Consider the following 814,539-nt stretch of genomic DNA (forward strand, 5'->3'; position numbering starts at 1 on the left):
GCCTTTTTTCGAAAAAACCTCACCTGCATCCAGACTCAAGCCGCGTTCTTTCGAAATTAAATCAAAAGAACGCGGCTTTTCTTTCGATGGCGGTAAACCTCATTTCACGAGGAAGAATGCCTTCTTTCGAAAGTTCCTCTTTCGAAAGAAGGCGTTCTTCAATGTAAATAGGGCTTCTTCGAAAGAGAGCATCCAGACTCACTGGATGCTTTCTTTCGAAAAAGCAAGCCGCTTTTTCGAAAGTTCAATGTGCAGTCTAGACGCTCTCTTTCGAAAGAGGCTCTTTCGAAAGTATCTTTCGAAAGAGCCTCTTTCGAAAGAGGCTTGCAGTCTAGACATAGCCTACCTACCCCGTTATTTTGAAATAACGAGTCATGGAATTCAAAATCAATACTCCTGCTTTTCATCAGGAGTAACGCTAATTCGAAAATAGTTCTTTCAAAATAGCCGTCATGTGGATGCTTGAGTGCCGCTATTTCGAACTAACGACTCCCCAGAGTAATTTGAAATAATTACTCCCCAGTGCTTCTTGGGGCTCTATGTCCAAGGTAGCACATCGACATTAACGGCACCTGCCTCGGACTAATTTTGAGGCTTCCCTGCAGTGTGGATACGCTGTTTGAATTTGTTAAATTGGGGGTTATTAAGTCAAGTTTAGTAATTCAAAATACTTCCTTAGCGTCGACATGGCCTAAGGTGCCACAGGTCTACTTGTTGTGTTTTTAAAAGTTGTTTTTAAAGTTACAGACTCAAACGACTACCCCGCTGAGCCTTTTGTACACAGATTGTTACTTCTGAACTGCCAACTTTCCCTGTGCTGACTGAGGGGACCTTTCAGGGGCCTTGCTGACACAGATGCAGGAGCGGCCTGAGGCCGGCTGCGGCAGCTGGCGCCCTAGGCGGGAGGTGCAATCGGCACCCCCACCTACACAGCCGTCAATGGCCGTGACGTCATCATCGGGCGCCCGGGCCTGCGGTGCCCTAAGCAACTGCCTAGTTTGCCTAGGCTCACGGGCCGCCCCTGCACAGATGTAACTCATCTGCACAGCTGTAGCAAAGCTAGCAAGGGTAGTTTTGAAGGCTGACGACTCTCTCCGGTTCAAATGGCCCATGTGCATCGGCGTATGAGATTTGCCAGCAGTTTGCCCAGAGCTTCGTCGCTCTGCCCTGGCCTGGCGAGTCGGTAGAACCTGCCCGCGTTGGATTCCCCTTCTTCATCAAAGGCCTCTCGGCGCTGGGCTCCAGAGAGCGCGTCTGGCTGAGAGCAACACCAGGACCCAACAGCCAAACAGCAACGTACCTGCGACGTCATGGTGGGCTCAGGCGGCGGCGCTGTCCTTGGGTGGGACTGAGTCTGAAAGCATGCGGCAGGGAGGACAGACAGTCAGTGACGCAGCCTTTCGCCTCGCCCCTCGCTCACATCACAGGCAGGCAGTTGTCCGACCTCCTGCTCATTCCTGTTACCCTGCCTATGTCCCACAAGCCCTATTGTCTCTGCCTTCCAGTTTCCCTCCCCCTCCCATAATTACTCCTTGTCCCCTGCTGCAACCCTGACTAGGGATGAGAAATATCAGTTAATTGAACAGTCGATTAACCTCATGGATTCGTATCGGTTACTGGACGATTCTGTAGTCCCCAGGGGCGGGGCTGGCAGCCCATGTGCTCCAGCCTCATTTCCGAGGAGCCCCTGCCACTCTGCACTGCTGCCTCTGTATCAGAGGGAGCAGCGTGGGCTGCCAGGCGGGAGCTGGCCCGTGAGGGGAGTCCAGCTCCTCTTGTGTACCGGCTGCCTGTTCCCGTGCGCTGCTGCCTCTGCTACAGCAGTGTGGGGTGGGAGTAGCCCCTGTTCGGGGGGGCGTGGGGAGGCTGAGCTCCCGGACCCAGCGCGAGCCGGAACTGAGCCGGGCTGCTTGTCCACCCGGCTCCTAAAACACTTTCAATGCAGAGCTGCAGCTGGGGTAAGTCCCAGACTCGGTGCAAGCCAGGACAGAGCCGGGCTGCTGGCCAGCCTGCTAAAAACTTTACTGGCAAGGGCAGGGGAAATGTGTGTTGTCTACAGCATTAGCCACTCAGTTTTTTATCGGTTAATCGACTCCACTATTACAGCCCTAACCCTCAGTGCCCCACACTCCCCCGACACTTCCCTGTGTGTAACAGATACAAAACAAATACAGCGAGGACAAAGGTCCTGGCATTCATATGCCAGTCCCGCCCCGACCCCATCCCCCTGCCTGTGTGTCGCATCCCTTCCCCCAGTGGCAAAATCTTGCCAGTCTAGATGCACCCCTTGTGTCTTTGCTATCCTGGGACCCACATGTCTGCCACAGCCCTGCCTCCAATCGGTCATAGCTCAGACTCGTTGGGAGAAACGCAAAACCCCCATTTCAGTCTTTAAAATTTGTCTTGAGATAGAGATTTGCGGATACCTGATACTTCCCAGAGTAGCGGAGACGCTGTAACAGACTCCGGAAGAGATAAAAATGCAGGAACTCTTCCTTGGGAAACAAACAAGAGACTTTGGTTACGTTGCTCTAATACATGTGCCAGCCTGTGTGATACAGGGCAAACAAACCAAAATCTGGCTGACTTTGCATTGCTCTGGCTGCTCCCCCACCCCAAATATTTTTCCATAGGGACCGTTGCCACATCCGTTGCCCTTCCTCGTACACTAGTCACTAGAGATCCCTTTCCCACAGTAGAACAAATACTCTGTGCTTTCTCTTGGGAGTGAATATTGAATCCCATTTGGAGTATGGTGCATTGGAGCAGAGAAGAAAGTGATCCACTCGGGGTGAAGTTAGAGAGCTTGTAAAAGGACTTGGACACTGCTGTTGGCCTGGAAGCTTAAGTAAACCTCAAGTTTTGCCCCAGGGTGAATTTCATCATTGTGGATTAGACAACGTACCAGGATGCCTCGCGGTCTTAAACTAAGGTTGTTATAGGGTGTGTCTACACTGCAAAACCCCAGGTTGGACACACAACGGTCAGGGACGGTGTAGGTTTTCTTGGTCCTGCCACAGCACAGGGGCTGGACTCGATGTTCTCTCAAGGTCCCGTACCCCCTGCAGTTCTCGGATGCTGTTTTTCAGGCAAACGAAGAACTGTTGTGACACTCAATAGAATGAATGAAATTGTCCCACATTCCTATGGTAACGTGTTCCAAGCCCTCCACGTGCCTTCTACTTACCCCAAAGCTGGTATCGTCCAGAACATCGTTGTCTTCTTCAGAGGCGCACCGCCCCCCAGCACAGCCTCTGTCCGCATCCCGGCGCTTGCGGCTTTTGCCCAAGAACTCCAGAGCATCTGATTTCTTCAGGAAGGCTGGCAAGGGACAAGGCAGTGTCACATGTTAATGGCGAGCCAGGGAAGACAGGAACAGGGACCTCTCCTGCGCACGACAGAGCCGTCAGCCTACAGCGACCGCGGATCGAGATCCTCCTGGAAACCCACTTGGAACGTGTGCTGGGCTCTGCTGTGCACTAGCTGGGATTGGTCCTGCCTGGGGCAGGGGGCTGGACTAGATGCCTCCTGAGGTCTCTTCCAGCCCTAGGTTCTATGACTAGCAGTGCTGGTAACAGAGTGTTCATCGTCGTCAGGCGTTTTGCTGTGTTGCCTGCGCAGCACCACTGCTGACTGGGAGAGCGAGTTTATTCTGAGGGCTAACGCCACACTGCCCTGGTGCTTGCCTCGCCTTTGCTTCCGCCCGGCCTCGGAGATCCTGAAGATTGTCTAGCCAGAGCTTCCTTCCAGCCCTCTGCATCCCCCCTCTTGGGCTCCCTGGCCGGTTTCCTGCTTTTCTGCAGCCTGGCCGACCCTAGGACACAGCTGCACCTTCCCATGAAGCGCCGGCAGCTGTTGTGACGCGTGCAGTGCAAACACCCATTCGTCCACGTCTGCCCCATGGACACCACCCAGCACAAACACCGCAACAGGGCTGCCGATGCCTAGCCAGCAGCAGGCCCGCGAGAAAGAGGCCCAGACCCCCTTTCTGCACAGTGCCTGGTGCCGTGAAACTTTTCATTCAAAGCAGCCGAGTCCAGTGACAAGCGGAAAGCGGGGGGGGGGGGGGGGGGGTTGGTTTGCAGAGGGACGGTAAATGCCCATTGGCTACGTCTCTCCGTCGGCACCAGCAGGACACGTGTAAGGCTGAAGGATCACGTCGCCCTTTTCATAGGACAGTACGTAACCCCGTGAATTGCGGACCAGTTGTTGTGAATGGGATTTTATGAATGAAAGAGCGTGACCCGCTTAGGGATGGATTTGTAGTCGCCTGCTAAGATCTGCCTTTGCAGCACTTCTTTTTATACTAACAACAGCGAGCAGTCCTGTGGCTCCTCGGGGACCAGGGAGCCGGGCCTTTGGGCACTGACATGCCCCGCTCCCCTCCCCGTGTCGGGGCCAGCTGGCCAGAGGACTAGCGTGAGCCGCTGAGCCTGGCACTTCTGTCTCTGCCATAGGACTGTGTCGTTGCAGTGGCTAGGGACAGCGAATGACTCCTGCCTTCACAGCACACGCGGTGACTTGCCTTATCCCCACGGAAGATTCTGCGAGCCCCGTTTCTCTCCGTGCAGTGTAAGCAACCGTGATGTTCTGGGGATCACCCAGCCCTGGGGGGGAGGGGGTCTGACTACACGTGCTCTGTCATGTGCGGGGCTCAGCCCTGGCTGGGATGGCTCCCAGCCCTGACACCAGTAGCCAGCCCACCCGCATGACGGACGCACGCTGGCTTCCTGCTCGCTCCGCTGATCCCAACAGCCCTTCCTGCCCCACGTCCTTCCTCAGCCACACCCTGGAATCGTTCCCCGCTGGCTCAGCACCCCCACAGAATGGAACCGGCTCCCCCGTTTCGGGGCCCTTTGGCGCACCCCCTCCTCATGGCCTGCACCACAAAGACCGGCCCGGGGGCAAAGGAAAGAAAACGTTTATTTTAGCAGGAACAAGTCAGCGAGGCAGCGCTGGACTCGCAAGGGAAAGCCCCACAGCCACAGGCCAGCACATACACAGAAAAGCGCTCCACGTCCATACGGGAGAAACACCCCCTTCGAAGACGAGTTCCCCCCCCGCCTCGCGTTTCACAGACAGCAGCCACTAACCAGGGGTCACCAACCAGTCGATCGGGATCTACCGGGAGATCTTGGAGCCTCTGGCAGGGGATCCTGGCTGGTTTGGCCGGGAAGCTCTCAAGCGCTGGCAATTCAGTTGTCCCTCCACCCGCTGTCCTGCTGCGCCTGCCCCTGCCTTGGAACTGCCCCCCTGGAGCCTCCTGCTTGCAGTGCACGGTGTGGGAGGGAGGAGAGGGGGGCTACTGATGTCAGGGTGTTCCTCCTCCCCCCCACTTCTGCACCCCAACTCCACACAGAGAGAAGGGCTGGAGGGAACTTGGCAATGCAAATCTCTGTCTCTGTCTGTCACAAACACAAATTGTCTTTCAGTCTCCTCTCCCGACCCAACACACACGTGGGGGTTGTTGTTCCTTCTTTTACTGCCTGTGAAGTGTGTGATTTCAGGTTTTTGACTGTCCCTGCCCTGAACCTCCTCCTACACCCAACCTCCTACCCGAGACGTGACTCCCTCTGCACCCAAACTCCTTCCCAGAGCTCGCACCCTGAAACCCCTCCTGGACCCCATACCCTGTCCTGGGCTGTGCCTGGAGACCCTCCCACACTCCAAACTCCTTGGCTCAAGACCAGAGCCTGCACCCCAACCCCAACCCCCTCCCCCAGTGCAAGCGAGCGAGGCTGGGGGAGGAAGGGGGATGGAGTGAGCAGCGTGAAGCAGAGGCAGGGGCTCAGAGAAGGGGCGGGAAGACACGGGACAAGGGTATCTGGGTTGGAGGTGGATCTGACATTGCGCTGCAGTTGAAAAAGTGACCTTGTGGTTAAAAAGGTTGGAGACCCCTGCTCTAAAAGATTGTCCCTCCGCTCGACCTCAGTCTGCTACAGTCGTTCTTTGCGTTCCCTTCCTTTCCCGCTCCGGCCGGGGGCCCCATGGCTGTCAGGGTAGGAAAATGCCAGCTGATCTGTCTGACCGGCTCCTCAGGGCCCACCGTTTGTCTTTTGCTGGCTGCGCCGCACCCTGCTTGGAGCTAGCCTTCTCTGTCCGAGGGGGGAGCTGCTCTCGGCTGGAGCTCAACACTGCCACACAGAGCCTGAGCACCCCGGTGTGTAAGCATAGCCAGGCCTCGACACATCCACTTATCTACTCGCCCGTGGCAAGTAGATTTCAGCTGGTCGCCCCGTTCGCCGGCGGTTTCTGCATGCGCAGTGCAGGGCTGGCGAGTGGTTTTGGCCGCGGTTTATTGAGCCCTGAGCATAGGTGCTAGTGCCCGACGGACCGAATAGCACACGCTTTTCTAAAAGCCCTGACCCTGTATTTTTATAGCACAGCCACTTGGTTTGCCATTAGTGAATTCAGTGGGTTACTCCCCGGGGCTCTGATCTGTGGTCTCCCCGCGGGAAGGTAGGGCCCTGTCCCAGTCACATTCCCGGAGAGCAGTCTCTGAGTTCCTGGCCAGCTCTCTGGAAAGGCTGGTGGCCGTGGCTGAAGGGCGTGGTTCGGCAGAACACTTGAAAGCTGTTGGCTGCTAGGTAGGGAAGGAAACAGAATTGCATCATGTGAGGAGACAGGCCGTGTCTGAATTTCTCCGTTACTCCAGGATTTCAGTGGAGTTCCACCAGCTGGAGTAACACTGCCATCAATCAAGGCCATTTAGAACAAAATCCACCCTACCATGACGGATCATGGTGATGCGTGGTGGCATTTAAATACAGTGTGCCACCGTGGGAATTCGTGTGTCTGCCCATATTTACCATGATCTACTACTACAAGTGTGGTTCTGCTCGGAAAAATGCCGATGATTAACATGTCTCAGCGATTTCCTTGTCCAACGTGCTCAGTGTGCAAACAAAAAAGGTGTTTTTTTATAACGACCAACTCAGCCTGAGTTACAAGTCAAGGTGGCTTCTCTCCTTCTTACACGGCATCATCACTGATAATGATTCTGCAGGTCACATCAGGCCTTCAGTGACACAAATGCATCGTTAGTGTCTTACAATGAGGTTCTCATTGACACGTGTGTAGCACCATTCCTGCCAGTGGATTTGCACGGGTGTAACTGAATGACCACATAGTTCAAACGTAGAGAACACTTCTGTGGATGATGCACACAAAAAAGCAAAGCATGCAGCTCTCTTTCTCTTATCAGCCTGGCTAAGAAGCATTGACTCCTATACGGGTGTGTCTACACTACCCCATAGCTCGAAATAAGCTATGCAATTTGAGCTATGCAAATTGCCTGTCTCTTTTCAATCTTATTTTGAAATATCTTATTTCATAATGTGATTACAAAATAACCCGCTATTCTGAAACGTCCCTTACTCCTCATGGAATGAGGTTTACAGGGACGTGGGAATAGCGAGCCCAAAATAATGGGCTTGCTGTGAAGACACAGGATAGCTATTTCGGGATACACTGGTATCCTGAAATAGCATTGCAGTGTAGATATAGCCTAAGAACTGCTGAGGAAAACACACAAGGAATAGAACTGCTAAGCAAGAAACTCTCCTTTGTACATAGCTATTTTTCAAGAGCGGAGCTGCACTTCAGTTGTCCTAGTTTAGACACGTCAAGCAAAAGTTCAAAAGAAAAGTCCCTGCTTTCTTACCTGAATCTGTTGCACCAAAGAGCGTAAGCAATGTGGCAAATAGGGAGACAGCAAATACTAGCTTCATTTCTCCTTATTTTCAAAGGTGTGTTCTTTCTTCCCCTCACACTTTCAGACCCTTTTAATGCTCTCCTGTGCATAAGCCACTCCCTCCAGCATCTTCAGAGTAAGGCAGGTTGTGGCTGACAGTAAGCCCGTGATGTCAGGTTTCACTCCACTTATTAAAAATGCCTTTCGGGAGGTGAGTATCTTTTGGTGACAGATGCGATTGAATTAAATCGGGTTTAATGAAGCTAGGGTCTCTCATTCTCCCTCGGAGACGTCTTTTCACTTCACTGAAAGCACTATGTCTGCCCAACAAAGAGGGGCTGTTCACTGTCTTTGTTTCACTGCTTTCTCTTGGCTTGGAGAAGAAGAGCTTGGTGGTGAGTGGAATTCTCCACGGCTAACAGCAAGGTTCCTACAGCTCAGAGGTCTGTTCTCTTCAAGCCAGGGTGCTGGAATTCTAACCCCACAATCACTTTCATAACAGTAAATCCCATCAAGCCGTGGTATGCAGCATAATTACACACACAGATTTCATGGACTTTTTAAAATGCTTTACTCTGCAGAACCCTCAAGACTATATTGTGTCATAGTAGAACCAGAGCTGGGTGGAACGACTTTGGTTTATGGTGGTTCGGACAAACATTTTTGTCGACTTCTAGCAATTTGAATGGCTCAGCATCTCTTCTAGCTTCATGTTAAAACCATGAGCTTCACGTGATCTGTCTGATGATCCAAGATCAGCCTTAGGGTCCCTGGGAAGGAGGTGAACCCCAAGCTATGGCTAACCCACAGAGCTTAGCTCCCATCGGCTTAATTACGCAAGCGGCAGTAGCTAAGGCAGCCGGAGAAGTTCTCCTGCCGACATAGCTCTGTTCATGTGGGCACTTAACCTGGCATAAATTACATCACTTAGGGTATGTCTACACTACAGAGTAGATTGAAGCTGCCGCTGTCGATCTTCCAGGGTTCAAATTAGCAGGTCTAGTGAAGACAGGCTAATTCGAACTGAGGGGCTCGCCAGTGGATGCCGGGAGTCCTGCTTTCATGAGGAGTAAGGAACGTCAAAGGGCAAGTGTGCCCCCGTTGACTTCCTGCGGTGTGGACACGCCAAAGGCCAAGGAGAGGTACTTCGACTTCAGCTATGCCAGTGTTTCCCAGTTGGTGTTCTGCGGAAGTAAGGGGTTTATGAGGAGCCGGCACTTCTCTGCCCCCTCTTAAAGAGACAGAGTTTTTTTGCATCGGGTCTTTTTTTTTTCTCTTTGCTCAACGAAAAGCGGTGGGAGGTCTTTTCTTTTCCTCGACAAATCACGAGGCAACCCTAGGGGTTCCATGGACAAATTAAATTGGGAATCAGCGAGCAACGCAATTAACATCACTGAAGTTGCGTATCTTAATGTGACTTTGCCCCATAGTGTAGACGTATCCGCAGGGTGGTGGCTAATTCCCCCACTGCGCAGTGCTCAGTTTGGAATGGAGATGCTGAGGCTCGGGGAATTGTTTTGCATTCGTAACTGCTGCAGCATGCCCAGAGGGGTCGGGGTTATGGATGCCCAGGAAAGCCCTGGCACACATTAACTGCTTTCCTGACTGACTGTCAGTTTAAGCTGTCGTGTGGCCAGAGCTTTAGTAAACACAATGAGGGGTCCTGTGGCACCGTGAAGACTAGCACATTCATTTGGGTATCAGCTTTTGGGGGCTGGCGCCTGCTCGGCCAGATGCAGCTTGACAGTATTTGGGATGAAGCTCAGTTGCAAAGCCCAAGGCCGGGAGAGGTTTGGGTTTCGTTGCGTTTCACCCGGCTCAGTGCAGAACAGCACACAAAAGCAGTCACTGCTGGTTTAGCTGTGTTGTCGGATTTTCTCTGCGATCTGTTGGCATTAAGATTTATTGGGGAGTGGAAGGCACGCCACAGGCTGCAGAACCGAGCTCTCGGCTAAAGCCTCCTCTGGTAAGGTAACCCCTGTGCGAGGCCGTTTCATGGTCAGTGTGTTCATGCTGAGGAACACTTACGCTGCTGTGGAACAGGATCATGTGGCGACGCCCCAAAGCCATTTTGCAGCACAATGAAAAAAAAAATCTGTTTTTCACAGCGCCCAAAGAACTTGGCAGCGAGTGAAAAGAAGAACATCCCTCGTGTGGGCGTACGCCTGGGGAGAGGGCCACTAGTTTCAGCAGAAGCCTGCTGGCATAATGGCGGGGTTGGAAAAAAAGGCAAAATTCCAGCGCCTGCGTCCCGGCAGGAGAGGGGTTATTAACGGTGAAATATCAGACACTGTTCCATCTGGCCCAGGCTCCTTAGGAGCGAGCTCACAAGACTTGGCTGTGTAGCGCAAGCTCCCTTTTGACTTTCCAAACCGGGCGCTGTGCTTGTGGGCGTTCTCTCGCGATGGCTAGCGCAGCGGAGTGACACAAGAGCAAGAACAAAAAGGCCCGGGCCTGCTCGCACTGTGGACCGTGGGTACAAACGCCAGCCAGGCTTCGATTTGCTGATATAAGGGTCCGGGCCTGCTTTGTAGAACCCTTTAGAACAAGGAGCCACGTTAGTTCTCAGAACGGGATTCCCCCCCGACACGGATTTCCTAAAACCGTTAGGTCAGCGGGCGTCCATCCTCCGGGGGGTTCCTGTTTGGTACAAAGGCCGGGGGAAGGCAGACGCGGCCTTTCACCTGTTCTGGAGGCTCCCAGACGGGCAAACGTGAGTGCTGCCCTCATGGCCCGCCCCAAGGATCCCTCAGGGCCTGCCGAGCTAGAAGCAGCATCCTCAACTCAACTGTGCTGCAGGAGCTGTTACCTCACCCTGCTCGTCTCCAGTCTGCTGGGCCCGCCGCCTCGACGGCAGCACTCGGCTAGAGACCCCGCGGCGAGAGGGGGACGCACCCCAGCCCCTATCCACCCCCCTGCTCCCTCTCATCAGCCCCCAGCTCCATCCACCCCCCTGCTCCCTCTCATCAGCCCCCAGCTCCATCCACCCCCCTGCTCCCTCTTATCAGCCCCCAGCTCCATCCACCCCCCTGCTCCCTCTCATCAGCCCCCAGCTCCATCCACCCCCCTGCGCCCTCTTACCATCCCCCAGTACCCCCACCTCCATCTACCTCCCTGCTCCCTCTTACCAGCCCCCAGCACCCCACCCCCATTTAACACCCTCTGGTCCTCACCCCCTGACCGCACTGCCTGGAGTATCAGGGCTGGCAGCCTAGTGACTGTGCTGCCTAGGCACTGGGGGGAACTGGCTGCAGGGGGTGGGCAGAAAGGCAGGGCCAGGGTAGCTTTCCTGGGTGGCTGCATCACTGGTGCCCTGGGTGCTTCCTGGGAGTAGCTCCTGCCCTGTGCCAGCCAATGGCAGATGCGCCTGCGGGCGGGGGCAGCACTGTGCATGGACCCCCCCCCCCAGCAGCCCCTGAAGCTAAGAGCCTGACACGCCAGCGCGACTGCTCCTCACGCCACACAGGGGCCTGCAGGGCGCCTGCCAGCCTGCTGCAGCACCGCCAACCTGCCATCTGCCCTGGTTCGGGGCTGCCCGGAGCCTCCAGCGCCCTTTGGGACCAAACTGGACAGGGGGCACCCTCCTTCTGCCTGGATCCCAGCAGGGCCTGGAACCTGGGTCTGCCCAGCCTGGGGAGGTCCCTGCTCCCCCAGAGCGCCTGGCTAGCTGGGCGGGCCCCTCTGCTCTCGCACCTCAGGGGACGTTTGGGCAGGTCTCTGGCGTTGTCCGGTGCAGCGCGGGAATCAACGTCAACGTCTTGACCATTTTCTTGGGACAGGAACCCTGTTTCCTACCCCCCTCCGCTGGGCATGTGGATGTGATCTACCGTGACGTTAGCAGAGCTTCTCCCACAGTATTCCTGCCAGCACGTTACGGACGTATGGATTGGCTACAGGGACTGTCAGGTGGGTGGAAAGCTGGCTAGACGGTCGGGCCCAACGGGGCGTGATCAACGGCTCAATGTCAGCGTAATGGTCGGTTTCTAGCGGAGCGCCCCAAGGATCGGTTCTAGGGCCGGTTTTGTTCCACATCTTCACTAATTGACGAGGGGATGGATTGCACCCTCAGCAAGTCTGCAGATGATACTAAGCTAGGGGGAGCGGTAGATCCGCTGGAGGAGGCAGGGATAGGGTCCAGAGGGACCTAGATCGATAAATATGGGGCCAAAAGAAAGCTGATGAGATTCAACAAGGGCTACGTCAACACGGCATCCCTCTTCTGCAAAGCCTATGCAAAGGAAGCAGGGATTAGCATATTGCCACACTTCATTTGCATAATTACTTAGGCGCCATTTTTGCACAAGAGGTTTTTGCACAAAAAGGCGCCATCTACACAGCGCCTTTTTGCACACAACCCCATTCTTGTGCAAGAGCCGTCCTGCCTCATTTTTTCAGGAAGAACGGCTCTTGCACAAGAGGGGGGTTTTGTGCAAAAAGGCGCCATGTAGAAGGCGCCTTTTTCTGCCAAAAAAACCTCTTGCACAAAAATGGCCCCTCAGTAATTAAGCAAATGAAGTGCAGCAATATGCTAATCCGTGTTTCATTTGCATAGGCGTTTGCAAAAGAGGGAAGCTGTGTAGACATAGCCAAGGACAAGGGCAGAATGGAAAAATCCCATGCAGCATTACAGGCTGGGGACCAACTGCTAAGCAGCAGTCTGGCGGAAAAGGACCTGGGGGTGACAGCGGATGAGAAGCTGGATAGGAGTCAACAGTGTGCGCTTGTAGCCAAGCAGGCTAATGGCATATTAGGTTGCATTAAGAGGAGCGTTGCCAGCAGATCCAGAGATGTCATCATTCCCCTTTATTCGGCTCTGGTGAGGCCACATCTGGAGTATTGTGTCCAGTTCTGGGCCCTCTCCCCCCCCACTACAGAAAGGATGTGGGCGCATTGGAGAGGGTCCAGCGGAGGGCGACCAAAATGATTCGGGGGCTGGAGCACATGACCTATGAGGAGAGGCTGAGGGACTTGGGTCTGTTTAGTCTGCAGAAGCGAAGAGTGAGGGGGGATTTGATAGCAGCCTTCAACTTCCTGAAGGGGGGTTCTAAAGAGGATGGACAGAGGCTGTTCTCAGTGGTGGCAGATGGCAGAGTGAGGAGCAATGGGCTCAAGTTGCAGTGGGGGAGGTCCAGGTTGGAGATTAGGAAAAACGATTTCCCTAGGCGGGTGGGGAAGCGCTGGGCTGGGTTCCCTGGGGAGGGGCTGGAATCTCCATCCCTAGGGGTGTTTAAGTCCCAGCTTGACAGAGCCCTGGCTGGGCTGATTGAGTTGGGCTGGTCCTGCCTTGGGCAGGGGGCTGGACTCGATGACTCCGGAGGTCTCTGCCAGCCCCGGGCGTCTCTGATTCTGTGAATGGCGGGTTCAGCGGGGTCCTTGACACAAGAGATGCGCTAGAAACCCTGCACAGAGCCGCTTGGTGAACCTGGCCCAGCCCTGCTAAAACAGCCTGTCTGCCCGAAGCAGGGCACGAAGGGGCAGCTGTCCCCCTTCCCGGTCCCCTGTGCTGGAGGCGTGTGGCAGTGGGCCCAGCAAGCAGCGTCCCCCAGTGCGCTGGGGTCCTGGTCTGTAGCTAAGAGGTGTGGGGGAGGGGTCGTCTGCCGGGCTGCAGAAGGCTGCCAGGGCCCGTGTATGGGCAGACAGATGCTGGCACGATGCCCTTCAGACATGCTGGGCAGCTGGCTCACGCCGTCCTAGGTGGAGGCCTGTGTCTCCTGTGAGAGGCCCTGGAAATACATCTCCAGGCCATGCCCCAGACTAGTGCATGGGGGAGCCAGCCACCCGGCAAGCCTGGGGGCAGGAGGCGCAGGGCCGGCTCTCTGGGGCGCACAGCAGCAGAGGTGGCTCAGACAACGGCAAGAACCCTGAGGGCTCTGGAGAGGGAGAAGCCATGTGGGCATCTGTGCCTATTGGAGTCCAGGGTATGGAGCGAGACCTACCTCACGGAGGGGCCCTTAAGAGGTCAGAGTCCAGTCCCCTGGCCTCCAGCAGGACCCAGCACCATCCCTGACAGATTTGCCCCGATCCCTAAATGACCCCCTCAAGGATTGAACTCACAACCCTGGGGCTAGCATGCTCAACCCACTGAGTTATCCCCCCAGGTCGGTGTCCATGGCCAGAGGACTCAAGGGCAGCACTGGGTGGCCCGGCCCGGCGACGGAGCGGCCAGCTGTGCCAGGCAGAGTCGGCTGTGACTGGTGACGCTGGTTTGTGTTGCTGGATTTCTGAGAGGGGTTTGTGTTGTCAGCCATTCCTCAAGCAGTCCCTGGGCCCGTGTTTGTGAATCTGCAGGGCGAGGCGACAGCTCTGTGGAGACTCAGAGACAGAGGTGCTGGGGGTCCCTCTGCCAGGCGCACGCAGGCTGGGGGAGGCCAGAGGGAGGGAGCTGCGCTGGGAGCAAGCCGCCGGCGTCAGGCTCGGCCCCAAAGCTGCACAGCACAGCAGCACTGGGGGTTACAAAGTGGAAGGCCTGGGGCCCCCAAGCACCACAGCCGCATACGGCCCTGGCTGGGGGGACACGGGCGGGAGAATCGCTCGCATGGCCCTACGCTTGCGGGTTGGCCCTTTCCAACAGCGCGGGCTCTGCTCTCGGGGGTAGGGTGGGGCAGGCCGGCCCTCCAGCCATGGTGCCGGCTCCGGCAGCGTGCCGACCAGCAGGGCAGTGGAGTTTTGGGCGAGTGAGCAATGCACGACTGGGCCCAGGGAGAGGAACCTGCTTTCGTGCTGAGCCTGCCCCAGCAGCGCTAACGGACACATCGATCGGCAGACGGCAGTGATGGGCTTGGCAAGCGCTTTGTTTGGCTGCCGGCTGCCTTCACCTGCGGAGCCTTTTCAGTGCCGCGTGGAAAGGACGAAAGCGAGTTATTGGCTGAGCATCGCTCTCCAGCGCCATGGGCATTCAAGAACGTGCACCACAATGGTTACGTCGCCCAGCACTGCGCAATGCATGCGCACACACACGGCTGCTATGCGGAGCAGTAGGTAGCGCAACCGACGCACACGACAGGCGTTTCAGCGCTCCTGGGACTGGGCAGCGTTTGGGGAATGACACTCACCCATGGACACGTGCAGACGGGCTACTGCCAGGCAGGTTAGCCCCTGTTTAGGTTTTTATTCAAAAGAAGGCAAAAAACCCAACACAAAAGGTTTGACAAGCCCCCGCGCTGTCCCACCGGCAGAACTGTTGGCACCGCGCCGCGGTTTAATTCAGTGACAATTGGTTTTATTTTCTTTGGACTGAAACATTCCTCGCGGTATTTACCCCCAACCATTGGAGCCAGGGCTCACAACGGACTAGAAACGTGTGTCCCGCAAGGTCCAGGCGGAGCAGAGCGGCAGGTGACACACAACTGGTGTCTGCGGTGAAAGGGCTTTCCAAACACGTTCAGCTTTAACCCCTGCCCGGCCAGAGGCGCTGTGTGCTGCAAAGGATGCGATTGACACCTGCTAGTAACCCTTTACGTGCTCAGTGCCATTTCTAGCTCCCAGAGCCAGCCTGCAGCCCTGACCTGGAGAGCCCGTCTGCCGGCCTGTGCCGGGGACAAATGCAGGGACTAGAGCGGAGGGAATCCCTTTGCACAGCGGGGAACCAGGCGACTGATTTGTGAGCAGTGTTCCCTGTAAGCTGAGCACTCAGGCGGCCGCCCAGGAGAGATTCAGGTGCCGCCCACCTGATTAGCAGAGCTCTGACAGCTGGCAGCCTGTGTGTCTATCGGTGGTGCACACCCGCACAGGCGTTGGTGCACATACCAAAATGCATTCCGCACATGGATGGCAAAGGAGGGACTGTTATTTGCGAGCGTTCCTCTAGCTGTGGGACTGTCCAGCATCATGGTGTGGTGAGTGGCTCCGGGCAGCGCGTGCGTTTTGCGGAAGAGGTTTTTGCGCCCAAAGAAGCAGTGTCGCCAGGCCCCCTTTTGCACAAGAGCTGCAAACCGCCTTTCTTGCGGCACCAGGACCTTGCGCAAAAGGGTTTTGCGCAAAAAAAGCCCTTGACACGGCTTGTTTTGGGGCAAAAACCTCTTCTGCAAAACGCATCGGCAGAGATATGCAAATGACAGCGCGCCAAATGCTAATGAGCACTTCATTTGCATCGTCTCTGCTGCCAAAAGGCCCTCGTGTGGGTCACTGGCCCATGCGGGGCACCCAGACCACAGCAGCAGATAAGAACAAGAGACGCTGCGGCAGCGGCTGGGAGCCGGCTGGTTTTCTAGCCCACACTGGGGAGGCACCGCTGCTAAGGTCCCAGGTTCAAATCTGCATGGTGGCAGTTACAGATACAAGCGGTGTGAGGTGGAGCAAGTCCGAGCCTGTTAACTGGGTGCAGCTAAGGGCTTCCAGTCCAGGACCCTGGCACGCGGGGTCACAGCTCAGCCCCCTGCTGGGGTTCGGCTGTGACCTCCTGCAGCCAGAACAAACAACAGTCTCTGGAGACAGCAACTTCTCAGGGACAGTGTGCGGCGGGGGGGCTGATCGAATGTTTTCCGAGAGATGGGCTGGAGCCCCAGGGTTCACCGCCTTGCATAGGACCCCACTGGGGCTCCGACCATGGAGCTTGCTCCCTCCCCACGGGCCACTTCCGCCATCCGGCCGTCGGCGTCCGGAGCCGCCAACAGGCCCGGCTGTTCTCCCGTCACGTCGGAGACACGGGCGTGAGCCCCCGCCAAGATGGGCCTGAGTCAGGGAATTGCCCTCCAGATCTGAGCGTCCCCCCAGGTATTGGGGGGGGTCTGGAGCTGGGGGGTGGGGGAGCGCTGACTGCAAATGGCGCCCAGGTGGGCTGGCCAGTGGGCACGGCCCCTTTCCCCTTCCCAGGCCTCCACGGGGGCAGCAGCATGAGCAGGTATTATGCAGTGAGCCACAGCTGCTGCTCGGGCCCCAGCGCCCCTCCCGGTCTCAACGCTGCCGCACCCTAAGCGGAGCAGGTTTGGGGGGCTTTATACTGCTCCCCCCACCGACAGCAGCTCTCACGCGCCGTGCCGGGAACACCCTTCTCAGGGCTGGTAAATAACACCCCCAGCAACCTGGAGAGACGAGTCCATGCCTGCCCCACCGACCTCTGCATAGGAGCGTCTCCGGGCCAAGGGGCCCGCTGCCTGCCCGGGGTGCAGGCTGGGTCCACCAATGCCAGACGCCAGCGTGCGGCCTGTCGAACGTGGGCCCAACGTGCCTCCAGCTCTGGAGCTGCGGCCTGGGTTGCTAAGAGGTTTCCCGTGGAGACTCAGTGCCGCCCCGTCTTGCTCTGCACGGCTGGTTTGTAGGAACATGCAGAAGCGGGACCGCGTGTCCCCCAGAGGCTGAGCAGGGGAGCCCTGCGTGGACACAGCCCCGCTACAGGGGCCATCCTATCGCTAGCCCAGCTGGCCCCGGCTCCTCACTGCCGCCCTTCCCCGCACCACACAGGATCATCCTTTTACGGATGTTTCCAGGACCCCCCCACGCCGCAGCTGCTGTGCTGTGGGTATCAGGACCGGCAGCCCCCCGCTCTGAGATTTTGCCTCAGCAAACGCCTCTGTCTCGAGCGCAGGCAGTCTCGCAGGGGAGGGGATAGGGATGGATGTTAGCACGAACCCACCGCTGGGAGCATGCCCCCCCGCCTCCACCTCTACTGGTACAGACTGCCCCTTCGCCCCGGAAACACCCTGCCCTGCCCGGGAACGCCCCCTCCTGCGTTTCTACTGGCGCAAGCGTTAGTAACAGTGAGCGGCCCCGCGGACACGGCTGGCGAGGGCCGCCACATGCAGAGATGCCAGCGTGTAGGGATTAGCGCCTAGTGCCATGCTCCTGCACTGCGCGCGGGCCGACGCTACGCTGCTTTCTCGTCCCCGGCGGGCACCGATGTTCTTCGCAAGTTCTCTTTCACTTTAATAAATTCTGGTGCATGTTCCTCCTCCTTCTCGTGTTCTCGCTCCAGCTAGATTAAAGAACAGCGACGGTTACTGTGTGCTAGAGAAAACAGGAGCCTCCGTTCCCTACATCGTTGTAGGTTTTCTACGTTACTCGTTGGCCGGGTTCTGTAGCGCTCTCGTGCAGAGTAGCATCTTATTTTGCTATTAGACTCATTGGCTTCAGCGGGGCGATTTCTGGAGGGAGGGGCTGCTCCCTGCGTGGACGGAGTGCTGGGGGGCTGGCATGCAAGGGGACTGTTTGGGACACATTTTGAGGGGCTGCGATTGGGTTTCGTTCTGCAGCAGAACAAGCAGAGTCCTTCCCAAAACTCTCACCCAGGACTTGAGAGCCAGAGAGAGCCTAGCCAACAGCGCGGGGTTAGGCGCGCCCTGGGGACGTGGGAGGCTGCACCAGGCAGAGCAAGGACTGGAAGCTGGCTCCGCATGGCGCAGGTAACCGCGCTCACTGAGGGTTAATGGCTACTCTGGGGTAGATGGGTGGGGCTGTCCCTCTCTCGCTCCTGGATCCGAGAAACCTTCCCAGCAACGTGTGGCCCAACCCTCAGCTTTCTCAGGGAAGATTTTGGTTTCGATCCATTTTCTGTCGAAGAAAACGTTAGGTCGACTGTTCCCGGGCTGCTGTCACGCAGCGCAACCTCGCCTGCCTCCAGGAGGCGTTTGGCTAGAGGCTGCCCACCAGGGGCAGAATGCCCGGCCGGCCACCACTCGGCCACTGGGTGCCGGGGAGGGACGAGGCCCTGGCCTCGCGCTCCCAGACAGCAAACCCAACCTCTGGGCGTGGCGCTGTTGTAAGCACCGTCCAGCTCCCCAGCATTTAACCCAACACCGGGAGTGACAAAACCCAGCTGCTACCTGATCCAGCCGCTGCTGCCGCTTCAGGAGCTCCTGTTCGAACGGCGACCGCAGCTTCTTGGCCTCCTCTTCTTCCTTCCTCTGCCGGAGCAGCTGGTTTCGCCGCCGGTGCTCGAGCACGCGCTGGAGCTCCGGCTTGCTCTCCACGCCCAGGCCTCTGGGAACAGAGCACAGAGCACGCTGAGCAGGAGCCGCCTGCCGCCGGCCCAGCGTCTCCTGGCTCCGGGGCCGGCCGAGCCTGCTGGGGCAGGAGCTGGGAGCCAGCGCTCAGACCCAAAGGGGAGCAGGAACGACCCGCGCCGAAGCCCACTGCAGTCAGCGGCAGGAGCCCAGAGTTTCAGTGGGTCCGGTTCCAAATGGTCCAGCCCCCCAGCCGAGTAATGGGGCACGGCCTGGTGCCAAACTGAGGTGGGGCTTGTGCCGTGCCTGCTCCCCGCGACGGTGGCAGGACAGAGCGGATTTGGCAGGGTCACTGGCGTTCGTTGGCTGGGAGCAGGAGGTTCGTTTCTGCCGTTAATGCCTTCATGGGGATGGTACCAGGCAGCTGTGCACCCTGGGGTGGGCAAGGTGGGGGGCTGGGCAGCACGGGCACAGAACGCCCGCCTGGCCTGGCGCCCCCGGTCCTTTGCCACCAGCACGTTCGGTGAGGGGGAGGCGTCTGGAGTGGCCTGGAAAATCATTTCTGGCCCATTCGGCAAATGGGTGAGGTGCAGCCCTGTGGGGCTGCGTTTTTTCTGCCAGCAGAGGGAGCGTGCGGCACAATCGGCCCAGCCCTTCCCCTCTCAGCCTGGGGCAGCGTGTCTGCTCCCTGCACGCCAGCCGCCCTGCACTCGCTTTCTGGCCCTGCTGTCAGCTACCAAGAGGGTTGCCAGATGGTTTCAGAAAAAATACTGAACAACAACAACAACAACAGAACCACAACAGGAAAAAGTTTGTTGAGACAGCAAGAAAAAAAAAAAAAGGCCCCCGAGAGGAGTTAAGCAAAAAACAAAAAAAACCAACCAAACCAGCAAATCACCGTGACCCCTTTAAGAACCGCGTGTGAGGCTTTTTTGGCGCTAACAGGCTGCCGGCAGCACCAGACCATCTTGCCTCCCTACGCCGGGCCGGACAGCTCCCCAGTAAGCACTCGGGTTGCTGGGCTGTCTCCGTATTGAGCTGGATAGCCGGGATTTTCGCCTCCTGGCCGGGAAAAAAAATCAGGAAGTCCGGGACATTTTAGGGGTCCTGTATTTTCTGAATATTTTTTACCAGACAAAAGGCGAAAATACCGAACTGTCCAGTTCAATACCGGACTCCTGGCAACCCGAGGGAGGCTACCCAAGTGATCTGACCCTCCTGCCTGGCACGGAGCGTTTGGGCCTTTTCGCCATAATAAAAGGCCCCTGCTCCAGAAGGATGCCCCAGACCCAAACTGAGCTAGATTCAGATATTGCAAAACATCTCCCACCTTCTTCCCCCGGCCCAGGGACCTCGGAGACCCCAGCTCCCGAGTTCCTCCTCTTAGCGGATCCCTAGCTAGCGAACACGCCCAAACCCATCACAGTAGCAGTAGGGTGGCAAAGCCAAGCACCCGGAAGCCAGGAAATGCCCCACTAAAGCGGCATGTGCACCCGGAGCACGTTGCGCGACACGCTCACACGACGGAGTCTCCTCCGGCCCAGCGCCTCGCTCCATGCACCGGGGGACGGGTCACAGGCAGCCTTCTGGCACTTCCCGGCCCGGGGCCTTGTCTGAGCACCGCCAGGGCCTGTTCACAGCGCTTTGGGGGCAAACAGCAAAGGCGACAGAGCTACCATCGCGGGGCATCGTACTGACGCTCCGGGAGCATCAGTGGGGTGAGGACGAGGGGTGGAAAATCCCACTGGATCCCTTCGCTGGTTCAGCATTCTGTCAGCCGATGCAACGACCGTAACCAGTTAACCCACTACACAGGGTGGGGGTGAGGAGTGGCCTCCCCGCCTGCCATGGCCGGGCTGGAGTGGCCTCCTCCCTCTCAGAACGGGGGTGCCTTGGCCAGGCTGGAGCGCCCCTTCCTGCCGTGCGCCCCATGGGGCTGCTCCAGCCCCCACTGGTTAACCTGAACTGGTAAGCCTCACCCGCAAAGGGCGACGCTAATTGCAAGGCTTAACGGTTAACCCTTCACATCCCTAGCTAGGGCCTTGAGATCCACCCTCCCCCCCCCGCCATTTGAGCCCCAGCTGCTAGCAGGAGTGTGCTCGCTCGCTCGCGCTCTCTCATGCGCGCTCTCTCTCTCTGCTCTCGCTTGCGCTTTCTTTCTTTTTCTCGCGCTTGCTCTCTTTTCTCTCTCTCGCTTGTTCCCTCTTTCTCGCTCTCTTTTGCTTGCGCGCTCTCCCGCTCTCGCTTGCACTCTCTCTCTCACAGAATCTCTTTCTCGCTCGCACTTTTTCCTCTCTCGCATTCACTTGCTCACATTTGCGTTCTCTCTTTCGCTCTCTCTCTCTCTTTCTCACTCTCTCTCTCATTCTCTCTCTCTTGCTTGCGCTCTCCCTCACTCGTTCTCTTGCCCTCTCTCTCTTTAGCTCTCTCTCACACTCTCTTGCTCTTACTTGCATTCTCTCACTCTCTGTCTCTCTCTCACACACACTCTCTAGCTCTCGCTTGCACTCTCTCTCTTGCTCTTTCTCTCTCTCTTGCTCTTTCTCTCTTTCTCTCACTTGTGCTTTCTCTCACGCTCTCTCTCTCGCTGTCTCTTTCTCGCTCTCTTGCTCTCACTTGCACTCTCTCTCATGCACCCTCTTGCTCTTGCTTGTGCTCTCTCTCTCGCTTGTGTGCGCTCTCTCTCACATGCTCTCTCTCGTTCTCTCTCTCTGACTCTCGCTTGCACTCTCACTCTCTTGCTCTCTTGCCCTCACTCTCTCTTGTGCTCTCTCTCTCTCTCTTTTGCTCTCCCTCTCTCTCTCCCTCTCGTGCGCGCTGTCTCACATTCTCTGTCTCTCTCGCTCTCTCTCTGTCTCTCACACACACTGTCTTTCACTCACGTCTGCTCTCTCTCTCTTGCTCATGCTGTCTTGCTCTCACTTGCTCTCTCTCTCTCACTTTCACTCTCTCTCTTGCGCACTCTCGCTCTCTCGCTCTCTTTCTGTCTCTTTCTCTTGCTTTCTCTCTCTCACTTTCTCTTTCTTTCACTAATTCTCTCTCAGACACACATACTTTGCTGGTGGGTTTCACTCCTGCCCCATCCCCTCCCAGCTGTCCCAGACCCCATGGGGTCTCTTCCCGCCCAACTCCCCATGGCGGTGGCTGTGCCCTCCACAGGCCTCTTCCCCCAGCTCGTGTCTCTGCCCAGACACTCCCAGTTCCTCCCTCCTGGCCCCTTATCTCCTCCCCTCCCCTCCCCGGCTCCCAGGCCAGGCCCCTGCGCTGCTCTTCCTCCAGTCTCAGTCTTTTCCTCGCCCCTCCTGGCTTCTCCGACTTCCCTTCCCCCTTGGACCAGTTCTCCCACCCTGGCTCCTTGCCAGAGCTTTCGCCTCCCCCCCACTTCCCATCTCCTGGTCCAGCCAGGTCTTCCCGCCAGCTCCCCACTGAGCTTTGCGCGCTCCCCGGTGGCCCATGGTCCCCAGCCCCCTGCCCCCAGGCCAGCCCGCCCTGTGGCAGGCCCCAGCCTCCCCCCGCTCCAGCCCATCCCCCCCCTCAGCGTGACCCGCCCCCTGCTGGACCGCATGGGAGGTGCCATTGCAGGGCCTACTGGCTCCGCCCCCGGCCTGCGCAGTCGCTCGGTGGGACGCCATGTGCGCCTCGGGAACTAGGGTTTCTTGGCCACTCTCCAGCACTGAGACGCCCCGCGGGGGGCGTGGAAGGGGACCAGTGACGTTTGATCCCATCGACACTAGGCAAAATATAAACTTAGATAGGGCCACGATAAGGTGGGTGCATAATTGGCTGGATAACCGTAGTCAGAGAGTTGTTTTTAACAGTGCTAAATCCTGCTAGAAAGGGATAACAAGTGGAGTTCCTCAAGGGTCTGTTTTGGGACCCGTACTGTTCAATATCTTCATCAATGATGTAGATATTGGGATAGAGAGTACGCTTATTAAGTTTGCAGATGACACCAAACTGGGTGGGGTTGCGACTTCTTTGGAGGATAGGGACATAATTCAAAATGACCTTAGCAAGTTAGAGAAATGGTCAGAGGTAAACAGGATGAGGTTTAATAAAGAGAAATGCAAAGTGCTCCACTTAGGAAGGAACAATCAGTTCCATACATACAAGATGGGAAGCGACTGTCTAGGAAGGAGCATGGCAGAAAGGGATCTAGGGGTCATAGTGGACCACAAGTTGAATATGAGTCAACAGTGTGATGCTGTTGCAAAAAAAGAAAATATGATTCTAGGTTGTATCAACAGGTGTGTTGTAAGCAAAACTCGTGAAGTCATTCTGCCGTTCTACTCTGCACTAGTTAGGCCTCAGCTGGAGTACTGTGTCCAGTTCTGGGCGCCACATTTCAAGAAAGATGTGGAGAAATTGGAAAGGGTACAGAGAAGAGCGACAAGAATGATTAAAGGTTTAGAGAACATGACCTATGAAGCCAGGCTTCATGAACTGGGCTTGTTTAGTTTGGAAAAAAGAAAATTAAGGGGGGACATGATAGCGGTTTTCAAATATCTAAAAGGGTGTCACAAGGAGGAAGGAGAAAATTTGTTCCTCTTGGTTTCTGAGGACAGGACAAGGAGTAATGGGCTTAAAGTGCAGCAGGGGAGGTTTAGATTGGACATTAGGAAAAAATTCCTACCTGTCAGGGTGGTCAAATATTGGAATAAATTGCCAAGGGAAGTGGTGGAATCTCCCTCTCTGGAGATATTTAAGAACAGGTTAGATAGACATCTGTCAGGGATGGTGTAGATGGAGCTTGGTCCTGCCTTGAGGGCGGGGGGCTGGACTCGATGACCTCTCGAGGTCCCTTCCAGTCCTATTATTCTATGATTCTATGATTCTATGACACGTTTTGTTAGTCTCTGAAGTGCTACCAGACCATTGGTTGTTGGTTCAGTTTATCCTGTACAGACTAACTCAGCTCCCCCTCAAGCTAGTGACGTGAGCCACGGAGGAAGGGGCGCTGGGGTCTCCGAGAGGCGGCTTGGTGGGGCCATCTAGCGGGCTAAGGGGAAGTAACAGCCGGCAGCCTGCACGGGGCTCCGGTGGCAATGCGCAGCTGTGGGGTGGTGCTCCCTGCACAAAGGGCGTTCTCAGCGCGGCTCCCGGCATGAGGCACAATCCCCGTCCAGGCCACGTCACGCCCTGCACTGGCCGGGTCTAGCCCACATCCAGGATGTGCCGACAGTGCAGACAACGTGGAAACGTCCCACCGAGAGCGGGGGAATTGGCCCCTTGTGCACAGGGCTGTGTTGGGAACCCGCACGGTGCTCGGTGCTGCTGGGCCTGCGTCCCTCTCTCCATGCTCCAGCTTTACATGGCTGGCACCGGATCGACAGCGGAGAGCCAGGCCGCGGGCGCAGGTAACGCTCTGACCTGGCTGCCGTCTGCACGAGGGCTCAGCGCTTTCCCGCCACGCAGGAGCCGGGAAAAGAGGAGACTGAGGGGGGATATGATAGAGGTCTATAAAATCATGAGTGGTGTGGAGAGGGCCGATAAAGAAAAGTTATTTATTAGTTCCCATAATAGAAGAACTAGAGGACACCAAATGAAATTAATGGGTAGCAGGTTTAAAACTAATAAAAGAAAGTTCTTCTTCACACAGCGTGTAGTCAACCTGCGGAACTCCTTGCCAGAGGAGGCTGTGAAGGCTAGGACTATAATAGAGTTTAAAGAGAAGCTGGATAATTTCATGGAGGTTAGGTCCATAAAAGGCTATTAGCCAGGGGTTAAAATGGTGTCCTTGGCCTCTGTCTGTCAGAGGCTGGAGAAGAGGCAGGAGACAAATCGCTTGATCATTGTCTTCGGTCCACCCTCTCTGGGGCACCTGGTGGCTAGATGGACCTTTGGTCTGACCCAGCACGGCCGTTCTTAGGTTATGTACGTTGTGCTCCGTCAATCCACAGAGCAGTCCACTAGCCTGAGCTCTGGAGGCAGCACAGAACCTCCCCCCTCCGGCTTCCAGACACGGAAGGGCAGGGCCTGGCCTGGGCGGGGGCGTAAGGCGGGAGGGAGGGACATCTGGGGACAGGAGACAAGACTCCTGGAGCGGCTGGTGAGCGCTCGGCAGCTCTGAAAAGCAGGCCCGGCCTTTAGGCGCCCCTGGCTTCTCCCAGCGGCAGAGCGGAGCTTTTGCAAGCTGGTCCACAGCGCGGCAGAGACACGCTGGAGCCGGTTTCCCGCCTTTTGCTCTTTGGCCAAAAGGGTAAAGAGATTTACCACGCTCATCAACCCCCCAACCCTGCGTCTCTCCGCCGAGTCGGCCCTGAGCTGCCCGGACCCCGACTCCGCCGTCTCTCCGCCGGCCCAGTGCACAGGCAGCTGAGGCGGCGCGGGCGGCGGGGCCTCACCTTTTGTGGTTCATCAGCAGCTCGCGGTGCAGCTCCTGGTGGCTCCTCGAGGCTTTGACGGGGTTGAGGAGCTTCTTAGGCTTGATGAGATCCGGGTTTCCATCGATGTAGTCCGGGTGAGCCATGAAATTCCTGACCTCAGGCCGCTCCCTCTGGATTTCCGAATACATGGACGCTGGAAGAGACGAGAGGCCCCCGTGTGAGACGGCGCAGGAGAGACACGAACAGGCTGAGGCTCACGCCCAACAGCTACACGTTCCCTCTGCCCCCCCCCCGCACCAGGGTGCCCACGTGCACCTGGGTTTAGACGGGTTAGCGAGCTGGGGGGGCTGTTTCTCAGGAGCGGCAGATAGCTCCAGGGGAGAGCCAGGACCCTGGGGCTGTAAAACCCAACACAAAGAGGGTCCATCCCCAAAGAGCTTACAATCTAAGTCTGTGTGTATGTGTATGTGCGCGCACGTGCACGCAGGGGTGTGTGTACATGCAGGGGTGTGTCTGTGTGTGCGTGCACGCAAGGGTATGTGTGCGTGTGTATGTGTATGTGCGCGCACGTGCACGCAGGGGTGTGTGTGCATGCAGGGGTGTGTCTGTGTGTGCGTGCACGCAAGGGTATGTGTGCGTGTGTGTGTGCGTGCACGCAGGAGTGTGTGTGTGTGCGCACGCAGGAATGTGTGTGTGTGCACATGCAAGGGTGTGTGTGTGTATGTGTGCGTGTGCGCACACAGGGGTGTGTATGTGTGGGTGTGTGCATGCACGCAGGAATGTGTGTGTGTGTGTGTGCACACGCAGGGGTGTGTGTGTGTGTGTGTGCACGTGTATGAACCCATGCCAAAAAGCTTCCTGGCCGACAAAGCCCAATGGCAGTGTGACTCGCACACGCCTGAATTACACCACTCGTCAAGCAGGGCCAGCCGCTCAGTTCACTGGCGACGGCGTTTAACGACAAGGATCGATTCATGCAAGTTGGCCTCCCCGTTAATCAGTCAGATTCAAACCAGAGACAAACGTGGGCCCAGCCCCTGCTGCGGTGCCGCGGTTTGGCACCAGGTCACTGAGGCAGTCAGACCCCAGTGCGCTCAGAGCCAAGGGGACACAGGACGACGCGCCGCGAGGTGCCGCCATGGACTGCGCTGGAGAAATGGTCCCAAATGATCGGACACGTGGGAACGCTCCAGCTCTCAGCGATACCCTAGTGGTCAGCTGCTTCGCGCCCGCCGGGGCGCAGAGCGAGACTCTCACGGTTCACACGGCCCAGGCTTCTGCACGTGTTCACGTGTCAGAACCGGCGCACGTGAGGCTGCCATGGCCAGTACTTCGGATGATTGTGTCTAAGGTGCAGTAACACGGGTCACGCTGGTGACGAGCACTGGCCGAGGCGTCCCAGCACCAGGGTGAAATGCAGAGCCGTGCGGAGGGGCTGTGCACCAGGGCGCGTGCGAGCAGGGAGGAGAGAGGCCTGTGAGGAGGAACCCACTCGCACCCACACGCTTGTGCAGAGACCAGGGCATGGGTGCCTAGGGCGCGGGAGCAGGCCGCCGGCAATGGCTCCTTTTACCCTGCGCGGGTCCTCAGGCCCCTGGAAGAGCCGGGCTACCGGTGGTAGGGCAAGGCAGGCAGGGGACAACCCAACCGACAGCGGGCTGCGCGCTAGAGCTGGGCAAGGACGAAGGCTGCGGAGGAAAGCGACTCCGTCCCGAACAGCGTCCCCTGCGAAGGGGCCAGGGCCCCGCGTGGAGAGTGAAGGAAAACAAAGCGCAGCCCGTTACGTCCCTGCACCCGGGCTGAGGCGTTCAGGGCTGCCGGGAGCCTGCCAGCGATTTCTTCATACCAACTGATTCTCCATCAGACTCAGACTGTCCGGCGACAAATGCCCGGCTGGCTCAGAGACCCAGGTCCAGGGCCCCCTCCCCCCTGGTGAAAAGCAGGAGAACTGCGCTGGCTAAGGATGTTAAAGGGCGGTTCATTGACTGGTCGATTAGCCGATGGACTTCCTGGCGACTAGTCGATGGGCACGTCCGCGTTCCTCCCGCTGGGGCTCTTGTACATTGCGAAGGAGGAATGCGGAACGCCGCGTACAGCCCGGGGCCAGCAGGCAGTCCCGCCGACTCTGGGCTGCAGGGGTTCTTGTGCATTTCAAAGCCATGGATCCCGGGGCCCAGTGGGGGACTCACAGGCTCCATGCTACGCTGCATGCTCCTACGCGGATCGGCTGTGCGGCGGCTGCCCCTTTAAAACGCAGCTGGCTGCGGGTTCCAGGGAAGTGCCACATGGAACACGGGGTCAGCTGGGGACTCCCCAGTTGTTCCCGGGTTCTGGGGAAATGCCTGGGACTCCCCAGCCTATCCTGGGTCCCACGGCTGCCCCTTTGAAAGGCGCGGAGGTGGCATTTTAAAGGGGCAGCTGCCACACAGCCGATCCAGGATCAGCTGTGCCCCTTTGAAAAGCCGCTTTGAAGTACCCCTTCCCCACCCCCTTTGCTGCCTCTGTCTCATAGACTTTATCTCATGGAGGCAGCCAAGGGGGGTGGATAGCGACTAGGCCACTGTTTCTCAGTCTTTTTTTATAAATTACCTCTTTAAAAAAATTATAAGTACCCCCAGGACCTACAGTTTTCAGACACACAATTTTTTTCTACCATTGCAACACATTTGTTGAAACAACTTAATCGTAGCCGGGCAGGCGATGAAATTTTTGGGTGTAAAAAGTACAAAAATAATCAAGCGCTGTCAAACTTAACACAAAAATTCGGTTTTCTCCAAATGTCAGTTGTATTGACGTCCCCCCCAGATTTCTCAAGTCCCCCTAAGGGGACTCGTCCCACTGGTTGAGGAGCTCTGAACTAGCTGCTTAGTCACAATACTATCTGCTAAGCCAATGCGTAGCGGGTCGTCGACTAGTCTTTTCCATCCTTCACGCTGACCTGCCCGGAGCCCACTGACCTGCAGCAGCAGAGGGGAGAAGCCGGCAGGATGGGCAAGAAAGTCAGGGGAGGGAAATCCCGCAGCCCCCGGGCTGTTTGTGCTGATTCGACTCGCCTTGGAATGGAAGTTTCACCCCAAATTGCACAGGCAGGAAAATGTGGGACCCCCCCAAACTCGTTTCTTTTCTTGCAGAGTTTTGCTTGGAAAACACTTTGAGCAGCCAGCCCCAGGGGAGCCTGGCCTGGACTGTCGCGGTGACCAGCTTGTCGGATCTGCCCAATCAAATCCAGCCCCATGCGTCATGGGCACCTGAAGGTGCGGCTCGAGTCTCAAAAGTGGCCGGTGCGGCTGTCTGCAGGGCTGCCTGAATAGCAGGGGCAGTCCCCGGGCCAGCTACACCGGCTGCCGCCCACTCCCCCAACCCCACCAACACTCCCTCCCCCACGGCGCTGGCTGTCCCGGAGAACTGCCCCAGCCCAGAGCTCCCAAGCCGTATGTAGCTGCATACAGGACAAGCCATGGACAGATCGTGGGCCTTGGATTTTTGTTCGCTGCCTGCGACCTGTCCATGGCTTTTACTGAACAAGCCCGTGACCAGAACGCAGCCGGAGCCATCGCCCGTCCGCCCCAAAGCCGGGGCTCACCCAGATTTCCACTCCGGGTGGTGCCGCTGGGGGAGACGCCTGATTCCTCAGCGGCTTCCACACGAGCAAGATTCACGGCTGGGTTTTCCGGCTGCCGGCCTCTCCTGCCCCCAGCGTGGAAGGACCAGCCAGCCAGCATGCGAGGGGCCGTGGAGAGAGAGCAGCCGTGGGAAGAGCGCGGCAGGAACTGGCCCAGGGCGTGCGTGGGCGCCTTCGCCACACGAGCTTGCTCTGGGAAGGCCGGGCTCTCAGCACAGCAGGGCTGAGGCATGAACGTGCCCCGCCAGCGAGGCGAGGGATGGGGACGATGAGGCGCGGCACTTGATGGGCATTTCCAGGCGGCTGCAGTTTCACGGTTGGCCCAAGAGCTTGGCCTGTACCCCAGGAGGGGGGTGCGGCTTAGCAGCATGTCTCACGGTCTCTGAAACCAGCACTGAAGCAAAAACCAGACGAGAGGGGAGAGTGTGGGAGGAGGGGCTGAAATACATTGGAACGGGCCAGAAAGGGGTCTGGTCTGGCCAGCTGGCTGCCCAATACAGCGTGGTCCACAGCCAGGAGCTTTCACGAGGACCAAGATTTTCCTGGGCATCAGGACACGCGCGAGGCAGCAGTGACCAGGAGCACGACGTCCCTGGGGCCAGACCTGCCTCGGTGGCCCAGGTGCCATTATGATAAAGGGTGAAGTTGCCCCAGGAGAACCCAGGCTCCAGCTGAGAGTTTCAGGTAGGTCCCGCCCAGGCCAACAAGCCCTGCCCTTCAGAAAACCAAATGTGAATGTCAAGCCAGCTCCAGCTGATACCCAAGCACTATACATTAGGGCAATGGAACAGCTTCCCGACGGGACGTTTTAGCTTGGAAAAGAGACGAGTAACGAGGGAGGATATGATAGAGGTCTTTCAAATCGTGACTAGTGTGAAGAAAGGAAATAAGGAAAAGTTATTTACATCTTCCTATAACACAAAACTAGGAATCACACAATACAGTTCATAGGCAGCAGGTTTAAAATAAAACAAACAAACAAACAAACAAACAAAAAAGGCGTTTTTCTTCATGCAGCACACAATCAACCTGTGGAACTCCTTGCCAGGGGACGTTGTGAAGGCCAAAGCTATAACACAGTTTACAATGGGCAGAGCCTAAAAAGAAAAGCGAGACGATCAGAAGGGCCCATCTTTCCCGACTCTGGGCTTCCCTGGGGTTAAGGACCAGACATCCCTCCCACTACACTCTACCAGACAGGCACGCTAGGCCCACACGACCTGAAATGCCAGCAACATCTGCAGGCCTGGTTGTAACTAATCTCAATGGCATACGGCTCCCAGGCTACTCAGTATCGTCATTCAGAGACTGGTGTAACCCAAGCCCCGCCGCAGCACCGTGCCCGTTTGTGCAGGGTCAGCCATATGCCGGTGGGAGATCACTGCAGGCCGTCACGTGGTTTCACACAGGTCTGGGCAATGGAGCTAGAAGAGTTGTACGTGTATCTGAAAGCCGCTCTCCGACCGCCGCCACGGAGATCGTAGCATGCAGGACCCCCAGGGCGTCTCGTCTGGGGCTGCCACGTTACCGGAGCATGCAGCGTGCGCAGAGCTGAGAGGCGCCGGGGACGTCGGAGGGTGCTTGCTTGGGGCTCCGCTGGCGGCGGTTTCCACGCAGAGCTGTGAAAGGAGCGCATGGCCTAGCAGGCCGGACAGGCTCACAGAAGCCACGTGGCACCCAGGACGGCAGCTTCAGGAGGGAGGTGAAGACGGGGCGGCCACGGAGGCCAAACGGCCTTTCTGTGGACAGGGGATCCCACAGAGCAGCTGGGGGAGGGGGAGTCTGGCTGCCTTGCCCACACTCGGACTAAGGCAGCCTGTCTCCATGCCGGACAGCAGAGAACGGCCCCGTCTCAAGACCACTGTAGAAAAGCTCCTCCTTTCCAGCTCAGAAAGGGCCCGCACCACGCCCCAAGCCCACGGCGCGGAACACAAATGCACCCGCATTTCCCGGACTCGTCTTCTCGCCCGCAGGCTGTTCCCGTCCGTGTTCCGGGCGAGCCGGGAGGCCCAGAGACACGTCCGGGTGGAGGGAACAGCCTTGTCTGGAGCAGCCTCCGGCAGCGTTTCAGCCTGGAGGGGAGCTGCCTTCGCTTGGTTTCCCAGAGAGCGGCGCAGAGCGCGGCGGCTGAACAGCCTCTGGGGGACCCGGAGAGCTCCCAAGGCCGGCCAAGGGGCCGGGGCGTCGATGGAGCTGGCCGAGGAGTGGGGCTTGGGGCTGCCACTTTCACCAGTACGGGGAGAGACGCCCCACAGCAGAGACCAACCCGGCTTCCGCTCTGCTCCAGGGCTGAAAGGGGCCACTCCCACGCCCACCGCCGGCCCTACCTGCGGGGGGAGGGAGGCTGGGACGGGGGGGACCAGGAGGCAACCCCCACGGGTGTTGGTTGTGCAGCAGGCAAACCAGGCCTGTTTGAGGCCCAGCTCGCCAGCTGGGTGATGTGCAGAGCCCTGTGGGGGGGTGGGCCCCGGCGTCTGCCCTCACGCCAACGCCCAGTCCAGCCGGGCTCTCGCCACAGGGACCGATGTGCTGCAATGGAAACGCGGCGTTTCTAAAGCCAGGAGCTGTGAGAGCCGCGTTCTCGGCAGCAGATCTTCACGTGCTCGCCCCGGCGGCGCAGCTGGATCCTGGGCAGCGGGCAAGGCAGAGGGGGAGGCACTGGGGTGAGAGAGGACCCAAGCCCCCACCGGAAGCCGAAGCGAGGAATTAGAGGGGAAACGACCAGGCTGCACACCCGAGGGGGAGGGCGGCTCCCTTTGTTAACTGGCAACACCTACCCCCAAAGGGGGTGGTGAAATTCTCCCAGACACGGGGCCTTCCCTGGGCAGGTTGCACTGCGGAGCCGACCTGAGGGGAGAAACTTGCCCTGCATTTCAGACCAGAGTCCCTGCAGCACTTGGAACAAGCCTGCCAACACCTCAGGTAAGTTTTAAGCAAATATTTACCCTGGGATCCATATAAAGGAAGTTTCTATGGCAACTTCTTGCTGCACTTAGGTCTTGTGCTGTGTCCAGCATGCAGGACGCCTTGTTCAAGAGAACTAGCGCGAGCCGCGACCCTCTCACGCGGTCCAAAGTTCTGTGCGCGGGGACGCCCAGCGTGTGCACCTGGCGTGACCCCGAGTACGCGCCCGGGCCGGACATTGCAGGACACAGAGCACGGCCTCCTTTCGGGGAGGAGCCTCGGTGACATTGCGCCCGCTGAGCGTGGGGCGTTTGTGCAGATCTAGGCTTCGGCGGCCAGCCGGAGCGGGTTTGGCGCAGGGCCGGTTTCACCACTACAGAGTTTTACACAATTTTCATTCCCGCAGGAACTGGCCCAGAACCTTTCTCTGAGCCCAAGTGCCTCCCCCCACATGGGTTGGTATAACGGGGCCCAGAGCTAAACTCCGTACTTGGGAACCTGAAGTCAACTTCCTTCCTGGTCCACCTGATCGTTCTGTGCAGCCCGGGCAGAACTGAATGCCGTGCCTACGCTGGTTTGGAGAACAAGCCTGGTGATTTAAAACCCTGGTCCTTCTGGAGGGGTAGATAAGAACAAACACGGCGTGAAACGCGGCCCCACTAGGAAACCTGCGTCTGCCTTGTGTGCGGATCTGTTCGTTTGCCAGAGGCTGCTTTCTACAGCCTCTATCATATCCCCCCGGCCGCCACGCTCCCAAATTCAGGCCTGATCTTTTTAGTGTCTCCTCTCTGCTCTTTCTCCTGGCTCCTCCTGAAGCGCCTTGAGGCCAAGTGGAGCTGCGACGCCAGGTCACCATCTGGTCGGACCCGGTCTGGCCGGTTTTCCAGTCTTACTCGGAGCACCATCTGGATCGCAACCCAAAGTCAGAGAGGGAACCGACCGCTCACCCCATCTCTGGACCTCACTTGCTTCTGCTCTTGGGGTCCCCCTGACACCACTGCCCTGCGAGAGAGGAGATATGCTCCACAGAACATTTCGTTAGGCTCCTTCTACTTCTCTCTAACTAGGAAGGGCTCTCTCTAGCAAGCTCCCTTGGAGAAACGGGTCACTTTGCACCTCAGCAACCGGACCACGTATTCCCCTCCCTGGCAGCGGCCCGTATGCGGGTGTCGCAGGTGCTGTTATTAAAGGGCTCTAGCTGCCTTGTCTACCAGCCTGGGTGCACAAGAATAATCTCAAGGAATGTTAAGTGGATTAGCTCCCCGGGCCAACCTGGCAATAGTCTTGAGATAGACCTCTGGGGCGGTGTAACCCACAAGCTGCACTGGCGTTGCTAATGGGGTGGATATGGGAGCCGGCTATTCTGCTCTTTTTAGTGCAACTTAAACAATGCTAAAAAGGGCTGAAGCTAGAGATGTCAAAGGTTAGCTAGTCTGACCTCACTGACACTTAAAACCTCAATCACTCTCCGAGCAAAACAATTTCACAGCTGTTTCGGTGATTATTAATGTTGCCATCTGGGACATCTTTGATTCATGCAACCTTAACACACGCCCCTCCCTAACCTGGACATATACAACTGTATGTGTACGCTTTCATAAAAATGCTTGGAAAATTCGAACGCACACATGCAATAGTGCTGACTTCATGCCATTGAGCTTTTCCGCTTCAGAGCAGTTTGCTGTTTGTTTTTTACGTTTCAGTGAGATCTACCAAACAAGCCGAGTTGGCAGTTCCTCATTTCTGATAGCGGGGCTATTTGAGTTCTGCTTTTCTGGTGAGAGTGCCTGGGGAAATGGTTTTGCTCATGACTGACTAACTGTAATATTGCCAGCATGATACGACTCAACCTTTCCCCAAAAGTTCGTATTTGGGCCGAGACCAAGCCTGCGCAATTCAGCCCCGAACGGAAGTTTTAAAATAAATTAGGAGCTGGAAAGGGGGGTTTAGCTGGCAGTTAAAAAATAATGACAACAGGTGCTAGCTGTTAAATACAAGAGCTCCAGCCTAGCCACTGTGAGAGCTGCAGTACGCACGTGTGCTGGGCTAGGAAACAGACATGAGGTGCCGCTGCTGGATGTTCAGAGGCGACTATAGGGTTGCCAGATGGTTTAACCAAAAATACCGACACCTTCCCCCCCCCCCCAAAAAAAAAAACAGCGGGGAAAAAATTCTGTCGAGGAAAAAAAAAGGAGACCAAAGTTGTTGAGAAAAAAAAAAATCCAGAGAGTTATTAAGCAAAAAATTAAAACAGCATGGTCCCTTTAAGAAAAGTCTTTAGGCTTTTTGCTGGCAACCATCTTGTTTTCTTGATCGGAACCAGGTAAGCGGAGGTCAGGGGACCTGGGGGCAGGGCCCGGTTGCTGAGTGTGTCATTGAGTTGCCAGGTGTCCAGTATTTTCGCCTCCTGGCAGGGAAAAAAATCAGAAAATACCCGACATTTTAGGTGTCCGCTATTTTCTGATTTTTTTTTTTACCAGACAGGAGGTGAAAATACTGGACTGTCTGGGTCAATGCCAGACACCTGGCAACCCTAGAAAGTACCGGACGTTTTAGGTGTTCGGTATTTTCTGAATTTTTTTTACCAGACAGGAGTCAAAAATAACAGACTGTCCGGGTCAGTCCCAGACACCTGGCAACCCTATGCACATCCTGCCTGTATTAAAAGGAACTGGTTTCAGGAGAGTCATGGCAAAACAGCAGTAGTGGTGGCTACTGATCTGGGTCGGGGGAGCACTAAGTGTGCAGTGGAAGGATATGCATGCAGGGGCGGCCCGTGAGCCTAGGCAAACTAGGCAGTTGCTTAGGGCGCCGCCGGCCCGGGCGCCCCGTGATTACGTCACGGCCATTGACAGCTGTGCAGGCGGGGGTGCCGATTGCGCCTTCCACCTGGGGCGCCAGCTGCCGCAGCCGGCCTCGGGCTGCTCCTGTGCGCATGACATAAGTCGTCTAAAAGCCACCGCTCACGAAACTGGCTTATCGCAGCTCGTCGGAACGGTGGTCCCGGTGCGCCGACACTAGGAGACAGCCCGCGTGACTCGCTCGCCATGCTCGGCAGCGACACTGACGAATCTGGCAGCCACCGCCAAGAGCCTGACAGTCCCGCGCTGTTCTGAACGCAGGCAGCAGGTTGTCTGCCAGCCCACAACTATTAACCACCACGGGTCTCCATGGCAACTCAAACTTGCACCGAGGTTCCAGGGCCCAAGCCAGCTCCTTTGAAAACTGCTCGGCTACCCTGAAAACGAAATTCCCCCTCCTGGCGCCCTGCAGCAATTCCATTCCAACGCCTTCGGGACGCAGCGATCCGGGCTGGGGGCGGGGAGGGAGGCTTGAACACACAGCCACAGCTCTCGTGTCTTGGGAAGAATCGCCAGGTTAAGGCAAGGAGGGAGCTACGGGTCAGGCAGATACTGAAGGCTCTTTTCAAAGACACACAAAGATCTCGCTGTTAGGTTTAACTCCCCCCCGTTACAATTGGGAGCGGCCGACGTGGCCTTGTCTAGCGAAGGCAGGTTGGTACCGCGACACCATTGCACATTGGCCTAAGTCATTTAGCGGCTCAGTTTCCATTGTTGCAGGGAGGCCAAAAGGGTTTGGCAAAGGCCCTGGGAGGATGGGAAACCGCAGCAGTCTGAATGCCGTCTGCCCCCGAAGTGCGACAAACAGCTGCAGACGTAGGATCCCGCTGCTGGGGAAAGCTGGGTGCATGGCCAGAGGGAGGCGTGAGCCGGGCAGATCTCCGCTGACTCCGTCGGCATATGAGAGGCGTGTGGGCTTTCGGCTGCCCCCCCCCGGCCCATGGTGGCAACGCTCACACCTGACTTTCCTGCTGAAGTCCAGGTGCACCCCTGGGCGTGGGAATGGAGAAGGCAGGTCAAGCTTCAGGCAGCCTCCAGCTCAGTGCGTCCCCAGGGGCTCCGGAGCGCAGGGCGGCCGCCAGAGAACCCAGGCCTCTGCCCGCCACGCTGCCCCGGCGAGTGAAACCCAGGGGAGTGGAGCACGTGCAGGGCCCCGTCCGCACGCCTGGCTTTGGCTAGCGAGCCCGCCTCTGCCGCAGGCCCGCGTGCACCATGGGGTTCGTGTGCCGCGGGCGACACATGCCCAAGGGCAGGCCAGCCTGTCTGCATGCACAGATGGGCCCGCTCGAGACGGCAGGCAACAGCCGGCAGTGGGCTGTTCAGAAGCGAGCTGGCTGCTTTGCTCGCTTACAGCTGGGCAGGCCGAATTCCTCAAGGAGAACACCCCATGAACCCAGAGTCCCCTCAGCCGCACGGAACAGGCTGGCACCCACCCTGGGGCCCTGCTGCAGGCCAGTGTGTGGGCAGCCACGGACTGACAGTCCCCGCATCTGGATGGAAGGAGCCGTGGGGACCACGGAGCCACGTGGGAGCTCCGAGACCCTGCGCTACGTACTAGACGTTCCACCTCGCTGCTGGACAGCAGGGGTGGGCAATCATTTTTGCCTGGGGGCCACTTCAAAATTTTTTAACATAACTCCGGGCCACCCCCAGAAGGGGCGGGGCCTAAACAGGAAGGGGCGGGGCTACCCCGACCAATCCACTCCCCTCCCAGCCCTGCAAGCACCATGCGGCACTTCAAAGTGCCACGTGCTCCTGACAGGATGGGAGGAAGCTTCACGCGCTCCCCCACCCCCACGCCCTGATTGGCCTGGGGGCAGGGGAGCAGCAGGGCCTCTACGGGCAGATGCACTCGCTTAGCGGGCCGGATCCGGTCTGTGGAGGCCCTTTTGCCCACCCCTGCTGGAGAGCACACAGGTTCCCAGGCAGACCCCAGGGCCAAGCGTAACACTGACGCTGTAGGGAGACCGCGTGACCCTTCGGAAACCCTGCCCGGGCGCTGAGCAAAGCCACGTTTCCCGGAAGCTGGAACCTGCGCCTGCCCCACAGCGAGGCCCAGAACGTCTGCGCACCCGGCTCCCCGCGGGCCCTCGGCTCCGCCACTGGCACCTGCCCACAGAGCCAGGGGCACGGGGCTCAGACGGTGCCCCAGGCAATCTCTGGGCCTGAGCCAAAGGCGATTCTCGTCAACGGGCCGTCGGCGCTGGCTCGGCGCCATGCAGCGCGAGGGCACTAGCTACCCTGCCGGACGCACACCCTAAAGAACGAGCCGAGCCGAGCCATGGTCCCGGGGCTTGCAGCAGAACCCCGTGGCTAGGCAGATGATTACATTTTACTTTACTAAGAGGAGATAAGATTGGAATATTTCGGAGGAGGCTGTTCTGTAACCCAGCGTCCTGTACCCAAGATACAGGAACATTCCTCAGGTGGCCCTTTGGCACAGCTTCGACCTGCCGTTACCCGGGGGAAGTCATGCCAGCTTTGAGCCCCCCCGCAGCCTCCTGGACCCACCCGGCACAAGTCACATTACCACGTCTCAGAGCTCTTGGCCTGTGTCCTGACGTTGGTGACCTGCACAGTGACTTTGGTACAATCGGATAGTGTGGGAAAGCGACAGGTATTCGTTTGGACTTTCGTTCCGCAAAGACAAAGGAAGCGCGGATCTGTCATGTGTTTCTGTTTGGTGGAGTTCTCGTTGCTTTGTCATTCGCGTAGGAAGGTCTTTGGGGAAGGTCTGCAGCTAGAGAAAACTGTCACCGCTTCTCTGAAAGCCAGGACGCTGTGCCAGGAGCTGCCCAGACCCGAGTCAGATTGGCTAAAGGCTCCTAACCAGAGAGACACAATCGACTTGCCCCATCTGCGGTTCTTCCTGTTATGAGCAGCACAGCTTGTATTCTTTAGCCAGGGGAATATGTGTCTTGCAGCAAATTAATAAGATCCTGGCTTCAAGTAAGAAGCGTTTTGAATGCTGAAGAGGCCCAATCCGCTTGAATTTCCCAACCCCCAGGAAAAGGGACTTTGTTCTTTCCCACCAGTAGATTAAGACAAGAGCCAAATGCAGAACTGTGAATGCATCCTAGAATCTACCTGAGGGTATGTCTACACTACATGGCTCCGTTGACGGAGCCGCGTAGATTTGTTTACCGGGCATAGGAAAATGAAGAGGCGATTTAAATAATCGCTGCTTCATTTAAATTAAAATGGCTGCCGCACTGTGCGGATCAGCTGCTTGTCGGCTCAGCGCGCTAGTCTGGACGCTCCGCCGTCGACATCAAAGGCATTTGTCGACCGCCCCGGTAAACCTCATCCCACGAGGCATGCCGGGGAGGTCGACGAATGCCTTTGATGTCGACGGCGGAGCGTCCAGACTAGCGCTGAGCCGACAAACAGCTGATCGGCTCAGCGTGGCAGCCATTTGAATGTAAATGAAGCGGTGATTATTTAAATCGCCGCTTCGTTTTCCTATGCCGGGTAGCCTAATTTACGTGTCTCTGGCGCCAGAGGCATGTAGTCTAGACGTACTCTGAGAGTCAGTGGTCTTTGGAAATCCCTCAGGCAGATGCTTTCGAAGGGCCAAATCCACAGTCCGTGATTCAGAGCAGTGTCCGTTAAGATCAGGGGTTCCCAACCTTTTTCAGTCCCCAGATCCTCTTGGCTTTTAGTAAACCTTCCCGTACCCCCTAGGCAATAGGAAAGGAAATAAATTCTAGACTCTAGAATCCACTTTTTTCACTAACACGACTACTTTTGGAATATTTCAATTAGGATAATCTAGTCATTTATCAGATATTCCCCGTGCCCTCTTGACAAGCTTCTCGTACCCCCGGGGGGCCGTGTACCCCAGCTTGGGAACCCCTGGCTTAGAGTCTCATTATTACGAAAATCACTGCTGGGACAAAATGACAACTTGACTGTATGGTTAGTGTCTGCGGTGGGGTTGGATGTTACCGTTGGCAGCCAGGAAGCCCTACGATTGGCCGGTGCTAACGATCCCCCCTCTCAGAGCAGTGCTGGCATGCCAATTAGGAGTTTTCTTTAACCTCACGGGTTCTCTGGCTCTGCCGCGGAGGCAGCACGTGCGACTTTTCCGGGCGTGGAGCCGGCTCTGCTCTGAGACCCGGCAGACGTCCCCCTCCCCTGCCCTCGCCCTGGGGCTGGGCAGTCACAGCTCTGAGGAGCGAGAGGACCTGCTCCAAAAGAAAGGCACAAACCCCTGGAAGCCAGAGCTTCAAATAATTAACCGAGCCTAATCCTAGTCATTAGAATGCAAGGGGGCGCCTGGCAGCGGACGTGGCCAAGGATTCCTGGCTCTGGGGACGAGAGCAGGGCCCGCGCACGCCGCAGCCTCTCTCGGCTGTGACCAGGCCTGAAATCCAGGGACAGAGCCGCGAACACGGGCGCCACACCAGGAGCAGAAAGGAGACACGACGGGCATGACAGACTGGGGGCTGCAGAGACTTTGGGGCCCTCCCCTGTATGGAACAGTTACCAGGACACAACCCCATGTCGTGCAGAGCCGGTGCCGGGGGTGCACCTGCAGGCCGTAAGGAACTGGTCTGTACCTGGACGTATTGCGCTCATCTAGCACAGGCAATGGCTCTGGGGACCGCTGGCGGAGGACGGGAAGAAGGGCGAAGAACACGGCCGGTTGTGGGGGACACTGCTGCCGGGGGAGAGCAAAGCAATCTTGCCAGCAGCACCTGCTCACAAGTGTATTCCACCGCCCCGTTACCTCCCGCCAGCTGGATTTTCACTGTGTTCACGAAGCTGGATTCAGGGCCAAGAACATCCAAGAAATGTTTCAGAGGGTCCCACTCCGCCCGGGCCTGGGGCCTCCCCTGTGTGACTTAGCCCATTGCTTGCCAAATCTCTACAGCCCTATCTCTTCTTCTCTGAACGTGGGGCTGGTGACGGCTACCAGGCTGCCCACGCTGGGGGACGGAGAGCTCTGTCCACAGAGCACGTGCAGCACAGCCAGCCGTAGTGTGAGCTGTCCTGAGCGCCCCCGAAAGTGTCAGCTTTGGGGCGGGGGCTGCCCACCTACTGGGAGGAGACCCCACCCTTCATGTCCATGTAGATCAACAGCTCTCAGGCGGCAACATCTCTGGGTTACCAGCAATGTTCCCTCTAATCTTTTCAATCCAGGTGCGGATTTTTTCCCATTAGTGTGTGGAATAATTTTTATGTGCACTTGAGGCATGTGCACCACTCACAGAAACCCAGAACTTAGCTGTGGGCTCTCTGTTAGTCAGGTGGGTGGGATTTGACTTTGAGCACAAACACCCAGCTTCCAGGGAACTCTGGTTACCACTGATCTACGCATGGTCCATCCAGTAACCAGCTGTGAAAGGCAAAGGCTCCCACGCAAAAACCAAGCCCCAGAGCCACGCAGCCCCCCTGGAGTGACACACCCCTTCATGGCATCCGAGTGCTGGCGCTCCCTAAATTCCCCCGTACCCGCCCAATCACAACGCTTAGCTCTGTTCCTGGAAATGCAGGGACACATGCTGCTGTCCTCTGCACTGTTGCAAATTAAGTTGGGAGAAAGTCACAATGGGGTCCCTGTGGATTTACAGCCGTGAAACACAGAAGTGTCCGGTGCCCACTGAGAACCTGCCGCTACCACTGGCTGGCGAGAACCTAAGCTCCCAGTACGGACACCTTCCAATCCCAAAGGGTTAGCGGTGCACTAGGGAGTGCTCCAAACCTGCACACGAGCTAAGTCCTCCAGGACAGAAGACCATCAGCGCGGCCAGGCTGGGTCGGTCCAAAGGCCCATCCAGCCCCGCGTCCTGGCTGCAGACAGTGGCCAATGCCCAGTGCCGCGGAGGGGGTCAGTAGAACGGGCAATAATGAAATGCTCCCAGTGAGACAAACAGCCCTCTTCTCCGGCAAGCTGCGTTAGAAGGCGTTTCCAATTCATACACCTCTGGCAGCGTTTCAGCTACGCTCGAACCTGCTCCTAACGTTACCCCTGCAGCCCAATCTCTTCTGCGGCAGAAGCAGGTGAAATCTGGCAAATCAGTTAACAACTGAGCTGAAAACGTCTTTGATTGTGACAGTTAAATACACATGACAGTTCTTGGATCCCTGCCTCGATTAACAATTAACAAGCTGTCTCAGTGAAATGCCTTTCAGAAATGCCAGGCGCGTTGCACTTACAAAAACATGCCGCTCTAGGTATTCAATAGGAGCGGGCAAAGCCACAACGGCAGAGTTTTGGGTCCTTGCTATGGAAATGGTTCCTGGGCATAGAAGAATTCTCTCGCGACGTACATATTGCTAATTACTGCCAGCGCATCCGCGTAGTTATTGTTGGGAAGAAGTGAAAGATGCCTACAAATCTCACATTTTGTTGCTAACCACCCATTCCCTACTGATAAAGCATCACGTATTTGCTCCCTGCTTTTGGCAGACGCCTGAGAAAAAACCCAAACCCATTGCCCCAATCACCAGCAAATATTTGTAGGGGGCTCGAAGATACTGATGGAGAACAATCTGCAAAGCAGCAGGGATTTCATGAGCACCTAGCCTCTTCCACCGGGCACCGAACATTCGAGTTCCAGCATGGGGTTGCTCTCAGAGGCCTACAGAGCCCTTTGGAGAGCCACAAAAAGGCTTAAAAGAAAGATGTCCAGGGACTGGCCTGGCTTAGAATTAGCTGTAAAATAACCCCTTAAATCAACCGGTGTGTGGTGCAGAGTGTTGCCATCAGGGAAACTGAGGCAGCCCCACCCAGGAGAGGTCCCGCAAGACTTCGCCTATGTGCTGTCAAAGCCGTCCCCAGGGAAGCGCACCAGCAAGGCGAACGGACGTTGCCAGAGGATCAAATTTGTGATGCTGCCCCAGGGAGCCCTTTGCCAGCGGCACGGGTGCTTACCTGATTTGACCAGCATTGCTCGGTACAGTCCGGTAGCCCCAGGCGGTACCCTCACCTGGTCCTCCACCCGCTGAGACATGGGAGCCAGGCCCGAGGCGGCTGCTCCTCTCCGGGCTGCGCGGGGCTAAGTGGGCATGACTTTTGGCTGCGCGCTGCTAAGCTCGCTCCCCTGGGTAAGATCTTTTCAGAGGGAGTGAGAATAAACAGTCACGTGGGCCGAGCTGGCTGCCGAGCTGCTGCCCTCCCCTGCTGACAAGCGCTTTCTGCAGGAACAAGCCCACGCGCCCAGCCCCGGCGCTGCCGCCGGACTGCTGTGTGGGGAGTGCCGCCCACACCCCGGGGAGCGCCGTTACCGCGGCCCCCCCGCCCGGCGCGCAGAGCGACTGGGCTCCTTGCATGGGCAGGACAGCTTCCCTAGGCGAGAACATTCCCAAGCCGCCTACCCCGGGCCAGCCAGCGCCGGGGGCAACAGGCGAACGGCTGCCCAGGTTCTCGCGGGGGCCTCCTCCCAGCAAGCGGCCCCGCACAGGCATCCAGAGACAACCGGCCTGTCCAAAGACAGGCCACTGCTCTGCCCTGCAACGGGGGCCCGGGGACCAGTGCTGCTGTTAGAATGAGTGCCCCACACATTGCGGCCGTGCCCCAGACACTAGATGCCGTGCAAGGCCGTAGGACGAGGCGGTCCCTGCCCCAGGGCGTGTACAGTCGGCAAGACCACAGCGCAACAAGAGCCACGAACCGCAGCAACACCGTGGTGTGCACACCATGCGCCCGAACGGGGAACCGACAGGGACCGGGGGCACACAAAGCATCCCCCCCCCCCCGAGGTGCAGGAAATAAAACCTCGCTCAAGCGGGAGGAAAGAGGCTGCCTGGGTGCGTAGCCCAGACGACCGTGTCCCTGTGCCCCACGACGGTGCAGTGCCCAGGCAGGCAGCCGGCGAACACGGGCGGGGGCGGGGCAGGAGGGGATGAGCCGACAGTGCACGGGGGCAGACGGCGAGAAAGGAGCAGGCAGGGAAGGTGTCTTGCGGCCCGAGGCTGGGACTGAGCGTGAGGGGAGGGGGGAGATTTGGCTAAGCTGCTTCCCGGCAGGGACTCTGCGGTGGCGCTGGGGTCTCAGGGCCCCCCCCTTTGGGGAGGGGCTACACCCCACGCTCTGCTGAGCTCATGGGACTTTGGAAGGGAGTCTCAGCAGGGCCACACACACTGGGCAGAGGGGCGTGTGGGGGGCTCCCCACCCCGAGAACAGTTTGGGGTTTGGATGGAGGTTCGGGGCAGGGGTGAGAGGACCGGGGCGGCGGGTGATGCAGGCAAGGGAAGGCGTTGCCTTGCCTACACTCCCTGAACACTAGGGCGGCCTGGGGCATGGCAGCCCTGGCTCTCTGGGTGGCCAGGAGGGAGGGGGCTTGAGGGCTGGGATTGGGCAGGGCTTGGTTGGGGGTGAAGGGGTGTGGCTTCGGGGGAATGGGTGGGGCTTAGGCTGGGCCTTCACCTGTGGCCCATGGAGAGGACCCCGGTGCTAGCCCCCTGGAAGACACCGCCCAGCTCCCCTCTGTGCCCTGGGGCTGCCGCGTTCCCATCACAACCGGGGGCTGGGCTGAGGTTTTTACTCTCAGGGGAGAAACCGGGGCGAGCCAGGCCGGGTTTCCCCTGCTGGGGGCGGCCGTTCTGCTGCTGCCGGAGCCTGCACGTGCCTTTCTCGCCAGCTACAGTCTTGGCCGGCTCATGGCAGGGCTGCCAGGCCTTGGGCGGGGGTAGCTGCCTTGGGGCCACGCCGGGGATGGGCTCTCAGGGCAGTTCCGGCCGGCTCGGCCATCATTCCTCCAGGGACTCTGCTCCCCTTTTACTGGTGCCAGCCGCGTGTCTCGACCGCTCCGGCTAGTGCGGACGGGGAACAAGACCGTGGCCCAGGGTTAGCAGCGCCCATGGCATTATTCTTGCCTGTTCCTTGGACTCCCTCCTGGGGTCGTAGCTGGTCCCTCTACAGCCTCTTCCCCCTCTTCTGCTGCTGCACCGGCCCCAGCACTCTCTGCCCCCCCCTCCGAACCCGCCAGACGGGCCTGCGCTAGCTGCCGTGTTTCAGTAATACGCCCCCTCTCTAGCGAGGCCCCGGGAGCGGCTGGTTCCCGCCCTGGCCGTGTTTGCTGGGGGGGCTCGCCCCAGGCAGGGCGCAGGACAAAGGGACGTGGCCCGGTGCTGTCGGCAGCGTCCCGTCGCTCGGCTGCGCAGGCCGTGGCGGGGCCCGCGGGGCTCGCTCCACACTCACCTGCGCCGTTGACGGCGTGCTTCCCGCTGGCGCCGGGGAAGGCGGGCTGCAGGGAATATTCCTTCTGCGGAAGAGAAGGGAGAAATGCGCCAGGTGACCTTTCCGTGGTGCCAGGGGACTTTCTCCTCCTCCGCCCCAACCCCCCCACGAGCCCCCCGGGCCTCCCGCACGCAGCCTGCATCTCTCCTCGCGCCCCCAGCAGAGACCCGGCGGCGCCTCCGCAGCCCCCCAGCGCGCTCTGTGCGGGGGGGGGGATAGTGCACCGAGGAGCTATCGTCCCCGTTAGCCCCAGGGCCCACGGCACCCCCCCGCCGCAGGCCTCGCTTCCCGGGCCGGGCTCCGAATTCACCTCAGCGGAAAGAGCCCCTCACCGCACGGCTCAGTGGGCTTCGACGACGGCAGCGGGGGGGGGAGGGGAGATCAGGGGCCGCTGACCCATAGAAAAACCAGTCGGGAGAAACGAAACAAACCAGACCCCCCAAACCCTCCCTGCCGGCGGAGAAGCAGAAAGCCCCTCCCCACGCCCCCTGCACACACCAGCGCCTAAGGGGGCCAGGCCAGTAGACTCTGCGCTCGGCCCCACAGGGGGGTGGCGGGGAGGCTGGAGCGCCAGCGCAGGCTCCCCAATGCTGGAGGGGGGGAGGGAGAGCCTCGGGGGCCGGATCCAGGCACATCGGGGGCCACATCCGGCCCCTGGGCCTGAGGTTCCCCACCCCTGCAGTGGAGAGAACAGGGACATGAGTTTTCCCCTCAGCTCCCCGGGGGAGAGCCACGAGGCTACACCCCGAAAGCCACCGACATGGGGGAAACACTGGGTTTTATATTACTGGGTGTTGCGAGGAAATGACACGGTATGGATTTCAGTACCGCTATAGGATACCTATAGACAGGTGTGCTGGTGCACACACACACACACACACACACACACACACACACACACACACACACACACACACACACACACACCCCGAAAGCAACCGCTGCCCGGCGGCAGAGGCCCACAGGTCCGAGCCACAGGACAGTCCCAGGCGTGACTCCCTGGACCGGCTCCATGCTACCGCGCCAAGGTGCGCCAGTCCTCCCGCGAGTGTCTGGGTAGGCCCTGGCACTTCAGCCGGAGGGGTCTCACCGGTGCCGGTTCCCTGCCATTCACAAGCTGCATGGCCCTGGCCGGCAGCGCGCAAATCCGGGGAGCCGTGCCGTTTGCCCCAGGCACGGGGGTCCGGGACTGTAACTTCTGCAAGGGAGCGGCGGCGAGGGCCAGGCAGATCTGAATGAGACCCATGAGCTGAGACGCGCCTGTCCATGGCAGCGGTAGGGCCGGCCTATTGCCTCTGCAGCTGCCACAGTGCTTGGTAGCAGACCGCAAAGGGCTGATCCACGTCCAGTCCCGGTTCCACAGAGCCACAAGCCAGCACCATGCCCAGAGTCCCGGCCCGTGGTATATTGTGCTAACCAATAGGCAACACTCCCTTCCTGCTCAAATAGTTGCAGTTCCTGGCACTAACATCACGGGTCCCATGATTAATATGGGACCCCCAGCCTCCAGCCAGTCACCCCCATCAACCGGCAGCACTGGCCCTGTTTTATCTGAGGTGGCCTCTGGCTGGCTGGTTAACGGCTATACAGAGCGACGGCCCAAAGGCAGTTCTTCGCCCTCGGAACGGGCCGTCACACTTCTCTTGCCGGCCCCAGTCGTCCCACCCCCCCGGCCACGCTCCTGTGCTGAACCCGTACGGCTGGATTCCTGCCCAGGACAGGGTGGGGGCAGCTCTCTCCATATTGCACTGGAGCTAGTCCGGGGCTTTTGCTCAGGGCTGGTTCAGCAAATCCACGGGGCTTCCCACGGGGAACACAAGACTGAAACTTCGCCTCCCGAGCGCCTTGTAGCTGGGATGGAAGCGGGGCTATCAGGAAGTCTGTATCAACTTGGCAGCGGCCGTCAAAAAGCAATCAGAGTGTTGTGAACATTAAAAAAGGGACAGAGAATCTCTTATTGTCTGTCTATACATCCATGGGGCACCCACAGCGTGAACACTGCGTACAGATGTGGTCACCTCATCTCAGAAAAGATCTCTTGGCATGGGGAAAGGTTCAGAAAAGGGCAACAGAAAGGATGAGGGGTTTGGGACGGGCACCACATGAAGAGAGAGTCAAAGCTTTTCAGCTTAGAAAAGAGGAGACCAGGCCCTGGTCTACACTAGGGAGTTATTTTGAAATTACTTCCCTTGTTTCGAAATAACAAGCGGAGCGTCCACACTACCAAGCCTGCTATTTCGCAATGAAGGGCTGGTTATTTCAAAAGAATAGCTCCTGCTTTCCAAGAGGAATAATGCTTATTTCAAAGGAGTTATTTCAGGAGTTGTTATTTCAAAATCAGTTATTTCAAAATGATTTCTTAGTGTAGACATGCCTTGAGGGGGGATATGGTAGGGGTCTATAAAATCATGCCAGGCGTGGAGAAAGTGAATAAGGAAAAGCTATTTACTTGTTCCCAGAACATAAGACCTAGGGGCAACCCAATGAAATGAATAGGCAGCAGGTTTAAAACTAAGAAAAGGAAGCTTTTCTTCACACAGCACACAGTCAACCTGTGGAACTCCTTGCCAGAGGATGTTGTGAAGGCCAGGACTTTAACAGGGTTCAAAAAAGAGCTAGCTAAAGTCATGGAGGATGGGGCCATTGATAGCTACTAGCCAGGATGGGCAGGAATGGTGTCCCTAGCCTGTGTGTCAGAGGCTAGGAATGGGCGACAGGGGAGGGATCACGTGAGAATTCCCTGTACGTTCACTCCCTCTGGGGCATCTGGCATTGGCCACTAGCAGAAGACAGGACACTGGGCTAGAAGGACCTTTGGTCTGACCCAGTCTGGCCATTAGGTTCTTATGCTCTTAATGTTAGATAACTGGTAAAAAGAAAGGAAATTACAAGCCTCTCCCGCTCTCCTCGGGGGACTCGCAGGGTGCAGGGGTGTACGGGCGCCGTGCCGAGAGGAGTAAAGTGCTTCAGCGAAGCCAAAGGGAGCCGTGGGCTCTCCCCCCAAACTCCCTTTCCTAGGAGTTACTTGAGCTCTGATTCACGCTGGCATCTGCGCTAGTAAACAATTCCAACCTGTGCGCTTAAGTTTTCGGGCCTAACAAAAAGCTTTTGTATTTCTCCACGGCTCCCTGAAGGTTACTGTGCCAGTGCAGCTGGTTGCTAGGCGATGCTTATCGGGAGCAGCTCCTTTGGACAATGCATTTCATGGTTTGCAAACTCGCCCAATATTGCTGAAATTCCTGTACACGATACCCCGAGACAATGAAATCTGACGACAACTCAGCCCGCCTGTTATCAGCACGCTTGGTTATTTTTCTTGCTTCTTCTCTCCACAGGCCTGCGCAGTCCCCCCCAGAGGGCATGGTCCCGGTGTGGGTTTTTTTCCTACTGTAGCAGTTCTGTCCATTTATGTCATGACCCTGAGCTGTTTGGGGCTTGTAACTGAAGAGTGACTCCCACGACGCTTGGGAAAATGAGAACAGGCCTCTCACCGAGACGGCAGGCCAGAAATGAGAACACCGAGGGGGTCTTTGGGGTGCGGCACACAGCCCTGGTGTGGGGGGCTGTGCAGACAGCTCCTGCCCCCGATAACTTACAGGCTAAGGGACAGGGCAAGGACAGCCAGTGGGGAGGAAGGAAGGGTTTTTCTCGCCATTTGCACAGCCAGAGAGCCGCATCACACACGGCGACACGGATGCAGCTCTCCTGCTCCTAAACCAGCTCCTTAAAGACAGACCGCTCTTCTGTGAAAGCACGCGGCTCATGGCTCCTGCAGAGCCGGCTGTAGGTTTTACCTAGTCACGCTGTAAGAGCCTCAGTCAGCGCTCCGAATCCCGCGCCCACGAGCAAACAGCACAAAAGAAATCATGGATGGGGACTCTCAAGCACTATCAATTTGCCAGGGTCGTGGGGGACCGGTCAAGGCCTGTTCCTGGGCGTGGACATTCCAGAGGCTGTTTGCCGCATTGATTTCTTAGCCGGCTGAGCTAGCTCATTACAGGGTTATTTTTTGTGGCTTGGTGTTTGTCATTTGTCTCCTGAATCGCGAGGACACGCAGAGCTTTTTCGTGACTGTTTTTTTGTTGGGATTTAAAACTACCAAACTAATCGGTACAAAAATCGGACAGGCCACCAGCAAGGCCAGATCCCCGTCTTTTCAAAACTCTGGATGGCCTCAAATTTTTGCTACAAGGAGTGAACCCACTGCCCAGCTATATTGACCGTAAACCCCCCTCCCTATCTGCAAGCTACAAAATAAACTGGGACTGTCTCGGGGCACTTGGAAAAGAATTCTCCCTCTGCCCTAGCGAGTCTATAATATCCCACCTTCCAATCTCAGCCCCTGGAGAAGAGACTGGAGGAAGGGGGAGGTAAAGCTGGGCACAGTTGTATCTATCAGGAGCAGATGCCAGGCCTGGAGAACACGTTGCAGCAATGGGGTGAGAAACTTGCTCTGCCCATTTCCGGACACGGAGGAGCCTCCCGGACAAGCCCCGGCCACGGCAGCTCGGCGGCCTCTTGGCAAGGTTACATCGCGAGTTCAAACGGCATCGGTTTTGGAAAACGTAATCGACCTGTCACTGCGCTCAGAGCGCCTGGGCTGCGGGCCAGTGTGACTAGGGCTGCCGGATGGTTTCAACAGAAAAACTGGACACACTGGACGTTACATCACAAGCGACATCCCATCTGATTTAGAAAATACCCGACAGTTCTATTGTCTCAGTTCTATTGTCTCCATTTATTTCCCGGACAGGAAGCTCAATCGGGAGCTAGGCCACCTCTCTGCCCCCCCTCCAGGGGTGCTGGGGGCAGAGTCCCACCCCGCCTGCCCTCCCAGAAGAGGGAGGGTGGGTGGGCACACATGGCCCCAGCATCCCCGGGGCCAGAGCACAGGGAGGGCGGGCAGCTGGAGACAGCAACACCCCGCCCCCCCCCAGGACGCCTACAGTAGGAATTCTGGTGGGGCGGAGTGTGGGTGGGGCCAGGCTGGCAGCTTGGGAAGGGAATGCCTCCCCCTGCCTCGCGTACCAGCCCCCCATGAATATCTCAGTGCCAGGCTGCTCCAGGGGAAACAAGCCAGGACCGATGCTCTGGAAAACGGGCCCTGACTTGGCCTTTCCGGTCCCCCGGGGGGGCGGGGGGCCTGTGCTGAACACACGTCTGCAGGCCAAGGCATCCCAGGCGTGAGCCGATGGGGGCGGATTATTCGGGCGTCTGTCGCACGTGGCCCAGGAGTTGCTCTAGCGAAGGCGTCACGTAGGTGGTGGGTGGAGGCCCTCGAATGGCTTCACCAGGGGTTTCCGTCCCTTTCTGTTTGGGACCCTGTGTACACAGACTCTGGTGAGACATACGCGTTGACCGGGGTCTGGAGAGCTCACCCCCCAGATACAGCAAGGGCAGCGCTACAGACTTGCTGCTGTTTTATCTCCTGGGCTGGAAGGACGGGTTATTGTTCCTCACTTGTTGTTTAGCACTAAGCCCACAGGTGGCATAAAAAATCAGCTTCAGGGCACCCCACCAGAGGGGGGTTCTAATCAACGCGTTCTCTCCTCTTTTCCACCCATGTGCGGAATAATTTTATGTGCACCAATGAACGCGTGAATGTGCACCACCTGGAGACTCCCAAAACCCAGCCATGGGCGCTCTGTTAATCAGCTGGGTGGCATTGGAATCTCTCCTGAGCAGCTGCACAAGCACCCGGCTCCTAGGGGACGCTGGACCGCATGCCCCTGGCCCGGCCCAGCCCCGCGCTGTGGCTGCCCAGGCAGCAGACTCTCCTGGCACGGCCATGTGGCGTGACAGAATCGCTGTCCCTTGCGGCGGTATCTCCGCCGGCAAACCCACATGCCGCACGCAGCCGTGTGGAGACACGAGGGCCTCCGCTGGCTTGGCGACTGCCCTGGGAGTGCTGGAGCGTTCGCTGCAGCTCGTCGGGGGCTCTGATGCCAAGGCCCTGGTGCCGAGAAGCCCGTAGCCCAGTGCGTGACTCTGGGGAGCAGCTGCCTGCAGCCCAGGTTGCAGATTCGGAGACCTGCTCGGTTTGTGCGTCTGCTTTTTAAGAAAGAACCAAGGGAACGAGTTTGAGACAGTCGTATTCTGAAGAACACCCACGGCCCCCCTCTCCGCGGTCAGCCATGAATCCTAAGGGGCGTAGGGAACTCGCATTCCCACGGACTCCTCCGGCATTTCTGGAGCCAGGTGCGGGCTCCCTCGTCTCTAACGGGAACAGGGCGGGGCCAGGAGGCAGAGTTTTCACTGGAAGGGCTCTCAGACTCTGCTGCCCGGGCGGAGGGAGGTCGAGGTGACCGGGCCCTGTGGGGCGGCAGGAATTCCTCCCCCGCGCGGTCCCTTAGGACTCATGGCGCAGAAAGACGAAGGCCCTGACGTGCTGAGGAGCAGAACTCGCTACGCTGCCCTCAGAACGTGGGACGCCGACCGGCCAGGAGTGACATGCAGACGGGGCTCCGAGCAAAGAACCGCTTTGTTCCGGCGGCAAACTGGTACGCAGGCTGAGCTGGCCCCGTAGCAAGCCACGGGCTGGGCTGCGTAATCGTGGGCTTGCGGAGGGCTTCTCTGATCAGGGCAGTGCAGAAAGACACGGGTGCTACTGACTCACCCGCAAGGAAAACACGAGGAGGCCCATCTCCAGGGCCAACACGCACGGCACAGCGAGGTAACAAGGCTGCTGAGCACGGAGGGACCCGCGGAGCCGTGCGTCACGTAGCCGTGGCTGAGTTCTGCTCAGATTTACAGTAGCGCCAGCACCACGGGGACGCCAATCACGACCCAGGCTCCAGAAAAGCAGGAGGTTGGCTTAAAGATCAGTAGCACTTTCAAAAAAGGTTTCTTTGTATTTACTTCCTGGTTGCTGAGGGTTCAGCTTGTGCGTGAGTCACAGTTTGGCTCTTTGCTCTGCTACCCCGAGGGCCAGGCGCGTGCCCCCTTGTTTAAAGGACAGCTGGCTTCGTGTGGAGCCACGCTCCTCTGGGGCGCCCACCATCACTGCGAGGGTCCCTCCAGAGCCGGAGCAGGGGGGCGCCCACCGACCAATCAGGAAGCGAGGGAGCAGGTGGACCGCGGCGCATCCCATAATGCTCTGGGTTACCTAGTTAACCTTATTGTGGCTGCTCTCCAGCCGGACGCTGGCGGAAAGCCGCCACGTGGCAGGAGGAGACGGGGAAACGGCTCGAGGCGGAAAATCCGACGGGAAGAGGCTTTGGGGCTAGGTTCAGTTCTTGCTCCTCCCGAGGCTGGGCGGCCCCGGCAGGCGTAGCTGGTGAAATGACAGGGATAGGGGGCGGATCCTGTGAGGCGCCGAGCACATGCTGGAAAGCGCGGGGTGCTCGCCACATTGCGGGACGTAAGTGGGACGTGAGGGCTCGTCACATCTCCCAGGCAGAGCCCCAGCGTCTCTTCCGTTGGCAAAGCCTGGCCAGTGCCACACCGGCCTTCAGGTGCCAGCGCGAAGCAGGCAGCCCCAAGCGGCGCCAGCCTTCCTAATCCGTTCTCAGAAGCTGCTCCGAGGAGGCTGAATCCTCCCCGCGCCCCCCAGCCGTGCTCACTACATCACACAGAATCAGGATCACAGAGCACGAGAACTGGCAGGGACCTCGAGCGGTCAAGTCCAGTCCCCTGCCCTCACAGCGGGACCAAGCACGGTCTAGATCCGTCTTTCTCAACCTTGTTTTATAAATACCCCTTTAAAAACATTATAAGCACCCCCAGGACCTACAGTTTTCAGACACAATTTTTTTCTACCCTTGCAACACATTTGTTTAAACAACTTAATCGTAGCCGGGCGGGCAATGACATTTTTGGGTGTAATAAGTACAAAAATAATAAAACGCTGTCAAACTTAACACAAAAATTCAGTTTTCTCCACATTTCAGTTGTGTTGACGTACCCCCAGACTTCTCTCGAGTCCCCCTAAGGGGACTCGTACCACTGATTGAGTAGCCCTCATCTAGAGCATCCCTGACGGGCGTCTGTCCAGCCTGCTCTTAAATATCTCCAGGGATGGAGATTCCTCAACCACCCTGGGCAATTTATTCCAGTGTTTAACCACCCTGGCAGTTAGGAAGTTTTTCCTAATGTCCAACCTAAACCTCCCTTGCTGCAGTTTAAGCTCATTGCTTCTTGTCCTGTCCTCAGAGGCCAAGGGGAACAATTTTTCTCCCTCCTCCTTGTGACACCCTTTTATATACCTGAAAACCGCTATCATGTCCCCCCTCAGTCTTCTGCTTTCCAAACTAAACAAGCCCAGTTCCTTCAGTCTTTCCTCATCACTCATGGTCTCTAGACCTTTAATCATACTTGTTGCTCTTCTCTGGACCCTCTCCAATTTCTCCACATCTTTCCTGAAATGCGGTGCCCAGATCTGGACACAATACTCCAACTGAGGCCGAACCAGTGCAGAGTAGAGCAGAAGAATGACTCCTCGTGTCTCGCTCACAAGACACAACACGTACGGTTTGCATGGCCTCAGCTGGCCTAGACTGGCACAGCTCCCGTGACCGCACGCTGAGCCCTGCGTTTTATACCTCCCTTCCCAGCTTATGTCCTGGAGTTGGCCTGTCCTGCCAAACTTAGTGAAAAGAGGATGATCTTGGCGTTATCGTGGATAGTTCTCTGAAAACTTCCACACAGTGTGCAGCGGCGGTCAAAAAGGCAAATAGGATGCTAGGAATTATTAAGAAAGGGAAAGAAAATATGACCCAGAATATCTTACTGCCCCTGTATAAAACTATGGTATGCCCACATCTTGAATACTGTGTACAGATGTGGTCTCCTCACCTCAAAAAAGATATTTTGGCCTTGGAAAGGGTTCAGAAAAGGGCAACTAAAATGATGAGGGGTTTGGAACGGGTCCCATATGAGGAGAGGTTAAAACGACTGGGACTTTTCAGTTTAGAAAAGAGGAGGCTGAGGGGGGATATGATAGAGGTCTATAAAATCATGAGTGGTGTGGAGAGGGCCGATAAAGAAAAGTTATTTATTAGTTCCCTAAATAGAAGAACTAGAGGACACCGAATGAAATTAATGGGGAGCAGGTTTAAAACCAATAAAAGAAAGTTCTTCTTCACACAGCATGTAGTCAGCCTGTGGAACTCCTTGCCAGAGGAGGCTGTGAAGGCTAGGACTATAATAGAGTTTAAAGAGAAGCTAGATAATTTCATGGAGGTCAGGTCCATAAAAGGCTATTAGCCAGGGGATAAAATGGTGTCCTTGGCCTCTGTTTGTCAGAGGCTGGAGAGGGATGGCAGGAGACAAATCGCTTGATCATTGTCTTCGGTCCACCCCCTCTGGGGCACCTGGTGCTGGCCACTGTCGGCAGACAGGATACTGGGCTAGATGGACCTTTGGTCTGACCCAGTCCGGCCGTTCTTATGTTCTTATGATGGGTATGGGCAGGAAACACGAATACAGAAAGGCCTCACCTAGGACACGGGTTTTAGTGTGTTACTCCCAGAGCTCTTGCCCCTGCCATCCCCCACTGGGCCAGCGGTATCCACAGGGTCGTGCCAGTCTTTCTGGCACGCTGGAGCCGCGTTCACTGCAGAGCCCGCTGGGCTCCCTACCCACCCTTCCTATCCCACGTTTGGAATAAGCGAGACGTGTTCTACACCTGGCTCATGAACCCTCTCTCGGTAATCGTGGCTCATGTTTGTGTTTTGATTAAAGTTGCTAGATAAGGCAGCTGTCAACATGGGCACAATCTAAGAAGCAATAATGCAAATTTAATTGCTCTTTTGTGAAGTGTGGAGCCAGGTGGATTTAAGTCCCTACCAAAGCCCTTATCTTAGAGTACGATAGCCATAGGATTATGTTGCCAGTCAAAATCTGAGTACATGAGCTAGGAAAGGAATTGCTGCCATTAGACCACGAAAGAACTAGCAGGGATATTTACAGCCTGGGTCTGACCTCACCTACTCAGGGTTTATCCCAGTAGAACTCCAGTAACTTGAGGGGGTTCTTGGGGTTCGCCCAAGATATTCTGTGCAAGTGAGACTGAAAAAAAGAGAATTAATTCCTATAAATTGCCAGAGAGATGATTTACACAGCTGGTCCACGGATGGACACAATTGTTCATTAAAACAATCTTAGTGCTTCAGAATACAGGCCCCGTGCATTGAAACAATAAATTACCCACAGGCATGTCCTGGAGCCGCAGCCGTTTCGTGTGGGGAAAGTCTAGAGATGCAACTTGGAAGCACGTCAGCCAAACCTGCGGTGAAGGTTGGTGAACGTGGGTTATTTGATACCAGAGAAGCCGGCTGCATGCGACCACGTGGCTGGATGCGCTTAGACGTCAGGACATTATCTGAAGCTGCTTCCCTGCTCTCCCCTCTTCATTCTCAAGGGCTGGTGTATTAAGCTCCCTCTCTGTAATTGGGGCTTGGTTCAAAGCCCTCTGAAATCAGGCATTGGCGCAGGCCTTTGGCGATGAGCGAAGAGTGTGTGTGTGTGTGTGTGCTCAGTACACCCAACTCCTTGGGTGTCAGGCGTTGTACTGCTAGGCCTTGTCATTAGTTAGAACTCACGAATTACAGATATTATTACCAGCCACATACATCTCCAGCTTCTTTTGGGATCTTGCTCAGTTCTCAGCGTCAATGATTTCCAGTGGCAGTGAGTTCCCCAGTCTAATTATGTTTTGTGTGAACACGTATTTCCTTCCATCGGTTTTGATTTAGCCACTTTTTAATTTTTTTTAATTCTTGTAAATGTCTCTTTGTTCTTAGTCCGAGACCAGGAGAAAAGTAACGCCCACTCGACATTCTCGGTATCAGTCAGCGTTTTATGCACTTTTCAAGGTAAACACTTCCAGTCTTGTCACTGTGTCTTCAGAGACGACATTCCCATGCTCTTGCTCATCCCTGTGGCCCTTCTCTGACCCCTCTCCCCCTTCAGCAATCTCCTGTGGCAGATGGGCCGATCCGTCCTGCACACTGCACACTGGGGAGGCTGATGCACGACCAGACTCTGTTTTCTGTCTTAGGCTCCATTGCGTTCATTAGGCACCACACTATTGTGTTAGCTCCTCGGCCTGAGGCGCCCATGTAGCAGAAGTCTCCGCTGGCCACTGCGCTCACCATGTCCCTTTCCCGGGGCCAGAGGGTTGCTGTCGCGCCCTGCGCGACGTCCGAGCGGGTGAATGTTTTCCCTTCCAATGCGCATTCCTTGGCATTTGTGGACAGCCAGCTTCACCCACCGTGACGTCACCCATTCTCCGCGCTTGCCCTGGTCTCCGTGGTGACCCCGACAGCCCTCTCTGGTCCTGGTGACACGACATTTCTTTGTGCCATCTGCAAAGTGGGCGCCCATTGAACCCAACCTCTCCTCGTTGTCTCACTAGGCCCAGGGCCTCCACCTGCCTCTGTTTCCCCTTCACAACGGCCCCTTTGGGAACTTACAATGGTTCCAGTCTCCTTCTCGGCCCCAGACCCTTGAATTCACTCGTCAGCACGCCGGTAGCAGAATGTGTCCAAAGCAGAACGCAGAGAAGGCCCCCAACACACCAACTTTCAGCTGCACCAGGATCTCCCTACCTTCCTGCCATGGCCTCTTCCTGCAGCTGCCTGTTCTATGGGAATCCGGATTCCCCTCCAATGGGCTTGTCCTGTACTCAAGGCTGGCTTTGCCCCCTGCGCCAGCTTAGAGGACGCCCCCCTGCTAGCACCCCTAGTAGCCGAATCGATCCATGACAACACATTGCCCCTCACTCCATGATGGCTTAGCTTAGCTTCCTTCTTCCATGGCCTCTTGCGAGGGATTTTGAAAAGGCCTGTTGGGCGTCTAACTCGCGCCGGCCTGTTCTCCGTTAAGCAGTACTACATTGCCTCACTGGACGTCTCAGAGGGATTAGTGAGGCGGGATTTTCCCTTTCAGAAACCCGGCTGGCCGGACCCTCAGATCATGACCGTCAGGTACCTCATAATGTGATTTCTAACCATTGTTTCAACCAGCTTGGCAGGTACCGACAGCTGGTTTACTGCCATGTCATTCCCAGCCCACCCGAGAGCCTTTTCAAAATATGGGTTCAATATTTGCCTCGACCCAGCCGTCTGGCACAGTAGCTGTTTTTAATGAGGGGCTGCGTACTTTGGTCAGCAACTCACCTGCAACTCTTCGAAGCACCATGCTGGCTTGGGTCTTGTCTACACGTAACAGAAGATTGCCGCTGCCACAATCCATCTTCCAGAGTTCAATTTAGCGAGTCTAATTAAGACTCGCTAAATCAAACTCAGAGAATGCCCCGTCTGTGGCTGGTACTCCTGTTTGTACAAGGAGTAAGGAAAGTTGATGGGAGCATTTGCTCTCCTTGGCTCCCTCATGAGGATTGTGGGGAAACGCGAAACAAGGTATAAGCGGCGAGGAGTCCTGTGGCACCTTATAGACTAACTGAAGTGTAGGAGCATAAGCTTTCGTGGGCAAAGACCCACTTCGTCAGATGCATGTAGTGGAAATGTTCAGAGGCAGGTATAATACCTCTGGAAATTTCCACTACATGCATCTGACAAAGTGGGTCTTTGCCCATGAAAGCTTATGCTCCTACACTTCAGTTAGTCTATAAGGTGCCACAGGACTCCTCGTCGCTTTTGCAGATTCAGACTAACACGGCTACCCCTCTGCCACTAGAAACAAGGTACGTCGACTCTAGCTACGTAATTCTTGTAGCTGGAATTGCGTATCTTGCTCTGATGTTCCCTATGAGCGTAGACGAGGCCTTAGTAGTGTAATGCCTTTGTAATGATCAGTTTGCCACCAGCTCTCCTTCCAACGCCTCGCTCTTGGATAGGACCTCAGCTTAGTTCCCAGAAGAGAGCATTAGCCATGGAGGACAGTAACTGGTATTTCTACAGTAACAGGAATGCTCTGACATACACAAAGAACAAGCTGATGGGAGACACATATATGTCCTCCCAGCCCAGAGCCGGCTGGTTTGATTTTGTATTTCTGATTTCACATTGGTTTCAGTGAAGCATTGCTCTTTTAGACAGCTCTCATGGCCTGGCATTCATCCGCAGAGCTAGGTACAGCAGCTGATTGGTTTTTTTAAGCAAAGCACAAAGGTAATATTATCTCTGTTCCCTGAGCATAACAAAGTCGATTCCACTATCACATTGCAAAGCGCTTTCCAGTTTCTCACAGGATTGGTGAAACCTCATTTCTGGGCTTCTGTCCACTTCAAATCTGCCCTGTTCCACCGGGCAAAAGCTCATCTCCGGGACGGGAGTCTTCCGTGAGACTTCACGTCTGGCTGATCTTAGGAAAGCAACCAGCGAGCGACCCTAATGACTTTTCAACAACAGCAGCAAAAATAGCCCTGAGATCTCGTTACGGTGCTATTATCACATTACTGCAGCTCACAGGCTCAAACAGGTGGCCACTTTACTAGCTATTCAGGTAGAACCTTGCCAGGCCTGGAAATAGCACTTTGTGTTATTTGATTCATAAATCAAGCGCCGTGCGACACAGACGAACGAGCTGCCGACCTTTGCCTTCCTTGTGGCCTTTCGCACAAGCGCCACGCCGACCTGACACACCACGAGGTCACGTTCAATGTCCACAAGGTGGGCGTGGCCATCCCAACGCGCACCCGCCCCCTTCCGTCGTGGCCAATGTCCGGGCTGAGTACAAGTTCCTCCCTACAGCTGGACTGGCCCATGGGCACAGGACAGAGCTGCCACCAAAACCGAGCTCTTCTGAGCCCCCCATAGTTCCCCGCCCACTGGGCCTGACTGCCGCAGGCCTACAGGAGAAGGGCCCAAGCAGTCGGTGGTTGGGCCGGTCTCAACGGTTGGGATCTGGTTCAGTCCAATCAAGGGAGGGGGAACCTCAGCCTTCATGTCCAGGTGGAGATGTCTGGCTCCCCGCCCCCCGCAAACCTGGGTTTTGGGGGGGTCCAGCCTAGGACTTGGCTGCGTTGCCGTCGGCCGGTGAATGAAAACCCGGGGCAGAGCGTGTGCTGGGCGAACACCCCTGCATCCTGGGGCGTGCTGGCGAAGGCTCCTGCAGCGAGGAGAGGTGGGCAGCAGGGCATTGCGGCTTGGGCACGTCCCCGGAAGAGCCAGGAGGGCAGAGGGGGCTCCCTGGCCGAGGCGCTCAGTCTGGGATGGGTGGAGGCGGAAGGGCAGATGCAAGGGCCAGAGCACTGGGCCCGGCCCCCTGCCAGTGTAACTCAGCGTGGCCTGGTGCAGTCCGAGGAGCGAGGCGGAGTGGCGCCAAACGGAGGATGCCCCCCGGCGGCTCCTGGCTGCTCTTTAGTGCCGGGCAGGTGCAGGCAGCTGCCTCCGAAGCAGCAGTACCTGGAAGGCTCTGCTTTCCCTGCCCTCTTGCTTCCCTGGGCTCCCTGGGCCCCTCTCCGAACCTCCCTGGCTGCTGCTGACGTGGCGCTCCTGCGTTTTCCCGTCCCAGGTCACAAGCGCCCCGAGGGGCAGGAGCTGCTCGAGCGAGCTGAGCCAACGTGCCCCTGTCTCAGCGCCCGGGGGGCCCAGGCCGCAGGATTCCGGAACAGTAGCGTGGAGCATCGTGTGGGATTGCTGCGCGGTGTTTTCCCCCCGGCACTCACACATCTGCCCCAGACCTGGGCTGGGCCCTGACGTGGGCACAACCTGCCCCCCACCGTGTCTGAGCCACCGAGGGACTGGGCTGGCGCCATGTGGGTGTGTCTGCAGCCTGTTCCTGCCACGCCCCCGGCCTGGTAAGCCCTCCTCCAGCCGACCCCTGGGGGGGGGGATCTGCCTATGGACGGGTTTCTGGACAGCACCTAACTGCACCGAGTAGCTGAGCTTCCCGACCCAGGGACCCCGAATTCCCCTCCGCCGCGGCGCCCGTGCTACGCGGTGCAATGAGGGCAGCTCCGTTTGCAGACTCACTTCTGGGCACCACTCATCAGACACTGGGGACCAGAGCAGTTAGCATGAGTGTGTAAGTGTGTGTGTATGTGTGTGAGTGCGCGTATGTGTCTGTGTCTGTGTGAGTGTGTGTGTGTGTGTGTGCATTTATTTGCGTGTGCGTGTGCGTGTGTATGTGTGCGTGCATATCTGTGTGAGTGAGGTGTGTGTGTGTGTCTATGTGGGTGAGTGTATTGTGGGTGTGTGGGTGTGCGTGTCTGTGTGTGCGGTCTCTGTGTGTGAGTGTATGTGCGTGTCTGTGAGTGTATGTGCGTGTCTGTGTGTGAGTGTGTGTGCGGTCTCTGTGTGTGAGTGTATGTGCGTGTCTGTGAGTGTATGTGCGTGTCTGTGTGTGAGTGCGTGTGCGGTCTCTGTGTGTGAGTGTATGTGCGTGTCTGTGAGTGTATGTGCGTGTCTGTGTGTGAGTGCGTGTGCGGTCTCTGTGTGTGAGTGCGTGTGCATGGTCTCTGTGTGTGAGTGCGTGTGCGGTCTCTGTGTGTGAGTGCGTGTGCATGTCTGTGTGTGCGTGTGCGCCATGCAGGTGTGCACAGAAGTCCTACTAGGAACACTCTTGTGGGGCCGGTGATCTCGTGGTGCTTTCTGGCCCGTCCCCCTGGCCAAAGCGGGGGCTGTTGGGCCCCTCAGTCGATGGCAATGGCCTCCGGGGCTGGGCCCCTTTGCCCCCCGCCCGCCCGCCCAGCTGCACTCAGGGCACTTTCAGCAGGGCGCCAGCGTGACGCGCTCTTCTCCTGCCTCGCCCGGCGGCCGGTCCCCACGCTGGGGCACCCGGGCGCTGCCTCTCGCCTCTGAGCTGCTCGTCCGATCCCAGGCTCACCGCGCTCGGCTCCCACGAGAAACCCGGGACGGAGCCAGGGCCCACGACGCACTGGCCCCCAGGCCCTGCCCCGCCCCCACGTTCCGGGCTGTCCGGGGCCGCTGGGTTCCGATTCCGAATGTCAACGTTGGCCAGGCCGGGGCCGGGCGCCTCGGTAACGCCGGCAGGGGGCAGCTTGCTGTGTCAGACTGCAGCTGCCCCCAACCCGGCATGGGGGGCAACCCCCTCGCGCCAGGGCCAGGAACACTGCTCTCGGCCAGCCCATTGGCACGCGGTGCCAGCTGACATGGGGGCAGGCCAAGGGCGGGGAGCCCCTCCGGGCCTGCTGCGGGATCCCCTTGGCTGAGTACTGCTGCGGGGGGGAGATAACCGGGGGGGGGGCAGGAAAGACAGGGCGGGGCAACCCCTCCCCCCAAGGAAAGCAAAGGGCGGCTGGTTGGCCGCTGCTGTTAGTCAGTCAACGGTTGCCAAGGAGCCCGGGCCTGTGGCTCGTCCGTGGCTGGAATTAGCCCGTGGGGACACGCCGGTTTCCCACAAGATGCGGTGGGGAGGCCTGTGGGAATGACACCGCCCCTCGGCCTGGCTCGCGGCTGTGAGACGAGCCCGTTCCTCCGGAGAGCGCTGGCTGCAGCCCCGCTCGGAGAGGAGGCGGGCGAGGGAGAGGGCCAGGCGGGAGGGCAGACGGGAGGGGACGCGTCTCTGCGTTTCCTCCTTGCCATCAGTGAGGGTGACTCACTCACGTGGAGCCAAGTGTCTGCACACGCGTGGCGCCCATTGTGGGGCTTCAGCTCCACGCACCCGGCTGGAGCGCCCCGATCTAGAGCAGCCGAGGTCTGACATGTTTGTGTTCGAGCCCCGGCGCTGGCTTTGTGCTGCAGGCCGCCAACGCGCTGGAGAAGGAAGGAGACGCCGACTGAGAGCAGCACGCAGAGATCGGCCGTTGAGCAATCCCCCCTCCACTATCTCCCCCTTTCAGTGGGCGGTCCGGGGTCGCTAACTCCGGCGGAGCCTCGGTCAGGCTCTCGGAGCGGCTGGTGTGACGTGTTACTGCCTGGCAGCGGCCAGAGTCCTTTCTTCCCTGCACCGTGCTTGCCGGCCCGTCTGCTCACGGGACGGAGGTCCAGACACTGCGGCCTTGTTTGCCTTTGCGCCGCACTTCGCTTTCCAAACGACGGGCCCAGCATGCGACGGCCTGGACAAGCGTCCCAAGCGCCCAGGGACAGCAGCGGCTCCCGCTCCATTGTCCATCCAGTAACAAGATGTTCCCTGCAAACTCCCCCTTCGCATCTCGCATCTCTGCCAGCGTCTCGCCTGGTCACAGCCGGCCCTGCTCAAGAGCCAGGCGCAAATGCTTCTCTGGTGTAAATGCCACTGGAACGAATGGAGCCGTGCCAGCCGGGGCTCCGAGCCAGGGGCCAGCCGGCAGCAAACGGAGGCGCATTAACTGATGCTCATTAACACTATCCCCTTCGGAAAGTGAAGCCTCCATTTCCGGGGAAAGGGGCTAGAACGTGTGAGGTGGGGCTGTGTTCAGAGGCCGATCCCCACGAGAAATCACCTGGTCTGTGGCCTGGTGACACAAAACCCTTCCCTCCGGAGACTGGACGAGGAAGAACCAAAATGGTTCCGTCGTTCTTTCTCCCCTTGCCGTGACGAGCGTCAGCGTTAACAGGGAGAGGCTACGGGGACATCCTCACGGTGCCCAGAATGACTCGCTTTAAAAAAGACCCCGCTTCCATGCACATTCGAGGTGCAATGAACGCGATCGTAACCCGTTCCCACCTCGGGATCTTACTCCAGGACTTCGCTTGGAGCCGAGAACGGAGAGTTGGACTTTGGTAGACTCGTCAGCCGGGCAGCAGGAATCCTCTGGTTTGGTGGCATGATCACTGAATGGATGACTGACCCTATCAGCTCAGGAAGCCGGGGGGGTTGAAACAGCAGCTCCGGTTTGGACTCTCCGGCGTTTGTCTTGATTTCCCAGGACACGGCGTTGCAGCTCCTAGCCACATGCGGTTTCATGTCTTGGCGAGTCTCCTCTATACTTGGGAGGGGCAGTTGGACAAGAACTGGAGAAAGGAGTAGGAAGTTCTCGCTTCATCCCAAGCTTCGTACATGGAGAAGAGCTGAAGAATGAAACCGCCAATCATGTCACTGAAATACGCGTCTCGCCAACAGCTGGGTATCCGATGTCAGCTGAAATGGATGGCAGGGTGCTGCTTATCACCGGTTCCCTGGGGAGCAGCCCCTCTGCCCCCCGTGGCCTGCTGCAGGCAGAGGGCTCTCCCTGTGTGGGGCTGGAAGCCGGGAGCTGACAGAGGCAGCCTCAGACCCCATGAGGGGCTAGGAGCGGGCGGCAGCCCGAGTCCGAGTGGGGCTGGGAGTGGGAGTCCCACAGGCTGGGGGGCTGGAGCCGTGAGATCCTGCTCGCCACTCAACCGGTTAATCGTTAGGTTAACCCAACTGTAACCAGTGAGCGGAGTCACCGGGATTTGACGCCCTCGTCTGGAGGCGCGCGAGCAGGGCGGGCGATGCTTTGTGGTCCCGTTCTGCGGGCTCGTGGCCCGGCCCTGGGCTGGGGCGTCGTCCGGGGCTAAGCGGAGCTGGCGGAGCGAGTTGAGCGCACGAGAGGAAAGCTCTTGGGTGTGCGTCAATATCCCGATGGCCAGGAAAACGGTTCAGAGCCGAGGGCGCCCCGGGCCCGGGCAAAACTGCAGCTGGGATGGGGGCAGGACTGGGGAGGCCCGTTGGCCGTGTGTGTGGCAGCCTTCAATGCGTTGGCCATTGTCACCCGGTGGCAAGGGACGGGCCAATGCCCCCGTGATGGGGCTCACAGGAGGGCCAGGGAGGGGCAGGGCAGCCCCGAGATGGGAAGACTGTGGGGGGGAGGGGGGGACCGTGGAAGGCAGACGACAGAGCGGGGGTGGAGGTTTGCTGGTGGAGCTGTGCACACGCGAGAGCCAGGGCAGAGAGCAGCAGAGGAGCTGAGGGCCAGGAGCAGCGGCCCACCCTTGCTGGGTTGCTTTGGCCCTGGCCAGCGTGCAGGCGAAGCCGGGTGGTTTTGTCCAGCGGGGGATGGGGGCGCCGCTGTGAAGAGCGTTCCGCCCCCCCCCCCCCCGTTGGCCTAACCGCACACGCTGCACACAGGCCAGGCCACTGGGGCCGGAGGAAATGGCACGTCCGCGGCAGGGCCTCGCCCCGCTGTGCAGGGAGCGCCCGCGGGGGGGACACGCCGATCCCTGGGAGCACGTGTGCCGCCAGGAAGGTGGGGCTGGCCCAGGCGCTGGGCTGGCCGGCTGAGCTCCCGGCAGGGAGGGTGAGGGGTTCCTGCCGGGAAGAGGGGGTGACAGCCCATCTCTAGCTGAGTCCAAAGGACGAGAGACCCAGGGCACCAGGGGGACGAGGGCTGCGAGATGCAGCATTTGAACCAGGATCTGGTACCAAGCTGTCCCCGCGGAGGGAATGACTGAGGCAAGAACGCCCAGGTGACGGTACTGGGGACTCGGAAGGAGGGAAACTGAGGCCAGCACTACGGGAATACGGGCAGACCGGAGGGCACCGAGTTCCGCAGGCCTGGCTTCAGAGCATCTCCAGTCGGACACCCGGGACGGCTCCAGGGCCCCGTTCCCTCCCCCGGGAGGCCTGGTTCCTAAAGGGGGGCTGCTGCCTGAATGCTTCCTAGGCGGGGGACGGGCGGGGGTGGGGAGGGCCGTGGGAGTCGGACAGCCGGGGGGAGGGGTAGCCAGCTCCATCCGTCAGACTTGCCCAGGGAAGGGACCCCGGGGCCGACCAGTGCTGGTGACAAGGGGGGTGGGGACCAGCATCGGCCCCCGCAGAGAGCAGCGCCCCTTCCCGCCCGCCGTCTCGCCCCAGAGCTGCGGCAGCCTCAGGGCCCCCCAGACAGGCAGCGAGCAGGGCGGGGGCTGTGCTCTGAATCAGAGCCCCCCCCGGCAAGTCACGTCTCTCTGGCTCCGCTTCCCCAGCTATCACACGGGGCTGCTGCAGCCCCTGCCTCGCAGGGCGGCTGGATCCAGCGAGGCAGGGCTCAGAGTCTGACGGGTGGAGGGCAGCCCAGCCTGGGCCACACGCCGCCCCAAACGGCCCGGCGCTCAGGCAGGGCTGGCCGTGGGGAGCCGTAGCCCGGCCCAGGTGCTGCTCTGCCTGCCCGGGGCCAGTCCTCCAAAATTGGGCTCGGCCCAGGGCAGGCTCTAGGCCTCTCCCTCGACCTTCCTCTGCTTCCCGGGGCCGAGCGGCTCATGAGCCATCGCGGCCGCCGGCGGATCAGCATCTCGCCTCGTCCCGGTCGTGTCCCGGTGAAACTCGGTGAGCGCACAACAGGGACTTGAGAAACCCGGCCCCGGTGGCCTCCCAGAGGAGCCCAGCTTTCGGGAAGCCTGCAGGCGGGAACTCAGCGCTGGACGACGGACGGGATCAGGCGGCCCCTCCCTGGCGCACCCAGCGCTCCGGGGAAAGGGCCTTTCACTCCCACCGTGACCAGACTCATCCTAGGGCCCTGGGCTCCAACCTTCCTAAGCACAAGATCCCTTTCTGAATGGAAGTGCAATCCAAGATCGACCTCAAATTTAAATCCCCTGGCCCCGCCTCCTTCCCGCCCCTTCTCCGAGGCCCCGCCCCTGCTCACTCCGTCCTCCCTCCCTCCCTCCCTTTCACCAGGCTGGGGCAGAGGGTTGGATGAAGGGATCTGGAGTGCGAGGGGCTCTGAGCTGAGCGAGGGGCAGGCTGTTGGGGTGCAGGAGGGGTTCTAGGTGCAGGCTCTGGGACTGTGTTTGGATTCAGGGGGGCTCGGGGCTTGGGGTGCAGGAGGGGGTTCATGACTGGGGTAGGGTGCAGGATGGGGCTCTGACTGGACACTGCTTACCTGAGGGGCTCCTGGGTGGGGGCGCAGGGGGGCTAAGGCAGGCTGCCCCCTGTCCTGGCCCTGCACCAGTCCCTAAAGCAGCCAGCAAACTCCCTCCCAAGCCCTGTGCCCCCGCCCTGCTCTGTGGAGACAGGATACAGTGGGAGGGGGGCACCTTGACATCAGCACCCTCCTCCCCTCCCCTAGGGTTGCCAGAAGGTTGAAACAAAAATACCGAGCTCCCCCCTCCCCCCCAAAAAAACACTGGGAAAAAATTCTGTTGAAGGGGGAAAAAAAGGGGGGGGGGGGAACCAGTTGTTGAGCAAAAAAAAGGACTTCAAGACTTAAGCAAAAAAAAAACAAACAAACAAACAAACAAACCAGCATGTCCCCTTTGTCGGGGGGAGGCCGGGTGCTGAGTGTTTGTAGGGTTGCCAGGTGCCCGGCATTTTCACCTCCTGGCCGGGGAAAAAATCGGAAAATCCCGGACATTTTAGGACACTTTAGGTGTCCAATATTCTCTGAATTTTTTTTACCGGACAGGAGGCGAAAATACCGGACTGTCCGGGTGGATACCGGACACCTGGCAACCCGCCCCTCCCCTGCCCTGTACCGCAAGCAGGAGGCTGCCCAGGGGAAGGGGCAGCTCCCAGGCCAAGGGCAGGAGATGCACAGCAGTGGGGGAGGGGCAGCTGAAGTACGGGCACTTGAGAGCCTCTTGGCCAGACCCGTCGGGATCCCCTGCCAGAGGCTCCAAGATCGACCAGTAGATCCCGATCGACTGGTTGGTGACCCCTGCTCTAGAGGACACAACACAGGCCGCTACCCAGGGGCACGTTCTTTTGTCTATCCAGGCCGCCGTCTGGCTGCTGAAATGCAAGTGAAATCGGTGACCTTGTTCGCACCCCCCAAAGTCAAGTCTTGCACCAGCATCTTGTGCAAGCATTTCAGAGCCCCGCCGGCTGTACTGGAAACGCTTGTCTGGGCGGAGTTGCCCTGCCCCAGCGAGAGTTATTCCTGGGAACCAGTAAGGGCAGGCGCCGGCCTCGCAATGCCGAGCTGCCGGCAGGTGCCCGGGGCCAAGAGCCCAATTAACGGACTGGCTAGTGAAGCGCCCTGGCGCAGTGGTTGCCTGCCGTTTTCTCCAGGCAGCGGGGCAGTTTGGATCAGAAGGCTGTCGGCAGGCCGGCCCGAGAGGGGCCCATTTGCCACTAACACAAGGAGAAAGAACGCAGGAAGCCGCTAATAGCACCGCAAGGCCCCAGACGGCCCCGTCTAGCGAGCCGACCAATCCCAGGAGCCTTCCCTCATTTCTGGCACTGGCCTGCTGATGGACCCCGGGAATCGGGCGGTAGATGGGCTACAGGGCAGACTAGGGATGTGAATGGTTAATCAGTTAACTGGCAAGCCTCACAAACCAAAGGAAGTTTTTCTTCACTGGATGCACAGTCAACCTGTGGAACTCCTTGCCAGAGGATGTGGTGAAGGCTAGAACTTTAACAGGGTTCAAAAAAGAGCCCATTTCACCAGTTAACCGGCATTTCACATCCTGCCTGCTCCCTGCTCAGTTTTTGGCTTTTCCCACATTTTTCTGCCCCGTTACAAGTTGAGGGGAGCGAACACACTGCGAGAACCAGCAGCTCTGCGTGTGAGCGTTGCCATCAGCCAGCCCTGCGCCGGGTCTCCGGGGGCGCTGCCCGTCAGCTCCCAGACAGATCCCTCGGCAGCCCCACCCCGGCACCTCATTGGCTCCAGAGAGCTGCCTAGGGGACGGCCGATCGATCTGATCGGATCGAAGGAGTGCATCCACGTTGGCATGTGCGCCCACACCCGCCGCCCCTGGCCTCTAAGCCACCGAAGGGAGCAGGCAGTGCACCGGGGCTGATCGGAGCTACGTGTGAGCAGGCAGGTGGCATCTCTCCAAAGCCGCAGACGCTCACGCATCCGAGAATAACGGCCTCCCGTTACCTTTTTCCCGTGAGCGGCTCCCATCGTTCAGCGTCCAGGAAGCCTCCCCCAAATCTCCGGCAGTCCCTCCAAGTTGTCCTCCCGGCTTGCGAGGAGCCGCAGGCGCCGTATCCTTCCGAGCTGTTGTCCACACAATGTGGGGAGAGGCCCGGGCTGCATTAAACACTAGGGAATGTGCAAGCACCCCGCTCCTGGCACCCTGACAGCTCCGAGTTACTCCGCTCCGCAACGCTGGCAAGAATCCGCAGGATGGTGCAGGGGACGAGCCTCCAGCTTTTCCTCGGAGGTCCCCTCCCGCCCGTGAAGAGCTCCCCGCTGTGGCCCCGGTGCCCGAGGTGCGCGCAGGCTCTGGCAGTGCACAAAGGCAGCTTTCACCCTGGCGATGCCTGGCTCCTAAGCTGGATTCCTTGCGCTGAAAGGCTGGGGAAGATTAGCGTAATTGTACTTGACAGACCAAGATGTCACAGAAAGCAGAGCGGCTCGGAGAAAGAATTCGACCTGCTGGGCTCCGCCGGGCCCGGCCCTCGGAGGGCCTGGCTCGCAAATCGGGCTGTGCCATCCTCCCCAGCCATTTGTCTCGCCCTTCCCCAGGGCTTGGCAGAGACGCCCTGGAAAAGCAGCACGGCCCCCTCTGCGCAGAGGAACCAGGATTAGTTGTTATTCAGGGGCTAGGCTGCGGCGCCTGCAATCCCCATCAGGCAGCACTTGGACTTCTGCAAGTTCCAGCAGCGGCTCACAAACAAGCATCTTACATAACGTGCCCGGCCTGCGCGGCTGAGCCCCGTGGAGAGACACGCCGGGCCAGGCCTGCTCTGCACCCTTACGCCAGCCCCTGGGATCCTGCCCGGCCCAACACCCCCTGTTTCTGGGGAAGGCAGCGTGCGGGGGGTCTCAGCTCGTTGAGCCCCTCGCCGGGGCGACCTCAGTTCTAACGCGCCCTTGTCGCCCGTCGCCACCGCAGCCCGACACTGGGTTTCCAAAGCCGCTCGAGTCAGGCTCCTCAGGCCTCGTTTAGGCCCCTAAGGCAAGGGCCACAGTTTACCGAGAGCTGGGGGAGCGCTCAAGTCCACCGCCAGCAGGGGGAGCCGCTCTGCTCCCGGGCACTCACCACGGCGCCGAAATACGGATTTGGGAGCCTGACGTCAAAGCCCGTTTTTTGAGCTACCTTCCTCGTTTCTCAGGCCTGGCATCAAAAGTGGAGACTGGCCAGGTCCTGAAAGGAGTGCCCCCCAGCAAGCCGTCCTGAATCGACCCCACATCGAGCAGGGAGGCCGCCCCCACCGGGGTCTGGCCCGCCTCATTCTGCGAGGAGCGAGGGAAGCCGGCGGGACCGTGCGCTCCCGTCGGACTCCCGCTGTGTGAACGCCACCACGGCTCGGCTTACGGTTAGCCAGGGGTGGGAACATGGGACCTAGAGGCCGGATGAGGCCCCCCAGCTTGCCTGGATCCGGCCCCCCAAAGCCCAGAGCCTCCCCACAGCATTGGGGAGGCTGCCCTGGTGCTCCGGCCCTCCCTTTCACTGCCCCTCACGGGGCTGGACTCACAATCCACTAGGCCGGGCCTCTCCGGGCTCTGGTGGGCGAGGGGAATGTGAAAGTGTCTTTCTCCTTCTCGGTCAGAGTCAGTGACACCAGCGAGGAGTTTGGGTTCGGTTCGGTTCGCTTCTCACGTGCGTGCGGTCCCTAAGGCAAGCCGACTCCCCCTACGCATTTTGTGTGGCTGGAGGTAGGGTTGCCAGATGGTTTCAACAAAAATACCGGACACACTTGACACGACATCACAATCGACATTCCATCTGATTTAGGAAATACCCGGCAGTTCTATTGTCCCGTTTCTATTTTCTCAACTTGTTTCCCGAACAGGAAGTTCAACTACTGGCCTGTCCAGTTCAAAACCGGACACCTGGTGACCTAGCTGGAGCTGCGTACCTTAAACCGACCTGCCTCGTCTAGTGCAGACCAGGCCTACGTGTCTGCTGTGTGAAAAGCTCCCCTATTGGTTCCTCTGCACTGACGTGGGGCGTGTGCGTGAGCCCTGGGCTATAACATCAGTGTCGTGATAGAACGACCGAGGATCGTGCGAGATCACGGCTCCCGGCGCTGTACTGTAAGAGCACACCGGGCTCTTGGCGGGAGGGCACGCGCCAGGCTCCGGACCTTTGAAATGGTTCAGCTAGTCTCTCTGCTTTTGGCACGAATCGTTGACACCGACGAAAGGGAACGATGCTTTTATTAATAGCTAGGATGAGAAACTGCAGCTTCCTTTTCCCAGTCGTTTCTCGGGATACGGGAGTTAGGGCTGGACGTCGAGAGGCCAAGGCCCAGCTCAGAGGAGAGTAGGAACTGTCCATCTATCTGTGGACCGTCCTTCTTTCACTTGGCCTAGGCCTCTTGCTTAGTCGACAGAAAGAACTTGTCTGTAACGTACCAAAATCACCTCAATTCTGTGCATGACTGAGTTCCTCGTGCTGCGTTAACCCCAGGAACGCCAGCAGGCACCACACTGCAAATGCCACACGTCCTTCTCTTAATTCAGGGGTCTCCAACCTTTTTAACCACAAGCTCACTTGTTCAATGTACATGCAATGTCAGATCCACCTCCAACCCAGACACCCTTGTCCTGCTTCCTTCCCGCCCCTTGTCTGAGACCTCCCCCTGCTCACTCTACCCCCCTTGCTCCCCCATCCTCACTCACTTGCACCAGGCTGGGGGAGGGGTTGGGCCAAGGAGTCTGGCATGCGGGAGGAGCTCTGGGCTTAGCCCAGGGAGGGGGATCGGGGTCCAGGAGGGGTTTCAGGGTGTAAGCTCTGGGAAGGAGTTTGGGTGCAGGGGGACTCGTCTCTGGGGCAGGAGGTTCAGGGCTGGGACAGGGGTTCAGGGAGCAGGTTCCGCCTGGGCATGGCTTCACTGAGACGGCTTCCAGGTAGAGCAGTGGGGTCGAGTCAGGCTCACTCCTGCCCCGGCCCTGCGCCACTCCTGAAAGCAGCTGGCATGTGCAGCAACGGCTCCATGGCGCCATGCGCTGCCCCTCATCTACAGGCACCAGCCCGCAGCTTCTCCTGGCCACGGTTCCCTGTTACCGACCAATGGGAGCTGCAGGAACGGTGTCTGCAGGCAAGGACAGCGTGTGGAGACCCCTGCTCCGTCTCTCTCAGGGGCCGCAGGGACACGCCAGCCACGCCCAGGAGCAGCAATACTGGGATAGTGACTCCAGCCACGTCAGCTTCTGCATTTTAGAACTCACTGCTCAAAGAATGACATTTCCGTGTCCGAGAGCAATGACAACTCTGCCACGTACCGACCCGTCCGAAACCAAGAGTGACCCACTTGGCAAGCAGTAGCAGAAGTAACAACCCACGTGTGTGTAGGGTCAGGAGAGGAGAGGAAAGGACAGAGCGTGTTTGGGAGAATGACAGACACACACAGGGTGTGTCTAAACTACACGGCTCCATCGATGGAGCCCTGTAGATTAGGCTGATCGGCAAAGGGAAATGAAGCCGCGATTTAAATAATCGCGGCTTCATTTAAATTTAAATGGCTGCTGCGCTGAGCAGACGAACAGCTGATCAGCTGTTTGTCAGCTCAGTGCGCTAGTCTGGATGCTCCCGCGCCGACCTGAAAGCCCTTTATCGACCTCCCCGTTATGCCTCGTGGGATGAGGTTTACCGGGGAGGTCGATAAAGGGCTTTCGTGTCGGCAGGGGAGCGTCCAGACTGCCCCGATCTGCCGACAAACAGCTGATGGGCAGAGCGGGGCAGCCATTTACATTTCAATGAAGCCGCGATTATTTAAATCGCGGCTTCATTTCCCTCTGCCGAACAAACAAATCTACAGGGCTCCGTCGCCGGAGCCACGTCGTCTAGACCCACCCACAGTGTGTGAGAGTGACGGAGATTTGCATTGCCAAGCTCCCTCCAGCCCCTTCTCTGTGTGGAGACAGGGTACGGGAGTGGGGAGGGGGGACACCCTGACATCAGCGCCCCCCCTTCTCCCTCCCACACGCTGCCCAGCAAGCAGGAAGCTCCCAGGGAGCAGCTCCGTGGCAGCAGGACAGCGGGTGGAGGGACAACTGAATTGCCAGCACTTGAGAGCTTCCCGGCCAGACCAGTCAGGATCCCCTGCCAGAGGCTTCAAGATCTCCCGGTAGATCCCGATCGACTGGTTGGTGACCCCTGGCTTAAAGGCTCTGGAAAGCCCAGCGTGCCTGATTTCCCCCCAAGTTACAGAACAGCCTCTCGCTGACAGATGCCACCAAACTGCTCAGGATAGTTCAGACCAAAGCAGACTGGGAAGAGCTTCAAAAAGATCTCACCAAACTAAGTGATTGGGCAACAACATGGCAAATGAAACGTAATGTAGGTAAATGTAAAGTAATGCACATTGGGAAACATAATCCCAATGCTACATACAATATGATGGGCACTGATTTAGCTACAACTACTCAAGAGTCATTGTGGATCGTTCTCTGAAAACACCCACTCCGTGTGCAGTGTAGGGATGTTAAATTTAGATGAATTGGCTAATCGAATAGTCGATGCAATTTGCACCAGCTATTCGATTAGTTGATAAGGGCACCTCTGCCTATGAAGTGTAGCAGTAGCCTCAGGGCTGTTGCTACACTTCAAAGGCGAAAGTGCTGCAGGGAGCATGGAGCCAGCGGGAGACACAAGCAGCCCCCTGCTGGCCCCGGGCTCCCCGCGGCGTTTCAAAGTGGCAGCGCTGCATGGAGCCAGGGACCAGCAGGGGAATCCCCAGTTGACCCCAGGCTGCACGTGGCATTTCAAAGCGGCAGCGCCGTGTGGAGCCTAGGGTCTGGCCTCAGGCTTTATGAGGCGCTGCCACTTTGAAGCACCCCCTTCTTCTCCCCAACCCTTGCTGCCTCTTTCTGACAGAGGCAGCAAGGGGAGAGGGGGAGCAACTAGTTGACTAGCTTGACGACTATCCGATAAGCATTTACTTATCGGGTAGTCGACTAGTCGTTCACATCCCTAGTGCAGTGACTGTCAAAAAAGCAAACTGAATGTTAGGAGTCATTAAAAAGGGGATAGAAATAAGACAGAAAATATCTCATTGTCTCTATATAAATCCATGGTATGCCCCAGGCATTGGACGTTGTGGCCAGAGTGATCACTGCAGGGCATTGTGGGACGCCTCCTACAGGCCAAGAACATCGACTTTCACAGCACTCTGTCTGCACAACCAGGCAAGGTCGAATGTAGCCGTTGGGCCTAGTGAAAGCAGGAATATCGACATTGACTTTACTGGTCCTTAAAGTCGATGTAACAGGCTCAGTAGCGTGGACTCATTGTTTAGCCTAGTGTGGCTAAACCTACACTCCCAATGTGGACCAGGCCTCGGTCTGGGACAGGTCCTAAGATTTGTCATCTAAAAGAGTGGCTGAGGCGTGGGACTCTCCCTCACATCCTCTGCAGCGAAGATCAATACAAAGAATTCATTTAGCGTCTCCATAAAGCCCTTCCTTGTCTTCCTAGCGTGTGCCGTTAGCACCCCAATCGCCTCGTGGCTTCACCGACTGTTTGCAGCCTTCTTGCTTGTGATGTACTTTACAAAATCGCCTTTCGTTTTTGTGTCTTTTGCTATTCGCTCTTCACATTCTTTTTATGGATGACTTGCCAGAGTTAAAAAAAACAACCAATGGCCTGGTAGCACTTTACAGACTCACAAAACACGTCGATGGGATCATGAGCTTTCGTGGGCACGGCCCACTTCTTCAGATGAGTGGAGTCATGAGTTTAGGATGTGTACACGCAAAATAAATAGGGGGGGCTAGAGGAGGGGGGAGGGAAGACAGAGAGCATCAGTAAGTATGTGAAGATTGGGAAGTTAAACTGAAGGGCTACATCTACACTGGCATGATTTTCCGGAAATGCTTTTAACGGAAAAGTTTTCCGTTAAAAGCATTTTCGGAAAAGCGCATCTAGATTGGCAGGACGCTTTTCCGGAAAAGCACTTTTTGGGGAAAAGCGTCTGTGGCCAATCTAGACGCGCTTTTCCGCAAAAAAGCCCCGATGGCCATTTTCGCGATCGGGGCTTTTTTGCGGAAAACTGTAATGTGCTGTCTACATTGGCCCTTTTGCGCAAAAGTCTTTCGGAAAAAGACTTTTGCCCGAATGGGAGCAGCATAGTATTTCCGGAAAATCACTGACGATCTTACATGAGATCCTCAGTGCTTTTCCGGAAATTCAAGCGGCCAGTGTAGACAGCTGGCAAGTTTTTCCGGAAAAGCAGCTGATTTTCCGGAAAAACTTGCCAGTCTAGAGACAGCCCAGCAGATAAGACTCAAAGTCAATAGAGAGACTCCCATGTCAGGAAGGATACTACAGAGAGAGCAGTTTGCACCTTCAATGGCTGTTAAACTGGCAAGAGTTTGTGCTTCTTGTTTTCCTCAGCAGGATTTCCCTTCCACTTTGTGCAGCAGGCCTTTTCACCGCTACGCACCTCCTTCACTGCGTGGGTTAGCCGTCGCGGCTTCTTTCTGACCTCTTACTGGCTTTTTCATGCAAGCTACACGTTTCCGTGTTGCTGCTCTTACGGCGTTTTAAAATCGTTTCCATGCCTCTTGCCGGCATTTCCCCCTTGCGACTGGTCCTTTCCAGTTCGGTTAACGAGCTCCCTCAGGTTTGTGTAGCCCCCTGGACCTGTTCACTCCACAACTCGCCTCTTCTGCAAAGGGTCCTATGCACAACCGTGCCTTTCACCATGCACCCCGGCCTGAGCACCGTCCATCCTACGCCCTGCACGGGGCAGAGAGCGGTGGGAAAAGCGCGCGTGCTCATGACATTCCAGACAATGTTCTCAAGTGCAGGGGAGCCACGTTCTTCCCACTGACAATACGTGCACACGCCCTTCCATTTCCTAGCCCGGCCATGCCCAGGAGGCAGACTAGAGCAGTAGGAGCCTTTAGACCCAGGCGTTCCTGAGCTGACGGTGGCTCACGCCCGGTGCCTTCCGGGCCGGCCTGCGTTGCCGTATGCCAGCCGGTGGAATTCGCGGCGCTACATGGACTGGCTCTTCGCCGGGACGCTGGCCAGGTGTAGGCAGCGCCAGTAGCCTCCCCAGGAATTGAAATGGGGGGGGTTCGAATTTACCAGGGGGGTGTCAGGGCCTACGGGGGGTGAGACCGTGAGGGGGAAGGGGGGCTGTATGGCACCATAGTTCACAGAACTGGGGGGGTGTTGTGGAAATTCAGGGGGGTATACACCCCCATAGGGAAATCCCTGGGCTGTCCCAGCAGACAGGTCACAGCAGGGTTAGAGTTCCTAGCGCAGCCGGCGTGGCCGGCTCTCCCGGGGGAAGGTTTCCACCTAGTGGTAGGAACATCAAACTCCAACTTACTCGAGTCGCCTTTCCTTTCCGCGTGGCCCGTGGCGTCTGCCAGCGAAGGCGGCAGGGCCTGGCTCTCTCCCCACTCCGGTGTGAGAGGGTCGTAGACCCACAGAGCATGAGATCTGGCAGGGCCCTGGAGCGGTCGAGTCCAGACCCCTGCCCTGACGGCAGGGCCAAGCACCGTCTAGACAGGCGTCAGTCCAACCGGATGAGGAGAATCAGGCCCCCGGGGCCCGGCCTCTGTAACCAGCGTCCCCCCGGTCCCTCCTGCCCCCGGCCAAAGGCCGGCCCCTGCTTACACCCAGGAGTGGGCAAGGCAACCTGCAGCCGAGACGCGAACGAGCCAGACACCCGTTGTGCCTCCTGCAACCCACTGAACTCAGCCGCCCAGCGGCTCCGCGCACTGGCTGCCGGCTCCGGCCACAGAGCCGCTCGTAGCTGAAGGTTCAGAGGTTTGTAAGGTCAGACGGGGTCACCATGATCTCGTCCGACCTCCCATGTGCCGTGGCTCCCCCCGTAACTCCTGCATCCAGCCCCCAGGGGCTCCTTGAGCATCACGCCTGGAACGAGCCGCTCCTGGGTTCTCCCCCAGTCCCTGCTGGGGACCCGATCTGCTCAGTTTGGTGCCTGGCCCCAGCCCCTCCCTGCTCAGATTTCAGAAGGAGCTCAACACAAGCTCAGGCTAGCACGGTCCCAGCCCCTGCCAGCCCCAGGCCTCCCCCTTCCATGGCGACGTGGGGAGATCTGGGGACCACCGGGGCAGCAGCTTCAGTAAGGCAGCACCCACTCTCCCCCAAGGGCGGGGCTCTCACCCTGAGATCTGGCACCGCAGTGCTAGGGCTAGTTCCCCACGGCTCCCTGCTCCTCCTTCCAGCCCCGTCGGTCTCGGCGAGCTCCGGCCGCAGTGAGTTCCAAAGGTTCGCTGTATGAGGAAAGGTTTTCTTGTGGGGTCGAATGCTCAAGTCTGTCCCAGGGCCTGTCTGTTCGCTGGATGGGGGAGAAGGTCAGAAGTAGCTTCCAACGGCGTCTTACCCGCTCTCAGATGTCGGATCCCCCAGTGGGCAGAGCTGGGCCCCGAGCCCCAACTGTAACTGCTAGGCCCCTCTGCCTCCCTCGCTCTTCAGCTCTCAGTGCACGTGCCGAACAGCCTAACTCTGACCATTCGCTCGCGCACGCAGAGCCTTAGCTTCCCTGGCGGGAGGAAGCCGTCGCACCGAATGGGGGGTGAGGAGCCGCGGCAGCCGCACAATGTTCTCTGCACTGGAAGATCCCCCTGGCCCTGCCCTTGGAGCCAGCCAGCTGCCCTGTTCACTGCACACCCGAGGCTGCTGGGCCAGTATTCCCAGGGGGCCCAAGTCCAAGTGCGGACACGAGAGGACTTTTACTTTACTCGTCTCCCACTTACAATCCGTCCACCCTCGCACCTTCCCGATCTGCCCCCCACCCCCGCGCCCCAGCGTGTCCCTCTCCAGAAAGGAGCCGGTTAGCCTCATGGGTTAGACATTTTATTAGAGGAGACGCAAAAGAAACCCAGACTCCCCCCCCAGACAGCTATGCGCTACGCCCAGCCCCCGGACAATAGACTGTGTCTCAGAGGTGTCTGAAAGCAGGACACTGCGGGTCGTGCAGAAGAAACGGTCAGTTTGTGGCCTTCCGTCTGCCCCCCGTCGATCATCCCTCACTCCATGACCTGCCCACACCCCAGTGCTGGATGCTGCCGGGACACCGGGGTGGATCCAGCCCTAGCAACGCGATGGAAAGACTCTCCTGCAAGAGCGAATATAACCCAGGCCCCCTGGAAAAGCCAGCCACACGATCTCCCCAGCCTTCCCCCGGGGCGAGGAGAGGGTACAGGGAGCGGTGGGGTCCCGGCTGTGCCCCGTGCTTTCTCCCAAGGCTGATGGTCCGTGTGAGCAGGGCCGGACGGAGGCATGGGCAAGCCGGGCAGCTGCCCACGGTGCCAACCCACGGGGGCGCCTGATGGCAGCTGTAAGGGGTGCGTGGTGTCCCTTACAGCTGCCATCAGGAACCACGCGCCCGGCTCCCACAGCACTGGCCCCGCGGCACCAGACAGCACCGCCCTTGCCCCCACGGCTGCGGGGCCCTGCATGGCCCGGCGTGTGCACCAGCAGCTCTGGCCAGGCCGGACTGGGCAGCACATGCGCCGTGCGCCCCTGGGGGCGGGCCTGGGCTTCGCGCCAGCAGCCGGGGATGCGCCCTGCGCCCGGGGGTGGTGCCGCACGCCCGGACCCAGGGCGCCAAAAGGGCTCAGGCCGGCCCTGCATGCGAGACAACAGACAGAAGCCCCTTTGTGCTGGATGCGTCCACAGAGAAAAGATGGCCCCTGCCCCGAGAAAACGATGAGATGGTCGAGCACGAAAGGCTTTCGAATTTCTCCTGGGAGCGGGGTGAAAGCGTGAGCTTAAAGAGAGATTTAAACTTGTCTCAAAGACCCAAAGTGACGGCGAGCACCCCACCTGCCAGGAAGCTGTTCCCACGCTTCTTCCCCTCCCTGGATGGACATGACATCTCATTTCAAAGTTGCATTGACCTGACTTTGACCTCCAGCCCTCGGCTCTTGTTCGGCCTGTGTCAGCACGGTGAAAAGCTCTCCGATCTCTCTGTTCTTGGACACAGCGCGGGAGGACTGACCGGTTAAAATCACCTTGAAAAACTCACGTAGCAGAAGCTGAAGACGTTGCTTCCCCAGGCGTGTTGTGCACTTAACGTTTTCAGACCCAGAGACCCATTCAATGCCCGAAATCAACATTACTGCCTTCAGCTCAACACGTGCGTTATGAATATACTAGGGCCACCTGCTGAAATCTGCTTTGACGCTCACTCTGACGTCACAGCGGGTCTGGCATGACGCAGTCTAGACGGGGTTAAAGCAGCGTTCAGACACCATTGAGAGCTGGCCGGTGATTTGAAAACAGACCGTTGACTTGAGCTGTCGTGGGACCAGTCCATACAGCCGGATTCAGTCGGAAACGCGCCTTCTCCTAGCCCACGAGGGACAGATGGTTAAATAAGGGTCGAGACGGGCAGAGATCTGACACTGCTAATCCATCTTCTTCGGTATGCAGCCTTCCATTTCCAGAACCTCGGGCCAGCCGTCGTATTTGTTTTTCGCCGCATCGTTTTTTAAGTGCTATGGAGGAGAAAAAAGAAATGGAGCAGCGGGCCTGGCAATGGCAGGGGGGACTGTCTGATTTACAGCCCGACTGCTAATTAGGATAACGGGGTATAATGCCTCCTCCCTGGCATCCGGCGCTAGCAGGACTTGGAACACGGATGTTCCACCCGGCAGCACAGAGCGCTACCCCTTGAGCTAAAGGAGAAGCTCCTTGGCTGGTAGCAGTAGTAGGCTGTTGTCAGCCAGCAGGCCTGCCATTTAGTTAGTGAATTACCCAGCGAGATGAAGGGAACGTTCCCAGCCGCCAGTGCAGAGAACCGCTGCCAGCGTAGGCGCGTCGGAGACGGCTTTGGTGTGGCCGGAATGAGGACATTTTGCCTCACGCTTTCCCTCTGGCCCTGGCTCTGCCAGCGTGCGGGTGCAAACAGCACCCCAACAGGAGCCCAGCCCTGCGCATTGTCTGCCTATGGGACCCAGGGGCTCGGCGGCAGCGCGGGGCGTTTGACCTGCCCGTTTCCCCGCAAGGCCCGGCAGGGGCGTCCCGCTCCCTGGGGCTGTAGGGCAGCGCGAGAGGCCGCGGGGAACGGAAAGCAAGGCGGGGGTTTGCCCGCGGGGCCCCACGTGTGCGCTGAGCTACGTCCAGAGCCAGGCCTGGGCCAGCTAGGCCTTAGATAAAGCCTTTGCCAGAGTCAAACGAACCCCAGCCGGAAAGCCTGGCTCCCCGATGCTCTGGCGGAGGCAGCCTCACTGCTAGCCAGGCCCCAGGCGTACTCCTGGGCCGAGGGGCAAATACCTGCTCGTAGGGGCTCTTCTCCTGGAGCCCTTTGGCGCCAATGAAAGTCCAGTTGTCTCGGAAGCCCAGCTTGCTCGCGTAGCTACTGCCCAGCTCGGAGAGCAAGGTCCGCGCTTCGTCGTTCAGCCTGAGAGGAAGGGAGATGGTGGAGTTGGGGTGGGTGCTGCTTTGGGCAGGGGGTGGGACTCAAGGACTCCTGAGGGCCCCGCCACCCATGCGCCCGCGAGAGCTCCCTCAGCCGCTCCGGGGAAGGCCGCTCTGCCGGCCCAGCCAGGTTCCCTGTTGGTACCACACGCTCGCCACCCGGGGCAGAGCCTTCCCGTCCCACCTCAGCGACCGGCTCTTCCCGCGTGGCCTCCAGGGAGCCGCGTGCGAGGGCAGTGCCGGCGTCATCGTTTGCGCCACCGCCGGGCAGTGTCCCCATTGCTCTATGTGGGGGGACAGCGCCTTGCCCTGGGTGCAGAGGGCAGGGAGGTCCTTGGTGGGCCACGGCGCCGGGGGGACTTCACTGCACAGACTGGGGCAGCGCGGAGAAGGCTCTGGAGGTTAACAGCTCAGAGGTCTAAGGTGCCCCGGCCCATCCGCAATCTCCATGGCAAGCAGGAGGGCTGTTGGACCGAGTCCCTCTGTGGGTCGGCGTAGGACTGTCTCCGACAGCCGGCCTCCAGCGCCTTCGGCACCGGTGGGTCAAGGGGGGTCTGGCCAGCCAGTGCTGCTGAGCGCTTTGCTGGTGCATGGCGCGTGAATCTGCCTCCTGTGATGTTTCTGAACAGTCTGGTGGGGGAAGCTCCCTAATCTGGTTCTGAATGCAATGCCTGCTTGAGGGAATGGGGCGGCTCCCCCCGGCACCGGAGGAGAGAGTCGCCATGGACTGTGGGGGCGAAGGACTGGCCCTTGGAAACGCAACGTCACCTCTCCGCACGGCACTTACTTGGTTGCTGGATCATCGTAGGAGGCGACCATGACGATGGTGCCGTGCGGGATCACTTTCAGGAAGTCCAGTAACAATTTGACATCTGGGAAAGAAGAGGAAACCAACCGAGAGTCTCGTTAAACGACAATTTCCCAACCATGCTGTACAGACATAGGGTGACATTCACCCGGGCAGAGGTCCAGCGTAAGCGCCGGCTCCCCTCCCGGCCTGGAAGACAAGTGTGAATTGTGCCCAGAGTCCAACAGCAGTTTTCAGGTCGGACTGCGTGTGCAACGGACTGAAAAGAACAGTTCTGCTTCCGACACTAGCAATGCCACTTGTACACAATTACACCTGTCCGGCATGATATGCACCCCCCTTCACGTACCCAGGGCCGGACGGAGGCATGGGCGAGCCGGGCAGCTGCCCAGGGCGCCAACCCACGGGGGGCGCCTGATGGCAGCTGTAAGGGGTGCGTGGCGTCCCTTACAGCTGCCATCAGGAGCCTCGCGCCCGGCTCCCACAGCGCCGGCCCCTCCCATGGCTGCAGGGCCCTGCACAGCCTGGGGCGCACGCCAGCAGCGCTGGCCAGGCCAGGCTGGGCAGCGCATGTGCCGTGCGCCCGGGGGGCAGACTCCGGGCTGCGCGCCAGCGGCCGTGACCAGCCCGTGCATGCACCGTGCGCCCTGGAGGGCGGGCCCGCGCCTCATGGGGGGGCCATGCATGCGCCCTGTGGCCGGGGGCGGTGCCGTACACCCAGGCCCAGGGCACCAAAAAGGCTCGGGCTGGCCCTGCACGTGACCCCTGTGTGTCAGAACAAACATGGCCCAGAGTTCTTACTGCAACAAACAGTAATTTGCCTGACGAGCTACTTGGCTATCGGCGCCTCGCCCTTCTAGAGAGGCTACGGCTTTTGACAGATGGGATCTGTCCTCCACTAATGATTTCCTTTTCAATTCTTCGTCTGCGGGTTTCCTGGTGAGCCAAATGAGTCCATTTCCGCCAAGCATAATTTATCGTTTTTCTATCTGACATGGCTTAAATCAAAGTTCATCACCCAGCGCCATTAAGGCTAATTAATAAAATACCCCCTTGCCGATTAATCAGCGAAGAGCGATTGAGCTAAACTCATTAGACTCAAAGACAACTGCCCCCTCATGTTTCCACCGAGCTGAGCCGGTTAATGGCCGGGCCTCAGAGACATGATAACTGCACAGAATATTCAGCCAGGAGGGAAACAAGCCGAAAACACATTTTTCATGTTTTGGGGACAGCCTCTCGGCACCTTTATGCTCAGTGGGTTCGACAGCAAGCATCATTAGTAACAACGAGTGGTCCTAGTGTGATGCTGGACTGAACCTCGCAAGCCACAACCTCAGGGGCTCCTACAGCTGCACAACCTCTACTGTGATCTATGCCAGCAACGCCCTCTGCCATGTTGATTGGCCAGACCTACTGTCTGTACCCCAAAGGGTTAACGGACACACATCTGACCTCAGGAATGGTAACACGCACACACCTGCAGGGGAATGCGTAGCAGGTTTAAAACTAATTAAAGGAAGTTCTTCTTCACACAGCGTGTTGTCAACCTGTGGAACTCCTTGCCAGAGGAGGCTGTGAAGGCTAGGACTATAACAGAGTTTAAAGAGAAGCTAGATAATTTCATGGAGGTTAGGTCCATAAAAGGCTATTAGCCGGGGGATAAAATGGTGTCCTTGGCCTTTGTTTGTCAGAGGCTGGAGAGGGATGGCAGGAGACAAATCGCTTGATCATTGTCTTCGGTCCACCCTCTCTGGGGCACCTGGTGCTGGCCACTGTCGGCAGACAGGATACTGGGCTAGATGGACCTTTGGTCTGACCCAGTACGGCCGTTCTTATGGGAACATTTTAACCTCCCTGGATTTAAAAGGAGCCTTTCTGCTGCAAAGGAATTTCACGGCCCAATAACAGAGAGTCTGCAGAACTGGAATTCATCTACAGATTTGACACCGTTACCCTGGGTCTACACAAAGACATTAACTGGTTGGTACATTACAAAGCCAGTTTCTCCTGCCATTAACATCGGCATGTCCCCATCAAAAGCTACCTAGGGGACACATCCAACCCACTGCCTCGTTAACCAGGGTCTTGCAATCGACAGGAACGTCTTCTACTGCCATCTAGATCTCTTGGGTTCTATTATTTCCGCGCCAATTCACCTGAGGAAGTGGGTTTTGCCCACGAAAGCTCAAGATTCTGTATATTTTTGTTAGTCTCTGAGAGTGTGTCTAGACTACAGGGTTTTGTCGACAAAAGTGGACTTTTGTAGACAAAACTAAACCTGCATCTACACTACCGCCACGTTCTGTCGACATAACGTCAACAGAACGCGGCAGTTTTGTCGACGGCGGTAAACCTCATTCTACGAGGAATAACGTCTTTTGTCGACAGAGGTCTGTCGACAGAAGGCGTTATTGCGTCTACACTATCCTTTGCGTCTACACTGTCATGTCAACAAAGCGGCTTGCTTTGTTGACAGACCGGCTGTAGTCTAGACACTCTTTGTCGACCGATGCTTTGTCGACAGTATCTGTTGACAAAAGCCTGTTGCCTACATGTGCCCTGAGGTGCCACAGGACCACACAGTAACCGACAGACTAACATGGCCGCCCCCGAGGCCTATTAGTGATGTTTGCCCAGGCATTCCATTCACGAGTATGTGTTCTTTGGGAGCAATGGAAATCACGGTCAATTTCGCACGGAACTAGATGTTTGAAGCCCGTGGGCCAGGCCTCCTTGGTTTAACAGCCCCAGGGTTTGAAAATCAAACTTTTGGCTCTTTTATGTGCCTTGTTTATCGGGACACTCGGGGGCGGGTTTTCAAGCTTCCCCACAGCCATGAGGGCCAGAAATGTCCTTTAAACACCGTCTCCCTTAGGCCCGTGGCCGCAGGGCAGGGCGTTACGGAAAATACCTCCGAGAAAGAGCAAGCATTGGCCGTGCGATGCAGGCCCGCTGCACGGGACCGGCGAGCAGACCGACGAGCAGGCGGGCCCGGCGCATGGCAGGGCGTGTGGGGAGAGAGCCCTACCTCCAGAGTACATGTTGAAGGTGGCTGTCTTCAGGAGCTGCCCGTTTGTCCCTAGAGGGGGAGACGAAGTGGAGCAGTTAGGTGCTGGGAGGGAAAGGCGCCTGTGCTCCTTGCCACAGCCCTGCCGTTGGCGAAGGACATGGCCTACGGCAGGCTGAGCACAGGGGCTCAGTTGGGAAGGGAGCTAGCGCGCATGCGCGGCACCAGGCTGAACGGCCAGCAGCTCACGTTGGGCCCCGGCCCAGTAAAAGGCACCAGCTGGCACAGAGCAGCAGAGGCGGCTTGAGGGGCTCCCGAGGGCGGGGAGGGACCGTCCCGAGAAGCGGCGGAGCCCTGGGCCGCGAGGGGCCGGAGCTGCCGCAGCAACATGGCCTGAGGGGGAGGGAGCACTGGCCTCACACCCCTTCCAGGGCCAAGCTTGGCAGCGAGCCGGGGGCTTTGCCCACCCTGACAAACTCAGGGGGGGCGCTGGGACTAACGGGACAGGCCAAGAAAACGTTAAATGGTGGGGGAGGTTACTCCAGGAATTGAGACGGTTTTGGCCGGCAGCCAGTCATGGGCCAAACCCTGAGGTCAGGGCAAGCCTCAGCTAATTAACAGACAACTAATTAATTAACTAATTAACTAGCTGTAGACCGAGAGACCCAGGAGTCGTGACTGGTCCCTCTGATACGCCCGTTTCCTTCCCGTTGAGGCGGCTGCTGTGGGGATGAGACGTGGCCCCAGTGCACAGGAATGGCCGGAGCACGCAGCCGTGCGGGAGGCGCCGTTCCCAGGGCCGGGGCGGGGCAGGGCCCTGGTCTGGGAAGGGAAGGAAATCCCAGCCTGAGGACTCACCGTTCACCAGCGCGATGTTCAAGCCACTCTCGACGTTATTCTTTATTCCGCTCATGAGGCTGGAAAGAAACCCAGAGAGTGAAATGGCCGGTGGCACCGGGCGCTGGCCGGGGGCGCGCTAGGCCAGCTACCAGAGCCTTGGGCGTAGCGAGGAGGCCTTGTGGCACAAGACTCTCCAGCCCCTGTTCTCTCTGCCTGTCTCACTGCGCCCACGCGGCGTTCCCTTCTGCTCGGCGCACCGGCGCTTCGTGTAGCCCGGGGCCGAGCCAGGCTCCGCGCTCTGCGCTTAGCGAGCCAAGCCGTGCGCACCCGACCCAAGTGGGGCTGAGCTGTCTCGCCAGGCCCGGCTGCCGCTAAGGCTCCTCAGCCCACCCCCAGCGCCCTCCCAGCCCGGCGCACAGGGCCTGGCGGGGGCGACGCTGATACTCACATCTTGTCCTCCAGGCAAATGGACGGCCCAACGACGTTGGCGGCGCCGCTGACCACTTTGAAGGCCAAGGAGTTTTCGGGGCAGCTCCTTTTGTTGTTGCACTTGTTCGGGGGGGGGTTGAGCTCTGAGGGGAAGGAGGAGCAGGCTGGGAATAGCGCAGGGGCCGCCTTGGGCGTTTCTTGGCACAGGAAACCCGGCGAGGTTCCGAGGCCGGAGCCCAGACCCGAGGGGCGGGCTCTGCGGCCCCAGACACGCGTGGGCATTTGCATCTGACCTTCAGTGGTTGGGGCGCAGGGTGAAATTCCTTGCAGGAGGCGGCACCGCTTAGGCCACGTCTCCACTGCGAGGAGCGCGTGGGCACGCAGAGCGCGCAGACAGCCCGGCGCAAGCGGGGTCTAGCTCGCTCACCAGACCTGCCACGTGGACCCACGGCCCAGGGCCAGGGCTCAGCCTGCCAATACAGGGCGGGACGGGCCTTCTGCCAGGGGGCGTCACTGTGGAACACCCCCCAGGAGTTTCTTGTTCCTTTTCTGCTCAGGGCTGCGTGCCGATAGCGTGTTCGCATGGGCGGCGGGGGATGCGGGCGCAGAACTGCCAGCGCTGCCCAGGGGAGCCGGGGCCATGCTGCGCGCCAGGCTGGTGGCTGGGAAAGGCTGGGGCCGTGTTGCATGGCAGCCTCGGCCCTCAGCTGGGGCTGGGGGGAGCTTGGTCAAGGGGGAGGTTGTGAAGGGGCGTGGTCTCAGGGAAGAGGTGTGGCTTTGGACCGAAGGGGCGGTGTTTCGGTTGCCTTCCCCGGCCAGTGTCTGTGCCACTCTGAGCAACGAGACGGGCTGGGGGACGCTCCAGTGGCCAGTGAAGTGGAGGTCGCTGAGAAAAGGCTCCGTGGCCATGTCCCTTTGCAGGTGAAACACGGGCTTGGCCGGGGGACGCTGGCGCAGGTGGGTGTGGGGCTGGTGCCAAGGGGATTGCTAGCAGGGCGCATGGCGGTCGGGGTCTGCGTGTCCCTCCCATGGGCGGCCATCCCGGCAGCAGGCAAGGAGCAGAAAGAACGCCCGCCAGGTGGAGTCTATTCTCTCCCTGGGATGGCCGCGGGCTGGCGTCCAGTCACGCCTGGGAGCACCGGGGATTTCTGGTCGGACGTCCCGCCCGGTGGGCAGCTCGCCAAGCCCATCCCCGCAGCGCGAGCGCCCTTTGGGCAGGCGCCAAGCCCCGAGAGCCGTGTGCTGCCGGAAGGCTGCTGCAGAGGGGCTCTTGGAATCAGTGAGGGGGCAGAACCAGGGCCTCAGGGTGAACAGCTGGCAACAAGCCAGGCCCCCAGGACGAGGCCCTGGCCCGCCTGGTGTTGCCAGTAAAACTTCCAGGTGCCTAGGGGGCAAGCGGTCACCCGGGGCCTTGTAAACTGGGCTGGGTGCTGCGTAGGAGCACCCCGGGAACGGCGTACTCACTGGGCAGATCCGCGCCGGAGCCTGCGGAGACAAAGAACAGAAGGACACGTCTGAGCCCCCCGTCCGCTGGCCGTGTCCCGACCAGAGAGACCGGGCAGCACAGGGGAGACTGGCCCGTCCAGCTAGCCCACGACCTGCCCCTGCTCTGAGGGAACGGGGCCGGCGCGGAGACTCGGCGCCTCACCAAAACGCCCGCACTCGTCCGCACGAGGCGAGAGGAATTGTGGCCTTTGTCCGGCAGTGGCTGAGCCCACCGGGCACCAGGCAGTCCCTGAGCCAGCGAGTGCGGGGCCAGACGCCTGCACCCCGCCCCGGAACAGCCCCGCTGCTCGTTCTAGCCTGGCAAGCACTGAGCTTGGCTGCCACAGGCGGTTTTCTGCTGTGCCCACGTGCCACACCCCCCCCCCCCCCCGCTGTGGGCACTAGGGATGTAACGGTGGAGTCAGTTAACCGATTAAGCGCTAGGCAAAAGCTGATTGGCTAACGCTCTAGACTACACGCAGTCCTCCCTCCCTGCCAGTTAATTTTTCAGCAGGTTGGCCAGTAGTCCAGCTCAGTCCTGGCTTGCCCGGGTCTGGGACCGACCCCACTGCGGCTCTGCATCGAAAGTGTGTTAGGAGCCAGGCGGGCAGGCAGGAGCTCAGATCCCCTCTACACAGGGGCTGCTGCCGCCCCACGGTGCTGCCTCTGTATTGGAGGCAGCAGCGCAGGGCACCAGGCAGCCGGTCCGCAAGGGGAGCTGGGTTTTAAACTGGCTCCCCCCATGGATCAGCTCCTGCCTGGCACCCCGTGGGAATGGGGCCGGAGCACACTGGCTGCCGGCCCCGCCCCCGGGGACTATCGAATAGTCGAGTAACCGGTAAGAATTCGTGCGGTCACTCGACCATCCAATGAACCGATATTTACCATCCCTTGGGGGCACTCAACGGCGCTCAGCACCCGGGAGCAGGGCCAGCTGACTGGGCGCCCGGCTACCCGTGCACTCCCCCTGCAGAGAGGGAAGCGAGCGCCTGCAATGCCATTCACGTGCCCGCCCTGCCCAGACCACAAGGCCCCGCGTGGCTAAAATGACCCATCCCGGGAGCTGCCCATCCAAGGGGAGGCTGGTGGCATTCCCGCCTGGCCCCCGCCGGCCTGCCAAGCCCCGTACCCTGCCAGCTCCGCAGACTGACGACCTTCCAGCTGGCGCCGAAGTACGTGTGCACGAAGAACCACGCGGTGGCCAGGGAGAACAGCACGGCGGTGACCCGGATCAGCCCTGTGCCGGGATGGAGAGAGCCACGTGGTCAGTCGCAGCGCCCAGCGCGGGGCCTGGCTCACCCCCCCGGCCAGTCCCAGCGTGGTCAGTCGAGGGGCCCGGCTCCCCCCCCCGGCCAGTCCCAGCGCGGTCAGTCGAGGGGCCCGGCTCCCCCCCCGGCCAGTCCCAGCGCGGTCAGTCGAGGGGCCCGGCTCACCCCCCGGCCAGTCCCAGCGTGGTCAGTCGAGGGGCCCGGCTCCCCCCCCCGGCCAGTCCCAGCGTGGTCAGTCGAGGGGCCCGGCTCCCCCCCCCGGCCAGTCCCAGCGCGGTCAGTCGAGGGGCCCGGCTCCCCCCCCGGCCAGTCCCAGCGCGGTCAGTCGAGGGGCCCGCCTCACCCCCCTGGCCAGTCCCAGCGCGGTCAGTCGAGGGGCCCGCCTCACCCCCCTGGCCAGTCCCAGCGCGGTCAGTCGAGGGGCCCGGCTCACCCCCCCGGCCAGTCCCAGCGCGGTCAGTCGAGGGGCCCGGCTCCCCCCCCGGCCAGTCCCAGCGCGGTCAGTCGAGGGGCCTGGCTCACCCCCCTGGCCAGTCCCAGCGCGGTCAGTCGAGGGGCCCGCCTCACCCCCCTGGCCAGTCCCAGCGCGGTCAGTCGAGGGGCCCGGCTCACCCCCCCGGCCAGTCCCAGCGCGGTCAGTCGAGGGGCCCGGCTCCCCCCCCGGCCAGTCTCCGTGCGGTCAGTCGAGGGGCCCGGCTCACCCCCCGGCCAGTCCCAGCGCGGTCAGTCGAGGGGCCCGCCTCCCCCCCTGGCCAGTCCCAGCGCGGTCAGTCGAGGGGCCCGGCTCACCCCCCGGCCAGTCCCAGAGCGGTCAGTCGAGGGGCCCGGCTCCCCCCCCGGCCAGTCCCAGCGCGGTCAGTCGAGGGGCCCGGCTCACCCCCCGGCCAGTCCCAGAGCGGTCAGTCGAGGGGCCCGGCTCACCCCCCCGGCCAGTCCCAGAGCGGTCAGTCGAGGGGCCCGGCTCACCCGCCCGGCCAGTCCCAGCGCGGTCAGTCGAGGGGCCCGCCTCCCCCCCCGGCCAGTCCCAGCGCGGTCAGTCGAGGGGCCCGCCTCACCCCCCTGGCCAGTCCCAGCGCGGTCAGTCGAGGGGCCCGGCTCCCCCCCCCCGGCCAGTCCCAGCGCGGTCAGTCGAGGGGCCCGGCTCACCCCCCCCGGCCAGTCCCAGCGCGGTCAGTCGAGGGGCCCGGCTCACCCCCCCCGGCCAGTCCCAGCGCGGTCAGTCGAGGGGCCCGGCTCACCCGCCCGGCCAGTCCCAGCGCGGTCAGTCGAGGGGCCCGGCTCCCCCCCCGGCCAGTCCCAGCGCGGTCAGTCGAGGGGCCCGGCTCACCCCCCGGCCAGTCCCAGAGCGGTCAGTCGAGGGGCCCGGCTCACCCCCCGGCCAGTCCCAGCGCGGTCAGTCGAGGGGCCCGGCTCCCCCCCCGGCCAGTCTCCGTGCGGTCAGTCGAGGGGCCCGGCTCCCCCCCCGGCCAGTCCCAGCGCGGTCAGTCGAGGGGCCCGGCTCCCCCCCCGGCCAGTCCCAGCGCGGTCAGTCGAGGGGCCCGCCTCCCCCCCCGGCCAGTCCCAGAGCGGTCAGTCGAGGGGCCCGGCTCACCCCCCGGCCAGTCCCAGCGCGGTCAGTCGAGGGGCCCGGCTCACCCCCCGGCCAGTCCCAGCGCGGTCAGTCGAGGGGCCCGGCTCCCCCCCCGGCCAGTCCCAGAGCGGTCAGTCGAGGGGCCCGGCTCACCCCCCGGCCAGTCCCAGAGCGGTCAGTCGAGGGGCCCGGCTCCCCCCCCGGCCAGTCCCAGAGCGGTCAGTCGAGGGGCCCGGCTCACCCCCCGGCCAGTCCCAGCGCGGTCAGTCGAGGGGCCCGGCTCACCCCCCGGCCAGTCCCAGCGCGGTCAGTCGAGGGGCCCGGCTCCCCCCCCGGCCAGTCCCAGCGCGGTCAGTCGAGGGGCCCGGCTCACCCCCCGGCCAGTCCCAGCGCGGTCAGTCGAGGGGCCCGGCTCACCCCCCGGCCAGTCACAGCGCGGTCAGTCGAGGGGCCCGGCTCCCCCCCCGGCCAGTCTCCGTGCGGTCAGTCGAGGGGCCGGGCTCACCCCCCGGCCAGTCTCCGTGCGGTCAGTCGAGGGGCCCGGCTCCCCCCCCGGCCAGTCCCAGCGCGGTCAGTCGAGGGGCCCGGCTCACCCGCCGGCCAGTCCCAGCGCGGTCAGTCGAGGGGCCCGGCTCACCCCCCGGCCAGTCCCAGCGCGGTCAGTCGAGGGGCCCGGCTCCCCCCCCGGCCAGTCTCCGTGCGGTCAGTCGAGGGGCCCGGCTCACCCCCCGGCCAGTCCCAGCGCGGTCAGTCGAGGGGCCCGGCTCCCCCCCCCGGCCAGTCTCAGTGCGGTCAGTCGAGGGGCCCGGCTCACCCCCCGGCCAGTCCCAGCGCGGTCAGTCGAGGGGCCCGCCTCCCCCCCCGGCCAGTCCCAGCGCGGTCAGTCGAGGGGCCCGGCTCACCCCCCCGGCCAGTCCCAGAGCGGTCAGTCGAGGGGCCCGGCTCACCCCCCGGCCAGTCCCAGCGCGGTCAGTCGAGGGGCCCGGCTCACCCCCCGGCCAGTCCCAGCGCGGTCAGTCGAGGGGCCCGGCTCACCCCCCGGCCAGTCTCCGTGCGGTCAGTCGAGGGGCCCGGCTCCCCCCCCGGCCAGTCTCCGTGCGGTCAGTCGAGGGGCCCGGCTCCCCCCCCGGCCAGTCTCCGTGCGGTCAGTCGAGGGGCCCGGCTCACCCCCCGGCCAGTCCCAGCGCGGTCAGTCGAGGGGCCCGGCTCACCCCCCGGCCAGTCTCCGTGCGGTCAGTCGAGGGGCCCGGCTCCCCCCCCGGCCAGTCTCCGTGCGGTCAGTCGAGGGGCCCGGCTCCCCCCCCGGCCAGTCTCCGTGCGGTCAGTCGAGGGGCCCGGCTCACCCCCCGGCCAGTCCCAGCGCGGTCAGTCGAGGGGCCCGGCTCCCCCCCCGGCCAGTCTCCGTGCGGTCAGTCGAGGGGCCCGGCTCCCCCCCCGGCCAGTCTCCGTGCGGTCAGTCGAGGGGCCCGGCTCCCCCCCCGGCCAGTCTCCGTGCGGTCAGTCGAGGGGCCCGGCTCCCCCCCCGGCCAGTCTCCGTGCGGTCAGTCGAGGGGCCCGGCTCCCCCCCCGGCCAGTCTCCGTGGGGTCAGTCGAGGGGCCCGGCTCCCCCCCCAGCCAGTCTCCGTGGGGTCTGGCTGAACTCTCCTCCCCCTTCGGGTACTGGATCACAGGACTCTATTTCATCAGCTGCCGGCAGAGCCGGGGGGCAGGCCCGGCTCCCCCCCCATGCCCCCTTCGCTGTGGCCCCGCACTGGGGCAGGACGGGGCCCAGCGACCCCCAGCAGTGGCGCCAGGCAGTCCGCCCGCACCAGCAGGGGGGGCAGGAGAAGATCCAACCCCCAGCAGCCGCGCGAGGAGAAGAGCAGGCGCTGGTGCGGGGGCAGGATGTGGGGGAAGAGTTCTGTGTCCCCCCCGGATAGGAAGGGAGGGGGAGCGGTAAATGTGGGGTGCTCTGGCAACAGTAACTCCCCCCATGTGGGTTCCCCCTCAGCGTCTGGAGCCAATCGTTCTCCAAGCTCGGGGGGGCCCAGGCATGGTGCTAAGCCCTCGCCAGCCCCCCCGGGGCCGGCACATGGCAAGAGATCGAGCGGCCTGAGCATCAGACTGGGAGCCAGGCTCTGCCACTGGCCCACCGGGCGACTCTGGGCAAGCCATGGTCTTTCCGTGCCTCAGTTTCCCCTGTTACAGCTAAATACCGTGCGCCTCCTGGGGCTTAGCCTGGGACGCACCGGGCGGAGTGGCTGGCCTGTGCGATGCAGGAGATCAGTCTAGGCGATGCTCCCGTCTCTTCTGGCTCTGTTACCGAATGCACCTGGGGGGCGCTGAGGTCCGTGGGCCCCAGGTGCTGGTAACTGCAAAGCATCCCCCACCCGCTGCTCTGAGAGGGACCCTGACACACTCAAAAGCCACAGCGCTCCGAGTCCTTCTTGGGGACCCCCAGCTGGGAGCCTCCGGACCCCCCCAGCCCCGCCTCCTCCCACTCAACAGCCTGGTGGCTGCCTGTAAAGCCCCGGTCAGCGGAGCACACGGCTCTCCTGCCTTGGAGGGGGGCTGGAGAAACCATCTCTATTGCCTGGGAACGGGGCGTGGGGAGGCAGCCCCCCTTCTCCCGCCCGGAGGGGTCCCGCCTACAAAGGCCACAGCCCGGAGTGTGGAGTGACTGACACGGCTGCGCACCTAGTCACGTGGGTCCTGGCCCCCACGCTGCACACGGGGACGGAGAGGCCTTCCGCAAACGAGAAACAGGTCCAACAAAGGGAGCTGTTTTATAATCCCTGTGAACGACAAACACCCTTCCTCCGCTTACCCGCCAGCCTCATGGTAGCGCCCGGCCCCAGTCAAAGATCCCAGGTCAATCTGCTGAAAGAAACAAACAAAAAATAGTGTAAAATGTAACAACCATCCAACCACACACACCCACCGGATCCAGCTGCGAAGGCTCTTGCAGCGCTCTGGCAAATCAGCTCTCCACGGCTCTAAAAGGAGACGTGTTCGTCACACCCTCTGACTCAGAGAAGACTTGAGAAGTTTCTCAGGGGAGGCAGGCCCCCAGCCCCACCTCCAGCCCCGCCCCCTCTGCTGAGGCCCCGCCCCCAGCCCCACCTCCAGCCCCGCCCCCTCTGCTGCGGCCCCGCCCCCAGCGAGGGGAGGAGGAGAGCAGCGTGCCGAGTGTGCGCGCCCCCCACGATGGGACGGGTAATGCTCGTTTGGATAATTGTCAGAGGTTTTCTAATGTTGGGCTCCGCTCTGTTTGACCCGCCGGCGCTGTTGGACGCTTACGTCATTCTTAAGACCGGCCTTAGCCGCTCACCGCTCAGCCTTTGACCCCCAGGGATCGATTCTATGTTCTATTCCAAAAAGGACCCGGTTTTCCCCATCGGCTGCTGCCTATAAGACGAGGGTTTAAACCTACTCAAGCGTGATAGCACCTCCCGCGCTACAGACGCTTGGCGCCACCGGAAGGGAGGTGCCTAGGGCAGGGGCGGGCAATACTTTCTGCCCAGGGGCCACTTCAAAGAATTTTGAAGTAGCCCTGGGCTACCCCAGAAGAGGCGGTGCCTAAACAGAAAGGGGTGGGGCCTAAGCAGGATGGGGCGGGGCTACCCCACCCCCAAACCATGACTGGAAGCAGGGTGGGGGCAGAGTGGAGGAGGCTGCGGGTGCTCCCCTGCCCCCAGGCCCTAGCTGGCAGGCCGGATCCAGCCTGCAGAGGCCCTTTTGCCCACCTCAGCCTAGGGCCTGGGCTGGCTCGCTTGTTCCCCCCTTTAGGGCGTCTTGCCTCGTCCAGCCCCACCCTGCTCTGATGCCGCACTCCCAGCTCCGGGCCCCCCCGGCGCTTCCTTTTCTTGCCCGGCACGCGCCCGGCCAGGCCGGCTGGGACTCATCGCGCCAGCGGCAAGCGTTGGGCTTGACGGTGCCACCGGACTCCCGCGCGTTGTCACGGATTTCGAACAGGCCCGCGAGCTCGCCAGAGCCCCGGGACCGGCTCCGCGACAGTCAGGGCTTGCAGACAGCAGCGCGGCGCGCCCGGTGCGGGGGCGTTACCAGACCAGCTCAGTGCACAGGAGCCCTCTTGCTCGGAGGGCCGCTGGCGAGAAGCTGGTGGCCCCGGGCTCAGAGCCAGGCCCGCCCTGCGGCCAGGCCAGGGAGAAGAAAAGGGGGGTGAGTCCAGCTCTTCTCCGGCTCCGAGACCCCTCCCCTCGCTCAGGCGCCTGGCCCAGCTTCCTGCGGTTCTGGGAGCCTGGCCAGTGAATTCTCCTCCCGGCCCCCGCCTGGCAGCCTTGGGCCCTGCCCACCCGCGGCGACTTAGCAGCCGGCCCGCCGAGGCCCGAGAGCGTCTCCTGCAGCGGCTGGGGCAAAGGCCAGAGAAGCCGGGAGACACACGCACTGCACCTCCTGGTGGCCCACAGGCCCCAGGAGCAGGGGAGCGTCACAGACCCAGCGCACGGACCTGGAGACGGCTCCGGGCACCCCGAACGGTCCGACCTGCTCGGCCGGGTCCACGCCTCTCGCAGGCTCACATTCCACACCCCATGCCGCCTCCGCCCTGAGCCTGCCTGAGCGCCGGGCTCCCTCCCTGCCCAGCCCTGTCCCGGGGTAGGCCCACGCCCCCGTCCTCAGAACTCTCTGCCCAGGGAGGAGCACGGTGCCGGGGGACAAGGCTCCACCCTGCCAGATTTCAGGCCACGCAGCCTTCTCTATGAGGAGGCTCTCCGAAGGACTTCCTCTCCCTGCTGTGCTGTGCATATCCCCCCCGGAGAGGGAGGGGCGCCATGTCAGAGCTTGGTACAGGGGGGCAGCGTTAACCAGGACCCCAGTCCGGCTACTTAGGCACCTGAAAACTCCTGGGTTTTGGCCGGTGACTAACAGGCAGGAAGAGTTCTCCTGATTCGTACATAACGACAAAACTAACACACACATTTGTACATTTCCAACAAACAGCAAGATATTGCTAATCCCTATCTTAGGGTGTCAGTTTTGGAGCCTCAACACAAGTTTCATAGAACTGGAAGGGACCCAGAGAGGTCATCGAATCCAGTCCCCGGCCCTCACGGCAGGACCAAGCACTGATCATCCCTGACAGGCGTCTGTCCACCCTGCTCTTACATATCTCCAGTGATGGAGAGTCCACAACCCCCTTGGCAACTTCTTCCAGTGTTAAACCACCCTGACAGGCAGGAAGTTTTTCCTAATGTCCGACCCAAACCTCCCTTGCTGTCAGCAGAGGTCCCCAAACAGACCCCTGTGGAAGCCCACTTGGTCTGCCCTTCCAGCATGACTGTGAACCGTTAATAACGACTCTCTGAGAAGGGTTATCCAGCCAGTTATGCACCCACCTTACAGTAGCCATCCAAAGGTTGATCCTTTGTAAACTATCTTTAGTAGAGATAAATACAATCTGCTTAGCCTTGTGATTAGTGGTATTTTTTAAATGTCTTATGGCCCATGTTGTGAAGAGGAGAATGTGACAGTTCATGTCTCCCAGGAATGTTTATAAGTCAATACATTCCTGAAAATCAAGATATGAGCTAAAGCAAAGGATAACGCCGTGGGCTCATCTGGGGTGGGATCAGTCAGCAAAAATAGAATTGCCAGATTCCTACTGAATCAACAGTCCTCGTTCACCTCCACAAAACACGGTTGCCCCAAAGTAGCCCAATCCATTTACTTACCCGTTTTCTGTATTACCCCATGGGGCTACACCTTTAAAAAGGATCCCTCCCAAGAGTATAAGTGTCCGATGGGTGCTAGCAGCACAGATCTATAGCAAACCCATTTTGTCAGGCAGATCTCGGCTTGAGTTTATTGACATGGTTGATGCAAATAGTAATGAGAAAGTAGAAAGGGAGGTTTTGTGTGTGGCGCTGAGGATTTGAGTATAAACATCACCGCTGCGGCATTCGCCGGAGGCACTCAGCCGGGCGAGACGCTGCCTCCCTCAGCAGGATGAAAGAGGAAGCAAACAGGAGCGGAGAGGCCTTGCCGGCGGGAGAGGGGCCGCGCAGCGCGGCGGACACACCGCTACAAAATGGCTGCCTGCGCTGGGCAGCATTTGAACGTGTCTGCACGTGGGAAAGACCAGCAGCTCCTGTCCGGGAAAAGTCCTAGACGTAGCAAGCGCAATGGCCACGCTGCTGAGGCATCAACGTTTGTGTGGAGCAGGCTGCGTGGCCCCCCCGGGAACCTGACCCAGGCAGTCAAAGGGAAGTCTGTGAAGTCAAAGGAAAGTCTCGTGCGCACAAGTGAGACTGATGGGAAGAGGAGACTGCCCCCGGGGTGCTCCCGTTCCTGCCACCGCGGGAGGGCTGCAGATAGGGTTGCCAGATGGTTGAAACAACAATACTGAACATCGCCCCCTCCCCAAAAAAAAAACAGGAAAAAAAAGGGGGGAGGAGACCAAAGTTGTCGAGGAAAAAAAAAAGGACTCCAAGTAAGCCCAAAAAAAAAAATAAACCAGCATGTCCCCCTTAAGAGTGAGTGCAGGGATAGGAACAGGGAGAGGTGAGCACTAAGACCCAGGGGAAAGCTTTGCTTCCCCTAGGTCTTTTAGCCAGCAGCCATTTTATGCTGGCAGCCTTGGGGAACCAGGTAAGCATGGGGGCTGGGGTCGGGGAGCTGGGGGTGTTGGGAGCCAGGGAGGGGCTGGGGGCAGAGGGGAGGCCAGGCGCTGAGTATTTGTAGGATTGCGAGGTGCCCGGCATTTTCGCCTTCTGGCCAGGAAAAAATCAGAAAGTACTGGACATTTTAGGACATTTTAAGTGTCTGGTATTTTCTGATTTTTTTTACGGAACAGGAGGCGAAAGTACCGGGCTGTCCGGGTGGACACTGGACACCTGGCAACCCTAGCTGGAGACAGTGGGGAGGCTGTCGGTGTAACCAGGCCACGGCGGTGGGGGGACAGCTGGCCTTCGACAGACAGCTCCCAGCGTGGGGCTCCAGCTCTGCTGCTCTTGCAGCCACGCCCTGGCACGTCCCACGCGGGGCAGACCGGAGTGTGCCAGGGGCAGACTCTTGTGACAGGCCAGCCCGGGAGGGTGCGGCCGGCCAGGACGAAACCTGCCGCCATCACCTGCGTGTCCTGCCCCGCCCGCGCCTCCCTCAGCCTGCCTGTCTCAAAGGAAGGGGAAAGCGCCGCCCACGCTCCCAGCCCTGCCAGACTCAGCTCTGCCTTCCTGGCGCCAAGGGGGGTGAGGAGCAGACTGAGCCGGGAGGTCGCTGCCTCCGTCGGGCTCTGCGCTGGCTGCTGCAGGGCTGTTCGTGCCGAGAGGGAACTTGCCTGGGCCAGGCCTTCCGGGGGCGTGATGGGCCTGCCTCCTGTCCCCTCGGGAGAGGAGCAAGCAAAGAGCTGGCTGGAGGGGGGAAGAGACAGTCCTGCCGTGCCAGGGGGCCCGTTCCCTCTCCCCCCCGAAGTGGCGCCCGTGAGGACGGGGTGCTGCTGGCACCACTAACATAAACCCGGGCGCGGAGCTGTGGAAACCCACCGACCTCCTCCACACCAGCGCCCTTAGCAAGGGCCGGTGCCAGGAAAGGGGGCGCCGGAAAGCAGAGGGAGGCAGGATGGCTGGGACGACCGGGCCGGCAAATTCAACCCCCATTCCAGTGTCACAGGCAACCCCCCTTCGCAGCAGCATCCAGCGCGGGCTGCACACGAAGGAGGAGGGCGGGGGCAGGCGACCTTTTCACGCCGTGTTTCCCCAGGCAGGGTTGGCCCTTTGCACGGGCAGCGGCCTCACCGCCAACAAAGCCCATTGTGACCGGCCCCAAGCCCCCTGCATGGAAACCCGCCCCCCCGAGGGGCTCTTCTATGGCTTCCTCCCCTCGCCCGGCTTCTCGGCAGGCTGACCGCGCTGCAGGGCTGCAGGGAGATCAATGGCCCGGATGCACACGAGCAATCCACCTTTCGGCGAGGCATTTACTCGTCTGTGCCATTTGTCTCGGCTGTAACCCCCGATTGAATCTGCCCCGGCGAATTTCGCAGCACGTCACTGAAGCTGCCCGGGGGTAATTTCATCCCGCTCGGTCCAGGATGCTCCCTTGTCAATGCGCGCTTGGAACGCCGTGAATCCGCGGGGACGGCACTGTCAGGCGTGGGGGCGGATGCCCATGGCTCAGCTTTGCGGATGGGGAGGCGGAGATGCATTTTGTACCCACGCAGGGCTCCCCGGGCGGGGTTTGGAAGAGCCACCGGAAAGCAAAGGACTGGGAAGCGAGCAGCCGGAGAGCAGGGAGGGCGAGGTGGTGGAAGAGGGTGGGAGGCGACATGCACGTTGTTTGGCTAAGAATTCAAAACCTTTCCCAGAGCAAACCGATTCTGCAACAAACTTTCCCCAGGCCTCCCTTTCCTCCTTGCCAGGGCCCGTCACACTCTGGCCTTGAGGGACGTTCTACCTGGTTCATCTTCGATCTCTCCAAGGGCTCAGGAGAGACGTTCCCGAAAGGTGCAGGCAGCGGGGCCAGGGCCGGTACGTGCTGTTTAGGAACGTTCACATGCTGCACTCCACAGCGGAGGGACCCGGGTCGCTCCCTAGGGACGCCGTACAAAGCAGAACGCAGCAGGGCGGCCAGGCGGGGTCAGACCAACGGCCCATCCAGCCCCGTGTCCTGTCGGCCGCCAGAGGCCAGCGCCCGGTGCCCCGGAGGGGGGGACAGAAACAGGGAATCCCCCCGTGACCCCTTCCTGCTGCCCACTCCCAGCCTCCGACAGGCCAGGGCACCATCCCTGCCAGCCTGCTCTCTCGCTTTGCCTTCTCATTTCACTGCCGCACCTCTCGCTCGCCTGGCAGGCTGATGACCTCACCTCAACAACCCGGTTTAAACACACGCTGGCACGCACACACAGAGATAGAGACAGTGACAGTCACAGACAGACAGACACACACACACACACACACACAGAGATAGAGACAGTGACAGTCACAGACAGACACACAAACACAGGCACAGAGACACACACACACACTGACACACACACAGAGATAGAGACAGTGACAGTCACAGACACACACACACACACACAGACAGTCACAGACAGACACACACACACACAGAGACAGTGACAGTCACAGACAGACAGACACACACACACACACACACACACAGACACAGAGACAGTGACAGTCACAGACACACACACACACACACACACACACAGACACACACACACAGACACAGAGACAGAGACAGGGAGACACACACACACACACACACACACACACACAGGCAGGCGCACACACACACTCTCTCTCTCAGCACTACCCAGTTCTGAACTGACTGGAGCGTGGAAGAGACGCCGCAGGAAAAGCCGCACAGACCCAAGACAGGCCCGCACCCTGCCTCGTTCTCGCTTTCACCGGGCGGCGCTGGAAACGAGGCCCGCTCCCCCGCTGGCGCCCCCAGCCACGCGCCCTGGATTCTGTTGCCGCAGGGGCGGCGTGGAGCTGGACACTTGGCTGCGCTCGGCTCTGGAACGCCCGCAGTGACGCTCAGGGCGCTGACCAGGGTACTCGGCAAGGCCTGCCGGTGCAGACGCAGCCGGACAGGTGCAAGCCCTTAACTGCGTAGGTCAGAGGGGCCGCATCCCCCCCACGGCGGGGCCCTCTGCCAGGCGGGTCCGTCTAACTCCGGTTCCTTCGCGCCGGTGGGCGCCATCGTGCTTGGCAGACGTGTGGAGAGCCCTGGCTGACAAAGGGGGCCCAGCCAGTCCCCGGCTCCTTGGGCGGCTCAGTGCTGACTGTTGCGCGGTGAAACGTGCCCACGTGCATCAGGCCCGGTTCCAGGGGCCGGGGCGGGATTGCGTCTCGTGAGGGGGCGGGCCCGTGAGCGGGGTAAGGTTGGACGCGATGAGCTGGCTGAGTCCGGAGGATGCTGGTACCCGCCGGACGGTTTTTTGTGTTTCCTGCTCAGCTCAGAAAGACGTCCGGCCGGAGGTTGCGCTTGTGAGTCAATCGACGAGTTTCCAGCTACGGCAGGGAGAGGAGCCAGGGTGAAAGGCAGGGCCCTGGGCCTTCACGGGGGGCCAAGCAGCTGGTGTAACGCAGCCCGGCTCCAGCGGCGGTCCCGGAGCAGCCTGGAGAAGTCACCGAGGCCACCAGGGTCACCACCGAGGGGCTGGCTCCGTCCCAGCAGCCCCGCACAGTGGAGACGTAGGTCGGCCCGGGCCCTCTCTGCAGGGCTGGTCCCCAGGGGCGAGGCTCATCGGGGAGGGAATTTTGGCTCTTGAGAGGGGGCCTGGGTCCTAACGTGCCCCAGGAGGTGCAGGTGCCTCCGGGGAGTCAGAATCACAGAACGCGAGCACTGGAAGGGGCTTCCAGAAATCAAGTCCCGGCCCCGGCCCTCCCGGTAGGACCCAGCACCGTCTGGACCGTCCCTGGCCGGCGTCTGTCCAACCTGCTCCGAAATATCCCAGGGACGGGGATTCCACAGCCCCTGGGCAACTGATCCCAGCGCTTAACCACCCTGACACTCAGGAAGCTTTTCCTAATGTCCAACCACAGCCTCCCTGGCTGCAGTTTCAGCCCCTTGCTGCTTGTCCTGTCCTCAGAGGAGAACGATTTCCCCCTTCCCCCGTGACACCCTTTTAGATACTTGCACACGGCTCTCATGTCCCCCCTTGGTCTTCTCAAAGCAGGATACTCGGCTACGGCCTTGTGCCTGGACTTCCTGGGCAGCATTCGTAAAGAAGCAATTCGCGTCTCGGCCTGCTTCTCTCTCTCTCTCTCTCACGCGCGCGCACACACACACAGGCACGCACACACACAGAGACACGTGCACATGCACACAGACACGCACACACAGAGACACACATGCATATGCACACAGACACGCACGCACAGACACACAGAGACACGCACACACACATGCAGACACACAGGCACGCACACAGAGACACGTGCACATGCACACAGACACGCACACACAGAGACACACATGCATATGCACACAGACACGCACGCACAGACACACAGAGACACGCACACACACAGAGACATGCACACACACGCGCACACACAGACATGCACACACAGATGCGCACATGCACACACAGACATGCACACACAGACACGCACGCACACGCACACACTGCAGGTGTCTCTGTCTGTCTCTCAGCCCCTCTCCCTCTGGGCTGCGGTGACCGCGCCCTCCGGAGGGCAGAGCCGGGCTCTCCGGTGGGACGAGCGGGTTCCTCGTTTTGACCAGTTGGGGGAAGCGTGGGCGGCCGCTGCCGCGCGTCTGCTGTGTTTCCTCAGGCCAGAGGGCTCCGTCCACAGCAGTGTCCGGCCGTGGAGCAGCCAGGCCATCGCTGGGACGTATCCCGCCCTCAGGCTCCAGCCCTCAGTCCAGCCCCACAGCTCCCTGGCCGGGGGCAGCACGGAGCGCTGGGAGGAGCTCCTGGTAGTTGCTGTGCCCATCCCAGAGCCACCGTCACCTCCGCCTCTGCGGGGACTCTCCCCAGCCCGGCACCGGGGCAGAGCCGGCTCATTCCCCCCGCCCTGGAGCTGCAGGGGGACTCACGACAGGGCTCCAAGGGCTGTTCTGTGGGGAGCGAGAACACCCAGCCGCAGGACCGTACGAGCGAGAAAACACCCCCCGGTCAGGGGACTGACGTGGAGCCTGAGGCTCCCGGACAAGAGCCAGCCCCTCGCTCCTGAGGCTTGGGAGGGAACTTTCCCTGGCAGGAGATTTCTCGGGAGCTGCCTCCTGCAGGGGTCCTGCACTTTCCCAGGACCTGCTACCTGCCCAGGCGGGCCTTGGCTCGGAGCCAGTCTGGCAGCAGCAGGGTTCCTAGTGCACCCGGGCCCACCCTCCAGGATGTGCCCTGTGTGTGTCAGGCTGGGTGATAACGCAAGAGGCGGGCGGGCAGGAAGAACCTGTTCGACTGCAATTTCCCAGCCGAGCCACCCCCTTCTGCAGGCGCAGAAAGCAAACAGGAAGGAGCATTGACCCCCGCGAGCACAGGAGGAGGGAAGCAGAGAGATGAAGGGGTCTGAGCCACGGTGCCAGCAGAGTGCAGGTGGCTCTCACACCTGGGGCGCCACGTTTACTGTCCAGCCCCTCCACTGCCATTGCCCTGAGCGCTGTCTGGCCCATGCCGCCCGGGTCCAGCGGCCTTTTAAATCACCAGGCCCCGGCCAGCAGCTCCTTTTGTGCTCCCCTCCCGGCTCCTCTTCGCTGACCCTCTCCAATTTGTCAGCATCCCTCGGGAGCCGCGGACACGGGAACTGGAGCCCAGATTCCAGCAGGGGCCGCCCTAGTGCCAAATACCGCGGGGCAAAAACGGCTCTGCGCAGACTCCAGATTCCTGGGGCAAAACATGCGGGGACCACGTGAACTCTTCTGGCCCCTGCATTGCACTGGGAGCTCTCGGCCAGCTGACACCCCCACGTCTTTTCCACAGTCCCTGCTGCCCTGGGCCGCGTAGGTGGGGCCTGTCTCCTTTGCTCCGCCCAGGGCCCAGAGCCAATGGCACAAACAGCCCTAACTCTCCGCAGGGCCAAACCTGGCTCTCAGAAGCAAGCAGCTGGAACCGTCCCCCAGATGTTCCTGCAAACCTTGCTGAGCGAGCACCGGTGCAAAGGAGAACCAAGCCACGCCAGATGGTTGCAGGCTTGGTTTTTAATAACATCCCCATTGCGAGCTGCGTGTGCTGGGCAGGATTTCAGATCAGCTAGAGAAGAACTAAAGCCTGTGTCCGCCTAAGGCCCAAGCCCCCTCCCCCAGCACTGGAGTCGGAGAGCACTAGCGTCTGGGCTCACAGATCTGCCGCTTTTCTGTTTTCTGTAGTTACAGCTCCCATCGGCCTCCGCGCTGCGGTGTTTGAACAAGAATATTAAGCAACTGCTCTTGTAAAACAGTGCAGCGCTCATTACTGTGGTTCCTGATTAACATTACACAGGTACCTTGTCTTCTTGGACTCCGCCAGCTGGTTGTTTCTCTTTGCCGGTCTCCTTGTCATGTGCTGAAATCGTCAGGTCTCTCCTACACACGTGTGCAGCACGTGTGTACCATGGGCCTGATCCAGAACGAACTCTTCAGGTGCTACCGAAAAACCACCAGTCAATAGCTAGCAATAAGGACGTGCTCTTCGACTAGCCACGGACACAGCATTTTAATTAGCCACAGCATCTGGCGCGGGGACAAACCCTGTGTCTTTCGGAAGTACTTCTCACTATACTCTGATCAGCAAACGATCAGAGCACACAGCAGACAGCCGGTTCTGTCTCCAGTCAGTCAATGGACATGCAGTAACAGAAACGGCTCAGGGCTTTCAAGCCAACTTTTGCCACAAACAACGCAGGACAAGGAACCCTTGCTGGGAAAACAGCGAGGAGTCCTGCGGCGCCTTAGAGACTAACAAAAAACTATCCGTAGGATCCCGAGCTTCCGTGGGTACAGCCCGCTTCCTCAGATGGGCTGGAAGCTGCTTGACACTAAATCCTAGGGGAGCTGTGAACACTCTAGATTTGCGTTAGCCTCTAAGGTGGCATGGGACCCCTTGTTGTTTGTAAAGTGACAGACTCACATGGCTGCCCCCTGCGTCTTGCTGGAAAAGTTTTCTTCGGAAGAGCAGATACACAGACACAAGGAAGGGTAACATCAGAGAGAGGAGTAGAAAGCCCCCCAAATTACTGCCTGTGAAATGTACCCTCCGATTTCTCTCTCGACTCCCCCTTGTTAGAGGAAGACGGGGTGAGAAGTGAACGCTGGGACTCGCTGCGTTTTATTTCCCTGAAACCTCCCTTGCGAGCCAGCTTGAGTCAGATTTAATTGTAAAAGAGATCTCCAGGGGTAACCAAAGCAAAGAACAAAAATCAGGTATTTTAATTCTATTTAAACCCTCTTTCCCAGCATTTTCCAGCACCACGAGGGCGCCGGAGCTCCTCTGCAGGCTGAATTCAAATGTACATACCAAGGAAAAGGCCCCACAGGTGTCTTCTGTCTCTGAAAGCCACGTCCCAAGTGAGGCGCTGTCAGAGGGAGGATGGGACGGGTTTCTAACAAGGACTTGCAAGCCCAGCGATCCACAGGGCAGGGTGCATGGTACAGCCCAGCCCCACGGTGAGTCACTACACCCATCTCCTGTGAGCACCCTGCTGCCAGTCTAGTGCCTGTTAAATCAGCCGCAGTGAGTCCGAACAACCCACAAGAATGAGGAAGCTCGTGCGGTTCCGCACACGGAAGCCCCGCTCGACACGGACACAGATATCCGTGTGCACACAGAAGGCTCCGTCCCGGTTATCTCGTAAAGGAGCTGAGTCCTTTGTTTAGTTCATTTCCTCCTTCGGCTTTGTGTTCACACTTGGCTGGCCTCCCCCGCTGCTCTGTCAACATATAAACCCAGGCAGATTAATGACCTATCCCAGGCTCGTATGCTCCTCTTTACTCTTCGCGTTTAAAGTAGCGCCCCTAGGAGCTGGAACAGCTGACGGATAAGCTCATGTACAGCCTGGCCCTCCCTGGTCCGGCGCCCTGGGCACCTGGCTGGTCCCAAACAAAGGAGTTGGCCAGATCATGGGAGGTCAATTCTGGCCTCCTACTACATGCCCCCTAGCCCAGCTCCACTTCTAGCTTGGCCACTGATCCCTCCAGCCACCGGCCCAGCCACGCTGCCGGCCCCGGGCTGCGCTCCCTGCCACCGATCCTCCGCCGGGACTCTGGGCCAGGAATGTCTCTGGTCTGGCAGGATGTTGCCAAACCAGATAGTCCTGGTTCCACCTGTACCCGCCGGCACATGCACAGTCCCACTGACGCCCGTCGGCTCCTTGCCTAAGCACGGGAAAGGTTCCCTGTGTTGTGCAGAAAGATTTCTGCCCCCTTCCCTTTGCTTTGCATTCGCTGGTGATCCAGGGCCTTTGTGTACAGCTGTCTTGCATCCCTTCCCCTGAACACACACAGCCATGGGTACTTTAGCAATACTGGCCTTCCAGCAGTCTCCCTTTGCTCTGCTGGGGCCAGGGCTCACTCTATTTCCCAGCGATTCCTTGGGAATGCTGACGGGGCTGGAACGTCCTTAGTCCGCATTAACTGCTGGCAGAGAAAGTAAATAAAGAAGAATCATTTACTTGTTCCCATAACACAGGAACTAGGGGACACTGAACGAAATGAATAGGGAGCAGGTTTAAAACAAACCACAGGAAGTTTTTCTTCAGGCAGCGCACAGTTAACCTTGGGAACTCCTTGCCAGAGGATGTTGTGAAGACCAGATTTTAACAGAGTTCAAAAAAAGAACTAGATAAATTCACGGAGGTTAGGTCCATCAATACTTATTAGCCAGGATGGGTAGGAATGGTGTCCCTCGCTTCTGTTTGTCAGGGGCTGGAAATGGAGGACAGGCGAGGGACCACTTGATGATTCCCTGTTCGGGTCACTCTCCCAGGGCACCTGGCAATGGCCACGGTCAGCAGACAGGATACTGGGCTACATGGACTTTTCATCTGGTCAGTCTGGGCGTTCCTGTGGTCGTGTACTAAATACAGGGGCTGCTAGGTTCGGGCAGCAGGCGAGAGCCTGAGGGAGGCCACCGGACATCCCTTATTGGGCGAGCCAGCTGCACAGGGCTGGACAAGAGCGCAGGGGGGCTCTGATTGCTGGATCGGGCCCAGGGTGCGGTGCTGCGGCTGGGCGGGACTGACAGATGTAATAATCTGATGGACTTGGCCACAGCCAAACTGCCCGTGTCCCAGCCACTCGGGGTGGGCGAGGAAGCCCCGTGGCACGGCTGGACAATCCCGGCACAAAGGCAGACCTAGGCCTGCTGCTCCTCGGCCTCAGGCGGGAAATGGAGCTGCCGCGAGAATCCGGGCTCAGGTAGCAGACTCAGCTGCCTCGTCTCGTCCCGGGGAAACAGCCTCCCCATTGGTCTGCGTGGCTGCTGGTAACGACCGGCTCTGCTCAGCAACCGGCAGGCTCCGGGACCCGGCCTGCGCTGCCCGGCGGGCCGGCCTGGCGCTCTGCAGAGTCGAGACGCGGCCTGAGGCGGGAAGCCGCGATGGTCAGAGCGGAAGGGTTTCCAGCCCTGAGTCTCCGGGCTCCCCGCGCGGCTCTTACTGCCTGAGAGCAAGGGCAGGAGGGCTCTGAGCACGCTCACGTCCGGGTCCGTATCTCTCCTTTGCCTGCCGGGGGAAGGGAGAGGTGACCAGAGGGGGCTGAGCGCGATGGGCAAAGTGAGGCCAGGAGGCCCGGCCGAAGGTTTCAGCTACCCAGGGAGACTCTGCTCGACGGGCGAACTCGTGAGACACCCCAGCACCAAGGCAGTTTGGTCAATGGGCTGGTTTCAGGGGCATTTGGATCGAGCCCTGAGAGTATTTAAACTGCACGGGGGGCCGTAGTGGGGGGCTGTCTGCTCTGCCCCCCCGCGCTGGGCTGTGCGACTCCACTGACCCACCCACGCGTGCATCGGCCCAGACACCTCGGCCCAGCCGGGGCAGTTAGCAAAGCTCTTCCCAGGGGGAGACACAAAGGGAGGGAGGCGGAGACCAACACCAGGTGGAAGGGCGAGTTGCTGGCTGGAAAACATGAAGGCTGCATCTAGACCGGCATGATTTTCCGCAAATGCATTTAACGGAAAAGGTTTCCGTTAAAAGCATTTGCGGAAAAGAGCATCTAGAGTGGCACGGACGCTTTTCTGCAACAGCACTTTTTGTGGAAAAGCGGCCGTGGCCAATCTAGACGCGCTTTTGCGCAAAAAAGCTCCGATCGCCATTTTCGCCATCGGGGCTTTTTTGCGCAAAACAAATCTGAGCTGTCTACACTGGCCCTTTTGCCCGAACGGGAGCAGCGCAGTATTTCCACAAGAAGCACTGATTTTCTTACAAGCGGCTGGTATAGACAGCTGGCAAGTTTTTCCACAAAAGCAGCTGCTTTTGCGGAAAAACTTGCCAGTCTAGACACAGTCGAAGGGAACAACCTAAGCTGAGGACTGAGGGTTGGGGGAGGGGGTGGGGCGATGGATCCCCTAACCCAAAGGGTCTGAGGCATCCTGGCCCTGACTCCTGTCACCACAGCACGTCTGTGCGGTGCTGTACCCTGGAGAAGCGATAAACCCTTCTCTGTTCTGCTGGCTGGTGGACCCCGTTCTTGCTGCTACGGGGGAACCCGACGCGCCGTCGCACACGGCTCTGGTTCTGGCGATTTCACGGACACGCTTGGGAGAGGAGTCTGTTTTCTGAGGGACCCCTCATCCCTCTCTCCCCCCATTATCGTGTTACAAGGACTCAGCTCCCAAAACACATTTCTGGGGGAGAGCGGAAGGAAGGAAGGAAGGAAAGAAGAAAGAAAGAAAGGGAGGGAGAGAGGGAGGAAGGAGGCAGGGAGGGAGGGACGGAGGATGGACTCTGAATGCACCGGACACTGCCAGGGAAAGAACCAGAGGAAACTCTTCAGCCACAAAGATGCTGGGAGCAGGCCGGCTGCAGAAGAGGGCACAGGCCTCCCCAGTCTTACGTTTCATGACTCTGCCCCCTGGGAGGGCTGCACCTAACCCCCGGCGTCTGACACCTCGCCACTTGCGTCCAGGGTCGGGCCGGGGAGCTCGGGCGCCATCTTGTGCTGCAGGGCCCCCCCCGGCGCCAGGAACAGGAAGCACGGCGCCATTCCACTGGGCAACCCCTCAAGCGGCGGGAGCGGCCCGGTGGCCGGATGGCAACGTGGCAGGGTATGTCTACGCTACCCTCCTAGTTCGAACTAGCGGGCTAGTGTAGACATACCTGCAGAGAATAGCGTGGCGCGTGGCGGGAGCGGCTTGGTGGCCGGATGGCAGCGTGGCAGAGAATAGCGTGGTGCGTGGCGGGGGCGGCGGCAGGGGGAGATCCCTTCGCGCCTCTCAGGGGCGAGGAGGAGTTCAGAACAACCCGTGGGATACTGGGCCGTGGCCAGCGGGGAGCGAGCAAACAGCAGCCCAGGGAAGAGAATGGCCAAGCTTCCCCGTGTAACTTAGGAGCCGGAGGGCCCACTTGAGCCCGGCTGGCCCCACACTCCCTCCCGGCGTCCTGCTGGGATTGCTGCTCGGGGAAACACAGCGACGCCGAGCGTCAGGCAGCTCTTCTCTGGCGAGCTCTCCCCCGGCGCGGCAGCCGAGGGCTTTCCTGCAAACGAGACGACAGAACGAGCCGTCCACCTCCTTGGCCTCTGGCTGGTGCCCCCCAGGGACAATCTAGGGCAACTGGCTCTTTCTGTCACAGCTGCCCGGCCTGGTCCCACCCTGGAGAATGGCCGGGCCTACTTCAGCCGCTCCACATCACTGCTCCGAGCGGCCGGTGCAGCGGACTGACGTCTCCCTACCCCGGAAAGGCCGGTTGTTACCCTCTGCAGCGCCACGCGAGGGGCTGTCAGACCCGGGGCCGGGGAGGTACTTTCGGAAAACTGCCCCCCCCCGGGAAAGGAGGAAGGGCTGTTGTCCAAGGAAGGTGCCACATAACGCTTCCGTTCCCAAAGCCATCGCGCCTTTTCCTTCCTTTTCTGCGGCTGCCCCGGGGGTGAAAGGCTTTGAAGGCGTTTGCCGCGGTACGAAGCCGGCCGAGGTCACCGCACTCCAACCCCCAAACCTTGTGGGAAGTGGCTGAGCGTGACACAGCCCTGTTAGCACCGGGCGCCGCGTGCTCGTCCACAGCCGTATGACAGCCCCGGCCGGGGGCAGGCGCCAACCGCCAAAGAGTGGCCTGTGGGGGGATTTGTGTGGGGGGTTCACGGAGCAGCTCCGCCGGCAGCGCGGCCTTGCGAGCGGCTTGCTCGCCCCGCTGCGCTGAGGCCCCGCCAATACCCCTGGCAGCCGCCGACCGGCCCGACTCGCTACACAGCACGTGAAAACCAGGCCACGGGCGGAGGCTGCCACGCGCAGGGGGAGCGAGAGCTCAGGGGTTTGAGATGGGCCTGCCAGACCCAGGGGTGGGAGTTCGATCCGGGAAGGGGCCATGTAGGGGTCAGGGGCAGATCCGACAGGGACGGTGCTGGGTCCTGCCGTGAGGGCAGGGGACTGGCCTCAATGACCTCTCGAGCCGGACAACCACGTCGTCTGTTCCACGTGGCCCCGGGAGGCGGGTTCCTCCTCTCCCGCCCAGGCTGGCTCTGACAATGAACCTGGCTCCCGGGGCGGAGGACCGGCAGCCTCCCCTCAAAGCAGAGCGCAGCCCACACCAGTGCTTAGCCCTATCCCCGCGCCCGTCCTGCTGCCATGGGGCACGGGGACCGCAATGAGCGGGCCAGCTGAGGCTCACCAGTGCGCACACACCCCGGGTTTCCCCCGGGCACTGGACCGGCGCTTTGCTCTAGGAGCCTCAGCCGGCAAACGTTTGCAGCGATGGGCTGACAGAGAAAGGCAAATGCTCCCCAGAGAGACGCGGGCTGACAAATAACAGGCAAGCGGCCCCTCGGCTGGTGCGGCCGATGGCCTCTGAGCAATGCCGGGTCCTGGCGAGGGGTGGTGCTGCTCCCCAACTCATCCGCCGCTGCACAGGGCTCTGCACGCAAGTAGGGAGCAGCCCTGTGAGCAAAGCCCAATGAACGGCTCTCCGGCTCTGCCCTCACACGAGGAGCAGAGAACAGAAGTGAAGCCAAATGCGAACAGTTTTACTGTTCAGAGCGACACTGGCCTTCCCGCTCCGCGCACCGCGGGCCGCGCCAGCCAGACCCCGAGCAACCTGCTTTTATTGTTTCTTCGGAGTCCTCCTCGGCCCCCAGATGATAAATACCTCGGCTGAGGGGAATGCAGTTACTCCCGATTAGCTGGATTCAGAGTATAGACACAGCTCAGAAACAGCCCCTGATTAGTACTCATTTTGCATTTGTAACATCTTGAATTGCTGCAATTGTGCCCGTCCCAGGGAATTAGCTTCCATTTCACTTCCCCAAAGCCTCATCCATCACCCTGTATTTACACTGCTCACCCCTAAAGGTTATTTTCAGCCCTGCCCCCACCCACAGCCGCGTTCAGCTCAGCTAGCTGAGGACGAGGTTCCGGCCGAGGAGATCCAGGTGTGATCCAAGCCGCAGGCCACGGCTTTATCCTCCCCCTGTAGCGACGAGAGCGTCTGCCACTCAGGCCGGGACTCGCCCACGGAGGCACTTCCGAGGAACGGCTCCCCGCAGCCGCTAGGGCCTCACCCACGTGGAGCCAGGTCACCAGGACTCAGGTGCCCGACGGCATGAAGTAAAGATTGACCGTTGGAGCCGAATGGTCCTTCTGGGCACCACCCCCACTGTTTCCAACACGCTAGGGCTGCTGAGCCCGCTTCCCTTTGGTGCCACTGGTGCCTGCGCCACAGGGCGGGAAACGCCCCCCACGACTGTGCACGAGGGTGGGGGGCTACGGCCGGCAGAGGATCGGGGGCACTCGCCTGTCTTTGCAGCAGGCCACGCGCCCCGTTGCACAGAACACCGGCTAGCACCGGACACCGACTGGCTTCCCACGGCACCCCATAGCACCCAGTCCGCAGGCCCCCGCTGCATCAGCGCGCCCAGTGCCCCCCCCCCGTGGGCACAGGAGTGGGACTGCCTCGTTTTCTAGCCCCCCGGTATGTTTGCTCGTGTTTTTCCCCCTCCTCCAGGGCAAACAGCTGAAAAGCCTAGAAAATATACAGCCAGTTCCCCGCCCTCGCCGAGGGAGCCTCCGCAGAACAAAACGAGACGAGCGAGACATGCGGCGCGAGCGCCGGGTGCAAACGGCGGCCCCAGGCAAGAGGCTGCAGTGCTTTTGCGGAGACGGCGACTCGCCGGGGCCGGCACAGGCCGCGTACGGCACCCGTTCCGCACCGTGTCCTTGTTCAGCGCGAAACCGCGCCCAGCGTGAGGCTGCCATGGCAGCGTTCCCACCAGGCCGGGGCTGATTCCGGAGCAACGCGGCGGAACAGGCGCCAGGAATCAGACTATGCTCAGCTGTCGACCAAGAGCCACCGCCTAGCTGATCAGACCGCTCCCCAAGGCTTTTATCACTCGGGCTGGCCTGGCCGCCGAGGGGCAATTTCACCCTCAGGACGAAAGATCCACAGCCCTGTCCAAGGCCAGCTGTTTTAACTGGCCTGAATGCAAGAGCTGGCCAAGCCAGCCCTCCTCTGGGCTCTGAACATTACTTCTGTTACTTCTGCAGCTGCTGCTTTCTGAGCTGCGCTGCAAACCCGAGTCAGCGAAGGCTCTGGGCCCTGCATCGCCCGAATTCCTGCAGGTTTTCTTCGCAGCCTCCCACGTTGACATTAGGACAATTGTGAGCAAGACACGAGAAGTCGTTCTTCCGCTCTGCTCTGCGCTGATTGGGCCTCAGCTAGAGTATTACATCCGGTTCTGGGCACCACATTTCAAGAAAGATGTGGAGAAATTGGAGAAGGTCCAGAGAAGAGCAGCAAGAATGATTAACGGTCTAGGGAACATGAGCGATGAGGGAAGGCTGAAAGAATTGGGCTTGTTTAGTTTGGAAAGGAGAAGACTGAGAGGGGACATGAGAGCGGTTTTCAGGTACCTAAAAGGGTGTCACAAGGAGGAGGGGAAAATTGTTCTCCTTGACCTCTGAGGATAGAACAAGAAGCAATGGGCTTAAATTGCAGCAAGGGAGGTTTAGGTTGGAGATTAGGAAAAACTTCCTACCAGCCAGGGTGGCTTAAGCACTGGAATAAGTTGCCCAGGGAGGTTGCGGAATCTCCATCACTGGTGATATTTAAGAGCAGGTTGGACACTCACCTGTCAGGCTATGTCTAGACTACAGGATTTTTTTAAAAAAGTGGCCTTTTTAAAAAAAAAAACAAAACTTCACCTGCATCTACACTGCCGCAGTGTTCTTTTGAAATTAAATCGAAAGAACGCGGTGGTTTTTTTGGCAGCGGTAAACCTCATTTGACGAGGAAGAACGCCTTTCTTGGAAAGAGCTCTTTCGAAAAAAGGCGTTCTCGACCGCAAACAGGGCGTTTTCGAAAGAGGGCATCCCGACTGCCTGGTGCTCTCTTTAGAAAAAGCAGATTCCCTTTCGAAAAAGTTGTGGCTGTCTAGACGATCTCTTTAGAACGCTTCTTTCGAAAGAAGCGTGTAGTCTAGACGTAGTCTAGTCCCCTCAGGGACTGTCTAGACAGTGCTCGGTCTGCCGTGGGGGCAGGGGACTGGATTCTCGAGGTCCCTTCCAGTTCTAGTGTTCTGTGATTCTAGGACTTTATGAACGTTTTGCACGGCTCCCCGCATCAGACCCAGGAACCCTTCCTCTTGTCCGATGAATCCAGTGACCGCACGAGCCGGTCCCCGATGTGAATGAAAGCCTAATCCCAAGCATGGCTCCTCAGGACCCTACGCCCTGTGCATCCCCCGAGACGATAGCAGCAGGAGGCTCTCTTAAGAGAAAACGGAACTAACAGCCCCGGGCACATTGCCCTGGTGCGCCTGGTTAGCGGATCTAAACCAACAAGGGTAGCTCTAGTGTGTTGACTCAGGTAAAGCAATGCAGCACGCTCCACTTAGGCATAATTAGAGGAAAAAGAAAAAGAGGATGAGATTTCATTATCTATTACACGATTTTCAATGAGCTGTGAGGCGGGAGGTTAAATGCAAAGCTTTTAGCCACCCTTGGGTGGTCGGCAGCTGGTGAAACAACCCGTGTTTGCAGCAAGACCCCATAGTGTTCAGAATGAATAACGCTGCGTTCATTTCACTATCTCGTAACGATTTCAAAGCCAGCAGACCGGGCATGTCGTATTCCTACCTATTCAGAAAGGCTTTGATCTCCGCACGCTGGGTATTTCTTTTCACGTCCTAGAATTCATCGGGCGTGGGAGGGGTTTGCCTTCATTTCACCTCCAGGACCCCGAGCGCTCAGGATCAGGCAGGGAACGTTGTGGCAAACGATTCTATGACGGGGACACCGCAGGCCCCGTTGTGCTAAAATAAAACCAACCACGCGGCATCGGTGGAGTTTGGTTTAACCTTTTGCAGGGAGCGCCCGAGGGCTGGGGACACGTTCCCATTAACCCCACCCCCTCGCAGGGGGAGCGCTCACCTGCCCTTTCACGAAATTCACTGGGTTCCCCCCCTTCTTCCAGTATTTGTGTGAGGGGGCTCGCTCACACTTCATGCAGTTCTGTGGTTGGCTGTCTCCCACTACAAAGAGAAAGGGGAAGAGCCAATGTGAAATCAGCAGCCTGAGATGGACAATCCCCAGGGCCAATGGGGAGAGGCCAATGCTCCAGGGCAGCCTGATTGGCCGGGTAGGCAGGCCAATGAGGGAGCCAGGGGGTCAGGATCCCGTGCTCCACATGAGCCTGAGCCAGAGTGGGGCTGAGCTAAGGGGAGAGCCTGGGGCTGAGCTAAGGGGAGAGCCTGAGCCGAGCAAGGGAGCAGAGAGGAGCAGTCAGAGGCACGGTGGAGCCACAGCTGGGGCTGGAACAGCCTGGAGCCGGGTGCAGCGAGCAGCTGGGGAGGGTGAGAGGGTGCAGCAGATGGGGGTGGGGATCATAACCCCAGCGTGGAGACCCCCCCTGGGAAGAAGGATCCGACCCTCCGGAGCGTGAAGGCGCGCGGCCACCGCCAGAGCCGTTGTCCAACCCAGCCTCCACGCAGCGCAGCCCTGCACTTCCTACTTCTCCCTGTCCCTCCCAGCACTTTCAGAGCACCGTGATTCGGGTCCATCTCTGCTCCCCACCCCCAGCGTCCGAGCAGCCGCGAACCGGGGGCTGCACGTTGCCCACCACTGTGATGTGTAAAAGGGAAGTCAAATCCCCCGGAGCTATTGATTCCCCTATGAGGGGCACGTACAATATACATACATTGCTAATGCTTAGATATATTTGCTATTTGTATAGGAGTAAGACATGACAAAGGTCAAGGCCTGTCACAGGTAATAACTTATAATAAGGAGACGAGGGGAAGTGAAACCAGTCTTCTGTTAAGTAGAGATATGGATAGATTCCACATCCTTTAAACTTGTGACCGGCTCAAGCAGGAAAGGAAAAAGGGAAGTATGGCTTGCCCATTGTTCAGCAAGTAGGCACTGTATTTAACCTCATTTAGAAAATTAACCTGACCTATAGGAATGCTAAATGTCAAAGATGAAGTAACCTATCATGTTAAGGCACCTAAACCAGGAAAGATGTGAACCCTATAAAAACCCCTGCCTATGAGATGTTGGTCGTCGGCTCTGATCTGAACATTGAGTTCCTTAGCCGTACCTTGGTTGCAACCAATAAACTTGAGTTGGACCCAGCCTGAAAGTGTGACTCTCTTCTTGGGGTAAATCAGACTAGCCTCCAAGGGGACGAAACCAGCAATTTATGCAACAAATTGGCGACCACGAAGGGACATCCCTTGGACTACTCCGGAGTCGGACGACAAGATTCGCTGTAGGTGACCGTGAAGTGCGCACCGGACTGTTTGAGTCCGTCACGGCACCGAAAGCGTGAGTCGGGACATCCGGAAAGTTAAAGGAGTCTCTATTGAATGAGTCACACGAGGCTGTCAGGTCCGAAGAGAAGGCGCCGGGGCGGAGACAGAGTGAGTATACCGATAATTCCCTGTGTTTTGGGTAGTGTTGGTAATTCGAGAACTGTCCTTCGAGGACAGTAGGAACTTCGAATAAACACGGTGTATCCGGTAGGAAAACACGTATAGGGTAGGCGGGTCGCACCCGAATGGTAAAAGCCTCTGTAAGCCCCAGAAGGGACACCATGAACCCGTGGGTTGCGTGGGAAAGTTATGAGGAGTTAGGAAAACTCCAGTGGATTGCTTTTGTTTTTAGTAGGAGTACTCTTGTTCTTTGTTTTAATGATTTGTTGGAAACCTAAATTGTGAAACCACAGGTTTGTGTGTAAGCATGACTGTCGCTGACCAGGTCTGAGACTTAAGCTGACTCCAGCCGCCCCAAGAATCCTGCAAGGGGAAACCCGATGACCAGGATTTCTTGATTGCAAGGGGGGTCAGCCGAACCTCGTGACCCAGCGAGTCTCTAAGCCCTCTGTTTGTCTATATTTGTTGCTGTCTAATAGACCTGTCTTAAGTGTCACGGTTCCACAAGGGCACACCGGTGTCTCTAGTGAGACAGCCAAGCGCTGGACCCTCTGAGTTCGGACGCTAAAAGCTGGTGTGGTGTCATTCCATCGACACACGGAGCCGTGGTGAAAGCTTGTTGCCTGCATGTGTGTGTATAATAAATGTATAGACATGGGTTCGGGAAGTTCCCGGATAGAAAACTCCGCAACCCCATTGGGATGCATGTTACAGAATTTTAGTAATTTTAAAAGTGACTATAGAGTAAAAATGGCAAAAGATGAGTTAATTAAATTTTGTCAACTTGAGTGGCCTACTTTTGGTGTCGGATGGCCAGATACGGGCTCCTTTGATGTAAACCTGGTATCCCTAACACATAGCGTTGTGACGCGGGACGGACAGTGGGATCACTTCCCATATATTGATTGTTGGTTATTCCACGTCCAGATCGACCAAAATGGATATTAAAATGTAGTATGGGTGTGTGTAAGGTCATGGCTGCAAAAGCAAAGACCTTGAGAGGTAAAAGCCCTGGAATACTGGCTCCCTCTAGTGATGAGGAATTTGAGCCCTATGGAAAGAAGAGGAAACCCCCTTCTTCTTCAGGAGGGTCTAGCCCTATTAGAGAGAATGAGAATTGTTCCTCTCCTGCCACTTCAGGAGGAAACAGTAACTCTGAAATCATAAGTGAACTTACATCTGAAAAGTTACCCCCCCCTTATCAGACTCCTGCTGGTCCTGGATTCACTTCAGCCCCCCTTGCAGAGGCTGAAGTGAGGGGGGCTGAGCCAACAGGGTGGACTACTCAATTCGGGCAAAAAAATACTTCTTGCGAAAAGGCCCATCAGATCCGGGATCATCATACCATCAGTACCCCCTTAGAGAAGTAATAGAGGAGGGAAGATAAGAGAGCGCAGAAGCAGATGGCAGTGCTGGCTGCAGCACTCTCCAGCAATCAGAGGCCGGACCATAAGGGGCCCCCTCAGAAAGGAAGGGGATGGGTAGCAGTTGATGAATGTGTGCACTGATGGGAAAAAGGACATTGGAAGAGAGACTGCCCAAAAATTGAAGGCAAAGGGGAAGAAAAGACAACCGGAGAACCGCCAGATGCGGGCAGAATCCTCCGGAGAAGAATCTAGTTGAAGGGGACGGGAATCTAAGGCCACTACCCTACGAGCTAAAGCTCGAAAGGATCCCATGGTAAAAATAAGGGTGGGTGGCAGGGACTATGAGGCTTTGGTGGATACTGGAGCCACATTTTCTATGATTCCCGTAAAACCCCCCTCAGCTAAGGAAAGTGGAAAGCATGTGATAGTGGAAGGAATTGAGGGAAAGAGAAGCAGGCTACCCGTATGTAGACCCCTCCTCACGAAGATTAGAAAAAAAAAAAATTATGCTAGAGCATGCCTTTGTTGTTTCATCTGCATGCCCAGTTGCCCTGCTAGGGCGAGATATGCTAATTAAGCTGCAAGCTGAAATTTTCTTCCGTAGTGATCAGAATGTAGTGCAGCTGCCGGTGAAACAGGGCTCAAATTACCAGATGGCTCTCTGTGCAGCTGAAATGCTGTTAGAGACAAAAGGGACTGAGGTCTTAGAAGGAGTCAATCCATGTGTATGGGCAGATGAGACCCCTGCCCGAGCAAAGTTTGTGACTCCAGTAAGAATTCCTCTCATTGAAGGAGAAGGCTCTGTGGGTGTAAAGCCATATCCCCTGAGAGAAAAAAGAGCCACCTGGATAGGCTTAAAGCCATTAATCGAACAATTCAAAAGATATGGCTAGGTAGTAGAAAGTTCCTCTCCCTTCAACACCCCTATTTTAGGGATGCCAAAACCGGATAGCGTCTCTTATAGACTCGTGCAAGACTTACGGGCAATAAATAAGAAAGTTCTTGTAGACCATCCTATGGTCCCCAACCCACACACTATCTTAACACAAATTCCAGCAGACACAACAGTGTTTACGGTATTAGACTTGAAAGATGCTTTCTTTTCTATACCTTTACACAAAGATAGTTGGAAATTATTTGCTTTTGAATGGGAAGACCCGGACACCCATTACAAAACCCAGCTGTTGTGGACTGTGTTGCCCCAGGGTTTTGTGTCATCCCCCCATATTTTTGGGACGACATTGCAAAAAGACTTAGAAGACTGGAGGGGGCAGCACCCTGAGGTAGCTCTCCTCCAGTATATTGATGATTTGTTGATTACCAGTCCTGATATGCAAAAGGGAAAAAGGGCAACGGAGCCCCTGTTGAATGCCCTAGGGAAGAAGGGATATAAAGTTTCACAAGAGAAGGCCCAAATATGCACCTTCCTAAGCTATGAGATTGAAAAGGGAATGCGGGCTTTGAGCAAGGATCGAATCCAAGCAACTTCAGGAAATTCTCAAGCCCTTCTTAGCAAATAGATAATGACAGCCTCTACGGCTAGAAACGCAGGCAACCCAAAGATGTTTCACAACATATGAGTGGGGGCCATCCAGAGGAAAAAACATAACAAACAGTTAAAACCTTTCCCTCACACGCCGTTATAATTGGCTTGAGGGCGTGGGGGAAGGTAACTTAAAAGCCACCCTGATGTCAACCAGTAGAAATTGAATGTGAAGATGTAATCACTAAAAACTAAATCTGCCTTAACAAGGAGACACATTCTGCAACATAAATCTCCTTACAGAACATGAGCAAGTGATTCACCCCAGAGCCAGCAGCATAACTCAACTGCTGCAGCCTGGATGTTATGAAAATCATATACTGAAAAGAATTAGGAAGTGTGGGGGCTAATTAGAAAGCCCACTCTCCTTACCAAATTAATGCTAGACAAATCTGTGTAATTAAGAAAAGTCATTTAGCAGGATCAAGACAGATCATAAGGAAAAAAAAAAAAAAAAGAGCCCGGTCTGCAATACGAGAGGGAAACAGAACCATGCCACTGTTGGGGAGGGCTAGTAACTCTAAGGTAATTCAAGGGAGTGGAAGGTCACGAGTACCGATGAAGCGCTCTTGTTCTCAGAAAGTTGCAGCTCACTCGCACATGAAAATGGTAAGGAACTAGCTGTAACCTGTTCCCCTAGCAGATCTTAGGCAGTATTTTAAGTTATAATAGGCCACCCCGATGGGGGGGAAGAAATGTTTTCTTGTCTTTCAGATCATCAGAAAGAGCTGGCGCCAGTTGAAGAAAAACAACAACAAAATGCCATGGTTCTGTGTCATGACATGTGTTTGTGTTCTGTCCAAGTTTGTCTTGTGTGTCTTAATTGTAATACGTATTGCAAATGTTGTGAATAGAAAATTGTTTAGGCTAGGAGAATGTTAACAATGTCTCCACAGGTGAACAAAAAGAACTGGAAGGAAGCAAGGAGTACATCACGTGAACAGAAGGATGGGAGACAGTACTAGCTCCTTCCCACCAGACTAGTTTTGTTTTAATGGCCATTGCTAACTTGCCCTCATTTGGATATCATCAACCAGGACTTTAAGGACAAAATGGAGCCTCCCAGTTGTGCACCATGCCCTGAACAGGCCCCTGTTCCAGAACAAGGACAACTGTCACTGGTCCTTACCTTGATGATGTTCCACACTGGTACAGACCAGCTGTGTGCTAGACTGGTTAATCAAATTGGCAAATGCCTGATTAGGCAATGACAAGGCTTAGCAGATACCATCGCAGATTGGTTTGAGCCTGGTAACCCTATCAGCAACACTTATGTCATAGCCCAGAAATTGTATGAGAATCCAGGCTTGTAAATGCAGTAATATCCAGTGCCCATAAAGGCCTACACACCAGCCAAGCTAATCAATTGATCCTAAATAGTTTGAAGGATCTGTCCAGCTCTGTAGACCTAACCTGATGTTTGGACCAGAAGCTAATTGGATTGGAAGTAAAATAAAGAAATTAGAAGGCCAGTATTGAAGAATAAGGTAAGCTTTAGCCACTACCACTTAGTTCTTATGGTGGTGAGTCCCCAATCTCCCCTGTGCCTACCCATGGGAGTAGGGAAAGAGAGAATCCATGAGGACCCAAAGGCCCACCTGGACAGGGCATAGTACAACCATTTGTTTTTGGTCCCTCTGAGGATTCCTCACTCAGATCAGATCAGAATAGTAACCTCCCTGCTTGTACCAAAGCAAGGGCATATAGATAGAATAGAAGGCATTGCTTATTCTGAAGGTGTGGGAGCCTCCCTATACCCAGGGATTGTTGCACCCACTTTGATAAGGAAATTTTATGTACCTGCCCATTTAACATCATGACGAATCTGCCTAGGCTTGATGTGGTTGTCATAGAAAAACCAATGAACATCGAGCTGGTCCAAATGAACGGTACCTACTGGTGTTTGACTACCCAGACAGATTACTCCATCCTGCCCCTCTGTATATCCGTCTGTGTGCATAACGGTCCCTCATCAAGCGGCCTAACCGTCAATAGAATGTGGACATATCGCACTTTGGTAGTGGCGATAACTACACATGAGATGCTGAGTGGCATGGCGGAAGTAAGTACCAAGAGGAGGGTTTACTGGCCCTGCAGGCAAAGATCAAGAAGTTGGTGGCCAATGCCCAAAGATATATTGGGGCTAGCCGTCTGAGGTACACACAGATAGGGAAACACCGTGGACCATGCCAAACACCTATCTCTGCAGCACTCAACCAGGCAGTAGAGGTCAAACCTATAATCATGGGCAGTGCCAGTAAGGCGACGAAATATCTTGGGGATGGATTTGAATAGTGTTTGCCAAATTATGTAGAGAGTTTTGATTTTAACATTTATAATAATGATAGTGCTGTACCAGCACTTCCAGAGTAAATTAAAATCCCTTAAATTGTTGTATTTAACCTAGTAGATTAAGAAGAACCCCAAAGTCAAGAGAAAAGAACTATAGGAGTAAACTGAGGCAGTCCATGGTATCTTGCTAAGGACTGACAAACTCAAATCATTAAGTCAGCCTGAGAAGCGTATGCTACAGCAGTAACTGCGACCCTGGTTCCCCTGGCAACCACATGCCAAAAAGGCCTCACTTTGATAAGGCCGGTATCAAGCAACCGCGTGGGATTGTTTTTATGGTTTGCTTTATTCCTAGGAAATAACCTTGGTTCCAAAAGAGCTAGCTGGCTTTTGGCTCAGAGAATAAAGACTCTTATGTCCATCAGCGCTGTGAAGTGCCAAGAACTGACTGTTGGCCAATGATTCCCATTGCAAAATGATCCTACCCCGACTGCTGATAAGCCTCTCTCTTCTGGTCCTGCTTTCCCACCTGTTGGACACCAGAAGAATCGAAATATTAAAGGGTGATGTGCTAGTAACCTCTCCCCTGCATGATGCTGAACCACGACTGTTTCAAAGAAAAAGAGGAAAACTCTTGTTGTGCTATGTTGGTACACATTCCTGTTTAGTTTTGTTTTGTTGTGATTATATTATGCTTAATGCCCTGTTTTATACCTTGTATAATTGCCTCTATACGTCGCACTGTATTGACTACTGTCAACCGTGAAATGCTTGTACATTACCAAAGATTAGCCAAAGAAGAAACTGATGAGGTATAAGAAAGAGAAAGCCTCTTGAGGGGGGAATTGATGTGTAAAAGGGAAGTCAAATCCCCCGGAGCTATTGATTCCCCTATGAGGGGCACGTACAATATACATACATTGCTAATGCTTAGATATATTTGCTATTTGTATAGGAGTAAGACATGACAAAGGTCAAGGCCTGTCACAGGTAATAACTTATAATAAGGAGACGAGGGGAAGTGAAACCAGTCTTCTGTTAAGTAGAGATATGGATAGATTCCACATCCTTTAAACTTGTGACCGGCTCAAGCAGGAAAGGAAAAAGGGAAGTATGGCTTGCCCATTGTTCAGCAAGTAGGCACTGTATTTAACCTCATTTAGAAAATTAACCTGACCTATAGGAATGCTAAATGTCAAAGATGAAGTAACCTATCATGTTAAGGCACCTAAACCAGGAAAGATGTGAACCCTATAAAAACCCCTGCCTATGAGATGTTGGTCGTCGGCTCTGATCTGAACATTGAGTTCCTTAGCCGTACCTTGGTTGCAACCAATAAACTTGAGTTGGACCCAGCCTGAAAGTGTGACTCTCTTCTTGGGGTAAATCAGACTAGCCTCCAAGGGGACGAAACCAGCAATTTATGCAACAACTGCCATAGAACGAACCTGCCAGGGACCCCCTGTAAACCTGAACTTGTTTTGACTCCGCAGATGGAAGCATCCAAGCTGTGGCTCTGCTTGTTGTCCGTGACCACCCCCCACCCCCAACCCCTTGCACGGCATGGCCTCCTGGAAAACGGATTTGTCCTTTGCCTGCTAATGAAATGCAACATTCCAGGGCACGTTCTGGTCCAACGCCACATCTGCTTCAAAGGGCAGTGGAACCTGAAACCCTCCACTGGGAGCAGAATGTTGCAGATACTCATGCAACAGAACAATTCTGGGGGGAGAGAACGCCTTGCCTCCCGCACTGCGCCTGCTACACACCCTACCAAAGAGTCCAGCTTGCGAAGGAAACACACACGCTGCTCCCTGACCCTTGCACAAGTTGTGTCTGGGTCAAAGAAGCAAACTAAGGCCTGCGTCTAGACTGGCAGGTGCTTTTGTGCAAAACTTGCCAGCTGTCTACACTGGCCGCTTGATTTTGTGCAAAAGCACTGACGTTCTACTGTCTGAAATCAGTGCTTCTTGCGCAAATGCTTTCACATTCCCATTCGGGCAAAAGCCCTTTTCCGGAAATGTTTTTGCACAAGGGGCCAGTGTAGACAGCTAAAAACTGTTTTGCACAAAAAAGCCCCCATGGCGAAAATGGCGATCGGGGCTTTCTTGCGCAAAACCGCGTCTAGATTGGCACGGACGCTTTTCCACAAAAAGTGCTTTTGCAGAAAAGCATCCAAGCCAATCTAGACGCTCTTTTCCTCAAATGCTTTTAACGGAAAAACTTTTCCGTTAAAAGCATTTGTGGAAAATCCTGCCAGTCTAGACGTAGCCAGGCAGTATTAGCTAAACAAGGGCCGGCATTAAATCGGCACCATTGGCTGGCAGTTGCTAGACAGGACGACTCTGCCCTTGATGCCCCTAGACACAAAACGGGAAATAGTTCTGTGGACTTTTGAATGTACTTGTGGCCTGAGAAGTCCGTGGCCGGTATCCAGTAACTGACCCTAAAGGAACCCACCTTTTACTTCAAGTTGCTGCGGAATATAAAGCTGCGCACACCTGCCTGTAAGAGACACCACCTTCAGTGTGTTAAAGTTGTGTCGTCCTGTGGAAAAGTAGAAAGTGCAGGTGAGCTCATCAGTATCTGGAACAAAAAGATTGAGCTTGCAGGAAATACTTCCAATGACGGAGACATGAGAATGATTTTACCTTTTTGTGCTTTGGAGGATGAATTAAAGTAGCACAAACCTGTAGGGACGCAATTAGAAAGGCCAAGGTACAAAATGACTAGCTAGAGACATAAAGCAAGAGAAAGACAAAGGCCAATACTCAGTGGGGGAGAGGGGTGAAGACAACAACAGACAACATAGAAACAGCTTCAATATTCCGTGCTTTCTTTTTTGTTTCAGTTTTCTCCAAAAAGGTTGAATGACTAACACAGACTCCTGGGGTGGGCGGAGATCATGGAGTCCAGCCCCCTGCCCAAAGCAGGACCAATCCCAACTAAATCAACCCAGCCAGGGCTGTGTCATAGTGAATATCAGTGCAAATGGGGTAGGATCTGAGGCTGGAATAGGAAAAAGAACATAAGAGCGGCCAGACTGGGTCAGACCAACGGTCCATCTAGCCCAGTAGCCTGTCTGCCGACAGTGGTCTCTGACCCTTGCAGATACCCCAGACACCCCAGAGGGAGGGAACAGGGCAGGTAACCTCCTGTGACCCCTCTCCTGACAACCCAAGAACAAGTTCAGAATTACTTAGATTAGTTGGATGTCTTCATGGCAGCAGGGTCTGACAAAATACATCATAGAATACTTAAGGGACTGGCCAGAGAGATCTCCGAACCACTAGTGATTATCTTTGAGAAGACATGGAGGACAGGAGAGGTACCAGATGACTGGGAAAGGGAAAATACACCCCCATCAAGGTCCCTTCAATCTCACATTTCTGTGATTCACGCTCAAAAACCAAATCTCTCTCTGGCATCCCTTCCCCACCACGTCAGACTTAACTCTTTCCCTTGCACACTCTTACCCCTTGCTTCACTGCATTTGCCTCATTTGCTCCCCCAACTCCCATCAGCCAACACAGTCATCCTGTTAGACCTTGTGTTTTGCACCAAATTCCAGTTGATGTGGAATGGTGTCTTTCCGCGGAACGGTGTCCTTCTACGGAACGGTGTCTTTCCGCGGAACGGTGTCTTTCCGTGGAACGGTGTCCTTCTACGAAATGGTGTCTTTCCATGGAACGGTGTCCTTCTGCGGAACGGTGTCCTTCTGTGGAACGGTGTCCTTCTACGGAACGGTGTCTTTCCGCGGAACGGTGTCTTTCCGTGGAACGGTGTCCTTCTACGGAACGGTGTCTTTCCGCGGAACGGTGTCCTTCTGCGGAACGGTGTCTTTCTGCAGAACGGTGTCCTGACCACATCGTCCCGTTCATGGTGCCCAACCCCTCCAGTGCAGACGGCAGTGATTTCGTTTGACTCTCTGTGTGCACAGTGGGTCAGAAGAAGGCAACGCCCCAAATCTCCAGCTCAGCACGGTCCCTGGGAGCCAGGCAGAGTGCACGTTTGCACGGCAGGGACAACAGCGGAACTGGGATGCGCCACGCCAGGAAGTTTCACGCCAGCACAGCAGAATATTTCCAGACGACCGTCTGTCCTGCACTTTATGAAGCTATAACAGTCGCTGGAAAGCATTCGCAGTCCAGCACTTAATTCTGTGGGCGGCTGTGCTCGACTAGGAAGGGATTGCAAGACTGAGACCCAAATAAGCAAAGGAGAAAGGAAAATCTAACCCAGACACAACAGCTTGAAATGAACCAAAACAAAATATTGTCCGTCCCAATTCACACCAGCCAGCCTCCTGCTGGGGCGGACCCTACCGACCCCATTCTGGTCAGCAGCACCCCATGGCCCAGGTACATTCTAACACCATTTTGGGCTGACCCATAAACACAGCACATTGCAGACAATCATTTGCACCTTCATTTTTCTGGTCTAATGGACTGGTTTTTTCCGCAAGATCTCTCTTCAGTTCAGCTCCTCTGCCGAGTCTCTTGCTCTCCCAGTCTCCTTTTTTTACAGCCTTGCCTTTTTGGTTTCTCCTCCCTTGTTGTGCCTGCCATAGCAGATGGTACGTTGTGTTTTGTGCCTGAGTCACACCGTGTGTTTTAAGGTAAAAACTCTCTTCACATTAACTTCAGAAGTCTGTTGCTGCAGACCGTCTGGATTTCGGCAGTAAAGGAGAGTAAATGTATTCCTAGCTGACTTGCTTTCAGGGCTCAGTTTCTAACAATTAATCACAATGGTCTAATTAAGGTTTGGAAGTTTATTTCAGGGACAGCTAATAGATTAATTAGTTAAATTAATTGGTCCTTACTGGGCTTACATATAAATTTAGTTTGGCTGAAAGGGGGCCTGCTTTAAAAAGCAACACGTCCATTCTGACGCACCAGAGATTCTGTGCAGTCAGAATTCATCCGCAGGCCAGGGGGAACAGAGGGAAAGCAGTAAACCTGGGCGCGACGCTGGATCCTCTAGTCCAACGTGGCTGAGATGGGGTGGGGTGGAGAGGCAACGGTGGCTGTGTGTCACCAAGGAGCTCGTTCAGCCCCCGGAGTGTGTGGGTCCACGGGGTCACACCAATGGCTGGAGCCGGGATGCAGCAGACAGGCAGGTACGGAATGGCTCTACACTCGGGCGCCTGAGGGGATCCTTGGGAGGCTGGTGACGCTGGTTTTATACTGTGACGGCGAGTTGAGGTTTCCCCAACCCTGCACTCCCGTAGCAGCCAGAACGGACCCCACCAGCCAGTAGAACAGGGGGGTTTATTGATTTTCCAGAATACAGCCCAGCACAGACGTGACGTGGCTCCCGGGGCAGGACCAGGATGGCTCAGGCCCTAGAGTTAGGGTCCATCACCCCTAGCCCCCAGCTTAGCCACTATCACAATGAAAATCATTCTAGATATTTCATATGCCGCTTCTTCTGATATTTCACTGCGTTCATCGGCTGCCCCAAGCAACAGAACTCGTCCTTGCTCTGCATTGCAACTGACTCAGTGTCAGTTCCCCACATCTTAGGAGCGCCTCACAGATGTTCTTAGCTGAGGGACGAGTGGGCGATAGCAGTTTGTGGGCGGGGAAAGAGCACACAACGCCGCTGGCACTTAGCCCCTACAGTGATAGACCCAGAGCGAGTTTGCCTTCACACTGAACACTTGGGGTAAATTGTACGTGCTTGTGGTGCCTTCGTAAGGCGTGCTCTTCGCTTGCGGGGTCAATTCATATTTCACAGCCAAACAGTCGTCCAAAGAAGAACCGAGAGAACACGCTTCGTGTCCGTATCGCCCCTCGGGCTGCAGGAACAAGCCTCAGAGCCGCGGGGAGGAAGAATTGCAGTGGCCATGGCAGTGGCCCAACAGGCCACGGATCTCAGCCGGACCCGGCCACCGTTCCGGTTCCCAGAGTGAGTTGAGAACGTAGCCCCAACCGGGCTGGTGTGTAACGCACACTCGGGGTGGACGCTGACGCATTTGCCCAAGCGTTTGCTGGTGAGCTCCTGGCTTCAGGCTGGCCGTGGGCCAGGCAGTTGCTGTGCGCCTGGGGGACCGAGGCTTCTCCGTGGGGGTGGCGCACACACGTGAAACGGGCCATGGTACAATCTGGAGGCAATTTTGCAGCCAGGCATTTGGGTGAAGCCCTTGTCAGTGGGGAGCTGCCCTGTGCTAGAAGAGCTGCTCCAAGGTGGGCCGACGAAGAGGGCAGGGAAGCAGCGGAGGCTACGGGGAGCCAGGCTGTCAGAAAAGGCGAATGGGAGCTCCCTGGGAGCCATTGGGAATCTGCCGGGACAGAGGCCCTCCAAGGAGGCAGCCCGTGGAGATGGGTCTCAGCAAACGGGGTGGGGAAGGATCCTGCAGGAGGCCCCGAAGCAGGACAGACTGAGCCAGGCAAAGGGAAACCCACCCAGGAGCTGTTGCCCAGAAGGGCCGGTTTTGAGGTGTGGCCTGTTTGGAAAAGCGCCCGGTGCCTGGAAAGAGACGGTCTCTGGTGCTCTGTGGCCCGGGGCCAAGCTGGCACCTCCCAGGGCTCTGCGAGCCAGTTCGCGCAGCCTGGAGCTGTCCATGTGGCTTCAAGTGGGGCAGAGCGTAACCCTGGGGCGGGCCAGGAGGGATTTCCTCGCGAGGCTGCTCTGCGCCAGGCACGAGGGGGGAGCAGAACCTGCCCTTCTCATTCTTCTCTCCATTTCCAGAACTACTCGACCCGTTGGAGATTAAGCTAGCCCGCGGTGGGCCCGAGTCGCGGCGCTACTGAGCGAGGTCTCACCGCCCCCTCTCGTGATGTCCGAACGTCGCTGTCGATCCTGACTCTGCTCCAGTCCCCGTCGGGGAAACGTCACCTCTCGTTATCTCCAGGGTGAACGGCCCCCTGGCCTGACTGACCTCGGAGTCGAGGGCTGTCCCTGCAATGGCTGACTCCTGCCTCCCCCGTCCTATTTCAGGCTGTTAGTCCGTGGCCTTCTCTCCCTGAGCCGTGCGGAACGACTCCTGCTATTTGTTTCTGTAGCAGACCCAGCACCATTTACCCTGCGGACAGTTATTGAGACTGGCAATTTGACGGCAGCCGCAGAGGAACGGGTGAGAGACGGGGCCGAAAGGTCAGACCCGCAATCGCCACAGTGAACAAATGAGCCAATTAAGTCCTTGTGACTTTCATATCCTGCCCCAGTCCAGGGACCATTGCTCTGCCCTGCGCCCCAGCGTCCAAGCCCTGGGAAGCTAGTGTCTCTCTCTCTCTGATATCCACCTTCCCCTACCTGAGCCACGTCCTGGGAGCCCAGGGCATGCGCAGAGCGTGCGCCGTTGCTCTTGTCTCTGAGAAAGGGGTCGGGCATAGAGAATGGAGACCCTAAAATATTTAAGTATAAGCAGGGCTTGCCAAACTGCGGCGAGAGCTACTCGCCAGCCCCGCACTGCGCACGTGCACAGCGCTGGTGAATGGGGCGCACGGAGCGACCGGCTGAAATCGACTCACCACGGGCGAGTAGAGCCAGCGGTTTGTCAAGCCCTGTGTTCAGAATGGACTTAGCCCAAGGAGCACATTCGGGGGCAGAGACCTTGTGCTAGGCTAGATCCTGCCGACACAGCTTTGTGAGTACCAGAGCTAACCCCAGGAGTCCCCACTCGCATCAGCATTGGCAGGATCAGGCCTACATGGAAGGATCACACCCCTGCACCGGGCTCAGTGTGCTCTGTAACCGTGTGGCTCTCTCTACACGGTTCCCTGCCAGGACCCTGGATCCGCTCCAACCCACCTCCTGGGAACCTCCCGGCCTTGGCTAGAACCCGGATTCCAGGAAGTCCAGCTCAGAGAGGAGGCACCGCATCTGAGTTCCAATTGGTGAAGCACCAGAGCGCTGCGCCTAGCCCCGGCCCCGCTTAACACATGGCAACCCGCTGCATCTGGCTGCTCACCCAGCGTGACCCGCACCTGTCTCCTGATCCTTCCCTCCCCTGATTCCTGACATCTGACCCTTGGCTCCTGACCACCTTGTTCTGAACCCCCGCTGGCCTGGGACCCAGCCCCCCTGCGCTATCCTACGTCCTGGCTCTGACGCAACCTCGTCTAAGAACACCACCACAAAAGCATTTGCAGCCGATAGCTTACTAAGTGGCTAATGATCAATCAGCTTGTGATAGAATTTACAGCTGCCAATTGTCTTCCCCGGGATTCATTTGGGATAAACACGGAGCTGAGCCGTTGACATTCTTGGTGTTACAATTTGGTTTAGGCAGAACTGGCAATCGCGAGAAGACGCCCGAGGTTGGATGACGCACCATTCCGCCTCTCCAGGCACGATCGCTCTTTTCACAACAAGCACAGCCATGGAACAAACTCACGCCCCATTCCCCAAGGCAGGGCACCTCCTCACAACATATAACGACAACCCGAGCAACCAGCGTCTAAGGAAACAGGCCGGCAATCCCGAGTGGATAGTGAGCAAAGAACCTCTCCACCCATCACACCGGGGGATGCCACTAAAAGCCACTCGATAAACGGCTCCTGCAGCTATTCTCCAGCGCTCTGCAGGGCCCGTGAGAGGTTCCCTTTGGACATGGCTGGTATGTTCTTATGGCTCCACCTGAGACGTCTCCTCTCCCAGGAGCTGAGACCGTGGCTCCGGCCAGTGATGGGCCCTGGGGTTCAGGGAAGCTCTGAGCGCTGCTGGCAGGGAATGTTGAGGCAGGAGTTTGGGCCAGCGCTCAGCGTGTGGAGTAGACATGAGTTTCGAAAAACTAAACGTTTATTGGGAAATTAAGAATAAATCATCGATAATAATAAAAACCATGCGCCGTGGGATCAAGCGGCAGAGGACAGTTGTTCTCTGTGCCACCCCAGGGTGCCAACTGCCCCAAAGCAAGAAAAGCAGCCTGGAGCACATTGGAAACTCTTCAGCTTTTATGCCACTCTTTGATTCACATCAAACCTCGCTGCCCATAGGAAGAGTGTCCAACAGGAAATACAAAGTTTCAATTCAGTGCAGGCTTTCTGGTGGCACCGTGCCCGATTCTCAGGGGAAAAGAGCTGCAAGCTGAACGAGCGCCTGAAGATTTTGTGCAAGATCTGGCCTTGTTAAGGGGCCTTGTGAGGTCAGCTTGCTGGGGTTCACATGGCGCCAACAGGGCCGGATTAAGGAGGGGCTAGCCAGGCAGCTGCCCGGAGCGCCAACCTATGGGGGGCGCCTGATGGCAGCTCTAAGGTGCGCAGCGCGCCGGGGGGCGGGGCCGCACATGTGCTGTGCACCCGGGGGCGGAGCTGCGCATGCGTTGCCCAGGGCGCAGGAATGGCTGGAGCCGGCCCTGGGCGCCAAACGGGTAGATTCACACTGCGCAGAGCAGAGTTTAGCGCCTCGGGAGCACAGAGGGAAGAGGACCATGGGATGGGCGGTGGGGGGTGGACCCAGGTTTCCAGGCACACTTTTCCACTGGTCACGCTCAGTGAATTCAACTTTTCTGGAAAGAAAACAGCTTTTGTGCACAGTGTCAAGCCCCCATCGCGAGATCCGTGCACCAGGGGCCAGGCCTCGGGTCGGCAGTTCACTCTTGGCTTGCGGAGCTCCTTTTCGACAGGCTGCCGGGAAAGGCCTGCATAAGCAAACACTTTCCGAAGTGGGGGCGGGAGGGGGAGGTGTGTGTGGGGGCGGTAGCCGGTTTGCCTTTGTTAACACTGCAGCAGCGGACACAGGTTTTAAAAGTGGTAAATGCACCTGGAGATTACCAGCGGCCGTGTTACGAACCTGGAACATTAGAAGCCGCACAAAGGGGGAGCTAATAACTGTGTAAGTCGTAGGAGCTGTAATAGCCGAATGGGGAATTCAGGGCAATCGAGATGAAAAAGGGCGTTGCCTGTTTGAATTGGCTCTCACACCCACTGCACTCAGTGTCCTCAAGGTGTAGTGGGGGAGGGCTAGGTTGGAGATTAGGAAAAACTCTTTCCCTGGGCGGGTGGGGAAGCGCTGGGCTGGGTTCGCTAGGGAGGGGGTGGAGTCTACATCCCTCGAGGTGTTTAAGGCCTGGCCTACAATGCTCACAAAGTCTGAGCCTGGATGGCTGAGCTGGGGTTGGCCCTGCTTTGGGAGGGGGTTGGATGAGGTGACGTCCTTCTAAGAGGTCACGTTGGCGGCTCCTTGGGCGAATGATGCTCTGCCGAGCCTCGGCTCTGCCCCCGTGCAACGGGAGAAAAGTGCAGGCTTTGCGCGGGAATCGGAAGCCAAGCAGCTGCTGTGTATTCTTAGCCAGCACAGCTCCCATCCCGCACCGGGAACATGCTTCTGAATCTGTCACTTCAGATCTAGTTCCCCGGAGCCTTGCACTCCAGGGCACACGTTGTCCCAGGGGTGTATTTCTGCTCCAGGCCATTTGTAACCTGGATGGAGAAAGCGAAAGCTGGAATTTGACAGCAGCGAAAGAGAAAGGCAACACAGCTGCCTCCCCGTCTGACGGCCTGATCGTGTAGAAACGCATGACGGTTTCCTAACGCCTATCGTTGCCCCTTTAGAACGTGGTGAAGGCATTCGCAGAATGGCAAGTTTGTTTGCCCCCGCCCCCGTCATCTGACTGGCAGTCCCTGGGGCCTGTTACCAACGCTCCCGTACGGTGGCATCTGACACGCCAGCTGGGTCTAGTTTCGTTGCCCAGAAGGACAGAAGCACGTGAAAAACGTGGGATACCCCCCACACAGCAGCTGGCAGGCAGTCGCTTGCTCACAGCGCGCTCGCCCGAGATACGGTCTGGGGGCCGCTGCCTGGGAGTCTGCGAGTTACTAACAGCACCGGCCAGCAGGGCCTCTGTGCCAGGTTTCCCGAGGCACTTGGAAACGCTCTGGCTTTATGTCAAGCTTCGCAGGGCCCAGCCTGTCTCTGCCCCCTTCTGATGACACTTCAGCTGGCGCTGGCACGACGCCGCAGGGACCGAGGTGTCCAACTCCCTTCGCTTTTTGTTTCTGGCACGTAGGCTAAACGGCCACCTGCTGGCCTGAGCGTGGCATGTCCAGTCTCCGCAGCCCATGCTGCCCGCGTGGGGAGTGAACACAAGGCTTGGCTCTGCACTTTGCCAACCAGCTGTTGAGACCCACCGCGGCTTCCTTGGCCGGCTGGCGAGCTCTTGGCTGCCTGCAGCCGGGGCGCCTGCGAGTTAGCCCCTTCAGGGCCACGTCGGCGGCCACAGGAGGAAGAATTACCCTGCCAACTGCCCCTTGCTTAGCGGGCTCCCTGCCGTCCTCGCAGCCTCGTCCTCTCAACGCTGGTGCTTTCAGGCTGCTCCCCGTTACCCGTCTGACTGCAAACGTGTTTCTCCTCTTGAAGCAATGGGTCCTTAACGTTACGGCGTCGACACGCTCCCACTAATTCGTGCACAGAGGCACGTGAAATGCCACACTGCCCACGAGGAGCCATTGACACCTCCCCTTTGGGCGCCGGGGGAGGCTAGAAACACCCTCTCCCCTCACCGGGGCCCAGTTCACGAGAAGCCAGGGGGCACTGGGAGGTGGGGGACTCGACCGCACGCGGGGACCAGACACACTGGGAGACGGAGGGGCAGGGATGAGGCAGACCACGCCTGCAGGCCATCCCCTGCTGCCTGGCTGCTTGGTCCGGCAGGCCAAGGAAAGAACTCAGAGACAGGCTGTCCTAGGGGCGTCACGGGATACGCACCGGGCATCGTTTCGCTGGGCACATGGAGCACAGGGCATCTGCAGAGGCAGGTCCGTGGCTCCAGCTGACGAGGCCTTGCCACAGGCACGGGTGGAGCTGATGGCTCTAGACGGCCTCCAGCCGTTCAGGCTGTTGGGTGAAGCAAGAATCCCTCCGGAGTCTTTTCCTCAGAGCGCGGCTAGAGGGAGCCCGGCCTAGCAGACAGGCTGAGCCTGGGCGCGCAAACAGGAAGCGTCTGTCCTTGGCACGGAGCCCCCTGCCCAGGACCTGCCTGGGAATTTCAACTGGTGCCTCTCAGGCCGGGGTCTCGTCTCCCAGCGATTTCAGGGCAGCACAGCGACCACGGGGCAGGTCGAAGCGACGCCCGTCATGCCCCGGGAACGCTGCTGTGGCTCTGGCTGCAGGATTATTTGTAGCCCAGCACGGGGCCCATTGAGGAACCTGCCTGGCCTTTGGACCCTTGCCTGGAGCAGCCTTTCTGTGTTTCTCCACCTCCTTTCCCAGGCTTGTCACTCTCCAGGGACTTGCTCCCTTGGCCGTTAGCCATGGCATTGCTGCAATCGGGAGGGGAATCGTTATTCCGTCGCTCTGCTTGGGTTCCGCGCCAGGAACAAGAGGCAAACAAGCCACTGGCGGCACCACCGCTAATTCGGATAAAGCTGCTTGGGCCGTTCATTTGTAAACATGCCCCCGATGGGCTCCCTGTGCAGGTCAGCCCCAGAAACGGGGACGTGGCAGACACAGGCTCTAATGACTCCCCTGGTTATCGGAAAAGAGGAGAACAAATCGGTTTGGTTATTTTTAGTTATTGTTTGGACTGAGAGCTACCCAGGAGGTAATTGGTGCTTCGGGGGCAGTTGTTTCTGAAAGGTCGTGTGCTGCGTCTCTCCCCAGCCCTTTTAATTTGAGCTTCGTTCGCTCGGATTGTTAGCAACGAACAGCCCGGATTCCTGTCGTTAGTCCCCAGACGGGCTAGCCAAAAGCTGGGTCGGGGCCTCAAAGGCACGAGACATCCTGGCTTATTTGCATCATTCTTACAGTGAAGGAGCTCTCGGCCCAGCAGAGCTCTCGTCAGCTGTATGGATTCATTTGGAAATTGCTCAGCACAATAATAAATGCAAGTCGAGCTTTGTTATTTGCACATCAGGTGGCACAGTCGTAGTGGTGAATAAATTGCCTGTATTAGATTTTTGCCATTAATGCTGGGGGAGCAGATGGGCTAATAAATATGCGTGTTTTAAAACTACATTTGCAATTTCAGAGATTGTTTTAATCTCCCACTTTTAACCAGAAAAGTTAAGCTGTGCAACGTAAACATCCTTTGACGGGCAGCTGTGGTACTCGCGTAGTAACAGTTGTAAGAGCCTTTCTTAAGAAAACCCAGCCACTCCCCTTTCAACCCAGGCTGCTTTGGGGTGAATTCTGGATTCTTAGCAACCAGGAGACGAGAAAGCAGAAACCGTGGGCCATGGGCGGCAAGTGAAGGCCCAGCTGGGGAAGGCAGCTGAAGCCCCGCCCCTTCCACTGAAAGCCACACCTCTTTTCCCAAGACCACACCCCTTCACAACCTTTGCCCCTCCCACCCCAGCCAACCCCTCCTCAGATGGCTGGGCAGTGTAGGCAAATGTAGGAAGGCAATACCCTCCCTTGCCTACATTACCCGCCATCCATGCTGGGGGCCCAATCCTGCTAGGAGTGAGGCCGCCCTGAAAACTACATCTCACCACAGGGCCTCTGTGCCGGCGTAGGGGCAGCACATGGACGCGCCCTTCCACTGCCTGAGAGACACAAGGCTTCTTCCACGCTCCCTGCAGCAGGGGAGCAACGTGCTCCCGGTCCAGCGGCCGATGAATTGGCTCAGTGGATGTGCTGGGGGTGGAGCGAAGGATCCTCATTCCCCACCCACATGCTTGACTGGGGTACAGCCCCAACCCCTGGCTTGGGATTGGTCATTTCTGGAAGAGCCCGGAACTGCTTTGCGCCGTGGAGCCAAGCGGGAAGTGTTGCTTGCTCCAGCGGTTACCAAGAAACCTGCCCCACGGTGAGTCGAGAGAAACGCCGGAGCCCCAGCAAAGCTCCGTGTCTATTTCCCATCCTGGGCAGACCTCAGCCTGGCCGTTATTTTACCGTCCTGCCCAGGCCTGCCCAAGAGCTCTCCGGTGTAGGTGCCACTTGCTTGCTCATCTCTGCAATGGGCAAAGCTGCACGAGGCGAGAGCTGGCGGAGTCTGGGGATCCGCCCTGGCCCCGCGGCTATTGCAAGTGTGGGGTGCAGAGCGGGGCCCGGCACACCGAACTGGGGAGCATCGCTCCGAGGGCTGTGCACAACACCAGGGAAATAGCCCATCCTGCCCTGCACGTCCAGTCTTGTCTGCGGCCCCTCCCAACGAGCGACACCTTTACACGGCGGCGAGGCGCCCCCGGCCAGCCGCAGCGGAGACATCCCCTGAGCCTGCTGCTGCTGCTCTGAGCCCGGCCCCTTCTCGTGGGAGCACCGTGCACGGGCCAGGCTCCCCGAGACATGCCTACCACGGCCCCTTGGGCCCAGGCCTCAGCTCTGTCACCACGTTGGGCTCCCACCAAAGCTGCTGCCAGCCTCCCTCCTCAGGCCAATCCCGCTGCTGAGCCCTGAGGGGCTGCCCAGGTTCCTCTGTGTGCGGCAGGGCTCCTGAGAAAAGCCCAGGCTGGCCAAAGGCATCAGCCAGCGGCAGGGGAAGCCGGCAGAACAGGCATTTTCCAGCAAGGCCGACTCCTCCGGGTTTCCCGCCCAGCTGCTGTACAAAGAGCAGAAGCAGTCTGCCTGCAGCGCCCTACCCTGGCTGAGGTGGGCAAGCCCCAGGCAGGCTGCTCCTGAAGGGGTCCGGTGACAGGAAATGGCTCAGCACCGTGACTGGCCAACGGGGCTCGGAGAGTTTCCGGCCGCTTCCAGCGCTTCAGTCACGGTGCCAGTGTGCGCGCTGGGCAGGGCCTGAAACATGCCGGCTCCAGCTGTTTGCACAGCTGCTAACTCCCAGCTACGCAAACAGCAGGGCCGGGTTCACACTGCGCCTCGCGCGCTGCACGTGGACCCAGCGGCTTGGCGGGGGGCGGATTTTAAATCGTTTTTAATGTCCAAAAAGGGGGTAGCCGAGAGGCCACGTTACTATAGAATATAACATAAGAACATAAGAACGGCCGTACTGGGTCAGACCAAAGGTCCATCTAGCCCAGTAGCCTGTCTGCCGACAGTGGCCAGCACCAGGTGCCCCAGAGAGGGTGGACCGAAGACAATGATCAAGCGATTTGTCTCCTGCCATCCCTCTCCAGCCTCTGACAAACAGAGGCCAAGGACACCATTTTATCCCCTGGCTAATAGCCTTTTATGGACCTAACCTCCATGAATTTATCCAGCTTCTCTTTAAACTCTATTATAGTCCTAGCCTTCACAGCCTCCTCTGGCAAGGAGTTCCACAGGTTGACTACACACTGTGTGAAGAAGAACTTTCTTTTATTAGTTTTAAACCTGCTACCCATTCATTTCATTTGGTGTCCTCTAGTTCTTCTATTATGGGAACTAATAAATAACTTTTCTTTATTCACCCTCTCCACACCACTCATGATTTTATGTCCCTCTATCATATCCCCCCTCAGTCTCCTCTTTTCTAAACTGAAAAGTCCCAGTCGCTTTAACCTCTCCTCATATGGGACCCGTTCCAAACCCCTAATCATTTTAGTTGCCCTTTTCTGAACCCTTTCCAAGGCCAAAATATCTTTTTTGAGGTGAGGAGACCACATCTGTACACAGTATAGCAACCACGGGAGCAAGGGAAAATGAGCAGCAGTGTCCCCTCGGCCAGAGTGGGTTTGTTTTGTTCCAGGCAGAGCGTAGCTTCAAGAAACCAGCCCCAAGAGCCCCGCAGCGGAGAAGGCCCGGCTAGTGCACAACAGGACGGAGCAAAATGATCGGCGCAAATTTTGGCAAGTGGCAAGAAGTCCATGATCTTGGCTTTTGATGGACCGACCCCTCAGGCCAGGGCTTCTCAACGCCAGGGTGTGTAAATTGTTCGGAGACGCAACATTTTAGGTTTCCTCCCCGGTAACCGAGGCAGCAGAAGCACCACACCAAGCGGAATCAAATCCCGGCTCTGTTCTACGCCAACCTCCGAGCAGGTGAGTTTGTCAGGGCAGGGACAGCGTGTTCGGTGCTTAGCGCTCAGACACGCCCACAGCGGTAACGCGACAGGCCCAAGGACCATCGGACACTACCTGCTACTCAGTTTCACGTCAGAGTCAGGCGCGGTACTCAGGTGGGCTGTGTTCTACAGAGCCAGGGGAAAGTTCATCCCGAGGAGACGGTCACTCATCGTTAGCCTGGTGTATCAAGCCTGGAGGCAGGTCTGAGGGTCCTGGAGGATGAATTGCCACTGGGCAATGAGAAAGCAGTGTGACATGTGCATGCTACAAACCACGCAGGCTGCATGATCGGAGACTGAGGAGTTTCGTTCAAGACTTGCAAACTGCAGACAGCTTCTACCAAGCGAGCTGATTCTTGCAACTTCCCAGCACCTCCGGAAAGCACCGATGAGGCGTTATTGAACTGGGTTGCATTTCAAAACGCCTCTCTTCTCGGGGCCCAGTTGCCGGGCTGCTGGAAACGAATGCCCGCACCTAGCGTATGCTCATCGCAGGATCTGACGTGTTTGGAAGCACACCCTAGGGTGAATTACACACTTCTCATGCATCACAAATCAAAACACTGGACATAACTGCTAGGAGCAAATCTATGTGCTTCCTTAAGTCTTGACACTTTCAGCATGAATGCCAACTTTGACAAATTGGCCAAAGAAAAGAATCAATAACATGCTCCACCTTAGCAATGCTTTGGTTCGAGGCTCTGAGAATGACGCCGAAGAAGGTCCAGAACAGAAGCTAGGCCTTACCTAAGTCTGTCTGGTGCTGGAGTTCAGATTCTGACAGGAATGCAGCCCCCACGCTGTCAAACACACAACGCTGACAAACAGCCCAACTTCATGCTACTGGTGTGGATTCCTCACACGCCCAGTCCATGCCACAGCGACGGGAAAGAACAAACACCGCGTTGACAGCCCCCACCGAGCAGCAACACACTCGTCTGCAGCTCCACACTCCTCTGCGCCGGTCCCACTGTATTCGGGTTGGTAGATTGTTGCCACAGCAGAGTATACGAGCATCTGGCTGCTAAGCCAGGCCAGGGATTCTTCAGTCACCTCCTGCGACTCAGGGAACGTAACTGCAATTTCAGGTGGCTGGAGATGAGATTCAGCTGCAAAGACATTCCTGTGCCTGGATTCTGGGCTTCCCTGTGCTTTTCTGTAGGGGCTGTGCTGAAGCCCTTGGAGAGGGACAGGGAAGTAAACTCTAACCCACCGCAGGTTACAATTCCCAATAAGCATTTTAAACAAGTGGCTTTCCTGCCCTAACTTATAGCTATGTCTTCCTTAGCCAAGATCCAGACCTAGAGGCCGCAGCCCTCGAGATGGGGTAACATCTGTGGGAGAAAAATCCAATAACTCCAATTGTGTCTAAGGGGGGACTGTGCAGGAAATAAAAACTCTCTAAGAAAACTGCTGTAAGGGTTAAAAGTTTTCCAGACCTCTCTCCCTGTATCAGAGTGAAATCAAATTAACTCTAATCAAGACCCTTAAAATGCCTCTCTCAAGTGCATGGATACTCCTAGTCTGTCACAATTTGTCATGTAAACCCTTATCTTTGTCACAGTTTGCCTTGTAGACTCCTCCACTCAAGTTCTCACGTGGCTTTGTTCTGTAAAACTTACTTCTAGCACTCCTGGTGTAAACAAAAATGTCTCAAAGTGCCTCTACTAAGACTTTAATATGTTAAAAAAAACAAACAACAACTACTGTCTAAACATACTGTATAAAGAATCCCTGAAACTCTCTCTCGGGGCTGGCTGCTAACTCTGGTAGCGGTCAGCCTGCATGCTTGCATAATAAAGTTTTCCTTCTAGGTTTCTCTCCTGCCTCACTGATTTAACTTCCAGCCTCAAACCCTTCTGGGGGCTCTGAACCCCAGGGGAGCGAGATTTCCCCCACACATCCTACACCCAGACTCTGGTCTTACTGGATGGCATTAGAGAGCCGGAGACCTGAGATGGAGCTATCAATGCTTCCTCTAAGTGGAAGGCCTTAGAACACTAGGACTGGAAGGGACCTTGAGAGGTCATCAAGTCCAGTCCCCTGCCCTCACGGCAGGACCAAGCACCGTCTAGACCATCCCTGACAGGTGTCTTCTAACCCGCTCTTAAATAGCTCCAGTGATGGAGATTCCACAACCTCCCCAGGCAATTTATTTATTCCAGCGTTTAATCACTCTGACAGTTTGGAAGTTTTTCCTAATCTCCAACCTAAACCTCCCTTCTGCAGTTTAAGCCCCTTGCTTCCTGGCCTGGCCTCAGAGGCCTCCTCCCTGTCACACCCTTTTAGATACTTGAAAACCGCTCTCATGTCCCCTGTCTCCATCCAGCAAGACGTTCCGACTGCATCGCCACAGAGCACCTGCTGAGTGCGGCTGTTTCAGACGGTCGTTGCCAAGAGACAGCAAAAGCCCAGCAGGCTCCAACTCCCGCCTGAGGGACACGTCTCACAGCTGGCCACTTTGTCGAGTTCAGGCCTCACTCATATGGCTGCACTGGCAGCAGCAGATCACTGCTCTGCCACCTACGGCAATATAAGGCATGTAAGTGATCTGCTTGCAAAAGCCACCCCGGAAAGAGCCGATCCACAGCAAATCCCACCAGTTATCCTGCACTGAACAGGGTGCTTCTATGGACATCTGCCCGCCAGCCAGCCAGCCCCATGGGCAGAGAGACTCAGCACGCCCTGAGTGACATGGAACCGGGGTGCCTGGCTCTGCACACCTTTTTGCAGGCCAGGATCTGCAGGGAAGTGACCGTCCAATAAGTGAGGGTTGGCCCAGGCAATTCTCAAAGGAGAAAAAAAGAATTTCAATGCACTCTCTCTCTCTCTCTCTCTCTCACACACACACACACACACAGTTGAAAACTTGTTTGGCAGAAAGGCGCTGAAGCGGGGTAAGTGAATCACATAAGTGCAGTATCTTCTTCCTGCAGCTTCTCTTGGCACATACACTTGAATCAGTTTGCGATGGGGCGCCTATGCCTGCCAAGGAAGCCAGCTACATGATCTGATCCGATGCCAGGCTCCTGTTAACAACTGCATTTTCCACTGATGCCAGGATGTTCATTAACTGGGATCCACAATTAGAAATAATTTAGGGACAGATCATTTTCAGTCACTTGCTGGTTGTAACCTAAATCTGACATTAGACTGCTTTGTCCTTAGCAAACATTCCGAGTAATCGTCTTGCAAATGAGGGCTGCGCGTAGCAGTGGATACAATCAAGCACAGGGGCAGAACACCAGATCCCTGTTGCCTAGGAGTAAGCATTTCTTTAGCCTCCTCTGGAGGAGCAAGCGTTTCTATTGGAATAATGGTCGCACCCCGAAGCCCCACTCAGGATTGCGGGGTGCCCTGTGCTTGGGGCTGTTGAATTCAGAGGAGCAGCCAGAGCATCCTGCTCTGAAGAGTTTGCAACCTAATTTAAGGCAAGATGAAACAAGTGAGCGAGAAACAACAGGAGGGAAGATGCAGGAAGAGAAAGCAAAATACTTGGCTACATAAGCTCGAAAGTGTAAAATGTGGGTGATTCTAAATCAATAACCTTTTAACAGACTCCCAACCAAGCAGGGAGCATTGTGATTACGTAGCCGGATCTGTATAGCCCAGGCCAAATTCCCCACAAGAATTCTCAAAACAGAACTTTTCCTCTGGCATTGGCCAGACCCAGTCTGGCCGTTCTTATGGAGACAAGATCCAGTCCTGATTTAAAAACTCCCACTGACAAAGAGTCCTCTGACAACTGTCCGTCAGACCAGCCTCAGGGATGTGCTTGCTGCTGGGGCGGTGCGCCAAGCATGCGTCCTTTGGTAATGCTGGACTATAGCGTCACAGAGCTGCTTAGGGCCCTTTGTTTTCAGTTGTATTTGATTTAATTATCCTGGGATTTGATCAGTGTTCATGACAACAACACAAACAGCTGAGAGTAGGAGGAAGAGCAATCCGTTTGTCTGGGTTTGTTTGGGTGGGCAGAAGGACAGGAGGAAAAAGTGTTCAGTAGATTGATGCTTTGATGAATGGAATTCAGTACGGCTTGCTGCAGAACTAAAACAGAACTCGACACACAACGGCACCTCTGAGCTTACGCAAACATAACATCTCAGTCTCCAAATGAAACTTTTCATTTGAATAGAGCTCACCAGGATAGATTTAGAACCACTAGCCTATAAAGGTTTACACCTAATAACTGGGCCCAATATTTTAACATATTTAGAAACACTCACTGGCTTATGTGAAGTTTTCCAGTATAATTTCCAAAAGTCCCCTGGAGCGCAAGCTCGTAGCTATCTTTATAAGGAGTCTTTTCCAAGGCCTGTTCTCACAACAGGTGAGCCCAGTGGGGCACTGAGGATGTGAGAGGCAGCACAGCTGAGAGCTAGGAAGTTGGTGTGCTGGATTTTCCAGATTTGAAGAGGCGAGATGGCATTGAAACATAGCCATAAAATTCACTTCCTAGTTTTGAACTTTCTTCCTTAGAAGCCACAAAGGGGGAGATTATATGAGCTTACTCTTTACATCTATCAGCCGAGACCACACTTTTATGACGAGGATAAAAACCACAATGACTGTCCAGAGAGATGATTAGCTGTGAAAAGCTGCAAGGGACATATTCCGAGTGACAGTAGCTTCCCAAGGTTTTGACAGCTCTTTGCAACAACTTCTGAAATATTTTGCAAACTGTCCTGCTCAGTGACTGGCAACGTACACATGAAAATAATTTTTTTCTGGAATCTCTCCAGATGTGCCATACACCTCTGCATAAGAAGGTTTTACTGTCTGTTAAAGAATTGGATTCCAATTTCTTCTGTGCTTTCTATAGCGGGTGAAGTGTTTCAATCAGGAATTCAAGTTTGATACGAAAGCTGTGCTGAATGTCTTGCATAGGTAGCTGCTTGAGATTCCAGCTTTTCAATTGTTGAATTCTTCCTGATTTAAAGGTCGCATTAAGACACCCCTCAGAACACTGTGAAGCCGAATACCAAACTGGAACTGGAATGCAGTGTTCAAATGTGATTTCTTTGCAAACACCAGAGAGGAAGGTTTTTTGTTTTGTTACTTAAAGGCTTGAAAACTGTACAGCTACGTCTAGACTGGCATGATTTTCCGCAAATGCTTTTAACGGAAAAGTTTTTCTGTTAAAAGCATTTGCGGAAAAGAGCGTCTAGATTGGCACAGATGCTTTTCTGCAAAAGCACTTTTTGCAGAAAAGTGTCTGTGCCAATCTAGATGCGGTTTAGCGCAAGAAAGCCCCGATCGCCATTTTCATGATTGGGGTTTTTTTGTGCAAAACAATACCGCGTTGTCTACACTGGCCCTCTTGCACAAAAGCATTTGCGCAAGAGGGCTTTTGCCCGAATGGGAGCAGCATAGTATTTCCACAAGAACACTGACAATCTTACATAAGATCATCGGTGTTCCTGTGAAAATTCAAGTGGCCAATGTAGACAGTAAAAACTTACCAGTCTAGACGCAGCCTACCAGTATCTATTATGAACTTTTAAAAATCAATCATTTTGTGAAATGAAGTTAATGGGTAGCAGGTTTCAAACTAATAAAAGAAAGTTCTTCTTCACACAGCGTGTAGTCAACCTGTGGAACTCCTTGCCAGAGGAGGCTGTGAAGGCTAGGACTATAACAGATTTTAAAGAGAAGCTAGATAATTTCCTGGAGGTTAGGTCCATAAAAGGCTATTAGCCAGGGGATAGAATTGGTGTCCCTGGCCTCTGTTTGTCAGAGGCTGGAGAGGAATGGCAGGAGACAAATCGCTTGATCATTGTCTTTGGTTCACCCTCTCTGGGACACCTGGTGCTGGCCACTGGCAGACAGGCTACTGGACTAGATGGACCTTTGGTCTGACCCAGTACGGCCGTTCTTATGTTCTTATGTGAACTCCTGTTGTATGAAAGACAGCAACATGCAGCAGGTGCACTGTGCAAGATAAACAAAGCTATGTAGGTTTTTCATTCAGCTCGATTTACGTGCACTTAGTGCACGAGGAAGCAGAATTGGAATTCACTGTTGCCACATCCTTCCAGGTAAGTTCATGTTCATTAGAAGTGTTACTGATAGAAACTGCAACAGTTCGGCTGTTGGTGACTTTACAAACTCCAAATCTGCCAAAATGAGTGCAGGCTTCTCCCCAGCAAAAACAAAAAATGAAAAGAAAATCATCAGCATGGGGCAGTTGAGAACATCTGGCAATTTATCAAAACACAACTCTTTCCAGCCAACCTCTCTTTAATGTTGTTGTTCCGAGCAACGTCATTCTCCCCAAAAAACACTTGAACCTCTTTAATCTGGCAATTTTGAGAAATAGGCTATGCCAGATTATGGAATTTTCTGGACCATGGGTGTTTGCTGTAATGAAAGGTGAAAGAGTCTATTACTAAAGCTTTTGTATGTACAAACCATTATAGAGTAGAGGACATGTCTAACATGTCGTCAGATAAATCCTTAATGCATTTAAACTTTTATTGTGTTTTTATGATCATATGTAGGTGATTAAGCTGAAAACCGCTGATTGTACAGTAGAGTGCTCTGCCACGTCTCATGTTTACGAGCTAAATGTGTGCTAGACAGTGCAGCATGTCTACTTTTTGTTTTGTTGCACTGCATTTAAACTTCCTTTGTTTTTATCATCATTATGTAGGTACGATGATAAAAGAAACATCAACACTGCAAAACTGTACCTTGCAGTGCTCTGCCATCTTCTCTTGTTGTGGCAGACGGCGTGCCTGCTTTTTGTTTTGAAGGTGAAAATAAACACACTTTGCAAAGCACAGAATTTGTATTTAACACGTTACATAGACACCAATACAGATGGGGTCAGGGAGATGCGGAGGGTGCATGACTGCAGGGTGGGGCCTGGGTGTGAGAGGGATGGGGTGCTTACCTGGCGCTCCGCTCCCAAGGGCACATATGGCTGCACACTGACCCTTGCACCCAGGAACCATCCCCTCCCGCTTTGAGACCAGCAGGCGAAAAGCCTCTGGACAAGCATTTTGCTACAGTGCCATTCCCCTAGCTGGGAGGGGGAGCAGGAGCACACAACCGCTTCCTTCTGCCTTTGCTAGGGTCCGACCCACCCAAGGTGTTCCCAGATCAGGGACGCCCGGATCAAGGAGGTCCAAGTATATTTCTTGGCCGGATTGATTTGATCCATTTTTTGGAAACTTTTGAATCCTTCCTTGTGGTGTGAAATGTATCCAGATACAGATTGCGGTTTCATTCCCGTGTCAGCCTGTCACATCTCGACACTGCTACCTGCCAACAGCTTGAAATGTGTGTGTGGGCCTGTTCCTTGTGCGGGTCTTCCGAACTCATCCATAGCCTCGCCACAATGGGCAGCTTTGCACAAACCCCCAGACAAAGGAATTCTCAGAATACCGCTAGCTCGTGCAACGCACTGGGTTCTAATAAACGATGTTATTGTTTATATATTTGAATGGATACAAAAGTAGAGTGAAAATCACGCCCCCCCCCCCCGCCTATGCTGCTTTTTGTAACACCTGGGATTGCTTCAGCAAAAGCTGGTTTAAACTGAAAACAAAGGGGCTGAGCCGTGGGCAAGTGATTGCCATAGACGGTTTTGTCGACGCACCACAAGAAGGTGTGCACAGTACGAACACAGTTTACCACCTCTCAGCCGGAGCGGGGGTAACACGAGTATTTACATCTCGCCGTTGGAGCTCGAGTCTTCGTAACAAACCACAAAAAGTTCCGTTTGCTTTCCCAGACACCTGCCTTCACTGGAAAAAGAACATAGCACTTAACACACACATTTGGAAGGTATACCCAGAATGTGTCTCCACATAGCTTCCTCCCGCACCAGTCACCCACAACTACCCGTGGTTTTACCTGTAGAACAGAGGGATACCGTCCCACTTCCACCCTTGAAAGAGGACATCAGCTTTCCAGTCATGTATGAAATCGCTGGTGTGGTTTGGATTCACAGCTTGACCATGTAATACGAGGTCAGCTGTGAACAGCATTGGACTGTATGAACTCCAATGCTCGAGAGTTTTGATGTTGGACCTTATGTGCCAAGCAGTCGACAGAGGGGATTGTGACGAAACCCAAGAAACATTTACACAACGCAAATATACAAAATGAAGAGGCTTTAAATCTGCTAGCAGTAATCCAATGTATTATAGTAACCTTATGAGGTTTATAAGTGGATAAGATTTCTCAAAAGCAGTTATTATCATTTAATTAGTACAGAGACTTTCCTGAAGAGGAAGGAAGGTGACTAGCCCATGGAACATGTGTCTTCAAACATCACACTACATTTGTTGGAGTACAAAAAAACCCCCACCTCTTAAGACAGTAACGAACCCCCCGACGTTTTCTTTGTATGAAGCCATAATTTACATATATAAAAACTGCAAAACCTTTTGATTCAACCTAATTAGTTCACACACAGAATCTTTCAATATTTAATATGAAACAAACCAGTCTCACAAACAGCTGTCAAGCACGTGTGCTGTGATGTTCTACTGTGTTACAATACAAAACTACCAAAATCCGATGTTACATTATTTGTAAAATATATTCCTTTGCTTGCAAAATTACTTACTGATTCCAATTTTTAATTACACAATAAAGTGTTACATTCGGGTTAATACTTAACAGAGAACTAGATGTTAATTCTGTTCTGATGGAGAGCAATACTCTCTCAACCAAGAACTTGCTAAGCCAACTCATAGTATTTTCCAGTTTCTGGATCAAAGTAGCAGTTTAGACATGGATCATACAAAAGAGTCAGGACTTCCTCATCCTCCTCTGTACTGAAGTCATCTTCACCTGTGTGAAGCGAGAGAAATAAGAGCAAAATTACCTTATTAGTCACTCCTGAAACACAGGAGACACACCCTTTTATCACAGCAGACAATCTGGCTGAGTGCTTCTTTAGAAGGGTGTAATCTCTTGGGTTTTGCATAAAATACTAAAATTGTTACATTTGAGGTTAACATTTATTCATGGTTTCATTTGTGTTTCTGAAGATTTATATTTAGTTGAGGTAACATTATATAATGCAAAATTTGCCTAATAACCTAAAGCACAGAGAGTTTGCTGGAATGTATATCAAAAGTTGGTCTAAAATAAATGTATTGATAAGGAGTTGAAGCACACTCTCTCACAGAATTGCTTAAACAGTTATGTATTGCCCTTAATCATGCTTCAGGGTGGTAAACTTGTTATTGGTTTGGTAACCAGACATGGTGGTATTCTGACAAATCTTTTCTAGCTGAAAAGCAGAGCAGCAGAAATAATAATTTAGATCCTACCCCAGATGCAGTTTGCGATCCCTAAACCAAAAGTGGGACTCTGGCTACAAAATGGCAGACCACATTCAGTGCTGGTAAGCGCAAGGTAGTGTATATTGGAAAACAGAATCCCAGCTACACAGTTCAAATAATGGCGTCTAAGGTAGCTGTTCCCACTCAAGAGAGATCTTGGAGTCACTGTAGAGACTTCTCTGACAGCATCCACTCAACGTGCAGCGGCAGTGGAAAACGTGAAGAAGAATGTTGGGAATCATTAGGAAAGGGATAGAGAACGAGAGAAAATATCGTATTGCCGCTATATCCATCCATAGGATGCCCACATCTTGAATACTGGGTGCAGATGTGGTCACCCCATCTCTTAAAAGATAGATTAGAATTGGAAAAGGTTAGAAAAGCAGAACAAAACGATCACAGGGTATGGAGCAGCTTCTGTCTGAGGCAAGATTAATAAGACAACTAAGAGGGGGCTATGATAGAAGTCTATACAGTAATGATGGGTGTGAGGAAAGTAAATAAAGTAATGTCATTTACTCCTCAGAGCTCAAGCATTAGTGGTCCCCAAATGAAATGAATAGGCAGCAGGTATAAAACAAACAAAAGGAAGCATTTCTTCACACAACGCACCAGGCAGCCTTGGAAGTCCTTGCCAGAGGAAGCTGCGAAGGTCATGCCTATACCACATGCTAAGGGGAAGCACGTACAAGGGCAAACATCTCACAGAACTCTAGTTACCACACAGGCAAGTAACCTGTGTTTCTGTGCATCTACCACGCCAGCCTCTTTCTTGGCAAGCAGAGAAGATAACCTATTTCTCAGTGTGCATTCCCAGGTGTAAATAGATTCCGAGTGTTGTGAAACTGCTGCTGTTAGCATAACAGGCTATTACTTTGGCATATAAACCACATGCTTTGCATTACGATTCTGAGAGAGATGTAAACTTTGATGATGAAATGCAAGATACAGATTGCATTCAACTGTGAATTACTTCCTATCAAAAAGTTATGTCTTCACTCACACTTAGCTATTAGAAAAGCAGGGCTGAGAAAAGAACTTTGTTTTACAAACTGTGGATAGCGCATATTCATCTTGTACTTGTACTTGGGGCTAAGAATGGATTTCCACATCCTAAATACAGCCTTGCAGTTTATTTAATAGTCCAGATACTAGACTGAAACAGATCTCTTAGCTCCCTGCATGCTCATAACTCTTTGGTGCGGAGAGCTCTCACACGCCTTTTGCCTGTAATGTCTCGAGGGACATAACAGAGGAGCAGATGTATTGGAGGATGTGTCAGTTCCCTATTCCTGGCAGGTGACAGATGTGGCAGGACACAGGCCTCCGGCTGTCTCGGACTCCCCTGCCATGGGGTTCAGGGTTCCTTCCTGTCAAGTTCTGTGAGGCTGTTGTCTGCACACGGGCTCCCTATGAGAAGGCTTCTGCCAAGAGTGTTAACGTCTCTCGCCAGCCACGTCCTGCAGTGACGGATGAGTGGCACTGGGGATCAAAGCAGAGATCTCTGGGAGTCTGTGGTCACACACCTGCATGCAGGTGGCAGCCATATGTTGGTCGTTTTGCACGTGGATTCACAAGTGTCATTTTGGCAGCTGCCCCTATGGCTGGCCCTTTTCAGGATCCCCTCTGCTCCCCCTGAATGAGCAAAGGGCTAGAAAAGGAGCGATCTCTGCTCAGAGCACACAAAACCAAGCAATGAATTCGCCACCTGGTATGTTTGCACTGCCATGGATTCCTGGGACACTGACTGCTCTGGAAGCAGAACTGCTATGAGAGCTAGAGAGCTTGCAAGACAGAGTGTCCATAGTGCTGCCCTGAATGAGGCCCATGGGGCAGGAGGCGGCCAACTGGAAGAAGATGGAGGTGGCTATATCTTCTTTGGGAAAGAAAAGACAGTTGAAGGGAGGCATATTCATGGGGCTGGTTTGGCCATCAAGAACAAGATTGCTAACCAGCTTTTAGAACTCCAAATGGGTATTAACCTTTGTGTCATGACTTGTCTTAAGCTTAGTAGCAACCAATATGCATGGTCGTTAGTGGGTGCATGGTCGTTAGTGGGTGCATGGTCGTTAGTGGGTGCATGCCCACACTTGATGATGATGAAGACAACAAAGAGCAGTTCTTGTGTGCTCTTGATGCAGTTCTCACTTCCAGAGCCCAGGAAGAGAAAGGTAGCCTCGTAGGTGACTTCAATGCAAGAGATGGGCAACATCTCAAACTCCAGAGAGACCCCACGGGGAGAGAAGGGCTGGGGAAAGCTAACGCTGATAGCATTCTTCCCCTACGCAGCATGATTTGCTTATCACAAACACAGAGGGAAACACCCACGTTCTGAACACTTGTATCTTCTTGCTACTGTCATTGTCAGAGCCTGTAATTGTACTGGGGTCCATGTTACACGAGCTGAGCCAGGTACCGATGACAGCTGGACAGACCATCATTTAGTCAGACCAGTTCTGAACACGTGGCTTGTATCACCACGCCGTAAGCAACTGAACAGAACACAAAAGAGATTTAATGTCGTGGCATTTCAAAATCATGCTAGTTGTGAGACCTATCAGCAACACCTCACCAAGAGGCTCTCTGACCTACCTGACAACCTCAACCATGCGCAGATACATTGCAAGGCGTTCAAGGCTAATATTCACAGGGCGTGTGCAGAATCAACTAGCTCGTCCACTCACCACGCTCAGGAATGGTTTGATGAGCTTTAGGAAATCCTGGCACCTACTCATCAGAGGAGAGGCACATTTCGCACTTGGCAAATTAACTCTTTAATCAGCAAAAAAGAAGAGAAAGAGGTTTACAATTGGCTTAATGCTCAAAGGAGGATGGATGACGTCAAGAATCTGTGATGGCAGGTGAAGACCATGGAGATCCAGAGTTTCCCTAATCAGCCTGACACGAGAAGCTTCTTTTCAAGCAACAAAAGCCATTGACAGGCCAAGTTCCCTGTGTAATTGTAATTATGGGCTCCCCTAAGGGATGTCTCTGTTGGATCCATGTGCTGCTCCGCACCCGTCGGCTTTCTCCCAGCCCTTAGTTTAGAAACTTCTCTTTGACCTTTTGAATGTTAAGTGCCAGCAGTCTGGTTCCATTTTGGTTTAGGTGATGCTCATCCTTCCTGAACAGGCTCCCTCTTTCTCAAAAGTTTCCCTAGCTTCCAATAAATATATTGGAACACTACTATCAACACATCCAATATTTTGTTAAGGGAAGCTAATTTATAAGCATTTCACAAGTTACCTTGATTAGAGATTCTTGTGAGAATCAGAGGGAAAAAACAACCAATTGGCAAATATGCATCTGTGCCACTTTCTGAGCTAAATCCTTCAATTTTCATTTTATGGAAATTCTAGGGTTACTGCTGCAAGTTTTGGATTTCATAATACTGACATCAAGAATCATCTCAGGTCCCTTTCTGAAATATATGTCTAACATGCTTTTAACTCAAGGATTGCTGTCCCATTCTCTTTGGTTTATTTGGGCCACTTAACATAACATATTTATTCGATTCGTCAAAGCAAGGTCCCTCTTGACAGCAGCATTCTATTTTGCTGTCATAAGCAATTACAAATGTACACCTATAAAAGATTCCAAATTTGAGGGGCATAATCTATTTTAGACAGTAAATCACTGACACATGTTCATCCCTTGGGCCGACAAAATACACAGCTGAGATTTATGAGATCTCACACTGAATTCTCTGTACCTAGTGAAAAATGTAGGAACCTAATCTATTCCCTCGGGTAGCAGAAAAGAAAAAAAGGACCTTTGTAGGAAAAGATGCATTTATTTTAATTCTATTGTTGTTCACTGCTGTTTCAAGACACATTCTTTGTCATCTTCTAGCCAGAGCCAGATTTAGGGGTGTCAGGGTCAGGTGCCATTTTTGGTGTTAGAAACAAAAAGGAAAATAGAATGTTTGAAGTAAAATGTTTCAGATATTCCCTATGCAGATTCATTTTTTCTCTAACTTCCTAGAACATTCTGGAGCTTTGTAGAATATCATGGAACCTTCCAGACTTTCTGAGAATAACGTTTCCCTCACCCTCCTAGACTGTTGTCAGCCATGCCCTTGTGGGTATTTATGGGGTGGGGCATGGCTAGTCAGTCAGTGGGACAAAAGAATGAAGTGAGAGCCCAGCTGTGATAATGTGAATCTTGTTCTATTGTACTTGTACTTGTGTTTTAAGATTTGAAAAGTGTAAGTAGCTACTAATCAAGGACCTACTTAACAAGATGCCAGCAATACCTGTCAAACCCCTATATATGCAACAATATGAAAGGAACACTGCTGCTACTTTGGCTGTGCCTAACACATAATGGTTGATGACTTTCTAAGGCTGCAGAACAAAGGCTTTTGCACTTCCTAATACTGTCCATTAAAAGATGCCCCTGAAGGAGTCTTCAGGGACTCAGAAGTGGATGCAAAAAGCTCAGTTGCAATCTAGTTTGTAGTAAGGGGCAAATTTTACAGATCCTAGCATGCACATTTCTTGTCTTACAATGACAGGGAAAAATCATGTATACAAATTGGGCAGCAAAGTTGTGAAACGGGCTACAATGCAAAAACAAAAACAAAAAACGGTATTCAAAAGATTAACAAACGGAGGGGGGAAACGGTGCACCGTTTGCTCTAGGGCCAGACCTGTCTCCAGCAAAGAACCTTAGCACCTGGGTGCTGCTGTCATTTTCGGTGTTGACTCAGGAGTACGTAACCATGCTCAAGAGCAAAACCAAACTTTCCTTTAGGACAGGATCTGAACTCTTCACTTACATGAGCAGTGCTTGCACATCAGTGTGGGTCCACTTCAGTCAGTGGAGCTGTTCTGGCGGGTAGCGATTATCTGTAGGAGTAAAGGCTACACTCCTCCCTACATGGACTCTCCATTCCTACCTCCTTCTGCTCCAGCAGCAACATCCTCTTTCCAAATGAACAGGCTGCACTGACGTCCAGGGCTAATCCAAACTGCTCGGCATTAGCAGGCCACAGTCACTAAGCAAAGGCGTTCTCCACTTACCGGAGACACAGCTCTGTTTCCTGCCTGACTCTACTAGTTTGAACTGAAGGTAAGAATCAGGAGACTTGAGTCTGACCAGAATCTACCTCCGTGGGAGCGCAACCAAATGGCCACGAGGACTTCCTTGCGGAAGTCAGCATTTAACAGCAGCGTAAGGGCAATACTGAGCAATATTTCTTTCTGACCATTAGTAAGCCAGTCACATATTCTCATGTGTATAAATTCTTACCTGGAACACGTAGATTTGCTGAAGAGTCAGTATGCTGAGCTAGCTCTTGGCTTGGAAGAATTATGGGAGGGCTGAACACACTTAACCAGTCCCTGAAAAAAGACAAATTCAAATGTCAGTCATTCTGAACAAAGTTGTTTTGTTCCTCCCCAAATCTCACAAGTAGGATAAAAATGTTTGATGAATATCTTAGGTGTGGTGCAACAGAAGAAAGCCAGATTTCACAATGTTACCAAATTATACGCTTTTCACATTTAATAAAGTCAGCAGCAGACTCCCAAAGTCTGGCAGCAAAACACATAGCTCCTAAGGTAGACGTCTCCAAGGAGTTCAACAGTAGCCCTAAAGCTCACAAAGCAATTTTCCTTCAAGTAAATATATGCCGGAATGCGGCCATTTGACTATAACAGAACAACAAAACCCACTTCTATTTTAAACTTGCCCATTTTATGTGTATTTCGTTTTGAGACACCTTATCAACAATTACCAAAGCAAACCTAATGCAATAAGCACAGTTAATGTGCTATACAATGGAATTTGATAATCACAAACAAATACACATTGTTAACACCACATCTGTAAAGACTTCTTCTCATGGACTTTCATGCTAATGGAGCATTTTTGGATAACATTTTATTTTATTTCTCTAATTATAGCAGACAAACTTCCTACATGGCAGCAAATTACTGGTTTATATTAAACTGCAACACAGTTAGCTCATTCTATGAATATACTTGCATAATTATATACTTACGCATATTTACACACGTATACACTTTTGGTCTAATTTTCAAAGGAATGTTTGTTTTTATTTATTGCATTATTATTTCCAGAATATAGCCAACAAAAGGGATATGGAAGAAGAATGCTCAGTGTAGTTAAAAAAAAAAGGGGGGGGGAGGCGGGAAGAAAAAAGAAAAAAAAAAGATTTCATACCAGACGTATACATGCAAAAATGACACAGCAGTAGCAGAAGTCTTGATGGCTGTGGGAGAAAGAGCCGCAATCACAGTTAGACTGTGCGCTTTTCTGGGCAGGGCCCATCTTTCGGTTGTGTGTTTGTCAGCACAACGGACCTGAAGCCCCTAGAGGCAACTGTCATACAAACAATAAAAACAACCACACAGACACTGGTCACCTTTTCGTATAGCTGTCACAAAACAAAGAACCACAGAGTTCCATTAAGAACACATTTTCTTGGCTGACTATATAGAGTTAGAGGACAACTCTTGCTAGTTTCTGAAGCAAAACCCCACTGCAGCAGCTGGGTCCAGGAGGGGTTTTGCTTCAGAAACTAGCAAGATTTGGTGGCCTTCTGTAATTAAGAAGGGAGTCTGGCCAGATGATCCAGGGATGGCTTAGTTACCCCGTATCTAGCGTGTCCTTTGCAGGCGGTTGTAGCACAGTGGATTTTCTAAAGCTTTGTGAAATAACTCGTGTTTCATGTTGTTGCATAAATTGCAAGGTTTCGTCCCCTTGGAGGCTAGTCTGATTTACCCCAAGAAGAGAGTCACACTTTCAGGCTGGGTCCAACTCAAGTTTATTGGTTGCAACCACGGTACGGCTAAGGAACTCAATGTTCAAATCAGAGCCGACCCCCAACATCTCACAGGCAGGGGTTTTTATAGGGTTCACATCTTTCCTGGTTTAGGTGCCTTAACATGATAGGTTACTTCATCTTTGACATTTAGCATTCCTATAGGTCAGGTTGATTTTCCAAATGAGGTTAAATACAGTGCCTACTTGCTGAACAATGGGCAAGCCATACTTCCCTTTTTCCTTTCCTGCTTGAGCCGGTCACAAGTTTAAAGGATGTGGAATCTATCCATATCTCTACTTAACAGAAGACTGGTTTCACTTCCCTTCGTCTCCTTATTATAAGTTATTACCTGTGACAGGCCTTGACCTTTGTCATGTCTTACTCCTATACAAATAGCAAATATATCTAAGCATTAGCAATGTATGTATATTGTACGTGCCCCTCATAGGGGAATCAATGGCTCCGGGGGATTTGACTTCCCTTTTACACATCAATGTGTTCATACGAAATCCAGGTGTTCAGACACTGGGCCCCATTTTCTGACCCTGTATTTGATGGTTGCAGTTGAATGTGGTAGGGCAGAGAGCATCAGACTCCAGATGTGCAGGACAAAACCGCCCTTTAGGGAGAGTGGGGGGTTGGCTGTAGACTGAGCTGCAGACTTTTCCCACCAAGTGCCTTGAACAGAAGTAGAGGCATCTGCATACTCAGGTTACTAGGGTGGTTCTTTCACGTTATCCTGTGACTCAAAGCAGTTCTTGCGCACCACTCAGGAGCCAGGCTTCAATATGGGAAACCAGCTACAACTAAATACGCCCATCAGTGTTCCTGGAAAATCTCTGATCTTTGCCAAAACTTCCACATAAACCATGAACTCGCCTTAAATGCATCAAAAGCCCTGACAATTGAACACGGAGACCTGGGTAAGCAATCCTGCCTTATTAGACTAAAGCTACATCTAGACTGCAGGCTTCTTTCGGAAGAAGCTATTCCAGAAGAGATCTTCTGAAAAAACGTCTTCCGAAAGACAGCGTCCACACTGCCAAAGCGCATCGAAAAAGCAATCTGCTTTTTGAAAAGACAGCATCCACACTGAATGAACGCTCTCTCCCACTTAAGCTGTGATTACTGGGCTTTTTCCTCTTTCCTCTTCTTCCGAAAGAACTCCCTCTTCCCTGTTCACACGCGCCTTTTTGAGAAAGAGCTCTTTTGGAAAAAGGCTTCTTCCTCGTAGCAATAGGCTTACCAATGTTGGAAAAACCCCTGAGTTCTTTTGATTTTTTTCGAAAGAACGTGACTGCAGTGTGGACGTAACTGGAGTTTTTTCCGGAAAAATGGCAGTTTTTCCAAAAAAACTCTGTAGTTTAGACATAGCCTAAGACATGTTTCCAGAGTCCCAATACAAACCTAGATTCCCCCACTGGACCAAGCTGTGGTCAGGGCAAAAGTGAACGGGGCAGAGGAGAGAGGGAAAGGACAAAGGTGCCTTTAAAGATGTCAGCCTTGTTTTGCCTGATGTGGGGGCCGGCTTAGGATGCGGTGGGTTTCTGGTATACATGAGAGCAGTTTCAGGGCTGCTGTAACTAATACCCAAAGGGCTCTCCACCAGCCAGGCATGGGGATGTCCTAGCATGCCCGTATGCTGAAGGCCAAGAGGATGAGGTGTAAGAGCGGCTAAGGGGGATTCCCCTGGCTACAGAAATGCTCATGAAGCCAGCCAGATGTGCTGGCTTTTCACTACTTTCTTCTGCCAGCTTGGGGCCCATGGTCTGGCACATCTCTATGTATTTTAGAGTGCGTCTGTCTGTCTGTTCCAGAACTCTTCCTAAATCATCAGAGCTAAGACCACCAAATGTGGTGTGTGGCTTCCTCTTACTTTAACTTAAAACCAGGGTCAGGGTTTGGTTGCACCTGGAAAACAGGAAGTGCCAGGAATGGGGCTGGTTTCCATGCCAGGGAAAGGGAGGGGCAGAGAGCAGAGGGACATGAGAGGGTGGGGCACAGAGAGGAGGAACGCGATACTGGGGGCAGCTGTAGCACAAAGACAGTGGCCAGCAGGGCTGGGGCTTTGCCATCTTGCCTGCCACCAGACTGGGTAAGTAGCATCCCTGCCTCAAACATGGAGCCTGTAAGCTGGGGAGGGAGGGGCAAAGAAGGGGGCACAGACTCCAGAGCCCGCCCGCCCCCCCACAGAGAACCTGCAGGCCACCGGGGAGGAGGGGGGGCTGCAGGCCAGGGGGCAGCCCCCGGAACCTCAGCCCCCCCGACAGCTTGCACACCAGAGGGGGGACACTGGAGGCAGGGACCAGGCCCCAGAGCTGGGCCAGTCCCTGGCGCATCCACCCAAAGATATTGCAGGATGGGGAGCCACTGGTGGCGGGGGTAGCACCCAAAGCACCATCTCCACAGACCAGCTGCAGGGTGGGGGGGCAGCTGGAGACCAGGGCCAGCCCACGGAGCTTCACCCCCCCCAATAGGCTACAGGATGAGGGGGCCGCTGTCTCAGGCAAGGCCACCCTGGAGCAGCAGCAGGCTGGGGGGCAGCAGCAGGGTGAGGGTTGCCCCCAGAGTGCTGCCTCCCCAGAAAAGCTGCAGGTGTGGGGAGGCAACTGGAGGGTGGGGCCAGCCGGCAGAGGCCTGGATCCCCCCCACCGGGGAGCATAGTCCCAGCCCCTCGGGAGGAGCCGCTGACTGGGGAGCGCTGCCCCGGCTCCCTGGGAGGAGCCACTGCGAGAGCAGCGCCACCCTCGCTGCCATGGGCAGCCGCTATAAACCCCGCCCCCCACTCCCAGCCCCCTGCCCTGAGTCCTGCACCTCCCACCTGCCTTGACTTCTATGCCCCCACCACCTGAATCCCCTGCCCTGGGCCCCCCACCTGGAGCCCCCCCAATACCTCCCAACCCTCTGCCCTAAGCCACCCATCCCCTGCCCCTCTCCACCCTGAAACCTCACCCTAGGCTTCATTTTTGAAAAACACAGTCCTGAACTGAAGCATGGCCACTTTTCATTTCTTTTAAAAACTGTTTCATTAAAGACCTGAGCAACGGCAGGTCCATCTGCTCATCGTACGCGACTGGTGCTCACAGTGTTGTCTGCAAATCCATGCCGCTCTGGGAGGGCACGAAGGAGGATCTATTTCAGACAGAGAAACCTAGCTGCTCTGTTGGATGCTCGGGCTGCTACAACGTGCCTTTTGCTTCCCTTCTCTCAGCTGGTTCTTAGGCTGCCGGTGCACGTTCCTGCTTCCAGAGTGTCTTGCTGCAGGTAGGTACACGCCAGCTGGGGTGAATCTGGGGACACACCTGCTCTTTTGTAGCCAACGTGAGAAAAACCTAATTTTCCACCTCAGAAAGCACAACTGCCGGGACGGGACTTCACCGAGTACGAGGAAGGATTTAAAGTGAGAGAGGGAATTTTCCATAGGTTTAATAGTTACAAAATGTTCTTTTAGACTGTCATTGCACTTGCAGCCAGACGACAGCTTCCCCACCAGTCCTTGCCAGTGGCCGAGGGGCAGGCCAGGCAGTCACCAGTATACCTCCTCCAGACTGCCCATTGCTGTGTGTCTCAATCCCTCCACTCACAAATCCTCCAAACACACCCCAATGAGGAGCCACTTCCACCCAAGGGTGCAGAGCTTCAGAGAATGCCAGCTCAGGCAGAAACTGCACTGGAACGCATGGGGTCCTAGGCAAAACCCTTCATCTGCTGTAATTTGCATTTCTGGTGTTATGTACCTTGAGTGCAAGCTCTTGAGTTTTGTGCTACTGCTGGCACCAGTGTTTAATCAGAATTAGCTGACATGATATTTAATCGAAATTTGACCTGGTTCATGCTCTGTGGTCAGGCCCAGTCCAGCATCATGACAGCTAACTGGACTCTTTGCAATCACACTCCAATCCCATCGGGTGCTGCGTGACGGCAAGCGCCAAGAGAAACGACAGGGGGAATTAATATACAGTATAATGCAGGGCTCCTCAACACGCGGCCCACGGATGGGATCCTTTGAACACAGGAACACTGGGAACACACTCCACAACGGCGAGTCAATATAACGGTTTTCTATGCATATGTGTTTTAGTAGTTACATTCCTGGACTGTCATTGCTCATTACAAGTGCTGTCATAGGGGTGGAATTCAGGTAAATGTTGCATTGTATTAATATCAGCAGAAATGACTTAAATAGGGCCTGTGTGTTGTGCAGTCTTGCCTTAATCTTTGTATTCATGCCCGTCAGTGTGCTATTTGCATATATTTGCATGCATATGCAACCACACTTAAGTTGAGGCCCTTGGCATGTGCTGTGAGTATCACTGTGGCCCCCATGGCTTCCAAAGTTGAGTAGCCCTGGTGTCATGTTTTGCTGCAGCATGTGTGTTAATACCTTGCACCAGGAAAACCACCACAAGCTCTTTAAAGAAGAGAGTGGGTCAGATCCAGAGAGAGAGAGAGACAGAGACAGAGACAGAGACAGAGAGAGAGAGAACTAGACCAGGTCTCATCTAAAGGACAGTACCTAAAGTAGATGCCTAATAATACCAGGCTGGTACAATGGCCCGTTTTAAACAGCAAGATCTTGGCTCTTGTAAAAATGCTTTCTTTTCAGCTTCATATGATAGATTTCTTGTTGGCCAAAAGTTACTTTAAAAGTTGAAGCCTCAAAATTCATGTTAAAAACAGATCTCAGATTTCGACACGTCATTTCAAAATGGCCAACCCGACATTTTCCAAAACTGTTAAACAAAATTCATCTCTGTGCTGTGATCTTGTCTCTCAGTTTTCAGAAGAAAGAAAAGATTTGCACCTGATGGATAACCCTGTAAAAAGTGGGTTTCTAATGGAAATATTGTCAGATGTTTTACTCTAGCAGCCAAGACAGGTGTTTGGTACACATGAAACGTGTAACCTCTTGAAGCTCAGCTTTCAATGAAACGCCTAAGACGGCATGTGCGCGTTAGCGGAAAAGAGTATAAATGAACTCAAATTTTTATAACATTCCTTGTTGAAATCTATTTTATACCTTTGTATAAAATAAGAAGCCGAGCAAATGGCTGACTATTAGAACATAAGAAAGTAACACAAGAATGGCCATACTGAGTCAGACTAAAGGTTCATTTAGCTCAGTATCCTGTTTTCCGACAGTGGCCAGGGCCAGATGCCCCAAGGGAATGAACAGAACAGGGAATCAAGTGATCCCTCTCCTGTCATCCATTTCCAGCCTCCAACAAACAGAGGCAAAGGACACCATTCCTACCCATCCTGGCTAATAACCATTGATGGACCTAACCTCCATGAATGTATCTAGTTCTCTTCTGAATCCTCTTTAAGTCTTGGTCTTCACAACATCCTCTGGCAAAGAGTTCCACAGGCTGACTGTGCGGTGCATGAAGAAAAACTTCCTTTTCTTTGTTTTATACATGCTACCTATTACTTTCATTTGGTGACCTCTTGTTCTTGTGTTATGGGAACAAGTAAATTAGAATGCCCAGCAATGTAGACTGGTCAGCCGTGTATCTCATTTATCCTTCATCTTACACTGACTGAAGAAAGATTTTTTTTTTTAGGATAAATTTCTTAAACCAGTTTATCTCCTCAAAACAGAAAAACGAATCAAGCATTTTATTAATTAGAGACACTCTCTGTTTATGCTACTATCAAGGCCGCAAGCTGTAATCAATACAATCAATATGCTAGGACCAGCTATGGCTTTCTTGATAACAAAGCTGAATGCTAAATAGTACACCCTGACATTGAGAGTCCCATTATGTGAAGACACAGAAGAGGCAGTTTTCATAAATATTCAAAGTTAGTTTTAGCACTGACTTGGGCACTAAAATTCTCAGTTATTCTGTACCTTATTTTTCACGTCCAGGTACATAACAGCCTTCATGACACAATTTTACTATCTCATTTCTTTTTTCCTCCAATATTTCTATCAGAAAATCTGTGCTACATTCAGGAAGTAATTATAATATATCGAAAGATCATAAGACAGTCGGGCAGCATTTAAAAGCGAAGACAGTCATTTGTATTTCTGTAAACAGCCTCTGTCACAGCGATGTGACAAACGTGATTCATCTCTGCGACACCCTGCCTAGCAGGGAAGTGCGCCTGTGAGCCCTTGCCAATGCTGTGCAGCTCGCCAGACCCGCGGCACGGCTGTCACCATTAACAAGCGGATGCTAGCAACAGGAGAATTCAGGAGCACTGCAGGCCCCATCTTGCAATGGGAGCGCTTGTCCAGGCGGTGTGGCCAAGTGCACCACCGGGCGGGGATCTGTTACGTGACAGTCCCACGCAGAGCCTGTGGGCAGGCTCCACCAGGTGCCTATTTCACGCACTGCAGGCAGATTTAGGGGCTTTCTCCCCGCTGGACGCTCACCAGGCTGTTTGCTATTCGGGGATCCAGCTGCTGGATCCTATTTCTTTTACGCCTCCAGAATATGAACTGAGCACTGACTGGGCTGTTGTCCTCTCAGCACCCCCTTGGGGGCACACCCTCTGTTTAGCAGCCCCCCCGGCCCATCACTGACCGCTCTGTAGCTGACGCACAGCCGCTCCCAGCACTCCACCTAGGCGAGCTTTCTGGGCCCAAAGGTTAACTCCCCAGTGCACATGCAGGGTGTAACATGCAGCGCAGATACTTTGCCCAGGCTTCTCACCCCATTGCTCTCAATTCCATCACCTGAGAAATTGCGATATCGGCTCTTCTTGGGAACTTGCCACCCTCCTCTCTCTGCTCCCGACAGACAAGCAGGAGGAAGTAACTTCTCCAAGGCTCCAGCTCACCAGGCCTGGTCTACACTAGACCAGGCAGATTAGCTTAGGGTATGCCACTCCAGCTATGCAAAATGCGTAGCTGGAGTCAGCTTACTTTGAGCCAAGCAGCGGCTGCGTCCACAGAGCAGGAGGTCGACAGGAGCACACACTCCTGTTGGCTTCCCGTACTCCTCTCAGGAGGAGGAGGATCGGGTGCTGGCAGGGCTGCCTTCAGCGCTTGATGTAGGGGGTCTACACTAGACCTGCTAAATCGAATGCTAGAAGAGTGATCTCTGGAACATCGATCTTCTCGTAAGTGTAGACATGCCCTCACTGTCCCAACATGATGCGGTTGCTGAGTTCTAATGACCCACCATTGTACTTGGAAGGAATATGCTTATCCCTTGTCAGGAATGGTGGGTACAAGGCAGGCAGAGATGCAGTCCCCATTACAGCAACATCATCCCAAGAAGCTCATCAAATTCATAAATCGTACAGACGGATCCCCCAGATCGCCATGTCTGTACACCCTGATTTTCACAGATTTATATCTGTTTTTATAATGGACCAGGCTGGGGCTCAGCTAGTCAAATAGTAACAAAAAAATTAAGAGTAATACATATATTGCAAATGAATATGGAATATTTGTTCTGCTGTTAATTTTAATGATATTTCGAAAGCTGGACTAATTATTGTAAAGCCTAAATTTTATACACATTTTAGGATATTTGTCTCAAAGTCAAAACAGAAAGCATGTTATCTATTATGTGCTATTAATTATTCTTCTGCACACGGAGTTTGAGTTGCCCAATCAGGGAGCAGAAAAAATATTTGACTTATGTGACCAATCAGACACTGACCATAATGAACAGGAAAAAGTTGAAAAGGACTAGGTAGGAATAACTGATATTTAACTCCTTACACTAGTCAGTGAATAGGTAGGAATAATAGATGAGGACAGGTTTGTGAATGAGTCACAAGCAGACGAAAAGGGCTGAATTTGTTGAGTAACTTATTGGCAATGAATAATTTCACTGCATGTGAGGTCAAAGCACTCTGATTTGTGGGCCAAAGCTACACAAATATTTTAAGGAAACACAGAAACAAAATGTCCATGCCTCTGGGGTGGTATCACCAAAAGACTTGGTATATGCTGTAACGTTTCAATTGGATTAAGTGTATCTAGAACCAAATTGACCAAATTATGCCGGCATTTCTCACAACAAGCAAAAACTTATTCCAGGACTACGCCCACTGCTTTCCAGAGTCTGGGTCAGAATGTTTAGCTTTTTGGTCTGGACATGGTGAATAATATTTATCTGCTTGTATATTTCATAACAACTAATTGTGATTCATTCATTGGCGATTCGAGGATGATCTCTGCTCCTGAGACGACTCAGGAGGCTGCTCTGGGAACTGCAAATCTGCCCTCCGGAGGGAACCAACATATCATGGCAGGCCAGCTGCCTCCTAGAGGAAAAATGTTATTGCCTTTTCCTTCCTTCTCTCGCTCTTTTCAGCTTTCAGGACAAAGTGCTTCCCCCCAGTGGCCTACTGCCTGATGGAGGATGTGGTGTCATTGGGATTGGTTGGCGGCTTGCTCCTCCCAGCTTGTGATGGCCGCATCAGTTTGTAAGATACGCTTTCAGTGTGCTGATGCAGAGTTTCCTCAAGCCCCCACAGGATCTCTGACCATGGGTGAGCTGAGAGCAGAGGGCTTGCCTGGGGAGTCATGGGTCTGCTATGGGCACACAATGCTCAGCCCTGCAAGCACGGTGCATGAGGACCACTGCTTCGATGCTGGTGACATTGGCTTCAGCTAGGACCGGGGAAGCCAACGGACTCGCTGGCCCTTTGGCCAAGGTATGTGTGGGGTCAGCTCCGCACTCTCAGAAGGGGCAGGACCCCAGGCAGAAGGGGTGGGGCCAGAGGCAGCCCATCCTCCGCACCACTCAGACTTCACCACCTCCCACTCCTCAGAGCTGCCCAGTGTGTGCCGCCCAGCAGTAGTGTTGGCTGGGGGCCCTAGGCCCCTTTGAATCACCAGGCCCCAGGGCAGTTGCCCTCTTTGCCCCCATCAGTGGGCCTGGCTAGGATGTGGGCGTTAGTATAGTGATCTTGCCACTTGATGGGACGGATTTTCCAGGACATCATTAGTAGTACCGCTCTAGACTCCTGAGGAGCTGTCGACAGATCACCCAGGTTTGGCATCCCTAAAGAAGGGTAGGGTCAACGGTTGTCTTACAGACCCGGATCTGGGGGTACGTCTAGACTACATGCCTCCGTTGACGGAGGCATGTAGATTAGCCAGATTGGCAGAGGGAAATGAAGCCGCGATTAAAATAATCGCGGCTTCATTTAAATTTAAATGGCTGCCCCGCTCTGCCGATCAGCTGTTTGTCGGCAGATCGGGGCAGTCTGGACGCGCCGCGCCGACAAAGAAGCCTTTCTTGATCGGCACAGGTAAACCTGGTTTCACGAGGCATACCTGTGCCGATCAAGAAAGGCTTCTTTGTCGGCGCGTCGCGTCTAGACTGCCCCGATCTGCCGACAAACAGCTGCCGACAAACAGCTGACAAACAAGCCTTTCTTGATCGGCACAGGTCTGCCGACAAGCAGCTGATCGGCAGAGCGGGGCAGCCATTTAAATTTAAATGAAGCCGCGATTATTTTAATCGCGGCTTCATTTCCCTCTGCCGATCTGGCTAATCTACATGCCTCCGTCGATGGAGGCATGTAGTCTAGACACACCCTGGGTGTCCTGCTGTATGTCACAGCCCATGAAAAGAGGAAGGGGAAGTTTCCCAAAGGGAGTGCTTGTGCTGGATCTCACTGTAGATTGTGTGGTTTGGGGAAAGTTAGTTACTGAAGTAGCAAAAATACTCGAACACTGTCTCCAAAGTCTGACCCTCGATGGTGACTCCTGTGTAAGGCCCGAGGCAGGTCGATAGAGAACTCTGGTCAATACGGAGTGAGAGTCCTAGGCATTGGTAAGTCCAGCACGGGCTGAGGGCGACAAAGTCATCAGCACAGTGAAGATCGCTAACCGATGCCCTGAAGACTTCAGGCTTGGAGCAGAGACGTTGCAGAGTGGAGAGCTGCCCATCCATTCTGTATGGAATGTCAGTTCCACGGGGGAGGTGATCTGTAACGAGGACCCAAGTGACTACTACACGGATGCAGAACGGGATTGGGACAAGAAGGCAACCCTGCTTAACCCTAGTTTTGATGATGACAGGCTCTGTCTCATGGCCATTACAGAGAACTGAAAGCTATCAAAGATTCGCTCAGTACTGCATGTAAAGGAACAAAAGGTGATCTAGCCATTTTAAAATGGTCATACAGACTTTGGAGCTTGCGTAAGAGATTACACAGGGCCTGGCTGTGCGAACTCTTGCACGCATGCCGAGCTTTAGAGATGTGAGCAGTCCCATTTACTTCAATGGGACTACTCATGTGCATAATGGTGAGTAGGTGTGTAAGCATTCGGGTGACTTTACATTGTAATGAATAATGTATGTGCAGTTGGAGAAGTCATACTGGTTCCTGGTAAAAGTTCTAATAAAAAACAAACATGCTCTTCCAACCTAGTTTTACAGTTTCTTTAGGAACTCCGAAGTCTATTAACAATGAACAAGAAAGATGCTTGTGCTGTGCATGCAACTTCTGGTTCATCTTATATCTGTTCTGGGGATACGAAATGTTGAAATCAAATTTCAGTTACTGCCATTAGCTATAATAATGTTGCAGTCATCTTAGTCTTAAACTGTCTGTCCATTACTCCTCCTAAAACCACTTCAGTTTTGTGATTTGAACAGTCTCAAAATTACCTACATCAAAAATGCTATAAATCCATGAGAAATTCAATAGAGTTTATAAACAAATTCCTAATTCAGATAACTGTTCATTTCTTCTTCAACTCCAGGTCAGAAAACAACATTTCGATGATGGAAAATAGAGAGAACGTGCCAAAGAATAATAGGGTGCATTGCATACAAAGATATATAGTATTTTTACACACACACTCACGATTTTCAAGTGCACATTTTAATAGAATGCTTAAACAAGACTCAAATACGTATGCTGGCATGTCTAAATTGTATTTTGCAATGCAAGTTTGCATGACTTCGAAGATATATTTTAAAAAGAAATATTACAATTATTTTAAGGTCAAACTGGCAATATGTTTATGATTAAAAAATGCAAGCCATGAGCTATATTTTATTACTCTCCTAGAGTGTTATTGTAGTTTTAAAATATCATTAAATCAGCACAAACCAACACTTATCATTTCCTGCACATTTTTCACAGTGAGCTGCATTCTGACTATGAGTAATCTGTTAATCTGTTCTGTGCCTCACAATCCGTCAAAGTGACAGATTCATTCCATCCCTAATACATAATATCTTCATTTACTGTATGCCTTCCTGGAACTTTCTCTTTCGCTAGCACCGAGGGTTAGAAAATCACAAGCAGATTTACAGAATGTCACAAGCTTTTGGTCTCGTCTCTTTCCGGCTCCCCTGCACTCCAGTGAATCCAGCAAGTTATAGTCCCGCCTGTATCTCCCCTCAGTGATCCAGACAGGCTACCCAAACTCATGCTCCAGGGCCCCAGCTGTTGCCTCCCTTGGGTGGACACTTGTGTCCCTCTCCCTTCTGACCCGGGGTATCTCTAGGCAGCACTGCTCCCTGCATTTACGGTCTATTCCCCATCACAGAGGGCTTGCCCAAGGACACCTGCTGGCTTTATCTTTAGCAAGGGCTAACAGGTGTAATCGCTACAGACAGAAGTTACCACCCAGCACTTCCTACTGAAGCCTGCTTGATTCTTAAAGTGAAAGGTGCGACCAGAAAACATCAAAAACAACAAAAGAAGCTTCACACAAGTTAACAAGCTTACCAGAACTGGCCTCAGCCCTAACATGGATTCTTGTAGGATCAATCCGTCAACCTCCCTACCTACAGGGGGTTCCTGTTGGGGGTCACAAATTCAGAAGAAACTCCCAGTCCTTATACTCTGAAGATTGGGGCCCTCTGTGGACCAGAGGTCCTGTCTGTTTGCTAGATGAGGAAAAAAAGGCCCTGAGACAGTTTTAAATTCATCTATTTATCCAAAAACCTTTTCTTTGTCTGCTGGTCCCCGGAGAATCCAGTTTGAATTAGTATATGCACATCTCTCCAGGAGGTGGCTTCGAAGCCTTGTTAACGGAAGAAGTACATTAGCATTCCCCCTGCTCCTGGGGGGAGAAGGTACATACAATGCCACGAACACAATTGCATTTTTAATGCGATGGACCCCAAAGGCATTAACACTAATTCAATAAGGTTTAATTTAATTCAATAAAGTTTATCTAAATTCCATAAGGTTTGTTTGGGTTATTGCAGGATATTGTCAGTGTGTTACACAGCCTGACTACATACTCACCACTCCTGAAGAGAGCAGAGAGATTTTATTTTTAAATTTGACTAGTTTAAATATAATGAATGAATAATTAAAGACGAGGGCACTAAAAGTACAAGTGAGATTGACATGGAAATCCCAATTCAGTTCCCATTAAAGTATCTTTCCCTTGGCTTCTATGGAAGCTGACTCAGGTCAAGAGAGCAGTCATGAATTCTACACATTGCACCATATCCTCAGAGGGAGTAAACACTGTGAGTAGCCTCGGCACGCTGAAATCAGTCAGCATACAGCAGCTGAGAATCTAGCCTATTCAGCTAAGGATTTTCTTTCATGTCAGCAGTTGAAGAATATATTCTAGTAGTTTACTAGAAATATAAAGAACACAGGTATATTCAATTACAGCCGTCTAAAAACCATAACACAAGACTTGACTTGCAAGTTAATCATTTCATAGATAGCAGATCATGCCATTTGTCGGTCAGTTCTTCCTTAAGGAAGTACCCACAGTTTTCATCATGGTTTATATTCAGTAGTAGCTAAATTGCAATTCTACTTAAAGATTACACTTCCATTGTATTATGCTGTTGACTTGTTGGCTAGCTTTCAAACTTGGTGTTCACTGCTCTTTTGTCATTATAAATCATGTTAACCGAGAAAAACAACGTTTTATTGCCTAATTTAACTAAAATAGTATGTCTTTTCTTCTTTCTTAACTTTGATTCATTTGTTTATCAGTGTATTGGCTGTATAAGTTGCAGTAAGGAATCTGTACAGGGAAATAAGTGACTTGGCAAAATTCCTATATATTCACATTTAATCTCAGTCAAATAGATGATAATAAAACATATCAATTATCCACTGTCATCACTTGCATTCACTTAAATGCCCAAACATTTAACAAAATGTTAATTAGTGTGTGTGTGTGTGTGGGGGGGGGGGGGTTATAAAGCTAAAAAGCTGAACCCTTCATTTTCAGAATTCTGTTTTAATGCTTCATCCATTCATAATACACCTGAAGCTGCTTCTAACTAGCTTTGTCACGGCTCACATCGTTTGCAGTCTCACACAGGCAAGCCCCCAGCAGTCTCTGCCACAGAACATATCCCATTTGTCCTTAATGGATGACGAGGGAGCGAGGGCCTTTTAAAAAATCAATGGTCAAGTACAGCTGAGGGAAAGAATAACTTGAACATTAATATAATCAAATTAGTGTTGTGCTGCTGAAAACAAAACCGGAAAATGACTTTTCCTTCTCTGTGAAAGGAATCGTTCAAACACATGCAGTCAAGACAACAATGGACTTTTGACATATAATTCCACTGACCTGGCTTTATGTGGATATAACAATAATATGAAATGATAAACTTCATCATGAATGTAGCAAACACTATGCTTTTGCAGTGTAATCTGCTTTTAAAAGTCGCTTGTTTTTTCCATAACAATAGGCTGGCCACAAAAGAATGCTGAGTTATAAACTTGCTTGTTCTTGCGTGGCAAAGCAAAGGCAGAATTTACCATATTGTAAAAAAGACAGAAAATGCTAAAAACGAATGTTTTTTCAAAAAGGAAGGTGAATTTTGGAAGCTACGTGGGACTGCCTGACCTCACCCTGGAAAGAGGAAGGTAGGCCCCAAAGGTCTCTGGCGCCTATACCTGTGCAGAGGCAACTTCAGGATCAGAATATAAGTAAACTCCTTCTCTGCTTTGTCTGCCTGGCCGTCTGCTTCAATGGAGTTTCAGAGATCCATGAATCCCACCCAGACACCTCCAAGACCCTTGATGTTGCCAGGGTAACAAGGGTTTCTGTTTTCTGGAAAGATGTCTGTATACAATGCTCAGCCAACGTGACAACATCACTGGCTTTACAATGCCCTGGGAAATACTCCTCAACCTACTCTGGATCTCTAGCTCTCCAGCTTGCTGTGTTGACACCAAGCTAGCTTAAACCGCCACTATCATCATGGCACAATAAAAGAGGCTAATGTATAAGCCCTGGTCTGCACTAGGGCGTTATTTCCAAGTAACAAGCAGAGCGTCCACACAACCAGGCCTGTTATTTTGAAATAGGGGCTGGTTATTTTGAAATCTGTACTCCTGCTTTCCTTGGGTAATATGCTCATTTTGAAATCGCTAGTTCGGGAGTTAGCATTTTGAAATGAGTGATTTCAAAACAATTTCCTGGTGCAGACATGCCCGACGAGCAAGCTGCTTGGAGTAGAACTAGTTACCGAAAGAGCAGCTTCACTGTGACAGCATCCGGCAGACAGATCGACTGTGTCCGGATCTGTCGCAGCGGGAATACGAAGGAGCGGAGGGGCAAGGAGCTGACGAAGCCCCAGCAAGGGAGATGCTGCATTCCAAGGTGCATCTCTGAGAAATGGCTTAGCAGCAGGGGAAGAGAAAAGCATGTCTAGCCAGGCACTGCTCAAGAGAAAGGCATTTCCCCAGCCCTGGGCAGTGAGAGTGAAGGGACAGAAATGAGGCTGATGCCAGAATGGCAGAAGCAGGGAAAGGGGTAGAGACTTAAGAGCTTGGACTCTGGGTGCCTCTGAGCTCAGGATCATGCCCCCTTGGAGTCTACTGCCTGCTTGGGCTGCCAGGAGCCAGGTGAGCCCCTTGCTCAGGTATATGCATCCCACTGGCTATTTTCCCTCAGGCTGGGGGGGTGGGGTGGGCTTCCTCAGTGGGGCAAATAGCCACTGAGGCAGCACAATGGATCCAACACGTAATCAGGGCCAAGGTCTGTGCAGCAGGGTAGGACAAGTCCAAGGGCCGCTGTTAGGAAGCAGGCAGTTGCGTACAGGCGTGTGAAATGACCAGGGAGTCAGGTACGAAAAGGCTGGAAGCAACACCCAGGGGCTTGCTCGGCGTGTGGGAAAGAAAACTCAAAGATTCCAGCTGAGGGAGCCTCACAAATTGTGGTCAAACCTCCCAGAGCAGCAGGGGAAGCAGAAGCCTCAGTGTATGGACTCAGACAGTGGGGGAGCCATGTGCTTTTCACCAGGATGTCCTCACATAGTCTCTACCTGTAGGTCACCAAGCCCTTGAGGGCCCCTTTGGAGCCAGCTGTTCCGCCAGCACTGTGGAGTTTCTAAGCGAGTTTTAATAAGGTGTATTGTGTGTAGCTCACATTTATTGTCATGGTACCTTGGGCGCATATTGTGACCTGACAAGTGCAGCAGAACGTCACTAATTCAGATTAACGACTGGGAGACCCACCATAAATTACTGAATTTTGTGAATGAGTGAGTAAGTGAACAAGCCTAATGAAAAAGCAAAGTACATTTTGTGATACATTATCCCTGTTCACTTATTCTGACAGCTGCAATGTAGTTTTATAATACTTCATAATGTAATGTTGTCTGTTTGGTAAAAGCAATGAAGTTGCATGACTTTGCTCTTGTAATGAATCATAAAAATGAATATGCTTCTTTGATTGTATTGCTGAATTCATTTTTTTAACGTACACTTTCAACCTTGAGCTACTTTGCTATTTAATCTATGCTTGGAAGAGAGTGCGACAGCCATAGTTTATGTGCGAATTCGACAGTGTGCAGATTAGTGAAGGTCTGTTGTCGTGCAAAGATATAGGTACACTCCTTTTGTGACTGAACTGTATTTTCAGGAGGTTTGAATAACATAGCAAGGTTAAAGGTACAATCCAAAAGCATGAATCCGACATGAGGAACTGGTCTGTTTGGTTTTCATTAGCGGGGGCAAATGAAATGAGCACTGAATGAGCTCCTAGGTTTTACTTTCATAGAATACTAGGACTGGAAGGGACCTCGAGAGGTCATCGAGTCCAGTCCCCTGCCCTCATGGCAGGACCCAGTACTGTCTAGACCATCCCTGATAGACATTTATCTAACCTACTCTTAAATATCTCCAGAGATGGAGATTCCACAACCTCCCTGGGCAATTTATTCCAGTGTTTGACTACCCTGACAGTGAGGAACTTTTTCCTAATGTCCAACCTAAACCTCCCTTGCTGCAGTTTAAGCCCATTGCTGCTTGTCCTATCCTCAGAGGCCAAGATGAACAAGTTTTCTCCCTCCTCTTTATGACACCCTTTCAGATACCTGAAAACCACTATCATGTCCCCCTCAGTCTTCTCTTTTCTAAACTAAACAAACCCAATTCCTTCAGCCTTCCCTCATAGCTCATGTTCTCTAGACCTTAAATCATTCTCGTTGCTCTTCTCTGGACCCTCTCCAATTTCTCCACATCTTTCTTGAAATGCGGTGCCCAGAACTGGACACAAGACTCCAGCTGAGGCCTAACCAGCGCAGAGTAGAGCGGAAGAATGACGTCGCGTGTCTCGCTCACAACACTCCTGTTAATGCATTCCTGACAATGCAGTACAGAGTTGCACCTCTGCAGCAGAATCTTGCACCTCTATTATAAATGTCAGATTGCCTGATAAGGGCAAATGTTGAGTGCTTGTGGAAATGAGGAGTTCTGGGGAGAACTCTGTACCAAGGAGATTTAGTTAAAGGAAAACGAGAAGAAGCCAGATGCTTACTTATGCTAAACAGAGGTGGGCAGGAGTAATGCATGCAGAGAGTCTGGTTTCCAGCTTTACTTTACATCCACTTCTCTGCTCACCTCGGAGCTATCTTACTGGGATGTGACTGAGTGGGGACAGTTCATGCCAGACTTCATTTTTGCATTTAATTGTAAGCTCAAAAATTGGGCTGTATAATCAAAACTGCAACTTACATATGGCAAATGTCACAACACGAGGATGTATCCGGCAAACCCTAATAACACTGTGGCTATGTCTAGACTACTTCCTTCTTTCGAAAGAGGGATGTAAATTAGATAGATCGAAATTGCAAATGAAGCCAGGATTTGAATTTCCCGTGCTTCATTTGCATAATGGCCACCGTGCGCCATAAATCACTTTAACTGGAAGCCTGGTTTCCTCAGATGGAAGATGTGGATAGTAAGAGTTATAGTGGTTATAAGTCACTTGGAGATCATCAAAAGGAAGGCACTAGACTACACAGGGCATGTCTAAACTACATCCCTCTTTCAAAAGAGGGATGTTGTGACGTAGTGGGGGTACCTGGCTGGTTTCTATGCTGCTGGCTCTGGGGTAACCCCCACTGGCTGCTGTGGGTACCACGACCCAGCAAAACAGGATGAGTCACTATGCAAACCAGTGGCCAGAGACCCCCCATGGAGAGGAACAAAGGAAGGTGGAATGCTGCCCTGGCTGGGGGGCAGGGCTGGAAGAGGGTTAGTTAGTTGCTGGCTGGCTGGAAGCATGGAGGAGACAGACTAGGGAAAGGGGCTGGAGTTTAGGGGCCCAGTCTCCCCCATCTCAAGGAGGCCTGAGGCATCCTAGCCCAGCTCTGTGACCAGATTCCATCTGTGCTGTATCCTGGAGAGGCAATAAACTTCCTCTATTCCACCGGCTGGTGCAGTCTGTTTGTGCCATTTGGGGGTGCAGGAGATGGGGGACCCCCAACGCGCCGTCACAGATGTAAATTAGACAGATCAAAATTGGAAATGAAGCTGGTATTTGAATTTCCTGCACTTAATTTGCATAATGGCTGCCACGCATTCTTTCAAAAACGTGTAATTTTGAAAGTAAAACCACTGTCTAGACGCGGTTCTTTCGAAAAAAGTCCTCCCGGAGTACAGGATCTTTTGAAAAAGGGTTCCCCCCCCCCCCCGAAAGAACCGTGTTTTCTTTCACTTTCATTGTTCTTCCTCGACAGTTGGTGGAGTGCCCCCTTAATTTAACTAAGGGTATGTCTACACTATAACACTATTCCAAAATAACTTAGTCTGCGTCTACACAGCAGGCAGTTATTTCAAAATAGTGTCAAAATCCTGTCAAGCTGAAGGATTTCTTACTCCGATTCCTGTAACCGTCATTGTACAAGGAATAAGGGAAGTCGGAGGAAGAGTGCTCTGTTTCAAAATAAGTGCTGTGTAGATGCTCCCTCTTTAGCAATAGGTTATTTCGAAATAAGAAACGCAACTGATGTTGCTCAATTTGCAAAGCTTATATCAAGTTAAGCCCTGCAGTGAAAATGCACCCTAAGTGTATGGTGGAGTGAGCAAGCAAGTAGGTTTCCTTTAAAAAGTTTCTCTAGTTAAGATTTCATCATACATTTATTTGAGCCTCCGGGCCTCAAGGGGGAAACTAAGCTAAAAAATGAATTCATTTATACAAAAAAGCAGCTTATCCATTTTTATGATTCATTACCCAACCACTGCAGACAGATATAACAAAAATTAGAAAATCACATGCTGTGATTAAGTAATTATAAAAGATTTTGATTTTCCTATGTTCAGGAAGAAGCACAAACTTTTTTCTAATCTTTTGAAGTCGTTAATCTCTTAAAATGTTCTGATTTGTAAGTCACCGAAACAAAAAGTAATCATGGATGGTACAAATTTCAAATCAATTGAGATTTTATTATAACATTAAACAATGTAATCTGATATACTGCGTAACCTCTGTTTGGTAATTTATTGATTTGCACAGTTATTGGTTTCTGTTTGAAAAGATTCAGTCACCAAAATAGAGAGAAAACATCACACTTAACTGGCTAAAGAAAATACCAGAGATTATAAAGGAAAGAAAAACGACAACATCCCAATCAGCCCAATGTAATACACGTAGGTTCCGATGACAAGACAGCTTGCTTCAGTCAGCCTCTACTGAACCAATGGGATTGGAGGTCAGTGGCTATTAATCATTTGTCAAAGGCGGCAGGCCCTTATCAGCCAGGTATAGATACAAAGGGGCTTATATCACAACCTCAAGTGGCAACGCCATAAAGGATTTAAACCACAGCACAGAAATCCCACTCTTTAGAGATAAAACCATGAAATGCTGGCCTGGATAGCATCATCCATTTCCATTTAGGTATTTTAATCAATATTTTATATGCTCTTCAGGACTTTGGTGAGTTCTTTTTTTTTTTTTGTAAACAGTAAAGTCCAAAGAAAAACGAGACAGGCTAGGGGAGAGGAAACAGACAGTAGGTGCAATGCAACTGCTGCTGATTTTACCCAGCCAGTTGCTGTGCTTTTATCCGCTCACAGCTGAGGGGTGGAATGAATACTGTAAAGAAAACAGAATAATTACAACTGAGTTATTTTCCATAGCAGCTCTCCACATGGAGATCGACCAGCAGCTGGTGAGAAGATGGAGCTTGAGTGGGAAGAGATGGGGTGTGGAGAAGGCAGGAGTGCAGTGAAGGCGGAGGGGGGGTGGGTGGAGGGGGAGGGGAGGGAAGAGAGAGAGCTGAGTGTTCCAGTTCCTCCTGCAGACTCTACTGGACTTGTTGGGGATCTTTAGGGGTCAGAGCCCTCACCCTTGCCCCTAAGCCTTAAGGGGGCATGGAAGTGCCCTTCAAAGTCACTCCAACTCCGTGGGAGCCTTACTAACCTCAGCAGATCCCAACACATCTGGGGACAGTTGTTAGCTCCCCCACCGTCCCCAAATAGCTTAAGTAGGGTCTTTGGGAGACTGACTATTCTGTTTAGGCTTTTGGGGATGAACCCACTTCCTAACCCTTGCAGATTTATTGGGATGAAGATGCACTTGTTTGGCCAACACCGGGACAGTGTGAATGCTGGGGTAGCTAGTTATCTGAGGGAGCCCGAGGGCCTGGCCCGAGACACGCAGCCTTCACTCCTACGCTCCTGGCTTTCTAACATTCCAGCCTTTGCTCTGCTTTTTACCATAAATGCTTTTTCAAGGTGCGATGCCCATAACTCACTGGTGCGGACTAGCCACCAGTCACCACACCCCGGTGTCCGGGAACAGCACACAACATGGCCAGAGAACTCCCGCACAGCCTGGGTCAGATTTTAGGTGTTGGCCTTTCATGCTGGCTTTCATGTTCCCAAGCCACAGCAGGTAGACGGCGAACTACAAATAGCTGTGCCCACAGTTTATTGCGGCTACATTTATTTATTTATTTAGGACAGGTGCAAAGTCCCAATCCCAGCTGACGCCGGAGTGAAAATCTGGCTGAGCATCATTTGCATGAAATGACTGAGGTATAAAATATGTTCCTTCTTACAGGAAGCCCAGCTTAAGTGCTGAAATATTTATGTCCCGTCTTAGCTTGTTTATGCAGTTACTTGGGAAACCAGCTGCTTGAACTTCAGTGCATAAATTTCAGGAGGTGGCTTGGGAAGAGCCTCCTATGCCACCATGCCAATATTGTGACATCTGGTGCGTCCCAGGCAGAGCCAGTCTTTGCAGCAATCATTTTCAACTCTAATAAACAAAAGGCAGAACGTCAGCTCTTTTTGGAAAGGAGGGATGTTCTGAAAAGAACGTGTAGAAACTTCAAAAAGTCAGTCCGTGCAATGCCTAGAGCATGGCCCACAGGCCTTCTTGAGAGCGGGTCCAGGGTTCACAGCCCTGCAGCGCCTGGAAGGCTGCACAACAGATCACTGTACAGAGCGTTTCCTTTAATAACACTTTCACGCCTTCCGTGCCAGGCCAGTCGATGGAGGATGAAGTGGGACCTGCTGCAGTTGGGGTAGGTGTCCATTTGCAGCCCTCGACTCTAGAGGAAGAAGTCTCTCCTCGGTGAGGGTAGTGGCAGCAACGCCACTGCCTTCTCCTTTGGGCTGAGCGCGACTTTAAAATCCAGCCAGGATGCCACAGTTGTCCCCTTATGGCACCTGTCTGAGCGAGGCTTGGAATCCAGCACATCTCCAGGTGATCCTGGCCCTGGCCCCAGCCACCCCGGCTCACTGTGCTAGCAGGCTCTGGAACCCCAGAGGAGCACAGTCTGGGGCTGGCTGGTGTGTCTATACCGAGGTTGGGGGTGGCTCTGTGGAGAAAGACGGTTCCCTACCTCTTGTAGCTGTTGTCTTTCGAGATGTGTTGCTGATGTTCATTCCAATAGGTGTGCGCATGCCGCGGGCATGGTCACTAGAAGGTTTCTCCTCGCACTACCTCTCAGGTTGGCTGTGGAGCCCCTTGGGTGGTGCTTCATGGTGCTGTATACATCTACCTGCCGACATGCCGTCTACTCAGTTCCTACTTGCCAGAGTATCCTGATGGGGGACAGACAGGCTTGGAATGGGCACAAGCAACACTTCTCAAAGAACAAGTTACAAGAGGCAGGCAACGGTCTTTTCTTCAAGCGACTGCTCCTGTGCGTTCCAGTGTGTGACTTCCAAGCAGTTTGTACGGAGGAGGGGCCGGCTCTCAGCCAGTCGCTGACTGCAGAACTGCCCGGCCCAAGGCTGTGTCAGCCCATGCCTGCGGAGTGGGATGTAGAGCTGTGGCTATAGGAGCACATGGCTGGTCTACAGATGTCCTGCATCGGAACCTACGCAAGGAACCCTACAGATGATGCCTGCGCTCTGGCGGAGAGGGCCGTTAACACTGGACATCTGCAGAGCAGCGACGTGATCCTCTAGCCACACGAGGTCACAGCAGGTTCTGATACGTGACACGATCCAGGACGGATACGCTGGGATGGAATTGGGAGTCCTCCCTCCTATTGGCCCTAGCGACAAAGAGCTGTGGTGCTCTGTGAAACAGCTTGGTGCATCCCGTGTCAAAGGTCAGGGCTAGTTTCATACCCAGTGAGTGCAATGCGCCCTCTTTACTGCTGGCCTGGGGTTTTGGGATGAGCACGGGCAGAAAAATATCCTGGTTCAGGGGAAAATGCAGGAATGGTTGTATCTTGTCCTTGTAAAAGACAGTGTAGGGGACTGCGAGGTGAGGGCTTGCAACTCTGACGCCCATCTGGCCAAGGTTATGCTACCCAGAAGGCCACCTTGTAGAAAGGTAGGACAAATGGACAGATCAAGAGGGGCTCAAGTGGGGGTCCCACGAGCTTGGAAAGGACTGGGCTAAGGTGTCTCACCCAAGGGCTTAGTCTGTCCAAACCTTTAAGAAAGCATGCTGCCATGGGGCTGCTAAAGAGAGATCTGCTCCCGGCACTGGGATGTAATGCCTACCTCGCACAGCTGTTGTTCTTTGATGGCTACTCGATGGAACTCAATCGAGGATCTGGCCAGCCCTGGTGTTCAAGTGCAAAAGATAAATCAAGTACAGAGGGGCTAGAAGCTTGCTGTAGGGAAGCGCCTCTTCATAGAGACCAAATTGCAAAAGAAAGACAGTTCCACCTTGCCAGGTAAGTTGTGCGAGAGAGGGTTTACGGCTGCCCAATAGGACTTTCTTAACTGAGCTGGAACACTGCGTCCTACGCCAATTCAAGCATGGAGTTTTCATGCGGTGAGGTGGAGGGACCCCAGGCTGGTGCGCTGCAGCTGGCCATGAGGTCTGGGAGCAGAGGGAGGGTCATGGGCCTGTCCGCTGAGAGGTCCAGCAGTGTGGTGAACCAGAACTGGCTGGGCCATGCTGGTGCTATGAGGATGACTGACACTTTGTCCTGTCGGACTCTGAAGAGGATCAGTGGGAAGGGTGGGAACACATGCAGAAGGTGGCATGAGCAAAGGCATCCGCGATGGAGCTGTGGCTCTGGTTCTGAAAGGAGCAGAACTGGCTGCACCACCTGTTGTGTTGGGCTGCAAAGAGGCTGACATGGGGATGACTCTGCCTTTGGAAAATGGACAGGCAGAGTCCACTCCGATGGACAACTCATGAGCCCTGAGTGAGTTGCTGAGGCGATCCAAGGTCGTTTTGCCCCCAGAAGGTCTGTGGCTCACAGCTGTATGTGAAGGGTTACGTAGAAGTTCCAAAGTCAGAGAGCTTCCTGGTATTGGGGAAGCCCTTCCCCCCCCCACACACAAACACCCACCAAGACCCCAGCCAGCTCCTGCTCCCTGGCCAGGTCCCCCACCTCCACCCCCAGCAGGGCTACCTGCCGCCCTGTCTGTTGAGATGGAACATCGCTGTGGTACCAACGTGTACTTGTCTTGTAGCTGGTGCTAAAATGCCTGGCAGGCAGCTCTGTGCTCTCGGACAGTTGATGGGTAGCTACAGCTGAGACCATAACCCCCAGGCCTGATGTGTCTGTGACTAGAGAAATGGTGGACTGGAGCTTGGCAAAGGTACCCTGCACACCGGGCCTGCCTGACGCCACCTGATGAGGTGGGGTGACCGTCCTATCTAGAGTCCTGAGAAAGACTAAACACTGTCACTAACCAGGCCTGCAGGGGGCGACGGTGCAATCTGGAATGCTGCAGCACGTGAGAGCAGGCTGCCATGTGGCCCAGAAGTCTCATGCACTTTCACGCCACAGTGGTAGGACACCTCTGGCCATGGCCTCGCAACGTGCCTCGGGCAGGGAGGCTCTTGCCAGCGTGGGCTCCAGGAGACTCTATCCTTTGTGTCGGGCCCAGTGTGCACCTGGCTGCGTGTAGAATGAGTCCCAGGTTGGAGAGGGTGGTTTGCACCAGTGCCACGTGCTCCAGAACCTGCTCTTGGGAACTGCCCATGATGACCCAGTCCACGTGAGAGAAGACCCGTTCTTGGCTCCTGAGCAGGCGGGCTGCCACTCTGGGAACACACGTGGGCCTGTGGCGAGATGGAACGTGGCAGGGTGATCTGACAGTGCAGGTCTCTGACTACAAACTGAGCTTCTTTGAGAATGCATTCGAGTTTCATAGATCCAGGGTGGGTCTTTGCTCCCCTTTGGTCTTGGGAATAAGGAAATACCGAAGCCTCTGCCCTGAACTCCTCAGGAAATGTACTAAGTACAACTGCTACTCCTAATCTAATGGGGTAAAATAAAACGATCTAAAAGGTGAGGGATGACTTGCAGAGCAAGAGGTCAGGAGCTCCGACAACTGTCGCTGGCGGTAAGAAGGAACTGATGAGGTGGTGAGTTGGAAGGGAGCTATAGACAGTGCCATGGAGGCACCTCACCAGGAGGCTTTACAACCGACCCAAAAGGTGCCCCTAAGGAAAACCTTCCAGCAACCATGCATGTAGCGCGCGCGCATACTGGATTGCACACGAGCCATCACTCGAAGAAGAACTGAGTCTAGCTTTAGCCCTGTTTACTGCTCTCAGTGTCGTTATCTTTTAACGGTTTTCTTTTCACCTCTCGTTCCTTAACTTTATGAAGGATAAAATATAAATGTCCAAGACAGTAACTGCTGTGATTGTGCTCTCCGTACTTTACGAATATCATTACCTCTCACACTCTTCCCCAGTCATTTGGTACCTCCTCCTCAGTTGTCCATGACTATTCAAAAAGAAACAGCTTGTGCTACGATACCGTTATGTTGGCTATCACTCACACCTGCAAATCCACACAGCACAGCAATCTACCATTCTTCAAATGTTCCCTTCCCAGTTTCTTTCTAAGAATGCACGAGCTATTGCAGAGATTTAGACAATTCTAAGTGGGTGTTCAGCCAACAACTTATTGCTGGAGTCGCAACTAAGCTGATACGGAAACACCCCCCAACAAGGGGCTAGCACAGCATCTGGGGTGAGACAGAGAAGTAGTTGCTATTTCTGTACACTAGGAGGAGTGCAAGTTGTAAACCATGCTCAGTAGCTGCTTTAAGGCTTCATTCATGGCAAACACACCTGCACGGACACATGGCCAATTCCTTCCCATCTCCTTTCCTGGGCCTTTAATTAGCAGTTGGAAGCACCTGGCTGTCACATTATTGGATTTTAAGGGGAGCAGACAGATCACTGCTGCACCCATGGGGGTGTTTGCCCCAAAGTCTGTACAAAGGGGGCCATGTGAAGTGTCAAATGAAAGCTTATGTTCTACTGATTCGATGTATGCTACTCATGTACTTGTGTGATGTCTGTATGTGGAGTTATGATTATGGACTCTGTGCTGATACTGGCCTGGACTGCCTGTTGTAAAGAACAATTGTTCATTGATGACTATGCTAATTAGCAGGGCCCCGAGGGCAATGGCTCTCAGAAAGGCCAATACGCACCTGGGGAATGGAAACATGCAAACCAGGCAGGGCTGGATCTCCATAAAGTTTTCCTGTAACTTGAGAGATTAGTTGGACCTGACTGGCTTGCAGCAATTCCATGCTAAAGTAGCTGTAAAGTCCTTAGTCCCAGGAATGAAAAGACGGGTTTTTTCAATAGAGCAATGGGTCATAAGGAAAGGGATAGCGAAATTTGCTACTAGCCTAACTGGCTGCTGCCTTCATCTTGCTATTCTGAGAAGCAAGCACAGAATTACACAAACCGGGGGTGTGTGTTTGTGTGAATATATATGTTGTTGAGACACAAAGCATGGCCCTGTGTCCTGACTGGCAAAGCATCTATCCACAGCTCTGTAGGGGGCAGAGAGAGCTACCAGGAATAACCCAGTCTGAATCGGGGGTGGCTCTCAATATGGTTTGCTGCAATTTTACACAAGTCAGTGAGACTGAAACTGGGAAGCCATCGCTAAGGAATAATCGCAGACAGGAGGCCAAATGTCTTTGCGAGATGTATTATGTCACTGAACCAAGGACAGCGTGTGAGCTACCAGCTACAGTAACTGTCAAACTTCTTCTCTTATTTGAAGCTGTGTACGTGCCCAGTGCATGGATGCTGAATCAACTATGCAATCTAACAAAATGTGTTATTCAGTTGTCACTGTATTGCCCAGGGTGAGCCTACATACAAGTAGAAGATCCCTGTCAGAAGATCCAATCTCTGCATTTATTTATACACATTTTTGGGTTTGCGTTCCCTCTAATCTCTTCCATCCATGTGCGGAATAAATGTTTTTATGTGCACCGAAGCATATGCGACAGCAGGAGAAACAAAGAACCTAGCTGGGGGCGCACTGCTAATCAGCTGAGTGGCACCGGGATCTCTTCTGAGCTGCCAAACAAGTGCACAGCTGACAGGGACCAGATACGATGTTAGCTTAGTTAGGTGCATTGTAACTGTTACGCTGGCCAAGTTTCTCACTGGAGTGTTTAGTCATAACAAGGAATTTGAAATTATTAATGTGTGCGCACATCTGTCTTACGGGGTGAAAACTAACCCTGGATTCCTAAGAAGAGAAAGGAAATCTAGCCTAATTTCCACTTTCAGTACTTAGCAGGATCCTATAGTAAATCCAGCTATAGTTTCTTGCAAGGATTGGAATTCATGGTCTGTGGGAACACATTACGTCACAGCGAGGATTGGTAAGTAAGCTGACTTACCTCCCATCTCCATAGGTTACACACACATTCTTTCTTATGCTGATTATCAAAACTGGTTTTAAAGAATAATTCAGGAGCTCACTCGCTTTAGAAGCATGTCAGATTTATCTCCCTTCTCATTTACTTGTCCCCATTTCCTCCACGGTGAACAACATTTCTCAGTTTTACATCTTCAATAAAATGTAACAATGTGAATCATGATTTTTCAATCACATACCACAAATTACTTCTGCACTGTACATCTTCTCCAGTTTTTATATCACGATGCAAGCTGACCTCAGAATGTTGTCTTTTATATTTACAGCCCAATAATGCCTTTCTGGCAGCTCACAAGGGATACTGAATGTATGAGGCAGTTGCAAGTCAGGTATTTTACAGAGATTTTGATTACCTGCATTTGTCAAAAATGATTTTGTAAAAAATTAAAGATTACTGGGTGATAGATTAAACAGCAGTACGAAGGCCGGTAGTAGTTTTTGCCCAGAAAACTTGATTTTGAATCTTTGTACAGTATATAAAAGCACAAACTGACTTTCTTGAACACATTAACTTGGACTTGATATGTTAAAAATGTTGGGGTTAAGTATTTCAGTAGCTAGACTGCACCTGGCATGGAGGCCTTTTTCCGAAAAAACTTCCCCTGCATCCAGACTCAAGCCGCGTTCTTTCGAAATTAAATCGAAAGAACGTGGCTTTTTTTTCGATGGCTGTAAACCTCATTTCACGAGGAAGAACGCCTTCTTTCGAAAGTTCCTCTTTCGAAAGAAGGCGTTCTTCAATGTAAATAGGGCTTCTTCGAAAGAGAGCATCCAGACTCACTGGATGCTTTCTTTCGAAAAAGCAAGCCGCTTTTTCGAAAGTTCAACGTGCAGTCTAGACGCTCTCTTTCGAAAGAGGCTTGCAGTCTAGACATAGCCGAAGTGTTTGGGCATATACTGGAACAATGACTTTTAACAAATGAACTACTCATCCTTCCCTTCGGCAAAAGCCTGTCATGCCCTAAAGACAGAAGACTTGAGCACTGTCAGACGAGAGGAAGAAATCAATTTCAGAGTGAAGGGCTCTGCACCCAGAGTGCCCAAATACAAACCACCTGGCGTTTCTAGCTGGGTGCTGGGATGGGTAAGCAGGACCCCAGCTATCTACAGCCTTTGTAGACCAAAGCCAACACCTTGAGGGGCATGCGAAAGGGAAGAGGAACCAAGGCCTGGTAACAAATCACTGCTGAAGCAGAGATTACCAAGGATACTCGTAGCTGCAAAGTGCGCGGGCCAACGCTTCCAGGTGATCTTCAAAGGGAGTCTGCACTTCACATTAGGCTAATCTCAAGTGAGGGTAACAAAAGCCTGGAGGGCAGTGCTGTGATCCAGACTTGAGAAACAAGTGGTTGCACGTACCTCGCTGAACAGAAACGGGCAAGGTGTGTTGCAACTGGCACCCAGACCCCAACAGATTGCTAACAAGCTGAAACAAGGCCGACAGACCTCGGCAGTAACAAAGGAATATCTTACACCCCCTGGGTCCTTTCCCTGGCCCACCAGCATCAACTACTTGTTGCCCAAATCAAACTTCATGCACTTGCTTTCATCTGAATACAGTCTTGGCCACGCTTTGGAAAAGCAGAGAGTGTTATTGGGGTCTGATGAAAACAGAGAGCTGGCTGTCTGTCTTTACAACTACAGTCCAACACGGAGGCTTAACAGGTGCAGTAACAAAGGGTCTTAAGATTTCACAGCTTGTGGCCAGACAGCCTGCCTCCATATCATCCATCTTATTTGCCTCTCTGAAGCACAGGGCAGAGAAGGAGCAATAATATCAGCATAGTCTATGCTGGCTCATCTGATCCTGAGAAGCTGAAACACAGATATGTGGATAGAGAGGCGGCTGGCATCTATGTTGATTCGAACACACACAGTCCCAGGAAGAGGAATTTCCCACTGAGAAAACAATGTCCTGTACTTCAAAATTTAATCATCTCAAATCTCTCTTACAAGTGTAAATTAAGTTCACAACTCCCTTGTAAGAACTGGTCTCACAGCAGACAGACCAGCATCAATTGGCAATTAAGATAAGAAAGAGAAATACGTGACCCCATGATTATAAAAGTTGGGCCCAGCACACACTCACTTTGAGTGTCATTCTACCCTCTACCTGCTGGTCGGGTTAGGTGTTTGACCTCCCGAGGTTCTATGGGGACGCCCACCTCGTATTTTCGTCTTTCCTAGGAATTGAGGGACCGGCCCTGGCCTGACATGCTGGAGTCGAGAGGCACAGAAGGGGGTAAAAATGGTACCTGGATGTGGTCCTCTGTCTTAAGTGTACACATAGAAAGAGTAAGCTGTTACTTGGTACCATTATTTCTATTTTTTCTATCTTTATCTTCTTTGTAACCATTTTTAAGATCTATATTTTGCTAATAGTTAAGAAATAGAGCAATAGCCATTGTAACCATATGATTTATAAGCTTCCTCAATAAACCTGTAACTGTTTAAGCTTTAACCTGACTCCTTCAGTTGCTGTAACAGAACCAAGCACAATTTAAAAGAACTTCAGCCGGTCTAAAGGGACAGTTATAGGAAGAGCTTGGGCGTTTGGATCTGTGTCACTCCCAGGTGACAGGACCCACTGGGGCATCTTTCAGTCTTTCCTCAAGGCTGCCCGCTGCGAAGGAATTATGAAATTCTAGCAGCTGAAATCTAAGATGTAATAAGCTCTTCCTATATAACGGGGCGTCTGTTGGCCTGCTGGCCACCCTCTGCGATGGGACCCCGGTCCTAGCAGTAAAGGCACGGACGTTAAACCTTTTCTCGGAAACATACACACACACACTGCCCTGACCGTCGGCTGACAGAATTGGCGTAGTCGGCAGGATTGTGCTATTGGTTCACATACAGCAACATGAAGCCTGTCATGATAGACATGGATTTTAGTGGTATAGAGAAAGGGTTTGCCCAGGAAGGTTGGGGCAACCCAAAATTGGATAGAGAAATGTTAGAAAAGGATTGGGGAAATCCTGAGGAGTTGTGGGTGCAGTTCTTTAAGTATTGAACTGCCTGCAAGCTAAAGAATGGGACAAAGCCTGAGTCTGTGGAAAGGAGCCACTTTCCATTTAGCAAGGAAAACAGGATCAGGCCCAGGCAAGCAGGCAGAAAAAAAAAAAAAAAGGAAAACAGGATCAGGCCCAGACAAGCAGGCAGGTAACAGATAAGATTGAAAGCCTTGTGGTAGAACTGAGAAAAAGGCAGTAAGTACTGGAAATCTAAGTCCTTAAGCATACTTACAAGAGTAATATCTGAAACAAGGCCAGTTTTTATTTTAGAGATAAGAAAGTGTTTTAAGAAAAGAGAAAACACAGAGAATTTAAACTCTGCAGAGAATGGAGAGCAAATGCAGTTGTGCAAATGCTAAAATGGTGTAGATAGAAAACTGTGGTTTCTTTACAGTCATTCTGAAGGAAAAATGGGCCCTTTTTCCAAAGGAATGTCTGTAAATAATCCAGGCAAATTTGATTCAAATCTGTACATTTGATTAGAGAGACTGCTAAAAGAACTCTAAAGAGAGGGGGTTCTATTGGAACTGAACTACCCCAATGAATAAAAAGGGAATGTAATTGTTGTACAGCTATGTAGAAATAGTGTAAGAAAGGTTCAGAGAGAATGTATGTGTATCTGTGTGTAGATATATATATAGTGTGTAAATAATATGAAGTTTTCAAGGTCCAGTAATCTTGTTTGTTTGTAGGTTTAAAACAGATTGGTTTGGTAAATTGGTTTGGTAAGACCATTTTAGTCCAAGTTGTTTAATGAAGGTACAGGAAAACTGTAAGCATAAAGAAAGAGTTACACTATATGCAAAGTTTAATGTGGCTAAGTAGTGTTGTAGACAAAGATTGCACATTTTCCTGTAAACTATAAAATGAGCAAAAAACTGCAAACAGACTAAAATGCTGTGAAAGCTCCAAGAGCCACAACAGGTTGTGATTTCCTTTGTGATGTAAATGCCCTAGCTGGCAACACAAAGAAGCTTTGCAGGTAATAGCTAAGTTTGATTAGCAAACTAGCTGAGATCAGAAAGTTCAAATTGTAGCCCTCCAGAAAGAAAGAAAAGGAGGTACTGGTATTGCTATTTTAGTCCCAATAGGAGGTTGGGTATACTAGGAAAAGTTTAAATGTAAGCAGTCTTTTAAGAAGGCAGAGAGAAGACTGAGAAATTGGCATTTGTAAAAGATGTTACCCCTTGTGAACAAAATCTTGCAAAGATTCGGGCATAGCCCTTGGTCTGATCAAGTGTTAATTGCTGTCCATACAATTTCAGACCTAGAAGACAAATTGACTAACTTACTTGTGTATATGTAAACCCTCAACTTCAAAGGAGAGGGAAACAGCTGCAGCTTTTGTCTTCTGTGGAAAACCTGTAAAGAGGTGTTCTTCAAAATTGGCTGATACCTCTGCTGCAGACATAGAGAGGTAGAAATGCATGTCCCTCAGTACCCAGACAAAGCTAGATTCCCTTAAGGATTGGTGCTGAGAGTTAAAGCAACTCTCAGATTTATTTATTTATTTTTCTTCCCTCAGGAATATGCTTAAGAAAAGAACCAGGAGGTATGAGGTTTAGTAAACAAGCTCACCCTCCTTACCAAATTAATAGTAGACAAACCTGTCTCATTGGGAAAAGTCATTTAGCAGGAATAAGGAAAGTAGAGCAAACATTGGAAAGTTACTAGGAATAAGAAACATTTTCCTTTGAAAGGACAAAGCAAGTGATTTGAGGGAATGTGAAGATAAAAGGTGGACTCCATGGGAGAATGGAAGGAATTAAGTGATGGTTGTAATATGTGAAGGGAAATCTTGTTTTAAAAATGACACCTTGTTTCTTTGCAGCCTCTTCCTTAAGCACTATGCAAACCATCTATGCAAAGAAACAATCAAATGTAAACATTTTGTCTTTGCACACCTTTGGTAAATCTGCAAAGGAAAATTAGGGATTCTACTGAAACTTAATTGGTTAACTGCATAAAGAATGAGCTCTATATTGTAACTCTATTTTGTGGATTTCAAAATGAACTAGTTTTATTTTGTTTTGGATAATGTCTGCTTGCTTAAAATTGCAAACAGACAAGGCACAAATTGGTTAGTGCTTGTGTTGGGCACTCAAAGGACATTTAACTTTCTAGAAACCAAATTATTAGTTTAGAAACTCAAGCTTTGAAACTTAACTGTCTCTTTCAAGGCTGAGTTGATAACACTTTTGGCTTGCTTTTAAATTCAACATTATATGTGAATACAGGCTGCCTGGCTATTTCAAAGGAAAGTGGACAGGGAAGGCTGTTGCTGTCTCAGCAGACATATCCACCGCACCCCTGACCACAAACATAGAAGGAACAGCTCAGTTTGCAGAGCTGGCAGCAATCAATTAGCTTGTGAGGCAGGGGCCAGTACCATCTACACTAACTCCTACGCTGTATGGGCTGGAGCCACCCAGTGGATAACTAATTGGAAGAATAATAACTGGGAAATAGGAAAGCCTGTTTGGAGATTGGAATATTGGAAATGGATATACCAGCATGCAACCCCACATGCCTTAAGCATAAGTCATGTGTCTAAAGAACAACACCCTGGCTGCACAGCTAAATAACCTAGCAGATGCAGCAGTACAAATTTTTGCTGCCCAGGTGGATTGGGAACACCTGTACATTTGGCTACATGAAACCTTGGGACACACAGAAAGCGATGAGCTGATGCGGCAGGCACATGCCAGGGGGTGGCTTATCACCCACAAACAAGCCAAAGATCTGGTACAAGCTTGCACCCTATGTGCTGAACTCAGGAAACATGTAACAGAAGGGCAATGGTTTGCCAGACTAAGAGATGGAAAAGCACTATGGGCAACCTGGCAAGTAGACTATATTGGTACACTACCCACCAGTAAGCAAAGGTGGAAGTATGTTTTAACTGGAGTGAAAATTGTTTCAGGAATTGGTTTTACTTACTCAACCCCAGTGGCAACAGGGTTGTTTACAGTCATGGGACTAAATGGCTTAATAGCCCTGTCCCAACACCCCAGTTTGGGAACACAAACCCATTTACTGCACTCCTACAAGGGAAAAGGAGTCTGGACCACTGCAGATGCTGGGCTAACACCAATAACCATTACTGAGGCTTGGATTGTATCCAAGACCAGCAAACCTTATGTTTTATCACAGGAAACTGAGGCAATGACCCTGAACAGTGCTCCAGTGGGATGGATCCCTCCCAGTGCTGGTGTGGATCCGGGAAACCACCATGAACTTTTGTATATATATATACCGCTTGCTGTTGTAGCGCTTGCAACCACTGTTGTTAGGTACAGACTATTGAAATGAGACATGGCACTCCAACTCGCCATGGTCTTCTTCCTCATCCCAACTGCTACTGCTGTACCAGAACACCTTACTTGACTCTTCCACTGGACTGGGAATCGAGTTTGTCCCTCTCAGCCCAAATGACTGGTGAAACAAGAGTGACATCTTCAGATGGGGACCGGTATGGTTCGATGACAGCAACTACCGCAGTCCTCAAAATAACTTTGGGGGGAGGCAAGGGAAGTGGCAACGAACGGTATGGGATAAGACATGCTGTAACTAAGAATGTAAATAACTCATGGCTAAATTGGTTAGCCCAACAGCTAGAACTTTCCTTAACTCCTTTCCTACACTCTATTATGACCACTGTTTTAATTGTTTTGATTGTTGTACTCCTTTTCTGCATAACCCTATGTATTGTGCAATGCCCAGTTAATGTAGCTATCTCTTGTGTGCACATTTGATACACAGCACCAGGAAAGGTCCCCAGTCAATTCCTAGATCCTAAACCCTCTAATCAGGCCATTGGGTACTTTTAAATTCCTCCAAGGTGGGCAAGAGGCACTGGCAAGCCACCATCTTGCATTCCTGGGATGTGGTGTGTCGTATCAGGGGGTGGAATGTGGCCAGACAGCCTGCCTCCATATCATCCATCTTATTTGCCTCTCTGAAGCACAGGGCAGAGAAGGAGCAATAATATCAGCATAGTCTATGCTGGCTCATCTGATCCTGAGAAGCTGAAACACAGATATGTGGATAGAGAGGCGGCTGGCATCTATGTTGATTCGAACACACACAGTCCCAGGAAGAGGAATTTCCCACTGAGAAAACAATGTCCTGTACTTCAAAATTTAATCATCTCAAATCTCTCTTACAAGTGTAAATTAAGTTCACAACTCCCTTGTAAGAACTGGTCTCACAGCAGACAGACCAGCATCAATTGGCAATTAAGATAAGAAAGAGAAATACGTGACCCCATGATTATAAAAGTTGGGCCCAGCACACACTCACTTTGAGTGTCATTCTACCCTCTACCTGCTGGTCGGGTTAGGTGTTTGACCTCCCGAGGTTCTATGGGGACGCCCACCTCGTATTTTCGTCTTTCCTAGGAATTGAGGGACCGGCCCTGGCCTGACATGCTGGAGTCGAGAGGCACAGAAGGGGGTAAAAATGGTACCTGGATGTGGTCCTCTGTCTTAAGTGTACACATAGAAAGAGTAAGCTGTTACTTGGTACCATTATTTCTATTTTTTCTATCTTTATCTTCTTTGTAACCATTTTTAAGATCTATATTTTGCTAATAGTTAAGAAATAGAGCAATAGCCATTGTAACCATATGATTTATAAGCTTCCTCAATAAACCTGTAACTGTTTAAGCTTTAACCTGACTCCTTCAGTTGCTGTAACAGAACCAAGCACAATTTAAAAGAACTTCAGCCGGTCTAAAGGGACAGTTATAGGAAGAGCTTGGGCGTTTGGATCTGTGTCACTCCCAGGTGACAGGACCCACTGGGGCATCTTTCAGTCTTTCCTCAAGGCTGCCCGCTGCGAAGGAATTATGAAATTCTAGCAGCTGAAATCTAAGATGTAATAAGCTCTTCCTATATAACGGGGCGTCTGTTGGCCTGCTGGCCACCCTCTGCGATGGGACCCCGGTCCTAGCAGTAAAGGCACGGACGTTAAACCTTTTCTCGGAAACATACACACACACACTGCCCTGACCGTCGGCTGACACAGCTTCTCTAGCTTAAGACGTTTCTGATGGCGGACAATGAATCCTCTAGCTCCAGTGGGGTAGCCGAGTTAGTCTGTAACTGGAAAAACGTAAAAAACAACGAATAGTCTAGCAGCGCCTTAAAGACTAACAAAACATGGAGATGGGATCGTGGGCTTTCGTGGGGACAACAAAAGATCATGACACCATCTCCATGTTTTGTTAGTCTTTAAGGTGCTGCAAGACTATTGGTTGTTTACGTTTTTCCAATTAATTTTCTGTCTCTCAACTTTCACCACTGAAGTCAAGGGGAGTTTTCTTCCTGAGTGCGATGGAATAGGCACAACTTCAGAGTTGATTAGTCTATATACTTTATAGACAGGCCACAGCTGCAAATGCCCTAGAACTATCGCATAATGTTCTACCCTTGCAAGTGCTAAAGGTCCTAATTCCATAATGTTAAAATCATGTATCATTTGTCAAGAATGGGACTCCATGACCACAAGGAATGCAACCCGCAATCCTCCGCAAAATGAACCACCCACCCTCCCCACCAAATGACTAGAGCCCAGACCTCTGTGATGTGTTTACAGAGTTCTTCCCAGGATCGGGGCCTACACTGGTTACATGAAATACACGACATGTGCAGATGGCTATTATACAGAGCAGAGTTCTGCCCTGCACCCTGGTCCCACTGCAGTGCTCTAGAACTCTGATGATCAAAAGTGGTGGAAAAACTCTATGAAGAAGTAACAAACGAAAAAAGAAAAGATTTAAGATTAAACCAAAGAAAGACACATTTCCTAGCCAGAACAGTCTCACTGAATTCCCATGCCTGGCCCCAAAACAGAATGTTACCTTGGGTTGGAATGAGACAGCGGGTTCATTTCTTTCTGATAGTGATGCCCTTGATTGACTGGCTGTGGAAAACACAAAGAGCAGCGGTGAGAAGATATTTGCGAATATTCTTTCCACATCGCTACAGGCATAGGAACGAATCCTTTTGGGAACTTATATTTGTGAGATGATCTATTAGAATAAGGGCTGAGGACAGACTTTGCCAAGGCCAGAAGGGGCGGAGAGAGCTCGGATCCAGCTCTCCAGAAGGGGTGGAGAGAGCTCGGATCCAGCTCTCCAGAAGGGGTGGAGAGAGCTCGGATCCAGCTCTCCAGAAGGGGCGGAGAGAGCTCGGATCCAGCTCTCCAGAAGGGGGGGGGAGAGCTCGGATCCAGCTCTCCAGAAGGGGCCCCAGGTGGGAGGGGTAGGGCCAGGGCTAACCTCCCCCAGCCAGCCCTTTAGTGCTGTTGGGTGCATGCTGCCTGGGGCTCCAGAGCAGGTTAGTGGTGGTTAGTAGGGAGTCCTGGGTCCTTTCAAATCACCGGGCCCCAGCGCAGCTGCCCCCTCGGTCAGCAGCCTGGATTAGAATTTGTTAAATGGCTTCTTTTCTGGGTTGCTATGCCTATGCAGTGTACACATTTGCATGAGACTTGACCATCTTGCACAAACAAGATTCGGATCCCATGATCCCTTGGTGGCTCTACTTATCAATGTTTATCTTCATAATGGTTACCTGCTCAGTCTTCACGTCATATAACCTGGATCATAGTTTTAATTAAAGAAACTGCACCTGTCATAAGCACTAATGTTCTCAAACAGGGCTGTCAAGCAATCAAAAGTTAATCATGATTAATTGCGTGATGAAAAAAATTAATAGCGATTAATCGCTTCTCTAGGCTCTTTTCGTGGACTGCGTCTTCGCTCTTCCCCATCCCTCTGTCTATCAATCTGAAATGAATCATTCACATGTGTAGGTTCTACTCAGGCCTTCTTAACGATTCTAGTTTCCATCCAGACAGGTCGGTGGACACTTGGCCCAATCCTGCATCACCCTGTTTTTGCACCCCTGGCAGCTCCGCGACCATCTCCTCAGCTGACCAGGAGTGTGCAGAGTAGATGCACCCCAAGAATGCAAGGACATATAAAGGACAGAGACCTGTCATCAGAAGGGTGCAGGCACAGAGACCAGCTAGCCCTGTAACTACGAGAAAGCTCGTTTAATGACACTCACTTCCATGACATCTTGGAGATCAGGGTCCGTGTCTTGCCACACCTCTCCTGAGTTGGAAACACCAGCTTTCCTGGCAAATCAGCTCCCTCGCAGGGAATGAGGACGCTTTGCTTTGGGTGTTTGGGAGCTTGTGTGTCTAGAGATCCTGAGAGACCCTTGGGGTGATGCTGTAGTAAGTGTGTCATACAAGGATAGTAACCACCACTATCCATAGCCTTGTGAATGTGCTAGGATGTACTGACAGTGTCACTTTTCATTGGTGAGCCAAAAACCTGAGGATAATTGGGCTGTCTGAATACACAGCTGATGATCAACAGCAGCTTTAACACGGCCCGTCTTACCCAGGCAAGCTTCTGCTAATGTTTCACATTTTATAAAGCCTAACAAATCACCTTTATGGTAAAATTCACTGTTTTTAAAAATATCTTCAGCTGTTAGCTATTCTGGGTAATGTACTGTACCTAAAACTATTGCATTCCTTTTGGGCTGTCACAATATAGAACAGCTGCTAAACAATTTGAATTTCAACAATGCCTTTTGATGGCATAGATATTACATTTTAGTTCTTGGAAAACTATCATTAGCTGTAAAATCCAGTTTTTAAGATATCAATTTTATAATGATATAAGAACATCTGTTCATTTGTTTTAACTGCAGTTTAGCAATATAATCTATATATCTTTGCAGTTCGGAAGGGTTTTTGAAATCTCATTAAAAACAAAAATAGCTGGGCATCTTTTAAATGAAGCTAAAAATCAGACTAAAACATGCAAAATGATGGAAAATTTAAAGTCACAAAAAACATGTTACAAGTAAAATATTACTAGGTAACACGCCTATATGCTATACTACACTTTATAGAAAAGAAAGTATTTTTCAGGACGAAAGATATAAAATATGCCTTCTGGTGGTGCTGTTGCTATAGATTACATCCAGGCACAAAGAGGTTATATAAAATTACCCACCATTTAGAACAAAAAGGCTTACCTTTTGGAAAAGAGCTGTTGATAATTTTTGTGGAAAAATAAGAATAGACTTAATGGGGGAATATGATTCGCAAAAACATTATCCATTTAATAGAGAGGAAAAGATGTTAATGCTTTAAAAACACAGAAAGAGACTACCTAGAAATTAAGTAATCTCTCAAGGTTAACCATGGCCAGAGACAATTTTTTAAATTGTGCTTAATTTTATAAAGTATAATGTACAGATTAGTTCTAATTTGTATCCCATACATTGTGCAGAGAAAGCTGCTGATGTGTACCAATGGAAGGTGAAGGCAAGTATAAGTTTGCCCCTAAATATAAGTTTTATGATGGTCCTGATTTTTAGCATGTGCAGCTCCACCTGGCCCTTGGGAACTGATTTTCAGTAATGAAAGTCAAGCTCAGTGTACATACAAACTAGCGTTGAGTAATACAAATTCTGAACTTCAGCACAGACTGGAACTGGTGGAAATGAGGGCCTTTATTCATGTCGGGTGGCATTCACCTGTACCCAGACAGCAGGACAGTGCCGGGAAAGAACAGACTGCAAAGGCTTTGTGCTCACTTCAGAAGGGGGCTCCATGTGGTTTCCACACAGGCTGTATGTTGATCTGTCAGTTACCTGAGTGACCACAGAGTTGCATAAGTATCTTGCGTACTTGAGTTCTGCTTAATTTCTGGCTTCAATGAAAACTCTGTTCCATAGCTAAGTGATATTAGAACAATTGATTTTAAGGATGTTAGATCATCTAGCCTGAGCTTTTGCACATACTACTATTACATTTCACCCCATTACTCCTGGACTGAGCCCAATAACTTGTGAATGACCAAAGCATGTTCCAGGCAGGCATCCAGCCTTGATCTGAAGATACAGAGATTAACCTTGTTCCAAAGGTTAATCACCCTCGCTGTTGAAAAGACGTGCCTTATCTGTAATTCACATTTCTCTACCTTCATTTCTCCCCCACCTTGACTGAAGAGCTTTTAATACCTTGTATTTGCTCCCTGTGAAGACTTATACACTTATACTAATCAAGTCACTTCTCCATCTTCCTTTTTGATCAAATAAACAGACTGACACCACATTTCTTACCATAAGGCATTTTCTCTAACCCTGGTGTGACTTGATTTGATTAAAAATGACCATAAAAACGATTGTTGTTACCACTGTTACATAACTGCAACAAATCTTATACCAAGAAGGACACATGGGCATTCTACAGGCTAAATGACCCAGAGCCAACCTAGAGAGACACACTGAAAAGTACAGAAATGGTAACTAGTGCCATCCAGGGCTAGTTAGGCTAGAACTCGGACATGCAAACCTATGCGTACAGGTTATACTAATCGTGTGTATTTACTTAGAGATGCTAATTATATAAACAGATAGTTCCTGTCTGTCGCTATCGCTGTTGATTCAGAGATCAAAGGTGAATATTAACATTTAGATGAATCTTGGGTGAAATAATTTCATTGTCTATATGTCTCTTACAGTCTGTGATAAACTGCTTAATGGAAAATTACCTTATGTTAATTCATGTAGGTGATTACCATGGTGTTTGGGCAAGAGAAGTTTACTTCAAAGTCTGTTGTTCATCCCGGATTCCAGGTTCAAAAGGCTGCTAGAAGACTACATAAAAATCCTTGGGACCGGATACGTTTTAGCTCAGATCTGCGTAAGGTTTCCAGTAGGGGAAGCCTATGCCATAAGGATTATGTTGCTATGCTGGATCACCCTGAATATGATGTTGGACACTGGACTATAACCTATGGACTACATTCTTTGCAATTACAAAGCTCACCATCTCTACTATGAATGTGATCTCTGAACTGTACTCGTGACTGTATGTATATTGATCTTGTAACCAATACTCACTCTCTTTTTAAAATCAATTTTAGTTTAGTTAACAAGATTTGGCTATATACCTTTCTTTGGGGTGAGAGCTGAAATACTCATTGACCTGGGAGGTATGTGTCCAATCCTTTGGGACTGGTAGAACTTTATAAGACTTGGGTGTCTGGGTGAAGGCCTAACGCTAGGTTACTTTAAGGGAACTGTGTGGTTGGCTTCTTGGTCACTGGTAAGGTCTTACCGAAGCTGTTTTGTGCTAGCTTGGTAAATCTAAGTATTGGAATAATCCCTGGTTTTGGGGAGTGGCTCCCCCATTCAATTGCAATTTGGCCCTAATTTAGTAACCTCAGTTGGCTCCCCTGGACATGGGTCATAGTGGTGTCGTCAAGCTAGGATATACATTACCACAGGTTAATTGGGTTTTTGGATCAGGCCCCATGCTTATGAAAAATAATTGGAATGTTTAAGAGTTCAAATCAGTTACAATGAGTGACCAGGATCATATGAAGACCTTAATAGAAGAAACCTTCAAGAATTGTGTTCATGCAGGGGATTGTCTTAATAAAAAAAGGTCCCAGAGCAAGAACTGGAAAATCTGCTAATGGCCAGTGATCAGGAAGGAGACCCAAGGGACATGCTTGCAGTAAGAAACCGGCAACAACATGAACATGAACAAAAGCGGACAGAGCGTCAATTGCAGGAAAAGCAAATGAGAGCCGATATGGAAAGAGAAACTAAGAAAGGATGGTTGAAATGGAACAAGATGCTGCTGAAAGGGAAAGACCAGCCCACCTAAGGCATGTGGCATGACTCGCCACTGAGGAAAGGGCTCACAACTTCAGCTCCATGTACTAGAAGAAACTGGGAAAGCATCTGCCCCACTTACAAAGATACCAAAGACTCAGAGGACTTGCTGTCTACCTTTGAATGGCTATGGGCGCTGCATAGGATCCCAGGTGAGCAGGGAATGCCTGTGCTATTAACCAGACTGGCTGGAAAAGCCAGGGAAGTGCTGGATAAACGAAAGGAACAAGAAGCCTTAGATTATGTGCTGTTTAAAGATTCTGTGTTAAGGTGATTCAAGGTCACTTCTGAATCAAACAGGGTTAAATTTAGAAAGTTTAAAATGTTTAATGACTGTACTTTAGTGGAATGTGCACTTGGTTAAAAAGTGGGTTGTGGGAGCAATGGCACATGGGAGTTTTGAAAAATGGATGGATTTAATCACTTTGGAACCATTTTAGACACGGTTCCTGAAAATATTGGAGCAGCTGTCTGTGATAGGGACGTGATTCAGTTCTATGAGTTGCAGAAATTGCTGATGCGTATGCCCAAAATAGGATTCGAGAAGAATATAAACCCCATGGGAGAAGTCGTCACTATTCACCCCAGGTTAAAGAAAAGAAGGGGTTAAGATGAAACCCAACCCCAGCTTTGGTAAAACCATTCATGAAAGCCCGGACCAGAAAAACGCAGAGTCTAAGGGAGGACAAGTGGTCTGTTACTTGGGTGGTACAAGTGCACACAGCAAACTAAAGTGTCCAAATGTAAGAAGTAAAGCAGCAGATGCAGTAAATGGGAATCCAGGCTTTCTAAATGCAAAGACAAAGCAACAGACCTACTGCCGCCTTAAGCTACGTGCTGCCTTGAAGAACTTGACCTTAAAATGCATGTTGAAGTTAAATATGAGCCCACGAGTGCGGAGTTTATTAGCAGTGTAGGAATTACTGGAATGAGGTGTATGGCATGGAGGGACACTGCAGCAGATATTATTTGGGTTAAGACAAGTCTTGTCAGGGAGGATGAGATTATGTGTAACCGTTGTGGCCCTATCTGAATATTTTGTAAGAGTGCCTTTGGCTGAAATCCACCTTCACTAGAAAGGATTTGATGGCCACATGGTTGTGGGAGCAAAAAATACAATTTCTTCAGATCTTTTAATAGGGAATGATTTCAAAGCTTTGTGAGTCAAGTTAATACCATAAATCAGTCACAGAAAGAGAATCATTCTGAGTCTGTGTCTAGGAAGGGCAATGACTTGCCTGTGGAGGATTTCTCTGGATGTCTGCCTCAAGGAAATAACGGTTTGTCCATGCAGAAAGGTGGTATTTATGTGAATGTGGTTTCTGAATGTCTGCCTAATAGCTCAGAAGTGAATCTGGAATTGGATAAAGCACAGGGAGAACTCATTGGCCATGGAAATTATTTCTCACATTGATTATCTGTTGAAGAGTGTCTGCTAAAGGAGAGGTTTCTCCTGCTCTGTAAAGCAGACAGTAGAGGTCTGCAGACTGAAAACTTATCAATTGTCTCAGAGTTGGCTCTGGATATAACTAAAGCCCATGGTGGAAATGCTCCTAAGTTTACACCTGCTAGGGGGAATGGCACTGTAGCTACTTGCATCCAGTTCACGTCATAAAAAAGTCCCGGGGACCCGGCGAATCCGGTGCTTCTATTTTGCCTGTTACTAACGTGTTGTGGGAAAAGGTATGACAATCTTGTCTGACCAGGTTGATATCCAATCAGGGCGGAAGAAAAGCAGGAAGGTGATTTAACCATGTTGCCCACCGACACATGGAAACTTGTAAGAAGGAAGAAATTGTTTGGTCACCTGCATGTTGCCAATCAGGAAAGTTGCAAAGAAAAAAGAGAGCACCTCGGACCCTAGCGGCTTACCTGAAAGGCAGCTGCGTAAAAATCTTCCTGGGGTACCAGAGGCAGAGTCAGAGGGAGTTTGTTGCTTTAGCTGCTGTACCAAAGTCTGTTCTAAGCAGATCTAAAGTGCTGAAAGATTATGTTGCTCTTCAGGATATTGCACAAGGAAAAGAATTTCTTGGTGGAGTTCGTGAGAAGTCACTAGCGGTGCCAAGTGAAGGTAAACGGGAATCGCTCCCATTGACTCTCATTGGGTCATTGACTCTGAATGGCCCCACCTCCACAGGACACAGTTTACTGGCTGAGAAAAATGTTGGTACCCAATGGCCAAAGCCTTTCCAATGAAAACAAATCTACCAACTTTTGCTGTGAAAAAATCCAGGCTGGCTGGCTGGAAGGAGGATCTATTAAACGAATACTGGGAGTGAGCAGTTTGTCTCAGGTTCAAAGAGAAGGCTGGAATTCCAGCTGTACACAGCTGAGCAAACTCATGACTAAAGCCATGGACACTCTGGAAAGGTCGTGTGCTTTCTTAGTAAGCCCTGATGCATCTAATGTCTTGTGGATGCAGAAATTGGTAGTTCAAAAGCAGGAGGACTGTAGCTCAAGCGTGATTGAGGTGATTGTGTCTCTGAGCCCCAAGTCCAACTGCTTGTATGAGTAGGTCTGCAGGATTGGACGAGTTGGTTTCAGGTAAATGAAGAGCATATAAAAGTCATTAACTCTTGAGTAATTATCAGGAAATTGCTGAGATTATTTTGACACATCACATTTGGTTTTACATGTATCACGTGATTAAAAGAAAAAACTTTTACGATAAAATGTACTTTTCTGATACTTAGTAAAGCATAATGTAAATAGAGTTCTTTGATCCCCCTACTTTGATAATATTTTGTGCATTTCAGTCTAATGTCTTAAGTTTAAAAAGTGTTTCAATATAATTAGTCATTTAAAATTTTAATTAGCTATAACTGTAATTACTCAATGTTTTCTTCCCATCTGTATTTACATAAATTAAACCTATAAGTAAATGTATTGCACTTTGACAGAAACAGATTTTTTCAAAGATTCTAACTTAGGATCAAATTCAATTCAAAATAATATTTTAACACCTGCAGTGTACAAGATGCAAGTTATGAATCTGGGAGTCTTTTCTGTGTAGCTTTGGGTAGTCATTTGCTCTGCTTTCTGCAAACTGGGCAGGTGGGTGTTCACGTTGTTAGCGTGTGATGGGAGGGTTTTTGTTTTGCTTTAATTTAGAAAGTGAATGTAATGTTTCTGAAAAATGCCAGATGGACATCACTAGAAACTTTCCTTCTTGCTTAGCAGTCCAAGTTTGCAAAGGATCTTCTGCTGTGGAAAGTTTTACAACAGTGTAAAGCAGGGGCGGGCAATAATTTTTGTAATGGGGCCACTTCTCCAATTTTGGTAGTGGTACCAGGCTGGCTCTGCCCCTAGCATCATCATAAGAGTTTCTGTGATATACTGTGATTTCACGTACCACTCATAACATGTTCAAGGGTTTGTGCAAAAGACCATGCACAGAGCCCTGCAAATCTGTGGCTATCTGCTTTATATCCATGGATGGATGCAAATATCCATGGCTCATTTTTGTGGACACAGATGTGGATATGAATTTTGTATCTAGAACCCTGCAAATTTGCAGTATCCGCTTCAGAGGTTTTGGTATCAGCAAGCAGTTACTTAACAAGTTAACAGTAGCCTTAATAAGAACATCAAATCTATCACATGGACAATCACATCATTTTTGTCATGCCAAGCCTTTTGTTTGAGGAGGCTTTGAGTTACCACGGAAAATTCTTTCCCACACGTCTAGCTGTTGGGTCTTGCAGAAATGTTCTGGGTCCAACTGCAAGGTTTGAGGTCAGGAAGGAATTTTCCTCCAGGTCAGACTGGCAGAGATTGTGAGGTTTTTGGCTTTCCCCTCCAGCACAGGGCAAGGGTCATTAGCAGGTTTAAATTAGTGTACATGGTGGAGTCCCTGTAACCTGAAATCTTTACATCATGATTTGAGGACTTCAGTAACTCAGCCAGAGGTTAGGGGTCTACTGCAAGTGATGATGTGGGAGGAGGGAGAGGTTCTGTTGCCTGCAACGTGCAGGAGGTCAGACTAAATTCTTATGACAATCCCTTCTGGCCATACAGTCTATGAGTCTAAGAAATAAAAACTAGAAGAGTTTAGCTAAATGGACTAAGAAGTTGTCTAACTTTATGGTAGATTCCATAAATACCTTTATATAACTGCTGAGATGTTGGTCTGTGACTTCACATAAATGATGTCCTGTCCTTTAAATGGCTCGCTGCTGTGTCGATTATGCCATCAGAAAAATATAATTGTTTTCCATTGTTCAGGATGCAAACCAGCTCTTGGCTGGTATATTTGGATCTGAATTCTGACACCAGTTGTGAAGGTAAGAACCTACACTGCACACCTGCAAGTTGTTCTTGCTGCCGTGGTTTGCTGTGAGTGCTATTCCTTTTCTTAGGCTCCAGAGAAAGAGGGATTGATTGGGGGGAAGAGGGTGCTGGCTGCTGGTTCATGTTGATGATTTTTTAAATGGGTGCCAGAAGTGCCTAAGCAGGGGTGGACAATAATTTTTAAGAGGGAGCCACTTCACAAATTTCTGAAGGGGTGGGGCCAGGAGACGTCTCATGCTCCCTGCCCACAGACCCTGATTGGCCTGGGGATGGGGGAGCGTGTGAAATCTTTGCCCCCCTCCCAGCGTCTAGGGAATCGCCAGCTGTTTTAAAAGTGCTGGTGGTTTCCTCTAGGCGCTGCAGCGGGAGGAGACCTCGCACAATGCCCCCCCCCAGACCATTCAGGGCCTGGGTGGTGGGGGATCGCCCAGACTCTTGTCCTCTGTCCCCACCCTGCCAGGGGCGCATGGCGACTAGAGAGAACGACCAGTTCTTTTAAAGCAGACAGAGTTTCTCTCTAGCCACCGCCGCCACACACCCTTGGCAGGGGGGAGGAGACTGTGCACACCCCTGGCCCCAGGTCTCAATTGGCCTGGGGGCGGAGAGAGTGGCAGGGCAGCCGTGGGCAGGATCCACTGGCTTGGCGGGCTGGATCCAGCCCCCAGAGGCCCCATTACCCACCCCTGGCCCAGAGCACGAGAGACACCATTGTATTGATATCTATGGGACTCTGAATTTAAAATGTCTACTTTAGCGCAAATTTACTGAAAAGTTTTTTAAACATTTTAGAGCACCTAGCAGAAGTGTAAACTTACTGGAGGGAGACAAGAGTTCCAGGTTGTTGTGTCATCACTGCTTGTACTGACGCTGACGTTGCAGGTGTCAATCTGAGATGCACTCAGCCCATGTGAGACCCCGTTCTCCTCCAGCTCCTCATTTTGTTGTCTCTTCATGCTAGCCAACATCTGCAGTTCTGATGCACTCAGTCTGCTTGGCTGGTAGTTTCTCCAGTCGTACTCCTAAGAAATGAAATTGCACATGCAGCACTTAATCATCTGGAAAGGATAATGGAAGAGAAAGCATGAACAGAACAGATGAGGATACACATAAAATAGCAAGAAGCAGCTAACTTTGAAGGAAAAAAGCAAAATATTTATTAGACAGGTTTACTGTTCAGACCCCTGCTTCCGTGCTGAAGCGAAAGCATAAATAAATTCCACATATTCATAGACAGGAAGCAACACAAATACTACCAGGGTAAGCAGATTGAATTAAGAGTTTGTGGTGACTCTGCTATTCCTCCAAAAAGGTTGAGACCAAAAACAAAAAAACCAAACCAAACCAACCCCCCCAAACAACAAGGTATCTAAATATCCACATTCCAATCCTAACTTAGACTCAACCTTGTTGTCATAAAGGCCGCACAAAATGAAGAATTATGCAATTTGTCACAAACTATAGCAAGCACAGAGGTTTTATGACATATTTGAATTCTAGAAAGATATAGACTGGACTCGATGACCTCTTGAGGTCCCTTCCAGTTCTAGTGTTCTAGGATTGGCCCATTGGTAGCATGTTTTTGACCATTTAACAGAGGTTGGTTCATAGACTTGCTAAGAGCTGCAAACATTCACTAGCTATTGTGTGGCTGCCTTAAATGTATGAGGCTGACCTGTGGCCCATGGACAAATCTCTGTGATAGAAAGGGAAAGTTTACCATTACCTTCTGAAGCTTTAATTTCATTCACAGGTGGGTTTTTATTTGATTTTTTAAAGAGCTGTTTGAGTTTCAAAAGTGTCTGCAAAATTTTTATCTAAGAACTGAATCCAAAATAATGGGGCTGCCAATTAATTGCAGTTAGTTCACATGATTCACACAAAAAATGAATCCCAATTAATCGCAGTTCTAATCACACTGCTAAACAATAGATTACCAACTGGAATGTATTACACATTTTGGATGTTTTTCTACATTTTTAATTACAACACAGAATCCAAAGAGTACAGAATTCACTTTATATTGTTTTATATTTTAAATATTTGAACTGTAAAATGATACACAAAAGAAATAGTATTTTTTCAATCTCATACAAGTACTGTAGTGCAATCTCTATCATGAACATACAAATGTTGATTGGTAAATAGTTACACTCAAAACCAAAACAATGTAAAACTTTACACTCTACAAGGCCTCTCAATCCTACTTGCTCAGCCAGTCGCTAAGAGAAACACTTTTGCTTACATTCGTGGAGATAATGCTGTCCACTTTTTATTTACAATGTCACCTAAAAGTGAGAACAGGTGTTTGCATGGCACGTTGGGAGCAGTAATTACAAGGTTTTTACATGCCAGATATGCTAAGTATTTGTATGCCCTTTTATACTTCGGCTATCATTCCACAGGACATGCTTCTATGCCAATGATGGCTCGCTAAAAACATAATGCAATAATTACATCTCTCTCTCTCAACTCCTTTGGGGAGAGCTGCCAATCTCCTGTTCAGTGCTTTACTAGCATTCTGCCATGTGATAGCAGTCTGAGATGATGAGCCAGCACATGCTCATTTTAAGAACACTTTCACTGCAGATTTGAGGAAAAACAAAGAAGGTACCTTGTGAGCTATTTGAAGATAGCTACAGCACTTGACCCAAGGTTTAATAATATGAGGCGCTTTCCAAAATCTGAGGGACAAGTTGTGGAACATGATTTCTGAAGCCTTAAAAAGTAACAACTGTGATGCAGAAATTACAGAACCTGAATCACGCCCCCCAAACAAACAAACAAAAAACCCTCAAAAATTCAACCTTCTGCTGGTGGCAGAAAAAGAACACGTGTTGGTCCACACTGCTTTGAATTGTTATAGAGCAGAACCCGTAGCAACATGGATGCGTGTCCTCTCGAATGGCGCTTGAAACATGAAGGGAAGTATGAATTTTTAGCGCATCTGGTATGTAAATGTTTGTTGATGTTGGCTACAGCAACAGAACACTTGTTTTCACTTTCAGGTGACATTGGAGACAAGAAGCAGGAAACATTACTTCCTGGAAATGTAAACTTTGTATTAGTGGACAAGAAGTAGGACTGAGTGCACTTGTAGGCGGTAACACTTTACATTGTTTTATTTTTAATGCAGTTTTTTTGTACATAACCCTACATTTGTATGCTCACCTTTCATGATAAAGAGGTTACTCTGTAGTACTTGTACCAGGTGATTTGAAAAATACAATTTCTTTTATTTTTCTAGTGCAAATATGTGTGATGAAAGTACAAGGGAGCACTGTGCACTTTGTATTCTGAGTTGTAACTGAAATCAATATATTTGAAAATGTAGAAAACAGCCCAAACATTTAAATAATTGGCATTCTATTGTTATTTAACAGCATGATTAATCATGATTAATTTTTAAAATTGCTTGACAGTCCTAAATTTAACAACGGCAGGCATCTTACTAGTAATTTCCTCAGTGATGGTTACGTAACTTCTCACAGGACGGGCAATTCCATCAAGCTGGATTTGCGGCACACTGGTGTGTCAGTGCATGGGAACTTGTCTGGACCCTTGTATTGTTTGCTGCACTGACACACATTTAGGCCATCAATTGCCATCAAACTGGCACCATCAGTAAGCTTTACATTTGCTTTTAAAAGTTCCTGTAAACATCATTAAAAGATTACATGGATTTAATTATTTGGCTCTGCAGATGCCTGAGACATACAAGTTTTGAAAGGTTTGCACATTGGCAACTACTTCCCCGCTCTTTAAAAGGAGCAAGGAAGAAAGGAAAAACGAATCTCCTACTCCTTAACTTTTCATATGCAGCCAGATGTAAACTGGATCACTTTCACTACTGATGATTGCATAGTATCATCACTCGCCAAGGAAGTGATGTAGATCTCCACGTGGTGCATTCCTCTGTCAGGATGCTCACCTGTACCTCTGAGAGAGTATCTTTTATGGAATACAAGGTTGTTGATGGCAACAGTATCATTGCCCCCTGGCACTGCAGGTGTTTTGTCCTCAGTATTAGTTAGTCCAGTGCAGAGCCAGATACTGCAGGACTATGGGGAAAGCACAACACTTCCTCTTAAAATGAGTGCTGGTTGATGGCCTTGGGTACATTTAATAATAATGTAGCACAACGAAACAGCATGCAACACACTACACAACAATAGGGGTAAAGGAAATAAGAACATAAGAACGGCAGTACTGGGTCAGACCAAAGGTCCATCTAGCCCAGTAGCCTGTCTGCCGACAGTGGCCAGCACCAGGTGGCCCAGAGAGGGTGGGCCGAAGACAATGATCAAGCGATTTGTCTCCTGCCATCCCTCTCCAGCCTCTGACAGACAGAGGCCAAGGACACCATTTTATCCCCTGGCTAATAGCCTTTTATGGACCTAACCTCCAGGAAATTATCTAGCTTCTCTTTAAAATCTATTATAGTCCTAGCCTTCAAAGCCTCCTCTGGCAAGGAGTTCCGCAGGTTGACTACACGCTGTGTGAAGAAGAACTTTCTTTTATTAGTTTTAAACCTGCTACCCATTACTTTCATTTGGTGTCCTCTAGTTCTTCTATTTAGGGAACTAATAAATAACTTTTCTTTATCAGCCCTCTCCACACCACTCATGATTTTACATACCTCTATCATATCCCCCCTCAGTCTCCTCTTTTCTAAACTGAAAAGTCCCAGTCGCTTTAACCTCTCTTCATATGGGACCCTTTCCAAACCCCCTAATCATTTTAGTTGCCCTTTTCTGAACCCTTTCCATCTGGGAAATCTGGGGAAAGGACAGGAGGGACAACTTTTTTTAACAAAATGATCACACAGCAGACAAACCTTACTTTTAACTCAGTTTCTAGAAAGCTATTGCTTGAATGTTCAATTTTAAAGATTGCACGTGCATAGCATATTTTATACTTTGTGGTCATCATTCAAGAGTCAACTCAATGGTGTCCAAGATCATGTTATTTCTTATTTTAATTACAATGAGGAAATTATGGTCTCTGTTGGCAAATAAAAACTTAAGGGTGTTCACTGCTTTACTATTATAATATGGAAAGTCTGAACAAAATAATTTGTAATTTATGTTTGCTAAGCAAATAAAGAGAATCCATTTAGTAGTTTTTAAAACCTCATCTAATTAAGCCAAACCTACAATTTATTTTGAACCTGACTGTTGCATATTAACTTGAACTTTTCATATTATAACCGTTTTTTTTAAACATCTTACTGTGCTCTCAACCCATTGATGGAGTTACAGTGTTCCAAATTATGCCCAACAGAATGGCAAAATGCACTCAACTCTTAAAAAAAAAATCACAATGCCAAAAAGCTGAAATATACAAGGACAAATATATTTCTGATATCAAGATATCTCTGAGGTGACAACTAATTATTTTCTGGCAGTTCATTCTTGTAAAAAGTTTTGCAAGCTGGAACATTTAAACCTACTGCCCACTCAACTATTTGAAAAACAGCTAGTAAGTCAGTGACAAAACTTTGGTATGTGTGTGTCTGCCTGTTGTTGATGTTATTTATGTACAAGTAACACCTACAAAGTGTTAGGTGGTGCTCACCTACAGACAGCCAAAATCCCTGCCACAAAAGTATTTTTAATACTTAGATTTTGAGTTTTTCAGATTTTTTATTTTTCAGGTGCACATTCATGCACATTTTGCAGTTTTTGTGACATAAATAGCAACCAAATAAGCCTTTTCCATTTTCCCAAGTTTACAGGAAATTACATACTTTTGGCTTTCTCTGAGTCTTTTGCCTTTGCTCCTGTTACTGTATAGTCTTGTCAACCTTCTTTATTAACGTCCCCACCACTCCTTCCAGCCTTCTGTCTTGTCCTGGACCACCTCAACTTGTCTCATGCATACACAATGTATCAATGTTTTTACCGAGTGTTTGTTTCTAGGCTGCCTTTACATTGTCAAGCCCCTGGGGGTGGCTTTGGCAATTGTAGTGCTATATTTGTGTTAACTTATTTTTAAAAAGTGTAAATTTTGTATAAGTGTTTTTTTTCAGTCCAAGCCTCTTTCATCACTGTCCAAAAGTGCTTTGGACTCTCTCCAACAGAGACTCACATCAAACTAGCAGAAGCAATTTAGACAGTTTTTGAAAGGGGGGAAATGTGCCTGCAATCTGACAGCCAGCAAGCCAAGGTTCAATCTGCAGTGATTTGAGGTGGTCAAGATATTACCGTAATGCAGGGTCTCTAATAGAAGGGCACTGGAGGGATGACATCTCATTCCAAAGCCTTACTGCTAAAAATTCTCCGGTTGTATCACACATCTCGAGCTCTATGCCCTTTTCCTCTGGAGAGAACACGTCTTTGGCTTAAGATTTTCCTATAAAATCGTCTTAAACACGGGGACACGATTTTCTGACACAGTCAGCCAGGTATTCTTCTTCCAAGGTCCACGGGTTTCTGATCATTGCAGAATCTGTGGAACCCTGGAGTCAGGGATGTGAACCTGAAAGATTACTCTCATCACTTGAGACTAAATGTGATCTACAAGAGTTCCCTTGTTAAGGCCAATATGGAGAAGCAATGGGACTTAAACAACGTTCTCTATGTTCAGAATATTGAGAGGCCTTAAAAACATTTACAGCTAAGCTGTGACTTTTAGGAAATAAGTAGCTATCTTTGTCCTGATTGGGGAGATTACTTTGGTTTCATACTATTGCATAGAAGTTGGACCAATTCTCCCTGTCCTTGTCTCATGAACTGGATAAGGTCCCGTACCTGAGGAAAGGATACTCACCCAGGGCCAGATTTAGGGGCAGGCCACCACTACCTGTGGTGCCAGTCTGGGGGGTGCCAGGCTGAACCACTATCTTTGTTGTTAGTGACAAAAGGAAAACAGACTGTTTGAAGTAACGTGTTTCAGATATTCTGTATGTAGACTCATTTTTCTCTAACCTAATGTCTACAACATCGCGGACCTTTGTAGAATCTCCTGGAACCTTCCAGGCTTTCTAAGAACTTTCTAAGCACATTTTCCTTGAACCTCTTAGTGTGTTGTTAGCCATTCCCTCAATGTTTTATAAGTGTCGGGGCATCACCAGTCAGTCAGAGAGATATAAATACAGATTTACAAATGATACAATTTATAATCTTGTATGACAGGGATAAATCATGCATGTACACTGTGCAAAGTCATGAAATACAAATGCAATAAAATAAGGTATCCAAAAGTTTAACGAATGGATGGGAAAAGGGGGGCACCTAGAGTGCTATCTGGTCTGGGGCCGGCTCTCTACTCACCTTCATGAACTAGCTTTTATCTGGACATATTTTAATTCAGAATTGTTTGCACACAATAATCTTTCTAATCTATTAAAGGCATCCACTGCTGTGATTTTTGGGTGACACTTGTGCTGAACATTTTAACATTGCCTTGTGAGCTCCAGGGTCTGTGATAACTATCAGCACAGTTTAATCCTCTAGTAGCACAAGCCAGATTCTCTAGCCTCTTACTGAATATAACACATATGCAATGACCTGAAGTTCCTTTAATAACCAACATCAAAACACTAGTGTGCAAAATGTGCTTTTTCATTTTTTGTGTCAGTCTTCCATGTGAACTTTAGCTACTGTAAATATCTATGTTATTAATCTTGCTGAAGGTGTTGATTTTCTCACCGATGAACTTTCTGTTTTATATAACTGACTTGGTCATTTTTATAGGGTCATTTCCACCATGTTTGTCAATCCTCTTCTGTTCAAACTGGCTGCCATGGATTTATTCAGAGAGCATGAACTCATGAAACATCTACAGGCTCTTTCAAAGTACAAACAGTAAAATGTTCACTATCATTCAAACTGCCTCATGTCCTGTAATCTTCCCCTCCTCTCAAATCTATGCAGAAAGAGCTTACACTAAAATCTTTTCAGAATTCAAAACACAGCACAATTTTGTTTTTTGAATCTTTTTGCACTTATCTGAAAATATCAGGGTGTTGGCAATTTGTTTCCCTCCCCAGTAAAATACATACATTTCAGGCAAATAGCATGATCAGAGAGGAGAGGATTGGCCGATTCTCTTCCTCACTCCTTTATATCCTTTCCTAAAATAACCTCTTTGTTATTATTAAAAACAAATTTTTGGGGAAAGTGTTTTGCTACTTCTCATGCTTACCACATACTGCTTAATAGGATTCATCAAGTCTTAGTTGATTTTCAGAGAGATTAAGTTCACTTTATATTTTATAGCAATGAAAAGTTTATCTATAGTTCTGTATATCCTCTCCTTATGAGAAAAAAACCATTTATTAAGCTTCTAAACTTTTGCTGGATTGACAAAACCTGTTATTTAAAGGCAGCATTCAGTTTAAAGATGTATGTAATGACATTTGCATTGTACTAAGTTCATGTGATTTATTCAGTATTGTTTGAAAGCAGTTATACGTGCGGAAAAGTTTAATTACCAGCTATCTACATGGTTTCAATATTACCCAGAGGGTTGTACTTCTTTCTTAATTAAAAATATTTGAACTTAATAATAAAGAACTCTATTAAAACATGAATAAAACATTGCAAGAAACCAAGTCCTTAAAATTTACTAAGGAGTTAGCAGCAAATCAATTTTATTAAGAGCTGCGTAAGCATTTTTACCAGTGCTCTGTATGTCATGAACATAAGAGACTGCTTCTATAACTCTCATTTTGACATGAATATTCCTGTGTCAAAGCTACTTTGGATTCTCAAAACACTGAAACATGATTCAACATGGAATGTAAAAAGACCAGTTACCAATGACAATAATAATATAATGGGACTGTCTGGTTATATTTAATTATGTTTTACTTCCAGTATGTTTTCTTGAAACTCAATGGGAGACCAGGTTTTTGGTGCAAACAATGTAAAAACATTCCTAACCCTAGGATTGTATGTGTTCTGACTTTAAAATAATGTACAGAAAAGTCAATTTCAAATAATCTCTCATCTCAAATCATGCCAAACCAACCTTATTTCCTTCACTAACTGAGTTACTGGCTTAGAAGATAAGGAGAAACAGTAGACATGATAAATGCTGATTTAGTTAAGACTGTTAATGTAGTCCCATGTGACATGCTCATAAGCAATGAAATTACTAATGAAATTACCATAAGGTGGATAAACAAATAGCTAAAAGTCTGTACTTAAAGGATAGCTATCAGTGGTTTGTGGTCACACTGGGAGGACGTAGTGAAGTCCTTCAGGGTCAGAACTGACTCAGGAACTATTCCATATTTCCATTAATGACTTGGGGCACATATAAACTACAAAGATTTTTTGAAAGAGGAATTTGCATATCTTCTTCTGATTGCATTTTCAAGAGAGGATCTTTTGAAAATGAAAGTAGTCTGGACACATTTTTTTTGTGAAAAAAAACAAAACAAAACAAAACCCTCTTTAAAAAAAACAACCTGCCCACTCTTTCTAAAAAAAGGAGGTTTATGCGTTTTTTTAAAAAATGGATTTTTTTCCCAAAAAATCCGTGTCCAGACTACTTTCATTTTTGAAAGATCCTCTTTCAAAAATGCGATCAGAAGAAGATATGCAAATTTCTGTGGAATTTGCATATCCTCTTTCAAAAAATGTTTGTAGTTTAGATGTGGCCTTGGAGTAGCAAATATGCTTATAAAAATTGCAGATGACACCAAACGTTTCAATCACTTTGGATGGCAGGATTACAATTCAAAACAACCTTGACATATTAGATGATTGATCTGAGATCATAATGAAGAAACTCAATGAAATCAAGTGCAAACTACTACACTTATAAAGGAAAAGAAATCAAATACACAACGACAAAAGGGGAGATAACTGGCTAGGTGATAGTGCTGCTAAAAAGATTTTGGGGGCATAGTAGCTGAGAAACTGAACCAGAGTCAACAATGAGAGGCAGGTGCAAAAAAGGCTTGTAGAATTCTGAGGTGTCCGTACAGGCGTGTTGTATGTAAGATGGGGAGGTTTGCTCTGCTTGGCACTAGGGGGGACTCAACCGAGTACAGTGTCCAATTCTGGGTGCCACTCCTTAGGAAAGATGTGGGTAAACTGTAGAAAGTCCAGAGTAGAGCAACAAAGGAGATAAAAGGTTTAGAAAGCCTGGCCTACAAGGAAAGGTGAAAAAACAGGCACTGTTCAGTCTTGAGAAAAGAAGAATGCAAGAAACCTAACAACAGTCTTCAGATGTGCTAAGGGCCATTACAAGGAGCATGGTTTCATCACACAATGCTGCAAAGAACCACAGGAAACACACTGAAGAGCCACTTGTGGCTCATGAGCCTCGATGTGAGTCTCACTGCCATAGAATCCTGCCCCCTCCCAGACTCATCCAATTTCATTCCAAAAGGTTAATTACTCTGACTGTTAAAAATGTACCTCTTCTGTGGGGATCAGTTGTTCTCCCTGTCCACTGAAGGTATGACAATGTAACGGACTTAATCTGAAACAAGGGAGATATAAATTAGGCCATATCTACGCTCTGCTTGGCACTAGGGAGGACTCAGCAGGAGAAATGTGAAGCTGATGGGAGCCTTTGCTCCTGTCGACCTCCCACCGTGTGCACAGAGATTTAAGACACGTTGACTCCAGCCACGTGATTAACGCAGCTGGAGTTGCATATCTTATATCAACCTTCCACTCTAGTGTAGACCTGCCTGAGATATTAGACACACTTTTTAACTGTAGGGGTAGTTATGCTCTGGAATAGGCTTCCAAGGGAAGCTGTGGAATTCTTATCATTGAAGGTATTAAGGAACAAGTTGGACCTTACCAGGGATGGTCTAGGTTTACAGGGTCCTGTCTCAGGTCTATGGGCTGACCATGATAAAGTCCTTTCTATGGTTCTCTATTAACTTTAGAATGCCTACAGTGATCTATATTTTTATAATACTCTAATAGCTGAAAAATAAGATTTTATTTTTTATTTGTCAGTGGAGCTTGTTTTCTAATAGTAAAACAAAACAATACTGCAAAAAACATTTTTTTCAATTTTGGGACAAAATATGGAACAGCAATACCACAAGGTGCAGCATCAGAGGACTACCAAATAAAATATGCTTTAGAAAAAAAGTATGCAATTTTTGATCAACTCCTATACACATAAGTGTGCCAGAAAGTACTGCCTATCACGCTAATGAATATTGTTACATTGTACTCTCCCTTCTGTCTGTATCCATCTGTTGTCTCGTCTTATATCTAGAATGTACGACTCTTGGGGAAGGATCACCTTTTTGTTCTCTGTTTTATAACACCTCGCGTAATGGGGTCTTGATCCATGACGAGGGGCTCCTAGGTGCTACAGAAATGCAAATAATAAATTATACTACATATGCGAGATGTGCTGTGCTTACATTTTGTGACAATAAAAAAAGGAAACAACATGGATTGAAACTAATGGAATCTTGCAACCTTGTGTGTGGGCAACAGTAAACAATATGCGTATGTCTACACTACAGCGCTAATTCGAACTAAGCTCATTCGAACTAACGCATCCAGACTAAAAAACTAGTTCGAATTAGCGTTTTGCTAATTCGAACTAGCATGTCCACATTAAGTGGACCCTGAACCGGGGTTAAGGCTGGCCGGAAGCAGTGCCGGCAGGGCATCAGATGAGGACTTAGAGCGTGGAGCTGCTGTCTCAGGCTAGCCGAGGGCTGCGCTTAAAGGGACCCGACCCCCACCCCGGACAGACAGTTCTCAGGGGTGCCCCGCTTGCAAAGCAGTTCTGGCTTGGAGTGCCCTGAGTGCCCACACTCGGCACATCACAGCACTCGGCCATCAGACCGGCTGCACTTGCCGCAGGCTGCCATCTGGGGAGAGGGGGCAATTGGGGGGCTGCAGGAGAGCTTCCACCCCCAGAAGCCCGCAGAGCCAGCCCAGTCCTCCCCATCGGGGGCTCGTACCCCATTCCTCCCTCACCTCCTTCCACTTACCCTTCCCTAGCCCCCCTTCCTGATGTACAAAATAAAGAAAACGTGTGTTCAAAAATAGAATCTGTCTTTATTGAACAAAAATGGGGGAGACTGGGAAAAGGAGGTGGGAGAGGGGAAGAGAGAGGGTGGGAGAGGGGAGGGCAACTAAAATGATCAGGGGTTTGGAACAGGTCCCATATGAAGAGAGGCTAAAGAGACTGGGACGTTTCAGTTTAGAAAAGAGGAGACTGAGGGGGGATAGGATAGAGGTCTTCAGCCCTAGGCAGTGGGGCTTGGGCTTTGGGAGGTCCCCACAAGTCTATGTCAGACCTGGCAACTCAGTTTGAGAACTGCTGACCAGCCCGGAAATGTTTGTCTAACATGCTCTTAAACATGATAAAGAATGGAGATTCTATAAACTCCCTGGGCAATTTATTCCAGTAATTAATCAGCCTGACAATTAGGAAGTATTTCCAAATGTCCAACATAAACTGCCCATACTGTAATTTAAGCCCATTGCTTCCTGTTTTATCCTCAAAGGTTGAGAACAATTTTTCTCTGTCTCCCTTGAAAGAACCTTTTATGCATTGAAAACTGCACTCATGTCCCCTCTCAGACTTCTATTTGCTACAGTAAACAAACCCAATTCTTTCAACTGCCCTCATAGGTCATGTTCTTTAGACCTTTCATCATTTTGTTGCTCTTCTCTGGACTTTTTCCAATTTCTCCACATCTTTCCTGACATATGCTGCTCAGAACCGGACACAATACTTCAACTGAGGCCTAATCAGGATGTTCAGTTTGGAATGATTAGAAGTTGGGAGCCCTAACCCTTAGTGAATGGATAGTCCTGACTTTGTACATAGTCTAGGATCTTTGGAAGAGTACCAGTGTTAGATAAACGTGTTGGGAACTATATTCGGGCTGAAACCTGGACCACTTCTGCAGGTAAGTAGGGTATGTTGTGGCTGTTCTACTATGTAGTAATACTTCTTGAACCTCCTCTGAGCAGAAGCTTTCAAGGCGTCGGAACCATGAAGGAGCCAAGCCTAAAGGAGGAGAATCCCCGGGTTAGGGTATAGGGAACATCCTTCAGTCTGGGAGAGGAGGCATGGCCTGGTTTGGAGCGAGATCGACAGGTACCAAGTCTATTTTGGCAAAGCAGGAACAATCAGTATGACCTGTCCTTCTCTTCTGAATGTTAATAGGACTCTTGCCAGCACAGGCCATGGAGGAAAGGCAAAGAGAAGGTCCCTATCCTGAGGAAGGAGAGCGTTGCCCAGGATGTATTACCCCATCCCCGAGCCAAAAAAGTGATGAGAGATTAAGGTCTTTTCAAGATTTAGATTCTAGGTTTTAAGGACCAATGTACTTGGACAGAAGCTCTAGTCATAGAAAGAAATTCACATTTTTTTTTTAGCATTAAAGCTCTGAGTCCGAAACAGAGCAGGTAGCTGTCAAGTAACAGAAGGTAGGGAATCAGGCTGGAAATAAAACATAAATGTTTAACCATGAGCATAATTAACCACTGGAATAATTTACCCAGGAGCATGGATGAGTCTTCATCACTGGCAATTTTAAAATCAAGACTGGATATTTTTCCAAAAGAGCTGCTCTAGAAATTATTGTGGGGAAGTTTTATTTCCTGTGTTCAGACTAAGGATCACAATGGCCCCTTCTGGCCCTGGGATCTGTGTCACATGGTAGCTCGAGAAAAGACTGTAGAAAAAAATTACAATGATGTTCTGGGAAGATATCCTGGAAAAAAGGCCCCATCTCCAGGAGTCTAACCCGGTGGAGGTGGTGGTGGTTGGGGCTGGCAGGGAGGTTGGGAGGGGGGAGTTGGTCAGGGGAGCTGGTAGCAAGGGACCTCCTCTGATCCAGGAAATTCCCCTCTTCGGGACTGGTCAGGTCCCAGACCAGAGAAGTCTAACCTGTAATAGTATGTCATATCAGAGAATCAGAAAACAATATAGGAGATAAGTATCAGAGGGGTAGCCGTGTTAGTCTGAATCTGCAAAAGCGACGAGGAGTCCTGTGGCACCTTATAGACTAACTGAAGTGTAGGAGCATAAGCTTTCGTGGGCAAAGACCCACTTCGTCAGATGCATGTAGTGGAAATTTCCAGAGGCAGGAATAAATATGCAGGCCAGGATCAGGCTGGAGATGACGAGGTGGATCCAATCAAGGAGGATGAGGCCCACTTCTAGCAGCTGATCTGGAGGTGTGAATTCCAAGAGAGCAGAAGTTGCTTTTGTAGTTAGCGAGCCATTCACAGTCTTGAATAGGAGATAGAAACCCAAAACTGCTCGAGAAATTATGGAGCACTAGGTTCCTTGCCCACACGTAACGTGAACACATCTAAAACAGCCTTTTGAAGTATCTGTCTATTCCTATATTACCTCTACACAGCTACTGTGGGATCCACTAGTTTTCCTGCTGGGAATACCTGGAAACAATGACATGCTGTGAGAACAATGGGCAACATGCCTGTTGGTGACAGGTACCATGCATATTGTTATACATGGGAAGAAACCGCACACTCCTGAAAGGCCCAGGTGGCATATGTGAGTGTGCACAATGTCATTCATGTATAAATTAACAGCGAGAAACAGAGAGACAGATGTAATGGACAAGGCTATTAGCCATGGAACAAGGGTTAACGCTAATGCTACTAGTAAGGGACCACGAGTTATCTAATTTATTTGCAAACAGAGTATAGTTCTGAAGAGGAACATACATACTTGGTGCATTAAAAAGAAAATTTCCTGAAACTGAAATTGATAAAACTGAATGGGTGGAAAATTTTAAACATAATAATGTTTAAATTGGGAGATGTTTATAAATGCTTTATCGGATGCGCCAAAAATCATTCCCACAATCACCTGAAAAGATTCCGGATTTTGTTCTTGATATAGTTAAGGAATTTCTCATTATTATTCTTAAGACATCTGGAGAGATGTTTCACTGATACCTTTATCTCCCCTTATCAGTTGGCTGAATTTCCTAATTCCTGATTTGCGCTCTATCAAACTGCAGCAGTTGCACATGATAGATCACTGCACAAGCTTTGTGTTTGAATAGCCATTCCTCCTTGTACTGTGGGTCACAAGGTCAATGTTACCAAGAGGCTCTATCCCCGCTTTATGCCTACAGTGGGCTCAGACGTCCTCCTATCTCAATGTATTTCTCTGTGTTCTTCCCCAGTCTCCATTTCCATCCAGGGGAAACCTGTCTCTAGAACAGAGGTGGGCAAATTCTGGTCCACGGGCTGGATCTGATGCACAGGGTGAGTCCCTGGCAGGCCCCTACCTCCAAGTTTACCTGTGTCTCTGCAGGTGCTGGAGAACTCAGCTCTCATTGACCGCAAATCACCATTTGCAGCCAATGAGAGTGGCATGAAGTGGCATCCCGGTCTGTGATGTTTCCAGCTGCTCGCATTGGCCACGAACGGCGATTTGCAGCCAATCAGAACTGTGATCCTTCCATACCTGTAGAGCTGCAGGTAAACATAGCAGTGGCAGCCCGTCAGGGACTAACCCTTTGGGCTGCCATTTTTTTAATGCCTCCCCTGCTCTAGAACCTAGGTGTAAAGTGGGCACTATACCTGGAAAAGACTGATCTCTTTAGAAAATCCAAATTATCTGTAGCATATGGGGACAGATGCCAGGAAGAACTCATTACCAATCAGAAGATCTCTCACTGGGTTTCAAGATGCACAGAACACAGTTACATTTTAACTAGAAATGTAGTATATCCTGGTTTAAAGATCCATTCCACAAGAGCTTTCAGGGCCAGGGACTGTATTTTGTTCTGTGTATAGCAGAGGTGGCCAACCCATTCCGAGCAAAGAGCCAAGATATTAGTGGATCCAGCACAAGAGCTGGGGCAAAGTTGTCGAGAAAAAAAAGGACTGCCCCTTTAAAAGGAGCCCCCAGTCACATTTGGTCGAGGGGGGGAAAAAAAAAGAAAAGGACTGCCCCTTTAAGAAAACGCGTTTAGAGCCACATCAGGCTCTTGCCATCTTGCCAGCCGACACCATCTTTAATGGCTATGCCCGACGGCTCTCCTGCCCCGTGAGCACAGGCACCCGGGAGGAGAGGACTGTTTTCAGGGGTGCGGGGGCAGCTTTACGAGCCACGGGGAGTGGGGGGGGGGGGGGGAGAGGAGAGAAGGCTTAGCGAGTTGCACTTGGGGGGTGGGGGAAGAGCTGCATGTGCCTCACGAGCCATGGCTTGGCCACGGCTGGTATAGCACCTTGGATAATAATTAGGGATCTCAGGCAATAAAAATAATAATTAATAAGACATCCACATTTAGCTAGAATGCCTGATCTACCATCTTCCGGGTAGAACACTTACTTGCTAATCTCACACAAAGAGGTTCTCAAAAAGGCTATTACTAAGTAGAAAGTAGTGTTCTTCCAGAGTAATCTCCATGCGTGCCTACTGCCTGTCTTCCTTCCCCTGTATCTTTGCACCCTAGAAAGCTTCCAGAGTTTACAATGAGGGAGGAGGACCAAGATGCTTGATGGGGGGCACTGCTTTAAACACTGTGGGACAATGTCATCCCCCTCAGGCAAGCTCTCTTGTGAACCTTGACAACAGACATGGCTTTTCAAGTCAGTCCTGCATTTTGACACTAGGGTGCCAGATCCCACAAGTGGGAATACAGAGATGCCCTCATGAAAGATGCTGTGACTCTGGGAGGAAGGGGAGGAGCTGGAAATTAGATATAAAGCAGATTTGGGGACAAACTGAGTTTTAGAGATGACTGATTGGAAGGCTGCACTGTTTGTCACATCTTCACCTACAGTGGCAGAAGTTCTGATGGGTTTCTGCTCAGAAATTTGAGTAATACATCTGGACCACCCCCAGAAATTCAGGAGGAAGTACAACCCATTTATGATGGATTGAGGATGGGCCAGGAGCTGGGAAAAAGGCTGTATTATATTCCAAACCTCAACAAATGACACTGCCCAAAGACTGTCTTAAGAATATGCTCTTTGATCTACTGCCTATAGAATGCGCTTGAAAGTAAAGCTCTAATTCTTTATTCAAAGCCGACTTTTTAATATATAACGGGGGAAGAAAACCCCTAACTCTTAAGTAATGTACTGTCATTTGTTTGAAATGGGCTAATTTATTCTCAAATCACTGCATGTGCCACAAGGAGAATATAAGAAGGAAAGAATAAAATCACATGGGGAAAAAATCAATTTGATGGACTTGAACACAGTCCCCAAAGTAGCCTGGGGATTTAGTCTGTGACATTGCCTTACTGTTAGCCTTCAATCATATCATTTATTATTTTTCAGGACTGCTGCAGAGAGACTATGAAGTGCCCAGACTAATGATCTTTGTATATTTTTCCTGCAGACTATTATTGAAACTCTATCAATTTTCTTTCCTAGCCTTTCCTCCCAAAACTATGCTTGCATTCCTAATTCATACAGTCCGAGAACTTGAGTCGTAAGGCTATTCAAACCAATTACCTTTTTGTTGGCAAACCCCAGTGATTTCTGCTCGTAGGTGCAGTACTGTTTTATACACAATGCAATTGTAAGAATCTAAACTTGAGAATGGAAGCGTGCTTTATAAACACTGAGGTGATGAAATATGTTTGGAATGCATCTGGATGAAACGTATACTATTTGATTATTTCTCAACTGATGCTTAATGTGCACATTAATGTTTAGAGAGAGACATGTAGGACAGCAAAGGACCTCAAGATGGCACCAAGTCCAGATTCCTGTGTTCAGGCAGAACCACAAACACATCTTCCGCTATCATCCAATATGTTCTTAAAAGAATCCAATGATGGGGATTCTACAACAATCCTTAGAAGACAGTTCCACAGCTTCACTACCTACTAGCTAGAAAGCTTTCCCTAACATCTAACCTAAATCTCCCTTGCTGTAGATTAAGCCCATTGCTCCTTGTCCTGTCTTCAGAGGCCAAGGTGAGAATCGGTCATCATCCTTTTTGGAACTGCCCATAACACATTGGAAGACTGTTATCCAGTCCTCCCTCACTTTGCTTTCTCAAGACTAAACATCACTGCTTCTTCACCTTTCCTCATAGGTCTGGTTTTCTAAACCTTTTATCATCTTTGTTGCTCTTTTCGGGATGCTTCAGTTTATTCACAGCTTTCCTAAAGTGTTGTGTTCAGAACTGGGCACAGTTTTCCAGCTGAGGCCTCACCAGTGCCAAGAAGAGTGGGACAATTACCTCCAGAGTCTTATGTACAACACTCCTGTGAATAAACTCCAGGCTGACAATAGCCTTGCTCACAACTGCATCACTTGTGGCCAATTTCCAGTGTGGTTAAGGGACTAAAATGAAGAGTTCTCAGAGGTAAAAGACAGAGGTGCTGGGCCTTAGGCTCATGCGACAGTAAGGTCCCCACCTTGCTTCATTGTTTGTCTCCCTCAGAGAGACAAGGGTGCTAGGACTCAGGGGGCAGAGCGCGGGGGGTGGGGGCTGAGCTAGCCTGAGGAGAGCCTATCCCGCAGTATAGGTTATAGGTTAAGAGCACTGTAGCCTCTGCCCTAGAATAAATTAAATGCCTTGTGCAGAAGAATATGGGAGCTGGGCAGCCCTTGTTAAAGTTTAATAAAAGCTGCATCCTGCTGCTTAACTCTGCATGGGTCTGACCTCATTGTTCCACTATGGCCACGCCAATTTGTCATGATCATTTTGAATTCTAATCCTGTCCTCCAAAGTGTTTGCAGTGTTTTACACACAATCTGTCCCTACCTTCATTGTTCAAAAGCTGCTGGGGGTAGCCAAGTTAGTCTGTAACAGGATACACTTAAAAAACAACAAATGGTCCGGTAGCACTTTACAGACTAACAAAACACGTGGATGGGATCATGAGCATTCGTGGGCACGGCCCACTTCGTCAGATGACCAGAGTTTTATTGTTCAAGCCACTAATGAAAACACTGAATAATACTGGATTCTTGGCTGATCCCTGCTAGACCTCACAAGATGCTCCCTTCCCCGTTTGACAGCGAACCATGGACAACTGTGAGTATGAGCTTGAAAGCAGTTGTGCACAAACCTTATAGTATTGCACCTAAACTGCATTTTCCTCATTAGCTGAAGAGACTTATGTGGCACTGTGTCAAAATCGTCACTAAAACTTAAGACATTGTACCTCTGTAGGAGAAGTATGAACCCTGTTAACATCTTTCTGTCCAAACAATGTAAATCATTTAATCCCAAAGCAAAATCACTTACAGGAGTCTTGGCTGTCGGATTTGAATTCTCTCTTAAGATTTCTTTGAGGGACTTTCTACTTATTGATGCTCTTAACTGACTGACTGGCGTATCCTTTGGTTTGTCAGAAGTGCTTGGAATTTCCTCAGATAATTTAGGCTTACTTCCAGTAGGAGAAAGACAGAGGGTAGGCATCAAACTTCTTGAGACGCTGTCAGGCTCTGCTTTTTCCTCAAGCGAGTCTTGTGGGTTTGATAATACGGATTCCACGTGGGTATGCTTGAGACATCTTTTATATTTCCTGCACTCAGGACTCACTGACATCACCTTTGATGGGAGTTCTTTAAAAACGGCTGAATCAGATGACTCTGATATACTGTGGCTGGTCTTGAGGTCTGAAGCACGTTCGGTGAATTCACTGGGGTCATCCTAAATTTGGGTGGAAAACCCAACAGTGATTTTGAGCAGAAACTACACTTGCTATGTTGAAGACCTGTTTGCAAATATTTAATCAACATTTTTCAAAATTACCCTTTAATTATCCTGGCTGAAGGAAAATGGAGCATCAGGTGCTCTGGACCTTTACAAAAATCAGGCCTATGTACCTCAAGTTGAGCACCCCAAAATGATAGCATGCTTTGAAAATCTAAGTCCAAATTCCTGTTCTAATTCAGAATGCTGGAAACCCTGAATATACAGCATAAATATACCTTTTAGTAGAAAGTGGTTTATAAAATTGTGCTGACCAATACTGCTGATGTAAGGGAGCAAAATCAACAATGCTAGTATCCGCTGGGTTGTTGTAGTGGTAGGTGACTGTGTAACATACTGTATATAAACCCTAAACAGACCTGTCTGCAGGGATCACCTGGCCCTTCTTTGAATGTTACTAACAAAATCATTTAGAAAATAACAACATTTGCGAATACTTTATGAGCCGGTTATTCATGTTCCAAACAATGTGTATACAAAACATCTAAGCATTACACTTCTGATGTTCCCTTGAATTTCATCTCAGAAGTAAACAGCAAGCAGAAAACCAAGTGACATGGCAGGAGGAAAGACTGGGCAAACTGGGAATGGTTGCCCCATGCTCCTTACTGACATGAGGAAGCGGAAAATGGAGGCCTCCCCTCCTTATCCAACCCCATTCCTCAAAGGCCCAGCCCAGCACTATATTTGTTGGAAGAATGGCTATGTCATGAATGCTGCATTTTAAAATATGCCCCTACGGGTCAATCCTACTGATTCTGAAATGAATGAGAATTTCAGCATCAACTGCTCTGGGACCAGGACAAGACCCTAGAAGGTGAAATTCACACTGAAAAGAAAACACTTCATTACATAATAAACCTTCCAACAAATAGAGTAGCGCTGTATTACATATTTTCAATAAGATTACATTTCTCTCCTACAGCTTTAGTTTAAGTTTCTTTGAGTAGATTTACATACAACATGAAGTGAACATTTTGTGGGCAGAGGATAATGATCACATACTGGTCCCAAGCATATGGTTTTAGTTGTTAACGTATGATTTTGCTCTTAATATAAAAGAAAAAAGTAATAAGGCAGAATTCTACGACCTCCCACACCTCACAATCATGTATACAGCTTTCCCTATAAAATGAGCAAAGCAGCTTTTTAACAGCCACACCTTGGGGAAGACCAACAGAATTAATTAATTGTTCTTTCATATTTTTACTTGGATGCTCTATATCCAGGATGCTCAAGTCACATGGTTTTCATTTTCCCTGAAAAACAGAATTTTAGAGGATACGTGTACAGAAAAAGTAGGTCCGATAGTATTTATTGAACCCTTTTATGTAGTACTGTAATGACACTTTATAAGCAGATTAGTAGGTTAGCTGCAAATAAAAACACTGAAGTGTTCAAGTAAATAACAGAATCAGGAAATGAATATGGAAACATTTTGGCTGAAAGATTTTCTTTTATCTCTTCAGGCTATAAATTTAAAAATGCAATTAGAACGCGTTCAGTTTCCCCAGTCTCTGTGCAGACGGCTCCTATTTTCCTGTTTTATCATCCAGGATCATTTTGGAAGCAATATCAGAAAGTGAAGGTTACGATGAGGATGTATTAAATCAACTAAGTTCTATGAGAGAGTATGTAAACGCTGAAACAGTCGGATAAAAGCAAACATAAATGTTCTATATGGTTTCCATAATCACCCAATTCATCCTGAAAGCTATGTGAATTGATAATATACACGTTATTTAATTAAGGGTAGAATTTAACCTAAAAATCACATTACAATTCTGCAAAATTCATAAGCACATGCATAGCATAACTGACCCTTCCTAGCTTACAAGTAACTGGAAAAGAGATACGTATGCAATATTTCTATAGAAGAAATCTGAAACTTTCACATATATGAAGTCATTTCTACAGTATTTATGCGCGCAGCATGAGATTTAGTTACATGAAATGCCTTTAAAAATTATAAACACTTAACATGCTGCTTTTGTTCATTTTGTTATTGCTGAAGTTATATACAATTTGAAAGATTGCAACGATTGCTTTATTTCCCTAGTTCATGATTTCACTGAGGCATGGAGACACATTTCTCTGTCTCTCTTTTTTTTTAAACACATCAGTTATTTTAAAACCTATGCTATAATTCTGCATTATGACGTTACATTAGTGATTATTAAAGAAAATGTTACATTCTTTTCACATATTAGAGACAAATGGATAATCCTGATTTAACTTAAACCCCTCTCACATCTCTGTATCTATTGAACATGAATTTCATAATTATCTGTTAAATATTCAGTCATCAAATTCTGCCAATAAAGTCTGTCTGATTAACTCTAGCCCAGTATATGTATACTGGAAAAGCAAATGCTTTCCCTGAGGACCTAGCATATCTATTGCTGTACTACAGTCCCTAAAAGGACATGAAGACGCGCAGTTGGACAATAATTTCTGGATACTTAAGAGATTGCTCTTGCTGGACTGTAATTTTCAGAAGATCACTCTAATGACTCTTGAGTGCTAACTACTTAGAGCAGATGGGACACAGGCCTTCTGTGTTCAGAGAGTTAATGTCAGACAGTCAGAGAAATTGATTTATACTCTTTGCAAGGTTACACTGTCTTATTTAATTGTATGATGCTTGCTCTTTTTTAATTATATAAGCGCAGAAAACTTCCTGATTTAATGGAAAGTTTCAGAAATGAGCTTATCCACTCTATCCACAACGTTTTGGGTAGCACTATACGATACTGCAGATGCTATGTTGCAAGCCTTCAAGAGTTCTCACTTTTGCTCTAGGTTTGATTGAATGAGTGGATGCTGACAGCCGAGTCTAATTAGAGAGAATCTGTGACAGAAGAGAGATATACTTTAGTGTTCAGGTGTCCGTTTGAACGCATGGCCACTTACACCAATATAGAATAAGTCACTGGTGCAAGCTGCAGCAAGGTAAGGGGCAGGTTTGCTCTTTTCTGATCAAGTGGGATGGGCGGTTTAATATCAGCACTTGACCGTTGCGATAACTAATTAGCTACCCACTAACAGTATTTCTAAATGGCTGCCTTTTCCAGCTTGCAAACTAATGTACAAAATAAACTATTTCCCTGGGGATAGCAGAAAAGGAAAACTTGCATACCTGGAAGGTTCTCTCCAACTATTATTTCTGCATGGCTAGGTACTGCTAAGTGCCACGTGGCCTCCAGCTCACAGCATAAGGTGACCCAAAGAGCATTTCCTTTCAACGTAGCTCAAAGCAGAGCCACTAGGCCTGGGTCTCACATGCTGAAAAGGTAACACCGTTTGTTTCTGGTACCAGTTTATTAATTTCCTAGGAATTTATCAGTGTTTATTTCAAAAATTTAAAAAAATAGGTGAAAAATCAGTGAAAAAAAAAAGAATGTCATGGATTTACTTTATGGGGTAAACATCAGGGATACTGGAGAGAGGACAGGGAAAAGGAAGGGTGCCTCGTTAATGAAATCGTTACCTTTGATCCCCATTACACAAACAAAACCAGCCTACGTTTCATAAAAGGGGCACCAGGGAGAACCCCACAGGCTCACAGCTGCTTTTTCAAAGTGCTCATTCTCCTGTGCTCTTGGACGGAGCTGACTTTTCCTCTCCACATCAGCCGAGTCAGGTGGGACATGCCCATTCCACGTGCTCCTGGGGGCTGCTCCTCGTGGCCGCAGGGAGACTGGAGTTTGCGGGTTGGAGGGCATGAGTGGTCCCTGTCTGGCGGCAGAAGGAGAAGGAGCTCTGAGCACGTGCCCTCTCTCTGGGTGGTGACAAGACCCTGGGCCCAGCTACTTTCAGGGGCTTTCATGGGGCGGAGGGAGCAGGTGGGAGGCAAAGGATCATAGAATCCCAGGGCTGGAAGAGACCTCAGGAGGCATCTAGTCCAGCCCCCTACCCAAAGCAGGGCCAATCCCAACTCAATCATCCCAGCCAGGGCTTTGTCAAACCGGGACTTCAAAACCTCTAGGGATGGAGATTCCAGCCCCTCCCTAGGGAACCCATCCCAGCGCTTCCCCACCTGCCTAGGGAAATAGCTTTTCCTAATATCGAACCTAGACCTCCCCCAGTGCAACTTGAGACCATTGCTCCTTGTTCTGCCATCCATCACTACTGAGAACAGCCTCTCTCTGTCCTCTTTGGAACCTCCCTTCAGGAAGCTGAAGGCTGCTCTCAAATCCCCCCTCGCTCTTCTCTTCTGCAGATAAATAAGCACAAATCCCTCAGCCTCCCCTCGTAGCTCATGTGCTCTAGCCCCCTCAGGATTTTGGTTACCCTCCACTGGACCCTCTCCTATGCGCCCACATCCTTTCTATAGTGGGGGGCCCAGAACTGGACACAATACTCCAGATGTGGCCTCACCAGAGCCGAATAGAGGGGAATAATCACTTCTCTAGATCTCCTGGCAATGCTCCTTCTAGTGCACCCTAATATGCCATTAGCCTTCTTGGCTACAAGGGCACACTGTTGACTCATATCCAGCTTCTCATCCACTGGAATCCCCAGGTCCTTTTCTGCAGAACTGCTACTTAGCCAGTCGGTCCCCAGCCTTTAACAACGATTGGGATTCTTCCGCTGAAGTGCAGGATTCTACACTTGTCCTTCTTGAACCTCATCTGATTTTTTTGGTTCAATCCTCTAATCTGTCTAGGTCACTCTGGACTCTATCCCTGCCCTCCAACATATCTACCTCTCCCACTTGCTTAGTGCCATCCACAAACTTGCTGAGGGTGAAATCCATCCCCTCTTCCAAGTCATTAATAAAGATGCTGAACAAAACCGGCCCTAGAACTGATCCTTGGGGCACTCCACTAGAAACCGACCTCCAACCTGACATTGAACCGTTGATCACTACCCATTGGGCCCAATAGTCTAGCCAGCTTTCTATCCACCTTCCAGTCCATTTATCCAATCCATACTCCCTTAACTTGCTGGCAAGAATATTTTGGGAGACAGTATCAAAAGCCTTGCTAAAGTCAAGGTAGATCACATCCACTGACTTCCCCATATCCTCAAAGCCAGTTACCTCATTGTAGAAGCTAATCAGATTGGTCAGGCATGACTTGCCATTGGTGAATCCATGTTGACTATTCCTGATCTCTTCCCCCTCTTCCAAGTGCTTCAAAATGGATCCCTTGAGGATCCCCTCCATGATTTTTGGGGGACTAAGGTAAGGCTGACTGGTCTGTAGTTCCTTGGATTGTCCTTCCCTTTTTTAAAGATGGGCACTACATTTGCCTTTTTCCATTTGTCCAGGACCTCTCCTGATCTCAATGAATTTTCAAAGATAATGGCCACAGGCTCCACAATGACATTTGCCAACTCCCTCAGTACCCTCGGATGCATTAAATCCGGGCCCATGGATTTGTGTATGTTTAGCTTTTCTAAGCAGCTCTTAACCTGTTCCCTACCAAGGGCTGCCCATCTCCTTCCCATACTGTGTTGCCTCATACAGTAGTCTGGGAGCTGGCCTTGTCTGTGAAGACAGAGGATGCCAGGTGGGGGAAGGGAGTGAGGGTGCCCAGTACTTATGGGGGGCATGGACAGGAAGAGGGCATGCCTGATGGGAAGAGGGGGTGCCAGTGTGGGAGGGAAGCAGACAGGGTCTGTAGCCTGGGGCGCTGTCGAGGGGGTAGTGCTCACAGGCAGCAGCCTTCTGTTCTCCATGGCCTGTCACTGCAGTGGTCCAGCAGTCTCAGGCATCCTGCCCATCTCGCATCTCCACAGCTGCAAACCCCACCAAGCGGTGTGCACAGGCATGTGCCATTCAACAGGCTGTCTCTGAGGTAGGGGCCAGGCCCATTGAGTCGAAGCAGGTACAAAATGTGGGCAGAAATCAGAAAAATCCAAACACTGGATTTTGAAAACCTGGGGATTTTGGGAGGTTTTTGATTACAAACCAACCAGCAAAAGAGCCTACACATAGGCTAGTGAGTCTCTATGCACTGATACTCACTACACGAGTTACAAGTGCATAACTCTCCCTGCTGAAAGCGCACAGATTCCGATTTCACGTCCACTGATATAAAGCCAGAAAAACTCCACTGATTCCAAATTTGCCCTGGCGTGAAATCCAAATTTGGTCCCTAGAGCTTAAAGTGGAAATTCTGTGCCCTGATGATTTTCTTTGGGCATGGACTTCTCCCCCAGCCTAAGATATGTGGCCTGCACAGAACTTCATTCTTTACACGTTTTCTACTTGACTCATTCCTCAACAGAAATACTGTTTGGGAGGAAGATGCTTCAACAGGACGGTCCTAAAATCTATTCATTCCAGTAACTTTAGGAACAGGAGACCAGTCTTCTTTCTACCCTACTATATCATCCTCTAGGGATGTTAAATATTGGTTAATTGAATAGTCGATGAACCTCATAGATTCTTATTGGTTACTCCACTATTCCATAGTCCCCGGGGGTGGGGCCGGCAGCCAGTGTGCTCCGGACCCACTCCCAGAGAGCCCCCTGTATCAGAGGCAGCAGTGTGGGGTGCCAGGCAGGAGCTGGTCCATGAGGGGAGCCAGTTTAAAAACCAGCTGCCCTTGTGGACTAGCTGCCTGTTGCCCTGTGCTGCTGCCTCTGATACAGAAGCAGCAGCATGGGATGGCAGTAGCAGCTGTCCAGGGTGGGGTCTGAACTCTTGAACCCGGCGCAAGCCAGGACTGAGCTGGGCTGCCTGCCTGCCCAACTCCTAATACACTTTAACTGCAGAGCCGCAGTGGTGGTAGGTAAGGGACCTGGCACAAGCTGGGACTGAGCTGGGCTACTGGCCAGCCTGCTAAAAAATTTACTGGGGCGGGGTGTGTGAGAAATGCATGTAGTCTATAGTATTAACCGATACGCTTCTGCTTATCCGTTAATCGACTGCACTATTACATCCCTATCATCGTCCAGACTAATTTTCCCTGCTGCTCAGTATATCCCAAATATTTCAATCAAGGTGAGAGGTCAGGAGCCAGAATCTATAACTATCAAACAGAACATTATTTTTGCAATGTGTCCTTAATACCCAGCTATCTGTCAATATTGGCTTCACCTGTCTGTGAGTTTACAATTCATTATCACAGCTGGCTTATTTATCCCATTGTGATGGTATTATCTGACAACATACATGCACTCAATAAATCTAGTACGTATAAAATCATACAAACCTAGGCATCAAAATACCAGGCACTGTACAAAGCAATCAGAAGTGACATGCACAAAACAACTACCGGTAACCTAAAAAGAGAAGCCTAGAAGTGATAGACCCACAGAGAAGAAAAAATATTTTTTCTTATTTAAAATTTTCTCTGACTTTTAAAATTAGATATAAATTTACTGGATGGGATTTTCAAAGACTGAGCAAAACAGTGAACATCTAGTGTCTACTGCATATCATGTTCAAGATATTTTTAGAGTTGGTTTGCAAAATGCAACTTAAGTGGGTGAATAAATATAATTTTTTAATTTTAGTAATGGCAAAGTTGGGTGAATAGATATTGTCCTGAGATTAAGACATTTTCTCAGTGATTTTTCCTAGACTGTGCTAATATAAAAGGTAATCAAAGTCAGAATTCTCATGCCCAGTTCTTGGCTTTTATGTAAAAAGGGCCATACCGGGTCAGACCAAAGGTCCATCTAGCTCAGTATCATGTCTGCTGACGGCGGCCAATGCCAGATGCCACAGAGGGAATGAACAGAACAGGGAATCATAAAGTGATCCATCCTGTGACCTATTCCCAGCGTCTGCCAAACACCATTCCTACCCATCGTGGCTAATTGCCATTTTCTAGAACCATGTTTTCTCTGTGGTAGTCTTGACTTTATAATCTACCATGAAACATTTTTCTATAGTTTGTTTTTGTAGTTCAAAGTAGAGAATGATTTGAAAATTAAATGAGCATCCAGACTATCAATATACAGCCGACTACAGAAGTAACACAAAACACATATGTGCAAAAATAAAAGCAAAATAAAGAAAGCTAAATATTTTTTGGTTCATTGACTTTTCTTTCACAGAAAAAAGCCTTAACTCTGAATTATAAACTGGTAGTGAAATTAAACAAAAACTATAATTGTTATTGCAGTGTAGGTTTGTTTATTTTAAATGATCTTTTTGGATTATACATGTAGATTTTATCTAGCTGTCATACTGACATAATTTAACATAATCAATATTAAAAGATAATAAATTAACTGAAAGGCCTTCTTTGTAATTACTGGCATATGACAGTTTTAGTTTATACAATATTTAAAATCTTCTGTTCCTGACAGGAAGGAATAACCTCCAGTCTATTTTTTTCTGAAGGAACCACGAATAATTGTACATGTACCTGTCAGATAATTGATCATTTGCCACACTCCTTGGAAAACACAATGATTATGATGATATAATGGGAAACATTATGCAGCATATGGAATTCTCTAACTGTACTTAAGATAGACATTCACTCACGGCAGTGAAAATAACTATTGGTATGTCTCTGTGGGAAATGAGAACAGTTGCTACAAAGAGTATTACAAGGAACTAAATGGTACCATGTTTCTTAGGAAAGAGGACACGTCAGAGCACACTTATGAAAAACTGCTTACTTTCTCATTTGATCATGTAATTATAAATTAATTGGAATATAAATATCATACATACATTTCACTATATAATACATAGAGCAGTACAAACAAGTCATTGCCTGTATGAAATTTTAGTTTGTACTGACTTTGCTTGTGCTTTTTATGCAGCCTATATTAAAAAAAGGCACCAGTCTAGCTGAGTTGATGTACTCCCTGGAAGATCTCTGCATTCCCCCACAGATGCATGTACTCGTGGTTGAGAACCACTGATCTGTTGCTTTAAGCAACTCTCCAATTATCTGTGGCTGTGATAATCAGATGATAGCTGCTCCACAGTCCCCATTTTCCCTCTTTTTCGCTTTCTGATTCTCCTCAAATCAATGAATTCTGCAATTCCTGCCTAGAACATGCCCTGAATTACAGCATTAGCATTCCAAGTGAATGTATTATAGACAGACAGGTCATCTTCTTTTAGTCCAATTTCTATACGCACTGTGCCACCCACCAGGTCTATCAAGTTGAGTGTAAAGCCTTTGCAAGTTTGGCCAACGCTGCCATGTATGCCCTATGACGTGAAAGCTCAAGGGTACTTGGGAAATACATGAAACTTGCCGTTATTACATTCTGGTTAGCCATATGCCGTTAAGTCTATTCCGTAGTACAGAAAGAGCTACCAGTCTCATCCTGAGCAGCACCATACATCCTCCACTAATGCTAACGCCAAAGGGCCAAGAGAGCACAAAACCTTGCAGAAACAGGGGATTAGAGGTTTATTTAAGCATTATGTTGGTACAAAGTAATAAATAAGAGTAAGAGGAAACACTGGTTCTCTACATTGGAAAGATATTTGAACTGGAATATGTGTCCTGCAATTTGGTTTAAATTTAAGAAAAAAAGAATTTAGCTGCATTGTGTGTTTTGTATATATATATATATATATATATATATATATATATATATATATATATATATATATACACACACACACACACACAGATGTAATTATGAGCATGTAGGAATCAAATACCAAGATTTACAACACAGAAAAAAGTTTTTAACATAATGATATGTTTTAGAATGTCTTCTTAATCTACCTTTAGTTAGTAACCCGTCTGATTTTCTTGAGCGTAATTGACATAGAAAATCTCTGTGGATTTTAAAAAATTCCAAAACAGACACCATATGGTAGAGACAAGACCCCCTCATTGTTCATGATTCATTATCTCAACTTTAATTGGTTTAACCCTGAAATTCTAGGACCATCTTTGAAATAATGAGGTCTGACAGGTCTAAGGTGAAAAGAAAAGAAAACATACAATAAAAAGCTCTGAGATTTTCTTTTGGTTACAGTTAGCATCTGCAAAATAATTTCCCAGGAGGAATGGAACAGTATTTTTGCAAAGTTTCATCTATCTTGCTATCACATAACTCTGTTGTACTTCCTTCCCAGTCTGTGAGAAAATGATTAGAATGATAAGAAACACTTCTATAATTAAAAATGAAATAGACTGGAATGTTAATAAAGGCAGAACTAAAAGCAGTTGCCATAACAACTTGATGCAACTGTGCACTGACATGACAACCTGCTTCATTTTTATAAATATATTACCAGTTGGTGATTTTTCTATCTTCTCTAACCAATCCAAGTTCTCAACATTTTTCACGTTGCAAAAGAATAACCTCCCAGAACTATACCTGGCATTGCCACATTTCAGACAAGATGTAAAAATGAAGTGGTGGCCAATGAGTGAAATCAAGTATCAGACTCAGCTTTTGCGTCAAATCCAAGCAGTTAAATCACACGCTGACAACCTACATTCCCCTACAATTTGTGTTACACAAAGAGGGTTTCAATTCCTAACCCGAAACACTATGAAGTGCTGCGGAGGACCATTATACGGGCAGGATGTCTGGGCTGCATTCTGACGTGATGGTGAGCACAGCGATCCCTTCGCATAGTCCATATAAATGTATGAAGAGTGAGATTAAGCTCTTACATTCAGCTCTGGACGTTTGGGGTGATTGGGGGTGTGTTGCTCCCTTACCTAACTTGCAAAGTGGACAGAACTCTATTTCCCCATCCTCCCCTGCATCCAGACACACAAAGGGTACATCTACACTGCAATACTATTTCAAAATAACTAGCGCTATTCCAAAATAACTTAGTCCGTATCTACATAGCAGGCAGTTATTTCAAAATAGTGTCAAAATACTGTCAAGCTAGAGGACTTCTTACTCCAACTCCTGTAACCCTCATTGTACGAGGAGGAAGGGAAGTCGGAAGAAGAGGGCTCTATTTTGAAATAAGTGCTGTGTAGATGCTCCCTATTTCAAAATAAGGTACGCAATTGATGTAGCTCAATTTGCGTAACTTACTTTGAGTTAAGCCCTGCAGCGTAGATGCACCCAAACTGAGCATGATTAACTTACTTCTCCATTCAGCAGCATGTGTCATGGGGAGGGCTTCACTTCCTTGTCTAGCCATGACCCAGAGGGCAGAATCTCACCCTCAGCATTTTAAAACTTTATCAAGTATTGTACGTATCAAGCAGCTCACCTCTTCATTGCTGTCACTTCCATAAAAATCATCTTCCATTTGGGCTCCTCTACAGACCCCATCAATGTCCTCATTGAAATCCAAAGGAGGCATGCTGCCTTCTGGTGACATATTTGGGGACTTCCCATGAGGAGCTGATCGAGGCCTCGATGAAAATGTAAAAATCTCTTTATGGTTTATTTGGTGTTCACCTGTTTTCTTGTTTCCACTTTCAGCATCAGTATCCAGAGACAGGGATAAATTACTGCAGGCTGTATTTTGGGCAGCTATTGACTGTCCACTGGAATCCACCTGATAACTGTTACTGCAATTTTCAGGAAATACCCATTCATCTGAAATTTACAAAATGTTGGAGTATAAAAATAATGTCAGTGTTCAATAAAATATTTATTTCAGCATATAACATTTAAATAAACTCTACACAGGAGTGCAATATTAAAGTTATACCTCATAGAGGTTGTTATGTCAAAACCTTTATTCTCTTATGTTTTTAAAGATGGCCATGAAAAAAGTCGTGTTGCTTTCTAGAAATCTTGTAGCGTGCCAAAAGTTTAACAAAAAAATGTATTGGTCATGCAGTTCATTTGCTGGCAATAGTCTGCTTCAGTTGTAACAATGTACAAGGAATTTACAAATCTGAAATTACAATTAACACCTCTGGCAGTTGAGTCCTTTGTACTTCCAGTACAGCATATTTATTATATTTGGTCATTGATGGCGTTTTTTATATTAATGTTTTTTGTGAACAGGATTTTCTAAAACGTGTCACATGCTGTGCAGAAAGTGCAAAAAGTTATTTACCCTGCCACCCCCACTAACATCACGTATTTTGTTTCAGGCCCCGAAAAATGGTTTAAATTTATATATGAAACTAAAGCTCAGCTGAAAAATGGTGTGCTGTGAAAAATGCACAAAGATGCTCATTTCACTGAGTTCTCTGGCACGCAGCGTTAATCTGCCAGGTTTAAAACAAACAGAAAACTACTGAAATGAAAAGTCCATTCTTACACTCACCTTGTTAAGATATATTTTACCATTTGGAGTGGTGATAGAGAAAAAAGTACCAACCTGATTTATTCAGGTGGATCTCAAACAGCATCTGAGAGAAGAATTGCTCAAGTACGCATCAGTCCTTTCTCTTCATTAAATGTAGTGTAGCATGGATAAGTTACTAACTCTTGAAACTGACTGGCTTCATAAAGCAGTTACCATCCCCAACATAAAAATATAAACCTCAAAATAAAGTGCTAAATGGTAAGGCTGAAGTAGCTCTTTAATAGCTGCAACAAGCCTTATCACTGCTGAACAGAGGAACAAGAACTGGACTATCAATATGGCATTCAAGCCACTCTCCATAGTTTAACAACATACACAAATGACCCATTCAAGCAGCCTCAGGGAACCGGTAGAGGAGCTACAGGAGCTCTATTGGTAAACCTTAGATTCTGGTCTAACGCAGCCGAGGCAAAGAGGATGAGGAAACTGGAATGAGTAGCAGCTTTGGAGAAATAGCTGTTTGTGACTGGCTTGCTCTAGAACGGTTGTGATTTTTGCAATGCTATTCAAACTGGCTATTGACAAAAGAAGGGCTCAGTCCTACCAGACTCTTGTTGAGGTAGGGGTAGGAACTTAACTTTAAAAGGCAACTTCTACCACAAACCGGCCTCAGGAGATGGAGAAACGATATCAGTTACTCTACTTATCTTGTATCAGAGGGGTAGCTGTATTAGTCTGGATCTGCACAGTGGGTCTTTGCCCACAAAAGCTTATGCTCCAATACATCTGTTAGTCTATAAGGTGCTACAGGACTCCTTATTGCTTCTACTTATCTTGTACATGAGTTGCCCCTAGTACATCAGTAAACTGCTTTGCTTAAGGACAGATTGTCTTAATGTCCCTTTAAACTAAAGCCTATGAGATTCAGAAGACCAAGACATTTTCCAGTAATCTCTTTAGACCAAGTTGATAAAGGCTGACCTAAAAAATCAAGGTACACTAAAGTACCACAAACCATGGCAGATGCGGATACTTGCTGCACAAATGTAAAGACTCTTCAGTGTTCGACTGTGGTTGCCCAGAAAAGATCATATATAACATTTCAATTTCCGATTCAGAAATACGAAGGAGGCATCACAGCATTATGCAGATGTAATTATCTGGCTGAACCATCTAAACATAAAATTGTAGTTGTTACTCTACATTTACCTTAACCATATGAAGGTAAAAGTCTGATAATTTTTTCTTATGTATCCAGCACATTAAATTTAGTTTATTTTAACTATAAAAATGTAAAATGCTTTATGTGCATTGTAATTTCTACCCAAGCAGGTCTTGACATGGATTACAAGTAAAAAAAATAATGTAGTAAATAAAAATGCCCTATTCACCATTTCTAACATAAACATTCTAAATATCAAGATTCAGAATAAATGAAAGTTAAGCTATACAGGAGCTTAAATATATCTAGCTATAGGCTCAAATGTAAACAAGTATGCAATATTCAGTGTTGCAACACCTCTCTCATTGAGGAGCCTAAATCTCATTTTCAAAGGTAATTTAAGAGACTAAATCCCACTGGTTGCCAATCCCACTGATTGCACTCCAAGTGCCTAATCATATCTAGGCTCCTAAATCAGTTAGATGTTGCAATGGTGAGCACAGCAATGCTTCATGAGTTTTAAAAATCTGGACAATAGTCTAGTCTCCTGGGGTATGTCTACACTACCCTCCTAGTTCGAACTAGGACGGTAATGTAGGCATACCGCACTTGCAAATGAAGCCCAGGATTTGAATTTCCCGGGCTTAATTTGCATAAGCCGGGCGCTGCCATTTTTAAATCCCGGCTGGTTCGAACCCCGTGCCGCGCGGCTACACGCGGCACGAACTAGGTAGTTCGAACTAGGCTTCCTAGTTCGAACTACCGTTACTCCTCGTGGAATGAGGAGTAACTGTAGTTCGAACTAGAAAGCCTAGTTCGAACTACCTAGTTCGTGCCGCGTGTAGCCGCGCGGCACGGGGTTCGAACCAGCCGGGATTTAAAAATGGCGGCGCCCGGCTTATGCAAATGAAGCCCGGGAAATTCAAATCCTGGGCTTCATTTGCAAGTGCGGTATGCCTACATTACCCCGCTAGTTTGAACTAGTGGGGTAGTGTAGACATACCCCTGGTTAGCAAAAAGCACCACCACATTTAGTGTAAAGGCAATTTAGCTACAAAGCAACATTTTAATGGCTATCAACTGAGAAGATTCAGCCTTTCTTTAGGAAAATAATTGAAAACTAAAAAGGCAAAGCAATAATAAAACTGATGATTTAAATCAGTGGTTCCCAAACTTTTTGGCATCACACCCTCCTTTTTGATTTTTGAAAAACCCTCACACACACCCAAATAGCAGCAAAACTTGAGGGGGAAAAAAAAAGGAAAAAAGGAACGGAACAGGGCAGCAAAACTTGATGGGAGAGGGAAGGCTGCGTCGCCTCGCGCCCCCCCCCCCCCCCGGGGGCACACACACCAGTTTGGGAACCCATGCTTTAAATAAAGGTTATCTACTTCAATCATGGGTTTATGATTACAATCAATCCACCATGTCTCATTTTTCGGCGACTTCTCTCTATTTTATTAACTCAGCGCAGTAGCTGTAGGAATTCATACTTGAATATAGATAAAAATGTTTGAAATCCCAGTATCAAAAAGTAATGAAGAAGTATAACAGATTATTTGAAAGATCTTGTGTATTGCAAGGGCCATTTCACCTTACTTTGTGATGCTTTGCTTTCACTAGACTTTGTTTCCTAAGAATCAAGAAGTCTTAGGACCTGGAAAAGCCAAATGGTGCTCTCCAGAGATGTTAATTAAATGACCTCAAATTAGCAATAAGCTGAGCATACACATAAACAGCAAACATATTAGTTTATTGACTGTTATTGATTTCTAGGGTAATATTCACTGTGAAAATATGAAAATACAGAGGACTATAGAATGACATTTGACACCTGCTATGTGGTTCAACAACTTGTGAGACCTGTGGCTAATACACCATCATGAATTGTCTACCAGTGAATGAGATGGGGTGTTCTAGACCAAACCAAATCCTTTTATCTCTCAACCACTTATTATACTGGCACCTCTTTTTACCTCAAGTATTTCCATATCAATTGTAATGAATAATTTGGTGTATTTTCTTCGGAAAATATGTAAATTACTGTGTAATCACAATATTGCAGCAAACAAGATAAATGCAAGAATGATCACCTAAACATCTAATTAGTTTCTCTACACAGTTAGATTTATGCTAGAGTTTCTAATTGCAGCCTTACATTTTAATGAAGGTTTCAACATTGCATAAATAAGACTGACAAACTATAAACTATATTCATTCATTTTATTTCTTCTCTTGCTCAGAAACAATTTACCTTTGTGAAAGTATTGCACACCTGCAAGGGAAGATATGTTTATGTGGTCTCTGCCACAAATCTGAAGAATTTCCATTATAAACAGCAAAGACAGTACCACAAGGTAACACGAGCGATCCTTTAACAGGAGACAATCACAAATGAAAATACTAGTGGTATTTAACATTTTAACATTCATTCTGAATAGGGCAACATAAAACACATTTTCATTATATGGAGAACTGGAAATGTAAAATGTGTTTTTCTTCAGGCAGCCTTTGTAGTACAGGGACCTGATCCCAATTTTCCTACTGAAATCAGTAGCAAAACTCCATGAATTGAGCGCCAGAGAGATCATATACCCTTTTCCCTTTTTTTTATGCTCTATTTGAAGATTAATAACTGAAGCTGGAAATTTCTTTCCTACCAAAAGAGGTTTCAATTTAAAATAAACTAACAGATTTTAAAAACTATTTCATGGACAAGAAGTCGTCAAAAGAATCAGATACATATTTTGTAAGGCTAGTTAATGAAATCAAACACTCTAGAAACTCTAACCTGTTTGGTTAAACTTAAAAAACAACAACTAGTCTAGCAGTGCCTTACTGACTAGCAAAACATGTAGATGGGATCATGAGCTTTCGTGGGTGCAACCCACTTCCTCAGATGAACGGAGTATTAAAAGTCCAGTTCCAAAATAAACAGGGGATGGCAGGGGGGGAAGGAAGGGAAAAAATAGTGAATTAGAGTGTCCATGTTACAAGAAGCTGATAGAACCAGTAACCACGCAGCATATCTCCATCATAATCATCCAGGAACCCACCCCTGCAATCATCCGAGGAGCCAACTCTGTCCACACATCTACACCAGTGATTTCACCACTGGACCCAAACACATGAGCCACTACATCAGAGGCTCATTTAAGTGCGCATCCACTAATGGGATCTATGCCATCAAATGCCAGCAATGCCCCTCTGCAATGTTGCCAAGACTTATTCCCCACTCTGGAACGATAAATGCAGAAGTGGGGGTGCGCAAAAGTACCCTAAAACCTTATCTACCGGGCTTTGATATAAAACTTCCCCACAAAATCTTAAAAACCTAGATTTTGGGATAACAATCCGCTGCCACCACCAAGTAATGATAAGAAACCAGGGGTGAGATCATTTCGGAAATCTCAGCCCTTAAGTAAAAACCAGGATACAAAAAACTTAACCAATATCAGGTTAATAAAAAAAGAAAGAGAAAGAACTTTTATTATCACCACAATACTCTTGTTACAAGCATAATGACTAGATGGAAAAGTCATCAATTAATATGCTCATGGGGAGACCCCCCATGGGCCAAGAACGTAGTTACAAAGGAGAGGAAACCCCATTTTTAAATGCACAGACATCAGATTCCCATTCCCAAGCCATAAAACCTAAGGGATTTATCTAAATTTTACCCTACCTACAGATAGTGAAGAGTCTTTTCTTGGAGCAAGACATTTTGTCTGTCCCCCTCAGTAGCTGGAGAGACACTCCCCAGAGACAAAGGAGGGAAAAACCAAAAATTCCTTTGTCTCAGTTTGAAATCCCTATCTGCATTTCTATTGGCTGAGCAGATATCTGGCTAGGTAAGGGACATAGTTAACCCCTTAATCCCCAGGCTGCTGGCTAACCCTCATGGTCATGACACATGTATATTGGCCAAACTGGACAGTCTCTACTGGAAAGAATGAATGGACACAAATCAGATATCCAAAAAGGCAACACACAGACACCTGTTGGAGAACACTTTAACCTTCCTGGGCACTCATTAATGGATCTCAGAGTTACCATGTTCTTTCAGGACAATTCTATAAACCAAATACACAGGGAAGCACAATTTTGGGAGCCACCACAAAGGTATGAATAAAGACACTACCTGGCTAGCACACTACCTTCCACATCCTAATGACTCAACCAACCAAACAATGGATACTTTGCACCCTCTCTATCAGCTTCATGTACCATGAACACTCTAATTCACTATTTTTTCCCCTTCCTTCCCCCCATCCCCTATTTATTATGGAACTGGACTTTTAATACTCCATTCATCTGAAGAAGTGGGTTGTAACCACGAAAACTCACGATACCATGGACATGTTTTGTTAGTCTTTAAGACTCTGCTAGACTATTTGTTGGGTTTTAAAAGTTTTTCCAGTTACAGACTAACTCAGCTACCCCTCTAAAACTATTTGGTTAAGTGACTGCTACAGCAACATGGAATTCAGAGCTCCTACACTGTTCTCTTTTTTATAGGAAACTTAATGGTTGGTTTGCCTTCCTTCCTGTAACACTTGGGCCTTGAGGAGAACATAAAAACAATTTTGCTTTACCTATTTTTTAAAAAAAGTTTGTTTTGAAAACATAAATGTTAAAGAGATTACTTCAGCAAGAGATGGATGGGGGGGGGGGGGGGGGGGCTGTGTTCTTTGGTATGATACCAGTGATGTAGGTACATTTGCTTTTCTTTGAAAGCAGCTTCTGTACAGTGATTTTAGGTATCTAGTCATAGCTCAGATTCTACGTGGAAAGCGGTGATGTTTTATTTAAAATGGCGAGGCTCATTTCACTATTGGATATTTTTTCTTTCAAAATGAGATGTGGGCCCCCCCTCCTTGTGACTTTTTCTTGCCAGATTGCATGCCAGACACTGGGCCGTTCCTCCTGCAGTCCTTGAAGGTGGGTAGAGCAGAGTCCAGCAGCAGATGCATGCCAGACAATGGGCCGTTCCTCCTGCAGTCTTTGAAGGCGGGCAGAGCAGAGTCCAGCAGCAGATGCATGCCAGACAATGGGCCGTTCCTCCTGCAGTCTTTGAAGGCGGGCAGAGCAGAGTCCAGCAGCAGACCCCTCCCTTTCTCAAAAGGGCTCATCTGCTGGCATCCCTGGAGACAGAGTAACACAAGACTGCACAATAAAGACAACCATGCACATTCAAACAAAATGGAGTGGAGCACACGACGTCTAGTAGGCCGGGCCCCTCTAGGCTCTGGTGCGTGAGGGGAATGTGGGAAGTGTCTTTCTACTGCTCAGCCAGGGGCCACATCAGTGAGGGTTTGGTTTTGGTTTTTTGCTTCTCACTTGCGTGCAGCCCCCGACTGATTGTTCAGTGAAACAGACAGTTTATGAGCTGGATATGAGTCAACAGGGCGCCCTTGTAGCCAAGAAGGCTAATGGCATATTAGGTTGCATTAAGAGGAGCATTGCCAGTAGATCCAGGGAAGTGATTATTCCCCTTTACTCAGCTCTGGGGAGGCCACATCTGGAGTATTGTGTCCAGTTCTGGACCCCCAATTACAGGAAGAATGTGGATGCATTGAAGAGGGTCCAGCAGAGGCAACCAAAATGATGAGGGGGTCGGAGCATATGACCTATGAGGAGAGGCTGAGGGAGTTGGGTCTATTTAGTCTGCAGACGAGAAGAGTGAGGGGGGATTTGAGAGCAGCCTTCAACTTCCTGAAGGGAGGTTCCAAAGAGGATGGAGAGAGGCTGTTCTCAGTAGTGACAGATGGCAGAACAAGGAGCAATGGTCTCAAGTTGTGGTGGGAGAGGTCCAGGTTGGATATTAGGAAAAACTATTTCACTAGGAGGGTGGTGAAGCACTGGAATGGGTTACCTAGGGAAGTAGTGGAGTCTCCATCCCTGGAGGTGTTTGAGTCTCGGCTTGACAAAGCCCTGGCTGGGTTGATTTAGTTGGGATTGGTCCTGCCTTGGGCAGGGGACTGGACTTGATGGCCTTCCAAGGTCTCTTCCAGCTCTATGGTTCTATGGGAATGTGTGGTCCCTTCCACAAGTGAGGCTTTGCAAGGAGCAGACTCCAGGGACTTCCCACAGCTTGATCCATGCCAGGGAGTGGGGCAAAGGCAGACAGACAGACAGACAGAGCGCAAGCCCTGGATCAATGTGGGGGGACAAGGCTGTCCAGGTCAGTCCATTGCTCTGAAATCACCCCCTGCTCTAACAACTAGAAATCCTCCCCCCCCCACACCCTGCAGCTGGGCACGGAACATTATCCCCTTTAGCATCAACCACCAGTTGTTCCTGAAACCCACTGAACAACTGTGCAGTGCTGCCTTTACACGGTTCCACCCCAGAGGTGGCTATGTCTCAGCACAGAGCCCAAGGCCAGCTACCTCTGTGCACCAGGTGAGAGATCCCCGTATACCTAGCCCAGTGTCAGGGCTGGCTGGCTCGTAGCCTGTGGCGCGTCCCTGAGAGCCCTGCTGTGGGGGGACCCTGGGAGCCAATGTCTCTGGCAGGGCAAATGAACTGGACAGTCATGGGACTGGGAAGCCCAGGAGGGAGCTGAGCTCCTCCCCTCCTTTCCCTGCTGAGGGTAACAGGGCACCAAACCAGGTAAGTGTCCCTCCTCATGCCCAGACCCCCATGCCCCAATCCCCCTCACTCACTCCCCTTCCCCCACCAAGACCCCACACCCCCAGCTTGCTCCTACCCTTTCTCTTGCTCCTGCACCCTCCCCCCAGCCACACACTGCACACTCTCTTGCTCTTGCTGCCTCTCCCCTGCCAGGCACCCTACATCCAGCCTGCTTCTGCACCCTACCTCCCACCCGGCCTCGCTCCCTCCTACACCCCATCCCACATGCTGGCAGGTCTGTCCCACACCCTGACCACATCACTTTTGTCCCCACCCCAGAGAGAGGCGGCTCTTGGGGGCACTGGGGGTAGACTCCCCCACCCCACTGCTTCCTTCTTGCCCAGCCCCCCTCTCTGCCTTATCTCCCCCCAACTCTAGACATCCCAGATCCCGCCTTCTTATATTGTCTGGGGAGGGTCCTGGCCAGCCCCCAGGGGCAGGGCAGTTCTTCCCGCCCTCCCCTACCTGCGGGCCCCTGCATGCCAGCAGGGCCGGGGTGGGCGGAGCAGAAGTGGTGCACATGTAGGGGCGGGGCCTCAATTCGGGGGGAGGGGGCTGTCCTGCCTCTGCGCGTGGTCCCTGTGCTGTCCTGTGGAGGCAAGAGGGGAACGGCAGCGGCTCCTGGGGACACTGGGGGTGGACACGAGTGGAAAGCCGGGTCTGGTCAGGGCTTTCTTCACCTCCCCCTGTCCCGTGCACCCAGAAGCCGGAGCTGGTGCTCCAAGCCTTATAGCTGCGTGGGCTCCCCACTCTGTGCGGGAGGAAGGACGGCCGGAGCTCCCACTGCGGACTGCGTAGGTCACTCAAAATCGGCTCATGTGCCACTTCTGGCACGTGTGCTGTACATTGCCGACCATTAGTCCAGCAGCATTACCAACACTGCCACTGCTTGTGGGCGGAGAGAGGCCATTTAGGGGAAATTAGAGCTAAATAACAGCACAGAATGCTGAGAGGAGGGACTGGTGTAAACAGACTTTATGGGACAGCAGGAAACTTGGCCACACCCCCAAAGAGTGGACATTCAGCTAACTCATATCTGCCGAACGCTGGATGTTTCTGGACCAGAGAATTCTGGACTAGTGAGGTTCAATCTGTATTACGTGTCTAAACCCCTCAGCTTTAAAACTGAAAGTGGGTCCATGCTGGCACTATAAAAATTAAAACCAAAAATTATCATCTGGGATGAGTAAAAGTTTCAAATTTCGTAATGACTGGGGTTTTTTTGGTGTTAAGTTGAATAAGGTTTAAAGAATAATGTAATTCCCTTCCTTTAATCATGAAAGCTTGGAGGTTTTTTATTTATGCACTGCTCTGGTGCTCTTTGTTTAATCCTGAAAATCTTTATCAATGCTCCAAAGCAATTCTATTGCACAGTGGTTGATTTCCATAATCCCCTGCAGCACAGACATTCATATTTTATGTGAACTGGTTCAGAATCCTCTAAAATTTACAACAGAGAGAGTTTCTTACCCTGGACAGAACAGAGATGTAAAGTAACACAAAATGAGTTGCCATACCATTGATTATCTCAGATCGATTTTGCCAGCCATTTTAAACCCTAACCTTCGACATCCATTCTTGTCTCGGATGGTGCTTCTAGTGGACAGGGCTGCATGATGTGCAGATCTGCTGTTTCATTAACATTTGAGTAGGGAAAAAACCCCAAACTTTCACTTTGAAATAATGATTGTAAGTAAGTTATAGAAATTACATAATGGCTACGTCTACACTGGCACCCTTTTCCAGAAATGCTTAAAACGGAACAGTTTTCTGTTATAAGTATTTCTGGAAAAAGCGCGTCTACCCTGGCAGGATGCTTTTCCAAAAAAGCACTTTTTCCGGAAAAGCGTCCGTGGCCAATGTAGACGCGCTTTTCCGGAAAAAAGCCCCGATCGTCATTTTCGCGATCGGGGCTTTTTTTGTGGAAAAGACTACTGTGCTGTCTACACTGGCCCTTTTCCGGAACAGTTTTTCCGGAAAAGGACTTTTGCCCGAACGGGAGCAGCATAGTTTTTCTGGAAAAACACTGACAATTTTACAGTAGATCGTCATTGCTTTTCCGGAAAAGCAAGCAGCCAGTGTAGACAGCTGGCAAGTTATTCCGGAAAAGCAGCCGGAAAATAAGTGGCCCAGTGTAGACACAGCCAGTGTGTTTGACACATTCTCAGGGAATAATACTGGAAAGAACAATGTATTGGTGTGTAGAGAAGATTTTTCATTTTTGTGAAATTTTACTTGTAGGGAGATTTCCTAATTCTAGATATTGTAGAGCTCATTTATTTGTGCCTCTACTAATCATTATATTGCAATATTTTAAAGTAAGGTAAAAATTATAATATGAGAAAGTGGACTTTCCACCAGAAAATCATCCATCAGGTCTTGTCCCACATGCACAGCTTGGGAATCTGCTTCTGAAATTTTTGCTCAGTGTTTCCTGCAGCACCCTAGAGGAATTAAAGGCCAATGCTGCTGCAATGGGCCATTCCATATTCTTGATGGGAATACGCTTATGAATATGATATACTGGCCACTGAGCTAGATGGACCGTTGGTTTGACCTAGTATGGTTGTTCTTATGTTCATAGCTGGAATATGCTTTATGAGAGATCCTTCATGTGAGATATCACTGGAAAGGTTCTAATTTCTGAATTTTTGTATACACGTATCAGAAATAGGAGGTGTAAACCTTTGTTATTAATGTAGTCATGCTATGTGAGGGACATCAGTAACACTTTAAGTACTTGATGGCCTAGTACTCAGGACAATGATCTGCAATAGTGGTCAGTAGCCTGGGAGGACCAGGCTATGGTGGATCTTACCAAGACACATGGCTGTGTCACCCACCACATTCTACCGGTCACTATCCATGGATCCCATTGAGCAGTACCAAAAGAAACTGCACTCCATACCCAAGAAATTCCCTGAATAACACAGGAACAGATCTACAAGGACACACCTCTAGAGCCTTGACCATGGGTATTCTATCTCCTACCCAGATCCATAAGCCTGGAAATCCTGGATGCCCTATCATCTCAGGCATTGGCACTTTTACAGCAGGATTTGTCCTTTTTATGTGTGTTCACTTTTTTTGATTGTATCCCTTTGGTATATATGGTCATTACAATTTTCTTCCACAGTTTGATCTGAGGAAGCGAGTCTGGCCTACGAAAGCTCATCACCTAATAAACCATCTTGTTAGTCTTTAAAGTGCTGCATAGTCATGTATTTTGTTACCCCTTTGAATTGTGGATGTTGTATTTTTCCCACAAGAGCAAAGGGAAAATTGAGACTCCACACAAAGGATTCCTGGCTTTTGCAAAACCTATTTAAGAGTGGGGAGTGAGGTAAACTTGGTTGTCCGCTCTCCTTGGCTACCCCACCCAAGATGACTGCAGTTCAGCTAAGACTGAACCGGGGAAAGATTTGGACCAAGCTGGAAGGCTTTCTAATCTGAAAGACGCTTATTAGAAAAACTTTGAGGGTAAGATATCATACACACCCAGTTTTGTACTGTATTAAGCTTAGCTTGTGTGTTGTTTTATTCTGTTTAGTAACCAACACTGTTCTGTGTGCTATCTTTTATGACCACTTAAATCCTACCTTTTATACTTCATAAAATGACTTTTGCTTATTAACCCACCCAGTGTAAGGAATTGCTACTGGGAGGGGGGCGAGGAGTCTGTACACCTCTCTCTTTACAATGAAAAAGAGGGTGAATTTCAGGAGATTGTGCCGTGTAGATCTCTATACAGCATGAGATGGATTTATCTGGGGCGTTGGCCTCTAGAGGGGCTGGGTATCTGACTGCTGGAGACAGGTGTCTTGCTGGGCTGTTTTCAGTTAAGTTCTGAAGCTTTGGGGGCATGGCCCAGACCCTGTGTCTGTGCTGCAGCAGACTAGCGTGTCAGACTCAACATGACAGGATACTGGGGACCCAGCACCACGGGGGCTGGAATCCATCACAGCTGCAAAGCTCTCATTGACATCAATGGTGTGGGATCATGTCTTGGATGAGTCTTTCAAACTGCTTTAACAATGGAGTCTATTTACATAGTGACCAGTTTCCTTGGCGCTTGACTACTGGCAAGTTCCCGTGCAGCAAGCTCTGATATGAATCTGCAACGTGCTAGCATGATGTGCAATAATGTGCAATAATCTTTGCTATGGCATAGCACAAGTCCCAGAGCGATGTAACAGGGTCCACGCAGCACAAGTGGCACAACAGAGTAACGCCCTGGCTTGCTGAGCAGTAATTTACTGTGAAGATAAGCTCTTAGCTATTTCTAACCTTTTGATATTTGTGATTTCACAACATTATACTCTCCACAACACAGACTCGGAGGCTGGATTTGTTGCTGAAGAAATGAATACAGTTACATGCACAAGAGCTTCGCTAAAAGCACAATAAGGCTGCAAAGTCAAACACCTGAGTTAGGAATTGCCAGAATTAAAGGTGGTTGTGAATTATTTATTCATCCACCTTGCACACACATCATATATTCACAGAGTGTAACATCAGAAGGTACCACTGAATCAACTAGTCTGACATCCTATTCATCAGGGGCCATAAGATTTCACCTGCACAGAATCCAAAAACTTGCATTACTCTTGCCGAGCATAACGTAGGCGGTTTGAGGAAGAGTCAGGAACAGAACTGAGCTTTTCCGAGTCTCCGTCTGTTACAAACACAGGAGAGTGTTCTCTCTCTTTCTGCAAACCTCTGCCTCATTCACTGTCCCCCTGGAACACACTAAATTAAGTAGGGTACTTTTGCACCAATAGTATACAGTTAAGTAGCAGCAGGATACTGTGTTCTCTGGGAAAGAGAAGATACACTGTACGTCTTTTTCCAGTGGTTTACTTAACTAGTAGCTAGTCAACAGAAGAGTGCAGGAAGTCAGGATTACTAGGTTCTTATTCTTGAAGGCAGCATTTGTCAGCTAGTGGTTATAAGCAGTACAGCCAAACATGCAGATTCCTTCTGAAATGTAGCATTCCTAAGTGGGTGAGACTTGGGTTTTCTATATTAGAGATTTGCTCCTAGTTCCAGCTGTTTTAGAGAACTTGTGTAAATGCTCAGTCACGCCATGTGTGCATGTACATTATTATACCTGCTTTTTTCTAAGACAGGCGGTATGAAGTATTGCTCAGTAATGAAGGCTATGAAGTGAACACAATCATTAGTAAGTCAGCGGAAGAGCTTAGGCTAGAATTCAAGGCCTCCTGGATCCCAGCACAACATACTTTTTTCTTGATCAAACAATGTGGTGCAGCTGTTGCTTTGCTTGTGGGCTATCTGGAGTCAGATAGGGATTTTCTTAGAATTAGGAGGAAGCTCAGCCAGCCTCTTGTACTCTGGCCACATAGGGATAACTTTTCCTGAAGACAACAAACGTATCTCACTGCCCCCACAGGTATCCCCCTCAAAGCATGGAGGCATTGGAACTCTTCACATAGATGGCTAGAAACACTGTTAACACTGGTGAAGCATCCTAGTTGGCCCTAACTTTTTAAGAAATGGCAGAACTATCTTCGCTGAAACTTTTAAAAATAATTCCGCCTACAGCAAACCTGGAAATCTTTAGCTGAGATTATTAAAGTCTGGCAAAGTTGCATGCAACGGAAAATAACGGGGTTTATAATGGGAAAGTGTCAAGCATTCTTAAAATGACCAGCTCTGCCTATAATATCATCCTCACCATTATGATTTCAGTCATGGGATTATCAAATAGGAAGACAGGAGAGTTTGGGAAGGAACAAACATTGTCTCCCACAAGTGTCTTCAATAATTAGCAAACTTCACAAAAACATTACTAAACTCAAGCGATGAAGAGGCTCACATTTAAGTGAGAGGCATGTGAAAGCTTCTGTAGCTGAAACATGGCTTTACACAAGCTGTTTGATATTACTGCAATAAATCAGTCATCACATACAGTTCACTTTAGTGTCTTACCATTGTGACTTGTAATTGGATTTGTTTGGTGAATATTTTCTTTGTCTCCTTGATCAAAAGGCTCACAGAATGGTGAGGGAGATGGTTCAGACTTCTTGGTATCTCGTATCGACTCGCTTCCTTTTTCTAATGTCAGCTGTTGGCATGATCTGCTATTTCGGCTACCCAAAGACTTTATTATCTTAAGAAAACAAATACTGAATGAAAGGGGATGTAACAGTTTTACAATCAGTCTCCAAACTACACTAAAACAGATTCTGGATTACATTTATTTTTTATAATCGATTTTCCTCATTCCTTTTTTTTTTTTTTTTTTTTTTTTAACATTAACTTTGTAGGAAAAAAATCATGGCACCTCTTCCTTGTTTGGGGCGACTTTCTCACTGTTAGCCCAATGCCTGACACCTTCAAAATCCTGAGCTCCACCCAGTACTCTCTAGGGTAGGGGGTTTCAAACCTGGGTGGCAGACCAGCCAGGGAAAGCCCTGGTGGGCACGTGACTCTGTTTCCTCTAAAGCTCCGCCCGCTCCCATAGGGCCTGGTTTGCCATGTCCAGCCACGGGAAGCTGCACAACGCAGTGTCCTAACAAAGCGCCATGGGCCCACCCGGTGCTTTCCCTGGCAGATCCACGACCCAAGTTTGAAACCTCTTGTAAACACATTTTAGGATTCTGCTGAGCAAAGTGAGTTTCTGAAAAAACCTGGGATCTCGATGGTGTTGGCATCTGGGTTAATGACAGACCGTGACCAAAGCAACTGCTAGATACTTTTTCAGCAAAGGTTCAGACACTGCAGATGAGCGAGAACTGTGTGTTGGGAAAGGCAAAGAAAAATTAATAGGAGAGGGAAGAAATGGAGGCGATGGAAGATGAAAGGCATGTGCCGGATTACATCCTGAGTTGCTGGGCAGGTACTGTAGGGACAGGGAGATGCTGACTCCCTCTTATGGTGGTGAGAAGCCCAGGGGCACGCCGTGATAGGAGAGAAACTGTAAAAGGAATGAGGTGACATGACTTGTGGGACTGCCACCAGGGCATTCTCTGTTGTGAAAAGCTACAAATAGGAGGCTATTATTGAGCAGAGGCCAGTGTCATTTTTTGAGGTTATAGGAGCACGGGTGATCCCTTAGAATGCGTTTAATGTGTGATGGGGTCCTGCAACTTATTGATCATTCACATTGCGAACACACTGTTTTTATATGGAACCAATTGAGGCATCTTATAATTTATTAAACAGACTTAGAACCATACTTTTTAATCCCTTTCCCATCACAAGAACCACTGCTCTTCTCCGGAGGAGCTAGTTTCTCTCAGCCTCCCTTGCTGAAGGCATTCTGCTATGACTAGGGCAGGTGCTAGGGAGCTTTGGCTCGCAGCCCGTCGGGGTAAGCTTCTGGTGAGCTGCGAGACATTTTGCTTGTGTTGACCATCCACAGGCCTGGCCCCCTGCAGCTCCCAGTGGTGGCCAGCACATCCCTGAGGCTGTGGCACTTCCCGACACTCCCATTGGCCAGGAAAGGCAAACCATGGCCCCTGTGGGGCTGCGGGGCTCCATGTCTGCTTCATTCTGACTTTTAGTTACAAAAACAAAATCAGCACTTTGAAAATAAAGAAATTTTCTCAAGACATAAGAACTGAATTCTGAAGAAAACCTTCTTGCAAAACTACAGTTCTACTGTTGCAGTCAAACAAGCTGGAGTTTGGCTCCCAAGAGATAACTGAAGTTGCTCCTATCAGGGAAGTGGAACTGGTTTTGATACTTTAACGCTTCCTCCTACCTCTCCAGATGTCCTTGCATTGAATCTTCTCCCAGAAGGTGGAGGTGGTCCAAGGACCTTGGATCCAAATGCAATGTGAGACACATCTTGATTTTTATTGTTATGTGTACTGCCTTGTCCTCTGTTAATTAACTGGTCTACTTAAAAAACAAAAAAGACACCTTTTCAAACACGATTCTTAGACCGAGCATATTTATAAGCATGATATATTACAGTATATGACACAGTAGCAAATTCTCATTTCTTCATTCTTGTTATTCTATTCATTTAAATAATTATTTCATAAATCATACAGGAAAAATCACGCTTCCAAAAATAATTAAGTTTCTTGCTAATACTACAACAGGCATATTGCTGACAACACACACATGTATCTTCTTTCTTTTCCATTTGATAGTGTGCCCAATGCAAAAGATACTATAAACACATGGAATAGTCAGAAACTATTATATCATCATTATACATGTTTTATGTACCTTAATGGGTGAGGCATTATATTCTGGCTCAATGGGGGAGTTACAGTTTCCTGCAAGTACTAAAATCACTGGGGAGTGCTGGGATATCATTAAAAGGAATTCAATAGCAAATCCTGGACTTTGAAAGAAAAGGCCATGTTTAAAGATGATAAGCAATGTTGACAATAAAAGATCATCACTTTTCCCCATAACTCCTCCTCTTTCTAATAATTAAGGGAAGATAATACACATGTATTGACTTATGCCACTGACATAGAAGAATTGTTAATAGCAAGATTAAGAGCTTTGATAGCTATATTTTTAATGATTTATAATTAATTATGCATAGTGAATGAGTTCTGATGAGGTAACACTGAGGCCAAGTCCTAGTTGGCATAAGTGTGGCTTTGTCAATTCACCCTTTACACAGACTGGTTAATATGCTTAAAATGCTATTGCTATTAGATGAAGATCACATGTTGTGATGGAAGACAGAAGCAGGAATACATATTATATAATAATAAATTACCTTCCCCTTTTTTTTCCTGGGAAAACAGAGGGTAAGGTGACACAAAAACAGCATGACCAAGAAATGGCAAAACCAAGAGGAAAAATAAAGAATTTGGGTAAGCGAGGTTTGTACACATGAAATGTCTGGATTACCTAAAATCAAAAGGGTTGATGTGCTAAAAGTCTATTGGATAAAGACTATATAATCTGTAATATAAAAAGTGTACAGGGAACATGGACCCAAAGGCTACGTCTAGACTACTTGGCTCCGTCGACAGAGCCATGTAAAATAGTGTATTCGGCATAGTCAAAGAAGGCTATACCTTCTTCATGAGGCATACCGGAGTGGTCGACAAAGGCCTCCTTTGTTGATGGCGCCGCGTCTACACTGCCATGCTGTGCTGTATCAGCTGATCTTCAGCACAGCGCGGTGGCCATTTTTATTTTAATGAAGCAGGGATTATTTAAATCCCCGCTTCTTTGACTATGCCGAATAAACTATTTTACATGGCTCCGTCGACAGACCCATGTAGTCTAGACGTAACCAAACTGGAAAATATCAGACCAGAAAGGACCAGACCAAGGGATCAGAAAAGGTAGAAGAACTTCCAGGTGCCCCAAAATGTGGTAACTTTGACCCTATAACAATTTTTCTTATCTTATTATTTGTCTGGCATAACTGGACACGCAGACACTATTAGTGGCTAGCACCCGCCTTTTGGCCCTGTGTAGGAAGGAAGGGCTTCCAGCTGCAAGGGGTAGGGATGACTTGGCCCATATCTTGGCAGAGGACATCTCTTCCCCCTTCCCATCCTCCCGCTCCCCTCTGGTTTGTCCCTTCCTGCCCCTAGAAAGGCAGCTCACAGCTCCAACCTGCTGTTGGCCACCAACATAACCCAACCACCTCTTGCCCCCCAGTTACTGCGTGGGTAGGAAGTACCCAGGATTCATTCTGCACCAGGGATGTGCCTCGCCTAGGGGGATATGGAGCAGCAGCGCAGTTGGGAGGCACAGCTGGGAGAGGACACTGAACACTGAAAGAGGGAGCATATAAAAGGACGATGGGTGGGCAACAGAGGCAACATGAAACAGGCCACCACCTGCCAGCACCCACCAGCCACCACAGCGAGCAGCCAGTGCTGGCTGGAAAAGGAGGAGATGAGGGGGCCTGCTGGCCAAGAGCTGGCGTGCAGCAGGAACTGCACTGAAAAAGCACAAGGGGGAGTGGCCAGACCTGCACTCTGCAGTTTGCCCAACCTCCAGCCTTGTGCCCATATCCCCATCATTAGCCAACGGACCCACAACACTCACCACGCTGATGGCAGGGTGGCTGGTGAGCAAGGATCTGACCACCAGCTCTGATGGGAGGGGAGAGAGAGAAAATAAGGATAATTTCCTCATTTTTAACACAAAGTAGGGACACCTGCAGGAAGGCTTAAATATGGGACTGTCCCTTTAAAAACAGCACATCTGGTTACCCTAATACTGAGCCGCCACATTTTCAAATACTTTCATACACAGGTAATTTTCCAGCACTATTTTTTACTCTATTTTTCTCGCAAACATTTGAAGAAGCTTCTCTCAATTTTTTTTTTCAAAAACTTCAAAATGTCAACTGGTTTCATAGCTGGGCAAAAAACAAACCAATCCCAACCACAAAAATCAATGGAGATTTTTGCTGAAACTGTCTTGTGGAGAAGGATGGGTAAGTAGACAATAGCTCATCTTTAGAGAACAATAATTGGAGGTAAGGCCTTTTACAAAAAGATTTCCCAACGATTCTTATTTCATTATTCTCATTTCACTGTTAAAAGTCTCGGATGTCTTAGCAATAAGATATTGCAGCTCAGAAAGAAAACGTTACCATAACATGTGGTCTTAAGGAAAAGAGACAGAGCATTCGCCCCTCTTCCTTTTTAGCACAGGCTAAGTTGACACTGCATTTCTTTTTTGAGACGTGATCTTTCTATAACACGATAAAATAATGCCAATACATCTGTCTGAGAGTCTCTTTTATACTTTTTACAATAAACAAACAGGTTACATTTAAATTCAAATTACTTTAATTTTTAATTTTCAGCTAGAAAATTTCAACTAGTCCACATATTTACTAGTCACTTGAATCATTTCCTAGTATTGCTCAGAACAAAAGAAGCTCCTGTATGGCAAGAGCTCCTTGTTCTCTTCTTCCTGAAGTGACATTCAGTTGCTGCTAACAGCTGCCATCTCAAAATATTAGATGACCCGTTCAGTTTACTGTCAATTTCTATAATTTGCTGACTACTTTGGGATGCCTTTTGCCCACGCACCAATTATAAAAGCTGATTAACATGAAAATTCTCTGTTTATGTTCATATTAATTGACTGCAATTAACTGCCTAAATCAACACATACCAGTCATCTGCGACAACGAACAAATATGTGCAGATAAAAGAAGACATGACCAAAAAATAATCTGAGCTTTTGATTAGTAAAACAAACCAAACCAAAGTTTACTGGATAAAAGCAAAAGTTGCTAATGAAACTGAAGCTTAGACTTATCAAAGCCTCCATTTGCAGGAGAGTCTGGTTTTCGAACTTTGAAAGGAATGTCTGGAAGAACTCATATTATATTCATAGTACAAGGTTAAAAACAAAGATTAGATTAAATCTGCAGCTCAAGGCATTTCATTTTCTCTAGTTAGCGAAACCCAAAACTTTGCATAGGTCAGAGATGTTACCATTAATTATTTTACTACGTTACCAAGGGCTATCTGCCTTTGTAGTTAGATAGGAAAACCTGAGGGCTCATCATCTAATTGTCCTTTTTAAAATAAACATTCATTTTTCTCTCGATACATCATTCTCATTATTTTAGTCATTTAATTTTTACATCCCCCTCATCCAAAGCCTGACCAAAAAGGTGCTGATTTTTCATCTATTGTCATGGAGAGCTCAGACTCTAGGCTTTTCGCTGCTATCTAATAATTAGTAAGAAACTTTTCACCAGAACTTTGGCTTCACTGTTTCTCAGGGAAAAATATGACAGATACTATGTCTGTGATTACTACTCTGGTTTTCAAATAAAGACACATGCATAGGAAAAGATGTTAGAAAAATCCCAAAACAATTTACAGGAGTAAAACTATTAAGGGCCCAATCCTACTCCGGACACAATAAATAAGAAAACTCCCATTAAGTTCGGGAGAGTAGGAAGGAATCCTCATTGACTGAGAGCTGATTCACCACAGAGCAAAAGGTCAAGAAATTGTGAAACCATCTGGCAGACACAAAATAAGTGCAGGTGATAGAGGAGTATCGTGAACAAACAAAACAGCATAAGCCTTGGTTAAAATAAAAGCGAGTCCTTTTATAAAGCAATTGTAACAGCATCCTTTCTCTTACATTCTCAAGAGCATGCCTGAACAGCACAGGCTTGTGTTTTGTTCCAATACCAGGAAAGTATACTAAACTGACCTGGATACTAAGAGTAGCTTGAACACTGGGGGTATGTCTAGATTACATGGCTCCGTAAGTAGTTTACCCGACATAGTCAATGAAGCGAGGATTTAAATAATCTCCACTTCATTAAAATAAAAATGGCCACCGCGCTGTGCCAACAATCAACTGATCCGGCACAGCGTGGCAGTCTAGACGCAGATTGGTCGACAAGGGAAGCCTTTGTCAACCGCTCCTGTAAACCTTGTTTCACAAGGCATAAGGGAGCAGTTGACAAAGGCTTCCCTTGTTGACCAATCTGCGTGTAGACTGTGGCGCGGTGCTGGATGAGGTGATTGTCCGGACAGTGTGGCGGCCATTTTTATTTTAATGAAGCGGGGATTATTTAAATCCCTGCTTCATTGACTATGTTGGGTAAACTACTTTACATGGCTCCGTTGTGGAAGATCCCAAATGAGCATATCCTACTTGATCTTTTCCCCTTTAATTTCAGATACAAGCCAATTTCAGATATGGTGGGGTCAGGAAATTCCCAAGAAGGTCTTACCTGAACTGCTGTCCTGCAGAGGACAGCCAGAAGATGTTTCAGTGTCTCAGCATGCATGCCACACCTGATCTTCCTATGAAAGCAGTGTTGTTGGGACCTTATGATCACCTCACACAGCCAAAAAACCCCTGGAGCTGGCAGGACCGCACTGGCCAATTCCACAGTTCCTCAAGGCACTGTGATGTTTTTTTAGCATAAGCGGGATATCCCCAAAGAAGTGAAATTAAACAAAATATAATGGTCTAAAAACAATCCAGTAACAAATACCGGGACTATCAAAGTCTCTCTCTGTTACAAAAAATAGTCAGGGAGCACTTTACAGATTAACAAAACATGTAGATGACATCATGAGCTTTCATGGGCACAGCCCCCCACGATCATAGAATCATAGAATAATAGGACTGGAAGGGACCTCGAGAGGTCATCGAGTCCAGCCCCCTGCCCTCAAGGCAGGACCAAGCTCCGTCTACACCATCCCTGACAGATGTCTATCTAACCTGTTCTTAAATATCTCCAGAAAGGGAGATTCCACCACTTCCCTTGGCAATTTATTCCAATGTTTGACCACCCTGACAGTTAGGAATTTTTTCCTAATGTCCAATCTAAACCTCCCCTGCTGCACTTTAAGCCCATTACTCCTTGTCCTGTCCTCAGAAACCAAGAGGAACAAATTTTCTCCTTCCTCCTTGTGACACCCTTTTAGATATTTGAAAACCGCTATCATGTCCCCCCTTAATCTTCTTTTTTCCAAACTAAACAAGCACAGTTCATGAAGCCTGGCTTCATAGGTCACGATACCATTATTCTACATTTTTGTTAGTCTCTAAAGTGCTACCAGACCATTTGGTGTTTTTTCAGTTTACCTGCACAGACTAACTTGGCTATCCCCTGAAGCTTCTTTGTTACAAAGTTAGCCAAAGTACTGCAATGGCCTAACATGATGATTTCATCTGATCTCTGTCACTGTCATAGCTATGGAGCCATTACATCAAGAGACTATTTAAAATTCCCATTGCTGAATATGATACCATTTCCCTTTCCCCTAAATATTAAGCTCTAATGTTACCCAGGGTTTTTAGAATCCAAAGCGGTGGTTGTTTCTCTCTGGGTAGTGTCAGGAATAAGCCAATGGGGACACTGTTCTTCCACCTGATAAATGATTGTCATAAAGAAGAGTGCTTTTATCTAAACTACTTTTTTTATTAGCTCTCAAGCACACACACACACACACACACACACACACACACACACACACACACACACACACACACACACACACACACACACACAGAGTTGTGGTAGGCTTTGCTAAACTTGTATAAGTTTAAAATGGTTCTAAGGAAGGAACAGACAGCCTTCTGGGGCTCCTCTTTCCATCTAGTTGCTGGGGAAGTTAAGTGCCAGCTCATTGCCCAAAGAAAAACGTCCTTAGAATGCCCCACAGCATATTTTTCCCCAAAAATCATTTATAGCAACTTTAAATAAAGCATTTAATTCTCGATGAGTCCTAGCGGATCACCCTAACGGATCACTGATTCTCCTATTTGCTGCAAACTATTTTTAGTCATAACAATAAAACGTGTAGGTCAGAAGCATCTAAAAAGAAGATCAACTGCCCAAGCATTTCCTGTATTTTCACAAGCTCCCTGTTCCAGTTGTCCATTTGGATTAGCAGAATGGCAAATATGCAGCACTCTGGCCTTTCCTCTCAGGACTAAAATTATTCCTAGCTATGCTAAGTGGGGTTTTGTTTATCAGCAAGCAATGAGTGAACATAAAAGCTGGCTGACTGCAGTATTTTCCCACTCCGGGGTGACATACAATACCATCAAATTCTGGATTACATCACCGAGGCAATGTTCACTCCATATATTGCTCTCTTGGTCAACATCTGGACAAGTTATCTCTAGAGTATTTTAAGCAAAACAGTGGAAAAGCATGGTTACAGTAACTGTAACTCTTGTGCATCCCAATCTAAGCATGCATGTGCTTCATGCATTCAAGAGGGGATAATTTTCACAGTGCCATTCATCATGGCCAGACACACACCCTGCGTGCCCATACAAGGGTAGTCCCACAACACTTAAAACTCCAAAGAGCAGGGATGGAGGGCGGGTTGACACAGCCACACTGACCACATCTTGGAGAACACCACATCAAGCATAGGTTAAGAACCAAAAGTTCTTCCTGAGTATGCGCGAGTGCAGTTCTCACCCTGCATGACTGGCAAGAGGCATCCTCCCTGGATGGTGGGAACCTTAGCTATAAGACACCTTCTTTTATGATGTTTTTCAGTGCCTCTCTGCCTCCAGTTGGGAAGAGTATCCCTAATGTTCCATGTTAAAAATTTCTGTTTGGCCAGCAATACTTGAATGTAAGAATATAAGAACGGCCGTACTGGGTCAGAACAAAAGTCCATCTAGCCCAATAGCCTGTCTGCCGACAGTGGCCAGCACCAGCTGCCCCAGAGAGGGTGGACCGAAGACAATGATCAAGCGATTTGTCTCCTGCCATCCCTCTCCAGCCTCTGACAAACAAAGGCCAAGGACACCATTTCTATCCCCTGGATATTAGCCTTTTATGGACCAAACCTCCATGAAATTATCTAGCTTCTCTTTAAACTCTGTTATAGTCTTAGCCTTCTCAGCCTCCTCTGGCAAGGAGTTCCTCAGGTTGACGACATGCTGTGTGAAGAACTTTCTTTTATTAGTTTTAAACTTGCTACCCATTAACTTCATTTGGTGTCCTTTAGTTCTTCTATTATGGGAACAAATAAATAACTTTTCTTTATTCGCCCTCTCCACACCACTCATGATTTTATATACCTCTAATCCCCCCCCCCAGTCTCCTCTTTTCTAAACTTGATAACTGGCTTCCCTCTACAGGAGTAAGGCTGATTTATTTGCCTTTTTCTCCCCAAACAGAAAGATTCCAGAACCTCCCTAGGCAATTTATTCCAGAGCTTAGCGACCCTAATAAGAAGGTTTTTTGGTAATATCTAACCTAACCTGCACTTTTAATACATTGCTTCTTGACCTACCCTCACAAGTTAAGGAAAATAATTTTTCTCCCGTCTCCTTGTAACAATCTTTTAAATACTTGAAGGCTGTTATGTCCTTTCTTTGTCTTCTCCAGACTAAACAAACTCAATTCTTACAAGCTTCACTCATACGTCATATTTTCTAGACTTTTAATCATTTTTGTCGCTCTTCTCTAGACTTCTTCCAGTTTGTTCAGTTTTTCCTGAAATGTGTCCCCTAGAACCGGACACAATACTCCAAATCAGCACGGCACAGAGAGGAAGAATACCTCTCATGTGCTTACAACACTCCTACTAATACATCACAGACTATCTGATTTTTTTTGGCAACAGTGTTACATGACTCATATTTAGCCTGTGATCCGCTATGACACCCAGATCCCTTTCCACAATATGCCTTAGGCAGTCAATTACCATTTTGTATGTATTCAACTGATTGTTCCTTACTAAGTGCAGCACTTTGCACTTGTCCTTGTTGAATTTCATCCTATTTACTTTGGACCACTTGGCCCGATCATTTTGATAATGTATTCCTATCCTTAAAAGCACTTGGAACCCCTCCCAGGTTGGTTGTTTTATGCCTCAGAGGAGCGCCCTGTAATGCCACGGGAGGCATCAAGGATATTTTAATTTACTGAAACCCGCCGTCCTATACATCTAAACAGGTGTATCATTAATTCACCATTAATGTACGATTAAGAATTGTGTTTGGTTGTCACTAAAACGTGCAGTGGGCTTTGGGAAGCAGCACCCAGATAGTAGCTCTCCAGAGACAATGACAAAGGAGGTAACTAATGCCAGGTAGGTGCTGAACAGACATCACCAGCCACTTTCCAGCCAAATAATTGCAATTCAATGACTCATGCACAGGAGATGCCTGAGGTATTGCTTCAGCTGGTGACGCAATGCCCACCAGACATGCTTGGACTTAAGTTCTTCAAACATATGGGCTGTGTCTAAACTGGCAAGTTTTTCTGGAAAATCAGCAGCTTTTCCGGAAAAACTTGCCAACTGTCTACACTGGCCACTTGAATTTCCGGAAAAGCACTGACGATCTCATGTAAGATCGTCAGTGATTTTCTGGAAAAACTATGCTGTTCCCGTTCGGGCAAAAGTCTTTTTCTGAACAGCATAGTTCTGTTTTCCGAAAAAAAGCCCCAATTGCGAAAATGGTGATCGGGGCTTTTTTGCAGAAAACCGCGTATAGATTGGCCACGGATGCTTTTCCGCAAAAAGTGCTTTTGCGGAAAAGCATCCTGCCAATCTAGACGCGCTTTTCCGAAAATGCTTTTAACGGAAAACTTTTAAAAGCATTTTCGGAAATTCATGCCAGTCTAGATGTAGCCATGTACTAAAGATATAAAACAGAACACAATGGCTCTCTGCTTTGCCTTTTCTCGTCCCCCACCTACACTGCAAGCAACAAGGACACTCAGAAGACAGGAGATTTCAACAGAGGAGATTGGTTCAGGTTTAAGAAACAAACCAAGGACTGTAAGATCCAGTGGGGGTGAGAACACTGCTTGATATAAATACTGTCTAGTGCGATAAGGGTGAAAGTTTAGCCTGCCTGCATGCTTATGATTTATTTTCCTTTGGTAACCACTCTGACTTTTTGCCTACCATTTGTAATCACTTAAAATCTATCTTTTGTAACCAATAAACTTGTTTTATTGTTTATCTTTACCATGGAGTTTGCCTGAAGTGCTTAGTAAATGTATTCAGGTTTGCAAAGGCTGGTGTGTATCCACTTTCCTTTGTTGAAGTGGTGAACCAAGTAACGATCTTGCATTGCTAAAAAAAGGGTCTTAAAAAGTGAAAGACATTATATTCCTGAGGCAAAAGGCTAAGAGCTGGGGGGAGTTTGGCTGGTGCCTTTCTGTGTGATTTCATGAGGGGCTCTGGGAGAAATCATGCAATCTAGCCGGATGTGGATCTTCACTTCCATTGGTGCCGAGTGATAACAGTGCCTGCAGAGCATGAGAGAGAGAGTTCAGGCTGGAGACTCAAGGGGCATAGCAGTTACCTAGTCTCAGGCTGCATCTAGGGATCCCATCACAGTGATCTCATTCAAAAACTGTCTATGCCATTATTTAAATCACCGATGAAGATATTGAACAGAACTGAACCCAGAACTGATTTCTCTGGGGTACCACTTGATATAACCTTCCACCGTGGCTGAACCACTGATGACCACTTTCTGGGAACCATTTTCAAACCAGGTATATGCACCCATCTTATGCTCCATCTAGGCTGTATTTCCCTCGTTTGTTTTTGAGACAGTCGCGTGAGACAGTAACAAAAGCTTTACTAAGGTCACTGTATACCACATCTGCTGCTTCCCCCTTGTCCACAAGGCTTATTACTCTGTCAAGAAAGCTATTAGGTTGTTTTGACCTGATTTGTCGGTGACTGTTACTTAGCACCTTATTATATTCCAGGTGTTTGAAAACTGATGGCTTAATTATTTGTTCCGTTATGTTTCTTGGTACTGAAATTAAACTTACTGGTCTGCACTTCCCCAGTTTGTCCTTGTAATGGGCTGAATCCCATAAATCCCATTGGAGTTGTTCCCTGGTGTGCTGATCATGGCACTTATGCCCACCTTCCTGCTCTCTAGTGCTCCCCATCTCTCTGTCCTGCTGTTCAGAAGTTCTGGTCTCCCTCCGCCAAGGCATAGAGTTGGGGTAACCGATCCCCTTGCTCAGCAACACAGCTGCTGAACCAGTCCACCTCTGGAAGGGCTCAGCTTTAAGGGCTCAGCATCTAGGAAACCAACCCCCAAAAGGGACCAAACCCCCAAACAAATCCATCTTATCTTGTGTCAAAATTTTGCACAGAGAAAGTTCATGAGGTGGCCCATCCCCTTTATCAATAAAAGAGAGATATGCACAGTGGTTACTTCCCCTCCAGGTAATAATTATTTACACTGGGCTTGGTAATAAACAAAAGTGTTTTTATTAAATACAAAAAATAGGATTTAAGTGGTTGCAAAAGAAAACAATCAGACCAAAATAAGTTTTAAATTAAAATGAACAAAAAATGCTAGCTAGTTCTAATTCACTAAGAAACATATTACATGCAATGTTTTACCTATCACAGAGTCCCTTGGTAGCTCACTGGGGGTTCTGTGCTTCTTGGTGGTTACTTGAGAGCCTCAAAGACTCACAGAGCCCCCTTTGTTGCCCTAGGATTTCCCTAGAGGCAAGGATCCCCGCTTACTGAGTCATTCTCATCACAGGCCAGTTCTTGGGGTTCAGCATTTCCTTGCTCTGCTTTGCTCAACTCTCCTCTATGTGCCTTCCAAAAACTCCCCCCTTGCTATCTGGGAGGAATCCTTTTATAGGAACCCTGGAGGCTTTAATTGGCATCAGGTGCTTAATTAACCCCAGCTGGAAGCTGCTTCCTAATTAGGCCTCTATTTTCTACCCTGGCTGCTGGGCTGTGTTCAGGTGAGATTAATTTGGAAACAAGAAAGCATTAACCCACCTTCCAATATGGCTGCCTTTTAGAAGAGTTTTGCAGTTTGCAGGCTGTGGTCTGTCACATATCCTAACAGCTTGTTCTTATCTCAGGGGAAAAGCTTCAAATCAGAGTTGATCTTTACTCTGGCCTGCATCTGCAGCTTCTTAAGTTCTCTGAATCCTCTTAGGATGGGTCAAGCAATTTGAAAGGCCAGCTGAAGGCAAAGGACTGATGGCTTCCCATTGCTTTAATGGACTTTCCTCCTGGGCAGGAACCCTTTGTTCCACACTCCCAGACCTCATGGAAAAAGACTAGGTTCAAAATGGATTCCAGTACTAGGTGGCATGGTCACATGTCTTCCTAGGACCAACAATAGTTTGAGCTTATAGTACAAACACAACCATTCACAGGTCATTGGTTTGAGTACTGAAGTATCACTAACGGGCCTTATTAGCACTTGTAGAACTTTAAAAAGATTTACATTTCAAATATCTAACTTCACGTATAAGAATTACACATGCACAAAAATAGGATACACACATTCAGCAGATTGTAACACTAAAATTGATGTTACATTGGGTATATTGTTTAAACGTCTTTAAGTTTTGCATATTCATAAACCAATTTTTATAAAGCCTGGGATGGAGGCTGAGACAGTCCTTATTTCCCTATTTATAGATTAGCATTATATTTGTCCTTTTCGACCCCTCTGAAATATCTCCCATCTTCCTGAAATAATCATTAATGGCTAAGATATCTCCTCCATTAGCTCCTTGTGTATATTAGGATGTATTTTGTCAGGCCCTGGTGACTTGAAGACATCTAACTTGTCCATTTTTAACTTGTTCTTTCTCTGTTTTAGACTCTGGCCCTACATTATTTTCAGTAGAATTCACTGTGTTAGACATCCAAGGAATGTATCCTACTTTTTAGATATAAGCTTTTAGTACCTTATCTGATTACTTAAAAGTTTATACATTCATAAAAAGGAGAAGAAAACTGAAAAAAAAATTGGGTCTCCTACTGGAAGATATATGAATCTGGCCAGACTACATGCATCTTTGTTTCAAACCACATTATTGCAAACAAAACTTACTTGTTTCTCTTAGAAGAAGTGCCTAGATAATATATTCCAGAACACTTCTTGTTTCATACAGACATACAGAAACTTTTTAGAAATACGAGGATAGACACGTTTGCACAACTTTGCTCACACCAGTAATCACCAATTCAGAGCTTCAGCAAATTATGCTTATTTTTGTTTTTACAATTTTTTGACATTCAAATTTATAAAATGTAAAATAAATTAGGAATGTTTTTCTTCGGTCTGTGCATTTCCATATATACAGTGGAAATGTAGCTGCGGTCTACCTTTAACTGCTAAGCAACCTGTAAATCATTTACTGTAAAAGGAAGAAAAAGTAGAACTGGAACGGTTTGTCTACAATATTTGTGCTCTGCATGCAAAATGAAAAACTCTTATTTTAAATTAGCTGGGCCATATGCAGTAATATGACAAGGTAGAGCCAGAAAACATTAAGAGTAACATTATTTTTTATACAAATTCTTATTCTGGGTACATATATTTTCCGTACTCTTACAGTCAGAAAGCTGTCAAAAAGAAACATGTCTGCCCTTCCTTAAAACAAAGAAAGAAAGAACCTCCCCCCCACACACAGTGTAGGTGTTAAGGAAATGAAATCACGCAGGCAAACAGAGTACTAATTTTTAAGTAAATTGCTGGTTTTGATCTGTGCTTAGTGGACCACTACATCTTGTCATTAGTTAGTTGAGCTACCCAATTTAAATAACCAGACTTGATTCTAGATTCAATTAAACTGAGGTCCCATTAATGAAAAAAAAATTACTTCCTACAGTCCTACATTGACAAACAGTCATTACTTAATGTGGGTTGGGAATTGAAGGAATTAACAGTGTAAATTTTTAGTTAAATTAGACACAATGATTTACTGATACATGCTGGTTTTATTAATTTAATTGAAAACATTCAAAATACAATTGCTCTCAAACAGGTTACCTCTCTATTTGTAATTCAAGAAAATTACTCCTACATGTCAACTTGAAAACCACAACATGCTTTTAATTTTGGAAAACTGTAATCTGTTAATGAAATAAAAATCCTGAAAAAAGACCCATGCAATATTCAAACCAGTATTTTCGGATTTTTCTCATGCTGCCCACGCTTTTGGAAACAAACTATACGATTTATTTAAGTATATGGGTTGTTGTTCAAGTGAAGATACTCATTTATATTTATTGAGTACATTAAAAATAATCTGTTTTTGAAACCTGTATACTAATCAGTCTTTATTCTTGGGCAATAAAAGTGTACACCTCCATGGACCTACTTTTGCTCCCTCAGGAGGCAATGTTTTACTATAGCCTTCAGTGGGAACAGAACTGGGCCTAAAAGGTGACTACCAGAACATGCGTGCACCTATATTTTGCATGCCGCTAAAAAAGTGTCTATGTGTTTATTAAATGAATGGAAGATATTATTCAAAGAGAATTCCATGTTCACGTCTTTGCTAAGACACCTAGTGATGCATACCTGTTTATCAATAGACAGGTTAAAGTAGAATTTCTATCAATAATTTTTAGTTCAGGTATAAAAAAATTAAATAGCGCAGTTAAGAATTCTCCAAGTGCCCTTTATGGAAAGGCATCATGGTATCCCTGAACTTTAAAACAAAAATTCACTTAAAATTCTAGGGTGTATAGTGGAATTTTTATTCAAACATATAATTAAGTGTCTTGTGACACTAAACTAGAAAAAACTGTTATATGAAGAATGAAATAAAAATAAGGAAGAATTAAAATCCTAAGTATTTATCTGAAATAATATTTTAAAACAGTCCTACTATTTTTTGTTTATTAACCATTTTTCATATTAGGCATGAGATTACCAACACACAACTTTAAATTAATGTTCTCACATTTTGTTGCTATTCTTTAATGGAGATCTTTTAACATTACAGAATTGTTCAAAAGGAGGAGCCATTCTTTTGTAGCAAGATATTAAAGGACCTGGGGTGAAATTCCTGACAGCAAGACTTCAATTGACTTGAACAGGCCAGGATTTCACCCAGGATTTCTAAGGGAAGGCAGACGTCGTAGTCAAGCATTGGTTTTTTAAATGGTCTGACATAAAACCTAGTTACCTATGTAGTAAGGATGATGTGATCGAAGCTATACTTCCAGACAATATCAGCACAATTTGCAACATTTTTCACCCATAGTGCCTTTCTTTTAAACTTCACCATATTTCATACAAATATCTGTCAGTTTTCCAAATGCCTGAGCTCTACTTGTAACTGAGGTTGTATATACAACATTTTGCATATACAACCCTGCATGTTGCAGAGACGAACATATCAACACATGGACGGCCATCTGGGAACTATTCAAGGATCCATTTAGTCCACTACCCTGACTCTGGCAGAATTCAGATCCCTGCTGGTTAAACCCATATGTTTCAGAGGATGGCCAGAGAATTCTGTAGGAGGAACTCTGTGGAACTCTCTCCCCCATGCCCCACTCCTCGCTGGAGGTCTCAATCCTGACCTCTCTCATAGTTAGGCTGGCTAACGCAGCTCTTTGATCATTTTGTTGCCCTTCTCTGAACCCCTTCAGTTCCACAATATTCTCTATGGATTCATCACTGACTTAAATCAAGACATAAAAGTTTCGCTACTGTTTCCATCCTCCTGCTTACGGAGCTTAATATTTTGTCACCTTGTTTTGACTGCAGCTGTGCATTATATAGATGTTTTCACCGAGCTGCTTTAATAATGATGCTTAGATCCCTTTCTTGGGTTGAAACAATTAATTTAGAAACCAGTAAGGTAAAAGAGTAGTGTACATTTTGTCTGCCAATGTGCATTATTTTGCTTTATTGACACTGAGCTTCATTGTGTTGTCCATTCACCAAGCTCTTTCGGGTCTCTTTCAAGTTCCTCACAGTTCTCTCCGGTTTTGACCAACCTAAATAACGTTATCATCTGCAAATTTTATTACCATGTTATTTACTCACCTTTCCAGCTCATTAATGCATATATTTAACACCACCATGGGCTTTGGCTCTTGAGGCTCCTCTGGCTCTTACTCGAGGCCCCTCTGTTAACATTTTGCCATGATGAAAATTTGACCATTTAATCCTCTTGGTTTTCTGTCTCAGACAGTTTTTGATCCCAGAATGTACTTTGCCTCTCACCTTGTGATTATTTAGTGTCTTTATTAGCATTTAGCCTTTTTTGCAGAGCCTCATAGAAGTCTAAATACATGAGGTCAATACTTTTTTTATGCACTACTTTAAGGATACATTCAAAAATTCTAATAAATCAATGAAGCATGATTTTTCCTTTAAGAATCCAAGCTGGTTAAACCCTGGAGTTCAGGATCTTCTAGATGGTTTTGATATTCTATTGTCAAAACACCCAAGCATACATAATCACACAAATATTAGAATTTCCACCCACAAAACTCATTCTGATGGATTTTTGGTTCTAAATTGCAGAACTCTGCATGCATGTGTGTTAGAATTGTTCAAGTCTGCATACATCTTTGCACCTATAAAATCAAATGCATTTATGTATACATACAATTTTAGGCATGCACAACTCGTATTTGGGTGAGTAAACTAGACCCTTAAAATGTATTATAGGACACATCAAGCTGTATCTACCGGCATGCACATCATATTATTATGCATTACACACATAATTTTAGTATTACAGCATACCTGACTCAGATGAAGTTAAGGGTTGACGAAGTTTACTCATGTTCAGCAGTTGCGTTACTTGTGGCACATCTGTATTTAGCTGACAGGTTCGAGGAATAGTATCCATGGGGTCATCAGCTATAAATACAAGACCAAATATATGTGACATTAAAGACAAAGGCTTCACTTTTTTATAACTGGCACATGATCAGAAATAATTAATTTTTTTGTTGTAGTAAGATGAGGGCCTGAAACAAAAGCCCATGTAGCACAGGCCAGGTATGAGGCCTGAGGCCTAGCTAACAATGGACAAAATATGGCTAACATAAAGCAACGCTAAGCTGTGAGCAAGAGGCAGGCCCCAGCTCACAGAACTTGGCATGAACAGGGCTGAGTGTGTAAAACACTAATTGGTAATAGGCCCAGGTGTAGAACAGTAATTGGTACTAGGTACTGACTGAAGAACAGGAATTGGTCAAAGTTGAAGGCACATTCCAGAAGGATGGTACCACCAGCGTGTTAAAAAAGACCTTGGTACTCACACTCCCCACAGATACCAGCCCAGGTTCAGGAAAAAGTCTAAAATGACAACATGATAGGTAGAGATGATCTAATCAAAGCACAAGGTACAGGGCGATGGGTGGTATCTAAGTAGTATCAGAGGGTGGTAGCCTGACACGTCAGAAGTGATGTGTAACTCATTTGTTCCGGTATATAAAGTGGTGTCTTGGGGGGGACAGTCTTTGTCCAAACGAGGATGCAGAGGGACCTCCCACTGACTGAGCTGAGTCCATTGTTACAGGTACATATGCATAGAGGTTTGGTAGATTACTGTACTTTGCTCAACAGTAAACCTGGCCAGGCACCTTCGATTCTGATCTGATTTGTGGTCTTTATGGAATCTATCGAAGTCTCCTGTGTAGAGTAATTGCACAAGTCAACACAGAACACATGATTGAGCACACATGCATGCAACCTTCTGGTTACCACTGATGGAGCAGAAGATCTGTCAGGACACCACGACATTAAATCCTAACTTACTACATTGGTGACACTACTACATTTGTTACTTGGGCCATAAAGGTTAGCTTATATGAGCACTCATTTATAACATGTTGCTTGTGCAGCTATTGATTTTTGAAAGGATGATCTTAATTTGAAAACAACACTGTCAAATGGTAAAGGTCCCAAATGTTAACTACAATTAAACTTACTACTCTGTGCAAATAACTGGGATAACCATTCTGAATCAACAACTCCTGTGAAGCTATTGTCACAAAATGGTCTTTGTTCATTATTTTGATAAAAGTTTAGTTTCAGTTGTAATACTTTATTTTTCTGATTCTCAGACATATTGAGCATCTGAATACTGTATTGCAATCACTGATTGCTGGTACAATTACAGTGAAATCTTTGTTATCCAGCATTCTGTTAACCGGCATTGCCCCCAACCACAATACCACCATGTCTTCAGGTGTGTATGCCTGACTTCGCCTATCCAGCTGGCCATTGAGGGGCTTCTGACACCCAGCAATGCCTGCTGACGTCATCGGCAGGCTCCTCTTTCCCCCTCAGCCTTCCTTGAGGTGCCGGGAGCCACATTTGACAATAGGGGGGAGGGGCAAAGCAAAAAGATTTACCACAAAAGTGTTGTGAGCAAAACACGAGAAGTCATTCTTCCGCTCTACTATGCGCTGATTAGGCCTCAGTTGGAGTATTGTGTCCAGTTCTGGGTACCACATTTCAAGAAAGATGTGGAGAAATTGGAGAAGGTCCAGAGAAGAGCAACAAGAATGATTAAAGGTCTAGAGAACATAACTTATGAAAAAAGACTGAAAGAATTGGGCTTGACTAGTTTGGAAAAGAGAAGATTGAGAGGGGACATGATAGCGGTTTTCAGGTATCTAAAAGGGTGTCACAAGGAGGAGGAAAAAAAATTGTTCTTCCTGGACTCTGAGGATAGAACAAGAAGCAATGGGCTTAAACTGCATCAAAGGAGGTTTAGGTTGGACATTAGGAAAAAGTTTCTGTCAGAATAGTTAAACATTGGAATAAATTGCCTAGGGAGGTTGTGGAATCTCCATTTCTGGAGATATTTAAGAGTAGGTTAGATAAATGTCTATCAGGGATGGTCTAGACAGTACTGGGTCCTGCCATGAGGGCAGGGGACTGGACTCGACGACCTCTTGAGGTCCCTTCCAGTCCAAGTATTCTATGATTCTATCCAGCACATTTAATTAACCCACATCCTTCATTCCCCATGAATGTTGGATAACAAAGCTTTCATTGTACTAATGTAGCAAATATTGAATTCCTGGTCAAATACTAGTATTAAACTTTGCTGAGAGTTAGGGACAAACAGAAGTTTTTATTAATTTATTTTAACCATAACAAAGGTGTATGAGCAGATTAGCAACATACAACTTTATTATGAAACAATTTAGATTTAGTAGGAAATATTTGTTCTACAGATCCTAATAGCCAAATTTTCCACCTTCATCAACTGGGTCTGTTTTTGTGTTCAATTAGTAGTTTCCACAATTATTGCCATAAAAATGCCAAAATACTAAACTAAACCACTGTCTACACCAGTGGTTCTCAACCATGATTACTCACATAGCTCTGGGGATACACAGAGTTCTTCAAGGTATACGTGAACTCTTGATATTTATTTACTTTACAACAGACTACATAAACAGCACTAGCAAAATCAGTACAAATTAACTGGTATTCATCATTATACCTTCGTTGCCTTCAATGGAGCTGATTTATACCACTTAAATATCTAGTCCCAGTTGTCTAAGAAGAGCAAGCCAACTTTGCTCAAACATGAATGCTAATTGAAAGTTAATAAATCAGTAATACATGTGTAATCTGGAATGTGGTATGGTATTTTAATGCAACTAAATTTGGGGCAATTTCCTAATTGTAAAATTTGACTAGATATGGAAAATTCATAACTGTACAGAAAATATTAATGCCTACCAACTGTACAAAAATCACGGAATGTGATAATCCCACTAAAATGCAACAGACTGCAGTTTATTAGAAGTCTCCTCATTAAATCAATCAGATTACACTATGAATTTTGCAACTAATTTAGGTCATTTTTATATACTTTTAAAAATGGTAAAAAATGGAACACATGCGTGCTGTTAATTTGAAACTAAATGAAGACAAGTACTTGGATTCTTTCCTTGGTTCATGATTAATTCTGGAATGGGCAATTTGTTCTTTGCTTTCCAAAACATAAACGCAAAGTAGCTTCATGACCTCACAGCTCTCCCCCGAAATAGTTGTTTTGTTGAAACAGGAGGTGATTTCACCACCTCCCCACTGCTCATACACCACCAATGGCCAGTGAGTTATCTGCTAGGCACTTGCTATCTAACCTAACAATAGATGAAGAAAGAGAAATTTGTCATAAGGCATCTTGGATTCTGTACATGCCCAATCCACCTTTATTTCAATACAAATTGAAATCCATTGCCATTTGTTTTTTGTCTTTTCAGTTGACAGAACCCCTGTTCAGCTGCCACTCTCATGAAAACCAATTAAAAAAATTATCAATAAAATAAGCATTATCCTGTAAGAACAAAACACCTACAAATTCAAATAATCTGGATAGTCTGGCACAAACTAAAATACCGTCCTTGTGTCTTTTTGTCAATAATTCAGATGGATTAGAATTCTGTGGTGTACACTGAGTCTGGCACAGCACAAAGGTACAGTTATTTAAACCACTGATGTATCTGCACTGACCATTTTGTTCCAGAATTAATGTAATTGCAATAAATTATCTAGTCACATGATCTCCACCTCTTGGGCAGTATGAACACTTACACAGTTTTATCTTCACTATCAAGTCTTAGTTGCTACTACTCTCACTGAAGACACTGCATTACTCTGCTATTATTTAAACTGGGGTTTTTAGAAGCACCTAACGAGATTATGTGCCAAACTTCTACTGAAAGTCACGAGGCATCAGATGCTTAACTCACAGAATGCTTGTGGAAACCCTACCATAAATCTCCATGACCATTTCTTCCTGCTCCCTTTGCACTGCCAAATAGTTTACTTAACTTCTCCCTTGGAATCAAGCTCCTAATGTTCTCTGTATATCTTCTCTCCTTCTGCATGCAACATTTTTCTAGTACAGTAATGAAGTACATTCCCTCCAGATCTCTGATGAAAATACACTTCTTACATGAAGTCCTTCAATATTAATTCCTAAATAAATTTATGAAAAATAACTCTTTATAATAAATCCCTGATACCTACTAGAATCTACATTGGTTTAGAACTGGTAATCGATTTAGATGATGGCATAGAAAGGACCATTATTAAGTTTGCAGACAATACCAAGCTGAGAGGGGTTGCAAGAGCTTTGGAGGACAGGATTAAAATTCCAAATGTTCGGGACAAACTAGAGAAATGGTCTGAGGTAAACAGGATGAAGGACAAATACAAAGTGCTCCACTTAGGAATGAACAATCCGTTTCACACATGCAGAATGGGAAGTGGCTGTCTAGCAAGGAGCACTGCAGAAAGGGATCTAGGGATCATAATAGACCACAAGCTAAATATGAGTCAACAGTGTGATGCTGTTGCAAAAAAAGGCAAACACGATTCTGGGATGCATTAACAGGAGTGTTGTGAGCAAGACACAAGAAGTTACTCTTCTGGTCTACTCTGCACTGATTAGGCCTCAGTTGGAGTATTGTGTCCAGTTCTGGGCACCACATTTCAAGAAAGATGTGGAGAAATTGGAGAAGTTCCAGAGAAGAGCAACAGAAATGACTAAAGGTCTAGAAAACCTGACCTATGAGGGAAAACTGAAAGAACTGGGCTTGTTTAGTTTAGAAAACAAGACTGAGGGGGACATAAAATCATAGAATACTAGAACTGGAAGGAACCTCCAGAGATCATCAAGTCCAGTCCTCTGCCCTCATGACAGGACCGAGCATGGTCTATTTCATCAGTGACAGGTGTCTGTCTAACCTGCTCTTAGATATCTCTAGTGATGGAGATTCCACAACCCTCCTAGGCAATTTATTCCAGTGATTAACCACCCTGATAGTTAGGAAGTTTTTCCTAGTGTTCAACCTAAACCTCCCTTGCTGCAGTTTAAGCCCATTGCTTCTTGTCCTATCATCAGAGGACAAGGAGAACAATTTCCCCCCCTCCTCCCTGTGACACCCTTTTAGAGACCTGAAAACTGCTATCAGGTTCCCTCTCAGTCTTCACTTTTTCAAACAAGCATGATAGCGGTTTTCACCAAGATTGAAAATCTTTGCTACCTGGCTAAATACACGGCTCTGGTCAAGGGTCTTCTACTACCCAACAGGATTTGATGGACTTCTTTTGAATGTGACAGTTCTGCAGGATTTAATCATGAAGCTTCCACACCATGAGATGGAGGGACTCGAGGTTCGGACACTGAAGTTGACCACGGTCCTATGTCAGATCTGGAATGAGTGATAGAGTGATCGGTGTCTCTACCGACATGTCTGGAAGTAACGTGTACCACACCTGATGGGGCCAAGAAAGGGCGATCAGAATGACTCGTGCATGCTCCCTCCTCACTGTGAGGAGAACACTGCATAATAGAGGGATGGGAGGGAGAGCGTACAGAAGCAGGCCTTTACAATGAAGAAGGAATGTGTCCACTGTGGAGCCTCTCCTGTAGCTCTGGAAAGAGCAGAAATAGTGACATTGTCTGTTGAGGCGCGTGGCGAACATATCCACGAGGGGAAAGCCCCACCTCTGGAAAACTGATTCTGTTACACTTGGGCAGACCGACCATTTACAGCTGTGAAACAACTTGATGAGGTGTTTTGCCAGATCATTATACACCCTGGGCAGGTATGACACTTGCAGGTGAACAGAGTGTTTTACACGAAGTCCTGCAGTCTCAGGGCGTCCTGGCATAGGGGAGAGGAGTGTGCTTCCCCCTGACAAGACAGAGATGTTGCCAGTCATGACCAATACAGACTGACCTGCTAAGTGATCTTAAAAGGTCTGACATTCTAGCCACACTGCCCTGAGCTTCCTGACATTGATATGGAGGGGTAAGTCCGTTTGTGAACACTTGCAAGGTGGGCTCCCCATCATTAGTCTGAAGCATCCATGACTAATGTTATGGGTTGAGCCACCAGCGGAGAGAGTCCAATAGAGAGTCTGATAAAGTCACAATCATGTCCATCTTGTCTCGGGCTGTTCAATACACCTATGCTAACCATGACTGCATAGGTCGAAGCCTCAGTCTGGCATGCTGTACTATATAAATACACACCACCACATGACCTATCAGTATGAGGCAGTTCCTTGCTGTGGTAGTGGAGAACTGTCTGAGATCTTTTATATCCGAAAAGGCCTGAAACAGGACTCCATGAGGAAAGCTCTGGCCTGTGTGGAATCAAGAACTGCCCCTACAAACTCTAACTTGTGAGCAAGGGATAGAGTGGACGTCTCATTTATGAGAAGACCGCGGTTGTTGAAGGTTTATCTGATGAACTTGATATTGGCCTGCACCTGATCCTGGAATGGCCTTTGATCAGCCAATTGAGATAAGGAAACACCTGAATTTGGTGTCTGTGCAGAAAAGCATCAACCACTTCCACGTATTTTGTGAACTCTGGGTGCTGAAGAAACGCCAAAGGGAAGGACTGTGAATTGGTAGTGTACTTCCTTTGCTACAAAGCAGAGGAACTTCCTGTGGCAATGGTTGACTGAAATATGGAAATACGCATCCTTTAAGTTAAGGGTGGGCTACCGGCCTGCTGAATCCAGAGAAGGGATAACACAGTCCAGGGAAACCACGCGGCACCTCAGTTTCCTTATGAACTTGTGGAGCTCGCTGAGGTCCAATATAGGCTTTAAACTGTCCTTGGCCTTTGGTACTAGAAAGTATTGGGAATAAAACCCTCTGCAACTGAACTGATGGATCTTCTCCACTGCTCCTAATGAAAGGAGCGAATGCACCTTCTGGACCTGGAGATGCTGATGAGAAGGGTTCCTGAAGAGGGATGGGAAAGGGGGTTGGGAGAGAGGGACAAAAACTGGATAGAGTATCCCATCTCCACCGTATCGAGAACCCACCAGTTGGACATGATACGGGAAAAAGGATAGTCTTGAATCAAAGGTAAAGTGGCTTGGATCCAGGTCCAAAACTGATACACTGTCTTTTACCATAGCTTCACAAAGCCTGCTTCGGGTAGTCAACCCGTTACAGACGAAGAGCCAAAACAGTGGTGGATACGGCACAAAGAGCAGAAGGAAAAAAGTTCTTGAGCAAAAAAAAAAAAAAAAAAAAAGCCTCAGCGGCCCTTTGAAGACAGCCATTTTGAACTCTGCACAGGATGCCGTGACTCTGGCTCTGTCTCTGTCAAAGAGAAACACGCTGCCCCTTTCAGGGCCGCGAGCCATGGGTGAGGGTATGGTAACCGTAATATTTTCTTTGAAGAGCCACATGCGGCTCGTGAGCCATGGGTTGACCACCCCTGGGCTAGAGCCTTTGTCAGAGCATTGATGAGGACTCCTCCTGCCACCCCTGTTTTTATGATGGTTGTCCTGATGGTTCTCAACCGGGGTTTTAAAGAAATGGAGGGGGGAACCCACCACGAACGCTAACTACACTGTAACTCGATACAACATTAGGAAGACTAGAAACTATATAAACTAAAGCTAAGAGAAATGGTGCTTGCAAAAGCAAGTGCCATGGGATGTTCCAGCCTACTGTCACTGGGGGTAAGAAGGAACAGAGGAGGGGGTGGGTTAGCAGAGCCATATATTTGGTGCCATGAGGGCATGACTCCAGAGGGTGCCTAGGCTGACTTGCGGACACTGCTATGGGAAAAATCTTTCGAGCACCATTCATGTACACGTGTACACACCTAACTAGAATACACATGAACAAATACTCGAAGAATAACTGCTGGAGTACAGCTAATTTACATGTTTTTCATCCTCAACAGAAACCACCTTGGGGAATGACATATCCCTTTGCAACACGGACAGCAGACACTGATAATTAAGCAAGAAGCTGTCTTCCAAATGACTTGATAAAATATTTCCATAGTTTTGCTAGAAAAGTAACAAAAGCCATTCTAAGCCTTTCGCACAGAACAGTGTTAATGGAGCTGGCACTCTATGAAATGTATACAGGGAGCCCTCGGTCTCACATCACAATGTGTTCCTCAGAATTGCATTACAAGTCTAAACATAAGTCAAAACCGTTTTGCCCATAGGAATCAATGATATAATAGGGGATTGGTTTCTGAACCGTGTCTTGATACACTATTTTCTCCACAACTCAGATTATGGTATTAAATGAATTATAGATGATTAGCACAACAACATCAAGGCATTTCCTTGGCAAACAGCATTCAAACAACATAAAACCACATATGCTTTGACTTTCCAGAACAGAGCTGGAAGAGGTGCTTTGCAGTCACTTGTCTGATTGGCTTCCACAGCCAGGATGACTTGTTGCCCGGTAGAGTTGCTCCTTGTTTTTGACTGGCTGAGCTTGGGGCCAGGAGCCCATCAGTGAATAGAGAAATCACTGGTTGGCAAAGGCCAGCAGGGCCGATAGCCACTGGTGGCCTGAGGCAAGGTGGGGGGCCCAACTCTGTGCCCCCAGACAGAGCGGAGCCTCGGGTGGAAGAGATGGGGCTGAAGTCAGTCAGCGCTTAAGGCCACCTCGAGTACGGTGCTGGGACTGCCTCCTCCAGCTCTCAGAGCCAGGTGGAGTGGTACAATGGTGCTCCCATAATGTTTCAAAGCGGCCGGGAGCTCAGGGCCTCTTTGAAAGGCTGGGCCTCTTTGTTCCCCCCATTGGTGGGCCTAGCAGAGACTCAGCAAGTGATGTGTGTTGTTCTCCTTGTCGGCTTTCATCAAAAGGGCAAAACAAGCATTGCAAGGGTGAAAAGTGTTGTTAAGTGGCATGTCATAAGTCTAAGGACTCCCTGAATAACTACATATATGTGATGCATCTATTGTCCAAGAAGTCTAGAAGAGTATGACCTAAGCACACCAGTTTTCATGAAATCACAGTTTTTCAAATTAATTCAAGGATTGTGATCAAGAAGCTTTTGTTTTTACAATATGAACAGTAATGGATTCAGGTGGCATAATATCATCTGTAACGCACCATCTTCCTCAGCTGTATCTTGAGGCTTTAATTTCAAAGTGAAGATTTTTCTCAGTTTACAGTTAGCTGAGATGATAATTCCATCCAAAGACTGGAAAACAGCTCCTTTGAATATTTCACTGGTGAATGCTACCAAGTCAATGCACAAATTGCACCACTAAAATAGAGAAACAAAACATTTTTAGTGCAATCCTTATATAAACTATTTCTGTGCAGTAACATTATAGAACCATAGTAGATGAGGGCTAGCAAGGACCTTGAGAGGTCATCTAGCCCCAAATCTGAGCTAAGGCAGGATCAAGTATACGTTAGGGCTAATAACTTTCTAATTGCACAAAACTAAACAGCTCAGCCCCACCCCTTCCATGAGGACGTTTGGGAGATTCCCAAATCTGTTCCATCCATTGTGGGTGATAAATCTGAGGAACTGTCCCGGATTGAAGTGTCATTAGAGGAGGTTTTGGAACAAATAGAAAAACTTAATGTTAACAAATCTCCAGGACCGGATGGCATTCATCCAAGGGTTCTAAAAGAATTCAAATGGGAAATTGCTGAACTATTATCTGTGGTTTGTAACCTATCCTTTAAATTGGCTTCCATACCTAATGACTGGAAGGTAGCCAACGTGACACCAATATTTAAAAAGGGCTCTCGAGGCGATCCTGGCAATTACAAACCGGTAAGTCTAACTTCAGTACCGGGAAAATTAGTCGAAACAACAGTAAAGAATAAAATTGTGAGGCATGTAGAAGAACATAATTTGTTGGACAAAAGTCAGCATGGTTTCTGTAAAGGGAAATCATGTCTTATTAATTTATTAGAGTTCTTTGAACAAACATGCGGACAAGGGGGATCTAGTAGACTTAGATTTTCAGAAAGCCTTTGACAAGGACCCTCACCAAAGGCTCTTGTGTAAATTACATGGCCATGGGATAAGTGGGAAGGTCCTTTCTTGGATTGAGAACTGGTTAAAAGACAGGAAACAAAGAGAAGGAATAAATGGTAAATTTTCAGAATGGATAGGGGTAACTAGTGGTGTACCCCAAGGGTCAGTCCTGGGACCAATCCTTTTCAACTTATTCATAAATGATCTGGAGAAAGGGGTAAGCAGTGAGGTGGTAAAGTTTGCGGATGATACCAAACTGTTTAGGATAGTCAAGACAGAAGCAGACTGTGATGGACTCCAAAAAGATCTCGCCAAACTGAGTGATTGGGCAACAAAATGGCAAATGAAATTTTATGTGGATAAGTGTAAAGTAATGCACATCGGGAAAAATAACCCCAACTATACGTACAGTATGATGGGGGCTAATTTGGCTACGACAAATCAGGAAAGAGATCTTGGCGTTATCGTGGATAGTTCTCTGAAAACTTCCACACAGTGTGCAGTGGTGGTCAAAAAGGCTAATAGGATGCTAGGAATTATTAAGAAAGAGATAGAAAATAAGACCCAGAATATCTTACTGCCCTTGTATAAAACTATGGTACGCCCACATCTTGAATACTGTGTACAGATGTGGTCTCCTCACCTCAAAAAAAAATATTTTGGCCTTGGAAAGGGTTCAGAAAAGGGCAACTAAAATGATTAGGGGTTTGGAATGGGTCCCATATGAAGAGAGGTTAAAGCGACTGGGACTTTTCAGTTTAGAAAAGAGGAGACTGAGGGGGGATATGATAGAGGTATATAAAATCATGGGTGGTGTGGAGAGGGCCGATAAAGAAAAGTTATTTATTAGTTCCCATAATAGAAGAACTAAAGGACACCAAATGAAATTAATGGGTAGCAGGTTTAAAACTAATAAAAGAAAGTTCTTCTTCACACAGTGTGTAGTCAACCTGTGGAACTCCTTGCCAGAGGAGGCTGTGAAGGCCAGGACTATAATAGAGTTTAAAGAGAAGCTAGATAATTTCATGGAGGTTAGGTCCATAAAAGGCTATTAGCCAGGGGATAGAAATGGTGTCCCTGGCCTCTGTTTGTCAGAGGCTGGAGAAGGATGGCAGGAGACAATCGCTTGATCCACCCTCTTTGGTCCACCCTCTCTGGGGCACCTGGTGCTGGCCACTGTTGGCAGACAGGCTACTGGGCTAGATGGACCTTTGGTCTGACCCAGTACGGCCGTTCTTACGTGGCCCCACCCTTGTCTTATCCCTTCTCAGAGACCCTTCCCCCCACACCTGCCATTGCTTGCTCACTTCCACCCTCACTCAGTTTCACTGGGTTGGGGTGCAAGTGGAGATGAGGGCTCCAGGTGGGGCCAGAAATGAGGGGCTCATGTTACAGGAGGAGACTCCAGTCTAGGGCAGGAAGTTGGATTGCAGGATGCAGTGAGGGCTCTGCCTGGGAGTGTGGGCTCTGGCGTAGAGCTCAAGATGAGAGGTTTGGGAGCAGGAGTGGGCTCTGGGCTGGAGTGGGACAGGGGGTTGGGATGTGAGGGGGGATGTGAGGTGGCTTATGGCTGGCAGCACAGCAGGGAAGACCCCCTGCCTGTCCTGGTTCTCTGCAGCTCCTGGAACCAGCCAACATGTCCAGGGGGCTCTATGTGCTACTCATGCCTGCAGTCTCTGCCTCAGCAGCTCCCATTGCTCATGGTTGTTGGGGATGGGGACAGCATGAGGAGCTTCTCTGATAAGCTCTCTGCCCAGGGGCCACAGGGACATGCTCACAGCTTCTGGGAGCTACACGAAGCCAGGGTGGGCAGGGAGTAGTCTTTTAATGGCCCAGTGTGCAGTGCTGATTGTTGTTGCCAGGATCCTATTTCGACTAGGTATGCCAGCTGAAAACCAGACGCCTGACACCCCTGGTATTCCTAGACCATAAAGTGCATGGGTGTGTCTAATCTAGCCTTAAAACCTCCAATGGCAGGGATTCCACAACATCCCTGGAAACCTATTCCTGTACTTAGCCTTACAGTTAGAAAGTGTTCGTTAATATCAACTCTCCCTTGCTGCAGATAGAGCCCATTACTAATTGTCTTATCTTCAGGGGATATGGACAACAACTGATCACAATCCTCATAACAACCACCTTTAACATATTTGAAGACCGTCTAATTGTCTGCTAACTAAATTTGCAGGATGGGATTGGACTCATTGACAAGCTTTTCTTTATGCATAATATCTCACTATTTTAAAAAACAATCAGTTACCACTGCAGTAGTGATACCTGCAACATCCTTTTTTATATACAAATTAGTAATTGCACATATAATATTGATGAGTGGATGCCCAAATGAGCACCATTATCCAGGGCATCAACATGAAGATGTTTTTGCAGAGACAACTGGAGAAGCAAATTATGAAGAGTTTGTTAATTGCAAGTGTTTTAATAAAAAGTTTGCCTACGTTCAATCGTTTAGAGGTTGTTTAATTTCACTGTAGTTTTTCAACTATATTTGAAGACTGTGCTTAAAAACTTTGTTAACTTCTTGTATCAATATTTCCTCATGTACTGTAATAGGTGCTATCCCCTTATTTCCTCCCAAAGCAATGGTACAGTAAGACCTTGTCTGCATTAGGAAACTGAACGACATTTAATCAAATTTTTAACTATTTAGTGTAACCCATGATTGTAACAAGAACAAGTTATGTTAGGCATCATGTCAGGTACTCATGGCATAATACTGAACTAGTCCTGTTTTTGTCTACATTCTGCAAAGTCAAGTTTCCTTTTTTTTTTGATAGCTTACTTGATGGTTAATACCAGTGGCAAATAATGTTTAAATACAATACAATTCCTCAATATCAACAAGACTTTGGTGACCATTTTTCAACTAGGTAAAAAGACAGTAAATGTATAGTATAGTATAGTATAGTATAGTATAGTATAGTATAGTATAGTATAGTACTAGTCCTTCTTGCATTATTTCCATAGTTCCTTCACTTTTCTGAGTTTTAATTTTATTCTAAGAACTTAACATCTGCACATAGCTTGATTTTTATATAATATAGACCAGTGGTTTACAAACTTTTGTACTGGTGACTCCTTTCACAAATCAAGACTCTGAGTGTGAACCCCTCTAATAAACGAAACACACTTTTTACATTTAACACTATTATAAATGCTGGAGACAAAGGATGGATAAGGGGTGGAAGCTGAAAGCCTGCAACCCACCATGCAACAATCTTGCACCCCCAAGAGTTGTCAAGCCCCAGTTTGAGAAGCCATTAATATGGACATGTAAGTAGTTGAGCATGTCTCATGCAGAACATAATGAAAATCAGTATTTCACCCCAAAAATAGAATTTAAAAGGTCCAATATTATACATAATTCTGGGGCACAAATTAAATTTAAACCCAGCAGCTTTAAAAGAAAACTAAATCCATTATTTTTCTGCTCTTATATCTGTACGTTCAAAAAGTAAGACGTGTATTATGAATAAAATGTGCAAGTTAATAAAAAACACAAATTTTATTTATAATTTATATTTCTAAGTTTACTTCTAGAGTAGACACTTTGCTAAAGAACTGAAATAATCCGTAAAAATGTCAGTAAAGGAAGCCTATGTATGAGAATGTAAGCCACATTCCATTAGGTATCAACACTATAGTAGTGGTGTTTTGGAAATAGAGAAAAATGATACTTAACGCCTTTTGCAATATGTTTTGACATCTACAGATGAAAAGTACTATACAAGAGCTGGGATTTATTAAGAGACTAAACATTCTATAAAATATAGAGGTTTACATTTGAACACAGTAGACACGAATATTAATTATAAGTATCAATATAAAGTTTGGTCATGCAACCTTGCCCATAGAGAATAGTAACTTTTTTTTTTTAACTAAAAAGAAACAAGCCTCTCTTTAAATATCTGCCACAATTAAAAGGCCATCACATTTAAGAAAAAAAAAGGTTAAATATTCACAATGCTCACAGAACTTGAACCTATCTTTTAACAAGGAATGGCTATTCAGGGGTTAAGGTTATTACAACATTTTGTCATTGTAATTGATCAGAATATTTAGTCAGATCTCTGATGAAAGATTTATTATCCGAATGAAACCCTGTAATTGAAGTTCATATTCTGATTGAATTTAATTTACTGTACATTAATGCATACTTTAGTCTTGACACATTAGTGTTAGCTTGACACCAAGATCAACTAATTGAAATTGTATTGAAGAAAAATAATTTATTTCAATGGATCTTGAATTAATGACTACTTTGAATTAATGACTACTTCAGCAGTATGGCCTGGTGCATATTAATTTTTTAAAAGCAGCTCTTGCCAGAAAGTAGAAAACTAAGGGAAGTTAGAAGTACAAGTTAACATAACCGTGTTCAATTAAACGATAATAAAGTAACTCCTTAATAATTTTAGAGTTCTCTATTAAATATTTTTTTGTGTCTAGTCTAATATTCTGTAGCTACCTGTGTAGACTTCGATGTAAAAACATGACACATTTCAAAGCAGGTTCCTATGTTTACTAAAGTTGATAAAGTTAATTTCAGGTGAGGGTGAATGAGAAAAGCTGCTAATGAAGCAGAATCACAAAGGGCATGTCTTCACTTGCCATGCGAGAGGTTAACCTTCTGGCATTCAATTTAGAGAGTCCAGTTAAGACCCATAAATCAAACACTGAAGGCAGCTCTGGCTGGTGCCTATACTCCTCGCAATTGCGAGGAGTAAAGGAAGGCTACAGGAGCGTTTGCTCCCATCGGCCTCCTGCTGTGGAAACACTGCCAAGCTTGGATTAAGGTAAGCCGCCTCTAGCTACATATTCTACATAGCTGGAGTTGTGTACCTTAAGCTGACATTCCAGGTCTACTGTAGACCTGGCCTTAGGAAAAACAGTATGTTTCAGCAATGTTGAGGAGATGGAGCTTGTGAGAAATCAACAGGTAATGAATGAATGGTAGTGAGCTTGAAAACTGAGCAGGAGTCCCAAATATGCTAGAATGGAAGGATAATAGGTGTCTGTAGGGTAATGAGAGAGCAACAAGCTTAGCAAAAACACAGCGTAAAGGACAAGAAGAGAGTCAAGGGTGATAAGGAGATGTGGAGGTATGAGTTTATATGCAGAGGAGATCAGGAATAGGCTCAATAGCCAGCAGCTAGGAAATGACGGAGAGAGAGGTGATGAAGAGATCTGTGAGAGCAGAGAAAGCACCAAAAAAGAAATAGATTGTGGGAAATAGAAAGAAGCTGTTTTTACAATCGGGCACCAATTATATTAGATCCACAGCCACCTCAGATTTTGATTATCACTCAGATCTTCCTAGCAGTTAGGGAGACGGAACTCAAATTCTTCTCTTCCGCATTATAAGTAGTTCTGATACCATCAGGTAGAAAATCAATTGTATATTTTTAAAAAAACTATCTACACACACGCACATGCATGCACCAGATATTGCATATCTTCTGTTCAGTTAGACAAAGCTCTCTTTCGAGTGTCTTGAGTCAACAGGATTTTATCAGGTCTGTAACGATATATGTATATATGAAATGTTCTAATACAAACAAAAAGATTCTATTCAACAGTACTTTAAGTAACATATCCAAGATACCTACTATTTTGCGTTTGATCATATACAGAGGAAGTTTTGCATGCAGAGGGGTTACAGACAGCTCCTTATGGACCGTTGATAAATACAATCTTCTTTTAATGTTTCCTAAATCAGTTACCCTGTAAAGAAAAAGTGTGGGGGGAGGGGGGAAGAGAGAAGAAATGGATCTTGGTCAATTCAATAACCTATCTTGGGCAACCACAGAAAACTATGATTCATATGCAGAACTTTTATATCAGGGATAGCAAATGGGGAATTTAAGAATTAGCTCTTTTATAAGGTAAGTAATGGGATTTCTTTCTCAAATTCAAACTTAGTGGCTACAAGCCTGCGTGTATAAAATCACTTTACATGCTAATTTTATTTCAGAGCTCTACACTCTCCACTGGATTTCCACAGCCCTTCAGCCTATGAAAGAATTCAATTTGTATGAACTGAGAAGCCACTAGCCTCTAATAATCATGCTTATTTTGGTCCCTTAAGCTTGTGTTATCTTGGCACACAATGTCACCTACTAAATAGGAAAACATTATGGGCTTTCTTTTCCTAAAAATGCACCTGTCATTTTATATAGGCTCTTTCTTGGCTTAAAGATAGACACAAAACATTGTCTGTCGGTTTCACTTCCTGAGCACATCTCTCTAACCCTGAATTATAATACATAAATTTATTGCTTACTATTTAGGTCATCTCCCAGTGACACCAAGGAGACTAAATTTGAACATCGGTAATAGATTTAGACCACTATCATGATCACAAAGATTAGGCTTGCTTGAAATTGGTAAAGAGGCACATTTTTTTGTTCTGCTTCCTTCAGGTCATACGGGTAACACAACAGGCTTAACATCTCTCTATCCAGCCCACACTCTTATGCTGAAAACTGATGTTAACTTAAAGGCTATCTTTTATATCTGGAAATTGTGATTAATTCATTTGCTATTTGAAAGTAACTTTGTGCATTTCTATTAGGCTGATAGTTTTCTACAAGTTAGAGTACCGCTAAGAAGTGATGATTCATTCTCACAGTCAACTTTCCATCAATGTTTAGAGTTTTGATTTTTTTTCTTTTTAAGCCTACTTAGAAAACGTGAAATCTAAATGCAGTGTTTCTGTTTCAAATGGCAAGAAACTGTCCCTCATATATATCAACTCTTTCCCTTTTGTTCTGCAAAATGTAGGCTTCAATGTTACAAAAAAAGAAGACAGTTTCTAGCTCTGTCAGTTGTTGAAGACAACTTTCCAAAGGTTAACTAAAACTTATCAACTCCCTCAAAACTGCAAGAGCCTTTTAGCCATCTGTACCTCAGTCAGTACTTCAGACATTGGAAGGAGAATTAGATAAATCATCTGTATAGTAGTCTCAGAGGGGTAGCCGTGTTAATCTGTAACTGTATATTGGTCAAACTGGACAGTCTCTATGACAAAGGATCAATGGACACAAATCAGATAGTTGAAATGGAAACACACAGAAACCTGTTGGGGAAAATTTTAATTTGCCCAGAAACTTATTAATGGATCTAAAAGTGACTATACTCTTACAAAGCAATTTCAGAAACCAGCTAGAAAGAGCAACTGCAGAACTTGCCTTCATATGAAAACTTGACATGTTTAACCAAGGTATGAACAAAGACATAAACTGTATGGGCCGTTACATTCAACACCCAAATAACATCAAAAGTGAAGTATCGGGCACTTACAGCCCACTCTATTAGACCCATTCAGCATGGACACTTTAAATGACAAGGATTTTCCCCCTCTTTCCCACCCAATCCCCCTTTTTCTGCTATTTATTTGTATCCTGGACACCTGAATCCACTTATCTGAAGAAGTGGGTTGTGCCCACGAAAGCTCATGATACTATCTACATGTTTTGTTAGTGTGTAAGGTGCTGCAGGACCATCTGTATAGTGACCCTGAACCTACATTGGGAATGCTGGGTAACTTTTGACAAAAATTCCATAATGTAGATAGAACTATCTTGTATTGACAGGTCTGATTATCTCTTGGGTTCAGTAAAGAGAACCCTTTCCCATTTGAACCCTGTTATACTTTTGGTCTTCAAAGTAGCCCCTGGAAACACGTTCCATAGGTTGACTGTGTGTCGTGTGAAGTACTTCCTTCGGTTTATTTTAAATTTGCTGTCTATTAATTTATTGGGTGACCTCCAGTTCTTGTGTTATGTAAAAGAGTAAATAACATTTCCCTGTTCACTTTCCCCACACCAGTCAAAATGTTATAGACTTCTATCATATCTTAGAGATCTCTTTCCCAAGCTGATAAGTCCCAGTGTTTTTAATCTCTCCTCCTATGGATGCTTTTCAATACACTCAATTGTATTTGTTGACCTTCTCTGTTTCTAGAACAGTTTTGTTCTGTTCCTAGAACAGTTTTTGTAACCTCATCAGAAGCTTTGAAAACCTCTAATTGTAAGCCTTTAGTTTACAACCCCCCCCCAGTTTACGTCCTCTCATTTTGTTCTGTGCTTTCACCAGTAAGTTTTTCATAATATGGTTACACATCAAAATGACTTTATTTTCTCCCACTTTAAATTAGGCAAGTTAAAATTTCAAACAAACGTGATTTAATATACCAGATCCCCTAAATATGTGTTTCTCAGAGCGTTTTGCTGGTGGCTGTAGACAGAAGTGGATACATGAAGAAGTGATTTCAGAGCACCCATTAGCTACTTTCCTTGCTCCCTGGTATTAGTGGAAGCTTACTACAAGGTGCAGGCCAGGTAGCCAGGTAGATCTGCAGGGTCTCAATGCATGGATAAGACGATGATGTAGGGACGAGGATTTAGATTTATTAGGAACTGGGGAAACTTTAAAGAAAGACCGAGCCTATACTAGAAGGATGGGGTCCACCTAAACCAAAATGGAACCAGATTGCTGGCACTTAAAATTAAAAGGGTTGTAGAGCAGTTTTAAAAGTAAGGTCTGGGAGAAAGCCAACAGGTGCAGAGGAGCACATGGATTGGACAGAGACAGCCCTTAGCGAATCTCTATTAATAGAGCCTTCCTATGTCCTAGTAAAGAGGAGAGAATGGAAGATGATAAAATATGGATAAGAGCTGATGAGAAACAGTTACATGACAGAATCCAATTCAATCACATTAGGTAATGGCAGACAGTAAATAGTGACAATTTTTTTAGGGTGCTTATATACAAACACTAGAAGTCTAAAAAATAAGGTGAGTGAACTAGAATACATTGTTTTGAATGAAGATATTGATACAACAGGCATCACAGAAACTCGGTGGAATGAGGATAATACATCATAATACTAGGGTACACAATATATTGGAAGGACAGAACTGATCATGCTGATGGAGGAGTGGCAAAAGAAAGCGTAGAATCAAATGAAGTAAAAATCATAAATGAACCAAACTGTTCCATAGAATCTTCATGGATAGTAATTCCATGCTCTTATAATATGAACATAGAAGTAGGGACATATTACCAATCACCTGACCAGGATAGTGATAGTGACCATGAAAAGATAAAAGAGATTAGAGAGGCAATAAAAATACCATAATCTCTCTCTCTATATATAAAAAAGTTTTCTTGCTGGGCGACAGAATGACATCACGCTCTCAGGCCACAAAACCCACTGGGGGATGGAAGGGCTGGCGAGTGTAGAGAGCAGTGGGTGTAGTCCCCTAATATAATTAAATTTAATATCCCCGTGGCAGAAAAAACATCACAGCAGACCAACACGGTGGCATTTAATTTTAGAAAGGGTACACAAAAATGAGGTGGTTAGCTAAACAGAAATTAAAAGGTACAGTGCCAAAAGTAAAATTCCTGAAAGATACATGAAAACTTATTAAGATACCATAACAGGGGCTCAATTTAAATATATACTCCAAATTAATAAAACACAGTAAGAGAATAAAAAAGAGCCACTGTGACTTGACTTAACCAAGTAAAAGAATCAGAGAGATAAAAGAAGTATAGTTTAAAAAGTGGAAGTTAAATTCTAGTGAGGAAAACAGAAAGGAATATAAAGTAGTCAAACGACATGTAAAAATACGTAGGAAGGCCAAACAGAAATCTGAAGAACAGCTAGCTAAATACTCAAAAAGTAATAGAGTTTTTGTAAGTACATCAGAAGCAGGAAGCTAAACAACCAGTGGGGCTACTAGATGATAGAAGGAGCACTCAAGGAAGATAAGGTCACTGAAGAGAATTTAAATGAAATCTTTGCTTCGATCTTCCCGCTAAGGATGTGAGGGAGATTCCCAAACCTGAATCATTCTTTCAAGGTGATAAATCTGAGGAATTGTCCCAGACTGAAGTCTCATTAGAGGAGGTTTTGGAACAAATCGATAAACTGAACAGTAATAAGTCACCAGGACCAGATGGCATCCATCTAAGAGCTCCGAAAGAACTACAATGTGAAACTGCAGACCTACTAACTGTAGTTTGTAACCTATTCTTTAAATCATCTTCTATACTAATTGACTGGAGGATAACTCATGAGACACCAATTTTTAAAAAGGGCTCTAGAGATGATCCTGGCAATTAGAGACCAGTGAGTGAGTCTAACTTCAGTACTGGGCAGATTTGTTGAGACTATAGCAAACAACAGAATTTTCAAACACGCAGAGGAACATAATTCGTTGGGGACAAATCAACATGGTTTCTGTAAAGTGAAATCATGCCTCCTCAATCTACTAGAATTCTTTGAGGGGGTCAACAAGCATGTGGACAAAGGGGATCCTGTGGATATGGTGTACTCAGATTCCAGAAAGCCTTTGACAAGGTCCCTCACCAAAGTCTCTTGAGCAAAATAAGATGTCATGGGAAAGAGGGAAAGTTCTTTCATGGACTGAGAACCGATTAAAAGGTAGGAAACAAAAGGTAGGAATAAATGTTCTATTTTCAAACTGGAGAGAGGTAACTAGTGGTGTTCCCCAAGGATCTGCACTGGGACCAATCTTATTCAATGTATTCATATATGATCTAGAGAGAGGGATAAACAGTGAGGTGGTAACATTTGCAGATGATACCAAACTGCTCACATTAGTTAAGTTCCAGGCAGACTGTGAAGAGCTTCAAAAGGATCTCACAGAACTAGATGACTGGGCAACAAAACGGGCTAGACCTTTAATCATTCTTGTTGCTCTTCTCTGGACCCTCTCCAATTTCTCCACCTCTTTCTTGAAATGCGGTGCCCAGAACTGGACACAATACTCCAACTGAGGCCTAACCAGCGCGGAGTAGAGTGGAAGAATGACTTCTCGTGTCTTGCTCTCAGAACACCTGTTAATGAATCCTAGAATCATGTTTGCTTTCTTTGCAACAGCATCACACTGCTGACTCATATTCAACTTGTGGTCCACTATACCCCCTAGATTCCTTTCTGCTGTACTCCTTCCCAGACAGTCGCTTCCCATTCTGTATGTATGAAACTGATTGTTCCTTCCTAAGTGGAGCACTTTGCATTTGTCTTTATTAAACTTCATCCTATTTACCTTAGACCATTTCTCTAATTTGTCCAGGTAATTTTGAATTATGATCCGTCATGATTATGAGGGTTAGCCAGCAGCCTGGGGATTAAGGGGTTAACTACACCTAGCCAGGTGGAGTGACCAGTAGGAATGTAGGTGGGACTTTCAAACTGGGACAAAGGATTTGGGGTTTTTTTCCTTTCCCCCTTTGTCTCTGGGGGAGTTCTCTGCAGCTACAGAGAGGGACAAGCATGTCTCTCTCTCTCTCCAAGACACCATTCTTCATTTTCTGTAAGTAGGGTAAAGTTTAGGTAGTTTCGTTAGGTTTTATTGTTTTAAGAATTGGGTATGGGATCTGAGATCTGGCACTGTGTAAAAGATGTTTTGGCTTTTCTTTGTAACTAAGTTCTAGGCCCATGGAGTTTCTCCATGAGTATATTTTGTTACCTTCCTATCTAGTCATTATGCCTGCAACAGGAATATTGTTGTAATAATAAAAGTTTTCTCTTTTCTTTTTATTAACCTGGCAGTGGTTAATTGTGTGCCCTGATTTTTATTTTAGGGGTGAGATTTCCCCAATGATCTTTCCCCTGGTTTCTTTACCAACATTTGGGTGGTGGCAGCAGAAGTTTTATTCCCAAGATCTAGGTTTTTAAGATTTTGGGGGAAGTTTTATACCAAAGCCTGGTAGATAAGGCTTTGGGGTACACTTGCTGGCCCCCACTTCTGCATTTATCATGCCAGAGTGGGGAAGGAGCCATGACAACCCTATCCTCCAGATTAGTCGCAACCCTTCCCAGCTTGGTATCATCTGCAAACTTAATAAGCGTACTTTCTATACCAATATCTAAATCGTTGATGAAGATATTGAACAGAGCCGGTCCCAAAACAGACCCCTGTGGAACCCCACTTGTTATGCCTTTCCAGCAGGATTGTGAACCATTAATAACTACTCTCTGAGTACGGTTATCCAGCCAGTTATGCACCCACCTTATAGTAGCCCCATCCAAGTTGTATTTGCCTAGTTTATTGATAAGAATATCATGAGAGACCATATCAAACGCCTTACTAAAGTCTAAGTATACCACATCCACCGCTTCTCCCTTATCCACAAGACTTGTTATCCTATTAAAGAAAGCTATCACATTGGTTTGACATAATTTGTTCTTTACAAATCCATGCTGGCTGTTCCCTATCACCTTGCCACTTTCCAAGTGTTTACAGATGATTTCCTTAATTACTTGCTCCATTATCTTCCCTGGCACAGAAGTTAAACTAACAGGTCTGTAGTTTCCTGGATTGTTCTTATTTCCCTTTTTATAGATGGGCACTATATTTGCCCTTTTCCAGTCCTCTGGAATCTCTCCAGTCTCCCATGATTTTCCAAAGATGGTAGCTAGAGACTCAGATACCTCCTTTATCAGCTCGAGTATTCTAGGATGCATTTTGTCAGGCCTTGGTGACTTGCAGGCATCTAACTTTTCTAGGTGATTTTTAACTTGTTCTTTTTTTATTTTACCTTCTAAAACTACCCCCTTCCCACTAGCATTCACTATGTTAGGAATTCCTACAGACTTCTCGGTGAAGACCGAAACAAAGAAGTCATTGAGCATCTCTGCCATTTCCAAGTTTCCTGTTACTGTATCTCCCTCCTCACTGACCAGTGGGCCTACCCTCTCCTTGGTCTTCCACTTGTTTCTAATGTATTGATAAAAAGTCTTCTTGTTTCCCTTTATTCCCGAAGCTAGTTTGAGCTCATTCTGTGCCTTTGCCTTTCTAATCTTGCCCCTGCATTCCTGTGCTGTTTGCCTATATTCATCCTTTGTAATTTGTCCTACTTTCCATTTTTTATATGACTCCTTTTATATTTTTAGATCATGCAAGATCTCGTGGTTAAGCTAACGTGGTCTTTTGCCATATTTTCTATCTTTCTGACACATCGGAATAGCTTGCTTTTGGGCTCTTAATGTCCCTTTGAAAAACTGCCAACTCTCCGCAGTTGTTTTTCCCCTCCGTCTCGATTCCCATAGACCTTACCTATCAGCTCTCTTACCAAAATCCGCCTTCCTGAAATCCATTGTCTCTATTTTGCTGTTCTTCCCCCTTCTACACTTCCTTAGAATTGTGAGCTCTATGATTTCATGATCACTTTCACCCAAGCTGCCTTCCACTTTCAAATTCTCAACCAGTTCCTCCCTATTTGTTAGGATCAAATCTAGAACAGCTTCCCCCCAATAGCTTTTTCAACCTTCTGAAATAAGAAATTGTCTCCAATACAGTCCAAGAACTTATTGGATAGCCTCTGCCCCGCAGTGTTATCTTCCCAACATATATCTGGATAGTTGAAGTCCCCCATCATCACCAAATCTTGGGCTTTGGATGATTTTGTTAGTTGTTTAAAAAAAGCCTCATCCACTTCTTCCACCTGGGTAGGTGGCCTGTAGCAGACTCCTAGCATGACATCACTGTTGTTTTTAATCCCTTTTAGCCTAACCCACAGACTCTCAACACTTCTCTCTCCTATGTCCATCTCCACCTCACTCCAAGTGTGTTCATTTTTAACGTATAAGGCAATACCTCCTCCCTTTTTTCCCTGTCTATCCTTCCTGAGCAAGCTGTACCCTTCTATACAAACATTCCAATCATGTGTATTATCCCACCAAGTTTCTGTGATGCCAACAATGTCATAATTGTACTTATTTATTAGCACTTCCAGTTCTTCCTGCTTATTTCCCATACTTCTTGCATTTGTATACAGGCATCTAAGATCCTGATTTGACCTTGCCTCCCAGTTTTGCCCTGACCCTCCTTTCTCTCTGCCATTGTAGCCCACGTTCCCTCCCATTTCCAACCCATACCCGATTAGGGGTATGGAAGGCATATAAGGAAAGATTAGTAAGACTGGGACTTTTCAGCTTAGAAAAGAAGAGATGGGTGTGGAGGAATATGACAGAGGTCTATGAAATCATGACTGGTGTGGAGAAAGTAAACAAGGAAAAGTTATTTACTTGTTCCCATAACATAAGAACTAGGGGTCATCAAATGAAATTGATAGCTAGCAGGTTTAAAACAAACAAAAGGAAGTATTTATTCACTCAGCACACAGTCAACCTGTGCAACTCCTTGCCAGAGGATGTGGTGAAGGGCAGGACTTTAACGGGGTTCAAACAAGAGCTAGATAGATTCATGGAAGTTAGGTCCATGAATGGCTATTAGCCAGGATGGGCAGGAAAGGTGTCCCTAGCCTCTGTTTGTCAGAAGCTGGGAATATGTGACGAAGGAGAGATCACTTGATGGTTACCTGTTCTGTTCATTCCATCTGGGACATCTGGCATTGGCCACTGTCAGGAGACAGGATACTTCGGTCTGACCCAGCATGGTCATTCTTATGATAACTAGGCAATTAGCCCATCATAAGGGATTTTCAGGTCTCTCCTCCACGTCAGTCTTCTCTCCTGAGCCTCTGGTCTCTTGCTCCGTCTCTCTCTCTCTCTCTCTCTCCTCCTTCTACTGCCTTCCCCCTCTCTCTCTCAGCTCTCCTCCACCTCCTTCCTCTCTCTCTGTCTCTCTCTTTCTCTTCTCCTCCCCCTCCTGCCTCTTACTTGGGGGACTGCGGAGCCCAAACAACCGTTTGGGCTCTGCACTCCCCGTGCTGCATAGGGAGCGCAGAGCCCAAACGGTTGCTTGTGCCACTTGCTCCCATGTGACGGCCTGGCTGAGTGGCGCAAAAGTCACCCGAGCGCCACGGCAGGAGGCGAAGGGGGGGCGAGGTGGTGACGTTCACGGCCAGGGGGCGGGGCCTGGAGCTGCTGTCACGCCGCACGTCACCACCCCGTACCCCTTCGCCTCCCGCCGTGGCGCTCGGCTGACTTCTGCGCCGCTCAGCCGGGCCGCCGCAGGGGAGCAAGCGGCCGTTTGGGTCCTGCACTCCCCATGCAGCATGGGCCACCCAGAGGGAACAGCCACCATTTCAGGAACAGCGTCGCCCGAAGGGAACAGCCACCATTTCAGGAATATCGTCGCCCAGAGGGAACAGACAGCATTTCAGGAACAGCGTCGCCCGGAGGGAACAGCCAGCATTTCAGTGTTACAGACTCACAGACATTGGGCTACTATATATGATAATATAATTTTTGGCAACTTTCCACAGCTTGCTGTCCCTTTGCTTTTCCCTTGAGCACCCTGCTTTTTCGCCAGCCTTCTATCCCTGGGCACACCCCAGGAAACCAAATAGAGGGGAAGCAATAGTTCAAATGCAGCCCACTCAAGACCCCACCCACTGTAGAAAAAGGAGCTACATGTGTGGGCCGGGGAAGAATTCACAGATTTGTTGTTCCTGCTGTTTGCCTGGAGGCACTTTTCATGCAGCAGGAATTGAGCCAGCCCCACAGTGGACGGGAGGAAGTACCACCCAAACTTGGATTCAACTCTACTGTGCCCCCAGTCTACCTCTGACCCAACTGCAGCACTTCCCCGCCCCATTCATCCATCCCTAGCCCAGCTTCACCCTCTTTACCTCTGCACCCCCAGGCCAACGGTGCCTCAAGTCCCAGCTACTCCCTTGTCCCTCTTTCAGGCAAAGATTCTCTGCTAAGCCAGGCAGGCAGTGATCCCTGTAAACTGTGCTCTTGTGCGGCTGCTCAGGAGCGATTCTAATGCCTCCTAGCTGTCTAGTAGAGTGCCCATTGCTAGGGTTTGTTTCTACTGGTGGTGCAGTCACACATCCCTAGGTGCACATACAAAAATGTATTCTGCACATTGATGAAAACATTTGAAAAGATTAGAGGAAACACTGGAAGTGGGGCATGGACAGATTCCATTACTGGTAAGGGGAGGCAGGACAGGAAAAGTTAGGGTACCAGTGACTTAAACAGAGCCCTATCCTACTCCTCCTGAAGTTAACTGAACAATTTCCAATGGAGAGTACTGCTCCCTATGAAGCCAATGGCAAAACATTGCGAGTAAGACTGGATCAAAGTGAGTGTCCATGAATAAGTTACTAATCCCTTTCCAAATGAGTGGCAATAAAAACATACAAATACCTTACATCTTTAAAGGTTTGTTTGCGAGTTATATTTAAAAGTAATCATTTATCCTGATTTATTCATATTTTCTTTTTAGTCTTTTCCTCTCTGACATATATTATTTGCTGTAGCAATAAAGAAGCCATTGGCACGGGTGCAACTCAGTGATATTAACGTGTGCAATGCGAAGCACAGTCATTTACATAATGATTTTACACCATCAACTGTAAAACGTAGGAGGTAAATGTGATGGTTTCCATGACCATATTTGTGGTATAACTAGTAACATATTGCAATGTGATTATAATTACACCTGAAGAGATGTTTCTTCTTTCTTGAAATAAATTGTAAATCTACACATACATATTTATATTTTGTTCAAAGGTAGGTTTGGAGAAACAGGCATTGGGGCAATATGCTGCAAAAGTAATTTATTTTGGGGAAACAAACGGAATTGTTATTTAAGATTTAGTATAGCTTTTTATACTTTCATTCCAGTATTTCTTAAGGCATATAACTAAACTGAGAGGTCTGAACAGTTAACACATCCATCAAGAAGCTCTTATTTGGGCCAATGCAGACACTGAGAGATTAGAATTCAAGAAACTTATTTGTAAAATGACTTGTATCGTACGTGCTGTGAAACTCAGCCTTTATTTTTGTCATCAAAAAACATAACCTGTCTTAAACCTATGAAGACAAGAAACATCTGCATTACTCTCCTTTACTCAGAGATATATGAAAAACCCTATATTAAGAGTTAATGTGTTTTATAGTGTCTGTGCTTGAGCATTCATATTTAAGGGTCAGACACGCGATAGAAAAGTAATGAGACCACGTTGAGAAAAAAATGAGGCAGTCAACAGGAAAATCAACCTCATTTATAATAATATTCCTATGATCAGCAGGTGCACAACTCTCCCAGCTATGGTCATTAACGACATTCATTTCACACTTAACATCTACATTTGCAAACCATTTGAAAGTAAAATTACTTTTCAATTCAATTTTCAACTCCATTTTATATCTTCAATTTTGATTGACTATTTTCCTCACAATGACAACTACAGTGAGAATGTGGGTAAATGGCTGCAACTACCCATGAGTATAGACAAACTCATCTACTCAGATTACCTATTCACTTTGCTACTGTATATACAATAATTTACAACCATTTCTTAATGTTCACTTCAAGGTTTAAAATGAACTTGGAAAAAAATTAATGTTAGGCTGCTGAAGGGATGCTTCATTTATTAGACTTACTTGTTCTAAGTATGAAGCTGTTTCCTCTCTTTTTAAATGACTCCTTAGAAACTTAACAGGTATGAAAGCAGATCTTCTTTCACTAATTTACTGAACAAAGAACTCCTATATGATTCACCATTCATTTACAAGTATGAAACTTTTTTTCTGTATTCCGATAATCAGCTAATAAAACCTGATAATTAGGATACAAACTTTTAGTTGTAATATTTTCACAGTACTTAACCTGTAGATCAACTTTTCATCATCAATATATCACAAAGTGTTTTGTAAAAAGGTAGGTTAGGAACATCATTCCCATTTTACAGAAATCAAGCAATAGAAGGGTGAAGTGACCTGTTAAAATCACAGACACAACTCTCTCATTCAGCAACATTTCATATTTATTTAGTGCCTTATTTACGCAGTGTAGAACCTGATGACCCAACTAGCTGTTTTAATTATTTAAATGGCTCTGTGAGGACTTAAAATCCAAAGCAATTTAGTTCTGTTCCTACCACAGATTTAATTGTACTGACAATCCATCAGAATTCTAAAAACTAAAATACTCAAGTTATGAATAGGCACCTTATTTTTTAAAACTTGAGATCTTCCCTCCATGGCTTTCATAACTATTCTTGAGAGAATAAAAAAAATTGTATTCCTAAAAAGGCAATAACATCAAACACAAAGTCTCAGAAAGAGAATCGAGTCTCACAAAGGGAATGTCTAGAATGAGCTGACACTTGGAAGCCCTTTAAGGATAAAAAAGAATGGCATTCATAAACCCTTTTTAATCCATGGCATCAATTTAAGGTAGGACCTGAAAGCATGACCCTGATACAACAGTTACGGGAGTATTTTTCTGAAAGGGTGTAGACCTCACTACTCGCACAACTTTGCATACCGTAAAATCACATAAGCATTTTGATAAATCACTCTATTTATCAATTTAATGTAAATGTAATTCTTTTTACTATCTGGTTTCCTTTTCAGTGCCCTGCCATTGCTCCCTCAAGAAGAGAGCCATCTGGTTAGCTGAAGACAAACCCCATGCTAAGCCATACTATGCAGAAAGAAAAACAAATGTGGTAGGCAACCAGCTTGGCTTAACAATGAAATCCTTGGCAAGCATAAGCATAAAAAAGAAATTTACAAGAAGCAGAAATGTGGACAGATGACTAGGGAGGAGTATAAATATATTGCTCAAGCATGCCGGGGAGTAATCAGGAAAGCGAAAGCACAACTGGAATTGCAGCTAGCAAGGGATGTGAAGGGTAACAAGAAAGGTTTCTACAGGCATGTTAGCAATAAGAAGGTGATACGGGTGGGTGTGGGGCCCTTACTGGATGAGAAAGGTAACCTAATGACAGATGACGTGGGAAAAGCTGAAGTACTCAATGCTTTTTGGCTGGACATACACAAAGCTGGACATACACAAATCCCTGAGGTTGGATCTAATGAATCTGAGCATGCTGAGGGAGTTGGCTGATGTGATTGCAGAGCCATTGGCCATTATCTTTGAAAACTTGTGGATATCGGAGGTGGTCCCAGATGATTAGAAAAAGGCAAATGTAGTGCCCATCTTTAAAAAAGGGAAGAAAGAGAATCCAGGGAACAGCCTCACCTCAGCCCCAGAAAAATTATGGAAGGGATCCTCAAGGAATCCATTTTGAAGCACTTGGAAAAGGGGAAAGTGATCAGGAACAGTCAACATGGATTCGCCAAGAGCAAGTCATGCCATACTAACTTGATTGCTTTCTATGACGAGGTAACTGGCTCTGTGGACATGGATAAGTCAGTGATTGTGATATAGTATGGATTGGATAAATGTACTGCAAGGTGGATATAAAACTGGCTAGATCAATGGGCTCAACAGGTAGTGATCAACAGCTCTATGTCTGGTTGGCAGTTGGTATCAAGCAGAGTGCCCCAAGAGTCAGTACTAGGGCTAGTTTTGTTCAACATCTTTACTAATGATCTGGATAGGGGAGGGATTGCACCCTCAGCAAGTTCGCAGATGACACTAAGCTAGGGGCTGGAGGGTAGGGATAAAGTCCAGAGTGACATAGACAAATCAGAGGATTGGGCCAAAAGAAATCCAATGACATTCAACAAGGACAGGTGCAGGGTCCTGCACTTGGGACAGAAGAATCCCAAGCATTGGTACAGGCTGCGGGCTGATTGCTAAGCAGCAGTTCTGCAGAAAAGGACCTGGGGGTTACAGTGGATGAGAAGCTGGATAGGAGTCAACAGTGTTCCCTTGTAGCCAAGAAAGCTAATAGCATATTGAAATGCATTAGTAGGAGCATTAACAGACGAGCTAGGGAACTGATTATTCCCCTTTATTTGGCTGTGTTCAATTCTGCCCCTCACCCCAACCCCCTCCCTCCCAATTACAGAAAGGATGTGGATGCACTGGAGAGAGTCCAGTGGAGGGCAAAAAAAATGATTGGGGGCTGGAGCATATGACTGATGAGGACAGGCTGAAGGGTTTGGGCTCATTTAGTCCCCAGAAGAGAAGAGCGAGGGGAGATTTGATAGCAGCCTTCTACTACCTGAAGGGGGCTTCAAAGCGGATGGAGAGAGGCTGTTCTCAGTGGTGACAGATGGCAGAATGAGGAGCAATGGTCTCAAGTTGCAGTGGGGGAGGTATAGGTTGGATATTAGGAAAAACTATTTCACTAGGAGGATGGTGAAGCACTGGAATTACCCTGGAAAGTGGTAAAAAGTTGTATAGGGATAGCCATGTTAATCTGTAACTGAAAAATTTAAAAAACAAGGAATAGTCCTGCAACACCTTAGACACACAGACCTGAACTGGATGGACCACTACATTCCACATCCTAATGACACAAATAGCTAAGCACCGGGTACCTAGAGCCCACTCTTTTAGCCTCACTTAGCATGAACACTCTAATTGACAATTTCCCCCCTCCATTTTTTTTCCTTCTCTTTCCCTCTCCATCCCCTTTCTTTGCTATTTATTTGTACCCTGGACCCCTTAACTCCTTTCATCTGCACAAGTGGGCTGTGCCCATGAAAGCTTATAATACCAGCTACATTTTTGTTAGTCTCTAAGGTGCTGCAAGTCTATTTGTTGTTTTTAAATTTTTTTCCTAGGGAATTAGTGGAATCTCCATTCCTAGAGATTTCCAAAACTCGGCTTGACAGAGACCTACCTGGGATTCTTTAATTGGGATTGGTCCTGCTTTTAGCAGGGGGTTGAACTTAGGGGTTTAAGCGACTTGTCAACTAGTGATACCACTCGTGGCTTCTCCTCCCCTTGCTTCCTCTATCAGAGAGAGAAGCAAGGGGGGGGGGAGCTGATGCTGGGGGGAGTTGCCTTAAAAATCGGTTCCCCCCAACACCGTCTCCGCAGGGGGTAGGGAAGGTAGGAGCACAGCGGGAAACAGCACGAGTAGGGACTGAAGCCGTCTCTGCTGACGCTGCTGCTGTAATTCAGCGGGCTCCCTTTTGAAATGTACAAGAGGGACTCTTGTATATTTCAAAGGTTCAGGTGCTGCAGCAAGCGCAGGGCCGCAGGGGAGTCTCTGCTGGTCCTACACTCCCTGTGGGGCTCCCTTTTGAAATGTACAAGAGGGACTCTTGTATATTTCAAAGGCTCAGGTGCTGCAGCAAGCGCAGGGCCGCAGGGGAGTCCCTGCTGGTCCTACACTCCCTGTGGGGCTTCCTTTTGAAATGTACAAGAGCCGCACTGGGGTTCTTGTATATTTCAAAGGCTGAGGTACAGCAGGGAGTGCAGGACCAGCGAGGACCCATTGGCCCTGTGCTCCCTGTGGGGCTTCCACTTTTGAACTGGGCTCTTGCTACAGTTCAAAGATAGAGGTGCCCTTATAGAATAATCAAATAGTTAATGGAAATCCCATCGACTATTCGATTAGTTAATTAATCTAAATTTCACATCCCTAGTTGGACTTGATCTCCTGAGGTCTCTTCCAAACCAATGATTCTATATAAATTTAAAGTAAGAGTTATCTACCCAGGCTGAGAATGGGAGAAGTGAACATACAGGCAGTCCCCGGGTTACGTACAAGATAGGGACTGTAGGTTTGTTCTTAAGTTGAATTTGTATGTAAATCGGAACTGGGTCCAGATTCAGCCGCTGCTGAAACTGACCAGCGGCTGACTACAGGAAGCCCGAGGCAGAGGAAGCAAGGGGAAGAGCAGCTGGGGCGCTGCCGGCACATGATAGCATAAATTATATTTCTGGATGAGCAGGAATATGTGTTCTTGATCTTATAACTCACTTGGTTAGGTCCAATAATGGTATCAGCAGAGTGAATATGTGGACAAAGCTGGCAACGGGGTTTGTTGCAAGAAAAGGTACCAGGGTTGATATTAGTGTGGTATGTCCTGAAATATAATTTATGCTATCATGCGTCGAAAGTGTCCGTCTGCTATGTACATTGGACAAACGTCTCAGACACTTTGCCAAAGGATCAATGCCCACAAAACAGATATTAGACAGGATCACAAAGAAAAAATAGTTTCTTGCCATTTCAACCAGAAAGGACGTTGTCTCAACGACTTGATTACCTGCATTCTGCTTCAAAGGCCTTTTAAGACTATACTTGAAAGAGAATCCTCTGAACTGTCATTCATGCTTAAATTCAACACTTTACACCTAAGTTTAGAGTCTTTATTCAATTATCTTGCCCATTACAAAGATAGCTTCCCCAATTATCACCTCTAATATCATTAGCTCACAGACATTTATCTCCCCACCCCCAATTCCCCTTCTGTTCTGAAATTTGATTTGTCCTTTTCATTTGTTCCTTTTTTTATTGTATCCTTTGGTATATACGGTTGTGACTATTTTCTTCCACTATTTGATCTGAGGAAGTGGGTCTGGCTCACGAAAGCTCATCACCTAATAAACCATCTTGTTAGTCTTTAAAATGCTGCATAGTCCTGTCTTTTGTTTCAGCTACACCAGACTAACACGGCTACATTTCTATATCTGTTCAACACAGGGTCTGTGCTCCTTGGACTGAGCGTGCCTGGCTCTGTTGCTGCAAAACTGCCCCTCAGCACAGCTTGCACTCCTTGGACTGTGTGTGCCTGGCTCTGTTGCTGCAGGACTGCCTGTCCACACAGCTTGCTCCTCTTAGCTGTCTCTCAGCTCTCTCCTTGCTCAGAGAGACCCAGAAAAAATCCCAGCTCACAGGGAGGACAGGGTCTGGCCTCTTACTTTACTCACTGGCCTGTCCAACCTGTCAATTAGGCTGAGCTGGAGTGCTGGCTGCTTTGCATTGGCTCTGGGGTCTGTCAGTCTCATGGACCCTTCTCCTTTTGATACTGGGAGCTGGCAAACCAAAAACTCCTACAGAGTTTTAGTAAGGGACTAACAGTCCCCTTACACATGGATGTTTCCAGACCAGAGAATGTCGGACTATGGAGGTTCAACTTGTATTTGTGATCAGACTCATGTCTTTTGTGTGTGGTAAAGAATTCACAATAAGGTTAAAAGGTAGCTGATATGAATGAATGCCTTGTCTCCTGAAAACCTCAAGTAATAAAGAATCTTGCAACATGTTTGCTTTTGAAACTGAAGTATAATACATATACACACACACACAGAGAGAGAGAGACAGAGGGAGAGAGAGAGAATGTCAGCTCAATACCTCCTTTCTTGGGTTTCAAATATTTCCAAATTCAATGTTATGGCATGGTGATTTGCTTTTCTGAAGCCTGGCTATCTGTGTGAGATAATCTAGGAAAATGTAATTCCATAAAATAGCTTTTAATTTGTTCAGTACAGACAAGATGCAGTAATGAGTATAAATGTATGCAGTGTTCAGCACATGCATCTCTTCCAGAACCTAGATTAGTTATGCCTAAAAATGTGGCTATTTATGATTCTAATTAATCTTGTTGTTGTTCTTCTCTTCAGTTTATTGGCTGCTATCTGTTTCATTTTGTTCTCCTCTCTATAAAATTATCTTTTCACAAGACAATCTGTCCCTTCAAGTTTAAAAACAAACTAAAAATTAAATTCACACCTGCAGTATAATACTTCTATCATAGTGATATTTCTCCCATGTAAATTGTGTTTCAGTTCTAATTGCTGAGCTATTTTCTATTACAAATTGCTAACAAACTTGTTTAAACTACTATACGGTGGGTTTTTTTTAACTAACACTGCATCTTCAAGTTTCAGATTCAGCACATTAATTTTTAAAAACAGCATTCAATCGTCCTTCCGTGTTACATTAAACTGAACCACCACCAAGGATTACATAATAAATATTTTTCCCTTGGCAAGCCCATGTTAAAGGATAATTTCTTTTGTGGTATTATCAGAACATAATCTGACAAAAGGATATTATGAGTTATACCAAGCAAACTAAAGAAGTCCATTATAAAAAATTACCTCTATATCCCATTGAAATGAACAGCATAAATCTTATCAAAGGGGAAGGAAAACATTTCATATTTCAACTCAAAGAGCTTTGGGAAATACTTCATCAAAGAGGAAATTCTACTAGCTGCAATGTAAAGATCTCTAGCATTGTTGTGTGACTATTAGATAGGACTAGGACAACACAGAGAGATCATGGCCTTAATTCTTGGGTTCAGCTGACAGAAGACCTGCGGTGGTAGGAGAGAAAGGGAGGCTGGGGAAAAAAATGGCTGCCTACTATTTTTATCACTTACTAAAGTTTACTCTAACACTTAATGACCCCAAAAGGCTGTTGTGCTAGCTGCGAACTGCAAGAGTGCACTGTAGTCTAGCCAACACACCTCAATTATAACCCAAGTAGGTCATCCAAGGGGGTTCAGTAACTTGGAGGTGGAAACACTCTACCTCCAAAGCCCATTATTCTAACTGATATAGAATTTCTTTTACGGCTAAACTGAACTTCTTGACTTTCACTGAACTGTAGCAGTGATATTAGTGTCCTGTAGATTTACACATTGACTTGCCATCATACACTAACTCGGTGCTTGGTCTAGAAGCAGTCGTGATTTGGCATAAACTGAAACAAGTATGTGAAACAAGTTTGGGACACTGCTTTTTTTGGTGCACCATTTTACTCAACTGGACTTTACATGAATGGTAATGTCCATAGCATATACTTTTTCAGACACACTATCCCCTGAAGGACCCAAAGAGAATGTCCCAAAAGAAGCATATTTGACTCACTGAGAAGACTTTGTAGTAGAAAGACTGGGAACATATATTTTCTTGCATCTCATTGAGAATTATGGACCATCATAAGTGAGAGTATGATATTTAGATTTTTTTTAAAGTAAACTTTATAGAGACAGCAAGATCTAGCAATAAGCACTAAGATATTAACTTCATAATCAATGTATATTTGTACTTTAAGGATTAGGGATACTTTTAGAAAATGTTGATTGTTAGTCTAGAATCTATAGCCTACCGGGGCTTAGCTAGCACCATAAATATATTTAGTATGCTGTGTTTGGATCTACATATGTTTCAAGGCAGGAAGGGGAAGTGAAAACAAAAACTTATAACAGACTCAAGTCTAATGTAAATGGCTTGAACCCTAACAGAATTACACAGGGTCTGAATACGGTCCAAACTATTCATTTTGCAATGTGAAACTACAGAAATTACTGATTCCCTCTTGCTCACAAGAGGAAATCTCCACTTAGGACACTGAAGTTGCTGACAGATCATCTCTCAGAGTGAACAAATCTGTGAATATTTCAATTGCTATTACAGAAATGAATTTAGTATGATGGGTAATAATGTGCATAATATTTTCATTCTTGTTTATTCCTTGATTGAAAAGAGTTCATACTATATACTGATTGCATTTTTTGTTTCCTTTACTGTGAAGCAAAATTATTCAAATCATATTCAAATCAAGGTTTATGTCCTCAGTTGCCCATTGTGTTAACCTTCCCTCATTCTCAGTTTAAAAAAATAATCTGATGTAAGGCAACATTAAATGGAACTATTGTGCATTCATTTTTGTTCTGCTCCCTTTAGTCAGACAGGGGAAATTACTATCACAAGGTCCAAGCAGTAAATGAAATGGTTTTGTCAAGTGATTTCAATAAATAAATATTTGAAATTGTTACTGACACAATCCTCAGCTGTGCTGAGCTAATGCTGATAAGATGTTCATATAGATCAGATTGCAGAACTAGGGCTATAAACTGTAGCATAACTTGAAACAAAAAAGTCCAGAGATTTCCCTCCTCCCCTTCTCTTCCCATCCAAATTGTATGGGAACATCATACTCCACTATTTGCTATACTTTTCAGTTTAGCAGCTGTTATGGTTGCCAGCCTTCCAGGACTGTACCGGAGTCTCCAGGATTTAAAGATTAATCTTCAATTAAAGATTATGTTGTGTGATGAAACCTCCAGGAATACGTTCATCAAAAATTGGCAATTCTACCTGTGGGATTTTTTTAAATGTCACAGACACAAGTCAGGGAGTTTTTTTTTTTATTCCTAAAGTCACAGTTTAAATTATTTATATTTCAGTTTTGTTCTTCTGTCGTGTATTTCACAAATATTCAACCCCTCACATATTAAACTTTTTTTTACCATAATGGAATTTACTATTGTTTGTGACAAATATATTTATTTTATAAGAGTTGTAAGTTTTACATATGATTTTAACCTTAGATTTTGCCTAACCTGTATGTCTTTGCATAAGGCTAACTTATGTATAAGGTGTAAGAGAAAACACTTTCCTATAAAGTGTAAAAATCTACATCAATACACATAGCATGTACAGCTTATTTAAAAGGATGGAGAACTGTTATACCTTTGGTGTTGAAAAGTTAAATGGATCTTTTCAAGTTCTATATCAATAAAAAAAAATCAACCGTTTAAAAATAAAGCTGTTGATAATGGAATATTGCTTAGGTATGTGTTTTTATTGAACAAAAGGAACAAGGGAATAGGATGAGTATTGGGCATGTAAATAGTCAGGGCTTTTAAAACATGATATAAACATGTGAACAAGGCAATGATCAAACATAGTTAGGGAGTGTAGGCTGAAACTCTCTAGTCTGACACTCTTTGGTCTGGCAACATCTATGGTCTGGCATGATTTCAGTTAGCTGGATATGTGCTTCTCAGGGGTGTGGTCAAGTTTCCCGAGGTCCCATAAAGTTTGTTTACATCTGCTGGTCCTGGCTCTCAGTGCTCTGTGCTGTTGTTTAGCTCCACTTTACCCCTAAATGTCTTCTAAGAGCCCAATAAACAGTGGAAATGCTGGTAATGCCACTAACTGTAAGCATGTCTTTTATGCTTTATCTACTTATTTCCTTATGCCAATACAATAACACTAACATATTGTTATGAAGAGAGCTGATAAGCCTTGGCTTTCGTAGGGTGTATCAGTACAATCATACATTATTAAGCAGCTCTCCAAGCACTGTTCCATTTATTCTCCTCAGCAAAATAAAAATGAACAGGGAACCACTCGCTACAATTTTGACCTCCTGTGATTTGACAAATTCTCTGATTTGGCACCTGTCTGGTCCCGAGGGTGCCACACTAGAGAGGTTCAACTTCTACTCAGGATATACACAAGGCTTCACAATTACGTATGAAACAACAAGGACATCACTTATTACTCCGAGCCTTGTCTGTATGGGTATACAAGTCACATCTTCAGTTTAATAGTTTTTAGAATGGTGGCACTAAGTAATAAAGACTACTGTGAGATCAAATGAGAAACAACTGAGTGGGCTGGGGACATGAGCCTCTATTTAAGCATGCAATTACAATTCACACACACTGCAAACTATAATTACTAATCTAATTACATATCAAAATTAAGTTTCTGCATTTCCAAGTTATAGTTTGCTATGTTTTCTTTAAAAGCACTTTTTTGGAATATTTCCCCCCTCTGCTACATGCCGAACTAATGAGAAACAGGTGGGATTGTAATTTTTCAAATTTTGGGGGGGTCTAACATGATATGTACATTTGAAAACACTAGAGAAATAAAGAGCTCTTCAATCTTGCCAATAGCGATGACAGTAACTGCAAACATGCTTTGCCAGGATCTCTATAGGACTGTGGCAGCCACAAGCCTTACCTTACCATTCACACTCGGTCTTTTTCACTGTCCAGCACTCCAAGTCCTGATTCTTCATACTCTCCCATGGAAAAAATGATGCTGGCAAATCTGCCTCTATCTTTGTTGATATGACAGAGCTGAAACAATCTGAGCTCCAGCACTCACGAATATATATTTTGCTTTCTAAGAGACCTCCTGTATTATGGACACATCCAATCAGGCAGCATTATCAGACAGAATCACATGGAAGCAGAACAGACAGAATGGCCATACTGGATCAGACTATCCATCTGGTCCATATATCCCAGTATCCTGTCTTCTAACAATGGCCAATGCTAGACACTTCCAAGGTAACAAACAGAACAGGGCAATCACCAAATGATCAATCCCGTTGTCCAATCCCAGCGTCTGCAAATCAGAGATGTAGCGACACCCAGAGCATGAGGCTGCATCCCTGGCCATCTAAGCTAATACCAATTGATGGATCTATCATTTATTAACTTACTTAGCCCCCTTTTTTTAACCCAGTTAGCCCTGGGTGTTAGTTCAAAATAACCCTGCTAATTTCAAAATAACAACCAGAGCGTCCACACTACCAAGCCTGTTATTCTGAAATAAGGGGATGGTAATTTTGAAATAACAACTCTGGCTTTCCATGAGGGATAACACTTATTCTGAAATAGCGATAGTGTGGACACTCCACTGCTACTACTTTGAAATAACTACTTTCCAGAGTCATTCAAAGTAATTTCTCCCCTGTGCTGCCTGGGACTCTAAGTTAAGGTAGCGTGTCTACATTAGGGGCACCTGACTCAGACTAATTATGAGGCTTCCCTGTAGGGTGGGCATGCTATTTCAAAATAGTTATTTCAGGAGTTATTTAAGTCGTTGAGACAATTGGACAAACGTCTCAGATGCTTCGCCAAAAGATCAATGCCCACAAAACCGATATTAGACAGGATCACAAAGAAAAACCAGTTTCTTGTCATTTCAACCAGAAAGGACATTGTCTCAACGACTTAATTACCTGCATCCTGCTTCAAAAGCCTTTTAAGACTGCACTTCAAAGAGAATCCTCTGAACTGTTATTCATGCTAAAATTAAACAATTTACGCCGGTGTCTTAACAAAGACTCTAGTTATCTTATCCATTACAAAGATAGTGACCCAATTATCACCTCTCATACCATTAGATCACAGACATTTACCTCCCCCCCACGCATCCCCCTTCTGTTCTGAAATTTGGTTTGTCCTTTTCATAGGTGTTCATTTTTTTAAATTGTATCCTTTGGTATATATGGTTGTGACTATTTTCTTCCACTATTTGATCTGAGGAAGTGGGTCTGGCCCACGAAAGCTCATCATCTAATAAACCATCTTGTTAGTCTTTAAAGTGCTACATAGTCCTGTATTTTGTTTCAGCTACACCAGACTAACACGGCTAATTTCTATCACTATGAAGAAGTGCTTCCTTTTGTTTGTAAACACTTTCTTATTCACTTTCTTCACATCTTTCATAATTTTATAAACCTCTATCCTATCCCCTGACATCTCTTTTCTGAGCTGAACAGTCTCATCCTTTTTAATCTTTCTTCATACAGAAGTTGTTCCATACCCTAATCATTGTTATCTTCTCTGTATCTTTTCCATTTCTAACATATCTTTTTGGAGATGGGATGACTAGAACTGTATGCTGTATTCAAGGTGTGGGCATAACAGATTAATATAGTGGTACTATGATTAGTGATGTTAAATTCTCGGGAATAAACTTTTGGAGAATATTCTCAAGAATGTTCTTGAGAATATTCTCCAATGTGAGAATTTTTGAGAATTTTCTCTTAAATACTTGTTAAATAGTTTGTAAAGAATTTTACTATTTATAATAATGTCTTTCTTTAATAAAACTTCAAGAATCATGAAAGTTTCCAATTGAAAATTCGGGAAAGTAAAGAAAAAAAGACAGAGGTTTAAATTACTAGAACTTTTATTACAAATCTTCTGTTGCGGGATACAAATATTTTTAACTTTCTGGATTGAATACAAGTCTAATCAGAATCTGTACTTTCCGAATGTGACCCATATATTTCTCTCTCTTCTTCTTCCTCATACATATCCTCTTCTTCGACTTCTTCTTCTTTCTCTTCAGCATCACCAATTTCTTCTTCCTCATTTCTCTGGTTCTGTTTCTTTTTTTCTCTTGGGGATTTCAACGGAGCATCATTTGGGTTTTTAAGAAGCTTTATATTATGGGCTAAAAATGTCAGCTTGCCTGTCCTTTCTTGTGTTAATTTGTTTCTTTTTGCATTATGAATGATACTGTAAGTACTGAAACTTCTTTCAGTTGCTGCCGTTGTTGGTGACATATTCAATATGTTGATTGCTGCTTTCCCTAATTTTGATCCAGAGCAAATACCTTTCCACCATGTTACTACATCTACTGAGCCAGCTGATTTTGTTTCATACGATTTTTCAAAAAAACCTTCTTTAGCACAATACTCTGCAAGCTCTACAATGACGTTTGCTGAGTGATCAGTGCCATACATTCTTGTGACTAATTTATCGATGAATTCAGTTCCTTGTATTTGTTCATTTCTAGTAAGGCACTCGCCACTGAATTTTGGATCTAGAATATTTGCAACATAGTGAATGTCTTTTAGAGCCGTATCTTTTCTTTTTTTCAAAACTTTTCATCACATCCTGTTTTTCTTGTTTGGTAAGTGGACTTTCGGAAGTAGCCTATCAAAATGATCGCTTAATTCCCTGAAACATTCAGGAACTTTGCTCATTTTTGGCTGGTCAGATTCAAGCAGTGTAATCCATTTAACAACAGGATTTATCAGTGCATGAAGTTTTTGGACCCGTACCCAAAATAGATCTTCATCCAGGATTGAATTCCTGGTATGTTTGCTCAATTTAGTCTGTAAATCTTCATGGACAGCAGCAAGGCATTTTAAGCCTTTTTTTATTTCAATAAGCTTTTCAAACAATATAAAACTAGGTGGGGTTCCATTTTAACTGGCAATTTAAGTGCACAAGTTTGATTTTTCTCTTTTTGAAATGCAGTAAAATGAGCTCATAAAACTTGCAATTTGTTAATTACTTCACAATAGTTTTACAAGTAGCTTCAGTTTCTTGAACAGACTAAGTTACTGATGTCACGAATTAACAAATTTAGTGTATGAGCAGCACAAGTTTCCATACCAATGTGATTGTATTTTTCATTAAGCATTGATAAGGATTTCACCATTGCTGCAGCATTATCAGTGACAAAGGCACTAAATTTTTCAGTGCCTATTTCTGTCATTATTTCTTCCATATGGAATGCCATATACAGGCAGTCCCCAACTTACTCGGATCCGACTTATGTCGGATCCGCACTTACGAACGGGGCTTTTCTCGCGCAAGAGCTCACGGGCGGCGGGTCGCCACCCGTGTCCTCTGGGGTGAGAAAAGCTACTCCCGGTCTCCCTGGTCTGCTGGGGGGGTCCAGCAAAGCCGATAGACCCCCCCCCCAGCAGACTAGGGACACCCGAGCAAAGCCGCCGCCTGGGCGGCTTTGCTCCCAGGCAAACGAGCAAGGGGGGTGTCCCGCTGCGCTTGGGCTGTCCCACTGCAGGCGTGCTCCGCGGCTTTGCTCCTGTCCCCCTGGTCTGCTGGGGGGGGGGGTGCAGCTAGTGCCCCCCCCAGCAAACCAGGCTTTTCTTGCCTACCCCTGGGGTAGAGCAGCTGGGGGCTGCCGGGTTGGTCCCGCAGCGCCGCTCTGGACCAACCCGGCAGCACCCCAGCTGCTCTGCCCCAGGCGTCCTGATTCAGCCGCTGCTGGTCAGTTTCAGCAGCGGCTGAATCAGGACGCCTGGGGCAGAGCAGCTGGGGTGCTGCTGGGTTGCTCCAGTATCGCCGAGGAGCCGCGCTACTGGAGCAACCCAGCAGCACCCCAGCTGCTCTGCCCCAGGCGTCCCCAAGTCAGCCGCTGCTGAAACTGACCAGCGGCTGACTACAGGAAGCCCGAGGCAGAGTTGCTCTACCCCAGGCTTCCTGGAATCAGCCGCTGATCAGTTTCAGCAGCAGCTGACTTGGGGACGCCTGGGTTTCTTAAGTTGAATCTGTATGTAAGTCAGAACTGGCATCCAGATTCAGCCGCGGTTGAAACTGATCAGTTTTAGCAGCGGCTGACGCCAGTTCCGACTTACATACAGATTCAACTTAAGAACAAACCTACAGTCCCTATCTTGTACGTAACCCGGGGACTGCCTGTACTCAGCAGCATGGCATTCAACATCGGATGCCACTGTCTTCTAAAACACTGGTGGGGTGTTGATATAATAAAATGTATAACAGATTCATTTCTTCGGTTGCTCCAAGCATCACACTGCAGTGCAAGAAAAGAGGCTTCAGCAATTTTTGTTTTTGTAAGAGCATCAACACGTTGATATTCAGCTTCCAACAGTTTGTTAGAAGGTGTGTCCCTGGATGGCATCTTGTAAAATGGTCTTAATTTTTGCATGAAAGTAATCCAATCTTCGTTTTCAACCAATGAAAGAGGTGATCCCGATGAGAATATAGCTCGTGCAAAAAATTCATCCAAAACTTCGTTTTCAGTTTCATTCATAGAATCAAAGTAGCGACTTATAGAATGGGACACCTTGGCTAAACTAGATGTGGAAGGTGGTGATGTAAATTCACTAGCACTATCACAGTGTTCTACAGATGCTGATGCAGTTGATGGTTGAGGTGATCTGCTTCCGGACTCTGAGAATTTTGTTGTCTTTTCTTTGATTTAAGGAGGAATCTTCAAACAATTGGAAATATGCTCTCTCATCCTTGTCGCATTTCTGATGTATTCAGCCTTGCAGTACTTACATTCATATAACACTTTGTCTTTAACTGTTTTATGAAGGAAATAATCCCACACATCACTGTTAAGGCTTAGTTCTTCTTTTCATACTGACGAAAACACAATTACACCTTTCACAAAAGAGGATAAATGTGTTATTGCCTCTTTATATACTTTTTGTGATGCTTCCAGAAAGTTCCATAACAGTCAGAATTCCTGACTCATAAATGTTCTAGAAAGTTCCATAACATTCTGGAACGTTCTATAATGTTCTCAAACTATCCTGAATGATCAAAAAAGTTCTTTAACATTCAGGGTGCTCTAAAAGTTGAATACAATATATTATTTCAAGAGGAAATGAAAAATTAGAAAATTCTCAAAAATTCTCAGGAAATAATATTTTGGAGAATATTCTCAGAATATTCTCGTTCTCGGAGAATATTCTCCAGAGAATATTCTCACCTCATATCACAAATTATGATAATTACTAAAGATGTTAAATTACAATTAATTAGGTAATCGAGTAGTCGATGGAATGTCCATCACGTAAAGGGAGGGGGCACTCACTACACCTGCTGAAGCTCTACAGTTTAAATGTAGTAGGAGTCAGTGTGCCCCAAGTATCTTATTACATTTAAAATGCAAAGTTGCAGTGGGGTAAACTCCCAGGGGCAGTGCAAGGTGGGACTGAAGAGTCCTATGTCACGCTGGCTCTGGGACCACAGCAGCTCTGTCTCTCCTACTTGCCCCGCTCCCGCCACCGCAGAGCCTGGCTCCTGCTTTCTCCTCCCCCTTGCTGCCTCTGACACAGAGGCAGCAAGCGTGTGTGTGGGGGGGGGTAGTCGACTCAGCGTGTAGTCAACTCAGGTACCCGATATGCACAGACTTATCAGGTAGTCGACTACTCCCTTACATACCTAATAATTACTGTCTTAATATCTATTTCTTTCCTGTTGGTTCCTAACATTGTTAGCTTTTTAACTGCCGCTGCACACTGAGTGGATATTTACATAAAACATGCACAATGATGCTAAGACCTCTTTTTTGAGTGGCAACAGCTAATTTAGACCCCATCATTTTATATGTATGCTTGAGATTTCATTGCCCAGCAACCGAGTTTTGTGAGATCTGCTTTAGATTTAACTGTCATGAATAATTTTGCATCATCTACAAACTTTGCCACCTCACTATTTACCCCTTTTTCCAGTTCATTTATGAGTATGTTGAACAGCACTGGCCCCAGTAGAAATACCCGAGGGGCCTTTGTGGAAGTAGCACGGTCACACAAGCTGCATTCTCTACTTATCAAAAATTCTATGTTGAGGGAATCTAAATCTGAAGATTACAAACACTCTAATAGCATCTTTGTAAAAACAGAATGCTAAAGATTCAAGCAGGTGTATTAGGGACAGATTAGCCTACCACAGAATGTACAACTTCAAGTTTCTTACTCAAATCTGCATTATTTATTAGTTAGCTACATTGTTACTATGCTTTTGATATACATATCAATGACAGTTATTGCAGTAAGCAGCTTACAGTGTAAACAAAGCTGTAGAAAAGGGGAAGGAATGAACAGGGTGTATTAAGATCAAATTCAAAAGAAATACTGATTAATAGTATGAAAGTTTCAGTGAGAGTGATGAGGTATTTAGCCCTGCCTAGGGACAAGGACTATTTGAGTGTAAGGATTGTAGGATGGGCCATACAACACTTATCTACTGTGGAGCTTGCTGATAAGGACTAGATGCCTATAAGAAATTGAAGAAAAATATGTATAAGATAAAAACATAATGAGGTGTTTGGTTTTGAGATCTATGAAAAAACTGCATATTTACTACCTTAATACTGATATGAAGAGACTATGAACTTCGTTATTTTTGTTCATTAACTCTCAAATTTCGGTTTGTGTTTTTGTTAGATCTTTAATGTTATTTCAATGTAGTCTTTACAATTTTAGAAAAGGCCTGACTGCGAGGTTTCAGTATTCTAAATTCAGGCAGTTTATGCAAATGTTCCGATTAAACAAAAGTAACAAAACAAAAAAGACAACCATGAACACATCCTGATCAAGTCTATCCAATGCTACAGGGAGGCCTTGTTTGGAATCTAAACAAAATAACTGACATGCATCACTGATCAGCTTAATTCAGTGTTGTTTGGAATAAAAAATATACAGCGCTGAAACTGTTTTTAGGATAAATGGAGAAAAATGAGGAAGTACTGTCACGCTATTTAAATTATATTTGCTATCAAAAAGATACTGCATATTTTAGAAGAATCCTGAATGAACGTTTGTAATCCGAGTCCTTCCCATGCCACCTGATATTGTTTAGGTCATAAATATTTGTGAATTTTATATTGTCTGTAAAGCTGATATAATAATTTGTACAATGAAGGAGCTATTAATCTTGGTGAACCATGGTGACAAGAAAAGGGTCATTAATATATAACTAGGGCCGTATCAAATTCATGGTCCTTTTGGTCAATTTCAAGTATATAGGATTTTTAAAATAGCAAATCTCATGATTTCTGCTATTTAAATCTGAACTTTCATGGTGGTGCAATTCTAGGGATACTGACTCCCAAAAAGGAGTTGTGGCGGGTCTGCGAGGTTTTGTAGGAGGGGTTATGGTACTGCAACCCTTACTCCTGCACGGCCATTGCTGGTGGCACTGCCTTCCAAGCTGGTCAGGGCTGCCACCATCACCATGGCATTGCCACGCTTACTTCTGTGCTGCTGCTGGTGTGGTGCTGCCTTCAGAGCTGGGTGCCTGGCCAAAAGCTGCCACTCTCTGACCACACAGCTCTAAAGGCAGCACAGAATTAAGAGTGGCAATACCATGACTCTCCCTAAAATACCCTTGTTACTTCTCTCCTCTTCCCCTCCCCACAATTCCTTTTTAGGTCAGGACCAGGGTTCCCTCTAGGGTGCGCGTCTGCATGGGCGCACACAACAAATTTTACTCCCGCCCACCTCATCAGCATTCTGCTTCCATGAAGTGGAAAGTATTTGGCAGTGGGGAGGCGAGTGGGGGGGGGAGGGACAGGGTTGTGTGGCGGCTGCCGGAGCCGCAGCCAGAGCTGAGGGCCCTGTGGCGGTGGACAAGGGCTGTGTGGTGGTGAACAGGGCCGGCCCCACAGCTTGGGCCACATGGCGGTGGATGGGGCCGGTCCTGCAGCTCAGGCCACTTAGTGGCGGCCAGAGCTGGGGGCCACGTGGTGGACGACAAGAGTCGGTCCCGCAGCTCTGGCCGCGTGCCGGTGGCCAGAGCTGGGGGCTGCGTGGTGACAGCTGGAGCCAGTCCCAGGGCTAGGGGTAAGCACGAGTGGGCGCAGCAGCAGTATTTGGTCAGTAAAAAAGAGGATTAACTCCAGTTGAGCACGCACGCACATACTTCCCCCACCCCATGCATGATTGTTTCAGGTAAGAGCTGTACGAATAGCTGCAACAGCTGCCTGGGAGACAGGTGAGGAAAATGCTGTTGGGCAGGTTGGTGTCCATGCATCAAACCCTTCTTCTAATGACTTTATTTTGTTAATTTATTTTCTTGTTTAAAACACTCATCCTTGAGAAATGCCTCCCTACTGACTGGGGACACAAACAGCCCTGCAGTAGAGTGCAATGGAGAGTGCAAACAACATGTGGCACCCCCCCCAGCTCACAACAGCCAACAGAAGGGTGCTCATGTCCTTTGGGCATCCATGGCAAAAGAACTGTTTCTCTTTCTGGGCTAATGAAGCTAATTTCATAAATGGAGACATCTCCTTGTCATCACTATGCGTGGAACGCTGCCAGTGATGTTAAGGAAAGTGGCAGGAGAGGACAGAAGGTCATATGCGGCCCTCCATTGGGAAGAAACTAAATCTACAAATAGGACACTCCAGGTAATATTGATAGCTACTCATTCTGCTCATGGATGGAAAATCTTAGAGGGAATACTGGTTAGAACCCCAATTTGAGAAATGCTGGTTTCCCTTATGAAATATGTATAGTATAGGGAAAAAGCACAACCCCCCCCAGATTTCATGGTACATAACATGTTTCTCACGGCTATAAATTTGGTAGGTCTCTCTACATAACCGTGGCTAGTGTTCTGTGAGTGCATGAGAACCAGTCTGCAAACAAACAAAAGGAATTTTTTAATATATAAAGCACTCAAAGGTGTTCATGTCACTTGGCAAAATACAATTAAAATATAGTTACAATTAATTCAGAAAACATCCTCATTATATTCAAGAGATGAAATCAACAGCGGGATCCTGTGAAGGAGAACACTACCCCTTATGGATCAGCCAGAACCTCGCAGCCTGAGATAATCAAGGTGACTCCCTGTTCTACCTTGGACAGTCTTGTTAAACGGAGAGAGCAAATTGTGTTGGGACGAGAGACTAAGTGAGATGTAGGTGACATCTAGCTCTTCAGCAGGTTAGCCAGACCAGGCACAGACTTTATTTTTAATGAGACTGAGAGACACAAACGAACCCTCCTATCCTGAGGGGAACAACTGAATTACAACTCCAGCAAGGAGGTGCTGAGGTGGAGATGGAGCAGAAAGAAGATTCCAGAGGAATAAAAAGGAAACTCTAGCTAGGTAGGGCTGGGAAAGATTGAAATTTAGACTTTGAAGCCTTTATTTTGATTATTACTGTTCCAAACACAGGTATTACTGAAGATCAAAGTTTTCTGAACTTCTGAAGAACACCACACAGGGTGCGGGCAAAGTAGAGCAATGCTAAGCCACCTTAGCCAGAAAGGGGCACTACTGGGGCAGCATGCCCATTTATAGATCCCTAAAAGCTAGATAACTATTGAGCACAGATAGCTTTCAGGAGGAGTCTCACAGAGAGTGGGGTTTGATATAACCTTCACCACTAAGGGTTTTTAGAACCACTTATGTTACACTCAGTAAATAATGTGCAGAGATAATTTACAAGCTGGTGGTTTGGATGGCTCCAAATGCGAGGGGATGTTCTGCATTGTAAAATATTTCAGAATACTTTTAATATGAATCTCTTCATTCATAGCTTCAAGCTGATTTAGATACAACATGCAGAAGCGTCATTTAACAAGCAACACAGAACCCCATCAAAACTAGACACCCTCCCCCAAAAGCCATCCCTACACACCTTCACAAAAGAAGCGATCATTCCCTCGGACACAGGGCAGGGTAAGTCTGAAAAAGAACTGTCCCTGCAACACTGTGAGGACTGCAAGGAAGGCACTGCCAATTTAAAGTTGATCTACCACTTCATTAGCTGCCAAGTTAAAGATGGAAGGGCTTGATCATGATCATGGCTATTCATTGCAGTAAACAAACACTCTGTGGCATTATGAATGTGATGCAAATGGCAGAAAGCTTTGCTGTAAGCCTTGATGGAAGGAAATATGATCCTGAAGCCTTGTGGACATGAAGGCATATGCTCTTGTTAAGAGATCTCACAATATGCAAAATGCACAGTTGAATGAAATGGTGTACTTTGTCCAAAACATGGCTTTACTTACAAAGAAAATGGTCAGAAAAGACTCGAGATTTTTAACTTACTCCACTAGAACTGTGAATAAATCCCTGAACAGGAAGACTGGCAAGCCACCTCATGCAGAAACTCTTAAATCAGCATTTTTCCAGCATGAGCAACAAGGTCATTCAGATACATTCAGATTGCAGTATTATTTGTGCTGTCTTCCCAGTCCCACTAGGCAAGATTTAGCTATATATTTTGGAAAGACGCATTTGTATGTCTGTCGGCCAGTATGTTTCTTCAAGAACTCCTCCTAAATGGACCTTAACAATCTTAAAGAGCTAAGACCACCAAATTTGGTATGCAGCTTCCTCTTATCCTAACTTAAAGCAAAGTCAGGGTTTGGTTATGCCAGGAAAGTGGGCTATACCTGGAATGGGATTCTTTTCCTTAACATGGAAAGGGAGGGAACTGTAGAAGGGACAGTAATATTGCAGAGTGACCACAGGAGGGCAGCCGCAAAAGTAAGACAGTGGCTGGTTGGCGGAGGGCCTCTGACTATTGCCATCCACTATCCACATATATGTTTTGCTGTGTTAAACACATCTTCTTAAATGCCATGGCCAGAAAGGAGCACTGTGATCATTTAATATTACCTCCTGTTATAAACACATACCATAAAACTTCACCCAAATAAACTGCTTGCTTGTGCCCAATTTAGCAAGTGATCCAGCTTGCTCTGAGTTAGTGGCTGTTGTATTCATTTTTATCACCTCTGAATTTGTGTGCCATCTGCAAACTTTATTATTTATGGTTTTATGTTTTCACCCAGGCCAATGAAAAAAATGTTAACGAATACAGAACCAAGAACTGATCCTTGTGGGACGCCTCTGGAAACAACCTGCTCGACAATGATTTCCTGTTTCCAATTACATTTTGAGACCTATCAGTTAGTCTGTTAAATTTATATATTTCTAGTGTGTAATCAAAATATTGTGCAGTACCTAGTCAAATTCCTTACAGGAGTCTAAGAATGTGTGTGTCTGACCACAACCTTGCCAGTTACAAACCTTATGGTAAGAACTTTTTTCCCTTATTTGTCCTTTGGATCAAGAAACAGAGGGAGATAAGTTCCTTGTACCCATCTTTCATACCTTTTCTTAAAAGCCTCATTTTTAATAATGGATTGATAATGGATACCTTGTATTGGATCAACTTCAATTGGTGAAAGAGAGAGAAGCTTTTGTGCTACACAGAGCTCTTATTTAGGTTTGGCAAAGGTACTAAGAGTGTCATGGTTAAATATAAGACGGAACACATAGTTTAGCACAAGTAGCTAACATATAATCAAAGCATTCATAGAATCATAGAAGATTAGGGTGGGAAGAGACCTCAGGAGGTCATCTAGTTCAATCCTGTTCTCAATGCAAGACCAACCCCAACTAAATCAAATGTCACTGAACAAACAGGGGGCTAGTGGGTTACACATTGTTGCAATAAGACCTACATACAGGGTCTTTATTAAGTCCATGATTTTTAATGTCTAGCAAGTAATGAATTTAGACTAAGATTAAAGTGGGTACATTAAAAATATGAGTTATTTCAAGGAAGGTGGTCAGATTAAGATAAAGCCTGTTAATCTTGTATCGCCTCAAATATGCCTTTGTAGGTAGATTCAAATGGATTTTCAAGTCCTCTCAAAAACTACTGTGGGAAGAAGCTCTTTAGGGATTCTAATTAATCTCCTTCCTAGTGTTCACTATCTCTGGCATCAACCTCACAGAAAACTCATGGTCTGTTTTGCTGAGAGTTTAAAGAAGCAGATCTTATAATACATAATTGGACTTCTCAATATTAATTATTTTCTCAATATGCACTGTTGGCAGATTAAAATCTTTCTTGGCCCCTCCTATTTTTTATTTTTATCAAAGATTTTTTTTTCATTTTTAAAAATCCTTTTTGAGCGCAGAATAGGTTTTTCTTTCATTGCAGAATATCCAGATTCTCAAAACTGATGCACTGGTCCAAGCTAAAACAAAAGACAGGACTATGCAGCACTGTAAAGACTAACAAGATGGTTTATTAGGTGATAAGCTTTCGTGGGCCAGACCCACTTCCTCAGAAAGCTCATTTAAAGTCCTGCATCGTCCTGTCTTTTGTTTCAGCAAGACCAGACTAACATGGCTGCATCTCTATCACTATTGTCCAAGCTAGATACAGTATTGCTAGTTCATCCTTTTCCATTCTATGTTCTTAGATAGGTTGGTTCTTGATAGTGCACCTTCCCATTTGGTCCTCATAGAAATCATCATGATGACAGCTGGCAATGACAACTTCCCACTTCTTGGTTGTTGACAATTATGGTGACAAACAAGAATTCCTTTATACACCTTAGACTGCACTGAAAATGAAAAAATGAAGAAAAAAGCCTATCTATACCTCCTAGCTAATGGTTAATTAGGAAGAAAAGGCAAGTTAGATGTACAAATATATTATATATTTGAGAGAGTTTGTGTCTGTCTGTCCATAAATCTTTGAGCTTATTTGTTCAAAAATTCCTCCTACATAGTAAGAGCTAGGACCATCCAATTTGGTATGCAGCTTACTCTTGTCATAACTTAAAGCAAGGTACAGGGCTGGTTGTGCCAGGACAATAGGATGTGCATAGAATGTGATTGTTTCTCATCAAATAGAAAGGGGTGTGTGTAAGAGCAGGGGCAGTTATACTCCTGAATGACCACAGGGGGACAGCAAGTGCCTCAGCCCCAAAAAGCAGCTGCCAGTCAAGCGGTGCAGTCTCTGCCGCCCCAGCCTGTCACTGGGGATCAGCTAGTGACAGGACGCGTGGCTCCTGCCACCTCAGGGAGCAGCCAGTGGCTGCGCCCATCCACCTTGAGCCCCCACAGAACTCCAAATCCTCTGCCTTGAACCACTTACCCCCTGGCTCTGACTCCTGCATCCCCACTCCCACCCTTTAACCTCTCCTCACTTCCCAACCCTGATTTCTGCACTCCTCCCCACACGAGCCCCTTGCCCTGAGCCCCTCCTCATCCCCCAAACCTGACTCCTGAACCCCCCATATCTCCATCCCTGAGTTCGCCACATCCACAAGCCCCTGACCTGACTCCTGCACCCCCAATCCCCTGCCCTGAAGGACCCAAGCAACACTGGGTAAATCTTCTAACATATAAAACAAAACTATCATGTCTCCATTTTTGTTAAGTACTAAATAGAGAAAAATAAAATGTTCGACAATAATCAGTGCATCAATTAAGATAGCATGGATTAGAAGAGGCTGTATTACTTAAGATATAGCACATACATTTTGGTGGTACTCAATTTGCCTCACACTTTTCATTCAAAATGATATAAGCTATATGTTGACAGACAACTTTTAAAACCGTGTTCTCATTAACACTCTCAAACTGAAGACATTCAAAGGAAGGAAACAAAACTGATGTTTCTCTCCTAGGAACAGTGAAGGAAATACTTGTGGGAAGGGCAAATGTAAGCCAGCAGATAAGCAATCTCCAGTCTGTGGAGCAGATAGAACACCTGGAACAATGTCTGGAATCTTGCATTTTGTATCCAGAAAAGGTCCTGCATCTATCACTACAGGGGAAGTGCAGATCCAATATAGGAAAAACCATCTTGAGACTCTGGAAATACCAAGAAATAAAACTCCAGGCTTGAAATAACGGCTAGGCCATTCCCTCTGGAACTCAAGTTAGGAGAAATCCTAGGATATAACCTCAAGAGAGACCATCCACAGTTCTTCCCCATTCATAGATTAAAAAAACAAAAATCCTTGTAGTAAGCCTACCACAGGAGGAAAGGACCAAGCATCACAAAAGAGTATGATCGGTAGAACTACAAAGGGGAAAAGGTGAATTTCTGGTTAGGAGGGTCCCAACCATATCTAGTTTCTTCTATTGCAGAAGTGAGAAATTCTAATTCAGAAAAAGCCTCCTGAAAGAAGAAACACAAGAAAAGCAGGAAACAAGACAATAAAGACATCCCTCTATATAAAACACAGGTGAGTTTCATAGTTATGTCTTCAAACAGTTTATTTGCTTGGAGTGGCAGGAAAGGGCCTTTCCACTTATACTCTCAGTTTGTGTTCCAATACCCAACTCACAAATGAATACTTCGGTGGCAATGCTCAGAGCCCTAGCTGCCAGCCATATGCTTTCAAAAACTGCATTATATTAAGGAATGTGTTCTTAAGGTTCCAAAAATACATTTACTAATTTGCTTTTAGACCACAGCAGGAAGGCATAGTTTCTCCAAACTCTTCTGCATGGATTATGAAACAAATGTAAATAGGACAGCCACTTAGCACTAAAAGAGCCCAATAGAATTTTAAAACAGGACTATGTAGCACTTTAAAGACTAACATGATGGTTTATTAGGTGATGAGCTTTCGTGGGACAGACCCACTTCCTCAGATCAAATAATGGAAGAAAATTGGCACAACCATATATACCAACCATCTTGTTAGTCTTTAAAGTGCTACATAGTCCTGTTTTTTGTTTCAGCTACACCAGACTAACACGGCTACATTTCTATCACAATAGAATTCTGTGAGCTAGTTCAGTCTGTATACCTCAGTTATATCTGGCATGGAAGTCATTGTTTTTGTTGATAGTGTAATCTTGGAACTGTGTGCTTGAAAGAAGATTGTGTAGCAAACTATGACAAATGTTTTCTGCATCCTTTGAAAAGTTGAGGCCATTCCTCACAATTGTGAGGAAAATGAAGACTTGTCCATTGAGACCTTTCTTGTTCAATAATGGCCAAAAGGCGAGATACCAAGTGCCTTTTCAGAGCAGCTTGATTAAATGCTTATCCATTGGCTGTTGGACGACTTTCTATGTTCAATGAAAGTAGTGCTCAACAAATCATGAAATCTTCAAATACAGCAGAAGACCTCACTTCCATATTTTTTATTATTTAGTACCTTTTTACCCCCCACTCATCTTCCCTCTTAAACACCTTCTAGAACAGAGGTGGGCAGGATCCAGTCTGCTGACTGCCTATGGCCACCAAGTCTTTTAAACAGGCCTGTTGCCTGTCCCACCAGAACCCTTGGGAATGGAGCAGCTCCAAGCCATTCCAAGTGGCTGGCTGCTCCATGTGGCTCTCTGCGCCACATGAGGGGAGAGGAGGAGCGGAGAAGCTTCACATGGAGCTGAGAGATTGTACTGGTGATGAGGACAGAACATGAAGCCTCCCCCTGCCCCCAGCACACAACACTGACAGCTACAGGGAACAGCCAGTCATTTTGAGTGGCCTGGGGCTGCTGGCCAAGAGCCACCTAGGTAAGTGTCTTCCAGCTAGAGCCTGCATCTGGGCACCCCATCCCCTCCCACATACCTACTCCAGACCCCAGTTCACCATCCGCTCCTGTGCTGGGTCACCATCCAAACCTTCAGCACCCCTCCTGCCCCATATCACAACTCCCTCCCAGACTCTGCCCCCCCGCCTCTAGGCCAGAATCCTCTTCTGCACCCATATCCCCTCCAGGAACCTGCACCCCAATCTCATGCCCCCTACTTCATCCCTACTCCCTCTCAGATCTGCACTCTGTCTCCCACCCTGAGCTTCTGCACCCAACCTCTATCCTAGACCTCACACCTCCTCCATGGAAAAGTGCAGCTCTTGACCACTTACAAAATCTTGGAGTGGCCTCCCCATTAAAAATTATTCCCCACCCCTATTCTAGAAACAGGAGAAAGATGTAAACTAAAGACAGAGGAAGCATTCAGAGTACACTGAGCACCACAGATTAAATGCAACTGCATGTGAAAGCAAGACATGAAAGCAAGAGAAACCTGGTAGGAAAACCCTCTGGCTTAAAGAGATCTTAGACCAGGGGAGCGAAGAAATAAATTATTACTAAGAAGCAGGCTCACTTACTTTTCTTGTGGCAAATGTATCTCAAAGAGCTAAAGTCCACCTTAGGTAGGTAGAGAAGTAGGAATTGTTGACTTCTGAAGAGAACGTATAGTGCTGAAGAGCAAAGGTTTCATTTATAGCCAAAGGCTAAGTTTGGATGTATACAAGGAGACAGACTTTAAGAAAGGCACTTCTAAGAAGGCATTCTCCTCTGATAGGTTTAAAAATTGCTACAAAGGTTAGTTAGAAAAATCTCTACAGTAAAATATTTGATTTGAATTATCCCCAATTTACTTTGGATAATTAAAAGGAAGACACAGTAAACATGGAGAGGAAAAAGATAACCTTGGTATGGGCTTGGAGCTGCCAGGATATAGGAATCTACAAATCGGAGGGAATTCCATAGGAAGGTTCCTTTATAGTGACCTTGAATGACATTTTTTTGGTTTGTTTTGCCTTTCTGCTTTCTGGTAGGCAGAACGATAATGCTATCCATTAGGATCTAGTTTCGTCTGATAGGGAAAGAGGAGACTAACATCTAGCTTCTCTCATAGTTTCAATCTGCTCCTTCTATTTTTAAAATACAGTAATACATTTCATTGTTTCAAATACTTAAATCTGAAATTTCATGCTGTTGTGACCATAGGGTCCCACGCAAAAAGTGGTCATAAGGGAGTCACAAGGCTAATATGGAGGGAGGGGGAAGGTCACAGTTTTGCCCTTTCAGTGAAGATGGCAATACTGTGACCCCCCCCTTGCAATTTGCTGTGATCCCCTTTGGACTGGGATCTCCCCCCCCCCCCCCCCCAGTTTGAGAAATGCTGGTTTTCCCCCATGAAATCTGGAGAATATAGAATAAAAGTACACAAGACCAGATTTCACAGATGTGATACATTTTTCATGGCCATGAATTTGGTAAGACCCTAATCCTTATCTTTTACCACATCTTTTACTCGGAAGATACTGTTTCTACACAGGATAGCTAAGCGGCTGAGATGCACAGAGAAGTCTCTCTTCCTCTTCCCTATCACTCTGAAAAGGTCTCTGTAACTGATGGTTTGGGTCACAGTCTCTTCCATATAGATATAGTTTGTATCAAGGAAATAAAATGTTTCTGTCACCCAGACTCTTCAGTAATAATACAGGTATTCATGCTTAAGGTTTTATGCAACAGTATTGAAAGAACCAGATGATTCTTAATTTAAGACCACCTTTTAAAAATGCAACATTTGAGTATATTCACAGACAAGGAAAGAATGAATGTGATCAAATGCCAAGAATTAAAGGCATCTATCTCCAGAGGGAAGCTAAGAAATTAATTCTGAGTAGGGGAAAAACGTTTTCATCTTCTTTAAGACTACATACTAATCACAACAAAGACTCATTTTTCAGCTGTGACTGTGCATATTACTATTAATTCCATAATAAATTGCATTAATCCTCACTTACCTGGTAAGCAAGGCAACCTGCAAGTGTTCATTTGGAATATGAGTTTTCTACATTAGTATCCAATTTGTACTGCGTCCCTAATGAAAGGACAACTGCAAGAGGGTTTTTTCTACATACAATACTTTTGAGTGAATATGCTCTATTTAATAAATTATAGAAATAAATGTACTTAATTTACTTCAAAAATAGCTGTTGCCTCATTTAATTTTTATTTCACAAAATTGAAAGAGTAAACCATGTTTTTAAAAGTTAACCACCAGCCTCTGAATTTCAAATAGATCTCACCAGCTAAATCTGTTCAATGAATTTATTTACCTTCAGCTTGAATCTAAAATCTTCAATGCTGTCAATTTTTACAAGTTCTAAAAACATTCTAAGTTCAACAAGGCTAAACATGCAATTCATATTTTTGTTGCATAATATGTGAAAACAGACTGTGTCTTTACAGCAAGCATAATTTATCATATCATAGAATACTAGAACTGGTAGGGACCTTGAAAGGTCATCAAGTTTAGTCCCCTGCCCTCACGGCAGGACTAAGCAATATCTAGATCATCCCAGATAGATGTCTATCTAACCTGCTCTTAAATATCTCCAATGATGGAGATTCCACAACCTCCCTAGGCGATTTATCCCAGTGTTTAACCACCCTGACAGTTAGGAAGTTTTTCCTAATGTCCAACCTAAAGCTCCTTTGCTGCAGTTTAAGCCCATTGCTTCTTGACCTATCATCAGAGGCCAAGGAGAACAATTTTTCTGCCTCTTCCTTGTAAAACCGTTTTAAGTACTTGAAAGCTGCTATCATGTCCCCTTCTCATTCTTTTCTAAACTAACCAAGCCCAGTTTTTTCAGTCTTCCCTCATAGCTCATGTTTTCTAGACCTTTGATCATTTTTATTGCTCTTCTCTGGACTGACTCCAATTTTTCAACATCTATACTGAAATGTGCTGCTCAAAACTGGACACAATACTCCTAGCAAGGCCTATTCAGTGCAGAGTAGAGGAGGAGAATTATTTCAGATGTCTTGCTTACAACACTCCTACTACAGCATCCCAGAATCAGGTCTGCTTTTTTTTTTTGCAGTGTCATACTGTTGACTCATATTTAGCTTGTGTTCCACTCTGACACCTAGATCCCTTTCTGCAGTACTCTTCCTAGACTGCTGCTTCCCGTTCTGTATGTGTGAAATTGATTGCTCATCCCTCAACGGAGCACTTTGCATTTGTCCTTATTAAACTTCATTCTATTTACCTCAAACTCATTTTCCAGTTTGTCCATATCATTCTTAATTTTCATCTTATCCTCCAAAGCACTTGCAACCCCTTCCAGCTTGATATCATCTGCAAAGCATATTACCTATGTCAATATCTAAATTGTTGAAGAAGATATTGAACAGAACGAGTCCCCAAACTGACCCCTCATAGAATCATAGAATAGTAGGACTGGTAGGGACCTCGAAAGGCCATTGAGTCCAGTCCCCTGCCCTCATGGCAGGACCCAGTATTGTCTAGACCATCCCTGATAGACATTTATCTAACCTACTCTTAAATATCTCCACAGATGGAGATTCCACAAACACCCTCAGCAATTTATTCCAGTGTTTGTTTATTTAGTTTGCATAGTTCCTCTGATTTTATTAAATGTATCCAAAATTAACACATTATGAGTCACAAGATGACTTCTTACATCCGAATCTTTGGATAGCACTAAGTGAAAAGTCAAGACACATTATCAACTACCTTACCTTACCTTCAAATATGCTTTATGTAAAAGGTTCTTAGTGAATTTTTAATAGCTGTACTTTATGGTACATTTCTTCCTGTTCCATTTTTGCATACAGATGGAAATGTTATGAATCTAGTTTAAGGCTGATCCTCTTTTTCGCATTCTGTTCTGTGACTGATCTGATCACAAACAAGAAATTCTTCAAGGCCATCCATCACTTGTGGCAGCAGCTGAGCTAAAACTTCTAACTCGCTGCTACCAGCCAGTCATGCGAGATTCCTGTCATAAATACTGAATGTGCAAACAACTGTTTAAATTAGGTGCCCTATCTGTTTTAAAGAAATTTCACTGGAAATATAGGCTGATATTTGTATGGTGGCATGTGGTGGAGGATACCGAGTTAACATTTGTCACATTAGGAGTCAATATATTGGTCTGGCTGGCAAATATTTAAATGGATTAATTTTTTAAATCTCTAAGTATAGTAAAAAAAAATTAGAACTAAAGCAGCAGGGCATGTAATTTATGCATCTTTTTTGAAGCAAATAATAGCAAGGCTGTTAGTAATACTGGGAATAGCCATCTGCTATAAATATAGTAGCCAATTGCTTAATGCTCAGCTTTAGGAATTGTGTTACCTTTTTGAAATAACAAAAGTAACTCAATGTTTGGAAAATATTTGGGCAGGAAAGAAAACAGCATCTGGTTTGTGTTGGCATTCTTGATAAATGCTCCAAAATATGGGGCATGTGCAGGTGCAAGTACTTCTGCTGCTTGGAATCTTACCAATGTACACACACTCATTCTTTTGGAAGTACTAACTGTGATGCCCGTCATTTGTCACAATTTATAACAGACGTGGTTTTGTTTTACATGTCAGTTTTCATGTAAACTGTGAAAATGGCAAATCATATTATAATTGATAAGTTCTGCAACCTGTTCATGTGAGAAAATGCATAATACAATCTTAGTAGAAGGGCAACATGGCCGGGGCAATTCATTTCACTTTCTATCTCAGTAGAATTTTCTTAATTTTATTTTAAAATCTCAATTTTTGACTCTGTATTATGGAAATATTAATATTTACTTTTCATGTCCTGACATTTTGGTTACATTTGTACGGGAAGGCTCACCTAGAAGACTGACAGACTGGCTCATTCCCTGTAGTTTATTCAGTCTCGAGTGTCTCTGCCAAAACTGCCTACCAAAGTAGAGGTTGAACCTCTCTAGTCCAGCACCCTCAGCTGCTGAACCAGAAAATTTGCTGAAGTACAGGAGATCAATATTATCTAGCAGCATTGCCAGTACTTCCACTGCTTACTTGGGTCTTAGAAGACATTTAGGGGCAAACTGGAGCTAAATAACAGTTCAGAACACTGAGAACCAGGACTCGTGGCTAGAAACAAATTGTATGGGACTGCAGGAACCTTGGCCATACCATGGTAAGTGGATATCCAGCCAACTAAACTCATGCCAGACCACAGATGCTGTCAGACCAGTGCGTGCCAGACTAGAGAAATTCAACCTGCACCAATCTCACAGTCTTCTGTGTGGTAGATAGCTGTCAATCGGGAATAGAAAGTTAGACCACTACCTCACTTCACACAGGCCAGTTAACAGTCATTAGCAGTTCACTACATTTAGGTACTGCTGATCTGTATTTAATTCTTGACTTTTAGTTTTTTATGGCAAGCAGCACCGCTGTAGCTATATTGATCCCAGGACATTATATGTTTAGTCATTTAGTGAAGTAAATTTGATAAAAATTTCAAAATGTGTATAATGCTAGCAATAGCCTGCTAATTGCGTTGTGAAAAGAGTTGCCATTTCTAGGCTCCATCCATATTTTTTGTTTGGACTGTGTATTTTCTCATAAGCTAGTTTATTAAAACATTAAAGCTTCATCGGATATTTTTGCCATTACTATCGTGTGGAAATTACTCTCTGAAATGTATGCATTTTAATAATAAAAGTAATATTAACCACAACATAGCTGTATATATTTTCAAGCAGTATAACCCTACAGAGTAGTTCTCTGATACTTAAGCTATTTAATTGACTTAATAAATATGAATAAATACAGGTAATTGAAACAAGCTAATTTAAAATTGACATAAAATAAAATTGTAGGTTTTTAATTGTTTGCTTCCTGTAATGTAAATAAAATATATTTGACTGGCATAAAACTTGCTTGGACAGTGAGAAATCCTTGTGGTCTACAGGAAGATGGCTGGTTTATCTGAGCCCTAGGTTTTACCAGCTTCTGATGGAACAGTTCCAGGTGCAGAGGCACCAGCAATGGAAAGTTTGCTGGGAAAAATTGGCAGTCTGGCCAGGATGCCCAGGAAAACACTCTAAATGGAATCCTACTCACAGTACTTCTCCCGGAAGAACAAATTTCCCAATATAACAAGGCATTCCCTTGTCCTGGGAGGTGTACATTGCACCCCTCCTTTGCCAGAGGAACAGATTCAACCCAAATGCTTTTTGATGCCCACTCACCCCAGCATTACTGGAATATATACACTTGTTCTCTCTTTTGAAGAGCTGTAATTTAAAAACATAAAAAATAACCTCTGGTCCAACTTACAGCAGAAATGATTGTTTTCCTATTGTAAGCAGTTTTCTGAAAGTATGATGATTTTTTTCCTCCTACCTTCACACCTTTCTTAACTCCTGGCTCTTGGAAGGGGTTAAATTACATAAGATTTCTTATGAAAATATTGTAACTAGTCCCCAGATTAGTGTTCCATTATAAGCCTGATTTTAGTCCTCTTCTAAGTTCATCAAAACTAAACCATCTAATCAGCAAGGTTTATGTTTCACATGTTTAACCAATATGGCTGCCTTCTGTGATTGTGGGACTATAGCTTTTTGAACATCTAGTAAAGTGTTCTTAAACAAGTCCCACGTATTCATATTCTTCTGATTAAATTCTTCCTTCAGCTGACTTGACTCATTGTTTTCAACTTTGTGAAACTAGCCATTTTAAAACCCCAAGTATATATATTGCTGGTCTGGACTTCATCCTGTTTGCACATTGTAAGTGATCATGACTCGATCACATTTACACTTTCCCTACCACTGATTTTTTGTTCTGTATTCAGTTCCTCTTTATATATCAAGATTAGGTCCAATATAGAATTTCCTATGTTAGCAGTAATACTTCTTGAGTTAGCAAATTTTCATCTATAATATTTAGAAATTCCAAAAACGTTTTAACATTGGCAGCACGAGACTTCCAGCATGCCACTCAAACTATAGCCCCTCATGCTCACACAGCTTTCATTTACAGATTAACTAAACACTGAATATATTGCAGAAACTTTAATGCTAAGAAGAATAAAATGAAGATGCCATTTCTATCATGTAAAAGTGACTAACTTTATTTTTATGTCACGTCGAATTTCACTGGATGGCTGCTAGGGCATTTTAACTTACCATGCATGTATCTGAACAGCCATTCCTTCCACAGCCCTTTTAATGCCATAAATTACCGGCATTTAACCTTGGTGAAAGCATATGATTCCTCTATCTTTGAAGAGACAGAAGCTGTTCTTGAATGTTGGGAAACTGCTCTTGATCACCGATAATTGCAATGTGACTAACATCCAACTAAAATCTGAACTGTAGTTACTTGTGGCTGTGTCAAACATAGCTATATATAACAGCATTTTTAAAAAGACTTTTACAATACATCTAAATGAAAGATTGCTAATGCAGTCCAAGAGAAAAAGGCAAACACTTAGGACAATTTCCAGGAAGTAAAAATTATGTCTATTTCAGGCATGTAACCAAAGGGTTCATTTAGAAGTTAAAACTTGCATGCAATGGGAAAGTCTCTTTTTCTTTAAAAGAAAGTGCAACAAATGGAGTAGATTTTGGTATTTTCCTCTCCCTCCACTACCTGTCCAAGCGGGTGGATTGCATCTGCTCCTTGACCTTGTCATCCCTACTTTGTTTTTTGCCTGCAGATTTGCGCGGAACCAGGGGAGTGTGTACCATGCTCGCTGCTGTTCCTGCTGTGATGAAAAGTGACTTCAAAGGAGATATAATATACAGGGTAAACCCTAATCTATTAGACTAGAAGGAAGGTCTGTCTAGAGACAAGAGAGATGTGTTATGTATAAGGCCACAGTTATGCTTTGAAGTGGCCACTATGCTGCAGGTACAGCACAGAGTTCTCAGAGGAGCAGCTGGACTCAGTTTTGTGGGCAGACATAGTAAAGGACAGGCCAAGGCTCAAGCCTGGAAGCCAAGGGTGGGAGCCTGGGTATGGCAGCAGGGCAAGAGCTCATGGAGCACCTGTGTGTTCAGCATGACCCCCTCCCTCATTTTCTGGGAGAGTGCAGCTGTCCCTTCCTGCAGGACAATGAGGGTGGGAGGGGGGCGCGGGTCTGGGCGTGACGGCAGGGCAGGGGCTCAAGCTATCCTTCATTCAGGATGAGCAAACGGAAGTTTACTGCAGAGGCTGCAGATAATAGCTTCCCCTGCTTCATCCAGGTTGCCATGTGAAAAATCAGTCATCTCCAAATCACACAGAGACAGGGAGCAGATGCTGACTGGTTGTGGCCAGAAACTGAGTTTTGAAACTTTCTTTACCAGCTCTAATTTAAGATATGATATAAAAGCAAGGCCCTGGCCACTTGAGGCTGTTAAAAGATCTATCTCATGGAACTTTTTACAACAGTGGCACTACAGAACCCATGTCCAGGCCAGATTCTAATAAAAGTACATTTAAGGGCATGGATCCTGGCCCCATTCAACTCAAGGAAAGCATTGCCACTGATTTGAAAAGAACTAGGATTTTAAACTGTGCCATCCCCAGTGCCAAGCTGCAAGATGTCCTGGGAGGAGGGGATTGTCTCCAAAGATATAAAAAGATCCTGGCTATCGGTGACACCAGTTACCCCATCTGCCTGCTGAACACTCTCCTCTTCCTCCTCCATAGTGTCCTCCATACTGCTGTTGGGGCTGCCAGAGGAATATCTTGGGAGGAATCCCAAGACTGGCAAGGGAAGCTAATCAGGTCGCCACTCAGCATTGCATGCAGCTGCTCACAGAAGTAGCATGTTGGAAGCAATGATCCAGATTGTCTGTTTACCTTCTTTGTCTTTGGGTACAACTGCTTCAGCTCCTTTATTTTCACGCAGCACTGCTGGGTGTCCCTGGCATATCCCCTCCTCCAAGACCTTTGCAATCTTAGCGTAGATACCAGTATTCCTTTTGTTGGTTCGTAGTTCTGCAAGAACAGATTCCTCGCCCCACACAGCAATGATGTCCAGGATCTCTTGCATGCTCCATGCTGGCGCTTGTCCATGATCCTGGGAACTAATGATCAGGTGTACTGCTTGCTCTGAGGTCTGTGCAGGAAATGAAATTCAAATTTTCGTGGATCTTTTCCTGTTCACCTCCAGAGCAGTAGAGTTGAAAGTCTTGACCAGAGTGGTCACCATGGGGCACTTTGGGATACCTCCCGGAGGCCATGAACTTCGACTTTCACAGTGCTGCATCTACACTACTGCAAAGTCAACCATGCAAGATCAATTTTAGCATTACTCCTTGTGAAAAGCAGGAATACTGAAATGGACTTTAATGGCTCTTAAAGTCAATTCAATGGACTTGGTGGTGTGAACTCATTTACAAATTTGACATAATGCGGCTAAGATCGACCTAAATTCCCAGTGTAAACCAGGTATAATAGTTGGAGGGTTAGCCAGGATGTAAGTAGGTCCAAATTAAGAGAAGTATTTGGGTTTTTCCAGTCAATATCTCAATCTAAAATATAAACTTCCTGAGCTATGGCAGAAGAGTCAGTCTCTCTCTCCTTTGTCCTTCCTTCCATGACTGCTCAATTTTCAAACACGCACAACTTAGAAAATAGGATTTATATCACTTTCAACTTCAGTGATAAAGCCTTTGTAATGACTGGTCACATGCCAAGTTTGAAAGCTAAGCCAAAAAGCATGGTTAGAATTATTCTTTAAAGAGAAAAGTGGATTTTTCAGTTTTACCTTTTTCAGGCCCCATTTAAGTCAGTTCTGCTGATATTAATAAAATGCAACATTTACCCAATTTCCACCCCTATGACAGCACTTTTAATGAGCAATGACAGTCCAGGAATTTAACTACTAAAACGCATAAAACAGAAGACCATATTGATAACTTTTTTATTTTGGCTCCCACCCGTGAACCGCGTGTTGAGCCCCATGTAAATCCAAACTGCACTATGGGCCGCAAACTGCCCATGAGCCACTTGTGGAGTAGCCCTGCTATGGACAATTTGTTTTCTATGCCATGGCTCATCTAAACAACTTGGAATGTATTATTACCAATCACCACCACTCAGGGGAAGATCACAATCCACCTAGACTGGAGAAAGATTCCTGTTCTATGACGCCTTCAAAAATTAGAGAGTTGGGATTCGAAATGCTTAAAAAGTAGGGGTATAATAATGTAACTGTTTAAACAGATAATGGATAAGCATGAGCTTATCAGTTACCGTAACCGTTACACGCTGGCTCCCAGCTCCACTCCTGGGGAGCCAGGTGCCACCTGGTACTGCTGGCTCTGTATCAGAGTCCGCAGCTGGGGCGGCAGCCGACTCCCTGGGAGCAGAGCTAGGAGTGGATTTAAAGCAGAGCCTGCAGCACAGCCAGCTTCCGGCGCACACTGGCTGCTAGCCTTGCTCCTAGGGAGCTGGCTGCACTGCAGGCTCGGTAGTAAAAGCTTTATACTGAAGAGTAAGCAGGGTAACCGTTAAAAATCTTAGCAGTTACACCTAATTAACTGCTTTTTAACATCCCTACTAAGAAGGCATGCAGCTGAATTTCACCCACTCCAATAAAATACTAGAGATTAGACTCATAGACTCATAGACTTTAAGGTCGGAAGGGACCATTATGATCATCTTCTGCACAGTGCAGGCCACAGAATCTCACCCACCCCTCCAACAATAATCCTCTCACTTATATCTCAGATATTGAAGCCTTCAAATAAAAGCACTTAGTCTCTATTGCAGTGGTCTCCAACCTTTTTACACCCAAGATCACTTTTTAAATGACAGAACAAGCCAAGATCTACTGCCCCGCCCCTTCCTTGAAGCCCTGCCCTCTCTATTCTCCTCCTCTCCATCACTTGCTATCCCCAACCCTTATACTGCTGTTTTTTCCCCCCAATTCTTCTGTAGGAAGAGGTTTTTCCAACATTTGGCCTGTCTAGACTGGACCAAATGTCAGAAAAACCCCTTCTTTTGGAAGCCCCCTTATTCCATGTGGAAAGAGGAATATAGGGGTGACCGAAAGATCATGTTTGCTCTTCCACAAAAAGAAACGGAAGAACAAACGCATCCCTGGATGCAGAAGAGCTTTTCTGGGATATCTCCGGAATCCTGAAAAACTCCTGCAATCTAGCCGTACCCTCGCTGGGTTGAGACAGGATGTGTAGGCTCCGGGGTGGGAATGAGGGATTTGGGGGTGGGAAGGGGTGAGAGGTGCAAGCTCTGGGAGGAAAACTGGATGCAGGAGGAGGTGGATAAGGGAACGCTGGCTCGGGGAGCGGGCTCCAGGCCGGGCAGCGTTGGGGTCAGATGTAGGGTTAGGGTACTAAACAAGCCACAGCCTCACGTGGCATGGCCAAACCCCCGCAGGCGCATGCCCCAGGGCCAAACCCTGGGGCCGACCTCCACTCCTGCGGCGCAGGGAAACCCCTGTGCTCGACTCACCCTCCTGCGGTGCAGGGAAGCCGCCACACTCCTCCTCCGGGGCCAACGTCCCCTCCTGCAGCACACCACAGAGCTCTGGGAGGGCAGCAGCCAGCGCACTTCTGGAACCCCTGGAAGTGGCGCAAAGATGCAGGCAGGATTTCCGTCCACCCCCGGGAAGCCGGCACTATAATGGAGATAGGTAGTGGGGCTTCTCAAGAGTGGGGGGAAAATGGAGGGTGGGAGGGGGCCGAACGCCTCGCGATTGACTGGTCAAGGCCTTCCTTCTACTTTGAGGGAAAACTATTTTAGAGCTGAAACAAAATGCAGGAGTATGTAGCACTTTAAAGACTAACAAGATGGTTTATTAGGTGATGAACTTTTGTGGGCCAGACCCACTTCCTCAGAAGTGGGTCTGGCCCACGAAAGCTCATCATCTAATAAACCATCTTGTTAGTCTTTAAAGTGCTACATAGTCTGTATTTTGTTTCGGCTACACCAGACTAACACAGCTACATTTCTATCACTATTTTAGAGCTGTATGTGATATGCCCATGCTGAGGAAGTAGGGGATTATAATTTGCTCTAAACTTCTTGTCCTGCAGTCATTACAGGGAAATACTTAACTCCTGCACACAAACAGATTATTAATAGTGGTCTAAATGCAATTTCAATTGTTAAAAGTTTCAAGCAACAAAATTAAAATTAACCATAGTTTTACTAAAACTGCTCAACACTGATAACCTTTTGTTCCGCAGGATTTAATAATGCAGTGCAAACAAAAACTTGTCTTACAATTTTTTATTTTTCAACTCAAAAAAGAGAAAATCAAAGCATAAAGGGCTGAATAAAAATGATAAAGAACAGGCAGTAAGACAGTGAGGAAACAACTGAAATAAGACAAAAAGGTACACACAGCAGGGAAAAAGTGGAAGTGAGAAAAGGAACCTACTAAGCTTCAAATCCTATTTTTACAGTATGACACAATCTGGTACTTCCCTTCAGAAATATCACTGTCCCTGAGATATGGAATTTTATGTCAATCTTCCTGACTTCCACAAACATTGTATTTACATACAATTAAATGGTCAACTCCCCCATTAGGAAAAAATATCTAATTTTAATATATTTGCCTCACGTAATATTCTAGACCAGAGGTTCTAAATGTCCTCATTCTGGACTTCATCTAAACAGAAAGACTGCCTTGTGGAGACTTCTCTTCCAATCAAATTTGTGTGAACTACCTCTTCTCATCTGCAAGTGCTTAACATTCTTATCAATCACAGCAATTACTTGCATTCCTGGGTAATAGGAGGAAATTATGTATGTGTTTTAAACTTCTTTTAATTCAGTTCAGAAGGAGGAGCCAGTATTGTAAATTCTTATGTCCCAATGTATTTTGGCCCAGGACTTTCAGGACTTTCAACTTTTGGTGCCTCAGTTAAGGTACCCGACTTAAAACTTCTAAAATGGGCTTGATTCTTCAGCTACTGATGACCAGTCACTGAAGAGCCTGATATTCAGAGACTGAATGCTCATCAGTTTTTGAACAAGAAATACATGAACACAATTGTACAAGTTTTCTCATTAAGGAGCATCCTTTAAGAATTCTGTCTCCAGCTTATGGTAATTTTTGTAGTAAGTGATGGATTCCTTACATCTGCTTTATAATTTAAACCCCTCCAACGCATTATCAACAATCTACAATCTGTTCTGGAAAATGACCCCTCACTCTCAGAGGCCTTGGGGGAAAAGGTCAATTCTCACTTACAGACAACCCCCTAACCTGAAACAAATTATTTCTGGTAACCCACGCAACACATTTCCATCATAAGCATCCAGGAACCCACCCCTGCAATCAGCCCTAGTGCCAGCTCTGCCCACACCTCTACACAAGCGATTTCATCACTGGACCTAACTACAGTAGACTTCTGATAATCCGGCACCTTTTGGACCTAAGTGGTGCCGGATTATCAGATTTGCCAGAGAATTGGGAGGTCCGGTACAGCTGCACGGCTTAACAGCTGGCCAGGACACAATCTCCCTCCCTCTCCCCTCCCCTTTCCTCTTCAGGTCTCCTCTGTGCTGTAACCTGATCCTCCTCCCTCTCCCCTCCCCTTTCTCCTTCGCTGAAGCAAAACGCTCTTCTCCATACTGTAACATGTAACATGTAACATACTGTAACATGTAACATGGAGGTCAGGGATTGGGCTGCAAGGTCTGGGAGGGGGTTGTGACCTGGGGCAGGAGGGCGAGCAGGGATTTGGGCTGTGACTGGGGATAGGGGATTGGACTTGCAAGGTCTGGGAGGGGGTTGTGACCTGGGTCAGGAGTGCAGGAGGGCGAGCAGGGATTTGGGTTGTGACTAGGGGTAGGGGATTGGGCTGCAAGGTCTGGGTGGGGCTAGGAGTGCAGGAGCAGGGCTGCAATGGGTTTGGGCTATGTGGGTTAGGGCTGCCAGATTTGGCTGGAAGGTGTTTATTTGGGTGGCTCTCAGGCAGCAGCCCAGCAGGTTCCTTAGCCAGGCTCCCTGCCTTCCATGCCTTGCATGCCACTCGGAGCAGCTGGCTGTGGAGGCCATGTGCTGCTCTGAGCGCTCCAAGCTGGAGGAATTGGTGAGGGGTGGGTGGGATTGTGCTGGAGATGGGGGCAGCATGTGAAGCCTCCCACTCTTCCCCGTCAGGCTCACAGGATTCAGAGAAACTCATGGGGCAGTGTGCTGGGGATCCCACTGGGCTGCAGGCCAGATCCAGCGGCTTGGTATTTTGCCCACCCCGGCATAAGGAATGGAGTAGCACAGTGGTCTCCAACCTTTTTACACCCAAGATCACTTTTTAAGTCTCAGAACAGGTGAAGATCTATTGCCACGCCCCTTCCTTGAAGCTCCGCCTAAATTTCATGAGGAAATCTAATGTAAATGTACTGCGCAGGCGCGCAGTTTAGAGAGGGCTCAAGAGCTACTCTTAGCGCCCCTGAGATCTACCGGTAGATCGCGATCCACTGGTTGGTGACCACGGGAGTAGCAGGAACAGGATTATGATCAGCATGGGGAAGGCCAAAGGACTGGAGAGATGCAAGGCCTCATTACAAGCTTCTTACTGGTTGCAACACTCTTTAAGAAGGGTAAAGGGAATTTCATAGCAGTGTTATGTTTTGCCATTTGGTAAATATGTTTTTCCTATGTTGCAGACAAAGGTTTGCTAGTGCATGTGCATCTTTGATAACATCAGCAAAGCTCTTGCAAAAGCATTAGTCTGTTACTGCATACAGCTCAGGTCCTCCTACAAATCAAGCCTATTACAAAGATTAATTTTGGTTTTGATCCTAGCGCTGCACAGCATGTGGTTTATTTTAGTTCTTGGTAACAGGCTGCTGAACAAAAATAAAGGCATTTAGAATTTTTAGGATATGATCCACTAAATACAACGTCATATTTAGCTTTAGATGTACGCAGATGTAACGTCCATTTAAACCTGGCATGTGATAACTCAGTGGATTAGTAGGAGAGCTGCACTGTAAGTTGCATGAAGCACCATTAAGAGAAACTCATATTTTTCCTTCACCATTTGCTAGGCAGAGAGAGAGTTACTCACCCTGTGCAGTAACGTCTGTTCTTCGAGATGTGTGTCCCCGGGGGTGCTCCACTCGAGGTGCTGGGTCCGTCCCGGTGCCGCAAAACAGAGAAACTTCCATAGCAGTAGCCCTGCCAGCCTGCGCATGAGCTCCAGTTGCCTCACGCCGTTCGCGCCGTTACAGCTGAGTGCGGGCCGGCTCGTCAGTTTCCTCCCAACTGGAAGCATCTGAAAGAGATAAACAGACACTCCGAAGCAGGGAGGAGGGTGGGTCGTGGAGCACCCACGGGGACACACATCTCGAAGAACAGACATTACTGCACAGGGTGAGTAACTCTCTCTTCTTCGTCGAGTAGTGTCCCCGAGGGTGCTCCACTCGAGGTGAGTATATAGCAGTGGTCCAGCACTATTGGCGTGCTTCGGATTTATGGTCTCTGTGCTGTGGCCAAGACTGCTTGCGCCACAGCTGAATCATTCCTCAATATTTTTGCAAGAGCATAATGCTTGGCAAAGTTAAGAGAGGATGACCAGGTTGCTGCATGGCATATGTCCTGTAAGGGTACCCCTCTAAGGTACGCAGTATATGCGGCCATGCCTCTGGTGGAATGAGCGCGAGGTCGTCCTGGCAAGGATTTGTGCCGTAGGGCATAACAACGTGAGATACAGGAGGTGATCAAATTGGAAATACGTTGTGTGGAGAGCTGTTGACCCTTGGAGCGCTCCGCTGTAGCAATAAAAAGGCGCCGAGACTTCCTGAAGGCGCGTGTTCTATGCAGGTAGAAGGCCAGTGCTCATCTAACATCGAGGGTATGTAAACGTGAGTCTTCTGGCAAGGAATGAGGCTTCGGATAGAATGTTGGCAGACTTATGGGCTCGTTTATATGGAAGGGAGAATTTATCTTCGGAAGGAAGGGGGAATGAACGCGAAGCAGAACCCCTTGTTCAGAAAATAAAGTGTATGGTGGATCGTCTGAAAGAGCTGCCAACTCACTAACCCAACATGCTGACGTGATTGCTAGAAGGAATGACACTTTCATTGTGAGCATGCGCAGGTCGCAAGTTGCTAACAGTTCAAAGGGGGGACGAGTTAGTGCGTCCAGTACCAAAGATAAGTCCCACAGCTCCGGAGGGATTGTGAAGGTCGGATATAGGTTATCAAGTCCCTTTAGGAATCTTTTAACTAACGGGTGATCAAACAGCAACTGTCCGTCGATGTGCGGGCGGAAGGCCAAGATTGCTGCCAAGTGCACTTTCAACGAAGCATTTGCTAAGCCCTCCGTCTTCAGATGGAATATGTAGTCCAAAGTATGCTGCACCGGTAAAGAAAGAGGGTCAAAGTCCCTTTCCAGACACCATGCTTGGAACCAGTGCCATTTGTAGGTGTAGGCCTTGCGAGTGGTATGGAGTCTGCTATTCATCAGTACATGTTTCACTTCCTGAGAGCAAGTCATTTCTGGTGGCTGAAACCAGTTAGGAGCCATGCCGTAAGATGCATGCGATCGATACTTGGATGCAGCATCGAACCGTGCCATTGAGACAGTAAGTTGGGCCTCAGTGGAAGTCGCTGTGGCTGAGCGACCGACATGCTGGACAATTGTGTCAGCCAAGTCTGTCGAGGCCAATAGGGTGCTATGAAGATCACTGTTGCGCCCTCCGTCGCTATCTTCTCCAGTGCCCTCGGAATGAGAGGAAGAGGCGGAAACGCGTAGAGAAGTTGGTGAGAGCCCCAATTGAGCAGAAGAATTCTTGCCGGTACCCACCCGTGAACAATACTGATGACACTTTTTGTTGTGATGAGTGGCAAAGAGGTCTATACTCGGGAACCCCCAGAGATGGAAGAGACCATGAACCACTTCATTGTGTAACTCCCACTCGTGCTGAATAAGGAAGTGTCTGCTCAGGGCGTCGGAGATGGTATTGTCCTTGCCCGGGAGGTACGATGCGGTGAGGGTTATACCGTGGTGGATTGCCCAGTTCCACAGCCATATGGCCTCTGCGCAAAGGGATCGTGAACGCGCCCTGTCTTGTCTGTTGATATAGTACACCATGCATATATTGTCGGTGAGAATGTGGACTGCAAGACCTCGGATCCTTTGAAGGAAGTGTCTGCATGCGTTGAATACAGCCCGCAGTTCAAGGAGGTTTATGTGTTGCAGGGACTCCTGTGTCATCCAGAGCCCTTGAACTTGATGTTCCTGCAGATGTGCCCCCCAGCCGATCAAAGAAGCATCCGTTGTGATCTGTACTGTGGGTCTCCGTGCGTGGAATGGTACGCCTGATAACAAGTTTTTGGTGTTGTCCCACCATGCTAGTGAAGTGTTGATGCGTCCGGGAATGGACACTGTCTTGCTCACAGCGTGTACCCCCGGCGTGTACACCTTGAACAGCCAATGCTGGAGACTGCGTAGGTGAAGTCTCGCATGTGGCACCATGTATGTAGTGGCAGCCATGTGCCCCAGCAATTTTAGACAAGTGAGTATGCTGGATCTGGGAGCAATTGAGACAGTCTGCACCAAATCCTGGATCAACTGGAGTCTTGCTATAGGTAAGTACACTCTTGCATTCAGTGCATCGAGTCTCGCGCCGATAAATTCCAAGTCCTGACTTGGTGTTAGGGACGATTTGCCGAAATTGATTATAAGGCCCAACGTCTCGAATACTGTTGTGATGGTGGTCACTGCCATGCCACCTCTTGGCGAGTAGGGGCCTTTAGTAGACAATCGTTGAGATACGGGAAGATTGTAATATTGAGGCGTCGGAGGTAGGCAGCTACCACCGCCAGGGTTTTGGAAAACACCCGTGGTGCTGCTGACAGACCGAAGGGTAAGACGCGGTATTGGTAATGTTCTGTGCCCACTACGAAACGAAGGAATCGCCTGTGGGCCGGGTGAATTGCTATGTGGAAGTAGGCGTCCTGTAAGTCGAGGGACGCAAACCAATCCACTTTGTGGAGAGCCGGGATGATAGAAGCTAACGTGACCATTTTGAATTTTTGTTTCCGCAGGTAGCGGTTGAGTTGACGCAGGTCCAGAATAGGCCTCTAACCCCCTGATTTCTTCTGGGTGAGGAAGTACCGGGAGTAGAAACCTCTCCTCCGGAACTGAACGGGTACCCTCTCCACAGCTCCTATAATAAGTAGTCGGGACACCTCTTGCTGTAGAAGAATCTCGTGAGAGGGGTCCCTGAAAAGGGACGGGGAGGGTGGAGAGTGGGGGGGGGATGGAGTTGAAAGGGATGGCATATCCTGAAACAACTATGTCGTTGACCCATCGGTCGGTGGAAATCAGAGACCAGTGATGTTGATAAGGTCTCAGTCGATGATGGAATAAAGCTACTTGTGATGCTCCCGACAAAGGGGTTGTCCACAGTCCCTCGACTGACCCATCAAACTTGTTGCCGGCCCTGCTGTTGACCGAATGTCCTGCCAGGTTGCTGTCTTCGTTTCTGCTGGCGTTGCCTTGGTCTCTGTTGTTCATATGGCTTGGGGCGGAATGTTGCGTAAGAGAAGGGTCTCTGTTTATTATAGGGCGTATATCTTTTGCGTTTATATGGAGGCGTATACATCCCAAGCGTTCTAAGAGTCGTTCGGGAGTCCTTGCCCGAGTGGAACACCTGATCCGGGGACTGGGCGTAAAGAGACTGACGATCGAATGGTAAGTCTTCTACTTTGTTCAACAACTCTTTCGGGGCAGCTGCCTGGTGCAGCCAGGACACACGACGCATGACTACAGCAGTAGCCGTGGCTCTAGCTGCTGCATCTGCCGTGTCCAGGGCGATTTGTAGTGCTGTTCTGGCCGTTGTGTAGCCCTCCTGTATTACCGCCCTCAAGATCTGACGCTTGGAGTCTGGTAGGTGTTCTAGGAGGGGGACTAATTTAGAATAATTGTCAAAATCATGATTCGCGAGGGGAGCCGCATAATTACACATGCGGAGGACTGAAGTGGCCGAAAAATATACTTTCCTACCTAAAATGTCTAGGCGTTTAGCCTCGTCACTTACAGTGTTTTTATTCTGAGCCGTCTTCGATCTTTGTTGGGCGGCGTCCATAACAAGGGAATTGGGTTGGGGATGCGTAAACAAAAAGTTCATACCCTTTTGGTTTATAAAGTATTTCTTGTCCGCCCTATTGTTCGTCAGTAAGGAAGCGGCGGGAGTCTGCCATATATCATTTGCAATCTCCAAAACAGCCTCATCGAAGGGCAAAGCCAGTTTTGATTTTTGTGAGGACTGCAAGTTTTTCAGCAAAGGGTGTTGTTTTTTCTGTATATTTGTAGTTTGAATGTTCTGAGATTGCACAACCCTTTCAAAGAGCTCTTGAAACTGCTTGTGATCTTCCGTGGGGGATAATTCTCCAGGGAAGACAGCATCGTCCGGGGATGACGATGAATGATTGGCTGGAGACTCCGGTTCCCTATTCGGAGTATAGTTGTTTTCATGCCCGTCCTGATTAGTAACTGAGATAGTGTCTTCTGCAGATGCTGGTGGAATCGTTGGCGAAGGCGCGCGAAGCGTAGACGCTGGACAAGTGGGTTGTGGGGATTGTGATCTACGAGAATATCGATGGTGGTCATAGTAACGATCATAGTTGGGGAGTGTCTGGGAGAGTAGGCTCCGGACGCATCATACCGGTGTGAATATCTCGAATGTCTCGATAACCCCGGTGAGACCGAGCTGTCAGAAAAACGAGATGAAGAGCGAGAATAGTAGGAATAGCGTCGTTCATCATGGCAACGGTAGTGATGGTATGAGGATGATCGCTGAGGTGATGCATGGTAGTGGTCCTTGGTGGAGACATAACGAGGAGAACGATGGTTGTCTGAGCAAAATGAAGTTGGTGACCAGGGTCCTGGAGAGAACCGAGCTCGGTCAGGCGTGAGTGAAGGCGTCCGAACGCGCCTTGACCTGTATGGGACCTCAGTCAGCACCGAGTGATCAGCAGGAGAAGACGGTGCCATTTGAATTGATGTGGTCCCTGCCACCTGGCTGCTCTGCAAAGGAATCAGCGGTGCCGCGGGAGTTAAAGGCTGTGTCGGTGCCAGAGGCGGCAGCGGTGCAGAGGGCTGTACGGTGCCGATGATAGCCTGCGGTGCCTGAGTCTGCACTGTTGCTTGTGGCGCCGCTGGAGTCAAGGTCTCAGCAGTTGGCACCGTAGGCATGGGTGCCGGTAGAATCGTGAGTGGCTGCGCATGCGTGACATCAGCCGGCGCTGGGGCCGCCATTATCGGCTGTAACTCGGCCGTTGGGGCCGCTGCTGGTGCCGATTCCGCCTGCGGTCCTTTAGCAGGAGCCCACATCAGGTCTTTAGCGCTTGCAAAAGCCGGGGCTGAGGCACTACGGCCCTTGCCCATCTTCTCTGCCGGGTGCCTCGGCAAAGAGCCAGAGGTACCCGGTCTGTCCGGCACGCTCCTGCGCTGCGGTAGTCTAGTAGGTTTGTGGAGCTCCTTCGCGGGCGAGCGAGGCAGGTGCGCTCCCGAGACAGCGGGAGACGGCGTGGTCGTATCAGACTGAAGGGCTTTGTTAAATAAAATCACCCCCAGCCGCATTTCCCTATCGTGCCGAGCGCGAGCTGTCAAGTTCATGCAGTGAGGGCACTTCAATGGGATGTGCCCATCCCCTAAGCATTTAACACATTGCGAGTGCCCGTCTGAATCGGGCATTGCCTCCTGGCATTGGGAACATTTCTTGAAGCCAGGCATTTTATCAGATAGTAATAAAAGTCTTTTTTTTTTTTTAAAGGCTAACAACAGACTATAACTAGAACGGACCAAAAACCTGAGAATTAACTAGTAATAACTATTAACAACTAGTAACAACTACCCTAACTATAAACTGTCTGGTAACAGGTTTCTAAGGAAAAGTCTCCCTTTTCTCCTCAGGCGGAGAGGGAGCTCGTCCTAGATCCGTCTGCGGCCGCAGACGGTTGAAGGAAACTGACGAGCCAGCCCGCGCTCAGCTGTAACGGTGTGAACGGCGCGAGGCAACAGGAGCGCATGCGCGGGCCGGCAGGGCTACTGCTATGGAAGTTTCTCCGTTTTGCGGCGCCGGGACGGACCCAGCACCTCGAGTGGAGCACCCACGGGGACACTACTCGATGAAGAATAATCAGTTTACTGACAAGAAAATGAACAATCACTGTTTTTGGCTTGAGGCAGAATCTTTTTACATCAGTGAAGCTGTGAATTTTCCCATCATGCTTCACTACCAAGAATCCAACAGGCAAAAACATTATCTTCCAAAAGAACCAATGTGCTAGATTAGTAATGTACTGATTCCACTAAATGGACAGCTGAACAAAGTCAATGACCTTAATTCTCTTCTCCTTTAGGTATAAAAATAATTATTCTGAATGGGTCCTCCTAAACATTTTTAAACTTAACAGGTTTTTATCCTGCTAGAGGAAACCTAAATGTTTAATACACAACACTTTTGATTCTCTTCAACAGCTCAAGATGAATCTCATGCACTCATCATTTCCACCTCTATACTTTCATGTAGTCATATCTTGCTAAGTCTGTGTACTGCTACAATTATATTATTTTTTAAAATAGAATTTGCTTTCATTTTCAGGGAAACATCAGAAAATAGGGGTGTCTGACAAATAAGGATCAAATCAGCTTAATTGCTTCATGCTGATGTCATAAGTCACCACTCTTCAGTATGAAATCTGCCACATGTAATCAAAGGCTGTTGGTACTGGTTCACCTGATCACGTGTCTACCATAAATAAAATATGTTATGAAATTCTGTGTAGCTTACAGCAATTCAGTAGAGAAGTCTTGTCCCAACGGCACATAAATTTGAAGTACCAGAAACCGCTGGATCAGTCCAACTAGAAACAGACACAAAGAAATAAATGGCTATGGATGCACATACAAAGAAAACTCCACCATTTAGCAGTTCAATGATGTATAACTATACTGCTGCAATACCATTTCCCAAGGTTCACACAACATATGAAAACAGAAAAGAACTGAAGAAAACCAAATCAAACAGTAATAAAAGTATTGCTTTTCGAAAGTCCCATTTGTGGTTTTGGTGCAATTCTTATGAAAATAAAAGGAATTTTTTTTTAATTTACAGCTCTTCATTGTGTTCAGAAAGCATGTAAACAGCATATCCCACAAAGACACATAAAACCACAGAATCACAGCAAGATTATTATAAAAGCATGTGGCAATTATTCACACTGTTATGACAGTTTTAACAGTATTAAACGACTTAATCAAAAACAATAAATCATGAATACAATCCTAATTATGATAACCGTGAGCAACTGAAGCCATACGTACACGATGGGGCATTCTATCCTAGGAAGCAATGACACTGAAAAGGATTTGGAGACTGGAGCAGATAGCGGAAAATGAGCTCACGGAGTGATGCTGCAGCCAAAAGAATAAAGAGGTCCTGGGACTCAAATAGGGGAATCTAGAGCAGGAGTAGAATCCTTATTTTCCCTCTGTATTTGGCACTGGTTTGACTGCTGCTGGAATACTAGATCCAGTTCTGGTGTCCATAATTCAAGAAGGATATTGATGAATTGGAGAGGGTTCAGAGGAGCCATGAGAATAACTGAAGGATTAAACAACATGCTTTTTTTGTGAGGCTCAAGGAGCTTAATTTATAGCCTTTAAGAGAAGATTATGAGGAGACTTGATTATAGTGTATCTACATGGGAAACAAATATTTAATAATGACTCTTTGATCTCACAGAGAAATGTATAACAATATCCAAAGGCTAGAAGTTGAAACTAGACAAATTCAGAGAGCAAGTAAGGTAAAAAAAATAGCAGTGAAAGTAATTAACCATTAGAACAATCTCCAAAGGGTTGCCAAGGATTCTCCATCACTAATGATTGGATATTTTTTCTAAAAGCTTTACTCTAATAATTCTGAGGCAGTTTTGAGGCCCTGTGCTATTCAGGAGGTCAAATTAGATCGGGGTGGGGAACTTCAGGCCCGAGGGTTGGATGTGGCCCCTGGCTTGCCTGGTCCTGGCCCCCGAGGCTCAGGGCTCCCCTCAACCCTGCTGTGGGGCTGGAGTATACAATATCTATTAGTCTGGCCCCCCAGGTTCTGATGTGGGAGAAGAATGTGGGGAACATCTTTCTCCTTCTCAGTCCCTGACCCAAAAAAAGATTCCCTACTCCTGAACTAGAGAACAATAATCCCTTCTGGCCTTATAGTCTATGTGGCTTTCATGAGGCAAATCTAAATCTGAAGTTTAAAATAGAAGAAATTAGGGCTGTCAAGTGATTAAAAACATACCATTTATTGAAATATTTTGGATGCTTTCTACATTTTCAAATATATTGAGTTCAATTACTATACAGAATACAAAGTGTACAGTGCTCACTTTATTTTTAGTTCAGATATTTGCCCTGTAAAAAACAAAAGTAATATTTTTCAATTCACCTAATACAAGTACTGTAATGCAACCTCTTTTTCATGAAAGATCAACTTACAAATGTAGAATTGTATACAAAAAATTGTATTCAAATTTTTTTTAAAATATGTAAAACTTCAGAGCCTATAAGTCCACTCAGTCCTACTTCTTGTTCAGCCACACAAACAAGTTTGGTTTCAATTGTGCAGGAGGTAATGCTGCCTGCTTTTTGTTTAGAATGTCACCTGAGTGTGAAAAAAGTGTCACCTGAGTGTGAAAAAAGGCATTTGCATGGCATTGCTGTAGCCAGTGTTGCAAGATATTTATGTGCCAGATGCATTAAAGATTCATGTGTTCCTTAAGGCAGAGGACATGTCCATACTAATCATGATTTCTGTGCGATTACAATCCAAAGAGGCGCAGACCAACACATATTCATTTTTACCATCTGACTCAGATGCCACCAGAAAGCTGATTTTCTTTTTTGTTGGTTTGAGTTCTGTAGTTTCTGCATCTCAGAGTTGCTTTTTAAGACTTCTGAAAGCATGGCACAGACCTTGCCTGCTCAGATTTTGGACAAAACTTCAAATTCTTAAACTTTCGGTCGAATGCCATAGCCATTTTTAGAAATCTCACATTAGTATCTTCTTTGTGTTGTCCGAGACTATTATAACATGAAATATATAGCAAAATGAAGGTAACATACTCCCCACAGGGAGTTCAATCATAATTTTAATGAATGCATCATTTTCTTTATAAGCATTGTTAGCATGGAAACATTTCATCTGTAATGGTGTCCGAACTATAAATAGCATACAAACTGGTATGTAAATACCTTGCAATGCCGGCTACAAAAGAGACATCCAACACCCTTTCTCACTTTCAGGTAACACTGTAAATCAGGCTTTGTCTACTTGGCACATTGCTAGAAGGCAAGCAGTGTAAACGCTGTATGTCTACAGTTTTGTCTACACTAGTTTTACATGGTTTTGTTTTTGAGTGCGGTATGTAACCAAAAAAAAAAAAATCTACATTTGTACATTGTGCTTTCGCAAAAAAGAGGCTGCACTAAAGCACTTGTATAAGGTGAACTGAAAAATACTGTGCCTTATTTTTACAGTGCAAATATTTATAATAAAAATATAAGGTGAGTACTATGTACTTTATACACTTTGCATTCTTTGTTGTTTTTGATATCAATATATTTAAAAATGTAGATCAACATATAAAATATTTAATAAATTTCAATTGGTATTCTATTTAATTTTTTAATTGCAAGTAATTTTTAAGTTAATCATGTGAGTTAACTGCTATTAACTGACAGCTGTACCGGAAATATAGCTTAATTGGGGAGCAAACAAGTACATTTTTACCAGATCCATTCCTATTCAGGAAAAGCCACACTTATAGGGTGTATAAGTATCCATGAGTTGATATTTATATAGCTACTTGTTGATTCCATTAGCAAAGAAGCGAGTTGACCTTTTATTGAATGGCAGATTTTTAGTCAAACTAATACTACTCAAAGAGCAACAAGAATCTTGGGATGTTTACAGAAGCCAAGATCATCCATGCAAAAGCTCAGTGCCTCTGAACAGTTGTCTGGGATACACCCTCTTTCACAACAACTCCAACACTCTGGTCATCTGAAGAAGTGGGCTGTGCCCACGAAAGCTCATGATCCCAGCTACACATTTTGTTAGTCTTTAAAGTGCTACCAGACTATTTACTGGGTTTTTAAAAAGATTTTCGTGTTTAGAGACTAACTCGCCTACCCCCTGGCTATGTCTAAACTACACCCCTGTAGCCAGACAGGAACCCCCCTTGTAACATCCATTTTTGCTTGCCTGGAGCATGCAGGGCACACAGAGCAGAAGGCCCAGGCTGTGTGACCGTGAATGGCTGTAAACAGAGATATGCCAATTGCTGACCAAGAGGCTGCCAAGGAGTGTCCTTGACTTTACCCATATTGATACGAACACACAGCCGTCCGCGGGGGGAGGAATCTCTCGCCCAGTAAAAAAAAAATGTCTAGTACTCACAATTTAGTTATCTCTCTTGCAAGTGTAAATTAATTTGAAACTTGCTTGTAAGAACTGGCGCCACAAAACGGACCAGTACAATTTGGCCTCTTAGATAAGAAAGAGGATACGGGCCCCCAGGGGTATAAAGATGGGTCCAGCAACGCATTTTCTCTGAGTGTCAATTTACCATCTATCTGCTGGTCGGGTTAGATGTTTGATCTCCCGAGGTTCCAGAGGGGACACCCACCTCGTATTCGTCTTTCCTAGGAATTGAGAGACTGGCCCTGGCCTGACACGCTGGAGTCGAGAGGCACAGAAAGGGGTAAAAATCGTACCTGGATGTGGTCCTTTGCTTAAGTATATATATACATAGTGTTAGAGCTCTTTAAAGATTAAGCTGTCACTTGGTACTATTATTTCTATTTTCTATCTTTACCTTTTTCCTGTAATCATTTTTAAGACCTATATATATATATTTGCTAGCATTTAAGAAATAGAGCAATAGCCATTGTAACCATATGCTTTTATAAGTCTTTTTAATATACCTGTAACTGTTTAAGCTTTAACCTGACTCCTTCAGTTGCTGGAACAGAACCAAGCACAATTTAAAAGAACTTCAGCCGGTCATAAAGGGACAGGCATAGGAAGAGCTTGGGCGTTTGGATCTGTGTCACTCCCAGGTGACAGATCCGTTGGGGCACTTTTCAGCCTTCCCCAGGCTGCCTGCTGCGAAGGAACTTTGTGTTCTAGCAGCTAAAAATCTAAGGTGTAATAAGCTCTTCCTATATAACGGGGCGTCTGTTGGCCTGCTGGCCACCCTCTGCGACGGGACCCCGGTCCTAGCAGTAAAGACACGGACGTTAAACCTTTTCTCGGAAACATACACACACACACACTGCCCTGACCGTTGGCTGACAACCCCTCTGTCAGCAGAGGAATGTAAATTAGACGTATCGAAAGTGCAAACATAGCGGGGATTTAAATATCCTGCACTTCATTTGCATAATGGCGGCTGCCGCCTTTTTTCAAAACGGGGCTTTTCGAAAAAAACGGCAGTTTAGACAGGGCATTTTCGACAGAAATACGCCGTTTCAAAAGATCTTGTACTCCTGTACATTTGTTGAGGAGTACAGGATCTTTCAAAATGGGGCATTTCTGTCGAAAATGATCTGTCTAAACTGCCGGGTTTTTTTGGAGAGCCCTGTTTCGAAAAAAGCGGCAGCCGCCATTATGCAAATGAAGCACAGGATATTTAAATCCCCGCTTCGTTTCCACTTTCAATAAGACTAATTTACATCCCTCTGCCGACAGAGGGGTGTAGTTTAGACGTAGCCCCTGAGTCTCCAAAAACAAAAGGAAAATAAAACCCCATCCCCCACACCTTTGGAAGGGGGATCCAATGTGGAGGTTAAGTTAACAGTTCTAGCATTCGCTGTTTAGTTTAGCAGATTTCCAAACAGGTAAAGTATATGTGATTTAGGGCCAGATTCTCAGGTAGTATAAATAAGTTTAATGAGGCATTACTGATTTAAAGAAGCTGAGAAGCTAGCTATTGAAATGTTAAGATAAACAACATTTGACTGTAATACTGCTTGCTGAGATCCTTGAACCCATCGGGGAAGAGGGAAATCATGTGAAAAATATTAAAGTTGGAAATTTTACAGAACTCAAGTTTTATTCTATTGTACATTGGCCAAACGGGAGTGTCTCTGCAATTGAATAAATGGACACAAATCAGACATCAAGAATGGTAACATTCAAAAATCAGTAGGAGAGCACTTCAACCTCCTGCGACACTCTGAGGGTATGTCTACACTGCCACCCTAGCTCGAACTAGGGTGGCTAATGTAGGCATTCGAACTTGCAAACATTTGCATGTTCCTGGCCGGGCGCCATTTTTAAATGCCTGTAGTTCAAACTACCTGCCTGCGGCTACACACAGCATGGACTAGGTAGTTCAAATTAAAGCTCCTAATTCGAACTACCATTAAACCTCTTTGCAGGAGTGAGAAGTGAGACATCAGTACTAATTAAATCAGAGGGGATGTGGCTCTTCTCCAATAGTGATGAGAAGGTGAGAGTACCTGAAGAGGAAATTACCTATTGTAATGTAAAAACCACTCCATGTTTCTGTTTAAACTTTTTTTCAAGGTGTCTATTTGCATATGAAATCCAGCTCAGTAGATTCTCCTTGCAGTCTGTTTTTGAAGTTTTTCTGCCTCCTGAAAATGGCGGTACTCTCATCTTCTCTTCACTGTTGGAGATGAGCCACATCTACTATGATTGAATTAGAACTGATGTCACAATCCCATCTCAGTATCTCTTTGGGTTAATTACCCCTTTTCTCTTCAGCATCTGAGCAAGTGAGTTGTATCTCACAAAAGCTTATGTCCTAATGCCTGAATAAATGTGTTAGTTTTTAAAGTGCCACTAGAATCCTTTTTTGGAGTAAACGATCTAAACAAGTGATAAAAATGTAGCCATGTTAGTCTGGTGTAGCTGAAACAAAATACAGGACTATGTAGCACTTGTTAGTCTTTAAAGTGCTACATAGTCCTGTATTTTGTTCGATCTAAACAACTGTTTGTAAAAAGTAATCAGAAATTATCTTAGACTATGTAGCACATTTTATAAAGCACAAAAAAAGTCTTTCAAATAATTAAACCTCACATCTCTATAAAGCAGATTAATATTTTATAGAATAAAAAGAAAGAGGGATTAATGGCCCCATTCATTGACTGCCGACAGACAGACTTCTATTGACAATCACGTCTACCAGTTCAGAACTTAAGTTTTTTGCTCAAGGTTAAACTGTGAGAGTCAGGACTGAAACAACTAAACTGAAGTCAATTGAGCAATGAGAATGTATATCAGCAGAGGACCTGCCCCAAAGTATTAAACAGCATATCCCATTTCTGAACTTCTACTTATTAGTAACAGCTGTGTTGCTGAAAAGTGACCCTTCAATTCCAACAGAGAAGCTGCCCAAAGTAAGAGACAATGCAAATAGCTACTTCTTGGAGTAGTACTGGATTAATAAATCAGAACATCTTAGATTTGTAATGCCCCAAAACTTACGAGTTTGTCTAGTTTCCTTTGGTAGTTGAATCTTGTTTGTTTGACTGCTTCCTTCAAGGACAAAAACAAAGCCTTTTACTTCTTTATCAAACTCCTACAAAAAAAAAAAGTAAACAAAAATAAATCTTATTATTCTCTAAACTAAGACCTGATCAAATTTTCCAGATGATACAAAGCTGGAAGTGAGTTGACAAAACTTTGGAGGATAGAGGTAAAATTCAAAGAACCTTGAGAAACTGCAGAACTGTCCTAGACAACAAAATGAAATTCAACAGAGACAACTGTAAGGTGCTACACTTAGGGAAGAAAAAACAAATACAAAAATACATAATGGAGGATAACTGGCCCACTGATGAGAGGGATCTGGAAGTTGTGGTAGATCGCATCAAATGAGGGATGTGAACTAGGTGCATTAAATTTTGATTAATCAGTTAATTGAGCAGTCGATGGAATTTCTATCGACTACTTGATTAGTCGATAAGGGAGGCACTCACTATCCTGCTGCACCTCTCACTTTGAAATGTACAAGACCCACCCGCAGGCATGGCCTCCCCTCCATGCCTCTTCCTTTGAAAGAGCAGGCAACTCTTGTACACTTCAAAGGGAGAGGAGCAGCAGTTGGGACGACGGTGAGCGAGAATGTTTCAATGCTTGCTCGGGCCGTTCCCCTGCTGCCCTCTGCCTCCCCTAACCCCCCACCTGTTCTGCCCCACCCCCATGGAGACAGTGCTGGGAGGGACTGGCTTTTAAGCCAACATCCCCCAGAACTGGCTCCTGCTCCCCCCTTGATTCCTCTCTCTGATAGAGGCAGCAAGGTGGGGAGAGTGACTAGTTGAGTTCCTACTCGACTATCCGATAACCAAACTGGGTGGAGTTGCAACTTCTTTGGAGGATAGGGACATAATTCAAAATGACCTTAGCAAGTTAGAGAAATGGTCAGAGGTAAACAGGATGAAGTTTAATAAAGAGAAATGCAAAGTGCTCCACTTAGGAAGGAACAATCAGTTCCATACATACAAGATGGGAAGCGACTGTCTAGGAAGGAGCATGGCGGAAAGGGATCTAGGGGTCATAGTGGACCACAAGTTGAATATGAGTCAACAGTGTGATGCTGTTGCAAAAAAAGCAAATATGATTCTAGGTTGTATCAACAGGTGTGTTGTAAGCAAAACTCGTGAAGTCATTCTGCCGCTCTACTCTGAGCTAGTTAGGCCTCAGCTGGAGTACTGTGTCCAGTTCTGGGCGCCACATTTCAAGAAAGATGTGGAGAAATTGGAAAGGGTACAGAGAAGAGCGACAAGAATGATTAAAGGTCTAGAGAACATGACCCATGAAGCCAGGCTTCATGAACTGGGCTTGTTTAGTTTGGAAAAAAGAAGATTAAGGGGGGACATGATAGCGGTTTTCAAATATCTAAAAGGGTGTCACAAGGAGGAAGGAGAAAATTTGTTCCTCTTGGTTTCTGAGGACAGGACAAGGAGTAATGGGCTTAAAGTGCAGCAAGGGAGGTTTAGATTGGACATTAGGAAAAAATTCCTAACTGTCAGGGTGGTCAAATATTGGAATAAATTGCCAAGGGAGGTGGTGGAATCTCCCTCTCTGGAGATATTTAAGAACAGGTTAGATAGACATCTGTCAGGGATGGTGTAGACGGAGCTTGGTCCTGCTTTGAGGGCGGGGGGCTGGACTCGATGACCTCTCGAGGTCCCTTCCAGTCCTATGATTCTATGATTCGCTCACCAGTCTAGTCACTTACATCCCTGATGTGAACGTGTACCTCTTTACATGATTAACTGATGAGCATGGGCTCAATAGGTAAATCCTAATGGTTACACACAGTCCTCTCCCCCTTGCCGCTTCTGATACAGAGGGTGAGAGAAGGCAGGCAGGAACCAATATGCGTGGGGAGTCAGCTTAAAAGCCCTCCCCTCTGCGCAGCTGCCTCGCATAGAGGCAGAAGCATGGGGGAGGGTGGAGGTGAACACTGGCTCCCGCCTGGCCCCACCACATATCACCACTGTAAATTTCAGTGGTTACATGTTTAGAAAAGTAAACACATTTTAACATCCCTAGTCAACACGAGTCAAAAATGCCTTGGCATTGAGAAGAAGAAAAAAAAGCAACTGCAATTTTAGGTTGCATTACCAGACGCATAGCATAGAGGTTCATAGAACTGGTCTATTCAGCATTGTATAGGCCTCAGTGGGAGCACTGTGCCCAGTCTTGGTCTCCAATATATAGAAAGGATGTACAAAACTGGGAAGAATCTAGAGATGAGTGATAAAGGTGATCAAAGGAATGGAATGCAAGAGAAATGAGCAAAGGCAGAAGGAACTGGGTATTTTTAGTTGGTAAAAAGAGATTAATGGGGAACATAACAGTCTTCAAATACATGAAAGGCTGCCATAAAAAAAGGAGAAAAGTTGTTCTCTCTGGCCAGAGAGGGCAGGACAAAAGGCAATGGGTTCAAACTACTGCATAACAGATTTAGATTAAATCTGAGGAAAAAAGTCCTGATTGTAAGAACAGTAGGACAATGGAACAGATTGCTTAGGGAGATCATCGACTTCCTTTCACTGGAGGCTTTCAAAAAGAGGCCAGATAGCATCAGTCTTGGATGATTCAGAAATCTTGCATCATGCAGGAGATTAGATTAGATCACCTTTGCTGAACCACCTAACTCTGGTTCTAAATCACCAAACCCCCAAACTTATAGCTAAAGTGTAAGTCTACTTTGTTCTTAAGACTGTCAATAAGTACGTAGCAACAATTCTATAAATAATGCAGAGATGGCAGTAATATTGTTCTCAGTAAAAGTCTGCCTTTTTGTTATATATATTTATTTATAAATAAAAAATGTTGAAAGATGCATGATTCATGATCCACTGGCCCAGACTTGACCCAGTGGTTATCAGAATAGGAAAACTATTTTAAGCTTTGTTCCACTAGAAGTATTTAAGCTATAAAACTACAGCTGTGACCAATCCAGTTTGCAAGCAGGCATAAAGAGCTAATTTAAGTGGCCATTTATTCTGTCATGGTGACAGAACTGCAAGTGACAACTTTTCCATAGTCAGGTCAAAGCCCTCATTACCTTCTAATTTTAAGCTTCATGTACTTTTTTACACGGTTTATACTTCAGGTCTTATAAGTCCCCCATAAAACTTACTTTCCAAATTGCTGATGGACTGCCAAAGATCTTCCATTTTGCTCCTGGATTCTTGCCTTGAGCACTGAATATTTCAACAAATGGGCCACCCTGTGATAAAATTGTTTAAGGATACATCACTCTAGTCAGGCGTTGAACACAGCACCATCATTGGGCAGAGCTAGCTAGAGCTGAGTATGTCAGAGCAAACCCTCATGAAACAATGGTGGTTAACCTTGGTTAAAATAAATATTAAAGGTTAATGTAAATATTATTGAGCAGTCAGCCACCATCATTTCTTTTACACAATCAACAAGTGGCACGCTTGACTTTACAGTCTGATTTTACTGAAGAATCAGAGTCCATGCTTACTTACAACATTACTTCCTTTGCTAAAAGAAATAGGGTATATTTTTACCACTGTCCTTTCTTTACAAGCTAGCAAAAAAACCCAAACAGCCCACCAAACTCAAACATGGCATGTAAAATCTCTCTCTATATATTTTAGAGAGCGTGTGTGTCTGTTTGTTCAAGAACTCCTCAAACAGCAGGAGCTAGGAAGAACCACCACACTCAGTATGCAGCTTCCTCTTATCCTAACTGAAAGCAAGGTCAGCGTTTGGTTGAGACAGGAAAATGGGAAGTGCCTGGAATGGGATTGTTTTCCATAACATGAAATGAGAGGGGGCGATCAGAGGGAGAGCTATATTCAGAGTGACCACTAGCGGTATCAAGTATCAGAGGGGTAGCCGTGTTAGTCTATAAGGTGCCACAGGACTCCTCGCCGCACTAGCGGTAGTTGCACCAGCAGGAGAGCAGTGAGCCAGGGATGGGGCTTTCCATATGGCCGGGCACTGGACCAAGTAAGTGTCACCCTGCCTCAAATACTGCTGAATGGGGAAAAGGGGAGGTCCCCCTGCCCACTGGCCCGGCACCCAGGAACACACTGTGGAGCAGGCAGCACAGTCCGACCCTCCATGAAATCTCATAGAATCATAGGACTGGAAGGGACCTCGAGAGGTCATCGAGTCCAGCCCCCCGCCCTCAAGGCAGGACCAAGCTCTGTCTACACCATCCCTGACAGATGTCTATCCAACCTGTTCTTAAATATCTCCAGAGAGGGAGATTCCACCACCTCCCTTGGCAATTTATTCTAATATTTGACCATCCTGACAGTTAGGATTTTTTTCCTAATGTCCAATCTAAACCTCCCCTGCTGCACTTTAAGCCTTGTCCTGTCCTCAGAAACCAAGAGGAACAAATTTTCTCCTTCCTCCTTGTGACACCCTTTTAGATATTTGAAAACCGCTATCATGTCCCCCCTTCATCTTCTTTTTTCCAAACTAAACAAGCCCAGTTCATGAAGCCTGGCTTCATAGGTCATGTTCTCTAGACCTTTAATCATTCTTGTCGCTCTTCTCTGTACCCTTTCCCATTTCTCCACAAAATCTCCCGCAAAAAGAGGCTGAGAACTGCAACTCACCCACAAAGAAAGGCTGGCCCCTGGACAGGTGGCAGGGAAGGGGTGGGCTTCTGGAGGCTAGGGTTGGCTCCCAGAGCACTGCCCCCCCAGACAGGATGGAGGTCTGAGCCAGCCCCCATAACCCAGGCCTCCCAGAAGGTAGCATTGCCACAGCATCACTAACTTCACTGCCATATGCGACCCCAAAAAGTCTCCCCCTCAGCCCTGAATCCCGCACCTCTCACTCCCTGCCCTAACACTGGCATCCCCCACCCCCTGCCTTCAGCCCTCTCTCAAGCCCAAACATCTGCCCTGACTTCCGCAGCCCTTTTCCTGAATCCCATAAGTGGACCCTGTGCCCTGAACCCTCCAACCCTTCCAGCTTCTCTGCCTCATTCCTTCACCCAACCCCAGCCTTTATCCCCCTACCTGCTGCCCTAACCCGAAACTCAGCCTAAAAGAATGTTCTGAATAAGGTGCAACTAAATGATTAAATAAATTACTATCTATTAATTTCTAGCAAAGGGATGCAGTCAATGCAGTGGATTTTTTATTTTTCAATATTTCATCCATTATGAATAACAAAACTTGACTGATGGCTTCTGAGACACCACCTTTGCACTTTAATGAGTTTAATAATTAAGGGCCCAGTTCAGAGATTTATAGATTCTAAGGCCACAAAAGAACACTATAATCATCTACTTTGACCTCCTGCATAATAAATGATAGACCTACCCCCTCAAAATTCCTAACACATATATTTTAGCAGAACATCCAATCTTTATTTAAAAACTGTCAGTGATGGAGAAATGACCGTGACCCGTGGGAAATTGTTTCAATGGTTAATGTCCCTCATTCTTAAAAATTTACACCAGTCTGAATGTGTTTAACTTGAGCTTCCAGCCACTGGATAGTTTTAGACCTTTCTCTGTTCAATTGAAGAGCCCATTATCAATCATTGTTTCTCATATAAATACCTATAGACTGTGATCAAGTCACCCCTTAACTATCTCTTTGTTAAACTAAATAAATTGAGCTTCTTAAATCTATCACTATAAGACAGTTTTCTATTCTTTCCATCGTTTCGCGGCTCTTCTCTGAACCCATGCCCATTTGTTAACATCCTTGAATTGTGGATACCAGAACAGGACACAGTATTCAAGCAGCGATAGCACTAGTGCAAAATAGAGAGATAAAACAGCCCCCTACTCAAGCTTTCCATGTTTATGCATTCCTGGATTGTATTAACTCCTTTGGCAACAGTGTCACATTGGTAATTCATGTCATGTAATTATGTAACCCACACATCTTTGCGGTGTGGTGTGCTGTTCCATCTAGTGGCACGGAGACCACTTACAGAGAGAATAATTAGTCGGCTCTACAGCCTTAACTAGCAGCCAGATGGCTTTTAGCTCATGAAGTAGAGGCTCTTGTAGTTCCAGAGATCCCAGGTTCAGTTCCACCTGCAGGTAACCTCACTGTCAGGATCGAGCCTTCAGTTCCTATCACATGGAGGGAAACAATGCAGATCGGAGCCCATTCAGGGGATCAGGAACAAGGGTGGGACATGGTGTTACAATTATGCACCATGACCACTATCCCCAATCTTTTTCAGTCACTGGTTCCCATGACAGAGCTCCCCATTCTGTATGTATGGTAGGGATGCTAGCGTACAGTCATATACATGATTAACCAATAAGCCTGGGCTTATCAGTTAATTCAAACGACTACTCACAACCCCCTTCCCCTTGCTATCTCCGTATCAGAGGCAGCAAGGGGTGGTGGGAAGCAGGAGCCGGCTTTTAAGCTGGCTCCCTGCATGTGCTGGCTCCCTTGAAGCCACCTGTTCCCCCCTCATGCTACTGCTTCTAATAAAGAGGCAGCAGAGCGGGAGGGGAGGGGAACAGGAAGCTGGCTGTACATGCCAGCTCGTGTGGAGTGACCTGCCTGCACCCTTGCGTTGCCATCTCTATATCAGCGGTAGCAGAGCTGGGGAGTGGCAGTTGGAACTGGGGAGTGGCAGGAGGGAGCCAATACATGTGGAGCTGCCTGCTGCCTCCCAGACAGGCAGCACCACAGTGGGGCAAGGGAAGGGGAAGCAGGAGCTCTGACTCCCACAGAGCAAACTGCCCACCATGCTGCTGAATCAGGAATCTAGCTTTCAAGCCAGCTGCCTGCGTGTATCGGCTCTGCAGAGCTGCCTCCCCCTTCCCTGCCCCGCTGGCGCAGCTGCCTCTCTATCAAAAATAGCAGTGGGGATAGGGGTAGGGGCAGACAGGAGCCAGTGTTTGTGGGGGGTCAGCTGAAAGGTGTTTGCTAGTCTCTTCATTATTTACCTTTCCCCCAATTTGTGTGTCCCCTGCAAAAATCATCAGCTTTTAATCGACTTGCCCCACTGACTAGTTACTACAATGAGTGAAGATACAAATGGCTTTAAGTGAAAACACCAGTAAAATTCTTTGAGTTCATAATGCAGGAAACAAACAGAACCCACTCTATTGGTTACCTGAAGTTAACAGATCTACTCACATATGCAAGGACCGAAGGATCAAGGTCTCAGACATTGTCCAAAATTTCTGGAAAAAAACCCTTAGATGTGTTTGTATCCAGCGGCAGATTTAGAGCAGGGCGAGCGGGGCGGCTGCCCAGGGCCCTGCGCTTCAATAAGCCCCACGCCAGCAGTGGACTGGCCCAGCGGGCCATCCGCCAAAGGGCCGGCTGGCGGCTGCTGGAGGAGGAGGAGGATTGTGACAGGGCGCCGCAGCCCCGCACTTTAAATTCCCTGGCGCCGGCCAGTACGGGCCATGTAGGGCCGAGGAAGCGCATGTGCGGCGTGCTGAAATGCTGCACAACAGTCAAGAGGGGAGACGCCCAGGCGTGGCGTCACGGCCCAGGACTTTAAAACCACGTGGCCCAGTGTTGCGCCGCTCAGTTTGGTATGTGGTCTGGAGCCTGGGCCAGGGTCACGGCTGCCCTGCAAACTGGAAGGCAGGTGGATGGCAGAGGAAGGGGCTTGTGCTAAGGGGAGGAGGGCAGGTCAGGAGAAGAAAGGGGAAGGCACCAAAGGACAGCGTGGAGGAGAGAGAAATGCCAGGGGGACCAAGTGCAGACAATGAGGAAAAGGGCAGGAGGGGAGGTGTCAGTGGGAGGGGGGACAGGGCGATGCTGAGAGGGGAGAGGGTAAGGGCACTGGGCGCTAAAGGTGGGAGGGGGAGGTGCTGGGAGAAGGCTTGAAAGAAGGGGTGGGCATGAGGAAGGTGGGGATGGAGCAAGGCATGTGCGAGGGCACAGGGACATGAGAAGAACGGGGGCAGAGAGTGGTGAGGGGGTGGGCATCAGGGAAAAAGAGGGGAGATGAAGGGCAGGTGTGTAGAGGAAGGCGTTAGGAGAGGGGATGAGGAGGGATAGCTCACATGATCAGAGTGGGGCTACGGGAGGAGTGGGCACAGGGGGGGACCTTTTTTCTATTTTTTCTTCTAAGGGGGGGGGGCACAAAATTGTGCTCAGATATTGTTTGTACATTTATTATTATTACTTCTAGAAGACTTACCTGGTCTTGCCCAGGTCCTTCAGGGCAGGAGCTGGTGGGGTGGGACGAGGGGGAATCAGGGCGGGTCCATGGAGATATGGGAGGAAGGGCAGGAGGATGAGGGGTGCAAGAGAATGGGTTGGGGGTTGAGGAGGAGCGGTAGGGCCTTCTCTCCCCTCCCCTGACCGGCCAGCAGTGGCCTTCTCTCCCCTGCACCCTAACCCCCATCCCCAGCAAAACTTCTCTTCCCCCTGCCTCTCCATGGGCCTTCTCCCCGTTCCCCTAGCTGCCAGGGGTCTTCTCTTCTTCCCCTCCCCCTGAAAGAGGCATAGCGAGAGGGATGGGGGGGCAATTGCCCCTGGGTACCACGCTAGGGGGGCACCGGGCTGGAGCGCACTGCCACACTCATTGCAGTGAGCCCAGTGCTGGTGGGCCACATGCTCCCTGTACAATTACACCTCCGAGGCAGGACGGGAGTGGCCACTTCAAGACAGCGTTACCTGTACCTCCAGTGCCTGGCTCTGTGAGGAGGTGGGTGCCTTGGTTAGGGCGGTGGGCTGGGGGTGCCTGGCTCTGGGGGAGCGGTGGGGCATTGGGGGTACACACACACACACATATATATGTATTTAAAGGGATACATTATAAAAAAAAGGTTGAGAAACACTGCTCTAAACCCCTCCTTTTGGCCTCCCTGTTTCCTTTCTCCTTTGGCGAGTTGTGCAGGTAGCAGTTTTGGTAAAAATATATCAGACATGCGCACACAGTGCCGCTCTAACTCAGTTGGTGCTGGATAAGCAGGGCCTCAATTCTAAAGGAGTTGGCATCACTGAGGTGTTCGATACCCCCATGTTTCGTGGTGGATTTTCCAAAGAAAATGCTGGTGTTTTCTGCAGGTCACCCACATTTCCCAGTCATAGCAGAGACTTGGGATTAACATGGCTCTCTCAACTAAAAGTCTTATTTATGTTCAGATGTTGTGATTGTGATCACCTGGCGAGACAGTCTGCCAAAGGCAAGGCTGGCCTTGATTCATTACATCTATGGCTTCAGTTGAATGGATTGTGTGAAATTTCGAAAAGCAGCTCAGAGAGACCTCTCTCCTTTACTTAAGGAAAGAATCTCATGACAGCCTGAAGGAAAAAGTCTTCGTGGCAGACAGAAATCCAGGCTTGCAGTATAACCTCAGCCTTAGGCTACTTATTGCTTCAAATGCCTTCAAGAATCATAGAGCTGGAAGAGAACTCAGGAAGTCATCAAGTCCAAACCCCTGCCCAAAGCAGGACCAATCCCAACTAAATCAGCCCAGCCAGGGCTTTATCAAGATGAGACTTAAAAACCGCTAGGGATGGAAATTCTACCACCTCCCTAGGGAATCTAACCCAGCGCTTCCCCACCCTCCTAGTGGGACAGTTTTTCCTAATATTCAACCTAGACCTTCCTGAATGTAATTTGACACCATTGCTCCTTGTTCTGCCATCCGTCACTACTGAGAACAGCCTCCCTCCATCCTCTTTGGAACCTCCCTTCAGGAAGTTGAAGGCTGCTAACAAATCCCCCCTCACTCTTCTCTTCTGCAGACTAAACGGACCCAAGTCCCTCAGCCTCTCCTCATAGGTCATGTGCTCCAACCCCCCTAATCATTTTGGTCGCCCTCTGCTGGACCCTCTCCAATGAGTCCACATCCTTTCTATAGGGGGCCCAGAATGGAACACAATATTCTAGACATGGCCTCACCAGAGCTGAATAAAGGGGAATAATCACTTCTCTGGATCTGCTGGCAACGCTCCTCCTAATGCAGCCCAATATGCCATTAGCCTTCTTGGATACAAGGGAACACTGTTGACACATATCCAGCTTCTTATTCACTGTAATTCCTAGGTCCTTTTCTGCAGAACTGCTACTTTGCCATTCGGACCTCAGCCTGTAACAATGATTGGGATTCTTCCATCCCAAGTGCAGGACTCTGCACTTGTCCTTGTTGAACCTCATCAGATTTCTTGTGGCCTAATCCTCCAATTTGTCTATGTCACTCTGGACCCTATCCCTGCCCTCCAGCGTATCTACCTCTCCCCCTAGCTTAGTGTCATCCACAAACTTCCTGAGGGTGCAATCCATCCCCTCATCCAGGTCATTAATAAAGATGTTGAACAAAACCGGCCCTAGAACTGATCCTTGGGGCACTCCACTACAAACCAACCACCAACCTAACATTGAGCCGTTGATCACTACCCGTTGGGCCTGACAGCTTTCTATCCACCTTACAGTCCATTTATCCAATCCATATTCCCTTAACATGCTGGCAAGAATATTGTGGGAGACCGTATCAAAAGCTTTGCTAAAGTCAAGATAGATCACATCCACTGACTTTCCCATCTCCACAGAGCCAGTTACCTCATCATACCAGCTAATCAGATTGGTCAGGCACGACTTGCCCTTCGTGAATCTATGTTGACTTTTCCTGATCACTTTCCCCTCTTCCAAGTGCTTCAAAATGGATTCCTTGAGGATCCCCCTCCATGATTTTTCCGGGGACTGAGATAAGGCTGACCGGTCTCTAGTTTCCTGGATTGGCCTTTTTCCCTTTTTTTAAGATGGGCACTACATTTGCACAGAGGCAAAGAAAGCATTGAATACTTCAGCTTTTTCCACATCATCTGTCACTGGTTACCTCCCTCATCCAGTAAGGGCTCCACACCCTCTCTGATCATCCTCTTATTCCTAACATGCCAGTAGTAACCTTTCTTGTTATCCTTCACATCTCTTGCTAGATGTAATTCCATTTGAGCTATCACCTTCATGATAACTCGCCTGCATTCTCGAGCAATATATTTATACTCCTCCCTAGTCATCGGTTCAAGTTTCCACTTCTTGTAAGCTTCCTTTTTGTGTTTAAGCTCGCCAAGGATGTCCCCGGTAAGCCAATCTGGTCACCTTACATATTTGCTTTTCTTGTTGTGCGTCGGGATGGTTTCTACCTGTGCCTTTAATAAGCCTGCTTTAAAATACTGCCAGCTCTCCTGGACTCCTTTCCCCTTCATGTTAGCATCCCAGGGGATCCGGCCCATCAGTTCTCTGAGGGAGTCAAAGTGAGAGCGATTCTCGTGTTGTGTGTTAATTTTATTTAGAAGTTTTTCTGAGTGTAGTTATAACAGGTAAATTAATCTCACATTCAAAACTATGATGCAGTTTATCACTGTGCAATAGTATGAAAAACAACTAGATTAAGTAGGTAAGTAACTAGGCAGTTAGGAAGCATTACAGATTGCTCACAATAAATTTGATACACTCAAAATCTTTTTAGCTTTTATTCATTAAAGCAACGAGTTACTCATTTGCTATTACAGTGATTTTAAATGCTTGATTGAAATAGAGTCATGAAATTCATATTTAGGTTGTATAACATTTATTTCTCTTGTGTTTTATAAAACTTAGATATTTTAAGCATTTGACTTTTATGTAAAAAGACACGAACCCAATGAGAATGGGATATGAACAAATTAAAAAGAAAAAATTATTTAACAGAATATAAACGACAAAAACTATAATTTATATTACGATCTACTAACTGATCCCAGTATCAGTGGATATTAGTAGTATTTGCTCTTTTTTAAATTTACATTCTTATTTTTTGCTGACTTAGAAATAAATAAGAGATACATAGTAACAAATGATGGGGGAGATGCAAATTTTGCCTTTATCCCCGGGCACACAACTCTCTTGCTACGCCTCTGCAAACCAATGATGCAGCCAAGGGACAGGAGTTTGGGGAAGGGGAGATACTTACCCTGTCTGGTGGCAGGCAGGATTGCGGAGCCCTAGCCCTGCTAGCTATTGTACTGGTGGTGTGACTGGCCTCAGTTGCCCTTCTATAGTATAGCTATCCTCTGTGGACTTGCTGACCCCAGTGGCCATTCTAAGTGTCACATCCCTCATCTCTGTGCCCCTTCCTTTCCCTGTTATAGAAAACAGTCCAATTCCCGGCATTTCCCATTTTCTTGGCACAACCAAACCCTGACCTTGCTTTAAGTTGGGATAAGAGGAAGCTGCATACCAAATTTGGTGGGTTTAGCTCTTTAAGATAGTTAAGGTCCATTTAGGAGGAGTTCTTGAACAAATAGACTTAAAAAAAATTAATGGAGAACTGGAAGGGACCTTGAAAGGTCATCGAGTCCAGTCCCCTGCCTTCACAGCAGGACCAAGTACCATACTCCCCGACAAATTTTTGCCCCAAATCCCTAAATGGCCCCCGCAAGGATTGAACTCACAACCCTGGGTTTAGCAGGCCAATGCTCAAACCCTCCACCCTGACTTGCAGACAAACTAATCCCTAAGATAGATAGATATTTGCAAACAAGGTTTTAACATCAAGGGTGTTTACATTCCAGCTTTGGAAGACATAAATGAATAGAAATAAAAAAACAATTTCTGCTTTACCTGATACTCGTTTTTAAACATTCTTCCACAGTTTGAAAATAATGGCAACACTCAAATGAGTGATTCAAGACATACAGATGTTCCTGTAAATGCAGAGATTTTATTGTTAAACATGATTCCATCAAAAAAAGTTTTCCTGTAATCACATAGAAATCCATGCTTTAAAAGTCAGTTAGCACATTTCTAAAATACTGTTCATTACAACAAATGTGTAACTCTTCAACATCAAAAAGCTACCATAAAGGAATTATGATTAGAAAACTGATTAATACTGTTGGTTTCTCTTGATTATAGTTTCTTTATAACACCACCATTCAGCCTGACCTTCCAGATATATACATCAAGTGGCCATTCTATTCCTAGCCTTTATTTTTAAGAAAGGAGGATCCATTTATCCAGCTGCTTCCCCATGCTGGGTCTCTGCTGCCACTGGGTTTGTATTATACTGCAAATCACACTATGTTACAACCAAGTTATTTGTCAGTAAAAGAAACTGAAACAGATAATGTAACTGGTATAATTAGATAAGAAAGGCATATTATCTAATAACTATATTAAGTTACTTAATTGACAACTATGAATTAGTCATTTTACAAATTTAAAAGTAGTATACTGTTTCTTTGTTCTACAAATAAAGCAGTCTGGCAGGCAGTACATTGATTTCTGGAAAATGTTATTGCTCTTAAGTTTTATTTTCCTCTATTTAGATCTCATCTCTGCTATTATTCAGGGCTTTTCAATCAAAGTGTTCAACATTCCACAAATCATTCCTTAGCCATGAACACGCTACTTTGAAGCAAATCTTACAATGACAGACGTGCTGATGCAAAATTCACAGGGAAAGCAGGTGGTAAGAGGGAGACAGCACAGGTCATGTCCTCTGACAGTTTTTATATGTACTTTTATTGTGACCCAGATGAGCAGGTATCCTTTCAGTCTGGGGCTAAGGATTTCATCACCCAAGGGTTATAAGTTGTTGCTGCTGCTGCTGTGTTTTGTTTGTTTGTTCCAGAGTGAAGCCCTTTACACAGGCTTGCAACTTCAAAAGATCAGGCCCAGACCTGCCAAATGTCATTTGGCACTTCTGTCATGCCTTCCAGCATTTCAGGGAAAATGTCAGATAGATATGTAAGGCAGGGAGTCCCCAATAAAACATCTTGTTGTAGTTGCACTAAACAGAAAATCCAAATACCAGGAGTTATAGGCCCATTTCTTGCAAAGACTGCTCTTAATATTTTTGCTGTTCACAACCCTTATTGATGAGCTTGGCCTTATGCATCTTGGAACAGAACTCTAGTCTATGATATAAGGGTTCCAAATTTCCTCCCTTTTGCCATTCTACCTTTCAGAAGGAACATGCCAAAGCTAGTTAGCAATGCAGTTGGCTATACTATCTACAAAATCATAGAGCTACAAGAGACCTCAGAACGTCATCAAGTCCAGCCCCCTGCTCTAGGCAGGACCAATCCCAACTAAATCAACCCGGCCAGGGCTTTGTCAAGCCGAGACTTAAACACCTCTAGGGATGGAGACTCCACTACTTCCCTAGGGAACCCATTCCAGTGCTTCACTACCCTCCTAGTGAAACAGTTTTTCTAATATCCAACCTTGACCTCTCCTACCACAAGTTGAGACCACTGCTCCTTGTTCTGCCATCTGTCACTACTGAGAACAGCCTCTCTCCATCCTCTTTGGAACCTCCCTTCAGGAAGTTGAAGGCTGCTCTCAAATCCCCCCTCACTCTTCGCTTCTGCAGACTAAACAGACCCAAGTCCCTCAGCCTCTCCTCATAAGTCATATGCTCCAGCCCCCTAATCATTTTGGATGCCCTCCGCTGGACCCTCTCCAATGCGTTCACATCCTTTTTGTAGTGAGGGGCCCAGAACTGGACACAATACTCCAGATGTGGCCTCACCAAAGCCAAATAAAGGGGAATAATGACATCTCTGGATCTGCTGGCAATGCTCCTCTTAATGCATCCTAATATGCCATTAGCCTTCTGGGCTACAAGGGCACACTGTTGACTCCTATCCAGCTTCTCATCCACTGTAACCCCCAGGTCCTTTTCTGCAGAACTACTACTTAACTGGTTGGTCCCCAGCTTGTAACAATGCTTGGGATTGTTCCTTCCCAAGTGCAAGACCTGCACTTGTCCTTGTTGAACCTCATCAGATTTCTTGTGGCCTAATCTTCCATTTTGTCCAGGTCACTCTAGACCCTCTCTCTGCCCTCCAGCGTATCTACTTCTCCCCCTAGCTTAGTGTCATCCGCAAACTTGCTGAGGGTGCAATCCATCCCCTCATCCAGGTCATTAATAAAGATATTGAACAAAACCGGTCCTAGAACCGAACCCTGGGGCACTCCACTAAAAACCAACTGCCATCCTGACATTGAGCCGTTGATTACTACAGTAAACTTCTGATAATCCGGCACCTTTAGGACCCAGGGGGTGCCGGATTATCAGATATGCCGGACTATCAGAAGGGGGGGCTATGAGGGGTCTGGAGTGGGGTGGGAGGGGATGCCACCCCAGACCCCTCATAGCCCCCCCTTATGATAGTCCGGCTCTTCCCCAGGCGTCCCTGATTCAGCCGCTGCTTGGGGACACCTGGGACAGAGCAGCTGGGGTACTACCCGGTTGGTCCCATAGCGCTGCCCCTCGGGGCTACGGGACTAACCCGGCAGCACCCCAGCTGCCTTTGGGGACGCCTGGGGCAGAGCAGCTGGAGTCTGCCGGGTTGGTCCTGCAGCACCAAAGGACGGCGCTGCGGGACCAACCCGGCAGGACCCCATCTGCTCTGCCCCAGGGGTCCCCAAGAGCAGCTGGAGTGCTGCTGGGTTGGTGCCGTAGCGCCGCCCCTCGGCGCTGCGGGACCAACCCGGCAGCACTCCAGCTGCTCTGCCCCAGGCGTCCCCAAGAGCAGCTGTGGTGCTGCCGGGTTGGTCCCGCAGCCCTGAGGGGCAGCGCTACGAGACCAACCCGGCAGCACCCCAACTGCTCTGCTCCCGGCTTCCCTGATTCAGCTGCTGGTCAGTTTCAGCAGCAGCTGAATGGGGGAAGCCTGTCCGCCTGCTCCAGCACTTCCGGGTTCCTGATGGTGCCGGACCATCAGGAGTCCCGGAGCATTGGATGCCGGACTAATGGAGTTTTACTGTACCCGCTGGGCCTGGCCTTCTAGCCATCTTACCGTCCATTTATCCAATCCACATTCCCTTAACTTGCTGGCAAGAATATTGTGGGAGACCGTATCAAAAGCCTTGCTAAAGTCAAGGTATATCACATCCACTGACTTTCCCACGTCCATAGAGCCAGTTACCTCATCATAGAAGCTAATCAGATTGGTCAGGCATGGTGGGCAATAATTTTTGATGGGGAGCCATGCCAAGATTTTGGTAAGTGGTCAAGGGCCACACTTTTCTATGAAGGGAGTATGGGGTCTGGGACAGAGATTAAGTGCAGAAGGGAGCTCAGAGAAGGATACTGGGTGCAGGAGAGGGTGTGGGGTCTGAGAGGGAGTTTGGATGAAGAAGAGGGTTGTGACCTGGGGCAGTGGATTGTGGTGCAGGGTCTGGGAGGGGCTATGGGTGCAGGAGAAGATTCTGGCATGGGGGAGGGCTGTAGGAGGAGTTGCAGGATCTGGGAGAGAGCTGTGACTTGGGGTGGGGAGTGCAGAGGATTTGGCTGGTGACCTGGGCAGGGAGTAAGGGTATGGAAGGGGGGGTGGGGTGTCAGAGGCAGACTCTGGCAAGGAAGCACATACCTAGGCAGCTCCCGGCCAGCAGCACAGCAAGACCCTCAGGCTGGATTTTAGCCAATTGGAGCCGAGAGATTGTGGTGGAGGCAGGGGCAGTGCATGAAGCCTTACCCCCTCCCCCAGTACAGAGTTGCACAGAGAGCCACATGGAGCAACCAGCAGCTTTGAGCAGCATAGAGCTGCTCCGTGTCCAAGGGTCTTTTTGGGGGAAACCAAATTAAAATGCTTGGTGGGCCGCATCTAGCCTACAGGTTGTATCTTGCACCCTGATCTATACACACAGCTGTAGCCAGTAGACAACACTTTGATCCCAGAGCCAAGATCAGAACCTGGGAATCATTATAGTTAGTACTTAACTACTGTCTCTCAAACAGAAGTGTAACCCACAAAGGGTCTCCTCCTCCTCTAGGGACTGGTCCACATAACAGTCAACAACAGCCTACTTCTGCTACCAATTAGTTTTTTAGAAGTAGCTCAAGTTGAAGATGTCTAGGTCGTACTAGTTCAAACTCTGCTGATGATCCATGCAGAGAAAAAAAAATAATATGTGATTCTGTAATTAACAATTGTATGAAGAAGAAGCTACACACGAGGCAGAATTAAGACTACCCAGAAAATCCTAATTCTGATTCTTGTCATTGCAAATTTGATGTTACTTAACTTCCTTTAAATCAGCACTTATTGGGGCACTGGAATGCCCACTGTTAATGAACTAGAGACTTTTCATCTGCAAACCACCAGTTTAAATCCAACCTATGGCTTGAAAGTGGTTTTTATGTAATGGCTATTTGGTGACTACTCTATAAGGTGAGTTTGGTGAGTCTCATTTTACATCTCCTAAATCATAAACTCTCCACCACATAGTCCAAATTGGCAGGCTCAGTTGAGGCTAAAAACTGCAAAGGCCACTGAGTTGAAGCTACCCTGGTTGGACCTGATGAAGATTCCACCATATCAGGGTTAAGGCAAATTGGAAGGACAGTGTGGATTGGAAGCCTGCTGTACAGAGAAAACGATTTAATTTAATGAAACCCACACAATTTTTTAATACTGAAATTTAGTGATATGCAAATTATCTTCAGAGCTATACACTGACTTTTTTGGGTATCATTAGCTTCACAATGCTTCCAAGAGTGGAAAACAAAGCATAGCATACTCCCATTTAGCCACATGCTATGAAAGAGGTAGATTTTATTTGGATAATCAGAAGTTTAAATAATCGATTAGTGCAGGAGCCATTGAGCAGAAAGGGGCCTACCTCACTGCCAGGGCCTTGTTTTTGTCTTCCTCCTCACAGTCCTGGCAACTACAGAGATCAGGTCTCACTAGCACCATGGGAGCGCACAGAGTTCTTTGCAGCTCTGCTGTCATGATCCCGCTCTCTCACTCGAACATAATAGTAAATACAGAGGTCGCTTCGTCCACCTCCCTCGATTTTAGACCTAAATATATCTCCATTCACCATCAATGGCATTTCCCCCCCCACACACACACTATTTATTTTTTACATCAGAACTTTTAGCAAAGTTTTATGATCTATCACCATTTATGTGCAAGAAATGAATTCTGTATCTCTGACTCTCCAACTATTATCTTTATGTAATTCCAAAGTTTTCCCCCCACAACTGGGTCTTGACAAGTTAACTGGAGCAAGGATCAGTTTACATAGAGTAAAAGGTAAGCTTTATTTTGTTTTTCAAAGATAAACATGATTTTAAAACAATACTTGTTTAATAACGAGTACCAGATTATGCCACAATCATATAAACACATATGCACAGGCTTGACTCATATGAACAATCAGATTGACTTTCATAGGGCTACTCACAAAAATCAAGTTATATGCTTATGTTTGGAAGACTGAGGTTCTAGAATTTAGTAAACAGCATTTGTTGCAGATATTGTACAAAGTGAATTTGTACCTAACACTAATTTGTTGAAAAATGTTACACATATACTACTTTTGGCAGGAAAGGGAGACTTAGTCTAAGATTGTTAATACATATAACTCAGCATCATTGTCCTAAAGGTAATGCTGATTTATGATAGGCTGGAACACAACAGAGAAAGCAGTTAATCATAGATGAAGGGTTATAGAATCTTTTAGACAAATGAAATCTATGTACTGAATATTTAAAACTAGGTTTATCACATTGATATATATTTTCTCAAAATACAAGTTAACGTAACAGATGGTAAACAAGGATATTAATAACATACCAAAACTATCAATGTTTCAATACAAAAACAAAGTAAAAAATAGCCTTTACAAAAAACTGCAAGATAAAATAAATAGGTGTTTCATTGTTATACAAGTTAAAGCTACCAACAATTGTTTGCAATTATGTATGAGCACAAACACCTACACCAGTAAATAAATGAAGTATTTTTGTACTAGGGATGCGTAATGTTAGCTCGTAAGCATCACCTAGTTAAGCAGTGAGGGCTGGAGCAGCTCCCTGCCTGCTGCTGCAAACAGGGGCTGCTCCATGGCAGGGTTGGGAGCGGATGCTTGAGCCAGGTCCCCGTGGGTGGGAGGGCCCCCCTGCCCACCCTTTAATGGGTTAACTGGTTTAACGTGACATTTACATGGTTAACCAATTAAATGGGATTTTAAATCCCTATTTTCTACCATTTACTCCTTTTACCTTAGTATCACTGTACTTTTCAGCAAATGAAATATGTTAATGAACATAGTTTGATGTCATCCATACTGTACAAATCTATAGGAAGTTTCACTGATTACATTTATAGCATTGAAGATTCGTACTAAACCTGGACCCATCGTTAACACTAAGATAAAGCACCAAAGACTAGACTGCAGAGAACAATACTGACACAGGCAATAGAATACGGTGGATTGGCTTGTTGTCACTCCCATCATTGATAGGATTTCTGGTAATCATATAAATCCTGCTTTCCATAAGCATGGAGCTAGAAACTGACAAGATCCACATGCTTTGTGTCTGTTTTCAGAACTGTACAATGCAATACTGAATTAGAAAGGAGCCCAAACCAAAACCCAGAGCTGATCACTCATTTAGAAAAAGTTTCGGATCCTCATCCAAATATTATGGTTCAAGTTTCTCTCATATACATACTGTATTTGTTTATTTCAATAACAACTGGGGGGGGGGGGGGGGTTAGCCCATATTTTTGTTTGTGTTATTTAGTGACACTTACTAGATAGCTATATTGTATACTGTATTAACACCTTCCCCATAAAGGAATGGGCATTTAGGACCGCTTCACCACACATTTCAACAGTAAAGTTTTGAAACTCAAGCAAGGCATTTTAAGTCACAGCCATCACAACTACAACAGGCTGCCATCCTATAAAATACTCCCTTACAATGGCAAAGCCCACGTTTCCATGGAAATACTGAAGAACAGCTGAACTACTTGCCCCAGCACAGCCTGGCTTGACCCCATCAGAGGGGGTTAATATTTTCAGCACACCCAACAGCAGCCTGACAGAACAGCTCCTGTGGAGAAATGGAGGAGGGGAGACTGGAAGGGACTCATCTGTGGGGACCATTGGGGAGACATCACCAAGCAAGGTCTCTCTGAGGGAGTAAGGTCTTTTCACTTTGGGGAGTGCACGTGCATCTCACCTGCGGTACCGTATGGGGGGGAGCATCTCACCTGAGTGTCTCTCGCTGGGGGGGTAAAGGTATGAAGGGGGCGAGGTGGTCTCGCATGAGGACTGCATAAGAGGAGCTAGGGAGAATGTCTCCACGGGGAGAGTGTGGTGAGGCCAGGGCTCTTACCCAGGGAGTGTGCAGAGGTGGGGGCGTACACCTCACCTGGGGGCGCTCACCTGGGGCTGTGTGCGGGGAGGGGGGCGCCTCACCTGGGGCTGTGTGTATGGGGCACACACCTCACCTGGGTATGCTCACCTGGGGCCGCCTCACCTGGGGCTGTGTGCGGGGGCGGGGGGCCTCACCTGGGGCTGTGTGTATGGGGCATACACCTCACCTGGGGATGTTCACCTGGGGCTGTGGGGGGGCTCACCTGGGGCTGTGGGGGGGAGGGGGCGCCTCACCTGGGGCTGTGTGTATGGGGCACACACCTCACCTGGGGGCGCTCACCTGGGGCTGTGGGGGGGCGCTCAGCTGGGGCTGTGTGTGGGGGAGGGGGCACCTCACCTGGGGCTGTGTGTATGGGGCATACACCTCACCTGGGGATGTTCACCTGGGGCTGTGGGGGGGCTCACCTGGGGCTGTGGGGGGGAGGGGGCGCCTCACCTGGGGCTGTGTGTATGGGGCATACACCTCACCTGGGGGCACTCACCTGGGGCTGTGGGGGGGGCTCACCTGGGGCTGTGTGCAGGGGGGGCGCCTCACCTGGGGCTGTGGGGGGGGCTCACCTGGGGCTGTGTGCAGGGGGGGCGCCTCACCTGGGGCTGTGGGGGGGCGCTCAGCTGGGGCTGTGTGCGGGGGGGGGGGCTCACCTGGGGGCGCTCAGCTGGGGCTGTGGGGGGGGGGGGCTCACCTGGGGCTGTGTGTATGGGGCATACACCTCACCTGGGGCTGTGGGGGGGCGCTCAGCTGGGGCTGTGTGCGGGGGGGCCTCACCTGGGGGCGCTCAGCTGGGGCTGTGTGCGGGGGGGGGGCTCACCTGGGGGCGCTCAGCTGGGGCTGTGGGGGGGGGGCTCACCTGGGGCTGTGTGTATGGGGCATACACCTCACCTGGGGCTGTGGGGGGGCGCTCAGCTGGGGCTGTGTGCGGGGGGGGCCTCACCTGGGGGCGCTCAGCTGGGGCTGTGTGCGGGGGGGGCCTCACCTGGGGGCGCTCAGCTGGGGCTGTGTGCGGGGGGGGGGCGCCTCACCTGCGGGAGTCACGTCACAGCGGAACCTGCGGCCGCAGCAAGGTGCACACACTGCGCCTGCGCCTCCGCGACACCCGCTCTCGGCGCGGCGGCGGGGGTGGGCGGAGCTAGATCCCGCTCGCGCTGCCGTTCTACCGTTTGAAATGGCGGCGCGCGAGCTCGAGGAGGCGAGATCGCCGAGTGATCGATAGTCCCTGCCTGGCCCCTCCCCCAATCCTCGCGCGGGGCTGAGGTGACGCGGAGCGGGCTGGCCCCTGCCCCTCCGGCCGCGGGCCCAACGTCTCTCGCGAGCCGGGAGCCCGCTCGGCTGGACCCGAGCCGTTGATATTCCCGGCGGGTCTCTCGTGTGGTGAGTGGCGGCCCCTCCCGCTCCCGCTCGATCCGTGTCGCCCGAGGTGGCTCTGTGCGCCTCTCCGAGTAGTTCTCGCCTTGCGTGGGAAGGCGCAAGATCCCACACGGGATCCCGCCTGGGCGGCCTGGCCGCGTCTGCACCCCCCAGTCTGGGTAGAGGAAAAACAGAATCACTCCCACATCGCTGACTTGGGCACCCGGCCATTAAGTTCCTCAGCCCGGCTGCTGTGCGCCGCTCCACTCCCTGCACTGACCCCCCCACCTGACATGTCTCACCTCACCTTACGAGAACGATACGTGCACACATGGGGTATGCCGATGCAGCTTTCGAAATTACGTGTCACATGATGCATTTCACACAGAGCATCTTTGTTATGTCGCTTCATAGTCATTAGTAGGGGGACCAGAGGTCCCACTTTTAAAGGGACAGTCCTATTTTTAAGCCCTCCTGCAGGTGTCCCTACTAGTCAAATTGTTCTGTATTTTTTCTCTATCCTTCATCGGTTCCAATAGGTCCTAGTGCTGGTGGATCCTTGCTCACCAGCTGCCCACCCACCAGTGATGAGTGGAGGGAGAATCCAGTGGCCGATGACTGAGGGTGAGTGCAAGGCTGGTGGTCAAGCAAAGCTGCACTATGTGAGGTGGGGGGGCAGCTCTTTCCCCTGGGGGGTCTCAGTGCAATCCCTGCTGCATTCCTCCTCTTGGCCTACAGGCTCCTCTCCCCCCATCAGCCAGCCAGCCTTGGCTGCTTGCTGCAGCAGCTGATGTGTGCGTGTAGGAAGTGGTTGGTTACATGTCCCCTCTGATGCCCACCTCTGGTGACATGTCCCCTCTGACGCAAGGCTGGGGGAGGGGCTTTTAGAAAGTGGGTGGGCTTTGCCCACCCACTATCCCATGTCCTCAAATAGGCCCAGGAAAAACTCTGGCCCAGGGCGCCTCCCAGAAGGAGCCAAGTCCTGCATATGCCAATGCCCTACACAATGCTGGCATAGGGAAGCTGCTGTGCCTCTCAGCTAAACTTTGGAGTAGCAGGTAGGAAGCTATTTCCAGCCAGTTTCTGATCCGACTGTATAGGTCCCCAAGCAGGGGTGTTTAGCACCCTTTTCACATGCTGACCCCAGGGAACATAGGGCTGCTCGGTCCCCTCCCTTACTGAGCCATCTGTCTGGCTAGATTTTCTGAAGCTTCTGCAGCCAGGTTCCCAGGACCCTGGCACTCAATGCATCCTTAGGGCATAACCTTAGGGGACAGGAGGTGGTTGGGTTATGCCAGCGGCCAGGTTGGAGTTGTTAGCGGCCTTTCTACACTGTGTGGGCAGGAAGGGACAAGAAGCTTCTAGCCATGGATGGAGGTGGGGGGGCAGGGGTGGGAGGGAAGAGATGCCTTTGGAATAAATATGGACCAGGTCATCCGTACCCTCCCCCCATCCTCCTTGAGCAGGAAGTAGCTCCCTTCCCTTCCTTTCTGCACAATGCTGAAGGGCTGCTGCTGGGCACGCTCTGGTGTGAACCCTAACAGAAATCCAGGGTGGGAGCACTGTGATCCTGCATTCCCTCTGCATTCCCTCCACATGTTGCTTTGAGAAGACTTGGCACCCTCTACCAGGAGAGGCAGGTCTACCCTGGGAATCCAGCCAGGTATGGCTGGTGGAGAGTGCTGGGTAGGGAAGCTTGGGTCAGGTTGGTTAGTCACCCCCATTCCCTTGAAAAAGTCTACAGGAATGTGTGTATTGCCTGTCTCCATGCACACTTTAAAGATAAGAAGGTAAATAAAAAGACTCCAGCTATACAGTATTTCTTATTAACTGGGGCTCAGTCAAGCTGATGTTAATTAAATGTTTGTACAGTACAGTTTTGATTGATTGCCATTGAACTCGCTTGAGTAGGAGTAATTTTACCAGGTGTCCCATATTCAGCATAGGGAAATATGGTCACCCTATTCATAAACCAATTTTCATAAAGCATGAGGGCGTGACAAGGTCTCCTGTTGACTTTGCCAGTATTGGCCTTTCTAGGCGCATTGTAGAGCACTGTTGCTAGGCCAGCCAGAGAGGAGATATCAAATCACTGGTTCCTAAGTTCTAGAATGGATGTCCAGGGCTTGTTTCCAAAGCAAGAAGATGTCGAAAGAAGCCCTGTTAGCATAATACCACTAGTAAAAGTGTTTGAGTTAGTGGGGACGAGATCATGGGTAACAAATTGTACCCAAAACTGGTCTGGTAGCACTTTATAGACTCACAAAACACATAGATGGTATCATGAGCTTTCGTGGGCACGGCCCACTTCTACAGATGACTCCGGTCATTTGAAGAAGTGGGCTGTGCCCACGAAAGCCCATGATACCATCTGTATGTTTTGTTAGTCTATAAAGTGCCACCAGACCAGTTTTTGTTTTTTAAGTTTATCCTGTACAGACTTAACTCGGCTACCCTCTGAAGAAATTGTACCCAGTTCTTCAAAATCAGATTTCAGTCAGATATTCTTGGCTGTTCATTTGATAGGTCTGTTTATACCTAAAGGTTTATTGGATTTTAATAGAATGCTTTTTCTTAGGTATATAGGCTCATTCTTACTAAGAAAAGTATTATTCACATTTCAGTTGCCTATACCTGATTAATGATTAAATTTAACCTTTAAACTTCCACAGCCTGCTAGAAGGATACAACTATACTATAGTCAGAGTAGGGAGAAGGAAATATTTACATCAGTTATGAAACCTATATGTCAGTCTCATGTTGCCTTGGGCTTTTAGAAGACAACTCTTTCTCTGCTGTATTACATAATCGCTTGTATTAATCAGAGTTTGTTACCGGTGGTCCACTTAGCCCAATTTCTTCAGATGCCAGGTGCTTCAGAGGGAATGAACAGAACAAGCAATCATCCAGTGAGTCAGCTTATGTTGTTCATTCCCAGCTTCTGGCAATTAGTAGATAGGGGGACACCTATCTGACCATCCCTGACCATCTTAGCTAATAGCCATTGATGGACCATTCCTTCAAGAACTGACCTAATTCTCTTTTGAACATAGTTGTAGTTTTGGTCTTTTCGCCATCCCCTGGCAACAAGTTTAACAGGTTGACTGTGTGTTATGTGAAGAAATACTTTATTTTGTTTGTTTCAAACTTGCTTTTAATTTAATTGAGTTATCCTTTCTGTTATGTGAAGGGGTAAATAACACTTCCATACTCACTTGCTCCATACCAATCATGATTTTATAGATATCTATCATATTGTCTCAGTCATTTCTTTTCCAACCTGAAAAATCCCAATATTTAAAAACTCTCCTCATAAGAATGCTATTTCATTCCTTTAATCATCTTTGTTGTCCTTCTCTGTACCTTTTCCAATTCTATTATTATTTTTAGACATTAAGGACAATGTAGATGCTAAAATTGATGCCATTTATTAAATGGCAAGAAGTAGTTGATAGAGCCAGGATTAGAGAGAAGATGTTAGTTCCAAAATAAGGGTCTAAGAACTGCCAGACTTATTTGGGAAGACAATAGATGGCAGTGGAATACTGTAGGTTTAAGCTAAAATAATAAAATTCATTTCACATAACTCTGGAAAGAATCTGAAACTTATGTGACAGGAAGGGAGGGCTGGAACTCCTGAGAAATTCTACAAACTGAGACTTAGACAGAAAAACCTGAGGATAATCAGATAAGTGGAGCAAGCAGCTCAGAGATCAACAGGTGTGGAGAAGCAGCTATGTCCCTGCTTAGGACGAAACTGACCACCAGCCTTTTTTCCAACTGCAGTGAGTGTGATAATTGAATACAGACACTGGGAGAAGAAAAATCAAATTGTAATGTTTTCTATTTATTTAGATGTTGACTAGTTTCTACCAAAAAGGCACCTAACCTTCTCTCTAGGCACCCTGTGACTCAAAAATTATTGTTAATCAAAGTAACCAGCCAGTTTAGACTAACTAGTCTCAAGTGTTTCTGAAGTGTGGTTGATATCAAGATATTTATAAGCTTCTGTAGAATTGTCTTATTAGTTCAATTGTCATTTTCACCTGATGCTACTTCTGTAACTGCTCTCTTTATTGCTGTATTTGAATAATTCTTCCAGTACAGCAGGGTTACTAATTGATCGTGACAATGAAGTATGAACATCAGGATTGGAAATTAGGCCACTGTACAATGTATATTCACTAGAATTTATAAGATGAGCGTGTTTAGCTTTTGGTAAGTGCTTAAATACAAAATTTCTAGGAAAAATGCAAATGAATGTCTGTCTTTATCTTCCAGGACACTCTTCTCATTGTCTAAACATAAACCAGTTCACTTCACAACATGTTTCAATGAACACAAATGTTTACTGTATTTAACCATAGGAAATGCCAACATATGGACTTCCCTTCCTGATGGAAAGATCATAAACACAGTATAGGGTTAGTTCCCCTGCCTTTTGAATTAAAACACAAATGTTAGCTGCATTATGCTGGGAACTGAATTTCCTTAATTTAGATGATTCAGAGTGCTCCTGAATATTTGATGTGTGATATTAAAAACAGGCTTCTTTAAAGCCCCCCCTCCCCCCCGATACATCACGGCTCAGTATCCATGGGAATATTACTGTAATTTTCGTCACCCACTCCTGGCTCATATTTATTTGAGAGCATCAGTTAGACTTGGAGCAGCCTGCCAGTTAATGTATGCCAAGTGGCCTCCCCTGCTGTGTGAAGCTCCATTTCAGCTGTAATGACAATTTGTCAGCCTGTTCTGTACTGCATTGTTCTGAGTTGGCCCTGCCTGTGCCTTTTCATACTGTCATCTCTTCCAGTTTGGGATTCCCTCATCCGACTGTTGAAATTTATCTCCTGTACGCTTATATTACACCATAACTAATAAATAGTAATCCTAATGACAAAGTAAGAAAACATCTTGTCACCCTACAGGAGGTCCCAAGGCTCTGTGCTGTCATTTCCGATTTACTGAGTCATTGACTAGAGCACAGTTAGAAGGGGAGAGGGATTATGAGCGATTGTGGAAGCTTCAGTTTTTGAAGTAGTAAGTAAAGTGAATAACAACATTTGTGAATGTATTGTGAGTTGTATTTTTCTACAAAACCAAGAGTCTTATCACATCATAGAATCATAATCATGCAGGACTTGGTATGACCTTCAGATTTATAAGCATATTCTCCACCCCATTATCAAAGCCATTACTATTGAACAGTACTGGGTACAAGAGTGTCTTCTGTGGAACTCCACTATATGAATTCACCTCCACAATGTGTGTATCCTTGCTGGGCCCTCCAACCAGGAGGATGGACGAGAAAGCTTGCATCCCTAACCCCTTTATCTTTGCTCTGAGAACCCTGTAATCACAGGTGATCTGTTTAGGATTAGATCTGGTAATATCATTAGTGTCTATGGATGGGCAGCATGGGATAGTGGTCAAGGGACCAATGAATCTCAACAACCTATCTGTAATGTCTCAGGGGCAGGCTATAGACACGCACTATGCCACCATAAATTCTGTTATCTCTGGGTATGTCTACACAGCAAAGTTATTTTGAAATAACAGCCCTTATTTCGAAATAATTTTCCTAGTGTCTACACAGCCAAACTGCTATTTCGAAATAGTGGAGCGCTTATTTCAAATTTGGTAAACCTCATTCTATGAGGAATAACACCAAATTTGAAATAGCTATTTCAAAATAAGTGCTGTGTAGACACTTATTTCGAAATTGGGGGGCTCCAGCCTTCCCAGGGTGCCCTGGTGGCCACTCCAGCCTCAACCAAGAACACTCCTCTCCTTTCCCTCCTCTCCTCCCCATAGCCCATAAAGGGGTAGACTCTGGCCACAGTGCCTGTGCCAGCTCCAAGCCTGCCAGCCCAGAGCCAGCAGTCACTCTCCCTGTCCCAGTGGCCCCAAAACATGAGCCAGCAAGCCACTAGCAGCCAGCCCTCCACCGCTCCCCAAGAGCAGTCTGCCAGCTCCTAGGAGCCTGCCAGGGCCCGGAGAAGGTGGGCACCTTCCGGGTCCAGGGCAGAGATAATGGACCTTATTCAGGTTTAGTGGGGATACCCCCAATATCCATGATCTCTGCACTAGATGGAGGAACACGGCCGTCTATGTCAGGATGGCTGCCAGCCTGGCCACCAAAGGTCACATGCGAATCCGGGAGCAGGTTTGCATGAAAATCAAGTTGGTCCAGTGAGACCCCCCATCCCTGAGCCTCCTCTCCCCCTTCTTCCCCTTGCTTCCCCCTTCCAGCTTTCTCCTCCCAGTTTCCCCCTCCCCTCTCCCACCCTCTTTCCTCCCCTCTCCTGCCTCCTTTCCCCAGTCTTACCAGAGTTTCATTCCCCCCCCCCTGTTTTGTTAAATAAAGACAGTTTGTGTTTATGAAAAAACGTGTATTTTATTTTACATCAGGAAGGTGGGCCGGGGGGGGGGGGTAAGTGGAAGGATGTGAGAGAGGAATGAGGCACAAGCCCCCAGTGGGGCAGACCAGGGAGACTGTTATTGCTCCTTAGAGTGGAAGCTCTCCCGCAGGGCCTCCTGGATACTGACAGACCCCCAATGGACCTCCCAGATGGCAGGCTGCAGAAAGTGCAGCCAGGCTCGCAGCAACGTGTCCAAGAGAAGCACCAGAGTACCCAGGGGCAGCTTTAGCTCCATGTTGCAGAGTGCTGTGGTGTCCTGAGTGAGGGCAACCAGGGCATGCAAAGACAAAAATGCTTTGCTGTCCCTCATTGATGTAGGCAAGCAAGCAGGAAAACCTGAGAACCGGCTGTCCGGGGGAGTCCCTTTAAGCACAGGCCTCAGCCTCAGACAGCAGCTGGTTCCAGCCGGCCTTAAATGCGATTCAGCGTCCACTCAGTGTGGATGCACTATTTCAAAATAGCAAAACACTATTTCGAAATGCATTTTGTGTGTAGACGCTTTATTTCGAAATAATCTATTTTGAAATAACACTGTAGTATAGACATACCCTCTGAGAGTAATATCTCAATTGAACTTTTTGAGTGGTGTATATCCTAATAACCAAACGTAATTCTATGTGTTATATACAGGTAAGCAATATTGCACACAAAAAGTTATCTTAAAAGAACATTATTAAATCAAACATTCAAAAGCTAGAGATATGTCATAATTAAGATTGTCTGGTTAATTACAGGCATCCCTACAAAGTGACTCTTGAAATGTTTCTTCTGGTAGAATTCTGGACTTGGTTAAAAGAATTCTCGGAAAAAGAGAGAGTTTTGAATTGTGGAGAGAAGTGACATTTCTAGGGGACAAATTACACTAAAAAGTAACATCTGGGGAGTCAAACACATAGGCTGCGTCTAGACTGCATCCCTTTTCTGTAAAAGGGATGCAAATTAGACATATCGCAATTGCAAATGAAGCGGGGATTTAAATCCCCCCCGCTTCATTTGCATAAACGTGGCTGCTGCTTTTTTCCGGCTCGGAGCTTTGCCGGAAAAAAGCGCCAGTCTAGATGCGGATCTTTCGGAAAATAAAGCCTTTTCCGAAAGATCCCTTATTCCTTATTTTAAGAGGACTAAGGGATCTTTCGGAAAAGGCTTTATTTTCCGAAAGATCCGCATCTAGACTGGCGCTTTTTTCCCGGCAAAACTCTGAGCCAGAAAAAAACGGCAGCCATGTTTATTCAAATGAAACGGGGGGGGTTTAAATCCCTGCTTCATTTGCAATTGAGATGTCTAATTTGCATCCCTTTTACAGAAAAGGGATGCAGTCTAGACACAGCCATGGAATACATACATGTTATTTCAGATAAAAGTCCTGATTTTTAGTTTAGAATAAAATTGCACATATTTTAGTAATGCAGCCGTCTCAGATAAATGGCAACAAATTTAATTTTGTCTTATTTTTAATTGTAACATCCTCTCCGATTAAAAATACTGTAAGTAAGTATAAGAGTGGAATTCGTTGCTGCATTTTCCTGATCTGCTCTCCCTGAGCTTTCAGACCAGAAACATTTCCAGTTGCTGGTAGTGAATATATTATCCTTCCCTCTTAGTTTAATATAATGACACTTTTCTTTCTAAGGGCTCCATTCTCCCCTTTAAGCAGAGAGGATCTGAAATTAAGACTTGGCTGGGCAGGGTTGGGAAAGTGAGGGAATCTGGCCAGGTCTACACTCCAGACCTATAAGTGTATATCTAGGTCATTTAGGTGTGAAAAAGCCACACTGTTAAGCAACACAGATTGACTGAACCCTGCTTCTAGGCAGTGCTATGTTGATGGGAGAGCTTCTCTCATCAATGCAACTATTATTTTTTAGGGAGGTAGATTAACTAGGCTGACAGGAGAAGCTCTCCTGTTGGCGTAGGCACAGCTTCAGTTAGCAATAGAGCTTACGCTGGTGCAGCTGTGCTGATGCAGCATTTTAAGTATAGATCTGCTCTATGTTCACAGAATTTCCCTCTTTCTCACTAAATGTCACAGAAACCTCTCTACAGGGATTCTGTGGGATCCAGATCTGCAGATCAGTGGAGGAAGCATGGCTAGGCCACTTTCCACAGTATGCTCCCAGTTCCCCAAACCACAAGGGAAAAGAGAAAATTCGTTCAGATCTGGTTTTGGTCAGGTTCCTGGATTCCATGCCATGGAACCCCACTTTAGTTTAGAGAGGGTTCAAAGAACAACCTGTTCAAGGTTGGTGCTCAAGAAGGGACAAAGCAGGAGTGGGAATCCTATGACTTCCTTTGATCTAGTCTGCGGCAAGGTTTGGGGCTTCTCTTCCTCCCCCCAGAGCAGGACAAGCTGGCACTACTGCGCTAGCTGCACTGCAAGTCTCCCTGCCTCAGCCTAGCACCAGCTCTCCCTGCTATGGGGGTGGGGGGGGGCATTAGAATCATAGCGCTGGAAGAGATCTCAGGAGGTCATCAAGTCCAGCCCCCTGCCCAAGGCAGGACCAACCCCAACTCAATCAGCCCAGCCAGGGCTTTGTCAAGCCGAGACCTAAACACCTCTAGGGATGGAGATTCTACCACCTCCCTAGGGAACCCAGCCCAGTGCTTCCCCACCCTCCTGGTGAAATAGCTTTTCCTAATCTCCAACCTAGACCTCCCCCACAGTAACTCTCCATCCTCTTTGGAACCTCCCTTCAAGAATTGCCTAAGCCTCCCCACAGGTCAGATCAAGGGAAGCAGGGAGCTGGATCTGGCCCTTCGGGGCTCCAGAGCAAGGAAGCCCCAGCACCCTGAGTGTGTATTCATGTCTCTTTTTCTCCCTTGGGGAGCAGGCCAGTGACGTTTGTTTCTTTTCTTTTCCTGCTGTGTTTTCTTTTGCTTTTTTCCACTGGGGGCAAGCCAGCGTGGTGTGCTTTGTTTGCTTTGGTTAGTTGATCTTTTTTCCCCACTGGTGTGTGGCCCCAGATAAGGATGTTAACTAGCGATTAATTTACTAGTCAGGTAGTCGATGGAATTTCCATAGATTACCTGACTAGTCGATAGGTACTTCCTCATTCCTCCTTGGAAATGTACAAGTGCCCCTGCTGGGGAAGTCCCTCTGGGCTGAACGCGGGCCAGCTCATGGAGCCCGGGGTCAGCGGAGGACTCCCCAGCTGACTGCAGGTTCCGGGTTCCGTGCAGCATTTCCCCAGTACCTGGGGTCAGCTCCCCAGAACTCCCCAGCTGACCCCAGGCTCTGCGCAGCTCTGCTGCAAGCAGTGCAGCACAGCTGAGCCAGGGATCAGCTGAGCAGCGCTGCCGCTTTGAAGTACCCCTCTTCTCCCCCCCCTCCTTGCGCCCTCTCTTTGCATTTGCTTATTGGATTGTCAACTAGTCGTTATCATCCATAGCCCCTGAATGATTTTTCTTTGGGTCTGCAGTCCCTGACTTAAAAAAGGTTTCCCACCCCTGGGACAAAGGCAAAAGGCACCTCCCCCAGCACTCCAAAGGCCATGCAGTCTTATTCCTCTGAGCATAAGAACTTGGTACCCAAAGTGCAACTACTCCCTTGGGAAGCGATCAAGAATAGATAGTGAGGGAGCAGGTTTGTGTCTCCGTTGCATCTCAGCAGTGATCAACAAACCTGCCCAGGTGCAGAGAAGAATATACCTGGCAACTTGCAGTTGAGTGAAACAAAGATAATGTGCTCTGTAGGGATGTGAAGGACTAGTCGACTATCCGATAAGCAAATGCTTATCAGTTAGTTGACAAGCTTGGCAACTAGTCACGCCCCCTCCTTTGCTGCCTCTATCAGCTGGGCTCCTGCGGCGGTATTTCAAAGTGGCAGTGCTGCATGGAGCCCAGGGTCAGCAGGGAGTCCCCAGCGGACCTTGGGCTCTACATGGTGCTTTCACTCTAAGGTGAAGATGCCCTATCGACTAGTCAAATAGTCAATACAAAATGCATTGATTATTCGATTAGTCAATTACCTGCAATTTAACATCCCTAGTGCTCTGCTCCTGGAGGTATTGGGCATTGAGTATCTGCGTAATAATCCTATGTAGGGAGCACAGTCTTAAAAAGCATAATTGAGATTTGCATGTTGTCAGACTTTACAGTGATCCACTCCCATTTATCAGATTCCAGAATTAGGGCTGATTTGCCACATTTCAGTCCAGTTAATTATTCAGTAAACTTTTAAACCTTGGAAACCAGGAGCAGGAAATATCTACCTTTAGCCACGGTTGTGGGGGAAGTTTTCTTGGGTGTACAAAACTGCAATGAGCTATAAATGCCAAGTCCCTCAATTATACTTGTGATTCATTTAGTCTAGAGCAACAGGTTTTTGTTTACAAGTATGCTGCTTAACAAAGTATGGAAATAGCTGATAAACTGGCGATCGTTAGCTGAAAGAAGATCTAACATCTCTGTGCAACATTTGTGCTAATGAACTCTGTCCCTTTGGAGTATTTCATTAATATATATACCAGCAAATGAGAGCATCTAGGAAAAGTGGCAGCTTATCTTGTTTTACTATTATACTGCGGCAATCTGTGCTGTATTCTTGTTACTTTAAATCTAGGGGTTTTCTTTGCAGCTGTTAAGGTGCTATTAGAGTAATTATAGTCCTGTTCTGACACCACATAACTATATTGGTGTATCAGTAGTTTTATTTCCGTTTTTATAGTGTATCAGGAGACACTGTATCATCCTTTTTATTGTCTGTTAGCCCTCATTTAACTCAAGAGTTTTGAAACTACTTCACTGATGTCAACTTGAGTACTAAATAATTATGATTGTTTAGATTACTAAAAAAAAATAATCAGTAGGAATGCTAAACAGTATTAGCTGCTTTTGTCTATCCAGTGGAGCCATTTTAATGATATATGATTGATCTTTATATAATTCAGTTACATTGTCCATGATTTCTTTTGAACTCAGTTTAGATTAATGTATATGATATACTAAGTATGTTGTCTGTTGTAATTTGTAAAGTTGTCAGTCTAGAAAAAAACCTTTCCTTCTGACCCTTAATATTTCAGAGGATTTTATCCTTGAAAAGAACTGATGGCTTTGTCATAAAGTGTTTTATATATCTGATCACTACATGAATTTATATATAATGTAGTTACTTAATCTGTGAAATTCGCTAATAGTTTAGCATGCTTAAAAGAGGTTAGACACTTGTATGAAGAGAAATAATACTTGCAGTCACACTAGATAGGTTAAAAATGTTCATGCTCGAGGGCAAAAACTGATTACTATTTGGAGCCAAAAAAGGCCTAACCTGATTACTATTTGGAGTCCTTCACCTTTTATGGCACAGCGTTGAACAATGGAGAAGAGAGTTATGGAGGTTTTCCTCTGAAGCAATATCAAATGTATGAGAGGCAGGATATTAGATTTGACCATCCAAAATGATCTGTTCTTATGTGGCATTTCTTACGTTCTTTTGTGCTGAGATGGGATAAAACCTAGTCCTTATTCATTCTGATTTTTGTCTTCTTTCCATTATACCACTTTTTCACTGAAAAGATTTTTAAAAAATGGCGAACATATAATTTGGTTTAGTTCATCCGTGTAACTTAACTCTAATTTTTAGAATTGTGTATTTTACTTATTTCTTGTTCAGGTTGTTATGGTTTAAAGTTTCTCTACATATAATATCTTTACATCTTTTGAATCAATTTTTGGTAAAGACACCATACAGGACACAAGTTGAGTCAGATAACACCAAACACATAGAAATTCAAACAGATAACACCAAACACATAGATAAATGTACAAACTTAAGGATAGATTTTGAGAAATTTTGATCTGCACTTTTATTGACTTCCTTGGAGTTATGGGTGCTCAAGACCTTATAAAATCAAGCCCAAGAAGAGGTAACATGGAATTGATATAAAATAAAATACAGTATGAAATAATTTAAGAGTTTAAACCTAATGCAACTTTTCATGAAATAATGTAGAATATATGACACTGATACGCTATTCTCAACCTTTTGATATAAATAGTTATATATAGGCAATATCAGTATTTGAGTCACTTTTAATATGGTTGAATAAGTTCCCCTAACTGCTTTGTGCTCTGGTAATTCACTTTGTATTTATAGATTACGCTTTCAAAAGATGATGGATGCAGTGGATTTTGGACATTCATGTGTCTGTCTTCTCTTGTGCCTCTCAATACATTTCTACTGCCTCTCAATATTTACTAATTGTAGAGGTGGGTAACAGAAATATGTGGCTTTGTAGGTTTAAAAGAGAAAGATTTTGTGTAGCTGCAGGAGAGACTTGGATTATTAAGTACCTATATGGTTATGGAGGTTATATTTTCTTCTTTTGATAATTTAGGGCTTGAATTCAAGTCCTACATTGATATGCAATACATCATTATGCAATATTTTTCTAAACATGGCCTTTTGCTTGTTTCTGTGGCATGGAATAAAAAATCATGTTTACAGTGTTATAACTGAGTAATAATCAGTCCTCTAAATCTGCTGATATGCTCATGAGCTGGATCTATGTGCCTCTTCCAGACACAGTCAGTTCTATACTAAAAAGCAGACACTGGTAAAACCAGGCTCAGGAACGTGTATTATATGCTTCTTTACTAAGTGTGGTAGAGTGTACAGGCATTGGCTGTTTCCTGCTGCAGGCACTACTGCCTCAGCCTACCCTGGCCTTGAAAGAAATCCTGCTGATGAGTTCAGGCCTCCAGGTTTGCCAAGAGAGGCCTCCCATGATCCACTATGCAGGCAGAACTAGCGAGAGTTGGCCCTCTGGCGCCTAGAAGAGCCTGAAGCAGGTGGAGTCCAATCAGAGCTCAGCAGGCCAGGTAAAAAAAGGTGGGCTGTTTTTACGAAGTGCCAGATGAAGCTACGATAGGCAAGAGTGTTTTTACATTACCCCAGCGAGGGGCCTAACTTGAAAATACCAGCCATGGAGCTCTAGGAACTGCCAGTATGTATACAATGGAGTTTAATGCCCTACTGGCTACTTTAAGTTGAGAGTTAATTTGTTTTCTGTTTGCTGCAGAATAGGGCTGGACTGAGATGCATTGGGTGGAGAGCTAGGCTGCAGTAATAGCAAACCATTGTGGAACCATGTGGAGTACTGGAGCCGAAGAATCTCTGCAACCTGCATAAGGGTGGGCCCAAGGGAGCAAGTGCATGTTCTAAGTAAGTCACGACAAAGGATGGAAAGGAGTAGGCGACTACCCAATAATCAGGAGCTTACCATGTAGCACAGTCGACTACTCGCTCATTCCCCGCCCCCTGCATTTGAAAGGGAAGCCATCAGGAGAGACCACTCACTGAATCCCTGGTCTCAGCACACTCTCCCTCCTCCCTGCCACTTTGCATTTTTAAAAGGGAAGCCGGTGCAAGTGCAGGAACAGAGATTCAGCCAGCGTCCTCTCCTGCCAGCTTCCCTTTAAAAATGCAAAGCGGCAGCTGGAGGTTGCGCTGAGACCCAGCGGGAGCCGGGACTGAGTACGGACATTGCCTTTCCTTATCGACTACTTGATGAGCCAGTTAACCGCTACTTAACATCACTAGTCATGACTGCCTTTGTTTTAATGTATATGCTGTAAACATTTTCTAACGGGATGCTGTCAAGTTTTCTTTAAATGTACATGTATGGAGCACAAAGATCATTCCCCCTGAAGCAAATTTTTCACCACGTACCCTTTATAAAACCACACATGCCTACACTGGCTGCTTATTAACCGGCAAGATGATGAGAATACACTGTTCACTTGGAAAACACGAATCAAATGTGACTTCAGATTAGTTGCTTATGCTGTACAAAAAACACTGTGAATAACATGGATTACTATAAGGCCCACTTTAAATTAATGAGTTCAGTGATCTAAGTACTCTGCAGCTGCTCTGCATGAATAGTTACCTTCATAAGAGATAATGCAGGTGAAGAGATACATTGCTTGCTTACCAGTTTATATTATTAGAGATAACAGCTGCAACACTTGTCGGTGTGGACTGATTATTTGAGTTTTCACAAAGATTTCATGGATCTAGAAAAACAAAGGCTATATGCGCCTCTCCACTGGGTAGCTTGAATGAATGCAAAGAATTCGGGCCAGTTAAAAGAGAGATGGCAGTTTCTTCCATCTTGTAGTGATTTGTCACCAGCTCTGTTTCATTAACTTCCTGCCCACAGAGGCTCGCAGTTGGAGAGGGAGCATCTGTTCTCTATAGCATGCTTTCCTTCCAATGCAGAAAAGGGGGAAGCTGCTGTGGTCAATATATGAATTGGTGAAATGAGAGGGTCCCCATCTAATGTAATCTTTGAGGCAATCATTCCAGAATGGGGCCTTTTTCAGTAGAATCCAAACCTAAAGTAAAGGTAAGTAGTAAAATTGTATGGACTTCAGTAGAGTCAGCTGAACATCAGTTGCCAGTATGAGGCTGTGGCCATTAATGGGACTCTTGAGTAGGAGCTGAGAGGTTATTTTACCTCTGTGTTTGGTGCTAGTGCAACTGCTGCTGGAATATTGTGTCTAATTCTGGTGTCCACAATTCAAGATCAGTGTTTATAAATTGGAGAGAGTATAGAGAAGAGCTATGAGAAAGATTAAAGGATTAAAAAAAAATGCGCCACATTGATAGTCAAAGAGCTCAATCTATTTATTTTAACAAAGAGAAGGTTACAGGTAACTCGATCACAGTCTGTAAGTATATACACAGGAAACTAATAATGGGCTATTCAGCAGAGACAGGTATAATTACAATCCAGTGCCTGGTTGCTAGACAAATTCAGACTGGAAATAAGGCACAGATTATTGAAAGTGAAGCTAATTCAGTATAGGAACTGTTTACCAAGGATTATGGGGGATTCTCCAGTACTGAAAATTTTGAAATCAACATTGGATGATTTTCTAAAAGGTCTGTTTTAGGAATTGTATGTTACGAGGCCTGTATTGGACAGGGGTCATGCTAAGTATCATGATGATCCCTTCTGGCCTTGAAATCCATGATCTGATGATAGCTTTTGGGCTAGGATTTGTGATATTCTAAGGCCTAGAGAAGGGTCAATCTGGAGTAGTCAATTGGTTTTTAATTGCCTTGTCTTGATCGCCTTGTAATGATGGTTTATCCAAACTGGCAACTTGACATAATCATGCATATGTTTTATATGGCCCTTGTATGTTGTAGGTTGAGTTGGCAGATCCAGGTAACATCATGCATCTTTCATAGAAATACCTTAAAACATCTTGCTGCTGTCATGTAGGTTTACACAATCCATTCTATTACAAACTAGCAGGTCAAATTCTGCAGTCAGGCATATTGTTATAAATCTGGAGTGAATCCATTGAAATAAAACCCTATATAAACACAAGATGTTGAATATGAGACTCTCCCTTTTTTGGTCTTAAAAGGGTAATTTTACTTACCAAATCCTCTTACCAAGCAAGGATTTTTAAATATTCTGGTATTAAATATTTCTACCTGAAGGCACTAATGTCCTCTCCCCATCTTCCATGCAGCCTGTATTAATTATTTGAAAAGTTTCAAGGTAGGGTAGCGAAACTGAATTTTCTTTAAAAACGAATTCTACAGCAGCAATGCTGTGTGCAAATAATGGTTTTGCTCTGAAATGGAATTTGGAATAATTGATTGGTACATTTGCAAGGTTTGGTGCAATGCAGGAATGGGCAATAAAAACCCAGAACGCTCCAAGGTTAGTCCCTGCACCTCTGCAGGTATCAGATGATCACAGCTCTCATTGGCTGTGAATTGCTGTTCACGGCCAACGCGAGTGGTGAGAAGTGGCATCACACCGCTCACATTGCCCATGAACGGTGATTTGCGCCAGAGCTATGATTGTCTGATACCTGCAGAGGCGCGTGTAAACATGGGGGGATGGGAGGGGTGCCAGGGACTAACCCCAAGGACTGGATCTGGCCTGCGAGTTGGAATTTGTCCACCCTGGGTGTAATGTGTATCCCTGCCACAGAGCAAGAATTCAGCAATGAAAAATGTTTGTGTCAGGGCCAGGATACCAGTGTGCAGAGATCATAGCAAGAGGTGCAAGACAAGGCAATACAAAACGCTTCTTGCCTTTGTAGCTGTTTATAGATGTTCTTTTTGTGCTTCAATCCCCTGCAGGCGGGTCAGATCTCCAAGCTGTATTTGCAGCTTTATAATGCCATCATCTTGAGACAGGGGTCTGTAAACTAGAGCAGCCTGAAAGCTGATCTAATATGTGTTGCCCTCTGAAAGCTGTTGTAACGGCCAGGAATCTCTATGACTTTGGGATGTACTGGAAATGCCCCCATTACTGAGGCGGTGTAAAATCTGCTGCAGCCATCTGCCAAAGACTGATTATACTGATGTTAAGGCTGCTTTGGGCCCCTCAAACAGTGCAAAGCCGCTGGCATGCAGCATACCCCATAGGGACTCAGAATTATTCTGAAGTCTCACCATGCCTCTGCTGTTAGTAAGATATGTGACCTCAACTGATAAATTATATCTTCCGTCTCTAGTGCTGGTCCATAAAGAGGATGATAACCTACCACTGCCATCAGTTACTTCACTAGCTCAAGTGGCAGTCTGTACTATTTTTCCCACAGGATCTCTTGCCTTACTGAGTGCGCAGGGTTGACCTGTTCTGGGGATGAGCTAAGCGCAGTGAAGTAGGCTGTTTTTCTGAAGGACCCTTGTCTCAGTTGCCAATGGTGTTGGAAGGTGTGCAGTGGATGAGACAAGAGTTTACAGAAAGAATAAGGACTGTCTCATGGTTAGAGGAGTTGAAAGCTCCCCTGGCGAATTGTATTCACTCCCTGCTTTTGTCACAGTCTGTGTGATACTGGATTCATGTGTACACCACTTTCCACAGATGATCACTAACTGTGTGTGCCTCATTTTCTGGGTGTCCAATTTTATACCCAGGGGTCTGATTTACAGAAGTGCTGAGCATTCACAACTGCAAATGAAGTGAGTGGGAGCTGTGCTTTGAGCCCATATGCTCCTATGTAAGACTAAGTACTCGGAGGTAATTAATCATTGGAACAAAGCTTGTGGATTCTCCATGGCTGGACATTTTAAATCAAGAGTGGATTTTTTTCTAACATACGATTTAGTTAAAACAGGTATTGTTTGGGGGACGCTTCGCAGCCTGTGATATACTGGAGATCAGACTAGGTCAGAAGTGGGGAATCTCCAGCTTGCAATCCGGATCCAGTCCTCTGCTAAATTTCATCCAGCCCATGACAAGTCTGTGCTGCGCATTCTGGAAGCCCTTACTCACAGCACCCTCCGTGGGGCTGGAGACAGAAGCGCCAGCTAGCTCCGCCTTGGGGGGGAAGCTATGGTGCCAGGGTGCTCAGTTGTCCCTGTGGCCCCTAAAGGCCAAGGGCGATCCTGTGGCCAATGGGAGCTGTGGGGGAAAGTGCCTGCCGGTGCAGACAGCATACATAACCCAGAGCTCCTGGCTATATCGTGGCTGTTTCCAGGAGCAATGCAGGACCAGTGTAGGGGGGAACCTGCCCCTGCTCTGGCCCCACTGGTCTGCTGAACTGAGGTAAGTGGTGCTTGGCCTGAGCCCATATCTTTGATACTTTCCCACACCCCAGCCCTGAGCCCCTCCCAGACTCAACATCCCAGCCCCGAGCTCCCTGCCCAAGGTTGGAACCCCCTCCTGCACTCTAATCCCTGACTTAGCCCTGAACCCTCTCCCATACTACAACCCCCGCAGGCCCAGCCTAGAGCCCTCCCGACACCCTGAACCCCTCATTTCTGGCTCCACTCTGAGCCTCCCCCTCCTGTGGGTCTGTGTGTGGCCCATGACTGATTTTTTTCTGTGAGCGAGTGACCCCCCCCAAGAGAAAAAAGGTTCCCCACCCCTGAACTAGATGATCACAGTGTTTCCTTCTGGCCTTGGAATCCGTGAAAGAGGTTGGATACTAGAGGTCTCAGATTGGGCACACATAACTAGAAGATATTTTTACCTTACTGTCTCTGTGCCTCAATTCCCCACCTGTACAATGGAAAATAGTATCACCCCCTCACTTCACAAGGGCATTGTGAAGATAGATTAATGTTTGGGAAGCACTCAGATACTGTAACAATGAGCAGCATAGAAAAGCCCATGAGGAAATCAATAATTCTATCTTCAGAGCAGGGTTTGAGTAGTGTGCAGTAAATAATGCGGTGTCCACAAACTGGAGAATGAGGGGAAAACAAAAAATGGAATAGTGGCTCATTAAGGGAGCATTATCCCTCCTGCGCATGGAAAGAGGGTCAATGGGAAAAATAACACGATCATGTAATTAAAAATTATATCATGATGCACGTGCACAAGGCAGCTGAATTCTTTAATTGCCTGACTTTAGAGTGCTTGACTTTGCAACCCTAATGTTCTTTTTACATGGCGGAGAAGTGGACTTGTGTGTTATATGAACGTTATAGCCATTTCCGGTCAGGGGAGCTGTATTTTGATGGTTTTGGATGTATCTGGGCTTTTAAAATTCCTTCAATAAAAATTAAAAGATCTTAATGTTGTTGGCTGGACTGCTTCGTTTGGAATGAAGAGCTGTCTACCCACCAGGGTGGGTGCAACTCCCACATAATACCGCAGGTATGCCAGGCCCAGAATCATCTCTCTTCTGCTGGGAGGGGGCTCAGGGCTGGACTCAGGAGTCGGGAGGCTGCTTTGGAGGATAGGGTCATAATGATCTGGACAAATTGGAGAAATGGTCTGAGGTAAACAGGATGAAGTTTAATAAGGACAAATGCAAAGTGCTCCACTTAAGAAGGAACAGTCAGTTTCACACATACAGAATGGGAAGTGACTGTCTAGGAAGGAGCACTGCAGGAAGGGATCTAGGGGTCATAGTGGACCACAAGTTAAACATGAGTCAACAGTGTGACACTGTTGCAAAAAAAGCAAACATGAGTCTGGGATGCATTAACAGGAGTGTTGTGAGCAAGACACAAGAAGTTATTTTTCTGTTCTACTCTGTGCTGATTAGGCCTCGACTGGAGTATTGTGTCCTGGGCACCACATTTCAAGAAAGATGTGGAGACATTGGAGAAGGTTCAAAGAAGAGCAACAAAAATGATGAAAGGTCTCGAGAACATGGCCTATAGGGGAAGACTGAAAGATTAGGTCTCTTCCAACCCTAGGGATGTGTCTAGACTACATGGCTCCGTCGAGGGAGCAATGTAAAGTAGTTTACTCAGCGTAGTCAAAGAAGTGGGGATTTAAATAATCCCTGCTTCATTAAAATAAAAATGTGCCGACCATCAGCTGATCCGGCACAGCATCGCAGTCTAGACGCGGCGCGGATGACAAAGGAAGCCCCATTTCACGAGACATACCGGAGCGGTTGACAAAGCGGTTGACAAAGGCTTCCGTTGTCGACTGCGCAGTGTCTAGACTGCCACAGTGTGCCACATCAGCTGATCGTCGGCATAGCGCAGTGGCCATTTTTATTTTAATGAAGCAGGGATTGTTTAAACCCCCGCTTCTTTGACTGTGCAGAGTAAACTATTTTACATTGCTCCCTCGACGGAGCCATGTAGTCTAGACGTACCCTAGGATTCCATGATTCTAATTGGGCTTGCTTAGTTTAGAAAAGAGAAGACTGAGAGGGGACATGATAGTGGTTTTCCAGTAGCTAAAAGGGTGTGTAGTGTCATATGCACACCCCCTCACAGGAATGAGACTATTCTGGAGTAAGGACGCCACCCAGTCGGCCACAGGGTCATCGGCCGTCTCTCTAGTCTGTAAGTGTCCCCTTGTCTCTGAGTAACACAGAGTCCATATGCAGCCCTGCTCACAGGGCAGAATGGCTCTGTGGCCAGAGTCAGTAAATAGCCCCTGCCTTGGGGCAGCACAGAGAGTCTGTTAGTAGCCCTTATCGCAGGGCAGTATGACCTACTGGCCAGAGTTTGCAGGCAGCCCTTATCGCAGGGCAGTATTGCCTACCGGCCAGAGTCTGTAGGCAGCCTGTGCCTCAGGGCAATGTGGCCTAATAGCCAGAGTCTGTAGGAATGGTGGGTAGCGCCCTAGTAGGAAGACCTGGTTCCACTCTGCTCCACCAGATCCCGCCCCAGGGCCCTGTGAGTAGCAGATTGGTCTACCACTCCCTCGTCTGGGAGTCCGGCCAAAACACAACGAGTGCACCTGGGCAGGAGAGGCTGCTCCTGTGGCCTCCCTGGGTTGCTTCCTATCAGTGCTACTAGGGCGCCATCCCATGTAGCTGCTGGGTCTCCTGGCTTCTCCTGGGGGTTCCGCTGGGGCTAAGTAGTGGCAGGCTCCTGGAATTTCGGTTCCTGCTGTCTGGATCACTGACCATTGCCACTTCAGAGTCTGGCTGGAGGCCAGCCCAGACTGACCTGCTCTCTTGCCTTTGATGCTGCCCTACGACTTGAAGCTTGCCCAGCCTGCTGAAGGAGTGGGACTTCCTCCACTCAGAGCGATTTTACCCCTCCTGTTCTAGTGCGGGGAACGCCCACACCATCACAGGGTGGTACAAGGAGGAGGGAGAAAAATTGTTCTCCTTGACCTCTGAGGATAGAATAAGAAGCAATGGGCTTAAATTGCATCAAGGGAGGTTTAGGTTGGACATTAGGAAAACCTTCCTGCCAGGGTGAGGAAACACTGGAGTAAATTGCCCAGAGAGGTTGTGGAATCCCCATCACTGGAGATATTTAAGAGCTGATTGGATAGACATCTATCAGGGATGATCTAGACCAGGGCTACTCAACACGCGGCCCACGTCCCATTTGTGTGCGGTCCGCAGTGCAGTTTGGTTACACGTGGCCCGTGGGTGGGAGCCAAAATAAAAAAGTTGTCAATAGAATGGTCTTCTGTTGATATGCGTTTTAGTAGTTAAATTCCTGGACTGTCATTGCTCATTACAAGGGCTGTCATAGGGGTGGAATTCAGGTAAATATTGCATTTTATTAATATCAGCAGAATTGACTTAAATGGGGCCTTTGTGTTGTGTAGTCTTGCCTTAATCTTTGTATTCATGCCTGTCAGTGTGAAAGAAGCTATTTGCATAAATTTGCATGCATATGCAACCCCACTTAAGTTGCAGCCCTTGGCATGTGCTATGAGTATCATTATGGCCCCCGGAGCTTCCAAAGTTGAGTAGCTCTGATCTAGATGGTGCTTGGTCCTGCCGTGAGGGCAGGGGACTGGACTTGATGACCTCTCAAGGTCCCTTCCAGTTCTAGTGTTCTATGATTCTATGAACTCATACAGTATCTGCCAGCGTGGTTGATTGCTTTGATAGTGTCAGATGTTTGTTTCTTGACCTATCAGTTCCTGTCTCTTGTCCAAACACAGATTTTGCTTTCCTGTCCTTTTCCTCCATGTTTTTTAGTTCTTACATTATTAGCACCCTATCTTTTTTTCTGGTTTCTCTATTTCTCCTCCAGTATTTTAGCCACAGTGTTGCCAATAGTAGGTTGCATCATGTCTGTGATCTAAATAAGGGTCTGTACTTACAATTTTCTCCATCTTTCTACACTACAATTCTTCTCTAAGACTGTTCTCAGCATACTATAGCAGTTTATTTTCATTTGATTTTTTCTCGCTTTAAAATCTTCCATTACAGAGGTAACTAGAAGATGCAGTTATTAGGTTTTATGTCTTTTTAATCAAAGTTTCACATTTATAAGATTGTTGGCGACCTTTCCTTTGCAGATATGTGCTGTTTCTTTGCAGATGCCTTACTTTTCATGGCTGCTGCGTCTGTCAGTAGTTAGCAATTCATGAATTATATTCTGTGTAGTGATGATAGATTAATTTCATACTGGAGGCACTGATGATAGTATAGTTACTGATGAACTGTAATTTTGCACAGCCACCATAATGAACAGTCAATTTTTCTCATTTCAAGAAGAGTCAGGAAGTTCTTCTTGTGTTCCTTGGGAAGCCATCAAAATCTGACAGGTATTTGGAAGGAGGAGACTTCTAACATTCTGCAACCCTTTTTTGTTTTAAATGAGAATAAGACCTCAAACATCATGGGACAGTTCTCCACCTTCCGTATATATGGTGTATATTTCAAAAACTACTTCAGAGTTCTTCCTGAGCTTTGCGTCAGTGTCCCATCATTCCTGAAACAGCATAGAATCATAGAATACTAGGATTGGAAGGGACCTTGAGAGGTCATCAAGTCCAGTCCCCTGCCCTCATGGCAGGACCAAATACTGTCTAGACCATCCCTGATAAATGTCTATCTAACCCAGGGGTGTCCAAACTTTTTTCAAAGAGGGCCAGATTTGATGAAGTGAACATGCGTGAGGGCCGACCATTTTGCCTGACATTCTTTGAACCATTCAAATTAAATGCAAATTAACTATTTTATGCAAAGTTTATTGCAAACGGCATACTTTTCATTTTGTCACATGGATGACAAATCTAAACAGGTGTTAAATCACTCTGCCTTTCATATCTGAAGGCCAGATGAAAAAAAAAAATCCAGGAAGCTGAAATATATGTCAGGAACATTGTAAAGTACATTACATATTATTGGTAATAAAGGTTGTCTGTCAACTTTTAAGTTCAAAAAATATGAACAGGAACATAACACCAAGTATACATGTTGAGTCCAAGTATATTTATAACTGATTTAGACCAACTGACATTAACTGAGATTTTACAATGTATTCATCTCAATACATATGGATTCGTTGGGGGCCATAAAAGATAGATATTGCCAAATTACCCGGGGGGCCGTATTAAACCGGAACACGGGCCGCAATTGGCCCGTGGGCCGGACTTTGGACATGCCTGATCTAACCTACTCTTAAATATCTCCAGAGATGGGGATTCCACAACCTCCCTAGGCAATTTATTCCGGTGTTTGACCACCCTGACAGTTAGGAAGTTTTTTCTAATGTCCAACTTAAACCTCCCTTGCTGCACTTTAAGCCCATTGCTTCTTCTTCTATCCTCAGAGGTCAAGATGAACAAGTTTTCTCCCTCCTCCTTATGTATGCATGTAGTCTAGTGTTCTGACGTTCTAACAGAAGAAAATCACGGTCTAAATATAAAATGCCAAAAGTTTTTTCACTGTTTCTCAGATGAAGTGACAATTAGTAATTGGGGAGTTGATTAACTGATAAAGTAACACCAACATTTTACCTATATCGAACTAAGATGTCCTATTCTAAAATGATGTCTAGCAACGGAACACACCTTATGTGTACGGTACTTAGCAATACCATGCTAACTGGCAACACACTGCTGTAATTAATATTTTTTCTGATGGAGTTACTAGTCCAAATTTTCTGCAGGTGTAAATGGGCATACCTCCAGTTATTTAATTTGTGTTCAGCTTATTTATACCACCAGAGCATTTGCCCCCTCGCAGAGGCAGAGTAGTTTCCCAAAATAGTATATAGAATTTAGCTATAATATAGTTAATAGGGCTAGTAAAATATTAAGAAATTGGTTTGCAAATATTTTCCCTAGTAAAAGCTTGGTTTATATTATTATTGGGGACACAGAACTGTGTGACTCTTAAAAGATTCATAATGTATGACTACGCAAACAACTAGTAGGAGGTAGTAAATCCCAAAATTGTTTGTGATTTTTAAAACTATTTTTAGCACAAATGAATGTGCACCCAAAATTTTTTGCTGGAAGTCCATTATTTGATATTACTCATTCTCTACATTGAAAAGTTTCAGTCATCCAATCAGAAAGTAGTTACAATGCCATGTGACTTAATGACCAATCACCCACTGTGAGTAATGAATAGCAAACAGGGTGCAATAAACCATGCTGAAAATTGTCCAAATGGTGAATGGCTTTGCAGAAAGAAGGATTGGTTTGTCAAGAAGGGGAAAGGCTAAATTCACAGCAAAGATCTGAGACAAATAATTTGACTAGCTGTGGAAATCATGTGCCATCTCTGGTCTGTGAGTTAACCTGTGGAACTCCTTGCCTGAATAGGTTGTGAAGGCTAGGACTATAACAGTGTTTAAAAAAGAGCTAGATAAATTAATGGAGGTTAAGTCCATTAATGGCTTTTAGCCAGGATGGGTAAGGAATGGTGTCCCTGGCCTCTGTTTGTCAGAGAGTAGAGATGGATGGCAGGAGAGAGATGGCTTAATCATTACCTGTTCGGTTCACTCCCTCTGGGGCACCCGGCATTGGCCGCTGTAGGCAGACAGGATACTCGGCTGGATGGACCTTTGGTCTGACCCAGTCTGGCCGTTCTTATGTTCTTGCTTATTCCAGCATTATACTTTCTCCACAGTGTAAAGTATCCATTAGATTTCTGCAAGTGATGTTAATGTTAAATGATTACTGCATGCTTTGCTGAATGGCTGTTGTTTGAGTATATTAGAGCCTTCCACTCCTTTCTGGTTAATTTCATCAGCAAATTCATTGAAAAGTAAACAGTGTTGCCAAATGTACATTGTTGTAATACATTTCTTAAGTCATTACCAACATGTCTCTTCTCCACTTTTATAAGCACGTAAGGAACCTTCAGTAGGAGACAGTCTTTGCTAAACATTCAGTTTTATATGACCTTTATAAAAGCATAAGAGATGGAGCTTTATATATTAATCAGTTCTTTGCTGCTACTGCTTGACAAATTAATCTGTCAGATAAATGAATTCCAATCAGCCAGAGATATCAAGTGCTCCTTTTTGCCTAGGTATACTTGTCCCTAATATAAACACAGATAATATTTTGGACAGTGTTCAAAAAAGAAATCAGCACTTATCACATAATTGCTCTAAAACAATTAGAGATCTGCACTTTTTCTTTTGATTTAAAGAAACTGCACTCATACTTGCTTGCTTTCCACAGGAACTCGAATGTCCTCTGTAGACAGACTGATCCTAGTTCCACTTGTTAAGACCTGCTTAAAGTAGGAAGCCATATAGAATAGATGGTTTAAATAACTGATTTTCTTTGCTTGGTGGCCAAACTAGGGAGAAAAACAATGTTTTGGATCAACCTAAAACTTTTTTCAACATTTTCAGTGAATAAAAAAATTCATATAATTTTCTGGTCAAATTAAATGTTGTGTGTTACCTGAAGCAAAAGGCTCAGTTTTGTTTTAAGGTGTGTCAGTTTTAAAACTAAAATCTAAAACAACACATTTCTATTTCAAAATGAAATCTTTTTTCAATTTTTTTGACCAAAACAATTTGTCAGATTTATCACGAGTTTAAGAAATGGTTTTGGTTAACCTAAATCTGCATTTTTTAGGAAAAAATGTTACCCTGAGCTAATTCTGAATCGGGATGTTAAATTTAGATTAATTAAATAGTCAATAGGATTTCCATCGACTATTCAATTAGTATATAATGGTGCCCCTGCCTTTGAACTGTAGCAAGAGCTGTGCCAGGCTCTTGCTACAGTTCAGAAGCAGAAGCCCTTCAGGGAGCACAAGGCCAGCGGGGGACTGGGCCTGCGCTCCCTGTGGCATCTCAGCATTTGAAATGTACAAGAGTCCTGCTGGGGCTCTTGTACATTTCAAACGCAGAATCGCAGCAGAAGTGGTGTGAACGGAGACTGCTTCAGTCCCCGCTTGCGCTGTTTCCCACTCTGCCTCTACCTCCTCTGCCCCTCGCCGAGATTGTGCTGGGGGAAGCCAGCTTCCCCCAGCACCGGCTCTTGCTCCCCCCCCCCCCCCTTGCTGCCTCTGAGTTTGGGGCAGAGGGGCTTCTTATCGGTGTGCTGATAGAGGCAGCAAAGGGGAAAATCGACTGTCGCTTCACTAGTCAACTATCCAGTAAGCTTATGCTTATCGGATAGTTGATTAGTTGCCTGGACATTTACATCCCCAATTTGGAATGCATTATAGTCTTTACTAAACATAGTTTATGGACTATGCTACATATTATGTCTCAGTAAATGTATTATGGAGGTACTAGTTGCAGTTCAATAGTTAAGGTGAAGTTTGGTACCTCTTTCTTATATATGAAAAGTACTAGCAGACTTACCCAGCATTGCCCAGGGCCTAGAAGGCAGGGCCTTGGGAAAAGGGGTGGGTGCAGAAGATTGGGGGCCACGGCTCCATTCCCTCTACCTCAAGCCACCAGGGGCCTGTTCTCTCTCCTTCAAATGCCTCCCAGCAGCCTATACTCTCCCTCCCTCCCCCAGGATCTTCCGAGCTCCCAGGGGCCTTTCTCTCCCCCTCCCCTCTTCTGTGCTACAGCTAAGGGCTGGGAAGGGGAGAAGAGTTTGGGGCAGGGGGGCTTCTTATTGGTGTGCTGGCAGGCAAGATGGTGGAGCTTTTACTAGGGAGGTTAATGTAGGCATTCGAAGTTGCAAATCAAGCCCGGGATTTAAATATCCCATGCTTGATTTGCATCTTCCCAGCCGGTCACCATTTTTTGAAATTTACAATTCCGGACTAACTGCCCACGTCTACACGCAGCAGGGACCCAGTAGTTCGAAATAAAGCCCTAGTTTGAACTACCTGTTATTCCTCCTGGAATGAGGTTTAACGCGTAGTTCGAACTAGGGCTTTATTTCGAACTACCGGGTTCCTGCCGCGTGTATACACGGGCAGTTAGTCCGGACTTGTAAATTTCAAAAATGGCGACCAGCTGGAAAGATGCAAATCAAGTGCAGGATTTTTAAATCCCGGGCTTGATTTGCAACTTCGAATGCCTACATTAACCTCCCTAGTTTGAACTAGGGGGCTAGTGTAGACATACCCATAGGTTGCTAACAGTACTTTTTATTCTCATTAGCATTGGCGTACATTGAGTATCCTACAGTTAGCACATGCGTTAGAAAAATGTGACTGCCAGGTATCCTGTAATCCAAAATTAATCGTATGGTTTATTTTTCACAATATCACTCATTGGCACATCTTTTCCCATACTCTTGTGACATTAGCTCATTTGTTGGTCACTTATGTCAAACATTTCTTAAGCCTAATGCCTAGTATGGCTAAGTTAAAATCTGACAGGTGTCAGCCTGTAGGCCTTGTGGTTCAGCCCTATTTATTTGGATACCTTATCATACTTACCCGTTCGGACTACCAATGGGTCTTATACTTCTATAATCCTATAATTTAATTCTCTTCAACCTACATTGTTTATATATGACATGCCATGTTATATATGACATACAGACACAGAAAACCCCCTGGGATTCTCAAGTGGGGTAGTAATAAAAGTATATTCTCTGCTTGGCTAATTGTGTGGTCTCTCTTAGAACAGGAACTGGTCAGGGTGGAGGCAGAAGACAGTCATATTCATGAAGTAAAGTTGTTTTGCATTTGAGGGGTTGATTTGTAATTTTGAGGGCTGTTCTTCAGTTTGAATTGATGTATTTTATAATCCACTCAGTACACCTAATATATTTAAGCATGTGAAAAACTGACTGTATTATACACAAAAACCAAAAGGACATAAAGAAACCTTTCCACAAATGGGTCTCTGGCTACCTCCTTTTAAAGCAACAGCCATTTAGAGCATATTTAGTATTAAGGGGATTTTGTGGCATTGTAATACCCTCTGAAAGACTGAAATATCAGTGATAAATGGTAATACATTTCCATGTAACCAATGTACACATTATACTGATCTATATGTGTAGTTTTATTTAATCTGCTTTAGTTCAGAGGATATGAATTCATTTACTAGGTGTTTCTAATATAAATGTAAGCCATTTTATGTAATGCTTTCAGGGCGAAACCTATTGTAGTCAATAGCAAAACTCCTAAGCTATGTCTAGACTACGGGGAAGATTCGAAAGAGGAATTGGCATATCTTCTTCCGATCTCACTAGCTTTTGAAAGTGAAAGTAGTTTAGATACGTTTTTTTCAGCAGCCCCCCCCTTTTTGAAAAGCCGCGTAAACCTCATTTTTTGAGGAAAAGCAGCTTTTCGAAAAAGGGGGGGTTGCCAAAAAAACCATGTCTAGACTCCTTTCAATTTCGAAAGCTCCGCTTTTTGAAAGTGAGATCGGAAGAAGGTATGCAAATTCCCGCAGAATTTACACATCCTCTTTCGAAACTTCCCCATAGTCTAGACGAGCCCTTATTGACTTCAACAGAGCAAGGATTTTACTCCCAGACTGGATGAATGTACATGCACATGTGCACACACACACATCTCCCCCCACTAAATACTATTCTACTTAACCAGTATAGTGTAAATCTTCACTTTTTTATCAGGGAATGGGAAATAGGAGCGAGCATATGTAAGGTTTCTTGGTCATACCAGGCATAGCTAAATGGCTTGAAGCTTTGTTTCCTCACAAATACTATTGACAGAGACTATCCCATACTTGGTCCTAGATCTTTAATGGGAATTTTGCCTGGCAAGGAAATGAAGGGCCATACTGATGCTCTGTGTCAAACCAGGTGAAGTATTGACTGTAAAGCCTGTTCCTTGTTGGTCATCCTAATGACTTAACCAACCAACCAACCAAACAATGGGTACTTGTAGAGGTGCAAATTGTCATCAGCCTCTTGTAACTTGAACAATCCAATTCACTATTTTTTTTCTATTTTTTTTTCTTTTCTCCCTCCTCCCTTCCCTTCCCTTATTTATTCTTGGATCTGGACTTTCAATACTCCAGTCAGCTGAAGAAGTGGTTTGTACCCACGTAAGCTTATAATGCCATCTACATGTTTTGTTAGTCTTTAAGGTGCTGCTAGACTATTCGTTGTTTTTTCAGTTTTTCCTGTTACAGACTAACTCAGCTACCCTTCTGAAACCTTCTTGGATCAGTCAGAACAAGACACTGGTTATCAGAAGACTGCCTGAGACGATCCAGCTCTGGGCTTATATACGTGATGAAATTTTAACTGTACAAAGTACAATGACACACACCTAGGGACTAGTAATAAGAATTTCTGCTGTAAGCTGGTAACTCATCAGTAGCAAATGTCAGAGGAAAACAACTAAGGTGAATAGGTTAGTCACAGGGTAACCATGAACCACCAGCATGTAGCTGCCATAAAAAGACAAAGGTGTTCCTAGGATGTGTCAGATGAAGTATTTCCAGTAGAGAGATAGAAGTATACATGACATTGAGGAAGGCACTGGTGACACCTTATTTTCTGTAAGGTCCTCATATTCAGTAAAGATGTACTGAGATGGGACAGATGCAGAGGAGGGTTACTAAGATGATTAAGGGGACAGAGAGCAAATCTGCAAACAGTGCCGGCATTTGTCCCATGGTGGTTCCCTGCAAAACTCAGTTTTCCCAATGTTGCCTCCCATCATGCTGGGTGGGGTTTGCATCCCTGTGTCATCACACTAAGCAGATGCATTTCACTTGCCCCGTCATTGCCTTGTGGCTCCCTACAATTGCATGGGTTGTAGGTACCTGATACTGCTGCTTATGAGAGGAGCCTGGATGAGTTTGGCTTGGTTAGACTAGACAAACACAGGGGCTACGTCTACACTGGCCCCTTTTCCGGAAGGGGCATGTAAATTTCATGAGTCGTAGGGAAATCCGCGGGGGATTTAAATATCCCCCGCGGCATTTAAATAAAAATGTCCGCCGCTTTTTTCCGGCTTTTAAAAAAGCCGGAAAAGAGCGTCTACACTGGCCCCGATCCTCCGGAAAAAGTGCCCTTTTCTGGAGGGTCTTATTCCTTTGAAGTAGGAATAAGACCCTCCGGAAAAGGGCACTTTTTCCGGAGGATCGGGGCCAGTGTAGACGCTCTTTTCCGGCTTTTTTAAAAGCCGGAAAAAAGCGGCGGACATTTTTATTTAAATGCCGCGGGGGATATTTAAATCCCCCGCGGATTTCCCTACGACTCATGAAATTTACATGCCCCTTCCGGAAAAGGGGCCAGTGTAGACGTAGCCAGGGAGAGGAGGGATCTGCTTGCTCTCTATCCATACACAGGAGAAAGGGGACTATGTGAACACCAAGGAGGGAGAAGCGCTGTTTGAGCCAAAGGACAGAGTTGGCATAAGAATGACTGCACATAGTTGTCAAATAATTTTGCCACCTCTTCTGCTGTTACAGGATAATGATGAAGTCCCCATCTGTTTACATAGTTTAGCTTTTTTCATGGCTGGCCAATGAATTTTCCTCCCCTTTTTACTCCTAGACACCTCATGGCCCAACATTTCCAGGTCTGTGGAAGAGAGCTCTGCAGTGAGCATCATGATTCCATCCCCCTACGTCTCATCATTTGTGCACTAATCCAGCGGCCTGGGCTCACTATCGCTCTTCCATGGAGTGCACGTGCTGTTGTTGGAGCCCATTCATACTTCAGAGACTTACAAACCACATTCACTTGTGCAGATTTTGCTTTACTATTTGGGGATTTTGTCACATACACAGTTTTGTTTGTGGATCATAATCTCGTCCCAGCAATTTATTATCCACATGACCAAGCCGGCCAGACCCTTTATTCTCCTCTCCTGGGATTTTTTGAGAGTTTTTCTTCAGTTCTCCTTGCAGATTGAGAGGCCTGCCAGATTTGCTGGTTGAATATCAGAGTAATGTTAATCCTATGTGGCTGTGCCAGTCTTCCTCTTTTGAGAAGTCACCAGAGGACGCAGGGCTGTCAGCTGGTTATCACCGAACAGATGAACAGCGTACAACTCTTAAATATGCAAATGTACTATAGAATTTAGAGCCAGTGTCAATGGATAATTGCCATCAGTGGGAGTAGGAGTGGAAGTGTAGATAAGACATATTCCTGAATTGCAGAATTACTTTAAAGATAACTAATTTTGGAAATCCAGATGTGCTCTGCCTCTTCCCTTTTGCTCCAGCTGTATATTCTTGTTAAAACTTCAGGCCAAAGAAACATCAGACAGTAAGTCACTTCCCAAGCACAATTTTGCTTTGGGGGTTATAAGTACTATGTAATAGGTTGCATTTTGCAACTTTTGCTCATCACATCTCCATCTTGAACTGAGAAGATAAAGAGTAGTTTGAAAAAAATCGGTGGTCTTCTCACATGCAGCTCCCACATTAGACTCATTTTAAACCACTAGTATCGAGGTCCCAGATATTCCATGGCAAAATGGGACCAAATTCCATAGCAAACACTTTTGTTTCTGTGCATATTCCAAGGCAATATTAGTTTAATGCCACATTTTAATTCAGACCAGAAAGCCCCAGACAGTCTTGATCTGCTTGGTGTGGATATTTGGTAAGAACAGACCTTATCTATTTTGTTATTGTTTTTTAATCTGCCCTCTGATTTCAGTGCTGCACCAGCCATCAAATGCTGAGTCTAAACTCACTCTTTGCCCGGACAGGTGCTGGGTGATTAGCACTGGCTGTAAATGTGGGAGGGTTAGGGTTTATGTCTTGTTGGTTTTTTGTCTTTTATTATCCTGATTCCTTCCCTTTTATTATCCTGTCCTTTATCCCGAGTTCCCCTGTAACTCAGTTACTGTTTTATTACCCTGGGAGTTGTGAGAGCTGTTTTATTCTTGTGTGCTCTGCCAGGCACTCCTCTGCATGAGATTGGGTGTTGACTATTTTCCCAAGGGCCAGGCCTCTGTGATTTCTGCACTGGGAGGGGTGTCCTTAGGCGGAGGTGCCAGCTGCTCCTATAGGTGAACCCAACACCCTGAGGCAGGAAGGGAGACAGCTGCAGCTACACCTCAGAGTGGGTTACAACGTGACAAGGCCAAAAGCATGATCCTGATTGCATGATGAAGGATTCAGCTTCTGGTCCCAACCCCCAAGGATTAAAACAACTCATTAGTGTTGCATTTTTTTTACCAGATCTCCAGCTTTCCGATGCTGCTAAATGTTGAAGTTGGGTTTTACTCATTCCACACCAACTGCACCATTCTGCAGTTAACTGAATAGTGAAATGCAATCATATTCATTCCTCCTGACACCTGTTTTGCAAAGGCTGCAATGAAAGTGACTATCAGGAGCAGTGGATTTAACTCAAAGCTCGAGCTCCACAAAGGGGGATGGAAGTGGGCAAAATGAGAGTGTGCACAATAAAAACAAAATGAGGAACACCATGTGACTGGCTGTCCTGGGGGCACACTACTCAGCTTGTGAAGGCAGCCTAAGGGGCACTCTTGTATTCCCTCAATGCAAGGGCTGCTGTGTGCAGAGCTGATCCCCTGCTGAAAATCAGAGCAACCCCAAGGCCACTCTGACTTACACCTGTGCTAGCAGCCCTACACACTCAAAACCACAGCTGGGGAGGAGAGCAGCACAGGGCTTTCCAGCTGTGCCCGTTTTCCTCTAACTGGGTTTCCTATAGTAGCTGTAGGGAGGTGGGCCCCCACTGGTGCCCTTGGAAGCTGGGGTGGCCATCTTGGCATCTCATAGGCCATCTAAGCAGCAAGAATCTGCCAGAACTTGGTTTCATTTACAAATTTGACACCTGGAAATGAGGTCTGAACAAAGCTGTGAACTGGATGGACTGCTGCCTCCCGCACCCTAACAACATAAAAAGCTAAGCCCCGGGTCCTTAGAGCCCACTCTATTAGCCTCATTTAGCGTGGACACTCTAATTGGCCATATTTATTTGTACCCTGGGTCCCTTAACTCCTTTCATCTGGAGAAGTGGGTTGTGCCCACAGAAGCTCATGCTACTATCTACATTTTTTGTTAGTCTCTAAGATTCTGCAGGACTATTCATTGTTTATGTTTTTTCAGTTTTTAGTATAATTATACTGTTAATTAAAAAATATTACTTAGCACCTTTCATCCCAAAGCTCAAAGTGCTCTACAAAGGTGGCTAAACATTATTCCCCCTGTTTTCCAGGCAGAGGCAGAGAGAGGTTAAGTGTATAACAAGGCCAAATTTTCAAGAGTTCAGCTACTTAGGTGCTAAACAAGTCTGAAACATTCACCTCTATTTAGATTCCCAAAAGAGAGATGAACTCCTTTGAGTTGTGGGTGCCGAGCAGTTGAAAATCCATCCTGAGGAGAAGGGCAACATCCCCTACCTGCTACTACTCTGTGAATTGCAACACTTCTCAAGCCCATGGGAGATACACCTGTGCAGCAGCCACTGACTGGCTATCAAGGTAACAGCTCATTTCATGGTATCATGTTGTCTCATTTCATTGTCTACACTCCATGGTTCAGAGCATACGCATGGCCCTGGGTATTTGCTTCGTTAACAATGGGAAATGTGGCCTTCAGCAATGTTAGCCGAAGGAACATCCTGGATCTCCTTGTATGAGCCGCTGCTTTTATTGCCTCCTCCCGCAGGTACATAATAAAGGAACAGATAGTGAATGAGGGTAACTTCTACTGTGTGGTAAATGGGTGGGCTGCTAATCCACGACTATTTCTGCACAAAGGCACATGGGCTATTAAGTAGCTATGAGCCCCAAAACTACCTTTTATTTATGAGTCAGGGCTAATTCTAAGTGGGGGCTTACACTAGGGCCCTGATTCTCTGCCTGTGCGGGAATGCAGGGAGGGAAGGCAAAGGTGGCTCTGAACCCTTGTTATGGAGACTGCTGTGGGTCTGAGGGGCCTCTGAAGTCACACTGTGCTGGTCTGACATGCCAGTGGCAAAGTAAACATACCCTAGGGCAGGGGTGGGCCAAAGGGTGTCCGTGGTCAGATCAACTTGCTTGGTGGGCCGGATCCGGCCGGCGGAGGCCCTTTTGCCCACCCCTGCCCTAGGGCACGTTTACTTTGCCGCTGGAAGCATGTTTCCCTGCAGACTTGGGTTTGCAGGGCTCATACTAGAGGCACAATGCAAAGAGCAGCGTGGATGTTTGGGAGCCCTGGGGATCAGGAGGGCTCGGGAGCCCAAGTTCCTGCCTGAGATAGGAACTCCACAGCGGTATTTTTAGAACATTTGCCTCAGCCCCACTAACACCAGTGCTGGGAGAGACACTCCCCACAGCAGACCACATCCTCTCCCTTCCCCAGCATGCCCTGGGCTGCTCCTTGTGCTGGAGAGGGAGCAGGTAGAGAGCTATCACACTGCTGGCCAGAGAACAGCTTTGCAAGGAAGGCATTCTTAGTGCTTGCTACTGTTAAGGGCCCTTTATGGATCAGGTGAGCAGTGTAACAGGGCTGTAGGGAAATGGCAAAGTGGGCTTTGTGAAATAATCTGAGGATGTTTTCAAAGGTGGGGGATCTGCAGTGCCTGCTCTCGGACATGCCCGGTGTGTTTTGTGGCTTGCCTGTTTGGGAGATGGTGATATTTTTATTTCCCTCCTCTTCTTCCTGCTCTTTATGACCTGTAAGTAGTCTGTGGAGCTGAAAACGCTTCCCTGCAGTTTGTATCACTTAGGTAGCTGGCACCGATTCACCTTTGTATGGAGGTCAAGAGTTTGTGCATACAACACATGCACTCTTAATGAGTACCTATTAGTACAGTTACATTCCTCAGATCCCAAGAATAGAATGTGTAGGAAAGGCACCTCAAAGCCACCTAAACAGGATTAAACATTTTTATTTCCAACCTAATGGACCATTAATAAACCTCAGGTTTTTGGCAGAGTGACACAAAGTGTGGTTATTTTCATTATTAGTTAATTGCTTTGCACTAACAGGTACACCACCTTTTCTTGTTGAAGGTCAATGCATGTTTCCTTGACAGGCAGGGGAGCCAGAATGCATTGGCTGCTCCAGCACTTTTTAAAGCAACATGAGATGTAAAGCCTGTGCAGATCAAGAGATGTGAAGAGTAAAGCTTTACAGGGCCAGAATTGTGGCTCAAAGCTCTTTGAAGCAGTGACTGCCCTGTATTAGAGAACATACAAGCGTGTAACACAATCAGGGCCAACCTGGTAGTGGCCTATAGGTGCTACCACAATGTTAGTGTTTAAAATAATAATAACAACATCTATGGAAATGAGGCTTTTAATCATGAAAATTCCCTCCCCGTGGAATTTGGTAGGACATGAGGGGCCCAGTTAGAACTACGGCGGAGCCATCGCCAACGTTAAGAACAACGTTGCCTGAGATGTCTCCATCCCAGATGTGCGTGTGGGCTAAAATGCGGCAGTTGCGACTGCCTGGGGTTCAGATCTTGCAAAGACTAAGACTAATACCCACGCCCAACCTTATTCTCTGAGTCATCTCATGGAAGTCAATGCATACGCAAGCTTTGCAGGGATGGGGCCCAAGATGTACGGAGCTATGTGGCAATTATATATCAATTTATATTTTCAAAACACCAGAATAGTGACTAACCCTCCCAGCAACCAGCCAAGGTAGATCGTAGGGCCGATAAGAAAACAGCGAGCACGCAACTTGAATTTGATAACAGAACTGAGAATGGGAACAAATTGACAGAATTCTCCAGGCCTACTCCTCCACTTATGCAGCTCTCCCACTTATTGGCGTGTTATAGTTTGCAAAACTTCTGGGTTTCACACAGCAACTAATTTTCTTTCCTGAACCAAGCTTACAACTCGTTCAAATGACATATGCAGGCAACAGCACATGATGTATGTGAGGATTTTTGGTCTGTGGGTTGGGATGTGAAAGATAAAGGCTCACTTTTGAGAATGGACAGCAGAATGTTGGTGGGAGTTTGTCAACCACAGACATACAGGCAGGGAACATCAGGTTTCCCCCCCCATTCTTTGCATTAAATTTGCAGACAATTTAATACATTGCAGGCTGGTGTCCTTCTAGGAAGCTTCCTTACTGAAGATAAACAGAGGCGGTTTCAAGGCACTTAACTGCTGCTAGTCCCATGGGTTTGCTGCTGTTAAAGTGGCAGCTACGTTTCTGCATCAGAATAGGAATTCACATCTGAACCAAAGCTTTGAAGTCAAAGCCGGATGTCTACCACAAGGCTGCAGACCTGGGGACATTTGTGAGGAATCAAGTTTCCAAGAGAGCACCAATACGTGTTTTCTTTGGACCCTACTGTAATAAACAAAAACGGGGTGGGAAAGGCAAACCATGTGGAGCTGGAGCTTCTGGGAGTTTCAGAAGGCTTTTTGAGTTGGAAGGAGAATATAGTGGTTATATTAGCTTAGACCAATAGGCTGTTCAGCCTGGTATCCTGACTCTGACAGTGGCCAGTACCAGAGTTTCAGGGGGAGTGTACTGAACACAGCCTCCTCTGCCTTTCCCTGATCTAGGGATTTCTCCATTTCCCAACAGCAAAGGTGTCACCCCCGTTTCTAGCAGAAAATTAAACTGGATTTTGCTTTGTAGTCTGTATTTTAAGAAAAAGTTGGATTGGGGTTTCCCATTCTGCTGCTGATGTTTCTTATGGGACTTTTCACCACTCGGGGTTAACTCACTCATGCATGGTAATGTCACACTCCCAACTGGTCTCCCTGGCATTTCTCTGCTGGCCTCTTCAGCAGCACTGCTGCCTGCCACATGGTTACTTGGGCCCTGGCCGCCAGAGCAGCTGCCTCTTTTCTACCACCTGGCTCCTCTGGCCCGGCCACCAGAGCAGCCGCTTACTGCCCACTACTCTGCTTAGGAGGTGGGCAGGGTAGACATTTCCTCTGTGCACCTGAGCAAGTGTGCAGCTTAGAGGGAACAATGGGATCATGCTAGCAGGAACCAGGGGAGCGAGAGAGAGAGAGAGCTCATGGCTGGGTGCTTCAAGACCCTGAGAAGAGGGCAAAAAGGTGCTGGGGCCTTGGGCAAGTGGCCCAGGGAGCTTAAGCAGCAGAGAAGGAAGAGCGAGTTGAAGAAAGAGGCTGCTGTCAGCCAACCCCCTGGGTCTGGACCCAGAGTAGTGGGTGGGCTAATGTCTTTCCCCCCCCACTCGCCACTGGGGTAGTGGCTTGACAGTTGGACTAAGATATCTAACCCAGGACAGTGGGGAACCACAAATGGTGGCAGAGCTGGAGAGATGAATCATGAAAAGGATGCTGCAATTCCTAGGCTGAGATGGATCTGTGGGTGGAGAAGGTGGTGGAAGAGGTACCGCCTGAGAGGGTGTGCCAGTTGAGAGAGCTAGTCCCAGAGGCAAGCAGCACAGACCCTGTCACAGACCTGTTACTCCTTTTTGAACTCAGTTATACTTTTGGCCATCATAATATCCTATGACAATGAGTTCCACAGGTTAATGGTATGTCGTATTAAAGGATACTTCTTGTTTGTATTTAATCTGTTGCCTATTAATTTAATTGGGTGATCCCTGGCTTTTGTACTGTGGGAAAGAATAAACACCACTTCCTTATTTACTTTTGCCACACCATTCATGAATCAATAGCTCTCTGTCATATAGACCTTAATCATCTCTTTTCTAACTTGAGCAGCCCTAATCTTAACTTCTCCTCATGTAGAATGGCTTCCATACCCAGGATCATCCTTTTCACTCTCCTCTGAAACTTAGCTCCTTCTACACTATCCTTTTTGAGATGGGGTGACCAAAACTGGACACAATATTTGAGGTTTGGGCACACCATGGAATTCTATCATGGCGTTATATTTTCTGTTTCCTAATAGTTGTTAATATTATGCCAGGTAGCTCCAGATTCAGCCACCATGATGAATGCAGGGTGGGCCCGACCCCTGCTGCTGCCTCATGCTAGGCACCCTGGTAATCCCCTGGCTTGCATAGGAAGTGCCCCAGGGGAGGGGGCTTCAGGGAAGGGGTGCAGTGGGGGTAAAAGGAGGTGGAGCATGGGCAGAAGGGGTAGAGTGGGGAGGGCCAGGGGTGAGCAGGGATTGATTCAGGCTCCATGACCCCGTAGGGATGGGCTTGGGTGACACTGGGTTTGGCAGAGCTGTGTTACGAACGACTTCTCCTTGAAGTCCTATCCATCTCCATTGGTGTTGCTTGGGAGTCCTCTAACAGGGAATGGGCATGAGCAAACACTTGAAGAAAAGACGGTTATCTTTTCCATAGCTGCCATTCTTCGAGATGTGTTGCTCATGTTCATTCAACAGCCTGCCCTCCTTCCCCACTGGCGGAGCCTCCAGCAAGGAGGAACTGAGGATGGGCGAAGCCTGCAATGCCCCTTTTACCTTGCCCTGTGGACGCCACTCCATGGACTTCAGAGGCTGTCCTCTACCGGGACTGCTAAGGGCAAAACTTCTGGCACCAATGCATGTGGCGAGCGCACACACCTAACATGGAATGGACAAAAGCAACACATCTCGAAGAACACGTTACAAAAAAGGTAGCTCTCTTTTTCCTCCTGCCTTCCATTTTTATCCTGTTTCTTCTTCTGGATTTTTTTCTCTGCTCTTTTAGCACTGTTTCTCCCACAAGCCCAGCAGCATTCAAGTTCAAGATGTGAGTTCAAAAGTTCAACATTTAAAACAGACAAAAGGGGTTTGCCCATCCCTAGTCACAAATATTAACAGCGCTACTCCACTGCAGGCCAGAAACAAAAAGCAGACACTGAAAAACTGAAGTTAACTTGAGGAGAAGGCAAGTTTGAGAAGTGAAGATTGCTTAAAAAAGAAAACTGAAAAAAATCACAGCAACAATAGAAAATGGTCTGGCCCACTCATCAGTGAAAACCTACGCCTGCTCTCAAAGAACTCTGGAAACGAAGAGCAGGAACAAAGGGAAAACTTAAATGGGAGAAATCTCTGAAAGTGTTTCTCTCAAGTAAACATGATTATTGAGAAATTCACTCCTCCTGATGGCTGTAGAGGAATCAAGAACAAATGCAATTCTGCATGAAGGATCTTTTCACTCTGAAAGCACTGCATGAAGACAGACTTTTTTTTCCTCCATCATTTCTGTCAGCTGAGAAATGGGAGGCTGAACATTATACCAGGCCCATTTTTCACTACCACCTTCTTTTGCATCTCTTAATCAAAGAGGTGATGTTTGTACCAAGGAAGTCTTAAAGAAAGCGTCACTGTCAGGCCTTAGCCCCACCCTAACTTCTGTCCCTCATGTGCTGTCAAAATGTCAGCTCCTGTCTTTGATTGGCTCATGATGCCAGCTTCTGTTACCCACTTATTACATTTTCAAACAGCACCTTTGTGTCTTCTCCTGCTCTGCCCCTCGTTCTTGTTCTCCACACAAATATCTGCAAAGACTCCATTATGCTCCTTCAAAATTCTCCTCATAACTCTCCTTTCCCCTGACCACCTACAAACAACTTGACAGTGCTCAGGCTGCTGGTGTGCTGAGACCATTGTTTATCAGGCTGAGCAATATTGCCTCATTGTTTCCTTGTACTCTTGTCTGACTGTCCGTATCCATTGGTTATCTCTTCTCCCCTACGTAGATGGTAAGGTCTGTGGGGCCAGGACTGTCTTTTTCTTTTGTGTTTGTTTAGAGCCTAGAGCTGCGGGGCCTAGGTACATGACTAGGGCGCCTGTGTAGTGTGGTAGTAGTAATAAATAGTGCAATTATTGTAGCAGCCACTAGCCAATCAGCAGATTACCTGCGGTATCTCAGATACTCTGGTATGGTGGCCGCTGTGGGGCTGACAGCCACCGCGGGTCCCTACCCGGGTAAGGTGTGTGGAGGGACACCGGAAGGGGCGGGGCTGACGACAGAAGGGTGTGGCGGAGGGCAGTCAGCACTTAGTGCCGCCCAGACCACAGTGCACGCGGCCCCAGTTTTCAGAGCCATGCAAAGCAGCACTCCAGTGCTCCCCTGGCAATTTAAAGAGGCCTGGAGCTCCAGCCGCTGCTGCCACCTCAGTGGAGAAATGTGAGTCAAGCAGAAGCGTGGAGGTTGCAAACTGTAGCAGTGATTACTTTTAAGAAGTGGGTTGGACCCACGAAAGCTCACGATCCCATCTCCACGTTTTGTTAGCCTTTAAAGCACTGCTAGACTATCGGTTGTTTTTTAAGTTTTCCCAGTTACAGACTAACTCGGCTCCCCCTCTGGTACTTTTAATGAGTTGTTTAAATGTGTGTGAGTGACTTGGGCTTTGTTCTAAGTTTCAATGAAAGATCTGTCTCCTTGGATTACAGTGCTCGGGTAAAGGCCTAATCCTGAAGTCCTTATTAAGGCAAATGTCCCCGGCCCCAAACAACCTTCCCACTGAAAGTAACGGAGTTTTGTCTCCATCATGGGTGCAGGTTTGGGCCCCAATATTGGAACAATCTGCAGTCTGTTTATTGTATTAAGCCTTTGCTATGACCTTTTGGACCTTACTTGTCATTCATGCTTGATATAAACTAAAACAGGAGGATTTTAAAAATCTCATACATTGTGCCTGTAATTACCCTGGTGGCATAGCATGGCCTGCCGATTCAATCCTTATTGAGATGAATATGAGCAGTTAGCAGAGCAAGGTTCCGTGAATACATTAAATCTTGCAGCCCTAATCAATCACCCAGTTCCTTCTGGCAGCATCTGGGATGTCTGCAAAGAGGGAAGTATCATGGGTGATTACAAGAGAGTTGGATGCAACAAGTCAGAGGACTTTCATTTAAATGTTGTTGGCAACCCTGGCACTTACCTGGACTGGATTCTATAGTCACGGTCGTGAGGCAACAAAAGGAAATGGCAGTGTTTTGTTTTGTTTTGTTTGGCTCCTTACCAGAGACTCGGTACGTTATCCAGACCTGTGATGTCCAATCAGTTCTGTAGTGAACCAGCCACGCTCGACTGGCCAAATAGCCACATGTGGCTAGTGTGTTGGACACGACAGATCTAGACATTGGGTTAGGTGTGGTATTTTGATACAACAGGCTTTGTCTGCTAGACTCCATTGCTAATAAACAAGGCATCCAATCCTGTAAAGTGCTGAGTGCCATCTCCGACTAAACACCCTCATTGGTGGGAGGTGAGGATGCTCACGCTATGTTGGATGAGAACTAAGACTTATCTGAAGGAGACTGTGGAGATGCTCTTGGCCTGCTTACTGTAGCTACGTCTTGTTGGGAAGGGACCAAGAACAAAAGATGACATTTTCATAAGCAAAGTAGGGAAATGCAATCTACATGAAATTATTATAAGGCAGGTGCAAAACTGGTCGAAGAACTGTACCTAGAGTCGTTTTTGGTAGTTCACTGTCAAACTGGAATATCCAGTGGAGGCCATCAGTGATTAGCCCCATGTCTGGTATTAGTCAATATTTTCATTAATGACTCGGCAAATGGAGTTGATATTTGTGCTTGCAAAATTTGTGATTAAAACTGAACAGGAAGGTGTTGCAAGGACTTGGAGGATAGGATTAAAATTGGAGAATTGGTCTGGATTAAAACAAGGTGAAATTCAATAAAGACAAGTGCGAAGTACTACGCTTAGCAAGGAAAAAATCAAATGCACAACTACGAAATGGGGACTAATGGGCTAGAATTGCTGCAAAGGATCTGGGGCTTATAGAGGATCACACACAGAGTATGAGTCAACAATGTAATACAGTTGTGAAAGGCAACTATTCAGGGATGTAGTAACAGAGTGTGATGTGTAAGCCAGAGAACATAACTGAACACTCTACTTGGCAGTGATGAGCAATGTTCCCTCTAATCTTTTCCATCCATGTACAGATTTTTTCCTTCCACGTGTGGGATAATTTTTATGTGCACAGAGTGCATGTCTCTGTGCAGGCGGCTGGACTTAATGACTTCCCAACAGCCCTTCTAGCCCCACATATCTATGATTTTTCTGCTCTTTTTGTTCCACCAGTGGCAGTAACTTGTCTTAACATCCCATTTAGCTACTCCTCTTGACAGCTCTGTTCCTTTTTCCAGTCTGTTGTTTATATTTGGAACATAATCTCCGAACCTGTTTATGAAAGCACCTCCCTCAGAGCATTCCAGTCCCTCACATTCTGCTGCCAAGCCCACAAAAAGTGATAAAAAGGAGGAAATAAAAAAAGAATAGAATCATCACAACTTGCAGGTACCTTGCTGAGTAGCCATCTGACCTTCCTGTCAGCATCCTTTTCCTTCCTCCCCATTCTTGTCTGTGTATGGCCTTCACCGTGTACGGCTTCGCTGTGTCCGGCCTTCACTTCCGCCGCCCCGTTGCAGGGCGGAACCAGAGGAGCAGGGAAGGTATTTGTGGCTGATGACAAGGGCTCAAGCAAGACTTCGGCCCTGAGGTAAGGGCGAAGTTGCAAGTGCTGGGGTTAAGAAGGGAAACGGTCCAGGGAAATGCTGCAGTATGTAGTTAAAGGGAAGCCGTCCGTGGCTGTTAAGTTCCCTGGGTTGGGACCTGGAGTAGCGGGAGAGCCCGGATTCTTCCCTATTCCTGCCGCAGTCTAAGCCCAGAGGAGGAGTTAACCACGCCGGGGAAGGGGCAGAAGACCTCAGAGGGGGTCAGCATTTAATTGAACTGTGTGAACCCTTAAAGGGGATTGGATTTGAACTAATGACTCTGCTGGGGTCGGGATGGCTCTCAACAGAGCAGAGTCTCCCAGGAGGGGCCCTGCAGCACGTAGCATTGAAGGTGCTTCAGAGGGGTTATGGCTCTTCAGGGTTCTGTAGGAGGCCCTGTTAGGCTCACTGAGAACTGAGCCTGGAGACAGGGCTCCGAAGACGTTGCTGAGGGCAGTGGGGGAGGCCCTGTTGGACTTGGTCCCTGGCAGGGGTCTATTTGTTGCTATACCTATAGGCTGTGTGTGACTCTGCCAGAGGGCCGAGAACATTTACTCTGCTCGCGGTAATCCCTGCTGATCGTTCCAAAGCAAAGCTGGCAGAGTGTAGAAGCAGACACACCTGGCCAATTGGGGGGCTTGCATGAGGTGAGTGGCTCCGTCACAGTGAGATTTGAACTAATGCTTCTCGGAAGCTAAAAGGAATTTTGGGGAGCAATACAATATTTTTTCCCATTTTTATGGGGAAAATAATCCAAATCATTGTGATAGGGGGTAGGATTTCCTCCTGAAACATGCTCCATCCTTTAGAAATATTTATTTACCTTTTCAACAGAGATTGCTCCCTGGTTTCCCAGTATAATTTACAGAGTTGCTCTGAATCTGCTTTTTCTGAATAACATTTTCTCTGCCTGCTCTATGCTAATATAATCAGTCATGCTGTACATCTCTTCACCTCTTCTTCCTCATAAATTTATTCAAAACGATTATAGCTAAAACGGAGTGGATTATTGCATTTGCCTTCTGAAATACTAGGAGTTGTTTGGCTTTGAAGAAAGGTGGAGCCCCCTGTGGTGTGATGCTAGGACATCTCCTTGAGGAATCGGAGACCTGTTGTGAGGCAGTGGGCTATCTCCAGGAGGAATCTGGGAGTGTGGATATAAAAGCTGCTTTTCCTTTGAAAAGATTAAAAAGGGAAATTAAACCAAATGCCAGAGCCTGCCACCAGCTAGTTGAAGTAACTCTCCATCAAATACGCTAGCATATGCATGAAAGCTCATGGTTTGGAGTCAGGCCTCTCCTGTTGCTATGTCCCCGTCCATCCTGTTCGAGGTTCACCAAGCACAGCCCTCCCAGCTGGGACCCCAGAGCTCCCTGGTTCACTCCATCCACTTACTAATAATCCATAATCGTCTCCTTTTCCTTTCGGGAAGGTCCCACTTACTTTCCCCTGATGTAAAACGGATCAGATAACTCATGATCTTTGCCACAGGACTCAGGGCCTCTGGTCTCCCTCCGAATGAACCCTGCACATAAACATCCGGGAATTGCGGCCGGTGAGGAGAGCCTGCGAAGCCTTCCTGCCAAGGCTCTCTCACCGCTCGATCCTGGTTCGTATGGACAACACAGCAGCGGTATTTTATCTCAACAAGCAGGGTGGGGCGCACTCGCCTCCCCTCTGCAAAGAGGCCCTGTGACTCTGGCACCTGTGTGTCACGCACGATATGACAGACACGCTGAGCAGATCCTTTGGAGCCCACAAGTGGTCGCTCAAGGACTCTGTTCTCCGTCAGGTTTTCCGCAGGTGAAGTTATCCCCGCCTAGACCTGTTCGCCTCGGCACACAATGCCAAGAGCAGGAACTACTGTTCCCTGCTGGGGCTGGGGAAATATTCCCTGGGGGATGCCCTGACGACCGTGTGGCCAGAGGGCGTTCTCTATGCTTTTCCCCTGTTTCCCCTAATTTCCAGGGTGTTGACCAGAGCGAGGACATTTCAGTCCTCGATCATTCTCATAGCCCCCAGGTGGCCCAGGCAGTTCTGGGTCCCCATCCTAGTGGACATGCTTACCCAAGATCCAATAGCACTCCCTCCAGTCCGGGACCTGCTAACTCAACCTTGGGACGAGGGGATCATGGTTCACCCGGATCTCCGGTCTCTCCACCTAACGGCCTGGTTTATCCGTGGTTGAGCCAACCTGAAAGGGAATGTTCCCGAGAGGTTCAGATGGTCCTCCTCAGTAGCAGGAAACCCTCTACTAGACAGTCGTACGCTGCCAAGTGGCGGCGCTTCTCGTCTTGGGCATCCGGGAGAGAAGTACACCCGTTCTTGGCTCCTATTCCAACTATTCTTGACTATCTTTTCCAGCTTCGTTCTAGTGGCATGTCCTTTTCCTCTATCAAAGTCCATGTGGCATCTCTCTCCGTCTTCCATGTTGGTAAGGCAGGAGTCTCCCTTTTTTCTAACCCGGTGGTTAAAAGGTTTCTTATTGGCTTGGAAAAGTTGAATCCCTCGGTGAGGGCCCTGCTTCCCGCCTGGGACCCCAATGTGGTCCTCCACAGGCTTATGTTACCCCCCTTTGAACCACTGGCCACGTGTTCCCTGCAGCACCTTTCGTTGAAGGTTGCTTTCATTGTGGCCATTACATCGGCTCGAAGGGTGTCGGAACTAAGGGCGCTAACTGTAGACCTGCCCTCCCTTGTTTTTTCACATAGCAACGTAAGGCTACGGCCTCATCCAGCCTTCCTCCCAAAGGTGGTGTCACCGTTCCACCTGTCCCAGGAGATTTATCTCCCGTTTTTTTTCCCAAAACCTCACGCCTCCCCTAAGGAGCAGGTGCTTCACTCCCTGGACGCCAAGCGGGCGCTGGTGTTATACATTGACAGAACCAAGCCATTCCGTAAATCCCAACAATTGTTTGTTGCATTTGGGGACAGGGTGAAAGGGTCGCCTATTTCGACACAAAGGCTATCAAGATGGGTGGTGCAATGCATCACAGAATGTTATCAACTGGCTGGTAAAACCCCATCCAGGGTGAAGGCACACTCTACTAGGGCGCAGGCGTCCTTGGTGGCCTTTGGGGCCCAGGTACCAATCACGGAAATTTGCAGGGCGGCCCCATGGACTTCCCTTCACATGTTTACAGCGCACTATGCGCTACCACAGCAGGCCAAGGAGGATGCAGAGGTGGGCTCTGCAGTCCTCGAATCTGTAATGTAAATATGTCCTGTTGTCATTGTTCTTAATATGTGCCTTATCAGTGTTGGATTGTTCGAATAAATCCGTTTATTGTTCACCTCTCTTCATGACTCTGGTGCTATGACTATTCCGACCCCTCCTCCATGGGGTTAGCTTGGTAGTCACCTTCTTCGAATGGACATGAGCAACCACTGGAAGAAGAAAAGAACGGTTACTTACCTGTAACTGTTGTTCTTCGAGATGTGTTGCTCATGTCCATTCGACTCCCACCCTACCTCCCCTTTGTCGGAGTGTCCAGCAAGAAGGAACTGAGGTGGGACAGCGCTGGCAGGGGTACTTATGCCCCGCCATGGCAGCGCCACTCCAGGGGGTGCCCTGCCGGCGCTACGGGTACTGCTAGGGAAAACACTCCGGAAGACGGTGCGCACACCTACTTTGAATGGACATGAGCAACACATCTCGAAGAACAACAGTTACAGGTAAGTAACCGATCTTTTCATGAACCAGGACCCCTTGTGCTAGGTGCTGCACACACAAAGAACAAAAAGATGGTTCCAGCCATACAGAGCTGACACTCTGATTATAAAACCAGAGACTCCAGGGGAATGCAGGGGAGCACAAAGGAATGAGCATGCGGCAGCATAAGCCTCTGGTTACCATGGAGGCACACCCGCTTGCCAGGCATCATGGCAAAGCAGAGTTTGGGTCGGGGCTGTAAAGGGGACACAGACACAGCTTTGTAGGAGGGCAGCATGGGAGAAAACACCACAGTCTTTGGAAATGCAATAGGTGGGCAAACTGGTGACAACGGTAGGGCAGGCCTAGGCCATGTCAGGCCTTGGGAGTGAAGACAGGTAACTTGGGTTTGATATGATGGAGGAGGGGTGCAAAGAGACGGGACATGGTCAAAGGGATGAGCCAGGAGAATGCTCTTTGTAGCAGAGCTTTGAATGGCTGTTTACATTTGTCAGGGCTACACAGGAGGAGTTGTTTAAATGTTAAGCAGTATCATAGAATCCCAGGGCTGGCAGAGACCTCTGGAGTCATCCAGTCCAGGTCCCAGTCCAAAGCAGGACCAATCCCAACTCAATCATCCCAGCCAGGGCTTTGTCAAACCGGGACTTCAAAACCTCTAGGGATGGAAATTCTACTCGCTCCCTAGGGAACCCAGCCCAGTGCTTCCCCACCCTCCTAGGGAAATAGATTTTCCTAATGTCCAACCTAGACCTCCCCCACTGCAACTTGAGACCCTTGCTCTACTAGCCCGTGGCAAGTAGATTTCAGCCATGCGCCCCGTTTACCGGTGACGCGCGCATGAGCAATGCGGGGCTGGCGAGCAGCTTTCGCCGCCGTTTATCAAGCCCTGGTAATGAAGCCCTGGATGCAGTACTGCAGATGTGGCCTCTCCAGTGCTGAATAAAAGGGAATAATCACTTCTCTAGATCTGCTGGCAATGCTCCTCCTAATGCAGCCCAATATACGTTCTTGGCTACAAGGGCACACTGTTGACTCATATCCAACTTATCCCCTGTAATCCCCAGGCCCCTTTCTGCTGAACTGCTGCTTAGCCAGTCGGTCCCCAGCCTGTAACAATGCTTGGGATTCTTCTGTCCCAAATGCAGGACTCTGCCCTTGTCCTTGTTGAATCTCATCAGATTTCTTTTGGCCCAATCCTCTAATGTCTCTAGGAGACCCTGGACCCGATCCCTGCCCTCCAGCGTATCTACCTCTCCCCCTAACTTAGTGTCATCCGCAAACTTCCTGAGGGTACAACCCATCCCTTCATCCAGGTCATTAATAAAGATGTTGAACAAAACCAGCCCTAGAACCGATCCTTGGGACACTCCGCTTGAAACCAACCACCAACCAGACATCGGGCTGTTGATCACTATCCGTTGGGCCCAACAATCTAGCCAGCTTTCTATCCACCTTACAGTTCATTATCCAATCCATACTTCCTTAACTTGCTGGCAAGAATACTGTGGGAGACCGTATCAAAAGCTTTGCTAAAGCCAAGGTAGATCACATCCACTGACTTCCCCATATCCACAGAACCAGTTACCTCATCATAGAAGCTAATCAGATTGGTCAGGCATGACTTGCTGTTGGTGAATCTATGTTGACTGTTCCTGATCACTTTCCCCTCTTCCAAGTGCTTCAGAATGGATTCCTCGAGGATCCCCTCCATGATTTTTCCAGGGACTGATGTAAGGCTGACTGGTCTGTAGTTCCCTGGATTGTCCTTCTTACCTTTTTTAAAGCTAGGCACTACATTTGCCTTTTTCCAGTCATCTGGGATCTCTCCTGTTCTCCACGAGTTTTCAAAGGTAATGGCCAAAGTCTCTGCAATGACATTTGCCAACTCCCTCGGTACCCTGGGATGTATTAAATCCGGAACCATGGATTTGTGTATGGTTAGCTTTTCTACATAGTTCCTAACCTGTTCTTTCTGCACTGAGGGCTGTCCATCTCCATCCCATATTGCGTTGTCTAGTGTATTATTCTGGGAGCTGACCTTGTCTGTGAAGACAGAGGCAAAGAAAGCATTGAGTACTTCAGTTTTCCCCACATCATCTGTCACAGGTTACCTCTCTCATCTAGTAAAGGCTCCATATCCTCTGATCACCTTTTATTGCTAATGTGCCTGTAGAAACCTTTCTTGTTACCCTTCACATACCTTGCTAGCTGCAATTCCAGTTGTGCTTTGGCCTTCCTGATTACTCCCCGGCATTCTTGAGCAATATATTTATACTCCTCCCTAGTCCTCTGTCCAAGTTTCCACTTCTTATAAGCTTCCTTTTTGTGTTTAAGGTTTCCAAGGATGTCCCCGGTAAGCCAGTCTGGTCTCCTACCATATTTGCTTTTCTTACTGCGCATTGAGATGGTTTGTTTCTGTGCCTTCAATAAGGCTTCTTTAAAATATTGCCAGCTTTCCTGGACTCCTTCCCCTTCATGTTAGTATCCCGGGGATCCTGCCCATCGGTTCTCTGAGGGAGTCACTGGCTGCTTTTCTGAAGTCCAGGGTGTGTATTTTGCTACTCTCCTTTCTTCCTTTAGTCAGGAGCCTGAACTCAACTATCCCATGATCACTGCTGCCCAGGTTGCCACCCACCTCTACTTCTCCTACTAGCTCCTCCCTGTTTGAGAGCAGCAGGTCAAGCTGCACAGGCCCCTGGTCGGATCCTGCAGCACTTGTACCAGGAAGTTATCCCCAACATTCTCCAAACACTTCCTGGATTGTCTGTGTACTGCCGTATTGGTCTCCCAGCAGATGTCAGGGTGATTAAAGTCCCCTACGAGAACCAGGGCCTGTGATCTGGAAACTTCTCTTGGTTGTTTGAAGAAATCCTCGTCTGGCTCATTCACCTGATTTGGTGGCCTATAGCAGACACCAACCACAACATCACCTCTCTTGCTCCCGCATCTAGGCTTAACCGAAAGACCCTCAACAGGCTTTTCTCCCTCTCTATACACTAAACTGTAATAGAACAGAGCTAGCTCACGTTTATGGTGTCTGAAACATGCTCTGGGTAAAGTAGGTGGCTGTCCTAGCTAATGATGGCCTAAGCCCCAGAATGATTTACAGATTTTGTACAACCCCAAATTCTTGGGTACTCTGTCCTGCCTACTAGTTGAGACCAATGTGAAGCTGGGAGCTCTAGCCGAACTTGCATCTGGGCTTGGGGTTAGCTTCTGACTCTCTTCTCTCAGCTGAGTAGTTTTTGAATCCAGATTTTCCTTCCTGGAAACCTTTGCTCCATCTATATGAAACTTTAAACAGAACCAAAATCACGAGCACAGGAACATTGCTGCCAGTGGAAAACATGAGCAGTTTTCCCAAAGTTATATTGGTGGGAAGTGTCCCCCTCACTTTTTTGGGGGTGGGCTTTTTTGGTGAAATGTAAAAGAAACTAATCCCATGGTGACACATAATTTGTCCTTGTTAGTAGGAAACAGAATTGATTTGCGCTGAAAGGTGATTTGTTAGACTTAAACAGGGCAGCTCAAAATTTCAGCAGCCTCTGATTGAGCATTGTTGACTTGACAGCAAAAGTAACTGTAACATACACTTAATGAATGCTTTCATGCAGTATGCACAGTCCTCCAAAAGTCCTTCTTTCAAACTATTTAATGCTGCACTGAACATGTGGGTTGGAGAGAGGCTGAAACAGTCAGGGTTATGCTTTCTTTTGGATTTGAATTTGTACAAGGGGGGAGCTGAGGCTTGTTTCACAGGGAGTCCAGCACAGGACGGCCCTGCTACTGTACGCTATTGCAAGCCAACGTGACATTGAATGTGCCAACGCGTGCCTGCCTCTTCCCCTTGCTCACACGCTCCTCTGGCTGCGTACGTGGATTCCTTTCGGTAAGGGTAAAAAGCAACCAGCTGTGTCCCACCCCCATCACTGCGCGCAAGAGGGGGGCCCTTGCTCTAGAATGACTGGCCAGCTGCAGTGTGACTTGGTGCTTGCGGGGGAGCGATGTTCTGCATGCCAGAGTGTGACTGGCCAGCCGCCTGAAGGAGAGTGCTGATTGGGGGGGGGGGGGTTCAAATGGTTTTCTCGTGACCCCATTGAAAAAGATTGTTGATGCCTGTGACCCAACGTAATGTGACTGGAGTGTGGGCTAGGAGGAGCGCTCTGGGGCGTAGGAGGGGGGTTACCTTGAGCGGCTCCTGGTCAGTGGTGCAGCAGGGGGGCTAAGGCAGCTTCCTGCCTCTCCTGGCCCCGCAGACCAGGCTGCCCCCAGAAGCAGCAGCAGCAGGTTCCCAGCCGATGGGAGTGCGAAGCTAGTGCTCGGGGCAGGGGCAGTGTGGGGAACCCTGTGCGCTCGCTTTCCTCCTCCCCACCTAGGAGCCGGGCCTGCTGCCGGCCGCTTCTGGGGCGCAGCTCAGTCTGCGGTGCTAGGACAGGCAGGGAGCTGCCTGAGCCCCCCCACTGCTCAGCCCATCCCCCTGCAGCAGAGACCCAGTGCCCGACATTCCCCCACCCGGTCCTGGGTTGCAACCCGTTGTTGGAAAACCCCATGGCTAATTCACAGCATTGGACACATCTTTGCATGGAGAACTCCTCTGTCTGGTATCCAGGAACTTGAACTGCTCCCTAATTGCTTCTCGCTGAGGAAGGGTTAATACCCGCCCCTGGGCTGGCCAGCCCCGTCTTCAGGGCACACGCCATTGGCTGCACCGCCATGCGTCCATAACCACCCCACTTAAAACAGTGATGACAATTCAACAGCTAGCTTCCCTGCCCCCGCGCGTCCGCGCCACAGCATCCCTGTGCAGGCAGCTCTCCTGCCCACCTCCCTTCAGGCCATCGCCGGGAATCCCTCTGCTCCCAGGCTGGCCGTGTGAGCCAGCCTGTCTCTCCTATCTTTCAGCCCTATAGGAATGACCCCTTCCAAGTGGGTCTGACTGGCCCCTCTATGAGGCCCCAGTGCCTGTCCTGAAAGGGTAGGCTGGCCCTGAAAGGGGCAGTTAGCCCAGCTGCTCATATCCTCTCTGGGCATGTCCCCACTGCAATGAAAACCCCCTGGGGCTGAGTCTAACAGCCTAGGACGAGGGGCTCAGGCCGGGGGCTGACCACAGCGGTGTAGATGTTTCCCCCGGCAAGAGTCCAGGCTCAGAGACCTTCCCCCGTTGCTCGGGATCTGAGCCAGGCACCGGCTCTGGGGGGTGTGTGGCTGTACTGATGTGTTTAGCCCTGCAGCGTGAGCCCGAGGCTCTGAGACTCGGTGGTGGGATTTCATTGTGCAGCGTAGATGGACCCTCCATGCTGTCTCCGAATCCGTGTCCAGCACAGGCTAGACCCTAGCCTGTTTGGTAGGAACGTGGCCGTGTCTGCGGGAGAGGGTAGCATGCGCCCAGTGTGTGTTTCGTCAGTCTCTAAGGTGCTGCAGGACTATTCCTTGTTGTTGACGTGTTTTCAGGTACAGACTAGCCCGGCTCCCCCTCTGTGAGGCTCTGTTTGCAAATGTCTCCCACTGGCTCTTCATAACCAGGCAGGTCATGTGACTCCTCCATTGCTCTGGAGCCCAGAGTCCATCTTCATTCAGTAAGGAGTCTGGTGAGACTTGGAGCTGGGGCACTTGTGAAAGAGCGTGCGGAAACCCCCATTCCCAAGGGAGGTTCCAAACCAGCTGGAACTCCAGCTGGGAGCCGGTGGCGTGGTGACTAGTCCTTGGCCATGGAAATAAGCAGATAAGCAACAGGCCAGGAGATGTAATCTGATGCAAGTGCAACATGGAAAGGGTGTGATGGACCTGGCCTGCAGGCTGGAGGCTCGCAGCGGTGCATGGGGTGAGGGAATGCGCTGGGCGTCTTTCAGTCAATCAATTAACGTTTCATGGACCCCCCTTGCTGGGGGAAGAGAAAAGAAAAGGAAAAGGTGGGCCTGATCCTCAGATTTAAGCTTCTCATGGCCCCCTTGTAGTACCACCGTGCCCTGCCGGTTGGGAACCACTGCCCATATTCTGGGCCTGCCACTGGTCCATGGTTTCCCCTGCCCCCGACGCCCACTCAGGCAGCTCTAATGCATCAGGAGTATCTCTCCCTGGGGCTCCCCAGCTCTGTGTTCCCTTTTCCTCGATAGCCCCAGGTGCTGCCCCTCCCTCTGGCCAGGCCAGGCTAGGCTGTACTGGAGCCAGTCACCTGATGGCAGGGACATTGCTCGCTTAGGGACCTGTTGCCTGGGCTTTCTGGTAGAGCTGGCTGGGGATTTTCCATAGAAGTGATTTTTGATTGACATTTGCCTGTGAGAAACATGTTTTGCAGAAATGTTTAGATGCCGTTAGAGGGTGTGACGGCACGTTGGGGGTCCCCGTCTCCTGCACCCCCAAATGGCACGAACAGACTCCCCCAGCCAGTAGAATGGAGGTAGTTTATTGCTTCTCCAGGATATAGCACAGCACAGATGTAATCTGGTTACAGGAACTGGGGCTAAGAGGCCTCAGTGCCCCCCTTGAGAAGGGGGAGTCCCAGCCCCCTCCCCAGCTCCTTCTCCCCTGCTTTCCAGACAGGAACTACCCACCTCTCCTCCAGCCCTGCCCCCAGCCAGGGCGGCATCCACCTTCCTTTGTTTCTCCCCATGGGGGGTGGCTGGTCAGACCAGTTTGGAGCCACCTTTGCATAATGACTCCCCTTTCCCTGCTGGGTCTTGCTACAGACAGCAGAGGTCGCCACAGCCCTAGCAAGGTACCCCCACTACGTCACAGAGGGAAATCGTTTGCGTTGGGTTGATGGGACCCAAATCAAACCATTTCACATTGTAACTGAATCAAAATGTTTAGTTTTGGGTCAATTCAATATCAAATTGCAGCTCTTCAGGGTGCCCCATTGCCCCACGGCAACTGTAGTTCAGTCCCTTTTTTTCCTATCGATGGGTTCTTGGTGCAGACTGCTACTCCCATGAGGTGTCTGGGTCTCTTTGGTGTATATGTTCTGTCTTGCACTGGCTGTGCAGTAAGGGCAGGGCTCTGATTCTAGCCAAGACCGACCTATTGCCTTCTGGAGAATTACTTCAGGAATAAAGTGCCACTCACCATATGGGGGCAGAATTGAGCCCTATCCATTGAATTGCCATTGAATTACCCGTTGAATGAGTGCAGACGTGCCCCTCTGCTGAGCCCTAGCCTGTTTCAGGGTTTTGTTGGTTGGCTTTCTGTGGGAGGAGAAGTGGTGCAGAGTTTTCCTATATTTTTAGTGCACGGTGTTCTATTTACATGTGTGCCCCAGTCCTGGAACAGAGGTGTTCACAAACAGCACACACCAATTCCATCTTTCAGAGCTTTCAGCCCAGCACTAGCAACCTGATGTTGTTCTGCCTCAAGAATTGGCTCTAGTTACAAAGATTAAAGCAGAAAGCAAGCTCGGCTGCTGTTTTCAACAGCTCCTTCAAAAAGAAGCATCATTGCCAAAGTAACACAGTACTTCAAAACTGACCAGTGGTTGCATGCCAAGAAAAAGAAATCTGTGAAACTGTGCACACCAGCACCGCCTGGTGAGTGAGGTCTGCCGCAACACAGCTATACTTGAAGGGCATGTTTTTCTCTTTCCAAACCAACACTCAGCTACACCATATCTCAGCACACATGCTATATATGCATATTCCTGACCAAACTGTCCTTCCCTCACTTGTTGTTTCTGGAGTAGATTATAGGGTACAACATGGGTAATGTAACATTACATTAAATAGCAGCTTGATGGCACAGCAAATGAATTGAAGTTCAGCTTCTTGCAAGTGCACAACATAGTCCCCTGAATTATACCAAGATGGGATGTTGTCCATGTCTCCTCTGAAGACACATTTCTCACTATTTGTAGTGCAGACGTGCACCAAAATTAATTAGAGCTACAATTCTAATAGCAAGTTGACTTGCCTGTTAGGCGCCAGTGTTCTTGGGTTGCTTTCAGCATTCGATTTCCCTGCTGAATTTTGGCACTTAGACAAGTTTGATGCTGATCCAAGAACATCATTAAACGAGCCGAGAAGTGGCTCCGCTATAGGCTGTCATGAGATGGGCGCCCTGGGGAAGTGACTGAATGCCTGCAGTAAGGTGTAGCTCTGTGGAAGGGCAGGAGAATGGGACATGGAGTGCTCTGCTGCTCCAGAGAACTCACCTGTGATCACGAGGAGTGTGTTAGAGGCAGAGTAACCACCCCAGAATAGCTGCCTATTTGGGACAGCTCGAGGTTTCCAAGAGCTCAGCGCTAGGCTTGGACGCCGTGAACACCTAGTCATGCCCGGTGCAGAGGGGGTCTCTGCGCTCCACAGCTGTGCACCGACACTGCAGGTGTGGCGTTCTCAGTCCACTTCCTGTGCATGTGTAGCTGCATTGTCGGTGGGCACCTGCCTGGCCCCTCAGCCGTCTCGTGATTGTGCCATCCGAGTAAGGAGAGCGAGGGCTTTGAACCGGGGGGCTGAACACTGGGATTGCACGGGCTGGTCACCTCACACCCCGTCCTATTGCTCTAGCTCAGATGGTGGATCTGAGCTTATGGACCTGAGGCAGCTGTCAGGGCAAAGGGCAGGGCTGCTCCTGCCCACCTTCCTCCCTCCGGCACTCTTGCAAAGCTGATTGTGGCCCGGCACAAAGGAGCGTGTCAGCTCACGTCTGTGGCAGTCCCAGCGGTCGGACACCTGTACTAGCTTAGGTGGGCTCGCTGCAGAGAGGGGTCTGCAATGGAATGTGGAGGAAGTCGTGTGTGTGTGTGTGTGTGGGGGGGGGACATGCTACCCAGTAGGTAAAATGACCCTGCACATATCAAAGGCTAGACTAGCTTGTGGGCCTCAGTCCTTCCACCAGCAGCATGCATATGGTTTTGCACTCTCTCTTGCACTGTCAAGTATCAGAGGGGTAGCCGGGTTAGTCTGAACCTGCAAAATCTTGCACTGTGTGTATCCTTGGTGCACTACTACCGTGCCACATGCCGGTGACATGTTGTATACGCAGTCCTCCCTGGAGGGCTGGCACTGAAGTCCTGATCCAAGGCACACTCCAACCGATGGAGGATATTCACGAACGTCCGTGGCTGTCGAATGGGGCCCCATCCAGCTCCTCTCCGAACCCTCAGCCTGTGGAGGTTTGGCTCAGACAATGAGTTAAGGGAAAAGGCTTTGCTGGGAATGTGGGTAGAATCGACAGAACATCCTGATTGATATCCTGGAATCAAAGTGGCTGATTTTTAACGTCCAGAAGTACAGTGCCCATGTGACTTCGGTAGGCATCTGTCAGAGCTCTGGGCACTTGAAAATAATTTCCAGTAGTTGCAAGCCCAAACCTAGATTTCGGTTTTCACTCCCAAGCTTGAAAGTGGCGGGCTTACGCGTTGAGAATAGCTTGCTTTGAGGCACAAAAGAAGTCTGAAAGTATCGGCAGAGATTCGTTAGCCCTCCTGTCACCCCGTGGCAGGAGCCCATGCTCACTGCAAGAAGCATAAACAGCAAAAGATGCCTCAGTGTGTTTCCATTTCCCGCCCGAGCTCTGGGATCTGCCTCTGTGTTTCTAAGCCAGGGGAGAGGGATGTTGGCAGGAAAGTAAATGAAGCTGGACATGCACGTCACAAAAGGTGACAGCAAAGGAAAGCCAATGACTTTGTTCTATCAAAAGACCCAGATTTCCCATCCTTGAGCATAACATTCAAACTTGCAGGGCCATTTTCTCCAAAGATCTTCTCTATTGGTCAGTTTGCTCTTAAAAAAATATAAAAAAGAAGCTTTGCAAATGCTGGGCGTTAGTTGCTACAACACGGCAGCAATCGGCTCGAGGTGAGCTCCATGCTCCTGGAGTCCGTTTTCTGAGACAGCTATTCAGACTGGCTCTGGATGGCAGCAGTGGCACAGAACAGAGCAGGTTTGCTTTCAGCCAGAGAGCAAGATGCAGGCTGAGTCGGAATGTGACTGCAGAAATAGCTGATAAAACTGCAGAGGGATCTGAAGGCCTCCCTTCTATTGCAAAGCTGCTGTAGGCTCTGGTCTGACAGAGCCCCGGTAATCCTGGGTGCACACAGAAGATTTTATAACCTAATTTTGGAAAATGAACCCTAGCATCTGCACCTGCTCCGTTTCTATTGCAGAGATAGGCTGCTGCACGTTTGATAGCAGCGCTAATCTGGTAAAATATTTGTTACGTCTCTGTATCTCAAAAGAGCCCAGGTTGATTCCCTAAACTGTCCTTTACCCCTCCGAGAGTGGAGGATTTGGCAGTGAATATTAAGGATGTTCACCACATTGCAGATAGCACTGCAAGAATCGGTGCATGAGCAGAACTCTAAGGCAGCCACCCAATATAAATACTGTCGTGCGGTGAGTCTTCCCAAATGGGAATCAGATCCAGGTTTATGGAGATGGTGAGTAACGTGCTCTTTTGATTGACAGGTAGGAAAAATGTGATCGCCCCAGCATGGCAGCATTCAGCAACATGGGAGACAAACCTTAGTCTCTTGTCCATGCGGATGAGGGAGAGACACAGCATTCTGCCACCAGGAGGGGAGAGGCTGTGTCCTCTGCTCCTTCTCAGAGGGCTTGCACTGGCGGCCAGCGGCTAACTCGGGATCAGGCTTAACAGGGAGAGAAGAGTGGGAAGCAGGGGTAGCGTGGGGGGGTGGTGGTGGTACTGGGGACGCTATCCATGCTCTGTTACCAGTCTGAGCTGGAGGGTGACTCTGTGTTGGAGCCTCGCGTGGAACTACTCCTCTTCTGCTGACTTCCAGAGAGACAGCTGCAGCTTGCTAACTCCACCTGCAGTGCAAGGGGCTGTCTAGGAATCTGGGACCAGTGATGGATGGAATCCCTAAAACTGAACCCTGGGAAGAGGGGTGTGTTTGGACCCTGGCTCGAGGATCTGCAATCTCTGTGCAGGATGGGGACAGAGGGAGAACTTGTTCACAGCACAGAAGACTCCCTTGACATTACAAGGGAAAAAGCTGTATCCCTTTTTATCCCTCCGCAAGGCCTGTCTGTAATAGCTAGAGCAAGCTGCTCCGGTTTGAAGAAAGAGCTATTGAAATTTGATGTAACAAGCTCCCTCAGTAATACTGACATGAATCCAAGTGCACAGGGCTCCTGGGGAGCAGTCAAACCTTTCAAAATGACCTCAAATAGCTTTTCTGCGCTATGTCTGAGATGCTGGAACTTCCCAGGTTAGAGGCAGGTGCTGGGTATTTCAATCGGAAGGTGAAAATCTCCCCTTTGCAGCATGCCAGAGCTCCCACTCCTAGAACTGCAGTTGTGAGAGGGACTTCACACTTTCCACGGGCTGGTCTGGAGTCAGGTCAGTGTCTCTGTGCGGAGAAATCTCCAGGGCTGCTGGAAAGAAGGAAGTTTTGCTTGGTAGCTTGACTGGCACAAGGTCTCATCTTGTCACTTAAAAAAAAATCTGCTTGTGAGTTCTGATGCCCGTGGAGATGGATTGATGGGCAGAGAGACAGTGTTCCAGGTGGGACTGTTATTGACGGGACACCGGGGAACGTGGGGACCTGCGCTAGAAGTAGCTCAGATACACGGACAGAGCTGCGCAAGATTCAATGACGTTTCCTTTGTTCAACTGAAAGTGCCCTCAGCTTCAGGCTGGTGAATGAAACATGGAGCCAGTGTCAGAGCTAAGTTTTCCACCAAAGGCCTAGGAGCTGTATCAAATAACATGCCCTGTAAGTTATCATTGGAAAACAGACATCACACTGATCATTTGTATTCCTGCATGGTGTATAGTGAGTGTCCAAGGGAAAGAAATGGGGGAGTCAAATATATTCTCCAGATTTGTATGGGGAGGGGGGAAAGCTGGTTTCTCCCAGATAAATGACAAGCCAACACCTCTATCCAAGATTAATCTGAGTCGATTGGCAATCACAATTGGCCATTCATTTGCAGTGGAGTAGGCAGGAGTAGCTCAATTAGGGCTATGGGATAGATTCCTTATGAGGAGAGATTAAAATGATGGACACTTTTCAGTTTGCAAGGAGATGGCTCAGGGAGGATATGAAAAGTCTATAAAATCATGTCAGGTCTGGAGAAAATAAATCTGAGAAGGAGCAAATAGCACTTCCTAAACACAAGAACTAGAGGTCACCCAATGAAATTAATAGGCAGCAGCTTTAAAACAGAACAAAAGAAAGTATTTATTCACACAGTGAACCTATGGAATTCTGCCAAAGGATGTGAAGGGCGAGACTATATAACAAGGTTCAGAAAAGAACTAGATAAGTACATGGAGGAGAGGTCCGTCAATAGCTATTAGCCAGGATGGACAGGGATGCAAACCCATGCTCTGAAATGTCCCTAGTCTTTGCCACAAGCTGGGAATGGGTGATTATCTGTTCTGTTCAGTCCCTTTGAATCACCTGGCATTGGCCACTGTCAGCTTGATGGATCCTTGGTCTGACCTAGTACAGCTCTTCTTGTGTTCTTATCCGTTTGCATATAGTAAACCCCAGCGGGAAAAGAAACCAACTTGGAACCTCCTTCTCCAGCAGAGTCCATGTCTCCTTCCTCACAGCTTGAATGACCTTGACTTTGGGGGTAACCTCTGGAAGAATCCATGTCTGAAGTTCATTGAGTGAGAGAATCCCTTGTCATCTTTACTCCTAAAAAGACAACATGAGCGCTTTTGGGAGGAGATCCTGACCAGATGGGCAGTCAGCCATCTTGCTGGAAGAAGTGTGGGCTGGAAGAAGAATCTTACCCTGCGACCTAGACAATAGCTTGTCAAAATCTTTAGCATTACAAAGCCGGTTTCACTCCTATTTGTAATCATTTCAGTCTTCATCCATTATACATGATCTCACTTAAAACCTTTTTTGTAATGAATGAACACGCTAGTGTTACTTTTAGTCTAAACGCATCTCGTGCTGGGTTTGAAGGGAAGTGATTGCTAGATTCCTGTTCAAGCAATGAGCTGGGCATTTTGTCTCTTCAGAAGAGCAAATGGGCTTTATTATTCCTCTGAATGGTCCAGGAAAAGGCTGGGCATTGCAGAGCGTGTGGTTTTGGGATGGTGGAATCATCTTGCCAGGTGGGATCACAGCTGGTAGAAACCAGGGGAGACTCTTACTGTGGGAGGCAAACTGCTGACATCAGCGCCCTGGAGTGGGGTAGCGCAGAGAACCCGCTTGTTTCTCACTCTGACCATTCCAGGCAAGGAGCTGTGGCAAAAGAGCGTTTCACGCACGCGGGGTTGCAGGGTAAGGAGTGAGACAACCCCCGCTGGTTTGGATTGCACCCCAGAACTTGACAGCCCGTCTGATGGGAAGGGACCGCTCTGTTTCTGAGAGTCTCAGGTGCACCGGCTGTGACAGTCAGGATAGTCTGCAGCACCTTGGATCGCCTGCCGATGGAGCAGCTTCTCTAGTAAGGTGATGTCTCTTTAGACGTGGGCTGAGACGCATGGAGCGTGGAGTCTCCATGACGCCCCCAAGAGAAGGGATGAAAGCCCTTCGGATGCTCTTCTCTGAACCCTTTCCAGTGGATCCACATCGGTCTTGAAGTGCAGGCACCAGAACTGAACACAGTATTCTACCCTCGGCTGCACCAGGGCCAAACTCAGATGTAAAAGAACGTCTCTTCTCATTTTTAAGCTTATGGCCCCCTGCTTATGCACCCCAGGATTGCATTAGCCCTTTGGGCCACAGAGTCACTTTGGGAGCTCACGTTCAGCTGATTATCGAGCATGACCAGCAAATGCTTCCAGACTCGCTGATTCCCACGGTAGAGTCTCCCCACCCTATAAGTAGGGCCTACGTTCTTTGTTCCTAGATGTATACATGTAGTCACACTAAAACACACGTTGTTCACTTGCGCCCCATTAACCAATCCGGATTGCTTGAAATCAGTGACCTCTGACCTTTTTTGTATTTGCCACTCCCCTATTTTTGTGTCATGCCAACATCAGAAATTTTTTTTCCCACGACACTGATAAAAATGTTTAATAGCGTCAGATCCCACTAACAGCAGACCTGTTTGAGCATGACTCTGTTTACGACTACATTTTGAGACCTATAATTTTGTTAGCTTTTAATTCCTTTAACTGTGCCAAATTAAGTTGCTTTCTAGTGTTGAGTCAAACGTCTTACAGAAGATTAAGTATATTACATCAGGGATATTAATGTTACCAACCAAACTTGTGACCTTATCCCAGGAAAATAGTTAGTTGAACAGAACCCATTTTCCATAAGGCCATGTTAACTGGCATTAATTATATTATTCTCCCTTAATTCACGTTGTTTGCCTTTTCTTTTAGCAGTAATGAAAGCAACTCCTGCTAGCCCCTGGAGTTATTGGCAAGTCACCCTTTCAGTTTCTAATTTTTGTCATGCAAGATAGTTAGGTTGGCTATGCAGGAAAGGGACTCTTCTAGCATACAGAGTTAAAGGGACCAGTGGTGGCACAGTCAGGACTGACATTAAAAGCACAGCTTGCTTGCTGGTTGGCATCTTGACACACAACCTCCAGCTCCAAGCTATAGAGACTCAACAAAATAATCCCATTGCATTTAGAAACAGCAAATGAGAAGATGTTCGGCAGGCAAAATGTTATTGAAATTAACATAAAGCCCCTTTAATCAGCAAGTATAATTCTCAGTAGGAGAAGAATCTAAAATTGATTTAATCTCTGAACAACCAATATCTCTAATGTGATACAAGGATCCAAGTAAACGAATGATTTGCTTAAAAAATTCTGACTAATCTTGGGAACATTAAAATTAATATAAACCTGTGATCTGAAGTTCTATCCACTTTAGATCTGGTTTCAGTAAGCACGTATAATTTGGACTGGGACCTGCAGCTGTCTTATATGCAAATACTCAGGGAAAACAGCCCCCTCTTCCAATCAGGGAGTATTTAGGGAGGTCTGCTGCACCATTTTGTGTATAATCCATAGCTATCTTTTAAGTGAATTAAAACAGAAACAAATTATATTTCAGAAGGGCTGTGGAAACATTTTAAACAGCCACCTTCCCTAAGCAAACAGTGTAGAACTATCACAACAGAGCTACCATTACGAAAGCTGCCAACCTTTATTCTGACACAAGCCTGTGACTTTCCAAAACATCCACCTTCTGAAATGCTTTTGTTTACTTTTCAGAATCACCTCAGCTCTGTGAGTTATGGGAAAGGGGAAAACAAATGAACTTTTCCCACGTTAAACAACTGAGCCACCTTTTAAAAAACACCCCTCCCACACACACACACACACACACACACACACACACACACACACACACACACACACACACACACACACACACACACACTGAAAGGATTGCAGCAAAAGTGCTGGTGGAAACGTGGCCAAGAGACAATCCCCCAGCCTTGCAAGAAGCCGAGGCCTCCCTTGAGCCATTTGCCTCTCTCCGGGAGTGGAAAGCTGGGGAAATGACTGCAGCTATTTGAATGCTCTTTCTAGTGCCTGGTCCTCCATGCTCAGTGGCCTCATGCACACACAGGAAGCGATGGGGGGAAGTGGGTGCTAAATCAGCAGCACAGAGAGAAGCTGCACTGAGGGACTTTATGGGGGACGACACGCCCCGGCCTGTACGCTGGACACAACGGCTCCCCCCGGCTTGCGGGGGAGGTGTCAAGGCCACCTCAGTGGGTCCGAGGGCCACGCGTATTGAAAGCATTTGTGTGCACGCACATTGTATTTGAGAATGAATGTGGTTGCATAACAACAACTTGCATCAAAATGCACGTACCAAGGAGGCACAGCGAGGCGCCACCTTGGCGTCGGTATTCCCTGGAATTTCAGAGCCTTTTCCTTGGCACCCCAATACTGTCTTGTTGTTTGGATGGCATTGCCTGCTAACGAGGCTGGGCAGGCCTGAAGGCCATTCCAACCGCTTTGTGTGAGGCGGGAGACAAGATGTCCTCTTTGTACCTGCATGCGATTCACTCTACCGGCTCTGCAATGCTGGAGTCCAGGGCTCTTCCCTGCACACCTACGTGACAAACATTCAGATGGCGTAGAAGCCCTGAGTGGCATGCCCCTGTGTTCTGCAGTGTGCAAAATGCCACATGAATGAGGTCAGGTGAGCATCAACCAGCTGACTTAGCAAGGCCACGCACCTCTCAAACTTTCATGTAACCACTGCATAAGCTGTGGACCACACTGTAAACTAGCTAGGCAGGTGCCATTCTGCTGGAACATTGAGCTACCATTGGTGGTGAAACCTCCCTGCCTGTACCTGACGTGCAGCCCTCAGTGACCTATAGCTCAGCAAATCACATTGATTGTCACTGCAATACACACAGGCAAGAATTCCCTGCCATCTCTCAGCTTCCCCACCATGCCCCCTTTGGTGTCGGAGCTGCTCCAAGTATTGCAAGAACGATCCCTGGCCCAGTAGAGGAGGCCTGGAAAACGTCCGCCCGCTAAGTGAAAGTTTTAGAATTTGAGAATCTGGAACCAGGAAGTTAAAGTGGAAGTTTAGCTTGAGCTGTATTTAGTGCGCCAGCTGCTCTACTTCCTATGCAAAAAGCGATGTTATTTTTCTTTTCTTCGTTGAGATGTAATCTCGCAAAGACAGGGAAATTCAGGCTCTCATGAATACAGGGTCTTTCATTGTGCAGAATTCATACAGTGTCCCCAAATGTCAAGGTGTGATCTGAAAACATCCTGTTGATACATACATCATCCCCGCTCAATCCAGGTTCACCGGAGGAGTACTTGGATACAGCCTAACATGCAGGTGGGGTGAGACCCTTCCCTGGCTGATTATGGGGCAACATCATAGGATCCTAAAAGCCCCATAATCAGCCAGGGAAGATTCCTCCTACCCCCGTAAGACTATCCTCAAGGGGACCCTTTCAGGTCTTAGTATTGCGGATATGCAAGTGGTTGGAGGGGCGTACTGGAGCAGAGCCCCTGGGCTGTGAAGTCTCCAGGTGGGGTTGGGAGACCCCAGGGTGATCGGGGCCCAAACAGCCCAGGTCAGGAGGGTAGAAAGGAGCCCCACCTTTGCGAGGGCTGTGAATTCTTGCTGTGTGTCTGATCGCGCCTAGCACACCTTGGGCTAGAGAGCGTGGTACTCTCGACAGTCAAGGCTTGGAAACGGTTCCAGGACAACCCGTCTGGTGGGATATAATGTTCTCTCTCTGCAGCCTGGATAGCTACTGCATGTTCCAGGAAGAGCCAGTCTCCCACATCATCCAGTGACCCATTATATTGCTGCTAAGCCAAGTGACCGCGTCGTACTTGTGCTACAGTCTGTGTCTCACTGAAACTGCTGTGATAAAAATATGGAGATCAGCTGTATCAGAAAACTTGGCTAGATCAATACATAAAGCTCCACAAAGCTCTCTGGCTTGTACCTAGAGAAAACCCAATATTCCCAACGCACAGAGCTATGTTGCTATAGTTACAATGAATGGGGCTCTAAATCCAGAATTAGAAGCAGTAATTCCAGTGTGTGTAACTCTGCACTGGGGTTCTGCTGTGGCCATTCCTCCGCAGGTTTGCGATTGGTGGGGATTGTACAGATTGCATAGTTAATCTAATTTAACTCCAGGAGTGTCATGTGCAGCTTCGCTGAACGATGAGAAGCAACGTGTTTAATAAGGTCAGAAATGAAAAGCACATAGAGGGATGAGATCCATATTGTCACACCTGCTACACGATCAGTTTAAGAGCTGGAGGTTTTTCGGTATTGTCTCCTTTCTGAAACTTCATTATTCCGTTCCCCATAAATTACCCAGAGTCATACTCCAGAAGGTCTGGGCTGACTCTACTGCAGCGACTGGAGCTGAGTAATAAGATATGAACTCATAATTGTAGACAGTCAGACTGAACTGTTTATCAGACCCAATTCGTAATTCTGTCCTCAGGACACTTCAGCATCCCTGCCGCTCATTGCTGAGAGAGGCCGGGCACTAGTCGCTGTTCTGGAGAACTGGAAACAGACACGCGCCGTCAGGGCTGTCGGCAGCAGTGCCAGGCCCCTGGGATCCAGCTCCTGGGCCCCAGAAGGGGAGGGGCTCGGGCTAGCCTCCCTCAGCCAGCCCTTCAGTCCTCTGTTCACTACTCTGGGGTGAAATCCTGGTTGCACTGACGTCAACAGCAAGACTCCTATTTACTTTAGTGGGGCCAAGATTTCAGCCAGGAGTCCGAATCCACCATCCTTTTCGCGGTGCATTTTCCCTGGAGTCTGATCCATAGAGGCTGAGAATCTGTTAGTCCCAGCTATGGAGCCTGGCTCTTTAGCACAAGCCTTAAACCTTCAACTCCCAGGTTCCTGGCCGAGCCACCAGTCATGTGCCTGCAGACACCTAGGCTGCTGCGGCGGAGCTGGCGCCAGAGCTGGATGTCCCAAGCTAAAAGCTGTTTAGTAGGGAGCCCTAACCAAGTGCCTCATCTGGCTCAGGCATGCCCTGTCTAGCCATTAAAACCGCACACCCAGATCTCCCCTGCGCGGGCAGAGGCTTGAGTGAGAAACGTTGGGTTGAGCCCTGACATAAGACGCCAGATTGTTCGAGGGTTGAATCGTTAATACTGACTTTCCACCTACGGCCTCGCGTAGGGTTGCCAGATGGTTTAACCAAAAATACCGAACACCCTTCTCCTCCCCCCCCCCCCACACCCATGCCCCAAAAAAACACCAGGGAAAAAATTCTGTTGAGGGGAAAAAAAAGGGGGGGGGGGGAGGGAGACCAAAGTTGTTGAGCCAAAATAAAAAAAGGACCCTGAGAGTTATTTTAAAAAAAAAAAAAAAAGCATGGCCCCTTTAAGAAATGCCTTCGAGGCTTTTTGGCCAGCAGCCGTCCCCATCTTGTCTCCTGCTCTGGGCCAGACAGCTCTCCTGCAGAATCAGGTAAGCATCCGGGATTTTCGCCTCCTGGGCGGGATCAAATCAGAAAGTACCAGACATTTCAGGTGTCCGCTATTTTCTGAATGTTTTTCCCGGACAGGAGGCGAAAATATCGGGCTGTCCGGGTCAATACCTGACACCTGGCAACCCTAGTCTCACATTCAAACCTTGGCTTCCAGGTCAGGTGTAGGCCGAGCAGCCCCCTGCCTGATGGTTGGCAGCCCTGGGACATGGCGCACAGCCCTCGCAACACTGCGGCGAGCTCGGAGAGAGCTCCAAGGCCACGTGTGGCTGCTGAGCTGTCAGAGAGGAAGGGGCTGCAGCCGGTGGTGACAGAAAATGGGTGACTGGTAAATTCAGTAAATGGACTGGCAGAGATCTGACGTATGATTGCAGGGGTCACTTCACAGAGCGATTCCCCTGGCCAGGGGCACAGCACAGAGGCCATTAATCGAGTGAGATGGAGCAGGATCTGCGTTACCCCCCCTTCCCCAGGCAGATGCGCGACAGCTGAATTGCTCGTGACTGGCAGAGATTGTGGTGGAAAGTGACATGCCCCCTGGGCAGAGGCCTGTTGCGGAGGCAATTAAACAAGCTGTGCCAGGGCGCACGACGGCGCCTGTTGCAAAGAGCATGGCATGTGCCCATGTGACTAATGGCCAACGTGAACGGCAGAGGAGACAGCTGAATGAAACTCTGGACTTGGGGGGTCTCTGCCAGTCCGAGGAGCCCCAAGATTTCTCAAGCAGGGATGCCTCCGCGGACCCAGGCAGGGGGCTGGTTTGGGGCAAAAGGGGCCAGGAAAGATTTTCAGTGTCTTGAGCCTGTGCATCTGCTGCGTGCCCGAGTGTGCTCTCGTGGTTGGAGGCGATCGCTCAAATTGAATGTCAAGCCCCCGGCTGATCCCAAATACTAACTACGTGTCTCACTCACAAACACGTGCGATACCAGCCCTCAGATCACACAATACGTGCGCCTGAAAATGGCTACTCCGCTGCTGACCGTGTTCAAGGCGTGACACGTTGCTCCAGTCCACACGAGAAGTGAGCTGAAAACGGTGTGACCGCGGGCGCCCTGCGCAGGAAGCAAGTGTTTCCACGACTGCTCTGGTCAGCAAAGGGCCTGAGGACCAGCAGCGACAAATTCCCCCTTCAGACACCCCTGGCGCATCGGCTCTTTTGCTGGGATGTCATTTCCCTCCCACCAGTCTGTTCCCCTGGTGATGCGCTGGGTGTAGAGGTGAACCTCCAAGAGACGCCAAGTCATTTTTACAGGAGAAAAGCTTTGAAAACTCAATTTGAGACCAGCCTTGCAGGTCAGTCCCTTCCCCCGGGCTCCTCAGCCTCCAGACACCAGAGACTGAGGACAGCACAATGCCGGGGTGATGGCAGCACAGCTTGCTTCCAGCCCTCTTTCCCTTGAGGACACAAAAACACACCCACCGAGCACTTCTGTCTCTGTCACCCTGTGCCAGGAGGTTACATGAATCCATGTTGGTGTCCTTTAAGGTAACATCTTTCCCTTGGCCCCAGCTAAATGCGGGATGGATTTGTTCCAGATGTGCCGTGAAACATAGATTGTATCTTAGCATATACACCTCTGCCAACCTGTCTAATCAGCTAGCTGGCTGGTCCTGTTGGCAGGCTTCTCTGAGCCAAGGGCCTTGTTTGGATTCATTGTAAGCGAGTGCTTGTGCTGTTGCCTTTTATAAGGGGGATTTGAAATCTAGCTGGCGGATTGTTTAGCTGGGCCTGTCACATACTTGCTTTCTGACAAACTGAAAAGCTTAAATTAACTCATGCGAGCAGGATTTTGTCACACTGGGCTAGGTAATTTCAGCCTATTTGTGACCATTTCAAAAAGATTGCTGGTCATTTTCCTCCCGGTGCCCATGTTGGAACTTTCCCTTTGCAAGGCGACCCTGACATGCTAGTGAGTACTGGGGGCTGTCTGGAGACGATTCATTTGAGACCAGTTGGGTCCTTCTTGGTCTTTATCCCATGGCACCTTCCATTTAGCTGGTAAAAAAATTGTTGCTTGATAACTGAAATTTCCTGTGGCCCTTTAATCAGGTACTTAGTACAAGTGACACAAGGGTGCTATTTGCAGCAGTCATTTGAGTATTAGATATTATTTGCACCAGGCGAAAGGCAATTTCCCCCCCATTTCCATAGAATCGCTGTAAAAGATAAAATGTCCCTGGTCTGACAGTGTATGTGAAATCTTCCCCATGCTGCTGGAGCAGCAGGCTTTCATCTGTATGTTCTGCAGAGCGCTTATTTCAAGCCTCAGCACCTTGCTGATCTGAGATACAGACAATATATTTTCCCTTCATGGATCCAGGTTTCATGTGGTATCAACTTCCTTCTTCCAGCTGCTGATGAAAGTGCAGAAGACTTTCCTTTCTTTTGCAATCTTACAAATCTGTGAATGTCACCGCTACGAGAAAAAGCAAAGCGATATTGTGAGCTAAAATGATTGGCAACCTGGCTGACAGACGCCAAGGGAAAATGATCTTTGGTATGTACATGAGCAGCTTGCAGGTTCAGAGAATTCCTTTTTGCGTTGAAACGAGTGGCCCTTTTGTTCTCTTTGCAGAGGTTCGTTCGTTCCCACAGCAGGGAGAGTGTGAGAAAAGGCAGAATGGTACCCTACAGATGACAGTCTGATCTGTTAATTTCAACCTCCGCTTAAAACGCATCGTTTCATGTGTGATTCCTCACAATCCTCAGTCCATCACTTGCAGAGGCCTGAAGAGAGCAAGAGAGCATGTGCCCTCAGCCCCGACCACTCCCACAAGACCAAATGCATTATCCTCTCCAGTGCCCCATCTGAACTGCAGCGAGGAAAAGAAGGCCCGTAATCCGTTAACTCCCCTCCTCCCTCAATAAAACATAAAAGCAGCAACAAAAAAGGCTCCAGAGAACAGCAGAAAGATCACAAAGACTTTCCCAGAGAACAGAAACAAGCTGAACTTGACACACGCAAATGGAGGTTTATTCTCATTCCTGCCATGCGGTTTCTGTATCTGGGAGCTGGAACTCTGGTGCATCAGCCGTTTGGAATTGGACAATTAATGCTCTGCAATCCCTTGACATTTTTTTCTTTTTAAAAATAGCCGCATTTAATTATAATTATAAAAAGCAAACAGGATTAAACTTGGTGACATGCAAACAGACAACGCCCAGTGCAAGCACGGTGTGGAGAAGGCTTAGTAAGAGTAGAATCGCACTGATATAAAGGATGCACCCCCAAATATACTGGACAGTGAATAGGGCAACTGAAAGCAGAGCCCAGCTGGCAGGCAGAAGAGGAAGAGCTGGACAAAACTCTCGCTGGCAGGGGGATGAGCTAGCTGACTGAATGGAGCTTTTCTGAGCTGTTAGCCTAGACACATCTCCGAATTGGCGCTGCCTGGTCACTCTGACAGCAGTGATGGGTGCAGTAGGGGAACTGGAGCAGAACCGAATGCACTGCCGTTTACTGAGAGCTGGTGTGGGCTCACGGGGAGGAGGAAAGGGGCACAAAGAGACGCTTCTTTATTCCCCTTCGGCTTCCCTCCTGCAGGGGCAGGGGCCGGGCTCTGTGTACCATGCCATGGGAAGCAGCACGCTCCCTGTCACGTGGGGCTAATCTGCAGGGCAGGTTTGCTGGCATTACTGTACCTGGCCTGTACTCCTCAGCACAGAGGAACTACAGAGCCCAGCAGGGGGCAGTGTGCTGAAGGCTGCGCTGCCTTGGTTGCGGGTGAAAGTCGTTCCTCTACAGCCGCCTGAGCTCTCAGGGTCGGGATCCCCACCCTGCTGGTTCCGTGGCATGGCAGAAAGGCATGCTGGGAGTTGGAGGTTACAGCGGTGCTGCAGTTTTTGCATTAGCCGTTCTGGGCGGGAGGGAGCACGTGGTCCTTGTCAGTGGGGGTGTGGTGTGGCCAGGGCTATAGGGTGACACGCCTCAGGGTGAGCCTGGGTGTTGCTCCTAAGCATGGTGCAGGGAAGCCATTGGCTTCCAAAGAGTCTCTGATGCCAGCGTTCCCAGCCTGGGAGCCGAATGATGCTTTGCCGGCATATTTAGCAGAGACGTTCTCCCAGGATTGATTTACGTGGAATTGCCATACGAGCAGCTGCCGACTTTCTCCGGCTGTGTCCATCTCCCAGGGGAGCCTGGCTTCGTATTTAAATAAGAATGTTTGTCTCTGCGCTGGGTGCTGGCGAAAGGGTGAGATCTGTTCATTCACTGGGCAGCTGTGATGCCAAGCTTCCGGGGGGACTGCTGCGTAGGGCTGTCCCGTGCCCGCTCGGCCCCGCTCCCCTTACTGACACTCCAGTAGGGCATCCACTTGGGGTAGTGGGTTTTGTAATGGAAAGAAGAGCTGGGCTCAGACTGGGGTCCCTGCCTGGCACAGCTCTGCCGGGGTGGTTCCCCTCACGGTGGCGTGCTGTGTCCTGCGATGTATATGAGGCCACCGGGGAATGCTTCTGGATGGAGCCGGCTCAGCGCTAGTACAGAGAAGGGCCCACCCGTTTGACCGCTGGCCCAAGTTCCCAGGGCACAAGGCAATCCAGGATGACACATGCTCACACACCCTGGATTGGTGGGGAACCAGAGGGTAACTTCTGTGGCTGCCAAAGGGCGTGTCGCACCGAAAGCACACGACAGCCTCAGCACTTGGTTGTGTGCCAACGTGGCTTTGTGGGGTTCGATCCCCTGCACCGGCTGTTTGCATCCCAATAGGCTGCAGACTGTTGTGAGGGGTGACACCTTTGGCTGCGGGCTTGTGCTGTGGAGGGAGACGGGGGTTCTGTCGCTATCACGATGCAGTGTTATTGTGAACACCTGTTCAGAGAGTGGCTGAGGAGAGCACGCAATGACTGGAACCCATTTCCAAAGCCGATCTGGCAGGGCCAGCAGCGCTTCCTTGGCACACGGCTCCCTAGGAGCAGTGAGTAGGGTTGCCAGGTGCCCGGGATTGACCCAGACAGTCTGGTATTTTCATCTCTTGTCTGGTAAAAAAATTCAGAAAATACAGGACATCTAAAATGTCTGGTATTTTCTGATTTTTTTTTTTTCCCGTCCAGGGGGCGAAAATCCCGGATGCTTATCTGGTTCCACAGGGGAGCTGTCTGACCTGGAGCCGGGAGACAGGATGGCAGACCAAAAAACCTGAAAGGCATTTCTTAAAGGGGCCATGCTGGTTTTTTTTTTTTTTTTGGCTCAACAACTTTGGTCTCCCCTTTTCTTTTTCTCCACAGAATTTTTCCCCGGTGGTTTTTTTTGGGGGGTGGGGGTTAAACCATCTGACAACCCTAGCGGTGGTTAGAGCACTGCTGGGCGAGTCTGACCGCTGCATGTGGGTGGGGCCGGAGGGCGGGTTAAGCACTGTTCATTGTTTGGTGTTTGCTGTTAATTTCTTTTGTGGCCTTTCTCTGCGGGGGTCAGTTAAGGTGTTGCTGAAGCCATATAAGATGTCTGTGAACTTTTCTTGTGTCTTTCAATGGCTGCAGGAGCCATTCGTTCTGAGCACAGTTCACTGGCTTTCTCCTTTTTTTTGACAGTAGGTGATGTAGGGCCTGGGCCAGAAGAGAGAGAAGTGGGCATGGGCAGGTCAGGAAACTCTTTGAAGGGGGAAGGCCCCGGAGAGTAGCAGAAATCCAGTTCATGTGCTGTGAATCGTCAGGCTCCAGCCCTGGAGAATGTAGCCTGTCTGGCATGGTCAGTGAGTGGTTACACACAAGCCAACGGAACCGTCACATTTATTGGCACTGCAAATGCAAACCTAGCAGATCAACGCTGTTAAGCCCCAAGCACATCTTATTGTGTGGGAACCCGTCTCCCTGCCCGCCCCCTGCTCCCGCAAGTGTGGAATGGCAGGGCAGGGACACGGAGGGACAGGGACAGAAGCGTCCGGCTCTGGCGAGGCTGCAGCAGGAGTGCTGTGTCGAATTCTGGGCGTGTCACTTCGGGAAAGCCATGCCCAAATTGGAGACCGTGCAGGAGACCCCAACAAGAGCGATGAAAGCTTTAGAAAACTTGACCTCTACGGAAAAGGTTTTTAAAAAACCTGAGCATGGTCCTGAGGGAGAGGGGCCTGGAAAGTCCTCAAATCAGTGGGGGACTGTTATTAAGAGGATGGGGACCATTTGTTCTTCATGCCCACTGAAGGTAGCAAGGAGCACAAGACATACGGGGCTTACTCTGCAGCAAGAGAGTTCTAGATTAGGGTCAGGAAAAATTTGTATGAAGGTAGCTCTGCGCTGGAATTGGCTTCCAGGGGAGGCTGTGGAATCCCCGTCACTGGCGGTGTTTAAGGGCAGGTTTACGTGGTCCTGCCCCAGCGAAGGGGGCTGGACTTGACGATGTCTCGAGGTCCCTTCCAGCCCTACGTTTCCATGACTCCCTGCCTGCAGCAGTATTATGCGTGTGGATGCCGGGGATGAGACTTGCCAAACTGACATTCTGCTGTTGCATTCAGGAGCCCTGGGTGACAAGGACATGAAAACAGCTGACTGCCAAGCCCCCCTGCTCTCCACACCGGTTCATGCTGCTGTCAGTCAGCCCGCTGGTGTGCGGTAGTCTCACTTCAGGAGGCTTTCCTCTCCCACGGGCGGATGGGCAGAGATGCAGCGCAGCTCTTCCAGGAGCTCGCCACTGTGCTCAGCCCACCACACAAGGCAACAGGCACCTCTGCTCTCCTGGCAACAGGCAACTCCGCTGGCTTGTGAAAGTGACTTTGCCTGGTCATTCAAGTGCGTGAATCCTTGGCTATTGGCATCGGAAAATAGCGCAGCTTCTTTTAGCAGCCATCAGAGCCAGCAAACTCCTGTTTTTTCTCTCTCTCTCTCTCTCTCTCTCTCTCTCACGCACACGCACACGCACACGCACACGCACACGCACACAATCTGTACTCAGTGATTCTGAAAAGAAGATTTGTGCTCTGACAGACCAATTCTGTTCTCCTTCCCCAGCTCCTGGGACAATGAAACCGAAGTAATCGGTGCATGAGATGCCCGTATTGAAGGAGCTACAGACATGCCCAGTGTTGACAAGATTAGGCCAAATCCTGACCCAAAGCTTCCTAGGTGGTGGGTGTAAGGGCAGCCCCCAGCTAGAGCAGAAATTGGCACCTATGATTTACACCTGGGTCCCGAGTGCAATCCTGGAAGCACTATACCAGCGTGTCCTGGCAGGCCAGCTTCCTGCTGGCAGAAAGTTCTTTCTTTTTCCTTCCTTCTCTCTCTTTCTTTCCAGCTTTGAGGGCACAGCGCGTCTCCTTGGGGTGGGCCGGTGCCCGATGGAGGATGTGGTGCTATTGGGGATGGTTGGTGGGTTGCTCCTTCCAGCTTCTGATTGCTGCATGTTTTCTTGAGATTTGCTTGCAGTGTGTTTTGGTAGTGTTTCCACTCACCACCCCGGGGTCTCTGTGCAGGGGGAGCTGATTGCAGAGGGCTTGCTTCGGGAGGCGAGAGTCTGGCATACGCACACAGGGGCCAGCCCAGCAGACTTGGTGCATGGGGATCACTGGGTCAGTGAGGAGGCTGGTGTTAGTGCAGCGATCTTCCCACCTGGCGTGAGGGATCTTCCAGAGGCAGCGGTTGGTGCTGCTCCAGACCCTTGAGATACCAGGTTTTGCACAGGCACCCGATAGCCCTATAGACCTGGATACGGGTGTCCTGCCGCAGGCTGGTCGGTGAAAACGGGTGGGAGCAGTTTCCGGTGGCAGCGCTGGCACATAGGGGCCTGTGCTGGGTCTTGCTGTCCACGTCTGCGCTTTGAGGAAGTTGGCTCCAGAGGTGGCCAAAGTGCCGGATTGTCCCCAGAGTCTGCCCCTCGGTGGTGATTTGTGGTGGGGCCCGGGCAAGGCCTGGCGCAGGCAGAGGGAGAACTTTAGTCTTCTCGGCAGTGAGCGTGGAGACACGATCTCCATGAGGTGCTGGCGGGGGGCGACGGGGGGGAAGAACAAGCAGCATTGGGAGGAATTAGAGCTGGCTGACAGCTTTGAAGGGGAATCGGGGCGGAGATACGAGTGCAGGAATAATGGAGCTAAAAGCCTCGTGCACAGATCCTGCCCCCTTTGGGAGCTCTGGCGTTACTCCGGGCTGGGGGGAGAGAGCAAGGTGTGAAGAAGGACCTTTGCCGTGCAGTGGCTGTGCATTCACTCCCTGTCCCTGCCCCGGCCCCGCTGTGCTCAGGAGTGGTCCCGCTGAGGTGAGGTCGCCGTAGGTGGGGTTCTAGGACTAACATGACCTGACTCTTATGCCGGGGGAGGACGTCCCCTTGTGTCTCCTGAGGTCCTCTGGCCCCAGGAGAGCTACGTGTGTGAGGAGCTGGAGAACAGGGGTATCTGCTGCTGGGGACAGGTGTATCCAGTGTAGGGGCAGGGTCTCCAGAAGCAGAGTGGGGTGTGAAGCGCTGTACAAACAGAATTAACACCCATTGGGCTGCTCTTGGGTGTGTTTTGTATCCCACACAGTAGTGCCCAGGGGTGGACACCCAGTGGGTGGGCTCTGCCCAAGCCCAGAGGAACAGACTGCCCCTGCCTGGCAGAGCGTGCCGGCTACATAGGCAAGGCAGAGCCGGATTGGGGGAAGGGAGTGGGTCAGGCACAGCGGGCAGGATTGTTTTGCTTTTTGTTTCCTTGGTGGTGTTGGAAGCTGTCCCATGGGCCTTTCTCGGAGGGGATGAGCTTGCGAGGAGGGGGGATCATAGGCGGGGTTGGAGCAAACAGCCAGGCAGCACCGGGCATGCAATTGCCACTGTGAATACTGCAGAAAAACGTCTGACAGCAGCAGCCCGCCAACAGCAGCCTGTCCTTCGTGGCTTGAGCTGCTTTCAGCAGTGCTCTGCTGGCCTTCATCAGTGCCCGGGTCTCCTGGGAGTTTCTTTCCCAGAGGCCACATGTCTGGAGCGGGAAGAAGCACCCCATAGACTCTGGGACCTCTGTAGGAACCAGGCTTCCCCTCCACAGTTCTGTGGCCAGGGTGCGCTGGGCATCTTTCACCTGACTACCTGGGCTGATTTCTGGAGGGTCCCAAGCAACCCTGAATGGATCCCTTTCTTAATACCTGTGGAGTATGTTGAAGAGAGTTGGTTCTAGATAGGTTCATGTTGGTATTACCTGGCTCTCATATATGTGCTCACTTGCTATACGGTTTTGGAAAATAAATGGGCATTAAAACGGTAAATTAAAATACCGTCCAAGCAATACTTATGCCTCTTCAGGTGAAAATTGAGGCAAGCTGTATCTGTCTTGTCTTGGTTTTTGCATTCTTGTATTAACACCAGCTCTCCAAATTTTGCTTTTTAAATTTTGAATTTTAAATTTTAAATTTTGCTTGTTACCTCTCCATGCTGATATTTCCTAAATAGTCGCAGGTTGAGTCAAGGTGAAAAATTAATCATTTCTGCCAACAAACACTGCTCTAACATTGCACATGCCCAGATTCCAAATCCCTCCCACTTCAGAAGGCATGTGATTTCTAGGAATTTGCCCTAGACATAAATCTGTCACTTGCCAAAACTCGTCTTTGTGGTGAGATGCATTTTCACTTGCAAAAGACCCACTCCCAACATGTTTTTTGGGGGGTTCAGCTGGACCGCAGGTGCAATTTGAGAGAATGCTGGTGTGATTGGGGTTTGTTTTCTTGCACTTTTCCTTTTTGCTAGTCTGCACAGAGACCTGAAATAGCCTGGCATGATATTCTAGAACCATATTTGGGAATGTACAAGCTCTTTCCGGAACTGGGCCAGATTCTGCCACCTTCACACCGATTGAGCAGGAATTTACTCTGCCAAGAGATCTGGTGGGACTTCAACTTGCGTATTTGGGCATGTTCTTGAATGATAAACATATGGCTATGGAGTCATTACTTCCATGATGTCTGACAGTGGAATCAATACTTTTCTAAAGCCACACCCAGCTAGGCTTAGGCCATGTCTAGACTATGGAGAGCGACACTGCAGTGGTTGATCCTCTGGCGTTTGATTTAGAAGGCCTAGAAAAGACCTGCTAAATTGAACACTGAGGGCACGCCCGTTGACCCCAGAACTCCTACTCCTCACAAGGAATAAGAGAAGTCAATAGGAGCATTTCTCCTATGAACCTCCTTCTGTGAGGATGGCGCCGGGGCTTGGCTTAAAGTTTGTTGACTCCAGCTGCATTTTTTCCATAGCTGGAATTGAGTACCTTAAGCTGACCTGTGGCTGCAGCATAGGCCAGGCCTCATTCCGAGCAATGTGTCTGCCAGTGGTTCCACTCAATAGTGAGCTCATTTAATGTAACTGCCATTCTGCGAGACTAAGAGCTGAAGAATCGTACCTGGAATGAACAGTCCTGCACTGCTCTACCATACCGCCTCTGCAAGTGCTGCCACTCAGAACGGCCAGGAACCCAGCTCCTTGCTTCCGCTGTGAGTGTAAAAGATCTGGTCTCTTGAATCCTTTCCAGTTCTTCCTGCAAGCACACTCTGGAGGGGTTTCATTAGCTCTCTGGAAAGTTAGATATCAATCTCTTCTGCCTGTTCTTCTCTCAGCAGAGCCCCAAATGTATTTCCCTTCCTAATTGCTGCCTGTCCGCCAATGAGTTGGTCGCTGGAAATGTGCATCCACACGTTCTCCCTGAACCGTTTCCCGGTGGTTCCGCTGGGGTACGTGCTCTTTTAGAAAGACGTTGACTTCACTGTGTCACAGTTGGTGTCTTGTCTTTTAGGTTGTAAGCTCTTTGGAGTAGGGACCGTTTGTTAGATAGCCCCCCGCACAGTGGCACCCTGTCGCTACTGACCTCATTAGATAAAGATACGAATGTATAGCCACCTCTTAGCTGCAATTTGCCTGCTTTCCTTTGGACCCAGTCGGATGGACAGGTCCTGCAGCTCCTCTGTGTCTCCCGGCTCAGACGCTGTGTTGTGAGTTCTCTCCTCCACAGTGCCGCTGTATCGTGTGCATGAATCAGGTCCACCACTCATCCATGCAGCAGTTCCACTTCCTCCTTCTCGCCAGGCTACATTGCACCCCTCTACTACCACTGCGTTACTAAGCCCATTTCCCTGTGCTGCTAAGAGCTGGCCAGTGAATACCATACCTCCTCGCCTTTATGCATTTGTCTTCCATGGGACTGTGGAAAAGCTTTCTTGAACTGCAGCTACATTGTGTTTCCACAGCATGTGCAACTTCTGACAGCTCTCCATTGTCCGTTCACAAAAGATTGACTAGGCATGACCTCCCCTTTAGAAATCCTCTCTAACTTTAACGACTCACCATGAAACTTCTCCAAGTTTTTCCATTTTATCCCTTATCACTGAGCCTAGAATTTCTGCCTGTCCTACAAATCTGAGGCACCCACTTCCTCCCTTAATTTCCTTTTTGACATGGGCAGCACATCACATCAATGTTCAGCCCCTACTGGAAAATAAGTGCAATTTTCTAAGCTGATGGTACATGCCATTGAAGCTGACAAGAGAGTTTCTGTAGTGCTTTGAACTGGCCAATGTCATGTTTTTCTTTTCATAAGGGAGATACTTGTCCTATTTTCAGAAAGAATTTTACCTCAATTAGGGCTTTCTGCCTCTTCTCCAGTACTGGATTGTAGAGATTTCCCTACAATCCAATAGGAGCCTTGCTATTATCTATTTAAGTGCATGGTGCTTAGATCAGCTGTACTTTATGCCCTATGGCAGATACACATGGAAATTGGTGGCGTCGCTACTTTCATTGTAGCTCCTCGTTTATAGTTCTAAAGTGCAGAATGTCCAGCCTTGGTATTCTCAGGGCTCCACTTGCCCTAACTTTTGTATCTCTTCGAACCTCTCCTGATTTTCAGCAGTTTGACATGCTAGTCCCCAGTACATTTATCTTTTTCTCACATGCAACTGCCCCTTTCTCCTCAGTGCTCCCAGATGCAAAGAAATCATGTTTTACCCCTTGCTTCTTGTACCACTAAGTTCCCTTCTAAGAATTACAGCCCTCCCCAATGAGAGCACTGTCTATAAATGTAATCTCTTGTGCTCATGTTTTGGTTGGAGCTTCCTTGGTAACTCTTCCCACATATAATTTTGTATCAGCTGGACCTAGAACGATGTTGGTATGGACCCTGTTCTTTAAGTTTTCATTGATGCTGTACATAGACTAGCCGTACATGTGGTGGATCTAGTGTTTACTTTTCAGTGCCCCTGTGTTGGGTGCAGTATTCCTGGTTCTTCAAGGCCTGGCTAAGTGTGGGATTGTGTGAAGTGTCACCGCATTAAGGCCAATGTGTTTTTCTTACATAGGAACTGGGTGTTAACTCATCTCTCACACCCGTGTTGTTCTCTTTCTCCTGCTGTGTTCTCCTCTCACTGCTCTTCCTCTGGGAGGTGAATTTATCACCTTATCCACAGATGGGGCATGTTTGGCACGAGCAGAATCCAGATGCAAAGCTCTGAAATGTTCCAAATAGCCTCATCTGAGTTTAAGTTGGCTCCTTGCCTGACTTCTTTGCTGACTCCTAACAGCTGGATGTGGAACTGCCTCTGAGGTTATCAGGAGACACTTGCTGCACATCTGGCTGGTGCCATATTCTCCTAGACCCTATCTGATCGTGAGGAAGTGCACCAATATGTTTCCAGGCAAGACTTTTATCGCTCAAGCTATGCCATATACCACAGGAACGGAACTATTTGCAACTAGGAGCACCCAGGGAATTATCCATGTCTAGTAATCCGAAAGTTGTGTGTGCAGTGAGTTCATCTGCCACTGAATGTTAGCAACGGTCCTCGTTCTCTGTTGTTATGACTCCTTTGACTCCGAGTCAGTGGAGTTCTGCCAACAAACAATTTGGCCAACTATTTTTATTCTTCCTGTAACGGCAGAACACTGTAGGTTTGGAGCATGGTGCCTTGTATCCATGTTACTTGAAAACGTGGCCGTACGCAGCTTGTTAAGTGTTTCCATCCCGAGATGGAATTCATCGTTGCAAACAGCGGCAGCACAAGGCCTATTCTGGGGTATTAAACGGGTCATGAACCAGTGCTGGCTCCTTTGCTTGGGGGTGAATTTCACCCACAGTGAGAAGACTATGGTTTCCTTGGTGTGAATTCCAATGTGGTAAAAAGAAAAAAGCACAAAGACTAAATGGGATTTGTTATTTCAGATCACTCAGAAAAGATGTCTACTATTAAGAAATATATTAGAGGGGAGAAAAACCTGTTCTCTCATTAGATCCTTAACTATAATGTCTGGGAAATATTATGTCTGTATAATTAAATGGTCAGACTTTGTGTTTTGGTGCTTAGATATGAAACACTTTTGCCAGCATAAATGCTTTCTTATGTGTTTATACACCTGTAAGCTGTGGTTTGGTCTGAATCCCAGCGGAACATTTTTATCTGGCTGTTTATGTAACATTACAAATATTTGCATTCAGATGCAATTGGCTTCAAGATAACCCGGTTTTTTAGGCTGATTTCTTAAAATGAGAGGGTTAGATCTCCTATCAGTGCAACGTCAGTGTTTTACACCAGCTGGGGGTCTGGCCCCAGAAGTTTGGTGAGTAACCCATAGCAGCAGAGACTGTGTCTACAGTACCCAGCATGCTAAAAGCACTGCCAGAAACAAACCATACCTAATAGAAAGTAAGAGGCTGGACCAGTTTCTCAGTTGGTGTAAATCAATCTGGCTCTGTTGAAGTCTACAGAGAAACCCCAATTTTCCCAACAGAGGTCCCAGATTTCCAGCAGCTGTCAATCAGGGTGGATCCGTGGACTTCATTGGAGCTATGCTCATTTGCACCAGACCGTTTGTTGAGAGAGGCTTTGTGTTTCTATTAATCCAGGATATTGCATGTGCCTTCGAATGCCGATTGGTTAACTGTTAGTCGTGACAACATGAGAGAACTGTGGCTTTAGTCTTGTGCTTATTGCCAACTGAAAACATTCCTTGCAAATTAAGCAATGACTCCTAGCAATCATTTTCTATTGCACAGAATTCATCACGTCCTATAAAAAAAGAAGAAAAGGGTGAATTTCTGTTCACAGAAGACAGTGTATTGAATCTGAACGCTTCCTTTCAGTGAGCATCTTTGTTCACACTCCGATGATGCAACATGAGTTCTAGCATGTAAATATTGTAAGACTACTTTGGGATCAGCTCATTCATCTAGGCTACGTCTACACTGGCATGATTTTCCGGAAATGCTTTTAATGGAAAAGTTTTCCGTTAAAAGCATTTTCAGAAAAGAGCATCGAGATTGGCAGGACGCTTTTCCGCAAAAGTACTTTTTGTGGAAAAGCGTCCATGCCAATCTAGACGCGCTTTTCCGCAAAAAAGCCCTGATCGCCATTTTCGCGATCAGGGCTTTTTTGTGGAAAAGAAATCCCTGCTGTCTACACTAGCCCTTTTGCGCAAAAGTCTTTTGGAAAAAGACTTTTGCCCGAACGGGAGCAGCATAGTATTTCCGCAAAAAGCACTAATTTCTTACAGTAGGAAGTCAGTGCTTTTGCGGAAATTCAAGCGGCCAGTGTAGACAGCTGGCAAGTTTTTCCAGGAAAGTGGCTGATTTTCCGGAAAAACTGGCCAGTCTAGACACAGCCGTAAAGTATTGAAATCCGATGATTTGAGCGGTTAAGAGGATTGCGGTCTACCTTCTCGACTTTCTCCCTCTTCTGTTGCATCTTCTTTGCCTCCCTTCGAGGACTAAAATCAAGATCAGCCTGCTTTCTGACTCTAGAAAATGGGCTGGTTAACATTTGAGCTGGTTCATTCTTTGTGCTCATTCCTGCCTGTGATAAACTGAAATATACAGATGTCAAAGACCAGATGAAATATACGAACTTTGCAGGCTTCTTTCCTTATTTCTTTGTTTCAAATTACCTTTATAAGTAAGAGATGTGGGAGTTCTTGTTTCTTCTGAAATTAGCTCTGCTGCAGAATTAGGTCCTGTCTCTTTAGGAGCATGTTAGGACTGAATATGGTGGATCAGTTCTGTCCCCTGAGATGTTCCATCTTTGACCTCACACGGGGAAGTAATCTGTATGCTTGCTTGTAATGCGGGTTCTCTGCAATCATCTCCTTCTGACAGCAAGGATGTTGTCAGGTTTTTACCAGTCAGTGGGAATACATCTGCTCTTTTGGCCCTCTTTGAAACCTCAAAGCTATCGGGCTGTTCTAAAGTGTCTGTGTCTGTTGTCTTGGCAAGTCTGATGCCTGAAGTCAGAGACATCAGATCGCACCAGGAGTTGTACCTTCCAGGTGACCTCTGACAGTCAGGCCAGGCTACCAATCGCTATATTACCCACAGCAAGCTCTGATTCTCCTGTTATGGCTACTGCTCTTCTTCCCCTCTCTCTCCACAGCCCTAGTAGTACAGAACAGACATTGGACACAGACAATGAAGGGCAGTTATGGGGCGTGAGGCAGTGGTAATGAGGAATATAGGGGGGGGGCAGGTTCTCTCTCCATTTCACAACATTGCTCAGTATAAAACTCCCTTCAGTGCAAAAGGAGGCAACAAGGTTCAGTTTTTAGCTTGAGATCTTTGGCAGGTTGCAGGGGCCGGCAGGGAGGTGCCAGAACCTTTCACCAGCTATTTGCAGTTAGGTTCCCAGAGCTGGTAGGTTTTTGCTGTTTCCCTGGTGAGGCTCACCTATTGATATTCTTACAGAGCTGTGGGTACACCCAGTACAGTGCTCTGTCTTAGGCTATGTCTAGACAGCAACGATCTATCGGAAAAAGAGATGCAAAATGCCCTCCGCAATTTGCGCACCTTTTTCCAATAGTTTTTTCAGAAGAGGCTTTTCCAAAATTTTCCATCTACACTGGGCCAAATTTCGGAAAATCCTCCTCTTCAGAAGAGCCCTTCTTCCTTATGGAAGGAGGAGGAGAGGGGTTCCAAAAGAGCGCGTCTACTCTTCCGCAAAAGAAATCGGTATCCCGGAAGACCCCTGGGGCTACATCTACACTGGCCCCTTCTTCGGAAGGGGCATGCTAATTTCTAACTTGGGAATAGGGAAATCCGCGGGGGATTTAAATATCCCCAGTGGGATTTAAATAAACATGGCCGCCGCTTTTTTTCCGGCTTTGAAGTAGGAATAAGAGATCCTCTGGAAAGGGGCTTTATTCCGGAGGATCGCGCCAGTCTAGACGCTTTTTTCTGGCTTTTCCCCAAGCCGGAAAAAAAGCGGCGGCCATGCTGATTTAAATCCCGCGGGGGATAAATCCCCCGCGGATTTCCCTATTCCCAAGTTAGAAATTAGCATGCCCCTTCCGAAGAAGGGGCCAGTGTAGATGTAGCCCTGTAATCTAGATGTAGCCTCAGTCCTAAGTGGGGCTTGATGCAGACTAAGCCCCCGATCCTAAAATACCTTCTTCATCTTTCATCCTGTTGTGAAATCCCCGAGACATTTAGTCAGGGAGAGTCTGGCCCCAAAGCATTCCCGTTCCCAGGTTCTGCAGTACCTGCCGCTGTCCCAGGAATGCAGTCCGGACTTTCGCATTCCAAACGACTGCCCAGGCAGTGGTGAGCCCAACCGGAAATGGACATTTTTCCACTCTTCAACCAAAATCTGAGCAGAGCGCTCAAGATACACAGAAGTGTGAGTCATCTTGTTATCCTCTGCTTCTAGTGCCGGGGTGGGCAATCATTTTTCACAGGGAGCCTCTCCAATTTGCTGAGTGGTCGAGGGCCGCACTTTTCCATTGTATTAATGGCAGGGGTGGCAGATTTGTATAATTTCCCCCCACCCCACCTTCTTCCTTCCAGTTTGCAGCGCTGGAGTCTGTGATCGGGCTCCAGACCACTTGCCGGCCCTAGAGCTGGGTTGTGCGGTTTTAAAGTCCCGGGCCATGAAGTCACGCCACACCCGGGCGTCTCCCCTCTCAGCTGTTCCGCGGCATTTCAGCATGCCGCACATGCAATCTGGGGCCAGGGGAGACACTCTCGGGTCAGGGGGGAGGATGTGTGTGTGTGTGTGGGGGGGGGAGTGGGGACCGCTCCAGGAAGGGCCGGGGGAGAGACCCAGCTTCAAATATTGGTGGAGCAGGGCCCCCGGCTCAGAATATTCCTGGAGCATGGGAACCACGAGCCCATAGAACTCGCCACCAATGTTTAGTGGAGGGCAAGGCAAAGGAAGGGCTGACAAAGCCTAGGGGAGATGCTTGGGCAACTGACAGGGAGGCATGAGCAGCTCTCCCTCGCACTAGAACAGGTGTGGGCAGAATCCAGCCGGCGGCTGGATGCGCCCACCAACCTGCAGGATCCAGCCCGTGGGAGCCTCAGCCAGGCGCTCTGCCTGCGCACGTTGCTCAGAGCAGCTCTCTGAATGCTGCGAAGGTGGGGCCTTCCTGTACTGCCCCTGCCCATAGTATAATCTGCAGCTCCCATTGGCTGGTTTCTGGCCAATAGGAGCTTCCTGTTTGCAGGACAGGCAATGCACAAAGTACCCCTCCCTCTGGACTCGCAGTGTTCAGAGCCGCACTCGGCCAGAGCAGGGCATGGGAGGCAGGGAGCCTGGCTGAGGAACCTACTGGACTCCTGATCAGGAACGCCCCAAGTAAACCCCTCCCACCGAGAGCCTGATTCTGGCACCCCAGTCCCTCTGCCCCCTCATGCACTCCTACCCCCTCCCAGACCTTCACCCTGACCTAGGTCACAGCCCTTCCCAGACATTCCGCCCTCTCCTGTACCCCTCCAGGTCAGAATCATCTTCTGCACCCAAACCCTCTCCTGGACCCTGCATCCCTGTCCCAGAACGCAACCCCCTCCTTCACCCAAACACCTTCCCCTCTTGTACCCCAATCCCGTACCCCAAGCTCCCGTCTGCACCCAGTACCCCTCTATTAATATCAGGGAAGAGTGCAGCCCTTGGCCACTCACAAAATTCTTGGAGTGTCCCCCCCAGTCAAAAATTATTGCCCATCCCTGCTGTAAGGGGTTTCTGGGTCACAACCTCACCTGTGCCAACGGCTTGTTACCTTGCTGGTCTGAATGGATTATTTCCTAGTGTAGGCATGCCCTCCATTAGCTGGCAGCAAGATGGACCTGTCTGTGGAGGGGAATGAATACTCACTTCCAGTGTGTTACTGCCCTAATTTAAGCGGAAAGTCTGACTTGAAGGCCATGTCTAGACTACATCCCTTTTTCGGTAAAGGGATGTAAATTAGGCAGGTCGATATTGCAAATGAAGCCGGGATTTGAATTTCCCATGCTTCGTTTGCATAATGGCGGCCGCCACTTTTTTCCGAACCGGAGCTTTTTCGGAAAAGCAAAAAAAACAAAAAAACCCAGCAGTTTAGATGGGGCATTTTCGACAGAAACGATGAGTACAGGATCTTTCGAAATGGGGCATTTCTGTCAAAAATGCCCCATCTAAATGCCCCATTTCAAAAGATCCTGTACTCCTCATTTCTGTCGAAAATGCCCCGTCTAAATGCCCCATTTTGAAAGATCCTGTACTCATTTTTTGAGGATTTCTGTTGAAAATGCCCCATCTAAACTGCTGGTGTGGGTGGGTGGTGTGTTTGTTTGTTTGTTTGTTTGTTTTTGTCCCCCCCCGAAAAAGCCCGGGTTTGGAAAAAAAGTGGTGGCCACCATTATGCAAATGAAGCAGGGGAAATTCAAATCCCGACTTTATTTGCAATATCGACATGCCTAATTTACATCTCTTTACCGAAAAAGGGACGTAGTCTAGATGTAGCCAAAATGTCACAATTATTTCTGAATCTAATCCCCCTTGGCAAAAGTATAATTTCTTTGTCTATTTCTGTTAGCTTATAACTCAGGCAGAAGGACAGTGTGAACCAGACACTCTTCATTGCTGCATCTAGGTTTTAAATTCCAGAGGGCACGTACCCATTAGCAGACTGCAGTGCTCACTACTGTCTGAATATTTTGTAACTCACGGTGCAGGAAGTATTAGAGCTGAGTTTTTAGTTTCAAATGCTGCCCTTAACTCTGCTGGATCCATATTAAACAGTTTAATTTAATTTGACCCATTCAGTCCCCTTTATCTTTTGTGAGTTATTTATGTAAAACACCCTCCGTGTATTTGTATCACTATTGAATGTGGTACCAGCAGACTCCCTTCTCACAGGAGTTCTGGGTCACTGAACTACCTTTAACCCAAGACTTCCAGCGAACTTTTGAATTCTGCAAAGAATTAGCAAAATGGTCTTGAATAACAGACTAAAATGTCATTTCAGTTTCCCGGGTGCAGTAGGAACATTTTTTTCCTGTCATTTTCTTAATCCTTTTTAAGAGTGCAATAGTGCATTTACAAAGAACTCGGTCCTTCAGTAACTATTGTGCTTTTAAACGCCATTTCGTATGATAGAAATTCACTTTCCTGGCATCCTAAATGGTTGGGCATACTGTTCTATCAATGGTATCATTTCCAAAAGCAGATTTAACAAATAAATGTAGTGAACTTTTAAATATAAATCAAATCCATCCACAGAATTTTCTTTTAGCTCCACACCTTCAAAGAAATTATATTTTTATTCCCAGCAAATTACCTAGGAGAAAAAATGACAAGAGTAATCTATTTTTTTCACAGCTGGTCGGTTGGCCAGAGTTTCTCATCAAGGAGTACATGCTGTTTGCTCCCCAGATGGACAGCCTGGATGAGTAACAAATCCACAGAGCCTGGGACACAAGGTAGAAATTACACTGCCTGTGCTTTTAATCTTGCACAGCTCTGCACACTGGTAATTGCAAGTGGCCCATTTCCAAATGAGACTCCATTGGGATAGTGTCCTATATCTTGTCAGGAGCAGTCCCATTAAAGCCTCTGCTGGAATTGGACCAGAAACTTGTAATAATTATGGGAAACTTTATTTTTACAAGTTGATCCTATAGGGCTGTGGCAGTTGAACATGACAGCACCGTTACCTGTCACCGGAAACTTCAGCTTCTTCTTCCAATTGCCCTTGGAAGAGGAAACAAAAGGGGCCGAGTGAAAAGCAGCCGCTATTTCAAGTGTGACCATTTGCGCTTGCCGTGGTACCAACCTGTAGAGCAGCACTGAACAGCTCATTGGCGAGCTGAGCTGTGCTAGCAGCCCCACCTGGGCTTGCAGGCGAAAGGCAGGCTTTGCCTTGCCGATCCCCGTGGGGTCGCATCTCGCTGCTTGTGCTCGCCAGTTTTAAAGCATGCTTGCTGTTTGTCTGGGGAGGCTCTTCCGCTACCTGGTGAGGGACTTTGGGATTTAACACTCATAGAGAGATGTATTAGATTGGATTACTGAGTACTTCTTTATATTGGCATCAGCCCTTCAAATAATTTCCTTTAGGTGAGCAAGATGGATTTTTTCTGTCTCTTCCCTCCCCCCCTTTAAAAACTGCATATTCCCTGCTTTCAATGTTGCTTTGCTGCCGCATCAGAGCGGAAACCTCTCCATGGTGCACTAAAACGATAGTGGGCATATTTTAAAGTGATGTTTAATTTCTAAATAGAGCCGCTGGGCAAAATCCTTCTTTCAATTACACTGACGTAATCCTGCTGTCTCGTAAATCACTATACTTTTAAACTAAGCATGTAAACATTAGACTTCTAAATCATTAGCATAAGACTTTGAGGGCTGCTGTCTGGAATACCATGGTAACCTGGAGCACTCTGTCTCCCTCAGTAATTGTAATAGGAATTGGCATGCTGGAACAGAGCAGTGGCCCATTTGCTCCAGCAGGCTGACTTCTCAAGCGGTCAATACTGGCTGGTGTAAAACCTTTTAGAACGATGTGATGCCACTATTCCACAGGAAAAGCCTCTTTCCTTCATTTCCTCCCCCGCCCTCCAGTCAGCTGATTGCCATTATTTACTGAAGTGTGCCGGGGTGGACCAGGCCTGGAGGCTTCCTGTCAGAGGCTCTTTGATCCAGCAACACCCCACCCCAGAGAACCCATAAAGAAGTCCTCCAAGCAGGCTAGAGTGGCTACAGGAGGCATCGGCTAATCGGGGCCAACAAGGCCTATAAAAGGAGCTGCAGAACCAGACCTGCAGTCAGTGACTCTGGAGCCCTGAAGGTGTGCAGACCAGGGCTGGCTAGCTGAGAGAGCAGCATCCCCCCAGGCAGCTCTGTGTGGGGAGCTATTTAAGACTGATTTTGATGGGACCTGCTAGACGTGTAAAGCCCTGAGGGAAGGGTGAGGACACCATCTCCAGGAGGGGAAGTACTGGGGGCACCAGTCTTTCTCAGAGCAGAGAAGCAGACTAAGATGGATGCAGGCAGAGGGCACTGAGATGGGCCCGTTAGATGCGTACCCTGGAAAAGGCTCAACTCACCAGGCTGTGATTCGGCCAGAGGGCTGAGTTACTGGAGAGGCTTTCGGCTGTTGAACGGAGAGAATGAAGGCACCCACACTCATCCAGAAGGGGGCGCTCGCGAGAGGTGAGTGCCGCTCTGCTAAATGACATTTATAGCTCACTAGTACTACACAAATAAAAAATACAAAACAGATTGGTGAGACATTAGATTTCTCTGTGCATTAGCCACGTTGACACCTCCCCCCCAAATTGTATTAATCCGTGTGGCTGCCAGTTCTCTTCTTTGCTATACTTTCAACCAACTTGCCTAATACTGGAGTTAGGCTGCCTGTCCTATAATTGCCAGATTGCCTCTGGAACCTATTTTAAAAATAAATGTTACATTAGCTGTTGTCCAGTCATCTGGTGCAGAGTCTGACCTAAATGAATGGTTACGCTATCGCGGTTAGTCGTTGTGAAATTTCATATGTGAATTAAATCAGAACTCTTGGGTGGTGCAGACGGTCCTTTTGTCTTATCATTGTTTAATTTATCTCCGAGCCTACTCTACTGATATCTCAATCTAGGACAGGTCTTCAAATTTGTCACCTAAAAAGAATGGTTCAGGTGTGGGACTCTCCTTCACATCCTTTGCAGTGAAGTTTGATCCCGAGAATTCCTTTAGCTTCTCTGCAATGGCTCCCCTTGCTACCTGCTGTAGTTGGGAGCTGTAGACTGCCCCTGCCATGGTGGAGCCTGGGAGTGGGGGGCTGGGGAGGAAGGCTAGAAGCTCCACAAAATGGGACAGAAAATGTCACTGAGATCTCTGGAAATCACAGATTCTGTGACCTCTGTAACATAATTGTAGCCTTGTTAATGGTGCCTAGAAATGTTATCTGTGTCCTGTTCGGAGGTGACACGTACCCTGTCAAGGTGGAGATAGTTGAAATCCCCTATTTTTATTGAGCTATCTATTTTTGTAGCCTCTCTAATCGCGTTCCACAATCGCTGTCATCGTCCTGGTCATGTGGTCAGTAGTATTTCCTACCCTGGTAGTCTTACTATTCGAGCCTGGAATTTCTATCCAGAGAGATTCTGAGACACCGTTCAATTCATTTAAGAGCTTTACTATATTTGATTCTGCTTTCTTTCATACATAGTGCCACTCTTCCACCAGTGCATCTTACTCTGACATTACTGCTGTATGTTTTATACCCTGGTATTACCACTCCCATTGATTATCATCATTCCACAAGTATCTGTGATGTCTATTATATTAGTATGTAATTTAATACCAGGACCTCAAGTTCACCCATCTGTATATATACACTTGTAGCGTTTGTTTGCAAGCACTTCTGAAGGCAGACAACTAAATATTGATGAATGTTATGTGACGCAAGTTACTGGGATTTTTCATTTCTCTTCAGCGCCTTCCTGTGCTTTATCAACTTCTGTCCTCTCCTGTTTGCGAGGATATCGAAACTGCCTGCTAATCGAGCTTCTCCTCTCTGTGCAGACCGTGTGCTCTGCCCTGCCTTTCAAAACCCAACCCCTCACTGGGATCTTAACTTCATTCTTTTGGCGCTCCCTGAACCATGGCTCGCCTCTCCATGAATTTGCCTTCCTCAACGCCATTACCTTGGCCAAATAGGCATGGGGCCTGTCATACCCAATATCCCATACAGACAAAGTCTCGCTACAATTATACTTGAAATTCGCAACAAAGATCGGTTTGGAATTTTACGTAAACCAGTCGTTCCCGTTGCTATAGTTTTCTGAAACCTCACGCCAGTTCTCTGAGCCCTGGCAATTTACCTGCGCAGAAGGAAACCGATCCAAGGTCATCTGGACTGGTCATTGCCGTAGCACAGCAAGGATGAGGACAAGCTCCATCTTTTCAGAGTGGCTCTCTGGCTGCATCCTACTTGTCTATCCATTGGCACGGCTTCCTCGCCACACAGGGAGAGGACTCACTCTGTGAGGGTGCAGGCAACCTCAGGAGAGGTGCTCCTACCTGATATTTGCACAGCAGTAACCTGGTGCTCTGGCCACACATTCATGAGATAATTCACCTTGGTTCAAAACATCTCCGCTAACACACCCTTTACGATAGAGGTTCTGCAACACCTGTGCCACTGCATCATTGCACCCCTGAGCTATTTAATGTAAGAATGGAGTCAAATAAGTCTCACGTGCTTGTCAGTTGCTCACAGTGAAATATACCAAGGGACTAGGAAGTTACTTATTTGATGTCTACATGTGTTGCCCTGTCCATCTCCTTGTGTTTTGGATCATGACAAGATTTGCAGCCTCCAGAGAAAGCACTGGAGAGTCGGTCAGTCTACCCCAACCCTGGTGCCCTCAAAGCATGAGGAGAGCAGGGGCAAGTGCATGGATCCTGCTTGCAAGAATTCTCCAGCCTGACGCACCTGAAGTGCTCGTCCATCTCCCCTCTCCCCACCCCTCCTGTGGGATGCAGCTATGGCCACACATCTCAAAGGGCTCCACGTATAATAAGGTCAGTAGCTTCCCTTGCATGGGAAGAAGACCAGAATAAGTTTTCACTTTCATGCTGTCAATACATGATTTTTAGCTAATTAAGAGATAACAGTAATGGGATTGAACCTGGGGGCGGTATAATGAGTTCCTACCGAAATACAAACAGTGAGAGACTGTTAACCATGGGCAACATACAACTCCATTAACACTAATGCTATTAGAGCAAACCATTTGAGTTGTAAATCTAAATAAGATGCAGCAGACGGTGGTGACGAGCCATCCCTGCCTTTGCAGAGAGCCCTAACGTGGCCATTTGTGGGGAGACGGGAGCGTGAGAAGACAACGGCTTCTGAGGCTTTTCAGTCTTCCGGATGTTTCAGAGGGGCAAAGGATGCTGCAGGGGAGTACTTGTCCCTGTTAGTTACGGTGTTTGGGAACCTCCTGGTTCAGAAACCCATCTGGACTCTGAACTTCCCTTGGGGCGTGTGACAGGTTTCGTCCGGGTGCAAGCCCGGGGCCTCGTCAGCGAGCAGGACCCCGGACCAGCGAGCCCCCTTTCTCGGCTGTACGGACCCTAAGATTGGGCGCGAGCAACTGTCCAGACCTGACCGTAGGGCGGAAGGTGCTCAGCAAGCCCCCCAACTCCCGGCTGCTAGTCCCGGGAGCCTCAGTTTACCTTCGCTGACTCTGTCGGCTTGTTGTTCGTGTCTCCTTTACTTCTCCTTCACTTCACCTTTACTTCTCCTGCCTGGCTTGCCCGAGGCCTTTGCAGGGCGGCCTGGGGGCTAGGGGGACCCGGGCCCGCCCTCTCCGCCAGGTCCCAGCCCGGGGCCCTAAGGGTTAGGGCGAACACCCTCACCGGGCTGATGGGGTCCCACCCCGTAACGCGTCAGCCCATGGCCTCCAAAATGACCTTGTCCTGGGCTGCTTCCTAGCCACCTTCCCATTTGCTGCCTCCTCCTCCGGTGCACTGTCCCTTACCTCCTCCTGGGTGTTCCACTGGCATTCTCCTGGGCTCTCCCCTGGTGAAGGGGTCGGCTGTTGCCACCGTGGAGGGAGGAACCGCCTCGACCACTTCCCCCTCCTCTGGCTCCCTTGGAGGCTGCTTTTGAGCCTCCCGCCGGAGGCTGCATCCTCGGGCCTTCCCCCTCGCCTGGCGTCCTGCCGGCAGGATGTCCGGGTGGAGGCCCCGCCCCTGCGGCTCAGGCCGGTGGCGCATTCGCCCGGCTCCCCCTGCGTCAGCCCCTGCCGCCCAGTCCCCATGCCCCGGGGACTCGCAGGGCTGCCCTTCCGGGCTGGCTGGCCTGTCGGCGCGAGTGCGGGCCACTGCCGGCCCGTCACAGGGCATAATTGGGACTCACCGGAACCCGCTTCTCCCTCCATTCTCTTTCTCTGTAGTGGGCATGATACTTCTGGTTAGCCAGTGAATCTGAAAGCTACATCCATGTCATAACTCCGAGCCAAGATTCTATGCCCAGTCCTGCCTAGACTCAGACAAGTATTGTCAGTGAAGCCAATGGGACTGCTCGGGTGAGTAAAACGTGGACCAGACAGCCTTCCTTTCTGTGACAATCCCATCCTGTCTGCAGCTTGTCACAGCAATCCAGCTCAAGGTGCTTCTGAACAGGCCCCTCGCTTGTGACAGAAGTTCATTGCTGGTCAGAGTGTGATTGTTGGTGGGGGAAGGGGGGGTTGCTGATCACACTTAGACAGACTTGTTTGTGTGTGTGTGTGTGTGTGTGTGTGTGGATGTGCGTGCGCGCTGAATTCTCGTGAACTCTGCAAACCACTTTATCTTCAGCAGCCTCCTCGAATCAGCTGATCAGAGGTAATTTAGATAAAGCATCTGCTTCTTTGTTCCCATCCATAGTCAATATTTGGCTGTTTAGCTATAATAAGGAGACCTTGCTAACCAGCACACACTATGCACAGGTTCCCTCGTTTGCTTGAGTGTAAATTTGATGCGATATTCCAAGGGTACATTTTCTCTGCCATAAGTCGGTAAGCTATTTAATGTAAGTCTGGAGACAAATAAGTCTCGAGTGCCTTAAAGGATATTATTTTGCAAAGTCCTTTGACTTTACATACTGCAGTCATGAGGTACCTTTGCAATGACATTCACAGGGCGGCGAGGCTCAAATACGCCTAAATTATTGATCTTGATATGAAAAATATTGCATTATGCTTTTACAACTGAAAACACGTTGAAGCATGCATATGCCCTTCGTCCAGAAAGCCGCAGCTCAGACATTTTGTAGATTTCAAGGCCAGGCGGGACCATTCTGATCATCTCTTGCACAACCCAGGCAGGCCAGAGAGCATCCCCAAGTGATTTTCGAAGCAAAGAATAGTCCAAGCTTTATTCGGGATATTTTGCCTTCCTATGTGTATCTGGACTGTGAGCGTTAGAGGGAGTGAAAAATGGATAGGTCAATGAGACTGCCAACCCGCCTATAAGAAATGAATGTGGCTGATCACGAAAGTACAAGTACAGCCTTAGCTAATGGTGTTGATGTCTTTCAATTAGCCACACTAGATGCAGTTACATTGTGTGCCTCTGGGTTCCTGGGGGAAGCAGCGTTCTTCCCGCTTTGGAGGAAGTGATGAATAGCTTTGAGAAGGAGGAAGAGAAGCCTCCCAACAAATTACACAGCCCAGGACAACAACATTTTCACAAGACTGAAATGAAACGATAGAATTAACCAACCATCTACTTGAAGTTCTATTCTGGAAAATGTCTAGATATACAAATGAAACCTCCTTATGCAGCAGCTCTGCTCCTCTGGGGTATTTTGGGGCCAGTCTGCTCGCTCTGCTGCCAGTTGTAAGTGGTTTTGCCAGCTCTGCAGAGCCTAGTGGGGAAAGAGAACAAATCCTGATCTTTATTGTGCATCCGCTACAGAGCTGTTAGCACAGGTGTAACCGACTGGAACTCAGTAATCTCACTGAACACCCTGGGACTGCACAAAGATGACTGAGGGCAGGGCTTGGGATCTTTATCACTGCTGAGAATGATGCATGAGAGAGGGAGAATCCATTGCCTTTCAGGGTCCAGCCTGAGGTTGCTGGGTTGGCGGCTATTGAAAATGGGCCAGATCCTCAGCTGAGATCAGCTGTCATCATAACTCTGTTTAAGTTAGCGAAGCGGCACCGTTTGGCCCCATGTCAGGACTAGAGCCAATAACTTTCTTCTCTTCTTAAACTGAGCATGGCTGATCTCCCGTCACTGGGGGCCAGGTTCCCCATGTTGACCCATAGTGCTGAGCCCTTGGGAGATTTGTCTCTGAAATGCATGGAGCGCCTCAAAGCCTCTTTACTCACGCTTCAGAGGAGAGATGCCTTTTGAATGAAACATACAGGAGCACTGATTCTGGTAAACGTTGCAGACGATAAAGGCACCTTGGGCCAAGGATTTAGGCACTTATAGATGGATTTAGGAGCTTGATTTTTAGGGCCCAATTTAAAAAATCGTGGCCTGGTGGAATGTGGGAAACGTTTCCCTTTGTCCAAATGAACAGAATCTCGGAAAAATCTCAGATCTTGTAATTAAAGAAAGCCAGTCAACATCTCACCCATGGGCCGCAGGATTTATTGAGAGTCTTTGCCTCCTGTTGTAATGGGTTTGGATCAGGCTGTTTGGGAAAGCTTTCTGGGTGAGACTTTCTCGGGAACATTTCTTTTCTCCGTTAACAGAGGGATAATCGCAAGGCAACTCATAGCCATGACTCGAAAGACGCATGCGTTAGGCCTGTTTTCTGCACTTTGCAAGGCAAACAGCAGCTAAGGTACCATGTCTACATTGTCAATGAGACTGAGTCAACGTTTTGTCTAACACCTCAAATACCAGCCACACTCCTTACCTTCCTTGAGATCAAATAGGTGCTAGACCAGCGAATCCACTAATCCCCTCAAAGCCCCTTCAGTAGCACAGCATAGTCCATGCTTGTTGCAGGATTAACCTTTCCATGTACTGCCTACGAGTCAGTCCAATGTGTTGCTGCTACGTTTTCAAACGGCTTTGGCGCATCTCCTGTTGCTTAACATTAAGTGGTGTTAAGTTTGTTTGTGGATTCAGTTCCGCAGAGATGCCTGTCTCTTCAGAGGCAAAATGCAGGACTATGTAGCACTTTAAAGACTATCAAGATGGTTTATTAGATGATGAGCTTTCATGGGCCAGACCCACTTCCTCAGATCAAATAGTGGAAGAAAATAGTCACAACCATATATACCAAAGGATACAATTAAAACAAATGAACACACATGAAAAGGACAAACCAAATTTCAGAACAGAAGGTGGATGCAGGGGGGTTGGGGGGAAGGAAGGTAAGTGTTTGTGAGTTAATTATATTAGAGGTGGGGAAAGGTAGATGTCTGTGAGCTAATGGTATTAGAGGTGATAATTGGGGAAGCTATCTTTGTAATGGGTAAGGTAGTTGGGGTCTTTGTTCAGTCCCCCCCGGAGAGTGTCGAATTTTAGCATGAATGACAGTTCAGAGGATTCCCTTTCAAGTGCAGATGTAAAAGGTCTTTGTAGCAGAATGCAGGTAGATAAGTCGTTGAGACAGTGTCCTTTCTGGTTGAAATGGCAAGAAATTGTTTTTTCTTTGTGATCCTGTCTGATATCTGTTTTGTGGGCATTAATCCTTTGGCGAAGTATCTTAGACGTTTGTCCAATGTACATAGCAGACGACCACTTTTGGCAGAGCACATCAAATAGCACATGACAAGGCAGGCTGACGAGAACTCAGTGCACCCCACCCTGAATGTCTGTTGTCGTCCATTGTCCCCTTCCCATTGATGGGCAAGTAGGGTGTGTGAGGTGATGTGAAGGCAAAGAAACTCTGGCTGGGGTGGGGAATGAGTGATTGGAGGAGGAGCAGAGGGGTGATCATTCGGACTGACGTTTCCTCGACCTCGTCTTGGAACAGGTGTGTGACGACATGTCGGGGTTCCCCTGACGCTGCACTCCCGTTTATTGCTTCTCCAGGATACAGCACAGCATAGACGTGATGTGTCTACAGGAGTCTGGGCCAGGATGCCTCGGACCCGTTGAGATGGGGTCCCTGGGCCTCTAGACTCCAGCCCCTCCTTAGTTTGTCCCCTTCATGGTTCCAGCCCCAGACAGCCTCTTTCCCCAGCACTCACTTCTTTTGTTCTATCCCTTCCCTTAACTGGTAGGACCGGTTTGGTAACTGTCATGGGGGCCCGCAAGACGCCCCCTGCTGGACCTGGCTTACAGACAGAGGCCAGTAGGGGTCACCCACGGCCCAACTCAGCGACCAGCAAGGTGCTGACATTACATGACAAGGTGTTACTAAGAGTTCAAACCTTGTGAAGAGGAGAGCTCCAGAGCCCTGCCTGGCTAGGAAAGTGTGGATCTGCTTTTGCTCCACATCCACTGGAAACAACGTGCATCCGATCCGCGATCCACTCCCCGCCTTTTGTGTGGGCCCGCAGTCATGCCTCAGCAGCAGCCAGCTTTCTCCAATGTCCAATTCTTGTGCCCCGGGTGAAATCCTGGCTTCACTTACATTTATGGCAAAATGAGGCCCAGATCTCACCCCAGTATTTAATTAAGAGGACACTGACGAAGCACTGGCTTGCACCTCTCCTGTTACAAAACACCAGGAGGCAAACGGGCAGGTTGAGGAGAAGAAGCGGGAATGTTTCTGTCTGATCATGGCCCCAGGGACAAAGGAGCCTTTAAGGAAATGCCCTCAGCCTATGGGGTTCCTGGGGGGGGGGGGTCAAGCTGCTGTAGTATAGCCTCCATCACCCTGCTCAGCCCCTGCCATTGGCGCTACTGACAGTGTCCAGGGGACATGGCTGGGCAGGAAAGGCCTTGTGCAAGGATGCTCTGATTTAGCCCAAAAACTCATGCCATGGCCAGGCCACAGCCAGGGCCGGACCGAGCCATTCCGGCACTCCGGGCAGACAGTTTAATTGTGCCCCAGATTGGGGGAGGGTGCATGTGTGGCCCCGCCCCAGTGCCTGGGGGAGGGCGCATGTGCGGCCCCACCCCTGCCCAGCGCATGGGGCAGTGCACACGGAGCGGTCGGTGTCAGGACACACGTGCCCCGTCCAGCCCAGCCCAGCCCAGCTACCACCACTGGTGGGCAGCCCGGGGCAGGCTGAGTCTGGCCATGCAGGCCCCTGTGGCCGCGGGGGGAAGGGCGCTGTTGGCCGGCGCTGCGGGGGTTAACGCGGCCCCCACCGCGGGCGGCTGCTGCAGGGTGTCCGCTGGGAGCTGCTGCAGCCCAGGAGCCGGGCGCGCAGCACCTGATGGCAGCTGTAAGGGGCACTATGCGCCCCTTACAGCTGCCATCAGGTGCCCCCGCATAGGTGGGCACCCCGGGCAGCTGCGCAGCTAGCTCATGCCTTAATCCGGCCCTGGCCACATCTCAGGGGACTCTTCAGAGCCAGCCACCTTGGCCATGTGCTTTGGTTTAGTGCATAGATTCATTCCGTTTTTTTAAAATGTCCTCATTAGGGCAGTGTGGTGAAATACTTTGTAATAAATCTCAAAGGCAGCAGGACAGTGGCTAATTACAGCTTACTCAGGACAACTTCTGAGATGCTTTTGCATTTAAAAAAGAAGCAGGTATCCTGTATGCTTCCTGAAAAGTGTGTTAGCAAGGGGGAAGGAGGGGCTGTTGACACATCTGTCACGGAGTGATATGAGCCATTTAAGGGTCTGTTGAGATTCCTGCCAAAAATTTCAAACCTCTCCTTTGTGGCTCAACAACTTTTACCCTTGTGTTCCTATTTTTAAGTGCCTTGGCTTCCTTGAAGTCTTGTTCCACTCGAGGAGAGATGTGCCTGCCTTACTTGTGTCAGATTTGATTCCGAGAGCAATATTGTACAGGTCTGGAGAGCTGTGGTCTTCCCACCAGTTTGCCATCGATCATTTCATTACAGCAAGGTTACCAAATTGACATGTCTTGGCTAATTCTCATAATGCCGTTATAGAAAGGTCTAGTGTTTCGTACATGCCACCAAATGTCTGAAAAGGACCTTTCTGAGAAACCTGACCCTGTCATAGCATGAGGCACGTCTCAAGGTAACGATGTCCCCAGGGAAAGTGTGAAAAAGTCCTTTTATCCTCAGAGCTGTCATTGCAACTGTGCTTTTTGGGTTTTGGTTTTCAACATCAGATGCATATAAAGAAAGACACTTCTGTATTGAACCACCGATATTTCACATTGTAGGCTACTAATGATTACCTAAGAAGTCAAGAGAAGAGTCTCTGTTTATATTATTCCGTACATTATAGCCCTTTCCAAATAAACTGTAATGTTACACTTTTTCAAATTGTATCACAGAAGTGGCTTTAATAATAATTATAAAAATCTAATCACTCAAAAAGAAGAGATCATGCGGCTGCTAACCTTGATCATGGTTAATTCATAGAATAGGGTTACAACAGACTGTAAGATCATATCATTTAACTAATTAGATACTATTCCTCACCAAGGATATTTGAATGGGTTGGAATGATCCTAAGGCCAATTAATTCAGCATTTGCTGTTGCTAAAAAGCAAACCAACTAGAAACTAAGGATGTTAGCAAATGGTCAAGTACAAGATTTTTCCATGAGTTTCTCTAAGGAAACATTTTGGGTAATAATTCCCGTGCACAAATGAGCTTCAGAGAAAAGGATACAGAGCCATGTTTTCAAAATCTGTAGGTACACCATTCTATCCATTCTTTAATTGTGGCACCCAATTTAAATTGACAGGTGCTCTGAACATGTGTGCAAATCAGGAAACTGCATACAAAAGCCAATGAGATAATTGTATCTAATATTTGAAAATCTGAAGTAATGCAAATATTCAGGGAAGCTTTATATGTACAGCAAACAGAGCCACCAAACTTCAAGTCATAGGATTAGAAAATGGGCCAAGATTATGACAGCTAGGAGGCATATGTTGGGTTCTAAGATGCAGATTTAAGAGCCTAAATAAGAGATCTGATTTCCAAAAATGCTGAGGACTGTGTAGCTGTATTTGACCTCAGAGGGGACTGTTGGGTTTTTAGCACTTTTGAAAATCAGCCCATTTGTTCAGGCTGATCCTAGGCCAATTGTAATCAATGGGAAGAGGTGATTGCCTTCAGTGGATGTTGTTCAGTCCTTTAACCTCTTTTTTTTTTTTTTTTTTTTTTTTTTTTAAATCTTGGCCATCGCCTATTGCATACTCCCTAGTTGCAAGACGGTGACCCCAGATGCCATGTGGCATAAGGATTTTACCTTGGGTATGTGCCTCTAGTAATTAAGAACATAAGAATGATGCTACTGAGTCAGACCAATGGTCCATCTAACCCAATATTCTGTCTTCTGATAGTGGCCAATGCCAAGTGTCCCAGAAGGAATGAATGGAACAGGGAATCATCAAGTGATCCTTCCCCTGTCGCCCTGCATCTGACAAACAGAGGCCAGGGACACCATTCGTGTCCATCCTGGCTAATAGCCATTGATGGACCCAACCTCCATGGAATTATCTAATTCTTCTTTTAATCCTTCACAAGGCATCTTGGCCTTCACAAATTCTTCTGGCAAAGAGTTCCACAGGTTGTGTATTGTGTGAAAAAAATACTTCCTATTGTTTGTTTTAAATCTGCTGCCTATTATTTTCATTTGGTGATGCTAGCAGAATCATAGAGTTGGAAGAGACCTCAGGAGATCATAAACTCCAACCCCCTGTGAAAAGCAGGACCAGTCGTGGCACTTTGCTTCCCGCTGGCTGGGAGGGAGCAGCCGGCCGCCAGATTGCTCCACTTTCGGCCACTGCGGTGAGGAGGGGTGGCCAAGCCCTGGTGTGGCCCCCTGTCAGGCCTCTAGGTAAGCCTGTGGGACAATTGAGGCTGCCACCGCAAGGCCCCCCCAAAGTGCGAGGCGGGGGGCAGCTGTGCCCTGAAACATCCTATGGAGAGGCCAGCTCTGGCTGTGCTCATTGCAGAGTTAATTTTTTGCTTTCAAATTCTCCCTGTAAACTGAGCCTACACGTTACCAAGTCCTGTATTTCAGCAATTCCCCTTGTCTGAGTAGCCACAGTGCTTCAGACACCCCTCCTCCTGAGGTAGAGTCCAACTGTGGACAGGTACCGGACGAAACGAAGGATTTGTCTACACTTAGAAATGTAAAACGTGGCCACGGCAGGAGCGCTGGGAGAGAGCTCTCCCAACACTCTCTGTAAACCACCTCCACGAGGGGAGCAGCTAACAGCGCTGCCTTGTTTGCGCTGCCACTTTCCAGCGCTGTGACTTGCTGCGCTCAGGCGAGGGGGTGTTTTTTCACATCCCTGAGCCAGAAAGTTACAGTGCGGGAAAATGCCAGTGTAGATTTAGCCTAAGTAGCTGAAAAGCCCTTGTTAAAATATAGTTAAATATTAACTCCGCTGTGCAGCATTCCCTGGTGCCTGCCAAGAACTACACCTGCAGAAGAATGTGCGGCGTATGTCCATAAAACCCACCCCAGGCCTGTCACAGCATGCAGGCTGCATGCCCTCCGGCGGGTCTTCTTGAGTGAGATTCAGAACCCCAGAGGAGTCAGCTGAACAGATGCCGAGAGCTTTTGATTGAAAGTGGTTCCTCCAGGGACAGCTGTGAGCTTGGGCTGCGTTGCTTGTCTTATTCTCATCTCCTTGATCTCATCTGCAAGAACAGCTGGAGAAGAAAAAGGGGAGGTGGCGTTGCTAGAGGCCTGGAGGTGCAAGACAGCTGTGGAGACAAGCAGTAATGAGAATAAAAACCTAATCTAATTAGATATTAAGTTAACAGCTATTGTTGATTCTTTTTCTTGGCAGAAGAGTTCGCAGAGTCTAGAGTTCGTGTTCATTTCCTGAATGAGAGTCTGTTTGCTCTAATCGACTTTAATTTGTTGTATCTAATCAATCCTGCTACATATAGAAATGACCTATTTTCTAGTAGATCATTCATTGTTTTGACTGTATATACGTAGGCTGACTGTACTGAACAGGACAATTGAAACCGATAACACGCTAATTGTTTTTAGTCTGTAATAATTCATGAGAATTGCCTGCAAAACAAGCTGATGGTCTTCAGGGGTAAACACATTTAAAACAGGCTCTTCCAAGCTCTTTTATAATCTATTAACATAATAACATCCCATAAAACAAGCGTTTTCATGATTCAAAGACATCATGATGTTGAACCATTAAGTACCTTTTATCTTCTGCTCAGATGCCAGTGGCTCCATTTTGGGCAGCATCTAGTGATTGTTCCTGTACCACATGGCACAGTAGCTGAGCCATTTCCTGCAGTTCTGTAAAAGTGACCCAGCATTGAGATTACACTAGGACTCAGCTTCTCCTGCATCAAAAACGTTTTAAGCCCTGTGGGAATGTGAAAATCACAATACATTTTGCAGCGTGCAAAGCTATATGCCAATATGCACATAGTTTAATCAAATTAGATCTTGAAACCTTTAATTCCATCATTAGGAATTATTATTTCCTCTTCAAACCATATAATTAAATATCACATGAGGAATATATAATTTTTCCTTCACTTATTTAGTAAAGTATCAAGGGTTACATTTGACAATGGTATTATGATACACATCTGTTTGTATTTAAATTAGAATGGTTTTAATGATGCCTCTAGAATTACAAAAGCAATTGGTTAACTAAACTAAGGGAATTCACTGCAAATGAGATCATTATGTTTACATAAGATCTATTTAATCCAAGAATTGTTGTATAATTAGTGACATTATGCAGAGGCAAATTAGATACGCTTACATGATTTACTCTTCTTTGGCATATCGTGAAATTACAAAGAACACTGATTAATCAGTCTTCATTGAACATCCCATTTATTCTTTTGTAGCTAATGTCCACTGGCAATAACGTACAGTTATTGGATTTTGAGAGATCCGAGCAAATTTAAAAGGAAACTCTATTAAATAGAGACTTAAATTATAGTATTTTGTTTGAAATTCACAAAAAGTATCAAGAACTAATGCACTCTCTCTAAATGAGAGGTAATCTACAATAGATTTGAGAGCATTTGTCCATCTGTCTGTTTGTTCAAGAACTTCTCCTAAATGATAAGAGCTACGACAACCAAATTCAGCCTACAGCTTCCTCTTCTCATAACTGAAAAGCACGGTACAGGACTGGTTACCTGGGGAGGGGCCTGGAATGGGATTGCTGCTTATAAAACCATACAGAAAAGAGGCGCAATCACCAGGCAAGTGAAAGGGGCTGGTTGGGGGAAGGGGGCGTCTGGGACTGCCCCAGCCCCCTGAGCCTCTCACCTCCAGGTGCCCTTTATGGAGGACCGGGGAGCTGAAGCCCACTATTATTACAGGAACATCTCTGGCTGTTCCCCTCCATGTGGGAGCGAGGGGGAAGTGCAGTTTGCTGCATTTCTCACTCTGGCTGGGGAGTGCAGGAGGCAGACGAACCGGGATGGGAGGGGCCTGAATTCCCCCTCCCCCCCCCAATTAATACAGGAACATTGATGGTTCTCCCTTTGCCTGGCATGTGTTGGCTTTTCAGCGACCCCTGCCCCCATATTGTAAAGGGATAGAATCATAGAAACCCAGGGCCGGCAGGGACCTCAGGAATCATCCAGTCCAGCCCCCTGCCCAAGGCAGGACCAACCCAACTCAATCAGCCCAGCCAGGGCTTTGTCAAGCCTGGACAACACCTCTAGGGATGGAGATTCCACCCCCCCCCCCCTCCGGAACCCATCCCAGTGCTTCCCCGCCTGCCTAGGGGAATAGTTTTCCCTAATATCCTACCTAAGTCTCCCCCACTGTAACTAGGGTTACCAGGCAGCTGCAGAAAAAATACCGGACACACTTGATGGGGTGGGAGCGGAAGGGACCAGCTGGGAGAGGAACAGGGCTGGCCGGGACGAGGGGGGGAATGGGACCGGAAGCAGGGCTGGGGCAGTGGGGCGGGGTGATGGCTGGCGGGAAGCAGGGTTGGTTGGGGGGGTCGGGGGCAGCGGGGCTGGCTGGGGGAGATCGGGGGTGGGGGGCAGTGGGAAGCAGGGCTGGTCGGGGGCAGCAGGACTGGCCTGGGAAGATCATGGGGGCATTGTCGGGGGAAGCGGGGCTGGCCAGGGGAGATCGGGAGGAGAACTGGCCGGCAGGAAGCAGGGCTGGCTGGGAGGGGGTTGGGGGGAGCGAGGCTGGTTAGGAGGGGTCGGAGGGAGCGGAGTTGGCCGGGGGAGGAGAGTGGTGGGGGGAGAGAATTGGCCAGCGGGGAGCGGGACTGACCAAGGCACATGCAGATCCCAGGGAGCTGCCTGTCCCACGCGCAGTCCCGGCGAAGCACGACCGTGTCCGGCTATGGCTCCACAACGCGCCTGAACAGCGCTCAGGAGCACGGCCAGAGCTTCTCCTCCCCAAGGCGTCACTCCCACGTCAGATGCAACCAGAGGCTCCCAGCGCCGATCACACCCCGCCTCCCAGCCACTCCTCCTGCCCCCACCTTTCCCAGGCTTCCTTCGGGCGCCCAGCCAGAAAGTCAGAAAATATCAGACATTGCACATGTCTGGTATTTTCTGAATTTTTTTACCAGACAGAGGGCCAAAAAACCAGACTGTCTGGTTGAATACTGGACACCTGGCAACCCTAACTGTAACTTGAGACCATTGCTCCATCTGTCACTACTGAGAACAGCCTCTCTCCATCCTCTTTGGAACCTCCCTTCAGGAAGTTGAAGGCTGCTCTCAAATCCCCCCTCACTCTTCTCTTCTGCAGACTAAACAAACCCAAGTCCCTCAGCCTCTCCTCATCGGTCATGTGCTCCAGCCCCCTAATCATTTTGGTTGCCTTTGCTGGACCCTCTCCAATGCATCCACATCCTTTTTATATTGGGGGCCCAGAACTGGATGTAATGCTCCAGTTGTGGCTTCCCCAGAGCCGAATAAAGGGGATTAATAACTTCTCTATATCTGCTGGAAATGCAGCCCAATATGCCATTCACCTTTTTGGCTACAAGGGCGCACTGTTGACTCATATCCAGATTCTCATCCATTGTAATCCCCAGGTCCTTTTCTGACAAACTACTACTTAGCCAATCGGTCCCCAGCCTGTACCAATGCTTAGGATTCTTCTGTCCCAAGTGCAGGATTTTGCACTTGTCCTTGTTGAACCTCATCAGATTTCTTTTGGCCCAGTACTCCAATTTGTCTAGGTTACTCTGGACCATATCCCTGCCCACCAACATATCTATCTGTTCGGGTCATTAATAAAGATGTTGAATATACCCAGCCTTAGAACCGACCTTTGGGGCACTACACTTTAAACCAAGAATTCTGCTGTGTAGACGTACCCGAAGGTGCCACAGAATTACTTGTTATTTTTAATGTTACAGACTAACACTGCTACCCCTCTGATATGCCTGAAGTTGGGCAAACCAGCCACCAACACATACACAATAGGAACCATTACAAAAAATCAGCATTTCCTAACTGTTCCCATGCAGCTATTACAGGCATTGCTTCTTCTATGGCCTTTAATTGAGTTCATTGACGTCAATAGGAAACTTTCCATTTGCTTCAGTGCATCCTAAGCCTAGTTGTGTTCCAATCCACCATTCGGGCTCAGCCTGGTATAAAGACAGGATCTGCTGGCAAATTTTAGACCAGATTCACATGTGGGTTTTGAACCTCCCTACATTTCAAAGGTGTATGTGCAGAATGGTGAACGAAAGCTGTTGATGCAGCTAAAGCCTTAGCAGTGACCGGAGAATCCAGGACACCAGAGAGGACAATATTGGTGCTTTCTGTTCTGAGCAATGGCCCGGTGGAGACAGCTGCATGCAGCCGTCCGGTGCCTTTAAAATGGCACAAATGAGTGCCTCCCATCACCAAAAATCCGGGCCCTTGCCTGTGCTGGCCCCTTGCCTTCAGGGAAACAGGTTTGCAAATGGATTAGTTTGCAAGCCTTTGAATTGATGTAATGTGTGTTTACTGCTCAGATATGCACTGGGGCTGTTTACCGCTACAAGATAAATATTAAAATTGCATTTGAACCTCATATTAACATTTATATTCTTGTCACTACAGTTTCTTTTTCTGACTAAGATTCACCTAACAGTCTTTAGGCAATAATAAGAATGGGTCTATTTTGGTAACTTTTCAGCTTCCCATTATAACCTGTCATAGGGAGGAATTAATTTTGTGGCATTTTTACTATTCTCTTTTATCATTTCAGTCACAGGAATGGAACATCCATCAGGGTTAGAGGGAGAAATGGTAGTTGTGAGCTGCGCTCGAGTGACAGGTCTGGCAACAGACATCCGTCTGGAGCACTTTGCAGCCACGGCAGCACTAGCGTTAGGTTTGTAAGTCTGGTCGTGGCATTGATTAAGGGCCAGCCAAGAATGCAGAGTAGACGATGCCTTGAAGAGCTGTAGCCTGATTTAAGGATGGTAAGATCAAGCTGCACAGAATATACCAAGGACCTTCGTGGGTACGACAGGATGGTCACACTGAGACAAAAACAAGTTTAAAACTTTATGAAAATATATATGGAATAGAAATCAAAGAGCAGTTTGAGTAATGGAATCAATCACTTGCCAATACAGTATTCTTGTCTGATCCAGATGGCTTTAGTTTTAGGAGTGGTGGTTAATATACTCACACCTCTTCTTGAGAACCCGGTGACAAGAGACCAAGGACGAGCCTTGCCTCTGGTATGCCACAACAGTTCAGGGCCAAGCATCTCGGGTCTCAAGTGGGAGGTGCAGAGGCTAATGCTGCGAGCTTATTGAAGCTAAATTAGTTTACCAACTGACTGATCTAAATCCAGATTAAACTAAGAGACTGTGAGAAAGATGAAGTTTAAAGACAAACTTAAAAAACAAAAACTGGTCTGGTAGCACTTTATAGACTAACAAAACATGTCGATAGTATCCCACGGAAGCTCATGGTACCATTTACATGTTTTGTTAGTGTATAAAGTGCTACCAGACCAGTTTTTGTTTCTTAAGTTTATCCTGTACAGACTAACTCGGCTACCCCTTTATCTTAATATACAGGATATGGCTTGTGGTTCTCTTTCATTACAGCCAAATTACTTTAATATACACCTATAAACCTACTTATAATAAAACAAGTAATTAAACCCTAGGACAATATATATCTATATCTATAGGCATGCATGCAGGTTAGCCCATAGACTGTAGATCTTACAAACTGACTAGACAAGACAGACTGATGTGGAGGGAAGGTGGAACACGACCTGAGTGAGCCATGTGATGGCCGCAATTGGCATGCGTGTTCCCCTGCTTTTGGCAGGGAGTGGCTGTAGGAGATTAGCTAATTGGGAACGGAAGCTAGGAAAGGAGGATTGGGAGGGGAGAGGGACAGGTGATTGTGTCAAGGTGAAGGGCCTGGATGAGAGGAGATGCAGGAGGTTTCGAGCAAACAGCCACAGGCTCCTTTGGCTGCTTCTGCCCCTGCTTGTTAGTCTGGCTGGCTGGTTGATCATCGCTGTAGATTGAATTTGGGATCTTCAGCACTAGAAGCGCCAGACCCTTAGAGCATCAGGAGTAGATGAACGAATGTGTGTGTCTTTGATTCATGAGCTATTCGATGGAACTGTCCCAGGCGTAAGGTGCCACATGACGGCAAACAAGGCTGCATGCCTGGCCATAGGAGGCGTTCTGCAAATGCCCACTCCAGAACATGTTGCACTACGTAGTTCTATTAGCTTTAGGTAGTTTGAAAATATGGTGCACTTAGTGCCAACTCTAACCAAGCTAGAAGTGTTACACCAGGGTATAATACCTATTCCTCATATATTGGGTCAAATCCATTGCATAGCCTGGTTCTAGGTGAAAGACTTGACTAAAAGGGCTAGATGAGAAATTTTTGACAGCAACTAAAATTTCTGTCTTTCTGTCTTCCAGCTACCAATGTAAAACTTGATAGTAACTTCAGATACAGGCTTTGCAAGAACTAATGGCTATAATTATATATCTCAGCAAAAGCTTGGCAAAAAGGTCAGAGCGAATTACAAAGAAGTGACTAGAATTCAAATGTCACTGGATAGTAATTTGGTCATTTTTGAGGGTGTGGGAAAAAGCTATCTGTGGAGTAAGAGTCTGGCTATTTTCTTCACATATCACTTAATTTTGGTGGTAGCGGGGGAGGGGAGGTTATCTCTAAAAGAGTAAAAATGCATTGGAAGAAGAGCATCTGAGCAACGAAGACAATATTACACAGATTGCAAAGATGAGTAGGAATTGAAATCTCCGCTTGCCAAGAGCTGTGAAGTGCAGGAATTCCCTTCGACAGAGGCATTGTGGGAGGCCAGCCTTCTAGCGGTCCTGCTCAGAAATGAGCACAATTAAGTGATTTTTTTGGTTCACTGATATGAACCCAAACCCTGATCAATGCATTGCTGGAAACATTGCTCGTGGCATTCACCAGGTCACTGCTAATCAGCTCAGTTTGTTGACTTACCGATGGGAAGGGCCCACGTGTTTCTTTCCTTGTGGCACTTATAATAGTCCCGCAGGTCATGCCCCCGGCACTGTCTAGTCTACCCTCCTGCCCCGGACAGGGTAGTGCCCTTCGGTATATTTCCTTGTACTTTGTTCAGCCAACTCTATTAAATAGTCGTCAGTAATTTGCATGGCTGGAAGGTCAGGCCATTATGGCCAGCATCTCACTTTGGTTGTGTGCTCTTTGGGACAAGCCTGCATCTCCCATTTTTTTGTACGGTACTTAGCATGTGTTAGTGCTTTCTAAGCACTAGATGATAAAGAGAAAAGACCTCTGCAGACTGGTCCTTCTAAGCACAAGCACCTTGGTCCTGGGTAGCGGGGTAAGATTTTGATGGTCAGAAACTAGTATCGTGTTGTGTATCCGAGAACAAAGACAAAGAATTTGAGGTCCCTTCTGGACATCCTGCAGTGCTGCTGTGAAGCTAGTCCACCTAAGTGAAGTTCTTGTTTTCATTTTTCTCAGAGGTGACAAGAAATATCAGGTCCTGGATGGTGATGCCGGGTATGCGGCTCATTGTGCGGAGGTAAGACCAGGTGGCAGCATTTCTTCTCCGTCCAGCCTCCTGAACAGAGAAAATGGATACCCCCAGGACACTTGCTCTTACCTTGAGTCAGGAATGTACCTTTAGGAAACCTGTGCAGATCCAGTATCCCATGATGAGTTTATCTGCAGGGTACCTTCTGCAGGTTGGACCTCTATAATCCAGACTTCCCTCTGTGGGCAGCACCCATGGGCTGGCATTTGGGAGTACTCCTGGGGTGGAGCACACGGGGGCTCTGTGCTCAGCACCTCTTCCAGAGCGCTGCAAATCGCTCATTTGTGCCATTCAGTCTCAGGTGGGATGAGTGGGGACAAGAGGGTGCTCGAGGGAAGAGGCAAGGTAACTGTGGTGTGCCCTCCTGGACCCCAGGCACGGGGCTCCGCGGCCACCCTGCCTCTTCCCCCAGTCCTCACTCCCCCAGCCAGCAGCACTGACTTCCCCTGCTCCAGAAATCCCCATCCTTGGGACCGCTCAGATCCCAAGAGTGCTAGGTCAGGGAGGTTCAACATTTAAAATGCCATATTCCCTTGTGGGCGGGCACAGAGCCGTCCTGCCAGGCGGAGACGAGTGGATGGGTCCACGGGACCCAAAGCGTGTCTCACATGGAGAAGCTTGGCAAGCTTGCTTCCTGTCCAAGAGCACTGCAACGTGTGAGACTGTACTTTCCTCCCAGCATTTAAACAGCTGCCCTGCCTCTCTTACCACGCTGAATTTGTATAGCCTTCAGAACAGAGGCAAATAACAACTCTCAGGCCTTTGTCTCAGATGATGCAGGAAGAGTGTCTTTTAGAAAAATGCACTCGGTACAGAGCATCATGGTTACGAAGGGGTATTTTTCATTCCTGCCCTTCTCTCCATTTATCTGCAAGATGGCCAAAGACTTACTTTGCTGGGTTTCGCTGAAACAAAAGACAGGACTATGCAGCCCTTTAAAGACTAACAAAATGGTTTATTAGGTGATGAGCTTTCGTGGGCCAGACTCGCTTCCTCGGATCCTTCTTTTTGCACTTGGATAGAAAGATGATGTCTGTCTGGAAAGCTCATCACCTAATAAACCATCTCGTTAGTCTTTAAAGTACTGCATCGTCCTGTCTTTTGTTTCAGCTAGACCAGACTAACAGGGCTGCATCTCTATTACTTTGCTGGGTTTCAACATTAATAGGGAATACCGTCCCCAAGCTCCTGCACACTTATTTCTGGTTCTTCTTTCTTTTCGGCAGGAAATCGGGGTGTGGGTAGGTCTGAAACCGTGCACTTCAGGTTGGTTGTAGGAGGAAATCATTGCTGAAGACTGTAGACAATCCTTCCATATTGTGTTGCTAATTGTTCTGCTTATTAGTGGAGTCCTTTTGTTGTCTGTTACCAGGGGAAGGAAAGACCACTGTCGGCAGACAGGACACCAGGCTAGATAGACCTTTGGTCTGACCCAATGGGGCCGTTCTTATGTTCTTACATTACACTCTGCAGGGATCGCTTCCTACAGAGGGACCAGCCTGATCCCCAAAGATGTGTGTGACGGGGTGCTGAGTGAGGAGTGCTTACTCAGCCCTCTGACACCTCAGCCCCAATTGAGGGGAGTTGATTGGAGTTGGCTGGCTAGGGGTCTGTGCCTGGCATCATGGGACAGCTGCCCGCCTAATGAGCCAGGGCTGTCCAGGGGCTGGGGGAAAGGAAGTGGGGCGTGGGTGTGGTGGGGCGGGCAGCAGAGAAAGGGCACTCTCTCTCCTGCGGCTTGTAAGGGCTGGTGGTGGAACAGGCCTGTATATGGAGAATAAGGGAGGGTGGGTGGGAGCCAGCTACCAATAAAGCGCACTAGTGCTTGTATCAACCTGCGGCTCCCCCCCCCCCCCCCCGGCCTGCGTGGCATCTCACGCCACGAAAGGCTTGTCTGGGACCCAGAGCCAGCGTGAGGGTGTGGTGGCCCGGAGGTGGAAGGTGAAGCCACCAGAGAAGATGCCAAAGGCACGGCGAGCCTTCCAGCCATACCCTCCTGCCAGGCAGAACCGCAGGAAAGCGTGCAGGTGTGTCTTAGGGTGCAGGCCGACCTGCGGCAGCAGCTTCTCCAGCTGGTACCCGGGCACCGGGGTTGGGACCTTCCTCCGCACCTTCCAGTGGGGAGCTGGGGGCCACCGATGGATAGGGACCTGGCTGCCTGTCTGGAGGGTGAGGATCAAGCGGCCTATCTGACCAGGCCAGAGACTGAGGGGTGAGGACAGCTGGCCTAGACTAGCCGGCTATTGGTGGAAAAATGCCTCCAGAAGTTACAATTGGCCAAGTGAATGGCGGGAAGGGGGAGGGTTTGCAGCCCTAGGAATTTGCCCAGTCAGATTGGGCCAGCGGTTCCCAACTGCTGGGCCGTGGACTGGTGCTGGGCCATGAACCGCTGGGAGCTGGGCTGTGGCAGCTCTGGGGGCCAGGGCTGGGGTACGCTGCCCAGCACCTCCCCTCCTGCTGTGGCTGTTGGGAGAGGCGTGTCCTGCCCTGCCTCTCAGCCAACCAGTGCTGGGCAGGGGCGGGGTCTCCTCCCGAATGTGGAAAAGCGGTTTGCTGCGCATTGGAAGGGCTGCGCGGAGCCAGGAAGAGCAGCCTTAGAGCTGTTCATGGAGGTTAGGTCCATAAAAGGCTATTAGCCAGGGGGTGAGGAGTGGTGCCCCCGGCCTCTGTCAAAGGCTGGAGAGGGATGGCAGGAGACAAATCGCTTGATCATTGTCTTTGGTCCACCCCCTCTGGGGCAACTAGTATTGGCCTCTGTTGGCAGACAGGATACTGGGCTGGATGCACCTTTGGTCTGACCCAGTACGGCCGTTCTTATGTTCTTGCGTAGCTGTGACCCGGGCAGCAGTGCTCAGCTGGTGGCTGGGGGCAGCGCAGGGCTAGTGGTGGGGGGCTTTGGAGGCGGGGGCTGGCACTGGGGTCTCGGGGCGAAGCTAATCCTGGGGAGTTCAGGGGGGTGGGGATAATACTGGGGGGCTCTAACAGACAGTTGGGGGCACTGAAGTGTCCAGGGTGGGGAGCTGGCACAGGGTGGGGACAGGGCTAGTCATGGAGAAGCTCTGGGGGCAGAGTTGGCACTGGGGGTCTCTGGGGAGAGGGGCTAATATTGAGAACTGGGGGGTGGCGTTGGAGTTGGGTGCAGTGGGGCTCTGGGAAGAGGAGGCTGGCTGTGAGGGCTCTGGTGGGGGGGCTCTAAGGCGTGGGGAGCTGGCACTGAGGCGTTTGGGATGGGGGGTTTGGTGCAGGGGACTCCGGAGTCAATGGCTGGCACTGGGAATTAGTGAAGGGGTGGAGGGGCTCCAGGGGTTAAGGCTGGCACTGGGGAACTCAGGAGTGAGCCCCAGCCCTGGCCCCCAGAGCCACCGCGAACAGCCTCCACGTGGTGAGTGCCAGTGCTGAAGCCGGCTCTTTGCAGCGGCTCTGGGGGCCAGGTTTTGGAGGACTATCATCATCATCCTCTACAACCATGGGCTCAGCGCCCATTGCTGTCTGATGCCTCCCTCACGATTTCCTTCATCTCTCCCTGTCCGGTGCGGAGTGGCTTAGTTTCTGTAGACTAGCTCTGCACCAGTCTACTATGTCATCTGCCCATTCTCCGTGGGGTCTGCCTCTCCTATTCGCACCATTCTGGCGGACCGGTAACATTTTATTTGCATATTTGCGGTATAAAAAAGGTTGGGAACCGCTGGATTGGGCCACACGTTGGCTGTGACGGGAAAAACAAATGGTGGGAGAAATTACGAGAGAATGGTCCTCAAAATTACGAGAGAGTGCTCCCAGCTTTTACAGGGCCTCCCTGAGAGCATGCGAGTCTAGATCGGGTGGCACGAGCCAAGCACAGTGCAGGCAGTGGCCAAGCTCACTGAGGCATATGTGGAAGCAGACTTCCTCCGGAAGGAGGATTTGGCGTGTAGAGACCTGGAGTGGGGGACCCCCCCAGAACACCCCTTCCTTGCACAGGAAGGGCCTGGAGAGGGAGGAGGAGGATCTAGGGGAGCCCTGGACAAGCTGTGTGTTGGTAGTGGACGACCTGCCCGGAGAAGGAGAGTGGCCTGGCTGAGTTTTGCGTCTGTGCTAACGCGGGAGGCGGGGGAAGAGGCGAGGGCGGGGGAAGAGGCGAGGGCAGGGGAAGAGGCGAGGGCGGGGGAAGAGGCGAGGGCGGGGGAAGAGGCGAGGGCGGGGGAAGAGGCGAGGGCGGGGGAAGAGGCGAGGGCGGGGGAAGAGGTGAGGGCGGGCCTCCTCCAGTGAGACTAGGGCGAGAGCGCAAGAGGGGCCTGGCAAGCTTCAGGCTGAGGATCGTTAGACTTTTGCACCCACATCTTCCGGGAGGCTGTTCCTCAGCTGTGTTCCTCGGACGGGTAGAAGCCTTCTCATTTCCAGTGTGAATGTGGGCCTGGCCTGAAAGAGACGCCCTCTGCTTCCCTTTCCTTGGGATTTGCCCCCCTCCCCGGTGTGTTTTGAGTGCTGGGAGGTCAGTGGTGCCTGGCTTCAGCCCACGTCTCTTTGTGCACTGCCAGTGTGAATGGCTGCTGTCCAGGTCCTGATTCAGGAACACATCTCTGCCCAGGGCACGCCACGGGTGGGACTAGAAGGCATGCTTCGTTCGGCACGCGCCTTTGTGCTCTCCTCAAGAGGGATGGATGGACTCAAGCACGTGTGTAAGGGCTTCCCTGCCCGGGGGCCCAGCGATGAGAACAGGAGTAAACGTTAACACTGCTTCCTCTTCCGGATTTAACTGGGCCATCAGGTCACCTTCGACACTCCGGCAGGACGGCTTCCTTTATGTGGCTGTGTCACTCATAGGGCATGAGAGGAAAGTGCTGATGTTACCAGAGCTGCTAACTGCTCCCTGCCAGCCCCGAAGAATCTCTCTGCTCTTGAATATTTAGGATAATTGCATATGAATTTTTCAAATATCACAAAGGTTGGACTGTCACAGAACTGGCCCAGAGCATTCTGTGTCACCCATCAGTTAGTAATATATCTAGACAGCGGACAGCTGAGCAGAATTAATGGCAACGGATAGAAGCACAGCAAATGCTAAAGCGACTGGCATTTACATCTGGGGGGATCCTGTGCTTCACCAGCTCTGAATTCTTTTTGGTTCTTAGTTGCAAACAATTCTGGGGGAAAACAGGACTTGTTTCCCCCATACGCCGAGTTAAGACTGGAGTGTGAGTCTTCACTGACAATGCTTTGATTTTGTTTCCTGTGAAGCATGGAGTCTAGAAAATGCTTTTTCAAATTGTTTAAATTTCTTGGGCTTGACCTCAAGCCAAAGGTCAGAACTGGACATTATATTAAAGCCAATACTTTTATTCATTCTACATGCTTTGCTCAGCCATCGTGCTGTAAAAAAATAGATCACCCCGGAACCTTAATTAAGGGACAGTGCTCTAATATGTATGTTGTTTTAGTAGTGGATTTTAATAATACAATCGGAGTATATCATTTATGTGCAAGATATATTACAGAAAACTTAGAAATGGGATATTAATGTACAGGCCTTATACAATGATTTCACATCTTGATTTTAACAGCGAATGATCATAACTTACTCCAGGCTATATGTTCAAAAATAAAATAGGAAAAGGACCTGATTTTAGCTCTTATAAAGCAAATTTTGTAAGATACTGGTACATATGAAAATAATTTAGCACTAAGAATGGCATAGCCATTAAATAGGAAAAATGGTACTGAAAAGTAAAACATTTCCATAGCAGCTTTCGGTGAGCTCTCATTCTGGCTCTATTGGAAATGCATCTTACAATGTCTAGACATCTGAGTCCCAGTTGATGTACTGTGAGTTTCTCTCAGTACTGACCTTTCAGCTAAGTCAGTGCCATTAGAATTCATACCCTTTAACAATTCAAATGTGCATGTTTTACTCTTCATTCTTAAACTAGCATATGGTGAAATGGAAGCAAAAGACAGACCTATGTTCGCTGGGAGATAAGGCGCCACTGAGACCTTCTTGCTTTACACCACTAGACTCTCGGTACAGAACTCACAAGCGGTGCTCGACAAACAAAATTAGCATTAGGAAAGCCATGGTGGCAGATAAGGGAGGTGAAATTTATGTACTGGGAATGGCAACATGGTCCCTAAATGCTTATGCAATTAATTCATTAATAACAAAGTCCTGTGTAGAGATGTGGGGGATTAAAGCAGTTTAAGGGATTAAAGCACATCTCTCCTTTTGGGTATTTTTCTGTTTAAATGTTTTATTAGTTTTAATAGTACACGCTGGTTACAGACATTAAACATTAACTGCATTCTAAGTGAGCCTGATCCAACTCTGATTGATGTCAACAAACCAGATTCTCATCTGGTGTAAACTGGAATAGTGAGTAAACACCCCTTCCTATTGACTTCAGTGGATCTATGTGTATTTACACCGGGGGGGGGGGGGCAAGGAGGGTTGTCCCAATGTGAGTCTTTCCATAGACTTTTGTAGGAATTGAAGCAGAGGTTGGACCATGTACGAAGGCTATAAAACAGAGTTCTGGGATAAAATTAACACTATCTATGGGGGAAAGACAGTGAAGTACAATGGGGATTAGCAACTCTCCTTTCACATCTTCATTAATGCCCCTGGATTGGGCTAAGCCCCGTTTGGGAGTAACGTGCCTCGAGGTGGCAGAATTACACCACTCATGCAAGTTTGGTTTGCGTGTCTCCCTGTTCTCATTTGCAGGTGATTTCTTCTTGGCACTCGCTCCCATGCTGTGAGCTCAGGGCTGTCAGTCTTGGCTGCAGGGTGCCTGCTTCACTCTGGCCTCTTAATGATATTAACACCTCTGACACAAGATGCTTTTTAGTCTCTTGCCTTGATTTTCCGGCAGAGAATGGGAAGGGGAAAGCAATTGAGCGGGATCAGTTCGAATGGAAACCAAGACAGGAACAGGCAGGGTGACAACACCGTGACGCGCCATGCCAGACATGAAACGGAGCACTTTGGACAGTGGTGCCATCAGTAAATTGTTCGGGAGTCAGCCTGCAACCAAATGGCCTATTATTGCATATGGCAGCTGGGAGCCAGGCCATGAATAAAAAAAGAGAAGTGGCACTAAACAGGATAGTCCAGAAGCAATTACATGACACAGCAATGGCATGTTTTAATAACAGCTCTTCGGTGCCTGTGTTGCTAGATTGATATGCAGGGTCAGTGGTTAATTATTCCAGGGGCCAGTTTGGTGGCGGTAAGGTCACTCGTGGAGGTCATTGACCTGGAGGAAGAAAATTCTGTTGGGAATTTAGTTGAAGTTCAGAATGATCAGTATCTGTTGGGGAAGAGACTCCTGGCCCCACTGACCTCAGTGGCAAGACTGAGGGGTGGAGCGGGGCTGAGATCTCACAGTTGGTCTCTGCCATAGAAAGGGACTTAGGCCCCAAATATCAGCTGTCCTAATTCTACTGAAGCCATCAGCATTTGTCCCATTGTGTCTGAGGCTTCATAGGACTGATTTTCCCCTCCCCCATTCACTTACCCTGATCCTTTAGGCTGTGTCTAGACTACATGGCTCCGTCGATGGAGCCATGTAGATTAGGATTATAGGCAAAGGCAAATGAAGCCGCGATTTAAATGATCGTGGCTTCATTTAGATTTACATAGCTGCCGCGCTGAGGCGACAAACAGCTGATCAGCTGTTTGTCTGCTCAGCGCGCTAGTCTGGACGCTCCTGTGCCGACATCAAAGCCCTTTGTCGACAGCCCCATTATTCCTCATGGGATGAGGTTTACCAGGGCTGCCAACAAAGGGCTTTGATGTCGGCAGGGGAGTGTCCAGACTAGCGCGCTGAGCGGACAAACAGCTGATCAGCTGTTTGTCGGCTCAGCGCAGCAGCCATGTAAATGTACATGAAGCCGCGATCATTTAAATCGCGGCTTCATTTGCCTTTGCCAAAACAACAAATCTACATGGCTCCGTCGACGGAGCCATGTAGTTTAGACGTACCCTTAGAGGTGAAACCTCGCCAGACATCAACTAAAAAAACCCCAAACCTGAACTATTGGGAACTTTTCAGATTTTCTCCAGGTTTGATAAAGAACATAAGAATGACCACACTGGGTCAGACCAAAGGTCCATCTAGCCCAATACCCTGTCTTCCGACAGTCAGGGGCGGCCCGTGAGTCTAGGCAGGCTAGCGGTCGCCTAGGACGCCGCTGGCCCGGGCGCACGATGATGACGTCATGGCCATTGACAGCTGTGCAGGTGAGGGCGCCGATTGTACCTTCCGCCTGGGGCGCCAGCCGTTACAGCCGGCCTCGGCCGCTCCTGCCAACAGTGGCCAATGCCAGGTGCCCCAGAGGGAGCGAAGAGAACAGGGAATTGTCAAGTGATCCCTCCCCTCACCCAGAGACACACAGAGGCTAGGGACATCCTGGCTAATTGTCCTCCAGGAGCTTCTCTTGTTCTTTTTTGAACCCTGTTATAGTCTTGACCTTGTCTTGTCTTGGGAAGTGAATGAGATGCTGCCCTTATGTGTGAAATACCAGCCACCCCTGCTAGCTTAGCATTAATAGAAAATCCCTACCCTAGCATTCAAACTTTAGTCATGTGCTAGTCCTCAGAGCTCCCTGTTAGATTAGTTTTGGTAATCAGTGGTAATCAGTCAACTACTGGTTTGTGCAGAGCACAGGAAGCACCAGTGGTATTGCTGGTGGAAAGCCGTCCCTAGACTGTAGGCTTCAGTAGAGATGTGGAAATAGCCGCAAAGCAAAACTGTAAGCTAGAATTTCACAACTATCTCTATGGATCCACACTGCTACCTTCATTCAGGAATGTACAGTCTTCTTATAGCCCACAGCCTCTCTGTACTATCAGAGGCTGAAGTCTCACACCTTTCATGGCTAAGCAAGCTCATTTTAGGTCCAGATCTAGATCAGTGTAGGGGTAAGGAAATTGTCTTGGTGACATTTTACCCTATGAGTTGGTCAGAACTCAATGCTCTAGCTTGGTTTGGGGGATATGGAGGTACCACCTGCAAACGGAAGTCCTGTCCATAGGGGGTCAGATTTGTCTCTGTGAGTTAAAGGCAGAGTAGCCCATGAGCTTCTCTGCCAAAGAAGTTGAAGTCCTATTGCAGTGGACCCATAGAAAGTTGGTTTATTTCATGCCAGTTTTACATCTCTTGAATGACCAGCTGACACAATTTTATTAGCCTGTATTGATTGCTGTTTAAATGTAAGCAAGATACTTCTGCAGAATCTGAATGATAAAATTTCAGCAGGACTAGTGCAGGCCAATGGGTATAGCGGGGAAAATCAGCACCAGCAGAAGCATTAATCTGCATCATCGAAAGGCAGCTTGGTTACTGTATAAATTAAGAGGAGACAGTTTAGGGTTTCAATGGAACAACTCATTAATAAGCCAAGAATGCAACAAGTGAGCAGAATCTGCCTTCTATGGTCAGTACATATAGAACAGTGATTGGTTTGACATGTGAGTTTTTAGTATCGCCATCTTTTGACTATTTAAGTGACAGACAAGAGGGTCATGAATAAAGAACTGTCAATGCAAATGCTAAGCTGTGGAGCATCAGCGTCCAGTCTTTTGCAAATATTTATCACTACATGGTTAATAAAAATTAAAGCCAAAAGAGGGACTTTGCTGTATCGCGGAAGTCGCCATGTACAACACTGAAAACTAGCGGTGGCTCTGAATCGCAGGGTGAAAGGGTCGGGGCTCTGATTTGGATTATTCCACACTAGACTGGGTGAAAATCAGTAACTGCAAATGCAGGACCAGATCCTGTAGTTGATTTGGGATAGGCGTCGCCTTGTGCCTGTGCGGAGACCATTGGTTTCAAGGGTGCTACCTTGGCGGATGTCTTGTGCGAGTCCCCTTAGCATGTGGGATGCCAGATAGCACATGTCTGCTCTGCACACTACACCTGGCTCTGAACCCAAGCCCCACTTCTGTCCACACACGCACACTAGTCTGACTTGGGTCAGCAAGTTCTCATGACCCAGGTCCTGGTACCTTTGTAAGGGGGTGAGGTAGATCAGAGCCTAAATCCTCTTGGGACTCTGGTCCAAGCTTAAGCCTTCCTGAGTCTTTGGTCTGAGGCCTCTTGTACTCGTCAGCCTGGCTGTGAGATGTGAGTGCAGCAGCTGTCACCCCGGCTTTGCAGCGCACTGCGGATGCTCACGCAATCCACAAGAAGCAGTGCAGTGCAGAGGTGTCCGTAGAATCAAAGCGTGGCCTATCCAAACCCACTGCAAGATGGGCGCTGTAGGCTACCGCTGGTATTTTTTTTATATCAAACTCAGGTTCTCAGTGGCTACAGGACGTCTCTTGCACCACGCAGCGGCTACACCCCTTCCTTGGGAATTAAAAGGAAGCAGAGAGATGGCAGAATGGTTGGTTAGCTTTCAAGCGAAGACTGTGGGGTATTATAACCAAATGAATGGTCCTTCCCAGGCGCACTGCTGTGTGTTTAACAAGGAGACAACCAGGAGACGGGTAATATATCATGCTGTAAATCAAAGCAAAGGTTATTTTCTCCTTCCAGTAGTAATTCCTTAATTATTATTTACTGAAGGAGATGGCTTGTCAGCCTGCAGTGCCCAGAGCTGACAGCATTGATAACGCCCCCTGGAAAAAATGTGCAATGTTCATTGTTCTGACTGTTCAGGGACTCGGACTCTAGTCAATATGCAGCTGGCCTGTCAGCTAATCCCAGCAATTCAGTGGTTATGTTCTTAACAACGGCAACAAAGAAACGATAAGCCCAATCCGGCCACTGGGTGTGAATGCTGAATAAGGAGCTTTGGCATGGGTTTCACTGCTCCCCCAAACCATGGACTCGGGGTTGAGGGATGCTCGTTGCTACATTACAGGAGAGCGAGGCCTGCGGGGGCCTGGAAGGCAGGGCTTGTGCTGGTGGTTTCTGGGAGCTGATCCACAGCAGGCATGGATACGAGCATTTCACACGAAGAGCAGTTGGTTGTGAGATGCCGCCCGACCCTGGGTATCCTGGGAATGTCACCAGTCCAGGGGCCCATAATGGAAAATAACATTTGTCAGGCAGCTTTACTCATAAAAGTAGAATTAGTCACAAACTAGTCCCCTAGCCCTGTAATTAGTTTTCTGAGGTCCAACCCTGGGCCTGCTGCTGTGAAATATCCAAAGTGAGACGTGATCCCTGCTCTACAGAGATGCACGGCAAAGCCAACATGGAATACACAAAGCGGGATGCTATTGATGTAATTTCAGCCTGTGACTTTTGCAATCAAAATAAGATATTGAACATATCCCACTGACTTACCAGAGGGAAAACAATCTTACTTCAGAGAAGGATATAGTGGTTGGAAAGAGCCCTGCTGCCTTAAACACCACCCCCCTCGCCCTAGATGGGCCTTGTTTCCATTACTCAGGAGGTCTAGCTGGCCAGCTAAGCAGCTGGATTAAGGGAGTTTTGTCTAACTGGACTCTCTGTGTGCATGTCGATTTCCCATCCGTCCCTGCGTCTCTTCAGCCGATGTGAGGAGGATTTGGAAGTGATATTGAACATATTTTGGCACTTCTGACTATCTTGTAACTTATGTGTATCATTAGGGTGGAATAAAAAAATTCTCTTGTTAAACTTCAGAGTTCTGAAAACTGGGGCAATATTTATCTCTGCTCAAACACCACCGACGAGACAGTGTGTTGATTTAATGAAGCATAATGATGCGATTAGAATTTGTTACATTTTACTTCCCTTTTTAAAATACAATGTAATCACAGCAGTTCCCTATGAGAGGAGAATGCTAATGTGTGATAATGTACAACTTTCCATATTTAGGAGACTATATTCTTTATATGGATTGAATTCACCCTCAGCTTTTTAAAAAAATATATCCAATGCATAGTATTTGAACTACCGCACAGCCCAATTAAATCAAAACCTAGTGAGGGAATAACCCTGCTGAAAGATTACACTTCCCTTTGCTAAACCTCAAAGACTAAGACAAAGAAGCTCTTCTAAAGATATGCCTGCCATAGGGATAAAGTGCTTAAGGAAGGCATCCTGTGTGCATCAAGTTTGAGATTAACAGGTCTCTACTGCACTTTAGCTTAAATTACTTTATAAAAAGATCCATCACTCCAGCATGAGCTCTGGCAGGGTCTGTTGTCTGCCTAAAGACTAGATCATCATTAGCAGCAGCCCTTATCTAGCCTTTGCCTATACAGCAGGATTTCTAATGCCACCCAGCCCATCGGAATGTAATGCTTCCATTTTAATTATGTTTAATCTTTTGCTATTGTAGATCCAGCTGTATAAATTATTTAAAAGGTAGAAAGCTTTCCCTCAGTAATTAATGACAGGTTTGTTAGGTATGGTACCCGCCTGAGGCTTTGCTTTCCATACACAGTTCTCTAACAACCTAATCACCTAATATAACAACCAGCCTCCTTGGCTGTATAAAAGTCTAATCAATAGTTCATACCAGCAGCACTTGAGGAGGAAAGATTGGGGCAGAGTTGGATACACATGTTATCACTGACAGAGAAGAGGTTGTTTCCCGATGGCCCATTTTTCAACTTATCCGGAAATTCAGTATGATATCAGAACCTACCAAACTAACTTCTTTTATGTCTGACCTTGACCAGATTTTAATCTTGAAAATAATGTGTTGCCATACACCGAGCAGATTGCAAGATACATACAGTAGGCCAAGAAAACCCATGCCGGTAATAAATACTTCACAAGGTCCTCTTTCTCATTCCCCTTTCTGTTTTCCATTGTCTGTTTGATAAGGGAGTAGAGTTCTACCATTAAGTGTACTGTAGGAATCTTTGCGAAGGGTTCATTTTCCTCCCACATCATTTGAAGCACCATAGGTCACCTCCTTAATAGGCGTCCTTGTTATACTTCTGAGCAATGAATCCTTTCCCCCACCAGGCACTAGATACAGTCATTCTTGTCAGTTCTAATCAAAGGGTTTTTCAGATGATGGATAAACACAGCTCATTTGCCAAAGTTCAGCAGTGAAAGCACTTCAAAGCTTGCCTGGATTTGCAGAGCGCATCTTTGAACATGGCACCAATGTGCGGTAGTTCAGCACTGGACTTCATTTAGTCTAATCGTAAACTAGAGTGTGGCTGCTAGAGCTTCGGATTCGCCTATGTCTTTCGCTTTGTAACCTGCGTGTAATTTTAAAATGTCCGGGATAAATACCCCTCCCCACGCACCTTATACTTCTAAATGGATGATGATGTCCTCTCTCGAGAGATTGTTCCTTTTATAATTCCTTCTTCTGCACATCATGCAAAGACGCTGAAACCCTTTTTGAAATCTTTCCAGCTGGATGCAGGGAAATCAACACAAATAAAAGGGAAGAACAACTTTCTACAGTGAATTCTGCAGTGGAGTTGTTGTTATAAAAAAAATATCTGGCAAGAAACAGCCCAAGTCTCAGGAGCTCTCTTCAGATGCTCAAAAGCAGCATGTTGTTTGGACGGGGCTGGCAGCAGTGAAGACGGGCAACTGGAGACAGAAAAGCCAAGACGGTGGTGAGAGCGTAGGAGAATGTCTGATGCAGCAACAAGAAGCTCCCGGGCTGGGTGGCATTAGAAATCCTTGGCTAGGTCTGCTGGCCTTGTGCTGCTCCAGTTGACATGTTTTCATTGCAGAAGGGGAGCAACATTTCTTCCAAAGAGTGGGGCTGGAGAGAGGGGCTGTTTTCCCTTAGACGAAGACTTTAGACACTCCGGTGTCTCTCTGATGGGCCCACTTACAATGTAGGGCTGCCTGTTGCCCCAAAGAGGGACGCTGTCATATATTCATAGTGAGGCCCGTTCTCAAGCCCAAAAAAGCAACCCCCAATCAGTACTATGGCTTAAACCATGCAGAAAGCCCTGGTCACATGCAGAGGATCACCACTGGGGTCTACAAGGCCAGAGTTTTAGGCCGCCATCCCTACTTGCTCCAATCTTGAGGACTTCCCCCAATAGTGTTGGTTGTTTTATACTAAAAAGTGCAGTGCTGCTGTAAATGTCGGCTCTAGATCACGGAGACACCAGGGTTAAAATGATAGGAATCCGTAATTTGCTGTCATTTGCGATAACAATGACTAAAACGCGTGTTTTGTCAGGCTGCTTCGTGACTCTCAAGGCGCTAATGCATTGGTGTGGCCGCATGTAATTTCTTCAGGGCACTAAGTGGGTGAGAAAGCAGATTAGGCAAGGGGGAATGCTGTGCACTGAGAGAGGGCATTCACCCGTCCGCTGTGAAATCTGCACTGTTCTTCCTCTCCGTGAATGGAACCTGGCCACAGGTGAATGGTCATGGATGGTCAATTGATCCTCATTTGCTTGTCTGCAGTTGAAATGAATACGCATGAACAAGAGACTGTGAGCAAATGTATCCTAGCTGTGATTGTTGCTCAGAATCCTGCTTTCAAAACTGGAAGGCCCTTTACAATGCAGCTCCTTTCACATTGCCAAGTATCTTGCTTTCAAACCCATTCAGACTTCTTAAGGAATAGGTGGCAAACGCAGGAGAACAAGCCAAAAGAATTATGTTTTCCTGATCTTTTGCTCCTGACAGCCTTGCTGATGTGCAGCGAAATCTAAATGGCTTAAAGCATGATTCACTATTAAACTTTAAAGAGAAAAAGTTCAGCTATTCATAAATTAATGTTAAATCTGTTTTCTACAGCCCCTGTAATGCTTGATAGCTCGTTTGCCTGTAGTTAGCAAAGAGAAATGCTCTCTGAAGAATCACATTCCAGCGTTTCTGTTGACAGCTATTAAGAAAAATATTTAAAATACCTCTTAAAGTTGTATATGTAATTCTTCAGAAAGTGTCATTGCATTTTTTCATTAAGTCACCACCCTGCCGTGGGACTGGAATTGGTGACATACTAATTAACTCTGATTTAACACAACCATTATTTTGGGACTTAATGGTTAGCAAATATTGTCTAATGTTCATGCGATTAAGGAAAACAAGTTAAGCAAAATGGGAGGAAAGTTAACATGGCAGCTCAGGGATACGACGAGGATTTTGTTTCTTTACGTTCAGTAAAATAAAGGCTCTGTGATTTATCTTTATCTGAGGCGGCAAGGGGACAGAATGTACTGGACATATTCAGTTGTTGTGCAATTCTCTCCTTTTTGAAGAAGGCAAGCTCAAGCCCTATGTCATGCAAGTCCCACTAAAGCCCTGTTTCTGATTGTAAGTGGGACTTCTGTAAGTCATAGGCCTTGGCATGGCCATAGGAGTGATTTTTCACTCCCCGTCCCAGTCCCCGAAGATGTCACTCCTGTTGAAGTCAAAGGGTGGAAATGTGGATTCATAGATTCCTGGACAGAAGGAACCGCTGCGATTGGCTAATCTGAACTCCTGTAGGACACAGGACAGAGAACTGATCCCTGAGAAGATCATCCAAACATTTAAAAATGTCAATTTCTGAGGAATCCACTGTGACCCTGGGGGAATTATTGCATGATTAATTACTCTCCCAGTTACAAATGCACACCTTCTTTCCAATCTGAACGGTGTAGTGTCAACCGATCGTGTTCTGTCTTTTACGTCTAGACTACATGCCTCTGGTCTGGACGCGCAGGTGTCGACATCAAAGGTATTTGTCGACCACCCAGGTAAATCTCACCCCAGGAGGCATACCTGGGTGGTCGACAAATACCTTTGATGTCGCCACCCGCGCGTCCAGACTATCGCGCTGAGCCGACAAACAGCTGATCAGCTGTTTGTCGGCTCAGTGCAGCAGCCATGTAAATTTAAATGAAACGGCGATTATTTAAATCGCTGCTTCATTTTCCTATGTCTGGTAGCCTAATCTACATGCTTCTGGCGACAGAGGCATGTAGTCTAGACGTACCCTTAGTCTGCTAGGTTAAGGAGCCCATGATCAACTCTCTGTTCTCTATGGGGGCAGCTCCAGAATGTCATCAAATCACTACACCTTTTCTGTGTTCAAGCTTACAGAGACAGACTGAAGGTGCTAAGTTGCTATAAGGCAGGTCTGAATCCTTTAATCATTGAATGTTAGACATCAGAACTGGACACAGTGTTCCAACAGTAGTAGCATCAGTGCCAAGTACCTAGGTAAAATAACTGCTCTCTTACTACTCAAAAGTCCCCTCTGTAGGATCACATTAGTCCTCTGGGCCACAGAATTACCCTGGGCTCTCATGTTCAGTTGATTATCCACCACAACCTTCCATTTTTTCCCCCAGAATCGCCAGTTGTGCATAGCCTGCATTCTTTGTTAATGGATGTTTATATTTGTATTCAGTCATATTAAAATACATAATGTTTACTAGCACCCGTCTTACTATGTGATTGAGACCACGCTGTATCAGTGGCTATTATTAAAAGAGGTAAATAGTAATATGTATTTATTGTGTTCCTGCCGTGATATGACTCCTATTTCCTTATTCAAATAGCTTGTTACAAACATTTCTCTCCAAAAATATTTGTGAAATTCTTGATTACCATGAAGTTTTACAGATTTTGAGTTAACCACCCTAACTAATTAAGTGAAATTATCCTAATTTGTTTATTATGTTAATGATTTGAGTTAATTTATAGTAATTTAGCATGTATTACTAAAGATTTATTATGTTTCCTTCAAAATGACTTAAGAGCTATAAATCCCATGGTTAAATGTAATTAGTGGAGACATATTTATCGAAAGGGATAATTACATCTGATAAAAGTTCTTCAGTAAGGCTTAATTAAAACAGATTATTCCCCTATAAATGAAAAATAAATATGGTAATTTACTCAGAAGATTTTCATTGCAAAACTGAATATCTCAGCATTTTAACGTTTTCAAATGGGTGGGAAAGTAAATTTAAATAACTGATTGGTTCCCAATAAACGTTAATTATCCCTGGAAAACAGATACTTTATAGGAGTACACAGTTTGCTGTTTAATGACTGAAGAGTATATCCTGCTCTAAAAAATCAGCTGCTAACTTATTTTTAAGTGGGCTGTTGTGGTTTAAAACCAACAAGGAGTCCCGTGGCGCCTGACAGACTAGCACATTTATTTGGGCATCAGCTTTCGTGGGTAAAACCACTTGTCCGGTGTGTCAGGTCCATGCATCGAGCTTATGCCCAAATCAATCTGTTTGTCTTTGAGGTGCCACGAGACATTGTTTTTGCAGATACTGACTAACATGGCAATACCTCAGAGACTTGTTAGAAAAATTAAATTTACTTCCAATGAGGTTTATCCTGGCTCATCTAAGAACATAAGAATGGCCATACTGGGTCAGACCAAAGGTCCATCTAGTCCTGTCCTCTGACAGTGGCCAATATCAGATACCCCAGAAGGAGGGAACACAACAGGTAATCATCATGTGATCCCTCCCCTATCACCCATTTCCAGACAAACAGAGGATGGCTAATAGCCATTGATGGACCAAAACTTCGCTAATCTATCTACCTCTTTTTTGAACCCTGTTAATGTCCTAGCCTTCACCACATCCTCTGGCAAGGAGTTCCATCGGTTGACTGTGTACCGATTGAAGAAAAACTTCCTTTTGGTTTGTTTTAAACCTGCTGCCTATTAATTTCATTTGCTGACCCCTGATCTTCTATTGTGGGAATAAGTACATAACTTTTCCTTATTCACTTTTTCCACACCAGTCATGATTTTATAGACCTCTATGCTATCCCCCTTAGTCTCTCCTTTTCTAAGATGAAAAGTCCGAGTCTCTTTTAATCTCCCTTCATATGCGACCCATTCCAAACCCCTAATCATTTTGTTGCCCTTTTCAGAACCTTTTCCAATGCCAATATATCTTTTAAGATGAGGCAAGCACATCAGTATACAGTATTCAAGATGTGGGCATACTATGGTTTTATATGGAAGCAATAAGATATTGTCTGTATTATTCTTTATCCCATTTTTAATGATGCCTAACATTCTGTTTGCTTTTTTGACTGCTGCTGCACACTGAGTGGATGTTTTCAGAGAAAACTCCAGGATCTCTCTTGAGTAGTTGTAGCTAAATTAGTCCTTATATTGTATGTAGAGTTGGGATTATTTTTTCCAATGTGCATTACTTTGCATTTATCAACATTAAATTTCATTTGCTATTTTTTTGCCCAGTCACTTAGTTTGATCAGATCTTTTTTAAGCTCTTTCCAGTCTGCTTTGGTCTTAACTATCTTGAGCAGTTTGGTATCATTCTGCCACCTGACTGTTTACCCTTTCTCTAGATCAGTGCTTTTTTTGTGACCGGATGCACTGGTATGGAGTACTGGGACACCAACACTTTTTTTTTCTTTTGACAAATTTTTCCCTGGTGTGGTGTGGTGTGGTGTCTTTTTTGTTTTTTGTTTTTTGTTTTTTTTTTTTTACAAAAAAAGCACTGCTTTAGATAATATATAAATAAGTTGAATAGGATTGGTCCCAGGACATACCTTTGGGGGACCCCACTAGTTACTTTTCTCCACTTGGAAAACTGACCATTTATTCCTAACCGTTTTTCCTGTCTTTTAACCAGTTATCAATCCATGAAAGGACCTTCCCTCTTATTCCATAATAACTTACTTTGCTTAAGAGCCTTTGGTGAGAGACCTTGTCAAAGGCTTTCTGGAAATCTATGTACATTATATTCACTGGATTCCCCTTGCCCACATTTTTGTTGACCCCTTGAAAGAACTCTAGCCGATTAGTAAGGCATGATTTCCTTTTACAGAAACCATGTTGACTTTCTCTCAACAAGTTATGTTCATCTGTGTGTCTGACAATTTTATTCTTTACTATAGTTTCAACTAATTTGCCCAGTACTGACGTTAGACCTACTGGTCTATAATTGCCAGGATCACCTCTAGAGCCCTTATTAAATATTGGCGTCACATTAGCTATCTTCTAGTCAGTAGGTACAGAAGCTGATTTAAAGGGTAGTTTACAAACCAAAGTTAATACTTCCGCAATTTCCCATTTGAGTTCTTTCGGAACTCTTGGGTGAATGCCATCTGGTCTCGGTGATTTGTTACTGTTCAGTTTATCAATTTGTTCCAAAACTTCCTCTGACACCTTAATCTGGGACAATTCCTCAGATGTGTCACCTAAAAAGAATGACTCGGGTTTGGGAATCTCCCCAGTATCCTCAGCCGTGAAGACTGGAGCAAAGAATTCATTCAGCTTCTCCGCTAGGACTTTATCCTCTTTGAGTGCTCCTATGAAGTAGCACTGCAGAGAAAAATGGATGTTAAACAGGGCTGCTGATGGGGGAGGCAAAGGGGACATCTGCCTCAGGGCCCAGCAAGTTAAAAGAGGCAGGCACTTGGGGTGCCTCAGCTGCTATCATGGCAGAAGCAATGGCTGGATCCCTGGGCCCTTTAGGTCGCTGCCAGAGCATCACACAGTGCAGTCTGGGCAGCACAGAGGGCTGGCTGGGGCATCCTAGCACCACCCCTTCCTCTGGAGGCTCCGCTCCACTCTGGATGACACAAAGCCAACCCCCCCTTCACTTCCACACTGCCTAGGATCTGGAGAAGTCTGTCACCAGCCCTGCATGGAAGTAATTTGTACTAATAACGATGGGACCCACTTTCTGTAAGATGTAGAGTAAATTTACAACTTTTTCTGAGGCTACCAGAATTTGCTTAATACAAATTGGTAGTCCTGTTAGTGCACATAGAGGGATTAAACAGTAACTCTGTTTTCATCTTTTATAAATGCATACTATGTGAAATCACTTTCCGCTGGCCTACAAGCAGTATCGCATAATTTAGAAGGGTGAAAATTGAACCCACAGCCAGATTCTTTCTTATGCCAAGTTCTGCTCTGCCAAGTGTGAGCCGGGGCATTGAGGAAAGTACCGGTTTTGATATGCTCCTTCTTGAGCTGCCTTTTCCCTTAGAGGAAGCCAGGAATTTTCCATCAAAATGTTTTTTTTTCAATTGAAAATGCAATTTCTGTGGGAGGGAAAAAAAGAGGCTACAATCAAAATAAAACATTTCATTTCATCGCAAAGCATGTATCTGACCTGGAATGTTTTTGGTTACTTCCCGATTCACTGAAAATTAAAACAAAAAAATTGGTTCAAGACAAAAAGATCTTTACATTTTTTTTTCAGAATTTCCAGTGAACCAGAAACTTGTGAAATCTGCCCGCACTGCTACAGACAGTGTGTCCTATTTCTCAAATATGTAGTGCTGCAAGATCTCTGATACCAGGCCCTCAGACCCGCTAGGGAAACTGGCCTATAGACGGGTGTCTGTGGGACAGGAGTGTGGCTCTGGGGAACGCACAGTGGGTTGTTTTTGCTAAAACGTTAATGTCAAATGATTCTGAGGTGCAATCAGCGGAGCCAGCTGCAGCACTCCGATGTCTTCATTTTGTCACTGCGCCATACAGGTCTGAAGGCAACGAGCAGCTGCGTACGCCTGCTGCCGGCGCTGGGATCAGCCCCCGTATGTTGGCGTGCAAGGAGGGAAGGAAGAGAAGACTGTAGGCTGGAGATGGCTGGCCTCCAAAGGCTGCTGTTGAAGAGTAGAGGTTGTTTCCGTTAACTCCTCTGTCTTAGAGAAAACCCGACAGTGTAGTGGGCAAGGGGCTGCAGCCAGGGCTACAGAATGTGTCTGAACAGGGCTTGGAGGAGACCAGAAATCAGCTGAGGCTCCCAGGAGCTGCGCTGGGTAGGATGCTTGAGCATCCAGTACTCTGAGCTTGTTGGGCTGCTAGGCCCCTGTTGCCTCACAGACAAAGAAGAGACCCCCCCCCCAGAAGAGCCCACAGCCTGTGGGTCGGGGACTCACCTGTGATGTGGGCTCAAGTCCTTGGTCCACATCAGGCGGAGTAGGGCCTTGAACCCACATTTCCTGCTAGTCTCTGCTGGTTTTGATCAGAAATTTAATCTTGGGCTGGAGAAACCTTTCCTGATAGAAATTTTGTCAGAAGCAGCATGTTCCTATGAGCATTTTTGTTTAGAAGAATTGATGTTTTCCAAGAAAAACATGGTTTAATCAAAAAGGTCTTAACTAACCCTACTGCCAGGAGGATAGTGGGATAATATGTGGAAACGGGGATTGTTTTGGCTGGGTCGTGCCTGTCCATGGAATTTCCTGGCTTTTTAGCGCTTAAGGTATTGTGAGGAAACATGTGCCGTGCTGTTATGAAGCATGTTCTGGCTTCTCTTCAGACCATGTAATTTTTTCTTTTCTAAATACACTTGCACGCTGTCAGTTTTTGCTGACGGGTTGTGTGTGGATTCCTGCTGGGTGTGAGACATTTCCAGTTATATGCACGTGTTCAGTATTCAAAGATCTCTTTAATTTGTATTTAGTCATCATGTCAAAGAATTAATTCACTCCTTCGGGTTAAATCCTGAACCAGATTGTCCTGAATTCTTTCTCCATTATGGGGCAATGAAAGAACCAGTCGTTCCTTATATCTTGTTCCATCTACATTTTTGTTGACTTTTTTGTCATAATTAACGTTTGCTTATTTCCACACTGTAGCTACCTACCACCTTGTCCCCTCAGATGATTTCTGCTACTCCTTAAACATTTTGAGTATAATGATTACAGGACAAGAGGCTGCTGGAGAAATCAGCCCTAGGTCTCAATTGTTAATTATCGCAGCAGATGTTGATTCTTTATTCCTTGCTTCAGTACAAAGCCTGATTCTAAGCCCTTCCAACATCCAAAGGTTCAGCACGCTGCATGTCGTCTTCCAGCCACGCTCAATATGGGTATGTCTACACTACCCCACTAGTGGAACGAGGTGTACCGGTAGTTCGGAATAGGAAGCCTAGTTCGAACTACCTAGTTCGAGCCCCGTGTAGCCACGCTGCATGGGGTTCGAACCAGCGGGGTTTTAAAAATGGCGGCTCCCCGCTTATGCAAATGAAGCCCGGGAAATTCAAATCCCGGGCTTCATTTGCAAGTGCAGTATGCCTACATTACCCTCCTAGTTCGAACTAGGAGGGTAGTGTAGACATACCCTATTTTGTTAGTCAATCATGAATTTAAAAAATGTGTGATGCATTAATTTATTTGTTCGTTTAAAGTTCAGCCTCATTGTACGGACCTTTCTCTGTTTATTCCCCATCTGGTTTTGTTTGTTGAAAATTGGGCATGAGTGCCAACGATGTGAGTCCTGGTTCAATATTATATTAATTGACTCTTGCCTCCAACATAGCAACTACGCCTCTCTGTCTGAACCTCATTTCTTTAGGCCATATATGATTCATGCCATAATTGAATCCGTACGCACAAAGGAGACTTTGCTCATCTCCATGGGTCAGACATAGTGGAGGCAAATTCATCCCCGGTGCAATGCTAGTGGAGGTTGCACATTGTCTGCTGCTGCCTGCATTGCGGAGAAGTTTCTCCTGCTTCCAGAGCCTCAATCCCCTTTGCCCTGGACCTGGAGAGAGCCCTCCATAAGTCTCCTCTGGGTAGGTGGGTTGAGGCCAGGGTGGTCAGTGTAACATCAGTAGAGCAGGAACACTATAGGAGAGTGAATGCTTCCCTGTAGCTTTTCAGAGTCCTTTTGGAGGGGATTCTGTGGACATCCCCAGCAGTGCAGCTCCAGGGGTTTTGTGTTGCCAAGGAGACCAAATAGGTGCCCAAGAGCAGCATATAGGCCTTTGTGCAATGGGGGCTGGAGCAGGTTCCCAAGATCCACCAATATCCAGGAAACCCCTAATGGAAGTGTAGGAGATAATTCCGGACACGATACTGGGTGCAGGTGAAAACAAGCAGAGGATTTATTGGTTCACACAGCTGGTGGAGTACCCATCAGGGGTTAGCCTGGTGAGCACTAATTTAACCAAAACATACATTAGATTATATAGGTAGCAGATGGACGGAGGAGAAGAAATTTGATAGGTCTAGCAGCGGAAGTGAGATATGCACATAAGCCAATGACTACAAAAGTTACACAGTATCTCCGCCCATTGCCAATTAAACATGTTATCACGAATACAGGTTGTTAATCCTAACAAGCTAAATGAGCCAACATAAACAGGGTGGAAGTCCCCAAAATGGACATGTTAGCTTGGTAGCTGAAATTGTGATGTCTACTGCAAGACGACTCCTTGTGCGGGCACAGTCCTTAGGATTCAAGCAGATTAATCTGAAATCACAAAAGACAGTGAGAAAACGGCGCAGCCTAGCTGGTACCAGCCACACCTTACCAGAGAGAGGTCCCTTTGGAATGTGGTTGCCAGGGTCACAGTAACTGCTGTACTGTATGTTTCCCAGGCCTGGCCTGATACTTTCAGATTTGAGTTTGTCAGTTCTCAGCAAGATACCATGGACTGCCTCAATTTACCCTACGGAAGAATTTGAGTAAAACCTGTGTCGGGAACCCGTGGGCTGGTTTGGGTTTACGTGGGGCTCAACATGTTGCCCACGGGTGGGATCCTTTGAACGTGGCCTCCACTGGGAACACGCTCCACAACAGCGAGGCGTCTCCCAGGTGGGGTGAGCATTGAAAGACGCAAGCAGACGGGCTGGTTGGAACAGACAGGTTCAGGGTATCGGCATTTCTAGCCCCCAGGGAGTAGCGCCAGGGCATTGTGGGAAGTGCTGGCTGCTTAGCCTTATGGGCAGAGCCTGAGACATGGTAACTGGCTTACACTGGCTACGTTTGGGTCTGGTGCCGTGGCTTAAGGCTTAATCATTGTATTCATGCCCGACATCGTGAAAGAGGCTATTTGCATATATTTGCATGTAGACACAACCACATTTGCGTTACAGCCGTCGGCATGTACTGAGAGTATCATTGTGACTCCCGGGGCTTCCAAAGTTAAGAAGCCCTGGTCTAGATCATCCCTGATAGATGTCTATCTAACCTGCTCGTAAATATCTCCAGGGATGGAGACTCCACAACCCCCCTAGGCAATTGATTCCGGTGTTTAACCCCCCTGACAGGTAGGAAGTTTTTCCTAATGTCCGAAACTATGGAATGTAGCAGATGTTAGTTGCAACGTTCAGTGTATTTCGTAGCTGTGTTTACCAGATTTCAGTTAACCTTTTAAAACAGAGGCAGGGAACCTTTTTTGGGTCGGGGGCTGCTGACTCACAGAAAAATCAGTTGGGGGCCGCACTTAAATGAGAATCAAAACAAACAAATCCTTCAGATGTGGCCCCCAAGTGAGAAGGAGAAAGACCCTCCCCACATTCCCCTTACACACCAGAGCCTTGGGGGGCCCTGCCTAGTCGATTTGTCCTCCAGCCCCATTGTGGGAGCAGGGGGGCTGGAGATCCAGTGCAGGCTCCCCAGTGCTGGGGGGGAGCCCTGAGCCTCGGGCCAGATCAAGGAAAGCCAGGGACGGCATCCGGCCCCCGGGCCTTATGTTCTCCACCCCAGCTTTAAAATCTCAGTGTAATACTTAGGCTCCTGAAATGACGTCAGCAAATGTTCTGAAACTGAATTAACTTTGACTCTAAATATGAAATTAGATTAATCCTCCATACTCATCATGTAAATGACAGCACATTGGCAGAAGCTAAGTAAAATGTGTATTATGTATTCTTCAAACTACTGCGCCGGGTTGTCTTCTTTGCAAATGATAAGGCTAAATATTAACGAATACTGTGCTAGCTCGTTTATTTCTAGATTGTGGAGATGAAAACAAAGCAATCCGACCTAGTCCATTTCCATTCTTTCTTCTGGTTAGTTATTCACGGGGATGGTTTTAAAAAGGTATCTTCTTATGGGACTCCGGCCAGAGCGAGGAAGTCAGTCATGCACGGTATCTTTTAAAATGTTATTTCTGTTGTGGTGCCCTTTAGTGAATTCAGCCACAGCATCAAGAAGGGTTTCACATCCCAGTTCTGTTGAAAAGCCTGAGAGATGAACGACAAGTGATGAGTCATGTTTGCATATGTGGAGTTCACTAAGCAATTGGGTCACTTTCCTTCCTGAATCTCAGGATGAATAGCCTTCCTAATGGGGATTTTTTAAAAATCTCCACACGCCCTGCATTTTGATTCATCAGGACTCAGTAGAGCTTATCCTTTTCTTGATTCACTGCATGAGTAAGAGAGGGGTTCTTTGGAAGCAGTTTGTATGAAATAAAATCCATCAGCTCTAGACTCTAGGGATTCAACTATATCAAAACAGTGGCAGGACTGAGACTGTAAAGAGACCGTGAAAAAAGATGTTCAACCAAGATTTCTTTGAGGGGATAGAGGGTGCCTAGTGAATCCCGTAGTAAGCAAGTTGAGAGGCCATTTGGTTTTCTAGTGTGACAGTGGGTTATCTTCCCACCATTTTGATTGTGGTTTGAATTCAATTCTGACTACATTTAAATAAAAAAGGGGGTTGTTTTGAATGTGTAAATTCATAGGAGTTGTCAGCTGGTTTCTTGTGTTCTCTACTGATCTGTTGGCTGAGTGCGGGCCAAGTACATGAAGTACCCAAGTTGCTTGATCCTGACTGGTGCTGAGATTGGTAGCACTGAAGTCTGTGTGACACAAAGAAAGCTGTTGAGTTGGTGGTGCAGATACTGTATCATGGCAGCAGCATCTGGAGACATCCAGGGTATCCATCCATCATCATGATGAGGGAGAGGACAGTCTACGGCCAGCTGTTTGTTCTTGGGCTCCACTGGAGTGACGATGGGGGAGTTGAAAAACCCTTAGCTGTAAAGGTGTAAATTGAGCTGCACATGCCCAAAATGCATCTGTTGTAATGAAGAAGGCTCTTTTGGCTTATAGGGTTGCATGCAATAACTGATCTGGAGGGAGACTAGGGCGGCAGGTCCGAGTTCTCCAGCTGCCAACCCATTTGGGCAGAGGTAGGGGAGAAGTCACTCCAAATAGCAAGGGCCAGGCCGACGTGTGAGCTAGAACAGCCACGGGAAGGGCTAGACTATTTGCACAGCTTCTCGTGGTTGTGTAGGAGATTCATTACACACTCGGAATTGCTCTTAACAACTCCAAGTTTGGGACAAGATTTTAAGAACGGGCTAGTGACTTAACTTGAGGCAGCCTGGGCGCTTAACTTGAGGCATAAAGCATCGTTTCTAAATCACACTGGAGAAAACTTTGGCTCTGATCCTGTCATGGGCTATCAGATCTTGTGCAGAAGAACTCTTGACTTTCCCTGGTTAATGTTTACTCTCTCTCTCTCTCTCACTCTCTCTTTCTCAACTAATTAGGCTACTTCTGCTGGAAGAACAGAGAGAACTCAAGTGTTATTGTTTTGTTATTTCTGTGCTTTATTTATTCTTTATTAAAGAGAAACAGTTCTTGACAGGACAAATGATGTCCTTACATATGCATTACGAAAGGGTGGCAAACGAGAGGTGAGGGAATACACAAGAGACAAAGATAATGAGAACTTTGGTAAAAATAATAAGTCCGTTATATTCACTGGTATCCTGCAGAATTGCAGAGTTATGTTGGCAACGTGAGGGTAGGTTGGGAAAAAGAACTGACCCAGTAAATTCCTCCAGCTGATGGGAAATGTATGATCAGAACAACTGCAAGCAGGAAAAGTGCCCCATGCTGAGGATACTGGTGGGATTTAGCATCAGGAATCTTTGTACACTAGCCTCCCCAACAAAACAGACACAAACTTCTCAGGCAAGTTCTAGCTGGTTGGCGCTCCGATCCTACAGTGAAAGGGGGGCAGATAAAGCTCTCCGAGGGTACGTCTACACTAGCCCCCTAGTTCGAACTAGGGAGGCTAATGAGGGCGACCAAAATTGCTAATGAAGCACGGGATTTAAATATCCCACGCTTGATTAGCATATTCCCGGCCGGTCGCCATTTTGGAAACTGACTAGCCCGAAGTAACTGCCCGCGTCTACACGCAGCAGAGAAGCTGGATTCCAAGATAAACCCCTTAGTTTGAATTAACTGTTAAACCTCATTCCATGAGGAGTAACAGTTCATTCGAACTAAGGGGTTTATCTTGGCAGGGCCGGCTCTAGGCAGCAGCAAATCAGGCAGGTGCTTGGGGCGGCACTTTGCCAAGGGCGGCATTTCAGGTAAGCAGCTGGCACTGCCACCGGCAACGCCTAGCCCTGCCCTGCCAATTTTAAAGGGCCACAGCCTTGGAAACGCCATGGCTGCGCAGCCAGCTGGTACCAATGCGCACCGGAGCCTGCTGGCCGCCCCTGTCTCCTCTCCTGCTCCTCCCCGGCTGTCGCTAAGCAGCTGGCACCACCCACGGCAATGCCCAGCCCCACCCTGCTGATTTTAAAGGGCTGTGGGAGACGCCGTGGCTGCAGCGGTAGGGTTAATACGTAGACCCTCCCCCCCCAAATACTGGACACATTTGATCGTGGGCAGTGGGGGAGGGACCGGCCGGGAGGAAGGGGGGAAGGAGTTGGGGCTGGTGGGGAGGGACCAGGGGGCTGGCCGTGAGGAAGGGGGCTGAGGCTGGCGGGGCAGGGGTCGGGGGCCACAGGGCTGGCCGGGGGGAAGGGGGCCAGGAAGAAGGGGGGGCAGGAAACAGAGCTGGGGGGAAATTGGGGGTCAGGGGGGCTGGACAGGAGGAGGGGGAGGGGGAGCTGGAGGAAGGGGGCGGGAAGCAGAGCTGGCAGGGGGGGCAGCCGCTGGCCACAGCCGGAGTCCAACAGGCTGCGCCCCTGGCAGGCTCTCCTTCGAATTGCTAGTAGAAGCCATGTGGGGGATGAGCTAAGAGCCACTTCCCCCACTCGGCTTTTGCACGTGACCACAGAGCTCCCGGCGCCAATCGTGGCCCCGTTTCCCAGGCGTTCCCACGCTCCCGCCAGGCTTCCGTCCGGCGCCCAGCCGGAAATTCAGAAAATACCGACATTGTACATTGCATGTGTCCGGTATTTTCAGAATTTTTCTACTGGACAGAGGGTGCAAAAACCAGACTGTCCAGTAGAAAACCGGAAACCTGGCAACCCTATGCACGGCCAGCAAAACACCTAGAGCCGGTGCTGCATTGGGGCAGCAAAACACCTAGAGCCGGCCCTGTATCTCAGAATCCCGCTTCTTTGCCACGTGTAGACGCAGGCAGTTACTTCAGGCTAGTCAGTTTCCAAAACGATGACTGGCTGGGAATATGCTAATTAAGCGCGGGATATTTAAATCCCGTGTTTCATTAGCAATTTTGGTCATCCTCATTAGCCTCCCTAGTTCGAACTAGGGGTCTAGTGTATCATAGAATCATAGAATAATAGGACTGGAAGGGACCTCGAGAGGTCATCGAGTCCAGCCCCCCGCCCTCAAGGCAGGACCAAGCTCTGTCTACACCATCCCTGACAGATGTCTATCTAACCTGTTCTTAAATATCTCCAGAGAGGGAGATTCCACCACCTCCCTTGGCAATTTATTCCAATATTTGACCACCCTGACAGTTAGGAATTTTTTCCTAATGTCCAATCTAAACCTCCCCTGCTGCACTTTAAGCCCATTACTCCTTGTCCTGTCCTCAGAAACCAAGAGGAACAAATTTTCTCCTTCCTCCTTGTGACACCCTTTTAGATATTTGAAAACCGCTATCATGTCCCCCCTTAATCTTCTTTTTTCCAAACTAAACAAGCCCAGTTCATGAAGCCTGGCTTCATAGGTCATGTTCTCTAAACCTTTAATCATTCTTGTCGCTCTTCTCTGTACCCTTTCCAATTTCTCCACATCTTTCTTGAAATGTGGCACCCAGAACTGGACACAGTGCTCCAGCTGAGGCCTAACTAGTGCAGAGTAGAGCGGCAGAATGACTTCACGAGTTTTGCTTACAACACACCTGTTGATACAACCTAGAATCATATTTGCTTTTTTTGCAACAGCATCACACTGTTGACTCATATTCAACTTGTGGTCCACTATGACCCCTAGATCCCTTTCCGCCATGCTCCTTCCTAGACAGTCGCTTCCCATCTTGTATGTATGGAATTGATTGTTCCTTCCTAAGTGGAGCACTTTGCATTTCTCTTTATTAAACCTCATCCTGTTTACCTCTGACCATTTCTCTAACTTGCTAAGGTCATTTTGAATTATGTCCCTATCCTCCAAAGAAGTTGCAACCCCACCCAGTTTGGTATCATCTGCAAACTTAATAAGCGTACCCTCTATCCCAATATCTACATCATTGATGAAGATATTGAACAGTACGGGTCCCAAAACAGACCCTTGAGGAACTCCACTTGTTATCCCTTTCCAGCAGGATTTAGAACCGTTAACAACAACTCTCTGACTACGGTTATCCAGCTAATTATGCACCCACCTTATCGTGGCCCTATCTAAGTTATATTTGCCTAGTTTATCAATAAGAATATCATGCGAGACCGTATCAAATGCCTTACTAAAGTCTAGGTATATGACATCCACTGCTTCTCCCTTATCCACAAGGCTCGTTATCCTATCAAAGAAAGCTATCAGATTAGTTTGGCATGACTTGTTCTTCACAAACCCATGCTGGCTATTCCCTATCACTTTATTACCTTCCAAGTGTTTGCATATGATTTCCTTAATTACCTGCTCCATTATCTTCCCTGGGACAGATGTTAAACTGACCGGTCTGTAGTTTCCTGGGTTGTTCTTATTCCCCTTTTTATAGATGGGCACAATATTTGTCCTTTTCCAGTCTTCTGGAATCTCCCCTGTCTGCCATGAATTTTCAAAAATCATAGCTAAAGGCTCAGATACCTCCTCTATCAGCTCCTTGAGTATCCTGGGATGCATTTCATCAGGACCTGGTGACTTGCTGACATCTAACTTTCCTAAGTGATTTTTAACTTGTTCTTTGTGTAGCCTATGTTCTAAACTTACCCTCTCTCTGCTTGTATTCACTACGTTAGGCACACCTCCAGACTTCTCGGTGAAGACCAAAACAAAGAAGTCATTGAGCATCTCTGCCATTTCCAAGTTTCCTGTTACTGCTTCTCCCTCCTCACTAAGCAGTGGGCCTACCCTGTCCTTGGTCTTCCACTTGCTTTTAATGTATTTATAAAAGGTCTTCTTGTTTCCCTTTATGCCTGTAGCTAGTTTGATCTCATTTTGTGCCTTTGCCTTTCTAATCTTGCCCCTGCATTCCCGTGTTGCTTGCCTATATTCATCCTTTGTTATTTGTCCTAGTTTCCATTTTTTATATGACTCCTTTTTTATTTTGAGATCATTCAAGATCTCCTTGTTAAGCCAAGCTGGTCTTTTGCCATATTTTCTATCTTTCCTACACAGCGGAATTGTTTGCTTTTGGGCCCTTAACAACGTCCCTTTGAAATACTTCCAACTCTCCTCAGTTGTTTTTCCCTTCAGTCTTGCTTCCCATGGGACCTTACCTACAAGTTCTCTGAGCTTATCAAAATCTGCCTTCCTGAAATCCATTACCTCAATTGTGCTGGTCTCCCTTCTACCTTTCCTTAAGATCATGAACTCTATTATTTCATGATCACTGTCCCCTATACTGTCTTCCACTTTCAAGTTCTCAACTAGTTCCTCCCTATTTGTTAAAACCAAATCCGGAACAGCTTCTCCTCTGGTAGCTTTTTCAACCTTCTGAAACAGAAAGTTGTCTCCAATGCAGTCCAGAAACTTATTGGATAGCCTGTGCCTCGCTGTGTTAGTTTCCCAACATATGTCTGGATAGTTGAAGTCCCCCATCACCATCAAATCTTGGGCTTTGGATAGTTTTGTTAATTGTTTAGACGTACCCTGACTGTGTGTGTTGGGAGCAGAGGCACCAGCTGAGATGGATAGGCATTGGACGTACACATTCTGCTCTGGAGAGCTGACCGTCTGACCGCACAGATGGTGGGCAGGGAGAAAGGAAGAAGTATCCCTCCTTTACAGCTGGGGATCTGAGACCCAACAAGTGCTGATGACTTCACCGAGGCATCAGTCATAGTACCAGGAACTGAACACTGATCGCCTGAGCCCCTGGCTTCTGCTTTTACATCCCCCCCCGGACTCTCCTCCTTTTCTAGACAGAGAACATTCAATAGCTATAAATGACCACACAGACATTATGGAAAATAAAATGAGGCCTGCGTGTTCAATAGGTCTAAGAAATTTTCCATAATGTCTATCTGGTCACTTTTCTCCCCCCGAAGAATCAAGAGGACTGAAGGCCAATGTTTACCAAGTTGCTTTAAGTTGTTTCAGTTTCCCACTGTCCCCTTCCCCAAGGTGTAAAAAAGGCTAAAAGCAAATACATAAGAACATAAGAACGTCCATACTAGGTCAGACCAAAGGTTCATGCAGCCCAGTGTCCTGTCTGCTGACAGTGGCCAATGCCAAGTGCCCCAGATGGAATGAACTGAACAGGGAATCATCTAACAGTCTTGTGTTGTTCAATCCCAGCCTCTGATAAACAGAGGCTAGGGACACCATGCCTGCCCAGCCTGGCTAATAAGCAGTGATGGACCTAACCTCCATGAATTTCTCTAGCTCTTTTTGAACGTGGTTAAAGTCCTGGCCTCCAGAATAGAAAGTAGAAAGTGCATAATGAGTCACAGACGAGTTGGAGTACGCAGTGGTGCACTGTGTGCTGTTACAAGAAACAGACATCAATTCATAAATTCATGGTAAGCCTGTTTTCTGTATGACCATCTCTATTATCTTCAGTCCTTAGGATTGATAACACACCACACAAGTAATCCTCAGGCCTTTCAGTCTCTGTCACCTAACTCGTGGATTTCTTTTCTTTACGCTGCTTAGGCATTCAGTCTGTGGTAGAGACAAATGTGCTGGTCACAGACGCAGGAACAAAATACTACCAGCACCTGTGGCTGAGCTTGTCCCAAGCAGGAGAATAAGGTACTGACCCCAGACATGTATCTCACCTGCATTCATCTGATTCCTGCCCTGGTACATTGCGCCATGGATTATATGCGTGTGAACCCACATGGCAGAGTGTGCGTCTTCGCTCTCCTCCTAGGGCTTGGGGCGCAGAAAATATGAGTCTACTACGGTAACAGGTAAAGGAGCTGCACCATGAACTCAACAGTGTAGATCCTCCTTTTGACAGTGAAAGGACTGGAGTGCAGCACCACCGACAGCCCATGTGGGACATTGCAGTGTAACATGCTCAATAGCATCCCTGCCCAAGACGATTCACCCTGTGACCATTCAGACCTGAGTAGTTGCTCACGCCCTGTGCTGGGCTGCCCCCTTCTTTTTAACGCACTCGAATGATCTCTGGGGAACGAAAGGATTTTCTGCATTTTGGTGATCTCCTCCATGGGGTCTTTCCTCCCCCCTTTGTTCCAGCTGGTGCTGAATGCACCCTTTCCCAGAATCCCCCACCTTGCCCAGGAGATATTCCTCGGAGTTCTGTGCCCAACATTCCTCTCCACTCATAATGACCAGAAACAAGGATGCCCGTTTGGGGACAGCCATGAGCACACAGCCACAAATATGGCATCACTCGCTCCCTGATAGCAGCTCAAAGCGAGGCGTCCGGGGGGCCATCTGCACTCTTCTGGGAACCGGGGCATGTGGCTCACAGGTACGTGTGTGCCTCGGGACTTCTTGGCACTATGACCGGCGAAGCGGAATGCTGCTTGCGGCTGTAGTGACACACATGGCAACAGTGTTGTCTCCTGGTCAGAGAATGGGATGGGCAGGAGTGGACCTGGGTTCTCTTCCTAGCTCTGACAATTGCTTGCTGAAAACCTCCTGCAGCGGAGAGACAATCTTTCAGCGTGTGCACAATGTTGCACAAGCAAACACAGGCACATGCACGTTTCAAGCACTAGCTCCTCTTCCAGGTGCCAGACTATGCACTTGCCTGCCTATTGCCTGTAGGTGTATCTAGACTACAGGGTTTTGTCGACAAAACTATACCTGTGTCTACACTGCTGCTGAGTTCTGTCAATATAACGTCGACAGAACTCGGCAGTTTTGTCGATGGCGTAAACCTCATTCTATGAGGAATAACACCTTTTGTCGACAGAGTTCTGTCGACAGAAGGCGTTATTGCGTCTACACTGTCTTTTGCGTCTACACTCTCATGTCGATAAAGCGGCTTGCTTTGTCGACAGAACTGGATTACTCTAGATGCTCTTTGTCGACAGAAGCTTTATCGACAGTATCTGTTGACAAAACTTCTGTCGACAAAAACCTATAGTCTAGATGTAGCCTGTGTGTGCACAAAAATGATGCTCTGGGGTTGTGCATCCAGAGTTGAGTTCTCCCTGCGAACGCCTTCCTTAAGCCATGCGAGTGCTCTCGGAGTCTTGCACCAAGGTGCTGGCCCTTGTTATGACTCTCCTGTTCCATGGCCCAGTCTTTTCTCTCTGGGACTGTTCCGGGAGGCAAGTGATGTATAACTGTGACATTGTCCAGTAATGTCACACCTTGGACCAGTGATTTACAGCCAGTTTTCCAGGGACAAATGTATCTACTTCCTCTTGCCTTAAGCTTCCCTGTCCGCCCCCTAAGCAGGGGCATTATGCAGCACACGAGTCTTTTAGCACTAGTTTTCACAAGGCTGAGCACCCTTCGCTGCTGTGGAAGTCATTGGGGGCTGCAGGTGCTTAGCCCCTTTCAAATCAAGCCTTTGGCACCTCTGTCTGCAGGAAATCGGGGGGCTGTGTCGTTCGGGCTTAGCTCTGGGCTGCCTAGGTGGTGCTTGAGGCCCCAAAGCATCTGCTGAGGCAGGTTGGATGCTAAACAGAGATAGGGAGGCCCTGCCCAGTGGGCTTTCCTCTCCCTCTGTGCTACAGAGCTGCTGCCCCACTCAGGCTGGGGTGTGGCTGCTGGCTCTGCACACAGTGACGCTCCACTGGGCCAAGTGCCAGGCAGGAGGGGAGCAGGACTTGGAGTCCAGCCTGCTTGCACCTGGAGGGCCCGTGCTTTTATGCCTGACTGCCTGCTACGCCATTCCTGGCGCATGCCAACGTGGGTCTCTGAGCTCGGTCTTCCAGACGTGCCGGGCTGACACGTCCTGCCCGGTAACAGCGGAGGACTCCCCTCTGCCTTGCAGTGAGAAGCCCCTAAACGTTTCACACCCACTGCAGCCGAGACTCACGGTGGACATTTCCTGTAACTGGTCGGCTTTCACAATTCATGCCGTGTGAGAGCGAGTGAGGTGTCGGGCCGTGCTTCCAACGGCCTTGCGGGCTCCCCTGGGGGAAAGCAGCATTCACTGCGCTCTTCCTCTGAGCGCCTGCCATGCGGCTGGCCTGTCAGCCGCCCCCGCGTCGCACCCCCGGCCTCTCCTGGGGAGCTTCGTGGACAAGACACGCACAGACACTCCGCTTCCCAGCCAGAGAACAGGGAGCCCCAGCCCTCTCCAGGCGAGCTGTAAGGAATGGCACCCGTGAAAAGGTGTGAGGGCCATAAGCCCTTCAACAGGCCCAGTGCCCCACAGCGGAACGCCCCAATAGGCAAATGAGCAATAGAAAAGAGAATCCTGTGCTCAGCCAAGATTAGTGGGCGCTTGGAAAGATTGGGCCCGGGCCACAGAAGATATTTCACAGTTCCAAACTGAATCTATTCAAGTGGCCTGCATTGGGCAAGACAGTTACCCGGACAGAGGTTGTGTTTTGTTAGCACAGCAAACCCACATCCCTGCTAGGGGAGACTGCTATAGGACACTGCCCAACCTGCGCCTCCCTGCACACATTCGTCTTTTCTCCGTCTCGCCCAGGCGAGGAAGTGATTAACACAAACACAACCAAGGTGCTCGCTTGTCTAGCAGCTGGCTTGGCGTCTGCATTGCACTGAGACAGACCTTTCGACTGCATTCCTCGACTAGTGCAGAATAGCACCTCTCGCCGGAGTGTGATTGTCTGGTCCCCTGCTGTCTGCAGGAGACAGAAAGCAGGCGCATCACCACCTCTAATTAGCAGCTGGCAGCCGGGCCGGGTTTTTGCTCACACCCTGCTTTTATGCCGTTGAGTTCCACGGAGTTCCCTTTGCTTTGCATCCGTGTGGAGCAGCAGGTTGAGAGCCTGGCTGTCTGATAGACAGAGTGTGCCTTGCAAACAAGCAGCGCAATGTAAAGCAGCAGCGGGTCTGTGGGAAAGGAAATGGAAAAGAAGAATAATTATCCTGCTTTAACCTAATGTTGTAAATCTATAGTGCCCATTATAATCTCGAGTGTCCTGCTCAGTGAAGTATGCAGCCGGCAGCGCTGGCTCTTGCACCAGCACTGTATCTAATATAATGGACTGCCTCAACATCCATCATCGTAATTACTGTGTCATAATTTGCTGCCCTCTGTGCCTCTGCTGCAGAGAGAGAGAAGAGGCCTGTAAAGGAGTCAGGAATTGTCACCAGAAATGTCTCAGGGTGTTTGATGTGGAAAGAAATTTGTATGCCTGCCCTATTTGTTTTATAGCTTTGGCCTGGCATAAGGGCGTGTAGTTCAGTGGGGGTACAGAAATGTAACTTGAATACCTGGGAAAATGTCTGTTTCTGGTTGTGTTGGGCTGTACGGCACCAGAAATCAGCATGTACTTCCTGGTAAAGCTACCTGGGCAAAGGCAGCCTCCCACCAGATCCCCTTGCTCCAAATGTTTTGGGACTCTGGGGAAGTTCAGGGCGGGAGCTGAATTTGCAGCACAGTGTCATGTCTCATTGGATGTGGTGTAAATGGTGGTCCTTGTTCCTTTTGCCATGCTGTGAATGGAAAGCAGTGAGGAAAGTGTTAGCTCAGCAGCCGGGCCTGGAGGAAGGCAAGAGCCTTTCAGGCCTAGGCCCCAGCTTCTGGGACAACAGCAGAATCGAGGGCACGTCTTCACTCGCTAAGCCAGGGGTCGACTTCCTGGCATTCGATTTAGCTTGTAAATCAAACGCTGAGGGCAGCTCCGGCCAGTGCCTGTGCTCCTTGCAGTCACGAGGAGAAAGGGAAGCCAATGGGAGTGTTTGCAGATAATACCCACCTGGGAGGGGTTGTGAGTGCTTTGGAGGAAAGGGTCATAATTCAAACTGATCTGGACAAACTGGAGAAATGGTAAAGCTTAAAAAACAACCAATGGTCTGGTAGCACTTTACAGACTCACAAAACATGGAGATGGGATCATGAGCTTTCGTGGGCACAACCCACTTCTTCAGATGACTGGTGTATTAGAAGTCCAGAGCCAAGAATACATAAGGGGGGCGGGGAGAGAAAAAAAGAGGAAAAAAAGGAGGGAGGAAGGAGAAAAAAATAGAGAGACAGTGAGTTGATGGTTCAAATAGTTACAAGAGGCTGATTAAGAACAATTAGCACCTCCATTAGTTGGTTGGTAGGTTAAGTCATAGTGGGTGTATTTAGACCAAATGGCTCCATCAACGGAGCCATGTAGATGAGTTTACTAGACATAGCAAAATGAAGCGGTGATTTAAATAATCACGCTTCATTTACATCAAAATGGCCACCGCGCTGTACCAACGATCAGCTGATCCGGCACAGTGGGAAAGTCTAGAAGTGCCGCGGTCGACAAGGGAAGCCTTTGTCAACTGCTTCGGTAAACCTTGTTTCACGAGGCATACCGGAGCGGTCGACAAAGGCTTCCCTTGTCGACCGCGGCACATCAAGACTGCCCCGCTGTGCCGGATCAGCTGATCGTTGGCACAGCGTGGTGGCCATTTTGATGTAAATGAAGCGCGATTATTTAAATTACTGCTTCATTTTGCTATATCTAGTAAATTCATCTACATGGCTCCGTTGACGGAGCCATGTAGTCTAGACACACCCAGGATGTCCTGTTCATACCATTTGCATAGGAATTACACTTGTAAATGAAGTTAAGTCCAATATTTCTCTGTGTATTTGGCTTGTGGAATTAGCATGAAACAAACGGTGACTTGGAGACCCATTAATGAGTGCCCAGGCAGATTAAAGTGTTCTCCAACAGGTTTTTGTGTGTTGCCTTTATGGATATCGGATTTGTATCCATTAATTCTTTCCCACAGAGACTGTCCAGTTTGGCCAATATACATTGCAGTGAGGTAAAGAGGATGAAGTTTAATAAGGACAAATGCAAAGTGCTCCACTTAGGAAGGAACAATCCATTTCACACATACAGAATGGGAAGTGACTGTCTAGGAAAGGGATCTAGGAGTCAGAGTGGACCATAAGCTAAATATGAGTCCATAGTGACACTATTGCAAAAACAAACAAACAAATATGGTTGTGGGATGCATTGATAGGAGTGTTGTGAGCAAGACAGGAGAAGTCGTTCTTCCGCTCTACTCTGTGCCGATCAGTCCTCAACAGGAGTTGTGTATGCAGTTCTGGGCACCACATTTCAGGAAAGATGTGGAGAAATTGGAGAAGGTCCAGAGAAGAGCAATAAATGATGAAAGGTCTAGAGAACATGAGCAGTGCAAGAAGACTGAAGGAACTGGACTTGTTTAGTGTGGAAAGGAGCAGACTGAGAGGGGACATGAGAGCGGGTTTTGAGTGTCTAAAAGGGTGTCACAGGGAGGAGGGAGAAAACTTTTCTCCTTAAGAGCTGAGGACAGGACAAGAAGCAATGGGCTTGAATTGAGGCAAGGGAGGCTGTGCCGCTGCAGAGCAATTCAAGCAGGGGGCCGGCCTTAGTCCTGCTGCGGTGCCAACTGGACTTTGAATGGCCCAGGCAGCAGTGCTAACTAGAGCAGCCAGGGGCCCTTTTGGACTGGGCATTCCAGTCAGAAACAGGACACTGGCAACCCGAAGTGATGACTGCAGAGGGAATGACCCAGCAGCCCGCAGAGGGGTGAGTGGTCCCAATGGGGTGTTAATGCCAAGGCTCACTGCTTTGGGGGGCATCTCCAGCCTCAGGGCCTCTGCATATGGCAGGAGGAGAGCGCAGATCCTGGGCCCATCCCTTGAAACGGAGGCACCCCAGCTGTGGAGTATGGAGGGGGCTGGGGTTCTGCTGCGATCCCTTCCCTCTCCAGGGGTGAGGGGATCCCTCCTGCCATTGGGGGGGCACAAACGGTTGCATGTCAATTCCCTTGTCTCTCTGCGGGAGTCTTGGGGGGCCTGTCCCAGTGAGGGGGGCTGTGGGGTGATGCTAGATCGTGATGGTTCTCGGGTTCCACTTGCCTTGCTGCCCAAGCGCTCTGGCCAGTGGGCGTCCAGCTGGTCGCACTCGGGCTTATTGTCAATGGCAGGAAGCCATCTTTCTCCAGACATTCGGACATTTCCCTCTGCTGCCAACTTCTACCACAAGGGACTGTTACGGGGCCATGTGACACCCTGGGCATTTACACGGTGCTCCCCATTAGTGCGGGGCTGGGCGAGCTCACTGTTCATGGGCGTAGGGTTGGGTTTCTTGGTCTCTCTGCAGAGCTACACATTTTGCTTCTCCGTGGCATGATGCCATAGAACACACAGTGGATCCCAGGCTGAACCTGAGCTGAACGGCCGCTACTTCATTCCCCCATGCCCCTGTTAAAATGTGTTAGTTTAATATAGATCATGAGAGAGGACGAAAGGAGAGTCATGTTTGCCCCTCACCAAATACTCACATTAAAACATAAGACCAACCAGACTGGGTCAGACCAAAGGTCCACCCAGCCTAGTGTCCTGTCTGCCAACAGTGGCCAATGCCAAGTGCCCCAGAAGGAGGGATCACAACAGGTAATCCTCGCATGATTCCTCCCCTGTCTCCCACTTCCAGACAAACAGAGGCTAGGGACACCATTCCTACCTATCCTGGTTGACAGCCATTGATGGACCTAACCTCCATGATTCTAGCTAGCTCTTTTTGGAACCCTGTTAAAGGCCTAGCCTTCACCACATCCTCTGGCAAGGAGTTCCACAGATTGACTGAGTGCTGAGTGAAGAAAAACTTCCTTCTGTTTGTTTTAAACCTGCTGCCCATTCATTTCAGTTGGTGACCCTTAGTTTTTCTATTGTGGGAATAAGTAAATCACTTTTTCTTATTCACTTTTTCCCCACCACTCATGATTTTATAGCCCTCTATCATATCCCCCTTAGTCTCCGCTTTTCTAAGATGAAAAGTCCAAGTCTGTTTAATCTCTCTTCCTATGGACCAATTCCAAACCCCTAATCATTTTTGTTGCCCTTTTCTGAATCTTTTCCAATGCCAATAGCTCTTTTTTAAGATGAGGCGACCACATCTGTATGCAGGATGCAAGATGTGGGCGTACCATGGTTTTATATGGAGGCAATAAGATATTCTCTGTCTTATTCTCTATCCCTTTTTTAATGATTCCTCACATTATTTGCTTTTTTGACTGCCGCTGTGCACTGAGTGGGTGTTTTAAGAGAACTATCCACAGTGACTTCAAGATCTCTCTCTTGAATAGTTGTAGCTAAATTAATCCCCATCATATTGTATGTTTAGTTGGAATTATTTTTTCCAATGTGCATTACTTTACATTTATCAACCTTACCTTTCATTTGCTATGTTGTTGCCCAACCACTTAGTGGGATGAGATCTTTTTTAAGCTCTTCCCAGTCTGCTTGGGTGTTAACTCTCTTGAGCAGTTTGGTATCATCTGCAAATTCTGCCACCACCTTGCCCTCGTTCTAGGCTGCATGTCCAGAGTTGCACCCGCAGAGGACCTGGTTGCCTTTGTTTCCGATCTGAGGGAAGAGCAGAAAATGGATAAGTGATGCGCCAGGACCCAATCGATTGTGGCGTCACGGCACCTGGTGTCTTGCAAGTGCAATATACAGTACTTGTCTTGGCATAGAGTTTCTCCAAGGGTCTGTTGGGCTGCTGAAATGCGAAAGTTCTCCTGAGCCTGGCCTGGCTGTGTGTACTGTGATTCTGTGCAAAGCAGGCCTAAAGTACCACCACATGGGAAGAGTAGCATTTTATGCCCCGCTTGCACAGGAAGAGAGGCCTGCCCAAAGTCAGGATCTGAGAGGGACTGTCAGTACCCTGTCCTACCACAAGGGGCACACGCCTATTTTGATGTCACTGCAAAGATAAAATTCCTGGCAAGTGGCATTCCTGGCTCTCCTTGGTCTGCATTTCTGAAGTACTGTGACCATAATATCAAAGCGCAGTTACGGGAAAGATATGACTGCTCCAGAAATCATCATTTATATGGGTGTTCTGAGCACTAAACCAAAGAGCTGTCTGTGGAGCATTAACTTCAGGACACAGAAGAGGAAATTCATGAGACAACGGACCATAGATTAAGGCAAAATCAAGTCCTGCCTTTTGGGGATCTAATGTTTTTATATCCACTCTTTTCTAGGGAAAATCCACATAAAGAGTTTTATTGCCCAAGAAAATAATTCAGGCACTGAAAGGTAATAGAAAGTAAATACACCATCGCAAGTATTACTGAATGAAAAACCAAAGCCCCGATTCGGTGAGTAGATCGAGCCGCACAGCCCAGGCATTTGGGGCAGGGTCTAAACTGAGTTGATTCCACAAAGCTCCATAGTTGCATTTTTAAATTTTATGGTTAAATTAATCCCTTGAATGTGTGTATCTTAAAGAACTTTGTCTTCCTGAGGGATGAATATCAGATAGACCAGAATGATTTTGTACTCTACATAAAGGGAGACACCAACCTTGAGTATTTGTCAATTAAAACAAAAACCAAAACAGTTCACTGTCTTATAATTATCGCTGAGATGACCTGACAACTTCAGATATCAGAGGGGTAGCCGTGTTAGTCTGAATCTACAAAAGCGGCGAGGAGTCCGTGGCACCTTATAGACTAACTGAAGTGTTGGAACATAAGCTTTCGTGGGCAAAGACCCACTTTGTCAGATGCATGCAGTTAGTCTATAAGGTGCCACGGACTCCTTGCCGCTCTGATAACTTCAGTGATTTTAAAAAGACCCATCTTCCTAGTTTGGTAAGCTCCCATGGAAGAGCCAAGCCAACAGTGGGCATCAGCCTGAAAACAGCTGTGCATATGCTTAACTTTGCATCCATACGTAATCCCATGCAAGAACTAGAACCTGTAACTGGATCTTATCCATGGCAGGATTTATCTCATTATTGAGCATTTGCAGGATGGGCAGGTGTCTGGCCACCGGAGGGAAACAGTAGTCCATTCCCAAATTCTGCCCCGTGTACAAAGAAAACCTCCTACAAAGCAGAGAGAAATAGGTTTGTCTTTGAACCTTTCATTTATTTGGCCTTGGGTGTTCTGATAGTAGAAGATAAAAACAAAAGATGGTCTGGTAGAAATGTGGTATTTCAGCTGTTGGTGTCTATAGTGGGCAGGGTTGGCTGCTCCCTGACCCCGAGGACAAAGAACCCCTCTCTGAGCCTTGGTGGGCCGAGACAGAGCCTGCCCCTTTAAGTCCACAGAGGCCTTGGGGAAGGGCAGGAAGTATATAAACTGAGTCCAAAAGCTCAGTAGGGGGCCAGCTGTTGGGGGGAGCAGAAGCCTACCCTGAAGACGCCGAGGAGCTGGCCGAGGCAGACAACTGGCCCGGGCATCAGGCCCAGGCCTTGAGGAGAAGACCCTTTTCTCCCTACGCCTAAACTTGGACTATCCACACCCTGGGAACCCACCACTGCCTGGGAGCCAGGTTCAAACTGAGGGGGAGTCTGGAAGTGATCCGGGGAAACAGAGGATGGTCAGGTGGACCTGATCACCTTGTAAGGTGCGTCAGCTTTGGAGCAGATTCCCTGCTGACCCCAGTGGCCACCAAGGCGGCCACTGCTAGGGCCCTAGGCTGTGACGCGGTGGAGTAGGGACGGCCCATGTTCCCCCTGCCACTCCCATATTGGGTGGCAGTCTTCCCCCGTCCCACCCGTGCTGTGAAAACTGTGTGTTTGCCTGCCCTGTCCTGAACAAGGGCCTGGGCCGCCATTTGACTTTGGGAGCTGTTTGTTTGCCAGCCCGCCCTCAGGCCTCTGGCCTTAAAGGGGCCGCCGGGCTAGGAAGTACAGGCCCGAGCACCGGGCAGGGACTCAGGACTGAGTAAGCACTCTTACAATGTCCTTTTCCCGAGAGAAACCCTGGCTGGAATCTGAGCTCCGAAAAGTCACTTAACACAGGCTTGGAGAGATTTCCCAGTGTGGAAGAACGTACAGGGCCTCTAACACGAGTGTTGAGCTCAGCTGCAATCAGCATTAAGTCTACATTTTTGAACATCTGACTATTGAAAGCCCTTTAAACCCACCTCATATTATCCTATTACTGGAACAAATCTAACAGTAAATTGGATAAAAAAATAGAGACCGTCTAAAAAAATGCCTTCCCCATCCATTTTCACCTGTGGTATTATGTAAAGATGACAGTTATCAGCTATGTAGAAGAGCAGCTATATTAAATGTTAAATAACCTTTAACAGCACCAAATATTTAATCATAAAAATTAAATTGACAGTGGTGTGGTTCACATAGTATCCCCTGGAAAACCTGACAGCATCATTTCTCATATATATTGATAAGCACAAGACATCCATAAAATCGTAGGCTCTGTAGCCTTCTATTTATGAGAGACTATCTAAAACTCATTCATTGCAGGTAATATCAGTAAGTCAATTCAGCTTAAGCTGATAGCTCATAACTTTTCAGACTGTTGTATTTACTGAGCCATAGACTATCCTTTCTTTGAGTGTACTTGAGAAAATGACTTGTTCTGTAAGACTATTTCTTCTCAAAGTATAATCAAGTGCTTTAAAATGAACTCCATAACTGCAGATTCAAAACAGCATTAGGCCTTGGGAATATCAAAACTATTGCTTTAATAAAGCTTTGAAAGTTGCACAGATGAGAGACTCTATTCTTTTGATTCTGGTAACCCACCCAGAAAATTTGTCAATGGATGTCTGGTGCTCCATGTCTAGATCTGCTCTTCAGGGTGGCAGAAGCCTGTGAAACCGAGAGAAAAGAAACGTAAAATATATAGGCGCACCTCGCTGTCAATCACCGACTTTGGATGGAAATTCTGAGCTGTAGGAATGGTGGGGATTCAAAACCAAAGAGGAACAGGAAATTCTGCCCTTAGTTGCATGGATGGGCCTCCCTTTGGCTACTTTCAGCCCAGATGTCCCTGAGTACGTTCCCTGACTCCCATGGGGTTGCATGCACCTTGTACCTCCATGTGCCAGGTGCTGAATGTGACCCATTGACCTCTGTGGGATCCACATGCGTTCATACAATCGTAGAGCTGGAAGAGACCTCAGGAGATCAAGTCCAGCCCCCTGCCCAAGACAGGACCAATCCCAACTAAATCTCCCCAGCCAGGGCTTTGTCAAGCCGAGACTTAAACATCTCTAGGGATGGAGATTCCACCCCCAGCCTAGGTAACCCATCCCAGCGCTTCACCACCCTCCTAGGGAAATAGTTTTTCCTAATCTCCAACCTGGACCTCCCTCACTGCAACTTGAGACTGTTGCTCCTGGTTCTGCCATCTGTCACTACTGTGAACAGCCTCTCTCCAGCCTCTTTGGAACCCCCTTCAGGAAGTTGAAGGGTGCTATCAAATCCCTCCTCACGCTTCTCTTCTGCAGATTAAATAAGCCCAAATCCCTCAGTCTCTCCTTATAGGTCATGTGCTCCAGCCCCCGAATCATTTTGGTTGCCCTCCGCTGGACCCTCTCCAATGCGTCCACATCCTTTCTGTAGTAGGGGGCCCAGAACTGGCTGCAATATTCTAGATCTGGCCTCACCAGAGCCGAATAAAGGGGAATAATCACTTCTCTAGATCTGCTGGCAATGCTCCTCTTAATGCACCTAATATGACATTAGAATCATAGAATTCTAGGACTGGAAGAAACCTCAAGAGGTCATCGAGTCCAGTCCCCTGCTCTCATGGCAGGACCAAATACTGCCTAGACCATCCCTGATAGACATTTATCTAACCTACTCTTAAATATTTCCAGAGATGGAGATTCCACAACCTCCCTGGGCAATTTATTCCAGTGTTTGACCACCCTGACAGTTAGAAAGTTTTTCCTAATGTCCAACCTAAACTTCCCTTGCTGCAGTTTCATAGAATCATAGAATCATATCATAGAATAATAGGACTGGAAGGGACCTCAAGAGGTCATCGAGTCCAGCCCCCCGCCCTCAAGGCAGGACCAAGCTCCACCTACACCATCCCTGACAGATGTCTATCTAACCTGTTCTTAAATATCTCCAGAGAGGGAGATTCCACCACCTCCCTTGGCAATTTATTCCAATATTTGACCACCCTGACAGTTAGGAATTTTTTCCTAATGTCCAATCTAAACCTCCCTTGCTGCACTTTAAGCCCATTACTCCTTGTCCTGTCCTCAGAAACCAAGAGGAACAAATTTTCTCCTTCCTCCTTGTGACACCCTTTTAGATATTTGAAAACCGCTATCATGTCCCCCCTTAATCTTCTTTTTTCCAAACTAAACAAGCCCAGTTCATGAAGCCTGGCTTCATAGGTCATGTTCTCTAGACCTTTAATCATTCTTGTCGCTCTTCTCTGTACCCTTTCCAATTTCTCCACATCTTTCTTGAAATGTGGCGCCCAGAACTGGACACAGTACTCCAGCTGAGGCCTAACTGGTGCAGAGTAGAGCGGCAGAATGACTTCACGAGTTTTGCTTACAACACACCTGTTGATACAACCTAGAATCATATTTGCTTTTTTGGCAACAGCATCACACTGTTGACTCATATTCAACTTGTGGTCCACTATGACCCCTAGATCCCTTTCTGCCATGCTCCTTCCTAGACAGTCGCTTCCCATCTTGTATGTATGGAACTGATTGTTCCTTCCTAAGTGGAGCACTTTGCATTTCTCTTTATTAAACCTCATCCTGTTTACCTCTGACCATTTCTCTAACTTGCTAAGGTCATTTTGAATTATGTCCCTATCCTCCAAAGAAGTCGCAACCCCACCCAGTTTGGTATCATCCGCAAACTTAATAAGCGTACTCTCTATCCCAATATCTACATCATTGATGAAGATATTGAACAGTACGGGTCCCAAAACAGACCCTTGCGGAACTCCACTTGTTATCCCTTTCCAGCAGGATTTAGAACCGTTAACAACAACTCTCTGAAGTTTAAGCCCATTGTTTCTTATTCTATCCTCAGAGGCCAAGATGAACAAGTTTTCTCCCTCCTCATGCCACCCTTTTAGATATCTGAAAACTGCTATCATGTCCCCCCTCAGTCTTCTCTTTTCTAAACTAAACAAACCTAATTCCTTCAGCCTTCCCTCATAGGTCATGTTCTCTAGACCTTTAATCATTCTCGTTGCTCTTCTCTGCACCCTCTCCAATTTCTCCACATCTTTCTTGAAATGCGGTGCCCAGAACTGAACATAATACTCTAACTGAGGCCTAACCAGCACAGAGCAGAGTGGAAGAATGACTCCTCATGTCTTGCTCACAACACACCTGTTAATGCATCCCAGAATCATGTTTGCTTTCTTTGCAACAGCATCACACTGCTGACTCATATTCAACTTGTGGTCCACTATAACCCCTAGATCCCTTTCTGCCATACTCCTATCCCTTTCTGCCATACTCCTTCCCAGACCGTCGCTTCCCATTCTGTATGTATGAAACTGATTGTTCCTTCCCAAGTGGAGCACTTTGCATTTAGCCTTCTTGGCTACAAAGGCACACTGGTGACTTATATCCAGCTTCTCATTGACTGTAACCCCCAGGTCCTTTTCTGCAGAACTGCTACTTAGCCATTTGGTCCCCAGCCTGTCACAATGCTTGAGATTCTTCCGCCCCAAATGCAGGACTCTGCCCTTGTCCTTGTTGAACCTCATCAGATTTCTTTTGGCCCAATCCTCTAATCTGTCTAGGTCACTCTGGACCCTATCCCTGCCCTCCAGCGTATCTACCACTTCCCCTACCTTAGTGTCATTCGCAAACTTGCTGAGGGTGCAATCCATCCCCTCATCCATGTTATTAATAAAGATGTTGAACAAAACTGGTCCAAGAACTGATCCTTGGGGCACTCCACTAGAAACTGACTGCCAACCTGACATTGCGCCATTGAGCGCTACCTGCTGGGCCCGACAGTCTAGCCAGCTTTCTATCCACCTTACAGTCCATTTATCCAATCCATACTTCCTTAACTTGCTGGCAAGAATATTGTGGGAGACTGTATCAAAAGCTTTGCTAAAGCCAAGGTAGATCACATCCACTGACTTCCCCATGTCCACAGAGCCAGTTACCTCATCATAGAAGCTAATCAGGTTGGTCAGGCATGACTTGTCCTTGGTGAATCCATGTTGACTATTCCTGATCTCTTCCCCCTCTTCCAAGTGGATTCCTTGAGGATCCCCTCCATGATTTTTCTGGGGACTGAGGTAAGGCTGACTGGTCTGTAGTTCCCTGGATTGTCCTCCTTCCCTTTTTTAAAGAAAGGCACTACATTTGCCTTTTTCCAATCATCCAGGATCTCTCCCGATCTCAATGAATTTTCAAAGATAATGGCCAAAGGCTTCGCAATGACATTTGCCAACTCCCTCAGTACCCTCGGATGTATTAAATCCAGGCCCATGGATTTGTGTATGTCCAGCTTTTCTAAATAGTTTCTAACCTGTTCTTTACCCACCAAGGGCTGTCCACCTCCTTCCCATACTGCGTTGCCTAGTGCATTAATCTGGGAGCTGACCTTGTCCGTGAAGACAGAGGCAAAGAAAGCATTGAATACTTCAACTTTTCCCACATCATCTGTCATTAGGTTACCTCTCTCATCCAGTAACATCCCCACACCCTCTCTGATCACCCTAACATGCCTGTAGAAACCTTTCTTGTTACCCTTCACATCTCTTGCCAGCTGCAATTCCAACTGCGCTTTCACTTTCCTGATAACTCCCCTGCATTCCCAAGCAATATATTTATTCTACTCCCTAGTCATCAGTCCAAGTTTCCACTTCTTATAAGCTTCCTTTTTGTGTTTAAGCCCACCATGATGTCCCCAGTAAGCCAATCTGGTCGCCTACCATATTTGCTTTTCTTGCTGTGCATCGGGATGGTGTCTTCCTGTGCCTTTAATACGGTGTCTTCCTGTGCCTTTAAAATACTGCCAGTTCTCCTGTGCCTTTAAAATACTGCCAGTTCTCCTGGACTCCTTTCCCCTCCATGTAAGCATCCCAGGGAATCCTGCCCATCAGTTCTCTGGGGGAGTCAAAGTCTGATCTTCTGAAGTCCAGGGTGTGTATTTTGCTACTTTCCTTTCTTCCTTTAGTCAGGATCCTCCAAAAACTTCCTGGGTTGTCTGTGTACTGCTGTATTGGTCTCCCAACAGATGTCAGGGTGATTAAAGTTGATCTCCATGGGAACGACATGCGAGCTTCTTCCATGGTAGAGTCTGGTCCTATGCCTATCAAAGTCAGTGCCAAGACTGCCATTCATTTCAGCATGAGCAGTCAAGCTCTTAAGGAGAGTCTCTCCATTTACCTCAGGTGTCATGACTGGACTCTAGCAATGGGTGCCGTAAAACGTCAGAGCTCTCTCAAGGGAAGTTTTCTAGATCACAGGGGCCTGGTCTGAAGCCCACTCAAGTCACCATCATTGTGGCCATCAATGTCTTGTGGCTCAAATCTAGAATATGCTAGTGAGCGAACAGCAGCCTCTTGCGATGCTTATTTCGGTCAATGTCTACCATTGTTTAAGGCAGCCATTTCCAAATGCCATCACAACTACCTAGAACCAAAGTCCCTTTCGTGTGCTGCTCGCAATGCTTGGTACTGTATGAGACCTGGAGGCCAGCTGTCAGGAGCAAGGCTCTTATTTCGTTTGTGCTCGCAGGGGCCGAGTTTGCTCTGAAATCATTTCCATCCATCATTCATTCTGCAGATAGCTGCCTGGAAGGGCTTGAGGGTGGAAAATTGCAGTACCAAACCCTTTCACTATTTTGAAACCAGGTTTTTTTTGCCTCCTCATGGCTCTTGCCATTTAGATGGCACAGTTGTTCCAGTTGCAAATATTTTCCCTAGAAAGGGGATTGAACTGTAAAACTGAAGCCAAAAACCCCCAAACGGTGGGGGAGGGGGAGCAGGAGGTGGGTTAAAATCTGCAACCAGACTTAGCTCCCAATTTTGGGTGTGGGCCCTTCTCTGGCTTCAGCCTCCTTGAGAATTGGAGACAATGGGAATAATCAAAATAATATTTCATTTTGGGTGGAGTCAACATTGTTCTTTGTCCACCTGAGCTGATGTGGTTCCTCACCAGAGTTGTGGTTCTAAGATGTTCATGTGTTTGTTTTCTGCACATGCCTTGCTCCATGATTGGACTATATTTCCCATGATGCATTATGGGAGTCCTTAGGTAATGTCTGTGCTGAGGGACTACAGCTGACTGAAAGACTCAATTTCTGTCCCACTGGGATTTCTGCATTTGTTCTCATTGTGTCTGACTTCCATTCCTGGCAAGATACAGGAACAAATTATTGAAGAATCAGTCTGTAAACACCAAGAAGAGGATAGGGTGATAAGTAAGAGCTTACATGGATTTGTCAAGAATAAATCAGGCCAATCTAATGTGTTTCTTTGACAGGGTCTCTAGCCTAAAGGATAGTGGGGATGCAATACATGAACTATATCTTGATTTTAGTAAGGCTTTTGTTATGTGGGACTGTGTCAAACTCAGAGGAGACAGCGCAGTAGATGAAATTACCGTAAGGTACAGTACTGATTCTAAATACATACTCAAAGAGTAGTTATCAGTTGTTCGCTGACATATCTAGTAGGACCCTGTCAGGGTTAATAATGGGTCCATTCCAGGTAAATATTCTAATTAAAGACTTCAATAATGGAGTGGCGAGTACGCTTATAACCTCTGTAGATGACATCAGACCAAGAGGGGTTGAAAGCACTTGGGAGGACAGGATTAGAATTGAAATGACCTTGACAAACTGATGTAAAATCAAGAAGACAAAAGTCAATAAATATGACTGCAAAATACATCACTTAGGAAGGAAAAATCAAATTCACATTTGCAACACAGGAACTCACTACCTAGGCTGTAGTACTGCTGGTGGAAAAGGATCTGGGGATTCTAATGGCACACAAACCAAATATGAAGTCAGCAATGTGGTAGAGATGCAAAAAAAGGCTAACACCACTCAGGGGTATGTCTATACAGCAGCGTTATTTCGGAATAACTGATGTTATTTCAAAATAACAAAGGACGCATCTACACAGCAAGCTGTTATTTCAGAATAATGTTGAGTTGGAGGACCTCTTACTCTGACTCATGTAACCCTCATTTCTCGAGGAGTAAGGGAAGTCGAAGGAAGAGCGTTCTTCTTTTGACTTCCTGCTGTGTAGACAGCGCCCTGGTATATATATAAATAGGAGTGTCTGTATGTAAGATACGAAAGGTAATTGTCCCATTCTGTTTGGCCTTGGTGAGGTCTCAGTGGGAATATTGTGTCTAGTTTTAGGTGCCACACTCTAAGAAACACATGGCTGAACTAGAGACAGTCTAGAGAAGAGCAACAAAAATGATGAAAGGTTTAAACTTTCCTCTGAGGAGAGGTTAAAAAAATGGGCATGGTTATACCTATTTGCACTGGTGTAAATGGTGACATAATCATACAATCGTAGAATCCTAGGTTGGAAGAGACTTCAGGAGGTCACTGAGTCCAGCCCCCTGCCCAAAGCAGGACCAACCCCAACTCAATCATCCGCCAGGGCTTTGTCAAGCCAGCACTTAAAAGCTTCTAGGGATGGAGATTCCACCCCCTCCCTTGGGAACCCATCCCAGTGCTTCCCCACCCGCCTAGTGAAATAGTTTTTCCTAATATCCACCCTAGACCTTCCCCACTGCAACTTGAGCCCATTGCTCCTCAGTCTGCCACTTGCCCCCACTGAGAACAGCCTCTCTCCATCCTCTTTGGACCTTCCCTTCAGGAAGTTGAAGGCTGCTCTCAAATCCCCTCCTCCCGACTCTTCTCTTCTGCAGACTAAATAAGCCTTGTTCCCTCACTCTTCTTATAAACCATCCCCCACCCCCCCACTGCACACTCTTCAATTTGTCCACATCCATTATGTAGTGGGGACCCCAAAACTGGATGTAATTCTTCAGATGTGGCCTCATCAGTGCCAAATAGAGGAGAATCATCTCGTCCCTCGATCTGCTGCACTACTCCTACTAATGCACCCCAATATGCCATTAGCCTGCTTGGCTACAAGGCCACACTGCTGACTCATATCCAGCTTCCCACCCACTATTATCCCCAGGTCCTTTTCTGCACAGTTGCAGCTGAGCCACCCGGTCCCCAGCCTGTACCAATGCTTGGGATTCTTCTGCCCTAAGTGCAGTACTCGGTACTTGTCCATGTTGAACCTCATCAGATTTCTTTTGGCCCAATCCCCTCCAATTTGTCTAGGTCACTCTGGATGCTATCCTCAGACTTGCTGAGGGTGCGATCCACCCCATCATTCAGACCCTCAATGAAGATGTTGACCAGAACCAACCCCAAGACTGGCCCCTGGAGCACAAGGGGCAGTGCAGGATGGAATCTGTCCCTTTTTGGAGAAGGGTTTCAAGCACGTACATGGGAGTCTGCCATTCATGAAGTGCTAGGGTTGTTACTCAGTGAGCCTGCCAGGAACATACTCCAGATGTCATTCACAGCTGCCTTGGAATGTGCTGCTGCTGCTTGTGTAATCTTGGTGCCTTACACTAGCACTTTATATTTCAAAAGAGTCTAAGATAATCGGGGCTGTTATCAGTGGGTGGAATGCAGGATTATTGTGTGGCTGAATGGAATGTAGCCAGGCTCAGGTTTAATGCTCCTAGTCACAAAGGGCCGTAGGATCTCTCAAGTCTGCAAATGGCCAGGAATTTTGGTTTGATATCTCACCTAAAAGAAAAAGGCTGGAGCGCTCTGTTGGGTTGCACTTGAATTCTAGCCTTCATCGAATCCTAGAACTGGAAGGATCCTCAAGAGGTCATTGAGTCCAATCCCCTGCCCTCATGGCAGGACCAAGCACCATCTAGACCATCCCTGACAAATGTCTATCTAACCTGCTCTTAAATATCTCAGGTGATAGAGATTCCACAACCCCCCTGGGCAATTTATTCCAGTGTTTAACCAGCCTGACAGGAAGTTTTTCCTAATGTTCAACCTAAACCTCCCTTGCTGCAGTTTAAGCCCATTGCTCCTTGTCCTGTCCTCAGAGGCCAAGGAAAATAATTTTTCTCCCTCCTCCAAATGACACCCTTTTAGGTACTTGAAAACTGCTATCATGTCCCCTCTCAGTCTTCTCTTTTCTAAACTAAAGTCCAGTTCTTTCAGTCTTCCCTTATTAGTCATGTTCTCTAGGCCTTTAATCATATCTGTTGCTCTTCTCTGGACCTTTTCCAATTTCTCTGTGTCTTTCTTGAAATGTGGCGCCCGGAACTGGACACAATACTCCAATTGAGGCCTAATTAGTGCGGAGTAGAACAGAAGAATGACTTCTCATGTCTTGCTCACAACACTCCTGTTAATGCATCCCAGAATCATGTTTGCTTTTTTTGTAACAGTATCATACTATTGACTCTCTTTTAGATTGTGGTCCACTATGACCCCTAGATCCCTTTTAGCAGTATGCCTTCCTAGACAGTCACTTCCCATTCTGTATGTGTGAAATGGATTATTCCTTCCTAAGTGGAGCACTTTGCATTTGTCCTTATTAAACTTCATCCTGTTTACCTCAGATCATTTCTCCAGTTTGTCCAGATCATTTTGTAATTATGACCCTATCCTCCAAAGCAGTTGCAACCCCTCCCAGCTTCGTAGCATCTGCAAACTTAATAATCATACTTTCTATGCCATCATGTAAATGGTTGAACAGAACCAGTCCCAAAACAGACCCCTGTGGAACCCCACTTGTTATACCCTTCCTGCATGATTGTGAACTGTTAATAACTACTCTCTGAGAATGGTTATCCAACCAGTTATGCACCCACCTTATAGTAGCCCCATGTAAGTTGAATTTCCATAGCTTATTGATAAGAAGTTAATGTAAGACCATGTCAAATGCCTTACAAAAGTCTAAGTATACCACATCCACCACTTCTCCCTTATCCACAAGACTTGTTATTCTATCAAAGAAAGCTATCAGATTGGTTTGACATGATTTGTTCTTTACAAATCCGTGATGGCTGTTACCTATCACCTTATATTCTTCCAGATGTTTGCTGATGATTTCCTTAAGTACTTGCTCCATTATTTTCCCTCTGCCAGTTCCAAGCACTTCTGCCATTTCCAAGTTTCCTCTTATTGTTTCTGCCTCTTCACTGAACAATGGCCCTACCCTGTCCTTGGTCTTCCTCTTGCTTCTAATATACTTGTAGAATGTCTTCTTGTTATCCTTTATGCCTTGTCCATGCACACTTGTGGTGTTTGTTTATATTCATCCTTTATAATTTGATCTAGTTTCCACTTTTTATATGACTCCTTTTTGATTTTTAAATCGTATAAGATCTCTAGGTTGATCCAAGGTGGTCTCCTGCCCTACCTTCTATCTTTCCTACGCAGTGGAATAGTTTGATATTGAGCCCTTAATAATGTCCCTTTGAAAAACTGCCAACTGTCTTAGACTTGCTTCCCGTGGGACCTTACTTACCAGCTCTCTGATTTTACTAAAATCTGCCTTTCTGTAATCTATTGTCTCTGTTTTGCTGTTCTCCCTTCTACCATTCCTTAGAATAATGAAGCCTATGATTTAATGGTCACTTTCACCCAAGCTGCCTTCCATGGTCAAATGTTCAATCAGTTCCTCCCTATTTGTTAAAATCAAATCTAGAACAGCTTCTCCCCAGTAGCTTTCTCCATCTTCGGAAATAAAAAATGGTCTCCAATGCCATCCAAGAACTTAGTGGATAATTTTGTTGAATGCTGAAGCCCTGGTCTACAGCTGAATTTGTCAGGCTGCAGGAGAAGCTTTGTTACTGCTTTCACAGCGTTCCATGATTTTTACCGCAATAGGGTTAATTTTTCAGCGCTAGTCACATCTCTTAGCATATGCAGTACGTGGGAGACAGGCAATAAATAACTAAAGGAAGCCAACAGAACGGTGGTTTCCCCTGAGGACTTTGGTGAGAGAAATGAATTTTGTTAAGCTTTGCTTTGTGGAGTGGAAAGTTAAAACGGAGAGGAAAAACAGGAACCCTCAGAACCAAAGTGGTCCACAGTCAGAACTGTGTGTCAGCAATCTGTGTAAAACGTGCACAGCAGAAATGGGAAAGGGCCCTGTTAGAAAAGGGACTTTTGTATGATGTTGAGTGGCTGGGGCAACTGAGCCCTGGACTTTCTGTTTTTAAGGCAAACAAGAATGCTTTAAAAAAAATAAAATCATGATGAGCGTGGCACGGGCCCTCCTATGCTTTATGAAAATTGGCTTATGAATATGATGCATAATGCAAAGATGCTTTAGACAAAATTCCTCATGTAGCATGTCAGTTTTGAAGTTACGATGTGTCTGTCCTTTTTGGTGCATGTATTAGTCATGTATAATGTTAGAAATATGAAGTATGCATCAGTTTATAATTCTAAATGAGCTAATGAAGGCTATTGCTGCTCTGGAAACTTAATGGCTCTGTGATCAAGTCGCTGTTTTGTGAATGGTTCTATTTTTCCTGTGAACCTCGATTGTGGTTGGTCATGCCAGGACATTTGACATGGTCGCCTGATGCTGGAACCCTTTTTGGATGAGAAAAGTTTGAAATGAGCACAAAGAATTCCCACCTTGGGCAAAAGGGATGGAAAGGAGGGAGGGTACCAAACAATAGAGACAGTCGCCAGATGCCAGGAGACACCCCTCCCCCAACTTACCGCCTAGCGTGCCTGCTGGAAACATCTAAGATTAAACAGGTGGAAGGATTGGGCCCATGCTAGGAGGCTGCTTAGCTTGTGAGAGCGATGTTTAGATCCACTGTTTATGGTAAGGTTTTGTGTGTTACAAGTTTCTTAGCGGATTAGGATTTGCCGGCGTGCTTTGTTTATTTTGGTTTATTAACTTACTTTGCTCTGTCTGTTTTCACTTGCAGGCACTTACATCCTACATTTCATATGTAATAAAAACACTTATTTGCTATCAAGCCTAGGGTAAATAATAGTTACCTGTGGGGGCGGAGAGGAACCTCTGTGTATATTCTCTTTCACGGAGAGAGGGAGCTGACCCTGTGAACTTTCTCTGTGTAAAACGTTTACCCAGGGTTAGATGGGTTTATTTGGGGCACGGGTCCCTTTTGGGGGTGGGGTTCCTAGGTGCTGAGCCCTGCTGGAGCTGAGTGGTTCAGCGTCTGTGTTGCTCTGCGAGGGCTGAAGGGGGCCCATGCATCCCATGCCATGGGCAGGAGGGGACAGAGTCCCTGGGTGTCTGGGGATACTTGTGGGGACCTTGGTGCCTGCAGCTGGGGTTGCAGTGGCAGGGAAAGCGGAGCAACGTGGCCCTGCTCGTTCTGCTCGCTCAGCCACCGGGCTGCTCAGGGGAGGGGCAGGACCGGCGGGAAGGAGCGTGAGCTGGGTCCGCGTTGTTCTGCTTCCCCTGCTGCCAGTGCCGGAGCCTCAGCCCCTAGACTCCCAGGCCACATTGACTGGGGAGAAGAGGTGGGGTGGGGACAGAAGGGGTTGTCCTGGTGCTTGCCTGGGCTAAGGGGTGACCAGTGGCCCCCCGGGACTCCAGTTGCCCCTTCCTTAGGAGTCTTTTCCTAGGGATCATCCACTGGAGTGCGTGGGATGGCTGCCCAAGACCAAGGGAGGAAGGACGACTGCAGAATCTGGCAGTTCAGACAATTAGGCTCCAGTCTTGTAACTGATCACAGCTGGCACCAGCTGCACCTCCCTGGAGCCCTTTGACACCTTTCAAAGAGCATTTGACTCACTGCAGGAATCTCCAGCGAGGATCTCTGGCCTGCGCCGTGCAGGGGGCCAATCTAGATCATAGTAGCTTCTTCTGACCTTAAAACCTACGGATCCGAGAAATCACTGTGTCCCCCTTCCTTCCAGTGCTCCTCACACATTGCTCCTTGTGCAGGGTGGCTCTATTTGATGCCATTTTCAATTTACAGGTGGGCTCGAAAGTATTAGGTGGGCATCTCCAGGCATATTGTTAAAATCTGAAGAAATCAGTAAATAGGAAATCAAAGATCAGCTGCAGCGCATTTTCGGCATGTGTCTTTCCTCACTGTGTTTTTAAATGTGCAATAATAGTAATTGTTGTCATCTATCGAATTATTGTGCTAGCAACCCCAGGGTGCGAAGAGCGTGAGCTTTTCAAACAGAAGAGAAAGCCAGAAGTAGGACTCTACGCAGCAAAGTCATCCATGCTTTCCTTCACTCCTGCGAGCAGAACCACGGTGGGCCAGGGGCCTCTCACTGAATGAAGGGGTTTGCAGGATGCTGGCTCGTGGTCTAAAATGCCAACATCTCCTCTTCTGAAAGTTGCATTTCTCTATGAAACCTTGTTTCATTTGAAAGCGAATACGGTGTCGGAGACTCATACGCAGGGGTAGAAAGGAAGGTCTGGTCGATAGGGCACTGCCAGCTGTGTTCAATTCTAATATCAGTCTCAGACTTCATGTGTGCCTCTGGGCAGGTCACTTCGGGATTGTCTGCAGGGTGCATGAGTCCAGAAAGAACTAAATTCTAGTGAGTGCTAGCATGCAGCACACAAACTGCTCTGTGCGTGTCAGAGTCGTTTACACGAATGCTCACTAGTGCATGGCAGCAGAGGCCACATGGCCAATTAAAGTGCAACGTTCATGTAAATCAGTGGTCCCCAATGCGGTGCCCGTGGATGCCATGGCACCCGCTGGGGCATTTATGTGCGCCCGCCGAAACATCTGGGCTGGCCCCCCCGCCCAGTGCGTGGCACATGTGCAGTGCTGGCCCAGGGCACATGGGCAGCCCCTACCCCCGGCACGTGGCACATGCGCAGTGCTGTCCCCGGGCACAGGGCGCGTGTGCGGCCCCTGCCCCGGGCGCGCGGCAGATGCGTGGTGCTGGCCCTGGGCTCAGGGCCCCCACCCCTGGGCGCGCAGTGCATACGTGGTCCCACCCCCGGAAGCATGGCACGTGAGCGGCCCTTCCCCCAGATGCCCGGCACGTGAGCAGCCCCACGCTGGGTGCCTGGCAGCCACGAAAGGTTGGAGACCACTGATGTAAATGATACACACCGTGGTCTTCTGGAGCTTCTGTACATCACTGGGCAATGGAGCCACTGAGTTTGGCCAATCAAATGCTTGGTTTTGGAGAATGCAGTCTGACCGCAACATATTTGTGATGTTACCCAGCGTGCAGAAACAAAGAGCAGCAGGACTTCTTTGTAATACAAGAATGGGAGCGAAGGGTTACTATACAAAATACAGATCATGGCTCCAGGCGGAGGGAAACTCTCCACTTCAAACACAAGAGACACCATAAGCAATAGCTCCCTTAATCTGTTGTCTTTTTCAAATCCAGGCAAGCCTAAATACAGAGCATGTTATCCAGGTCCCTCTCACATTGAGGCAAGAAAAGTATCTTTACAGTGTTAAAGGCTTCAGTCGTACACTTGTCATCAGTAGACGATACGGTATTGATTGATCCTCACGTTTCATTTGATTGGTTACTTGAGTGATTACAATATCGATTTGCTTCACGTGCTGCATATATGAGGTCCATAACCCCATCTCTGGAAGAACAATGGAGATTCCTATTTGTTCTTTGTATGTTTTTCAGGATGGAAACCGGACAGAACTCATTTTTCACTTGACAAAACTGTTACTGAGTAATTAACTGAAGGAAGGGTCCTGGGAATTAGCAAGGGAACCAAGGATTTTAACATTTTTCAGGCGGGTAAGCAAAGAAACAGTTTGCATTTTCAGTATGTTTGGGAAATGTTCTGTTCAGAGGCAAAGTAATTACAACTGAAAAATGCAGCAATATGATACTTACATATAATTTTAAAAATCACCCCTGCGGCTAACGCGATGGAGAAATCGTAGTGGTATTTCAGAAAATCCTAGTTTTTACACAGTCCTCCGAGAGGTGATCTAAACTGTCCTCTTCCGAACAGGCCGAGCCCACGCTTACGGCTCTCCCTGCCCTGGTGCATCTTTGCCTTCGCCAGACCAGTGGTGCAGACCAGCGGCTGCAGCCGGGAAGAGTTATTAAATTCAAAGCTGCAAATTGACGGCTTTGTAACCCCTCCAAACCTTTGCCCATTTCTAGAGCTAAATTGCAGCTGACTCTCACTTAACCAGCTGGACCAGTCTCTGAAAGGTTATGTCAAAGCCCTGGGAACTGGTCTCTTAAAGGTTATGTCAAAGTCTTATTCACACCCAGCTCGACAGGCAAAATGATTAATTCCCACATGCACTTGTCTGTGGAGCTCGTCATTGCATTACCAGAGAGCTTCCCAAACATGTAATTGCACAGTGTTCCATTGAGGTGATGGGGATGGGCTATGCCCATTTTATAGATGGGGGTCCAAGGCTTAGGGACTAATTTTGAGTCTCCAGACTGAGCTGCCTAGGCCCTGGGTTTTCAAGAGGACTTGGCATTATATCGTATTCAGACATTCAAAGTACAGATCCAGTTGCCTTTCGTTACAGCTGTGAGTGCAGCACTTCTGCCGCCCACCCCCCAGGGTATCAAGCCAGGCCCGCAGAAAATGAGAAACAAACCCTTTGTGAACACCTGTGAAAAGTGTGTCCAAAGTGACTTGCCCAGCATCACACAGGAACTTGGTGCTAGAGGCAGGACTAGAATCCAGTTTTCCAGGGTAGCATTTATCTGCTTTGACAATGAGCCCAGCCGCCTCTCCCTACATCCCCGGACTCGCTTGCTCCATCTTTTCAACTTCTGCAACAAACCAGGCGGAGCCTTGAGTCGGGCTATGCAGGAGTGGAGGCCATTGTCTGTAGAGAGCAGTAGTGGTTTGGCACTCAATGCCGTGGTGCCTCCTGCTGGTCGTGCTGAGAATTAGCTCAGCCCAGCAGTGCCCCCTTCTGGCTGGTGTCTTCCTGTTTCTACCTGTTGTCAGTTCTCCACTGCCTTGTATCAGGGCCCGTGTCCTTCTCTTCAGAGCCCTGCCACAGTGCTCCCACTCTGGGGTCCTCCTCTCCTGAAGAACCTCCAGCCCACTATACCCACCCTGCCTCAGTGACCCACTGCCAGTCATCATTTAGCCAGGGGTTGGCAACCTACGGCACACGTGCTGAGCCAATTTTCATTGGTGCATGAGGTGGGAGCCCAGCCCCGCCCCTCTTCCCCCCTGCAGCCAGGAGCCTGCGACAGTGTTCTTTTAACATGCGCGCCTGCACGGCGACACACAAAAAATCGAATCTAAGCCTGCCCCTTGTCTCCTGCTTGCCTCCTGCTCCTGGACGGTGAGAGTCACGGCTGCTCCCACTGGCGGGGGCGGGGACCAGGACAGGCCCGGGGCTGCATTGGGGCGGGGCTGCTTGGGCAGCTGCTCTGGCGGCCAGGGCCATGTTGGCTTTAGAGGCTGAAACTGTGAGCCTGGGCAAATGGGAGGGGGGTGGTTGGGCAAGGAGACATGCTGGTCCCCAGGGAGAGGAGAGGAAGGAGGACAGAACTCTTTGGGCAAGGCGCTCAAGAGTGGACATTGGAGAAGAGGGGGAAGAACTAGAGGAAGTTCACAGCGGGACAAAGGGAGGCCCCAGCACAATTTTTTGTTGAAAATGGGGTTCCATACCGTTTGATGACTTAAAAAACAGTTTGAAATGAAAACGAATGTGTGGCAAAATATTTTGAAATAGTAGGAAGATCCCATTTTCTCAGGTTTTTTTCTCCCCCCTCCCCATTTTCCCACTGCAGAGTATTGGGAAGAGGCAAGAAAGAGAAACAGATACACTTTCCCTCACATTTTCAAATCCTTCCCCACTTGGAATGTACAAAAACAGAGTAAAAAACCAAGCAATTTTCTCCAGTGCAAAAAGTGGGGGAAAGGTAAAAAAGGAAAGGGAAATCCCTAGAAATGCGAATGAATGTATTTCTATTAACATATGCAGGACCTGGGAGGAACGGAAGAGGAAAAAAACCAAACAAAATTAAAATTGTTAATTGTCTTTAGAATTTCAGTGGAACCACAAATATTAGTAACTAGACTGACTGAGGGAATAGAATTCCCGTTGAAAATGTTGATGACAACAAAACAATTTCTTTTGCATCAGACTTTATTTTGAAAATTTTATAACTGTCTTGAAAAAGTGAAAACTGACTTTTTCAGCCAAAACCAAGACATGTTTTCTTGGAAATTGTAACTATTTTGGGGTGGGATGTGGGGGAGGGTTAATTATATTTTTTCAGTTTTGGTGTATTTGGGGTTTTTTAACCACTTCCTATGCCCAATTTTAGAAAAAAGTAAGCACCTTCTGTGAAAACTTCCATTTAAAAAAAATGAATTTTGCTGTGTAATAAAGCAGACTGTTTTTGAGAAGACCTGTTGAAAACCCCTCTTGGCCAGGTAGAACTGAAAGAGCTGGGCCAACATAATTGTTGCCTTCTGCTGTCTGGTGGCAGGGAATTAAATGCTTCAGTTGAAGCCTTCAGAGACCATAGGGTTCATCACAGAAGAGGGCCAGGATCTTTTGGGCGATGCCAAAAAGGCTGTCCACTTTCCCACCACTATTCAGACACCTGAACCACTACACTGAGGTACCTCATGAGGTAGGACACATGGAAATGGCAACCACTCACTGTCTTCCTTTAGATCAGTGTTTCTTAAACTGTGTTCCGCAGCACACGGGTGTGCCATGAGGCAGTCGGAGGTGTGCCATGGAGAACAACAGAATTCAAAATGGCTGCCCTTAAAGAAACCCCAAAAAATAATTTTTTTTATGAGGAACATCAAGGCCCTCAATAACTTTCTCCTTGACCCTTTTTCCCCTTGGTGTTCCTCATAAAAAAAAATAGTGTTTGGTGTTCCTCAGTCTTAAAAAGTTTAAGAAACACTGCTTTAGATGAACCTGTTGTCCTGGAGGAGGGGAGGCGGTCTCCATTTCTGCATGTACCCACTTGGTACACACAGGCACCCTTTGGGTACATACAAGGGTCTTCATTACCCAAAATATAACAGCTCATGTATGTGGGTAATTACTTACAGTTACCCAATTGCCATGGGAAAATGTGGCTATTGCATCTGGTTGGGAAAATGTCCCTCTTTGGATAAAGTGGTGACACTGTTGTATTGTTCCAAAATACAACTGTATTTTAATGAAGGTCACCTCTATGCAAGGTGGAACGGCACTGCGTCGTCTCTCAAACCCAGAAATCAATTCATGCAGATGCTTTCCGGGGTGGCTGCAACTTTGACTTGAATTCTACTCTAAATTCATTCAATCAAGTTTTCCTGGTCATTATAGGACATAGAGATCCGCTAAGCCGTGGCGGTGTGATCATTAAATTGGGGGGAAAAAACTGCTGCTGCGCATATGCTGACAACCAATTTATTCATTGCAAAATAGTGAAGAATGGAGCATCCATTCTGTGTCAGTTGGAGGGCACAGTGCTATATTTGTTGCCATCATCATTATAAGGGTTATAAATGATCTACCTGGAGCTCAGCATATATCTTCTAGGATGAAGTGTCAACACACAGATAATAGGGGTGAATTTCGAATACGGGTTTAGGAACACTCGCCATTTGGCACGGCCACTGAATAGATATTGGTTGGAAAGTGTGCAAAAAGAATGCAGCTGGAGAAAAGTCTAACTCACTACCCTCATGTTAGGTCTCTCTGTTTGGAACCCAGTTGTGTGGTCTGCCAAGCTGAGTATGGTAAACATGATGGAAAGAAGCCAGTTTTGTCCTAGTCTCCTTTGATGTGTTTGTCATTGGAAAGCACACGCAATGTACAATCAGAGGACTGGCTGGCATTTTGAAGAGTGAGTCCATTCCGTAGGTTTCAAGTCTCTGCTTGGTCATGGGCTTTAAATGTTCACACACTTCACTTTTCCATGATTTCTGTCATGTGTATGTGATGTTTGCCAAGATTAATAAAGTTCTAATGAATAGGTGTCCAGAGGACAGTAGTAAGTACTGTCTTTTTCGCTCAACCCAATGAACTCCAGCAAATTTGCATTGGATAGCTGCCATTCAAAGTGATTCGCCAGTAACAGGCTGAAAAGAAAGGATGAATCACATTCTCAGCTGGTGTCAACTAGCAAAGCACCATTGACTTTATTGGAAGTGCGTTGACGTGGTCCAGCCAAGGAATTCGCTTGCTATGTTGTAGTATTTTGCCCCAGGCTGTATTTCTTGGCTAAAGACGTGTGAGCCAGTTCTTCCCAGTGCAGCAGGAGAGAACTTACATACCTTGTCTAGGCTAGCGCAAACACAGCTGATCTTTTTGGAGCATGCACAGGGCTGGGTGTGGCTGATACTGGCTGTAATGTGCCATGTGTGATGTCTTAGATTTGCTTAGGCATGCAACCAAAATGTGAAGCATTCACAGAAAATGCAGGGCGACCTACATGCCCACAGAATGCAGCTTACTGTCCTATGAAGCCATCTGAGTTGAAAGGAACAATGTCACAGACATGAGACAGTCATGACACCCTGCTCTACAGGAGAGTGAAATGGGGTGGGGAGGGGTGGGAGACAAATGGAAAGAGAGGAAAGGAAGCTGAAGGGACACCGGTTGCCGCTGGTGGAGGACTCAGTATTTCTGCATAAAGGTTTTCTTGGAAACATTCCTAGAAGATCCACATTCTCTGCAGCCCACTTGTGGCCTCATTTCACCTGCATGCTATGCCACCCTCTCTCTCATAGCTGTTTATTTTACTGTCAGAGTCACCATTCCGGAGACTATTTCCTGCGTGCTGCTCCCAGCAGCTTTTTGCAAGTAAGTCTTCAGTGGTGGTTAGCAAAGGATGGCAGATGTCAGCGAGCCAGAGAAAGTCAAAGAAAGGAGAGGAAGAGGGGTGAAACAGGAAAGTATGTGGCTACAGAAAGGGGTTGGGAAAGGACAGATAGACCCAAGCCTGCGGTAGATTTATGCCTGCCTTATAGTGACTGCACACAGAATGGAGGTCTAATCTGTTCTGAAATATACACAACTTCTGACTTGGCTCAGGGTATCCGAGAGACACAGCTGTGTGTGCGCACTTTGAATGGACCTCCAGCTTCATGGCACCTACATGGAAGTGGAAGAAGTGATGAGATGTTTGACGGGGTATGTTCCCTTTGTGGGCTGCCCCAGCCTTGCGTGGGCAGCTCGCAAGGCGGCGCTCAAGCAAACTGCCCAGTGACCACAAGATCTGTTAAGGGATGAAGGCACCAGGCCAGGTTTGTTGTCCATGAAACCCGGTAATAGCACCTGACTGACTCTACAAGGATTCCAAGACATTTCTGCACATAGGAATGGATGCAACTCTGTGAATAGCAGGACTTTCCATTCCTCGCCCCCCACTCCCCGGACAAAAGCACTCCAAAAACCCCAATGCAAACAAGTTGATACTGCCCTTCTGACATAGTTACTGCCCCCAATGTCACCTTGATGTGATGAAAACATTTCCATTGCATATTGTTATCCCGAACTTATCTTTTAGGGAGTGGGTGTGTTTCTGTTGACCTCGAGGAGTGCTTTTGTAACATTCTTGACACTGGGATATTCTGGTACCACTTGCTATGGGGTGTGTTTGCATGAGTACTTTGTGACTAGCACTTCCTAGGACTGTGTAGTTTTGCAGTATTAGCCGTTCTCTTGCCAGATGACATAATCAGATCGTGCCTCATACCAGGCCTCTAATACAAGAACTTCTGTCTCAGGCTTTCTTCCTTCTACAGAAGATTCAGATGACGGCTTCTGTCTGTGGGGTTTCAGAGAGATCCATGGGCATTCTCTGCAGAACCTGGAAGCAGGAGTCCACTTCTTGGGTGGCAGCAACTCACTTTGCAATCAGTAGAGCACCTGTCTCAGGCTCATGGAGTATCACTTGCATGACTCTGAGGAGCCTGCGAGTCTCAGATTGTTTGCTGCAAGGAAAGTTACAAGAGGGCAGCAGTGGGAGGACTGAGACGTGGCGTGTGTGAGTGAGTGCAGAAAGAAAGGGCTCACCTCTTTGGGTTTGTGATAGGACGCAATAGGTCTGAAGGCCCCTGCTGCAGGCCTTGTGTCCATGCGTCACCACACCAGGGAAAAGAGCAGAGGAGCAATCCTCCAGGGAGCTTAGAGTGGCTGCAAGGGAGGCTCTCAGAGGGGCCGCTGGAGTGGCCAGTCAGTGGTCAGAAGGGCCATGTAAAAGGAAGCAGAAGTGGCTGCCTGGGGATCAGAGAGGAAGGACTGGGTGCCTGGTTGGCTGGACAAGCCGCAGGACCATGGCCATGTCAGTGTGGGCAGGCTGAGCCCAGGACTCTGATCCCAGAATGTAACCAGACCGGGTGAGGGTGATGTGATGGGCCCTACTAGTCTGGTTGAAGATTGAGTCCGAGGAGACGGGGTGTCACACAAGACCTGCCCAACGTCTGGTGTGAGTGGGTGTGTTTGTGTGAGTGTAGAGTGTGTGTGTGTGCGCTCGCAGGAGGTAGGTGTCATCCTGTTGTGAGGACTGAAAGAAAGCAGGCTCACACCCAACCGGAAAGAGATCGACCATGAAAGGTGGTCGCTGCCCTGTTCAAAACAGAGATGGCAGGCACGTGTCAGCCAGAAAAGGTGCTCACAATAATCCTGTTACAGGTTTTTATGCAAGCCCCCGCTGCCGTCAGATCTGAACACCTTCCACATAAGGGAGAAAATCCCTCAGGCACTTCATAGAGTGTCTAGCTGTTCTCTATTGGCAGGGGTATTTGGGATGGGTAATTTTTTTACGGAATTGGGGAAAGAGGAGAAGAAAACAGACTGATACCATGAATGTCATTCCCTCTATGTGGAAGAGTTTTATGGCCAGGCTTTGAACTTGTCTAATATCCTCTGGAAGTTTGCTTTACTGTTTTTTCCCCTGTCACGTCAAGGAGGTTCTGCCAGTCACAATGGAAGAAAAAAAAGGGGTTGAAAGCAGTTGCCTTTTTCAGCTTGAGCATGATGCTAGACTGTCCCTAAGATTTGTATTTTTATGTACCTGAATGTCAAATGCAGAGTTCATCAAAGCCGTTGTGACGGGCTGCCAACAGCCCGCACGCTGGACAGCCAGAGTCGCCGGGACGAGCGGGGCCGTGGGCAGAACCCCCCTGTGCCGTGGGGCTTCCGGAGATTGGCAGCGGGGCTGGAACCTGCTGCCGCGCCTGCGCCAGCGGAGAGCCGCTGGCCCCTGTCACAGGAGGACTCAGGGAGGGGCTGTTGCGGGGAGTGACAGCCTGGACGTGGCTGGGGAAGCCACCACGTCACCGGAGGGGCTGGGCCTCCGGATCGCGTCCGGACTGGTGGGCCATTTCAGAAGGGCCCGCTGGCAGACAGGGAGGGGGCAGCCTCCTCCCAGGGAGGTAGACACGGACCGGGGCCCAGGATGGACCGGGTGCATGCCTGAGACCAGCAGGCAGTCCGTCCCCATCCCAGGGGCTCCCGGGACGGCCCCCGCGGCTGGCAGTCAGCCAGTCTCGTGTCGGAGGATGACCAGGACAAACCCTGCCACCTGTGGAGAGAGCGACTCGGACGGGATAAGATCTGTGGAAACAGAAGGACCAAAGGGACTCCTGCGGAGCAACCCCAGACCTGGACCACAGAATCCCGGTAGGTGTTGGGGAATGGCAGGGGTGCTCCTGGGGCTGGGGGAAGGGAGGAAGCAGCCCGGGGCTGGGGCCTTCTGGCGACCATGGGCAGACGTGTTACGGGAGGAAACACCCCCCGTCTGCTGTGCAAGGGCGACAGTGAGCCCCTACACTTAGGGCCCCGGGCTGGGACCTGGAGAGAGGGCAGGCCCAGGTCCCTCTCCCAATCCCCCTTGAGTACCCAACCCCCTTTCAGAACTGGAACGCACACAAATGGGCGAACTGCAGCGGCCGGCCAGCAGGGCCGGCCAGGGAATCACCCCTCTAAGGGGCCAGGCTCGGGGCGCAAGCCCCCACCCCTACTAAGGCGGGGTATAGACATGGGGTCCGCTGAACCCCCCTCTCCTGCCCGGCAGGGAGGGGGTGATCGCACCCACCTTACGGGATGCACGACCGGGAATCCCGACCAGGGGCCTGGTTAGAGGACGAAGGGGTTCTCTGAGCCCCCCTGCCCACTCAGTAGGGGGTGATCGCACCCCTCAACTCGTCCACAGCCGTCTTCAGTCAACTCATGCCAAAGTGTATGGAGCAGCTTTATGTTTGGATTTCACATTCCTGCAAGTCAAAATGCTATGAGGTATTGGTGTGAACTGTGTAGTAGGGATTAGTAATACTGTGCGAGTGGTTGTTAAAATGCAGTGCTGCAGAGACGCTTGGCACCATGGGGGTTCTTTGCACTTTTATGAAGTTGTTGATGAGATCGGATCAAACTCCACCAGGAAGCAGCATCAGCTCTGCAAAGAACCCCCCAGTATAGTCTGTGTGCAGATGAGGCTTTTGGTACTTCCTATGCGTAGCTGTTTATTGGAGTGCAATATGTATTTTTAAAGCCCACACCTGCAAGCCGAGAAGCAGCATATGGAGGAGCTGCTTTATCCCTGGATGTGCTCTGAATGTATCGTCCTCTGTGGTGGCCTGATTTTGCCACTTGGACTTGCTGTGAGCAGCACCTTACTTCAGGAACAGCCTCGCTCAGATCAGACTCACAGTCCTGGCAAAGGTGAATGCAGTTGACAGACTCTGTCCGTGGGTGCCGTCAGTGCAAAAGCAACGTGTTCCTTTACTCACAGATAGTTCCTGCAAATCGTTTTGCAAAGCAGCAGTGATGATGCAGTAGGCATACAAACAGAGACCAAGTTAAACTGAGACGAGATCAATGTGTAGGCACGTTGCTGAGTCAGCATGGACCCCAATGCCACTTTGTTAAAGGAGCCATCCATTTCCCTGTCCAAGAAGGGCTCCCTCACATTGGTTCCCTGTGAGGGTAAGAGATAAAAGTTAGCCAGGTCTTTACATATGCGTATAGTCCCCTTATTAAAGGGGCCTCTGACTTTTTCTGGGAGGATTCTGTGTGCTGCAATCTAGCCTAGAAACTACAACTCCCATGAGCCTTTGAGGAAAAAGGAGGAAGTGGGGCTTGTCCAGGCATGTTGGGAGAGGGGTTTTCCATTTTTGGGACAGAGGAGCTAGACTGCTGTGGAGGAGCCCTATCCTGCCCAGGAGCTGTTGTGTTGCAGCTGCAGCCTGGGATTGAGAGCCTGCAAGGCTTGGATCTAGCAGGCTGCGTCAGGGGCTGCTGATTGCCCTAGAGGGGAGAGACTCTGGCTGTGCCTGTGGCTGAGAAGGGCTACACAAACCCTGCACACAGGTGTAATTAACTCACTGGGCTCTTTGGGAAAGTGCTGCTTGGGACAGACCACAGAGATATAGACTAACTCTGGGTCCAAAGAGAGGCAGAGTGACCAGCCTAGGGAGCCAGAGCTGCTGGCATTTGGTGGAGCCTGCTCCAGTGGTAGAGGGATTGTGCAGCTGGCTGCTCAGCTTGGACTAACACACACAAGACCTGCCCAGGGCTGTCTCCACTCCAGCTGTAGACCTGCAAGCACACCCACACAAGTGTCTGGGACTCTGAGTCCAGAGGAGTGCGCACCCTGGGGTGGGATAAATGGGGGCAGTGCAAATGCCCGATAGATAAGTTCCTATTACTTCTGTGTACTTTGTTAATTGATTTTATTCACTGTTAATCTATTAAACCCTGTTTCTTTAAGTTAAGTAAAGGTGTATTCATTCGAATGCAATCAATTACATGTATATTATTTATAATTGTTATCCTGGGATTAGATCCAGATTACTGCTGGAATAATTTTGTTCCTGGAGGCTCCCAAGGTACACCAGTAAGTGTGTACAGGGCCAGCCAGGTGGAGGCACTTCCATTGTATATTCTTTCTGAGCAAGGGACTGCAGCAAAGGAGTGGACAGGGAACCCCCAACTAAACAACATCACCCCTGGGGTACTCAGAATCTCCTTTTATGTTAAAAATATCAGGCACCCAGCCACACACATGAGTGTGAATTGCTCCCAAGTAACCCAGGGAGGAAAAGGAGATTAAATGTTTTTATCTAATGCGCTGCAGCTCATTGTCAGGCTGACCTTAGCGTTAACACTTTTCCTCAGGGGTAGCCCTAATGTTCCTTCACCATCTCAGCTTCCATTGAGCCTGGGAATTCCTCGTTTATCTCCCCAAAGAGCACCCCACTTGGAGTCTGAGTCCCAACAGCTCTTTGCTGAGTCATAGTCCTCCTGGTAGTTGTACGGGATTCTTTGACTTTTGCTTCCTTGCTTTCCATGGGGCTCTTTGTTACCTTCCCATGAGCTCTGTCCAGTGGAGCATGTGTCTCTTGTCATGAGAAGCTCACACTGCACATAGTGCTCCAAGAGCCGGCTTTTCACAAGTGTGAATGCGTTTTGTAGGAATCCGATTTTGCCTACAAGACTCCAGCTGTCAAGTGCCCCCCTGCTCCTGAACTACACTTCTTAGAAATTCCTGTGGACCTTTTGGAAAATCCACCAAATGTTAGAATGTCTGGAAAACACAGTTAAATAATGTAGCCAGTCCCTTCTGCCATAGATATAGATATAGCTGTGTGTGTATATCTGCATTTGATCCTCAAACGTGGTTGGCGGATATAAAGTGGAGATCCACAGATTTGCATATGCAGATTTGCAGATCTCCACTTTATATCGTTGACTAGTTTGAGGATCGAATGCGGATATAAATTTTGTATCCACATAAGGTTCTCTCTATATGTAGGCATGTGTATGTGTGTATATACGCTCCTTCTACCTTGGAAGCACACCTCTTGATTTGTCATCTGTATTTTTACACCTTAATTTTGTCCCTTAAAATTGACTCAAATATATGCAAATTGCTAAAAACATTGGCAAGGGGGTAAGCCTCATGCTTCGGGATTTTAGCCAATCAGTAACGATTAGAGGCCATGATAAGATTCACATGGTGGCAGAATATCCCACATCTGTCCACAGAGGGGCTTTTATGCTTTCCTCTGAATCATCTGCTGCCACTGCTGGGGCCAGATGGCCCGTGGTCTGGTCCAGTCTGGTTGTTCCTATGCCCGAGAAAAGTTGGCAGTGGACGTATATCCTTGAGCCAGGTCCCATGTGGTATGGCTGAGGACACAGCAGCACTGCAGAAGTCTATAGCCCTGTTTCACTCCGTTCAAATTTCAGATGTGTCAGAAAAGTCACCAGTGGCGAGCACTTGCACTGCCATGTGGTCATGGACCAGAGGGATGATTTGTGTGAAGCTTCTTGGGCAGCCACGTTGTCTAGAACAACCCGTATCAAAAGTGACATATCAAAAGTTTTGGACAAATTGATGAAAACTGCATTGAGGTTCATGTTCTGCTTTCAGCATTTCTCCAGGCCCTGCCTTACAGCAGTGTAGAACTATGACGGATCTAAAACCATGCTGCACTTCTGGAAGATTCTCATCAAATATGTTTGCAATGGCTCTCTTCAGTAGCATGTGCCCAGGGATACAATAATAACATCTTTGAAGTCCCGGGGCATTTCTTCTTCCTCCCAAATGCTATGCAGGATGTCATGAAACACCTTGATAGTCTTTGGGACAGCTCCTTTATACACGTCTGCGTGGTTACCATTCTTTCCAGATGCTTTTCCCGAGCTCAGCTGTTTGTTGGGTTTTGTAACTTCCTCAGCTTGTAGCGGGAGATCCAGATCCTCTTTGATGGTTTCTCAGGCAGCAGGTCAAGGACACACTCAGTGACTTTGAATGGTCCATTGATTAAACACCTGAAGTTCTCAGCCCATCTCTCTATGGTGTCCTCCTTGTCTTTGATGAGGGTGGTGCCATCCGCTGACTTGAGTGGGGCTGTGCCAAATTTAGATGGCCCATAGCCTGCTTTGAGGAAGTCACAGAACATTGTGTTGCTTGTATCTGTAAAGCTGGATGTCTACAGCTTTCCTCTCCCACGCTCAGCCTGCTTTCTGCTCAGGTCAGACTGGCCCTTTCTCTGCACGTGCTTACACCACTCTGTCTTGGAGTGGGAAATGAGTCCGTTCCGGCATTCAGCGAATGCTTTCGCGTGTCACTTGGGAGTTTGGAGATGTCCTCTTTGTTCTCACTGAACCAGTCCTGGGCTGCCCTTTCTTTGGCCCCAGCTCTGATTTAGCTGTCAAATAATCGCATGCTGAAACGGCTTCCATTTCTCTGTCGGGTTGCCAGTGACCAGCAGGCATGAACCAGGCGTGTCCTCAAGTGACTGCTGGAACTGCACTCGAGAGTTGGAGAGCTTGCGCTTTGCTATCAAGGGACAGGTTGAGCACTGCTCTTACCACTCTGTGGTCTGTCCAGCCTCTGCCCCATGTCTGGCTCTGGTTGTCCTGTCTTGTTGGCAGGGGTAACACGCTCACTTATGATGCTGTTTGGACCAGGGGTGCATCCAGGATATTTGCATTTATCATCTGGCTCTACGAGGGTGCTTGTGTTGAGTAGACTGTGTTCTGCACATTCACCTGGGAGGAGGGGTCTGTTGCTGTTCTTCTTTCCCACTCCATGCCATCCCGTCGCGCCCCTCCAGCCACCACTGTCTCTGCCCAACGGTAGCACTGAAGTCTCCCAGCAGGGCAAGCTTGTCACATTCAGGGCCTAATCCGATGATGGAGTCCAGGTCAGAGTGGAACAGCTCCCTGTTGTGCTGGGCGCTGGGTGCTGACGACTGTGACGTGCCATAGAGGAGTTGGGGGAAATTGAAGTTTCGTGAGCCGTTCATTCAGCGAGCTCAGGAAGCTGTTTCAGGAGTGACGCTCTTCTGGCAAATCCAGCTCCACCAATCCTGTCTTCATCCTCCACTTTTCCTTTCCAAAAGAAGGTGTAACTGCCTCCCAGCTCGCTGGTGGGCTCTTCCCCGTCCAATCAGTGCTGCGATACCCACAGTACAGCACACGAGGTCTCTGAGACCAGAGATGCTCTTCTCTCAGGCCTTCGTGCACCGCCTCCATCCACAAGGACCTTCCATGCACCCAGGGCGAGGGGGTTTTCGGCTGCTGGTAGTCTGGCTGGAGAGCCTGGGGTGGGCAGTGTTTAGGGCACCTTTCCTAGACCCTTCCCTTAAAAAGGGCGAGCCGGGCTAGCCTCAAAAAGGCTGCTTAGTCATGTAGGATGCCACTGAACTTCGCTGCTGCGCCACCCCCTTTGCCACAAGGCCTGAATGAATGATGCGATGAGGATGATGAGATTCGGTAAGATGTTAATGGGACGAGCTCTGAGAGAGAGTCCCTACGGTCGAGAGCCATTCCCCGGGGCAGCCCCACTCTCTCAGCTGGGGTAGCAGATGCCAGTGGCACAAAGGAGTGTTCCAGCTGGGGATTTCCTTCAGTGTAGTGGGTGATCTTCGTGCTCCATGGCACATTGCTGAACCGTGGAATTATACTTCGCTTCCCTCCCCCGCAGTCTGCCAGACCAGTCTTCACAGGTGAGTTTTCATATCTCACTGAGGCAAAAGACACGTCAGCACCCCTCATCTGCCTTGTCCTGCTCCTCAAAGTGATTTCCCAGAACATGGCCACCACGAGCGTGGCCTAGGGGTGAAAGTAACTTACATTGCTTACAGGTGCTGTCCTATTGCATCTCCCTGGAGGCTGCTTTGGGAGTAGCTCACCGGGAGAGGTGGCTCAGGGCAGGGTGTTACATTTCTTACCGGCACTGTGGTATTGCAAGTGTGGGATGGAGTGGGGGCGAGGGGCAGGGAGTGGGGAGATCCAAGAGTCAGGGCAGGGGGATGTGGGAAATGCAAGAGTCTGGGGGGGGGCGGGGAAGAGGGAAGGAGTCAAGATTTACAGGATCTGTTGAAAAAGTTTTTTTTTTTGACAGATCCACGTCTAGACTGCCATTTTTTTCTGAAAAAACTCAGTTTTGAAAAAAAGCGGTGGCCATGTTTATGCTAATGAAGCACGAGATATTGTAATCCTGGCTTCATTAGCAATTTCGATGTGCTATTTCGACGGGTAGGGGGCGAAAGAGCCAGAGCAGTGAGATGGAGGGCAAGAGGGAGATTGGGACTTGCCAGGGCAGCAGGGCCTGGATCACCTGGTGCCCAGATCCCTGATCCACTGATCACCAAGGCTGGAGCCTGCATGTGCTGTGGCCGTGCCAGCTGAGGGGGCTGCGGGTGCTGTCTTGGGCCCATCCAGAGCCCTGCCCCCAGGAGGCCACTCTCTCACCAGGACACACCAGCTTACTCTCACCTTTGGTGGCCTCTGTCGTGCAAACAGCTCCTTGGAGCCACAGGTGAGAGGTGGGAGTAGATGGGGATCACTGTGGATGAACAACTCCCAAAGCAGCACGTTGTGTTCCTCCAGCATCTCTCGCTAGTCCCAGACACCCTGCCAGACAGATCAGTCATTCACAGAGACGCCTTCCATCCCCCCAGCACGCCGCACTCTGACAGATCTCGCAGACGGTACGCCCCCTGGGCCGGTATTCCTGCAGGAACCTCTACAGCACATTTCATAAACTATCCAACGGATCATCTGTCCATATGATACGCGCCACAGCACATTTCTATTACTGGGTCACACAAGAAGGGAACGTTAAGGTTGGGTGGTTGATGACAGTCAGGTTGGGTGCCCATGAGAATGAAGGATTAAGGGCCGCGCTATGGATACTTTATGAAACAAAACTTTTTAAAAAGACCTCTAAAGAAATGGCACACGGTGCTAGACTTTTTAATTTTCCCCTAATGAAAAGGGGTTTGGTGGCAGGAGAAGTTTAAATGTACACAGTGTGTTTGTCTGGTTTTGTTAGGTCTTGGGGGGTTTTCATTTGTGTCTGTCTTGCTTAGAGGTTCCTCAGAGTGTGTGGGCCTTCCTTCCCTTGCTGAAAGCCAGACGTGGTGTGAGTTTTGTAAATCTGTAAATTGGCTCCAAGTTCATCTTCTGTCACTTTCAGCAACCCGCTCACAGGTCTCTCCTCCTTTTGTGTGTCTCTCACCTCTTACCGACCAGCTCAAAGATCTGCAGCAGGTACGTAAGGGACAATTAGCTACCCAGGTTATTAAATAGATGCCCAGGGCCAATATCTAATGGCCATTGCTTTCCTTCAAGCCAAACATCCATTTTCGCCGTGCTCACAACATGAGAGGGGGCACCAGTTCCGTCATTAACGCTGGTCAGGCTTGGCTTGTCAACAGGGAGGATGGGACTCTTACGTGACCAGGGGCAGGTTACTTGCTTTCTCTGGGACTGTTGAGGGGTGTCCTATCCTTGGAGGACCCTCGGGTCTAGTCTCCTTTAAGGACATGTCTTGGCCTTTCCCCAAGACCGTTCACAAGCCCCCACAACTAGGGTTAACACAGCCTGGTGGCTAGAGTCCATATGCACATCCCCTTTCTTAGGGGTATTACGGCACCGAGGCTTAGTCCAAACACTCGTTCCCCTCTACTAGGGATAATACGGCCTAGCAGCCAGAGTCCATATTCCTGTCCCCTTCACTAGAGATAATACAGCCCAGAGGCCTAATCCAAAAGCGGGTCCCCTCTACTAGGTATAATATGGCCCAGAGGCCTAGTCCAAACACCCGTCCCCTCCATTAGCTTCCAATCTGATCCGCTTCTATGATGAGGTAACTGGCTCTGTGGATATGGGGAAGTCAGTGGATGTGATATATCTTAACTTTAGCTAAGCTTTTGATACAGTCTCCCACAATATTCTTACCATCAAGTTAAGGGAATATGGATTGGATACATGGACTGTAAGGTGGATGGAAAGCTGGCTGGACTGTTGGGCCCAACGGGTAGTGATCAACAGCTCAATGTCAGGCTGGCGATCGGTTTCTAGTGGAGTGTCTCAAGGATCAGTTCTAGGACCGGTTTTGTTCAACATCTTTATTAATGACCTGGATGAGGGGATGGATTGCACCCTCAGCAAGTTCGCAGATGACACTAAGGTATGGGGAGAATAGATACACTGGAGGGCGGGGATAGGGTCCAGAGTGATCTGGACAGATTAGAGGATTGGGCAAAAAGAAATCTGATAAGGTTCAACAAGGACAAGTGTAGAGTCCTGCACTTGGGAAGGAACAATCCCAAGCATTGGTACAGGCTGGGGACTGAATGGCTAAGTAGCAGTTCAGCAGAAAAGGACTTGGGGATTACGGTGGATGAGAAGCTGGATATGAGTCAACAGTGTGCCCTTGTAGCCAAGAAGGCTAATGGCATATTAGGGTGCACTAGGAGGAGCATTGCCAGCAGATCTAGCGAAGTCATTATTCCCTTATATTTGGCACTGGTGAGGCCACATCTGGAGTATTGTGTCCAGTTCTGGGCCCCCCACTACAGAAAGGATGTGGACGCATTGGAGAAGGTCCAGCGGAGGGCAACCAAAATGCTGAGGGGGCTGGAGCACATGACCCATGAGGAGAGGCTGAGGGATTTGGGTCTGTTTAGTCTGCAGAAGAGAAGAGTGAGGGGGGATTTGATAGCAGCCTTCAACTCCCCGAAGGGGGGTTCCAAAGAGGATGGAGAGAGGCTGTTCTCAGTAGTGACAGATGGCAGAACAAGGAGCAATGGGCTCAAGTTGTGGTGGGAGAGGTCCAGGTTGGAGATTAGGAAAAACTATTTCACTAGGAGGGTGGGGAAGCACTGGGATGGTGTTGTGGGTTGGTTACTTTTGTCACCGCGCCCTGACATACGAGCGGGGGACCCCAGACTGGTTATTTGATATGTTAATTCCCCCCAGAGACTGATCCGAGTGTAGTGAGTTGGAGTGGCCACCCACTGACCCCCAAGGGGAGGCGCCCTCCCAGAGCTGACCATCTTACAAATGGGTTCCCTAGGGAAGTGGTGGAATCTCCATCCCTAGAGGTGTTTAAGTCTCAGCTTGACAAAGCCCTGGCCGGGTTGATTTAGTTGAGATTGGTCCTGCCTAGAGCAGGGGGCTGGACTCGATGACTCCTGAGGTCTCTTCCAGCTCTATGATTCTCTACTGGGGTAATATGGCCTAGTGGCCCGAGTCCATATGCCTGTCCCCTTCACTGGGGATAATACGACCCAGAGGCCTAGTCCAAAGGTGAGTCAGAAGGCTTCCCCCACACAGACTAGATACAGGGGACGTAGGGGGACCCGAGCCCCCACACTCCACCGGGTCCCAGCCCAGGGCCCGGTTGGCAGTGGTGTGATCCACTCCCTGCTCAGCGGGGAATCCTGCCCAACGCGCCGAGCGCCCGGAGAACATTTCCCCGCCCTGGTCCACTTCCTACCGTCCCTCATCTGCCGTTCTTCCTCCTTGTCTCCCTTGAGTGTTGTGGCTCCTCAGGCTGCCTCTCTCACGCCAGCTGCTGCTGGGAGGTCTGAGTGAGTCTGCTCCCCTGGTCCCGGAGCTCTCTCCGCGCCTCCTCCCTCTTCCACAGTTAGCCCAGACTGAGCTACTGCAGAGGCTTTTATACCCCTCCTCCCCTGGGAGCATGCCCAGCAGGGCTGTGGGGGTGGGGCCCTTCCAGCTAGCTGGGCTGAGGCACCTCAGAGTGGGGTTGATGTACCTCGTCAGAGGGCCTCAGGTGAAAAACGGGGATGGCAGCACCTGTCGCCCTCACAGTGGTGCTCTGAGGGGAGAGGGGAGATTCTGAGGGGAGAGTGCGACCAGGGGAGCGAAGCGGACAGGGGACTGCAGACAGGGGAGTTGAAGAGGGAGAGCAAAGCGACCCCACCGCCGAAGAGGCTACCCGGTGAGAGTACAAGCTGTGGTGTGAGTGTGTGTGTGTGCCTGACTGTTTGAATTTTACAGTTTGAAGTGGTGTGAATTGAGTCTGATTCCAGGTGAGTGCTAGCAGTTTCAGTTTCAGCTTCTGTGGCAGTTGGGACTGAGAGCCTGCCATTGTTCCCTTGATTGCCTCTGATTAGCCTCAGGCTCAGCCTTCCCCTGTGTGACTCAGAAGGGGGCAGGCCTGACCTAGGCAAGCAGGCTTTAAAAAGCCAGAGCAGTGCGACCAGGGGAGCGAAGCGGACAGGGGACTGCAGACAGGGGAGTTGAAGAGGGAGAGCAAAGCGACCCCACCGCCGAAGAGGCTACCCGGTGAGAGTACAAGGAGATCTTGCACAATCTCAAAATAAAAAAGGAGTCCTATAAAAAATGGAAACTAGGACAAATAACAAAGGATGAATATAGGCAAGCAACACGGGAATGCAGGGGCAAGATTAGAAAGGCAAAGGCACAAAATGAGATCAAACTAGCTACAGGCATAAAGGGAAACAAGAAGACCTTTTATAAATACATTAGAAGCAAGAGGAAGACCAAGGACAGGGTAGGCCCACTGCTTAGTGAGGAGGGAGAAGCAGTAACAGGAAACTTGGAAATGGCGGAGATGCTCAATGACTTCTTTGTTTCGGTCTTCACCGAGAAGTCTGGAGGTGTGCCTAACGTAGTGAATACAAGCAGAGAGAGGGTAAGTTTAGAAGATAGGATACACAAAGAACAAGTTAAAAATCACTTAGGAAAGTTAGATGTCAGCAAGTCACCAGGTCCTGATGAAATGCATCCCAGGATACTCAAGGAGCTGATAGAGGAGGTATCTGAGCCTTTAGCTATGATCTTTGAAAAATCATGGCAGACAGGGGAGATTCCAGAAGACTGGAAAAGGGCAAATATTGTGCCCATCTATAAAAAGGGGAATAAGAACAACCCAGGAAACTATAGACCGGTCAGTTTAACGTCTGTCCCAGGGAAGATAATGGAGCAGGTAATTAAGGAAATCATAGGCAAACACTTGGAAGGTAATAAAGTGATAGGGAATAGCCAGCATGGGTTTGTGAAGAACAAGTCATGCCAAACTAATCTGATAGCTTTCTTTGATAAGATAACGAGCCTTGTGGATAAGGGAGAAGCAGTGGATGTCATATACCTAGACTTTAGTAAGGCATTTGATACGGTCTCGCATGATATTCTTATTGATAAACTAGGCAAATATAACTTAGATAGGGCCACGATAAGGTGGGTGCATAATTGGCTGGATAACCGTAGTCAGAGAGTGGTTGTTAACGGTTCTAAATCCTGCTGGAAAGGGATAACAAGTGGAGTTCCTCAAGGGTCTGTTTTGGGACCCATACTGTTCAATATCTTCATCAATGATGTAGATATTGGGATAGAGAGTACGCTTATTAAGTTTGCAGATGATACCAAACTGGGTGGGGTTGCAACTTCTTTGGAGGATAGGGACATAATTCAGAATGACCTTAGCAAGTTAGAGAAATGGTCGGAGGTAAACAGGATGAGGTTTAATAGAGAGAAATGCAAAGTGCTCCACTTAGGAAGGAACAATCAGTTCCATACATACAAGATGGGAAGCGACTGTCTAGGAAGGAGCATGGCAGAAAGGGATCTAGGGGTCATAGTGGACCACAAGTTGAATATGAGTCAACAGTGTGATGCTGTTGCAAAAAAAGCAAATATGATTCTAGGTTGTATTAACAGGTGTGTTGTAAGCAAAACTCGTGAAGTCATTCTGCCGCTCTACTCTGCACTAGTTAGGCCTCAGCTGGAGTACTGTGTCCAGTTCTGGGCGCCACATTTCAAGAAAGATGTGGAGAAATTGGAAAGGGTACAGAGAAGAGCGATAAGAATGATTAAAGGTTTAGAGAACATGACCTATGAAGCCAGGCTTCATGAACTGGGCTTGTTTAGTTTGGAAAAAAGAAGATTAAGGGGGGACATGATAGCGGCTTTCAAATATCTAAAAGGGTGTCACAAGGAGGAAGGAGAAAATTTGTTCCTCTTGGTTTCTGAGGACAGGACAAGGAGTAATGGGCTTAAAGTGCAGCAGGGGAGGTTTAGATTGGACATTAGGAAAAAATTCCTAACTGTCAGGGTGGTCAAATATTGGAATAAATTGCCAAGGGAGGTGGTGGAATCTCCCTCTCTGGAGATATTTAAGAACAGGTTAGATAGACATCTGTCAGGGATGGTGTAGACGGAGCTTGATCCTGCCTTGAGGGCAGGGGGCTGGACTCGATGACCTCTCGAGGTCCCTTCCAGTCCTATGATTCTATGATTCTATGATTCTTTGTACTACCACAGTATGAGTCCAGTTAGGGAGCTGGGCCCTATGTGCTGGGTCTGTGTAAACACATGTCAGAAAAGTTCTGTGCCTCAGAGAGCCACGCGATAGACTTACGGGGGAGGACCAGGAAACCATGAGACAATGCAGGCCACCAGTGGCCTACCCGTTGTCAAGTCTCTAAGAGGCATCATGTCCCAGTGTTTGAAGGAGGGTACTGAGTTAGTTTTGAGGCTGTTTCAGGGGAGGTGTCAGAGACAGAATGGGGAAGAGCCCAAAGGAGCTTTGTTTGGGTAGTGGGTGCTGGGGGATAGTGCTATGGGCCAACTGGAGGTGGGAGTCAGCATCTCGGTTGAAAAGTGCTCAATAACCATCGTCATAGAGGGCCTGTAAGGCCCATGCTGTATGGCTAGATCATTCAGTGCAGCCTTTCCTCCTTCTTCCTCGATATCCTGGCCATGTGGCTGTCGCAATGTCTGTACCTATCGAAAAACATCCGTCTCTCTCCCAGCCAGTCTCTCAGCCATGACTTTGAAGTGGACGTGTCTTTGGAAACTTTTTTTTAAATCTAGATCTTATTCCAAGGTGAGGCAGTTTCTGGCTTTAGACTCAGACAAAGTAACACAATTTAGGTGGAGAAAATCATATTCCTTTTCACCATCTCCTCTTGCTCCACTAAGCGTCTGCCCCTTGCAAGGGCGTATATTTTCACTTCCCCTTTTGAGAACGCTGCAGGCATCCCTGGCAAGCCAGATTTTTCTCTGTCAAGTTTCCACCTGTTTGCAAGCTTCTCAATGGTGTTTGACATTGGCTGTGTAAGGGCACAAATATCAAACAATAGCACTTTCCTCTTATGGTAACTTCAGATGCTTTCCCTTGTTGGGTAGTACATTCTGCTGGCAGAGCATTTTGCATAGAAAGCATCGCACTGAGCGACGGGTACAAGAAGTCAGCTCCAAACTACCGTGCACGATGCATGGAAATTATACTTGAACCAGCTGAGTGTAAAGGAGTAGACTTTACCCCTACTTTGCATGCAGCCAAATGCCGAGAAGACGCCAGATTCTGTAATGGACAGCGTTCTACAGATCTGTATGTGATTTGTTCCTAGTCCTGCCAGGGTACCCATTAAACTTGGACTTTGTATTTTTTGGTGAGCACAGCTCACAAGGTAGATGTGACCTTATTCTTTCCAAGGATAATTTCAGCATTGTCCCCAGTGTTGGTTCCAAATGGGTGCAGCGGGTGCAAATGGTTTCTTTGATTTGAAGTGAGTGGGGGGGGAGTGCTCCTTTGTCTAATTATTTATTTGCCTAGTTATGCCCAGCGTTTGTTTTCTGCCAAAGCGATTCAAGCATATCAGAGCCGTTTGCTTCAGCTCCTCTATCATGCTGTTTGGTTGCTACAGTTCAGTGAGAAATGTGTCTTGGCCTCCGTAGAGCAGCAAGGAGGCCATCTAATGTTACTGGGCTCCCGTGTGCCTCCCTCTGGGTTTTCAAGAGTCCTGTTTATCAAGTAGAAAGCAAGTGATGAGCACATCGGTGCAGAAGAACTGCGTTCTGTGCTCTTGGGCGGGCAGGGTCCTCTAGAACATCCTTAGAGCTGTTCTAAGGTGATAGCTTGAGATAAACGCATGGGAAGGCTGACATTAGCTGGGGCTGCCTGCCTTTCTCAGCACACCATCGGCGGGGTGCAAACGCTCTCCTTGTTTCTTCGAAGCCTGCTGAGCTTTAGAGAGACTTTGTCCAAAATGTCCGCTGATTGCAACAGGAGCTGGAGCTGGTACATGGCATGTTCACAGATCTCTGTTCTGGAGACACACTCCCACCTGGAAAAGCATTAAACCAGATGCCACTGCGTGTCTTGGGGCCTTCTTAAGTGATGGCTTTTGTCAGCCCTCATCGATCCCAAGGCCAGAAGGGCCCATCATGATCATCTGGTCTGACCTGCACATTGCAGACCACAGAACCTCACCCAGCCACTCCTCAGAGAACGATAACCTCTGGTGCCCTCAAGGCATGAATTAGACACAGACTTCCGTGTTCAGAGACTCTGCAAGTGACCCAGGCCCCATGCTGCAGAGGAAAACAAAAACCCCAAAGGGTCTCTGCTGAACTGACCCAGCGGGCAATTCGATCCCAACCCCAAATATCACTGTCCATCAGAAGACACACCAGCCAGACACCTGGGCAAGAATTCTCTATAGGAGACCCATGTGGCTAAACGTGGCTCTTGCTGCCACCACTGTTACTACACAGTAGCTCCATGGCCGTCAATAGAGTTCTAGATTTGTTCTAGATTTGTACTCGTGTATCAGAGAGCAGACCTACACTCACTCCCTCATTCGCTCCCTCCCTCCTCCTACTTGATACTTTTCTGGCGGTATCCCAGACCTGCGAACTCTCATTACCCCTCCACGTTTCTTACGGTGTGCGACTGGCACATCTGTGTGATTCATCATTGGGCCATTTCATAGAACACGGCTATATTGTGTAATGGGTCCCTGCAATGGGCAGCACTCACCACATGCGAGCACCCCTCTGGCCAACTGCGAGTGCCTGCACTCTCGCTGTGTGAAAGTCCTCCAGCCAAGTCACACCCCCCTGAGTGAAGTACGCAGCTCCCTTCCGGGGTACACGTCTAACAGGGCCCATCTCAGTGCCCCCCGTTTAGTGTCTCTGAGTCCCTTCCCTCTGTCAGTTCCCCAATCCAGAAAAGAGTGGTGCCCCCAGAGCGTCTCCCCTGGAGACGGCTTCCTCGCCCTCACCTCAGGGCTGTGACTTAGAGTCCCAGAGTGTCCAGTGTGGTTTTCGCACGGAGCTGTCTGGAGTGCTGCCAGTCTCCAGACAGTGAGGTCTCCAGAGGCACTGAACTGACTCCGGTCCTGCAGCTCCTTTTATAGAGTCTTCCAGGCCCATGATTGGCTGCTTCTCCTCAGTCATTCTAGCCTGCTTGGAGGACTTCTCTATGGCCTCCCTGGAGCAGGATGTGGCAGCACCACAGGGCCTCTGGTAAGTGGCCTCATGGCCCGGTCCACCCCATCACACTCCCCTCTTGCCAAGCCACCGAGGGTGTGAGTTGTTACAGGCCTGAGCCAGGAAGTCTTGGCTGCTCATGCCATTAGCTCTGTCAGTTCCCTGGCTCAGTCCCCGGTGTGTCGGCCAAGAGGGCAGCTGCAAAATACCAGTGCTGAGCTGCATGTTAGTTGGGCTGCAGTGACTCTTCTGCCCTGTTTGTTGTCGGTTTATCTTGCAGTAGCACCCAGCACCCCCGGCAGGATTGGGAATGTACAGCCCCACGGGTGGAGAGTCACAAGTGGTGGGGGCGAATGACCAATATATAGGGGAGGAGAGGCAGGATGGGCCGGGGATGATGGGCTTCCCTGGGAGACTGAGGATTGGTTCCCTTCTTTGACAGACTCCCCTTATGACACTGCGACGAGGAGTCCTGTGGCACCTTATAGACTAACTGAAGTGTAGGAGCATAAGCTTTCGTGGGCAAAGACCCACTTCGTCAGATGCATGTAGTGGAAATTTCCAGAGGCAGGAATAAATATGCAGGCCAGGATCAGGCTGGAGATGATGAGGTGATCCAATCAAGGAGGATGAGGCCCACTTCTAGCAGCTGATCTGGAGGTGTGAATTCCAAGAGAATAGAAGCTGCTTTTGTAGTTAGCAAGCCATTCACAGTCTTTGTTTAATCCAGAGTTGATTGTGTCAAACTTAAAGATGAACTGTAGCTCAGCAGTTTCTCTTTGAAGTCTGGTCCTGAAGTTTTTTTGCTGCAGGATGGCTACTTTTAGATCTGCAATTGTGTGTCCAGGAAGATTGAAGTGTTCCCCTACAGGTTTTTGTATGTTGCCATTCCTAATATCAGATTGTTATGACACTGAGTCACTTGCCACGTGGAGCGGCCCTGCACAGCGAGCCAGGGTGTGGCGTTCTGTGGGGCACTGCTGCAGTGCACCGACAGTCCTGGTGCGCGGCTTGCCTGGCACGCTCTGGGATGTGCGCTGGGTGATAGCAGTGCCTTGTGGGACATCACCACACAGCAAGCCAGTGAGCTGTCCATCCCCACCCTGGTTTGCAGCCTGCAGAGACAAGCCCCCATCTGGCCACACCCCAATTTCCCATTGCTACAGTAAGGACAAGACCCTTCCGCCCCCTCACTAGGGGGTTGTGCATTATGAGGCTCAAAGACACCGGAAATCAGGGCTACACACATCTCTGAGACAGACACACACTACTGGGTGCACTAAGTCGTGTAGAGCAGCAGCATGTTCCCTAAGATGAGCCAACTGTGTGTGTGTGTGCGTGTGTGTGTGTGTATGTACACATTTCAAATTGCAAGCTACATCCTCGATTACAGCCCTTTCTGACTTGCCAAAGATGTTCTAACTGTGTTCCCAGAGCGGGCCCTGTCAACCCAAGTTTTCAGTCATGTGTTTTGGTGGGCAAAGGAGGCAGAAGGGGGAAAGGGATCAGATTTGTGCTTTTGCTGACAATTGACGCTAGGGATCTCATTTTAAAACTCCTGAACTAGGAGTGGAGGAGAGCTGGCATCTCCCTCTTTGCACATCTCAAATGTGAGGCAGCAGAATTGATTTAATTTCAGCTCCTGAAATGAATGAAAAGTAATAGTTGCTGGTTCTCAGCAGAAAATAATCTTTGACTATTTGGTAACCTTGTAGATATAGGCAGGCATATGGCTGGAATGTCTATAATTCTAGACTTGCGACAAGACCCTATACACATGAGACTGAACTCTGTGTAGCAGCTACTGCAGCTTAAAGGAACATTATTTGATACCTTTTAATAGAAATGTTGAAGCATTCGCATCTGTAAGAGTCTGAAGTCACAGCACAGAAGCATTAGAGTGTTAAAGCAAATGTTTATAATGGTCCAGCAGAGGATACCACCCACACCTTTAATCAAAGCATACATGTAGCCAGACACCTACACCATCGGGGAGGTAGCCTAGGAGTTTTCATGGAACCTGTTGCCAAGGCACAGGGAAGGCGGGCCACTTGGTACAGACTCGATCCTCAAGTCCCTTACGGTACGTCTACACTACATGCCTCTGTCGGCAGAGGCATGTAGATTTGTTTATTCAGCAAAGGTAAATGAATCCGCGATTTAAATGATCGCGGCTTCATTTACATTTACATGGCTGCCACGCTGAGCCGACAAACAGCTGATCAGCTGTTTGTCGGCTCGCCGCTAGTCTGGACGTTCCCCCTGTCGACATCAAAGCCCTTTGTCGGCAGCCCCGGTAAACCTCATTCCACGAGGAATAACGGGGCTGCCGACAAAGGGCTTTGATGTCGACAGGGGGAACATCCAGACTAGTGGCGAGCTGACAAACAGCTGATCAGCTGTTTGTCGGCTCAGCGCGGCAGCCATGTAAATGTAAATGAAGCAGTGATCATTTACATCGCGGCTTCATTTGCCTTTGCCTACAACCCTAATCTACATGCCTTTGCCGACAGAGGCATGTTGTCTAGACACAGCCTTAGTGTCACTGACGTCAGTAGGAGTATGCACCAAGTAAGGCCTGTAGGATTCTTTCTGGCCAGGTTTCTGCCTGTCCCCATCCCCGCAGTATCTGGGTGTCTCTAGCCATGAACCCATAAAGGCAGGTGTTGGAATGTCCCAGGCAAGGCCTGAGCCCAGGGCAACCAGTCTCTGTCTTGCGTGGAAAAGCCACAGTCGGGGGACAGATGTCGGGGGGATGGGGAAGAGGGAGGGCTGTTTAAATGTAGACATAAGGGGTGTGTCAGAGGCCCAGGCTCCGCCCACCTGTGACTGGCTCAAGAGGGAAGGAGACAGTCCAGGTTCACCAGGGTGGGAGAACTGGGACCCAACCAAATTCAAGGTTCATTATGGTCAATTTCCTAGCCATAAGATTTTAAAAATCGTAAATGTCACGATTTCAGCTCTTCATGGTGTTATAATTTTAGAGGTCGTGGCCCAAAAAGAGTTGGAGATGTAGGAGGGTTGCAGTACAGTTACCCTTATCTCTATGCTGCTGCAATTGGAGGCAGTGCTGCCTTCCATGCTGGGCAGCTGGAGAGAGGCAGCTGCTGACTGGGAGCCCAGCCCTGACGGCAGAGCAGCAGCCAACAGCAGCACAGAAGTAAGGATGGCATGGTGTGGAGTTGCCACCCATACTTCTGTGTTAGTGTGTGGGGAGCTGGGCCCTCAGTCAATAACTTCCGCTGTCCAGCTACCCAGGTCTGAAGGCAGCAGCGCAGAAGTAAGGGTGGCATGGTGTGGTATTGCCACCCTTCTGGCATGCTGCCTCCAAAGCTGGGTGTTAACATAAGAACATAAGAACGGCCGTACTGGGTCAGACCAAAGGTCCATCTAGCCCAGTAGCCTGACTGCCGACAGTGGCCAGCACCAGGTGCCCCAGAGAGGGTGGACCGAAGACAATGATCAAGCGATTTGTCTCCTGCCATCCCTCTGCAGCCTCTGACAAACAGAGGCCAAGGACACCATTTTATCCCCTGGCTAATAGCCTTTTATGGACCTAACCTCCATGAAATTATCTAGCTTCTCTTTAAACTCTATTATAGTCCTAGCCTTCACAGCCTCCTCTGGCAAGGAGTTCCACAGGTGAAGACTGAAGCAAAGAAATCATTTAGTTTCTCCGCAATGGCTTTATCGTCCTTGATTGCTCCTTTTATAGCTCGATCATCTAGGGGACCCACAGGTTTTTTAGTAGGCTTCCTGCTTCTAATGTACTTAAAAACATGTTGTTATTTCTTTTTGAGTTTTTGGCTAGCTGTTCCTCAAAATCTTTTTTTGCTTTTCTTATTACATTTTTACACTTGATTTGACAGTGTTTATGTTCCTTTCTATTCATCTCACTAGGATTGGACTTCCACTTCTTAAAAGATGCCTTTTTGTCCCTCACTGCTTCTTTTACATGGTGGTTAAGCCATGGTGACTCTTTTTTAGGTCTCTTGTTATGTTTTTTAATTTGCGGTATCCATTTAAGTTGGGCCTCTATTATGGTGTCTTTAAAAAGTTTCCATGCAGCCTGCAGGGATTTGGCTCTAGTCACTGTGCCTTTTAATTTCTGTTTAACTAACCTCCTCATTTTTGTGTAATTCCCCTTTTGAAATTAAATGCCAGAGTGCTGGACTGCTGAGGTGTTCTTCCCACCACAGGAAAGTTAAATGTTATTATATTACAGTCACTATTCCCTGCGGTCCTGCAATGGTTATCTCCTGGACCTGATCCTCTGCTCCACTCAGGACTAAATCGAGAATTGCCTCTCCCCTTGTGGGTTCCTGCACCAGCTGCTCCAAGAAGCAGTCATTTAAGCCATTGAGAAATTTTATCTCTGCTTCTCTTCCTGAGGTGACATGTATCCAGTCAATATGGGGATAATTAAAATCCCCCATTATTATAGAGTTCTTTATTTTGGTAGCCTCTCTAATCTCCCTTAGCATTTCAATGTCAGTATCGCTGTCCTGGTCAGGTGGTCGGTAATATATCCCTACTGCTAATTTCTTATTATTGGAGCATGGAATTACTATCCATAGCAATTCTATGGAACATGTTGATTCATTTATTATTTTTATTTCATTTGATTCTACATTATCTTTCACATACAGTGCCACTCCGCCACCCACCCGGCCTGCTCTATCCTTCTGATATATTTTATATCCTGGTATGATTGTGTCCCACAGATTGTCCTCATTCCACCAGGTTTCAGTGATGCCTGTTATGTCAATCTCCTCCTTTCTTACGAGGTACTCTAGTTCACCCATCTTATTAGTCAGACTCCTAGCATTTGTATAGAAGCACTTTAAAAATTTGCCACTGCTTATTTGTCTGCCCTTCCCTGATGCATTGGATTCCTTTATATGAGGTTGTTTGTCTGCTCTGGCCCATGGTTTGTCCTCTCCCCTCCTCTTTCTGACTATATCTTAGAGAATCTCTATCAATGGATTCTCCTCTGAGAGAAGTCTCCCTCCGATTTATGTGCATCTCCGCACCAATCTGCTTTCCCCCATCTCTTAGTTTAAAAACTGCTCTACGGCCTTTTTCATGTTTAGTGCCAGCAGTCTGGTTCCACCCTGGTTTAGGTGGAGCCCATCCTTCCTGTATAGGCTCCCCCTCTCCCAAAAGTGTCCCCAGTTCCTAATAAATCCAAACCCCTCTTCCCTACATCATCGTCTCATCCACACATCGAGACTCTGAAGCGCTGCCTGCCTACCTGGCCCTGCGCGTGGAACTGGAAGTATTTCAGAGACCTCCACCGTAGAGGTCCTGGATTTCAGTCTCTTTCCTAGCAGCCTAAATGTGGCCTCCAGGACATCTCTCCTACCCTTCCCTACGTCATTGGTACCTACATGTACCACGTCCACTGGCTCCTCCCCAGCACTACACATAAGTTTATCTAGATGCCTCGAGAGACCCGCAACCTTCGCACCAGGCAGGCAAGTGACCATACGGTTCTCCTGGTCATCACAAACCCAACTATCTATGTTTCTAATGATCGAATCACCCACTACTAACACCTGCCTCTTCCTAACAACTGACATTCCCTCTCCCTCAGAGGTATCCTCAGTGCGAGAGGATACCGCAACATCCTGTGTTCAGACAAATAGTAGCTGCTTTCCAGCCACCAAGTTCTGAAGGGAGTGCAGAAGTAACGGTGGCAAAATCGTGACCTCCCTGCATTCCATTTTGGTTCAGGACCCCCACTTTGAAAAAGACTGGTTTCCCCCATGAAATCTGTATAGTATGAATAAAAGCACACGTAAGACTAGTTTCATGGGGGGAGGCCAGATTTCATGGTCTGGGGCACCAAAAATCGAGTTAAGGTAGTTGGACTTCAGCTACGCAATTAATGTAGCTGAAGTTGCATATCTGAATCGGACCTTATCCTGCAGTGCAGACGAACCCTTACTGAGCAGGCTGGAAGGTTATAACACGGACAAGAACACAGATGTAAATGTGATAGCACATGGGAAGGGGAGATGGGGGTCCGGTTGGTGTTACACTCCTTCTGGCCTCAAGGGCGTGATCACAAACGAAGGTCTGATGTTGCAAGGGGTTTGAAAGCGTCTCAAGTGTGGAACCTGAAAAGAGGCTCCTGGGCCAGTCGGACTATTGGTCTGACCCAGTATGGCAATTCTTATGTTCTTATGATGATGTTTTCAGGCAGCCCCGACTTTGATTTGCTTTAGAACCTGTTAGTGCAGCACTACAGAAATAGGTCTCAGGCTGGGAATTGTTTACATCTTGGAAACTGTATCACCTCCTGATCTCTACGCCCACCCGATCCATTTCCATTTAGGTGTAGGGTACCTGCTTAATTGAATTTCTGGTTACAGCAATGAAAAGGGGAGAAAAAAAATAGATTGACGTACAGTGAGGTCCCGTTGAGGGGCCGATCCTCAGCTCTACCAATGCTGCACTCGACACAGCTGAGGGAGAATAGTTATGCCAGCTCCACTCCCTCTCCCTACCCCTCAATCTTGAGGCTTGGTAGGGACTGTTTTACCCTGGGCACAATGTAGAGCAGCCTACGGGTTGCTCTAATTTGTGTGTGGAGTGATTACACCCAAGAGGTTGTCCTGACAGCTGGGTTCATTGGGGCACAGTGGTGATACCCCCTTTCTCTACCATGGGAGGTGTGGCTGGGCTGTTTGGCCACCTCTGTGCCACTAGAGAGAAATCCCCGGGACCAGGGTAGGCAGAGCTACGGGTGCTTTGAGGATTGGTGCTGAGCATGCAGACCTGCCATGGTGAGGCTGTTTGGGGACATTCATTCTTGCTGTTCTCTGGAAAGGGATTATCTCTGTCCAGCATCAGGATGCTTGGAATGGAAGATTTATCTTTGCAACAGGCTCTCTGTGCCAGTCAACACAAGCCCATGTTGGACACACTGCAAGGCATGATTTAAGGCTCATCTGTTCCATGTGGCTTCTAATTAGCTTCCAGCTCCTCCTGTGGCAAGGGATCAGTGTTTGATTTTAGCAACTTACCCGCTCAGGCAATTTGTCATATTTGAATGCATTTGCTTTAGACTAGCAACTGAGTAGGGAGTGAAATTCATGGTAAAGAAATTAAAAGTAATATAAAGAACACATGCAAACCTTTGGTCTGAGGGGGTTGTGTCTCCACCGAAGTTGTGGATCTGTTACAGCTGCCCTGCAGTCTGGCTGTAGCTACAAAGGCTCATGATTTTAGCTTGGGAGGTCCCAGCTGTGGCCCAAGACAGCAGCTTACACACAAAGATGGCACAAGTGATCCCAAAAGAATATAGGCCCTCACGTGCAAAGGTCCAGCTGCAGTTTTACAGGCACTCAATGCATGCGTACAGCTGGAATTGCAACTACACATAAGCGCAACTCCCCGCGTTGCAGCAGCCAAAGTACAGCCATGTCAGCAAGTGTGCACAGATGTACGTGCTTGTTTTGCGTGCATGCATGCAAGTATCCCACAGGTTGGGCCATAGATCTGATCTGCAACACAACCCAGCAACAACAAAAATCCCACCACACCAGAGAAACCCTCCTGCTTCTGATCTACCCCAGTTCTGTGGTGGTGGATTTACACCACTGGAAGAGAGAGGAGAATGAGGGTATGTCTAGACTACAGGGTTTTGTCGACAGAAGTTTTGTCAACAGATACTGTCGACAAAGCTTCTGTCAACAAAGAGGGTCTAGACTGCAGCCAGTTCTGTCGACAAAGCAAGCCGCTTTATCGACATAACAGTGTGGACGCAAAGGACAGTGTAGATGCAATAATGCCTTCTATCGACAGAACTCTGTCAACAAAAGGCGTTATTCCTCGTAGAATGAGGTTTACATACGTCAACAAAACTGCTGAGTTTTGTCGACATAACTCAAAGGCAGTATGGACGCAGGTATAGTTTTGTTGACAAAAGTCCACTCTTGTCGACAAAACCCTGTAGTCTAGACACACCCTGAGAGCCCACGCAGTCAAAAATAAGCCAAATCATATTGAAAAGAGGGTGCCATCTAGTCCCAGGCCCGCCATGTCATATGTGTAGTGAGGAATGATCTGGTTCTAGATGAACCTTGTGCCGTAGAAGAACATGAACCCTTTGGTCCCCAAGAAATGTTGCATAGCAGGGTGTTTTAGTGTGTGTAACTCGGCACTGTTCCATGTGATAGCGCAATTGCCCTTCACACTAGCTCGGGACCCAGACCCTGTGGGCTTAAGAATGCCTGCGAATCCTTTGGAAAACTGTTCCCCTGAAATCAGGGGCTGCAGGCTGGGAAAGAGCTGTTTGCAAATCCATGCGAAAAACCTGCGTGAGGTTGGGAGTCCGGTGAGCGGCTTGACTCGGTGGCTGTTGGCTTCATTTCTTGTAAGCAAACTCTGTTACTGCCTCTTAAGATTTCAGCACAAAGGCGTCCCGCGGCGCTGCTGTAAAAGCAGGACCGAGGGTTCGGCTGGGCTTTAAAACATTCCAAGAGCCTTCTTTGTCTTGTTGAGAGCAGCGGGTTCCTTTTCAGCCAAGCTGAAAAGCCTGATGGAAACAATAGGGGACTATTCCAAAGCTTTCTTGTTCAGACCGGTACCATTCCCCAGCTCCTGACATTGTAGGCAGCTGGTAAATATCATTCTCCATCAGCTAACTAATCTTTGTCTGCAGTGATCGACCACCCACATCTGACCACCACACTTCCACTCGGCTTGCCTTGGCTGACATTTATTTAACAAAGAGCTACTAACTGCTCTTTTATCAGCTCACAGAAGTTTAACACAGGAGGGGATACATGCGATCGGCACCATATGGCAGGCACACGGAGCGAAGTCAGTACCTCTGTGCAGCCTCCATAATGCCCTATTGAACCAGAGTGGAAACAAACCGGTGGCAGGTTGCTTTTGTGAGTTTGTGAGTTATTTAACAGCTGTGTTGCTGGAGCAAAATCAGTCGTGTCCTGCCTTCAGGCCCTTCTCAAGGGCTGGCTTAGGAGTTGGAAAGGATTTTGAATAGCCCGTGAAATAAAGGAAATTGGATTTAATTCAGACCTTTGGGTTTAGGTTGTATTTTGGATTATTTTAGTCATATATGTCAAAGAGAAAAGGGAAAGACTCAAAGGTTCAGGCGCATGCATGTGAGTTAAGTATCAATGCGTTCTCCTCTCTGGAAATTACTGCCTCTCCCCCACGGAGTCTTGTCGCCAGAGGGAGTTCTTCCGTATCTGTTTTCAGATAGGCTGTCTCCATTGCACTAGGACCGAACGGGCTGGTCTAGAGGTTGCAGAAACTCCCTTATTTTCTTTCTGAAGTTATATTTGAAGTTTTCTTTCCTATGTTTTGTAACTATAGCCAATCAGGGACGATTGAAGCAATGTGCTGATGGTCTCTTCTTTTAGTCTCTCTTATCACTGTGCTGAGAACGCACCGAGTAAGCCCCTTTGCGTCAGAATTCACGATGTTTATTTTAAATCCGAGTAGTTTAAATCAGTCTCCTTTAGCTCACAAAGGGCACGTCTACACAGCAGGGCTAAAGGTGAAATAAGCTCCACAACTTGAGCTACGTCAATTGCGTAGCTTAAGTCGAAATAGCGTATTCTCGTTTTGGCGCTGTCTGCACAGCAGGAATTCCCAGTGAGAGCACTCTTCCTCCGATGTCCCTTACGTCGTACAATGAAGGTTACAGGAGTCGGAGTAAGAAGTCCTCCAGGGCGCCATTATGTCTACATTATGTCGAAATAACTCCTTGCTGTGTGGACGCGGAGTATGTTATTCTGAAATCACGCTGCTGTGTAGACATAGCCAAATGGTCCCCACAGAAGGCAGCTCCCCTTCCTGCCATGTTGACACAGTAGTGCTCAAGCAGTCCATTGAGTGTGCCAATGCATCTTTCCCCATCCAGGGGTCACCTGGTCCAAATAATGCTGGACAACAGAGAACTATGGGGGCCCCATTCTTTACAGGCCGAAGCCTTAGGGTGCATATCTCACCACATACAGACCTAAGTGGGAAGGCCTCAGAGCACAGTACGAGGGCCTCAGAGCACAGTAACTGGCTCTCTTGGCAGATCTTTGTGCCTGGCCCACTAGCTGGACCAGAGCAAGATACTCAGAAGGATTCGTTCCACCTGGAGTCATCTGCAGCTAGGTCTCTTCGTGACACTGTCCAATGTGAAGGGCGCATGATGCCGCAATTCAGTGGGACATGCCCTTGTTATTCCTCAGCCCATGTGTATCACTATACACCCACCACCCGGTGCCATTATTGTCTGAGGACCTTAAATATTGAAACAGGAAATTAGTGGCCGTCCTCATAGCCCCATCGTGTCCGAGACCAGTTTGGTTTCCATGTCTTGTCAGCTGCCTCGCCGCTCCTCTTCTCCTTCCCCTCCCATCGCTTCCCATGAGCTCTAGTCACTTCCCCTCACGGCTCCATGGCCAGAACCAGAGAGCTCCACAGAGGTTCGTACAGCAGAGCTCGATAGCAGCAACCCTGCCTCCAGCACTGGGAATGTGTGGCCACGGGCAAGGCCTTTTCTGGAATGTCACACAACACTCGTTCTCAGTGACTGCTAAGGTGTCCACACGACAGACTTGTGGCTGAGCTCTGGTTAGGCGCACCTGGCTGCCAGCATGGCCTCTCCACCCTTCCCACTGAGGGAGGGTCAGTCTTCGTTCACCCAGCCACTATGAGTTTCAGGCCCGGTTCAAGCTGTCAAGGAACCTTGTTCATCATAGCCCACACGCTGGCCAGGAGGGGAGCAGAGCCAGGAGCCCTTGCGACTGATGCCTTGTACCCCATGTTCTATCATGGCGAGCTGACAGTACAGCCACACCATCATTTCCTACTTCGAGTTTCTTCCCATTTCCACATTCGTCAGGTGATTCATCGGTGGGTATTTTATCCCAGGCCTCCCTCTTCGAGCGATGAAGGGAACCTACCTGCACTAGATGTAAGGGAACTCTCCCCTTTCACCATGCGCGCATCCTGAAATGGAGCTCCCAGGGGAGACACATCTCGAATAACTCCAATCCCCGTACAAGGCGAGTGACTTCGCTCTACCTCCCTGGTATTGCTCCTGGGCAAATAAGATTGTAAAAAACCTGCTAAGACTCCCACCGTGGATTCTGCAAAGGTAAGGATAGTTGGTATGGCTATTGGTGGGCGTGGAGAAATGCCTCCGAAAAAACCTTGGCTGAGGCACAGCACGAGTTATCCAGAATTAGTCGAAACTCCAGAAAGGTTCTGGGTTCAGCAAGGCTGAGATTGAAGCCAGTTCTTCCATTTATTCCAGCACTGGTTGCTCATTCTTCAGTGCAGAGACTTGTGCCCATCCCCCCAGTAGCAGCTGTGCAAGGAGGGGTGGAGGTTTGGCAAGCCTGAAAAGGTGAACACTCATCCTTGTCTATCATGAATATTGGCAGGTTTGTCTGTCTACAACACTCTCTTTGGGAAAAGCTTCGCTGAGCAGGACAGATCAGAGAGGTCAGACTGAAAAATAAACAGATAAGCGGTGGTGCCTTGAGATATCAATAGGTAGATCCCAGAGATCTTCCTAATATCACCCTCCTGCTTGTTTGTGTGATGTGCTCAGACCAGAAAGCGTCTGCCATGCTGATGGGTGGGTTCAGAATTAATGTCCCATGAAGATAACTGGGGCAGTTCATGCTCTTCTCTGAGCTGTTGTTTCAGCTCTCTACTAACTCAGGCAGCGGTGTGCCCTTTGAGATTTGGCTCACCTTTGAAGGTTATCTCTGTAGCCAGAAGGGCACGTGACTAATTATCTTTAAAATTGATAGTGTACATTTTGAAGCACGGAGAATGAATGGGTCATTGACAAGTGTGAGCCTCCTGGGCCCAGCTCACGGGTGCACACGGAGGTTTTGGAAAATATGGTGTTTACGTGAGTAGGTGGTAAACACACAGTGACATCTTTCGTGTCAGTGGAATGCTCATGACACTTGAATCATTGTGAGGCAACCCAGGCAGGAAGTGAAGGCACGGGTCTCTGCAACGGAGGTTTGCAAACGTGCCTCTCATGTAGTTATCTGAGATGCTAATTATCTCTAAATTCCCTTGAACAGCCTGCATGGTCTTTACCCAGAAAGGACTCCTCCTCTTACATAGGGATGGTTTTTTCATAATGAATTTGTTTTTATTTCAGACTTCTAGGGTGGATGCTGCATTATCGTGATTGGTCATAGCCATTTGCATCCCTCACCTTGTTAATTAAGTGCATGCCATGATGTGAGTGATGCATCAGCTAGAGATGCTGTTAAAAGCACAGGCTTCAGAAAAATACAAGGGAAGAAAAAAGCTTTTTCCAGTAAAAGCAGCTTCTCAAATATTTAACTAAGGAAACGTTATTACTTGCTTCAGAGGGTTAGTCTGTTTCCGCATAAAACAGCAAGTCCAGTGGCACTTTGCAGACTAACAAATCTATTAGGGAATGAGAGCATAAGCTTTTGGGAGCTACAACTCACTTCAAGTCGCCATTCTCAGGCTAAAAATCTCCAAAACCAGACTGGAAGCGGAATCTGCGGAGCTAGATTTCATATGCAAATTTGACACCCCAAACCAAGGTTTAAATAGACACATTGACTGATTGTCCCATTACAATGGGTAATTTCCCAATCAGGTACTCTCACCTGCTCCTCAGGGTGCTCAGAGACATCCCCTCTGATTTAATTAGTGCTGATGTCACACTGCCATCTCTGTATCCTTTTTCTTTTCTTTTCTTTTCTTTTCTTTTCTTTTCTTTTCTTTTCTTTTCTTTTCTTTTCTTTTCTTTTCTTTTCTTTTCTTTTTCAGCAGCTGATGAAGTGATTTGGAGCTCAGGAAAGCATAAGCCCGAATGCTCTCATAAACCCATTGATCCTTAAAGTGCCACCAGATTCCTAGTTACTGTTATTACTTGCATGTACATCCTAGGGGCTGATCCTTGGCTCAGACAATCTTCATTCAGTGAAAAACCGAAGGAGCCAAAGGTGACTTGAACCTGAAGTTGTTACTCAGAGAGGCTCAAAAAAATCTAGTAAGATTCTATTCTATATAGGTTCTAGGAATGTCAAGCAATGAAAAAAAATTGATTGAGATTGATCGCAGGATTAATTGTGCTCGCATACAATAACAGAATATCATTTATTTAAATATCTTGGGTGTTTTTCCACATTCTCAAATATATTGATAGCAGTCACAACAGAGAATACCCAGTGCATAGTGCTCGCTTAATGTTTGTTTTGGACCACAAAACTGTCATGCACTGTCCCCGGTACCATCGGTGCTGGTTTCCTCACTACTGACACAGCCATCGATGTTGCTGTTATCCACCGTGTGGTCGGCGTTGGGAGCAGCTAATGCACCGCCCCATCCAGCACCGCTGGCTCCGAGCGTGCAAGCTACGGTACCCGCGTATGGGATGCTGGCACAGACCATATTGCCTCTGGCACCACCTGTGACATCTTGTGGGAAACCGAAGGCAATGGCTCACCACCAGAGAGAGCAGAGGTCTGCCCTACCATGGTCTGCCTTGGATTACTCATCCGAGTTGGAAGTGGAGTCCTTAAGATCGGGCACGGCTTCCTACAGGTCAAGGTCCAGACACCGCTCATGGTCCCGTCCCGGAACCTCACAAGAGACAGGGCCTCAAATGTACGCTTGGCCACCACAACAATGGCCCTTCTGGACTGCTTGGGAGTACCATCAGGCCAGGGCCCACCTCCGATGGCATCGGTGTTGGGATCCTCAAGGCAAGGGTCCCCTCCATCAGCAACATTGCTTCATCATGCCCCAGCATCGGAAGTGGAAAAGTCAACGATGGTGTCAACTTCTAGACCGACTGAAGTAGGTGATATGAGTGCCCACCAGTCCACCATACAGGAGCCGGCTTCTGTACAGGCAAGCCACTGTGACGACGAGTCAATGGGGGTTGACCCCATCTTAAGGGACTCGTCATCATCGTCCCCCGATGAGGCCCTAGGAGATCCAGCCCCCTCGCTCCTGGTGATGGACGCGAGAGCACATCAGGAGCTGTTGAGGAGGCTGGCTACGAACCTGGCAGTGACGGTAGAGGAATTCCAACAAGACACCAATCTGATGGTGGACATCCTCTCCCCTAGACCCTCCCGGCCTCCCCATCCTTGGACCTCCAGCCGGCTGCAAAATTTGCAGCCGGTTTGTTTTCAAACCGCGCCAAGACAACATTTGTACACGCTCATGCTCCACACCCTGCATTTCCCCACCCTCATGTCCCGCCCCAATACAAAGTGGCGGGACTATCTAAGACCTGTAGAGTGTGGGGAACCCCGATGGGCCAGCGTCTATTCTGACCTAATTCCACGGCCCATCGGGGACATAAGTTGGCGGCTCCTTCACGGAGTCGTGAGCACGGGCGTGTACTTGGCGCGGTTCACCCCCATTCCAGACACCTGCCCCTTTTGCGGCGTGAGGGAGAACCTGGCGCACGCCTACCTCGAATGCGCCAGGTTGCAGCCCCTATTCTGGCTCCTCCAGAACCTTTTATTGAGGTTCTGGCTGCACTTCTCCCCTCACCTTTTCATGTATGCACACCCTATCCGTGGCCCCACAAAGTCGCGAGACCTCCTCGTCAACCTGCTCCTGGCCCTCGCAAAGATCGCTATCTATAATACCAGGAGCAAGATGTTGGACGAGGGGGTTCTCTGCGACTGTGGGGCCTATTTCCATTCCTTCCTTGTTTCACGAATCCGGGCAGAGTTCCTCTGGGCGGCTTCCACTGGCTCCTTCGATAGCTTTGAGGAGCAGTGGGCGCTGTCCGGGGTTCTCTGCTTGGTGTCCCCATCCGGTTCCCTAGTTATAAACCATTAGCCTGCACTCCTTGCCCTTTTTGTCATTATTTGTCCCCAGTAATTAGTTGAGCACGGGTTCAGTCGTCCCTCCCGCAAGGCAAATAGACCCAGCGCCCTGGGGAGGGTGGTGCTGCCTCTTAACAGGACAGTAGAGAAAATGTCAAAGACGTTGTGGTTGACTCCTGCCTCCATTCTCCCCTCTCCCACAGAAGGGAGTGGAGAGATGTTATTTTGTTCCCCAAATGGGCCATGAATACCGTTTTTCACACCCTCCCCCGGGTTCTATAGTGGTCGAAGCAGAGGGATAGAGGGAGCACCAGGGCCCACCGGGAACTCCTCCCAAGACAAAGGAGCCCAAGAGGCTGAGCCTGTTGGGCAGGAAAACCTACGCCACCGGGGGATTGCAGCTGCGTATTGCGAACCAGCAGGCCATGCTGGGAAGGTACACCTTTAATACGTGGTCGGCCATGGACAAATTCAAGGACCGCCTTCCACAGGAGTCCTGCCAGGAGTTTGCAGCCCTGACTGAGGAGGGCAAAATGGTGGCCCATATGACCTTGCCGGCAGACTCAGTGGCCAGGACAATGGCTACGGCCGTTGTAATGAGGAGAAACGCGCGGTTGCAGGTGTCGGGCATTCCCCCTGAAGTACAAACCACATCGCAAGACCTCCTTTTTGAAAGTGCAGGACTTTTCTCCGAACAAACGGACTCTAAACTGCAGAGCCTGAAGGACTCGAGAGCCACCCTAAAGTCCGTGGGGATTCAAACACCCGGGCCCTTAAGGAGACCACTAAACCCTAGACCGGCTTCGAGGCTTGAGTGGATTGCAGGCTCTAAAGTTTTACACAGGTTTGGTTTTGAGTGCAGTTCTGTAACAAAAACCGGTCGACATTTGTAAATTTCACTTTCATGATGAAGAGATTGCTCTACAGTCCTTGTGGGGGGTGAATTGAAAAGTTTTATGTTTTTTGTTTATCATATTTACCTTGCAAATATTTAGAATAAAAATAAGACAAAGTGAGCACTGTACACTCGGTATTGTGTTATAATTGAAATAGGTATATTTGAAAATATAGACAAACATCCAAATTTCATTGGGTATTCTGTTGTTTAACACGGCAATTAAAACTGTGATGAATCACAATTAACGTTTTAAAATTAATCATGCGAGTTAACTGAGATTAATCGACAGCCTTAATAGGTTCTTATACCACAGGCACGGCTATAGTATATTAGCTCCTTCCCGTAAGGCATCTAGCCACGTGACTAACATTTGGCCTGTGGCGTTTGTTTTCTCATCCTGTGCTCAGGAGAAGCAGCATGTGCAATGGAACATCTGAGAAGGTTTTGCTTGTTTTAAATAAATACCTGTTGCTCTGTGTTAGAGAAGACACAAAAAGGTGCCTCGCATTTGGAGTGGAGGATGGTGAGGTTAGTGATGGTCCTTAGATCTGAGGAGTGCAGAATGGGCTCTCCTGGGAGAGAGAAGTTCTGGAGAAAGCTCTGTCTCCGTCACAAATGAGTTTTCCTCTAACGGGGGAGAGTTCCACTGTGCGGGAGGAGTGTCCTTGTTGGTCATCCTTGAATAGTAGATAATCCGTAAGGCCTAATGGGGCCCAGGCCAGGGAGTGCATTCAGGATAAAGGCTGAGACTTTGAACTTGTTCAGAAACTCTGTGGGATCCAGGAGGAGGCAGATGAGGGGGGCGCATAACAGCCTGTGTTGTTGGGAAGGTGCACCACAGTGTTTTGTAGTAGTTGGTGTGTCCTGAGTGCTGCCGGATTGCAGCCCAAGGTTATTGCATCTCTGCAATCCAGGCGAGACGTGAGGAAGGATTAACAATGGTGGCCAGGTCATCCTCTCTCAGGCGGGGACGGGGTCTCCGAGCTGAGCAGAGATGGTAGGAAGCATTTTGCACAGCTGCTGCGTGCGAGCTTGGCAGCGGCAAGGGACCCAAGAGTACCCCAACCCACAGAGGAGGCGCAGCGTTACACCCTGGTTCCTACGCGAGTGGCCCTGCTTTCCAGACAGGCCCTGCTGCAACGTGAATCACGAGTACCCGACTGTTATCTGCCGGGCTGGGAAGGTGGAATGCTGCAGTGAAAGTCCCCAAACCATTTCCCAAGCAGCCTGCTGCAGTCTCTACGGCCAGGGGGCCTACAACCCTTCCCTTTGGTTTGCTCTCCGAGGAGAGACTCTTGTCATGCTGCCAGCTACGGTGCATTTGTATCCCTGTGGCTTCCAGGTCAGTGCGGGAGATAATAGTGTAGTCGATTTACCAATTCACCGATAAGCAAAAGCGTGTCTCTTAATGCTATAGACTACAGGCATCTCCCCCCACCCCCCACACCAGCAACCCGGCTCAGTTCCAGCTCGCACCAGGTCTGGGAGCTCAGACCCCCCCTAGACCATGGCTGCTGCCACCCTGTGCTGCTGCCACCCTCTGTATCAGAAGCAGCAGTGCGGGGCAACAGGCAGCTGGTCTGCGAGGACAGCCGGTTTTTAAAATGGCTCCCCTTGCAGAGCAACTTCCACTTGGCACCCCGCGCTGCTCCCTCGGGTTTTGAAACGGGCTTTCCTCGTGGACCAGCTCCTGCCTGGCACCCCACACGGCTGCCTCTGATACTGAGCCAGCGGTGTGGAGTGTCGGGGGCTACTTGGGAGTGGGGCCAGGAGTGCATTCATTGTCTGCTGGCCCTCCCCCCGGGGACTATGGAATAGTCGACTAACCGAGAAGAATCCAAGAGGTTACCTGCCTGTTCAGTTAAGCGATATTTAACATCCCCAATGTTAACCAGAAATTATAACGGGTTTGTTCTTCTGTGTATGAATAGAGCCGTTGTGAGCTGACGTGCTGGGGACGTTCACTTTGGAAGGATTCTCTAGTTTGGAAATTCTCTAAATCGTAGCGCCCCAGGGCGGCAGAGACCTCAGGAGTCATCGGGTCCAGCCCCCTGCCCAAAGCAGGACCAACCCAACTAAATCATCCCAGCCAAGGCTCTGTCAAGCTGGGACTTAAACACCTCTAGGGATGGAGATTCCACCCCCTCCCCAGGGAACCCAGCCCAGTGCTTCACCCCCCCCACCTAGGGAAATCGTTTTTCCTAATATCCAACCTAGACCTTCCCCACTGCAATTTGAGACCATTGCTCCTTGTTCTGTCACCTGCCACCACTGAGAACAGCCTCTCTCCATCCTCTTTGGAACCTCCCTTCAGGTAGTTGAAGGCTGCTCTCAAATCCCCCCTCGCTCTTCGCTTCTGCAGACTGAACAAACCCAAATCCCTCAGACTCTCCTCATAGGTCATGTGCTCCAGCCCCCTCGCTAATGCATCCTCAACCTTTCCGTCGTGGGGGCCCAGAACTGGAGGCAGTTCTCCAGTGCACCCAAAAAGTATCTTTTCTTTTGTGTTGCAGTGATGCCTAGATGCTGCAGCGGGGGCCCCATTCTGCTAGGTACTGTGCTCCTCCTGATGCATTGAACCGACTCCATAGCACGATGTGCTTGCCTGCGTAGCCCACTCAGATGGCAAAATGGTTACTGTGGGCTCCGGGAGGCTGACAGGCAGAGTGGAGGGCCTGGCTGCACACTCCCGGAAGGGTGGGGCTGGAACTAGCCTTCTGCAACTAGCATAAGAACGGCCGTACTGGGTCAGACCAAAGGTCCATCTAGCCCAGTACCCTGTCTGCCGACAGTGGCCAGCACCAGGTGCCCCAGAGAGGGTGGACCGAAGACAATGATCAAGCAATTTGTCTCCTGCCATCCATCTCCAGCCTCTGACAAACAGAGGCCAGGGACGCCATTTTATCCCCTGGCTAATAGCCTTTTATGGACCTAACCTCCATGAAATTATCCAGCTTCTCTTTAAACTCTATTATAGTCCTAGCCTTCACAGCCTCCTCTGGCAAGGAGTTCCACAGGTTGACTACACACTGTGTGAAGAAGAACTTTTGCTTATTAGTTTTAAACCTGCTACCCATTAATTTCATTTGGTGTCCTCTAGTTCTTCTATTATGGGAACTAAGAAATAACTTTTCTTTATTTAGCCTTTCAGCACTGCCTGGGGTTCTGCCAGCTATTTAAACGGCTCAGGACCGGGGTCACGGCCGCTGTCGGAGTAGCCTCGGTGGCAGTCGGGGCCCTTTTGACTCTTTGGGCCATTGCCCCCCTCCCATTGACAGGCCTGAAAAGCGAATTAATCCACCTAGCTGCATCAAAGGGTGGGCCAGACCGACTTAAAGATAAAGCCGGGCTGGGTGGTTTTGTACAGAGAGGAGGCACCGAGCAGATTAAGCCGTGGGGCCAAGTCCCGCTCTTGCCATGAGACTGGAGAGGTGGGGAGGGCTCCTTCAGGCAATCAAGACGTAGACATAGGAGCGGGGGGCATGCTGCCCCACCCCCTAGTGGGAAGTAGAAACAACCCGTTCACCACGTTTCTACCTTCAGCATCTGCACTGTGAAACGGTTCCCGCATCTCTAACAACGGAGCTCGTTTGCTGGTATGAGCGAGGCGGGCCTCAGTGCCATGGCGCTGAATCCAGGCCTTCATGCTGCTGAGCCTGGCTGAGTGGCTCTGAAGATCTCCGAGCTTTGTTTTTCCTTTCTCGTTTTGGGTCTAGTTGGGAAACGTATCACGATCAGGTCTCCCTTGGCTTCCGAAGGCACTGAAATGTGGCTGGTGATTAGAATTCGAGGGCAGCGCCAGCTTCAGGGAGGAGAGGTATTTGAACGCGTTTCGCCATGATGGATATCCCTCTGGGGACAGAGCTGCCCTGAGAGCCGTGGAGGCTGAAGATTTTAACCTTGGGTTTGAATTTCTCCAACTACAAGGGTTTGTCTGGAGTCAGAGTGCGTATCCGTGACCTCGTGTTTGGAAAGTGGACAGTAGCATCACGTTAGGTTGTGTGCTCACCGTGCAGAACGATGCTTCAGATGATAGCTCCCTGGCCAGTTCGCGATGATATTTATTAGAGACAAGTGGAATTTTGCTGAGACGTTAGAATAACGGAAAAGGACTCGCAAACACACTCATAAACAAACAATAACCAGGTCCCTGGAATGAGCTTGAAGAATGGGGCTGAAGTTCTCCCCCACTGTCACGTTCTCTGCACGAGCGTGAACTCTTGATGCTTGTTTAATTACAACGTATTTATGGCACGGAATGACACTCGCAATTGCTCAAGCAGGCGGGCGTTTTGTGTAACGTTGCTGTTGGATGGGAATAACTCCCCATACAAATCGCCAGGGGAGGAATTCATTCTGAAATGGTTACACGTGCCAGTGGGCCTGCTTTCAGGGGGGAAAAGGGGTTGTGAACACCCACCACCACCCTCCGACCCTCCGTCCCCAGTAAAGGCATCACTGCCTGGTGAGGGCAGGATTCTCCTCATGGAAAAACCGGGACTGTCCCAAGCAGCCTTTTGGGGAAGGACGAGGAACACGCCTTAAACCTGCCGACAAAGGAGAAATAGCGGCTCCGTTAAAATCAGTGAGAGTTTGAACATTGGCTTCAGGGAGGCCAGGATTTCCCCCGCAGCGGGAAGGAAACCTACCCTGGGTTTGACCAGGGAGCGTGTTTGAGGCAGTGGTGTGGGAACATTTATTCCAGGGTAGGTGCTGAAAGTCCCCCTTCCCCTTACTCGTGTCCATGCCCCCTGCACCTTGTGAACGAGGACCAGGAGTGGGACCCTGGCTCTGGGGGGCATGGACAGGGCACATGGACCTAAGGCTGGGCCCTTGCATGTGGGACCAGTAATGGAGCCCTTGGTAACGGAGCCATCGGTGGGATCCTGGCTGCTGTGGGCCCTTGCATGTGGGACCAGTAAAGGGCCCACAGCAGCTGGGATCCCCCTATGGACTCCAGGTGGACCTGGGCGTGGAGCAGGTGGTGGCCAGGAGCTGAGCTCCTAAGCACAGGGCCAGGAGTAGAGCCCCGGGTGTGAGGCTGGTGCAGCCCAGACCCCACATGCAGAGCCCTGGGCGTGGGGCCAGCAATGTTGGAAAGCTGCAGCAGCCGGGGCCCAACACGAAACCTGGGGGTGCTACCCCTCACTCCCGTGACTGACACTGGGCGGCGCCGAGTCTCATGCAGGACGGAGGTGCCATTGGCCGTTTGGGCTGTGTGGACCCCTGGGGTTATGGTGCCTCACCGACAGGATTGTGCAGCAACGTTCAGAGAGCGGGGACTTGCAGCCGAGGCCCTTGAGCGGGTGGGTGCTGAGCGCTTGGCAGGGCCGGGTCTGGCGAAGGGCTGACTGCTGCAGCGGGATGTGCTAGCGCACTGCCAGCCCCTGGTGCTCAGGGCAAGGATACTGATTTGCTCCTGTCAGAGGCACGGCTACACCAGCAGGAGCAAATTAAGCCCCTCGAGACCAGCCTACTCACTGGCTGATCTACACGCCGCACTTGGATTCCAGTCCCCGCGCACGCAGAAGAGCGTGGGGGCGGGAGAGGGAGCCGATGTGAAGGGCTGGGGATGTTCGGGGGGTCTGGAGGTTTGTTTATTTCCTGGGGGTGGGGAGCAGCAACCACTGGCTGCAGGGTGGGGACTCTCACTGCGAATGAGAGCGAGGAGACGCCGTCTTGCCCTGCCGCAGAGGTGGAGCGGATACCGGCTGCTGGCCGTTTGCGCCGCACGCTCGGGAGGGTGCAGACTGTGGGAGAGGGCGGTGGGGAAAAAGAGACAAAGGGAGCGAAAGGAAAGGGGAGGCGATGGGAACCCTGCAACAGAGCCTCAGTGGCCAGGGCGCAGAAGGGCCGAGAGCAGTTAGCCGCGGAGGGCTGTCTGGACCTGCACAGCCTTAGGACTCAGCGGGAGCTTTTCATTGTCCAAGAGTAGAACAGATAGTGAGGGCCAGGAAGCGAGGTAAGGTGGTGTCCAGCGTAAGGATGAGACCAGGCAGGAGGCCCTGCCCCCTTGGAGCAAAGGGGGCTGCTTGTGGAGTCTGAGGTACTGCTTACGGTGAATCAGGCCCTTCACAGCAGCCCTTGGCGGACGGCACGGCAGCACTGAACTAGACTTTAAGGCCAGAAGGACTGTCGCCATCACCTATTCTGACCTGCTGCAGGCTATAAAACCTCCCCCAGCCCCTCTAGCTGAGTGACTGAATTCCTCAAAAGCTCCAGAGGGGGAGTCGAGTGAGTCTGTAACAGGAAAAACTTTAAAAACAACCAATAGTCTGGTAGCACCTTAAAGACAACAACATGGAGATGGGATCGTGAGCGTTCGTGGGTACAACCCCCTTCTTCAGATGACTGGAATATAATTCCTCAATCATGGCTTAACGCGGGGGTGGGGAACCTCAAGCCTGGGGGCTGGATGCGGCCCTTGGCTTGCCTAGATCCGGCCCCCAAAGCTTGGAGCTCCCCCCTCCAGTATCGGGGAGCCCGTGATGATGCTCCAGCCCCCCACCCTCTCGGGGCTAGAGCACACACAATCTACTTGTCTGGGTGCCACAAGGCTCTATGGAGTGTCTTCCGCCTCAGCCAGGGGCTAGGTCAGTGAGGGTCTGTTTTGGGTTCTCACTCGTGCGCGGCCCCTGCCTGATTTTTCTGTGGGTCAGTGGCTCCCGACCCAAAGCGGGCTCCTCACCCCTGGTTTAAAGACTCCACCTCACAGCCAGTCTACCAGTGACACTAGTTTAACCCTGCAGATGCTCTGCGCCACATGCTGGAGAGGAAGGCAAAACCCCGCAGGGTCTGTGCCGACCTGGAGGAAAACGTCTTCCTGGCCCCAGTTATGGCAACCAGACCCTGAGCATGTGGGCAAGACCCCAGCCAGACACCTGGGAAGGTAACTCCGAGCCGTCCCCACCTCGTGGCCGCTGGAATATTGGCTGCTCACAGTCACAGATGGGCTCCATGCCGTCGCAGCAATCCCCACAGGCCGCCCCCCCCGACTCATCGCGCTCAGTCTTCAGCCCGTTGGGTTTCTTGCCCCACTCTGAGGAAGCTGTTTCACAACGTCCCTGCTCTGACGGGTAGAACCTTTGCCTAATTTCAACCCTAAACTTGTTGCTGGCCAGTTTACATCCACTTCTTCCACACACCTCACGCTCAGTAATCCCGGATAGCTTTCAGCGCAGGGGTGGGCAAGAACATTTGCCTGGGGGCCACTTCAAACATTTTTGAAGTGGCCCCGGGCCTCCCCGGAAGGGGCAGGGCCTAAACCGGAAGGGGCGGGGCCAGGATGCTTCTGGCCTGCCCCACCCCCAGACCATGATTGGTCTGGGGGTGGGGGAACCTCTTTGCCCCCCCTTCCCACTAGGCACCCATGCCCCTGGCAGGGTGGGAAGAGGCTTCACATGCTCTCCCACCCCTGGGCCAATCAGGACGGGAGGAAGCTTCACGTGCTTCCCCTCCCCCAAGCCCGAATTGGGCGGGAGAGCAGCAGGGCCTCCGTGGGCTGGATGGACCCACTTGGAGGGCCGGCTCCAGCCCGAGAGGCCCTTTTGCCCACCCCTGTGTCAGTGGCTGGCACCAGCCTGCCCAGGAGAGTGGGGTACCGAAAGCCAGCGCAGCCTGTTTAAATAATTACCAGATCTTGAAAATAAACCTTGTGGGCCGACAGGACGTGTCCTTCGGTGCCCTGCTCTTTCGCCCAGCTTTGTTTCTCTAAGTTGTTACATTGCTTACCTGGATCCTCGGGACCGGAACCATGGCACTACTCACCTTGCGAGTGCTCCCCAAACAACAGCAATCGGTTCCCTGCATTCCCTACAGGGTCTTCCTGTGAGCTTTCCAACGCTGCCACTCGCTCAGGAGCGGGCTGAGATGAAAGCCAAGCCAAACAGACGCTTGGAATGCTGTCGTTTCAAAACACAGCCTGGAAACTAATTTGCTGCAAAATATTTGCCCATGAAAAGCATGGGTTTCTGGGGAGGATTCTGATGGGGAGGGATCTACAGGCTGTAATGACCTAGAAAGGTTCTGGTTTTTTTCTTTAAATGGCAATAAAGTACTTGGAGCAAATTCAACTTTGGTGAAGAAAATCCATCCAAGGCAGCTGCCTCGCTTGTCTTCGGATGAGGTATTGTCCTTCAGCTAACTTTAGGGTGTGATGGAAGACTTTTCCCTGCAGGACCCGATGGATGAAGACAGTGTGTTTAAGGAACACTCTGTAATCATTCCCGTGAAGCCGAAAGCTGGGGAATGGTAGAACAGTGACAACTGGTTTTGTAATGGTCTAGAATGGCTGTCTCCGTTTCCCATCATTCGCACATCACGAGTACCGTAGCATCGGATGTGTTTTGAGAAGGAAAGTGTCTGTGTCTATTCAAAATAAACCTCCTGCTGCCAGGGATGGGGGCACACTGGGAATGGCAAAAGACAGTCTGATGAGGAGTGTTAACTGCAAAATGAGATGTGAATTTCGCTCCAATCGTTTCTCAAACAGATCTGTTGTGAAAGCTCTCCAGTGTGCTGCCAGATCCCGCTTTCAAATCCAGGCAAGTCATACAAGTGCGGTTCTTGTTAATGCTCGTGATTTCTTGTTAATTGTCTGGTGTCTGAGCTGTTGTTTGAGAGGCACAGAGCATTGTTTGAGACTTGCTTTGTGTTTGTGCGGGGGCTTTTTGTGTTCCTTTGTGAGAAACGCCGTGACTCAGTGGAAGTCTGCCTCTCAGACTCTAAAGGGCATATTCTCTTCTCGACACATCCAGAAAAGATTTTTCCACGTTGAATAGGAAATATAGCCTCAAACGTTTTGTGTCTTGGCTGGGACTTCCGAAAGAAGACAGAACCTTGAGAGCAGCTATGACAACTCAGATACTCCGCGGGCGGTTATTTTGTCAGTGTTTTGTTTTGTCTATTTTCTTCTAAAATCCCATTTTAGTAACCTTGCCGTTCTTCAAATGCTTATGCATCCCCTCTGGCCTCATTACCATAGGTGAAAAGAACCTTTTTCGATATGTTTATTGGCTAGATTTCTTTTGCTATGCCCCAGCATATAGCTGCACCCAGATGTACACAGTCCTCAGTGTAGTTACCTTCATGGACCAGTGCTTCCTTTCATGGTAATAAGTAGAAGTTTTCCATGGGGTCCAAGTTAGTTGCTTTTCAGGGATGCACAATGTTCTTTATCTGCAATCAAACCCTATACAGTCGTAGCTTGCACCTGTGTGTCTACTGGAGCTGGGAAAAAATGTTACAGAAAAATATTTCTGTAGTAAAAAAAAACCCAACCCCTAACTTTGTGATCAAAATACAAATTTTCACTCAAAATGGTCAGTTTGATCAAAACTTGCTTTTGTTTAACGTCCCCTCCCCCCCAACAGTCTGGACTATCTTCCTGACCTCCCTTCCTCACCCCTCAATCCCTTTTCTCCTCCTCCCCCTCGTGCAATGGGAAAAGGACACGAGGAGTAACGGTAGTTCGAATTTGAGAGCCTAATTCGACCTACCTACTCCGTGCCGCGTGTAGCCGCGGGCACGGAGTCCGCACTAAGGGGGATTTATAAATGGTGGCGCCCGGGAACATGCAAATGAAGCCCGGGATATTTAAATCCCGGGCTTCATTTGCAACTTTGAATGCCTACATTAGCCACCCTAGTTCGAACTAGGGTGGCAGTGTAGACATACCCTTGGTTATTATTGGGCACCACAAAATCCCAACAGTCTTTAGTTAAAATCATGGGGGAAGAAAGGGCCAAATGCAATAATACCATCAGGGCATTGGAAACGTGCAGCATGTCTCCTACCCCGCTTCTCCCTGGGGGAAAGCGTCTGCAGCAGAATATCAGCACTGCGTTGCCGGGCAAGGACTGGTGAAAAGAGCTTGTGGCCGAGTAACTTACATTCATCGTTGGGGGGAAACTGTACTGGGCGGCATCTCGCAGGACAGCTCTGCCAGCTCCTCGTGCTGCGCAGTTTGTAGTAGAGCCGTTCCTCTGTGGCACGGAGCGTGCAGGAGGAATGATGCGAGCAGTGGGGTTTAAAAGGCCCTTGTTTCATCTTCGAAGCCATGTTCTGGCTTCCAAACAAGAAATGTTCCCGAAAGCTCAGGTCAATATTTTTCAGACAGGAGCAGAAAATCCATAGCTGGTAATGATCTGATTTCTCACAGGCACTCAAGGCTCTCCGCTTCCCTTGGCGTGAGGGGAAGCTGGTTTTGGAAATCTTGGCCTTGGTGGGTCTCACACCAGCCAGTCAAACACTCCATTGGGTCACAAGGAAATCCTCGCGGGAACTCCCCATGCTTTGCAGTGAGACGGTCCAGGTCCCCGTGCTTCCCCGACTCTTGCACCACTGCTCAGCAGGGAAGGGGAAATGGGAATCCCCTCCAACCCTTATAGACACAATTCGCTTTACACATGTAGCTAAATAGATCATAGAAGATTAGGGTTAGAAGAGACCTCAGGTCATCTAGTCCAGCCCCCTGCCCAAAGCAGGACCAACCCCGACTCAGTCATCCCAGCCAGGGCTTTGTCAAGCCGGGACTTCAAAACCTCTAGGGATGGAGATTCCATCCCCTCCCTAGGGAACCCATCCCAGTGCTTCCCCACCCGCCTAGGGAAATAGTTGTTCCTAATATCCAACCTAGACCCCCCCGACTGCAACTTGAGCCCATTGCTCCTTGTTCTGTCACCTGCCACCACTGAGAACAGCCTAGCTCTATCCTCTTTGGAACCCCCTTCAGATAGCTGATGGCTGCTATCAAATCCCCTCCCCATTTTTCTCTTCTGCAGGCCAAACAAGCCCAAATCCCTCAGCCTCATCAGTGCCGAATAAAGGGAATAATCATTTCCCTAGATCTGCTGGCAATGCTTACTAATGTAGCCCAATATGCCCTTTACCTTCTTGGCTACAAGGGCGCCCTGTTGACTCAAATCGAGCTTCTCATCCACTGTAATCCCCAAGGCATTTTCTGCACAACTGATGTTTAGCCAGTCAGTCCCCAGCCTGTAACAATGCTTGGGATTCTTCTGTCCCAAATCCTCCAGTTTGTCTAGCTCACACTGGACCCCATCCCTGTCTTCCAGCATCCCTACCTCTCTCCACATCTTAGTGTCATCCGCAGACTTGCTGATGGAGCAATCCAACCCATCATCCAGGTCATTAAATGAAGATGTTGAACAAAGGACCGACCCCTATGGCACTCCCCTTGTTACTGGCTGCCAACTAGCCACTGAGCCATTGATTGCTACCCATTGAGCCTGAGTCCAGCCAGTTTTCTGTTCACCTTGTAGTCCATTCATCCAAGCCATACGTCTTTAACTTGCTGGCAAGAATACTATGGACCACTCCAAAAGCTTTGCCAAAGCCTGGCTATATCACATCCACCGCTTTCCCTAGAGCCACAGAGCCAGCTCTCTCATCATGGAAGGCAGTCAGGTTGGCTGGGCATGACTTGCCCTTGGTAAAACCATGTAGACTGTTCCTGATCCCCTTCCTCTCTTTCAGGTATTTCAGAATGGATTCCTTGAGGACCTGATCCATGATTTTTCCAGGGACTGAGATGAGGCTGACTGGCCTATACTACATTTGTTTTTTCCCAATCATCTGGGACTTCCCCCGATCACCACAATTTTCAGAGACAATGGCTAATGGCTCTGCAGTCACAACAGCCAGCACCCTCGGATGCATTCGTCCAGCCCTTGTGCATGTCCAGCTTCTCTAAATCGTCCTTCACTTGTTCTTTCACTATGGAGGGCTGCTCCCCTCCTCCCTATAGTGTTCTGCCCATGCAGCTGTTTGGGAGCTGAGCTTCTCTGATTGTGGCAGGACAGCTGTAAGGTGAGGAGTTACTCCTGCGCTGTTGGGCTCCTGCCAATCCATCAACCAGGAATTGGCCTTGTGATTCCCAGCTCATTTAAATAATCCTAAGAAGAGGAGCGGCAGGTCAGACTGCTGAATGTCACTCCACGACTTAAAACTTGCTCCTGCTTGGCTGTGGCACCAGATTTTCTGAGCCTCAGCTTGCTTAACAAGGCTCTTGCTTCCACCCGTTCCTGGTCTTGTGCCTGTTCCTGCCTCACTCCAGTTCCACCCTGGATTCCTGATTCTGGCTTTGACCACTGCCCCTGAGTATCCTCATCCCAGTCTCTGACAACAGTATTCTTACTCTTCTGAAACATCAGTTATTAGACACTGGGGGAGGCAGGATACCACGTTAAATAGCTGGCCAATAAGCACTGCTCCGATGTTGTATCATATATGTTCCCCTGGCCTTCAATAAAGTCATAAACTGGTTAATGCACTACGAAGTCCATTTCCCCAGCATTTAACATTCACATTTCCACATTAAAAGCTCTGAATGGGACACATCCAGATCACTTAATTAGCTTCGTTAACATGGGTCCTACAATTGACAAGTACTTCTTTTGCTGTTCTATATATCTTAGTTTCTATTGTTTCCACTCCAACTCATCTGATGACGTGGGTCTTGCCTATGAAAACTCATGATACTTTATATATTTTGTTAGTCTCTAAGGTGCCACTGGATTACTCGTTGATCGGGTATCTCAGTTCCTCTGCTCTAGCTCTTTCCTTCACAAACTGTCAGAGCATTAAGATGCAGAGCAATGCATATATGATTCATTGAAATAGATTGCTCCGTATTGTATTTTCTTCTCCCTCTTTTTCCTGTTCATCTACTTTTGTTTATCTTCCTCTGTCGAGGATGTCTGGATGTCTCTCTGCACTAGACTTAACATACATTGCTTTTTTTTCTTATTTTAACATGCATAACTAAAATATTAATACATTTCCTTGGGTGTAATAATATAATAGTAGACTCCTTTGTCTGGAATGTGTTCTTAAGTATTACCTTGGTCAGTAATTTTATTTAATTGGAAATGCCACACTCTGACATTGTTAAGGTTAATGACCCAATGAATTACAAGACAAGGCACATTTACTGGCAAATGGATTTTAGTAATTCTTCCACTGAACAATAAGAATAACGGTTTGCACATTGATTCACAAAGCTCTATGCAGAGGCTTTATTCTGAATATAGCAATAGGCATGATGTCTCTCTCCGTAAACTCATTATTTCTCTGGCTTTTCTCTGTTCTATCATATTCACACTGTATCATATTGAATTTCAAATGATTCTTTTCCATATGGTCCATAGAATTCACTCCCTGTAAGGTACTCTGTAGTACTATGAAGGATGTCTGGGAAGAGTAGAACAGGACATGGCCTTCTCTTCAATTCACTAAATCATAGAATCATGGAGTCATAGAACACTAGAATGGCATGGGACCTTGAGAGGTCATCGAGTCCAGTCCCCTGCCCTCACGGCAGGACCAAATAATGTCTAGACCATCCCTGATAGACATTTATCTAACCTACTCTTAAATATCTCCAGAGATGGAGATTCCACAACCTCCCTGGGCAATTTATTCCAGTGTTTGACCACCCTGACAGTTAGGAACTTTTTCCTAATGTCCAACCTCAACCTCCCTTGCTGCAGTTTAAGCCCATTGCTTCTTGTTCTATCGTCAGAGGCCAAGATGAACAAGTTTTCTCCCTCCTCCTTATGACACCCTTTTAGATACCTGAAAACTGCTATTATGTCCCCCCTCAATCTTCTCTTTTCTAAGCTAAACAAACCCAGTTCTTTCAGCCTTCCTCCATAGGTCATGTTCTCTAGACCTTTAATCATGTTGCTCCTCTCTGGACCCTCTCCAATTTCTCCACATCTTTCTTGAAATGCGGTGCCCAGAACTGGACACAATACTCCAACTAAGGCCTAACCAGCACAGAGTAGAGCAGAAGAATGACTTCTCGTGTCTTGCTCACAACACACCTGTTAATGCATCCCAGAATCATGTTTGCTTTTTTTGCAACAGCTTTACACTGCTGACTGATATTCAGCTTGTGGTCCACTATAACCCCTAGATCCCTTTCTGTCGTACTCCTTCCTAGACAGTCGCTTCCCATTCTGTATGTGTGAAACTGATTGTTCCTTCCTAAGTGGAGCACTTTGCATTTGTCTTTATTAAACTTCATGCTGTTTACCTCAGACCATTTCTCCAATTTGTCCAGATCATTTTCAATTATGACTCTATTCTCCAGAGCAGTCGCAACCCCTCCCAACTTGGTATCATCTGCAAATTTAATGGCTACGTCTAGACTGGCATAATTTTCCGCAAATGCTTTTAACGGAAACGTTTTCCGTTAAAAGCATTTGCTGAAAAGCGCGACTAGATTGGCACGGACGCTTTTCCACAAAAGCACTTTTGGGCAAAAGCATCCATGGCCAATCTAGACACGCTTTTGCGCAAAAAAGCCCCGATCGCCATTTTCGCGATGGGGGCTTTTTTGCGCAAAACAAATCTGAGCTGTCTACACTAGCCCTTTTGCGCAAAAGCTTTTGTGCAAAAGGACTTTTGCCCAAACGGGAGCAGCATAATATTTCCGCAAGAAGCACTGATTTCTTACAGTAGATCGTCAATGTTCTTGCGGAAATTCAAGCGGCCAGTATAGACAGCTGGCAAGTTTTTCCAGAAAAGCAGCTGCTTTTGCGGAAAAACTTGCCAGTCTAGACGCAGCCAATAAGTGTACTTTCTATGCCAATATCTAAATTGTTGATGAAGATATTGAACAGAGCCAGTTCCAAAACAGACTCCCGCGGAGCCGCACTTGTTATACCTTTCCAGAAGGATTGTGAACCATTAATAACTATTCTCTCAGTACTGTTATCCAGCTAGTTATGCACCCACCTTATAGTAACCCCATCTAAGTTGTATTTGCCTAATTTCTTGATAGGAATATCATGCGAGACCATATCAAATGCCTTACTAAAGTCTAGGTATACCACATCCACCCCCTATCTACAAGAGTCGTTATCCTATCAAAGAATGCTATCAGATTGGTTTGACATGATCTGTTCTTTACAAATCCAAGCTGGCTGTTCCCTATCAGCTTGCCACCTTCCAAGTGTTTACAGATGATTTCCTTAATTACTTGCTCCATTATCTTCCCTGGCACAGAAGTTAAACTAACTGGTCTATAGTTTCCTGGGTTGTTCTTATTTCCCTTTTTATAAATGGGCACAGTATTTGCCCTTTTCCAGTCTTCTGGAATCTCTCCTGTCTCCCATGATTTTCCAAAGATGATAGCTAGAGGCTCAGATACCTCCTCTATCAGCTCCTTGAGTATTCTAGGATGCATTTCATCAGGCCCTGGTGACTTGCAGGCATCTAACTTTTCTAGGTGATTTTTAACTTGTTCTTTTTTTATTTTATCTTCTAAACCTACCCCCTGCCCACTAGCATCTAGATCATCCCTGATAGATGTCTATCCAACCTGCTCTTAAATATCTCCAGTGTTGGCAATTCTACAACCTCCCTAGGCAATTTATTCCAGTGCTTAACAACCCAGAGAGTCAGGAAATTTTGAGATAACTTGTGTTATTTCGAAATATCTACACAGCCAATCCAATATTTCAAAATAATTTTGAAATAACGAGTGGCTTATTCTGAAATCTGTAAACCTCATTCTACGAGGAATAATACCTCTTCCGAAATAGCTATTTTGAAATAAGGCATGTGTAGAAATTCCACTGCTGCTATTTCGAAATAGTCCCTCCTCAGGGCCATTCTAAATTATTCCTCTCCAGTGCCTCCTGGGGTTCTACATTGAGATAACAAATATCCGAGGGGTAGCCGTGTTAGTCTGGATCTACAAAAGTGACAAGGAGTCCTATGTCTACACTACCACCCTAGTTCGAACTAGGGTGGTAATGTAGGCAACCGGAGTTGCAAATGAAGCCCGGGATTTGAATTTCCCGGGCTTCATTTGCATAAAGCCGGGCACCGCCATTTTTAAATGTCCGCTAGTGCGGACTCCGTGCCGCGCGGCTACACGCGGCACGGACTAGGTAGTTCGGACTAGGCTTCCTAGTCTGAACTACCGTTACTCCTCATTTCACTAGCGGACATTTAAAAATGGCGGCGCCCGGCTTTATGCAAATGAAGCCCGGGAAATTCAAATCCCGGGCTTCATTTGCAACTCCGGTTGCCTACATTACCACCCTAGTTCGAACTAGGGTGGTAGTGTAGACATATCCTAACAGATGTATTGGAGCATAAGCTTTCATGGGCAAAGACCTACTTCGTCAGATGCATGACGAAGCATCCATGCATCTGATGAAGTGGGTCTTTGCCCATGAAAGCTTATGCTCCAGTACATCTGTTAGTCTATTGAGACTTGAAGTCTGGTGTATTGGACTAATTTTGAGGCTTCCCTGTAGTGTAAACATGCTATTTCAAAATAAGATATTTTGGAATAACTATTCCGGAATAGCTTATTTCGAAATAGTCATGCAGTGTAGATGTACCCTAAGCCCATTGTTTCTTGTCCTGTCATCAGAGGCCAAAGAGAACAATTTTTCTCTCTCCTCCTTGTAACACCCTTTTAGATACCTGAAAACTGCTATCATGTCCCCTCTCAGTCTTCTCCTTTCCAAACTAAGCAAGCCCAGTTCTTTCAATGTTCCCTCATAGCTCTTGTTTTCTAGGCCTTTAATGTTAATCAGGATTGGTCAGTAGCGGGAAGATCAAGAGAGATGCTGGTGCGGATGAGCGAAATGGCATAATAAGGACATGGCAGCTCTTCTGTCAACCCTTCCGCTTGGTTCTGTCTGCACTTACTAACCTAATGCTCTGCTGTCAGATGGTGGTACTGGCCCTTTAAGACGGAGCAGGGCAAGAGCAACTGGAAGTTCCTTGGAGAGGTAAGGGGAGTGAAGAAGACCTGAGGGTCTGCACCCAGGGGTGGGCTGAGGAACTGCTCTTTGTTTGCTGAGCCAGCATTTGGAACACAGGCCTCCTGGAAAGAGATGCGGGCGGTGACTAGTGACACCTTTATGTTGCACTGGGGTCTACTGGCAAGACTTTGCCATCTCTGTCTCATGTGGATCCTCTAGCCTGGTGACTGGGGTTTGAAATAGCTCACCAGCCCCACCCTGAGAGCCCAGGAAATGCCTCTCGCGCCAGGGAAAGGCAAACGCTGAAATACCACAGCAAACAGGATTCGTGAAGTGTGGGAATTGCATCGTAAGGGTGGCAATGAGCAGAGTTGTTACTAAATGGAGATGATTGTGCCATGGCTGATTTTTATTGCCAGCAATGATATTCTAACTATAATTAGCAACTACAATGATGACGGTCAGGCCCCAGTAGAGTACATAAATACTGGACTTTATTGTCTTTACCTATTGGGGCAGGAGTTGTCTATGACTATGAGAGACAAGCATGAGCTGTCATTTCCTTTAATGTAGACACAAACCAGCAGTTCAAGATGGTATTTGTGCCCGAGACTTACGGCAATTAGCACGCTAAAGGTAAGTCTAAACTACAGGCTTTTGTCGACAGAGAGCATCTAGACTACATCCAGTTCTGTTGACAAAGCAAGCCGCGACATGAGAATGTAGACACAAAGGACAGTTTAGATGCAACAATGCCTTCTGCCAACAGAACTCTGTTGACAAAAGACGTTATTCCTCATAGAATGAGGTTTACTGCCGTCGACAAAACTGCTGAGTTCTGTTGATGTTATGTCGACAGAACTTGGCGGTAGTGTAGACGCAGGTATAGTTTTGTCAACAAAAGTCCACGTTTGTCGACAAAACCCTGTAGACTAGACACATCCTAAGTGGCTAAACCACTGACCGTAATTTCGGAAAGATCATGAAGAACATGGGAGGCACTAAAGACTGTGGGGGGATGGAATGAATGCCACAAGAGAATGGAACATTTTTTGCCAGTTATGAGACTGGTAGTTCTAGTGTTGGTTACTGGGAAAATATTGATACAAATATTAAGTAGAAGCAAGCTGCAAGCATCAAGAGGTGAATCACATTATGGATGATAAGCAATAGCGGATTGTAAAAAACGAGTCACAGCAGACAATTGCAGCCGTGCACACAGAAAATGCACTAGATGGACTTTAGTAACAAATTGTAGAGCGGTGGTTCTCAACTAGAGATACATGTACCCCTGGGTGTATGCAGTGGTCTTGCAAGGGGGATGTCGACTTCTTCAGATATTTGTCTAGTTTTACAACAAGCTACATAAAAAGCAGCAGCAAAGTCAATACAAAGCAAAATTTCATTGGCAATGATTTGTTTCTCCTGCTCTGTATTCTATACGCTGAACAATAAGTGTGATATTTATATTCAGATTAATTTATATGCTAATTGTGTGGTAAAAATGAGAGAGTCAGCAGCTTCTCAGTAATAGTGTGTGGTGACACAGTTTGTATTTTGATATCTAATTTTTATAAGTGTTTAAGTGAGGTGAAATTTGCAAATACACAACAAACCAGACTCTAGAAAGGGGTCTAGTAGTCTGGGAAGGTTAAGGGCCGCGGCTGGGAATTAAGTGGAAGGAAAAAGGAGAAATGGGAAGGAGAGTGTGGGAGCTGGGAGAAGAGGATGGGGAAGGAGACATTAGCTTACAATAAATGTGAAGCGTTCGGCTCAGCATGAATTAGGAGTGGATCCTGTATGAGATCCTGCCCTGTTTTCTGGAGTCGAGCCTTTCACGTACGGCACTTTCTACAAGCCCAGCTCTAATTTCTTTGATTAATTTTTAAACATTATGCTGTCAGTTTTTATTTCCAATAAAGTTGAGATTTTAATTGGACTGGAACTTATTAAAGTGGAATCTTTTCTGTCAGTCGGAAGCAGCTCAGATGTGCTGATATTGTTAAAGTAGGACAGAGCTGAATTTTGCACTAAAGCAACATCTCATTTGCTTGTGTGCTTTGAAAATATTGGAAGCTTTGCACTTCAACCTTGCAGAATTATCACGCTTCAGAATCTCTTGTCTCCAGTTACAGTCACATGGCCCTTTCATGGCCATTAATTTTCAGTTTTGTTTTCCCAATTAAATGGCCTTGCTGAAAAGCACAGGTTAGGGGTCTCCTCAGAGGTGCCAAGCAATCAGCTGTACATCTGTTCATTGTTAGGGTGACTTGCCTGAAGTATTGTAATAAAAAAAGTTAGCAGCCAAGTGTTAGATGCAGTGGACGGGTCCTGGGGAGCTAAGCCTGGTTGCAAACTGACCATAATTGTGCACAAATGTACTAAAATTTACAGCTCTGAGAAATCTGGCACAACTAGCGTACAGTGTGAGGAAAAGCCTCCGAAATGAGGATGCCTAGTTAGACGGATGTTGGCAGGTCCCAGTTCTGCTGCCAGATATGTGTAGTGCCCATATACACCTCCACCGACATCAAAACTGGGTTAATTATGTCTGCCCACAGACATCTGAGATGGGCCTGTTCTTGATCAAATACACCAAACTTCAAGGTGTTCCAGCTGGGGAGGGAAGGTTATAAGGAAAAGAGACAATCTGAAGTTTGTATGTGGATCTAGGATCGGATTCTGAATTCTTCTCCAAATTCAGTGGCTCTGTTTTACTTTGTCTGTCTTTGTCAAAAGCTGGGAATGGGGGACAGGAGCTGGATCGCTTGACGATGACCAGTTCTGTTCACTCCCTCTGTAGTGCCTGGCATTGGCCACTGTCAGAAGACAGGGTCCTGGGCTAGTAGGGTGGTTGGTCTGGCCCAATATGGCCGTTCTTATGACGCGTGGGGCTGACAGCCACTGTGGGCCCCAGGCAAGGTGTGGGGGAGGGCAGTTCCGTGCCCCAGAAGGGGCGGGGCCTTGAGCAGAAGGGGCAAGGCTGAGGGCAGTCAGCCCTTAGCACTGCCTAGAGTCCTAGACCATGGCATGCCCCCCTCAGCCCTCAGAGCCACGCAGAGCAGTGCTCCTGCGCTATTCAAATAGATTGGGGGCTCCCTGCACTGCTGTAGTAGCGGCTGTGGCTGGACGCTCCAGGCTGCTGGAGCAATTGCCTTCTTTCCTGCCCCTTCCCCCTGGCCCATTGGCAGGCCAGCTTGAGACCCTCATCCTTTTGCTCGGTTCTGCTGAGTCTTTCCGTACCATCTTTAGCCACTAGGGCAGTGTGACGGCGCGTTGGGGGTTCCCCGTCTCCTGCACCCCGAAATGGCACAAACAGACTGCACCAGCCGGTGGAATAGAGGAAGTTTATTGCCTCTCCAGGATACAGCATAGCACAGATGTAGTCTGGTCACAGAGCTGGGCTAGGATGCCTCAGGCCCCCTTGAGTTGGGGGGAGACTGGGCCCCTAAACTCCAGCTCCTCTCCCTAGGCTGTCTCCTCCATCCTTACAGACAGCCAGCAACCAACTCACTCACTTCCAGCCCTGCCCCCCAGCCAGGGCAGCATTCACCTTCCTTTGTTCCTCTCCATGGGGGGTGTCTGGCCACTGGTTCAACAAGTTTGGCATTACCTTGGCCTAGTGAGGTTTTCCCTGCTGGGTCTTGCTCCAGACAGCAGAGGTCACCACATCCCAGCAAGTACCCCCACTATGTCACAGGCAGTAACTTGTGTGCACATGAGGATGAGCTCGGATCATGACCACGCATGGCGTGCGATAGCTTTCGGCAAGCTACACGGAAATTCTTCCGGAACAGCCACCGTCTCTCCAAACAGGATTAGGTTTTCAGTGCTAAAGAAACCATTTCCTCCAAAGTGGCTCTTCAGAGGGGGGAGTGTTTTGATATTTGTACAATTGGAACTACATTTCTATACGACTCTATTAATAATTGTCAGGCAGGACCGAGTGGCAGGGAAGTCCCAGGTTCCCTGAGCAATCTGAGCGGAGCAGAAGCCCCAAAAGAACTAAAGCAGTTAACACTTAAAGTGAAGTCGCATGTGCAATACTTCTACTGAATTCATTGTGAAATGTGGCCACCCCGACACGATAATTCAATAGAGGTCTCTGGGGACCTGACTTGTACATCTTAGCCATTAGCCATTAAAAGGCAAATCCTGCCTCTGCCTAACCTGTTCGGTATCGCTGCAGAAGGGGGTTAGGACACATCCTCTGCTTGGTGGAGAGCCCTGTGCCAACAGGGCTCCCAGAATAGCAGCGTTAGGAGTACTGGGGGGCGGAGCCTTCTGCCCCACTGTAGGAGCTTGTATGGGAACGGTGTGTAAGCACCTCGGAGTGGCCTCAGAGACTCCGTGGAACATGGGGGACAGGACTGTCCCCATCTGTGCAGACTGGTGCTGGTAGGAGCATTTGAACTTAGGTGCCTGATCCGGAGTTCACAGAGGGAAGTGGGACGACTCGCAGTGAGCGTTGGAGCTGGTGCTCTGTGCACCACAGTGAAAACATGGCAATAACGTAGCATTCTTCCCCTAGAAAAGCTCTTACAATTGTCCTCAGCATCAAGCACAACTCACACACCCCAGTGTTTCAATTCCCAGGTGCGTGTATCCCTGGTCATTGCCAACAGGGCGTTATGGACTTTGCACAGGTTATGGTACAGGAGATTTGGCAGGGGACTTGGAGCCAGGACACCTGACTCGCTCTCTGTCCTCACATCAGTCTTTGGAACCCTTCACCTCAGCCAGGGCTGCTTAACAACTTTTTGTTTATAACGGCCAGTTTGAGTTTTCAGTGAAACGGCTTCTTTTGGTAGAACGTTCCCAAACCCCGAAAAGTTTTAGCTGACAACCAAAGAGCTTTGATTTGAAAATGTCCTTGTGATAACTGGGTGCCTCGCACTGTTATTTGTAGTCACAGACAATGGCCCAGCACAGCACAAAAAGACTGACCTTTGCTGCCACACCTGCAAGAAGACAAGGGACAGCCGATGGACACGGACAGGTATGGGAGCACAGCTCGTGCCGATTAGCACGACAGCTGCAGCCTCTGAGCACGTAACAGTGAGGGTCTTTAAAGGCCTCAGGGCAAAGGCGATGTCTAAGGAGCATTCTGGAGGAAAACCATGAGATGGCTTTGCATGCTCAAAATCATAGAATCATAGAATCATAGAATAATAGGACTGGAAGGGACCTCAAGAGGTCATCGAGTCCAGCCCCCCGCCCTCAAGGCAGGACCTAACCTGTCTAAAAGCAGGAAGGTGCTTGCCGGAAGATTTGACAGGTGGGTGACAGGTGGCCTCGCTGGTTGGGAGGAGGCGGACTGGGAGCTCTCATTGCAAGAGTGAACGAGGAGATACATAGCTAGGGCATAGGCTGCAAAGGGCCGTAGCTGAGTGGAAGCGGCTTTTGTTTCAGGCACAGAGAGAGGGGAACTAGCGGAGGGATGCAGAGAGATGTGACGTGGCCAAAGCAAACTTGCTAAATGATCCTTATGGCAGCATTTTGAATGGAGGTCAGTGGGGCCAGATTGCATTTGTGAAGGTCAAAGAAGAGGATCTCGTCCTAACCAAGAGACACATTGGCGAGAGCCTGACCAAGAGTTTCCGCAGTGTGGCTGAGAGGAGAGGTCACTGAAACAATACCATGCAGAAAGAAGAGGCGACGCATAGGCACAGAAAAGAAAGGGCTGAGTTAAGGTGACATCCAGGGCATGGACCTGAATGACAGGCAGGACGAGCTCTCTTTTAGCTGATAGGGGTCTGTGAGGAGATCTCGGGATGAGATTTTAGGGAGAACAGAAGCAGACTAGTCTGGAGCAGAGCCATGAGTTGTTGGCTTGGGGGGGCTAACTGAGCTTGTATTTACACTAGTTAGGCCTCAGTTAGGCCTCAGCTGGAGTTAGGCCTCTGCACTAGTTAGGCCTCAGCTGGAGTACTGTGTCCAGTTCTGGGCGCCACATTTCAAGAAAGATGTGGAGAAATTGGAAAGGGTACAGAGAAGAGCGACAAGAATGATTAAAGGTCTAGAGAACATGACCTATGAAGCCAGGCTTCATGAACTGGGCTTGTTTAGTTTGGAAAAAAGAAGATTAAGGGGGGACATGATAGCGGCTTTCAAATATCTAAAAGGGTGTCACAAGGAGGAAGGAGAAAATTTGTTCCTCTTGGTTTCTGAGGACAGGACAAGGAGTAATGGGCTTAAAGTGCAGCAGGGGAGGTTTAGATTGGACATTAGGAAAAAATTCCTAACTGTCAGGGTGGTCAAATATTGGAATAAATTGCCAAGGGAGGTGGTGGAATCTCCCTCTCTGGAGATATTTAAGAACAGGTTAGATAGACATCTGTCAGGGATGGTGTAGACGGAGCTTGATCCTGCCTTGAGGGCAGGGGGCTGGACTCGATGACCTCTCGAGGTCCCTTCCAGTCCTATGATTCTATGATTCTACAGAGGGGATTAGCCAGGGACAGGGGTCAAAGGAGAAGAGAAGGGAACTAAGGACAGAGCCCTGTGACACTGCCACAGAGAGTCGGAGTGTGAGGAGAAGCTTCTGACGAACAGGCTTCCTTGCAGGAGGCATAAGGGATCTGTCGAAAAAGGCTTTCTTTCTCGATAGATCCCCCTCTTCTGCCGCTTTTTGCCGACAAAGTGCTGAGTCGGCAAAACGTGGCAGCCATTTTTATGCAAATTAGGCGCAGGATATTTAAATCCCTGTCTCATTTGCAATGTCAACCTGCCTAATCTGCATCCCTCTGCCAACAGAGGAATGCAGTCTAGACATACCCTACGGTGCCACAGGACTATTCATTGTTTTTAAATTACAGACTAACATGGCTACCCCTCTGAGACATATCTGTGGAAAAAGGAGAGGTCATTCTCCCATTTGACAGCTAGACTACATTTCCCACAATGCACAATGGCCAGGGATTCCCATGGTGCACCACAGAGAGACACCAAGGGAGACCCAGGAAGCCCAGATCACAGGAGAGAATGAGGCCTGAGAAGCCCAAACCGCAGCTCCACTGAGGCAGCATTACTAATTTGAAATGTTCAATTTTACTCTAAATTTTTGGATGAAAACTTTCAGAGTTCGAATTTTCACTGAAAACTCAAATTTTTGGAGAGTTAGGGGAAGAGAAGAAGGTGGGAAATTCTAGCAGCGCCGCTTCTCCATGGGTAAGTTAGGGATCACATTTGCCCTGCTGCCTAAGGTGTGTTAAGATCTTTGTTTGATAAAGTATTATGTAAATCAGTTTGTGTATATACACCGGTACCCAGCATAGCAGAGACTGTGTGTTACGGAACCAAGCTGCTTATTTTCATAGAAAAAAACAAATTTGCGATCCACTGATGCTTATAACCGACGCTCCTTCCATGTACTGTTCCTTTTTGCGCACAAAAGCTCATATGAGCACACAGACACTTTTGCTATCTGCCCACCACAAGGAAAACGTGTTGCTGCTGTTTTGATTCCTCTAGGGCTCAGTCCAACATGTATGTCCAGCCTAAGGGGGGAGGTTGTGTGAGATCAGGGCCTGCAGATGCACCGGCAGGTGGGCGACCCCCCGCTGTGAACCTTCGCCTCCAGTGCAGGTAGCGCTGTGCCTGCCTGCAAAGAAAAGCATATGTCGATGAAAAATAAGTGGCTTCATATTATCCCAAGTAAGATGCAGGTGATGTCCACAGAAAGCAGAATATTTGAGTTCTAAAGTAATCTTCCCTGGCAGTCAGTTATCATGCAGCCTCTGTACGCCAGTCTGCGGGGGGAGATCTTGAAGATGTAACCGAGTCATAGTGCTGCCACATCCTGTTGACGTCTCCTGATAACAGACCAGCAATGACTCCTTAAACAGTTCCCGGTTAGGACATGACTTAAAATGAGGGCAGGCGAATCCTGGTCTCTTTGACATCAGTGGAAATGTTGGCCTCAAGTTTGGTGGATCCAGGGTTTCACCCTGAGGCTTTTTGCTGGAGAATATAGCGCTCTTTCACAGTGCACCTATCTTGTTGTGCGTGAATTTGCAAAAGATGAGGCTGCCAGGAACTGTGACTGTTCAGAAGCAAAGAAGGAGTTTGTCGGAGCACTTGATGACCTTTTACTACTGTAACGGCACATCAGGAGGTCCCCGACCCTGCACCCCCATCCGCAGCCAGCTGTGACTCTCCTCCAGCCAGCAGAGTAGGTTTTATTGGTTCTCAGGGGCACAGCGTAGCATAGGAGCGATGTTAGCACAGATACCAAGAGCAGATGGCATTATTCCTCTCGGGGGGAAGGGGCTCCCGGGACCTTCACCCCCTTCCTTCGTCTCAAACCTCCTTGCTCCCCAAGCCCAGAATCACCCCACAGCCACTGCTCACTGGCCCTAGCAGCCCTGCCTCCTCCATTGTCCTCCTTCCAGGCTCAAGGTGTTATCTGCTGTCACCTGGGCCTCAGGACTGAGAGACTGCACATATTTCCCCAATGAGTCACGCCCGGCCTCCCCCTCCTCGTGCAGCTAGTGCTGCAGGGTCTGGGGAAACTGAGGCGCACACACACACACACACACACACACACATCCCGTCACTACAGAGCAGCACAGGACAGTAGGATCACATATAACCCCATACGACAAACGGTGAATGCAACACCAGAGTGAACACAGGATTACAAAAATAGACAGTACCCGCACTACATCACAACTACCAATGGTGACAGACATCCCCCTCCCATGCTGTAGAAAATGAACGTGTGGACACAGATATGCCTAACTCAAAGGTGCTTTGGACAAATTGTCCCATGTAACCTGCCTATCTTCTTGCCATAATCCGCTGGGTCTGTTTATCTTTTTGGTATCCACCTTGTGTGTAAAATTAGACGTAAGGACTACGTCTAGACTGGCATGATTTTCCACAAATGCTTTTAATGGAAAAGTTTTTCCGTTAATAGCATTTACGGAAAAGAGCGTCTAGATTGGCACGGACACGTTTCCGCAAAAGCACTTTTTGCGGAAAAGCGTCCGTGCCAATCTAGACACGGTTTTGCGCAAGAAAGCCCCGATCGCCATTTTCGCCATCGGGGCTTTTTTGTGCAAAACAGTTTTTAGCTGTCTACTTGTGCAAAACATTTCCGGAAAAGGGCTTTTGCCCGAACGGGAACATCAAAGCATTTGCGCAAGAAGCACTGATTTCGGACAGTAGAATGTCAATGTTTTTGCACAAAAACAAGCGGCCAGTGTAGACAGCTGGCAAGTTTTTGCACAAAAGTGACCGCTTTTGCGGAAAAACTTGCCAGTCTAGACGCAGCAATGGAGTATGGAATGTTTTATGGTTTTAAATGTGCACAGGAAAGCCATCAAGGGATGCCTCAGGGTCTGGGCAATCAGATGTAGATAGCTTTTTGTCCTTCAGTCTTAGCAGTGGTTGGTCTTAGGATGTCACATGACCTCTAACTGGTAGGGACTGGCCAGGTAACTTCCCATGCAAAAGTGGGAATCATTAAAACAATGGGACACTGGCAGGTCTTTTTTTGGTCAGGGCACTCCCCAGAAAGGGATCCAAAACCCCCAGTGTGAGGAGCTGCCCTGGTTTGAAGGATCAGCTGGAAAAGGAACAGTTTTAGGGTGGGTTTGTAAGAAGTTTGTACCGAGGTTTCAGTGTTAGAGTTAGCATTTTCTGTTATTTTAATTTTGTAATCGACTTGGCTCTGCCTGTTCTCACTTACAACCACTTAAATCCTATTGCTTGTACTTAATAAAACCACGTTATTTACATTGAGCTTGATAGTAAAGAAATTGTTACGGGAGGGGGGGGACCAGTGTGTTACCCCTTTCATTGTTCAAGGGGGCTTACCTACATAATTCATTTGGGGTTCTCATCCCATTCGGGGACTGGTATCCCAGGAAGCTGTGCTCAGAACTGCCTTTTCCTTGTACCTGGAGGGTTTCAGTTTCTGTGCTGCTTCTCGGGGGGCAGTGATCTCAGGTCTGTGTCTTGGCTGGGGGAGACCAGGGAGCTGGCCCAGCAAGACTGGGCGGTGAGAAGCCCCATAGAGCAGGACGGTGAGTGACAGTGGCCTTGTCAGTACTCCAGCAGGCACCCTCAAGGGGTATTCTGTGACCCCCCCCTCATCACCGCTGCAATGCATCAACAGCGAGATGCTGTTTTCAGGGGTGGAATCCGGCAAGTTAGCCCTTCCCACAGACATGCTTGCCCAGGTTCTTCCTGGCTTACAGGTTCGTGTCTCGGCACCGGTGCTCGGCTCGCTGTCTCTCCAGTGGCTTTGCTAGGCTGTCACGGACTAGTGCGAACCAAGAGCCTCTGGAGTTGGTCGATTTTGAATTAGGGAGCTTGACAAATGTTTTCATGTGAGAAGGCAGGCTGCCACATCGTGCTTGGTTTCACATGCGCACGCTGGAGTGACAATGCCGGATTTAGCTTTAGTTATCAACACTTCCCGCCTACGTTGGGCTAAGTAATTGTCCTGTTTATGCTCTGACAGGTTACACTAATGTATGCTAGAACGAGAGTGAAGATGAAAAGCCACCCAAGAGGGTTCGCGATTGTTACTAGCTGTGACAAGCGGTGTAAGCGAGATGTATGGATAAATTGCTACTGCCCCAGAGGTTATTCCTATTAGCTGGAGACCTATACGAAACCCTAACAAGGCATTAATACAGTTCAGCTAGTAAAATAAGCTTGTCTGTCCTGTCCAGAGCTCAGGATTAATGGTGCTTTCCAGCGTTTTCTTGATGCTCCGCTGACAGGTTGTGATAGACCTTTAAGTAAAATGAAAGCTCCGTAGGGCGGGTGGAATGAGTTGAGCAACGCTGGTGATTTAAAAGCTAATTTTTTAAAAAATAAAACAACACCAACATGGGTCTGAGTTGTAAAGAGTTTCTTGGAAAGACATTTTTGGGTTCCTCCCTGCATGAAGTCCAATAACGCCATGGAGACCGGATCTCAGGGAAGTCTCTCTTTTCACATCCGATTTTCTCTCAGAGTCAAAATCACTTGATTTCCTTCTTTAATCCATGCTTTGAGGCTCAGAGAGGTCCAAGTGCAGTGAGCAGCATCCTCCCCACGCCCTGAAAACTGATGCGATGAGAGTTAAGAAAAATGGACGTAAGGGATTTGAAATAGTCAAGCTACTGCTCGTGAGTTTAGGGAGCACAGCTCCTGAGGATGTGGAGGTAAGTTCCCGAAGAGCTGCAAGTGGAGTTGGGGCCGAAACACGTCCTTTGCCTCGCTACTTAGCTCCCAAATGCATGGTCTGTGCTTACACCTAGAATGAGGCTGGGCTTCTTTCTTAGGCATGTTGGAGAAGAGAAGAAATTCCGCTTTGACTGCATTTTGTCCAGTGCATTGAAAACTGGCGGAATGAAACCCGGGGGAATGAGGATCGGCTGGTGAATAAGACTCCGAATGGGGCACCGTGCCAATCCGTACCGGGCCCTATCCAAATGAAATCGCGAGGTGTTCTGAGCAGGTGTGAGGCTGGAGAGTGTGCGGGAGGAATGAGAAATGGGCAGAATATTCACAAACGAGAATTTGCCTTGAAAAATGAAACTCTGCAGCTGTGGAAAATAACCCTGCATGGGCAGGGAAGTCCTGGGAGGCCATAATGCTGATGGAGACCTAGCATGAGGGGCCACATCTCCAGCTGGTAAAAATTACTACAGCTCCCTTGATGTCAAAGGCTGATTCACACCAACTGAGGGGCCAGCTGCAGACTGTTCAGTGGCGAGAACACCGTACAGGAGTGCTCGTGGGAGGCAGACAGGTGGACAAAAGAGGAGAGACCGGAATGGGAGGGTGGGCGGGTTGCTAAGGGCTCCAGTTCTGCCCCCTTTACCAATGTGGAAGCTATCTCCCTGTGAAAGCAATCCCACCAACTTCACTGGGGCCTCTTGTGGAGCAGTGTGAGTTAAATTGGCATAACTGAGCCTCTGCCTCTAACTACAGGTTGAAAAGAAGCCCAGTTAGACTGTGTCTAGACTACACGTCTCTGTCGACAGAAAGATGTAGATTAGGCACTTTGAAATTGCTAATGAAGCAGGGATTTAAATATCCCATGCTTCATTAGCATAAACATGGCCGCCGCTTTTTTCCAAAACAGAGCTTTTTGGAAAAAAAACCAACCTGGTAGTCTAGACACGGATCTGTCGAAGATAAACCTTTTTTCGACAGATCCTGGAAACCTCATTTTTGGAGGAATACAAGATCTGTCGAAAAAGGGTTTATTTTCAACAGATCCACGTCTAGGCTGTCGTTTTTTCCCCGAAAAAGCTCCATTTTGAAAAAAAGTGGCGGCCATGTTTATGCTCATGAAGTGCGAGATATTTAAATCCCTGCTTCATTAGCAATTTTGACGTGCCTAATCTACATCTCTCTGTCGACAGAGAGGTGTAGTCTAGACACAGCCTCAGTGACTTACGAGTTCATAGACTCACAGCCTAAAACAGGCAAACATATTTGGTCTGATTATAGCTTGAATCCTCCTTTGCAGTCATTAAAATAAAAAAGCGCTGCTCCTGTAAATTGGCTGGCTCGGACACTCTTGGCAGTAAAGGAAGCCTTACAAATGCAATTACATGGTTATTTTGACAGCAACTTCAGTGGCCTTACTGTAGGTATGATGTTGGGTTGGCCAGAGGGCATGGAGAGAGCTGAAGCTCCCGCAGTTGTGTGCGTGGGCATGAAATAATCAGAGAGAATCACAGAAGAATAGCAGCGTTAAGGGGTGAAGCTGGCATGAAGGGCTATCATCTCCTTTGGTTTTATTCTTGTTTTGATATATTATGTCTTAAATTTGAAATACAAACAAGGAGTATAGTTTTGGGATGAAAATTCAAACCTAGATGGATTTCTGGCTCGGCAACCTGGTCACCGTTTTAGGCTTCAAACGTCGATTTCGGTCATCGCAGCCGGAGGAGAGCTTTTTTGGGATCCGGATGTGATATTTTCGATCCGCAGCCTGGGTCGCTGTTTTCGGCTTCAAAAGTCGATTTCGGCCATCGCGCCCCGAGGAGGGCGTTTTCGGGCTCCGGATGTGGATTTCTGGCTCTGCAGGCCAGGTCACCATTTTTGGCTTCAAATGTCGATTTCGGCCATCGCGGTGCGAGGGGGGCGTTTTCTGGCTCCGGATGTGGTTTTCTTGCTCCGCGGCCCGGGTCGCTGTTTTCAGCTTCAAAAGTCGATTTCGGTCATCGCGGTCCGGGGGGAGTTTTTGGGCTCCGGATGTAGATTTTGTCCTACGCAGCTCGGGTCGCCGTTTTCGGCTTCAAAAGTCGATTTCGGCCATCGCGGCCCGAGGGGGGCATTTTCGGGCTCCGGATATGGTTTTCTCACTCCGCGGCTTGGGTCGCAGTTTTCGGTTTCAAAAGTTGATTTTGGCCATCGCGGCCCTGGGGGAGGGGAGTTTTCGGGCTCAAAACGTGGATTTTGGACTCCGCAGCCTGGGTCGCCGTTTTCGGCTTCAAAAGTTGATTTCGGCTATCGCGGCCCGAGGAGGGTGTTTTCGGGCTCCGGACATGGATTTCTGGCTCCGCAGCCTGGATCGCCATTTTCGGCTTCAAAAGTCGATTTCGGCCATTGCGGCCAGAGGGGGGCGTTTTTGGGCTCCGGACGTGGATTTCTGGCTCCGCAGCCTGGGTCGCCATTTTCAGCTTCAAAAGTCGATTTCGGCCATTGCGGCCCAAGGAGGGCGTTTTCGGGCTCCGGACATGGTTTTCTCGCTCCGCGGCCCGGGTCGCCATTTTCGGCTTCAAAAGTCGATTGCAGCCCTCATGGCCAGATGAGGGCATTTTCGGGCTCTGGACGTGGATTTCTGGCTCCGTAGGCCAGGTTGCCGTTTTCGGCTTCAAATGTCGATTTCAGCCATCGCGGGGCAAGGGGGGCATTTTCTGGCTCCAGATGTGGTTTTCTCGCTCCGTGGCCCGGGTCGCAGTTTTCGGCTTCAAAAGTCGATTTTGGCCATCGCGGCCCGGGGTTTTTTTTCGGGCTCAGGACGTGGTTTTCTCGCTCTGTGGCCCGAGTCGCCGTTTTCGGCTTCAAAAGTCGATTTCGGCCATCGCGGCCTGGGGGAGGGGAGTACTTATTGGGTTGTACATGAAAAACCAATCCATAAAGTGAGATTGTACCCCCAGTTTGAGGGCGTTTTTCTGTCTGGATGTAGCATGGTCCTTTTTGAACACCACATCCAATCAATCCCAATGTTTCAGGGCATGTTCTAGGCCTCACGGAACAGAACCCTATAGATTCTAGTGAAAACTGGAAAACCCATTAGCTCTTAAAACTTCACTCCTCATGCTGCCTGGTAAGACCTCCCTAACTGTAGGGCCTGCTGGCAAAGAGGAAAGGGAAGGTGGCTTCCTACCTTCTTGCCTCTCTTAGCATCCTCCTTCCCAATGCTTGCTCTCACTGGGTGCCCTCTCCACCTGGGGAGAAGACAGGTATTTCGGGGCACACGCAGAGCCCCAGACATGGGGCAGAAGAGAATGTGGGAGCACACAAAGCCCCTTGTATGGGGACAGGGAAGTGGAAGAAAACAGAGTCCTTGATAGTGTGACCAGATGTCCTGATATTGGGAGGCTTTGTCTTCTATAGAATCCTACTCTGAGCTGGTTCGGCCTCAGTTGGAGTATTGTGTCCAGTTCTGGGCACCACATTTGAAGAAAGATGTGGAGAAATTGGAGAGGGTCCAGAGAAGAGCAACGAGAATGATGAAAGGTTTAGAGAACATGACCTATGAGAGAAGACTCAAGGAATTGTGTTTGTTTAGTTTTCAGTTATCTGAAAGGGTGTCATAAGGAGGAGGGAGAAAACTTGTTCATCTCAGCCTCTGAGGATAGAACAAGAAGCAATGGGCTTAGACTGCAGCAAGGGAGGTTTAGGTTGGACATTAGGAAAAAGTTCCTAACTGTCAGGGTAGTCTAACACTGGAATAAAATTTCCCAGGGAGGTTGTGGAATCTCCATCTCTGGAGATATTTAAGAGTAGGTTAGTATTTCAGTAGACAGTATTTGGTCCTGCCATGAGGGCAGGGGACTGGACTTGACCTCTTGAGGTCCCTTCCAGTTCTAGTAGTCTGTGATTCTATGATTACCCCCTGACTTGGATTGTCCACACTTGCCCTCTGGCCACCCTAGTCCCAGACATGAGGAAATCACACTGAGCCCCTAGTGGGTGGGTGGGTGAATGTGGGAATGAGACACTGACATTAGGGAAGAATGGTAGTGGGGGGAGAGATTGGGAGTGCATACTCATCAGCTTTCATCTGGTCTGTGATTGACGGCTGCCCCTACCAGCAGACCAATGAAAGCATAGCAATGTACATATTTACATGGCGCTTTTCTCTCCCTCTTTTTCTCGTCACTCTCCCAGTCAAGTTTATTCCCAACCCAGTCTCCTTCTCTGTCTCTTTTCCTTTCGGCCAGCCGGGATGGGCCTCTTTCACTGAGCTCCTGACGAATGTCTGTCATCCCCAACTCTTCTGTGCTAGAGGGGAGTGCCTGGCCTCAACAGCCACAACCCGTCTCTGTGCCTCGGGCCCACCAAGCTAAGATTCTCCTCTGCCACGTAGCATCTCAGTTATATGGTCTTTAAACCCCCAAAGAAGTTGGGTAGCAGCCGATCTCCGCAACAAAGACCAGTAAATCAGCCACCCCTCCCTACTCCGAGCCCTGGGGCTGGCTGCTACCTTGCACGGTGGGTTGTCACAATGGATACCGTATGCACCTTTTTTTGGGAGCAGTCACCGCTTTTCTCCAGCACAGCCCCCAGCTGGCCCTGGGAGCACATGTGCTGTGGCAGATGGAAGCCCGCTTGGGACACGCCCCCCTCTTTTTTTTGCTCAACAAGTTTCCCCCAAGCCCCCCCCCTTTTTCTTTTTGCTCAACAAAACCATTGGAACCCTACTACCAGCACCCTTTAAAAAAAAAAAAAAAAAAAGCACTGGCACAGAATAATTGTACAAGTGTCTTTACAGCACCCACACCAGCAACATCCTGCCTTCTCTTCCCTTCTTCTCCAGCAGGGAGAAGCCAGTCAGACCTCAGAGGGATTGTGAGTCCTAGCATGCCTACGAGGTTGTAGAGTTCTACGCTTGGAAGCAGATAGAATCACACACAGCTTTGATTTTTGGTCTGTAACTCAGTGCCAGGATCACTGCCAAAGCCAGCAAAGAGCCTAGAGACACATGGAGGGATGAGGAGAACCTCTTTTGTGAGGCACCTTGTCCCTGAATTGTCCATGAAGGAGCTCGCCCAAGTAATTAGATAGCAAGTAACATCAGTGAGGAGGAAATTCCCAAGAAATGTAAGACATCAGGGGCCGGGTCCAAAGCCATGGAAGTCTCTGTATTGACTGCAGTGGGCTTTGAAGCAAGCCTGAACTGCTGATCAAATCCCACATTTCCAGATTCAGGGATGTGTCTATTCAAGGACTTAACTTATGTAGACACTCTGCTGTGCTGAGGATTGGAAATACAGATTCCCCACCAACACCATGAAATCAGCAGCTAGTTCTAGTATGCTATGCTTTCCAAAGTCGTATGGGCTGTGGATTTATTTTATTTGCTTTTTTAATATGTGATGTGCCGTAATAGCATCTAACCTATGAATGGGGTTGGTTTGCTTGGATATTGGTAGGACCAGCCTATCTAACTATACTTTCTGCTCTTAGAAAACACTGAAAATGAGGGCCGGCAATGGGTTCTTTGATTTTTAAATGGTTGCCATGTTGAGTATAACACTTCAACTAGGGAGGGAAACGGAACAGGTCAACAACAGGTTGTGTTTCCTTACAAGCAGTAAATTGTCAGTCTCCTGTGTATTCCTGTGCAAGGTTATGCCGATAGGCCGCACAGAGTATAAATATGTATACTATCTGTGGAGGAGGAAAATATTGTTGGAACATCTGTCAGACGAAAAATAGGGTCTAATTTTTTTTTTATTGTGAGTGATCACACCTAACTGCTCTCTGCCATCTTTGGAGATGCAGTTCACACACAGACCAGCCCTATGGCAGCAGGGAGAGTGAATACCAATTGAGCATTACATGGTACCATTTATAAAGTGAGAGAAATCATTCTGTCAGAGAAGATATAGGTATCCAAATTAAGCAAGTGTCAAAATTATATGGGTTCTCCAGCAGCAAGTGACGCTCGAGAACAGACTGGGGATAGGGGTTGTAAGAGCAGATCACAGTAGGTTGTAATTTAATTCTGACAGCAGGTAACTAGTGGCAGTCACCAGACTAGCAGAAATGATTTCTCACCCTCCTCCCCTCAACTTTTTTGCAGTGAACAGAAAAGCTCTATAAAATTGCACTTCACAGAAATTCCTACCGAGGCAGCTACCAACTAAAGTGAGTGTCTAGGACGGAACATCGAACCCTCAGAAATAAGGAGAAATTTCTAGCCCGAGGCATAGTAGTAAAATTAGCTTATTTCAAAGTGGCCAAGTGGCTGAGGTAATATTTTTTAATGCCGGGGTCAGTGACCTTTTCAAGCCAAAGAGCCAAACTACATTAAAATTCAGAACAAGTGGTCAACAAAGAGCTGTATACGAATGCTCATTTTCTGACTGAAATTATACAACTGAATATTATTAATAATTGACATGAGGATTAATAGCCGAAATCAAACATTGTACTCACAGACTTTATGTAATTGGACTTCTACGGCTGCATCTTTTCACACATTTCTTTAAAGTTTACATCAGAGCTGGTCAAATCCAGGTTCATGCGCGCACTGAAGCTACGTTAGTAATGACATGTTTTTAAAATTTTGAATTTTTCATTTTAATGTATAAAGTTGCCTGTATTTGGGGATGACCAATGAGCCATATTTGGTTCCATACTGGGCCACATTTGGCTTGAGAGCCAGAGGTTGCAGACCCCTCTGTTAATGGATTCACTTCCGTTGATGAAAGAGACAAACTTTCAAGTGACAGAGCTCTTCCTCAGGCTTTGGGAGGCTTCTCAGTGTCATAGCTAAGTACAAGGTGAAACAGATTGTCACACATGAGGAGTTAACCCATGTGGCAAGAAACCATTCAAGATGAAGTGGGCAACCACATGGCTAAGGCAGGTTTATGGGTTACAGATTGTTGTCTTGAGACATAAAACCAGTGTCTCTGAGGGTGTGTCTAGACTACAGGGTTTTGTTGACAAAAGTGGACTTTTGTCGACAAAACTATACTTGTGTATAGTTGACATAACGTTGACAGAACTCGGCAGTTTTGTCGACGGTGGTAAACCTCATTCTACAAGGAATAATGCCTTTTGTCAACAGCGTTCTGTCGACAGAAGGCATTATTGCATCTACACTGTCCTTTGCGTCTACACTCTCATGTCGACAAAGCAGCTTGCTTTGTCAACAGAACTGGCTGTTGTCTAGATGCTCTTTGTTGACAGAAGCTTTGTTGGCAGTATCTGTCGAGAAAGCCTCTGTCGACAAAAGTCTGTAGTCTAGACGTACCCTGGTGCATGGATTTCAGTGTGTAATAGAGTTCTGGTTTTAAATAGTCAGGCCTGTCTTTTGAAAGTGTTGTGCAGGTCTCCTTTGAGGACAAGGACTGAGAGGTCACATCTGGAGTGAACATTGTGTGGGAAGTGCGTAGTGATTGTCTGGTTTCACCCATGTACTTGGTGGGGGGACTTAGTGCCCAGGATGAGGTACACCATGTGTTGAGAGCCATGTAGACTCCTGGATCTATAATGGTGGAGGGTAGTGATCCTTGAAACGGTGGAGATATGTTTGCAGCTTTTGCGTTTGTTATGGATGGGTCTAGAGCTGCTTTGGGCGGATGGACCCTGGTTTGTGGGGAGCTTTCAAAGTAGCAGCCATGCTAAGACGGACTCATGTGCATTGTGTATGTATTTGATGTGAGAACTCAAAATAGCATCTGCAGGCCCAAAGACTTCGTTATGCTGGGCACTGGACAATTGTAAGATACAGCCCTTGCCCTGAATGGCCTACAGTCGCCGTATGAGAGACTGACTAAGGGCGTGAAGAGAAACTGAGGCACCACAGGGAGAAGGCACTGGCCCATGATGCCACAGCAGGTCAGTGGTAGAGTTAGAAATAGAACTTGTGTCTCTTGATTCTCAGATCAGTACCTATGTACCCCTCCTTCCCACAAACACACCAGGGAATGACAGAGTCTCCTCCTGCTTCACGTAAAACCCCAAAGAGGGGCACTGATCCAGAACCTGACCCCGTGCCCAGTACAGGCCAGTGGAAAGACTTCCCATTCCACCTGGTTTGGGGTCAGACTCAGCATGCAGCAGAAATAGTGAGAGCACTTTTTCTGGGTTTTTTTGCAGTAATGGCACATGGGCCATTGATGAAACCTATTGTTTAATCAAGAGCCTGCTTCTGCAAGCCCTCACTTTAAGCTCACCGCACTGTGCTCTGTACGCAGTGGTGTTCACAGAGCTGGCTCCACATTTGTTATTGTAGCCGGCTGTCACTAATGCCAGTTGCTGCTTTGCCCCCAGAATCCCGAAGCCCTGAACTGGACTTTAACGTGCGGCTAACGAACAATTTTCCATCAAAACTCCTTTTTGACTTTTGGTTTACAAAGAAAGAACGTTGTGGGAAGTGTTTGCTGTGAAAAATATGCCATTGAGAAAACGTAACTCGTCTGGGATTTGGCCAAAACCTTCTGCCTCCTTTTTTGTTGTTGGTTGGTGATTTTTTGGGGGATGTTGAGGAACAATCAAGTTTCTGCTGCCAACTTCGACAAAACATTTTTAAACTTCTTGCAAAGTTTTCCATTAAATCATCCCCTCCACATTTTCTGGCCAGTTGTATTGTGTTCCTCATGCAAATGTATGAATCTACCTCAGGCCTTTGGCACAGAAAGCAAGAAGGCTTACTAGAAATTCACTCTGGCCCAGAGGCTTAGTATAAATCTCTGCTTAAATCTCACAAAAGTCCTGTTTTGTGCTAACCCCTCTCCAGGGCGAACCTCCCTCTAGTGCAAATCAGGAAGGTCCCGCTGCTATTGTTCAGTACACTTGACCTTTAACTATGAATCTTGTTTTTCTTTACACACTTTATTGCTCAAGAACTTCTGGTTGAGAGAAATTCTCGATGCTATTCATCCGCTATGTCTCAGCTTGGAGTAACCAGAGAATGTCAAGAATCAAAAAGTCCACGTTGCACATTTTTTTGATACTTAAAATAAAACGCTCCACTTATTATTTTTTTTGCCTTCCTTGACAACGCGAGCTGCAAGCAATTTGGTAAATGGATTGAAAGTTTGTCTAGCTGCACTGTACTTTCGGTAACCTCGGCTCTGCTGCTATTTGGTAACTTTTAACAAGTACAGTAAATGACAAATGACATCCCTCGAGGTTCACTCATTCCCACTTTCAGACATTCGTGAAATACCGTTTAAGTTGATTGATTTCCAACGCCAACTGCAGCCCTGGAAGACGTATCAGACGTCACAAAGGACCCAATAACTAGAGGATTTAGCAATAGCAGAGAAGGTGGAATCGGCATCACTTAACATTTGTACCTGATTCTCCCAGGGTTGCCAATCCTCCAGGATTGTCCTGGAATTTCCAAGACTTAAAGATTGATCTCTAAAGACTGTCATGTAATTAAACCTCCAGGAATATGTAGATCCTCCCTGCTACCGTTCCTCTACTGGTGAAAGCCCAGTGAGAGCAGAGAAACCCTGCACACCTCAAAACATTCGAACCTGGATTCTTCTTTCGCTTTCTCCAGCATCACTCCAAAGCGATAGTCACCCCTGAGTCCCACTAGTGTGAAGGAGAAACACATTGTTTCAGGCCCACTAGGTTCTGCAATGGGTGCAGGTTTGCCGTCTCTTAAGGCTCAGCAGGCTGTCCTCATGGATTCCATTGCCGGTTTGGGATCTGAGGGGTGGATTTGGTTCTGATGTGCACCCTCTGCACGCCTAGTGTGATGCAGTGGGGGGGCTGTCTGCTCTGTAACCCGGGGTCCCCCTGGGCTGTGGGGTGCGATTCCCACTGACTCCCCCACATGTGGATTGGCCCAGACACCTAGGCCCAGCCTGAGCAGAGAACAAGGCTCTTCCCAGAGGGACAGACAAAGGAAGGGAGGCAGAGATGAAGACCTGGCTGGAGGGTGGGTCTGAGAGCGAGGCAGTGGCTGGCTAGAGAGCATGAAGGGAACAGACTAAGCTGGGTGCTGAGGGTTCGGGGAGGGAGGGGATGATGGACCTTCTGCCACCTTAAGGTGTCTGAGGCATCCCGGCCCACACTCCTGTAACCACATCACGTCTCTGCTGTGCTGTATCCTAGAGAAGCTACAAACCCCCTCTAGCCTACTGGCTGGCGGAGTCTTTTCGCTGCTCTGGGGGTGCAGGGTTGAGGCTCCCTGACGTGCTGTCACTCCTAGACAAGAGCTGAAGATGGAAAATACAACAGGAGTCCAGTGGTGCTTTAAAGACGAATTTGTGCAAATGTTTATCACTGAGCTTTTTTTACACTGCTACATTGGACATCCTTTCCGCGACAGCCACGCCAATCAAAGACCTCTGGGACCCTCGCCCTGCATTAGGCTATCTGCATGACTCATTACTGAGTGTAATCCAAAGCTACATAGGAAATGTTTAACTTTCTCATGTTTTAGAGATACTGGAACTAGAAATGAATAAAAAAAACCCACCCACATTTGTCACGGGTCATATGAACTTGGGACTGAAAGGAAACTCTTGGGCACCAAATCCAGTTCTGGCTACTGCAGCCAGCCTTGTTAAGTAATCCCGCTCCTAAATACATCAAGGTGAATCTCCTCTCTCGTCTGACCCCACTATTCTTGGTGGAAGCTATCGAGTGTTGTCACCCCAAAGACTAAATCCCAAGGGTATCGCTAATATAAACTGTGATATTTTGGGCGGTAACCTTGGAATGCTGCCATACTTCTTATGGCGGACACAGCTCGTCTGCATTGCATAGGGATGGGAGGGGCAAAATGGCTACCCTGAGAAGGCTGGTCGGAATGTCTGGTCAATTGCAAGATTGCCTGTTCTCCTGCATGTTGACAAAATCAAATGTCATCAGACTCATCCAGGCTAAGCGAGGGGTGGTGTGAGAGAAGTGTGTGTAGGCTGCTTAGCTTGGGGCTTGGTTGGTGGTCCCCACTGCCATCGGCACAGTTGCATGAGCAGCCCTAGGTAGCAATCCGTATAACACCTTAAACTGGAGCTGCAGTGGGGAAGGCTAACAAAGCAGGAAATCGTTCTCGATATGTTTCCTGTTCTTTAGCCTTCGACGTAGTTGGTAAGAGCTGGATTTTCTTTGCTTGGCAATCCCGTTTGAATGTAAGATTGAGGAAAGAGACTTTTCTTGGTGTCAGAGTATTGCTTTGGCAATTGAGTCATTCAGAGGTAGTGTTGGAAGGATCATTTTGATTGGTGAGTCCCTCATTCTGGGAGCATGTTGCTCCAGAGCAAGACCCACGCATCAGTTCTGGGCTTGCTCTGGCCTTCTTCCAAGTGACGACTGTCATCCTCTAGGTCCCATCCCGTGTCCCGCGTGTACAACAGTCAGTCGGGGTCTTGTGTGTTAGAAGCTATCCAGACAGAAGAACAGGGCGTGAGCATGAGCAACGAGAGGCCTGTAAGCATGCTGAGATTCCAGCAGCGTTGCAGGGCTGTTCACTACAAACAGTCGCCCTGATGCGACACATAATTAGCCACATGACTAGTCCAAAGGAGTTGGTGTAAACTGTGTTCTCAGATTTTGCATCGGCACTCTACTACAGTCCAGAGAAGAGCTGTAAGAGGGATTCGTGGCCTGGAAAATTCGCCAGGAAAATTCACCTACTTAGCTCCTTAAAAAGAAAGTGAAGTGGCTTGGTCAGAGCCTTAAATACCTCCAAGGAGAGAGGCCTGTGAGTCCAGAGGCTTGTAAACACTTACAAGGTATTGCAGGCCTGCACCAGTGAAGTCTGAGCAGAACACAACTCCAAGAGTGGCTGCAGATACCGCAGTACAGATGCTCAGACTGTGTAGTTCACTCCTGTAAGGGGAGGGGAATATGCTTGAGGGATACAAGGCACCTTGATGTAACTGTGCCCACACTCAGGTTACGCAAATCTACCTAGTTGGGTTGGAATCGTGACCACAATGTCACACTGTGTAGACCAGGCTTCCGACAGGAGGGGGCTTTGGTTGCACAAAGGCATGGCTGCGGAAGCCAGCAAAGATCATCCTGGAAATATGGTTGATGTTTTTCACAGCGGGGATGGCTACAGGGCAGTGTAACCCTAGCATTAGAACTCAGGCTCCAGGCTAACCCCACTTCATGCTAGCCCCGGGCTCAAACCCAGGTCTCCACAGGGATGGGCAGTCTGAGCTGAAGTCAAGCTGGGACCTAGGCTTCAAGCTCTATTGCCTTGCAGCATAGATACAGCCCCTCTCGACTGGTGCTCTGGGAGTCCACCAAAAGTATCCCATGATCCCATGGGCTGGCTTTCTTTGTCCCCTGGATAGCCAAGTTGGGTGACGGGCCATGTTTTGCCCTCACTTCACCACAGTCAAAGGGCTAGGTGGCTGCACATTGGGAGGGCTCTAGGAGGTCTGGGATAGAGGTGTCTGGATTCCAGATCCCATAATACAAGGTAGACTCTGGAGGTCCAGGTAGGGGCCCAGGATTCCTAACCCGCGGTTATAAATGAGGATAGATGCTCCAGTCCTAGGTTACTTGAGTTCTGCTTACCCTGGGCTTCCATTGCACTGCAGGCATATCCAGACGGTGCATCTCTCCAGGAACAACTGACCAGGGAAGTGGTGGACTCTCCATCGTGTGGTTTCTTCAGATGATGGCTGGATTTCTTTGGTGGTTTTATTGAAGGTCAAGCTGAGTGCAAGACTCAGGAGGTGAAGTTCTGTGATCTCTGTATCGTAGGAGATGCAATTTAAGGCTTCATCTACACTGTAGCATTTTGTCGGCAGAGGAAATGCAAATGCAGGGCTCATTAGCATTTCTCGCACTCTCATTTGCATAGTCTCTTCCGGTCCGTTTTGCGGAAAAAAATGCAATGTAGACGGGGCCATTTTGCACACAAAAAAACCCTTTTGCGCAAGATCCATCATCCCTAAAAAAAAGGAGGTATACAGGATCTTGCGCAAAAGTTTTTTCCCCTGCAAAATGACCCAGTCTATACTGCATTTTTTTCCGCAAAAACCTCTTCTGCAAAATGGATCGGAAGAGAGACTATGCAAATGAGAGCACGAGAAATGCTAATGAGCCCTTCATTTGCTTATCCTCTGCCGATAAAATGCTACAGTAAAGACATAGCCGCTTTGTCCCATCCAGCCTTCAGAATCTGAGTCTGCCTGATCCCTGAATTGTCAGGCACTCAGGAGCGTGGGAACGTCACATGATGCCCTTCCTTACAGCTGTAAAACATTCTGCACTGTCTGCTCGTCCGTGCAAAACTGAAGACTTCAGGGTTTCTCTGTTCATTTCCCCTCTCTATGCATATTTTCCCTTGCATGTAATTCTTTTTATATCTGCCTTTTTATAATGGTCTCTTTTGTGTCCTTCCTACACTGTAATCATTTCTTCGTCATCCCCTCTTGTTGCTATGTGACGTTCCGGTGTTTTTCCCTTGGTTTTAGCTGTAAGTATTGTTTTAACTCTTTCTGCTTTGCTAGCCATCCCTCTCATTTGGGGGTGCGCCCGCAGACAAAGACCAGGCATTTCATTTTCTCAAAAAACAAAGATGACGTTTAGGTTTTTAGAAAAAACACCCTAAATGGCATCTGAAAATTACAGCTGGGTTTGGCTGAAAGGTCTCACTTAGCCTCTTCTTCCTGGGAGAATACATTTTCTCCGGGCTGACTGTGGCTTTTGTCCTCTTCAGAACCACAGAGATAATTTTCGGCCAATTGAGACAAGGCTGATGATTTAGCTGACTGGAGGTGGTGCTTTGGCTTCCCAAGCTTCGGCACGCACTACGGTGAGAAAAAATAGGCAGTAAAAAATCCAGCTGTTCCTGAAATCCATTGCCTAGCAAAACCAATGCAGCGGTGAGGGAGGCTCGCTTGGGGCCGTGAGGGCAGCAATTCTGGCTTTGCTAATTCCTGCAAGGGTAACTCCTTGTGTTTGGAAGTTTTTCAAACAGGCCCGATGACAGGGAGAGGGGGTGAGAGGAGGTGCAATTTCCCTGAGGCCTGGTGGTTCAATGGGACCGGGCGAGGGCCGCTGGAGCCCCGGGCCCTTATGTAACCACCATTGCACCTCCTGCTCAGTGCAGCTCTGAGGGCCGAGGGGAGGCCCAGCGCCGTGGTGTGGGAAGCACTGAGGGCTGGCTGTCCCCACCCCCGTCTTTTCTGCCTGCTGCCCTGCTCCTTTTGAGGGCGTGGAGCCTGGGCCCTCCCTCACGTTGCCCATGGGCCCGTGAAAGCTGTCGCCCCCCCCCGTTTTTACTGAATTTTCTGCCTCTCAGACGTGCCGAGCAGGCGAGACAGATGCACGGCGCAGGGCTTGGCTTGCAGGACAGACCAATTTTAGCTCAAGTTATTCACTGTGTGACCACTCCAAGTTCGTGGTGTACAGCACCTCCCTGCTGATAACCTGGTTTCTCCCACCACCCCTGGGCGCCCTGTCCCTCAGGGTAGCACTGAACCATGGGATCAACACGAGCCACCACACCCACTAATGAAGTGTATAGGGCTAGCGCTCTTCTGCCCTCAGTTCTTAAAAAAACCTCATTGATTTCAGTGTGACCTTTGAATAGGGGGCAGGGTAAAATATAGTCCCTAGTGATTGGCCGAAGGCCAGGGATGGAGCAGGATGTGGGAGCTCCTGGCTCTGGGCCTCCCTGCATCTCAGGCATTTGTCCCGTTTCTAGGAGAACGTTGTGGTAGCGTCCCGATCTGTCCACTTGCTGGGCTGGAACCAGTGAGGGTGACCCCGTGTGTGTGCGTTCCCGCCGGAGGGGCAGTGCTCACCCCTTGATGGACCTCGCAGGATGTACCCTTGGAGCGTGCCCAGCGGGGAAGGTCTGTTATAGGGAAGAGGCTGCAGAAAGAGTTTATATAAGACCAGGATGACTGTCGGAGGCAGAAGGAATCTTCCTAGGAAAAATATGAGAGCAGGGTCACAGATGCTGACCTTCCCTTCCCACACATCACTTCTTCCAGTGCTTGCTCGTGTTGATTCCCTTTGAGGGACGCGTGGCCATCAGAGATTTATGCCTGAGTGATTTCGACTGTCGTGCCCTCTGAACGCTGTGCCCGTGTGTCAGGGGATTCGGCTCCGCCAGCCCTACAGCCTCTCGGTTCTTCATACCACCCATGGTGGTGAGTAGAAGTGTCTTTCCTTTGCCTCCCAAGGGCCAGCGGTTCTACTTCAGGCGTGGGGCTCTGAGGCGTTGTTTACAGCGGTTAGTGAATAAGTAGTGTGGGTAGCAATAGAGTCCTAGTGGGGTGAGACGTGCCCTGGTCACTGGGTTTTGAGTCCTGCCCTCCCTGTACCAGACCTGTGAGGCCTGTGCCTGTTACGGACTTGGACCCCCATAAAGTGGCCTCAAATGCTTGGGGAAATCACTGAGGCTGTGAGGGTTTTGTCCACTCTTGTGGTCCTGTGTTCACTCTGGTTTTGCGTTCACTCTTTGCTTTGTTGTGCTGTATGCGATTCTTACTGTCTTGGGATGCTCTCAGTTTCCCTGGCATTATCTGCAGGAGGAGGGGAGGCCAGCACGACTCACTGGGGAAGTATGTTCAGTCTCTCACACCCTGAGGACCGGGGGACAGCAGAGAACACTTTGGGCCTGGAAGCAGGACAAAGCAGGAGGAGGGGCTGCCTGGGGGCTGTGAGCAGTGGCTGGGAGTGCGAGTTAGTTTTCGACTGGCTGGGGGAGAAGGGAGTCTGGGGGGCCGGGGCTTTCCCCGAGATGAATTGTACTGACTGCTCCTGGCTCCTGTAACAAGGAGTCTGAACTACGCGGTGTCCCTGTCAACCAATATCCCTTCTGTTCTACTTGCTGGCTGAGAGTCACACCTGGCTGTGCATGGGGGTGCAGGCCTGGAGACTCCCCCACACTCTGACTCTCTCGACACTATGGCCCGGCGGATGCTGTGACTCGTCTTGCACGTATGCACCCATAATACAGTGGTGGCAGCCACTGTGACGGCTTTTTATATTCTCTTCGACCCTCCCAGGCCCAGGCTCCCTTCTTCCAGGAACTTCATTCCGCATAAAGCTTCCCGTGGGCTGGCCCTTTAGAATGGGCAGAACCAGGTCGCAGCTGTGGTGCAGGTTTACCAGGTCTCCCCGGGGGAGTGGCCGTTTTGCAACTGGCGAGTGCTAATGAAGCTCTTTTTCTTATTGCAGAGGAGCTTGCATGACCTTCCAGCAGTCTCCTCCCCTTGCTGAGAGGAGCGTGCCGTGCTGCTCGGGCTAGCAGAGCGCAGACCTTCTCACTCTGCCGCTCTCCCGTCTGCCGGCGAAGCGGCCTGCTTTGCACTCAGTGGCTGAACAGCTCTGACTGCACCCAGCAGCATCATCCCCCTCTCCCTCCTTTGCTCGCCTGCTGTCCAATAGTCAGCGTTTGTGAGATGATCCTGGGACTAGCGGGTCTCATCGTTTATTGGCGGGGAAAGTGCTTGTAGCTGTAGTTAACATCAGATGCATCCATGCTCCCACACTTGCTGCAGGTTGAACCTCTCTAGTCCGGCACCCTTGGGATCTGACCGGGGCTGAACCAGAGAATTTGCTGGACCATGGGAGGTCAATACCGTCTAGCAGCATCTCCAACACTTGCACTGCTTGCTGGGCTCTGAGAAGACGTTTAGGGGTAAATTAGAGCTAATTAACAGCACAGAACACTGAGAGCCAGGACTGCTGGTCGCAAACAAACTTTATGGAACCACGGGAAACTTGGCCACCCCCATGATACGTGGACATCCGGCTAACTTAAACCATGCTGGAGCGCGAATGGTGCTGAACTAGAGCTCTTCAGCCTGTACCAGGTGTCTCCAATAATGTATCAATTATGCCGCGATACTCCATTGATTTGATTGACACATCCACTTTTAAAATAGCTGCAAGTCCTATGAAGAAAGGTTACTGATCTCTCTGGCTTGAAGCTAGATCTTTCAAAATGCCGCAGCTGGGGTCAGATTTCCCAGAGAGCTCCCCTGCCTTTTCGGCACGTGGGTGGATGTGGCTGCTGAGCACGTCTGAACCTCCTGGCCATTGTCCGGGTCGGTATTGGAATGGAATTGCCAGGCAGCTTTGTCATTGTTTCCTGTATGGTTTACACTAATTCTCACCATACGCTACCAAATTCTAGCTCCCACAGGCGCGTGTTCCCCCCGCTGGGCTCTGACATGGCCTTGTCTCGATTGCATAGCCACCTCGTTCGCTCAAGTGTGGAACCTTCCAAACTTTCTTCAAAAGTTCCCACATGTGCCCCATGAAAGCCAGTGCTGCTGAGGCATTCCAGCACCCAATCAGGCATCGCCGGGTCCTGCATTCTCAGTAAATATCGCCTTCCAAGAATCTCAACATTGCCTCAGTGCTAGCCAGAGGCTGCTCGAATAGTGGGGGTCAATGAAACCTTCCCTTGTGAAAGGATGAGATCTAGGTTCAAAGCTATTGGGAATGACTCAGAGATAACAACACAGACGGTGTCTGAATGTATGAGAGTTCCAAGAGTCCACTCTCCTGCACTAACACTGGACCTAGACCATCCCTGACAGGTGTCCGTCTAATCTGTTCTTGAAAAGCTCCAGCGATGGGGATTCCACAGGCTCCTTGCAATCAGAAAGCTTTCCCTACCATCTGGCCGAAGGCTCCCTTGCTGCGTGCTCGTTTTGATTGCATTTCATTACAAAAAGAATCCAAACATTATGCTTTTATGGCACTTATGCCCATCTTCCTCATTGGCCCCACGTGACCCACACCATTTCTGAAATTCGGGCTTGCCAGGATTGAGGGTATAATACAACAGATGCATAAGAACATAAGAACATAACATAAGAATGGCCATACTTGGTCAGACCAAAGATCCATCTAGCCCAGTATCCTGTCTGCCGACAGTGGCCAACACCAGGTGCCCCAGAGGGGGTGGACCGAAGACAATGATCAAGCGATTTGTCTCCTGCCATCCCTCTCCAGCCTCTGACAAACAGAGGCCAAGGACACCATTTCTATCCCCTGGCTAATAGCCTTTTATGGACCTAACCTCCATGAAATTATCTCTTTAAACTCTATTATAGTCCTAGCCTTCACAGCCTCCTCTGGCAAGGAGTTCCACAGGTTGACTACCCGCTGTGTGAAGAAGAACTTTCTTTTATTAGTTTAAACCCTATTACCCATTAATTTCATTCGGTGTCCTCTAGTTCTTCTATTATGGGAACTAATAAATAACTTTTCTTTATCCGCCCTCTCCACACCACTCATGATTTTATAGACCTCTCTCATATCCCCTTTAGTGTCCTCTTTTCTAAACTGAAAAGTCCCAGTCGCTTTAACCTCTCTTTATATGGGACCCGTTCCAAACCCCTAATCATTTTAGTTGCCCTTTTCTGAACCCTTTCCAAGGCCAAAATATCCTTTTTGAGGCGAATGAATATAATTCCAGTTTGGCTTAAATCAGAGGATGTTTTGAAGACCAGAGTGTTACCAGGTTCAAAAAAGAGCTAGGTAGATTCATGGAGGTTAGGCCCATCAGTGGTTATGAGCCTGGATGGGTAGGGATGATGTCTCTAGCCTCTGTTTGCCAGAAGCTGGAAATGGGCGACAGGAGAAGGGTCACTTGTTGGGGCACCTGGCACTGGCCACAGTCCGGAGCCAGGATACTGAGCTAGATGGACCCAAAGATCTGAACCAGTGTGGTCGTTCTCATGTTCTTATAAATACGATTTTTTCTGCCACTAGGTAGAGGCTCATGTGGAATGCTCACCCAGCAACCGTGCATGAAGCCCTAGCACACTCGTTCCAGGGCTTCCTGCAGGAAGTGATTTAATAAGAAGTCGTTGAAGCTTGCTCTGTTGGTTTAGAGTGTAAACCACCCACCTCGCTCTGAATTCTGGGAAACGTTCGGCACCTGCAGTTCTTCTCAAACTAGCCAGGTTTCAGGATCCAAGCCCCTGCCCCTTTTAGACATTTTTTTCCTAATCACTTTTCCGTAGTGCTCCATGGACAGCCCCTCAGGCCATCTTATCCTGCAACTTTGGCCTTTAACCTTGAAGTGTAAGGGAAAACCAGTCCCTAACCAGTAACGATGCTAAGATATTTTATCTACAGACTCAAAAGGCATTGGAATGGACGGATGATTCCTTGCATCCTTTAATTAAACTTGCTAACCATGAGCCAGCAAAAATGGATTTTTGGGAGGAGAGTGTCTTCTCATTCACATGAGTATGGGTAATAAACTAGTCCCATGGTCTGTAAAGCGCCACAGAATCCTAGAACTTGGACTTGGGAAAGTTCAGCTAGGTCAATTTGTCCATCCCTGTCTAATGCAATGCAGGACTTCTCTTCAGTGCAATGTGGGCTGTCCTTGTCTAGCCTGAAATGATTACACTCACAAGTCTTCCATCTTGAATCTAGCATGACTGTCCACCTTTACAGCATCTTCCATTAGATTCAGTCCCCTTGTTGGGTTTCACCTTCTTATTACGAGGAGAGCACGCTGGATCTTTTCTGATAGAAGGTTTTTCCATTGGCAAATGCTGATTGGTTGAAGGCAAAATGTTTTGTGCAAATGTGTCGATTCTGAAAAATTCTTTAAAAAGAACCATTGAAGAAAAGGGCTCTGAAAAGGTTTCAACTTTGTTTCACACTGCATCTATTTCATTTTTCATGTCATAATGTAATAATGTCATAATTGGAATGAAATGCTTTGACATTTATCAAAATGAAACATTTCAATTGACCTGCATTTTTTTTCTTGAATTTAATTTCATGGAAAATTATTACCTTTTGTTTCTGTTCCATTTCAGACCAGAAAACTTTTTGAAACTTTGGATTTTCCTATGAAATTAAAAAATCAGTTCCTGTCCAATTATTTCTTCCCCATGGGCCAACCTGAATATTGTCTCAGTTCTCAGTGTCAGTACCGTACAAATACAATTAAATGTGTTCACTTGCAGTTGGGTGGATCCTAACCAAAACCTACCTTGGTTTACACTGAGAGTAACCCCCATCAAAATGAAATGGATCAAAATCACAGCAGACGTACAACAACATGTGACTCTGCTGAAGTCAATATATCCAATTGGCTTCTGATCCCTGGGTTTAACTTGGAAAATAATCTGACCCACTATGCTCTAATTTTCTTGCATGTGCTAGTAAAGCAGTCCCACTTCTTGTGCTTTTCTCGGAGTTCCCGCCAGTCTCACAACTACTTGGTGACATTATGGTGTCTAGAGCTGGCCTGTATTCTAAGGATATATCTACATTGCAGGTTTTTTTCGGAAAAATGACCATTTTTCCAAAAAAACTTCACTTACATCCATATTGCAATCGCGTTCTTTTGAAAAAAAATTGAAAGAACTGAGGGGTTTTTCTGACATTGGTAAACCTCTTTCTACAAGGAAGAAGCCTTTTTCTGAAAGAGCTTTTTTGGAAAAAGGCACGTGTGGACTTGGAAGAGGGAGTTCTTTCGCAAGAATTATAGAACACTAGAACTGAAAGGGATCTTGAGAGGTCATTGATCCCAGTCCCCTGCCCTCATGGCAGGATCCAGTACCATCTAGACCTGTGGTTCTCAACTTGTGGTCCATGGTGACTTTTTCAGTGGTCCACAGGAACATTGTCCAAAGTCACACGGCATGGGCAGGCACCAAAAATCTGTTAGTAAGAAATAAATTTCAAACCTAAATGTTCGTTGTCTGCAATTTTTTATCATATCTCAAAAAGGAGGTGGTCCACGAAAATTTTTTATATCCGAGGGGTAGCCGTGTTAGTCTGGATCTTCAAAAGTGACAAGGAGTCCTGTAGCACCTTATAGACTAACAGATGTATTGGAGCATAAATACATGGGCAAAGACCCACTTCGTCAGATGCATGTAGTGGAAATATCCAGAGGCAGGTATAATTATGCAGGCCAGAATAAAGCTAGAGATAATTAGGTTAATCCAATCAGGGAGGATGAGGCCCACTTCTAGCAGCTGATGTGGAGGTGTGAATACCAAGAGAGGAGAAGCTGCTTCTGTAGTTGGTTAGCCATTCACAGTCTTTGTTTAATTCTGATCTGTGGTGTCAAACTTGCAGATGAACTGTAGCTCAGCAGTTTCTCTTTGGAGTCTGGTCTTGAAGGTTTTTGCTGCAGGATGGCTACCTTTAAATCTGCTACTGTGTGTCCAGGGAGACTGAAGTGTTCTCCTACAGGTTTTTGTATATTGCCATTCCTGATATCTGATTTGTGTCCATGTCGTGGGGTGCCCCACCCCGTGCTGTTCGGCCCTGGGGTCGAACCTTGACACTCCCAGGCTCAGAGGCCTAGTTCATCACAAACGCAGGCCCTGCGGCCTAGTCCATGGCAAACGCAGGCCTAGTCCAGGTTCTGGGTGGATGGGGTAGGAGGGTCCGGGCCCTCCCTGTCCACCGGACCCCAACCCAGGGCCCTATTAGTGGTGAGTGGTTACTACCACTGGCTCGGCGGGGAGTTCTCCCTGAAACGCACCAAGCCCACTGGGACGTTCCCTGCCCCCTACCCTCTGCCCTGGATTGCTTCCTACCCCAGCCCCCTGGCCGACGGAGACCCCATCTGCAGGCATGGTGCTGGCGGTAGCCATGACATTGACGGGCCCGACATCTGGGGCCACGGCGCTGGGGTTGTCCACTGTGGCTGGGCGGGCGGCCCCCTGTGGTCGGCGTTGCGGTCGCGCTCGGCCCAGGGACTGTAGCGGCGGAAGCGGCAGGCCCGACAGCTCCTGCTTGGGCGGCTGGTCCAGGGGCTCTTGCTCCAGTGACAGGTCTGGCTCTGGCTCCGGAGGTTGGACAGGAGTTCCTCCCTCCCTGAAGGCCAGCCTCAACTGAGCTGTCTCCCTGGCCTTTATACCTGGCCCGCAGTTGGAGCATGCTCAGCACTGCTGCAGGGGAGGGGCCTGCACAGCCCAGCAGGCCAGCTGGCTCCTCCCTTGGCCAGTGTGGGGCTGGAACACCCTGTTACCGTCCATTTATTCTTTTACGTAGGGACTGTCCAGTTTGGCCGATGTATATAGCACAGGGGCATTGTTGGCGTATATTACATTGGTAGATGTGCAGGTGAATGAACCAGTGATGGTGTAGCAAAGGTTAAAAATCCACTGCTATCCACACACTGCACAGACCACAGCGAGAGACCACGCCACACACCACCAAAGCAACTGAGGAACCACCCGACCAGCACCCCGCACAGCAAACAGGAAAACATCAAAAAAGAGCTCTCTAAGCTGGACACCCCCACAAAAAACCAACCTTCCACACAAACGGACCCCACCAAAACAAGACAGGAGATCCACACCACACACCCCACCTCTCCACAGAGGAAAAAAGGACTGCAAGCTGGCCAAAATCCCACCTGCCACACGGGGCCACAACGGTGGCACCCCCAACCCACCCAGTAACATCGGATTGGCCTGGTGGTCCGTGGACTGAAACGAATTGAGAACCACAGATCTAGACCATCCCTGATAGATGTCTATCTAACCTGCTCTTAAATATCTCCAGTAATGGAGATTTTACAACCTCCCTAGGCAATTTATTCCAACGTTTAACCACCCTGACAGTTAGGAAGTTTTTTCTCATGTCCAGCCTAAACCTCCCTTGCTGCAGTTTAAGTCCATTGCCTCTTGTCCTATCCTCAGAGGCCAAGGAGAACAATTTTTCTCCTTCCTCCTTGTGACACCCTTTTAGATACCTGAAAACCGCTATCATGTCCCCCCTCAGTCTTCTCCTTTCCAAACTAAACAAGCCCAATTCTTTCAGTCTTTCTTTCTTCATAGGTCGTGTTCTCTGGACCTTCTCCAATTTCTCCACATCTTTCTTGAAATGTGGTGTCTAGAACTGGACACAATACTCAAATTGAGGCCTAATCAGCGCAGAGAAGAGAAGAATGACGACTTCTCGTGTCTTGCTCACAGCACTCCTGTTAATACATCCCAGAATCATGTTTCCTTTTTTAGCAACAGTGTCACACTGTTGACTCATATTTAGCTTGTGGTCCACTATGAGCCCTTGATCCCTTTCAGCAGTGCTCCTTCCTAGACAGTCGCTTCCCATTCTGTATGTGTAAGACTGATTGTTCCTTCCTAAGTGGAGCACTTTGCATTTGTCCTTATTAAACTTCATCCTATTTACCTCAGACCATTTCTCCAGTTTGTCCAGAACATTTTGAATTTTGACTTTATCGTCCAAGCCAGTTGCAACCCCTCCCAGCTTTGTATCATCTGCAAACTTAATAAGCGTACTCTCTATGCCAATATCTAAATTGTTGATGAAGATATTGGGCAGAACCGGTCCTAAAACAGACCTCTGTGGAACCCCACTTGTTATGCCCTTCAAGTAGGATAGTGAACCGTTAATAATAACTATGAGAATGGTTATCCAGCCAGAAGAGGAAAGAAGAAAAAGCACAGGTCCCCTAGTGGCCATTCCGCCCATAGTAATCACAGCTTACATGCAAGATAGCATCCACACTGAATGGACGCTATCTTTCAAAAAAGCAGATCTCTTTTTCGATGCGCTTTTGCTGTGTAGATGCTCTCTTTCGGAAGACGTTTTTTCGGAAGATCTCTTCTGGAAAAGTTTCTTTTGAAAGAAGCCTGCAGTCTAGACGTAGCCTAAGAGTGTGCACAGTAGGTTTATAATAGTACTGAATGTATAAGCACTGCTGGTGTACGGTGACAGCCATCTTGCCAAAGTGGGGCTCTTCCTTCATCATGCTCGCTGTAAATAGCAGTACACCCTCCCCATTTTTCAGAAGGTTTTAGTGCCCGTGGTACTAAGTATTAAACACTAGCTCTCCATTTATTCACATGAATGATTCAGCGCAAACTCCTGCACTCCCATTAATATCCACTAACCTCAACCAGCGATAAAATTTGATTTAGTCCCCAAATTACCTTAGCTCGGAGGCTCTCGGCGCAATGTTGCCTAATAGTTCAGGGCTCTGAAGAGTGATGCTACTTGAATTACAACGATGGCAGCATCTTGTCTGGAGAATCCAGTGGAAAAAAAATCCAGAGCGTTGAGAGACTCAAACAAATGGCTAAGCAGTATAATCGACTGATGCCATACATCTCAGAAACACGCGTCTCCAAAATCAATAGGGGTTGAAATTGAACAAGGAGGAATTGTCGCTGGATAGATGCAGGTACAGCAAGCTGAGTTTCAGGGGACAGCTCTGATCGGCTGGCAGCCCGGCTTTTGGGCAGGGGAGGGAGCAGACTCTTTAAACAAGTCCTAAATGTGGTTTGCCAAGCAAGACAGACTGTGCGGAGCGAGCGTGGGCGGGAGGGAAACTGCCTGGAGAGATGGCCAAGGAGAGGAGAGTGTCTCAGAGTGGCCTGCACCATGAGTTAATCCAGTTTGGGCCTAGCTGGTGACACATGATCACATTAATGCAGTGCCTGGAAACGCTCTCTGTGCCTGCGTGAGAAGGCATGTCCGTTTCCTCTGGCAGACCAGGCTGCCCCTGTGCTACGTCAGGGCTCGACTCCTGACCCGCGTTCTCAGGGGCTTACGCCTTCTGTCCATTCAGAGAGCGGGGCAGTGGCCATGTGCAGCAGGCTGCTTCATGGTTGGTATGCCTTGCTGGTAGCAAATGGTGCCACTACCCTTGTGGATGGGTGTCTGAGGTGTTGGCTTCGACCCGTGACACCATCGGTTGATATTGATCTCCTCGGCTGCCCCCGAGAGGCATTTGTATCTAGGATGGGGGGGACAGATAGCCCGTCTCTTTCCCAGCACCACACTAGAGACTGTCTGGGACACTCAAATGTGACAGCTCTCCCAACAAGAAAGGGCAATGGGAAGGCTTTTTTGGGAGGACCCCGGGCTCTGTGATTCATTTTCCTTGTTTTATTGCATTGCGGTGGGGTGGGGGTTGCTCCTTGCAACACTGATTGTTAGGGTGCCCAGAGCTCTCACTCGGGGGGTAGCATTGTTTTTTCTATCAAAGAATAAATTATGTTTTGGCTCTGCAAAGCACTGAAGGCGGCTGACGTCCGGAGGAGGGTGAGCAAGCTGGCGCTTCCTTAGTTGGTCTTTAATTTGCATCCCATTTGTTATCGTAAGTGCTTCGCATAGCCGTTCTCTGCAGAGCCCATCAGCACTGTTTGGCCAGCCGGCTCTGAAGCAGACCACTCTGCTTCTGCTCAAGGCTTGTGTGGGCTGGCCTGGGGTGTTGGCTCACGTAAACAGTCCACGATGGTGTCCTCTAGATGGCTCATTTAAAAACATCTAACTTTGCAGAACAAAAGGCAGAAGGGTAATCAGAGAATTGGGGGCAGGAACATCTCACCTTAATGGGCTGGATGGCAAAGGAGAGGAGAAGCAGATCTCTGGAGAGGCGACGAACGGCATTCCAATGCGCCGTCGGTCACATTTTTCCATGGAATGGTGTCTGCTTGGTGAGGGAGATCATTACAATCCCTGGAAAGACTGAGGGAATGAACATTCAGTTCTATGAAACTGTTCCTCTGGCTCAGACTGAGTGAGACCGTTTTGCTGCAGAATAGTCTGGGCTGATATGGCCCCGTGTGAAAGGGGCTCCATCTTGGTTGCACGGGGGGAGAAAGGCCTTTTGAGTCTGTCGAGGAGGGCACTCAGACTAGCTGGAACGGTGTCTCTTGCTACTGCTCTTATCGATAGCCACTAGCAATGGATTGCTCAGTGTAGGTAAAACATTGACTGACTTGGGATTCACCCAGCTCCTCCTCCATTTGTGTAAAGTTAGACCAGACTTGGCTAGGTGCCCTCAGCTTCCCTTTCTGTACAGCCAGACGTCCTCTGCTTCTCGCTCCGTGGCCCGATAGTGTCACCAGGAATCAGCTCTCCCCAACTGCCCTGCCCCACTCACCCTTCACATCCGGAGCTTTTCCAAGGCACAGAACCTTTCGCGCATGGTCACTGTTCAGGGCGGGAGGGGAAGTGATGCTCTCTGATGTGCGTGCCGCCAGCTTCCATTGGAGTCAATGAACATGACTGACCAGGCCTTTTCCCCTGTTGGCACACCCCCTGCACTAGCAGGACTAGGAGAAGATGGCCTACTCTGTCATGCTGGCTCTGTGCTGGCCAAGCAGTCCCAGCTCTCCTGTATTGAGGGAATTCTCAACTGTCCACTGGAGGGCAGTTTTCTAACCCCATTGCATTGTGGGAGTGATGCAGTGAGGCCAGGGCAAGGACTAGCATCTGGCCCAATGTGTTTACTTGGGCTATTCATATTTCTCTTCAGAAATGCCTCACCTACCTAACTGTATACACTCAATTAGAGAATTATAAACTATTACTACAATAAGTCCAAGTCTATTATCGGACCAGGTTCTTCTCAAATCCTTCAGGCTTTGGACAGCTTTTCTTTTTTAATGCATATCACAGTCAAATCAGAAAAAAAATCATGTTTTCTAATGCCTTGTTTCTGCGGTCTCCAAATACTTGAATTTATAGATAAGATCAGCAAATACTCACTTTGCCTGAGGAAAAGCAGCGGCTGAATAATCCTGTATTTGGAATGTGTGGCCAATAGCATTTATCTGCTTACAATCTAAAGGAAGAAATCCTTGCGTTGTGATGACAGATTTTAGGTGGGGACTATAGAAAGAACTTGTCAGAATATGAAATCAGGCCACAAAACTTCCCTAGTTATAATCAAAAGTGGAAACTCACATGAAGTCCTGTTGTTAGTATAGAGGGGAGGGGCTCCATTGATTTCAATATAGCCAATTTTTAGGGACGTTGTTTTGCCCCTATGTTTCTGAATAGGGTTAGGCCCACATAGTTGTTTCACACCTGGGGTGTGTCTAGACTACATGGCTCTGTTGAAGGAGCCATGTAGATGAGTTTACTTGGCAAAGGGAAATGAAGTGGCGATTTCAATAATTGCCTCTTCATTTACATCAAAATGGCTGCCGCGCTGTGCCGATCAGCTGTTTGTTGGCACAGCACAGCAGCCTAGACGGGGATCTGTTGACCCTAGAACCCTTTGTCAGCAGATCCTGTAAGCCTCACGCTTCATTTCCCTTTGCCGAGTAAACTCATCTACATGGCTCGGCTCCATCAACAGAGCCATGTAATCTAGACACACCCCTTGTGTATTAATCCGGTTAATCTCCTTTCCATTTTGCATAAGGAGTATGACTGGATCTAGGGAATTAGGAAATGGTCTTGAGAGCAAATTTTGTGTTGTCATCATGTGCCATAGATAAATGTGTAATTCATGAGTTTTACACTCTTCATATGCCTTTTGCAAACTATGTGTTTTGCATTGATTTAGATACCGAGCAATCTTTGCAGGAGACAACCCATTACAATGTATAATCAGTAAGCTAAGGCATTGTGGTTTTTAAAACAAAAAACCGAGAGCTGATTAACTTTTTGTTGTCCCTCCCTATGGTTTCACGAGGCATACCTGTGCCGATCAAGAAAGGCTTCTTTGTCAGCACGGCGCGTCCAGACTGCCCCGATCTGCCGTCAAACAGCTGATCAGCAGAGCGGGGCAGCCATTTAAATTTAAATGAAGCCGCGATTATTTTAATCACGGCTTCATTTCCCTCTGCCGATCTGGCTAATCTACATGCCTCCGTCAACGGAGGCATGTAGTTTAGACGTACCCTCGGTGGCCAGTGCCGGATGCTTCAAAGGGGATGGACAGAACAGGGCAATTAGCGAGTGTTGGCCAGTCCCAGAATCTGAAAGTCGGAGCCTAGGGACACCCAGAGCCTGGGCTGACACCTTGACCGCCATGGCTTAATCATCTCCTTTCCACGCTGAACAGCCCCTGTCTCTTATATGTCTAGACTACAGGGTTTTTTCAAAAAAATAGCCTTTTTTCGAAAAAACTTCCCCTGCGTCTAGACTGCTGCCGCATTCTTTCTAAAGACAATTGAAAGAACGCAGCAGTTTTTTTGACTGCTAAAAACCTCGTTTTTTCAAAAGTGTTTTTCTGAAAAAAGGCGCTACATAATGCAAACTGTGCTTTTTCAAAAGACAGCATCCAGACTTCTCTCGTTCCAAAATGCAGCTTGCTTTTTCGAAAATACTGGTTGTAGTCTAGACTCTCTTTTTCAAAAGTAACTTTCGACAAAGCCTCTTTTGAAAGAGGTTTGTAGTCTAGACGTAGCCTTAGGAATCTAGGGGTGGAAGAGAGAATTGAACTGAGTTATATTGAATTGAATTGAGAGTAGTTATTAATGGTTCACAATCCTGCTGGAAAGGTATAACAAGTGGGGTTCTGCAGGGGTCTGTTTTGGGACCGGCTCTCCAATATCTTCATCAACGATTTAGATATTGGCATAGAAAGTACGCTTATTAAGTTTGCAGATGATACCAAGCTCGGTGGGGTTGCAACTGCTTTGGAGGACAGGGTCATAATTCAAAATGATCTGGACAAATGGGAGAAATGGTCTGAGGTAAACAGCATGAAGTTTAATAATGACAAATGCAAAGTGCTCCACTTAGGAAGGAACAATCAGTTTCATACGTACAGAATGGGAAGCGACTGTCTAGGAAGGAGTACGGCAGAAAGGGATCTAGGGGTTATAGTGGACCACAAGCTGAATATAAGTCAGTAGTGTGATGCTGTTGCAAAAAAAGCAAACATGATTCTGGGCTGCATTAACAGGTGTGTTGTGAGCAAGACACGAGAAGTCGTTCTTCCACTTTACTCTGCGCTAGTTAGGCCTCAGTTGGAGTATTGTGTCCAGTTCTGGGCACCGCATTTCAAGAAAGATGTGGAGAAATTGGAGAGGGTCCAGAGAAGAGCGACAAGAATGATGAAAGGTCTAGAGAACATGACCTATGAGAGAAGACTGAAAGAATTGGGTTTGTTTAGTTTAGAAAAGAGAAGACTGAGGGAGGACATGATAGCGGTTTTCAGGTATCTAAAAGGGTGTCATAAGGAAGAGGGAGATAACTTGTTCATCTTGGCCTCTGAAGATAGAACAAGAAGCAATGGGCTTAAACTGCAGAAAGGGAATTTTAGGTTGGACATTAGGAAAAAGTTCCTAACTGTCAGGGTGGTTGAACACTGGAATAAATTGCCCAGGGAGGTTGTGGAATCTCCATCTGTGGAGATATTTCAGAGTAGGTTAGATAAGTGTCTATCAGGGATGGTCTAGACAGTATTTGGTCCTGCCGTGAGGGCAGGGGACTGGACTCAATGACCTCTCGAGGTCCCTTCCAGTCCTAGTATTCTATGAGTCTGTGACTAGTACCACCAGCTTCCTTCCTCTCAGGGCCAAGAGGCCTTGCTACCAGCTGGATTGCTTGAGAGCAGCACGCTGTGGCCTTTCTAGACATACCCAGCATGCTGGGACGAGGGGCCAAGAGGGGTGGATGACAATTGGCTCCGCTATCTCTCCACCAGCTGTGGAATTCCCCAGTGGCATCGGCCAGCTTTCTGGCCCACTGGTGCCCCCAAAGCAGCACCATGGGCTCTTGGATGTGGAGAAAGCTGTTGGTTGGTAGTTACTAGGAGCCCCGGGCAGCTCCGGGAGTGTGGCTTTGAAGGGCTCAGTGGCTGTCCAGTGTTGTCTTCTATAGGGGGCTCTGCTCTAAACACACCCAAGTCCTTGTTTTGCTACTGAGCTCACCTGCTCAATACAAATGATCAGCTACTTACCGCCCTGAGAGGAGAGCGAGAATCCTCACCCTGGGCAGCGGAGGTCTGAGCCCCATGCAGGGGCAGTTTTCATGTGCTGGGAAAGGAAATAGCAACGTCGGGGTGCCATGGTGGCCGTGGAGTTTCTGAATGGTCAGCGTAGCGTGACGGCATTTCCCCACGTTCGAAACGCAAAGACGTGCTCATCGTGGTTTTCAAAACTGCAGCCCCCTGTTTCCTGAATGCGCGGCTGTACCGTTCACAACCCAGTTAGTGGTTTTCCGCCAGCCCTTCTTAATGGCTCATTGCGGGAGAGGAAAAAGAGGAAATAAACTCATGTAGCCCAGGTAGAAAAAATGATGCACCTGCCCTTGGATCTGAACCCAAATGAATCGTTATGCCCTGACATTGCATTGACATAACCATGTGGATCCGCAATCAACTGGAGTGCACGGAGCTATTGGAAGACTTGTCAAGTGACTCCAACAGTTTCTGGTGGTGCTGTAGGAAATTAGAAACATCTATTCCACAGGCTTGGCTTTCCATTTCCTAAAAGCGATTGCCTGATGGGCATATGTTGCTGGGGGAAGTCCAGAGGCAGAATCTAGTGAACTGAAAACAAGTCGATTAAAGGCGCCGTGTTTTTCCATGTACTGCTGGTGTTAAGGGTTTGTTTTGTAGCAGCTTGAGAAGGCTTCCGTTCAATATCAATTCGCCTTCTGGGTGGAGAGAGGGGTTCAGATATTGAGTTTTAATGCATGATAAAGTTTGAGACAATACTAAGCTTGCTAACACTGATCCTAAATGCTGTTTTGTCTGACATGAGGGGGTGCATAATCCTGTGCTCAGTAAACGGGCAAAGTAATTCATCTGTAGCCATTCTCTTTGAGATCCTCCCAGGAGCAAGGGAGGTTGGGGGTTTTTAATCCTTCCTCCTGCCAAACAGATGAATATCAACACTTTCTTGCTCAGGGGCTGAATTAAAATTAAGTCTACACATCTACGGCCCTCTCTCCCCTTGCAGATGGGATCTGCGACTGGTGCTTGGGTGACGCTTCCACTCTGAATCTGTAATCGTGTGAACTGGAAATACGACCGTTGTCAGCTATGTGCTCTGATTAGCCTGGCTGTGACGTTCCCATTCTGGTATTTATTGTTGCACGTACAGTCTTTGCAGCTATCTGAAATAGCGTGCCTTTTTGCTGGTCCTTTGTACAGGGGAGAATGTTTCCTTACGCTGTTTTTGTAGGAAAGTTTCATATAGCTGATGAGCTCTTTCTGCTCCCACTGTCTCTCCTGTTCTGGCTAACTCCAATTAAACCACACACTACTCCCCATAGACATCTGCGCTGAGACTTATAAGTAGCCTCACAATAATTGGTCATTCTCTTCAGGTGAGTCCCTTCTTAGACGAGGCGCTGTGTAGAAGAGCTGGCTTTTGCAGGGTTCCGCTATTGCATAGCTGCAGGCTTGTTGCTCGTTAATTACGCGTTCAAAGCTTTCAGCGGCTGAGGCAGGGTACGGCCCAGCCCTTGAAATAAACCCTCTTTTCAATGCAAGATTCAAAAGTGAAGTGGCTCCAAGTCTTCACTGCTATCTGGGCAGGGACCTGCTGGGAGATGGATTCCAGACGGGTAATACAATGTACGTGTAACCCGCACGAACAGGGTGTGTCTCTTTGTCCCCCAAGAAAGGCACGTCCAAATGGACAGGTTTATACATTTGCTATGGGAGTGCTGATGTTAGCACTGGCCGTAGATGCCCATGCTTTTCGATCGAGGTCCTGGTTTAAATCCCTGCTAACCCGCCATCATTACTTGCATGTTCTGCAATATGCTGCATTAAAATAATTAGGGTGAATTCACCCAGGTGAAAAGAGCTTACATTGGGTCCTATGAGCTGCTTAAGGTGAGCATGAACACAGCGCTTAATAGCTCTGTGTGGTCTGCACTGGGGTGAATTTCCCCATCAGGCTGGACCCCCCGAGGCTCAGCTTTGTAGGTGAGCGCCCTCCCAACCTGCACATTGAATGCCCTGCTCTGCTAGCTTGAGCTATTATGGCATTGTCATAAGAGCTGACAGCTCTTCACAGGAGGCAGAGTCTGTTCTGACCTTCTCTTGTTGGAAACTGATTGCCAGTTGAGTTGTCCTTCTCTGCCCATTTGAGATGGTGATGTGAGGAATCAGAACTGACAGTGCATTTGAAATCGCAATCCTGACCGAAATTGGGCAATCGACACATCTCCGGGCCCGCTGCCAAGCCCCAGCTGGAACGAAAGGAACACGGGAGCAATGCTGATAGGCTCTTTGCTTCTCACAGTAAAAAACACCGCACCAACACGGTAAGTCAGCAAAACGGCTTGTGACTCACATTTGGACGGGAGAGACTGAAGCAAAGGATGGCTGGGGAAGCAAGTTCAGAGGATAGGCGAAAAATGAAACCCTTTGTCTTCCTTGCGGAGCGAACAGATGCCCAACATAATGGAAGGGTTGGGGTACTGCTCCCGAATCTGAACAGATAGCGGTGCCACGTTAGCTGGCTGAACCGACAGCACCTGCTTGCGTTGTACTGGAGTAACAACCCTGGGATTTTTCAACCGGTGAATAATCCATTTCCGGTGGCTGGTGGAGCAAAGCAGGTCACATGCTGCCGGATTCTTGGTTCCGGGTGCTAAATTGCCCTAAAAGTTCTAAATACTGGCGACAAGAATGCCCAGCGATGAATGTATTCGAAGTTAAAGGAGAAATGGCAAGGATGGGAGAAATGCGCAATTCTTTGCTTTGTCATCTGGTTTCTCTGTGCGCCGTGCAAGTCTGATAGAGATACCTAATGATTGGCTGCTTTCAACAGATGCGGACCAACTTTCTTTTACTCTGTTACTTGATCTCTGCCAGCTGCAATTGATGTGATCAATCTTCCGTTTGCTCTCTTGCCTCTCAGGCAATGTCAGACATGAGTTCGTAGGATGAAACAACCCAACGCTATCTGTTTGCTTACTCTGCTCTGTACTTGACTGACAACCCATACAATAAGCAAAGCCATTCAGTGTATTGCATTTTCCCATAAAAATGTGTTGTCAGATTCTTGTTCTTGTGCCAGTTATTTCATGATCGTTCTGCTTGGAGGCTGCGCACGGTGGCTGGAATCCACATTCCCTAGGCCTTAAGTGATCCATATGCCTTGTACTAATAGGTGCAGTGCTCAAAGAGGCACCATCATGTACCTAAAACATTAACTTGTGCTCCCCCTTCCCTGTATCTAGTGGCTCTCCCTAGAGAAGTCATTGAGATTGGAAATTGCAGATGGTCACCTGGATTTTCCTCTTGGCTACCTCTTGCCAGTTTAAAATTGGCACCAATGTCCCAGGTTCCTGTTACTGAATGGGGAACATCCGCTGTGTTCCAAGTGCAGCATTGGCCCCATTACTTGTTCCAGTGCTTTGGGAGGTGTCTTTGCGTAGGAGCAGTGTGGTGTGCCGTCTCAGCAGCTCCCGGCACAGCAGCGGTAACTGGCTCCGGCTCTGGCTCCCGCAGGTTGGCCCTGGTTTGTCTGCGAGTTCATGCAAGCCTGCGACTGGAGATAAACACAAGGCGCCGGGCGGAGACCTACAGAGTGGTCCGTGTGTTGCTGCTTCTCTCAAACCGACCTCCGGATGCTGCTGTAACAGTGCAGTCGATTAACCAATAAGCAAAAACTGATCAGTTAATGCTCTAGACCAGTGTTTCCCAATTTTATTTGGCCACAGAACCGTTTTAAACTCGAAAGAATTTTGCGGAACCCCTAATTAACAGTCTTATGTACGGAGCTGAAAAAGTAGACCACAAATAAGTAAGGATAATAATAAACAAATGCTAAACCATGTCGTGAGAGCAACACAAATGAAAATTTTCAATAAAATTCATAAATGCTTAAACGTGAATTATTATTTTTTTAAAAAAATCATAAAATGTTATTGGAATGGAATTTTCGCACGGAACCCTGATTTTCACATCATGGAACCCCAGGTTCTGTGGAACACCATTTGGGAAACACTGCCGTAGACGACATGCATTCCCCCACCCCCACCAGGACATTTTTTAGCAGGCTAGCCAGTAGCCCAGCTCAGTTCTGGCTCACACTGGGTCCAAGACCTACCCCTGCTGCGGCTCTGCATTTAAAGTGTATTAGGAGCCAGGTGGGCAGGCAGCTCAGCTCAGTTCCAGCTTGTGCTGGGTTCAGGAGCTCACCTCCCTGCCCCCAGACAGGGGCTGCTGCCACCCTGTGCTGCTGCCTCTGTATCAGAGGCAGCAGCGCGGGGTGACAGGCAGCCAGTCTGCAAGGGGAGCTGGTTTTTCAGGGACTATGGAATAGTCGAGTAACCGATAAGAATCCATGAGGTTAATCGACTAGTCAATGAACCGATATTTAATGTCCCTCACCTTGAGGCTGTCAGTGGTTTGCTTACCAGGGGTGCCGACAGCCTCTCCCAGAAGAGGCGGGCCCTCAAGCAAAAGGGGTGGGGCCAGCCCTCTGTGCCACACCCCCTCCCTCTGCCCCCAACACACAGTGCTCTGGAGGTGATGTAAAAGGCCTGGAGCTCTGGGTGCCACTGCTGCTGCAGCCACAAGCCCCAGGCCCCTTTCAACTGCCAGACTCTGGGGCAACTGTCCTCTTTGCCCCCCGCCCGTCAGCAGGCCTGCTCAGAACACAAAGGGTTGTTCTTCAACGTAAGTGTCTCCAAAGAAGCTTGCCCCGATTTCATCCCTTTCACTCGGGCTTTCTGCCCCTCAGCAAGTGTTCACGGGGGTTCGACATGCCCCCTTCAAGGCACCGTAGGTCACTCTTAGGGCAGTCTGTTCTGGATTCACATTGGCAGCCCTGTGAGTTCAGCTGGAAATTGGCCTGTAAAGAGGGAAACTGTGTCCAATGGAGGTGATGCAGGATGGAGATGTGGGGTCTGTGCCTGTCTCGACCACCAACCGGCTGGGGGCTCTTGGACACTCACTTCCCCTTTCTGTGCCTCCAGCAGGCAGGCCAGGCCCATCGGCGGTGGCAGGTGTGTGTGGGGGGAATTCTCTGATTTCAGAACAAGAGGAGGTCCGGCCAGCTAAGTTGTGAAAGCCGTGCCACTCACACGGTCTGTTACAGCATCGCTGACCCCCACGGACATGACTTGACAGCATAGTGCAACTTTGATCTCTAGCTGCAGAATCAGGATTCTGAACAGACTGACACGGTGAAACAAGAGTCTGGACGTGATCAGTGATTTTTTGTTTTGGTTTCCCAACTTGACACGGCTTTGAGGGGCCTGAGGATTTTCAGAAAGCGCTGAACTCCTGCCATCTGAAAACCAGGCCCCTCTTAAAATGCATCATGTTGAGCCTCTAAAAATGGAGGCACCCAAAATCCATGATCACTTTAGAAAACCTTGACGTATCTGTCCTTGCGGGAGCTTAGGAGCCACTGTCAAAGGAGATGGTCCACTTTGCCACTCTGTGTGGCCTAGGAACAGCCATCCTCATCTGACTTTTTTCCCCCTCCATCTGTTGGAAAATCAAAGAGGAGCAGTCCTTGGAAAAGCTGAGGTTTTGTTTGGAAGGCTATTGTCTTGCAGCCAGATAGCAAACAACTTGATTCTTATTCTGAAGATGGAGATAAAAGTCAAAGTATGCCATCATGTCTATGAACAGAAAGGAAAGCTCCTAAAGCCATATGCAACCTACACTTATGCCAAGTTGATGCATTTTCAACTAAAAATCTCTTGATCTCTTCCAGAATACTACAAACCTTAGCAAAATCTTGGAGGCAATGAGTCATGCTAATGTGTTTTCCAGAGAATCTGGCCCTTAATACCTGGCACCCCAGAGAAAACACCTTTACTAAGAGAAACCAAAAATCATAGATGGTTGTGTCTAATTATGGTCAGAAAATGGATTTTACATGCTATGGAAAAAGTTGAGATTTCAAGGAAAAACTAGTCTTGAGTTCGGGTGAAAAAACAAATTTACATTTAAAACTGAATTTATTTCAATTGAAACATGTTGCTTTGACAGATGTGAAATGTTTCCTTTGACCCTTTTAATTAAAAAAAACCCAGTGTACAATTTTGAGTCATTTTGAAATGATAAGTCAGGATGTTCTGATTTTTGTTTCCATTTTCTTCTAAAGAGAATTGTATCTAAGTATTTAATGAAGTTTGGTTTCATTTGCAATGGCATTCACCAAAGGAGAACTGTTTGGATGAAAAAATTCATGCTTATGCCACTCTGATTTGGAAGCCATTTTTGGATACATACAACCCTACATCTCATGCTATCGCCTTAGCTATTGCCACGCCTGGGACACCTGGCAGAAGTGTGGAAAGCACAGTTTATGAATCCATCTTTCCCCTATAACCTTGATAGTCTTATTGATTCAGTACTTAACTAGTCTTTGATCATCATCTTTCAAAAGCAGTTAAACTTGCTTTTTCTCAACTCAAGAATATTGCTTAAATTTGCTCATTCTTGTCAGTCACATTCTATAACTATTACAGTGCCTGCCTTCAGGTTTTAAAGTGTGATTTATCGTAATTTGTTGCTTCTAAATTACTGGTTAAAGAATGTAATCTGCTAAAACTCTGAAATTGTATCACATCACACCTCTACTCGGCAGCAAATTGATCTGACAATATTATTACATATTTTTGACAGCCTTATTTGAAATCCTTAAATCCCAGTGCACTGTTTCACTTCTTGATCATTGGCTTCGTCTTGTAATCAGTTATCCACTTATGAAGACCACAACTTCTGGTAGTCATAGTCCTAGAGTGAGGAATTCACGCCAAGCCTATTTATTTTATAGTCAGTTAAAAAGTTGTCATGTTGTCACCAGAGTCAAGATCAACAATTTGCTGGTTTCCAAGTCACTCTTACTTAGAACTGTGTTATCCCGTACGCTCTTGGATCCATGGAGAATCATAAATAGCCGGCATGGCAGACGGTTTCCTGTTGATGGAAAATTGTATTATGGAGATGAAAGTTCAAATGAAAGTTTAACATGGTGCCATGGATGAATGTAACCAGATAGCGCCAGAGTCTCAAAAAGGGCTCCGTTTCCTTTGAGGCACCTGAATAAAGGCAAGATTTTCCAGAATTCTTATCACCCAGTTGTTTTCACTGACGGCGCACAAGGGCTTGCCCTCTCATGGACGCCTTTTTGTGACCAAGGGTGTGTCTGCCGCTTCTCCATCTCAGCTGTCTCTGGGCATGGAGGTGTCTCCAAGGGCTTTCTTGTGGGGTGCCTGGAAGCAGGCTCCTTCTTCCCCCCTTGCTGTAGCTGCTGGGAGTTGCGGGGGACCCAGGACAGCTCACACCTCTGGGTCCTGGCCCAGGGACCCTGTATGTAGCAGTTGCCTGCTAAGTGTCTCTGCTGTCTTCTGCTATCTTGCTTCTTGGACCACTGCCGCAAGATGTTGCTCTGTCCAGCCCCACCTCTGCAAGCTCTGAGGCCAGGATCTCAACACACCCTGTCCAGGGCTCTGTAAAGTTTTGTAGGTGGTTGTGGCTGGTCTTCAGCCACTGGACCTGGGTCTTAACCAGGTCTAAAGCTCAGCGTGCCCTCGGAGCTGTCCAAGGTGCTGCTGTCCTCCCAGCCTAGAACTGGCTGGGTCTAGCTCCAGTGAGGAAGTGGTTTGGGGCAGGGCTGTTCAGAGGCAAATATCACATTCAAGAGTCTTTCTGAAACGCAAAATTGTGGACAAGGACTACGTGCTGCTTTGTACAGCACCTCGGATCATGAGATGCGGGCGCATAACGAAAGCGCCTCGATTCTACCACAACACACATCCTAAACAAGAATTATGGTGATGGCTTGTCAGTGTCCTTTTATGAGACCTGGAAAAAATTTCAAAGAAGTTGTGGAAATATTACATATGTAATAACCGATTTTTGTCGCTCTGCCAACCAATTCAAACCTGGGAATTTTAGCAGGCTCTCTGTCCCCTACCTTGAAGAGCCCTATTTACTAGAACATTTCTAATCTCCAGCCAGCCCAAAAGCTTGCTGAACAGATTTGCACACTGCATTCCTATGGTTACTCATAGATAGCCATTAGCCGATAGATTTTGGTTCCGGCCATCCAACACTCCGGTCATTTGAAGACATGGGTTGTGCCCATGAAAACTCATGATCCCGTCTACATGTTTTGTTAGTCTTTAAAGTGCTACCAGACTATTCGTTGGTTTTTAAGTTTTTTCATAGTGTTATCGAAAGAATTACTCATGTTCTTTGTCATGCCAAAGAAATGAACATAATGTTTCTAATAATGCATGTTGTCTGAGGTGGGCTGGTCAGATGGATTGTGTCTGCAGCTAGATACATTTTGTAGAAAATCCTTTTTATTCCCCCTTCCAAACACAGCTGCCGGGAGCCTGGAGCCGGCTTGTGTTCCTTCAGAGTGCTCTCGCAGGACACATTGCAAACGCATGAGCTCCAATGATAAGGCGCTTAAATAGCTCAATAAAAGGGAACATTCATCTTTTGCGTTGAAGGATGAAGATGGGCTTTAACTTGCTATTGGAGAGGCTGCCATCAGCATAGCTCTTGGCCACTGACCCCCCTGGGCACGGCCATCCCTGGAGTAAGCTCTGCTCTCAGGAACTGCAGCTCTAGGAACGATGTAAGAGCCAGTTTAGGGCGTTACCAAAAGGCACAGCTGTTAGTAAACTCTCTGCGGGCCCCTGCTCCCTGCTGCAGTGAGAGGCACCCGGCACTGGGGTTTCCTTTTTGTTTTGGGTTTCAAATGCACTCCGCACATCTCCAGCTATTGGATTAGTCTCGCCACGGATGTCGCTTGCTACATTGGCTGGGAGCAGATCGCCAACGCATTAGCACAGCACCAGGAGCTCAAAGCCGGGGTGGGGAGAATGGCTCTGAGCTGGGACACAGGCCTGAGAGCCGAGAGGCCTGAGTGCTGTGGGGGGCTCTGCAGTCGAGGATGTATGGGACCTTGAGCAGTTAGTTAACCATTTCCTGTGTCTGTTTCCTCTCCTGCGACGGGGGTCCTAGCACTTACCGATCTACCGCACAAAGGGCCAGAATACGACCCTCCTCCGCCACCCAGTGCCACGGGCGCAGCTGCTATCTTGCACTCTGCCATGCCTGGGGGAGGCAGCCTTGACCTGTAAGACTGGGTCTGCTCTAGAGCAAGTAGGCCCCGGGCTGCAGTAATTTTTGTGTGTTGTCCGGGGAGGATGGAGCCGGAGGCAAGCAGGGAGAGTCGCTGTCTGGTTCTATCAGGTTTAGAAACTCCAAGGATGTTTCCGTCCTGGCAGCACGAGACGGGCACCGTGTGCCACTTGCATTGAAGTCCCCCATGATCATGCAGCTGGTTTTCCTACACAGCCTCGGCCATTGGGCTCATCCTGTTTTCTAGGGAGCAGTTCTCGAGCTGTGGGGGGGGACCCCAAAGTGTCTTGCGACTCCATCTTAATGGGGCCACCATTAGACTTGCTGAGGCTGATGCCAAATGGTCTCCGGTCCTGGGGGCGGGGCTCAGGTTTCAGCCTTTCTCCACCAGCCTGAAGCGCTGGGGCTTTGACGCCCAGCCAGGGCGACAGGGCTCATGCTCTCCCCTCTGGGAGTCGTGTAGTAATTGTGGTTGCCAGAAGGGTGGCGCACTGAAGCGGGAGACCCCTGCCCTCGTGTAACGCATGGTCTGTACCAGCCCCCTTGGGCTCCCTCTGGGAAGACATGGACCCTGACTGCTGGTCGTCATTGCTGAGATATCGATAGCTTGGGAACAGGTAGTGCTGTTTCGGTGCTACCAGCTTGTGCGTGTCAATGAATGACTCCACTTCTTCCTGTTTCCCCGGCTCCTAGCATTGGAGTATTGGCCATTTCATGCATCCAGAGTCCCTCCTCCCCATCAGTCAGTGGGGAGACCTGAACCTGGGTCTTCCACATCCCAGAGGAGAGCCCCCACCAGGGAGAGAAAGGTTAGAAGGAAGCTGCTTTTCCTCCAGTGGACGGTTAGCTCCTCAGTCCCCTCGTGCATCCAGCATGAATGTATTTTCTTTGGCCAGACACTATCTGGCGAATTTGTGTGAAATTTGGTTGTCCCCCCAGCCTGGTTTTGGCAAATAAGCTGCCTCTCAGATGTAATTTACCCAGCCATGTGCGTATATAACCCAGAACCGTGTTTCATGAAATTGAGGATTATAGTTAGCTGGAGTGGTCCTGCCTGCCTGACACCACTGACCCAAACCCAGCGGGCCAGTCTCTATTCGACCTTGGTGCCACAGCCCGCTAGGGACATCAGCTGGAGAATCCTGCATGGTGCGGTGGGCACGGGCGTGTTCACCCCCATTACTGACACTTGCCCTTCTGTGGCGTGAGGGAGACCCTGGCACACATTTACCTTGAGTGTGCAAGGTTACAGCCCCGCCTTTGGATCCTCCAGAACCTCATGTTGAGGTTCTGGCTGCACTTTTCCCCTCACCTGTTAATCTATGCCCACCCCATCCATGGCCCCACAAAGTTGCAGGACCTCCTGGTCAACCTCCTCTTGGCTATTGCCAAATTGCCCAATCTATAAAACCAGGGAGCAGAGGTTGGCAGAGGGAGGGGCCTGCGACTGTGGTTTTCTGTTCCTGTATCTGCTCACGTATCCGGGCAGAGTTCCAATGGGCGGCATGCGCTGGCTCGCTTGAGACCTTCGAGGGGCAGTGGGCGCTGTCTGGGGTTCTCTGCTCGGTATCCCCACCCGGTTCCCTTGTTTTAGCCCTTTGACCCTCACACCCGTTTCTGTTTTCTCATTATTTGTCCCACATAATTAGTTGGTTTTCTGGGCTCTGTGGACCCTCCCCGTAGGCTGGGGGGAGGTCCTTTAGATGTGGGTAGGCTGACCCCACCTCTCAGACACCAAATAGTACCACTGACCCAAAGAGCAGTTTTGCCCAGACTTGGGATTGGGGACTCAACTGAGCAAAGCACGCTAGCACATGCCTGATTTTAAGCATGTGAGTAATACTGACTCCTGTTGTCTTCAGTGCTTGCAATTAAGCGTGCTCTCAAGTCATAGTTTCAGCCGCTACAACTACTTATAATTGAGCAAGAATACGCATTATTATAATGTTTGAAAAAAGTAATGCACATTTTACATTACAAATCCTCAGTCTATTTCGTTTGTTTCTTTAACTATTCCCAGGCAATAGCTATAGAATTGCATTTCCTCTCCCCCCCCCCCCGCTGTGTTTTTAGGGGTAAGAAATTATCAAAGAATTGTTCTTGTTTGACTGTCGTGTCTGTGTATAAGGTAGAGTTTTATCAACACACAGAAAATGGGGAAAAAAGGATCTTTAGCCAATTTATTTAAATTGATTTGCATTCTAGAGAACCACTCTCTTGCTAGTGTACTTATGGTAATAGCTGAGTGTTTGATAATCACGGTGTGTCTGTGTTATTAGCACTTACGTTGCCTATAGCAAGTTAATTAACAAAAGAAAAAAAACCTACCTTTTGTCTCAGTAAAAAATTACTGCTTACGGTTTATTTAAAAAATAATAAAATCAGGACCCTTCTATTGCCTGTAACCATCTATTGAGTTGTATCTTTGCGATTAGCATGAGCATTCTTAGCTCATGGGAAAAGTGGTAAGGGGTAAAATGATCAAATAAAATTAACCAAATGATTGAGCAAATCCCCAATAACCTCACGAAGAGACGCACAACCAGTGTGTTCCATGGTAGGAACAGCAAATACAACTCTCTTTAAAAACTGTAGTTGAGGTTTTGGTTATGAAATGCAGGCCAAAGTTTGAGAGGCGACGGGACCAGCTCCTTAGCCGTTGTTAATTGCCACCGCTCCATTGAACTCAGCTGAGGAATTGACCCCAGGAACACAGTGACCTCCAAGCTGGCAGTGACCATGTCCAAGGGATCGAGTTTTGTGTTATGCATTGAGACTTTTGCCCTGCAACTCTCCCCACCAGCAGGAAAGTCAGCTGCGTAGCCCTGAGAATGCAATAAGACAGAAATAACATGGAACTACATTGAACGACTGCTGGTGGTGAACACAATAAGCCCAGAAACTTGTCATAATCACATGTGACTTGAGTCTGTGTTGTCTCCTTAGACGATGACTAATGAGTCTCTGTCTCACAGAAGACATTAAAATACAATTACATTATGTTAGCTCAGCTCTCATGACTGCTAAATGACATAGCAGTCGGCATAATATCCTTCTGCAGTAGATTCTCTTCAGACTCCTCCGGATGCAAATGTTTGTGATAGATCAGCATTTATCATGTGGACAGAAACGTATTCACTCCTGCATTTGCTAAGGTCTCCAACCTGTCAGAAAATTTGCCACGTGCATTTGCAGGGTTTTTTTTTATAAACTTCAATGAACTCTTTAATGAAATTCTAATCCTGATGTTGACTCATTAAACTGTCTCCCTATCCATCATGATAAAACTGATTATCAAGATGTCCTTTGGTATTATCAATCTCGAGCAACTGGAGATTGATGCTCACTCATTCTTAAGACTGACACAAATGATTTCTGCTATTTATCTTGCTCTCCCGTTAATTACTGGTTTTAACTTGGAAGGTTCTGCTGCCCTTTTGACTCAACTGTAATAACTGTGCGTTCTTGACTATACAACTGCGTTTTTAAAGGCATCTGACATTCTACGCAATAATATTTCTTGGACTTTGCTACAGACTTTCCTTATTTTCACTAAAGACCAATCCCGGGTTACACTTATATTGCCTTTATTAAAGGCTGCTGTTGAATTAAATGGAAAAGGGATTGAACTTTATCACACACACACATCCATACACTCATATACAAAGAAATCCCATCTTGCGTTTGCTTAAAGTTACCAGTCTATTGCTCACATTAACTCACTGGCCAGGTGAGTTAAATGTGAGGAGGAAGGAGCGGGGGCTTCTCTCGGTCTGGACCGATGCTCTGATATTAACAGAACGGGACCTGGAGATTCGTGCAAAACACCTCCTCTTTTATGAGACTTTTCTCCCATTGAAGTCTTAATCAATCGCCATCCGTTCTGTTTATCTGGGAGTTATTCTTTACTCGGACATTGGTGCTTCCTTCCCAGTGTTATTTCAAGGCTGTCTTGTTTGTAAAGGGATGCTCGCCCTTAACACTCCAAGGCCTTCTATAATGTCCTGCAACGGTCTGTCTTATATTGGGCCCAATTGATGGCATCTTGACACCCCAAGTCTTCCTGCTTCTTCTCCCCCTTTCTCGACCATCTGGACTCTGTGGGTATGTCTAGACTACATGGCTCCGTCGACGGAGCCATGTAGATGAGTTTACTAGACATAGGAAAATGAAGCGGCGATTTAAATAATCGCCACTTCATTCACATCAAAATGGCCGCCGCACTGTGCCAATCAGCTGTTTGGCGGCACAACGGGGCAGTATGGACGTGCCATGGTCGACAAGGGAAGCCTTTGTCGACCGCTCCGGTAAACCTCATCTCCCGAGGCATACCAGAGTGGTCAACAAAAGCTTCCCTTGTTGACCGCGGTGCGTCCAGACTGCCCCGCTGTGCTGCCAAACAGATGACTGGCACAGCATGGCGGCCATTTAATGTAAATGAAGCAGTGATTATTTAAATCGCCGCTTCATTTTCCTATGTCTAGTAAACTCATCTACATGGCTCCGTCGATGGAGCCATGTAGTCTAGACATACCCTGAAACTGCTGGGCCTACAAGTTGTTATCTCTCCAAACACTCACATTCCACACTCATTCACTCCCCCTCCCCAGGAACTACACAATCGTTTCACACGTGGGAGAAGGGATACAATTGTCCATCCAAAGGTATCAATCCATTTCCAATACAAAGCTTCTTCTAGTACAAACTTTTAATCACTCATCGTATTTTCTGTGTAACACGATGGCTATGTCTACATTGGCACCCTTTTCCGGAAATGCTGAAAACAGAACAGTTTTCCGTTATAAGTATTTCTGGAAAAAGTGCGTCTACATTGGCAGGATGCTTTTCCGGAAAAGCACTTTTTCCGAAAAAGCGTCCGTGCCAATGTAGACGCGCTTTTCCGCAAAAAAGCCCCGATCGTCATTTTCGCGATCGGAGCTTTTTTGCGGAAAAGACTACTGTGCTGTCTACACTGGCCCTTTTCCGGAACAGTTTTTCCGGAAAAGGACTTTTGCCCAAACGGGAGCAGCATAGTTTTTCCGGAAAAACAATGACGATTTTACATTAGATCGTCATTGCTTTTCCGGAAAAGCAAGTGGCCAGTGTAGACAGCTGGCAAGTTATTCCGGAAAAGCAGCTGCTTTTCCGGAATAAGTGGCCAGTGTAGACACAGCCAATCTGTATTCCTATTACTCCTAAGAGCAAGAGAGTGATCATGCTGAATCACAAGGATCCTTTGGATCTCTTTCTCAAATCTCCCAAGATTTAAACCAGTAATAAAAGCTACTGGTTTAAAAAAGGACATAGTGGAATGTTCCAGGGTTCAAAAAGTTACACAGCCGAACTTACATTCACATTATACTGTGTTGGATGGAGGCTTTATACAACACAGACACTGCCAAATTCTCTCACACATAGGCTATGTCTACACTGCACTCTAAACTCGAAATAAGATACGCAATTTGTGCTCCACAAATTGTATACTTATTTCGAGTTTATTTAAAATAAAGCGCTATTTCAAGTCATCCCTTAACCTTCATGGAATGAGGGTTACCAGGATGCCAAAATAGCGCCCTTGTTATTTCAAAAAATATTTTGAAATAACAGGTGGCTTGTGAAGACGCGGGGGAGCTATTTTGGGATACCTCTGGTATCCCGAAATAGCACTGCAGTGTAGACATACCCACAGACTGCACATGATGTGCAGTGGGCATGCACTGTGCTTGCAGATTCCCAGGCTTTCTTGTTAGAAAGACTCCCGGGAAATGTGACCCCAAAGGATAGTAGGCGTAATACCTCATGAAAGATTGTTTCCCCCAATCTCCTCCTGGTAATAACAGATCTTCCTGTTAGCCACCAGGAAACTGCAGTGCAAAGGAAAATAAAACATTAAACAAAGTATGCCTGTGTTCTGCCAGGAATATCAGCTGAAACAGACAATTCCTGTCCATGCAATGCCCATGGGTCAGTGAAAGAGACTAACACCACTGGGCCTTAGATTGTGTAAAATGTTGAATGTTAGGGTATGTCTAAACTTGCACCCTCTTTCGAGAGCACGATGCAAATGAAGACATTCAAAATTGCAAATGAAGCCGGGATTTAAATATCCCGTGTTTCGTTTGTATATTCGCGTCATGGCGCTATTTCAAAATAGCGCTATTTTGAAATAACAGACGCTGTTAAGACACGGTTATTTTGAGAGAAAACCCTTCTCTTGAAATAACTGGTAAACCTCATTGTATGAGGAATAAGGGTTATTTCAAAAGAAGAGTTTTCTCTTGAAATAACCGCATCTTAACAGCATCTGTTATTTCGAAATACCGCTATTTTGATATAGCGCCATAATGCGAATATGCAAATGAAATGCGGGATATTTAAATCCTGGCTTTATTTGCAATTTCGAATGTCTTCATTTGCATCCCTCTCTCGAAAGAGAGTGCAAGTGTAGACATACCCGTAGAGAGGTCCATCGATGGGCCCTGTTGGCCAAGTCAGTTAAAAATGAATGATTTGTGTAGATGTAGTCCCATGCTTCAGTCAGATGCAGAGCCCACCTGTGGGACGAGGACAGGAAAAACAGGGCAGAAAATCTAAGGGTATTTTTCATGCAGTAGTGTATGTTATAATTGTGAGGCCGATAATTCTCACTTGTAAAGGAGAGGAGAGAACAAGGAAGTGAAGGAGACCAATAAACAAGTATCTCATGTGAGTGAGGGACACATGAATTGCTCAGGCATGCTTCCTAAACCAGGCAGACACCCATGATCTAGGCAGCGGTGAAAGTAACAGGTTCCGTCCTGTTGCAAGCTGGGTCCCGGCCAACTCTTTCAATAGTCCCCTGCTGGCTTTTGCCACAGCTCAGCCAGCTCCTGCCGGAGCTATGCACCACGGTGCACCCGCATATGTTCACCTCTGGACCTCTGAGAGGTACCCAAGGGAAATCAGTGGGATATACATTAGGCGAATTTGTCTCACAATATATCACGCCCAAAGGGGGGGCTCAGGGTGAAGGAAGCTGGGTCTAGCATGTTCAGTAGAATTTGTACATGTGAGGCAGGCGGACCTGGAGTTAGCATGACAGGTCAGAGCCTCTGCTGGTGTAAATGGGTGTGACTCCACTGGGCTCGACCCATGTATGCCAGCTGAGCACTGGGCCTCTGGATTGTGACATTATTGCCAGCCTTGGGGGTGGACTTGCCCCAGTCAGATCACACATGGCACTGGGCTCCGAATGACTGCTGTACCATGGGGAAGAGCGGTTCCAATGGGCTCGTTGAGAAGGAGGCTTGAATGGCCCAGGGTGCGCATAGACCCCATTCTCCTGCAGCCGGGCAGCAGTACCCCCATTCTGGGAGGCAGAGACAGCGAAAAGCCTGGGGATGGGGCATGAAGAGATGCCTTGATTCCAGCCATCTCTTGTGAAGCCTCAGCCAGTGTTGCTGCCATCTCCTTGCAGAGCCCAGAACGGAGGACGATGGTGCCAGCTGGCAGCTTTTGCACCGGGGGAAGCCCGCAATGGCGGGGGGATCAAATCCCGCCTCACCAGCTGGGTGATGTGAGCCCGGCCTGTAGCACTGAGAGGAGGCGGTGCCGTGGTTCATGAGGGGAAGTCTTGGCTGGCTGTCGTCCCTCTCGTCATAGCAACGTCCTCTGCCCCGGCCTTCAGGGCCAGGCACTCATGAGCGCTGCTCTGCCTTGCCCTGCGGTGGCCGACACCCCACCATGTCATCCCACGATCAGCCCCGCTAGGCGTATTCGATCTCCCAAGAGCTCTGCGGGAGACCTGGAAACCAGGCATCTTGAGCCCATTAGCTTGACCAGCAGTGCAGCTGGACTTGCGCACCGGCACAAAGAGCCGACTGACATTTGCAGGCTGCTTTCTGACGTCGGATGCCAGATTAGCTCGTCGCCTGGCCGCTGCCCCATTCTAACACCCAGCAGGGAGTGCAAGTTAGCTGGTGCATGTGCATGTGCATGCACACGACTGTTTCTGGGGAATAGAGACTTCCCTGTGCTTTTCGAAGAGGTTATTTGCACCTTCTTAGGTGCTGGCCGGGAGATGCCAAGCACTCTGCCATGTGGCAGTGCGCTCCCCTTGGGAGAGAAGCAACGTGAGGGTCAGGGCTGAAGTGGAGCTTGTGTGTGACACATTCAGCGATCCCCCAGGCTCTCTTTGCAGGGCTGCTGCCGACGCTGCTCTTCTCCCTTAAAGTGACATCGCCCGCCGTGTGCTGTTTTACAGAGCTGTACGCTCCCATTCACAGCGCTCTGACCGGGAGGTGCTGCTCTCTCTGGACACGTCTGCTCCTTTGGTAGATTCTCTTCTATGTCCTTCAAGTCAAACCATCCATCTCTTCTTGGGAGTGTTGAAGTGCATGCCTGCTCCAGAATACCCCCTACTGGCCACCAGGGTCTGCCTCAGTTTCCCCATCACCCAATGCCCCTTTAAGTCCACACAAGCCAGATATTCAAAACATTCTCCTTTTAGAGTCCATGTGACTAAGTGCTGCGCTAGCTCTTGGGAAATTTGAGTTCTGTTTTGAAATTCCTTATTCCCTCTCCTGCTGGACCAGTCCCCTCCTCTCCAAGGGTCTGTCTTCCCACCCTCCCAGCACCTCTTGCCTGGAGCCTGTGTCCTGAGTGACTTAAAACTTCTCGGCTTGGCAGCCATCAGAAGCCTTTCCTCCTCTGTGCCCCGTTTGCTCATGTGGGACACCAGGACTGTTGGGTGTCAGCGCTCACTTTCGAATACCAGCAGAGGAGACGCGACAAATATCACAAGTGCCACCTTTCGAGCCAGTGCCCAGAGGACCTCCTATCAGTAGACACGCTGTCGCTCTGCAGGCAAGCACTCAATGCAAATGTCTCCTCTTCTCGTGGAAGCTGAGTTTTGCTTTTTGCTTTTTGTTTACACCTCTACTGAAGACCGAAAGCTCGAGGCGGCGTTGAGTCTGTCAGATGCACGGGTGAGTTTTGCATTTCCGCGCCTGTGATGTGCACGACGCGCACGACTGTTGTTACAAGAGGCAGGAAGTTGGTTCCCCAGCAGCACTGCACAGAACTGTTGGTGAGCCAGACATCCACATCCGGAGGGACGTGTTTACAGGAAACCTCAGGAGACCAAGGGAAGTCAGAGGAAGCTTGCAAGATTGGCGCCTGAAAAGCCAGCTGCAGCAAAGTGAGCATCAGTGCGATTACGTGCCTACGATTCTGCGCAGACACACACCATGTAACTATTGATCGTTGCCAAATCCTTGCTTTACAATCATTGTGCTCCGGTGAGGTGCTCCGCAGGAATGGTGTCATGCAGTAGACACAATGTGTTACTGGGACTCTCTGCTTTGGTTTGCTGAGGTGACTGGAAACGTTTTATGCTCTCTGGTGCCATGCAAGTGCACGGTAAAAGCCACGGTGCAACATCTTAGCAGTGTGTTTAGAAAAGAGGAGACTGAGGGGGGATATGATAGAGGTCTATAAAATCATGAGTGGTGTGGAGAGGGCGGATAAAGAAAAGTTATTTATTAGTTCCCTAAATAGAAGAACTAGAGGAAACCAAGGGTACGTCTAGACTACCGCGTTTTGTCGACAGAAGTTTTGTCGACAGATACTGTCGACAAAACTTCCGTCGACAATTTGCGTCCAGACACATGGAGTTCTGTCGACAAAGCAAGCCGCTTTGTCGACAGAACTCCGTAGTCTGGACGCAGTGTTACAGGCAATAACACCTTCTGTCGACAGAGTTCTGTCGACAGAAAGTGTTATGCCTCGTAAAATGAGGTATACCAGCGTCGACAAAACCACGGAGTTCTGTCGACGTTATGTCGACAGAACTCCGCGGTAGTGTAGACGCTGGTATTGTTTTGTCGACAAAAGTCCACTTTTGTCGACAAAACTAGGTAGTCTAGACACACCCCAAATGAAATTAATGGGTAGCAGGTTTAAAACTAATAAGTGAAAGTTCTTCTTCATACAGCATGTAGTCAACCTGTGGAACTCCTTGCCAGAGGAGGCTGTGAAGGCTAGGACTATAATAGAGTTTAAAGAGAAGCTAGATAATTTCACGGAGGTTAAATCCATAAAAGGCTATTAGCCAGGGGATAAAATGGTGTCCTTGGCCTCTGTTTGTCAGAGGCTGGAGAGGGATGGCAGGAGACAAATCGCTTGATCATTGTCTTCGGTCCACCCTCTCTGGGGCACCTGGTGCTGGCCACTGTCGGCAGACAGGACACTGGGCTAGATGGACCTTTGGTCTGACCCAGTATGGCCGTTCTTATGTTCTTATGTATGTGTTTATCACCACCTAGCAGGGAGTTAGTTCTCACCGGAGATTGTCACCTGGTGCTTGTCCCAAAGACAGCCGTAAATACGACCCTCATGTAGGGATTTTAGGAGAGGATACTCTTAGCTGGATCATATCAGCATCTTCCCTGGGGACACAGAAGACTTTCAACAACTCAAGGCAGCAGATACCATGTTCCGCTTCCTCCACAATTATGCCCAGCGCTGATCTCTGGGGGATGGTCCTATTTCATTGTCAAGCACAACTCAAACAACAATGGGGACTCCGTATTATCCTCTTACCTGTACGTTTCTTACTCTCCATATCTTCCTTCTCCAGCAGGCTTTCCCAGCACTTACAGCACTACCCGCAAAGAGGTATGAATCCATCCTGAAGATTCAGGAACACAAATCTCCAACAATTCAGTGGTCCCTACAATGCGTCTGTATTTCATAAGCTTCTGTACTTCAAGGCTACGTCTAGACTGGCAGGATTTTCCACAAATGCTTTTAACGGAAAAGTTTTTCCATTACAAGCATTTGCGGAAAAGAGCGTCTAGATTGGCACGGATGCTTTTGCGCAAAAGCACTTTTTGCGGAAACGCCTCCGTGCCAATCAAGACGTAGTTTTGCGCATGAAAGCCCCGATCGCCATTTTCGCCATCGGGGCTTTTTTGCGCAAAACGGTTCTCAGTTGTCTACACTGGCCCTCTTGCGTAAAAGTATTTGCGCAAGAGGGCTTTTTCCTGAACGGGAGAGTCATTGTATTTGCGCAAGAACACTGATGATCATACATTAGATCGTCAGTGTTCTTGCACAAATTCAAGTGGCCAGTGTAGACAGCTGGCAAGTTTTTCCGCAAAAGCAGCTGCTTTTCCGGAAAAACTTGCCAGTCTAGACACAGCCCAAGCTTCATACGGTGTAGATTTAGGGCCTGATCCTCAGGCCATGGATGTCTCAAGTCGAGTCTCGAGTCCCTAAAGTCACTTTTGAGTCAAGTCCCAAGTCGAGTCTCAAGTCCTAATTTAAAAAATGTCAAGTCACTTTTGTACAAGCCATCGATATCGATAAATAACAATAATCCCCATCTGTTTTCATTTATTAACATAAATCGTACTTGCCGTATTTGCTAACTACTAGTAGCCCAGCTGGGAGGCGGGGTCGTGATCGCTGCTCTGGGCGGTTGGTTACTAACAACAGTGGCATTTTCGGACAATTTTTTCACCAAGTCGATTTAACAAAATTAGCAAGTCTCAAGTCGAGTCTCAAGCCACAATGAACCCGAGTCGAGTCTCAAGTCGAGTCACCGACGTGACTTAAGTCCGACTCGAGTTCAAGTCATGGGACTCGAGTCAACAACTCTGGAAATTGCACCCACCAGGAAGGAGGAAAAGGGCAAAGGGGAGATGCATCTGTGGGCTCTCTTCCCAGCGTTCCTCACTTCCCAGCCTGCTCCCCATGCCCGGTGCCGGAACCCATTCTGCTCAGCTGCTCCATCTGGACGTTGGCCCTGGGTGAGGGGATTTCAATACCACATGCTGGGTTGGGGGGAGACAGGTGGAGGGGCGTATCTAAGAGGGTGGCTTCCATCCACCATTGACCATTGGGACAGAATTGAGTCTCTGCAGCCGTTTCAGCACAATTGCGAGTGTGAGTTGACCAGCTGCTTTTGTGGAAAAACTTGCCAGTCTAGACGCAGCCATACGGTGTAGATTGAGGGCCTGATCCTCAGGCGATGGATGCCGCAAGACAGGCGAGTTTGGGCTTTCTCATTGTTTAAAGCAGTGTGGCATTTGGGTTTCCCAAAACCCTTGTCACATCACATTAAATTACACCCGCTGCTGGGACAGAATCAATGCCAGTGTCAGAGACGTGTCCTTCGGATCCAAGCTGCCAAGTGTTACAACGAGGCAGCTGAACGGTGCAGCATTAGCTAAGCTGTCACCCTCGTTTTTCATGGATAAACACTCTTAATAGCCGGAGAACTGTTGGCAACAAAGATGCATTAACAAAGACGAACAGTCCAGATCGCCTTCCAGGTTGGACTTCTTTTATAAAAAGAGAAAAGATGATTTCACTGCTCTCAAATCAACGCCCCCGTCCTTAGGGATTTAAAGACTTTTCAGGGTAGAAAGTCCTCTCCCAGGCCTCTCTTTTTATAACAAGTCCTAACAAGCCACCTAACACCCGCCTCTTCCTTTCTTTTTGTCCCTATCGCTTTGAAAATAGGTTTGAGCAGAACAAAAAAAAGTCGGCTGTAATGACTCTCATACGATTGCTGGGCTGTGCAAGAGGCTCTAAAAGCAGAACAGCGGAAGCTGAACCAGGTTTGGAAAACAAAGTATCAAACTATGAAGAGCCAACACTTCCCTGAAAACACAGTAGGAGCAAGATTACAGGAAGGTGAACTCTGTTACTTATCTCCTCATCTCTTCCCTACCTCATCATCTCTTCCAGTCTCCTCTCGTGGCCCATCTGCGCGAACTCTTGGATGAATGTTTTGAAGAGGACACTTCCTTGGCCTGACCAGCCAAACACAAGGCCTGCGACTCAACCCCTTACCCTGTTAGCCCTGGTCTATACTAGGGCTTTATTTTGAAATACGTCAAATTAGGTCAAATTAAAAAGCGGAGCGTCTACACTACCAAGCCCATTATTTCAATGGGCTGCTTATTTTGACCTCTGCACTCCGCCTTTCCTCGGGGAATAACGCTTATTTCAAAATAGTGACTTCGAAATAGCAGTCGTGGGGACGCACCGGTGCTGGTATTTCGAAATAACGACTCCCCAGAGTCATTCACAGTAATTACTCCCTGGTGCTTCCTGGGGTGCTAAGTCAAGGTAATGCGTTTACACTCTCGGATCCTGCCTTGGACTAATTTCGAGGTTCCCCTGTATTGGGTTGTGATGGGGTGGACAAAGCCCGACCTCCCCCCCCCCCCCCCGGAGACCTTTCAGCACCCTGGCCAGCAGCAGGAGCAGTTGAGAGGTCCTCCAAGCAGGGTAGAGGGGCAGCCTTCACTGCAGCCAATCAGGATATGGCAGGCTACTATATAAGGATCTGACTTATAGCCACACACAATCTGACTTGGATCAGCAAGCCCTCAGGAGCCAGGTCCTAAGACCCAGTGAGGGGGAGCCTAGCGTCATCCTGGCTCTGGTCCAAGGCCAGTCATCTTGCAGAGTGGAAGTAGAGCGAGCTGCAGAGCCAAGGAGGAAGACCTGGGAGCAAGCATGGATATGTCACCCACCCACGCCATGAAATGCAGGCTTCCATGTGGACGCTGGAGTCCAGGCCTGGCAGCAGCTGGCAAGCCCCAATCCCACTGGCCTGGGCGTAATGTGCTGTGTAGACCGACTCTCTAGGGCTCCCTGAATCTCCCTTCCATGAGTGGGTTGCTGTTGCTCGGACTGACTTTGTAATGTTGTGTGAGAGCCACCTCCAAGGTCGCAGACTTGCCCTCAAGGAAGATTTCGAGAGGAGTCTTAAGCTGCAACTTACCCAGCAGCTCTGTTGGACAGTGGTGGAGAGAACATCATGCTGTCCTTGCAGGGCCACATGGCCCATTGAGCCATGCTGGTCCCACTCAACCTTGCTTGACCGAGGGAGTGGAGCCCAGGGAACTCTGTTTCCTTTCTCCCACGAGCTCATGGCCTTGATTGCTGCAAATCCAGTACAGATTCATTCGTGGTTTCCTCAGATGTTCACCGTCCGCAGTGGCTTTGAGAGGAAGAGATGAGTAGCCTTCGCCGAGGAATGGAAGGCCCACTGGCCGCGCTTCCCTTGCTTTGATCCGATGTCTCAGAACTTCCACATGGGAGAAACCCTCCCCACAGGCGATGCCTTTGCCCGCCGCCATGCTCCTTACACGCGGACGGGTCACAGAGTTGGGAGTGGGACAAGCCAAATGGGTCAAACAGAACTGGGTATTTTCATGGTCCATCGACGGCTGGTAGGGATGGTGTCCCGAGCCTGTTTGTCAGAGGCTGGGAATGGGTGAGGGGAGGCATCACTGGATGTTTCCCAGTTCCGTTCACTTCCTCTTGGGCACCGGCCATTGGCCACTGTTGGCAGACAGGACATTGGGCTGGATGGGCCTTCTTATGTTCTACGCCCCGACTGTGCCATCTCCATGCCTTGTGGAGCCAGCCTGTCTCTGGGCTCTTGTGTGGCAGGGGAGGACTGTGGTGGAGGATAAAACAGGATGAGCGTGCACCAGATTCAATCACAGTCCCTCCAGCCGAGGGAGCTCTGGCCCTGTGTGCCTCCACTGGCATCAGTTGTCCCAAAGAGGCTGTGTCCCATCCTACCCACACTATGCACCAGAGCAGGCCACCTAAAGAGAGAACATGGGAACGTAAGAACGGCCAGACTGGGTCACACCAATGTCCATCCAGCCCAGAGTCCCGTCAGCCAGATGCCCCAGGGGGAGGGAACATGACAGGGAATCCTCACGCGATCCCTCCTCTGTCACCCATTCCCAGACAAACAGAGGCTAGGGACACCATTCCTACCCATCCCAGCTAATAGCCATTGATGGACCCAACCTCCATGATTCTATCTAGCTCTTTTTTGAACCCTGTTAAAGTCCTAGTCTTCTCCACATCCTCTGGCGAGGAGTTCCACAGGTTGAGTGTGCACTGAGTGAAGAAAAACTTCCTTTTTTTGTTTTAAACCTGCTGCCTATTCATTTCATTTGGTGAGTCCTAGTTCTTCTATCGTAAGTAAAGAACTTTTCCTCAGTCACTTTTTCCACACCTGTCACGATTTTATAGACCTCTGTCATATCCCCCCTTAGAAAAGAGGAGACTAAGCTGAAACAGAGGTGAGTGGCAACTGTCCCCAGTGCCCAGGGAAATCGCAGGGGAGATAATGCTCGTTAAGACTCCTCCCTCCTAAGCTGGTGTGAGGTGGTGCCAGTCAGAGTGGCCTGCAAAGTGGGGCAAAGCCTTAGAGGTGCATTCTCCCCTGTGGCAGAGATGGGCCGCTAATCTGTGGTGTTCTTAATGAGGAGGAGTTCTAGTCGACTCAGCTGAGTCCATAATGCGGTTTGATCATTTTTTGAGGAGCAATGTTAATTTGAACCAAGGGGTTTGGTTTGAACTAATGCATCCAGGAGTGCACTTCCTGGTTGAAATCAGCGGAGTAACGCGTGGGTGAGATTATGCTAATGAAGCGTGGGATATTTAAATCCCCGCTTCAGTAGCAATTTCGGTCGCCTACATTTGCATCCCTAGTTCGGAATAGGGAGCAAGTGTAGATGCGTCTAGTTCGAACTAGGGTGGCTAATGTAGTCATTCAAACTTGCAAATGAAGCCCTGGATTTAAATATCCCAGGCTTTATTTGCATGTTCCCGGGCGCCGCCATTTTTATAATGCCCTGTAGTTCGAACACGGCACGGGCTAGGTAGTTCGAATTAAAGCTCCTAATTCGAACTACCGTTACTCCTCATTGCAGGAGGAATAACGGTAGTTCGAATTAGGATCTTTAATTTGAACTACCTAGCCCGTGCCACGAGTAGCCGAGGGCAGAGAGTTCGAACTACCGGGCATTTAAAAATGGCAGCGCCCGGGAACATGCAAATAAAGCCTGGGATATTTAAATCCCGGGCTTCATTTGCAACTTCGAATGCCTACATTAGCCACCCTAGTTTGAACTAGGGTGGCAGTGTAGATATACCCAAAGAGTTCAAGTTGGGCAGAGCTCAGTTCCCTGTCTCCTGGCTGGTGCACAGGAGGAATCGTTTGGGCTTTAAGCATGGACGGCCTCAGACATGAGTCCGGCAACACAAAGTCCCTTAAGCACATGAGTAACCGTAATCTCTCCGCCTCAGTTTCCCATCTGTTAAATGTGCCCAATATTTCCTCTGTGTGAGCCTTTGTCTTGCCTATTTAGATGTTAGTACCTCTGAGGAAGGGACTATCCTTGGCTCTGTTTTGTACAGTGCCTGATGCACCCTGGACTCTGTGGGTGCTTCTAGCTAGAAAGCACGGCTGTAATAACAGTTCAGCCTCTCCGTCCATCACCCGCACACTCCAGCTTTCTAGCAATGCGGGGGCTTTAAAATGGAGAACAACCTAAATGACAATGCGGAATCTGATGCTTGTTCTTGTTTCCATCGGGACAAAAGGCACAGCCAACAGCTGGGCTACCAAGATACTCCGTCCAAAGTGAAAATAAAGTCTGCTTCTATCAGCGCACGAGAGCCCATCGTGCATGTTCACATGCCTTGCCGGTCCAGCTATATTTACTACACGGCTTCTTGGCTAACTTTCCACGGTGGCACTGATGGAGCTGTTAATAAAGTGTGAAGGTGCCTTGAAGGCACATTTTGAGTCTTAAAGAAATGATCTACATGTAAATTGCAAACCGTAAAGTTTCCCTACCCTCCGATACAAGGCGATAGCATCTCCCATTGTAAAATTAATCAAACTTCTCTGGGTGACAGAAACGTTAATTTAAATTTTTTGTCACAATTACAGAGAGAGTTATTGCAGCCTCTGACTTGTAATTAGTTTCTTTCTTTTCAGTGCTGGGTTTAGTGTCCTTTCTAATAGTGATAAATGGAATATCTACCTGACTCTCTTTTTTTTCTACACAAATTACATGAGGCTTAAAAAATTAGTTCTGGTTAATCAACACCTTTAGATAAACAGGGATTGTGTGTGGGGGGGGGGGAATGGGGGGTTGAGGGATCTGTCTTCTTTTTTTAACACCTGCTGCTGTGTTTGAGATGGACAGCAAGCAACCGGAGTCAAGAACAGTGAGGTTCAAACCACAGCGGCACTGGAACTAGAAGGTGAGCAAAGCTGGGGCGGCCACGTACCAGCAGCGCCAGGGTAGGATATCATAGAATCATAGAATAATAGGACTGGAAGGGACCTCGAGAGGTCATCGAGTCCAGCCCCCCGCCCTCAAGGCAGGATCAAGCTCTGTCTACACCATCCCTGACAGATGTCTATCTAACCTGTTCTTAAATATCTCCAGAGAGGGAGATTCCACCACCTCCCTTGGCAATTTATTCCAATATTTGACCACCCTGACAGTTAGGAATTTTTTCCTAATGTCCAATCTAAACCTCCCCTGCTGCACTTTAAGCCCATTACTCCTTGTCCTGTCCTCAGAAACCAAGAGGAACAAATTTTCTCCTTCCTCCTTGTGACACCCTTTTAGATATTTGAAAACCGCTATCATGTCCCCCCTTAATCTTCTTTTTTCCAAACTAAACAAGCCCAGTTCATGAAGCCTGGCTTCATAGGTCATGTTCTCTAAACCTTTAATCATTCTTGTCGCTCTTCTCTGTACCCTTTCCAATTTCTCCACATCTTTCTTGAAATGTGGCGCCCAGAACTGGACACAGTACTCCAGCTGAGGCCTAACTAGTGCAGAGTAGAGCGGCAGAATGACTTCCCGAGTTTTGCTTACAACACACCTGTTGATACAACCTAGAATCATATTTGCTTTTTTTGCAACAGCATCACACTGTTGACTCATATTCAACTTGTGGTCCACTATGACCCCTAGATCCCTTTCTGCCATGCTCCTTCCTAGACAGTCGCTTCCCATCTTGTATGTATGGAACTGATTGTTCCTTCCTAAGTGGAGCACTTTGCATTTCTCTTTATTAAACCTCATCCTGTTTACCGCTGACCATTTCTCTAACTTGCTAAGGTCATTTTGAATTATATGAAGCAATTTGATGGTGCTGCTCATGTCTGAGATGCAGGTCCCTGTCTGGAGTCCCCAGGGAACAGTCCCAAGGGCATTGGAAGTAGGATGGAAAGAGAAGACACCCAACCCCATAGCCTGAGGGGTGAGGAGAAGGTGAAAGGCAACCAGCAACCCCCAAAAGGGATGTGGCTGTCTGCTTGGCCCCTGCAGATCACCTCCTGGGAGAGAGGATGCCCAGTAGCCATAGTGGTTACTGCACGTAACATGCAGCTACATCTGGGGGGGAACAGATCAGCTGTGAAGCAGGGTGTAGCCAGTCTGAGCAGAGTGTCAGCCACGAAGGGATGACAGCCGGAGGGCGTTGGGGGCTTCCACGAGAGAGAGGAGTTTAGTTATTTAACAGCAAAGTGAATCTCCTTGGAACAGGTTCCCTGGGGTGTGGTAATTCCTCCCAGCCGCACCGGGAGTGGCCCCGCCGAGCCGGAAAGGCCGGCTCTGCTCAGTGCCAGAGCTCTGTGCAGGGTTGCCGGACGGCCTCTGTTATGCACGAGCTGGGGCGCGCCGAGACCAATGCTCCCTTCCGGCCCGACCCACGGAGCCTCAGGTGAGCCTCTGCTAAGCCACCGGATGCTTGGATGCTGACTCCTCCGCTGGCCATCAGGGCCGCCTTTCCAGGCATTGCCTGTGCGGCGCACCAGCTCCAGGTATGTCCCTGCCCTTGCAGCAGACACAGAGGTTAAGCAGGCCTTTGCCACGGCCCATACGTCCGGCAGAGCAGACTGGTGCACAGCGGTGCCCACGGAGCGGCGTGCTCGCCAGCGCCTAGGCCGGCTCACCGCCCGACGCCTCTCCCGCTAGGATTTGATTTCCGTCTGGCGCAGAGAGCTGAGAAGAACGGCGTTGCAGGCCCGGGCTTCCCACAACAGGCTCTTTACCTCAGGCCTACGCAGGGAGCTGGGGGTGAGGCGAGCCGCGCTCGCCTGAGTGGGTTTTTTAAAATTCCTGTCAGAAATTAATTAAGAGGCTCCTGTAATTACAATGAATGCGCACGGTTGGTCCCCAGTGGCTTGTTTCTAACCGTGGGCTTATTATTTAGGCGTTCATGACAGCAACAGAAAGCACCAAAGCAACATAATGGGCTCTCTCATTTATTTACAGCAGCAATGACACACGGTGCCGGGGCATTTTATGGCTTTCGCAGCGGGATCTTGAGGAGCTGGGAACGGCGAGTGCTCGTTGTAATCCCTCTGCTGTGCGTGTCCGTGTGGGGCGTCAGGCCAGGATATCTCAGGCACTAACGGCTGCGTGGTTCGGGGTGGAAACGCTGCCCGCCTCGCAGACAAAGATCGAGAGGCCCCGTCCTTGGGAAAGGCGGTTATCTCCGGCCACTGCCGTGGAGTCAGGGTCCCGAACGTGGGCGGTTACACTGCTTCTGGGGCAAGGGCGGGGAGCAAATCCTCGATGGGAGGGATGGCCGCCCCCCCCAGTGATGTTAATGAAAAGCCTCCTCGTTTGTGTCCTAGGCGTCCGCGCATGTTCCGTTGTTAACATGGATGTGCGCCGGGAGTTAGAAACGCTGTCAACCTGTGGAACTCCTTGCCAGAGGAGGCTGTGAAGGCTAGGGCTATAACAGAGTTTAAAGAGAAGCTAGATAATTTCATGGAGGTTAGGTCCATAAAAGGCTATTAGCCAGGAGATAGAAATGGTGTCCCTGGCCTCTGTCTGTCAGAGGCTGGAGAGGGATGGCAGGAGACAAATCGCTTGATCGTTGTCTTCGGTCCACCCTCTCTGGGGCACCTGGTGCTGGCCACTGTCGGCAGACAGGCTACTGGGCTAGATGGACCTTTGGTCTGACCCTGTACGGCCGTTCTTATGTTAGTCTGATGCACTGGGAATGAAGCTTGGGGCACTGCCTGTAAAGCGACCGCACCTTGGATTTCAGCCACTCCGAGCTCCAACAACACAATCGCTGTTGAGCGTCAAATTGGGGCTTTCAAGACCTTTGACATCAGAGCTGCCTCGGCCAGAACTGAGCAGCAGCCTCTTCAAAGGTGCAAAGGAACAGACGTTCCAGCCCAGACTCAAACGGGGCTTATTGATTTTGGCAGCAACTGAAGGGTTTCTGGAGCGACATTGACTTTCCCTGGGCGCGGTACAGAAAGCAGCGTGGTTCTTTGGGGCAGTGCGAGAACTCGGGCCCGTGTGAGACATCTGCCCTGCAGTCTGGTGGCGGCGGAGAGGGTCCGCACCATTAGACGCAGCCTAACGAAGCGTATCGGCGCTCCGCTGGCCCCTCTCAAACGCACACGCTGACTCTCTCCTCCTTGGGCGACGCCCCTCGGGGCGGCTTTCCTTTTCCTTTTCATTCCCCGGGAGCAGTGACGTTTGGCAGGAAAACCTCACTGAGTTTTCATTTCAACCAACTGCGGCACCAGGCAGTCAGCAAAAGGCTCGCAAGCCCCGCACGCCGCCTCGCTGCACATCGCTTTCCCTCCCTCCTGGATGTTTAATTGATATCCTCCTCTCCTCCGGCTTCCTTGCTGTTGCCTCTACAGCCATGCGCACTTCGGGTGCAGCGTGGATACAGAGAGTGGGGGCTGAATGTCCCGTGATGCCCACATGCGTGATCTGTAAGCTTACATGATACCGGACAGCGTGTGACTGCCGGCAATGCAGAAGCATGCAGCTTCTGCTCAGGGACGCTGATACAGTCATAGCGGCATTGGCCTTGTGGATCTCTTCATTGGACGTGGGGACCATAAAAGCTCTTGGTTTTCCAATGTCCCCGTTTGCAAAGCCCCACACAGAACTCACCCTTGCACCCCAACTCGCAGCATTACAGTAACTCATCAGGTATTTTACTAGCAGATGTGGCGCCTTGACCAGAGCGGGGCAAATTATGGCGCCTGCCGGCCCATCCGACCTTTGTATCTTGTCGGGCTCTGTCCGCTGGGGACTCCTCAGCCCAGACGCCCAGTTCCTGGAGTGCCGTCTTCTCTCACACAGAGCCAGGCTCTGGGACTTCCCAGGATGGGAACCCCCATGCGGCACCCCCTGTGATATGGCGGCGTGCCCAAGTCCCTGCCAGTCTCCCTTGGGCTACACCCGTCCTCGCCAGGATGCCTCCGCCCATCGCTGTGCCTGGGGCGGCCGCCTTGGCAGGACCCCAGGAGAGTCCGGTACCAGCCCCCCGTAGGGCCCTCCCTGCTCCGCACCACATCCCATGAGTCTCTCCTCACCCACCTCCTGCCATCCCTTCTGGAACCCGCCCCTCACACCACACCCCATGCGTCCTCCCGTCCCACCGTGACCCGCTGTGCCGTTTCCATACCCAGACCCCGCCCTCGGGACACAGGGGTTGCTCACCCCTGGCCTAGACAGCTCCGCAGAACGAATTCTCCCCTGACCCCGTGCCCTGCATCCCACATGTGCAAACCCAAGCTCTTTAGCAGGGACCAGTCCAGCTCCTTGAGTCAGGCCTGTTCAGTCTTCCCAAAGTGCTGGGCTATGGAACGTACTCACAGGTGTATTTCCCAGCCCTTGCGGTATCGATAGCGGCTATTAGACCAGGGCCACGTGGTCTGGCTTCCTCGCTGCATAGTCGTCTTCTCGCTGGGAGGAAGGGGTGCTGACAAAGAGATTTGCAGCGAGCACATTTGTAATTGTCTCCTGCTTCGCTGCTTACGGCATCATGATAGTGGCTCATTAGCAAAATATATTTCAGTGTTTATGATGGCTATAGGCATGTATTGATCTTAAAAATGAACACACTATAACACAGCACAGTGGGTAAGCGGAGGCCCTGAGGAAGGAGTACCCAATGCCATTGGGAGACCTACATGCAAGAGATATTAGACAAGAGACATTTTTGTGAGGAAAATGCCTCAGGGCAAGTCACTTGGCACAGGCTGATGCACGCCTAGAGACAACCAGTTTACCTGCTTGGAGCGCACGGGGGAAGTCCACAAACGTGTCTCTTCTGCTTTCCCTGTCAGTGATTTGCATCACTGGATTTTATTGCGGGCAAGACTGCCGGGCCGCATGCTGAGTTGGTACCAGTCTGGAGCGACGCTGGTTTGTACCCCTCAGGGTCCGGCCCGCGGCCTTCTCTTCTAATAACGACCCTTAACAAACACACGGGAAGCGCTGGGAAATATCCACCCTGCGTCCCCTCTTTGCTATTTTGTGTATTTCTCGTGTCCGTGTCTTTGCAATCGCCTTACCCCTCAGAGGTCTCTGAGGTTCGCTCGCGGGGCAAATTTGCGACATCATAAGGAACACGTCATTGTCCTCCAGAGACTGAGCACGGTCCCCAGCGCAGACCAGGCCTGATCTGAGGCATGCCAAAAAGTCACGGGTTTTTCTATAGGGCAATATGACAACTCCATGGTATAATGAATTACACACAGCTGGCTTCTCTCTGGCCTAAGAATTCTGCTTCATTATCCCCCCCTCTCTGCTATCTCTTAGGAATCCTGTAGCCAGCCTCTGCTGGCAGGCATATCGGCTTATTCACAGAGTAAAGTAACAAAGTGATGTGGCACTGAGTGCAGGATGTGCTTTATTTGTGGGTAACTGAGTGTGTAATGGGGGACAAAGCGTCAGGAGTCCGGGGCTTCGCTGCATTGTCTCTGCTGCCTTCTTATTTTTCTGCAAACCCGAGGAACAAAGACGTTCCCCCTTTATAAGCGTCTCCAGGCCAGGCTCCGGGAGAGCTGGTGTCTGTCGTGTGGCGTGCCCCCCAGATCTTTGGGGGTAACAACGTCTGCCAATTTTATGTGAGCAATCAACTGCGAGTGGCCTTGAATGGGGAACCCCAGGTGCGTCACTTGTAACTGGTCCCTGTGAGCCAGCATGCTGCAGGCTGCACAGGCGTTCCCACCAAACACGTCCCCCGGGTCCTGTTGACTTCAACAGGCAGTAAGGAGAGCACTCCACACCTTGTGCAGGGTACAGAGAGTGGGGCCGGTCATGAACTTCGCCCCCATAGCAAGCAAATAACCGGATGCACTTCAGATGCCAACAGGGCTTGACACAGAGGTGGCTTTCATTTTTTAAGCGAGTTTTTTTTCTCGGATGCAGTTGAACTTGCTCGGCCTAACGTTTGTATCGCCGTGGTGCTGGGAATATGTCGAAAATTCCTTGCCTGTTTTGCTTTGCTTTTCCCCACTACGATGAGAGGTATCTTTGTGCCATCAAATATCTCCTGGTTTGATATGAAATCTAGTGCAACTGTGGCTTTTCATCAAATTAATATCCCAGAGTCAGATACCTAGAGGCGGAGCGCCCAACCGTCCTTGAAATGAGAGGCTGGGAGGGGGATGAGAGGCCTTTGGAGCACAGTGTTGGGATGAAGGAGTTGGTCCTCACTCCGATTGGTTATACCCAGGGGATTGTACAGGATGGGTGACCCCACAACTGGAACCAGTCCAAAGCCGTCTTAAAGGTCTTCGGTGAATTCTCCAGCGGCTAAGGCGGGTGTGCTCCACAGGGTGTTGTGGTTGGAAAACCGGAAGACCATTGTGTTTCGAGGAGTTAGTGAATCTTCCCAGTTCTCATGTCTGCAAACTAGTAAACAGGCTTCGGCCTGCTGCTAGCAAGGAAAATTCCCAGCTAGCTCGCTTGCTAGAGAGATAGGCTGTGCCGTATCTCGTCGCATAGTTTAGATAAGCTTCAGGGGGGACACGCCTGTCCATGGGATTTTCCTCACAGGGGCAGGTGTTCGTTTTGGTTTCTTCTTCAGCACAGGGTTAGTTGCTGCTTTTAGAATTGTGTGTACAGGCAATATATCGCTTAATATTGCCCATGCCCTTTGGACCTCATTCCACGAGGAGTAACCGTTAATTCGAACTAAGGACTTAGTTCGAATTAACGTGTCACCGCCGCGTGTAGCCGCGCGGCAGTGAGTTTGGGCTAGTGAAATTTCAAAATGGCGACCGGACGGGAATATGCAAATAAAGCCCGGGATACTTAAATCCAGGGCTTCATTTGCAACTCCGGTCGCCTCATTTGCCTACCTAGCTCGAATTAATGAGCTAGTGTAGACATACCCTAATTAACCTTGCATTTATTCTCATTAAGCCATTTGTGTCTTCTTGGTTGCCCACCAAACCTGAGAGCAGTCTGGCTGGCCCAGCCTCTGAAGTAAAACACAGGGCCGGTCCTAACTAATTGGTTTAAAAAAAATTAGTGAACAAAAATTTGTCAAGCAAAAAAAAAAAAGGGAAGGGGGGAGTAACCAGGAAAACCTGGAGGAAAGATTCGGGAGGTCGGGCTGCAATGCAGTCACAGTCCCCAAGATCGGCTCTGTCGGCGGCTCCTTGAAAATGGCACCCTGGGTGACCACCCAGCTCGTCCGCCCCTAAGACCGGCTTTGGTGCTTCAGAAGCTCATTCACTGCACAGTGCAGAGGTGTTTGCTTAGAATCGAGTCCCAGTTAGTCCCAAGTTCCCAAATGATAAGTCCAATTCTGTCTCATTTCCAGCCACCTGCATTTCATCTCCAGCGCCTGAGACGTTTGCAGTGGGACACGCGCTATGGGGGACGGTCTGGCCACGCAATGGGACTGGTCTGTGTTCCTGCTCCAGTTCTGCGAGTCTAGGAAATTGCCAGTGTTGTCTTCAAGTCATCATTGTCAAGTCCAAGTCGAGACTTCAACTGTAGTGACTTGAGACTCAAGTCGAGTCTCGAGTCCCTAAAGTCACTTTCGAGTCAAGTGCCAAGTCGAGTCTCAAGTCCTAATTTAAAAAATGTCAAGTCACTTTTGTACAAGCCATCGATATCGATAAATAACAATAATCCCCATCTGTTTTCATTTCTTAACATACATCGTACTTGCCGTATTTGCTAACTACTAGTAGCCCAGCTCGGAGGTGGGGCCGCGATCGCTGCTCTGGGCGGTTGGTTACTAACAACAGCGGCATTTTCGAACAATTTTGTCACCACGTCGATTTAACAAAATTAGCAAGTCTCAAGTCGCGTCTCAAGCCACAATGAACCTGAGTCAAGTCTCAAGTCGAGTCACCGAGGCGACTTAAGTCCGACTCGAGTTCAAGTCGTGGGACTCGAGTCAACAACTCTGGAAATTGCACCCGCCAGGAAGGAGGAAAAGGGCAAAGGGGAGATGCATCTGTGGGCTCTCTTCCCAGCGTTCCTCACTTCCCAGCCTGCTCCCCATGCCCGGTGCCGGAACCCGTTCTGCTCAGCTGCTCTGTCTGGACGTTGGCCCTGGGCGAGGGGCTTTCAATTCCGCATGCCGTGCTGGGGGGAGACAGGTGGAGGGGCGTATCTAAGAGGGTGGCTTCCATCCGCCATTGACTAGGAGGCCAGAGTTGAGTCTCTGCAGCCGTTTCAGCACAATTGCGAGTGTGGCTCGACCTCTGGTTCTTCTGGGTAACTGGTCTCAGTCTCACGGATGCTGTATCCCCCCCCATCTGACCGACTCCTCTGCTCATGTGCAATGATGGCTCTAGCCCCTACATCCTTCTCTGGGGCCCTGCTTGCCTAGGTGCAGTTCCCCGTTCCCGGGGTGCCTCCTGCATGTGTGGGGGCTAAGGTGAGGCTGTGCATTTGGAGCAGTGAAAACCCATTGTGTTGGCACGGGTCCAGCTTCCCAATCACTCTACATCACTGCCCTGGCCCCGGCCTGCTTTCCCCCTCTGCTCGTGTGTGGTCACCCATGCGTGCTGGCGGCAGCGAGGTCGTGTTTTCTTCCAGTGCATTGTTACCGGTTATTTAAACGGTTAGTTGCCGAGAGCCCCTTTCGAGCCTTGCTCCCAAGTACCCGCCCGTCTCGGATTTCCCCCCCTTCCACGGTCTGCTTGTTGACGTCACCCCAAACTGCACAGAGTGTCCCGGGTTCCGGCGTTCCGTGGATTTAGACTGCGGCAGGCTGGGAGGCAGGAGAGGAGACGGGGGTAAGTTGCCTTCGTGTGTCAGGAGTTGCTGAGTTTCTTTCTTAACATGGAAGGGATGGGCAGGGGTCACCCATTCGCTTGGGTTGCTCCAGCCCTGCCCAGCAGCCCAGGACTGGCTCTGCACCCATCTGGGGCCCTGAGGTAGCCCAGGAGGAGGCTGGGGCAGGAAGCCCATGGCTGTAGGACCCTGGATTATTAGGCAAAGGCTCCTGGACGGGGACAGGGGATGGTTGGAGCCCATCAGCTGGCCAGAGGCCCGGGTGGGGTCTGGGGTTGGATGGAACCTGTCAGCTGGCCACAGGCCCCGGAGGGCCTATAAGAGGGGAAATCGAGGGCAGGGCCATGTGCTAAGCATGATGAGGGCAGAGCAGGCTGGGCCCTGCGTGGGATGCTGAGCAGAGGGGATCTGCAATGCAGCCGGATCTGCCCCTGGCAGGGCGCTGGCTAAGGTTACCAGGTAGGTTTAGAAAAAATACCGGATACACTTGATGGGGGGGGGGAGACCGGCTGGGAGGGGGGCAGGGCTGGCCGGAAGGGGAGCAGGGGCAGCATGGCTGCCCATGGGAGATGGGTGGGGCTGGGGTGCGGGGCTGGTGGGCTGGAGATCAAGGGCAGCACGGTTGGCCCAAGGAGATGGGGGGAAGGGTCGGGGGCTGCGCGGCTGGCCACGGGAGATGGGAGGGGCCATGGGGCGGGGCTGCTGGGCAGGGGGGCAGGGCAGCGTGCCTGTCCCAGGGAGATGGGGGGAGGAGAACTGGCTGGCAGGAAGCAGGGGTGGACAGGGGGGTCGGGGGCAGCGGAGCTGGTCAGGGGAAGGGGGGCGGGACTGACCCGGGCACGTGCAGATCCCAGGGCGCCGTCAGTCCCGCGCACGGTCCGGAGAAGCGCGTGTGAGTCCGGCTGCGGCTCCACCCCGCGCTCAGGAGCAGGGGCGGGGCTTCTCCTCCTCCCCAAGGCGTCAGACACAGCCCGGGCCCCAGCGCCGATCGCGCCCCCTCCCAGCCACTCCCCGCCCCAGCCAGGCTTCCGTCTGGCGCCAGCCAGGAATCCAGGAAATACTGGACAGTGCACATGTCTGTTATTTTCTGGATTTTTTTACCCGAAAGAGGCCCAAAAACGGTAGAAAACCGGACACCTGGCAACCCTCGGCTGGCTAGTGGAAGTTGGGAAGGAGCTTGGCTCTGTCGCGGGCCGTGGCTGGAGGAGCCCCTGGGGCTCTGTGTCGCCGCCTGGGTTTGCGGCTTCCTTTTTAGCTGAAAGCTGCATTGAACGCCCTGCTCTCCCCGCCAGCCATACGGGGCCTGCGGCTGCTTGGTGCTGGCGGAGCCGGCCGCTCCCTCTGTCCCCGGCCATTTCTAATGCAGTCAGCGCCTCGCAAGCACACGCCAGGCCGCCGCCCTTTCAAACTCCGGTTCCCGCTGGGGTCGTTCTGGCTCCTGCCCGTGTCCTTGGTTTGCCTTTTGCATTTCTCCCCTCCTGGAGCAGGGGAGTGGTTGAGTCAGTTTCCTTTTTTGCTTCTGGTCAGTTTCATGGCTCGGTGGCCACCGAGTAGCCAGAGGCAGCATGGGGAAGGCTGCGGGAGCAGCTCAGATGTTTGATGCCGTCTCTTGGAATTGATTCTTTTAAAGGTTTCATTAAAACATGGTGGGTGCTGGCAATGCCTTTGTGGGTGGGCACAGGCCAGGCCTCAGAGACGCCAGCTCTCTTCTCACCATCTCAGGGGTGAATTTAATCAGAACAAAGGGAGAACTAATTGCGGATTGTTGACAAACACTTCACTAGATGCCCAGAAAGGCCCGTTCGCGTCATGCCATTCCTGGGAACTCCTGCCAGGCCACTCGCTGGACTCCTGGGGGCGGGAGAGCTGATCCCCAGGCCGGGAGAGGGGAAGGGCTCACGGGGGACCCCTGCGTGCCCATGATCCTACCCACCGTCCCTTGCATATGACTCTCCTTCTCACTGCCCCCTCCCGCCGGGCTGTGCTGCTCTCTGGGCGCTGGTCCGGAGGCCGAGGGGGCAGGCAGGGCTGCGCTGTTCCCGTGGGGAGGGCAGGCCTGGCCTTGCTGGGGGTGTGCAGTGGGGAAGGGGCTGGACGTGACAAGGGGGCGCAGGGACAGGGCTGCTCCTGTTGCTGCCCTGCCTCTGCAGAGGAAGGCGTTCAGCCTCCGAGGTCCTCAAACCTCCCCTCTGCCAAGCTCCCTGTGGGACCCGTGTCCCAGTGCTTCCTGATCCACACAGCGGGGAGGAAACGTCCCCATCTCCCCGGTGATTCCACGTGGACCATTTAGTGTCTTCTGCAAGTCTTCTCTCCCCGCTCGTCTGGCAGGCTAACGAGGGCCCTGGCTGGCCAGCACTGGGGTGGGTCTGCCAGCGTCGTGGTGTTCCAAGCCGCTCCCATAGGGGGCGTGGTGCTGCGGGGGGGCCCTATGGATGGGAGGGGCGACTGAACCCCAGCCTTTCTGTATGTGTGGGTGAATGAGCTCGCTAGCCTTCGAGCTGCCTCCAGCCATTCAGGTCAGCTCCTTGGAATTGCAGCGATGGGAGCTCCCAAACCTCCACCACAGTCCAGTGGGCTTGGGACTAAGGGGCCTAGGTCCCTATGAAAAGGGCACCCTGGGAGCCTTTGAAGTGTTACGCCTCGGCGCGCAAATGATGTCAGAAATTGCACCATCGCTTCTGAGACGTAGCGTTGGGCTTCTTCTCCCCGCCCCGTATCAGACGTCCATGCAGAGCCTGGGCAGGGGCAACTCCGTAGCGCTCTGTTGTATGGGAAAGGTTTCGCTATGACTTTCAGTGCGCAGCAAACCGACAACAATCTACCTCTTTCGCCTCACTATTTTTCCTCCCTATTTCACAAAGTAGATTGGAGGGGAAAACCCACAAAATCCAGAGCTCGTTACGAAATGAAACCAAACTAATTATTTTCTTAATTTCTCTCAAGGGAATGTTCAGTCCTTGTCCTATACTTGTGTCCTTGCGCATTGCAACGCACACCCTTGAACATTTACACCCCCTCTCCCAGTGCTTATAGTGTGCACACACGAAACCCACAGGGGCACATGGGTTTTGCCGACACACAGGCTGGCATTCGCGCAGGCCAGGTGTGACAAATGTTACGGTTCGCAGGCAGGGTTTCCGCTAGGTTGGGCGCATGAATAGTGGAGACTTGGTAGACTTTTGCTAAAATGTTGGTTTAAGAAGCTTGTTGTTTGAGTTGGTTTCCAGTGCAGGTGGTAAACATCTGTGACGGACCGGGCCGTGTCTGGGCACAGCTGAGGGTGTCCGCTCAGGGCGAATTGCTCAAATCCGGGGCTCCTTACAGCCCCCAGACTGGTGATCTCTCCAAACAGGCCACAAACCAGTCTCAGAGCGCTTCAGCAGCCTGCCTGAAGCCTCACGAACAAAACCCCTCCGACACCCCAGCAATATCCGTGCCCCAGATGGCCCCGGGCCTCATACACAGGTGGGGGGTCCTAGCACCCAATCCCACCTACCCCGAACAAGTCCTGTCCAGTTCCAAGAAACCAGCCACAGATCCCTGGTCAATTTACCCTCTGGATCTTACCCACAAATCACGCTGGGCCAATCCTTTAGAATCTATATCTAAAGATTTATTATCACAAGACAGAAAAGCATGAGAGTAAGATTGTTAAAGATTAGTATGTTACATGCACCAAATCTCCCAGTCCTTGATGCAGGCTCTAGCAGAGATGTTACAGCTGCTGGTTTAAAAGTCCTTGTTGCACATCCTATCATCAGGATGGGTTCATAGGTCTTCCGGACTCTTCGATCCCTGCAGTGCTGCCTCTGGGATGAAGTGCTGAGCTGAGAACAAAATGGCGTCGACCGCATGGCCTCTTTATACCTCCTTCCTGGCCTCTTCTAGTATATAGCTGGTCACCTGGCCAGAGGCCAATCTCTGTGTTCCCTGCTGGCTGCTCTCAGGTGACAGCCCCCATTCTTTAGGTGTGTCCATAGCCCATTGAGAACCATTGTTCCACAGGGCCTCGGTAATTAGCATGTCCACAGGCTCGGCCCTGCCCAATGCTTAACCACATGCAGGGAAATCTTCAGTGTCCACACAAGTACATGCTAATAATTGCATACACAGACATTATACAAACACCAGAACAGCGTACATAGGATTATCAGATAATAAGCTTCTATTCAATACCTCACATGGCCCCCTCCTATACCATTTTTGGGGCCAACACCCCCACCTATGGGTGCATCAGGGATCTGGCTGCTCCCCTCAAGTTCCAGCAACGTGACAACATCACTCCATCATCCCCGGGTTAGTAATGTAACCTGTAATCAGTGGAGTCTCAGTCCTTCCGTGTCTTAACTCCCCATCTCCAGTTTTATAGCACCTTACAAAACTGTCTCCAGCAATTAAGAGCCTCACTTCCCAGAATGCAAATTCTCCATGTGCTGGAATTTCCCCATGGCAAACCCATAACAACTGTCCTTCCTCCAAAGCTGGAAGGTATAATGGTATTCAGTTCTTTCTTAATGAAGCTGCTTGCCTGTTTTCAATGCTGAAGTGAGAAAGCAGAAAGGCATGGAATCCATACCGAATTTTTAGTTCCATTTCGTAATAACTTAAGAGGACCGAAGGCAATGTGAAGTGGGATGGAATAAAGCAGAACTATTATGATGCATACATTAAATAATTCATTATTAATTTTCATTCTTATTCTGGCCTTTAAGGGCTTTTGTCTAGTTTGTGGGCAAGACTGGTTGTCTCTGGTTTATATCATGTTGTTTTAACTTCCAGCTTTGGAGAAATTCAATTCACGAGTGCAGCGGAGTTAATAATCAGCATGAAATGCGCTTCAGGATAAATTTCTTAGTGGACAAACATTGCTGATCGCATTTCTCAGTTACTTAATGGGCAGCAGTGTCATCAGCAGACGCTACCTGCAGTGAATGCAGAGGGGCAAATTAATGTTATCTAATGTGATCAGATTTTTAGGGTCAGATTGCCTGCCTGGTGGAAAAAGAATGACAGATGACTAGAGTTTATTGTGGCTCCGTGTTTGCCAGCAGGGCTGGTGGAAGCTGGTTTGGCTTAGTTTTTTGGAGGGAGTGGTTATACTCTGTGAGACCTCTGGGAATTTTTCATTTGGAATTGCTGAATCATTAGCCAAAATTTCAGCATTACAGTTTTCAGCTCCAACGTATGAAAATATTAAAAACCTCCAAAATATTATCTTTTCCTAACTTTCCTTTATCAGTATATAGCGAAAGTACCCAGTAATTTAGGGTGATGATATTAAAAGTCTAGTTCTATCAGTAATTTTACTGTGATGCTTCATTTCAAAATATACCAGAACCGTGTGAATAATGACCACTTTCTTTGCACTTTTTTTGATCCTATATGGCTGTATTGTGCTCTTAGCTCCTATACAGCAGTGTAAAGCTGCAGTTCACTGATTGGTTGCACAAACTGGTTGAGATTTGCACCAAAATAACTTTAGGGTGCCTCTACACTGCTCCGTTTTTCTGGAATATGAGCTGTTATTCCAGAAAAACAATACTAGCGTCCATTCAGCAATTGTGTTATTTTGAAATGACGGAGAATTTAATCCGAGGGTTCGGATGGGGGCCCAAAACCCCTACCAAATCAATTCCAGACACCCTTCTTAAGCAACCAGCTTTATTCAGGAATGCATTCCAGGGCAAAAATTGCCAGGATACTCAGGAACAGTTTCTGCAATTGTCCAAACAAAAGGCAAGGTCTTTGTACTACCTTACATGGTAATTACCCCTTTTTCACTGACCCCTTACAATTGCATGCATATACAGGTCACACCCCTTTGCACCAAATTCCCTCCAATCATTATTTGTCCCCTCACAGTCCCTTTGCAGCTCTTACAACAGGTTCAAACCAGTTCCACCTACCCCCTCCTTTTGTATACCTGCATTCAAGCACGGACCTCTTTAGAAAGACCAGACTTAACATCCAGGTCACACAGAGGTCATACTGACAACAAATTAAGTTTATCCTTCAGAAAGAAAATCGAAATAATGGAGGGCTTTTTCCAACGTTGGTAAACCTCATTCCAAGCTCTTTCGGAAGAAGCTGTGTATGGACGCTCCACTGCTGCTATTTTGAAATAGCCCCTCCCCAGCGCCGTTCTAAGTTATTCCTCCCCAGTGCCTCCTGGGGCTCTAAATCGAAATAGCGCATCCACATTAGGGGAGCCTGCCTCGGACTCATTTTGAGGCTTCCCTGTAGTGTGGATTCTCTATTTTGAAATAAGCTATTCCGGAAGATCTCTTGCAATGTAGATGTACCCTTAGGGTATGTCTAGACTACAGGGTTTTGTCAACAGAAGTTTTTGTCAAAGAGCATCTAGACAGCAGCCAGTTCTGTCGACAAAGCAAGCCGCATTGTTGACATAACAGTGTGGACGCAAAGGACAGTGTAGATGCAATAATGCCTTCTATCGACAGAACTCTGTCAACAAAAGGCGTTATTCCTCGTAGAATGAGGTTTACATATGTTGACAAAACTGCTGAGTTTTGTCGACGTTATGTCGACATAACTCAAAGGCAGTGTGGACGCAGGTATAGTTTTGTCGACAAAAGTCCACTTTTGTCGACAAAACCCTGTAGTCTAGACACACCCTCAGTGTAGAATTGGTCCATTACATCTGCAGAGACTTTAGTGTGGATTATGCATCTACCAGTTTTTTACAGTAAACCAAAAAAGCAGCTGTTGTTTAAAGGGTTAGAATGAATATTTTACTCTAGGGTGAGGTTTTTCTTTCCCCACCTTGCTGTACACTGTGGGGATGAGAAGATCAAAGCAGGAAACATGCCAAATGCTAGCAGACAGATGTCGTGCCGAGACACAGAATTATGCCAGGACAGACAATGTAACTGAATACTATGATACTAAAATCTTCTCCTATCTTCCTGTCTCCTGCAGGTCTCTAAGTGGCAGCTCTCATGGACTGCATGGGGGAAAAGCACAGAGTTGGGAAGAAGAAATTGACAAATGAGCAGAATGAACTTTTTGATCTAGAGTTTTGGTTCAGTTTGCGGCAAAGAAGAGAACCATGTCCACATTCCACACCTGTGCGTTCTGTTTTGGTTGGGACCTTGATCTGCCTCCCCTTATCTCATTCTTTCAAATGTAAAGACCTGTCCTTCCAGAAGGAAGGTAAGTCACAGAGAAGGGTCTCTGGTTAGCATTGAAGGACTGTTTCTGCCTTCAGACAGAGTGAATCTTCAAGAAGCTAAGTATCGAATAGAATTGCTCAGAGCCTGCAGTGGAAGCTGTGTGTTATTTGATGGATCACCTGGACAAAGTAGGTACAAAACCGATCAAATCTCAGGGGCGCCGTGTTGGGTGACAGATGGCCATACTGTCAGTTTATATTTTTTTCACACCGCTTTAGGAGTTTACTGTGTTTTTTACAAGGTGTTTGTTTTCTTTCTCCCTTGTAATAGCCGGTTTAGCTGACAACATACTGATTGTGCTCCTCTGATCTCTGCTCACTAGGCCTGTATTTTCAATATCTGCTTTGTATAAACATAAAATGTGCAGGCCACATCAAATAAACTAATTAAGGATCAGAACGAGACAGTGTCAAAATGCTAGACCTAGCCGAGGCAGATTAGGCAGTGCTTGAGAGAGACAGATCTAAGAACTAATGGGTTGCCATAGTAACAGGTGAATCAATACCCCTCGATTGGTCAGATAGTTGACAGTAATTTCTGCTGGGTCACAGATTCAAGAAGATGAAGAGCCGCCCTCTACAGCACAAGAAATCTCTGTGAGCTTTTTGACAACGGAGCAGCCTGCAGAGTTTGTATCCCGACAATAGGAATGCCCCAGGTCTGGCTGTTTACCTCTGCAGAGGTAATCCGATATTGTCCGAGGTGGAAACCATGACATTTGTCCTCGTGTGTGAGCTCTTGCAGCATGGGCTTTCGAAACCGGCTTTCACGCTGCTTCCCTTTAGGCTTGTCAGTGAGGGGCTTCCAGGATCGAGCAGCGTGAGGAGATTCGATTGCAGCAAAGACACCTTTCAAGGCTCTGGTTAAAGACACAGGCAGCTCCCCTTATCCACGCAAACATCTGGATGGAGTCCTGAGGCGTTTTAGTTTGATTAGGGAGAAGGGGGAGCCTTGTGGGTAAGGCGCTGATCTGGACGCCGGAGTCTCCAGGTGTGACCCCGGACAAGTAACTCTCTCTCGCTCTGTACCTTCCTTTCCCGCCTCTAAAGCAGTGTTTCTTAAACTTTTTAAGACTGAGGAACACCAAACAATATTTTTTTTTCCTGAGGGACACCAAAGATTTTTTGTTAAGCAAAAAAAAAGTCACCTGTCCCTTTAAGGGTGGCCATTTTGAACTCTGTTGTTCTCTATGGTACACCGGTGTGCCACGGAACACAGTTTAAGAAACACTGCTCTAAAGAAATCGGGCCTGTGAGTTGGCTGCTTAGTCCGTAAGCTCGTTGGGCAGAGAGAGGGGGCTCCGTGTGTGCCATGAGAAGCATCATGAAATGACCAGAGGAGAACCCTGGGAAACCGTAAAGGGTATCACAATGGAGTGGCAATGGGTTTTGCCTCTTTGGAAGCCACAAGCTGCAGGCAGCGTGGCCTCCTGATCAAAGGCCTGAGGTTAAAAATACCCGGCACAGACATGTGAAAAGGAAGCAGGCAGCCAAATGAGCACACAGGCAGCTAATGCTGGCAGGGACTGAAGGAAGCTGCAGAACAGCAGAGAGAGTTAATACTCGACAGAGAGCTAGGGGGAATAGCACAGACTGTTACAAACATATCGGGGGAATAGAAGAACTGGCGAGAAAGTAGGCCATTTATTAATGAGGGGTGGTGCTAACGAGGGCTTGAAATTGGCTGAGACGCTGAAGTCCTGAAATCCACCTTCAGCGAAGAAATCACCAGCAAAAGACGTTTGCACCGTTACAAAGGGAGGCAAATGGTGTGTAGAGATAGCCACTAATAATTGCAGGTACGGGAATGCCAAGGGACTGTGAACAGAGAGGCTCTGATAGTACACGTGGCTGCTTATGCCTTTGGTGGGTGCCATCGGTGTCATCTCCCAGGATCGGAGCCGTACATAGTAGCTAGCTCAGTGGGCATGAATCCTGGCACCATAGAAGCCAAGGGGAACTTTGCTGTGGCTGGGTGCCACCCCTTAGCAGTGGTTCTCGACTCGTTTCAGTCCACGGACCACCAGGCCAATCAAAAAATTGTTGTGAACCACCTCCTTTTTGAGACATGAGAAAAAAAAGCAGACAATGAACATTTTGGTTTGAAATTTATTTCTTACTAACAGATTTTTGGTGCCTGCCCATGCCGTGTGACTTTGGACAATGTTCCTGAGGACCACCGAAAAAGTCACCATGGACCAGCAGTCGAGAACCACAGCCTTAGTGAAATTAGAGAACCGGCAAAGAACCACTGGCCGTTACAGCGGAGTTGCCCTGGGAAGACAAGGCATTGACCACAAGCTCGGTGAGAGGAGCGAGGCTCCTGCGGATCCTACGTCACTTCCTCTTCTGTGCTGCCCTGCCTTGAATTAACAGCTGGGGCGTGAGTGCCACAACAGGCAACCTCTTCAGCGATGCCCCAGGCATGCCCAGGTGTGTCATCGCAGGCGAGGGAGAAGGGCTGCTTGTGTTTTTCCGAGCCCCTTCCCTTGGCTGCGGCGTCGGAACGAGCAGCGCCTGTGCCGGGAGAAAAACCCGACGTTTCCAGGCCCGCTCGATGGCTGCAGCTGGTGTCTGTACTAGCGTGGGCCTCATGTCGGTGAATAACAACACCTGACTGAGTCGAACAAGAGATCTTTTTTCAAACCCATTTGAAGAAAAATGACAGCCCCTGTAGCATAGAATGGAATGGATGATAAATCATAGAATGGGGAAAACAATTGTGTTACTCTTGCTGTTACGAGCTCCTGCATGGAAAGTCCATATGTTATATTTCTGATGACATAAATTTAATGAAACTCTTTTGAGACGCTGACCAGAAGTCAATATACAACTCAGGCAAAGAAATGTCCTAATGCCTTCCTTTGTTTTTATAATAGATCTGTTGATGTCTCTCTTTCCCCTCTGTCTCTTTCTCTCTGTCTTATTAAGCCCAGCGATATAATATTATGTGAAATGACATCATGGAATAGTAGCTCTAATATAGCAGCATTATCAGAAATGTCACCCCTAACAAATTAGCAGTCTTAATGTTTGCCTTCTGGTCACAGTGTCTTGCTCCTTTTGTCTTCTACTATAACTTATAATAACAAAGCATGCGATGCAGATGGCTGCAAGGGATGTTTCCAGTTGATAAGCATGCAACATGTGTCGGTAGGGATATGGGGGAAAGCAGACTTAAAAAAAATCCAAACAAAACATTTCTGGCCTTGGGAACTTCTACTGCAGCTGCTGTCAATATACCGAAAGCGGGTTTCTTTTTCTTTTCATTTATAACTAAGTAGAAAAACAATCCCAAGTATCTTGTTATGTGATTCACTGTTTTGTTTTTTTAAAAAACCTGGTAATTAATTCCCAAGGAAATTGATGGAGAGGCTGCAGATTTCAAATGAGCAAAATGAAGTTTATGTGTAGGAGGTCGGCGTGGAAGAAAAGCAAGGACCTGAAATGACAGATAGCTGAGAGAATGCTTCCCTGGCGCTGGAAGAGACTAGCCAAGGCCACGCAAGTAAGCGGAAAAATTCAGTGGGCCTGCTTGAGGGCCTAAGCTCCGCTCGTGTATGGGAATGACGTTGTGCTTGGTTACGGGGAGGGTCTGCTCTCTAGGGCCCAGCCCAAGTAGCAGGACCAGGCATGGAGAGAGCCACCCAGCAAGGGGAAGGAGTCCAACCCCTTCTGCAAAATGCCAGTGGCTCTTCTCTGCACCAGCATTTCTTGTTCACAGGGAGGAAGGGCAGATCCACATAGCAGCTGGCAGATCCTCCTAGGGTTGCCTGGACAGTCTGGCATTTTCGCCTCTTGTCCGGTAAAAAAATTCAGAAAATACCGGACACCTCAAATGTCCTAAAATGCCTGGGATTTTCTGATTTTTTTCCTTGCCAGGAGGTGAAAATACCAGACTATCCAGGCCAATAGCGGGCATCTGGCAAACCTACACACACTCAGCAACCGGGCCCAGCTGCCCCCTCTTCCCCCCCCCCCGCATACCTGGTTCTGCAGGGGAGCTGTCTGGTCCGGAGCAGGGAGACAAGATGGCCGCCAGCAGCCTCTTAGGTCCAAAAAGCCTCTTAAAGGGGCCATGCTGTTTTTTATTTTTTAATATATTTTTTGCTTAATAGCACTCAGGGTCTTTTTTATTATTATTATTTTTTCGCAACAACTTTGGTCTCCCTCTTTTCTTTGTCAACAGAATTTTTTCCCCGGTGTTTTTTTTATGGGAGGGCAGGCGTTTGGTATTTTTGGTTAAACCATCTGGCGACCCTAGATCCTCCAGCCATCCCCTGCCCCCCTCCCGGTGTTTTCCTTGCTACAGGTCAGAGGGTGCCCACAGGGCAGGATTATTATGGGGCGTATCACAGGGGTGTGGCTGCCCCATAGCGCCCCCCAGGTAGTTGCACATGGCACTGCAGGCCCTTGCTGCTAAAGTCTCCTTCCCTGAGTTGTCTCGCCTTGGCTTTCCATACCACACAAACGTAACCCCTTCCAGGGATGCACAAGGCCAGCTAATGGTTCCAAAGGAGCAGACAGCCGACGCGCTGGGGCCTGGTTCCATGGGCAAGCTCCTCCCCTTGTGTCCATACCGAGCACTTCCCTGGAGTTCTCTTAGCCCCTTTCTGGGCTCTGGGCTTTCTCTTCGCTGCTCTGGGACGGAGCCTCCGCCCCCAGGCTGGGACCCTGGAGACAGCCTCCTGCAGGCCCGGCTCAGCACTCTCGGCAGATGCCTGCCTGCCCCCTGTGATCTTGCATTTCTGCCCCAACACAGAGCAAGGCATTTCTCCCTGGCTGGTGTTGGGGCACTGCCCGCCACTGCCGCTATGCCCGGCCTTGCCAAGCCTGCCCGAGGCTTGCTGCTGGCTGCTTTCTTCGTGCCACCCGCAGGCCGAGAATGTCCTGCTCTTTCCTTCCTCGCGGTAAGGGCCCCCCAGACCTTCCCGCCTGCCTTTACCCAGCCTGGGAGGGTGGCCGTGCCCAGACGAGGAAGGTGGGGGTAGCTGCTGCCTCCTCGCTGGGAGGTGGTCTCGGGATCCCATTACTCCTACGCCTGTGGGAGGCCCTGAGCTAAGGGTGGCTGGTGGCGAGGTCCTCAAAGGGAGCCAGTGTGCGGAAGATCCTAGAGCCTAGCACGCTAGAACGTGCCCTGGGGGACCCGGCCTGAGGGCTGAGGCTCCCTCCCAGAGCCAGGAGAGCTCTCCAAGGCAGCCCTGTCTCAGCGGTTGCTCTGTCCACCCCCTCCACTGCTCCTACGTCTTAGGCCACGTCCACACTAGGAAACTATTTTGAAATTAGCACATTCGCCTTAACTCCCGATTTAACAAATTCAGGCTAGTGCATCCGCACTCCAGAGAAGCCTCGACATGAGTCTGAGGCAGGCTCCAGGCATGTGGACGCGCTCGCTCGACGTGGAGCCCCGGCAAGCACTGGGGAGCCATTCGTTCAATTGGCTCTGGGGAGTCATTATTTCAAAATAGCGGCACCGGCACATCCGCAGGACTACTATTTCGAAATCACGATCTTGGAATTAGCGCTGCTCCTGAGGAAAAGCGGGTGTACAGATTTTTAATTTCATGGCCTGTTATTTTGAAATAATGGCAGTGTGGATGCTCTGCTTGTAAATTTGACCTTGGGGGGTGTGACGGGGCAAGGCAGCCTTGCACTCAGCCCGCAGGGGCCAGCCGGGGTTACCTGGCTGCAGAGGCTCCTCCCCCACAGCTCTACTGAGCATGTGCGAGCTATAGCTCCACTATAAAAGCCTGGGAAAGGACTCAGTCTGGGGTGGCAGCTGGAGGAGAAGGACCGGTGAAGGGAGCTCCTGCACAGCAGTCACCAGAGACTCCAGAAGAGGCCTATGGGGATGTGGAGGCGAGCTGGTGCATCCCAGAGATTGCCTGCCATGGAGACGCTGGCCCAGAGGGAGCAGCAAGCGGGACGAGTACATGGGAAGGAACCTCAGTGAACCAGGTAGGAAGTGGCCCAGGGCAGGAATGGGAACCGCCTCTCCTGCCCCCAGGACCTCAGTGCGTTTCGGCCGGATTGCCCCGCTGAGGGAGGGACACGCTACCCGGTCGCTCACAGGGCCCTGGGCTGGGACCCGGTGGAGTAGGGTGGGCCCAGGTCCCCCTACCTGGGGTGCGTCCCCGCTACAACCCTGAACTGTGTTTTGGACTCAGGCCGGAGGGCCTTGGCCTGGCCTTAAAGGGCCAGACTTAAACTGTGTTTCGGACTTGGGCCTGAGGGCCTTGGACTTAAGAGGTCCTGCGGGAGGGCCAGGCGGAAGTGGCCTGCCACAGGGGGTTATTTGGAACTAAAGCCCTAGTGTAGACCAGGGCTACCGACACCATGGACATTTGAACTGACACACACACTCCCACACTTCCATTCCTACTCCGTCGCAGGCAGACCTACGCCTGACCCGGCTTGTACCCTGGCCAGATTGTCTGGGGAGTGCCAGGTGAGCCAGTAGTAATCATCCCAGTACCCCAACGTGCCGGCAGCTCTGTCTGCTGACATCGCTCTTTAAAGCGCTCCAAGGGCCCGATCCTCGGCCTGGTTGAAGTCAATGGCAGAATGGCCATGGCACCGAATCAGTCCCCTGCCCTTGCGGGATGTGGGCAGGCTGCCTCGCAGTTCCAAAAGAAGCGGCACTAAAAGAGGAGCTCACAAGGTCGCTAGCGTGACCGTGTTTGCTGGAGCAGGAGCCAGGCTGTGCCGGGGGTAAGGGCAACGGGCCGCTTACCCTGGGCCCACCCTGGGACTGTCTCTGAGACTGGCAGCGTGAGAGCAGACCACAGATTTCCTCCCTGGCGCCTGCAATGTCAGGTTTGGCTGGCTGAGTCCTCTCCACGCCCACCGGTTATTGGTCCCAGCCGCGTCTGTAGGATGCTCCCGGCTTGAGGTTTGCTGCAGCTGCCACTGCCGCCTGGTGATGGTAACCCTTCCGGGGAAGCGCGGTGCGACAGGCTGTTGTCAGAGAGGGGCAGCAGATGGGAAACCGATTCCAAAAGGTCTCCAAACTTCTGCCTTCCTGCAGCCCACGCAACACACTGCGTGGCCTGGCCAGCCAGGTCTCCAGCAAGCACTTCCCTACTTCCAAGGGGCAGCCAGGGAGGGAGAAAAGCTCCCAGTCAAAAGCCACCAACCTCTCCTCTTTCAAGTGTCTCCTTGTCATGGGGTAGACTAAGCCCCGACACTCCCTACAGGACGCTGAAGGCCTTGCCACACCCCACCCCAGTGAGAGGAGCAGAAGAGAGGTCCTCCAGGCAGGACAGAGTGGCTGCCGCAGAGGTAGCCAATCAGGGCCCAGCAGACCCGTATAAAAGAAGCTGTGGGTTAGGGCCTGGCAGTTCCTCACAGGCACTTGACCCAGACAGATCTATGCACTGACCAGGAGAACAGCAGCACCGCGGACAGCTCCGAGTGCAAGAGGAACTTTAGGCCTGGGTGAGGCCCATGTCCAGTGGCGGAAGACTAGTCACAAGCAACTAGAAGAGTGGATAGCCCCCTGGACAGGGTCTATTGAGAACCCAGCCTCAGAGCCCTGAGATGACCAGACAGAGCAGCGTCCTTGGGAAGTGGCCCAGGGAACAAGGAAGTAGAAGACAATGGATAATCGTAGCAGGCACCTGCTTCTTGTAGGGTCCCTGGGCTGGGACCCAGAAGAGTGGGCAGGCCTGCCCCTCTCCCCCAGCAGCCACAGCAAGGGGACAAGAAGAAGCCTGGTTCCAGGCCACATACTGATATTTCCTCTGCCACAAGATGGCCAGGAAGAGAGCTTCCCAGACACCTCTCGGATGCTCACAAGCAGGCACACCCCGTTACACTCCTCCAGACTCTCTTCTGCGATAATGGGTGCAGGGTACGGCAAGCTGGACCATCTCAGCAAGGGAGTGGCGTTCTCTGCTCCTCATCAGCAGGGACTGCCCTTATGCTAGTGGATGGGTTTCCTTGTCTTCCCTCTCACCCCCATGCTTATTTGTCTCTTTGGGGCAGGGCCGGTCCATTTCAATTTGTTTGTACTGCGCCATGGAATGCCCACATCTTGAATCCTGCGTACAGATGTGGTCACCTCCTCTCAAAAAAGATCTCTTGGCATTGGAAAAGGTTCAGAAAAGGGCACCAAAAATGAGGGGTTTGGAACGGGTCCCATATGAAGAGAGATTGTGTGGGACTTTTCACCATAGAAGAGAGGAGACTAAGTGGGGATAAGATAGAGGTCTATAAAATCATGACAGGTGTGGAGAAAGTGAATAAGGAAAAGATATTTACTTGTTGTTCTTATGTTATAGGGATGAGTCACCTAATGAAACTAACAGGCAGCAGGTTTCAAACAATCAAAAGGAAGTTTTTCTTCACTCGGTGCATAGTCAACCCGTGGAACTCCTTGCCAGAGGATGTTGTGAAGAGCAGGACTTTAACAGGGTTCAAAAAAAAGCTAGATAGATTCATGGAGGTTAGGTCTATCAATGGCTATCAGCCAAGATGGGTAGGAATGGTGTCCCTAGCCTCTGTCAGAGGCTGGGAATGGGAGACAGGAGAGGGCTTATTTGATAATTCCCTGTTCTGTTCACTCCCACTGAGGCATCTGGCACTGGCCACTGTCAGATGACAGGATACTGGGCTGAATGGACCTTTAGCCTGGCCCAATCTGGCCACTCTTCTCTTCTTAGAACCATGGCACCCCGATGGCCTCTGTTATAACCTGCGGGAAGCAATGAGCAGCCAACATTACATCTAGGGGGTCAGGTTTTCGGCAGGTGTAAATTGTGCCAGTTGGACCCCACCAATTGACAGCTGCAGCTCTGCATACTCGTTATACTTACATTTTTATGAGCTTCTTTGCTGGAGTCAGCTGTATGGAGGGTTACCATATCTGAGCTTTCAAACAGGACACTCCTGGGAGGGAGTATTTCGGTATCAGTATCTACTGGCTCACGTTGCATTGATGTGTTCTGTATTAATACAATGCGAGTCGGTAGACACTGATACAGATCCACTCCCTCTCAGGACTGTCCTCTTGTTCGAACATTCAGATATGGTAACCCTAGTCGTGTTGCTCAGTGGGCACTGCTCCCACGCCCCCATAATGCTGAAGCGCATGACAACCTCCTTGGAAATAACCGTGAAAGGCGTGCGTCACTCTCCAGCACTGTGGCACAGCTGAGCCGTTGCCCCCAAGAACAGTTGGGCCTTAGTGACCCGATCTCTCTCTGGGCTGAAACTTACTGCTGAGCAGTGATGGGAAGAGCATACCAGCTCAGTGGAAGACCATGAGGATGGGGGGATACGAGGAAACAACGGGACAATACTGGCTGGCGGGACAGACGGCATCTCCGCATGCTGGAGACCTAACCATGGTCAGCACGTGAGGTCAGTCTAGACAGTTGAGTTGCGTGCCTTGGGTTAGCTTTCTGCACCGGGTGAGACTCTACCCGGTCATGCCAGCCCTTCAGCAGTTATTTCTTCTTTTCTTCACTACCGCCTTCTCGTGCAGTTGCAAGAAGGGGCTGGACATGCTGTCATCGTCTCACCAGAGAGGGCACTTGGATCCCATCCCGATTAGAGAAAACACTGCGTTTTTTGTTCTCAGAGACAGCAGAGAAATAGTCCAGAGGAGAGCGGTTCAGACTTCCGCCGGGCCTGCCAGTCTCTCTGACTGGCGAAGCTATTGAGTGGTGGAGGCTGTGGGTTAATTGTTTGCCTTCTGGCTTGCATAAGAGTCACTTGATTTTCCTATAGAGAAGTAAAATTGAATCGAGTTGCCGGGCCAGATCCCCCACTGGTGTAAATCCAAGTCAAGTCGCTGAGCTGGCTGCGTGGCACCAGCTAAGGGTCTGGCCTTCCTAAGGAATAGCTTCGGACAGGCCGGTTTCCCCTCAGAACGAGTCTCTCGCCAGTCTCCACAGAGAGCACGTATTGCGTTGGGTGCGGGAGGGGGAAGCGAGGTGACGAGTGAGACACGCCAAGGTGAAAGTCTCTCTGATGCCGGTCAAGCCCCCTGTGGGTCTCCCCCATCCCCCTTCTCAGCACTGCTCCCTGCAGTCACCAGATGCTCTTGGGCTGAGAACCCCGGTCGGGGTAATTTATCATCACACGGCTCCAGAGCGTGAACGAAAGGCCACAGTGCAACTCGGAGCACCTCAGGCTCCGTCACCGGTGTCACTCTGCTTCAGTGCCCGCTCCTCCTTCAAGCTGAGCCGTCACCTGAACCGTGGCCCCCGCTGCGGATCACTGAGTCCTGAGTCTCTCCCACGTTCTTCCCCTGCTCCATGCTCTGTGTCCAAACCAGTGGGCTCAGGGCTGCTCCTCTGGGCCTTCCTTTGCGCAGTCTGTTCCTGCTTCAAAGACCAAGCTTTCCCATAACCCTCCCTCCCCCCCTTTTCCTGCAGTTGCTTATAAGGAACATCTTGCTCTGTTCAAATGGTCTGATTAGCGTATGGGGCTGCAGGGCTGGCCCAGGTCCCTGGCCCTTTAATGGAGATGCGCCCTCTACCATATTTGCCCATGGATCCTAGAGGTCTGAAAGAAGACCTCCCATCGCCGTTTGGCTCCCCATCAGTGCTTGAACAGCAGCTGCTGTGTTCGTTGTCACCGCGACTGAACCCACAACTTTCTGAGCCAGAAGCGGTCAGCCTTTAGCGCTAACGGCCAATGAGTCCAAGTTGGCAGCTGAGGCAGCCTCAGATCCTCTGTGGATCAGGCTGTAACAGACACTGAACTGAGAGTTACACTTGCTGGCTCACCCAGTCTTAAGACTTCTGCACTTCAAGGTCATGGCTGCTTTAATCAGACGTTGGTGGATGGCAGGAAACGGTGGGTTTGAATAATGCCCCTGCCACTGCTGTTGCCGTAGCGAGACCAGAGGTCCTTAAGCAGGGGTATGTATCTCCCTGGGGTGTGCAGAGGTCTATCGGGGGCATAGCAACTCATCCAAATACGTGTCTAGTTTTACTGGCTACATAAAAAGCACTTGTGAAGTCAGTGTCAACTCAAATGTCACACCGTGACTTGTTTATCCTGCTCCGTGTGCTGTGCACCGAAACGAACACCATGGTCTGATGTTCCAGGTGCTGGAAGGTAACAGGAGAACGTAAGCGCTTTGCCACTCCTAGTGGGCTGGGACACGTGTGTTGTATTTTAAGTCTGATTTGGTAAGGAGGTTGTTTTTAAAATGCGGTGAGACTTGGGGGGACAGCTCAAACTCCGGAAAGGGGTGCGGTAGTCTGGCAAGTCTGAGCGCCGCTAGGCCAGATCTCTTAGAACTCCTCCAAAGCAGTGGCTTTGGGTCACAAATCCAGCTGAAAGCCAATGGGGCTTGCCTCTTGCCCTGCTTTTGAAAATCTCACCTCTAACCCTTGGTTTTTGCCTCTGAAAAATCTGTCTGTTGTTATGTCCTTAGCTACCTTGCAGGGCTTGAAGATGGATTAGTGAGCACCAGATCTTCCAAGTTAAGCCCAAATCAGCACGTCTACACATTTTTGCTACGAACATGATGTGCGCAAATATGCATCAATAGATCGGGGTGGACCCTGGAAAACATAACTGGCCCTTTGGCCCTCAATGGCCAGCTCACCTGTATGAGCATCATTCACCTGCATAAGGGATTTCAGAGAAGTGCATCTTAAGTTTTGCATGCACAGGTGTCGTATCCATAAGTAAGGGCTGAGAAACTATTCTCGGTGCTTTGAGAACATTAAATACCACGAAAGGGCTCTTATCGTTAATATTTATGGCATTGGTCCAATATTGCTTTGGCGAATTCTGAATAGATCGCGCATTCAGAGGGTTCATTTTTTCCTATTACTATTGCAGGCTTGAACCTCAAGAACTTGCACGTGAACTTATACGACTTGGATCTCCAAGTTTTCATGTGACTCATCCAAGAATGGAAGCATTAAAACCAAATGCTTGATTTCCATTAACAACCTTGCAGAAAGGTCAATGTATTACTACGTTGTGATTCCCAATGATAAATGAAACACATTACATCTGGAGTAAAGGCTCTATTTATCCTTGATTTTTTTCTGAAGTCCCAGCAGCCTTAATGTGAGTAGGTTTGGTTGACCTTCATAACAAATCAGAAATAAACCCCAATGCATTCCCACGAAGGCAAAAATCATTGCGGACAGTTTTGAAATTAAAATCTCGACATGAATAGGGAAGAGCTGTTAACAGTGTTTCATAATGCTCAAAAATTAACATGCACCGAAAGCCAGGTGCCAGTCCTATTTCATTGTTTATCAACGTACTCATAAAGAAACAGCGTTATTAGAGGATCTGAAATCACTCAGTAATTTGGCTGCTGACGTTGATGGATGGATCTTGGCTGTTCCTCTTTGCTAAAGCTGCTGACGGGATAAATGTTTTATTCATGAGGCCCAGAGAAGAAGGGATGCCAAAGAAACTCTTTGAGATGTCAAGCAAGTGATCAGGTGTTGTTAAGCAAAGGAGCTGAAGTACTACATTTTAGTGTAGATGGACTATGAACATATCTAACAGTGATACATCAAAAGCCTGGATGCAATTTTTATTATCTTCTGCATAGTATCTGGAATAATGAGCTATGAATATGAGCCTTTTTATTTGCTATCCTCCTGTGCACACATTCATCTCGATGGCTTTCAGTAAGAACTGTTACAGCAAAGGGATTTTTCGCACCCTGCATTGTAAACTATCCTAAATCACGTAGGACTGGAAACAAAAACTGTACTGAGAGGCAAAACTCTACCAGCTCATGTATTCAGAGCAAGCCTCAAACCAGCAAAGATGAAAATCCGCATGTAAATTGCAGCTATAGAATTGTAAAAACGGCAAGTAGATTCTCAGGTGACTCCTTCGCTCAAAATTTTAATTATTGAACGAACCTTTTATCCAAATACTGAATCTCAGGGAGGTTTGTCCTCAGCCTTCAGAGGGAAGGGGACTTAATATGGGGCCAGATTCCCAGCAGCGTAAAAGGACACGACTCCAATGGGACTGTGCTGATTTACACCACCTGAGGGTCTGATCCGCTTTCAAAGGACTCATTCCTGTTGTATAATATCACTTTGGAATAGAAGCCTTTGTTGATTTAGGAAGGAAAGAGAATTAAATCTCTGTTTTGTATAAAGAATTTTAATGACGAAGTCCTTTGGCCCGCTAGCTCTTGCATGGACAAGTGTTTGAATATTTTATAATCTATATTAATAACTTCTTTTAATAACAGCCTGGAGTCTCGTAAGAGCCGAGCAAATGAGCTCTTGATGGGACCAAGCTGTCAGTCTGAACAGGGTGACATTTGACAGTAGCCACAGTTCTAACTCGAACCCGGTGAAATGCTCCTGCCTGCCAAGGGAACAGTGAAGGGGAGTTGCAACGTTTCTCACCGGGCACTCGCCAGGGCAGAAAAATAGGGACATGTGTTAAAAATGAGTAATTCAGCACTGAACAGTGATAGATAACGGCGACTAAAAACTAGAGCCACGTTGCACTGCCCTGGTGCTTTGATTTGCGAGGAGCCGGCCCTTCAGACCACAGGCACATGCCTCCTGGGCCCCAGTTAAAAATCAAATACGATAGACTGACAGTGGAAAGCTACCGTCAGAAAAGCTGTCAAGATGTATCAAAATATGTCAGCGTATTAGCTCTCTTTATCCGTCAAAGCCATTGATTATTTTCAGTAAAGAAAGCTGCTGACAGCAGGTGAAACCATCGAATTCTGTACAGCTGTGATTTGGCTGACACATGTCACTATTCCCAAACAGATGAGTCAAAGAGGGTTTTCTTTTTCTATCCTGAGTCTGCAGAAGGCAGCCTGCCTGTAGAGTGTTTTACAAAAGGTGGAGGATGTAAAAAGAAAGAAACATCCATTAGCCCTTAGGATTTACAGCACTCAGAGCTCTTTCTGTGCAGCATATATTTTAAACGTCCTTGTTTGCATAAAATCTTCCATTTTCCTGGGGTGGAGGTGATACACTGGAGGGATTTGCTTGGGTACCCTGAAGTAATTCAGATACTCGGTGAACCACATTGGTGCTGCTGACGATCACAGCTGAGCGCTTACAGGAATGTTCTGTTTGCTCCCCATTACAAATCCAGACCCATCGCACAAGCATTACTATTCTGTAAACTGTCTGCTCCTCGCAGGGATGGAGAAACCAGGGGAGGATGCTCTGATGCGTTCCCTGTTTGTAGAGCCAACTTTGGACTGTGCTTTCCCCTCAACTCGGCAAAGAAGCGCCTCCTTTCACGTGGCAGGAGGTTCGCAGCCCTGGGGTCCAGCGGGGAGCAGAGCGGGAAGTGTGGCAAGCACCCAGGCAAAGTGATGTTTGATCAAAGAGTGCCCACAGCTGCAATCAGAAAGGGAAAGGCCCAACATTCCCATGGATGGGCAGCCCCGGCAGGAGGGATTTCCAGCCCGTTTTAGGGGCGGCTCAGATAAGTAGACAGAATTTGTGTGCTTCGCTGAACGGGCCACCAACTTGCATCTCTCAAGCCCAGCGATGATGCCTAAGTGAACATCCTGCTTGGTTCATCACAACAGACCCGGAGGCGTTAGAGATGGAAAACAACCACTGATTGACCCAATGCATCCCCCTGCTCTCTGCCGAGGATCTCTCCTAGGATTTCACCTGCCTGCTCTTCACTGTCCCAAGTGCAGGTTTCTCCCTCATGGCCCGAGTGACTTGTAGAGCATCGAATTCTGTAGAGCAGAGACATGGAGTGGGGCAGAGCCACTAGGGGTACTTCTAGACTACAGGCTTTTGTCGACAGAGGCTTTGTCGACAGATACTGTCAACAAAGCATCTGTCGACAAAGAGCGTCTAGACTACATCCAGTTCTGTCGACAAAGCAAGTTGCGTTTTCGACAGAGTCTGGATGCTCTCTTTTGAAAAAGCACAGTGTGGATACAGTAGCGCCGTTTGTCGACAGAACTCTATTGAGAAAAGGCGTTATTCCTCGTAGAATGAGGTTTACCGCCGTCGACAAAACTTCCGCGGTCTGTCGACTTACTGTTGACGGAACTCGGCAGGTAGTGTAGACGCAGGTATAGTTTTGTCGACAAAAGTGGACTTCTGTCAACAAAACCCTGTAGTCTAGACACACCCTAGGAGCGTCTTGCATCCTCTTTCTACAAGGAAACCCCGGAAAGCCTGTGCCCTCAATGCGCTGTATTGTAGGGCAGAATTGGGCCAGATATGCTGTATCACGCCCACAATCGCTGCAATGCTGGAGTCTGGTCTGCTAGGCGCTATCACTTCGAGGTCTCTTTTGGAATTGCTGCTTTCCAGGAGTTTCTGTCCTGGGCCATCTTTATTTCCAATCACTCACCATCAGCGCCCCACGCAGTGTACTAGCATGTGGCTCTCCCTGGACTAAATTTCCTTGGGTCATTTTCTAACCATGTTTTATTACCTCTTTTGGCCCTTTGTCTACTGTTTCTCCGGCCTCATTCGTATTTGCAATTCCTCCAAGGCTACTATCATGTTTGCTCGCTTTTCCAAGTCATTAAGGAAGATGTTTACCAAGACTGAGCTTTGGTGTTCTCTGTGTCGTACCTCACTGGGCGCCTCCCTCAGCTCCGTACATTGGCGTTCAGCTTCATGTTGCCTTACGTTCCTTTGGTACATCTACACTACAACACTATTTCGGGAGACTGGAGTATCCCAAAATTGCTCTCCTGCTTCTTCACAGCAAGCCCATTAGTTCGGGCTTGCTATTCCAACATCTCTGTAAACCTCATTCTACGAGAAGTAAGGGACATTTTGGAATAGCGCTTTTTTTTCGAAATCTGGCATGGCATAGACAGCACCAAATGATGAAATAAGCTATTTCAAAATAGCATCCAAGTAAGAGACGCAATCTTATTTCATGTTGTGGTGCAGTGTAGATGCACCCTTTGAGTCATATTTAAAAATGCAAAGCAGCAGATGCGCCATTTACAAATTTTTAATTTGTCCAGTCAGAGTGATTAATTGGCTGACCCTCGTTTTAGAAAAAGATCTCTTCTCATGCAACTTAAACTCATGTGGGTATTTCTGTTGTCAGTTGCAGGGTGGCGCAGGTAGGGAAGGTTTCTTTTAAAATTGATATTTAAAATAGCTTCAAAAAGCATTGTGCTGTCTGGTTTCAGATTGTCCTGATGGCTCCTTATCTCCGAGTGTCCTTACGTTCCCCTTTTGTGCCTAGAAGGGCCATGCTTTTATGTCTCAACAACATAGTTCGTGAGATAAAATCTCTTCTATGAAGAGAGACATCATTGGGAGCAGTAATTACTATGGATAGTGATATAAGGTGATGCACCTTAACACAGCAAGTCAAAGATAGCAAAGAATTCTTCTCCGTCAGGTCATGCGTTAGCACCCATACTGAGTACTCACAGCTAATTGGCTCACTTATGTTTTCTCAGTAGATAAAGCAGTGCAAATTCAACCCCACATTGCTCTAAAATAATCCTGCCCTTTGCTTATTTTACTTAGTAGAAATACAGACAGCTCCTAGGGCCGGAGTCAGTGTCTACTGAAGCCCTTGGAGTTGGAGAGGTGAGCAGAAATCCCGTGTGTTAGTTGTTCGACAGTAAAACTTTGTGCTGCCTCCTACATCTGTCTTCAGTGATATTTGCTGAGCGCACAAATAATCTACCCAAGGCAGAGAGTAGATTCACTGCTCTGGCAGGTAGAAGGATGAAGCTCTGGGAAACACAGAGAGAGCTGGCAGGTCCCACAGAACCTTGAGCCTAATGTGTTGGGAGGGAAAGCAATGAGCCATGCAGGTGACATATGGAACTTACGGGTTTAGAGTACAAGTCATGGTTCATTGGGGTTTCTTGCATTGTGTAAAGCAAAGGGCATGCAGTAAGCCTAACTTAAACCCTAGCTTGGACCTCAGATTTGACTTCTCCGCAGCCATCTCCATCCTGGTGTAATGGGGCCCCGTTCGTGTTGACAGATATTTGGTTATTGCAGATGTGAGGTTGCTGTGGGGTGATGCAGCTTTTCCGATGACTAAAAGCCAACGCTGGACAAGCAGATTTTATCTCATTGAGTTCAAAGAAAGGAGCTGTCCTGCTGTTCATGGCTAATTGATCGTTTTTTATTCTGTCATTTTGTTGTGAGCGTGGAGAGGCGCGGTTCTTCATGTTCTCCAATGCAGGTCTCCAGCTTGGATCGCCAACTTGAACAATCTTTTGTTTGGCTTTCCCAAGTCTGTGGCTCAACACCAGCACAATTTAGGTCTCTTAGGTGCCTTGAACCTTAAGTTTTAGGTGTCCCCTCTGTCTTTTTGACCCTCCTTTAATTCACCATAGAATGTGTCATTAGGAAGTCTTCCATCTCGCATCCCATGTACATGACTTAATCAACGAAGGTGGTTGTGCTTGATAGTAGCAGTCAGACTGGAGATTTGTGCTTTTATTAGCACTTCTTCACCGGTAACTTTGTCTTGCCAGGTAATGCCTGGCATGGATCTCGGACACTACCCGTGGAAAACATTGAGTCTCTTTTGACTGGTACAACTTAGTTTACTGTAGGACTAGAGCTCTGCACCAGTATGGCCATTCCAAAGCATCTTCTTGTCCACTACCTGCCCCTGACTATGGCCAGCATCAGATGCTTTGGAGGAAGGGATAAGAACCCAGGCAGCCAGCATGGGAGAACCTGACTCCCCACACAGGTGAGACAAGGTGGGAAGGTAATAGCCTGTCTCTCCCCCAGCAGAAGTTGGTTCAATGAAAGACTTAGCCGCATCTACCTTGTCCCAATGATATGCCCAGTTGTCCCAGGATCTGGCCTATGCTTCTGGTGTTAATGCAGACAGTGACTGAAAACATGCCTGCCCCGGGTGTAAGTGCAAGGCCGGAACTAGACCAGGCTGGGAATTGTCCAGCTCATTTGTCTCTAGCAGACTCATTGAAATGAAAACCTTTGGTGGGACTGAATTGATTTTTGTGACATTGGGATGCCTTCGAGAGCTCACAACGCCGACTCCCAGCTCCTTGGCAGCCAGTTTGGTGGGCTGAGGGAAAGCCAAGGGCCTAAGGCCCTGGCTCTTTAGCTGCTGGCTGGGGGGCGGGCAAGAGAGTTGTTGGACCCTAAGCAAGGTGGGATGGGGTGGCTCTATGCTTCTGGCAGGGCGAGGCCTTGGGTGGAAGGGGTGGGGCTAGGGCAGCCAGCCCTCCGTGCCACCTGAAAGACAAGGCGCCGCCCTGCCCCCTCCGACAGCCCTCAGAGCTGCCAGGAACACGCCACATGGTGCTCCATCAGTGATTTAAAGGGCCGGGGGCTCTGCTGCTGATGAGCCGCGAGCCCCGGGGCAACTTCCTCTTTTCCCTCCCTCTGCCGTGAGCCTGCTCCTGGCTCCTCAGCAGCCCGAGCTTCTAGGTTCCCCAGCTTCAGGGCAGCCCTGGCCTCAGGCTTCCTGGCACCATACCTTGCAGACTCCCTGGCTTCTCGGTTGCTCACCTGGCAGGCTTCCAGATTGCCCGCTGCCTCAGCACCTTGCCTGGCGGGCTGCTACCCCCACTCCCTTGGATTCCAGTTCTCCAGGGAGCTGAGTGGCTGGTTTCCAGCTGGCCAGCCCCTGGGGCTGCTCTCCTGGGGGGTGGGGTGGGAGGCTGGGCAGCCAGGCACCTGGGCAGTGGGGCAGCCTTCTACCAAAAAAAATCAAAATGGAATGCTCCAGGATGCTTCCCCCTCAACAAAGTCTCAGCAGAACGAGCAACCCCGCGCACCTCTGTACGCAAACCCTCTTCCCCAAGGCTCCACAGCCTCATGTGAAAATGGTGGGCATCCCGCATGGATCCCAGCCCAATGTGACGCTATCAATTGCGGAGCCCGGATGAATTGCAAGTGTATTAATAATGTTGCAGATTGGCTCCACGCTGAGCCATCCTAGACAAGCGAGTGCCCTTGTACATAGACTTTAGTATCCATTAGTACATATTGTGCTGCCTGCTGCAAATAATTCAGGCTATACTTCTATCACATTGCGAGAACCCTAAATCTCACTGTAATTTGAAGGAAATACGGCTCCCAGCTGTTGTGGCAGAAGAGAGCTAAACAAAATCTAAAGTGCCGAAGGAATAGTTGTAAAACTCAAACCACATTCGGCACGGCTCTCCTTCTGGATCATCCTCCTATTAAACAGGAAGCAGCTGTAAGCCAATGGCTGTATTAACAAACAGCAAAACAGAACGGGCTCATTTCTGGCATCAGTGACTTCATTTACATTAGAGCGAGGGGCACTTAATTAATTTTGGTACATGGTCACGGCTGGCCCCATCCTGGAACGGGCTGGGCTTGGAGAGGAAGGGGCGGGGCTGGAACGGAAGGGGCCGGGCTTGAAGAGGAAGGGGGCGGGGCTGGAGTGGAAGGACCAGGTTTAGAGAGAAAGGGGGCGGGGCTGGAGTGGAAGGGGCATGGCTGGAAAGGAAGGGGCCGGGCTTGGAGAGGAAGGGGGCGGGGCTGGAGAGGAAGGGCCGGGCTTGGAGAGGAAGGGGGCGGGGCTGGAGAGGAAGGGGTGGAGCTGGAGAGGAAGGGGCCGGGCTTGGAGAGGAAGGGGGAGGGGTTGGAGAGGAAGGGGCAGGCTTGGAGAGGAAGGGGGTGGGGCAGGAGTGGAAGGGCCAGGCTCGGAGAGGAAGGGGCCGGGCTGGAGACTAACCTCTCCCGAGAAACTCAAGCTTTGAAACAAAAACACAGGAAAGGCTCGTGGCTCCTGGCCCCACCGCTACCACATTGCCTAGGGCCCCCTGGGGTTGCTGGGGCTATGGAAAAGGCTCACTGCTCCGGCTGCTGTCAGGGTAGTGCCATGACCGGGAGCCATTTAAATAGGATCCTTTCCTGAGCCTCCGCCTGGAAATTCAGTGGCACGGGCAGCAGGATATAAATAGAAAGCGGCCAGACGCTGTCCGTGGGCCAGATCCCAGTGCTAGGTGGGCCAGATCCGGCCCCCAGGTCTCATCTTGCCCAGCCCCGCATTCGGAGTAACGCCCTGAAAAGCAGAGTTACTTGGCTCTGAGGCTGGCATTAAAGAGATCAGTATTAAAGAGATCGGCATTAAAGAATTAGTATTGGTCCCGAGTTCTGCTCAGGGCCACCACTGTGCTAGTGCTGCATGCGGCTCAGGAGCAGGGCCCTGCTTTAAAATAAGACAGACACATCTGGGCAGAAAGGCGCAACTACGCCCCCATGGTACAGCTGGAAAACTAAAGCGATGTGCCCAAGTTCTCCCCCACCTTCTGTGAAATGAACTTGCAGCTCCTGGTACCACGGTCAGTGCCTTCCCCGCAAGAGCCTGCTTCCACTTGCTTGCTCTTCATGAGCCAGGGCCGGGGACTGAGATGCTAAAGTTTGTACAGCACCTAGCACAGGGCAGGGCTGGTTTGTGACTATCACTGTGCCAATTCATAATGAATAATAGTAGATTTTAACGGCCTGTCGTGCCCAGCTCCATGGTTTGATGTCCGAGTTAGCAGTCCATCTCTTACTGAGCAGATGTTAGAGGAGCCCATCTCTGAGCTCAGAGGGTGGACAAGCAGGAAAAGAAAAGCAGATAAATGCAGATTTAGTGAACTACGATTCCTCAAATTAGCAGCATATTGTCCCAATTCTTGTTCTCCGTGCCCCTGATGATTTACCAGCAAGACTCATCTGGGAACCAGCAAAAAGCAACTGAAAAATGAACACAAGAAACCCTGCCATCTGATACTTGACCCAAGAAGTCCACAGCATTGGTCTCTGCCTAAAGTGGAAGAGCAATGTGCCATTAAGACAGGAACTTGGGGAGCAGCTGAGCAGTGAAAAGATACGAACCAAGCGAATGGCTCTGACAGCAAATGAAATCGATAATGGCACACAGGAAAAACAACAAAAGCCAAACAAATGGGAATTGTCTGAACACATGGCCAGAAAGGAATCTCATCATAAATGCCACTAAGTGGAAACTGCAGTGCACAGAGATGGGCTGCCCACCAGGCAAACATCCTCTTGTGAAATTTGCAAGACCAGCATTGATTGAGCACCTGGTGGCCGGGGGGGAGTAAAGCGTGCCTGATTTGAAGTCGCGCTCCTCCTGCAGTGGGCTGGCAAACATTGACGATTGTTGATGATCGTGAACTGAAGGAAACGAAAGGGATGTGATTGAGAGGGGGATGGCAGATTGTGAGCTTGGTCTAAATGTGGAGTTGGTTTCTGAGCAAAACAGATTTATGTTTCTCAAAGACAGTTTTGCTAATAAGCCGATGACTCAGAAATCTTACACCAGATGGAGTTCTTCAGCTGAGGTACTGTTTTTCCTAAGAGGAAAGTAGCCAGTTCTGTTTAGAAAGGTGATGTCTCAAAAATGTGGTGGGTCTTTCTCCTCAGCAGGCATGTACCACCAGGTAATACTTTTCTAAACTGGAAAACTTTTAATTAGGAATAAAAAATAAAAATGCAAATATTAAGTATAACAATAGAAAAGGAAGAACATTTGGGCTTTTCATATTATCTTCTGTAGTGAGAAATAGCCCCAAAGCCACTGTTTAGAACCATAAGGCTATGTCTTCACTGGCGCGTTCTCATGCAAACAATCTTCTGTGGAAGAGTTCTTTTGCAAAAACTCTTCCAGAAGAGAGCGTCTACACAGGCATGTGCTTTTGTGCAAGAGATGTGCTTTTGCACAAGAGCATCCATGTGAGTGTAGATGCTCTCTTGCGCAAGAAATCTCTGGTGGCCATTTTAACCATAGGGCTTTCTTGCGCAAGAAATTCATGTTGCCTGTCTACACTGCCCTCTTGCGCAAGAACAGTTGCACAGAAGGCCTTCTTCCTGAGCGGGAGCATCAGAGTTCTGGCACAAGAAGCCCTGAGTTCATACATTAGAACGTCAGTTTACTTGTGCAAGAACACGCGGCCAGTGTAGAGAGGCAGCAAGTTTTGGTGCAAGATCGCACCAGTGTAGACACAGCCTATGGGTAAAATACCCAATGAGGTGAAATGAGCATTTTCTGAAGAACAAAGTTCTCCCATTTCTGATTTCAAGCTTGTCTACACAGGGTCATCAAGGAATATTCATATGAACTAGCTACAAGTGTGAATTTGAAGGGGATGAATTAAATCACATTGAATCCTGGGGTGGCTCCTGTTATTCTGAATTAAAACCTCTTTAATTTTTATTTAACTTGATTCACTTTGGAAGTGCATTATATCAAGGCACTGCGTTTCATTGCCTCTTCCTGCAGCAGAGCCTGACTCATAGGGTGTGTCTAGACTACAGGGTTTTGTCGACAAAAGTGGCCTTTTTTCGACAAAACTATACCTGAGTCTACATTACTGCCGAGTTCTGTCGACATAACATCGACAGAACTCGGCAGTTTTGTCGATGGCGGTAAACCTCATTCTGTGAGGAATAACGCCTTTTGTCGACTGAAGGCGTTATTGCATCTACACTGTCCTTTGCATCTACACTCTCACGTCGATAAAGCGGGCTTGCTTTGTTGACAGAACTGGCTGTCGTCTAGACGCTCTTTGTCGACCGAAGCTTTGTCGACAGTATCTGTTGACAAAGCCTCAGTCGACAAAAGCCTGTAGTCTAGACGTACCCTTATGCGACAGAAGGAAGAAAAAAAGAGCGATTGGAAGGAGAAGTGGCAGGTGGGGAAAGAAAAGGACATATTGGGAGGGAGGGCAGTAAAGAGAGGAAGTCGCACATCCTTGGTGGTGCTTGGGATGCTGCCGGAGCCAGCCATCTGGGTCCCCCTCCCTGACCGGGTCTAGTCAGGACATCTCTCAGGATAGGAATGACAAAGTCCTGATGTTCCAGGAGATGGTGGAGGTAGCAAGCATGAGGGTGAGACTTACTCCAGTAGCCAAATTGCCCCTTCCCCCAGGCCTTTCGTTAAGGATCCCAAAAGAGAGTGACGGGTGGAAGACCGTATCTCCCATTGTTTTGTCCCCCGGGTAGGCTTACTCACTGACGTCCCAATTTTGGTTAATTGATTTTAGGTCTTAAACTCCTGGTTTACACTAGGGCTTTATTTTAAAATAACCGCCCCCTAGGTGGAATTAATAAGCGGTGTGTCTCACTGCCTGTTATTTCAAAATAACAGGCCATTTCTTTTGAAATCTGATCTCCTTTTTTCCTCGGGGAATAACGCTAATTTTGAAATAGTTATTTCGAAATAGGGGTCACATGGACACGACAGTGCCGCTAGTTCAAAATAATGACTCCCCAGAGTCATTCAAACTAAGTACTTCCTGGGGCTCTTAGTCAACGTTAACGGAGCCTGCCTCGGACAAATGTCGAGGCTTCCCCATAGTGTTGACACGCTATTTCAATTTTCTTATTTGGGAGTTAATAAATTGATTTTAGTTATTTCGAAATAGTTTTCTAGTGGAGACATGCCCATACAGTTCTTGTTTTCCAGGTGTGGTCAGGAGGCAAATCAATATACTTGCCAAATGTAGAAAAATATCCAAAAGATTAAAAGAACTGGTATTCTATTATTGGCTAATAGAGAAATGAAATCTTGAATCACAATTCATTTTTCCAATGGTTTTACAGACCTATTAAATAACTCTCCTGAGTCTTTGTGTTAAGTGTAAGTGATTTTTAATAACACGACACCCAATTTGTTGGGTGACTTGGGGATTTGGGGAGTAACATGAATGACCTCCCTCAAAACACCAGACAAGGGAGAGGCGGGTTCCTGCGTTCTGCCTATATGTGTAGTTAGTGCTGCTTATTTCTTCTGGCCCCTTCAGGAGGAAGGGCACCAAATTCCAAATGATTTCTATGAGCAGAATGGCCTCTCACGTTGTCTTCATTTCCAGGCCGGCTGCTTGCTCCTTGTTCAGCCAGTCGCCAGCGTTTGTAGAAAACCGGTGGCAGAGAGTTTGCCGGAACGTTGATTTATCGAGACTTTTCTTATAGTCACCCGTGTGACTTGTGTCTGAATGTGAACGACAAAGACAGACTCTGTCTCAGGACTTTGGAATCGTGCCTCGGGGCAGGGGTTGACCAAACTCCACACACACAAATCCCTGAGCAGCCAGGTAAGAGCCGACCCAGCTGGGGCAGGGGGCGCATTTTCTCGTCAGCGCAGTGTGCTCATTGGCTGAGGGCGGAGGGATTGGTCCTGTTGGAGAAGTGGCCCTGTCTAGCTCGGTTGTTCATTTTCTGTGGAGACCACGGAGAGCAGACGGCCTGGCCCCTCCGCTGGTTTGCTTTGGATGGCTTCACATTCAGATGTGCGTACGCTTCGGCACAGACTGTGTCAAAAGCAAATGTGCTCCTTGTTGTCAGGATAACACCCTCCTCAGCTTCCCCCCCCAGGGTTTGTGACCCTGGATGCTCTCACGGCGCCGGTGCATGAGAAAGTAAGGAGTGATACCGTTCTCGTAACTCTGTATTAACCCTTTGGCTCCCTCACCTCTCAGACAGCTCCCCTGGCCGACATGTCCCCCGCCATCTCCCTGGGTGGCTCTCAGAGTTCAGCAGGCCTCCAGGAACTTCCACTGGGCCTGAGCATCTCACACCATAACTAGGGCCATCCTGGCATGAACGAGGGTTAAGTTCCAGTAAATATGAAGGTGCCTTAAGATTCCTGCTGTGAACACCTCAGAAGTGACTAGCTGGGGGAACAGTGCAGGAGTGCACACCCTGCTGATTGGCCCCCTCCAGTCCCCACAACGGGCGTGGGAAGGACAGCAGCGGCGCGAGCCTCCCCTCTCTACAGCAGCAGTTGGTCACAGTCTTCTTCTGCAGTGAGCACCCCTCAGAGCAGGAGCACAACAAGCTCCAGGCTTTCCCCGTCGGCTGCAAGGCACGCTTGCCCGGAGCGGTGATCTCTGGGAGGTGGACGCTTGTCTGTGAGGAGCTGCCGGGAGACCCCCATTACTCAGACCCATGAAGAGTCACAGAGCCCTTGACCTGCTTACTCCCTGCTCCTGGGAAGGATCCGTGGTTTGAATGGAAAGGCAAATCAATTTTGCTTTTATTCTTAGCGGGAAGAGGGAGAAGCGGTTGGGGGAAGGGGCTGGACAAGCCCTCCCAGCCTCTTCCCCTGGATCAGACATCCGAGCTACGTTCTGGTTCGTCTTTCAACCAAGCTCAGAGATGCATGAGTCTGTGTGCCCCACCCCAGGGCCTTCTCTGTGCTGCCAGCCTACTGGTGGAGGACAAAGCTCTAAGCAGTGCCCCCATGGACAGCACCAGAGCTCTTCTGGGTTCCTGGCACCAGCCAGCCTCCATGCCAGCGAGGTGAAGGCTTTCCTGGCTTAGACCTTGCATCCTGGGAACACTCATGTCCTGCAGAGGCGCTGGCCCACGGCCTGCCCAAGCCTTTGGTTTCACTTTGGTAGTACAGCTCAGGTGAACGTCCTTCTTTCGGCTCCTCGGGCGCTGGCTAAGACACTGTGTCCCCGAGCAGCAGCCTCCAGCCTCCCCCAGCCAATGCCGTGCCCTGTGGAGAAGCAAGGATGTGCATGCATCATAGACCCATAAAGCTGGAAGAGACCTCAGGAGGCATCAAGTCCAGCCCCCTGCTCTAGGCAGGACCAATCTCAACTCAATCAACCCAGCCAGGGCTTTGTCAAGCTGAGACTTAAAAATCTCCAGGAATGGAGATTCCACCATCTCCCTAGGTAACCCATCCCAGTGCTTCACCACCCTCCTAGGGAAATAGCTTTTGCTAATCTCCAACCTCGACCTCCCCCACTGTAACTTGAGACCATTGCTCCTTGCTCTGCCATCCGTCACTACTGAGAACAGCCTCTCTCCATCCTCTTTGGAACCTCCCTTCAGGAAGTTGAAGGCTGCTATCAAATCCCCCCTCACTCTTCTCGTCTGCAGCCTAAACAAGCCCAAATCCCTCAGCCTCTCCTCATAGGTCTTGTGCTCCAGCCCCCTAATCATTCTGGTTGCCCTCCGCTGGACCCTCTCCAACACGTCCACATCCTTTGTGTAGTGGGGAGCCCAGAACTGGACACAATTCTCCCGATGTGGCCTCACCAGAGCCGAATAAAGGGGAATAATTACTTCTCTAGATCTGCTGGCAACGCTCCTCCTAATGCAGCCTAATATGCCATTAGCCTTCTTGGCTATAAGAGCACACTGTCCTGCCTGCGCGCTCTCCATTTGCCACCTCATCCAGCACCTGGTGGCACTGTAATGCGCGAGTCACCTGTGGAAACCAGGGGGCTGCTTGAGGAGATGGCACTACATGCCTAAGGGTGACAGGAGCCGGGCAAGGAAAAAATTGGGTCATGCCACCCCTCACCACAAGTAGTTGTGTCTTGCCATAGAGAGAGACAACCAACCCCACAAGAGCCGGGCAGCCTCCCTTCTCAAGTCTTTTGGCCCCCAGACTTTCAAATCATCCAGGCAGTTCCAGACTGGCACTTTTAGGGTGTGTCTAGACTACAGGGTTTTGTCGACAAAAGTGGACTTTTGTCGACAAAACTATACCTGTGTCTACATTACCGCCGAGTTCTGTCGACATAACATACACAGAACTCGGTAGTTTTGTCGACGGCGGCAAACCTCATTCTCCGAGGAATAACGCCTTTTCGACAGAAGGCGTTATTGCATCTACACTGTCCTTTGCATCTTCACTCTAATGTCGACAAGCGGCTTGCTTTGTCTACAGAACTGGATGTCGTCTAGACGCTTTTTGTCGACAGAAGCTTTGTCGACAGTACCCCTAGTATTGAACAGTGACTCCCTCTGTTGCAAGAGGCAGGACACTTTCTAGTTTGTGTTCACAGGGACCATGGCAATAAGAGCACTTCTGTCTGCATGTCTCCTACCAGTGTGCCCAGAGCAATTTTGCTAATAACCTCCGCCAGAGTGAAGACTTCAGCTGGGAGGGGCGTTTGTTTGTAAAAGTTTGCTGAGCTTTCAGAATCCGGAGTTTCAGAGCTGGCGCATTGCTAATTAAGGGTTAGTCTACTAAATTAGCAGTAAATTAACATTCATTTCTCCGCTAGTACACTAGAGCCGCAGGAAATTACCCAAATTATCCAGGTAGTGACATTCATCACTGGATGGGATGAGTGTAGCTTAAACAAGATTTAGTGCTACGCTGTAGCTAATATTCACAGCTGCAATAGCAAAAAGGCAGACGTTACCATTCACCATCATTCTGACAATGGAGGGACCCCCCTCGGGTACAATGCTCGTGTAAAGTGTAGATTATTTATGCGTTTGGTCGTGACAGGTCAAGTGCCTCTCTGAGCAATCACTGCATGCCCCAGGGGCAAATATGGAGCCCCTCGCCCATGGCTTAGAAACTTACTGTAAAAGGAAAATGCCACCCCCCAAAATGCCCTCATGCGTTAGCTGGGGATAACTGACATTCAGAGCTTTAGATCCATCTGAATTCATAACACTAAAGACATTTCCTAATTATGTTTAATATTGTAATCCCCTATTTCAGGGAGAGGATGTACAGATTTCTGTGCATTTGTCCAAGTGCTCAACATTTTATCTAGGGCTTAGACTCTTACCTTGCCTGCTTGGCGGGTTGGCAGGCTTGGTAATTAACTACAAAGCCAGATCCCGGCAGGTCATTAGCTCAAACCCAACAACTCCTCGGTGACCTTGCCATCAAGTGATCATTTTGTTCAAGAATTTATTATGGCAAAATGATACTAAAATGTTAATACGCAGTATTCTACATTACTTATTCATGATCCGCTTAATATTCAAAGCCTGGCTAAAGATTTTGACTTGCTGGCTCGGAAGTGTTCCTCCTCTGAGCATGCTAAAAAGATGGCCACATTTCTAAACACCTGTCCTCTTTCTGGTGTGTACCTGGTGGACGGGCATGGTGTGAATGCTCTTCCGTTACGTGGATTGTCCATATTTTATTATACCACGGTTCCATCGGAGGAGACTTCACATTTTTCCTTTCTGTTTGCCTGCACTTTACCATTTGCAGCATCTGTCCAGTCCCCCAAACTCCATCTTCCTCTCCAGTACCTCCCTGGTGTCCCTCTTGTCCCTGACAGAGCCTTCCCTCAGAGGAACTTGTCCAGCACAAACACTGAGTCTGACTGTTCCTTAAGGTGTGCGTTTCCATTCCGCTGGCTCCTCTGGTGCAGTGTTTGTCGCTGGGAAACCAGTGCTGCTTTGTCACTGGCTGTGTTCGGCTGCGTGCCACGTAGAGCCAGTCAAGAGATTTTCATTTTCATGTGGAAAATATTGGTGAAAATGGATTGGTTTTTGGTGGCCATTGAACTTTGTTGACACTCCCGCCCCCGAATATTTTCATGCTTGTTCTGCAACCTTCACTTCTGTCATAGCCTGTCACAAGCTGAGATAGGCACTCTGAGGGAACGAGGCCAGCACATTTGTGATGCCTCAGCTCACTGCAGAAGCCCATCAAAAAGGACACCTGGGCCCTAGAGGCAGGAGAGGCCTGTTGAGATGGAGCTGCCTGCTGAGAGAGACCGGAGGGCCAGGTGAGAGCTCCCTGAAGAAGAAAGGAGAGGCCTGGTGAGAAACAGGAGCAGCTGTGGCTGAGGAGAGTTGGTGCAAGGAGCTACTGGGCCAACTAAAAGGTTGATGGTGGGAAGGCCCGGTTGAGTTACAGAAGAGCTTGTGCAGAGGCCCGTGGAAAGACGGAGGCCACTGAGCTGGTGAGGAGAAGCTGAGCCCAGAGCAAGGGGCTGAGGCAGATGGAGGGCAGAGGCCAGGAGCCGAGACAGGACTGTTAGGGAGGCAGGCACTGTTAGGGAGTGCCATCCTGGGGCTATGGAAGCTGACTTCTGTGGAGAAGGGGGGTCTTGGTGTATCCGGCAGGAAGCCTGGCATGAGGGGCCCTGGGACTGGGACGAACAGACCTGGGAGAAGGTGGCCGGTGACTCTCAAGGGGATGTGCTGGGAGCAGTGACCTTGCGGTGGGATTGAAGAGCTTCTGTACTGAAACTTGTGGTTTGGAGTGGTGGCCTTAAGCGTTGGAATGTGTAGGTGAGAGAGAAGCAACACTCCTTTGTGTGGGACGATGAAGGGGAAACGAAGGCACGTGCAGATATTATGTCACAGCCTGTCCCGGAGGAAACCCCAACATAAACATTTCCTGGTTGTTTTTAAATGATGCCCCGGGTGTGGACCTGAATGTTCTGACAAGTTCTTTCCTTGTCAGCACGTTGGGAAATTAGGAGGCAGGCATCAGGCATCTTGTTGGTGCACAGCCATAGCTCCACCTCCACCAGGCTCCTTTTGGATCACCCTGTGCTCTCCTGCGAGAAGAAAGATGGGTGCAATCCCGTGTCCCTCCTCTGAAGGGACTGGAATTCTAGCGAGATGTTATTCAACTTGCCAGCTGTCTACACTGGCTGCTTGAATTTCCGCAAGAACGCTGACGATCTCATGTAAGATTGTCAGTGTTCGTGCGGAAATACTATGTTGCTCCCATTCGGGCAAAAGCCCTCTTGCCCAAATGCTTTTGCGCAAGAGGGTCAGTGTAGACAACGCGGTATTGTTTTGCGCAAAAAAGCCCCAATGGCAAAAATGGCGATCGGGGCTTTCTTGCACAAAACCGCGTCTAGATTGGCACAGACGCTTTTCCGCAAAAAGTGCTTTTGCGAAAAAGCGTCTGTGCCAATCTAGACACTCTTTTCCGCAAATGCTTTTAACGGAAAAACTTTTCCGTTAAAAGCATTTGTGGAAAATCATGCCAGTCTAGACATAGCCCTTGTGTAAGGAGAGAACACCTATGTTAAAGCAGAGTCTGACGTGCAAAAATTAGTGAACAAAATGAATTTCTAAAGAAATGTGTATTTTACACTTTCAAAATTTCGAACAGGAAAACAGTATAAACAGGATCATAGTTATAAAGATGTTTACTTGCAATATTCAGCCACTAGGGGGTGTCTCTGTTCTGCAATGATACAGATAGGGCATGGACTAGGGTAAACAAAGGAGACAAAGATGGAACTCAGGCTGTGTGGAACTTGTTTATATCTGTGCTTGTAATTAAAAGCAGTTTTTTAAAAATGAATGTCCCCTGTTTCAGATGGATTGTGACACCCATAAAACAAAGCAATAGCTATGCCCAAGTGGTTAGCAAGCAGACTTCTTCTTTTTAGCTACCCATAAAATCTTTCAGAAGAATTTTGAGGTTTCTTTTCTGGAAGACTTTAAAATCAATTTACATAGTAAGCCCTCCTTCAAGAAATCCAATACAGTGCTAATTAGTTATTAAGCAGATTAACAAGTAAACTGCTGCTTCCTTCTATTGTGGGTGAGCAGTTGGCATTTTAGCAAACTTTGCCTTGTGGTAATATTAATACTTCTTGGGGCTGTCGTTCCCTCCTCCCCCCGTCCGCCCTTCCCCAATTATAATTCTCTGCGTTTGATCTTGGAAATGTTTTTTTTTATCTCGGATATACTGCACAGAGTTGACATTTTATGAAATGTTCGTTTTTAATTATACGGGGATGGTTATCACTGTTAGCAATGTTGGCACTGGCTTTCAGTGCAAAAAACCCCCTTATTTTCTGCTGATTAGATCTTGAAAAGAACTTGAAGCTCTAGGCACCTGAATATTGTAGGGCATCATTGTTCACTGCACAAGCAGCAGGGAACAGAAATTAAAGCAGAAGTGGGAGGACAGTTGTAGGAGCACCTAAATCGACAATAACCGATGAGAGCCAGCGCCGGGAATCAGGAGGTTGGAATGCAGGTGTGCTGGCCCCCGGCTGAGCGTGACTGCGCCAAACCACAAGCGAGTGCAGACGGTGATGCGAGGTGCTCCGCTCGGCCAGTGCTGAGGAGCAGGCCAGCCGGATTGATTTAGTTGGGATTGGTCCTGCCTTGGGCAAAGGGCTGGACTAGGTGCCTCCTGAGGTCTCTTCCAGCTCTAACATTCCATGATTCTATGACATCTTTTCCGGGCTGGGCCCTGGTAGTGAGGAGTAATTGTAGTGGCACTCGGAGCGATAAGAAATAACCAGGGTGAGAGAGTGGAACAACCCTGGTGTCCACCCTTCAGAGACAGCTACTAAGCATGACTGAGTGGAGGAAGACTCCAACAGAGGCTCTCCAGCTGGAAGAGAGAGGACCGTGGTCAATGAAACTGGAAATGTAGCCCTTCTTCCAAAGCTGACTCGGTGTAGCCCCTCTTCCAAAGGCTCCCGTTGGCTTCCTGCGGCGTTCGCTCAGGCCCGGGAGCAGAGTACCAAAAGTCAGGAGCATGGGTCCTCTTCAGAGTGGCGCTCAAAATGCAGGCGCCCATGACGTGCCTCACGAACATGGCTGAAATGTTGGTGATTTCTAGTAAAACCGCCAAAGCCTTCACTTCTGTCCCGGGACAGAGAAGCAACCACTCCTGTGAGGTGAGCAGAAAATAGCTCTTCTGTCGCATTAGCACGGATGCTACCATAATATGCTGGCGATGTGTTTGTGGGTCCCCCTCCAGTGGCTGGTCAGCTAGGTGACGTCTACACTGCGCGATTATTTCAGAATAAGTTATTCCAGAAGAAATACTCCGAAATACACAACAGGGAAGTCTGGAAATTCGTCCGAGGCAGGCTTTCCTAATATGGACATGCTATCTTGATTTAGAGCCCCAGGAAGCACTGGGGAGTAATTACTCTGAATGGCCCGGGGGTGGAGCGATTTCGAAATAGCAGCTTTGGAGTGTCCATACTACTGCTATTCCGAAATAGCTATTTCAGAAGAGGCGTTATTCCTCATGGAATGAGGTTTACAAACGTTGAAATAAGCCACTCGTTATTTCGAAATTATTTCAAAATAACAGGCTAGCTGTGTAGACTCTCAGGCTATGTCTAGACTGCATTCCTCTCTCGAAAGAGGAATGCAAATGAAGGACATCAAAAATGCAAATGAAGCTCAAATTTACAAATCTCGTGCTTCATTTGCATAGTCACATCTGAGAGCTTTTTCGAAAAATGGTTTTTCGAAAAAAAAATTCAATCTAGGTAGGGTTCTTTAAAATAAAAAACCCTTTTTCGAAAGAGCCCTTACTCCTTAAAAAACGAGGTTTGAGGTTCTTTCGAAAAAGAGGGGTTTTTTTAAAGAGCCCCGTCTAGACTGGTTTTTTTTTTTCAAAAAACTGCTTTTCGAAAAAGCACTTGGGCGCGATTATGCAAATGAAGTGCGAGATTTGTAAATTCACACTTCATTTGCATTTTTAATGTCCTTCATTTGCATTCCTCTTTTGAGAGAGGAATGCCGTCTAGACGTAGCCTCACATAGTTATTTCAGAATCACAGGCGTGATTCCGAAATAACGCTGCTGTGTAGATGTACCTCTACAGGACAATGGTCTACTACTATTGACAGCTAAATTCATGTACTAAAGGTCTCAGGCTTCCTATGATAAGCTGGCTAAACTGACCAGAAAGCATTATGAGTATCAGACAGATGACAAGAAAATTAGCTAGGGACACCTGTTTTAATGAACCGAGCCTTGAGAAAAATCGCATGAGATTTTTAATGGCCTCAAGTTTATTATATGTCAGAATTTGTGCTAGGTGCTGGACAAACCCTTCACAGACCATCCCGGCCCAAAAGAGCTTCCATTAAATAATGGTCTGTACAAATGGCAAAGCCCTTTGGTTTGCAGATGATGAAAGAGTATCCTCTCAATAAAAGAAACCGTTCTGTGTCCAAGCTGCGACAATGCCGAGCAACGCAGACAAGGCCGTTATTAACGTGCGAGAGAAATAAACTTTTTTTTAAAACCGAGAATTAGAATGTGAGGTTGAGTTGCTTTTTTAAAAAGGCAATTCAGAACCCTCCCTGAACCACGTCTGTTGAAAACACAAATCATATATCATTTGGAAAAGAGAGCTCACAAAAGAGAAGATGATCAACTCTGAACCCTCTTTGTCTTAGTACAAAGGCACGTCGTTAAGACACAAGAAAGCTCTCATTTTCTCTTCTGATAGCACAAGTTATATATAATCTTAAGGAGAGGCAGAAAGGGGCGTATAATTGAGGGTGCTGCATCCCGAGGCAGCGCACGCAGGAAGGGATGGAGGCGAGCGGTAGAGTTTGTGCTTTTCCTTGTGTGACACTCAGCCGCTGGTGGCCCCAGAGTCTGACCTGCCCCCGCTGTAGTCGGGGAGGCCTTGGGCAAAGCCCAGGGAACTCATGGGCGAGGCTATGGGTGAGACTCTCTTAGCCCTGGGAATGGAGAGATTCTGGGGGCTGAAAGCCACCTTTGCACTTTCCTAATTGGGGGCTAGTGACCCCCGGGTCATCCCAAGCTGCCCTGAGAAGCTGCCGAAGCAATAACCGCCTGAGCCCAGCTACCCATGGGCATGGCGTGGCATGTGCGAAGGCCCCAATTCGCTCCTGCTCTGCCCCCCTCCTTGCACCTGCCCTGTGGGGGCCGGCAGAGGCGGCCCTATGGAGTGGTATGCTGGTGTATTTCTCAGCTCTGGCTCGGGGGGGCAGGCTCCCCTGGCCAGATCACAAGATTCTTGCTGTAGCCATGGGCCAGGCCACGATGGGCGGCAGAGTCTCCCCTTGTGGGACCCAAGGCCTGGTCCATGCTCCATTGACGCCAGTGGGAGGGTTCGGCAGGGAAGGCCCAAAGCCGGTCGTGGTCTCACGCTGGGGTGTATTGACGTGGGGGTATGTCGATCGTGGCCCTGAAAAGTCCGACCGGCAAACGACCCGGCAAGCCAACCGTGTGTGGCATGAACGCAGGGACGAATCCATTCCTCATGCCCCGGGGCTTTCGGAGCAGACGGGAACGATGCCGAACGTCGAAAGCAGCAGGAGCTAGCAGGGCTGAGCACTCTGCAAAGGAAGCCATCTGCTGCCTGGGGGTGGTGCTGGTCACTGGGAAAATCTCCCAGAGCGCACACCCCTGAGCGTGTGTGTGTGTGTGTGCGCAAAGAGAGAGTGAGAGGGTGGAATTGTTTGGACAGCAGCAGTACTTCACACGGGGCGTCTCAGGCTGAACGAAACCCCTGATTTCTTAGCACACCAACCATTTTTTTTCCGCTATCGCGCTATAGCGCCGTCTCCCCTTCTGATTTCTTTCTCACCTTCTACGGCTTTTCATCGGTATCGATCGGAGCAGCCGGACGATCTTCTTGATACACAAGGTTCTTTAAATGCCATAAAAGCTCATTATTAGAATAATGGAACCAAAGTTACAAACAAATCAAACAGTGGGAGGAGGAAAGGTTTCCCCCCAGATGGCTAGGAACAAAAAAACCCTGAAAACTAATTCAATTAAAACAACATCCAACCTTTTTGTTCCATCAGTGGTTTGATTTCTCTAAGGCAGGTACGCAGCGATGAGAGATTTCTTTGAAATGCTGGGGATAGCACACCCTTAGACAGAGCTACGACAGATCAAAACAGCAGGGCTTTTTGGTACAAAACAGCCTGCTATGATTAAGCTTTGGCTTTATGGGCTGAAATGTTTTTTTCGGTCCCAGATGCTTTTGCATCTGTTGCTGCTCATTCCTCATGCCGTTCCCCTTTTAAACCTGGCCACAGGTCTCCACCGAAAGGAAACGTCTACTATGCAGACGTGGGAGAATTCGGTCTTCATCATCCTGCTGCCCTGACGTTACGTTTCCTTCCGCTCTGAGGCCGGTGGTTGATTTTTAGACGGTGCTGCGCTTGCGGCGTTGGGTTCCGCTCATCGGGAGCGAAGGTGGGAGAACGGGATCGTGGGACTGGATGCTGAGGTGGTGTCAAGTGACGTGGCTCCACAGCTGTCTTGGACGACCTGTTCCTCATCTTCTCCTTCTCCAGTAAGTGCGCTATGGGCATGATGCCGGAGAGTCCCTTGAACCGAGGTCTGCTGGACCCTAATTTTAAAGCCCAACCTGAACCTGACCTAGGCTCAGCTGACCTGAGTGTCATGTCATTTTCAGACCGGGCTCACCCGCCTCCCCACCAGGCCTTTGTCCCCACCGCCTTGTCTTGGGGTGTACTTGGTGGCTGCCTCCCATAGTCCCACGCACATCTGGGCACAGGCCATAACCTGAAAGAGGATTCTGTAAAGGGAAATCAACTTTTACTAATCTCTTAGGGTATGTCTACACTACAAAGTTAATTCGAACTAACAGACGTTAGTTCTAATTAACTTTGATAGGCGCTACACATACAAACCGCTAGTTCGAACTTAATTCAAACTAGCGGAGCGCTTAATTCGAACTAGGTAAACCTCATTCCATGAGGACTAATGCCTAGTTCGAATTAAGTAGTTCGAATTAAGGGCTGTGTAGCCACTTAATTCGAACTAGTGGGAGGCTAGCCCTCCCCAGCTTGCCCTGGTGGCCACTCTGGGCACCACCAGGGAAACTCTTCTGCCCCCCTCCCAGCCCCGGAGCCCTTAAAGGGGCACGGGCTGGCTACGGTGCCCATGCCAGGTGCAAGCCTGCCAGCACCCAGCCAGCAGACCCTGCACCTGGCACAGCACGAGCCAGCCACCCACTGCCACCCAGCCCACCACCTCTTCCCAGGACCAGGCTGACGGCTCCCGGGAGCCTGCCCAGGTTCACAAGAGGCGGGCGCCCGCCTGGTCTAGTGCAGACATCGTGGACCTCGTCCACAACGTCCGCACTAGGCACAGGAAAGCGGCCGTCTAGGGCAGGAGAGCTGCCAGCCTGGCCACCCAGGAGCAGGTTTGCATGAAAATCAGGGTGGTCCACTGAGACCCCCGACCCTGAGCCCTGAGCTTAGAATGGCTGTACTGGGTCAGACCAAAGGTCCATGTAGCCCAGTAGCCTGTCTGCCGACAGCGGCCAACCCTAGTGACCCTGGAGGGGATGGACCGAAGACAGTGACCAAGCCATTTGTCTCGTGCCATCCATCTCCAGCCTTCCACAAACAGAGGCCAGGAACACCATTTCTACCCCCTGACTAATACCACTCCATGGACCCAACCTCCATGACTTTATCTCACTTCTCTTTAAACTCTGTTCTAGTTCTAGCCTTCACAGCCTCCTGCAGCAAGGAGTTCCACAGGTTGACTCTTTGCTTTGTGAAGAAGAACTTTCTGTTGTTAGTTTGAAGCCTGCTACCCATTCATTTCATTTGGTGTCCTCTAGTCCTTCTATTATGGGAACTAATGAAGAACTTTTCTTTATGCACCCTCTCCACACCACTCATGATTTTATAGACCTCTATCATATCCCCCCTCAGTCTCCTCTTTTCTAAGCTGAGAAGTCCCAGTCTCTTTAGCCTCTCTTCATATGGGACCTGTTCCAAACCCCTGATCATTTTAGTTGCCTTCCCCTCTCCCACCCTCTCTCTTCCTCTCTCCCACCTCCTTTTCCCTGTCTCCCTGAGTTTTGCTCAATAAAGAGAGTTTCTATTTTTGAACACATGTGTCCTTTATTTTGTACATCAGGAAGGGGGGGCTAGGGAGGGGTAAGTGGAAGGAGGTGAGGGAGGAATGGGGTACGAGCCCCCGATGGGGAGGACTGGGCTGGCTCTGCGGGCTCCTCAGGGTGGAAGCTCTCCTGAAGCCCCCCGATTGACCACCCCTCCGGATGGCAGCCTGCGGCAAGTGCAGCTGGGCTGATGGCCGAGTGCTGTGATGTGCCGAGTGTGGGCACTCAGGGCACTCCAAGCCAGGACTGCTTTGCAAGCGGGGAACCCCTGAGAACTGTCTGTCTGGGGTGGGGGTCGGGTCCCTTTAAGCACAGCCCTCGGCTAGCCTGAGACTGCAGCTCCACACTCTAAGTCCTAATCTGATGCCCTGCTGGCACTGCTTCCCGCCATCCTTAACCTCAATTCAGGGTCCACTCAGTGTGGACATGGTAGTTCGAATTAGCAAAACGCTAAATCGAACTAGTTTTTAAGTCTAGAAGTGCTAATTCGAATTAGCTTAGTTTGAATTACCTAAGTTAGTTCGAATTAGTGCTGTAGTGTAGACATACCCTTAGAGTTCTTCGAAGGGGTCAACACACATGTGGATAAGGGAGATCCAGTAGATATAGTGTACTTAGATTTCCAGAAAGCCTTTGACGAGGTCCCTCACCAAAGGCTCTTATGTAAATTAAGTTGTCATGGGATAAGAGGAAAGATCCTTTCACAGACTGAGAACTGGTTAAAAGACAGGAAACAAAGGGTAGGAATGAATGGTAAATTTACAGAATAGAGAGGGGTAACTAGTGGTGTTCCCCAAGGTTCAGTCCTAGGACCAATCCTTTTCACCTTATTCATAAATGATCTGGAGAAAGGGGTAAACAGTGAGGTGGCAAAGTTTGCAGACGATACTAAATTGCTCAGGTAATTAAGACCAAAGCAGACTGTGAAGAACTTCAAAAAGATCTTGCCAAACTAAGTGACTGGGCAACAAAATGGCAAATCAAATTTAATGTGGATAAACGTAAAGTAATGCACATTGGAAAAAATAACTCCAAGTATACATATAGTATGATGGGGGCTAATTTAGCTACAACTAATCAGGAAAGAGATCTTAGTGTCATCGTGGATAGTTCTTTGAAGACATCCATGCAGTGTGCAGCGGCAGTCAAAAAGCAAACAGGATGTTAGGAATAATTAAAAACGGGATAGAGAATAAGACGGAAAATATCTTATTGTCCTTGTATAAATCCATGGTCCGCCCACATCTTGAATACTGCGTACAGATGTGATCTCCTCACCTCATAAAAGATATACTGGCATTAGAAAAGGTTCAGAGAAGGGCAACTAAAATGATTAGGGGTTTGGAACGGGTCCCATATGAAGAGAGATTAAAGAGACTGGAACTTTACAGCTTGAAAAAGAGGAGACTAAGTGGGGATAGAATAGAGGTCTATAGAATCATGAGTGGTGCGGAGAAAGTGAATAAGGAAAAGTTATTTACTTGTTCCCAACTAGGGCCACCAAATGAAACTAATGGGCAACAGGTTTAAAACGAATAGAAGGAAGTTCTTCTTCATACAGCTCATAGTCAATCTGTGGAACGCCTTGCCTGAGGAGGTTGTGAAGGCTAGGACTATAACAGGGTTTAAAAGAGAACTAGATAAATTCATGGTTAAGTCCATAAATGACCAATATGGGTAAGGAATGGTGTCTCTAGCCTCTGTTTGTGAGAGGGTGGAGATGGATGGCAGGAGAGAGATCGCTTGATCATTACCTGTTCAATTCACTTCCTCTGGGACACCTGGCATTGGCCACTGTCGGTAGACAGGATACTGGGCTGGATGGACCTTTGGTCTGATCCAGTACGGCTGTTCTTATGTTCTGTCACAAGACTCTGTTGCTGGCACAAGCCATACCGAACGGCTTCAAGCTGTCCGTGGTTGGCAACTCCCCTTCACTGTCCACTCCTGAAAATCCAGGAAGCCGATGGGCTTCTCCTGGGCTTTGAAGGTCTCCATATGGGCTGACTCAGGGAGAAGTGAATCCCAGTCTAGCTAATCTATAGAGCTGTTCTCGCCACTCTCAGCACCGTGGGTATCCGACTGTATCTGCCCAGTCCAAACTGGGAAGCAGAGAATCTGAACTTTCAAAGTGACTGTCGAGATCCCTGATTGTTTTGATTTATTACAGCTGATTTGTATCCCCAAAATGCCTGGGTTGGCTGGCTAGCACACGCACGGTTCATTTGACATTGGACCAGTGCACAGGGTGGCTTGGTAGAGTAATCTTGCTTGAAGTGCACCTGGAGTTGACTAGCTGAAGAGGTCTCGTTGGGTTCTTTCCTGTGTGGGGGTGTTACGCTGGCGGCTGCCCCTTCAGCCTCTCTGTTTGCTTTGCTTTTCATTGCATGTCTCAGGCAAACCCAGAGCCAGGCAGGAGCACTTGCATCTCAATAGGCCTTGGCTTTTGGTTTCTATTAATCACCCTCAAAAGTTATTGAAATATCAATTTGTATTAGTCCGGAAGAGTTTTAGCTCCTTGTCCTTTCTGCTGCTCTGCGGTCAGCCGGTATTCCGACCCAGCGGCAACGAGACCAGGTGGCGGTGATCCTGTCAGGGGGGCAATGCCTCTAAGAACTGCCGAGTACAACACTGGCAAGGGGGGAAAAGTCCCTGCAAGTGTGCTGGGAAAAACTGGTCACTAGCGCGAATTCGAATTCAGGTGAGCTGTGCTCTCCTAAGAGCGCTATCAAGGGGAGTCATACGGCATATTGGGAGTGTCCATGCAGGGCCAGAGAAGAGGCAAGGAAAGTTCGGCATGTGCATGGCTGTGACCTACCCTGCCCAACGAGATGGCTCATTTAGAAAGTGCCTTGTACAAGCGTCACAACTACAACCCGCTGGCTTTCCAAATGGCTGGATACCCATAATTCCACAGGCCCGGCGGGTGCTCAGGACCTCTAAAATAAGCCAAGTCATGCCCTAATGAGTACTCCTCAACCCTTTGGAGCTGGCCCGCCTGCCTGACGTCTGACCCCAGGTACCGACTTTACAAATAGCTCTTCCCTTTCCGACAAGCTGAACGGACACGGTGGCTTTGAACACCCCCAAACTCTGGCTGTAAAGTCGTCATCCCTGGTCCTGTGAAGGGGTTAGCTGGGCCGTGACGAAATGAAACCACCTCTGGGTGGACACATGGAAGCTGTTGTGAAAAGCCCCCAGCACCGTTCGGGACAGGACACAAAGAGAACTGTGGCCCGTTGGAACAGCTGGGGCAATGAAAGGAGACAGGCTACAAAACAGGGGCCCGGTGAGTTCCTTCAAGGAAAAGGAGGCACCGCTGCCAGCGGGACCATCCGCAGGAGCTTTTCACTGTCCAAACCACCCCCCCGAGTCGAGCGCTCCACAGACGTGCCCTTCCCCCCTCAGCCCACTGGAATGAACCCAGCCACCGCGCAAAGCATGTGGTGAATCCCAGCACCGTTCGCCGTGGCCCGGGGCATGTGTGACAAAGGACGGGAGCTGGCTGATTTGTGCCCCACAGCTGCTTTTGGCTGCTTCTGCCGAGCTGGCCTGTCCCTCCACGGCGTGCCAGGAAAGCTGCCCATCTTGCCTACTTCTTAGCCGAGTTTTCAACCACAGCATGTGGCGGGAGGGACAGGTCGTGCTGAAGCGATGCACACAGCTCTTTGTGGCCTCCCGCCACCACGGGCACGTTCCTCGCACCCAGAGCCCTGGCCCAGCGTGCACAGGACCATTGGGCCCACAGAAGCACAGGGCTGGCAGCCTGTGCAAGCTGCTGCCCGGGCGATGTGAGCGGCGGCGGTGGGCAGCGAGGCAAATGGCTCGTCCCTCCGGTTTGATGTTCCCCCTCTTTCAGTGGCCCCGCTGTGGAAATGTCCCTGCCCTGGGCTCCACGCCTAAAGCACAGGCCTGCCCAATGACCCGCCAGTGGTAGCTTAGCACCGCCCCCCCAGCAGAAAGCCTGCCTGGCCCACATTCCGGTCCTGCCTCTCCCAGCTGGTGCTCTGCAGCCAGCAGGCGAGGGGATGGGAGGGAAATGCTGGTGGCGCCCGGGCCCGTCTCCTGGGATAAGCCATACTTGTACTGCCAAGTGAGATGTCCTGGGGAGTAGACTCCAACCCCCACTTCTGTCTCCAGCCTCCTGCGGCAGCCACCAGACCCCAGGCATTGCTCCCCGGCTCCATCTCCTTTCGCTGCGGGTCAGCCCCTGCTCCCCTGTCTCCTCTTGCTGCTACTCTTCCCCTTACGCCATAGTGCTTCCCCTGCCCATGTGCTGTCACTTACTGCAATGCTCCCGCGACCGGAAGGTGCCGTTTCACATGCAATCGACACTGAATCCTAGAATCCTAGAACTGGAAGGGACCTCGAGAGTCATCAAGTCCAGTCCCCTGCCCTCATGGCAGGACCAAGCACCGTCTAGACCATCCCTGACAGGTGTCCGTCCAACCTGCTCTTAAATATCTCCAGGGATGGAGATTCCACAACTCCTCCCAGGCAATTTATTACAGTCTTTTCCAATTTCTGTTGTAGATTTCCAGGACGCTGCTTCATGACGGGTGACCCGCACTGCTCTTCCCAAATCTTTCCATAGAATCGTAGAACACTACACCTGGGAGGGACCTCGAGAGGCCATCCAGTTCCGTCCCCTGCCCTCATGGCAGGACCCAGCACCATCTAGACCATCCCTGAGAGATGTCTCTTAAATATCTCAGGAGATGGAGATTCCACAACCTCCCTGGGCAATTTATTCCAGTGTTTCACCACCCTGACAGGTAGGACGTTTTTCCTAACCTCCCTTGCTGCAGTTTAAGCCCATTGCTTCTCGTCCTGTCCTCAGAGGGCAAGGGGAACAATTTTTCGCCCTCCTCCTCATGACACCCTTTTAGACACCTGAAAACTGCTCTCACGTCCCCTCTCAGTCTTCTCCTTTCCACACTAAATGGCATCGCTCTGAAATTTGCTCCCCTCCGCATGTGCAGAGTTCTCCCCGAGCAGTCTGGCGACCTGATTCATCTCTTGCAATGGATGGTTGCTTCCAGGCCGGTGCTCTGTCCGCCCCAGCACCTCCCTGAAGCACCCCTGACCAGAGGCAACTTTCCCATCACAACAGCAAGGGAAGCAGATCACTTACCCACAGACATGGCCAATGGCGCCTGCCCAAGAAGCCACTTCTCTGATGCACTGGAGAAACTTTAGTGCCTGGGGACAGGCCTGAGGCCGACTGATTTACTATGCACACCATGCTGGAGGCATAAGAATGGTTCAATTTATCATCTTCGAGCTGCTTTTGCATTCAGCTGTTTCCCTGCGGTGGCTAATCTGTATTTGTACCATGGAAGAGCGGCGGCATCCCCCCCATCCTTGTGCACTGTTCAGAAAACAGTGTCGCAGGAAGAACAGCAACAACTAATGGAAACGATTCATCTTCTGGAGGTTCCCTCTTATAACTTGTGGGGCAGTGCTTATTTTCTCAACCCCTGGGTTTAAATGCATCTGTATCCGCAAAGAGGAAATTGACCCTCCGTTTTAGATTTTATTAACAAGCTTCTACTAAACCCAGGGCTAATAGAAAAGCTCCCATCTATTTATTGTTTACTTCCAGTGGAAATGCATATTTTTTAACAAATAAGCATTGCCCTGCAGCATTGGCAGCCCAGGCGATGCAGCTTTGAGTTACTGCGTAAGGACTTGAACATGAAATTGACTAGAAACCGATTTTATATTTTTTACACGAAACTACCCCATGGATTATCACTGGCCCAGCTGTTAGAAAAGCAGAAAAAGGAAACAATCAGCATAACTAGAGGAAAGTAAATGCAAATGTTTAGAGCCTTTGGCTTGAATGCTTCTTCAAGGTGTTAGTCACGTTGAGAAGGGAAAATATTTTTTTGTAGGGCTTTATCTACCCTGCAGGGTTTTTGTGCAAGAAGCCTTTGGCCGAAGAGATCTTGCGCCAAAACGTCTTTCGCAAAAGTGTGTCCAGACCTCAGAGCGCATCACAAAAGCGTTGTGCTTTTGCGCAAGAGAGCATCCACACTGCATGGACACTCTTGCGCAAGAAAGCTCTGATGGCCGTTCGCAGAGTGGCCATCAGAGCACCTGTGCTTGTTCCCATAGGGGATTCTTCCACAAAAACCCCTCCGGAGCGTCCACACCTGACTTTTTGTGCAAGAGCTGTAGCGCAAAAACGAGTTATTCCTCGTGGGGACAGGAATCACTCTACCAGCAAAAGCCCTCGGTGCTGTTGATTTTCTTGCGCAAAGGTGTGGACGCTCCATCGGTTCTTGTGCAAAAGCCTTGCCGTGTAGACCTAGCCTAGAAGTTTGAAGCTCTGTCCTTTGAATCATGTTCCCCAACTGCTTGTGTTAACAGGAGGCAACGTTGTGGGAAGGAATTCTCTCTTGATCACCTGACATGGGTGCGCCAGTAAAGGCTGCTGTCCTGGTTTATGCCACCACGTCCTTCCACTGCTAACAGAACCATGTTTTATTAGCAATATTAAGTGTAGAGGACTCACGTGTCTAAAGGCACATGTGTGTCAGGTGAAGAACAGCGAATCCTGCAGGCGGATCCAGGCGTGCCGAGCTGGTGACTGCTGGGTCACCCTTGCGGTCGGGGGTGGCTAAGTCACTTACCACACGGTTGTGGGGCGAGGGAGAAGAATCGTGGGTCATAGCTCAGGGCAATGCTCAGAGCTCACTGCCAACAAACAACGGTGCCAGAGGAGCTAGGAGGAGGAAGGACTGGGTCCAACAGATGGTGATTTGCAGACTGCTGGGGGTGGGCGGCCCTGCAGGATGTCAAGTCGAAAGGTGCAGGAAGGGATGTTGGCTTGGAGTCTCGGGGATTGAGTCAAGTCACCTTGGATGCTCATGGGTCACTGGTATTGGCTGACGGCCATCGCCCATGGAGCCCTGCCCACAGCTACAGCGAGGAGTGATAACGTTCCCATGCATTTGGCCGGGGAGGGGCTGACAGCAGGAACAATTAACCTCCTCCCACGGCGAGTCGGTGACGTTCCGGTTGTCTCTCTGTTGTTGTTAGCAGAGCCGCAGTGGTGTTGGTCCTCTGGCTGAGGGAACAGCTTCTAATGGACCAAATTCTGTCGGTGAAAGAGACAAACTTTCTGTGGCTCAAAAACAGCAGAGGTTTGTCCATGAAAACCTATTACCTCCAGCACCCTGTGTCTCTGACATGGGCTATGTCTGAGGTGCAGTTCTCCCTCTTGCCCAGCAGATGGAGCAGTTTTCCTGTTCAAGCCTAATATGATCACCATTACGGTTTTTATTGCATTAGAGATACCGGCGGCCAGATACCCAGCAGGGATGAATCAGCAGAGCCCTATGGAAGCGACCCCTGTTTCCACCAGCTGGGGATTTGCCCCGTGTATAAACACAGAATAAAATACGCTATAAAAAGCCATGGGAGACGGCATGTTTCCGGGGGGGGAGTTGGATAAATCCTGCGCACAGATACCTGAACCGTCGATAGGTCGGTTTTCTGCACGTCTCATGCCGCAGAGCGGGTTGTTCTTTTTTGCTGAGCTCCAAAGTGCGGTGAGAAATCAGACGAGGGTGTGAAGGGACCCTTTGGATCACGGGGCTGTTTGGCCATTCCTGTCCTTGACCCGTGTTCAGCTGCTGTTCCCTGCCATCCCCTCGCAGCAGAAGCCAGTGGTGACACAAACAAGGCCCGGACCATGCCCTTGTTCTTGCTTCGTGAATCATTGAAGGAGAAAATATTGTCTAGGATCCAAACTAGAAAGAAAACAAAAAGTCAGGTAACCCTGACTACCTCTGTGTGTTCCCTTCAGTGACAGAGAAACGTGCACCTCTCCTTCCTTGTGGGGATTGTCTCTCAGGGTATGTCGACACCGTAAGCTTCTTTCGAAATAACCCTTTCTGGAAGATATCTTCCGGAAAAGCTTATTCCAAAGTAGCGCGTCCACATTACAGGGAAGCCTCAAAATTTGTCCGAGGCAGGCTCCTCTAATGTGGACGTGCTATCTCAACTTAGAGCCCAGGATGCGCTAGGGAGGAATAACTTCAGAAGGCCCTGGTGAGGAGCTATGTCAACATAGCAGCAGTGGAGCGTCTACACACGCCCTTTTCCAAAATAGCTTTTTCGGAAAAGGGCTTTTTCCTCACGGAATGCGGTGTACCGCTGTCGGAAAAAGCCCTCTGTTATTTCGACTTTCTGTTGAAATAACACAATTGCAGTGTGGATGCCAGTATTGTTTTCCAGAATTATTACAGCCGTTATTCCGGAAAAACGGTGCAGTGTCGACACACCCTCGGAAGAGCACATCTCTCCTGCTGAGTTTGACGTGTATAAACCTGGAGGGACTTCACTGACCTCCAAACGCTTCTCTCTTACCTCCGCGTGTCACTCTGGACTGACTCCGTTGCTTGTGTTGGATAGACGGCCACTAGACCCTGGAGTAAAGACGAGATTAGAATCTGGCCCAACAGAGTTGAGCCTTTGACCGATTTTCCTGCCTCCAGGATCACACTGTAGGTTTTAGAAGTGTCAGTTTTCTCTGCTATCGGCTGTTGAGGTCTCAAAGCTCCCTGCAGCATTCCAGCCTCCCTTTCTCCACAGGACAGCCCGCTCCCTGCACGGCTGCTCCTGCCACTGGGCTCCGCTATCCTTCATTAGCCTTTCCTTGTGCCCCGGCCCTCCCTTAGCACGACCCTCCCTTGCAATAGCTGTGGAAGCATTGAATTGCAAAGCAGAACCACCGGGTGTTTTACCTTCCAAGGAGGCGTGCCCCTTTGGGGCAAGCTTTCCTCTGCTTCCTGTGGGCTAATTTTGGCTTCTGGCTAGTCTCCTAGCTTCAGCCGGGGCGTCACAAGCTGGGCAGTGGCCACAGAGAATGCCCCAGCTTGGGTTTTCCCTTCCTCCCCTCTGTTCCCTGCTCACACATTCCACGCACAAAGGGCGGCCTTTCTCCCGGTCCTGGCGCCGGTCAGAGCCAAGGCTGTTCTGCTCTGACGTCTCATCCCACACGATGTGTTGAAAGGTCGGCCTCTGGGTAGGCTGTGGCAGGAGCAGCTGCAGGCTATTTGAAGAGGCATTTCCTTCCCCTTGCTCAGTCAGGTCTGCTGCTCTCTTGTGAGACGGGACCACCTGGGTCCCCAGGCCAGCTCCAGTTACGCAACAAGAGCGAAATGAAGCCTCCTTCCAGTCTTGGTTCCTCTTCATGCCGCTGCATCCTGCCCAGTCCCACCTCTGCCTGTGCCTTGCCTGTTGCTCTCCTCCTTGTCCCATCCCCTCTGTCTCCACAGCCCCTCCTTCCCCCTCGTCCGATGCGCCAGAGTCCCGCTCTCCTCTTCCGGATATCTCCTCCAAGCCCATTTCCCCACGTGAAGATCCACCTGAGGCAGAGAGCGGAGCATCCCTTCACAGGGTGTAGTGTAAACCGAGGCAGTCCTTGGTATCTTGCTGTGAACGGACTCAAATCCGAAATCATTAGGCCGGGCCTGGGAAGCACACAGACAGCAGCTAACTTGACCCTGGTTCCCCTGGCAACGGGAGCAGCATAGTATTTCCACAAGAAGCACTGATTTCTTCCAGTAGGAAGTCAATGCTTTTGCGGAAATTCAAGCGGCCAGTGTAGACAGCTGGCAAGTTTTTCCAGAAAAGCGGCTGATTTTCCGGGACAACTGGCCAGTCTAGACACAGCCCTTGACTCTTGAACAATGAAATAATTGATATTGACAGTTCAGGTCCGTTTTCTCCTGGATTGCCTGAGCTATTAGGTATTCAAAGAAGGCACTGTGTGCATTCCTCGAGAGAAGCTCTTTTTATAGCTGGAACCTGGGGAATTTCTGACCTAGAATCATGGTTTCGGAGGGACCCCAGGTCATCAAGCCTAAGGCTTTGTCTACACTCTAGTCTACGTGGGCATAACTTATGTCACTCGGGGGGGTGTGAATAAACTGTCCCAAGCACTTGTGTGCACAGCACTTGCCCTGGGGCATTGCTTCTGTCCCTTGGGGAGGTGGTTTTCCTACCCCAAAGGGAGAGCCGCCGGCATACACTGTCTTTGCCTGCTGCACTGCAGTGGCACAGCCGTATCGGTACAGCTGCAGCCTTATACGGATAGACGTGGCCTAACCTAACCCCCATGCACCGGTTGCCTTGCCACTCAGCACTGCTTACCTGCCGCCTGCGGATGAGGGACCCATGCAGCTTTTTAGTAATGTGGATAAAACCTTTGAGCACAATAGACCCCATTAATTCAGGGGGACTTTACAGGTGGCAACGAGGCACGTCTGTGTGCGGGGCTGAGAGTTCTAGGTCCGGGCTGCGTTTCCACCCTTCCGTGCTGTGAACCATTACAGGCTAGCTGCTTCCTTTATCCATCATTTGCCTTTACATGCATTTAAGTAGGGAAAAGGCCGGTGTTTGTGCAGGAACTTATGATGTGTATTACAGCCAAGATTGCCATTCTGCACGGCACTGTGCATGCCTCTGGTAAACAACAGAACTGTCCCATAACATGGACAAGGGAAAAGGGAGGAAGGACAATCCAGGGAACTACAGACCAGTCAACCCCAAGTCCCCGGAGAAATCATGGAGGGGATCCGCAAGGACTCCATTGAGAAGCACTTGGAAGAGGGGGAAGTGATCACCACGGGCAAGTCATGTCTGACCGATCTGATTAGCTTCTATGATCAGGTAACTGACTCTGCGGGCATGGGAAATCGGTGGATGTGATCTATCTTGACTTTAGCAAAGTTTTTGATATGGTCTTCCACAATATTCTTGCCAGCAAGTTAAGGAAGTATGGATTGGATAAATGGACTGTAAGGTGGATAGAAAGCTGGCTAGATTGTTGGGCCCAATGGATAGTGACCAACAGCTTCATGTGCGGTTGGCAGTATGTTTCAAGTGGAGTGCACCAAGGATCAGTTCTAGGGCCGGTTTTGTTCAACATCTGTGTTAATGACCTGGATGAGGGGATGGATTGCACCCTCAGCAAGTTTGCGGATGACACTAAGCTAGCGGGAGAGGTAGATACGTTGGAGGGTAGGGATAGAGTCCAGAGTGACCTAGACAAATTGGTGGATTGGGCCAAAAGAAATCTGATGAGGTTCAACAAGGACAAGTGCAGAGTCCTGCACTTGGGACAGAAGAATCCCAAGGACTGTTACAGGCTGCGGACTGATTGCCTAAGCAGCAGTCTGGCTGAAAAGGACCTGGGGGTTACAGTGGATGAGAAGCTAGATATGAGTCAACAGTGGGCCCTTGTAGCCCAGAAGGCTAATGGCATATTAGGGTGCACTAGGAGGATCATTGCCAGCAGATCCAGGGATGTCATCATTCCCCTTTATTCGGCACTAGTGAGGCCACATCTGGAGTATTGTGTCCAGTTCATGGCCCCGCACTTTAGAAAGGATGTGGACGCACTGGAGAGGGTCCAGCGGAGGCAACCAAAATGCTGAGGCGGCTGGAGCACATGACCTATGAGGAGAGGCTGAGGGATTTGGGTTTGTTCAGTCTGCAGAAGCGAAGAGTGAGGGGGGATTTGAGAGCAGCCTTCAACTTCCTGAAGGGAAGTTCCAAAGAGGCTGGAGAGAGGCTGTTCTTAGTAGTGAGGGATGCAGAAAGAGGAGCAGTGGGCTCAAGTTGCAGTGGGGGAGGTGTAGGTTGGAGATTAGGAAAAACTATTTCCCTAGGCGGGTGGGGAAGCCCTGGGCTGGGTTCCCTAGGGAGGGGGTGGAGTCTCCGTCCCTAGAGGTGTTTACAAAGCCCTGGTGGATGATTGAGTTGGGTTGGTCGTGCTTTGGGCCGGGGGCTGGACTCAGTGACTCCTGAAGTCTCTTCCAGCCCTGCAGCTCTCTGATTCTGCAATTCGATGACAATCCACGTTGACAGGACAGTGTGAGGGTGGGAGACGGGAAGGAGCGCTAACCCCACCTTGCGGGCAGGGCCTGAGGCGTAGATGGGAAATTGAACCCAGGTTCCCTAAGTCCTGCTCAGAGTCTTCAGCTGGAGGCTTCGCGTGGCTCATGTCACCCTTGATACCTGTTTACAAATACCTGAGCTTGGGGGCTAGTTCTGCAGCCCTTGTCTGGGGCAGGTAGTGGCAGTTTTTCCGGGTGTTTTAAGGGCCTCTGCATTTGGCTCCCGGTTGATCAGTGCTTTGTTAAGGGCTGGCCCCCGGGGAGTTTCCTAGCACGGGGGAATGGGTCTCAGGGCAAGGAGAGAGAGTCCTTTTTGCTTCTGGGAAGTGACACAAGACCCAGTAACTCTATTCCCCCAGGGCAGTGGGAAGAGATAGGACCTGGCTCACCACAGCCTATCCCGGGATGGGGTGGGGGGGTAAATTGCCACTCTTGTGACCAGGGCCAGGCCTGCACTGGTGTGACCGATGGCACGAGGAATAGAGCAATGGCGAAGCAGGCACCAGCAGTGGCATTGAACTGGGATTCTCTTCAGAACAGGTGCGTACGCCGCTCTCCTCTCCATAGGCTCTGAGCAGCTTCCAGTCCTGCGTTAAGCATCTGTGGCACATTTGTTCTCTGTTCCTCCCAGAGCCCGTGCAGCCGGGCGCCTTGTGGGGAGGTGTGAGGGGCGGGGTTGTTTTAATTGAAAGGGAGCTCGCAGCGAAAGGCTCCGTGCCCGTCGCCAGCCGTTCAGGCCCCCAGCAGAGTCCACTTCTTTGTTAAAAGCAAAATAGCCCCAGGCAGTCAATTAATGACCCGGTCGCTTGATGAGCGGATAGGAACTTGGCAAGCGCAGCCTTGTTTTGGGTAGTTAAAAACAGCTAATAAAGTTTGAATGTTAAAAAAAGTAAACCTCGCCAACTCCATTGAATTTACTATCAGACTGTGGCCACTGGGCAAATATTAGCTTTCTTTGTGGGAAACTTGCGAGATGTTTCAACTTTTGAACGGAAAATACAGGTGCGGTTTCTATACTGGCTGACTCACATTCTTTTCCCACCAAAGACTACACTTGTCTTAATTTCCTCTCAATTACACTCAGGCATTAACTAATACTGACTAACTACAGCCCAAAATAATTATTGCTATCTGTTCCCTTTGTAAATATAACTCCAGCACTGAGCTAGAAGAATAATGGCATATTTACAGAAGGCAGCTAATTAAACTGAGCTTCAATTGCTTTCAGTTTGCCAGAAGGAGTCATTTTCACAGCAAAAAATGTGTGGAAGCCGGCGTGCTTACCAGGCACAACTCGGTATAACATAATTCAGGGTTCCCAAGACAAAAATTCAGTTCAAGACAAATTTACACTGGCAATAAAAATCTCATTAAGGAAGATATGAAGATTTCTCTGCTACATCACGACAGTTAAAAGAGGTGATCATTTTTTCAGTTTATTTAAGGAACAGTATATATTTCATTGTTTCATAGCAGCGGTAATTGCAAGTGTCTTTCAAACACTTCTCGCAGTAATGCATTTGTCTTATTGCTGTACCTTCCACACCCGGCCTCTTGCTGTATCTTCATTAGCAGAGCCCGGGGATGCTAGAGTTGCTAAGTTTTTCAGCGTTCATTTCCGTTTCCCACGTTTTCTCACCCCGCCCTTCTGTGCCATGAAAATTGTCCCTTTGCCCCAACTTCCTATACCGCTGATGAGTTCTGCCGCAAATTAGGATCTGGCCCCTAACCTGGAAGCTTCCCTGGTGGTTTGCAGATTTTTTTCCACTTGCATTCATTCATGGCGAGTACCAAAGTACTGTGACAAAGCAAAGTTTGAAAGAGCAGGCTAGGCCCTCGGATTTTCTCTGTCTTGCAAAAACAAAAAGCAGGGGGTGACTCAGAGTTGTTCTTTCTCCATAATAGCCAACGCTTGTTCCTAACGCCTGCGTCGCGAGAGAGTCTGGCGCAAAGAGAGCATCATTTACCAGAGCTGTTCCCTTGCATCCAGAAATGCAGTGATCTGTTGCAGACACCCCTCCACTCCTGCACACACACCCCCCAATTCCTGCATTTGTTTTTATCTATCCAAAGTAATGATTTGGCAGGCAATGGCACTTCTTCTGTGTTTAATTAATTTCTTTAATGTTGTGGGAAATGAGAATAAAGGGGGCTTAATTTTGCTATCTATGTAAAGCTGATTGGTAATTATGGAGAGCACAGGCGTTTTGGCTTCACAGACCCAAGTCAAGTGACCTCTCCATCCGGAGGACTTGGCGTGTCTCATTCATTCATCGTGAGCGAGCCGAAATGGCATGGAAGCAGATGTTCCTCCGCCACAAGTTCGGTTACGTGAAGGCAAAATATGAAACTGTGTTAGATTCTGTTTGTTTAAATGCAGTGAATGTGAGCTAGCACTAGGAATGCTCTACAGGGTGCAGGACACAAATTATTCCTGTTGGAGCCAACTAGGACACAAAGGTGCTTTAACCTCACCGATAACGCAGCATAACGCTAATGCCTTCAAGAAAACAACGCAAGGTCCCGTAGCATCTTAGGGTATGTCTAGACTACAGGCTTTTGTTGACAGAAGTTTTGTCGACTGATACTGTCGACAAAGCTTCTGTCGACAAAGAGCGTCTAGACGACATCCAGTTCTGGTGACAAAGCAAGCCACTTTGTCGACATGAGAGTGTAGACGCAAAGAACAACGTAGATGCAATAACGCCTTCTATCGACCGAACTCTGTCGACAAAAGGCGTTATTCCTCATAGAATGAGGTTTACCGCCATTGACAAAACTGCCGAGTTCTGTCGACGATATAGCACCAGAACTCGGTGGTAGTGTAGACACAGGTATATTTTTGTCGACAAAACCCTGTAGTCTAGCCACACCCTTACAGACTAACAAAAAAGTAGATAGCATCATGAGCTCTCGTGGGCACAACCCACTTCCTTATTATCGGTCCAGCTCCAGGCCCTGTTCTCATGTACTGGAGATTTAGACCATTTGTTTTGTTACATATTAAAAAAATAATGATTAAAAGTTCAAATTTTATTAAAAATACTAATGAACATGCACTTGTTTTGTCGAAGTAAAATGTTACTTATGACGTATACAAATAAGGTTGAAATATGTATGGCCATTTTAAACCAAGTGCCTTAACGAAGTCCATAAGGTGCACATTGCAGCATAACCTTTTTTTTTGTACCACCCAGGGTGCGTGTGTGTGTGTGTTTATACACACCAGAGCCGGCCCAGGCTATGGGCTGACCCGGCTACCACCTGGGGCGCCCCATTGTAGGAGGTGCCACGCGGGGCTGCTGGATTGGGTAGGGGGCGGGGGCATGCATGCGCCGCACTCTCGGGGGTGGCACCGTGCTCCCGGGGTGCGTGACTGGCTCGGGCCGGCCCTGATACACACACATCTACGCATCCCAGATGGCGCAAAAAAAATTGTTACACTGCAGCGTGTGCATTATGGACTTCATACACCCTGCCCCCCCCCCCCCCACACACACACACAAATAGGCTCTGCTCCTGCTCCATGTATTCAAACTAGACAGGACCGGCCCACAACATTTTGGCACCCAAGGCAGGGATCTCAAAGGACGCCCCCATGCGCCCTCGCTTGGGCCAAAACTTTGAAAGGTCTCAATTCTCTGGGTTCTAGTGGCGCCTCCCCTCCCCCACAGTCTGGCACCTGAGGCGGCCACCTCAGTGCTCCTGATGGTAAGGCCCGCCCTGGAACTAGGCCCTACAAATAATCTCACCAGCCCGGTCTCTCAGCCTCCTTCCGAAACGACACGATGCAGTCGTAAGGAGGCGGCTGGGTGAGGCCTGGCTAAATAGGGCTTCTTTGAGTTTAGCCACAAAATATAATTTCAAAGGGAACCGCTTGCAAATTTTCTAGATCTTTTCATCGGCGCGTCACTCCCCCTTGCCGGTCTCTAGTGGCAATGTTCAGCCGCCCTTGAAATGATTTCCAGTGCACATCGCATGTTTCAAAAGAAGGAAGCGTGGGGGAAAAACAATCTCAATTCCCCTCTGGGCTGCGGCATCAGTACTGGGATGAGCTGGCTAACGCTGAGCACGCTGGAGCGGAGCGGAGCTCCCCGAGTGCGAGCTAACGAGAGGGTAAGCCAGGCCTGCGGACGGACAGGCCTCATTTAAGCAAGAGAGCAAATGTCTTGAAACCTCAGACGTGCCCACTGGGGAAGGCTTTCCCGCGCTCACGTCCTCTCGGGAGCTTCCATCGCATGAACACAGCCAGGAAACACAGTCCCGGGGACTTGACGGTCGCTTGGCCCTGAGTCACGGCCGCCTCGCTCAGAGTGCATGAGGAATCCTTGTCAATATCACCCCCATCCTGTCCTGACCTGTCAAAGCACGGCACGAGGAAATCAATGAAAGCACGTCCCCAAACAATAGAAGAGGGCTCTCCTCTCGAACGCAATAAATAGCACCGCTCAAAGGGAACCGGGGAGCAGGAGGAGTAGGGGTAACAAGCATCAAGCAAGTGGTTTTGAAGCAAAAAAAAAAAAGATCAATTTAACAATATTCATAAGGGGAAAAAGGACGGAGCCATTTCTGGTGGGATGGGCAGAAAACTCATCTAATGGTCGCCATGCCTGAAGGCTGATCAATGGTGAACCTAACGAGCAACGGAGGGACCCCTAGCAGCGTGTGGAAGAGGATGGCAAGGATTCTTGGATTTTAAGGCCAGGAAGCAGCACGGCCATGATCTAGTCTGACCCCCTGCAAACAGGTTAGACTCTCACCTTGGAGTTTATGCGTCAAGTGCAAACATCAATTTTTACAAAGCTATCACTTTTCAAGAGATAGGGACCCCACTTCATAGATAACTTACCCCAGCCACACTGACTGGCGTCAGTAATACCACCATGCTTCAGTTGCCTGCAGCAGTGGTCCCAGACCAGTCTCTCTTGTGACTGCATGGGATCAGGGCCTGGCTAAGCAGTCTATAGTTAGCTGGGTGATACTGTTTTCACTTTATAAATTAGTGGTGGGCCATTAACATTTTTTCCAGGATTTTTGGCTCTTCTTCAGCATTCAAAAGTTTGAGTAAAAATCAATATAAATGGTTCAGATTGCTCCTCGGGCAATTCTTTTAGTACTCTTGAGTGAGAGTTATTCAGTCCTGCACATTTAAAAAAATGTAACTTTTAACAGTTGCTATTTCACGTCTTACCTAGTTATTGGTGGAGTAGAAAGTATTTCCTTACTCTTTAAATATGAATAAATCATCCTGCTTTTTAAGGAAAAACAGAAAGGTTTAAAACCTCTGTCTCTTTTACATCGTAATTGACAATTTTATAATCTTTATCAAATATTGGATCTATGCCATTTCTGGGAATTAATTTATTCCTAATATATCTACATAATTCCTTATTTCTCTTAACTCTAGGCCATTTATTGAGATCTTGTGCCTGTTCCTGCTGCTGATTGGAACTCATTTGTGTCAATTGTTCCATATGTTATATATTGTTTTCACCTTTTATTTCTGCTTTCACCTCCCCGTATAATCAGAATTTTTTAAATTCAAATAAGGCTTCTTTGATGATTGCAGAGTGGTAGTGGGTTTATCATGTTGGCATCTAATAAACTTCCCAGTTATCACTCTATTTAAATTTCTCGTCTGCACCAATTCACTTAGCCCATTTCCAGCTCCAGGAAACTGACCATTTAAAGACATCACCTGTTCATATTACCAGTTAGAACTATATTCTCTTTCCACAGGCATAACATGTGAAATTAGGTTACGATCTCTTACACCTCGGTGACCAGCAGTATTTAATTCTGTGATCAATTCATCTTTATCCATTGGAACGAGAACGACCATAGAATTACCTTGAGCTGGTTTCAATGGCTTTTGCTGGGACATAGTTATCTATCTCGCTGAACTCCAGGGATAGTTTCCTAAGGGCATCATGAAACCTCCAGTTGGCGCCCCTGCGGTACCACAACGCTTTCTTCCGTGCCTTACAGATAGAGGGAGGCTGGTGGTCCAGCAGGGGGCTCACAGAGACTATCTCCAATGCGCTGAGGTCCTCCACCAATGTGCCCTTGAAAATGAAACGAACTAAGAAGCAAGCGACCAACCTGGCTGTAACAGGATCCCAGCCATTCACAGCCCCGGCAGAACCACTGCTGCCTCGGGCACGGGTTGTAAGCAAGGACAGAGCCCGGCTCAGGAGAAATTGCAGGGGTGGTTCCTGAGGAGAAAGGAGATGGTGCTGTGGATGCAAGAGTAACAGCGTCAGACTAAAGGGACTTCCCATGGAAAGGGCACCACAAGACTTTGCCTCCCTCTCTATCTGTGAGAGGAGTGGCAGCCAGGGCCAGGAAGTTGGCTGAACACAGCTAAGAATTTGTCAGGCACCTGCTGCTAACAGTTTGGAGAGCCCATGCCCCAGCCAATCTGCCTCAGAGACGAAGAACGTGCCATGGAAGCTTTTTCGTGGCCGTGTGCCATGCAGCTGCCTTGCCACAGCACTTGCTTGGGAGCTACTGTTTGAGGGATGCAAATTAAGCACATCGAAATGGCTAATGAAGCAGGGATTTAACTATCCCATGCCTCAGTAGCATAATGGAGTTTTTTCGAAAAAAAACGACAGTCAAGACGTGGGTCTGTCGAAAATAAACCCTTTTTCGACAGATCCGGTAATCCTCAAAAAATAAGGTTTACAGGATCTGTCAAAAAGGCTTTATTTTCGATAGATTCGCATCTAGAATGCCGTTTTTTCGAAAAAACTCCATTTCAAAAAAAGTGGCAGCCATGTTTATGCTAATAAGGCACAGGATATTTAAATCCCTGCTTCATTAGCAATTTCGATGTGCCTAATCTACAGCTCTCTGTTGACCGAGAGGTGTAGTCTTCTGATCAACTGCAGGCGTTCAGTCCTATGGACACAAAGGAAAAATTGCGAGCAACAGCTAAAAATGATTGAAACTAATTAGGACTTCAGCTCGGTGGGAAGTCGTAGAAAGCCACCAACAATATCTTTCTGTAAATTAGCTGATGATTAACACTACCTTTTTGCTCATTCATAATTCCTACAGCCAGAGTATAACACCTTCTCTCAAGGAGTTCTCTGAACAATACAATGTCGGCTTTATAGTCAGACCCTCATTACTACGAACGAGTGAAGTATCCTCTCCCTCTCCCCGTGAACTCTTCGTATGCTTATTGCTGTATCTTAGCATTTTACAAGCATGGGCAAGAGCAGCAGGTAATATTAATTTTCCTTTCACAGATAATTTTTTTTCTATAAAATAATTCATCCTGCACCTGCAAAAACCCCAATGCATTATCATTTGTGCTGCCGATGATAATGCAGGTAGAAATTGAAGAGCGTTTTTCCCAGTTAGAAGCGGAAACGAGAGAGGGACTATACCGTAAGCAAATCTATCGACACGATGCCCCTGCCTATCTTTATTTTGGAGTCATTTGGTCGTGGTCTGCTTAGAATTAGATTCCAACTGATCAGTCGTTGCAGTCTAGCTACTCACCACCATGCGCTGTTCGCTGATGTGTAAATAAAACTGAGACGACTGGAAAGCCTAAGGGATCAATTCCAAATATCACAGTGTAATAAAAGATGTAGCTCCTTAATTTTTTGCATCGATTCTACTGGGCAATGCCTTCGTTCAGTCCTGATTCCAGTCGGAGTACCCAGGAAGGAAAAGGGCGTTGCTTCGGCAGCAGTTTTGCTCCGGTCAGTCTACAGGATCTCTCTTCGGGGCAGAGATTTACGATACGTCTTTTTCCCATCGAAATGTGGTAGCTCTTTCTAGTGGCTCCCGCAATGGTGCTGGAATGATTTGTAGAGGGCTGGGTGCCACTGAGCCACACTGCAAACCTTGTGTGTGATGGAAACCATTTTGAGCTGGAAGGCAGCAGCCACCCTGTTGCTTCCAGCACTGGTGCCTGCAGGCATAAAGTCGATCCGATTCTTGTCGATTTCCCTGAGTGCAGGATTGGGGGCCTTAAAGGAAACTAGGAGGTTTAGGAAACGGTGTGCATGAATTCTGTGCATATTGTAGATAGAGCCAGGAAGATGTTTTTCAAATGCAATTTACAGTATGTTGGCTTCCTGGTATACAACAAAGGTAAGTACAACAAACGCATTGGTGCACACGCACATGGGTGGAATTAACTAACATTTAACACTATCTACCAGTCACGGCTGGGAATTTCCAAAGACACTGAAGAGATTTAGGCACCCAAATACAATCAAAATTCAATGGGATTTGGGCACCTAGCTCCTTTGGAAATCCCAACCTGCATGTTCAAAGTGCTGTGTGGTCGTTAATGAGACACCGTTCATCTCTTGTCTTCAACCCTAGCCTGCGCACCTCGTGGCAACAGGCTTTCTTGGGTCCTCCTGCCAGCTAGACCTAGGGGCTACGTGTACACTGGCACCCTTTTCCGGAAATGCTTAAAACGGAACAGTTTTCCGTTATAAGTATTTCCGGAAAAAGCGCGTCTACATTGGCAGGATGCTTTTCTGGAAAAGCACTTTTTCCGGAAAAGCGTCCGTGGCCAATGTAGACGCGCTTTTCTGGAAAAAAGCCCCGATCGTCATTTTTGCGATTGGGGCTTTTTTGCGGAAAAGAAATCTGGGCTGTCTACACTGGCCCTTTTCCGGAACAGTTTTTCTGGAAAAGGACTTTTGCCCGAACGGGAGCAGCATAGTTTTTCCGGAAAAACACTGATAATTTTACAGTAGATCATCATTTCTTTTCCGGAAAAGCAAGCAGCCAGTGTAGACAGCTGGCAAGTTATTCCGGAAAAGTGGCTGCTTTTCCGGAATAAGTGGCCCAGTGTAGACACAGCCAGGTAGTCTGAGCTGGCTTGCCGGGGGTGGCTGGAACACAGAAATGCAGAAGGATACAAAATCATGAACTAGAACTGGAAATTCAACGCATGCTGTGTGTGCTGTAGATACCCGGTGGTGTCAATCCACAGCAGCGATAAGTCTCTTTTAGCTCCAGCTAGAGAGTCTGGGGTTTTTAGCTCAAGCTGTCGTAGTTCATGCTTTTAGCTACGAGGCTCCTGATTCAATCCCCAGGGAGATAGCTAGGACGGTGGCTGTCATGCCCACTTCAGGAGTGTGCCAAAGACTAGGTCCACAGGGAACTGGTCAGAGAATCGCGGTTTCCACGAGGGCTCTCCCGTCTCTGTTACCAACAACCTTTCAAAGCCCGGTACATTGACTAGGCTGAAATGGCCCCAGCCGTACACACTCTTGGCTCGTGTACAATCAAAATGATCCAACTCACAATCTGCTGCCCTAGCGCCATTCACAAAAAACGATCTATTTGAGAATATCACAGAGTGCTCATTGACAAAGTGGGAACAGCAAACACGGCTAAAACTGTCGAAATGAGCTATTTTCTGAGCTTTTTTAACAGTAGAATAGCAAACAGCTCGTTCTGATGTAGCTTTCGGAGCCTGACTCCTTGGCGCTAGCTATGTTTTTACTGAACCTGTGCAAGAAAATCCACACAATTGACAAAGTGCCAAAAGAGGATTGTTTACACCGTGTCTGGCAAAATGAGGCCTTCCACAGGATCAAACGCTGCTTGAAAGAGCTCAGAACGCTATTAAGATCCCCACCGGCAGTGACAGATTCGGACACGTAGGCAGAATTGTGTTGCTGTTGAGAGCAATTAATGTGAGCACAAGGATCCGTTTGCCCTGTTCTTACTGCAGGATCAGGCCCAAATATGCTTTAAAGACTAGACTTGGTCAGCAGATGCTAGGAAAATATAGAGCTGGAACCAAAATATCACCCACAATCGACCCCGTTATGTCAAGCCCTAGTCACAGTTAAGGGCAGCAGCACCTATATTCACCTACCGTGGTCCAGCATGGACTCCTCTTGTAGGCTCCTCCCTTGTCAGCTGTCACCTCTCTTGGGGACAGACTCTTGTCTCTCCTCCTCCGGACCAGGGTAGAACCAGGCTGCTCGGTTCCCTGCCTACACCAGGCATGGCCAGCAAGTCGGACGGCCTCGGCATGCCTGTTTTGTTTGCTTGTTTGTGGCTTTCTCCTCAGAACCTATACAACGGCTTCAGTTGCATGGCATCACACAGCTTTGCTAAGTAAGCCCATGCAGGAAGCTGAGAGGCTTCCTGAGAACACTATAGGATACTAACCGAACTTCTACACGTGGGGTAACAGGGTCGGCACTCACCTCAGGGGAACATCCCCTTTTAGCTGCGTGTGGCTTCACTCTTCAGCCTTTCGGCTCCTCAAGCCTCTGGACAAGTCCCACAGCCTTGTGTGAAACCACAATCCCCTTCCGGGGTGCTCACCTCACAGGGTCTCCTCTCGGGGCCCTTTGCTGGTGTCTCCAAGTCTGTCTTTCTGTTTCCACTCAGTCTCTTTCCCGACTCGGTGAGAGTAGCACCTCCAAGGCTTCCCCTCCCGAAGGCAACTTCTTCAGCCAGACTCTGTCTGCTGACTTTGAGCTCAGCCCCACACTGACTGCTGCTGAGCTTTGCCGCTCCTTCTGTAGGCCTCCCTTGCCACTGATTGGTCAGTTCCTCCAGAACCTCTCTAGCCTCTTGGAGGACTTATCTATGGCCCTTTTGGCCTTAGGGCCTCGCCCCATTACACATGGTAATAAGCTTACCAGAGATACCTCCCCTGTCCAGCTCCAACAAGGGCTCTGGTACGAATCAGTCTTGCATCCCCACACAAAGGGGCTACGTCTACACTGGCATGATTTTCCGGAAATGCTTTTAACGGAAAAGTTTTCCGTTAAAAGCATTTTCGAAAAAGCGCGTCTAGATTGGCAGGACGCTTTTCCGCAAAAGCACTTTTTGTGGAAAAGCGTCCGTGGCCAATCTCGACGCGCTTTTCCGCAAAAAAGCCCCGGTCGCCATTTTCGCAATCGGGGCTTTTTTGCGCAAAACAAATCTCTGCTGTCTACACTGGCCCTTTTGCGCAAAAGTTTTTCGGAAAAAGACTTTTGCCCGAACGGGAGCAGCATAGTATTTCCGCAAAAGCACAGACAATCTTACATGAGATCGTCAGTGCTTTTGCGGAAATTCAAGCGGCCAGTGTAGACAGCTGGCAAGTTTTTCCAGAAAAGCAGCTGCTTTTCCGGAAAAAGTGGCCAGTCTAGACATAGCCAGGTTGTTCAGAAGAAGCGCTGGGCATAAGTTAGCCTTTCATGTGTACTCCCTGGTCTCTTATCTGTGCAGAGCACGAGTCGGCAATCCCCAGACAGTGTTCTCTCTTCTAGGTCTAACGTCGAACATTTTGAATCCTCTTTACTGTGTGTCTGGCTCCTTGTTTAAAAAAGTCCTTTGATGGACGCGTCCCAGGATTCACACTGCCCCCCAGAGACATTCTATACAGTCCCCCAGGGACAAAACCATGGACTTCAATTCACCGAGATGGTTTGGGAAATTGCCATCTGTCAGAGCCCTGGTTTTCTGGACAGTGCTGCGTGCGGTGCTGGGTTCTACACTCCCCCGGGCCACCAACCTGGAGTAGAGGAGCCACAACGCCGAGCGCCCTGTTGGCTGCAGTCAGGCAGGGACATCATTTTGAATGTAACTCTGTAAGAAGAGCAACTGTACTTGTGAGAGCGAGAGCAATTATTTAGGAGCTCATTAAATTGAAGGCTCTGAAAAGATTTTTCTTGCCTAATATCCTCTTCCATCACTGTGTCAAGACTGAGACCTAGTTAAGAAAAGAGCTGCATGCTATTAACACTTCTTTAATTATCTTTTGTTACTTGGGGGGGGCTGCTGGATTTAGACTTTATTCAGCCGTGAGCTACCAAACTTGGGGCCTTGTGTCTCCTGTTCCCAGCCAGGCCTCCATGTTAACGGCTGAGCTGCTCCAGCAAAGTCCTGATCCTGTCTCTGGTTTCCCTGGAACACAGTGGGCATTGTGTTTAGCAGTGAGGTCCAGAGCCACATGGAGGCATTGAAGCTGACCGCCAGAAATGGCTGTATGGCTATTTTCTATAACCCTGGAACCGGCTCCTTCCTTCTTGGAAAGCCGGCATCTTTCGGCTCGTTTTCCTCAACTCACCGGCCTTCCTCCCTCACCTCCTGAGCCCCGCGTTTACCTCACATCGCTCTGTTTCATGCCATGCAAACAAGTTAAATAAAAACAATAATGTACTCGCTCTGGAAGGTTGGTGCCACATTTTCCTTTGTTAAAAACCAGACTCATCACATATACAAACCCAAAATCAGAAGGGCAACGCCAGTCTGTTCTCTAGAACGGAGACACATGACTCACCGTTTTAATAAATCTCCTCCTTAATTAAGTTAGGCAGTTTTGATTATGCTCCTCTAATGTCCACTACTTTTCTTTTCTCATCACAGTCTGATGATACTATGGGAAGCAGTGTTCAATTATAATTGATGGAAGGCATAATTCAGAGCCAAATTATAACACATAAAGCCATACGATCATTGAGGAATAGAATAGATTTCCACACTAGTGTCATTTCGATTGATTAGCAATGAGGCCAGAGTCTTATTAAAGGTGAGAAAAGACTGACTTCAATTCCAAAGACATTTTTTAACACAGATCTTCTATTCTGGTATACAGCTTTCAACCGCCACGTTTTTGTGGATTGGTTACCCACTTAGGGTACGTCTACAGTAGCCCCCTAGTTCGAACTAGGGAGGCTAATGAGGGTGACTGAAATTGCAAATGAAGCGCGGGATTTAAATATCCCACACTTCATTAGCACATTCCCGGGCAGTCACCATTTTGGAAATTGACTAGCCCGGAGTAACTGCCCGCATCTACACGTGGCAGTGAAATGGGAGTTCAAAGTAAACCCCTAACTCGAATTAGCTGTTATACCTCGTGGAATGAGGTTTAACAGCTAATTCGAGTTAAGGGTTTTACTTCGAACTCCCGTTTTGCTGCCGCGTGTAGACGTGGGCAGTTACTCCGGGCTAGTCAATTTCCAAAATGGTGACCACCCGGGAACATACTAATGAAGTGCGGGAACAGCAATGGCTAATGCACAGCACACAGTCAACCTGTGGAACTCCTTGCCAGAGGAGGTTGTGAAGACTAGGACTATAACAGGGTTTAAAAAAGAACTAGATAAATACATAGAGGTTAAGTCCATTAATGGCTATTAGCCAGGATGGGTAAGGAATGGTGTTCCTGGCCTCTGTTTGTCAGAGGCTGGCGAAGGATGGCAGGAGACAAATCGCTTGATCATTGTCTTCGGTCCACCCTTTCTGGGGCACCTGGCAATGGCCATTGTCAGCAGACGGGATACTGGGCTAGATGGGCCTTTGGTCTGACCCAGTACGGCCGTTCTTATGTTCTTAAGTAACTAAACCATGCTCATGTGCATGCTGTGCAAACAGGAATAGGCCCTGAATGGTGTTGTCTCTAGGCCCTGGTCTACGCTAGGGAGTTATTTCGAAATAATAAGCGGAGCGTTCCCACTACCAAGCCCGTTATTTCGAAACTACGGGCTGGTTGTTTTGAAATCTGTACTTCTGCGTTCCTCAAGGAATACCGCTAGTTTCAAAATAGTGATTTGGAAATAGCGGTTGTGTGGACACTCCACTGCTGCTATTTCGAAATAACGACTCCCCACAGTCATTCACAGGAATTACTCCCCAGTGCTTCTTGGGGTGCTATGTTGAGGTAGCGTGTCCACAACAATGGAGCCTGCCTCGGACTGATTCTGAGGCTTCCCCGTAGTGCAGGGCTACTCAACTTTGGAAAGAGCAATGACAGTCCAGGAATTTAACGACTAAAACGCATCGCAACAGACGACCATCGTATTGACAATGTTTTTGTTTTGGCTCCCACCCGCGGGCCACATGTTGGGCCCTGCTTGAACCCAAACTGCACTGTGAACCACAAACAAATGGGCCGCGGGTCGCATGTTGAATAGCCCCGCCATAGTGGGGACGCACCATTTCAATTTTGTTATTTTGGGAGTTATTTTGATTTTACTTATTTTGAAATAATTTCCTAGTGTAGCCCTGCCCACATTTGTCTATCAGGGATGGTCTAGACAGTATGTGGTCATGCCATGAGGGCAGGGGATTGGACTCGATGACCTTTCGAGGTCCCTTCCAGTCCTAGTATTCTATGGTTCTAAGTCATCAGTGGCCCACTACCCTGAACTGAAGTTAGTTGATGAAAGAAAAGTTAGTAAATTAGATATTTGGTCATTTTCAACATATGTTGGCAGGACAGTAACTGGTGGGGAGGTTCTCAGAGCTATCCAAGTGAACCAGAGAGAATTGCCTGCCATCTTCCAGTAGGAAGTTCTGGGCATGGGCCGAGGTCGCTAGACGGGGCTTCTGTTTTGGCATGAGAAGGTATCCAATATCAGCCTCCAAAGTAACGGGCGCAGGAGAGGTAATTCTCAAAGCTTATGAGTGTTTATCCTTATGAGTGTGTGTGGTTGCTAGGAGACACCTTCTCCAAGAGCGACACAAAGTTGTTGGGAGCAGATAAGAAATCGCACCTAAAAGTCATGTGAAAACACTTGCCCCTTTCCAACAGGAATTGCAAACTTAGGCGAATTATCCTGGAATGGAAGGTGTGCCAGTTACTCTTTAAAATGTGATGGTTTACGAGAATGTTTGGGTGTTTCACCTGAGACTGAGAATGCCCAGGCGGGCCTAATTATCGCTCTCCTCCCACTGTCTCTCAGAGGGTGTGCAACCGAGTCTAATTTCAGTGAGCCCTGGTTCTCTAAGTCTGACCTCCGAGTTCCCCACTCTGGCCGCCAAAAAGCCACAGACTGTCAGATGTGCAAGTGTAGGAATCCTTGGAAGTTGGCACTCATAGACTCATAGAAACCTAGACCTGGGAGGGACCTCGGGAGGTCATCGAGTCCAGTCCCCTGCCCTCACGGCAGGACCAAGCACTGTCTAGACCATCCCTGACAGGGGTGTGTCTAACCTGCTCTTAGATATCTCCAGCGATGGAGATTCCACAACCTCCCTAGGCAATTTATTTCAGTTGTTTAACCACCCTGATAGGCAGGAAGTTTTTCCTAATGTTCAACCTAAACCCCCCTTGCTGCAATTTAAACCCACTGCTTCTTGTTCTAACTCACCAAACAGTTACTGGTCTGCTATATCTGAAATGAAGTGGTTAGTCGCTATTCTTAGCATTGGAGGTGGGCTGGTACACACCCCAGCCTTCTGGTAAATTATGTCTCTTTTCTGATTACTGCTGTAGCGTAATACATATTTGCAAGTCAGTGCCGCTATCACAGTGACGAGGGCAGCATAAGAATAGAACGAGTAGGAAAACTTAACACACTAAGCGAGGTGCTTAAGAAAATGTGAGCCCTTCCTTCCTCTAGCAAGCACAATCTCAACAGACCCGTGGACATCTCACTGCACAGTCTCACGTGGAGCATGGATGGAGCAGCTGTGGGATGTACCAGCAGCTACCAGGTCACCCTCCATGTCAGAAGGCGGGGGTTTGGACAGCAGGGAGTGGAGACCCCCCCCATCTGTTCTCCACGTAGAGCAGGCTCTGGGTTCTGTACCTGTTAAAATAATATAATTGTTAAACAGAAGGTCTTGTTGCTTTAATGCGAACAACAGCATGGGACATTCACGGCTTTGTGTGGAGGATACACACACAGTCTAGCTAATGGCATAGAAGGTGTAAAATTTGTGGGTGATACCAAGCTGGGAGGGGTTGCAAGTGTTTGGGAGCAGAGACCTAGAATTCAGAATGGTCAGGAGAAACTGGAGAAATGGTCTAAGGTAAATAGGTTGAAGTGTAATAAGGACAAATGCAAAGTGCTCCACTTAAGAAGGAACAATCCATTTCACACATACAGAATGGGAAGTGACTGTCTAGGAAGGAGCACTGCAGAAAAGGATCTAAGGGTGATAGTGGACCACAAGCTAAATATGAGTCAACTGTGTGATACTGTTGCAAAACCAGCAAATACAATTGTGGGCGGCATTAACAGGAGCATTGTGAGCCAGACACGAGAAGTCCTTCTGCCGCTCTGCTCTGTGCTGGTTACGTCTCAACTGGAGCATTCTGTCCCTTTTTGGGCACCACATTTCAAGAAAGATGTGGAGAAACTGGAGAACATCCAGAGAATGGCAACGAAAAGTATTAAAGGTCGAGAAAATAAGATCTGTGAGGGAAGATAGGAAAAATCAGTTTATTTGGTCTGGAAAAGAGAAGACTGACAGGGAATATGATAACAGATTTCAAGTACTTAAAATAGTATGATAAGGAGGAGGGAAAAATATTGTCCTTGATCTCTGATATGACAAGAAGCAATGGGCTTAAATTGCAGCAAGGGATGTTTAGGTTGGACATTAGAAAAAACGTCCTAACTGCTAGGTGGTTAAACACTGGAATAAGTTGCCCAGGGAGGTTGTGGAATATATAAGAGCAGGGTAGTTAAACATCTATCAGGAAAAGTCTAGATGGTGCTTGGTCCTGCCATGAGGGCAGGGAATGGTACTTGAGGACCTCTCAAGGTTCCTTCCAGTTCTATGATTCTATGATCACTTGAGTCTTGCTGGAGTCCTCCAAGTAGGATGTTAGTGGTACACATATCTCATATAGGTCTTGTATCCAGAGGAGACTTGCCCCCGTAGGGTACGTCTACACTGCGGGCGAAAGTTGAATTAAGATATAGAACGTCAGCTACGTTAATTTCGTAGCTGAAGTTAAGTACCTTAACTCCCCTCTGATCTTCTTTTATGATCTTCTGACCATGCTACATTCTGCTTTAGCCATTTCTAAAAATCCAACTTCTCTTCTAGCTCTAACCCCGGATCCTCTATTTCTCTCTCTTTCTCTCTGTCTGTTTCCAACGTCTTCCATAATGTTAATTCCCCTCTCAGAATCTTGCTCTCCTCTTCTCCTGCGTGCTCCTCCAACTAATGCTATGAGATTTCCTCCCTGTCTGCCAGCCCCATTGCTGGGTTCTCCTGCGGATTTGCCCAATGCCAATACGTTTGTTTCTAGTGCCCCTCCCAGTTGCACTTCTGTGACAATGTTTAATCTGCCACAAATCATCGGTGCTAGATTGAAAACATCAGTCCTCTCCAAGGTGGCAAGTGTATGGGAAAGCAAGTGTACTCGTATCCCATGGTGCCCAGGGCCACTGGAGTCCCTCAGATAGCTAAAGCTACTGTTAATATGTTGATACTGGACCATAACATTCATGGTGCCAAATTGTTGACTTCAGTAAGGAGGCGACTGAGGGTAACGGAGTCACGTCTGGGCTAGGATGTTGGGTTTGTCCCGTGGTGGAGGAAACAGCAGAAAGGAGAAGTCGGATGAACAAGTCAAGGCCAGACTGACGGGGAACTCCTTGTTCCTGTATGCAGGTGAGGAGTGACTCGCATTAGTAACCCCGCTGGTTTCAATGGTCCCATGCAGACCGGTACCTGCTCACTCGAGGGGCCGTAGCCTGGTCCTAACCTTGGCAGAAATCTCTGTTCCACAGAGCAGGGTCGGTTGGCTCCTTCCACATCCGCCGAGTCCCGCGGTAAAGCTACTGCCCCTTTCGGCTAAGGCCCGTGCGAGGGGCATGGTGCACTGCTCTTCTCCCGGTGGAGACGCAGAGCCCCTCTCATGCCGGCAGGCTCCTGGAGAAGGGATGGGGAAGCTGCGTGCTCCCAGAAGGTGCAGGGCCCCAGATAGAAGGGGCAGGGCCGGGGTCAGCCAGCCCTTGGCACCGACCAGAGCGCAGCACCCCCCCCTCCCCCGAGCCCTTAGAGCCATTTTCAGCATGCGGCACAGTGCTTCCTGGGGCTCTGGCAAGCCACTGCCATAGTAGCAGTGGCAGCCGAAGCCCTGGGCTCCTTTGACTCACCCTCCGGTCAGCAGGCCTGCTCATGCCTTCTTGTTCTAGTGGGTGTCTTAAGAACAGAAGAACGGCCAGCCTGGGTCAGACCAAAGGTCCATCTAGCCCAGTGCCCTGTCTGCCCACAGGGGCCAGTGCCAGGTGCCCCAGAGGGGGTGGACCAAAGACAACGATCAAATGATTTGTCTCCTGCCGTCCATCTCCGGCCTTTGACAGAGGCCAGGGGCACCACTCCTCACCCCCTGGCTAATAGCTTTTTATGGACCTAGCTATATAACTCTATATAGTCCTAGCCTTCACAGCCTCCTCCGGCAAGGAGTTCCACAGGTTGACTGTGCACAGTGTGAAGAAGAACTTTCTTTTATTAGTTTTAAACCTGCTACCCATTAACTTCATTTGGTGTCCTCTAGTTCTATTATGGGAACACGTAAATCACTTTTCTTTATTCACCCTCTCCATACCACTCCTGATTTTATAGACCTTGATCATATCCCCCCTCAGTCTCCTCTTTTCCAAACTGAAAAGTCCCAGTCTCCTTAGCCTCTCCTCATATGGGACCCATTCCAACCCCTAATCATTTTAGTTGCCCTTTTCTGAACCTTTTCTAAGGCCAAAATATCCTTTTGGAGGTGAGGCGACCACATGTGTGCTCAGTATTCCAGTTGTGGGCGTCCCATAGTTTTCTACAGGGGCAATTATCCTGTTCTGGATGTAAAATGATTCCCCTCCCTTGGTCCCATTCAGCTCGGCTGGCTGGTACCGTGCATGTTGGAGCTAGAAAACCAGGGCACTTCCCAGGGCCTGGAGTCACGATACAAAATGTCCGGGCCAGAGCGGGAGACTTATTCCTCCCTCCTGTGGCTGCATTCGTGCCTCTGATGTGCTGGCAGGGACCAGTGAGCTCCAGCACACTGGCTGGGTTGTGCACTGTAACAGCAGGAGGGAAGGCGAATGTGTCCTGTTCACAGGGCCGGATTAAGCGGGGGCTAGCTGGGCAGCTGCCCGGGGTGCCAACCTCTGGGGGGCGCCTGATGGCAGCTGTAAGAGGCGCCGCACGCCCGGCCACGCGGTCCCCCTTAGAGCTGCCATCAGGCTCTGTGCAGCCCCGGGTGTGCAGCACCTGATGGCAGCTGTAAGGGGTGCAGCGTGCCAGGGGGCAGGGCCGCGTATGCGTCGTGCTCCCAGAGGCGGAGCCGCGCACGTGTCGTGCGCCCGCTGCTCAGGGCGCAGGAATGGCTCGAGCCAGCCCTGCCTGTTCACACAGCAGCAGCACGAGGCCCGTCGCTGATGGCACACCAGTGGGGGTGTAGCAGAAAACACGACTGATTTCTCTCGGCCTCGGTGGGGCAGGGACTCTCGTGTATTGCACTCCGGAGCCGCGAGCCTCGAAAGAGCCGAATGTCTTGCAGAATGGTGCCTATCAGCGCTGATAATCTTGCCCGGCAATAATGCGGTGGATTACACAGCAATTGGCTGCGGAGGGGACACTGACCTTAATCTCCCTTTACTTTGGTTTTCTCGCCTATCAGTTAATAAAGGTGAAAGCACGACACACGGCCCAGGTTATTAGACCCTTCTGGTGCCCTTTGCAGATGGCTGATACCGCAATCAGAGACAACCCCGAAATAATTAACAGAGAAAAGTAAAAAGTGGTGCCCGGAGCGAGCTTCTGAGGCGGGAGGAAGGAGACGGCATTCCAGCTGCACCGTTTACACGTAAGTCGATCTGATTAAGATTCCGCCTGGCTGCGAAAGGCTCCACAGCCGTCACTCAGGGGTTAGTATCACTGTTAACAGGGGGAAGAGATTATTTTAGGCATCTCTGAGACACCAGAGATACACACAGCAGGCTTCTCACACTGCTTAAGCTTGTACATCACAGCCCTGCTTTGTGACAAGTACAATGCTGGAAATACAGACGAGTTGGCACATAAAATCCATGTCTCCTTTATCCACCCTGTCAAGACGAGACACAGTCTTGGGTGAGCTGCAGAGGTCAGCAAATCACCAAAACAGCTGCTAAAGCAGGGAGTTCAGCAGGAGTTCACCTCATTAGGATTTCCCATAATGTATGCTACAGAGCCTCTCTCGGACCAGGGGACGGAGCAGGATCTTGGCAAGCAGAAGATCGTGCCTGGACTGGTAGGCAAGTAGGAAACGGACAAGGTTGATGTGAATGACCTTCAGCATTGAAACCTGATGGTTCCTGTCATTTGAGATGGCCCCGCAGGAAGGAAAGGTCAACGGTGAATCTTTAAGAATCTGGCTTTTCTGAGCAGGTCTTTGTAACGAGTCCAAGCCAGGCTGCAAACAAGCGTGTTTTAGTTATCTCTGCATGTTCTGCTGTCGCTGCCAGGGGGCACGGCTCTCCAGCTGGTACCCAGAGCCGGCCCAAGGTACAGACCAGCTGGGCTACCGCCTGGGGTGCCCCATTATAGGGGGCGCTACCCGAGGCTGCTCGGCTGGGCGGGAGCGGCACTGCGCATGCGCCGCACGCCCAGGGTGGTGCCACACATGCGCTGGGTGCCTGGGGGAGCGGGGGGCACCGCACGCCCGGGGGCAGGGCTGCGCTCCTGGGGCCCAGGGCATGCGAATGGCTCGGGCCGGCCCTGCTGGTACCACGTCACCGACGGAGAGGAGCAGGCAGGGTAAATGTTTGTTCCTTGTCTCGGAAGATGCCTCCGGCTAAGGACAGCCCTGCCAACAAGCAGCAACAGAGCCCTCGGAGCAAATGAACACGTCTCCTCCGTTTCCCAGAGCAGAGCGCATCATCCACAGAGGGCCCATCCTGCATTTCCTACCTCGGGCAAACTTCCCACGTACGGCAATGGTCGTTCGGCCCCAGATCTGCGGCGTTGGAGCCACCAGCTGGGTTGCCATTTGAGAAATGATTCTGATGATAACACAGTCGAGGTTGGGCAAGAGACGTGTCAGGAACTTTCTAACTAGTGAGGTGACAAAATTTGCAGATGCCAAAAAAATGCTGAAGATAGTTAAGTCCAAAGCAGATTGGGAAGAGCGTCAAAAGGATCTCACAAACCTAGATGACCAGGCAACAGAAGGGCAGATGAAATGTAATGTTGATAAATGCAAAATAATGCACGTTGGAAAAAATAAGCACAAGTATATGTTTAAAATGGTGGGAACTAAATTAGCTGCTACCCTTCAACTGAAAGATTTGGGAGTAATTATGGACAGTTCTCTGAAAACATCCACTCAGTGCGCAGCGGCAGTCAAAAAAGCAAACAGAATGCTGGGAATCATTACAAAAGGATAGAGAATAAGACAGTATTGCCTCTATATAAAACCATGGGACGCCCACATGTTGAATACTTGAGTACAGGTGCGGTCACCTCATCCTTCTAAAGATATCTTGGCATTGGAAAAAATTCAGAAAAGGGCAACAAAAATGATTAGGGATATTGAACAACTGCCATATGAAGAGAGATTAAAAAAATGGGACTTTTCAGCTTGGAAAAGAGACGACTAAATGGGGATAGGATAAAGGTCTAGAAAATCATAAATGGAGTGGAGGAAGTGAATAAAAAGAGTTATTTACTCCTTTGCATAACACAATAACTAGGGATCAGGAAATGAAATTAATAGGTAGCAGGCTTAAAACAAATAAAAGGAAGCATTTCTTCACACACCACACATTCAAGCTGTGGAACTCCTTGCCAGAGGATGTTGTGAAGTTTGTCAGGGCTGAGATGGCAATGGGAGACAGGGGATGGATCACGTGATCATTACCTGTTCTGTTCATTCCATCTGGGGCACCTGGTGCTGGCCACTGTCGGCAGACAGGATACTGAGCTAGATGGACCTTTGGTCTGACCCAGTACGGCCGTTCTTATGTTCTTACTTTATGCTAACGTCTCATGTTACCCTTCATTAACAAAGCTGAAGATGGCAATGAGAGCGAAGACACTGTACATGTACAATGGTGTAAAATCTTCCATCCTTTGCTTGTACAACATGTGCAACATCAGAAGACTAAAAGCAGCATAATTATCTCCCTTCCTAATAGGCCGAGACTGCAAGAGCCACTGGGTAAGATGTGTGGGTAAAGGAGAAATGTTCTTAACAAGCAAATGTGGCTGTTCAAAGTGCAACCGGCTTGCACATTTTTTAAAAATCTGTTCTTCTTCTATGTACTTTCGCACATTAGTCGAACATGTTTCGAGTGACCCTCCTCAGACTGGGGAGATATGACGAAGCACAGTAATGCCGACTGACCGGAGGTGCTAAGAAATTAGTCTTACCGTTGCAGCGCGTGAATGAAAGGAAGGAGGTGTCCTGGTCTCCCAGATGCTTGTCTACCTCAGTCAGTTTCATCGTGTCCTGCCCTGTACTCAGATTAAGGTCCTAGCACGCAGACCCATGAGTTGGGCTGCCGATTCTGGAGTCATGTCACTACACCAGAATTACACCCTTCTTTTTAAAAAATGAGATTCTAGATCTCCTGGTATTCAATGCAGGGGGCCTGAGTTGGACCAGAGGCTGAAACAAGAACTCTGAGGCTAGGTCTACACTAGAGTTTTTGCACAAAAACTTGCAGACCATCCACACCTCAAGTGCGTGTTTGTGCAAGTGAAACAAAAGCACGGAGAGGTTTTTGTGGTGTAGGTATTCCTCCTTCTACGAGGAAGTTCTTTTTGTGCAAGGGCGCTTGTGCAAAAAGGCATGTGTGGATGGGGAAGAGGGCTTTTTTGCGCAAAAAGAGGCAATCAAAAAAAGCACAGGTGCCCTGCTAGCCATTCTGTAACCAAAATCAGAGTTTCCTTCCGAGAGCGTCCATGCAGGCGGGGCGTTCTCGTGCACAAAAGTGCATCACTTTTTCAGTGCACTTTTGCAGTGTGGACGCTCTCTTGCGCAAGACGTTTTTGTGGAAGATCTCTTCCGCAAAAATCTTCTTGCACAAGAAACCTGCAGTGTAGACATAGGCTGAGACGTGTGAACTAGTCTATTTCCCTGGAGCCTTCATTCTAGGACCTACCATTCTGAGAAGATCTCAACAGCCCCTTCACCGGCTCAGTGCCAGGCTGTAGAAAAATCCACCGGCCCATCCCAGCTAGTCAACCTTTTCCACCTCAACTGATGTGGTAAGAACTTGGGCACGGTGGGGGGGGGGGGGGGGGGGGGGGAAGGGAAGAGTCTACTGGTGCCACGGAGGAAAGAAATCCTTTCACACCCAACGAGGAGTGTGGGGGCGCCCAGCCACTACCCCATCTCTCAGAAGACAGGGAGGTGCATGGCATTCCCAGTATAGGGGTGCAGAAGTTCTGTGCCATGGTGTGTTGGAACCATACTTTAACCCTCATGGTCTCCCCAGAGATCATGTGGGGTGCACATAATGCAGAGTACACACGTGGCTTGTAGCTTCTGTGCCCCAGAAGGACTTGCCCATCCACAGAGATCTTCTTTAGGATCCCGAGAGGTGTCATTCTTGGCAAGACGAAAAGTAGCTCTTGCAAACTTCCTAAGGACGGCTGGGCTGGCAACGCGCTGCCTGCGAGACGAAATGGAAAGTAGTGATACTGATGAAGATTAAATCAGCAGAGGGTGAAACCTGAGCTGAATTTTCAGAAGATAATTAGTGACTCTGGTACTCCTGAGGCGGGTATTGTATTTTACTTTCTTCTATTCTCTGTGCATTCCTGCGGGGCGGGAAGGCAATTCCCTCCTGATCCTGCTCTAATTAAAAGGCCTCTCTGGAAAAGTGTTGGAATGTTATGAAGGAGCAATAAATTAAGCTGAGCTCAGTAAATAAGTGTCTCGCTCTAGCACAGAAATTGGAAACCTTTAAGCACCTGCTGCTGCTGCTGCAGTGAAAACACTGTTGCGTTTTCCGATTGCAAACATCAATTTTTAGGGGCTTGCAACAGCCACTTTCTTTCACCAGAGGGGGAAGCTGAGTGCAATGGGCTTTGCAGGTTTCAATCAGTTGATTTTATGGAAGATGACAAAGCACAATTAGATGACCTCATTTTCCCCGAGGATATTGATCCGCTTAGTTCAACAGCTGGTGGAATGGCAGAAAAGACCCGGCTTTGGGTAAATACAGCAAAAGAAGCTGGTTTGTTTATCAGTTTGGAAAGGCAAAATATATGATTTCCGGTGCCTCGAAAGTTACTGTCCATGCGGGTAGAGAAACCCTAGAAGAAGTAAATCCTTTTATTTATTTAGCGTGTGAGGCGTATACCGAAGGGAATACCATGGTAGATGTCGAGCAGAAACTCGTGAAAGAATCTAGCAAGTTCCATAAACTTCAAGAAAGAGGTGGAAAAATTGAAGAAGGTCCAGAGAAGAGCACCAAGAATGATTAAAGGTCTAGAAAACATGAGCTGTGAAGAAAAGACTGAAAGAATTGGGCTTGTTTAGTTTGGAAAGGAGAAGACTGAGAGGGGACATGATAGCAGTTTTCAGGTGTCTAAAAGCATGTCACAAGTAGGAGGGAGAAACATAAGAACATAAGAACGGCCGTACTGGGTCAGACCAAAGGTCCATCTAGCCCAGTACCCTGTCTGCCGACAGTGGCCTGCACCAGGTACCCCAGAGAGGGTGGACCGAAGACAATGATCAAGTGATTTGTCTCCTGCCATCCTTCTCCAGCCTCTGACAAACAGAGGCCAGGGACACCATTTTATCCCCTGGCTAATAGCCTTTTATGGACCTAACCTCCATGAAATTATCTAGCTTCTCTTTAAAATCTATTATCGTCCTAGCCTTCACAGCCTCCTCTGGCAAGGAGTTCCACAGGTTGACTACACGCAAGATGAAAACTTGTTCATCTTGGCCTCTGAGAATAGGAAAAGAAGCAATGGGCTTAAATTGCAGCAAGGGAGTTTTAGGTTGGACATTAGGAAAAACTTCCTAACTGACAGGGTGGTTAAACACTGGGATAAATCACCTAGGGAGGTTGTGGAATCTCCGTCTCCTGAGATATTTAAGAGACATCTATCAGGGATGGTCTAGGTGGTGCTGGGTCCTGCCACGAGAGCAAGGGACTGGATTCGATGACCTCTCGAGGTCCCTTCCTGGTCTAGTGTTCTATGAGTCTATGAAAAGATTTGGGAAGAGCAGTGCGGGTCACCCTTCATAAAGCAGAGTCCTGGAAATCTACAACAGAAATTGGAAAAGACTGAATCATCCCAGAGTAAGGGCCTGCAGAAACTCTTCAGCATCTACAGGAAAGAATCCCTGCCAGTATCTGAAATGCGGAACAGAGCAAAGCACCCGAAAGCATCAAACACAGTAAGGATCCCCTTCCGGGATGCCGTCAACATGACTTCCGCATCAAGAGGGAACAGTCTCCACCTGGACAGAGAGAAAAAGAGGGCGACCTGGAGAAACAGGACCCAGAACAGCAGAGAAAACAATCCCCAGCGATGTGGCTCTCAGACCAGCACAGAACCGAAACCCATGGTGGAAACCGGTGGCCAGCCTATGCACCTGCGGGCATGGGAGCATAAAGAAGGTGAAATCAGTCCAGGCACCGGTGCGGAATGCTGCACGCTCTCCTGCTTTGTGTCCGACGTTAACCAGCTGGCCTGCCATGCCGGCTAGGTCAGGGTGGGTCTCTACTGGTGTCTGAGTGATGGGGGAAGGAATTCCCTTCCCCTGCAGGCCAATGGAAGCAGCCGAGCCACTCAAAGCAATTCCTGCAGCCCACGGTCCACAAAGCAGGCTTGTTAGTGTCTCTGTGTAGGCACAGACCTTCAGGCCTTGCATCATTCCTCCATCAGGGGCTTCAGGGAAAGATAGCACACAGGGAATGGAGGTGGAGAGACCAGGGATGGGGCAGGGCCCAAGGATCTGCTACTCTTCCGGTTCCCTCTGCTTTGAGAAGGGCTAGCGGCTACTGAAACTTCAAGGAGGGCAGGAGAGCTGTGAGATGTTCTCCAAGGCTGCTGCGGAGAAGGGGGACAGGCAGCTCCTAAGCGCTCAGCCTTCGCTCTGGGCTCTCACGACAAGGGGAGGTTTGTTCCGTGAGTCTCAATTGATTTTTTTTCCCCTTTAAGTGGAACTCATGCATACTGTAAACACTTAGAGCAGAAAGCACATGCCCTATTGAATTTTCATAGGTAAGTGTTTCAAATCCAGCCTTCCCCAAAGCTCCAGACATGCATTATTTACAACCCTGAATAATAATGTCACAAAGGTGTATGATATTAAAATTGTTCCATAAAATATTGGAATTATTACTTTTGGGGAACTTGACTTCAGGTGCACAATTTATATCAAACAATATGAATTATTTTCGGCTGCAAAACTATTCGGTATGGGCTCTGTGTATTACAGTTATTAATCTTTCTATTTAAATGCAAATTTCCCTTGCAACTCAGAGCTAAAGACACTTTTTATACAACTAATAAAACACAACTTTGATCTTCTGATTTATCCATCAGGGAGATGCCTTTTTTTAGTTGTGTTCAGCATGTCTCTGCCAGAATGTACTGTTCTTTTAGTGCACAGATGCTTTCTTCATAAACACATTTTAAAAACCACGGCATGTCAAAAATAAAATATACGTTGTATGGTATTGGGACAATCCTTAGGCTTGTTATTATAGAGAAAAATCTAATCTCTCCCTTGAGGAGCTCCACTTTATGTGTGTTGGCACCTGAGCTCGTCATCAGAGATATTAGAGGAGCAATGCTTCAGTTGGGTGCGCATGAGTGGCAGCCGTCTTGGGCCACTTTGAGCGGTTACCTCACCTGCACAGTCAGCCAACCTTTGGCTCGAGTCGGACTATCAGCAGCGCCTCTCTCTCGCTACAAATCTCTACCCTTTCTTCTTTACAAACTACCCTTCCTGTCATTTTGGTCTCTTGTTTACCCTAGCATTCTTGTTCTTTTTTTAATTTTTTTTTAATGTTTCTTTCTTCTATCCACCCCTCCTCTAGTAGGCCCCGAGTTTGAATAACAACAGCCAAGAGCAGCCCTCATCTCCTTCCCTCAGGCATGCCTGGTTCTCCTGCTTTCAATTGCTGCCCTACCTGTAGACGCTCCATTCCTGTGTCGGATGGCCATGCTCGGTGTGTCTGCACCCTCGGAGAGACTCCTATTGCCCAGAAGTGTCCCCATTGTAGAAAGGTAACTGCTTGGTCACGAAAGACCAAGAGCCTCCACCTTAAGCCTGTCTATGCCAGACCCAGAAGGTCAGTGTAAGGTCCGCAACTCCAGTTATGTAAATCACATCGCTGGAGTCAACTTACCTTAAGCTGAGCTTGGTGCCGTCTCCACAGCAGGAGGTCGACAGCAGCAAATACTCCCATTGGCTTTCCTTACTCCTTGCAAGGAGTAAGAGTGCCAGAGCCAACCAAAGGTACCCTCAGCATTCGATTTAGCAGGTCCTTAAAAGACCTGCTTAATCGAATGCCAGAAGATCGATCTCCAGCACTGCAAGTGGAGACGTGGCCTCAAACTGTTAATGAAGGAAAAGTCCCTCAGACCAGCCTCGGATCCTGAGACCAGAACGCCTCAGGACCAACAGTTACCACCTGCAGCACCCGACAGGGCTTCTTCCTCTAAATCAGTGGCCAAGGAGCTTGCTTCCAGAAAGGTCACAAAAAATGGATCCACATGCCCCCACAGAGAGAAGGGCCCAGAAGAAAGTGATCTCGGGGTGGAAGATGGGCCCTGATGCTGGCAACATGGAAGCTGCTGGACTGCGAGGCACTAGGAAGGTCTAGTACTGAGATGTCCTGAGGAACACAAGACCCAGCCTGGGCATGCTGTCTCTAGGGGGTGCGCCGTATGAATAAGAGATCTATCTCGGCACCACGATATCTCAGCACCAAGCAGCGCTATGGTACCACCGCTGCTACCCACGCAGTAGAGCAGGTTGAAGGCACGGACATCAATGGCAACTCAGAGGGTACTCCCATCCCCCACACATGTTTCCCAGTACCATGGCAATTCAGCTGGCATGCGGACCTCACAGTCCCCTCCTCGCCAGCAATCCCAGGCGGGCCAGGACTGGGCTGCACTTCCACTAGCTAGTGATGAAGAAGACACCACAGGCCTTCACGCCCCTTTACACCTTTATTCGTCCCTGAAACTGGGACCCTCCCACCAACAACCATCTATGGAAGGGCGAAGCTGGCAGAACTGCCATTACTCTGCCACAGCATTGGCTATACTGGCACCCGTGAGCAAGCTACAGGACCCCGAATCTTAAACCCTCCAACCTACCAACATCAAGGACCACCTGATCTCCTTCGGGTCCATCACCATCAGAGGCCTGGGAGGAGCCCCCCGAAGGTGACGCACTGCCACCCACCCTTATTTCTTTCTCATCCCTGGACAAGACAATTATGCTACCACCTTCCTCCTCAGGAGATGACTGCAACTCCGGTTGCCTACATTGCCACCTTAGTTCGAACTAGGGTGGTGTTGTAGACATACCCACAGGGACAACCATCTTGAAGAATCTCAGGCTGTCTCTACACTACACCTCTGTCGACAGAGAGATGTAGATTAGGCATGTCGAAATTGCTAATGAAGCAGGGATTTAAATATCCTGCCCTTCATTAGCATAAACATGGCCACCACTTTTTTCGACACAGAGCTTTTAAAAAAAAAACAGCAGTCTAGATGGGGATCTGTCAAAAAATAAACCCTTTTTCGACAGATCCTGTATTCCTCCAAAAATGAAGTTTACAGGATCTGTTGAAATGGGTTTATTTTTCAACAGATTCCCCGTCTAGACTGCCGTTTTTTTCAAAAAAGCTCTGTGTAGAAAAAAAAGCGGTAGCCATGTTTATGCTAATGAAGCACAGGATATTTAAATCCCGGATTCATTAGCAATTTCGACGTGCCTAATCTACACCTCTCTGTCAACAGACTTTAAGAGGATTCAAAAAAGAGCTAGATAGATTAATGGAGGTTGGGTCCATCAGTGGCTATTAGCCAGGATGGGTAGGAATGGTGTCCCTAGCCTCTGTTTGTCTGGAAATTGGTGGCAGGGGAGGGATCACATGAGGATTACCTGAGAGGTGTAGTCTAGACATACCCTCGGTTACTACACAGGGCGAGTAACTTTCTCCTTGTGGACAGGCTATCGCCTGCCACCCAGGTGGGGAATTAACCATGGGAACAACTCACCTAGCAGGATGCTGGATTCTCCTCATTTGAAGTTTTACCATCAGGGCTGTAATGTCTTTCTAAAAGACCTGCTTAGCTCAGACAGAACTATCAGCCTGGATGAAGGAATTACTAGGTGAGGTTCTTTGACCCGTCTTGTGCTGGAGGCCAGATTAGATGTGCATAATCATCTCTCCTGGCTTTAATCTATCAATTCATGGAGCATGATCTCATTAATCAGAGTATTTGTTGTACTAGCCCTCTGACTGTGGCAGCCAGAGCACAGTTGCATGTTTGTTCCATTGCAAGGACTGCCCCAGAATATCAAATCAGCGCAGTCTGGAGGTAAATGTGATTGGCTCATTTTGCTACGTGGCAAATATGCCAGAACAGTCAACCGGTGGAACTCCTTGCCAGAGTATGTTGTGAAGACTAGGACTTTAACAGGGTTCAAAAAAGAGCTAGATAGATTAATGAAGGTTAGGTCCATCAGTGGTTATGTAGTAAAAACTAAGTGTGCTTCTTCCCCTCATTGCTTAAGCTCGAAACAGCCCGTATCATTTAGCTGATTGTGCATGCCTCAGAAGCTGCTAAACTTTCTGCTAGCTCTTTCCATATAAGGGAACTAAGTCAACTTGCAGTAACCAATCACGTTGTGACACGCTGGCCAGAAGGAATGTGGAATCTACAAAAGTTTCAGCTCAGGCGCTGCCCGGGGTCGACTCTGCTTTGAGCACAGAGCTCCTCTGTCGACCTTGTTTGCAAACAACAAAATGGAGTTGGACCCAGCCTGAAAGTGTGACTCTCTTCTTGAGGCAAATTGGACTAGCCTCCAGGGGAAGAAACTAGCAATTTATGCAACAGTTATTAGCCAGGATGGGTAGGAATGGTGTCCCTAGCTTCTCTTTGTTTAGAAATTGGTGACAGGGGAGGGCTCACATGAGGGTTGCCTGTTGTGATCCCTCCCTTTGGGGCATCTGATATAGGGCACTGAGGGCAGACAGGATACTGGGCTAGATGGACCTTTGGTCTGACCCCGTCTGGCCATTCTTATGTTCTTAAACACTTTAGTTACTTTCACTTTTTTTACCCCTCTCCCTTTTTTGTTTTAAGGCTTAACAATATGATTCAACTCCGTGTTTGTTCCTGTGTTAATTGTTTTTAAATTTGCCGTACTGCAAGAGACCAATGGCCCATGTTACCAGTACCAGGTTTACAATGGTGCCAATGGCCCACACTAAGAAGAGACCCTGGCACCCGGATTCTGGCCCTGCCTCCCCTCCCCCACTCCTCCCATGTTTCCCTCCAAGACCCCACCTGCCACTTGCTCCTCTCTGGCCTCCCTTCCCTCACCCACTGCTTGCTCCTCTCCTCCCCTCTCCCTGCACAAGTGATGGACCAGGCCCTCAGGGGGCAGAGGTCAAGTGCAGGCAGGGCCTCAGGTTGGAGTATAGGTGGGTCTTGGGATGCAGAAGAGGACGTGGTTTGGGTGCTGGGGCCCCACAAAAGATTAATCAGGCCCTGCGTGTCATCCAGGGTCTAATCTGTGGCAGTTGCCAAAGTCAGACACATATGGGGACTTCCATATGCATTAACAGTCCAACACGATGCTACGGGGAAAAACATTTCAAACCCTAGCTAGTAATCCACAGCTATGCAGAAGCATGAATTATAACCATTCCTAGGACTTCAGGCTAACCGCTGTCATCAAGTTCATTGCTCAGACAAGTACTGCAATTGCCTAAGCAGCCCCCAAACGACTCCCAGAATAGCACCTGGTGCCTGGTTACCGCAAGACGACATTAGCAAAGGAGGTGGCAAACCATGCAAGGAGCTACCTCCCCTCTTTGAGTCCTGATTTAGCAGAGAACTTTAGTCTACTAGGATCCAAATGTTCTGTGCCATCTCCTGTTTTGGTGCTATGAATGGTTTGAGTTCCTGTCGGTTTTTCCCCAGCTATCTTCTGCAGGGCCCTGGATGGTCTAGCATGTCTTTGTCCTTGTTGCTATTGCTTATCTCTGTTTCTGGACATCCTATTTCCCCCTGCTATTTTTAGCATGACGGACCTGTCGGAGGAAGTGTACCAGGTCAGCCAATGAAAATACAGATAATTAAAAAGTTAAAGCAGTGAGCAGCGTTATAATTAACTGAATGTATTAAGCATTTTCCCATTCTGACACCTTACGAGGATGAAAGTTTAATGAGAACAGCGAGAGGCTCTGAAGTAATCCATTTTCATGGTGGAGATTGTAATGAAGGTGTGAAATGAGGCACAGTAACTAAACCTGTCTGGAGCAGCCTCAGTGTTGTATGGTTGGTCTCTACCAGACTTTAGAAACCAATAAATTGTATCTATGTTCTTCATAACTTCTGGAACTGTACTAATATAGGATGTAATACATCATTCACTGAATGCTCTAGCTATAGTCCAAAGACATAAAAAGTCAGTAAGGACCGATCTGTAAAACCAAACATTTATTGGCAAAGCATACTCAAAGGAATGTAACCAAGGGTGCGTCTACACAGCACCCTAAACTCAAAATAAGATACACAATTTGTGCTACACAAATTGCGTATTTTATTTCGATTTTATTTCAAAATAGGCCATTTTGAAATTTGGTACATCTACATGGCACCAAATTTCGAAATAAAGAGCTATTTCAAGCCATCTCTTAACCCTCGTGCAATGAGGTTTACAGGGATGGTGAAATAGAGCATCCATTATTTTGAAAAATATTCGAACTAACAGGAGTGTTCCTGGACACGGGGTAGCTATGTCGAGATACCTCTGGTAAATAGCAACACAGTGTCGATGTACACCAAGTGAACACTCTATTTGTACGCTGTAGCACCTTAGAGACTAACAAAAAATATAGATAATATCTTGAGTTTTCATAGGCACGACCCACTTCTTCAGATGAACGGAGCAAGGGGCACAGAGGGTATGTCTAGACTGCATGGCTCCATCGACAGAGCCATGTATGTGAGTTTACTAGACATAGGAAAATGAAGTGGTGATTTAAATAATCGCCACTTCATTTCCATCAAAATGGCCACTGCGCTGTGCCAATCAGCTGTTTGGCAGCACAGCGGGGCAGCCTGGACGCGCCACGGTCGACAAGGGAAGCCTTTGTTGACTGCTCTGGTAAACCTCATTTCCCGAGGCATACCAGAGTGGTCGACAAAGGCTTCCCTTGTCGACCGCGGCTCGTCAAGACTGCCCCGCTGTGCCGCCAAACAGCTGATCGGCACAGCGCGGCGGTCATTTTGATGTAAATGAAGCGGCGATTATTTAAATTGCCGCTTCATTTTCCTATGTCTAGTAAACTCATCTACATGGCTCCATTGATGGAGCCATGTAGTCTAGACACACCCAGAGGGACAAATATCTAGTAGAAAAAGAGAGAAGAGGAGGAGAAAAAACCCTGTCAAATTAAAGTGTCAGTGCTAAATGAAGCTAATAGAGTAGGCTGTAGGGGTATGTGTACACAGCAGGGCTAAAGCCGAAATGAGCTACACAACTTGAGCTGTGTCAATTCCGCAGCTTAAGTCAAAAAGGCTTCCTTTGGCTTTTGGCACTGTCTACACAGCAGGAAGTCCGAGAGAGCTCTTTTCCCCTGACTTCCCTTACTCCTCGTACAATGAGGATTACAAGAGTCGGAGGAAGAAGTCCTCCAGCTCGACACTATTTTGACATTATGTTGAAATAACAGCTTGTAGTGTGGCTGCAGACTATGTTATTTCTGAATAACATCAGTTATTCTGAAATAACACTGCTGTGTAGGCATAGCCTAAGGTGTCTGATGTCATTTGGGTGTTGAATATAACGGCTCATCCAGGAAATGTCTTTCTTCAATCCCTGGCTTTGTTGTTTATTAAGTTTTTCACCAGTGTGAGGAGTTTGCCACATTGTAATAGAAAACCACTAGTAATTATTATTTACTCTGTGTATGATTACAGTGCCTCAGAGACCTAGCCATGGGTCAGGACCCGTTTGTGCTGTACTAACACAACACAAAGGAGCTCATGGAATAAGTATGAGACAAGAGACAACAGGTAGACATAGGCAGTTGGCAGGGAGAGGGGGAGTAATAAAGAACCAATGAGACAAAGTTATTCAGCATGACAGGCAGTGAGCATACCAGCAGCCTAGTGGTGGTTACTATTTTTGTAGGGCTGCTAGAAAAGGAGAGTTTTTAAGGAGGGTTTTCAATGATTCCTTGCAACTCGACCAAGGAGATTGCAAAGCGTGACCATAAATATGTTCATTGATTTATTTGCATCTGAAAAATTCACAGCTGTGTATTAACATATAATACAGCAGTAGCAGCTTTGCGCAAAGTGCTGCCAGGTGCAATAAAACCCGGTAGTTTTTGGTGGTGGTGTAATCTGTTTGCCCTAATTTAAAGATGGCATGTGACAGCAGGGTGACATTCACCCAGGCGTGGTGGGCCAGGGCAAAAGGCTTGTGCCCCTGGGGTGAAGTGCGATTACCATGGTGCATGCTAGTAGGCCGCATGTTGGCCCTCTGTGCAGGAATGAGGTTCTCCTACAACGTTGAGTTCTGAAAATGGTTGCTTTCCCCAGAGCTTCAATTTCAGCCTCGGGGATGTCCAGTGCAGAGGCAGGGTGCTTGTCCACGTTAAACTCAGGCCACATTTATACTTACCAGCAGGTTGATGCTCTAGAGATTGATCTTCTGGTGTTTGATTTAGCAGGTCTACTAAGGACCCACTAAATCAAACCTTGAGGGTGTCCTTGTCGAGACTGGTACTCCTACTCCTCACGAAGAGAAAGAGACGTCGCTGGGAGTGTTTCTTCCGTCGATCTTCCGCTGTGGGGATGGAACCGAAGTTCAAATCAAGGTACGCCGACTCCGGCTATGAAATTAACATAGCTGGAGTTGCGTATCTTAATTCAAACGTATCCCCTAGTGTAGACCTGGCCTCAGAAAGGAATAGGTGAATCCTTGGATGACCCAAGCACACTCTACCGTCTGGGTGGAGCCTCTGCAGCTCTCTGTCCCCACCTAGTGGCTGGCCCCCATAGAGGTTTGAGTCTCTGGCTTTTCGCTAGCAGCCTTGGGCCTTCTAGCTCAGGCAGGAGGAGCTGATGCGACTTTCCAAGAGGCTGGCGGTTGGTTCTGGCTCAGGGCATCACATTAGAAGCAGAGTCTCTAGGGCTGAATCTGAAGCTCTGTTCCCATGGCAACGCACACTGCGGACTTTAGGATTCTCAGGTCTGAAGCTTGCAGCGCTGTAACTCCAATACAAAGCATAGCCTCCTGGACTTGGTGGAATATGCTGATTCATAGTGTAAAGGCAATAGGAACTTTGGAGTGGGAACCAAAGTTACCAACAGTGTGTGCGGGGGGGGGAGGGATTATTGGAGTGAGTCTTATCAGCAGACGCATGTTGCTCTGACCTCCCCCATCTGTTTGGTTCTCAGTAACAAGTACAGGAACGTGTTTGCTGTTACTTTAAAAGTCTCCGGTATCTTTTCTGATGCTCTAACCGCATGTTGGCAACCAAGCTATTACATGGAGTCTGAAGAAACTAAAGGTAAGAAAACAGCAGACCAAGCCAGAAAAAAATGGACCACGTACAGATTCCAGGGAAGAAGGCGTTGGAGGGAAATGCAGAAACCTGGAGAGGTGAGAAGCGAGGTTGTGTAGCATCAGGAGGGCGCAGATGAAAAAGATGAACAGCTGCAAGCAGCCTTATTTCATCCTGTGGCAGGTGAAGAAGCAAGGGAGGAATTGGAAACTTTTCAATATGATGGGGCAGCAGATTAAACATGCAGGTCTTAAAAAAACGTAACACTGCATCACAAGGAACTCTCCTGTAGGAGAGGCACAACGTTTTCAGCAGAAGTCAGAGAGATGGGGAAAGTATAAACCAATATGTGATTGATTTACAACTGACAGCATAATCCTGCAAGTGTAAAGAAAGGTTTGGACAGCTCCGGAAGAACCCACCGTATGTACGTTATATCAAACTCCGTGCAAGCGAGGCTGTTGGAGGAGATTAATTTAACCCATGAATGTGCTGGGAACATAGCATGCAGATGAAATGGGTACAGTGCAATTGGAAGGGCTGGGTGAACTGGAAACACATGTGAATACACTGCAGCATATGCCCACTTTTTTAAAGGACCCCAACATGCAGTCACGGGTCATGTGTGTGGCAATGATCATAAAACCTTGAGTTGGAAACAGATGCTGGGGCGCGAGCCAATGTGTGGTCCGTAAAGTTATGCAGCACTTGAAGGGCCAATCAAATCACAGTTTGGATTTCTGTCTGACAGTTTCCTCGGGAAAACCTGCAAAGGAGTCCTAAATGGAACTTGGACTTTGAGTATCGGGGAAAGAGAGTTGCTGAGCTTTCGGGGGTGGAAAGTTGAAATTTAGAGCCAAGAGGCAGGATAGGACAGGAAGACCCAGCAGGTGACTGGGAATGATACAAGGAATGCAAGGCAGTATCTGAAGGTTTAGGGTTCTTGCCAGGTAAGCACACTGTAAAGGGGAACTCACATGTACCCTCTGTAATTCAGGCCCCTCTTAAAGGTCTATGTAGCAGAAAGGGACAAAGCAGAAAAAGAATTGCATGGCATGGAACAGTTGAAAGTAATAACAAAAGGGTAACAATGTGCAAAAATGGGTCAGTTCTATCACACTGAAGATAAACCAGGTCAGGATGAAATAAGAAAATGCTCGGATCCAAGAGATACGAATAAAGTGATGCAAAGGGAACTTTTTCAGTTGCCTACAGTAGAAGAAATCACCAGCAGCTTAGCAAAAGCTGCAGTTTCCACGATCTTAGAGGCCAAGAGCGGATGTTGGCAAATACAGCTGATGCCAAAAGGTTTTTACTCTGTGTGTTCGGCATTTAGCGGGAGAGATTTCCTTTTGGCATCTGTTCAACTCTTCAGAGTACCTAAGAATGATCCAACAGACATTTGAATACCTGGAAGGTGCTGACTGTCATAGACATGACATACTCATGACATGCTAGAGAAGAACCCGATGAAAAGCTCCTGAGAGTTCTAGACAGGTGTGGCGAGAGGAAGCCACGACAGAACAAGAGGAAACACAAATGGGGCCTGACAGAACTTTTTTTGGCAAGAGAGGCCCCAAATATTTTCTCTCTAACACCTGACAACTCAAAAATCGCTACAAAAACTTCAATGGCCACCCTGACCTGCAAGGCTGAATGCCAAAGATTTCTTAGAATGGTGACTTACTCAGAGAAATTTATTCCACCCATGTCAACAGTCATAATTGAGATGTCAAGTTTGCCAGGATGCCTGCAGAGTTATTTGAAGGAATAATAATGTATTTACACAATATGGCATAGCTAAGGAACTTATTAGTGACAATGGATTACAATATTGCTCCAGAGACTTTAAAATATTTGCAATGTAATGTGGCTTTATTCTACAGCTGTCAGGCCCGTTCATTCCACAGCCAAGTGGCATGGACAAGAGAGCAGGTCGAACAGTGAAAAAGATTCTAAAAACTCTAGCTTGGATAACACAGATGCCCATCTTAGTGCAACATGCTATCAGAATACACCGATGGGAGATTAGCACTTGCTCAGCTAAGGGCTAAGATAGCTGACTTCATCACAAATGTTGCAACCCAAGCTGATAGAAGACTTATAATCTACCCTAGAGTTGAGGCAAGGAAGCAAAACTTTTTCTTCGGCAAAAGGGCAAAGCCTTTATCGCCATTAGAAAATGGACGGACGGTTTGTATTTGTCAAAAAGATGCATTGGAAACCTGCTAAGGTGATTGAGCAATGTGGTGCAGCAAGATCATACGTTGTTGAGATAAAGGAAGGAGGTGTTTGGAGATAAACAGAAAAGATTTCAGAGCACGAAGAGACTTCTGGAGGAGGGGAATGAGAATGGGGAAAAACAGAAACTCTGCGCATCCAGCTCAGAAATGCCAGCACAACCAAACCAGACTGCTGGATCCACTCAGCCGTTAGGTCAGTTGAAATACAGAGGGGAAACAGAACAAGGGTACTGCTGTTAGCTCTCTGCCTTTAGCAGTAGTAAGAAAAGACTAAGGCAGAGTTTCTTAAACTAAGTTCCGCGGAACACTGGTGTTCCGTGAACAACTCGCAGGTGTGCCGCGACCTCTTCTTTGTTTTTGTCTTTTTTAGTCTGACAACAATTTTTTTTGAAAAACATTTTCATAGGTGTTCCGCATCCAAAAAATTATTGTTTGGTGTTCCGTGGTCTCAAAAAGTTTAAGAAACACTGGACGCTGAAGGGTGAAGTCGATTGAAGATACGCAACTCCCGTGACGTTAATTATGTAGCTGGAGTTGACGTATTGTAAATCATGTTTTTGGGCTGTCTGCATTATGGGAGGTCGACAGGAGCAAACGCTCTCCTTGATTTTCCTTATTCCATGAGGAGCCGGACTACTAGCGCCAATGGGGTGCCCTCTAGGTTCGAATTCGCGGGTCTTCACTGCACCTGCTAATTCAAACCCTGGAAGATCGACTGTGGCAGCATGAATCTTCTGCGTACAGTAGACATGGCCTCGGTGTGCTTGACTCTACAGACAGTCACATTAGAATTATGGTGGCTAAACGAAGTGAATCAGGTTAAATAAAGTGAAAGTGTGGGTAAGAGATCTGTGTCTCATTAAAAATAAGAGGCTCTGTAACGAGAGTAGGAGTTTTGGAGTAGGAACCAGAGTTACTCGGTGTTGTTGGAGAGGAATTATGTAGGGGGCCTTATCCGCAAGCACACCATCACTTGCCTGGTTACTGAGACCCAAAGTCTCCTGTGGCTCTGTCTGTAGTACCAGCACGTTGGCAACGGCGATTCCATAGATTCCAAGGCTAGAAGGCTTCATGTGCCCGTCTAGTCCCTCTTCTTGTCTACTCTGGGCTAAGGAACTTCCCCAAAATCAAGCCTGGATGTTCCAGGAGTTATTCCAGTCTTGTCAGTGATGGCGAACTCACCGTAGCCCATGCGGAATGGTTCTAATGGTTAATTACCTTCACTGGTAAAAACGTGAATGTCTAGCTTCCTCTTCCAGTCATTGGATTGTATTAGACTGTTCTCTGCTAGACTGCAATGCTCATTAGCATGTCCCGAGGGACGTACTTATAGACGGCGACCCATCACCCCTGCACCTTCTCGTTTAAGATAAATAGGTTGAGCTCCTGGCGTCTATCTCTGGGGGGCAGGGCTGACTCCCATGAGCAGAGCGAAGCATGTTCACAAATGCTTGCAGGATTGGGGGCCGTAGTATTGAAGCTATATGGCTACGTCTACACTGGCATGATTTTCCGGAAATGCTTTTAACGGAAAAGTTTTCAGTTAAAAGCATTTTCAGAAAAGAGCGTCTAGATTGGCACGGACGCTTTTCCATAAAAGCACTTTTTGCAGAAAAGCGTCCATGGCCAATCTAGACGCGCTTTTGTGCAAAAAAGCCCCGATCGCCATTTTCGTGATCAGGGATTTTTTTGCGCAAAACAAATCTGAGCCGTCTACACTGGCCCTTTTGCGCAAAAGGGACTTTTGCCTGAACGGGAGCAGCATAGTATTTCGGCAAGCAGCACTGATTTCTTACAGTAGGAAGTCAGTGCTTTTGCGGAAATTCAAGCGGCCAGTGTAGACAGTTGACAAGTTTTTCCGGAAAAGCGGCTGATTTTCCAGAAAAACTGGCCAGTCTCGACACAGCCTATATGTTTACATGGCAGACGATGGTGACAGTTTCTAAACCGCAGTTGTGGAGGAGTGTCATGTCAGCCTTCCTGCTGGGAGTAGCCTGCCCTGAAGGATGATTCCATGCAGCAACCTCAAGATCATCTTCCGGCTCTAGGACACTGTATGATTAGTGGCAAATGACACCTGCATTGCCCTAATTTGGGGCTAGATCTAGAGCCATTTGTATTAATTTGGGGCTAGATCTAGAGCCATTCAGAGCACCAGCAGCCCTGAGTAGTACGTGTGTGGCTATTGCTTAGCCCTTTTTGGGATCTGGCACCAAACACTGCAAGTAAAACATACCGGACATGAATATAAACATTGCATTAACTTTCCGTGACTTCTGCACGTCTTCAACAGTGTCATTAAGTGACCTAAACGTTTACTTAAGTCATATCGCCATGTGAGCAAGAGTCGATGGCACCCATTGGTACAATGGTATTTGTTCATAAAAAACCCAAGGGATCCCTTTGTCATTGTTATGATAAAGAAGAATATAAGCGAAATTAGTGAAAACGCAGAAGTGCAAAGCACGTGCGACACTGGAGATATAAAGTGCTGTAGAATATGGTAGGTACGTACTGTTAAATATACTGTTTCTACGATGTTAATGCACAAGAGGCTGCGTTGGAGAATGAATTAACCCATGAGAGCGTTCTCCTCCCAACGGCAGTTCCCTAAACGGGCTCTCTCAGAATTTTTCTTTGGGATCCTGGGCTTGTCAGTAGAAGTCAGCTGCCTAATTGGAAATTGTTGGAGCTGCCACTTTGAGGTTCCCAGTGACTTTTTCATTAGCATGAGAGCACATATTGCCCTGCATTATTTTTCATCTCGCTTTCCCCGGCCTCAGGATGCCGGCCTCAGCCAGTGATAGTTTCTTTTTTATTATTTGAGTTTAATATTTTGTTTCCAAGGAGGGATGTACAGCAGCACTGAGGCGAAGCAGGGAGCGGGAAGAGAAAAGCAGATGACACACTCAAACAATAACTTTGCTGCCCAGGGGATGAGCCCACTTTAGCACCGAAAGAAAAAATTCCAGGGCTTTGGCTACACTTCCAGTTTTGCCGGCAGTGAGTATGCAAATGAAGTGTGGATTAGCGTATCACAGTGCCTCATTTGCATAATTTACGTGTGTTGTTTTTGCAGAAAAAAATCAGAGAGAACTTTTTTTGGGCGCAAAACCCCCATTTTCCTCAAGATCCTAATGCCTCTCCCGGGAGAGGCATAAGGATCTTGAGGAAAACAGGTTTTGTACAAAAAACCCCATCCACACTACTATTTTCTTGTGCAAAAACGGCGTGCATAAATTATGCAAATGAGGCGGATGATATGCTAATCCTCAGATCATTTGCATACTCACTGCCAGCAAAAATAGCAGTGTAGACTTAGCCCAGTCTGCACTAGAAAATGGCGAGCCCCTGAGCCCGCAACATCAGAACTGGGACGCAGAGTGCTATAAGTAAGTAGAGCTGAGGAAATAGCCAACTTTCTTCAGTTTGAACCCAAATTATTATATATTTGTTAAAAATGTTGGGACATTTTGGAGTGTTTCTCTTTTCTTTTAAATGCTGTCCGGTATCTCAAAATGAAAAGCGAAAATGCTGGGAGATGGTTGAAATGGAAAGTTTTTACTTGTTTCTAAAAGGCCATTTTGTTTTGCAGCCCAGACTTCTCCTCTGTATTTGTGCATCGCTTCAGGGCCCTGAAAAAAGCATTTCTCAGTGGACAGCCTGGTCACCAAAACCTGTCACCCAGTGCTTAAGAAAGGCCCATATTGTCACTGTATCCATGGGCCACCCAGTGGAAAAAACTCAGCTTCTGTGCTGCCGGGCGGCCACCCGGGGCTGCTGTGACTATTTAAAAGGCTCATGCTCTGACCCCTGCCAGGGTAGCGCTGCGACCAGGAACCGGGAGCCAATGAAATAGGATGCTGCTGCCCGAATCACCACCTAGATATTTGATGGCAAGGGCAGCAGGATGTAAACAGAAAGCGACCAGACGCAGTCCGTGGGCCGGATCCAAGTGTCAGGCAGGCTGGATCCAGCCGCTGGGCCTCCTCTTGCCCAGCCTGCTGCAGGGGGAACATGAAGCTCAGTGGAAATGTGTGGGGAGGGGCAGACCAACGGCGGAAAAGCCATTTTGCGTGGAGTTTGGTGCTTTCGATTATTTCTAGCAGTGAGTTCCACAGTTTAGGCCCTACTCTCATGACAATGAGGGTTGCCAGATGGTTTAATCCAAACTACCAAACACCCCCCCCCCCCCCCGGCAAAAAAAAAACACTGGGGAAAAAATTCTGTTGAAAAAAAAAGTGGGGGCGGAGCAAAGGGAAAAAAGGCCCCCAGAGAGTTATTAAGGAAAAAAATAAAGACATTTAAAAAAAAATCCAGCATGGCCCCTTTAAGAGCAGGGGCTGGGCTCTGCCACTTGTAACAGGCTGCCGGTGTAGGCGGCAGAGTGAGGGCAACAGCAACAGCAGCTCTTACTGAGCATGCTCAGTTGCACTAGACATGCTCAGTTCGCCCTAGATATGACTTTCTGAGGCAGCTTTTGCGACGCTACACCCAGGCAGGCGGCGGCCATCTTCTCTGCCTTTTCTTCCTGGTTCGGACCAGACAGCTCCCCTGCAGAAACGGGGGTGTGGGGCTGGGCCCGGTTGCTTAGGGTTGCCAGGTGTCTGGTGTTGACCTGGACAATCGAGTATTTTCACCCCGACTGGAAAAGATCAGAAAGTACCGAACATTTTAGGTGTCCAGTACTTTCTGAATTTTTTTTTACTGGACAGGAGGCGAAAATACCAGACTGTCCGGGTCAATACTGGACACCTGGCAACCCTAATGACAATTCCATTTTCGGCCCTCCCAGGCCTTCCCAGGTTGGTCAACAAATCGGGGAAGATGATTTAGGCCTGTAGAGTCCCATTTACATTCCAGCTGCCAAACGGGAAAAAAAAAGGGATTGATTTCATTTGTCTGTCCAGAACGGGTGACATTCATGGTGCGGTTTTGCCACTGGGTTTTATCATTGTGAGCGAGTGAAGAGTTTTGAAACCAAGTCGAAAACGGACATTTTTATTCATCAGCCAAAACTGTGAAACCAAGACATGAGACTGAAATTGACGTAAGAATTTCCTGGGGAGCAAAATGTCCAGAACAAAGTCAGAATACAAAGCTGCAAGACACTGACCAAACTCAAATGAGAATTCAGTGACTTTCAGAGGCGCTCACCCTGCAAACTACATCTCTGCATAGAGGACAAAGACGAGGAGGATATCTTAACACCAGAAGCTTCAGAGGGGCAGCCAAGTTGGTCTGTAACAGAGAAAACTTAAAAAACAACAACTAGTCTGGTAGCTCTTTAAAGACTAACAAAATATGTAGATGGATCATGAGCTTAGTTACTGTATTAAAACCTGTAGTAAAAATGTAGCCTTGATCTTTCTCCTGCAGAATAGCAAGCTGTTTCTTATATGCAATTATATTTTCATTCTCCTTTGGAAATGAAAGTTAAATAAGTCCCCTGATCACCAGTCTAATGGTTATCTCATGGAACATTTTTAAAGGTATCTTTTTCTATTTTGCTAACAACCCCCAACCCCCCCATTCTCCCTGCTACAAAGAGACATTTGCAAGACGGGCTGTGGAATGGAATCATTTTATCAGTGCTGGTAAACAATTTGATCATCTTTCTGAGAGTGTTTTGCCAACGTTTCCATTGGGTTCTGGAGGGAGGAAGATACAATGCTGTTCTCTTTTTGAACAATGAATAAATTGGGTTCCTGCGCACTGAAAAAAATGGAAAGTGCTCTTGCAACTTTCACTTCAAAATGGTGTTTACTGGCTGTCGAAAGACAGCACACAAAAACGAAGCAATACAAACAACACGGCTATGCTTAATGGCCTGGGGACCTCACAATGCATTTCAGCTTATATTATTCGGGAGATAAGGATCTTTAAATACCGAGCGACATGCCATGGACAAACATTCTGCTGGTGCTCTTGTACGCTATCATAGCTACTGATTCAGCCGCTTGTCCTTGTGTTAGCAATTTAATTTTAATCCAGTGTTATAATAAAAGAGCATATTACCGAGGAAAACAAGCTTTTTGTTATCCAAGCTCCTGATAGTTTTAGGTAAATGAAATGCATTTTCTGTTGACAATAGCAGGCTATCTTTAGTTCTTATAGGACACACAATATCTAGGATAAACAACTGAAATAGGGCTGCTAATGTATTTACCGCTGTCAGCACAGATGTACAATATTTGTAACTCTGACTGAGGAACACATCCAGATACTTACAGTCCTGTGGTGCAGGGCTTCACACAGCAATTGGTGGCCTCTGATCCAGGAAAACCCTTAAGCACAAGCGGTTCACTAACCCTATGGTTTTCACGGATTCTGCAGGCCAGGCACTGCACTGGGAATCCAGTGTTAATTGTGTGCTCACCGGCGCTGGGGCCAGTCTGAGCCAGGGACTTTTAAACCTGCCTCCAGCATTATCAAAGCTACGCTACAGACTAATACGTAGCCAGAGAATTCTCTGCACTCCTGAGACCGCTGCAATGGCTTCCAACCTCGGTGGCTAGAGGACGGGGCTGACAGTACACAGGCTTGCGGTAGATAATCAAACGCGCCCGAATATTTAACGAGGAGTTGGTGGTGAAGGCATTTATCTTCCAAAGAGCAGCTTGCCAGCTGCAATGGCCAGTGAGTAGCTGGCGATCATTCACAGCCAGATCACTTAGCGTCGTCGGTTATGATCTAAACCGATGTGACCATTACGAGTTTCTGCAAGACGCAGGGCATATAATGCTGCATTGTTTGCTTTCTTTCCCTGTGTCTAGACGACAGCCCTCTTTCGACAGAGGGCTGTAAATTAGACACTTCGAAATTGCAAATGAAGCCGGGATTTGAATTTCCCACCCTTCGGTTGCATAATCGCGTCGTGGCACTTTTTCAAAACAGCGCTATTTTGAAAGTAAAACCATGGTCTAGAGGCAGTTCTTTCGAAAAGGGCAGGCTTTTTCGAAAGATCCTGTAAACCTCATTTTTAGAGGCTTTTTCGAAAGAACCGCGTCTAGACTGCAGTTTTATTTTCGAAATAGCACTTTTGGCAAACTCCTTTGCTTGCACAGACATGACAGACTTTGCCAAGCCACAAGCTGCAGGTGAACAGGTCTCTCTCCACCGCAACTGGCATGCGCAAAGGGCCAGATGTGCAAATGCAGAGGCTGGAAAACACCGGTGAGCATTTTACGTACCAAACTGAATGCTCAATAAAGCATTTTAAAATGGAGTCTCCGCTCTCAGTTCAAGAAAATGCAGCTGCTCATCGCAGACTGAGGTAGAAATGTGAACACGCATCAAAGTATCATTTTTCCTAAACTGCCACATTTTTGTCAAGGAATAGCCATACAGGATGGAGACATCAATGGGAGTGTTGTGAACAAGACCCAAGAAGTCATACTTCTGTTTTACTCTGCCCTGACTGGGCCCCAACAGGAGTATTGTGTCCAGTTCTGGGCACCAATTCCAGGAAAGATGTGGAGAAATGGGAGAGGATCCAGAGAAGAGCAACAAAAATGATGAAAGGTCTGGAGAACATGAGCTATGAAGGAAGATTGAAAGAATTGGACTTGTTTAGGATGGGTCTACACGGCACCATTATTTCACAATAACTAGCGTTATTTCTAAATAACAGTATAAGCGTCTACACAGCCATACCATTATTTTGAAATAATTTTGTAATAATGGGCGGCTTATTCCAAAAACTGTAAACCTCATTCTGGGTGTATCTAGACTACATGCCTCCGTCGACGGAGGCATGTAGATTAGACAGATCGGCAGAGGGAAATGAAGCCGCGATTAAAATAATCGCGGCTTCATTTAAATTTAAATGGCTGCCCCGCTCTGCCGATCAGCTGTTTGTCGGCAGATTGGGGCAGTCTGGACGCGCCACGTCGACAAAGAAGCCTTTCTTGATCGGCACAGGTAAACCTGGTTTCACGAGGCATACCTGTGCCGATCAAGAAAGGCTTCTTTGTCGACACGGCGCATCCAGACTGCCCTGATCAGCCGACAAACAGCTGATCGGCAGAGCGGGGCAGCCATTTAAATTTAAATGAAGCCGCGATTAAAATAATTTCCCTCTGCCGATCTGTCTAATCTACATGCCTCCGTCGAAGGAGGCATGTAGTCTAGACACACCCTCTATGAGGAATAACACCTCTTCCGAAATAGCTATAAGTCGCGTGTAGACGCTCCACTGCTGCTATTTTGAAATAGCTCCTCACCATGGCCATTCTAAGTTATTCCTCCCCAGTGCCTCCTGGGGCTCTAAATCGAGATAGCGCGTCCACATTAGGGGAGCCTGCCTCGGACTCGTTTTGAGGCTTCCCTGCAGTGTAGATGTGCTATTTCAAAAGAAGCCATTTTGGAATAATTATTCCGGAATAGCTTATTTTGAAATAGCCGTGCAGTATAGGCAAACCCTCAGTCTGGATAAGAGAAGACTGAGAGGGGACATGAGAGCAGTTTTTCAAGTACCTAAAAGGGTGTCACAAGGAGAAGGGAGAAAAACTGGTTCTCCTTGTCCTCTGATGCTAGGGCAAGAAGCAATGGGCTTCAATTATAGCAAGGGAGGGTGAGGTTGGAATTAGGGAAAACTTTCTGTCCGGGTGGTTAAACACAGGAATAAATTGCCTAGGGAGGTTGTGGAATCTCCATTACTGGCCATATTGAAGAGCAGGTTAGACAGACACCTGTCAGACATCTTCGCTGGTACTTGGTCCTGCCGTGAGGGGAGGGATCTGGACTTGATGACCTCATGAGGTCTCTATTATTCTGTGCTTCTAATCAACACAAAAATCAAATGCTAGACTCCAAGCCATCGGAAGTCTTTTCCCCCCAATAAGCAAAGCAAACCTCAGCCTCCCATGGCGTGCTACCTGGGCATGCAAACCACGGTGGGGAAGCAACATTCAAAGTCTCTCCTATTGTATCCTAATGTCTAATTCAGCACTTTCAAAGCGCTCTCCCTCAGGGTACGCTGTGATGTGCCGTGTGTTTGCGTGCGGCCAGCGGTGCGAACATACCTCAGGACCTTTCAAACATTCCAACAGCTTCCTCGTTCCTGCTCCCCCTTGGAGCGCCGCGACAGGCTCTGAGGAGGTGTCATCGTTGGAGGCGTCTCTTCGCTTTCAAGCGCTTGCCCATCGTGAAAATGCTTTTGTCTTCGCCGCCCAGTGCGTAATGCTGTGTTGCGCCTTCCTGGGATGCTTCTGTAGTGGGGGGAAATCAAGAAAAGCTGCTTCAGGGCCTAGCTTGTCTTTATGCCTCTCTCTTGTCCCTCCTTTTTCATCAGCTATTCTGTTTGCCCCCTGCCCCTGTGGGGATCCCTGCCTTGTAGCGCCTCGGCTTCTGAGCACAACACACGCTCCGGCGCCGAGAGGGGGCTGTGTGCGAGCTGAGGGGCACGCTTCCATTGAACGGAGCTGAAATGTTTGTGAGGCCCCGTGTTTATTTCCCTGGATGAAATCTTTCTCTTGGGGGGGGGGGGTTCCTCTCAATTCTCTCCCACAGCAGCACTGAGTTTTTCCCCCTCTCCCCCTGCATGCCAGCGTGGAAGGTTCCCTCCTCAGCCCATGCCAAGGGCGAGTGGTGCCTCGTCTGGTGGTGCCCTCAGGGAGCGTTCGGCACATGTGCCCTTAGCTCGCTTGGGGGAGGCGCAGTCCTCCTCCTCCCGTCTCTCCTCACGCATCTCGGGTGCATCGTGCAGCTGCAGAAAACTGTTGGAGGAGACTCTCCAGGAGAGTCCGCCCAGAAACGCTGGCAGAATGTTGCCCACATTTTTCTTGGCAGATATTTTTTTTCTGGGCAGTGCTAAAACTGATCTCTCTGTCTGACAGCGGGAGTCATTTCCAGGCTCTTCCAATAGCCCTTCCCTCTCCCACCCACCGTACCTGCTTCCAGAAAGCGCCAGCCGCTGTCCCAATGGTGAAGCAATAGGGATGGTGGAAAACTGCAGAGCAGAGAGGAGCGAATGAAACCTGGAGGCCAGGCAGAAATCCATTCCGGCCCCCACCTGACCTCAGCTGGGAGTGCGGTGAGAAGGTGGAGGCCCTGCGAGAGGTGCCTGCCAAGCCCACCCCGGTGAGGAGGAAATCCCCTTGCAGCAGGTCGGAATTCGAAATGTTCTCAGGAGTAATATAAACCCTACAGAGCAGCAAGCGGCAAGGCCTCGCGCTGGGGCAGCCAGGAATGAGGCCACGCTGCAAGGTCACGGGTGAGCCCCCTGGTGTGACGTCCCGGCTAACTCCTGACACGGGAACGGGAGAAGAGCAAGCTCTGCGGTTCGAGAGCGCCAGGTAGGCAGGGGCTCCCTGCGGGAGAGCCTGTGGGTGAGGAAGGGAGAATCCCTCAAGGGCCCAGGCCTCCACTTCGTGACCGTTTCGGACATTTTGTTTCAAAGGGAGTCCAGTTCTGGGCTGGCAATGCTCTCGCCCCGGCGATGGGACAAGAGAACCGCGGCAGATCTCCCTTGGGTGGGCGTCAGTTGGCTCAGGGAGCCAGGACAGGACCGGCGAGAGCAGGAAGGAGCTTTCCCCTTCTGTCCTACGCACGCACGTCCCCTCAGAGGGCTCCCCAGCAAGCAGCTGTAGGACAGCGGAGCAGCTCAGCAGCGGGGCTGAGGAACGGCCGGAGCCGAGGGGGCGCCAGGGTGGGTGACGGCGCTGAGGCAGCTTGGGCTGAAGCTGAAGGAAAGTGCTACCGCGTGGCACAGGGCAGATCCCCCCCCACAGCACCTCCTGCTGGTAGCACTGGGAATTAGCTCATCCACCAGGCACCTCCCTCTGGCTGGTGTCTCCCTGGGGCCTCACTCCCTGCTTCAGTTCCAGACCTGCGTCACTCCCAGACCATGGCGTCCTCTTCAGGACACGGCCCTCCAGCCGTGCCCGCTCCAGTGTTTCTCCGTCCCTATACTGTGAGGTTCTTACACCCCTCTAGTACCCCCAGTACCCGCTTCGCCTCATGACCCATGGCCAGACCTCATCTCACCCCTGCCACGGGGCAAACTGCCATCTGGAATGGCCACTCAGCATTGGCAAGGGGGTTGACCTGCTGCCTCTTCCTATCCTGGCCGCCTCCCTGCAACCTTAGTAGCCTCAGGCCTTGCTTCAGGCCCTGCAGCCTGAGCGTGAGGCCAGGCCAGAGCATCCCCAGCCCCGCTCTGCCCTCAGCTTCCCTGGCAGCCAGGCCCTTCCTGCTCCCCAGCTAGAGCAAGAGTCAGTTCCACTTTGCCTCCCCGAGCCCCTATATATACAGCTCACCGCTGTGCCGCAGCTGTGGGCGTTGCACCCCGCCCTCTCCCAGGAATGGGCCAGGGCGGGGCAGACACCCCCTCCCACCTCGGTATAATTTTAAGAGTAAATAGATTCCCGTGTCCCTCCACAGTGAGGGTCTGTCTACACTACAGCACTAATTCGAACTCACTTAATTCGAATTAGTTTGAACTAAGCTAATTCGAACTAGTGCATCTAGTCCTAAAAACTAATTCGAATTAGCGTTTTGCTAATTCAAACTAGCATGTCCACATTAAGTGGACCCTGAACCGAGGTTAAGGATGGCTGGAACAGGTGCCGGCAGGGCATCAGGTTAGGACTTGGAGCGTGGAGCTGCTGTCTCAGGCTAGCCGAGGGCTGTGCTTAAAGGGACCCGACCCCCACCCCGGACAGACAGTTCTCAGGGTTCCCCGCTTGCAAAGCAGTCCTGGCTTGGAGTGCCCTGAGTGCCCACACTCAGCACATCACAGCACTTGGCCATCAGCCCGGCTGCACTTGCCGCAGGCTGCCATCCGGAGGGGTCAATCAGGGGGCTGTCAGGATCCAGGAGGCCCTGCAGGAGAGCTTCCACCCCAAGGAGCCTGCAGAGCCACCCCTGTCCTCCCCATCGGGGGCTTGTACCCCATTCCTCCCTCACCTCCTTGCACTTACCCCTCCCTAGCCCCCCTTCCTGATATAAAAAATAAAGGACACGTGTGTTCAAAAATAGAAACTCTCTTTAGTTAACAAAACTCGGGGGGGGGGGGATTAACCTCTGGGGAGACTGGGAAAAGGAGGTGGGAGAGGGGAAGAGAGAGGGTGGGCGAGGGGAGGGGGAAACCTGGGAGGAGGGAGCTGGAAGGGGGAAGCCAGGGGAAGAAGGAGGAGGGGAAGTATAAAACTATGGTACGCTCACATCTTCAGTACTGTGTACAGATGTGATCTCCTCACCTCAAAAGAGATGTTTTGGCCTTGGAAAGGGTTCAGAAAAGGCCAACTAAAATGATTAGGGGTTTGGAACAGGTCCCATATGAAGAGAGGCTAAAGAGACTGGAACTTTTCATCTTAAAAAAGAGGAGACTGAGGGGGGATAGGATAGAGGTCTATAAAATCATGGGTGGTGTGGAGAGGGTGCATAAAGAAAAGTTCTTCATTAGTTCCCATAAAGAAGGACTAGAGGACACCAAATGAAATGAATGGGTAGCAGGCTTCAAACTAATAACAGAAAGTTCTTCTTCACAAAGCAAATAGTCAACCTGTGGAACTCCTTGCTGCAGGAGGCTGTGAAGGCTAGAACTAGAACAGAGTTTAAAGAGAAGTGAGATAAAGTCATGGAGGTTGGGTCCATGGAGTGCTATTAGCCAGGGGGTAGGAATGGTGTCCCTGGCCTCTGTTTGTGGAAGGCTGGAGAAGGATGGTACAAGACAAATGGCTTGGTCGTTGTCTTCGGTCCATCCCCTCCGGAGTAGCTGGTGTCAGCCGCTGTTGGCAGACAGGATACTGGGCTAGATGGACCTTTGGTCTGACCCAGTACGGCCGTTCTTATGTTCTAAGCTCAGCGCTCAGGGTCGGGGGGGTCTCACTGGACCCACTTGATTTTCATGCAAACCTGCTCCTGGGTTCACATGTGGCCTTTGGTGGCCAGGCTGGCAGCTCTCCTGCCCTAGAAGGCCACTTTCCTGTGCCTAGTGTAGAGGTCGTGGTCATTGGAGGCCTCCCCCCAAACCTGGATGAGGTCCACGATCTCTGCACTAGACCAGGCGGGTGCCCGCCTCTTGCAGCCCCGGGCAGGCTCCTGGGAGCCGCCAGCCTGGTCCCGGGAAGAGGCACAGGGCTGGGTGGCAGTGGGTGGCAGGCTCATGCCTTGCCAGGTGCAGGGTCTGCTGGCTGGGTGCTGGCAGGCTTGCACCTGGCACGGGCACCGTAGCCAGACCGTGCCCCTTTAAGGGCTCTGGGGCCGGAAGGGGGGCAGAAGAGTTTCCCTGGTGGTGCCCAGAGTGGCCACCAGGGCAAGCTGGGGAGGGCTAGCCTCCCACTAGTTCAAATTAAGTGGCTACACACCCCTTAATTCGAACTAGGCATTAGTCCTCGTGGAATGAGGTTTACCTAGTTCGAATTAAGCGCTCCGCGAGTTCGAATTGAGTTCGAACTAGCGGTTTGCCTGTGTAGCGCTGATGAAAGTTAATTCTAACTAACGGCTGTTAGGGTATATCTACACTACAAAGGTAATTTGAACTAAGTGAGGCACTGAGCAGAGATGGACCATGCACTGAGCAGACACCTGCGAGTGGCAGCACCAGTGGAGGCGGATCCGTACGGAGAATGCCGCCTCTCTGGAGTGAAATACGTGTGTAAAAGTCCGCCCCTGAGGAGAGAGAAATACTTTTAATGGAAGACGATCAAGCCCCTCAGGTGAAAGCAAGAGACAGATCTGCTCACCGCGGATACTTTATTATCTGGATACTGGCTATCCCATGGAAAAATAAATGGAAAGAGTCCATCGGGTAGGAACTCCAGGAGACACCTGCAAAATGAAAGGAAAAGACAGATTATTTGCTTGCTGCCATCAGTGCTGAGTCTTAGCGTCGCAGTAGAGTTAGGTCTCTTCCTCTTCTTGTGATGATGAGAATGACTGTTGCTCGTATTCGAGGAAGGCTAGGAACGGAAATCAGACTCCAGATGTAGGGTTCTGTATGTTCCCTCCAGCTATCGGCCCAGTGGTTTTCTGTTGCCCGTTCCGCTTCCTTCGTAGCGGAGTGACACGTTCACCCGTCATGGAACATGGCTTCCCATGTCATGAAGTCTAGCCTGGCAGACGGTGTGTGCCACTGGATGCAGTTCTTATTGCGGCGTTTGGGACTACCAGTCTTCCTGCTCCCTTTTTCAAATGCATTGTACAGACCTCTCTCAGGCAGGTAATTATCTATTCATATAACCCGGCCGACCCCGGTGATTTGCCTCCGTGCTAACATGGCTGCCAACCATGCCATAGTACTTTACTGTTCATGATTTTGTCAAACAGTTGCTTCTCATTCTGGTGTCATTGCAGACTGTTAAGTTTCTGGATACGGTGATGACAAAGGGGGCAGATCTCTTATGAGTGCAGAAGACAATGCAGCACCACGGCACCGTGAACTTGCCTTTTTGTGGACCCTCTGACCCCGTATTGTCGAGAATCGGTTCTGTAGATGACTGAAGGCTGAGGCAGCTGACTTGAAGTGCACTGAAAGTTCTTTGCCAAAGCTGGAGTTGCTAATAACTGTGCTACCTCGGTCACAGAAGGACTTGACATTGTTTAATTGGCAGCCGTTCAGTTTTATTTCTGGTGGTGATGGAAGTGATGGGTTTCTGCCAGGAAATGCTTGGTACAAGGTTTCTGTTTTCTTTTCATTAATACAGAGGTCAGAAGGCGATACACCTTGGGCAAAGGAATTCAGCAAATGTTGCAGGTTGTTCTTGGAAGGGACGACACTGCTGAGTCTTTGGCATAAACTTTATTTCACTTCACTGAGATTTGCTTTTGGCCTTTAACAACACAATTCAATGACAGACTTATAAAACTTCTGCTCATTTAAGAGACACTCGTAGTGGTAGTATGTGTGGCAACTTCTTGCCAAGTAGAAAGTAAAGAATGTAGGGGTAAATATACAGCCCTGTTGAACCCCATGGGCCACGTGGAAGGTCGATTCGTTTGTCTCAGTCGGACTCTCTGCTCTCTGAGCCTTCTTGCAAAGTTTGGCTGCCCAGTCAAATGCCTCACTAAGGTCAGCAGAGGCAACGCACATTTGTTGTTCAGCAGCTTTCTCCTTTAACTTGCGCAGGGTAACTATCACGTTGGCCATGCTGTGTGATGAACGAAAACCATGTTGGTGTCCAGGGAAGTGCATTGCCTTCAATAACCCGAAGGCTTTTCAGCAACACTTTACCAAAGTCTCCTCCAATGTTGATGGATTTTTGAGTTCAAATGGACAGGTCTTTTCTCAACTGAGTCTAGTATTGGAGCATTTGTGCTCCACTCATGATTGGAGAGAGTTGCAAAATGTTCTTTCCATTTTCCTAGCATCTTCCTGTGCTCAGGATGGAGGATAGTACCATCGGGGGATAGGATCGGACAGTTCTTGGCTCTTCAAGGTTCGTACAAGGATTTGCATTCCTGAAAAAAACCCAGCCCTTGACAATTATTAGTATTAGCAAGTGTTTGTCGTTTTGTTGCTTTATTTCTCCACCAAGTGTCCTCCATCTCTCAGAGCTTTTTCTTCACTTCTGGTTTTGATTTTCTGCTAGCTCCTGAAGTTGCAAAAGAGGTGGTGTACAAAGTAACGTGGTGCGTAGCTCGATGGGCTGCGTAGAGTGCATGAATACTCATCATGTGCATTGAACCCGTCCACGTTCTGTTGAGTTGGGACACCGAGGACAGATGGAGCTGTCGATTACACTGCTGTTCAAAAGGTGCCCCACCTTTTGTTGACCGTTCTGCTTACTCTTACATTAGCACAATTGACTAGTGCAGCATGAATGCAAGTTGCTAACTGGATTCTCCCTTCTTCCAAATGCCAAATTTTGAAACATCAACACGCTAGTTTGGTTTTGGGGCAGTTTTCAGTCTAGAGTGGTGACTCCTGACAATTCAGTACGATAAGCTGGTGGTTGGAGTTCGGTCTCTCCCTCCTCTAGTACGTCCTTAGAAATAGATCTGAACAGGTGATATTAATGGGGCCCATTACACATTTATTAACACCAGGCAGGCAGCTGGTTAGGGCCAGTTACTTAATATGCAGGCAGAGGAGTGCAAAGAAATCCACTTGAAGGATGCACAGGAATGTAAGGATCTCTGGGTCTTCACTTCTTGGGAATCACAATGATCTGCAATGCCTTAGCTCCGGATAGTGTGTCTCCAGAGCCCCCCATAACAGCATGGCAACAAGGAGGCATTGGGGAGGTATAAAAGAACCTCTTCCAAGGCTCTTTCTTTACCTCCAGCTGACTGGAGAGGCCACCGTGGAACTCGGAACTTTCCTGACAAAAAGTCAGCTGACGTCCTCTCCACAGAACGTGTCGGCTTCAGGGAAACAGCCTTTTATGAGGAACCGAGTGGTTTGTCTGCCAGGTTCCAGTCACGCCCAGAGTGAGCGGTCCAGGGTTTGAGTGGATAAAGCCATACGGACACAATCCCATTGCATGCACATGCTCTGTAGGGTCTGGTTTTGTGCCAGCATGCAACAAAAACAAATTGTGAAACATCAAACGTTGTCAGACGTGGAAGTGCAGTTCTTTGGCCAGCGTTCCGTTTACCCGGCTGCCTTGTGCCCCCGTTAGCACGTTTCACATTCGTAGTGGCTCAATCGACTTGGAACGCCCGCTGTCCCATCCTGGCGACAACTGCATGTAGCATAAGAGTGTATGATAAGGAATGGGCCCCATCCTGCCGTTTGTAATGGCCCAGCAGGGCTGTGAGACGGATTCGCGCTCTACCGTAGGCCCACAGTGGGAAATAAAGTCAGGATGGCCAGAGCTGGCCTGAATCTCTCCCACTGGAGCCAAGGGAGGGAACTCTTCAGCTAGTTGCAGCAGTAGGCTTGTTTCGTGTTATAAAGAACTGTCACTAGAGGGCGACAAAGACCAATGCTTTTGTCAGCAGAGGCAGACTGGGAGCCGCTGCTTCCATGGTACGCAAAGAACGCTTGCTGAAATACGTTTTCTTTCCAAATCTGTGCTGAGTAGAAAAACAGCTCCTGCTTTGCTCTTCATTTACCAGCGTCTCTCTGTCTGCCCCCCCCCCCCATACACCTCATCGATCTATCCTGCTCTCTATCTAAGAGAGTGTGTCTGAGAGCTATCTCAGTGAGGGAGAGAGCTATCCTGCAGAGTGAGCACTGGGGCAGAGAGCGCGGGAGGGAGCTACCCTGCAGAGTGAGCACTGGCGCAGTGACCACGGGAGGGAGCTACACTGCAGAGTGAGCACTGGGGCAGTGAGCGCGGGAGGGAGCTACACTGCAGAGTGAGCACTGGGGCAGTGAGCACGGGAGAGAGCTACACTGCAGAGTGAGCACTGGGGCAGAGAGCTACACTGCAGAGTGAGCACTGGGGCAGTGAGCGCGGGAGAGAGCTACACTGCAGAGTGAGCACTGGGGCAGTGAGCGCGGGAGAGAGCTACACTGCAGAGTGAGCACTGGGGCAGTGAGCGCGGGAGGGAGCTACACTGCAGAGTGAGCACTGGGACGGTGAGCGCGGGAGAGAGCGACACTGCAGAGTGAGCACTGGGACGGTGAGCACGGGAGAGAGCTACACTGCAGAGTGAGCACTGGGGCAGTGAGCGCGGGAGGGAGCTACACTGCAGAGTGAGCACTGGGGCAGTGAGCGCGGGAGGGAGCTACACTGCAGAGTGAGCACTGGGGCAGTGAGCGCGGGAGGGAGCTACACTGCAGAGTGAGCACTGGGCAGTGAGCGCGGGAGAGAGCTACACTGCAGAGTGAGCACTGGGGCAGTGAGCGCAGGAGAGAGCTACACTGCAGAGTGAGCACTGGGGCAGTGAGCGCGGGAGAGAGCTACACTGCAGAGTGAGCACTGGGGCAGTGAGCGCGGGAGAGAGCTACACTGCAGAGTGAGCACTGGGGCAGTGAGCGCGGGAGAGAGCTACACTGCAGAGTGAGCACTGGGGCAGTGAGCGCGGGAGAGAGCTACACTGCAGAGTGAGCACTGGGGCAGAGAGCGCGGGAGAGAGCTACACTGCAGAGTGAGCACTGGGGCAGTGAGCGCGGGAGAGAGCTACACTGCAGAGTGAGCACTGGGGCAGAGAGCTACACTGCAGAGTGAGCACTGGGGCAGTGAGCGCGGGAGAGATCTACACTGCAGAGTGAGCACTGGGGCAGTGAGCGCGGGAGAGCGCTACACTGCAGAGTGAGCACTGGGGCAGTGAGCGCGGGAGAGAGCTACACTGCAGAGTGAGCACCGGGGGCAGCTGTACAACCAAGAGAGTGGCCAGCCAGGTCTGGGCCTCATCATCTTGCCAGCCACTAGACCGGGTGCGTTTCCTCCCCAACGCAAACCTCTCCCCCCAGCCTTTGGCTGCAGCACTGGATGGGGGAGGACGAAATCCCTGCTGGCTGGAGGGATTAGGGGAAAGAAAAGGTCCCTGCCCACTGGCGGTTAGCAGGGGAGAGAAGGTCCCTGCTAGTCAGGAAGGGTTGAGGGTGGAGGGAGAAGGTCCCTGCCAGCCAGAGCAGGGGACAAAGCCCCATTGGATGGGGCCCCCCACTCTGAACCCTTCCTCACTCCCAACTGTTACATGCCCCCAGCCTCCTGCCCTGCCCCCCACACCTCAAAGGCCCGGCCCTGATTCCTGGACCCCCACACTCCCAGCCCCTGCCCTGAAGGGCCCGAGCGTCACCAAGTAAGTCTGCTCGTTTTTGATAGAGCTGTGTACAGGCAGCTCTCTCCAGCCGCACCCGGCCCTCGTATCCGGGGCCCTTTCTCCTACCCCGGGTAGCCTCGTGTCTTTTGCTCCACGGGCTGTAGCTCCGACTTCACAGCCGGGTCCGGAACCTCTTTGTTCTGTCCAGTCGCCTCGACAAACCGGAACTACGACTGTCCCCGGTGCTGAGTAATGGTGACAGCCAGCAGGCCTCCTGCTCCCAGGTAATGGGCCTACTCTGCAAGGGAAACGCCTGTCCTCTGAGCAGCAATGCGGCTGTAGTGTTGCAGAGAGCAAGCCGGCTGACTCGCCTGGCCCATGCTGCTTTGTTCCTCAAATACAAACGTCTGGAAATCAGCATCTGACACCGACTGTGGCTGCAGCCCCGTCTGCTGTCATCATATAATGAACCACCCTGTGAGTTTCCCTATTCTAATTGTGCAGCCCGCAGCCCTGACGGACAGCAGAGCTTGTGTATTGATCACTCTTCGGACCTGAACCCGGCCAGTGCCGCGGGGAGCTGTAATGGAGGAAAACCATTTAAAATACATTTTAAAGGCTCCTTTGCAGAATTAATGAGGAGGAACCGGTGCTGTGTGTTAACAGGAGGCAGGAGAAAGTAAACCCTGGTAACCTGCATTGCATTCGATTCCAGGAGAGAATTCCGCTTCATCAAAGCTGGAAAGAGACAAGAGATGATAAAGGGGCTGTTTATTTCCAGGACCCCAGACTGGACTAGTTCATTGCCGAGGGGTTTGAGCAAGTTCCGAGTTGATTAGTGATATAATGCAAAGAATAAATTCACGTGGAACTAACTGTAGAAGGCGAAAGCCCCAGGGCAGGAAATCAACTCAATAATTTGGCAGGTTAAGTGACAAAATGCAGGAAACCCCCCCAATGTTGCAGGTTTCCTCAAACAGGGCGGGGAAATTCCTCGGGCTATTGAGATGAATGGCAGGAACTTGGAGGCTATTTCGACACAGTCGCATAGCAAAGGCTAATGCCCAACACAGCACTTTCAACATCCTGAGTCAGTGGCCTCCCGCTGTTGCCCTGTTTCCCGAACTCCCCAGCCGGTTAACAGCTGAAGCATGGCTGTGCATGGTGCTATCACATGTATCCCCTCGCTGATTGTTTGGATCGCGTGTCGCTGTGCCCTGTTTCTGTCCTATTAAAACACCCTCCCACCGGTGTACAGCTGTGCAATGAAAACGTTAAACGCTGCGCTGCCTTCTTAGGATAATTATCGGTGGTTGGCGGATTGTGACAATCGCACCGATTCCTAACACCTGCAGTTTGCCTGCAATTCAAGGGCGGGTGCCATCCTGGGGCTCGCTCGGCTTCTTTCCAGCTGCCTTTTATCTAGTGTACACCCTCTTCGGCAGCGGGGTTGCTACTGAACTGACGTGTCTGTGTACAGGAGCCAGCTGGAAAGGAGGACAGAATTCTTGCTGCTTTCAAGGTACCTGGCACGGCTGGGCCAGCGCTCCCCAGGATTAGCACTCCGTTTCTCATCTTTAAGGAGTCTGATGTTTCTGCTCTTACTCCCTTGGGCGCCCAGCCGCTCACCACCAAACAGATACTTCAAACAACCCACCCAGCAGGGGGATTCGGTGCAGGCAGGGTGAATCATAGAATACTAGGACTGGAAGGGACCTTGAGAGGTCATCGAGTCCAGCCCCCTGCCCTCATGGCAGGACCAAATACTGTCTAGACCATCCCTGATAGACATTTATCTAACCTACTCTTAAATATCTCCACAGATGGAGATTCCACAACCTCCCTGGGCAATTTATTCCAGTGTTTCACCACCCTGACAGTTAGGAACTTTTCCTAATGTCCAACCTAAACCTCCCTTGCTGCAGTTTAAGCCCATTGCTTCTTGTTCTATCCTCAGAGGCCAAGATGAACAAGTTTTCTCCCTCCTCCTTATGACACCCTTTTAGATATCTGAAAACTGCTATCATGTCCCCCCCGTCAATCTTCTCTTTTCTAAACCCAATTCTTTCAGCCTTCCCTCATAGGTCATGTTCTCTAGACCTTTAATCATTTTCGTTGCTCTTCTCTGGACCCTCTCCAATTTCTCCACATCTTTCTTGAAATGTGGTGCCCAGAACTGGACACAATACTCCAACTAAGGCCTAACCAGCACAGAGTAGAACAGAAGAATGACTTCTCGTGTCTTGCTCACAACACACCTGTTAATGCAGCCCAGAATCATGTTTGCTTTTTTTTCCAAGAGCATCACACTGCTGACTCATATTTAGTTTGTGGTGCACTATAACCCCTAGATCCCTTTCTGCCGTACTCCTTCCTAGACAGTCGCTTCCCATTCTGTATGTGTGAAACTGATTGTTCCTTCCTAAGTGGAGCACTTTGCATTTGTCTTTATTAAACTTCCTCCTATTTACCTCAGACCATTTCTCCAGTTTGTCCAGCTCATTTTGAATTATGACCCTATTCTCCAAAGCAGAATTGATTAAGAATTGGGCGAGAGGTGACCCATGACTCATGCTTTTGCTAACCTCTGTTTTATTGTCACTTCACCTGCACAGCCCAGCCCGGTCCCATTTGTGCACCCTGTCTGGCTTGCGGATTGGGAACTGTCAAGCGCAGGGGCTGCTGGTTCGGATGGAGCTTAGTGCCTAGGAACTACAATCTGAGCGCTGAGCCTCACTGGGCTATTAGAACCTAGATCATTAGCAATAACAGTGGACTGGTGTAATAAGCAATGGAGTGTCTCTACCCATCCCAAGGCCCCACGCTGCATAGGCATCACCGTGGATCCAGTGGCCAGAGACACACTGACCTTGGTGGGAGTTTGCTTGGGCACAAGAGCCCCCTTGTTGGGTTCGGGGCCCAATCAGACGCAGCAGAATTTATCTGCTAGCCACGGTGGCCTGTGCGAAATGGGTCAGTGGTCTTTGGGAGAACGGCTCAGATCCAGAAGCCACCGGTCCTCATGGGCCACCTTGGCTGAAAGGTGACACTTGCAAGAGCTTCCTGGGGCATGTTGGGTGGCAGGATGTCCTACCGGGCACTGCTTGGGTAGGGCTCCCGCTGTTCAGTAGCTAACGGTCTGCTCGGGGTTTGTCACCATCCACGAGTCTGGGAAAAGCACTCCCTGGTGCATTCGCAACTGCAGCCGTGGTGCGCGACGGATGGGAAGATGTCCACACCCAAGCCAGGGAGAGGTGAGGTAAGACACCAATTGGATTCCTTGGACATTTATTTGTTGTTTGATGGACCCCAGAGCTTGGGCCAGCAGCGCGGAGTCTGGCACGCCCTCCTGGTGAAAAGGCTGGCACCGAACTGCCCTGCCGCAGACCCGCACCACGATCATTTGCCCCATGGCAACAGACTAGGCGGTGCCCGTGGCCCCATTCACTGTCCAGGAGTCTCTCCTCAGGCTGCGTGAGGAAGGAGTTTCTCATGGAGAGAGCCGCTCATTCCCATTCTTCTCACCGCAACGGAGCAGCTGCCACAGTAGCCAGAGTCGGTAGCAGAACCCAGGCTGGTGTCCTGCTGAGGTGTTGGTGGCGAGGCCCTTCCCAGTAATGGTGGAGCCAAATACTGCTACCCGAGTGGAGGCTCTGCTGTGGACCGCCACGATGTCCTTGTACACGGAGACGCCTCGATTACGTCTGCAGTGCAAATACATGGCTCGCAGCACCCGCTCTGACCCATGAAACATTAAGTCGTCGTCCGTAGAATGGAACCACAAACTTTTCAAAGCGATTGATATTTGTTTTCTTCTCTTTTTTCTGCCAAGTGGGCAAATTGTTTAGTATTTTAGTCAGACTGACATGGAGGGAGGGGGGAAGCAAATGGGTGGTCACACGGCGCTCCAGAGCAATGGGGAGAAATAGCCATGCATGAACGAGATGCACACAAACCAAGGAAAAATGAATGGTTGTTTTATTTTACTGTTAGGATGTACAATTGCCTTGTCCATTGCTCCCTCAGGGTCACTAACTTTGTCTCAAGGGGTATGTCTACACTACCCCCCTAGTTCGAACTAGGGGGGTAATGTATGCATACCGAACTTGCTAATGAAGCCCGGGATTTGAATTTCCCAGGCTTCATTAGCATAAAGCCGGCGCCGCCATTTTTAAAAGCCGGCTAGTGCGAACCCCGTGCCACGCGGCTACACGTGGCACGGACTAGATAGTTCGGATTAGGCTTCCTAATCCGAACTATCTGTACACTTTCTCTCACCCGCCAGAGTCAGATGCTGCTATCTGGGGCGTCAATCAATGGCGCTCAGGTCACGCTGGAGGAGTTCTGGGCAATAACACGCTGACTGTTACAATGGCAACAACCGTTGTCGGGGAGATGGGGAAAGGCAGCTGTGGCGCTCCGTTGGGAATTCTAGGTAAACGACATTATCATTGCTGCGGTCTTTTGTTTTGGGTGGATTTTTTTTAGGATTTGATGCACAACTGTGCTTGAGGAGTATAGGAAAGACAATTATCCATGAAGGGCATGGGGATTATACAGGCTATGCCCCGGATAAGGAATCCACGGAGTGTATGAGCAATGGTGCTCCCTGTACACCAAGTCCTTTCTCTTCCCTTGCTGACAGGAGCCTGACGCCGACGCGTTAGTGGGGTAACGAAGCTCTCTGTTTTGTGCTGGCCATTTAAATCCCTCTTTGAAGGACTCTGGGGGGCTGGACCCGCATGGTTAGAGATGCTGCCTAGCAGCACTGAAGCTAAACAAGGGGCAGAGCAAACCGCTGCGGGGGTAATATTCCTCAGAGCCGTTGTGCCGTGCCTCCTTCGCCCTCCATCTGTCCTGACTACAGCATCTAGAAATGGCCTTGAGCTGAGCTGCGGAATCCTCTGCTGCTGGCAAAGTGTTAGAGAAGAACAGGTGACCCAGAGGCGAATGGAGCAAACAGGCTTTATTGCAGATACTTGTTCCGCCTTGGAGCCCCAAAACCTTGCTCCGAGTGAGCAAAACATTCGATAGCCACAGGTTCACCTTTTTGAATCAGTATGTAAATACACGTATCAATTACACCACCCCACAGACCTTACCTTAGTAATGATATTTCTGATTTTTTCCTTAGAAAACCCTCCATCAAGTTTCACCTAACCACTGGGGCTTCTTAGGCTGTGTCTAGACTACATCTCTTCGTCGACAGAAAGATAGAAATTAGGAACGTCGAAATTGCTAATGAAACAGGGATTTAAATATCCCATGCTTCATTAGCATAAACATGGCCGCCACTTTTTTTTTTGACATGGAGCTTTTTCGAAAAAACCAGCAGTCTAGATGGGGATCTGTCAAAAAATAAACTTTTTCGACAGATCCTGTATTCCTCAAAAATGAGATTTACAGTACCTGTCGAAAAAGGATTTATTTTTTGACAGATCCGCCTCTACACTGACTTTGTTTTCGAAAAAGCTCCATGTTGAAAAAAAGCAGTGGCCGTGTTTATGCTAATGAAGCGTGAGATATTTAAATCCATGCTTCATTAGCAATTTTGATGTGCCTAATCTATATCACTCTGTCAACAGAAAGGTGTAGTCTAGACACAGCCTTAATGTTTCTGTGGCAGTACATTAGATAGAGACGACACACAGGGGCCAACAAGACACAATACCCACCTTTGCTTTTATTTAAGAGAACTGGAATTGACAGACTAACAGTGAAAACATCCACTGATGACAAGATCAAGAAGGAACCATTCTGCCCATCGAGACTATGAGGTTGCATAGTCTTTATGTAAGATGTCAACGTCTGAGATTCCTCTACCAAGCCAAATCATGGAACCTGCCAATCCTGATTTTAAAATGTTGTCTAGCTCAAATAGACAATACACTTGCTGTGTCATAAAGACTCACCATACCTCTAGGCAAGCTATTCCAATGGGTAATTAACATCATGGTTTGGAAAAAAAATTGCATCTTTATTTCTATTTTGAAGATCTACCTTCATGTTATAGCCGTTAGCTCTCATTCGCCACAAAGCTTGGGAGTTAACGAAGAGACTACCGATGTCTAGTTATACCATATCTACCACTTCCCCTTTAGATCTCAGTCATGTGAAACAGTATCTTTGCTGTCTCATAAATAAATTGGGGAAATGCAACCGAGATGCAATAAAGTGGCCGCATAACTGGTTGGAAAAACCATTCCCAGAGAGTCGTCATCAATAGGTCAGGGTCATGCTGAAAGGGTATAATATGTGGGGTCCAACAGGGATCAATTCTGGGACTGTTTCTGTTCAAAATTTTCATCAGTGATTAAGATGATGGCATAGAGAGCATGCTTACAAAGTCTGTGGGAAATACCAAGCTGGGAGGAGAGGAAAGTGTTTTGGAAGATAGACTTATACTTCAAAATGATCTGGACAAATGGGAGCCATTATCTGAAGTAAATAGGATGAAATTCAATAAGGACAAATGCAAAGTGCTCCACTTAGCAATTTCCCATTTTGTATGTGTACAACTGACTGTTCTTATCTGTCTAGGAAGGAGTACTGCAGAAAGGGATCTGGGGACCACACGCTAAATATGAGTCAACAGTGTGACCCTGTTTCAAAAAAAGCAAACGTTCTGGGATGTTTTAGCCTGCATGTTATAAGTCAGACACAAGAAGTAATTCATTTGTTCTTCTCCGTGCTCATTAGGCCTCAGCTGGAGTATTGTGTCCAGTTCTGGGTGCTACATTTCAGGAAAGACGTGGAGACATTGAAGAAAGTCCAAAAAAGGGCAACAAAAATTATTAAAGGTGTAAAAAACAACCTATCAGGGAAGATTACAAAGTTGGGAGTGTTGAACTAAACAAGCTCAAATACATACAAGATGGTTACAAGGAGGAAGAAGACAAAGAGGGGAAAAAATTGTCTTTGAGGCTAGGACAAGAAGCAATGGGCTTAGAGGTAAATTGCAGCAAGGAAGGTTTAGGAAAAACTCTAGGAGTGTTTAATCACTGGAATAAATTGCCTAGGGGTCGCTGTAGAATTTCCATCAGTGGAGATTTTAAAGAGCAGGTTAGACAGACACCTGTCAGGGATGGTCTAGATAATACTTAGTGTTGCAATGAGTGCCTATATGGGCCTCTTAAAGTCCTGTCCAGACCTATGATTCTATGATTATGCCTTTGTTTGCTAGATTAAAGAGTCTGCTATTAATCTTCTTTCCATGCTGATATTTATAGACCATTATCATGTTACCTCTTAACCTTCTCTTAGATAGACTAAGCGGCTTAAGCTTCTTTTGCCTTTCACTGTAAGGCAGATTTCCAGACCTAACATCGTTCTTGTAGCTCTAGTGTGAACCCTTTCCAGTTTATCAGCATCCTTTTTAATGTGTGGACACCAGCATTGGACACGGTAGCCACTAGGGGACTCCCTGCTACTTTCGATAATCGTAAAAACTCTTGATTTTGGCTCAATTATCCCCTTTTAATCTAGCCCTGGGTTGGGTTTGACCATAAGCTGCCAGTGGCATTCAGTCGGTAAGAGCAACGTATCTACCAGAACCCCGAAATCTGTTAGCTCCTTGGCACTCCCCAGCATCTTCCATCTCACCAAGCAAACGGCTGTGGCTGTGCTTGGAGCTGGGCCAAGAGGAATTTAAAGTTCTCATCAACTCGCGTTCGACAAAGAGGATCGGGGTTCACTGCCCAGGTAGCTGGAGGAGACGGAAATGAAATCCAAAGTGGGGCCGTTTTACCAGTGTGGGATTTTGTCACTGTCACATTCTGGGGTGGAATCCAGACCTCTGAGTTGTGGGGTCAACCCCTGCTTTTCCCCAAACCCTGGGCACTGCAAAGCCTTTCCTGCACCACTCAGAGGAATAATAATAGCTAACTGGCGTATTTTGTCTCTTTAAAGGTGTCAGCACTTTAACTAGCGCTCACATTCTCTTGATTTTAAATCTTCTCCTTTTGTTAAAAGCCAGTGCTAGTTACATCAAAAGTGAAACTGTCCTTCCTACTTGTACTCACTTAATGAACCGGAGTTAGAAAGGGTTACAAGCAAATCAAAGGGGGAAACACTTTCTAGAGGCTAATCCTTAAACCGGGGCACGTCTACACTACAGCGTTATTTTGAAATAAGTGAGCGTTCACACAGCAAGCCCGATATTTTGAAATTCAAAGTAATTACATCCCAGTGCTTCCGGGGGCTCTAAATCAAGGTAGCATGTCCACAGTAGGGGAGCCTGCCTTGGGTGAAATTTGCGGCTTCCCTGTCGTGTGGACGTGCTATTTCGAAATAGTTATTTTGGGAGTTATTATTCTGAAATAGCTAATTTCGTAATGCCCTTGTAGTGGAGACATAGCCCCACGGTCCTGATTTGAGGTAAGATTTTTACCACATGACCACAGGTGGCCAACCAGCTTGCTGGGAGGTTAAGATCTTGATCAAAATCCAATGTACTCAGTGGCTTTGTCTTCTGGGGCAAAAAATCACACGAGGGTCCTTGCTCCTGTCTTCTTTAGTCTGGGGAACCCTGGGGTGTAAACTTCTGAAGAATCCTTTCCAAAGCAATGTTCATTTAAGCTGTGATGAAGGCGGCATGGAATCTGCTGGGGAAGGAAATGCCAAGCTGGCTTCTTCGCCTACGTAATTTGCATGTTAATAATCAAGATTCCTGGCTCTCCTTCGCCAGCCATGCTGCTGTGTGGTTCTCTCCTCCACCCCTTTGCATGACAGTTTCATTTACCTTTCATGTAAATTGCGCTCCCGTTGTCTTTTAATGTACCTCGGCAATACCTTCACGGTGGCAGACGGTCCGCTTCTTATTGATCTCTTACACGATCCCTATTAAGGGCAGGTTATGACATTCACGAGGTGGGGCACGCTGAACGGGTCAGGCCAGCTGGGACAGATTCCACTGAGCTAGGACTTCCCCTTGCCCTGTTGCATTGGGATGCTGGTAGGGGCCTATCCCCACGCTCAATCTAGGTGGCTATAATTGCAGAAACATGTGCAGGCTGAAAAGCCCAGAGACGGCAGCATTTCCTGGCAGAGGGAAAAGGTGGCTTTAAGAGGTCTTGAACCAGTGTCCTTAGGTGTTTTCTAGCGCAGAGTCACGTGTGAGCACTCAGCCGCTGCACCGCAAGCTAGAAATGAGAAATTTCAAGGGCTATTGAGCACTCTGTGAGTTTTCACAGTGGCACTGCGCAAAGTTATTTAGCACAGGTGTTGTGGTGATCATGATGCATTGGGAGAATTCACAGTGCTCAATGGCCCTCAAACATCCACCTGTTGGAGGTGGTGGTTAAATAGGAATGCAGTGGGTTAGAAGATAAAATATGCAGGGAGACAGTGTTGCTCTGGGACTTTCCCAGCCCTGGTTTCTTTACCTCACATCTGTTTGTCGTTTTGCCCCAAGAGGGGACGGAGGCGTTGCTGACAACATGGACTTTAACAGCCACCCAAGGGGACAGCCTCCTGGTGCGCGGCACGTCCGCCGGTGCCATCCCGTCATGCCGCTTTCCATCACGAGCACAAGTGAGAGAGTGAGCAGATGTGACCTTGCACCACAAACTCCATGTGGGAGGGCCAGTGCTTCCCCAAAGTCCTGTGAGGGTATGTCTAGACTACAGAGTTTTGTCAGAAAAACGGCAATTTTTCCGACAAAACTCGCAGAACATCCACACTGCCAGCGCATTCTTTCCAGAGCAAATCGAAAGAACAGAGTTTTTGCTCCCGTGGTATTCCTCTTCCTACGAGGAAGAAGCCTTTTTGCAAAAGAGCTCTTGCGCAAAAAGGCATGTGTGACCAGGGAAGAGGGAGTTTTTTCGGAAGAAGAGGGAGGAGGAAAGAGCACAGGTGCCCTGGTGGCCATTCCGTCCATAGCCATCACTGCTTACATGCGAGAGAGTGCCCAGGAAGTCTGAATGCTCTCTTTCGAAAAAGTGCATTGCTTTTTCGATGCGCTTTTGCAGTGAGGACGCTCTCTTGCGCAAGAAGTTTTTTCAGAAGATCTCTTCCAAAAAAAGTTTCTTGCACAAGAAGCCTTCAGTCTAGCCATAGCCTGACTCAGTTGCACAAAGGCCACAGAGACTCAATACGTGTTCAGCCGCCAGACTCTGGGAAAGGGAAAAATAGAAGCAGCTGGTTTTACACAAATGCATGTAGCCCTGGAGGACCGGCAAGTCCTGGGTAGAGTTTTCTTTTCATTATCACTCTCCAAGTCCCGCTGCTCCCATGCTGATGGTGCCAGGAGGGGCCCTTCCAGGAAGGACATGCTCGCCTGTTCTTTCATGCACAAGTGAATCGATTAGGAAGCTTGGGAAGGAGGGAAGGGGACAAAGAGTGAGGAGAAAACAGCTTTCGTTTTTTCTTTTCGTTCAGCGCGAGCTCTTGCTGCAGCACGCCACTGCCAGGAGTAAAACCAAAGCGCACGCCGCCGCTAAAAGGTAACCACAGAATCCTAGAACACTGGAACTGGAAGGGACCTCGAGAGGGCACTGAGTCCTGTCCCCTGCCCTTAATTAAAAATGGAAAATAGTGGCGTCCGCCCATCACGGCATAATCCTTAGGGTTGCGCTGCAAAAAGGCCTCCCAGCTCCCGTGGCTTTGCGTTACGGCCCGGCATCAGAGCCGAGCGAATACAGATGCCTAAGGAGGAATCACTGATCCAGCTTCGTTTCTTTACCTCTGGCCCCTAACGAAGCCACTGCCTTCTGCCCACACGGCTCTGACTGGCTGTCAGTTGCCCCCGCAGCGCCTCACGCGGGGAATCCGCTCCCCTGCCTCCGTCGGCGTCCCAGCCTCTGGTGCAGGCCTTCTGCTGGTTCAGTGTCATGCCCCTTCCTGGCCAGGGTGCCCTTTCCTCCTTGTCCTGGCCTAGGTCAGTGCCCCTGCATTGTAGGGTCCTCCCCTCCCAGAGAACCCCAATTCCCCTACGCCTCCTTGCCTCAGTGCCAGTCGTCACCTAGCCCCTGCCTCGGGGCAAACGGCAGTCTGGCATGGCCACTCAGGAGGCAGCAGGTCCCCACCTCTTGCTACTCTCTGGCTGTTCCCCCGTAGCCCTCGTACCCTCAGGCCTTGCCTCAGGCCCTGCAGCCTGCGAGCTCGCCTGGCCAGAGCGTCCCCAGCTCTGCTCTCTCAGAAAGCCACTTGCTTCCTTGCAACCAGGTCCCTCCTGCTCCCCAGCGAGCGTGCCCCTTCTCCCGCCAGGAGCCCTTATTTATACAGCCCCAGCTGGGCCCTTATTGGCTGTCTCTGCCTCAGCTGCTGGCTACCCCCCCCCCCCCAGCCTTCTCCCAGGGCTGGGTTTTAACCCTCAAGAGGCCAGTGTGGGGCAGACTCCCCGTCCCACTGCCATTGTTCCATTGGCTTCCTCCTGTCAGCCCATGTTAGCGGGGGGAAGGCTTTGCACGCAGGCCCTACCCAGCTGGTGAAGGGAAAGGGGTCAGCCGAGATGCAGCACAGGTGACGAGTGGCAGGGGCGTTTGGGCTCCAGCCTAGGGCCGGCCGTTTGATTAAGGCAGGAGGCGTGAAGCAGGGCAGCTCCCCCCCGGGGCTCTGGGCCTCCTGGCAAGACCAGTAAAACTGGCGTCTGCCATGGCCACATCGAGCTCGACGCGGAGTCAGACCTTGTGTTGCTCCTAGCAACCTGGTATCACCGCACAAGGTGCCAGAGTACTGCTACTCAGAGGGGGCTTGGAGCAGCTAGAGTCAGAGCCTTAGGATCTGCCGGCCCCTATCACCTCAGCACCTCTCTTCCCCCGCCCCCCCAGGCCCCTTCCCCGCCATCACCACAGATCCCTCTGCTGAGACTGAGGAATTCAGCTCCCCCCCTCCTGGTATCCTGACATGACGCCCCAGCCTGGCTCCTACCCTTCCCTGGGCCACGGGACAGTAACAGACCTGGCTGGTCCTACCCCTACCCCTGCCACCTGGGTTGTAATTAGCACAGATCACCCCCCACCCCCAGCCTCCCACCACTGTTCCCTCCATCTCTCGATACCTGCCAGCAGCTGAGTGGAGCCTTCCGTCTGCCCAAATGGTGAAAACGCAAGTTATCTCCAGAAGAGTGAAAAATACGAAGGAGCTGCCAATCCACAGAGGATTATGAGTAACTTGTAAACAAAGAGCTGGTTGAGTTGCCTGGATTGTCACCTGATAAGATTAAGTGGGGGGCTGTATGGGCCTTGTTATGTTTCATGTGAGTTCTACTGATCCATAATAACTCTGTGGGTGGACCTCAGTTTCCCAGGGCACTGCACCAAGACCTAGATGATGATGGGAATAGCAATGGGACTACTCCAGCAGCTCCATGTGGAGGTCAGGCCCATCTATGGCTATTGGGCAGGGATGTTGTCCCTAGCCTGTCTTTGTCAGAAGCTGGGAATGGATGACGGAAGAGGGATTACTTGAAGATTCCCTACCTCTAAGGCAGTGTTAAACTGTGTTCCGTGACACAAGGCAGTCGGAGGTGTGCTGTAGAGAACAACAGAATTCAAAATGGCCACCCTTAAAGGGGCAGGTGACCTTTCTCCCCCAGACCTTTTTTTTTTTCGATCAGCAAAAAATCCTTGGTGTTCCTCATAAAAAAAATTATTGTTTGGTGTTCCTCAGACTTAAAAAGTTTAAGAAACACTGCTCTAGAGCACCTGGCATTGGCCACTGTTGGAAGACAGGATATTGGGCCAAATGGACCTTTAGCAGGAAGAGGGTCAGGGCCCTGGCTCTGGGCATCCCCTGCCCCCAAGATGGATTGTACTGACTGCTCCTGGTTTCTGTGCTGTGTCTGTGCTATGCTGTGTCCCTGACGACTGAGCCAGCAGGGAGAGCAGAAGGTTTATTAGCGTCACCTCTGGCTGCGAATGGGGGTGCAGGGCCTGGTGACTCTCCCACCCCTTGGGGACCATACAGCATATCGTACCTGTGCTCTTGCTCATTCCTGGACGGAAGTCACTTGCCTTCCCTTTGTCTTGGCCACACCAACACGAACATGAGCTCGCTTGTGTACCTTCCGTCCGCTTCTCTCTGAAAGCTGTCGGTGCTAATTTAATTAGACAGTGCATAAGCATAGTTTAGCATTTCCAAAGGCTAACGTATTATAATGATTTGATGATTAAAGGCCTCGTCAGCACTTTGGTTTTCCTTTTCAAACGCAAAATGTATTTATTGCCCTTTTTTCCCCTACAAAATGCTGTTCTTACCATGCAAATGAGATGAGCCAGATTACAGATGCTGATTTCATTTAAAAGGGTATTTAGAATGATTTCCATCGAAGTGATGCTGTTTCTATTCTCGGTGGTTCCCTTATAGAAACCCTGGAAAAACTCTCCCATAAGCTCATCCATTATAACTCATTTGTTTCTTATTACATGCAGAAGGATGCTTATATCTGAGCAGCAGCAGTGGACGTGCTCACAATCTTACCATACGGCGCACCACTCATCGCTACAGGAGAATGCCCTGTACCGTGCCGAGGAAATCGACATGAGTGTCTGCTAGTCGTTTTCTGAAACACTTGTCATTGCTACAGTGACATGTGAGCTAGGACAACGTTGGTTCCAAGCGCTGGTCCCTGGTGCCTGTGGCCTTGTCTACCCTGGCACTTACTGTTTTGTCAACAAAAGGCCGTTTTTGGTGACAGGGAGGGAGTGTACACACTACGATGCAAATTTTGTAGGGAAAAACACCCAGGGTTGGCAACCAAAAATGTCCACCCCAGTGAAAGACTTTTGTCTTTCCCCTCCCTTTACTGTCAACAAAGCATCAATGTGGGTTCTGTTTGTGTTGTCCAGAAAACTGGCTTCTGCCAGCTGCCCTGCTGGTTGTGCTCGGTGTTCTGTGATTTCTGCTGCCCTGCAGGTGTGTGCCCATCCCCTTTCAAAGCTCCAGGAAGTATCTGGCAGATGAGTGAGCTGCTCTGAACAAATCATTGCCTGCTGCTGTGTTTCTAGTGCAAGGCAGAACAGCTGGAGAGGCGGCTTGCTGCTTTGACATTCCTCTTTACCCAGAGCTCACAGAGCTACGAGGGAATCCCAAGAAGTGCAGGGATCAGCCCTGCCTTCCCACAACACTGCAGGGTGTTCACCCACAATGCTTTGCTCTATCTGTCGACAGGGTGCTAGCCATGTGGCCATGAAATGTCTACAATGGGAGACAGAAAAATTGGTTTGACCAGTTTTCACTTTTGCATGTTAACAGCGCATGTGTTGCCAAATCTTCCCTGTATAGACAGAGCCATAATATTGTAAATACCTGCTCAGAGCAGCTCCACATAACTAGTCTGTCATGGGGCTCGGTGCAGGTAACAAAGTCTGACTGTGGGGCTGGGTGCCTGATCCTAGAGACATAGGGACAGATCTGCACCTGGAGTTAGTGGACATAAATCCAGTCACTTCACTGGAGAGGTGCTGATTTGCCCCAGGCTGCGGGGCCAGGCCATATGATACAATGGTGTCATGGATACAGCTAGTGTCATGGTTTGTAGTAAGTTGAGGGTCAGTAACATGGAGTCAGAAGGCCTGAATAAAGGCCTACATGAAAACAGCAACAGGCCTGGAAGCTAGTGAGCAAGACTTTGGTTCAGTAACACAGGAGCCAAAAAAGAGGCCCTGTTGATAATTGTGTGATTGTGTAAGTTAGGTGGAGCATGGAAGGACACAGGGAGGCACTGGGTACAGACTGTAAGTCAGAGGGGAGTAGCGGAACATCTTAATAAGAAATGTCTTGGTACAAAGACGCCCCAAAAACTAATGTAGATACTGACCTAGGTTCAGGCCCGGGTCGAAGTTGACAGCATAAAGGATAGTAAGTGAGCCCTCCCTTCCGTAAGGTATGGGGTGGTAACTAGGCAACAGAGGGTGGCAACCTGGTACGTAAAGAAGTGAGGTAAGTTGTTTGTACATGTCTATAAAAGGACACCACAAATGGTGAGTGACGACCGGCCTTGGGAAAGGGGTGCACTAGGCACCTGAAACAGCAGGTGTCATTGCCAAGACTTACAGAATGCACAGTGGCTTAACGTTTGCCCAATGACAGATATTAACGGGTTAGCCAAAGGCCTGCTATGTGTTGGTACATTGTCAATGCTTGCAGAACGCACAGTGGCTTGGCCTTGAGACTTTCTGCTGACAACTGTTAAGGCAGCACATTTGGCAATCAGCCTGCGCGATTGGTTTCATCCTTGCCTGAATCTGTCGTTTCCGGGAGCTCTCAGAGACCCACTGTGCTGACCCAAGTGCACGGGGTCTAACGTTTTAGATCAGTGGTCTTCAAACTTTTGGGGCTGCTGGGCACCCGGGGGGCGGGGCTGCTCACGCGCCAGGTGCCCGGGGTAGAGCCGCTCATGCACCGCGCGTCTGGGGGCAGGGCCGCGCATGAACTGCACGCCCAGGGGTGGGGCCGTGCATGTGCCGTGCGCCTAGGGCAGGGGCCGCCCATGTGCCACGTGCCCAGGGCCAGCACCGTGCACGTGCCGTGTGCCTGGGGCAGGGGCCGCCAATGCGCCGCGCGCCCAGGGCTGGCACCGTGCATGTGCTGCGTGCTAGGGGCGGGGTCGCCAATGTGCCATGCGCCCAGGGCTAGCACCGCACATGTGTCACGCACCGGGGGCGGGGTCGACCCAGATCATCCGGCCAGCACACATAAATGTCCCAGCGGGCGCCACGGCACCTGTGGGCACCGCATTGGGGACCAGTGCTTTAGATAAAGGGAGCACACGCACGTAGCCGAAAGTATCATCACCGACGGAGTTGATGACCTGTCAGGAACGCACTGAGACAACCCCGAAATGCTGACTGATGACGGCAGTCACACACCTTCGGCTGCTCTGTGGCTCTTGAAATGTTTCTGTTCTCTGTGGGCACGGGTGCTCTTACGCAGAGCTCGTAGCACGGGCTGGCCTCTCGACGACACCAGCCATGGAGTGTCTCCATGAGGCATTGTGCCTCATGCTCGCCATTCCTCCCTCTCCCTCTCGTATTGCCAAGCCACACAAGACACTCCAGCTGTCAAATGGCAGCAGACAGCTCCCCCACCCCAAGACAGTGACTGTGGGGTTGCTACCCAGTCTCCAGCCCTCATTCCACTCACGCATAGAGAGGACTCTCTCGAGTGTAAGGGGGTTGCACTCTGAGGCAGAGCAGGTTAGGTATTGCTCCACTGAGCAGCTGCAATAAGGTTTTTTCCTTCCTGCCTCAAGTCAGTAAGACCCTGGTACAAGCCAGCCGCTTCGTGGGTCACTAGCATCAAGACAACGGCAAACAAACAAGTGCGCAATAACTACCCTGGAATCAGATGAGAGAACAGACTCGAAATCTTTGCTACCCAGCCCCACATCCCCCACCCCGTCCACGCGCACAGATTTCGGCTCCTTGTCGCTGCCACTGCATGCTTGGCTGAGTTAGTTTGCAGCACCAGTTTGTTATTTAAATCACAAACGCTCATCCTGTGCACTGGGACAGGCACAGCAAGTTCGCAATCTCTGCATAATGGCCCAGCAGGCGCGCATTGTCTCCTGAGGCAGGCAGAGGGAAAGACGACTGAACTCCCTGGTATTTCTGTCAATCCGCTCTGAGGCGTTCCTGGAACAATTGTTTTGTTTCCCAGAGCCCCTGTGCCGAGGTGTCGCGAATGAACCTCGGCGCGCGTGAGCGAGACGAGGAAGGCGCTGGCATCATCGTGGCAGGGTAACCGAGGGCTTTCAGCTGCTTGTTTAAGCTCCCTGATACGCACAAGCCCCCAATGTGGAATTGCAGGTCCCACTTCCTGAGGGGAGCTCGCTTCCTGTCCCGCCTTTTCTGCTGATGGCCCCGCCTCGTCTCCCTGTAACGCCACCCCCTGCACCACCCCAGACTCCGCCTCACCCCCCACTCCCACTCAGCCCCCTCACTGCTGCTTGCTGCGTTCCTCCTCCCCTTCCCCCGCAGAGGCAGATCTCCATGGCTTGTTTTTGCCACTACAGCTGTGGATGCGGATACAAATGTACCCAGGTCCCTCCTCCCTCATGATCCTCCCCCACCTATTCGCCTCTATCTCCTCCCTCGGCCTATTATACCCACCACTTGGCACTGGTTCACAGCAATGGCAACAGCAGTTACGCTTCCTCTAGCTCCCAGTGGATGGAGCAGACACACATGCAAGCTACGGCGTCGCCATTCACCAGTGGTCTGCAATGGCTCCCTCCCGGGGCATCTCCCAATCCACACGACTGGTGGCATCGCTTCTTCCGCCGCCCTCAAAGCGACTGGGCTGCCATGGAAGGGCCGTCACCCCCATGACCCCCAGCACGGCATTGACCATGGCCCGTGGAGAGAAAGGACCTTTCATCACTCCCTTAGGGGAGGCCTAAACTGAAAGGAGGCGCAAGGGGCAGCAAAGGGGTCAGGCGTCATCCCCGAAGAAGGTGCAAACCAGCCTGCAACAACTCAAGCCTACAGCGAACTCTGGTCCGTAAGATCACCCCAAACGAGGGCAGGGGGGCTGGATGTAGAACCTTCCCCACTGGTGGGGGGGCAGCATTAAAAGAAGGTGTCGATCAGAATTCAAGCACAGCTGGTTACCAGCACAGGCTCCACTGCATTCTGGTCTACACCATTCCCAGGTCCTAAAGCTGAGCTGGCTCCCCAGCAGAACGCAGCCCAGCTGCCAGCAGAGCATTGCTAATTGAGATCACATTCTCTGAAATGCGGGGATTCAAGTCAGACTTGTGGAGTGTTTGCCTAAGAGACAGTCGGGCGTTTCTAAGTAATCTCTGGTCCTGAAGCCCCTTGACATTCTAATCCCTCTATGTAAATTTCGGCAGGCTGAGATGGAATTTACATTGCCAGCACACGCCGATGGAGCTGGCAAAAGCTCATTCAGGTAATGAGCAATTGCGCCTCTGACTTAAAATCAAGGGTGGGTCAGCTCTGTTGGTACTATCTTAAAACGTTCTTATACTCTGTTTAAAAACCAAAACAATAAGTAACAATATACAGGGAGTCCTCGCTGTAAGTCCAAGATACGGTCCAAAAATCTTGGACTTACAGCAAAACAACTTAAAGTGGGGAATTTTTTTCCCCTGGCTGACTTCCATTTAAGCCAACTGGGGGGAGTGTTTCGCACAACGTATAGCTTTCATGGGCAAAGACCCACTTTGTCAGATGCATGTAGTGGAAATTTCCAGACAGAGACCTACACCTACAAGATCTTCAACAAGCATTCTGTAAACTACGATACCCACACGAGGAAGTGAGGAGACCGAGTGACAGAGCCAGACGTGTACCCAGAAGCCTACTGCTACCAGACAGGCCCAAGAAAGAACATCACTGGCCATCACCTACAGTCCTCAGATAAAACCTCTCCAACGCATCATTAGTGATCTACAACCCATCCTGGACAATGATCCCTCGCTTTCACAGGCCTTGGGAGGCAGGCCAATCCTTGCCCACAGACAACCCGCCAACCTGAAGCATATTCTCACCAGCAACTACACACTGCACCATAATAACTCTAACTCAGGAACCAATCCATGCAACAAACCTCGGTGCCAACTCTGCCCACATATATACACCAGCAACACCATCAGAGGACCTAACCAAATCAGCCATACTGTCACTGGTTCATTCTCCTGCACATCTACTAACGTAATATATGCCATCATGTGCCAACAGTGCCCCATGGCTATATACATCGGCCAAACTGGACAGTCTCTACGTAAAAGAATCAATGGACACAAATCAGATATTAGGAATGGCAACTGTAAAGGGGGGAGCGGGGACACCCACCCCCTCCCTAGTCCCGAATGGTTTATGGGGTAGGGCTTGCCTGCGTTCACTCCACGGAGGGGCTCCCCGCTACCCCTTTCCCCTTTACTCCTGGCCAATAGGGCGTAGTAGGGTTCCCTTATGCCAGGGTCACCCCGTTATGGCTGGAACCCTCCTACTTAGACCCTGGGGCCTTCCACCTGCTCAGTCCCCGCGGTCCACCCAGTCCAGCTCCCTCTGGTCCGGGGGACCCACCTCAGGCAGGCTCCCCACCCTGGGGTCCCACCTCACTTGTTGGCTCCTCGGCGGTTGGGGTGGGGCCAGCTCAGGTGCGAGTTCTACCCAGCCATCCTCAGTTCGCTCCTCCGAGTGTCGGAAGGTCGTCAGGATGCTCCCGGGTCCGTCTGCCGCGGACACCCCAGCGGGGTTCGTCGGCCACCCCTGAGACCTCCGCGCCCCCTCCTCGGCGTCTCCTGCCCAGGTCTTCCGCCAGTGGCCGCTGTCTTCCGCCCGCAGGTCGGTTCCCCCCCCCCCAGGTGTGCCGGTGCCGCATTTAAAAGTGGACACCGGCTTGCTGCGCATGCGCGGCAATACAGCCGGTGCTCCTCCATCTCTCCGCTCGAGGTGCAAGCTGCCGGCGCTAGTGACGGGGCCAGCCCGACACAGCAACGTACAAAAACCTGTAGGGGAACATTTCAATCTCCCTGGACACACAATTGCAGATCTAAAAGTAACCATCCTGCAGCAAAAAAACTTCAGGACATGCATCTGACGAAGTGGGTCTTTGCCCACTAAAGCTTATGCTCCAACACTTCAGTTAGTCTATAAGGTGCCACAGGACTCCTCGCCTCTTTTGGATATGTGCTTGTGTGTGACACAAAAGACCAATAGCAATGAGCACCACTATATGGGCAGCTATCTGTTCTGTAGATTAACCACCAAGAGAGAGAAAATATGGCAGACCTCTCTTCTTTTACACAAACTCTTGATCTGACTCTAAGGGGAATGACCTTGCGTGGATAGTAGAGGTAAGCAGAGGAACCTGTCTACATTCAGCTTGAATAGCAAAACAATCTAAATAAGCAGTAGGCAAAAGCACAACTCTTCTCTGTTCAATGAATGTAGGATATTAAGACCTGGCTTTGTAATGATGATAGTCTAATAAACAGCTCTCCTGAGAGCAGCTTTGTTTGCCTGCACCTCTGACCTTGAGTCAGTTGCTCATTTGTGTGGAAATGCTTCTCCTCACAGTATGTTTTGTGCACACAAAGAATAATTTAAAACTTACATTGCACGGTCAATCAGCGCGACCTAAGTGGGCTCTTTGGAAACCATGATTTGTGCATTTTTTGTATCGAAACACAAAACAAGTCAGTGGCACCACATTAATCATTCAAGCCATTTGGAAATTCTCCAAGCGCTGACTTAAGTAGAAACAAAACAAAAGCCCAACAACAACAACAAAACCCAACACATTTCCCCGTTGATAAGAATCAACCGTGAACACAATTTTTTTTCCATTTCAAAAATGACCCACAACAACGAGAGAAAAATTGGCAAGAGAACGAATCACCCTACCATGGCCAGGCTTTGGCTCTGGGGAGAGGATGCATAAATGGGCATTACATTTAGGATGGGAACGTTGAAAAACAGGATTAACCTTATTCGTGGGGGTTCACATAGGAGTTGGTGTCAGGGTGACCATGCCGAGGTAGGAAAAGTACAGTTTGCGAACACATTTGCTGGGACACACAGCAACTGAAGTCCACCCCACATAATATATTTGTTCTTATTGAGAGGCAGCTATGCTCCAGGAGCTAACTGGAATCTGTTCCCCCACCCAGCAGGAGTAGCCCCGGGAGGTGCTGTGCTACAGAGACAGGCTTTTGCATTACCACAGCACCCCCATGTCCCACCAGTCCTGAGAGGGAAGGCACTCGCGTCCGTCCTACAAACAATGACACAAGCAGCAGAAAGATGGCGCCCATGGGAGCTGCCAGGACCAGGTAGCCCACATCAAGGGGTAAAGGACATGTGTTTTCCTCACCATGCACGTGTGGCCCGAGTCACAATCTAGCCTGTGGAACTCCTTGCCAGAGGATATTGTGAAGGCCAGCACTTTAATAAGTATTGATGGACCTATCCTCCATGAATTTGTCTAGTTCTTTTTTGAACCCTGTTAGCCAGGATGGGTAGGAATGGTGTCCTTAGCCTCTGTTTGTCAAGGGCTGGAAATGGGTCCATCTAGCCCAGTGTCCTGTTGTCTGACAGTGGCCAACGCTAGATGCCCCAGAGGGAGTGATCTGAGCTGAAGACAATAATGTGAGAGTCCCCACGCCACTTTGGGCCAATGGCCTGTCGTTTCTTAGCCCTGAGTACTACTTTCATAAAGGATCCTACAGACTGTGCACGGGAGAGGCAGGGAAGGTCTCTAGGCAGTTGTGGTTGAGAGAGGCCAGGCACCCGGAGGAGATGGCTGTTCATTAGTGTGCTTTGGCTCTAACGGGGATGGGTAGCTGCCTTTTTTCCCAAATGAGTGCTGCCCAGACGGCGCCAGGTCACTGGTTTGAAAACGGAGAGCTCCGTTATTAACCCTGAAAGCTTTTCATTTTAAATAGGATTCATTAGTGGCCGCGCTGTAGCTCCCGAGGGCGATGAAGGCCAGTGGTGCTGTACGTACACTTGGCAAAAGGCCGTCTCCAGGCTGAAAAGCAGGCCAGTTAAACAGCCACAGGATGGAAGGCATGGCAAAGCTCCCCTGAGCCCTGCACTTCTCGGTGGTTGTTATGTGCTGAGGAGGCAATCAAGGACGATAAAGCCATTGCAGAGAAACTAAATGATTTCTTTGCTTCAGTCTTCACGGCTGAGGACGTTGGGGAGATTCCTGAATCTGCACCGTCCTTTGTGGGAGATGAATCTGAGGAACTGTCCCGGATTGAAGTGTCATTAGAGGAGGTTTTGGAACAAATAGAAAAACTTAATGTTAACAAATCTCCAGGACCGGATGGCATTCATCCAAGGGTTCTAAAAGAATTCAAATGGGAAATTGCTGAGCTATTATCTGTGGTTTGTAACCTATCCTTTAAATCGGCTTCCGTACCTAATGACTGGAAGGTAGCCAACGTGACACCAATATTTAAAAAGGGCTCTAGAGGTGATTCTGGCAATTACAGACCGGTAAGTCTAACTTCAGTACCGGGCAAATTAGTCGAAACAATAGTAAAGAATAAAATTGTGAAGCATGTAGAAGAACATAATTTGTTGGACAAAAGTCAATATGGTTTCTGTAAAGGGAAATCCTGTCTTACTAATCTATTAGAGTTCTTGGAAGGGGTTAACAAACATGCGGACAAGGGGGATCCAGTAGATATAGTATACGTGGATTTTCAGAAAGCCTTTGACAAGGTCCCTCACCAAAGGCTCTTGTGTAAATTACATGGCCATGGGATAAGAGGGAAGGTCCTTTCTTGGATTGAGAACTGGTTAAAAGACAGGAAACAAAGGGTAGGAATAAATGGTAAATTTTCAGATTGGAGAGGGGTAACTAGTGGTGTCCCCCAAGGGTCAGTCCTGGGACCAATCCTTTTCAACTTATTCATAAATGATCTGGAGAAAGGGGTAAGCAGTGAGGTGGTAAAGTTTGCAGATGATACCAAACTGTTTAGGATAGTCAAGACAGAAGCAGACTGTGAGGGACTCCAAGAAGATCTCACCAAACTGAGTGATTGGGCAACAAAATGGCAAATGAAATTTAATGTGGATAAGTGTAAAGTAATGCACATCAGGAAAAATAACCCAAACTAAACGTACAGTATGATGGGGGCTAATTTGTCTACGACAAACCAGGAAAGAGATCTTGGAGTTATCGTGGACAGTTCTCTGAAAACTTCAGAGTGCAGCGGCAGTCAAAAAGGCAAATAGGACGCTAGGAATTATTAGGAAAGGGATAGAAAATAAGACCCAGAATATCTTACTGCCCCTGTATAAAACTATGGTACGCCCACATCTTGAATACTGTGTACAGATGTGGTCTCCTCACCTCAAAAAAGATATTTTGGCCTTGGAAAGGGTTCAGAAAAGGGCAACTAAAATGATTAGGGGTTTGGAACGGGTCCCATATGAGGAGAGGCTAAAGAGACTGGGACTTTTCAGTTTTGAAAAGAGGAGACTGAGGGGGGATATGATAGAGGTCTATAAAATCATGAGTGGTGTGGAGAGGGATGATAAAGAAAAGTTATTTATTAGTTCCCATAATAGAAGAACTAGAGGACACCAAATGAAATGAATGGGTAGCAGGTTTAAAACTAATAAAAGAAAGTTCTTCTTCACACAGCGTGTAGTCAACCTGTGGAACTCCTTGCCAGAGGAGGCTGTGAAGGCTAGGACTATAATAGAGTTTAAAGAGAAGCTGGATAAATTCATGGAGGTTAGGTCCATAAAAGGCTATTAGCCAGGGGATAAAATGGTGTCCTTGGCCTCTGTTTGTCAGAGGCTGGAGAGGGATGGCAGGAGACAAATCGCTTGATCATTGTCTTCAGTCCACCCTCTCTGGGGCACCTGGTGCTGGCCACTGTCGGCAGACAGGCTACTGGGCTAGATGGACCTTTGGTCTGACCCAGTACGGCTGTTCTTATGTGGCTTGCTGAGACCCTCCATATGGCCTCTTATCTTCCTAGAGACCAAAGTCATCATTGGCCAAGTCAAAGGACTGGGGGGGCGACCCTCCCTAATCCTGGGCCTCCGTTTTCCCAGAGCAGACTTTTTAGTGATGTGGGAAGAGTTGGGGGGGGGGACCCTGTCCTGCCAGCTATGGTGGGTTCCAGCCCAGGGACCCGAGGTAGCAACAATTGATGATTTTTTCCTCTAGCCCCAATACAGCAGCCTTTCTCCTGGGCCACGTCCACAAATGCTGCCCCAGTATCATCTCCCTGGTACCAGGGCGAATCTTTCCTTTCTCAGCTCTCAGCAATGCACTTCCTCCTCTCAGTCTGTCCCTCTGCTACTCCCCGCTTCCTTACCTGAGAGAAAGCTTTTAAAGCAACCCCACAGGCTTAACTGGCTGCAGGTGTCTGCTTAGCCTGTTCCTTCAGGCAAGTTCTTCATTAGCCACCAGTGCCCAGCTTGATTATGTGACAACAGCCTCTGGCAGTTCACTCAAACAGGGTGAATGGCTTTTTGTTTTCTGTTAGCCCCCTGGGTGTGAATAGTCCTGGAGGCTATTCCAAGCTCTGTGGCTGTCCACTGGCGACCTGGAGCAAACCTCTGGGGCTCTGTTTGCCCTCTGAACTATTGTAGCTGGTTGCCCTGGTCTGTCACAGAGGGTAAAGTTATCCTCTGAACCGGGGTCTGCATCACTGAGATTCAGAGCTGCTGATGCCACCGTGGAGGACACGGGTGGACGAATGCACGTGTACGTCTTCTTGCTGATGACAGGCCAGAGCTTGCTCTGCTCACTGCAAATCAGGAGCACCGCCTGGCAGTCAGTGCTGGGCCACGTGGGAACAATAGGAGTTTAGTTCCTGTTAAGTCTCCTCCCGCGCCCAGAGTACCTGTCATCTTTGAGAGCGCACTCGACATGCAATTAAAGATGGGTGTCAAGCAATACCTCTAAGTGTCATGTGACTTTTGCATCATCTCTCCCTAGTGAGCAACCACACTCACCCAACTGTATTCTTCCTTGGGTTTGAAACCACAGACAATTCACGAAATGTCACATTGTGTGTCTCCTGTATTATCAGATCACTATGTGTGCACAGCACCGAGGTGTCATCTTTCCCCAACTTCCTGCGGTGAGGGATTGCTGACAGTGTCACGCTCTGTGGTGGTGTGAATATGCCCCACACTGGAGAAGGGGGAGGGGAGCAAGACTCTGTGGGCAGAGGAAGTCCCGCCCTTCTTTCCAGACTGGGCATGCTCTAACCTGTTTTTTTTTCTTTTTCTTCTCTTGGCATCCCACGTAGCATACCTGGTGGTGCTGAGGAGGGACTGGCCTGTGTTTAAAGGGGTTGTAAGAGACTGCGAGTACGTGTCCTCCAAAAAAAAATGGCATTCCGGAATTCTGGGAGGAAAAGTGCTGGGGCTCCCTGCAGAGGCTAACCCACAAGAAGGACCCACCAGCGACCCAAACCAGACAGGGAATGTAGGTCCCAATGAGGGCCATACAGGGGAGGACCTACAGATGGAGCTGGAGAGGGAGATAGATTATCTACATGAACAACAGGAAGATCAAACCCTGAGTCGGGCCTGGGAGTAGGCTCAAGCCCAAGAGACTGAGAACTCAGAGGGGGCGAGATGCCCACAAGGGCCACAATTTGAAGTCCGGAAAGACCAGTTATATCGGGTAGTAAGGGACCTCCAGATGCAAGAGGAGATCCACCAATTTCTGAAGATAAGAGCTTCCTACATTTGGTGCATGCTAACCCTGAGCCGGACACTTGGGTAGAGAGAAAACTGTACAGCGGGTGGTGCACCTCTTCTTTTGGCCAGGCATACATCGCAATGTTCGGGAATAGTATGCATCATGCCCCGAGTGCCAATGAGCGGGACCCAAAGGGATAGCCAAGGCCCCCTGATACCTCTGCCGGTCATAGGCGTACCCTTTGAGAGGATTGGCCTAGATCTCGTGGGACCCTTAGAGAAGAGTAAAACAGGGAACTGGTTTATCTTGGTGATCGTGGATTATGCAACCCAGTACCCCAAAGCGGTCCCACTCTGAGTAGCAACGGCGACGCATTTAGCTGATGAGTTGGTGAAGGTGTTTGCCAGGGTGGGGATTCCCAAAGAAATACTTACTTACCGAGGCACCAACGTTTCATCTAGACTGATTAGTGGACTGTGTCGGCTCATGCACATTCAGACTTTTCAGACATCGGTGTATCTCCCTCAGACCAACGGACTGGTGGAACAATGTAACGGTACACTCAAGTCGATGTTGCACAAGTTTGTAGAAGACAACCCGCCACATTGGGACACGCTCCTACCAGCTCTCCTTTTTGCCATAAGAGAAGTCCCCCAAGCCTCAACAGAGTTCTAGCCCTTTGAACACCTGTATGGACGACAACCTCGGGGCATACTTGACTTGTTGAGGGAAGATTGGGAGGAGCAGGAGACTCGGGTTCTTGGCACTACCCAGTATGTGCTGCACCTCAGGAAACGGCTCCAGATACTGGAGGCCTTCGCACAGGAAAACCTTGAACAAGCCCAACAAGCCCAAGAAAGTCAGTATGGTAAGGGGACTGCCTGACTACCTGGGAAACAGGAGGCTTCCTGGAGGCAGAGCAGTGCTGGGGAAGGAAGGCAGGGCTGGGGAGACTCTGGCCAACCAAGCTCCCAGGCTGCAGGTACTGAAGCAAGGCCTGAAGCTACTGGGACTGCTAGGGGCAGCCATGGTAAGCAGGGGCAGCAGGTCCACACCTCGTTGCCATGGATGAGTGACTATTCCAGACTGCAGTCTGCCCCGAGGCAGGGTCTAGATGAAGACTGGAAGTGGGCCACTGAGACAAGGTGGGCACAGGGGAACTGGGTGTTCCCTGGGAGAAGAATTGGGGGCCCCTGGGGAGGGGAGGACCCTGGAGTATTCAGTGGAGTAAACAACACCCCCCACCCCAAAAGAGGGCAAAGAGATTGGAGCAGGTACTGCCGGAGGACAGTGTCCGGATGAGGACGCCGTGGTCAAAGGAACGTGGGGAGACCCCCAGCTAGAGGGAGGTGTCCAGTGAGTCAACAAGCTAATTACCAGAGCAACGCGCTGGAGGCGCTGTGGTGCTGAGTCTGCCCCGGGACAGGGTGCTGCTACTACTACCCTCCTCAGAATCAAAACTACTGACCAAGTGGCCGGGCCCCTTTGAAGTGGTACGCCGCGTGGGCCCTGTAGATCATGAGGTCAGTTTGCCGGGCCGCAGGAAGGAGGTAGCACGTAAACCTACACAAAGCGTGGAAGACGAGGGACATCGATCCTGCCTTTGGGGACTCCCCCACCGACCGTTGCAGGGGTTTGGCCCCCTACGCCCTCCCAATAAACCTTTTCCTCAGAAAGCCAGAGACCCTCACTGTCCCCATAGCTCTTTCTCCAGCCCTGCGCCATCTAGGTGTGTGTTGCGGCTGTATGCAGAGCCAGTGTCCTAAGGCTATAAAGCAATGCACTAGCACAGAAATTCGTTAGTAAAGACAGCGGTGCAGTAATGCAGGAACTAATTTTAATAGGAACAGAACATCTTTAAATATAAATTAAACTATCACCAACATTTAATTCATATTGTACGTGGGTTACTTTAGCCATTGTGAATCACAAGGCTCTAGTAACAACGGCACAACAGAGTGGTGAATCATTCACTAATGACCTGCTCTGAATCTCACTTAAATTAATGAGCAATTCCTGGTGACTAACGGTCTTTGGCTCAGACACACGTGTCTGACAGAGGTAGTGAAGTTCTTGCATGTCTGCATGATCTTCACAAGTAAATAGCCCGGCTAAACGTTGTGTTGGTCAAATCTCTGTGGCCAGATTAATACAATCTCTGATTTTCATATATGAAAGGCTAAGGACTGAATGTAGGTTTTTGATTTTTTTCCTTTTCCATGTGAAGATGGCTTGATATCCAGCCCTAATTAAAGGGCTCATGACAGAAATGATGTGGTTATTACAGGAAACTGGGCAAAGCTGAAGCCAAGGTTAGAGAAAACCATAACAAAGATATGTTCTACTTTAAGCATCAAAATCGGATGCCACTTAAAGGTGCAAAAGCATCTTGGCCATCATCCCCCTAAACGTAAGATCGGAGACTCATCTAGAACCCGTCTTGAATCACTTTAAAACAAACAAAAGGAAGTTTTTCTTTGCACAACACACAGGCAACCTGGGGAACTCCTTGCCAGAGGATGTTGTGAAAACCAGGACTTTAAGGGGGTTCAAAAAAGAACTAGATAAGTATTGAAAGACCGAGCCTCTACGCGTGGGTCTCAACAAAGACCCTAGCTATCTTACCCATTACAATGATAGCTTCCCCAATTATCACCTCTAATACCATTAGCTCACAGACATTTACCTTCCGCCCCCCCCCCATTCCCCTTCTGTTCTGAAATTTGATTTGTCCTTTTTTAATTGTATCCTTTGGTATATATGGCTGTGACTATTTTCTTCCCCTATTTGATCCGAGGAAGTGGGTCTGGCCCATGAAAGCTCATCACCTAATAAACCATCTTGTTGGTCTTTAAAGTGCTACATTGTCCTGTATTTTGTTTCAGTTCATTAAATAGTCGCTCTATAGCCCACAGTCTGTGACCAGCTCTCTGCTTGGAGCTGTCCATGGTGCTGCTGCTCCCTCAGCTAGCCAGTCACCCCTGGTCTTCACGCCTTCAGATCCGGGCTGCCACTGACTGCTCCTGTGCTTTGCAGCCCCTTTTATGGGCCTTCCTGTCCCCTGATTGGCTAGCTCTACCACAACCGCTCTAGCCTCCTTAGAGAACTTCTCTATGGTCTTTTTCTAGCCTCAGAGCTTGATCTGCCCCATCACAGGAGCATTTTTAAAGGGTTCAAAAGAAGCCATTGATTATGAAATCTCCCACTGCTGAAAGGAGCAAGGTGCATGCAGACACCCAGTGCATTAACCCATGTAACCCCTTCTCTTAAAGGCGGGTTTTGTTAGGGTCTTTTTTTCTAAATGTAACTCTCCATTCTTAATTAGACAAGCAGCTCCGGTACAGGCACTAATGCTAGAAATATAAGCTTCCTGCCTCTGGGTAGCAGTATGTAGATTGGGAGGAGGCCAGGAAAGTTAATGGCACTGCTGCACCGCACTTGATCGGGTGTGTCACTTTAGGCATGTGCTAACCAAGGCTGCTTTCCTGAAATGGGGGCCTGGTAGCTGAAGAGGAAATAATTGAGGCTTCACACCCCCCAGCAGGGTGTGTCTAAAAAAAATGTTGACATTTTTAGTGATGAGTCTTTTCCCTCCCCCCCCCCCACCTCAAAGAAGACATTATGCAAAGCAAAAGTAACAAAGACTAAGGCAGAATCTTTGGCATCTCTTTCCTTTGCAACCACGCAGAGCCATGAGCTCAACTATTGGTGAGCAGCATTATCAAACATTAATAAAGGCACCAATGTAGTCATACCAAGGAGGAAATATTCTAGACAAGCTAGTCTCTGAAGAGCATATTGGAATGACAAAGCCGTGGTGCATCATTGCATAGATTTAACTAATTCAATTAGTTCAATGTAGGGAGACTAAATATCATGAGCCTCAATGAAGGGTCTGCAAACGATTAAAAACAAACTCGGGAGCTATGCGCAGCACAATGGGAAGAGCTTTCAGATGGGCTCTGGAGGGCAATACAAGATCAATCATGGCATGTACAAAGCACGCTTTCCCCAGTCCTGCAGAGTAGTTAAACACATGCTTAAAACTGAGCACGTGCATAAATACTGAGGTAGCCTAAGATGAAAATTCATCCATTTTTATAGACAGTTGTAGCGAACAAGACCCTGACGCAGGCAGCCCTGTAAGCACGTTCATAAATCCCATTAAAGTTAATGGGTCATAAGCCTATGCTTCAAGTTAAGCCTATATTTAAGCATGTTCCTGCACAGGGAGTTCTTAAGACCAGAAGGGACCATTTGATCCAGGCTGACCACCTGGATGTGACAGGGCATTAAATGTGACGCACTTATCGGTGTATTGAGAGTACTAACCTGCATTTGTCTAAGTATAGCATCAAGAAAGGCATCTGGTTTTGATGAGAAGCCAGCAAGAGCTGGGGAATCCACCACTTCCTCTATGGCATGTTCCAAAGGCCAGTCACAAGCTCAGACAAATGTGGGGCTAAAGGGATCGCAACAAGGCTTCACATCCTGCCTAATGTGCTGAGGTAGGATCGTCCCGGTAGGGGTTTGGCCAACTCCTGTGATGGGTGTTGCAGTGCAGTGAAGCACTTGAACAAGCTTCCAGGTGAGGGTGTGCAAGACAGAAGGTTTTGCCTAACAGGTAACGGAAATATCCCCACGTTCTGCACCCCACTCTCTGTGCCGCCCTCAACGGACATGGAGAAAAATGGATCAGTAGCCTCTTTCTAACAACCCTTAGGCTATGTCTACTCTCACGGCTTCTTACGCAAGTATGGCCGTTCTTGCGCAAGAATCTGCAGAGCGTCCTTACTGCCCACCCTCTCTTGCGGAAGAAGATTTACAGTAGGGCATGGTAAGAAAGGTCTTCTTGCGGAAGAGCTACGCTCTTTTTTAACAGGTGTAAGACCTCTTGCGCAGGGGCTCTTGCGCAAGAGGGCAGTGTGGACGCTCAGCAGGGGTTACTTGCGCAAGAAATCCCCACGGCTAAAGTGGCCATCGGAGCTTTCTTGTGCAAGACAGCGTCCACACTGCCATGGGTGCTGTCAAAGTCAGACAGGACTAACTCAGATTTGTCAGACCGCTCTGTTTATTAGCAAAGCCGCTCTGCTAATTCACCCAGAAAAATGTGAGTATCCCACAAGATTCAAACTCCTTGATTTATACAGTCAAAAGAAAGCCAAGTTAACAGGATTAAAAAGAGGGGAAAACTTCACATGATTAGTGTGAGGCTAGTCAAGTATCTTCATTTCCACATCAAGCACACAGCAATCTCCTGTCCATATCTCCCTGGTTATCTCAATTGCTTTCTGCCTAACACCTAATGTTCCTTTTCCTATTAACTCAGGCCCACCGGGCTAGCACTCTAATCTGCATACCTACAAACAACATTAACATACTTTTCTTCTTCCTCTTAAAAGACAAACAGTATTCCTTCAACTTATTCAATTATTACAGCACAATTCATCTTTCTCTTACAGTATAATTCTTTCTACTTTCACAGTGCTCTTTCCCAAATTACAGCTCGCACATGGCAGTGTGGGCGTTTTCTTGCACAAGACTTCTTAGGCCTTAGGCTATGTCTGCACTGGCGGGTTCTTGTGCAAGAACTCTTGCGCAAGACCTCATCCACACTGCCATGTGCTTTTGCGCAAGAGTACCCATGGCAGTGTGGACGCTCTCTTGCAAAAGAAAACTCTGATGTCCATTTTCTTGTACAAGAAACCCCTGCCACGCGTCCACACTGCCCTCTTGCACAAGAGATCTTGAGGAAGAGGGCTTACACGTGCTAGAAAAGAGAGTAGCTCTTGCCCAAGAAGACCTGTCTTCCGACGCTGTACTGTAAATCTTCTTGTGCAAGAGTGGGCAGGCAGTGTGGATACTCTGCGGGTTCTTGCACAAGAACGGCCATACTTGTGCAAGAACCCACCAGTGTAGACATAGCCTTAATGTCCTTGGAACGAGACGACCGAGCAGTGGGCCCTGGGAACAGTCTTAAAAAACAAACCCAGTGGGCATGTTTCATCTTGACCTTTTCCTCAGAGGTCAGGTTTTCTAAAAATCTTTTCTCATTTTGTTTGTTCTCCTTTAAGTTGTCTGCCTCTTTCCGAGAGCGAATTGGAAACACGGTTATCCTGACAGATCCCGGTTGGCGGCAAGCGGCATCAATCCAGGACTTCTGCAGTTGAGTGTATCAGCCTGTACTGCCGGGGCGGGAATGTTGGGCATGCCCACTGGACGAGTCATCAGGGGTAGCCACTGGCAGGCTGCCAGACTCCTTGTTTACTGGAGTGTCTGCAGGCCTGGTGGCGTAGCTAACTGAGGTGTCCGGCAGCGTGCCCATGGTGAATCCTGATGACCCCTGCTCTACCACACGAGCTAAAAGCCACCTGGCTCTTAGTTTAGGCCATGGCCAATCCTTCAATTGCTAGCGTGGCTAGGTGCCATTGGAAGGCGCAGCATCACACCAAGCAAGCTTGACTTACACCAGCCTCGCCAGTGGGGTTGCCAACTTGCTAATAGCACAAAACCAAACACCCCAGCATCATCCCTTCCCTGAGGCCCCTCCCCCTGTGGCCCCATCCCTGCTCACTACTTCCCCCTCCCTTGGTGACGTGCGCTCCCCGACCCTCGCTCCCTTTCACTGTGCTGGGACAGGGGATGGGGTGTGGGAGAGGATGGGGAGGTGCAGGTGCTGGGCTTGGGCTGGAGAGGAGGGGTTTGAGGTGCAGGAGGGGGCTCCAAGGCTGGAAGGAGGGGCCTGTGGCTTGAGGCAGGGGATTGAGGTGCGGAAGGGGTGAGGGGTAAATGTGAGGGAGAGGGCTCTGGGCTGGAGCAGAGGGTGGGGTGCAGGAGGTATGAGGGCTCTGGCCTGGGAACGAAGGGTTAGGGATGTAGGAGTGGGGCAAGGGCTTTCGGCTTGCTGGGAGGGGGCAGGCATCCCTCAGGTGGCTCCTGGTCGGCGGTATAGCCAGGCTAAGGCAAGCTCCCTGCCTCTCCTGGCTCCACCCTGTGCCCTTTACGCAATCTGCAGGCCCGTTGCCTAGGCTATGGAAGGGGGCTTAGAAGGCGCCATGCACTGCTCTTCCCCATAGGGAACCCCCCCAGCTCCCACTGGCTGGTTTCCGGCCAATGGAAGTGCTGCACCGGGGTTTGGAGTGCGGGCAGCTTGTGCAGCCCCATGGCCCCCTACCCCCTGCAGCCTAGGAGCCCAAGCTGCTGACCACTTCCTGGGTGTGGTGAGTGCCCGGACAGGTGGGCACTACCGTGCCTTAGCCCTGCTGACAGGACTTAATAGCCTGGTCGGTGAGGTTGACTGGAGCCAGCACGGTCCCGTTTTGACCGGGCGTCCTGGTCGAACACCAGATACATGGGCACCCTGCTCCCCGCTACTGAGAGAAGCAGAGTAATCACGGCTTCCACCCTACACCCCTGTGCATGTGCCCCAGAGCACGCTCCGCCTTTCTCCACAAGCACAATGTGTGTTCAATTTGTGACCCACGGTACCTCCCGATTCTTGTCAGCAGCGCCACCGATCAGTCAATGATTCCCCATCATGTACTTGTGGCGTTCGCATGTACACGTATTGAATTTTGCCACCTTGATGGCGCGCTGCTTTGAATGGGTCACGGTTGTTTTGAATTCTAATACTGTTCCCCAAAGTTCTTGCCGCGTCTCCCAGCTTGGGGTTAGCTGCAGATGTTATAGGCATAGTCTCTACTCCATTACTCAAGTCACGAATGAAAATATTGAATAGTTCCAGACTTGGGGCACACTGCTGTGGGACCTAACTAAACAGGTCCCCTTCCTCCCCTGTTTGACAAGGAGCCATTGTTAAGTATCTTGCGAGTACAAGCTTTGCACCAGCTTTGCACCCACCTTTTAATAATTTAATCTAGACCATATTTCCCGAGCTTGCTTGGGTGCATGTTACGTCAAAAGCCTTATTAAAATCAAGACACACAATGTCGATTCGCTGCCCTCCATGCTTTTATCCACTGTACCAGTTACCCTGTCAATGACGGACACTGGTGCTTGAGAAATCCATGCGGCTATTCACAATCATGCTAACCCAAGAGATTGACACACAGAAAAATACTGGAACAAATTATTAAGCATAGTGAAGCCGAATGGACTATAATTCCGTCCTTTTTGTTCCCCTTTTGAAGAATGTGTACTTTTAGTGTCATTCGAATTTGCTTGATCTCAACTAACAGCGGTATACTGGAAGGAAAATTATGACCTTGCTTAAATTTCAGTAGTTTTATGAACTACTATTTCAGTAGTTTTAGTTTTACTAAAACACCGGGGGAGGGATAACTCAGTGGTTTGAGCATTGGCCTGCTAAATCCAGGATTGTGAATTCAATCCTTAAGGATCTGGGGCAAAATCTGTCAGGGATGGTACTTGGTCCTGCTGTGAAGGCAGGGGACTGGACTCAAAGATCTTTCAAGGGCCCTTCCAATTCTAGAAGATAGGCATCTCCATTCATTTACTAGTCATACTTACCTTGATATTGAAGACAAAACTCGCATTCTTGTCAATAGTCTCTGTACATTTCTTTTAGTTTTTGAGGATGTATTAAAATTCCTAATTAGGTTCTGGATGATCATCAATTAATATTTTCAAGCCTTATTGTGTATGGCAATAAAATCATTGCTGGTTAGGCCATAAGATCTCTGTTATTTATCTAGCTTTGCAAATGTGGACTAGCCCACTGAAGGAAACGATTCTTTTCATAATGTCAGAGAGAGAAAACAATTTGCTAAACAAAGTGATTTGATAACGTGAACACATCAATAATTAGTTAGTCCTTTCCAGAATCTAGCCCTGTAAATGTGAACTTACCTGTAGGCATCTGCTCTAATTTTGACATATAATATCCTGTTTGTAGTTTCCAAGGTGACAGATCATGTATAATTTATAAGCTGAGGTAGAGTAATTAAACTAGTATATTCTAAGTTTGACTTATTTAATTTAATTTTGATCTAGATGAAAAAAAGCAATCTGAGCCTAACTCAAGTTTTCCTTAAATGCCACCCTTGTTATCCATCAAGCTTTGACTCAAGTAAGATAGATCGATTATTTACATTTTCATGTTCTCATTGTAACACTTGGGGTCAATGTTTGCATACTTATCGGAGTATGCCAACTTTTCTTTGGCAAAAACCTGATTGACTATCATGCACTTTGTTTAGTATGTCTCACATGAAACTATAGGTGATTGATTATTCCAGTAGTCCATTGACCATGATCAAAACAAGGTAGGACAACTATACGCCCAGACAGTCCATAACCATCGTGAAAAGGTAATTAATGCTTTAAAACTTTCCAAATCTTTCCAGAGACTCTCATATGTAAAAATTCTACCAGTTCATTTAGTGTTAAAAGGGAATGCCTCTTCATTATTTCTGCAAGATACTTTCTTAGGTAAAAGAAGCTCTAGTGGCTACTCTTTGCGATTTAGAATTTGATACAATGGGGGTAATAAAATGTCTTGTAATGATACATCGGGTTTTGGTGAAGTCGTACGTGGAATCTCTGTGTTAACTGTTCTTTCAGGATCTGTACCCTCTGCCACTGAAGAAATTTCTTGACAGCATTAAAATGTTCCGGGTACAGCACAATATCATTGACATAATATGCTCACATAACTTACATTCACCTATTAACAGTAGAATGTAGCCTTTTGGATGTAAAGAGAGTCCTTATGCGTGAAAGTCTTTGCATCTTTAACATGGTATCATTTGAAATACTTAATTTAATTATATGTAAGCTGCATTTTTCCTCTTTAAAATAAATCATGTTTAATTTGATGGGGCTGACGTTAGCAAATGCATTGTTTATTAGCACTAATTTCCAGTGGAGAGTGGAGTACCATTTTGTTACCAGTCGGTCGTACTAATTAGTCTTCAGAATGTGTTAGTGCTTTTCATTTGTGTTTAACGTAGCCTGAGTTTGCCGCCGATTGAATGAAATGTTATTATCAAATCAGCTCACACGTGATTTCATCAGATTAATTCTTTCTTCTCCGTTATAATTAAAATCACATTTGTTCTTTTAACCAAATATAAAATGTAATTGGTTTGTGCATGCAGCTGTCTGAGTTTTTTTAAGCTTAATAACATTTGCAACTATGAAGTCATGCCATTGGACGGCCTGAGTTCTGCTCCGGGTAGCAGAGCAGAGTGACACAGCTCTGGCTGTAAGAATCCGAGCACAAAACGACTCACACACGACCGACTTTGTTGCATTCTGTCTCGGTGACTGAGGTTGGAATTTTTAACTGGATACAAGAGAGTTCAGTGTCCAAATGCTTTCAAATATCAGTGGCCCTGGAGTGGCTAATGTCTTTGTTCCAGGAAAAATCCAACCAAATTTTTTAAATTAGACTTGTGCTGTAAGAGAGAAAATCTTAATAGCCTGGTGTTCAAACAGGGAAGACACGCAGCCCCATAGTCCTGTTGGAAGTGTCAAGTAGACTCCATTAGAACCTTTCGTTAATGGTCCCTCAGGTCCCTGAAAGACTAGTTACCCCTGCGACCACTGGCCACTGACATGTGGCCCTTTGTTCCCAAACACAGGTAGCCCGCTGGATCCAGGGGAGAACCCCCCAATTGAATTTCTGCCATCGAAGGCCGACCTTTTCCTTAGTTACTAGTGCAAGGGTGGTGGTAGAGCTCGCAGGGCCAGCCGGTGCTGCTAACTCGCTGCGTGGGAAAGATACGCACTTTGTTATAAGACAACAGCATCGGCCCCACAACGAACCCTGCTGTCAGTTCCCCGGCCGTGCGGTGAGATGGGGAGCGAGAGGACAGCTGGACTAGCCCAGCCTGTCCACTTACCACAGGTCCTCTGCTACGTGTGGCTGTTTATCCCCTGGTGACGGACTATGCCACCGTACCACACCTGACAGGCCTTGGGAGGTAGCGTTTACAATCGCATAACTTGCTGACAGGCCAGCCGACCGGGGCGGGGGAGCAAGGGGCGGGTGGGGGGAATAAAGGGGGGACAATTGCCCTGGTGCCCAGGTATTCAAAGGGGCCTGGAGGTCCTGGCAGCCCCCATCACTACTGTGGTGGCTGGAGCCCCAAGCCCCTATGACCTGCCACAGGCACGCCAGAGCGCAACTCCATGTTGCTCCAAAGGCTGGGGAGGGAGCACTAAGCGCTAGTTGCCCTCAGCCCTGCCCTTACGGGGACATGGAGCCTGGCCCCCCCCACACACAGAGCCCAGAACGGCTGTCGGCCGCCCCGCTGGCTGCTGATCGGTGATAGCGTAACAAAATGCCCCTTGTGTCAGGCTGTGAAGGCAGGAACCCCAGCCGAGCCCAGGGCCGCGGTATGATCCCCAGATAGGGCCGGGGGGTGGCCAAGCCAGTACCTCAGAAAGGAAGTGTACGCGGATACCTCAGGCGGGTGCGAACAAGGCTGAGTGAGCGCGACCTCCTAAGCAGCCTTTGGCGGGAAAGGGGGCAGGGCCAAAAGGTGCCTCTCAGCAAAGAGCCAGGGAGGTGTCTCCTTTCCTCACCCGCCTGCATGGCCCCCGCTGGAAATGCTTCCCCAAGGCAGGGGGGAGGAGGGGGTAGACAAAGAAGAGGCAGAGGATGCCCTCCTCTCGCTTCCTGAAGTGCCGCGCTAGAGACAAACAGCCGCTGGCCGTGGCGGGGAGAGTTCCTGACCCCAGAGTTCGGCCAGAGCAAGGGCGGGCAAGATACGGCCCGCGGGCCCGATGCGGCCCACCACGTCTTTGGATCCAGCCCGCCCCCCGAGCCCCCGAGGCAGGCTCTCGGCCTGCTGCAACTTGAGGTGGGTCAAAACGGCTGGCAGCTCCCTCTAGGCACCATGTGCTCCTGACGGAGGAAGGGGGTGACTTGGGGCGCTGCCCCCCCAGCTCCATGTCCCTGCCCTCCATTGGAAACGTGCGGCCCGTGACCACTTACCAAACTCTTACCCACCCCTGCGCTAGAGTACGTGGTGCGAACGTTTCCTGTGCCGCGACGCTCAGTTCTTACAGCGCCACTGGTGCATGCTTTGCTGTTCTTATTCTTGTGCCCATTTCTGACGTTCACGCCTCCCGTACGAGGTGTCTCTCTGGAGTGAATCGGATTGCTCCACTCCAGTGTGGCGCCGTAGCTAGCTAGCAAGGGCACTGTTCCTGGAGGGGACAAGATGGCGGTGTATTCGCCTAAATGGAGTTGTATTGTCCAGGAGCAGGCTGGGCCGTACAGGCCACGCGGTTCTGAGGGAAGAGCCTCGCCTGGGGAGGGTGTAGCAGGGTCCCCTGCAAGGTGGGGGAGAGCCAGGGTGGAGGTGGCAGGCTGCAGGACTCAGACACACAGGAGGTGCTCTGAGTTGCCCCGGTGGGAGCACAATGGCCCAGGGGTGCCCCAGCACAGCCCATAGCCCGTATGTCACACCAACCCCAGCAGGAAAACGGGGCTCCGTGACCTTCGAGGGGCAGCAAGCCGGGCTGTCTTAGCCCCGCCACACTGGGGACAAACCGGGCCGTCGTCACCACAGGCGGAAGTGAGCGCTACAGGAGAAGGCCTCAGACCAGCCTCCAAGAGTAGAGACGGGGAATGGCCCCGTTCAGGGACGGCCGGCTGAAGAAAGCCACGGGAAGGGCATTACGCTCTGGGCAGGCCCCTGGCAAGGGGGCAGGCCCCTGCCAAGGGGGCAGGCCCCGGGAGGTGCCATGCCAGCTGAGAAAGGAGGAGCTGGGAGGATTCGGGAGAAGCCAGTGGCCTAGGAGCCAACAGGCGCTGTGTGAAGTGCTGCTCAGAAGGCTTAGGGGTGGGGCCGTGACCCAAGAACATAGCAACGCAGCTGAAGGAGCAGACCTAGCTGCATAACATGGGGTCTCCGGCCTGGACCCATAAACTGTAGGGGGGCCCTGCGCCTGGCTTCCCCCAGCAGCCCAAGAAAAGGGGGATCCAAGTCTGACAAAAGAACTGGGGCGCCCAACGTGGAAGCTGAAAGCACGTTCTCAAGGCTGGGCCCAGGACTAATTCAAGATGGAGGGCTCTGCGTTGGGCTGGTCCGGGCCTTTCGGCTGCACTTTAGCTACCCCCGTCGGGGCCTGACTGGAATCGGGGCCTGGCCAGTGAGCTGGGTTGTGAGGCGGGAGATAGAGCGATGGTACGTGGGGTGCGGTGTGGGGGGGCGTCAGAGGGGAACGAACGCCTGTGCCCAACCACCACGGGGTCCCGCCCTCGGGAGTCGCTCTGCCATCGTCTGCGTCTCCGGGCGGCCAGCGTGGGTTTGCCCGCTCATAGGTGTAGCGCAGGGGGGTTACACTGGTGGGGCGCTAATGAAGAGGAAAAGTAAAGCCCCCTGCCTCCAATCAAGTGCTAAAAACAGGTTGTTTTAATACTAGGCAAAGAAGAAAAACCTTCCTGTAACTGCTTGTGGTGCTTAGTGCTGTAAGACCTGCTGAGGCAACGCTGCGACCGCTCCAGGTGACCATGTCAACGTGTCCCCGGGGGAGCTGGAGATGCCTGAGTCACCCTTCATGACTAACTTTGGCTGGCTAGTTAGGCACGTAAGACCCAAAGGTAACACTCTAGCGGAGGGGGAAAGGAAAGAGAGGGCTGTAAAAAAATGCTTTGCTGCTTAGCATTGGTGGTCTAGCACTCCCCGAGGTAGCATCGTTGGAAAGGCTCACAAATAACGTTCAACACCACTCACGGAGGCCACATGTATCCTGTAACACAGTATTTCCGGTGAACATGAGACCACAGCAACGGCCACGCTGGGTCAGACCAAAGGTCCATCTAGCCAGTGTCCTGTCTGCTGTCAGTGGCCAATGCCAGGCGCCCCAGAGGGAATAAATAGGACAGGGATCACGTGATGGTTATCTGTTCTATTATCCATTTCCAGCCTCTGACAAACAGAGGTTAAGGATACCATTCCTACCCATTCTGGCTCCTAAATATTGATGGACCTCACCCCCATGAACCCTTCTAAAATCCTGGTCTTCATAACATCCTCTGGCAAGGAGTTCCACAGGTTGACTATACACCGCATGAAGCAAAACTTCCTTTTGGTTGTTCTAAACCTGCTACCTCCCATGGTGGAAATATTAGGCAAAATTAGGGTTCTTTTTCATCTCCTCCAGGCTTTTTGGCCATCGGGATGTTATTCGGTTGCTGAGTTAGGCTGTGACGTCTCTTCTTCAGATGTCACACTTTACTACAAAGCAGACTGTGTGCTTAGAAACGAGGGAACTAGACGGCTACAAGAGCTGATGCTGCATGCTCTTTCGCAACCGTCATAGATGTAGGAAAAATGTTACGGCCCCTTAGCCCAGCCAAGGCCTGCAGGGTGTCAAATATCACTTAGTTAGCAAAGGACTGGAGGTAGGGAAGCTTCAGTGATTGCCCCATATTGCTGGGGGGGGGCATAATTTCCCCCACAAAACACTGTCGTCAGGCTCCCCAGTCCACTCGGCTGGTCCAACGCGCAGAAGAGAAATAACCGAACACAGCCTGACGTTCCAGTTAGGGAACGTGCCGCTCCTAGCTGGGAGCCGCACTAAGTAACGCACAGCTCTCTGCTGCTGTCGAGCTCGCTTGTGCACATAACGAGCAATGTTCCAATGAGACGAAACCCCAACCTCGGGAGTGGGCTGGTATTTCTGGCAACGCCTTGACCTATTGCAGTTGCTGCAGGAGTTTGCGAGGCGTGGCAGCGCGGTGCTAATGCCCACAGGTCTGTCGTGTCGGCGCTACCAAATGCGCCAGTTTTAGATCGTGGAACGTTGGGTTTCGATGGGCGCGGCCAGCCCGGCACGTACTAACCCACGGTTCTCTGGGCGTCAGGGTGGCCCTGTTTCTGTAAAAGGTGTCAGGGAAAGCGCTAACTTGTGCAGTGCTAGATTTACCCAGCATTGGGGAGGGGGCTGGCGGTGCGGGGGTTGTAGGCATCAGGGCAGGGTTTTGGGGATGTGGGGAACTCAAGGCAGGAGGCTTGTGGTGCAGGAGTGTGGGTGGGGGAATAAGAAGGGCGGGTCAGGGCAGGGTGCTGAGGTTGCGGAGGTGAAAGAGTGAGGGTTGGGGGGCAGGCGGGGCGCAGGGCTGGGGGTGCAGGAGTCACGGTGGGAGAAGAAGAGGGGCTTATGGCGGGGGTGGAGGTGGATGGGACACCCTGCCCACTGGCCTGTCCCCGGGGTGGGAGGGTCTCTATGCTCCACCCTCCAGCTCGTCCCTGGGGGGAGGGGGGTAGGGGCTGCACACCCTGTCCAGCGGCTTGTCCCCGGGGGAGGGGCTAGACTGGGGTGTGGGATGTCCCGGGGCAGGAGGGGGACAGGTAGGGCAGCCCCGCCAGTGCTTCCTGGGCCGAGTCTAGGGGCGGAGATGGCGACCATGCAGGCCGGCCCGGGTCAGGCCTGGAGGAGGACGGAAGAGGCCCTGCAAGCTGGTCTGTGGGCAGCCTGCCGGCTCTGTCTCCTCTGGGAGGTGACAGGACTTTCTGCCCCTCCCCAATCCAGTGGGGCCTTCTTCCCCCCCACCTGGCAGGGCTTTCTCCCCCCCACAACAGGCAGGAGCCTTTTCTCCCCCTGTCCGGCATGGCCCGCTGGCCAGCAGTGCACATTTCCCCTCCCCCCCTCCGCCCCCCCGACTGACAGTGGCTTTTTCTGCCCTACTGTCCGGCGAGGGTCTTGGCTGTAGCACCAGAGCAGGGGAGGGGCGGGCAATTCCCCCATCTGGCAGGGGCCATGGGCTGGGGAGAGGAGGCGTTTGGAGAAGAGGGGCTAGTTACCCAGGCTGGTGGCTGCCCGGCACTGCTCAGAGGTGCCCCGGGGTGGTTGTTCTCCTTTTACAAGCAGGGAAGCTGCACGGCAGAGAGGTTAAGTGACTCGGGCAAGGGCACGCCGTGAGTCAGTGTCAGGGCTAGAAGTAAGATTTGGAACTCCCCAGACTCCAGTCCCAAGCTCAGCCCACTTGGCCATATCATCAAAGCACGCCAGCAAAGATTTCTCCTCCTCTGTACCAGAGCCGGGGATCCCTTTTTGGTCAGTCGGCCAAGTGAGGGAGGGTTGTTTTTCCTGATGTGGCCCCCAACAGAGAAACCACAAGGGTTGCAGGGGGGGCTGGAGCCCCAACACAGGTTCCCCAATGCTGAGGGGAGCCAGCCCCAAGCCTCAGGGGCTGGACCCAGGCGAGCCGGGGGCCACATGCGGCCCCTGCTCTAGACGGTTCAGCTCAATTGCAACTCCCGCACTGCCAGTAGCTGCTGAAAACGCCAGTCTCTTTTAACGGACTATATTGAGTGAGGGGAACGAGAACCACAGCGTTTGGCCTTTCCTGGAAGTGAAATGTTAGACCCACCTATTGCGCCTCAGCCCCCAGGGAATGTCTGAAGGAAGGCCTGCCTGGTGCCCATGGAAATCCCTTACGCGCCCGAGATAACACAAGGAAAAGAATTGGCCATGCCACAAACTGTTCGACCCTTGTCCACGCTGGAAGGGCCACGGCCAGAGCCCTGCTCTGGATCTCACGTGGCTTCTCCAAAGTCCTGGGCGGCGGGTAATGCAGGCCAGGGAAGGCTCAGCCTTCCCAAAACTGCATACAGGCCTGGCCACCGGGGAAGGCTGCCGTCCAGCAACCCCAGCTCTCCAGGGCTTTGTCTACACTGGCGGCTTCTCGCGCCAGAAATACGCACGAGGCTACGCGTGGAATATCGCCCCGCCGCATTTGCATACCTAATGAGCCGCCATTTTTGCAGAAGAGGCGCTTGCGCCAGAAGGAGCATCTACACGGCCCCGCCTTGCGCAAGAAACCCCCCCTTGCGCAACGCCATTATTGCTGAAAATAATCAGCCCAGCGGAATTGCGCAAGAGGGTTTTTCTTGCGCCAGAAGGGGCCGTGTAGATGCTGCTTCTGCAAAAATGGTGGCTCATTAGGTATGCAAATGAGGCTCGGTGCTATTCCACGCTTAGCCTCATTTGCATATTTCTGGTGCAAGAAGCCGCCAGTGTAAGCATAGCCCAGGCGGCCAGGAAGGATCGGGCTAGGGGTGGGTGGGGCTTGGCTTCAGAGGCGGGGCCTCAGGTGGAGGGGGTGGGGCAGAGACTTGCCTTCCCCAGCTGGGCCTTCACCCACCGCCCCGGCCGAGGTCCTGAGCGATTCGGCAACGGCCCCTTCCTGCTGCATCACAAAGCCTCGGCGATTCAACGCTGGTGGCCATCGTTTGTCGCTGAACTGGAAAATCATGGCCAAGCCAGCCCGTCCTGCCCACAGACAGGCCAAAGCTCAAGTCATCGGCAAGGCCTGCAGCCAGGGGCTGTAGGGCCGTGACGGGCCTAGGAGGGGGACTGCAGGGTTGAAAACCTAATTCACCAGCCCAGAATGGTGATGCCTAAATCGATCCCCATGAAGGCAGGAGTCTGGACTCAAAGACCTCTCCAGTTTTAGTGCTCTATGACCGTATGGTCTCCCCGCCCAGAGCCGAATCCTGAAACACCCCTGGCTAAATACTCAAAGCCTCCTAGTCGAGCGCGGCTTGTGCTTACGTGCTTTCCCGACTTGGCATGCGAGTCCGTAGCTCTCGCCCTGTTGCCTTCTGCTGGCCTCAGTAAGCTTCAGGGAGGAGTCAGAGATCTGCACCCCCGTGCTCTTTAGACACGTGACAATTTCACAGCAATTTTACAACATTAAAGCAGCATTACTAGCATGCCTTTCACTGGCCATAAATCAAAAGCCTGCCTCGTCTAGGGTGGCTTGCTATTCCAAGCTACTCAGGGACACGCCACCCTCGCTCGCAATTCATTTTATTGCCATGAAGACATTTGGTAGGTTAGATAAGTCAAGTGCTTACCCTTGCAAAACTTCAGTTCGGACCTCGAGGATCAGATGCTGCGTCACCTGCAGCTTAAACCGCACAAGGACCCGGGAAGACGGTTTTTTTAAGGCTGGGAAGAGATGGCAGGAGAGACAAAAAGACCAGCTCTGTTTTACACTTGTAAAGGGACCCCGCGTAGATGCACATCACAATCTGCGGTACCAAAGCTACATCACGGCAACAAAGCATCCGTTTCCGATTACTCTGTCCCTTTCTTCTATAGCCGCTGGCATTAGAGTGCGCCGTGAGAAAGACACTTTAGATCTAGTTCAGGCAGTTCATTTTCTGTCAGTCAAATCTCCAGCTGAAAATATAAAGGCGGTAATATGACAAGACTTCTGTTTTCATATCTTCCCTCTTGATAAGCTAACCCTAGAGGAGATGCAGTGATCAAATATTTACCAGCAGTGCATCATGGCACAGCCTCTCGGAAAATTAACGACACACGGTTATGTGGGCGCCTTGTTAATGTTGGGATGGGAATGAGAAATGCCAAGATGTTCAAAATTGAAGCGCCAATATTCTTCTGTTCATGGGCTTTCCTGGGGGCTTTCCCGTGGGCTTTCCCGTGGGCTTTCCCGCCTTTATTCCAGGTCAGGGATTTCAGAACAGTCTGAGCATTCGTTGAACACATTTGGGCGTTAATCTTGTTTGAAATATGCAAATGGCCCCGTAGGGTGCAAATCAGAAGCAGCGTTCAGCGCTGCAATGCCTGCTTCACCCCCATTGACACAGGCCCATATTCAGTCAAAGGCACAGAACATAAGAACGGCCGTACTGGGTCAGACCAAAGGTCCTAGCCCAGTAGCCTGTCTGCCAATAGTGGCCAACACCAGGTGCCCCAGAGAGGGTGGACCGAAGACAACGATCAAGCAATTTGTCTCCTGCCATCCCTCTCCAGCCTCTGACAAACAGAGGCCAAGGACACCATTTTATCCCCTGGCTAATAGCCTTTTATGGACCTAACCTCCATGTAGATGAGGGTTAAGGTGCCATAGGAGTACACGTTTTTTTTAAGTTGTTTTTAAAGTTACAGACTAGCGTGACTACCCCTCTGTGGTTTATTTTTTGCTCAGCCGTTGAGCTATTCAGATCCATTCCGACACCCTGGCCCCTCGGTGACGCAGGTCAGCCCCCTTGGCCAAGGCCTGCCCCAAAGCCGCCATGTATGGTGGATCACTGCTCTTTTCCTCACCATCCAAATGAGCCACTGAGGGAGGCAGAGGCGAAAGGACCGGCCCGAGGGAAGCCAGCACCTGTTCCAGTGCCAGGAACTCAGCTCCCTGGCCTGAGTTTATATAACTCTATCATATCCCTGAGGGGGGGATATCATAGATGTATATAAAATCATGGGTGGTGTGGAGAGGGTCGATAAAGAAAAGTTATTTATTAGTTCCCTAAATAGAAGAACTAGAGGACACCAAATGAAATTAATGGGGAGCAGGTTTCAAACTAATAAAAGAAAGTTCTTCTTCACACAGCGTGTAGTCAACCTGTGGAACTCCTTGCCACAGGAGGCTGTGAAGGCTAGGACTATAATAGAGTTTAAAGAGAAGCTAGATAATTTCACGGAGGTTAAATCCATAAAAGGCTATTAGCCAGGGGATAGAAATGGTGTCCTTGGCCTCTGTTTGTCAGAGGCTGGAGAGGGATGGCAGGAGACAAATCACTTGATCATTGTCTTCAGTCCACCCTCTCTGGGGCACCTGGTGCAGGCCACTGTTGGCAGACAGGATACTGGGCTAGATGGACCTTTGGTCTGACCCAGTACGGCCGTTCTTATGTTCTTAGTCACCCTCCCCTGCCAGAGCCACCAGCCTGCTGAGTTCAAAGCAGGCACCCCTCCCCCCCGCTCTGTCACTCTGCCTGCAATCAGGCCTGCGCGTGACGTGAGCCCGGGCACCCGGGCCCGGCCGAGCGGGGGTGTGCGACAAACACCGAGCAGCAGATTTACAAGTGGCTGTGTGAGCACATATCCCACACGGTGCCTCTCCAGGCGTCGCAGTGCGTGCGTGCCTCTGAGCAGTCCGGGCCAGTTAACAGGCCTCCTGTGGAGAAAGAGAAGTTGGCGCCGGGACAAACGCCCCGCTCGCAGGCCGAGGCTGGAAATGGACGTGGCGGTGCCTTCGCCCGGTGATCCCAGCCCCGTGAGATGCTGCCTGGCTTCTTTAGGAACGCCAGACAGGCCGGGGCACGTTCCCCGTATCTCTGCCCAGGTGCCGCTGCACCTCCCGCGCTTTCACTCACCTGCCCCGGAGTTTAAGGGACTCAGTTCACCACTGAGGTGTGGGCCACATTGGGGTCCCACAGCCATGAGCGCGATGAGCACGGCCCTTTGCAAGCGCTCACCCTCGATTAGCACGGGTGCGAGAGACGGGTCCTTTCCTAACCCCCGAAGCCCTGCCTGTCAAGCCGAGAACGGGAGCACAGAGGCACAGGGCTCGGGCTGGCTTTGGTTTTAAATGGCTTTTTCCAGACTCGGTCTTTGCTCAGGGCTTTGCAGTTAAAGGGGAACATGGACAATTGAGAACTGCAATCCAAGTGGCTTGGGGTAGAGGCGACAGGTGCGGAGTTCTGCAAGGCCAATCCACGGTCAACAAACCTGGCAGCTCTCTGCTCCGAGGGCTGGTGTGTAACAGGCCCTTTCCCCGCTGCTCTTTTCTCCCAATCAGTGGTAACGGCAAGGGGTACCGGTAGTGGCCAGGGGTTAATAATCCCCTAGGGTTGCCAGATGGTTTAACCAAAAATACCGACCCCCCCCCCCCCCAAAAAAAAAAAAATCACTGGGGAAAAAGTTCTGTTGAGGGGGGAATAGCTAGAACTGCCCTCGGGCAGCAAAATTTCCACCCAGGTTTTTACTAGCCCAGGGTAAGAGGCTTGGCTCGTGCTAAGCTCCGAAACAGGGGGGTGTCACCTCCAGAGGCGAGCTGGCATCTCCGGCCCTGTGTTTCCTATAGCGCAGATGTCTCAGTAGCCATGAGCGCTGCGGTGCCCGGAGCTATTTTCCTAGCGCCTTCTGCAAGCGTTCGCCCGGAGCAGGACACACAGAGGAGGAAACCCGAGCCATGTTCTCCTCTTGCTCCCACTGGGGAATTCAAGAACCAGCCGCTGGAAGACAATGGAGTAGCAGGAGAAGACGTGCAAGGCAAAGGAGGAGCAGCCTGGCGCCTCGTGACCAGGAATCACGTGATCTCTCCCCGTCACCCATTTCCAGCCCTTGACAAACAGAGGCTGGGGACACCATTCCTACCCATCCTGGCTAATAGCCATTGATGGACTTGACCTCCATGAATCTAGCTAGCTCTTTCTTGAATCCTGTTACGCTCTTGGTCTTCACAGCATCCTCTGGCAAGGAGTTCCACAGGTTGACTATGCACTGCTTGATAAAATACTTCCTTTTGTTAGGTAGCAGGTTTAAAACAATTAATCCAGCCAGTATTGCCAGTCCCTCCCTCCTTAGGGCGATGCATGAACGAGCCAGGTGCTAGAGACAGGCCTAGACTGAACAAAGGGTTTTTATGTCCATATAACGGCAGAATTTCTTATGCTGCCTTTGTCTGCTGGCTAGGGACAGATTCACAGTCTTTAACATCTCCCACCCACCCCCTCTTGCAGCTTCTGTTTTTCACAAGAGGAGGGAAACACGCACATGAACCCCCTCCCCCCCACGCTGCAACAAGGCGTCGTTTTGCACGTCATGTCCTACATACGAATTTTTTTTTAACCAGACCTTTGATACGGTGCCCTCGTTATCTCAGGTGAAATGCTCCTTGCAGGTTGGTCACTGGCTGCTAGGCAGACGTGAAATGAAGTGGTTGGTATCCCTTCACCACTGGCTACAAAACGAATGAGAGACTATTCCATATTTAATATGAAGCCATCGAATGCACGGGCTGAAAACAGCTTGCAAATGTAATCAAAACCCGGGTCTTCCACATCCACCTACCTGCATGGAATGGCAAGTGTTTTCCTTAAAGTGGAAAAACCCGCTCTACTTTACATATTCAAATGCAATGTGGCTCACAGACAAGTTCATTTGGCGAGTTCTTGGAAAGCACTAAGTCTCTCAAGCTTTTTCGGCATGCCACGGTGCCCTTCTTTTCTGTATTCCAACTCTTACGGGGGCCATATGAAGAGAGATAAAAACAGTCTCCTCATTTCTAAGCTGAAAAGTCCCAGTTGGAGACCAGCAGACCAGGGAGACCAGGAGCAAAGCTGTGGAGCACGTGGGCAGCAGGACAGCCGCGGCGCGTCTGGGCTGTCCCGCTGCCCCTGTGCTCCGCGGCTTTGCTCCAGACGCCTGTGGTACAGCAGCTGGGGCACTGCCGGTTGGTCCCGTAGCACCGAGGAGCGGCGCTACTGGAGCAACCCAGCAGCACCCAAGCTGCTCTGCCCCAGGCGTCCCCAAGTCAGCCGCTGCTGAAACTGACCAGCGCTGACTACAGGAAGCCGGAGGCAGAGTTGCTCTGCCCCGGGCTTCCTGGAATCAGCCGCTGATCAGTTTCAGCAGCAGCTGACTTGGGGACGCCTGGGGTTCTTAAGTTGAATCTGTATGTAAGAACTGGCGTCCAGATTCAGCCTGTTGAAACTGATCAGCGGCTGATTCCAGGAAGCCCGGGGCAGAGCAACTCTGCCTCGGGCTTCCTGTAGTCAGCCGCTGGTCAGTTTCAGCAGCAGCTAAATCTGGATGCCAGTTCCGACTTACATACAGATTCAACTTAAGAACAAACCTACAGTCCCTATCTTGTACGTAACCCGGGGACTGCCTGTAGTCTATAAATCATGACAAGGGTGGAGAAAGTGAATAAGGAAAAGTTGTTTACTTGTTCACATGACATAAGAACTTGGTCTGCTGCCTATTAATTTAATTTGGTGTCATGGGAACAACAAAAGGAAGTTTTTCTTCACACAGCGCACAGTCAACCTGTGGAACTCCTTGCTAGAGGATGTTGTAAAGACCACGATTTTAATAGGGTTTAAAAAAAGAACTAGATAAATTCATGGAGGTTAGGTCCGTCAATATTTTTTTTAGCCAGGATGGGTAGGAATGGTGTCCCTTGCCTCTCTTTGTCAGGGGCTGGGAATGGATGACAGGAGACGGATCACTTGATCATTCCGGCTACGTCTACATTGGCATGATCTTGTGCAAGAACGCTTCCAGAAGAGAGCGTCTATACTGGCATGTGTGTTTGCGCAAGAGATGTACTTTTGCGCAAGAGCATCCGTGCCCGTGTAGATGCTCTCTTGCGCAAGAAAGCTCCGATGGCCATTTTAACCATAGGGCTTTCTTGTGCAAGAAATTCATGTTGCCTGCCTATGCTGGCCTCTTGCGCAAGAACAGTTGTGCTAGAGGGCTTCTTCCTGAGTGGGAGCATCATAGTTCTTGCGCAAGAAGCCCTGATTTCATACATTAGAACGTCAGTGTTCTTGCGCAAGAACTCGCGGCCAGTGTAGACAGGCAGCAAGTTTTTGCGCAAAAGTGACAGCATTTGCCCAAGGTCGCGCCAATGTAGACACAGCCTCCCTGTTCTGTTCACTCCCTCTGGGGCATCTGGCATGGGCCGCTATTGGAAGGCTAGATGGACCTTTGGTCTGACCCAATGTGGCCTTTCTTATGATCTTGTTCAAGGAACTAACGTGTGCACACTCAGAAGGGGCTCTCTGTTTGCTTTGACTGGGAAAAGACAGCATTTGGATGCTTGTGGCTTTTCAGACGTCTGTGGGATATGCCTGCTGTCATGTTAAATCTGTGATAGCAAACACAGGTGTTCTGGAGCTATACTTGTAAAGAATCAGAGCAATAACTAGAGCTAGGCATGGAAGGGTTAGTTTTATATGTCAATTTCACTGCAAACACCCCCAAACTAAGAAAAATATTTCCATCGCTAATCATCAACAGGCACTGATAGGCAAAGAAAGACAAATGAATCCTGGGAATTTCTGAGGGTTTGATTTGAGGCTATTTACTGTGGTATTGAGCGTTTGGGTTTTAATGGTTATAACTCTTTAGCCTTTTGAATCTCAATCTCAAATGTCACTAAATAATTGTCTGATTCTCCCCCATGATTTCCTGCAATTGTGAACATTGACATTGATAAAAACTGAAAAAAATGCTTAAACCCCATAGTTCTGGGTAATAGGAAAATGTAAATAGATAATAATCTACATTCATTATTGGGGAAAGTACCTACAAATAATCGATCACGATGGGAAAAAAATCTACTGCTGCCAAGCATAGCTGTTGTCAAATGCCTTTGCTTTGCTCCTGCTGTTACTCATGGTATTTGATCAGCAAAGTTTCTAAGCCAATGGGCCAAATTTATTGCTGGTCCAGCTCTCCTGACTATGGCCCAAGCCCTGTGTACACTGGGCGTCTCTATCAAGTTTCCAGTCAGACTGTGCTCCCGTAACACGTCTGGCGGGTTTATTTATTTACACATTTCTGGCACATTTCATACTGTTTATTGAAAGTCGGGTCAAGCTGGGGCATCTGAATCCTCATTCGGCTCCGACCCTGAAGCGCTCTGACGTTCAGGTGAGTTCACGGCTGATGATCCACATCAACCCCGCTGCAGAGATGCTGTGCAGGTTGCTGTGTTTTAAATCAGCAAACACGGAGAATCTGAGCTATTGCTATTCTCTCCCATTAGCAGGGCACGTCTACACAGCAGGGCTGAAGTCGAATTCAGCAACGCAACTTCAGCTACATCAATTGCGTCGCTGAAGTCAAAACAGCTTAACTTGGCTTTTGGCGCTGTCTACACAGCAGGAAGTCAAAGGAAGAGCACTCTCCCTTCGACTTCCCTTACTCCTCCTGAAATGAGGGTTACAGGAGTCGGAATAAGAAGTCCTCCAGCTCGCCATTATTTTGAAATAACGGCTTGTAGCGTAGACGTGCACTATGTTATTTCGGAATAATGTCAGTTATTCCCAAAGAACGCCATTGTATAGACGCATCCTTAGAAAACAACATGTCCCACATACCACTGTGTAGCAAGTGGTGGAAAAGCTGCCTTCTTCTAGTGACAACTGTAGACCTGAGCTGCAAAACTCTGGGGCTATGTCTACACTGGCATGATTTTCCGAAAATGCTTTTAACGGAAAAGTGTTCCGTTAAAAGCATTTTTGGAAAAGCACGTCTAGATTGGCAGGACGCTTTTCTGGAAAAGCGCTTTTTGCGGAAAAGTGTCCGTGGCCAATCTAGATACACTTTTCCGCAAAAAAGCCCCGATCGCCATTTTCGCGATCGGGGCTTTTTTGCGGAAAACAGAACTATGCTGTCTACAATGGCTCTTTCGAGCAAAAGTCTTTCGGAAAAAGACTTCTGCTCGAACGGGAGCAGCATAGTTTTTCCGGAAAAGCACTGATGATTTTACATTAGATCGTTAGTGCTTTTCCGGAAATTCAAGCGGCCGGTGTAGACAGCTGGCAAGTTTTTCCAGAAAATCAGATGATTTTCCGGAAAAACTTGCCAGTGTAGACACAGCCTGGAGAAGTTTGGATCTGGATTCCAACCAAAGTCCAAGAGTTCTGAACTTGAGTTGAGGTCTCTCACCAGTTTCTTGTATGTCCGTGTCCCTGTATTTTGTCCACGTGTGCTCTGGAGTGACTGGCAGTAAACAGTTGATCGACTGTAGATGCTCCTCAGAGGAGCTCTACCACTAAAAGAATTTGTCGAGTGAATAACCACCTAACAAACTTAACAAATTTTGTTGCAAGCAAAGAAACATAGAATCCCTTGAACTGGAAGGGACCTTGAGAGGTCATTGAGTCCAGTCCTCTGCACTCATGGCAGGATCAAACACCATCTGGACCATCCCAGCTAGATGTCTGTCTAACCTGCTCTAAAATATCCCCAGAGATGGAGATTCCACAACCTCCCTAGGCAACTTATTCCAATGATTAACTACCCTGACAGATAGGAAGTTTTTCCTAATGTCCAACCTAAACCTCCCTTGAGGATAGGGCAAGAAGCAATGGCCTTAATCTACATCAGAGGCCAAGGAGAACAATTTGTCTCCCTTCTCCTTGTGACACCCTTTTAGATACTTGAAAACCACTAGTATGTCCCCTCAGTCTTCTCCTTTCCATACTAAACAAGCCTAATTCTTTCAGTCTCACAACTCATGCTCTCTAGACCTTTCTTCATTCTTGTTGCTCTTCTCTGGATCCTCTCCAACTTCTCCACATCTTTCTTGAACCTTCCTCATAGACCCTACCAACTTCAATACCACGTAAGCATCTTCACAATGTCATTAATT

General features: G+C 48.7%; 3 protein-coding genes and 1 long non-coding RNA gene across 19 annotated transcripts; 1 reads left to right on the forward strand and 3 right to left on the reverse strand.

Annotated features, from left to right (window-relative positions):
• Window positions 1-14,786: 14,786 nt before the first annotated feature.
• FAM107A (family with sequence similarity 107 member A) lies at window positions 14,787-43,454 on the reverse strand. Of its 3 annotated transcripts, none has more exons than XM_075938422.1 (4): window positions 43,432-43,454; window positions 24,915-25,089; window positions 18,451-18,607; window positions 14,787-17,603 (listed from the first exon to the last, which is right to left on the reverse strand). In XM_075938422.1, the coding sequence occupies exons 2-4, from the start codon at window positions 25,082-25,084 to the stop codon at window positions 17,496-17,498; spliced, it is 435 nt and encodes a 144-aa protein (XP_075794537.1). In that variant the 5' UTR covers window positions 25,085-25,089; window positions 43,432-43,454; the 3' UTR covers window positions 14,787-17,495. The 3 variants fall into 3 exon arrangements, with proteins under 3 accessions (XP_075794537.1, XP_075794538.1, XP_075794539.1); XM_075938423.1 differs by lacking the exon at window positions 43,432-43,454 and adding an exon at window positions 41,164-41,408; XM_075938424.1 differs by lacking the exon at window positions 43,432-43,454 and adding an exon at window positions 31,464-31,609.
• Window positions 43,455-74,862: 31,408 nt separating this feature from the next.
• FAM3D (FAM3 metabolism regulating signaling molecule D) lies at window positions 74,863-101,130 on the reverse strand. 4 transcript variants are annotated; one of them, XM_075938426.1, is made up of 11 exons: window positions 100,764-101,130; window positions 99,754-99,892; window positions 89,664-89,713; window positions 85,149-85,256; window positions 83,999-84,019; window positions 82,554-82,677; window positions 82,124-82,182; window positions 81,287-81,337; window positions 78,235-78,319; window positions 77,304-77,430; window positions 74,863-76,525 (listed from the first exon to the last, which is right to left on the reverse strand). In XM_075938426.1, exons 3-11 carry the CDS (start codon window positions 89,674-89,676, stop codon window positions 76,436-76,438), a joined length of 678 nt encoding a protein of 225 aa, XP_075794541.1. In that variant the 5' UTR covers window positions 89,677-89,713; window positions 99,754-99,892; window positions 100,764-101,130; the 3' UTR covers window positions 74,863-76,435. The 4 variants fall into 4 exon arrangements, with proteins under 4 accessions (XP_075794541.1, XP_075794540.1, XP_075794543.1 ...); XM_075938425.1 differs by having other exon boundaries at window positions 89,664-89,716; window positions 100,764-101,125; XM_075938428.1 differs by lacking the exon at window positions 99,754-99,892 and having other exon boundaries at window positions 89,664-89,716; window positions 100,764-101,129.
• Window positions 101,131-140,471: 39,341 nt separating this feature from the next.
• On the reverse strand, window positions 140,472-359,581 carry CFAP20DC (CFAP20 domain containing). 9 transcript variants are annotated; one of them, XM_075938430.1, is made up of 17 exons: window positions 358,929-359,093; window positions 357,450-357,582; window positions 350,343-350,425; window positions 340,939-341,028; window positions 337,770-337,863; window positions 331,041-331,113; window positions 271,881-271,995; window positions 265,368-265,524; window positions 256,235-256,351; window positions 240,018-240,157; window positions 238,241-238,421; window positions 223,495-223,826; window positions 211,899-212,306; window positions 193,562-193,765; window positions 183,605-183,666; window positions 146,900-146,991; window positions 140,472-141,149 (listed from the first exon to the last, which is right to left on the reverse strand). In XM_075938430.1, exons 3-17 carry the CDS (start codon window positions 350,361-350,363, stop codon window positions 141,037-141,039), a joined length of 2,199 nt encoding a protein of 732 aa, XP_075794545.1. In that variant the 5' UTR covers window positions 350,364-350,425; window positions 357,450-357,582; window positions 358,929-359,093; the 3' UTR covers window positions 140,472-141,036. The 9 variants fall into 9 exon arrangements, with proteins under 9 accessions (XP_075794545.1, XP_025042250.1, XP_075794544.1 ...); XM_025186465.2 differs by lacking the exons at window positions 357,450-357,582; window positions 358,929-359,093 and adding an exon at window positions 359,561-359,581; XM_075938429.1 differs by lacking the exon at window positions 357,450-357,582 and having other exon boundaries at window positions 358,929-359,091.
• LOC112546377 (uncharacterized) lies at window positions 359,147-663,797 on the forward strand. Of its 3 annotated transcripts, XR_012906421.1 has the most exons (7): window positions 359,147-359,277; window positions 359,793-359,877; window positions 392,434-392,600; window positions 464,630-464,690; window positions 521,092-521,208; window positions 659,597-659,978; window positions 661,976-663,797. It is a non-coding gene; the product is annotated as an uncharacterized LOC112546377 (long non-coding RNA). The 3 variants fall into 3 exon arrangements; XR_012906422.1 differs by lacking the exons at window positions 464,630-464,690; window positions 521,092-521,208 and having other exon boundaries at window positions 661,976-663,796; XR_003090062.2 differs by lacking the exons at window positions 392,434-392,600; window positions 464,630-464,690; window positions 521,092-521,208; window positions 659,597-659,978; window positions 661,976-663,797 and adding exons at window positions 363,535-363,677; window positions 364,185-365,597.
• The last annotated feature ends 150,742 nt before the right edge of the window (window positions 663,798-814,539 follow it).

The sequence above is a fragment of the Pelodiscus sinensis genome, chromosome 11 (genome assembly GCF_049634645.1).
Source record: "Pelodiscus sinensis isolate JC-2024 chromosome 11, ASM4963464v1, whole genome shotgun sequence".
Classification (NCBI taxonomy): Eukaryota; Metazoa; Chordata; order Testudines; family Trionychidae; genus Pelodiscus; species Pelodiscus sinensis.

Coding starts and splice junctions, on each gene's coding strand:
- FAM107A (XM_075938423.1), bottom strand. CDS start 41,242: ATGTCTCAGCGGGTGGAGGACCAGGTGAGGGTACCGCCTGGGGCTACC. Junction 25,090..41,163: donor AGCAATGCTGGTCAAATCAG/GTAAGCACCCGT, acceptor CGTCTCTTCCAG/CGTCCATGTATTCGGAAATC. Junction 18,608..24,914: donor CTGCTGATGAACCACAAAAG/GTGAGGCCCCGC, acceptor CTCTGTTCCCAG/AGGCCTGGGCGTGGAGAGCA.
- FAM3D (XM_075938426.1), bottom strand. Junction 84,020..85,148: donor CAGTCTGCGGAGCTGGCAGG/GTACGGGGCTTG, acceptor TTGTCTCCGCAG/GCTCCGGCGCGGATCTGCCC. Junction 76,526..77,303: donor AGAAGAGCCCCTACGAGCAG/GTATTTGCCCCT, acceptor TCTCCTCCATAG/CACTTAAAAAACGATGCGGC.
- CFAP20DC (XM_025186465.2), bottom strand. CDS start 350,363: ATGTTTAAAAACGAGTATCAG. Junction 212,307..223,494: donor GAAGTGACAGCAATGAAGAG/GTGAGCTGCTTG, acceptor ACCCAAATTTAG/GATGACCCCAGTGAATTCAC. Junction 193,766..211,898: donor ATCCGACAGCCAAGACTCCT/GTAAGTGATTTT, acceptor TTCATTTCTTAG/GAGTACGACTGGAGAAACTA.